This window comes from Microtus pennsylvanicus, chromosome 15 (genome assembly GCF_037038515.1).
Source record: "Microtus pennsylvanicus isolate mMicPen1 chromosome 15, mMicPen1.hap1, whole genome shotgun sequence".
Taxonomy (NCBI): Eukaryota; Metazoa; Chordata; class Mammalia; order Rodentia; family Cricetidae; genus Microtus; species Microtus pennsylvanicus.
Window position 1 is genome coordinate 68,456,693 of NC_134593.1, and position 993,136 is coordinate 69,449,828.

General features: G+C 41.7%; 2 protein-coding genes and 1 pseudogene across 2 annotated transcripts; 2 read left to right on the forward strand and 1 right to left on the reverse strand.

The window, feature by feature from the left end:
* Positions 1-10,396: 10,396 nt before the first annotated feature.
* LOC142836222 (U6 spliceosomal RNA) lies at positions 10,397-10,491 on the forward strand (annotated as a pseudogene).
* Positions 10,492-15,428: 4,937 nt separating this feature from the next.
* Positions 15,429-662,027, forward strand: Hs6st3 (heparan sulfate 6-O-sulfotransferase 3). The gene is made up of 2 exons (XM_075949040.1): positions 15,429-16,926; positions 655,495-662,027. Exons 1-2 carry the CDS (start codon positions 16,223-16,225, stop codon positions 656,201-656,203), a joined length of 1,413 nt encoding a protein of 470 aa, XP_075805155.1. The 5' UTR covers positions 15,429-16,222; the 3' UTR covers positions 656,204-662,027.
* A 131,144-nt stretch (positions 662,028-793,171) lies between these two features.
* Positions 793,172-794,200, reverse strand: Oxgr1 (oxoglutarate receptor 1). Its single transcript, XM_075949239.1, has one exon. It carries the CDS (start codon positions 794,198-794,200, stop codon positions 793,172-793,174), a length of 1,029 nt encoding a protein of 342 aa, XP_075805354.1.
* Positions 794,201-993,136: the final 198,936 nt, after the last annotated feature.

The window sequence follows — 993,136 nt, forward strand, 5'->3', positions numbered from 1 at the left end:
CAAACAAACTATTGAGGAGCAGGACAGTGTGCGTATGGATGCGTGTATGTGTGTGCGCACCTGTAATTTATTTATTATATCCACACCTGTGGCTGGGTCCTATCTGAAACAGAAGACAAGCAGTATGAGAATTACTTTATGATGTCATCCCTTTACAGCTCCCTAAATTATGTATTCTACCCATGAGATGACGCACCAGTTCTGGAACCTTTTAGATCCTCGTAGCTCTGCACCTATGCACCCCTGCTTCAACAGCTCTGCCTGCTTCCATTGCCCTTGATGGATAGGATCCTCTTAAACTTCCAGATCCCGAATGTTTCCTTCCTCTTTGAGCCTTCTCTGACTTTCTGGGTTGAAGTTCTTTTTCTAACTTCTACGTCTGCACTTGGCCATTCTGGTTTACAGCCCAGGAGTGAACAGATGTTCTGGGAACTTTCCCTGAGAAGACATATTAATAAGTCACATGCTTACCCAATTGGGGCACTGATGTAAACAAGTGGAGCTTGCAGTTACCTACAGGAGCTTGGACAACTTGTGGATAGCTATACCACTGAGGAGGGTTCTCTCCCTCCCCATAAAATGCTAATTGCTCATATTTTCTTGGGGATAGGCAGGCCTCATAGGCTCTATCCCATTCCATAATGGAGTGTTAATGGGCCCAACCTTGTACAGGTCTCATGTGGGTAATTGCAGAGAATTTAAGAGGGAAAATGATAGGCCTTGCCTGGAAGTCAGCTTTCTACACAGGAAGTGTGCGGGCTGTTTCTATCCTATTCACTGCACCCCACCTAGAGCTGAGTCAAGATCTGCGTTACGTTTAGAGGATGTTCACTCAATATCCACGGAACAATGCTTGTTTCAGCCATCAAGTGTAGCATCTTTTTTCTGTTTGTTTGTAGTTTGTTCTTGTATTTTCTCTTATAATCTATGGTCTTATTTAAAAGCTCCTTTGTAGGTAAATTCCTTCTTATAGTATGACATCGGAAACTAAAGTTGGTAAGAGCACATTTCAACAGCTGTGTGGGAAACCCTGTGCATAGCCTGGGAGTAAAGTTCTTTACTTCAGTATTCCAGGCTCCCAGTCATGGGGGGCATATTCACAAATTCAGACTGTGTGGGGATGAAAATGAGAAAAAGTGATGATACAGTCTAAAGACTTTAAAAAATAGCCACAGGAAAGGGTAAATGTTGCCATTTTTCTCAAAGAACTGCCCAATGCTAATTATTTAAGAACTAAGAAATGTATATAACCTGATTTGGTAATTAGAAGAGCTAACAGCCCTCCATCTCGGAAAGAATGGTGCTGCATGTTGTACTTTATTTTAGCTTTCTTATTGTCTCTGTGTCGTCTGTGAGGAAAAAACAAATGAACTCAGAGTTGAGGCACTGTTGGAAAGACATAATAAGACTTCAAAGAGAACAAATGAACAGTATCTACAAATGCCCACATGGTTTAGTCCAAGAAAACACATGGGTTGGTGAAGGGCAGAGTGCAGGGAAGCATTTAGAAGTGCTTTGGCTGAGTCTGCTCATACAAACCTAAAAGGAAGATTAAAGAAAGTGATGTGCTGTTGAAAGACACATGTGTAGTTTTAAAAACTACAAAGAAAGCAGAAAAACTAAAAGCTGGACTAACAATAGCTCAGTGGTGTAGCACTTGCCCAGCCTGTGTGAAGCCCTACGATTATGGCCTATACTACAGGAGAAAGGATAGGGAGAAGGAAAGAAAGAAAATGAATCTGGCTGTGGAGCTTAGGTCAAGGCCTTGGGCCATTCCCCGGCACTGCAAAGCAAGCGTGCAATCCGAAAGACAGAAAACGTAAACACTAATGCAAGCTCTGAAGAGCGCACTCCGCACAGGTGATATTCTGTTCCTTAAGCTGGGCGCCCGATTTTAGAAACTGCACTTGTGTGTTACAAACATTTCTTTGTGTATATTAAATGATTAGTACTAAAAATAAACATATAGCATGACTTTGTAGCCTCCTTGTGAAATAGGCTTATGGAAATCTGAGTGGCAGAGCATCCAGGATCATGCAAAATCGGCAGATAAACACCATCCCGGAGTATCCTTTTTAATGTAAACAGTGTGGGCAAAAAAATATCTTAAAGCCTGTGGAAATATTGTCCAAGTATTTTGTGGAATAAGATAAAGCATTAGCACAAAGTTTTTAAGATAAAATACAAATGCTGGCAAGTAAAGTGCTCTTTTTGCAGGGAGCTACATTCAGCTTGACCCCATGGGGGTGCTCATTCATTGTCCTTTACAAGGAATATGTAGTTCAGGGAAAGAATCTGGCGTGATCTTCGAGCAGAGGAAGAGGCTCAGAACAGGCCCTTGTGGACAGCAGGCTCAGACCTCATCTCTGAACACAGCACAAGGACACTAACGATACAACACTATGGTGTGGCGATACCTAACATGCTTCCTCTGTGCCATTTGAGAAAATAGGGGTTTTTACTGGAATAATTCTCGTTCTTAGTGCCGGAGACAGGGAGACCTGGCAGTGTTGACAGACAGGCAAGGCAGGCATTGGTGGAAGGACAAATGAATGGGGATGGAGCTGTGAGACTCTCTGGTAGGCACAAAGGCAGTGATTGCAGAACTAAAACCATTATGGAATTGTACAAATGACTAAGCCTTCAACAAAGTGCTGGTTGAAGGAGGGGCATGGAAAAACAAGACTGAGACATTTAAAAATTAGGTGGTATTCAGCTGGACAAGAGACCTCTGGGGTGTGTCAGCCACAAACTGGATACTAATGCAAACCCAGAGAAAAGAAAAGCTTGGGCTCCAACTGCAGGTGCATAATAAAGAGTATATATCACCTGTAGCTCCTAAATGTGATGTAGAAATCAGGGAAGGGGACACAGAGAAATAGAAATACATTTACAGTCCTGAGAGTCAAAACTGTTTCTTCATATCGAAAGCTAAAGCTACAAAACATACTGCTGTTATCCATGATGAACTTCATTCATCAGTGACCCTTTAAGGAATCAGATTGGCTATCAACATCTGTGCGCAGGTGCTTGGACCTTTTTAAAAGAAGAGGTAGCCAGCAGTGGGATGAGAAGGAGACGGCTGGAATGGTTTAGAAAGTGATCCTGAACTCTGTCCTGACAGTGAAATCCCACAGAGTGCCTAAAGCCTTGTTGTCTGTGTCGTAGACTCTGACGTAATAAGCCTGGGGTGTGGCATGGAGGCCAGCAGTCGTCTTAACTCCGAAGGGCAATGTTTACCAAAGGCGGAGCTTTTCAGGTTTAGAGCAAGCAACACCCAAAGACTGCACAATCCCCTCCAGTTTCCTCCTTGTATGCCTTTCTGGAACGAACCTTGAAGTGTCAATCAAACCCAAGTCTACCTAAACCATATGGACCACACTTACTATTATCCTATTACATAATAGAATAACGATTCTATTATGCTTTTATTCTTAGCACAATCCGTGGGGACATTTTAAATGTTCTTTTTAAATAAAACCAATAGCCATTACACACTCACTCTTGGCCTCAATCCAAATTTACATACTTTATGTTGTTTCACATTTGTTTACTCAAGGAACTTCTGTCTCTGTCCTTCTTAAAATGTACGAACACGAACAAGGCAGATTCCAAATAAGATTTGTGCCTTTGGACCTTAGGGAGAAGAAGTGGGGAGGAGGGCTTGGGCAGAGAGAGGAGTAAACAAACCAGAAATCATAGACTGATTTATGATCAGATCAGTAGCGCTCTGACTTGATGCCAAGTCACCGCCATGAGCAGACGAGGGAAACCAGCTCTAGACAAGTCTCAAGGGTTCTCAGTGGAAACGAGGGCACTGGACTATTTGATGCAAACTCTTCTAGTCAGAGGTTTTGACTGATACGTCCCAACAATGAGTCCTTCATTCACGGCATTGTGTATAAGAGAAACAGATACCAGCACCTCTCTGTAGAAGCCACCAGGAGTGCACTAAGACAAAGAACAATTTACTTTTTGCTTCCTTAAGAAGGATTGCCTTGAGAAGAGGAAGTTAGGAAGGTCATCCAGTTGGATTTGAAGGTGACAAGTTATTTGGGGAAGACCTCAGATAAGCAGGTCTTTGGATTTGCATCCCCTGAGTAACTGGACGTCTTCATGGATATAGAATCGAATTGGAGGTTCAAAAAGAGCGGGGTACAGAAGAATCATTCACTTCCTTTATAGACTCGTGGTGCCTTTGTTTTGATCTCTGCTTGTATTTCTGCTATGTTTGTGATCATGTTTTTGAAGTAGCCTTGCCTCTGTCTTTTTGTAGTCGTGGAGAGTCCCCAAAAGATGTTAATATAGTAGAAAATTGTTTATATTCAACGGGAAAGTACTGTGGCCTAACTGGCAGCGACGAGGCCTGCTACCAGTTGACAGTTGTTAGGGCTGTTTTTCTTTTTTCCCTCGACAAGTTGGAGTCAAGGCAGAGATGACAAAAGGGTCATGGGATGATTAGGGATGAAGGATGGGATGGAGGTTGGGAAACATGATCAGAAAGAAACTAATTTAAGCCAGCCTAATATGTCTGCTGCTCGCCTTCGGCGCAGGAAGGCCCATCAATCAGGGACACCCGCTCTCCTGGACGTGTATCTCTTTCCTTCTTCTTCTTCTCTGCTCCTCCAGGACTCCCCTTCATTTTCCTCCCCTCCCCTCCTTCTTTCTTTTCTTTCATCATTTCATTCGCTAATTCAAATGAACCGTCAGTTATCCAACTCACGTCTAATTGCACACATAGCGTTAAGCTAGTAGATACCTTTCTATTGTAATAGAACAAATGACCATCAAAGTAATGGATTTTTAAAAGCTACTTACTACTTCACAGTCCTATAGGGGGATACGTTTGTGGGTTTTCTACTTAGGGTCTCTCAATGCTAAAATCAAAGATTCAGTTTGATTGATTTCCCGTGTGAAGGTGCTGAGAAAGTTGCTTCCAAAACAATTCAGGTTTAGGCAAAAGTTTCTTGAAGTGGATGATTGAACCTCATTTTCTTCCAGGTTTCCGGTGAGGGATGACTCCCAGCTCTTAATTGCTGCAGCTCCTTGCCTTGTGGCTCCCGCTGTAGGCGGTTTCCATCTTCTTTTTCAAGCTCAGCAGAAACCTGTCTCTCAAACTTCTTCCTATGAAGCCATCTGGAGGGCAAATTCTGCTTTTAAAGAATCATTTGGTTAGGGTCCAATCATACACAGTATTCTGAACTATATCACACCAATCATAAAGTTTGTGCATATCCCACAGGATGGGATAAGAGAAAGGCAGTGGTCTTTGGACATCATCCTGGAACTATTCCCTTTCAGCTGGATGAATACACATATAAATGGTCAAGAAAATGATACTTAGAATCCACAAGGTCAACAGAGAGCCAAATGCCCCCTGACGTCCTCCTGTGTTCTGAGGTACACTCAAGCCCAAATATATTTATTTATTTTTGTTTACAGTGTTCTGCCTGCATGTATGCCTGCAGGCCAGAAGAGGGCACCAGATTTCATTACAGATGGTTGTGAGCCACCATGTGGTTGCTGGGACTTGAACTCAGGACCTCTGGAAGAACAATCAGTGTTCTTAACCTCTGAGCCATCTCTCCAGCCCCTCAAGCCCAAATATAGACACACAGAAACAATTGCAATGTCACTCCATAAAGAAGACACAGTTTCCCATAAGAGTCAGTCACGTGAAGATAATTTAAATAAACACTATGGTGATAGAGCTATACAGGTCTAGTAACATGCAACGTTGGAGAAGATAATGAACTTTGTGAGGAATAGAGACCCAGATCTCTTCCAGAAGAGATGTTTTAACTGAGTGTGAAAGAGAAGACTGGGTCATCCCATGCAGGATACAGCTTTCCTGATAGAAGGCTTCTAAACATGGAAACTGCATGTGTGTCTATGTGTGTGTATGTGTGAGTGTATGTGTTTGTGTGTACACATGCGCACACACCTATATGGCCAGGTGGGATCTCTGGGCTCTGATTATACAGAGAGGAGATGAGCTGGTGATGGGGTTCAGGCAGATAGCCTCGACTTGGCTCTAGAGCAAAAAGGTAAAGCAGGATCTGGTGAGGACTAGGGCAGGGTACTCATATGGATTCTACCATTGTTGTCTTTCCTTTCTCCTCTGCGGGTGGTTGGCTTGGTTTGGGGAGGTGACACACAAGCACATGCCCTCTCTACCATCCTGTGCACATGTAAGCACATGCCCTCTCTACCGTCCTGTGTGCACATGTAAGCACATGCCCTCTCTACCATCCTGTGCACATGTAAGCACATGCTCTCTCTACCGTCCTGTGTGCACATGAACACGTGTGCTCTCTACCATCCTGTGTGCACATGAACACGTGTGCTCTCTACTGTCCTGTGCACATGTAAGCACATGTCCTCTCTACCATCCTGTGCACATGTAAGCACATGCCCTCTCTACCGTCCTGTGTGCACATGTAAGCACATGCCCTCTCTACCATCCTGTGTGCACATGAACACGTGTCCTCTCTACCGTCCTGTGCACATGTAAGCACATGCCCTCCCTACCATCCTGTGTGCACATGAACACGTGTCCTCTCTACCATCCTGTGTGCACATGAACACGTGTCCTCTCTACCATCCTGTGTGCACATGAACACGTGTCCTCTCTACCATCCTGTGTGCACATGAACACGTGTCCTCTCTACCGTCCTGTGTGCACATGAACACGTGTCCTCTCTACCATCCTGTGTGCACATGAACACGTGTCCTCTCTACTGTCCTGTGCACATGTAAGCACATGCCCTCTCTACCATTCTGTGTGCACATGAACACGTGTCCTCTCTACCGTCCTGTGTGCACATGAACACGTGTCCTCTCTACCGTCCTGTGTGCACATGTAAGCACATGCCCTCTCTACCATCCTGTGTGCACATGAACATGTGTCCTTTCTACTGTCCTGTGCACATGTAAGCACATGCCCTCTCTACCATCCTGTGCACATGTAAGCACATGCTCTCCCTCCCTACCATCCTGTGTGCACATGAACACGTGTCCTCTCTACCGTCCTGTGTGCACATGTAAGCACATGCTCTCCCTCCCTACCATCCTGTGTGCACATGAACACGTGTCCTCTCTACCGTCCTGTGTGCACATGAACACGTGTCCTCTCTACCATCCTGTGTGCACATGAACACGTGTCCTCTCTACTGTCCTGTACACACGTAAGCACATGCTCTCCCTCCCTACCATCCTGTGTGCACATGAACTTGTGTCCTCTCTACTGTCCTGTGTGCACATGTAAGCACATGCCCTCTCTACCATCCTGTGTGCACATGAACATGTGTCCTTTCTACTGTCCTGTGCACATGTAAGCACATGCCCTCTCTACCATCCTGTGCACATGTAAGCACATGCTCTCCCTCCCTACCATCCTGTGTGCACATGAACACGTGTCCTCTCTACCGTCCTGTGTGCACATGTAAGCACATGCTCTCCCTCCCTACCATCCTGTGTGCACATGAACACGTGTCCTCTCTACCGTCCTGTGTGCACATGAACACGTGTCCTCTCTACCATCCTGTGTGCACATGAACACGTGTCCTCTCTACTGTCCTGTACACACGTAAGCACATGCTCTCCCTCCCTACCATCCTGTGTGCACATGAACATGTGTCCTCTCTACTGTCCTGTGTGCACATGTAAGCACATGCCCTCTCTACCATCCTGTGTGCACATGAACACGTGTCCTCTCTACCATCCTGTGCACATGAACACGTGCCCTCTCTACCGTCCTGTGCACATGAACACGTGCCCTCTCTACCGTCCTGTGTGCACACGTAAGCACATGCCCTCTCTACCGTCCTGTGTGCACACAAGCACATGCCCTCTCTACCATCCCATGTATACATAGCAGGTGTTCCTCTCTACCATCCCATGTACTTAGCACACAGAGCTCCTCACAACAGATTTCAAAAGACAGATGTTTCAATTTTCTTTTGTCAGAGGAATGAGATGTTTTTACGTCTATGACACCAGGACAGCACCTAAGACTTTGACACTTAAAATGATGTATCTTTGCCTTACAAAAACCACAAAAGCAATATTTAACTAACAATAACTTGGAAGAGGCAACATTAGATGCTTGAAAGTAATTCGCAGGACAGAATGTTCAATAGATTTCTACAGCCATGGGGGCGGGCAACGTGGAAGAGCAGCTACTCTGAAAAGACATTTTGTGCAGGAAAAGTACAATGAGTTTGGGTGTCCAGAGTGCAATTAAGAATTAATTGCATAAGAACCATGACTCTCACAGCATGACTTTAGAAACAAATACTTATATTAATTAATTTTTAAAAAATGGGTACAAACTGCTGAGGCTGTATTTAGGACTTTGACTTGGGGCTTAGTGAGCAGGTCTAGTTACACTAAGCTATTGATTTAAAAATAACATTTAGAATATAATTAAAACAAAAATATCAATAATAATATCTGCATTAGTAACCATTAGAAGATAGCAAAACTAATTTTGTCAGGTAGCTAACATACTTCCAAGGCAAAGTGATGGTCATTTTGGCAAATGGATGCAGATGTCCACATAGATGTAATACGATTTTGCTTTTGCATGGTGGGATTCATCAGACATTTTCCTGGGAGCATCGGATTAAATGGTGGGGAAAGGTCACACTAAAAGCCTGTTGTCAGTAGTCAGAACATACTGAATCATTTGCCAAGCGAGTCCCAACACTCTCTGTAGCTTAGATAAAATGTGGGTGAGAACTGTAGGGACTTGCAAGCTAGGCACCCCTTGGTAGGGAGGTTGTGGAAGTTCCCCTGAAGGAGAACTTACTTGTGTCTTTGTGTCTTTTATAATCTTTTTTCCTTTTCTACCGTTTATTTGTGTGCGTGTGTATGTATGTGTGTGTTTGGGTGTGTGCGTGTTTGTGTGTGTGCACGCGTGCATGTGGACGCACGTGGGTGCATCTGCAGGCGGTGACCAGAGCTTGTTGCTTGCTTGGGCCGTCTTCTTTTGTCCCGTTCTACTTCTGTTGTTGTTTTGGAACTCTCACTGACTCTAGAGCTCATCAATTCCTCTAGATGGGCTGACCGGTGAGTCCCGAGGCTCTTCCCACTTCCCCGTCTCTTCTCTCCCCCGAACACCGATTGCATGCACTCGTAAAAGCACAGCAGCTTCGCTGGGGTATCAGTAATGAAGACTATGTCCTCAGGCTTGCCTGACAGGCCCTTCATCACAGAGCGACCCTCCCTGATTGCTTCTTGGCTATTAGGAGGAATGTTTACTCAGATGCTGACTAGGTGCAAAGCACTACGCAGAGCATTACCGCTCTAACAAGGTAAGAGTCCTACTTAATGTCTGTCTTTGGGGAGCTTCCAGACCATCTGCTTCCTGTGCTGTTGACGAACGCCCTGCTAATGGAGTAAAGAAAAAAGGCCCCAAATATCCCTGAGAAGCCACTCAAATATTTGATGTCTCATGATCAAAAATAGACTTCCACATGTACGACTTATATACGTGAGCTAGAGGGAGGCAGAGGCAGAGCAAGGTTTGTGGCCGATGCACAAGCAGAGAGCACCACCCTCTGATTTATGGTAGGAAACATTAGGAAAGAGAAAACAGTCTCTACGAAATGTGCTTCTACCTAGACTTTTCCTTCCCAAGCTTGTAATTAAACTAAGTTTATCTGTCTTGCTGCAGAAAAATTGAAGAGTACTTTCAAAGCTTTCTTTGTTAAAATGAAATGTAAACGTTTTGAAGCCCAAACCCATTTGGAAAATGCAAACATCTTAATTTGCTAAGAGAACTAATAATTATCCACACTGATTTTTTTTGCACCTAATCCCATGCGTGTTTTACCATCCATATTAATGATATCAGTGTTTGTTAAGCATATCACGCCAGGACATGTTGAGACATCTTCAATCTCCCTCTCCCTCCACCCACCTCGTCCTATTTGATCACTAAGTCTTATTGTCTCTACCCCTGTAACATTTTTCTCCTTTTCATTGTTTTGCTTCTATTATTCTTTTTATTTGAAGTCTCATTTCTCCTTCAGACCCCACCAACTGCTTACTTGGTATTTCTCAGATTCTGGCAGCGAAGGCGAAGAGAGCAGACTGTGTGAGAACTAACACACATCTTTAATCAAGAACTCAAGCCTGGCCTCCGGCTCCTGGGTCCCGTCATTTGTTTGATGCCTCCACACGCTGTCCCATGACGCTTTCTTTACTTTCCAATCAACTTTGCAGTTACCATGCGATGTGATAGGCTCACCACGGACTCTTCTTGCTTACCTATTATTATTCTTAGTTCTTTCGTGCCCCTCCCCAGCTGCTTTCCATTTCCCCTCAGTTAGTGCCTTCTTCTCTTTTCTTATCACATAGAGAGGCCATGTAAGAATAGTTGTTTGTGTGCTAGATTCTTTAATATACTAAACCTGCAATGATACAGAGAAGATCAACGTGGCCCCTCCACAAGGATGGCACATTTTTGGAGCATTACATATTTTTTTCCCAGAAAATTTAAGGTTGTAGTGGAACATAAGCATTTGTGCCTTGTTGATAAAGGCTAGACTAGTACAACTGGAGAGAAATTTAGTCTTTATCCACATTTAATGATGTATCGCTTTAACTTGAAATCTATCGTGGCAATATATTCTAAGGAAAACATGGTAAACTTTATGGCTGTACTAAATGCATTTTAGTTTCCCGTTTCTAAGGAGCACAATAAATGCTTTTATATGTTCTAAAGTTAAAAAGTATTTGTTTGGTAAAGATGAGGGCCACATCTGGTGGTAGGAAAATCACTGAGTTAGCGACTAGCGAGAAAAGGCCATCAAAGAGCAGAAAGATCTGGCAGACCACCCTCTCAAGTCACTGAAGGGCTCCCGTCTGAGGTTAACAGGAATCTCACCTGTGGATGTTTCAGAGAGGATGGTCCCCAAGGGAGTGGCTCTATCAGGCGGTGTAGTTTTGTTGGAGTGGGTATGACCTTGGTGGAGGAAGAGTGTCACTGCTGCAGTGGGCTTGGAGGTTTCCTATGCTCAGGATACTGCCCAGTGAGTCAGTTGACTTCCTGTTGCCAATCAGTTAAGATTTAGGAAACTTGGCTCCTTCGCCGGCACCCATGTCTGCCGGCGCGCCACCATGTAACACCGTATAAGCCATGTAACTAAGTGTACCTTGCACTTTATGTATTATATATACATTTCATTATATGTTTTAGATTATGTGAAATAATTATGTCTATTTCTTCATCCCTTCCCCTCTCTGTTGGAATGTAGGATTCATGAAAGCAAGTCTTGATCGGTCTTGTTTCATGGTGTAGCTCAAGCCTTCAAAGCAATCTGGTGAATGCTCAACAAATCCTTGTTGAAGTCATAACTGCGCATCCACTAGGAAAACACCAGTGCGTTACTTACATTCTACTGACTTAATGAACATCTCTAATGCATGCAGATAGCAGTTCCCATGCTTCCCTGACAGGCGCTATCTATGGTGGGTGAGGAAGGTTATACAACAAAGCCAAAAAAAAAATCAGCTATGCACATGCATAGGAATTCTGAAATGTAATACTTAGGGACACAGTGGCTTCCAAGTCACAGTGGTGTAGGGAACCCGCGTATGTCAGTCTAGGTCACCATTCTGTCTGTGAGTTGCATTGACTCTACAAAGGCTTCTAAGAACTTCCCGAGGAAGAGGTAGTGTTCTCTGCAAACTGTGTAACCAATGAACTTGGGGCCGTGCCTGCCTACAACGTCAAGAACAAAATCACTTCAGTGGATAAGAACACTTTTTATTCTTTATTTCATTTTTAAAGTTATATGTGTATAGGTGTATGTCTGTGGACTGTTGTGTTTTTGGTGCCTGAAGAGGACAGAAGAGAGTGTTAGATTTCTTGGGACTGTTGCAAACATCCTATGTTGCTGGAAATCAAATCCAGTTCTCCTGGAAGAACAATCAGTCCTCTGAACTACTGAGCCATCTCTCCACCCTGGACTCACTCTTGAAAGAGAGATTCATACAGCCAATCAGAGATGCAATCTATTTTGTTTTTCATCTGCTTTGAAGGGGATGCTCATCTCTGCATAGCCATGTGCAAACACAGGGGATCCAATGCTGTTCTCTGGGATTATTTGGTTCTCGAATCCCTCTAGGGTGTCCTCGCCACTCTCAAAGGCAGCTTCTTGTACCAATGGGAAAAGGAAGACACTGAGATGCAATTTTATCTCCCAACTGAACTTGATTAAATGAGAACTGTTCCAATCAAAAGTGTGAATCCGGGGGCGGGGCAGTGAGATACTGGTAACAGGTTTGAGAGTACTGGGAAGAACAGAGGAAGAAAAGATAAAGTCAACATAGACAAAGAATCCGGCAAGAAGGGAATGGTAGTAAAGCTCATTAAGGCAGAAAATTAGATGAACAAATTGCCTCACAGACAGCCAAGTGTTAAGCTTATTGCTAGACTGGAAGCGGAAGTGGAAGAAAGCTTTTTGAAAACATTATTTTTATTATTTTAATAATTTATGTAGGAATCATAGTAGCTGCAATCTGTTAGCCAGGAACAATTGCCAGCTGGTATCATCTTGCAGTAGCTATAGAAGGCCGAGAGCAAATATGTTTTTCCTTTCACCTGGAGAGCATTCAGCTTTAGAAAGTTTCAATTCATTTTCTCCAGAATTTGGCGTCTGCCCTCGTAGATAAGGAAGCCTGTTTATTGCATGATTTAAGAGCTTTGATTGGGTTTACAACGATTTCTACTGTGGCACTAGAGAGATCACACCTGGGAGAGAAAGGGTGTTTACCCAACCACAGTTACCTATTGTTGGAAACGGATTCCTGAGCACACACCTGAATTATCTCTGCAATTGTTCTGAGTCTATGCATTGTTTTTCTTCCAGTTACCTCAAAGAAGTGGTGGCACCCCATCAGTTATTCTAGTGAAAGCAAAAACAACAACCAAAAAGGTTTTGTAGGAATATAATGTTTGTGCACACAGTTATGAGGGCATACATTTGGACACACGCGTGACCAGCCACACGGCTGTTGAACACTCTTATGACAGCATACGTACTCATGTACACACGCGTGACCAGCCACACAGCTGTTGAACACTTATGAGGACATACGTACTCATGTACACACGCGTGACCAGCCACACAGCTGCTGAACACTTATGAGGACATACGTACTCACGGACACACACGTGACCAGCCACACGGCTGTTGAACACTTATGAGGACATACACTCTCATGGACACACACATGACCAGCCACACAGCTGTTACGTTTTCCAGTGCTTTCTTCTGAAATCTTCACACATGTCCTGCTTTAGTAACAATACCATCGATTTATGATTGGCACCGTCTTTCCCTTGTTTATCTGGAAGCTATAACTAGACACCGTAACATTGCAGGGTAGGAAATTGCTCTGTTTTGCCTAGCGTGCCATGGGGAGAGGGAAAATAACTTAATTGTTCTGTAGCAATTTTGTTGTCTCTTCCTGCCTCCTTCCTCAGAGGGTCTCAAGAGGAAATTATGAGCATTATGAGCTGTGTTGTTGATGATCCATGGGTTTCTTCACTGGAGATTTGCATGTATTTCAGGGTATTACAAGCTTCTAATTTTGACTTTACTTTCGCCTGACTTTTCTTGGTTCAGTTTCCTCATCGTTGAAATGAGAGATTAACCACTTGTGTATAAAGACTCTACTTAGCTGTGAGGAATAAAGCCATAGTCTAGAAAATATGGTATTTCTCCAATAAAGTAGCATGCAAAGGCATAATGACCTTTTACCTGAAGTGAACTATTTCCGTGTGTGTGTGCTCTTGTGTGTTTGTGCATGTGGAGGCCAGGGGACAGCTTGGGATGCTCTCCTCAAGTATTGTCCAGTTATTATTTGGGACAGAGACTATCACTGGCCCAGAACTTGCCGAGGAGGCTAAGCAGGCAGGGCAGCAGAGTTCTAGTGATCTGTTTATCTCTTGTCTCTGCTTCCCTAGCAGAGACACCGAGGTTACAAGCACTGAGCATCACATCCTTCCAGCTTTCAAAAAAAAAAATTATAGCTCTGGAAATTGAAACCCAGGAACTTGTGTATGCATTTAATCAGTTATCACCCTAGCCTTAAAAAACAAAACAAAAACAAACAGAAAACCCTGTGCCAACTTGGTGCATTTAGGAAATATTGTGTTCTTCTTTAGAAGACAAAGGAGAGTAGTGTGGTGTCATTAAGAGGATTCCAAAGTTGCGTGAGAGAAGATAGAGTCCAGAAAACTGTAGAGAAGCCGACTCATTTTACCCAACATCTTTCTTAGGGATGCAGACCTCCACAGCATCAAGAATGGTAGGGTATGGGTGGCAATTGTTAAAAGTTGAAAACGAGTGGAAGTAGAGGTGGGAAGAACCCCAGCTGTCTAGAACAATAAAAAACAAACAAAACCTCCAATGAGCTGTGTTAGCATTCCCAAAAGAAATCTGGATTTTAACAGGTGGTTGCACACACAGGCACAGCAAAAGAGGCCAGCGCAGTGCTCAGGAAGAAATAAGACAGGTAGAAAGGCGCGCTGCTGTGAGAGTGTGGGATACCACACCTGGTGGAGATGTCTGCCTGGTAACTAGGAGGGCCACGGTTAGCCTAGGCCAGGAATTCACACCGATTGCCCCAAACCACTCTAGCAGGTCCAGGCACTGTGGGTCAGGTCCTCTAGTATGATGTGAACTAGTTGGCGTAACCATTCATTATCTGAAAATTGTAATTGGATTCTGGGGTAATTTCAAAATGTACACTTCTGAAAAAACGAAGCTTTTAAAAACATCTGGGGACCGAGGAAGACTCCACTGTAAATCACAGGCGAGGAGAGTTGGTGCTATGCTTCAACTGGGAAAGGTTAGACCCTATCGTTAAAGAGCTCACTGGGTGTTAGCAGAATGAATTTTAGGAGGTGACCCCTTAAACTGTATTTATAACCTGCGTGGCTGCGTGCTGGACTGGCCTCGTGGGGGAAGAAATGAAGTATGCACCAGACACAGTGCCCTTTACATAGCAGGCGTTTAATGGTTGCTGGTTGAATAAAGTTGTGGCGTTGGACCTGCTAAGTTAATAGTTAAGGAAGGATTGGAACAAACTTGAACACTCAGTTTAAATGTCTTGGGGAGGCAGTAAATGAAGCCTGGAGTCATTCCCATACTGAGGAGGGACAAGAAACCCCTGTCTCTGTGGGACTTCCTGCCATAGGGTTGTTATTCCTGCAAACAAGACCAAGCAGGTTTCAGTCCACTCTCATACTGAGAAAGCTGCCAGTGTTGCCATTTAGAGGAATCAGATCATCGCTAAAAACGCCCTCCGTGGGGCCTGTTCTCGCCTTTTTGTCAGATCTCCCCGGCTCCAGGCTGAAAGGATTCCCACCCCCAGCTACCTCCCGCGAGCCCCGCAGAGCCGCGGACTCCTCCCCTGGAAACTCCTCCGGGGTTGAGGAAGGCTTTGGCGCATGCTCCGTACCTAGGGCAGGTTTTTTGCTGCGGGTAGCAGGGCTCCTGTCACACCGGCTGGCGGGTTGTGGCGGTGCCAGCCCGCGTGAGCGAGTGTGTGCGCGTTGCCTGCGCCTGCCTGGGCGGGCAGACCCGGAGCAGTAGTGCGATTCGCCCGGGAGGCGGCTCCGCAGAGGCGTCTTTCTCGCCGACGCCGTGAGGCGGCTTTGCAAACTTGCAGCGGGCTCCGGGCAGCCTAGGACCCGCCAGGGAAGGTGCGGGGCGCGGTGCACACGGAGGGCTGGGGCTGCGGGGCCAGGCCGCGCCTTTGCCCTTGGCCGGCGCCTTGGCGAGCTTCATGCAGCTCCCGTGCTCGCTGCCGCCTGCAGCAGCCCGGGGCAGGTCCAGGACCCGAACCCCGCGCTCCAGCGCCTGAGCGTCTGCCGGCCGGCGGCGGGTTGGTTCCGTGTCGCCTGAGAGCGCAGCGTCCGGGCGCAAGAGGAGCCGGCTCGAGCCAGGCGCCCCGGGAGTCGCGAGAAGCCCTACACCGCCGCCGGCGCCCGTCTTCCCGGCTCCGCTCGTAGGCCCCGGCACCGCAAGCCCCGGAGTGCGGCGGGGCAGCCAGCCAGCCCCGCTCTTCGGCGGCAGGGGCATGGAGGAGCGGCGGGCTCCGAGCCGCGCCCCGGAGTCCCTGAAACTTCCGAGCAGGCGCCCAATCGCGCCTCTGCCGCCGCCGCCACCGCCACCTCACCTGCCGGCTTGAGAGCGGGACCATGGATGAAAGGTTCAACAAGTGGCTGCTGACGCCGGTGCTCACTCTCCTCTTCGTGGTCATCATGTACCAGTACGTGTCCCCTTCCTGCACCAGCTCCTGCACCAACTTCGGGGAGCAGCCCCGTGTCGGGGAGGCCCGCCCGCCAGCCGCTCCGAGTCCTGCTCGACGGGCTCAGGCGCCCCCCGATGAGTGGGAGCGGCGGCCCCAGCTGCCTCCACCACCCCGGGGACCCCCTGAGGGGCCTCAAGGGGTCGCGGCTCCAGAGGATGAGGATGAGGATCCCGGGGACCCCGGGGAAGAAGAGGAGGAAGAGGAGGAGGAGCCCGATCCCGAGGCGCCCGAAAACGGCTCCCTGCCCCGGTTCGTGCCGCGCTTCAACTTCACCCTGAAGGACCTGACCCGCTTCGTGGACTTCAACATCAAAGGGCGCGACGTGATAGTGTTTCTACACATCCAGAAGACGGGGGGCACCACGTTCGGCCGGCACCTGGTGAAGAATATTCGCCTGGAGCAGCCGTGTAGCTGCAAAGCTGGCCAGAAAAAGTGCACCTGCCACCGGCCGGGAAAGAAGGAGACCTGGCTCTTCTCCCGCTTCTCCACCGGCTGGAGCTGCGGGCTGCACGCCGACTGGACCGAGCTCACCAACTGCGTGCCGGCCATCATGGAGAAGAAGGATTGTCCCCGCAACCATAGCCACACCAGGTACCGTCCCTGTCCCATATGGCTGCTGTCTATTACCTGAGACTCCCCTTCCCCGCCCCCAGTCCCGAACCCGCCAGTCCCTGTGCTGTTTGCTTCCTTTGCTGTTTGGCAGCGGTTTCCAGAGAGTGGGACAGAGGATTTGGGTGAAGGGTAAGGACGTCTGGATACCGCAGGGGTCTTGAGCTGGTTCCTTCCCCATGCTCCATTGCTTCTTGCCATCCTCTGTCACCTTCAGACGTGTCCAGAGCCATCCCGGTGTGCGTTTTGCCCAATGCCTAGCACTCTGATGTGATGTGGAGCGGGCACTCCAGAATAACTATGGAATAGCCAGGGTGTCCAAGGTCCCGGTTGGACCAGCGAGGTCGAATTGTGAACTTAAATTATATGGTGGAAACCCGAAGCAAAGGCTAGCTGGGAGGGCAGACACAAAGCATGAGTTTTTCAGGAATGGGGAAGCTGGAGTATATAATCCCCACATAAGTGGCTCGTGGTGGCTGCTTGCCAGCTCAGAAAACAATCTTTTATGATGCCGTTTTGGAGATACACGTGCAAATATGCGCTCCGCTGTGATAACCCTAATTCTGGAGATGGTCTTTGTTGCTGGGCAGTGCCAGGATTTGGACTCATGCTGTTCTCAGCAAGATTTCCACTCTTCCCCTTAAGCCATTCCAACAGCTCACCCCACCATTCTTTGTTAAATGCCTACTGTGTGCCTGGGCGTGTGCCCAGTGGATACAAAGACGGAGCCCTTTGCTGTCAAGAGGGAATGCTAGCCGGCTAGCACAGGAAGGCAGCTGAGGGTTGAGGAAGTTTGCAAGCTTAGCTGCCACCCTTTGAGCAATGCCCGGGGTTAAGAATATGGTCAGATGCTCTTCTGCCCAGTGCTGTCTGGAGATTTGTCTGACGTGCTCAAGGGAATAAAATACTGCAAGTTCAGAACACTAGCTTATTGAAGTTTTGAATCTCAAAGGTTTCAAACAGTTTGGTGTAAGGAAGCAGGAAATGAAACACTCAGCTAGATGTGGGGCTCTCAGATAGCTTTTTGCATTTGACATTATGGGAAAGCTTCATTTACAGGAAGCTACCCAGATTTTGAAATTTGCCACTACTAAAGCATCTAATTCCACTTCATTTTTCCCAGAATGAGTGTTCTTGCATCATGGTACTTTTTTTTAAAAAATTTTACTCTTGCAGTTTATTAAATACTGTCCTTGATGCTCCTTTTTGTTTGACGGAAATTGGTCAGAATACGAAACCGGTGGCCCTCTCCTTGTAGTTTGTCTGAAGGACTTTGCACCTGTAAATATTTTAATAGTGCATTATTTTAGAGCCTGCCATTGTGTTTTAGCTTAAAACTTTTAAAGTATTACATTTGCTCTTCCTACTGCAAAGCACAGTTACTTCAGTGAGACTGTTTTTGCTCTACGTCAATCCACGGTGTGCCCTTTTAGTAGATAATACAGATTCCTGGTTGGTCCCAAAGAGTTTGTGAGCCGGTTTCATTGCTTCCGTTTTAGTAAAACTGAGTCTTTTATGATCACATCAAATCAAATTCAGTGAGTGTTAGTATTTAAAAACAAAACAAAACAACGTCCTAGTGGATAGATCCATGAAGATGAGAAATACAAAGTCATTGGGTTTCACTGAGTAAAGAGACGGTCCTGTTGTTAGTGACCCACGCAGGCCACACGTCGTGAGGTCTTCCCTTCTAGAGGAGATGCACCCCATCTCTCTACTTCCCGGCAGGAAAATTCCACCGTGACCATGTAAACATATGCTTTCTATCAAAAGCAAATGACATTCTCAGTTTAGCAATGGATCAAAAACGTTCATTTCTTTTTGTACTAGAAGTTATCAGATGATCAATTATGTTGTACCAATTTGTTTTTTTCTAATTTTTAAATGTAATATTTTATGTTGCATTGTAGAACCTTCTTATTTATTCCCCCCTCTCTCTCCTTCTCCCCAGTGAGTCTCTTTTCTTCATAGATACTGTAGGAAGGAATATCTGTGATATATGTGAAGGGCCCTGCATCAAAAGCTATAGGGGATGAATTGAAGAGATGTTAATAGTAGCATCTTGCTAGCAGAGAAGATTGAATTAGTTGTCTGTCATTGTAATGCCTGTGTACAGCATTCTACAGTCAACAAGATCAGCCTGGATAATGGAGGCTACATTTCCACAATGCAAAATGGCAGATAATCTATTGGCACATAATGGGAACAAGGTTCTACTTCAAATAGGGCTGACTCTAAGCAAAATTGAGAAGGAGCTCCTGTTGGTTTTATTTCCCTGGGCTCTCAGCTCCTGGTCCCCTGTTGGCAGCTCCTCCCATTTCTCTTAAGGATCAATGCCCTTGTAGATCACATAATTGGTAAATGCAAGACTTTGGAGTTCGAAGAACATGGATCTTGAATGGTGTGTGTACTAAGAGTAAATTACACTCTTTTCAGAGCCGGAGTCTCACATTCTCCCCGCTTTATAATGTAAACAAAATTAGGATGCTCCATATAGGTGTTTTGAGAACTAAATGAGCTAATCAATGGAACATGCTTTGCATAGTATATATATATATATATATATATATATATATATATATATATATATAGTACAACATACTGGTATATAATACTTAATATTCAATAGCTGTGTGTGTGGTAAGTGGATACTGAGAGAGGAGGGAGGGACACTCAAGCTAGAGACAGAAGAGAGAAAGCCAACCCTGAGAGAACATGGGGGAATTGAAGGATGCTTCATACGGATTTCGGAGGCTCAGGAAGGGACACGACCTTGCGATATCACAAAGGTGAACTTTGACTGCAGACAGTGGTTGAGATGAGATTGGAAACCAGCAGGAAAATGACTTGTCTATATCACTTTTTTAAATAACCATTTTCCAAGGATTCCTTCTTTTGTGTGTGGTGTTTTTTCCTCTCACTAGTTTTTCAGTAGGTTGTCCTATCTCATTGTCTTCTCTGTGTTCTTTTTTAAAGAGAGAGAGAGAGAGGCGCTAGTTGTTGGGGGGCTAAGCATTTGGGGAGCGCTTGGGGAGGTCAGAGGACAAACTCACATGTGGGTCCTTGTCCTCCACCTTGCTTGAGGCCCATATCTTGATAGCAGATGTTTATACCAGGCTAAAGGAGCTGTGAGTTATTGAAGACTCTCCTGTCTCTGCCTTCCATCTCACCCCGGGAATACTGGAACTACAGCCATGGTGTTGGGTTCTGAATGAAGCCCTCATGCTTATGTGGTGAACCCTTTGCCACGGAGCCTTCTCCCTAGCCTGGGTTCCTTTATTTTATGTTTTCTCCTCTTTCTATAACCCAAGGTTTAGGGGAATTCTTTTTACCAATATTGAGTGCGGATGGAATCATAATATTTTATAGTAAAATAAAAAAGATAAAAACCACTGAAGAGAAAACTAATGTCCACAATTTTGATGAACATGCTAACACTAAAAAGGAGAGATGATGTTACTGAAGTTTCCCTTGGGAATTCATATCTTCGTGTGGCCATCATATTCCATGTCCTAACTTCTGTGACTTCTCTGATCATATATCATGGTGACAAGTGTCCTAATTACCTACCTCTAGTATGTCAGGTGCTCTGATATTAATGGGAACGTGTTTTGAACTGTGCTGATCTTGTGTGAGCCAGCCTGTTAGGAAAGGTAGCTTTAACCTGGGTGAGCGGGTATCATCGTCTTTCTCACACAATGCTAGAAGATACTCTTGCATAGCCTTCTGTAGGATGAGAAGGGGATTTTTTTTTTCCCATTTTGACTCATGTTCCATTGATCCTATTGGGATGGCTGATTTCCTATGGATTTGGTACTACACAGGACTCTGTGCTGCTAGTGATATAAACCTACTTCTAGTGGGGCCTGCTGACTTACGTGAGTATACAACAGAGCAGGAGAGTGGAGGTGGTTTCAGCTAAGACTGGAGACATGGGCTCCTTTTCCCCACATTCCTGTGCCTGTCTGTTCTAGAAAGGACCTTAACACATGAGACGGGAAAATGACTTTCATGTCTCAATACTGCACAGGGAAACAGGGAAGCAGGCCTTCACTGTGCTCCCATTTGCAATCTTAGAGAGATGAACTCAGGTTCATTTCAGTGTGATGCTTTTGTCTTTTTTAGGCACTGTGGTCAGAATGATGAGGTTCTTTGAGTCAGTTTGTATAGTGTGTGTGTGTGTGTGTGTGTGTGTGTGTGTGTGTGTGTGTGTGTGAGAGAGAGAGAGAGAGAGAGAGAGAGAGAGAGAGAGAGAGAGAGAGAGGCCCGTTTGGACCCCAGGACCTTCAACGGTGTCAAGCACAGCTGCTAATAAATGAGAGAGAAATGAGCCTCCAGCCATCTTCTTTGCATGCTACTGAAGGAATGCTTTTAAGTAAATGATAATTTGTCTTGATTAATATCTGATTGATATATCTTTATTGATAATTGAAAGCTATATTCACAGTAACTGAAGGCATTGGTAATTACTGTGAACATGGAAAAAAAAATAAGGATAAAGATCAAAGTTGCCTTCAGTACTCAAAAGAAGAAGATGTGGAAGGTGAAAGGGCCTGGTATCAACCCTGAACGTAGAACCAGGTTGAAATTTGGTGGGGTTTCAATTTGAGAATGAGCCTCACAAAATGTGAAGCTGTCTCCAGTCAGTATGGACTCTTCTGTGAGGTGGGGTGGCCCTCAGCAGCAGGCACTTTAGTGGTGCCCGACTCACCATTGACGAAGAGGAAACTCCTTCCTGAGAAAAAGACAGCCTGGATGGCCTTTTACTGGAAGAATCTCGAGTCAATTGAAGCTGAATTTAGGGCATCTTCTCCCAACCCTCGCATGTGAACAGAAAGAACAGCCAAGATCATACATGAATCAGCTCTCTCTCTAGCATTCATAAATATTTCTACAGGGAAACTTCAGTAGTGTACAGCCAGGGAGAAGAGATTGCTCTGCTCTGCACATTCCGAGCTCAAAGCAGCGGGACCTTGTAATGACATTGTTTCCCTAACAAATACTGAAAGATAAGATGAGAAGACACAACACAACTCATCCTTCAACAATCAAACAAACAAATAGAACCGCTTTAAGCTCCATGCCACTTTGCCTGTAGACAGCACACTAAAATATATGATTCTAGACCATTGTAGCCTGTGCTGCAATAGAAATCAGTTTATCCTCTCTTGTAGTTAAAAACGCTGGGCTGCCAAGAAGGTTAACTTTTCCCCACAAGGTTTGTGTGCGCTTAACACTAAAGAGATACGGTTTGTTCTGTCGATACGCTGCATCTGCTTACTTGCTCGTGACAAGCAAGGTCCCTCAAAGTATCACGACTGCCTCAAACCACCAATATTTCTGTGAGTCAGGAAGAGGTTAAATGCATTTGGGTTTCTAAATAGTGAAGGTGTTTAATACTAACAAATGATGTATTCTACTACCTTCTCGTGCTGGTTACTCGGGGTAGGGGGACGGAGTCTTAGAGAGACAGAACTTAGAGAAACAGAACTTTAGAGAAACAGAAATGTTTGATAATTAGAAACCAGGTAAATTTAGCCAGCAATGTGGTTTTGCTTAGCCTCAGACTCTTCTATGATTCCCCAAAGCTAATTATTATCATCACTTTGACTAAAGACAATCAGTCTTAAGGCATTTGAAAACTGCTTTTGCTTGATAATGGATTAATAATTTGAGACTGTCAAACCCTAACGTGACTTTAAGAGTTACAAAATGTATTATTGGGTAGGGCTAATATGACATTAATTGAATAGGAAACTCTTATTTATGTATTTTATAATAATCCATTACCGTGTGTCAGAATTTGTTGGATGTTGGCTATCATGGATAAATTCTCTGTTGATTTTAATTGGCTAATGGTACTTTATATCACTTATAGCTGAGCATTTAACAATATGTTGAGAAATGTACTCAAATGTTGTTATCTTAGAGAGTGTTCTTGGTTTTTAATCTGCCTGTGGTACATACCATTGCTCTGTAAAACACGCATGATGTGCTTAGCACAGAGATTGACCCACAGACGATGCTCAGCCTGCTTTTAGATTGCCTCTAATAATTATAGCGTAATTGACAAGATTGTGGCGCTTTAGAAAATTATTGGACACTTCCCTTCATGACTGTTATTTTGGGTGTAAATTCAACTTGTTAGCAGTTGAGATCCACCACAAACAAGGCATTACATCTGATTTTATCCAAGAGAAAAGAAAAAGTAAAAAAGGTAAGGTTTATTGTATTATGTCAATAAGATTCTCTTCTTAGAATAAGAGATATCAGCTATTCTTTTGGGAATACACAGATACATTAAATTTTGGAAAGGTTATTTTATTATACATTTTTAACATAGAAAAAAATATCAGATTGAGCTGAGGGGATGGGTGGAGGACAGAAGTCTACATCATCTTAGGCATATTTGGACTTATGGTTACTACTGGTAAACCAGATGGCAGAGTTTGAGTTGGATCGGTCTGGTTGGAAAATGTGATGTTGGGGGCCGACAGAAGAGATAATGAGTGAGGTAAACATCCCCAAGAGAAATTGGAGGAATCCCATGACAAACTTCGTAGTGACAGAAAACAACGCTGTCCCCTGATTTCTGAATATAATTAAAACTGAAAGTTGGATTCCAAAGTCATACTCTGGGGATTTTAGGCTCACTCAGTCTCTTGTTATGGGACCTTGGGTTATTAGTCCCTTGCTCTGTGTTTGTTTCCTTTCTGGGAAAGGAGCGTGGCAAGAGTGTTATAACTTACATTATAATCTAGGCATTAGCAACCTATGTGGTGTCTGTAGAAAAGAGTTAGGAAGTCATATATGCGGTTAGCCATTATGGTCTCTCGGGACTTGTCATATGCAGACAGCCTGTACCAGGTAAAGGTAAGATAGAAGCTATGCTCTTCTTTTGGAATCTAAATAATACAGAAGTTAACAGATAAACTGTACTACAAAAGAAATGGCTGTATAAGATAAAAAGTAAATGTTGATTCATCTGGTACTAGGGACACTCAGTGGGTACTTAGTTAAATGGAAAAGTGAAGTATTTTCCCTCAAGCATACTGTTTTTTTTTTCTAATGGGAAATTAATGAAACAGCAATAAAATGTTTAAACATACACAATTAAATTCATACATGAAAAAGTCCTGCAGTGAAATTGAATTAGTTGCCTGTGGCACATAAATATTTTTAGTTCACTGCTATTATTAATATCTACCCATGCTTTTATTGGTAAGTACTGTCTTTTGTTTGAAGAACCCTTCATCTAGCACTGTGGATATAGGTTGGGCTGTGCATTCGAATTTCTTTATAATCACAGGATGTCACGAATGTCAATCACCTTGACTTCCCTGGTATTTATTCATTAGATTTACAGAGCATTCTTCCAAAGAATTCAAGACTCTGGGTGTGTAGTTACAAACCTGTCTGATGGCCCACAATTAGAAACCTGCAGGATTTTTGCAGTTTATGTCTATAGCGAAAGCCGATGTAGGAAGAAGAGCAAACTCAGTCTTAAACAGTTAGATTGTAATGTGCAGATGGCAGTCTGAGGGGAAGACTCCTATATTTCAGTAAAGAGCATGCGAGGGAGGAGAAAACAGAGTGGTGGTGTGGACTGTCAGTTTCGACACAGGAGGAGAAAGACCGAAGTGACCGAGGTGAACGAACCCAAAGAGAACTGAACCAGAAGGAGGCAACGCTGGGAGAAGACAGAACTTGGTTATGCATGCAGTGGCTCAGTCTCCTTTGTGTGTTTGAAAGATGCTTTCGGCCACCCGACAGGCTGTCTATTTTGGAGAAGAAGTATATTGAATGTTGCTGCTATGTATTTACTAATAAATGCCTTCTCTTTTGTGGCATGCTGCAGTCTTTTTCTGGTTTTATTAGTGTGGGTTCTGGCACCGATTGTGATTTTAAAGGAGTATGTCATAGAGGTACAGACCGGGATAAGAGAACAGACATTGGATCTCCAGGTGCCTTTTAATAAGGAAGGGAGACCGTCAGTCCAACCGGATAGCAGCTGGATAGGAAGAAGCAATGGGAGATGTAGTTATTGTATCTATTGTATGCTGGTGGCTAACAGGAGATACTGTCTCAGTTGGGGAAACCCAAGAAGAGGTGTGTTGATAAGAATTGTTTGTAGAAATCTCCTTCAGCTGCAACTGTGGACCTAATTGAGGCAGAGAGAAAGAAAGAGTTGGGAGGATATGTCCTGACTACTTTCTCCTCTTAACTGTCTGTCTGTTTCCATTGTCTTCCACTGAGCGACTCTCTTTGGAAGCTAAAAGGCAGGGAACTAGTTAGTTGATCTCTTTCATGGACTCCAGTGAGACAGAGCAGGATGGAAGTAAGCTCTGAGTTGCAGGGATGGAACGGCTGAATCTGGAGGGCGACTGACACAGTGCCAAATAATTGGAGGCTTCTTCGCCAGTTTATGGATGCCCCTGTTCTTGTCAACAAACGAGAGGAGGAACAGAAAACTGTACTGCAGAAGATTCTTCTCTGCACAGAATGCAGTACTGACTTAAAGAACGGTGAAAGTAGAAAAGGATTCTTCCAGAAACGAAAGTCACTACAGGGACATTGGCTGCATCAAAAAAATCATGCTATTTTGGATGTTTGTCACCAGAATGCACCTGAGCCAGCTGGTTAATAGTGACAGATTTGGGCTGTTAGATCCATGTTAGGGTGCATAGTAGATGATGCATATTTTATATCACATCTATGTGCAGCATCTTATATATTTGGAGTTATAGAGCAATATTAGTTAAAGCATGATAAGCGGTGTGCCAAAGTGACTGTAGTCTGCAAAATCGTGTTTATGAGATTGAATGCTCACTGTTGCTTAGACCATGTCACAAACATTAAGAATCTTCAGAGTAACATTTATGAGCAATATTTCTATGAAACTCTAGAGAGAGAAAGAGAGAGAGAGAAGGGGAAGGGGAGGAGAAGAGGAAGAAGTGGAGGAAAAGAGAGAGAAGTAGAAATACTATCATTTGAAATTATCTAAATGTATTTACTTTTAATTTTGAAAGATTTTTGAAATATAGCTATATGTATTTGCAGAAGGCTTGGTATTCTTTAAAGTATACCTGCCAGATATTTCTATGCAGAATATTGTAACGTATTTATATTTATGTGGGAGTAGCTATGGGTAAAGTCCAAAACACCTGGAAGTGTCCCGTGAAATGGGACAAACGATGCTTGAAGGAAGGAAGAGGGCTGAGGAGGGTCATGTGACATGAAGGGTGAAAAGGTGAATACTAGGGGTGGGAGGGCACCTACAGGGATGGAGCTGGGCATATGATCGTGTGTGTGTGTATGAGTGTGAGTGAGTGTGTGTGTGTGTGTGTGAGTGAGTGTGAGTGTGTGTGAGTGTATGAGTATGTATGTGAGTGTGTGATTATGTGTGAGTGTATGAGTGTGTATGTATGTGAGTGAGTGTATGTGAGTGTGTGAGTATGTGTGAGTGTGTGTGTATGAGTGTGTATGTGAGCGAGTGTGTGTGTGTATGAGTGTATGAGTGTGTATGTGAGTGAGTGCATTGAGCGTGTTGAGTGTGTGAACGTATGTGTGAGTATGTGAGCGAGTGTGTATTGAGTGTGTGTGAGTGTGTGGTATCAACTAAAGCTAACTAAGTAAGAAATGCGATTAAGGAAACCTGTTACTTTGTATTCTAATTAAAAAATAAAATTATCCTAGCATTAAATGCTGGAAGGTTTTTAAATAAAATTAGTAGGCACAAGAAACAAAAAAGCATATAGTTACTGCTTTGCTCCTGAGAGTCAGATGCTGTGAGTTAACTGTTGCTGTTTATAGGTGGCAAAGCAATACCCAATGAAATATCCACACATCCCCACTGGGACCCATGTTGTTCTCCTACCCACAGGAAGGGATGATGGGTCGTCCATGGAGAGCGGATCTATTATTCCTCTGTTGACCCATCCCCTTGTGTTCTCTCTAGTTCATTGCTTTAGGACGCAGCTAAGTCTGAGCAAACTGGAAATAAGATCGTGCTCAGGCCTTTGTTACTGTGTGAAGCTTCTGATCGTGGTAGAATTGCCTTGGGAAGCGGCTTGTGCTGGCTAAGTACCTTGTTGAACTGGATTTAAGTCCAGCTATTTAAAAGGTATGAGGGGTTGAGGGGCAGGGGGAGTGGAGCAGGAAAGTACTGAAAGAGGCTACTGGAAATGGGGGAGCATCTTGGGGTTAGGAAATCTCCCAGGAATCTATAAGGATGATCCCAACTAAGACCAGCAGATTCTAGCAATAGCAGATACATAACCTGAACTGGCCATCTCCTGTAACCAGACTGGATGCCTAGCCCAATTATCGCCAGAGAGGCCTCATCCAGCAACTGATAGAAACAGATGTGGAGACCCACAGCCAAATATTATGTGGAGGTCAGGGAATCTTGTGTAAGAGAGGGAGGAAGGATTGTAGGAGCTGGAGGGGTCAGGGATATACAAGAAAACCCACAGAATCAACTAACCTGAGCTCATAGGGGAGCCTGCATGGCACTGACCCAGGCCCTCTGCATGTATGTGACAGCTGTGCAGCTTGATCTTCTTGTGGGACTCCTAGTAATGGGAGTAGGTGCTGTCTCTGACACTTTCATGGACTTTTGGGACACTGCACCTCATTGTGGATTGCCTTGCCCAGTCTTAATACATGGGGAAGTGCTTAGTCTTACTGCATCTTGATATGCCATGTTTTCTTGATACTCACGGGAGACCTGCCCTTTCCTGAATAGAATCAGAGAGGGAGTGGATTGGGAGGTGGGAACAGAGGGGGCTAAGGGGAGTAACTTGAAGGAGTGAAGGGAGGGAAAACTAAGGCCCAGATGTAAAATATAAATAAATAAATATTTAAAAACCTGAGCAAGGTGCTGGGGTCTGTTTCTTCCTCACATAGCCTCACTGTTCCTTATTAAACCGTCCACACACAATGAAAGGGGTGAATTAGCGGTTATCTCATTTTTAAGTTTTTGTATGTTTGCTTGAGCAAGGTCTCCCTGCATGGCCTCGGGTGGCCTTTTCCCACTGTGTGGCCCAGACTGGCCTTCAGCTCACCGTCCCCCTGCCTCTGGCTCCAGTGCTGAGATGACAGGAATGTCCCACGTCTGGATCTCTAATACTTTGATTATGATTTCTCTATCGCTGTTTCCCATGGTGTATATAAAAGTCATTTGGCTAGGAAAACTTTTAACAACCCGGAGAAATTTAGGTGCATTGGCAGTATTGCGTTTATTTATTAACCTCAAATATTTGCGACTATCAAGGTACATTGTTTGTGTCTTGCATTTAGGCTGAAGCCTAAAACACTGCTGCAGATAAATCTCTTTGCTTTGAAGGTTTTATTCTCCAAGTTCCTTATGGGTGCTATAAAGAATAATTAATATAATGAAAAAATCAATATTTTATATAAATTATTTAAGCTTTACTACCATTGTAATTTTCTCTTCAACACCTATTGATCTGTAACAATTCATTTGTTAATTTCTCTCTGCTAAGATATTCATTGTGTTAGGTCTGTAGTAGTGCTGGCCCTGCACTTTCACAAGCAAGTCATGAATTATTAATGATACATGGAACTAGTTAACTTATTACTGTGAGTGGCCAGAGATGGAAACAGGCTGTGGGAAGCTTGGAGACGCTTTCCTGTAGGAGGTGCGCATTGGCCCATGACTGCTAGTATTTAAAGTGTATATGTGTGCAAGTTATTAACTAGTAAATTCTTTAAGTATGTTGTTCTCTGGGTCAGAATATCTTTTTCTCTCTCTCTCTCTCTCTCTCTCTCTCTCTCTCTCTCTCTCTCTTTCTTTCTTTCTTTCTTGTCCTGGGGCTAGAACCCATGGCCTTTCCCATGCTGGACATAGTGCTTGGTGACCGAGTTGTGCCACCGGCTCTTGTCCTTCTTATCGCTCCCTTCCTTCCTCCCATATTTTGCTCACTCTCTCTTCTCCCTTTTCTCCCTTAAATTTAACAGTTTTACATATGAATGGAGTCCAGCACAGTATTTTAATTTGTGCTTACAGTATATACCAACTAACTTCGCCCAGTTCTCAACTTCTGTTGTTCATTATTCTGTACTCGGATTGACTTCTCTCCTCCCACTCCCCTACACTCCTTTTCATCCCTCTCCATGTATGTGTGTGTGTGTGTGTGCGCTTGCGTGTATATGTTTGTGTATATGTGTCTGTGGGAGTGTGTATGTGTTGCATATATGTGTGTGTGTTTGTGTGTGTGAAAGTGTGTATATATGTATATAGAAGTTATGTGTATCTGTTTGTGCATGTGTGTGTATTTGAGCGTTGTGAGTGTGTATGTGTGAGTGTGTATGGGTGAGTTTGAAAGGGTCTCCTCCCTGATTATTTACTGTTATGGACCGGGTGTTACTGAGTCATATTTTGACAGTCCCAATGGAACCACCTCAGAGAGTTGAAACAGTCTGAGACCCTTTGCCACTCAAAGAGAGTTACGTTGCAGAAATCAAACTCTTCCGTGGGACTTTTACACTATGGAACTTAGATTGGTGAGAAAGAACAGTATCTCGCAAAGAGCTGCAAACTTAAAAATCAACAACCAGGGTGTCAATTTGATCTTCCCCATGCTCTTCCTGACTTATGTGTATTAACCCCTTCTGGTCAGAGTCTCCCAAGAATGATGATTTTGTGTCCTTCTGAGCCTAGAGCAGTGCCTGGCACAAATAACTGTCAACTAAGTGGTCAATGAAGTAATGGAGGAGCAAAAGTCAGCAAGTGTCATCTTATTCAGCAGATGATTAGGCCATTGGGTAAGCATGAGCTTCCTTCCCAGTTGCTGTGAGTTAAAAAAATGGATATAGAAGTACTTTGTAAGGAATAAAGTATTGGACAAATTTAAATTTACATGTATGGTGGAAGTCTTTTAATATGAAATAGAAAAGGAAGAGAAGTTGGGTTTTGGAAAGGCAATGAATATATTATTCAGCTTTTATAGAGTTTCAGAAACCAGGAACAACAGAGATAAAGTGGAAAGTGTGAAAACAGACTTTCGGCTCTGACTTGTTAAAGGAATGGCCAGATTCCTTTGAAACAGGAAATAACATGACAGAAAGGGCTGATCTAAACGCATGCTTTCATTTAGACCCCGGGGAACGTCTCTCAGCCCCAGAGATTTGGTGCAGACCAGGTTTAGAGATGGATTTGTTTTCCTCCGTTGTCTTGCCTTTGTGAGGAAATGATCCTAAAATTGGTCTGTTAAGATTTATTTTACGTGTGATGTGTGTGAGTGTGTTTGTATGTGAGTGTGTGTATGTGTGAGTATATGTAACTGTGTATGTGAGTATGTATGTGTGTGAGTGTGTGTATGTATGAGTGTATGTGAGTGTGTTTGAGTGTATGTGTGTGTGAGTGTGCATGTGAGTGTGCATGTGAGTGTATATGTGTGAGTGTATGTATATGTGTATGTGCACACATTTGTGCATGTGTGTGGTGAGTGCAGGTGCCTGCAGAAGTCAGAATAATTTGTCAGATCCCCTGGAATTAGATTTACAGGTGGTGCTGAGCTGTGGGTGCTGGGAACTAAACTTGTGTCTTCAGTAAGAGCAGCATTCTTAACGGCTGAGCTTTCTCTCCACCCCTATACAACTGACCCCCGTGATCCCCAGAGCCTTGGTTGTGGGAATTGTGTTGTGGAATCTGCTGGGACTGGGAAGCAACTCTGCATTTTGATCAGTTGTGGTTTTCCGTAATGGTCTCCCACTGCTAAGAGAATTTTCCTTGATGAGTGGGAAGAAGCACTCCTATCTGTGGCTAGAAGAACAGGTATTTAGAATGTAGATGAGGATTATGCCACTTTAGTAAAGTAGTGGTTGTGCAATCTTCTCCAAGATTCATGACATCACTAAACCTGCGTGGTTAGCTAGGTTTCTGGTACCAGGCATGACTGTCCTCTTGCTGAGTGGGTCATATATCCAACTAGAGAGCTGTGGGCTATCGTCAAGGTATTTCTGCCATTACTGTACCCTAGCTTCCACAGGTGGGAAACAACCAGCAGTCCTATCCAGCTTTGATGCATGTGAGCCACAGCAAAGACAAGCATGCCACGATAACTCTAAGCACTTTCTTCAATGGCCTTTTCGATATCACTATCCTTTGTTTGCTTAATCACCTTTAAAGTAGATGCCAGACAACTGGAGACAGCATCTGTGCTCCTGGGAAGGCTAAAATGAGGAAGGAAAGCCATTTCTTTTATTGAAATAAAGGATCTGGCCCATGTTTTCAGCCCCCTTTCTGTTTGTCTTTCTGACACACCCTGATGCTCCCTGTGTATATAATACATGGTATTCTATGGCTTGTGTTTCCAAGGATCTTTGAATATAAATCTCTCTCCCTTCATAATGGCCATTATCAAATCTGAATCAGCAAATTCAGTTAATTTCAGGCATGTAAGTAATAGAATGTGGGTTTCAAAAGACTGTGCTGTGGGACAATGGTCTTTTATCCTGTCACTTGAATTATCTTAATAAAACGCTGATTGGCCAGTAGCCAGGCAGGAAGTATAGGTGGAGTGACCAGGCAGGAAGTAGAGGTGGGACAATGAGAACAGGAGAATTCTGGGAAGAGGAAAGCTCAGTCTACAGTCCTCATCCAGACACAGAGGAGGCAAGATGTGAGTGCCTCGCTGAAAAAGGTACCAAGCCATGTGGCTAACCCAGACAAGAATTATGGGGTAATATAAGAGTTGATAAGAAGCCTGAGCTAATAGGCCAACCAGTTTATAATTACTGTAGACCTCTGTGTATTTCTTTGGGACCGAACGGCTGCAGTACTGGGTGGGACAGAAACCCCTGTCAAGAGTGGAAATCAATGATTGGACCTCAAGAACAAGGCCAGGTAGAGGTCAGGTCTCGTGTTAGTTCATTCGTGTCCTTACACCTGTGACCAGGATTATGGATTGATGGAGGACAGTGAAGTGGGATGTTCTAGACTATAGGAGGAGGGAAAGGAAGGTGAGGGAGGAAAACGGAAGTGGAAAACCTGACCCAGCTGGTTCTTTGCAAGAAATTTTACAGCCGTAGACTGATTTTTAGCTTAAATTTGTTTTCTTTCTCTAGCTGGCCCCAGAGGATTGACTAACTCATTTCTGATCATATAGAGCCCAGCATCCGGCACTGTAGAGGAGTCTTAGTCCTGCATCTCAGGGAATAAAATCAGTTATATAAGTTGCAGGCAAAAACCATTTAAAAATGATTATATTTCAAGATATTTAAGTCAATTTATGGCATTGTAATTTGAACTTTTTGTAAAAGTCCCAAAAGGAATGCTTAAGAAAATGAGTGTAAATGTTTATAGCAATGAACAAGAAAGAAAGCAAAAAACTTGAGTTAGCTGAAGAGAGAGGGGGTAATATTACTTTGAAAGTAGGGTGGTGTATATAGACGGCTTTGTCCATGTGCTGGGCTGAAGAGATTAATTTTGATTTAATGTGAATTTAGATTTCAAAAATGTAAGCAGTAGAGTCATTGCTAAGTTCTGTCTATAACTATTATGACGCAGCCCTCTTCAAGAGGAGAATCTTAAACTCATCCCTTTACCCCAAATATTGACTTTCATAAAATGACTTCAACAAGCATGCACCTGAAGGGACAGGATACTACATCCGATACCATGTTGTAAGGTGACTGTGCCTTCCACATTTGTCTCATGGTCTCTGTGTCTGTTTGTCCCTTTCTTTTTCTGGTGCTGTGCCACTAGTCCCGTGGGTAAAGGCCAAATCTAACTTGTGCTCTAGAAGACAATAGAAGTATTATTCCTCATTTAAAAATCAGAATTCTGATCTGTTTAGCTTTGCAGGACAGTGGGAAGGAAAAGGTAAAGAGAAGAAATGGGATTTAAAATAAAAAAAAACAAGTTATGAGTAGGAAGTTATAGAAAATGAATAGCACTCTGTAGAGAAGGGCAAAAAGATCCTTGTATTTTTTCTTTTGTATTTCTTTTAAAATTGTTTTTATTGTGCTATACATTTTCTCTGCTCTCCTTCCTCCCCTCTCCCTTTATACCCTTTCCTGTGACCTCAATACTCAGGAGATATCTTGTATTTTTCTCCTTTCTATTTAGATCCACATATGTCTCTTTTAAGGTCCTCTTCGTTGTCTAGGTTGTCTGAGGTTGTGGACTGTAGGTTGGTTTTTCTTTGCTTTATGTCTAAAAGTCACTTGTGAGTAAGTACATATGATATTTGTCTTTCTGTGTCTGGGTTACCTCACTCAATATGATGTTTTTTAGATTCATCCATTTGCCCGCAAATTTCAAGATGTCATTATTTTTACTGCTGTAAAAAATGGACCACGTTTTCTTTCTCCATTCTTTGATTAAGGGGCATCTAGGTTGTTTCCAGGTTCTGACTATTATGAATAATGTTGCTATGAACACAGTTGTAGTATGACTGAGCATCCTTTGGGTATATTCCCAAAAGTGGTATTGCTGGGTTTTGAGGTAGATTGTTTCCTAATTTTCTTAGAAATTGCCACATTGATTTCCAAAGTGGCTCTGCAACTTGCACTTCCCACTAGCAATAGAGGAGTGTTCCCCTTATTCCGCATCCTCTCCAACATAAGCTGTCTTTATTGTTTTTAATCTTGGCCATTCTGACAGGTTGCTAGGTGCTTTTAAGTGGTTCTAAGGATTGAACTTGGGTCCTCATGCTTGTATGTCAAGCACTTTTCTGGCAGAACTTTCTCTCTGGTCCTGGATAGCATTTCTTTATCAATTCATTCTAAGACATCAGTTTTAAATCAGGTTAGATTAGCTTTCCACCTTTCCCAATGGATCAATGGATCTCATTGTGTGGGGGCAGGAGAATCCACCAGATATTAGATAACTGAACAGGACAAAACCCAGCCCTTGGGAAGTCTACCCAGGATGGAACTGAGTGCTCATAGAATTTCACTGGGTGCATAGGATTCCAGGTTACTGAAGAGGTCAGAGGACAGTGTAGTGTCAAACAAGATGTTCACACGCTTGACACATACCTTCTATTGTGCTGGACAAGAAACAACTATATTTTGTTCAGTATTATGGACAAAATAATAAAACCTTCCTTAAATTTTAGGCATTGGTTCCAAAGATAGCAAGCCTCGATTATCTAGATGTCTCCCACTTGAGAGAGAATTTTATCTCTGCTGTTGCTGAATGTGCAGGACTTTTACAGCAGGCAGATGATACCACAGGAAATATTGGATGTGATCTGGAAAACACTGCGATGAATCAAGATGTGAGTAGAAGGGTTCTGAGAAGCTGGGTTTTCCTAAGGAGGTAAATCACATTCATAAAGCAATGTTAGAATACTTCAGATTGCCCGTGGCTTTGATGGGATGGCTCAGGAGAAGGACGTACGTACATTTACAGCTTCCAAAAGGTGGCAAATTGCTTGTGCAGAATGGATAATATTCACAGATGTCATCTAAAGCTTTATTGTCTACACTTGGAGATATTCTTACATTTGTCCAGGATCTGCTCTGGAGACGTACTGGAGGCAGATCCATAAGTGACGCTGATGCTACTGACCTTAGATATCACTAAAGTCAGGGGAGACCAAGGAAGGCTGAGAAATGAAGAATAAAAGTGGTCCAGGAGATCCGGGGCAGGAGTGTGTGGATGGTAGAGTGTGCACCACAGCTAGTGGAGATCCGGGGCAGGAGTGTGTACCACAGCTAGTGGAGATCCGGGGCAGGAGTGTGTGCATGGTAGTGTGTACCACAGCTAGTGGAGATCCGGGGCAGGAGTGTGTGCATGGTAGAGTGTGTACCACAGCTAGTGGAGATCCGGGGCAGGAGTGTGTGCATGGTAGAGTGTGCACCACAGCTAGTGGAGATCCGGGGCAGGAGTGTGTGGATGGTAGAGTGTGTACCACAGCTAATGGAGATCCGGGGCAGGAGTGTGCACCACAGCTAGTGGAGATCCGGGGCAGGAGTGTGTGCATGGTAGAGTGTGCACCACAGCTAGTGGAGATCCGGGGCAGGAGTGTGTGCATGGTAGAGTGTGCACCACAGCTAGTGGAGATCCGGGGCAGGAGTGTGTGGATGGTAGAGTGTGCACCACAGCTAGTGGAGATCCGGGGCAGGAGTGTGCACCACAGCTAGTGGAGATCCGGGGCAGGAGTGTGTGCATGGTAGAGTGTGTACCACAGCTAGTGGAGATCCGGGGCAGGAGTGTGTGCATGGTAGAGTGTGCACCACAGCTAGTGGAGATCCGGGGCAGGAGTGTGTGCATGGTAGAGTGTGTACCACAGCTAGTGGAGATCCGGGGCAGGAGTGTGTGCATGGTAGAGTGTGTACCACAGCTAGTGGAGATCCGGGGCAGGAGTGTGTGGATGGTAGAGTGTGTACCACAGCTAGTGGAGATCCGGGGCAGGAGTGTGTGCATGGTAGAGTGTGTACCACAGCTAGTGGAGATCCGGGGCAGGAGTGTGTGCATGGTAGAGTGTGTACCACAGCTAGTGGAGATCCGGGGCAGGAGTGTGTGCATGGTAGAGTGTGTACCACAGCTAGTGGAGATCCGGGGCAGGAGTGTGTGCATGGTAGAGTGTGTACCACAGCTAGTGGAGATCCAGGGAAGGAGTCTGTCGATGGTAGAGTGTGTACCACAGCTAGTGGAGATCCGGGGCAGGAGTGTGTGCATGGTAGAGTGTGTACCACAGCTAGTGGAGATCCAGGGAAGGAGTCTGTCGATGGTAGAGTGTGTACCACAGCTAGTGGAGATCCGGGGCAGGAGTGTGTGGATGGTAGAGTGTGTACCACAGCTAGTGGAGATCCGGGGCAGGAGTGTGTGGATGGTAGAGTGTACCACAGCTAGTGGAGATCCGGGGCAGGAGTGTGTGCATGGTAGAGTGTGCACCACAGCTAGTGGAGATCCGGGGCAGGAGTGTGTACCACAGCTAGTGGAGATCCGGGGCAGGAGTGTGTGCATGGTAGAGTGTGCACCACAGCTAGTGGAGATCCGGGGCAGGAGTGTGCACCACAGCTAGTGGAGATCCGGGGCAGGAGTCTGTCGATGGTAGAGTGTGTACCACAGCTAGTGGAGATCCGGGGCAGGAGTGTGTGCATGGTAGAGTGTGTACCACAGCTAGTGGAGATCCGGGGCAGGAGTGTGTGGATGGTAGAGTGTGTACCACAGCTAGTGGAGATCCGGGGCAGGAGTGTGTGGATGGTAGAGTGTGTACCACAGCTAGTGGAGATCCGGGGCAGGAGTGTGTGCATGGTAGAGTGTGTACCACAGCTAGTGGAGATCTGGGGCAGGAGTGTGTGGATGGTAGAGTGTACCACAGCTAGTGGAGATACGGGGCAGGAGTGTGTGCATGGTAGAGTGTGCACCACAGCTAGTGGAGATCCGGGGCAGGAGTGTGTGCATGGTAGAGTGTGTACCACAGCTAGTGGAGATCCGGGGCAGGAGTGTGTGCATGGTAGAGTGTGCACCACAGCTAGTGGAGATCCGGGGCAGGAGTGTGTACCACAGCTAGTGGAGATCTGGGGCAGGAGTGTGTGGATGGTAGAGTGTGTACCACAGCTAGTGGAGATCCGGGGCAGGAGTGTGTACCACAGCTAGTGGAGATCCGGGGCAGGAGTGTGTGGATGGTAGAGTGTGTACCACAGCTAGTGGAGATCCGGGGAAGGAGTGTGTGGATGGTAGAGTGTGTACCACAGCTAGTGGAGATCCAGGGCAGGAGTGTGTGGATGGTAGAGTGTGTACCACAGCTAGTGGAGATCCAGGGCAGGAGTGTGTGGATGGTAGAGTGTGCACCACAGCTAGTGGAGATCCGGGGCAGGAGTGTGTGGATGGTAGAGTGTGTACCACAGCTAGTGGAGATCCAGGGCAGGAGTGTGTGGATGGTAGAGTGTGCACCACAGCTAGTGGAGATCCGGGGAAGGAGTGTGTGGATGGTAGAGTGTGTACCACAGCTAGTGGAGATCCGGGGAAGGAGTGTGTCGATGGTAGAGTGTGCACCACAGCTAGTGGAGATCCGGGGCAGGAGTGTGTACCACAGCTAGTGGAGATCCGGGGCAGGAGTGTGTGCATGGTAGAGTGTGTACCACAGCTAGTGGAGATCCGGGGCAGGAGTGTGTGGATGGTAGAGTGTGTACCACAGCTAGTGGAGATCCGGGGCAGGAGTGTGTGCATGGTAGAGTGTGCACCACAGCTAGTGGAGATCCGGGGCAGGAGTGTGCACCACAGCTAGTGGAGATCTGGGGCAGGAGTGTGTGGATGGTAGAGTGTGTACCACAGCTAGTGGAGATCCGGGGCAGGAGTGTGTGCATGGTAGAGTGTGTACCACAGCTAGTGGAGATCTGGGGCAGGAGTGTGTGCATGGTAGAGTGTGTACCACAGCTAGTGGAGATCCGGGGCAGGAGTGTGTCGATGGTAGAGTGTGTACCACAGCTAGTGGAGATCCGGGGCAGGAGTGTGTGGATGGTAGAGTGCACCACAGCTAGTGGAGATCCGGGGCAGGAGTGTGTGCATGGTAGAGTGTGCACCACAGCTAGTGGAGATCCGGGGCAGGAGTCTGTCGATGGTAGAGTGTGTACCACAGCTAGTGGAGATCCGGGGCAGGAGTGTGTGGATGGTAGAGTGTGTACCACAGCTAGTGGAGATCCGGGGCAGGAGTGTGTGGATGGTAGAGTGTGTACCACAGCTAGTGGAGATCCGGGGCAGGAGTGTGTCGATGGTAGAGTGTGTACCACAGCTAGTGGAGATCCGGGGCAGGAGTGTGTGGATGGTAGAGTGTGCACCACAGCTAGTGGAGATCCAGGGCAGGAGTGTGTGCATGGTAGAGTGTGTACCACAGCTAGTGGAGATCCGGGGCAGGAGTGTGTGCATGGTAGAGTGTGCACCACAGCTAGTGGAGATCCGGGGCAGGAGTGTGTGCATGGTAGAGTGTGCACCACAGCTAGTGGAGATCCGGGGCAGGAGTGTGTGCATGGTAGAGTGTGCACCACAGCTAGTGGAGATCCGGGGCAGGAGTGTGTGCATGGTAGAGTGTGTACCACAGCTAGTGGAGATCCGGGGCAGGAGTGTGTGGATGGTAGAGTGTACCACAGCTAGTGGAGATCCGGGGCAGGAGTGTGTGCATGGTAGAGTGTGCACCACAGCTAGTGGAGATCCGGGGAAGGAGTGTGTCGATGGTAGAGTGTGCACCACAGCTAGTGGAGATCCGGGGCAGGAGTGTGTACCACAGCTAGTGGAGATCTGGGGCAGGAGTCTGTCGATGGTAGAGTGTGTACCACAGCTAGTGGAGATCCGGGGCAGGAGTGTGTGCATGGTAGAGTGTGCACCACAGCTAGTGGAGATCCGGGGCAGGAGTGTGTGGATGGTAGAGTGTGCACCACAGCTAGTGGAGATCCGGGGCAGGAGTGTGTGGATGGTAGAGTGTGTACCACAGCTAGTGGAGATCCGGGGCAGGAGTGTGTGGATGGTAGAGTGTGTACCACAGCTAGTGGAGATCCGGGGCAGGAGTGTGTGCATGGTAGAGTGTGTACCACAGCTAGTGGTTATTGGGTCCTGTGCAGATGCTCGATGATGTGAAATCCCCATGCATCTGGAGATGATAAGGCCCGGCTGATGGAAGTCTCCCTTCTTCATGTGGGAGAATGATATGAGCACCTGGCTGATACGTAGCATTTGCAGTGTGGAGATGCTTGGCACTGCACTGGCCTTGGACATCAAAAACCATCCCAGATAGCGTGCTTTTCTCAAGGTGATTGTAATGTGCAGTGTATGTTATAGAGCAGAGGCAGAGAGGGCAGATAGAAGGACAGAGCAGAGTCTTTCTAGATGTATCGGCCACAGTTTTCATTGCTATGACCATATAAGATACAACTTGAGATGGGAGAGGCAGCAAAGAGCATAGCATCAGCATGGAGACCTGAGTTCATCCCCAGGACTGTGCTGTAGAGCACGACAATCCTGCAATCTCAGCACTCGAGGCAGGGACAGAGGGTGTCTGGAGTTTGCTGACTCGTTAGATCCAGGTGCAATGAGAAATCCTATTTCAGAAACAAGGAGAAAAAGCCATGGGGGAAGATACATGATGTCATCCTCTTGCCTCCACAGTCACGTGCATTTGTGTACATGCACACACAAATACACACATACACACTGATACACACATGCACACAACTGATACATACACACATGCACACACACTGGTACACACATACACACAGATACACTCATGCACACACATTAATACACAATACACACACTGATATACACATGCACACACATACATGCACACACGCAGATACACACATGCACACACAGATACACTCATCCACACACACTGATACACTATGCACACACACTGATACACTCATGCACACACACAGATACACTCATGCACACACACACTGATACACACATGTACACACACTGATACAGCATGCACACACAGATACACTCATGCACACACAGAAACACTCATCCACACACACTGATACACTATGCACACACACTGATACACTCATGCACACACACAGATACACTCATGCACACACACACTGATACACACATGTACACACACTGATACAGCATGCACACACAGATACACTCATGCACACACAGATATACTCATGCACACACACACTGATACACTCATGCACACACAACTGATACACACATGCACACACACAGATATACACGTGCATACACAGATACACTCGTGTACACACACACTGATACACAATGCACACACATGCACACATACACAAAGAAGCAGTTAAAGGAAAAGAGGCTGATTTTGTCTCACAGTTTGAGGCTACTATGTAGGACGTCATGGCAGAGAAGGAATGGAAGAGGCAGCAGCTGTGACTGAGGGAATAGGAGCAGAGCTGGTCTGTATACCTCAGTGTCTTTCCCATTTACTCACTGCCTTTAGAGAAAAGTCTCCAAAAACAGTATCACTAAGCTGGGGCAAAGCATTCAGATACGGGCGCCTCTGAGGGACTTTTAACATAAAAAGCACAGTAGCGTCAGGTGATTCTCGGGATTTTCTTGGTGCTGTGTTATTTATTGATTGGCTGTTTGGTACATGTGTATAATGCATTCTCATTACCCTCACCACGGCCCCTCTTAGCTCCCTCACACCGTTGCCATGACCTCTCCTCCTTAACATCATTTTCCACATTCAAAATTTCTCATAGACAGAAGAACTGACAGGATAAAGCTTGGGTGTCGATGGGAACTGGCATCGTCCTGAATCAGCAGCGAATCACAGGCAATCATGGGTCATCTGAGCTCAGAACAGAGCGAGTGGCTAACAATCCCTGGAAGGTGTGGTAAAGACTTCACAAGAGATCATTTAAAAACTGTATAACTTACTTAACAATGGCCAGGAACTGTTCAAAATAGTTTTCTCAGTGTTCCTCACTCATCTGGAGCGGTATGCCTTGATGATGTAGCACAGGGACCAGGGTAAAACTACACCATCATTGATTTAGTTTCAGAGTAAGGAAGTACCAAAGACTGTGAGGATGATGGTTGCTTCCTTGTTTGGAAGACAAATCAAGGTCGCCCTGGGATCGCATCCTGAGTGGGATGAGAAGGGGCAGATCAATGGTATCCTAAAGGAAAAGGTTGATTATTCCATTTTTAGTAGATATCATTAAGAACAGATGAACAATAGTCTTCAATTATCATATAGCTTAATTACTTTTGAATGTGCATATTCAGGTGCACAGCCTTCTCAGGCTAAGATGCAGTACTTACAGGGACAATTGAAGTGGGTTGCAGAATTAATAGAACAATTAAAATGTGAGTGAAATCAATGCTGATGAAAAGAACAGGAAATAGCATCTAGGTTTGTTTCATTGCTACACTTAAATATGAATTTAATCTTTTTAATATCTTGGCTTCCAGGGAATGTCATGTCCTAGAGAGCCTTTGTCATTATGTTAAATTTGAGGAAATAAAATAACCATATTATTTTCTAGCTCCTGGAAGGATTTTTTTTTAGCTTAAAAAGACATGGGATGGCATCATAAAGGGACATAGGATGACATCGTGAACTATATTTTCACAATAACTTTGCTAAAGACACAGAACCATTCTTCAGATGGCTATTATTCATGCTAACTTCATCAAACAGAGATGCCAACAATAAGGAACTAGAGAGTATAAAGAAAAACATAATTGACTGAGGTAGAAAGTATGCAGGAATTAGGGATGACTGTGACCTACACAAAACAACCTACAGCATTTCAGTGGAGATATAATTGAAGCAGCAATGAGTAGATAAATGCTTCCTGAATGGGATAATGCATATTGTAAAGGTCGTCCTTTCTTTTTATCAAGTTAATTTATATGGGACAGATGAAAAACCAAAATTAAGGGACTATTCTATTGCCAATAGTCTCATAATTCATTGCTTTTATTTCGGCTCTTTAAAACTTTTATACTTCTTAAGGTATAAATATTATCTCAAAATTGATAAGATTAATATATTTAAACTTTTTTGTCATGATATTAATGATCATATAGAGTACTAACTAATTCAGGCAAAAGGCTTCCTCCAGCTTCCTGTACATGAATCAGGTGACTACGAACTAAGTTTTTGTACTCTGTATGGACATAACAAAGTGTGGTCCTTTAACCACTTCAATATCTGCTGTACATGACATTTAAAATGTTGAAGTTTTCTGCAGTGAAGAATGACCATTTATAACAACAACCTTTGAAATCTCCAAAAAGAGCATGGGACCCCACAATGACAATTCCACCTGGATTGGGGTAATCCAAGTGAACAAACACCACCCAAAGATCAGATTTGAATTACAAACTGCTCAGGACAGTTTCAAGGTGTCTAGCTGAGATGGTCTAAACCCACAGACTACTCTTGCCTGGACTTGAGACAGCCCTGCACTTTCCATTACAATGAGACTGGACAGCAAATGATGCAGTCAGCTCTCTCAGAATTTGAAAATTATCCTTGTATTTTTTTCAGGGTTGCTGTTGCCCAGACAATAAGAAGTAATTTTAAAAACACAATGCCTACATTCCTAAGAAATGGGATAGACAGTTTTTGTTTGATCAATGGGTTATAGATATTTGTCATCGTCTATGGAGGGTTGGTTTCAAGTTGTTATTGGTCAGAAATAAAACTGAACAAAATAGATTAGATATAGAGATCGCATTCTAAAAAGAAAAAAAAGGGGGATATAGAAATGACAGAATAAAAGGGTAGCTTATTGAAACTACTTTTAAACCAAAAATCAGCTACTAGTCTTAAATATTTTGCATTGGTATGGATTTTTGTATGCTTATACAAATTTGAGGTTATTTTTGTTACACTATGTATGTGTTTCTACTCTTGTTTAAGATATTTTGGTATATTGATACAAATGTAAAGTTAGTTTTGTTATACTGTATATTTATTTCTCCTCTTGTTTGTGGTATTGCATTTATGCAATTCCTTTAAAAATGTAATGTATTATTAAAAAAATACAAATTAATAGTCATCTATAATAGTCAAACTTATAGTCATATTAGGTATGTTTTTAAGGTCTAACAGATATAATTAGATAGATCATCTTCAAACACTTCAAAGACCTACAAAATATGGCACATAATATGTTTAATAACCTAAGATATTTCATGACAGCAAGACACATCTGCTCCTGGCAGTACCAATCTTTTTCAGAGAAGATGATGGGTACTGAAGAAATTCTGTATGGAGTTTATTCTCTTTGTGACAAAAGCTAGCCATTTGGGCAAAGAAACTACCTTGCCTCAATTGCTAACAATAAACTTCAACCTGGACTAACAGGACAAAAAAATAGTTACTGCCAGACTTTGCCAAGACAATGTAGGAAAGTCCTTCACAGTTTCCTGATTCTTAAGAAAGTCTATCAGATATATTAGGCCTATAGGTCAGATATGGATGCCCCAGCATTACAGAAGAGCTTTGGGTGATTGTCCAGGCAGCCAGATGTACCTGTCATTAGGTAACATTTCACCCTTCTGGGGTCTTTGTAGAAGTTAAGGACCAAATAATTATGTAGGGTTAAGACAGCCCCTTTAGGGGGCGGGGTTTGCCTCGGGCGAATGCCTGCCAATAAATGGGCGTGCGGGGAGGAGGCTCGGCCCTTTTTTCCTTCCTACCTCCTGTACTACGCTGGAACTTCAGTTCTGTAAGTTTTTCATTAAAGTGGTAAATATTCTTTAATATCTACATTGCATTTATTTACGCCGATACATAATTAAACTTAAATTTTTTCTTTGTTATGAGAAAAGGTAAATTAGGTATAAAAGTTTAAAGTCACAAAGATAAAATATATAATAAAATATTTTCTCTGATTTTGGCAAATACAAATGGACTAGATTTTTTTAACTGTAATTCTTATTTAATAACTGTTTTTGTTGTATATAATCTTTCTATATTAAAGTTAAAAGTTTTCTTTTTAATTAAACAAAAGAGGGAAATGTGGAATATTTCTTTAAACTGTGTGAATATATGTCACTGTGATTGGTTTAATAAAGAATCTGGCTGGCTAATAGCTGAACAGGAGAGCCAGGCAGGATAACCAAACTGAAAATAATGGGAAGAAGAAGGACACAGTCAGAGGAGACACCATCCAAATACAGAATGAGTTGAACACACAAAATGGGATTGAGGTAAAAGCCATGAGGCTTGGGGCAACACATAGATTAATAAATGAGTCAAGTTGTAAGAGCTAGTTAGTAATAAGCCTGAACTATTGATTGAGTATTTACAATTAATATTAAGCCTCTGTGTCAACTTTTTGGGATCTGCCAGGTGGGACAGAAACTTCTACAAACAAGAATGCACACTCTAAAGTCCATACTTTAAAAAAATCAAGTTAATTTATAAATTTAAGAATGAAAATATGCCCTTTCATGACAAAAATTGTATTAAGTCTTATAGAAAAAAACCCCACAGGATTCCAGGCATAATAGTAAAGAAGAAAAATGATTATGGAGTTGTCCCAGATATAAAGAAATAATAATTAAAACTACATTTTTATGCATTCATAGAAGTATACATAAATAGGGCAGACTCCCAGAAATAGATACAATTATAAATTGAGTGTGTGATATAGTACTTACTACATAATGATAGAGAGATGAATGCCCATTCAATATCAGAGCCCTAGCAACATTTAGAGACATACCAAATTCACATGGATTTATATTACTATAAAATGAACGATGTCTCAGATGAGTCCAATAGTTAAGCATAAGTATAAAAATAATATAAGATTAAGAGTAAGGTCAAATTTAGTTTTTTTTGATGTACCTTAGGAAAAATAATGCTTTCCATTGTGTGGGGAAAGAAGGTGCAGGTGAAACATGGAAGAGTTGTTTCTACTAAAGGTGTGAGGTGAGGTGAGGACGTTGTTCCTGGCAGGGGGAGTGAGGAGGGCAGAGTTTCCATGCATTTGTGGTGACTGCAGCACCACAGCAGTAACATTGTGCTGTAAGATGAGATCAGTTCCTGATTCATGTAGCCAGCACAGAGGGCTTTATCGGAATGAGGGAGTCACAAACATCAGGAACAGATTAGTGGGTTCCACTAACTCCTTTCTCCTTTGGGAACTTCTAATAAGATGGAACATTAGGGATGCTGCTGTTAGCATTGAGCTCATAAAGAGATAGAGATTGGATAGGGATCGAAATCAGAACAAGGCGGGGGGGGGGGGGGGAGACTCCAGTTCTGAGAGGCTCAAGTCTTATGCCTCTCTATGCCTCAATCTCTTCATAGTCAGAGTTTAAATCACCATCAGGGGATAAAACAAGAAACTGATTCATTTAAACATAAGGAGGAGTTTGGTTCTTGAAGCAAACATAGTCTCTTCAAGGTCATGCTTTCATTTGTCAGGCCCACAATGACTCAGAGCTCCGGTGTCTCTAACGGTGTCTCAGAAGCTTGGTTTCGGCCCTTGGAACTCTCACTCCAGTGTAAACAGATTGAAGAAAAACACACAAAGTATGGCAGGAAAGGATTAATGACTTTCTTAAAGGCATTCAGACTGGTAGAAAAACGATTACATTCTCAATAGATAATTGGGAAAAACTTATGTACAGAGAATTTTCTCATTAAGAACTCCAGTAAGTAAACAACTGAGAAATATTAACCTCATCAGTAAGCAATGGAAGTAAAATATAAATTAAAAAAACACAACTTATACCTACTGAGTAAACATTAAAAATACAGATGTAACAGGGTTCTAATGAGATCTTGGGGAATAGGTCACCTACAGGTTTACAACCTTTTGTTTTGGTGTTTGGAAAATAGTCTGAATATATGCCAGGAATAAAAACAAAACCATTCATGGATGTTTGTCTCAGGAATCTTACTTCTAGAATTTATTCCAAGGAAATAATTTGAAAGAAGGAAAAAAGTTACACACTAAGGTATTTATTTTATCTGTATACATAATGAAAAAGAGATGAAAAAATAGGATGCAACAGGAATTTGAACAGGAGTGGGGTGTCTAAACAATGGTTCAGTAAACTGACAGAGTACTGGGATCACCATAAGGAATTATCTGTAGATGAGAAAATGTTGGATATACTCTTAAAAAGATGTATAATTTTTCCTATTGGCCACTGGACTATATGTGCATTCATATAGTTAAATTCTGCTAAGGAGCATAATAAAGTGAGAAAGTGAATTCTGAAATTGTTAAATCCAGTATCATTGTCATCTTCTTATTGTAACTGGAATTGGCATGGGACAGAAGATAGAAAAGTCTCCTTCTTGCGGGATGCATATGCTGGCACTGTTATTTAGCCAGCTGTGTTATTGGGGAAAATGATAATTTTGGTGTCCCAGCTTACTCATCTGTGGTATGGGCATAAAATAGAGCCTGGCATGTAGATAACAGGATTGCATGAATTAGTATTTGCAAAGTGCCCAGAATATTGAAATATGCTGACAATATTATCTGTTAGTGTACCATTGCTCTAATAAAGTGTATAAAGACCTTAAATAAACAAATCCCATTTCTCATGAAATATGATTCTATATTGCTATATCCCAATGTCTGGTGAATGAACATGTTGACCTGCACTGTAATGGGCACTATTTTTGCCCATTTTTAGTATACATTGGCACATAATAGACAATCAGTATGTGTTCTGACTAAATTTTCCAGACATTTGCTATTAGTGATTTAAGTAAATGTTTGTTTTCTGCAGTGAACAATGACCATTTCTAACAACAACCTTTGAAATCTCCAAAAAGAGCATGGGACCCCACAATGACAATTCCACCTGGATTGGGGTAATCCAAGTGAACAAACACCACCCAAAGATCAGATTTGAATTACATACTGCTTAGGACAATTTCAAGGTGTCTAGCTGAGATGGTCTAAACCCACAGACTACTCTAGCCTGGACTTGAGGCAGCCCTGTACGAAATTTCCCATTAGAAAGAGACTGGGCAACAGATGATGCAACAGCTCTCTCAGAACTTGACAGTTATCCCAGTTTTTTAATGCCATGGGCATTATTCTTTCTTGACTTGCCCATACCTTCATCTTCATTGTCTCCCCTCCTGTCTGTAAGTTATCTAAGCCTCACGAGTTTTCATGCTGTGGCTCAGTTGTTCCATTGAGACTGAGTCAGTTTCTCTTTCTTGGCTCAACCAGGAAGCCCCTCTGATGGGTTTGTTATATTGGATGCAGGATAGTTTCATTCCTGCATTGACTGGTCTATCTTCATCTAAGTGACAGAAACCTCAGTCACTCAGACTAAAAACAGACTTTAATTTAAGGGCGCTGCAGGCCATGGCAAGGCCTTCGAAGACAGACAATAAGATGGAAGGTATCAGGGAATTCAAAATAGGTCAAGTTTAAGAGTTGGGCACGAAGAACATCAACACACTAGTTCTCCATCAATGGTATGAGTATGTGGTCTCGTAATTTATTGGTTTTTTCCTTATACCACTGATTGTATATTTTTGTTGGAGACATCTCACTGGCTGTTTTCATCCTATGAGGACACATGGCTTGGTACTTAGCTAACAGTTAAAGGTGTGATCTACTCTGACTCTTTTAAGTCTGCATATATGCCAGGAGCGGAGTTGATGGTCATGAGATAAGCCCTCACAGCTGTTTCCTAACTGCAGAGGTTGTTGTCTGGGGCATGGAAGCATGGATGAACAACCTCATGTGAGTAATTTAAGCCCTCAAGTCTAAGGTGGATGGAATACTGAGTGCAGTCTAGCCTGACCTAAATACTGAGTTCCAGTCTAATCAGGGTTACAGGGAGAGACCCTAGCGAAACAACAATAACATCAACAATAACAGCAACAGAAAGGCCAGGGAAAACAGCATGGCAAACATCCCTAGCCATGTTTAATATGAAATGTTTCCCTTCCTCACTACATTCTTAACTGTATGTTTGGTATGGTTTTCAATGTTAGACAAGCATCTTATTCATCTCTGCATTTTATGCAAATGGAGTCATGGCTAGCATGCAGAAAGTGCTCTAGACACATGTACTGAACGAAACTTTAGGTTCCTGGGCAGCTCTCTCATTACAGAAAGTGCGAAATTGTAGTTAATTTCCTGATGAATGCCTGAACACCACTCTTTTAAACTTGAGGAGAGAGGGAAGGCGGGCTCACGTGGCGGAGCCTCTTCTGGCCGTGATTACATTGGCACCTGACTCTCGTTCTCACCCTTCCACGTGTCTGAAGTGGCTCAGGGAAACCCGAAATGGGTAAAAATGCATTTCAGTTGAGTTTATTTGAAGTAATGGAGAAAGCCTCGGAATAAACAAATTATTTTTGACTTTGAGCTTTAACCTTTATTACATGTATGAACTTAACCAAGTCACTGAGTTCTCTGAGTCTCAATATGCTCATCTATAAAATGAGATAAATAATTTAACTCAGTATTAGGATTAAGAATGTAATGAGGTAGCAAAAGAAGTTTGTAGTGAGGGAGAGGAAGTGGTGATTTAATTCTCTTCCTTTGCTGTCTTTTTGCATGCTTTGGGAGATATTTTGAATAAACCCCTAGTAGTCCTGATTTCTGTGTGTGAAAGACTATTTTGTTATGAATATTTCACAAGAGAGGAACCATTGAGAAATGCTAATAGGATTAACATTGTATGAACCCTCCTATGGTCTGAACATATAAAAAGAACTGAAAAACTCCAGAAAAAAAATCACAGCAAGCACCAGAGAGGGAGAATAGGCTTTGAAGAGAACAGATGGAAATGGCAATAAAGAAAACTGGGTCTAATTGTGGGGTGATCTTACTGTCAAGGAGGAAGGGCACGTGTGCTGGGCCATGCATTTACAAGCGTTAGAGGCAGAAAACAAATACAACAACCAGGACGAGATAAGATTGAATGATGAGACCCGCTGGAGAAGACGGAACAGGAAGCGCATCTATGAAAATATACAGCCATGATGGATGACAGCAGCCGAGGCATGCGGCAGAAATACCGAAAGGGAGCGAGGCGGGCTGTGAAGGGCAGGAGCTCAGAAGTGGGGGTGTGCGTTCGCTGTAAACTGGGATGTATAGGATTGTGTTGAAGTTGCCACAGAGTGCATGCGTCGAGAAAATAGATTGCAATAATCTATTCATAATAGAAATACCTGTGGGATTAATTGGATCATTGCAGCACCCTTCCCCCACCCTAAAACTACTTATATCAATGTTCTTCTCATCCCTGGTATCTCAAAATGTTACTGCAGTTGGAGTTAGGGTATTAAAGCAATGATTATGCTAAAGGACTTCTTGGAGTAGTCCTAGTTCTTTACATTCCGTGTCTGTAAGACATTAGGAGTGCAGATATCCACAGAGGGAAATCATGTAGAGGGAAAGAGAAGGTGGCTGTCTAGCTATCAGCCAAGGAATACCTCTGACAAAACCCTACTTATCCAACACCCGAGCTTTGCATTTTTAGCTTCCAGAAATGTAAGAAGAGATATTCCCTTTGTTTACGCTACCAAGTTTGTGGTACCTTGTTATGGCAGCCCTAGAATATGAATGCAGATTCTATGCAGACAAAGTGAATAGGCAGTCACCATAGAAACCATAGAAAGCCAAGGAGACTTCCTTTTAAGAAAGGTAAATTGAGAAAAAAAAATGTTGTATTGTCTTCTATGGATACCTCTAGTTAGTAGTTTGGAGGCGTTAGATCCCAGGACTAAGAATGGAAAAGTATAAAGGATGAGATGGATAGCTTCAGCTACTAAATACCCACATGACCATGTGGTTCTGAAATATGTTGGAAACCTACAGTAATAAGCTCAAAAAATTAGAGCACACAAACCTATCATCTGAAGTGTCCCAGTATATATAAAATATAATAAAAATATCTTCATAAATAGCATAAATAACATTAGATGGTTGTAGTTACATCAGTGTAAGATATCATGGCTACTTAGGGGGATTTTAAATAAAAGTGACATTTTAGAAAACTGTGAAAATGATAGTAATAGTTTATTTCACAATGTTCTTAGCATGCAAGCAACTGTAACATGTTTTTATTAATTTGAATTAAACATAACAATAGATATTGCAGTTTTATAAATTATAACTTAAGATTTGGATGTTAGATGTTACTACAGTGCATGGCAGCACCCGTGCGATAGGATGAGTTCTGAAGAAAATGAGATCAGGAGCTCTTCTGCAGACGCATCCGCTGGGCCAGGCTCCCCACAGTCTGTCCATCTCTGCCTGGTGCCCAGTTGTGGTTTTCTGTAATTGTCTCCATTTGCTGTAGAGGAAAAAGTTTCTCGGATGAGGGGGTGATAGCTGCACTTATCTGTTGGTACGAGGATAAGATTTAGAATGTAGTTAAGGAATTAAAGACGGGAAAACTTGAGGCCATACATTTTTGTTCTTTTAAATCAGTCTGTAGTTCCGGGCAACTCTAGGAAGCTAACACAGGAGCTAGGAAGAGTCTGGCATCACTTAAAACACATTTTTAAAGAATTAAATTTTTTTTTAAAGGATTACTTGCATGCTAGCAAACTACATTGCCAACTCTAGGTGAATTTTGAATATTGTAAAGCGTGGACGGAGCTCAGATTATAGCAGTAGCTGAGACAGTCTGTGTGCTCTGGCTACTGTTGTATAAACAACATACAAACATGTACTTATGCACACTGTAGCACTGAAGCCTCTTCCCTCTGCATAATGATATTTAGATATTTTCTTTAACGATAACTTCTGGAATTATTGGAGCATTATGATAGTTCAAAAAAATCTATGAACATTATTATTAATATTAGGATAAAAGGATTTTTCTTTGTATTATCTTAATGAAAACCAAAGTTGTTAGCATTGTTTTTAACTTTCAGTGCCTGGGATTCTGCAGGTTAGGAAGCCCGACATTAACGCATCATCTCTCATGCAGGAAATATGGGAGGCCGATATCGCCAAAGGATATAGGAATGATGGCACTAGCAGGGTCACGTGATGTTGACAGGCTGGTCACCAAGTATCTGGTTAAGGTTTGAATATGGGAGGTTCTAAAGATAGTGGAGATCACATGACCTGTCGCAGAAAACCAACTTTTACGACTTGAGCATGAAGAGTTGGATTTTTCAAGTAGAAACCAGGCGCAGAGAAACTGCTTGTCCACATGCTCTTCTGAGTTTTGAGTTTCTTATTAGGGACCATCTTAGGATTTTCAGTGTCTTTTTTTCCAAGAATTTCGTATCTAAACAATGACATATGATCATATCTAGCTATCATTTTCCCCTCCAACTCCCTCCATCTTTTTCTCACTGTGCTCTGCTTTCAACTTGATGCCTGAAAAAAAAAAAGAATAACTACCAAGTCTAGTTAGTGCTGTGTGTGTATCTTGAAGGGGGCATCCTCTGGATCAGGGGAACCTACTAGTAAGCACATCCTCAATAGTAAATGATTTTCTTTTCCCGCGCATAGAAACCAAGCAACACACCACGGAATGATAATTACGTCGCTGAAGAATAAAAAAGGAAATTGAAAATTCCCCCAGTCGTATGAAAGTGAAAACAGAACACGTGACAATCTGTGGGATACAATGGAGTCAGCCCTACAAGGGGAGTTCCCAGTCTTAACGTTTTCATTCAGATTAACACCCTTTCATTTCCCGTTGGGATTTTAGAAAGTGCACAATCAGAGTTTCTTATTTAACAGTATTTTGAATTTTGACATATTTACTTTAACTGAATTGAACCATCTCAAAGAAGATAGTTTTTTATCCTTTTTTCCCTCAGCTAATCAGAGGGTTATTAACAAGCGGAGAGCGAGGCTGGGCTCATTTGTGGTGAGCATCATCCCGAGAGGTGTGAGGCAAAGGCGGCAGGAAAGGCAGACGCTTATTGATACTATTTGCTTATAATGTATATTGACACTTCATGGCCGTGCCTCTTCCCTCAGGGCAGCGAGGGTCACTTGGAAGCAAAAGAGGCAACAGATGGGCCAGGCCAGTTCCTAACAGCTAGAGCAAGCTCATCTCTGCTCCCACTCGAGGTCTCCTCCCAGCAGCAATGTTGATGAGTATTGCAGAGTTGAAAATACTCACTTTAGTTTTATCAGCTGTAATCGCTCCATTGGGAGAAGCGGCTGGCCCCACGTGTTCGCAGCTTTTCAGCTGCTCAATTTCTTGAATGCCTTTCTGTTTGCTACCTGATGAACCCTCCTCAAGTAAGCACACCCTTTGCCTGTACTTAAGCCTGCCCCCGCTCCAAATCAATCTACTCTCAAAGAACTCAAAATAGTCCATGTGACACAATATTACTGCTCCATACTATTGCTTTATATGCTGCAAATGTAAAGATTTATAGTTTTATTTTGTGTGTATGTGTTTTCTGCCTGCATGTATGTCTGTGGGCCATGTGTGTCCTGATGCCTATGAACATCAGAAAGCTTAACTGTGAGCCCAGCATATGGGTGCTTGGAACTGAACCCCATCCTCTGCAAGAGCAATCTGTACTCTTAACCACTGAGCCATACGCTGGTCTCTGTGCTGGAATCTTGACCTTCATTGTGATTAGGAAGTGCAGAGACTCCCATTCCCAGGCAATGGAGACCAGAGCTTGTGCGACTCATTGCCACCCAAGACTCTGTTCATTGTGTCGTACTCTATCTTTCTCTCTTTCTTCTTCAATAGCTAAGACATTTAAAGCGTTTCCTCTCCTAGGAGCTGGTTAGTCTGAAAGGTCCACATGGAAATAATTCCTTTCATTACCAAAACAGCTTTTATATAGGAATTATTGATATTCCTATATTGGAGATGAGGAAATCGAGACCCAGAGTAGAAATTTCCCTAAGGTCACAAAGGTAGAAAGTGTTAAAGATTTGATGCTGAAGTTCTGACTTACAATAGGACAGACACACACACACACACACACACACACACACACACACTTGTTTCTGTATCATCATGCCCATTATCGTTTCATCTTCAGTTATTACAAGACAAAGACATCCTCCTCTAAATCCATTGTTATAATGTGTATGGTACTTCTAACACAGTCTCAGGATTATGCTTTTACAAATCCCTAAATAAGCCCGTCTTCACTTTTTGGCTTAGCATCGCCTATCTATTGTATAGGAACCCCTTGTTGTATAGGAAATTACAGCAAGGCAACTCTACTATCAGTGACCCACAGACCAGATAGGAGCTCTCTAGTCATAGTGCTTATGAAATTAATTGAAAGCGTTTTCTGACACTACAGGTGAAAGATGAGGTGTCGCAGCATGCTGGGAAAGCTGCGGAAGTGGGTGGATGGAGCCCTGCGACCCAAGTGCTGGGTTAGCAGGGCCCATGTCTCGACCTCGGCTCCCTGAACTGGGTACAGTGACGTACAGGGACACACTCGCTCTATCAGGAAGCTGCAAGGACAGGAGACACCTTCCAGTGACTTCAGCGTAGGCTTAGCTTACCAAAGTAATGCAAGGTTTTGGCATGTTTTGGCACAAAACTTGTGTGGCCATAGTTGTTAGATCACTAATTCGGGGATGACGCTGTTCTCAGTTCAGACTGCCATGGTTGTATTTTAGGATTTGGTCATTCTGCCTCTTCCAACTAAAGAGTAGCACTCATGTTTCTTCCTTTGTTAGTGCTCTATGTCCTCGGCGTTTTATGGAGGAATAGTTCACTATTGGTATTGCCTACAGTCTGCTTATCTTTCAAAAGCTACTCCTTACCTTTGTGTAATAACACCCTGTGGATTTTGCCTTTTAAGCTATTAGCTTCCTTGTTATTTATGCCTTAAAAATTTCAAGTTCCATCCATCCTACAGTAGTGATTTTGCTTATCTTTCTTTGGAATTGAGTATTCTTAAATAACAGAAAAGCATACATTGTTCAAGTACAATAGGTTTTCTTTCTTAGCATTAGCTGAATAAGAAGTATTGAAAATGATTGGAGTTTTGAACTCAGCACTCCATTAAACTTTAAATCAGTGGTTCTCAACCTTTCTAATGCTGCAGACTTTTAATGCAGTTTCTCATGTTATGATGACCTCAACCATTAGATTGTTTTTGTTGCTACTTCAAAACTATAAGTAAATCTGTGTTTTCTGATTGTCTTCAATAACCCCCGTGAAAGGGTTATTTGACCCCCAGAGAAATGGAGATTCACATGTTGAGAACTTCTGTTTTAGAATCTGACAGGGAATTATATATACAGTGTTCTGACTGCATGTATGCCTGCAGGCCAGAAGAGGGCACCAGATCTCATTACAGATGGTTGTGAGCCACACTGTGGTTGCTGGAAATTGAACTCACATCCTCTGGAAGAGCAGCCAGTGCTCTTAACCACTGAGCCATCTCTCCAGCCCCCTGACAGGGAATTTGAGGACAGTATATAGACACTCTTTTCTCCAGAATAAGTCTGTTACAAACTAGGGTCTATTCTCAAAGGAGTGCTGACCTACCACTGGTAAAAAGGAGAAACGTGTTCTGACCATAATTGCCTTTCTAACCTGAAGATCCCCTCATTTCTATGAATGAAGAATGGAGGTAGGGGATGTAATTGCTGGAAGAATCCTTTGAAGTGTCTTCAGCAGACGCTGTTTTACTGAGACCTCCAAATGATATATAGCATCGTGAAGGATCTATGTGTTCTATGTGTGTTCTTCTTGCGAACGGAGAAGAGACTACCTGGAGGAAAGCTAGAACTGCAGAGCTTGTGAGAACATTGCTTATTGCAGTCATGGATTGCATAAGCGATTTGATGGACAGCAGAAGGTTAAGCCTGTTGAAGATCTTGGATTTAAGCTCTTAAAATTTTCATATGAGGACTGAATCATTTCGGATATTAAAAAGGAAAGAAAGCAAAACGTTCAGGATCTTTCCTTAATAGTTTTTAGAACTTGGGTGTATTGCTCTCTGGATGGCAATTTCTAGCTCATAGTTCCACTGAACTGCCAGGGACAGTGATTTTAGGTGTGACATTATTAACCATTTAATGAGGCCTATCCTTTAGGACAAAGGCCTCTCTGGGGACTTCAGTGAGAGAACTGATTCCCGGTATTAAATGCCCCCATGGACTAAATCATATAGCCAAGCTTCTGAGGCAGACAGGCACCGTGAAGCTACTTCCACATGCCCCTTCTCACTTCTTTTTTTATGGAATTGATGTATAATAGAATGGCATTGTATGAATTTTTCTGGCAGTAAATGAATGTATAAGGAACTTTAACCTAAATCTTCTATAAATACCTAATAGTAGTGATAAGGAGTAATTCTCTGGTATGGTGTTCTGGTTAATATTGGATATCTGCTCTTGAACCAGATAGTAGGTGTGCATTAAATGCTCAGGCATAACCAGCTAAAGACAGATTTTGTTGATATCTACATTAAGACACAGCCTAATTAAGCTGTATTCTTACCTAACCACATCTGGCTAACTATGCCATATTAAAGATTCATGCTTTTGATAGCAGGGTAAAATAGATAGCAGGAAGTGGGGTAGAGTATGATAAGCAATAGAATGCAGTACAAGGTTAATCTGAAGCATGTCACCAGTGATATCCCATTCCTGAAGAGGAGCGAATAAATGTAATGGTAAGTCGGGCCCACGCAGGATTTTCCACTCGGTGACATTCTGCCACAAAGAGAAAAGCAAGAAAATGGACTTTTAGGATGAAAAGTTGAGAAATGGCTTTTAGTGTTTCAAATTGTGTTGGTTTTAGTAATTTTTTTAAAAAAGATTTTTAAAATTTTTATTTGCGTGCATATCTGCATGCATTTATGTGTCTGTAGGTTTTTGCAGAGGTCAGAGGGCACTTAGATTCTCTAGACCTGGAGTTATAGGCAGTTGTCAGTTCCTTAACAGGGATTCTAGGGACTGAACCTGGATCCTCTGCAACAGCTGTAAATGCCCTAAATGCCAGAGCTATCTCTCCTGTTCCCAAGGGCATAGCAAATTTCAGTAAATCACGTTCTATTTGGATAACAATTAGGAACAGAGTTTCCAAATATTTTTTAAATTTATTTAGCAATTATTCCAATAGCATTTCAGTTGGCACGTGATTAAAACTATCAGGATGGCATTAAATAAAATATAAATAGCACGGTATAAATAATTAAGCAAGCTGTTGGTTTAAGGAGAAAAACCTGGATTAAGTTAGGCATTCCAATTGGGGAAAATACTTTCTTCTAGGCTTTCTGGTAGAAATGGGGTGTGTTAAGTAGCTGTCCTTGTTTAATAATAAGAAATATTCTGGTATTATAGGAGACAACTACCATCTGGGACCAAAATCTGAAAGGAATTTATTGCATTGATCTTGACTTATGGGGCGTTAAGCTTCATAAAAATCTCATATCCAACTCTGTTGTACTTATTTAACTTTATTAACCTCATCTATCTTACTTATTTAAAAAGTTCCTATCATGCTATAATTTCATAGCCTTTAAGCCAACCAAATTCCATATAGTATTAGGCAGATTACAAAAAAATAGCAACCCTATGAGTGGGATATTCAGCTGCAGTTTTTAAATCTTCATGCATGCAGGTGTGTGTGATGTGTGTGGCTGTGGGGTGTGTGTCATGGCATGAACACAGAAGCTAGAGGACAGTTTCTGTGTCATCCGTGGCCTTCCACCTTGTTTGTAACAGTGTCTTCATTCCAATGCGTGTTCCAGGCTAGCCAGTTTCTCTCATCCTCATCCTCACTCCTAGTAGATGCTTTTACTTTGTTTTTTTTTTTACATCAAGAAAACTGCAAGACGATCCCCATTTCTCCTTAAAACAGTTAGTTGCCATATCATACATCAGTATCCCATTTTTTTCATCCCATGTGGACTGTTTGTCTCTGATTTATACACTGAAAGCTTATCTCACTGTGTGATGGTGATAAAAGAGGGAGCTGCTAGGAGCAGTCCTACTAGGAGTATAGTCCTGCTAGGAGCAGGAAAGCATCCAGGAAGAGGTGAGGCTGTGAGAGCGGCGGCTTCATGGATGGGGTCGTTACACTTATGAAAGGAGTCTCAGAGAGCTCTCTTGTCCTTGTCCATCACATGAAGGCACAGCAAGTCCACGGTCGTCTATGAAATAGGACACAGATCCTCACCAGACACTGAATTCTGGCAGCACCTTGATTTCAGATTTCTCAGCTCCCAGAACTGTGAGATGTAAATTTCTGCTGTTGATAAGCCATTCACTCTAGGCTGTTACAACAGCCTCCGAATGACTAGAAGCCACACCAAACTCCACACTCGTCATGATAGAAGCTTCTTCTCCTTTATTCATTTGCTCTGTCAACTGCTGTTCTTCTGACTCCTCCATCTGTCTTTTCTTTGACGGTGTCTCAGGTGTCTTGATTAATGAAAATATGCACAGTAACGGGAACCCTTCACTGAAAATAAGGCTCCATTTCATGGTCTTCCACCTTATTGAACCCTCTACACTTGTCAGAATCTTTTGACTGTGTTTTCCCTTATGAGCTTTGGGAGGTCAACCTTTACCAATCCTGTAAAATTACTTATGTAAGGCTACTGGTGACATCTGGTATGTTAATTCCAGAGCTGGCACTTGATATATTGAGATTAACTAATTTCTGATTAATATTATCTATTATCATTGTTCTGTCATTCTCCTTTTATGTCTCTGACTATTGCAATTTTTCTTCAAATACCCTTCACATGTTTTTGTTACTTAAACATACAGTCCTGAATTCTGCTTTCATTCTTGATGTTCTCTGTGATAGTTATTATATATGTTAATGATTTCATCAGTACTTTTGGGACTTGTTGATTGGTTAGGAGGTAAATCGAGACTAGTGAAATATGTACTATTAGAGTTATTTGAACTATTTTCAGGTTTTAATTTTAAAAATTCAACTTTTAGGATGTTGAACAACTACTTAAGTGCGTCTTGGTCATTTGATATTCTTCTGTTTAGAATTCTCTGCTTAGATCTGTTCCCCATTTTTAAATTGGATTATTCAGTTTGTTGACAATTAACTTCTTGAGTTCTTTATGTATTTCCTAAGTCAGCCCTCTGTCAGATGTGGTGTGGTGAAGATCTTTTCCCATTCTGTATGCCGATATTTTGTCCTATTGATAGTGTTTTTTGCCTAACAGAAAATTTTCAATATCATGAAGTCCCATTTATGAACTGTCAATATTAGTTGACTGTGCTATTTGTGTTCTGTTTGGGAAGTTGTCTCCTGGACCAATGCATTCAAGATTATTTCCCACTTCTTTTCTACCAGGTTTGGTGTAACTGGATTTGTTTAGTCTTTAATCCCACTAGGACTTGCGTTTTGTGCAGGGTGATAGATATGAATCTATTTGCATCCTTCTGTATTCCATCATCCAGTTGGACCAGCACCATTTGTTGAAGATGGTGTCTTTTTTCATTGTACAATTTTGACTTTCTTGTTGAAAGCCAGGTGTTCCTAAGTGTGTCCATCTTACACATGTCAGAGTAGTTAAGATAAAAACCACAAGTGACAGCTCATGCTACAGAGGATAAGGAGCAATGGGAACATGCCTCCATTGCTGGTGGGAGTGTAAGCTTGTGTAACCACTTTGGAAACAATGTGGCAGTTTCTCAGAAAACTGGGAATCAATCTACCACAAGATCTAGCTGTACCACTCTTGAGCATATATCCAAAGGGTGCTCAACCATACCACAAGGACACTTGACAAGCTGTGTTCATAGCAGCTTTATTTGTAATAGCCAGAACCTAGAAACAACCTAGATGTCCCACAACCAAGGAGTGGATAGAGAAAATATGGTACATGTACACAATGGAGTATTACTCAGCTTTTAAAAACAAGGGCAGCAAGAAATTTGAAGGCAAATAGATTGAACTAGAAAAAAAAATCCCGAGTGAGGTAACCCAGACTGAGAAAGACAAACATGGTATGTATTCACATATAAGTGGATATTAGCTGTAAAATAAAGATAACCATGCTAAAATCCACAGCCCTAGAGAGAATAGGTAGCAAGGAAGGTTCATGGGGGGCACCCAGATCACTCTGGGAAGGGGAAATAGAGATTACGTGAGTGAACTGAGGGTAGGTGGGAATGTGAGTGATCATGTTAACGGAAGGGGGTGGGAGAGCATTGAAAGAGGCCATGCTTGGGATCAGGTAAAAACTGGGCATGAGGGGTTCTCCCTGGAATCTATAAGGATGACCCCAGCGAATAATCCTAGCAATAGCAGACATATAGCCTGAACTGGCCATCTCCTGTGACCAGATTAGGGTCTAGCCCAGTTGTCATCAGAGAGGCTTCATCTAGCAACTGATTGAAACAGATGCAGACCCACAGCCAAACTTTAAAGTAGAGTTCAGAAAATCCTGAAGAAGAAGGGAAAAAGGATTACAGGAGCCAGATGGGTGCATACAACTCACAGATTCAACTAATCTGGCTCATAGAGGCTCACAGACACTAGACTAAAAACCCGGAAGCCTGTGTGGTACTGACCCAGGTGACAGTTGTGTAACTTGGTCTTCTTGTCGGTCTCCTAACGGTGGGAGCAGGGGCTAAATCTAATTCTTTTGCTGGTTTTTGGGACCCTACTCCTTATACTGGGTTACCTTTCCTAATCTTAATACACGGGGAAATGCTTAGTCTTACTGCAACTTGATATTCCATATTTTGTTGATACTCATGGGAGACCTGCTCTTTCCTGAACTTAAATGGGGAGGGAGTAGAATGGGGTAGGATAAGAGGTGTGGGGGGAGAGAATGAGAGGAGAGGAAACTGTGCCAGGATAGAAAATAAACAAATTAATTAATTAAGAATTCAACTTTTATTTTATGGATATGGGTTCTTTGCCTGCGTGTATGTCAGGCTATTACTTGTGTGCCTGGTACCCATGGAGGCCAGAGGAAATCACTGGATCCCTTGGAACTGGAATTGCAGTCAGTTGTGAGCTGTTATGTGGATGCTGGTATCAAACTTGGATCCCTTGGAAGAGCAGCCAGTGTTCTTAACTGCTGAGCGATCTCTTCAGCTTCTGAACTACTCCTTTAAAAAAAAAAAAACTTAGAAATTAAAGGAGCAAGAAAAAGTTACTGTTAGAAATTTTGAGGAAGCATGAAAATCCTATTGCAAGGCAATGACTTTACAATGTCTAGTTGGTTTTAATTCTAACCCAGAAATTCTGGATCGTTGTGGTTGAAATAGGGTCTGGAAATCTGCACTGTTCTGTACTAACTTCCAGGTCATATTACTGTGCACTCTGTATGTAATAAGTTCTTGTGCTAAGTAAGCAAATCCAATATTTGGTCACGGAAATGTAAACATCTTGCTTATATTCTCCAGGTGACGAGTAAGCTTCCGCGGTACCAGACACCAACAGGCAGAATCAGAGTTCTCTTTGGGAACCAGCTTTGGATGTGTTTTGACTACTAGAGCCCACCAAGCCTTTAGTCCTGTCCATCTCATGGGGATCCAGCAGCATGGAGCCCCAGAATACACGGAGGACGGGGATTAGTAGATGGCGCATCCCACAGTTGCTTTCTCATGCAGAATCACTGACTTTGAACAATGCCCACGGCTGGCTTTCTCCAACGTGTTAACTAAAATGAAAAGCCACCACCTGTAGCCAAGATGCCAGGCAAGACTCTCACCTGGTTGGACCCTCAGGCAGGGGTTAAATGGGTTTTGCATGGGTTTTGCATGGTGTGGCTATGAAGCTTAGTTTCTTTCAACTGCCCAGAGAACCTCGTTCCATTTGTAAGTTTTGGGGCGGCTTGCGGTTCACATGGGAATTATACCTGGTGTCTGCAGTGTCCCTGATCCTCCAAGAACACTCTTCCTTTTCTTCTATGCCTTCCTATTTTTTCCTTTCCTTCCTTTCACTTATCTTTCGGGAGCTACTTACAGCCTTCTCCCTGTTTGAGGTAGAGCGCTTCCTTACTATTATTTCATTTTTATTTATTTTTAATATCTTGAGAATTCCAAAATCTATTCATTTATTGTTTGACACACATAGGTATACACGCACACACACGGGATGGATATATATATACACACAACCTGCTGGGTCTGTTTAGTGTTTGCATGTGTGTGCATGTGTTTGTGTGTTTGTGTATGTGTATGTTTGGGGGTGACCATAAGGGATAAGATAGCCTTATCCCTAGAGAAGACTGATTCTCCCTTTCTTAGGAGCCACTAATTGCCTGTAGCTTTTCATCTAGAGTCAAGGCCTTGTGCGATTCATCCATGTTGGTATGTCATCTGGTGTCCTTGTGAAAGTTTTGATGACAGTGTTGTGGTTAGACTGGATGGTCTTGGGCACCACTTGGTCATTGTTCTCTCAATTCGACCAACTGTATATTTTTGTGAGAGTCTCTGTCTCTTGTAGAAAGATGTTTTGATGAAGACTGAAAGCTGTACTTTTCTGTGGTTTAGAACACAGGAATTAAATTGTCCCCCAAGTATGCAATAGGCGGACATCAAAATCAAAAGTGGCATAGTGGCCATCATATGGTTCGGTTTTGTTGAATCTTTATCAAGCAGCCGCACTGTTTTCATGACTTTTGCTATTCCCATCAGATATGGCTGTGCCAATGCAGGGAGCACACCATGTGACCGTGAAGGGCACGCCCACCAGGGCTAGGGAGATGCAGGAGCACACCGTGTTACCATGAAGGGCATGTCCACCAGGGCAAGGGAGAAGTGTAGAAGAGTTCCTATCCTCACAGCATCCAAGAGGAACCAGCGCTGCTGCCATTTGATCAAGGAACTCTGAGACGCCTGGGTCTTGGACTCCCCCTCCGGAATTGTGAGACCATATGCTTCTGCTGTGCAAGCCACAAGTTTATGTGCTTTGTTCAGGAGGTCCCAGCAGCTAATTAGCAAAGCAAGGAAATATGTCCATTCCCTTACCAGCACACTACTGAATAATTGAGGTTTGTGGTTTAAGAAGGGAAAATGACAGCAAAGAATTTGGAAGATATCCGTGCTTAAAAATCAGAATATATGACTTTGGGGAAAAGTTGTGCTAGCTTTTTGGTAAATGCAGTGACATACTCTAGGGTTTCAATACTTCATTTGAAAGGAAATTGCTCTTTTAAAAAGAGTGTGAGGGGCTAGGGAGATAGCTCAGCTAATAAGGTGCTCGCCTTGCAAGTGTGAGCATAAGAGCTCAGTCCCAGGATGTTTCTCGAATAAACCCTGGGTCTGGAAGCACCTGCTTGTCATACCAGCACTGGGAAGGCAGAAACAGGAAGATCCCTGGGGCTGGCTGGCCAGCCCTAGGTCAGTGAAAGTGGACAGTACCCAAAGAACTATACCCATGCTTGTTTCCTGATCTCCACCCACAATTACATTTCTGCATACACACTCACATACACAGAGACACAAACACAGCACACACACATACACACAGCACACAGACAGACCCACACACATAAGGGAGTGGCTGGGGATATAGCTGGGTGATAAGATGCTTGTCTAGCATGTAAGGCCCCTGATATGATCCTTAGTGAAACAAGATACATATTCTCTCTCTGTCTCTCTCTGTCTCTCTCTCTCTCTCTCTCTCTCTCTCTCTCTCTCTCTCTCTCTCTCTCTCTCTCTCTCTCTGCTTTTGCCTCTCCACTTTACCCTCCTCTTGGTAGCCCATAGCTTTAACCATGTAAGAGACAGAGGGAATATCTTTGGAAAGTATTCTGAACTGTGCCTGAGGGGTTAATTAGAGTCTTTTGTGGGTCATGATTTGTACCCATTACAATGAGTTATTTTTGTCCTATGGGCAAAATAGCATTTCTGGGAAAGCAATTATTTATGTATGCAATAATTTATGGTGGTAGATGATATACTAGATGGAGAAGCTTTGCGGAGGGCGGGGGTGTCTACAAAACATGAAGTGGATACCATAGAAGAAGAACGTATTATGTAAGAGGTACTATTTCACATACATCTTAGCTTCTCTTCCCATGGTTCCTTAGTCTTGAAGTTATGCCATGACCAACTGGAGCCCAAATTTCTGCATTCATTATTGACCCTATTAGTTAAGCCTTGGGCTTTTCAGTGAGCTTTTGTATTGCATTAACACCTGCTTATGTAAAGATTTACATCTAATGAAGCTTGGTGCAACTCCCTCTGGGCTCTTTATCCTGTCCTATCTGGTCTGGATCTCTTCCTTCAATTCTGATTGCATTCACATTTCCAGCCTCTTCCTCCAATGGCTCTTGCTCCTTGTAGTTATTAGAAATGCTCATTTTATGACGATCCCGAAATACCATCTAGTGGCCCTGTAGCATAGCATAGCTACCTGCATTTACAACGCCACCATTTCCCACCACCAAATGAAGTATTTGAGGACTGGTTAGTGTCAAGACTTGGATGAACGTTGTAGGAAGTGCGTTGTTTCTGATCTCTAAGCTTTTGTCAGCTCACTGCTCTAGGCTTTCCATCACAACTGCCCTGAAGTGCCTGGCTGGGAGCAGTGAGTCCCGGAAAGTCAAGTCCCCATACCTGCATCACACTGACCTTACAGCACATCTCCAGCACCAAAGCAGAGGGCCTTGGTCTGGATCAGTCGCTAAGAGCACCTTCTAGTCATGCAGATTGTTTCTATGTGTGCTCCATTAGGGAGCCTCACTCTGTTAGCCCACTTAACGCTGGGATTAAAAACAAAAAGAATTTAAAATTCCCTGCTTTAATTTAAAAATCTTGTTGTTTATTTCTATAAACAATGAATTTTTAACTTGACAAAATTACATATATACATATATAAATATATACATATATAATACAATATATTTTGAAATATGTGTACGTTGTGGAAAGCTATATCAAACTAATTAGCATATATATTATCTGATATGCTGCCCAGCCTGTCCGTCACTTAGACAATTTCTAAAACCCATTCTCAGCAGTTCGCAGATGTATAATGCATTGGTGTCAACCATGGTCACTCCGTTAAGTTCTTGAATTTATTTCTCCCATCTGATTGAAAGTTTGTATTTTCTCCCATCTTCTTTCCACCTCATCAACCCAGGGAACCCCATTCCACTCTTTATTTCTAAGTTCAATTTCTTAAATATATACATCTCATATATGTTAAGATATATGTATATATCACACACACACATATATATGATATTATGTATTAGTTATTTTTCTGTGTCTGGCTAATTTTACTTAATAAAATATCCTTAAATTCCATCCATGTTTTCACAAGAGTAGACTTTCCTTCTTTTTTAAGGTGGGGTAGTATTAACCATGTGCACACCTTCTTTCTGAAGTTAGCTTTTATGGGAGACCCATACTACAAAACACTAGCCTTTTGGAGGATTCAGATAATAATGATAACCTTGTTAATTTAGACTCATCTTGACTTCATTGCGCTTGCATTAAGCTAAAAAAAAAATCAAACAAAAAAACCAATCTTGGCAGCATCTATGACAAATGTGCTTTCTTTCACAGAAAGACCCTTGTGATTATTCCAACCGATTCTGCCGTCTGGATTGTCTCAGATCTCTAGGTCACCTTACTGTTACTGTTTTCTTGTTATAACAGATGTGAGTTGATACCTTATTACCGTTTTCATTTGATGGTTAGTGACTCTGAGCATATTTCATCTATGTGTTGACCATTTCTAGGTTGTTATGGTTTGAGTATGAGCTGTCTCCTTTAGCCTCATGTTAGCGCACTCGGTCCACAACTGGAGGTGTTCTGGACGATTTTGGGGACCTGGTGGACAAGGGACCTGGTGGACAAGCTTGCAGCTATGGTGCTGGTTTGGGCCAAAGGGACTCATCAGCTAAGATGTGAGCAAGCCACTTGACAGCCATGGCTCATTCTGATGCTGTCGTTCCTTCCCCACACGGGTGGGCTTGGCCCTCTCAGACCCTCAAGTGCACTGCAACTTTCTTCTAAATCATTTGTTTCAGTACCTAATACAAAGATCTTCTTTGGAAAAGTGTTAATTAAGACAATTTGCTCAATTTTCACTGGGTTATTTATTTTTGCTTAATGTATGCACCCTGTTTCAAACAGGCTGTTTGGGCTGGAGAGATGGTTCAGAGGTTGAAAGTACTGACTGTTCTTCCAGAGGACCGGGGTTCAATTCCCAGCAACTACATGGCAGCTCACCGCTGTCTGTAATTCCAGTCCCAGAAGCATACGTGTGGTGTACAGACATGCACGCAGGCAAAATGATCTTATACATAGAGTAAAATAAAAACATTATTTTTTTTAAAAAAGCAGTTTCTTCATACCATTGAGGATGTTAATTTTTCACTCTAGTGACCATTTTATCCTATTTAACATGTAAGTATATATGTCTCTTAAGTGCACACGTTACTGGTTTATTTGAGCTCCTTATCTATTTTGGTTAATACCTTCTTAGTAGAGTGGGTTTGCAGTTACCCCCTCATTGTAGATGTATCTCCACATTTTGTTGGCTCATTTCTTTGCTGTATGGAGCTTTTGAGTTTGATATAATCCCATTTGTCTACTTTAGCTGTATTACCTGTAATTTTGGAGTCATGTATGTATATATATGACATTACCCAGAGCAGGGTCATAGAACTTTTTGCCTGTTTTCCTCTGATTAGTTGTATAATTATTAATTTATTATCAATCAATAATTGTATATACATATATATTAATAAGTATTATTAATATATTAGTTTAGTCTTTAATTCATCTTTGTGATCTTTCCTATATATGGCATGAGATAAAAGTCTTCTCTAATTCTTCTCTGCATGATACCAAGTCCTCTCTCTATTTTTTATAAAAGAGGCTATCCTTTATATCTTCTTGGCTTCACTGTTGGAATCTATGTCTGGGCTCTCTACATTGTTGCCCCAGCTTATGTTTCTGTCCTCATGCAAGAACCTTGCTGTTTTGGTTGCCATGCAGTTTGGTATACTTTTAGTTCTTTATTATATTAATTTTGAAATCTGAGATCTTGTTTACAGTTGTCTCAGTACACTCCATGTCTTCGGGTCTGTATAATGCTCTAGTGGTGTTGGGACCTGGTGGGATGGAGCCGATAAGTGAAGCAGACTAAAGTCTCACGCAGTAGTCAATTTTATTTCAGAGCATCAGACAATTTATACTCTGGGGGTTAAAAGCAGGCATGTCATGAGAGCAAGCTGCATGAGCCAGGTGAGCAGCCTTCAGCAAAGCAGGCTTTTCCGTAGGAACAGATAACCGTAGCCAGTTCTGAAGTAAACTCACTCCTGTCTGTTCCACTGGGGAGGGGCACAGAAGCACAAACCACAAACATTTCCGTGTTTGTGAAGAAACTGAGATCATGAGACTCTTGTCTTATTTTCTTGGAGCTTTTTTACAAGCACCCAGAATTCCTCTCTCAGGGCTCCAGTCTTGGACGGCATTCCAGCGATGACTTCTGCTTTTTAACCCTTTAGCGTTTTAATCACAGTTTTCCTTTCTCTTCTGTTTCTGTCCCCTGTTCTTTGATGTTGGTGTCTCACCTTTTTAAACCATTCTTTACTTTTCAATATTTGCTTTATTTTTTTTGCAACTTTTCTTGTCATTATTTCAGACTCATTTTAATTTTCTCTCTTTTTCTGCACTGTAAACACTCAAACTCTTTCATGTTATTTCTCTATTTCTTGTAATACTTTGTTTATTTATTTTGGCTTTACGAAGTTCTAAATATGCAAGCATTCATTTTTTCAAGAATGAAAATGACATGGACATTTTTTTTCTCAGCAACTATAGGTGAGATGTTCTTCTCGATGGTTGTTTGTTGAAGTTTCTAGAATGCTCCCTTTTGCTGCAGTATTGATTCTTTAAGGAAACAGCCTCCCCAACACTCCAGTGTCATTTTTCACAAAGTTCTCATCCAACAGTGATTATGACTTGTCTAGAATGGACACATTTGGTATTAGAATTTGACGCCTTTTCTCATTTTCCTGTACCTTATATTGCCCACATTGGTTCTGTCTGAGACTAATTTTGGGACCAGCAAGTTGCTTAACGTCAGGACACATTCTAGAGATGCATCCAAAGCCCTGCTTTGCTGGAGGAATTCCAACAAAGAGATGTGAGAACCTTGTGTCTTTTTACAGTCCGTTCTCCAATGACCTGCTTCGCCAGTGAAGTTTGACCCCCTCCCTGTCCCCGCAGCTCTGTGGGAGCCTCCAGACTGTACGGTTCCCCCTCCACCGTCACTCTCCAAGCAGTGCCTTTGCCGTGATCATCACCGTAGGCATCCTGCACTTCTCCTTTTTCTAAAAGCACCCAATTCAAGTCCAGACAAAAGAAAGTAGACCCCACTGCTCTCTGCTTTAGTTAGACCATGTAGGGAAACATGAGTCTGGGACATATTCTTTAAAAATAGAATGATGAGGTAACTTAAAAATGATGCTATATGAGGAAGAGCTGAGGGAATAGGTTAGCCTAATTCTAAAAGGAATTTACAGGAAGTTGGCTTCCTCTTGGCAGCTATACCCGGGGCTGCCATGGAAGAGGAGTTTGCTAACTGGGGCAGAACTAGACTCAATGGGTAGAATTTGCAGGGTGCCAGCTTTGACTGTGCTTGGGGAGAAAAACAATTCAAATATGAAAACTTAAAGTGCACAGCCTGCTGCTTCAAAGCGGACCACTAAGACCGCTTAGCAGACCCGTGGCAGAGGGAGGGAGGGTACTGGGATTTTTGCCTTGTCTTCATTTTTTTTTTTTGCCTCCAGTCTTAAATTGCATTTTCAAAAAAGTAAGTTTTCTTGTGTACTTTTTGGGGCATGCAGCATGATGTTTTGAGATATATGGACATGTATGTATAAATACAGTAAGGAGGATATTGGTTGTGAAATGATTTAACCTACCCAACTGACCTGAAGAACCTGTTGAAAACTGTGTTTGCGTTAAGTGAGCATCCCTATCCGCTTTATCTCTTTTGGTGGTGAAAGCATCACCCTTGCTGATAAGCCTCTGAGATCACTGGTCCCTGTTCTCCTCGTCACTCTGGTTATTTTGTAGAGGTTAGGATCATGCTGGGCAAAGGCATGAACCGTGGATTGGAATCATTTAGAACTAAACCATTAGATTTCCAGAGACATACTTAATCCCAGTCTTTTGGAATGAAGTATAAATAATTCATAATAGATATGCGGTCTTAAATATTTAGTAGGAGTTTTGATAATTGTTACATCCACGTAGTTAGTTCTTGGCTTCCTTCACGCCCCTGTTTGATTTCTTCCTCAGCAGCCCATCCTGTAAAAATTGATTAGAGTCATTGGCTTTGGGGCTATGTATAAATGGAATCATATGACTTTCTTCACTCTACACAATACTTTGCAGTCTCGTTATGTATTCATATCAGGTATCTGAAGGTAGCTCCTTTGCATTGAATTTTATATGAATACATAATTAATTCACTACACCCTCCAAAGATTTTATTTCTTGAACCTTAGAGGAACAATGCCAAATTTTCACAGAGGAATTTTAATTGTGTAGGAAAAGCTTCATATTATAAAGTACTGCTATAATTTTATTGCTACCCATCTTTTAGAGAAGTAAGGAGATAAATGATACGCAGTGTGAAATGCGAGTGAAAACCGAGTTCATGGGAAGTCTTCGATGACTCTCAGAGCCCCACTGAACACAATTTATGGTTTATCTAATTGGCCTGAAATATAGTTTTGTATTAAACATAAGCAGATTCTTCAGAAAGGCCCAGAAATCTGTGAAAGATTAATAAATAGTTCAGTAAAATGATTGCCAGAATAACTTGAAGAAATTTACAAATCTATTGTGATTCACACATGAATTAAAATGTCCGTATTAATGAATTGGTTCTAAATATACAATGTTAGGGTAAAAGTTGAATATTCACTATCATTTTAATAATAGCCAAATAGAACCACCTTCCTAGGCAATAATAAGATAATTTTAAAAATTGTTTTTTTATACCAATACCAAGCTGTTTTCAATACTGTAGCTCTGTAGTAGAGTTTGAAGTCAGGGATGGTAATGCCTCCAGAAGTTCCTTTATTATATAAGACTGTTTTGGCTATCCTGGGTTTTTTGTTTTTCCATATAAAGTTGATTATTGTCCTCTCAAGATCTGTGAAGAATTTTGATGGGACCTTGATGGGGATTGCATTGAATCTATAAATTGCCTTTGGCAGAATTGCCATTATAAAAACAGAGAAGTCGACCAATGGAATTGTATAGAAGACCCAGATTTTAACCCTCAAACCTATGAACACCTCATTTTCGATAAAGGAGCTAAAAGTATACAATGGAAGAAAGAAAGCATCTTCAACAAATGGTGCTGGCACAACTGGATGTCAACCTGTAGAAGAATGAAAATTGACCCATATCTATCTCCATGCACAAAACTCAAGTCCAAATGGATCAAAGACCTCAATATCAGTCCAAGCACACTGAACCTGATAGAAGAGAAATTGGGAGGTACCCTACAACAGATGGACACAGGTGATCGCTTCCTAGGCATAACCCCAGCAGCACAGACATTAAGGGCAACATTGAATAAATGGAACCTACTGAAACTGAGAAGCTTCTGTAAAGCAAAGGACACTGTCACTAGGACAAAAAGGCAACCCACTGACTGGGAGAAGATCTTCACCAACCCCGCAACAGACAAAGGTCTGATCTCCAAAATATATAAAGAACTCAAGAAACGAGACTTTAAAATGCTAATTAACCCAATTAAAAAATGGGGCACTGAACTGAACAGAGAATTCTCAACAGAAGAAGTTCAAATGGCCAAAAGACACTTAAGGTCATGCTCAACCTCCTTAGCGATCAGGGAAATGCAAATCAAAACAACCTTGAGATATCATCTCACACCTGTCAGATTGGCTAAAATCAAAAACACCAATGATAGCCTCTGCTGGAGAGGTTGTGGAGGAAGGGGTTCCCTCATCCATTGCTGGTGGGAATGCAAACTTGTGCAACCACTTTGGAAAGCAGTGTTTCGGTTTCTCAGGAAATTCGGGATCAACCTACCACTGGACCCAGCAATACCACTCTTGGGAATATACCCAAGAGATGCCCAATCATATGACAAGGGCATTTGTTCAACTATGTTCATAGCAGCATTATTTGTAATAGCCAGAACCTGGAAACAACCTAGATGTCCTTCAATGGAAGAATGGATGAAGAAAGTGTGGAATATATACACATTAGAGTACTACTCAGCGGTAAAAAACAATGACTTCTCAAATTTTGCATGCAAATGGATGGAAATAGAAAATACTATCCTGAGTGAGGTAACCCAGACCCAAAAAGATGAACATGGGATGTACTCACTCATAATTGGTTTCTAGCCTTAAATAAAGGCCAGTGAGTCTATAATTGGATATCCTAAAGAAGCTAAATAAGAAGGTGAACCCAAAGAAAAACTTATAGCTATCCTCCTGGGTAGGGGAAGTAGACAAGATTGCCAGGCAAAAAATCGGGATCTTAAGGGTGGGGTGGGAGGGGGGTAAGGGGAGATGGGGAGAGAAAAGTGAGAAGGGTAGGATGGGGAGAACTTGGGGCAACGGGATGATTGGGATAAAGGAAGGTTGGATAGGGGAGCAGGGAAGCACATATCTTAATTAAGGGAGCCATCTTAGGGTTGGGAAGAGACTTGGACCTAGAGGGGCTTCCAGGTGCCCAAGGCGAGGTCCCCAGTTAGTTCCTGGGGCAGCTGAAGATAGGGAACCTGAAATGATCCTATCCTATAACTATACTGATGAATATTTTGCATATCACCATAGAACCTTCATCTGGCGATGGATGGAGATAGAGACAGAAACCCACACTGGAGCACTGGACTGAGCTCCCAAAGTCCCAATGAGGAACAGAAGATGAGCAAGGAAGTCAGGACCAAGAGGGGTGCACCCACCCACGGAGACAGTGGGGCTGATCTATTGGGAGCTCACCAAGGCCAGCTGGACTGAGACTGAAAAAGCAGGGGATAAAACCGGACTCTCTGAATATGGCGGACAATGAGGGCTGCTGAGAAGCCAAGGACAATGGCCTGGGTTTTGATCCTACTTCATGTTCTGGCTGTGTGGGAGCCTAGCCAGTTTGGATGTTCACCTTCCTAGACCAGGATGGAGGGGGGATGACTTTGGACTTTCCACAGGGCAGGGAACCCTGACTGCTCTTCAGACTTGAGAGGGAGGGGGAGAGGAGTGGGGGGAGAGGGAGAGGAGTGGGGGGACGGGGAGACGAGTGGGGGGGTAGGAGTGGGAGGCTGGGAGGAGGCGGAATTTTTTTTTCTCAATAAAAAAATTGTTTTTTTATCAGCTGTTTTGAGACATGGCTGACATTCAATAATTGAAAGTTATTTACAGTATATAAAATCTGACACATTTCCACATATTTTAATGCCATGATACTCTTACCACCACCAAACTAAAAAATGTGTCTACTGTTTCTACCTATCTCTTTAACTTTTAAACTAAATTTAACATCTAACCAAATGTTTCTCTCCTCTGCTGTCTCTTCCCCAAGCCCAACTGCTAATTACATTTTTATTTTTTGTTTATTTATTTATTTTGGTATAAACTAGTTTTCACTTTGCTGACATTGTAGAGACATTACAGTAGGTTGTGGACCATGTCTATGATACTAACATAAATAATGTTTTTTTGTTATTACATGAGATGTACTTATAATTTCAGGTAAACAACATGACACTTTACAGAATAACCTCAATTAAATACGCACAAAAATAACTTTTATATGTATAGAAAAAAGTGAAGAGACATTGGAATGATTAATCATTAGTGAGGGTATGGGATTATGGGTAATTTAATTTTTGCTGGGTTACATTTTCTTAATCTAGCATAATAAGAATAAATTATTTTCAATAAAATGTAAAGAAAAAAGTAATTCGTGACTTTGGTGATCCGTGCACACAATGAGTTCCTTATAATGTGCATTTCCGCTTGGCCAAGGGAATTTTTACTTGAGAATTTCACTGTGAATAGTTAATAATGTGTCCTCTGAGCCAAAGGAAAAATTGAGATAAAGAAGCACCTTTTTTTCTGGAAGTGTTGGAGAGTCTTGGATATTAATATAATTTATCCAAGTAATCATGTTAATAACTATGCTATGTAAAATAATTCCTCCACTATCTGACTTATCCCTTCTGGAACAGAACTGAAGGCATTATGTGAGCTCTCCTGGTAATGAAGGTCACAAATCACAAGAAAGAACACAGGCAGGGAGGATAAGGACAGAAAGAGCCGGAGCCGTAACTCCGCATCCCTGCTAGAGTGAATCCTGAGATCTGACAATTGTAACCAGGTGAAAAACGGTCCCTAATGAATTCAGGACGAGCTGGTTTCCCCTGGAGTTGGTTGGGGAAAAAAATTCTCTTTTTCCTTAAAATTCTAGCAAAAGTAATATCCACATATAAATTACAATAATTTGTTACATGTAACAGTATTATAATCTTTCATAAATAATGTCCACGGTAAAGGGCGATTTTTATTCTTGAGTTCTACATGAGATCTCAGGATACCGCATAAGACTGTAGTATCTACAGTGCAAAGGGTTATGAAGTATACATGCCTTTATATCTCACTTAACACGATAGTGGTTTCCTAGCAGACCTTCTGAAAGACACAGAAAAGGGTGAAGAATATTCTATGCTCTCCTGACATCAGTGCACTGTGTGTTTCTCAAGCAAGTGTCTACTGTGACTCTTAATAATGTAGCCTTTTCACCTGTATGCACACTAGGGTAGGAAATGAGAATGACTCCACAGATCAATACAGTTACAAGTTTCAAAACTAGGGTCTGGGTCATTTAATAAAAGAAGGGGTTTTATTAAAACATATGAAAACCATTACCCTTTTTCTCACTGATTTTCAGTCGCACTGTGCTTTCCAGTTTGCGTCGGGTTGTTATTCTAGAGATGGTTTCTCACAAAGCAGGAATCACTTCTCTTGTGTTCATGTTTCAGAATTAGCCAAGGTGAAGACTGATTGGGAAGACTCTGGCAGTGTTTCAGAAACTCCTAAGGCAGGAACGTGATACCTTTTAAAATCTTTTGCTTTCACAAGCTAGCGTGGGCTGAAAATGTCTCTCACTCTGTGTGGCATGTCTCTGAGGATGAACACAGGTCTTACTGGTAGTAGTGACTGAATGACTTCCTGCCGTTGCACAGTGAAGCTATTGTCAGTACAAAATAAGATACTAAGCTCTCAGAAATTTTATTGTGCTCCCAAACCCTTTTTTATGCCTCAAAATAAAAACTTGGAGTAAAATTAGTGATGCCTAAATTTCTCTTAACCAATTTATATTTAAGTCAATGATCTGATAGCAATTCTTGAAACTATCCTACCCTCTTAAAATATATAAACATGTATTTTATTATTGAAGCTATTTTATTTGCTACCCAATGTGCTTTAAGTGATTTTTAAGACTAATATATATGAGTACATAAAGTATCTAAAAGACATGGGTATATATTTAAATATAAAATAGACAAGGTAAAAGGTTCAAGAATAATCACGTGTGCTTGTGCCTATATGTGTACACGTTCATGTCTGAGTGTGTGCTTGTGTGTGCACAGTGTGTGCATGTGGGGGCTGGAGAAGGGTGGCATCAGGTGTCCTCAATCGCTTTTCCACATAACTTTTGAGCTAAGGTCTCACTGAACCCGAAGCTCTGAGATGGCTGGACCTGGCTGGACCAGAGAGTCCTAGGTATCCGCAGCAGCCTTCTCGGACTGGGGTTATAGCGCTGTGACACCAAGCTGGCTTTTACATGGGTGCTGGGGATCTGAACGCAAGCCAGAGCCATCTCCCCACCTCTCATGCATGATCTCAGTATATAGAAATCTTTTATCAAAAGTGATTAGAATTTAATTTTTAAATTATTTAATTGAGTAGATGTCTATCAGTGATGACCAGTATGATTAATAACCAGAGATCATTGTTTAGAAAGTATTCTTTGACTCCAGCCCAAGGCTCGCACACACAAGAGGAAGCAGCAACAGCGCTGAGCTACATCCTCAGCATTTGGTTGTCTGTTCTAGTTGTCTGGAGACACTCACTGTGCAGCTCGGGCTGGCTTCCACCTCTTGATCGTCTTGTTTCACTCTTCACAGCTCTGGAACTGCAGGCCTGTACCACCAAACCCAGCTCATACTTTATTTAAAAAATAGTTACTGCTTAGGAAAAGAATGTTGTAATTGTAATTAAAAATGACGTGCTTTCATTTTTCAAACACACTAAAACCAAAATTTAGTTCAATTTCCTCTTGATTGTTTGGGGCTTGATAATTCACTTTGCATTTCTTCAGGCCCCCTTCTCCAGCTGTTGTTACCTTCTGTTCACATCAGTGTCCACTTGAGCGTCCTGGGCAGTGGGAGGTGGACGGGCTGTGTGAGAGGAGACAGAAATGAGCTGAGTCAGTGGTTCCTTGTTCGTGTTAGCAGTGAGTTCTCTCTGAAGCTCTTAGTTAAAATAAGGTTTTCCTTGTACTCCTGATTTTAATTTATGGTGTGTGCGTGTATTTCATTAATTTAGAGAATAGTAAACTCAATTAGAAGTAAAGAGAGAGAAAGACAGTGAGCAACTTTGAAAACAGACCCAGTGGGGTTCAAATCCTAGCCCTCTGTGGCAAGCTTTAATTTATTAGCCTCGACTTCACCAGTTCCAGTAGAACAAAATGTCTATGGTAAGGTTCTTGGGAAAATTAGTAATAACCCATGTAAAAATGTAGTCTAGAACATATTTACAACTTTACCCAGATGTGTTTTATAGTTTATTAGAAAATATTTCATGTCAAAGGTTTCTTTCTTGAAAACACTAAGATCACTAGATATACTGTGAAAAAATCTCAGGATTATCAGCAACCAAATTTATAATGAATATACACCATAAGCCAGAATTCATACAGTTCTGTGACGCTTGGAATTCCAACACATCCCAGAGTCCTCACCATTTTCTTTAGTACGCCTTGTCATAACGGAGAGTCAAACCCATGAAAGAGGGCTAAAGTCGGATTCTACTGCCCCCTGCCTCTTTCAGTGTGTGTCGCTATCAAATAGTCAGGAAAAAGAGTTCAGTATTGGGGAGACGGGTCAGGCAGGAAATTACTTCCCACACAGGCTTAAAACTCAAGTTCAGATCATCAAAAGCAGATACAGCACTGCATGGGAATATTCTTAGTATCAGCTAGACGGGCACAGGTGGTCCGCTGGTTTTTCTGGTCAGCCAGTCAAGCTGAAGGAGTGAGTTTCAGGGTTAGTGGGAGACTCTGCCTGAAAAATTAAAGAGGAGACTGCTCAACGAAAGACAACTGACAACTTTGGGTCTCCACACATGTGTGTAACACATGCACACAGATAGGTAAACATGAATCTGCACATATATGTACACACATCACACAAACACTTGTACACACACACCTGCATACACATATGTACATATGAACCTGCATACACCTGTGCATATATACTTGCACATGCCTGTGAACTCCACACACACACTCATTCATGCACACACACAAGTACACATGAACCTACCTACCTACCTACATACATACACACACCACATAAACACACCTGAACACACACGTACCTGTACACACACAAGTACATATGAACCTGCATGCACACACACCTGTGTGAACCTGTACATACACATTCCCATACCTGTAAACATACTAATTCATGCACACATACCCATACAAGTACACATGAACACCCCCACACCTGTATGCACAAATCTACACATACATGGGTACACACATGCATCACATGAACACACACACACACAGAGGCACATATGAACCCCCCCCCCACGCAAACATTGCATACAGACAATTTATGGATTCTATGGAATAGATATGGTTGCGATGCTGTAAAATTTACTGGCTTTGTAAATTTTAAAAAGTGGAGTATTTAAATTAAGTATCAATACAAGAAAACCTTGACATTAAAAGCCATTGAAGAGAAGCCATTGGTGAATGCTCATACCTTGATTTAGAGCTTCTTCTTCTTCTTTTTTTAAAAATCTTTATTCTCTGGTAATTTCACTGCATTAGATCACAGGCATTCCTTGTTCCCCACCTCCACCTATTCCTGTAACCTTCTCACTCACCCCCTTTGAAAGAACCTGCTGTCTGTGGGCACATGTTGTAGGGCACACACATCAGAACATGCTGCAGCTACCCACACAGACTTTGATAGATCAAGCCAGTCAATGCTCCAGCGTGGAAAGGGGATGATGCTCCTGAGACCCCATCTCTAGTTGAGAAGCTATTGGCAGATGGTGTTGGATTCCTCTAAGATGCAGTTGTGGGCTCCACCGCAAAGATGATGTCTCCTCCTCCTCCTCCTCCTTCTTCATTCCTGATCCTGTTTCCAGAGTGACTAAAACAGTTTTACAGAATAATTCATTCTCATCTGTAGTCATGCTGAATACAAATCAAATAGGAAACATAGTTTTCAAAGATGCAGCAGTTTAAGTAAAGCTCTTTTGAATGTTCCTGGAGCTCAAGGCTTTGTTATTTTACAAAGCAAACACTTGACTTGTGCGATGGAGCCGAGCCACACAGAAGGGAGGAATATTCCTGACTGGATACTCAGGTTGCAAGAGATAGCAATACCATGGCACACAGAGAGAGCATTGTTTTCTTCAGGGTGAGCTGAACTGCAGAAAGATGGAGGTAAAATGATCAGAGGGGAATGCTGGAGGGAAGGTTGAAAAGTTAAACTTTTGCTTTTTCAAACTTCTGTATTTCTATTTTGTTGGAGTAAAAGAGAAAACTTTTTTTTTTAAAAGTCTTGATCCTGGTCGATGAATCACATAGTGAAAGCCTAGTTTGTGTAGAGAACACCGTTCATAACAAACCCACTTCCATCAGTAGATTAAGACTATTTTTTTTCTCGTTTTATTTTCAAATTTTCTGCTAAGTTCAACCATTCAAAGTATAGATAATCTGCACTTTGGTCCATTTTTAAATCTCTGATATAAATATTGCCCGATTCCATCTCTCATGATAAAGAGTCATATTCAGACCGAAAGCTTGATAAGCATTATACTAAATCAAATCGGATAAAATCATATTTAGGGAAAGAATTGAAGAAACACTAATGGGGCAAAGGCAGGAGATTCTAGGTGGAAAATGGTCAGTAGAAACACCTGCTAGGTGATCTTGAGGGATAAGGATAGAGAGGGCAAAGAGGGAGGGGAGACAGAGCCGCATTCAGCTCCTTGCCTTTGACCTGCGTAGTAATGCTGTTTCTTTAGTGATCACTTCAGTTAATTAAGAAAAGGCAGCAAAGGTCAACATTGACACAAAGAATACCAAATAAGTGAAAACAGAAATCTAGAGAAAGTGAATTTCAGGCAAGTCAGCTTTGCAGGGCTTAAAGAGACCACAAGAAAATGACCTGTAAGTGGACGGCTCCATGACAATTAGATTATCTCTTCAAGCAACAGTTTTCCTAATAACGGCTAGAGGGGGAAGGGGCTAGGTGCAGCCCCAGCTACACAGTGCTGCTTGCTCGAAATGACCGAGACTAAAGATGCTATCTGAACACTAGGAAGGAGTAAGGCTTGACTGTGATGGCTTAGGGAGGATACCAGGAAACAACCAAGTTTTCCCTCCTGAAAAGAAAAGGTAGTCTCTCATCAGGAATAGAGAATGGGGAACATGTGGTAGTTGAAGGACAGAGAGACTAACGGGCCTTGGCAGGGAATTGATCACAGATCATTTAAATAAACAGGTCCCGATGACTTTCAAATTAGATTGCCAATTATTGATGATTCTGTTCTGAGGTGCTAAAGTAACGGACTTTTGTTATTGTAAAAAACTACACTTAGTGATTTTCTAGATCGCTGTGAGCCATTAGTGCCTGCTTCATTTGCCTGATGCCAAAGGACACAGAAGGAAGGTTGAGTTTTTATTGTGAGAGTAGTTCTGCGTTCATATTTACAGCTCTCTGCTTCTTTCTTTTCAACCACCATTGTGTGACTTTCCATTTTCTGTTACAGGGAGAAAAAACAAAACAAAGCAAATAAACAACCAACAACAAAACTCTTACCTTATACTAACAAGACTTGCATTCATGATTAGAATTATAAATCTGACTGAAATGCCACCTGGGTTCCAAAGCTGCCAGTGACTCTGAGCAGGGAGGAGCACACCAAAAGATGAGCTCATGTCACCATCGTCCTGTTTAAAATCTGAGCATTTTATTTGAATCAATGTAAGATATATATATTCACATATATGTACTAAAAATTACTGACTCTTCCCCTAACAGGACACTTTTTAAATGATGTCCATGGGAGAATTGGAGATATATTTTACAATCAAATGTATTTGAACAGTAGTCAAACTTAAATGAAGAACTAACACATTTATTCATCATTAGGAAACACTTATATTTGCAAATTAATATACATCATTTCTTAAGATAATGACTTAGTCAGTGTACGTTTCTTAAGGATAATATGACTCATTTCCAGATAGACAACAGATTGCATGAAGATAGTTTTTATCTGAAGACAGCTTCAAACCGTCTGCTAAACAACTTCTGTCTGGCTATGATAGTCTGAACAATGTAAATTTCATCTTAAAAAGTTTTACAAATTAATGTTAGCATGCAAAGTAAAGTAATGGGTTCCATTATGTGTCTTCACACCTGTGTGCAATTATACTTTGATCCCATCCATTACCTGTCTCCTGCTCTCTCCTCATGGCCCCTCCTTTCCCTCCCCTCCATCTCTCTCTCTCTCTCCAGGTGCCCTTATTTGCTTCTTATCCCTCGTATTCCATTGCCCTTTCAATTCATTTCCTTCATCAATATCTTCTTATTCCCGCCCATGATTTCTGTTCTAGCTTTGTACCTACACACATGTATCCATTCACACGCATGTATAATTCTCAATATAGGTTCCACTCATGATGTCAACACGTGGGATTTGTCTTTTTGAGTCTGGCACATGTCATATACCATAATGATTTAGAGTCTCTGTCATGTAGCATGTACTATGTTTTCTTCATTTGAGTCTGGCACATGTCATATACCATAGTGATTTAGAGTCTCTGTCATGTAGCATGTACTATGTTTTCTTCATTTGAGTCTGGCACATGTCATATACCATAGTGATTTAGAGTCTCTGTCATGTAGCATGTACTATGTTTTCTTCATTTGAGTCTGGCACATGTCATATACCATAGTGATTTAGAGTCTCTGTCATGTAGCATGTACTATGTTTTCTTCATTTGAGTCTGGCACATGTCATATACCATAGTGATTTAGAGTCTCTGTCATGTAGCATGTACTATGTTTTCTTCATTTGAGTCTGGCACATGTCATATACCATAGTGATTTAGAGTCTCTGTCGTGTAGCATGTACTATGTTTTCTTCACTTAGTCATCTCTTCGTGGACAGCCAAGCTGGTTCTACTTGAATAGTTGGGAAATGACCACCAACGGGTATTTCTGTGGTATGTTAGAGTTCTGTGTGTGCCCAGAGCTGAGTCCTGTGTCAGCGCTGTTTTCTGGTGTGTGAAGAGTTTCTAGAGTTCTGTAGCAGCTTAGATTCTGTTTCACAGTGAGCAAGTGTCCTCTCCTCTCGTGTCCCCAATAGCATGTGTTGTCATTTGGTTTCAGATTATTAACAACGGGAGGCAAGGGGACAGAATCTCGTGGCAGTTTAAATTTCTGTTTTCTGGTTGTCTAAGGGTCGTAAAAATACGTTGAACTGTTAATTTGGCCTTTTGTATTTTTTCTTTTGAGAACTATTTATCTCATTCTTGGATTACTTATTATTGAATGATCTGGAATTTTTGATGTTTAATTTGTGCAGTTCTTTATGTAACCTAGATAAAAAATCTCTATCTTCTTATGTAGTTGGCAAAGATTTCTTCCCTATTCTCTGGACTATCTCTTTTCCTACGACCATTTCCTGTTCTATAGATGGTGGTCTTCTATGGTCATTTCCTAATGCCACTTGTCAATTCTTGAAATTTTTTCCTTTACTATTCATCTTTTATTTTCAGAAAACCCTTGCCTATGCCTCTATCTGGAAGTTTTCCTCCTGTTTTACTGTAGCAATTTCAAAGTTTTAGATCTTATATCTAGGTCTTTGAACCATCTTGAAATGACTTTTTTTTCTCCTGAAGCAGAAGAGATATGGATCAAGATTCATTTTTCTACATATGGTAATCATACCCCAGTTTCCCCAGCACTGTTTGTAAAAGAGGCTATAATTTCTTGAATGCATGTTTTTGACAGTTTTATCAAAAATCACTTAGCTGAAACTGCAAAAGTGTATTTTTTAATTTTTATTCTATTTCATGTGTCTCTATCTCTGTTTTTGTGCTAATGCCATGCTGTTACTACCACAACTCTGTAATATAATTTGGAACCAGTTATTGTTATACCTCCAGCATGTTTATTTCTGCTAAGGCTTGCTTGCTTTGGGTCTTTTATGCTTTCATTTAAATTTAAGATTCTTTTATCTGGTTATGTGAAGAGCATCATTGGAATGTTGATGGGAATTTCATTGAATCTGTAGATCACTTTCAGAAATATAGGCATTTAAGGAATTTCAATTCTTCCCAGTTGTGGCCACAGAGGTGTCTCCACTCTCCTGTCTTCATGGATTGTTGCAAACACTTCAAGTCCTGCCTCCTCCTTGAACAACACTCTCCCCCTGTGTGTCTGCTTGTTGCATGGCATCCGCCTTTATGTATCTTGTCTACTTATGATCTCACTCACAGTAAATGAGGGTCCATCTCTGTGATAGCATAATACCCTTTTAGTTACATCTAAAAAAAACGACTCTGTTTCTAGATATCACATTCAGGGATGCTGGCGGCAAAGATTCCAATATAGCTTTGTTTAGGGAGATGACACAGTTCAACTCTTAACTATCATCATATTGAAATTTATCTCTTTGTCTTTTTCTAAACAGTCTGCTTTTGAGTACTTTGTTTTATATCTCTGTTATCAAGTCTCAGAAGCTTTTAGAATAGTCCCCCTTTCCCCTTCTATACAGCAAGCTCCACATCATTGAGGTTTTATGGGATAAAATGTTTTTCAACTTTCCCTGTTGCTATTACTTCCACTCTTAGCTTGGACTCTTGCTCTTTCTAGTTGAGATCTTAGGATGTATTTCTAACTGCTACCTCCTCCCCTCCTTCCTTCTTACCCCGTTCTTCCTCCCTTCCTGCTACTCCTCCTGTTCCTCTTTCTCTGACACCAGTCTACTCTGTATGCTTCTCTAGGCAATTCATTCCTTCCTAAGGTACATTTCTGGTCCTGTTTCTCTCTTCTTCCAGAATATCCAGGGCCTTCTCTGAATTAAATCTCTGAAGCTGACCTCTTGGGAAGTAAAGGTTATATGTTTTTATATTTCCTCTTTATACATAGTTCTTACAACTCTATGCCATAATCCTAATTTAATTCAAGTTTCTATGAGTTGTCAAGACACAGAAAATTTCTACCTGAACTTAAATCATACTCATCGCTTTTACTGAAACCACCCTCCTCTATTGCTAGTCCCATGGTTTTATGTTGACTACCCTCCAAAGGTACACTTACAAAGGCTTGATTTCTGGGTGGTGTCATCAGAAAGTCCTGTTGACCCTCAAGAGGTAAGTATAGTGAGAGATCCTTGGGCCTGCCTACAATAGGATTGTGAGACCCAGTTTTTATCTCTGTCTGTCTGTCTGTCTGTCTCTGCTTTGGATAGGTATATGACTGCTAAATCAGACATGTGGTACTCCTATGAGGGACAGCCACCACAGCCCTCACCATAGGTCCAATCAAAGATCATGAATATTGGACTTTTCCCCAACTATGAGAAGAAAACATCATAAGCCAAGTTACCGGAATCAGACATTTTATTGCAGCAATGCTAAGCTGACTAATATATCCCTGTAGCTTTTAAATGATCAAGGACTCTTCATTGTCATTGGAAAGGCCATCTTCTCTCAGAGCTTTCCCAAGTTACTTCAGCCGGGTGGTGGTTTTAATCCCAGCACTCGGAAGGCAGAGGCAGGCGAATCTCTGGGAGTTCAAGGCCAGCCTGGTCTACAAGAGCTAGTTTTGTTTTCCACAATGACCTACCATACTCTGATCTGTCGGTGTAGGAGTTGAGTTGCTGCTGGTTAGAACATTTAAGAAGAGTTCACAGCACAGATTTAATTAAGAGAAACCAGGGGTTAGATATTCAAATGCAGGAAGTGCCACTGATTAAAATTATTAGATATTGGGAAATTTTCCTGGAGGGGTGCTGTCAAGTTGTTGAAGGGTACAGTGTCTTGGTTTTTACTCAGAGCAATTCCCCAGCAAAGGGTTGGCATCTTTTGCTTTTCATTTCCCCAGGCATATGGGAGATGGGTTGTATTTTCTCTGAAAATAGAAGATGTGGCAATTGGATCAATTTCTAGGACATATAACTTATCTGGATCAACCTAATGTTCTGTATATAAAAATGTCCCAAAAGAAGCATCATTTTTAATTTGAAAATTTTATTTTTACATAAATGCCATGTTTGCTATTATTGCAACCAGCTTGAAAAAGCATATCTTTACTTCACTGAGTTATGTAGACTAAACTTCAAACATACTTATTGAACTCAGACCTTATTATTGGTGTCAGCTATTCATATACACATTGATATTAGATTCACTTGGTGAAATGTGTTTCTAAAATTCCTTTGATCATTGTTAGAATATAATCCTGTCATGATAAGTTCTCAGTACCACAAAGTTGCTTTATGGGGATGAGGGGATTGGGCTCTGAGTTTGCACTCATCCTATTGCTAGTTAATCGAGCAGCAAGCCACTGTGGACCCACGTTTTCTCAAGTGTAAAGTGGAGGTGTTAGCATCTGGCTGAAAGGTTGTTGTGAGAATGAAATGAGGTAATTTATGTAAAGCAGTATGTTAGCAGGCACTTAGTGAGTTTCTACTGAATAGGTGTGATTTAATAATAATGTTAATACTAAGCAATGCCAAGTAAGTTTCATGGAAAGTAAAGTCTTTAAAGTCTCCAAGTTGTCCCTTATGTAATATCAAAACTCAATGGTGAAGTGTTCTGCAATATTTTAATTTTCACTGGTTAAGAACTGCGACTTTACTCTTTAGAGTATTGTAACATCAGCAAAAATCAGGGATCTTTGTAGTAGTCTTGCTTTTAGTATTGATCAATTTTATGAATAAGATAAATGGCCTAACACAAACATTGAGGAAAACGAGAGTTCAAATGGATGGACAGATAAAGGTAATGAACAGATGACTCACAAAAGGGAAAGAAAAGTGTAATAACCATACGAGAAAAAGCGTCTCTCAGTTAAGGATAGGAAGGATAGTACAGTGAGGCTCTCATTTATTTATGAAGTATTAGTGGTAGAAAAATCTTTTTGATAATGGAAGGGATCTAGTACAATTGGTTGCTCACTTAGAATTTTGTTACCAGTAAATTTTATGTAGTTTGTTTCAACTGCATTTAGAGAATGTGTCTCAAGAATTATACTAACATTATAATATTATCCTAATATTATAATAATATTTATACCTACTAACACAGAATTCTGCCCTCAGAAATTAAACCTAAAATGCAGAGATGGAAAGATATAGGCAACAAAATGTTCATCACAAGGTTCTTTAAAATGAATGTTCTCCACCACTGGACTGGGAAAGCCTCTCACTCAGCTGTATGTTCCTGCCAAACCACAGATATTGCAAGATACATAAACTATGCACAACTTGAAAAATGCTCATAGTAATGCTAATTTTAAAAAACAGAAGGTCAAGTGTTGTGTTCATCTTAATTAAATGTTTATAAAATTATACATGGATAAAAGTGGAGGAAAACTTCAAATAATAGTAGTGATGACCTAAGCAAGATACTATCATGAAATTTTCCCTTTCTATATTTTGAAATTTTTCTTTGCAACCTTTTATATACAAATCTTTTTTTCAAAATTTTATTAATTTTTATTAGTTTGTGTGTACGTGAGTGAGTGCCACAGCGTTCATGTGGAGGTCAGAGGACAGCTTGCATGGATCGGTTCTCTGGTTCCGCTGTATGGACCCTGGGGGTGAGCTTCAGGCTTGATAGCAGGTGCCTCTATCCACTAAACCTCTTTATGTTTAGATTCATTTATTTTATGTACATGCATGCATGTATGTGCACCATGTGCCTGGTTCCTTCGGAAATCAGAAGAGGAGTTCAGGTCCTCTGGAACTAGAGTCAATGGATGGTTGTGAGCCACTGTGTGCTTACTGGCATTGAACCCAGGTCCTCTGTCAGAGCAACAAGTGCTCTTACCACTGAGCCTTCTTTGCAGCCCTCCTCCCATACACAGACTCTTAAATAAATGATTAAGGCAACTCTCTTTTCATTGAGATTAACTGTTGGGTAAATATATTTTTCTGTGGTGGACAAGTTTGCCTTGGCCTCCAGGGCAAAAGCTGCATGCTTAAACAGGTATTAATTAGCCCAGGATTCAGCGCTAGGGGAGCAGGCAGGTGTCAAAGGCTAATGCAGAATTTGATCGGAATAATTTATACAGTGAAAATTCTTGTTCCTGCTAGTCTGGTGGGTTTTCCTTAAGAAAGGTTAAGGGCTTTTTATTTTTTCTTCCAGGCTAAGAATGACAGTGTTTTAATAGCAAAAACCTGATAAGAAAATGAAAAAGAAAAGGATTTTGTGATATACCAAATAGTTCTAGTGTGTAGAGCCAACAGACTGAGTACAATTAGTTTATCTTGATATGCAATTTATCATGCTGTTTTTCTGTCTAAATATATGCAAGTAAGGTTGACATTAGTCTTACATATTAATGTTCTAAAATAAATGGGGTGGAGTCAAACACACTTTATTGTTTGGTAAGTAAGTCATAGAATGAGGGGTGTATCTTTGATGTTTTTATAAAGGTTTGTTTTTATGCGTGTGAGCACTTTGCCCACATGTGTGCATGTGTGTACTATGTACATGCGCTGCCTCAGGAGGCCAAAAGAGGGCATTAGATTGGGCCTGGAATTGTTGTGAACCATGATGTGGATGCTAGGAAAAGAACCTGGGTCCTCTGCAAGAGCAGCCAGCGCTCTTACCCACTGAGCCATCTCTTTAGCCACAGAACAGGGGCTTCTTAAAATGCTCACCAAAGGCTGCCTCTGAGCCAAACGCAAAGCTCATGTTTCCAGTGATCTTTGGAAGGATGTCCCACCTTTAAACACAGTCTCTTGTAGGTTTCCAGGAAGCTGCAATCATTCTGTATTCCTTCTGTATTCTTTGATTCTCATGTTGTCGCTGAAAAGTTTATGGATGTTTTAGCTAATATTTATTGAATTTTGCTCTGCACTAGACACTAAGTGATTTCCAGGTATTGGCTTAGTAAACAGTAAGGGATACTTTGGAGGGAGATGAGGACAGCATCTCCAGGTCACACGTGAGTACGGTAAGGCTCAGAGAGGCTAGAAGACACTTCCAGGTCACCGAGCAATTGGGCAAGCCTGTCATGGAATCCCAGCTCTCTGGTTTCAGAGCACAGCTGACTCATTTCTGCATCCTGCTGTTTCTTATGGTGCACATCAGTGCAGAAGACGGATGCTAAGAACCCCTCAAATTCAAACCTAGCATAGCAAGGACAGTCATTTCTAGGGGGAGTCACGAATGAGAGGTACCTGGCTCTCTATGTAGTTGTCTCAGTAAGGGATAGTTTTAGAGAACCCAGGGGGACCAACTTGGTTGAGTATGACTTTGTACCACAAACTCCAGGTGAGCAGATTGAGCCCCTGGTGATTATCTTAGGCAACCTCCTCAGGTCTGGAGGAGACATCAGTCATGCTGACAGCAAAGGAGGCAGCGGCACTGTATTTGAAAACAGACATCGCAGGGGACATGGGTGCTCTGTCAGGTCCCCTGAAGCTTTAGAACTTCAAGTCCTGAACTACATTTTTTTTTTTATCTAGAGGGTAATAATTGTCCCATTTATAATTGATTAGAAAAGAACTTGAGAAATATTACTGCCTGTCCCGTACTCACTCAGTAATTAAATGAAAAGTGTTGACGGCTCATAGCGCAGAGTGCAGCAGGAAGGCAAGCTGGGCATAGCTGACGTTCTTTCACAGGAATTACGGGGCCTGAGCAGTGCATGCTCCAGCAGGCCCACTTTTCCTCCGAGAACTTAGGGGTCACTCCAACAGATGGCACAGGCCCAACCACTTATTGTCTGGGTAACCTGGGGGCAATGACTAAACCTCTGTGAATCTATTATTAATCTATTAAATAAGGATAATGGCATTGACTTTGCAAGGCTTTGGTGGGGATTAATGTCAGATAATAAGGTCTTTAATCACTTCCCTACATTCTTATTATTTTAGTATTTGGGGCTATTTAGTAAATGGCACCTTTGGAAGTGCCTCTGGTTCCGGTTTCTCCAGGTTCAGTATTTATTACTGTGTTCTTTTCCTACTTGGATTCTTCTCCCTGCTCCTCAGTGGGATGAGATTATAGAGATGTTAATTCCTCAAGGTTTAGAAATGACAAGAAGCTCATCAAAAATATTATATCCTAGGAAAAAAATAAAGAAGAAAAAAAAGCTTTTTATAAAACAGAATGTGAGCTGGCAGGAAGACGTATTTCTATTGGTTTAAAATGAAGCAAAATCAAGTCGCAGTTGGCATCAGCCCTGACATTTCAGAGAGCGATGAAGTATTTGCCCTGCGATGAAGTATTTGCCCTGTGATGAAGTATTTGCCCTGTGATGAAGTATTTGCCCTGTGATGAAGTATTTGCCCTGTGATGAAGTATTTGCCCTGTGATGAAGTATTTGCCCTGTGATGAAGTATTTGCCCTGTGATGAAGTATTTGCCCTGTGATGAAGTATTTGCCCTGTGATGAAGTATTTGCCCTGTGATGAAGTATTTGCCCTGTGATGAAGTATTTGCCCTGTGATGAAGTATTTGCCCTGTGATGAAGTATTTGCCCTGTGATGAAGTATTTGCCCTGTGATGAAGTATTTGCCCTGTGATGAAGTATTTGCCCTGCGATGAAGTATTTGCCCTGCGATGAAGTATTTGCCCTGCGATGAAGTATTTGCCCTGCGATGAAGTATTTGCCCTGCGATGAAGTATTTGCCCTGCGATGAAGTATTTGCCCTGTGATGAAGTATTTGCCCTGCGATGAAGTATTTGCCCTGCGATGAAGTATTTGCCCTGCGATGAAGTATTTGCCCTGCGATGAAGTATTTGCCCTGCGATGAAGTATTTGCCCTGCGATGAAGTATTTGCCCTGCGATGAAGTATTTGCCCTGCGATGAATTATTTGCCCTGCGATGAAGTATTTGCCCTGCGATGAAGTATTTGCCCTGCGATGAAGTATTTGCCCTGCGATGAAGTATTTGCCCTGCGATGAAGTATTTGCCCTGCGATGAAGTATTTGCCCTGCGATGAAGTATTTGCCCTGCGATGAAGTATTTGCCCTGCGATGAAGTATTTGCCCTGCGATGAAGTATTTGCCCTGCGATGAAGTATTTGCCCTGCGATGAAGTATTTGCCCTGCGATGAAGTATTTGCCCTGCGATGAAGTATTTGCCCTGCGATGAAGTATTTGCCCTGCGATGAAGTATTTGCCCTGTGATGAAGTATTTGCCCTGTGATGAAGTATTTGCCCTGTGATGAAGTATTTGCCCTGTGATGAAGTATTTGCCCTGTGATGAAGTATTTGCCCTGTGATGAAGTATTTGCCCTGTGATGAAGTATTTGCCCTGTGATGAAGTATTTGCCCTGTGATGAAGTATTTGCCCTGTGATGAAGTATTTGCCCTGTGATGAAGTATTTGCCCTGTGATGAAGTATTTGCCCTGTGATGAAGTATTTGCCCAGGCACCTGTGAGATAATTTGTCATTTTGGACTTTTAAAGTAAAGTCAAGAAATCCACAGTAAGCAGTTGGCTGACCTGGGAAACTGATTGGTGTTCTCAAGAGAATTTGTTTTATTTGTTCAGTGCAGGGCACCTTCCTTAGATAAGAACCTTAAAGGGTCATATTTTATGAAAACATTTAACTCAAGAAAGAAAAGAGTATCATGTTAATTACCTCTTGAAATTTTTTGTGTCTTACATAATGAATTATTAGTGTTAGAAGAGATTAAAGATGTTTTAATATAAACTCTCACCACTAATTATAACATACAAATCATACCAGACAGATGTCATGACTTGGTGATAAACCTATGGCTTTGCTCAGGTGCTGGCGAGGGCTACAGGAGACATGGATGGGGAAGTAACACCGTGCCTTTTCCAAGGTGCAATGAGGACAAGGCAAAAACAAAGGCAGGAAGGACTGTCGCAACTTATTGTTACTGGTGGTTGGGAGTCTAGGCTGTGTATTTTTGACCTCTTATTCAAGAAGTAAATGAAAGCTCACACAGATTGAAAAGAACTGAAACTTTATTTAAAACAAAATCATAGTGCCAGTTAGAAACACACTGTTAGGAAGGATACTGGGACATGCGTGAAGATACCCAAGGGCTCCAGTTTGGGGGTTACCTTAATGGGGTTCAAAAGAATGGAGTTTGATTGCTAAGGGGTAAGGATAGTTCTCTGTTTTGATTGACAGATTAAATCATATAATTATTTCTCTACTGTATATGTCCCTTTCCATAATACATCTGTTTTTAGTCATATACATGCCCAATTGTGCACAGGCATTAGGTGGGAAATAGGGAATTCTCCTTTAAAGTTTACTTAGGGGTACACAGTTTTGTCTTTCAGCATAGGCAACCGAAACCAGTTCAGGCTAGACTGGCTTTTCCATTCGGAGTATGATTGAACAGAATGCATCTAAGGGGAAAATAAATTCACTCCATTGTTCCTAGTGGGTGTCTCTACAGCAAAGCAGGTGGCTGTCCTATGAGACTAACAGTTTATTAGGTGCACTTTTAGGAAAGGATTTTGTGTGCAAGTGTGTACACACAAGTTCTCAGGCTGTCAATTTTTGCATTATTATTAGAAGACTCCACTAAGTGGAGTCCCAGGTCCCTAAACTATTCCCTATGCTTACCTGCATCATTAGTGGATATACAAAGTGCTTTAACAATATCGAAGCAGGAAGTGCTCACAAAATGTGACACGAGTGGAAATCTAAAGGTTAAGCATCTTACCGAGGAAGGGAAATGATTGTGGGAAAGCATCAAAACTCGGGTTCATCTAGAGTGAGAATCTTAGCATCATTTGATGATTAACTGCCTAAATGTGGTGAAAGATGGGAAACAAAGCCATGGAGACATCCTTTAACATAGGCAAACAACCAAGTAGAAATGTAGGATTCATAGATACCGGACAGAACACAGGAAGAGGGAAGAGATAATATTAACTCAAAGCTAGCAAGAAAGAGATATTGTAGGATATATATATATATATATATATATATATATATATATATATATATATATATGTGTGTGTGTGTGTGTGTGTGTGTGTGTGTGTGTGTGTGTGTGTGTGTGTGTTTATCCATTAGGAGGGCTTCGGTGGTCTTCCTGCAAATGATTTGAGAAGGGAGTCCAAAGCCAGGTTGTCTTAAGAAGAGGCATCAACAATAGTTCAGAAAGCACAGTGGGTATTACTGTTCATTCTTACACTTGGAAGAGAGGAGAAAATAGGGAAATGGGGTTTCAGGGAGGGAGTGTGTGTGTGTGTGTGTTTTTGCAAGAGTGCATGTGTTTGTATTTATGTGTTTATGTTCAACATAAGAGACCAACTATGTTTGTTTGTGTTCTGAGTCAAGCTGGGTAGAAGGGAGTACCTGGTTAACTGTCCTTTGATTGGACACTGGTGAAGGACACTGTTTATAGAAGGGATGAGACAGGACTAAAACATGGTAAGGATCATAGAATAAACCCTGGTTCTACTGTTTATTCACTGTATGACCTTGGATGTGTTATCTTATTTTTGAGTCTTGGTCATCTCATTTAAAAAATATAGCATGATGCTATCTACCTCATTATACTCTGCGAGGAATAAGTGAGATAATTTACATAAGTCTTAACAACTTTCTGAGCACATAGTATCAGCACTAAGTAAATATATAATAACAAGAATAAGAATAGCAATATTTTAGGATCTACATAGCTGTGTGAGATATTTTTGTAGATTTATATTGATTGTACTACAGGATGCATCTAATGCAAAATCCTAAAGATGGAAGAAATTAGTATACACAAAATCTAATGACATACCTTTTAGAAGTCCTCAAAGATGCTCATTTCCTATGGCTCCCCTCTTGTCTTGAGTTTCTATTGCTATTATGAAACACCATGACCAAAAGCAACTTGGGGAGGAAAGAGTTTATTTATGGAGGCACATTCCCATTTGGGTTTTGTCCTCTCATGTGACTCTACCTTGTGCCAAATTGACATAAAACTCGCCAGCACACCTGGGCATGAGCAATTATGACACCATACTGTGGGACCAGGGTGTGGGTGACTGCTCTAGTTATACTACCAGCAGTGTTCTGAAGCTCTTTGATTTGAGCGAAGGGATGACCTGGACTCTGAGTGGTCTAAAGGCCAGTCTTACGCAATGTGCCGTTTTCGTTTCCTCCATGTGAAGGGTTTTGCACTGTCCTCTCTCTCTTTCTCTCTCTCTCTCTCTCTCTCTCTCTCTCTCTCTCTCTCTCTCTCCCTCTCTCCCTGACATCAGACACTTCATATTCTGTAGCCATGTCTGTAGTGGGGATTAATTTCAAGGAGACTTTATTTCTACTATAAAACCCCTTTCTCTGAGTTCCTAGATGCTGAGTCATTTAGCTTCCATTTATTCTGGTTTAACCAATTAGAAAATGAGAACAGGAGCTTTCTTTATAGCTTAGGGTTATTCTGAGATCAAATGAGAGAAATTGTCTCGTTTAAGTTTAGTTTAGTCAACATGCTTCTTATTTACTCTCTGCTCCTAGAGAGTTCATAATCTAGTAGGGTAGATACACTGCTCCAGTTTACTTAGGGGGAGTACAGGGGTGAGGCTTACAGTGACCACTGGAGCCTGTAGAGCTGCTTAGCTACTGGGGACTTCTCAGAGGGGCAGAACTTAAGACTGGTAGAGCCTCAGAATTTTAGGAGAAAGAAAAGTTCTTTTTCCTATATTCTAGATATAATAACTGAATTCTGGTGGGACTATATCCATTTTCCCAAAGTTTAATTATTCAATTCCTTGAATTTATTTGCAAGTAGAGTTATTGGTATTAAAGCAAGGAAAATCTATTATAAAATGCTATAGAGTAGCTATTATGTCCTGGGCCTATGATAGGTTAAAATTTGTAAACAAAGAAACAAACAGGAAACCCACTCATAATCTTTGTGCTCAATATGTAATTACCTCGTTGGGTTAAGTAGAATGAATTACATATCACCAAGAGGGGTATGGGTGAGTAGCCTCATCTGAAATGTTTGAAACAAAAATTGTTTCAGACTCTTTTGTGGAGTTTGAAAATTGTACATACAGAATAAGAAATCTTTCATATGGGACTCTTGTCTAAAATACAGAATTCAATTTTGTCTAATATAAACCTTATTCATATATCCTAATGTAAATTTTATACAGTATGTTGGTCCATACAGTATTTTGGCTATATTCTGTTATTGTAAGCCCAGTGTGGAATTTTCCACATGGACATCATGATTATCTTCAAAAAGGTTTGGATTTTGGAGTGGTTTGGACTTGGGTCTTTTTTTTTCTTTTCTTTTTTCCCCCTCCCTGCCTCTCCCCTCCCCTTCAACCTTCTTGGGGTTTTAAGATCATGAATGCTCATCATACCACAAGGACACTTGTGCTCAACTTTGCCCATAGCACCATTATTTTTGATAGCCAGAACCTGGACAAGCTAGATGGCCACCCCCCAACCAAAGAATAGATAAAGAAAGTGTGGTATATCTATACATTTGAGAATTACTCAGCTGTAAAAAACAATGACACCATGAAATTTGCAGGCAAGTGGATGGAACTAGAAAAAAATCATCCTGAGTGAGGTAACCCAGACCCAGAAAGACAAACATGGTATGTACTCACTCATAAGTGGATATTAGGTGTAAAGTTAAGATAACCCAACTATAATCTGTAGCCCCAGAGAGGCTAGGCTAAAAGGAGAGCTGGACAAAGAGAAAAGAATGGTTTTCCCTGGGAAAGGGTAATTGAAGAGATCTCCTGGGTCAACAGGGGGTATTTGGGGGATGGGAAGAAAGGAATGTAAGGGATCAGGTTGGGCAGGTTGGTGAGAGAATGGTATGGGAGAATAATGAAAGAGACTTCTTGATAGGGTCATTTCAGGGTTAGGGAGAAAACTATTACCAGGAAAACTCCCAGGAATCCACAGCTGTGGATGGTAACCTACAGCAACTCCATTGGAGAAAAAGGGGCTGTAAGTCATCAGCTGTGGATGGTAACCTATAGTAACGCCATCTGAGAATAAGGGGCTGTAAGTCATCAGCTGTGGATGGTAACTTATAGCAACTCCACTGGAGAATAAGGGGCTGTAAGTCATCAGGTATGGATGGTAATCTATGGCAACTCCATCCTGTCAAGGCTCAGGGAAGATCACAGGAGATGGAGGAGAGAAAAGGATGTACCAGCTATAGAATGTGGAAGAGTACTGTGAAGGCTGGTCTCTGGGTGCGATATGACTGCTACAGTATATGACCTCACAGTCTCTCTGGCGCTCTTTGTAAGACCTCTGTAAGATCATACATGACCTCACAGTATCTCTGGCTATCTTTGTAAGATGAAGAGAATTAAAGTTTTAAGTATGGATTGAAGAGTGCCTCTCAAAGCCCCATCCCTAGCTAAGGGCTTATTTGTAGCTGGTGGCTGCGGGAAGAGGAGTTACTCTTGTTTTGGGAGAGGAAAGCCACTGGTGATTTGCCCAAAACCAGTGACTAACCCCACGCATTTGTATATGGGCAGCAATTATCAAACTTGGTAGGTTAGAAAAGAAGACATGAAATTTTGAGGGAGGGAGGAGATATGTTAGGGGGTGATTCAAGGACAAGCTGGTGGGAGAGAGTGGGATATGACATGACCAAGATACACTGAATGCATGTATGAAAAAAATTTAAAAAGACAGCATATTCTGAAATTTCTCTTCTAGCACAAATCCCAGAGAAATATGCAAAAATATAAAACCAACAAACACATTGCTCTGCTGAAAGAAGAAGTCAAAAGTAATTAAACAAAACATGTAATAGAATGAAGAACAATTTGCTTACACAAAATAGAAAACTGCAAAGACCCGAGGAAGACTAGTGTCTGAAAATGATACATCATCAGTTCACACACATAGAATTTACTTCAGAAAAAGTAGGATGATAAAATTGTCTTTAAAAGACTATAAGTTGAAAATATAGGAGTGGGAAGTTATGCAGACTCCATTTAGAGATCTTTGAAATACAGATTAAAAATATTAGAAGAGAAGAAAAATATAATGTGAAGTATGTCACAGCCAGGAAAGAGTGCAAAACTAAACCTGCAATTTAAAATAGCAGCCTAAGGGTTTTTTTCAGCATGCAATGTAAAGAGAAAGATGTGGGAAAAATTTAAAAAATACTCATAACATGAAAAATTTATTTCTTCTGTCATCTACCCAATGAGATGAAAGGTGAAAAGACAAAATAAAGAGAAAAGAAGAATAAAGAACACAGGTTGTGCATTCTGATCTGAAATACTTAGCTTCAAAAGAACTCCTGATTTTCTTATTTTTAAATATTTGTATACATTTAGGGTTATATTTTGGGAATGTTCCCAAAGTCTAAAAAAATTTCTTAGTTTTCATAGTTATCATATACACATAAGTCTGAGATGTGATTTTTCGTGGTTTGGGGGATGGAACACCTCTGTAGCAACCTGATGGAAAGGTTAATATGGAATCTTCCGTATATGGCACCCTGAAACTCCACAGCTTTGGGCTGTTGGAGGTGTTTGGTTCTAGATGTTCAGATTAGGAACTCTCAAACCATAGAAAACAAAGAGTTGATTGTGTGAGAGTCTTTAAACACTTGATAAACATGAGTCTACAGTGCATAAACATGAGTGCATTGAGGAGGGTCCCAAGAGAGGAAATAGGAAGGTGGCGGTGTTGTTGGGTAAAGGAAGAAACAGAGCTATGGACAAAGCATTTGCTTGATTCTGAAACATTCGTGTGGGCATTCTTATTCAATATCAGCAACTGGAAGCTTGGAAGTTCAGTCGAGACGTAGCAATGAGACAAAAGAGGCCATATGTTATGGAACTCGAGTATAATGATGTAATGGAAACTTATGATGTGGTGTGAAGAATTCTAATGGATCAGGAGCAATCATCTCCTTGCGGTGTAACCGCACTAACTGAAGTTGACTGTGGGGCACAGAGGGCTGCCCTATTAAAATTTCATCACAATTAAAGATGAAAGGCAACACATCTCATATGATCCAGCAATTCCTTTTCGTGTTTGTGGTTGGATTATGTTGTTTAGTTTGTGTTTGATATAATTAACCTCTGTGTTTGGGTATTATAATATCCATAAACAGTCCTTAACCAATACTTTCTCCTTGACTTTCTCCTTGACCCAGTTGTTGTGGAGCAGCACGTTGTTCAGCTTCCACGAGTTTATGTGCTTTCTGTAGGTTCCACTGTTGACATTCAACTTCATTCATTCACTGTCAGAGAGAATGAAGGATGTGACTTCAGCCTTCCTATAGATAGTGAGACTTGCATTTTTGTCCTAATATGTGGTCACCTTTGGAGAAAGTTCTATGGGCTGAAAAGAATGCGTATTCTTTAGTGATTGCATAGAGTGTTCAAATTCTGCTAAGTTCATTTGATTTGAAAATGACTGTCATTCTAGACTGCCCCAAAGAATTACATGATTAAATTATCATGGCTTCTAAATGATATGAACAGCATGCTATCCCGGATAATCTCATAACAAGTATAAGATGATTTTTATTTTTTACCTAACTCCAAATTTTGCCAAATCTGGACCAATAATAGTGAACAGTTGGTAAGAAAAAAGATAATGTCTCAGTTTTATGGAGATCTTTGTGATATGTAGTAACATAACACTTCTATAAGACAATTGGAATCTTAGTAACATACATTTTAGTAGTATTGTCATATATTATAGTATACACACTTGAAGGAAAATTTAAAAAGCCAGATTTGTTCCTCAGAAATGTCCTTGAGGGTATGTTGAGCAGTAGTCTATTTAGAAAATAGGAAAAAATAATCATGTGTAGGGTTAATTTATAATGATAGTCACAAGGATGTTTAATGTAGACACAGCTTAATAAAGATATATTTCCCAGTGTAACCTGGGAATATATGATTATCACAGTATGATTGCAAGAAATGATGCACTTAGGTTAGCCTGCTGTGGGCAACTCTTTCCAGCAGAAGTTCTGAATCTGCCAGTTTCAGAATGTTGTCAGGTCCTCACTCAAAACCAGGGTAGTGGCAGGGGTCTTAGCAGTGAGTTTAAATATATAAGCCACAAGTTCTTAAATGTGCATAAAACTGGATAAATATTTTATGGTCTTGTTGCCATTTTAAGGTCCAAGACTGGAATCCCAGGGAGCTTGGTTCCTAGAGTCCAGAGATGAGCATAGGCATGAACCCAGGTCTTCACTTGAGTATGGTGGGTGCCATTTCAATGAGGCCTTGTCTGGTTTTGAGGAAGCCATTTCAATAAGATTTTTTGTTCCAACTTGTTTAGCAAACTGAGAAAACACCATGAAAATTAGCTTGCCTATCTGCTGCTTTGTCACATATGTGCCAAGAGTGACTACATGCATACAACACATGTTTTGAAACATGCCCAGGCATGGGTAGCTTTCAAGTTTTAACATTTAACATTAACATTCAAAATTCTCATCTTCCATGCCTGTTTTTTTCCACATATCTGCTTTCTATATTCATTCTCTCACTTTCCCTTCAAATAGTCCATTTTTCTCCCATCTTAAGGGTTGATATGGCAACTTTGATAGGATTACACCCCTCCCACACACTAAAGTAAGGGGTAATGAGAAACATGGTTTCAGGAGGAGGGATCCTTTGATGGGTGACTGCGCAGCCTTAACCTCAAGAGTTTCCTGTCTTCCCAGTTTTATCTATATTTCTGGCCTTACAAAGCAGATTTTTGATAAGAATTCTTTTTAAAGTGATACACACACACACACACACACACACACACACACACACACATATATATATATCTGAACTAACAAAACTGTAAGTCATGTTAGCTAGAACCACAAATGCACATCTCATGTGTTTCCTTCGAGACTCAGTGTAGTTCTTTATTTTTTTCATTAATTTTTTTTATTAAAAATTTCTGCCTCCTCCCTGCCTCCGTTTTCCCTCCCCCTAATTCTTTAATAAGATTGTTGAAGTCCATTTTATCAGAGCAAGTCATGAGTCATTAATTTCAGCTCAGGACGATCCATACATTGTTTTGTCTCATAAAATATTTAATACCTTGGACCTTCTATTAACAAAACCTACATTTATAACTTATAATGAAAATTTGGGATGATAATTTAAAAATATTTAATGAAGCACAAGTTACTTCCCCAAAATTCTTTTAAAGGAAACGTGAGCAGAATATTATGAAGAACACTGAATGATGTTGTCCTTGAGTATCTTCTGGGGTTGACCAGATGTCTCATTTAGTTTCTTGTTCTATAATGTTTATGTCTCTTAGTGGAATATAAATATTGCACTGTAAACACCAAGTTCACTCTATATTCCTCAGGTAGGTCTTGATCTGGGAAGTGTCTAAATACCTTTGTTTGTAAAAGTCAATATTGGAAGGTAAGCTTCCAGGAAAGAACTGGATCCTCCAGAAATTTCCCCATTGCAATGTTAGTCCTTCCTTTAGCACGACCATAACAAAATACCAGAGACAACAAGTTGAAAAGCTGCAAAAGATTTTATTGGTTCACTTTTAGGAGATTTGGTTCATGGTTGGTTGGTTCTGTTGCTGTTTGTGCCTCTGATAAGGTCACAATACAGGAGGAGTGTGGTGGGGTCGTAGGCTGCTCACGTCATGGCAGCCAGGAAGCAAAGAATCAGGAAGGAGCTAATGTTTCCTCCAAGGTTACAGTCACATTGACTTAACTTCTTTTCCTTAGTCCTTACCTCTTAAAGGCTTCACAACTTCCCACCAGTACTGTGGATGCTGATGATGCCTTGAACACAAGGTACTCTGTGGGACTTGTAGGATTCAGACTGTAGTTCAGGGCCAAGGCCAGAAAGGCAAACCTGCTGTTTCTGAGGCAGTAGCGAACAATACTCAGATTGTAGCATCTCACATCTACAGCAGTGCAATTTTGCTCACTCTCTCTAGGTACAAATGGGTCATCTATAGCTGCACCCCTGTTATCTTCACTTATGAACCCAGAGGAGTAGGTGAGAGCCTATCAGAAAAGATATCCTAGAGAGAAGGAAAATTGCTGTCAACTTCTAGTCTGATTCCAAGATTTTTGCCTGCAAGTGGCAAACCCTACTGTTCACTTTTCATTGAGCACAGCAAGGATATGGGCCATATCTTGTGTCATCAGAGTTGAGGATTACGTTTTCCCTTAGTAAGGGGCAATGGATAATGTCAAAGCAAAAATAACTTCAGAGCTAAATAGGCAAGAAGACTTTATTCAAGGTCACTGTAGAAGGAAGAGAGAGAAACCAAATCATGTTCTGAACTCTGCTGACACAAGGGTGCTGGAGTCCATAAATGCAAGTGGAGATCCCGAACATCTGTGTGTGCTAATTGTCAGCATACACACACACACACACACACACACACACAGAGGAATGCATGCATGCACGCAATGCACACACATGCATGCATACTCGCACACATACAGACACACACAGGCACACACACATGTACACACACACACACACACACACAGGAATGCATGCATGCAATGCACACACATGCATGCATACTCGCACACTTACAGACACAGACACACATGTACACACACACACAAACATGCACACAAGTTTATGATAAGCACGAGTTTGAGAATTTGCATGTAGTTGCTCACTAGTCTTAGTCTCCAGCCTTCCTGAAGAGTCACAAAGACTGGCATCTTGTCTGTCTTGACCTTATGTTTCAAAATTATGTCCTCTAGTCCCTTGAGAAAGAAATTCCCAAGTTGTAAAAGTAGCACAAAGCTGTCTGAGATTTTTATCACAGAGGGCCCAGAGACTGTGAACAATACTGTGTTCTGAAGCAAGTGCTTATAAAAGACCCAGTGAACGAAGAAGACCACCTAAAGTTAGTCAAGCTTAGATGAACCATAGTGTTGTCTTGGTCAGTATATTTCAACAGTGGTCTATCACATGGTCTATCACAGGGAAGCTTTGTGTGTGCACATATGGTAATGTCAGTCATTTGCTTGAGTATGTGCAAAGGAAATGGACGTTGGCTGCCTTCAGCAGAGAAATACTGCTTTGAAGATGCTTTGGGGCTCATAGAATTGGTTGGAGGCTGAAAATCTTGGCTGGAAAACCATACAGAAAGGAGGATCCTAAAAGACACTTCTCCATCGTTGCTAGAAACATTGCAGTTAGGATTTTGTCACTGCCAAAGATGCAGTTCTAGGCGCTCCTCCTACATCTTCTGGGAGAAAATGCTGGCCACCTGTTCTTGGTTTGCTCCTGAATTCAAGCTGGAGCTAGGATTCCTGAGAGGCAGTGTACTGGCCCCTCCATCACGGGGTTAGGACAGGCTTTCTTGAATGTTTTTCCTCATCTCTTGGTACCATGGGGGGGGGCAGTTCTAATTTAGGCTTCTGTGATGGGAAGTGACAGAATGAGTTCCACCAAGACTGAATTTATCTAGAGAGAACCCCTACTCCCTAATCAAAGGGACAAACACAAAACATGGAAAAATGTAAAACCGCTCATGTCTACTGTGTGATGTTGGTTGTGTGGTGTGGTTGTGAGCAAGTTCCTAGCGGCTATGTCTCCTTTTCTTCACCATCTTTTCTTTGGTACCAGTGATGACTGACAAACATCTAGGCCTTCCTGACTTTTGTTTCTGACTGGGGCTCCTTGGTTCGCTGGTACAGTGTGGCAGACATTTTGAGTTTCAGCCGTAGTTAGCCAGTGTCTTATTAGCTCTTTATACAAATTTAGAGAGAGTAGCTGGATGGGCTTTTGGTAATCTCTTGAGTTCATCAGTTGGAAATACAAAAGCTGCTCAGGATGCTAGAGATTTTCCAACTCATCTCTTTAAAAGGAGCATTGGTGTTCAGTCTGTGAAGTGACAAGCACGGTGCCCAGAGTCCTGCTACTCACACCTCTGAGTTTCAGGCTTCCCATCAGGAACTGGTTTTTTTATGTCTTGCAGATGTCTTTGGAGAAGGAATCAGGTCCTGTCTGCAGAGTCCACTGCCCTGGCACATGGCTAACCATTAGCAGCTATTCAAAAGGCCATCTCTTTAATTCTGCTTCTTCCCAGCTCTCCCGTCCTTTCTCCAGAGCAGTTGCAACCCTAGCATTTGTTCAGGAGGAAGGAAGGACACACACAGTCTATTTTTGAATTGGCTTCTGGGGGCTGCGAAGTGCCACATGCTCTGGCTGCAGCTTTCCTTATAGCCTCAGGATCTCCCATGTGACTCATCTGGCCTAAATCAAACAGGGCCGGAAGAGGCTGAATCTTGTGCAGAACAGATTGGAGCGTTCTCTGCCAGGCCGCTGGGTCATTGCCTGAGCTGTGGCGCTCTGCAAATCCACAGCATCTTAAAGAGAGCTTTATGAGACAGTCTTTCCTGTGTCCTCACGCTAATGCTGCATTAATCACGCCGAAGCGTGCAAGAACCCAAGTGTTTTGTGAATAGGTAATTAATTAAAATGTTATACGCAAGTGTCGTGCAATATGTGAGGATTTTTTTTATGGAAATCGTTAACATTTCCATGAAAATTTCCTTGGGTCTATTTATAAATATGTGCCCAAAGATGTGATATCTCTAGTTTATAAATAAATCTGTGTGTGTGCATAAAGTTTTTGATGGTGATATTACTGGTGTGAGCTTAGATTATGAAGCTGGAAGTTAACACTAAACATTTTTCCAAGTGTCATTAAAACTTAACACCATTTATTTTCAGTTTAAAAAAATAGATGTCTTATAAAATTGAACAAATCAAAAAGTTTTATTGGCAATAATATTGTGTTTCTTAAACTCTCGTTGCCTTGGTTACTCTTGGAATATTAAAATATTCTGGCCCTTTAGACTGTGAAGGCCAACTTTTATTTATTTTGGGTCTGTGATGGCTCTAATGAAGACTTTGTAGGGCAGGCGGAGAAGCATGTGTGTGCTGTTTAGGAGGAAACATAGTTGTAGCAGCAGCATTTTGGCTAATTACTGTGCCTCCAAAGAAAACAGCATCAATACAGAAAATCATTACCTTTAGGTTATGGGTATTCTTTCCTGAGTGTTTCTGGCATGCAAAGTCCATTCTTCAACAATTTCCTCTCTTGCATATATATGAATCTGTTTGTCTGCCTGCTTGCCTATATGTCTTCTCTTATTTGTCTATCTACCTACCTACATCTATCTATCTATCTATCTATCTATCTATCTATCTATCTATCTATCTATCTATCTATCTATCTATCTAATCTCTCTATCAATCATCTATCTATCCATCTATTATCTATCTATCTATCTATCTATCTATCTATCTATCTATCCATCCATTATCTGTCTGTCTATCTATCTATCTATCTATCTATCTATCTATCTATCTATCTTTCTAATCTCTCTATCAGTCATCTATCTATCCATCTATTATCTATCTATCTAATCTGTCTATCAATCATCTTCATCTATCTATCATCTATCTATCTCTATATCTATCTATCTATCATCTATCTCTATATCTATCTATCTATCTATCTATCTATCTATCTATCTATCTATCTATCTATCATCTATCTCTATATCTATCTATCTATCTATCTATCTATCTATCTATCTATCTATCTATCTATCATCTATCTATCTATCTCTATCTATCATCTATCTATCTATCTATCTATCTATCTATCTATCTATCTATCTATCATCTATCTATCTATCTTTTTATCATCTATCTGTCTGGTGCATTTTGTGTGGGGGTGTTTACTTGCACGGGCCACAGTTTGATGTCTGGCATCTTCCCCTCTCACTCTCTACATCATTTTTAAAGACTCCCTGGATAGTGAGTTCTAGTGATCCTCCAGCTGCCCCGGTGCTGGACTTAGAGGCACTTGCCATTACGTGTGTGTTTTGTGTACATTCGAGGGATCTGAACGCAGGTCATTGTGTTTGCTAGCAAGCAGCTTACCCCCGGAACCATCTCCTCAGCCCAACACTTGTTTGGAACCACTGTTTCACCAGAAACCGTAGCGAGAACCTGAGAATCCTAACGTACGGATACATGTTTCTTTAACTTTGCTCTTCAGCTCTAACCCTTTTCCAGCAGTTGATGCTGGAAGTCACAAGGCCTTGGCGAAAGTAAAATACCTGCTTGCTTGTCCCCTGCTATTATCTGTGGCATTGGAGGAGAGTTGCAACCTTACCCTGGAATCCAGACTTCAAAGTGGAAGTGAACCTGAGGAGTCAGCTGAGCTCAGTCCATGCTCTTCAGACCAAATTTCATCTGGGAGTCTACGATGCCTGTTTTAGTGGTTTTCTTTCATCATAGTTTAGACAGGGAGATGTGTCACTTTTTTGTTGTTTTGAGCAAAGCATAGTCCTCAATTTAAATAAGAGAACAGTGGGAAAGCTCTTTGTGATTGTCCTGGTAGAGTGGCAAGATGTAATAGAATTGACCAATGATTAGAAATTACAGATGGTAGAGCATGCAGGTTCAACCACGGCCCTCAGCAGGGAGTTTTTTAATGCCCCACCTCTCCGCTGCTGCTCTTGCTAGGACGGCTCAGAACAAGTGAGGACATATGCATCCAGTCGTGGCTCGGAGGTGAGGTCTAACTAAACCCACCTGTTTGTTTATTTAGCACATTCATTTATTCGAAACCATTGTCTGCAGTGTTGTCCAAGACTGGGAAGGTAGCTACGAAGTAGAGATGGAATTTTCTCATAATAAAACTACAACCACTTGATTTGCATTGTAAGGTGTTTCCACGTGTTTTATTCTGAGATCACCCACATGATACCTTCTAATAAATTAGGTGTTTGATTGGTTGGCAGTTAATGAAGGCAACCTGCCTGCTGCATCTGACCTGCTAATGATTTATTTTCAGTTGCATCTCCAGATAAGAAGGAATTGTCATCCTGAGAATCGGGGAAAATTCTGCATCGACTTCAGGAGGCATAGTTACTAGGTCGTGATGCTAGGTTTGAGCCTGGACCACTGCCTCTTTGTGGGGGAGGAGAGCAGCAGGCACGTTGGGTGGAGAAGACCATTTTGCTATATGTGCAATTCAGCCTACTTACACCTTCTTCCTCTTGCCCCCAAATAAAGTCATTTCATGTGATCCTGTTACCAAATGTGTCCTGCCGGGGCAGCGGGATAGCCAAGGAATTTTCTCAAGTTTGCAGATCTCCTGAAGTTTAAAAATGGTGGGAGAGTTCATTGTTTTAAAACGCCACCACTGGGGAAAAACTGATGAGGTAAGGAAAACCCTGGACTCAGATTGATAAGGGCCCCAGTGGAACTGTCAGAGGGACTCTGAGCTACATAGTAGGAGAGTGGAGATGGGGAACTGGGGAGCCCATTGAACTGCGTGCCACCAAGAAGTGGAATTGTAAGTTTAAATGACTTATCATGCAACCGACAGCCAAGGAAGCCTTGATGTAGCACAGGAAGGCTATGGGGGAACTGTATCAATCTCAGGGGGAACTGTATCAATCTCAGAAGAGGGAGTAATTAAGTGGCTTGCCTCAGAAAGCACACATACAGGCCAATGGGTTTGTATTGAAATCATTTTTTTTAAAAATTGAAAGATTTAATCTTAGATAAAGCTGGTAGGGAGGACTTGAAGTACAAACACATATTGATTAATGGACTACCTTTTTATGAAGAAACACCGTAATTAGATGGTTTTAGTGGAGACATCAAAATAACAGTTTTAGAGCCGGCTATTTCAAGTGATGCTCAGATGTCAACTTAATGAGTAGATGTTATTTTATTAATATGAAACTTTGGAAAGAGAGGTAGCAGGCCATCACTGTCATGGAAATGCCACCTACACCACACTAATAAAGAATAGTTATGTTCTAAAGATTGTAGCTCTTTGGAAAATCAATACATATAGGCTTAAAGGAAAAAAACATTTAATTCATACTTCATAGTGACTTCTTATTTTTACTAAAGGCATCTGTGACTTGATAGAGCACTGTACACTTTCACTGGCCTTGAGATCAAGTGGGGAACCACCTTGGTCATTTTGCACCCAATCTTCATAATCCCATGATCCTTCTCTTTCTTGCGTAGTGCCCAAACTCAACATTTCAAAGGAATAGCAATCTCAGAACATACGTGCTAAAATCTCACGTTGAAACTGAACTGCCTGTGCCAGTGGCCCTGTGCTGGCCAGGAGGTCGCTCTCCACTCTCTTCAGGAACAGAAGGACCCTGCAGGTTCTGTGAGCTCACCTTTGCAGCCTGGAGTACTTGCTCAAAACCACTCAGGCCTTGTGTTTCACGGATTGATCCGATTAGCACAGGTCCATGTGGATACTTTTATTTTACGTAAGTTCTCAGTAGTGCTAAAAAAAAAAAAATGCTACATTGATTTTATGACAAATGTTGCTGCTTTTAACCAGAAGCATAGACACTCTTTTGTTTGTATTTTTAAATTATTATTCATAACCAGTTTATAAACATTTAAAAACTTTAAGACAATCATTATGGAGTTCAATCCTTAAGTGGTTCATTCAGACATATCTTGATACAGTTAGGTATGAAAAAGAGGGGGAAGAATAACAAAATAGATTCTCCACCTCCGTCTCCTTTTGTTTAATATTGGTCAAACAATGGGCAGAGTAGACATGGGGAAGAATAACACTGATTATTCTTGTTCATTTGGTGTGTTTGCCAGGATGGGAAGCAGTCGCTGAAGAGCCAGTTTCCTTAGAGTAGATGCTCGGTGCTTAGCTTTTCTTTGCAAGGCTGCGGACAAAGTTAGCAAGTAAACACACGGAGCATGCAGAAGCCCTGTGGTGGGAGTGACAGGTAATGAACAGAGCATCTGTGAAAGAAGCAAAGGGGAAGGAAGGGGGAGTTTGTGCTTTGGGAGGGTTGCCTGGAGTAACATCACGGTGCAGTCAACGTCTCTCACCACGCAGACAGGAGGTGAGTCTCCTAGAGTTTCTTATCCTAGGTAGCACACACAGCTGGCAAAGACTCTGCCTAGAATTGACATTGTTGCAATCAAGGGCCTTGGATTAACTTGAAGGCAAAGTTGTTTGTTAATTTTCAACGACCTGTGTGGATTTTGTCTGATGGCTCTGGGATCCGAGGACCTGAAATAATGGGGCAGGCTGCAGATTAATGCTGTAGATAACCTTACTTAAGTTTCTGTTTACTTTATACACGAATGTAACAGAGAGAGCAATGATCCAAAGAGGATGTTTAAGTTCAGAAAAACATGATCAGAAAACATGTAAATAAATGTCATAAGCACTTACTAAATATTAACAGAGCAGCTCTTTCCCAGAGCTTTCTCAGGACAGAGCAATTTAAACACAGTTGCCTGGCATGTACTGTAGATTATCCTGGAAAAGCATGAAAGCAAGAAGGAAAGCCATATTCACTCTCAGAGCACACTGAGGACAGCACTCAGCATATACATTCACCAGATTGGGTTCTGTAGCTGCGTTTTGACATCCAACAAGAATAAACATGCCTTATAAATTAAATGTCGGTGTTCATCACAGGAGGCATGAAATCACGACCAAGAATACCCAGGGAGCAAACTGCATCCGAGGTAAAGGCCCTCTGCCTTTTTATCCTGGAGCCTCTCTCACAGACCCCAAGGCATCGTTCTCCATGCGTCCTTCCTATGACTGTGTTGTTACTGTGTTATTACTGACTTCTTTGTCAAAGGTATGGGAATTGATATATCACTGTGTCTGAGTACCTGAAAGTTTCTACCATCAATTCACATCTATAAGAAAATGAGAATTACAGAAAGGTTAGACATGTTCTTATCAAGAAGATAAAGTCTGTTATATGAAAAGTCTAACCCTGCTCTCAAACAAACATTGCCTTTCATGGGTGGAGAAAATGCCTCCTTAGAGTAGAAAAGATGGCAGTAGACATCACTGAACAGGCAGCGTCTCTTGTAAAATAGAGGGTTATGATATCTATTTAGTTCATGAAAGATTGATCATTTTCTTGGATGCACAATAAAGAAGAAAGATGAATTGGGGTTCATATTGCCAATTAAACAATTTATTTTTCTGTGAAACAAAAGTAAGACATTTCTTATATATGAATTTTAAGAGCAGAAGGGCGTCACACAATCAAGACTGCATATAAAGAATAGTGATGTGTTTGTGACCATTATTATTATTATTGTTATTACTATTATCATCACCAATTGAAAGGAAATGAGAACGAGAGTGGTGGGAAGAGGAGGCTGAACAAGTGCCCAGGAAAACGGCCCAGCTATAGGCAGTCACCCTTGTTACTGTGTTTCAGGAATCTAAGTAAACTACCCTTGCTGGCCCAACTCGGAGAACGTTCCCAGCAGATCAGAATAGCGCTATCCATAGTGCCCTCGGAGACAGGCTGCAAATGGATCAATGCAGATACCAGCTCAGTTTTGTTTTGTTGTTTATTTTTTTTCTACTCAAAATACCATTTTGAAAATTTCCTAGAATGAATGTCTTAGTTCCTTTTCTGGTTTTGTGAAGAGACACTGTAACCTAGAAAACTTCTGGAAGAGTTTATTAGGGGTTTACCGTTTCAGAGGTTGAGTCCATGCCCTTTCTTGCTGGGAGAATGGCAGTAGATAGGCAGACAGGGAGCTTACATTCTTACATTCATCTTCAGACAACAACTCCATGGGGATCTGGACTTTGGGAATGGTGCTGGCCTTTGCTACCTCGAAGCCTTCCTCCGGGAATTCGCCTCCACCAACAAGGCCACACCTCCTTTATTCATTGTGGGGGCCATTTGTGTTCCAACCACCACAATGTAGAATGGTGTTACATGAAAAACATCCCCCGTCAGGATTTCAGATCAACCCCATGTATAATCGCTTCTGTAATTTTATAGTGTTTATATTTCCATAATATTATATACATATGTAAATGCTTATATTCATCACCCTGATTTATCAGTCTTAGATAATCTCTACTGAATCTTAATCAAGAAAGATTATCCTTCCTTCTATTCTCCAGACTTTTATATAGATTATTATTTTTGGATCTTCAGTTGGGGTTTCTATCTTTGCTGGAAATCGATTTTGTCTCTTCCCACTTTTAGCTCATTTACTTATATATTATCAGGATTTAAATATTTAAATTATCTTCAAAACTAAATTTGAATAGTCAAAAGCTGAAAATGAATGAACATGGACAATATTATAATCAAGGAAGTGTTACTGTAGAATCAATTACAGCACTTGACCTTTGGGGAGGGTATAGTCTTTGGAACTGAGCAGCTTCTCAAAGGGGAGTCAAGTATTCTGGAATTTTCCTCCCGGTTCCTCCCCCCACTCTCTTCCCTTCTTCATTCTCTTTTCTTCTCCTCTCTTTTGTCTTTCTCTTGTATCCTCTTAAAAATTCTATATTAGTTCACTTGGAATTTAAACCTTGGCTTTTAGGTAATAAATATATTTTCTACTTTTCCTAGAGTTTCTAATAGTTTGCTTAACGCTTGTTGATGCAAAAGATATATCCCTTCTTTACCACATCTTCCTGTTAAAAATACGGCTTTATGCAATGGAGTCTATTCTCATCTTGAGAACATTATTTTTGGGTCTGCACACCTGCTACCCTGGAATGGTTTTTTTTTTTTTTGACTGCTGAGTTAGTTTTAATTTCTTGGATCCTTCTACTCCCTTTTGGGGGCAATATTTTGTGTGATTGTCTCAAAGGACAGCAGCCTGTTTCTCTATATTTCTAAATCCTCATTTTGCCATTCTATTTAGTATGTTATTTAAAATTAAGATTTGGGTGGGAGAAAATATCAAGCATTTATCTGATGTTTCAGAGTATCCATTCCCACCCACCCCCAGTATCATCTGATGTTGTTTATGAGCCATATGATGCTGTCTGCTTCTTTGCATTTTGGAACAGGTTTTCCTTTCTATTTTGAATACATTAAATGACTGTCTTTATCTCATATTTGACGTTTTTATAAAGGTAGGTAATATAGTTATGTCTGACACTGATGAGTCTCTTGAGTCCACTGTAATTCCCTCCAGGTAGATTTGTGTATTGAAACAGTTTCTTTCGTTTGCTCATTTTTGTTCTCCTTTCCTTGAATTCTTACTTGATAGTTACAGAATCTGAAGTGTTTCTATCTCTATTAACTTTCATAACTCATTTTAAACCTCCTTATCTATTTTTTGTACAACTTGTGAAATTATTCTAACTTAACCTTTCAGCCTTTCTAATTAATTAGGCTAAAATTTGAAATTTTTAATCATATTTATCACATTTCTCAGTTTTTAAATTGTGTGAAGGATCCTCTTGATTCTGAGGATACTCACTGGGTATTTCCCCTTCCTTTGGGGTTAGTTTTTAATTTCCTTTCATTTTTCTATGCTTTAAAAAGATAATTCGGTGATGATAAAACAACTAAAAGAGATCAAGGAGATACAAATTTGAAAGGAAGAAGTCAAAACATCACTATTGACAGATGAAGTGATAGGATACATAAGTGACCCCAAAAATTCATCCAGGGAACTCCTACATCTGATAACCACATCTTCAGTGAAGTGGCAAGTTAGAAGATTATCTTAAAAAATCAATATCCCTCCTATATACAAATGATAAACAGGCAGAGAAAGGAATCAGGGAACTAACACTATTCACAATAGCCAAAAATAATATTAAGTATCTTGGTATAATTCTAACCAACCAAGTGAAATACCTGATGACAAGAACCTTGTGTTTTTGAAGACAGAAATTGTAGAAGATTTCAGATGGAAAGATCTCCCATGCTCACTCATTAGTAGAATTAACATAGTAAAAAGGGCCATTTTACCAAAGGCAATCAATATATTTGTCATGGGTGGAATTTAAAAACATCATTCTGAGCGAAGTAACCTAGACCCAGAAAGACATTCATGGTATGTACTCACTCATACATAAGTGATATTAGCTGTAAAGTAAGGGATGACCATGTTACACACACCCAGGGAGGGAGATGCTCAGATCTTCCAGTGAAGGGAAAAGAGAAGAGATCTTGTGGGTGGACTGGGAGAGGGTAGGGATGAGAACGTGAGAGATTGGGTAGGGATAGCAGGAGTGCTAGAAAAAAATGACTGGAAAGGGTGAAGCAGAAACTTGGTACAAAGGAAACTCCCAGGAATCCACAAGGATGACCCCAGCTAAGATGCCCAGCAATAGAGGATAGGTAGACTGAACTGGCCTTCTTTTGCGATTAGATTGGTGACTGTCCTGTCATTAGAGAGCCTTCAGCCAATTGTTGGAGACAGATGCAGAGACCTTCAGCTGAACATTAAGCCGAGCTCAGGGAATCCTGTTGAACAGAGGGAGATGATTTGCGATAAGTTTGGAATTCATGGTTAATGGGAATCTGCTGCCCATGTAATAAATCAATCAAACCGAATTAATAAAGCCAGGTTTAATCTGAGCAGAGTGCTCCTTGGTGACCCTCAGGAGGGTGCTAGAGGTATCACATGGCAAATATGGCTACCAGGTCTTAAGTAGCCTATAGGTGTGGTCTGTCTTGAGCAACCCCAAAGAGGGGCTGACTGGCGGGCTTTCTCAGGGGCAGGGTTTGAAGAGAGAAGCTCTATGGGAGGGATAGCTGCTTGGTGAACTGAGGGTGGGATTGGAATGGGAAGAGGGATTCCCTTAGGTGGAATGGGGCCACAATCTGTAGATTCCAAACATTCCAACTTTAGTAAAGCTTCCTCCTAAACATCCCAGACTCCTAGGGTATATGGATGCCAGGGGTTAGGGTGAAGCTCCCACCAGAAAAGATTATAGCAACCAGAGGGGTCAAGGACATCCACAAGAAAATCCACAGACATAGTTAACCTGGGCTCATGGGGTCTCACAGAGACTGAACTGACAACCAGGGAGCCTGCATGTTATTGTCCTTAATTCTCTGCATATATGTGACAGCTGTGTAGCTTGGTCCTCTTGTGCAGTAAGAGGTGAAGCAGGGGCTGTCTCTGATTCTGTCACCTATTTTGGGACCCTACTCCTCATACTGGGTCATTTTGCCCAGTCTTAATACAAGGGAAGGTGTTTAGTCTTACTGCAACTTGATATGCCATGTTTTGTTGATGTCCATGGGAGGCCTTCCCTTTTCTTAATAAAAATGGAGGAGTGGATGGTATGGGGGAAAGGGGGAAGTGGGGAAGAGACTGGGAGGAGAGGAGGGAGGGGATACTGTGATTGGGCTGTAAAATAAATAAATTAATTAAAATAAAATAATTTGGTGACAATTTTTTTTCCATTTTCATTTTCAGTATAGGGTCAAATACTTGAAAACCATGGCAAAAGTATGGAATATTGAGTGATAATCTTAAGGATTGATGCATTTGTGGAGCTTTGATTTAGATATTGAGATTATTATTGGGAATAGGAAGCCTGAAATTTATGGGAATACATATCTAGATTTTGACAATAGAATGGTAGTGGTGTCATGGAAATTTCAGAACAGTTATGTAGGTTAAGGAAATATTGCTGAACACAGGGTGTGAGATTGGACACAGTGATACTTTGATGCTGCTGTTTTGCTCAGGATCATTAATGTACCTGAAGGTAAGGAGGGCTGTGAGAAAAGACCTTTGGTAAGTTTGCCTGATCATCATGCTATAGAACAGTATATGAAAACACTTCGTTTTGAGTGTGTTTTTCTCTTTCCGAGCATCCTGACCACCAGAATCCATGCAATGGCTTTGACCTTGTTCTTTTGGAGATCTTTATGGGTACAGAGCAGACAGGAAGTTTAGAATCATCCCATGGTGCTGGGGCACTTCTCTTCCATTGAGAATATTCCTGATAAAGTTACCTTGGAGGTTAAGCTTTTTATTTAAATTGCTAGAAGTTGTTGATGATTTTTTATATATAAAGTGATATTTTACAAAGCTGAATTATATTGATATTTGTCCAAATTCTGAGATATGAAGATGTTTGCACTAAGGTCTTTCATTGGAAGTTCTTAGAATATTAATAAAAATAAACTGGACAGGATTCTAATTATTTACATGGGTAATCAATAAATATCTTCAGAGGATTCTCATTTATTTAAAGCTTTCTTTTATTTATTTACTTTTTTGTGAATGTGTCGGTGGGTGGGGGACCATTTCTGAAGACCAGAAGAGAGCATCAGACCCTCTGATCTGAGCTAACAGGTAGTTGTGAGTTGCTGGATGTGGCTTCCCCAAATAGAGATTTGTGTAAGTTGGTAAAAATGATTAGATGAAAGATAGGTGGGTGGGAAAGAGTTGAGTGTGAGCGTGTCCTTTGCAAAGGACATTCCAGAAAAAGAAAAACTGAGTTTGTACTTTTAATAGATCACATGCTATTCATCTGGGTGGGTGCGATGAGACACTTCTGTAGGCCATTGTTAACTCTGTGCAAACATCCTCAAACTCACTGAGCAGTAACCAAATTCTCCATCCTGCCCATTGTCCAAAGTGGTGTCATGTTTCTGTGTCTCATTGAAGGTTCTCAATTTGCCTTGAACCCATCTTCTGTTTGCACAGGACACGTGTGAAATCGCTATACCTTACTATTACTATTATTATTACTATTAGTAGTAGTAGTAGTTGTTGTTACTAGGTCTCTCCTTGAACCTGGAGCTTACCAGTTTAGATAGATCAGCCAGTCAATAAGACCCCAGGAACACCTTTCTGTTCTCCCTGGTGCTGGGTTGTAGGTGTGTACTGCCCACCTGAGAAATCACATGGGTGCTCTGCATGCAAATTCAGCTCCTCTTATTTGTGCAGCAAGCATTTTACCCACTGAGCAATCTCCTTCAGTCAATCTATCGATGCTTTCTTCATGTTGCTCAGCTTTTTCTCTGTGAGGACCGTGAAAACTACAGAAGTTCCTTCACCAGTCCTAAGAATTATTGCAAGTCTGTCTTTGTCTCAATCACCAAAGTTTTGCTGTTTTTGCATTCGGAAAATTAATAGATTTGTTCATTAAACGTTATGGATTCCTGATAGAAAGATAACACAAGAAACATAAAAAGGTGAATGAATATTTATTAAACTTTTTAAAGCCTTTCTTAATGATATCAGTGGGATCCTGAAAACGTGATAGTTTTATAGTAAATACTTGACGTGTAAGCAGTAAGAATGATTAAGCACTTATATATATATATATATATATGTATGTATAAGTGTATATATAAGTAAGTATATACATATATATGCTTATATACTTGGCATAAACCCAAGTTTTGCATATGAGTATCATAATTGTCACAATGATTATATGAGGCAAGTACCTTCAACATTTATTTTTCATCAGCCTAATGTTGAGGCTTTATTATTTATAGCTGCAGAATTGTGAACCCAAGTTCTGAGCCAAGGACAATTGTATCAGGTAATACACTCCTCCCCTGTGCCATCCATATTTTACAAACAGGTATAGGGATGAATAACTACATAGGTCAGGTGCCATGGGGGCATTATTTCACCCAATGATTTTATAAAATACCATCCGCTTTAAAGTAATAACATTATCGTTCTGTTTTTGCGTGTCTTCGTTATTTATTCAGTCCTGGCTGTCGGAATGTGGGCCGTTAGTGCAGAGAAACACTTCATTATCGTAGTCCGTAAATTACTCAGCATGATTGAATGTGACAGTTTTACTTTCTATAATATTCGGTCCTAGATTAGAAGGATGATTCCTGCTCAGAATTCACAGTGTATTCTAGAACTTTCGAAAACTCAGAGCTGTGGGGAACTCTGGAGGTGTATTTCCACACAAAAGGAGCAGTTGGACTTGGAGTGTGCGCTCATTTAAATATTTTCTGCTGCAGGTTGTGGCCGTGGACAGGTTTTAGCTGTTGAGTCATGCTCCTGAAATGTCAGGCACAATTATCAGAGTTGGCAAGGGCTGGAAAAACTTTTCTACATATTTTCCCTAGGAAAGAAAGGTTTTTTTCTGCCTCATTTGAGCTCCATAGCCAGCAGCTTTTGGAGGTTCTGCAGCTGCCCTCCGCCTCTGCCCAGCCAGATGCTGGTGGAGTTGCCAGCTCCGCTAGGTTAGCGCAGGAAGTGAAGCTCACCCTGTTTGAAAAATCTTTGATCACTCTGCGTTTTCCTAAGACAATTCAGCCTTGAATCGCTTTGAAGGATCCTCAGACTTTGAATGCTGGAGGCTCACTCGATCCCGTTAAAGCTGTCTCTGCCCTGGTTTGTTTCAGCTTATTTATTTTTGAACTGCAGGCTATTACAGGATTTTCACTTGATGATTTGATGATTTTATCCACTGTTATCTTAACTGAGTAATAATTTGTAGGCTTGGTGATTTCTGGTTGTAAAAGCACATTCGTCGCTCCAATTTTCTCCGATTTCGCCTTATGTGCTCTGTGAGCCAAGAGGAATGTTATTAGACACGAAAGTGCCTTCTGAAGAAGAATGGGACTGTCTGGTAGCTCAAGTGGCTGCAGGGGCATCAGAGTCCCAGCCCAGAGCATCTGATTGAGTCTGCACATCTCGAGACAAGCCCCTGCTGCTCATCTGAGACCTCTCAGCTGAGCACTTCCTGTGAATTCGTTCCTTACTTTAATTTGAGTTTCTGAGACTGTGTATTGTCAGTCCCCGACTTCTGTTGGAATGATGTTGAACCTTGTGATTCATTTTGACTTCTGCGGCACACTGATTCCAGCAGTTACTAGAAGTATTCTGGGCCGTAAGGCAATGTCTTAATGATTTAAGACAAGAATCCTTTTTCCTAAAATAACCCTGCTCACTAATGTCATCAGCGGGCTCAATTTCAGTTTGACAGAGTTTCAAAATAGAACTTCTTGAGGGAAAACTGTAATTAGACATTCACGGGTAATATTCTATGTTTTTGAAGCAGAATGTTAACGAAGAGGAGTATTGATTTTATTTTAGCCTCATTACCACTGCATCTGATGTTATACCTGCCTCAGCTGGCAATGCGGATTGTAAATGCTCTCTTGTTACTTTCCCTTTTCTTCTCGTTCTGTTCCTGTTGTGAGTAAAGACAGAGATTTGGGCTGAGATGACCCTTTGGCTAAAGTGCCTGACAGAGGAGCATGAGGACCTGAGTTCAGTCCCTAGGATCCGTGTAAAAATCCAGGCATAGCGGCATGTACCTTTTATCTGACTGCCAGGAAAGTAGCGACGGGGGCCCACTGGAGTTCACTGACTAGCCAAATCTATGAGTTCCGGGTTCAGCGAGAAACTCTGTCTTAAAAAATACAGTAGAGCATGGAAGAGAAAAACACAGTGTTGACATCTGACTCGCATGCATATGCACACATGTTCACACACATGTACTACGCACATGGGTGTAACCTAAGATGTAGATGTTTCTCTGTTCTACCGCAAGCACGATACCCAATGCAATACGCCAATCTTGAGTACCAGAATGAAGTCCTTAACAACGTTCTCTATGTGCTTAGTTATGTGCTCATGTTCTTGATTCCAAAGCTCTGTCTTGATAAACCAAAGATGCCCATGTAGTTAAGAGTCAAGTCACACATATCAGAAACATTGCCAGTCCAGTCACCCACTCCTAAATTATTATATTCCCTTTTAAAGGCTCCAGCAAATTCTTTCTTAAGCCAAACGTCGGGTATTAAGGATTTCTATTTCGTGGACGACAGCTGTTGTCAGTAGACCCTCCTGGCTGATTAGAGACGTGAAGGAACCGACTTGCGTACTGATTCCTGATGGCTGGAGAAATGAGTGTGGAACACAGCCCTGTTCTTTTTCTGTTACCAAATGTTGTGGATAATAACAATCATTTTGATAACCTTCATTTTCTTGGAAAATGATTGAATAGAAAACATAAGCTTGGAAATTACAGAGTGCTGTGTTTGAGCCTCAGGGAACCTTGTGCACAAGTTGATGCTCCTTCCGCTTTTCCTGTTGTCTGATCCAGCCTCGCTTTTGCTGAGAGACGCTAACCTAAGATGTGTTGATTTTTATGAGGCTCCCACCCCTGTGTCAGTGACCCTGGGAGACTTGGATGCCTGAGTTATTCTGTGGATGGTTTTCACTTAGCTCCCCGTGTCTCAGAAGAAATTGCTGTGTGTACCTATGCATGCTTTCCAACTCCCTTCCCAGTCCAAATATTATAGCTGTGTGTTAGCGCCCATCGCTTCAAGTGAAAATGCATTGCAAGGCACATCTGTTTTCAGAGCCCAGACTTTGCCTTGAGTTCCATTACTCTTTCCACGGATGCATCATAGAAATCTTTCCTTCTGAAGGCAATACTGACCCACTCCACAGCACAGCTGAATTTCAAGTATAATTGCCAAACAAAATAAGCCAGGCATATGAAAGACAAATTTATATTATTTTACTTACTGAAATACTTCGAGTGGTCAATTTTATGGAAGCTGAAGACTGACTGTATACCTCAGTGGTATTCAGTATACTCAAAGATATTGCTTTGCATGCGTGAAACCCAAGGTTCAATCACTATTACCATCATTCCCTAGAATAATAGGAACTCAATCATTTAAGTTTTGGACTGGGGAGATGGCTAAGTGAATAACAGGGCTGAACAAGCCTGACGACCTAAGTTTGGGTCCTCAGAGCCCACATGAAGTAGTAAGTTAAGTACTTATAATCTCAGATGGGAGGCCAAGGCAGGAGGCTCTCCAGCAACACTGGCAAACAGTGGCAAAGATACAAGGCAGAAAGGCATAGACTAAAACCTATAGGTATGCTCCAGCCTCTGCATTTCTACCCATAAACACAAACATATACATGGACACTCATGCCTCTCTCTCTCTTTCTCTCTCTCTCTCTCTCTCTCTCTCTCTGTGTGTGTGTGTGTGTGTCTCTCTCTGTCTCTCTGTCTCTCTGTCTCTCTGCCTCTCTCTTTCTTTCTCTCTCTCTCTCTCTCTCTCTCTCTCTCTCTCTCTCTCTCTCTCTCACACACACACACACACACACACACACACACACACACACACAGAGTTCAAGGAGACTGATGGCTGCCAGGGGCTAGAGCTAGACGGGTGGATGAAAATGGGAAGTTGTTCTTTAGTGTACTCTATGTTCTGAAAATGGGCAATGGCGGGCCCACTGCTCAGTCCAGCCTGGGAATGCAGAGACAAAGCAAGCGGGTCAGGGAGACTAGTTGGGTAGGCGAGCTCTGGGTAGGAATGAGGGACCCTGCCTCATTGAATAAGATAGTTGAGTAACTGAGGATGCTTCTGCCATCCATGTCTATAGCTCCTCATGTGCACATGCATGTGTGAACGTGTGCCACACCCAATGTGTGCCCTCCACATGCAAACATGCATACATAGCTACATGCCACACACATGAAAATGAGTAAAAAATAAAATTTTATCACTTGTGTTTTTTTTAAGATTTATTTATTTATTATGTATACAACATTTTGCCTCCATGTATGCCTGCATGCCAGAAGAGGGTGCCAGATCTCCTTACAGATGGTTGTGAGCTACCATGTGGTTGCTGGGAATTGAACTCACGTCCTCTGGAAGAACAGTCAGTGCTCTTAACCACTGAGCCATCTCTCCAGCCCTATCACTTGTGTTTTTATTACATTTAGAAATAATTTGACAAAGTCTCCTATGGTGCTTACGTTTTTCTTTTCCTAGCTAGCTACCGTCATCTTTTCTAGATCTTATCTAGAAAACACTCACTTGGGCCCTTGGATGCACAATCTGTGCTCTGGTCCATCCCACAGACCTTAGTCTGTGAGTTTTAGTGATTTCCCCGAATGCGTTTCTGTTGTGTTCTCATTTGAGCTCTGATAAGAAGTTAGATAGCATGGACCTCTATTTTAATATCTCCTCCACTTTCATGTGTCCCGATCTTATGCCTCTATTTATATCCTATAACTCCTTCATCACATACTACCCATTTGTTGAGTTATACTCATTACACAAGGTTCTGCGCTTTATAAGGACGTTATCATACAAGTTTATAACGCTCGTAGCATGCATGCCATAAACTTTCTCACCCCTCATTCCTGTTTCAGTCTTTATTTTCCTAGACAGTTTTGCTCATTCTGTTAATGTCAAATATACATCACCATTGTATGGTCTATGATCATTACACAGCCACTGCCCATTTTCATTGCTTTAAATCCGTTTTTGACTCTCTCCTACAGGAGAATACCAGCTCCACGAGGGCGGGTCCCTCTCCTTGATATAGATCCAGCGTTGTGTCACACAGCAGAGAATATAGTAGACACCCAGTGAATGAATGAACTAAACCTTGTGTTTGTTCTACTTCCCCGTTTTCTCAGTTCACAGTTCCTTTCAATCTAACACAAGTTCACAGGGATAGTGTGCAACCACAAGTCTGGGGACACCATGGACGGTAACTGAAGGGATGGCATTTTCACCAAGGGATCCTAATAACTAAGAAGAGAAATGAGGCACTGTGCTGTAAAAGAAATAGCTAGAGTCAACCGGTGCCTGTCACTGAAGGCTTTGCCTGCTGCCTGAAAGTCTGTACTGTGAAGTAGGGATGACTGTACTTGTCCCCCTCACCTCTGCCATGGTTGTAATGGCCCTGCTCTCTCCTTATGGTCAGTGGAATTCTTTAACACGTGCAAACGTTGCTTTCTTACTCCTGTCACTTATCAGCTGGAGGGATTAGCTAAGTTTTACAGAGGAGGAGGCTTATCTCCAGCTTCCCACATTGAAGGCCATGGTTCAGCTCAGAAGGACCAGTTGCCCTGTGTCGGCTGCTTTCTCTTTGGTATGATTTCACCTCTTCACGGATGAGGGACAGAAATGTTTCTAACATTCCAAAATGTTAGAAGAACAGACCCCTGTATTGCTATGAATTACATCTATGCTATATTTTCTCTGTATAAATATGCTACATTTTCTTCCATATTAATGGATCAAGCATCTGGGTGGGAATAAAAAACCCAAACACATACACTGCACATCAGTTTTTTGGCTAGTAGCTGCTCAACACAAGATGAATGTCTTGCTATAATTAGGAGACAGAGGAAATGAAGGTGTTTGAAACCATCTAGCTTCCTGAATTTAAACCCATCCTGAATTTTTCCTGCTTACCTCCGGCAAACATGCTTTTTTGGTCATGGGAGAATATTTATCATGTATTTATTCTCATGTACAGAGTCCATCTGCTCTCAGATTGGGTGGATGTGTTAAGTATAGAGTAGTTTTAAGTAAAATTATATACTGTCTTCATGTGCTACATATAAACAGGTATGGGTATATGCATGTAAATGTGTGTTTAATGAATACACATTTATTTGTACATATAGTGCATGCATATAGATGTAGGTATATAGTAGATGCATGTGTACATAAATATGTGCATTTATGTGTGGTATGTGCATATATATATGTGTGTGTGCACATACCAGCACATGTATATATATAGTTTTATTTGCTCAAAACAGAAAGCAAGCAAGCCTGTTTCCTAGAGTCATTGTTGTCTTTCATGAACAAATAAAAACAGCCCAGAAAAATGGAAGGACGAAAGGAAGAGTCTCAGATAACATACTTCTTCAGCCACAGTTCATACCTTCGGGAAGGTGGAGCTCTTGGGATTTCATTAGAACTATCCTCTTCTCCTCTGCTGTGAGAGTTCTGGAGGAAGCTGCATTTGCGATTGAACAAGCCCTGAACCTGCATCAGCTGCACTGCCTCCCTCTGAGTGCAAGGCACGCAGACACAAGCTTACACTTGCACTGTGTGTTGCTTGGCACTGTTTGTTCTCTGGCTGGGGCTTTGAAGTTTGATGTGATTCAAAGTCTAGACGTCTTTCACGAACGAGACCTTAGTTGTGTGGGCATAAGACACCAAGGACTTAAAAAGGTCTCTAAAAATATCTCTTTCTACAAAGACGTTTGCAAATGTATGTAAATGACTTACATCAGGTGACTCTGTGGGCAAGTGTGTAAAGCGCTCCTCAGGGGGAAGCTGTGCTTTTTCTCCGTTGCTCCTGAATGCTCCTTCAAATACCTTTCTCTAGCGAGACTCTCTGGTCATTAAACCTTGTTCTCTCTTCCAGCTCTGTGTGCAAATGCTCCCGACTCTCACTGTATCTTCTTCACCCTTATTCATATTGGGGCCACAGCCCATTCTTTATGGACTGATCTGTCGTGTTCCAAGTGGATGGCTCCACGATGATGTTAGGCACGTTGGGTCAGGGTGGTGTTGGAAGACGTCATAGCATGATTAGTAGTTTCTGTGGCATAATTTTCTGCAAGAACTGTTTCTGGCACCAGCCTCCCTGGCGACGGATCGGACCTGATTTACTGAGGTTGCAGCTTTGTGTCCCCCATCTATCCAATCCCCCGGTGCTGCTCTGGAGGCATCCTAGCCTCAAGCTTCGGGTTGGAAGCTGTCGCTTATCGACAGTTTGCAGGCAAGAGCATACTCCTGAGGTCGTTTGCCTGTAGAGAACTTCTTCGCTATCTTTAGTACTTGCCTGAATTTTATTCACCTTGTAGCAACTTTCGTGCTACATTTCCTCATGGATCTGCCCAGAAGTCAATGTCCTGCTGAAAATGCTACTTCCCAGGACATCAGACGACTACCAGCACATAAAATTGTCGTCCCAAAATTCCTATGTGCCAGGCAATTTCTTACGTTTTTCTAATTTATACTTTGCTAGAAAAAAGCGGTTTCCAGACAATCTGCCCAGGATGTTCCAGGTAATATGTGCATCCAGCTCACTCTGACTCCAGAGTCCAAGTTTTCCATGATACTGGATTATGGAGAGGTTCCAGCATGTGATTATCAGGCGCATGACTCTTGATGCAGCCCTGCTCAGTTCCAAGAGTGCAAATGCACCACTGTGGCAGAGCCCAGCACTTTGTAACTGTGGTGTTGACACCAGGACTTACCCTCTGGTTGGCAGGTTGGTGCTTCAGTCCTCTGGGCTAGCCTCCACTCTGCAAAGGGTCGCTAGCTTTCCTTAACTGGCTTGTGAGTTCTTTATCCACTGGTGATCAGAGAACGTATAACCCAAATACCCGAGTTCAGTGCTAATTTCTTTCTCTCTGCTTAGAATGAATACCCGTAGATGAGTGCGTTCTCCCGGAGTTCTTACTTTTCTGTCCATTTCCAGATCTTAAGTATTGATGTTCTAAACACTGCATCTGTAAAGCCATGCTGGGTACTTACATTAAAGCTGTGGTAAAGTGTTAAGAACGTAGGTTTGTAACTGTTTCCTCTTCTGTGAACCCCTGGCTTATGGTGTCATAGTGGGAGGAGCGTTTTGAGTGTCCATCCAGGGAGATCACATAAAGGCCATCACTTGCCTACTGTATAATATTCTGTCCCATTTACTGAGCCTTCGAGACTGTGGCATAGTATAAAACCCAGAGGTATGGACTAATTATAGTAGTCAAGATAACATTGAATATTGGTCTTTGCTCTAATTTATATTTAACATTTTTATTTCAAAATCAGAATAGAGTTTCTAAAGAACTAACCAAAGCATTGGTCAAGTCTTTTTATTTATCAGTAAATTAGAGATAATGTATATGTTCACCCATGTAGATATTGCTAATGTTATGGATGGTATTTTATATACATATATATTGAGTTGAATGGTACCTATCTTGTTATCTATCTTCCATAATTAGCCTTGAGACACAGCAAAGAAATTTTAAACCATTTCTCCATTTTTATCATATAGTAATCAATATATGCTTGTCACTGTTGTGAGCTGACAGCATTTATGGTAGCATTCCATAATTGGAAGAGTTGTTTAACAATTTGGGTATTCGTGGCTAGGTTACTTGCATGCTAATTAAAACCTTTCTCTTCATATACTGTCTCATATCTCATTTAATTTTTGATACCCACCTTAAGATTGCATCTTCACAGCAAACATGCATAATTCTAGCCAGCATCAATAAGCTTTTAAATTCAGATATTTATACTGTCTTCTTTGAGGCAATAATCTTAATTAAGCAAGAATGGAGAATACATTTCAGTTCACTTTTCTTCATCTGCTGTTGTCTATAAATAAAAATTTCACAGCTTTATTAAATCTATAGAACTGTAAAAATAAATGAAAATTGATTATTTTTATCGCCATTACTATAATTTTAATGCTCCTTTATGTTTAAATGGGAACATTTACAATAGAAGGAGAATGAGGGGGTCAAACGTAAAATGTCTCTGTTTAGGCCATGGGGGCCCTGTCAGAGTTCAGAACAGTGGATTCAAATGGAATGTTATTTAATAATGAAAATAAATTTGTGAATCTCTCATTAATTTTCTATTGAGTGCTTTCCACCAGAGCAATGAAGAACACAGGGTTATCTCTTCACAGGGTTGTTGATACAGCCTCTGTCAATGAGAGGTTTGATTCGATGTCTACGCAGCTTTGCTCCTGTCTCAGTGGTATTTAGTGTCTTCTGGGAGTCTAAGAATCAATCAGTTGTTGGTGCAGCAATAACCCTAACATCCCAGTGACTTCTCCCAGGGAGTATTTGCAATCTGTTGGTGTTGCTGACATCTCTGATCCACTGTGGCCTCTGTTCTGACTGCTGGATGTCTGTGGATCTCATTCATATGAGAATGAGATCAGAAGATGCCTATGGCCTCTGGTCTGACTGCTGGATGTCTGTGGGTCTCATCCATAAGAGAATGAGATCAGAAGATGCAGTTCTTATCCAGGACATCTCAAGGTAGTGGGTGTGAACCAGAAACAGTGCATCGATTTTACAATCAGATTTAAAGCCAAGGCATTTTGTGACATGCCTCATGTCTGTTCATAGACTATGACTGGAAAAAATCATGTGGTCAATCTCAGAGCTGGGCTGGGTGTAAGATCAGTGAGAAAGAGCAGCTCTTTGTGAGTAGTGATGCACTCTGACTCAGGATTTCAGCATCCAGTCACACAAGAGGGAAGAAATAAGATGATAAAATTTTATGACATGTGATGACATCCCTCAGTTTGCATTTATTGAACCAGGTAGTACACCCCAAGTGTTTAAAAGATAAAAGGTCCAAAGCTGATATTCAAATGAAACGTATGTAGTGCTTTACACGAATAGATAATATTTACAGGATAACTGTAGTATATCCACCTACTCCTTTGCTAATTTATGCAACAAAGTCCTGGTAAGTATCTTCTGTGTTCCACATTGCTCCAGGTTCTAGATGCTGATACCCTTCTGTGTACTCTGATGGGGCATTCTCCTTCAGTTCCTGGCTTCAGTTGCCACCAGTGTGGTACTAACGGGAGCCATTCTCAGCCAGACTCTGTCTTGATAGTCATATTAACTACTTTCTGTATGTATACCTATAATTTTTTGTGTGATATTGAATACAGAAAAATTGGATATCCCATGCCTCCAAAACCTACTTACCATCAAAGAAACTTTTTTTTTTTAATAGAAGGAGACCGTTGCAGAAAACCAATCAGAAAAAAAGCAGAGAACAAATGGTTGTGGGATAGGGTACCCAGCCCAGTTGATATAGTACAACACAGCTCTTGCTTTGCAGGACCAGGGAACTCAAGGGAGAGGGGGAACATTGTAAGATGCTGGGAGATTATGTTTTCTAGAAATAACAGGAAGGCTACACCCATGATACCTCAACCCATAGCTCTTTAAAGAAGACTTGAATAAAAGCGACAGCCATAGGCATGCAAACACAGGAAGGGGGGAATCTTAGAGGGTTCAACCTGCAGTCAGAGAACTGTACGCAACCTAAGGATTGCTGAGAGAGGGAGAAATAGTTCTTCCCAGGGAAGAGCCCCTAATTTGTTATTCAATACCAAGTTTTCAGCCTGTGCACACCCACGCACACACAATGAGAGAGCCAGAGGGGCCATGGCATTAAAGGAAGGAAAGGAAGGGGGAAAATGAGGTAATATTTTAATTAAGACATTTGTTTTACATGTAAAACAGTTCATACTCTTCCTTGAGTTATTTCCTTATTGACATATCCCAATATTTATTGATTTATTTATGATACAATAAATATTGATGTAGTAGTTATATGCTAGATGTAGCTCAAGGTGTTAGTGATTTGGCAGTGAATAAAGCAGGCTGCTTTACCAAGCTTATGCTACAGGAGTGGCTGGCAGCAGGAAGACTAACTAATAGTGTGGTCAGGAAGGACCTCTTGAGGAGGTGACATTCAGGGAGGGACCTGAGAGATAAGGAGGAACCAGTGATGTAAAGATCTTGGGGGGTGGGAGACTCTGTTTCTACAACAGGAAATGGCTACTGAATCATATGATGTGTGAAGGTAGCAGACATGCTTGAGGTGTTTAGGAATACTATGGAGGCTGTTTGGGTGAGTGGTATGAAGCCAGCTATTGTAAGAGGTAGCTAGTGCCAGACTTGGAGGCTGCAGGAAATGTGGCCACAGGGGATGAGAAAGCATGGCTGTAGCTCAGCTCTGTGACAGTAGTCGGGGCAGCATCCTTCTTGCCTCTTCCTGACTAATTGTTTTATGCCATCAGCTTCTGTGACTTTCTCCTGTTTTTCCACACGATTCTGCTCTGCCCCGGGGCTGCGTCCCTAGTCTATCTATTCTGTCCTCAGAAACGGCCCCCTACCTCCATGTTCTTCATGACTGCTTCCTCCCCAGCCTCTCTGCTTTCTTTTAGTCTTCTCACAAAGCTGCCAAGCCCCTGGTGCAAATCTGCACGCCGTCTCCAGTCAGGACCACCTTCTGGCTGGTCTTTGGTCTCTGGATTTCTCTATCAGCCCAGCTTCCACTTCCACAATATAGCAATCTTTCTAAAAGGCCTCCAATGGTTTCTGTCACCCCTACTCTTTGCTGTGCACAGGGCTTGCCATTGTGTTCGGGGCCCTTTGTATCTACAGCTCTGTGACTCTACTAGGAAGCCTCTCATTACAGAAGCTCTCTTGCTCAGTCTCTGTGCATTGTCTCCTCTTCACACCGTCACCTGGGTAGCTTCATAAATTCTCCAAGTCCTAGCCAAAGTATTATTTTTCTTCCCTAACAAGTCAGCGTGGGTTAGTTTATCTTACATGTACTTACTGGCTCCTGCATGGTTTTGTCTCATTTTTGTACCATTACACATTTCATTCATCCGTCTTCCCTGTCGAGTGTGAGCTCTATCTTATTCACCCTCAACTTTAAGGTTCTAAGCAGGAATGGATATTTTAAAATATATGTTAATTGAATGAGTGGTGTGGTTGTGTGTGCACTGGAGTAGATGGGGGAGGCTGACCAAAGATGTAAGGAAGATTGTCTATAGGTCGACAGTTGTTTAATAGATCAAAGGTGCCAAGTAAAGCAGGTGTCTTTGCTACTATGGCGCCATTCACAACAGAAACCGAAGCAGCTGAGAATTGATAAGAAAATATGGGATTTGCTCAGTCAGGAAGAAAAATGAAACAGTGGCATTTGCAGGACAATGGATGTGGCTGGAGATCATTGGGTTGAGTGAAACGACTGAGACTCAGAAACACAAATGTTACATGGTGTCTCTCAGCATTGACTCTGGACTGTGCATGCGTGTGTGCGTGAGTGTGTGCGTGAGTGTGTGCGTGAGTGTGTGTGTGTGAGTGTGTGCGTGTGTGCATGAGTGTGTGCATGAGTGTGTGCGTGTGTGTGTGTGCGTGTGTGTGTGCATGAGTGTGTGTGTGTGTGTGTGCGTGAGTGTGTGCGTGAGTGCATCAGTGTGTGCGTGAGTGTGTGCGTGAGTGTGTGCGTGTGTGCATGAGTGTGTGCGTGAGTGCATGAGTGTGTGCGTGAGTGTGTGCGTGTGTGCATGAGTGTGTGCGTGAGTGTGTGCGTGAGTGTGTGCGTGTGTGCGTGAGTGTGTGTGTGCGTGAGTGTGTGCGTGTGTGCATGAGTGTGTGCGTGTGCATGAGTGTGTGCGTGTGCATGAGTGTGTGCGTGAGTGTGTATGTGTGCGTGAGTGTGTGTGTGTGCGTGAGTGTGTGTGTGTGTGTGTGTAGGCATGCCTGTGTGTGTTAGAGATGGCACCATGGAAGAGAGGAAGCGGTCTTAAGATATTAGAGATGGAGAAACAACAACAGAGCGGTGACATAGAGGTGACAGAGGTCATGTGGGAGTAGTACGCTCCTTTTTCTTTTCTTTCTCCTTTTTCCCTTTTTTATTGATTCTGTTGAGCTCCCCTCCATTTTTCTCCCCTTCTCCCCTCTCCCATGGTCCCCATGCTCCCAATTTACTCAGGAGATCTTATCTTTATCTACTTCCCATGTAGATTAGATCCATGTATGTCTCTCTTAGGGTCTCATAGTTGTCTAGGTTCTCTGGGATTGTGAATTGTATGCTGGTTTTCTTTGCTTTATGTCTAAAAGCCACTTATTAGTAAGTACATATGATATTTATCTTCTGGCTCTGAGTTACCTCACTCAATAGTTTTCGAGGTCCATCCATTTTCCTGCAAAATTCAAGATAGATGTCATTATGTTTTTCTGCTGTGTAGTACTTCATTGTGTAAATATACCACATTTTCAATATCCATTCTTGGGTCGAGGGGCATTTAGGTTGTTTCCAGGTTCTGGCTATGACAAACAAAGCTGCTATGAACATAGTTGAGCACATGTCCTTGTGTATATCCTTTGGGTATATACACAAAAGTGCTATTGCTGGGTCTTGAGGAAGGTTGTTTCCTAATTTTCTGAGAAATCGCCACACTGACATTCAAAAGGGCTGTACCAGCTTGCATTCCCACCAGCAATGCAGGAGTGTTCACTTTACCCCACATCCTCTCCAGCATAAGTTGTCATCAGTGTTTTTGATCTTGGTCATTCTTACAGGTGTAAGATAGTCCTTGGATGGGAGAAAGCAGTGCACTCTTGGGAGAAGAAGGGATCTAACATGAGTGGATTGTGATGGTGGGCAATGGAGGGCAGTTGGGATGGGGGATTAATAATCATAAAGTTCAGTGATAGATATGTGTGTGAAAATGCCATCAGTGTTAGTGATAATTTAATCAATAATTACAGTCTTTTGATTGAAAAGGTATGTATTAGCCTTAGGTGTTTGAGTGGCCAAAGCTGTGAAGAAAGATTGTTTTCCCTCTGAGTCCAATAAATACTGTGGAGATAATGATGCTGTGCACCAGAGAGCTGAACTGATTAAATATACATAATATAATAATAGTAATATTATATATAAATATATAATAATAAAATAAAGTGGTGGTATAATATAATATACTTGAATCAGAAGTAAGGCTAGGCAATTACAAAGAAAAAGGGTGCCCTTCTCTAAGATGGGGCACAGATGCTGTTCATATATGAGCAATGAGTAGGAACTTCAGAACATCTGCATTTGGTTTGGTACCCATGGGGTGGCTTGGTCCACGTACCTTCCACAGCAAGTCCATCAGAACTGGAGACTGGAGTTCACTTCTATTTCTGGAAGTTCTGAGCAAATAGCTCACAAAGGTCAGCACTGTTATCACTACTGCAGACTGGGTGTTTTTCTCAAGGACTATGAGGTCAATCAGATACAGTAATTGAAAAAAATATTGATAGTGCCTTAGAATAGAGATATATTCAATCAGAATGAAAATAAGATTTAGAAGTGTAAAAAAAAATGGCAGAAGTTCCAAGGTCATTTCTCTTTCAATTTGGTCCTATCTACAGTACTTCCTTAGGTTCCTCTAAAGGTCTTGGCTCTAGGTTTTGTTTAAATCCAAAGAAGACAAATGAAGCTTCTGTGACCCTGACACTTCTTCAGAGGTTTCCGATTGGATCTGGTAAAGCTGGGTGGTTTTGTGTCTCTGTTCCCATGATAGATGAGTGTACGTTATTATATATACATATATATTATATAATATACAGTATCTATAATATTTATTTTATGTATATGGGTGTTTTGCATGCATGCATGCTTGTGTAGCACTTGTCTGCACGATGCCTGTGGAAGCCAGAAGAGGGTCTTCGAATCTGTGGAACTAGATTTAGAGACAGTTGTGAGCTGCCATGTGGGTGCTGGGAATTGAACTCGGATTCTCTGGAAGAGCAGCCAGTGTTCTCAACTGCTGAGCCATCTCTGCAGCCGCCATGCCTGTGTTTTTATCTCCGGAGTGGAATCAGCCTCTAAAAGCTTAAGGAATCAGAAGGAACACTGCTTGACAGCTCTGTTCCTCTCACCAGCACTTTTGGCTCCCACAGGACCCTCGGTTCCCTGCTACTTGGAAATGTCATTAAGATGGCGCAGATGACTGAAACACAGGGAATGGATGGCTGAGTAAAAGCAGGGAACGAGAAGAGAAGGGAGCGTTCTTTATTGGAAAGTTTCTCACGGAGCTGTGCTGCAAATGGTGGGGAACCAGGGAGACAAAAAGCTGAGCTCCCAGGATGACGTTCTCTTCCAGAGGGTCGGGGGCTGCATGGTTGACGTGGGTTAAACATTTAGAATCATGTGATCATGGGCACATTCTCAAAAACTTGAAGAGACGCTCCAAATTAAAACAAAAGCAAGCCGACACACCTCGGAATCCCTCTGGGGTTCCCGCGAGTTGGCATTTGCTGTGGTAATATGGGAATGAACACGAGGCACCTGTGAATGGGACACTGAGAAAGGGGGCGGGGAAGCTCCTTATGGGATTTCATTATGACCCTTTCTAGTCATCTTATTATTTTGGAAATTGAATACATTCTTTCAGGCCACTGGAGCTAATTAATACATTTGGTAATCCGCTACTTCATTAAGTGAATTCCTTTAGGAGCACATGAAGCTTTAAAATACGCAATCTAGGAACAACTCTGGCTGTTCAGGAACAACAATCGGCACGCGTTGTTGGACATTTGCGATGGCTGGGCACTTGGCTCACAGAGTCGCGTAATCCTCTGATCTGCATATGGATTCTCTGCAGGAACTTTCCTAGCCTATCCCACACCCTGGTTTCTATCCTTCAGTGCAGTTACACAGGCTGACACTGTTTTGCTAGCGTCTTCATCTTGTTTTGCACAAAATACTTAAAACCAAGAAGGTGCAAAAATCTGCTTTGCAGGGAATAAGTTGGTTTGAAACCTGTTTGCTATGTTGCCAGATCAAAATGTCCTATACAACATAGAGTAGTGGTAAAGACGTTAGTTTACTGTATGTAAACTTCACCATAATCTCTTTGGAGGAATTTTGTCCATTTTAAACCCAAGGAAGAATGCAAATATCTGTTTTGAGGTTAGATTTATTTTACTCCAGTTTTGTTGAGGTAAAATTGACAAATAAACTTATATGTAGAAATTTGGTCACATGACTCATGAGGTAAAGGTGCTTGCTGCTAAGCATGATAGCATGATTCACGGGACCCACTTGCTGGGAGAAGACTGCCTCCCACAGTTGTCTGTATACTGTGCAATGCCTTGATGAGCATACACTCCCTGAGTTTGATTGCCAGGAGGTGCTAACTCACACATTCGTCCCCTGGTCTAGTCACCTCGGTGTGCATGAGGTATGGCCCCTGTCAGCTCGTTTCAAATGTTCGAGACAGCATTGTTAACTTTGCTTGTCATACTGTTCATCTGATATGCAGAAACTGTTTGCTTTAGAACCAGAAGTTTGTTTTCAACATGACCGTGGGAAGGCTCCAACCCTCACCCAGAGATAAGGGAGTGAGTTTTTTTATTCCCGGTGCCGCTCCTGGTCCACTGCATGTTTGGCAGTGGCTGGTTCTGCGTTCACACATACACAGGAGTAAGAGAACTCAGGGGCTTATAAAATAGAGCAATGAATTTGGAAGGAGAAGCAGTGAGCAGAGACCGGGGGGGAAGAAGAATTAGAGGGCAGAGCGGGTGGATTTGATCACAGCACACTGGACACATGGACACAATTGTCATGCAGTAAGAGGAAAGAAAGAATGACAAAATGAAGGAAAAAGAAGAAAGAAAGAAAGAAAGAAAGAAAGAAAGAAAGAAAGAAAGAAAGAAAGACTTACTACTTTTTTCCCCAGTTCCCAGATCCTGGCCACTGTATTCGACTCTGTTCCTATGAGCTTAATTTTAGATTTACCATCTTATTTTTTAATTCCCTTTAGCCTTTCTTATAACAGTTATTTATCATTCCTATTAGGTAAATTGATCCCATTTCCAGGTTTTAATTAACGTGTTGCTATTGACTAGACTTAGAGGTCATGCGCTACCCATGGAATTAATGTGGATATTACGTCGAATGGTTATTTTGAAATGCAATTTTATTGATTTCAGATACTAAACCCTTCCGTCCTCCAAGAGAGCACTGTGGAGGGAAAATGGTGCTTTCAATGTTAGCAGTGAAGATTTCTCTGCTAGTTTCGGGGATTTTCTTTTTCTGAAATGTCAAAACCAAAAAGGGAAACAAAGGTAACATTAACAGACCCACACAAGAAATTATATTATTTGAGGATGTCAAGTTAGATGATGGGGCATTTAGCTTTTTATATTTCCCTGCTTCCTGCAAATAGCAACGAGTAACAGGAAAAAAATCTTTAATGTCATCTTTGAGCTTTCTGAGCTGAAAAGAACTACGGTGTAGCTCGGAGGTTAAGAAAAAGCTCCTTGCGGAAATATTTTATCTTTTCCAAAGCACCGTCTTGTCTCCATGCATAAGTACACTCCCAGTGGTAAGCTTACTCCATCTTCACAGCCTCCATATCTTCAAGCATGTGCATAAGTTATGTCAGGAAGGAACTACGATCTTGTCTTGAATAATAGCAGGCAGCATCCTACATTGGGTTCTACGGCTTGCTGTAAAACGTGGCCCTGGGTGATTCCGCTGCACTTTGTCTCTTAGGACAGTAAGGTTTCCTATGCGCTCTCTAAGGTGGTGCCCAACACCACACGCTCGGTTATGCATTTGCTGTCAAAGCGGTCCTTGAGAAACAGCTCTCAGCTATTTCTGGAAACGGTCACCGATCCTCTCCTTGCAGCTCCTCACCGATGGTTTAAAGTACTTCATTCTCTTTGTGCCTCAGTTTCTTCATTTGCCAAGCTAGGGTATCATTATGTTGCTCATGTAAAACTATTATAAGCATAAGTAAAATAAAACACTCAGAATATCTCAAACAGTGCCTGTTGTGTAGCAAAAGAAGGTAGTGAATAGGTTTTAATTTCAGGCGTATTTTCTTCTGCTTGTATGTGTAGTTTTAGATTGTAAATCCTGCCAGATGACTTTTTTTTTCTTGATCCGTTTTTACTTGTGTGCTTCCCATGCATGATATGACCGTTATAATTCTGTGCTGTGTTAGTGTGTTCCTGGGCGTATACGTATGAGTGAAAATGGAAGAGTGATTTAGTTTGAACGTTACGCTGGGTTTGCACATTGATGGCTTCTACTGTGGTACCTATAAAAGATGCAGGCAGCTGTGCTGGTGACCACAGTATTCCTAGGAATCTTCTTCTCACCCTGCTGTTCAAACCTTCTCTGGTCTTGACCATGCCCATCATTTCAGTATCTGTTAGTTGGTCTTCTCCTCTTGACCTGGCTTGATTGGGTGGTGACCCATGTGCACCGGGTTTTTGACTAACATTTAGTAACACCTATCTTCAGAACGTCTTCTTTGCTCCTCGCTCTCTGAAATGTAAATAGACAAGAAGGGGAAAGGTCCTGTGTTGATTACAATCCACACTCCCCCTGCACAGTAGCCTTTACCCTCTTCTTATACAGCACAAAGAGAGCGGCCACCTTCCTAGGACCATAGAACCAACCCGTGCTTTGTTGAGTTTTGACAACCATGTTGGTGATGATTGGTAATGTTGGTTAATATCTGTGTGGCTTAAAGCAGAGGCTTAGCAAGATGGGAGTGATCTCTGAAGAGGAGGCTTGTGCCCATGTAGGGAGAGTCCTTGGCAGCACTGCCCAGCACTAAGAGACACTCAAGAGGGTCGTGATAAGAAGTAAACCTAGGAAGTCCTTCTTGCCAGGGGAATAATCTAATTTCAGATGGCTTTTGGAATAGCCTGCTATCTGGCTCAATAGGAATACAAGTAAAATTAAACTTTCTCAGAGTTGCCAATAGTCACAGTAGCAGACTTCTCTGCCCTTTGTAGGAGTAGAAACATGCTTCTGATGCCACAATGAATGACATCCATGTGTTTCAAGTTCCCAAATAGAATGTCGAGTACTACAGACCCTACTGAGTTCCATGCTCTCACTTAAAATATGTTTCCTTTAGGATAAAGCCTTCAAGTTGAATTTTCCAACGATAGTCCAGCACAGGTGTCTTCATGTGTCTCAGACTTGCATTTGGAATCTGTAGATGGGCTTAACTACCGAAAGGTAATAGTTAACTATAACAGAACTGCTGCGAAGATCCGAGATTCTGTACTAGGATTCTGAACTCTGTAGGGACTGTTAATATTGTGGGAACTCTTTGTGCATTGTGAGCTTGCTGCAAACCCCTAGGGCAAGGGCAGAATGTTACGCTTTGAACGGGAAATGTCTCTCATAGCCACATATGTAGAATATTTGGTCCCTATCTGGTGGCACTATTTGGGGAGGTGGGGCTTAGCTAGATATAGTGCATCTGAAGATTATGATTTGGGCCGCTATAGCTGTTCTCACTGGTTCCTTATTCTCTGCTTCTTAGCTGATCTGATGTATGTGGCTAATTTCACACTCCTTGGTACACACTCATACCACAGTCAGGTTTAGCCCAAGTACATAGGCTGAGAAACTGTGGCCTGAGGTCTCTGAAACTGTGGGACAAAAAAATCTTCCTCTTTCAAGTTGTTCTCTCAAGTATTTTGGTCATAGCTATGCACTAAACCAGAACACCATCTTACATATACTTCAGCATTAAGTTATTCTCCTCCACCCCATACTCCCTTGTCACCCCTATTTTACTTTAATAGTTCATTGTACCCCAGTGCTTATCATTTAATAAATAACATATTGGTTTATTTAGTAATGTCTCATTCTAGAGTATGTTTTTCCTTAAACTAAAAGATGACAGTAATTATTGTTTTGCTATTAATATATCTCAAGTACTTAGACCAATGCCTGTCTTTCTATTGAATGGATAATTGCGGAATATCTCTTGAATCAGATCTACCTGAAACATCTGAAACCTTCCATTCTGAGTTCTTCAGAAGTCAGATTTGTTCAGTATGTGTTGTGACCTCCCCTTGGGCTGTGACTCTCATTGATGTGTAGCACGGATCCTACCACCACATTTATTTTTGTGTGTTCTGGTTCTACTAATGGGCCTGTGAGAACAAAGCCCAAGCTAAGAAACTTATGGCTGGGAGTTCGTGGCAGGGGGCCATGGTAGCCTGCCTGGGTATCTCTGAGATTAGAGACACAGTTGATAAATGACGGCCTGCCAAGCATCTATTATGCCGCCCCAGCTGTGCAGGGACGGGGTGTGCGTCCCTCGTTCAGCTGTGTCCAGATGCACCTGTTTCACTCTGAGCTCTGGCATGTCTCAGGATGCCTGATGATAGGGACTAAATAGATGCGGCGATTTGGGACCTGATGTCAGGGGCGAAAATCCTCGCCGAAAAGGAAGCTTGGCCTGCAAAGCGGTATCATCAGAATTTCATATGAGAGCCGATCTGCCTTGTAATTAGCTTCCATTTCAAATTTCTGATTTTTTTTTTTTTGCATGGAGGAAGCCATCCTAGATTAGCCAGTTTGGAATAATGATCACTTCTCCCCTGGGCTCCTGTGACTAATATTGGTCTTTACTTGAGAAATCCTGAAGAAATTTAGCAAAATAGAAAAATTTAAAAATTTATGTGGAAAGTAGAAGCCCATCATTTTTCATGGAAAGTTATGTTTTGGTGCTATTGCATGACTGATGTGGCATTAAAATTTAATTCCTATTGCACTGGATCCCTTCCAGTGCTCAAGACACACAGCCCCCACTAACCATGCATTACATTGGTGTTAGAGTTCTGCGGTTGTGAGTTCTAGATCTGAGTCAGAAGATTCTATGTCACAAGCCCAGGACTTGTTGGGCTTTTAAAATATTTTGCTAGTACTGTGTGTGGATCATATACATATTTTTCATAAAATTGATGAGCTTGAGCATTAATATTTATTAGGTAATAATAGCACATAGTTTCGTTATACATCTTAAAAATATATATATATTCTGATATATATATTTGTTGAGCTTCTGTGTTACAAATATACAAAATAGCTGTTTGTGTGTTTTATTTATACGTGGTTCATGACAGAGACTCTAAGCCAAGTACCAAATGCTGGCATCAAAAATGCTGTTATTTTAAAATTGAGAACATGTATATTCTGGGATAAAATGAAACATTGTGCTTAGAACTGCGATTGTTTGACCATTTAAATTCTGAAGAATTTGAATATACAAACCAACTTAGAGAGTATATTTTAGTACAAGTATTCCAAGATTAGCACCCAAATATTGCTGACTACGGTCATTCACAGCAGTGGCTATAAAAGATTATTTCATCCTTAAATCCTTTCTTAAATGTCTTTTTAAAGAATGGATTGATCTGACACCAATGAAACTTCTTATAATGAATCATAGCTGAGAACATCATTTAATGCCCTGGTGTCCCATGAAATGGCTCTAGGGGTTGAAGTGGAAATGTATTTTCTTTATTCAGGGACCCCTCATATCCGTTTGAGGTTCCCAATCAAAGGCCTGGATGCGCTTTAGCTCCTGTCCCTGTTACAATCGGCTTCCCCTTTGTGTAACTGCACCGATACCATCCAATGCCCCAGTCCTCCTTTCCTGCTCTGATTATCGACAGCCATCAAGAGCGCTGCCCTGTCTCCACGAGTGCCTGTCGTATCCTCCAAGCCACCAAGTTACAGCCTTCAGCTCACTGCCCAGTAATTTCCACCTCAGCATCTTTCATATCTAACTCTGAGATATTGTATTGCGGCAGCCACTCCCATCCATCCGCAGCCGCACCTAGCCAACATTGCTCTAAGGAGGCAAATGATGTTGCTTTCTGCCAAGCCTGCCTACCGTCCCTCTAGCACCCAGGTAATTTCCACCTCTAGCTTGGGCTGTTTAGTGCTGGGGACCAAGCCCAGGGCCTCGCACCGCTATGCACACAGCCTATCCCTGAACTGCTTCTCTAGATCAGACTTCACGATTTTAGGGAAGTCCAATTCCGTTTTGATTTTCTGACTGAAGCAATTTAGTAATTTTGGAGATTGCTTAGGTCACTGGAACCTCTTTCTGGAAATTCCCTGTATTAGACTTTGGGTTAGGGGCTAAACAGGCCACGCCCAACCGCCTCGGCCCAGAGTTATAGCAGAGGTAGGGAAAGCCCCCTACAGAGCCTGTCTGTGAGTCCCTAACCCTGTCACAGGCTCACGGGTATCAGCAGGAAGTAAATGTTAGGTGCTAGGCCATGCCTTGCAGACATTGCCACTGTGTTTCTCATAGCTCCTTCTAGGGTTCCTTCCGCTATGGGGAGACACATGTTCCGCCCCTCAAATGCACTGCAATGAATGCCCTTGTGTGTATCCGTACTCTGTACAGTCATGTGACTAATAAAAGAGGGTATTAGAGGTGAGTGTCATGTTAAAATGTCACAAAATGTAATTTCACCTAAAATATGCACACATTAAATCACGGAAAGCCTAGGTGACACAGTCAACCGCCGCTATAGCTTCAGTTGTTGCTTTTTGACTGTTTCAAATACATGCTGTTTCCATAGTTATAAAATTATGTTGTTACACTTTCCCCACATGTCCAAAGATTCTTTCTCAGCTCACCTGAACACTCAGGTTTGCAAAATATACTGGTCTTAAACTTAGATTTTTATTTTTTGCTTAATACAGTATAGACATTTTTATAGTATTATCGTACTTTCAATGACTAAAGGTAGCCTGCGTGTGTATATCATATGGCTAATATGTATGTATGTATGTATGTATGTATGTATGTATGTATGTACATACACCATGTAGTATTAAACCGCGTTGCTACTGGTGGACTTTCAGACTATGATTTCGCTGTTGCTAATGAAGCTGTCCTGCATATGTTATCTCTAAGTATGTGTCTAGGTAAGTGATAGGATACATTTTTGGGGGTAGAGTGTACAGACATGCACATTTAATATTTTAATAGTTGCCCAATGTCCTAGGGTTCAAATTCAGAGCTCTCTTCAGGCAAAGGATTTCTTCCTTCTAGAGGCTTGCTATTAGGCTCTGACAATTCAGGAGGAAATTCCAGTTTAATGTGGTTGATTTTGGAGAGAACACTAAATAAGAGTTTTAAGTATAATTTCCTTTCCTTTACAAATTCATTTGCTATTTTACAAAAACACAATAGTATTAAATCTTAGGAGTCCTTTATGTTTAGAAATTATATAAATAATGCTCTTTGCTTTCTTTGACTGAAAGGCTGCTGGGTGAACTGGGAACTCCGTTTTCTCCCATTATTTCTTAGTAGTCAATGCCAGAGATAATAAGGTAGATTTCTTCCATACATGAACATCTTGGAAATATAGGCCATTAGAAGCACTGCCAGAAACCCTTTTTTGGGAGAATTCTATATAAAGCTCCTTGATTGTCCAGCTAGCTGTTAGAACTGAGAAAGTGAGAGTTGGTAACAATGGCGTTCACACCTGTGGGTGTCTCACTAGAGGAGGTCCTCCAACATAGAGAGTTGGTAACAATGGTGTTCACACCTGTGGGGGTCTCACTAGAGGAGGTTCTCCGACATAGAGAGTTGGTAACAATGGTGTTCACACCTGTGGGGGTCTCACTAGAGGAGGTCCTCCGACATAGAGAGTTGGTAACAATGTTGTTCACACCTGTGGGGGTCTCACTAGAGGAGGTTCTCCGACCTAGAGAGTTGGTAACAATGGTGTTCACACCTGTGGGTGTCTCACTAGAGGAGGTCCTCCAACATAGAGAGTTGGTAACAATGGTGTTCACACCTGTGGGGGTCTCACTAGAGGAGGTCCTCCGACCTAGAGAGTTGGTAACAATGGTGTTCACACCTGTGGGTGTCTCACTAGAGGAGGTCCTCCAACATAGAGAGTTGGTAACAATGGTGTTCACACCTGTGGGGGTCTCACTAGAGGAGGTCCTCCGACATAGAGAGTTGGTAACAATGGTGTTCACACCTGTGGGGGTCTCACTAGAGGAGGTCCTCCGACATAGAGAGTTGGTAACAATGGTATTCACACCTGTGGGGGTCTCACTAGAGGAGGTCCTCCGACATAGAGAGTTGGTAACGATGGCGTTCACACCTGTGGGTGTCTCACTAGAGGAGGTCCTCCAACATAGAGAGTTGGTAACAATGGTGTTCACACCTGTGGGGGTCTCACTAGAGGAGGTCCTCCGACATAGAGAGTTGGTAACAATGGTGTTCACACCTGTGGGGGTCTCACTAGAGGAGGTCCTCCGACCTAGAGAGTTGGTAACGATGGCGTTCACACCTGTGGGGGTCTCACTAGAGGAGGTCCTCCGACTTAGCAATCCTGCTTCCCATGTAGCTAGGGATGGGGGTGTGGGATAAATACTCTCGATGGGCACCAATGTGAAGCATATGCTTGACATATTTGACTGTTCTATGGTGTTCCATGAGAAAACAATTGCTGAGTTATTGTTTGTCCCTAGACTGCTTTTCTAAGCTCATCCATCTGTTGTGGACAAGAAGTCATGAGCATAGATGCATTTAGTTGTAATAGAAATGGCTGACATTTATTTGAAGATAATTGGTAGTCAAATAAGAAACTTTTGGCTATGACAATGTTCATACTTCCATGGGTTCTGATGCCTAATGATTTCGTACGCTATCCCTCCCCGAACTTTTATGACGTGAGACTTCAGTCTTTATCTGTCCTGGCTAGGCTCTGTCTTAAGTCACAGCATCCCTGCTCCCTCTGCCGTGTTTAGGTGAGAGGCCCTTTGTGAGCATTCTCCAGGTACAGCAATGGTGGCGTCACCTTTATCTAGACTCGACCACATTATCCTCTTTAATTTCCTTCACTAAATTTATCATTGTGGAGCATGACAGACTCATATGTTTGTTCTTGGCTGCCAGCCCCTCATTGATTGTCGATTGTATATCTTCTCTGTCTTCTCATTTCTCTAGGCCACAGCAGGCGCTACGCATTGCTGCTGAGCGGATGAACACACATGGTCTTTTGGGTACTTTCTGTTAGGATACTTCTTTTTTCCTGTGTGTACTTTCTTGTTATCCAGGTTAAAGCCTTCAAGCCTCTTGTTTAAACATACACACACACGCACACATACATACCCACTTATAAATACACACACACATACTTACACACATATGCACACATACACACATACATACACACATACATACACATACACACATAAATATATTATACACACACATATATTAAACAAATAAATGATTTTATTGTGGAACAAAATGTGGGTAACCATGGCCTAGGAACACAGATTACGCTTGCTTCAATTTCTGAGTCCCAATATGACAACAATTTCACCAAGTCTTTATAGTAAGGGAGTGAGGAAAGTCATTCATCAGGACACTTTCAATTACGTTGCTAGCAACAGCCAGGAGGTGTGTTATAGCAAGGTAGGAAGAGCAGGTGTGGGTCTCACGCCATCTGGTGACACTCTCAGCTTTTAGGTTGGGGAAGCTAGTAGCCTTCTATGAGTACCTTTTAAAGGTGTGTGGGTAGGTACGAGGGTGCTAGATCAGGCAGAGGGGTGGAAAATCATACACACACAAGTGATAATATATGGAAAATATATTGTGTTTATGTATTTAGAAGTGTGTACGTGCATGTGTGTGTTTGTGTGTGTGTGTGAACAACATTGGAGGAAATAGAGGCAATGGTTTCAGACAGACTAATGGAAGTGCATGGGGGGAGGAAAGGGGAGTGCTATGTAATTACATTTTTTTTAAATATTTATTTATTTATTTATTATGTATACAATGTTCTGTCTGTATGCCTGCAGGCCAGAAGAGGGCACCAGACCTCATTACAGATGGTTGTGAGCCACCATGTGGTTGCTGGGAATTGAACTCAGGACCTTTGGAAGAGCAGGCAATGCTCTTAACCACTGAGCCATCTCTCCAGCCCTGTAATTACATTTTAATCTTTTAAAAGAATTTTAAAATTTTTAAAAAGAAAGAGAAAATGTTGTAGTCCCAAGCTAAACTAATTTGGTATGCTGGCTAGCTTTATGTCAACTTAACACAATTTACTCATTTGAGAAGAAAAGAAACCTTGATAGCACCCCCCCCCCCCCCCCCCGCAAGATTGGCCTGTGGGCAAGTCCGTGGGTCATTTTCTTGATTAACAAGTGATACGGTAGGGCCCAGATTATGGTGTGTGGTCGTCCCGCCTTTGGGCTGGCGCTTCTGGGTGCTCTAGGAACTTAAACGAAGCCAACTGTGAGGAGCAAGCCAAGAAGCAGCTTTTTTCCATAGCCTCTGCAGACGTTCCTACATCCAGACTTCTTCCTTAAGCTCCCCCCTGACGTCCCGGATGTCACATGGCCCCCTTGGTTGGTTTCATGTTAATGTGACTGTCATTATCATTCTCCTCGTCAGTTCTGTTGTAAACAGTGGGGGTTATGATCTGGGACACTTCTGGCCTGGTGACTTCCGGACACCTTTCCCCTGTCAGTCCTCAGCCAGTCTCGCTGGGCTGGTGTCACCAGGGCCCGCTCCACCGACAGCATGGTAAGTGTGTGCTTAGGCTGCTCCTTCATGTTTACGAAAATAGCCTTGCTGCCTTGCTGCCTCTCAGTCCAGCACTTTTCTGGACAGAATTAGCTATTCCAATTTTCGGTGAACAGAATTATAGATCCTCTACGTGTCTTTTAGACTGTAAAAATGTCCAACCCCGATCCACCATACAACTTTCTTATTACAAGAACCTTTGTTTTCCGCTCCAATGGGAGAACAAAGGAAAGATAATAAAATGGACGCGGCTTGGTTTTGGATGTACGACACCATAGGTACTGTTCTTTTATATTGCATTTCTGGGAAACCTAAAATTTTACATTCTGGTTGCACAGAAGTCACCTAAATGTCCGCTCATTGCAGTGATATAGTGCCCCTTTCCCCTCACTTACCTTCTCTATGTCAAGAAAACGTGAGGCCTTTTATAGATATTAACTCTCAAAACCCACAAAGGATGAGATAAATGGGACTCGCAAAGTTGCAGGAAGGACAGGCCATTCTCTCGGCATCGTAAACTATGCCAGCGGGTGGCAACTTCTGTTAATTTCCCAGTTTCTCACAGCAGAGCATTTCCTGGCTAGGATGCCTCATGCCTTTTGGATGCATGGTTCTCGTGTGATTCATTAAAGGAACGTGGCTGGGTACAACGGGTTGAATTGGCTGTTTCTGTCAGTTACGTTAATGGGAAACTAAGTTAAAGAAGCCTAAAACCTTTGTGTAGGATTGTTAGCATAGTCTAGAAGGGGCTGAAGTAGAAACTGGCCTGGGTTCTAGCAGCTAGGTACTACAGCGGTGCACATAAGGAAACGGAGAGAGGTGCACGCCAGGCACATTCTAGGTACTCATTGCTTAGTTAGCTGTGGCTTTCTGTAGCCAAGGTTGGCCTTACACTTCCTATGGGTCCCCCTGGTGGCCTTAAATTTTCTGTGATCCACTTGTGCCAGCCCCTCAATGTTGTCATTAGAACGTGAGCCGCCGTCCTTGTCTGATTTCTGTGGCTGTCGTAGAGCACTCTGGAAAGTAACTTCGGGCAGGAAAGCGCTTGTGTGCTTTATGCCACTGGTTCACATCTATTGTTAAGGGAAGTCAGGGAGGGAAATCAAGGCAGGAAGCTGCAAGGCAGAAACCAGGAGCAATTGTGTTTCCTGCCCTCACACTGCTCATAGGCAGCTGACTTTCCCACACATCCCAGGCCCACCTGCTAGGCAGGGTGCTGCCCACAACCATCAGTCATTAGAGTCCCCCCAACCATGGCCCCAGGCCCTCTACTCTGAGCACTCCCTCAGCTGAGGCTCCCTCAGATGGGTCTAGGTGGTGTCATGTTGTCAGCTGGAGAGCACTCGGACAGCCACCATGCCTTTCACTTTCTATTGTTTTGAAATTTTCTACCAAAACCAACCAACCAACCAACCAACCAACCAACCAACCAACCAACCAACCAACCAAAAACCCTGCTGTGCTGTGGATTATTGTGGTGGTTTAAAGCTGAGGGCATATTTCACTTACTTCATTCATAAGATGAGTTCTAGTGAGGTCTTTCAATAGTGCTTTCGTATGGAATCATAGAAAGTTAATAAATTCTTTGAATTTTATCTATGGATATCATATATATGCGCTCAAGTTTTATAAATGTAGAAATGTAGTCATCTCACTTTTTCTTTTGAGAACAGGGTTTCTCTGTGGCTTTGGAGCCTCTCCTGGAACTAGCTCTTGTAGACCAGCTGGCCTCAAACTCATAGAGATCCTCCTGCCTCTGCCTCCTGAGTTCTGGAGATTAAAGGCGTGCGCCACCACCGCCTGGCTTCACTTTTCTTTTTTTTTTTAAATGTAAAATAAAACCCATTCGGATTTGAAGGTGGGTTGTATATGTTAAATTGCTTTATAGAACTTGGAGTATTTTAGTGCCTTCATTGACTGGGAACTTTTGGGGTGAAGAAGGAAAGAGCTTCAGAGGCAGGACCACCAGGAAGTGAGTGCATCAAATCACAGATACAACATAAGCCTGCCATTTCAGAGATGAAGAATTCTATTACTGTTTATAACAAACTCACATGTTCAAATAATAGTATCTCATTTTCATTCCTCTGTCTAGTGCCTAGATTAACTATTGAAATTGCATTTTCTCTCTCTAGAATCCAAAGAGAAGATCTTACCACCTAAATTTATTAACTTGCACTGCTAAAGCAGATGGTATGATAGGAAAATATTGATTTTTTTTGTCCTGACAGAACAGCTGATAACTTATTTTTGGTTTGACTTAATGTGTAAACTGTAATTTGGGTCAAGGGATTTTTATGCTATTTTGTACTGGCTTATCTGGAACTTTAAAAATCCAAATATTGACTTTTACAAAGGAAAAAAAAGGAAAAAGAAAAAAGAAAAAGAGAAAAGTAAAAACCCCACAATGAAATTTAACCTCTTGAGTTTTCAGAACACAGCCACAGATATTCTTTAAAAATCTGCTCCCCTCGTATATGTAACTGACATGAAGTTCCCATCATAAAGCTGGGAAGAAATAATGAATGAGTGTTCGACTGTGCTTCTGTATTATTACCACATGGATTATTTAGTGGATCCCCGTCTCTTTGTTTTCCTGTGATCCCCCCACCCCCACACACACTCCAGAGGATGTATTCTTAACTGTTCTGTCTAGTCTTAAAGATCCTGCCATGTGCTTCTGTGAAGACTTTATTTCCTATGTGTGCTAAGGCAGCTGAAGTGACACCAGGTAAGTGAATTCAGGTTTCCTCTGTCACTTCTGACTGGCTTTTGGCTGCAAATGAGGCTGGCTCCAAATTCACTCTGTAACCCAGGCTTCTTTTGCTCTGCTTTTCCTACATTGGTCTCCCAAACACTGCAGGGTTACAGTTGTGTAGTCGTGTATCTGGTTCTGGCTTTAGAGTTAGCGCTATGGAATTTGCCTTGGAGACTAAAGAAAGCTACTGAAGCCAGGCATGTGTCAGGGGTGTCCCTGAATGGAGGCCCAGAGAGGCCATTGTGTGAAGCTGTGAAGGTGAAGCCTGGATAGCTTCGGAGACCCCAAGATGTTAGAGATGCCAGAGCTGTGGGAAACCTGCTAAGGAGAGCTGCGAACAGGAAGTGAAACCAGCCCAAGGGAGAGAAGTGTGTTGCAGTCAACAAAGCTGATCAGAGTTGGAGATCTGAAGAGTGTTTTTAAAGCCAGCATGGAGATGAGGGTTTGGAGTTTGCCCAACTAGTTTTTGGTCTTGCTTTGGTCCAGTATTTCCTCACTAGGCTTTATATCTTGTGCTATTATATGTGAGATGTATGTGATCTGCTTTTTTATTTTACTGTTACAGGAGATTACAGTTAAGAGATTGCATGAATCCCAGAAGGGACTTGGAACTTTAAATTTTCAAATAAGTTTGAGACAGTTATAGACTATGGGGATTTGAAGCTGTACTGAATACATCTTTGCTTTATTATATGGCTACAAGCCTTTGGGGACCAGGGAGTGAAATGTAGTGGTTTGGAAGAAAATGTCCCCCAAAAGGACTTGCAGTCATGGGAGGTGTGGCCTTGATGGAGTAGGTACAGTCTTGTTGGAGGAAGTGTGCCAGTGAACTTTAAGTTCACCCAGTGAGACTGTTCACTTCCTGTTGCCTGTAAGATGTAAAACTCTCAGCTCTTTCCCTATGACTATGTCTAGCTGCACACTCCCACGCTCCCAGCTGTCCGTGATCCCCTCTGGGAGGATGAGGATGCTGGTAATTCAGACACACCAGAAAGAAGCTCGAAACCTCTTCCTTTGAATGAAAAGATGGTTGTACTTGACTTGATAAGGAAAGAAAAAAATGCATGTTCAAGTTGCTAAGATCTGTGGTAAGAAGGAGTCTTCTGTCTGAGAAATTGTCAAGGAAAGAAATCTGTGTTAATTTTTCAGTCTCGCCTCAAATCGCAAGTTACAGCTCTGGTGTGTGAGAAGTTCTTGGATGAGATGGGAGACAGATGAAATTTGTTGGTTGAGAAAATGACCAGACAATGTATTCCAGTTAACAGTGGTGTGTTCCGTATGAGATCATTCTTTGTATGAAGAATTCCACAAGTGGTCCCCCAAAACGGGTGTCAACAAACCATTTATTGCATGAAAGCGTGAATTACAAAGATTCAAGAACAAATTTGGGCTGGAAAACATAAGAGTTACTGGAAAGGCTGCAAGACAGGAAGGCGGAAAAGGATTTGCTGACATGCCTGGTGAAGAGGTGAAGAGCATCCTGCTAAGTGTTAACGAGGAGGGGTTAGAGGAACTCACTGAGTGATCCACAGAGAAAGAAGACAGTGGAGACGCCCAGGGGCACCAGACTTGTGAAGGCTGCCAAGTCTGCTGCCATGTTTCAAACTGCTCAGATACGAAAGGACACAGTTAGCAGTGGAATCCCCAGAGGGACTGGCTCACCGAAACCAACCTGTGTGTTCACTGAAGAACTGTAGCCTCTGTGGCAGCATTTAGGTGAGATGAAAAGAAACAGAAAAGCACCCTGATTACAATGTGCTTTCTAAAATGTTTCAGTCAAAACACGTTGACTGTTGAGGCTGTCCAAGCATCTACATTGTCAGCCTTTGAAATTCCACCACCCACATCATCAGGGCCTGGTGATCTCTAACAAATGATTGTCCTCCTAATCCATCATCTGAAGGTCGCCTTAACTCCTTAGGGTGGAGGTATTGTATTCTCCCACATCATCTCACAAGAATGATGAGAACAGAACAGGAAGTTGTTCAAGGAAAGAATGAGTGTAGGTGATGAAGAGAGAACAAACATATTCCTATAGTGGTTATTGCAGTATACTGGATTTATTTTATTATCTACTCTATTAATCTCTTACTGTGCCCAATTTACATAGTCAACTTTGCTGTATGTGTAGATATTTATGTATAGGAAAGACAATATATATATATGGGAGTGGGTACTATTTTCAGTTAAAGTCACCGATTGAAGGGTCCCCCAATAGACAATGAGGGGTAATTGCATAGTGAGAGCTTTGAGCCAGTAAACATTAACAGAAGCTCAACTATGAGCAGGTTAATCTATTGTAATCTGAACACTTACAAATTATAGAAATACCAAGCTATAATTTCTTTCTAAAGGAAGCAAAGGTGTTTGTTATTCAAAATTAAATGCTGGCAGAGAATATAACTTTAGCAACAAAATTAAGAACTGGAGACTTAGGCTGTGGAGATAGAGACTGAATTTAGAGATTAGGAGAGGCATATGGCTTATGATGTGGGCTGTGAGTAGCATCATTTAGTGCTGGCTTCTGCGTGGTGGGTTTGGTAGATTTTCTCAAAATGACCCCCTTCTTCCACTCTCTGTTTTGAGACCCACGAGCCAGCAAAACCGGGGTCCTGGGGGAAAGGCAGAGAGGAAGAGGAAGCATGGGGGCTGGACACGCTTCCATATCTGGGTAAATAGTCCATGAGGCCACGCCCCAGTAGGCGGGTAGGCTTCACTGTAACCTTCCCACAGCAGGAGGGAGGGTATCTGCCTATGAGTGTTGATAATGTGTGAAGCAGAGTCTCCAGAGGGGTAACAATGGCGTGTGTGGCAGGTAGCTTTATAGGACCATCGCCAAGTATAGGCCTGTTTTGCCTGGTTTGAAGCACTGTTTGCCAGCAATGTTCTCGGAGGCAGTAGGGACTCTAGTCTCTACTATGGCGTGTCTTAAATGATGGCTTTTAGCCTCACTGGTGATTAGTGATTCCTGGTTATTAGTGGGTAATGAGACACAACGTAGTTAGCTTGGAGATAAAAAACAGCGTTCATTACATTGGATTGAATTCTAGTGCTGATGGCAATGGGTTTTCCAGTCACACCAAAAGTGTTGCCTTTTCCAATTGCTACCAGTGAAAATTATCTCTTGATAACATAAAATTGTATGCCCTCCTTCATATAGTACTGTGCAAAATAAATGTTCAAAAAAGAATCAAAGGGAAACCATGTGATAGGAGTCTAAATTTTGTGTTTGTTTTTAAATTTGAATGTTATATTGTTCTGTAGTAAAGACTACTTTGTTGTCAAAGAAATCTTTGGATTTCTTTTTTATTTTTAAAAATTTGCTTTTCAAATACTCATCAAGGAAGGTTTAGGAAATAGTGCAAAGAAGAACTAGCCTGTAGTTTCATGTTGAAGCAAACATACTATGGTGAGATCAGAGTTTGGTTAATTTTGCGTGTAATTGTGTGGGTGCATACGTGACATGGCGTGTGTGTGGAGGTCAAGGGACACCTTGTGGGATTCAGCTCTCTCTTTCTATCCATTGGAATTTGGCCAGTGATCTCAGGATCCTTAGCTTCACAGCAGGTACCTTCATTCACTGAAATAGCTCACTGGACCTGAATCTGGATTCTGCATTTCTGGCCTTCCATCCTCCCGTAGATTTTTCAGTTCTCTGTGAAGCTGAGTGCTTCATCTTTTTGGGGTTAACAATGTCTCCACTCAGTGTTGTTATGTATTTATATATTAATGTAATGTATATACATATAATTGATATATATTTAAATATATGTTGAGGGTTTTGTGTGTGCTTTTATCATATTTATTCCCCTGGCTCTTCCCAGATGATGGGACTCCCCATCCTCTACGTTTTTAGTCACTGTTCTATTGCTGTGAAGAGACATCATGTTCGAGTCACCTCTAGTAAAATAAAACATTTAATCTGGGGCTCTCCAAATTTCAGATGGTTATCTATGACCATTATGACAGGAATCAGACAATCCTGGTGCTGGAGAGGTAGCCAAAAGCTTTATGTCCTGATCCATAGGCAGCATGTGGCAGGAGTGGGGTTGGCATGGACTTCAGAAAGCTCAAAGCCACCCCCAAACCAGTGACACATATTCTCTAATAAAGCCACGCCTTCTATTCCTTCCCAAACAGTTCCACTCTCTGGTTACTAGCATTCAAACTATGAGTTGATGGGCCATTCTCCTTCAAACCACCATAGCTGTGACCAAAATTTGCGTCCTTTCATTTATAAGTCATCAAAATCAATTTGTGATGCTCAGATATTCTCGGATGTGTGGTCTTCCACTGGATCGTGGTTGGCTTACCACGGGCTCCACTTTTACAACAATCCATCTCTTTGTGTCTCCCTTCAGCTAAGCATGCTGGGAGGTCTTTAAACAATTTCCAAGCGTTGTTAAAACTTTAACTTCTCTAATGTGTTTTCTTTGCTTGTCAAGTATCAAAAGAAGATACTTTCATAAGGAGTTAAGGTGGGGTCACTCTGTCACATCTAAAATCACCTTTGCTTTCCTGCCTTGTAGATTGGGCATGTTTTTAATTGGGGAGGGCTCAGCTCACCCTGGTCAGGTGGTCCTGGGATGTGTAATAGAGCAAGCTGGGCTTGCTATGAAGGTGGTTCATGGGATTCCTCTATGGTCTCTGCTTCAGTTCCCACTCCATGTTCCTGCCTGGAGTCTCTGCCTTCTCCATGATGGACTGTAACCTGAAAAGGACTAGACGCTCTCCTCCTCCAAGTTGAAACTGATCAATGTTTTATTAGCAATAGAAAAAAACAACCCAAAAAACACCCCTTTTCTGTATCCACACATTTAGCTGGTCAGGGTTGTACAGACCTTAGTTTTGTATTTGAACTTTATAAAAAAAAAATTAAAGAAACTTTGTTTCAACTCCCAAGTAGCTTTTATGCCCTAATAAATCTGTGACATTTTATCTGACCCAAAGTTTCTATAAATTCACATATTAGATGGCTGAGCCATATGATGTAAAATTTTAAGGCTTTCCCGCTGGCTTCATAAGTTTAATTCTGTAATTGTTGAAATTAATGTAGTCTGACAATATCATGGATTTCCCATCTCTGGTTTTGAAGCATTATGTTTGGGATGAATATACGGTTACTAAAACCATTGCAGTAATAGCATTAAGAAATTAAGCATCACAAAACACTTCCTAACATATAATAATACTGGGTCAAAAATGAACATTCGTAGTGTGGGAATCCATTCTTACATACAACAATACATTAGTTTTGTCAACTCCTTTGAAAGTTGTTCCATGACCGTGAGTCAGCAATTCCCCTCTCCATGGTTGAGGAGGCCTTCTATCCTGAGGTGGCTAAAGCAGGCTTGGTAACACATTTAATGGTATAGCATGCTACTACTTTTAACAGATACCTGAGCGTCTTGAATGTCATCTGTGCTTTTCTGAGGGTCCTCGCTGCCTGCCTCCATCCTCTTTGCCTCCTTCTGTATTAGTCAGATGTCCTGGTGATGCAAAATAGACTGGGTGGCATCACCAGGTCAAATGTGTTTTCTCAGAGTCCTAGTTTCTGTCTGGTGTAAAATCTAAAATCAAGATCTAACAGGGACTGATTCATAGAGAGCTCAGTTCCTGGTCTTAGGTATTAGAAAATGGCCCATTCCAGCTGAGTGCTCATATGAGTTTTTCTTGGTAGATAAATGTGGGCCAGACACTCCTCTGATAGCTCCTCCCCCGAGACCACAGGATCACTGCGGAGATCCACTGTTTCCATCTCAGCTCTCAGCATCCTCATTGCCTCCTCTACTAACAAGTCTTATGTCGACTGACACAAGCCAGAGTTACCTGAAAGGAGGGAACTTCTGGTGAGAAAATGCCCCCATAAGATCCAACTGTAAGACATTTTCTTAATTAGTGATGGGGGGGGGACCTAGCACGTTGTAGATGGTGCCATCCTTGGGCTGGTGATCCTGGAATCGCTAAGAAAACAGACTGTGCAAGCCATGGGAGCAAGCCAGTAAACAGCACCCCTTCTGGTTCCTGTCTTGTTTGAGTTCTTGTCCTGACTTCCTTTCCTGATGGTAAGTGAATCCAGATATTGGACATTGAGGTTTTTATACTTTTATTAGAGTTTGGTTTTCTTTGCTTTGTGACTGTGCCATGGTTCTTCCCTCTTGAAGTAATAACGTAATTAATTAATTGTTTTATTTTTCTGGAGCCTATAGTCAGGAAACTTTGAATTAAAAAAAAACTTTGGAGTTTAAAAAGATTGGCTATTTTAAAGGGTCTGAAATCTTAATGTGTTTGAATTTGTAAAGAATGTGGGACTTTTAAAGTTATTTATATTTTTCAGGTGAGATCTTGGGGACAATTAAAGAAGGAAGAGCTGTGGCTTAGTAGTGGTGTGTTTGTGTGTCAAGCTGACAAAGGGGCAGTATGCTGGCTCGTCTCGTGCCAGCTTGACACACGCTGGAGCTTTCTAAACGGAGAGACTCTCATTGAGAAAAACGTCTCCATAAAATCCAGCTGTAGGGCGTTTTCTTAATTCGTGATCAATGTGGGAGGGCAGAGCCTATGATGGTTGGTGCCAGCCCTGGGCTTATGGTCCTGGGTTCTCAACAATCCATCAGAAGGAAGCCAGTAAGCAGCATTCTTCATGGCCTCTGCAGCAGCTCTTGCTCTCCCAGGTTCCTGCCCTACTTGAATGCTTGTCCTTACTTCCTTCAATGATGAATAGTGATTGAGAAATGTAAGCTAAATAAACCTTTCCTCCCCATGTTGCTTTTTGGCCATGATGTTTTGTCGCAGCAATAGAAACCCTAATTAAGACACTTCCTGAATATCACATCTCAAAGGCTGTCACATCAGTGGGTGAGGACATCAACATGAATTTCGAGGTGACACCAACGATAATATTTAAAAGTTTGGCCCTTCCAGACTAACTCAGTCATTCAAGGCATATGGTTGAGTTTGGCTAGTAGGAAGCATGAGCAGGCACTATAGGGATGGAGATGAGAGTGCCAATAGCTGTCTGGATGCCTTGATCCAAGTCCATCAGGCTATGCATCCTATGGCTGTTGGATCATGTTACTGCTATTCTTTCCCTGCAGGCCCCATGTTAGTGACTGCCCTGTAGTGACAGGTCTTAGGACCTTGAACCATTCCCAAACTTTCTCTGATTTTCCGGCTTTGTCTTTGTAGGAAATCCCTTTACTCAACCTCCCTGTCATTATTCAACTTCCTTCTGCATTCCTGCCTGATATGCTCAATTTAAAATGTTAAAAATTTGAACATCTTAAATTCTATAATACATTTGGTTGAAATGAATTCGAAGATAAAACTAATACAGAAGGAATCTAATTTTCCCATGTTTCAAATAGTTCCTCAACCCTCCCTTTACTACAGAACTGAACCAAACCAAGGATATCTGTTTTGTAGAAGGGATAGGTGCTGCTCGGTGGAAGCGGAAACCAGTGTAACACACTCCTACTTTCTGATTGATTAAGAACAGCTAACGTCAGGAAGAATCTTTGGGGGAAATAAAAATAGATAACCTGGTAATTATCTGAATTAGCTTTCTATCTGACATTTATCACTGATTTGATTTTTTTTAGATTGTGAGGGCAAAATGCAGCATCTACCCTGAAACACTAGTATGTGATCTCCTCATCCCTCCATGTTTTTCATACTCTGGTGTCCTTCCTTTTGGCATGTTCTATTAGTAGAGCTCTGGTTATGGATTCTGATTGTATTAAACAGGTTGTTCTCCCAGACAATGAACACAGTTCTCCTGATGTTGAGTGAAGTTTCTGTCCTGCCTGGTTTCCACAGCTAAGTCCCAAATGAAATAACACAGAGGTCTACATTAATTATAAAATGATTGACATGTTAGCTCAGGCATCTTATTAATTATTTCTTACATCTTAAACTAGCCCATTATTCTTGTCTATGTTAGCCACATGGCTTGGTACCTTTTTCAGTGAGGCAGTCATATCTTGCTTACTTTGTGTCTGGCTTCCTCTGTGCCTGGATGACAACTGTGGACTGAAACTTTTCTCTTCCCATAATTCTTGCCACGCCTCTCCTTCCTGCCTGGTCACAGACACCTTGCCTATACTTCCTGCCTGGCTACTGGCCAATCGGCATTCTATTAAACAAGTACAAGAAGCAAATCTTTACAGGGTAAAGCCATTGTCCCACAGCATCCTGATAACTTATAATCAATATTTGTTGAGTGAATTTTGTTTGAATTTTGATGATATGCAATAGGAAATAAGGTAGGCTTGGATGCATGCCCTGACATTTATGAGTCAGCACAGAGGGCGGTAAGGCATGAGGCAAGCAATGAGGAATGTCGGGGGTAATCTGGTGGTCTGAAGAGGCTTGTTGGCTAAGAGGTGTTTCAATGGTTTGTCTTCTCTAATGGTGTTAGAGAGGAGAGGCTGTTGGTCACATGCTTCCTAAATCACTGTTGAACGTAAGATCTAAGTTGAATGGGAGATTGTGTATACTTGGGGCACTGAGCTAAGAGCTCTGAATATACCTTAGTGTATCTTAGATACAGAGCTGAGATATTCCTGCTGTTAGGTTGTCACTTAAGAGAGATGGCCAAACCCAGTACTTTATCTTCCCTTTTAGAAGGGGAAAGAATCCAATCAACTTTAGTTTAAAATTAATTGTCCTTTTTTATGGTAAATTATTGTTTCAAATTTATGATATGTTTTGAACAGATGAAGTATAAATAAGAGAAGGTAAACATTAGCACTGTTCATATTCTGCAATACTAATCATTCAGTGATAGAATGGTTAGTTAAAAACAAGATTATGTTTCCCCCACAGGAGAACATAAAACATTAATCAAATTCCTTATTTAAGACTTCAGAAAGCAATCTGAAGTAAATACAATTTTTTTCTAGTCCCTTTCTGATGTAACAGAGAATAAATTGATTACCTTTCTTAACAAGGCACAGCCACATAGGGCAAAGGCCTTGAAGTAGACTTTAATAAACCCCCCAGCCTCAGAACATGCCACAGATACCTGTGTTGAGAGGTGATGGGAAGCGTGTTTTGTGGTACAAAATAAGATTCATTTTCCTGAGTCTGTATATTAATACTACAGGAAATTAAAGAATGCTGAGAAGCTCAAAGACAGGAGGGAAAAATCACTGGGGCAAGGGCAGTATCAAACCCAGTGGGGACATAGAGAGTAAACCTAACATCAGCTAGTTTTCTTTAATGGAAAGCCTTGGGCTAGAAAAATGGGTCAGCGGTTCAGATCACTGGCTGCTCTTCCAGAGGTCTTGAGTTCAATTCCCTGCACCTACATGGTGACTCACAGCTGTCTATAATTGTATTCCTGGCTCCAGTGCCCTTTTCTGGTGTGCGTACATACAGGCAGGTAAAATGTCCCTATAAATAAGTAAGTTTTAATGAACAAAAAAGGAAAAACGGTCCCCGTGCTTGACTTTTTAAACCTCCTTCCTGGAGGACTGTCTCTGAGAACCCTGCTCTTTAAATAGTAGAACATTATTCAGATCTAACAACTAGTAATTGGCCCAAAGTCTGAATCAGTATGGAATAATCAAAATGAACTTATTTATAGAGAATTATTGTGTTAGTGAATTTTAGATGAATAATTAGCACTGAAAACTTGAGACCTCTGCAACATTAATTTCTGGAATTTTAATCCCTTTCCTTTGAGGTTTTTCTTTTTTCATTTACCTGAAGGCATGCTGCAACCCACATAGTTTAAAAACAGGAGTCTTTTTTTCTTTTATTGTGAAAAGGAGATGACTCTTCATGTAGCTTGTGCGTGGATATATTTCCCTAAGATATTTTGCAGATGAATTTGGTGAAGAGTGTTAAATTAGCATTAGCATTATTAATTAAACCATGCTTATTTTCTGAACATTTTATTTCATTACACACACACACACGCACATGCACACACACGCACACACACACTCACAAGGCTGCAGTTTTCAATATGAATGTGTTGGTTCTTTATTCCTAACAGTGAGGCAGAGATGGATGGGATCATGAGTCAGCTCCACTCTGTCATAGGAAGTGTGACAGTGTGACAGACAGGGGTCATTTTGTGAATAGCCTATGGTGAGATGGCTTCATCCTGTCTGCTGTCCTTGGAGGGATGGTGCACACGCTCCAGAGTAGCCCAGTTTGTCCCATCAGGCTGTGCAGTGTGTCCACATAACAGCTGAACCCTGCTATCCTGCAGCTGATTTCAGCACTGATGTTAGCAGGGTTGATGTACAGAATATTTCTTTTCTTTCTGTTTTTAGTCCTGAGGATTGTACTCTGAGTCATACATATGCTAGGCAAATGCTAACACAGCCACGTCTCCAGTCCTATGTTTATTTTGAGACAGTGTCTGGCTGACCTTGAGCTCACTTATGTGCCCACGTTTAGTCCCGAGCCCAACAATCACCTCTCTTTAGTCCTTCATGGTTGGACCTCTACAATAGAATACCTATACTTCGTGGTAACACAAAGTAAGCCCTAGACACACTGTATGGAAGGGATTTGGAGAGGTTTTATTTTTTCCTTTCTTAATATATTTATGTCTAACTTGAGGGGACATGTGAAGAAGAAAAGAACTGCTTAGATGCTGTATTAACCTTTACATTACAGTATGACGATATTTGTGTGACTGAGCGAATAGAGCTCAAATGCTGCCCTTGAATATCTATTTGGGGTTATTCATCTTGCCTCTTTTTTCATCCACGGGCAATTTATCTCAGATTTAGCTAATATATATATTTGAGTAAGGTATTCTAGTTTCTTGCATCCTCTCTGATCCTCACCCTCCCCTCTTTCTTTTCACATGGTATAAATTAACAGAACATGAAGCTATGCATCTCAGCGCTCTGGCAGCGAGCTCTCGATCCCAGTGGCTCACATACGTCCTTTACATGTTACCTGTGGGTTTTCAAGATGTTCCAGTTTCTCTTTTGGGATATTGTCCTCCACAGCGCCTTCAGTTATCCTGCAGTTCTTAAGGCTAATGATTGCAAATGAGACCACACAGCCCCATCACTGTTAGTACTGCTGGTCTGGACATGAGGGTCAACACCAAATTCTATTTCTAGGACCTAGAGATGGATTGCTCAACACATCTTTAAAATTATTAGAACAAACTTGCGTAGGTATGAGCAAACTCTTTGATTCTAGGCTAAGAAGACATGGTGGTTTTACACACACACACACACACACACACACACACTAACACATTTATGTCTATGTTTTCAGAGACAGGTAGTGTTGCCCTAAGGTTGCAGGCCCTGTAATTGTCTCAACAATGCTCTGGAAAACTGGCCTTTTGCACATGATTCTTCCAATTAGCATCTCTGTTCTACAAACAAACTCCTGGTCCATCATCTCTTACTTTATGATTTAGATTTCTCTTAGCTCATTCTTAAATAATGTGGTCCGACTTTTATGTTTGTTTAAGTGGAACATGTTTGCATTGTTACTGGGAGCTCATTTAATTTTTCCAAAGGGTAATTGAGTTATTCCGAAGTTGAATACATGGTCTATGCACAGCAGTGTATTAGCTTGTAAGCTGGCAACTGACGGAATCACGAAGAATAAAACACTTCCTCCGAGCATCATAAGTATTTTGGGAACTTAGAATGTGACTTTTGATTACAGATACTCTTTGTCGGCAGCTGACTTAATTGGTTGCACCTGACAGGTATGCCTATATTCAGAAGCATCTAGAAGTAAATGTGCAAATGAAATGATTGAAGGGAAATATGTGTGAATGCTAATGCTATTATTACATGGCACCTAGTCTAGGAAGTGCAAACAAGTGACCATGGGTATCTCCTTCCAGAACCTTTCCAGTGAGCTAACGGAGAATTTCCAAAATCTGGTAAATTAAGGCCACTATTAATTTGGGCCATTTTTATGTTTATTGCTACAAATTAAGAGAGCAATAGACTTCGATATTCCAAAGGTTGTGGTTTTTTTTTCCCCAACATGGAAGGTTTTTTTTTTTTTTTTAGAGCAAGATTCTTTATCTGCTAATGTTTTTATCAATGCAAAGATAAGATTATTTTAGGTAACCATGGTGATTATGTTCCTCTCTTCATCAGTGGAGGAGGTCGTATTGGAAGGGGCAAAGCCATGTGTTTGAGAATTCGCATTTGCCCATCCCTGTTTGATGGTCCTCATCCATCATCCCTGCTTGCACCAGGTATCACTTTGAAGGTTTTGCTTTCCCTTTTAGTAAATGAACAGTTCGTAAACCGATTGTCTCTTTTCTATTTATCTTGTTATGATAGATCTATCTGACTACCTGACACTTCTGCTTACCCAGATGTTTTAGTTTCCAAGCCTATAATTTTTTTCTGCATACAACTAAAATTGATGATAATTAAATGTCATAAAGTTTGAGAACACATCAAAACAGGAACTTCAGTTGGGTCGGAAATGAAGAAATGTAAGCGTGTAAGAAGGCAGCAAGCTTGGGGTCATTTGTGAAGAGCATTCTGGAGTTAGGAGTGGAAATGTAGCTCTTCCATGAGGAGCTGATCTTTAAGTGCTTTGTGTTGGGCCTTTAGTTTCCTGTGCTCCTCAATGACAGCAAAATAATCAGCTGAAGAGCAGAAACAACGAGAAGTGTCAGCTCAGTGTGAGATGATTGATTACAGAGAGGATCTGACCCTCTTAAAAATGGATTTGGTGCAGTAATTTAAATAGTTGAGAACATTTGAAAACAACTGATGAATGAATTTATGTATATTTCAAAGAGGAAATACCTTGAAACATTTCAGGACTCAGATGGAGAAATAAAAATTCATTACATTATTGTTAGTTTAAAAGATAGTTGTTTATAATTTCATTAATTGAACTATATGAACTCTCTTCTAACATATGATTTAAATAGATGAGCTTATTGCACAATTAAAGTTTCTGTGTAATGTTTTTCTCTTTAACAAAATATAATGACATGGTTATATCACTAAGGAGTCTTCCATCGAGGGTATACATCTTGATATGATTCCCATTGTTGGAACAGAAAAACAATATTTTTTTTTAAAAAAAAACAAGATCTTAAAGTTTATTTACAGGCAAAATTACAGGAGCCAGCTAATTTTGACATGATTCATGTTGATTGATTAATATCTACACAGCTGATTGCCTTTTTTGATTCCATGTTGATTTTATTTGGATCATATGCTCCATTAAATATCTTTATTGCATTTAAAAGTTTACAGGCCTAAAGAAGAAACTTGCCTAGCATACTGGGTCAGATGGGTTAGAGCCCAAGGATATCATAAAGCTTGACACGATGGCTCATACCTCTAACCCCAACACCCAGGAAGTGAATAGAGGCACAGATAACAAAATGACAAAATCATTTTTTTGCTACATAGAAGTTTCAAGGTCATCTGGAGCTCCATGAACCTGACAAAATAAAACTAAACCAACCAACCAACCAACCAACCAAACAACCAACCAACCAACCAAACGACCAAACAAACAAACAAACAACAAAAACTCGACAAAATAATGGTGAAGCCATTAAATTCATGGTTGTAGACGTTTTCTTTTTATGTAGATTGAAGATAGAACTATTTATAACCAATCTCTAGAAATGACTATGCCTCAGAGCATCTGATTCCCAACCATGCAGAAGCAGAGGTCTTCTTAAAGCCCAGATTTAACCCTAACCCTAACCTTTTTATATCCTCAGACCACAGTTCCCACCTGGAGATCAATGTGTTCCAACTTTTCCTTTAAGATTAGGGACTAGATGTTCATGGACCCAGCATAGCAACAATAGTCAATTTGATCGAGCCTCTGAAACAGGTGTCATTTTGATAAATGGTCCGAGTTAAGCTAGGTCTCAGGTAGGAAGCCAATTGAGTTAATGCAGTGACACCAGGATAGCCTTGGCCAGACAAGGACGGATGCCACATGGAGGCAGATGCAGCACTTTGTTAGCTCAGTCAAGTCTCCAAGTTGCGTCTCCCATAGTCTGGTCAAAGGACCTCAGTGCTGAGACTTCATGGCTTGAACTTGAATTCATCTGAGGGTTACTGCATGGATTGTAGTTATGGAAATTTCATCTTTCAGGTCCTTAAAAAAAGCCCGATCTCTATTCTACAGTGAGAGACAAGTGCATAAAAATGATTAATTAGCCAAGAAGCTTATTGTTTCCAATCCATGATTCATATCCCTTCTGCACAACATGGGTTTAAACTGCTGGAGACAAAGCTCTTTAGTGTTTCCCTACATTAATTTCAATACTGATTGTCTAGGTAAAGAGCCAGCAGCGAGCTCTCCCTACTTTCCCCATAGCCAGAAACACATTTTCAGTGTCCAGGGACACAGGGACACAATCTTCCCTTTCCATCACCGTTTTAGGGCACTAACTTCTTCTACAGACCGTGGTTTCCCCTTTGCCCTCTCCTCGCTCACTTAAACATAAAGAAGGGAAGGTATTCAGTAAAGTAACTGAAGTCAATCGCATCACCTTTTCTAGTGTGTGCGGTTGGCAACCTTTTTCTGTAAAGGATCAAGCAGGGCATAGTTCAGGTTTTGCAGGCCATATCGTCTTTCACAGCTATTTAATTTCGTGGCTGTGATGTGAAAGCAGCCGTAGGAAAGGTCACACACGTGGGGCTGTGGATGTGCCTCATTACAACTTTGTAGTATGCGAGACTTGAAATTCCAACACTTTCAAATGCCAAGAATATTCTTATTCTTCTATCTAAATTATACATGTAAAAACATAGTTAATGTGTGGACATACAAAGGGGGTAGACTGGTGTTAATCCCTGGCTGTAGTTTGTATTTTCTCAGTTCTAATGCACTTATGAAACCCTGCTAAGTCATAAAGCATTGTCCTTGTTTTCCAAAGAATTTGTATTTAGACTTAGAAAAAGACGATTGATATTGCAAAATAAAAAGTTACGAAGTGCTAGTTTCTGCACACAATCTATTGGGCAACTTGAGTCTGTATTCTTGGCCATGGGCATTTATATTTGATTCTGAGATAAACTATCTCAAACTCCTTGTGAGAACAGAGCAGTGTTTGAAGTTGATAATGAATCTGAGAGAATAAGCAAGTCTTGCTGAAAGGGGGGGGGGGCAAAGGGAGAGTACAGTATCTATAGGGGTAGTGTCAAATTCAGTACAGATAAGTATGAAAACCCTCAATGGGAGTGAAGAAGTCTGTGTTGTAAGATACCATCAGGAGGGTTGGAAAGAAAGAAGTAAGCAGGGTGTTTCCAAAGAGCATGGAGAAAAGAATGTCTATAGGGGAACAAGAGAGAGTCAAGAGGAAGGGAAGGACAGATGGAAACAAGAGAAACAGCTGGTTGCTAGAGATGATTATCTCTGGGCAGTGTGTGAAGTTGCGGGCCAGCAAGATGGCTTATTGGGTGTAGACACTTGCCTCCAAACCTGATGAATTGCGTACTATACCTGGAAATTACATAGTGTAAGTAAAAAGCAGACTCACACAAGTTGTCCTTTAGCTGCCATATGCACGCTATAGAATATGTTTGCACATAGACACATATAACACATACATCATACATACATAAACGTTACTTTTCAAAAAGATGTTAGCAAGGAGTAGTGTGGGTAGCAGTATAGGGTCTTGGGGATTTTAACTGAGGCTTGCAGAAAAATTGTTTGGAAGGGAAATGGCAAATCTGTTCTCAAGGTGATGTGTCGAGGTATGTAAGACCAGTATCTTTTCTATTGTGGAGTCTGTGAGCCAAAAAAGATTTGTGTATTTTGTGTCTGCTAAACATTAAACCATTAAGGCTTCAATTCCATGGTTTTGTGAGCATGCTAACCACTCATTTTGGTTGTCAATGTAGGAGAATCTGTTTCTTGATCTATACATCTGTTTTCCTTCTATAAAGCATTGACTTTTGTTTAGTGAATTTGCCTCCTTTAATTGTGGTGTGGAAATTTTTATTGTTTCCTACAAAGTGGAAAATAAAATAACAGCCAAAACTTAGAGTAGAATAAGGTTTAAATTCCTCTTTCAGTGAGACTACTCTGAGGACAGCAAGAGAAGTATTTTATCCAGGGAAATGTCATGTTTTTCTCAAAGCTATGAAACATACCACATGCAAAAGGGCTGTCATGTCTACCAGGATGGGTAGGATATTACAGTGTTGTAATATTGGTTCTTTGTTCTTTTTATTCTTTTAGCTTTGTGTAGTAGCTATTACTGTCTTATTGAAAGCAAAAGCCAGCTGGAAATGTAATTTTGAACCTGACAAATACAGGCCGTTCATTTTATTATAAAGGGTTTGAAATACCTAAGAAATAACCCTAGTTTGAAGAACTTCAGCAAGATAAATTTGAAATGGAAAGAGATACAGTGATGAGGATTGGAAAAAAATACCCAATAAATCAAAATAAAGCCGATTTTGAGGAAGAATAAAAACACAAAAGGAAATTGAGAAAATAATAAAGGAGACAATGAATCGTAATAGAAAAAGATGAAATGATAGCAATTTGTGTTTACCTGGGAACTTTCATCCAGAAATTAAATTTGATAGGAATGAGGGATTTGGCAATGTTGGGTGGTAAGCTAAGAATTATTTGGTTCAGGAGGTTGGGTATGGGGTCTGAACAAGTATATAGATAAATATAAAACTGTGGAAAAAATAGATGTGGGCAAGATGATTGCAGGGAAGATAATTGGCATCCAGGAGGCAGGGACAGAAAGAAACTGGAGGTAATTTTAGGGGACTGTGTGGGATGAATGACCTACTGTGTATTGGCTAGGAAAGACAGTGGCAAATGGACACATACGGGTTCTAAAAGAGACGCTGACTTGTTGTGGGAGGTCCTTTTGTCTCTGTGTTGCTTTTATTGGTTAATGAATAAAGAACTGTGTTGAGCCTATGGCAGGGAAAAACAGAACTAGGCGGGGAAAGCTAGACTGAATGCTGGGAGAAAGAAGGGCGGAGTTAGAGAGAAGTGATGGAGCCACCAGAGACAGACACTGGAAACTTTAGCTGGTAAGCCACTATCATGTGATTTAAATTAATATGTAAGAGATTACCCAAGAAATTGATCAATTACAATATCTTTACAAACACAAAGTATTCACCTCTGCTTCCATACTTTTTAATTTTGAAAAATTCAAATAAAATTGAGCAAAGTACAAAAACTAAGACAACACATCCAGTCTCTACCATTGGGAAATAAAAAGTATTTTTGTGCATTTACTTTTTTATATAAAAAGGCCAAAGTCTCTATAACTTATTATTATTTTTTAAAAATCCACCTCTGATGTCATAAGTCAGTTATTGTTTCCTTGCCAGCACCCACACAGATGGATATTCTTAGAGAGACAAGTGCAGAATGTGGTTGCCAAGGTCGAGCTTTAGTACACATTCACACCTTAAATTGCTGGTCAGTGCTATACCGCTATCCCATCACACTTCTCTAGTGGGTCCTTCTTGCTTCTCGAAATGCCTGCCCCCCATCTCCATCAGCTGATGGCCTTGCCTCTTAGGACACTAAGAAGGTCCTAGGAAGGCGGATAGCATCAAAAAATGTGTGTTGTTTTCTCAGGACCAAATTTGTAAGTTCACCCCTGTCATTCCTCTTTGATTTCAGGACAGAGACATCTCTCCATCCCCACTCCTTACTCCTCTTAAAGTAGTTCTTTTACTCATCGTGGTTTCTACCCCGATTCTCTCTTCTGCTGAACATCTGCCTCTGTTCTGCCTCTCTTCATCTCACTACCAGATCAGTGTATAAAAACCCCTGAAGTCCTTGACCCTGTATTCCTTTCCAACATTGATTATGAATAGTGCTGTCTATATTCAGATATGTCCAGGGCCAGTCCTGGGAGCTTGAGCAACTTACCGAGGGCCATGTTTCTGAGGAAAAATGACTCATCATCTCCTTACAGCCATCAGCTGTGCTTTCGCTAGAGGTGGAGACTCATGGGTCTCTCCTCCATCCCTGATGGGATGTCAGCTGGCTAGATCCTCTGCAGGTTTTGTCTTGCGCAGGTTTTGCAGGCAACTATAGCTGATGTAAGTTCAGAGTGCAACAGCTGTGTCAAGTCCAGAAGTCACTGTTTCCTCTGTAACCTTTGGGCCTTAGAATCTTTCTGCACCCTCATCCATGATATTTTCTGAGTCACTGTGTGTGTGTGTGTGTGTGTGTGTGTGTGTGTGTGTGTGTGTGCAAGCATGTGCATATGTGCATGTGTGAAATTAATGTCCCACTTGGTGTATAAATGACTCTCTATAGTCATTCATTCTCTGAACTTTGACCAGTTGTGAATCACTGCACTAACTGCCATCCACAGCAAAATGAAGATTCCCTGAAAGGAACTGATAATTGTGCTAACACATGGGTACAAAGATAAGTATTTAGAAGGCAGTGTGATACCACTTAGCAAAGAGAGTGCGGTAGGTTTCCTCAAGGCCCTGCGGTCTCACCAGTCACGTGTTCTCATCCAGATTTACAACACCAGTCATCAGTTTTCCTGCTGTGGAGTGGGCCTTTCATCCAACCAGAAAGCAGTTGGTTTTTCCCAATAACAATGGCACCACTCTTGACCCATTGGCTGTTGTGCTGGGCTGGTTCCTATTTCAAGACTGTTGATGGCTTTTCTTTCCCAGCACCCTGCTAAGCACTTTCTGGCTCCTTGGAACCTAGATAGCAGGAGTAACGCTTCAGGGTCAGTACCAGATTGATTTCGCTATGCCCAATGATCCAAGTATATACGATCTTCATCGGTAGGATGCTACTCTTGGGTTCTGTTGGGCAACCAAGAGCGATGGCAGTATATTGTTTTATTTATGGACCTTTTTGGGATCCCCTTGATAATGTAAGTTGAAAGAAGGTATTCACACCTGGCACTGATGTTTTTGAGTGATGACCTATGGTTTCTGGGAGGTGCATCATCTCCCTGTGTAAGGTGAAACCATTCAACTCTTTAAAATATACATCTTTAGAAAACGCATAATAGGGTAGGATTCCAGGTTGCTTCTGCAAGCATAATTGTTGGTGGTTATCACCCCTCTCTAGGTTTTGCTTTTTCGTTTTTCTTTTTTTTTTTTTTTTTGGTTAGGTTTTGCTTTTTAAAGTAACAATCATGACTTAAATAGATAGGCATGCCTGGGCGGTGCATGAGGTCAAGGGTGCTGCCGCCTCTGGTCGCTGCTTTGTGACCCCGAGGAGGACACACTGTGCTTTCTGTAGATATTCGCACAGGGGACAAATAGACGGTGACCTGTCAGATGTTGGCTTCCTGTGATGCTGACAGGAAGAGGAGACACTCCCCCATTGGTAAGATGATTACGTGTGAGCTGGAGACGCATGCCAAGGGGTAGGGGTTGGTGGCACAACACACGGTGCTGACAAACGCTGCGGCGAGATTCAGAGCTCAAGAAATGACAAAGTGATCATACTTTGTATGGAGGAAGAGGTGGGACTGGAGAAGGAGCTAGGAAGAAAGACAACAAATCCTACACTTTCTGCCTGCAGATAACTTTATCTTTGCACAGTACCTTCAGGAAACCGGGCTTAGACAGAGAATTCATGAAACTGTAAAGGTACTAAAGCTGAGAAGATTGGAGCAGGTACTAGGCCATCAGAATCTGAATGTGTGTCCATGAGCAGAGGGTTGCAAAGGTTACTCTGGAGGCCCTATGACACTTATTGATTATGGAGGATAACTTTAGTGGTATCTTACGCTTTATAATGCTGATACGATGTCACTTCACCTGCTACCCTGGTGAACTCCATTTCATAGCAGTTGGCTTCTCACACTGTAATACTTGATATGAAAAATGCTTTCTATAAAATAAATCGTAATGGGTGGTTTAATAAGGAAAACACCGCTAGAGCATGCAATTTAACTATTCTTAGTAAATACAATGCCTTGTGCAATGCATTCATTTGTTTCATTAAAGCCAATTATACATTTGTTTGGGCTAATTTTTACTATACAAAAGAAATTTGAAATGCTTAATAGTCAATTACTGTGAGCATGCAGATAAAAATAATGAGTGTTATCAAACAAAGAGTTTATGTATGAGGCCAGGAAGACATGAATATAGTTTATATAAATTTGTCAGAAATTAATAACTTCTATTTTAAGCCTCTTTGGAGCATTTAGGGAGAAGAAAACATTTAAATCAATTAAATTTCTACTTGCTACTTAGGTGGATGACATGATTCTATCTAAATGAAATCCTGGTAAAGGCTATATCCCTGTCTTCTCAAGGGATTTCTTTTTTCTTATGAGAACCTTATCATAAAGAAAAGCAATCTCTTGATGCTCAGATCTTCATATTTAGTCTTTTTGGAACATTTGATATTTTTCTGAGTCATTAGAGAAGAACCATGAATTTGCTTTCAAGTGATAAAGGGGAATGATGTATTTCAAACAACTGGGACCTGACGATGGTGAATATGCTGATAATAAAACCTTCCTCATGAAGTAATAAGAAAATGCTTTAATACACCTATCATTTTTGTAGTGCTTATAGCATTTCAGACATGGACAGGCATGATAAGTCTAGCTCTTACAGCATGGACTTGGAAGTCTCCAAGTCGCATGAAGAAACCAAGAGGTTGCTGCTGTGACATGTCTATCACATAGGCTGTTACAGGAACCCAGAGCACAGCAGGATGAGAAGGGTGGCAGAAGGTGAGGGAGATCACATGCAAAGGTACACGTTTTGATTCCACTTTAAAAATAAGCCTGAGTAATCTATGGCATGCAGGAGTGACTAGAATTAATAATAATGGTGCGTTGTACATGTAAGAAACATACAGTAGTGTCTTTCATCTATGTGCTAAACTAACAAAGGGACTGAAGGATTTCTGGAAGAAGCGATGGTTAAACCAAGCCTTTTATTTAAGTAGGAGACAAGAACAGGAGATAGAGGAATGAGCTTGTTTGCAGGTCTTGGGGCCCTGGAAAAATGTAAACAAGTTCTGACTGGCTAGAGCTCAAAGTGCTATAAAAAATGAGAGATGAGCCGGAGGATGGCAGAGAACAGACTTGTGCTTATTTCAAGCCACATGGAGGAGCTTACCCTTGGTCCTGATGCTGAGAAGCCACTGAAGACTCTAAGGAGGTATAGATGTGACCTGAGCTTATTAGCCTCTTCTCGCTTCAGGATGGAGGGTACCTGAGGAGGAAATGATGCTGGCTGCAGGGAGACCTGTGAGGGTGTTGCTAAGGTACCCGACCAAACACCCGTGGTGCCTTTTCGTAGGCAATAGCAGGATAGACGCAAGAAGGCAGTATCAAGGAATTTTTGAGTGACAGTGACCAATGTGGAGGCTGGTGGGTGGTCTGAGTAGACTGGCTGATTTATGACCTTGCAGATGACAAAAGAGGACAAACCTGCAGCCGACTTCTGCTTCCTGCTGTTCCTCTCTCCCTGAGTCCCACAGAGAAGTCAGAGTATTTATGCCAGGAAAGTGAACAGCTCAAATGAAAGGACCATAAATCCTTTTGTAACTCAGGTACATGGTGGTTCCCCCACCCCTCATAGAATGAAAGGAACACCTAACAGAACTGGCAGAGGATGGATCACTAAAAATAATTTTTTGTTTCTAGATCACTATTTGAATTTTGGCTCAAAAAGAGTTTAAAGAATTGAGTGAAATCACCATAATAAAACTTCTATTTCTACCTCTTATTTATGTAAAAACTGTTCTAGGCACTGATGTAAAAATGAAAAATAGGAATAAGCTTGATATAAAATAGTTCAATTCTTGAATTGTTTTATTATTCATGAGTCTATGACATAATTGAGAAAATCAAAACCATTTTAATTAATAGTTCCATCTAAACTCACTTTTAAATACTTAATATATTTGACAAAATATAGAGTATGGTAAATTGTGTTTATCAATTATATTTGAAGGTAATTTCATAGGAACCTAATACAGAAGAAAAATGTTGTTACTTCAAAACCTCATTGTCTCAGGAGATTAAAATAATTAAATTTACTAACATTCTTTCCAAAGACGTATGATAAGGTGATCAATAAAACACATTCAAGCACAAAATATTTTGAGTTTCAGTTTTGTTGGGGAAGTATAACAGAATCATGAGCTCAAAGAGGAAAGGAGCAATGTCAAATTTATTGATGTTATAGGGGAGATCATCCATGTGAATTTTTAATTGGATGAGAGCAGGAATGAAATCACTGGCTATTTCACATGCTTTAAACACTGGACACATTTAAAAGAACAAGGAAACAGTTATATTTTAAATGCCATAAATTTCCCCAAGATGGAGGAACTCATATTTTTGCTAGGGATATTTCATGTGAAGTTAGAGAATATGTTTTCAATGTCAACTTCAAAATGTGAGAGATTTTTTTTAACCCAACATTCCATATGAGCATGGGAGTTTGGGGAAGGACGGTAGAGTGAGATAGGGAATGATGTTGATTAGATACAACGTCTGTCATGTAGACAAGTCTCTCTACCTTGACGCCCAGAATAAGAAAAGAAATCAGGAAAGCTTGCTTCCTGTCAGTTCATAGATTGTATTTATGGGGTTGGGGATTATGTAGTATGAGGGAGCGGATGTCTGAAGAGAGTGGGAACAGAAGAATATCACATGACAGCTCAACACTCAAGTTCAGCGAGAGACCCTCTCTTAAAAAAAAAATAAAGAGTAGAACAATGAAGAAAGATGTCTGATAGAAATTTCTGGTTTTCATGCACTTACATGTACATATGTTCATGGACACACACACAAGTATCATAAAACTGAAACTCTACTACTCTCTTGGTGAGGATAAAAACTAATGTACATATGGGCGACAGTATCACAGTTCTTCAGAAAGTTCACAGTGGACTGCAATTCAGTTTTTGGTATGCACATAAAAATAATTGAAATGACTTGAGCATGGGATCCTGCTCTGGACTGTGGTTAATAAACCCCGTTTTTAGAAGTGAGGTACACAGTAGATGGTAGCTAATCTACTGGACAGTAGAGATCTCTACCGCAACTGTCAGTGCTGAACTTTTAGTTAGGAGATGTTCCTTGAGTGTTTCTCTTGGTTTCCATGGTAATTCTGTAGGCCCCTTAAAGACAGGGATTGCATTTTAAACATCTTTAGTGGTCCCGAAGTGCTCAGCATAATTCTCAACCATAGTAGGATGGCTTGATAAACCACGTTCACTGAATTATTTTAGCTAATAAAACTTTTTGTTAAGCCACCTTAATGATATCACTCATTGGCTGGGCCTATGGGGATAGAGTTGCTCTTTTTGCAACAACAAAGCCTTCAGAGTTTAAATAATTGACAAGGCTGCTAATTGCTCCTGATGGTATAATTAGATAATCATTTAAATTTGTGAGCATCTCGGGGGTGGAGCTGAGGTGGCTTTAGCTAAATCCAGCCTCAGCTTTTATTTTAAGCGTGAAGGAACACCTTTACATGCAAATTAATAGTTCTTCAGAAGGTATTAGGTGCTTTTGAAGAAATTTAGGAGTAAATTTTCTCCGGGGTGCTTCTCAGGTTGATTAAAATGATCATGTTTTCATTTGATTTATTTAAGAATATAGATCAAAATTAAGTTGTCTTAGATTTACCAATTAGTCCCGCAGAAATTTTTAAGGGGGCTACAGGGGCTTTGTCTAGATCCTTGAAGAGGTCTTATCTCTTTCTGCTAATACTGAAAGATGTGGTCTTCAGGATAAACAAACCAAAAAGGGGCCCCTTGAGGATCTTAATTTGTTCAAATTAAGATGAATGTAGGAAGATAATAAAGCTGTTTTCTAAAGCTGGTTCAGACTTCAGCACAAGTAGTTTAACCAGTCCTGTGGGGAAATTACATCACCTTTAGATGCAGGTTTGGTGAAAAAGCAGTAATTATTGAGCATCCTAAGGATTCTTGCCTTTCTTATTTTAGCCTCTACTTTTGTGAACTTAGTGCTATGAATCCAACATGCAGGTGTTTGCCTTTTAAATTTAAAAAGTTATTTTTTATTCTAATTTTTTTATTTATTTTACATCCCAACCACAGTTTCCTGTCCCTCCCTTATTCCTGCTCCTTCCCTACCTCCTCCCACCCCACAACCCAACATAAGAACTCAAAATGGTTAGGCCTCCTCTGAAAGGGTAATAACCCCATGGGGAGTCAACAAAGCCTGGTATGTCAAGTTGAGACAGGACCAAGGCCTGTCCTCTTAAATCAAGACTGAGCAAGGCATTCCACCATAGGGAATGGGCTCCAAAAAGCCAGCTCATACACCAGGGATAGATCCTGGTCCCACTGATAGAGGTCCCTCAAACAGACCAAGGACACTTTGTTGCCCACATGCAGAGAGCCTAATTAGGCCCCATGAAGCTCTCCAGCTGTAGGTCTAGTCTTTGAGTTCCCAGGAGGAGTTCGGTCAGCTGTCTCTGTCTGTGGATTTTCCCATCATGACCTTGACCCTTCTGCTCAGATAATCCTTTTTCCCTCTCTTTTAAAGCAAAAAATGCCGGTTGGTGGTGGCACACAACTTTAATCCCAGCACTTGGGAGGCAGAGGCAAGCAGATCTCTGTGAGTTCAAGGCCAGCATGGTTTATAAGAGCTAGTTCCAGGACAAAAGCTACAGAGAAACCCCATCTGGAAAAACCAAAACAAAAAACCAGCCAAACAAACAAAAACAAAGGATGCCCAGACTATAATCTATCAACAGCTCCAGAGAAGCTAGGCAAGTGAGGAGAACCCTGAGAGGAATGCATGGATTGCCGTGGAAAGGGAAAAGAGGTGAGATCTCCTGGGTAGAGTGTCCAGGGAAGGGAGAGGGAGGAAGATGGGGTTTGAGTATATGAGAGAACAGGATGGAAAAGTTGGGGGAGAGCTGGAATGGGAGAGCAATGAAAGAGATATTTTGATAGAGGTAGCCATTTTAGGGTTAGGGAGAAAGCTGGTGCTAGGGAAATATCTAGAAATTCTTATAAACTTCTTTTCTTTTATGCATATTGACATTTTTCCTGGAGTCCATGGAGACCAGAAGAGGGTGTCAGGGCCCTTGGAATTGCAGTTGTAGGTGCTATGAGCCTCTGTATGAGTTCTGGATACCAAACTTGGGTTGCTTGGAAGTGCAGCCAGTGTCCTTAGAGATTTTTCCATCTCTCCAGCCCCAATGGTGCTGGTCCTTGAAGTACAGTTTTGTGGAATTAGGAAGCCTCACGTCTCTGCTAAGTAGGGAGGTGGTAGAGAAAGTTATCCATCCTTTTGCGTGGATGATAACACTGAAGTAAACATACTAACGTCAAACCCAGTTTTATAAATGAGAACCTTGTAATTGCAGGCTAGAGTTCTTTTTCCCAAAAGGAGACCACGTTCTTTCTCTTTCTTCATGTGCACTGAACTCAGGACAGTATTGATGAGGCTGGCTCCCCAGAGCTTTAATAGATGTCATTGTGAGAGATCGAAAATCCTAAATGCCTGCACAGTACAAACCATGGTGGGTTTGCATACACTCCATCTGTTTTGGCATTAATCAGTGAAAATAAAACATCAGTTAAACTGTTTCATTCAGTTCTAGGTGTTTGCAGATGGCAAGAGCATTATACACGCTAGCTTTAAACTTTTACCAGAAGAAAGAGAATTGAAAGCTGATGCCTCCGGTGCTAATTATCAAGGTGTATTCTTCCAGGGATGGAAATCTATGGGTGGCCTGCAACAGAAGTCTTCCAAATATGATACATTCCATACTCAGATAATGAAGTGCTTTTGGTTTTCCTCACGGGAAATTTAAATACATCGGGTTTTCTCTCTAAGGTAGGCGTAACCATGTTTGAAAACAAAATTGCTGTTTCCACTAATGCCTATTAGCTTTCACTGTATTCATATTTCTGCACCTAGAAGTCACAGCACGTACTAAACATTAATCTTGGTCACTCTCCATAGCATTAACTTGCCTCATAACTCTCTCGGAGGAATGAGATCGACAGCTGCGGTGCTCTTTCTGTGTTACTGCTACATCCTCCCAGGTGATGGGAATCAGGCTGCCAGTGCCGATGTAGAACTGACATATGACCCTCTTAAACAATGGCGCTCATCCTTGGACCTTAGTTAGAGCTGGCTCTGCAGTCATCACACTGAGACTGGATGCTGGTCATGCGCACAAAACTCAGAGACTGGAAGGAGAAGAGCAGAGTGGACTCAGTGTTGAGAGAAATATGGTAGAGCCTTTAATTGATGCACCTTAATGATTTCCATTTCTTTTCTTCTGGAAGTTCAAGGCCGTCAATTCAGAATTTTCTTAAATTGCTCATGTATTCAAGAAAGATCCAAGAAGTCTTCTTCTCTATGGGTTATGTTGGGTGGTCCCTACAGAGGATGCTAAACCATTTTAGTTGTCTGTGTAAGTTGCAGTATAAGATTCTTCACCTGCCTTGAGTTTTTGGCTTATATGTGGGCTCTACAGGGGTGTTAGCTACTAATGTAAACTCAAATAGTCACTTGTGACAATTAGGCTAGGAGACATTAATTTAGCCCTCAGTAAGTCTATTGTTTGATGGGGGAGTGTCATATATCAATCTGTTGATTTCACTGGCTAAGAATAAAGAAACTGCTAGGCCCATTGGATAGGCCACCCTTAGGTGGGTGGAGTAAACAGAACAGAACGCTGGGAGGAAGAGGAAGTGAGGTCAGACTCCACAGCTCTGCTCTCTGGAGCAGACGCAGGAGAGACGCCATGCTACCCGCTCCCAGGCAGACACACGCCATGCCCCAGCTCCGACCCAGGATGGACTTAGGCTAGAATCTTCCCGGTAAGACCGGTGCTCACAGATTGTTAGAGATGGGTTGATTGGGATATCAGAATTAGCCAGTAAGGGCTAGAGCTAAGGGCCAAGCAGTGTTTGAAAGAATACAGTATCTGTGTAATTATTTCGGGGCATAAGCTAGCCGGGCAGGGCAGGCGGCTGGGGTGTTTGAGGACGCAACCCTGCCGCCGCTCCCTTATTACTACAAATGACGCCCAGACGTGTGGCTAACTAAACCTACTTAAAAAACCTGAGAAGGCTTAAAAATAAGGAAGAGAGCGTTTAACACAGATTTTTGCTGTTTGTTGGTGGCGTGCTGTAGAGAGATTTCCTGATTCAGCGACAGCAGCGGAAAAAAAGCTGCGTTATTTTAAAGTGCGGCTTCCTGGGGCTGTGCTGCCAGTGCAAACTCTGGCTTTATGTTTGTGTTCCCGCTTGGGATCGGAAGGAGAGTGCTCTGAGACGGTGCGATGACTCAGAGCTTCCCGCCTGCTCCTGGGCAGAAGGCAGAATCAGGCTTAGGCAGGCGGAAGAGCATGGCGGATTCCTGCCGCCATACAGAGACGTGTTTTTAGACTGCGCAGTGCTCTGCCTGTCAGATTTGGATGTTACTTGGATGAAAAGAATTTCTGTGCTGCACGCTCAGTCTCAGAATTAAAGTGCTGAGTGCCGCTCCTACCTGGTAGCCCCAAGAGGCTTCCTGACTCAGCTTTAGCTGCAAAACTCTGCGGCTCATTAAGAGGTCCTGCCACAAAACACTTAAACAGTGTTGATGAAAAGCTGAACACATGCTTTTCGGTTTTCAGCCGTAGCAGGAAAAAAGCTGTGCCGTTTAAAAATGCCGGCTTTCTGGGCTGTCCTGCCAGGGCAAACTCTGACTGTTTGAGGCAGGAGGGCCGGCTACCGAGAGAGGATTTGAGTGTTGTCTGTTGTAGCTCGCTGGCTGGCAGGGACCTTGCAGCCTGTACCTCAGCCATGAGGCTGGAAAGCTAAGGAATGGACTGGATCTAGCTGGCAAAGCCACGCCTTTAGTCCTACTGAGATTGCTTGGCAAATTAAAGACTCACGTCGTCAGAAAAAGAGAGATATACAGTAAAGAGAGATTCAAAGACAGAAAATTTCTGAATGGTTTAAAGTGTGTTAAAAATATATGCAGACTAAAAGTTAAAATTCTTAAAGCAAACTTCTGTGACTTCAAGGTGTGGTAGCACACGCCTTTAATCCCAGTGCTTAGAAGGCAGAGACAAACAGATCTCTGTGAGTTCAAAGTGTAGTAGTGTACGCCTTTAATCCCAATGCCTGGGAGGCAGAGACAGGCGGATCTCTGAGAGTTCAAAGACAGCCTGGTCTACAGGGTTATTCCAGGTCAAAGATAATGCGCTCAAAAAGCAAAAAGTTAACCTAGGAATGTCACAGCTTAGATTCTTAAGCGCCTAGTGATTTAAAGGCGCAAATCAAAAGTGCTCCTGGATAGTAAAAAATTGCAGATTCACAATAGGACAGATTCAGACCACTAAGTGAGTCACACTGTTGGATGAATGTACGTTGGCTTGGGAGAGAGAAGAAAAAGAATATAGAGAATAAAGTTAATGGTTTAAAAAGAAAAAAGTAAAAGTAAAGTCTTTAAAGAGACAGAGTACAGATAGTTATAGATATAAATAAAAATAAGCCGCGTAAAGATGAAAAATTCACAGAGAGTCTGGATTCTTTGTATTATTGTGTTTTCTTTAAAAATTTTGACTGTGAAGGAGCTAAGTACAGAGAGACATTTCATTACATGGGCTGCCAAGTGGAACCAGAACGGATATCATGAGGGTATGACTTCAGAATTTGGGTCTAAGGATATGATGCTTTGGAGAGAGTCTTCTTTTGTTTTCACAGAGGATGAGACTCTATGGATTTCTTCTATTCCGATTTGGTATGATGGACCACGTCCTCCTGAAGGGTTGCTGTGAACATCTTCAGAAAATTGCCTTGCTCAACTGCCAACTGAGATAAACCTGGCACACAGGTTACACCCTAAAATCATTAACGACGCCCCCATTCAGCAGGAAGCAGTTTGGAGAGAAAAAACTGCGCCCATGTTCCCAAATATTGTTTATAAATGTTCTTTTACATTTAAAGGGGGATATGATATAGGTATGAATAATTTGCATTAGTATAGATTTTGCTTTATTTATAGAGATTTAAGGTCAATTTTGTTATATGTATAAATGTTTCTGATGTAACTTTTACTTGATAACTGTTTTGTTATGTGTAATTTTGCTATGTTAAAGTTAAAGCCTTCTTTTTTGTTTAAACAGAAAAAGGGGAAGTGATGGGGGAGTGTCATATATCAATCTGTTGATTTCACTGGCTAAGAATAAAGAAACTGCTAGGCCCATTGGATAGGCCACCCTTAGGTGGGTGGAGTAAACAGAACAGAACGCTGGGAGGAAGAGGAAGTGAGGTCAGACTCCACAGCTCTGCTCTCTGGAGCAGATGCAGGAGAGACGCCATGCTACCCGCTCCCAGGCAGACACACGCCATGCCCCAGCTCCGACCCAGGATGGACTTAGGCTAGAATCTTCCCGGTAAGACCGGTGCTCACAGATTGTTAGAGATGGGTTGATTGGGATATCAGAATTAGCCAGTAAGGGCTAGAGCTAAGGGCCAAGCAGTGTTTGAAAGAATACAGTATCTGTGTAATTATTTCGGGGCATAAGCTAGCCGGGCAGGGCAGGCGGCTGGGGTGTTTGAGGACGCAACCCTGCCGCCGCTCCCTATTACTACAATTGTTCATAATGGTTTGGGCATCACACAAAAGTTAAGGATTTCTTGATTGATTCTTTTTATGAATGAAAGCCCTCACATGCCTGCCTATTTAATGGATTGTAAAATTGTGGGAGTGGGCATAAAAAAGCCACACTTGCTAATATTGTATATTATCATTCTCTATAAAAACAAAAAATTGAACACAGTTGAGAATTTTAAAATGGATAGGCAAGGCCTAATTAATAAAAGAAAATTGCATAAATATGTATTTCATATTCAATTTTATAGCATACATTTAACATTCATTGATATGACTTGTGATTTTGATTTGTGATAGCTAGCTTCTCTTTCTTAGTGATGACTGCATTTGTAAATATTGTTCAGGCCAATAATTTCTTTTGACCATTAAAACACAGAAAGCACCTATGAAGACCACAGCAAATGTGACCAAGCAACTTCATGACACCAGATCATCTCATTCAGGATTCTTTGCTTATTACTTCTATCCCTGGCAGAGAATTATATTCTTTTGAAATGGAAGGAAATGAGTTAGCTATCAGGAGGAGCTTTTGAGGCTTGGACTGAGATATATTATTAGGACATTTACAGAACGTATTTGAAGCAACGGTGAGGCAGCCCCGTTTTTACCTTGGCCCACATGCAGTCCTGTGAAATCAGACATGATTGAAGTGATTTTCCCCACCTAGTTTTCAGATTACATCATTTTGAGGCATATACTTCAAAAATGGTGTACTAATACAGACTTGATTGAAATATTTACCGGAAAATCTGTCCCTGTAGCTTCTCTGAAAATCACTGTGTTTGTTTGCTTTCTGGTGCATGTGGAAGAAACACGAATCCACCCTTTCAAACAAATGTAAGGTCCTCAGTGAAGGGACCACACAAAATTTCAGCTTTCTCTTCATGATGGAGACATTTCCACTGGTAGAGGATTTAGAATTTTATGGCCCAGATAGTGCAAAAAGATGTGACAGTTTCAAAAACTTATTTCTGTCTGACTCTTTCTGGAAAATGGCAATAGATTTTTCTTAGTGACTGAAAACAAACCCAGAGGAGGCTAGGGATAAAGTATTCAGTTTTTGTGGGGATGAATCCAAACTCAGATGATTATTCGAGAATATTAGAATATTAGAGTATTCCATGACTCAATGTCTGAATGAGTGATATTTTGAATAACCAATCAGATATTTTTACTTTTCCCCAGATTATATAAAGTCCTTCCACAAGGATGTCTTCCTTCTGTACTGCATCTAGAACCCATCCCTAATCTTTGTCCTTCCCTACTGGCGGTATGTCTTCTTAGTAGGATCCTTGATAGAAGAAGCACCTGTCATGGTGCTACCTCTTGCTTGCTCCTTCCCTTTTTGGCTTCATTTTTCTACTTTCCTTGTGTGTGTGCGTGTGTGTGTGTGTTTATATGTAGGTGTATGTTTGAATGACTCTAACATGACAGAATAAATGAGATCATAGAGAGCTCGCTCTTTTGTGTAGGTCTAGAAACACAATATGTTTCATATGCTCTAGTTTCATAACAAAATCTCAGTTAGTTTGAAGGACCCCCTTAATTTTGCATGGTGCCACTGCTACATTAATAGAATTAGTTGTATTTCAAAGAAATCTTTCTACTGGCCTCTCACTTGTCAGCTCTGTAATAGTTATCTCTTAGTTATAGAAGCCAACATTTGGATTTACTCAGAATATAGTGAAACTAATATAATTAATATTATCACAAAATTCCATATAGTTTATTTTTTTTTGAAAATATACTGGTGCATCCTGTATAAAAATTGTCATTATTCAAGTACTTACCCTATAGCTTTGCAGACACTTCATTCTTGGACTCACTGGTGTAGTGGCTTAAATGACAGAAATTGTAATAATATATACAGCTTTAATTGGGAAATAGACTTACAGAACCAGAAGTTCCAGCGGAGAAACAGGAAAGCAGAAGGGAAGGCGGGGAGCATGCCCACAATCTTTATAAGTAAAAAATATCCTCGGGGGACCCCTCCCTACAAACAAGGTGATTTGCTGGGTCCCCCTACACACTGGCAGAATTAGAGTTTTGCTGTCCTCAGTGTGCTTCTGTTTGCAGCTATCCTGGTGGCAAGAGAGGCACTTGTCTAGTTATCTAGTTGTCTAGTTATCTAGTTGTCTAGTTATCTAGTTGTCTAGTTATCTAGTTGTCTAGTTATCTAGTTGTCTAGTTATCTAGTTGTTTATAGAAACAATGGTCCCTAAGATATTGACATTTCTCCCTAAGTCTCATGTTGGAGTAAAGAAAAGGCTGAAGCCAGAGGAGCAACTTGTCTCTGGGGAAGAGATTTCACACAGTTCTGACAACTTGTCAGCCTACCTTGCAGAAGAGACTTGAGCAAACACAATGTTGATTTCCTCTATTTAACCTAAACCTCCTGGCAAGACTCTTTGGCACCAGCTGCCTCCTGGATCTCTTCATTTGTAACTTAATGTGGCCACACTGATTTGATCCCCCTGTGGTTTCACTGTTGTCTCACTGAGGATAGATAGCCTCTTACAGCTTGTCAGCCCACTGGGGTCCAGGTGCCAACCCTCACAACTTCAGCTACTGATTTTTCTACCTTCATGTATTCCATTTGACTGATATATCAACAATCCAATGTTTAATAAATAATTTTTTTGTAGGTATTGTGTGTGTGCATCAATGTATTTTGTATAAAGGTAATAATTAAACTTATACCATTCAGAAAATAATTGTACCTTTGCTGTGCATCAGCCAGTATTTTGTCCCTGTGGTAAAATACTGATAATAAACAAAGGAATAAAGGGGTATTTTGGCTCATGTTTTCAGAGGTCATAGTATTCTTTTTTGAGTACAGGGTTTCTAATAGTATACCTAACAATTTCTCTGAAATCATGATCTCTTCAGTGATGGGGCCACACTAGTTCATCTTTGTACATCTGGTACTTAGAGTGGGCCTTTGTATAAAGGAGATACTTCTGGCTGAAAATAAAATGAATGCTTTCTATTTATTGCTTTATTTTTAAGATAAACACATGTTTCAAACATTGTGTGAATGCAGAAAGTGATAGAACCAATCCTGCCTTTGAATCCCAGTTCTTTGAATGCATCCCTTTGTTTTCTGGATGTCTGCAAGTTACAAAATAATTATTATATCAAAGAGCTTATTAGTTGATTACATCCTTTCTTTTGATGAGTACATAGTGGACAGCCCTCCTTAAGAGTGCCTAGCAACCTATCTTATTGTTCCCAGCCTTTTAACAAGATAATGTTTAGCTAATCTTTCAGTTCATGCTGTAAGAACGCCTTTACACTCAGGCAAAAGAATGATGCCTTGTTAGGTTCTTAAGGCAAGAAGACAAAAGGCTTACTGCAGGACAAGCTCCAGGGGGAACTTCAGGGCTCCGGTGCTCAGAGGAACTGAGCACTGGAGACTTGCCTTAAAGGAGACATCAAAAGCGTTAGAAGAAGAAACTTCAGGCTGTTCCCGACAAGAAGATGTACATTCTGGAAGCTAAGAGACGGCAGGTTGAGGACTCCTGACCATGTGCCTTTCTCCGTTGCAGCAGCCAGGAAGGGAGGAGACTCCAGGAATGATGTGTAGCGGCTGTGGGAGAAATGACTGCCCAGAATGAGTCAAAGCAAATGCTGAGAGCTGGGCTACAAGAGACATTGTCCCCTTTCTTTTTGTCAATGTTCTTAACGGTTGAGAAATTTATCCAGTATCGGACTCCCAGCTGGGCCAGGACTGAACTGAGCAGACCCTGTCTCCAGACACAAGGAATTGATCAATCAATTAGGCTCAAGGAACCTCCCCTTCCATCGCCCACTACAGACGTGCCGTACAAGCAGATGGTTTAGTGTCATTTTATAATCTTCCGCCTTCCTGTAAAGTGGACAGCAATCCCATGTAAATATACCAGTTTTCAGAACCATAGCAAGGTTCTGAGCACAAATAATCTCACGGGCTTAGGAACACTACAGCATCACTGAGTACAGTATGGGAGTCTTTTTTTATTCTCTAAACGATACGATGCTGGTCCTTGTCAGATACACTGAAAGCTCTAATAGGCAGAATTTATTTTGAAGATAATTTCCTGCTTTAGCTTTTGTATTTCTTTATGGTCAATTTTCAGGTGATTCAAAAGAAAATTGCTGTCTGATTTTAATGGAACTTGGGAGTTTCCAGATGAAATTTTCCCAGAGAGAGAGGAAACCAGCCCTTTCTTTAACATTTTATTTCTTCGTTTATATTTTTGAGATTTTTTTTTAATTACAACATTTCTCCCTTCTCTTTCTTCCCTTCAAACCCTCCTATTTACTCCTTCCCAGTCTCCTTCAAATTCATGGTCTCTGTTTTCATCAATTGTTATTACATGCATGTATATGTATGTATATTCCTATGTTCCTAAACATAAGCCGTTGAGTCCCTATAATGCTATGTTACTTGTATGTATGTTTTCAAGACTGTTTGCAGCGGACAACCGATTGGTGTACTTGTCTCTGGGGAGGCGGGCACCTCTATTGCTTCTAGCTTTCTTCAGCAGCCTACAGTCCTTTCTGGAGGGTGAAATCTCATGGTCCTTTCCATGCAGCTTGACATTCTTTTTGGTGTATTCCTTATTTAGTTCATGTTTGGGGGATCATGGTGGGTATACTTTAGGGGTATAGCTTTTGATGTTACTTGGAGACACAGTCTCACAATGAGAATTACCCTGATGAGTCCCCGGACAAAGAAATTAAAGGATGAAAAGGAATTTAAAGAAAATACAAGGAAAAAGCTCAGTAAAGTCAACGAGAAAGAGTTTGAGGGGAATCATTTTATTAAAAATTACATTTAATTGAATATGAATGTGTGGATGGATACATGTGTGTATATATGTTCTGGGGCAATGTTCATAGGCTATGACCTGTATGGAGACCACACAACAATGTGGAAGACTTACTTCTCACTTTCCACCTTGTGGATCCCGGGGATTAGCTATCTTCAGGCTTGGCACCAAGTGCCCGTACTCACTGTACCATCCCACTAGCCCTGAATCAGCCTTCTTCTTGCTAAGAAGTCAGAAAAGAAATGTATCCTTATCTAGAGAACCCCAGTGATCTCCACCTTTGCATATACACCAGAACCGTGGAAAACTTTTCTGATGTAGGCTCTTACTCTGTAACTTCACCTGCTAACCACTTTCCGTTTTCATCTCATGTCCTTTCTTACATAATTGTTATTTCCTTCATAAATGAACACGTCCCTCTCCTAGGAGTTTGTGACATCTGGCTTTGGCCATGTTTAACGATAGCGTGACTCTCCTAAGCTGTGTTAGTACCATTGTTGACACGGTCATTTCAGTGTCCTTTGTCATGTTTCATAAATCAGGAAAGAAGCAATGGAGTCAAACACCCCAATAGTGGCTTCACAGACAGCTGTTCCATCAGGGAATATAGACACAGTGCATTTGGTACTCGAGCTTAGATGGACTTCTGCTGCATAACAAATGGAAGCACAGACTGTAATGTGGAAGTGGACAGTCTCTTGGTACATATATTCAAACATTTTGTCATCTCCAAAGTGCAGTAGGCATCAGAACTAAAATTTCCCTGTTTGATTTATTAATTTGCTCAATCAATTCAACTGTGACCTCTGAATCTCAGATTCTTTTTTCTTCTTAAACTAGTGCATTGATTTCTGCCTCGCAGGCTGCCCCAAGGACTCGGCCGTTTGCTCAGTAATTGGGATATCGGATGTCCCTGGAAGGTCCATGTTCCAATGGCTTGTTCCCCATATGGGCCTGATTGGGAGGTTTTAGAGTCTTTAAGAGGCAGGTACTAGTTGGTGGAAATTAGTTCATTAGAAGTTCAATATGAACAAGATATTGAGACACACAGCCCCTTCTGTTCTTCCTTCATTTCCCAGGCATCCTTAGGAGCACAATCTCCTTAGCCACCCTTGTCACAGTGTCAACCTTCACTATGAACAAACCTAAAGGCAAAAACTTAAACCAACCATAGACTGAAAGCTCAGTCTATGAGCCCAAGGTACACCTTTCCTTCATTCATGCTAACTCATTTCAGATACCTGTTGCAATAATGAGAAGCTGGCTAACAGATTTGTATCCAATTGGTGAAGTGCTGATTGTGGGTGGGGGTGGCATGCTGCTCCGTTCTCTCCTTCAGGGCTGATGGTGCAGACCTGGAGATCAGGGCGCTGTTGCTGCCCCTGAGTATTTACATAGGTTCTTCATAGTCCGTAAGTGTGTTTGCTTCTTAGTGTCCCCTAACTCATTAGGATTTGGGAAATGAATGGAATTTTAGATGGAAAGTCATAAATCAGGAAAGAAGAGCTGAGAGATTTTTAGGTGGACTGCGCATGCTCCTCTGTGGAGATGGTTTCCTTCTGATTTCCTTCTGTATCAGCCTTCCTGCTGTGCAACACATCTTAACCAGGAGCTGAGAATTGGTCTTCATGTTTACATCTGGACTGCAGGTGAAATCTGGAATCACCCAGGCAAGTGAAGAAAATAGATATTCTGACTGGTGTTTGACACGATTCATTTGGGATCTGCTTCAATTGAAGGTGGAGAATTTCACAAAAGAACTGTTCCTGATGAACTGGTAGGACAAGTACATTCTAATGCTGGCTGGGTGTGATCCCAAGGATGGCAGCTGTCCGGAGAGTCGGAGTCCTGCCCTGGCTGGGTGTGATCCCAAGGATGGCAGCTGTCCGGAGAGTCCGAGTCCTGCTGAATCAGGAGTGTGGCTACTTGATTGTACATAATTAAGCAGTGGTAACAGGACCTTTAGATTAATGAGTTATGGGGTAGAAGGGTAATTCCTCTTTCCAAGTCCTACTGCTCTTGTATTCCAAGTAATTTACTCTCTACCATTGTATAGCCGTAGGGGCATTTTAGTACCTGAAGTATAAAACTCTGCAATTCAAAGTATACAAAGACCATTTGCAGATTTTCAACAGCATACTCCACAGTAAAGTAGGTTAACGTTTTTATGTGAGAAGCATGTCTGGGGGTTAGAACAGAGACTATTATCAGAGTGATTGGGTTTGGAATCGTGTGCTGTATACTTAGTCCGCAATTTTGTGACCATTGATCTTATTGGAATATTGATTATTAGGGTGACTATACCTAACAACAATGCATTTGTATATTTCAAATTGCTCAAAGATAGAGTTTTGAAACTTTTCACAGCAAAGACATGAGCAGTGCTTAAGGGAACGGACACACTAATCATCTTGGTTTGACTTTTGCACAATGTAACATATGTAAAAAACATTGCATTTAACACCATCAATATGTTCAATTATTTCGTGCAAATAAAATAAAAATATGTGAATGAGAATATTTATTCATTAGTAGTTTTCTGGGTGGGCTTGACTGTCTGCTTGCTAAATCCTCGTAACAGCACACTTGGAATCATAGTAGGAACTGTATAAATATTTGTAAGTTAAAATGCAAATGAAATTTCTATGTGTGACCAGGTACTAGAAACACAAAGTGCTCACTCCCATAAATCTGGGAATAAAGGAAAGGGCTAAAGAAAAGGAAAGGCTATGGATGGCAACAGGGTATAAGTAGCAGAACAGCAGGAAACCCATTCACAGGAGACTGAGATGGAAATCTCTGTCACAAGCCTGGGACTTTTTGAGGATAATGTATTCGAGAGAAAGATGTAAGATTCCTTTGTTTCATTATTTGGAACCATTGACTTTTGCAGGGTTTCTGCTGTGAACATTTTCATTGTTGTTAATGTTGTCACCATGATCATCAATATTTTAATCATTGCCATGAAATATGAATTCCATTAGATTTCTTTTTGCAATTCACTTTTTATTTGTTAAACACAGTGGGTTCAGTTTCTAGACCTCTATGTTTTGAAATGATAGTTGTTTCTTTTCTTCTTATTGAAGTCTGATGAGACCATAGGGGATTTAGTGTGTCTATTGTTGAGTTCTCTGAATGAAGCAGGAAAATAGAAACATTTGTGGACCTGACAGTACAGCATCTAGTAATGACTGCTTCCGAATCACGGAGAGAATGGCCTTAGAATCACTGTCACTGAGTGATCTGAGCAAGGTCACTGCATTACCTGCTTTCCAGGTCTCCTGATGGATGAAGAAAGGAGAAACATCAAGAACCTGGGAAAACAGAGGATGTAGAAGAAAGGGCTGTAGGTTGGAATTAGGAAGGATTATATTTCAATTTTACTGTGGCACACATTTCATGACCCTCGGTAATTAGTGAGGCGATGTCAGTCTATCTCACCTCACACTGCTGGAGTACGCGAAGAGAAAGATCACTCAGTCCGCTCAGGGCACAGTTGCCTCCCACGTCCCGGGCACTCACCAGATTATTTACATTCCTCTTTCCTTTCTTTTATGTGTAAGTGCTGTTGTGTATGTTGTAGGTACGTATGTATGTTGAGGTGGTTATACGTGCATGACTGTGCTTGTGCATGTGGAGGTCAGAGGTCAACATTGGGGGCCATGTCTTAGGATACATCTGTGTTATTTTTGAGTCAAGGTCTTTTCCTGGGGCTTTGGGGCTTGTCAATTAGAATAGGCTGGTTGACCAGCAAGCCCCAGGGATCAGCTTGTGTCTGCTTTCCCAGCACTGGAATTACAAATGCACATCACTGTGCCAGGCTTTTTACATGGATGCTGGTGATAGGACGTGTGTGCTCATGCTTAAAAGACAAATATTTTAGTGACTGAACTGTCTCTCTAGCTTCTAGATTATTTCTTCATCAGAAAAATCATGATTTCATTTGTATTCTCTAACATTGTTGGTTTCTGGCTGCCCGGTTAGCTTTGACCCAAAACAATCACACAGAAACTGAATTAATTAAATCACTGTTTGGCCCATTAGCTCTAGCTTCTTCTTGGCTAATCTCTTACATATTAATTTAACCCATTTCTATTAATCTGTGCATTGCCACGTGACAGTGGCTTACCGGCTAACATTCCCAGTGTTTGTCTCCAGCAACTCCATTGCTTCTCTCTTGACTCTGCCCTCCTTTCTCCCAGCATTCTGTTTAGTTTCCCCTGCCTAGCTGTGTTCCCCTATAGCTTTGCTATAGGCCCAAAGCAGTTTCTTTATTCATTAATGGTAATCACAGCATACAGAGGGAAATCCCAAATCAAAGGCTAATAAATCCACTCATTTATCATCAGCAGTTACCTATGATCTGTCAATTGCTATGTCAAGAACTCAAGAAATAGAAATGAAAATGGAAACTGTCTTTTCTACAGATGTTTATAAACTAGGAAGAGAGGATACCTCTAATGACAGGTAGAATGAATGGGAATTGAAATGTTCAGTTAGCTGTAGCTGGGCACATATTAATTATTTGGACATCTGCGGAGAGAAACTTTTTACTTTGTATATCTTCCCATACTTTTTTTATGCTGTAGTAGGAGTGTCTGACTGTGATTCCTAGCCAGCTCTGCACTTGGATGACTTTGTTTTGTCCACAGAAGGCTGTTGATAAATTTTTAGACTGTTTTGAAGACATGAAGTAAGACACGCAGGATTTCAAAAGAAACCATCTTGCAAGAATCCTGTTTTCCAAGATGTATGAAACAAAAATATAATATGGGGTGGATATCTTTAGTGTTGTAATTTTTTTGTTTATTTTATTTTTTTTTTAGTTGTTGCAAAAAAAATTTCTGCCTCCTCCCCGTTTCCCATTTCCCTCCCCTTCCTCGCACACATCGCCCCCTTCCCCTACTCCCCTACCCCTCTCCCCCTCTCCCCCACTTCATTCCCCCTCCCTCTGGAGAATGAAGAGCAGTCCAGATTCCCTGCCCTGCGGGAAGTCCAAGGTCCTCCCACTTCTATCCAGGACCAGGAAGGTGAGCATCCAAACAGGCTAGGCTCCCACAAAGCCAGTTCATGTATTAGGATCTAAACCTAGTGCCATTGTCCTTGGCTTCTCATCAGCCTTCATTGTCCGCCACATTCAGAAAGTCCGGTTTCATCCCATGCTTATTCAGTCCCAGTTCCGCTGGCCTTGGTGAGCTCCCAATAGATCAGTTCCACTGTCACAGTGGGTGGGTGCACCCCTTGTGGTCCTGACTTCCTTGCTAATGTTCTCCCTCCTTCTGTTCCTCATTTGGATCTTAAGAGCTCAGTCCAGTACTCCAATTTGGTCTCTGTCTCTGTCTCGATCCATCGCCAGATGAAGGTTCTAAGGTGATATGCAAGATATTCATCAGTATGGCTATTGGATAGAGTCATTTCAGGTTCCTTCTCCTCAGTTGCTCAAGGTACTAGCTGGGGACATCTCCCTGGACATCTGTCTGGAGGCATTACCATCCCTGACTTCAAACTCTATTACAGAGCTTCAGTATTGAAAACAGCTTGGTATTGGCATAAAAACAGAGAAGATGATCAACGGAATAGAGTAGAAGACCCAGATTTTATCCCACAAACCTATGAACACCTGATTTTTGATAAAGGAGCTAAAAATATTCAATGGAAGAAAGATAGCATCTTCAACAAATGGTGCTGGCAGAACTGGTTGTCAACCTGTACAGTGTTGTGATTTTTTTTTTTTTTGGTTTTTTCAAGACAGGGTTTCTCTGTAGCTTTGGTGCCTATCCCAGAACTAGCTCTTGTAGACCAGGCTGGCCTCGAACTCCCAGAGATCCGCCTACCTCTGCCTCCCGAGTGCTGGGATTAAAGGCTTGCACCACCACCGCCCGGCCAGTGTTGTGATTTTTGAAGTGATGATGAGTATAATTAGAATTGAGAGATAGCCATTATAAATTAATACAACATACAAAGGAATGTGTGTATCTTCATGTCACAAGATTGGCTAACACTATGATAATGTGTGGCTTACATTCGTGTTTCAAAGAAATGGTAAACTTCCAATGGAGACAGATGTAATATTCTTTCTCATTCAAATTAATGAGTTCTCTGAGTCCTATCGCTCATCCCTTTGAGAGTTCAAGGACCCCAAGCTGAGAATGAATCATGTAGATTTTCTCATTCTGTTCCCTGGAGTTGACTCCACTTTCACAGAGGAAAGAGAAATGGCTATAAATACCCACATTAATATAATGAATGAAAAACTAAATGAATCTTGAAATATTTATTGCAATTAGAATACTAGTCTTTGGTAGAAAGTATTGATGTCCTAACATGCCTTTCTAGTTCCAACTCTCTTTAAAAAAAGTTAGTATAGTTTGGATGGAAAATTACCTTAAAAATGCAAAATAACATTTTAAAAAATGTGGATTTTTTATGTCTGTGTTGTATAGTTTTTAACACTTTGTAAGTCATAAGAGAGGTAGTACAGATTTAAAGTGTGTATAAATAGCCAATATTTGAGTTTTTAATGTGTGTTTCCTTACAAAAGCCAGGTCTGTAAGAGAATAGAACAGCACAGATCAGGGCCCAAACATGAGTTTTTCATACCAATTTATAATGTTTCCTGATAAATGAATTTGTAGGAGAAACAGATTTTTAGAATAAGAATCTCCAAGTATTGAAGAGCCAGACAATTCATTGTGATGGTAGCCATTCTCTTGGTCAGGACAGATCCTGCTATACTGTGCTGCGTGATCACCTACTACTCTGTCTCATGGGCTGTGAAGCCAGGTGTAATGGTAGAATATGTCTCATTCACCCCACCCTAGTTGTATGAGAATATCGGAGAGTGCCCACGGTTTAATCTTGGTAGTTATTTGGGTATACTAGAGTGACCATTCCTGAGATAAACCCATGTCTAAAATTATTAAATTTGCTGTATTCTTAGGTAATGTCCTTTTTTTTATCAGAAGGATGTCAGAAATGCATCTTCCAGTCAGGTGGTGGTGGTGCCCACCTTTAATCCCAGCACTTAGGGAGGCAGAGGCAGGCAGATCTCTGTGCATTCAAGGCCAGCCTGGTCTACAAAGTGAGTTCCAGGATAACCTCTAAAGCTATAGAAAAACCCCGTCTCAAAAAAAAAAAATACATCTTTCACATTTTTCAGGTGTCGCTCTGAATCCTTGATCTAACTCAGTCAATGTGCAAAGGGTATAGCAGCAATGCCAGGAGTGGACTGTCTCCACTCCTCGCCGAGTAGAGGCCTGCAGAGGAAATGAGCTTTCTGCCCTCACAGGGCAGCGTTGTCAGAGGACGCTCCAGGTGATATGGAGTGGAGTGCCTGCTTTTTCTGCACCACAGAATTGTTGGAAAGTGTTTTGGCTGACCCTGCTTGTCCACACTGGGGAAGTGATTCACACAGCCCAGTGGCCGTGGAAAATTACTTCTATTTCTGTTGCCAAATACTGAACAACTGGTCTCCTTAAAGATGCCCTGCTTATGACGTGGAGCCTGCCCCTTATGAAGAGTTGCAAATAAACACAATTGGATCCATTCTGAGCTCAAACCTCGGAAGCTCTTAATTCAAGTCATTTCTTACCTCATCTCCCAGATTTATTTTGTAGTTCAGGAGAATGAACTCTGGGTAAGTGAGAGATTTTCTAGTTCTCCAAAGCAGCCCACTGTCACCCCGGGTTGTGTCTCAAAAGCAAAGGGGTAAGACTTTGCATAGATTTTTAAAAATTATTTGCAAGTATTGAAAGTTGACATTTCAAAATGCTGAAGTTTGAAAACAGTAAAAAAGTTCTAATTAAGCAATAATAAGTGGAAATTGACATTTCCTACTATTAACTGAGAAGTTCGCCAGCTAATAACCTCCTCGCATGAAATTCTCACTCTAAAGCCATTATATAAATATGGAATGACATTGTGATACTGTGTAGAAAATTGAGGTCTTAGCATCCAACCTGCCCACACCCCTATCAGCCCCCTTGCAAAGTGCTATTTACTCTTCTTGGACGTTCTCAATAGAAACTGCTTTCTTTAAGCAACCTCAGTTCAATTAATATGTTGTTGACTCTGATTCACTTAACATCCCCTGAAATACACCAGCTATTTTTGCACTGCAAAAACCCGAAAGTTCCTATTAGGAATTTTAAGAACAGCAGACACAGTGTGGCTCAAACAAAAATCAAGCTTTTTTGGACAGAGCAGTATGGATTAAGGCGCATTTTCACATCTGCTAGACCTGAGGGATGACTCGGGATAGAAACATGGCGTCATTTCGTCCCCTTTCACTCAGGTAGACACAGTTCATGCCCGTGACCGAATCTACCTTCATATGGATGATAAATGAAGGGGTTATTCCACTCAATACCATGCAGCACATAACAAGCCTTTGCTCAGGGTAGAAGGAGTATGTAAAGAACCATCAAGAAACACATCTGGGTTGGAATGCCTTATTACAGAGGGACAGCAGACATTTTGATAAGCGTCTTGGTCATTTTCTCCTTATCTGTAAAGTGGGGTGACAAGCCCTACTATCAGGAGTAGGCCCTGTGAAATGACCTATACTCTCTCCTCAAGGGCTCTGGCCGTGGAGGCTTATCCAGCGAGGATGCAGGTGTGTTCTGTTGGCGTGACTCTGCAGCTGATGGCTGAGGCTCAGAATACTCCGTCAGTTGATTCATCTGATGGTCTGCAGGAAACTTTGTCCTTCCAAGTCTCGGAAACTTCTGTGCTCTCTAATTTGGTGAGCACAAGTCTCTCTGCCTCACATCCCAAGAGTATGGTCCAGACTCTGAGAAAGCACTCGCCAGGAGAACGGGAGTGGAGGTAGCAGGCTTCTCTGGCCACCTAGGGTAGCATGCAGGTAGGCCAATAAATAGTGGCTTTCTCTCTGCAATTGTCGTTTACTGATCTGTACAATAGTTAAGTGACAATGGGAAACTGAAAATTAAAATTTCCTTTAGATATTTTATAATTGCATCATTTCCCCTCCCCCTTTCTTCTTCAAGCCCACCTTTGTACCCCACAGTCACCTTTTTTTTTTCATATACCTGGCCTCCTTTTACTTTAATTGTTGATAAATAACTAAGTATATAATACAACCTGCTTGGTTTATTTTTAGGGCTGACTGCTTGGTATGGTGTAACCGACTGGCATGCTCAGACCTGGAAAAGACCATTCTCCATCCTTGGAATTCCTGAGTTGCCTGACCTTATGACCTTAGGGCTTCCCTTGTTCACTTCATGTCTAGATAGACGTGTTGGTGAAACTTTATGGGGGTACCTTCTCTCACATTTCTGGGAGACATAATCTTGCAACAAACTTCCTAATTCTTACAGTCTTTCCTTCTCTTCTGCAGTGATTCCCAAGCCTTAGGCATAGGGGTGATGTTATCGATATATGAATTAAGACAGGGCTCCAGAACTCAGCTTTTATAAAAATGCTGGAGGTTTTCAGTAACAGTTGCAGATAAATTTTTCTTTTTAAATGATGTCTTCAATATTCATTTATATTCCATTCACATGTTGTTCATCTTTTTCATCTAAAGGGTGACCATTTACCATGGCACCCTAACCGATCAGACATCAGACCCAGAGACTCAAATGTCAAGTTTGTATTCATTCCTAATTTGACTATGTGCATACCCTTTCATAGTTCTTTTTTGAAATGTTGTAAATGAAATTTATTTTATTTAATATTTTATTAGAATATATTATAGATAATAATGCATTTCATTATGGCATTTCATGCATGTATTTTGAGCATAATCATTCTCATGGTACTCTTGCCACTTTTATGGTCCCATGAATCCCTTTGCTCTTTCTATCTGGCTCCTATGAGTTTCTGGGATCCTGTTGCCTTCAGTGACTGTTAGCATTAGCCAAGATGAATGTACTCTAACATACTTGACTTTAGATTTTCATTAGAAATTCATTCTCTCAACAAACACTTATTGAGTGCCCATTCAATAAATGCTTTATATGCCAGACACACTTCTGTTCCTGATAAATCAAAACTGGACAGAATAAATATAGAACCCTCCTCAAGGAGAGGCATCAGTCTGTCAGTGCAGAAATATATATTCTTACTATTTCTGAAAGATTGGTATCTCTCGCCTCATATATATCTATGTAAAACCGGAAGTGATATTTTAGATGTCTTCATTTAATTCTGTAAACAGATTCTAAATCTTTAAGTATGATTTTAAGTTTTATACTCATGAGTATTTTGGTTATTCATACTTCTGGATTATAGTGAAATGTTTGCATATGTGCACATGATATACAGATCCAATTTGGATAATTAGTACTTCCCCTCCTTTTTCTTACTTTATATCTGGAGCATTTGAGCTTCTCTTCTTGTTCCTGAAAAAAAGTATAGCTGGTTACTCCAAGATAGCTAGAATAAAACTAGAACAGCAAAACTTATTGCCTTTAATTGTGTTTTGGTACCTATTATCTATTATTTTCCTCCCCCTGCATTCTGCCCCTTTATTCCTATCCTCAAGAAATCACTGCTCCATTCAGATGGCTTTTGAAGAGGCTTGACATGGAAGAAAAGAAGTGCAGTATTCACTTCCCTTGTAATTGATCCCTAGTTCCCACTGAAACTGCTGTCTTTGCTTTTCCTCAGTGGGAAAAAAGAAAAACCTTTTCTCCTGCTTGAATATCATTTATGCTGATAAAATCTGTGTTAGGATTTCAAGGCCCTGTGCCATGAAATACCATGTAGTTGCTCTTAATTCTATAGTGAACTATTAGCTTGCTTCTTTTAATTCTCTTTATGCTTATATAAACTGGTTTGTTCATTTAAAAGTATAGTGCTGACTTTATGAGCAGCATACCATGCTATAAAGTTTATAGGGTGTTTGTGACTAGGGTGAGAAATTGTATTAGGCTGAAGAAAACAGGTTTGTTGTATGTAGAGGAGGAAGGAAAGATACATCATCTTTGCTGGATATTGACTGCCTTTGGCTCATAAGAAAGTTGTTCATGGAACAGACTCTGAGTATTCAGGCCATAAAAATGCCCAAGGAACTGAGGTCATAGTTTGATTGTCAGTGGCCTCTTTCCTTAGAGCCTTGCTAGGAGGCAGGGATTGTGTGCAGAAAGCTAGAAGCCAACAGGCCCACCAGGGTGAGCCCTCAAGTGTCAAGATGGCTGACTGCAGCAAAAGGGTTAGCTTAGGGCTCGACTGCATCCTAGCGGATCTGCATGATGGATTTTCCATGGCATCTGATCAACCTGTACATCTTCTTACTTCCTGATGAAACTGTACTATGATGCTTGTGGGTGTGGAAGTGTCTCACTTATCAGACCATTGGGTGAGCTGAGGAGATCAAAAGCCCAGCCAGCCCTAAAGACAATGCTCTTCTGACCCCACCATTCCTGCCATTATGATGTCAGTTCCATTGGCGTGCTAGGAAAGGAAAAGAAATGCCACGTCCCTATTCTAGAGGGCTTAAATCATATGCATTTATGAGAAGCAGGGTGCACAGCTCACGTGAAGGATCCCAGTGTTTCCACACTCCCTGTGTCTGTGTTCACAACCAGATGCTTCTCAGTTTTAAGCAAGAGGAGTCACGTTTTATGTGAATAGGTTTATGAAGACCTTGTGTTCTTTAGAACTCATATAATTCAACATTAATTCTCTATTGTAATAAATTATAATGTGTTTTCTAATATTTCATAAAACTAGCACAAGGGTAGTGGAGTTTTATTTTTAAATATACTTGTATATACAACAAATAATGTAAAAATAACACATGAATATAATAAGCCCTAAAACCACAAACCTTTTCATATCTTTTTAGCCTCTCTGATTTTACTCTGACTCTTGATTTGAGGGCACATTTAACAGCATGAGCACTCAGCGAATTTTGGGCTATTGTTTGGGGATAGGGTAATAATGATAAGTTACAATAGCTTTATGTATTAAATGAATAACATGATAGTTATCAAATCATTCAAGCTTTAAAGTCAAATGTGATTCATAGGATACTTTTATTTCTACTCTTTCTGTTTATCAGCCAGTGTTGTCTTGCAACAAAGGCAGAGATTCTGTTGGGGGCCTATCTATGTAATTGCCAACATTGAAGGATGTGCTCTCTCTCTCTCTCTCTCTCTCTCTCTCTCTCTCTGTGTGTGTGTGTGTACGTGTGTGTGTGCGCGTGTGGTTTTATCACTTCAGGTTTTTCATGTCACTGTATATAGTATAGATGCTATATATGGGATAATTAAATTGTACCATTTCAATTCAGCATTTTCAGCTTTGTGTAGCATGAGATTATGGCACATCTGTATCTAGTAACTAATAATACGGTGACAACTGAGGAAATGTCAGAAAAGATTTCTGTAATATTTTTTGTTCACTGTGATTCTGGGGATCAAACCCCAGTTCTCACACACTTTAGACAAATGCTCCACCACAGATCTGTGTCCTAACATGTTGTGGGACAATGGTCTGTTCCCTGTCAATTGGTTTTGTAAAACGCTGGTTGGCCAGTAACCAGGCAGGAAGTATAGGCGGGACATATATAGTACAGAAGAATTTTGGGAAGAAGAAAGATTCAGTCTGCAGTCATCACCCAGCTATAGAGGAAGCAAGATGAGAGGGCCTACCCGTTATAAGTTACCAAGCCACATGGCTAACACAGACAAGAATTATGGGCTAATATAAGATGTAAGAATTAGTTAATAAGAAGCCTGAGTAATAGACTAACCAGTTTATAATTAATGTAGATCTCTGTGTGTTTCTTTGGGACTGAACTGTTGCAGGACTGGGCAAGACAGAAACCTCTGTCAACATTAATCACTGAGAGTTTAGAGAGAAATTCTCTTTATTCTTTTAGATATATCACATTTCTACCATTCTTTGAGGCCGTGCACATACTTAGATCATATTTATTGCCACCCCTCCCCACTACTCCCAGGTCAGCCCACTCTTCCCTACCCCTCCACTTTAAAAAAAGAGATGTCTGCAGAGCAACATCTGATACTCTGACTTTTACAACTTCCCACTTCCTCTTCTGAAACATTTGCTCAACCTTAGGTATAGGGGGTTGCGTTGTAAATGTAGTCGTCAAGGATAGGAAATCAAGTCTCAGTTGTTCTATGCATCGGTTTGGGCTTCAAAATTCTTGGACAAGGGCTGAGTGCTGTGTGATAATACTCTTGTGCACTGTAAAGATTTGACACTCGTATTAGTTTAGTAAAATACTGATTGGCCAGTAGTCAGGCAGAAAGTATAGGCCAGGTGAACAATAAGAGAATTCTGGGATGAGGAAAGGCAGAGAGTCAGTCACCAGCCAGATGCAGAGAAGGAAGATTAGAATGCCTCACTGAGAAAAGGTACCAAGCCACGTGGCTAAACATAGACAAGAATTATGACTTGATTAAAGTTATAAGGGTAGGTTAAGAATAAGCCTGAGCTAACAGGCCAAACAGTTTATAATGAATATAATCCTCTGTGTGTTTCTTTGGGACTGAATGGCCACAGAACTGGATGAAACAGAAATTTCCATTTACAGGTGAGAGCTACACTTAGCTGTGGGTGCAAGGATAAGTAGATAGAATGCAGTTAGGAGGTAAACTGTTTTTAAGAAATTGCCAGTAGTAGGTTCTCCTCTAGGTTCCATGGCCTCGCCAGCCGTGAGTAGTTGGCTTACACTATAAACTTACAGTGGCTAGCATGAATTCCCTCCTATTGGGTGGGCCTTCAGTGCAATTCAATAAACTCTGCTTACCATCAGGATGTAAATGCCACTATTGTCCCTACTGGATTATCTTGCAGTTATGGTCATTTCTGTAGTTTATTGCGTTACAGCTGGAAAGGACTGTAGATTTCTTTTCTTCCTTGGCAGCTTTCATGGCTCTTTTCAGTACTATGAGAGCTAGTTCTGAGGTGGGAGCCTTTTAGTTCAGATCTAGACTGTTTCTCTAAGTGTGTGTGTGTGTGTGTGTGTGTGTGTGTGTGTGTGTGTGTGCATGTGTGTGTGTGTCTTACTTTCTTTTCTGGAAGGTAATAAATGGCAATAGTAATACCCTATATAATTATAAATAACCCAGCATAAATGTTGGGAATTCATTATAAAACCTGTGAATTCAAGGATCTGCTTGTATTTAGAGAATCTGTAAGAGGACAGACATGTTATTCTAATGACAGGCACAGGTGCTCTCTCGCTTAATCACTTCCCATGATCACCCAGGATACTGCCTTGAGATGAAGTGTTTAGTACACATTGGCTGAATGACTGTAGACAAGGTACTGAGAATCTGAAGCAGCCGTGATGAAGAGTGACGGCCTCACCAGGAACAGCTCACTAATATCCTGACCTCATACCTGTAGCATTCAGATAAGCCTGACTGAAGAAATCATATTCTGAAAGCTAATATGTAACTTATTTCTTAGAATTTAAGGCATATTTCTGCCTAATAACAATGATATAAATGGCAGTGTGGTCTCTAGACTAGTCCATAAAAAGCCGTTTAACTCAGAGTGTTGCTGAAATATGGCAATAATAATGTAATAGCTTACCACCTTCTGGAATATTCTATGAGAAAATGCATTCCAAGTTTCAGCTCTGCTGCTGGCTCTCCATTTCCATCTCTCCTTTACTTGCTTCCTTCTTTTGTAGAGATTAAGTTTCAGGAGCAGGAATATATGGATGTACTTTCAATTTTAGTCCGAACAAGGAAGGTTAATTTCTAGGTGGTCCATAGTAGACTGGAAATTCTGGTTAGGAGAGGATATTTTAGTAGCTATGCTGTAAAAGTAAATTCATTGTAAAATATGTAAGGTTCATTGCCAGTGGTTTATATATGGTTTTATGTATTATGCTTATTTAATTAGGACCAGAGTTTTAACTGAAAAAGATTATAAGATGTATAGTTAAAATTAAATTAGAAGGATAAGCTATATTAAATTTGCATAGAGATTTTCTTTAGTATGTCTTACCAAGTGAGTGAACCATACCTTGGGGATATTAGCTTTGGAAGTTCTAGAAGGAATCATTCAGTAAATTACTGCTATAGTGAACCGAAAGATACCCCAAAGAATACTAAGAAGTGCTCTAAGTGTCTGGGAATGGGCACCGTGTCCTTTGCATCGTGTTATCCTGTAAGAGTTGCCACTCCATTTAACAGACATCTGAGGAGTGCTGAGTGAAGTCATGCAGCATATGGATCAAAGCACTAAAACTAATAAGATCAAATCTAAGGATCCAGACAATATCGTTTTTACATAGGATGAGTATGATTGATGGTTTTATGAGTTGGAAAGCTATAATTCAGAGGAGACAGAGATTTAAGTCACTAGAGCTTGTCACCAAACAACTCAAGGTGAGATAGTTTTTCCCAAATGCCCAGCAATAACACAGGCCTGTGATAGGAATGATGCTTCTACTCTGGAGCACCTGACACCAAACTCTGTTTTCACCTGACGGCACTAAATAGCATTGAGTGACGATGTGTCACTGTGATTTGATTTGTTTACTAAAGAGCTCAGTGGGCAATGGCTATGCAGGAAGAGGTTAGGCAGGACTTCAGAGGACAGGAAGGTCTCTAGGAAGAAGAAAGTCAGAGCTGCCAGTCAGACATGGAGGAAGCAGCATGAGCCATATGGAAAGATGAGGTAATGACCTACATGTCGGGATGCAGTTTAACAGTATGGGCTAATTTAAGTTATGAGAATTAGTTAAGAACAAACCTTTATAATTAATAATAATTCTCCATGTTGGTTTTTGGGAGCTGGTGGCTCACAAGAGAAAAGCCTGTCTGCATTTGTTCCTTTACTCTGGATCCCCCATCATGGTTGAGTAGATACAGTGATCATGTGCTTGTTTGTTCAAATCAAAGCACCTTTAAGGCATAAGAGGGGACAAAACAGGTTTAAACCAGTGCTGTCCTGAACATACAGGGATATGTGGTCACTTAGACTTTCGTATTTATCTCTTCAGCTGCCTAGAATTAGGGTTGTGATTGCTGAAGCTGATTTCTCCTTAGATGCAGGTGAAAGAAAAGCTTCAGGAAAGAATTGGGCCCAGAGAGATGGTTCGCTTGTTCAGAGCACTTGATGACCTTCCAGAAAAAAGTGAGTCTGATTCTCTGAACTTCCTTCTGGTGGCTCAGAACTGCTGGTAACTCTAATAGTTCCAGGGGGTCTGATGCCTTCCTCTGAACTCCACAAGGACCCACACGTGCGGCATACACATACCAGATACACATGTAAAAATAAAACAAATCTTCAAGCTATAGATAAGGAGAACGGGGTGCTAGGATAAAGGCCAAGCGTAGCTCTCATGCATCCATGGATGTGCCAGACACCATGAGCACAGTTCTCCCCTGATATTTCTGCTCAAGCATGGGAACAAGTCATCGATGGTTTTTCCTTTATAGTACTTCTCCGATTCAGTCTGGATACAATTCTTGCATCTTGTAAATATGTTCCTGAAAAATTAGGTGTGGAGTCAAGACACGTACTAAAGTAGCTGAACCACCTGGACGTACCAGAAAAGTTCCTCTTGGTAGGACTATAGTCTAATCAACCTCATTGAACTGTGGAATTGCAAATGATAAAATGACCACAACCCACAATCAACATAGTTCTTACAAACAAACTAAAGAGCAAAACACAAAGTTCTTTGATATCCATTTAAGCCTCTCTTTCAAGGTCTTCCAAGGCCTGTTGAGGTCCATGATTCTAATGCAGGCTCTAGCCTGGTTGGTCTCTGAGTCTTCCCTTCTGTATTGCCTGAGAACCATATTTCATACAATAAATTTTGGGGAGAATAGTGGAAACTTATTCTGAAGAAGGCTATGAACCGACTGTGTTGACGGCATACCCTATGATTAAGGAGTTTGTCAAGATGGAAATAATTGCTTTAATTAGCCGTCAAACAGGCTTCAGGGTCAACATGACAATAGGTTTCTTTGTGTTTTTGATTTAGGAGCCGCAGTTAATGATTTTGTTTTTATTATCTTTACCCCCTGCTTCAGAATTATTTACTTAGCACTTGGACAGCAACAGATATTTGTTATTATAAAATCAATTTCATGCTTGACTAGCCCATCTCTTCCACCCCTGTCATTCCTCTTGGAGCTTTGGGTGTTATCATGGGCTCATTTATGTTTACACGGCTAGTCCACCCTGGACCCCAACAAGAGTCATCTGGGGAACTTGAATCACACAGCCCTCAGCGGTGCGTTTTCAGTCTCAGTGTTAGAGATTTTCCGTTTATTCGTTTGCCCATTTCTATTGAAATTTCCTACCCAAAGAATTTGCATCCTGCCTCACTTACCTTTGTTATTAAGGGACTATGCATGCAGAGTAAAAAAATAACTTATAATTTAAGATATGTCTACAAGCTCTCCTTTTGGTTAAAAGCATCCTTTGAGAGATTTGTTTACTCAAACCCCATCCCTTTGTTTTCTTCAGCTTTCCTGTAAGGTTCAAGGTGACAATGATGACTCTCATGAAATGCCACTAGCTGTGAAGTTAAGTATTCTAAATGCTAGAAACATTTTTTTCTTTGTTGCTGTTGTGTGGTTCTGAATTAATTTCCCAAGCATGAGATTATGTTGAAAGGCCTCTCTGTGCCTCATAAGGACAGTTTTGATGCATGGTTGTGGGTGTGGGATGGATCTACATGGTTCCTATGTCTGCCCACCTTCTTTTCCATGCTCATCCATCATGATGTCAAGGCCCCTGATTGCCCTCAGACACTACCGTGAGAGATTTACCTGTCTGTGTAGTTTTTACTAAGGGTCTGAAATAAATTTTCTGCTCAAGTTGTCTGAGCATCCTGGCATGATCATGCAGAAGCAGAACCTTCTCTCTTATTCTTCTTTCCAGACCCAGCTCCCTTTATGTGAGGATAGCTCCAGGGCTATTTTAGGTCTGAAGCTTTTCACCCAGCAGGCCATTTATTTGAAGTTAGAATGTTATTCTCTGCTTCCACCACATAGTCTTTCTTGATCATTGGCTTCGACCTTTGACAACCCCCTTGCACACTTTTGGAGCGGGTTCTGAAATCCAGCTAGTAGTGTTGCTTGGCGCCTTACTGTCTATGTGGCATTCAGCAACCTGGACATATTCTGAGCCTCAGTTCTTTACTGAGAAAAGTATACTAATATAAATATTCAACTTATCTAGTATATAGTTTCTGGGAGATTCCAATATAACAAAATTTGAAAATATATAATATTACTAGAAAAAGCCTCATTATTTCATTTCATTGAATAGCAGACATGAGGATTTCTATTGGCAAAATCATCTCTTAAACTCTTTTCTCAATTTTTGAACTGTGTGTCTGAATGCAGGTTTGTGTTTGTGCGAACAGTGTCTATGGAGGTCAGAAGCAGTTGCTGGATCCTCTGGAAGTGAAGTTAGGGGTGGTTGTAAGTCACTGAGTGGGGCTGGAAATGAACTTGGGTCTTCAGCAAAAGCATTATGTGTTGCTAATAGCGGAGGCATCTCTCTCTCCAGCCCTTTCGTCGTCTTCATTGGCTAATAATACATCCTAAAACATCGCATGCGGGTCTTGCAGCCTCATGGCTGGCAGTCATTCTATGGCAGTCTCATGAGTTTTCAAGCATGTCACAGTGACTGGCTCATTTGTAGAAGTAGATCCTTTGGGTTCCATGTTGACAGGTTCTCGTGATTTGTCTGCTGTGGTCTTCAGGAACCCATGATTTAAAATAAATATCATGTATCGGATCTTTATGGATTCTATACAACAAGGAATCACAAACTGTGTGGCTTAACTAACAGCACAGACTTTCTCACAGTAGTGGAGGGGTAGATGGAAACAGAGAGAAGGGAGATTGTAGCCTGAGATTTAACCCATTCTCTGTCTCCAAATTCCGTTTTTCCTGATAACTGGAAAGAATGAAATGTTCTTTTTGTAGACTCCATCTTGCTTCACCGTGGGACAGATTCCATAGCCTTGTATGTATATTCAAAAATAATATTGTTTCCTTTCTGATGTGCCTCTACCTGTGTCTCTTGATTTATACAGATGTTCTTTCTACACATATTCAGCCTTCTTAAGGAAATATTCCTTGAATAGCATGGTCAATATGACTGTAATTTTCTCCTAAGACTTGGTTGATTTTGTCTTCTATTTTGTAGTAGAGTATATGATATACTATAAATTGTTCACAAACAGAGAGATGTGCTTTATGCCTCTGGTATATCTTTCACCATATCTTTTACAATGTGGAGTCCCTAGCGTGTGTTCAGTAAACAGCCATCTTGTTCATTATCTAATGAGTTTTAGACATAAATAACAAAGCTTTTCTATTACTGAGTAAGAATTTTGAAAGATTCAAGTTTTCACAAGGGTGACAGGGTTTTCCAAATGTCTTTGGGAAAGGCCGATGGTTAAGTATATTGTACTAATCAATTGGAGTATATGCATTCATTAAAACTATGACTGTGAAGATGATATATCAGCGTGAAAATGTCATGAATTGTATTTTCAGTGAAGAAAGCAGAACATGAAATTATGCTTATACTATAACTATAGCTGTGGAAAGTATGAATAAAGGCAGAGAGACTACAGACCAAAATATGAAAGTAGTTATATTTGTACCATACATTAATGGGTGAATTATTTTCTCTTAATACTATAATACTGCTTCCCTAATAATTGGAACATATGGCAGTAGGCAGTTTGGACTGTTGCCAGCTCTGGAAAATAATAGTCTCTAGAGCTGGAAAATGATGGTTATATAGAGACTTGAAATACCTCAAGGGCACTAATTCTGCAGTTTAATGTGTGCACTAACTCTGATAGCCATGTGTGTTTATTTTTTAGCTTAAACAACAATGAATACTCAGTTAATATGACAAGCATTTTGAAGGCACGGCTATCACATCTTTGGAGTGTCGTCTTGGGGTCCTGCCACGTATATTGTCAGCCTCATATGTCGGTGCCCCAGGGGTGGCAGACCTGCCAGGAAGGTAGCTAGAACCAAAGACCCATGACATTCCGTATGCTAAAGAGTCCTTTACCATACATCCTCATAAAGGATTCTGGGAGGCTTCCCTGCCTTTGTACACCGAAGGAAGACTTCCTGTCACTGCGCCATCATGTCTGTTGCTGGTGGACTGTATCCCGTGGGTTTTTCTCAGGGAAGAAGTGACAGCCCACCAGAGTCAGAGTGCACTGTGGTTGTCTCATCTCTTTACACGTGCAGTGACACTGGCAAGGCTCCTTTTTTTTAAAAAAAAAAGGGTTCAGCCAAAATGATTGGCACTTGGTAAGTGGTTGATAGTGAATAGGAAAAGCCAAGAGCTAATTTGAAGTCTTTATATAATGTTCTTTGTTTAAAAAGATGAAGAGGAAAAAAACCCAAAATTAGAACGCTAAGAACTAGTGCCGTCTCGCACCATACTGTTTTAATTGGCTGCTGCTCATGAGGAGAATCAATAATTTCTTTTGAATTTTCACATCGACTGCTTAATTTTGATCAAGTCTTATAATTAATCAGCTGTGGGTAAAGTGAATCAGCTGTGATTTTAACCATAGTTTTTTTTTTTTTAAAGAGCTATGATAATGTGAGTAATAGGTGATCTAATCTCATTCAAAGCCTTATAAATGATTTGAACATTATTTTGGGGGAACTACACTTTATCAATTTAGTCATGAGTATCAGCAATCACATTTCTCCTACTTTTTCAGAATGCATTTATTGAAATGTTAATGTAATTTGGTAGTTTTCAGGGATTATACCTGTTTGTGTTAGCCATCAAGTAAAACTAATGTCCGCCATGATGCCTAGATTCATCAGGCCTCGTAGAAGCAGAACAATGAGTATGATGTGGAATTAGCTGTGGATGTACTTCTCAAAGACCTGATGATCTGAGTGGAGGGAGAGATGGCACATAACTTTATCAAAGGTTGACTTGCCACTGGTATATTATCTGTGTATAGATAACATCACTTTAGGAAAAGGAGAAGATGAGAATGGTCTCCGGGCTCCTGAAAGGATGATGTAGACTGCTTATTTCCCAAATATATATGTTTTCTTAAATGAAAAAAATAGCTGATGGCTATAATGTTCAGACTCTTTTTGCACTTGAATATGGACATGGGACCCTGTACTGTTCTACAAAGTAGAAATAAAAACGTGTGTGTATGTGTGCGTGTATGTGTGTGTGTGTGTGTGTGAGAGAGAGAGAGAGAGAAAGAGAGAGAGAGAGAGGGAGAGAGAGAGAGAGAGAGAGAGAGAGAGAGAGAGGGGAAGAGAGAGAGGGGGAGGGAGGCACTTCTAAGTCATGAGATTAAGGCAATAAGTATTCTTAGGCTTCCTTATTTTTATCCATCTTTCTTGGTGAGTCAGAGGCAATACAAGTCAGATCAGAGGTGGCCATCTTGGACTCTATCATGTAGTGGTGTGAACACAGCTTTTTCAATATCTATGTCTCCATACAGAAGGAGACTGGCCCCTGTCATTATCACCAGTGTTGTTGTGCCAGCTGAGAATCACATTGGCAATAGAAGCATTTTTTTTCTCGTACTGTTGTTATTTGTGCCTCCCTGTGAGAATAGCCTAACCTGCATCCTAATGAATACTGATAGACAGGATGTAGAAGAGCAGAATAGAATGGAAAGGGGTGGCCTGTGAGGAAACAACATGCATGGGGGCTCTGGGGGGGGGCTGACGTAGTGGACCAGAGCTGTCCCTTTCTATACTTACCAAGTGAATGAAGGGATCAGTACTATGTATTTAACTGAGGGACTATATTGAATTTGTTGGTGGTGATCTTTGCTGAGTGTATGATACATTCTAGGCCATTGTAAATACTCCAGTGAGCAAGAAGTATATACCCTGCTGTGTTATGGATTCCGAGCTGAACGAAGGATGTGAATATTTAATACCTAGTTATGCAGATCATAAACGGTACAAAAGGTAGCTTCCTGTGTGTTATATGCATACTCATCAGGATAATCTAAACTCGTACATCAGCCTAGAAAATGTTTGGTTCATAAAATAAGTTTCCAAATTGGGAACTCAAAGCTGAATTCAATTTTCTTAGGCCTGCCTGAGGTATGGCCACTTTTGCTAATAAATTCTGCTTCCCCTATTACCTGTTTTACTTCTCTTTTTCCTTGATTTCTTTATTTTGTTCCCCTTCTTTAATCACTTGACTATCTGATAAAAGAGTGGTCACTGACATTGAGTCAGTCCATATCTTCTGGCATGTGTTGGGTTGGGAGGAATAAGTTTGGAATTTCTCAGCCACATCTCTGTTGTACTCTGAGACATTCTCAGAGTTGCTGCATAAAGCCTTATTTTTCTGCTCATTTTAATTTTGCTTCTTAAGGTTACTATTGTTCTGATTTTTAAAAGTGCTAATGTATTTTGTTAAATAATCAAATTGTATTAGAAAAGAGCTAGAGATTTCCACTCTCTGTAATGTATACAAATGTATAATTTCTGCTCTTGTGAAATCAACTGTATGAGGCTGTAGCTTTGGAGCCTGTCAATTCCTTGACTTGGTGTCTTCAATCAGCTGCTTGGCAACACATTATCCTGGCCGCCTCTTACTGTCTGTCAACAGCAAGCTGCTCTTTGCACAGTGCTAGACACTGGGTAGCTCCACAGAAGCAATATGTCACTGACATTTTCTCCTTTGACAAGTCTCTTACCTGGTGGTTAATGACTGTGATGGAATACCATTTCTTCAAGAAATGAACCACTTTTCGTTAGCCACATGGTCTAGTATTTGATGGTGTATCTGACAAAAAGATTGCCAATGAAAGTTATCTTTTTCATCCATTAAAAATTTATCTTTTCTCCTATTTGTCCACTTATTACTATCAGGGAAGTAACCTGTAACTGGCCTCTATTAGGCACTCCAAAGTAAACCGAATGACTGCCTGCACATAAGGGATTCAGTGCAGAAAAAGAAGAGATGAAAAATTCAGGATGTTTTCTATTCAGTAAGAAATGAAATAGAACGTAGATTGTCACTAAATTGAACAAGCAGAGTCAAAACTCTCTGAAGAGAGTATATGCCTTGTAATCAATACAAGGTGAGTTATGTTTTTGTCTGTCTTGTACCAAATGATGTCAAACCTGAATGGACTCATTTTCAGTGAGAAAGATTCCTGTCTAGAGGATAGCTGTAACCTTATTTCTTACAGAGTTTGAAATCCATAAAATTTTTGCTCCATTTTACAAGCCTGCCATCCCTCCTTCCCTCCATCCATTCCTTCCTCCCCTTCCCTTTCTTTTTCTTCTTTCCTCTCTCCTTCTCTCCCTCACATCCTCTTTTTCTTTTTTATAGATCCACTACACATATTTAGGTAGAAACGATATCCGTGTAACAGAAAAACAAGTCACACACATCTAGGGCATACATCTCTGGCAAACAAATGGCAATGATTTTACTTGCAGGGACACTAGAAGACACTTGTTACATAGTGACACTTATTCTACTGAATTTGCTGATGCTAAACTTTGAAGCTACAGTTGTGATTCATTTTAAAAGAGTGATTTAATCACAGAGAAATGGAAAATTTGGTCACAAATGATATGAATTTTGAAAATGTTATGGGTGCAAGCTGGTACAGCCTCTTTGGATATCAGTATGGTCATTTCTCAGAAAATTAGGAGACAACCTTTTTCAAGACCCAGCAATACCACTTTTGGGGATATATCCAAAGGATGTGCAATCATACCACAAGGATATGTGCTCAGCTATGTTCATAGCAGCATTGTTTGTCATAGCCAGAACCTGGAAACAACCTAAATGCCCTTCGACCAAAGAGTGGATAAGGAAAATGTGGTACGTTTAGACAATGGAGAAAAACATTTACACAGCAGAAAAGAATAGTGACATCTTGAAATTTGCAGGCAAATGGATGGATCTAGAAAATATCACATTGAGTGAGGTAACCCAGACCAAGAAAGACAAATATCATATGTACTCACTCGTAAGTAGCTTTTAGACATAAAGCAAAGAAAGACCAGCCTACAATTCACAATCCCAGAGAACCTAGACAACAATAAGGACCTTAAGAGAAATATACATGTATCTCATCTACATGGGAAGTAGAAAAAGACAAGATCTCCTGAGTAAACAGGGAGCATGGGGACCATAAGAAAAGGTTGTAGTGGAGGGGAAAAGATGGGAGGGGAGCATAGGAAATGTACAGCTCAATAAAATCAATCAAAAAATAGTATGGGGTAAATAATTGGGCTCTTAGTTTATAATAGCTGTCTGCCTTGAGAGAGAAATTAGTGTCTTGGCTTGTAAATCAAGAAGTTCTTCATATAGTATTTACCATTTTCTTAAATGATGAATTTAATAGGTGCTCTGTGAGTTTGAGAATCTATGTAGCTTTCTAGAGACAGAAGGGTTGTCTGTGTGCTTGTGTGTCTGTGTGTGTGTTTGATGCAGCATAGGTATGTTTATGTGTGCATTCATGTATGTGGGCACACATCCAAGTGTGAGCTTCTGAGAATGCTATAAAATGATGGTGGGTATCTTGAGAACTGGTGCGGATTAAAAGACAAGATGCCTTTCCATTTCAAGAGAGACTTATAATTAACTGGTTTATAGCACAGACATGAGTTTCTGAGTCCACATGATTCCTATCTCTCTTTACCTCTCTTTGTTTAAACCCTCTCTGCCCTCTCCCTTTTCCTATCCTTCTTTTCCCTCCCTCTTTTGCTTTTGTCTTTCCAGCCAGAGGCCAGATTGGCCACCCACATTTTGAAGTTGATGAGTGGCAATCTCCAAGGACAGCAGGAGCTAATATCCATGTAACCTAACTAATTAGTTTTCTCCTTCTTTCTTTTAACCTGTCATGCTTCATCTCTTTTAAGTATTTAACCCTAAAATCCTTCTCATTTAGAATGCCCTCCCATGCCCTCTCTTAATTACCCCTCTCCTTCCTTATATACCTAAGTTGTTCAAATTGCTGGGTGTAAGTAAGGAGGTAGAGCTTGTTTTTGTAGACCTGTAAAATTAAACCATGTAAAAACTTAATGCCATCAAAAAATATTCACACCACATTAATCCAAAGAACAATTCTGAGTGTTTGTAGATTGCACCAAAATCCGTAAAATACACAGGAGAACCACCTAGGTGGATAGCACTGTAAAATGAAGAATAACAGCAACAATAAGCAGTGGGGTAAATTTATTGACTTGGGGATGATTTGCTCCTAAACTGCAGCTTAGCACACTTTAAACTTCTTCTTAAACTGCCCACATTACCCAGAAAGGCCCCTTACTCTCTTTATGAGGTGGATGTTTGTGGATGCTTGGCTTTGCCACCTAGAAGCTGAGCATAAAGGACAACACAAATTTCTAAAAACCAGTGTCTAAACTATCACCCAGTGCCCGTTTCCAGGATGTCATGGGCATCTATGCTAGGCTTAAGAAGTACCATGAAGTGTGTGCATACAGTGTAGTTATCTTCCCTTAGCAATAATTAAGGAAAGGGAAAGAGAGAGACAGACACAGAGAGACACAATGCACACGAACACACACACACACACACACAGAGAGAGAGAGAGAGAGAGAGAGAGAGAGAGAGAGAGAGAGAGAGAGAGAGGAAAGAGAGAGAGAGAGAGAGAGAGAGAGAGAGAGAGAGAGAGAGAGAGAGAGAGAGAGAGAGAGAGAAAGAAAGCATGGACTGCAGCTGTCAGGATAGAATGATATCGGAAGATAGACTTCTCTGCTTCCACGATATGGGAAGACTCTTGGCAGACAAGACTACAAGAGTGAGGGTAGATGGAGGACACCAGAAAGCACAGCTGCCCAAATCTACAAAGCAAGACTCAGGAGGGCTCACAAAGACCCAAGCAGCAGCAAGCTTGGGACCTGCATGGATCTGTGTATGTTATGGCTGTTAGCTCTGTGTTTCTGTGGGACTTCTATCAGTGGGAGACAGTGTGCCTCTGACTATCTCTTGGGACTCTTTTCCTCCTATTTTGTTGCTTTGTCCAACCTTGATATGAGGGCTTTAGCCTTGTCTTACTGTATCTTGTTTTGTCATATTTGGTGGTTGTCTTTTGGAGTCCTGCTCTTTTCTGAAGGTAAATGGAAGGGGAGTGGATTTGGGGGAGAGGAAAGAAAAGGAACAGAGGGAGGGGAAACTGTGATCAGAATGTATTGTACAAGAAAAGAATCTATTTTCAATTTTAAAAGTCAAGAAATCTTATATAATACTTTATTTTTCTTAATATTTGGCTAATTTAAGGTTCTTAAAGAGCTTTATCTCTTTAGAGGCATTTTAAGATCTTTAAAAAACATTATCCATATATAGCTCAATGTAAATCAATGCTTAATATCAAGCTATATGCAGGAAGTATTTTAGTAAAACTCTTAAAATGGAAGAAACCCTAACACTGCATTCCAAGTAACATGGGTGATTTATTTATTTTTATTTTCAGTAAATTTGGCTTTTTGTTGAAAATCATTGTGATAATTTTAAAATCTTTATGTCATACAGAAAACAACTTTCTACTTTAAATTCTTAATACTTCTTGCTGTTTATTTATATGTTAAATATTATCAGAAAATGAAAATAGCTAAAAGATTTTAAGTATCACATTTCTATTTCTTCTGAACTCTATTTGGTCTCTTTTTCTTCTTTAGTCTTTGCTTTCTCTGTGGAAATTAAGTGCAGTTTGCATTTGATGTTTACTATGTTCTAGGCTGGTGAACACTTTATTTGACCGTCACAGTGGTGCTATAAAATGATAGCTATGCCCATTTTATAGATGTGAAGGTTAAGCCTCAAAGTTAATTTAAAAGTCTTATGTTCTATATTCCAGGGCTCCTCTGGACCAGTATCATTACTATGATGACAAGATTCTTCAAAAATGCACATCCTTAGGATCCATCTATCAGAAACTTAGGACTAGGGCCAAGCAAAGTTTTTCAAATGCTGTAAGGGTCATTTTGATCTGTGCCTGAGATATATAACTGAACATGAAGATATAAATGTAAATAACAAAGTTTAATTTTATGAAGAAAGTCACAGATGTTAAATGAAAAAGATTATTAAAGCATTAAAAATATAAGATACATGTCAACATAGTTTTGTTTGAAGCCTTATTTTTGAAATTAAATAAAAAGCTCAAGATTAGGAAATATGAATAGATGAGAAAAAAATCATAATATGAAAAAGGATAGTGAAGAGTCCATTTCCTTATTGGTTTTAATGGATTTGTTAGATGGGATGGCCAACGAACTATGATAAGGGGCAAGAAAATATATTTTTGTTTTAAGAGGGTGTCTGAACTGGCCTTCTGTAATCAGAATAGTGACTACCCTAATTGCCATCATGGAAGCTTTATCCAGTAACTGATGGAAACAGATGCAGGGATTCACAGCCAAACACTGGGCTGAGCTCCTGGAGTTCAGTTGAAGAGGAGGAGGAGGAATTTTATGAGCAAAGGGGATTTAGATCCTCACTGGAAATCCCACAGACACAGCTGACCTGAATTAGCAGTAGCTCATGGACTTTGAACTGAACCATGATGTCTGCACATGACTGAACTAGGCCCTCTGAATGGGCTCAGAACCACTTATAAAATCTCATCTTCCTTAAAGACAAAGCGATAGTCATAACAGTGACCTGTAGAGTCCTGACTTCATATATTGCCTCTCGTACCATGTCCTCTGACTTCACACACTCTCACCTCCTGGTGGATGGTTCTGAAGGCTGTCTTCTCCAGGGCACATTTTCTTGCTGGATGACTCCACTTGAGGGGAGGGTCTGGATCTGATGTAGCTTATTGTTATGTTTCTCTTTTCACTTGCTTAAAAGCTTTATTTTCTCTGAGGCCCTTTCTGCCTACTCTTCCAAAACTTCCAGACTCATATCTAAGACAATTTATATCCTTTGGCTCTAGCTACGCATTTAAAATTTTTAAACATTTGCTACCATAAAAGTCTATGTTGTTTACCTTAATTTTTTCTTCTTTCACAGACTATGGATCCTCTGTGGTCCATTCTCAGAACAATCTTAGGATTACCAACTGTTTGTTTGTGTTTGAGGTATCTGCTTGTTAAGTGATAATGATCCAATGAGACTAGAATGAAGTCTAGATGCTTCCAGCCAGGGTCTCATAGTGTCAGTGATTAGGGGAGGATTTAGCAGACACCTCTGGGTTTTCAATATTTTGGGACAGTCTGTGATATGAGATAGGACTATTATTTTCTCTAGGGTAGAGTATGAACTAAGGAGAATGTTTGTGTTGAGAAGTTAATGAACCTTAGGAAAATAAAATGTCTCGGTGGGTCCTTTGAATTTAGTTTTATAATAAACCTTGAGACAGTCTCACTATGTAGCTCTGATCAACCAGGGACTCAGCCTATCACTTAGACTGGCTTCACATCCACAACAACCCTCCCCCCTCAGTCTCTTGCATGCTAGGTATGTAAATATGCCCTACCATGCTTTCCTCAATAATGCATTTTCAATTTTAATACAAATATTGATAGTTTTGAAGAAGGGATTAAGATAAATGTCTTTATTTAACAAGCATATTCTCAGAAATAATAGCGTTTTGATCCACGGAGGAAGGATTTGATCCAATGAGGAAACAAGGCATTGTGTAGTTTTGCTAACAACTAAAACTGGGGGAGGAAGCACAGCTAAGCAGCCAGAGACGAGAGCGTGGTTGACTCTAAAAGTGCATCTAAGCAGGATTTCATCCCGGGAACCCAACAGAAACTAAGGATTTGATTCACTCTCCGGAAAGATGGGAATGATTGATTTTTTATTTCAAAGAAAACAGCATTCTTTTTCATACAGCCAATATTTATTGAGCAAATGATCACATAACTTTGTCCCATTTGTCAAACTGGTGTTCCATGGCAAGCTGTATCACAGGATGTTCAGAGTAACGCTGGCTGCAGCTTTCCCTGGAAAACCACTTTTAGGCAGCCTTGGCTTCTGAAATTCTGAATATCCGAGAACTTTTTGTTTCTAAAATGCAATGGTCATGGGCCACTTGTGTTATAAAATATGCAGTGACTAATTTGAGAACGGTATTCTCTGAAAGTGATGTTAATATGAGATTGTCAAAAGTCATAGAAATATATATATATGTGTGTGTGTGTGTGTGTGTGCGTGTGCTTAAGGGTTCATACTATGTTTGAAAGCTTTATTTCATTCTTTAGTTATTTGTTTATCTGTTTATGTATGTATGTGCAGATAAGTGCAGTGTTCCTGGATGTTAGAGACAAGGGGTCCTTCTTCAAAGGGGCTACCCAATGTGGGTGCTAGGAACTGAACAGGTTCTGAAGAGAAGTATACATTCTTAACCACTAAGACATCTCTCCAGGCCCTTAAAGGTTTATTTATTTTTATATGCATGACTATTTTGCTTGAATAAGTATGTGCCTTTGATTTGGGCTGAAGCCTGCAGAGTGGATCTGATATCATAAAACTGTAGTTATGGTGGTTTTGAGCTGGGAACCCAATCTGGGTTCTCTGCAAGAGTAACAAGTGCTCTCAACTGCTGAGCCCTGGCTTACTTGATTTTAAAATAACAGATAATTTTGATTTTTGGATATTAATCTAGCAACCTTAAAACAATAATGACAGATTTGGGGTTGACTTAATTAGGACAACATGTTTACATGAGATGGGGGAATAGAAAAAGGACAGACAGAGGCACACTTAAAGGAGAGCTGTGAATGGGTGGGGCACATCCTCTGACGGATACGCACCAGCTGCTCAGAATCTCACCACCTTCCTTACTGATCACCATGTAGGTGAGGGGCTGACAGCTGAGTCTTCTGTGCAGGCCTCTGTGTCTCTGTAGAAGAGCAGTCAGGCTGCAGCCATCTGGGAAGAGGAAGCTGTGCTTGGTGGTTTCTTCCTGCATTGGTTTCATGTAAAGGTCATTTGTTCAAAATATCTATTATTAAGCCAAAGAGGACTTTGCCATCCCTCTGAGTCTGGTAGGGGCAGGCTTTGCCATTCCCATGGATCAGAGGAATTGATGTTATTGACATGATTATGCACATCCCTGTCAACAAGTCCCATCCACTGAGGACTTCATTTACTTTCCACAGATATGGTGTGACATGGAGTTATTGAACTGTGTATGGAAGCAGGCACCAGATGGTGACTGGGAGAGATGAAAGTTCACAGGAAATGGTGATCACCTCGTCTCCATTAGAAATTCTGTAAACTGAGGACAGGCACTGTGGAGGATGTCAGTTATCCACAAACCACATCTTTCTTACCCGAAATTTTCAAGAGACTTGGAGTTGTACGGTGTTGGCAATATTGTTAAATAATAATCCCTAGCGTGTAGAGTTGCTGTGGCTAAGGGAGCCAGGAATGAAGCTGTTGATGGATGTCTAGGGGACTGGCATGATAGTTCTTGGGTTTTCAAGCTGAAATGGATTTGGTGAAGCTTAACTTGGCATTCATTCCTTCCCCCTTCTTCTCTGGGCAATGTTCCCTACAGAGAGAAAACTATAGAAAGAATTACTTGTAAATGTTATTCAAACCCAAGTGGTGATTTTGAAAACTACTATCATGATCCTTATTTGTTACCAATACAACATTTGGGTTAATTTCAGAACAATTTCTATATAAGTATTTTGATCCCCATCTTTTTTTGGTATTTCAGGCAATTTCTGTGTTTTGATTCCTAATGTACAGTGTAAGGCAATAGTTTGGAATAGCTGAGGTTATTGTAGTGTTATTTTTGTTGACAAGCCATACTTTAAGTTAAAAGAGGAAAAAGTAATCTTCTCATGCCAGAGAAGTTAATGTAAATAGATAAACACAGACTAGAGAAGGGGCTGATGGAAGCAGCACCTAGCTCACGGTTTTGTGAAAGAAGTCCACAGGAACATGCTTTACCAATTATAACAGGTAGAATATGCTGGATTATTTCATTGCCTCTGATCATTCGTAGGGAAACTCACATTTCAGATTGTTTAAAGAAATCTTCTGATGTAACCTATTATGTGTCCGGAAGGTGAAAATATAAATGGAAATGTGATATTTTTTCTGAATGAGAAGCATGATTTTATAGAAGCACAATATAGGTGAAAGGCATGTGGCAGAAACCTTGCCTGGTCCTTAATGACATCACCAAAATTCTGTGTAATTTAAAGTTTCCTCTTAGTCATATGAATAGAAAGTGATTTATTTCAAAGAAGTCATAACAAAAAATGAAAAACACTGGGATGTTATAGTTAGTATTATTTCTTAAGTAAGTAGCGTGTGATCAGAACTCAGGTCACGGTAAAGGGCAAACGGATGCCAAGGTGGGCTCTGCTTCCCAGCTGCTTTCCCAGATGCCCACAGCGAGGTACTTGGCACCTTTTAAACAGACTACATATAATAGGAGGAAAATACTTCCCTTTAATCCTTGTTATTCGGATAACACCATCTCAAACCTTTTCCTTTTCAAAAACTTAGCATGAGGAAGTATTTAGTTATTTTAGATGAAGCCGCGTTCAGATCTCTATTTTTGTAAGGAGAAATACCGAACATCAGGGCATTCGAGGTATTTTTCCCCTGTCTTTTCTCTCCTAAAATGTCGTTGTGATTTAGAAGTGGCCGCTAAGGAGAAACCTGTTAACATAGGCACAGTCCATGCAGCTGCAAATCTTCTCGTTCCAAGGCTCAGAGTTCTCCCTGCGGAGCGATCTGGCCCCTGTACAGATGTTCAGCTTTCTTGGAAAAAAAAATAGTGCTGATCCCGATGCAGATGTTGCCACATTGCCCAGCACTTTGATTAACCTTTTATAAAGAATTTGCCTACAGAAATCTGGTTTAGTATGTTCCCCTGTGTCTTATTAAAAGCCTGACGGGCTTTATTGAATCTCGTGTTTATGCTTTCTGTTCTATCATAGGTTTTGGTGTTTAGTGAGCATCAAATAGAAGTCATTAGCATACACTAACAAGGCTGTCTGGTGAGAGCTGCTGGCTTGCGCTGGGCGTGTGAGCCATCCTGCCTTGCCTGCTTGATCCACTGATTGTCAGGAAAACACAATTGTCTTTCCACGAGCAGGTGGAACTTTGGTTTTCTGCGAACACGTTGCTAATAATGGAGCTTTCTTGCTTTCCCACGAGAGATGTTAATAGGCTTCTCTGTTATTACCAAGTCTTCCAGACAGATCCTCGAAGTGAGTGTTTATACTCAGGAACCAATCCCCCAGCTGAGAAGCCGCTAGCCATAGGTAGCTACTAAAATTTACGTACATATGATCAAAACCCAGTTTAAAATGGCACTTGTCATATTTCATGTCTAATAGCTCCCTGCTGCCCATGGTGAGAGGCTGGATCATACAAAGTGGACAGCGCTAGGATCTCAGAAAACTTTGCTGGGCATTACTTTGGGGAGCTGTGGATGCTTGATGGCAATTCCGGTGCTGGGTTGTAGGTGACCCCAAGCTGCTTTGTGAGCACCCAACCAACTGAGCTACAGCCCCAACCCATACTCTATATGTTTAAAAGGATTTTCCATCAAGTTTGATTGTTAAAAAATGATAGTTTATAAAATCAAAGGCAGCAACTTTCCTCTACAGAGAGTATCAGCTCCCAATATTTCTAGCTTAATGTTGAATCCCTGAGTGAGATTTAGACTCAGAGGTTTAGGGATGCGCATTCCTAAAAAATAGGTTTATTATTATTAGCTTGTTGTTGTTGTTATATACCTAGATAAGTTAAATTCTTTCCAGCCCCCCTTCTGCAATGACCCCTAAGCCTTATAAAGAGGGGCTTGATGTAGCTATTTAAGGTTGAGAATTCTGTAGTCTCTTTCCCCTGCACACTGGTTAATTCCACAAACTAGTATATAAATCCCAATCCTAGGAATAAATGATCACTAGGAGTTATGGGGAAGTCCCACAGTACCCCAAACACTACAGCCTATTGGCATTGTTCTTGGTGACCCTCAAGATCTAGGCAGTAAGATCCTATTGGTGAAGACACCAAATACTTGAGACATAGATCATGGAGATATTGAACTCATTTTGACTTATGGAAACGCCATTCCTTCCAGCTATCTTTCATAAGGGTGGAAAGCCTGATGCACACCACTGGAAGGGAAACATGATTGTTTTATCAGACATGAAGTCCTCAAGATACAAAAATGACTGGTTTGGCAAGACAACTGGTGCTCCAGTGTCATGGAAATGAACAGTCAACACTTTCTGACTGGGTCTAAGTACCACTCGACAAGGGAAGTCCACACCTGACACCGTTATTTGGCCATTATCCAAATGTGTGGTAGTTTGAAAGTAATTGGCCCCCATAATCTCATAAGGAGTGGCACTATTAGGAGGTTTGGCTTTGTTGGGGTGGATATGGGCTTGTTGGAGGAAGTGTGTCACTGTGGGAGTGGGCGTTGATGTTTGCTGAACTAGGGATCCGGTCCAATAAGCTAGTTGACTTCCTGTTGCCTGCAAGGTGTAGGATTCTCAGCTCTTGCCCCACATCTACCTCCATGCTGTCATGCCATCTCTCGTGATGATAATGGACTGAACCTCTGAAACCATAAGCGAGCCATCCCAATTAAGTGTTTTCTTTATAAGAGTTGCCATGGTCATGGTGTCTCTTCACAGCAATAAAACCACAACCTAACACATTGTACTGGAGAAACCATAGTCCCTTAGTAAGAACTTACTACTATGACTAATATTAATAAATTTATTGCTATTCTTAAAGATTAATGCATCTCTTAGCCCCCATCAGAGAAGCTTCTATTTCCACTAAATGGTGGGTAACGCAGAGACACACAGCCAGCCGAAGAGCAACAGCCATTTTATTTGAAGTGGCTTGCTCAACTTCTTACACATTTCTCTCTGCTTTACCTGCCGTCCTCCTTGGCCTTTCTTCTCAGGGAAAGAAATGCTGCTTCTCGTTTCTTCTCTAATGAACCAAAGCTGACTCCAAGTATGGTTCAGAAACCTCCCACGCCTTGCAGGAGAGCTGGTGAAAGCCCGGGGCTCTCTGGTGTTCTAGGCACACTGCCCTGTCCAAAGCTGCTTTCCCTGTTTATATGCTCATAGCCGTCCTTTCTCAAGAGGCCCAGGCAGGTAGAGTGTTCCCTCTTCTTTGTGTTGCTTACGCCCCGCCTTGTCTGATGTTCATTCCTATAAATGTAGCAATCTCTCGTTCACTTGGAATTAGTTTTGAGCATATAGGTGAAAGCTACATCCTGGATGAAGGAATTTCTGATTCCCCTTAGTGTTTGACGTTTATGTCCTCATCCGCACTCCCATAAGCCTTTACCATTGCTCCTGGCATTCCTAATCTCTCCTACTGGCAGAGGCACTTCTTGGCAACCAGTTATCACTGGTTCAGCTTCTATTCCTTACAATGTCTGGCATACAGTCATGCATATAGTACACATATTAAGACTTTATTTTGAATGAATAAATGCATGGAATAACTTATTTTTAAGCCTAAAATTTCATCATAAACTATTTACAAAACTAACCCTATGTAAATGAAAACTGCTTATAGAAATGATTATTTTGACTTTTCCATGAATGAACTCTGGATTAGAAGAAGGAAATGACGAATTTCTTATTTTAGCTGCTTGGATATGATATGTTTAGACAATTATGGAAATGTTCAAATTTGCTGGATTTTAACATAGAGAGGCATCTTGCTTAATCATGGCCATTTTAAGTCTTTTTTACTCCTATCATTAAGGGCTAAGGTGTGAGGATTTTTAAGAGAACTGAAATTAAAATTTTTAAGTGAGATGTGACTGCATTTCAATAATCTCAGTATTTATTGCTTGTGGATATCCAAAACTATAGTGTTTGAGAGGCCAAAGAATATCATGAAAATGGGAAATTGGAGCAGCCAATGGGTAGAAGATAAGAGAATCTAATGTTGCTGGGTGTGGTAGTGCACTTGCAATCCCAGCACATGGGAAGAGGAGGCAGGAGGATCAGTCAGTGTCATACTGGGCTACCCAGGAAGTCAAGACTGGCCTGGGCTACATACGTGAGAACTCATCATTAAAAACAAAACCAAAAACACCGGACAAGAGCAATGATGATAACAAAAGAACCTGCTTTAGAGAACATTAGAAGGCTTTCTGTTGACACAAGAATGGTCAAGCACATTCTTTTCTCTAAGATCCTTCTGTGATGGTTCATTTCTAGCACCCTCTGAATCTGGAGGCTGCATGTTCATGACTCTTGAGACATCTCTAATCATCTGCTGCCTAAATCAAGATGAAGCAGCACCCAGGTTGTTTTATAGCAGCAGCGACACTGTTTGATTACTGAACTCCATTTCAGCTTTATAGATATTGGCTGACCTGTCTGGAAGGAGGGTATTGTGTTTGACCTTTCTGTCCTCTACCTAGGTTAAGGGCAGGAAGTAACAGCTCAGCAGAAGACGAGTTCCTGTTCTTTGTCTAGCAGCTTTTGTTTTTACCAAACACTAGGAAGCAAATGAAAGAGATTCCATATTACAGGAATGAAAAGCAAAGATGACTAAAATCTTCTACAGACAAGGGAAGAGCAATGTGACTCTAAACCCATAAGTTTAATTCCATTTAAACCATAAAATTTGAACTAATCTTATCAAGTAAGCGTGAAATTTAAATATGCTTCCCTCATCCAACTCCCCTATTTTAGCTCTTAAATCTGAACCTCTCACTCTGGAGAAACTAGAAGTCCTTGTATCATGTTCACTGGCAGACTCCTCCAAGTGAGCGTAGCTCTTACTAAGCCTAAACTTCTCCCTGGACATTGTGAATTTAAGAACAGCCCAGTGGCTGTTGGTATGTAATTTGAAATCTATTGACTGAGGTAAGCTGAGATTATAAAATTGCATGAAAGCAGAGTCACCCTTGACTTGCTCATGGATTGGTTCTCATTACCTAACAGAGGTTTTGCACAGGGCAGGAGCAGAATAAACATGTGTCTTGTGGTAAAATAGGGAGATGAAACGTGAGGAAGTGATTCTTGATTTAGTAATGAAAGACTTCCCATTTGTGGTATCTCTTGGTTGAGAAATAAACAAATAACAGAAAACCCAAAACAAACCAACAGCACACAAGACACCCCCACCGTTCAATAGAGAAAATGGCCACTGGATGGAAGGCACTGTGAAGGATTTTCTAGGAACATGGAACCAGATGAGATACACAGGAGAGTGTGTATGTTGGGTGGAATGCAGGCAGACAGGACTGCAAGAAGGAAGGATGACTTTTTGACAGTCTGCAGGCCAACATATTACAGGGCAGTTGTGAATACCACTCAGGGCATTTGTAGAAGAGAATGTCCTATTGCAATGCTAAAAGTTTAGACACTCCTGCAAGAGGATGGCATATATAAATCTGCTTAAAAAGTAAAGCTGACTTTTACATTTGGAGGGCAGGTAGTAATGACATAATTCAAATACCAAAGAGTTCCTGTTTAGAATATGAAGAAGACCATGATACAGGAACCTAGACTATTTAAGTCACCGGGACAGAGTTTCCTTCACATATACAGAAGTTTAATGAAGATGAATATTTGTTGACTATATCTAGGGTATCTTTCCTACAAAGTAGAGATAAATGTCTAGTAAAATTGATTAAATGAAATTAAATTGAGTGATCGTGGGTTATTTTATTGCTGGTTTTAATAAAAGCCATATAGCCTTTTAAAAATTACTAGAGGGTTTTAAAGGATACTGGTAAATGCTTGTGGAAAGTTGTTAAGTAAATAAATAGTTCACAAACATACATAGTTTGACAATAAAGTACATATATGTTATAAAATAAATTTATGGAAATGGGGCATATACAATGATTGTTAAATAAACTCTCAAATGTCATTAGAAGCTCCCCCAACTGAGTGAGATTAGAGACAGCTTTTACTTTCTTTATTTTTTATTTCAAAACCTTTCCCATGTGGTTAAATTTTACATGCATTTCAAAGAATAATACTTGTACAATAATTTGGATCAGAATAAAGGCTGCCAATCAATATGATTTTTAGTGACATATCCTGCTTGAAGGGTCTTTGTTCTTGTAATTTTGTTTTAGAGTAGGAATTGGCTTAGTCTGGTTTGTCATGTGATTTTATTAATAAAGTTTTATTGGAAGGCAGACTTCATTCTTCCTTTGCATATTTCTTATAGCTAGTTCATGCTACTATGGTGGAGCTGACTAATTGTGATGTGGTCTGTTGGAGCTGCAAGTCTAAAATATGTATTATATTAATTATGTTTCTTTTAATAATACAAAAACCTTTTCTGATTCCATTTCAGGATGTTAAGTTGGTAGTTTCCATCACTTAAAATACTATAGTAATTAATTGTAAATATAGGATAATATTAGTATTTCACATATATTTTAATGCTTTAACCTTTCTAGCTAGAAGTACTTTGCTTTGGCAAAGGTTGTGGCTAGTTTAGTAAGGGAACCTGGAAAGGTCAAACATCTCAGCCTTGTAAGTTCCACAGACCTAAGAAATCAGGGTCTGCTGTCATTCCTCTCTGCCCTGATCTCATGGGGTGGGTGGAAAACTAGACTTTCCAGTCCAGTTTTGGGAAGGGGAGGACACTAACCATTTCATTGTCTGCTTCCAGCTGGAGGTACAATGTACATTCCGTAGCAAAACCCATACAGTTCGCGGCATCCTGTTAGCCTATACAGAGCACCAGAATCAAAATGGAAAGGGATATGTCCCGTGAGTGAGGGAGGGATTATGGGAACATTACCTTGTATGACCCAAAAAGGATATCTTTTATATGAGAAAATATAAGCATTTGAAAAATGGTAAAGCTGAACTCCATGCATAAATTTGTGGAAGAATCAAGTAAGGATTGTACTTACCCTGGCCAGGAGTTTTTATTCTGCTTATAATTATTTTCTGTATTCACCTAAACTTTTGAATTACGAGCACCAGGAAGATTTTGTTACACACCAGAATCTTCAGCTTTCAAATATCCAGCCTTAGGTCAAGACTTCAGCCTATGCCAATTCCCTTTTGTTTGACTCCGCTGTGACCATGGTCGTCATTGAGAAATGACACTCCTTGGCGGATGGCTTTTCAGGCTGAAGCTACATCTCATCCAGAATAAGTTGCAAAGGGCAGCACGGTTCTCCCCATCTCTAAATAGTTCCTCCATAATTCTTCAGTTAGACATTAATGTGATTCAAAATGCCTTTCTTTGCGTCTGAGTTGTGATTAGACCGAAGGAGCCCTGAAGTGTTTGTGACAATCACTGCCAAGGTCTCATCAACTGACCACCTAGCGGAGGTCTGCCTTAGTTAATAAAGGTGAGTAATGACGGAGGTTGCGTGGACGTGATCGTTTCTGAGCTGGGACGTCTTTGGAGGGCACCGTGAACTCACTGTGGGTCTGGGAACAAGGTGGGAGGGTGTCGGGATGTAATGCGGGAGGCTGCAGAGCTCACCCACCTAGGCCATCCTGGACACCCGACTCCACATTTTCATACCTAGTAGTTCTGCTGTTTGCATCACTTCACCTTGATTTATTTATCAAAAGTTCTGTTGTAGCGAATAATTCCTCTGAAATTAATTCCCTTCTTGAGATGTGGGACCTAGATTTTATGACAGATGGAAAATCAAATGGCTTTTTTATTTGGAAAAAGGGTTCAGGGAAACACTGGAGATAACTTGAACATGGCTGTCAAACGTCATTATTCACAATTGCTTGATATTGCTTTAAAACATATTTATTTCTTAAGTAAACATTTAGTTTTATGGCATTTCATAAATATTTTAACCTTTATAGTCTTGACAGGCAGCACACTCTGATAACAATTTTTCGTTCAAATGTAAATGATATATAAAATGTGTCATTTTTGAACTTTTTTTTTGAGACAGGGTTTCTCTGTAGCTTTGGAGCCTGTCCTGGAACTAGCTCTTGTAGACCAGGCTGGCCTCAAACTCACAGAGTTTATGAAGAGTCTTTGCACAAACATATTTCATATAAATATCAAACCCATACAAAAAGTAAAATACTGTACTTTTTGTCTTATCATATTCATCTAAATAACATGAACCTAATTTTTATATATAAGATTTCATAAAAATCCTTAGTAGGTTTTTACTTATCTGAAGAAATTTCTATTAAAGTAATTATATTTTTAATTATGTACCTGGTGAATGCAGGAGCAGGTGGAGGCCAGGGCATTGGAGCCTCTGGAGCTGAGGTTACAGGCTGCCAAGAGCTGTCTGATGTGGGTGCTAGGGACCAAACATGAGTTTTCAGCAAGAGCCGTGTATGCTCTTGGCTCACCTTTCCACGCCTCAGAAGTTTCTCCACATCAGAGTAATCACTTGTAATTTGTATTGTAGTTCATATGTGCCTCACAGAACATACACAAAGTCCGTAATATACCCCGGACACACATGACTGTTTCAAGATTGGTTTGTCACGAGCTTTAATGTAAATTGTTGCCTATTTCAAGGTTTGCTATTTTCTTGAGTTTAAATCTGTCCACCCAAATTTTTCTTGATTCAAATGAGCATGTGAAAGCAAGTTCCATACAGCCCCGCGTAGTGAATGCCCTCCTCAAGGAGCTGCGAGAATCTTGCTGATGCGGGTGAAGACGTTCATCCTATAAACGCATTTCTCTGCTTGCCCTGCAGTCTGCCCTTTTTGCGGCTGTGTGCGTGTTGATAGCTGCCTTCTGTGTCCCAGCATCGCTGTCAGGAAGTGCTGACCTCAAATAAATTAACTCTTTACTTTTAAGAAAAAGAAATATTTACTTCCCTGAAAAACTGGATTCTACATGATAAGAAATCTTGACTTTAACAAATAATTTTTGTCAGCATCATTTGTACCAAGCCGCTGTTGAAAGAGCCTTATCTGGAGCTGTTCCTGGATTGGGTACAAAACAGACAGCTGACCTTGATTCGGATCAACACAAAGGAGAGGCGGACAGCTCGCTCTGTGCTTTAAAGACCTGGACATCAAACTGATGACTTAATGCAGTTATAGTCTGCCAGAGGAATAATTGCACAGGAAGGGGGGGCTTTCGTTTAGTCTGTGAAGTCAACGAATCTAGGAAGGTTCTAAGAAAGTGCTGGGGGGTAGGGGTTAAAATATGTGTCATTGAAAGGGAAGTGTCCACTGGCATTATTTGTGGGTTTTCCTGTATTCATAATTTTTGGCAATTATGTATCCATAGACAGAATGTGTCCTCAATACTGAAGAAGTTGTATCAACATATTTTTATGAAAGAGCAGAAGTCACGATTAATTAATTCCTGCTATGTGATAAAAACATTGTCTTAGTAGAAACCAGCAACACCTTAGCTCAGGACCTTTGGAACATGTTTGACAACTCTGATTTTACTGCTGCAATTGCTCCTTCTCTCTCCTCCTCTTCCTCTTCTCTTTCCTTCTTCTCTACCTCCTTCTCCTCTTCCTCTTCCTCCTTTTCCTCATCCTCCTCTTTCTCAATTTTTCCTTTTTTCTTCAACATATGCATGATGTGCTTAAGAAGCTGCCAAGTTATCCTTATCAAAATGTTGCTTTAGACATATTTGAGATTATCCTCGAGCATGTGGTGTCCATTAATTTTACTCTTTTGATTTATTAAAACATAGAAAATATTTTAAATTTGTTGTGAATATTTAGAGTTATACAAGATTTTTCACATCTTAAGATATCTCCTTCCATGAGCAGTAAATATAATATAATATAATATAATATAATATAATATAAATCATGATGCAGATATGTGGTTCATAAAATAAAATTTATCAGCAGGTATGAGCTCCTACTCATGTACATATTTTCTTAATATACTTTATACATGCTGCTCCAAGGATGGTGTAATTTGGTTTTTCAAATTACAGCTCTCCTCGATGAGAGGGAAGCTTGATTTGATTAATTATGCTTACAAGCTGTTAGAGGGGGAGAAAAGAAAGTGGTTTTGACTTCAGATTTTGCATAATTGCTGCTTTTTGGATGTACATTCCTTCCTTCAGTTGTTGAGAAATGAAAAACTAATTTATTCTAAAGACAGAGATGAGCTGGAGAGTCTGAGGGCGTCAATACTGAGAAGCAGTAATGTTCAACCACCACTTTGTGTGATGATCCGTGCAATGAGGGAAAACATTCATTAAAATATTAGTCTTCATAGATGGCTTCAATCTTCAAGGAAGTATTTATTCTTATATTTCTTAAGACGACTTTCTCTTCATTTAACTGACATTTGATTGCACGTTTTCACTAATGATCAATTCCTTACATACATCTTCATAGAAAACATTTTCAAAGATCTTTGAATTTGTTGTTTGTTACGCCGCTAAAGAGTAACAGAGATTTTATTTCAGTTATTTATTCTGATAAGTATAACTGGACAGAAAATATGTAGACTGGTACATGGAAAAGGTTAGTGATGAGGAAGAGCACGGGAAATATTGACCCAATGCCTGAATAATGATATGAGGGCTATTTAAATAATCTGCATTGGCTTGTTTTGTTTTCATTGTTGTAATTAATAAGCTAGTGCTAGTTAAATACAAACTATCAAGCCAGGTACTAGACTTACGTGAAAGATGGTGTACAACTAACACTCTCTGTGTAAGGTGAAGGCTAATTCCAGGGTAATGCTTTATTATTGCTCCTTCCTTTCCTGTCTTTCTTTCCTTCCGCCTCCCTCCCTCTTCCTTCCATCCCTGCTCAACCTCCCTCCCTCTATTTCTTCTTTCTTTCATTTCTTCCCCTTCTCCTTTATTCCTTACTTCCTTTTTTAGAAAGATACTTGTGTAGCCCAAACTATCCTTCAGCTGACTGTGGAGCTGAGGATGAACTTGAGCTTCTGATGTTTCTACCTCTGCCTCCTGAGTGCTTGGGTTGAAAGCATGTCCTACTATGCCCAGCTTTACAGTGTGGTGGGGATTCAACCCTGGCTACCTGCATGCTAGGTAAAACCATGGCCCGCTGAATGCTGTCTCCAAACAGTACTTACCCATTTATAACCAGGCACCTCTGAATAGGATAATCCCCTCTGAATAGACAACTTCACATCAAGGAGCTTATTCTTTTGAAGTTTACAGTGTGTTAACTCACCCTCTATTGAGAAGCAAAGAGTTTGCTCCTGACAGTTTGCTGCTGAGTGTTGTACATGACGTTATTTATCTGTTACGACGGGCACAGGCATACACATGTTGACTGAAGAGACTATTGTTGATAGAAAATCAACGAACTTCCTAAAAAGATAAGGAAAATTAACCTTTGTCTAGAGGGAAAGAAAGATAAATTATATTTGGCATGTTTCTTCTGTATTTGTACAAAATATTTGCATAGTCTCTTGCCAGAGAAAAACAATTTAAAATCATTTCTAAGCATATTTTCTGATCAAATACACACTTGGCATAGTTAGCAAATATTTACTTTACTCAAATTTTATTCCAGTATTGTTTTAGGTTGTGCCCTGAGCTCCCAAGGCTCCTTCGTTTATTCCCAGCTCAATACATATCACTTTTTTGCATTTAATTTTGTTGTTGCCATTGGGAGGGGGCATTTATTTTATCAACTGCTTTGTTCCAGGCGAAGTAGTGCATACACTCTGTCTCTTTTTCCCTTATAGGGAAGCCTGTAGCATTTATTTCATAAAAACACGGTTTTGGGGGGATAAGGGGCTGCAGAGATGACTCAGTTGGTGCAGTACTTGCTTCATGACAACCTGAGTTCCATCCCTAGAACTCCCAGGCCTGGTGGGCCATGCTTGAGTCCTAAAGATGGCAAGATGGAAAGTAAGTACAGACACACCTCAAGCTCCTGGCCACATGTCCTAATGACCAGATGAATGCAGAGACCTGTCCTAATGGTGTTCTGTTCACAAAGTCCTTTCCTGTGCCAGTGTGCTCAGGGCTATTAGCCACCTTATCCTCTTAGCAGGCTCAGTGTGTTGTAGTAAGAGCGGCGGGGCTGCATCCCCGGCACCCGGCCGCCCACATGGCTAGCTCTAGATTATGCCCCGAAATAATTACACGGAAACTGTATTCTTTTAAACACCACTTGGCCCATTATATCTAGCCTTTTCTCGGCTAACTCTCGCACCTGGATTAGACCATTTCTTATAATCTGTGTAGGCCACGAGCTGGCTTACCAGGAATGATCTTAACCTGTGTCTGTCTGGAGTGGGAGAACCGTGGCGACTCCTTGACTCAGCTTCTTTCTCCCAGCATTTCGTTCTGTTTACTCCGCCTACCTAAGGGTTGGCCTATCAAATGGGTCTAGGCAGTTTCTTTATTAATAAGAAATCACTCCCACATCATCAGTGTATCTGGTTTTCTGTTGCAAACTATGATCCATTTAGAGTTGAGTTTTGTACAGAGTGGTAAGTACGGATCTATTTGGAGTCTTCTACACCACGATCCAGTTTAGGGTGGCACTATTTTTGGTAAGTACAGATCTATTTGGGTTCTTCAACACAGCCACCCAGTTTAGGTCAACACCATTTTTGGTAAGTATGGGTTTATTTGGATTCTGCTACACAGCCATCCCGTTGAAGTTAGCAGTATTTTTGGTTCGTATGGATCTATTTAGATTCTTCCACACAGCCATCCAGTTTATGGCAGCACTGCTTTTTGATGATGTTATCTTTTTCCAAGTGTATATTTCTGACTTCTTAATCAAAAATCAGGTATCCATAGCTGTGTGGCTTTATGTCTGGGTCTTCAATTTGATTCCATTCATGGAAGTATCTGTCTTTGTGTCCATACCATTTTGTTTCCATTGCCATAACTCTGTTGTATAACTTGAAATTGGTCTTGATGTTGCTTCCAGGATTAATTCTATCATTCAGGATTGTTTTGACAATCTTAGTTGTGTGTGTGTGTTCCCATTTGAAGCTGAAGGTTATCCTTCTAATTTTAGTAAACAATTATGTTGGAATTTTGATGGGGACTGCACTGAATCTCTAGATTATTTTGGGGAGGAGGGCCGTATATTAATCCTACTGATGTATGGGCATTGGAGATCTTTCCATCTTCTGATATCTTTTTCAATTTCTTTCTTCAGTGTCTTAAAATGTCTATCATACATGTCCTTCACTTGCTGTGTTAGTATTATCCCAAGACACTTTATATTATTTGAGGCCATTGTGAAAGGTGCTGCTTCTCTGATTTCTTACTCAGCCCATTTGCTGTTTGTATATAGGAGGACTATACATTTGAGGTATTTATTTGTATCCAGTCACTTTGCTGAACGTGCTTCCATAGTTTTTTTTTTTCTGTCACTTGTGTATGCTACTATATTCTCTGTAAATAAAGACACTTTGGCTTCTTCCTTTCTAATTTGTTTAATAAATTTGTTAATATAAACAATTTTCCCTTCCTTCCTTCTGGCTGGTGCTGCCCTTAACAATTGGCTGGTACCTGAGGATGGTGTTAGATCAAGAGCCACCTTCATTTTTAAAGCCCTGTCATCTTCTCAGAATTTTCTGGAGTTTCAGTTACTTGCTGTCTGCAAGGTCAGTCATGTACTATAATGGAGTTTTGAAAAGGATGGCATCCATTATCTTGAGAAGTTTGTTTTGAATGGTGGAGAGTGGGAAACAGGTGTTCTCTATCTGTTTAAAAAGTCTTTTCATTCTTTGAGGTTCCAAAGCCACCTGTTCTTGGGACTAGTTCCCAGGAAGAATCAGGTCCCAGCTCTGAATAGTCCTGTATTGTTCATGCTTGTATTTGACACTGGTTTGATTCTGGTTTAGACATTTCTCACATATTTGCCTTAGCTCCTAAGTGAATTTTCCACTTGTGCTCTAAAGTCTTCCCTCTCCCGTCTATCTTCCTAAACGCTGTAGACTCTTGCGACGTCTTGTATAAATTTCTTGGGTAGACTTGCACGTACTGCTTCTCACTGACTGGCTTAATTTCTGAAGGCTTGTTATCTTCCTTGCTAACACAACTCACTTCCATATGACTCATAATGTGGTTCTCCAATTCTGTAATGATCCCAGATAGAAACCAGAAAGCGGTTATGGTTTCTTTTTCTCTAACCCCATGCTGGCTGTTGTTTCTTTGTGCCTTTCACTGTAAACAAGTCTAACTTGAACAACCATCATTGCACAACATTTGTCCAGTGTCTCCAGGGAGTTGGGTCTTAATCTTGAGAACAAAAATCATTGTCAGCCTCACCCCTCTCTCCCAGCCTTCTGGTTCTTCAGGCTCAGCTGTTTGTGGGGTAGCTGCTATTATACAGCATGCCTGCTTTTCCTCTTCTGTTCACATCAACCAAAACATGAAGTTCATTATATTAATTAATTTTTACAAAAGTCACTCACTTATGATAACTTTTATACATGATACTCCTCACTAAAATATTGGGGGGATTTTTGGCTTAACAACACAAAGGAATGTACTACTTTGCATATATTTTTAAAACAGAGGTCATCTATTTCACCATCAGGAATAATTTTTTTCTCAGTACCTTTACCTCCAAGGTTGCTCCAAGCTTACATCGACTTCTTGGCTTCCATTTCCTACCAGCTCTTCTCATACCTTACATTTCTGATTATTTCTAATGCTAAGCAATAGATTTTTTTTAACTTTTGCAGCACCACACCCCGAAGAACCCACCTGTCATCCAAGTATCTATCAGGACATTTTCCCAACTTGAATTTGTACTGGAGATATGTTCTGGAAGAGCTGTAGAGTAGGGAGCCTTGACATCCACCTCTGCCCTAATCACTTATATCTTTCATCGTCTCGGAGATGGCCCCGAACGTTCTTAGTGTCTCCTTTAACAAAGTGGTCAATGAGAGGTAGGAAATCAGTTGGCAATATCCAATTATTGCTAGCTACTTTGTATGCCATGACTGAGCAGAAGAAACGAGCTTTGGAGCAGTGTTTTTTTTTCTCCCCTTTCTCCCTATGTTTATACAGATTTTCTGACTTCTGGTATGACATCTCTTGTTGATAGGTAAAGCTAGAATAACCACACTGAACCACATTAAGGAAGAGTGCATCTGAGAAGCATACAGACAGGAAAAAAAAGAATTAAGAGTTACTTGCTGCATATCTTAAATTTTTACATTGTACTATTATTTTATTTGGTGTGTATGTATGTGTACATACACCCCTTTACACACACAGGGATATCTGTGTAAGTCAGAGGACGACTTGGCTTTCCCTTTCACTGTGTGGAGGATTGAGCTGAGGTTATCAGGCTTGGTAGCCAATGATTTTACTGAACCACCATGCCTGCCCAGCTTCACATTTTTTTAAGGCTTTGGACGTAGCTCCCATTGCTGATGTTAACAGAATGAACCTATTTATCCCATGTTTATCCTTATTCCAAAGCAACAAATCAGACTACAAATCATGAAGGGTATTAGTTTTGAAAACTAGAGCTACACCCAAAATCATAACAGTACTCTTGCTCATCAATGTAAGCATATTCCAAACTGAAATAAATATCATAATATAAAGTACAGAAGCAGGTAATTTAAAACATTCTTTATTTAAAGTTATATATTAAAGGTAAATAGATTTGAAAGCAGCAAGCAATATTATGTTTTTTACTCTAGTATTTAGATACCAAAATTTTATTTTATCATTTCTCCTTAAACTGCATATATTTTTGTGTTTTTAAATATGCATTTTGTAATTCAAAATGTATTAAGTCCATAAATTTAATAATAAAGCCCAAATCTACAACACCAACAAAGCAGGATATATCAGTAACTCTTACTTTTCTAAGGTCTGACATTAAAGTCTGTTCATGAAAAGGTTCTTATTTGAATGTGTTTGACCTTGGGCAACATTAAAGTACAATTGCTACTAAACACAAAGTCTTTCTTCTTGCTGAATATATATCAACTGTAGAGGAGAAAATCAGTGACTCATAACATTCTACACCCAGTGTCTGCACAAAGGATTTAGATTAATTATTCTTGGGAGGTTCAGACATATTTCTGTGAGATCTTGACAACTGATATTGGCGGGTTATGACCAAAGCCATTACAAATGAACTGAAGAGAGAGTCCGCTGTTTCTCCTGCTACTGTGGAAATAGAACAGTTTAAATATAACTAATTATTACTGGTAGTGGCAGAAGAAATGAAAATAAACATAGCATATTTTTTCCTGGGAGATAAAGATCTTTCACTTAGAATATTATTATATTCTGTTAAATGCTTTATTGACTTTCAGAATAATAACTCTGGTGGAAGTTTTCAGGCAAATATGGTATCTCCTTCAGAGATTAAAAATAAAAGACAATATCCATTGCAATCTTCATGTATATAACTCTCTAAAACATGCAATACATTTGAAGCTCTATATGCACATCATATGCATTAATTCAGTTCTCCCTAGCACCTGATAAAATACATGAAAACATCATTTAAAAGTGTGCGTGTGTGTTTAATAATAAGATAAAACAATGTTATCAGTTTGATAGTGGGGGTATATAGAGGGTTGATAGAAGCTACCTTGAAGGACTTAGAAAGAGGAAAGGGAGGGGAGAAATATTATAACTGTTTCAATTTAAAATATATTAAAAATAATTATAGTCTGTGCTATTCATGTCATTATATGTATTTTATCAGGCTTTTGTCCAAGGTTATTTGTATTCCTCATTTTTTAAAAGCAAGTGTGCTTGCTTCTCCTTTGAATAGACAAAATAGATCCTCAAGAGAGATGTGACTTTTTCAAAGGCGTGTGTGAAGTCAGTGGGTTATCTTTATAATAAGTCCATGTTTCCTTTCTGCCTCTTGTAAGAAAAACAAGAGTTGACAACATTATGGAGAAAGCCAGGCACATTCCAGCACTTGGCTACTTTCCAGAAACTTGGAGTGTTCACTTCTGGCTGTATTTTAAAAAATGCCCTCATTGGATTAATATTTACAATTTGTATTAAGCATATATTTTGTGGTAAGTATGATTTTGTTTCCCTAAATCAGATCTTATGGATTATCATAAATAAAATGCACAATATGATATGGATGTATGTGTGCATGTATTATTATGTATTTTATTTATAGATACATACATATGCACAAATACATACATACTATTTAAAATGATGTATACACAGCGTGTTTCTTGCTTGTGTGTGAATGTTTTGTTTTAGGTGAGAACTGAGAAAGAATGAAGAAATAGTTCCCTGAGTTCCATCTGATCCCAGAGTTCTCAGTTCATTACCTTCTTGGGTTTTGTCCAAAATCAACTTATTTATTGTGGCTTTGGAGGAACTAGGCACTCTCAGCAGAGTAGGAAAAGCCAGGGACATCATTGTCCATCCCAAACCCAACGTTGTCCTCCAGCAGAGAGAACTCACTCTTCTAAAGTTGCCATTTGGCCTCCTCCCCACCAAATGATGAGAAAATTGCAAGTCACATCTAGTTTGTTAGTTTTATTTCTATTATGTTAATTTTAGCTGAAAGCTAAATTAGAGCTTAATTTTGGGCTCAGCCAGCAGGAGCAGATGCTACTTTTCTGGCTCCTGGACATTTCCTTCCCTCATTTTAACAAACACACCTCCCCCCTTTTCTGTTCTCCCCGTTTCTTGTATTCTATATGAAGCAGGGCAGAAAAAAAGTGGACAAGCCCTCTTAAATCACAAATAATTGCGGTTTAGATTTCGATCACATCTATGTACAGGTTGTAGCAATTACACTTAAAAAATCAACTTTTGTCATATAAATTCACAAATAAAAATATTGCTTCGTCTTGCTGTCTGTTCTTAGCTTCATCACCTTATGAAGATATATCAAGTGCTGTGTGCAGGGATTACCAACATAGCCATAGAGTTTGCAGCCATCGCAACATCTCCCTTAACCTTGAAACTGTGCCCGTTAGCAGTCAATCCCTAATTTTTCCAACTCCTTTTATTTCCTAGCAACTACTAAACTAGTTTCTCTTTCTGAGGATTTGCATATTTTGAACAGCCATGTAAGTAGAATGGAAAAAAAGCTGTAGTGCTTTGTAACTGGCTTCTCTTTCGCATTGCTGCAGCAGCCATTGTGTTGAGACATGTATGGATAGTTTTTATAATCAATATTCCTCTGCGTGGGTCTGCCACATTTTACCTGCTCATTCAATCACTGGTCGACGTTTGGGTTATTTCTGTATTTGGACTATTTTGAAACCCTGTTCTAAGTATTTATGAAGATGGGTTTGTGTGGGCATGTTTTGTTTATTTTGAGTGTATATAAGTAATGGAACCAGCAGGTTGTGTGGTTCTAACCTTCTAAGAAACGCTAGACTCGTTCTCAAAGTGGCTGCCCCTCCTCTCTTCCTTCCAACAAGGTATGACAGTTCCAGCCATTCACTGATGTCATCTTCCAACTGGACATCTTGTTGGTGAGTAACAGTAGGATAAAACATTTACATTTAACCTTAATATAACAAAACAATGTTGATATTTGACAAGACTGCTCTGACGTTTTGCAGAGGGGTCATAGGATTTAGTTTTAAAGCCTGCAAGAACAGTTTTTCCTAGAGTGCTTTGCTGGGAGCAAACTGGAACTCTGAACACTGGGAAGTGAGATTTATGTTTCTAGAAGCTTTTCCTTGATTTCAGGTATGGGTGTGAATCTATCGTTTGGACTTCTGAAGATGACGTGAGTCATGGGGGCTTCGGTGTTGCTTTGGCTATTGTTACTTCCCAAATGGTGTCTTCTCTTTGTGTTTGGGAAGGAGAAGATGGCACTGGGGAGAGGCCATCAGAGACTTCCACCCCTCTGCCAGTGTTTTGGGGAATGCATAGAGTTTCTCACACACCCAGGAATTCTGGCCACGCACATACTTCCCAGGATGCTTTTCGCAGGTTCTTCCTTTGGATTCTGAGATTGCCTTCGTCACTCCCATTTCAATGCCTGTTTGTTTGCTTTCCTCTGCACCAGCGGAATTGCTCAACAGTTGCAGTGCCTTTTGCTACATTGTCTCTCACCCTGAAGTTTTGATTGATATTTGAGGACTTCCAATTCTTAAGTTTGACTCAGTTTTCAAAATTGTACATAGCGATGTTGGAAATAGACTGTGCCAAGACATAAATGTGTTCAGAAAGCTGACAAAGGAACACGGAAGGGTTGAAAATGCGCTATTTTTTTCCTTTGAGACAAGGCAGAGATTCACCACGGTGTTGTTTTCCAGCTTATTATTTATTTATTTATTTGACATTCAAGTGTGCCTTATTTATTGTTGTTCAAGAAGGCATTTCAGCTGACTTCAACACTGTTGGCAGCTGCTGGCCTCAGCATGGCCCCACAGCTGGTGTGCAGGGTTTTGAGCTGGCTCCAGCATCCCCAGAGTCAGGCCACAGTGAGGACACGGGGATGGCTGTCCCCCATGTGATCAGGACCTCATTCCCATCTGTTATCTTCCCTAGTGATTGTACTTCCTCACAGCTACTCCTGCTTCTGTGTCATGATCTATCACATCAGTCTGGTGTAGAAAGTGGTCCAGGTCAGGTCAGTGAGTGTCTCACTCCTTTGACTGTTGTGATATGGACTCCTGACCCCTCCTTTGAACACAGGTATGCAGCAAGGCTAATGGCTCTGGGCCAGTTGCATATTTATACTCTTTAATCTCATCCTATCATAAATAATAAGTGTATCTTGACGATGTCTTGTAAATTTAACTCTTTTTTTTCTTAGCAAAAGAAAGCATTGTAAGATTGTTTTCATTTGCTTTCGTATTTAATGGATAAAGAGCATTAAGGAAACAGTCCTTCCACACTCTGCTTTCAGCTGTATATTATGAGACAAGGTAACCTGCAGCCTCCCCCCTCCAGGATGAAGTTGATAACTAGTGGGTTTTTGCCTCAGCCCTGGATACTGAGACCCCACATCACACTGTCCTCCCAGCCTCATCCTGCCATGATTGAGCGGCTTTGATTTCATAAGGATTGTGTTTTGTTTGTCTCCTTCCTGCCCCTTTTACCACCACTTTCACTGTCATAGTTTCCCTCAGCATTCCAGTATGCATCTTATTTTTTATATTATATCTTGGTTAATTCTTGGACAGTTCTATACAATGTATTTTGATCATATTCACCACCTGTTCCTTCAAGATTCATCTCCTATCTTCCCAACTTCATGTTTTATTGAAAATAAAGATAAGCCCCTGAGTTGAATTTGGACTTCCCATGTAGTTACGGGTATGGGGTTGTCCACAGGAGTATGGTTGACTGACTGGGGGGCGGGTGGCTACATCCTTAAATAAAATTGAGTCGTCCTCCCCCAGAAGCCACCATCTGTCAGCAGTTCCCCAGTTAGTGATAGTGGCCTGTGGGCTCCTCCCTGTCCTGTACTAGAATGCTGTTTGCTGTTGTGTAAGTGCAGGGATAGGCAACCATGGCTGCTGTCAGTCATTAACTGCAACAGCTGGAAGACAGGGTTTTGTTCTGCTCCTCAATGACCTCTGACTCTCACCGTCTTTCTGTCCTCCCCGCTTCAGTGGTCCCTGTGCCTTGGTGAGGGAGGTAACCAAAATGTCTCATTTGCAACTGAACACTCCATAGACACTTTTTCTGTGAACTTTGCTTAACTGCAAGGTTCTGACTGTCCACTGTGCTGTCTCGTTTAGCAGAGCAATATCAGTAGGTTCACTCTTGGGGTTTGTAAGTTCTCCAACTACTGGTTCTTGGCTAGATTTACAGCACCAGGTATATCCAGAAGCTGCTTGTTTGTTTCCCGGTTGCATAGCAGTGAGTTAACTTCACAAAACCATGTTAATTAAGTCACTTCTTGGCCAATACCTTATATATATTTATAACTAGATCTTATATCTTAAATTATCCCATCTCTATTAATTTTTGCGTCACTATGAGGTCATGGCCTACTTACAAGGTTCCAGAGGCATCCGTCTCCTGCAGCGGCTACATGGCTTCTCAGCGATTCTGCATACTCTCTCCTCCTCTATTTGCTTAGAATTCCGGCCTTGCCCTGTTCTGTGCTACAATAGGTCCAAAGCAGCTTCTTGATTAACCAATGGTATTTACAACATAGAGAGGGGAATCCCACATCCACCAGGTATACATTTTCTCCTATAGAGCAGGTTTGAAATCCAACATGAAAACTATCATAAAACCCCTATAACTTATCTTGCTAGTTTTGTACCCATGGACAGATCTTTTCCAGGGTGGCCAATATTAAGGTTTACAGGGTTTACAGCTGGCTAAGACTACTGATGACTTCCTTCCTTACCTCTCAGAAAACTGCATCCACCTTCCATACTATGACAGGCATTCCTCAGTGGGGAATCTTCCTGGTCAATATTGACGTGGGTTCTATATGTTATGAGTCAAAAGAATGTGGTATCTTCAGTATTAGAGGCACACTGTCAGGTTCTGCTGGGAAACTGAGAACAACCCTCCTAGCTCTTGTTAATCAATTCTTCCCCATCTTAATTTCAAAGGAATCTTACCTACTATTCACTATTTCCCATATTTATATTTGTTGTCTCTCTTTTGATTCCACTAAGTCCCCAGTTTCCCTGCGAGCTACTGTCTACCTACAGCCACAGTTTCCCTAGGAGCGACTGTCTACCTACTGTCTACCTACTGTCTACCTACTGTCTACCTACTGTCTACCTACTGTCTACCTACTGTCTACCTACTGCCACAGTTTCCCCAGGAGCGACTGTCTACCTACTGTCTACCTACTGTCTACCTACTGTCTACCTACTGTCTACCTACTGCCACAGTTTCCCTAGGAGCGACTGTCTACCTACTGTCTACCTACTGTCTACCTACTGTCTACCTACTGCCACAGTTTCATTGTGTGTCTCCCCCTCTGGCTTTGTACTTATTATCATGAATTCCATTTTATCCTCCACAATGGTAAAAACTACCCAACAATGTTACCTAATGACAGTACTCCTAATTGTTTCTTCTTTACTAAAACTGGAAGTGATGACAAACGGACCTCCAGCCCTCATCAGCTCATTTATTGACTCAGCTATCCCTGCCTCTGTTAGCAGCAACCAATACCAATGCTATTTACCTGTACCAATACCTCAACTTAATTAGGCATGCCTATTGCTTTCTCTACTTATGAACATTGCTATAAAATTTTCCTGCTTTCTGAGCTTCATAATTAAAATTTCTGAAGTGTTTGGTGATTTTTATCACTATTTGAGATTCTGTTTACTAATAAAAAGGAAACCCTGGGTTGGCTAAATGTTATTCTCAAGGTCGTATTTTATTTCTTTTTCAATTTTACAGCAAAGTTCCTAAATCAATTTACTGCCTCCATCCTTGCCTGTGTTTCTCATAAACTTACTATAGCCAGCCTAACTTTCTATCACTCAACTAAACTGCTTTGTCAAGGGCACTGGTGACCAGATCGTATGACTGGACCAGTGATCAATCGGTAGTTCTCACCTTAATCACTGTAACAGGAGCATTCAGCCCAGTATTACTTCCTCCATTCCAAAACATCATCTGTCATTTTTCTGAACGTCATATTCTCCTTGGTCTTTCACACTTCACAGCTGATTCTTTTGTCCATTGCTGGATTCCCTTTACCTCTAGAGCCTACTAGTGTTGGCATGTCACAAGACTAAGTCCTTAGAGTATTCCTCCGTTTCTTTTGTTGATGGTCACACTATGCTCATGACTTCCAATATTACAATTTACACTTCCAGACCAGTAGCTCAGGCCTGCCTATCTTTCCATCACTCCCCATATCTAGTTGCATGCATATTCATTAACTTTTCACAGGCAGATAATTGATGGATTATGTCACCTTTACACCTTCAGAACATTCCCCCAGGTTTATACCTCCTGCATTCAGCTCCCAGAGACTTAGGCTTCAAATCTTGAGTTGTTTTATACTTTATTTTTTTCCTCTCTGATGTCTGAGAAAACTCTATAATTCTATGGAACACACTCAGGAGATGACTGCACCACACTGCACCTTGTCTAAAGCACGTGCTTCTTACCTCGCATGCCTGGCACCACTGCTGATCTATTCTCCATTGCTTTCTTGCCAACTACATAGAGATCTTCTGCTTACAGTCTTCCGGCAGGTCTTCTCCCTTCCACCACTGACCTCTTTGATGTAATGGGAATGCGTACTCACCTTGGGACCTCTGTTCTACTTCTCCGTCTGCCTAGAATTTCAGCTTTCAAGCTTCCTTTCTGTCTGTACATAGTAGCATCTCCACTGAAGAACTTTTTTTTTTAAGGAAAATTTCAATCTGCTGCCTTCTGGCACTTTTTATTTTTCCTCCTCTCTTTATTTTGTGTCTCACTTATAACCATCTAGCATGTTATATATTTTACATTCCATTTTGGTTTTCTGTCTCCTTCACCCGTAGAATATATGGTTCAAAAGGGTAGAGTTTTGCCTCCTTCATCAGTACCAGGGATAGTGCCCGGTAAGCTAAGTACTCAGTTATCTCATGTGGATCTCTACTGAGCTTTCTTTTTTCTTCTTGTAACATCACAATCTTCCCACAAAGGATATCAGGTAAGACTTTTAAGTGATGCTCCTAGGGAAACTGGACACTATTCCAAGCTTCTGAGTCTTTATACATGGAGGCCTACATCAGGAGAAGCTGTAAAGAGATGAAGCTAACAGTTGTAGCCTTTGAGCACTCACAGGCTGGAGGAGCAGCTGCCACTTGTTTGAACATCTCAAAAAGCTTTACTGTTGTGTAAACCGTATGCTTTATTGATCTCATTGTGGCCCTTTCTTAAAAGGCATGTAGGAATTTTAACCTCCAGTCCAACTGAATGTAGAATTTCCTAGTTGGTTGTCTTTGTGGATAAGGTCATGTGGTTGAGGTGAACTCTAATTTAGAACAATTGTTTTGTTTATAATTATTAAAAGGTAGGGGATTTGGATATAGAGATAAGCACTAAGATTCTGGTAGAACATCATATCCAAGGGTCCCAGAAGCTGGGAGAGATCTGAAGTAGATTCGCCTTCATCATGGTCATTTGTTGGAGGAGGGCTGCTTGTTTGTCCTGCTGCCCAGAACCAAAACAACCACACAGAAACTGTATCAATTAAATCACTGCTTGACTCATTAGCTCTAGCTTCTTATTGGCTAACTCTTATATTAATTTAGCCCATTTCTATTAATCTGTGTATCACCATGTGACAGTGGCTTATTGGCTAAAGTTCCCAGCATCTGTCTCTGCACTCTGACTCCTCCCTTCTTTCTTCCAGCATTCAGCTTAGTTTCTCTGCCTAGCTAAGTTCTTCCCTGCTATTGGTCTAAAGCAGTTTCTTTATTCATGAGTGGTAATCACAGCACACAGAGGGGGCTCTCACATCAGTCATTGACCTTAGATGCCCAACTTCTACAGCTGTATGACATGAATTCCTGTCATTTAACTCTTGCTATGTGATTTCTTTATTTTATTTTGAATTTTTTCATTTTTTAAAAAACTTATTGGCACAAACAGCTGGGTTTGCTAATTTATTTAAATCTCAGAGATTTAGGTTTTAATTATCTAAGGAATATTTCCCTTTATTACCCATTCACTAGTAAAATTTTGCTGTGTAGCATAACATTCTCAGACATTTAATGAAAAGAAATGAAGGCTTCCAGTTTTTCAGATGCATAATTTAGAATGCTTACTTTACAAATAAAATGACAGCTTATTTTTAAATATTATGTATGACTGCTATACTTTATCAAATAGTTTTGGTAAATATTGCTCTAAATTGCAATATGTAAAAATTATGTCCTACCAGAATTTTCTGACCCAAGGAAATGTTTTTACATAATCTTGAACATTTAAAATTAGCTATGGGGATTATAAATGGAATTTAGAAGAAAAGTTATTCTTTGAGGGCTTAAATTTGGTCATTTAAATTGACTGAGACAGATTTTAAGATATTATAAAGTTTATTTAAACTGACAGACTTTAATGTTAGTATCAACTTTTGTATGTTAAAATATCTCTCTGTATTCATTATCTACCTTAAGATATGGTAATATATACACAGAATTCTATTTTAAAAATACTTTATTTGGCTTAAAATTATTGTAAGAAAGGAAAAAGGAATCTAAGAAGAGATTAGTGGCTTAAAATTCCACAGTGTTGACAAGCTTGGAGGGAATCTTGTATACTAAATCAAATATAGTCTGAAGATAGTAGGGAAACTATATTCAAATAATAATATTAAGTACATTCAATTTATATCTTCAAAATCCAGATTTAATCATGGCTGACATATATCCTTTACTTTTTTTAAATTTTAGTTTTCCATTCCTCAAAGTATGTGCCAAACCTTAAAATATTGCTATACGAAGATCTATGACAATTTTGCATAATCCCTAAAAGTAGTAAAGTCATCAGTATGTGCTCTCTTAAAGATGGTCGATATCTTTGGCAGTGTTCAGTTGCAGTGAAGAGATGCCATGACCCTGAGCACTCTTATAAAAGAAAGCATTTAATTGGTGATTGCTTACAGTTTCAGAGGTTTAGTCCATTTTCATCAAGACAGGAAGCATGCTGGCATGTAGGCAGACAGTAGCTGAGAATTCTACATCTGGATCCATAGGCAGCAGGAAGAGAGAGCCACTGGGTCTGGCTTGGGCTTTTGAAAACCAAAGCCCACTGCCAGTGACACAGTTCCTCCCACAAGTCCAGACCTACTCCAATGAAGCCACACCTCCTAATCCCTCCCAAGTAACTCTATTCCCCGATGATTATGCATTCAGATATATGAGCCCATGGGGGCTATTCCTATTCAAACCACCACAGTGGAATATGATTTTGAATCTTAGGTCTACTTCTAGCTTTGTGAACTGACTGGGTGACTTTGAAAAATTTTTTCACTGTCTTGATTTTATATTATTTTTTATATTATTATTTTTCTTCTTGAAGACCTCTGTGGATTTGGTAGAGTTTGAGTATGTAGTTATTTCTCCCAAGAAGTCACTCTGTGTGGCATTGTTTGCAAGATTTCCTTGTTTTAGATAATCTTTGGTCTTCATTGACATTGACTTCAATTTTGTTAATTTTCAGTGGTTTTCTTTGACCATCCAGTACCTGTAAATCTTGAAGAACAGTGTTGTGACTAGTAGGTTATGTGTAGACAGAATGAAGCACTCACAGTGCTCTCTCTATTGGTTGCTTAGTGCAGAACATATGCACGGACTTGTGCATTCATGGTTTCTGACATATCCGTGTATCAGTCAGGGTTCTCTAGAGAGACAGACAAAGAGGACACATGCATGCAGAAGGGGTGTCTGGGAAGTGACTCAAATGACTACAGAAGTCAAAGGGCCCAGGACAAGCAATCTTTAAGATGGAGAATCAGAAAGGTCATTACTGCAATTCAGTCTGAGTCTGGAAGCTTCAGAACTGGGAAACAAACAGCTGGTGCAAGACACACAGTCCACACACCAAGGCACCTAGAGTGCTGGTTTCCAACACCTGAAGTATGACGTGCTTTGGAAAAGGAGGACAGGGGCAGATTCTCCCTTCTTCTGTTTTCTTCTTCCTTATGACTTGTTGCTCATTGAACAGTGATGTCTACATTGAGGAGCCACCCCCTCAGTTAACTGACCCACACACTAATCTTTTCTGGAAACATACTCAGAAATAATGTTCTATATCAGCTTTGCTGTCATCTCTCAATCCACTCACATTTCTCATAATAAGCTGGTTTTAAACTCATAACATGTAGGACTGTGATCTGAGAAGTTTATAGGTTGAAGTCTAGATATCTGTGGGATAATAAGGGGGGGGGGTAACTCTGGAAGAGCTTAGGCCATACAAATTCCAAGAGAATCCAGAGAGATGTCACCTCTATTACCATGTGGTGATATCCAACAAGAGGTTGATGTCTCTTGATCCAGAAACAGGTCTTCATAAGACACTGTACATCCCAGTATCCAGCACCGTGAGAAATAAGTTTCTGTTATTTATAAGCTGCCCAGACTGGAATTTTACTACAAAAGATACACTGGACAAAGACACAGAGGCAAACATGCACTTGGATTTTTTTTACGTAAGAATATGTAGGTATATTGCTGGCATTTATTTAAGCCATAGGTTAATATTTATCACCATGTCTACACTTTAGAACGGCTGAGCTCAGAGCCAGAGCAGAGACAAGACTTTAGAAAGGAACCCATGTTTATAATTCAAGGCATAAGGTGCAGAGCAGTTCCCACTAAATACACATGTTCTTTCTTGGCAGATCATTAACTTGAAGTGATTACTCTTTGGAGTTGCCTGCTGTTAGGATTTAGAGTCAGGTACAAGACAAAGGAAATGTGACCAGGTGTGGGGACACTCCAGGCCCTTGAGTCCTCTTCTCTTTCTGGAGCTCTGTGTAGACGGTGACACTGAAGACTTTGGTGACCCCTGTGCCCTTTTTTAGCTGTTAACAAGCTCTGGAGGCAGCAACAGTTCTGATATTCACAGAAGCGGTAGTCTGGAATGGAAACCATGGTTATATTTGGGGAATAAGGATGCAGTGAATCCCCACAAACATGTTCTGTAAAGTGTGTATTTTGATAGGTGCTTTGTAAGAGTTGAACACTTTTCTGTTGGCTGGACATGGTACCCTGACACAGAGATGTGATGAAATCAGAACACTGTTACTTTCAAATGGAAGATGGTGGCTAAGTAGAGTCCTAAACAGGCTGTACCGCAACACAGGAGAAGTGGGGGCTGGGATTTAGGGACTGGTTCATGTATGACAAAGAGGGTGAAATTAGTCAGAGTATGTGAATTCTGCACACCCTGATGGTTTAAATGGCTCCGCAGACTCTGGGATACGGGAACTCTCTCTACTCCCCTGGTACTTGTCACTGGAGTAAAAATGACGAGCACATAGTGACCCAGAGTGTGACAGACCCACAAAGAAACCCATTGGCTATGGCTTTGATCAGCTCTACAAACAGGAGAGCTGCCTGGTATCTGTTCCAGGGTCTTTTTAAATGAAAAACTTTATGCTTTAAAATTTATTATAAAAATGTGGGGGAAAATTGTCACCTACTGAAATTAACTGGACCCAAAGATGATACAAGTCAGTGAACTTCTATACAGATAGAATAGCTATTTGAAATGGAAGCTGTGGAGCATCTCGTTGGATTTTATACTTTCACTATCAAATATATTTTTATACACTTATCCACCATCTTAAACGAAAAGTCCATAAGAGAGTTAGAACTAGGAAAACAACTGGCTTCCCATCGTCTTTTGTAACTGATGCTCATGACCTACATTTCTTCCCTCCTCATCACCTAACAGCCTTTTAGTTCTCTTCTCTACATGTTACACTGTATTTACATTTGTTTACATACACACATTATTTACTACATTTTCATATGAAAACATGCTCTTGTTCTTTCTGAGAGTTTGTGATTTCATTTGATATTGCATAATCTACATATTACATGGTCTTAAAGCTAGGTTAAAGTAGTCAAAGAGAAATATACAACCCCAAACATCTGTGCTGTAGTAGAAAGAACCTCTGTGCCATAAGACTCCAAGTATCCAGTTGTCACTTCTTGCCTTTGCTATCTGCATGGCAAGTGGTAGAAGGGCAAACCAGGAGCACCTGGATCTTAGGAAGCACTGTGACTGACATGGCCAATGTGACCGATAATGGGGCCAATGATGTGGCTGATGTTGCCGATGTGGTCGACATGGCAGATGTGACTGCTGGGCATTTGGATTTCCTGTGGAGGGTTAGGAGCTTACAGACATAAAAAAGGTGTTGCTTCTGATGGGGCAGCTGGGATAGGAGATTACAGTTTCTATCCATCCCATGAGCAGAAGAGTCTAGGGCCACATCCAGTGTGGTGTGTCACAGGAGCCCTGGAATCTCCTAGGCCTGTTATTGACAAATGAGTGGACAGGTGATTCAAGTAGTTATTTACCTCTCAGTTCAGGGCTTGCCTGACCGCCACATTCACCTAGGTGGTACTGTCTCCCTGGTGACATTCCTTTTTGAAAATAATACTGAGGGACTTTACATGGAAGACGAACGTTCTACTTCTGAGCTCTGTTATTGCCCCCTTTTTTGACACAAGGTTTTGTTAGTTTCTCAGGCTGGCCGGGAACTTGAAGTCCTTTAATTCGTCTTCCAGAGTAGCCAGGGTTACAGGCCTGCCCTGCTTTAACTAGCTGCGGTGACATCCCCATCATGTTTGTCAGCAGCACAGTGGCACACCCTGTGATAGTGGAGACAGCCGTTCTCTTGTAGGCCTGGCTCTCAAGTCCCACTGTAAACACAAGTCTACTTCTACCCACAGCCATCTCTTTCAGCTATAATTGAGATGAATGTTTCCATGGCAATCCTAACTTCTGGAGTCAGGAATTATGAGGAGGCAGTTTTGGCTGGTACTTGAGACCAGTTGTCTGGTTTGCTTGCCTACAGAACATAGCTTTATAAAGGAGGGAGATTGGTGCTTCGCCTTAGAACTGGTTTACCCGGAAGTCAAGGCCTTCTTTGATGGAATTTGAATAGCTTGCTCAAGACATTATCTTAATTTTAAATGCAGAGAAATAGAACACAGTGGAGAAACAAAGCCTTTTTCATGTGTCAGGGGTAACATGAACTCTGAGTTAATCAGGCTCAGTGTGTCCTGTGCATATGAGCCACCCTAGTCCTGGGATGAAATAAACCAAAGTGTTTGGCATTTCAAAATACCCCAAGTTCTATTTGGTTTATCACCATTTTCTTAGCTGTTTGTGGTAAAAAATGTCACAAAATATTACACCCTTAAGCATCTGGCAATAAGCTGAAGATTTTGACTAGTCAGTAATGATTTGTATTTCTACATTACTCACATTTTCATATTAATTTTTTATTAAACTTCCCAGTTCTGCTTATTTTTCCACTATTCTTAAATATGGGCTTTAAAAAGTGACAGTAATCTGTCATACAACAGAAAAGTAATTTTGAGTCTGTTTGTAGCTTGCCAGATTCCCATTCATCAAAGAGCCCAGGTTTGAAGTTTTTTAATATTTTCTACTATTTACCCCCATGTTTCTAGTAACTTTTCAGGGTTAGTATCATCTATTGCTTGACAAGTTGTTAAGGACTTCATCGAGCCCCTCCACCAAATTCACATGTTGAGGGCTTAATCCCTGGGACCTCAGACGGTACTTGGAGCTAAGATCTCTTCAGATGGAATCAAGATAACATTAGGACAGTAGTGTGAGGTCTTGCAGTCTGACTGTGTCCATCTAACGAGAGGAGATTGGGGCATCAGCACTCACAGGGAGGAGATAATGGAAAGACGGATTCCAGAAGAGTCCATCACTGACTGTTAACGATTTGAGGTCCATTGACAGCTTGCTTTCTTGAATATTGTTTGTTATGCTTTGCTTACTTGCCTGCCGTGTTTCCTCCTTCCAAACCAAGTTTCATGGAAGGAAAGGATGGTGCACTTTACAGAGTGAAGTCTAGGCATCTAATATGCATGGTTAGATTGTAATGTGTCGAACAAATATCAAATACACCCATAGTGTTCCTTGATGCTTTGCCACCGTCGCCTACAGAACATTCAGCTGCAAATTTGCCTGAGCTTACATGATCTAGTTATCGTGTTTGTTTGCTAATGTCGTTCTATCACTTGAGTTTGGGGCTTGGGAGTTTTGGAGACCAGCTCCTTAACGAGACAGATCTAGACAAAGCAATAATCTGTCTCTACTCAGCCTGGACCTAATATGTTAATTCTGATTTAATTTAATTTTCTTCTGCTCATGGCATTGAAAATTTCAAATGGTTCATTTGGTGCTTAATTATTAGCTAAAAATGCCACCCTTTCTAACTAGAAGTCATGCTGTGTCAAGCGCAAATCAGTTCTCTGGGCAGGGTTTCGCTCCTCTCAGCACTGCTGGGTTTTGTTATTCAGGAAGGCAGAGGCTCTAATTTGAAGAGAACTGATGTATTTTAGAAAGTATTTCTAAGTATTTCAGGACTAAATGCCCCAGCTCATGACTTCCAGTCTGTTTCTGCTACTTAGTGTAATACTAACTCGCCCTCTCCTAGAAGGGCCTTGGCATAAAATTCACCAGCCAAGCTCCTCGACACTTCACTCTTGTCCAAATATAACTGTGTACCGATAGAAGTTCCTGACCATCGGCATCAATAACAGTCAGAGCGTCTAGTTTGTTCCTCTTTTGCCAAAGTGATGGTCATGTTGTTACTACCCAGCTCTTTTGTGTGGTTTCCTATTGCCAGTATAATAGCAATGGGTTGTGTTTTACTACCTTTGCATGCCTTCGGTGTGATTTCCTATTGCCACTATAACAGAAAACCTTGGAGTTGAAAAGCTTTTCCCAAAACAAAATCACTGTTTGTAAGTTAGAGGCAGGATGCTGCAATCACAGTGTTGATGGGGTTACATTCTTTTCCTGAGGCTCCAAGGACAATGCATGGTCTTGTCTTTTCCTGCATCTTGAGACTGACTGCTGGTTTATGGCTATCTTCATTCCTCAAGCTGAATCTCATATTGTGCCACACTGACCTCCTTATACTCTTTGTAGAATAATCTCTTCATTTAGGTGAGCCAACAAACATCCCGTGTTTCCTTCTGTCATACTGTATAGCATAGTACAGGATCAGAAATATGATATTTGGTGGCTGTGGGGGATGGGATGTATCAGTCTCCGCATCACACGCCCATTAACTTTTCGTTCCAATGGTTATGCTTTTATTTCTATTTTCACTCTTTATTTCTTTCATGCAACCCCTTAGTTCCAGTGTCCTTACTCTGCATTTATTCTACTTTAGCTTGTCCCTATCTGTCCACGATGTGTTACAAAGGTACATATAGAAGGGTGCCATTAGAATGACTTTTCGATATACTCCTGCTCAAAAGAACCCTATGCGGCTGTCCTAAGACAGGCTGTATTTTCATTTGGCCCAGAGAAAATTGCAATTTGTCAGATTGATTCTTAACAATCAATACGGTCCTTTCTTATTCATTAGTTTGACTTGGAATTGAAATAAATGTTAGGAAAGATATGCTTACATATTTATCCTCCACGAAGTAGGCATCTTATCTGCATTGATGAAAAGTGAATCTCAACATCTAGAGGACTTTCTCAAGGTCAAACATTTGGTAGCTGACAAGTAGCAGGGAGAGCGGAGTGTATGAGTTTGTGTTGCGCCGCACTATCTTCCTGATGAATATTTATAGATCCGTGCCTTGCTGCGCCCTTCCTCTTTGTTATTGATTGGTTACGTTTTCAACATAGTGAGTGGTCTTATTGCATTTTGGGTTGTTCATTGAATTTCTCTTTTGCGGTGGTGAGGGGCACCTGTGACCCTGAGCTGTCCTGTATTATAAAGAAGTCCTCCGTCTCTTTCTGAGTTCCTTCTTCTGAGGTGTCTTTTGCGCTGGATGCTTCTCTGTAATGAAGGTCATTGTTTGTGAATGGCGCTGGTCTTCTGAAACACCATCAGTGTGATGAGCTGCTGATTAGGGTGGGAGATGAATGCTTGTTTTGCTTGTAGCTAGATGGGGAGTTTTATTATATGATCCTTTGGCTTGTCCATGTATAAATAATAAGGCCAGAACAGTGATTTTTTTTTCTGTTGTCCAAGACTCAGACTTGAAAAAAAATAACTGAACGTGGTCGCATTTTTTAGTAAAGTTATTTTCAGCATTCATATTGAAGAAGCATTTGGCTTGGTAGTGATCTCCCCCACAACACTGATGAAGTCATGGGTTGTGACAAACACTGGGATGAGGGGTGCTGGGAACATTTTGCTCTTTGCTTTGTTTTCTAGATTCATTTGCATTGGATTAGGTGGCCTGCAGGAAGAATCTTCCTTCAAGTCTGCTCACTGTGCCTTGTTTGCCTAAGCCGATCATCAATCCTTGAGAAATGCAATTACTTAGAAAACAAAATATAGCCTCTAGCAATTTACCTGAAATATTCCTCTTCATATTGTCGTTTCAGAGCATTGCTGATACCAGGCTAGACAGCTTTTGCTAAAGCATGTTTGTTCTCCGGACTAGATTAATATTTAAGTGTAGGTGCCCCTACCAAGGGTCCAATATTATTTATTGAAATAGTATACAGATGTTGATAATGGATTAAAAAACCATTAGGTATGCAGTAATTTTATTTGCCTAGTGGGATTTATGCTTGCTACCTCTACTGCGATGGTTCATCTTGACTGTCAACTTTTTCATATTGAGCGAAGTCTAGGAGATTAATACAGCACACCTTTGAATGTGTCTATGTGGTTCTCCAGATAGGACTAACTGAGGAAGTAAGACTCACCCTTATGTGTTAGCATACAATGATCTGGGGCTCAGATGAAATTAAAAGAGAAAAGGGGGAAAGCTCTCTGCTTTCTGGTCACTGCGACATGAACAGCGTCATTTGACCATAAGACCTTCACCATGACAGACAGAGCCCTCTACAGTGATCCCTAACAAAGTCTTTCTTTCCGTGTTGATGGGACATTTTGTCTTAGCGACTGGAAAGCCATTAGTGTGCTTGTAGCTGCTGCTATTAAGATAGTGCACCACTCCTTGTATTCTGCACAGAGAGAGTAATTTTGATTGACTGATAAGTTATCCATAAAGAAATTTCCTCCTGGAGTGAGTTATGCTTGTAAAGAGCCTAACTACTACTTAAGTAAGGTTGAAAAAGGCAGTTACCTGCAGTTCTACGTTCATACATCTCTGCTTGAGAAGTGGAAATGTGTTAAAAACTTGAATGCAGGTAACACTGAACAAGTCATATCTCATGGACCACCCATCATCCCACACAGCCCCCAGTAGAGCCACCTGTACAGCATCATCTCAGATGTCCCAATGACTCTAGCCTCCTGGGATGAGTGGTCTTATGTAACCACCCCGCCTCAATCCAGAATAACTTTTCTCTGAAAAGCTCCCTGAGAACTTCCCTGAAAAGGACACTACTCTGTGGTTAGGTTATGAGCGATAGTGACTTCTGAACTGGGAGTCATGGCTGCCTTCAGTAATTTGTAATGCTGGAAAGTTTTACAAAGTAAGCAGCTGGGGGCTATCTCAGGCCAACAACCAGGAAGACAATGAACTCTGCTGATAATGTATAAGCTTCACATGGGCCTCTGCTCCAAAGGCTGCAGATGAAACCCAGCTTTAACTATCACTGCCTTTGTGGGAGTGAGACTACCCTTCTCGGGAGAAGCCAAGTAAGGCAGTCTTTGACTTTTGAGCCACGTAATCTATGAGATGATAAAGCTGCTGTATTGAGCTATCAAGCTTGGTGGAAATTACTTTCAGAGGAATAAGATAACATATGAAGCCTTCTTTTGGGTTTTATATGCTGAGACTTCAATTCTGTCATGAAACATGGAATGGAGATACCATCAAAAGTATGATAGGGTCTACCATTCAGTCCACATACAGTCTGTCCTTTCTTAGAAATTATCTTTGTTTCTTTGCCTAAAGAAACTATTAATTCATATTGTGATGAATGAATGTTGGTGGACATTTCATAATGCAAAGTGACCTCCTAACTAATACATAATAATCCCTTCTTTCTTATTATACCACAGTTAATTTTAGTAGAAAATAAGAGTTTAATTAGAAAAGAGATAGCCACAGGATCACCTTAGCGTTGGCTATATAATTTTATGTTCTGTGCAGAGGAAAATTTCCTCTTCTCTGAACTTTTTTGTCAAATCTCCACATTTTTATTTTTGCTACATCTGCTTCCCTCAGTCATGACTTAAATTACAACTAATGACCGTGGTAATACTTTGCATCTTCTTTTAATTCTGCCCCTTCCTTCATGCTTAGGCTATGTTCCCTCATTATATGCTTCCCATTCTAGAACATGTATACTATATACTGGGTGTCAGTTACTGGTTTCCTTACAATGGGCTTTAGGGCAATGACTGTAATGAACATAAATCTTATTCATCCCTAATCTCTACTACCCATGTATTCTTTGGCACAATGTAAGCATCCAATAAATACTTTAAAATAAATAAATATCCATATCTTAACATATATAGACAGCAGAAATGTGGGAAGGCACGCTTTCCCCAGATACTGTTCCTGTAGTGTAAACCACTAAAACTTGACTTCCTGCAGTATTATCTTGCTCTTTCCCAGAAATCTAAAGGATGCTGCATATAGATTCTGCCAAAGAGAAGGCCATCTAGGGAGGTGTAACATTCAAAAATCCATTAGCAGCAAGTCAAGGACTCATTATTGAAGTTCCAATTAATGTGTCTCAGGAGGTGTTGGTTATTATATATCACTGACATCTGTGGTGGTGTACATTGAGAGGTGTTGGTTATTTGTGTAACACTGATATCCATGGTGGTGTGCCTCAGGAGGTATTGGTTGTTCATATAACACTGACATCCACGGTGCTGATATCTTATTGGGAGAGTCTCCGAGTCTGAAGTGGTTATTTCAGTATTGGAAACAGTGCTAATCAATGACTGGCTGTGAAAGATGAAACACAACTCCGGATGGGGCATTAACAGCAAATATGCTGTCAGAGCATGTATACCTGGAGGATTTCTGACGAGAATACTTGTGGATTCAATGGCGCATCCTAAAGGTTGCGTCTGAGCACTTCCGTCACAGAGGAATTGGAATTTTCTTCACAAAGACCCCAGGTGTCTACTTTGCCTTTCAGAGAACAGGCATCTAGGGTTGACCCGGTAGCTAAACTCCAGAGCACACTTAAAAGGGGTGGCACTTATGGAGGATGCCCCTTTTCATTTACATCATTAGGCTACCTTTATTCTTAGGGGCCAAATATCTTCTTCAAAGAAAATTAAAAGCAAAGAAAAATCTTGATCACAGTTAACTATATTTGGGCAGCTGATGTTATGGCTCACATATCTAATGAAAGTGAAGATGTTTGAATATAGAAAACTCATGGAGAAAGACACAACAAGTTTATAATATAATTTAAAAATATAAAGATTTCAGACCAAATTATAGTCTTGAAGTCTTCTCTTAATTGACAAGTGACACCCTAACTGTCACACTTTCCCCAAATGGAAACTTATAAATTAAATGGAAGAGTTGATTTCATATGTGTTTTTATCAGTGTTCTATTGCTGTGAAGACACACCATGACCATGGCCACTCTTACAAAACAAAGTATTTAATTGGGACTGGCTTATAGTTTCAAGCTTCAGTCTATTATCATGGTCAGAAGCATGGTTTTACACAGGTAGACACAGTGATGGAGAATTAGCTAATAGCTTTATATCTGGATCACCAGGCAGTAGCAGGAGAGATAATAGGCTTTACTTGGACATTGGAAACCACAAAGCCCATCTCCAGTGACACACTACCTCCATCAAGGCCACACCTCCTATTCCTTCTCAAATAGTGCCACTCCCTGATGACTAGCATTCAAATATATGAGCCTATAGGGGGCCATTGGTATTCAAATCATCATAATATGCAGTTCAGTGTTGCATTCTGATTCCTTTCAGAATTTTCAGTTATTTTAAAGGAAAGCATAATTTCAAGCACACACATACCAGTAGTAGAGAGTGGTCTGATAAACTAAAGGTAAAATACCCAAAGTTCTTTAAGCCGTGGTGGTTATAACATTTTCTTTTTTCTATCGGTTGAGGCTTGCGTTGTTACCTAGTATGTGGTCAATTTTTGAGAAGGTTTCATGAGGTGCTGAGAAGAAAGTATGTTCTTTTATGTTTGAATGGAAAGTTCTATAGATGTCTATTAAGTCCATTTGATTCATAACAACTGTTAGTTCCTTTATTTCTCTGTTAATATTTTGTCTGATAGACCTGACTAGTGGTTAGAGTCAGGTGTTGAAGTCTCACACTATTAGTGTGTGGGGTTTAGTGTGATTTAAGCTTTAGTAGTGTTTCTTTTACGTATGAGAGTACCCTTGTATTTGGGCATAGATGTTCAGTATTTTTTTTTTTTTTTTGGTTTTTTGAGACAGGGTTTCTCTGTAGCTTTGAATACTGTCCTGGAACTAGCTCTTGTAGATCAGGTTGGCCTCAAACTCACAGACATCCGCCTGCCTCTGCTTCCCAAATGCTGGGATTAAAGGCGTGCACCACCACCGCCTGGCTGGTATCAGTGTTTTTTGATGTTGGCCGTTCTTACAGGTGTGAGATGGAATCTCAGAGTTGTTTTGATTTGCATTTTTTTTCCTGATGGCTAAGTGTCTTTCAACCATTTTAGATTCCTCTGTTGAGAGTTCTCTGTTTAGGTATGTACCCCATTTTTTATTAGATTATTTGTTCTTTTGATGGCCAATTTCCTGAGTTCTTTGTATATTTTGGAAATCAGCTCTCTGTCCAATGTGGGTTGGTGAAGATCTTTTCCCATTCTGTAAGCTGCCGTTTTGTCTTGTTGACCATGTCCTTTGTTTTACAGAAGCTTCTCAGTTTCAGGAGATCCCATTTATTAATTGTGTCTCTGTGTCTGTGCTACTTATTTAGGAAGTGGTCTTCTGTGCCAATGCTTTCAAGGGTACTTCCCACTTTTTCTTCTATGAGGTTCAGTGCAGTTAATATTATGTTGAAGTTTTTGATCCATTTGAACTTGAGTTTTGTGCATGGCAATAGATATGGATCTATTTTCATTCTCCTATGTGTTGATATTTAGTTATGCCAGCACCTTTTGTTGATAAAAAAAATGCTTTTTTTCCATTTTATATATTTTGCTTCTTTGTAAAAAAGGTGTTCATAGTTGTGTGGATTGATATTCAGGTCTTTGATTCCATTTCATTGGTCCATTTATCTGTTTTTATGCTAATACCAAGCTGTTTCAGTACTGTAACTCTGTAGTAGAGTTTGAAGTCAGGGACTGTGATGCCTCCAGAAGTTTTTTTATTGTACAGGATTGTTTTGGCTATACTGGGTTTTTCATGTTTCTATATAAATTTGAGTATTGTTCTTTCAAGATCTGAGAAGAATTTTGCTGGGATTTTGATGGGCGTTGCATTGAATCTGTAGATTGCTCTTGGTAAGATTGCCATTTTTTCTATATTAATTCTACCTACCCAAGAGCGTGGGAGATCTTTCTATTTTCTGGTATCTTCTTCAATTTCTTTCTTTAAAGATTTAAAGTTCTTGTCATACAGGTCTTCCACTTGTTTGGTCAGAGTTACTCCGAGGTTACAGTCATCAGAACATATACGTATATGTATGGACATATCAAAGAATGCTTCCAATAGAAGTTACAAAAATTTAAATAGAATATCACAAACTCTCCTGAAGAAGACCATATCTAAAGAAATCATGCTTAAAACCCAGGAGGATTTTGAGGATGGAAACTTGTTTAGCTTCTGAAGTCATGTTGTGGTTTAACTCAATGCAAGTCTCAACTCGCCAGTCATCTTTCTCAAAACCAAACTATTTTTCAACATGTGCTACTGGACCTGATTGTATACATAGTAAGAATTTAAACCCAGTTTCTTGAAATTTGGTCAGCAAAAGAAGAGAGGAAGTAAATTGCTTTAACAAAGAAAATAAGGCTGAACTATTCCTGTCAAGATATAGACATGTTTGTTTAACAAAAGATTAAGGAGAATCTGATGTCGTAAAAAAAATCATAGTATTATTGGTGTAATTGCCAAATGGGATTTTTCCAGGGGAACCAGGATATTGACAGCACATTTATTTCTAAGAGAATTCTCTAACCCTCGTCAGAGGGTATAGAAGTGGAAACACAGTAGACACTGCAGCAAATTCTGCACTGCTCTGCTTCAGGGCAAAGCAGGATATTTGAACGGTGTTGCAGAGCCCATCTATGAGAGTCTAAATCTACAGTCACAACAACCATAAAATTTCCTTGACGGGATTAGATAACTTTTCCCATTCTCGCCTCTGTTCATGTAGATCCTGAAGGTACATTAAGTCAGGCCACTTGAATTAGCATTGAAATAAATCCAATTTCCCAAGTCTGCTGTTTTCATCAAGCTCACCGCAGATGTTGAGACTTGAAAAGGTTTGTTCTGAACATGTCTGTGGTTCCAAGTTAAGCACAGAAAAAGCCAGCTTATGTGTTATCGTCATGGTTGGTACTCTCCTAAATCCTTGACTTTGGTGTGAGATGGTTCGGCTAGTGTTGATCAAACCTGCTTATAAACCTGGCATTGTAATAAGTCACTCTGGAAAGTCTTGGCATAATGTTTTGTCTGCAAAGTACAGACAAGGGTCTTCCCAAGAGTATTACCATCTCTGTGCATGATTTAGTTCTTGAATTAGAATCTGTAAAATGTGAATCCTCCAACTCTAAGCTTATATGTTCATTTTGCTTCGGTAAAAAGTGTTTAGTTGTTCTGTTAGTCACAGATAAGAGGAAAAAAAACCCACAACACTAAGCAAGTCTGGGCGATAATGAACCTTTACGCTACCTGGTTGTTATTTTGGCTTTTTTCTCCTTCACAGTGATATAATAATGAAATTGAAAACCCTCAGAGGGCGTCCCAGCTCCTGCTTGTGCATTCTCTTAGTGCAGTACACTGAAGAGAGGTTTGCAAGCTTCTAACATTATTAAAAATCAATTTATCAGTCGCGGCACAACCTGCTCATTTTCCCAACTCTCAAAAACATCTTCCTCCCTCCCTCCCCAAGCTTCCCATCTATCCAGTTTCCTGTTGAAAAGTGTCTCTCGATGCATTTTATAAATGACATTATTCTTGAACGTTATGAAAAGGAATGATTATTTGGTCAGATTTTCTTTTCCTCAGGAAGATGCTGTTCCCTTTCAATTTTAAACTTTTTAATTCAAGAAGCAAGTTTTTATTTATTTTTCTGATTTCAAATTTATCTGTCCATGGGTGAGGGAGTTAAGAGTGTGCTGGTTAAAAATCAGTAAAATTATGAACAACAAATGAACGATAATGAGCTTTTTTTGTGAGCAACTTGTATCTCTTAGACTTTTAGTTGTATCATTAAGAACGTGGAAGCAAGGCTTGATTTGGTATAATTTAATACTTTAATTATTTATATTTCTGTTAAGATGAGATGTTCTAGAATGAAAACATTAAGTATTTCATCCACATTGAAGGACGTGGTGGTTAAAACTATGATCATACTGCACGTACTGGCTTTGTAGGAACCTAGGCAGTTTGGATGCTCAACTTACTAGACCTGGATGGAGGTGGGGGTTCCTTGGACTTCCCACAGGGCAGGGAACCCCGATTGCTCTTCGGGCTGAGGAGGGAGGGGGACTTGATTGGGGGAGGGGGAGGGAAATGGGAGGCAGTGGCGGGGAAGAGACAGAAATCTTTAATAAATAAATAAATAAAAACCAAAACAAAACAAAAACTATGCAATCATTTTAAGTAAAGGAAAGAACCAAACTGACGATGCTGAATCTATGCAAAGTTTTCAGAACTGTACTTCCAGGGTTGATGTTTAATACTTTAGCAATCAAATTCCAAAGGAGAAAATATGGCGATGGCAGAGGAGCTGCCGGCCAGCATAACTTTCAGAAGGTGTGAAAACATAGTTGAGCTTATGAAGATTTGTGCCTGCTCTTATTGCATCTTGTTGTGCCATGTTCAGTTGATATCCCGAGAAACAAACTCTTTTCTGAAGTGAACTGGGGGAGCAGAGGATCTTGGGGAGGGAGGGAAGAGGATTGGGAGGAGCAGTGGAAATAGTGGGGAGGGGGAGGTGAGGAGGATGGGGAGCAGCAGTGGATCTGGGGAGGGGGAGGTGAGGAGGATGGGGAGCAGCAGTGGATCTGGGGGAGAGGGAGGTGAGGAGGATTGGGAGCAGCAGTGGATCTGGGGAGGGGGAGGTGAGGAGGATGGGGAGCAGCAGTGGATCTGGGGAGAGGGAGGGGAGGAGGATGGGGAGCAGCAGTGGATCTGGGAGAGGGGAGGGGAGGAGGATTGGGAGGAGCAGTGGATCTGGGGAGAGGGAGGTCAGGAGGATTGGGAGGAACGGGAGGGATGGAGGCTGCAGTTGAGGTGTATTGCTGCAAGAAGAATTAATAAAAAGAAAAAAGAGAACAAAAGAAAAGCTATTGGCCACCGAGCTCTTATAAATGTCAAATTTTAAGTTGGCCAGAAGCAAAATTAATAAAAATCACTGCATTGAAATTGATAACAGAAACATAAGCCTATTGAATATAATGGGAACTAGTAAAAATAGACAAAACCAGAGACTTATACTGGACCTAGAAAAACAAACCTCACAGAATCCTTAAAACATAACTTGACTAAATGGGACGACAACATTTCTTCCTCGATGGCACAGGCGCATTGAATTGTGAGGTCATTTTCTATAAACAAATCTATAAATTCGATGTCTGTCCCAGAAACAAAGCTTGGATAGTTATATGCATATTGCTTTATAATAAATCTACCCTGACTCAGGGTCATAAAGTGAGGGATATTTGTTATTCCACCCAGTTTCAGTGCCATGAATTTGGTTGCTGCAGAGTTAGATGGTTCTGAATAAGTCTTATGTGAAGTTTCATTCAAAAGTCTTGAAGACGCCATTGCTTCCCATGTAGTTTTCCCCTGGGTGTTGGAGTTAGAGATAGTGCATGGCAGGCCAGCAATGCCTTTTCTGCAGTGTTTGAAAAGGCTGCTTAGATGTATTTACAGCACAGTGTCTGACTTTCTCCAGGAGGAATGATCTAGAGAAGGGGAGAAGGAAAGCAAACCCATGTGGTATGGGAATTCTGTTTATGTCGTGGTCCGTTATCCGATCGGATCACTATCTGGTCCAAGAGGCGGAGTTCACATTTGGCTGATAAGAATAGATCAATGAGTCTTTGGAGGGCCCAAGTCGAGAGAAAGAGTGGCCCTGGAGATAATAGAAGGATGGTAGGTTGCACCGCCCTTTGGACTCAGAAGGCAAATGATAGCAACAGCATCACTGCTGTGGTAACTGTATCAGGTTGTTATATTTGTTTCATAATTAATAAACAGTAAAAGAAATCCCTTCACACATTTGTTAACCTGCCCTTGAATCCTACAGGGCACCACTTTTGAAACCTCTTGGTTACTATGCTCAGTTTTGGTTACTATGAGAGGAGGCTAGGCAAGGGCAGAGAGTCTAGGAGTTGCAGGTCATCCTAGAGGCTGCTTCTTGTAAAGGTGTGTGTGTGTGTGTGTGTGTGTGTGTGTGTGTGTGTGTGTGTGAAAATCACCAAATAATTCCTGATGTTCAGAAAAGGGTGTTAAATAAAAAGCATAATCTAAAAATGTTTGCAAAAGGAAAATTGAACACTTATTAAACATTTACCATTTACCAGGCCTGATTACAAACATTTTGTCTGAACTGTATCAGGTGTGACTCTTGACATCTCCACAGGGAAGTTATTACCCTAATAAGTCATGGAGACACAGAAAGATTTAAATTACTTGTCCAAAGTTCCACAGGATGAGGCTGAGTCAGGATTCTGAGCCAAACTTCGTAACTACAGAGCCCCAATGCTTAACTTTATATGAGATCTAATATATGCATAGATTACATTAATAAAAGACCAATTGATGGAATCAAAATTGTGAAAAATTGGTGCAACTGTAGATGACTCTCTAGATTACTGGGAAGAATTAACTACGTTGTATTCTGATCCCCAGAATAACAATATGGTAGAAAAATTAAGGAGTTGATTTTTCTTTACACAAAACACCAAGAAGTAATGGCTCCGAAGTAATAATACGACTACAAAATATTAGAATAAAATGTTGTACAACAATGCTTTATGAAATATTGGGAAAGACTAGCCAAATGCCATGTCAAGACAGTGGTCTGTGGCAATGCATGGAAGGCGCGCCTAAGCAATCAAAAGATGAACAAAAACTAGAGAAAAAAATAAACCACTTTGGAAAGCAGTATGGCAGTTTCTCAGGAAATTCGGGATCAACTTACCCCTGGACCCAGCAATACCACTCTTGGGAATATACCCAAGAGAGGCCTTATCATACAACAAAAGTATATGCTCTACGATGTTCATAGCAGCATTGTTTGTGATAGCCAGAACCTGGAAACAACCTAGATGCCCTTCAATGGAAGAATGGATGAAGAAAGTATGGAATTTATACATATTAGAGTACTACTCAGCAATAAAAAACAAGGACTTCTTGAATTTTGCATGCAAATGGATGGAAATAGAAAACACTATCCTGAGTGAGGTAAGCCAGACCCAAAAAGAGGAACATGGGATGTACTCACTCATATTTGGTTTCTAGCCATAAACCAAGGACCTTGAGCTTATAATTAGTGATCCTAGAGAAGCTAGGAGAACCCAAAGAAAAACATATAGGCATCCTCCTGAATATTAACCTTCAGCAAGCGATGAAAGGAGTCAGAGACCCAAATTGGAGCACAGGACTGAAATCTCAAGGTCCAAATCAGGAGCATAAGGAGAGAGAGCATGAGCAAGGAACTCAGGACCGCGAGGGGTGCACCCACACACTGAGACAATGGGGATGTTCTACTGGGAACTCACCAAGACCAGCTGGCCTGGGTCTGGAAAAGCCTGGAATAAAACCGGACTCTCTGAACATAGCGGACAATGAGGACTACTGACAACTCAAGAACAATGGCAATGGGTTTCTGATCCTACTGCACGCACTGGCTTTGTGGGAGCCTAAGCAGTTTGGATGCTCAACTTACTAGACCTGGATGGTGGTGGGGGTTCCTTGGACTTCCCATAGGACAGGGAACCCTGATTGCTTTTCGGGCTGGGGGGGGGGCTTAATTGGGAGAGGGGGAGGGAAATGGGAGGCGGTGGCGGGGAAGAGACAGAAATCTTTAATAAATAAATAAATTAAAAAAAATAAAAAAAATTTCAATCATAAAAAACAATAAATCTAGTTAACAGACTGATTTTTTATTTTCTTAATTGATAAAAAGTTCTTATAAGATCATAAACAAAAGATCAATAATTCAACAAAAATATAAAGCAGTAGCTTCTGGCAAAATATAGAATATTTGTGAACACTGAAAGATTCTCAATCTCTTATCTGTAAAAATTAAACTTAACTTTCCCCTGTTGCCGAAAAATAGAATAAATGATTTTTTGCATCACAGGTTTACCAAGACTCAGAAAAAAATGAGTTACATGCTACTGTCAAATCTCAAAATTCAACACATTCTTATTTTTTGAGTCAGTGATTCCATTAGTAAATGGTCAGTCTCAGTGCCTTCTCTGTGTCCCCAATAAAATGTGCACAGCTAACGTTGCCTTTCACTTCAAACAGTAAAAATCCCCTAACAAAGGTGTCAAACACTATAGAATGAGCAAATTAAATTTTGATAAGATGATCAATGGAAGTTCTTGAATATATTCACTAAGGAGAACTGTCTGACAGACATGTGGTGATCCGAATGTTTATGCAAACATGGCCAGCGGACCAGTCACTTGCAGAACACTGGTATAAATTTGGCTTTAAAAAGCTACATCAAAGGGTTCAGCAACTTTGCTTTTGTGAATTTGAGCTCTCTGAAGTGAAGAGATTTTAAGATGTGAGCATGGACACTTTCCAGTTGTGAAAAGCGTTGGTTGTGTCTGCTTCTGTTGTGTACCCTTGCATCACGTGTCCATATTATTGAAATAACACAAATTCATAACTAAGTTTTTCTCTGTGATGGGGCTTGTTTTGTGATATAGTATGTCAAGTCTATATTTCTTCAAATTCATATCTGCTTTTTTCTGAAAATGAAAAGACATTATTGCCTATTAGTTGGAAATAAGAAATAATATTATAGGTATTAATCATTCGATAATGAAAAAAGTTAGATAACTTGAAAACAAAAGTTTTACTTTATTTTTGAGTTTGGTGAGACTCGAGTTATTTTTTTTCTAATACTACTTTTATTATAGCATTAATAGTTTATAAATAGTGTCTTGAAATAAACCCCATTAAAATTGAATTAAAGAGCTATTTTCTATCAAACACAGCAGCGTGGGAGGATTTGATGTCTCCGAGTGCACAGCCCAGATTGTTTGTGTTCGAGCTCCCATCAGGTGAACAATAATTTTTCCAACTACTTAAGCTATGCAGAAATTTCCAAATCCTTTTAAAGTGAAAGCTCACTGAATTATTAAAGCAACTCAACGGAAAGCTAATCAACCTGAGACTGTGTCTACCACTGGGAGATGGCATCAAATAAATATAGCTTGACAAATTTGGGTAAATTCAACAACAAAAATGAATACGTATAATAGTTGATTAAAAGACAGTAAATAAAAGTTTGAGAACACAAATCAGGAATGATATTTAGATCGCTCTAGTCAGCAATCCTTTTTTTTTTTGCAGAGAAATATAATCAATAAAGCAGAAAAGGCATGGCATGGCATCTTTGGAGGAAGATGCTGAGACATGAGGCAGTCACATGGTCCCATGCTTTCCCTATGATCACAAGTGGAAGCTGAGGCTCTGCGCTGGGGCTCGCCTCAGCCAGGTGGCTCACAGAGAAGGAGACAGTCTTGCACTAAGTGTCCTTGGCTCTGATGTGGTGTCATGCAGGTCATACTCTTGCCAAATATAGTAAACCCAATCTAATCAGAGGGAGCAATCAGACAAGCCGGCAAAATTAGACATTTTGACAGACAGGCCTGGATTCTTTAGGAAGAATTAGTGCTATAAAACACAAAAATTGATGAGGAATATTTAAACTAAAAAAAAAACAAGCTAGGGGATTTGGAGTTGAGTGTTACACAATAGAGCAAACTCAAGACCCTGGGTTCTGACCTTAATACTGCCCTCCCCACCAATAAAACAATTTAGGATACAAGAAATTTAATGTATATGGAATTTTGACACTAGATTGATAATTTTTAAATGGGGTGAAAACTATTACAGGACTTAAGCTAGGGGAAAACACAGATTTGCTATGGATTTTCTATGTCTCATAATTTGCTGATTATGAGGAAAATTAAGTGTGGTTTAGTGATTGTCCCATTGCTCTGGCAGCAGTGTTTAGACCTGGGTGCTGACTTCATCGTCGCCTTCGGAGGCCATGTTCAGGGAAGTGCACTTCTGAATGAACACCCTCACCAGGCAAGCTGACTGAGAGGGTCTGAATTTTAAACACTGAGGCATGTCAGCGTGTCCACGTTTGAGCAGCTTCGTTCACAGTGATAACATCCCTCAGCAGGCTTTGCAGAGGCTGGAACGGAATGCTCTGCCAGCCAGTGGCTGTTCCTGAGCGGGGAGCAGAAGTTGGAGGAGCCAGGCCTGCCGCCAAAGGACTGGTTGGCACCATCTAAGAAGAGCAGCAGCTATGCATCTTCCTGGGGACATTTATAGCAAGGTGAAGTTAAAAGGAATGTCAATATAGGGATGCCTACAGCCAGCATCTGGACGCTCCAAAGGATGCAAAGGATGAATTTTTTTTTAATGGGATGGGAGCTAATGAGCAAAACAGAAGAAGGATAAAATCCTATCCAATGGCTCTTTGCAGCAGTACATGAAAATGGAGGTAATATACAATTTAAGAAAAGGTTACACCCTCAAGCTTGTGGAAAGGGAACAGACAAACTAAAGAGAGATCTTTAATATTTGTTGTAGGAGGAATGATTGGGGTACAACATGTTGGACAAACTTTAGTGACCCACTATCAGAATGATCCGCTACTCTCTGATCAAGCTAAGCTCCTGTTACCATGAAGGTAGACTTCAGACAGCCATGACCAATCTTGAGCCCTGACCAGTGGGGGAGCAGCATTTGCCATGTGCATCCCTAATCTTCTATTCCATTTTCACACCTCCATAATGGGTATTTCAAGCTCCACAATAGTCAGAGTTTCCTTTGATCTATGGTGTACTTGAATTATTTAAAGTAATTGGAAGGAGGGCAAAGGGCATTTATACATTAGATACTTAGGAGATTGGAACAATATATAAGAATATCAGGTAAATAAACCTTAATATGAAGGTATTAATAGAAAAAATTTCATGGCTAATGAGTTGCATCTCTGTTTAGAGAGGGACTGGTATTCATTATTTGATTATCTAGGACACAGGTACCCATTCTCATAGTGCAAATGGGGGCATGCAGCCTAGGAGCCCTTAACATGGCTCGTCAGAGGACCACAGTCCCAAACTTCCTCACTCTGATCACTGGTCCTGCTATACCATATCTTTGAATCTTTGTAACTGACTTGGTTTTCTCTCTCTTTAAATAATGTGTAACAGGAAATGATGTGAGGTGTTTTAATAGACTATTTTAAGTTACTGTTGAGAAATAAAAGGTGCTTTCATCCTTTCATGTCTGAGTTCGGATCTTAATTCATATCATTTTAAGGGAGCGTTTAATTGAATTTCCCCTATTAGAAATGGCAATTGTTTGGAAACGCCAAAATGTTCCTGGAAATACTAGAGTGCAGGATGCTGTTTATCTGGGATGTGGAAGAGATTCTTTGATTTTGGAAGAGATTAAATTAGATAACTTTTAAGATCTCACAGCCAAAATGGCAGACGTGAAAAGCCACACAAGAACGAAGCCCACCACTCCGTCAGAAAAGGATGAGGCCCCGTTATGGCAGCACCAGCGTTCACACTACAGAGTCTAGCCCCTTCAGCTCACTAGGTTCCCCCTTGAGAGACCTCGCTGTGCTCTTTGAAGACATTGCTTCTCTTGTTTGACACTGTACCTGGCTTCTGATTTTTGAGGTCAGTGGTTCTGAGTGTGGTTTCCAGCTTCAGCATCACCTGGGAAACTTGTCACAGATGCAAACGATTCTGGAACTGCTTTGGGAATGGGGTCCAGCAACAGGATGGTCATAGCCTTTGGGGGATCCTCATGCAGAATATGTTGACAGGCACCCTCTTGGGAATGGGTGAACAGAAATGCTGTGGTCAATTCGGTGGGTTGCTGCTGTAAGAGGGAGAAACCCCGGAAACTAAGCGTTTGGGTGAGCCATCTTTTGAGGGTCAGTAGGTTTTCCTGTACAGACTGTGTTACTGTGGCAAGGCACTGATGATGTTTTGCTTCTCGAGTAGTTTTAAAAATAGTTTAACAACTCTTTGTATTGGCTCTAATTTGGTAACAAAGCATGTGTTTCGTATCCGGGATAGACTGCATTGCACTGACTGTGTTTTATTTAATTTGCTAAAGGTCAGATAAGGCAAACTGCTCCAATAGGTTGGCACACATATGGTAATTTTGTCTGCAGTTCAGCAATTTTCTGAGCAACAGAAGGTCCTGCTCTGTCCAGTGATTCGGGAAGCAGGCTGTTGGCATTCTGGACCTCAATTTTGCTACCCTCTAGTGATTGTCATTTGTACCTCACTGGTAGAAAATAGGGATGCTTAGTGCATAGGCATTTGTTCAAAAGAGAGAAATGCAAACGTGGGTTTATATAGTAACCTGCGCAGGCATGTTCTCTGCAACGTTTCTAGAGCCCCAGACCAGATACAACACACATGTCGACCAGTGGCTCTATATTAGATAAACCCCGTTATACTTACGTTGCAAGATGATGACTCTCAAAAACACGATACCATGAGAAAAAGCCAGCCCTAAACAATTGTACATTGTGTTAATACAGTGATGACACAGTACTGAAATTAAAAATTACAGAAATGAAGAAAGGCCTTGAGGCTGGCAGAGTTTAGATACGGGATCACTTATGCCGAGGTGACACAACGATTGAGTGGACAGTTATCAATTTGTTTATGGAATAAAATTAATAGAACTGTATGTATATGCCCAAACACGAGTGGTTGTAATGGGCATTGCTATGGATTGTATAAATATGAACTGGACTTGAGAGGTGTATCATTATAAATGTTAACCAATAGAAATGATTGAAGGGTTCATATTGTCTTCCTCTGTCTTTTGCAGCTCCTTACAAATCTCTTCCCTTTTCAAAATCTAAAGTTAAAAGAGCACTGTCCAAATGTGGCATTATTGTCAAGGACTAACCGCATCCATTGTCATATATAGTTGAAACCATGGGGAAACTGGAAAAAGAGAAAGGAGCCTGACAGTACCTCTGCTTTCTATTATGCTATGGAATAGCACAGTTGGGGACTTTATACAGTAAGGATGTTTATGGAGTGCACGCCTTTGAAGACTGACTGTTGAAGAGAGGGAAGTCCCATCTTATTGTTGTCTGATGAGTGTAGCCTTGGTTGTAGCACAGCATGGCAGAGAAACAGGGGTACACATAGCCACGTGCCAAAGAGGCAAGTCTGTGGGGTGACCTCATTTTATGAGACCCTGAGACAAGTTCATTAGAAGCTTTCTGAGGTGCTGCTCTCAGTGACCTCACTGCTTTCTTCTAGACCCCATTCCTATGGTTCTGCTACTCTACACATTCATAATGAGAACAAGCTGCTGGCAATAAGTCCTAGGGAAGCAAACCAACTCCAAACAACAGTAGACAGACAGACAGCTCCCTCTGATACAACAATAATGGCAAACTGAATGTTAAATGCATACCGTACTCTCCTCCTTTTCCTCTGGCATCCATAACTTTTGTCAACTTTATATTCATTCATCCACAGTAGAATGCCCTCATGAGTACCACTTTGCCATGAAACTCAAAGAAAATAGAAAAGTCAAAAGTTGTAGATTTTTTAAAAGAAAGATATTTTTAATAGATTTTATTATATTTATTTTGTGTACCTACATTTGTACCTCTCTCTCTCTCTCTCTCTCTCTCTCTCTCTCTCTCTCTCTCTCTGTGTGTGTGTGTGTGTGTGTGTGTTATGCATGTTTGTGATGCATGTTTGCTGCAGAGTTAGCATCTGGAAGTCAGGGCACTACTTGCAGGAACTGATTTTCCTCCTTTTCCTATGTGGCTCCCAGAATTTGAACTCAGGATATCAGGCTTGGCGGTAGGCATCTTTCCTGGCTGAAATATTTTGAATGCCCAGGGTTTCTTTTGTAAATCATATTTGATCAAGTTGTGGATGAAAGGAAAATTAAAATGAGAAGGGAAACTATAAAAGAAAACATTTTCATTTGCATTTGTTCCATTCAGCAACTCTTTATTCTCAATAATATTGTATCACCAAATTTTATATGTTTTTGAAAAAGAAAAATGGGACTATTTAGTACTTCCTTTTCTCAGTGAGATTATTTTTTAAAGCCAGAAAATAAATAGAAAATGTAAAAAAGTTTTTTATACAAAGTGTTTTTATCTTTATTTTGATGGATGTTGGATAACTTAAATGAGCAGATAATTTATTTTATTTAATATATTTTGAGGAGAAAAATAACTTTCACATGCTAGAAAACACCCAGTGGAATGATTAGTGCTAAAACGAAAGAGTGGAATTTGGTTTAGGCAAGTCTGTGGAAAGTTTGATTCCCCTCAGATTCAGCTTAGTGAACTAATGGGTTTACTGGGGTTACTTGCAGATCATGGTTGAATATTTACTTACAGGAATGTAAATGACTTGCTGTCAAAACTCCCTCCCTACAATGGGTAACACTTCACAGAAGTTGCATTGTTGGAGCTCAGGCCTGGACTTGCAGGCACTGTCAGCTGTGAAGGGTTTCTCCCCTACAATTGTTATTGATTATATAGCCTTGGGAAGAGGCCTTGTAAATCTTGTATGTTTCATGAGCTTCTGAAACCATGTGAGTTAATAGTTCTTGAGCACTGTGAATTGTATTTACTTTCTGGATCCTAGGGAACCTCCCTCCAGGATGAAAAGTTTCAATACAGAAGCTATGCTGCACAGCTGCAGGTAATCTCCATTGAGTTTCTCATTCATTCATGTTCTTCCTTGCAAATAATAAATGTTTCATAATTTATAATTGCCAATGGCTAATAAAACACTCTTTTGATTCAATAATTTTATCTATCTATCTATCTATCTATCTATCTACCTACCTATCTATCTATTATATCTATCTATCTATCTATCTATCTATCTATCTATCTACCTACCCACCTATCTATCTATTATCTATCTGTCTGTCTATCTGCCTATCTATCTATCTATCTATCTATCTATCTATCTATCTATCTATCTGCCTGTCTATCTATCTATCTATCTATCTATCTATCTATCTATCTATCTACCTACCCACCTATCTATCTATTATCTATCTGCCTGTCTGTCTATCTGTCTGTCTATCTGTCTATCTATCTATCTATCTATCTATCTATCTATCTATCTATCTATCTATCTATCTATCGTGGTTGGGTTGTCTGCACGTTGGAGGCCAGAGGTCATATAACGTATCATTCCTTAGGAGCGGTCCACCTTATTCTTCTGAGATAGATAGCCTCTGACCAGGGGTTGGGTTTGCTGATTAGGCAAGGCAGTCAGGCCAGTATTCCCCAGAGGTCTGCCTGCCTCTGCATCCCCACTGCTCAGACTAAAAGTATGTATCCCTATGGCTGGATTTAATGTGGGTGCCTGGGACCAAACTCAGGTCTTCATGCTTGGGCAACAAGGAACAACTGAGCCATCTCTCTAGTCCTAAATTCTTTAAAAATTAATTCATCAGCCCTTAACACAAAAAAAATTTTTAATACAAAATTATGCAGTGGGTTTCAGGCACTCTAATACTAGGTAAAGGATAGACCAGACTTTGGGTCAGAATGTCCATGATCTAAGGACAGGATCCATGTAACAGTGTGATAGATAAAGCTTGTGTTCAAGGAAAGGGTACTTCTCATCATCCTTGGGGCAATTGTCCCACATATACATCCGTGTGCTTTGAGACATCAAGAATGGGAATCTTGGTGTGATTTAACCTAAAATTGTGTTTTGTATATGTGGCTATATATGCCTCTAAAGGGTTCCTAATCTAACTTCCCATGCTATGCTGCCCCATTGGCGCTGAGAAGGTGCTGGTAAAGTGCTTATACCAGGCCTGGTAAATCATTTAAGAAGTAGTTAATAGATTTCTTTTTTGCTCTGCTGCACATCGGCTGTTCATAGATAAATACAGATCTGTAATAAGGAGTTGGCAATCATCCTTGTCCACTTATATTTTAAGATTCCTCTTTGTCAAAACAGTTTGCCAATTGTAATATGCAACATGAGTTATACAAATGTCACTGTTTCTGAGATTATAATTTGTAACTCTATACAGGAAAACATGAAGTCATAAGAAAGACTAGCTCATGTGACTATTAGTGAATTAATCAGGTAAACAACAACAACAACAAAAGTCTTTGCAAACTCCAAGACATCGTGAAGGGGTGCTTCTGATGATTCTACCTACCAATAAATTAATCTTGCCCTTCCCCAGACAAATGCCTGCAGGTGTCGAGGCTTTGGAATTTTTCAGGTGAAAACATTATTTTGAAGTAAACTATGATCATCTCGTTTCCTCCTTGTGTTCTCTTCAGTACCTTCTGTGTCCCCCTTTCTCACTCTAAAACTCATGGGCACCTTTTGTTTGATTACTATTGCTAACACACATGCACACGCGTACATATAAACAAAAAGTAAATACATAAACACAATCTGCTGAGTCCACTTAATATTGTTTATAGTGTATATTTTTAAGGGTGCTCACCCTTTATTAGAGAGCCGATTAGGAGCTCATCCCAGAGGAAGACTAATTAATTCTCCTTTTCTCAACAGCTATTGATTGACTGCAACTCTTTATCTATAGTTGGATCCCCATGTCAGCTGGCGTTAAATTGTTAGCTCTTGTTTAGGGCGCCATTTTGTTGAGATTTCACGGATATAGCTTTGCTGTCAAACCTAGAAGACACAATCATGCAGAGGACTTTTTATTCCTTGGGTTCTTGCAATCCTTCTGTTTCCTCTTATACACCCTTCCCTGAACCTTAGACATAGGGGTCATATTGCAGATGTGCCATTTGGGACTGGACACTTCATGGTCAATGGTTCTCTACATCTTGACAAGTTGTAGTAAAAGCACTCTGCTACAAAGAGACGCTTCTTTGCTGAGAGGTGAGAGCTACACTTAATCTGTGTGTACAAGGACGCGCCTTTAGGAAGCGGTTAGAAATGAATTGGGTTTAGGAAAGCGGCAGCCATAGGCTCGCCTCTGAGATCCATAACCTCACTAGCCACATGACCAGATGTTGAGCAACCTTAAGTCCAATGAGAGAGATTTTGGTTACCGTCCAAGCATAAGTGCCACTGTTGGACTCTTAGGTGTATCTTGCTGTGCTGGCCATTGTGATTCCTGGGTATGGCAGGTGGGTGGGACTGCTGATTTCTTTCCTTGCTGCTCAGATCACATAACATCTCTGGGTACTTTGAAAGCTAATCTTCAGGGAGAAGGCATTCGGGTCAAATCCAGCTCAATTCCTCCAAGCCCTCTGTCTGAAATGGGCTGCATCTTCAGCAGCAGGGACTTACCTTCCACCACTGGGAGGCAACCGTCCTTGACAACAGTATCCTTTACCTTTCCGAGAGTCGCCTGGGTTCCCCGGATCTGCAACGGGCAAGGAAGTTTCTCATGACTAGCACTGACATTTTTGCTGTAGAGTTTGTGGCTCTCCTGGAGCTGTCAGCCCAAGTAGCATAACTTTATTATAACACACACACACACACACACACACACACACACACACACATTTACGTATATATATGTATACTTATAGTAAATAATTATGTATATACAATCACATATAAAATTATATATAATTTTAGATAAATATAAAATAATATGTCCCCGATGGCTTTTTCAAAACCCTAGCGTTCTTTAATACTGAAGATGTGGTTTTAAAAATTTGAGTATCTTCAATCATTTTTAGTGACATATAAATGATTACTCTGCATATTCTTATAATTTATTGTGTCTAAATATCATCTTGGATCTTGTGAGGCTAAAGATTTCACTGCCTTTCGCAGAAACTCTTTCAGTGAGTGTGGGCTAGTGTTTATCAAACTTGAGTGTACCTAAGACTCACACTGGTTGTTCGTAAATATCATTCTGCATAGGCTATACCCTAGACTCTGTAAATACTTCTGAATTCAGGGGGGAAAGCCAGATATTAACACTCCTGGGGATTCTGGTGTAAGTGGTCCAAATGCTGTCACTTAAAAAAATATGACTGTCCCTATCCTCTGGGTATCCACCCACGAAGAACTCTAAGTCAATTCGCACAAAGGTGCTTTCACGTCAGCGTTTCTATAGCAATAGTCACCATGACTATGTTGTGGAGATAATGGAACTAACCTAGGTGGGCAAGAACAAAGGAAGGATAGGAAAAGGTGGTGGATATACAGACATGGATTACCTTAGGCCATAAAGAGAAAAGTTATGTCATTTTCAGGAAAGTGAATGCAGCTATAGATAATTGTATAAAGTGAATCCATTTTTTTCTCAGAAAGGCAAGTTCCACAAATATCATATATCTACTCTCATTTGTGAATCCTAGATTTTATATACATAAAATCATGTATGTATATATGATATAAAGATAGAATCGAAATTGTCTAGAGGTGAAATGATTGATGGAGGGCTAGGAAATGGGGAAGAAGTCAGAATCTGATCCACATACAATACATTCTTGGATGAAAATGTCATTATTTAACACTGGACCATGTAAAATGAACATACACAATGACAATTAAATAGATTAAAATGACTGTCAAAAATAAATCATGAAACTGAGCTATAAATAATAATGACCTATATCCTCTCACATAAAGGGAGATGCTTGTTATAACATGAGTGAAAATGGTATAGAATAAGAGCAGATTTAATTTTTCAAATGTTGAACTATCAAACATCCTAAATCTTAATGCCTGAACTTTATATGCTCCAGAGATGAGATTTCCCACTAACAATGTCAGGTTGAAAAAAATACTCATTGAAAACGGAATAATTGAAAGGAAGATTTGAGTTCTGAAATATTTTGATTTCAGGATGAGAGGATTCAAGTTTATTTTCTTACAACTTTTGAAAATATGATATCTGTGCTTTTTGTTCCCTGCACTTTGTATGTTTAATTAAATATTGATCTGCACCTGACTCTAACCAGAGCTGTTGTCCATGACACAAGGACGGTCTTACCGTGCATACTTTTTAAAGTAAATTCTTTCTTAATTCCTGGCTTTCATTGATTCTTTCTCTTATGCTAGGACGATTCTGTTTCTTGGATGCTAACCTTAGGTAGAACAAAATGATCAGCACCAAGATCACCCTGTAGTTATGCAAAGCGTAAAGAATAAAAAGTACATTGCCCATTGTTATTGCTACTGTGAACTGCTTGGTGCTGATATCACGGGTGCATGGAAGTCATAGTGGAGGGAGGGAGCGATGGATGCCCAGCCTGGTTGACTGTTTCCACTTGAAACTTGAGAGTTTGGTTCACACCCCAATCCTTTTGCTAACTCGTCATGCCTTTTCTTTCTCCTCATGACTTCTACTCTCAATCCACAGGGCAGCATTCATTCTTTCATAATTCTGCTGATAATTAGGAGATTTTTCCTTGTGCATGGAGGAAGGGGGAATTCACAGAACTCAATGATTTGTACCGAAGCCTCTTTTTTTTTTTTTTTTTTTTTTAATTTTTCGAGACAGGGTTTCTCTGTGGTTTTGGAGCCTGTCCTGGAACTAGCTCTGTAGACCAGGCTGGTCTCGAACTCACAGAGATCCGCCTGCCTCTGCCTCCCAAGTGCTGGGATTAAAGGCGTGCGCTTTAAGTCCCTGTATGCTCGACCTCATTTTTCTGCCTTTGCTAACCCTCTATTCCCATTCTAGTCTACCCTACAGAGTCCAGCATTGCTGGCTATTTCATTTTCTCTGTCACTCAAGTGTCTCTCTCTTCTATTATACTAATAGTAATGAGTCTACTAAATCATAATAATACTAAATCTGGAATTTAGCCTTCTTTTCTTTCAGGCTGAAACCTATTACCCACTTCAGTCATGGGCTTTTCCACCAGAGTACCACCTCCCTCTCCGGACTGAAGACAGAGCACTTCTAAATAACAAACATTTCAAGAAAGGCTGTTTTATTTTAAAGAATGCTGCATATAAGTACCTATTATATTAAGCTTCATTATACTTGAACCAGACATATTTTCTGTCCAGCTGGTAGACTTATTCAATGTAAAAAGGCATTCTCACATCATAAACATTAATCCATACTTGAGCCGAGGAGCCTGATGTTTGCAGCTTTGTAAAAAAAACTGTAATTTTATTCTTCATTTTGAATTGCATGACATAATTCAGCATTTATAACATAATTCTTTTTAGCAGAAACATAGTAGAACTGAGTAAAAATTTGATTTTTGTCAGTCATATATGTGTGCTTTCCCTCTTTACTCAACTAACTCTTATTTAGCATTCGTATGTGTTGGGAATTAGGCTCTGTTTTCTTCTTTCCTGTTCCTGAGTTTAGATGTAACGTTCTGGAGTCATAGAGAAAATGGGAGGAGATTAAAGTCACATAAGTTAGACGTGGTGTTGGAAAGATGGGACAGATGCCACAGCAGGAGTGTGGAGACTTGTCACGCCCCAGTGCTCCGTATGATTAACAGGCTGAGTCCTGACAAACTTCCCAATCCCTATTTATTGATGCGAACATAGAGAAAACATCTTTCACGGCTAGGATACATTTATCTTAATATTGCTGGGGTCTAGGAGAGACACAAAACTCTATCACCGTGTACTCTGTATTTGGGCCTGGAACGACTGAGTCTAGGCAAGAAAATGATATCTCCCTGGTATATTTTGTGGCGATGATGGGATGCAGAAGTTGGAGTGCACATAAACTCTGATTTTTTAGTATTAATCTTTGATAATTTAATACATATATATAATATAAACTGGTCAAGTTTATCCCCATCTCTTTCCAGCGTTACAAACTCCTCTCTTCTGAACTCCTTACCCTACTAGTGTGTCTTTTTATTTTGTTTTGTGACCTGCACCAGCTCCTGGTGTGGAGTGGGCATGGGTGTGGGTCTGCACTCTGGAGCTGACCTGCTGCTGGTGGCTACACAAGTGGACAGTTCTCCGTCTCCCAGCATCCACCAACTGGTAATAGTTTCCTCTGTTCGCAAGACAGGTGTGAATACAGAAGCTTTCATTAGGTTTATTTCTTCCTGGGGAGTGGAAACTAAATACTCTGTTCCTGGGGCAAACCGGTTTGCAGCCTATTAGATAGAGTCCAGCATTGCAGAACATGGAAGCGAGGACCAGAGGATTTCCCTCTGCAACCAACTGCAGAAGGTGCTTGGTTATTGAATCAAAGGCTCACTGTCTCCTTTCCCCCGTTTTCTGCCCTGTAAAGCAGAAAGCAGATGCCTACAACACCCGATTGCCCGAGGTGTTGTTAACAGCTGGCTGATGACACGGTGTGAATATAATTTGGGAACCCATGTTACCGCCATCACTAGAGCTGCTGCTGGAGTCTGCGGGGAAAGCCTAGGGAAAGAAAATTCCGCCCGTTATTTTTAATCTATGTTCCTCACAGTGAGAATTCATGTTTGGCAGCATCGCAGTGGTTTCTGTCTTCTGGGACCAAAGTGATTGAGGAACTTAGAATTGCAGGTTAGATCTCCTCTTCAGGAGCATCCTTGGGTAAGTGAGGCAGAAGAAGCGAGGCATGGTGGGTACCCTCACTGAAGAAAGAGAAGGGAAACCAGGGATGCTTTATGCTAATGTTATCTTGAAGAAAGCTGGGGATGTAAAGAGGCCAAGGTAATGGCTGGCTGTTTGCAGAGATCGGTTGTTGTTCTTGTTCTGGGTTACTCAGACCACATCATTTTATTCTCATTTTTAATGAAGTTTGATAAAAAACTTCCTTACGATCAAGCTGTTGGTGAGTTAGTGGGCAGAAGCTGGATGGTTCGCTAATCCTACAAAGTTCTCCTCTCTGTGCCTAATTTCTCAGTGTGGAATAGGGAGCTCAGTGTGGAATAGGGAACTCAGTGTGCGTCCATGACTTATGAACCTCGGTGCATATGGATGCCCTCTGGTGAGGGTAGAGACAGAGACCAGAGGAAAATATATGAGGATAATGAGTTCTCACGTTCAAAATTATGATTTATTTGGTCTCTGATTACATCTAGTAATTGTTCTTTTTGAAAATGCCTGCCCCTCTATTGAGTCTAAGATATAATTGGTTGAAAGACCTACAGGTCCGTTGCTAACATTCCCTTCAACAGATTCACTGGAGAGTTCACTTCTGCAGCTTCTCTTTCTCCCCTCCAAACAATGAAATTGTCAACATTCTGGTCGATTTCAGGTTTTCCTATAAAACATATGTAATATTACAGTATTTCCTATGTGTGTAAGCTGTATGTAATGTGTATTTAAATCCTGAGCTACGAGAGATATAAAAAGCCCACCCATTGCTCAGCTTAAGAACTAGACTTATAGCCATTGCTATTGAGTATAGGAGCATGTTCCTCTATGACCTCATACCTTGAGAGTCCGCCAGAGCCCTCCACATTACCCAGTGTAAAGGTATGGACTTTACCATTCTAGTGTTCTTTCAAGATTTTGTTATTGCTCTGTGCAATGTCATGTTTGGTCTTGCTGGTCTTCGTATATTATAAAAGCAATCCATTTTCTTCTTGCTATTGTCCCCTTGAGTTCTTATGGTGCATAGGATATTGTTATTCAATTTCATAACCAGTGACATTATCTCTATGTGAATACATCACAATTTGATGTAGTACTTATCTTGCTAATAAGTATTTGGTTACATGTTACTCCATGCTATTCAATGATATGAATATATGATGTCAGCCTTCAGAATTTCTGTTGATCTAACTAACATGTGTAAATTATCTTTTAAAAACAATTTGTCAATTTTATTAATATGTAAATTATAAACATATATGAAAGATGTTCAGTGTAATGTTTTGATACACATACACATTGTGACCTGATTATTACATTCATCATATGTCTACCACCTCACGTAGTTACCTATTTTGCGTGTGTGATTAAAATATTTAAGATCTGCTGCTGAAATATCAGGCTTTTGGGACATTATCTTCTGCAATTGTCACCATTCTGTTTATTAGGTCCTCATAACTTACTAATCTTAGAAGTATAAGTTTATATCCTTTGATAAAGACCCCTTATAGCCTCCCACCCTCCAGTTCTTGTGCATCACATTTCCTTTCTTAGTTATGGTCTACGTTAGATCAGGTTACTCTATTTGCTTTTCCTTTCCTGGCTTACTTAGATAATGTTCTCTAGATTAGTCTACAATGTCACAAATAGTAAGATTTTCTGTTTATACACTGGTGTGTGTGTGTGTGTGTGTGTGTGTGTGTGTGTGTGTGTGTGTGTGTGTGTGAGAGAGAGAGAGAGAGAGAGAGAGAGAGAGAGAGAGAGAGAGAGAGAACATAAAAATAGTGGTTTATAGGGACCAATGGGGGACATTGAAGCGATAGTCAAAGAAGTCACTAATCTGTCAGGGGTATTTAAAATGTTTCATATTTTGTCTATTGTAAGGCTGCCATGAACACAGCAGTACATATGTCTTTTTGAGATTTTTCCTTTCATATGTATGTCCAGAAGTGCGATTGGTAGGCATTTTTGTAGTGCCAATCTTAGTTCTTTTGAGAATTCCCCAGTGTTTCACACAATGGTTGAACCAATTTCTATTTCTATGAATATTATATAGAGATTCTCGGTTTCCTGTGCTCACATCCTCCAAAGCACTTGTGACATTTTGATGAGAAGTCATCCCATCATGTGTGGAATGATACTTCCTTTGGTACTGATTCCAGTTTACCTGGTAGCTAGTGATGATGCGTGTATTTCCACACAACCATTGAGCCTTTGTCTTCCTGGAAGACTGTCTCACCTGACCCTTTGCCTGTTTTATAACAGGACTCTGACTGTTATTAGTGCAGAAACTTCTTGGATATTTCATGGGGTTTTAACCTTGTAGGGAAACACCTTAGTCTGATGAATGCCTGTTGGTTATTTTTGGGTTTGTTCTTAGTGATTTTGGTGTTATACCTAAAACTATCATCGAACAGACACCATCATGGAATTTTGACTCTGTATTTTCTTCTATGAGTTTTGTGGATTCATATCTTACATGTATGTCTTTAATTTTGAGTTGATTTTAATGTCAAGTATAAGGATTCTGTTTTTTCACACATATATAAGGAATAAAGAAATTATATCTTTATTTTGCATTTTGTATTTGTAGATATCATTTTCCCAGCACCATTTATGAAAATGTTCATGACTTCTTCTGCTGAGGCTTTCTTACCTTTTTTTTATTATTTTAAAGATTTATTTATTATGTATACAGTGTTCTGGTGTCAGCAGACCAGAAGAGGGCACCAGACTTCATTACAGATGGTTGGGAGCCACCATGTGGTTTCTGGGAATTGAACTCAGGACCTCTGGAAGAGCAGGCAGTGCTCTTAACCACTGAGCCATCTCACCATCCCTGCTGAGGCTTTCTTTAACCTTCATTTCATTCACGGAGTTTTTGAGCCCCTGAATTTTCTTGTGGTTCTTCTCTGAAACTTCCCCTTTTATCTCTTTTTGGTTGCTGTGTTGAAAAGATATTTATTCCCTTAAACTTATGAAGACCCACATCAGAAATGAAAGCTGATGTCACGGTTGTGCTTCTTCATATGGCTTAGACTTTCCTTGATTTTCCAAATTCCCTGTGCTACAGGCAAATAACTGGCCAGTGACTCCCATCTGTGTTTTTTCCTTCTCGTGGTCTCTTCTTTCAATATACTACATTTCTGTGTCTCTTATCAGTAGATCACCATTGGATTTAGAGCCCAGCTAGGTAATCTAAGATCATATTATTTTGAGATAGTTGATTAAATCTCTTAAAATCTTTGTTTTTATAAGGTTCACACTTGAAGATTTTTATGGGAGCAAGATTCATAGGTGTTATTCTGAGAGCCATCATTAAGCCCATTGAAAACCCTCATATTCTGGAGACTGATGGGAATATGATCTTCAAATATTTCCACATTAAGAGGACATGCATAAAGGACAGACTTTATGAACAGGAGTGGAAATGCCTGAAATAACACATCACTTATTTTTAGCGTACTTGCTTTGTACATTCCTGAGATTGGGGGAAAAAAGCATTTGGGATGGCTACTATTTTTATTAAAATAAAATAAAGCAGAAAATCAATTGTGATTGCTGCTTTTATATGCTATAACTCTCACACGACCTGACCCTCCTTGAAGCTTAAACTTTCCATGGCTTGTTTCTTATTCCTTGCTTTCCTTGGCAATTTGAAAACAGGGCTATTTAGATTTTTGTTCATGTTGTTAGCCAATATATGATTTAAGGGGACATTAGAAGACTGTTTTATTTGAAGCCGTGAATATTAAACAAATTCTTCCTCCATCATTCTATGCTGATTTCTAACATGTCTGTTTTCATCAATTTGATTGAAATAAATGCTTGGGTTTTTCCTCAGTGTTATCCTGGGGGCATTCGAATCATGGCTGCCCCAAACATTGATACCAGCATTAGCTGATGGTCAGTGACTTCCAAGGTCTAGTTATCAGATGCTGTCATGGTTTCAGTTTAAGTCTTCTCTTCCTCTTTTAAAGACTTTGGCCAAGCCAATCAGCCCTTGTATTCAGAAAGAACACATGGTTACCAAACAAGAAGGGAGAGCATTGCAGAGCCATTTGGTCTGATTTCCTGCACACGAGCAGAAAATTGCTTTGCGTAGGACAGTCCAATCTTTGCCAGCAAAGAGAAGAGCCACAAATAGTTCAGTACTCTACCGAGCATTATGTGGTTGTCATTTTTATCTCTGTACAATTTTCATGTGCTTAGAATTGATTGGTCAAAATAGAATTGAAAATGGCATCAAATACATTAGAAATATCACTTAATATCATTATTTACTATCAAAAATTGAGTTCTATTTAATCTTTTGCAGTTTTGCCTTCTGTAGTTGGCAAACTTCAAGTCTTTCCACATTTTCCCTGTTTGAATCCCTGCTGAAGGCTATTCTAGCGGGAGGTCTTCCCATGGTCAAGCTTTCATCTGCTTTCCACTTTTCCAGGGCCTGCATTGGAGGTCTGAGCAGGGGCAAGGCTGGAGGACCTCCAGCAATCCATCCTATGAGGAGGTGCATTGTCCTCTTCTTAATTTCTTTTGAGAAGAGGCTCTCTCTCCAGCAATTACACATTTGTCCTAGAGCAAGGACTACAGAAAAGCCATTAGAGTCTAAGTGGAAAAAAGTGTAAGTATGCAACTGTCTTAGAAAGATCACAAGACTTCAGAGAAAAAGAGTCCTGGTGCCCTCCCTGCTGGCTCCTCCGTCCTTTCTCTATGCTCCGTGAACGATGCCTGGGAAATATTAGATGGAATAACTGACAAGTCTCTATCCCAGCCTAAAATTGTGTCATCATTTCCTTGCAGCTAACTCTCTAGCCTGGATAGTCAATGTCTTAGATGAGCTACGTTGCACGGGATTTCATACGTCTTTATTACTTCTTAACCTTTATGTCATTCATGCCCTAGCGGCTGTGTCCTGCAAAGCTCTTTTTTGTCATCCCTGACCGTGCTCCTCTCACTCATCATGCTAGAGCCATACCGTATGGTTCCTGCCCTGTCTTAGGAAAACTCTCACTTGTGGATCTGCACGTTTGATCCTCCCTCAGCCAGGCATGCCTTTCCTCTCACACTTCTTATTTTCTCTATACTCATTCAGACTTCAAGAAAAATGATATCCTCTCTGCAGGCACTGCCTGACTAGATGGTAAACATCCGTCTCTCCAACTTCCCCTCCTCTACGTCCTCAGCTACTTCCGGTATCCTGCTTATTATTATTTCTTTTTATCATGGGCTGTCATGACGATCTTCCATGTGGTATTTTCATCATCAGTCTCCACCTTGCGCCCACGGTATGGATAGGAATCTTCTATGTATTATGTCATCTATATCCTGAAGTCTGAAAGATGGCATATATGGATGTGCAAAAAAATAAGACAGTAATTAATTTTTTCTCTCTGAGCAGATCAGATTGTTGATAAAACACACACTTTCTGTGTCACCATAATTTGTCTGAGAATATCTGTCTTCAAGTTGGTGACAAGGTCACAGCATGCATATAACAGAGCACTTATTTTGATTCTCAATTATTTATCTTTATTGCTTATTAATATATTTTAATAATATTAGAGCCAATTAACAGGTGCCACTGAATCACTAGGAATTTGTCATAAGCTAGCTACACTTGACCTTGAGTGAATCTTAAATACTAGTATTTTGTTTAATATAGAAAATGTATTCCAAGGACTTAAGTTAGATGTTCTTGGTCAAGATTTTATTTATGAGCACCACTGTGCATGACCCTAGATTCCAATTAGTGGGGCCAGAGGACCTTGAAAGATAACAACTCTTTTGTGTGTATATATATTTCAAGACTTCTCAATAATACTTTATCCAGCATTTGTGCCTAGATGTGTTGACTTGTTTTATCTTCAGTGTTTCGAGATCAAAGCATTTAATTTCTCTAATAATGTTTTCTTTGTCCTGGAAGTGAAGCAGTTTGGTAGCTGTGGCCACAGATGCACATAGGACCCCAAATGAGCAACATGATCTCAGCTCCCACTAACTTGTGTGATTCCAGCCATCAGGGAAAAGACTGCACTAGAGAAATGGATACTACCATTCTAGAGAGTAGGCTAAGTAAGGAAAATAGACTTGCCACCATGGCTAAGACATGACATATTTGATCTTGATTTTTTTGTTTTATGAAATTAAAATATAATTATATCATTTCCCCCTTTCCTTTTCTTTCCTTACCTCTCCCATGCATGCCTGATCTTTACTCTCAAATTCATGACTACTTTCTCTTTAATCATTTTAACACACACACACACACACACACACACACACACACACACATTATAATCTTCTATGTTTCTAATATCTAAGTTCAACCTTCTCACTGTATACAATGCTACTTGTATATACATGATTTCAGGGCCACCACTTCATATTGGATAACCAGTTAGTGTGCCCTCTCTGAGGAAGACTATTTCCACTCCCCATTGGTGCTCTTGGATTTTGCAGTTGCCTGTATTCTTTGTCTATGGCTGGGGTCCTGTGAGATTTTTACCCCTCCTATATTAGGTTGACTGTAAATCATCCTTGAGTGAGGAAAGTATGAATACATTCCAAGTGCTGTTATGTTTGTCATGGACACTGAAAATAAGAGCTAGTTCCCAGAAGTCTTGTCTTCTGCTAAGTCCAAGTAGTTGGGGGTTACTGCTTCATTCTGCCAATGCTTCTGCCCTTATGAAGCTGGCATTAGCTTCTCTCTCCCAAGGTTGAACCCCATTAGAGGCACTTCTTTACAGTGAGTTGCAAGCCATGAGCCTCTGTAACGTGGCTTCAGTCAAGACTAAGGCATCCGAGTTCAGCTGAACTCCCAGGCTTCCTGTTTGGAATACTCTCCATCTCAGGAGACATCTCAAATGCAATGGTGTAGGACCCCTCTCTGGTAGCCTCAGCTTCCATGGTAACTTCAGATTCCATGGCAACCTCAGCTTCCATGCACTAAGTTCAGAGGAGTGAGAAAATCCCATTCGTTTCCCAGCCCAAACCTGAAGTTTAGCTAAGTCCAAATCCTCCTATGTACCACAGAGATGGAGTTTGGGGAACTTGTTTTGTGTTTATATAAATAAAAGTGACTCTCACAGGGAGCTCTTTCCAAATAAAAACACGTTTTTTTTTTTTCCTAAAGAAGTTTTAATTCCAGAGGAAGAATGCAGGCCAATATTTGCCAAAAGGCTCTTAATAGCTTTTCCTCAGCAACCAGATCTCAAATATAACACTTCTGGTTTTGCAAACTTGTTTACATAGTGATATGATAACCTTGGTTGCTGGAATAGGTCAGAATGACAGAGTACATTGGTGTTGTTTTCAGCACTTTTTTTGTTTAATAACCCTATGAGAAATAGGTAAAAATACTTCTTGGCTTAGAAGCCAAAGGATCCTGGATGGACTGGGTCTCAGCCCCTGATGGGCTATGTCACCATGGAGATGGTTCTCTCCTCCTCCATGAATATTTATAGAATTAGAGGGCATACACTGGTCCTCAAAATTTATTCATTGAAACCCTTTGTCTCTTTATTGTTATCAGTAAGTATATTTAACATTATCATCAGTCTCAGGGTTATTATCTTCCACAGTGAAATAGAAATACTAATGATAATTATAGTAATAAGGATGATTTTTGAGTTCTTATTAGCTTTAAGGTCCTATGATTTGCATGAATTATCTTATTTAATTAAGTACATAAGAAATGTAGATTGCAATGTCCACTTTATAAGAGTTAAGAAACATATCCACGTCATTCATCTAGTAGGTATGAGAGCTAAGATTTATGCCTAGATCTACTAAGGCTCTTATTTGGCCCGCGTGGTACATGTAGAAAATTTAAGAATCAAAGCTGTAGAATGTTTTGACTCTACAATCATGTTAGATTTTCATATGCATATAAGAAATTGAAATCAGGGCTAGAGAGATGGCTTAGCAGGTAACAACACATACTGCTCTTCCAGGGGATCCAGGTTTGTTTTCCAGCAAGCATGTAAGGCAGATCCTCACTGCTGGTAACATTAGCTCCAATGCATCCAAGACTGTAGGCCTTCTCAGTCACCAACCCACCCACATACTTATGCATAATTTAAAAATCATAAAATAAATTTAAAAAGAGGTTGAAATATAAACAAACCAAAAAATAAAGAATAGGACTGAGTTGTATTGATTTAACAAAAAAGATTCATAGGAGGAAAAATCCCTGGCATATTGCTCTAGAGTGACAGAGATTGGCAAAAATGTCTTCATGGAAAATGGAATAGGGTTGATTTGAGTGAATAAATATTGATTTGACAGTCAGTAAGACAAAGTAATTGTGTGAGCATATAAATTTACTGTATTTTAAACAAGTAGCATAAAAACACCAGGGGAGGACTCATTTATGATGCGCAATTCTCCCTTCCACTGACACAACCTCACTTCTGAAGCTGCTCACCCCGAGACCACGACCCTTCCACACGGCTCCATGGCCCTCAGTTTGCCTTGTTGAAAATTTGCTTCCATTCTTCCAGCTTTATCCAGGAATAATTGAGAATCTAAAGTGATGTGTTACTAATGTAGTCATAGTGTGCACTAGAATTCCTGACTTTATCTATCTTATTTTTGAACGTATTCCACAGTTAGTATTTCTACCCCCATGCCTTCTTCCTTGGCCTCTGACAACCACTGTTCTACTCTCTATCTCTGGGAGCTCTAACTTTTCAGATTCCACATGGCAGTGAGATCATATGGTATTTGTCTTTCTATATGTCTTATTTCCCACAGCCTGATTTCATCCAGGATTATTCATGTTATCTGAAATATTTCCTGTTCTTGGTTTCTTGGTTCTCTTTGTCTTCTTGGTTCTTTTTCCTCTCCTGTTCCCCTCTCTTGACCCTTTCTCCATTCTCTTCTCTTCTTCTCTGGCTCCTAACACAGCCCCCCCACCTCCTCCCCCCATTAATTGTAATTGACCCTGTGAGGAACACTCAAACTATACCCACACTAAAAGCACTTTCTCTCTCTCTTCCTTTCTCCCCTCTCTCTCTTTCCCCATATATTTCTGCAAATGACTAATAGTAAAACACATTCATTCAATGGCAGACTCTGCTGATCTATAACTTGACTATTGGGAATAATGCATCCACAGATATTTTGACTTCCTCTCCTTTGATCTGCTTGTCAGTTTCATTTGGATTCTGTATAGCAGCCGTGTATGCATGGTCAATGAGACAGACACTGCCTTTGTTCTTTGAAAACTTGCTATTTTTTGGACATTTACTTGCTGAAAATTTTGTATCCCATAAGAGATGACTCAGCCAGGAAGTGTTCTTGATGTGGTCAGATTCTGTTAGGATCCGGAGAGATCATGGGAGGTGCCTTGAATTTTTGGACTTGAGTAGGACTTGAGTAGGACTTGCTGGGGACATAGTCTCAGGCAAATTAATCATCAATTTAAACATGTCCAACCTGTGTCCATGGGAAGTGTGTGTCTCGGGCTAGCTATGGATACAGCCCAACGTGTTTGTACATGACATATTGCGATGTCAAAAGGCTGGACACCTCTGACAGTGTCTAAATAATCCATCTGCAGCCTGTATTTGCTACAGGTCTCTGGATGTATCTTTTTTCTACCATTCCCTCTGTTCTCTGGAGCTAAAGCTTCTCTTCTCTCTTTGGCAATTGTGAGACTCATCAAACCAGCCTGTAAACTGCTCTCCTTCCTAGTGATCTCTGTGTCTAATGCTGTTGTTTATTCTTCTGCTATCTACACTTATTGTTTTTCTCTCAAGCTAACATGCTCTCCGTATCCAGTTGTGCATTTTATATCTCGGAGGTACCCATGGATGTTTGCTTCTTCCCATAGGCCAGTCCATATCATCATTTTATATCTCGGAGGTACCCATGGATGTTTGCTTCTTCCCATAGGCTACATGCCATCATTTTATATCTCGGAGGTACCCATGGATGTTTGCTTCTTCCCATAGGCTACATGCCATCATTTTATATCTCGGAGGTACCCATGGATGTTTGCTTCTTCCCATAGGCTACATGTCATCATTTTATATCTCGGAGGTACCCGTGGATGTTTGCTTCTTCCCATAGGCTACATGTCATCATTTTATATCTCGGAGGTACCCATGGATGTTTGCTTCTTCCCATAGGCTACATGTCATCATTTTGTATCTCGGAGGTACCCATGGATGTTTGCTTCTTCCCATAGGCTACATGCCATCATTTTCAGTGCCATCTACAACCAAATCCTGTCCCATTGGACTCGGGATTTTTCTTCGCACAACTATCTCACTATGGTTCTCCAAAGTCAAATTTTCTTCCTCTCTCTTTGTGGGAGTGTGCTGTGTTTATATTCAGGTTATTTCCTGCTCCATTTTTGTCTCATTCACAGAAATGACAAGTCACCCCAAAAGACATCAATTGTATTTCCTTGGAATAGGCATTCTCCTACACAACTGTATCTTCACTGAGATACGTGAGAATGAAGCACTGACTGCGGCTGACTCCTGTATAAAGCTCTGTTTACACTCTCCAGTTCTCTTTATAGAAAGTGTTTGTTTCTTCAGCCCAGGAAATTAGAAAGGTTCTTTTGAGTATGCACTGATGTAGAATTTATATAGCCTCATGAGGCATTTGTTTGCAGGTCATGGGTCTGTGATGAACACATGTCAAATGCTTTGTAGAATATTTCCTATTGGCTTTGTCTCATGGTTTACCCATGAGTATTAACAGTCTACTGGTATAGGAGGTCCTTCTGTTTATGTGTTTCTTTCATTGGTTAATAAATAAAGAAACTGCTTGGCCTGATAGGTCAGAACTTAAGTAGGTGGAGAAGACAGAACTGAATTCTGGGAGGAAGAAAGCGGAGTCAGCCATGGAGATGCCAGGTCAGACATGCTAAATCTTTCTTGGTAAGCCACAACCTCGTGGTGACATGCAGATTGTTAGAAATGGGTTAAATCAAGATGTGAGAGTTAGCCAATAGAAGACTAGAGCTAATGGCCAAGCAGTGTTTTAATTAATACAGTTTCTGTGTGATTATTTCGGGTGTAAGCTAGCCTGGTGGCCAGAACAAGGGGCCCCGCTCTCCCTACAACAGTCTACATATTTTATCAAATGATGAGACAGTGATATGTTAGATTCACCCTTTTCTTCTTTGTTCCTCTCTCTCTTCTTCTGTCTCTTTCTTCTGGTTTGATGGTTTCACCACTTACTTTGGTTTTTAAAAACTCCATATTCTTTTCAGTTAAATTGAAAATATCAGCCTATGCTCACGAGGCATGAGAGGTGATCTTGTGATCTCCTTCTAGGGCAATTCTATAAGTTACATCCCCAAAAGAAATGACTCCAATTGAGCCAGCTTGCGGCAGTATGAGTTTTTACAGAAATGTAGTTTGTAACCCATAAATTTAATTTAGTGACTCATTCTTAATCTTCTAGGATACTGTGAGATCTTCTCTTCAATACCACTCCATGTTATCTGAAGGCAGATGCATGTCATTTATTTACTCCTTTACTTTTCTTATCCAATACAGTACCTCACATTGTGTTAGACCAAATAAAAACGCTTGAGAAGCAGTTCGAAGTTGATTGTGGTTTTGTAATACCTTTATTTTAAGCCTTAGCCTCTCTTTCTAATGAAGATAATTCTTGACAGCCTCCTGTGAAGAAAAGGAGCCCTGGCATAGCTAATACATTAATATATAGCTTTGGGATGCACACATGACTTTTGAAAATCATCCTTTCATAACACTCTTATTATGTTTGTCTAAGACTATGATCAGTTTGTGCTCCCTGCGTACGAACTTGACACTGTGGAAAGATAATCAGCAGTGTGTTGAATGGTTCTGATTTCTAAATTAACCATGGATGATCTTCAAAGCAAATAATCCACACCTGCAAATTTAATAATTTAATCCCTTTCTCTACACAAAGGATTAGATGGTTGAACCATCAGGCTATTCTGTGTGGCAATCATCCCTCCCACAGATTTGTTTATCGTGTCTGTATATATTGATTCAATACTTTTTCCTTTTGCAAATCAAAATGGTTGTTCAAAATTGTAGAGAAATGTAATACAGCTAAAATCCATGTAGACCAAACAGAATATGACGAGGAGGCTGGTGTTTTATAAGGACTTTTAAAGTTTGCATTGCATTCTCTTCTTCTAGGTTGGGGGAAAGCATGCTGATGAGCACAGGCTGAGCAATCACTCCAGCTAGTCTACTGCTGTTAGTGTTTACCTTTTGATTTTGAACCAACCAGTGCCAGAGAACTTGGTATGACAGGGAGATCTCTACAGCCAGTCTTCTGTCGTCAGGGTCATTTACAGGTGATTGCCCCCCTCTGGTGTGTGCGTGTGTGTGTGTGTGTGTGTGTGTGTGTGTGTGCCCCTGTCTGTCTGCTTTCAGTGGGGATCAAACCCAGAACCTTGCACACACTACACACATGAGCTGTACCCAGCCTGTGCCAGGTCATCTGCCTCTGCTGTGGCCTTTGCCTCCCAACCTTAGAGCTACTGAGTCTCCTCAGTAGAGATGCCAGAAGTTCTTCTGTGAACAACTGGTTTTGGACTTTGAAAGCTTTTAAAATGTAAACTTTCCCTCTGGTCTGCCTTGGTTGCCATATATTTGTCTGTTGTTTGAGTTTTAGAAAATAAAACTTGAGGTATTTAAGCATGTAATTTCACCAGATCCAGATTAGTGTATGTTACATTTGCATTAGGAATTTAATCATAGAACAAGTATGGAATAACTCTATATGGATATCAAGACTGAATCAAAATAACCATATGACTTATTTGAGTAATAAGCTGGCTACAGTTCTAAGAGTGTTAGAGCCCATAGACTATAATTAAAAGAATTTAATGTTCACAAGGATGAAATGCTGTATAGTTTATGACAGATTGCCATTACATTTATGCCTAATAAATGTATTTTTCATGAATATGCTAAGGCAATATTAATTCCCAGAAAAGATGGTAGCTATAAAGAATAATTAATTAAAATAATTTCATAGGCTTTTGCAAACAAAGCAGACTGTGTCAAACAATCCTCCAAATTAGTGTGGGCCCATGAGGCTAAAGCTGGTAAAAGTTTTCATTGGATTTAGAGCCTGATAATAAGAGAAAATACCATCTATCTCCTTTTAAAGTTTGAAAACTTACTGCAGTTGGTCTTTGTCTTCCTTTTTTTGCATTTGTAACTACTACTAGGGGGTTTGCATTGCTTCTTTCCCTGGCAACTCTACTCCTTGCCATTCCCAGGGATTTCACCAAACACTCTTAGCTTCCAAGATGCTTCTGCATGCATATTCTTTCTTGTTAAATGTTTATCCTGCGGATATGTAGCTTGGGATATTTTATTTTCTTTTTCTTTGTCTCTCTTTAGATTTTTTTCCTCACAATTGATTGTGTATTTTAATAACTCTTAGGCTTATACTTGCTGGCTCCATAGATGAGAACTTTTCTGCATGTTCAAATGTATTTTCAATTCAGATCTTTTAGCCATACTCCTGGCTTCCATCATATTTTGTAGATTGGCAAAAGTTTAGATTTCTAGATATGCATATTCCCAGAGGGATCAAACAAAGCAGTGTTCTGTATTCCTGCCTCAGTACTCAGAATGTGAATAATGTCCTCTGTACATTCTGTCTAGGGCCATGATTTTCATGTGTTTCTGATTTCTTTGGGGGTAGTTTTTATGTTTAATAAAACCCCACACATCATCCCAAAGAGCTTACTAGTACTCATGAATGCCAGTACACTTTCTAGAGGAAATATGTGTCTAAGATGCATGCATTCAGGCATGAGTTAATAGTGTGACTTGTTATGAATTCAATGTGAATGAATCAGGAAGAGATACGCCATTAAAAATCCACACATTAAGCAGTCTATGCATTGATTAGTTGATAGAAACATGAACAAGGGTCCATAGGATCTTAATTCTGTATTTCCCATAGAAGCAAAGGCTCAATATTTGCTAATTTAGTCTTTATGGTGATTTTATAGGACCAGACTACAGCAAGCAGTGAGAATTGACAGGAAGATTAAGATACAAGGACAAACAAAATAATAGTAATATAAATTTGTAGTTCTGACATCAAACTGGAAAGGCTTTTGAGGGCGTAGAATCTCATTCCAACAAAGCTCAGGGTAGAAACTTATTGAAACTCTTGATTTGTCTTGATGGTTGTAGTTTTTATATTTTATCAGATGAGAGACCCGGTAATAGCATAGTGTGGGGAAGGAGGGGACTCTGGCGTTGTAGATACGACGATATCCACAGCTTTCCATTTTAGAACTCAGGGAAGCCTGTAGGAGGGGTTTTCTGCTCAATTGTAAAATGATGTGAATCTTATCTATGCTGTCCACACCACTCCACCCGTGAGAAGAAAGGGTGAAGTGGGAAACAGTGCGTGTGAAGAATGACTTTTAAACGTAGAACGGATAAATGGGCACAGACCGTAATGGATTTGGTGTTGTCAGCACAAATAAGAGCCCCGTTTGCCACAGCACTCTGTTTTCACCTCTGCGCTTTCCCCTCTTCCTCCTGCTTCCGGTATCCTAGATGAAAGACATGTTACCTTCACAGAAACATTTGTGAGCATTTGTGTGTGCTGTATTTAGCTGTTGCTTTGGTCCATAAATGCAGCCTGATTGTTATCTAAATTTCTAGCCTGTCTTTTCTGTCATCAGACCTTGATATAGTCAAACTGTGTATGAAAATTCTAATTCCATATGTGAATAGATTCACTCATTCAATACTGAGGAGCATCTGCCTTGCCCTTGTCAGTGAGATCAGTGAAGAGAATGAAATTATCACCAAGGAGAGGAGATGGTTCCTTTCCCTGTAGAAATCACAGGCAGCTGACGTGGACCAGTGGACCCCTAGTAATTCTTCTCCATACTAAAATGTATAGGAAGTGATAAAAATGATCCCAATTCTGGGAGCACATGGGATAGTTTGAGAGAAATGATTCCAATCTGAAAGTGCAACACCTGATCTGAATTCCAGTTAGTTGGAGACCAGCTGGTATATGAACTCTGACTGGTTCTGGGAGAAGCCTTTGTGTATATTGACTCAGGATGGAGCCTATACAAAGATGTCCAACAAGATGGAGAACGGCATCTTTGAGGAACTGAAGATGACATGTCCCCAGAGCAATAAGGACCAGGAAAGCAATAGAAAATGCTGGGGGTAGAAGTGGCCCCTTCTTGACTGCTGATGATTTGTGATGCTCTCCAGGAGCATTTTAGAAAGCATGCAGGGAATTTAAATATTAACAGAGTAGGGTTTGCATTGCAAGGAGATCCCCTGTCTTCAGTATAAAGGACTCCTACTGATGTGGTAGAGTAACCCAGAGGCAACTGAAGAAGAGAGAAGAAACTATTATAGATATTTGGGGAATGCCTATCTCTATGGGGCTGTGCTAAAAATTGCATCATGACAACTTAAAAGCAATTGGTTCCAATTAAGTTACATATCTTCTTGTAGATGGAAGTTTTTGCCCCGCCTAGTCCTGCAGCCTTTCTCAGTGAGGCATTAACATCTCCCTTCCTCTGCATCTGGTTGGTGACTGTGTCTGCCTTTCCTCTTCTCAGAATTCTCCTAGGCTGGTTGCTCCACCTATACTTCCTGCCTGACTACTGGTCTTCGGGGTTTTATTAAAAAATAATACAAGTATCAAATCTTTTCAGTGTACAAAAGCAACCCACAAGATTTCCCCCTTTTTTCTTTTCAAAACAAGAACCCTGAATCTAATCTCTTTAGTTTAGTTTTTTTTCTTGACCATTATTTATAACAACTTGTAACCAACATGCTAACAAAGGATCATCCATAATCCATTTTTTTGGGGGGATTGTGGGCATAGTTCTCTAGGTAACTTCCTGCTGATTGGGGGTGCTGATAATCCTATGGGGACCCAAAGAAAATTTAGGATTATGGTCAAGCACTGACTGGAGTATTCTATGAGGCTGGATCATCTCAGCCAGCAGTCTTCAAGATATAAATATCGGCGGAAACTGCAGCAGAAATGTTCTGTAATGTTGGATCACCTGGGCCATTTCTCCCAATGGAGTTTTTTCAGGGGGTCTTCCTTGATCAATCCTTTTTTTCTTAACTCAGAATGAATGCACAGCCTTTCATTTCCTGTGGAAATAAAAGCAGAACCTTTTTTCCAAAGTAACATATCTTTGGACTTATATTTGGAAGTCAAGACTATATATATATCTCAATATATATATTGGTTTGACCCAGAAGCATTTGTAATAAAATGTATTTTAGCAGCTGTTGCCCCTCCCTCTGCATTCAAATATTTCAAAACATAATAACATACAGTATCCAGACACTCTGTATATTTTCCATTTTTACATGACTCTATTTTCCTCTATTTCTTTTATTTTTATTGTTTAATTTTTGATTTTTTTGAGACAAGTTTTCTCAGTGTACTTTTGGAACTCACTCTGTAGACCAGGCTGGTCTCAAACTCACACAGAAATCCCCCTGTCTCCCAAGTGTTCGAATTACAGGTATGTGTCACCATGTCTGACTACACTATTGTTCTTTTTTAAAGAACTTTCTCTATCCTTTTACTTTTCTTTTCCAAGTCTATGTATACTTTTAAATGCACTGTAGAATGTTTAGATATTTTTTTCATCTGAATCTGTCTCTATATCTCTATTTTTCTGACCACATGAGTTTTTAATCTGCTAAACAATATGTCCAAGGTTAAAGCTGTGGCTTTGGTGACTGGCTTTTTCCTTTTCCTTAGCTTTTTGAGAGTCTAGATTCATTGTAGAGATACTGGGATCCAGATTTATTGCCACAACTCTGTGGAATTTCTAAGTTCTTGTCACCATCAAGAAAAATGCCACTGGCTGCTCTTAAACAACATTTAAGTATTTGGTGTCAGAGCCCCTGAAAAGAGCTGTGAGGTTTTTCCACTACTGCTGAGTCAGGAAACTTCTCTTAAAGGGGTTCTGCTTCTGCTTGCCACCAGCAAACAAACCCTACCAGAGAAAAGATGGTTGCCAAGAAGCTGCACTTGACTCTGTTCTTGTCTGTTCAGAATTCTGCTTTTTTAAGCTTTCTCGGGCTTTATGTGGAAATTCCTTCCCTGTGTTGAGTGCCATTTGTAGATAGAAGTTCCTGTCTCACATGGTATTGCAGCTTTTCTCAGTGAAGCATTCTCATTTTGCTTCCTCAGCTTCTGACTGGTGAATGCGTCTCTGCCTTTCCTCTCCTGAGAATTCAGTCTGGTCATCCCACCTATACTTCCTGCCTGGCTACTGGTCAATCAGCATTTTTAAAACTAATATGAGGGACAAATTTTTACAGTGTACAAAAGCATTATCCCATAGCATTGTTCCTTCCACCTAGGACACCATATCCTTTCTTTAAAGCCATTATCTTTATATGGACACTATGAATTTTGAAATTATGCTCACTTTTAGGACAAAAACATATTTTTTTGCAATACTCAAGAGTGCAAAATGTTTGCTGGCTTGCTGGTAAAAGTCTGTTAATTTCACTTTTTAAGGAAGTAGGCATTTAAAAAATTAAAGTTTGTGGCATTGCATCCTGATGGCGTTTTGGTATGAGAGAAAGAATGGAAATGTCCTCTGTTTGATCCAGAAATCAGTCTGCAAGAGTCAGTGACAAGAAGTGGAGACTGGCTTGTTTAGAGACAGAAAGCACCCCATCATCCTTTGGAGAATAGTTATAGACTTCTGAGTTGTAAATGAAATTGTGGAGGTGAGATGAAGGAACAGCTACTAGCTAGTATTTCTTCTCCATGACATTGTCATTGTCTTGGCATCTCAGATGCTGGCAACTTTAGCTTTTATGATGAAAACTGTACAATAATGAAAATATGTGTGAACTTTTGGGTAGAGACATGGACAGATATATATTCACCCAGGTAGGGAATCAATGAGAGGCCAAGGGAATTACCCCGCCCACATCTAAGTTAATAATCCAGTGAGTTTATTGGGCTTCGTTAATGGTACAGAAACTTGCGTGACTCAAAGGCTACTGCATGAGTACAAAGCTCACCCCCGTGTAGGTGGAACCTGTATCATGTGTGCTTTCTGTGACTTGCAGGCATACAGAGGAGTCTTCTCTCTTCCTGCTCACTCCGCCTCCAAGAGAACCCTTGTAAATCTTGTGAGTTTCAGGAATGCCTCAATATTTGGGAGATTGTATTCATTTCCTGGACCTTGTAAATTTTATTTACTTCCTGGGGGCTAACAAATCTTTATCCAGGAAAGGATGTTTCAACTGGGAAGAAATGACTACAGAACAGAAAATAACTATGGGAGGTATGATTTTAGTTTTGTGGTCTATGAAATTTTTGATGGAGCATTAATTTTAAGTTAATAAAATATATCATTTGCTTTGTATCTTTTATCTTGAAAAGTCATATATTTTGATCATATTTTCCCTTCCTTCAATTCTTCCCAGATCTTCCAATGTCCCTACCCAATTTTATGTTCTTATTCTCTTTATTTATAAAAACAAGTAAGCTAGCTCATGCACCAGATCCTGGTCCTACTGCCAGAGGTCCCACAGATAGTTCAAGCTTCACCACTGTCTCCAATATATGGAGGGCCTAGTTTGGTCCATGGAGACTCCACAGCTCTCAGTCTAGAGTGTCTATCAGTTTGGTTCATCTGTCTCTGTAGATCTGTCCGCCATGATCTTGGCTTTTCTTGCTCATATGTTCCCCTTTCTCTCTAATTGGATTCCCAGGCTCAGTCTGTTGCTTGGCTATGGATCTCTGCACCTGGTTCCATTAGTTAGTGGGTGAAAGTTCTATGATGATAGTTAGCATTATTCATCAATCTGATTACAGGGGAAAGCCATTTCAGGAACCTTCTCCACTATTGCTAGGAGCCTTAGCTGGGGTCATCCTTGTGGGTTGTTAGGAGTTTCCCTAGCACCAGGATTCTCCAAAACCACATAATGGCTCTTTCTATCAAGATCTCTCTTTCATTATTCTCCCACACTGTCCTTCTTCCACGATGACCATCCTGTTTCCTCACCTTCTCATCTCCCACCAGTTAAATCATCTGATTCCCCTTTCCAAAGCAACCCATGCGTGCCTCTTAGGGTCTTCCTTGTTACCTAGCTTCTCTGGAGCTGTGAATTGTAGTCTGGTTATCCTTTGCTTTATATCTAATATCTTCTTATGAATGAGTGCATACCATGTTTGTCTTTCTGGGTCTGAGTTACCTCACTCGGGATGGTTTTATTCTAGTTCCAGCCATTTCCCTGCAAATTTCATGATGTCATTGTTTTTTACAGCTGAGTATTACTCTATTGTGTAAATATACCGCATTTTCTTTATCCATTCTTCAGTTAAGGGGCATCTAGGTTGTTTCCGGGTTCTGACTATTATGAATAATGCTGCTATGAACATAGTTGAGCAAGTGTCCTTATAGTATGGTTGAGCATCCTTTGGGTATATTCCCAAGAGTGGTATCCCTAGGTCTTGAGGTAGATTAATTCCAAATTTTCAAAGAAACTGCCATACTGATTTCTAAAGTGGCTGTACATTAAGGTTGAATATGGAATTCCACCCTAAAGCAGCAGGGAGCAGCTTGGTCCTGCCCCAACTAAATGTGCCATACTTTGTGACTTGCCATGGGAACCCTTACCTGTAATAATTCTCATCATGACAAAGTGATGAGAATCTGACTCACAAATGGAAAATTAAATACATCCCAACTGCGTGCTACAGTCTTAACTTTCTTGGGAGACTGCAACCTCTGTGTTTATTTTTGTTCTGTATCTACACAAGAAAGCAAGGCAGACATGTGTCTAGAATATTTGCTCATGTACTTCTTAGTTGCCTTTCTCATGGACCTTAGTGTTTCCATGAGAGGGTGCTCTAGTCTTCCGATGTGTTCTCGAATGGATTGCGCCTGACTGATAACCAACAGTCCAGGGGCATCTACAATGCCTAGAGGGAGGAGAACTGTGCTATGCTCTACCTAAGACTGAAGCTTCCCTTCTCCCTTCCTCTCTTTCTGTTTTGATCTTCACGTTGGACATAACAGGGTCCTTTCACGTTGGACGTGACGGGGTCCTTTCACGTTGGACGTGACGGGGTCCTTTCTCGTTGGATGTGACGGGGTCCTTTCTAGCCTTTGTCCTCCCAGCATGGCTTCATTTCTATAAAGCCACATCTCATGTTTGATGAATTAATTTCAGAGGTGACATGGTGCATGACTGGTAGAAATTGGATTTGTATAAAATTGTCTCCATTTTATTATGTAGAACATGAAGCAAGGTATGACCATACCTTTTTTTGCCAATAATCTTTGCAATAAAGAGCTTAGAGTATGATCCTATTATTGGAGTTTGTGCTCTCTGCCTTTTAGTCCATTGTGTAGGGTTATGATACAAAAGACTATCAGGATGCTGAAAATTCGAATTCATTTTTATACAAAGTGCGGTTTGAATCTTCTAAAGAGAAAAATGTTCTTGAAGATGAGATAATTGTAATAGCAAATACTGAAAATCATTCAGCTTTATGTACTGTGCAAAAACTAATGGAGATATTTTATTATTTTATTTTATTCACCGTAGGAAAAAATTAAGTGCTGAAGGTGGCTAAAACATTAAAATGATTTCCATCTCTCCCTATTCATACCAAGACTTTTCTATTAAGTGTTCATTTGCTCATCTATTTCCTTATGCTTTTCTGTAAAGAAAGGCTTTGGCTCATGGGGTTATATTATCTGAAGATGACTGTCTGCTCTGGAGGATTTGGAGAGATGTTATTCCTTTTGCCAGCAGTTGATTTGAGAGATAAAGTGTATTTTTATAATAGAAATAATATTGTAAACCCTAGAGAAGGACAAAGAAGGTATTTGTTGATGTTAAGGCACCCCAGTAAGTTTCTAGACAATGTAATTATCTCTAAATTTTTAAAAATACGAATCAATTAAGTCAAGCTAATCTCTAATGACAGGCTAAATGGAATATTAAGTGGGCACTGCTGTGCTGAGTCAGCTGTTATCATGTGGATATGTTCCTGCTATCTTCCCATGGTCCCCCAGTCTCATGTTTTCTCCCACCCTCGGTGAGTCAAATATCTGCTAACATTGCACTAAGGAAAGCAGCCAGAAGCCTGGTCTTCAACTGCTGACTTAAATATAGCATGCCCTCACCCATGGGTCACTTTCAAGGATCTCAGAATATATGGAAAATTCCAGAATCAACTCCTGCATTTTAAGCAGCATACCCCTCTTAATAGAGAGTCATTACTCACTCTTCCTCCATCTCATCCAGACACTTTGACCAGTGGACCCACTCTGTGTGTACTTACTATCTGCTATTTTGACAAAGTATTAGTCACCACCACTCTCAAGTTCTTACAGTATCACCGTGCTTGTCCTCAGGTAGCCCGGGGTGACATCATGTCCACAAATCACCCGCCTCACTGTGGCTCATTATGTAGCATCATTAGTACACTATAATAAAACAGTACAATGAAATGATCTCACAAGAAACCATATTCACATAAGATTTATGACAATAGACTATTGTAATTGTTTTATCTCATCATTTATTATTGCTTACCACTTTTGGTGCCTAAGTTATAAACTCATGATTACTTTAAGGTTGTGTGCATAGAAAACTAATCCTAAACAGTACAAATAGGGTTTGGTACTATTAGTAATACTAGGCATACATGATGTTCTTGTAACATAACCTGCATATGGGAGTGACTCCCATTACCAAAAGCATTAATTTCTTGCTGACAAGACTTACAATTCTTTCATATTTTTGTGAAATTCATAATATGCACAATGCTGAGTGCAGCAGGAGAGGGGGTGGAGGTAAGGAAGGAGTAGGAAAGAGAGAAGGAAACTTGGAGAGGAATGGAATATTCTGGCATGTATGAGTCTTGAGGAACATTGCCAGAATCTGTTTTCTAACCTGTAGAATGGGGATAATGATGTCTAGCTTTATGATGCCCCAAGGATCTCCCAACAGAACACTTAGAGGCTATTTGATGTTGTTAATTATTTCTTTCCAATTTTTCCCTTAAAAAAAGAAATTTTAGATTTTATCTAGAAGTTTCACAAGTTGATCCTTTTAACCCCTCCTCCTCCACTTAGAACTCCCAAGGCCTTAGCATTTAGATACATAGGTTAAACTGTGTTAAAATGAAGCTAAGCATCCTTTTGAAGGCTTTGATAGAATCTTTTCACGTGGTCAGTGTGGTATGCTAGAGGCCTTTCTACCCAGATCCAGATCAAGGGCATCCTATTGACAGCCCCAAATCCATTATGGGAGCAGAGAGGCACCTCCTCCTCCATCGGCTGTTAATCACTGTACCAACTTAGCATGATCTGTATGCCAGTCTCTATACTGTATGTGGCCCTTAGGTGAGGGTGATGCATGTCCTATTAGTGACATGCTTATTTTAATTCCACACTTGCAAAATGTGACAACATGGATCTGACTGGAAAACCCGTGAGAAGCTAGGGTGTGACAGAGGCAAATCCAGGCAAGGACAAGTACAAGGCCTGCTGAGTCTCAGGAATGACTGCTTTGGGGATTCAGTTTATAACCTAATTTCGAAACACACATCGTGAAGTGTGGCTCACCTTCTGTGATATTCTATAAGGTTTTTACCACATTAAATGTTTCTATCAACCCTTGTTCTTTTTGATCTGCTCATTTCTGTTTATAATCTGTTCATTCCATCTTAATTCATCGCATTTTCACGATACTTAAGTCAAACATGCTTAGAAAGCATATAAATAGCCCAAGTTTTTTATCTTTTTAGACCAATCATTATTCATTGTTAAGAATTTTCTCTTGCATTTCCATTTATTAGCAGTTGGGCATGTGATTGAGTCTTCTGCAGAGACACAAGGGGGATTTCATCTCTCCTCCAAGGCCTTTTACCAGAGAAAAATGCCAAGCAGATGACTAAAGAATCCTGAAATTCCTTGCTAGAAAAAACAAACAAACATAAGGAGAGGTCATAGTTAGTGCTTTCTTGTGCTTTCCTGAGCACAGAACTCACCAGAGAAGAACAGATCTCGCTCCGCCCGGATGTTAGAGCAGCATGCCTCTTTGACTAGAGGAACCGAGGCTTGAAGCTGTGAAGACTCGCTCAGTCATTGCCTCAGCAGTGCACAGGAAGTTCACTCTGGTCAGGTTCCATTCCTTCAAATTATCCCTAGTGCATGAACTGGCACTTTGGAGCCCATTCCCTATGGAGGATACCTTGCTCAGTCTAGATACGGGGGGAGAGCCCTGGTCCTGTCTCAGGAGATGTGACAGACTTTGTTGACTCCCCATGGGAGGCCTCACCCTCTCTGTGGAGTGGATGGGGGCTAGGTTGGGGAGAAGATGGGGGAGCCAGAAGACAGGAGGAAGAGGGAACTGAGATTGGTATGTAAAATAAGATTGTTTTAAAAATAAAAATATTGTGTTCAAACCACTTGATTCTCTTCCACCATGTTTGTTATAAAATTAACAACGTGATTCTTCCTCACAGGGTCCCGTGACTGTTGCAGGTGGGGACAGACACACAGCTTCTCCTTACAGAAAAAGTGTGTGTTCTACCCATGTCCCTGTCACGTCTCTAGTATAGGAACATTCTCCAATAGCATCCTTTCCTTTCACCTTGGCTCTCAGTTGTATATAATTTTTAAATTGATTAAAGGATGTTAGGTTGCTTTAAGCAATTTCTTTGTACTTCATAGTATAAGAACATCTGGAAATGATGAACAACTCTAAGAGAATCCTGGTTTTTGTGCTAGATAATCTTTGGGCCTGGGGTAGAATTTGGGACTTGTTTCTTGCTGATATAATGAAGATGGTGGGATATTCCTCTTAAGGGTATGCTAGCAGTATGTTTTACCAGACTTGGTCTCACAATATGAGAGAAAATCTCCTGCCAGTCCTAAAGACGTCCTTGAAATAGACCTAGAACACAGAGTAAACACACATGACACATACATCAAAGACAGATTCCAGTACCTGAATATGACCTCTGGTCACTCAAGCCTGGAAGGGTCTTCCTATCCCATCCCCATCCTGCAGCTCGCTCCAGAAAAGAGTTCAGTGTAGTTGGTTTCTGGACTATAGTCTTGGGGTAGACCAAGTAGAGAACCAGGTGAGGCTCGCCTGGATCCCTGGCCAATAAGCATTCCCTGCTGATCAATGTGGGTTGTTTTCAGCCACACAACTCCTGCTCTTTTGTTATGCAGCAGTTGTTAACTAACACACACATCAATTTGACTTTCTGAAAATGGATCTAATTTAATCAGTTTTCCCCAATTATTAAGCATCTTTAATTTACAATTAGAGAAAAATAAAATCTGTTTTTAATTTTGTAAGAGGGTATTCATATTTTTAATTATCACATGTAAGTGAGATTACAGAGCTAAAACAGATTAGTTTATAATCAAAGAGACATTAGAGTTAATCTAACCAATTCTATTTTATAGATGAGGAAATTTAATCACATATAACTCATCCGTAATAGGGTTTATATTAGTCAATATTTTTACGGTACATTGCATTGCCTCTGAGTATTATAAAAATTTTGCTGAGGTATGTATATGATTGCCCTGAATGATAGCCTTAATTTACATAAATATTCTTTATATACATGATGAAATATCCAATGTAAAAATATTTTAATGAGTAGCCTGGACCAGATCTTTACCCACTCTGCAAGTTTAAGGAGCGTAGTCAGTTGTGAGTCAACCCATGAGACACATAAGAGTCTCCCATGGGTGTAGACTGGTTCCACCAATATTCCATGCCCTCTTCCAGCAGCTGTCAATAGACTAGATTCTGAATTAGGACAGTATCATGGTTTGAATGAAAATGACGCCTATGTAGGCTCATATGTTTGAGTGCTTGGAGCCATTTGGGAAGGATTAGGAAAAGCCTTGTTGGAGCTGTATCAGTGAAGTTGGACTTTGGTGGTTCGAAAGCCAGTACCAGATTCTCTCTCTCTCTCTCTCTCTCTCTCTCTCTCTCTCTCTCTCTCTCTCTCTCTCTCTCTCTCTTTCTCTCCCTCCCCCTTCCTCCCTCCCTCCCTCCTTCCCTCCCTCCCCTCTCTATTTCTCTTCTGAGGCCGGTGAACAAAAATGTAAATCTTTTGGCTATTGCTCCAGCATCATGCCTGTCCTTCCATGATGATCATAGACTAATCCTCTAGAACTGTAAACAAGCTCCAAGCTAACTGCTTCCTTTTATAAAACTTGCGTTGGTTGTAGATGTCTCTTCTCAGCAATAGAACAATAACCAAGACAGACAATGACCCACATTTAATATGTCTCCTTGCATTCTTCCTGTAGAAGGAATCTCTTTCACTCAAGATGTCAATGGGAGAAGACAGACTTGGCTTCTTGATTTTGAAGGGTTGTGTGTAGTGATGTGGCTTGATCACTGTAGACTTGAGCTATGACCTTTTGTTTCAGGGTTTGAAACTTACTCAAGGGAATGATGCTTTCCACCTATGGTGTTTTTTATATAGTTAACTAAATATTTGACCCTTTTCTTTCAGAGAGGTATGGTTCATTTTCTCTTCTTTAGAGTGGTTAGCCCATCTGCCCACAGTGGATTCAACAGTGCTCAACACACACACACACACACACACACACACACACACACACACACCATGGAGACTGCAAATTCTTCGAGTTTAGTGAGGAGTATCATATGCCACGTTCTTTCTCAAAAATATCCAGTAACATTCCTTAGTTATTAATTTGATGTTTGCTAACTGATTAATTAATTGGCTTGTGTGGATTAGAAAGCAGATAGCAGATGTCATTAGAGAATTGATAGCAGGAATTATCATAGTTAATGGGAGCCTGGGAGAGGGTAGTGGCTCTTAGTAGAAACCTAGTAACAGTTGAAGACATCATAAAAGCACTGGCAGGTACGTAAGGACACAGGGAGGATTGGTGAGGCCAGAGTCATTGGGACTGGAAGGTGGAAATCAAGCCCAGCTGTGGAGCATACTTTGTGCTTTGGGTTTAGGAATTCTTTGACAAATGATAGATCAAGAAAATCCACAGTAGGTTGTGCACAATCTTTCCCTTTCCCACAATTCAGTCCCTACAACACAAAGAAGCTTCATTCCATTGAGATTTTTCAGGTGCTTTCTCTCCCTTCTCCTAGGTGTGACAGCTCCCCAGATCTAAGGCCCTATCTGAAAACAATGCAAAATAAAATATGCTGATTATGGATGTTGACTCTTCATTGATACAAGGGAGACATCCTATCCAAGTAATAAAACAGGAGTGGACATTGATGGATACCAAGAATCACTCCTCTTTTATTGGCACATCTCTCACTGGAAGACATCCCTTGTATTACCTTACTGTGTTTGCCCTCTCGTCTCCAGTGGAAAAGGCCTGTCTTTGCTACTATTGAACATGACTCTATTTTTAGCCACAACCTGTATGGGTCATTTGAAATTGTGTCTGACCTCCTAAGACATCCAAGTTGGATGTCAATACAGACTGAACACCCATTTTTGTTTTCTCATTATATAAGTCCCTATTCAAATGTCAGCTGTGTCAGGACCTGAAATGCCTAGCCTTTGTAGCTAGGTAGCTTTTTCTGTGTCATATCTATCCATCCTGCCTCTGTAGTCTAAAAGTATCTAAAGGAACTCAGTGTATTTTCTTAGATTCAGGTATCATTTTATATTTGGTTATCATGCTTAGGCATAGACATTCCTGCAACAGAAATTCTTCATAATGGTCTTTAATTTTACTATTTACATTAATGCAGCATCAAATCAGTAGTGTGTGATCAAAGTGCTAGTCAACACCCTCTAAATGACCCAGAATTCTTTAAAGTTGATGTCAACTATGTTTAAACTTATTAACTGTTTATATAAAATAGAGATGAATGTATCAGCTCCTTGTTCTGGACACAGCTTACGGTTTAGTTTCCCATCTGTAAAATAAAATTTAAACAATAAAATTAAAGCAATCAAAGTAAAAACAATTTAAACATGTCTGAGGATTGTGTGAGATAATATGTAATCTTAGAACAGCCTATTCTATAATAAATACTGTGTATACTTCTGTGATGGCTAATACTGGTTGTAAACTTACCTATATCTGGAATGAACTGGCATCCACACTGAGTACACTCATAAGGGATTTTTGTTAATCAGATTATAAACAGGAAAGCACACTCTACATCCGCACCCTGCCCTCTGGTGGCAGCCCACATAAAGGGAAGTGGAAGAAGGAAGCTCCAGTTTTTGCAAACTTGACCTCATTCTCAATAACAAGTTTGTCTCTCTGTGGCAGAGGTATTCTTTCACCTCTCTTAGAACCTACTCCAGGATTTCAGTGTAGCCTGAAGACCAACAGCTCTCCAAGACTCCTCCAGGATGCTACCACCAGGTTAGGACCGCAGAGATGTCCATCCCCATGGACTGAACAACTAGTGATTCTTGATATTTCTACCATGAGACAATCACTGTAGTCCAACTACCTGGACCAAATCCTGTGAGCCAGGATAGTAAACACTATATACAGGATGAATATAAAGATGGATATAATAGATAGAGTCATTCTTTGTATATGTCATCTATCTATCTATCTATCTATCTATCTATCTATCTATCTATCATCTATCTACTATCTATCATCTATCTACCTACTATCTATCTATCTATCATCTATCTATCTATCTATCATCTATCTATCTATCTATCTATCTATCTATCTATCTATCTATCTATCTATCTATCTATCATCTATTCATCCATATCTATGTATCTCTCTCTCTCATCTATCTATCTCTCTCTCTCTACCCATCTATCATATATCTATCTAGAAATACATATTCTTTTGTTTAGAGAAACCTGACTAATACAGTTTCCATTCTCGTCTACCCATCTTGTGGACTGGAAAGACTGAACATTGGTTAATGATGTCTCTGATCAATTGTTGGTCTGTATATATTGCTGTGGCACTGTAACTTTAACTGTGTAGTTTTGTGACTTCCACCACCATTACATTTACCCATGCAATCCATGTCCCAATAAGTCCCAGAGTATACATCACCACAGGCATGCACTTCGCCCATTCCACGACCTCAGCTGAAAGAAATCATACAGAAAGCATTCTTTTGGGTCTTGCTTTTTGTTTCACATATATTTAAAAATTTATTTTTATTGTTATTGTATATGAAATATGTGTGTTGGCACATTTGTCTTAGCATTAGTATAGAGGTTAGGGAACAATTTTTGAGGAATCATTTCTTTTTTCCACATTGATATGGGGTCCAGGGATTGAACTCTGATCAATGCTGGATGAACACCAGTCATCTCACCGGCCCACTTGTTAATATATTTTGATATTACTTATGCCCTTACATGCATCAGTAATTTTTTTCTCCGGGCCTGAATGGTATTTCCTATACAGAGACACAACTTGAATTACCATTCTCTAGTTGAACATGTGGGTTGTTTACAGTTTGGAGGGTTCTTATCAATAAAACTATATACAGATGTATCTTATTAGTAAAGTATACATTCTATATTCAAATATGAACATGTATGTATATGGCTGCAGAAATATGTTTTCCTTTCACCTGGCCAATACTGAGGAGAAATGGTTCCTGAAAATGGTACAAAATATGTGCACATACTTGTATATAAACCGACTGGAGATGCATGTCAGTCAAGCAAATGTTGCATAGCAGGTGAAAGCCTCTAAGGCCTTGTCCTTACTGGGGTAGCAGCTCTATCAGTGAAAAATGCTCTATTTCCCTTTTGCATCTTCAAGCTCTACACTGGATAATGTCACACACCATTTTACCCCCGTGGCTGCTGGCATTGTTGACTTCATCTTCCCTGTCCACCCTGTCCTTGGTGTGGCTTGGGCAGTATATGGGGCCAGTGGCAGTGGGACTGGGATGCAACCCTAATGCATGAACTGAATTTGTGGAGTCCATACTCTATGGTCTAGACAAGGGCAGGTAGGGAGGGCCTTGGTCCTGCCTCAACGAGGTGATGGGGCAGACTTACAGGGTGGGATAGAAGGAAGGTGGGGGGACGGGAGGAGAGGAGCAAGGAGGAACTGGGAATAGTATGCAAAAAAGACAAAGTGGTACAGAGTGGCCTTTACCATTAATTTGTGCATAAATACTGCCTTGAAGCTTTCATTTCCATTTTATTCTTAAACACCTTATTACATGTATTTATTCATTTACTCCGTGCGTGTGCGTGCGTGTGTGTGTGTGTGTGTGTCACACAATGCAGAGGACAACCTAATGGGATTGGTTCTTTCCTCTCAATATGTGGCTCTGGTGGGCGGGGCCTGTTGAACTCAGCTGTGCAGGCTGGGTAGCAATCATCTTTACCCTTCGAGTCATCACCCCAGCCCTCCATTCCCCTTCAGTTATTGGGGGACTTTTGTTTTCATTTGCTTATTGGCTATTCATCCATATTCTTTAATAAATTACCTGTTCATGGTTTTTTCCTGATTTGCCATTGGTCCATTTTTCAAAATTATTGGAATTTTTGTGTAATTTTTATATTCTTTTTATATTTGAATGCTTACATAACAATCATACTGTTTGTACATTTAGAACATTTTTTTCATATTTATTCCATTTGTCATTGGAAAGAAATCACTGCCAAAATGGTTCACTTACCCTCAAATGGATTATATAAAGTATTGATACCTTTTCTCTAGAATTTCACAGCAAAATGAGGGCCAAAGCAGGTGTTACCACCATCTGAGCATGGTAATCATTTGCAGATGCTCCGTATGGTGTCTCTAGAAACTCCGAGTCGACATGAGGTAGCTCTCTACATTTTTATACTTTGCTAATTTAATCATTTCCTTCCTCCCCTTGTTTTAATTTGTCTCTTCAAGGAGAAGAATATATCCATGTGAGAATAATTAACTTTGATGAACTGGGTATTCGAAGCAACTCTTTCTTTTTATCCTGCTTTTCTCATTTTGGGGATATACCTCTCAATTACGGGGAGCAGGGGAGTCTTCACCTTCTAGGCACCATGAGGTAGCTGTGAAAATTGAATGCTTTTATTAACTTGTATCAGGGTGATTACAGCAGCAACAGCAAAGATATGCTAATACACACTTCGAGGATGTGTTTGTTAATGGTTCTCAGGCAAAGACTGTGACAGAGCTGCCCCTAATTCCATAAACAGAAGGCATATTAATCCCTTTAGTTGACAGGTGCTTAAATGGGCAGATTGGATGAGTAATTGGGTTGTTCTCTTAATCCTTAGCTTTGAATATAAATGAGAAATGCCTCGATATTTTTATTTGTCTTTGGTAACATTTTCTAATTGATTTATTTAAAATGAACTGTTTCTGCAAAGCAGAGCCCTTCTGCACCTGTTTGTATGAGAAGGATCGCAGTTGGAAACATTGTTCAAAGTCAATGCCTTTTAACATTCAACACCTTCTCTAGCCCTCACGAAAGGGCAATTATCTTTGGAACCGCATCTTATTTGGGGGGGAGGAGGGTGGGCTGCCAGCTGTCCCCTGTGACTGGGACAGATTTCTTTGGGATGCTCATCATATTATAAGTTCATAGGACACAAATTCACTTCATACTGCGTGACCCAAAAATGTTAAAATGGTTTCCAAGAGAGGCTAATATACTCTCAGGAGGGATTTGTGTCCTGGAAAGACCTGGCTAAATATGCCTCTTCCCTTGATGACAGTGAGTGATTACTTAACATTTTAGAGTGGGCTGTTATATTTCTGAGCCTTTTGTTTCAGACTCTCACCTGTCACGGTAATGAAGGATTGGGGGAAGTTTTTAAAGTGAAAGACACACCCTGAGCGGAATGAGAGACATCTTGTACTGCAATATAGGAAGACAAGATTGGAGGAAAATACTGGAAAGATTTCATATATCAAACTGGGCCAACAAGGCCCGAAGCTAGCCAAAGACGGCACTCTTTAATCGGCAATGACCTCACTGTAACCCACGGTGCGTTAGCCGCTTTTCTCATCACTGTGGCTAATACCCAGCAGAAGCAGAGGAAAGGAGAGGCTTTGTCTCAGCTTCACAGGATTCAGTCCGTCTTGGGAGGTCATGGCAGAATGGCACTCTGCAGGAGTGTGTGGAGAGGTTTGTAACCCGGCAGAGGGACCAGAAAGCAGAAAGCTACATCAGACCTGAACAGAAAATAACCTTTGTTGATCCACGGCCCTATTGCCCATGTTGGCTACACTCTGTGTCCCAAAGGTCCCATTGCCTCTGAAACTGCTCCACCAGGTGGGAATCAAGTGTTCAAAACAAGCCTGTCTGGCAAACTCCAGATTTAAACCTTAACACACATATCAGCAGCATGGTGAGGTGCTGGGAGAGATGAGCTGAGGTACCAATTCTTCCAGAAAGACCTTAGCACAGAAAATCAATCAGCTGAGGAGCCATATTTGCATAGATATATTTCACTACCAACCTAAAATGGAAGGCTAGTTCTCTATTTTATTTCCATATATACTATAACCCATAGAGTTGGAATACTTGATTCCTACAAGTATTCAATAGCAGGAGGAGCTGGTTTTCATCCATTAGCGTTTCTAACATTAGCAAACATTATGGGGTGGTGGGCCATGAAGAGATTCGTACTGGGGAAGTAGGATATTATCATTATTATTCATGGTTGCTGGAGTACCTACCAGAAAGGACTCACATCATCCCCCTGTGGTACTTTCTGTATTTACCAAATACCACAGCTTGCTTCCTGAGGTGCACAAAGGAACCAGTTGAAGAAGTAGGCTCAAACCAAGAAGCGCCCTCCAGACATGGATACTTGTAACAATGATCCTTTTGGAAACAATGAGACAAACCTTTTTACTTTGATATCAATTAGCCCCAGTGTTGCCCACCTTGCCAACAGAATCCCCATGGCATAGCAAAACACCAATGTTAGGAATGACTGTTTCCGCTGGCGAGCAATAGCAACAATCTGGAGAACTGTCCAGGCCAGGATGGCAACTCCCTTCCTAAGGTCTTGTTTCTCTTTAAAGAGCTTTTATCTTCAGGGTGGACACTTGCAGACGTGAGTTTTGAGTTGACTTATCTCTTTCCCCATCTCATGTATGAATGGAAAGGAAATGCTTGCATTTGTTCAAAAAGTCCACAAATCAATTTTACCAATCCCCTTTTCAGCTCCATGATAATGGACTTTCCTGGAGACAAGCAATCCTTTTATGCTAGGTACCACATCTCTCTAAGGAGCTGGAATACGAATGGCATTAAATTGTTGTGTTTGTTTTGGATTAGTTCAGTTTAATTACAGTCTCAGTCTTTTCTCATCAGCTGTATATTTTTATTCAGACATTAATCTGGCATCACGTGCAGATCATTGTAACAGCCCCTTCACATGAACATAAGAATAATTGAAAACTTTGGCTTCATCCTTAGAAGTATATGAGGCTTGTACCACAATTTTTGTGCTCAGGGTCACTGATTTCTTAGCCAAGATGGCTACAACATTGTTTTTTTTTATTTCACTAAATTTCATAAAACTACATTATTTAGTTGATTTTCATGTCTTTGAAAAACAGCCATCTCCCCCATTAGTTATAAACACAAACACTAAGATTCACCCATCTTCCATGGGAACCTTGAGATTAGCAGAAGGCTTTCTTTACCATACACACTTCACAGCCTGGAAGCTGTTCAACATAGACACATTTAGCAAAAGGTCTTTTATTTTTGCTTCTATATTTATTCTCAATTTTTCTGTGAAGGGTTTGACTTTTTAAAAATGCAGTTAGTGTTCTTTTCATAGAGCTGGAATTGCAGAATGGAAAAGAGCAACAGGGAGAAGGGATTTAGGACACGGCATGCTCAATGCCTGCAGACAGGGAGGTGGGCTTTGAGCGAGAGACACACCAATCAGAGATTTACTGCCTGTGGTCAAAAGTTACCCAGCCAGTGCTTGGATTTGCCACTGTGCATACTGCCCTCTTGCCTTACTGGAGAAGGCAGACAAAAGCATACAGGAAGAGAACCTCCTGTTCTCTCTTTTCTGGTGTGTAGGGTCAACCCTGAAGGAACTTTCCATAGACAAGGTACACATGTAATAATGTAATTAACATTATTAATTTCATTTAACACGTGGGGTAATAAAAATAAGATGAGAATTATGAAAGGATGTAGATCATAAGTCTTTTAGATGTTAAATAAGCATGAAATCTCACCATTTAGGCAAAAACTTAGTTATAATTCAGAACTTTCATATTTCCTAATTTGGGGGTTGTTTTAATACTATTTTTGATACCAGTAACAAGTATGTAACATTTCTTTGCCCACTATTTATACTTTGAGATAGATAGCTTATTAATATTATACTGTATCAATATAGTCTAACAGTTCTCTTTCTAGGTAGTGCCTCACTATCTGCAGATCAGAACCATTTGGTTAGACTTCAAGAATAAATAGAAAGAATTCCTTGACTTGGATCACATTGCCTGACCACATAGTAACATACCAGTTGCAGTATGGCAAGTTCATTCAGCTCATGAAGTAGATGGCGAGGATAGGAGCTGACTGCCCCTTGCACTCACTGAACGGGCATTGCGGTTGCCAGGAGCTGAAGGGGAAAGACAGAGGTCCCGCCCAGAGCAGCAGGTGATGGGAAGTCTGTGAGTGACCAACAGACACGTGGAGGCAAAGATATTCAGATAGGACTTAGTGCAAATGCCCTGAACCCACAAAAGTGTGTCTCTTATATACCTAGGAAGAATTAGAACACTACCATAGGGAGTCTGAGGGAACCAGAATGGCCTCATGTGGGCAAATCAGGGCAAACTTCACAGGAGAGGAAGCCTTTAAGCTGGAAAGTCAAGAGCATCTCCATGAGCAACCTTGTCTTGCTATGATCACCCATATCTGACATGTGCAGGGGAAGCACGGAGAGGAGAATCCTGGAGCAAACACACAATGCTGAGTCCAAGAACCGTGTGGTCCTAACAGAGACTCATGGCTGCTAAGAAAAATTCCTTTTACATGGCGCTCAGCAGGATTAAAAGAGTTGAGTTTCACAGTCTTATTCTTTACCGTTGCATCTTCTATAGTGTCTTATCCAATGCAGGTGTTCAAATGCCTATTAAATCATGTCTTCTGTAGTAGGAGCTGGGTGGAGGCTGCCAAGAATTAGGTTTGTGTAGTAAGAAAGCATGTAAGAGTGTTCCCATGGCTGACGTTTCAGAGCATAGTGTAAATTTCCAAGCATCTGCCATTGGGGTACAAACACAAGATGAAGTTCAGGTCAACAGAAGGAATGAATAAGTGCTTCTGTTTAGCAGTCCCAACTTTCCCTACGCCATGATAAGCATCTCTCAGCAAATCATCTCTAATCTTTAAAACAATCTGCACACAGCTCTTGCCCAATTGTGGGTAATGGAATTAGATGTCGAGAGTGAACTGACTTATTCAAGGGCATGAAGTCGGTGAGGCCTGAAACTGAGTAGAAAATAACACAAAATGATACTCAAAGTGACATAGTCTACGACAACAGGATTTTCGCCAGAGCAAAAGCAGTTTATTGGATGAGTTGGGATGGAAACCTTTCTATTTTTACCACAGAGACCATGCCAATATAGATGCCAAGTAGGTTACACAGTTGAAACTTTAAAAGCATCCCAGAAGTACTGTAATATTAACCTCTTACCCATATCTGTATGGAGAAAGACATTTCACCTGTGAACAAGTGGAAAGAACAAAATGTAAACAATGGTGGATCCTAACACCTCAGTATTTGCTTTATCTGTAAATATGGATAATAAAGAATACCGTGTACAAACTTGAAAAGCAAATGGCAACTTGCGGAAAATCACAAAATACACATCCTGAGATTAAGAATCTCAGATTAGCATAATATAATCAAGTGTTGTGAATCAGCAAGGAAAGCATAAATTTTGTAATTAAAAATAAGCAGAGGAATCGAGCCACTTTCTCAAGAAATAAAAATAGAATGTGAGCGTGTGGAAACCGTGCACAGCGTTCTGGAATCTCGTGGAAACAAAAGTAAGGCTGCGGTGGAATAGTTGTGCCATGCACCACTCAACTAGTGAGGATTTCTCGAAAACCAAATCCAGGCCTGTACTGGGATGAACCATGAGAAAAAAGCAAAGCCAAACAAACATTATAATGTTCTCTCTGAGTGCTCGTTGTGATGTTTCTTCTAAGAGTAAAAACTTGGGAAATTCTGTTGCTGTTAATTGTGATTGCTGTTAGGCACGTCATTCCAGTTGCATTCAACAGAATATTAGGCATCCATATTTTGATATAATATTTAGAGTACTTAGTAACACTGCATTGAGCAAATAAATGATACATATGTAGAGAAGAATATTGATTTGCTGAAATGCCCTATAGACAAATAAAAAGATTTAATTTTATAATCATAAAGCTTCAGTATTACAGTATGAATATTTTTCAAATTTCTTATAATTTGGAAGTTACAATAGTTACAGTAGGAAGTCACTATAAATTTAAACTATTATGACAAAATGCTGTGTTAATATTTCAATTTTCATTTGAATTTTGAATCTATAATTAGAAATGAGGGTTTCAAAGTTTTAGATTAATTTTCTTTACCTCACTATTATAACACAAACCAAACTTCCTCAGTGGAATTTGAGAAAAACCAAAACAATTGAACACTACCTAAGGTTCATTTTTTTTCCAGAACAATCTAATTAAATATATTTTAAGATAAATTATATGTTGATAGTTTAACTCATTTTTAAAATTAGTGATGATAGATAGATCCATTTAGAAAGGAGTAGTCTGCAGCTGCAACTCCACCAACATTAAGTTACAATAATTGCTTAGCAATGCAGCTAACTGATCCCTACTGCTGCATGGTACAGTGGATACAGAGAGGAAAATATCTAAGCTTGACACAAAGGTGAGAACAAGTTTTAGGAATTGCTTCCAGACTTTCATAGGCTGCAGTGGAGAGAGCATCTCACAGGTTAGAAGCGTGTATAGGCTGACAGAGATGAGATAAGAGGGCAGCTTCTGAGACTCTAAGGATGCTGGAACCGAAGGATGTTGCAAACAGATGGTGGGAGATGAGGCAAGGAAGTGAGTGAGGTTCAGTTCCTGGCCTGAAAAGAGAATTCCGGAATTCGTCCTGGAAGTACAGATGGAACAGTGACACACAGAGCTGAATGTTAGAAAAGCTACACAGCATCAACCTAGGAAACAATTTAGAGTTTAACTAATGAGAATCGTGGGAAACAGTTAGATATTGGAAACCCCAAGAAGGATTTGTTAATGATGAGGGTGTGAACAAAGGCAGTGGCCGTGGGGATGGCGAGAACATGAAGCTGATATATGAAAGGTGGTAGAAACAGGTCAAAAAGGCTTGGGGGTGGAGGAGAGCGGAATAGAAAAAAAAAATTCCATCATGATTTCTAGTTTCAAGGATAGATCACTAGAGGAATACATAATTCTTTCAAAAACTTATTTTTAATAAAAAATGCCTTTATCCCCTCCAGCTCCTCTTATTTTTGTTCATTCTCTCTCAAATGTATGGCCTCTTTTTAAAATTATTATTGTTACACACTTATATTTATGACTGTGTGTGTGAATAAATATATAAATACAATTTGCTGAGTCTCTTTAGTTTTGGTTGTATAAATAGAATTTTATGGCTTACCACTTTGTTTTGACTAACAAATTAGGGGGCTCATCCCTGGGGAAGACTATTTCTCCATCTCTCTGTAGTGGTAGCTCTTCCTCCATCTGCCTGTAGAGGTGGAAGTCCTGTGAGATTTCCCCCATGCATGCTGACAAGCCAGCCACTGTTGGTTTTTTTTAGGTCTGATTGAAGCAGCTATGTATTGAGAGTTTCTCATTCCTGTCCCATCTCATGGCAGTCTTCCTGGTCCTCTGGCTCTTAACTCCTTGCTGCCCTTCTTACACCATGTTCCCTGAGCCTTGAGTGTAGAAGCTGTATTTTAGATGTGTCCATTGGGGCTGGGCTCTCCACTCTCAGGAGCTTTCATTCCACCCATTGTGGCTTTCTGTACTGGTCTCAGTCCATTGCAAACAGGAGTTTCTTTGATGAGGGGTGAAGGCGACACTGATCTCTGTATGAGGATAAATATTTAGAATGCAGTTAGGTTATACTGGTTTAGAAAAGAGGCAGCAGTGGGCTCTCCTCTGGGATCCAGGGCCCTACCAGCCCAGATAGGTGGCTGTAGAAGGAGCAGCAGGCCTCTTCTCGCCACCTGGCTCCTGGCCGCTGGCTAGTTTTACCCAAAATAATCACACAGAAACTGTATTCTTTTAAACACTGCTTGGCCCATTAGTTCTAACCTCTTACTGGCTAACTCTCACATCTTGATTAACCCATTTCTGTTAGTCTGTGTAGCACCATGAGGTGGTGGCTTACCAGGAAGGATCTTAGCCTGCATTCATCTTGGAGAGGAGAGCTATGGTGTGTGTCTCACTTCCCTTCATCCCAGCATTCTGTTCTGTCTACTCCGCCTACCTAATTTTCTGTCCTATCAAAGGTCTAAGGCAGTTTCTTTCTTAATCAATGAAAGTAACACATAGACAAATGACCCTCCTCCATCAGGTGGCTGTGTTTACAGTACAAGGAATGCACTCCTTTCTGTTGAGTTGGCCTTCACACCAATTCGGCAGCTGTTTATTTGAAACATTGACTATACAGATGTAGGAGCCCTGAGTACTGAAGGTTTACAGTAGTTTTGAAAAAAAAAATCACTGACATTTGGAGGCTAAGATTTTTTTTAAAAGATTCTTGGACTGAAGCAATCACTATGGCCATACCTAGGAAGAAGGGAAGGAGGAAGAAGAGGAGTAGGAGGGAGGAGAAATTTAATATTATAGAAACTGTAAGAAAGAAACTTAACCACAGTGAAATGGTACAACTACAGAGAGATAAATGAGAAAATACTAAATATTACTTTTGGATTTTTCTATTACATAAACTCTGGATTAAAGGGTTCAGATTTAAATATCCTTTTTTGAGAAATTTAAGAAATTCTACAGAAACTCAGACCTTTCCCTTTTGAATTATTCATTAGCACTGATACTCCTCTGTTGACCAAGGTTTCTGTCCCACCTGTTCCTGCAGCCATTCAGCCCTAAAGAAACACACAGAGGTCTACATTAGTCATAAACTGGTTGTCCTATTAGCCCAGGCTTCTTATAAACTCTTATAACTTTTATTAGCCCATAATTCTTGTCTGTGTTAGCTACATGGCTTTTATACGATTATCAGTGAGGCATTCTCATCTTGCTTCTTCTGCGTCTAGGTCACGACTGCAGATTGAACCTTTCCTCTTCCCAGAATTCTCCTGTTCTCATTGCCCCACCTATACTTCCTGCCTGACTACTGGCCAATCAGCATTTTATTAAATTAAATTATATTTAAACAATACAACTGACAAATTTTTAAAGGGTATAAGATCATTGTCCCACAGCACTCCTTCTTGAAGAGCCTTTTAGAAGAGATGCTTTCTGGGCCTCATTATCGGTAACATTGTTTTTTCATTAGATTTTGAGTTGTGACTTCCGACTCAGTATTGTCTCCTCCTCAGAACATCATTCATGTCTTAGCTGAGTGATTTCTTCCATTTCATGACAGCAGCATGCTGTATTTGTAAAGGAGGTGAGTGGATACAAACAGTGCAGGGATGAGCAGGATAAAGAATACTATTTTAACTATAGAATGATCAGAAAGGAAATTGACATCTTTGTCGTGTGTGGTTTTCTTAGTAAACTCAGGTGTACGAGACAGAAAAAAAACAATGCATTGAATTTTACAGATCAATGAAGAATTTTCAAATTGTTCATTGGAATTTATAAAATATTACACGTGATAGTATATGCAGAATATTGCTGCCTAGTGACTTTTACTAGGATAACACACAGGTGTTCCCTCCATGTCTGTTTTGCTACATTCTTGGATCTATGTATTTAAGACTACAGTGTACTTGGTAAATGCGGAAGACTTGAATCATGCCATGTGTTGTTATCACTTATGCTTTGGGTCTAAATTTATTTTTTAAGACTTGCAAACATCATAAGTCTAGAATCTTCCCAACCAAAGACGAGGAGGAGAAACTCCTTTGAACACATTGGTTCCTACTGCTGTTTAGTAATTGACTTAGTGAAATCTATTGTGGAATTCTTTCTTCCTCTAGCTAGCTTGTGAGAAGATGAAAAATAGACCATTAGAGCTTAGGTTTTGATTATGAATGCATATCATGTTTGCAATTATGTTAAACACAAGCAGAAAGGTGTTACAGAGATTAGACTGGACAGTAGCCAGATTCCTTTTAGAGGCTGGCAAAGTGAAAAACGAGGCTTTTCAGCATCTTTACACCCACACGGTGACTTCTGCCTACTTTATCACAGTTCCTAAGCCCTCAACTAATGGCCTGGTTTATCAACAATTTAATAAATAATTTATTATCAATATGAGTATTTAGAAAAATAGATTCTAAAAAATAAAATATTCATCTGTGCCAGTCCACCCACAGAAAATATATTTTATGAAATTTATTAAATGTTAAATGAAAAAATTAGATAACTTTTATTCCTATCACTCCTTAGCTATTTAGAATATTGAAATTTTAAATTTTGAAGAGATTTTTTATATCACTTAGTATGACCTTTTAATTTGAATATGCAAAATATGATATCCAAAGCAGTATATTTGCCCAAAGATAAACCTTTAGAGTTTACCATCAGCTCAAATTTCTTGATTCATGTTCTAGTTTTCTTCTGGTGCTCTCCCTAATGTGCTTCATATAATTGTGTACAGGGAATCTGTCCATATTTGAAAACTAACCTTCCTGTTCTAATGATATTTCTTGCTGAATCAATATGGGTTCTCATTTTGTGCAAAATTTGACTTTGAGATATTTAAGTAAGACATGGTTGCTTAATGCCTTTTCTAGAACCCTGTGAAATCTGAGGAAAATTAAAATCTCTTTACATAAAGAGAAAATATGTTTGCAAATGTTTTTCTGTAAGCCCTAAGTAGTTACTTCAGTCAATTACTCAAGAAAGTAGCTTTCAAAGTAGATTTATTTAACACACAATTCAGAGAATAACGGACTCAGACACGGCTGCTTTACAGTTATGGTTCTTTAGGGAAGGCACTGACCTGCGCAACCATCTTGAATCATCTCTTAGGATAACATTAATCAGAAAGTTACAGTTTCTCACGGAAGTCGCCTTGGTCCACGATGCTGGTTACAGGTGGGGTGAGAGATGATGATGGCAGGGAGGGAGGTACCTACTCTGTGAGAACACCTTAGGGATCTGTGGGGAGCTCTGGAGCCCCAAGACTGTTGATGAAAGCGACACAGGATAATTCAACTCCTAAGCCTCTCAGAGCCCAGCGATGCACTTCCATTATCCACTAGCTAAGCCACAGCAATTTTCATCGCCTTTGGAAGGGGGAAAAAAAAAGAATAAAGTGCTCTGCTTTTATTTGGAGTGAAGGGCACACCATTTCGGCGGGCTGCTCCTGCCTAACGAAGCAGCTGAGGTATCACGTGACCGGAATAGCCAGAGTGGAGGGAGCTAAGAGCAGCTTGTGTATGGGGCCTTGATGCGTGCCTTGGCATGGGCGACCTCTCGTTGGCCTTAGCAAATCACGGTTTGTTTTTCTCTGCAAATCTTGCAAGAGGAGAATCCTCCAGGAAAAGACGCGTTTCATTTATGTGACTTCCTTCTGTTATTGGCAGCCCTGCAAATGATCTGGAACAGGTGGGCATACCAATAAAGAAAGAATGTGCTTCATAGCCCGCCGTCCTCCACTTATCTTGTTTTGATGAAGATACCCACAGCGAGGACCATATTTGTGCTTGATCTTGTGTCGGGAATCTGTAAAGCACTAACTAAATAAAGGGGACGATTTCTCTTCTCTATGTTAGTTGACTATTAAAACTGATAATTATTTTCTTGCAATTTCACAGTACAGTTTTTTGTGGATGGCGCTCATCATTTAGGGTGGGAAATGGAAAAGCAGTCTATCAAAAACAGATAAAGACAAGCCACAGCACAGCCTGCTGTCTCTGCTCTTTTGGATGATCAAGCTTGTGCTCAAGTGAAAATCATGACAGATTCATTTATATGAAATGGCCATGGCTGATCTCCTTGCCAGAAAGTAGATTGCTTTTTTTTATTTAGGAGATTTTCAGATCAGTCCTTAGCTTTCTTTAGTTAGTGGCAACACGGCACCTGCCCAAACTGTCTCTTCTCATCCAGTTGGTGTTGCCAATATCTTGGCATGCATGTGTTAAAGCACAGTCACATTTAATAAAAAAAAAAAAAAATCAGTTAAGTGTTTTAATCAAATGCAGAGCTGGATTGGCTGATATCCCAGGTAGACCAGTATAAAGGGCTGCGTTAGGAGAAAGTTTGTCGTCCATTGAACAAGGATAGGAGCACACAGCATCAATATTATGGGGACCTTAATATTCATTTAATAGCATCTGCTCTTATTGGCCATCTCTCAAGGACTTAAATAATTTTTTTCTTTCTGGTTCTACAAGCCACATTTTTCTGAACAACTGAACCCAATAAATGGATTGATTGGAGAACATAAAGGGATAGATAGTTTCAGAGAAGAATCCTTCTCTAGAGCTGAGTTTATGCTGGCTCCCTCTCCCACTGCCATTGACTGTTTGACGGCTTGCCTGCTTGCTTAGTATTGGGGATCACGGGCCTCTTTATTTCCTCCCAGCTCACATTCAGTAATCCTTAGCCAGGAGTCTGGCATTGGAAGAATTATTGGCAGAAAGGTGAACATACTGTGTAAGTTCATTCCGCAGTTTTCTTCTGCTTCCTCTTCACACAGGTAAGAGCTATCGCCATCAGACAGGATATAAATACCCTCACTCAATTACTGAGTGGCCACTAGGTGCAAGGTGCTGTGTCAGGACCTAGAAGCTCTGGGCAAAATTGGCAGAGGTACCTGCCTTCTTGAGGCATTCTAACGCAATGTTTTTCCTTGCTGGCTGGGAAAATGATGAATAAGTGAAAAGTAAAAACACTGTACTGTACTACTGATAGACTGACTAGAGATTATAGACTTCCATATAATTCTTCACATGGGTTTGCTTCTTAATCTTGTACTCATTTATTGGTTACCGATAAATGTCCACGGAGTAGAGCAGACATCTGGTTTGCAGGAAATTGTATAGAGCCTGACATATGGAAAATGTATACAGTGTTATAATATAATATATAATTATTGCATAAGTATATTGTACACAATAATATATAATTACACAATATGGTTTTTATATATTATTACATATAATATATAGTAGTCTATAATATGGCTGGTTTTATACATAGCAGGTCTGCTTTTATTATTTATCATTATATACTACCCTATGAAGTAGCCCTGAATTCTGAGTTAGTGCTCATAGGTTAAGCCCTGGTTTGTTTCTTTGGATCATAACATATCCATCAGCTGATCAATTCAAGCCCTTGCTTTCTGTGTGATTTCTTTGTAGATTACCTTACTTAAATGTGCATTATGACTAAGTGACATTGCAACCTTGCTAGCACGTGGGCTTGAATGAAGCCATGTAATGTGCAGAGCTTCTCCTTAGGGCTCATCTCAGCTTTTCTGCACTGGGAAAGACCAGACAACACCTAAGTATGATTTTTCAGACCATCTCCAATGGTGACATCACTAACACAAAACTCAGGACTGCAAAAGGCACAGCACTGGCTAGACTGTGAAGAGGACACTTGCCTACAGAGTCAGCTGACATCACAAGCCGGGAGGGATGCTGTTGGGTCTCTGTAGGGAAGATACGCATCAGACAAATTACCTTTAGTTTTGCTTTTTTGCCACATTGAGTATATGGCATGAATGATCACGAAAGTGCTCTGAGAGTTTATTTTGGTGCTACGAGTAATTTTATTGGGTAGGTTATTTGATGCAGAGGGAATATGCAAATCATAAAGACTGACGCTATACCCTCTTCCCATGAGTGTGTGTTTGTGTGACTGTAATTGTATGTTTTCTGTCTTTTCCGATGAGTTCTGAGCTTCATCACTGAGTAACTCTAATACATAGCTTGGAAATGGAGTTTGAGGCTGTGAGCAGGGAGGCAAGCTAAGCCTCTCTCTGCTCAAGTGCTGGTTCCACAATGCAAATCTCTCCTCTGCCTTTGCCAGGCAAGTGTCATAAGAGATGCATGGAGCTGGATGATTTCTGCCACCCAGCTACGACTCAACTGCTGTAAATACTGAGCAGGAGCAGGGATGGGTGGGGGAGGGGAGGCAAACAGAGACTGTAGGCACATAAGAGAACAAGCAGCCCAAGTGCCACCTGCCAGCTCCAGGGCCACACTCTGCCAGTTTCTGGCTTCTCAGCTGCAGTGCTGACTTCACTGAGTTGCTGAACACTTCTAGAACCTGGTGGCCCCCACCTTCCTAAGATCAGATCTTGCCCTAGTGACTGGCTGTCCTTTTGAGGCAGGAGAGACCTGACCCAGGTCTGTACCCCCAGAAGCCTGGAGCGTGGCACAGGGCACAGAGTGCCCTGATCACTGCCTTTATGATTGATTTGCTGTCTTGAGGCTTTTTGCAGATTCTAAATCCAACGTTTTTGCTAATGCCAATTGAATAGGCAGATGCCTGGATTCCCTGTATGGAGTAGAAAAAGCCTTTTATTCTATAATTACAGAGGAAGAGAAAAGATCATAAAAATATTCAGTTGTAACCATTTAGTATGAATGCTTTTCGGTTAAAATATAATTAGTCAACAAATGTAAATCACTAATTACGAGTTTCTTTTCTATTTTGATGTGAAGCCACGCTTCAAGTGTCTATAGCAAGAAGAGACCTAAGTGCTAAGCCGCATAAAAGTGCGGTAGAAATTAGAAGATCAATTTGAAAACTGGAAGAAAACAAAAGCAGAGCTGCCTTTTTTGCATTTGATTGGGCTACTACACACAGCAGAGCTGCGAGGTAGTTGCTGCAAAATCAAATCTATTTGGCACGATATTTTGATGAGAGAGAAACAGAGGGAGGGGTGGGTAGATAGGCTAATGGACTTGCATAGAAAATCAAGCTGTCGTTTGGGTCTCGTGTGTCCCCTAATGGACTCTGTGTTAAAACTTAGTCCCCAGTATTGTAAAGTAGAGTAACCTCTTAAGAGTTATGGCCCAGGGAAAGGCCTTCTATCCTTGGTGGGGTGCCCTCAAGGGGCATTGTGGGGTTCTGTTCCTGTCCTTTGGTTCTCTCCCTTCACTTGTGAGTGGCTTGTTCTATCATGTGCTTTTGTCAAGTATTAGCTCCTCAATGACCCAAACTCTGGAGCCAGTGGATCATGAATTAACCTCAAGAATAGCCCAAGCCATTTTACTCTTCTGACATCATAGCTCAGAGTAGTTAGCATCCCATCAATCTCTGCTTCTGCTGGGGCTTCAGCTCATGATTCCCAGTGAAATATAACAACCACCACACAGTGGCTTTTTGCCAGTCCCAACAGTCTGGGCTCAGGCAGTCTCATTCTGCAGACAGGGAGCATGCTGGGCATTTCTTAATGGGTCCTGGGATTTCTATGAGGGGCTTGTGGTCCATCTCTGAAGATAACAAAAGGGAATCACAGTTTTTTGTTTGTTTGTTTGTTTGGGAAAGTCCTTGTGTTATGTCTACCTCTCTAGGCCTCACCATCCTCTATTACCCCATTTTTGGGGTGATATTTGTGATATGTCGAATGTATTATAATACATCATTTATATTCACTCTAGTAGATGGGTAATTTCTAATTGGAAAATATATTTTACTACTTTGCCAGCTTTTAGAAAACTTGGACTTTCTACTGTGAGACCAAGTATTCATTCTACAGATTTAAAAATAGCTGATTACCAATGGCCCACTGTGTAATAGAATCAATTCAAGACCCTTTTGGTTGTTCTTGTCTCCCGTGTTGTGTACGGTGATGATGCACAGGTATTAAATCACCCATTAGCCCATCCCTGACTTTTTTTCTTCCCTGTGCAGAACATTGGCTTGTGTCAGTGGCTCTGTGTTATAAAGAATAAAAAGGACCGTGGCATTTTACACTCTGCTGAGGTGGACTTCAAACCAGCTTTGCGAAAGTATCTCAACCACCTGCTAGTTCACCAGAGATAACGCCCCTCCAGGGCATGGCACACAGGAATTGTATAACCTTGTACTTGTGGTACTCGGTGGTGTGCAATTACTCAACTGAATGACTTTCCTTCTCACCTTGGCGCTTGCTATCACTTCTTCATGAAGGTGTTCAGATTTGCCCAATGACCTGCTGATGCTTAAATTTAATTTCCTTTTTCTTTTTGAAACAAGGACTCATGACTTTGCTTCTTCTGATTTTCAAGTGTACCACCACCTCGGTCTTACATTCTTGGTGATCGCGAGGAAAGGAGCTTCTAATGCACTCTTCATGTTTCCTTTCTGTTGGTGTGATAAAAAACACTCTGATAAAAGACCCGGGGAGGAAAGGATTTATGTCATCGTACACTTCCAGCTCACAATGCATCATTAAAGGAGGTCAGGGTAGAGAACTCGAGGTAGGAGCCTGGAGGCAGGAATCACACTGCTGTCTCTATCACCCACAGACTCATGCTTAGCTACCCTACTGCTTCAGCCTAGGATGGCTGCCTGGGGATGCTGCTGCCCATAGTAGGCCTGGGCTCTCTACATCAATTGATAATTCAAACAATCCCTCAAAGGCATATGAAAATGTATACAAAGACAATTTTATTTGGGCAGTTCCTCCATTGAGGCTCACTCTGATGATTCTTTTTGTATCAAACTGACAAGTAAAGCTATCCAGGACACTCACCAGTTGCTGCCTGGTGTCTTCTACCTCTGTGATCCTATAGTATTTTTCAACAGCTCTGGCAAAATAGTTGACATGTTTATTTATTTGCAAATTTATCTTCCATGCTAGACTGTATACTCTTTGAGATTAAAAATAATGTCTTCTCATCTTTATGTGTCCAGTTTCTACACTCAAGTATAGGGCACATAAATGCGTGTTTATTGAACAAAAAGCACGTTTTCATACTTTGGTTAATTTTCTTCACAATTCAGCTTTCCATATCTTTCGGTAATTTGTTTGATCATTCATTCATGTAATAATTATCACCTCCTTCTGAATATGTTGCACATTTCATGCTTTCCTGAATAACACTGATTCCTTTTTAACATTATTTATCTTAGAACTATTTTTTGTAATTAAAACAAAATTATTGTGCACTGCTAATATGCAATTCTTGCCATTCCATGTGAGAAAAAGCTGTGGTAATCTGTGCCATGCATGCCTGGCTAGACTGAGCTAATATCTTGTGCCGCAGGTCTCTTCCCCAGTGAGCCCACCCCAATGCTTCTGAGTTATTGGGCTATACGGCATATGTAGTTTGGTCTTCTAGAGTCTCTCTATTTTTGACTATATTTTGGGGATTTTTTTTTTTTTAGCAAACAGAAAATCCTTTTGAACATTGCAGTGTGAGGTTTATAGTGGTTTGAAAGTTCTCCATGGGATGTTCTAGACTTTATACAGTAATATATCAGGATATTGGGGATTGGTATAAATCCCTCGACTCTATGAAGGTTGCCTATATATCAGGGCAGACTACAGTTCAACAGTTACAAATGGTGTCTTGGAAAGAACTATGGCAGAAAGTATATCATAATTTTGTGAGAATTTTGAGGAGGATGAAGGAGTGATTCCCAGCGCATGATAGATATCTCTGAGAACAAGGATTTAATGACTTCATGCTGTGTGAATTGTGATGGAGCTAATCCCTTAGAACACTTGTTTCCAAGAATTCATCCCAGCCTCCTCCTCCCAATGAGCTGTGTTTGGTACTAATGCAATAGAAATAGTGTTGTTCCCAAAGGTGCTCAGCCCCTCCAGTCAGAACTCTGGGAAGAGGCTGACCCAGTTTTTAAGGTGAGCACCATGCCAGGTGCCTTCAGTGCACTTGGGATCTGCACATTGTGATTCCTCTTGGTCTTCGTGACCCTTTGTGACATTCCAAGTGCTTCCACAGCTTGGGACAGCAGCCCAGTTCCTTGTCACTGTTGGAAGGTGACATGCTGGCCTAATGGATACTGCTATCTCCATAGAGGAGGAACACAGGACTGGGCCTGCTTTGGTGACAGCCAGCAGAGCCCAGCAGGCTCCACTGTGGGACACCTCAGTTCTCTGCACCAAGTCCTAGTCAAACAAGATGGGATTCTAGGAAGTTAGCCAAAAACAAAAAACTCTCTGGGCTGTGAAAGTTTTGATCTTTGGTATATTTGAACAACTTTAACCTTGTTTTTATGTTTTACTTTTTCCATCAGATTGACCAAATGAGACGGTGAGGTGTATAAGATGCCCCACCTCCTAGGGCCTTGTACATATCAGGCAAGCGTGCTACTGTGCAGCCCCAGCCTGAGACCCAGTGGTCTCCCCTCCATCCCTTCCTAACTGCTCACATGGATCATGCTGCCCCTTAGTGTTCATCTGCCCCGAGGGAGAAGGGAAAGGAAAGTCATGGTTGTGCCACCGATTTAGCCACATGAACATCAGCTCACTGCCCTTTCCTGAAGCTGCTGTTTCTTTTTTATATAATTTTTAATTGATTTTTATTGAGCTCTAAATTTTTCTCTGCTCTCCTCCCTGCCTCTCCCCTCCCCTTTAAGCCTCCCCCAAGGTCTCCATGCTCCCAATTTACTCAGGAGATCTTGTCTTTTTCTACTTCCCATGTAGATTATATTCATGCATGTCTCTCTTTGTGTCCTCATTGTTGTCTAGATTTGTGAATTATAGGCTGGTTTTCTTTGCTTTATGGTTAAAAACCACTTATGAGTGAGTACATGTGATACTTGTCTTTCTGTTTCTGGGTTACCTCACTCAAAATGATGTTTTCTAGCTCCATCCATTTTCCTGCAAAATTCAAGATGTCATTATTTTTTCTGCTGTGTAGTACTCCATTGTGTAAATGTACCATATTTTCCTTATCCATTATTTGGTTGAGGGGCATTTAGGCTGTTTCCAGGTTCTGGCTATGACAAACAGTACTGCTATGAACATAGCTGAACACATGTCCTTGTGGCACGATTGAGCATCCTTTGGATATATAACCCAAAGTGGTATTACTGAGTCTTGAGGAAGGTTGTTTCCTAATATTCTGAGAAATCACTGACATCCAAAGGCGCTGTACCAGATTGCATTCCCACCAGCAATGCAGAAGTGTTCCTTTTACTCTACAACCTCTCCAGCATAAACTGTCATCAGTGTTTTTGATCTTGGCCATTCTTACAGGTGTAAGATGGACTCTCAGAGTTATTTTGATTTGAATTTCTCTGATGACTAAGGATGTTGAACATTTCCATAAGTGTCTTTCAGCCATTTTCGATTTCTCTGTTGAGAGTTCTCTGTTTAGGTCTGTACTCCAATTTTTAATTGGATTATTTGTTCTTTTGATGACCAATTTCTTGAGTTCTTTGTATATTTTGGAGATCAGACCTCTGTCTAATATGGGGTTAGTGAAGATCTTTTCCCATTCTGTAGGCTGTCATTTTGTCTTGCTAAACATTTCCTTTGCTTTACAGAAGCTTTTAAGTTTCAAGAGGTCCCATTTATTAATTGATTCTCTCAGTGTTTGTGCTGCTGGGGTTGTATTTAGGAATGGTCTCCTGTGCCAATGTGTTCAAGTGTACTTCCCACTTTCTCTTCTATAAGGTTCAGTGTGGCTGGCTTTATGTTGAGGTCTTTGATCCATTTGGACTTGAGTTTTGTGCATGGTGATAGATATGGGTCTATCACTAAAAGCATAAGAATAAGGAAAATAGAGGATGTAATCGTGTTTATTACTTTCATTTGGAGTTGCACTCATTCTTCTACATGTTGATATCCAGTTATGCCAGCACCATTTGTTAAATATGCTTTCTTTTTTTCCATTTTATATTTTTTTGCTTATTTGTCAAAATCAGGTGTTCAAGGGTGTGTGGATTAATATCTGGGTCTTCAATTCAGTTCCATTGGTCCTCCTGTCTCTTCTTATGCCAAAACCAGGCTGCTTTCAGTACTGTAGCTCTGTAGTAGAGTTTGAAGTCAGGGATTGTGATGCCTCCAGAGGTTCTTTTATTATACAGGATTGTATTTTTTTCTGTTTTTTTTTCTTTTCTATATGAAGCTAAGTAGATAAATACTGTTTTTACCATTCTGTAAAGAATTTTGCTGGTATTTTTATGAGCATTGCATTGAATATGTAGATTGCTTTTGGTAAGATTGCCATTTTTACTATGTTAAGTCTATCTACCCAAGAGCATGGGAGATCCTTCCATTTTCTGGTGTCTTCTTCAATTTCTTTCTTCAAAGATTTGAAGTTCTTGTCATACAAGTCTTCCACTTGTTTGGTTAGAGTTACTCTGAGATATTTTATGCTATTTGTGGCTATTGTGAAGGGTGTTGATTCTCTGATTTTTTTCCCCCAGCCCTTTTATCATCTGTGTACAGGAGGGCTACTGATTTTTTTTGAGTTAATCTTATATCCTGCTACATTGTTGAAAGTGTTTATGAGTTGTAGAAGTTTCTTAGTAGAATTTTTGGGATCACTTATATAAACTGTCATATCACTAGAAAATAGTGGGAGTTTGGCTTCTTCTTTTCCATTTTGTATCTCCTTGATCTCCTTTTGGTGTCTTATTGCTCTAGCTAGGACCTCAAGAACTATATTGAATAGATATGGAGAGAGTGGACAACCTTGTCTTGTCCCTGATTTCAGTGGGATCACTGGGAGTTTCTCTCCATTTAGTTTGATGTTGGCTGTTGACTTGCTGTACATTGCCTTTATTATGTTTAGGTATGTTCCTTGTATCCCTGCTCTCTCCAAAATCTTTATCATAAATGGATGTTGTATTTTGTTGAAAGCCTTTTTGGCATCTAATGAGATGATCATGTGGTTTTTATTCTTTAGTTTGTTTATATGGTGGATTACATTGACAGATTTTCATATGTTGAACCATCCCTGCATCTCTGGAATGAATCCATCACGATCATGGTGCATGATGGTTCAGATGTGTTCTTGGATTCAATTTGCCAGTATTTTATTTAGTATTTTTGCATCAATGATCATGAGTGAGATTGGTCTGTATCTCTTTCTTAGTATTGTCTTTCTGTGGTTTGGGTATCAGGGTAATTGTAGCCTCATAAAAAGAGTTTGACAATTTCCTTCTGTTTCTATTGTGTGTGAGGAATAATTTGAGGAGTATTAATATTAGTTCTTCTTTGAAAATCTTGTAGAATTCTGAGCTGAAACCATCTGGTCCTGAGCTTTTTTTGGTTGTGAGTCTTTTGATGACTGTTTCTATTTCTTCAGCAGTTATAGGTTTGTTTAATTTGCTCATCTGGTCTTGATTGAATTTTGGTAAGTAATATTTATCCAGAAAGTTGTCCATTTCCTTTAAGTTTTCCTGTTTTGTGAAGTACAGGTTTTTGAATTATGACCTGATGAGTCTCTGTATTTCCTCCATGTCTGCTGTTATATCCTCCTCTTCATTTCTGATTTTGTTAATTTGGATATTCTCTCTCTGCCTTTTTGTTAATTTGGATGAAGGTTTGTCTATTTTGTTGATTTTCTCGAGGAACCAACTCTTTGTCTCATTGATTATTTGTATTGTTTTCTCTGTTTCTAATTTGATTATTTCCTGCTGTCTAGTTCTGTTGGGTGAGTTTGCTTCTTTTTATTCTAAAGTTTTCAAATGTTCTGCTAATTTACTGGTGTGGGATTTTCCGGTGAAGCTGCTGCCTCTTAAAGAGCCATCTCATTGTGCTTCGTATCAGTCAGTGCTGGAGAAATTTGAGTAGCTCATGTAAGAAACTTTTAAAATTTTATATTATTTTGAAAGCTTAGATTATCTTGGTCAACTCACTGACTGTGAGAATTCATTGCAGTCTGTCGGCTGACAGTGTGCTAATCTTTTGAGTATCCCCACCCAATCACCATGGTCACACAGTCTCTTCAAGGCTTGTTATAGGTGGACACACTGCAGCTTACTGGCTTATTTGTCCTTTCCTATCCAGAGATATAACCCCATAGTGCAACTGTTTTGATACAGAATATCAACATGTGACATTTTGAAATAAAGAACCAGTTCTTCTAACCTCAAAAAGAAAAAAAAATAGAAGTTGAGTTCTTTATTGTGGTTGATATGTGGGCTGGGTGCACACTAGGCAGGCAGATAGAAAGCCCAGTAACCCCTGTCTTGACTCCACTATGTTGAGATAACAGGTCCTCATGCAGCCATGCCCAGTTTGCAGGAGTACAGTTCCATCATGGCAGGAAAGCTTGGGAGTGGGAGTGGCTGTCAGCTGCCATAGCTGGAGTGTGAGGTGGTGGTTAATAGTGTTGGCATTCAGGAAGTTGAGAGCTACAGGAAGTATGGCTGGCCCACATCCAACAAGCCCCACTCACACCTAGTGAGAGGGTGGTGGTTAATAGTGTTGGCATTCAGGAAGTTGAGAGCTACAGGAAGTATGGCTGGCCCACATCCAACAAGCCCCCTCACACCTAGCTGTGTCAGCCCGTAGGTCCATCTCAGTTCTCAGGGCGTCTCAAACAGTGCTACCAGCTAGAAAGCACAGATTCAAACACAAGACCTTGTGGGAGAACCTTTCACACTGAAACCTCAATAGTTGGCGAGCCCCGATAGGGAAAGAGAAGACAAGAAACAATAACACACATTTTTTCCTTAGGTTTCAGAATAAATTAAAACAATCGAGTCATTTGGCGGGAGGCTGTGGCCTTGTTGGGGGAAGCAACTCTCAGTGATAGAAGGACAGGCAAAGTCTCTGTGAAACTGACACCAGAGGATCTGAATAGCACCACCACATGGATTTCTACTATGAGAAGACAATTCAGGGAGAAGGACGAGCTGCTGCAGTGAACAGCCAGCGTGAGGGTTAGCCATAGTGTCAACATGCCAGAGCGAATTCAGGCCGCAATTCATTGGTCACTGGAAGAATCTGTCTTTGTTTTCTACCCATGGTGTCCACTTTAAGAGAGTGACTTACCCAACTCATGTTTCCTAAGGACCAGTCTGGAATTAGGGCTGAGCAATGGGAAAAAGGAGGCCAATGGCGAAGCTGCTGCGGTACTCCAGGTGCTTGTGTTTGCCAGACATCCCATCTCCCACACACGCTATTAGAGCTAGGCTGTACTCGTGCAGATGATCCATGTGTGTTAAATAATGCAAGTCTGTCGTGGCAATTTTACACTTCATGAAGAAGAGATGCAAACCTACTCTGGGGACTTTCCGGATTCCCATTATGGGTGTGAGCTTCTGCGATGTGTCGGCCTGCTGAAACTAGCTCAGTAATAGGAAATCCCTTTACAATGACCACATTTATTAGCAGAATGCCTCCCTTCCCCCAAGGAGACGTTACCAAACAAATCAATCCCAGAACAATGGGATCATTCAATTAAAATTAATATGTCCCAATTTATAGCCGCTATCACTGTGGTAGAACTTGACTTCAACCAATTCTTGTTCCATGATTATATCTGTAAACATTTTCACTTAATCAGTTTCCAAACAGAACTTGCGATCACACGAATTAAAAAGATTATCAATGCTAATGTCATTTGCTAGGAGTTTACTTAGAGGCACTGTAGGCAGTGGTGAGAATATCTTCATGTTCTCAGAAAACATCCTTTTTATACAACGAAGGTGCAGCAAATCCGGAAGTGATGCCATAATCCATTCGAGCGGCTACAGCAGAATTCCATATGATGGGTGTCACAGCTCTGACAGTTGTTAAGGCTGAGGAGTCCAAGGTCAGGGTCCAGAGAGATCCCTGTTTTACAGGCCCATCTTCGGTTTACAGATTGGTATCTTCTAACTATGCCCTTGTGGGGCAGCAAACATAGGGATGTTTCCCCAGTCAAGCACTAGGCCCAACTCCAGGAGTCCATTCGAGGAGAAGGAGGAGGGATTATAAGAGCAAGAGAGGTCAGGATCGTGATGGGGAAATCTACAAACACAGCTGAACCCAGCTTGTGTAAGTTCTAGACTTCCACAAAGGTCTAGAATGCTAGTCTAACAAAGAGGTTGTACACAGGTTTTAGACAACTACTTATCAATTCATATATTCTGGTGATTACCTGCTTTCTCTAGATATTGTTTTCTTAGACATATAAATACAAATAATTGATAGTTAGCAACTTTTATATAAAATGTTTAATTATGAGTCTTCTGGCTTGTGCATATGTGTGTGCATAAATATGGTGAGAATTTTCACCCAACTCTCTGCATAGCCCTACCCACACACATCAAGAAGGATAGCAAATAAAATTGTCTGTCAACACAAGACTATTAACGGAATTGAAGGCATGATGCAATACTCAAACAAATTACCAGCTGAAATTCCGGGGCAGGAGGATCTGTTGTCCAAGTAGTGATTTGGGGGGGCTTTTCAATGGGTGAAGCTTTAGGGAGCTGTTTCGTAGTTGAGGCTGTTGCGTTGTTTTGATGTCAGCCTTAACTAGACATGCCCTGTTATTCATACTTCTGTGAATATGAATGGTGTGGATGCTTCAAAGGCCAGAGAGAAATAAAACTGTGCCCTGGAAAACTCCAAGAGAGACAGATAAAGAGAACCTTTACATTGCAAGTCAAAATTGGAAAGTGTTGTTTGAAAGTCAAATATTGGCAATCATAGGAAACAACATTTAAGTTGTATTTTTTTTCAAAAGCTGAAATAAAAATATGGTGTTCTCCCCGCTAACCCAGATAGCGAAAAGAAGAAAAACTTCTGCAGACAGGGGGCGTCTCAGCCTGTCCCAGCTGTGTAATTATGTAAAGCTAATAAGCTTCATAACCTTTTTGGGGGGTTACTATTGTTTGCATTGCTTCTATTTGTGTGTTTTTGAATCCAGCTCGTAAACCCTGTAATTAGGAAGAAGTATCAAAGTGCCTACTTACACACTTTTTATTTGTTTTCTGAGGTTGTAATTGTCTGTAAGTGCTTGCATGGCTGACAATTCAGCAAACGGAATGGCTTCCAAATATCCTCATTGTAGCTTTCTGTTTCATTCCTCACCTTGAAGCTATTCTGTTTTTTCCCAGATTTAATTCCACTCAAAAGTAGGGAAATGTTTATTTTCAATTAGAGTCTTACATAGCTTGATAGTTTGCCTTTGCCATTTTAAAGGGACCAGAGGAAATGAAAATCAGAGACTGTAAGTCATTCAACTCCTATAGTCAAGAGATTGCTGCTCCTCTGTGTGTGTAGGGTTGTCAGGGTTCTCTCCCTAAGTCAATTGCTTCTCAGTCATTGGTGCACCATGTGGTTGATGGATGGCAGCTGCTGGGAGCAACCTGGTTAACTGATGGTAGCAAAACCACATCCCAGTTTGCAAGCTCCACGTAAAGACTTGTTTCTTCACTCGTTATTTGTATAAATCACATGTTGCATGCATTCAATTTAATTGTTTTTCTACGTGCTCACTCCATACAAGATAAACATGGCTGCCTGTTTTGCAAAACTCTCATGGCTCGATGGCTCTATGGCTATGGAACCTTAGCATTAAACTGGGGTTGCTTTTTCCACATCTAAATATCTGGGCAGCACATTTTATTTTCCTTTGGTTTTTTGAGACACTTTTAAAGGCCTGATGTCAGAGCAAGCCTCACATTAACTAAGTGTGGAATCCAGGCCTAGGAGTTCTCAGTGCTCCCTGAGTGGTTCCAGTATTCAGTCAGGAATGTGATCTATAGAGATAGATGGGCAAAAGGAGGCTCAGTCAAACTTAGTGGAGATATATAACTTGGTTTTAGCCAGCAGATCAAGCGTAGCGTGTTATGCAGACTGGAGTCAGGGGCTTGGGTTTGTCCCTTGTTGTGTGACCTTGGATAAGCCACCTAAATAAGCTTCTTTATCAGTTGTCACACTTTACAGATGGTAGTGCTTTTCTGAGGATTACAGGAGGCAGCACTTGTCAAAGGCCCAGAGCAAGGCTATCACCCAGTAGATCAAGGGTGTTGCTACCTCTTTTCGTCTTTAAATAAAGAGGGTGTCACAGCTGACCCTGCTCAGTCATGACACATGTTGCTTTTCTCTCTCCTACTGGGTGTTTGTTAGCTCATTTATTTTATTATTTCATTTTAAATATTTGACAGTGTACAATGTTTTATAATGTGCGTGCTTTATAAGGCACCATTTATATTAGGATGTGTTACTATTTCACTTCTATTTTGAAATCAACTTGGAATTGCAACAAAATCGCACACATAGAACTGAGAGTTTCTGTACACCTTTGCTCAGTTTTTTCTAGTGTTATCATGCTGCATGACTAATCCCTTTATCAAAACTAAGAAATTAACAGTGGTATAAAGTTATTCAGTATAGATTTTAGATGGGTTTCACTAATATTCCACTAAAATGTTTTTTTCTGTTTGAGGTTTCAAAACAGACATGCATTGTTGGAGGGAGGACTGCTTGTTGGTTCCCGGCTGCCCGGCTAGCTTAGACGCAAAAATAATCACACAGAAACTGTATTAATTAAATCATTGCTTGGCCCATTAGCTCTAGTTTCTTATTGGCTAACTATTACATATGAATTTAACCCAATTTTATTAATCTGTGTATCACCACGTGGCTGTGGCTTACCAGTTAATATTCTGTTGTCTGTTTTCGACAGGCTCCGTGGCTTTTCTGATTCCACCTCTCTTTCTCCCAGCATTCAGCCTAGCTTTTTCCTGCCTACCTACGTTCTGCCCTGCTATAGTCCAAAGCAGTTTCTTTATTCATTAATGGTAATCACAGCATACAGAGGGGACTCCCACATCAATGCATTGCATTTCCATATTTCTTTGGTCGTCTCCACTCCACAGTAGGTCCTGGTTTTTCCTGACTTTCTCAGCGTCTCTTTACAGATTAAGTTCTATCCCACTGTTCACGAGATGCCTCTCAAGTTAGAATTCTATAATATTTATTCAAGGATAGGTTACATTTAGGAATTTGGGACAAAAGTACCATATGACGATTCAATCATTTTCAAAACAATGGGACATGTGGTATTGCCATTATATGAACACCATCTAACATAGAAGTGAGTTAAAATAGAGAAAGACATATTAACTTCCTGAGATTGTCACTGGAAGCTTATAATGTTGGAGGTTTAGAGAGAAGAAAGATCTGTTTCCTGAGTCCTGGAGGTTTGAAGTCGGAGATCGAAGTGTTAGCAGGGTTGGTTGCCATAGAGGCCTCTCATTAGCCTTATAAATAATATTTTCTTGTGGTGTCTTAAGGCATGACTGAATTTTCTCCTGACCTCTTTCTTAAGGATTCCACAAACATTAGGGTCAACCTTGAATGTGTTCTTTAACCTCTGTTGTCCTCTAAAGGCCCTGTCCCCAAATAAAGTCACGTTCACAGTTACCAGAGATTGGGAATTCAACATGGGGATTTGTGAGCGTGGACAATGTATCCCATAATATGTACCTGTCTGTTGATGGAGAGAGGGGGCCTGCTTTTTGTCCCAGCCGCCCTGCTAGCTTACACCTGACATAACCACACAGAAACTGTATGCATTTAAACACTGCCTGGCCCACTATTTCTAGCCTCTTATTGGCTAACTCTCACATATTAGTTTAACCCATCTCCATTAATGTGTATCGCCACTTGATGGTGGCTTACTGGCATGAGTCTAACCAGTCTGTCTCAGGCAGGAGAACCATGGTGTCTGCCTGTTTGTCCTTCTTCCCAACATTTCGTTCTGTCTACTCCACCTACCTAACTGCTGCCCTATCAAAGGGCCAAGGCAGTTTCTTTATTCAACCAATGAAAGGAACACAAACAGAAGATCCTCCTACACCACCTGTCAAGCAGGAACACACAGTGAAAAGCGAGGGGCAAAGGGTTTTTCCATGACAGAAAGTGCTCTGTAAAGATTCTTAGAAGTATAGCAGTTTATTGGCAAATCAGGAAACAGAAAATGATTGTAGCTAATACAGTGATGTTCCTTAAGGGCAAAGCACTCACTTGGAGAAGTGGCTGCTTAAACATAACTTTGGTTGCAGACAGTGAAGGAGGTGAGAATTGGGAGTGGTCCTTGAGGATATAAACGTTATAAGCAAGTCTTGTGCCCCAATTCTAGATGGAGAAGTCAACACACTATGGTGATGCTGAAAATATTTAAAGGTACAGAAATCTTTTTAGGGAAACTTTGAAACCAGGGCTTCTTCAGCCTAAAGATGAAATTGCTGATTAGGGCTTTCTTTATCCTAGAGCACTCTGTGTGAGAGAGTTCTTAAACCAAGGACAGTGACCAGCTGTTCTCAAACATTATGAGAACAGATTTCAAGTAAACAGGCTTAGATGGAAAAGAATGCAATTCGGACTAAGACAGAATAAAAACACTTTGATACAATCAGTGGTGAAACACTAGAAGACTACAAAGACAAGAACACACAGTTTCGTAAACACAGACAATGGCAGTCTGGTAAGACAGCACAGCGTGTGACAGCATTTGCAAGCAATCCTGAAGACCTGAGTTCAGCCCTCAGAATCCACGTTGTAAAAGTAGATAAACAATCCTACAAGGCTTCCTCTGACCTCCCAATTCCAAGGCATGTGTGTCCGGATCCCACATACACAAGTAAATAAATATGATAAAATAATATCTGTTCTATTACCCAAAACAATAAAGGTTTTTGGGACAAAAGGCTTGACTTCTAGGAAAATACTTTCACCTTCATTTACTTTTAAGATTTTATATAAACTGCTCTGTGGCATTTTAGCTGCTCCACTATATAGACTTAGCGCATTTATACAGAGCTTATTAAGCTCAATAATTGTTAATGCGATTGACTGTGATTTCTCCCACATATAATTTTATTCCCTGGGTACATCTAAAAAATACAGTATAATACATTCATTCCCAACTGGTGTGCACCTGGCATTATTTGAAGACCAGAAAAATATTATTTCCAGTCTCTTTAGCTATAAGTCTACATTTTCTATCACAATGTGACTTTTAGGTTTAAATTCCTAACCCTCTAAAAATTCAGGTAAAGCAGATATGCTGTGGGTTCAATAGAAAATTATAGGGAAAAGAAAAACTCTTTTATTTTATTTTTGCTGTCAGAATAATGCAAGGGCTTGTGTTGGAGAAAAAAGCATGAATTATTTGACAAATCACAGTTTATAAAACTCTTCTGTGGTTAACCATTGTGTATTACTGGATTTCACAGAAATATTTTTCTATTGTAGATTTAAACCCCTTAACAAATAATAAACTCTGACAGAAAGACATGGCAAAATAGAGGGGCTCATTCATGGGATCTAAATTGATGTTGTTGATTGTGCTTTCATTATTTGATTTAGAGCGCCTGCTGTGTGCTCCCTGTCTCAGGCTATGCTGCAGCTAGTGTCTCAGTGTGATTGCAAACGCCATCAGTCTCAAGTTCTCAATTGGGGTACTACCCCTTTTCAGTTTGAGGACCTTTCACAGAATTGTGATTACCTATCTTTGAAATCAGACTAAATGCAATGTCTGGCTTTTGAGAAGTTACTTAAGTGCAATGCATAGATCAGCCAGGTCTCTCCAGCTTTGGAATATAGATGGTTGTTTGCAGAGATTTCTGTCACGCTGGTCCCACAGCCATTCAGTCCCCCCCCTAAAAAAAAAGCCACACAGAGGCCTACATTAATTATAAACTGGTTGGCCTATTAGTTCAGGATTTCCTATTAACTAATTCTTATATCTTACATTAATTCATAATTCTTGCTTGTGTTAGTACATGGCTGGTGAGGCATTTTTTATCAGTGAGGCATTCTCATCTTGCATCCTCTGCGTCTGGGTGACAACTGCAGACTGAGCCTTTCCTCTTCCCAGAATGCTCCTATTCTGGTTGCCCCACCTATACTTCCTGCCTGGTCACTTCACCTATACTTCCGGTCTGACTGCTGGCCAATCAGCATTTTATTAAACCAATATAAGTGACAAATATGTACAGGGTACAAGACCATTGTCCCAAAACAGATGGAAGCAGTCAAATTGGAGGCCTTTTCCCTTTCTCTGATAAGAGATGTAGCTGAGCTTTCTCCTTAGTGGGATCTACAGAATTACTATGTGACTTACTATCTTTCCAGGGTGTTTCTCCAAGATACTCAGATGGTGCCTGAATCTTCTGTGGCCCTTTGTGACTCACTATCCTTCCAGGGTGTTTCTCCAGGATACTCAGATGGTGCCTGAATCTTCTGTGGCCCTTTGTTCTGAATCACAGTGCCATCTCTTGTCAGTTAGTGTCTGCTGCCACAGTAACAGGCTCCTCCCGAGGGGTCTCCTGAAGTTAGAAGTGGTTCCTTCTGCAGTGCCATCTCTTGTCAGTTAGTGTCTGCTGCCACAGTAACAGGCTCCTCCCGAGGGGTCTCCTGAAGTTAGAAGTGGTTCTGCTGAAGTACCCTTCTGCATTCCTCTCCCCGAGATTTGGCTATTTGCTTTCCCACCATGGAGACCAACCACGAGCTACTTTCCACCAAAAGTTACAGATGCAGTCAGTCATTTCCACTCAAGCTGCTTCTCTGCCCAGCCATGTAATGTTTACCTGCTTGATCAGAGGGTGTTTTTGCTGACTCTTTGCCTGTCTCTGTGATTCAAAGGCATATTTTTTTTCCTAGCACTTAGCCCCACTCCTTTGGTAGATTCTGTGAAGTTCAGGGCTAAGTAAAGAACCACAAGAGAGAAAATAGAGGTGTTCTAGACACTATCTAGTTTCACCTTCAAATTTGATTGGCTAGCTCGCCAGAGTCCAATCCCTTTAGCCTGGACTTCTGACGGAACTGGCTTTAACCTTTCCCATCAAAAGTCAGTTGTCCATAAACCTGTTCCTCATATCCCCTTCTAAATTACAAAACCAAAAGATGAGTCCAATAATTTTGGCCTTTCTCAGCACCAGTGGAATGTGTTTCTTTGTGATTCTAGAAGCTAAAAGTTTATTGACAGTCTAATTGGAGGATGACCACACCTTGTCAATCCCTCTTTCAAAGATTTTTCCCTAGCCCAAGGAGCTTACAATATGCTTATGAAATCAAGCAACTTGAATAAACCAGCATTTTTCTATGTGAAAAATCAAAGAGGCAATCATTAATTTTCTAACTATGTGCAAGAAGAAATCCCCTAGATTATAAACTGCAGAGCTGTTTGATTCCCCAAAGCCATAGCTTCTCAGACTTGCCCCTGAACAAGATGGTCCGTGTTTGCAAGCTCAATGGTCTCTCTTCAAGATGTGGTCACTATGAAAAGGATTGCGCAAACTCATTTCTCCACAGTCATACTTTGAAATGAGTGGGAGAAGGCGGTCCTCCTTCTTTAGGTTGAAGGCTCTGAGTGGGTTTTGTGGTCCATTGGTAGAACCGTTAATGAACATGCGTGGTGCCCCAAATTAAAACTCCAGAGACACACAGACACAAAAGTCTGAGATTCTAACCTCTTCAAACACAAGACAACATGGTTTCTGCCTCTTCCAGCACATGATCTAGAACTAGGGACACTTGTTTCTCCCCCCCCCCCCTACGTTAAATTTGGAATTAAAATATTTGCCAAAATTATATGTTTGCATTACACTTGGGCCACAGAGGGAACTCGTGTATGTAGGATTTAGTAGAGTCAGAAAGCCCTTCAAAGCTGTGGGTAATGAAGCTTGTAGGACTATGCAAATTAACTTTGGGGTATAGATTACATCCCCTGCATATTTTAAATTGTTCACCTAATATTGAGAAACTTTATAGTATTGTATTTAATGATGTATATTACCACATCTTTAACAAATAATGAGATTTTTTATTTTTCTTCTTATCCTTTTGTTCTTTTCCTTTAAATAATATTCTCTCTGCTATATTGTTAATAAAGGAAAATCTATTGTATTGAAAATGGTTCATTGGCTAAACAGGGCTCCGTATTATCTGAATTATTTACTGTTTTGTAGCATGCATGTTCTTCTCTGGATTTAAAAGTTTATTTGCATAGCAGTAATACTGCGACCTGACTAACCCTGAGAATCTAATGGGGCTAGAAAGGAAAAGTTCCACAGATTTCAACCAGGGTAAAAACGTGAGTTTCTTCAGACTAAATGCTCTTCAACAAAAGGTCAGCAAACCCATCTTCATTCTCACAAAACGTGGGCAGAAATGAGAAAAGAAAGAGCGAGGACAGAAATGAGAGCACCAAAATTACTTATAATTATATCTCTGTGAAGTAATAATAACTTTATTACCACGCTGCATATGTGGCTTGACATTCTAAATGGGTTGTATGAAATTAATACCAATAAAACTATAAAGACAATTACTGGCAAATGTATAAAATAAAGGGTCTTTAAGCTCTTTTTAAAATACTGAAAATCATAAGCGAAGAGTGCATGGTAACTTTCCACCTCGTTTTTTTGGCTTTAAATCCTGGGCTGACCTATTTAGCTAATAAATAGTAAGAAAAATGAAGTTAGGAGCCAGGCAAACCTTCAGACTACATTAGCATTCTCTCTGTCTCTCTCTGTCTCTCTCTCTGTCTCTCTGTCTCTCTGTCTCTCTGTCTCTCTGTCTCTCTCTGTCTCTGTCTCTCTCTCTCTCTCTCTCTCTCTCTGTGTGTGTGTGTGTGTGTCTCTTTCTCTCTCCTCCCACTCTCTTCTCTCTCTGCCTCTTCTCTTCTACCCATCTCTTTCCCTCTATTCTCTTTCTGTCTCTCTCATCTTTTTTCTGATTATGTGTTCTTTCTGCTTTTATTTATTTATTCAGGTTCATGGTTTTAGAGGTTCTATAAGTGACCACTTGATACCCTTTTTTTGAACCTGTGATATGACATCGTGTTGGTAGTAGAACATCGGGGAGCAAAACTCCTTGCCAGAGCCAGGAAATAAAAAAGAGTCAGAGAGCCGAGCGTTGGTGGCACACGCCTTTAGTCCCAGCACTCGGGAGGCAGAGGCAGGCGGATCTCTGTGAGTTCGAGGCCAGCCTGGTCTACAAGAGCTAGTTCCAGGACAGGAACCAAAAGCTACGGAGAAACCCTGTCTCGAAAATCCCCCCCCCAAAAAAAAGAGTCAGAGAGAACCAGGGTTCCATGGTCCACCTCAAGGAAATACCACAAAGTGTAAAGGTTCCCACAGGCTCCACATGCTTACAGTTCTACCCCCTTTCAGTAGTGCTGCCCTGTGGGTCAAGCTTTAAGTTCGTGGGCCTTGGGAGAACATTTGATTTTCAGAGTTTAGCAAGTGGTGTGAAATAGACTTTTAGTTCTAATGAGAAGAGGTGATAGAATCTTATCTTTGTCCTAGTTCCTTAAGGGGCAAGGAGGTTGCCTTTATGGGTGAGAGTATCACCCAAATGCTACAATATTTTCCAAAGATATGCAAATGTATGTAAGGCTAAATTTTAATTAAGGGGTTAATCAGCTGAGCATAAAAAAAGTTAAGTTCTTGGAATTCTGGTCTGTGGCAGCTTACACTGAGTGCCTGATAATCTCTTGTGTTGACAACCTCAACTTTCAATACATCAGACTGTGACAGCATTTGAAGATGGGGTAAACCAGGTTAAGGGGGGGTGATTAGGGCTCATCTAAATTCAATAAGGGTGATTAAGGCTCATCTAAATTCAATAAGACCTTTTGTCCTCATAAGAAAGGGAAATGTGGGCAGAGTGGGATATGGAGAAAATACCATGAACAAAGGCAGCCTGTTGTAAAATATTGTTTTAGGATGTGTTACATTTGTTTGTAGGACATCAGTGCTTATATAATAGTGTCACTGTTTTCATAATTTCCATGCATTTATTGCTGAAGTTGGACGTGGAAGGTTTCTCTCTGTTCTAACACATCTTGCTCCTCACAAATGCATTGTCAACAGACGTCTGGGAATTGTTCCAGGGACACAGAGTAGTTACCAAACATGTCATCAGGAGTCCCCCAACAGATCAAGCCACTTTGCGGTCTACACCCTTCTGGTGTCTTTAACCAACTCTTCTTAGTGTTGAGCTGTAAGTTCTTTGCCGACTCCCACAGGTTGCCTCCCCCTCTTCCTGCACATCCACGCCAATCGCATTCTGCCCTCTGACCTTGTTAATTCCTCTCCTTGTGGTTCTCTCTGATCATCCACAGTGATCATAGTGTCTCACGGTGCTCCTCCCCTCCACCTCCACACTACACTGGTGTTCTCTTCTTCCACGCCACACCATGGTATTCATGGCTGCTTCTAACTGTTGAGTCTTATTTCCAGCTGCTTCTGCTCAAGGGCCCACCTCTTCACTCTTGTCTCTCATGGATGGTTTAACGTTTTCCAAAGACAAGTAAAAAGTAGTGCTGCTCCTTTCTCGTTTCTGGTCTCTTTTCTAGCATCTACTGTGTCTTCACACCAGAAGGGCTACCACACCACTGAACACAGGGGATGCTTCAAATTTCTAAATTAAATTCAGATGATTTGATGACTGTGATTCTTCATGACTGTTTGGTGTGAAAATATAGGATCAGAAGCAAAGTTTATAAAAAAAAACTGTCCATACCCCTTTTGATAAAGGAAGAAAAGGCACTTGAATACAAAGATAGATTTATTATTATGAACTAAACCTTTGACTTTGCTCAGTATCTCTCGCTGCAGTCAGTTCATAACACAGTAGGGAAAAAAAAGGAACCCGTTATTGATGGGCCAATATATCTGATGAAAAGGTGCTTATATTATTTTAGGGGAACTTTTGCTTGCCCAGAAGCCCTACAGGGGCTGCTCTTCATGTTAAAAAGTGTGGGGCTTGAACTCTTTCCTAATTTTTCTTCCTTGCTTGTGTAAATGCACAGTAAATCCCTTTGACAGTTAGAAGCGCGGATGAATGTTATTAGAGACCCGGGCCTGTCTCAGTGAGGAGTGGCACTCGGCAGTGAGCTCACTGGGGGACACTCAGTTATGATGTCATGACTTTTTACTCTTTGCAAATGTCAACAGCATTCATTTTTGAAAAACTTCCCCGTTCTGAAGATCTATTTCTTGCCACGTGTCCGTTCGTTCGATATATATCCCACTGTGTCCGGGGAATTGATGTGTCTTTTCCCTTCAAGCTCATTCTGGCTCCTTGATAGACTTACTTACTGGGTAATAATGGTTTCGATTTTCTTTGCCTCCATCTTTGGTCTATGGAGTGGAAGCCTTTGATTATTTATTGCGTTTGGGAATTTTAATTGCATTTTGTGAAACTCGCAGAGTCTGACGCATGGTTTTGCTCTGCTGCACACTCTTGTGTGAAGTTCTTATCATATGGGTGAAGAAGTCTAGGAAGGAGAAATGACTTATCATGCAATTAGTGAGGAGTACAACCAAGAACCAGAATGTATATTGGATATGTTGACTTCTAATTATCTTTAAACTTCTCTCACCCTCTCTTATTTGTGAGAATGTAGCTCATTATAGAATAAATGCTTAGACATTCCAATATTATTCACAATTATCTTTCAGATCAATTGGCTGGAACTGACCACCATTTTGGAGGAGAATCATCCTGACTCTATGTAGGAACTTCACAATTGTTCTGCTCCAATAATGCTTACATCCAGTATCTTGAGAAATTGCTTGTTATGCTGAGCTAGTTCTATTTCTGATGCCTTATCTGATTTAAATGTTTTAAATGATATGATTAAGATCCCATGGCCAAGGAGCTCACAGACGCCTGCGATGAACCCATTGTTTTGCTTTTGGGATATAGTAAACTAATCTACCTCTAAATTCTTATCTCAACATCTACAGATTATTGCAGTTTTCAGACTTCATCAGACATCATTCACAGAAACTCACAAGGGGTCAAAGTCTAAGGAATAGCTGCGTTGTGTTCAGTCACAAATTGGGTGTGTATGTACCATCCCTCTTCCTCAAGACTCAGGAACCATGGTGATAGAGGCAGGGGATTATTGTAAGATGCTGGGGTGGAGAGAACCAGAGTAAAACAGTGTCTTCTGGACATAATGGACCACCTGCACCCTTGAACTCCCAGCAGCAGTGGGACTGCACTAGCCCAGCTTCACACAAGGAAACCCTCCAGCGTGGAAGAGGACGGGCTCATGAGCCATTTCATGGCTTCCCGGGGGAGGAAGAGTAGGTTAATGAAGGGTGTGGAGCCTGGTTGTTGACCTTACTCTAGTGGATGGCTGTACACCAATGAGCATATGAGTAGCACATATTAGACTCAATGGGTACTAAAGGAATTGAGAAGACGTGAAGTTTGGGGGCATGGTGGGTTGGGGAGTGAGTCTGAGAGGAGTCGCATAACTACTAGTAAGGTAAACGTGAATGGAATACATTCTATGCCTAGAGACTACTCTCAAAATTGGTAGAAATGTAATTCTTGAAAAGAAGATAGAAGTGTTATCTTGATTAGCTCAGTGGACATTGTAAACATGTGTTGAACGGGACACGGTACTTTATAGATATGTATGATTATTATGGGAATCAAAATTTTAAAGGTGTCTAAGATGTAGAAATATTACCCACACCCTGGTTTGGTCACTGCACACTGTGCCTATGTTCTTAGTTAGCATACTGTGCTCCATAAACTCGAACAATTCAGTTCACAATTATTCCTTGAAAATGATTTTTGTCAAACATGACCTCTAAGAACCTTCAATATCAGGCAAAATTATTTTGAAGTAAGAACCAAAATGGTCCAGTGCTGGTGCCATCACCATTCAGTCTTGGCTTTCCTGACCCATGGGATGTAGTTTCAGGGTTAGAAGGGAGAGAGGCCTCAGTAGTAAAGAACCCTGGCTCTTCTCCTGGAGGACCAGGTTTGATCCCCAGCGCCCACATAGCAGCTCAAAGCTGTCTGTAAATCCAGTTCCTGAGGATTCAAATCCTCTTCCGCCCTTTGCAAGTGCTGCATGTGTGTGATGCACGGACGGACATGCAGACAAAGCACCCACAAGCAAATGAAAACAAAGGTTAAAAAAATAAAAAAGACCATTGTTAAATGATAAGAATTAGTGTATGAGTGGGCATGGAAGTGGAAGATATTAATTTTAAACTTGATGTGGTAATGCCTTTAATTATAGCAAGAAAGTTCTTTTTCTCACATGTGGGGAAAAGCTCAGTATAATTACAAAGGGACATATGTTTAGTTGTTTGTGAAACAATTCAGAAATATCCATTGTAAGTCACAGAAAGGAAACGGTGTGCACAGGGAGTCAGGGTACAGATTCCAGAACCAGATTGTGTGTGTTTACTTCTTGCCTCTACTATAAAGGGAAGTCTGACCTGCTCCTCAGTTTTCTGTAAGCTGTGAATGAGAGACCAACCCTGCAAGCTTTTGTGATGACTACCAAGTTATGCTATATTGCATGTGTTGAATGCTGTGGCTTAGAAAAGGCCTGGTGTGACGTCTAGCACTGAATGAGACCAGCATGTATGTAGATACCACAGAGCTGTGTGGTTCCAGAGTTAGAGTTTCTGCTTTAGCAAGGGTTCAAAGGATCTAATTGTTTGACATTCATGCCAGCAGTCTGGGCAATGTTGGGTAGCCAGTTGGCTTTAGAATCAGATGGACAGAGAAGAGCCACACAGAAATGAAGTGCATTGAAAGCCATTTCAAATAAAAAGAGCTGACTTCCGGAGAGACTTACATGACTCTGTCATCCATCTATTCTAAGGTTTCAGCTATAGTAACCAACAGCAGTTTGAAAATACATAAATACATAAATAAATAAATAAATAAATAAATAAATAAATAAATACATTCTGATTACATGCTGTTGTCTTTATATAGGTGGTGTGATGACACAGCACACTTTTCTTCCCCATCCCACCAGGGGCACAAATCATCTCTTGCCCAGGCTATCCACACCAGATTCCATTAGTCAGCGGTCATTCTGGCTACCAGACAGTTTTCAGGTGCATCAGTTTGTGTTCTGGTGACCCCCATTTCACCTAATAATGACTTCAAAGGTCAAGAATGAAGCTGTGAAGAAAGCACCAAAATATAGAAACTGGAGGTCAGTGCTCAGATTACCTCTGGCACTTTGAGGTGTTGCTGTAGGTCTCAAGGGAAGAAACATATAGTTTAGGATAGATACAGTTTGTTCTGACTGCTGTGTCAGCAATTTCCCTTATGTAGGAGCAACGAAAGAGGTCCTATCCCCAAAGGACAGAAGAAGCCCATGCTTTTTACACTCTTATGCCACTGAGTTTGCACACCCAACAATGGAGGTATGAAAATGATATCATGTCAGGGGAAAAGATAGTGGACCGCCTAAGCAACCTGACTGATGGTATCACATCAGATGAAAAGAAAGATGGTTGATCACTAAGCAACTTGATGGATACAAGGTGTGTGTGGGGGGTTACTAGTTGATTGGAGCAGCCTGGTCATCAGCGATCTGATTTAAAGGGTTCTAGAGACCATTACCTGCAAGAAACTCAGAAATGTAATATTCAGGGGAAGAGATGCATACAAAGCAGGGATGTAAAGTAGAATGATGAGTCCCCTCCTTTCTCTGTGGCATGTAGTATGTCAAATTAAGAATATAGGCAGAGATGGGCACAGTGTTTGCATGCCTCCAAGTCTATATATTGAAACTCCAGCCCCATTGTGATGGTGTTTGGGGGAGGATACTTTGTCATGAAATGTGGTCATAAGGATGGCTCCCTCAGAAACTGTATGAGGGCCCTTGGGAGAAGTACCCAGAAAACCAGCTTTCTGTTTCTGTTCTCTATATAAACCAAGAAAACCTGGGTCCTCCGTCTGCAGACCTCAGGCATCTAGCCTCCAGCACAAGAAAATACTTAAATAAAATATAAATATCTATTGCTAATAAACCACCCAGACAAGAGTATTCCTTCACAGCAACCAAAACTCAAAGAGTTAAATCATTAGATACATTTTGGGGGACCTAGCGGGGATAACCTAGAAACCCAATGGGAACATGTGCACCACAGGTTAGCCCTTTCTGTGTAGCAGCAGAGTGGAGCCTTTGGCAGAACCCAGACTCTTCTCTCACCATGAAATGGTAGGCTCCTGGGGTCTGCCTTTATTTTAAGTGGGAAAGGAAGTAGCACAAAGTAACTAAGGAAAATCTCAGACAAATGCATAAAATTGTTGCAACACTAACTCTAAAGGAAACAAGTGATTCACAGTTTAGAAACTGAAAGTGTTGTAATTGTTATCTCTAGAGAGATGTAATATATCCATAAACAGAAACACATTTATAAAGATGATAATTAGATGATGAAGAAGTGATCTAAGTTTTGTAAAACACTTTTGATTTGTAAAGTGTAACAGCATATTTGGGAGTAAAACATTAAAGCACCTATCTGCAAGAATTTAGTGCACTATCACCAAAGACTAGAAACATCAATGAAGGACAAGAGACTGAGTGTTTGATCCACAGTGTTCCAGGTTCAACTTGTGATTCTGGGAATAATAAATGGAAAAAGGGATGAAAGCAAATATACAATAAAAGGTATTTCATAGAGCTAAAACATCACGAATTTCATTGAGAATAGAGGGCCGATCAAAGCACCATTGTCACCTTAAAGTTTGTGGACAGCAAGATTAAGTGAAAGTTACAACTTATTGATTAAAAGAAATAGAATATGCATTTTGGTTCAATATATACTATATTATATAATTAAATATAACTTATTTAAAAAATATCCCTTACCTCCAGTTGTTCATCCTAGTGGAATCTAGAAATGCCATAGAAAATTGACTTCTAAACCTGAAAAAGAAAATGATTTTCCGGCAAGATTTATTATCTTCTATAAATTCTCAGTTCAGAACGCAACATGAAGTCATTATTGCAGATGCACCTGTATTTAGGAAATGACTTAAATACACACACCACAGCAAGAAGGTAAAAATCACAGGAGAACGTTCCATTTCATGAACACCACAGTCGAAGGACAATGGGAGGCATCCCATGGAAGCAACGACTTTGGAAATGGGGACTGGGGTAGCACTGCATCTGATGTAATAAAAGGTACGGCCAGGAGTAAACTAAATTCTGAGAGTATTATAAATGTTAAAGAAAAAGAGGGAAAATATGAAGCCATAGTTAAAATTAATGGTTTTATGAGAAAACCAAGGTGCAAACAAAATTCTAACACTAAATTCAGTTAAAAAATTAGCTAATGTCAAAAACAATGAAAATGATTTTAGTTAGAAAAAAAAGAAGCTGAGAAGGATAATTTAAGGATAAATAATAAAACATTCTAATTCCCTCAGTAAGACCAAAGGAAAGAACAATAAGCAAGAAAATCTCATAGGATACAAAGTAAATACAGGCTAATGTTGAGTAACCATGGGATATACATATAGCAACTCTTACAAACATCATGGAATATGGGGGGATGCCATGGAAGAGTGTGCAGCCCCCCTTTTTTAAACTAGTTTTCCTTTTGTACTAGAATGTAAGTACCAACTGAGTCTTGTCCAGCTCTATGTTCCCAGGATGTATGTGAGTGTGCATCCTTGTTCCTTGAAGGAGCAAATGGTGAGTGCTTGGCTTTTGGGAGGGATGGTAAGCAAAGGGTGGATTCGAATATCAGAGCAGAATGTCTGCATTCGTGAACTTGCTTTTGTCCTCTCCGGTACGATGAGGTTAACCTTCACCACAGAGTAGACCCTCCCACTATGTGCTATCTAGACTTGACGCGTAAAACCTCCCAACCCTCACGGCAGAGGACTTCCTTCTCGAATATCACCATCTTACACCTTTCTATAGTGGCTGAAGGAAGAGGATGAGGGGATGGTGAAGGAAGCGTAGACTGTGGAGAGAAGCCTCGTTTATAGACCAGAAATCTTATTTTAAATCAATGGCTTTTGAGAAAATTAAAGTTAATAATAGCAGGTGCCTAGAGGTGAGCTAGCCCACATACCTTCTGTAATCTTTGACACAGTTAGGCCTTCCTGCTTGTTAGCAGTTACTAGGAGAAACAGCCGTCATCCCGTAGCCTGAAAACATTCTAGGTGGCCCCCGATATGCCAACAAACAGAAGGGTCAGTTATATTATGATGAGGACTCTTTGCATGTTTAATTAAATCTCACTTAAACAGTGAGGGTTTTCTTGTTTCTGTGTGTGGAACATAACCTTGGAATCATAACAGTCTAATAATTGGGCAATTGATCTTAATTTCAAAATGGTAAAATCTTAAAATGGTTATTTTTGTAATAGAACACAAATGGATTTGTATGTAGATGGCAGTTTCCACCAGAATTTCTAAGTTGAGCATGAAGCTTAAATGATAGTATTTTTTATGTTGGAATATGTTCAGTGCCGTTCACCTTCTTATGAGCAATAGAAAGGATTCTATGTGATAACATAGGCAATTATATGCTATATGAAACAGATAATGTTACTGCACTATTTGTATACACGACATCCCTCAGGATGGTGGTGTGTAACCAGAGGTGTGACCTGGCTGTCACTCATAAATAGATTGAATAAATTGTGCCTGCTGAAAGGGCGCTTTGGAAGTTTCTTTGTTTCTCTCCTTTCATTTCAATTTGCACTTGACTCTTGTAGACACAGTCTCTTCAGATCGTATGATTTAGAGCACACCACACTGTAAGTATGGCCATAATCTAAATTTAAGGAGAAGTTGTTAAAAATTGGGGGTATCAAACGTAGTACATGACCTCAGAATATTTAGGGGTCGACGGTAGAGAGTCGGAAATGAATTACCCCACATTAGGGAAGCTCAGTGCTACAGTCGCTTGTGGAAATTGGAAAGAAATAGGTAAAAATAATAGGTCAAACCTATTACACTGGCTTTTCTTCAGTGTAATTCTGTGCTGAAAAGCACTGAAGCAGATATCACCCAGTGTTTACTGCAGGAGAAATCAGTGAAGCTGCAGCGCTTCTATCTTTTTACAAAATAACACAATCAGCTGGGCAAATAAGAAAACGTGTCAAGAACGCTTGACATTAGAATGGGCAACAAAGCTCTATGACAACAGAATTAGTTTTCTGCACATATATTTATCCCATGCTTGGAGGAAATAATGAAGTCTAGAAGATTATGGATTTTTTTTGGTAAACCCTGAAAATTCTCCCTTTAAACTGCAACAGCAATAAAAATTTATTAAAGTCTTAAGTCCCATGAGAGTGTATTATTTTTATATTTTCTCTCATATTATCCTGGTAAAACAATCATAATCTTAGATTAAAATGTTAGGCTTTAAACAGTTTTTTAAATTTATTGAACTTATGTAGGTAGGATATCAATAACAATACTCACAATGATCAAGAAACAAATTCTTAACTGAAAGGTATGTCTTAGGTCTGTTATATATTGTATACAGATGAACTGAGTCTAAGCTTCAACAGCAGTATTTTACTACTCATTTTGACCAGTTCAGCAGACACCTTCAAATATGTATGCTTTCCCACAAACCATATTTAACTGAAAGCCGTCTACCAGTAAGAAGCATCACCGTTGCACTGTGGAGGGCAGGTTACCATCCTATGTTGTCTAAGAGGAGCCATGCGATGTTCTTAAAGATACTCGCTGTTACTCCTAGCACCCTTACTCCCAGCTTCCTTCTCCTGGCCATTTCCTTCTTAACGGATTCATGTGCAGTTTTGGCAGTGGGAGAGTTGTGCTTGGTGGTGTATTTGGGGTGGTTCTGTAGGTAAGCTCCCTTGGTTGAAAGTGGAATATTTTGGCGAATTCAAGTGTACTGAGCCAGCTAATTCTATAGTAAACTGTGGTCCTCAAAGGCAACTATATTCTAAGAGTTGGGAGGGGTCAGAAGCTTAAAAATAAGTTATCTTAGATGTGGTCCATTCCCTGACTTTCTTAGTGGCAACACTATACACATCATGATCTGGCTAGAATTGGGAAATCCTTTTATTTTCAAAATTCTAATTTTCATAGGCTTTTCCCCTAACTGTCTTTCCTTCTACATCTCCAGCTAGACTCTTTCTTAGCTGTACCCCTCAATATCTGGACTGTTCCAATAGCCACTCAGGTCTTGGAATAACCTGCCATTCCATTCTCCGTATTCAAACAAAACACCAGCTTTGACGCTAAGCCCCTTGACAGGTTTGCCAGTGAGCGGTATCCAGAGGCCGAGCTCATTGTAGGTAAGCTCCATTGGTTGAAAGTGGAACGTTTTGGTGAACTCTAGGGAGGTCTTTGGCTTGCATGCATTCTTCCTATGCCCCTATGTATTAAAACTATCTCATACCCTATCCTTCTCCCTTGCTACACTTGAGATTCAATCTCCCCTTCCAGACGATGGGCCCATGTGTACCTCTGTCGCCAGAGAACTGCTGAGTTTTTAAAAATTCATCCTATTATAGTCTATGAGGGTGGTACATGTTTCCTGGAACATGCTAACGACTTTTATCACTATGGAGACTCTTAATTGTCTATGGCACAGTAAATGCAGCTGGTGAAGCCAGAGCTCTGACTTCTTGGCCTTCGTTGTGACATGAATCTTGAAGACATATGCTGTATTTTATCTTGTTAGCATGAACATGCTGGGTTGCATATAAAATTCAGCAACCTAAACACACATCTTACTGTATCAAATCATGTGCTTCTGACATAGACACATGTAATTGATTCTGTTCCTTAAATAATTCATCACCATCATCATCCTCTTTTATAATGCTGAAATCTCTCTCGAATGCCAGCATGGGCACGTTCTCCTTATGATTATAATTCTGCCATGATTTATATATTTTTAAAATTCTTTTTGTGTGTGTGATAGGCATGCATGTGTGCATGTATGTTCACCTATGAGTTCATGCTCATAGGTGTGTGTGTGTGTGTGTGTGTGTGTGTGTGTGTTTGGGTAGAGGCCCAAATTCCATGTCTAGGATAACATAAACTGTCCTCCAGTAAATTTTATGAAAGCAAGGTCACTTGCTGAATTTGAAGCCAATCAATTTGGGTTAGTGTAGCTGGCCAGCTTACCTAAGCAGAACCTCTGTGTGTCTGCCTCCCAAGTGCTGGAATCATCGGTGCCCACCGTTTATGTGGGTTGGGGAAGTACTTTATTCACTGAGTTACCATCCCAACTGCTGTGGTTTTTAAAATTGCCTATCGCCCAAGTCCAACACATTTATCATGACACCCAGTCCATATGAGTCTTCTGGACTGACTTCCAGTCCTCATTTCCATCACTGTCACCCTCACAGCTGACTTCTGAGTATGTCCCTATGGAATGGAGTAAAGAGCACCTGATAGATAATTAGCAACCCTTAATCTCTCAGGTTTCCTGAAAGTCATATGTTTTTATCCTCATCTTTTCCCTTCCCCCAGCGCTGGTGCATTCTTCCTTCTCTGCCTCCACTTGATTGTCTTACAGTCAGCTTTGTGGGGCCTCTCTGGGGCTTTTTTCTTCCAATTTATTTCTGGGCATTCTTCCTCCTTACTCTTGTAGATCTTCAGTGGTGTTTAAGTTATGCAGGGATTATATTTCCCCTCACAAAACTGGGAAAATATTTATTTCATCTTTACACATCCTTCCTATCACTTTCAAAGTCACAGGCTCAGTGTGTAGTTTTAAATGGGTTATAATGTTCATTTGCATTGTTTCTCACTGTTAGGCTGAGGAAACATTGTCTAGAAGTCTAGAAGATTTTTAAGTGAATTTTTAAAGTACAAAACATTGTCTTATAAGATGTTTTTTCAAAAGACACAAAGTTCTTTGTGATCCACCATGCCAGTCTGAGAAAAATAAAATTCCGCCATCTATGACAAGTCCGCATGGCTCCTATTCTTGTGGGGCTCCCTAAATGTGGATACCTATATCACTGTGTCTTTTCTATTCTTTACTCCTTCCTGTCTGTTGACAACAGCTCCATTGCTACACCATAACACTGTAAACAGTTCTTTATAGACTGGACCTATGTGGATTTCAAATGGATTTTCATTCCAGAGACAATAGCCTTGTGTGTGTGTGTGTGTGTGTGTGTGTGTGTGTGTGTGTGTCTGTGGGTTTGTGTCCAGTCAATTCTATACATTCCATATGTTTTATCCATATTGTGCAAATCTTCAAGACCATGAGACTATGGTGTACTTTTTTGGATTTAGGTTTTGTATGGAAGAGAATAAGGAATAAAAATAGGATATTTTGCTATTCATAAAACGTGTACTTTTAAAAATTATTTTCTGAGATTGTAACATAATAATTGCAACTATTCCCCCTTCTTTTTTTCTCCCTCCAAATCCTTCCATATATCCCTTATATCTTTATTTTTAAATTTATGGCCTCTTTTCCTTCAATTGTTGATGGTGGTGTGTGTGTGTTCCTAATACCTAAATACAACCTGTATAATGTTAATTGTATAGACATCTTTTCAGAGCACTTTCTAAGACATTGAGCAGTGTTGAATGGCTTTTACTATAAAAAAAATGTATTATTCAACTTGAAATTTAAGATTTTCCTATGATGAAAGGTGTTACACATTGTATTTTATTGCGTGTTAAAACTCTAATTTGGCTTATAGAAAGTACAGATAAAGTATAAACCCAGGATTTAGGAGACACATCCAAGAGGAGTCCCCGTCTAGTGTGTAATTTTTATTCCTCTCTGCTCCCCATAGTCATACCCTCTGCTCCCCAAAACATGGCTACTCGCTGTCCGGGAAAGTTTGCTAGTTTCCACCAAACAAGTTCTGTGCTTGGCAGCAGATAGCGGGATCTGCAAACTCACTTTCTTAGAGACAGGCGGGACTTGTGGGAGTTGAGATTGAAGAGCCTTTCTGGAAGGGCAGACAACTGCCCTTTTTATTAGTTTTTTTGGGTCTTCCTGGAGGGCTGTTACTTTGTTCTGTCCCCAGTGGCATTTGGCTTAAGCACTTCTATGATCTGATTTGAAATGTATTTAAAAACTGTCTATTCATTTCAACCGAACACTGATATTTGTGAAAAAGCTCACCATATTTGACTTTTTTAAGAATTATTGTGAGACCTGCTTATTTTTAGATGAAAATGTCTTTACACATTTTGTGTTAACTAGAGACCCCTGCTCGCTACCTCCGTGCACCTTTTTATGACTGCCATTTAAAGGACTGGGGAGGATTTTTTTTTTTTAACCAACTGCATGCAGGAGCCTAGCCATTTTCTTCCATTCTTTACAGCAAATACGTACCAGTTTCAGAATAAGGATGGGTGACGATCTTAAGCATGCAAATTGTCCAAGGAGATACTGAAAAACTTGTCCATAAAAACACGCCCATGATGAATAAGAAATTACGCTACTGCAGTGATTTCATCGCTGAAGAAAGAAAAATGTCCTTGCTCAGGATGAAATAAATATAAGAATAGTTGTAGCCAGTCATAGGCTGTTTGGCTTGTCTGCTAAAGAAGTGTGATCACAATCAGAAAAACAGTCTGAGTAGGTATCAAATACCCTGACAGAGGCCAGTGAAGTCATGGTGGTGTCTCTTCACACCTCTACGGGAAGGCCTCAGTGGGACCAGCATCTATCATGCTTTAGAGCTGAAGGTCAAACACTCTTGTGAAAACAAATTTAGACTTTTAGGGCAAAAGCTACACCCAAGCTATTTTATTTCTGTTTTTTTTCTCTTGGTTATTATTTTTTTCTAACGTAACATTAAAACCCACTTGCTGTTGGAGAGATAGATCAATTAAAACAGTCATGAAGACGAAGTAGGAAGCTGGTGGGAGGAGAGAGGTTGGTTGAGCTGGGACCTTTCTGATAGGAAAGGGATAAAGAAAATATGACCAGAGTTTATTATATATGCATGAAGCTGTCAAAATTAGCTAATTAAAAATTAACGAATAAAGATAATAAAGGTTCATAAGAGATAGTCACAGCTCCTATTTTTCTACTATTTTAAGAAATAACCTAATAATGTTGCAAGTGATAATTATTTTATCCTCAAATGGCAAAATACATATCTATTTTAAGTTTTGGAGTCAGCAAAGACAGTGTTTGCATGTCTTTGTATTTTAGTTTTATTCTAGTCTAAAGGTTAATATGCCATAATATTCTATCAGCCCTGGGTGTTTGTACTCAATCTAAAAATGTAAAATAATGTAGCTTTCTAAGTAGGGCTATTAATTGAATTCAGACGCTGTACTCCAAATTTTGAACTAAATATTGAAGTTTGAATTCAGTGCTTGAGCCTCGTTAGTAGTGATTAGCTAACACAAATGCATTTCTGATTTATGCATGCCTAAAAATGATTCTGAAAAGCTGTTTTGTGCAGGGTTGATTGTTTTTGTGTATGGTTTTGTCCTTCTAGGGCATCTTGTTCAAACACTGTAATCAAGTAGGCACCTTGGGATGAGGCACTAGCAGACGCTTGTTCTCTAAAAATTAGCATCATAGATACAGTGCTGGAAACTAAGAAGGCTGATGTTTTTGTGAAAATGAGAGTATGAGACTCAATTTTACAGAAAAGCAGATGCGTACCAGGATGGTTTTGCTTTTTACTAAGATCCTGTAAGTTTCCAGCTGAGTTTCCGACGCCCTGAAGTGTTTTGACAGGTCCTTTCTATGTGCAGAGCTTCATGGCCATCAACCTCATTGGCTTATTTTTGTTTAGTCTGGTTTAATGTGATCATTTTTTTTTACCTCCGTTGAATTGGTGAAAAATAATTTAGCATTTTTTCGGGCCTCTTGCTGGCAAAGGAGACTTTGAATCCAGCCAAGATTAATTTTTTTTTCTTATGGCCTAATTTTCTCATTGCCATGAGCATAAAATTTACATATAGTTTTATTTTTCACTCTCTCTACTGGTGTTTATGCAGAATTAAATGTTACGGAGTGTTAATTAACCAAGGAGAACATAACCATCAGTACAGTCTATACAGTGAACCTGTTAAATTCATGGAGTTCAGAACCTGAGGATAAAACGCATGGTTTGGAACAATTCCAGTGGATGTGTGCTGCGAACAAGCCGCACAGCTGAGCAGTAGGAACCCGAGTGTGGAAGGAGATATTTTCTCCCACTGCAAAGGAATTATACACGCCCCCTGTTGACAAAATTCCAGCCACATGAAAGTAATCGAGCTTATAAAGGAGTAGGACCAGTAACAAAGCCGACTTTCAAAGTCCTTGATGTTTTCTTTGTAAAATGTGAATATTTAGGAGGCTGTCTTGGTTTTCTGAGTGTCTTTGTTTTATTTTATTTAATTTATTTTATTACCAACTGTTCTGATTCCATCAAAAGCCAAAAAGAAGCCATGTGCCATACAGATATTTTTCTCATGATAATGAAAAGGCTTTTAGATTATCTGTGAACTTGTGGCTGTACACAAAGTCTTGGGGAATTTTTCTACTGCCTGCTGCCTATCCTCCCTTCAGAACCAGAGTGGCTCAGACTGGGGTAAGTGGCTCCTCTCTTTCTTCCCCCAGAGATCAGAGAAGGCACAGTGATTCCATGCTCTGCTCCCCAGGAGGGATTGCGAAGATGAGGTTTTACTCTACTTGCCTTCTCAATGCTTAGCCAGGCATCATATTATAGATGTTGTTAGAAGTTGAGAGACCCTTGAGTAAGAAGACCCTTTTCCTCCAGGCATGGCAGGTGATGTGAGCTTCATAGTGATTCCTCCTTCACCACGTCCCATGGAAGTGATGAAGACTGACTGACCTGTGTAGACATGTGACCAGGAACCTGCTGCAGGGCTGCAGACTCTGTGGTTTCTGGGTGCAATGCAAAGCATTACTTCTTTGTGTTTATTTCTGATGAATGGAGAGACTTGTTTGCAGCTGAAAAATCAGGTTTGCAGTTAGCTTGAGTATGAGTCACTGTGGAGTGTAGGGTGTTCTTACTGGGAGCTTTGCCCTTAGGAACAGTAGGAGCAGGGATCCTTCAACATTTGGCATTCAGTGAGCAATTACCTCAATATTTTACAAGTGACTATGTGTAAACCTGATCAAACTCTCCCCTGGAGGGAAATTGTCTAAGGCTGTTTGTAGTTAACCTATTTTCTGTTGTTATAATAAAACTTTTAAAATTGATGTGGAAAAACAGATTACAGATAATTATACTTTTCTTTTTAGTCATTCTTTCATCTTTTGGATTCTCCTTCTTGTCTGGAAGAGGGGGAGGTCCTTGCCTTCTCACTATGTCCTAGAGTCCCCAACTGGCTTGTCCAAGGTTTCCTCTGGCCCTGAAGCCTTAGCTCTTTGGTCAGCAGCCCTCATGAGGATCTAATGAGGATCTACTATTCAAGCCGTCCTTGGCATCTGTTGAAGAGGCTCTGGAGATTAGAGCACGTGCTATACATCAAACTTGCTTCACTCTGAGTCACCAGTGAATCACTGTGGGCTCTGAGTATCAGCTGTAACACGAAAGAGCAGACATTGACTAAGGAGTAATTTAATGCAAAAAATAATAAAGTGAAAATTTGATTTTGCTGTATAAACGTAAAGTTAATTGTCGTCATTTATGTGAACGACTTTGCATTTAGCTCTAATTGCCACACCCTATACTGATTAGTCATAGTGCTGAATACGTGTCAGGTGGGTGTTTCTATAGTGCATTGATTGTTAGACTAAACCTGCTCATGTGTGATGCTCTGTCTCCATAGGGGTTGGACATCTGCTGACATAGCACGGCTTTCTGCTTACAACTTAAGTCATTCCTTGATTCTGTTTATTTTTAATGGACACAGAGACTGGTTTGCAGTTAGCTTGAGTATGAGTCGGTGTGGAGTGTGGAGTGTTCTTACTGGAAGCTCTGACCAGAGGAATAGTGGGAGAAGGGATATTTTAACAACCAATCATTTGGTTTGCATTTGTTTTTATTTCTGGCAAATTGTTGTCATCGGGGAATATTCTTGAGCCTTCCAATATTATATCAGCCTTTATGCCAGCCAAGCAGAGGTCTGAGTGGCATTAATTGATCTGGAAGGAAATAACTGTGTAGGGAGAATGAAGGAAGCCCTTCCTGTTTCCTGGATTAGAGCTATTCTTTCTCTTCTCTGACTCTGTCTGCCAGAATGAGGACTGAGGTTGCTCATATTTACAAGCCAGGGTCATTTTCCTTTAAATATAGTGATTTGGCATGAAGTTACAAAACAAACCAAAGAAAGCAAAGAATCTAATGGAAAAGGGGTCCCCACTAATTGTTAGTTCCATAAAATAGTATTTTCAGCACTGTAACATATGGAGCAGCTACTAAATGTTTAAAGTGTGCCCAGTGTGTGGGTCTTGTATTTGATTCTCCATCAATTAACTGATGTGTAATGTAAGTTGAGAAAAATCAGTGCTTGTAATGATTTGATTTTAACAATTGGATAGTTTTAATACTGGTACTTTGGATTTTGCTTCTTTTTTTCTGTGTGCCTGTGTTTGTTTAAGTACATGAATTTGTTTTTGAATGTGGATACACAGGTGTCACATGACATGTTGGTGGGGGGCAGAGGACAGTCTTGGGTACTGAAATTCACCTTCTACATGGTGTATCTCAGGATATCAGGCTTGGGATCTTCCAGGGATCCTCCTGCCTCTACCTCCCATCTCTCTGTCATCTCTCTGGGGTCACAACAGCTCATAACTAATGCTAGAAGTCTGACTCTCCTGTGCGTTCTGGGGATTTGAACTCAGTTCCCCATGCTTGCATGCAAATGCTCTTACTCAGTGAGCTGTCTCTCCACCCCTCAGTTCAGTTTGGTTTATTAACAGAACTTTGCATTTGTTGTCCATATTTTAGAAGCAGGTAGCCTACGCTTTGTGAGACAGTTGAGCCAAGTCAACAGAAGCAATGCAAGAAAATGACTAAATGCATTTTAAAAACTGGTGTTAAACTCATAATATATGAGTTGACCTTGGTATTGTGATGAAGCTATACTATTCCCTATAGAAGAGTTAAAATTGTCCTGTGTCTTTATCAAGCATGTTTAATTGTCCTTGGAAGTGTCAATAAAATCTCAGTGTGCTTTGGGTTAGTGTTTGAAACAGTGAGTTAATTTTTTGACGTTTTGTTTGGGTGAAGTAGAAGAAACACTGGGTGTAAAATGATTAAACACTCAGTATTTGTACTGAACTGTTGTAACTATGCCATTGTTTGCCTTGTTTCAACACATCTCAGATATCTACATGTTACTTAGATCTTCCATGCAGTAGTCTCTCATAGCAACATGACCAGACAGATATTATCTTTAAACTATTTGATAGAAATAATTTAAATTGCCAAAGTGCTTACTGTCCCAAGCTCTCAATCCCAGGGTGGACATCTAATTAAAAAAGCAAAAACAAAAGCAAAACCATCATGTCTCAAACACTCTCTGTTATATTTCCCAACATACAACTTCTGTGGCTCAGGTTGGAAAAAAAGGAAGTTGTTATTTGCTTTGTGACAATGTGGGCACTTGCATAAATGTGATGTATAAACCGAACACATAAATAGTATTTCATGAATGGGAATCATTCAAGTCCCTGTTGATTGTAGTGTAGATACCAGACATTTTAATGGAATTGCTTCTTAATTACCTAGCTCTCCTTGATAGCCATGAAAAGGAATTGGATTGGACAGTATTGATTCCCAGCAGTCCTGTTCCTCTTTAGGGATATTCTGAGCTGGCAAAACACATACAGATGGGCAGACAAGACTGCTTAGTTCGCCCTCTGCAGAATGTGATCAATAGGAGCCTATTTCTGTATCAAGGAGAAGCGGTTCTGTTAATTTAGGCCTAGGAATCTCATCATTAGATACTCTCCAGTAAGAAAACTTAAAATATTTTACTTGAGAAAAAAAATGCATTTAGGCACTTGTTTTGCAGAAAAATTTGTTTTGATTTATCTTCTTAAATTTTGTAAAGATGTCAGCTGTTTCAGAGACTTTCTTATTTCCCGTCAATAAGAACGCTAAGAAGTTTTTATTTTTATTTTTTTTCTCCTGGCTTCAGCGGTTCATGGTTAAAACTCCTACTTTGCCAAATTCTTCTAGGTAATTTTTTTTGGTGGTACTGACATAATTTTTGAGACGTGGGAAAATAAGGTTTAAAAGCAAACAATATTGTATGCCAACGTGCTTTAGCTTCTCACACACCTTTACCCTGTGAACAGAACCCTGCTTAGTATTCTGTGTGCTGAATACAAACACCCACTGAGTCTAAACTACGCTCAGCTGTAACTGCTTGGTAACAAACTCAAAGCAGTGCTAGATTTTGAGAAAGTCTAATTGCGCTTTTCTGTTTTAACTGTGTGCTTATATAATCTTGTTTAGAGTAAAGAAAAATGATTCAGCATGTGAGGGTTGATGGTATTACACTCATGTATGATGCTTCTATGTGAGGGTTGATGGTATTACACTCATGTATGAAGCTTCTATGTGAGGGTTGATGGTATTACACTCATGTATGAAGCTTCTATGTGAGGGTTGATGGTATTACACTCATGTATGAAGCTTCTATGTGAGGGTTGATGGTATTACACTCATGTATGAAGCTTCTATGTGAGGGTTGATGGTATTACACTCATGTATGAAGCTTCTATGTGAGGGTTGATGGTATTACACTCATGTATGAAGCTTCTATGTGAGGGTTGATGGTATTACACTCATGTATGATGCTTCTATGTGAGGGTTGATGGTATTGCATTTATGTATGATGCTTCTATGTGAGGGTTGATGGTATTACATTCGTGTATGATGCTTCCATGTGAAGGGTGACTGTATTACATTCATGTATGATGCTTTCATGTGAGGGCTGATGGTATTACACTCATGTATGACCCTTCCACCATGTAGTAAAGCTGGAGTAGTGATTCAGTGGCTAAGAGTTCTTGCTGCCCTTTCAGAAGACCTGAGCTTTGTTCCCAGCACTCATATCAAGTGGCTCATGACATCTGTAACTCCAGCTCTGTGAGATCTGACAACCCCTGCTGGACTCGTCAGGAACCTACATGCATTCATGTGTGTTAAAGGAGCTATGGGCTGCGTTCCTGCCACCCCGGCTCCCGGCCTCCTGGCTAGCTTATGCCCTGAAATAACAACACATAAATTGTATTCATTTAAACAGTGCCTGGCCCATTATGTCTAGCCTCTTCTTGGCTAACTCTCTTGACTAACCCATCTTTAGTAATCTGTGTAGCACCAGTCTTACCGGGAAAGATTCAGCATGTCTGACCTGGCGGCTTGCTTTATGCGTCTCTGACCTCACTTCCCTTCTTCCCAGCATTCTATTCTGTCTACTCCACCCACCTAAGGGATGGCCTATCAAATGGGCCAAGGCAGTTTGTTTATTGACCAATGACCTTCCTCCATCACATGTGAGCATGTGTACACACACATATATACACAGAAGCTTGTCAGGGTTTGCAGCCAAGGTGCTCTGGTTGAGCTGACATTTTGGAGTAGTTGGAAAGGTTCCAAGAGCCTGTCCTCCCTGATGGGTTACATGGTCACGTTCTGGAGACAAGAGAGAGAAAAGAAAATGAATGGGTTTTGAATTGCAGTTTGAGATTTAAAATTCCCGGATCATATTTCCATTTCCTCATCTATGAGTTCCGAGAGAGCTGGGCTCACATCAGGGAAATGGAGACTGTCATAGTCACTGACAAAAGTGAAGAGATTTGTGAGAAAGAGGGTCCTGTTAGAGAGACATTGGCCCTGGCAGCTAGTGATCTTCCAAGATTATCACTCACAGATTTTTGATTTTACTCATTTTAATACAAGTGAGAAAGAACACGAGATTGGTTTCTATAGGTGTTATCAAAGAAAGAGAGAAACATTTCTTTTATTCTGAACTCAAAATACATAAATGTGCTAAACATTGGGGCTACTAAGACCATTCTAGAGTTGCTTACAGTGAAGGTCATCCATCCTCGGGTATTTCAAGCCCCCTGTAAATGTCACACTGTTTCCAGGGTGGGCTATAAAGCAATGTTCAGAATTGCTAGCAAGATCCGGAAACAGAATCTTCAGTAGACCAGTTAATACGCTCGATATATGGACTAAGCGTTAGTTTGGACTGAAGACAGACTCAGCTACTTGTCTTGTTATGTCACAGGGGGTTCATCCCTGAATATTAACTGGGACAAAGGGTCCTCCTCTTCCTCCTCTTCCTTCCTGCTCCTCCTCCTCCTTCTCTTCTGTTCTTCTAAAAGTTCCCGGCAGGCTTCCATCCTGTATGCTTTTTCTAGCTCCAGACACATAAATGGCTGCAGTGCCTTCCTGAGATGGATACCCTCCAAGCTGTATAGGAGTACATGAGCATTCACATTTGCTTTGGTAATGTTAAAATGATAAATGAATAAGGGAGTAATTAAAGTGTGCTTTAATTAACCGGCTACAGTGTGTGAATATATTTGTAAACCACCTTTTAAAATTCAGTGTTTGGAAGTTGTAGGGATGATTTGAAATTTGACCTGAGAAAGGTCGGGAAGGTTCTCTGCTCGTTCTCATTGTAAGTGTAATGATGATTAATGAGCAAATTGGTTGACTTTAAATAGTTCTGAGTGGCTAAATCCACTATATTGTAGTTATTAAAGGCACGTGTTACTTTGAAATCAAAATCTTTTATTTGCATCTTAGGATGGAGCCAAGATTTTGCATATGACATAAGAGCTAAAAAATAATTTCTGTCAAACTGTGTTTTTTTTTTTTTCAGAACTGAAGCATTCTGTGGGTTTTTAACCCAGTTCAGTGACAGAGTAGAAGGCAAATCTGATGGTGAATGGAGATGAATAGAGGTGTCTGACTTCACACAAACGCATCCACCACGAAGTAAACAAGTCAATACAGAAAATAATTTACCACTTTGGATCTCTCTCTCTCTTCCATCATGTGCACACACACACACACACACACACACACACACCCCACACACTCACATGGGTGGGGGAGGTGGGGTTAGTTTTGAACTTACTATTTAATCAGAGTTGATTTTGAACTCCTGATAGTCTTGCCTCTAGCACTGGAAAGCTGGAACGATAGGCACGTGCTACCATGCCCCTCTGGGGTTGCTTGTTAAGCTGGTGATGTTGCTGTGTAGAGGAAAACAGTTCTTTAATCCTTCATTCTTCAATTCTTTTCTTTTTAGTGCTTAGGATTTCCTCTAAGGTTTGATAATGCTTTGTGTGTTTGGTTGGGTTTTATTCTCTGAACACCAAGGTTTAGGTAAACAATGTGGTATTCTCAAACTTTACAAAGAGCCTTTAAGGGGGATGGGGTTTATTAGCTCAATGATGAAACATGTAGTTGATCTACAAGAGGCCCTGGTTTTCCTCCCCAGCCCCATGTGCTTGTGTGCAGGTTGCATGTTGAGCTCATTCTGTTCAGTCACCGGTTTGATCTACTTACTCTTTAAGACTTGATTCTGTCAGTTGTTATCATAAATTTGTTTCGCATCAGAGAGATGCTTGTACATTGGCAGGAAGGTTTGACATCTGTATTAGAGAGAAACTGAGGAAGCCAGTATCTCAAACAATGGTGGATCCAGCAGGGCATCTGACTCCAGTTACTATTTGTAGGTAGCTTTGGGTTAAGGTCAGAGTTGTGGTTGGGTGATCCAGAACAGACCTGTTTCACTATTTTCCAGTCTCATGGTGAAACTGAGAATGCTGTCAAGGAGCCTGCTTGCTCAGAGAGGGCATGTGACTTCCAAATCTATTGCCCAGGACAAACTGCTTGGGGTCAGAGACGGAAAGAGCACACGAGCGACTGATGGAGGGCTTTTCATTATCTGAGATTTACATAAGCAACACTGAGAAATGGAAGAATCACCCAATTAAAGGACAGTAAATTTACTTTGCTGCAGTATTGAATAATTTACAACTTGCTTCCCCTGAATTGCATTAATTACTTATTTCTTAGCAGATGAAAAAACATCTGGGTAGAATTTAACCTACATATATTCAAATTAATGATAAAGATAGATTTATCTATAGTGTACTTGCCTGCTAGACATTGGGGACAAGGAGACACATGAGCAGTGTCTTATATCCTTCAGAGCTATAGTTCTTCAGGGTGATGAAGAAATAAGGGGAATTACAGAGAAGGACAACAACAAAACTTATTTATTTACAGCCACTCACTCACTTACTAAACACTACCCGAGCCTCTACTCTGCACCAGAGAAAATGATGGGCTTGTGTAGGTGTGCCCTTACACAGAACAGACAGGTCAGACAGTAGGAGAACACAGTCACTTGGATACTCATTTCTGGCAATAAGAAAGAATATCTGATTTAAATAATCCACAGGCTTCCAAAAACACACTTAAGAAGTTCTCCTTAAATGCATTGCTGTACTAAAGCAAAATGAATGAATCTGAAGAAGTCAAAAGTATGCAAGGAGCTGGCTTTCTCCCAGACAGTTACCATGAACTGTAAGCAACCTTGAACATTCACATCAGGGACAAATGGCTCTACAAGGTAGTTGGGGGATTATAATACCAATGTTATACAGAGTCTATGAAAGAAGAGTAACTATTCTAGACACATAATATGAAGCAAAAATAAACATAATATTGAAATCTGGCAAGGCAAGATAAGAATATATATGTGTATATCTTCTATGTATATATGTGTGTATAGAATGTATATTATATATAATAGATACAGTCTAATTCTGTTCTTATCTATAATATATTTCATGTTTACATAGTCTCCAAACAGCTAAAAAATTCATAGCACAAAAAGATAATATGAAATGATCAAGTTGTATTATTTAAGGAAAACAAAGCCAATTTAATATTAGGAAGTAGATTAACACAGTGTATTGCAAAGTACACCAAGTAAACCTTTCATTGTTTAAAAACTATTGCTAAAGAAAACCCCCAAATACCTGTAAATGGATCAAGGATATGATACGTAATCATATCAAGGATTTGCTGCATCTGGAAAGCGGTGTGCAAAGTGATCTGCCTTTCTATGGCCCACACAAACAATTTCATAAAGCGTCACAGGCAAAGTGGTGAGAATCCAAGTGACAAGGGTTCTGTTAGAGTTTATTCTCAGACAATGTGTGCAGTCAGACAGATAGAAAAACACACACAGATTAGATTTATTATGCAAATAATTCTAAAGACAATCTAAATAAATGGCGACCTATACATTCCTACTTAGGAAAGAATCAACTTTCATAAGTTGGTTTATACATTCAATACTAAGACAAACCTCCCAAGGATTGTTTGAACTTGTATATGTAGACATACTATTCAAGATTTTTTTTTTTAAAAAAAAGGAGTGTTCTTTTTGGGTATATGCCCAAGAGTGGTAATGCTGGGTCTTGAGATAGATCGATCCTTAATTTTCTGAGAAATTGCCATACTGATTTCCAATGTGGCTCAACCAGTTTAAACTCCCACCAGCGGTGGAGGAGTGTTTCTCTTACCCCACATACTCTTCAGCATAAACTGTCATCAGTGTTATTGATCTTAGCTGTTCTGACAGGTGTAAGATGGAATCTCAGAGTTGTTTTGGTCTGTATTTCCCTGCTGGCTAAGGATGTTGAGCATTTCCTTGTGTCTTTCGTCCATTTGATATTCTTTTGCTGAGAATTCTGTTTAGATATGTACCCCATTTTTTTAATTGGGTTATTTGGTATTTTGATGTCTAGTTTCTTGGGTTCTTTATATATTTTGGAGATCAGTCCTCTGTCAGATGTGGGGTTGATGAAGATATTTTCCCATTCCATAGGGTGATGGAAATACCAAGAAACTTGTGAATGATAAAGTAGCCCAACGTTTTCAAATACTCAGACTTTTGCAAATTAATATTCTAGGTTAGACAGTGCTTAGAAATGAAGAACTGTGAGCAAAATACCCTTATGTGTACCATTAAAACAACTACTCTAAAGAAATCATGGTACTTTTTGATAGCAATAGAGAATCCTCACTCAGTTGTGGAATTTCTTGGGAATTTTAAGCATCCACAACCGTAATATTCAAAATATGACTTTACGATAAATACTCCAAAGAAAGTTTTGTATATTGTTGTGCAGAAATGTCCATGGTATCATAGTTTGTCTGACCTGAGCGTAGACACAAGGTAGAAGCTCTGAGCATGGAGTGTCATGGAGAGAGAACCAGTTTTCTAGAAACTGCTCTGCATTTGAGGGTGTTCTTGGTAGAATTCTGTCCCCTGCTGATAGGGAGTCTAATGGAGCATAGAAGAAGTCATATGATTCACAGGTTCTGATGTGTCCAGTTTTGTGAGCACTGTCGCTGTTGAATGAGACAGTTTCTCCAGCCATTGCTATAATATTGTAAATAACAAAGATCAGATAGATGTCCAGAGAAGTTCTCATGGCCCTGAGTCACTAGGAAACAGCTCATAGTTTCCAATAGTATTCACAGTAAACACTACACATTGGTAAAGCACTTGATCATGCAGAAACATAGGGGAGCAATGGAGGAAAGAATGGAGTGAGAAAATGTGTCACACATGTCAGAAGACACATTCAGCAGGTTGGCAAATATGAGGAAGTGACACTATGACTAGGGCCTCAAATTAGTGCCTTGCTCAGCCATCATCGACGAAGCTTCCACCGGCAACAGATGGGAAAAATACAGAGACTCACAACCAGAAAATATGCAGAGGGTGAAAGACCTTGGAACACTCAGCCATAAACTGCTGAGTTCATCAATTCTCCCCTATCTCCTCCCGCCCCAGGGCTTTGGGCATTCAGCAGAAGAGGAAGTAGACAAGCAAAAGAGTCAGAGCGGATGGAGGACACCAAGAAAATACCCTCTAAATCAGCATGGCTGATGTACTGAGCTCACAGAGACCTGGGCAGCAAGCACAGGGCCTACATGGCTCTGCACCAGATTGGGTCCTATATCCGAAAGGAGAAGTGGACACATACTCCCAGCCCTAACACAGAAACTACCTCTAATTGATAACCACTTGCAAATAAAAACTTAGTTTATTCCAAGGGAGTCTCACTGGCAGGGGTGGAGGGTGGGGGATCTTATTCTTAAGGTTATTCTGCATGCCCAGCAGTAGATGACCAACAGGAAACAACCTCGGGGGAAATAAATTAATAACATTAGAAGGTGAATAATAACAAGAGTTCCATTTAGAAGACTGTGCTCTTATCTAACTGCTTTGGTGGGAAGTATTGATAATATGGAAGACATGTGAAGACTGCTTCTAACTTGAATTTTGTGAATCCAGCAGTTCCATTAGCAGGTACATCTTCCGAGTGCATTGCATATATGTAGTAAAATATCGTCAGAAAATTATGACAATACTTAAAATGTTCTCCTGTTGTAGAAGGCCGCTTGTTCATTTCCCGTCTGCCCAGACTCCCAAAATAATCACACAGAACTTGTACTATTTAAATCACTGCTTGGACAATTATTTAAGCATATTGCTAGCTAGCTCTTACATCTAGAATTAATCCATTTAAATTATTTTACATTTTACCATGAGGCTTGTGGCCTACTGGCAAGGTTCCAGCTTGGCAGCTCCATGGTGTCTCTTTGACCCCGCCTTCTTTCTCCCAACATTAGGTTTAATTTTCCCCAACTAGTTCTGTTCTGCTGTACCATAGGCTCAAATCTGTTTATTTATTCATTAACCGATAAAAGCAACACTTATACAGAAGGACTTCCTTCATCATCTCCCCGTTTCTGTCTATAAAAAAAGGAAGATTTTAACTTTAGCATAGTAAAATTACATATAACAAGGCAGGTATCAAGCAAGAATTATAGTTAAAATATTTATATCTATTTTATCTTTTACAGTAACTAAGGAAAACTATAACTATCTTTTCTCCAACCCCATCGAAGACTCCAGAAGGATATAATATTACCTAAGTAAACAGGAAGTGCATTGTAAGAAACTTCCAAAACTCTAGAATTGACAGGAACATCTCACTGCCTGGACAGTCAACCAAAGTTCTTCTGTAACATTGTGGGCACCATCTTTGGGCTACAGGCCAGTGGTATCCACCAGACTTTTCCATACAATTAAATGTCTCTCTGTACTTAGCTCCTTCACAGTCAAAAAATTCAAAGAAAATACATATATGTAATATAGTATATGTAATAATATAACATAAAGATAATATACATAATCCAGACTCTGTATATTTCATCTTTATGTGTCTATTTTTCATACTCTATTACTTTTTCCTACAAGTTTGATATTTATTTTGTTATTTTTAATCCTTTAATGTATGACTGTCTGTACTCTTTTGTATTGCATTTACTGTTTCTTTACTCTTTTTTTCTTCTCTCTCCCAAGCCTATGTACATTTTTTAAACACACTGTGCCTCATTTAGAGACATGTTTTCTGCCTCTGGTGCATGTGGGATAGCCCTGGTATTTTACAGAGATTCTGGGGTTTTGACCTCACGTAGTCCTGATTGCCCAGCCAGCCAGCTCCCCACCCTTAAACTTCAAGTTTTGATTATACTTCCTCACTTCTATTTAAGCTCTGTGTGCCCCTCTCATGTATTGCCTTTGGACAGCAGGGCAGCGGACAAGATGGCAGGACAACTCATGGGAATGCCCCATTAGCGGTTGGTACCTCTCTGCTTAAATCTGTCCTGAGTCCTGTTTCTCTTTAATTAGTCTCATAGGAAAAGGCAAGCAAGATCACGCTGAAAAATGGGCTATTTTTGGAGTTCTCATTATTCTTTTATAATTGTGCCTCTGGTCATTTTTTATCTTTACCTTGGTAGGGTTTCTAATAAAAACTAGAAGCTAACCATGTTTAATTCATCTAGCTTACTCCAAGTGCAGGGTAGTACTCACACTCTATGAATGAACAGGGCTTGACCCATCACCTGGAGGAGCTCACAGTCTAAGTGACAGATAGCTGATGTCAGTGATAATAATTAATCTTCAGAGTAAATTATGATAACAACAGCCAGCACATTGACTTTGCATTTCACTTATATATAAGCCTTTTTCACATTTTAATGCACTTAATCCTTGCAACTGAGTTTGTAGATGTTGCTTGGTACCACTTACTAATCAGAGTGTTGAGGGGAAGAGATTATACTTTGCATCCTAAGTCACATGATCACCATAGGGTGCAGTCAGAGTGAAAAAAGTCAGGCAGTGAGAATCTTGACTCAGTGTTTCTTCCTGTGGCAACTTGATAATCTGCTTTACTATGAAAGAAAGCCGTGGTGAGATTACACAAGGGCTGAGGATGAACTGGGGACCCACAGCCTTGTCACTGTCAGAATTGCAGTGGGAACCAGAAATCCAATGATTACTTCATCAAACCCCCAATCATGGACGAATGAATTCAGTGCTATTCAGCCCTGTGTTTCTTTATGTTGACACCCAAGGGCAGTGTTTGCGTAATGACCAGAGCTTCTATTTAAGTTAAACACACCTTATTGTTGACTTTCCTAGGCAGTTATTTGCATTTTAAAATACTGGAAATTGCTATATATAATTTAACATGAGAATATTACACCTTAAAGTCAAGAAAACGGACAACTCTGGCTTAGGAGCAAGGATTTAAAAGATTTGTGGCCCACTGTAGTAGACACATGGATTGAGCATCATTTATTTTTTTTTGTTTGTTTTCTCACAAATTTTCAATTCCATAAAGAAAGAAACTACTTCTTCATTTGGAAATAATTTTGAAGGAAAAAGAAAACATCGAACTTACAGAGCATTTATTTGGTTATGCGATCATTTAATTGAATTTTTTATGCAGCCCATTTGAATTTATTCAAGATCAACAAGACACACACACACAGCACACTCAAACACACACACACACACACACACACGCACACACACTACACTGTGATATCACCCATATCATTTCCTTTTTCCGCACAATGGGAAGCAAAGTGGAAGCGGAAGGCAGGCAGTGCAAAGCAGTGTCTGAATGATGGCCTCCCCGGCAAGTTCACTGCTCCCCAGCGCTCACCAGCTGGGGCAGGGTGTTGTCATCATAAATAAGAAAAATCCACCATCCGTGTACCATGGCGGCCTGTTTGCAGAGGCCGTGGAAGACATAATTTAGAATGCGGGACATTTTTAAGAAGCAAAATCTTTAGTTTGGATCTTTTGGCATTAAACATAAAATACAGCAGCTCATGGGAAGACATGACTTCACTGAGCTAAAAAGGGACTCATTTTCGATGACTTTTGTTTGTATTGATCGCCTTCAAGAAAGCCAGTGACTAATTCCAGCACCACGGTTGTCTTGTTGTTTATTCATGCCTTTTACTAAAGAAAAGAAATGCTTGCTAATGGAAGAATCAAAGCAAAATATTTACAGCATAATGTGCTTTATTTATTTATTTATTTTTGACAAGAGCCTGTGTGGTTAGGAGGGTTTTTTCCTCCCGGCTCATAAAGCTGTTTACATGAAGCGGTAGGAGGGAGACAAGAACAACAGTTTTTCTTCAGCAGCTGGAGGTTGTCTGAATGGAGTCTGCAATCCCCATGCATGTTTTGTCATGCAGATTTCTTTGAAAATGGTCTTGCCTGTGCACCTTAAATACATTTTAGAATTATTTTACCATGAAATTAGTTTTCTCCGCCATTGGCTTAGTTGAATCCCCCTCCCCTTTTTTGATCAATGCTGGGACATTAAAGATAAAGCCCTGGCTGCACATGCCCTTGCTATTTTTGGAAATTCCTATCTAAAAATCCATCCCGCAGCTGACCAATGTGCTTGGAGAGGCAGGTCGTCACTGTCACAGCAGTACAGCTACTTAGTATCCTCAGCTTGCCCCTCTCTTCCCGCCTACCAATGGCCCACCTGTATATAGTGATTAACCATTACAAAGAATGAAAAGGGTGCAATGGTAGCAAAAGTAGCCCAGAACTTGGTCGCAATACAACAGTCCACGTTTAAACTGAGTCAAGTAGTTCATGGGTCCAAAATTAGACTAAGAGAGTAGTGGTTGGTGATGATATCTGTAGAGGTTTTTTATGATGGTGACGGAATGAGAGGTGCTGGTGGTGGTGGTGGTGGTTGTGATGGCAGTAGTGGTAGTGATGGTGATGGTGATGGTGGTGGTGATAATGGCCATAATGATGGTGGTGGTGGTGGTGGTGGTGATGATGGCCATAATAATGGTGATGGTGGTGGTGGTGGTGGTGATGATGGTGGTGGTGATGATGGTGGTGGTAATAATGGTGATGGTGGTGGTGGTGATGATGGTGGTGGTGGTGATGATGGTGGTGGTGATGGTGGTGATGATGGTGGTGGTGGTGATGATGGTGGTGGTGGTGGTAATAATGGTTGTAGTGATGGTGGTGGTGGTGATGATGGTGATGGTGATGATGATGGTGGTGGTGATGATGGTGGTGGTGAAGGTGGTGATGATGGTGGTGGTGGTGGTGGTGGTGATGATGGTGGTGGTGGTGGTGATAATGGTTGTAGTGATGGTGGTGGTGGTGGTGATGGTGCTGCTGATGGTGGTAGTGGTGTGATTGTGATGGAACTAGACATAGTGACTTTGGTCATTGTGATAGAACTAGAGATGGTTCCTATGGTTGTGGTCCTGGAGATGGCAAAGCTAGTTGTAGTGATGCTCATAGAGATGAAGGGAATTGTAGTAGTGGTGGTGATAAAAATTCAGTAGCAATAATGCCAGTAGTAGAGAGACATACCCACGGCACAATGCACCCTAAGAAAACTCGGATATGGCTGGTGAAACCCTTTTTTTCCAATGCTTAGTTATTTCACAACAAACAGTAAATTCTCTTTCCATTGCTAACATATCTGTTTTTTAAAATTAGCTAAGGAAATCCTTATCTTGATCAAATAATGCTATAGATGTACAGAAGATGCTTTAAAGCTATAATAAAATTAAATTTTCAGTTATTTGTTTGGTCCACATTCAACCCACCGTGGAAATGGAAGTTGTAAAGGGAGACCAACCCTGTAATTTAATACTAGTAAGTCTTCCCACGTTTACTTCCCACCTCATGGTTACACCTTTGAGAATAGGCTCTGTGTCATTGTTAGTTGACACGTATTTTGTATTCCACGCTTTGAAATATGAATCTATTACAAAGGATCATGTTGGTGAGGCATTGGGGATGAATAAGTTAGGAATAGTAATTAGTTTGTAGACTTTCCTTTCGAGGATGGCAATGCATTTCCCCTCCAAATCATTTCCTCCCGATCAGTTGGGCTATAATAAGAACAGTTTAGTTTGACAAAATTTGCACATTCTGAATGGACTGCCTCTATCTTCTTGACACATTATTTCCCCAATTTCATTGTGCTTCTCCTTCTGCTCATTCATTCCCACAAAAGATATTCTCTTCAAGACATGTCAGCCCGTGACATCTATTCCTCTTGTGGGGAATATGAAGGCTTTCTCACTTAAGCAAACAGAAACAAACTGACGTACTCGATTGCATCCCACTCTCTCTCCCCACTTCTGGCCTTACCTCCTCTGTCAACGCGTGTTTTGATAGTACTGGATGAATTGCCCATTTCTAGTTATTCCTCAGTTATTTCTCTTATTAACTGTAGTCTTGTTCTTTTTCTAACCACTCCACTAAAATTTCTCTCGATATTAGTAGTGCTTTGATTTATCAAGCCCAAGGTAATTCACCAGACTTCTGGTTGGTCACCTACATGAAATTTGCCCCTCTTGATTATACTGTCCTGGAAAAGCAATTCATCTGACCATCCCGTATCCCTATCTCAGTTTCATTCCAAGATGACATTTTATATTCCTGCAAGTCTTGAAACTGCATAGCACTTATATTTTTTGTACCTTGGGAATTGTTTTCAAATGTTTAACCATTTATATAGCTGTCCATTTCCTTTGCCTCCCTGTCGCCAAGCACATGTATGGAACATAATAGACATGAATTTTCCTAATTTCGTTTGTTTCAAGTAATGAAAACTTTCTCAAGTATAAGCAAAAACGAGAATTTATTGTTATAATTCAAAATCACTTCTTTGGGGCAAAAGGCAGCCAGGCCTGCTAGGCCTTGGAGGCCTGAGAATTGGAAGAGACAGCTGCAGGGACCAGGACAATTTATTTCGGATGTACTCTTCCTTCGCAGGTCAAATAACTACTAGCTCCTGTTTCTTTCTATATTTCAGCCATGTTTCTCCCTCTACAGACTCGCTTTCCTTCTTTGGTGACTTTTTTAAAGGTGACATTGGCCACTCAAAGAGGAAGGAGATCATGAGAGAGGGAGACACTCCTGGCTTCCATTCCACTAAAAATCATGGGTCTGAATGAAAAACCTTCCCCTGACTTCCATTTTCTTAAGCAACTTAAATACTCAAAGACATTCATTAGAAAATGACTTTACCCAGAACCTGCTTCTATATTTCCCTTATTATTTTTATATTCCCTTATATTATTGTGATATATTACCCCTACTAATTTTGTCTGAATTTTTTTCTAATGAATTCTGAGTTGGTAATCTTACTGTTTTGATTTTAGAACCAGTACTGGGATTGGGAGTAAGACATAAGTATTATGATACTCAGCTCTTGATATAATAAAGCAGCCTAATAAGCAGCACCCCAGATCTCAGGGACTTACCACATCACACATCTATTCTTTGGTGCTATGATCGTATAGGAACTGATGCATGGGCTTGGTTGGGTTTGGTGCAGTCAGGCATAAGTCTGCTCCTAGCAGAGCCAGGACTGAAGGTATAGAAGTTGCTTAAGGTCTGCTCCATTTAGGAGTCTGTTGAAACACAGAGTCTTAAAGATGTAGGCTCAGATGGGGTTAATGTTACCTCTACTTACATCTTATTGTTTAAGAAAAAGCCCACATCAGTGGTGGTGGGCTGCACACATCACCTCTACTCTGTTGTTGATTCTCATGAGAATGAGTCAGTACTGGGAGCAGTGCTCGTATCTATTACAGCCCTCAACCAAATACATGATGTCCATGCAGTTTTAGCCTTCAAGATAAAGCTAAAATTCTCAGTCTACATAGGCTAGCAATGCAGCTGCCTCTGGGGGACCTATCCAGCCTCATTTCTCCCCAACTTTCTCTCCTAAATTTACAGTTCATCCTTGGCTAGACTAAGTCTCTGTTTAAGATAGCATGCTGCTGCATCTCTTCCTTCCTTGACCTACGTCTCATTACTTTATCTGACTTTTATTGATCTTATTTTGCTTCTTACAAGGAAGCCCAACGGGGACTTTCTCATGGAATCCACATCTTTTCCCCACACTCATGACTGTTCCTCTCTGCTTCTGAGAACCCTGACTCTTACTGATGTCACACTTGTTGGCCTGTGCTGTGCTGCTGTTCTAATTCGCCCTCCTAGCAGAACTGGGAGCTTCTAAAAGGCTATAGTGATATCTAGCTAGTGTTATGTCCTACTGGGCAAGAAACACAGTTCTAGGTTCCTAGAAGGCACACACTGAGGATCGTGAACAGAAGAAGACTAGGAAGGTGAGAAGATGCAAGGAAGGGAGAGAAAAAAGAAAGATGGTAGCAAAGGATGAAGGTTAGTGGTCTGTGTGATAGCACATCCTCTGGGTTATCCAATAAGCTTTAGTCTGGAGTATCTTATATTTAACACTTAGCCAACACACCCCCAATTGCTCATTTTGTGGCTGTTTTCCACTTATATAGATAGACCATTCTGGTATTTAGCACCACAAGCACATTCTCAGGCTACCCTTCCCTTTCCAAAGTCAACTGTGCCCTGTCCTGCCTCCTTGTGGATACCTTTCAGGTAGTGTGTGCTTTAACATGGCTGAGTTCAATTACACAAAGGACATTCTGTTTTGTCATTGATGGTCACATTAAAGGTTCAGCTTTAGATGCCCACAGTGGAATAATATCAAGGAAAGGCGGCATCCGATGTTAGTTCATTTTCTTCTTTTAAAAAAGAGAGGGTGATGTGTGTCAATGGAACTGAGTTCTTTCATATTCCAGACATGTATGAAAGGGAGTTTATCATTATCTGAGTCCTTCCTGACAACATACTCTGGAGCTATGACACATCACAGTAAATAATCTCTGAAAATGTAGACACTGGCTTCTTTTAAAATGCATGTGCGTGTGCTAAAAATAGATACAGAGCTTGACACACACCTGAGTGCCTCTGAGATGGAAGCTGAAGTGTCTGGCACTGCAGCCTCTTCTGGAGAGGGTTTCTCCTCATCTGACCTATGTTTCCAGTGGTAGGCACTGCAGCCTCTTCTGGGGAAGGTTTCTCATCTCACCTCTGTCTCCATTGGTAGGCATCTCAACCTCTTCTGGAGAGGGTTTCTCCTCATCTGACCTATGTCTCCAGTGGTAGGCACTGCAGCCTCTTCTGGGGAAGGTTTCTCATCTCACCTCTGTCTCCATTGGTAGGCACCACAGCCTCTTTGGGTTAAGGTTTCTCCTCATCTCACCTCTGTCGTCAGTGGTAGGTAGGCATCTCAACCTCTTCTGGGGAAGGTTTCTCCTCATCTTACCTCTGTCTCCAGTGCTAGGCAGCAGTCTGCTCTGCAGAGGCAGTGATCAATTACTCAAAATGTGTGTCCTGATCTTGGCAGGAACTTCCACTTTTGGGCTTTTGCAGATGATGGATGGCCTCTCTCTCCCCCCCCCCTTTCTCGGTGAAAAGTGATTCCTCTGGAATAGGGAGTTTGAATCCATAAAAGCGTAGAGCCTGATTCTCACAGGACAGCTTGTGGGAGTCAAAAGGTCATGGAGTAAGAGCTACAAGATTTCATCCAAGAATAAAAACTAAATAAAAGTGTGGTGATGTGATGATGTGACTTGGGGATTCATTGGCTGAAATTCACTTTAAGGGGGAAAGTGATTCACGATGTGGATTTCTTCCTATTATGTGGTAATAACATAATAGTAATAGGAAGATCATGACCATGTGCTATGAGCTTCTGTCTTCTCGTGGTATAGAGTATTGGAGCAGTGACTGTCGATATACAATGAACAGTGAAAACCAATGGGAAAAGATGGCCCCTTTTTGCTTCATTGATTTTGTGTGTGTGTGTCTTCCTCATTTGTGCAGCCCCTCCTTTCTGTTTCCTGTTGGGCACATCTCAGGGTTCGTGCTCTTCTGCATTCTGCAGTACACTGAGACTGACAGTTCCTTTAGTCAGTTGTGTGGAGTTGTTCATGGTTAGTTGTTAAAAGCGACAGGGTGTCAAGTTTGGAGAGGAGCTAAGTGAGAACAGAACAAGGCCTGGGAAAAAAGACTCTAGTTTCTAGACCCCCAGAGGGTTTGTTGGGAAGGATGGATGAGAAACATGGTTTGAGCATTTTGAGTAAGCTAACTTAGCAGTTGTGTTCTAATAGTATTGGAAGCATTTTTTAAAAATACGGTAACAAATTCCACAGATGAAGCAAAGGTATGAGAACCTCCCAAAAGAGCTCTGACAAATCTACATGAGTCATATGGCGGGTTCTTTGTAGTATGTAACGTTCCTGCGTTAATGTTTTTATAAGAATGAATGAGAAAACCAAGCATTTAGCATATAGTAATACAAGTTTAATAATAATCAGTGAATAATTTGGAGCTATTTGCTATCTCTAATCATCAGCCTAAGTGGAAGACTAACTTGGCTGTAATGAAGGGGAATTGGAAACCTGGGAAAGATGGCCCACTCTGCAGTAGTTGCTGCTGCAGGGAGGCTTGTTCACATGGGAATTATGCTACACAAAATTATTATCTTTCAGAATTATTTCCGTTGTCGCTTCTGAATAATGTCCTGGATGCTTTTCACATTTCTAACATTCACATGAGAAACTAAGGCATAAATGAGCCTTTTAAAATGTGTAATATCAAATAAAAGCTGCGTAGAGAGCTCAGAGGAGAACTGGGAACGCCGACTGCTGTGTCCGCCGGTTGATGGTTAAGCTTATCACTTTAAGGAACAGTAGTTGAGAGTTCTCCAAGAGGAAAAGGTGAAGTTCAAGTTTAAAGTACAACTCTGCCTTAGCATAATTCATGCTAACTGTATTGGTTATGTCTACACTGACTTTCTGATTTATTTTTCTTTTTCATTCTTTCTTTTGCATCTGAAAATCCCTGTCCCCAGTACCTAATGCAGAATCTTGAATGCTTTTGATTCTTAATGGATTCAGTTCTTTGAGTTATTTATATTCTTCAGACTTCTACTGTTGTAGTTTGGAATTGGGCAGAGGAGCAATGACTTACAGACATGCTTCGTGGACTAAACAACGCCTTGGAACAGAGAAGCCTGTGCTGTCAGAACGCTGGGCATGGTAATCAGCCATGGCAGGTGGCTAACAAGAGCGATTTAAAAAGGCTCCACAAATGTATGTGTTCCTTAAGGCTTTGTGTGTTAATACAAGTGAACTAGTTTAGTTGCTTGCTAATAAAGACACATGTGCCCCTTTTCACACGTTTTCCCTTAAATCCCTGGAGACCTCTGCTCTCTCCTCAACCATCAACAGTCTGTTAAGGTTGCTGTCTAGGGAAACTGTTTGGACAAAATATAATCTGAAGAAAATGCCCATTTCCCAGCAACTGGCATGTTACAAATGAAAAGGCTTCCCAAGTGGTTTTTTTGTTGTTGTTCCTTTGTTAGTGATTTTTACTACTTAATTGAGACTGAATTAATCATCACGTCATCATAGGGGAAAAGAAAACGCAACTGAAATCATTTCAACATTGTCCTCTGGAAAGCAGGGTGGCTCAGTACCATGCACAAAGCATGTCGCTGTGGTCATGTGCCAAAACAAATTTGCAGGATGAAATGAGACGTCTGATATTTCACTGGCTCTCCCCTGAAAATCCTCACATGAGGAAATGGGGAGAAAGGCAAGAAGAATCATGAAAGCAGACAAACAAACAAAACCGCACGGTATTTTCTCAGTTCTCCGACTCCAGTTGTTCGGAAGGTGCGCCCTCCTGGGGGCTTTCACGGCTCCCTTCCCAGATGGTAGATTTGTGCTGCAGAGTACAACCACCTGGAAATGAGAGTGAGCTCCACTTCTCCTAAATGGGACAAATGCATGTCATCATAGCTCGTGAATGCTGTCAAGTGTAAGGAGTAAATCAGAAATTGGCATGATAGCATCATAGGGAAAGTCAATCTTACGTTTGCTGAGGCCTCAAGACCCCTAGGACAATGGATAATTAGACTGATTTCTCTAAGTAGCCTTTTGGGGTTCCTAGACATAACTGCTGAAGGAGAATGAGAACTGAGCCTGGAATACTTTCTGGAGACGTTTAGTACCTGCGGTGACATTACATCCTGTGAGTGTTGCCAAGTGTTGCTCACTTAGATGGAATATGTTTGTGAAAGACTGGCGTGAATTATAGAAGGAGAGATATAGCTATGCTGTTAATGACAGAAAACCAGTCCCTGAGGGAGGCTGACATCAAAAGTTGGAGCTCTGGAGTTGAGGATGACAAGCCTGATGTGATAATATCCTTGGGTTCCTCTAAATAATTCAGATCGTTTCACACAGAGCGGGGATCAGAGCAAATCAGGAGGAAATTTTCTGCAAGTCAGAGGTCTCTGATATTGAGTGTGTGTTTCTGCGAAAAGGTGGTCATTCTTCACTATCCTGTGTATTTTGCTTTCAGCAGCTTATGTGTGTTATGATAACACCGCTCACATATCATTTCCCCCCTTTTCCTGTGAGGGCACAGAGGCAACAGCTCAGACTGGTCCCACTCCTTCCCTCTCACACGAACTAGCACCCGGCAAGGTGAGCATTCGCACTTCCTGGCCGGCATACCCTCCACTGTGCTACTGCGTCACTCTGTCCATCCAGAAGACGATGTGGCACTAAGCCTCAGAGGATGGGACAGTGAAAGAAGAGGGGGATACGCAGAGATGCTGCACTGTGGTCACCTTTAAGAGTGAGAACTGCGTAAGGAGTTAGGAAGGACTCGGAAGGAGTGGGGAGAGCTGAAACGTGATCAAAATACATCCCATGGAAAAATCTAAATAAAACAGAGGAAAACGAATGACAACTGCAATTGGCAGACTACAGAAGTTAAAAGTCAAGGATTTGTCGTGCGATCGGGGTCAGTTGACAACCGTGGGACTTGGGGGCTGAGGAGACAAGTCCATTTGTGTGTTTGTAGGATAGGGTTCTCTCAGTTCAAGAAATGGTAACCATTCAGTTCTTTCTGCCTTTGCCTGAGTCAGGGAGCGACTAGATTCCGTGAGTGCAAAGCTTATACATGCTGGAAACACAGTACTGTAGTGCTCTCTTGTCACATGCTTCGTTAAGGGAAGGAAGACCAGAAACAGACGACGAAATAAGACAAAGAGCTTCTGTTTGAGCAGTGAGAAGGCCAAAGTATCAAAAAAAAGGTGACTAACTTTTCCTATAAATAATTTCATCCTAATTAGATAGGGCCAGTAGTTTGTAACTAATTAATGTTTGCTTAGAGAGGAGAAAAAGCACCTACCTCAGTGCCTGAGGCACAGAACAGTGGGCACTCAGTCGATATGTGTTGAATGCATAACTGATGTGACCATTTGAGGGCCTAGAATAAAGACTTTGTATTTTAAATGAGGATAGATCGCCTGGTTTGACTTGTGTTCATTAACGGCCTGCAGATATGAAAAGGGAAATGTGATGAAAGGGGCTTCAGGATATCAAGCACAGGGAGAAGAAACGCATGCTGGAGTCGCTGGAAAATGCGTGTGTTTAGCAATCTGCAGAGGGTGAGGAGGACAGAAAAAGCCGGCAGGTGCTGAATAGTCCATTAATCGCATGGAGTTCCGAGGCTCGTCTCCGTTCTAAGTGTTTCCTGTTTGAATGAAATACGACCTCACTTCCGACGAGTGCACTTTCCGTGACTACCATTGGACTAGTTCTCCAGTGATTGGCAGTAATAAGCATGGTATCAGACTGCTATGGATGCCACATGCTTTCTCTCTCTGAGCCTGTTCACGTTCACAACACCTGTGTTTATAGCAAACCTATAAAGTCGAGGTTTTGACATGGATTTGACTAGTTTAACTGCCTGTGGCCACACAATTTCCAGCTTTAGAGGCGAAACTCATGCAGATTGACTAGGTTTATGAGTCCTTTCTCTTTTCTCTTGTGTTATACTTTTGGAAATCAAGAAAGGAAAGTCAGGTACAAGGCATGTGGAACTCACTATCCATCCATGCATCCATCCCACATCCATTCATTCACCCATCTATCTTTTATCCACCATTTATCCATCCATCAAACCACCAGCACTCATCCATCCATCCATCCATCTATCCATTAATCCATCCATTCCCCCTTCCATCAACTCACTCACCCACCAACCCTTTCTTTTATTTGAGAGTTATCAGTTGTCCAGTGTATGTGAGGCCAGAATATGGAGTAAGAGATAGAAAATAGTCCCCGAGTAAAGGATGTCTATGTAGTTGCAGTGATTATATAGCCCAAATTAGTGGCCATTAAGAAGAGGGTTCACCATAATTCATAATTCATAATTCAGCATGATTAAGTGCAGAAAGAAGCTGTGTGCCAGACAGATTTTGAAGGAGTCATCCTGGCAGTATGGTAATGATTAGACCATAATATTACAGAGGAGGAGATAATGAATCTATACCTTGGAGTTCCAGGAAAACCACATACTTAATATAATTAAGTGTATAGAGTGGGTGCATCAAGAGACGAGAATAGCTACGTAAACCAAGACTTAATTTTGTGAGTCTTGAAGTGTAGTCGGAAGCTTTTATCTGTGTCACCCAGTACCTCTGGATCAGTTTCTCTCCCACCTGCCAGTCCCCATAGCGCTTATAAAATAAACTCTCAGAGACTTAATATTAATTATAATTGCTTGACTGATGGCTCAGCCTTATTACTGGTTAGTTATTACATTTAAATTAACCATTTCTGTTAGTTTAAATTTTACCATGAGGCTACTCATAATTAATAAACACTAAAAAATGTTTAAAAAGAGGCTTGTTACTTCACATCTTGCTTCCCTAGCAGCTGCTGGCATCTTTCTTGACCCCACCTTCATTCTCACTGTCTTCAGTTTGGCTTTACCAGCTAGCTATATTCTGTCCTGCCATGGGCCCAAACAGCTTTATTCATCAGCCAATAAAAGCAACACATATTCCTAGCATACAGAAGGACATTCCACAACACTGAAGTCTATGGGAGGATTTTGCATTTGATGCTTAGTGTAATGGAAAGCCAGTAAGTAAACTGAGATAAATGAAAAGCTTGGTTTTAAACTTTAAAATTCTAATTCTTATTGTATAGGAAGGGAACAGAATGGATTAAGATCAGAGGCAAGCAGTCCAGTTCCTTAGGTTCAGATAAGGGTTGGTTACATGACCTAAGACAATGACAATGGTTAGCATTGCATAGACTTAAGAAATACATGAGATATAATTCAGAGAACTTGGTGATGGATGAGACAAACAGTGGCCTGTGTTAGTTTAAGTTATTTTGTCATAAAAAGTAGGAGTCAAGCATCTACAGCTTAAGAAGAACTCGTTTTCTTTCATGCAGAGTTCATTGATGGTCTAGGCAAATCTTTCGGCCAGATTTCTTCTTAACTGGGAGTGACCCTCTGTGATGAACACACACCGAGAGGGTGTAGAAACTGTGTGTGACCATCCTGCTCCTTACTCTACGAATGCCACACTGTACTCTGTCCCACATAATTGGCTACAACTAGTCACTTGGGTCTGCACAGTTACAGAAATGACCAGTTCTGCCTTCAATTCGTTGAACTATGGGAATCATTTTACATACTGGAATGTACTAATGTTGCCTACCACAGGACTAACAAATGCTCACTTACAATGCGGTGTGTGTGTGTGTGTGTGTGTGTGTGTGTGTGTATGTGTGTGTGAGTGTGTGTGTGTGTGTGTGTGTATGTGTGTGTGTGTGTGTGTGTGAGTGTGTGTGTGTGTGTGTGTGTTCGTGTGTGAATAGTGAACCCAATGACCAAGTTTCAGATTGATGACTTGCCAGATGAGGAGGAATGTGTCTAGTGCCTGTCCTTAATTTAGCTGTTTGTCCTGAAAACAATAAGACAATAGTAAGCTCTTCTGGAGCCCATAAGCCATGGCATCCTTCTTGCTTCTCTCTACTCGTCACTCATAAGTCCTGATGTCTATCTATCTTTAATAGTCTCTCTTCAGGAAGTATTTTTTGTGGAAGTTCAGTGTGGTTTCAGGAAGTGGACAGCTAGAAGTCCTTAGTCTGAAATGTCCCAAGTGGCAAGTTCACTTGAAGGTTGCCTCAATGTGGTGAAGACATCTTTAGATTTGCTTTAGAGCAAAAATGTGTTTAAACAGAAATGAAGGGGCAGATGAGATAGCTTGGTGTACAAGGGGGTTTCCCACCAAGCCTGGGGACCCAAGTTCAATCTCTGAAGCCTAACTGTTGGAAGGCAAGAACCTGCTCCTGAAAGTTTACACATGTGCTTTGTACTTTGTTCACCTGCTCAACATTAAGAAACACTAAAAAAATAATATTTAAAAGAGAACCAAAGTGGCTGGAATACTCTTTGCTCATATTCATTCAAAATGAAAACACTAATTTATATCACAAGGATCTTCTCCATCGAAATGTTCAGTTTTTATTTTTATCACAAAGGATTCAAGATGCTGATAAGGAATGGAAATTTCCTGAATTCCTTGGTATAATTATATTCAGGACCTAAGGGGGCCAGAAAATACATCAGGGTATTCTGTCTTAGACATCAATTAAATAACACAAAAGAACTATCTGAAATCAAAGAGGGCTTGGAAATCAAAGAACCCTAGAATCCTTATCACAAATATCAAGGGATGTTTATGACAGTAAGTGAGAAATTTTAAAACTATATTTATTGATTTAAACAAAGAAATCATATAAAAGTTTTATCTACCTTTTCCTCTCATGCAAGAAGTAAAGGAAGTGGTTTATTCTTTCTGGAAAGAGACCAACTTCCATTTTCCTCTTGTTTTAATCCATAATAGGCGAGGGGTAAACATGGGTGGAGTGAGTGAAGAAAAACAGAAGATCTTTCCTTTTCCAGAACACCTCTGCTCCCCTTCAAGAGTCGTAGCAGCAGTAGTTACTGGGGCTCATGCCCCTTCAACCTCAGAGTGTGGAGTGTATTAACAAAGACATTCCCGTGTGATCTGTCCTCAGAAGGCACCCAGGTCCATCTTGCTACTCTACTGACCATTTCTGGGACTTCAGACAGCTTGCAAAACCTGAGGTGGTCACTAAGAAAAGGAAAAATCAAGTATGATCCCCCCTAACTACCTGTGTCACAGGCTTGGTGTGAAGCAGAATAAAAACCTGCTTGTGAAGTGCTCTGGAAACCAGCAGGCTCTGTGTGATGGACTCTGAAGGGAAGCTAATTATTTTCCCCCAATCTTCTTTTTCTGTGGCCAGGCTCAGTTCTCCCTATCTCCCTGTTGCTTCTTCTTCCCCATCCTTTGTTCTCTCTGGGTCCAGCTTGCCTGTATGCTCTCACAACATGTTTTCTTCCTTGCTCTTAGCTTGCCACCCTCTGTGCTTCATCAACTCCAAAAATAAGAGACTGAAGGGGGCAGGATGGAAAGTCTCTGCGCGTCTAGGCAAAGCCCTTTCTTTTCTTTACACTTGTGTCCTCAAGCGTATCAGTCACAGGTTCAGGTGCTGGAGACACTTTATAAATATTCTTATTAATACTAACAGGACGGTTGCCTATTTCTACAGCGGTGATGGTATTTACCTATGACATTGCTATTCAGGGTCCTTTCCCTGGGGCAGCCAAAGGCTCATTATTTTGGTCTGTCAATCTACTTTCTTTGTCGTGTCTCCCAGAGGAGACTGTTTGAGAAAGTGGTTATGATACTGAGATCATTAGCTTTCAAATCTGCCTCCTTGAAGCCAAACAGAATCTATTGTCTGTTCATAGGATAGTAAATTTGCAGTATCACTCAAAAGTGACTTTTGAGTCACTTTTTTTAAAAAAAACACTTTTCTAGAAAACTCAGCTTGGATAGATGACTTTCTGTTCTACAGATTAACTATTTGTTTGGCCTCCTTGGAGTGTTGTTAGAGGCCCATAATGGTCAAATGACTCGATTAAGGTCATTGACTGATGGAGACAGCTTAATCTCGCTAGATCCTGGCCAGCATTCAGAATGACTTTCAATCAGCTCCATAAAGCGGCTCCTTTTTCCACTTGATGCTCAGTCAAACATTAAGTATAATTAAGTAGGTATAAGGAAAATCTGTAGAAAAGAGTAAAATGGGAGAGAAAATAGTCTGCATAGATATATTCCAGTAAATATTATACACAAGGAGACACAAGGAAAAGTGAAATAGAAATCATTTAAGTTATTTTTGTGTCACTATTGATAACCTTTTATAACTTTGTTATTTCTCAATGAATGGCCATTTCAACATGTTGCATATTTAAATAAGCTCTTAGTTCATTAATAATAAGCAATACCTATTTGGTAATTACAGTGTCCTGGATACTAGGTAATATGATTAATGAAGATCTAGTAAAGAGATGAAATCTTCTATTGCCCCCGTGGATCGAGAGTTGAGGCTAGGAATGACCTTGAACTCTGATCCACCAGCTCTCACCTCTGGAAGTATTTGGGATTATAGACCTGTATGCCATAACCAAGGTGCAAAGGAACTGGGAAGTCAAATTCAGGGCCTTTGGCATACCAGGCCAGTGCTCTGCCCCTGGAGCTATGTTTCCAGTCTGAGGGTGAATACGAATTATCTGGATGAAAGGTAGATTTTATGTTCTACTAAAAGAGAAAAACAAGTGCATAAACTCAGCGGTGGGAGGAAAATGACACAGTTAGTAATCTGAAAGGGAGAGGATACATTGAGAACTCAGAAGAAGAAGGCCGTGGGTTGTAATGAGACTAGATAGTCAACAGAACAGATTATTAAGGTTATGTACATCATAATGTGTTGACAGAGGTTTCTGTCCTGCCCAGTCCCACAGCCATTCAGTCCCAAAGAAACACACAGAGACCTATACTAATTATAAACTGGTTGACCTAATATCTCAGGCTTTCTTATTAACCAACTCTTATAACTTACATTAACCCATAATTTTTTCTGTGCTAGCCACATGGCTTGATACCTTTTATCAGTGAGGCAGTCACATCTTGCTTCCTCTGTGTCTGGATGATGACTGCAGACTGAGCCTTTCCTCTTCCCAGAATTCTATTCTACTTGCCTTGCCTATACTTCCTGCCTGTCAGTGTTTTATTAAACCAATATGAGTGACAAATCTTTACAGGGTACAAGACCATTGTCCAACAGCAGTAATGACTAAAGAATTTAAATAAATCATGTGATACTATCAGAATTTTAATTCAGTAAAAATATTTAGCTTGATTGTAAAGAAAGGATTTAGTGATTCCACAATTGGATATTGAGAGATTTGAGAGTTTTGTGCTTATAAATTTTGGAGTTCACTGTTACATTATCACGTATTATATTAGATGATTATGCATCTTTGTGGGTAGTCTGACTCATTTAATAGATAAACTCTTATCACAAAAGAATTTTTGTCTCATATAAGATTGGTATGCTAAAATAGTTTTCATATTTAGAGCAGTGTCGACTCATGGTAAATCTGGGTAGGAAGAATATCGATGGCCTTGAACTCTACCTCATGTATGCATAAAACTCTTTATTCAAAGTGTAGTGTAATTGTTCTAGCGTATTAACCTACACTGACACATTGCTAGCAATCCAGCGTCTATAAAGCACTTGGGATTTCTTCCTGGTAGTGCATGTCCCGTGGGTCTTTCATGACATGCCATGCTGATGTGATGGTAAATATGTAGTTATGAGTATACACTCATTACCTTTGAAGATTATCCTGATTTTTATTTTTAGAAAACATTTTGTGACTAAATTTCCTCTCTACTATGCTGTCCTTTCAAAGTAAACAGCAGGGACGGGTGCTCCCTGCTGCCCTAGCCTCAAAAGAACCGTTGGGAGATGCAATGCATGACTCACTGAGACACAATGTGAGCATCACTCCCATGCAGAATGGTAGACATTAAATTGCAAAGGCTATGTTTGGTGTTTCTATGCCTAGACTTGTAATATGTTTCCTGATTGTAATCAATACCTGAACAAAGAGGAGCAGGAGAGAATGTGGTCCTGATCATACCCATTCTGTGTGTGCTTGCTTCATGACCACCTTTCAACTTGGATTTGAACATGATCACAGAAGACCTCCAGCCGGCTGTGTGCACGCTGGAAATGCAGCCATGTTCAGTGTTTCCCATTTTGCTGAATTATGTTCAACACGTGAGGCTGGTTGTGTCCATCCATCACTAGGAACAGAAACAGCTGCGTTCTGCCCTAAAGTGTCAAGTGTGAGTGGTCAGCCACATTACAGAAGAATTAACTCGCGTTTATTTGGCAGAAAAAAGAATGATTTACCTGAACAAATCCATAAAAACTGTAAGCCTTCTGGACAGGAGGTGGATGGTTTTCTATTCTAAATGGCTAATTTTTATTGTGCTCAGAATGACCTTTTGTTTCTTTTCCCCCTTCTTTTGGCTCCCTCTCTTTGGATGTGTATGGACCTGGTGAACTTGACTTCTATCCCGTATCTCAGGTCAGTAATGGTGATTTTGTTGTTTATGTTTTGCCCTGTGATAGAGTGACATATAGCTATAAACATTAATTATATGTAGCTAAGAAGTCACAACTCAACTTGAATACCGACACCTCTTAGGATATCTCTAAAAAGAAAGCTTTGAATTATGGATAACAAACACTAGACAGTTATTTAAATCATGCGTTTGTTGATATTTGTATACCAAGGCACTTCAGTAAGAGAAATGAGTTCCCAAAACTAAGTCTGTAAATTGATTCATCGTTCCCCATTGACTAATGCCTAACTTCTGATTGAAGGGCAATTCCGCCTCATGTTTCCAAATGATGAATTCTAGCTTCTTCTCTGTCAAGTGGTTGATTATTTACAAAGATTAGAAAAATGAACATGGTGGGTATAGCTGGGCCATAAAAACTTTGGTCAATCAAATAATCATTTTGGTGATGGAAGATCAGGCGTGCTTGTACGGTACTTTTTCTTCTCGAAGCAGAACACATGTGTGGAATGATTTTCTTGATTGCTTTAGATGCTTCGGTTTCACTCCTCTGTTCATTTAACCCTATATTCCTTGCATCTAAGTGTGTTTTATAGGGGACACACTAAAATTTTGGGGAACCAGATTCTTTTTCAAGAGTGGATTACAGTAGCCCAGAAGTCACATATAATTTAATGATAGGTACATTCTGAGAAATGCAATCTTAAAGAGTTTTGCCACAGCACAAGCATCATGGATTGGAGTACTCAAACGATGGAAGACAGCATCCATGCCACTGTCACATATTGTAAACTGCAACTTTTCAAAATGTTGCTAGATTGTTTGCGATTGTACATATAAAATAGTTTGTATGTCTTATTGACTGAGGATGAAGACTAGCAATGTACGCCATATTTAGAGATATTTGTTTATTTACCTTGACTTTTTCAGACCCCAGAATGACTAAACCTCTGTATGCCTTTGATTTCCTGATCTTCCTGCCTTGATCTCCTTAGATTTTGTGTTATAGGCACACTGCTCCAAGTCAGCATAGAAGAAAATTCTCATCAATATTTATGAGGAGAAAGAAATGATATTACATTGGATATGTTAACTAAAGGATTCTTAGAGATTCTGCAAGAGGTATCTTTATGTTACTGACACAAGAGGCAATGCAGTTCTAGCATTTAGTAGCTTTTGTCCCCTAAGAGCAGCCTTTCAATTTATGATTTGATTTGGTATCTTCAGCATATCAAAATGATTGCTTTAAGAATGAACTTCAGTTAGTAAATTGCTCTTCTTGTTAATTGGAAGCTCTTAATTCATCAAGACATACAATAAACTCATAATATGTTGTTATAGAAATATATTTCTAAATATACAAACATTTATTTTTCTCAAATTAGTAGAGAATTGAACAAAGCACTGTTTCTATTTTTGGCTTCTAAAAGAATTAACTCTTATACATAACTATAGTAATTCTCACCCTAATTTCTACAGAAAGTCTTTTGTCCCTAATAATTTTCTCTTTTCTAAAAAACAAACAAACAGAAAACCAACATTTTCAAGAGCATGCCTTGCATGTACTGAGATTTTGTGTCTCATTTTCTAGGCAAGTTTGTAAGTGATAACTAATTTTTTTCTCAGTCCCTTGCCCCCACCTCTCCTCTGCCCCCTCATCAACTCCTCTGCTGTTTCTTTCCAGAATAGTGTGGGCCTCCCATGGATATCAACCAAATATGACATATCAAGTTACAATAAGACTAGGCACCTCCCCTCACATTAAGACTGGATGAGGCAACCCAGTATGAGGAAAAGGTTCCCTAAAGCAGGTGACAGAGTCAGAGACAGCCTCTGCTCCCACTGTTAGGAGACCCTCAAGAAGAACAAGCCACACAATTGTGACATATGTGTAGAGGGCCTAGGTCAGTGTTGTGCAAGCTCCCCGGTTGTCAGTTCAGTCTCTGTGGGCCCCTATGAGCCCAGGTTAGTTGATTCTGCATGGTTTCTTGTGATGTTCTTTACCCCTCTGACTCCTCCAATCCTTTGTCCCCCTCTTCTATAGGATTCTCCCAGCTCTGCCTAACCAATGGTTGAGTTGCTGGATGAAGCCTCTCCGATGACTGTTGGCTTAGGCACCAGTCTATGAGTAGAGCAAAATATCATTTGGAATCATTTCAATGGTTTTTTAATTTTATTTATTTATTTTGCCAATCATGTTTTGTGTGTGCCCTAAGTTTCTGGGCTATCCAGCCTCTGGGTCATGGTGCTTCAGGCATTGTCAGAGGTTGGCTCTCTCTCAGGGTATGAGTCTTCAGCAGGACCAGTCACTGGTTGGCCACGCCCACAATTATTGTGTCACCTTTACCCCAACACTTCTTGTAGGTAGGACAAATTGTAAGTCAAAGGTTTTGTGGCTGGGTTAGTGTTTCAATCTCTCCATGAAAAGTGTTGCCTGATTACTCAGACTTGGTATTCCTCATTGTTGGGAGTCTTAGCTAAGTAACTAATGTTAATATCAATTACGGTAACAGTTAATAGTCTTTGAAAATTTGCAGGCACTGTTGTCAGAACTTTTTGTGTGTAGAACATCTACAGACCTTTCTTCTCTTCTCCCTCCCTGTTCCCCTCTTCCTCTCCCTCCTTTCCTTAGCCCCTCTTGTACTTAATCCTCTCCTTCCTTTCCCTCCTTCTTGTCTTCTGGAATTTGTTTTCTTGAGGCATGGCCTGCTGTGTAATGCTAACTGACTTAGAGCTTACTATGTACTCAGGCTGGCTTCGAACACACTAACTCTCTGGCCTCAGTTTTCTTCGAGGGCTGGAATTTTAGGCATGTACAAGCATGTCTGTCTCCTTTACTTATTAGATTCTAGGAGAAGACTGTTGGAATTTTGAAGGAATCGAGTGTCTGTCAGATAACACTCATCAAAGAGCTCTTCCCATCAGTCTTTGCTCCCTTTTCTACTTTCCCTTCATGTCCCTCCCTATGTGCAAGAGCAAATTTCACTCTGCTGTTCATACAGGACAGAATAGTGTCATGCAGTCCTTCTGCAAGGTCAGATCCTCCTAGGACCTTAGTTCTATAATTGCTTTATGTTTAGTACATGGAGAAAAAGAAGAGTATAGGATATATGTATTTTTAAATTTTTATTTGTTGCAATTATAAAATAATGATATCATTTCCCCTTTCCCTTTTCTCTTTCCAAACCCTCCATGTAGCCCCCTTGCTTTCTTTCAAATTCATGGCCTCTTTTTCTTCAGTTGTTGTTGTTGTTGGTGGTGGTGTGTGTGTGTGTGATCATCCTTCAATAGCTCAGTTGGTAGAGCAGAGGACTGTAGAGCGATGTTCTTAAATGCATACGATCTGCTGCTCCCTGGGGAAGGGTTCTTTCTGGAGCTCTTTAGATTCATCAGTTGCCTGTAGTTTTATTAATTAATTAATTCATTCATTCATACATTTTTTTCAATCTTAGGGTTGAAACCTCCCCAGCTTTGGGAGTTTTCTCCCTTACACAGTAGTAAGTCTGTTTGTGTTATTCTTGTTTGGATCATGTTTAGACAGCCATGTTGGTGATACTCCACTGTTGTAGCTCTGACATTTCTAGGAGACAGTGTCAGAGCAAACCCCCCATTCCTCTGGCTCTTACAATCTCCTCCTGTTCCTCACAATGATCCCCAAGCCTGAAGCACATGAGCTGTGTGGTGGTTTTATCAGGTGAGACTGGGTTTCCACAACTGTATTTGATGGGTTCTGATGATTTTCTGTAATGGTCTCTATCTTTTGCCAAGAGAAGTTTACTTGATGAGGGGTAAAGACTACCCTCATCCATGGGTATAAGGATAGATATTTTATGCTTGTTTGATACAGTGGCAGTTATAGGTTCTTCTCCAAGATACATGACTTCAGTAGCCCTGAGGAGTTAGCCAGGTTCCAGCACCAGGCATGATTTCCCTATGAGAGGATTTTAAGTCCAGTGAGAGCTGATGGTTACTGCTAAGGTATGGTACCTGTACTGCAACCTTTTAGGGCTATTGTGTTATACTGGCATTTGTGGTTTATAGGTGCTTTATGGAAGAATACCCAAGGAGAAAGTAGAGCATGAGAATACTCACATAAACCTCAGAGAATGAACTATGTCTGAATGGTCATAAGGAGCAAAGTGTTCAACCATAAACAAATTATTTTCAATATCCTTTTAAGGGCCATAAATAAAAATAAACGTGCAGGGTTGAATGTTAGTGGCATTAGGGTTATTAAAATGAAAACAGTGTTATAATGCTGAAAGATTTATGAGACGCTTGTTTTGCACTGACCAGAATGAAAATGCATTTAAAATATTAATATGGATGCTACAGTATTGAAAATGGTTAGGATGTTTAAATGACATGGGTACAGACTCAATCTTCCCAAACAGCAAACAATTGCATTTCATGGCCATGATGTCACTTGAGAGGAATATTTTATTAGAACGGCTGCATCATCTGGTCCAAAGATAGAGTGTCCCAGAATAGCCACAAAGTGCATTAAATATAGGTCTTTTCTCAGCATTTGCAGGGCAGTAGGCAGACTTGTTGTTAACCCCACATCCTGTTTCTATTATTGCATGAACACGGTAGGTTATGAAACTTCAAGTCTTTGCACATATTGTGTGATTGGCTGCTCCCACAGACATTATTGAACTGCATTTGGATAGCCTGAGCGGGCCCATGGTGATCCATGGAAGGACCCTTAGTTCTACCTGGTATTCAGGATTTGAAATCCCTTCAAAGCCATTTCAAATGTGTGAAGTGATGGCTTCCTTGGTAAGCATTCTGGGATCACAGAGTACCACACTAGTTTTTTGACATAAATTGCCTTCTTGGGCGAGTTCCAAAGAAGACTCATATTCATCTCAATATCAAACTCTAATTCAGTTCCGTGGAGACTACATCTAGTTGAAGATGTTACCCTGTTATATCTTTGCTAACACATTTTGCAAAGCTTTTTTAAAAAGTGGCAAAGGTAGCTATTGTTGAAAACATTTTTTTTTCTTCCTTAGACCCATATGCATGCCATCTGGTCTTTCTTCCCAGTGTCAAAGTTTCAGTGTTCCATGGAAAGGGACACTGGGGCACATCTCATATGGCCATCTGTAAAAGAGCAAAGAAGCTAGAGAGAGGCATTGTCTCCAAAGTGCACAACGGCTTGTGATAAAACTTTATAGTGACTGCCTTAATGGTAGCAAAGCATCTGGAACCACACAGGTACACTGGGCTTTCAGAGGAACATGATGAGGTGGGCTTCCCACTTGTCTGCACCTAGATATGACAGTGTCAGTAAATAAGCTATCTTTGAGCATTCATGTATTGATGATGCATATCAATCCCCAAGGTCAAGTTTTGGTGATGAACTATATGCTTTTTTTTTTTTTTTTTTTTTTTATTTTGATTGATATACATTTTAATTTAAAGGAAAAGGCTAAATAATTCCCTCCTCACTGCTAAAGACTTTCCTTCCAGTAGATTGATGGCTCACTGTACATGCCAGTAAACAATGTAGCGGTCAACCTGCAACAATGTTTGGATAATGTATATGACCTGCCTGTCATAGTTCTTAGTTTATAGGAAGTGCTTACTGAACGTTAGTTTTATTAATTCTTGCTTAGATGAGAGGTAACTTGGTAGGAATCTAAATTACATGTGGGAAAGTATGGTGGAGATGTTAACCGGTACGTTCCTCCGGATAATTCCTTGTACTTGAATCTTTTTCTCTATTCAGCCTGTGAGTTGCTCGTTGCTTTAAAAACAATAAACCTAATGTGGTAGGAAGATCTAGATGTGGATGTAGGATATATCAAACATATCACCAAGGTGACAAGTCTTTCTGGGAGCCAGTCCCCGAATGGGAAAAGACTTGCTCAATTTGGAGAGTCAAGTGAGGTCGAGCAGTGGCAGAGAGACGTTTCGGCTATGATATGCTGATATTGAGGTGAAATAGGCATTCAATTATTAAAACTTAAGAAAGTTGTATGTGTTGTAGATGAGTTTGTAATGTAGAATTCATTATAGACATCCTAATTATTTAGTTTATTGTACCCTACAAGTCTGGTGACTTTGTTAATGGCGAGTGTAATCTGTGACTCATACTCTAGGAATGGGGCAAGAGAGCGTTGAAGTGGAGACACTGGTGGTTTACTTGAAAGGAGAAGCTTTGAAGTTGATAAAGTATAGTTTCAGTTTTAAAGAAAAATGGAAACCCCTAAGATCTGTGTGTCAACTAGAAGCGACAGAGGTATGATTAGAAGGGAGTTAGAGAGTGTGGTCAGACTCCTAGTACCTGTGTTGGAGTACCCTGCACTTAGGGTCACAGTCCACCATATCTGGACAGCTCTCTGAGCTCAGCCCAAATAGAGAACTCCATTTTCCCAGCAGGGCTTCCTGTTCTTTGCCTGACCTTATTTGGAAGCTGTCCCTGAGCCTGGATGCCTGACTTTTCTTTTAAATTATTTATTTTTATTATTTTTACAGTATTCTTCCTACACGTATGCCTGTATATTAGGAGAGGGCGCCAGATCTCATCATTGGTGTTTGTGAGCCACCATGTGGTTGCTGGAAATTGAACTCAGTACCTCTGGAAGAGCAGACAGTGCCTTTCGCTGCTGAGCCTAATCTCCAGTCCTGCCAGACTTTTCTTTTTTTTTTTTTTTTTTTTTTTTTTTTTTTTTTAACTTTAGGGATTTTTTTTTAATTTTTTTATTGATAAAAGGAGGATAAAGAAAAGCAAAAAAAAAAAAAAAAAACAAATTTCCACCTCCTCCCACCAGCCTCCCATTTCCCTCCCCCTCCTCCCACTCTTCTCCCCCTCCTCCCACTCTTCTCCCCCTCCTCCCACAGGCAAAATGTTTATACCTAATCTCTTTTAGACTCAGTATGTACTAAGCCCTTCACTGAAGCCATAGTCAGGCGAATAGGTTGTGGTCTGAGGATGTGATAGCCTCCCCAAAAGCTCATCTACTGAACTCTGGATTCCAAGCTGGCCCTCTGATTTTGGGGAGTTCTGGACATTTTAGGAGGTAGGCCTAGTGAAGAAGCAGATCAGTGAAATGTCTCTGGGCTGTATCTTGCCACAGACCTTTCCCTGTATTCCTGCTCTGTGCTTTCAATCAGACATTAGCTTCTCCCACATGCTCCCACCTCTATGAGATCCTGCTTCAGCGTGGACTCAGAATCATCAAAGCCACGGACCTCTGAATCTGGGTGATAATATAAATAATTCTTCCTTTTTTTAGTGGTTTTCCTTGGCTGTTTGGTCACACTGACACAAAGATAATAATAACTATGCTCATTTTCCTTTCGTGGCTAGATCGCTAAGCTTCAGCCACTTCTGTCATGGGTATGTGTCTCAGTTACTCTTCTTTTGCTATGAAGAGACACATGAGCTGGACTGCTAACAGGAGCAAGAGTGTAAGCACGGCCTACAGTTTGATGGGTTGAAGTCTATGACTGTTATGACTAGGAGCGTGGCAGCAGGAAGTCAGGAATGGTGCTGGAGCAGTAGAGGGCTTACGCATTATCCACGAGCACGAAGCATATGGCGGGGATAGGGGCTGGGAAGGGAGAGGCACTAGGAATGGTGTGAGCCTGTGAAACCTCAAAACCTATCCAGTGACACACCTCTTCCAACAAACCACACCTCCTAGTATCCTTCCCGATAGTACCAGCATTAACCAAGTATTCACATGTATGAGCTTATGGGGGCCATTCTCACCCAAAGCAGCACAATGAGCCTGTAGCAAACCTCATCACATGTTCCTTGTTGTCTATGCAAAGAACTAATTCACTGTCCGTGTGAACCATGAAGAATGTCTGTTGCTAATTCCTTCCAGGTGAACAACTTAAGAAATCATACATTTGACATTTCATGGGGCCATGCGTCCTCAGAACACCTTCCAATAAGTCAGGATTTATCTAAGCTATAGATTTATTTTGTCTTTCTCCTGTGTTTCTGCTTCTGTCCAAAGTATTTGGTGCATAGCTAATTCTGCCTGGCATATAAAAGTTAATTGAGTTCAACTAAATTGAATCTCCCTTATTTATTCTCTTTCCCAGCACTGGAAATCTCAGCACTGTCTAATGATCCCAAGTGGAAAAGCTTGTGTTCCTTTTCTGTTTCCCATGTTGGTAGTGTGTAATCCACACATGCTTCATGTCCTTTTAATAGCCAGTCTGCATACTTAATAAACATTTGTTCATCTTTGATTTTCTACTATTGCGAAGGATGGCTGTCTTTTTTATGTATATGGGTGTTTTGTCAGCATGTCTGTTAGTTATATACAGCGTCTTTGCAAACATAATCTGTCTCAAAATGTGGCTACCATTTTTACCATTTCTCTCATGGACATTTTGGGTTTTTTTTTTTTTTTGAAGATGGGTACATACTGAGATGCTATATCACATTTATAAGGGTTTTTAGGTTTGAACTTTTCTGTGACTTTTAAATACAAATAAAAATTGATGTGAGTCTTCCTCTATACTGACAGGAAGTGTAGCAGCTTCCTTATGGAAATCCCTTCCTCTTGGAAAATGTCAAGGAACTGGAGGAGTTTTCATGCTCCAAACGGGGATGGCGAGGTCAGTTCAGTCCCCAAGAGAGGAGCGACAGCTGCCTGCTCTCCAGTTTGCTAATGCCATAGCTTGCTTGTGGTTGCCAAGTTGGGTGGCTGTTGACAAAATCATGCCCTCCACTATGACAGATGCTGCTAAGTGATGTCTCCATGCTGGCCAAGCACCCACTGGCAGCGTTGACTTTTGAGTGAGGACAACTTGCATTTCTCAGAGCCTTGCTTGAAAATGTCATCCTTCCCCGATTTCTCAAGGTCATGGCTTTTGTTCAGCTCAGGGAGGCTCTTTGTAAAGCTGCATCTACTGTTTTCCCTCTGTTACTGGAGACATAGCCACAGACTGGTCAAAAAAAATTGTCCTTCCTTCCTTCCTTCCTTCCTTCCTTCCTTCCTTCCTTCCTTCCTTCCTTCCTTCTTTCTTGCCTCTCTCCCTCTTTTTCTCTCTCTCATTTTTGTTCATAAAAAAGTAAATCTGCCCTGTCTCAAAAAACCAAAAAAAAAAAAAAGTAAATCTGACTATAGCTATTTTCCAGAAAAAAATTGCCCACTAAGAGGAAGGTTATGTAAATGACTTTATATAAACATTCACCATTCCAAGAGTTTCAATGAAAGATTTTGTATTTATGTATGTAGATATATGTGCATGGTCATATGTGTACAGTGCACGTGTGTTCTGTGTTCATACGTGTGTGTGTGTGTGTGTGTGTAGAGAGAGAGCAAGAGCACATGTGTGCTATCCTCACGTCCTTTGATTTTTAAGTCAGGGTCTCTGTGGCCTGGCACCTATTGATTGATTGGGCAAGCTGTTTGGTCAGTACTGGGATTACAGGCGTGTATCCATGGATCCAACACAGGTCATCATGCTTGCACGGCAAGTACTTTACATACTAAGCTATCTCCCTAGCCCTTGAAACAAATTCTTAATGCCACTTCCAATATAACTTTAGAAAAACTGCAAGTTAAATCTTACACAGAGCTCTTTGTTATACACACACATGCACAGACACACACACAGACACACATACACACATAATCATTTAGGTTTAGGATATTTAGTGTGGTTTAAAGTGACTCATTACTGTAGCTAAATATTGTATCTATTCTCCAAGGCCACTATCGTTTTTTTTTTTTGTGGCAATATATGCCATGATGTGCGGTCTTTTCACTGGAGTCCTGCTGGGATTCATTTGTTCAAATACGTTTGTGCTACCCTCTGAAACACTAGTTATGATGAAGATAGGATGTCCTAATGTATGTACTGTTTCCCTTGTAAAAGAATCTTGAGAATATGAGGATACTGCTTTGCTGGAAGAGCTCTAAGAGAGGATACTTGCTCTTTCTTGATGGTTTTTTCATTTGGTTATGTCTTTTTATCCGAAGATGATATATGCTTGGGATCAGAGCAGTAGAATGATACCCAGAGACAAGCAAGGAAAATTCAGAGAAATGCTATGATTTATTAAAGAAAATATAAATAGCCCAAATATTGAAGCCCATATAAGAGCAGGAGACGTAATTAAGTTAGAAAGCTGGCTTAGCATGCCTACCGCCCCAGGTTTGATCCCTCCATTCCATCCTCAGCACCACAGGCCTGTCATCCCATCATTAGGAAGGTAGAGACAAGAAGATCAGGAGTGTGCCATCATCTTTAGTTACACGATGAATTAGAAGACATCCCAAGATACATAATATCCTGTCTCAAAACCAATCAATTAGCCAACCAAGAAACCAAAAGTAAGTTTAAGAGAAAAGTTTTATTTTGTTTCTAGTGAGTGATTAAGTAGAATTATTTCATATTTCTAATATTTTGTGGTTATTATTATAAGTTCAAAGTCACAACTCAGATATAATGTCCTTAATTTTGGTTTGAGTCTTGCCAGGGTGTCAGTGATGCCGGTTTTTGTGATATACTAGAAAAACTCAGAGCTGATTACAATCAGAGAGATATCTGAAGCCACAGACATGTACTAAATCATGCCTGTCAATGTGGTGTTCTTTCTGTGTCTTAGTCTAGCATGTTCCCAAAGGCTCAATCATTGACGCTTTATCCTAAGCTTGGCATTGTTTTAAGGTGGTGGAGCTTTTAGGCAATGGGACTTCTGAGCAAGTTTAAGTCTTTAGAAATATGATCTTAAAGGAAATTTGAGATACTGATCACTTACTTCATCTTCCTTTTTTTTTTAATTTCCTGGACTCTGAGATGTATTCTTCTGGTTTGATGCACTGCCTTGCCACAGGCGCTGTACTACATGGTCTATTGACCATGGGCTGCAACCTTCAAAACTTCGACCTAAAATGAAGCTTTTCCTTTATTAATTTTATTTATCCTAGGCGCTTGTTACAGTAGGTTGTCACAGCCCAGAAATGGTCATGTTGTGAAGTTCCAATGGGTACTGTGGAACATTGGGTCTTGAAGCCATTAAAAGCAAGGAAGCACATGCGTACACACACACACACAAACGTAATCTCAAAGGAAGCTGTGTCCTTGAGATAAAGCTACTCTATACTGCTTGCACACAGTGTTGGCCCCAGTGTCTCAGGCCTGTTTCTCTCACAGTTTCGCCTCCTCGTCCCTTTGTTAACGTTCCTATTATTGTTCTTCTCTCATTCCTCCTGACATCCCTTTCACTCTTCTTGACTGATATTATAGTCTTCCTGGGCCAAAAGAACCCTGAGGGAGGTTTATGCCTTTAAAAAAATAAAAGCCCATTTACAACGCCCAGTTCTTGTTAAATGGGTCCAAGGATTTATTGGTGGAGAATTTGTTAATGGAAAGAGAATGTCTTTTTCTTTGAAAATAGAAAGTCTGTCTCTTCTAATAGTAGCACAGGAGATGCTGTGTCATGGATATTTTTATTTCTAGTGTGGTTGCCACTTGTAAGAATTATTACAAAGCTTTGGTTTTGTTTTGATTTATTTATTGTTTGGACCAGTTAGCTGTTCCCTTATTACCAATATGACATGGTAGACTTCATTAAGAGAGAATGTTTTTGCTCTGCTGCTCCCTCCTTGGAATTTTAACAATGCTTTAAACACGGAGAGCTGGGGTTGTTCAGCGTTAGGTGGAAAAACTGATGCAGGAATAGCCACACACTGAGCACAGAGATGTTCTTGTTTGGTAGATGGCTTCTTTTAGTGATTTCTTCACTCCCATTCAAGCTAAGATTATTAAGAGCTTAATGAAAAAAAGCATATTGCCTCTTTATTTAAAGAGCCATTTAATGAATACTCTAATATCATTCCTGCCTGGGGCAGGGGGTGTGTAATTGATGTGACTTCATAGGGCCCCCAAATTGTTAATTGTATAATGTTTGGCCAAAATCCAAATGTCCCTGAGTCTGTATTTTTAATATAACCTTTGCATATCCTAGGTTTCTAAATATAGATATATGTATGCATATATGTGTGTATAAGCACAATACACATACACAAAGTGCAAACGTGATTTAACTGAATTCACTGTGTGTAATGCAGAGGTTGCTCTCACTGTTCCCTATGAGCCCCTGAAGCAAGGTGAGGAGAGAGTGAGTTCTGCATCTTCCTGGCCCTTAACCCTCTCTGCTTAACTGTGCCTTGCAAGGCACTGGAGAGAAGCGGAAGGCCTTACACACACGGGAGGGATCCTCAGGCGTTTCTGGAACTGTGGTCACTTCAGAGAACATGCAAGCAAGGGCAGTGAGCCATGCAGCTCTCTCTATGGTACGGAGCCCCCAGGGACCTCCCCAAATCCTTGAATCATATTTACAAATGTCCCACCACTGGTCACAATTTTGTTTTTGCTATTTATTTTGTCTCTGATTTGAGCTGTCTTCTTTTTCCTGGAATGTGAAGAGAGCAAGTCTGATTGTCAAGAAACCACTCTACGAAAGCCATTCTGGCAAAGATGGCTGGCATCACTCCTCGCCTCTTTTCCTGTCCTGCTTCTTAGCACACAGAGGTGGTGTCTCTTCTCCCCGCCTTGAATGGATTTTCTTGTTGAGTGACTTAGACCAGGGTCAGAAATAACAACCTGGGTCCCCGTGCCTCTTGATAGGCGCTTTGACGACCTGAGACTACCATGCTCAAATTCACATGAAAGAGGCCATGTGGAAAGAGATGTGTCTGTGTCTATATCCTATCAGCCACTCCAAGTAGGATGCCTGACTTTCAAGAAGCCATTTCAGCTCTCCCAAGCCAATGGTGCTGCACAGGGGAGGAAGCACATAGCCCATTTGACCTTAGATCAGAATTCAGACTGTGATCAATGGTGGATCGTAAAGCAAGAGTCAATTACTTTGGAGTGATTTTTACCACATAGCAACAGAAAAGTTAAACAGTTTGATGTGTCTGGTAGTTTAAAGAAAATTAGACTTTGAAAGGTGCTGGTCATTGGCTCAGAAAACCCTGGGACAAGACACACCAATCATTTTGAACTAACAGGAAGTCGGTATTGCTGAGAAGGAAGTCGCCTGCAGCCATGGTATTTTGCATGCCCAGCAGTAGATGGTCTACAGGAACCCAACTCAACAGCACTGTTAGAGGGTCCTTTGCTCAGATTGTTATAGCAGGACTCTACATTGATTATATTTGTAGCTATGTATTATCTCCTGTCTTTTTACCCTTTGCCTATGTCTGATGGCTTTCAATTTAGTGTTTTTATGGGAACCCTGAGTGCGAGAATAAGTGTGTTTCTGTGTCGACGTCTGTTTCCTAGTCCTTTCCTTGGGCTCCTTTCCTGCCCTTTGCTTTTTCTTATTCCACTGTGTTAGCTTTTGTTTTGCCTCCTTCTGTTATCCCTTAGATTTTTGTTTGTTCTCTAATGAGAGACAGACAAGGATGGATGCAGATGAAGGGGGATATGGGGGAGGAACTGGGGGGAGTAAAGGAATGGGAAGCCATAATCTGATATGTTATATAAGGAGAAAAGACTGTTTTCAATAAATAAAAAAATGAGAGACAGAGTAATGTGGACTTCATCTACTCTAGCTTGGGCAATACCCAAGCTGGTCAGATCCAGTAGTGGGGAGGAGCTTCCAAGAAATAGCTATAAGCAGACTAAGGCAATGGGTGGGTCAGTCAGAATTACTTATTGTACCAGGCATAGAATTCCAAATAAACACAGATTCAGGGTGTCCTAAATAGGGTTTTATTGCTATACAGAGACACCATGACCACAGCAAGTCTTATAAAGGAAAGAGGTGGCTCACGTGTGTTTCAGAAGATGAGTCCACAGGGAACGTGTCAGGGTGCAGGCAGAAATGGTGCTGGAGCAGAGAATGCTATGTCTTGCAGGCAACAGAAGTCAACTGACTCACTCAGTAGACTCCTGAGCATGATGGTGTGCAGAAGGACGTGGTGCTGTAGCTGAAAGCCCTACATCTTGTAAGAAACAGGAAGTCAACTGAAACACTGGGTGGTATCCTGAGCATAGGAAACCTCAAAGCCCGCCCCAACAGTGACACACTTCTTTTTATTAGGCTATACTAATCCAACAAAGCCATACATCCTATTAGTAACACTTCCTATGAGATTATGGAGGCCAATCACATTTAAACTACCACACAGGGTAGCATTCTTGAGGACCTGAGAAGGGAGACTGCATTCAGACCTGTGCTCTGAATATAGCCATGGAATAATTTCATACAGCATAGTAGCCAATACATTCAAGCCATTAGTGTTAGTGAGTTCTGAGTTAATACAAACAAAGAAGGATAGTCCTGGGAATTCATGAGAGATTATTTATTTATTGAGAAATGTGGCCTGCAGATAGTGAGGTGTTCTAGATTGTTACCATCTTTAAACCACTCATACTTATTAAACTTATACAAATCTCATGTATCCCATCCTGACTTTGACCTTACCATGGAACTAAGGATAACATTGAATTTCTTTTTTTAAAGATGCTTTTATTTATTATGTATACAGTGTTCTGCCTGCATGTCTGCCTGCACACCATAAGAGGGTATCAAATTTCATTACAGATGGTTGTGAGCCACCATGTGGTTGCTGGGAATTGAACTCAGAACCTCTGGAAGACGAGCCAGTGCTCTTAACCTCTGAGCCATCTCTCCAGCCTCAACCTTGAATTTCTTATCCTCCTGTCTCTACCTGCCTAGTGCTAGGATTACAGAATATACTACCACATCCACTAGCCATTTTGAATGCCATGTTGTGGGTTGAACATAAGATTTCCTGCATGGTTGCAATCACTCTGCCAACTGAGCTACGTTTCCAACACAATCGATAAAATTATTTAAAAATTGCGTTTATATTTGCTTATTGTATGTAGGGCCATTTGCTCATGTGTGTGCAAATGCACATGTGCCCATGCATGCATGCATGTACTGTGCGGCTCAAGGTCAGAGGACAACTTGAGGGTTTCACTCTTTTCTTCCACTCAGGTCTTTAGTCTTGGTGGCAAGTACTTTTAGTCGCTGAGCCAGAGATGAATTTGGTAAATTTGTTGTATTTTTAAGTTATAGCTTGATTTGGTAACAATCCAGGTATCATAAAAATTCATGCCCTTAGAGCACAGGACTCAGTGGTTTAAAGTATAGATACAGTTGAACTACATCACTACTGAATGCGAGAAATTTTTCATCACCCCAAGGAGGAGCCCCTCACTGTAAGCATGGCACATTTCTCAGGGGTAGCCATCAGTTACACCCTCCTTTTCCTTTGTCCCTGGAAAACACTGATCTACTTTAATGCCTCTGTGGCTTTTCTTCTCCTGGGTGTCTCCAGGGGTTTTAGCCTAGGTTAGCATTTCATTCCTTTTTATTGCTGAATTATTTTTTTATCATTCAGCTATATTGTAATTTACCTACCTGTCAGTGGCACTTCCGCTCTTTTGCTAGAATGAACAATGTTGGTCTGAACATTGGTCCATGGATGTAGCGTTCCACGGCTTCCAGTGGGGTTTTGTCTGACAGAGCTCTTATGATGATGAAAATGTGCTATCAATGCTCAGCATGGTAAACATCCTCACAGTTGAAGTCTGAGCTGTGCCGTGGAGTCTCAAGCATTTTCCTTGAGATTAGCCAGCCTCCTGATAGTTCTGGATTACTGCTGTGACATCATACATACATACATACATACATACATACCGTGTATGACTGACCTGAGAAAAGATCCAAACTCAAAACCTAAAGTATGGGTCCTCACAGATACACCTTTTTATAGCATTTTCAGATTCAGGAATGAGTAAGTATGACCACAGTAGTTCATAGGCCTCCTGTGCAAGACCTGCAATGAACATGTGTTCAGTGTTCTTGTGTCTGTATTTGAACGTATCGTGGACACATTGTCTGTGGAGGGGAGACTTGACTGACAGGAGTCAATGTTTTTTAGGAACATGGGTGCATTTGTTTATTGTTGAAGGACAGTGGATGGAGGATAGTGGCTACGGTAGAAATTGTTTTTGAGCACTCACTAGTCATGAACCTCTTCCTTCTACGGAGAAGGGATATATCACCATAGAGTAACACAGTGCCCTGCTATTCTGGGATTGTTGTAAAAAGGACCGAATTTAATTACTGGACCCTTAGTCATATATTTTTATGAGAAACAATTTCTATTCATACATGTAAAGATGCTTATATTAGATTAACATGAAGTCAACCAAAGCAAAACTCTAGTAATAATAGAGCCCTAAAATGCAACTTAAGCTAGCTAGTAAAGAGGTATCCGTGACCTATTCAATACTTTACCCCATTATAGACATCAGTAAATGAAATGCGTTGCAATTCATGATATATCTTGACAGTCTTTTTATTTGGTACAGTGAAATTTTAGAACCTTTGGCTATAAAATTCCAAGAGGAAGAGAAGGAGAAAGAAAGACAGAGAGACAGAGAGAGGGTGAGGGAGAAGGGAAATCTGACATCTGTCAAATTGCTGATGCCTTTGGCTGATGCGATCATTAGCAAATTGTGCCTGTGCTGCTGTTTGGAAGCTAATGGTCTGTTTGCTTAACAGAAGGGTGTCTAGTCTTTGAATGCCCGCATTATGTGAAATGGGTTTCTGAAGAAGTGAAAGTGGAGCAGGGTGCTTTTCATGTCTCCTGTCACATGCAGTTTTCCACATTGCCCGTCACTTCTTTCTCGGAGTAGATGCTGTGCTTGTGGGATCAGATTCTGGAGCCAAATCGCTAGGGTTCAAAGTCTGGCTGTTTCTGCTTATTAGGTGTTGTCCTCGGGCATGGTATGCTGCTGTGCTTTGCTGTCTTTGTCTATTAATGTGGACATACTCATGACGTGTTTCAAAGAATATTGTGAAGATTTGATGATTCAAAACATTTAGGGCAGAGCCTAGCCCTTAGCAAGTGCTCCATGAGCTAATATTTGAGCCAAATTCTGCTAGGGAGCTTATGCTCTTGCCATCCTGCTTGCTTGTTGACCACAAAAGAAGGCAAGAATGCTATATATGTGTCATCTCTTCCCTTGCTCATCTAATACATGCTTAGTAGGGCAAGAAATACTAATTAGTGTGGTGCCTGAATTTAAGTGTTTTTATTGCTTTGGACTTTCAGCAGGTAAGACATTAAATGTTAATTTATGATATCTACCAGTTTCATGGTTCTGGTAACCTAGCTGTCACACAGTAAACATTAGCAGATAGACTCCTTTGATGTCTCTGGCTCATTGGCTAGTCAGATGTGCACAGTCTCAACTGTGCCTGTACACACAACGTTGTTGCAATTCTTTCTTCTGGCTTGGTGGTTGGGGGTGCTCTAACTGGGAACAGATCAGCCACTTCAACCCAGCAAAAGCAGCGGTTCCAAGTGTGATCCTCTGCCGGCATTTTCACACAAATGAGCTTTTCCACAAGAGTCATATATAGAGCTTATTAATATGAAACAAGAACAAACCAGACACACAGACTCTGCAGCCTGGAAGAGAACCACATTTCTAAAGTTTTGGGTAAATTCATTACAAATTTCAAGAAAGAGACAAAAGAAGCAGACATAATATTTCAAAATAAGACTTCATGGACATGTTTACAGATGGCTTCATGCTATTCTGGGTCTTCTAGTGTCCCTGTCTGAAACAAGGACAAGTGACAGCCCTCTGATGTAGGACAAAGCGTGACCTCCTGAAAATATTTTAGCCAAACTAAATGCTTTCAACCCAAACAAGCACTCTGCACTCTATTCTAATGTCGTCAATGTGGGTAATAAAAAACCATGACTTTTATCATGATATAAATGAACAAAGTTCCAACTGTTAACAGGTCCTGATCACAGAACCTTCTCTACAGGGACCGAGATTAGAAGGGGTTTCCACCTGTTGTGTAATAATTCCTAACCAGGGAGGGCAGAGCTTCAACTGGACTCTATTTGGTGGTCAATGTTTTACTTCCAGCTAGCGTGCTAACACAGACCTAGAACCAGGCATCCTGTCAGGACGATGTTACCTTTGATGCCAGCTGGGCTACATCGCAAGGCTGTCTTTAAAAAGCTTTTCTCTCTGCTCTTCACATAAGAGCTCTTAGTTTCGTGGATGTGGTTTGGGGTCAAGGCTTGTTTTCATGATGCCTGTGCTGAATGAATGTGAACAATGAGAAAACCGGGAGTTCCCTTACTTTTCTGTCAGTTGCATAATACACGCATTTGACAGGACCTCGGCACCTAGATAGAGCTCCGCCTTTCTCTGCATCTTCTGCAGGAGGGTGGAGTCGAGGCAACATCAGTGTATCTGTATAGTATTTAGTTGTGAGGAATCATGAATGAACAGTAAACACTGAGAGGACAGTTTGCTAGACTGCCTAATTATCACAAGAGCAATGAGGAGAAAGGTGTCAATGGTGAGGAAGCAATAAAAGACCAGGCAGCGCGATCTCATGTATGCATAGAGGAAATGGATCTGATAGGGATGGCAGGATGAATAACAGAAGGTCCTAGGAAGGCATTCCAAGGTTGTGGGGTCAGGAATCACCGTGGTGACAAGGCAAGGATGAATAGAGTATTCTATAGAACATCAAAGCAGGCAGAAGCCGCCGTGAGTAAGGCAGTGTGTACTTGGGTTAATATTAACAGCTTACATTTATCGAGCACTTACTCTGAGCAATGCCGTATGTCAATACTGCCAATCTACAAATACGTTTAATTCCTCCTAAAAGTTCATTGTCTTAGTTTGTTGAGTTACTATAACAGAACACTAGAGGATGGCACAATGTAAACAAAGCATTATTATGACTCCTTCTCAGTGATGGAGGCTGAGAAGAGCAGATCTAGACCCTGGAAGATCGGGTGTCAGATCAGCAGCCTTTTGCTGGTTTGTAGATGGCTACCTTCATGTTGCACCTTTACAAAGAAACACAGAGGATGCAAACTCTCACCACCTCCTCTTATAAGGCCACCACTCCAATCCCGGTGGACTCTATTCTCCCCATGCAGTCCCCTTCCAAGCACTCTGTTTCCAAATCCTGCCATGTGGAGGATTTAGACTGAGCTTTAATATAAAATTTTGCAGGTGTTCAAATGCTCAGTTGATGACCCTCGGGAAGCAGTTACTACTGTTGTTCTTGCACTAAAGCAGGTAAGAGTTAGGTGTGACAGAGTTAAGTAACTTGCTCACTAGTCACTTAGTTGGGACCTAGTGGTCAGTTAGAAGAGGTAGGATTTGAACTTAGGTCATATCATCCCAGCACTAAGGACCACTTTCCTGTTTGCCTCTTTGTGGGCCAGTCAGCTGAGGTAGCCAATGCACCTTGGGAAGAATCGGAAGCTGCAGATTCCTGAAGCAGGTCTTTAGCCATGCTCAGCAGTGAATACTGCCAGTGAGTTTAATGAACCTTAGGATGGAAACTCAGAAAGGAGACAGAGACTAGAGTCAGAAATAGAGAGGCACGAAAGAATTAAAACGCAACCGAGGAGGGTAGCTATTGCACCTGCTGAGTCTGGGATGGCATTTCCGATGTGACGCAAGGCACTTTGCTCCCTAATGCTTTTATCCAGTCCCAAATTCTCAACATAATTAGCCAAGCCCCTCCCTTCCTCGTCTCATTTCCCCAAGGGTATAATGTGATATTAGTTGACAAATCTGAAGCTGGTGAGATTAGTAATGGCACATCTTACCCAATATATAGATTATATAAAATCTGTTGTAAATTAATTTTTTTTGGAACTCCTAGGGAATAAGCCTAGGGCTTTACACACACTAGCCATGTGCTCAGATTGGAGTGACATCCCAACCCCCATCTTACTTTTGAGATAAAATCTCATTAAATAGCCTAGGTTGGCTTTGATTGTGCTTTGTAGCCAAGGCTTGCCTTGAACTTCAATTCCCCTGCATCATTCAGATCTCTGCTACCAGAACCCTCTCTGTTTCCTAAGTCTTAAACAACAGTGATGATAGAAGAATTGTCAGATAAAACTTTAAAACTAAGATGTGAAATTAAAATAATCAATGAGGGAAGTCTAATTTCTTTTGGGAAGTTAGCCCCATGGTAAACTTCTGACCGAGGTACCATGCGGCGTACTCACATACAAATTTAGAGCAAATCTCTCCTACCCCAGTGTAAGCACTGACTCTGTCAGCCATGATGAAATTGTCAAAATGATCTCCCCAAAGCAGCTGAAAATATCTTTAAGGTCGGACAAATTTATTCCTTCGTAATTGTTATTTTGTATTCCATGCAGTCACGTGGGACAATTCTCCAAAGATTGGCAGGCTGTAGTTTGAGTCTATCTCAGAAACGCGAGAGAATATTACACTCAAATTCCAAAGCACTACTGGGAACAGGAAATGAGTCATGAAGGAGGTGACCCTTCTCTGGCCCCACCCCTGTACCAGAGTGTGCACAAAGCTTTCCAGCTGAAGTGCTGCCTTGGAAGCAAGCCTCTGCCAGTTCTCAGATGTGACCTCCACTCGGACTGAGAGGGAGTGTGCCGCTGGATCAAGTGTTACTTAGTTCGTGCCTAGGACCCACATTTCCTTACATTTCTGTGTCACCTAAAGACATAATGACATGAAAAACACACCCAGACAGCATTTATATTTAAATACATTGGGGAAAATATTTAGGAAGAAGGTAAATTTGCCTCCGTTTATTCTAAAACTGCACTGGGAAAAATTTTTCACAGTTAAACAGAGACTTAATGGAGGTGTTTTTGAGGCACTTTTAAAAGTCCTTAAAAAGCATAGAGAGAAGAGTCAGGCATCCCTGGTTTACTCTTACCAAAAGTACCCATCACATCAAGAAATTTGACTTAGGAAAGTGGGAAGTGATTTTATGCATATCTGTTTTTCCAGCAAAGGACATTTCTTCAAGGTTTCTGCTGTACTGGTGCTTTTAATTGGATTTTTTAAGGTGTAAAGCTGCTGGTTCAGGCTCTCTCTGATATTAATAGTTCTGAGTCCCCTTTTGCCTCTGTGTTTGTGAGGTACTTACTGCACAGGGATCAATATCTCTGTTTTTTAACCTGCTCTGCCATTGTGTGACCTTGAGGAAGTTGCTTGTTTTTACTCAGGCCTCAGTTTACCCCCCTCTAACACGGAGCTAAATAATGCAGAATTTCTTTCTTCCACAGGATTTGAATAATAGATGTCTGAAAAGGCTTTTAGGTTCAGGATTTGAAACCGCTGTAGAGTTGGCGGTGATAATAATAGTAATAGCCTGGATTAACAGAACTTCTCCCAAAGATTTAACAACTTTTACATTTTTCTTCCTTCTGTCCTTAAAATACCCTTAAGATATAAGAATGAGAAGGTACCAGCTCCCTCATTTTGCAGATATAAAAAACTGAAATAAGGGGATGATGGAGCGAGCTCTAATTTCCAAAAGCAGAATTTCTGATTCCAGGACTGTTTGCTGGCTTCAAAATGTCAGGAACAAAAATTGCATGGTGTGTAGAGAGAGAACCTTCCCACTGAGTCTGCCTCTGCATGCTATGTACGGTGTGGGGGTACTTCTGAGGAGAGCACCTCCATCTGAGGGATGTGAGGCTTTGTATGGGGGCTTCCTAAGGAGGGGGCTTCCACGTGCTCTGTGTTGGGGGAGATTTCCTAGGGAGGCAGTCTCTCCATGCTGTGTATTGGAGGAGAATTCCCATAGAGGTGACCTCCACATGCTGTGTGTTGGTAGGAGGACTTCTCAGGGAGACCCCTCCATAATTTGTATCCCCCACCCCTTCATCTCTTTCAAATAATATCAGCACATCCTTGGCAATGGTCACCTATTTTTCTACAGAGCAATGTCTTCCCGATTGGATGGTGACTATAGACTTGTAGCTCAATGCAGTTGGTGGCAGGGAAGACAAGCTATTTCTGCCTCTGGGATATGGCTCCTCTCCCTTTGTCCTGGGAAAGCAGTGTGTCCCAATGCTGTACAGTTATTCATATGCCAATGGCCTGTTTTCCCATCATTTCCACCCGTGGTATATATAGCATGTAACTGAAAACCAAGGCCTCCTCTCCAAGAATGGTGCAGCCTCGGCGCTGGAATGAAACTGATGGGAAGACTTAGCTCCTGCTGTATGAGATCGCCCAGGGATAAATTACTTTGTGTAATTGTTGGAGCCTTGCAAAGGCCTAATAGAACGAACATGTTGTTTTTCATAGCCGTGGGCATGGGGAGTCCACAGAAATACTCTGCTAAGATTTAAACATGTGTGAGGCCATCAGTCTGTTGACAATGAGAAAAATTAATTTGAATGGCTGATAAGGAAGGAAAACATACACAATGAATTAAATTTAATAGACTGAAAAAAAAATAGGTTTCTCCTCTCTATTTCCATGCGGGAATATGTCAGACTTCATTTAACTCAAATACCTACAGATATGAAGGACTGCCGGGCTGTGGCCTGTCGGGGAATTCTCTGCACAACACTTTGGTGCACCATGGACAATGTTTTGGTGTGCCTTACCTTTTAATGCGGAAGGTAATGACCTGTGTCCTCAGTCAGATAAGGTGGCGGGTTGTCAGCGACAGATACGACAGACATTGTTTCCTCTCACTGTCCCTTGTGATCTGATGGTCCCATGATGGACCTGGGAGTCCTGCAGGAAGCTAGGGGATTTGTGCCCCTCTGAAAGAAGCTCTGATCCCTGATGATAAAGTTAGGTTTCACAAGGAATGATAACGATTTTGTTTTCAATTTCCCACACTTACCATTCAGTCATAGGAAACAGTGGCATCAACAATGTGGTTCCCCTTCCATCTCTCTCTCTACGTATTTGGTTAATAATAACCACTCCATTGCTTTTGTTTTCACTTGAATGTTTTTATTCCAAGGGGATCATTAAAAACAAAGCAAATTATACTCCCCCCCCCACCTGGTGACTTGAATCAAGCATGAAACACATCAAATCTCCTGTAGACTGGATTTTTGGGGTTTTTTGTTTTGTTTTATTAATTTTATTGAGCTATACATTTTTCTAAGCTCCCCTCCCTTCCTCTTTCCTTTACTTCTCCCCTCTCCCATGGTTCCTATTCTACCAATTTACTCAGGAGACCTTTTCTTTTTCTACTTCCATGTATGTCTGTCTTAGGTCCTCATTGTTGTCTAGGCTCTCTGGAATTGTGATTTCTAGGCTTGTTTTCTTTGGTTTATTTTTTAAAAATTGCTTAGGAGTGAGCACATATGATAATTGTCTTTCTGGGTCTGGGTTATCTCACTCAATATTATGCTTTCTAGATACATCCATTTGTCTGCAAATTTCAAAATGTCATTAATTTTTCTTCTGTGTAGTACTCCATTGTATAAATATATCACATTTTCCTTATCTAGTCTTTTGTCGAGCGACATTTAGGTTGTTTCCAGCCAACAAGACAAAATGGCAGCCTATTGAATGGGAAAAGATCTTCACTAACCACACATCATACAGAGGTCTGTACTCCAAAATGTACAAAGAACTCAAGAAATTGGTCATCAAAAAAAAAAAACCAAACAACCCAATAAAAAAATGGAGTACAGACTTAAACAGAGAACTCTCAATAGAAGAATCTAAAATGATGGAAAGACACTTAAGGAAATGCTCAACATCCTCAGCCATCAGAGAAATGCCAATCAAAACAACTCTGAGATTCCATCTTAAGCCTGTAAGAATGGCCAAGATCAAAAACACGGATGACAACTTATGCTGGAGAGGTTGTGGGGAAAAGGGAACACTTCATTGTTTTTAATGGAGTTACAAGCATCTTAAAATTTTGATCAGTTTGAAAAAGACTAAGAAAATGAACACAAACATTTAAGTTTAGCTATCACTATCATTTGTGAGCATCATTCCACATGTGGTTCTCAGCAGAGATGCAGACAGAAAAATATGACAATAATCCTGAAAGAACCTTAAAATGTAAAGAAGCATATATAATTTTTGAGATCATTAATTCACTTAACTTTCATTTCAAGTTAACAAAATAGGACCTTCGGTTCTAAAAGAACTGAAATATGGGTAAGTGTTTGCCAAGAACTAAGGGTCCTGAACACACCCGAAGTCAAGAACGAGACGACGGTGAACATTGGAGGGTGAGGTGGCAATGCACTATGCCACCCTTCTTGATATTCAGACTTTATCTGTCAGCTTTTTGCCATGGAAGATGAGGAAATCCACACATCTCATCCTCTGATGCTCCCTGCCCACTACGATTACATAAACGATTATGTGCATTATTAAGGCTTATAACATCTGTCCTCTTCTGGGCAATATTAATTTCCATGCTCTCATTACTGTATCGACATTTGACTCAAGAGAGGGCTCAGCTCAAATCTTTTTAATGAATGTTCTCCATGTCCAAATCTCTCCTTTGATTGCTCAATACCTGTTTGGCTCTGGGAAGCCATAGCTGCCCCTCTCACTTCTGACATGGTTTTGCACCTCAAGTCTAAAAAATGCATTCATCCTGTTCCTGAATATAAACATGGTTCTATCTAAATTAAAGAAAATGCTATTATTCTATTATTTTTATTAGTATTTGAACTTTCTGGATGCTGAGCTATTCCTTCCATTGAGCTCTTGGAAATATCCCAGCCTTTTTTGAAAGATTGATTTCTTAGTACTGTTGGCTATATTTTCATTTGTGAGCATTTTAGACATTAGTCCCTTGTTGGTGTTAAATGTCAGACATCTCCTCCTAATCTATCATGTTTGTTTGTTTAACTTTGCACATAATTTCCTTACTTGAATAGAGATTATTATTTAACCAGATCAATCCATGCACATTGTCAGTGCTTTGGAGTGTATGTTAAAGAAGTTCCCAGTCCCAAGGTTATGGAATTCTGCTTGTGTATCACTTTGTTATGGTTCCTATACTTTTGAAACCCATGGCCATATCTTCTATTATATAGGAGTAGAACTCACGTCAATGCATAGTGAGCCAATTTTACCAAAATCACTGGACACTTCCTCGATTGTTTTAAAGAACCAACTTTAATATAGAAAAAGACACAATAACGTTTGTACCATTTTCTCATCTCAGTAACATAATTGTGTTTATTAATGCAATTTTGATATATGGCCTCTCTGTCAAGATAAGTATTCTGTATGTTTCTTATTCATTTTTCCATATTGAAATTACTGTTCTTTCAATTTAATCAAACCATCAAATCAGGTTCTAGAGCAAGTTCACCAATATCCCTTACAAAATCAGCTGGAATTTTCAATTGTGGTTTCAGTGAATTTTAAATTGTTCACAGAAGAATTGATTACCTCTTAGTATCCTGTGTATCTAAGTATAAACACCATTCATTATTATATTTTAGACTCTTTAGTGGATACAATTTTTTTTACCACAAAGGACTTAGGGATTCTCTTCTAGTTCCTTACAGTTCATGATAAGGAATGATCCTCTAACTCCTAGACTTGTAGTGGTTCATTTTAGAAAAATACTATTCTTCTGGGTGGTTTTGCCTCTCTCAACTTTATAAAACCTTATTATAAATCTCATCAGCTTGTCGTTTGCTGATTGTGGTAGCTTTTCCATGTGGGCAATTATGTCATCTGTAAATGATGAGCTTTGTTTTCTCTCTCTCTTTTTCCCCTTAACTCCTTTCCATGAGTACACACATGAATGTAGGGGCGGACCTTATTGTATGGATGGACATGTTGGTATAGACACAGTGATAGTGCTGCTTAGGATTTTAAGAAAACTTTCATGGACATTCCCTACCTTTGGTTTTTATGAACTTGAAAATATTGAATATCTGTCTGTTCCTCTAATTGCACAGTCCCAAAATGATTGTAAAAAACCTTTTTTTTCCCCTTGAAAGGCATTCCTGTATCACAGAGCTGCAAGTGTTGCTTCAGAAAAATCTGAGAGCAAATTCTTTCGCTCCCCTGGAAGTGCCTTTCTTACCCCTCCTTTATTGGATATCTATAGTCTCCCTCCTTCTTCTTGAAGTTCAATGGCTTTCCACAATGTATTTTGGCCTTGATCTTTCTCTGTATTTTTTTCCTGAGGAAAGATCTGAAGTGTCAAGTCTTTATTTCAGGCATTTCCCCCCTATCATATCTTTGAACACTTTTTTCACTATTCATTCTGAATACCAATAATACTCACTGGGGGCTCCTTCTTACTTCCTGTGTCTATACTCAACACTACAGACACATAAAGATCTTTGCTAATTCCATTTTGTTTTATGTAACTTTCAGCATGACTTTGACCCTTATGTGTGTATTAATTCAAATTTTGTGGCTCTTTATGCGTCTTTCCATTTTTTCTTCTTGTCTAAGCAGCCGTTTGACATTTTATTTCATCGTGTCAACTTTACACATCCTTTGAGCATCCGTGTCTTTCTCTGCTCTTTTCTTTGGAGCCATTAGCCTGCACCCTCTTTGTGGTAACCGATAACTACCTGTTCTGTGTCTTTGTTGCTGGGGTACTGCCTGTCATGTCTGGCACCAGCCGTTTTGACTCCTTTCATTTCCTTCTCTCCCGATATGTTCTGCTCAGCCGCTCTCCTGCATCCTTTAGATGATGGCTCATGTGAAGGGAAATCGACTGCCTACTGTAGGGGAACGTACTTATGAAGGCAGCAGGGTGATGGGAACTTGACCATCCTCGATCCTCTCCACTCTGCCTCCCCTGGACTGCTTCTCTCACACTGAGCACTGTAGAAACGTCTGTGTGCTAGAGCCATTCTTTAGGTCATAACAGCGTGGTAGGGTTGTGTGGATCTTCCCCGAGCATCTTCTTCATCCAATGAATTTATAATTAATATAGATCTCTGTGTAATTTCTTTGGGGTTTACCAGCTCTGTGAACTGGACAAGACAGAAACCGCAATAAGCAGGCCCTAATGTTACAGTTCACATATCTGGTATGTTTTTCCTCCTGCCCATGGTCTCTCATGTGACTTACAGAATTTTTCGTGAGTTTGGCTTCATTTTATAGAGCTCACTGCTCAAATCTAAGCTTTTCTGTTTGTGTCCATCTAGTCTCTTTTAGGGAGACTGAAGGGTGATTGTGCCCTACTTATCACCTGAGGGGGTTCATATTCTTTATTTTGGTTTGAGTTTAATATCATACAGCAAATTCATTTGTAAAGTTTAAATACCTGTTTTGTATAATTACAGTTGTGTTAAGAAAATAAGAACATGTTTATGTTTGGCTCTCAAAGGTTACATTGCTGTTTTTGATGCAAGTTTGTCTATCTGGGTTAGTACAGTGTTCCCTACAAGCTTGGTCTTTGGGTCATGCTCAGGTGTCCTAATCTGCCACTGGAAAAGTAACTGGACAATAATAGCTCAGTGATTGAGTGTTATTATTAGGTTTGTATTTTTAGGTTAGCAGTGGAAAGGTTGGATACTTTTATCTACATTTAAAATTTGTGTTTTTGTTTGGACCTTGAAGATACCTGATACAAGTGTGCTAAAACTTTTGTTCCCAGTGTGCTGCTATTGGGAGGTTCTGGAAGCTTAAGGTGGAGCCTACCGGAGGATTTTAGATCATAGCCATCTCGCCTCTAGAGGGATTATAACATTTTGGGTATTCCCCTACTCATTTTCATTTCACAGCTAGTGAGGTAAATGATTTTCCTATGTTGTGTGTTTCTGCAGTGTTACCTGCCCTGCTATAGAACCGAAGCAATGAGGCCTTGAATCCAGGGAGCCAAAACAGACTATCTTCATGAGCTGATTACTGAGGCTGACTTTATTATGGTGCTGTCTATTTCATTGTAAGGAGCCAGATGACTTACATTTGACACAGAACCTAAAGAAGACAGAATGTTCTGAAACAAAACCCATCCCTCTGGTATTTTGACCTTGGATTTCCAGCTTCCAGACTATGAAATCTAAGATTATTTTGTGTTGAGGCAACCAGACTTCAGTACCTGTCATAAAAGCCCCAGTAGATTACCATAGCAATAAAAGAAAATGTATCTTTTATTTACCTCCTTAGGTATTTTGAGGAGGTGTTATTAATCAAATAGTTTGACTTTGGACAAGTTAAATTTCACATTCTATTAAGCATGCACATGGTGTTTCCTAATGGCAAGCAATTCAGGGGAAAATACTAACATCAATGAAAGTAAACTAGTACTAATTTATTAAAAAAAATAACAACAACAAAACCATAACAACTCTAGAACAGCAATTGAAATTTAGTACTTTCTCAAGGAAAAAATGATTATACAATAAAAGCAATTGCCTTGTTAAAACTGGCACGGATTTGCTCTACCTTGACACACATCTTTGCCTGGAATTGGGGTCTGGAAATTAGCATCTCTTCACCACATTAGTTTCCCAAATAAAAAGCATGTTCCTAATATATTTCATTTAAATCAGAATGTTCCTAAATTTGAAATTTGAATAAAGATTTACTTTATGTCATAAGTCTCCTATGAAAAGGATATAACCAAGAAACAACCCCAGGTGTTCAGGATAGTAAATTTCGTTAGAGACTTAGGGAAAATATTTAAGGGAATTGTCTTCCTCCAGCTCTGATAGGCTAACAATCTAAAGAATTAAACACATAATTAGGTATGAATTTTAGCTACTGTTCCAACTATGCTGTGTAACAAGCAGTCTACATCGAGTGCAGACAGGAGAAGACATTGTTTTCTTCATGTGAGTTTGGACTCTGTGATAGCATCTGTGTTCTTGATTCAGGTCTTCCCTATGTATTTCTTCTTCTAAGACTTGTACAGCAGGGACAATGTGACCTGGTAGGGCAGGAAGGTTTCTTTATAGCACTGATTGAAAATCTTAGACATCTATTGGCCACAGAAAGTCATGTGAAGAGACCCACAGCAGTGGGACAGAAAGTGAGAACCTCCCATGGAGTGAAGCTATTTTTTGGGTATAAATTTCAAAAGGACAATGGCCTGACTTACCCCCACTGTTAATTTTTCTTGGCATAGAAGGTTAGTGGTAACTGTCTTCTACTATCATACCTAATGTGTCTCTGGTATAAATCCACTGTTTCCCTCATCACTTCAGGCTTCCTTGAGAAATTTGTTCCTCTGGGAGGAGACACAGTTTCCTAAATAAGTTTTTAACAAAAATAAGATAAATATTTCACAAAACAAAAAGTAATAAGATCCAGAACATTCTGAGTGTCTTTCAGATCAAGGCCAGTCAAACATTAAGTTGGCTTGAAGTAGTGAGCATGATTGAAAATTAATTCTTATCCCTTATTTATGACAAACAGTAGAATAGCACCAATAAATTAAATTGCTCTGAGACTATGCTCAAAGGATGACTTTTAATTTTTATAGGTCATACAGAATGTTACATATGACCTTTGAAATTATTCACTAGACATGAATTATAGTATTACATTTGCAGATCCATGAGTTATAGTATCACATATGCAGATCCATGAGCTATAGTATCACATATGCAGATCCATGAGCTATAGTATCACATATGCAGATCCATGAGCAATAGTATCACATATGCAGATCCATGAGCTATAGTATCACATATGCAGATCCATGAGCTATAGTATCACATATGCAGATCCATGAGCTTTAGCATCACATATGTAGATCCATGAGCTATAGTATTACATTTGCAGATCCATGAGCTATATATAGTATCACATGTGTAGATCCATGAGCTATAGTATTACATGTGCAGATCCATGAACTATAGTATCACATATGCAGGTCCATGAGCTATATATAGTATCACATATGCAGATCTATTCTTCTTTCTACTTCCATGTGGTGAAATGAATTTGGTAGGCATTCCTCTTGTTAATTTCTTGCTTTAAGAAGCAGTTTACCTTAACCAAATAGTTAACTAGATATGCACATTTTAACTGTTAGAATGTCCATATTAAAGCAAGAATACATTAATTACTCTTCCATTGTAGGTGAGTTTTTTTTTTTAAAAAAAAAATCAATCTCGCCACCATGTATAAAAGCATTTGAATACCTTGTTTATCAAACCCACTTTGTAATGCCTGGCTTAAATTACTTTAGACTATCTTATAATTTCTCTGTTTATGAAGCAGGATTCGTGCTAAAAATCTTTTTTTTCAGAAAAGAACAGGTTTCTGTTATGGAACATTGTTCCCACACCCAACAGTACAAAGTCCTTAGAAAACATTTATTTTTGGTTGAGATGACTTTAAAATAGAAAAGGAATTTATGATCCAAATATGTGTTTTCTATTTTACCCATTTTATTGGTAAGTTGTCTAAAATGATAAAGCACTTGTTTAAAAGCTATTTACTTAGTCCAAGGTAGTGGAGTTCATTCTCTCTGTGTGTTCTTAGGGGAAGGGCATGGACAGGCAGAGAATCCTTGGTGTCTACAAGGTGAATGCTGCACTTGATCATCTTGTTAGTGGATGGTGGAGCTTAGTTCTCTTTGATGTTAAAATCTTCCTAATCACTTGTTAAAAATGTGTATATCAAGAAAATAATCAAGCCCATTAAAAATTGGGGTACAGATTTATACAGAGAATTCTCAAAAGAGGAAAACAAATGAATGAGAAGCACTTAAAGAAATGTTTAACATCCTTATTCATCCTGAAAATGCAAATTAAAACAATTTTGAGATTTCATCTTACACAAGTCAAAATAGGCAAGATCAATAAAACAAGGATGCAGAGTAAGGAGTGCATTTATTCATTGCTGGCAGTAGTGCAAGCTTGTGCAGTTACTGTGGAAATCAGTTGGCAGTTCCTCAGGTGCTGTGGGATAATGCTTTTCTGCACTCTAAAGATTTGTCACTCATATTGGTTTAATAAAACACTGATTGGCCAGTAGCCAGGCAGGAAGTCTAGGCAGGGCGACCAGAGTAGGAGAATTATGAAAAGAGGAAAGGTAGAGAAGTAGTCACCAGCAAGATGCAGAGGAAGCAAGATGAGAATGACTTACTGAGAAACGGTACCAAATCACATGGCTAAACATAGATAAGAATTATGAGTTAAGTTGGGGTTTTTTGTTTTGTTTTTTTTGGGGGGGGGTTAAGTTGTATGAGGTAGTTAGTAATAAGCCTGAACCATAGGTCAAACAGTTTATAATTAATATAAGCCTTTATGTGTTTATTTGGGACAGAATAGCTATGGGACAGGGTGGGACAGAAACTTCCTTTTATACCCAGGAAGATGGGAAGTGTTCTTATGATTGTGCAATCCCTCTCTTAGACATATACCCAAAACTCCCATCATCCCTCTACAGAGATGCTTACTTAACCGTGATCACTGATGCTCTATTCATAATAGCCAGAAATTGGAAACCACTTAGATGTCTATCAGTAGGTGATTAGAGAAAGGAAATATGGTACATTTACATAATAGATCATTAACCAGCCATTGAAAAATGAAATCATAAAATTTATAGGTAAATGAATGGAGCTAGAAAAAAAATCATTCTAAGTGGGGTAACTCAGAAAGGCACATGTAGTATGCATTTGTTTATATGTGAATGTTAGCAATTAAATCTTTGTTGAGAAAGCTACAGCCCATGTAAGAGTTTAGGTATAGAGTAAGGGAATAACACATATAGCTTAGGTATAGAGTAGGGAAATAAGGGAGAAGAATGGAGCACCCTGGGAAGGGGTAGCAAAAATAGATAGCTATGGATAGACGATAGTGGGGACAGGAATGGGTGGACCAAAATGGGGACCAAAAAGTAGGACTAAGTTGGGGAATATAAGGAAGAACAGCTAAAACTAAGGACTATTTGAGTAGTATGGAAACCTAATAAAGTAGAAGCTTCCTAAAATATATACAGGGTATCTAAATAGAATCACCAAATAATAGGGAGACAGAACCCCAACTGGAAATCTCTTGTCAGTAAATGAGCCTTTCAGTTCCTGGAATGGGTTACATCTAGTTAAATTATTAACCAAAAGCACCCTGTGGGAACCCCTAAATAACTCAGGCCATTGTCAAGGCTCTTGGTTGTTCTCCACAAATTGACAGTTGGAGATGGAAGTTTTTGTCCTGCAAGCTGCGCCCAAGTAACTACACAGAGGCTTGGTATTAATTATAAATGCTCAACCAATAGCTCAGGCTTGTTACTAGCTATTACATGTAAATTAACCCATATTTCTTATCTATGATTTGTACCTTTCTCAGTAGAGCATGCCCATCTTGCTTCTCTCTGTGTCTGTTTTCACATGACTCCTCTGATTCCACCCTTTTCCTTCCCTGAATTTTCAGTTTGGCTTTTCTACCTAACCTTATGCTGTCAAGCTATTGGCCAGTCAGCTTCTTTATTAAAGCAATCACAGAGACATATATTCCCACAGTGTAAAGGAATATTCCACATAAGATCCTGTTGTTGAAGTCAGCACCTATACAACTCATGGAACATGGAGAAGTCAAGTTGGTGCTGACCTAGAACCTTCACCCATACTGCCTAGTGTTAATTGTGCCAGAAGGTACTTGTAGACCATTAAAGGAAAAATATAAACACCAAACCTGCTACAGACTCTTTGATCCATAATGATGGCCTATGCAAGGTGTGCTAGTTCAATAGTGGCATAAAATTTGTTGAAATAACCAACCACTATCTGAGTGCATTTAAGGCCCACTCCATGAGATGTAACCCCATCCCTGGCACTGCTCAGGTGATCAAGAATCTAATATTAGATATGCCAGGTCAACAGAGGAAAACCAAGTACAGCTGTTCTATAAAAGAACATAGCCATAAAATGACTTCTAATGGCATTCTGCTATACTCATAGATCAGTGTCTTGATCAGCCAGCATCAAGATACTCTTCCTGTAGAAGATAGGAACAAATAGAGACCCACAGACAGATAATGAGCACAGAGCAAAAGACTTTGGGATACTCAGCCCTAAATGGGATGTCTCTATCAAATCCCTCCTATGAGGGCCCAGGGAACACTGCAGAAGATGAACTGGAAAAATTGTAAGAGCCAGGAAGAATGGAGGATACGAAAGAAACACAGCATTACTGGTACACATAAAAACTCAAAGACTTTGGACACACATTTCTATTAATAACACAAACTCTATCTCTAATTGATAATGACTCACAAACGAAAAATTAGTTCTCTTAAACAGAGTCACATGGGATACAAACTATTTTTAAGGACAGTCCCAATGTCTAGTAGTAGAAGGCCAAAGCAAAGTGAATTCAGTGGCGTCTTTGGAGGTTCTTTGCCTCAAAGGTTTAGACAGGGTAATTTTTAACCTTACAGGTCTTTTGTATATATACTGTGACATCAGGTTTTGTATTTGTGTGGGATTTCTGTGTGTATGGACACATGTGTCTCTGTGTCTATATGTGCTTCTCCTCCTATTTCTTTAACTTTTTTCCTTCTTTGATTTTTTTTTTGTATTTGTTTTATATTGTTCCATTACTAATCCTTAGATGCATGCTGGTCTTCTAAGGAGAAACAGAAATAGAAAGGGTGTGGGTTTGGATGGGTAGTGAGATGGGGAGGACCTCAGGGGAGTTGGGGAGGGTGAAACATAATCAGAATATATGTCGTATGACAAAAATCTGTTTTACATGATAGAAGAAGGAGAAAATTGGTGGAGTGTTTCACGGCGTCTCCTGGAGAGTGTCACTCAAGGACGTGTTCTCATAGATCAACTTTAAGATTGGCTTTAGGGGCTTGGTCTTATCTCTGTGATTGAACATCTGTGTATGCACTGAGACATCATAGGGTCACCCACGCTGAGGAGCAGAGGGAGAAATGGACACTTGGGAGGTTCGAGGAGGGATACCTCAAGTTTTTATGGGCATGGCTGGAAGTGAGCGGCTACTGTAGATCTACAAAATGAGTGGAAATAGTTCTGCCCCTGGGAAATTGAAACTTGGTTGGTGACACAATGTTTGTTTGTCCTTAAATGCTTAGGAGACTGTGAGGTATAAAGGCTACGCGCGGAGTCTGGAGTCAGGCCAAATGAGCTGATATCCCACCTGCCTGAGTCATTAACTGTGCAACTTTAAATGAATTGCCTAATTTCATTGTCTCAGTTTCCTCAGTTACAAAGCATGAGAAACATAACGCTGTAAAATTGCTCTCAGAACGAAATTCCCGGTCCTACTGCCTAAATAATGCTGAATTACAGATGCGCGCTCTTAGATCTTGATTTGAAAAATTTTAGGGCTACTTTTTGATATTTTAGTGGTGTGTGAAGTAAAAAAATTAGTTGCTATTTTTTTCTAGTTTTCCCTCAGTATTTCTAAAATGGTAATTCTATTGCAGTTAGTAATTAGATTGATTACTCTTTACTGTCCCATTTGAACTTCTATTCTATATTTTTTGAACTTGGGTCCAGTTCATTATTTCTAACAAAAAGTAAGAAAATGGCAATCTTTAGACTTCTCTGCATATTTTCCTCTACTGTCCCAAATCTGTAGCTTTATCATTATTTTCATACCATCAAGACTTATGATATTAGCTTGCCTTCCAAAAACAAATTGTAAATATTTTGTTTGCCTATCAGACAACTCTAAACTAACTTACAATGCTTTTAGTATTTATATTATTATACAGATGTGCCCTTTAGGGGGATCCCATAGGAACTGAGCCTATAGACATTGGGAAGTCAGTATCTGTCACTTTATAGAATTCCAGGCTTTAATATCAAGTCTATACTCATCTTAGGGATATTATAAAATATTTTAAAAAGCAGGCCACCTTTGTTTTCTTTTGTTTTTTGAGACAGGGTTTCTGTGTTGCTTTGAAGCCTGTCCTGCAACTAGTTCTGTAGACCAGGCTGGACTTGAACTCACAGAGATCCGCCTGCCTCTGCCTCTTGAGTGCTGAGATTAAAGGCGTGCGCCACCACTTCCTGGTCACATTTTAACTTAATTTCTTATAGCTTCTTTAATTAATTTTATAGTATTTGTTGAATAGTTTAGGGACGTTTATAGTTACCATATATACTACTATATCAAAATACCAACATTAAGAGTACCCCAAGCCTTGCCCTCTCTGAGGAGAGCATGGAATGGGTGAGATGGGTGTGGGGGTGAGATGGGGGGAAGTGGAGAGATTAGGAGGAGGGGAGGGAGTGGGAACTGGGATTGGGATATAAAATGAGAAAAGATAGATTTGTGGTTTTTTTTAAGTAGTACCCCAAGAAGTGAGTTTATGTGTGTGTGTTCCTGTATCCGCTGAGTATCTTTGGACATTTCCTCTATACCTTATCTGGTTTCCATCCTGGTATGAATGAGTATTGACCCCATGTCCGTAATGGAGCAATTTTCACAAATTTCCTAGGAAATATTTCTTGTTCCAGGAATCCTTGATCTTATTATTATTTAATTTGGGGTGGGGGGCAGTTATTTGTTTTTATCCTTATTCAAGAACCAGACACTGCTATGGGTACTTATATAGCATTTGTCTATAAAATCGACCGAATATGATACTTGTGGAACTTGCATTGCTACCAAGAAGATCATAAAAACAGTGGGTGAATTTCATAAACATGTTAGATGCCATTGACTCTTATAAAAAAAAAAGAAAGATAAGAAAAGAAGCAGCTTAATAAACAAACATGCCAGAGTAAAGGCACTAAAAAAAGAGTCCGGGCAACTTGTGCAACCTGCAATGGATCACTAGGCTGAGCTCCCAAAGTCCAGTTGAAGAGTGGGAGGAGTGAGAATATGAGCAAAGAGGTCCAAACCATGGTGGGTTCATCCTCTGAAACAGCTTCCCTGTGCTAATGGGAGCTCACCAACTCCAGCAGAACAGAGAAGAAACCAGAATACAGCCAAACTAGTCCCTCTGAATGTGGGTGACAGTCGAATGTCTGGGGCAGACTCTGGAGCCATTGGCAGTGACACCAGGATTTATCCCTACTGTTGTTCTGGCTTTTGGGGAACCTATTTTCTTTGGAGGGATACCTTGCTCAGCCTGGATATAGTAGGGAGGGCCTTGGACATCCCCAAAGCAATGTTCTTTACCCTCTCTGAGGAGTGTATGGGCCATGGGGTGGGGGGTAGGTGAAGGGAATGGGAGGGGAGAGGGAGTGGGAATTGGGATTGGTATGTAAAATGAAAAAAAAAAGATAGTTTGTTTTCTTTTAAAAAATTAGAAAAAAGAGTGAAAGAGTAACATACTAATGTAGAAGCACTTGAGGCTTTGGGGGAAAGTTCAGAGTGGGTCACCTTCCTACATGCCACCGCTTCCTCAGTCTCCCTCTCCTCTGTCCTTTTGTATTCTTGCGGTTCATGACAGGATGGATGCATCGTCCTTTGCCAAGGCTCAGAGTTTACATCAGGACTCCACTTTCAGGTTCCACCTTCTTGGAAGTGTTTCATGTGTCTTCGCCTTTCCAGAACTGAACAGAAGCATTTCACTGCTGACGAAGTCCCACTTCCACCTGCTCCTGCCCTTCTTTGCCCAGAATGCCAAGTGACCTCTGAGCTTTCTATGGTCTCTGAAGTTTCTTCTTTCCTGGAATGCCACACAGCTGGAATTATATAGTGTGTCAGCTTCCCATATTGGTTTTGCTCATAAAAGTACATTTTAGGACTCCTTACTGAGTACTACCATTTTTAATAGAGTGAGCAATGGTTATCCCAGCCATGAAGTTCATCTCTCATAACTCCCGGAAGGGTGCCTGGGAGGAACATTTTCTGAGTCCTAGAATCCCTGTACATGTTAATGTTTTATCTTCACACTTAACTGATAATATACACTGGCATAGCATTCTAAAGCGATGGTGTTTCCCATCAGTGCTTTGGATGCATTATTCCAGTATCTTTCAGCAGTTCGTGTCAATAGTGAAAAGTCTAACACTCATTACTTTGTACGTAATTTTCTTTAGTATTGCTCTGGACACTCACGATCTTCCGTTAATGTTGATTGCTCTGAAATCTCACAAGGCTGTGTCCAGATACTGGATCTTTGATTTTTAACCTAGCCTTAATAATCTTCTCCATTATTTTTGTTGTTGTTTGTGTCTTCTTGGCTTTCTTTTTTCTAAATTGTTTATGAAATATTGGTTATCCTCAGTTGAATATATTCTCTAATTTTATTTCATGTTTTATGTTTCCTTTTTCTCTATTGCCAAATATTGAATAATGTTACGATGTAGGTGGAGCCTGTCCGTTCTTTCCCAGCAACTCAGACCCAAAATAATTGCACAAAACCTATATTATTTAAAACACTGCTTAGACAATAGCTTAAGTGTGTTGCTAGCTAGCCCTTATATTTTAAATTAACCAATTTCCATATTTGATATTTTATAAATATATTTTATATTACATGGTTTACCAGTAAAGTTCCAGGGCACATCTGTCCCCTCCAGTAACTACATGACATCTCATTCACTCTGCCTTCTTTCTCCCAGCATTCAGTTTAGTTTTTCCACCTAGATCAGTTTTATTTATCTTGTTTCACCTAGAGGTGAATTATAAGCTATTATTGCTGTCTGCTAGGATAGAGGTTTGAGGTTAGGGATTGGTACATATCTGTATATAATCACCCATCCCAGTTTTTGTTTCATAACTGCCCACTTGATTGGTAGAGGACTGTTGACTTTGTGGATACCTTGGGTCTTCTCCAGAAATGTGAGTTTTCTCCTAGACAGACACCAGGGTCCACCAGCCACTGGGATGCTGGGGCAATGCCAAACACACATGCATGTTTCAGGTCTGTTTGATCTGCTTGCTCTCACTTGTTTTGTATATAATCTGTGACTTTAAAAGAAGTTTAGTAGAATGATTATCTGCCTAGTTAGAATGTTTTTGTTTTATTATCAAGTTGCCTGCATAATGTAGCATTAGTGGTTGAGTGTGGTGAGCTGCAGAAGGTGACACCATGCCTAAGTAAATTAATTCACTTGTTCCACAGCTTCTGGTTGCATAAGCTTTGGGCCAGGCATTGTATTTGACTCTGGTGACAAAGCAGAGGCAGGGGTCCCGATCAAAGGATTTTATACTTTCGTTTGCAGGATGCATAAGTAAATCTATAGTTGCCACACTGTGGATGTATAAACTTCCAGCCTCTTGGGGACAGTGTATAAAATATAAGGATAAGGACACATCACAAGACAAAGTGAATGAAGAGGTAAGGCTTCAATAGGTGGCTGGACTGAATTGGGAGAATTTTAGCATTAACTGAAATAAAGGACCATACAGAATGAGGACATAGGGTAGCTCAGCCAAAGTTAAGAAACTTTTAACTCAGGGGATGTCAACATGCGTAGATGTGTTTAGGGCGCAAGGGAAGATGAAGGTTCAGTGGGCAAAAGCCCATGAGAACACAAGAGCTCAACCATGGGGTCTTGTGTGATGCTGCTGACATAACCGGGATTTAATACGAGATGAGGCACACCAGTGGAGGACTGAAAATAAGAAAGCGGAAAGATCAGAACTGCATTCTAGAAAGGTCACTACGGATGTCATATGGAGAGACATAGAGTGATGTCCTCCCACCAGCACAGTGTTGTGGAACAGTTATTTTATTTCTGCTGTGATCCAGCAGTGATAAGGGCTGCAAACAGCTTATATCTGCATGTTCTAATTCTCCCAATTTAGAAGTTATCAAAGGCAGTTTTCAAGAAACCAGCCATTCACTTCTCTGCTTCTACCATTTCTGGAGTCTAGGGGTGTGGGTAGCTAGTGACGTGGAACTGTGACAAAAATCTTTGTTTCATCATTGCTACTATTTCTGTATTACAGAGCAGTAAGCTGGATTTCTCCCTTAGTTGATTGCTTCTGGTAATAATGACCATCGTTACAGCCATTATTCATTTTTCATCAGTTCATTGCAAATGCGGTAGTCATTTTTTTCCCATGATTCTTTACGTTGCACTCTCTGGGGCAGTAGCTACTACTGTCATCTTCACCCTAAGGCATAACTAATCTGGATGGAGGTTTTCTGTAAATGTCAAATGTGCACAGGATTTAAAAGGCTTAATAATGCAAGCAAGAAAATTGATTATCTGGAGAAATTCTTGTTGGCTACATATCAAAATCATTATATATATACACATACATATATATGATAGCTTATTAATAAAGATATATTCTTGTTTATATATACTTAAACATATATACTTATATATGTGTAAATTAAACATACATATGTATATGTAAGACATACATATACTTAAATAAAAAATATTGAAATTGTTTTTATATTTGAAATTTTCTAATATGAATATTAGCAAATTTCAAGTGAAATGTGGCTCACATTATATTTTTATTGAATAGTACTGATGTAGAAGACTCTTTTATGAATGAATAAAAACAGTGTTTTAATAAATTTTAAGCCCTAATTAATTTAGTCATATAATAAACATTTATTCAATACATTTGCACTCTAGGGGCAAATAAAATCTTAGCTCCATGGAGTTTTGTTTGAGTTGAGAGAAGAAGGCATGGAATAAACAAACAGACATGTAATAACTCTCTAGTTTTGATTATTGTAGGGTAAAAACTGACACAGGGTACAGGGCAGAGAATTTTCCAAGGCACTTCTGGGCAGTACGGGATTGTAAGTAGGTCAGAAGGCTCAGCAAGGCCTAGATAACATGGGGGTTCTGAGGAAGAGACAGACATGTGTACATCACTAGCCAGCAGAGGAAAGTATAAGAATGGTGGTATTAAAAAGCTAGAGTGGAGAGCAAGGACATCGTAGGGCATGCCTTGGTGAAATGGGCAGGGTTGCCATCAAAGAGCAGTTCATAGTGCCCAGGGCAGCCCAAGACGTTTCAATTGTCTGCAAGGTGCAAGTCTGTGTGTGCTCATATTCCACTGATGACAGATGGCCGTGGAAGAACACGAGTGTCCATCAAGACTGGACTGTGACTGAAAAAGCATAGGTTAAAACTGGACTCTCTGAACATGGCGAAAAATGAGGGCTGATGAGAAGCCAAGGACAATGGCACAGAGGTTTTGATCCTACGCAATGTGCTGGCTTTGTGGGAGCCTAGCCAGTTCGGATGTTCACCTTCCTAGATATGGACAGATTGGGGAGGACCTAGGACTTACCACAGGGCAGGGAACCCTGACTGCTCTTTGGACTGGAGAGGGAGGGGGAGAGGAGTGGGAGGAGGGGGAGAAGGGTGGGAGGAGGGGGAGAAGAGTGGGAGGAGGGGGAGGGAAATGGGAGGCTGGGACGAGGTGGAAACTTGTTTTTTTTTCTTCCTTTTCTCAATAAAAAAAAAAGACTCAACAGTAACCTCCGTTGGTCATTTTGTTCTCCATTGGGATGCAGGGCCAGTGCCCACAGCTCCAGGTTCACTTAAGAATGACTTTGATAAAGTAGTGAGATTGCTCATTGATTATTACATGTCTTTTTTTTTTCTTTTTAACATTCTTTGTAGTGAAGGGGGAAGTACATGTTAAATACTTCCCCACTCTCTAGATAGAAAGCTCATCCTAAGAAAACTCATGGGGGCAACAGACTTGGAGGAGAATCCACAGAGCAGTTTTTTTCTCATGACCACTTGCGAATTATGATCACTCCCTCAGACATTTGGAAGACCTTCTTCTCAGAGTTCAACTTATCTCTTCTCACCAAGTCTTATCTCTTCAGGAAAACACACATACTATTTGTTGTGAATCATAAATTTAAATTCAACAGAAAATTTAATTTTTAGAAAAACTGGCGTTTTCTTCTCAAATGTGAGAGATTATCAATATTTTAAATTTTACTCATAAGATTGGTTGTAATATTGATAAACATTTTTATGCTCTGTCATAAGCTGTGAAAACATTGGAAGTTCTTTACAACCTCATGAATCATTGTTCCCAATGACTTATTGATAGTGCCAAAAAAACCATCACTGTCTAATTACATATTTATCAAATTTAAAAACAGAGAAGTATAGTGCTAGAGATCCATCTCCAAGAGGAAAAGCATTTGTGATGTGTATGGTAAGCTTTGTTCAATTCCTGGGACCCACGTGAAAGAAGGAAGGTTGACCTCTGACCTCCACATATGCGAACACACACATACGACAAAGACAGAGGATTGTGTTTGATCATAACTCACCTCGGAAACAATCTGGTTCTTAAGTATTTGTGTTTTATCAAAGAAAATTATCAATGATTATTTGAAGACATTATTAGTTTGCCCTTTCCAACATAAATTTTCTTGTTCTCCTTCAACCAAAATAACTTTTTAAATTTACTGCAGAAATGTGTGTGGTAATTTAGCTGTCCTATTAAGCCAGCTATTAAGGAGATTTTCAAAGTATAAATCAGGTCATTTTAAAGGGAGTTTTGTTAGGGAATTAGTATTGCTTCTTATCATGTAAGTATCAGTTTAACATTTACTGACTTTTCTATTTGTAATTGGGTTGGTAAATACGGTATTTTAACAGCTGTCAAATATAGGTGTTATCAGTAGGACGTTCTACACAAAGCAAAGACTGAACAAGTCAAATCATTTGAAGATTATAATTGACAAATTATGGTGGCCTTATTTCTGTTAATTTTGCAGATAAAGTTTGTGGCTCAGGATTTAGAGCCCTGCCTAGTTCTAGTCTTCTTCCCTGTCGTGACAGTTACTCTGAAGGTCACTAGAGTCCATAGATAGCAGTTGAAACATCATGGCTATGATAGCAGGCAGGCATTCAGCTCACAGATTCATTTTTCCAGATATAGGATAGTTCTGGGTTTTCAAGAAGAGTGGTCCCTTATTTTACAGATACCCCAAAATCAAAGCCTCAACACTTCATCTTAATTCTGCCTTTGGTTGCTGATCCTCTAGATCTGGTCCTTCCATTCCATTGTCTTTCAAACTTTCCCAGCATCCTGTTTCTAGCTACATCTTGATCTTAATAGTCACACACCTACACAAATCCTGATCAGCTGTCCTGACTGTGGTCTATCCTTGTTGCTAATTTCCCTTAGGTGATTATCTGCTTCCCATCCCTCTTGAACCACATTTGATACAACCAATCTCCACCTAGTGGTGTAGGAAATCTTTCTGTCTTTGTGTTGCTTTCATTGGTTAATCAAGAAACTGTTTTGGGCTTGTTGATAGGGCAAAACTTAGGTAGGCGGGGAAAACTAAATTGCATGCTGGGAGAAAGGAGGCAGAGTCAGAGAGAGATGCTATGGATCAGCTGCTGGAGGTAGACATGCTGGGCCTTTGCTGGTAGGCCATGACCTCATGGTGATGCACAGATTAATGGTGATGGGTTAAATTAATAGGTAAGAGTTAGCCAATAAGAAGTTAGAGCTAATGAGCCAAGCAGTAATTTAATTAATACAGTTTCCATGTAGTTATTCTGGGGCTAAGCTAGCCGGGTGGCTGGGATGAACAGCAGCCTGGCCCTCCCTGAAACAACTGGCACCCAACGTGGGGCTTGAACCCATGACCCTGAGATTAAGAGTTTCATGCTCTACTGACTGAATAATAAACTAATAGTCTAAGCAATGATTTAATTAATAGAGTTTCTGTGTGGTTATTTTGGGTGTAAGCTAGCTGGGCGGCCAGGAAGAACGAGGGGCCCTCCCTCCAACAACCTAACAACAGTCACCATCTTCAATCAGACACACCAAGTCGTCTGCATCTTGTCAGGGTGCCTATCTTATACCTGTGACAAGTTTTCCAGGATTATAGTCCAAAGGCCCACTTATGATTCTTTAGGTACCAAGGATTTAGGCATTCTCATTGGTTACAAACATCTCCTCTTCAGAATAAAAATACCTTGTACTGGTTCTAGTGTTAGCTCTGATTTTTCTCCCTCTGCTCATTATTCCCAGTACCCTCATAGTTACATTAGTTATTCTAAAAAACATTGAATTTGTTGCCCCAAAAGTAAATGGCAGTAACCCCTTCTTACTCCTGTGTTATCTCCTCAGTTAGATTCTGAGAGATTAAAATTTTGCTGGCTGGATAATGAGGGTTTACAAATATGAGGGTTTTTTTTTTTTTTTTTACAAATATGAGGGTTTTTTTTTTAGGTGAAACCATTTTTATACTTATCTACTTCCTGCTGTTCAACAAGCTGAAAAACTAAGTGTTCTTTTTTAAACTGTAATATCATTATGACCCCAAGCTTTGGAGGAGTGTTAGGAGACTGCCTTCTTTGTACTGGATGCAACTAACGTGTATTCCAACCCACGATAGTGGTATTCAGCTTTGAACCGTTTCTTGTATTTATTGTTCTTACAGTGTGGGTCAGCAGGGCAGAGGGCTGATGGTGATCCATTAGTGCTGCTATAGTCAGGGTCATCCTTTTACTTAAGACAAGGTCAACCCACTGGCCATCGTTACAGCAAGCAGTATGGAAATGCCAACTTCCTTGAGGGCTCAAGTGTTTTGGCAAAAAAAAAAATGCATTTGAGTAAGTAAAGTAGCACAGTGGCCAAAGGTCATGGGAACTAAAAATAAAGCTTGTTTTGAGACCCTCAGCACTCAGGGGATGGCCAGAAGGGTTTTGCTTCTTCCACATGCATTAAGAAAACAGTGTATGGTTGTGTTTGAAAGACATAATTGACTGAGTCTAGATCTTCTGGTGGTCTACCCTACTGGTTCTGTGAATTAGAACAAATCACCAGACACCAATGAAGTTGTATTTTCTCATATGTGCATAGAGATTGTTAGTTTTGTTAGAGGTAAACATAGATGAGAAACACTAGATGAACTTGAGGCCCATGTGTGATCCAAAGCTATATACATTTCAACAGGTCGGCCTGGAACAGATGGCCAATAAGTGAGCTGTATACCCAGCAGAGACATAGACCACTCTGGGTTAGAAGGGAAGACAGTCAGGTCTCACCAGAAAGTTCCCCCTTTTTCTCCTTTGGAAAGGTGGGAATGGCTGCATCAAGCAGACTGACAGCAGCCTGTCCCGTACTTCTGGAGATGAGTTCTTACAACTGGGGTACAGGGGTGTCTACAAAGAGCTAATTGGGTTCTAGCCACACAGGCATGGTTTCATGTAATATTTAGAACTACATTTGTACATTGTACAGTTTTCTCAAAAAATGAAAGGTTTTTCAAGCTTTTTCTGCTAGTGTAGTTATACAAGTGTGCTGCAAACCCGGCTACTTAGCAATTAAGAAATATCAAAGATCTATGGGTTCTGTTGACGAGTATTTTTGGTGATTATTGGTAGGCAAGAAAGCCCAAAAGAATGGTGTCATTAGAAGCCTACATTGTTCTTAAAGGACTCAGAGCATTTTGGCATTTGGGTGATGGTCTTCAGGAGACACACTATGCCAAGAGATCAAGAATGTCTTTTCCCAGTGACTCAAAATAAGCAAAACCCGTCACCTATTAAAGAAAGATAACATTAAGGAAAGTCATCTTCTGCACCGCTGTCACCTGCTGTAGAGAACTCCACAGCCTCTGCCCATGGTGGAAGCCTTTCTAGGAGGTCAGCCATCCACTGGCAACACTTACAGGCAGGAGGTTACAAGCCTTAACATAAGTTGCATGCTTAGTGTGGTTTTTCTGCTTCGCTTTCCTTTAAAGATAAACTGGGAGGCTAAAGTGTCAGTGTTTGTAGCTTCATTCTCTACTGTAATTGGATGATGTTGTTTGCATTGGAAATAGGAGCGAAGTGAACTGAAACTAAAATCTTCTTAAAGGGGACTTTGATTCTTCCGGAGGACAGAGACATCCAGCCTGATGAGTTATCTGCCCCTTCCTAGGAAAAACCCGAAACGTCGTCAAACCCTTTACGTTTATTTACTTAAACACAAACTCCCCATTCCTCAGAGTTTCAAAAAAATGATTCTGCATGTTATTGACAAATAATAATTTAATGGACAGCCTGATTAGATGGGCACAATGAATTAGCCGCCCGCCTGACAGCCATGCAAGCATTATGCTCTGTATCTGTTTACTCAGCACTGGGTGAAATGCAGAAGTCTATTGAAAATCAGATTTCCATGCTGCTTTGTCAAAGCAAATTTAATCACAGCCAGAACATGCGGCATCCGTCATTTCCACTTCAGAAAACATCAGCGGGGGCAGATCAGCACCAAGGAGCCTGGCTCCCATGGCTGTCCTCGGCTCACGTGAAAATTAAATTTAACTATAGATCCCTGATAAATGAGGCCGCTGAAGCCATCAAACACGATGACTAAGTGCTCAGTATTAAAGTCATCCCCAGAGGCCCCCAAACTGGAAAGAAGCAGTCTCATTTGATCTGGCCTTGAGGTCTTCGCTGGCATTCCCACCTCTGCCGTGGACAGATAAATATGGGCTTTAGCATACCGTCCCAGGGGGACAGAGAGTTCTTTTCTCTAGGAATCTTTATTTGGTCTTGCATTTTCCAGAAATTTCCATAAGAGCTCACATAGCCACTTATCCAACCCATCTTTATTTTTCTTGTATACCTTCCCCATTTCTCATCAGTCTGCCCTGCGTCAGGCGTTGCTTAACCAAGCCATCAAAGGATTGTTGAAATATGATTGCTTTTAAACTTCTTCTCTGAAATTCTTCCCCAGGCTCCAATTTATGGGAAATAAAAATATAAGTGCAATCTTGTCAAATGTCAGGACTAGAAGCTATTTGAGGGCAGGGAGCATATTTTATCAATACGTTTCTCTATCTTTAGACTCTGGGAATTATCATGTGACCTATGGCTAAGACTCAGTTTGTGTATATTGAAAAAATAAGTAAAGAAAGTGAATTTCTGTGAAGCTCAGTCAAGCAAGCATTCAATCACAGGTATTAGAGCCACGTATATTCAATATAATCAAAGTACATTACCTGATTGCATTGTTAAATATCTCAAGGGTAGTTATGTATCCCTACCTTCTTTGAACTCAGTTTTTATTGACTAGCTGACTAAATTGGCTTTTCGACACCTCTGTTTTCTTGTGCTTTAAAAATATACTTAGTCTTCTGTTCCATGTGGATTTATAAGGTTGACGTGCAAAAGTTTATTAATATTAATATTTATTAATAAATAAAGAACATGTGTTCGCCACCATTTATTCCATTTTCATTGGTCAATATTCATGTGTTCTCTGTTTACCATAGCTCAGAGTTGTCTGGAAAGATATGAGAAAACCTACATATAGAGAAAGCAAGTTCATAAGAGAAATGCGGAACAGATTACAAAGGCAGAGAATCTCATCATTAAGACTTGTTCAGTTGTAAATGGAAAAGCTTGATTCACAGGGGAAACAACTGAGCTGTGAGCTGCAAGTCATGTGGGCAAAACTTCCTGGCTGCTCTGGAGAATGAAAGTATGTTTAGGGGCAGAAGGACACAAGGCCTAGGTGTAGCACAATTAATAAAAACCCAGAGACAGATATTGGGGTTCGATCTAAAGGTCAGAAAAACAATGCAGCCAGCCACTGGCTCTTACCTTGACCTCAGTCCAAAAAGGCGATCCTGTCTCTAGGAATCTCAGAATGAGACTGTGTGAGAGCTGTCTGCTTTTGTCTTATATTCTTCTCTAGTGCTAGAATTAAAGGTGTGCACCACTATCACCTGGTTTCTATGGCAAACTAGTGTGTCTAGTGGGATTAAAGGTGTGTGTCATTGTTGCCTGATCTGCAAGGCTGATACAGTGCAGCTGTTTTATTCTCTGAACTTCAGGCAAGCTTTATTTATTAAAATACAAATGAAATATCACTACACCAAGGCATAGAATATTAAGGGAACAGTCCAGCTGGCCTTGGTGAGCTTCCAGTAGATCAGCTCCACTGTCTCAGTGGGTGGGTGCACCCCTAGTGGTCCCGACTTCTTTGCTCATGTTCTCCCTCCTTCTGCTCCTCATTGGGACCTTGCTGGGAGCTCACCAAGGCCAGCTGGACTGTTACCAAAAAAGCAAGGGATAAAACTGGACTCTCTGAACATGGCGAACAATGAGGGCTGATGAGACGCCAAAGACAATGGCACAGAGGTTTTGATCCTACACAATCTGCTGGCTTGGTGAGAGCCTAGCCAGTTTGGATGTTCACCTTCCTAGATATGGACAGAGGGGGGAGGACCTAGGACTTACCACAGGGCAGGGAACCCTGACTGCTCTTTGGACTGGAGAGGGAGGGGGAGAGGAGTGGGGGGAAGGGGAGAGGGGTGGGAGGAGGGGGAGAAGAGTGGGAGGAGGGGGAGAAGAGTGGGAGGAGGGGGAGGGAAAGGGGAGGCTGGGAGGAGGTGGAAATTTGTTTTTTTTTCTTTATTCTCTTTTTATCAATAAAAAAAATGGAACAAAAAAATAAATAAATAAATTATTTAAAAAAAAGAATATTAAGGGAAAATAGCCTAAATGAAGGTTCGGGAAGTACTAGAAATTTCCATTGGTCAGGGTATAACTAACTGTGTTGGAGAGCCCTGAAGCTAGGTGTGGCTATACACACACACATACACACACACACACATACACACACACACACACACACACACACACACACACACACACACACACAAGACTGGTTAGTAGAGGAGTGGATTTAGACAAGATTTGGTTGTCACTGCTCTGTAGGTAGGAACACATCACCATTCAATAGCAAATGTTCCCATTGCTGGAGTGGAGAAGGGCAGGGGGCCTTACATCTTTCCATACTGATTGACTTGGTGCAATAATTTGAAGTGTTACTAATTGAGAATATCTGCACAGCTTGAGAGCACTCTACGTGTGAAGGTATATTTATAGCTCCTTTTGAACCTCATCAAATGCCAATTTAAAAACTTATAGTCAATAATCAAGCACATTTTAGCTCCCCTCAAAAAATTATGATGTACACTTGAGCGTAACCCCTCATACTTAAATTTTCCACATGAAACATTCAAAAACTGTTTGGACTAAGAAAATACCTACTTTCTAAGCAGATTTACATAGAAATTTCTTGGAGTCGTTAAGAAAATTGTTAAATCATTTTTCTGATATCTCTCAGAAACACTTAGAAGCTTGGGCAGAAATGGTTGTCTTTGGTCTAATCACATATTTCCAAAGGCAGTTTACAAACATGTTATTTCACTATTTACTAATTATATTTATTTGATACACCAATCACTTAATAGCCTCTGGCTGCATTTACAAATAGTATTGAAAAGGCTCCTGCTGTTACCTTATAATTTATTATAGACAACAGGAAAACAAGATGCTCTCTCTGCATGCAGAACACACAGCAGCATGCTTTGAAGAAATCCCTGCACAGGTCTGAATGATCAATCAATGATCAATCACAAAAATCATTCTCGGCCCAGGCATTTGGTTTCATTCTAGGCAGTTGGAAATTATTGGTTTCCTTCTCAGTGTCTTGGTGAAGGGAGCTCTCCCCTTCCAAATGCCAAGATACCACTTTGCCTGACCATTCGGAGTCAAAGGCTAGGTTCTACATGAAAAGTCTTGGTGCTGGCTGCTTTCCATGTCTTTTGAGAATTATCTGAAATACCCAGGTAAAGGCTAGTCCTAAAATATCTCAAGTCAACAATGAATAATTCCTTCTTAGAAGATATTGAGAGAGAGAGAGAGAGAGAGAGAGAGAGAGAGAGAGAGAGAGAGAGAGAGAGAGGGAGGGAGGGAGGGAGGGAGGGAGGGAGGGAGGGAGGGAGGGAGGGGCGAGCTAGCACAGATGGTATCATATAGAACCCAGCCAAGCTACATGGCTTCAGAAAGATGCTATCAGACTAATTATGGGGTTGGAAGAGAATTTCCACATATCTGTATCTGTTGACCACCATTTATTTTAGCCTTTTTGTGTTTAATCAGTGACCCCTTAAACATCCATCAGGCACATTACTCTGTGTGTTAAGAGGCGAGAATCCACTTTGCAGCTCATGGACTGGTCTTTAGATGAAAGAACTCCTTTCTCACCTCCAAGATATGAAGAATACTGTGTACCACAGGGTAGAGTTGAAAAGGGATCCCTTACCCACTGAGAGCCACTTTCAGGTTTGTTCTATTAAACACCTTTTTTTCTTTTTCTGGGTCAGCATCTCCCTCGACTGTATTGTTTGCACACATTGACTCCTTGCCCTGTAGTTTTTAAGACTGTAAATACCTCTGGTGACAAAGAATGCAATCCATGCATCCTTTTAGCACGGACTTACTTAGTGGTCAGGGCTTACTAAATTCATTAAATATTAACTAAAACACGACAGGGAAAAAAGTTTTCTGAGCCCAGATCAGTTAATTTAATTAATGTGTTTTAAAATTCAAGGACACTGATAAATAAATCAGTGTTGTGACTGATAAATGGGCAGAGGTAGGCTGGATGCCAGAAGTCTGGTTTATGATTGAGAGTCTGAGGAAGGGTGCATGCATGTACCAGGAGACCAGTTCATCATGGTAGACAAGGTGATGTTTCAGGAAGGAGGAAATGGAAGAGGAAGCTGGTAGATAAAGACTACCCCTTCAGCCTTATGATTCTGCGGAAGAGTTGGCATGGCTCAGAGGTTATGTGTCATCTGTTATAGGTGCAGTCAGGACAAATGCAAGTTAAATTGGGATGCTTATGCCACAAATTTCAAAATAAGGTGAAACGCTAATGATTGCTGGAGGTGCCTTGTCCTACCTCTTGCCGGAACAACACTCTGAAGGAATTTTACTACATGCTCCCAATAAATAACATAATTTTTGTAGAAAGAGTTGCTGTTTTATTATTCTAACAGAGTATCTGAATAATTTATGAAGAAATTCTAATCATACTTGTTGGAGCAAAAAGACGATGGCCATGGCTTTCTCTTGCCTTATATATTAATTATAGAAATATGCTGCATTATAAATTTATTAGCAACTTGAGAGAGCAAAATAGCTTTGTTTTAAAATATTAGGAAATATCCTGGTGAAATATTCAAGTACATGGAATTGAATTTTAGCAATATTAAGATTAACATAGAAAATTCAAGACTTAAAAATTAAGAAAAATATGGTTGTTTGAAATATTTGACATTTGCAACTTCTTTCTCATTGGAATTTGTAACAGTCCCACATTTTTGAGTGATTGTAGCCAATAGAAGATGTGGGTTAGTGGCAATCCTAATCTCCAGCTCCCTGCTGTTTCCTCTTGAGATGTTATCCTTCCTTCTCTGTTTTTCCACTCCTTGAGCATGGAAAAAGGGTACTCTTTTAAATTATTTCTCAATAAAGAGTCTTTCCACAGAGAATTATGTCTCCTCCATCTGCAACAAAGTGTAGATGTCAAAGCAGGTGTTTTATACTTTGGGTAGAGTGGTTGGAAAATAGGAAAATAGAGAAAAGGGGAAACCCATGAATTCTGAGCAAGTTTCTGTTGGTCATGGTTTTGCTACTTTTCTCTGTAAAGTTTAATCTCAGCTCAAATTTGTGTCTCTCCTAACCACCAATGTCCAATACAACGCTGTTGAAGTGTGCACATGTGTTACAAAGGCACTTTGTTAGACTTTTTGAAGCTGGTTTATCTTTGTTTTGTTTTTTAAAAAAATCATCTTAATGTCATGGGAAAAGAACTCTGAGATGACTGGCTGCTCATCAGTCGGCGCTAAGTCCCAGTGAGACCCCTCCTATCTCCTACAGCCACAGTGACGCACTTTTGCATCACCACTCCCTGGAAAGAATTGCTGCTCTCATATATTCTGCATTGCCCACGCTGCCTGCACCTTCTCTTTTGTGGCCTAAATGATAGTTGTGCAGAGTATTTTCCTGTAGCTCTGGATGTTCTCCTTTCAAGAACACACTTTGTTTCTTCACTCCCACGGTCTCTGAAATGCATAATGAACATGGTGTGTTGGTGACGGGTCATTGGAAGAGCCATTAAAGGGACAGTAAAGCTCTACATCATCTCTACAGGGCATTCTTTTTATAGTACCAGGACTTTGAAAGTTCACTCTTGGATTGTCAGGAGAAGTTTCACATTTTCCAGCATGTTGGATTTTGCTACAGGGGTCTGAATCTAAGCCTTAATGCATAACTGACTTTGGCAAGTTCAATCTGATTGCCGTTCTTGCCAAGGATTTTCTAGTATATAGTGTGTATTTATTCCTTATAAGCACTTTTGTGAAATAAATTCTCCTCTTGCCCTGAATATCCACTTTAAGATCTTTACAGAACTTAGAGATAAAGCTTACTCCCAGTGTCAAGTATTTATCATATCCCTGGGAGCCCAGGCATTTTTCTTTTTTTTTTTTAATGTCCTCATGTGTATATATGTTAGAGTTATTATATTTGTTAAATTCTAAGCATTTGAAGACCAGGTAACATTTAGAAATGTTTTTCAGAGACATAATCCCTCATCCCCAACCCAGAGCTAGCTCCAAATTGTACCCACTTACAAATTAGTTTCTCCAAAGGAGCTCACTGGGCACACAAACCCAAGAAAGGGCACTCTGCATGTCCATCTATGGATGGCCAACACAAAATAAACTCAATGATGCTTTTAGAAGTGATGTGATAGTCCTCTGTGATGTGGGATTCCCCTCTGTATCCTGTGAATACAACTGGCTAATAAAGAAACTGGTTTGGCCTGATAGGGCAGCTAGGCAGGGAAAACTAAACTGAATGCTGTGAGAAGAAAGGAGGCAGAGTCAGAGAGAAGCCATGTAGCCCTGCTGGAGACAGACGCTGGACGGAACTTTACCCAGTAAGATACAGCCACGTGGCATATACAGAGTAATGGAGATGGGCTAAATTAATTTGTAAGAGCAAGCTAATAAGAAACTTAGAGCTAGGGGCTGGAGAGATGGCTCAGTGGTTAAGAGCATTGCCTGCTCTTCCAAAGGTCCTGTGTTCAATTGCCAGCAACCACATGGTGGCTCACAACCATCTGTAATGAGGTCTGGCGCCCTCTTCTGGCCTTCAGGCATACAGACAGAATATTGTATACATAATAAATAAATAAATAAATAAATAAATAAATAAATAAATAAATAAATAAGAAACTAGAGCTAATAGGCCAAACAGTGGTTTAATTAATACAGTTTCTGTGTGGTTATTTTGTGTCTGAGCTGCTGAGCCACCTGAATGAACAAGCAGCCTTCCTGCAACACCCCTTTGTATGCTATAAATATGTTTTATTAATGTTGGCTAATAAAGAAGCTATTTCGGCCTATGCCAGGGCAAACTATATCCAGGCTGGAAAAGATATATAGAAAGAGAGGGCAGAATCAGGGAAATGCCATGTAGCTTCCAAAGGAGGCAGATACCATGTAGCTGCCCAAGAAGAAAGAGGTAACAAACCACGAGCCTCACAGTAAAATACAAAATAATAGAAATAGGTTAATTTAAGATATGAGCTAGTTAGAAATACACCTGAGTTATTGGCCAAACAGTGTTGTAATTGATATAGTTTCTGTACGATTATTCAGTTCTGGGTGTTCAGGAAATGAACCAACAGTCTGTTTACAAATAAGTATTTTTGGCTCATAATGCCTTTTCTGGGCATTTTTTTTACATTGAATGGCTTTTGCTTATATATTTCAAGTTTTAAGTTTTTACATGATTTTTGAGTGCATGAATATATATGTCTTTTTTTGGTTGTTTTTTTCCTATCCTGGTTTGTTTGTTTTTATTTTGTTATTTTTTTCTAGCTGTTGGTTTTCTAATGACAAAGAAAGAAGGTGTGGGGATTTGTGTGGGTGGGGAAGTGGGGAGGATTTTGGATGGTTTTGAGGAGAAGAAACCCTAATCAATATATATCACATAAAATATATAAGCTATATTTTCTATTCCAAAAACAAGAAGAAAGAAGCATCGTCCTACCCTGATCCTCACCTGTTGAGTAATCATACTGCTTTCCAGTCAGGGGAGACTTGACTGACCAGTGTGGCTCACATCTGCCACTGAATTGTCAGCTGGAGAAAATCTTCTAAATTGGCATTTTAAGCTGTGCTATTAATTACTAACACACCCTTATCCCTCAATGCCAGTTCCTTCATTTCATTCTGAATAAAATATAACATCAGTTGTGTTGTGTTTTATAATAAATCTCATGAAGAGATTGCTTCTTTTTTCTTTGCTTGGGACCATTAAATTAGCTGAAGGCATTCTTATTTATTTCTTGTTCGGAGGACCTTACGGTATTAGAGTTGACATGGGGCCCTCTGAAGGGAGCTGACAACTGGCAGCGGCAGAATGGATGATATGTGGCTAAGCATAGAGTTTGAATGACCCCAGGAACAGATTAAATCTTGGATATACCCAACCTAATCCTTGGCAATAGGGAAGATAGTGGAGGCTATTTAGTAAAAGGTTGACACTCTAGACACAAGAACACTCAGAGTCTCAAGTAAGAGACAACATTTTGTAAACACTTTTGCTGGCAATAGACCTCGAGTCTGAAAACACACGGTGTGCTCAGTGTTGAGCAGTAGCCTCTCTTCCTGAAGATGATGGGCTCAACACAGACGGAGAACTGAGAGTTGCGTAGCAAAATTCAAATGATGGCAGCAGTGGACGGGAGCTGTAGCGTTGGGAGCTGAAATAGGAGTGGTAGCTATGTGTGTAGTGCTCGCCTCGCGGCAGTCGTCAGGAGACCAACACATGCTGTGGTTGTCCTCTGTGCTAAACCGTTCAGCCACATCTTTCTTTGTTGTAAGGAAACAGCTTGTTTGTTTCCTGGCTGTCCAGACTCCCAAAATAATTACACAAAAGCTATATTATTTAAATCACCGCTTGGCCAATCACTTAAGCGTATTGCTAGCTAGCTCTTATATCTTTCGTTAACCCATTTCTATTATTTTTATACATTTTTGTTCTTTTTTCCATTTCTATTATTTTATATGTTACCATGAGGTTCATGGTCTACCAGCATGGTTCCAGCTGGCAGCTCACATCTTTCCCCTCTGGTGGCTCCATGGTGTCTCTTGACACTGCCTTCTTTCTCCCAGCATTCAGACTAGTTTTCCTTCCACCTAGCTCTTCTCTTTTGTCCTATCACAGGCCAAAACAGTTTTCTTTATTAACCAATGGTATTCACAACATACAGAAGGGACTCTTCATAGACTCTTACTTGCTGTACCTGTTGGTTTAGAAGCACTTCCATAATTTATATGACTTCACTTATATCAATTAATCTGCAACTTGTCAGGAGTAAAGATGGGCACAGTGTGTACATATTCTGAATGTACTTTCTTCTTGCTTCTGCTCTCCGTTTGCATAAAAATCTTTTTTGACCACCTCTGTACCGTGTATGCCTTCATAGACCTGAAATCTTCAGACTCAAAAGATCCCCAAGAGCAGAAATTCTCTAGAACAAATACTTAGCAAATTATGTTTGAACAGCTATATAAAAAAAAAGCTATGGTGCTTGACTCATTAAGAATAAGGCATGACAAACTTATTTCCTCAAATTTGTATGTAGAACTACTAGATTTGCAAATTAAGAGAAAAATCATAACTCATGGGTACAGTGTATCTTCATTTCATTGAAATATCCAGAAGATTTCCAAGGACATGGAAATACTTGTGTAAGGAGATTTTGGACAATGTAGTGGTAGTCTTTTGATTAAATGTCTGTATGCAAAGTTTAAGATCATGTCACCCTAAAAGCTTATCTTCAGCCTCATTTATGATTATGGAAATATATATCTGGAAAAAATACCCCTCCCCTTTTCAGAGTAAAAGTCATCTTCTGGCATATTGAAAGTGCAGCTAGTGGTAGTATACTCTTTAATCCCTCAGGAGGTAGAGGCAGGCAGATCTCCTTGAGTTCGAGGCCAGCCTGGTCTATAAGAGCAAGTTCCAGTACAGGTGCCAAAGCTACAGAGAAACCCTGTTTCATAAAAAAGGGGGTGCAGCTTGCCCTCTTAGCCTGGAGCATTAGGTCTGGTTGCTTCCTGACAATCTCCAGTGACGACGCCCTGTGCTTGTTATATTTTCTCACTCATGAACTTCAGCAGAGAGTTTATTGTGGAAATGACCCATTCAATTCTCCCCCCCCCCGACTCTTTAGTGCTTAAGAGACCTCTGCTCAAATTGGTTGAGAAATAGGCTAGAAAGGAAAGGACCACTAAGTTTCAAGGTTTCAAAATATCTCCATAAGGAAAATATTCTAGGTTTTTTGCTGATACATGTTCTTCACATCCTTCTAGCCAGTGATGGTATCAGAGACTCTCTCTCTACAGTGTGAGAGAGGATAGGTGAAAGACAAAATCATAATTGTTAATCTCTATGGCCTTAAACTAGAAGAAATTAAAAATATAAAATGTGCAGGAAGAAAAAATCACTCTGCTGTTCCATTGCTTTCTTCTTCATAATTTGACTCCCTTGATGAAATGCTACATGGACAGGATCATTCATGACAGGACCATCCATGGTAGGGCCTCTATCTCTTACCATTCTCCCTACAGATGATTTGAACACTATTCTCCAACAGTTCACTCACCAGTACCCCACTTACTCCACTAAGAATGAACCCCCAAGAACAGTATTTAATCTTTTCTGCAAGGTCTGGTTAGGGTGAGGCTTCTGGTGCTATGCGCCTCCTCCTCTTAATCCCATCCATTGGGCCATTCCCTGAATTCAGATATTCACACAACCCAAAGAAAAACTCACAGAGAAACGGAACAGTTAAAAGATGGTGGGAATCAGAAGAATTGTCTTCATAGATGATGAAGCTCATCCTGTTGGCAAGAAAATCGTGTTCCAACCTCACAGATCACACCGGTTTGAAAGCCTTTATTCTTTCTAGGGAAACCACTGGGAGATGAAAGACAGAACCATCACCGAGTCTCCCTTCTCTAACATTCCAAGTCTTAGCTGTGTAAATATTACACAGGAGTTCTGCAAGCCACTCTATTATCCCTCTTCAACCTGAGATCAGTCCAGTCTTTTGTTTAGGACATTTCTCTTGTCATCTTTCTTATGAGGGTGGTCTTCTTCAGGATCTAGTCTCTCTGAGTTCCAATTTCTCTTTTTGCAAGAAAGTATGGATAACTATGCAATAGTAACATAAAAATATGCTTACTAGTTTTATGCATGACACAAGTATGAAGGATAGAAAATAAAATTTAAAATATGTCTTCATATGAGTTATTTTAAATGCTATTGAACAGTCCAGGCCAGGAATAGTTGACAGAATCAATTTTTTTTTCTTAATAAGATGGAATGATGTATTTCAACTATGGATATGAAACAGGACAAGGATAAATATAAAGTACTGAGCCATGAACCATATCTGTAGCCGTTCAGGATTAGGGAGACCAGGCATGACTTGATACTAACTGATGTGAAAGAATTCCTTGAGTGCCTCTGTAGGCAATGAACCCATACTCTACCTGTACCTTGTCAAAGTGTTTGGAGAGAGAGACGGTCACCGCCCTGTGTCTGGACTGTTGAGCTCAACTCTGACATTTTGTGATTAACTCACTGCCGGGCAGCACTGTGAGCCAGAGGACAGCCAAAGCAGGGTGGCCACTATGCAGGAACATGCAGCACTATGAGCCAGAGGACAGCCAAAGCAGGGTGGCCACTATGCAGGAACATGCAGCACTGTGAGCCAGAGGACAGCCAAAGCAGGGTGGCCACTATGCAGGAACATGCAGCACTGTGAGCCAGAGGACCAAAGCAGGGTGGCCACTATGCAGGAACATGCAGCACTGTGAGCCAGAGGACCAAAGCAGGGTGGCCACTATGCAGGAACATGCAGCACTGTGAGCCAGAGGACCAAAGCAGGGTGGCCACTATGCAGGAACATGCAGCACTGTGAGCCAGAGGACAGCCAAAGCAGGGTGGCCACTATGCAGGAACATGCAGCACTGTGAGCCAGAGGACAGCCAAAGCAGGGTGGCCACTATGCAGGAACATGCAGCACTGTGAGCCAGAGGACCAAAGCAGGGTGGCCACTATGCAGGAACATGCAGCACTGTGAGCCAGAGGACCAAAGCAGGGTGGCCACTATGCAGGAACATGCAGCACTGTGAGCCAGAGGACCAAAGCAGGGTGGCCACTATGCAGGAACATGCAGCACTGTGAGCCAGAGGACAGCCAAAGCAGGGTGGCCACTATGCAGGAACATGCAGCACTGTGAGCCAGAGGACAGCCAAAGCAGGGTGGCCACTACGCAGGAACATGCAGCACTGTGAGCCAGAGGACAGCCAAAGCAGGGTGGCCACTATGCAGGAACATGCAGCACTGTGAGCCAGAGGACAGCCAAAGCAGGGTGGCCACTATGCAGCAACATGCAGCACTGTGAGCCAGAGGACAGCCAAAGCAGGGTGGCCACTATGCAGGAACATGCAGCACTGTGAGCCAGAGGACAGCCAAAGCAGGGTGGCCACTATGCAGGAACATGCAGCACTGTGAGCCAGAGGACAGCCAAAGCAGGGTGGCCACTATGCAGCAACATGCAGCACTGTGAGCCAGAGGACAGCCAAAGCAGGGTGGCCACTATGCAGGAACATGCAGCACTGTGAGCCAGAGGACAGCCAAAGCAGGGTGGCCACTACGCAGGAACATGCAGCACTGTGAGCCAGAGGACAGCCAAAGCAGGGTGGCCACTACGCAGCAACATGCAGCACTGTGAGCCAGAGGACAGCCAAAGCAGGGTGGCCACTATGCAGGAACATGCAGCACTGTGAGCCAGAGGACAGCCAAAGCAGGGTGGCCACTATGCAGGAACATGCAGCACTGTGAGCCAGAGGACAGCCAAAGCAGGGTGGCCACTATGCAGGAACATGCCCGCACTGAGTACCATGACACAACATTTCTGGAACTGAGGAACTAATCCAAAACGAGAAGACTTAGAGTTGACTTAGCAGGTTATATACAACAGGAGGTTTGAACAGGAAGGATGGGGAAGGGTAAAGGGCTGTAGCAACGATCTGATGGCAGATAGACAGGGAATCTTAACCAAACACTCCTGTAATAAAAGATTATCTAGAAAGGGCACTGAGAATAATCAAGTAAAAATGTAAGCAGACGTACAAGATGTACATCACAGTTCAGTGTTAATATTTTATTTGGGATCTTACTGTGAGAGATGGCTCAGCAGTTAAGAACACTGCTCTTCCAAAGATCCTGAATTCAATTTCCACCAACCACAGTGTGGCTTACAACCATCTGTAATGAGATTTGGTGCCCTCTACAGGAAGAGACCTGGTCAGTTGTCCTCATCAACCTAGATCATAAACCCCAATATGGCCAAGTTCAACAGAACTGGCATGTACAGGCTACCCCATGCTTCAGCATTTTCAGGGCATAAATCTCATTTCATGATCTACAATCCTTCATCATTCTTCCTTTGCAGCCTATAGTATCAAAAAATGTGAACATGATTATTTTTCTTTAGCACTCAGTTCCTCATCTTCCCTCCTGCCTGTGGATCACCATATTATCAGCTTATCAGTGTTATTGCCTGTGCACAATCATGTTGTCAGCCTGTCAACGTTATTATTATTCTGGGAGCTATGTGAGGGCATGCTATGGTTTCCTATTGTTCATTTAATTTTGCTACTTAACGCTCAGTTCTGTTTCTGTCTCTCTGTCTCTGTCTCTCTCTCCCACCACAGTTGCTATCAATTGCCTACACATCCTCAGCTAGAGAAGGAACTTCCTGCTCTCTGCCCCTCTCCATGATGGGATTTGTTGTGGCTCGATCCTTCACAGGCTTCATGCATGCTTTCACGACTGCTGGGTGTTCAGAGGTGCAACCGGCCTGCTGTGTCCAGAGACTCTGTTTTCCTGTAGCCCTCCACCACCCCTGGCTGACACACACTCCAGCTCTCTTCCACAGTGATCTCTGAGCCCCACAGAAAGGTCTTGGGATTTAGATGTTCTATTTCAGGCTGGACATTCTGTGATGTCTTATTCTCTCATCTTGACAAGTCGTGGGTTTCAGTGCTAATTAGCATCTTCTTCAAACGGAGGCTTCTTTGGTGCGGGCTGAGAGATGCATTGTTCTGTGGATATAGTGATAACACATTGGAAGTTGGTTTAACGCTATCAGTATTTAGCAGTATAACAGTAGAAGGCTTCCCCTTAGGGTAATACTATTTTAAAATACACATTCTTAGACAGTCACAAGTGTATTCCTTTGAAAGAAATCTATTAGGAGAAGAATCTGTGAAACATAAAAACAATGGAACTGCTTTACAATTGATGTCCTAGGGAGAATCAAATGCCTCTTTGTTAACTAAAATGCGGAAGCCTGCACTTGTAGCATGAAATACGTAGCAGAACTAAGGAAAACACATCTGCCTGACACCATCTGAATGTGGCTGTGGATCAAGTACAAAGCCCAGGCAACAGTTGTGCTGGGTTCCACAGAGGATTCAAATTTTTGTCTTTTGAGTCAAGCTTTGCTAAAATGTCAGCTATGTATTTGGATCGTGAGTTCGATAGAGTCAGCGCATTGTGCTCATGTTCTCCTGTGTAAGAATACAACAGTTATTTCAGTTTGCCTCATCAAACCATTGTGAGCAGACTTTTCAGCTCAACGTAATCAGGAAAAATTAAATGGCATCCTTCCAAAGTGACGCGTGCGTATTTACTGTTCTAGCTCTGTAGTCAAATCGCCTCCTTGGAGAAGCTTTGGAAATATTTCAGATCTTATCTCACATTACACCGAGACACATGTCAGTGGTTCCCAGCAGCAACGACTGGAGTGAGGCAGAGCAGACAGACAGCTGTCAGACTATCCTTGCCTCTAGCCTGGTGAGCGCCAACGCACCGCATCTCCTTAAGGAGAGGGCGCTACTCAGCCTCAGCTGAAACTAATGCTCATGGACTTGTTACTAGCATTCTTGCTGTTGCTCTGAAGATGTATGAATGCACCCACGAGTCTCATCCATATCCACACTGCACTTTAAAAGGGGTTCTAGTGGGAAGATGAAGTACTCGTTAAGAAACCAAGATACAGTTTGCACACATTAGGAACAAGTAGAAATCTGTGATATAGAAAACAAAAAGGCAGCACCCCTCCCCCCCAAAAAAGCCTAGATCATCTTAAAGTCAGGGAATGTATGCCTGGTTTATCATTGGATTTACAGGGCCTTGGTATCATGTTTGGCACATAATAGGGGTTCAAACAATATTCATTAAATTGTTACCAGTTGAAACTTTCAGGAGGAACAGAAAGCAGAAGAGCCTTACCATGTGGTCACTGAATTTAATAATAATAACAATCACATTGCACACGATAGCCTTTTCTAATCGTATTATAGTTCTTAGCTTACTGTATTGCAAGTCTCAGTCTAGTCCTGTATTAGCTGTAGTTGGGTTTTATAATAATTCGCAGGGCCCTAGATGAAGTTCAGTAGAACCTGTTGAAATGGGATGCAGATGCCAGAATTTCTAGGCGCCTTTAGGGAATTCTAGAGTGCGAATTAGTAATTGTTACAAGAAGGCTGTGTGTGTGTGTGTGTGTGAACTCGTGTGTGCGTGTGTGTAAGAGAGCACCTAAGTGCACTATTGTGAGTTTTACCTGCTTCTATGCCTCTTTCATGGCAAAGGGAAAGAGCGAGGGTCCGGGCAGGGAAAACTTGCACCAGGCTAGAGAAAATGAATCAACATGCACGGAGAAGGATGTGGTGCAGTAAATCACCTCCTATTAATTATGCTCTGGCCTGTTTTTATGTTCCCTCTCCTTTATAAATGAGATGGAATAGCTTTACAATGTGCCCAGCATCGTTTTCAAATGCCACATAAATTCACTCCTGTTTTTATGGGGTTGGAAAATTTTAACACAAAAATAATTTGCCTAGCTTAAAGAATTTGCATAAAACCATCATAGGGGTGTGTTAAAAATTACTCTTCTTCCTTTTAATGTAAGAGTTGCAAGTCAGAATGCAGGATGGATTTCATTCTTATGGAGCCCCAGGTGAGTCTTGCATTTGCATATTAATGATGCAATTGAAAATAAACTCTCAAGTCACAAAGGGCATTTACCCTAGGATGTGTGTTCAGCACCAAGTCTGGGACCACTAGGGAAATTCCTGGAGGGATAGGAAGATTCACCTTCACTCCAGCTCCGGGCCTCTCGTGTCTTCTTTTTCCAAATGCTACCAAGAGAACAGTGCTTGGAGAGCCCAGTTTAGATACCAGGCGAGAAGTGGCAAATTACAGGAGTAAAAAGATAGATAGAAAAATCTGCCTTTGATGTCTCAACTTCTGGAATCACCGTGTCCTTGGAAGAACCTGTGCTTCTGTGAGGGGGGAAAGTCCCTCTCAGTAGAATGTGGATTTTCGAGAAGAAATGAATCAAGGGAAGTCCTGGGTGGAACAGGGCACCTCTGAAGGTTAGGGGACTCCGTCTCTGCTAGCTGGATAGTCCACCATGTCAGCCCGGGACTCAAACCAGTCCACTGCAAATCCACCAGCAATTTTAGCATCGTTTTCCTCTGTTTCAGACTCAAGCAGACCCTAGGTGTCACATTTCTTTATTTCTTAGAAGGCATAGGAGACAGCTTTATTTGTTTTAACAGGTAATTTCTCATTCGAGCTGTCATTAGAGGCAAAATATTAATTTGAAATTTATGACTTTTTAAATCTTTCCTTTTAAGCAGACAAGACAAAAGAATTTTTAAGCTTGGCCTTGATGGCATTCTCGTTAGCAAAACCAGTCAGTGGCCAAGGGTTGGGAAGGAGGGAGGAAGGAGGGAAAGGAACGCAAATTTGCCGAAGAAGGTTTTAATTAATTCTGCTCGTTATCCAGTCTCCGTGCTTTTCCGTTCCATGCTATGGACCTCATCTTTCTCTGGACTGCGGGTTGCCTGGAGTGCGGCCAGAGCATGAGGAATGTGTTTACCTGCAACGTGGGGAAAGTTCTAGTCGGAGGCCTTAGTGCTGCCTGGCCGGCAGTTTGTTCGAGGCTTAGGAGTCTTACAGGAGCAAGGAGGGTTTTCAGGCCCGCAAATCCTTCATCTTATCCTGGAGATTTGCTTGAAAGATGAAGCTGTCCCAGAGGCACCCAAGGAAGGCGTGGGGGTTCTCGTTCACTGTGAGGCTGGATTTAGGGGGAAAGCACAAAAGTCACGTGACCGGATGTTTGTAGGGAGGCAAGCTCAGTCTTCTCAAACTGTGTCTAGTTGCTTTGTTTTTCAAATATCGCCTCGCCTCCCTGCACCCCTTCACCTACACCCTGGTGAGCTAATGTTTAATTGCAAGTATTTTCTAATGATTTTTCGTTCAAAATTGGGGTCATACAGTGGAGCTCAGCCTCTCTCGGCATGATGTCTGGACCCAAAGGCTCTGGATTCTTTCTCCTCCAATACTTTATAAATTGTATAAATACAGCTCAGGCCATTGACTGCATGATCCCAGAGAGATCCAGAACTGCGTGTGCTGGCAGGAGTCACCTGTGTCTCTGCCTTCAACCTTCCCCTTTCTTGTCAGTCTGGCCCACAGCAAAGTCAACTCTGTCAACTTCCTGGAGTTTCTCATAGTATTCCCCAATTTGTGCGTAACTGAATTCTTTATCATGGTTCTTGAAAGAAACAGAACTGAATGAAGTTGTTTGTGGATGTGCATGTGTGTATATGTGATGTACGTATGTATACATATGGTAAGTATGTGTATCTATTACTTATCTATAGATTATCTATAGATTATCTATTTATGTTTCAAGTAAGAAGTTGCCTCTGTCCAATATTGCTCAAGCCAGTATCTAGTTGAAAATTGAGAGCAGCAATGTACTCTAGATAGGAAGAATCAGCAGTGTAGTTTGAAGCCACACATGGGATCAGACAGATGTATTCTTATTTGAGGAAAGTTCAGTTAGTCAGCTGGACCTGTCAGTGAGGCCGAAAAAGGGCAATCTGCCTTCACTGCTCTAACTGATCTTAAAATGTTTAACTATTAAATGAACATTCAAAGTAGTGTCTTTCGCTATAGCGTTTTTACCCATTTGTCAGTATCCTCCATTTTAATCAGGTTATTGATTTAAAATTTTGCTTAGTGACTGGAGAAATGTCACAGTGGTTAAGAGCACTGCCTGCTCTTCCAGAGGCCCTGAGCTCAATTCCCAGCAACCACATGGTGGCTCACAACTATAATGAGGTCTGGTGCCCTCTTCTGGCATGCAGGTATATATGCAGAGCACTCATGCATAAAATATAAATAAATAAAATTTATTTAAAAAAACAAAATAAAATTTTATCTTATGTAAACTTCCACGCAAATACTCAAAATTTTTGATCAGTTGTCTGAACTTTTCATGGCCTATTCATACTGTCACATAAGATATTCAACCTTCACCCTTTTCCTATAGACCCCTGAAACCAGTCATAACTATTGCTTCCAAACTATAGTATATTTTCTTCTATCAACACTGGCTGTTCATTGAATCCCCCTGTCCACACCATGCATTTCTCCCAGTCCTGTCCCACAGAGGAACCTGCTCTTCCTCTCTCCAGTGGCCCATTTCCCAAGGCACTCAGGTTTATTCTAGGTAAGTGCCTAGAATAAACCACTGATACTACTCAAAGTGTCATCCGTGTGTTATCCGGATGCACGTGTTAACTTGTTTTATCCAATGTGCAGTTGATGTAGAAGCCCAGATGAGGAGAATGGTATCATGAAAGCCAGTCTGGGGTGTGTGAAACTGGCCTATCAGCCTAGAGGACGAGCCGTTCCACCTCATTGTGTTCCAGAACAGCTGTGGCTCTGGGTTGGTTCCAGGCTTGTAGAGAAATTATTTAAACTCTTCTTGGACATAATAAAAGTTATAGCAGTCAAGGACTCATAGTTCACTTTAACTTATAAAGTCAAAATTCCTCTGCTCTTTGGCAATGACAAAATTAACCTCAGTTCAGTGATAAATTCTTACTTTGATTAATTCAGAAGCATTGTTTTCCCCTGAGAAAAACCTTCATTGCATCAACAGGACGCTTACATTTCCTTGTCAGCTACACCAAGATATTTATGGGTTTGACACACCACACTGTCTTAGTCTTGCCTGTCTTGACACCTCCCTTCTTGTCTGACTGGGACACCCTGTCAGGCCTGCCTACTCAGACACCTCTTTATTCACACTTCAGCCCAGTGCTGTCCAGTCTAACTGCCCAAGCTGACATGAACATTCTTCCAGGCTGTGAAGCATGTGTGGGCTTCTTCTAGTTCACTCAACACCATGGTGAGTTGTCCTTTGTTTCCAGAATTGCCTTTATTCAACTGCCTTTAAAACCATCAGACATTAATATGTACCTGTTACCAGTATGGTTCTAATAGCAGACATTCCACAGTAGGTGCACAGGGAGGCTTCGGACTCATAGAGCTTCTAGGTGAATGTAGAATCCAGTTATTTCATCTTTGTACCTAACAGTGCATATAGGCTTCTGAAATCAACAACTGCAAATTGACTTCTCCCTTAGATTCCTTAATGATAGGGACAGGGCTTTAGTTTATTTCTTGCATTCCCCAAACTTAGCATAATTATGCATTGAGTGAATGAAGGAATGATTAATGTAAGTAATTTCATTGTTGACTTTCAATTTTATATGAGCAAGTAACTTTTCAGAAAAACCTCATTTAAATGTTTATGTTAATTTCTTTTCATAAATGCTGTTTTGAAGCTGATAATTTTAGGGGTAATGAAAATTCAAAAGTCAGGTCATCTCCCAGGGAGGGAGAGAAGAAATCACATTGCACATTTCCTAGTATAAAATATTTAGACAATTCTAATCATAGTTTTGGTAATTATAAAATTATGAATATCAGCTGTCAAATATATTTATACTTCAAAGGCAGAATTTAACCTTTAACTCTGTCCAAATCTGTCATGTAAACAACCTAAATTAACTATCCTTTGAGATCAAGAACTAATATCTTACAAGGATTTACTTAGAGTATGCTAATTCATTGAAGCTTCCTGGAAACCAAATTCAAATTCAAGACAATTAAATGTTAATAAATTTCTGGTGATCAGAGAGATGAATATCACAAAGATTAATATTCTTAGTCATGCTTTAGAGGCAGGCCCTCAACATGATGAAATGTTTCCTTTGAGAAAGACACCTTAAATTGCAGTGCTAGGATGTCCTTATTTATTTACCGAACGAGCAAAGTCGTTGATTTTTTTCCTCCCAGTACTAAAATGGGTACTAGTGTCAGGCAACCCTTGGATAGGTCAGAGGAAGAATAAACAGTTCTTCATAAAACAAGGCTTTAATGATCATGTTCTTGTGGCAGACACGATCCACATTGAGATGACAGATGGGAAAAGCAAAGCTTTTCCACAGGGAGCAGAGGCAAGAAGAAACACAGGTATACCAAGCTTGGTGTTTCTGCGCCATGCCTTGTGCAAGCGGGTGTGTCTCTGACTCTTTTGCCATCTTTTGGGATCGTTTTCTTTCTACTGGGTTGCCTCATTCAGAATTAATATAAGGGCATGCACCTAGTTTTATTATAACTTGACTTGCCATGTTTAGTTGATATTTCTGAAGGGAAAGGGGAGGAGTGAATATGGGATAGAGGGGATATTGTGGGGGTTCTGGGAGGGGAGAAGGCAGGGGAAATGGCAGTCAGGATACAATATATGAGATAAAAATAAATACAAAAAAGAATAGATTACTAGTACTCATAAAAAGGAGGTATCACAACTTGTAAATACTGAAGAGAACATTGTATTTCATAAAGTAAAATTTGACATTGTATAATATTTCATTTAATGGACATATGATAATTGTACATTTTATGGGGTACAAAGTCTAGGATTTAAATGTAAACATTCAGACTGACAAGAGAGTACAGGTAGGGTAGGGGTGACGTGGTTGCCACCAAGTCTGATGACATGAGTTCAGTTTCCAGAACCCATGTGATGGAAGGAGAGAACTGACTGCTGTAGCTTGTCACAGTGGCATGTGTATCCCAGACAAAGATAGATAGATAGATAGATAGATAATAGATAGATAGATAGATAGATAGATAAAAGATGGATAGATAGGCAATTGATAGATAGATGATAGATAGATGTTTGATAGACTGATAGATGATAGATAGATATATAACAGATAGATAGATGATAGAGAGATGATAGATAGATGATAGATAGATAGATAGATAGATAGATAGATAGATAGATAGATAGATAGATGTAAAACATAGAAACAGATATTCTCTTGGGGCATTGAGTTTGCACAGAGCATCAGGCTATGATGTGGGATATCCTTCTGTGTTGCTTTATTGGTTGATGAATAAAGCTGTTTTGGTCAACAGCTTAGCAGAGTGAAGCCAGGCAGAAAATCTGAACAGAGATAAAGAGAGGAGAGTAGGTTAAGTCAGGGAAATGCCATGTAGCTGCCCAAGAAGCAAGAGATAACAAACCACGAGCCTCGGGGTAAAATATTAAATAATAGAAATGGGTTAATTTAAGATGTAAGAGCTAGCTAGAAATACACTTGAGGCATTGGCCAAATGGTGTGGTAATTAATATAGTTCTGTGATTATTCAAGTCTGGGTGGCTGGGAAACGAATGAGCAGTCTCCATTAACAAAATGTCACGCCAATGTGGGGCAACTACATCCACATAAAATCTGAGAGGGCTTGGGAAGGAATTTAGACACAAAAGAACAGAGTTAAGCACAGCTTCTTGATAGCAGCATTTTCTCATTTGGGCTGTTTGCTAGAGACAAGCAGAGGCACGATTTCTTAAAGAGAAGGCTTCCTGGCTGAGAGTTAACAGTAAAAACTGTACAGCTCCTTTAAGAGCTGGCTTTCTGGATCATGTAGGTCCTGTTAAGGAGCCACTTAAATGGAGTCTGTGAGCAGAATCTTACAAATTGCTTAATGGTGGCATAAACTCACTGATTCCTTGGAGCTGGGCAGTGAGCTCCTTTGGCAGCTACATGGTGTCTCCTTGACTCTACCTACCCTCTCTTTATATTTCCAGCCTTCCATCCTGGCTATAATCTTTCCTGCCATAGGCCAAAGCAGTTTTACTCATTAATAAATAAAAGCAACACATTTACAGAAAGGCTTCCCACATCAAGGCTACAGCCAGTCTGTGGTTGGTCTGCTGCTCAGCTCTCATTGCCTCCCTCCTGAGTGGTTTCTCACTTGGGGAAATAAGGCTAATGTTGGAAATATTTAACCCCAGCTCTCTGTCAGCACTGTATTGACCTTGTATGTTCAGCTCTGTAATTTTAAGACTTCATAAATATAAAAAAATACTTTTTTATCTTCAGTTTGGCTTTAATTTCTCTTCTCTGTGAGAACTGTAAACCTGCCAACTTTAAAGTTAGTTGATCTATTTATTCTGAGCTATAGGAATACAGAATAAGGCAGCTGTTTTTTTTTTTTTTTAAGTTAGAGCAGTCTTAATGGATGTCCTAGGGGAAAAGTTTATTGCCTACATTAAAAAGTGAAATTTGGTTTATTTCAATGGTTTTGAAGCAATCCAGGGCATATTTACTTCTTAAATGCACACTACACACCTATCAGAACTGCAGAAGGTGGAGATGACGTTTTCAGGGTCTTGCCTCTGATACATACAGTGTTCTGAAGTGCTTTGCTGATTTTCTGACCGTGGTCTCATAGGATCACCAAAGACAGGTCTCTTTGCTTTGGATCTTGATTTATGTGCTCATCATAGGAATGTCCACAGGCAACAGCTAAATCCAAATTCTCAGGAGACAACTCTGTGCTTCTGGATTTGCCACTGCTTGCTCTGTGGTCAGACCTAAAGTAACTGAAACATAAAGGTCCAAAGGGCTCTATTCATACCTTCTTTCTTGAGGATCACAGGTATTTGAGATAAACACTAGTTGGAGTAAGTCAAGTAACTCGACGGAGCTCTGTGTCTACGGCAGCTAAGATGCAGGGGATCCTTCTGTGCATTGAGGAGCAAGGCACCAGCAGAAGAAGATGTCATGTGGCGGTGGCTTTATAGGAGACAGACATTTGGTTAAAGGGTTCTGCCAGTGGTTATGGGTACCTGCCTGAGGTCCAGGTGCAGAGGTATTTTCAGGAGGAGACATGGGGACAGTACTGAGAAATCTAAATCCAAAGAGCAGTAGAATGTGAGACAAGGAGATTAGTAACTTGGAACCTTGGAATAAAGCAAAGGAATCCAATCACTGGTGTTGGAGTGTTTGAAGGAAGAAAAGTCCGGCTGTGATCGGTTAAATAAGGCTTCCTAGCAGAACTCAGAAGGACCAAGTTTTATAATGGTTAGATGAGTCAGATTGAGGGGTTGGAAAAGGATAAAGGTACGCTAGGAATCTATGAGCTACCACTGACAATGGGACCTTGAAAGTCTCCAGAGAGAACAAGGTTCACAAACTTCAAGTTCCATTGAAAGGAAGTCTACCCAGTGAGCAGGGTGTTCTCCATGTCCTCTGAGCTTTGTCATGTATAGCACTTCTTTTTGAAGACTCTATCCTCTGGAGACTCAAACACTCTTTGATCAATGTTCAGCCTGTACTTATCAGGCATCTATGCTATACAAGACATTATGCTGATGCTTGGAGAGCTCAGAGTTCAACTGGGTACCATTCTGATCACCAGAGGGCTGGCACTCTGATGATAGGAAGGATGATCTGGCCACAGACTAGCACACCTAGATGCATTCCTCTGAATATCTTAAGGCGTGGCCTAGAGTGCACAGTGACTGCTGGGCCAAGCAATCTTATTTTTAAAGTTATTTTTTTTGAAATTGTAATGCTATTACATCATTTCCCCATTCCCTTTCCTCCCTCCAAACTGTCGTATATACCTCTCCTCGATCTCTCTCAAACCCATTATTTATTTTTATTTATTAATTGTTGTTAGATGCACATATGCATATACATATATAGTCTTAAATTTGAATTGCTCAGTCTGTATAATGTTACCTGTATGTATGTTTTTAGGTCTGGTAGTTTGGTGTTGTATAACCAGATGGCATACACTTCCTAGGAGACCATTTCTCCTGCTATCAGCAACCCTTAGTTAAGTCATCTCACACACATTAAATATTCTGGCCTTTTTGTCCACAATGACAACATACAACATATAGATTAAATACCTTGGGCCCAGCAGCCAAGTTATTTCCCATTATAGGAATAGGGGCCCAGTGCTTATCCCCCTCGGGGAAGGTCTCCTTTAAATTCAATTTAAATACTTCTGAAGAAAGCTGTGAAATAATACAGAAATGTTTAATGAGAGTAAAGTTGTAGCCTTCCTTCAGGGCCTGCTGGGCCAAGGATGGGGAATCTACAGCATCGCTTTGTGTGGCTTGGGCTTGTTTACTGCTGGCTCCTGGTGTTGGCAAACATGGTTATATTATGTACGGATTACTTGTGTACAGATGTAAACACCACTTCTATATTTAGACTCTCACATTGCATTAGAGATGTGAGCCTAGAGCCCTGTGAGCAATTTGTTATCAGGAAATGTATGAACTGTAATTTGTACACATGTCAAAAAATACAGCGAAATGAATTAATAAACCCACTTCAAACAGATTTTTTTTTAAAAAAAATAAGACTCAAGTCCTGAACAGAGCACAGCACAGCCAACTAGAATGAGATGTGAAAGAAACACACCCTGCTCCAGCATCCCCACAGATGCCACACCCTGCTCCAGCATTCCACAGATGCCACACCCTGCTCCAGTATCCCACAGATGCCACACCCTGCTCCATCATCCCCACAGATGCCACACCCTGCTCCAGCATCCTCACAGATGCCACACCCTGCTCCAGTATCCCCACAGATGCCACACCCTGCTCCAGTATCCCACAGATGCCACACCCTGCTCCATCATCCCCACAGATGCCACACCCTGCTCCAGCATTCTCACAGATGCCACACCATGCCCCAGCATCCCCCGCAGATGCCACACCCTGCTCCAGTATCCCCACAGATGCCACACCCTGCTCCAGCATCCTCACAGATGCCACACCCTGCTCTAGCATTCTCACAGATGCCACACCCTGCTCCAGTATCCCCACAGATGCCACACCCTGCTCCATCATCCCCACAGATGCCACACCCTGCTCTAGCATTCTCACAGATGCCACACCATGCCCCAGCATCCCCCGCAGATGCCACACCCTGCTCCAGCATTCCACAGATGCCACACCTTGCTCCAGCATCCACACACCATGCTCCAGCATCACCACAGATGCCACTGATGATAACACTGAAAAGAGACCATGACTTCTGAGGATTTCCTTTTAAGCAAGAAATTGCTTCAGACAATTTATTTTCTTCAAATCTTAGCCTTTTCCATTACCATTGTAGATCATGGTACCACAGTCAATGTGTACATGAATTAGAGAAATGGGCAGGATCAGAGAGAATATGAAGGTGAGGGGTTCCAGAATTCAGCTCTTTGAACCTGGACCATTCTGATGACAATAGAAAAACCATTTTTGGTGACTAATGGCCAGGTATCCTATGGAAGAGTGCACTTACCACTTGACAGAAGTACAGCCGGGCCTTCCCTGGTATGAGGAAAGGGTGGGCCTGATTATTCTTAAAATTCAGAATATCCCTAGTCTTCATGTATCTGCATTTGTACTGTCAAAAAGCACATGACACAGACCAAAGAGGCTTCAGGGGTCTGTTGCTTTGTTTCTTTCTTTATCCCCCCTACCCCCTGCCAAGACCAGTTTTCTCTATAGCTTTGGAGCCTTTCCTGAAACTAGCTCTTGTAGACCATGCTGGCCCTGAACTCACAGAGATTCACCTGCCTCTGCCTCCCAAGTGCTGGGATTAAAGGTGTGCTCCACCGCCACCCAGCTTGTTTGGTTGTTTCTTTGCCAATTCTTATTTTGATGGTATGATAATACAAATTGTACTTAACTTGTGGGGATTGAATTATCTCAGTTCATAAATAAATTTGAGAGTAGCCAAATTGGGATGGTTAGTCTATCTTTCACCTTAAACACTTATCATGCCTTTCTGATGAGAAGACTCGAAACCCTCTCTTCTCTATTAAGAAAGCAGTGATGAATCCCTACTAAGTGTGTTCTGCCTCCTTCCCTACACCGCAGTGCTTATTAGGACAGCAGACTCCATCCCGCTAACTGTGACGCCGTGCCTGAGATGTGGCTCCAGATGTACCTAGGACACTAGTTACAGGTGTAGATAGGTCATTACATTTATGGACTTCTTTGATTAAGTTCAAATTGCTCTTGAGAAAAAGTAATATTTTATTTCAATTTATGCTCACTGTTACTCGTTGTGCAAAAGCTCTAAGTTTGGTTTCCATCGCTCATGTTGTGTGACTCAAAACTGTCTGCAACTTCAGCACCAGGGATCTAACGCCTCTTTCTGGCCTCCCAAGGCCTACACAGACACACGGACAGACAGACAGACAGAGACAATTAAATTGTTGTTTAATTAAAAAAAATGCTTGAGTGCTCTTTGAGGCTAATCGAGACTATCATTTGTTCTGAAAGAATGATTTTATTCTAATCACTGTGCCAGAGTTTTCATTCGTCTAGCCCGGAAAGGCGAGGACTGTTTGAAGGTGCATTAGCTATGTCTATTTTGTGTGTGTGTTTACATTAGCTATGTCTATTTTGTGTGTATGTTTACATTAGCTATGTCTATTTTGTGTGTGTGTTTACATTAGCTATGTCTATTTTGTGTGTGTGTTTACATTAGCTATGTCTATTTTGTGTGTATGTTTACATTAGCTATGTCTATTTTGTGTGTATGTTTACATTAGCTATGTCTATTTTGTGTGTGTGTTTACATTAGCTATGTCTATTTTGTGTGTGTGTTTACATTAGCTATGTCTATTTTGTGTGTATGTTTTGCCGGCCTGTATGCAAGTGCATGTGAAGGCAGAGCTCAAGGAGCCAGAAAAAGCGTTGGATCCTCTGGAGCTGGAGTTACAGTCAGTTGTGAGCAGTCCTGTGGGTGCCATGAACCAATCCGGAGTCCACTACCCGGGCAGTGCCATGGTGGCCTGTTGTTGTCCGTTTGACACCAGGTAGAGTCTTCTGAGCAGACTGAGCCACGATTGGGAAATGCTTTCATAAGACAGGCTTATAGGCAAGTCTGTGGGCATCTTCTAAATTAATGATGGAGGTGGGTGGGCCTAGCCCATGTGGCTCAGCACTGTCCTGGGGCAGTATAAGAAAGCTAGATGAGCAAGCCAGTAAACAGTGTTCCTGCATGGCCTCTACACCAGTTCCTGACTCTAGGTTCCTGCTCTGACTTCCCTGGACCATGGACTACAAGCCTTGGGATGAAATTAACCCTTTCCTTCCCAACTTGCTCGTAGTCATGATGCTTTACCACAGCAATAGAAACCCTGACGAAGTCAAGCAGCTAGAGCCATTTTTCCAGCCCCCTAGTGAAACGCTTTCTGTCTTGACTCTGACACCAACACTTCTCTCTGTGTGTTCCTGACCATCCGCTTCTACAAAACAGGAGTAACAATGGTAGCTGTGGCCCAGGCACAGGCTAGTCATTGCTCATAAAAACGACAGAAAAGCAGTTTCCCATTGCTAAAAGTGACATTAATGATATATAATAATGGCTCTGGATATTTTTCTGCTCTCGATTTTGTTGGCAGCAGTGGCCACAGCAAAATACCATTGTTGGGTATGCTGAAAAGATATGGCCCTATATCTAATGTCACATCCAATTTTTAGAACTGCTTAATCCTGGTGATTTATAGGTCATCTTTAACATTGAGATGGATTTGACAACAGTGATGTTCTAGAAACAGTCCAGCGTGTCTTTAAGAGCTATCTGCTGCTGAAGCATAGATTCAACAAAAGCTTATAGGAACCAGACATTCCATCTGGACCAGCATAATCATTTACCCTTGCAAGTACCCTGTCAGGTAAATCCTGCTGTACCAGTTTTCACAGATGAAGATGTACTAAAGGAGGGGAAAGGTCATGTAGCCAGGATATAGAAAAGTCTGAACTGTTTCCAACCAGATCCAGCATGGAAGGGCTCACCTGTTAGAGATGGCCATGTACAAAGAGATGCAAAATTCAGAAAGAACATAAATTCGGATAAGTGGGGAGGTAGAGAGGATCTGGGGCAGGGAGATTGGGAGGGGAAACATGATCAAAACTGTATTAAAATATTTATAGATTTTTTTTCTATATAGGTATTATTAACAAAATAGTGGCATGGTTTCTGAGCAGGAAAGCAAAGGACAAACTCAGGTAAAACCTCTAGAAGAGAACTGTCCTGAACAACACCGTGTCTACTGAGCTTTCAATACAAACCAACCCTAATGTCTTTATAATTTGGCCTGGATTCTTCACCCACACCCGTCTCTCCACGGTCTTTGCAAGTGCTAGGACAATGATGTGTACTGTTGTGACATCTTCAGCTGTCCATGGCTCAGTGACCTACTGAACTGGGACCAGAGAGTAAACCACAGGATGCTTGGGTGATTTTCCCTGGGAGAGAGGTCTTTCCTGGAGTCAACGCCTTTGCCACCATCCTTCCTCCTTGGGACTTTTGACTGCTAGCGTAGACTGGAAGTTGATAGCGTGGATGCAAGAACACAGACTCGGTAAGACTGCTTGTGCCAGAATCTCAGATCCTTACTTTCAGCTCTGTGACCTTGGGGTGACCCTGAACTTCCCTGTCACTCAATTTATTACACAAGGAAGTGACAGAAGTGCTAAGAGCTCCTCATGGTAGGATTCACGTGAGAGCATTACGTGCTCTGTTTGCTCCGGGGAGTTTTTGTACTCCAGCTGTTCACGTATATGTAGGTATTATTTTGTATTAAGTTATTTTTTTCTTTCCTTAGGCTTTGGCTTTCTGTTCTTATTTCTGAGTCTCTGTTTTCTGCCCAGTGCCGTTTTTGTTTCCTGTTCTTATAAACAACCATGGTATCCAAACCTACTCTCCTTTTATCTTAACCTCTTTAGAGTTCATTTAAGGGAAATGCATATATTCACAATGTGAATTATCACCTACTTCTGATAATATTCCAGTTGAGATGCCTGCCAGATTGCTGCTTTGAGCACTTATCCTGTGCCAAATTTTGGAACGGTTCCTTTTATGTGTATTTCATTGATTTTCATTAAAAGTGAGAATACACTATTATTTTGATATTACAAAGTGGAAGCTAAGGCTCACAGAGATTTACTAAGTTGCCTTAAGTCTCACAGCAGGTGAAGAGCAGACATCAGTACCAGCTCCCTGCTCAACTCCCTGCGTTTTTAGAAATCTCTTACAGGTTCATTTGCAAAGCATGTAATAATATGCAGAGAGTCCAGGCAGTGTGGCAAACACCCATGTAGGGAAATCTGGGAACCAACAAAGACAGTAAGTGTGGGAGGCCAGTTCTGTTTAAGATTTGGTGTTTAGTCATCTCAGAAGCATAGAGGTCCTGGGTCCTCTCGGGATAGTTCCTTGATCTGATCATTTCAGTTTTCCCTTTCTTGATTTGAAAAGGGGGGGGGATTATTGTCAACATGAAGTTGAAAAGCTCTCAGACTTGAATGGCACTCACAGCTCCTCAGCCATCATAGAAACGCTCGCTCGCTTGTTCTGCCCCCCTAGTGATTCTTTTTGGGGACTGTTGAAGCTTCCCTTGGAATCTCAAGCATGATTGAGGAATATCATTGAACTTTGAGACAAGATCCATTTCAGACACTTGATACTGTATTTGTTTAAAAGTCAGACTATATGTGGACTTGTGTTTTTTAAATCATGTTTTAACTCCAGAAAGCAGATCTTCTAGCTTCACTCTGAGTAATGAGATGGCTTTAGGTGATATTATTTCATAATATATGAATTAAAGTTTATTAGCCAATAAAGTTGTGTTATTCTTGTTCATCTACTTCCTACTCTAGGTGTGTGTGTGTGTGTGTGTGTGTGTGTGTATTGTGTTGACCCCTCCTCATGACCTTCATTGTCAGCATGACTGGATTTGGAGTCACCAAGGAGATACACCTCTGAGTGTGTCTGTGCAAGTGCTTCCTGAGAAGACTCACTGAGAGGGAAGGCCTGCCTTCTGAGAGGAGCATCTAGGGCACAGCGCAGATATAAAGCTGTCTGAGAAAAGAATCTGCGTCTCCTCCTGCCTTTACTCCTTCTTGCTGTGTAAGCTCGCATGCCACTGCTTCTGCATTGCCCACTGGCACCAAACTCCAGCCTTTCTGGCTTTCCACCGTGGTCTCAATGCCACTGACTCTCCACGGGCCTTCTAGACCGTCAGTGCCTAATACGCATTTTCAAGGTATTTATCTTTGTGGACTGGGCTGCCCTGGGTCATTTGTTGTTCTGATACGAACAGGGCCATTTGTGGATTCTCTTGCCCCAGTTGTTCCAGCCAGTCTAGGAAATCCTCCTCAGTGCACACACATTCTATGGTTGTCTTCCTCTGGAGAACTCTGTAGAATACACGTCCTGATTCTGAAGACTCCCGTTCTAATGAAGTCACCCTGGCAGACAGTACCGAGGGATATGCCTGTGGTTCATTCCATGGGCTAGGAAATGAGTGTGTGTCTGTTTCTTCAATCAGGCAGATCTCAGGCTCTTTCAGTGGGAATAACCAGGTGCTGATCACCTTAACGACAACCACTATTTTATAAAGGGTTTCAAGCACATTATGCTGTAGATGATTCTATTTTTTTCCTAATAGAGCTGTCCTTGAAGGACCATTATACCATTCCTTTCAGATGTTTAATAAAGCACGAGATTATAATGATCGTGCTGGAGAATAGGTTTTGTGCAGCTGGGAATTGCAATATAGCAATCTTCGATTAAATCATCAACATGCTAAAATGTATTTTTAGTGGAATGGTGATGGAGGTCTTTATTAAATTGGTCTAATCAGTATTCTCTAAGATCATTCATACAATTTCATTTTTAATTATTGCCTCTCTAATCAAAGCATACGAATCTATGGTTCTTTTGTGCGTATTCCTAAACTGAGATACGTGAGTTTCATCCCAGGCCCTCCACAGGCTTCTAGTCAGAAATACCCCATAAGTTTGCATAGCCAATCAGCCTTGAAGTTTGGGTAAATGGAATAAAGGTGCAGTGTGCTTGTGGAAGGTGCTGGTGGAGGATCTGAGTGTGCACCAGTAAATATGCCTGTCCGCGTTCCTGTCAGCGTGCAGAGGTGTGTTTAGCACTTACGAGTGACCATCTTTTAAGCATGTGATTTGATAACCTAGAGAAAAATGTTACCTTTCAGTAATTCAATAAGATTGTGTCCTGAAGCTTTCAAGAAATGCCTGAGAGATGGTAGCTCCTTGAAAATAATAGACTGCAAAGCAGAGAATGGTTAGCCAGCAAGCTTATCCTTATATCCTAAGTGCTTTATTTGCACCTATGTGCTATATATGCATGTATCTATGTCTTACAGAGGGGTGTGGGCATGTGCCAGCGGTTGACATCAGAATGCTCTCTGCAATTGCTTCCCATCTCAGTGTTTGAGACAGGATCTCTTCACTGAGCCAGGCTACAGAGAAAGTCCCAGGGAATTGGTCTCTGCCTCACAGTGCTATGTCTGTAGGCAGGCGTAGCTCTGATTATTCTTTATGTGGATCTTGCAGATCCAAACTCAGGACTCCCTGCTTATGCAAAATGGCTTTACCCACTGGAATATGTCTCCATCTATGTAATTTATATACTGTCCTTTTCATCATTTTTTTTTACTTGTTTGGATTCTTAAAATTGAGTATATGGTTTCCTTCACAAGGAAAGTCAGATCTCTTTACTTGTAGCATAAGGAAAATTCTGTATCTGAGTTCTAGTAGCATAATTGTTTGTGTTTCATCATATGCACACAGCATGCACGCCAGAGTCTAGACCAGGATCTAAGTATTTCTCTATTCTTACATAGAGGAACTGGGAACATTTGGGGGGGGGGGTGAGCAGAGAGTGACTAGCAAGAGTCTGGGACGTTAGAACTCCAGAAGCAGTAAAAACTGTTCTTATTTTTCCATAAAAGATCATGGGTGCAGAGGGAAAGGGAAGCAAGTGTGAGTGGGCAAAAGGGTTCAGGGGGGTTGGGAGGAGGTGTGCCTAAGACAATGAAAGCAGGAGCAATCCCTGAAAAGAAGACCCCACTGAGCAAGAGACCCCACCTAGCAGGAGATCCAGCTCCCATAAATACTTAAAAAGCATCAGGATGAAAAGCCAATCCATGTACCCAATGACGTGTTTTACTTTTATTTCAATTTACTTTTTAAATAAGTCAACCTTAAATCATCTTATATAGCTGTTTTAATGAAAAAGTTACTATAACATTGGCTTGCTATAATTTAGACAGATTGGATTCTACACCATTCTCTTGCTGGGCTTGACAACACACGCTTCCAATCCTAGCACCCTCTTGGGCCGTAGAGGCTTAAAGATTTGAAATTAAAGCTCACACTCAGAAACCAAGCAAGTTTAAGGTTAACTGGGCTCCATCAGATCTGCCCCAACCCTCACCCCTATTCTAAATAGTTATCATATCAACTAACATCCTACTTCTGATTAAATGGTGAATTTATATGCTTGTGTATATTATAAAGGAGATTCAAAACAGCTGAAGAAATAATTGAGCCCAGAGTTCATAGTGTTAGAACAGTGTTTATTTTGTTTTAAAAGTTATATGATTGGTCCCTCCTTCTTTGCAGTGAACATATATTAGTTTTATCTTTAAAAATCTAAAGATGGCTACCCTATGTTAGTTTCTGCTTGCAGAAGTCTTTAAGCATTGGAGACCAGGACAGTCTATACTGGTGAGGAAGAATGGGAAGATGGGGCTGGAGAACTCTCAAGCCTGAGTGGAGAAGCTTTCATGGGTGGACAGAGTGAGTGGGTGTGGGTATGGAGCCCATTCTAGTCCTGAGACTCATTTGTCCTCTGTAGAGTTACTCCAGGCTTGTGAATGAATGCTGAGAACCCCAGTGTATTAACACACTCTGCTGAGTGTGTGGAATTTATTGTGTGATGGAAGAGCAGAGATTTACACAAACTTATACACTTCTTATGCCTAACTCATTGGGCAGCCCACATGACATGAATTATATCATTTTGTCCCATAAATTTCTGGTGAGATATGCGTTACTACACCTTTTCCTCTCTTCTGAGGTTCAGAGGCTTAGGAATGATGGTGTTTAAGGGAGACATGTGTGGTACCAAAGTTTCTCACTCACTTTCTTAATACAACTTCATTTGGGGTTTCTGGGCTTGGGAAAGGGACAGATGATGAACCTCATCCCCGCATCTTCATTTTAATCCTCTGGTTTTGGCACCAACCCAAGGTGACATGCTGGGCCTGTGTGAGAATTCTGTCTTGGCTCTTCTCCTGACTCTACATGTTGGTTTGCAAATAAGGAAAAAGAATACAATTGGCTGTAGCTGCTTCAGATGCAAATGGCGATAACACAGGTCTAGCTTATGACCTCACTCATTTTTCTCAGCCCTAGAACAGGAAACACTGCTTGGCTGTCCCTTGTGATTGAAAACAAACTCTCAGATCCAGCAAGTGTGTGAAGCGCACGTTTAGAGTTTCTGTCGAGCATGAGTAATTGGCCAATTTAGCACTGTGCTTCTGGCTGATGCATCTTGAAGAACCTTTCTGCTACCTAGTCAAGAGCCCTTTGCTTGGGAGAAACTCAGACTGTGTGCACTTCATGTGTAGTTAAGTGATGAGAGTATGCACCTCCCTTCCTTTTGTCTGACAAAATTACTCGAGTCTATTTTTTCCCCCTTGGCAAAGTACTGCGGTCCCTCTTGGAAAGCACTTTTAAAGCACCCAAGATGAGGTGCTATTTTCTTCACAGGTCTTTGGCTGCTCTACGCTAGCACCTTGCATAGCGAATGCCTCATTGTCAAGCTACTTAGGCATCCTTTAGTCACAATTCCAGAAGACTCTCACTATTGACCTAGGAGTCAGCGTTTGAAACCATGACAAATCCATGTGGTAACACAGCAAAGAAGAAAGTGTGAGGTCATGAGAGCTAGCGTGGGAGTGACTGGGTGTGTGTAAATCCAGTGTGCAGAAATGGAGCTGTTTACTGCACTAAATCTTTCCCCACTATAATTTTTAAAGAAGCAGCTGATTCTTCATGTCATAAATAAGTAAGCAGCAGACCTTGGGGTGGTGCTTATGCTCGGAGTCTGGAAAAAACACAAATCCAAAATTATTTAAAGAACTAACGTTAACTAAATTTCCCACTAAGTCTATGGAGAAATACCTATTTTTCCACATCTATTTTAAGAAAGCATTCTCTTTTCCACCTGTAACTTCATGGAGAGAAGAAACAAGAATGTCTGGTGGGCAGTAGATTTAAGAGACAAGGTTAGTGGCCATGACATCATGGCTGCATGAACAGTCCATAAGTAAGTACATAAAACAGAGGAAGAGGGGCTTCAGCTCAGGGTTTCATGACATCGTAGATTAGCCACACATTTATCTTTCCTCCCTGTCTTCAACTCTTCTAAAATGAAAGTAAAGGACTAAGAAGGGCATTAACTTAGCAGAGCACAGGGCCGGGGACAACGGATGCTGAAATAGTTTCAAAAGCTTTGTAGGGGTCGGGGCAGAGCTGTGGTCCTTACAGAACAAGTACAAGGATTAATGAGTTATCATCCAATTTGCCCCATGGACTTCCTTGAAATTCTGCCCCCGAGTGTCCAGGCTACCAAGTAGAGTAGAGGATGAGGCTGCCGCTGTAACTGTAGGCTCCTCTCCTCACCTGCAGTGTCCGTGGAAACAGTCCTTTTCTGCTTTCATGAGAAGAATGTTTAGTTTGTTTATGCTGCTTTGCAGAGGAGGTTTTCTCAAGTATCTTATAATCCCAGTCCCTCAATTCTTAAGAGAACTTGTTGATAAAGCGAAAATGTTTGCTCTGTAAATTGGTGGGGCTCGTTGACTGATTGGTTTAACATGACCATGAGCTCTGGTGCGGCCACAGCTGTTAGAATTGCCAAGTCTTTGTGGTGGAGCTTTTTAATTTGTTTAGCTAATCTCCCCATGGAGAGAACACATAGAATTTTCTACTCCGCCTTCTCTTTTAGGGTCCTTCCTCCCCCATTCCACCCTCTACAATAGCTTGGAATCTTTATGATTCCACTTTATTTTTAGGTAGTTAACTATTCTCTCAAGAAAGAGTGTGAGAGTGTGTATGTGAATGAGTATGTGAGTGTGTGTGTGTGAGTGTGTGTATGTGAGTGTGTGTATGTGAGTGTGTGTGAGTGTGTGTGTGAGTGTGTGTATGTGAGTGTGTGTATGTGAGTGTGTGTATGTGAGTGTGAGTGTGTGTGTGTGAGTGTGTGTATGTGAGTGTGTGTATGTGAGTGTGTGTATGTGAGTGTGAGTGTGTGTGAGTGTGTGTATGTGAGTGTGTGTATGTGAGTGTGTGTATGTGAGTGTGTGAGTGTGTGTGTGTGAGTGTGTGTATGTGAGTGTGTGTGTCTAAGTGTGTGTATGTGAGTGTGTGTATGTGAGTGTGTGTATGTGAGTGTGTGTATGTGAGTGTGTGAGTGTGTGTGTGAGTGTGTGTATGTGAGTGTGTGTATGTGAGTGTGTGTATGTGAGTGTGTGTATGTGAGTGTGTGAGTGTGTGTGTGAGTGTGTGTATGTGAGTGTGTGTATGTGAGTGTGTGTATGTGAGTGTGTGTATGTGAGTGTGTGTATGTGTGTGTGTATGTGTGAGTGTGTGTATGTGAGTGTGTGTTATTAGAAACATCCTTTCTGTGTGGTCCTCAAAGTCCATCCACCTAAAACTTCACAGGGTCCTTTATAAAACCACATCATTAACCTGAAGAAATTCTCTGAGACTGAAGCATTATTGTTTTATGTTTGGTTTTATAGGCGTATGCAGTGCCCACAGTTTCAGTGTTGTTTATGAATAACTAATAACTATAGGTGCTTTAGGGAGTCTGGGATTTTGTAAGCAATAAACGTGCTTTTGGTTTGCATATCCTTTCTGATGAATGCATGGCCTGTGACACTCATTCATTTCATCCTGATTTAATTGTGAAACGTTTTAGCCTTAATTGTAACTGTAAATTTTTATGCCACTCGGATTCTTTCCTCGTACCTCCTTGCCCACTTAAGGCATAATGTCATTTGTCCTTCTGCCCCTGTAAATATCAAGTCTCAGAAATGCCTTCCATGATATAAATTACAGCTTCCATCAGTGATGCCGGTGGAGTTACTACCCCAGACGAACGTGATGCTGAACTGTAAGTGTGTCGCACATTCAAAAGGACACACAAAGCTGCACAGGCTCTGGATTGCAGCCATAATGGCGGGTTCCATCGATAATCATACATAGAACACCTGCTGCTTTGCATCCAGTGTGTGAGACGATGGGACGGATGCTTGCAGGGATGCTGATGAAAGGGTAGCAAATACCACCAAGAATAGACGTTGACCATGTACAACAGGGGCACACATCCTCCTGGTGAAATAGGTGATCATGTCCCTGTAATGTCTTGTTATAGATCGCAGAGTAGTGATTTGGTCTGTCTCTGAACATAAATAAGGGGACACTTATTTGGTGATTCACTGAAGAGGTTATCACAAGAGGTGATGGAGGCTTGGTTGTTAAAGTTAAAGATGAGTAAATTCCATATACAGAAGAAAAAAAGGCTGGACACTAAATTTATATGGGCAAGGAAATGACTAGAGAAGCGGCAGTTAGGCGATGTCTGGGGTGGAGGATGCCCGTAGAGCTCAGTATGAGATATCTGGCTGACAGAAGGCTGGTGGTGCGAAATAAGGAGTGCTCATACCCTCCGCTCCCAGCATCTGAGCTGGGGGCTTCCTGATCCCGCTATACATGCCGGGCTGCTCTGCTGGCCAGTTATGAATTGGCTGGCTCGTCCTACTCTGTAATGCGTGAGCCATCTTGCGTGTGCACAAACATCCATTGATAAAGAAAAGCGAGCCTTCCACCGCACTGCCCTGCCTGGGATGCTCTTACAGAGATCTGCTGACCAAGTGAGAGCAGTTCCAGGGTTAAGGAATAAGTAATGGCTCTCTGTTTCAGGCTCGGGTGCACTGAAATCGGAGTGCATTGAAAACAAAGAAAAATTGACCCTGGCTCTGAAAATGATCTCAGAGCTGTCCCGACCTAAGCCACAGCACTGAGTTCTATCACAGAAAGAACATGGAGGGGTTCAAGGGTGCTCTTCAGGCTGAGAAGGCCTGGGTTCTCATCCAGGCTGAGGTATTAAATTGCTGTTAGATCTCCAGGCAAGTACCCTGGCCTTTTCTCTTCCTCATTGTACCGAGGGCTTTTGGACACAAGTTAGGAAATGCTTGTCAGAGATGGAGGGACGATGGTACAGTGGTAACAGCACTTCCGAAGGACCTGACTTTGATTCCCAGCACACACACAGAGGCTCCTAGCGCCGTGGGATCTGCACCTTTCTTCTGGCCTCCTCAGGCAATAGGCAACAATGTGGTAACATAATCATACACGTAGGCAAATATCCATACATATAAAATATAATTTAAAAAATATTAAGAAAATTATTGTGAGCTTCCTATGGGGCAAGGACAATAAATGATTGCTTCTGCCATCATTACTTATTGTATTAAAATATCACCACTGCTACTTTTCTGATAATTTAACTCATGCTGGACTACATTTCACCCCTTTATTCTCCGTAGAGAAAGGGATGTCATGTGAAGTTTGAACTAAATAAGATTCAGTAGCACATTTTTAATGTGCTAAAATATTTTCAAATGATTTCCAGAGTCATTTGCATATAAACAATTTGTCAGCTAATTATGGATGTTATTCAGTTATTAAAATAGTCCCTAAAGGAAATATGCTTGACAGCTTTTAGTAGTTACATTTTGTTATTTTCTTTAAAAAATAATTGATAGATAATGTATAAAAATGTTTCAATTTAGACTTTTTAACCAGCTGTCTCCATTTTGTGTACTGCTTTTCTCAAATATTCTGAATTGGTGAGTCTTCAGTGGATTAGTTATGGAACCCTTTTATTTACTTTTTCATATGTGTATCTGTGTGATGTACATATGTTTGTGTAAGCATGTTTTCATGTGTGTGAGCATGCATGGGTGTGAAGATTTTCACTCGAATACATGTGTGCACTTGCATGTGCAATCTAAAGTTGATGACAGCAGCCTTCCTCAATGCCTCTCCATTTTATTCTTTGTTGAGGCAGAGTCTTGCAGTCAAACCCAGAGCTCATGGATATGGCTGTTCTTGTTAGGCCACACCTTCAGGGGAGTTCCTTCTTCCTGCCTTTTGAGGTTGGCATCACAGGTCAAACCGCCGCTCTCCCAGAATCTACTCAGGTTCTAGAGATCCAAATGCCGTCCTTTTGCTTGATCACCAATCTCCAAAACCACCGAAAAATCCCCCAGCCTCAGGTTAGCCATTTCTTGAAGCACTCCTATTTCTGAAGTCTGAGAGGTTTTGTTGGTGTTTGAAAGACAGATGTAGAACTGTAAAACACACTAAAGGCCTGATTTTACCTTCAAGAGGCCCGGTGCTTCATCCACTGGATGCACAGTGTTTATAACGTTCCCATTCCAAATGCAAGGATCAATAGTAGTGGTGATAATATCGTGTGTGTGTGTGTGTGTGTGTGCACGCGCGCACGTGACAAAGAGAAAGAGACTTTATAGGATTTGACTTTGCATTCATATTTAATTTGATTGTCTCATTCATGGATGAAATTATGTTCAGAGTCTCAGTGGGGAATCACTCTGAGTATATCACTTGAGGACATGGTGCAAATGAAAGACCCCTGCCTTACGTAGGCATCCTGAGTTCAAATCCCACTTCAGCCAGCGCATCAGCTTTCCCACCTCACTAGTGCCGTTAAAGCGGTAGGCAAGAATCGCAGCGTCACTCTCTGGATTTTCCCACCCGCTCAGTCTTTCCCAGTCCGTGCTTACTGGTTTCTCACATCCCCTTAGCAAAATTTCTTTTTAAATATGAAAAGTTTCTTAAAGTTGCAGATTATTTTGTTTAGCCTTTTGCTGTGGCTTACATATGTTTTTTTGTGTCTACCCAGTGATGAATATGCTATAAGCTGGACCCCGAGTGTGTTAGTGGAATGGTGGGAACAGTAAGATGTGGGGCCTAGCTGAAGCTGATTAGGCTTCTGGGGCTCTAGCTTCTGGAAAGACTAAGGCTGGCCTTTATGTTAGAGGAGCTCTCGGGAGGTGGGGTTGTTGCAATGTCCTGTCCTGGGGCTCTCTGCTGTCCTCACCACAGTGATGCAGCCTCTGCTTGCTGGCGTCCTATTTCTTTGCAAACTGAGGAGAGCCAGCCATTTGCTCTTTGTTCTCTAGATCTACAAGGCAATTTAGCTTCTATTTCTGTACTTTCAAAACAGTGACATGAAGCATACAAATATCATTGCTTTAAAGATGACAGAAATGAACATTAAGCAATACCAAAAACTGTACCAACAGAAGAAATCATCGGGGCAAAAAGTTGATTCTTCTACATCAGTAACTGTAGTGTTGTTGTTGTTTTTACTAAACAAAGATGCCACAGCTGTAGCCTTTTATGTACAGCTGGAAAGTTAGGTGACCTTGAGTGAATCCTGGTTGGGTGTTCCCTTAAAAATCCTTTCAGTGTCCATGTGATGGTATGAGTCATGTACCATTAATAACTTCCATGATGGAAAATAACAACTGCCTTGGATAATCAAGGGCTGCTATCTCATATTTGAACTGATCATTTTCTCTGTTCAGTGAATCTTTTCATTGACATGAATTCATATCATCCCCATGATCTAACATAAGAGACTATTGTTGTCTCCCAGATCCCTAATTTTTTAATGCCTGTGAAATGCCCTTTAGATACTGGAATATTTTGTCTTATGGAGCTATTATTTATGAAGAATTTTTATATAAATATGTATAAGTGTTCATGAAGAAAGTAAGCCATACCTTGCATTTGGTTTTACATAGCGTTTTCTTTTTTTTGTTGTTTTTGTTTTGTTTTTCGAGACAGGGTTTCTCTGTGGTTTTGGAGCCTGTCCTGGAACTAGCTCTTGTAGACCAGGCTGGTCTTGAACTCACAGATATCCGCCTGCCTCTGCCTCCCAAGTGCTGGGATTAAAGGCGTGTGCCACCACCGCCCAGCTCACATAGCGTTTTCTAAAAGATTTGCCCACCATGTTTTCACTTTCGTCTTCCATAACCCACTCCAAATGAAGTAGCTAAGTCATGCATGTTCGCTACTTTATTCAATACTTTTATTTTTTTTCTGAAATGATTGCACCTTCTGGGTGAGTTCTCAGTAGTGAGCCCATTTAAAATATTTTATGCCTCATGACTCAGACAACACATCAAGAGGAACTGATCTAGGAGAACAGATTTCTTGCTGCTCCCCACAGTAAATGGCTTTCTCATTAATTTTTTAGTCTTTACTTTGAAACTTTAAAGATTACAGGTGATTGTTTTATAGCAAAGTTCCCTTTTCCACTCTCTTCCGATCTGATTCATTACTAAATACTGTGATGAAAACAATTATTGAATAATAGTTTAAATAGTTTGAATAGCTGTTCATATCCTTAAATCCTTTTTAAAGAATTTGTACACCTCAGTTATTCTCTTATGTTATAATACATAATCTCCTACACATTGCTTTGTCTCTTCATTTCAAGCTTATTTTACATTCGAGTCATCTCTTTCTATAATGCTAGAAACCTGGAAATATATGTTTTTAACAGTCTTATAAGAATTAAAAGCAGAATGAATGAAATTTCGGTTTTTATTGGTCATAGAATCAAATTTATCTACTGAATAAAGTTGGATGGTACGGTTTAATAAAAAGACTTTTTCAACCATCTTTAATGGACTCTTTTAAAAGGTCTTGCTTGGTCTCTGTTTCTTTCAGGCATTTTTTGATTAGTTGATTTCAGGAAAAAATTACTAATTATAAAAGTAGCAAATGTGAAAAGTAGAGTTTTCAGGCATACTTCATTCAGAAACTACTTTTTGAGTGAGTTTGGCTTGCCTAGAGATGTTAGAAGAAGGACCAAGGAGACTTCTGTACTCAGAGACCTGAGGAAGGGGGTGCACCTCTAACACTACCTACAGATGCTATCTGTGTAGTGTTTGAGAGACTGACTCAATAGAGAAAATATCTGGATGGAGGAAGAGACAATGCAGCTGGTAAGGAAGCCTGAGCTGAGGATAGCAGAGGCCAAAATGAGATAGTTGGATTGCAGGCATGATTATTGGGAATGAAGTGGAGAGTGGGGAGGAGCCTGTGAAGCTGCTGAATGCCACTGATTGTGGTCACAACTGGGATGGCATCCAAGTCACTGCACTTCTATGCTCTGTCCCAAGAAAAAAGTTTCTCTCTGTCCTCAACTGTTCCAGCCAGGAGGAAAGACACACTTGATTTGTCTGCCATCTTTAGGTTTCAAATGTCATCTGTTGTTCAGATTGTAAAGAAAATGCTCTGAATGGTTAAGTGTTGACTGCTGTGGGACAATGGTCTGTACCCTGTCACCTGTACTTTAAATAATCGCTGATTGGAGGAAGGGTAAGGAGGACAGGGGAATGCTAGGAAGAGGAAAGGCTCAGTCTGCAGTCGTCATCCAGACACAGAGGAAGCAAGATGTGACTGCCTCAGTAAAAACTGTACCAAGTCATGTGGCTAACACAGACAAGAATTGTGGGCTAATATAAGTTGTAAGAATTAATAAGAAGCCTGAGATAATAGGCCAAGCAGTTTATCATTAATGTATACCTCTGTGTGTTTCTTTGGGGCTGAATGACTATGTAACTGGGTGGGACAGAAACCTCGGTCAACAAATGATACCAACATGGAGAACTAAATCCACTTAAAACATGAGAGAGTTTTAAAAACAATTTCTAGATACAAAAGAACTGAGTTAAGCCTGTGGCTCCTTTGAGAGGTTTTCCTGCTTCAGCAGTAGCAGAAAAAAAAAGCCATGCGGTTTTGAATCAGCATCTTTCTGAACCTTGCTGCTAGCATGAACTCTGGCTCTTTCAGGAGAGTGAGCACTTGAATGGAGTTTGTGAGCAGCATGCTCCAAGTTACTTGGTTGCAGCATGGGCCAACTGATGACAGAACTGAGGTGATGAGCTGGGTCCCACCCAGCAATCTCAGAGGCAGTGAACAGACTTCTGTGATATTGGCCTGGGTGGAGCAAGCAGGTAGGGGCCTGTTAGCCATAGCAATGCTGCAGTTTAGGATTTTAAGAAGCACTTCACATTTTAAGAATCTGTCCTGGTCAGAAAAGGACTACAGATGTCCTCTAAATAATTTACAATGCCTTTAAAAATATTTGTAGGCTTGGGAGAAAAAAAGAAAAAAGGATAAAGTCATTAAAATAAAAAAGATAAAAAATAAAAATAATAAGCTAATTTTTGGAGAAAGGATAAAAAGAAAAAACTTTGTAATATTTATCACTTGCAAGCTATGTTTAATAAAGAAAAGAATGGTTTCAAAAAAAATAAAATAAAATAAAAAAGAGAGTAGTTGGATGTGGTGGCACATACCTTTAAACCCAGCACTTGAGAGACAGAGGCAGGCAGATCTCTGTGAGCTCAAGGACAACGTAGTCTACAAAGTGAGTTACAGGACAGCCAGCCAAAGACACCCCGAGAAACCCTGTATCAAAAAGCCAAAAATAAAAAATAAAAATAAAAGAAATAGAGTTTAAATTAAAGCCATGTAAAGATGGAAAATTCCCAGAGACTCTGGATACTGTATGTTACTGTGTTGTCTTTGAATTTTATGGCTGCTGAGGAAGGAGAAACAGCTGCTAAAAGACATTTGATTATAAATGCTGATGGATTAATTCAACATATGTATTTTGAAAATGCCTTGATTTCATAATTTAAGTCAAAAGGTATGTTACTTTGATTTTGATTTTGTTTTCACAGGAAAAGATCTTTTAAAAAGATGCCCAGTGGTCTAGACTCAGTAATTTATAATTTCTTACAAGTAGAAGTAAATTTCGGAAATTCAAGTCTGAGAGAAATCTGATGTTTACAGGAGATAAAAGAGTAGGTGTCTTGGTGACCATGCAAGAAATTAGCTAGAATCAGTTAAAAGTCAAAACTATGGAAACAGAAGGATTGCCTTCTTAAAGAGAAAATTTTTTAAAAAGTGACAGTTTACAAATGTTAATTTTACATATGAAAATGTAATTGGAGAAGAAATATATATGAGGATTTTACACGTAGGTTCCAGGTTAATGGAATTCAAAACTAGGAAAATGCACACATTATATCATAATATATTACATATAAAATACAAAATATGCATTAAAATAAGACAATATAACACACATGTATTTATATGTATATGTGTATGAGTCACCATAAGGATTTTCTTTTTTTTAATATTTATTTATTATGTATACAATATTCTGTCTGTATGCCTGAAGGCCAGAAGAGGGTGCCAGACCTCTTTACAGATGGTTGGGAGCCACCATGTGGTTGCTGGGAATTGAACTCAGGACCTTTGGAAGAGCAGGCAATGCTCTTAACCACTGAGCCATCTCTCCAGCCCCCCATAAGGATTCTCAAACCAAATTTGAGACAATTAAATAATGAAAAGAAAGCATAAATATTGAAATAAATTAATTACTTTAGCAAATCACTTATCCCAAAATAATGAAAAATATATATGTATACATAACCTTCTTACACACATAGAAACCACTTATGCAGATCCTTTTGTTTTTTAACTTGGGAAATATAACAGGTTGGCTCATTTTCTAATATTGTACCACTCTCTGTTTTGCATATGTACATATTCATCCATTCATGAATGCAGAGTGTTGCCAAATTTTGTAGATAAAAATATAGAAAGTTTAGTTAAATTTGAACTTCTGAAAAACAATGGATAATTTTTTTGTATAAGTGCATCCCAAATGTTGCTCAAGACATATTTGGGTCAAAAATATACTTGCTTAATCTGAAATCCAAACCTGATTGGGCTGATATGTTTTATTTGGCAATTTTGAAGGGATGGTATGTTCAGGCACCCTGTCTCTTTGGAACTACTGCTACCAGCCTCTGTCCATCTCATGCCTATTTTTGCCTCTATAAGACATTCTGTGTCAGTAAGGACAGTGATGAGAACAGAATCCTTGCTTCAAACTTTCTAGCAGATAAGGTTTGTCCTGAGAATAAACTTCTGACCCTTTATTCTGACCTGTGATGACCTGATTCATGTCTTTTGCCAAACCAAACCATGATCTTTTGTTCTTCATGCTGGCCACGTTCAGGCCGTTTTATTTACTCTCCTCAACTTTCTTCATCCAGCAAGTTTATACCTGAAGACTTTCAGATTAGTGTACATGAGTCTTGATGACTCCAGGGGGGACGTCCTTGAAGCAGCTACCCTTCATTGCCCTAGAATGTCTTCTTGGCCCCACCAATGCTTTGGGTTGAATAGTGCTTCATGTGAAAGGGATGTTCTATGCATTACAATGCTGGTCCCAGCTGTGCCAGTTAGAAATGTTCTAGACATTACAAGTTGTAATGGTAAAGGGGTAAAACTATCCTCGGGAATCAGCGAAAGCGTCAGGCTCCTTCTACATGATGTTCACCATGTCGCTCTGCTGATTTGACGTGCAGTTCCTATGAATATCTGTGGTTATCCTGTTTGCATTTTCAACCTGCCTCTTGGCTCCTTCACTCTCAGTAGAAGAGACACTTCCGATGCGTGAAAGTCAGTTGCTTTATTCACTCCTGCTATATCCTTGTTTCCTAGAATTATGCCTGGCACATATAGGTGTTCAGTAAACAGTTACTAACTACATGAAAAAAACTAAGAGCCTTTATTGAAATTACCTAGCTGGACAATGAGAGTCAAGGTGAAATAACAAGAAACAAGAAGTGACCCCTTGTTTCCATAATCACATAGAGGAGACTGGTTATGGACTCCAGGAGACAAGATATAGCAATTATAACATCAAACGGCTACTAACATTTTGTTGAAGGTTCAGGGGAACAGAGATGCTGGTTGTAGAGTTTAGTCTCATAGAGCTCATTCTGCCTCACTGGGAACAACACTGTCTAGGTTACCTACAGAGATTAGAATAATCTTTGGCTACAAACCACACAGAGTATTGAGGGAGTTTCATAAATGAAATTAGGGTGCCGCTAGCACAGGAAGTGTGTATGATATTTAGGAGAGTCAGCCTATGTGTATATACACATCTTCTACATTGGGGTAACTGGGTCAGTGGGGAGCTACCAAAGACTTTATTTAAATGGATGTTGAAGAATGGTCTAGAAAGCCAGGCGATGGTGGCACACGCCTTTAATCCCAGCACTCAGGAGGCAGAGGCAGGCGGATCTCTGTGAGTTCGAGACCAGCCTGGTCTACAGAGCTAGTTCCAGGACAGGCTCCAAAGCCACAGAGAAACCCTGTCTCGAAAAACCAAAAAAAAAAAAATGGTCTAGAAAAAAATGTGACTGGCATGTATTAATTGGATTGCAAATTGTTAACTAAAATGTAAGATAATTCTTGCTATTAATCACAGCCTGATTTCAGGATTATATATAAACCAAATATAAAGGACATTTTATGATGTCTGTTTATTTTCTAAGATTGTAAATGATTAAATCATGACCTGCCCACTAAGAAATTCATAAATCCTAATGGTAGCGATCTACACACTTGTATAAGCAGCAGTTCAAGAATGAATCACGTAGAAAACCGGAGCCACTTTGTTCTCGTCATTGTCCTCGTCTTCCTCTGAAGCAAGCTCTGTGCTGATTTCCAGTCTCACAGAGTGCATTAACCAGCCTTTGAATTCGATGACACACCAATTCTAGCTATATCTTCCCCTGTTCTCCTCCTGCCTGGCTTCACGCTTGCAGCGACCACAGGTTGCTGTCACCAAGGATCATTCACTGCATAATATATTGTATGCCTCTACCACAATGTATGCATTGACTCTATCTAGGTTGCTTCCTCTTTGAATTTTGGTAAGCACCACTTCTATGAATAAATGCATCCCTGTTGTTTTTATGCATAGGTATAGTCTTAGAAGTCAAAGAAGCTGCTACATGTATATTGAGGTATAATGTATAACTTCAAAAATAGTTTCCTAGTGTTTGAATCTGTTTTCACAGATGAGCATTCTGATTGCTCTACACCAATGGAGACATTCTTAAAATGTGTTAAGTTGTAGAGTTAAGGTCTCCTGTAAAGAAAAGTGTTGCCTTAAGGGAAATGCCAGGTAGTCTAATAATTTTATGAATGCTTGGTATACTTCAGATGTTATAACAAAACTGATCGCTTCCTTTTGTGCAACTTTACCCCTGTGTCTACTTAAGCCTACTTCAGACCAGATAATAATGGCAAAGATCTACTGAGTCTAGAAAATTTAAGCTATCACTGGAATACTTGGACTGTGGGAGCGATGAATGCATGATGCTCCTTTAAGTAAATCATAAAAAATCATTGCTGCTTTACTCAAGAAGTTTACAAGGTCACATGAATGCTTGCTTACTGTGCATATGGTAAGAACTGTGCATTTCAAGTTAAATATAGGAGCAGTTCTTTACAGTTCTGGCTGTAAAGAAGTAGCTTAAGAAATCAAGAGAACTATAAATGGCCATCTGCTCTATTCTCCATTTTTTATTTGCTGAATTAGCCCAGTGCAATATTTTAATGAATACTGGGTTGGTATTCCATCTGCTCATTAATTTTTTTGCACTATACAATAATCCATCATTTTTACTGAGTGGAAACAATTTGGTACTTTGTAAAAATATTTTTTGAAAATAGAGTCAGTGGGTGTGATTCAACTTTCCATTCATTTTAAGTGTGTTTTGGTGGTAGAGGTGCTGAGAGTGCCTTCTGAGTCAGGAAATGACTTTCGTCGAGGGCAATGACACATATTGGGGATGTCTATGTCTAGTCTGTAAGCAGTGTGTTCTGGCTTCTTTAGAGAGACAAGGATAGTTATGTGGCCAAAGGTTGCACAAGTGCACATGGCCTCAATGATAGTACACTGTCAGAAAAAAAGTGTAAGGAGGTATCTTTATAACACAGTGTATCTTTATAAATAATATAAAATGCTTGTCACTAATGAACGGAGCTCATAGTATTTCAACTCTGGACTCAATTCTCTGAATCTATGGCCAACATGAACGAGAGAGAGCGAGAGAGTGAGAACAAGAACACATGTATGCACACACGTGAGAGAATGCACCCATACACCTGCACACATTTAAATTAAAATTTTACCCAAGTATATTTTCACTTGGTGTGTTATCGCCCCTGTCTTTATTTCTCCTATGCCGAGATGGAACATTATATGTTTTCAGGCTATTTAAGTTTGTGTGTCTGGGAGCAGATGTCAGTTTAATGGTGTTTTTAAGACCTGCTGTGCCACTTCCATAAGTAGATTTCCTGAAACAGGGTTTGACCAGAGGGTTGAAACTGACATTTGGAAATCTGATGGCTTCAGTGAGAGGTGCACAAAGGGAAGGGTCTCGAAAATAGTCCAATATTGACAGATTTAAAGATTTCTATATAATTTACAGAATATTTTCTCTCTGGGAGGTTTTCCAGCTCAGTCAGTCTTAAATATTTTATCAACAGATTTTTTTTAAGCCTCTACTCTACTTCTTCTCTTCGGCCTCAGGGTGTTTTTACCTATCAGTTGAGATTTATCATTCCCCATAAAGATTAGGGCTATTCTGTGAAGGAAGAATGGTAGATAATTAGTAACAAATTTTATATGGATTAGAGGAGGCTAAATACATTGATATTATTTTGAAAGAATGGTTACATTAAAAATTATGCCCTAATTTACTAATAATGATGTGCAAAGTATGTGAACAACCACAGAGATCCAAAGGTTAAACCCATCACGTTTCATTTATAGTTTTGCCCGCGCAGATGGACTGAAGCCAGAGCAGTTGATTCTTTGGGATTTGTCTATGACATATTTTATACTGATATTTTCTTAGGCTTCTTGGTCCCTATACATTGCTCATATATTCTATTTTCAATTTTCCCCATATTATTAACCAGAATGTCTAATGAAATCAAGAATGATTTCATTCCCCTGTATACCGTAAATGATATATGTGTTTTGAGAGAAGAATATAGATCAATTTAAAGACCAAGAGAAACCAGAACCCCCAAACAAACCTACAAGCCAGAACCTTCAAATAAACCCACAAGCCAGAATCTCACAAACAAACCCACAAGCCAGAATCCTCCCACAAACACACAATCCACAACCCCCTACACAAACACACAAACCATAATTCCCCAACCAACAAACCAGAACTCTCCCAACACATGCACACACACACACACACACACACACACACACACACACACACACACCACAACTCCCCAAACAAAAACCCAAATAAATCAGAACATCCCAAGTAAACATACATACAAACAAAACCAACTCAGATCAATTAAATGAGCCACATACTTAAAGCTTCCAGTTTTGATGACTATAAATATAAAAAGGACAGGCACCAAATGCCAAAGGAAGCACCTCCTTTCTGGTTTCATCTTGGAGAATTTTTTATACTATTGCAAAGTTTTGGTTTTGCAACAGATCAAGACTGCTCTTAGGATCTGACATTCAGAGAGATGGCACTGTGACATCCTGCCAATACCCATGAGAATTTGACAAGCTGTTATAACTGGGTCATCCATCTGAAAGACATCTTATGAAGAGGGCTGTGTCAATGAAACCATCAGCAAAGCTAACACAGTATCCCAGCGTGTGCCAGTTGGTCTCGCCACACATCCTTTATATACCCTGATGACCCCAGCAAGATTGTCTTCAAGTATGAAGAAAGCAATATAACATGAAAAAAATCATCGTTATGTCCTATAAAAATCTGCCTATGGAATTATAGATGGAAACATATAATGTTTTAAAATTTCTCAGAAAAAAATTGAGTGATGGGCAATGATGCTCAAGATCAAGATGGCTAATGATTAAATGTAAAAGAAAGCATACAGTAGGGGTCACTTCCCTGTGTGGTTGTCTTCTCATGGCAGAATTCTTCTAGGTACATGGAATAAACTGAGAAAATAGATAGCAACACATAGCCATGGGGTTAGCGGACATTCTCCCGTGGGCTAGCCTTGGTGTGAATCTTAGCTATCATACGCAAAGGCCTCTGTAGTTTGGGGGAAATTGTTTACGCTCCTCCTATTTCCATTTATACATCTGGGTACAAAATTAGCTACCTTTTATGTTATTCTGAAAATGAAACATTTTGTGTCTAAAACATTCAGTTCTTTGCCTATCAGAGTTTGTTCTAAAATAAAAGAATCCAGTAACTGTTTCATATACTAATTCTATGCCAAGTTAGAATTATTTATCTCTTAAGCGAAAATGTGGAGTGAGGCTTAGGTATAAATATAAAACATGCTAGGGAGTTTCTTAGGACATTGCTGATTCCATTGCTACAAATATGATTTGGCTTAGTCAACACCCAGAAGTGTTTGAGAATAGCTGTTATTCTTCCTTGCGATCAATCTATTGATAGACAATGTTTAAATTATTATTGGTATTTCCTTTGTTCCTGTGTGTTAATTGCATAGTCTGATGTTCAGAAAACACAAATTATGCCTGTGTGTTAAAATCCATTAGAGAATAAATTATATTTGTCAAATCATAAGAAATTTGATTTTGAAACATGTTCTAATAAAAGGATTGTGTTGATTATCGTGTTAATGAGAACACCTTCTTGGCTATTGAATGCTATACACAATCAATGTTTCACTTCCTCATATCTCAGAGCACATAATTTGTAGTTCTCTGAAATGGAAGAGACAGATAGTACCAAATCTTTGTTTTATAGCTTATTCCCCAGAGAAGCTTATAGCTGTGCTGGAAAAGAATTGGAAAAAAAAAAAAAGAATAACTTAAGACATATTGTCTGAACTGTACACTGGAATCACATAGAAATTTTTTAAGCTCATCAAGTAAAGCTCAGGGGCATTACCTGTATGATCAGTGACAGAAATATACCAGGCTTACCGTCAAGTAAAAATTGGAGACATGCCAATTCCACTTTTATTATTACTTTTACCTACCTGCCTTTCTGTTTTGATTTTGACCTTTTCTTTTCTCTTCCTCTCCAACTTACCTATCAACATTTTGTAAATGACGAGAATATATGCATATATACACACTGGTTTGTTCTCGGTGCTTAGATGATCCTCCTCAGTCTCCTCATTGCAATGTTTATTAACCTAATTGTTAATTTGACACACACAGCCTATATTTGTCTGTGAAGGGAGCTTGAACCAGGCTGGGCATATTGGTGAGAGACTGTTATAATTAAATACCTCAGTGTGGAAAGATATAGACCACTATGGGGGGGCCTCATGCCCTAGGTAGGTGATCCTGATTTGTGCGAGACTGGAAGGTGGAGCCGAGCCCAAGCTAGCATACAATTGAGAGGCCCAGGCTCATTCTCTCACTACCGCATATAATCAGCTGCTTTGAATTCTTGATGTCCTTAAAGTAATGGGCTGTGGTCTGGAACTGTGAGCTGAAATAAGCCCTTTGCTCTCTCAAGTTGCTTTCTTTTCTGATGCTTTATCACAACACGAAAAGTGAAAGGATTTCTTTGACTATTCCTACTCCGTGCCACCTCCCGTCTACAATCCCGCACCCATGTCAGTTCTTTTTCTAGAGTGCTTTTTAAAAAGGTGTAGAGACATTTACTCAGTCCTCTGCTCCAAAGTCACCTGTCATATAGGCCTCTTTGTCAAAGTAGCAGCTACCTCTACTTTCTGTTCCAAAACCTCTCTACCCTCTACCCCCAGTATGTATGTGTGTACATGCATGGATGTGCTCTTGAGTGAGTGTGTGTGTGAACTGAGGACAATGTCAACTGTTCCAGTGTTGTTATCAAACCTTGCATTTTTGAGATATGGACTCAACGAACCTGAAACAAACTTGATCAAGCTACACTGTCAGCAGTCTCTTAGACCTATCTGTCTCTGTCTCCCTAGCTCTAAGGTTACAGATGAACACTTCTGTGCTTGTCTTTTATATTGGGTGATGGAGATCTCAATCCATGTCCTCATTCATGTGTTGCAAGTGCCTTATACATCAAACAATCTTCCTAGCCCCCAGCATCCCTCACATCTCAACATGTATTGACATGCTACTTATTATATTGATATCAATTCATGACTGCGTCTTTTGGTATAATTCAGATAATTTGAAATTTTATTTATCACGCATATCATTGAGTCTACACAGAGCTGAAGGCCTTTACAATTTTACCGCTTACAATATTTGTAACTCCCCTTATGTTGGTAGAGACTACTTGGTAGTTTCCCAAATGCCCAGGCCCAAAACAATCACACAGAAACTATATTAATTACAACACTACTTGGCCAATAGCTTAAGTATATTTCTAGCTAACTCTTACATCTTAAATTAACTCATTTCTATTATTCTATATTTTACCATGAGGTTTGTGGTTTACTGGTAAGGTTCCATCTACATCTGTCTCCTTTGGCAACTACACGGCATCTCTTTGACTCTGGCTACTCTCTCTATATATAACTCTTCCATCCTGACTATATTCTGCCACGCTATAGGTTGAAGCAGCTTCTTTTATTAACCAATGGTAGTAAAACATATTCACAGTATACAGAAGGGAATCCCACATCACCCTCTTGATACAGAGATTATTCTCACAGATGAGAACATTTCAGCACAAGGAGGTTAAATAAAACACTTAGACCTTACAATTGTGGTAGAACTGGACCAGAAGCTTGAACAGTATGACTTTTCACCACTGCCGAGAGTATTGACACTTCTGATTACTTCTCTGCATCTAGAATGTGGACTAGAATTGTGGTGGTCAAACATTTTTATATAGTGATGTATGGTTATAAAATAATTGCCTCTCTCCTGTGCTCATCAACCAAAGGAATCATAAACAGATCAAACTATAAATTTTTGTTTTGTTCAATCACTATATACTATACTATTCTCCTTAAGAATTTTGCTGGAGTTCTTTTTTTTTTTTTTTTGGTTTTTTGAGATGGTTTCTCTGTGGTTTTGGAGCCTGTCCTGGAACTAGCTCTTGTAGACCAGACTGGTCTCGAACTCACAGAGATCCGCCTGCCTCTGCCTCCCGAGTGCTGGGATTAAAGGCATGCGCCACCACTGCCCGGCTGGACTTGCTGAAGTTCTTTTAAGGAAGTTTCTGTATTTTCAAATATCTGCCTGCTTCCTTGTCTCCTAAAGCATTACATTGTAAACACAACACTAAATGCTAAAGATTAAATTCTTGACGGCCTCCTTATCGTCATGTGCCAAGTGGAGCAAAGTAATCAAAAAAAAGCTTGTCTCTGAAATTTCTTTCTTTTAATTGCATTGTGGGAGACTGTCAATAAAATGATGTTTGGTGAGGAATGTTAGCCAAGTCAAACTGAACAAGCATGGATTTGTCATGCTGAGTGCTAGGGCATGAATAGACACATAAGGTTTTTGTATATCTAAGATGTTCAAGGTCCTTGGGATAGGAGGAAAAGACAAGTGTAAGTTTTATTGCTATAGACAGGAACACAAAGGCCATCTGAGAACAAGGACGGGGTGATGAGAGGTTTAACAGAGGGAGAGTGTTAGCGTGGAAAGAGCCTACATATCTAGAGTCATAGCACACACATTGCTGCAGGAGCTCCTTCTGCTCCTTCAGCCAATAGCCTTTAAGATACCAGCCCACTGGGGCGTGGTCTCTTATAGTTTAAAAAGCAGCAGGAACAGGCTCCCTCTCTATTGCTTCCCACTCCCTTTCCAGAGACTAGACTCTCTGTTTCCTGTTTGCAACGAGAGGACTGTTGTTTGGGATGGTGATCTCCAAGTTTTTCCCTCTCAAATAAATGACCCTTTTTATTATCCCTAATTATTACCTGGTGTGGGATTGTTTAGCAGCTTCAACGCATGACATCTTAATGTTCTGTGGGTAGAGGCAAGAGAATGGCAGTGAGTTTGAGGCTAGGCAGAACAGCATTCATAGTTAGTTCAGACCAGACAGAGCTATGTAGCAAGGCCCTGTCTCAAAAGCAAATTAGAAAAGAGAAAGAGAGAGAGAGAGAGAGAGAGAGAGAGAGAGAGAGAGAGAGAGAGAGAGAGAGAGAGAGAATAAATAATATTTGAAAACTCATGTAAGTGTTCAGGGTTCAGGGGTTGCATGGAATCAGGCAGCATGGAGGTGATGGTGGAAATCATGTTAGTGTCCAGAGGTGACGTGGAAGCAGGCAGTGTGGACATTGGAAATCATGTCAGTGTATATTGGCCATGGGTACCAGAAGCTGTGAGTCTTCTTGATGCAGAACCAAGAGTGAATAATCAAAAAATTCCATGTTGTGAATCTCTGTGTGGGTTGATGCTTCATGGAGGGAAAGTATATTAATTTCTGAAAATCCAATTTCTTATTAGCTCCATAAATTGCTATAGGACTGTTGAAAACTCAGAAGTGCATATGTGTAGCAACTACTGACAAGAATTAAACTAATGTGTTCCCATTTTATGGGCACTTTAAAATGCATTTCCTTTAATTATGTCAACATAGAACCCAGGCTCTATTTAACCCTTTCTTCTTAGGGCTACCGTTTTTTAAAAGTTTTTTTTAAAGATTTATTTTTATTACTCTAAATTTAATATATCCGTGTATCTTACTATATCAGTACATGTGCCTGAGGAGCCCAGTAAAGGGTGTCAGATCCCCAGGAGCTGGAGCTGAGGGAGGCTATGAACTCCTCTATGTAGGTGCTAGGAATTGAACTCATGTCCTTTGGAAGAGCAGTAATACTCTCAGCAACAAAGCCATCATTCTAGCCCCTGGCATCAAAAGCTAACAAAAATTCTATACATACTTGTTGAATTTTTGTTGACTTTTAGACTTCTTCACAATAACATGTTAATAAGATCACACTTAATATTTGCATATCATATGCCTTTAGAATCTGTTCAGTTGGTTTTCTGTGGGTACAATGTGGCATAGGACTCTTAGTACTCCACATATATCCCTGACAACTCCTATGCATTTTTCTTTAAGGTAAACACCACACAACATATTTAAGCTGATTGTCCTGAAAATTCTTTACGTTAGAATGACACCTTATGGCTCATGAAGTTGGATTTTTTTTTCAGCTTACTTTGCATGCTTTCTCTCAACAGATCTCAGATGTAGTTCAAAAAGCTAGACGAAAGAGAACTAGTTCAGAATGTCATACATAGGCCCCGGAACATGGAGAGCATCAGGAATAATAGGTTCAGATAGCTATCACGAGTGTGCTATTCCAGAAAGTAGGAAGAGCACCATGCAGGATCATTAATCAATGGCCTGATGAGAGCAGCCCTGATGGACAGTGGTTCCCAGGACAGTAGCTTCAGCCAGGGGCCATTCATCACCAGGATGCAGACTCCCCGTCTGTATCACTAGATGCTGGGCCTACATAAATCATGTCTAAAACTGAGTTGGTAAAGAAGAGACAAATTCAACTCTAAGGTCCCTGCTACCTCAAAATTCAGAGACTAATGTAAATGAAGCTGAATAAACACAGTCACTAGGAGATTCCTGGGAGCGTGGCTTCATTTGGATGAATCATGATGGTCTTAAGAGCTTCTGACAAAGAGCACACTGGACTTAGTACCCCCAGAAGTCTACAAATGGGCAGGTCTCTTTATAAGGCTCTTAGTAATTTAGTAACAGAGTTTAGTAAGAATTGCTTCATTTCTGCTTCTGGCACTTCCCCACACATGTATCCAAAGTTTTCTTTGGTAAGACAGTTGCTCTATTTAATAATGTGTTTCTATTAGACATTAAAAGTCTTTCATATAGAAGATACACTTTATGCTAACATTAAAAAACGAAGATTCTTTTCAGAAACTCCAGATTGATGAAAACAAAGTTGACAGTAGCTAACAGAAATGTTTATTGTTTGTTTGGTTTTAGTTAGATTGTATTTTCCAGACCATGTGCCCATGGAGTGTGGAGTGAGAAATAAGGTATAGATTTCATTTTTAGAAAACTATAATATTAAATGTTGAGAATATAGAGCATGCATTTTCACACATTTTCTTCTGGAATCTATAACATAATAGGTCGTAGGACCTGTTTCCCTCGGTCACTGATGGGAGTCGTAGTGTTTTGAGGCACAGACTAGATACCTGAGTGAAGGCCAGAGTTAAGACTGAGTCCTTCTACTGACTGCCTAAGGGATTTCATTCTCAGTGTCTGAGATCAAATCTTGCATTTTATTGTCAGTTCTTCGCAAGTTTCTGAATATAAAATTTAGTGTTCTTATGTAGAAAAGCGCCTAATTTTCTCTCATTCCTAGCCCTGCCACCGAGGGCTGACTTCCACACAATTCCCATACAAATGTCAGTGCCCAGCAGCTCAACTGAGAGTCCCTGCCTGAGAGGCAGAAAGCGTTCTATTCAGGGCCCAAGTTTGCAATCCTTATTTAAAGAAATCTCACTTTATAATTGCAAGATTACATGAGAGAACTGTGCACCTCTGGTCAACATGTCTCTAGATGACATAGTTCTATCAGAATAACTTAATGAGCCCCAAGATCAAGTTTGTATTTCATATTTCTGAGGTGATTCATTAAATGCATACATTAATTCTGTTTTTTTTCTTCAAGTTAACTCCACAAATGGAAATTAGTGAAGTTTTAAACTTTGGGCTTGGAACTTATTTGTGTTTGATTGTCACATGAGAAGTAGCAAAATTTGTTATTGAATAGAAGAGTGTCATAGACTTTCAAACAAAGAACATATACAAGAGACGCTGATTACATGATAATTCATGATACAATGGTAACAAAAGCCACTTCGTCTTCTGTAAGTGTATTTCCACAACATGGGAGTTCAGCATGAACTGACATCTTCCGGACCTTGGGATACTTAGCGCTGGCCTCTTAAGCTAATTTATGGATATGACTTTTGTAGCTTGTCATGGAGATAATTTGTCTACAATCACTTCTTAGACATCACTGAATAGCTATCCTGTAATAAAAGTCCGTCATTATTATATTGACTCTGACTTAAATAGACACTGTAAGCTGTACTCTATTGTAGAATGCATTTAAATACCTTGATTAAACCCTGCTAACTCAATTTCCAGTGACATTTCTTGCCCTTAGTGGTTAGCATTTCTTGCCCTACATAGTAAATTCCTTCTCTTGCCTTCTTACCATATTCATTGGTTCTATTTTTCTATTAGTTGATAAAAATGTGGATATTCGTATGAGTTGATATTAACTACAGTTACTTAACAATTTTAAATCCTTCACTAGTGAAGCTAATGTAAATAAACTGAATTTATCATGGTTGAGGAATCACACTGTACATCTGAGGTAACCATTCTTTAGTTCTTACTCTTTCTCGTGATCTTTGTAATCGTAGCTGCTGTTAACCCAGCCAAAGGCTTTCACAAAGGAGTGGGTTTTGCACTGAGTTAGCTGAGATGATAAAGTGAACCTGAATTATATTTGTGGCTGGACTGAAGGAAAACTGGGGTGGACAGAATGTAGAATGAGTTCCTCTCCTCTGGGTCAGAGTTTGTGCATGGAAGGTCCCAGATGATTTTCAGCCCTTAGGAACTTCTCAGGCATGTGCCCATCTTCTGAATGTGAAACTCCTGAGGTAGAATCTAGAGTTGGTCTCACGGTTCCTCTGAAAGACGCTGATGCAGGTTCAGGCTACCCCAGCTCTGTTTGGATCTCATTAAAATAGCTAAGCCTAGCATGCCATCCTAGAAGGTCCAGGTGCCACAGCCCAAATTCCAACTTAAACCAAAGCTCATTTGCACACAGAGGTCTCTTCAGAGATAGTAAGCTTACCAGTACCCAATGAACAGATTCCCAACTTGATCATAGAGGAAACTCGGCTTCCTTGTTTGGAATATAATTTTCCTCCGCTCGTGGCTAGAACATTCGAAATCATCTAAGGAAAGCAAGATCCAGAGCTGTTTCTCGCGATCACTAATGAGGCTTACGCCAATTTAAACCTAAAGCAGGGCTCACACTTTCGCCCGAGGCCCTTGATTTGGTTCCTTATTATCTGAATAACAGTGAGTGTGGGTGTCATTTTGTATTTTAAACTTGTGTCTCCTTTTAAAGTACGACTCTCCAGTTGTATTAGCTTCAGGCTGTGCTGAGTCTGGCTGCGGCACTGGCATGGAACAATTCCTGACATATCGGAAAGGCTTAATAAATATTAGCTCTTTGAGTTTAGCATCTATTTTCCGTTCCTGCCACCTTTTATTATTTACCTCTGGGTCTTGAATTGTGTTCTGGATGGACTCAGTGGCACACAGAGGTGACGGACACGTGGTGCACATTTATAGATGGCTGTGTTTAGACAAAGGAAGTGTCCGGGGGCGCAGGCTCTCACCAAGAACTCCGCTACCTTGTCAGTTCAGGGGAGGCTTCCAGCCTCTCTGTTTGCATTAGTCCAATACCTGCCAAGCAAAGCATATGGAGAATTGGTTTTTTTTTTAAACGCAAAAGTCTTTTTAAACCAAACTTAAGTTGCTTAAGATTCAAATGACAGTTCTTTGCTGAAAGTCAAATTGTATTCTTTGCCCTCTCTTTGGCAATGATTACAGTAATTGAACAGAACATAGTCTTCTCCATTGAAGTGTACGAAGGTAGACACTTAAGGTTATATTCTCAAAGTTCCATGTGTAGACTTAGCCACACGCCTCCTGCTAATAAAGGTGATGTCATGCAAGGAAGTGCTTTTGTTCACTGGGTTGAAGATGTACCTCATGACATTAAGGCAAGTATCCTTGAGCATCATCAATTATCCCATTTTTCTGTTACTTCTTTTCAACTAATTTCATTCCATAATGTAGAGTTAGCTGGCCGATGTCTCTTCTGGTTTAATGATAGTAACATTATCATTTTCAGTGTTTGTCAAGTGCTGACTGGATCTTTTTGGTTGAAGAGTTGGTTAGGAAAATGACTGCCAAGCTCACTCACCACCGTAGTAACCGGATTTTAATACCTTCTGGGGCTACAGGCATTTATATAATCTAACTCCATGGTGCTGAGGTGCAGTGTATGTGGTGTATTTATGATTGAACAGAAAGTTTCAAACAGCAGCCTGTGAAATTGGATTTTAGATGTAATGTACCATAAATAAGTGCTATAAAGATTGCCTTTAATGCTATAAATCAGATTTTATTGGTTTCAGCTATCTCATTCTGGTTATTGTATTACCCACAAAATCAGAGGAAATCAAAGAGCTGGAATATTTTTTATTTTAATATCCCATATTCTACACGGATGGCACATACGCCCTCATGGTTTCCTCTTTAGGTAGTTTGGATAAGGCTGGCAGGTGGCAGACCCTGGCCACATATCATTGGCAGTATCTGTGTAAACAACCAAACTTTGGGATGCCAAACATGTTTAAATGTCCTGTCTGTGAATATACAAGGCAGCTGGACTGACAGATTCCTCCCCTCCCCAAGAAGCCAGTTGCCATGTTCTTCATTTCTAACTGGCACCTGTGGGGAATGGCAGGTGAACTGGACTTTGCACCTTCTCCAAAGTTCACAGTCACGGATGATGGATCTTTCCACCCAGGGTGAGGAGAGGTGCCACACATGTCTCATCTGTGGTACAGAAAGCATCCCCAATTGTTGCTATAAAATTGTCTTCTTGAGCAGGCTCCCAGTATTTGATTTAGAAATATTTCCCCACTCTGGCTCCTGCTTTGATGGCTTTCTTTTAAAAGTGGCTTAGTCAAGAAAACTGACATGTGATTGTTGCTGTTTTATGGTAACAGGATGGACCTGCAGAGGCCTGAGAACTACAATCAAAAATGAGCTAGTTAGTGATTGGGCAGGGTGACAGATGCCTGCAATTTCAGTACTCATAGCTCTGAGGCAGGGGCAACATTGCAATCCTGGGGCCAACCTAGGAGATCCTATCTCAAAAAAGTAAAGTAAGTCAAAATGAAGACTTAAATGAGCCAGTTAAAACCAACAGTTAGCAAGCTACTTAGAGAGCAGTTTGTTCTTGGATAGCATGGCACTAGCTTTAGCAGATTCTGACATTGTCCTGTGCCTTGAAAGCCAACTTCCTTGTCATGGATTGAGCATGAAGCCATGTAACCCAAAGACCCATCCATGATGGAAGTCTCTGGAGCAGTGTCTGTCAGCAGCCATGGCCTCATTATGCTTCACTCTTGAATTAGTAATTTATTATACAGGGTGTACTGTTATTAGTTAGGAGTCCAACTGAAAGCCTACGTCAGCTTAGTAATCAGAAAAAAAGATTGAACTGTTGTGTTTGCGTTTATTTTGGAGAGATCTAATTTCCAAAAACGTTTAAATGATCATCAGCTTGCTAGACCAAAAGCCATCTGTGACATGAACACTGTTGATATAATGCCTGTCTGAGGCCAGCAATTATTTTTCCCCAACATAGAAAATCTTCCTGATGCCACCTTTCCTGGCAGGGAACTGAGCTGGAAGAACTGAACGGATTACACTGATCAGGGCTTGACATTTATTGCTGCCAGTTGGCTGCTAGAGATACAACCAAGGAGCTCAGCCCTAGACCTGGGAGACAGCTGGATCCTAGGCTGTGCCTTGGCACTTCTTTTAAGCTGTGCTCAATTTCCTGGGAGTCCCTTTAGCTCCTTGGATGGAACAAAGAATTACCCTTGCCTGTAAGTGTGTGTGCAGCTACTGCAGGGGAATAAGGTTTCTTATCTTTGCAGATTCCTGTGGCTCTTCCCACACCCTTGCTGGAGGTTGGGTGTTATTCCTTCCCCCTCTCCACACTGCCCTCTGCAGGGTACCATCCCCAAAGTGAATGTTCCTTTTCAGCATCAAACCAACCACACTCCTCCAACTGCATTTTCAAACTGTTTGTATTCTTCTCTAGATACCTCCAGGCAAATGTTAAAATCACCAGTTTGTTGTGGGAGGTCCTCCCACTCCTCCAGCCAATAGCCCGGCTAGCTCAGTCGGTAGAGCATGAGACTCTTAATCTCAGGGTCGTGGGTTCGAGCCCCACGTTGGGCGCCAAAATGAAGGCGTAAGTCACAAACAATGCCACACCAATTTGGGATTATGATTAATGGGGTGATATTTATTTAAAGGGGAAAAACTTACAGATCACTGTCCCAGGCAACAGCCCTCTACGCGACCAGGAGTCTAGTCGCCGGCAGGAAGTGAAGAGAGGGGGAGAGGGAAGTGGCTGCTTTTTTAAAGGGAGAGAGACCATGCCCCAATGGGCTGGTATCTCAGCGGCTATTGGCTGGAGGAGTGGGAGGACCTCCCACAACACCAGTTGCTCTTGTAGTTACTGGCTTGGTTAACCTTAATTGATCATCTATTTAGGATCACCAGCTATCAATTTTTTTTCCAGCAAAGTTGAGTTTAATGCACCACTGCAACAAGGCGGATTGTGGCAAAGTTATGGGGATCTTTGCAAATGAAGGAAAAGGCAGAGGTTCTTATAGGATCTGGAGAGATAATAGAGTTTAGTAGAAATTTAAATAAGGTGTTTAGACAGGCTCTAAACAAAGCAATGCTGTGTGCAAAGGGCTTTACATCCAGTCTAGACCTTGAAGTGGATCTGAGGTCCTGTTTCCTTGGAAACTACACAGTTAAGATTGATGTAGAGGGGTGTGTTCAGAAACTCCCTTGTTTGATGCTTGGTACCTTGACTGGAAATTGAGGCTTTCTGTGTCAAAGTGACTTACATTCTACAGGCCAGAACAGGATGTTTTATTTCCATCCAGGCAAAGCCCTTTCGTATTGGAAAACAAGAGTAACTCGATGAGGACTTTTTTTCTGCATTAGCTATGCAAGGAAGGGTATTCCTCAGGGGAAACACTTTCCTCTTAGCCTGTCCACGCGCGCTGTGTCTATTCCAGCCTGCTGACCACTCACGCTCTTTTGCTTTCTCATTCCCATGGCCCACTGTGTTCTTCCCCGCTATCATCTGTGGTAGCTCAAGTTTATAAACAGCCAAGTTCTGGGACGAACAGGATTAAATTGTCACTGAAATGGGCAAGGTGAAGAATATAAAAGATGTCAGATAAGGATTGATCATGCAACTTTAAAAAAAAGCATGAATTATTTCTGCTCCTTTGTATGTTGAGTACAAATAAATAAAAAATAAAAGTAAATTATATTTTGTTTTTCCTATAGCTCATTCTACCACGAATTTTGCCCATATATTAAGTGTGGCTTCTTTAGGAAGCTCTCAATGATTAAAAACTGGCCTTTATATTATATAATTTACAACTCAGTTTCACACATTCTTCTCAGTCTTGATTAAAAAAAAAAACTATCTTATTTTACATTCAATTCCAATTCTCTCTCCCTCCTGTTCTCCCACTCCTCTCACTTTCTCCCCAACCAACCCCCATCCACTCCTCTGATGGGGTGAGGCCTCCCATGGAGTCAACAAAATCTGTCACATCACTTGAGGCAGGTCGGTCCTAAATTTTTAATAATTGTTTTATCAGTGTCTTCCAGCTCCCTCATTCTCTCTTCTTCCACATCTTATTTAGTTATTTATTCCATCTTTGGGTTTTATTAGTTCAAGTATTTAATTTCTATTCATCCAGCTGGCTGTTTTTCAGGTTTCCCTACTCTGTGGTAATACTCATGCATTTTACATAATTTTCATGCATCCTATTGTGTCCTTTGTCATTGTAAGTAGCAATCTTTAATCTACCTCTTGAATTTTTACCCTCTGAAATCCAAAGATTTATGCCTTTTGTCTTATGTGTGGGCTCCCATTCTTTGTTTGATAGTTGATGATACATACGCCTTCTTTTACTTGAATTTTTATTCAACAACATCCTGTGCAACCTGGGTTGAGCCTTCATGTGAGATGGGAATGGAGACAGAAATCTCAGGAGCATTCCCTGACAAGATATTGCTGATTTAGACTCCAGGTAGTCTCAACAGAAGGTTTACTCACACAGACCAGTGCACGCCCCATCCTCGTGTACCACGAGAGACACATTGGTAGTCCAGACTTTGGACCTCAAACTTTACAGGGAGATCAAGTGACAGTTCTCTAACCTTTGGTAGGGATAACATTTCACTCTCAATAACAATGGCAAGTGCTCATCCTGATTCATGTCTCTCCATACTTAACAGTGTTGTTAGGGGCAAAGGGAAGAAAGGAAGGTGTGAGAGATGATTAATATGTAGATAAAGGTAGATACAGAAGGGTTTATATAAAGATAGATACAGAAGGGTTTAAGTATGTGGGTGAAAAGGCAGTAGGCGGGCAAGGAATGTGGGTCATTGTATCAGCCCTCCTTGGTCTGGTACACCAACGTGGCCCAGGTTGTTAACTCAAAACATTCCCCCAGCCTCAGTTTCTCCAGTGTTAGGATTATAGGCACATGCCACTATATGTAAAAAAAAAAAAAAAGGATAGAGCCAATGATTTATGCCTATCTGAAACCTTCTTGGCACAAAGTATTTGAAATATCAAGGCTAATACAGTACCCTTTTTGGTGGGACGACTGAACCCACAGAAAATGAGAGAAGTCTAGTCAGGCCCTGAGAAGCACAGTCACCCTCCTAGAAGTAGAGGCTGACAGGTAAGCCATGGAGAGCCAACGGGAATATCAAGGAAAAGCTCGCGGACAGGAGGATGGTAAATAGGGTGGAACACTGGGTTCCCACGTCACTGGGATGAAAGATCCTCTTCCAATTTTCACCTAAATAATTTACACTTGAATTTCTCCCTCCCAGGTAGGACATGCTTGGGGTGACTCTGAAGATGCTCTTTGGCTGAGAAGTTTAACATTTATAGCTTTAGTCTGTCAAGAAATATTATCTCTAGCCTGTGAAACATTAGAAAACTGTCACTTGGTCCAGCTGTGAAGTTTGAAGTCCACTTAACAGGCAAGTTTGGACTACCAAATCACTTCTGCTTGGCGAGGACTGGGCACCCACCCGTCTGTGTGAGTGTATCTGCCATTGAGACTCCTTCTCCCAGATATGTGGTTGCAGCAAGTCATGCCTGAAGTCTTAAGTGAGGGGTGGAACCCTGAGCCAGATGTGGTTACCTGTATCTGCAGTCTCAATAGTTGGGAGCTGGGGTTTCAAGGCCAGCCTGAGCTTAATAGTGGGGCCCTCCTCAAAAAAACAAAACAAACAACAAAAAAAAACCTAAAGCAAAACCACAATATTATTGCTAATGAAGCACTGCTAAGATTGACATTTGCCATATATATTTTTATTTGGCAAATATTCTTTTTCAAAGGGGGAAATGTTTTGGGTTTGTAGAGATTGCATTCTTTTTTTCCCCCGAGAAGGAAGTCACCAGTCCTAGGTATCTATTACCTCTTGACTAAATCGTGCTTGCTAGATTCTTGAACGCTATGTAAATGTTGGATATTTTTGTGCTTGTCTATTTTCGGTAAAATTTACTTTTGTTGTAAAAATTTCTTTATATAAATATAATACATACACATATATGTGTTGATGTGAATGTGTTTTATGTATCTGAAAATGTGTATACAGCTATTGGATTATAATAAACTGAAATGTGTGCGCTGTAATCTGCTTGAGAGCTAGTACCACATCTTTCTGGTCACATAACTCATACATTCTTCAGAGGTAATGCCTTAGACGCCTACGCCATTGACGGTTTCTTTGTGCTTGTACATGTATGTAACCATAAATAATACTTATTTTAGTATTGCCCATATGCTGATTTCAGGTAAATAGAATAATGCGTTCTTTTCCTTACCTGCTTTCCTTTGTTCTGCATTACATTTAAGATTTGCTTGTGCTGCTGTATGCAATTAGGTGTAAATTGTTTATAAAATTGTGAAATTTAAGGAATATAATACACTTACAGTTCATTTTGTTATTAACTTAGATCAGATTCCTTTATAGCTTGGGCAACTAAAACGGGTCTGTTCGAATTTTTGAGCCAATATTTTTGTGCACACATCTAGAAGTTTCTTTAAGTCTATATCCAAAAATGAGATTGTTGGGCTGCAAGCCATGTTCATGTCCAATGTTACAAGGTGTAACAAAGCATTTATCAACATGTATAAACTCACATTCCCAGTGATGCTGTGTGAGAGTTTGCACACCTCCACAGTTTTGCCAATGATCAACTAAGAGAGCTATTCCACAGATTTTTTTTTTTGAAGGTAGGTTATACAGCCTACATCTCAGATTTGCTATATAGTCTAGGATGATCTTAGACTCTGCTTCTTCTACATCCACTTCCTTGAGTGCTACCTGGACCGGTGTTTGCTCACATGCTGGATTATGTGCTGGTGAGGACTAAACCCAGGGTTTAATACATCCTATGCAAACATTCTCAGAACCAATTGGGTTACACTGCCAACCATTTAGTGGGTCAATGATATTTTTATGTTTACTATGGAGTTATAATTTAGCACATGTTTTAAAATGTGAATTTCTTAATAAGATTGAGCATATTAAAATGTAAATTTCTTGATAAGATTGAGCACAGTGTCTTTCAGTATAAACTTTTTTTCAGTATTTTAAGACAGGGTTCCTCTGTAAGTCCTGACTGTCCTGGAACTAGTTCTATAGATCAGGCTGGCATTGAACTAAAAAATCCTCCTGGCTTGTTCTCCCAAGTGCTGGAGTTAAAGGCATGTACTGCTATGCTCAGCTCATTTAATTGTAAGTTTAATTTTATAGTATTTAAAAAATTACCTGTGACATTTGTCAATTTCATGTTATTCTTTCTGACTACACACACACACACCTATATATATATATATAAAATCAACTTACTCCAATTTCTGATACTGATTTTGGTGTTCCAGTAAAGAATATGTGTGTGTGTGTGTGTGTGTGTGTGTGTGTGTGTGTGTGTGTGTGTGTGTGTGTGTGGTATATAGGTGCACAGACACAAGCTTCACATGGGAAGTTCAGAGCAAAATTTCCTGTATCTTCCCCTCTCCTTATCCACCTTATCCTCTTGAGACAGCATCCCTCCGGTACAGACCTTGTCCTTTGGGCTAAGGCGACTGCCCCGCAAGCTCTCGGGATCCACCTGTCTGTTTAAGAAGCTTTTAAATTTCACTCGGACTCATTTTTCAACTCTTACTGCAATTTCTTTAGCCTTTGGATTCCTATTCGAAACTACTTACCTATATTTAGATATTGAAATGGTTTCTTCCCTATATTTCCCTCTAACGGTTTCAAAGTTTTGAACCTTAAAAGGTCTTTGTTCCAGTTTGTATTGTGCAGCGCACAACACCTGTCTGCACTCTATGCGCTACCACACAGTTCGCGAGCTACGGACAAGGGGCTGGAGGTTGAAACACACAAAGACACACAGACAGAGAGACAGAGACACGGACCTCTAGTCACTGGTAAGAAGCCCCTTATTCAATTTCACAATGGAGGTTTATATACCCAACAGTCTGTTATATACCCAACAGTCTGTTATATACCGAACAGTCAAGTGGGCCAACAGGTGAAAACCTTATCCTCTAATCCTCAAAGCCAAGGCAGCACGTGTTCGTGAAGCAGAGCTGGTAAACAACTTTGACACAGCTTTCAGTTACTCAAATCAGAAGGAAAGTAAAGATCTCTAGCAGGGAAGACCAGCTGGAGGCCAGGACTCCAAATGGTCCCAACAGTATTGAAAGACACAGCCCCTTTGCCATTCATCTATAAGTAGAAACCTTTTATTTTTCAACCATGTGTTGAGGAGGCTGCCATGTTTTCCCAGCGTCCATTTGTGGTGCGTCTGTGGGACCTTAGGTGGCTGTAGATAAACAGGCTTGTTTCTGGGCTTTTTATTCTCTGCCATTGCTGCATATGGCTCGCACAGCATGCTGTTTGTATTACCGTGGCTCTACAGTATAATTTGAGGTTGATACCTTCAGTATCTGATCCATATGTGCAGGTTTTCTGCAAATAACTGTGGCTTATGCTTTTATAGGAATTTTGGAATTTTTCCTGATTTTTATGAAGAATATCATTGAATTTTTGATGGAGACTATATTGAATTTTTGGTACTATAGCCATTTCCCCAATATTCCCAATTTTTATGTATAAAGAATATTGCTTACATGATAGCAATCTTGTGTTTTTTTTGAATTGTATTTACATACATATTTATTTAAAGGGCATGTTTTATGGCCTGTCATGACAGCAATTTTCATAAATAATTCATACCTTCCTAAAATGAAGGTGTAGTCTTGAGCTATTTGATACATTGTAATCAATGTTATACTATCTAAACCTTTATCCCCTTATTGATGTTTTGTTTGCCCAGTCTTTCAGTTTATGAGAGAGCACATAAAAACCTCCTAATATCTTGGTGAATTCATCATTTTTCTCATTATGTAGCAGTAAAATGTCAGTGCACAGTTGCATCATTGCCTTTCTTTTTATCTTTAATCTTTAAGAAACTAGTTAATTAAAACTCTATCCTTACACAGAGACCTCATCTGTCTGTGCTCATAGGTTTTATTTCCCAGTTCCATCTTTCCAGTCTTAATGACATTTGGAGTTAATATTTACAGACACAATGATTTCCACCCATTTAAAATGTGGACATGAGCACACATGTATTCACGTGTGCGTGAGAGTACACGTGAGTGGAACATTTTTGCTTGCATGTAATCATTCCACTTTTGTTGTACTGGATAGAATATTTCTTCATAATTTTATTTCCCCTTTCTCTTGTGCAATTTGTAACTCGCCCTGTTTTATTTTTTCCTTAATTTTTGCCGCCTTTTCAGTTATGACTTTGTAATTATATTTGAAGTTCACTGACTATTTTTCCTCATAGTTACTGTGGATTATTTTGACATTCCTGCTTAACACAGCTTAAAGCTACTCATTATTTTTTTTTATCTCAAATGATGTAAAAGATACTGTAATGTTTTCCTTACAATGTGGGGATTCCTCCTACCAGCTTACATACTATTATTTCCCAAACCTGCCCCATCGTGTTTTCCTGTGGCCCTCACACGGTGGACTGTTTTGCACATTCCTGATGTTTGTGTGTATCACACTTTTGCCAGGTTCTTTGCTCAGAACCCAATCTTGCATTTCAGACCTTCCATATGTTGCAATTTCCTTTCTTCCTGAAGCATGTCCTTTAGAATTTCATTTAGGCAGAGCCTGTATATAATGAATACTCACAGGCTTGCTTTTCTCAGAGTGTCCTCAGCTTGCCTCTGTTCTGGAAGCAGTGATTTTTGTGTTGATGGTTTGCAGGGCATTGCTTTTCTTCCCCAGCATACTGGACGCTGTCTTCTGACATTCGTGGCTCTATTGAGTTGTCCCTCATCAATATGGTCGCCTGTTTGAAAGCGATATTCACTTTTTCCTCTGCTTCCAGTAAACATCTCCTCTGGTTTCTTCGGAAATACACTTTCATGTTCAGCATAGCTAAAGAAAGATTTTTAAAATTTATTTAGCTTTGAAGTCATTGAGCATTTTGAATCAGAAATCAGTGTCTTTAACACATCGTTAGCTATATTGATTATTATATGTCTTTCGATTTTTTTCTTTTCCCAGTTCCATCGTTTCCTCTGATATGCCATGTTTATGGATTCAGATTTTCTGTGTATAGTTTTTTATCCTGTCAACTTCTGTTTTTTTGCAGTGTATTTGTCTCCAAGTGGATTGTATCAGGTCTGCATTCAAGTTCATGAGCCTCTCTTCAGTTGTGTTGACTTTACTGTTCTTCTATCCTAGTGTATTTTTAAATTTTAAAAAGCTAGTGTATCAGAATTATTCTTTAAACGGGGTCAACTTTGGACCATGAAGCTATATACTTGGACTGAACTATATACTTGAAAGCATGGTGCTCTACGGAGAGGAGGGTGGAAATAAACTTTACGAAGTGAAGTTTAAGTATAAAAATAGTGCTTTTCTTATGAAGTGAATCAATGTGATCTTTAATTGGATCTTATGTTTGAAGTTATAAACATGGACTCCACAGACATAAAAAAAGATCTGATTTGCTTTGAAAAGCCACACTTTGTCAGAGGTCCAGGCCTTTTACACTCTAGAACATTTGGGGGTTCCTGTTTGTGGCTTTATGTCTATGGGTTGGACTTAAGTTTAGCATCTTTGTTTTTCTTAGCATCATCTTGAGAACTGTTTGTCGTACAACTTGATATTAGTGCCCCTATAGAGAGGATGTCCAGGACCATAGAATGCATATTTAATTATTTTCTATGCTTGAGATTTCCTAGTTCTCAGTACAGGTATGAATGTGGGCCATAAATGCCTTAATCCTCATAATTATTAATTTAGGGTTTCTAGTTCTCCTTCATACCTAGTGGTAAGTTCCCTGCCTCTTCTCCCGGGGTTGAAGATTGCTTATGCTCAAATTTTCTACTTTGTAGTCTGAGCTTTATCTCATGTAACCTCAAAAGTGATCCAAGTTCAGTCAATGCCACAAAATTTGATCAATTTGTCCTTTGGGACACCTGTGACTTTGGTGTTGGTTTATGTCCTCTGGGTTTGACTCTCTTGTCTTTGGGGCTTTACTTCAGTTCAGATTCCTTATTCCCTTACCAATTTGAAATATATATATATACATATACATATATATATGCCTTAAATTTAATTATATTTTCTGTATTGCACATTATTAAAAAGATAATTATTAAGAAAATTGAGAGTTTCAGAAACCAGAAGCCTCCTCTGAGGTTTTGTTGTTTTTATAATGCCAGTCAGGATAGAGATAGGAGGAAAATCATTTTGAATTCATATTTCAGGCAACCTTTAGTTTCAATGGCAGGGTTAGAAATAGACAAAAAGAGTTAAAAATAAGATGCTCAGGGTGGCTTTATTCTGAACCGGCTAGTGGGCTTTTCCTCTTCATTGTACCTGGTAATTGTCTATCAACACCTCCCTGTATCTAATACCGGTACCCTGTGGACTACTCAGATCCAAGAGTGGAGGGTTAGTAAAGGCTTTATTGTGAAAAATCATCCATAAGTGCTGGAGTTTTTCTCTAAAGAACAACAGAAGACTCTGTGCCCAATAGTCTTAAATTTTAATGAGGAAAAGAAAAAACAACAAAGGAAGTCTTCAGGGTGAACAATGCAATTCTCGTGGAAGAAGAAATACTTATTTTCTTTCTCCAGCTTTCTCTTCCAACCCCTATGATGAATCTGTTATATTTAGAGATTATTCAGCCTTGGTTTGCAGCATCTCACATGTACCTGCTGTTACCCGAGGCATACTAAAAATTTCCCCAATAAAACTAACACCAGTAAAATTGGGCTATATTATATTTCTTAAATATCACCCAAGATTTTTCCCCATTAGGTGGCAAAATTTCCAAAGCCACAATTAATTTCAATTCGATTTGGGGAGTATGCTTTATATCCTTTAAGCATTTCGAGAGATGGAAGTGTACCCAAACCAGCACTGCGGAGCTCATGATGAAATCTTCCAGTTAAGAAATATAGATGCAGGATGTCACAAAGGTGGAAAGGGACCTGAGGCTAAGCCACTTAATGCTCATATACCTAAAACTCCATGCAAATCAGAGCTCTGCTCAGTTGAGTCAAGGGTAGATGTGTGTGTGAGTGAGCTGCTCTGGTGGTCACAGCTGTCATGGTTTAAACACACGTGTTCCCTCCAAGACTCTTGATGACACTTCATCTTCAAAAAAAGAATTCAAGAATGGCAACTTTAGGAGATGATTTGGTCATCAAACTTGCATCATTTGCATAGGATTGGTACATGGTAAACGATATTGAGAGAGTGAATTCAGCCCTTCGGTGTCTCCTCTGCCTCTTTCATCTTTCACCAAGCAAGTACGGCTCTCATTGTGCACTAGACTGCCAGGACTTCGCAAGCTGCAGACTAAAGGAAGGAAGTGTTTGTTCCTTATGAATTGCCTCGTCTAAGTTATTTCACTACAGTATCAGAAACTAATTTGTGACCTCAAGCTGAGCTTTCCTAATTTAAGAGAAGATTGATTTATAGAAAGTGGTGTGCTGAGACCCAGAGTAATAATATAATTTAACTTATGAATATCAAAGTATAGTTTGCTGTTTACAATTCAAACTTTTGGTATTTCTTTCCAAGGCAGTTGCAAGCACAGACCTCAGAACAGAAGGAATTTAGGCCCCCCATCTAAGGCTGATATCTTTGTTTTAGAGAAGCAAGATGGTCATTGGTTTTGCCATGCAGCGATTGTCTGGTGAGTTCTGAGAACATTGTAGAGTATCAATGGCATCCTGGCCCTGAGCAGCTACCGTAAGGAAATCTAGTCACTATTTTAAGTGGCCATACCTGCTTCTTTTTATCCTTGGTGTTGATGGTGACACTTTGATAGTGCAGGCTGTACCCAACACGAAAGATCAAGGAAAGCACTGCCTTTGTGTATATGGTACGTGATCTGAACACATCAGGCGAGTCGGGAACACACGGATGCAATGCCTATGTTTATAGTGAAACCAGCCAGGTATCTGTTTGTGTCTCTCCCATCACGGGACTGCAAGCCACTCTCATAACCAGAAACTCTCCTAATTTCCTTCCTACCCTTTCATCTTGCTTCCCTGTCACTCTTCTACCTCTGGAAGCAGAGAGCTGGCCATGCGCCTCTTCCCTGCAGTGAGTCAAAATATGGAGAAAGCAGATCCCCACCCCACCCCATGGATCAGCAGCATGGGTGTGCTCATCAATGGAAACTAGCGTTCCTCAGACTTCCACACAGGGAGGCAGGAATATAAAGAGGAGGCATATGTACCAACACCACAGGGGAAGGCAGAAATGAAGGACCACTGCAGAAAGCAAAACAAATCTCAGCTTGGGTCAGGAACAAACAGCACATGGTTCTCTTTGCTTGAGAATAAAATCCTTAGACACAAAGGGTTGGTTTAGAGAAGTAAAATTTTTGTTGTGTATCTGTTGAATGAATAGAGCATGCTCCAAGGAGTTAGAGAGTTGTGATTCTAGAAATACTTTAAGTGGATGAAAAATTAAATGTCTGTTAGCTTGTTACTTCAACAAACATGAGGACTCAGAGGCCTGGCAATACTAGGGACTTAGCTATAGGCATTATGTATAAAGGAGGTGCTTCGAAGACCTTGAATGTGTTTTAGCAGTTGCTTCTTGATATCTAGATATTGTGAATGCCACAAGTACACATGCAATGGAGGTGGATGGTCTAGAAAAGGTGTTTGAGTCTAATCCTCGTTATCATAGGTTTTAGAGATTAAATCTGTTATGGTTTGGTTGCAAAACATTGCGAACAGTTTCATTTGTTTAAACACTTTGTCTCCAGCTGATGCCTCAATTTGGAAGGCTATGGAAGCTTTAGGAGACAGAACTAAGATGGAGGGATCGGGCCACTGCGTGGAAGCTTTGTGGATTTGTTGCTGAGTATGGCCCCCTGCCCCATCTCTACTTCCTGCTCCACTGAGCTGTGAAGACGCCACTGCCTCAAAGCTGGACCTCAGCAGGCCCTCCCACCCCGATGGACTGCAGCCCTCAAACAATACGGCAAAATAAACCGTCCCCCTCCCTCTCATTGCTTCTCGACAGATACTTGATACTGGCGATGAGAAAGGTATGTAACACAGGACTTTCTGAGGGGTAACTGCATGAAGGAGCTGTGGTCCTCATGGAAGTGATTACTGCCTTTAGAAACTGATACTCTAGAGAATCTGAGCCGATTTCACTGGTCCGTGATTTTTGTTTTCCAGCCTCTAGAAATGTGTTGGTCAGGTTTTTTTTTTATTGACTTTATACAAGCTAGAGTGATCTGAGAAGAAGAGAAAACCCCAGTCCAGAAATTGATCCCATCAGATTAGCCTGTTATCAAGCCTTTGAAACCTTATTTTGATTAATAATTGACAATGTCTGTCAGCATCCAGCCCACTGAGTGTTGTGTCACCCCGGGCAGGTGGCTTAGGGTATATAAGGGAGTAAATTTAGCCAGCCATGGACGTAAGCCAGTAAGAATTAAGAATTAATCTTCGATGGTCTCTGCTTTGATTCTTGCCTCTAGGTTCCTGCCTTGAATTCCTACTTTAGCATCCCCTAGCAATAAATTGAAATTTTTAAGCCAAATAAGCCCTTTCCTACCCAAATTGTCTTAAGTCATGATCTCTATCACAAAAATAGAAACAAAACTGAGATCGAGACTCTAAGAAGTGAGCTTTTCTTCTTTACAAACCTCCATTCTATGCTATTTTCTAACATTCATACTGACTTCAGTTGGTTGTATTTGCAACGAGGGGCAGATATCCTTGCTTTCTGCATTTGAACCTCTGTATTTTCCCCCTCTTTCACTGATGATATGCAAAACAGAGAGTCATGGAGAAAAGCTACCAAGAAAAAAAAGGGAGAATCACTTGTTTTATGTCACCATTACTAAATAAGGATTTATAAACTAGAGACTTGGCTTCCTTTGATGTTTAAATGCTGTCCAACAAATGATGCTTCTCTTATCATATACATAGGTGATATTTCTGGAAATGGTAGTTTGAAGCCTGGGCTCTGGTACTCTATTGGGTTAGGCATGGCCACCTATTTTCAACAGGCCAATTAAAGACATAATTGATTTTTGTAAAGCAGAGAAAGGAAATTTATTTAATATAGCCATATTTGAAAAGAGACATACCCAAGTCCATTTTCAAGATACTGAAAGGAAGTTTAGTATTAAATTGAGAGGAAGAGGCAAAGCTCTGCATTCCTGGGGAAAGTGAGGTCCTGCCCATCATGAATTTACCCACAATCTTCATTATCTTAGCTCCTAGTCCCCAGCCTGTCCTGTACAGTTGGAAACCTCTTCCAGGAAACAAGCCACACTCCACCTCTATCATGCCCTCAGGTCCCCAGACTTTTCCTTCCCTTGTAGAGGACTCTTGGGGAAAGTTAGATTTCTTTGAGTTCCAGTGCCTAGAAAGTCTAATCGTCAAATGGAGGGCTAATGACTCTCCTTAGAGGGCATTGATCCAGCTGAGACAGTTGCAGTTGTGGAGATACAGAAAACTTAAGTCTCGCTCATCTCCTCTCTCCTGGAGTACATATTAGTCTCCTTAGGCCTTTGTTTCATGCAAAGTCTTTAATCTTTCTTCTTATCAAAATGTTTAGACACTGTGTTGGTTTTATTCTGAAGTGTTGTGATATGAACTCTGTTTTCTTGAAAATATATTCTACTCAGACCCAGCTCTTTCCACCCTATAGCTCATAAACAACTCACAAACATCTGACATGTCTTCCACATCTTTAAAGTCAGTGGTTTGTCATGCTTCAGAATGGAGTTTCTTCCTGATGGCTTCCCATGTCTGTAGGAAGTTCTTGTGGGAAATTTTCATTGACTTTCAAAGATTATTGCCATGTCTATAAAATCATGGATCATATAACTTAACCTTAGTTCTGATTCCTACTTAGTTTCAAGCTCATATAGCTCATAGCCCAGAGACTATTTGGGAGCTCATTTTCCCTCCTCTGGCCAGGAACGGCATCCTTCTGCGGCAGCCTAGTCAGTGTTTCTTAGAACATCTTTCTCTTGGCCCTAGCAACTATGCCTTGAAATGGGCCCGTATGGCCTCTCCTTCGAGGATTCCATTACTGGTTTGCATATAGAAAACCAATGCTTTTATTACGTTCTCAATCTAAGCTGATTTAAAAGCAACAGAGATATAATTCTCTTGGGGCTAAAATTTTCCAGTACTTACTTTATGAAAACAGATCATTATTATGTTTTTAAACTTACCTAGGCATTGCACACCTTTCCAGTGTAAAAATCTACTGTTCTTAGAATGGCCCTTGAAATTTTCAGGACAAACCACCTGGAAGTTCCTGCTGTCCTTGGTTCTTCAGGCTCTCCTATCCTCATGTGATCACTACTCTGCCTGGAACCAACCCATTTACCACTTGTGTTTCAATTATTACCTAGTTCTTTGCTAGGACTCTGTTCTCACAGGGTCTTCTCCGTCAGCCTTTCCAGAAGCACCACCAGGCTTGCCTGCCTCTCTGATACGTTCTGTTTAGCACTCTGGACATAATTCATGGGACCTCCAATAGCATCTTACACAATGCATCATGCCAGAACCTACGCAACCCCATCTTCCCCATGGATCCAATCTGAGTACAGAATGGACATCAGGCCACAAATGGACCTTTCTTGCCCTGAACTGCTAGACCCGTTGCTTCGTGTCAGAAATATTATATGATATTATTTTGATCCTGCTCTAGGGTTGAGTAGAGGAGACCTATAAACCAGGTACATCTCAGCCCCCAGATGAATATAACATGAGCCTGCTCACAGAATGTGGAAACTACCAACTCAGCCTGACAGAGAAAAGCAGAGAGAAGGACCAGAAAATGAGCTCCATCCATGGCCCTGTGTTCTGCTCAGCTCCGTCTGTTTCTGCTTCTTTAATTAAGGAAAAACAATCCCTTAAAACCTTGACTGCATGAGCACAGACTACTTCCCTGATGATTTGATGAAATCTAAAGCTTTCCCTGGGCACCGTTTCTTTCATCTGGCTTCCGAAAATGTTTAAGCCAAGAAGAAAGTACACTTGTCCTTGCCAGGGACTTGCAAAATGTGCTCCTGACTGGCAAAACACAAAATGCTTCAAAGAGTGAGGAAATCATACAACACAGGCTGCCGTGTGATGATAGCAAATGGGCTCTGGTTTGTGTCGAAATGGGCGGAAGGTGCGTACTGCATAGTAAGTATGCGCTTGATAACAGAACCCGAGGGCCCTGCTGCCAAGCCTCACTCTCAAACGTGCCCACTGCACCATCTGACTTTGGATGAAGTTGCCTCTACAGAGCGAGGGAAGATTTGGCTGCAAGGGTGTAATTTGGCACAATCCAGCTCTCAGTACTGAAAAAGCAAGCAGTTTGCCATTGGGGCTGGGCTTGAGCACATCTACTGGGTCCCTCATCCTATCTCTCTTGCCTCCTCTGGCCCGCAGCACAACATGGGTCATTTTATTTACTTTCGGTGCTTCACAGTGCCAGAGCCACAGCGTGGCAGCTCTGGAGGGAAGCAGCATATTTTTCCAAGAGTCCCTATTGCTAGAAACTCAGAATGGAGTTGACATAAATCTAATGAAATGAAACTGCTCTCTTCCCCTCCCTCAAATCCCAGAAAGCAGTGGCATTTGGAAAATTGTGTTCTAAACGAGCTTGCAAGGGCAGGAGTTCAGAAGAAGCCAGCTATGAGTTTCTCTGTATTTGAAGATGTCTGCTCTAGTCTTTTACCTTCTGCTGTTTGAAGATAAAAACATTCTGCTTTAGGGAATTAAATTTAAATATCATATATGGACACCTGTGGGATTTTTAACTCTATTGGTTATGGACAAATAAACTAAAAACTAAAGAAAACGGATAAAAATATCTTTCTTGGTTGTCTCCTACAAATTAAAAGAAGAAAGAGTCTCCTGGATGTTATACTCTTTGTAGACTAAAAACTTTGCTAGTATTTGGTGAAATCAAAGGTTGTTACTATAGTTATCACGGCCTCACATGACCCTGCGCTAATTGAAACTTTTTCACGTGGATGGAGGCCCAGATGAGAATACTCACGTGCCAAATAGGAAAAATATTTACCTTATCACATTGGTAGGACACGGACAGGCGGTCAGCATATGGGGCATCTGTGAAAAAGTTGATATCTTGCGCCCCACACTGTGCGAATGCTGAAGTCACACGCATTTGACGGGAAGATAGCATGTGAGTGCTGAACAGAGATTAGCATGGAGACACAGAGAAGTTATTTCATCTGCCTTATCTTTAGCTCCCTCTTTTGAAAAGGGGGTATTGATCTGAAAGGGTGGTCTTTGGGGGGGCGTCATGTCTGGTTGCAGCGTGTGAGCTCTGTTACTGGCTAGTATCAGGATTAAGACAAGGGATGCGCAAGGCAGGTGATGGATAGTGATTAAGATCCAAGCCTCAGAAGTCACGTGGTCATCAGTTTATCTAAAGTGTGTTGGACGGTCTCCAGGTCCCGGGCATTGGCAGTGTGCTGCATGTTCTATGGTGAATGAGAACAGAGGGCCCCGGCTTTCATGAACAGGATAGCATCAGAGATGATGCAGAATAAGCACACAATACATCCTCTGCCCCCCACCCCATGTCAGGGCCTTGTGGAAGAATCCCTGGGTTTATGTGTAGCCTGATTTGAAATCCTGTTTTATTCTGTCTCTGCATGGTGTTTCCATGGTGCCTGAGAAGAATAACTTGTAATGTGTTGACACTGAGACCTTCCACTGGTTGAGAGGCCGGTCATTTAGGAAAGTCAGCCACAGCACTGTTGTCTCCCAGGTGATAGCTTTATCATGCACAGAGATAATCTAGTTATGTGCAGCTGGGGAAGAGGCTCTTGCAGCTTGTGTGTCTAACCGCCTTGGTTTTCTCAGTAGTGACAGCATCCCAAATACTTAGGACTTTCACTACTACCCTAGAAAAGTCTTAGGGAGACAGGGGAGTTATTCACCCAACTAATAGTACCCACTTCTCTCAGTTTCCCAGATGTACATCTATCTATCTATCTATCTATCTATCTATCTATCTATCTATCTATCTATCATCTATCTATCTATCATCTATCTATCTATCTATCTATCTATCTATCTATCTATCTATCATCTATCAATCTGTCTATCATCTCTGTCAGATGTATGTCAAACAGATATATATCATATATACACAACTTCACCCTGTTAAAATTTTCATAGAGAATAAGATCTCATGAATTTGAACTACACTAGGGACTCAGAGTTTTCTTGGATAGAAAACTGTGCCTCTGTGACGTGGCAACATTAAATTGAGGATTCAACTTAAGGACATAAAGCTTATCTGTTTCATATTAAGCTTTAGGCGAGGTATACAACCCTGTTTACCAAGGTCTCTTTTTATACTTCTGAGGATTAAATAAAATACATTGTAGAAATAAGTTTGAAGGGTTCTTGGTAATGTATTTTTAACTTACCCTTTTTAAAAATGCACCGTTAAAATTATTAAGGCATGAGCTTGAAAGTCACTGGCTTCTGTTGGCCATCATGTTTCCTTACTCCCAGAGAAGGACTCCTTTGTTCTCAAGGACACCCCAATATTTCCATATCAATATTATAATTGTTAGTAGTTATGATCTGACACATAGAATCAAAAGTATGAACATTGTGGATCACAGAATGTCAGTTTGGGAGGAAATTTTATTATATAATCTAATGGGAACTCAAAGGCAGAAAAGAACCATGTTGTTTAGGTTAGGCAAGCAGGTCAGCCCCAAGGTGGGTACAGGTAGGTAGCAGCCTGATGGAAGGGAGAAGAACATTTACAAGAGTGGAAAAGCCTGACATTCCTGACGAAACACACTTAGACTCTGGTATGAATCTAAACTAGAGACAGAAGAAAAACATAAACACAGTTAAGCCAAAAAGTAAAGAGAAAAATAAATTATTGAAATTTAAAATTACCAACCCACATTCTGTACTGGAGAACCTTCCTAAGTCTGATGTGTCTTTTTACATTTTGATACTTCAAAGATACGTGTTTTTAAAAAGGTGTTATTCGGTTAGCATGTATTTGTATCCCTTCTTAAAAAATAAGTTCTTCCAATACCTATGTGTCATTGAAATATGTATCTTTAGCACAATTACTAGTGATGTAAGATTCACATATTCATTTTGTTATCTGTTTCCTATGTATTTTGGATCATTGATGTCTTCCCCATTGCAGGCTTTAAAAGGTAATAAATTGATACTTTCCATTGTGCAATTTTTAATATCCTGGTTTTAATATGTTTTGAATTATTTTCTTAGTAGTTGTGAGGTGGTCTACACTGATTTTAATGCAGAGCAATCTAACTAGGAATTATAACCCTATAATCTCTGAACTATGAAAATGCTTGCTGTTATATAGCTTGGCTTTGTTTCTGCTTTCTGTACGTTGTTGCTGTCATAGAGATGTGTCTTTACCTATTATGTCCACCAATATAGATTATGGTAGCTCTTTAAAGCCTTGTGTTTTAGAGAAGAGAAGAAAATATACATCATACTCTCTTTTATAGCTACCAATACCATTGCCTTATCAATGTTCCCAATATCTTGAGGAATGTTTTTAATTTCAAGCTAGTGTCCTTTCATGCCAACTTAAAGATCTTCTTTTGATATGTCTGGTAGGTCAGGTAACAAAACAAATGCAGATTTTTCTGTTTTTATCTTGAAATATTTAAATTCCGCTTCATCTTGGAAGGATTTGCTAATGCTACTGAGGGTTTTGTCTGATGGTCCTTCCAGCTCTGCAGTCATCTCTCACTGCCCACTTCCACCTCCCCACCCCCAGTATCTGGAGGATGCATCAATTGTTAATGTAAGACATGTCCTTGGATATAAGATGGTATCTCTTGCTACTTTTGGCTTTCTTTGTCTTTAAATTTTAAATGTTTGTTTATTTTTTGTTTAGGTATGGATCTTCTTGAATTTATTTTACAAAAAGTTGGATGAACTTATAACTATATGAATTAATGTATTTCACCAAATTTTGGGAGTTTAGGTCATTCTGTGTTCAAATATCCTCTCTTCTCATTTTCTCCTGCTTCCTCTTTCTTTTGGAACTCCTGTTATAGAGACACTGGTTAAATTGATGGTATGTACCTGCCCTCAAGGTTTGTTGATTTTCCTTTGTCTTTTATTATGTGAATCCTCCAGCTAAAGGACTCTGATTGACATATCTTAATGCTCACCATTTTTTTTTCCTTTGGACTGCTCAAGTCATCTGTTGAGGCAGTTTTTAATTTAATTATAATACTTTCCATCTCCAGAATTTCTCTGCTCTACTATTTTTGGAGAAAGAGAGGGAGGCGGGTGGTAACATGTGAGAGGTTGGAAAGAGGATAGGGAGTAAGGGAACTGGTGCAATTATATTTAAACTTAAAAGGTTTTAAAATCTTTTTAGTTTTTAAGAACTCACCAGTGCAGCCAAGTGTTTCATGGTTTTAAATTCTTGACCCATGGAACCCTGCTTCACTGGCCTTTCCTGGTTTAAGCCAATTTTCTCCATGCAGGAAGTTAATGACTCAGAGTAGGCACATTCATAGGATTGGCCACTGCTAGCTAGCTGCTTAGAGCAGAGATCTATGCGCGCCAACAAGAAAGTTCCTTGCTCAGGGAGGGGAGTGAGACCCTCTAAAGGAAATGTCCAGTAGACACCACAACTATGCATCATCAACTGCTGAAAGCTAAAAATAGATGTTGTCAATAATATTTCATTTTCTATTGGAAAAGTCTTTAAGTTATATTAGCTAAGTCTCTTTCCCCCCCCAAAAAATTATCTTTTATTATGCTAAAAAGTAATTTAAAATGTTGCCTAGTTTGTGAGACACCACACTCACATTCTTAGTTCCATGATGTGGTGGGATTCCCCTCTGTAAGCTGTGAATACCATTGTTTAATAAAAAAAAACTGTGTTGGGACTGCACAGGGAATAGACATTAGGTGGTAAAAACTAAACTGAATGCTGGGAGAAAGGAGGAAGAGTCAAGGAGAAGTCATGTAGCCATGCTAGAGACAGACGCCAGAACTTTACCCGGTAAGCCACAGCCACATAATAATACACAGATTAATGGAGATGGGCTAGTTTAGGATGTAAGAGTTAACAAGAAATACATTTAAGCTGTTGACCAAATAGTATTGGGAATAATATGGCTCCTGTGTGATTATTTTGGGACTAAGCAGCTGGAAACCAACAAGTAGCCTCCCTCTACAGTTCCATGTGCAATGTGCTAGGATTCTTTGAACTACCTTAAACAGTTGTTTTAAAGCAATTGTAGCTTAATCTAACACTTTGCCTTTGAGCATGATTTTTTGCCATTTTTTAAAAATACTTTCCCTCTTATTTAGTTTATATGCATTCATTGTTTTTCATATTTTTGTTGTAAGTTGAATATTTAAATTAATATAATTAAGATAATATACTAGTAAAATCACAATGCTGCAAATGAAAATCCTCTCCCTCATTGGAGTTTCTTTACTGTATATTTGTGTTTAGTAACTTTTGTGAGCAAGTTATATGAACTCCTCTGCATGAGGGCATGCATGTGTTGTGTTTTGTGTGTGTGTGTGTATTCTATACTTCCCACTATGTATGTAGTGGTCAAATAATGATTAGGTGGAGATTTCCTCAAATGTACTGGAATGTTAAGTCTCTCATTCTTGCTGAAGGTTCTGTGTGGCTAAGTTATGGAAAACCTTCTGCACTTATCTTGCCTCTCTGTTATTTTCTCTTTGTGTAAAACCTTAAATCTTAGGATTACACTCTCTTAGTTCTTCTTGAACAAATATACTCCCCTGAGAATATTCGTATTCCTGCAGACAAGCATCTAATTTCAATGAATAGTTGAGGTTTCAGTTTTCTATTGACATCTCATCACTCATATTTTGCTTCTGAGTTTTTCTTTCTTCTGTTGTGATTTCTATCTAATGTGATTTAGACAATACTCTTTTATTTGTGTGTGTCCATTTGTAGGAGCTTTAAGTCTGGTCAACTAAAGAGCTGATTGAGAGAAAAAAACATTGTAGAAAAAGACAAACACCATGAATATTTAAAATTGAAATTTGGACTTTAAAATGCTATTTGAATCTCAAAAGCACTGCTATTTTCTAATTATAAAATGTTGATTCTGGTGATTTTGTTTTGTGGGTGTTCTTCCTGCCTTATGGAGGACAGTCTTTCTGCATGTAGATATCCAGTAAATGATTTTTTTTTCATTTTGTTTTGTTTATGCTAGTCCTGATTAGTGACATACTCAGGAAAAGGTGTTTGTTTGTTGTTATCAATTATCTAAGATAACCTAATGAGAATTAGGTTGTGGTTATAATTTTATAAATGATAATGAAGCATAAAAGAAACAAAATAGTTTTCTTCTCCCTCCTTTTTTCAATACTTTCCCATGTTAGATGCCAGGGAGGCTCTCAAATCCATTCTTAGAAACTGATTGATAGTAGTTTCACAGGGAATTTTAGTCATGTGGTATTTCCTCCAAAGGAGTGTGTATTCCAGAGGAAAGTCAAAATGTATCATTAGCCAATTAACAGTATTTTGAAGTATCAGTAAGCAAAATGGAATTATACTTTTAAGGCATATTAGTCCTCTAAAGTCCATAAAATGGTATTAAAAGACAGTAGATCTTTCCTTTCTTACTGCTTGAGTACAAAGTCCGCTATTGCTTGTGGGCACTAAGATTGCCCCAGGGTGTGAAGGACAGAAAATATGCCCAGTCTAGGAGACTGGCTGATGATCTTGGTGAAATGGAAATGTGACGAGGGCCAGCGTTGTCTCATGCTTCAGCAAATTCAGGGTGCAATGTCATAGTGAATAGCCAAAACCCATGGCCCTGCCTTAGGATCAGAGATGGCACAGAAACATGTAACTCTAAAAAACGATCATCAGACTCTGCCGTCTGCTTATTGGTATTGCAAATAAACAAACTATCTTTCAAAAAGGTTTTCCTCCATGGATCTCTTTGCAGAGATAGCATGTTCCGTGTATGGTAATCATTTGATGGATGGTCTTAAAGAAAATAGTAATTTTTTTTCTTTGGATTTTTCGAGACAGAGTTTCTCCGTAGCTTTTTGGTTCCTGTCCTGGAACTAGCTCTTCTATACCAGGCTGGCCTCAAACTCACAGAGATCCACCTGCCTCTGCCTCCCGAGTGCTGGGATTAAAGGCGTGCGCCACCACTGCCCAGCTCGAAAATAGTATCTTTGCTAAAGAATATGTCCTGCTTTAAAATCTAAATCAATTCGGTATCCAAAACATTAACTTCAAATTCTAATGCATGTGCTGTAGTCCTCTGAAAGAGAAAATGTGAAAATTCAGGGACATAAAGTTATTTAAAATGTACTATTTAATAGAATTCCTGGCATCAAAACATGGATTAACCCCATGATTCATTGTTTTTCTAATAAGTGTGATCATGGAAATTTGGGTCTAGTATTGCAAAGATGAAAACCTCAATACCGTCTTGGGTACTTAATAAAGCCACTGGCAGCCTTTGTAACTTTTCTGTTTTGTTTTTGATTTATTTGGGTTTGTGTTCAGAGAAGCTAGAGCAAAATCCTACCATTACCAGGCCATCTCATCATCAGCATCAACTTTTATGCCCCGGCAATGCTTAAGCACGCATGGGCAGCCTGTTTATGGCGGTTCTCCAGTTGCTCCTATCCTGGGTATCTCTAGATGCTTGTGTTATTGTCACACCCAAGGTTCTACAGTCTTCCTTTATGCTATCCACCCAGTGTTTTTGAAAAAGTTCTTCCTCTTCACCTTATCCCGTGCACTCCTCCAAGCAGTGCTGTCTTCGGGTATCTGCCGTCATTCATTCTCATGACATAGCTGAAGAATCTCAAGCACCATTGCCATATCCTGTAGTTTACTTCTTTCTGTAGATGGGGTTGTGTCTTAATGTCATCATTGTGTAGCCTATCTCTTCATGTGACACCTAGAATCCTCCTGAGACATGCCGTCTCACACACAGTCAGCCGCTGTTCTGAGGAGTGTTTCATTTTGTCCAGGTTCCAGAGTTGTCAAGAAGGCAGCTCAAGGCAAGTGTCTCATATACTTGGAATTTTGTTGTTCTCATTATGTCTCTTGCTGACAAAACTTTCCTAGTACCCACTAGGCACCTACTTTTAGCCAGATGGGCTCAAAGGATCATGTGACATTATGGAATGTCATAAATGAAGCTCAGAGTCTGTGAGCAATGGCCTTGCAGACTGTAAATCTGTGAGATGGGCGTTAATTTTACACTGGTGGTTTCTCCTGTCCTGTACCTTCCCCAAGTTGCTGTGGAACTTCTTATGTTGTGAACTCAAGTGAGATGTGATGTTTAAGTATGAAGACTCGAACATGCAGAGAAATCTTTGTATGCAGAACTTTATTATGCATGCTGTGGCTTTAGAATTTATCCAGACTTGTTTAATAGAGAAGATCACAAGCTATGAACTCTGCTGGCACCAATGCGGCCCATATTAAATCTCCCCATTTCCACTCACAAGTAAAACTGGGAGTAGAGCTAATCTTGAATACAAATTTATACTTAGATCCAGGCAAGGTAATTTTGAACTCATCTATTATCATAAAATGTGGAGAAATGTCATACAAATTGCTCCTTGGTAGGCTTCTTGGCTGGAAAATAGTTCACCAACAACTGAGCGTGGTGTAATAGTCACTTGGAACTAAGAGGCAGAATTTCTTCGTCTCTGACTGTTCATCAGATGTCATTGCAAAAACAGTGTACTGCTGACATCCAAGATGTCTTCCAGCCCGTGTAGAAAATCCCGCAGTAGAGAAAACTGAGGAAATCCAAAGATACAAAGCAAGACGTGAAAGAACCTGTCATAAACGCCCCTGTTTAGGGGGTTGAAAAGTCAGTAATGTAGGCACATTATGCATTGTGATTAGAACCAGCTGAGTTGGCGTTTACCGTGACCAGAGTCTCCAATTTATTGGATGCTTGTCATTGGAATTTGCCCTTTCTTTTTATGTGTCTTTCCACGATGAATGCCGGCGCAGAGAAATGAAGAGCTCTTAGCCTCTTCATACTTTACTGGGTCCTGGTGAACTTGCCAATTGAAGCTTCTACAATTTTTGCTTCAAGGTCATCAGAGGGGGCAGAGTCATCCAAACAAGGTCACTGACTGCGTGAAAGTTAATAGTTGTTTCTTGAAAATAAAAGTCACAAGAACATTAGAGCACAGGGGATATAATTACTGCAAGAGGCAGAAAGGATGAAGTGAATTTTTCTTTTTTAAAATGTTATTCATTTAAAACAAATGTGATAAATAGCGCTTGGACAACTAAGGTCACCTGGTGTGCTCTTGGTAATTCAATTAGGGGAAATCTGAAAGCGATAAGTGGGTGGTAGGTGGGAGCTGTAAAAGCACCGAACTGTTAATAACCTGAGACTTTTTCATCCCTTTATGTGGATGAAAGTGGATCAATTATGTGAACGCAGAAGTCTCCGTATTGTCCTCATTTCATACATGGGCCTTAGGGGAGATTGAAGAAGGTCCCCAACACTGGGAGGGAGCTATGGCTCCTGGAAGAGGCTCACTGGCTTCAGCCTGAATATTTCTTAGGAAAAAAATGTAACAGCTTTTTTTCCAAGTCATAATTTTGACATCCTGAGAGCAGAGCAGCCTTGGATTTGGAGCCCATGTGATGTTCAGAGTGAACATTTAATTGCCGCCCGAGAGAACACTTAGTCCTAAGCTGAGGGCTAGGAAGACGAGGCAGCTGTCCTAACAGCAGAGACCCAAAGAACATGTGGGTAGGGTTTGTAGAGATTTTTTTCAGAACTTCTAAATTTCGATGAGTTTCTTTACACCATCCAGCAGTCACTGTGGGTGGAATCTAAATTTAATTTTACCCCAAGCAAATCTGCTAACAGTGTTTACATATTTTCAAGCAAAATTAAAGACAACCACAAAATTCTTAGTTCGATAAAAATACATTTGTGAAGATAATGAGACTGTCTTATAAAGTTTAAAAAGTATTATTTCTATGTATGTGTAGCCCCTTAACATTAAATGGAGTTTATTAAAAATTATGTCATTCTTAATGTTTTATCCTATGTCTGGATATTGGAACATGGATTGGTAAAGAATTAGTAATTAATACTAGAAAATATATTCTTCAGGTGTGAGGTTGGTGCAAAGGGATTTCCATGAGTTCAAAGCCAGGTTGGGCTGTATAGCAAACATCAGGCCACGTTGGGCTATGGGTTTAGACCTGTCCCAAAACTGAGAAGAATAGCAAACTTCAAATCAAACTAAAGAAAACCAAACAAAAGAATATACTTCTTTTGTGCTCTTCATCAATGAAGTTGTATAGAAAAAGAAGATCTTCTAACAAATGCATCCATGATAAATGAACTTTGCAACAGTATTGACCAGTGCAACTGTTTTTCAGATTTCTGACAAACGGCAGCTGAGTGAAAAAGTGTGCAAGATTAAACACGTTTGAGAAACCACTGTGACCATTTGTAAAATGAAACAGCACGTGTATCCATTTCTCTTCTCAATGCATTAACAACACCCCTGACAAGAGTGACTTTGTCACTCGCTCTTCCTCTAGTCCTCTGCAACCCTGGACCCACATCCCTAGCTCCTTTGCGCCATCTACCATGTTACGGTCTTTCCTCCTTCCTCTACTCCTTTTTAGCCCTGGACCTCATCAGGCTGATTTTTATTTATATTTTATATTGTGTATGTCTGGTGTGTGTTTGTGTGTGTCTGCATGTGTTCATGTATGTTTGGTATAAATGTGTGTGTGTTCATGTGTGTATGTATGTTTGGTGTAAACATATGTGTATGTATGTATGCTTGGTATAAACAAGTATTATATGTGTGAATGTGCAGGTGAGTCCCATTTGCACACACACAGATCAGAGGAGGAATGTCAGGTTCTCTGTTCTGCCACTCACCCCATTATTCCCCTGAGGCAGGGGATCAGCCATCTTTCTAGCTCTTTTGTTTGTGTATAATTACTTGTTTACATGCTGTTACTACTGAGGACTGAAATTCCTATGGCCTATGGAAGCCACGTTCTCCTTGACTCTCCATCTCCGCGGAACATTCTTTCTTAGTAGAAGTCTTCTGTCACTGGTTTTGAAATTATTTGTCTGAAGGCGAACAACAGAGCTGCGACTTATTAGCAGTATGGTTCTGACTTCAATCTCTGGTGCAAAAAAATGTACATTGAATTACGGCAGATCAAATACTAATTTGGATATGCATATATGTGTATAAAGAAATATAATGTCTCTTACCTAAATACTGGTGGTTAGAAAGTGTCATTAGCTTAGCAGAGGGACCCTGTATTATATTCCAGATAAAAGGTTCCGTAGTAATCAACAGGTCCACATGCAGTGCTGAGTAGGAACTGGCCCAAAGCCTGAGGCAGCAAAAAAGACAGCCACAGCATGAGAAAAAGGCGCTGGGCATTCTCATCCCAGTCTAGCCACCAGCAGACATCACAGAATCAAGTCAATGGTCAGTGTTTGTGCAAAGGTGGCCTTTGAGTAACCTGGGTGACTCATAAAATCGCTTCTGATTCTGCGAAAGTACAGTGGGATCATTTTCTAATTTGTGGGAAAAGGGAACTGTCATGACTTGCTTTATATAAAATAAGACACTGAATTTTGTTAAAAATAATATATTCATATATGCACACTGCTAAACCTCTACTATTACATACAATGAAGTCATATTAAAATATCTTTAGACATGCATATGTATATAAACACCTCTCTGTACAACTGGTTTATGAACATATACGTGCCTTGTGTGGGCGTACACATGTGTGAGTGTGCGAGTAAGCATGCAATTTCTTCCATCCCCTTCTTTTCTCTCGTTTACTCCCTTCCTTCCTCCACCCCACCCTCCCTCTCTTCCTTCCTTCTCTTTCCTTCCTTCATGTCTTCCCCTCCCTTCTTCTCCCTTTGGTCTGACTTCTGTCCTTTGCTTCTTTGTTTATCTTATTTTTGAGATATGATTCTCTTCCATGGACTTGCTGTCCACAAGGGAAGGTGCTGATGGTTGTAAAACCACCCCTGCCCCTTGTACAACATGAATGATGCACACATCTCCGGCTTGAAAACACTTCACCGATTTGTTCTCAATTGTGCCCAGCATCAAAACAAATTGTTTTGTATGTTTCTTTGAAAGGAAGATTGAATTCACTCACACGGGTGTTTAGGAATCTGCGATGTGAATTGCCTCCAGTCTTTGAGGACCTTTGTGGGGAACAGCTCCCTGGAAACATTGCTGCCTTTAACAACAGGACAGGTAATTGCTATGAAGGCCCACATTTTGAGAGATATTACTTGACTATCCTCAACTCATATTTGGCTGTTCTTTGGATATAGGGCCATGACAGCAAGTGGTATGTTCTAAGGACTGCCTCACTGTGTGACAAAACTGAAACCATCTCATAATAAACATCAGCAAACTGAAGGCCAATGTTGAGTGGTTGACAGTTTGCTCTGCAAGAAAATGAAAATGTTTAGAAATAGTTTCAAATCACTACAGATCCCAGCCGCGTTTTATCGAAACCTTTTGCTATGGTAAGCACAAAGGCACCAGGACTCCACTTTAGTATTTATCCAAGTTGAAAACCAGGAGAGACTTGCTAATCTCTGGGAGACCTCAACTATGCATTTTTGTTCATATTTTGATTGTTCTCTATGATTCTGAAAAACAGTCCAAGGTGACTATTAGACGATCTGTAATAGCTTCTGAATTTTATGTTTAGTTTTGTTTTGTTTAACCTTGTTTGGCTTTAAGAGATAGATACACATACAGCCCCTGCAGATCTTGTTCTCAAGATGTACCTGAGGCTGACCTTGCACCCACTCCTGTCCTCCCGCTTCTGCCTCCCAGGTGCTGGGAATTATAGGTGTGCAGTGCTAAACCTGGGAAATTATCTTGGCCAGGGATCCATGCTGAGAGCTTCTTAGTGGAACATAGGAAGAAGAAGCAGCAACCAAAACAGTGCTGGAGGCTCCTGGCTGGATCCTCCAAAACACTGTGTCTTCTGAGAACCAGACATTAGCATCCCTAAACCTCAGATTTCGGACCAAACTGATGAAATTAATGAAATTGTACATGGAATAGTGTGACATGATTGTGCTGAAATCTAATCTGGAGTGACAGTATGCACGCTGTCAAGCCTTGGAGGCCAAATGACCTAAGCTTACACTTCTTTGAAGTCCCTCTCTCCCTCTTTCTTTGTGGTGTGTGTGTGTGTGTGTGTGTGCGCGCGCGCGCGCACACGCGCGCGCATGTGCAAATGAACACGTGTGTGTGAAAGGGAGAAAGAGAAACAGGGATGGAGAGATGATAGTTCTCTTGAGTCTATTCATAGGGCACAGTATGAATATATGTAGCCTTAATTTATATTGGCAAAGCAAACTTGTTGCAAAAGGAAGCTTCTCTGATGAGGGATGGGAGATATACTCATCTCTAGGTATAAGCACAAGTCTTTAGAGATCAATTTAATAATTTATCCATTTAGCAGCATAATAAAATTAAGTAGCTCATTAATGATCATTTTTCCTGAACATAAGTAACTATAGTTGATCATCTTTTTGGCGGACACTGTTTTTGTGATCTAGTGAAGGGAAAGTATTCTCTCTCAAGGCATCAACTATTTTATGAATTTCATTAGATGTTTTATCTTTGTGCTTTGAGATTTATGGTCCATCTCATAATAGTTTTAAAACAGTGTATGAAACAATGGGTCAAAGCTTTTTCTTCTGTCCATATCTAGTGCTCCAACAACATTCCAAGGAACACTTCTCTAGATTTTCATTAGTGTCTTCGCCAACATTACTTGGCTATTTGTGGGTCCCTTGTACTCGCGCAAAATAAATGTAATGCAGATATCAAAGAATATTTACCACTTTAATGATAAACTTACAGAACCAAAGTTCCAGCGTAGTACAGGTAGGGAGGAAAAGAAAGCGAGCCGCTTCCCCGCGCGCCCATTTATTGGCAGGCATTTGCCCGAGGCAAACCCGGCCCCCAAAAGGGGTAGTCTTAACCCTACAGTCCCTCCACGTATAGATCATCTAATTCATTTTATACCTAGTCCTTGAGACTTTTTTAAACTTAATACATTAAGAAAATGGAGACTGCACTTTGGTTTCCCAGCCACCTATACCCAAATAAAACACACAGAAACTATATTAATTACAGTATTGTTTGGCCAATGGCTCAGGCATAATTTTAGCTAGTTCTTACATCTTTTAATTAATCCATTTCTATTAATCTATGTATCGCCATGAGCTGTGACTTAACCAGTAAGGTTCTGGTATCTTTCTCCTTTGGCAAATACGTGGCATCTCACTGACCCCACTATCTTTTCTCCTCTGTGTCTGCTTGGATTTTTCTACCTTGCTATATTCTTGTCTGCTGGATTTTCTACCTTGCTATATTCTTCTCTTCCAGAGGTCAAAGCAGCTTCTTTATTAACCAATGGTAATAAAACATTTTCACAGCATACAGAGGGGAATCTCACATCTACATTATGATCTATTTTCATATAAATATTCAACATATATCATTCTTAATAATTAGATAGCATTTAATCTATGGATGTACAAACATTAACTGCTTGTAAACTCAATTGTATTTTTTCTCTATTAAATATATGAAATAGTTATGACCTTTATTTCACAAAAAACTGTGAAATAAAAAGACAAAGACAATTTATAATTACATTTTTAATGAAAATAATCTCTTTTGTTGAGTGTAAAGTATATCATTTCATCAGAACTCAATTCCCACTAAGTTTCTACCATTTATCTATGGTACAAAATGATCATCAGTTGGGATTGGAATATAATAGCTCCTAAATATCAGAATTCTGTACGACTAAAACATTAATAGACACAGAAGTATTTTGAAATTATAAATTGCTATAGAAAACATTTTTTTCTCAAAAACAATAAAAGTTCAACAAATATGAGTCTCAGATAATACTTCATCATGCCCAGGAGGGAAAAAAACAATCTATTTAATGAATTATGTTGGAAAACAGAATACCCACATGCCCAGAGTGAAGCTGAACCCTTAGCTCCTGTTTTTACCACATACAAAATTCAATAAAAATGAGTGAAAGCTAAATTGTAAAAGTCAAAATTATAAAATTCCTAGAAGAAAATATGTGAAATATGTATCAATAATTGTAATAGAACTAGAATCCTTATATTAATATCAAATAATATATATCTTAAGATAATATAGTTTATGAGAAATAGGGACATTTTATTATTGGAAAATCAATATATTAGAAAAATATACAGTGATAAATGTGTATAGATAATAATATAGGACTCTAAATACTTGAAACAAAAATTAAAAGAATGGAGAAGCAGATTGCTCAGAAAGGGATATCTAACACCCTATTTCTTTTCTTTTTTTTAATTTCTTTTTTTTTTTAGTTGTTGAAAAAAATATTCCGCCTCCTCCCCGTTTCCCATTTCACTCCCCCTCCTCCCACACATCTCCCCCTCCCCCCTGCCCCCTCTCCTATTTCTATGGGTGATTTTGACTCAATTGATATTATAATACCATTTGGCCAATGGACTCACATTTCAGAGTGGGACATTTTTCAGAACAGTAAACAAGGATGTCACAGTGGCGTCTCAAATGCTATACATTAAAAACATGCAAAATTTTCTCAATTTATATTTAAAACTTAAAATTATTGAAAATGTCTGTTCTGATTTCAACATATTAGTGATCCACCAGGAGAATAAACTTGGGAAAACCAAAATATTAAATCTAATAATCTTCTAGCATAACCTTAAAAAGAAGAAAATACAGGAAAATAAAATAATTGTATAAGATTTAAATGACAGAAAGACAAAATACAGAGATTACAGAGTGCAGCCCAGCAGTGTTTTAGTTGTGACCCTGAATGTTTAGCATGAAAGCAGGAAGCTTCAAGCCCTGATGATTGAGCTTCCAGCTAAGAGGAGGAAGCAGCAAAGACAGAAATACCAATGCAGATATGAGGTGTGGCCTTGTGTGAGACTAGACATGCAATACCCTGGAAGAAAACTGAATCATTCTAGTTGAAGTTTATTTTTAATTTACAGACATTGATAAATGTGCCAAGGCAAATGGGTGCAGGGTGTTCTTTTCAAGAGAACTCAAGAACAATGGCAATGGGTTTTTGATCCTACTGCATGTACTGGCTTTGGGGGAGCCTAGGCAGTTTGGATGCTCACCTTACTAGACCTGGATGGAGGTGGGTGGTCCTTGGACTTCCCACAGGGCAGGGAACCCTGATTGCTCTTTGGGCTGAAGAGGGAGAGGGGACTTGACCGGGGGAGGGGAAGGGAAATGGTAGGCAGTGGCAGGGAAGAGACAGAAATATTTAATAAAGAATTAATAAAAAAAAAAGAAATGCTGTCAGATAACCCAAATTTTACTCATTGAAGGAAAAAGGGAACTGAGACTCATACCTTAAATTGACTTTTTAAAATCTCCAAATTTAACTAAGCCTAAATGTAAGTGACAGATTTTTAAAGCTTCTAGAGGGGAGAAAAGAGAGAGGAAATAATTACAAATTTGGACTAGGCAGAATTCTTAGAAAGATTACAATAAAAGAAATGAATCGATAAAAAATCAACCATAAAAATTAAAAACATTTGCACCTCAAACTTTATTATCGGGTTAAAGGAACAGCATGTTACAGACTGGGAGAAAATATTTTAAAACTATGTAAATAAATTAGCTGTATGGAGAATATAAAAAGAAATCTTACATCTCAACAAGAAGACAAAAGTTCTAACTTAAAAAAAAAAGTGATCAAGCCAGGTGGGTAGTGCTAGACATTTCATCAAGGAAATCATACGGCTGACTAAAAAATTCATAATGAGGTATAGAGCACTAATCAGTGGACAAAGGCTAATTAAGACCTGGCTAGATGCTACTGTATGTCACATAAATGGCTAAGATCAGATGGACGGAAGGCAGGAGGTATACATAATGATGAGAAACTGGGTCTATTGTGTATTTCTAGTGAGAACATATGACAGCATACCTACCCTAAAATATTTGTAATTTTCAAAATGGATAAGAAAAACCTTAACGCACCTCGCTGCAACTCCATTTGTAGGGACCTGCACAAGAGGATAAGGCTTCTTCTCCTCTCAAGAAACTGTCCATGGGTTCACAGTCATGTCGTCAGTAACAGCCTTTAACTGGAAATAATCCAAACTTCCATCTATCTCCAATCCGTATTCATAGTTATATGATATTTATCATTAAAGAGCATCCAAAACACGAATGAATACCACAGAGTGAACGATCCACCAATGTTACCCTAAATGTGTGTCTGAAAGAGGAACCGTCATACTGCATGAGTCCATGACCCCTTTACAGAGTCTGAATTGGAGCATAAGCAAGCTTAAGGGGATATTTAGAATGATAAAAATGTTTTACAACTGATGGTGTGATAGCTGACTACATTCAATATTTATCAAATACAATTCAAATCCATGTATGTAGTAGGTTTATTTTATGCTTATTTTATAATATGTAATTACGCCTCAACAAAACTTCATACAAAGTTCATCTCAGGCTAGATATGATGGCTCATGGCTATAATCTAGGACTCTGCAGTCAAGGGTAGAAGGAGTTCTGGTAAGTTCAGGGCAAGACCGGAACAGAAAATAAGTTCCAGGCCAGCCTGAGTCACAATCTAAGACAATGATTCAAAAAGCAACACAACACAAAGCTTACAGATTCTCGTCTGTAATTGGGAAGATATATACATAATTGGATGGTGCATGAAAGAGGTGGGTCGTCCCTACAAATAGCTCTGCATAATGCTGGCAAAGTCAGAATCTGTCATTGCCATGGTCATTGTGATCACCCTCTTCTTCATCTTTAATATGAGCCTAAATGTGTTTCCACCTCCAACTCCACAATTCTGGGCTCGGTAATAGAATACTGTACTCAATACTGAGTCAATGGATAATCCCCAAAATTCAGTCACGATTTTGACTGCATGATTGGTGCTTTCTGGGTGATGTGCACCTCACTCAGTATGTCTATGTTCAAAGATGCATGTCTGCCCTCACTCGTTCTGACAAGTAAACACCCCTTCTAGATGGCTGAGATTAAATATGTAGAGCAGGTAGTTGGCAGCACCCTCCCATCTTCTATTTAGCTCTGGGGACCGGAGTGCCCTCTTTCCTTATTCCTAAGGTCAAGATATTCAGCATCCTTGAAACCTTCACATCTGTTCAAAATTCTCTCCTATATGCCATTGTACACTGCTTTTCTTTTTTTCATCTTTTTTCAATAATAAATGAGGTCAAATAAAATCTAGACAGCTCAAATTTTTCTTCATAGTTTCTGTATCTTTTCATGGATGTATTACTATAATGAGTACATTGGTTTTCTAGTGGGTAATTGCTTTGGTTTCTTCCTATTCTACTTCTCTGTGTGTGCTTTTTCGTTTGAACTGAAAACACCACATTCAACCCCTGAAATGTCACACATGCATTCCGAGTTTTGTCTTCCCTTCCTCTATTCTTACTTGATTAAGATTATTACATAACTGAGCTACATTTATAACTACTTTTAAACAGTTGGAGATACTTTCACTGTTCTTACTTGATACCACATTTAGGCTCTGACAGAAATATGTTTTCCTCTAATTCCATGTTTCAAACATAACTATGTGGATTACAAATAATATGACCATTTCCATCAAAAATACTTGTGAAGATACACTCTCATACTTTCCATTAAACTTTGTTTTAATACTTTTGCTTCTTTGCCATATAACTATTATTTTGTGCATTCATGAAAATAAAGAGATAAAGTAATTCAGATAGGTCTTGTATTTTGTTTTAGTATATGCAGTTTTATATAGGATACTGTTTTTGTTTAGTTGCTATATCTTAAATAATATATTCTATGAGAAAAAATAATCAAAATTGACATTATGGACATACTTAAATGCCATAAAATTTAATATTAATAAAATGTGACTGTATATTGTCACCTATGATGATCTATACTAAAATAAACCCCCATTTTCAATAGGTAAGATGACATTTAGGCATGTCAGCAAAGTTCTCTTTGTCATGCTAAGAGTCTTTGATTCAAGGTAAACAACAAAGTTCCCACTTGTAGCATTTGTTCTATTTATAATATTAATAAGATAGAATAACTATGGATTGCACAGAGAGAACAATTCCTATTTTACTAATGCCCAAATCTGTAAATGGTATTGAATATGAAGTAAAACTACATTTGTAAGTCAGTGTTTAAGCAGAGAAAAAGATCCAGAAAGTAACAGACAATGTCAGGTAAACTTTCTGTCCTCTTACGATCTCAGTTAGAACCAAAGCGTCTGGAAGGGTCAGCATCAATTAAACTCTTGCTCTAAATGCTGAATACAGAAGCAGATGCTTCCTTACAGAAAATATGCCTTCTGGAAACTTCTATAACGTATGTCAAGTTTTAGGATAAAGAAGCACATTTGTTATCTAGTTCAGAGATAATTGCTTGCCATTAGGTTGGTAGGAACGTAAATTTTACTCGTTTCTGTCAGCTAGCTTGTCAGCCGTCTAAGCTCCACTCCATCTGTCCCTCAGTGACAAGCACGATATCATTCTGCCTTCCACAAAGTGATAATGACTGGCAAATGTAAATTTCATTAAAATCACACGTGTGGAAATGTTTAACTGTTTTTATTTCTTTCAGGAATAGAGACGTCGTATGTGTTGATCTTTATCCAATATCATTAGTTTTTAAGATGCAAATTCATTTGCCACAATGATGTCAACATCCCATTGGCTTCTGTCTTTCTCTCTCTCCTTTCCAAGAGCTATACATACACTTGGCTGTCAGACTTAGACATAGTGGTGTCACAGAGGAGGTACTTACCTTTCTCTAGGATGGTAAGATGGTAAAAGAAAATACCCACATGTTCCCGGGTGCCAGCAGGTACCCACATGTTCCCTGGTGCCAGCAGGTGCCCACACGTGTCCTGGTGCCAGCAGGTGCCCACACGTGCCCGGGTGCCAGCAGGTACCCACACGTGCCCGGGTGCCAGCAGGTGCCCACATGTTCCCGGGTGCCAGCAGGTGCCCACACGTGCCCGGGTGCCAGCAGGTGCCCACATGTTCCCAGGTGCCAGCAGGTACCCACACGTGCCCGGGTGCCAGCAGGTGCCCACATGTTCCCGGGTGCCAGCAGGTGCCCACATGTTCCCGGGTGCCAGCAGGTACCCACATGTGCCCTGGTGCCAGCAGGTACCCACACGTGCCCTTGTGCCAGCAGGTACCCACATGTTCCTGGGTGCCAGCACGTGCTCACACGTGTCCTGGTGCCAGCAGGTACCCACATGTGCCCTGGTGCCAGCAGGTATCCACACGTTCCCTGGTGCCAGCAGGTATCCACATGTGCCCTGGTGCCAGCAGGTACACACAGGTGTCCTGGTGCCAGCAGGTGCCCACATGTGCCCTGGTGCCAGCAGGTACCCACATGTGCCCTGGTGCCAGCAGGTGCCCACACGTGCCCTGGTGCCAGCAGGTACGCACAGGTGTCCTGGTGCCAGCAGGTACGCACAGGTGTCCTGGTGCCAGCAGGTACGCACAGGTGTCCTGGTGCCAGCAGGTGCCCACATGTTCCCGGGTGCCAGCAGGTGCCCACACGTGCCCTGGTGCCAGCAGGTACCCACATGTGCCCTGGTGCCAGCAGGTACCCACATGTGCCCTGGTGCCAGCAGGTACGCACAGGTGTCCTGGTGCCAGCAGGTGCCCACACGTGCCCTGGTGCCAGCAGGTACGCACAGGTGTCCTGGTGCCAGCAGGTACGCACAGGTGTCCTGGTGCCAGCAGATACGCACAGGTGTCCTGGTGCCAGCACGTGCCCACACCAGGAGTCCTGGTGCCAGCAGGTACCCACACGTGCCCTGGTGCCAGCAGGTAACTAAGCTCATTTCTAAGCCTACAGGCCACATTTTAGCCCCTCAGCTGTGTTTTCCAGGGAGAGCTTTAACAAAATGTCTGTTATTTCCAAAGTAATACTGGCTTTGTTTTCTGACTGTAAGACCTAGAAAGTCATCATCATTTACCAATCTCTGGATAAAAAATTATACATACTAGCACATTTTAATCTGTAGAATTCCTTTAATACAGATAGTACTCTATTAACACATGTTGTAGAAATACAGAGCACTTAAAGCCCACTCTGTCTGTCTTTCTCTGTCACACACACACACACACACACACACACACACACACAGACACACACACACACACAGACACACACACACACACACACACACTGGTGATGAGTTGTACATTACCAGGCTGTTCTGGAAGAGCTGATTTGTTTTTGTTGTTTTTTGTTTGATTTTGTCATAGCATAGTTTTGTCTTCTAACATTATCTTAGTGAGTTTTCTTACCCTCTGTAGTATGAAAAATAAATGTTCTGCCTCCAGAAGTTTAGAAAGTATTCCCAAGTGCAAACAATCAGTACTAGTCACAAATGGCAACCCACGGTGTCTGGTGTGAAGCTAGGACTTGGTGCCAGTGACTCTTGTCTCCTGGCCCGCCCATGCCCTTCTGTAGCATAGCGTGGCAGAAAGGAAGAAAGCAGCCTAAGCTGCTGCCCCTGTCGGTGCCTAGTCCCCACTAGCAGCTGTGCTAACCCAGCTGTAGGCCAAGAAGTAGAGCACAGCACAGACCAGGAGTACGGCCACACTTTGCATTATGTATGTTATCACTGTGATAATCAACCTTCTCATCGAAACTTTCCTGTAAGAGCCATGTGGTTTGCTAGGAAGACTTGAAATTCAGGCATGGGAGTCTTACATTTACCCTTGAGGAGAAGAATCCATGCTGATAAGAAGTGAGCTATAGACTATGGATACCATGTCTCAAGTATTTAAGGATAAAGTGATAAACATGCAGATGGGCCCATTAATGAACATTAATTGCTTTAAATTAGGTTTTATTGTGCAGTGGGTAAATTGGAAAGTACACATTTGCATTGGTAATAGAAGATTAATTTAAATGCTTCAGGAAGCAAAATATCACCTGATGTGCTAAAACCTGTCATTTGTGGTGCTTTCCAAAGGGAACTTGAAGGGCACTGTGTATGAAAATAACATATTTATGCCAGAGGCCACAGATGTGTGACCAGCTTCTCTGGTGTGAACCCTGTGAAGCCACTGATTGGCATTGAGTCAGTCCCATATGGTGCCAGGTTTAAGGCTGCATCTTCGCTGTGTAACCAAGTCTGGTGGTGATGGAACTGGGCGTTATAAATCTCAGCTATATGAACCTTGGGGAGGTAATTAGATCCTTCCTCTCTTTCCCCGGAGTGCATGCATTGCATCTTTCAAAACAGACTGTTGCCTACTTGGACTTAGAAGTACGTAGAGAAAAGATTTCACTGTTCCCTCCTCAATGACTCATCCATGCAGGACCTCTAAGAGCCCATGCGGTAGAACCCTTCCTTCTTGCCTCTCTTCATCTCGGGAGTGATGGGTTAAGCCACCATGTTCGTCTTTAATTTCAGAAGACTCGATAAACAGATAATGAGGCACAATTGGATGGTTCTCTTCAGTTCTTCATTTCTTTCTGTTCTTGGAGAAAAGCAACCTTTTCTTCTTCTCTTGAGTGGCTTTTCCTTTTAATTTTATATTTCTATAATCTTTGGCTTTGACTCCTGCTAGGAAAGAAATCATGCTTAAAAATAGTAAAAACTTTAATAAAAGAGATATGTAACAAAGACTGCCTGTCCTAAGGCAAAGAGTAGTAAGACAGTCTCATCACAGCAGTCCTATTGCCTTAGACAGTTCCACCGCTGCTCCCGAAAGCAAGAAAGAATAGGAGAGAATTGGGTTTGGGAGGAATAGGATGAAGCTGGAGCTTAAATAGGCTGATGCTCCCCAACTTAGATTTCCAGAGACAAAGAAAGCCTGCATATTTAAATCCAAGGGCCATCCGCTCATGATTCTTTTTAAAGCCGTGAAATGGGATGAAATTACCTACGGAATAAATGTAAAGTTAATATAGAAAGAGCCTGGGGCTACTTGGGCATTTAGCAACCTGAAAGAGAGGAAAACTCAGCAGAAAAAGAAAAACCTCAGGGAACGAGAGGTTAGGGATGAAAGATGAGGGAGGAGAATGTGGTATCCTGGAAACCAGATAAAGAAAGACTGTAAGAAGATGGGAGGGGCCAGCCATGGCTACTGCTGCTGAGAGGCTAAGGTCGAGTACGAAGAGGCCCTTGTTGGTCCTGGCCATGGCAAGGGCTGCTGTTTTAGTATTGCAATGGGGACAAAAGTCTGTGTGAGGTAGCCTCATGAGAGACGAGCAGATGAAAAGCAGAGAGAGCGAATGCAGGCGATCTTTTCAGAGAGTTTGATATAAACAGTGACAGAGGACAGGGTGATAACAGAGGGGGACGTGAGATCAAGAGCAAAAAATTTTTTTAAAGATATGAGAATTTCTAGCGGATATGTGTACTATGAGAATAATTCCGGAGGAAAGAGAAATGATGGTCCAGAGACGCAGTAAGTGCCCCGGCAGGGCTGGAACCCAGCTCACAAGAGGAAAATTTGTTCTGGACTCGTCTGGGCTGAAAGTGAGGCTCTATGTGTACAGATAGGAGTGTGCTTCCATAGTTAGTCAAATGAAATGGCAAATCGTCCTTATTCTGTATTTTTGTTTCGAGGAAATAAAGACAAAACAGCATTTTTAGGTTCTTAAGCATCCCATTAGCTCCTAGATGACAGTTTATGAACTGCTTGTGCAGCCCCGGGAGTGTTTGCTGTCAGGTGGGGACACCGACACTCTGATCTGCCTGGCCCTTGGCTGTACCTCCTGAAATCGCCAATCATTGCCAAGCGTAACTAAGGGGAGGCTGTGAGCTAGGTGAGTGTCACCAAGGACAAGCATCATGCAAGTGTGTACACAAGGATGCCTCCATCTACACCTGACCTCAAGAGGATCTTTACTGAACCACATTTTTCCTTGATTCTTTATGGCTACGACAGGGAGTTCCCACCATTGTCAGGAAGTTCCATGTGCTAAAGCCTTGAAGACTGGCCCAAGCTGGCACTCACGCTCAACCCAGACCAGGACTTTTCCTTTATATTTTTCAAGGGCTTTTCATTTCCCACCCCAGGATTTCTCTTCTTCCCAGGTAAGTGACAGTGGCAATTCCCTTCAATCGATACCTAACTCATCAGTAGGACGCATTCTGGATGTCTGTCCCAAATAGGACAATTACCACGCGGAAACTGCGGAATAGTTTTCCCTGGATGCTGTGACAAAGTGCCACAGGCTGGCTGAACTCAACGGAAATTTATTTTCCTAGACATTCTAAGGCCACACGTTTAAGACTAGAACTTCTGCAGGACTATGAACCCTACTGAGAGAGAATGTTTCTTTCAGACCTTGCTCACAGGTTTGCTCAATGATTCCCTGTGTACAAACCAGTGTTGCAGACTTCACACTTTTATAAACACGCCAATCTTATTAGATCTAACTCACATTCTGTTGGGCTGTGATTTAGGACATAAGCCAATAGATTGTGGAGGGTCACGGTGCAGCCCATTCCAAAATAAAAGATTTACTCGATCTCAATTTTTTAAAAACAAAGTTATACCTAAAAATAATAGTTTTGGAAATCTAGGTATATTTCATGAATTATAACACCAGCCGTGTTTGCGATGTTCACTCTCTGACAGCATCCTCTTTCAAATGCTTTTCTGGCATTTATTTTCCTATTTCTAAATACCAGGCACATGCTGATATTTATTCTTCATGATAAATATTATGCACTTGCTGCACAGCATGGAATATGAGGATTTTCTCCCTTATACCTCTTCCTATTCCTGTCTGCCCCAGGAAGACACATTACCAAATGGCTTGGCTATATCGACGTTATTAATCGTGGTTGACTCCTAGCCATCCCTTTTTCTTTCTTGCGTCATATTTGTTTAATGAAGAGTTGAACATTGTTTTATTCCTTTGATCAGTTTTCCATGTGGTATTGCTGGCTCTGGAACCATTCTACTAGCATTGCAGAATGGTCAGACACACCAGAACACCTCTGCACATTCTTCCTGTTTCCTTGGCAACCCTTCTCCAGGTTAATACACTTGATTCTCAGCGGGAATCAAGACCTTTTCATAGCTGTGTTCCAGAGCCTTCATTCCCTTCCATCCAATAAGAACCAATCATGGCTCTCCCGTATTGATTCCTCCACTTCTAGATTCTCTCTGTCTCTTGGCTTCCCCCTTCATGTTTGATGGGGACATATGCTCCATTGTGTTCTGAGAAAAAGTTTATAGAAGATAAACATGTTAGAGACTTTATGAGTTTGTAATTAACTAATTATTTACTTGACTTGTAATCCTAGATTGTAAATCATATTCTCATGTATTATAAGGAACCCCTTCTCTCTCTCTCTCATTTATTTATTTTGCATCCTGATCAAAGTTTCCCCTCCCTCCTTGCCTCCCATTCCCCCCCACCTCCCTTCTGCCTATCCCCTTTCCTCTCAATCCTCTCCTTTTCTCTTTCTGCTCAGAACAAGGCAGGCCTCCCATGGGTATCAACAAAGCATGACCTATCAAGTTGCAGTAGGACTATGCGCCTCCCGTTGTATTAAGGCTGGACTAGGGAGCCCAGTATGAGGAATAGGATCTCAAGAGCCAGTCAAAGCATTAGAGACAGCCCCTGCTCCCATTGTTAGGAGTCCCACAAGCAGACCAAGCTACACAGTTGTCACATATATGTAGAAGTTCTAGGTTGATTATAAGGACCTTCTTAGCATCAGATTTACTAGAATATCAAAGAAGATTTCTTACTTAATATTGTCCCATGGCTTTTCAGAGGTACACTATTTTCCTCTGCTTGTGTAATAGTCGCACTACAAAGAGAATCTTTAAACAACAGGAAAGTATGGTTTGCCAATTCTGGACATCAGTGGTCTAACGCTAGAACCAGAGCAGCTGAGTCTGCACACCAGTAGTCATGTGGCTTCTGGAAATTCCACAGGAGACGATCCTTGGCTTCTTCCAGCCTCTAGTAGACACTAATACCCCTGCACTTGTGACTACCGCACACCCATCTTTTAGGGGAGCACCTTCAAGTCTCCGCTCCATCTTGACATCATTTTATTCTCTTTGTCTGTCTTTTCTAAAGACGCTGATGATGGCACTCAAGAGCCATCTGGTAATCAGAATAGTCTCATTTTAAAGATTCTTAGTCACATTTGAAAAGACCACTTTTATAAATGTGGTATTGCTTATAAAGTTTAAAGGCCTAGAGGCATCCATCTTTGGGTGGCCACTGTCCAGCTACCTGCGGGAGGTAAACTGTGATTTCTTTGTCTATAGCCAGTATGACTTTCCCTCATTGAAATTTCAGAACGCTGTGCTGAGTCGTTGTATATTGTCAGTCACTCTGCTTTGTGGGCAGTTTATGGACGACTTAGTATAGAGACCCATGCACTTTGTCTCAGGGATACCTTATTGATTTTAGAATTACTTTTTGCTCTATATATTTCTTCTATTTTTTTAAAAATAATTCCTGCTAGTTATTTTTTTTTTAATCTTCCTAGATCTGTTTCCTTGACCCCTCTGATTTAATTACGTTTTTTCTTGAGGCCTACATTTCTGGAAGTTTTTTTGGTCATAGTTCCTGGGACAGCTCTTTAACTTCTCCTATATTTTCTAACACTCCTCCTGATAGTTTCAATTTGTGATATTAAAATTTTAATGCCTAATATAGTGTTCCTCGTTTTATAGTGGGCAATTCTTGTTTCATGACCATAATATATTTTTTCTTCTCTGAGGATTTTTTAATATTAGTTTTTTTTAAAAACTTTCTGAAATATTTCTCTTTTTATCCTTTTTTTTTTCTTTTTAATTTGTTTTTACCTTCCATTCCCACATGGGAAGACTTCTGCTGATGTCTGGAGACTTGATCTCACTTAACAGCAAATAATCAAATCTTAGAAGTTGATTGTAAAGTGAGCCAGCTCTTTGGCTCGATGACCTCCAAACATCAAATTCTCCAAGTTTCTGGTATTTTATTTTCCCGAACTTTGTCCTGGAGGAATGAACCAGCCTGGAGCATTCTGGGAGCTTAGCGCGAAATAGCAGCAGCTACCCTCTGAGAGCAGATTCTCACTTAGCCGCTGGTTTAGAAAACCCCTTCCCTCCAGCCTCGCACAAGGGCTCTTTATTCCCTGCTTCACTTTGTTCCAGGTGCGCCATGTGCCTGATCTGTGGTCATGAGCCACCTGCAGACAGGGACAGTTGTCAATGCAGCTCTACCGGGGATGGTAAATCACTCAGAGCATTGAGATGCTTGGCAATGTGTTTTGTGTTTTGTTTCTTGATTGTGCAGCTCATGAGTCCAAACTTTGTGGGTAACAGTTTCATGTCACAGTATCAAAAGGGCTGTGTCTCAGCACGAAATAAAAAAAAAATCCCTTTTAGGGAGTCTTATCCTGTGACCTCTGAGGGTTTGGGAGTTCCAGCAGCAGGGCTCATTAAGGATAATTTGGTCTAGCTCATCTCCAGTCCCCTCCCATATCTTACAGGCATGCTATTTAGGTCTGTTGTGTAACATTGACTCCTCTCCCATCTTAAGAGAAAGATCTAGTGAGTGTATACATACCTGACCACACCATTTTCTTTGTCCTGTTTGAGGGGAGCCAGAGCTCATTGTGTCTGACTGCTTGAGGGTCTTTGGTCATTAGGACCCTGTGCTCCTGTCCACCCCGTGGCTCACTTGCGCTCCAGGGCTTGTTCATTCCTGGCCCAGTGGGAGCGACCTGAACGCCATCGGCATTCCCTATCTGCTTCTAGGCATAGGGACCATAGAAACATCTCCAATCCACTTTAACACACATTGACCCAGGAGCATAGACAATACAAATCTATTCTCCAGAGGCTCAGGGTCTGTAAATCCAGGGAAAGCAGGTTGGTTTCTTCAGAGGCTTTCTTCTTGTGTTGTAGATGGCTCATTTCTCCTGTTGTCTCCGTGAGGTCCTTCCTTCCGTGTCTGAATTTTCATTTATGATGAAGATAGTCATACTGGGAGATCAACTACACTAAGGACCTTATTGTTTTCATATTTGTAAAGAGCAAACATGAAATAGGGTTATATTCTGATGCAATATATAATGACTTCGGGATACAGATTTTGGAGAGACCCCACACTCTGGGACAGCCACCATCTTTGGCATGCCTGGTTTTCTCCCGGTCTCATCGAGTCCATATGAGGATGCTAACTTAGATGAATTCAATCATCAAGCATCGAGTGACTCCTATCAGTAGAAAGCACCACGTTCAAGTTATTTCCTTGATATACTGACCTACGATTCCTTTCCATAGTCTATGCAATACACATAGCTAATTTTTACATTTGGAGTGCCATTCCCAGGTGTGGTAGTCTACCTCAAAGGTTTTAAGGTCTAACTCATAATTTTCCAAATTATTTATGAATGTGTTCTTCAGAAAAGACCAAGAAAAGCTGACAAGTCTTGTGAAGTCAAGATAAATGACACCTTCTGCTCCGTTTCATCTGCAAGATCCATTACTCTGTCAAAGGAGTAATTTAGATGGCTGTGATTTGTTCCTCAAAAGGTATTTCAGTTCTTCCAGCACCTTCTCCCTGGGTGTGGCAATCAGCAAGCTTAGTGCTTAGCTGTGGCCTCTCTCCCAGAAACAAAGGAGCCGGAAACTGAAGGAGAGTCAAGGTCACGGTAAATAAAGGTAGCTTCACATCTGTTTTCAAAGACCGCATCATGATGCATGCGCGAGCGAGCAGAACAAAGGTCAGCTCTGTTCATAGTTGAGACCTTTTCATGTCAAATGGAGAGCATTACTTAGCACAGCATTTGGGCCTTAGGTTATATTACACGAACAACAAGCAGAAGGACACATACAGTGCCCTTTGAGCATCACATTTTCCTGTATTAAAGCAGGTGATTTCCATGGTGTGCATTGCTGTAGGATACATTTTTCTCTACCAGGATGAAGCAAAGTGTCAGATAAGAACTAACATGAAAATAGGAGCCGAAGGACTCAGATTTCTGCCAATTATGTATTTTGACAACGGATGTGGTAGCTGGCTGGATCAAAAGCCGCTCAACCGCCAGGGCATAAGTGGAATGGTGTTTCTACAATGGTTATGCATTTTTCTTGACATATGAAGCCTGACTTAGGTGCATGTATGTGCATGCATGTATATATTCATGCTATATATGTGTGTGTGTGCGTGTATGTGTATATATCACATTTTATTCAAGAAGCTGAAGTGTAACAGATGGCTCTATATAATTTTCCTTCCCTGAGCTTTATTTTTACACCAAAATAATATATTTTCAAGTTATGAGCAACTCTGTGCCCATATCGCTTTGCATGAAATTCTCTTCTCTGTCTTATGACATTACATTGTAAATATTTGAGCACATCCCTTCCTCCCCTCTAACACTTATGTCATACCAGATCCATAGAAATCTTATTTCAGATTTAAGTGAATATTTACTTTGTCAAATGTTTGCTTATTTATTGCTTCATTCTGAGATTTTTAACTTAGAAAAATACTTGGTCTTAGACTGGCTGGTAGCTTCCCTATCTTCAGATACTATTATGCCATTATAGCTAACACTCGAAATCAAATTGAAACCAAGCTCAATTCAGCAGCAATGCAGAGAATGAACACCAACGGTGTTGCCTCGATTCATCTTCCAAGGCATCTCATTATTTGTACAACATGGTTATAATACTGTCCATTATTTGTCTTATTTTGATCAGTTCATTCACTTTCACGAGGCTTACAGTACGAGGATCATCTCCAGAGGGAAGGAAAGGAGCAGAATTTCAGAAGGATGCTTTTCCTATTTGCAAAATGATGTATTAAAATGTCAACCCCAAGCTCACCCTGAGTGCTGAGACGATAGGAAAATTACATCTCTTTCCTCCACTGGTCATAGAAGAAAAGAGACGTCATCCTGAAACAAGCAAGAAAATTAGCCCCAGAGCTCTGTGTGTGCTTGGTCATCATATCATCGCCTGTCCGACTTGCCTCCTCAGCAAAACAGTCTGTGCATGTTACCTCACTTCTCTGTGGTGATATGATTTCCAGACACAGACCTGTTCTCTTTGTAGCTGGCTGGATAGGACCAGCATTTATCTCTGGGATTATATGGTCTTGCTAGCATTGACAGGATGGAGGTTAGTTTCCTAGCATCCTAACAGAGACATCAAAAGTTGGCTGTTGACTGAACAGTTAATTAGCAATGACAGCATACATCATCCCATACAAGTCTCCAGCCAGGCTTCTCTAAGCTCACTGAAGCATCCTTGCATGCCTTCCCCAAGGAAGTCTGACCTCACCCACATATAGAGTCATAGGGTGAACCAGTGGTAGGATGAGACACACCCACAAATACAGATGCGGATCCATAAGGCTATTTTCCTGCTTCCCCCCATATTGCAATGGCTAAAGCTGAATCTTCCTCGGTAATCACAAGGTAAAGCCCTATACAGTGGACTCTTACTGTGTTCTTGGCCTTTAGGCTCCTGCTGTGTTTCCCTCTGTATTATCATGAGTGCTCTCTGCCCCCTCGGCCGCCTTTATTCACTGAGGTCATTTGCTGGTCACTGCAGTTGCAGAGATGCCTGCAGCTGATGTTCTTTGCCAGTGTGTTTCTTGAGATAGATACAAAAAAATCACACACTCATTCGTCACACATTTAAGGATATGGCATGTTCCAGAACTCAGGAACGAGATCAAATGGCCCAAAAACATGGACCTGGCCTTGAGGGTTTGTTGAGAGGAGTTTGGAGGTCATAAAAAAGAGGGATACTTTGGACTTCGAAGACTACTGTAAGCCTGCCACAGAAGGGAAACTACTTATCAAGCTCTCCTCCCACTGACAAAAGCATTTAAAGGTGCCATCATGGAAGCTGGTTGCTTGGCCTATTTATAATAGCAGATGATGCTTAACAGAAGTCCATAATTTTGACCTTAATAAGAATAATACAATTTAATCATAGAAACTGCTTTTATATTGGCTAGATGTCAAAAATAAAATGGGCACAAAAATGTTTTTTAATGATCAAAATAGGAATGACTTAACAAATGATGAGTTGTGCCTCCAGTCACCTTTGCCACATCTGGGAAATGGGTGTAAGGGTTATTTGCCACCTGTCTTGGTTGACCATGCCAACTCTTATAAAGAAAATAATTTAAATGGAGATGGCTTACAGTTTCAGAAATTTAATCCATTTTCATTATGGTGGGAAGCATGGTGACAGACAGGCAGACATGGTGCTGGAGAAGATGCTGAGAGTTCTCAGATCCACAGGCAGCAGGAAGTGGTCTGTCATAGTTGGCCTGGCATAAGCATCTGAGACTTCAAAGCCCTTTCTCAGTGACACACTTCCTCCAGCAAGGCCACACCTCCTAGGAGTGCCACACCCTATCAGCATGTGGGGGCTATTTTCTTTCAAAGCACCACAACTCCTATTTCTCACGCATGGGCACTTGGCAGAATCTTCTTCCCAGCCCTGTTTCTGCTCATCTGTCCTTTCATCCCACTGCAGCCAACATCTCTGTGACCAGACTTGGTGTCTGAAGAGCTAGAATCGGCCCTCTCATGGCTGCACTGCTCCCTGACTTAGTGCGCGAGCCTGAAGGGCATGCTGATCCCTAATCCCACTGCAGCCAACATCTCTGTGACCAGACTTGGTGTCTGAAGAGCTAGAATCGGCCCTCTCATGGCTGCACTGCTCCCTGACTTAGTGCCCGAGCCTGAAGGGCATGCTGATCCCTAATCAAACTTCATTTCCAGTCCCCACACATTCCACCATACACTGTGTGTTCCAGTGAAGTGACTTTCAAATATACATTATTTGTGTCAGGTGATACCTACAAAGGAAACCCAGTTTATTTAAAACCTGCTGTAGACAGTGAATGAAGCCAGGCTTTCCTAGAGAAGCTTTTGGGTAGAGGTCATAATTTCAACACATCTCCTCCTGTTCTTTTCTGTCCCATTTTACTGCAGTACAATATGTTTTTATGTTGCCCAGAGTTTAAAGCATGAAGTTTGGATTTGCTGAGCTTGGGAATGTTTGCTGTTTGTAGTAGCCTTGCTCTCCTGTGCCTTCTAGAAATTCCTGCTTGATTTCCAGAATCTGTGAGATACGCAAGTCCATCCTTCAGTAGATAAGACAAGCAATTCTCTCCAGTGCAAGCATGTCGACTCCCTGGTCTATTTAATGTGATTGCTTGGGTAGAGTCTTAGCTATTTCGTAGACTGAGCAGTTGGAGGCCAGGGAAATGTAATATTCATCTTTGTGTCTGGACCATAATGAGTAATTCATAAACATTTGGGGGGTTAATAATATATAATTCATGGTTACAAATTTTTTTAAACAAACAGTACACAGGTTCATCTAGGTTTTAAAGAGCCTTGTCCATGTTAGACACAAGTACCTGGAATGGCTTAATGCTCTCTGCATAGATATATATGGGATTCAGTGAAATGTTTGTACATAAATATGTAAGAAGGATAATAATCTTTACAGCATAAATCTTCATACCATTTATTCTCTCTTTATATGCACAATTCTTGGTAAACATTTGCCTCCTAGAGTCAGATGCCCCCCCCCCCTTCTGCTGAATCCACCCTTTGGTTCTGTGCAGTTATGCTTAAAGATCTGAAGGGCCACAATGATTCTTTGGAATATGCTGAATTATCAAAGCTCCAGCTCTAAACTGGGCCAATGGGGGAGAATGGCTTTGACTTCAGAGGCTGCCCACGACTCGCAGAGAAAGAAGAGTCATGGATCATGCCCAGGCTCTGGCAGCCGTTGTACCTGGCTTACAGACCTGAGACAAAAGAAACTTCACGAGAGCAAATGTTATTCATTAAGCCAAGTGCTTAAGGAGAACCTGGTGGAAACCTCATTAAAGGCAATAAAGAAAGAAGCCCTCTCTTCGATATTTGAAAATAAACGATGGGCTTATTCTTTTTGTCTTGATCATGATGGAGCCTTATGTTAGCTCATGGATTTTTCCTCATGTTCTTTGTTGGTACCCAATGAGAAGGAGTCCAAGGAAGCCACCTTATTAGTGTTATTTAAAAAAGAAAATCATTGACACATTGTCAGGAGCAACTTTATATCCTCCCATTCAATTTTATAAACCCCAGATTAAATTACCTGCAGGGATTCTGTAGAAGTCTTTTCTCTTTTCTAAGACTCTGCTTGCCTTGCACAGAAACAGTTTGTTGCAGCACTGTTCCCAAAAGCTAACTTCACATTATGGGTAATATTCTCTGGACTTCCTGAACTGAAAGGTGTCTCTGCTTCCTTCTTAATACTGCCACAGATTCATATACTAAAAAGCTTTTGTGTTCCAATAAACCTCTCTGCCGATGCAATAATCCAAATCAGACCAAATCAAACTAAATTGGAAAAAAAATTCAGGTTTAATGGATACTAATACTCCTGGGTGGCCTTCCAGGCCCTCAGAGAGAAGATGGGGAAGGAAGGCCAGTAAACCATGTGTTTGTTCTCTGGGTGGAAGTTTAAATACCCTATGGGGAGGGGTCACCATTTGGCAGCCTTTCTTGGGGATGGAGTCTGGACTGAGGCAACTCCCAGGGGAGGGGCTTAGGATGGAACTTTCCACCCAAATGTTACAGACTCTTTGGATATAGTGGTGCCAGGGGTTGGGGTGAAGTCTTCACCCAAACATATACTATTTATGATATTTAAATATCACCCAGTTATCTAGCCAGAGTCCGGCTATATATAGCTTCCCCCATTATATCAGTCTTATCTGTGACTTGGTTGGAAATGCCAATTAAAGAAGGAATTGAATCTCATTAGAAAAACATGATGGCAAAGCCATGATATTCAAGTTTATCTGTCAAACTGTGTTTCCTGCCACATTTTGTTATTTTAATTAAACCTGAGATGCTGTGACAGGACTTTTACTGATGATGATTTGATCCTTGATGTAGTCTCTCTAATTTTCTATGTCCATCATAACACTGTAAGAGCATAAATATTTCCAGATATGAATGCTCTGGCATTATGCTCTTACATGCATTTTAGTTGGTTGGTGTTATTTTGTTCCAAGCAAGTGTCAGCTAAAGCACTATGGAAATAGGGCTTAGCCATCCATACTACCTTATTTTGGTTTCTTTGGATAAGTCACCAAACTGTGATAAGACAGCCATTACTTCTAAGAAAACACTCTCATAGTTTAATTTCTATGGCTATTAATAAACCACCACTGACTTGCACAAGGGAGAGATATGTCTTTGTTCTGCAGGGGAAAGAAACTCCAGCAACAACATCAACCAAACAAATAAAATCCACATCACTTAGCACAATAGAACACGATGACTACTCCCTCTGGTTTACAGAGCTCCATCGCAGTAAAATCGCAAACCATAGAGTGAGAATCTGAAGCAATTGGAATGTGGGAGACTGCGTTCGAAGGGTGTGTTTGGTTTCAGTGGAAACAGGTACTTCTCTGCCGAACTCTTCTGCACACACACACACACACACACACACTCCCAATAATTAAACTAACTCTTAGTACAGTGCTTCTGGATTTCCTAAATCTGGGAAGACGGGTGAAATAATTGGTTTTTGGCTTTTGTGTTTTGAGACAGGGTTTCTCTGTGCAGCCACTCCTGTTGCCCTGGAACTCACTTTATAGAAAAGGCTGGCCTCAGACCTGCCTGCCTCTGCCTCCTGAGTGCTTGGATTAAAGGCATGCATCACCACAGCCCAGCTAATAATGATGTTTTTAAATCTCTATTTTGTATTTTGAACTTTTCCTGATTTGCGTTTTTTTTCTGATTTCTCTACATGAGAGTTTCAGACAATGGCCTGCTTTAGCCTACATTTCCATATATCTAGAGTCCACATCTTTTTGGATGTTCAATTTTTTTAACTGCTCTGAGTAACTAACTTAAATGTTAGTATTAATATCTAACTTCCCCCAATACTTTTAAAATGAATTATTTACCTGTAGTTAGAAATAGAAGAGGAATCAGAGCTAACAGATTAGTGGGGACTTCTAGAGTCTTTTCTGAAGATCAGGGCTGTGGACCAGACTCTCCAGATGTACCCATTGATGCAGTATGGTTAGCGTCAATCTCAACATGCACCCATTGATGAAGGATAATTAGAGTGTTAATCACAACATGCACCCATGTATCCTAGAAATAAACTCTTTCCTGAAAGCATCCTGTTGCTTGAGCTAAGACCAGACTTTGAAAGAGCCCTGGAGAGAAGAAACATTCCCATTGTGTTCCCATCTTCACAGGATAGCATCCGTTCATACTCTCGATACTTTGACTGACAGCTCTAACCTGTTCTGGTTGTGTAGTGCAGCTCCGTGACATGAAATCTACAGCTAATCACAATGCACTTCACAGTGGCATGTGACAGCCAGGTACATAGCGGGTGACCCATCTAAGAAAGGAGCTACTAAACGCTTGAAGGTTTGTTTTCCAGGATAGTGACAGCTAAAATATCCTCTTTGTGTATGTGTACATACAAATAATACACACAAAACATATGTGTGAGCACGTTGTTGCACGCCACCCAAACGTACTTATACAACATTGACTATTTTGTTCTCTAGCTCACGGCAAAGTCATGTATGTGAAAGAAATCAATACATAAAATGAGAATTCAGCACACAGCATTCAGGAGTGGCCTATTTGGCAGGGGCTGGTTTCTTAATCTGACAGTTTTCTATCGCTTAATAGATAAGTATCATTTAACTATTATTCTCTCTTCTGATGCCAAAATAAACCAATGAAAAGTGATAATGCAGGTTGAACCAATCATTTTGGCATTAAGTAGGCCAGATATTGATTATTTTACTTAAGTTAAAAGGATTTAAGTCAAAAGGATTTATATGTAGGTAGTTTATTTCTCCTCCTACATCATTTTTTGACATATAGAAGATAGAAATAGAACTGCTTTATGCTCTTGAGCATTTGGCACAGAAAGAACACTTATATCCACACTGCATGGAACTGTGATGATCAGACTTGTATCGTAAACACGTATTCAGAGTTCTGATCAATCACTTGTGTAATTGGCTCCGTATCGCTAGTGTAGTCATATCTCAGAGAGAATCAAGATGGCATTAGTTACTAGTTTGATGGACATATACGGAACGTCTACAGATGTAAGGTATCACACGGTGAAGAGCCTCCTTTCTGCAGGGGTAAAGTGCGGTCATCATGTCCACCTGTCTCAGAGTGCAGTGGAACCCTACGTCAACAGACCAGACGTACTCTCTTAAATGCGGCTGCATGACGGGAAGAGAAATAACTATCGTGTTGAATTTCACAGCTTCCTCACCTTCCAGGGCAGTGTGCAGCTCCATCCACAGCCACGACATGTTTCACTTTGATGCCAACTTTTAAGGACTGGAGAGTAACTCAAGAAATGAGATGGTCAACGTGCATTTTAGGTGCTCAATTAGTGATACAGACAGAGAAACTTCACAGGGATAAAGCCTTGGATTATATTTAAAACTGAAAATCACTTCCCTTATGGAGGGTACAACTGTACTCCCTTAACCCATTCCTTTCGCTCTGGAAAAGTAACCCAACACTGAGTTTTCACCCAAGGAGGAAAGTCTGCCTGCCATTGCACACAGCTCATCTCTGAACTTGCTCATTGCCTTACACATCTTCTCCAATTAGGGCTCTGCTTTTCCTTACAAACAGCCTGAAACACAGCCTCTTTTATTTATTAACTCAGGCAAATGATGACCTTCCAAAGTAACTGTCAGAGGTGATGTAAAGACTTGGCTCTTGCTTATTTCACAGTGACGTTTATATTCCTTTAATAATTATACTTTATTAGCCGATTAATAGTATGGAAGTGATGCTATGAAAATTAAGAGGCCAAAGCCACCCAAACCGTGTGTGGAGTCATTGTGGTTCCTGTTGACAGGAGGGGACGGAGCCGATGAATAGGCTCCGATGTTCTGTCTTGAGTTTGCCAGCGCATCTGAGACGCTTTGACTGTAGTTTCCACTGTCCATCTTTGTTTCTTAGATTTCATAGTATTTCCACCCCAAGACGTGGACAAAAGAGCTGCTTCCATGAAGCATGATCTGGGATACTATCTAATAAGGCATGAAGGCCTTACTGATAAGGGAGTACTTGAGATTAAAAAAAGGCAACGATTTATACCAGGCCTCTAATAATCAACCGTATGTAACATTCTAACTACAGATCTCATTTTGAACACTGTGGGGGAAGCTGTAGAAGCTAACACTGTTAACACATGTAATGAAAGCAAAGATGTACACGTATGTATGTGTGTTTATATGCATGTGTGCATATGAATGTGCATGTGGGTTCCAGCAGAAGACAAAAGAGGGCATCAGGTCCCATGAAGCCAGGGCTGCAGATGGTTGTGGGCCAACTAATACCCTCTGTAATTGTTCTTAAATGCGGAGCCATCTCCAGCCCCTATAGAGATGTCTTATTCGGCATCTGCCATCTATAGCTTCTTTTCCTTCTCTCGCCAGTTCTGTAGTCCAATGTATGCAATAACCAGATATATAAAATATGGTTTGGGGTACTTAATATTCACTGACAGTAGACGCTCCGTTTAATTTATGTCTGCTTTCTGTTTCCTTTCCTCGGGCCCTCTCTTCTCTTTTTTCATTAAGGAAGCATTGCAAATACCAAATATATACTGAAACTACCAGAAGAAACTTTACTTTCTTATAAATTTGATTGCAGAAAAGTGTTCATTTTGTATCTATTTCCAGCATAATGAATATAAAAATAATTCTGTGGAAAAAAATAATCTGTTCATGTACATCCCCCACCCCCAGTGAATAAATTATGTTTATCCATAACAGCATACTTGTGTGGGTTAAGGCAGGCTATTAAAAGTTTCCCTGGGATGGAAGTTCTGAGTTTGAGATGGATTTTTATAATGTAACACATGGTAGTGATGTGTGTGTGTGTGTGTGTGTGTGTGTGGTGTGTAAAACTGTGTGTAAGTTAATTACTTTGAATTTGGCCTGCTTATATTTGTACACTACTTAGAAATGGTTAACACAAAGGTGATGCTTTCTTTGACTTTGGTATTTTAGATTTGGGAGAAATGAAGTTCGCAGTGATTATGCATTCACTACATCAACATTAGCCCATCTTTGGAAACACTGGAGCAAGTGCCATCTTTAATGTAAATTTGGGGTCTGGAGAGATGGTTCAGTAATACTGTTGCTCTTAAAAGGACCTGGGTTTGATCCCTAGTGCCGATAGAGTGTCTCATAAGCACTTAGGAGTCACTTCCAGGATATCAAGTGCCATCATCTTGCTCCCTCAGACACCAGACACACCCTGTGTACACATACATACACTCAGGCAAAATACCTGCCCATATGGAATAAATAAAAATTTCACAAATGAATGGGTAGAGTACTGGTCAGTATAGGCAGAGTACAGACTATGCATAAGATGTCTTTAACACCATCTTGAGGCATAGAGTAATAAATGGACAGGCATGGAGGTGTTGCCAGGATTGAGACTCTGTGCCCATCTATCTCTACTGCCAGAGGAAGACAAAGCAGAGGAGCCCAATCACGGTTCTGGGAAAGTTTTCCCTGCGTAGTAGGCTAAGGGTTGTGTGCCTGTGTTGTGTTGTACAGAGGATATATCAAGTCTTCCCTCTCCCATTCTGCACCTCATTACCTCGAGACTGGCTCTCCGGCTGCTCAGTGGGTGAGAGCGCCCACTGTCTGAGTATGAAGACCTATATTCAAACCCAGAATCCATCTAAAGAGCTAGCCCTGTATGTGTAAGCCCAGCACTGCATCAAGGCAGGGGGGGGGGTGTAGAATAGAGGCAGGAGAATCACAGGGGATTGGGGCCATTGATCTAGCTCCAGCAGCAGCAGGAGACCATGTCTCAAAGGAATCAAGTGTAGAATGATAGACAGAACACCTGACATATCCTCTTGTGTCTACACACACACAGGCACACATGCTCATGCACTTAGGAACCCATAAACCACATACATACATACATACATACATACATACATACATACATACATACTTACCTCCCCTACCACCACACACACACACAGGCACACATGCTCATGCACTTAGGAACCCATAAACCACATACATACATACATACATACATACATACATACTTACCTCCCCTACCACCACACACACACACACACACACAGGAATGCACACATGCGCACACACATGCATCCATGCACACACACACACACACAAACATGCGCCCATGCATACATACACATACACACACGCACACATATGCACACACACGCACACACACAGGAATGCACACATGCGCACACACACATGCATCCATGCACACACACACATAATCATGCACCCATGCATACATACACATACACACACCCATGCATTCACACACATATACACATGCACACATATGCACATACACACACACACACACAGGCACACATGCTCATGCACTTAGGAACCCATAAACCACATACATACATACATACATACATACTTACCTCCCCTACCACCACACACGCACACACACAGGAATGCACACATGCGCACACACACATGCATCCATGCACACACACACACACACAATCATGCACCCATGCATACATACACATACACACACGCACACATATGCACACACACGCACACACACACACACAGGCAGACAGACATTCACGCATGCTCGAGTGCACACCCTGTTTTAGTATTCATTTGAATAATCTTGATAATAATTCTGTGTATGAAATGGACTATCCCTTGCTCCAGATTTGTCCACAAACATCTTCTCAGCCTTCCTTTAGTGGAGCTGGGGTCAATCGAAGGAGCTTTATGAAGGCTGAGTATTTACGGATAGGTTTTCTTTCTAATGGGCTGTACTGGGGGGTTTGAGTGACTTCACATAGCTGGTCATGGGGAGAGTTCCCAAGCCTTAGAATACTTTGCGTACAAAGGGTGGCATATTCGGGCTACTTCCTGCTTTCTGTTGAAAATTTCTGCCTGGACCTTTTCAAGCCTTATGAAGGATTCTGCTGATTAATGAATAATAGAGCGAGGATGTTCCCTTGATGTAGAGGTCTATGCTAACCTCACAAACTGTCAAATCCACAACCTCTGACTTTAAAAGTCTTCTTGCCGATGAGTTTTCCTGGCCCCTATGAATCTGTCACTGGTATATGAACTCCATATCTCCCGAGCTTATCTCTTTAGCTTAATGAACCGAGTTTATAATTTTCGCAAAATGAGCTGTCAACTGACAGTGGGCCACACATCATGTCCCTGGCATTGAAGCCTTCTCTAGCATTCCCAGCGGTTAACTTAGGAGGTACCAAGTACCTCAGTTGTTTTCCTGGACTCCCCCATTGGAAGCAACCATCTTTTATAGAATTGACCTTTGGTGTTGGCTTATGCCTACAAGTTTGCTGGCATTTGTCACTGTCCCCTTTCTCCTCCAGTCGGTAGAAGCACCATCTGTGGAGATTGTGTTATTTGAAACCTGTGCTAGGTACCTGTGATGTGACTAGAAGGACATTGATGAGGCTGGATAGCACAGTGGGCACTGTCACCCTCAAGAGTCATGAACATTCTGACACTCACCCAGCTCACTATCCCAGGTAGTGATCTTCAGTAAAATGAACTTAATCAAAACGCAGCCTTCATGGGAATATTCTGAGAACTGCACACAATGGCGGGTATACAACAGCGAGACCAGCACCCAGCAAGTTCTTACTACTTCTAGGCCTCTCTAGTGAGCTGGGACTGAAGTGTCTGTAGCCTCTTCATAGATTGAAACTAGAAGAGCTAGAATTTAAATTCAAATTTTTGTGACGAAAAAGTCCGGTCGCTTCTCTATGTCTCATAACTTCCCCTCACCAACATTGCTAAGACATTGATCTATTGCAATGTAACTTCCGTGACAAACTCTCTGATGTAGCTTTTGTAATTCTTCTATATTCCTCACTATGTAGCCATTGAGATGCGGACAGGAACAAATCCATGGCTAATACGTTTTGAAGAGTCTTAAAAATGTGTTAATTGATTTCTTAACATCAGGATCATCAATTGTGTTTGGGTTTTTTTTTCCCTGTGTAAATGTGATTGACACATGTAAATGAGAATTCCTACTTTACAAGCATGAAGGGGATTCAGTGCAATCCTTGGTTCGCTTTCAGAGACAGATATGTAGGAAAAACAAGCAGGGCAGCTGGCTTCTTCTCTGTCCTCCCTCTCTTCGGCATCGTGAGCTTGTCAGTAGAAGTGTTGAGATACGGAATACTAATTTCAGATAATGCAAGTCACGGCCCTTGCTTTGTTGTAACGCCATTCCGTGTCCAGCTTGATTTTCGTATTAATGTTGACAGCTTAGCCGTATGATAGCCTCACTACCTGCCTGAAGATTCTCAGGAAAGGGATACAAGTAGGAAAAATTGGCCTATTTGTGAAAGGCCCTGGGTGTCCTTTAAGTACTCATGTTCTGAATTGCAGAGGAAGAAGTGATGATGGATGCTGGGGACAGAAATTATGTCGCAAGGACTGAACCGCTAAGTCCCAGATCTGCACTGTTTGGCTCGGTCTCCCTTTATGAGCGAGATTGATGCCTCTCCATCCTTACCACATTAGGTCTGAGGCATGAGCTCCTCTTCGCATTAAGTGAAATAGAAGCTTAAAGGAAAGCTATCGTTTTAAAAAAACACCAGGAATGAGAAACTGATGGATTCTGAACCTTAGGCAAAAGTGCAAGAATACCAAAGCGCTTGGTTCCATTACTCAGGTTATAATTTATATGCAGGCGTAGTCTGCTGTGTGTGATTTACTATTCAGAATGCAATCAAATCATCTTTGTTTGATAGATTGGTATTTTGAGTTTTCATAACAAAAGCTTTCCAGCACACTATTGCCTGACTCCCTTCCGACTTGGTATTTGAAACCAGATAATGGGATATCTTATAAATATAACACAGGCTTCTCTAGGGTGAGCCCCAGGACCTGCCAGGATCATCTGAAATGAAAGCCATCTCCCCGCAGCAAGGAGGGAGTGCAGAGGAAGGGATGTTGGCTCTGGCATCTTATAATATTTACCTGCAGTTGCTTGGGCAAAGGATGCCCTTCCAGCATTGCCAAGGACTTCTGAGGTTGTTGGAATGCATTTTTGATCACGTTTCTAAAGTGCTTCTGTGTAACTCTCGCTGAACTACTCAGGGAGGTAGAAATGAGGGAAGCTATTCCGGGCACGTGGGACAGCATCCATGTGGAATGAACACATACTGGAGATTTGAGGAAACAGTCTAGATTTTGACTTTTACTGTGCTTGTTGTTACTGCTCAGCTATGACAATTTTTACCCTTCTTGCTCCTATGTTAGGAGTAAATGCCAATGTAAAACATAATAAGGGAATAAAAGAATTCTGGCTGTTGAGATGGCTCATCAAGGAAAGGCACAGGCCGCTAAGCATGATGGGAGAAGGAAGGAGTCAGGTCCATCAGGTTGTTCTCTGACCCCCACACTGGCACTCTGAGATGTGTGTGCATCCCCCACATACACACGTGCCACAAATGAAGAAACAGGAGAAGGAAGGGAGTCTAGTGTCTAACTCAATCCTTGGCCCCCAGCAGGCTCTAGGGAGTGCCCGTTTTCTTCTGTGACTTTCAGGTCATCTACCACGCTGCTCAACTGTGGCGGTGGCTGCATGACAGCAGACACTTCATCAGAAAGTAATAAATCAAAACCCATGATAATTGTCTGCTTCATTTTGCATCTCAGCAAAATGTTTATTCCAGGCTAATGTGTCCTGACGTACAGAGGGGGCGTCTTAAGCCAAAATATTTAAATTGCACCTGATCATGACTGATAAGTTGTCAAAAGGCCATGTTTAAATGGTTGTGCTGATGACAAGCTAATGGAGGCCAGAGATTTGAACTGGGGAGGGAAGCACTGGATGGAAGACAGTAACCACACTATCTTCATTCTGAAAAAGTTTTGCACTCCCTCTGAAAGGTTGACTATTTCAGTGGGATCAGTGTTTATATTTTTATTACAACCGGGAATTACAAATAGAGGAACTGAAGGATAGGAGAAACAGCCAGAATTTAAATAAACCATGGGATTTAGGTTTTTGACTTTGTGAGACAGCACAGTTGGCTTAACTTTTCTGAGAGTAGACTGGCCACGTGTTTCTATGTTTCTTCCTCTTTGTTTTCTTTTTTGTTCTTTAACTTATCCTGTTTTCGCTATTTGTTTGGGTGGTTTGGTTTTCACGCTCAAATTTTGGAACAACCTAACTTCTCCCTCACTAGAGATATTAGAGGGAAATGACAGATTTAGAGTCCATGAAAAAGACATGAACTCTCACAAGAGACTTAGCTCTTAGCTCACTTTTAATCAAGGTGCTGCTTCCTCTCACTGGACTCTTCCGAGGCAGTCACCCTCAGGTGAGTGAGACAATACTAGAATCCAGCAAGACATCTTCCAAGACATGCGAGTAAGAGAAACAGCATTCAGAAAATATACTTGAACCCACCTCTTCTCCAAGATAAATCCTGTTTATGAAGACTACAGCAAAGACAAATATTTAGAACATTGAAGATCAATCAGTCGGTATTAGCTAAGACTAACATTGTTTATATTCATTAAAACAAAAATATTGTTAATGAAGAAATGGTTTCTTAACTTCTGCAGAATTGAGTAACCTTGGGGATCTTTTGGATTTCATGGTGTAACCAAGGACACTTGTCAATATTAGGAAGCCTACATATTCTAAATCTGTTGGGAACTCTAATCACAGGTTGCTTTCAGAGGGCTTGTGCAAATCCTGAAGATTAAAATAATTAAACTATATTAAGATTCTATACTGAACGACTCAGCAGCATCTATTTCTATATGAATATTAATAACACTCCATGGAATAACAGATGTTCATTTATTTTTTCTTTTTTATGGTGTAGCTATTCTTAGCCAAATTTGTAAACAAGAATATATATTTTCTCATTCACTTGTTTACTAATTTTGGCCTCCTATTAGTTCTTTTGTGTTTTATTTATTTGGTGACTATTCAGAATTATGCAAATTCAGTTGCTACTCAAAAGTGACTGTATAGGCGAAACTCACTGTTATTTGCCTTATGGAGTTTTCTAACCCATCTCCACTAACCTGTGCGTCACCACAAGGTCATGGCCTACCAGCAAAGTTTCAGTATGTCTGTCTCCAGTGGTGGCTCTCTAACTCCTCCTTATTACTCCCAGTATTCAGTTTAGTTTCCCCTGCCTAGACCCTCTATTCCCTGCACAGACCCAAGACATTTCTGTATTAACCAATGGTATTCACAGCATACAGAGGGGAATCCCACATCACAAGCCAATTTTATATTCAATACAACATTAGTAATAGTAATAATGAAAGTGAAAAGAAAATAATTATCCAAAAATAATTCCTCACAATATCTAACACGGCCTCTGTCTATAAGTGATATAATAAAACCGTAATTGAATCCCCTTACATAGTAACTCACCAAAATGTAGGAATATAAATTCACAGCCATGTAGCCATCATAGAAGTTGGGGAGATTCTCTCTGGGTGTGAGAAGGTTCGATAAGTGCCAGGTTCACTTACAAATTGATATAAGATGTATATTGAGAGATTCATTTCAATAAACTGTTTGTGGGAGTGTGAGATTTGTGTGAAGACTTCACGATCCATAGGTCAGGCTATCAGGAAGGGTGGCTAGGGTACTCTAAGGATAGACTGAAGCTAAAAGCTGCAGGTAGAGATAGTCTTTCTCAGAACATGTTGGGCTGGCCTTAAAGCCTTTCAATTGAGTAAAGCCCATTCAGAGGGTCTGGAATGGTCACTCATGTTAAAGTCTGAGTTAGGAACTTGAACCTCATCTAGAAAACACCTTCAGAGATACGTCTGTATTGGTGTGACTGAATAAACAAATAACTTAGCCAACTTGACATCTGCAGCTATCACACTGGAAAACATAAACGGATGGGAGAAAGGGCTCCAGTGCAGTGTGTGTAGGTGATAAATTCCATGTGCCACAGCAGAGGAGGGCAAAGAGTGGAAGTGAGGCCGAAAGTGTGTTCACCGATGTCCTCATGTCCTCCTTGCTTGTGCGCCTGCAAACCAGTGTGCGATGAGCAGAAGCAGGAAAATGCCATTCTCTAAGGATAAGACCTCGAATTCGGAAGAATTAGGACAGCTGACATGGGCCTGGCAGATGGGAGGAACGCCTGTTTGATTGCCTCATTTAACATTTAGAACACGACTGAAGCCTGACAGGAAACTCAAGTTCTGTTCATGCTAAGTCAAACACAGTGAGTATAGCTCACACATGCAGACACGCTCACATGACCTTGCATTCCTTCTGAAACAGAACTCTGTAGCGAGCCCCTCCGGATATATTTTTAATATTTTTTAAAAAGTGGAAAAACTGCCTCACAGAAAAGAAGAACCCAGAGAATTCAAGGAACAGAAAACCACATACAATTATTCTGTTATTAAACTCCAAGGATTTCAGAAGGTAATACATTCATAAAACAAGAACAAGATTCTGTGCAGAAGGGCAGGAGGACTCTGAGGAATTTTATATTTACAATTAAAAAAATAATAAACCATTTGTGCATGCAAATACATACATAGCAAATATGTTCTAGTTTGAAACTTTTAAAACTGGGAAGTTTGGAAAAACAAAAAAAACCCATATTACCAAAATAGTAAAAAATCAAATAGTCGAGAAATATGAATTGAAATATTAGGCACATTCTAATGAATGTATGTACTCACACACAACAAGTCAAATTTTCATTCAAGAGGAAGTGAAAATGTAGATGGAAAAAATAAAGCTGGAAACTAAGGGATAGAAAAGAAATTTTTTAGAGCCAAAGCAAACAAGATTTTTAATTAAAAATTCCTACCGAGTCTTGAATAAAATAAGAAAACACCCACAGCTGGGCATACCACTGTGAGATCTCAGAACACCAAAAATAAACAGAAAGTACTAACAATTTGCGACAGAAATTTTTAAAAATTCACTGCTCTTCTCTGTCAGAGGTTGTGTGTGTGTGTGTGTGTGTGTGTGTGTGTGTGTGTGCGCGCGCGCGCAGGCACGCGCGTGTGCACTTGCGCGTGAACAAAGGCCTTAAGCAGTGACAAAGCATGCTTGCAGAGAGTAGTGTAAAGGCTTTAAAGCAAACATATAAAGGAAAATAGCTTAGAACGGAAAATACCAGCTAATGGGTGTCTTCGGGTGGGGGAGTGAGCAATTCGTTCATTTGTCTTTCCAGGCTTTCACCTTATTCTGTCGTGTTTTCCACACATTTATGCAACGTGTTTTCCTAGTTTTCAAACAGTGCTCCACAAAAATCAAACAAGAAACCCCACATACAGCTTCCGCAGTGCGCAGCAGCACAGGTTTGTCGGGTAACTCTTTGCACCGTGGATCCAAGCCACCTTAGCCTTCCCGAAGGTTACAATAGTTTTGTTGGGTGCTGTCGAACCCCCTGACGGCCCAGCTGTGTCTCTCTAAGACATCTTTGCTTGGACCGTGAGAGTCTCTTCCTCTGCCTGTTAGTTGTTTTCGACGCAGCTCTGCTGCGTCTCGCCCGTCAAGCGCCCAGCTGAAAGTCTTTGGTCGGTGATTTTTCTCTTGTAAATGAAATCTAATGGATCGGTTCATCTTCACATTGACAGCTACAAGCTGAGCCTGTGCCTGACATCTGCGAGGTCTGAAACTGAGGAGAAGATGGGCCGTGTTCACTGTAAGAGGAAGTGGGCCTTAATTCCTCTTGGTTGCAAGGGGACTGCATCTCACACTGGAAAAGGTCATTTACAAAATTGCTTCCTTCTGGCTTAAAATAGATACTATCGGTCTCCTGGATGGAGAGATCCACTCCTCTTTAGTTGGATTTAATTCCCAGGCAGAATAAGGACTTTAATGAGTGAAAACTCTTTTCTCACAGGAGACAAGGGCATCAGGACCTCTGAGTCCCACGTGGCTCAAAAGAAGAGGCAACATTCCTGCTCCAGGAGATATATTTGCCTCCCAGAAAAATGTGGTCACAATTGATGTACACAGTTTACTCACGAGCATCATAATTAGCAGAATAATTTTTAGCTGATTTCCCAAAAAGAAATGTGTTGGATAGTAATGAGCTGTTTGAAAGAGCTGGGTTGATCTATCAATCAAAATTACCACCTAACAAAAGAAGCACAATCCTTAGCAAAGTCACAACATTTCCCTCCTGACGGCTGGCTTGGTGTGTTATTAAAGCCAGCTTTTCACTTTGTTTGCATTTCGCGGGAGACATGGTGCACATTTAAGACAGGTGAAATGCTAATTACCGGCCTGACAGTGCCGGGAATGACTCATGGGATAATGCGGTAGCTCACTGAGATCCTACAGTATGTACAGACAAATCCTAATTATGCTATGTAGGAATAAAAATAGAAGGGGCTAGATTTTAAATAACTATTGAGACTGGTTAAATATACAATATAACTTGCCTTACTGTTTTCCTTTTATTTTCCTGAGAACAAAAATAAAATTCACCATTATTGAGTTCTCACCTATAGGAAGGAAAAGTTAGTCACATTTTAATATTCAGAGTGCTCTCTTATATACTACATAATATGTGGGATTAAAAGGAGTCCCCGGTGGCCAAACTGCTCATAATTTATCCAGTAGCTAACAGAAATTCAAGGAATTACTATTGAAAAGGAACACCGGGCTCAGGACATGGCTCTGTCCATGTGGTTGCTGTCGTGCGAGCATGCCTAATGCAGCCATGCATCTCTGCAACACTAGCATTTGAGGCAGAGGTGGGGAGACAGGGCAGAGACAGGAAGACCTAAGAAGCTCTTGGTCAATCAGTTCACCCAACCAACAAGCTCCAGGATCAGTGAGAAATTCTGCCTCAAAATATAAGGGAAAACACAATAATGAAAGAAACCTGAAGTCAACCTTTGATCTCTAGGCATACACACCTGGACACTCATGCAGAACACACACACACACACACACACACACACACACGCACGCACTTAGAAAGAGTGCTGAAGACAATAACACATCACCACAGAAAGGAAACAAAAGGATGGAAGATGAATGAAAGGGCAATTGCAGTCATAGGCAGATGAACTGGAGTAGTGAAGGGGGTGATGTTGAGATGAGCGGTTTGGTATTCTAGAATTTAAAATCTTAGGTGAAGCCACTTAGAAGCAACATTAGTATGGGACTTTCAGTTGTGAGGGGAAATAGAAGATGTGGAAGGTCACTAAGGAGGGTGCCATCTACTCCCTCACACCATTTCTGTTTCAGCCTTCTCAGGAAGACAAGACACGACAAACGAGGCTTGTCCATTAAGACACTCTCCTTTATCCCTAGCCGGTGTGGCTTTCCAGAGAAACCACTCTGGTGGTTTTGTGTGCTGCGTGGTCCTGTAGGCGACATAATCCCATGTTTGTACATTTTAAAGCAAATCTTTGGCAAATAAGACAAAATAACTAATGTTAACTCATGCCACCTATTCTTTCCTTGGTTTTAAAGCCCAATGTTGAACTATAATAGTGTAGAGAGGGTCGGTCACCCACTCTTTTCTCACAGATACCAGTTTGGGCATCGACACAGCTGAGTGAAATCATCAGTCCGTTTCTCTATTGTATACCTACACAGTAAAATTTGTAGCTTGTGTATATATGCAACAAAAACTGCAGAGGTTACAGTCTCTCTCTCTCTCTCTCTCCCTCTGTGTGTGTGCATGCGTGTTTACATGTATGTTTATCTTTGCATATATACAGGTACATTTCTATATTCAAGCACCTGTGAGGGTGAGAGGATAATCACAGACACTGTTTTTTAACAGTGTCTGTTTTGTTTCTCAAGGTAGAGCTTCTCACTGGTGTGGAACTCGCTACATCAGGTTGACCAGCTGATCTGTGAACCCCAGTACAACATCTGTCTCTACTTCTCCAGTGCTAGGATTACATACCTGTGTTGCCACTCTTGGCTCTTTGGCATGGGTTCCAGTACCCAAACATCAAACACAGGTCCTCCTGCTTGTGAAGCAAGCCCTTTAGTGCACAGCCAAGCAGTTATAATCTTTTAATTTCAGAAGGCAGGCAGGAGAAATAAAACTAAGATCATTTGATTTAAACCTCTTTAAAGGGACTTTTAAATGTCCCACATACAATACCATGAGTACCCAATCTCATGAGGCATGTTCATTCAACATGAGGAAAAGGAGATGAAAGATTGGAAGAGGGTAGGTGACCTGGGCAATTCAATTAAATTCTGAAAGACTCGAGTTGCGCAGCAGCGGTGATATGCACGAAAGTGGTTTTAAGCCATAAAAGTTAATAATGTATAAGGTGTTACTGTTGTTACTTTCTTACTTTCTGCCCATTTCTTGATTTCTTTGTTTTACATAATGATAGAACACCAGGATCTTTGCTATCTTGTCTCTTCCAGGCCTAAAGTATGCATGCTATTGATCATAGAGTTGCTCTCTGAATTGTATCTATTAACTTTAAAATCAAGCTCTAATACTGGGCTCTGTTATTTTCCAAGCTGCAAGCTGAGTGTGCCTTTGGAATAATTTCCACTGGAGATGAACTTTCCTGAGTGCTCTATCGCCATTGGCCTTGCCCATCACTGATGCTTCCGCTTGGGTGCCTTAAGAGCTGTATTTAACCAGTGACACGGTGAACTGTGAATGTTACAGTGTTAACCCCAGAGATAGCTCTTCTCGTCTGCATTTGTTAAGGTTGTGAGATGAGGAAACAACCTGTAATTTTCTAGTGCCTGCTAATTAAAAAAGAAGAGTGAAAATAATGTTATACTCCCAGCAGAGGCACTTGGCCTGATTGAGCACTGGCTTTCCGCTCAACGTAAAACTGTCACCAACATTTTCTTATATTGAAAGTAGGGATCACAAAAGAAAATGCGGTAAATTCCTAGGCATCTGTGTTGCTGTTGCTCAACTGAAAACTGCTCCATCTTGTTCTGTTTGTCAGAATTACTTATTCTGCTACTGAACCACTTTGCAAGGGTATCTTCTGTTACAAAGGGTGTGGCTTCAGAACATTCATGAAGTGCTCCAAAAGAAGCATTTCATAATCACCCCTAAATACCTTAGGCAGTTTTCTATCCTGTCCAGGGCAGTCAGAGACCAGCATGTCACATCTGCTGCTGGTGTACATGCCTCTGGTTGCAGAATAAGTCCTAACCTGAAAGTCATTTTTTTTTCTCTACACACACATATACATCCAATCTGGTTACTTTAAGGATTCTTTCCCAAGTAAGCCAGCTCCAAATCCCTTGCCAAATGCAAATATCAGCAGCTAGGTAAGGTTAATGTGCTATGTGGGAAGATATGGTTATTTCAGGATAATCAATGTAGCCTAATGAGTAATAAGGTTCAGAAGCTAAGACGGTTGAGCCTGATACAGAAACAATATCCAAGTCTGTACTAGATCCAAGAGTTTGCTGTTGAGTTGAGAGCTCTGAGAATTGGGATGAAGAACTCCCAAACAAAGAACCAAGTCTAGCATATGTAAGAGGTGATTCCATGGAGTTTAGCAGACAAGAAGCCACATATTAGTGAACAAGACAAAACTTATGAAAACTAGAACATTGAGCCCCCAGGAGACTGAGTCAGAGCGTGGGCAGAGGGAGGAGTCACCCCTACTTTCTAAATGAACTGTTTCCCGGGTTTTGTACACGTCTTGATGCCTCCTCCAGCAAAAGAACTGAAACTGTGAAGGGCTGAAGCTGTTGGGGTTTTCCTAGAGTAGCAGCTAGTTTCCTTTAAGAAACCATTTATGAGAGATCATTTCATTAAGAGTCTCTCAGGGCATTTAAGAAAATTAACTGTACCTTTTGTTGTAGTCTTAGGTGTGTTGCTATCCCGAACGTCCTCTGCCCTCACATTCTCACACCCTCTCTTATCGCTGACACTCCACATCAGAATGGTACCCTTGCTGCAACAGATACATCTGTGTTGAAATACCATTAGCCCTTCAAGTGCACAGTTGACATATGGCATCCTCTGGATGAGGTACATTAGGACAAATCTATAAAGACATGCTTCTTCCCAGTGTACTATTGCCCTGAATGAGTTCACTGCTTAAATAATTCTCTTTATTCTGCTCAGTCTTATGTATTCTCTCTTTCTCGATCTCTTGGGATTTTGAAAGTTGCATATGAACAAAACTAGGGATAATGCTCAGATGTGCAAAAAAATATGGATCAAGCCAGCCATCTAGTCAGGATGATTTGAGTCATATCCTTGCAGGTGCCATTTATGGGAAAATTGTCTTCAAGCTGTTTTCCATTTTTGTCTTGGGGATGTTGCTACTCTTCAATTATGGATAAATGATTCAAAAAGATACTGGAAAATTCTGGACTATCTCAGGCTCTCATTGCTCCAGTTCCTCCCATGAACCCAGGAATTTATGGGATTCCACTGGGTCTGTATGTGAAACTTGAAGATGTTGAAACTCTTCAATTATAGATGAATGTTTCAAAAAGATACTGAAAAATCTGGGGCCATCTCAGTCTCTCGTTGCTCTTGTTCTTCCCATGAACTCACGTGTCTCATTGGATACATATGTGAAGCTTGCAGGTCAGTGGTTTGGGAATAAACCTCACAGTGCTTTGCATAATCTAGGTCTTGAGGGGCCATTGTACGCATTCCTTTCCAAAGGAAGCGCTTCCCAACACGGAGGCAAAATAGCTCCCTGTTCAGCCAACCCCATCAAATCAGAGATGCCCTTCCATGAATATGCACAGGTTCTACCTACCCACCCTCACTCCATCTGCATTCATGACCACCTTCATACCAGCGCAGGAGACTCTGCTCTCATTTAACCTCCATGGGATCATCACTAAACTCTTGACAATGCAGTCATGACAGGGACAGACACTCCTCATTGACCTATTCCTTGGTGTTGGAATATGCAATATTATGGGTGTGTGTCAAATCCATGCCTGTCTGGCGGAACTTTCTTGGGAGAGACCCCATTGTAACCTGTCCTCAATGAACTTGCAAATACATATCATTTCAAATTTGCTTTTAAAAAAATCTTGTAAGTTATAAAACCAGAAAAAAATGAGCATCTTCTCTTGAACAGGTCAATAATAGACTACAAAATGACTAGGCAGTTCCCATACCCAACATTCAAGGTTCTGTGTAAGGTTGATAAGCAGACAAAGGTGCTAACGGCCTGAGTCTCCAGACACCCAGAAGGGGCACTGAAACATCCCTGGAAATGCAACAGAGAGGAAGAACTGTGTGCTCACCGGGGCACACTGTGACACACGAAGGATGTGCTGCTTAGGTGAGTTGACCCTGACTCTCCCGAGAGGTGATGTTTGACCATGGCAGAGTCTTCTCAGCACAGTGGGCCCACGGGACTTCTGCTTTGCTGAGAATCTTCCTACCATGAGAGAACAGCCAGTTCTTCAGCACAAGAAAGGCACAATGGGCCATGGTTTCCTGCCATCCCTGTGTCTCAGTCCTTCTGGCCAATAAACAAAGACGGCGAGTTTTGAGAAACACCCTCTTGCTCAGCATGCCCACATGACTGTGTCTCCTTCAGATGGCTCCAACAGGTGTGCCCATGCCACCCACGCCTTGGTGCTCTTTCAAAACCACGTCTCCAACTTACCGTTTTCTTCTTCCAAGTTAGGTATTGAATTCAAGGCTTTGCTCATGCTGTGTGATCTCTGTACCACGGAACTATACCCCAACATTTCTTTCCTTTAATTTTGAGGTGTAGTCTTGTAGTTTCCTTTAGTAGTTGAGGCAGACCTTGAACTCTCCGTAGCCGAGCTTGATCTTGAACTTGAAATCCTTTAGCCTCAAGATCTACAAATAGCTCAGTTAGGGCTTCAGTTCATCTTTGCAGTTTTGACACACACACAGGGGGAGGAGTGAGAGAGAGAGAGAGAGAGAGAGAGAGAGAGAGAGAGAGAGAGAGAGGAATACATGTTTGTATTCCCAAGCTTTACTCCAGGCCTATCGTACCCACATCTCTGGAGGTGAAACACCTGCATCCACACTTCCAGGCTCCTCCTGTAACTTTATGTGTGTTCAAAGATTAGGCTTTCCTATGACATTGTGACACATCTAACCAGAGCCAAAAGCTAGGACACATACTGAAGTGACACAGAGTCCGAAATGGAACACCCCATACACTTTCTTCTTAGCACTGTCTGCAGGCTCAGTCCATAGGATGACGCTCCAGCTATTGTAGGGCTCAGGTACATGCAGCAAGAGCACAGGACATTCTAGTGCAAGGCTCACACATTCTAGTCTGCTCTTCCTTTGCCTGCTGAAAGCCAGGTTAAGCGCACAGTGCAATGGGAAGGAGAAGACTTCAAAGTCAGCTCTCTGAATGAACAGTTAATAGCAAACCATCCCGAGCCCTCTGTCGGCCACTAATAATCTAAATGAAGAACTGGAGTGGGTGAGGTTTGCTGACGGCATAATCAGCAGCAGTCAATAAGAGGCCCAGAGGAATGAGGGCATTCCACACAGGCGGGAAAGTTAGGAAATCTAATGAAATAACTCCTGGGGATATTGGATTTGTGAACCTTTCAGCCGTTCTGCAGAAAAGCACTAAGTGTTGGTGTCACAAGTTCAAGAAAACAATGGGTAGAAATCGCTCTGAGACTCCTGTTTATGTGCTCATTCTGCACGTCCTGTCTGTGGAAAATAAATAATTCACTCAGAAACCCTTCTTATATTCTCTATAATTATCTGAACACTGTTAATGACTGGAATAGTTTTTATATAAAATGTGAGGCCATATGAAAATCTTGCCCTTGTATGGATTGCATGTAATATGAAAATTTCAGTATTAATAAGTTGACTTTCAAAACCGTACATACCACAGCTTAAGAATGTTTCAGTGTCTGTCTGGCCTGTCAAACCAATTGTCTCAAAGATGAAGTTCAGAAAACTATTGACACAGGAAATCAATGATATTCAATTGGCCTCACACATCCTTCACTTATTTTCAAATCACTAGTCTACTCTTTTCTGCGTCTCCCCTCCCAGGGGAAGTCATCTCTGTACCTACAGGCCAGGTTATTACGTTTCTCGCACATCCCGAAGCCTGATTCCCCAGACGCAAATGTCAGCTCACCATGGGAGACTACCCCAGAGATGGGTGACCAAACCCAACCACAGGGCACCAGTCAAGCCAGAAGAAGCATGGTTCTTCTCTTCCACTCAGCTGGGGAAAATTCTCTAGGAGGCAACTCTGTAGAAGTTGTAGAATGGCAAGCCCATTGGAGGAGAAGGGGTAGAGGTGACATTACAGAGTACATATGTCATCTCCTCTTATGCTATACTCAGCTTCTGGAGATGAAGGTGGTGAAACTGGTCTGAAGTCTGTGACGGTTAATGTCACTTGTCTGCTTGACAGGATCTGGACTCACCTTAGGAGGTAAGCCTCAATCATGCATGTGAGGCATTCTCTAGGTGAGATGAATCTGTGATCCTGTAGCTTAGTTGAGGTGAGAAGACCTACCTTCAGTGTGGCTGGCACCATCCCCTGGGCTGGAGTCCTGGACTCAAAAAGGAGAAAATTAGTTGAAGAAGAGTAGACACCATTCTACAATTCCTACGGAAGTGACATCCTCTTGCCTCGAGCTTATGCCACCATGCCTCTCTTGCCATGCTGGATGTCCAATGGGCTATAAGTCAACACTTCTCTCCTGCCATGCTGGACGTCCAGTGGGCTATAAGTCAACACTTCTCTCCTGCCATGCTGGACGTCCAGTGGGCTATAAGTCAACACTTCTTTCCTGCCATGCTGGACGTCCAATGGGCTATAAGTCAACTCTTCTTTCCTGCCATGCTGGACGTCCCCGGAGCTAAAGTCAACACTTCTTTCCTGCCATGCTGGATGTCCCCTGAGCTATAAGTCAACACTTCTCTCCTGCCATGCTGGACGTCCCCTGAGCTAAAGTCAACACTTCTCTTCTGAAGTTGCTGTTGTCACACATTGTGTCCCAGAAACCTGTAAAGTTTCTAATGCAGAGGCCTTGGCTTCTCTTGGATCTACATGAATAACAGAGCCGAGAGGCAGGGCCGAGAACTCATCGGCTCCACTATTCAACCAGTGTTGCGCCACAGCTACTAAGTGCCAGGCACACTCCCTCCCAGTCACTTCCCATCATGAGAAAAACCCAGCTGGTCGTGGGTTGCAGAAAATTATGGTCACGGTTTGATGATGAGAGAATTAATGTGGGCAGATTCGATTCTTCACTAAGAGGAGTTTGGGTGTCACAGAAAATTCTGTGGGGGGCTCACCTCCTCTTCCCTATGAAATCATGTGGACATTAACTGCCCCCTGTGAAGAAGAAACAGAATTGACCCAGTTGAACCGGATGCTCGTGTTGTTATTGGAATAGTACATTTCTCTGATATTTACCATGCCTGCCATGACTTGATTGATCCTAAGCCTATTTTATTTCTGGATCTGCCTTTTCTGTAACTAAATGCCTGATCGAAAGTGAAGTGGAGAAGCTCTGTCCTTGTTCAATGTTCACATCACATTAGCTCTTTATCCACTGTGGGCAGTAACCTCGGGCATTCGAGTCTGCCTTCTCTCCATTGAACACACTCTGTCTATGACCCGTAACTTACACAGCCTAAGATTTGCCAGAGCCTGGGCAGCCACATAACTCAGAAGTCAAGTAATTATGCAATAAAAATAAAACAAACACCCAAGTATCCTATTGACGCACAATTCCTAACTCCCTACATATACAGATAATTTGAAATATGGTAATAAAATAACATAAATAAATAATATTTTAACATCTGCCTGAAGCATTCGGTGTGAAAGACACAGAGATGCATTAGGCAGTTCTCATTGTGAAAGTGAAGGTGAGTAGGTTTGGCAGGATGGTCCCCATTTTTGCATCTCTCCATCTCTTTTGGCTTCTGTTCCTCATGTCCTTCCATGAACTTCTTGGTTTGTACTGTGGATGCACACGTATTTCTTCTCCACACTTCTGAGGATGTCTCCTTATTAAGCCAACATGCAAAGCATCAATTAGGCACCTGCACATCCACAGAACTTTTTCAGGGCCTGTCTTCCCACAGACTTTCTATTTATGTCTTTATGTCTCATTACAGATTTTCCATGTGTTTCCCAGGATATTCCCTGTCATAATCTCTCTGTGACTTTATTTCTTGTGACTCCATTTTCATTTATGATCATGTTGTGAATTTATGATCTGTATTTTGATCATCCTCTACTTTTTCTCATCTTTGGTATATTCTATAACAATGGCAGTGGCAGTATGGCAATAATTGCAATGATTGAGTATATTGGTTCTTATTCTATCTGTGATGTGAGGATTTATGATGATGGAATACATAAATTCTGTAAAGTTTCTAGAATACAGATAGCTAATTCTAATGTAGTGTATTTATACAGCAATAAAATAACCAAGTAGGCTCATTTCATCTCTTATTCTATTTCATGAGCTCTTTCCCCCCGACTTTACTTCACAGCCAATAGAGTAAAGATTACACAACACTGCCTACATTTGTGGGAAATGGTTCAGAACAACTGAGATAAATGGCAGAGAGAATTATACAGATTTTAAAGAATGAACCCTGATAGAAGAGATACAGAGTCAACTTTCTTAGCATCAATCTTTCCATGGATATTTTCTGTGTAAAAGTCCTGAGAAAATTTGGAACATGGGATGAAAGGCAACAAGTGGTCATTGAGGTCACTGAATGACCTGGAGGTCTTGGGTTCATCAGGATAATGAGCTCAGTGAGGTATAAGGCTCTTCTGGAACAAAACCACAAAGTCTCTGTTCTTATAGGCTCTGAACCGAAGGTTACATTGTACATCTGAACAGCAAGACAATGAACCAGCCACCAGAATCATCCCTTCAGGCTTTCTAGAGTATCAAAAAGCCATTTCAGTTTTTCAGAGTAAGAAGTTGGCTTAAGACTTAGATCAATCAAGGTGACTCTCTTCCATATTGACGGGCAACCGTTGGGTGGCTTCCAGGAAGCTTGGTTTTTCCAAGAATCTGATGCAAATTCTGGAACCACTGCTTCCTCCCCACATGGGGAGAGACTTTGAAAGGCTTCCTTGCCTATGGTGGATCCTTTAATTCAAACACTGCAATGGAACTCTAAGTGTCTAAAGGGAGACAAGCAGACAGATGCTGTATAAATTGTATCAAATGGGGTTTTTATAAACAGTGATGCTTCAAAGCTTGTTTCCAGAAGACATTGCCTTCCAAATGCCTCCTACTAAGCAACATAAAATGAAAATCCATTTGAGGATATAAAGGGACACACCAGTGTGGTGATATTTTGTTTGTGCTTTAACAGATAAAGCTTGCCTGAAGATCAGAGTGCAGAGCTAGCCACACTAGTCAGCCATAGTGGTCAGACACTAGTGGCACACACCTTTAATCGCAGCACTTGGGAGGCAGAGGTAGACGGAGCTCTGTGAGTTCAAGGCCACCCTGGGATACCGAGATTGATCCAGCCTAAAAGAGAAACAGTCAGGCAGTGGTGACTCACACCTTTAATCCCAGCACTTGGGAGGTAGAGACAGGAAGTGATTTGGCTGGGCAGAGAGAGGAATATAAGGTGGAGGAGACAGAAGCTCAGGCAGGATTCAGTCTGAGGTTTTATATAGACAGCATTCAATCTGAGGACTTGTAGAAACAAGATACCCCAACTTGTCTGAGGATTTTGTAGAAGTAAGAACTAGTGCCTGGCTGCTCTGCTTCTCTGATCTTTCAGCTCTCATCCCCTAATATCTGACTCCAGGTTTTTATTATAAAGACAGATTAGAAATAGTGCTACATACCAGCTATTCTTATTCGGTACCATGAACTTACTTCCATGAAGAATTTTCTTTTCCTGTGCTATATTTTCTTGGCCCTTCTTTGGAGTGATGCTAATGGGAAGTTTTCAGAATTCCACATCTGTCCCAAGCTACCAGGAAACATTTGGAATCACAGCATGTAGGACTGCTTGTTATAGGAGTTTTAAATACGGACCCTAAATATTCTACATCTTTCAAAATCATTGATTGTCATTGATCAAACAGAACTAAACTGCCTCTGAGTCTTTTTGGATCCCATGCATAAATACATATTGAGGGGTTGTTTTAAATGTCCATTAGATCTTAATATTTCTCTTTGGAACCATTACCATTTATCACAGGACTGTAAATATAGATTCGGGGTTGTTTAGAATGCACATTATTTACCTGGCGAGGCACAACGGCTCCAGAAGATGCATTAAAGCCATTCTTAACTCCTCTCCAAGAATAGAACCTGAACACCGCCCGATGTGAACTTTACTGCCGCTACAAGGGAGATTATGCTACTGAGTAATTTCCCCAGCGTTTTAAATAAAATACACTGTCCCTGGCCTTGGTGCTGAACAGCCCCAAGACTCTTTCTAAAAGTTAAGCTACTTGGAGAGCTGTTTTGGTAGAGGCAGCCAGCCATGACTTTCCTGGCAGAACTTAAAGGAATAAAACCCCTACAGAAAAATGAAAATTTCTCAGCCTTTATAATGAAGAGATACTGCTTCTAATACTTTTACTAATATTTATTTTTAAAATTTGTGCGCATGCAAAGTTAAAATAAACTTTTAAGATCTACTTATAAAAAATAAGCTCCAACCTGTATAGGGCCTACAGCTCTCATAGCTCTGAGAACATGGCCATGTGTTAGTAGCCTGCAAGTAGTGGGGAGAGATGGGCCCTCTGGTGTGTGATGCTGAATACGTGGGTATCCTTAGGATAAATTATGACCCCTAGGAAAATTAATTTTTTAGGGAAAAAGCGATCTCTCTCTCTCTCTCTCTCTCTCTCTCTCTCTCTCTCTCTCTCTCTCTCTCTCTCTCTCTCTCGTTTCTGTACTGAGGATTAAATTAGAACCTGTGCATGCCAAACAAGCAATTGTAAACATTAATGGACTGAAAAATTTGAGTAAAGTTACAACATATGCAAAGAGGAACAACAACCTAGAAAGTAACAACTGTAATGCCTATCAAAACACAAGATCAGTATCGTGTGGAAACTTCCCCGTATTAACAAGAACAATGTGTACCACCTTGGACCAGAGCAAGAGAAACTGGAAAGGAAAACCTGTTGTTTGATTAAGTGAGAGCAGATTCAGGAAAGTATAAGTCAGGCTGCCTCATCATGTACACAAAATTAAAGTTCGAGAACGTTGAATCAGAAAAATGGCGCAGCCATGGGAGCGCTCACGTGTTGCTGACTGAAGTTTTCGTTGGCTTTAGAGATACAGTGGGCAGATACAGCCCAGTGGAAGCAGTGAATTTCAGACATGCTGGCAACTCACCTCTAACAGCATGGCAGAAGACATGCTTCTGTCCCCAAGGGTCACAATTTCAAATGGCATGAGTGACACTGAGGGTCACAACCCTGTATGGTGTGTATGTCACACTTTGAGTCATGACCACATATAGCCTCTGTCACAAAGTGAGGATCATAAAATGTTTGGCAACAGAAAAGGGTTTTGAATATGTAGGAACCAAAGTTAATTTATAATCTAACATGGAAAATTTTAAGGGATCAAACACCAGCATGAAAGTAGTTATTACTCCAAGGGACGATGGGCCAAGGATGGATTAATGATGAACATTGTCTTTTTCAATTGGGTTTTACCTTTTCTAAACTAAAAAGAATATTTGGGACTAGGGATATAGTTTAGTTTGTAGGATGCTAGTCAACTAGATACCAAGTCCTGGGTTACGTCCTCAGCACCAAGTAACTCTGTTTTGGGAGCAGTGAGATCCCAGATCCTGAATTTCCTGTAATCCCCTAATCTGAGTGCCTACAGCTGCTCTGAGCACGAGCCCTTCAGGAATTCCTGATGGCAGGAGAGCGGTTTCTGGTGGGTTTGGCTGGGGCGTGGCTATCTCTATATAATCTGCCCCTGAACACAATAAAGGGGGCATTCAAGGATAACCCATGTTGCTTTCTCTGTGTCTGTGTGTGTCTGTGTATTTTAACCTTCCCCTTGCCCGAAGTGAACTGGGTAATAGTGCACCAAGCGCAGACACGGGGGCGCGGTGCGCGGCAAGTCTGGGTGTGCCTGTAATCACAGCACTGGAGCGGTAGAAGCAGATTGGAAATTTGAGGTTGTCTTTGGCTAATACCAATTCTGAGACTGCCTAAAAATATGGACTTCAGCAGCGCCTCACCCAGCTAAGTTATTACTGTGCAATTATAAAAGTCTCAGTTCACCTACAGGATGAATGTGTAAAGGGACAGCTGTGGCGTGTCATTCTTTCTGGTAATCCTAGGACCGGGGAGGTAAAGATGGGCAGATCTTTACCAGGAGCAAAGTAAGAAACCCTGACTGCAAAACCAGTGTGAACGCATTAGAGGTTGACACCCAAGGGCTTCTACAAGCACATGTGCACACAGTTATTAGGTGCTGCACACACACACACATACACCACATATGCACTAACATATAGAAATACAAACATCTGAGAAAGATGTTTTTAAATAAGAAAACCATAGAAAATATGGTAAAAAAACTTAATTTGAAATACCAGAGTGTATTTCAGTAACTTAAAGAGTTAGATTGATTTTTAAAATTTCTTCAAATATTTCTAACTTAAACAACAAATTTACTTTCCTCTCCTTCTGCCTCCTAGAGACAGCCACTATCAATCACCATTAGCCGCTTCTTCCACAGCGTCTCTCTGCTCTGTGTCTAGTGGAGGTGACTGTCCCACTAATTGATTCATTACCTATTGCTCATGATGAGAGTGGAGAGTTGGGCTCACTCTTACCATTTCTGCCTTCCCTCAGCAATTTTTAAACAGATAATTATATAGAGTATTCTTTAGCTTCTTCCTTGATTTATGTTGAGATTTAAGAACCATTTGTACTGAAATCTTAATTTCCTGCTCTATCAATTATGGATAGGATTTGTTCCTTGTTCCTTTCCTTTTTAATTCGGATCATCTCACTGCTCCTTTTACTTCTTTTCTCTCTCACCCCTGAACCTTGTGTATTTAAATACCTTATGGTATTTAAATTGATAACAAGTGCATCATGTTCCATAAGAAAAAGGAACTTTGTGCTTTATCTCTCAGGTGACTCTCAAAGATCAAGATCAGTGAAGAAAGCTTAGAGTATCGTGATTATTTGATGTGGTTTCAACCAATCCATGGAGGAAATTCTATTTTGAGTCTATGTTTCTCATACTATGTTTTTACTACAAATTTTAATTCTTTATTTCTTGTATTACATAGATTTTCTCACATTTTTCAAATTGTCTATTATATGACACACTCTACAGATAGATTGAATCATGGGCTGATAACTTTTGAGTAGAGATTTAAAAAGTAAGAGACCCTTCTAGGAAGCTAAGTGACAATTATGAGGCAGCTTACATTCTGCCTCCGACAATAAACAAGACTCTGTGTTGGATCCGGATTCACTGCGAGGTTGGTCATTCAGTCTCATGTCACCATCTTCATAATTTTAACTGTTGAAATTGACGATGGTAATCAAATCCCTGCTTTATCTTATGTGTCATATATTTATCTATGTCTATTTATCTATCATCTACCTATCAATTGTCTGCCTATCATCTATCCATAGTTATCATCTAGTTATTTATCATCTATCCATCTATTTACCTATCATTGATCTATCTATCTATCTATCTATCTATCTATCTATCTATCTATCTATCTATCATCTATCTATCATTCTATCTGTGTATCTGTCATCAATCCATTTATCTATCATCAATCCATTTATATATCTATTATCTATCTATCCATCTGTCCATCTGCTTCTCTAAATAAACAACTGTCTTTGTCTATTTTATATCTATTCTTCTTCCAGGTAGGACATACTAGTTTTTCAGACTTTTAACTAAGTGTAGGATTAAAACAGAATTAAAAAGGAGGAAAATCATGAGTAACAATAACAAATACTCGAGGCTTCTTTCTACTAGCTGAGGTTCATGGCCTTAACGTAAGAATAAGCATTAACCAAGAAGACTGGGATCCAGGCACAGCCTGGGCAGAGGGAACTTATAGTACCACCTTCTTCCTTTAGAGAATCTGACAACCTGGTCCTGCCGTGAATACAAAATCATAAAATGTGGGGCTCGGATAGAAAGATACGCAGTAGTAGCACAGGAAGACCTAACCCTAGGATGTCAGCAAACATCCAGTAATAACTGTGAGCAGTGCACACACTCCATGTGTAAATCCATAAACCCGAGAGATGTGCAAGGGACTCAGCCATGGTTTTATAGAGCAGGGCTCTGGTGGGTCATGTGATCCTGCTGCCCACTTGTGTGGAGGACATTCTGTACATAGGCAGACAAAGGGGTAACACAGTGGCTCATCTGTAAATGATGGGTGACTCTCTCAGAGGGAGCAAGTTCTGGAGGGAATAAATATTGGTCCGAAGTGAATATGAAGTGCCATGTTTCATGTGCTTTCTAGCTGGATTTCTTCTTGATGCACTTTGAGCCTACGCTACACACTGCACACCTTCACAAAGATGATGGAACTTAACCCCGGCATGGCTGTGCACATGTGCACAATTATTCCTACATTCCCTAGGGGCAAAGGAAGGTGGATGAAAAGACAATACCACACAATGTGTTCTGTGGCACTCACTACATACTCTGTAAGAAGTCTTTCATGTCTGATTGCATTTCTCTCTCTCTCAATGCCATGAGGGGGACACATTACTGCTCTCATGTCTTAAGGAAATAGGCTTTCAGAAATGGTACCAAACTTCCCTGGCATCAAGCTGCAAGTGGCAAATTTAAGCTGATGTGTGGGACTGAAATGTGGAATCCCACAAAGGTACTTGATGTAGGGATAAGTCCCGCCCCTTAGGGGGCGTGTTCGCCTCGGGCTAATGTCTGCCTATAAATTTGGCGAGCCTGGTCTCCGCGCGGGAACGGTGGTTCTGTAAGTCTATTTCTACATTAAAACTATATATATTTTTACAATCTGTCTGCATTCGTTTACGCCGTTACAACTTAGTACTTCTTCACATTTGTGGGCAAAGTTCATTTCATTTTTCTACATACATTTAAGTATACAATGTTTAAGGAAATGTTCGGAGACGTTCTATTCTAGGTGTTAGTAGGTGGGAGATCACCATGTTGGACTCGTCCTACTACTTACCAGGGCTCCCAACTCAGGCTCTTGACATAGCTCTTGGGATGTCTATTCCCCAGCCGTCCAACCATGCTTCATAATGCACAGCCATGGATGTTGTCTGAAACTCAGAAACATTACCACAATGATTGCTTCCTAATTTATCAGCTTATTTAGTGTCTATTGCTCTCGCCATATTTAATGCCATGGGTGTAGCTTATTCTTGACACTGTACCTCCTTGGCTGACCTATTAGGTCTCTAAATAAATGCCAGGTCAAGTCGTTTGTAGGCAGCGCTCAGATCAACGCCCTCCTTACATGGCAGCTCTTTAATTGAAGAGGATCCTGAGATTACAAGACACGCCAACATGCTGGTGAAGAGCTGCTACCAACTGTGACTCCTTTCCAGCAACAGTCAAGATATTCTGCTCTATATGATAGGACCAGTGTGTGTCGGGGAGGGGGGGTCAAAAAATAAATTGATAAATTGGATGCTGACTTAGGAAACTTCCAACTTCAATTTGGACAGTTCATCAAAATGGCTGTAGCGCTCAGTGATTGGATATAAACTAAAGATTATAGGCATCAACTTCTGACCAATATCCAATCTTGTAATATTCATGTTTAGTCTGTTTGATGTGCTGAAATCCCTGTAAGAATTAATCTGAAAATTGCCTAAATAATGACTAGTCTTAACTTCTAAATAATAAGAACGAGGCTAGACGAGACATGAGCTGAAGTGTATTAAGTTAGAACGGGTAGATTTAATCACTGTCTATGGTAGACAACTGTTTTCCATTGTCATCTTTATATTTTCTTTCCTCTTTCACTTTCTATTCTCTTCTTTCCTCCCACCTTTAGCATTTTCCCTTAAATAAAGAAGCTTTTGTCAAACAATAAATGCTTTAGTAAGCTGTGACTCTATGAAGATTGCTACTATAGAAATATTCTAGGCAAATTTCTTTTCAAAATATTTTCTTAGACATCAGTGAGCAAACTCCTACTTCAAGAAGTCAGTAAAAGCAGCACCAACCAGCATCTATTCATGGCTTAAAGACAACTAGAAAAAAAAAACAAGACAGATTGCTTTATTTTTTCTGTTCGTTACGATTGTGTTTTGACTTTCAAAATTATTAGGATTTTCATAAATATTTGAACCCTGTAGAAATAATCACATGAACATTCTATTTCCAGGTCTATAAAGCAATTACAATCTTGAAAGTGGTATATTATTGTAATAAAGAGGAGAGCATTGGTGATATGTGGTTTGTGGTTTATTAAAGCCAGCCTGCTTAGACTTTAAAATGAGTAACAGCCAGAATAATTACTGTTTTACATTATGAGATCCACACTCAGCTTTTTTGGTGAATCAGTTTTCCTGCAGGTTTATGGTGCTCTCACTTACAGGACTAAAGAAAATGTGGTTAAATAATTTAGCACCTTGACTTTTCCTATGGCTGTGAATCCGCCTTCTGCTGAGTTGCTCTGGAGATGCTCTGAGCTAAGCTCAGAATGAGAATATCCTTGTACGTGAATGCTACAGGATCCCCTGCTCTCTCAGGCACCCACGTCCTCCTCTCTCTCTTGTGTTTGCATTCCATCTGTTCGGGGCTTGTAATTTCCCAAGCTGCTGCATGACCTCTGGTTAAAGGGGGATGCTGTCCACGGGACATGGGGCCGCATGCTTATAATTCCAGTTCTCAGGAGGCTGAAGATAGAACATAGTGAGTTCCAGGCAAGCCTCCTCTCTCAGGAGGACAAGAAAAAGGAAGGAAGGAAGGAAGGAAGGAAGGAAGGAAGGAAGGAAGGAAGGAAGGAAGGAAGGAAGGAAGGAAGGGCTTAGTATCTCTAGCTCTTTCTCCCTCCATCTGTCCCCTTCTGTCCCCCCTTTCTTCTCTGACAAGGAGCTAACAACTTTTGGCTGCATCTTGAGGCTTTCAGATCTCAAACTGCCCACTTTTGCTCCCCTATGTTTGTTTGTGTGTTGTTTCTCCTCCCTGCCTTTCTTTCCAGCTGCAGGCCACTTGACCATTGAATACCATGATAAAAAGAAGGCTCATAGCTCTCTGGGTCTATGGCATGCACAGGCTCTAAGATTTAATAGATCACCAAGCACTTCAAACTTCTACAGAATTTGTCTTGCCAATGAAAATACATTATAAATTGCCCAGGACCAAGATTCTCTCTCTCCTTTTGGTATTGCTCATAGTAGTATGGATATAGTAGGTAGTAATTAAGTCCAGGAAGGAACCGTGCTAACCCCAAAAATTATCTCTTCAGTATCAGAATCAGCTCCTGAGAGCCCCTAGGAAGACAAAGAGAATCACACCAGAGACCTGTACCCCTTCTCCTGCTCTCTTTGGGGTGAACACGGGACTTTGTTTTTGCATTGACACAACACACTGTGGAGTAACATTTTCCTTCTGTTTATAATCTCAAACCTTGTTGAATTCTGGCTCTTGCAAACACAACATAGATGTGCCCTGCAGTATTGGGGCATTGTGTATCACTTAGAAAGTCATGCTTTCTGCCATCTCCACCACACCTTAGAGACTATCATTGAAAAACCCTGTTTGTGTTAGCACACCTTCCCACTGATCTCAATGATAAACAGGGCAGAGATGGAAGAAAAGCCACACCATTTGTAGCAAGACCTTTGGTGAGTGGATAGAGGAAGCCCCAGGCACCAGATCACCGAAAAGGCTGTGTAGTTTGGATTTAAATCATCCAGCACCTCTTCAGGGTTGCTGTGTTCTCAGTCAGTAATCACTCTTTTATGGTAGAGCACCCAGAAGTATGTGTTTCTGTGATGCGTGTCACCTGAGTGTGGGGTGCACAGATGTATTATTTCATAGCAAGGCCTGATGCTTTTATATCTTCATCTATTTAATGCCCTCATCTTCTCCTCTGCTCTGGTGAGAGAGGGATTTGTTCATCAATCGTGAGTCTCAAGGGATTTGCCATGCATAAAGCTGGGCTCTGAGGGAGAGTTTCCTGTTGCCAAATTGAAAGGAGCTGGTTGCGGTGGTTGCATTAATCACAATATTAACCTAACAATAATTTCTAAAAATTTATAGCCAAGGTCTATTTAGAAACATTCTTTTTACAAGAAAGGCAATGGAGCTCGTGTGTTGGCTTCTGAGATAAAGGTAAATGAATCAGTTTGGCCATGCACTAATAGTTTTCTGTTCTATACTCTGTCAGGGTGTCTCCAACCCTAGCCAGGGATATGACTTTATTTATTATCAATAGCAGATATGCTTTTATATAGCCTTGTTGCCTCATTAGAAATGTTAAGGACAGATATATTTTTTAGACAAAAGCCTTAGAATTTTCGAAACAGCATTGCGCATTCTGTGTCCTTTCCATAGCACCCTGGGGGAAGGAGTGTGACATCTCAGTGGTGGAGTTCATTAAAGCCACTACAATGGGATTTATGGATAGTGACATAAAATAACTTGAATAATAAATATAATCCCAGCTCAGTTTAACTCATCTCTTGCCAATCAGTGAGTTAGGAAAAAGTTCTGGCTTCCAGAGTTTAGGGACACTGCACGCTAGCTGAGGAACTGTTGATATATAAAATATATCTTATAATTTATATAAAATGAATCTTAAAGGTCCGGGTGTTCAGTAACAGAAGCTAAATCTGTCCCACAGACATTGTATCTCAATTTGTCATTGAAAACATGACCTCAGACAATTGTCAGTTCACTGTGCTCTTCTTTATGAAGTGTTCCCACCCAGTTTCCTGCCTCCTTTTGACATACATAGCTAGGCTTTCTTTAAGAACATTTGAGAACATTTGTCCTTTGGAGACTTGGTTCTTATTATTTCTTTCTTGGGACAGTGAAGAGGACACAGGTTTTGAGTCCAGGAAGATCTACATGTTAATCTTGCTGTGGCCTTCAGTAATTTACCTGGATTCTCGGGAACTCATTTGATCACATTCTGTAATTGGAATGAGACTGGCTGTCTTGCAGGATGTGGATGAAGGGTTAGAATAAGTGTGTGCACAAAGGTGAGTACCCTAAAGGTGTTTGTCGCAATAAAGGTTAATTGCTTTCCCAGCATCTCCGGTGCCCTCTTTTCTTGGTGGTAGCCACGCTGTGCTGTGTTCCAGCATGCCATACACCGGTTCCCAAGATGTCTTTGAGTTTAGGGTATGGCAGTTAGTATTGTCAACTTAAAAAACTCTACAACTACCTGGAATATTGGTACCTCCATAAGGGATTTTCTTCATTGCGTTCGTTGTTGTGGGAAGGCTCACCATGAATGTGGGCATACTATTTTAAGAGCTGGACCCTGGACTGAAAAACAGAAAAGAAAAGAAATGAATGATTAAGTGCAAGCACCCTGCCACCCTTGACTGTAGACGCAGTGTGACTGTCTCCAACACTGGTCACCACGACTTCACTGTAATGAGGGAGATAAACCAGAACTGTGAGTTAAAACAAACCTTCTGGCTGGGTATCTTTATCCCAGTACCTAGTACGATCCGTACCCATGTTAGGGGCAATAACAGGAGGATAGAAGCTTTACTCAGAAAAAACAGTGGGCACAAAGCCTCTGCTTTCCTTTTTCGTTCTTCATCTCCCTGGGTCTCTTGCAGCTCTCCTGTAGACACTCAGGGGCACACACATGAGGAGTGTGTGGAGGAGGGCTTGGTCCTGGATGGAATGACAGAAGAAATGTGGGCAGCCCGATGCCTACTCTGGGGAGCCCTCTCTCTCCTGCAAAGCCTGGGTCTGGGTTTTGCTGTGGTTGCTATTTTGTTTCTTTGTTTTGGTTGAGTTGAAGGATTAGCTGAAATCCATCTTGCTAATGGCACCTTCTTGGTGCTCTCGGTTGCGCCTAATTCTCAGCGATAAAGCTTCAGGTAATGTCGGTTCTCTTCCTTCCCGCCTTGCAGACCACCCTTTATTCCCAGCTGTAAAGTCTTTGATGCACCTCCCAGCCTTGTACTTTGGCTTTTCAGATCAGAGCCCCTGTGAGGCCGCAGTCCAGCTGGAGTTAGGCTGCTGGCCTAACGCCTTGCCAGCGGGGCAGGAGTCCAGTCTCTCTGCACCCTCAACTTGGTTTAGCCAGCGATGGGTTATAGGAGGCATTTTACATGACATTTCTGCTTTATCCTACTTTCATTTCCTGTACCGCTTCAAGATCGTTTTAATGTTCTCATCTTAAATTCCTTTAATTCCTATTTTATGATTACAGAACATTTTTGATGAAATAAAAAAATTGCAAAATACTTACTAGGCTTTTCTTTCAGCTCCTTTCATTTCTTCCCCTCCCCTCCACAGATTCCCTTTTCATCCCTCCCCTCCCCTACATGGACTGCCCTCCCTTTTCTCCACTTCCTTCCTCTCCCCTCCACAGATTCCCTTCCCTTCCCCTCCCCTCCTAGGACTCCCCTCCCATCCCTCTATTCCCTGCCTCTCCCCTCCCTGACTCCCCTCCCATCCCTTCCCTCCTTTCTCCTTCCTCTTCTTTTACCTCCTAATTTTAGAGAATGTTTTTCTCAACTGCTTTATTTCCCTCTAGAGATCATTGGCTTTCCCCAGCAGGCTCCTCCACTCTAAATGTGAAGTCAATGCCCCTTCATGACACTCCAGAGAGAATTTCTATTCACGTCAGTGTGTGTTTGTTATATTAACAATAATGAACACTTGGAACACATAAATAGTAGCATATAATATATGGGCACCTAAAAACACAGAAAGTTTCCAGGTTTCAAGGAGCAGATACATACTGGTTTCAACAACACTGACATGTATCAAGGCCAGGAGGGGAAGGAAATAAAACAGGGCACCTTTGGTTAAATCTTTCTCAGGGTGTAGTTGCCACACCTCCACACATACTTAAAGTGTGCCATTCGGTAAGTTGTGATAAATGTGCGACCAAGAAAGCCATAACCACAAAGAAACACGGAACATACCTGCTGTCCCTAGATTATCCGTGACCAGCCATAGTGTCTTTCATTGGCTTCCCTCTGCCACCCTCGTCAGGGCGAACTGATTTCCTTGGTGTGACTATGGGCTAGTTTCAGTGTGGAAGAGTGTTATATGAATACAGTCATGAAATAGATCTTTTTGGGACTCTCCTTCTGTCTGGATTCTTTCACTCTGTGTCAATATTTGGTGGCTTGCCATTATTCTGAGGGGATGAAAAGTGTATTTATTGCCTAGTAGTATCTTACTCTATGGCTCAACCATGCTTTGCCCACTGCCTTTTAGTGGGCAATCCAGTTATTTCCAGCTTGTGTATCTCACAATAGAACTGCTAGGAGCATTGTGGTACGGGTCATGCATGCAGGCACAACTTTTCTTTTCCTGAGGGGTGCTTTTGAATATGCTAGATTACAAAGTGCTTTTCCAGGTGGCTGCACTGCTCTCTGTCCCGACACATGAGAACCATCTCTGCAAGGAGCCATCCTCAACACGCAGTATTGGATTCTGCAGTCTCTCACAGATTTGCAGTGGTGTCTGCCTGTCTTGATTTGCTTGCCCAGTGCACAAGTAAAGTTTAGTGTTCTTGCCTTTATTCTCCTCTTTATTTTTCTCTCATACAATACATCCCAACCACAGCATCCCCTCTTCCCAGTCTTCCCCACCTACCCTCTCCCATATATCCACTGTTCCTCCTTTTCCCTTAAGAAAAGAGCAGGCCTTCCAGGGACATCAAACCAACTCGCACAGCAAGATGTAATAAGACTAGGCATATACCCTCATATCAAGGCTGGAGTGGATAAGGAACCTAGGTAGGAGGAAATAGGTCCTATGAGCAGGCAAAAGCCTCAGAGATATTCACCACTCCCACTGTTAGAAGGTCCAGCAATAACCCTGAAAGGGCTAAAGAACCACAGAACACCTAGCACAGACCCATGCAGACTCACTGATTGTTACTTCAGTGTCTGTGAGCCCCTAGGAACCCTGCTTAGTTGGTTCTCCTGGTGTCTTCGAACCCTCTGGCTCCTACCATCTCGCCTTCCCCTCTTCCCTGGGCTTCACTCAGCTCAAATATGTGGTTGTGGGTCTCAGTGTCTGCTTCTACCACTGTTGGAGAAAGCTTGTCAGTTGATAGCACCAGGCACTGATCCTATGAGGACAGCAGAATATCATTAGGAATCATTTCATTGACTTTTTTTTATCAATCTTGTTTAAAGTCTCTGGGCCATCAGCTTCCAGTTCCCAGCCATCCAGGAAGTGTGGATGATGACCCATACTACCTAGAGTCTTTTCAAATGAATGTTTTCTCTTAACTTAGTAAAGGTCTCTTGGTAACATCTTCAGAGACCGTGTCTATATTTTATTGAGTTATTTAGAATTATTGAGTCTTGAATATTTTTTTTTGTTTTCTGGATGCATGTCCTTATTAAATGCTTTGTTTAGGTTAAATAAATAAAAATAAATAAATGTAGACATTTATTTAGTGTTTTATTATTTTTTATAAAAATAACTAAATTTTTACACTCTTCATTGGGAAGACAATTATCCAAAGAATAGTCTTTCTTGTGTGTGTGTGTGTGTGTTGTGTACTTAAGATTGTGGCGAGAGAGAGGTAGCTCTATTAAGAGAGAGATTGAGAGAGAGAGCAAGAGAGAGACTATCTCCTCTAAATGTTTTTCTCTACTTTTATGCCAAGAGCCCTCCTTTACTGATTGAATCTTCAAAGTTTTGTATTTAACTCAAACAATAGTGATTTTGCATTATCTATATTTATACCTTATGATATTACCAATACTCGGGAGTCAGAGCTGGGGTGAAAACCTGAGAGGCACTGAGAAGCAACTGGCTGGCCTTCCTCCTTAGCCAGCGTCTCAGAAAAAGAGACTTTTTCCCACTGCTCCAATTCACAAGGAACCAACAAACTCTGCTCCCACACTTCTACTTGCTGTGTGCTTCTTTTCCCCATTTTCTTGACTCCCTCTTTACCTTCTATGGTTACCTCCTCTCAACTAGCGACTGGCTCTGCCTCTTTACCTTAGGTTTTTATTTAACACAATCTCAGGGTTTATAGTGTGATTAAATATTCCGCACCAATTATCTGATATTTTGGGTTGAAAATTGTTTGGCTGTTCTATGTCCATTACATTTCTACATAAAATTTATAAGCACATTAGAATTCCTTCAGAAGTCTCGAAGAATTTGACTGGCATTTTATAAAATCTATAGGTTACTGGGAGAACATTTAAATTGCAGTGAAACTCTTTCCACCCACAAACATGCCATAGATTTCATTTAATTTCTCTCAGATATCTTGCAGTTTTCAGTATATAGATCTTACTTTAATTTGCTAAGATTTATGTCCAAGTATGGCATAGTTTCAACATTATAGATGGGCTTAGTTTTCAATTCCCAATCCGCATGTTTATTGCTAATATGTAGGTTGTTGTAATAAATTTTTGGATATATGCTTTTTATCATGTAGCGCCACCAAACTCAATTATTCTCATATTTCTGGAAGAATTTGTTGAATTGTCTGCATAATGATGTCATCAAAAAAGCTTTACCTTTTCTTCCGTGTTGTTGAATACTCTTGTCTGACAGAACGTGATGCCTTCCGTTAACTTTCCTTGAAGTGAGATTCTGCTGTCAATTGGTCATTTTGCTTTGAGTGTGGCTTTGCTGTGGACAATGCTCTTGTACCCTGTAAAGATTTGTCACTTGTATGGTTTAATAAAATGCTGATTGGCCAGTAGCCTGGCAAGAAGTATAGACGGGGTGACCAGACTAGGAGAATTCTGGGAAGAGGAAAGGCTCAGTCTGCAGTTGTCACCCAGATGCAGAGGATGCAAGATAAGAATTCCTCACTGATAAAGGTACCAAGCCATGTGGCTAACACAGATAAGTCTTATAGGTTAATATAAGATGTAAGAGTTAGTAAGAAAGCCCAAGTTACTAGGCTAACCGGTTGATTATTAATGTAGACTTTGGGATTGAGTGGTTAAAGAGCCAGGCAGGACAGAAACTTTTGTCAACATGGCTTAGATTTGAAGATGTTTTATTGGTTGTTGCAAGGGGCTTGAAATGTATTTAAGTATATACGATTACCATTCATCTTCTCATTTACAATGTATGCCCTGGGAAACCCTCCATTCTTTTAGTCTCTCTCCTTTGTCATGTGTCACACATGTTCTTAGCTCATTGTGAATACTGCAGAAGAGTCATGGGACTATTACCATATCACCTGCACAGGACATCAGTAATGTGCACTCATTCTGTTGAAGACCGATCACATGGGTTAACAGTGAGACTTCAATGAACTAGACAAACTCACCATCGCTTTCTGCCCAGATGGCTGCACTGGCTAATTGTGTTCTTTCTCCAGTCTGCTCCCCACACCAAAGCTAAAACATTCATTGTAACTCAATATCCTACTTTATTTTAATTTCTTATAATTCTGTTTATTTTTTTAAGACAGAAAGGGTTTAGATTCAGAGTGGAGGGGAAGTGGGAAAGAACTGAAATGAGTTGGGGGGAGGGAAAACATAAACAGAATATATTATATGAAAAGAATTCATTTTTTAATAAAAAAAATGTGAGCATTTCCTTTTCAGTTTGTCCCCCTTTCAACAGCCATCCCTTGGAGAGAGAGAGAGAGAGAGAGAGAGAGAGAGAGAGAGAGAGAGAGAGAGAGAGAGAGAGAGAGAGAATGGATTGGAAGGGAAGGGAAGGGAAGGAAGGAAGCCTCACTAGCTTAGCTTGAGATATTCCAAAGTGGTCTTTGCCTTGTCTCAGCAGAACCTCATGGTTAGGCCACTTCTCACTTTGATCTCTGCCAATCCTTGTAGATTTTCCTTCTTTCTTGTCCCCAAAGAGTCACATTCTTGCAGCTTTTCCTTCAGTACCTGCGTGATCTGCATGCTCACTCAACTCATTCCCACCCATCTTTCAAATTTCAGCTCAGTCATTATTCCCCCAGGAGTCTCTCTGACTGCTTGTGTTCATGTTAGATGTCCCTTGATACATTTCCTACAACCCCACTATATTCTCTTCCTAAGTCTAGCTAGGCTGGCTGTTATCTCTACTTTTTCATCTGTCCACTGGTTCCACTGGTTGACAACAGTGACATTGCCCATCCACCATGCCACTCGGCAAAATATTTTACTCAATATAAATCCATTAAATAATAGCATAAAATATTATAGAAAGCATTGCATATGAATATCAAGAACACAAGACATTTAAGTGAGGTACACTTTTATTATTATATAATTCAGATAAGGGAGAGGTTGCTTCTAGTTGGTGCTCAATAAATATTTACTGAATGAACGGAAAAGCCTAATATTTACTTGTCTAGTAGTGTCAGATGCATGTCTAGAATTTTGGTCTTCTACATTAATGAGTTTTTTTATGGCTTCATTCTGAATTCTCTAAATATAAATAGACAGTATTGGTATTAAATATAATTCAGGGGATGTTTTAAATATTTATAAAGCTTATTAAAACTTGGCATTCTCTACCAAACACTGTTCTATCAGCTGATAATTTGAGTCATTTTCTAGACTCAAATTATCAGCTGATAATTTCTATGCCCATAAAAATATCAACTTAAGAGGTCGACCTTTTAAGGACAGAAAGATTTTATATCACCTTCCTCTTCATCACCGCTCTTATCAACGTTTGAAGTGTTCTTGCAGAGCCCACCTGAATCATGACTTTGATCAGTCATTCTCCATCCTCTGGGCACTTATGTAAAATAATCTCCTTCTGGCTTCTGGGGACAGTCACAGAGTTTTCTTCCCGTGACTGTCCTCTAACATCATCATTGACTAGTATTTTCCTCATATCTTCTCAGTCTTTACCTGAAGACAAAAAGAAGCTTTGTCTTCAAAAATTCAAAGAGAAATTCTACACCAAATTAAAGGAGGATGCTGGGCCACAACACTGTGGATCAACATCACCCCAATTAGAGCAAGATGGTGGGCCACAGTACTGTGAACCATCCACACCCCAATTAGAGCAAGAATGTTGTCGATGGTACTGTGAACCATCCACACCCCAATTAGAGCAGGATGGTTGTCCATGGTACCATGAACCATCTACCCATTCCAGTTAGAGCAGGATGGTGGGCCATGGCACAGAACCTGGATGGTGTATGATTACTGTATTCAGTGTTCTCTTTCTATTGTGACTGCTCTTTCACTCTGAGTTTGAGGTTTGTAAAAATGCTTTAGAGTTAATACAGTCAAAGCACTGTGAAATATGTGCCCTTTTGTGTGAGAATAAGGCTTTCAAAGTCTCTCTCTCTCTCTCTCTCTCTCTATATATATATATATATATATATATATATATATATATATATTACACTTTGGTTAGACTTTATTATTTTAGGAGTTCATCTCTTGTATATAATCAACTCGGCAATAGTTTATTTTGGAGGTTTTGGTCTTAATGTGGAATACAATGATTTTAAGAATGGAATTTTAAGAAATTATCTTTTATATATCCTGACCTTTGCTTCCTGCTGCTGCAGTGTTTGCTCATAATGTTATCATCTTTGTTCTCATGGATGAGCTTGACAATTCTCTGTCTAAAATCATGTGGAAATTTCACTAATGTAGCTTTTCTTCTGGATCATTAATAAAGTAGTGGCTCAAACTCAGTCTGACATTCATTCCCTGGGCTCCTTTCTGGTCATCTTTTATTTCAACTCATTGCCCTTTATTTCAATGTTTTCTTAAGATTTATCAAGCCCAGTTCAATTCCCCAAATGTGTCTCATATCCAGCCATTTAACTTTATAATTGGGTGTTTAGAAACAGGAAAGTGTCTTGAGCATAAAAAGGATTCGATAAGAATCACTGGACTTAAACTAGTAAACCAGGTCAGACTTAGTGTTAGCCTGCTATGGTTGGTTCTCCTCACTAAAATAAATAAATATGCAAATAAATACTATTCTGCGGGTAGTCTTTTAAATTGTTTATTATTACTGCATACACGTATGTGGGAGATGTGTGTTGTAGGGATCTATGAGCATGTAATGGTGCCCATTTGTGGGTTAGAGAACAACTTAGGGATCTGGTTCTGTCTTTCTTCCTTCATGATGTTTCGGACAACCAACTTGTGTGTCAGCTTTAGTGGCAAACACTTTACTCACTGAGACCTCTCTCTGCCTGGAGAACATGTAGGCTAGCCACTTTTCTCTAGTTCTGTTAAATACAGATGTTGTCTAAATTACAATTGGGTTGCAGCTTGCTAGTTGAGGATGTGAGTCAAAAGTGTAGCTGATGTAGCAAATGCACACATATTTTGGCTGAGCAACAAAGCACTCTGTAGTGTGCCCGGATGGACTCTCACCACAAAGCACTCTGTAGTGTGCCCGGATGGACTCTCACCATGAAGAGATTGCCTGGCCCCTGGGGGTCACTGCTTCTGTCCACACCGTGAGAGACAGTACCACACTCAAGTTGCTGCCTTAGGTAATGGCAAAGTTCCAAATGGGATGTACAGATTCCATAGAACACACAGTGCTCTGCCACTTCAAGAAGCTGAAAAATATTAATTCAATCTATCGCTGGTTAGAGAGGAGACATTTTGCACTTAAAGATTCTGCTCTTCGTAGTGGACATTGTATTTTAAAGTTCATCTATGCCTAGGCGCTGCTATGTACTAAATCAGTCAACACATTTACATGTGTATATATTCTATAGTGACCTCAATATTAACCATGGTGAAGGCTGTTTGGATAGCCCTGTCAGATTCATAAGGGGATGTCTCCACTGATGAAATTATCATGACTGCATGTAACAATATGAAAGTACACATATGTTATAGATAATAAGGATCTGGGTATCCTCTTGTAATATAAAAATTACTGTCCCATTTTCTTGGTCACAAAAATTTGGTCCTGTCTTTGCCTTTGCTCTAGAAATATAGGAAGGATATATGATTGGCTTTTTTTTTCATCTGAGTCCAATAATCTATAACAATGCCACTCTCACAATATCAATAATATAATTCAAGTCAATCATGTGACACCCTGAGCCTTTAATGTGGATTTGAAATATCATTGCTTCAGCTCAGCCATCCTGCAACTAGTGCCCAAATTAGCAAGGGTCATCCTTGTGCCTTGGCCTTGCCTAGACCATGTGGTGACATCTAGTTGTGCTTGAACTAAAATCCAAACCAGCCATTCACTTGTGACCTGTCCCCTTCCTTGTGATGGTAATTACACAAAAGCAGGGGCCAGATCTGTCATCCCCACATATGGCCAGCAGTCTTCGGCCCTTTGGCCAACACATAGCAACAGCTGAAAATATTTGTGGGCATACTGGACATTTTTAGGAAGCACTGTACAACCATTACTGCAAGAAGAAAGGAAAGATCTGTTCTTGCCAGCTCCTGTATGGACTTCTTTCCTAGGGCCGGAGTTTTAAAGCATCTGTCAGTGAGTAATGGCAAGATTATGATTGCGTCTACATGGTCCCACCTTCATTACCCAGACTCTGACATTTAATAATCATTGAGCATTCGAGAATGCAGTTCTTATAGATTAAAGTAACTATTTGTTAAGGGGGAAGGAGCTGGAATTAAAATGGAGAATCCTTTGATGAACATTATATCCAAATCATTAGAATTTCATATAGACGTAATTGCTCCCTCAGAAGTAGATTAAATATACACAGCATTTTAAATGACATTTTCACATTGTTAAAGCATAGTTGATTATAAATTATGAGTATTTTAAACCGGGCGTGCTTCCTCTCCATCAATCAGCATTATCGTGGCCATCTTTTTAATAAGATTATTTGCTAATGCAAAACCGAAATGAGCAATGCCTGAAGCAGCGCTAGCACCAAGCCATCAAGCGACCGCAGACTCTCCTTTGGTCCTCTAGCCAGGACATGAGGTCTGGAGAAACCCAATCCCTTTCATTCCTAGGTCCCAGGTGCAGCTTCTGCTGAGGGGTGGTTTCTTCAGATGCTGAGTCACAAGCTCCTGGAAGCCTTCAGGTGCTAATCATTCGCTGTTTAGAAAAGTCTTGTAGCACAAACTCCAGCACTCCCCCCAAAAGCTGAAAGGTTGAGATGCTGTAGGGCTATTCTGGACGCTGGGGTTTGGCATTTAGAGCCATTCAAATTAGGAACCTAGTGTCTTAACCTGACAAAGGAAGTTAAGTCATCGGCTTTCCCATGCAGTATCGTGTGCCGTTCGCCATTGTCTGTGAGTTTGACGTAAGCTTCCAATGTGCTATGTGCATGCATGATGATGTATAGTGAAAATCCGCCCCCACCCCGCCCAGGAAAGAACACAGAATGCCTGTAATCACTAAGGGCAAAATTATTTTTATTAAAAAAAAAAAAGACCTGAGAAGAGCTGATGTGTTTAGGATGAGAAAGAAAGGAAAGTGCGCATATTCAGGAATGACATTGGAAAGTTCTCAGGCTGGGTTGTGTCAAGGACTTGCTGTAATCATGGCTGCCTCCCATCTTTCAGTGATTATAATATTCACAGTACAGGAGGCTTCGCACATATGAATGACGTGAAATATGAAAAGTCACTCCAAAATGAAAAGGATATTATTAGTGGGCCACACAACAACAATATATTCTGGGGGCAAACAATGGGAAGAGCCCAGATCTTCACTCTTGCCAAGTAAGAGTGGGTCCTTCCACCTTCAAATTCCTGCCTGCTCTACAGTCAATAGAGGGAAATTAGCTTCCTGCCTCCTGTATGGTCACACATGTTGAAGAAGTGAAATTAGTAGAAGAGGAGCCAAGATAGATTATTTCTCTCATATAAGTAGGTTTGAAACATTCGGGCTCATCTAAGAGAAAAAGGCCGCCCGCAATACTGTTGAAAAGGGAATCTTTTGAAGCCAGGTGATCAGCAAAGAAAAGTCACAAAATAGGCAAACCTAGCCCAGCAGAGGCAAATACAAATAAAGCAGAAACAGCAATGGTGACGTCAGAAAGCCAGACCACATATACAGAAGGAAAGGCAGTGGGGAACAAAATAGGGTTGAAGAAATTCTAACCAGGAGGAATATCTACTTACCAAGTCGCTCAGCACCAAGATTCATTATAAAAACTGTCAGACACTTAAGGCAGAATCACAGTTGAAGATACGGTTACAGCCGCCCCTAGAACAAACTAGAAATGAATAAATAATGATGTGTCGCGAAGCTGAGTAACAAGGAAGATGTAATTTACACCTGCACCACAGATCCTCTACCTCCCACACCAGGGGCTGCTATTCTTCGGGTCCTCAAAACATTTACAGAGTGTGGCATTTCAGCCATCAACCAAGATCCAGTCCATTCACCAGAGCCAAAATGAAACCAGAACAGGTTTTGTTCAAGTCTCATGAAATGATACATTTCAAAGTTTATGAAAACAACAGAAAATACAACTGGGAGGAAATACCCATTTATTAACTCGTTAAATGACAGGCCAGGAGCAAAGATATGAACTTCCAAATGGCATTCAAGCACTAAAAGATTCATAGGCAAACAAGAAAAATAGTTCAAACTTCTGAGGAACAAATAAACAAAAATAATGTTCAAAAGGATAATAGATTTTTATTAACTGGTAAATTGAAAAATTATAGAACTTATCAGAAGTAAGTCCATTGCTGATTGGCAGAAGGGAAACAATTGTTAACCAATTTATTGGGAGAAATACAAGCAAAATACTCTTTTCATTGGCGATGCCTGTGGATACAGCAGAAACTGAAGACTGTTGTTTCTCCGCTCTGTAAAAACATAGCAGTTTACATGTCTACAAAGGATGGAGTTTGAAAAGAAACATGGACTATGGAAAATTCTATCGCGTAATTTCTATAAAAGAAGTTGTTTGAAAGAACAATTCTGCTGCAGTGTTAGATAACTTCCAATTAGTCAGGCTATCTCGGGTATGAGGAAAGGTCTGGTGATGATAAAGCTATTGTCCCTCTGTGCTGATCTGTTTCCATGTCTTTCTAGGGACTAACTTACATTTTTGGCTAGTGAGCTTTTTCCAACTTCAGAGTCAGCCATGAGATCATTCTGTCTAGTCTTGCTGACACCAGAGATCACGATAGCCCTCTCTCTTCCTTCACTTAGAACAGTCCTTTCGATTATATTGGGCCCATCCATCTACCCCACCAAAAGCCTCTCCAGTAAAAGATCTTAGAACTAGTCACAGAGTTCTTCCTGCCAGGAAAGGTAACAGGGTCCCAGGTCATGGGAATTAGGGTGTCAAGTTCTTTAGGGAGCACTGTGCATTTGGTCAGCTTCATGTGGAGGGGACAGATATGGACCAGACCCTGTTCCTCGACCTTGCTGGGGATGAGGCCCAGTTTTAATGCACAGACACTGTGGTTATTCACAAGACTGTGCTTACACATCCAGAGACTTGTCTCACAAATGCATCCATGCGTGGTAAGATGGTGGTATATGCATGGATGTGTATTGCGGTGCTTTGTAGCATAGGTGAATTAATAGCAAATAAGTGAATCAGCATTAAAAGAGAAAGGCTACCGAGCTGAGAACAGGGATCAACAATAGCCTTTCCTGGCTGGTCCTATATGTACCAGAATGGAAAAAAAAATCATCTCTGAGACATGTGGATCATGAGAGGCACTTTTCAAAGTAACAATTAAGCATTTTAACCTCTCTGAAATCAGGATGTGTCTTTCGAGTAATAATAGCCTGCCATGCTTTAAATGGCAGACACGTTTCTCTTTTCTAGTGGTAAGATGAAAACACTCTGTCCTGTGGTCGCTGAAAACGTAAATTTGATGGAGTGCCTTAGCACTCAAGGGGGAAACTTGAGTTTAAATGTGTAACTGTGTATCCTATATACCAGACGTATATCCAGAATTTCCCTCGCACTTAGATCCTTATGGACAACACTCCAACAAGCTTTGTTATTTCTCTTATTAAGAAATCTTAGTTTGTGTGCCGCTTGGCTTTTTTTTTTTTTCCCAGCAAAACTCAATGGTGTTCATCTAGGCTTATTTTCTCCTCCGTTCTTTTTCTTCAATCAATTCTAATTCATTTTTGTTCCACTAAAGCTCTTCTCATCAATATTGCTATTGACCTAAATCTTGATAAATCGTTTAGAAGTGTTGCTCGCAGTTGCCAGGCCTCCTGCAGGAAGTGTTTTCCTCCGGGATACCCCCTGCTGGGTTTCTTCCTCTCTCTTGATGCTCCTTCTCAGCCTCTTTGCTCTTCCTTCCCGCTCTCCTTCACCACCCAATTGAAGGTTCTCTTATGTTACGGTTGCACCTTGGAATTCTCTTCTCGCATAACTACAGTGACCACTCATCATTGAAACTGCTACCTTCGGCTCAAATCTATGCCCCAATTTCATAGTAATGTAACCAACTGCCTAGCCTGTAGCTCCAGACTGATGTCAACAAACATCTCAAGCTCAGGGTATCTAATATTGGGGGTGCAGGGTTTAGTCCTTCCTTCTTCCATCTGTCCACCTTTGGTGATTCCGTTCCACTCTGACTTCAAATCTTCACCTCTCGTGTCTTTTTGAGGCCCACACGAGAGCCTCAGTTTCTTCTTGCTGACTCTGCCTTCAAAGTATGTGAAGACTCTGACCTTTTTCTTGCCACCTGTGGCATTCCAGTCCAAACCACAGATGTTCTATGACCAATTCACTTCTATGTTAGGCTTTGAGCTTCAGGGTGGACACTAAGGCTCTCTTTGAAGGCATTCAAGCCCAGGAGCCACAGAGAGACAGACCTTATGACAGGGGTTCTTAGAGTTCAGACTGACAAGGTCAAGTGAAGGGACTTTCTTAAAGGTCTCAGAGGAAGAGGGAAATTTCTTGAAGTCAGATTGTCTCTGGGACCCCAGGTATCACAGATAGATCGTTGAGGCAGAAACTCGGGCAACTGTTCCCATCATGTCGTCATCTCTGCAGCCAAGAGGGACAGAAATAGAGAGCACCCATCCTGGCTACTTGTCCACTCAACTAGATTTTCTCACACTTACACTGTTCAGAAACCAGCGTACAGGATGGTGTTGCCCACAGTGGCTGGGTCAGTTCACAATCAAGACAATTTCTCACTAACATGGCCAAAGGCCAAACCCAGTATAGACCAAGCCTCAGTAATGCTTCCCAAGTGATTCTATGTCATGTCAAGTTGACAGTTAGAGCCATTGAACATGTTATGTCAAACCTTTTATGTTGAATTCGTTACTGTTGACAAACTTAATTTTTGCTTTTGTTCCCAAGCTCATTCTTCTTAGATGCCTTTCCCTGGAAGACACATAACTCACTCTCCTAAAAGACTGATTAACTATCTTTTGTTTTTCATACACTTTTCTTACCCACTCTTAAACATGCCACGCATTTCTATACTTCCCAAGGCTTTTGTTTACTCTCATTCCATTTGATGTTTTTCCATAATAACAGCCACCTTTTAATAAACTACATAATGAATGTGTCTATCTTATGTATCACCTATCTCCACATATTAAGATATACATCCATTGAAAGCATGGGATATTTATTCTTTTTAATTTGTATATTCATTATATTTAATGTCTGACACATAAAATATTTTTTTAAAATTTTAATGATATATTTATTTTTATTTTATGCACATTGGTGTTCTGCCTGCCTGTGTGTCTGTGTGAAGGTGTCAGATCCCCTAGAACTGGAATTCTAGACAGTTGTGAGCCTCCTTGCAGGTGCTGGGAATTAAACCTGTGTTCTCAGGGAGAGCAGTCAGTGCTCTTAACCACTAAACCATCTCTGCAATCCCTAAAACATTTTTGTGGAAGAATTATCAACTTCCCATTTGCTTATGATATTGTCCTGGAAGGAAACAAAATAAAATGATAACAAAGTTTCTTTTTGGAGGAACTAGGTTTCAGAGAGATAATAAAGAAAGGAAGCTTACTATTTATGAGTTTTATGCATCATGTTAATATTGAGACAGCCGACTGTGATTATTAACAAATAATTATGCAATGTTAGATGGGGGCTGTAATGTTGATTGCAAACTGGGATTCAGTACAAGTTTCTAAACCAAGAATGCGGAGCTCATGTGCAGCCTCACGACCTGTTTTGCTCTGGAAACTCCTGCATCTCCCCTTGCTATAAGGTAATTCAACATAAATGGTTCATTGTTTCTTATTCCATGGATGCACGCACATTTAAGGGAAATACGCAGTCTTCATAAGGTAGGCTGCCTGAGAAGAAAATCAAACCCACCCTCAGCTACAGCGAGCAGATTTCATCTTCTCCGAGCTAATACAGAGGCTGGCCTGAAATCAGCAGAGAAGGTAAGTGCTCACAAATGGACCAGCTCAGCTCCTGGCAGCAAGGCTGGGGCTGGATCAATACTTGATTAACCAGGTGCCAGCTGCCAGTGCCAGCTGCCAGGTACCAGCTGCCAGGTGCCAGCTAGCACACAGCTCGGAGAGGTTAGCAGAGACAGTTGTGATGTTGCTAAGCAAAGGCCCTTTGTTAGCCTAAGTGTCTTCCCTTCCGCTGAAATATAAATCCACTAGGGGAAACAGTCCCTTCTTATTTTTAAAGGAACTTTCTGTCTGGAAAACAATTCGCTGCCACGAGGGATGTGTCTTTTCTTAGAAAAGTGTGTAATTGGCTGCCATTTGACATTATGTGGCATTATTAAAGTCTTGAAGTTCCCTTAATGTGCGTTCCTTTATGCTTGCCTCTTAACAACATTTGCACCGTCTGTAAGATTCCCTTGCTCTTTTGCCTAGTCTATTCTATTCTGCACTTCTTAACTAGAGATGATTTCAAAGACCTGGGGTTTTGGTACAACTTCCCGGGATTGAATGATTCAGACTTATTACGGAGACAAAGCGGAACTGTATGTGAAAGCTAATATTCACATTGTCGATTTGAGCAGGTTTAGAGTCATCTAGCAAACAAATTTCTGGATGTGTCTTTGAAAGTGTTTTCAGAAAGGTTTAAGTGATGAAGAAGTCCCTACCCTTGGTGGACAGCATTCTCTGGTGGGTGGGTTCCTGGACTGAAGAAAAAAGAGAAAGCAAGCTAAGAACTGGCATCCATCTCTCCCTGCTCCCTCACTGTAGACAGAAGCTGCTTCTCAGACCTGCAACCATGATGTCCACCATGCGGTCCAACGGTTCCAACTGGAGGTCAACGTTGCTCTGGGCAGACTTTGTCAAACAAGCCTGAATCTCACTGTTGTGCCATGGTTATCATGACTTCTGATTAGCTTGAAATCCCGAGTAGCCTAACATCAAGACGTTGTCAGCTAAAATCTGAGTGATAAATTTGAAGCTTCTTTGTGGACTTCTCTATAGTCTCAGCCTGGCATTACTATCTTCCTCCTCATAATAAACGTAATGAACTACCACCAGGTGCAGAATTAACACATCAGCTGGGAGGGAGGGAATGCTTGTTTAGGACTCGGATCCCCAGGTTTCTCTGCTGACCCACAGCCTCTGCCCTGTAACTGTGGTGCTCCTAAAAGGCTTGACCCGTGCTGAGGAGAAGATGGAAAATGGAAGACAGAAAAGGATGTGTTTGCTCCTCTATGATGTATGATGTTGTCAGTGAAGACAAACTTCTTACCAATAAAGCAGCTTGATTTTATTAACAGGCAATGTATCAACAGGGCATCAGGCACTCAACAAAGATCTGTTCATTGAACTTGTGGGCGAAGAGACGGATGACTTCGGGAGAGACTGGATGCGCAGTGGCCACGGTTACTTCTCTTTCTCTCCCTTCTCATGCTGCTCTATTTTCTGTGTTATACTTTACTTTCTCAAGGTTAGCCATATTTTCCTTGTTTCTACAAACCAGTGTGGGCTTTGTCATCTCTGCAGTGACAACACCACCCATCTGAATTGGGGTGTATGGGGTTGGAGTTGTAGCTTCATCTGTAGGGAGTTCGCCAAACATGCGTGAGGCCCTAAAACTCCAGAAGCTTAAAAATGAAAAAGGAGGAGGAAGAAAATACTACAAAGACAGTAGTTCTGAAGATGCTAAAATGGACAAAATGCTTCACTTGTTTTGAGTGAATCTTAGTTAGTATAATTAACTCCTAAAGATTTTGAATCTCAGAAATAGTGAGATTCCAATTGCTGGCAAGGAGAAAAGGAGTAGGATTTATAACTTTGAATTTAAAGGGATGGAAAACATAGATTAAAAACAGAATGAATAGGAAAAATGGTAAACGTTGATTCAAGTCATTTCAAGGATTTCAGTACTGTTAACTGCTACAATGAAACTAAATGTTCTCACTTGAGTACAGAAGTACACTGAGGAAAAGAAAATCCAAACCAGCTAGATTGTGTTTACAAACTGCACACCTAACATGTTAGAACATTGGAAGACTGAAGCATTAAGGAAAGACATGCCAGGCAAAGGGCAGCCATGGATCTACTTGTGGCTGAGCCTAAAGCAGAGACAGTTCTAACTCAGAAACATTTCAAAGCAAAAGGTGCCTGTAATTAAACATCAAAGCTCCGGGATAATTTCAATCTTCAGACTTCATTTAAATTCTGAGGTCATTTTTTTTTCTAGAAGGATGCTGGTTTCTCAGTTTGCTTACATTAAATAATTGTTCCTATGCTCAGAGATATTTTGTTTTCTTACATATATGCAGTAAGTGAGTAAATATTTTATTTGAAATAAGTTTCAGTAGGAAACTGTAAGCTAACAGTTTTCCACTGCAGCTCATGGACCTGAAAGAATGCCATGATGCTGAGCCCAAGTCCAGTAAAATCTTATTCAAGAAAACTCAGGGAGGTGGCAATGTTCTTTAGTAAACTGAGTCTCACCATGGATGGATGGGTCAAAGGCCCTTGAAGAAACCTAAATGGAGATACACCACCTTAGTCCTTCGCCTTATACCTGTAGATCAGCCTACCTTTCAACCCTCATAGAGACACTTCCTTTTGCAGTAAATACCAATTAAAACAGAGACCCACAACTCGTCAACACGCAGAGAATAAGAAGGAACATCTCTCTCATACCCCCTCCCTTAACTGTTTTGAAAAATCTTTGATGACGGAGGAGTTAAGCATGATGACAAGGGAACAGGGCAGTCACACGCATGAACTCACGGCAGTGACTGTGCACAAGACCAGCGGAGGCAAAATCCCAGCATGTGTGGGTAGAAGTCACGAAGTCCCACCCCTCGCTTAAGTGCTATTGGCAACTGATGGCTCATGAGCAAGGGAGAATCAGTTTTCTTCAGGGATGTGGTTCCTAAAAAGCTACCCATGTTCCAATAGCTCCTGAAAAGCCATCCATGTTCCTGCGTCTATGTGTGTGTTTGCAACACTATATGGACTTAGTGGAATTTACACACAAACATGAAATTGGAAGGAAATATTTGTGTGTGTGTGGGAGGGATAGTGGAGGAATTGGAAGAAGGAAATGAGGACTGATGAAAATATAGGTCCATGTAAATTTTTTCAAACAATAAATAAAACAAGTAAACCCAGGTTCAGATTTGTAATTCTGAGGTGGACAGAAATCTTATTTGGAAACAGAAGGTATCCCTGTGCACTTGCAGACAAACAAGATTAACTTTTGAAGAGAACTCTGCACCTCTCCATCAGTGAGAGTTATATGACTCTCTTATTCCTTCCAAAGTCCAGCTCGCCACTAGCTTTGACCACACAAACCTGGTTGTGTTGATACTAGAAAAGGTGTCAGTCTCTTCGTGGTCTAACATCTCAGAACATCCTTTGCTGGGTTACTATCAGGAGTTGATCCACAAAATCCAGGTAAAATGGAAAACTGAGTTTGAAAAACTCTTTGGGAAGGTCAAAGCCACGCTGCATAAACGTGAAGGGTATTGAGCACCACTCAGGAAAGCCAGCTTGGGACTGGTTTGCTCTGGTCTGTCTGGCAGTCACTGTACTCAGTACCTGTCTTGGAAAAGAAAACACTTCCAATGACCCAGCTTCAATGGGGACAGGGCCATTAAGCAGCCTCTGTTGTCTTGTGGGAACACCACACACTGTGAGTGAGATCCCATAATGACAGCAGAAATCCTGCTTAGAGAATGTCTCATCTATTGTTATTTGAAGTGAGGAAATGGGGACATATTCATTTATCATTTTCTAGTGCTCTTACTCTCTGTACTGTCTGAAATAAAACCAAAACCCAGCTTGTGGCCTTGTGCGTGTGAGACCCGCAAAGAGTAGGCTGTGAATCAGGACATTGCCCACTACCTCCAGACTGCAGTGTGCATTCTGATGAGGCCTAGATTTGAAGATTTATAAATTTGGTGCTTGAAAAGGCATATCACAGGAAATGTCTTGTGCTTGCAACTTCTCTAGCGCTGATTTGTTGGATCATGGCACCATAACTCATGCTTTTTTGGAGTCCCACCTCTCCTTTAAATAGGTGAGGCCCCCTGGAGCCAGGTTCAATCACCTCCCTCCTTTAAATAGGTGAGGCCCCCTGGAGCCAGGTTCAATCACCTCCTTTTCTTCCTTTCATCTGTTTCATTGAAAGCCTCGCTGGAACCTGCACATTTTTCTTATTAATTCTTAAATTTTTGTAAATGATGTATCATGTAGGACATGTGAAAAGTAAAATGAAATTAAATATCTAAATTGTTTATGAAATTCCTATATTTGAATATATAAGCCACTGCGGTGCTTAAGAATACGGTGCCTGTGAAATCTCATCTTATTTTGAAATTTTTCCTTTATCTATTCATGTAATTTTCATTGAACTTAGAAAACAATAATTAAAATTACAAGTCAGGTTGCAATCAATGTTATTTTTAATAAATTTTATTAGTATATGTTAATTACACAAAACGATGATGTCAATGTTCATTTTTAAAGCCACAATTCTAGAAAACCAGAGAGAAAATAATCACATTTCTATGGCACTGCAGGTAAACAGCAATCATGCTTAGAAACTAGAAGATTTTAGAGCGAACAACAGGGAAAATCAATACTCCCACGTGGAGGAAAAAGATGATTTTCTAGTCAAGATATCAAACAAAGTTAACATGATATTAATGGCTGTGTGAGCAGGCTTCCCATGAGCACTTTTGTGGGGGAGGTTAAGGATTGGCAGTTGCTCACATAAATCACGTCTGCTAAGAACCATATGAATAAGTGTTTGACATTTGCAGTTGGAAAGGAGCAGCTTGTCTTCGGTTCTGAGCAACCTTCCTCCTGTGACAATCATCTTTGTTTTTCCCCTCTTCTGATGAACCAGAATTTTAATATCAATTTAGCATGTGCAAACGGTTTGGAGCCCAGGGGCAGATCTGTCCAAGGTGGCAGTGTGCCCAAGATGAAAGTGTCGGATGTGACCACACAAGGCCATCGCTGCCATTCTATTGGCTAGTACGCTGTACTTAAGGTTTTTCTACCGACGTGCTAGGTTTGTAATTCTCCAATCTGAAGATGCCGAGAGAACATAGTGACATATAAATCAGGTGACACAGAAAACTGCATGTCAGTTTACCAGCAGATCTATGTTACTCACTGATTCCGCGCATTGCCTAAAAATTACTTATGGAACAATAAACAACCCAGCATTGTTTTTGAATGCATATTATATACCTACGTTTTGAGGATTTAGATCTATGACAATATATTCTGCCTCCTAAGTATAAAAGAATCTTCCCCACATAAATTCAAACTTTACTGAATTCAACCTCAGTTCTACCTCTACCATTTTCATGATCACAGGGAGCCACCTGATATCTTATTTAAACAAGAAAATTTAGATATTTTCCAAAATATTCTCTTCTAGATCAAACATTATAGCTTTAATTATCAAACAATTATTAAATAAATATAGTAGAAATAAATGCTAATGAAAATAATCAAACATTCTCTGCAGTCTGAACTTTGCAGCCTATGGAGCAGGACTCAGGCATTATAGAAAGACAGAACAAATGAGGTCCAGCAGAGAGGTAGTGGCTCACATTGTGCCACTGTGGTAAATGTGCTAAAGAATTTAGGACTTGAGGATCGAGGCATCGTCAAAGTGCTGTCTCGTCTTCCATTTGACACCTGCAACTCTGTGTTCATTTGACGAATCAACTTTCACAGAGCTGGGCATCAGAGATAAACGTGGAGATAGTTACTTTGAAAGAGTCGGTGCATAGACTTGGTCATGGAAAAAGAGGAAGCTGGCAAGCCCAGGCCTATAGAGAGCAAAGATTTCCAGTACGGTCAGCTAAGATTAGCTTTACAGTAACGCATATTCCATATCTCAGAAGGATTTGAATGTGCTGAGAGTCCAGCCTGACTCTCTGGAGGAGGCGCAGTAACCACCCCTGAGACCTCCTGTTTTGTGTACCGCATTACTGCTGAGTCCTGCCAGCTGCTGGCTATGACGGGAAACAGCTTCCCTGAACCCCCTTCCTGTGACGTTAACTGTAGTATGCTCATCATCAGGGGCTTTCCCTGCTACAGATGAAACCTGGTATATTATTTTATAGTCCACAGTAATACCTTCTTTGTGGGCATGACTTGTCTAGTCAAAAGGAAAGAAGTATCATGAGGGAAGGAATCCTCTAGAAATTAGAAGTTTCAGGGATAGCCATGCCTAAGATTCACTGAAGTACAAAACCGCCCCTCTCACTGCAAGCAGAGAAGGTCTATTCTTTCCAGACCCAAGGAAAGTAGGAAGACTAACCAGACATGCTAGTGTAATTATGCATCTGATCACCAGTGTTTCACGTTTAAATTATTAAATGATACATAGAAATTACACATGGTTATAGCAGACCACGTCCTATCCCCAAACAGTGCTAGGATTAGGATGAACGTACTATCTACACAAACTTTTTTCTGGGGAAAATATTTCCATTTGTTTCTTTCAGATTATTTTCAAAATATGCAGTATATGTGATCACTGCATTGAGCAACAGCGCACGATAACATTTTTCTAATTTACTCAGTCCCACTGACAACCCTTCCTATTTCCTTCTACCCCCCTCACTCAGGTAACCACCACTCTACTCTCCCTAAGTCTTTTCATATGGTTTTAATCTTGCATTATGGAATCGTACGCTTAAAGAGACAGATAAGCAATTAAGAATGTGTGCTGTTCTTACAAAGGACCAGAGTTCAGTTCCCAGCACCCCTGTTGGGCAGGTCACAAACGACCTGTAACTCTGGCTCCAGGGTAACTGAAGGCCTCTTCTGGTGTCTCAGCATCTGCAGTAATGTACATATATACATACAGAAACACACACATACATAGAATTTAGTTTTTTAAAAATATTAAGGCTAAATAATGCTTAATACTCAAAGTTTTACTGCAAACTTGTGTTTAATAAAGAACAAAGAGAATAATGATAAAGATATGCACAGTGAAGAGTGACTGTATCGAACCCAGGGAGCAAACCAAACTTCGTGTTTCCAACACTCTAGGTAGAATAAAGCTGTGACTATTTCCCATGGGGCATTGAGCTTCCATCATTTTACATCTAAAAGTAATGCCTGAAATGTTTCCATATTAATCTCATACGAAATCATGAAGTATCACTATAAGTTGAAGATATATCATTTAAATGTTTGCTCTCTATCAACTGTGATTGTGCAAGTGTGTAGGCCAGGATGTCTTATGAATGGAGTAATAGCGTTTGATTTACAAAGTGGTGTGAGGCATGCATTACCCAGGATTCAGTGTTCCTGCTGGATCTAACCTCACTGATGGAAAGTGAGCAGATTGTGAGCATTCTGGAGGGCTGGAGGGTTCTTGTGCCACTGATTCCTGCCATGCTTACTGATAGATGTTTTTGGTTTGATGTCAGTTGTTTGTCAAGGAATTATAATAATATTTTTCAAAAAGCTTTGGCTTGACTTCCACTCTACTGTGAGACTATTTTTTCCCAACCTCCCCACCATCTGTTGATTCTGCTTTGGAAACTCTCCCCGGTATCCCATCCAGAAGGGCTAAGTGAACCAATATGGCAATCGCAGATTGCTGATGCCTTCCAGCTTGTGAGTGGGATGCTATGATTAACAGCAGTCCGCTCTTTACCTCTCTATTTTCCCAGTGCCATGTCAGAACATCTCAGATGCTCATCAGATTCAATTAATCCTATATGCTTCCAAAGAATAAAAATAAAAAATTCAGCATACAGCTAGAATTAATAGGAAGGGAAAGAAATCATTGTATGTAGATTTGGGCGTGACTGTAGTAATATGGGTTTTCCTTTTTGTCTTATTCTAGGTTTTGAATGAGTAATATATGACTATATTGTATTTTAAAACAGGTCTGATGAAAATGATTGTACGATCTATTCTTTTATATGCCACGTAATTAGCTAGAGGATACACAGAAAATTTAAGCTGTTTTCAACATTATTATTGCAAATGAGAATCTTTAGGAAAAAAATCATTTTTCTGAAATATATGTAATTTTATAATGCATGGCATAGCCTTTCTGGGCAGTACATTACCATTGATTTTTTTTCCACCGTTCAACCACCAGTAGAGCGTAGGTCTGTAATTAACATCAATTGGCCTACTAAAGAGCAGAATTGCCTAACATAGTTGTTGTGGGTAATGAGAGGCTCAAACTGCAGCTTAGGAATGAGTAGCTGAGTCTGAAGACGGTGTGATCCACAAAACCTAGTGAATGACGTACACACTGTGTGGTTTTCTCCTCTATAACGAGCAAATGCTAGTCCCGTAGGACCCAGAGTGCTGCAGGTGCTTGCCATTTTAGCTGGTCATCTCCTACAGCAACTGGCCTTTCTTAACCGTACCTCACCACTGATTTTGGAAACGAATTTCGCATGCACTTACATATTTGATCTCATCAGATCTTTGTTCCCCTCCACCCATGCTAGAAAACTGACAGTTCTACAGCTATTTAGGAAGCAATGAAATTGACTAAAATTGAACAACAATCAGGAATTTGGACTTTTCCTACTCGTATTAAAAATGTTGTCTGCTGAACTTAAGATCATTATTTCCCATTTAATACAAAATAAAGGAATAATTTACTTGAACTAAACTATCAATCCCTCCTTTGTCTAGGTGGGTGAGGACTTTGCCTATTTAATTTCTCAGCTCTATTTTTTGTTTGTGATCTGTTTCAGAATTTCTTTCATCCTTCAGAAATTGTCTTATTTGTTCTCTTTAATGCCATTTGCCACAACAATTATTTAATGTATATTATCTCTAGGTATCATACTCCATAGATAATAAATTAATGGATTGTGTAGCAGTGACTGTAGTCCACCCATGGCATAGAATCAGCCGCATTTGTAATTCTCTTCTCTGAGTAGTTAAATGGAAGAAGAAACTATGTTGTGTTTCCAAATCAAGACAACTTTAAGATACCATCTTACACCTGTCAGAATGGCTAAAATAAAAAACACCAATGAAAAGAACAAAGAACTTCCAGGAGTTTTTGTTTGTTTGCCAAAAATAATGCACAGGAAGATGAGTAAGGCAATGCAAAGTTCCAAACGTCCTTGTTTACATATGTGAATTACCTGATACCACGGAAAGAACCTGAAGCAGTTATTACTCAATGCCAGCTGGCCTCTGGTGGAAGAATCACAAGGTTCGGGGCAACTGACTTAATTTAGACACCTGCAGCACTCTGGGTCCTACGGGACTAGCATTTGCTCGTTATAGAGGAGAAAACCACACAGGTGGTTGTAAACTCAGAAGAAAGACAGGACATTGAGCCTATAATTAGTGATCCTAGAGAAGCTAAATAAGAAGGTGAACCCAAAGAAAAACATATAGGCATCCTCCTGAATATTAACCTTCAGCAAGCGATGAAAGGAGACAGAGACAGAGGAGCACGGGACAGAAATCTCAAGGTCCAAATCAGGAGCAGAAGGAGAGAGAGCACGAGCAAGGAACTCAGGACCGCGAGGGGTGCACCCACACACTGAGACAATGGGGATGTTCTATCGGGAACTCACCAAGGCCAGCTGGCCCAGGTCTGAAAAAGCATGGGATAAAACCGGACTTGCTGAACATAGCAGACAATGAGGACTACTGAGAACTCAAGAACAATGGCAATGGGTTTTTGATCCTACTGCACGTACTGGCTTTGTGGGAGCCTAGGCAGTTTGGATGCTCACCTTACTAGACCTGGATGGAGGTGGGTGGTCCTTGGACTTCCCACAGGGCAGGGAACTCTGATTGCTCTTTGGGCTGACGAGGGAGGGGACTTGATTGGGGGAGGGGAGGGAAATGGGAGGCGGTGGCGGGGAGGAGGCAGAAATCTTAAAGAAAAAGAAAGAAAGAAAGAAAGAAAGAAAGAAAGAAAGAAAGAAAGAAAGAAAGACAGGATGACAATTTCCCACCACCATGCCCCCGCAACATAGTCCTCATGACTGTCATGTTTTTAGCGTCCCTGGGTACCTTATCCCCATGAACTGGTTTGCTTAAACCACAGCCCAGCGTCACCAAGTCTGAAGTGCAGAAGTCACATGTCATATGCCACCATTCACTCTGTCATTCCACAGACACCAACATTTTATTAATGAGTTGATTGTTTAAAATGTTTCCCATGCCTTTGTCAAAAGAAAAGGCTATTCTAATGGAACAAATGTTCCAGGGTCCTTAGACTCAGGCAGGAGTCTGATCCCTGAACATTCTGCTGAAGGAGGAGATCCATGATGCAGACGTTCAGGGAAGAGCAACTCTGCCTCAAACCAGGAGGGCAGCTGCAGGAATAATCCTTAGATTCCCCCCGAAAACTGCCAACCGAGGAGGCTGGAATGGAAGTGACCATTACAAAGTGTGGGGAAAAAAAACCTTAGGTACTATATCTAACATGATGAGCATTTAACATCTTTAATATTTTTCTGTATAAACAAAAATTTAAAGTACCATGGAAACATCTTCAAATAACTTGGGGAAAAAAAACCAAAGACTCAAATTCCCTGCTGCCTTCAACAGATCAAAGTCCTGGTCAAGGCAACATTGTTTTTGCCTTCTATCTCTGACCTGTTTATCTGTGTATTTGCATTAAGGGAGTAATTCGAGTTCTGTTTTTTCTGTCACATCTTCTGAATATTTTCTCAGGTTTTAAAGTAAAATTGCTGCAACTATTTGATGGTGGCCTTCCACCAGCAAGTGTCCACGTGGAACGCATGGCTTTGTTTGAAAATAGAGATTTTTGTTGAGGTAATCCAAGTACAAATATCCGAATGAGCCACAAATTCAATTTTGTCAATAAGCAAAGGAAATTAGAAAAACAGAGGGCGAAGCGGGGAAAGACAGAGGCAGCATTTGGGGAAGGCGCGGCCAACAGAAAACAGAGGCCAGGGACAGAATCTCTCTTAGAGAGCACACAGACCCAGCACCAAGAGACCAAACAGCAAATCCCTCCTCTTTCAGCCACCATATTTGTAATATTTCTTATGAGAGTCCCAGGAATTTAATATCCATGGAACCTGACTGGCATAAGTAAATATATATTTTTAAAGAGACCCTCGTTGTCATGACTCTTTTTAAAGGTGTATAACTAATCACAACCAATGAAATTATTTTAACAGCAAAAACTGTCCTTCCACTGTGTGAGCATGTGTGTTCATAATGTGTATATAAATATGTATACATAGCAAGTATACACTTGTAACAGGTATGGGTCTCTGTTCTTAGCTTTAAAGTGGTTGTTTCTAACAGATTACTGTTTAAAAAATTTGTGAGGGACAGTAAGGTGTTTTGTGGGTAAAATAAGGAGCTTGTTACCACACCTAACAACCTGAGCTCAATACCCAAGATTACATAATTACATAGTAGAAGTAGACAACATCTCCTGAAAATTGTCCGCTGACCTACAAACACACACACACACAGACGTAAAAAGAAAACAAAGGGACAGCTAGAGCATCCTTTTATTGCACTCTGGAAATGTCCCTTTTTAGGTTATCAACAGTATTTGTCATGAGTAAGATCAAGGAGATGTTGTGGAAGAGCCTTCAATTATCTACCCATTGTACTTTTGAAAGGCAATTATCTGCTCTCCTCAGAGTAAAAATCTTCAGACATTCTTGGTTCCATTAAGGTAGTACATTTCCATGGGAAATTATTATTTTTTAATTGTAGGAATCTAAAAATAGATATAAAAGCCTCCCTTCTCAACCTTTAGATGTGGGCTCTTACAGAACGCTTTCTCTTCATGTGCTAGCAATTATGAAGTTAATTGTGTACTCCTGTCTCTAGCTCTTGATTTACTGACTTTACATAGAGTTATTGACTTGAAAAGAGAGATGAAGGACTTGATAGCTCCCGTTTCTCCATTCCACTTCTGACTACAGTTTTATGACCACGTTTGTCTTGTTGAGGTCTCTACTAAAGAAAATTAAGTAAATATGTTTTGCTTTGTCCAAAGAGTAACTTTAGAAGTTTAAAGATTATATTTAAATCCTCATTGCAGTGTAGGATTACATAAGAAAATACAAACCCAAGAAGAGTGTTTGAAGTTAATTGTGAAAATCATTTAATCATATACTTTTAAATCATGAAATCATACATCACAGATCATTACATTGCTTGAGGGGAAAATCTTCCATGTATTTCAATCTAATAAGCCCTCTTTTTTAATTTAAATTTCACATCACTTGATTGTATTTTCAATATTTTAATTTTTTAATCCTTAAGAAAACTTTTTTTTGCCATCTCTTTCCCCTCTTCTTCCTCCTCCTCTCCTTCTCCTTGTTCCTCCTTCTCTTCCTCGTCTCCTTCCTCCACCTCATGCTCCCTCTCCCCCTCCTCTTTATTCTTCCTTTGGGGCTGAAAACCTCCATAACGAAATTGCTGGGTTCTGCTTGTAAAAACCTGCTCCTCTTTCTCTCCATCTTTCATTGTAGGTAGGGTGTGTAGGAAGACTCGTGTTGAAAATTATTTTCTCTTCTCTTTAACGTGTTGTTATCCTTCAGTATCCAGCGTTCCTCTCAAGATAACTGATACTGAGATGCCTAATGGAACTTCTTTCTGGAACTAACAGGGTTTTCCTGAACCTATGAAATACTGCAGTATTTTGTTTTGTAAATCAAGGAGCAGGTTAGTATCCGAATGCTCCATAAGCAGTTGTGTTGTTGAATGCTTTGATGCTCTTATTTTCTTCCCCAACCACTCGAATTCCTCTTTGTCATGTCCTATTTACATTCGCTCCAGTGACCCCTTGGGTAAGGCAACCTTTCTTCTTGTGCGTCAGGGAGACTCACATGTGTAAAAGTCTTCCCTTTCTGGTTAAGTTGTTTGCATCCCACTGACATTTTCTATATGAATTTTGTTCCCTATTAGTTTTAACTAGGGATATCTACGTCTATGCATCTGCCTTCCAGAAAAAGTGCCAGATGACCACTCTCCTAAGAAGAACCAGCTGAAATGGAAGGTCCTGCGGTGCCCTTGCCATCCTTGCCTTTGAGTTTCCCAGAGTCATGAAAATATGATGTAACTCTGTTCCTGTGTTCATCTTCTAGATCACATATTACCACAAATGACATATACTCATTCTTTGAGAACTTCCATTGATACAAATGTTGCACTGTATATCGAAAACCTACAATTTTACAATGCTTGGTTTTGCTTTCACTCAATCCTATGTTTTTAAGATCTTGATATGCTGATATAACTACAGCTGTAAACATGCACATACATGCACACATGCACACACATACATACACACATGCACACACATACATACACACATGCACACACATACATACACACATGCACACACATACATACACACATGCACACACATACTTACACATGTGCACACACACGTGCATACACACACATGCACACACATACATACACATGTGCACACACACACACACACACACACACACTTTTTGGGTTTTTTGGCATTTTCTTTGTGATCATTGAAGAAAAGAATTGTACACAGTTTGCGCAGTCTTCTTCTGTAACACTGAACCCAGTAACACAATTAAAACTAAAAACCAGGGTGGTGAGACAACTCAACGAGTAAAGGTACTTCCTGATAAACCTGGTGGCCTAAGGGTCTGGTGCCACGCACAGCGCCCCCATGTCTGCGCTCTGTGCGCTTGAACCCAGTTCACGAGCTTTGGGCAAGGGGCTGGAGGTTGAGAAAACACATACAGAGACAGACCGACACGCAGACCTTTTTACACTGATACCAAAGTCCCGAGAATGCCCCCTCTATTGTGTTCTGGGGCAGATTAGCCACGCCCCAGCCAAACCCACCAGAAACCACTCTCCTGCCATCAGGAACTCCTGAAGGTCTCATGCTCAGAGCAGCTGTAGGCACTCAGATCAGGGGAAAACAAGTTGTTTACAAGAAATTCAGGATCTGGGGTCTCACTGCTCCCAACATATTTGATTTCATTCCCCCGGGAATCCCACATGATGGCAGGAGAAGATCAACTTCTGCAGGATATCCTCTGACATTCACATGGGTGTAACAGGACATATATCTACCCACCTGATGCATACATACATACACACGCACCCACTATATATATACATACATACATACATATACAAACATATGCATACAGAAGATAATTAAATGAGTGTGAAAATTTAAACTAAACTGGAAAACAAATGGGCATCTTATTATGACATATTTGTGAATGTAATTAGCAGTTTTGCTGCTTACAGTTGGGATCTGCAGGCATTTAAATGGACAATATCATCTGAAGGCGTCTGGACATGGACGCTGTCAGGATGGAACCCCGAACCTTCCCTTTGCCTTTTCCCAGGACAGGAGGAGGCATGTTGAACTGTGCTGTTCTGTGCTCTGCTTCCGTGTGGACTCCAGCTGGAGATTCAGCATCTGCTCTTCTCAGTCCTTGCTCCCTGTGGACAAAATTAACAAAAGGTTATTCATGGGCCCAATGGCTTTATTCAAGACTGTTTCTTTTTGGCAGAACAAGGTATATTTATTTGGAGTCCAACCTGTTCTTTAACCACTCAAGTCACCGAGTCTAAATAATTAGCAGTTACTAAATTTACCGGGAGAGAACTGAACTCCTCGGGAGGCTTTCACAGCTGACAGCTCTTCTCCATACTTCCTGACTCCTCCACTGTCCTTTCTCTCTTCTCTGCATCTCTCCATTCCCTGTTTTTCTTTTAGCCTGTTTTCTCTTGATTTCTCTACCTTGTATTTCAAGAAGTAGACATACTTGGCTATGTGTGTATGTACATATATGTGAGTGTGTATGTACATAGATAAGCATAAATGTGGCACACATAAATTTGGACTAGAAATTAAGATGCAAGGCTTATTATGACAATATGGATTTCAAACACAATTATCCTTTTTTTTTGTTTGTTTGTTTGTTTTTCAAGACAGGGTTTCTCTGTAGCTTTGGAGCCTGTCCTGGAACTAGCTCTTGTAGACCAGGCTGGCCTCGAAGAGCCACCCGCCTCTGCCTCCCGAATGCTGAGATTAAAGGTGTGCACCACCACTGACCAACTCAAACACAATTATTCTTAAGTAACTTTGAGGTTACAAAAAAAAACAGATTAAAAAATGGTGTAATAATTTGTCCTAAATGTCAAGGGGAATGGCTCTGTGTGCATGCCTGCATGCCTGTGGAGGGTTATCCTTTTATCCTTCTGGTTTGTGGGGCAAGACCTGCCCGCTGGGGGTGGCACCACTCCCTGGCTGGGATCCTTGGCTGTACAAAGCAGGGACGGAACAGCAGTGTGTAGTAGGTACCTGCTTCCAGAGAGATGGATGTGACCAGATATTTCAAGCTCATCCTTGCTCGATCCCCCATGATGAATTGTACCCCCAAACTGAAGTCCTAAGTCAACCTCTGATGTGAGCAGATTTCAAGCTCTCCCTGCTTGATCACCCAGTGATGGACTGTACCCCTAAGCTGAAGTCCCAAATCAGCCTTGTAGTGACTTTTGTCAGAGTATTTAAGCATAGAAACGGGAAGAGAAAGTACGGGAAACGGTATAAAAACAAAACAGGAGCAATGGAAAATGCAGACTGTGCAGCAATTATGCCCAGGGAATCAAGCTCCTTCTCCTTTAACTAAGAGCACTTCATAGTATTCTTAATTCAACGTTTTCTCATTCACTGCTCCGGAGGCTAAGGGCTTCTTTACACATTGCTTCCCACAAAGCATTTCAAAGCCTGTTCTATGGAGTAAGGGAATAATACTAATTTTAGCTCCAATTGTTATACTTCCAAAGAAGCTTTTTTTTTTTAAAAAAAAGTGTTGAGTTAGACTGTTTTCAAAGAAAAAAATTCTATAAGGGGAACTCGACTGCTTTGAAAGCGATTGGTCTTTAATATCTGGAGAGCTCAGCATGGCCTGATGGGAAAGGAAAAGAGGAAGGAGCGATAGTTATATCTTACACTTTCATCGGAGGCTCCCCGATGTACCTGTGACCAGCTCTCATTACCATTTCTTTAAGTAGATGAAGCCGCCGAGATAGTGAGCTAAGTGTGCTTCCCAAGGTCACACTCTCACGTGCTAACACAGCGATAAAAATCCGCTGCCCACTCATCCCCCTGGCGTCGATTGGGTGTGAGATGCACAACGCAGATGGATAGGATGACCTTGGACGATCTCGGATGTATTTCTAGCCCCACCATCTCGCTCAGTGCCCTCTCTGATTAATCCCTGATTTCATCAAGACAAGCCTTCTATCATCGGCTTCTGTGCTTGCAGGATCCTTGCTAGTCAAGGGGTCAGAATGACATGCCTGTTTCTTGTCTGCTTTTCAAGTCTTCTTCGGCTCTTTCTCATACTTTCAATCTCGGGGAAGAAATCAGGTCCTGACCTGTGCTTTTGGTTTCTGCTAGGCCTTTGTTTCATTGATGCCTTTCCCTTGAGTGCCTGACCTGTTTATGGTTGCTTGCAGAAGTCTCCCAGAATTTCAGTACTACGAAGTGGCTTTTTCTTCTAAATTCTCCTGTATTTATTCCATTGTCTGTGCCCTTAAGAAGAAAAACCGATAAAGTGATTTTGTGCAGTCCAAAAGGATGGTCCTTAGCAATAGGAGCCTGGGTAAATTGAAACCAAAAGTCCCCAAGATTCAGAAATCAGTCCCTCAATAGCACTGGCTGTATTTGAAGCACCCAGTAGCTCACGGGGTGTCTATAGTCCTCACCCCACTCCTCTCCAGCGCGTGGGAACTGGATTTGTTGAGTGTGAAATTCTTCCATTTTCCCAGGATTTAACCTCGGGTTTGGGCTATGACCTCAAGTTCCCTTTCTAAGAGTTTCCCCTACAGAAATGGGTTCTGTTTCTTGCTACTGTGTCTTTTATATTCACCTAACATGCTGGGACCGAGCACATGACACAGGATATGGTAATGCATTCAACAAGAGCTTTGTGTACTAAATATAGGCTCAGAGTCTTAAAGAGCAATTTTTCCCTTTTATGAGCACTGGCAGGTGTTTTACTATGAAACAGCCTTCAGAAAATGATGTGGGTATGCCCTAGTTTAAGATGAGAGTGTAAGACAATCTGACGTATAGCAACGGTGTGGTAATAAATGTGCTGTCATTAGTGACACCTGAGAAGCACTTGACTTGTACCTCATCATAGGAACCAAACGCTTCCAAATTTTCACAGACTGTTTTTGAGCATACACTGTCAGGAGAAGCCATTGCTAGTCAGTCAGAACCAGAGTTTATTCTCTGATCAATTCTTGTTTTGGGAGGTGTGTTTTTGTTTGGTTGTTAGTGTTGTTGTTTTTCCTACCTTGATGGTATTTTTAAAAAAAAAAAAAGAGTGAGAAAAACAGAGGTTCAATTTTTGAGTTAGAATTCTCTTCTGCTTCCGAAGAGTAACAATTAATTATCCAGTGAGAAGCACTTAGAAGCCTTAGTTCACAAATGAAAACAAATGATTTAAATGGAGACATATAACGCAGAATTTTCACCGACACTCCTTGGAAAGCCAATGTGACAAGATGGTGTTAGTCATCTTAAAGAGAAAACGCAGAACCCCGAATAAGGCAAATTTCCAAGGCACTCACTCTATGTGCTAATTGTCTTTCACTTGTTATTCTGATCCCTTAACCAGGATGGGTCTTAGCATCTGTCTATTTTCCTCTGCTTTCTGCAGGCAGAAATCCCCACTGGGGGAGCTGCCTGACAAAATCATTAAGTAGCAGTTTTCCGAGACTAGGTGGGATCACGTTTGGAGTGACTGACGGCATGATCGCAGCTAATTGTTCGTGGGACTCGGCAAGTCTCTGGCATCTTTAAGGGGAACCCCTTTTCTTGCAATCCATCAAAACTGTATCTTTCCCCAAGGATCATCTTCCTTTGGGGTGTCATGGAGAAATATTTCTGAGGTGACCTACGCCAAGTTTCTCTCTTTCTCTTATTTTCCAAGTTGATCTGATGCCCTCTCAAGCCATAAACATGAAATAAGCTGGATATTTTGTAGACATTGGGAAGAATGTATTTTGTTGATGATTTGACTGTTGGTAGATGAAGTCTGTGGCATGCATCAGGATGAAGAAATTAGAACAGAGTATGAGGAACACACGTTGTGTCACACGGCCAGTCAGGTTCACCTTAGAGCCCAAATCTCAACAAACCCAGCAGTGACTAATCTGGCAACAAATTGAATAGGAGGCTGAAGGTGAAAAGGGAGAACTCCAGCCAGTGGATTCTGCCATGCAGGACTGGCTAAGAACCCTGTATCATTTAAAGAAGTTATTTCTGAAATCAGGTCACTTCCTTGTTCTTTGACGCCTACTGGAAGTCATAATCTCTTTAATTTTCTCTTTTAGCCATGTATGAGCTGAACCCTGGAATGTAAACACCCCTGAGACCCCACCACCTTGATTTTGGTTCTCTCTTCCCATTCAAAAAGACAGAGTAGAATCTGAGACTGATGCCTCCTCCCCAGTTCTGAAATGAAGAATGTTTTCATTATGTCTCCCATCACTAGCCCGGGGCCCCACTCGTTTTGTTTACCTCGTCGGTGCCTGGATGGTAGGGCACCCTTGCTTGGCATGCTGATGTCATCTGTAACAGCCTTTGGAGCAACCGTCTAAGGGAACGGAATATGGACGCTGTGTGTGTGCAGAGGGAGAATGCTTACTGTCACTCCCTCAGCTAGTTGACCGTGCAGAAAAGTAATTGCCAGCAGTGATTTGGGCCAGCATTTTGCAAGCAGTACATTTAAGTACATGCACAAGCCTTTCTTAGCGAATGATTACAAACTCTATGCCGCTGTCCTATTCTTATCTAGCTTTTTCCTCATTCTGCCTCAGACACAGTTGTTAGGTTATAGAATTCTAACACAAATATTCAAATTCCATTTCTCATATTCTCACTGTAGCGTGATTAAACTTGATAGAATGATTTTTATGACCACATAAGGCACAGCGCACAACAGGGGAAAGCATCTTCTTGCCATTTCACTTTCTTAGACACCATGAACGCATCCTTTACAAGAAGCCACTGGCGACCTCTTCAGTTACTGTGCCAGGGACTGTGTGAGCCGTGCATGCCCGCATTGGTGCCATGACACCTGGCTCACTTATACTCACTTGTGGACATCCATGGCACAGTACTGAACTGTGCACCCTAGTTGCACAGATCTCTAGACTTATATCTCAAGGCAGCATAATTTGGGGAGCTCCTCCCCAAAAAGGTAGAGGTTAGCAAGGGGGAAGCTCTGAGATGCTACTTGAGAACGCAACACACATGACTTGCAGGTACCCGAACCAAGATCATACACACACACACACACACACACACACACACACACTTCTCTTATTTAAGGCATGGGACTTGGAAGGATCATTTCAGCACAGGATGGAAACACTTATTTTCTTTATAAGACATCTTTGCTGCCTTCACGGAAATAGCAGAGAGAGTTAGAGGGCCATTAGACAGAACACTGAGCACATCCCTCGCTTAAAAAACCCCAAACAAAAGAGAAGTCTTTAATGCAGACATCCATTCTGTTGATGCCAGAACCAGAGGATTGCTGACGCGTTGTTTTAGACGGGCCGTTTAAGACCTCCAATCAATTGGCCATTATTAATATTTATTACTGTTCTGATGAAATCCCCAGCACATATTTACTTTCTAAAGGTTGGTGATAAAGGAAGATAAACACACAGACAATTAGTCTTTGGGGGGGCTTGTCTCTGTTTAATTTGTGTCTTATTTCTCTCTCTCTCTCTCTCTCTCTCTGTGTGTGTGTGTGTGTGTGTGTGTGTGTGTGTGTGTGTGTGTGTGTGTGAATGTGCATGTGTGTATTCCAAGTTTCTCTGGAAAGAAGTAAATTACTACTCCACCCTAGCCTTTTCTTATTTGGAGCCACACAGTAGCTTCATTAAGTGAATTACGCCAGCAATTAAAAAGGGTCTAGTTATTCGAGAACAGTTATTGAGAACGAATTGTTCTCTAATGCATCTACACATGGGTTGGTTTGATTGGAGAGGAAGAAGTCTGTAGGTCAGTGTGATATTTCTTGCTGTATTTGGCTGTCAGAGGCAGTCACTCCTGCCCTTGACAGGCTCTGAGGTAGTGGACAAACCCTATTATGCCAGTCCTTATCTTTCTTACGGGTCGTGCGGACAGATATTCTCATTAACTTTCAGCCTGTGAGTTATGGGCTGGCCATTTACTGTACAGAATAATAAATTGCGCAGAACATGTGGGCACAGCTGTTGACTCTCAATGTTGGCTTTTCTGCCCAGCACCACCTACCTGTTTGTAGAAGCCAGACTGAAGTTCCTCTGGATGAACGTATTAATTGAAAATGGATCTGGATTGTATGTTTTGCCATTTACCAATCCTCAAACAATTTCTCTCAAGTGTAATTTTAATACTTCCATGTTCTCATTTTTAAAATGACCATAAACTGAGACAAATATAAATCAGGCCTAAGCCTTTCATGTTTTACTTACATGTCTGCCTTCTGGAACCAAGTGATTTTTAATTGGATTTTATATTTTCCTGAAATGAATGGCAGTTCTGTAGGACACAGTTTTGCCTGCAGCAAGATGTAGAAAACTGTAATGCAAAGTGTTTGGTTTTCTTACCAGGAATGCAGTAGAAGGAGATATTAGGAGGGGGAGCCAGTGTGTTCTGTGGCGCACTCAGCAATCAGTAAGGAGGTTTTGATTAATTATTGAATAACTACAATCAAAAGTTAATATGAAGTTGAAGCAGGTTTGTTTTTATCAAGCATGGGTTGGAATCTGAGATCTGTGGTCATCCTATATGGGTCTCTTCTGAATGCTGCCCATTGATGGCGAGACAGGAACGTAGAAGCTGATTTTGCTAAGATGCATTGGACTCCTCTCTTGGGCCATGAGGTAGCTAAAACAGTATGAAAACCCGGCATCTCTGCTTTCATTTACTGTGTGTCTCCTTTACTTTGGCTGCAGGCACAGAGATATATTGTCACCTTCAACCTCTCCTCTTGAGTCACCCTAAATTACAAGTAGAACAGAAAATCACCAGAGAACTCTGCCACCCAGGGAGGAGGATAATTCCTCACCACGGCAATGTCGTACCCTAGAACAGGCGTCCTTATCTCACAGGAACCAGACTAGTCCCCTCAGCAACATGGTGACTAACGTAGTGACAATATAGGATGCACGTATACATGAAATCCATTCAACTGTATGTACATGTGGAATTCCATTCAACTGCATATACACATATGGGATTCCATTCAACTGTATGTGCATGTGGAATTCCATTCAACTGCACATACACATATGGGATTCCATTCAACTGTATGTACACATGGAATTCCATTCAACTGCACATACACATATGGGATTCCATCCAACTGTAAAGGATTGGAATGAACTGAGAAATGGTTCGGTGAGTTAACCTGAGTTCAGAAAAGCAATTGCTATCTTATTTATGCAAATCCTGGCTTCAAATGTTCAGATATCTGGGCTTAAGTTGGGGTGAGGATCTATAAGGCAGTGAAGTGAATAAAGAAAGCATGATGGGGAAAAAAGGTATTATGTGTGTTTGAACCCCTGGAATATAAAGTAGTAGAGGGAGAGGTTTTGGAAGTAGAATAATTTAAATTGAGTAAGGGCAGGAGATGGGACAGAGTAGGGGTAGTGCAGAAATTAACCAAAACAAGGCTATAGGAAAGGCTACTTTGTGAGCTAATGTAAAAACACGTAACTAGAGAAAAGTATATGGATAGAGGTCCCCTGTAGGAGGATAATGCTGATTCAAGAATATATAGATAATGAAGCAAAATTGGAGTCCCAGAGATGGAATACCATTCAAGGGGTCAGAGAGTGTCCTGATGCATCCAAAACCATATAGACTATTACCATTATTATAGGATGCCCACCAAAACTAGATATGAGATAATAATACCCCATTCCTGAAGATATTTTGACTGCAGAGAGAAACCTTGTTGAAAGCCTCCTTGGTGGCTAGGCTTCACGGTACCAGAAGGAAGTACCCAAGCTGCCGGGGTAGAAAAGGCACAGCACTCTTACCCCATTGTGTACTGCTGTACAGTTTAAGTTCCCAGCAAGGCATGCCAACGTGTGTCACAGTGGCATGGCTGTTATATAGGTAACAACTTTTGAATTATATGTGCGATCCATCACCCCACAGGAAGGAATTCATGCCTGGGACTATAAACCTAGTCAAAAGTCCATGGACAATGAAACCATAAATGCAAAGTGTAAAACTAGGAAATCAACTACTGCTTTGCTACGTGGACATGTTATTCTCATCAATGAATGAATGAATGAATGAATGAATGAATGAATGAAATTTATGCCCTGGCAATGCTGAATCATGCATGGGCAGCCCAAATATGGCAGTTCTTTTGAACTTGTCCATATTGGGTTTCATGGGCTAAGTTGATGACTAAGTCTCCTCCTCAAGAGGGCACCAGATCTCATTACAGATGGTTGTGAGCCACCATTTGGTTGCTGGGAATTGAACTCAGGACCTTCAGAAGAGCAGACAGTACTCTTAACCACTGAATCATATCTCCAGGTATTTTCTAAATATGTTTGTTAATGCCCAAAGATTAGTGTTATTTTTAGAGTTGGTCAGAGAATACTTTTTTTTTTCAGGGAATACCGGTAACTGTGGAGATTTATACCTGCTCAAAATGCTGAGAATAAGTCACCGTTGAACATTCAGCATTAAACTGGACATGTCTATAGCCTACGTAAAAACTAAGAGAATACAGCATAGAACAGACTGAGAGAGTGTAAGAGCCAGATGCCAGGATAAGTGCTTTGGGATGGAGTCTTCTGGGTGTTGCATGGCCTTTGCCATCAGGAGCCCAAAGCGTCAGTGGTTGCGTGCACAAACCTTGCTCAAGACCGGACTTTTCAAAATCCTAGCACTGTTGACATTGAGCTCATGGCCTCACAGAGGCTTTTGACCACAAGTGTAAAACGTCAAGATCAATCCAGACAAAATCCCAGCATGAATAGCAGGGGCTCATGAACTTCCGCCCATAGCTGAGGAACTATTGGCATCTGATGGCTGCTAGGAGAAGGAGAGTCCATTTTTTTTCAGGGATTCAGACTCACAAAAGGCAACCCATACTCTAGCAGCTGCTTTTATATCTATGAACATAAAGGTGGCTTTAAGTTGAGTCGGTGGATTAAAAATAGATAAAGGGCACAGGAAATTGAGAAGTATTCATAAGGGGCAGAGGGGAGAATTTGTAGGAGAGGGAAATTGGGGATGAATTTGATCAAAACCTTTTATATGCACATATGGGATTTTCAAACAATAAAACAATAATAATGAAGAAAAAGGAGTCTATTGTGGAATAGCATTAATGAAATCCTGTTCTTCCCCGAGAGCTTTTGACAGCTGGTGGTTACTGGTGTGGGCCCGCTCTATAGGTTCTCATCTGTGTTCAAAGAAGCAACCCAAGTCAAACTCCAAAATTCCAAGCCACCCCCTCCCTCCCTCCCTCTCTCTCTCCCTCTCTCTCTCTCTCTCTCTCTCTCTCTCTCTCTCACACACACACACACACACACTCACACGTATGTGTGTGTGCATGCAGGAGAGGGAGAAAGAGAGGGAGGGAAGGAAAGAGAGAGCATGTAAGAAGGAAGACTACTTGGGAATAAGAAGGAAGATAATCATTATTGGTCAAGGATGGGCATCTATATCTTGACCATGTTGGTAATACAAACCATAGCTCTCATCTTAAAGGGAATGAGTGATGGTTTGTTCTGGATGCATTTTGAGTTATCAGAGCCCAAGAACACAGATTCAAGTGTATTCCCAGTTCCAGGTTCCGATGCTAAAGCAGTCTCGGCTTTGGGGTTTGTAGAAGCCAGAAGTCTGCTAAATTAGTAGATTCCAAAAGGTTTCAATCGATCGGTCACAAGATGTTACTTCAGACACAGATGTGTGGAAGGAACGGCTGCTCTGGGGGCTAGGCTAGCATGAGAGAAGCTAATTAGCCTCTGGATCTGAAACATCCCAGTCTCTCCACAGGACTGAGATTCTAATCAGTCAGTCTCAGCAGACACGGCCTCTTTTCAGGAGTTCTTGTTCTCAACCAGAACTGCTGTGGTATGCATCTCTTGCTCTGTCCTTAACTCTCCTTCCTGCCAGTGCCCAAAGACAGACCTGGGGTCCCTGGACCATCTGAGTCCATTTTTCTCATGGCAGCATGTTGACCCGATCCCCTCCCTCTGCTTTCTGCATTACGCCTTCCTTTCACTGTGTGTCAGGGTAGGTGGCCCAAGCTGAAGTGGCTGAGACTGCTCAGGCTTTTATAGCAAACGCTCAGGTACCAAGAGAAACCGGAGGTAGACACACATGTTTAATTGTGATTGACAGTTGTGCCATCCCAGCAGCTACTTAATCCACTGGCCCAAATAAGATGGTGCAGGGAAACCAGAAGGCAACCTTTGAAAGAACTCAGGAAACCTAGATAAGCATTCTTAATATAATCTTTCTGCTATTCCCAGCCATGTAAAATAAGTAGACCAAAAATGGCTGAGGGTAAGGGTGTGGGAGAAACCTAGTGATCCCAGCTCTGAATTGAGGGAGCATATGTACATTTTAGGAATGTTGTAATAAACAATATGCCTTGTTGCCTCTTTCAAGGTGCCAAGCCTTCAAGATTTTGGCAGCTCTGTCCTGCTACACAGCAGGCGTCCTATCCCCTCACAGGCAGGCAGAGCAGAGCCTGACATGGCTGCTTTCTATCCTCACAATCACGACTTGATGGGAAAGAATCCAGAATAGATTAGGGCATCAACCAAAAGCAAGACTAAATAGTATGAGCCCACCACACACACACACACACACACTCATTCACGCACACACACTCTCATGCACATACACTCACGCACATATAGCCCATCACACACGTACATTCATGAACACACACTCATGCACATAGACACATACACCACAAACACACACACACACACACACACACACTCATTCAACACACACATCACCAGCACCAGGCCGCACACACATTCCTTCACTCCGGAACGTCTATAAAATCTAGCTATGAAACATCACGAACGTACATGGTTTCACCAAATTTTGTCTAAGCAAGTCCTTTCTCCTTTTGCCCATGTTTCAGTTTTGCCAAGGGAAAACAGAGGAGGACATCTTGATTTACACTTAGGATAGATTTTCACATCCTGGACATCAATCTCTGGGCGGCCAACCTGGTACCATAAGCCCTTTAAATTCAAACCCAAGAGGAATGTGGCCCCGGGTACGGCTTCAAAATTAGTGCTATTTAAATCATGTGCCTCACCCTCCTGCCCATGGAATCTGAACATTTGCTTTCCCGAGGCAAAAGGATTTGCCTGCTTTAGCTGGGTTTGCGGTATGCCTCACTTCAGGGCTTCCGTGACCGTGGGCAACTGCCACCGTCATCCAATGTGTGGACTATTGCAATACAAAGGTAGTTATAATAAGTATAAAGAGGAATAAATTAAAGGTTTTATGGTTGGAAATATTTGTTTAATACATTTTAATTTGTCGTATATTCACTATAAATAGTGCACGGTTTCATAAGGACATTTACATGCAAACACGTAATGTGCTTTGAGCTTACGCCTTCCGTGATGCATATCCTCTCTGCTCTCCTGCCTTGCTCCTTTTAGCACTCTGTCTTCATGTCATATATATGTATATATGTACAGATACATATCCTGTCATACATGTGTGTGTATATATAGACATGATTGCATAGAGCTACAAATATTCCCAAATGAGAGAAAACATCTAATAATTTGTATATTTTTAGGAGATTTGTTTACATTGTGGGAGAGGAGAGGGGGTGTTTGCACATGGCCAGAGGAGAGTCTGGGTTGCCCTGATGCTGGAGCTTCACATGGTTGTGAGCCATCTAATGTGGATGGGTTCTGGGAACTAACACACGTCCTCTGTAGGAGTAATACACGCTTTTAGTCACTGAGCCATCTCTCCGGATCTAGTATTTGTCCTTTTGAAACTGACTTTATTCATCTCATATGGCGTTCTCTGTTTACATTCACTTTTCTGAAGATGACAAGTTACCCTTTTTTAAAGATTTACTTTTTATTATTTTTGTTGTGTGTCTGTGTCTATGTGTGGGTATGTGAACATGTGTGCAGGTGCCAAGAGAGGCCAGAGGTGTGTGACCTAAGCATTGAGCATCAAGTTCAGGTCCTCTGCAAGAGTACTATGTATTCTTAACTACTGATCTATCTCTCCTGCTCCTGACTGTATTTTTTAAGGCTAAAAAACTTCTGCCCTGTATATGAACCCCATGATTTATCCACTTCTTTGCTAAGGGGCTCCTTGTGAATTCCACAGCTTAACTATTGTGAGCAGTGCCGCGATGAGCAAAGATGTGCTGATATTTCTGGGATATGTTGGCTTTGAGTTCATTGATCATGTCCTCAAGACAAGTGTGGCTCAGTCAAAGGAAAGATCCCGGTTTACTTTTCTGAGGAGCATTTATACTGATTTCCAAGAGTATTGAACCAATTTCCACTTCCACTAGTGATAAATAGTAGTGGCTCATTTCTGTTCACATCGTCACCACCACTTGCTCCGACAAGGGTGAGTTAAAGTCTTTCTATTTTCTTTTAATTCATTCTGTGACAATTTCATACATATATACAGTGAAAGATGATCCAATTACCCCATTGTTGGTGAAGTTTAACATTTTTCATACGTGTTTTGACCATGTGTATTTCATCCCTGAAAATTGTCTGTTCATCTCACCATCCCATTTATTGATTGTTTTGTTTGATTTCTTTTGTTTATTATTTTGAGTTCTTTGAATGTTCTAGATATTAATCATTACCAGAATTATAAGATTTTCTTCCATTTTACAGACCGCTTCTTCACCTGATTGTATCTGTTGCTATTCAAAAGCTTTTTAATTTTACAAAATTCTGCTTGTCAGTCAGCAGTTTATTCCTTGAACAACTAGAGTCATATTCCTAAGTCCTTCTCTATCTCTTAGAGTGCTTTCCCTGTTGTTCCCTCTGACAGTTTCAGAACTTCAGGTCTTAGATTGAAGTCTCAGATCCATTAGACATTGTACAGAATAAAAATGAGGATACGTGTCATTGTTTTGCATATGGATCTGCAGTTTTCCCAGCACCATTGGTTGAAGAACCTTGCCTTTTCTCTAGTGCAGTGTTCGCTCAACCTGTGGGGCGCAGCCTCTTTGGGAATGAATGACCCTTCCACAGGGGTCATCTAAGAACATCAGAAGACTCAGACATTTATAGTATCATTCATAACAGTAGCAAAATTGCAGTTGTGAAGTAGCAAATGAAAATAATTTTATGGTTGGGGTCACCACAGAATGAAGAGCTGTAGTAAAGGGGGGCAGCACTGGGAAGGTCGAGAGCCGCTGTTCTAATGCATCTCTTTGGCATCTTTATAGAAAACAAAGAGACTATAGAGGTGATGGTTTATATCTAGCTTGGTCTGTTCCATCTATCTGCTTCTGTGTTGGTGCCATACTGGTTTTATCAGGATAGCTCTGCAGTATAACTTAAACCCAAGTACAATGATGTTTCCAGCACTCACCATTCTGTCAGGTGTGTTTTGGAGGTGCAGGACTTTTGTGTGCTTTCATAGGAATTTTAAGATTGTGTTTTCTACTTCTTTAAAGAATGACATTGGGATTCTGGTGGAGATTGAATCTATTTTTATAATATCAATTAATTTATGAATATGGGAGGTATTCATATGTTATTGTCAGCAATTGTAAATATTCACTATAGAGGCCTTTCATGTTCCCATCTGTGTTTATTCCAGAGCATTATTATAGGCGTTTTAAAGTAAGATCGTCTTGGCTGACTTCCTCCTTGGTACCTCTGTTTTGGGTGTAGAGGGAGAATATTGGTTTTCATGTGTTAATTTTGTAATGTGCTACACTACAAAAGGAAGGACTTAGCAGAGCTTTGAGTTTTATGGTTGAAGCCTTAAAATTTTATCATCTGCAAATCAAGATAATTTGGCTTCTTCCTTTCCTATTTGTATCCCTTTCCATTTCTCCAGCAATTGTTTTGAGACCTCTATTAAATAAGACAGGAGGAGATGAACACCGCTGCTGTGTCACAGACTTTACAGAGAATGTTCTCTAATACGCTCCCACTCGGTAAGATGTTGACTAAGGATCTGTTGTGTGTAGCATCTGTTAGGTTAGGTGCCATTCTTCGTAGATTCCTCAGGACTTTTATCATAAAGGACTTTTATCATTAGACTTTTCCAATAGCTCTTCTGTCCTTGGTTCTGTTTGATTTATTGATTTACATATGCTGAATCAGATTTACATCTTTAGAATAAAGCCAACTTGATCAGGGCTAATGTTGCTGTTGATGTGTTTTTGAGTTCAGCTTTCAAACATTACATTAAGTCAACATGTAGAAGAATGAAAATAGAACCTTATCTATACCCATACACAAAACTCAAGTTCAAATAGATTAAAGACCTCAATATAAATCCAACCACACTGAACCTGATAGAAGAGAAAGTGGGAAGTAGCCTTTAATGCATGGGTACAGGAGCCCACTTCCTAAATATAACACCAGTATCAAGGACACTGAAAGCAACAACTTATTTATAAATGGGACCTCCTGAAACTGAGAAGCTTCTGTAAAGCAAAGGACACAGTCAATAAGACAAAAAGGCAGCCTACTAAATAGGAAAAATCTTCACTAACCCTACATCAGACAAGGACTGATCTCCAAAATATATAAAGAACTCAAGAAATTAGACATCAAAATTCCAAATAACCCAATTAAATAATGGGGTACAGAACTAAACAAAGAATTCTCAATAGAAGAATCTCAAATAGCCAAAAGACACTTAAGGAAATGTTCAACATCCTTAGCCATCAGAGAAATACAAATCAAAATAACTCTGAGATATCATTTTATACCAGTTAGAATGACTAAGATAAAAAAAAACACCAATGATAGCTTATGCTGGGGAGGATGTGGAATAAGGGGATCACTCATCCATTGCTGGTGGGATTACAAATTTGTACAACCACTTTGGATATCAGTATGGTAGTTCTTCAGAAAATTGGGAATCAACCTACCTCAGCATCCAGCAATACTACTCTTGGGCATATGCCCAAAAGATGATCAATCATACTACAAAAGCATGTTCAACTATGTTTATAATAGCATTATTTGTAGTAGCCAGAACCTGGAAACAACCTAGATATCCCTCAACCAAAGAATGGATAAAGAAAATGTGACACATTTACACATTAGAGTACTACTCAGCAGTAAAAAAAAAAAAAACCTACATCTTGAATTTTGCATGCAAATGGATGAAGTAACCCAGAACCCAAAAGATGAATATGGTATGTACTCACTCATAAGTGAATACTAACTATAAACAAAGGGTATTGAGCCTATAGTTCATGATCCTAGAGAAGCTAGGTAAACCCTAAGAAAAACATATATAGATCCATCTGGAAAGTTGAAATTGAAAAGATTGCCTGACAAAATTGGGAACATAGGGGTGGGAGGAGAAGGGAGAGCAGAAGGGGAAGAGGAGAGGAGAAGGAGAGGGTTGGGAGAACTTGAGGGAATGGGGTAGTTGAGGTGGAGGAAGGACAGAGATGAGAACAAGAAAAGAGATATCTTGATTGAGGGAGCCATTGTGAGGCTAACAAGAAACATGGGTCTAGAGAAATTCCCAGGAATCTACAAGGATGACCCCTGCTAAGACCCTAAGCAATAGAAGAGAGGGTGCCTGAACTGGCCTTGCCCCATAGTCAGACTGATGAATATCTTAAATATCACCATAGAACCTTCATCCAGCAACTGATGGAAATAGAGGCAGAGACCCACATCAGAGTACTCGACTGAGCTCCCAAAGTCCAGTTGAAGAGTGGGAGGAGTGAGAATATGAGCAAAGAGGTCAAGACCATGATGGGTTCACCCACTGAAACAGTCCACCTGAGCTAATGAGAGCTCACCAACTCCAGCTGTACAGGGAAGGAAACAGCATAGGACCAAACTAGTTCCTCTGAATGTGGGTGACAGTTGCATGGCTGGGGCAGACTGAGGGCCACTGTCAGTGGCACCAGTATTTATTCCTACTGCATGTACTGGCTTTTTGGAACCCATTCTCTTTGAATGGATACCGTGCTCAGCCTAGCTATAGTAGGGAGAGCCTTGGACCTTCTCCCAAAGCAATGTGCTTTATCCTCTCTGAGGAGTGGATAGGGATGCAGGGGTGGGTAAGTGGAGGGAATGGGAGGAGAAGAGGGAGTGAGAACTTGTATAATGAAAAAAGATAGTGTTTTCTTTTTAAAAAATAAAAATAAAGAACAAAAGAATTCATATATATATTCACTGTTGGCCTATGAGAGAGAGAAACAGGGATGGGGGTTGGTTTTAGTATCAGGGGAAGCTAACTTTATCCTAGAAATTATATGGAACAGTTTGAGAAATGTTGGAGCTGGCTTTTCTTTGAAGATCTGGTAAAATGGAATGGTAAATACATCTCAGTCTGGACTTTTGTAGTTGGCATATATTTTTTTTTATTTTTTAATCTTATTGTTTGTTATACATCTATATAAGTAATTTATGTTATCTTGGTTTAATTTGATTAGATCATAAATGTCTAGAAATTCACTGTTTATTACAGATTTTCCAACTTACTGGAATATACCTTTCAAAGATATAAAGATTTTCTAAATTTCATGTAATGTCTCCTTTTCCATTTCAAATTTTGTTAATTTGAGTCTTCTTTCTCCATATTTTGGTCAGTTTGATCAAATATTTACACATTTTTAATCTTCTAAAACAACTAATTCTGATTCATAAATTCTCTCCCCCCCACATATACTATTTTTCATTTCTATTTCATTAATTTATTTCCTCCCTGATCTTAATTATTTCTTTCCATTGCTTATTTGTGGTTGATGGTTTTTTTCTCAAGGCCCTAAGATATTTCAATTAGATTATTTGAGATCAATATGATTTTTTTTTTGAGACAGGAGTTAGAAAGAGACCTCTAACTATAAAGATAGATGGAGCTTATCTGAAGGTCACTTGGGGATGGGGAAGACAATGATTTGGGTACCATTTTACTCTGAGGAGCTAACATAGGGCCTGCACCAGGGTAGATGTGAGGACAGAAACCCACAACAGGAAGAAAGGGTAGAGATGGAACAGTAACTTGAGGGCAATGTGAACTCGGCAAATGCAGGCGTGAGGCCAGATAGGTAAATGTCAGAGATTCACTCCTCGGTGCCTGACTTGGGGGCATGCCCCAAGATTAATCATATGTATTTTCTTATTTTCGAAATGTTGTCTTGTTTATATGCTGTTGTAATCCTTCATGTCCTACTGACCAAGACCATTATTCAAACTGAGAGCTGCAAAGAAGCCATGATGGATCGTAAACTCAGACCTTTGGATAATCCAGACAGAAAATGATATTTGCATATTTTACTGAGTGATTTTTTTTGACACTTTGGCTTACTTTTGTCAGAATGAATAGAAAGGGATGTTTGGATGAGGAAGGAAGACAGATGGCATTGTGTGATTTGTTAGTCTCAGTGACAGGTATGGAGCAGAATACGAACTGTGGACATTGGAGCAACTAGAACAGACACTGTGCTAAGTATCTGCCCCACTTCACGTCAGAAGTGATTTTCTCCAACAGCTGCCAGCCCCACAATTATGGTTAGAGATAACTAGGAGGCACAGAGTTGGATGAAGAAGTTCTTGACACATCCATTCCAGACCGAAAGTCCATTTCCCAGGACCCAGGAGAAATCAGCCTCTTGAAAGCCTTCTTCTTCTTTTCTTGGTCTAGAGTAGCAGCTCTGATCCTGGGAGTGGCTCGCTTGGAGCCCTGAGTGGGTGCTAGAGAACCACACAGCCGAGAGTGGGACGGACTCACATCTGTTCCAGTATTCTTCGTAACTATTGGTGTTCACTGTCTCCTCTCTGATAACACTAGTGCAGGAGGAGAAAACTTTGATTCCACTGCAGCTCAAGACAGCTGCCCTTGGGGAAAGGACAAGGCTATGCATCCCTCTCCCATGCACCCAGCAGGCAGAAGGCAGCATGGTTGGGAGCTGGCCACCCAGCCTCACGGGTATGTGGCTCCACCGACTCTAAGCAGAATGGCATTCTTCCTAGAAAGGAAGGGGAGGAAGAGATCATTGTATACAAAATTGGCACCCAATGACAATAACTGCAAGTGTCATAAGTGACAGCCTCTACCTTATATACATCACCTTGCTCTGTAAACATTTTTATACCCAATTTATTCCTGGGCAAGCTGAGTTTGGGGAAAGGTGACTTTGACTATCTGGTATGGAGCAGCTATGGCTGTGTGGCTGTGAGAAACCATCATTCCCATTCTCGATATGGAGACACTTTTTTTCCTTACCTTTACAAATGTTAATCTTAACATTAGCTTTTCCTGTTCCAGGCAGTAGGGTTACCAGTGCCCTGCAAAGTATCTGTGTGTAAATTAGAAAGGGTACTTCTCCCATGTGGCTGTCACCCTATGCCAGAAGACATGGCTGCCAAGTGGAACGTGGGCTGGATTTCAGCCTCTTGCCCTTTGTTCATATATCTTTATGAAACAAAAAACCCTGCCATTCCTCACACTGCAGTCCTGAGAACAATTCTCTAAAAGCTGCTGGGTTTGCAGAGCCAAGGGCTGAGCTTTGTTCTCGAGGAAGACCGTAACATAACCATGCCAGTTTGCACCTTTTCTGATATTCACTAGCTGTGTCTTCTTAAAGAAACTGCTCGGAAAGTTTGCTCTTTTGAAGAGACTGCACTATAAAAATGGAAAGATAAGACTCTCAGCAAATCCGGGGCAGATCGTAACTTAGAGGCAGTTCAGCAAATGAAAATATATCAATAATGAGATGAAACCCAATTCAAAACAACTTATGTTGTCTTTGGGCTTCAAAAATAATCTCCTTCCCATTATTAGGGAAAATGGTAGTCCTTTTTTCATTTCTAGCAAATTCAAATCTTGTTCTCAAGAGATGATCATGTCTAGCTAAAATTGCTTCCACTTAGCTATTATAGTGGAATGACAAATCTGTTATTGTTGGTGTTTATTGGCATTGTTATTAGTCACTGTCAAACCTTGAAGCAAAAATCATGGACTGAAACCCTGAGAAAAGTAATCTTATTTTCATAAATATGTTGCCAAATAATTATGTCCAATATCCACTTCGCCATAGTATAAACTCCTGTGAAGCAGAAATGGCTATAGATGACTTAAAAATCCATCAGGAAAACAGACAGAACGATGAGACACAGTTTGCAATATTAGCATCCATATTGGCTGTGAACGTTAGAGCTTGGCTAAGCCGCACTTCTCTTTCTTTCTTTCTCAAGCACTGATAGGTTTCTTCAAAGAACGTAATCAATTTACCGGTGGAGTCCTGAGGCTGCCCCCAATTTCCTCTGGTAATATATGTTAATGGTTAAGCAAAGATGGCTTCTGAATTATTTAAGAAACAGGAGGGAATGAAAACGATCCCAGTGTTAAGGGTTGGTGGTTTTCTCTATATCCTCCACAATGGAGGCCATATGCCCATCACATCAACTTTGTGACTTCTCGAGTGTAGAGTCTTTTGTTGTACATACATGCAGAGCAGAGAACCTCTAGGTGCACACCACCAGCTGTGAGAGCGGGAATACAGTAGGGGATGTCTGGACTTCAGAAGGCTTTTGAATAAGGATCTGGGCTTCAAACGGAAAGCACAGAGAGGAGCAGAGCATATCATCGTCTTGGGTGTGCCCTTAAGTCCCTTATATTTGCCTTTCCCTTCACAAATCTTTGCCAGTGGATAAGCTGACCCACTCGAGGACATAACTTCTTTGCCATCACTTCCTGATAAAAAAGGTTTTATTTCAGACAGATGTTAGCTCTGCTGGAGCAGAGAGAGAGAGTAAGTTGGGCAGAGCCTCCCTGTCCCCCCATAGTATGTTGTCTGATTTTCACCTAATGTGTTTCATCCCAAATGAGAGAGAGAGAGAAAAACCAAACACCTCGAGTGGGCAATTTTCCATCTCTTACTGAAAGAAGGGGAAAATGAGCAGCGACTCACAATGGCAGCACAGACAGACTGAGAAGCCGGAGGTCATCATCTGAAAGAGCAGGCAGAGACACCAGACCTGAAGCAACATATAAATAGTTCAGTAAATCATTTCGAGCCATGTAATCAATGAGTACACAACAGAGCTTAGTATTTACTGAAGGAAGAAGTGGCAGCGACTTAACAGCAGACAGAATTGTAGGGAGGGTTCGGAAGTCTAAGATCAGAGCGTAGGGGAGGACCACGCCTCACCTCCTCTGCAGGCTGGGAGCTATGTTGGGGCCATTTTCCCCATTGGAATCAGTTGTGTTGGGTCTCCTCCTGGTCCAAGCTGCTTTGCTCCTGTGTAAGGAGATAAACCTTTCTTTACTTCCCGTTCCACGATAGCATCAGGTACCCTAGAAGAACAACTAACTTTTTTATTTTTCTCTAATATTTTAATGTCACACAGGCTTTTGTAGTAATCTCTGTCCCTTTTCCACCCTGTCTTCACGTCTACTACTGTCTTCCAGTCTCAAATTTGAAATAGTTTATATTTTCCTAATGAAAAATTGTGAGTCTTAGAAATTATGACCACTGATGCCGCTTTCTACCACAAAGAGTAGAGAAACGAAGACATTTTCTCTGTCTTGTGAGGAAGCAAAGAACCTGCCAGTGGACAGTTATTAATATTCTAGTCTGTAGACAGATTGGAGGGAAGGAACCTAGGAGGGGCAATTTGAGACAGGATGAAGCAACGTGTTTTACGAGATGAGCAAATGGGTTTTGGAAATGAGAACCCCAAAACAGAAAAGACCAGAGAGGCTTTAAAAGGACCTGATAGGTGGGAAATTTGTATCCCAGGACCCCATGGAAGCAGTTATTGATTAGCTTGAGAAAAGCGTGGCTTGAAACCACCCTAGCAGTGTGCATTGATCTTCAGAACGTCTCAACAGGCTACAGCTCGGCGCCTATCAAGGAATTTAACAATACCCCGAAGAAAGAAATACTCCGTGGAAAGGGCAGAGGACAGCCAAGCCCTGGAGGCCTCTCTTGATTTTAATTTCGAGCTCTTCCAGCAGCTGTGGCGCTTTGATCCGCTGCTACTGGGAGACTGGAGATGGGGGCTAAAATGCACTTCTAGCTGAGAAAAAAGGCGCTTTGATATGAATAGATAAGTAGAATGTTTATCTGTATCGCTATCCGCCGCGCCTTCTTGTGGGGATGGGGGGGGGGCGATTGATGATGGTAATGAAGACTCTTTAGAAAGAACACGGCCCACCTGGCTAACCTGTCTGGCTCAGAGTTGGGGCTTTAAGACACGATGGGTGGATGCGGCAACGAGGAGGAGAGAAGAAAGGAACGGCCGTCTAGCTGCTCTCCGGGAAATGGGCCTTCGGGAGACATCAGTTCTGCTGCTTGTTTGCGTCAGTAGTGACAGACCTGGATCAGATACCGTACACACGTGTGTTATCACACTCAGGAATGTACTCAGGCATCCTGGTGGGACTCCTTCAGGCTCCAGTTCAGCCAGAGTGTGATCTTGGCATTATTCTTTTAGTGCAGACAGATGAAACAACTTGGCTCTGCTTAAAACAGTGGAGGCATGGATTTCTATTTGAAGCAACTAATTACTCAGCTCAAAATATTGGTCAAAATGCATTTTGTGAATGTTACATATTATCCTCCAGAAACCATAAATGAGCCGCGACAACGGAGCAGTATCAGCTGACCCAACCAGTTAGGCTTGACTTTCTAATTTGATGCAACTTTCAGAAAGTCTATATTCAGAAATGTGAGAAAAATTATGTTCTATACATTGAAATAATAGATTTTTTTCCATAATATAAATGTGCGAGAGTATAAGCGCTTTAACTTTAGAATTCAGCATTCAGCAAAACTATTTTTCTCTCACTATTGTTTCTCTGCTTTGAGATTATGATCACACTCTTTTTCCCTGTCATTTCCCCCGTCCGAGTTGTCCCACATAACCACAATATTGGAAACTTTTGTTTGAAGATTGGCATTGTTATTTTTTTTAATGTCTTCAGGCAATTCATTGGTGACAGAGCAGTGTGCAAAGAGATGTGTGGTCACATGCATTAGTGAGGAAGTAATGAACACCAGTGTGGCTGACCCACAGGATGAGTAACTGCAATGACCCTAAATAGCCTGTCCTTGACCCAATGGAGAAATAAGTCAAAAGAGTTAAGGGAAACTAGTCTACCACCTGCAACCACAAGAAGTTGGTTTGACCTAATTCTAGTTGTGAACCCCAAATAACCCTTCATGAAGATACAACCAAATCCCTCATGAAATACCTTCTTCCTGGTCCAATGTTGGAAGCAGTGACTGGCAGCTGAGAATCAGGGTTTCGGGTGTTGGCTTGCCTCTTCAGATCAGACAGATGAAGTAAAAGCCAAGCTATGACAAAAGAAACAAAACTGAGAGGTTGAGACAAATGGAGACATAGCAGACATACTGTAACCATACACAAGGAGAGAAAGGAGACACATATGTAGTAGAACACCTTCTATGCTGCCTGATGAATCTTAGACATCAAGGAATATGCATATATGCATAAGAATATAAAATATATGTATGTGCATATAGGCATCTATATACGTATCCATATGTATACACAAAGTCTCACTCTAGGGCAGGTCAGAGAATCCACTGTGTACCTAGTGTTGGTCTCCACAGTCTCTGTTTGATACATCCAAACTCACAGCACACAGGTAGAATTATGGTGATTCATACAGAATAAGACAAAGACTAGTGGTCACAGTAGAGAGGTGGGCAAGGAAGAAGACAATGTGGCTGGGGCGAGAGGGAAGTAAAAGGGGAGGGGCAAACACTGGAACACATTCTATACATGTGTGCGAACTGTCGAAGAACAGAATATGTTAATAAGTGGCACACACAGAATCAGTCTAAATATAGTTTACCGGACTGGAAGGAGGCTCAGTAAATAAATCACTTCATCTGCGAGGTGAGGACTGGAGTTCAGATTCCGCAGGACCTGTGGGAAAGCCTGGCAGGTGTGGCAGCCGCCAGAAAGAGACAGACAATGGCGGCAAGCTGGCTGGATAGACCAGGAGTCCCTGTGCGCTAGGTTCAACAGGCCACCTGCTTTAACAAACTGGGAGGTGATTTTAAAAGATACTGGGAGTCAACTGCAGGTACACTCACTCACACACACACAAATGCAAACGCGCACACGCACACCACGTTTCCACGTACATACTTGCACCCACACACAAGTGTGCTCACACGTGCACACCACACACAGAGACACATGAAAAAAACACATCTCCTTGGCAACATAAACAATTCTTTACATTAAAAATCCAACGACTCCCCATCCTCTTGCAGCAGATGAAGCTGTGTATGTAGCAAACTGGAACCGGGTTGCCAATCAGGCCAGATGGTCTTGACTTCTAATTCTCAGTGCTTTCTCTTAAGCCCCATTGGCTTCACCTTCTTCTTCTGGAGTTCTGCGCATAGATTGTCTACCTTCAGGTCCCGAATGCCCGGTTCCTACAGCCTTCTCCACCTGAAATGCACCTCCCTCAATGCCTGCTCTAGTCCGCCCCTTGTTGGTAACACTTACAATTGTAATTCTTTATTGCATGTCTCCTGGTGTCTCTTCCTGAGATTTCAGGCTTCTCTTAATGTCAAATAAAAATATATATTTTGTTTATCCTGCTTTTCCCAGAACCTTATCATGACAAGTATTTTTATTTTATACAGATGTCCTTTGGCTGGTTAGAGACAAATGGAGAGTTACCTAAAATACTAATGCACACACACACACTTCATACCTTTATTGGCATAAAACTACAAATTTAGGATAACTTTGAAATGGTGGCAGTAGAGTCTATTTTTTATTTTTCATGTTGGCACACAGAGACACTGACTTCCTTAGTTACAATTCACTGACAGTTTGCACAGGTGGAAACTCTTATAACGACGCTGAAAATCAGAAAAGAAAAGCATTTTGAAACTCTAAGATCTCACTTATGCTGATCCTAAATCAAAACGTTGCCTCACCTTAAGCCCTGGAACACACTGGGATGGGTGTTTGGAAGAATGTGATGTGTGTGATTAGCAACCTCTCCACCTAACTTAATTCTTCTGAAATCCACCCAACTGGCTGCACATACTGACTGTTTTGTCACCCGTGAGAAGTGTCAGTTCAGGGCCATAAGGTTTGTTTCTTAGGCCACTCATGGACACGTGCGTGTTTCTAATTTTTAACCATTGCCGATGGAGTAGCTATAAGCATTTGTGGATGAATTTCTACATGAACTAATGTTCTCATTTCTCTGAAATAAATGCCTAGGAATAGCATGACTGGATCAGGCCAAGAAATAGCAAATGTGGTTTTGCATTTAGCATTAAAAACTGCCAACATTTTCTTTAAAAAAAAAAAAATTGGTACCGGTTTTCATCTTGCCAGAGCAAAGTGTGAAAATCACAGCAGCTCCCAACTTGCTAGCACCTGGCATGGTCTTTCTCATGTGTATGTATGCATTCTATGTGTTACGTACATAATGGGCGCTTATTTATAATAGCCTTTATAACAGATGTTTAATAGCATGTCATAATTAAAATGTTCGTTTATTTAATGACTACTAGTTTGTGGGATATGTATATATGCTTACTTTCTTCTGTGTATCTTTACTGTCCACTCAAATGTCTTACCTATTATAATTGCGTTGTCTTGAGCCGGTATTGTGAGAGCTCATTATTATGTCATAATCAAAGCTTTTGAGTGACATGTAATTTGCACATGCTTTCTCTCAGGCTGGTGCTTATCTGTTTGTTCTTTTGACAGCGTTACCCACACAACAAATGTTCAGTTTTGCTGGATGTTCAGTTGCTCGATGCTCTTCTTACGGGTCATGCTGTAGGTCTGATATCTAAGACCAATACAGACCTGAGCTTGGTAAACCGTGCACCTACTTTCTTCCATAAATTTTCTAACTTTTTATTTTATATTTCAGTCAGTGATCTGAACTTAGTCATTGTATGAGCAAGCAGTATGTACCTCATCCTTCTGTGGGTGTGGCCAAATCCCTGAGAAAATCAAGTTCAAGGACAGAGGACCAATTTTGGCTCATGATTATCAGGATTTCATTCCACAGCCCGGTCACGTTTGAACCTGTACCGTGGCAATACATCTTAGCATTGGGAGCATGTGACAGACAAGGCTATCCCCTCATGGCCCCTAAGAAATGCAGAGAACAAGAAAGGAGGAGACTCACTTCCCATTATCCCCAGGGACATGCCTCTAATGACCTGACCTCCTTCTGAAACCATCCATAATCACTTCCTGATAATGACACAGTCTGGTGACGAAGCCTTCAGCATGCATGACATCAGAGTGCCCTTACGATGACCCAAAACTTCACAACTAGCTATCGGTTCATGTTCTTTGTGCTTTACTATTTTATTCATTGACAGTTCCATACGTTGTAATGAATTTTGATCGTTTTAAAGCCTGCTCCCCGCCCCCTGTTTGCCTCTTTCATTACCTGTACCACTCCCACTGAATTATTTTTTTCTTCCCCCAAAGTTTAAAAGTTTCCTCCCTTTTATGTGCTTGGGGGATTTTGTTTTGCTGTGTGTGTGTTTGTGTGCATGTGTGAGTCTGCTGTGATTACTGAGGGCTGTTTACACGAGCATGGACCAGGAGCTATTGATTTACTGGAAGAAGGACAGCTCACCACTAAGCTCTTGGGGGACGAGTGAAACGTTTTGAGCCCCTCTCTCATGCATGATGTAATGTTAACGACCCCCAAGTTCTTCTTCACTTCTTTTGGGTGGGAAGTATGATTAACTGATTACTTGAAAGCACTACCTCTCCTCCATTAAACTGCCTTTCACCTTTGTCAAAGGTCCATTGAACTAGGTGGTTCTACCTCTAGGGTCTGTTTTCATCTATTTTCTATGCCTTTGTTCAAACCTCACAGTCTTGGTTTCTCTATGTTTAGAGTAAGCCTTGAAGGCACACACTGAGAGTCTCCCAACATTAACCCTGACCAAATTCATTTTGCCTTTCTGTGTAAGTGTAAATAATAGTTTGCCTATAACTGCAAGACAACCTATTAGGATTTTGATTTAATTTGATTAAATGCACAGGTCAAATTAGAAAGACAGGTTAGTATCATCACTTTGAGCCAACTAATCAGTGAACTTGAGAGGTCATCAGTGAAGAATTCTTTGATTTCTCTCATGGGTCTTTATGGTTTTCTGCCATGCAGTTTCACAGCTCATAATGGAGCATTCTGTCAACGTCAGTGAGCTCCACTGGTTGATGGTAGTGCCAACCCATATCCTTCCTTCCTCCCATTTAGGTACCACAGTTAGAAGTGGTGGAAACACGCTCTGTTTGGATTGCTCATTTCCTTCAGTGCTGGAAGATTTTTTATTTGTTTGTTTTCTATTGTAAGATCACATACACTCAGGGTTAGGAAGGATTCCTAGTTCACTGACCTCTCATGATATGAAATTCTCTGTTTTTCACCTTTGGTAATTTCTGCTCTGGAAGCCTTTGTCTGGAGTTATTATCATAATTCAAGCTTCTTTGTAATCAGTGTTTGTATCCTTTTACTTCCAAATTACTGATGTCATTACGTTTAAACTAGATTCTTACAGACAACATATAATTGCATTTTCCATCACCCCAGTCTCTTCTAATTGGCATGTAGGCATTCTCATGTACTTCAGTTGACATGCCTGGAGTTAGTGCCGTCATTTTGACTTAGCACTTCTTCCTATTGTTCTTAGCCTCCTCTCTCCCCATATCTGATTATTGTACATTAAGTGAGTAATTTTGTTTGTATATTATAATTTATCCACTAAATATTTAAATATTTTTATACATTTTTAAATTTTTCTATCTACAGATTAAAATGAAAAAGGTTGATCTTTAGGTAGTATGGCTAGAATTAACATTGTATCATATCCCCACCAAGAAGTTATTTTTCCTTCCTCCTGTATGATATACAGATATATGTGTGTATATGTGTATATATATGTATCATATGTGTACATACGTGTACCCTAGTACTGAAACCTAGTTTCATACATACTGAAAGCCTAGTTATACAATGCTGCCCATACTGTTTTAACTTTTGCTTTCAATTATCTTTCAAATTTAAAACGTGGTATCAAGAAAGCGGTGTATGGCATATCCTAATATCAATCATTTCTCTTGCTCTCCCTCTGTTACTAACATCCCACATTTCACACCGGAACTTTGCTTCCCTTAGAAGAACAAAACCCCTTTAGGACAGCTCTGCCGAGGATGTATGTTCTTAGCTTTCCTTCTTCTGAGACGATCTGTGTCTCAAATTTATTCCTAGATATATATTTATTTTGCTAGATTTAGATTTCTAGGTTGACAATACTTCCCTTTTAGCATGTAAACAATGTCCCTACATTGTGCCCTGGCTTCCATAGTTTCTGGTGAGAAAACTACTGCCATTTGAATTATTTTTTCTCTAAATATAATTAAATATTTTTTTCTGATTGTTTCTAAGGTTTTTTTTTTAATCTTTAGTAGTTGGATTAAAGTGGGTCTGGGTATAGAGTTCTTTGAATTCGTCTTGTTAGGAATTCATGAGTTTCTTAAGATTATTTCTTATTAAATTCATACTAATTTAGTCATTGTTTGTTATTATTATTATTTACATCTCAACCACAATTTCCTCTTCCTCCTCCTGTCCCCACCTTCCCTCTGCTTGCTCCCATCAAATCCTTCTCTGTATCTTTTTAGAAAAGGGCAAGCCTCCCGTAAAGATCAACCAAACACGGTATATCAAGTAGCAGTCAGACTAAGCACCTCCCCTGTATGAAGACTGAACAAGACAACCCAGTGTGAGGTAAAGGGTCCCAAAAGCTGACAAAAGAGTCAGAAACAGCCCCTGATCCCACTGTTAGGAGTCCCACAAGAAGACCAGCTTACACGGCTGTCACATCCATGCAGAGGGCCTAGGTCAGTCCCATGCAGGCTTCATGGTGGTGGGTTCAGTCTTTGTGAGCTCCTATGAGCCCAGGTTAGTTGATGATTCTTTGGGTGTTTGATGAAATCCTTGACTCTCTACTTCTACAATCTTTCCTCCCCTCTTCTGCCAGGTCCCCAAACTCTGCCTAATGTTTGACTGTGAGTCTCTGCACCTATTTGCCTCTGTCTCTATCACTGGCTGAATGAAGCCTTTCTGACGAAATCTGGGCTAAGAACCAATCTATGAGTCTAGCAGAATATCATTAGGCATCATTATAGTGGCTTTTTTATTTTTGCCAGTCCTATTTGGTTCTATCCTACGTCTCTGAGATAGCCGGCCTCTGGGTCCTGGTGTTCCAGGCAATGTCAGGGTTGGGCTCCTGCTCACAGGATGCCTCATACTGGAGTAGCCATTAGTTGGTCGCTTCCACAATTTCTGTGCCACTTTTACCCCAGAACATCTTGTAGGCAGAACAAAGTGTAGGATTCCCTTGGATACCTAATAGGTGAGAGACTCGGGACTGGGCTCACTGTTTCCCCAAAATAGATTGGGTGCAAGAAACAAAATAAACATAATAAGTGTACCCCATTTATATTCTTACAACCATAATTCTTTTGTTAGAAGAAAGATTCCTTTCTTAGATTTCTGGCCCCCATCAAAACCTTAGCATTTTCTAAAAGCTTAGGCAGGTAAGACCAACAATTACAACAACAACCGAATCTTCTCTCTGCTCTGTTCCACACGGCCCATCTCTCCTGCTGCTCCATTAGAGAATATTGTGCTTGTGTACGTAGTTGAGCTGCTGTGAGCACAAGGGAGAGGAAACGGAAGGAAAACTGCTGGTCCGCTACTGGGTTCTGCTTTTCCTTTCCAGCTCTGCTATCATTAACTTTCCAGAACTGTTGTGCAGTTTTTCCGTGTATTCTGTCAAAAGTTTGCAGCTGTATTTAGTAAGAGACTGGGAGGAGTCTATTAAAGCCATCTTAATTGGGAGCAATCACTCAAGTAAGACTTACTAATCTGTGTTATGTTTTATAACTAGGTTCAACTTTAACTAGATTAGACTGAGTTTAAATACGTGAACACCACGGTGTGTAAACAGTTGTGGGTGCTAATGCCAAAGAGGAGAAGAAAAGCGATGGTCTGTGTAGGGAATCCTAACTCTGTAGATTTGAGTTATTTCATAATTTTAAAGTGTTATTCTGAACTGAGGAAACATGAATGTCCCCAGCAGTAAGCTCTGCTGATGTTCATCTTTTATCATCCATTGTTTGGACAGCCTTGTTGTTTGTGCAGTAACTTCATAAGAGAACTTTAAAACACCATTCACACCCTGATACCCTTCTCCAATCCCATGTTATCTTAAAATTGTTATACTCACAATTCCTTTTTACCTAAGAAATTTTTTATTCAACCTCAGGTATATAGGTATACATAAAATGATATGTAAATAAACAGTTTAGCAATGAAAATAATAAAGAAATTTATTTGCAAACACTTCTATTATAGAAATAAATTTTATTAAATATGAAATCAAATTTCCATACAAATACATGTTTATGCTTATTGGCTTTTACATAAAGAATCACCTTGGCTGAATATTGGGGCCTATGAAAGACAAGCCTTTTCAGTGTGCTCAGAGTTGATCAATATTTTAATTTGAAAATTGTTAATTCTGAGAACGTTGCTTCAAATAAATAATTAGTACATAATTCAAATAAATAATTAGGTATGTTTTGGGCTGTATTTCAGAAACTCTTGGAAATTATGTCCAAATACCAACCCAAATTTCACTTTATTTTATTATGAAACTCAAGAAACTTAAAAAGTAATAAAATATCCTTCTGCACAATGCAGCCCCAGGCCTGCTATCTGGTGATCACAGCCTGGAGAACAGCGGCAGAAACGTATTCAAAGTATTTGTCTTCCCTGGTCAGCATTACTCTGCTGTGAGAACCGAAAGCTTGGTATGCGTGATGAAATCACAATTCATGACCAATCTTAGTCCTGGGTCTATGCTGAGGTACATCAGGTTGATGGTTGGCATCTTGTGCCTTGACAGTATGCCTAGTGCCCAGTGGGCGTGCTGCGCCTTCAGAGCAGAGGCATGGGTGAAGCTGCCACCATTGGTACCACCAGATTGACCAGACTCATTGCTCATCTGACTCCAATTGATGCTTGCTTGTTTCGCATTAAAAGAATGTTCACTACGGCCAGAGTTCATGACCTGCATGTTCAGTTCTATAGCCTCAGGTGGGTTGACAGTGCACATCCAAGAAGCTCCGCCCAAAGCTCTCTGCAAAATTTGAAATTATTGTTGGAAATAACGAGAAGGGTGGGAGGAGGGGGAGAAGGGTGGGAGGAGGGGGAGGGAAATGGGAGGCTGGGAGGAGGTGGAAACTTGTTTTTTTTCTCATTTTCTCAATAAAAAAAAGATTAAAAAAATAAAATAAAATAAAATTTAAAAACCCTAGGAACTGAAAAGTAAAAAGTGAAAGAGGGTCAGGAACTAATCCAATTAGAATTGTAAAATTATTAAGTCTTAAAAATGAAATTAAGGTTCAAATTCAATGAATATTTTATTATAAAATAAATTGCATGCTATCTATACATAACATTTATAACACTGTTAGAAATGAAGGGGATGTGTAAAAATTAGATGTTTTAGTAACTATAATCTAACTTAATAGTTAGATTCAACCAGTTTCATGTGAACCACATTTAAGAACTATATAAATATTCATGAAACCATACTTTTATTTATGTAGGTGCTTGTATATTCAGCCCCAAATCTTGCCCTTCTAAACGGAACCTCAGAAGACATAGTGTTAAAACTTTGATACTGATAGGACTGGGTTACAGCTTGGTGATTAAAATTTCTGATGGCCAGATGGGTGGCAAAACCAGAAATATTGCCCAGGAGTTCACGGGCCATTTAACCTGAAGGATGGGCAAAGTGAAAGAATTAAGAAAGAATCTGCCACAAAACAAGATGGAAATTGAGAACCATGTCGCCGTGTGCTCTGTAACTTCCACAAGAATGCTGTAACACACACACTCAAACACACCTACACTATATGTGCATGTGTGCACACATATCACAAAAGAAGGAAAAGAAAATCTGGTACTTTTCAATATTGTCTATTTAGTAAATATTCCTTGTGGACCTAACCCAATTGACTTCCTTAGCCCGAGGCTTGAAGATTTGCATAATAGGGTTGAGTAGATGACATCAGGTCATTTTGATACCCAGCCTTCATTCCTAAGGACTTTGATTGGCTTATGTTTTAACCCACACAAAATTTTGATTTGGGGCTGAGCAGCCGGGAATGAACAGTTTCCTACAACAATAAGGGACTTTTCTTTGAAATTGTGTCCCCGAAGAACATTAAAAGCGATACCTATAAAGGCTAACCAACATGGCTGCCCAAGTGTGAGCTGCACAAAATGACAACTGTAGATGTGACAAATTGGATGAGGAAAACCCCATGAGGCCTCAACGTCACACCAAGACCTCTGGGCAGCTGAGGATAGCAGGTCGGTGCTCTTCCTCAGGGAAGAGCAAACCATTCGTCATCTGTTGTCCAGTGCTAAATGATCAGCCCTGAAAACATACATGCAAGAAACATGATATGAACTGAACAAGCTATATTCAGGGATATATGAGTATTATAATGAGAGAGAGAGAGAGAGAGAGACAGAGACAGAGAGACAGACAGAGACAAAGAGAGAACATGCTACCAGTGACGTCCTTACTGGTCTGTCAATCATGAATCAGTCTGTTCAGAGGTGTTCCTTCCTCTCTGCTTCAGACCGTTCTCAGAGGCAGTCCACAGAGACTTCTTTTTCCTTCGGCTATTTCTAGCATCAGCTCTAAGTTTGGTAACGTGAAGGAGTAAAATAGATTCTGCTTAGGTTGAGAGATGCCGCCCTCAAACAGCAGCAATAACCTCTTGAATTGCCGAACCTCTCTGAACTTCGTTTTCATTAGGATGTGCTTGTTTCTGCCCTTCTCCCCTTTGGTCTCTGGGCACATGCCAATTCCCTCTCCTTCGTCATCAACACGTATTTAATGACTGTCTGCTTTGGGCAGGGTGAGGCAGGACAAACACATTGTGTATAATCCCTGTATACCTGACTTTTGGCCATGACAGATTTCTCAACTGATTGTCCCTGTTCTCCATGAGCCCAGATGAAACCTTCCGCACACGGGGAGTTCATTCCAAGCTGTCAAACACAAAACAACCGTGAGCTCTGCCAAACTGTAGAAAGTAAAAATGTATGCAATTTGGGGAAAATAACAGCCTTTCAAAATTCCATGTAAGAAGCATTAATGATTACAACCTTGTAGAACCAAGAAACATACAACTTTGGCTTGAAAATACAGTCCTGTCCATATCTTCCCTTTGGTCAGATCACACTTCTCATTGACATTGTGCCCCTAATAACTGCTTTAGATTCGTGCAGACATATAGGTCTATGTTAAAAGATCTATTGACTTTCACTGATACGTGGGTTTAGAAGGAATACTACTAACATAATGATTTTTTGTATCTTTATTATTTGAATATATAGTTTACACAAGTGTAGTATATGGTATATTGCAGATATAGAAATGTATCTTCTAGTATATGAATATAATCCTCTTTTGTGGACAAGGAAGTTAGAAAATGATTCTTGGTGACTTTACTGTCATTGTGAAAAGGGGCTGCCCGCATTTTCACAAGACTTATGTTCACACACACACAAGCTACAGGAAAACACACTTTGGTACAGCATTTGGAACCAAAATGGGGGCTTGGATAGTTCCTTGGGAGCTCACAGCCCTGGCCTATTTTGATATTGCAAAAGAAACTAAGATTTAAATTGGCAGACTGTGGCATTCTATGGTGTCTTTGGGGACATGCTCTGACCTGTCACACAGCCTTCAACTTTTTTGAAGCTGTCCTTGCCAGTTGCTGATCCCAGAAAGTCCCTCACCCACCAGCCTCCAGGAACCTGTAAAATGGTCTGTTGCTTGCCAGGAGACAGAACCTGAGAAGCTAGGTGTTGACTTGGGTCCACACGCACGCAGACTTGTGGCCGAGATGAAATTTTGCATCCTGTGCTTTGGCCTGGACAGAGGGACCTCTGGTCCATGTCCACCCTCCCAGAGAGGAGCAGAACTATTTACCTTGGATAGAAACTATTTCAGGTTCAGCAAGGGCACCTGTCTCTATCCAAGCTGGCACAATGCTTTGTTTATCTGGAAACATTTTGCTGGGTGGCAGCTTGGCAGTTGGACTCGGAAATTTTTGATTCTCCACCATCATGCGTCTTGTAAAGGAACTTGTGGTGACATATGCTTATTAATCTTAGTTAAAAGACACCTGCCCAGATGGTTTATACCTGGGAACACTCGTACTCATCAATCCTCCTCTAATCAGCTCGTGTTTTTCCCTCTCGGCAACACACCAATTTGTTGAGCGGACCAAAAGCTATCTCACCTTGGTCGTGCCATGGGTGGGAAGGAAACACATGCTTGGTCCGGAGCAACCAGTGCACTCGTTTCCTGCTAACACACCGTCACCCCCGACCTTCAGTTGAAAGAATTAATTGCTTGTTCTTCTCCTTAGGACTTCTCCAAGTCCGCTCATGAGGCGCCCTCTACCTTCTCCGTCCCAGGACAGAATAGGAACAGCTGCACACAGCAGGATTCTGATTACACCTCCGAGGGCTGGGGCTGATAGGGCAATGGAAGCGGGTGCCAGGCTGTGATTGGAGAGCTTCCCCCAGCATTCTAGTGTGCGCTCGCATTGCTTCCTGGAAACCCCTGAGTATCTGTTGCTTGCCGCAGGGGCTAGACTTCTATAAACAGAAACATTATTCTAGGGTGAAATTAGCCAAGGTATTAAAATGATAAATGCGAAGTGGAGCAGACTTTGTAGTTGGGAGACAGAGAATAAGCAGCAATGATCTGTGAAATACGAAACAGCCCAGACCATTCGAGGACAGAGCGAGCTGCGACGCCGCCAGTGGTGGCAGGCTGTTTCCCGCACCCCATTATGTCAAAGGGGGGTTTACTGTGGTTTTACCCTATGCTTCCTTCTGGCTTGTGGGTCTGGGGATCGTGGTGTGTGCCTTGATAATTTAAACAACCATCATCAGCAGTGAACATTTGGTGTCTAATTGAGTCTCTCGTACCGCAGCATCACGAGCACACTCCGTCATCCGGGATCTTCAGAGCCTGCTACACAAGCAAAAGGCAAAGATGTATAAATCTGCAATCAATTCTCAAAAGGCTAGAACGTTAGGAATTAATTTCCACTGGGATGCCCTGGGACATATAAGCTGGTTTTAAATGATCCCTTGGGAGGGACGAAGGGCATTGTTATGTGCCTAAGAATCATCTACCCAATAAAATATTGTTTAAAGACAATATCGCATTTTATTTTTGTTTAGTCCTCTTTGCACAAATGTTTTCTTAGTGGCTAAATGCTGTGACACGCTAAGGATAATTATTATTAATAATTAGAATTATTGAGGAAGGTTTTAGGTCTGCATTTCCAACTGTTTCTGACGTCACAGAGAGCTTTCAGACTCCCTGGAAAAACAGCAGGGGGTCACTGACCTACAGCTTCTGAAGAGTAAGGCACATAGGTGTCCTCCCTCCTGTGTCAGCTCCTCTGTTCCAGTCTCTGGCCAGAGAATAAAGAGGAAAACTGTACATTTTTCACTTCTTCTATAAAAAATCTAAGTTCCTAAATTTGTAATTAGGCATTCATGTTCCATGTGTGTGCAAAAAGAAAATCTTATAAATATAACTCTGTTCAGATTAGAATTCTAGAAAACTGTGTCATGAAAGCTAGTAAGAGCTGATTAAAATTTATAGTCTTTTTAAAATAGACATATTTTAATAATGAGGCTTTCCAAGGTTTTGATTTCCTGAATGTTTGTGGCAAATTTTCTCAAAGAATGCCTTTTAAAATTTCTTCATATTGCTTCAGTGCCGCAAACACAGAGATGAAGCTTCTCCTTGACAAATTACTTTGCTTGCAAATAAGACATGTGGCCAAATATAGGGGGTCTTTCTGTCCTTATTTTGGAGACTGATAATTGGATTTAGATCCTTGCAATCTGGTGTTGACTTTTGATAAGAAGCCAAAATGCCAAGGAAGGATGCTGGCTACTCCATGGTAGATTCTGGTCACCATGCTACGCCCTGAAAAGAAAAATACTGAGCCCGCAGGAAGTATTCCAGCCCTGCACGCCTGATTTGCCACGTGAGGTCATGGGATGAACCGTGAAGTGGGGATGCACTTTCTAGCCAGCTGTGTACTTTGGTTCCAGCTGACTGACAGTACAAAGAAAACGTGTCAGTCATGAATATTAAGCGTCTTTCTAGCATTTCTCTTCCAGATGGAAGCAACACGCACATTGTTGTGAAGTTTCTTCCGCTGGATGAGTTTTCTTATTTATATTTTGGCAAATCATCTTTGATTCCCACCTTTATACCCTACTGGGGAGTTTCTTTGAAAAACACGTTCACCTTAGTTTCTTTCAAATTTCTTTACACTTCATCCCAAACTATTTATAGCAAAGTCTTGCTAGTGCAAATGCCTTCACTATCTCTCTAACCCTTTATGCTGTTGATAACTGTAAATTTATATCAGAGCCTTGTGTCCTCAAACCACTGATAACAAAAGCACCTGGCTACATCATCATAGATCAAATTTAATTTTAAAATCTATTTTGACATATTTTTATAGATTCTGTGAACATACTTGCTGTCAGTAAAGGTTCTTTATTCTTCTACTAGGTCTGTGATCTAAACAAGATTTTTTAAAATAATTTTGCTTCTTATTTGTGTGTATGCTTGTGTTTGTGTGCTGTGGGACAATGCTCTTAACTCTGTAAAGATTTGTCACTTGTATTGGTTTAATAAAACACTGATTGGCCGGGAGCCAGGCAGGACATACAGGTGGGACAACAAGAATAGGAGAATTCTGGGAAGAGGAAAGGTTAAATCTACAGTCATCACCTAGATGCAAAGGAAGAAAGTTGAGAATGCCTCACTGATAAAAGGTACCAAGCCACATGACTAACATAGACAAGAATTATGGTTTAATATATAAGAGTTAATTAATAAGAAGCCTGAGCTCATAGGCCAACCAGTATATAATTAATGTAGGCCTCTGTGTGTTTCTTTGGGACTGAACAGCTGCGGGACCTCATGGGACAGAAACTCCTATCTACGTGTGTGTGTGTGTGTGTGTGTGTGTGTGTGTGTGTGTGTGTGTGTGTGCAGATATGTACATCGGTACCTGCAGAGCCCATAAGGGGCCATCTGATCCTGCAAGCCATTGTGAGCTACTAGACATAGGTGCTAGGATCCAAGCTCAGATCTTTGGGGCTAGCAGCAAGCATTCTGACCCACTTAGCCATCTCTCCATCCCTTAAACCCGTTTATTTCTAACATATACATGAGAAGATGGATGCACAGAGGTTAAGTTACGTCCCTGAGATGGCGCAGTCAAAAAGTGACTGAAGTTGGATTTGAAAGCTGCTCTTCCGTAATCCTCAGTTTATCCTCCCAGGTGCTGCGCTATCAAAACTGCAATACCTTGGCAACTGTGTTACTCATTCATTAACACCATCCTTGGACTTTTCAAACAAAAGTACAATGAAAAGTATAACTATAAAGAATTTGTGAAAAAGTTATACATGTATTCATTCAAGTTCCAGCTCTTTTTTTAAAATTATTTCCAGCCTCATCCCTAGAGAGCCCGAAAAGAACCCCATCTAAAGAAAAAGGTTTCGCATTGGGAGACCGTTTTCATTGAAGATCTTTATCTTTCTCCTCTCATCCCATGGCAACAAGCATCCCCTGTGCGATTTCTATCAAATGGCAAGAAGCTGATTTCTGGAGGGGCTGCTTCTCAGTGGTGATGAAGCAGAATAGTCTAGCACACTGGTTGTCAATGCATGTTCAGTTGTGGTCCGTTCCCTGGCACATCTATGATGTGGGAGTCCCCTCTGTGTGCTGTGATTACCATTAATGAATAAACTGCCTTGGCCTGTTGATAGGGCAGAACTTATGGCATGCTGGGAGGAAGGAGGCAGAGTCAGAGAGATGCCATGGATCCACCGCCAGAGACAGACATGCTGAAACTTTGCTGGTAGGCCACAACCTTGTGGTGATGCACAGATTAATGGAGATGGGTTAATTAATATGTAGGAGTTAGCCAATAAGAAGTTAGAGCTAATGGGCCAAGCATTGATTTAATTAATACAGTTTCTGTGTGGTTATTGGTTCTGGGCCACCAGAAAGAACAAGTGGGCCCTCCTCCTACACATCTGTAGACTTGGGATCTTGGGAAGGAAAAGAGCAACATAAAGTGAAATTACCATCACGGTTCTCCTTGATGTTACCATTGACAGTGACAAATCTGCTCTTTCTCGTTTCTTACCTTTCAGAAGCAGATCCCATATATTTTAAACAGCAGTCAAGACATATAATTCACCCAGCATTTACTCAGCCTTTAGTTAGTCTAAGTCAATGACTGAAAACAAAAGTTAGACTTGTGATTTGCCATTATTTGAAAGAGAGAGAAATTTTATATTTGAAAGTTTAAGGCCTCATCATAGTTTCCTTTCTCATGCGACAATGATAAACAGATATTAGCAAAACTTCAGATGCAGTTAGCATTTTTAAAGTAAACAGCACTGTCAGTTCCTTTGAATGATATGACAATAAATTAGCAAATTACAGGATCACTGGGCACCTAGACTTCTAAACAGCAGTTCAGACTACCACCATGAAGAGTGACCACTCAATGTGAAGTTTCTAAGGCTGACTTCTTAACAAGAGAACAAGTGTATGTCATGTCAGTGCTGATTGGCTGAGATGATGTTTGCCATGTCAGTGCTGATTGGCTGAGGTGATGTGCCTGCCAGTGCTGATTGGCTGAGGTGATGTGCCATGTCAGTGTTGATTGGCTGAGGTGATGTGCCTGCCAGTGCTGATTGGCTGAGGTGATGTGCCATGTCAGTGCTGATTGGCTGAGATGATGTTTGCCATGTCAGTGCTGATTGGCTGAGGTGATGTGCCTGCCAGTGCTGATTGGCTGAGGTGATGTGCCATGTCAGTGTTGATTGGCTGAGGTGATGTGCCTGCCAGTGCTGATTGGCTGAGGTGATGTGCCATGTCAATGCTGATTGGTTGGGATGTGATTTAATTGACTGATAGGAAAGAAATCTCAGACTTAATGAGTCTAAGACTTTGGGCTTGAATTCATCAAGTTTTGAGTTTCTTAATAATGAGAAAAAGGTCATAATTGGTGGTTTGAACAGTTGTAGTCAAGAACTGGAGTGACACACAGAAAAAGAAAGATGGCTGATTCAGTAATTATTCCCTGATGATTTGTCTATCCCCTGATTTTCTTCTTTTGTCATCATGTCCACCTGAATCATTGAATTGTTGCTTGTGTATAAAGACATCAGGATGGACAGGCAGTGACACAATGTAGTTGTTTGTCAACTGTCTACAAACAGAGGTGAGTCATTCATTGGCTGAAGACTGACTACAACTGACTAAACATCAAACTAGGCGAATCAATAGGCTGAGGACATCTGTAACCTTCACAGACCTCGTGATTTTAAAAATCCATTTATGAGTGGGAGACAATCAACCCTCCAAGGGAAGACACTCAGAGAAAGAAAGATCCAGTTGGATGAGCCTTTTAATTACATTTATTGACCCTTCAGTTGGAAGTCACCCAGTTCCCAAGAGAAGATGAGCAAGGGAGGTTTTTGGATCCACTTTTTACAGAAGTAGAGTGCTGCAGGGAAAATCAGGGAGACCAGATGTCTGCAAGGCCATCGAGTCTAGGGCTGCTCTGATACAGCGACCATCTCTTGACTGCACTGTCCTAGTGAGTGTGGTCTCGTCACAGTCTTCAGCTAAGCACTTTGTTGCTATACCTACAGCTGTAATCCCTTAGTATTATTTTCCCCAGACGAGAACAAAGGCTGCAAGAGTAAGCAACCCGCAACCCAGTTAATTGAGTTTGAAAGATAGAATTGCAATAAGGGGCCAATAAATGGTGCAATGAGAAGGATGTTTTAAAAAATCCCTAATGAACCCCAAAGAGGTAGTGATTTTGGAGTCCTGCAAACAACAGCACCAACAACAAGAGCAGGAGCTGTGACATCATAGCACACTGGCTGGGAGCCGGGTTAAGAGTGTGGGAAACAACTTATAGTGCCTGTTCTTTAAAGATTCCATTTCCACAGCTTCAATGTTTCACTGATATCTCTAACTAAAGGGCAATTTAGAATTACCATTCACTTTGTAAGTATTTACAGGGCATAGTGACGCCAAGGAAGTCAATTTTTTGAACTGTGATGTTCTCTAATATCTATCTTTATGGCTAAGATGAGAGAGAAGGGGGAAGAGCAGAAGGGGGAGGAGAGAGAGGAAGGGAGGGTTAGCTTGTGTATGTTGCTGTAACAAGCTATCATAGGAAAGAAGGCTTAAAAGAAATGTCTGTGTTCATATTACACTTATGGACAGTAGAAGAACAAGATCAAAGTCTCAGTAGGTTTAGTTCTTTATGAAGTTTCTCTTCTTACTTTGTCTAGCCCCTGCTCACTGTGTCCCCATCTTGCCCAGTTTTCTCTGGTGGCTCCTGTGTGTCCATTTGCTCCTCTGATAAGGACACACAAGAGACTAGACAACATCACAATATCTGAGTCATATCTTTAAACCATCTCCAAACACTTCCTGATGTGTTGAGAATTAAACCTCAAAAATGTAACCATTGGGTATCTGCATATGAGGTGCATGTATAAGCATAGGAAGAAAAACATATTATAGTTCAGAACTATTATTCAAAGAAGATATCAAGCAGATAAAAGCCTGTCTTCCTCTCAGGAGCGTGATTGTTACTGCCATTGTCATATATTTAATTTTCATATCAGAAATCTAACACGAAAATACTATTGTAATAATTTGTATACAGGTGGCATAAAAGACAGTGAAGACGAGATCAATGGTGTGCCCAGTATTCTAGGGTGTGTGTACAGAGTTCTGACTGCCTGTGGCCTTATGTGTTCCCCTGGTAGACTTGCTTGTTTCCTTGCCGAATGTCGCTCTGTGAGAAAAGCTCTTCATCAGTTCTTCATATACTCTTTCTATGCCCAGAAGTCTTATTAGCTCCTATGTTGGCAAGTACCTTAAATTAAATATGCTTCCCGTGAAACTGAAAATGTTTAATTATCCATCATTCAGTCTGTGACTGTTCTGTGTGGGATTTCCAATTCTTCAAAATATGCTGCTGTGCTCGGGTACTGAACACGTTCCAAAACCATCCACAGGCCTGTGAAATTTTCAGGTTTTTTTCTCCTTAGACACAGGTTGTCGAAGCTGTGTAGTCTCTGATGGTAACCAACCAGTTGAACATTTTCCAACGACTTCCCTTTCTTAGGGCAAGCATGACTCCGATGCTCTGTGCCTGGCTCCTCGTGTTCTTATGTATAGAACAGTCACACTTTCAATGCTCACCTTGCTCTTTTCTATGGATTTATATATAATAAAGCAGCCTTGCTTTCAATGGCATTGCAGTGCCTTGCCCTAAAGTGCCTCACCGGGCTTCATATTTGGTTCTGCAGCAGATCAGATGTTTGCCCCACTCACATTTCATATGCAATCTCTCATGCACACAGAACATGGAACCAGACCATAATTCTGCTCTCCTGCCTTTCCATTGTTCTTTATGACAGGCACATCAAAAGGACTTTTAAATAATGACTCCTTGTCTTTTTCCAACTTCACTGGTTGCTGGGGTTACCCGTGGGATATCATTAGTGCCATCATCCCCTCTGTCCTTCAGTTCAGGTCGGACCAGAGTCTGTGTAGGCTGGTTTTGCACGTGACACTCACCAACCTTCCTGAAAAAAAAAACCCTCAGCACTTACTCTCCATGGTGTTACTTCTTGGGATTTAATAAAGTGCAAAAACAATAACACTTCTCATCTTTGCCAAGTTGACACTTAACTAATTAGCCCATTAACTCATTGAACCATATTTGTACCTGACAGTTCTGGGCTTTGGGAGGAACATTAATCCTTGAGGGCCATGGGAGCAACATTTGCAGTTAATAGGCTCATATCCCTAACTTACTACCAGGGAGGGACTGGGCTATTGTTAGGAAATAGAAACCGTTAATCCTCGCGGTGCCCAAAGGGGTGAGTGAGAATGACTTTGCACAGACTGATAAGAAAATGTGTTTTGTTTGTTTTTTTTTTTCTTTTTTAAGACCAGAGAGAGAGAGAGAGAGAGAGAGAGAGAGAGAGAGAGAGAGAGAGAGAGAGAGAGATTGAGACTCAGAGTTAAAATCATAAAACCAATGTTAGGACTCAGGTTTTCTTGAAAAAAAACAGACATATGTTTGAATTTGAAATTTTGACAGAATTCGGTTTCTATTAGTAGTTTTGTGTCCAGCTTTGAGAGGAGGTAGGCAGGAAGTTTGTGCTAGGGCATGTACAATATTAGCATCTTGACAGTGGGGGGAAATGCTGATTCTGTTGCTAGCCCATAATACTCTTAAACAAACCGTCGGTGATTAAGATGGAAATGTCCCACTTGTTATATGTCAAGGTAGAAAGGGGTCATGCCAAAGAGACATTTCTAATTGCCTGCTGTGGGGTCAGTGAGGTGGGCAGGTCTTCCCCTCGATCCCTTGAGGTTCCTCTGAATGAAAGCTGGCATTGGACGCTTACAAGCCTGCAGGTTGGAGAGATGAAATGGTTGCCGTGTCTGCCATCCTCCAGGGGTTTCCACTCTGTTGTGCTGAGCCAGGACCAGAGGGCAGTAAGGAACCCCTGTCTGGAAGTGGGGGTACTAGCGAGGGTGGGGAAGCATGCAGCTGAACTTAATGGAATATTCAGATTGAGAAAAACGGATCTCTGTAGAGAAAAGAGAAATATATGGTAGCTCCAAATGTCCTCATGTGCCCTTGGAGGCCTTGTGGTCTGAGGGGGGAGGAGGGAGATCTGTACCTGAGTATCTAAGGGCAGAGAACAGGGCTGAGAAAACGTACTCTAAACCTGTGTTTATTACACACAGGGACCCATGAATTCTCATGGCCTCTGTGTCTGGCTGCTTCTCTTAACCCAATAGATTAATCACAGCCACTACTGGGAATAAAGAGAACTTGACTTTCTCTTTCCTTAATAATGATATTAAACTCCTTTCTTACATCAGCACACCGTGAAACCGAGGGTATACAACAGTAGAGGAATTCTTACTTTTCCCCCAGATCTACAGTCTGTGCTCTTGGGGTCTTCCCTTCAGTGCAGCTTCTTTGACGAATAAGGAGGAACATTTTCGCTGCACCAGTCAGAGCAGCCCGGACTGTGGTAGAAACCACTCTGGCCTCTGTGAGGGCTGCGTGTAGAAATTCACTGAGAGAAACAATTCTGTGATGTTCTATGCAAAAACAAAAGAGTCACAGTCACAGAGTCAGGAAGCAGAAGTGACTCCAACTTGGTCCCCTTGGGTACTGATCACGTCACCTCTTCAAGGCCCAGCTTCCCTTCTGCAAACGCAATACAAATGTGTTCATGCATTGGCACGTCACCTTGTTTCACAAAGGCTGGATGCTCCCTTCCTAAAGCTCCTCCAACAAGCATGTATAGGGTGAACTCAGAAACAGGTAAATGAGGAAATCGGTTTAAGGAACAACTAAGAGTAGGAAAAATTCAACAGAACCAAGCATATTTTTTACACGGAGTAGGTTTACTTGGTATCTGTGCCCAGGAGCATGTCTCAGAGAGTAAGATGATAATGGTGGTCACGATGGTGGCCACAATGGGCCGCACCAGGCATGGCTCAGAGTGTGTCCGTCACTACTGTGTCAGCTTTTCACTCATGTTCTGTATTGCTTTCGCTCCTGTTTTGAAAGAAACTGTTGTGACATTCCTTCTTTCATTCAAGGCATGGAAGACTTAAGTATTTGAAAAAAATAAGTATATTTTTTCTACATAAGCAAATTACAGAACTTGGTATTTCGACCCAGGTGGCCAACAAGAAATTAATGAAATATAGCAACCTATTTCCATAAAAGTATCTTTACCGTGGATCTAAGACAGCATTCTCAAATTATAAAGTTATTGTTTGACATTTGTATCTGAATGATGTTCAGTTAAAGATAATTCTAAAGAAACTATACACTTGTATTTTAGGTATGTAGGGACTCTAACACTTTGCATATGGTTGATGATATTTACATGTCCAGATAGTTCTAGCCTTAAACAAAAAGAGTTGCAGAAATTCTATTTCAGGTCCTCTATTAACTTCTTATTCACCTTACAAGCGTGAGAAAGTGTGAGTGTTTCTATCAGTCATTAGCAATAAGGTTATGGTTAGAGATATGACTGATTCCACCTTATAAACGTTAGAGACAACCTGGACGCACAAGGGAAAAGGTCATTGTAGATTTGCCCAAAGGAAGACCAACACATTCCTCACAAAACAACTTGAATAATTTCTAAGCCCCAGGATAATAGATAGTCTGGCCGATGTTTGGTTATTTTTCATATTCATAAAGTCATAGAAATGTTATAGAACATTTGTCAGACCTTAGACACACACGGGAAACCATATCGACCCAGCTCCTCCCATCCCAGGGCATATAATCCAAAATTACACACCAATGTTTAAATAAGTGATCGAAATGAAACACAGTAATCACTTGGGAGCATCGACTTGTGAATACGGAGGGCAACTGGGCGCAGATGAGAGAAGGCTGCTCCCAGAGAATGGCATTTAAGACCAAATTGGAAAGAGCATTACAGTCCAGTCGGGTTACAGCCACAATAATCTTCCTGGGAAAACATCAAAGCCCGTGTTATAAAATAGTTACGCAGGTCAATTGAAGGCATCAGTAATAGCAAGAACTTTCTCCCGCATCCAGACTTTCGGTCATCGGTATTTAAAGTGTAATTTTAGGTAAGAAAATGAGCTGACCAGGCAGGCGGTGGTGGCACACGCCTTTAATCCCAGCACTTGGGAGGCAGAGGCAGGAGGATCTCTGTGAGTTCGAGGCCAGCCTGGTCTACAAAGGGAGTTCCAGGACAGGCTCCAAAGCTACAGAGAAACCCTGTCTCTAAAAAACCAAAAAAAGAAAAGAAAATGAGCTGACCAATATATGAATCAGTTCATTGTTGATGGTTCATGTGACACCCGTGTCTTCAGGCCAGGACAGATTCTAACAGATCCATACGTTCTTTAATCTGCTGTGTGCTGAGTCTTCACCCGGTATGACGACCGTGAGAACCCCATTCATTGGCTTCCCCACTGGAGTAAATCCACGAAAAATAGGAGCAAGGGAAGGGGCTTGGATCAGAAACACATGGCATCCAATCTATCTCAATTAGCTGTTACCTTGGCTTAGGGACTCAGACTGTCTCTGTCTTTGTTTCTAAGTGTCTGGGAGGTAGAAGTGGCAGCCATAAACGCTTGCGACGAACAAGGGAGATGACTCGTGTCATATCAGGGGCATGGTTTCCAGGGAGGCACCGCTGTGGGTGTTCTCCATTCCACATCCTGTCTTCCCCATAGAATAACTGTGGTTCACATGCCGACCTCTGAGGATCCCTATGCTCAAGTTCTCGCCTCTAGGACCCCACGATACAGTCTTACTTGGAAAGAGTTTGTTGTGGGTAACAGGATATGAGGAAGTCATATGCCGGTCAAGGCATGCAGCTGAGGCAGAGGTCAGGAGTGTGGTGTCCTAAGCTAAGAACAGTGAAAGCCATTCCAACTGGGATGCATCATTCCCTGCCACAACTTGATCCTGCATCTAACCTTAGAACTCTAAGTGGCTTCTTGTTTAGGCCATTCAGTTTGGGGTACCTTGTGATACTAAATTGGGAAATGGATGCTCCTGGTCCCTAGTCCCAAGGCAGAACTTTCCCTTCAGCACCTCCTCTTCCACTCCACTGTGTTTTCTGAATAGCATTCTTTGTGTGGTTCCCCAACCCACTATTCCCTCCCTCTGCCCTCTCCATGTCTCTCACAGCGGATGGCAATGTATGTCTTTCTGGTAAACTAGGTAGGGTTGGGGTCTTTAGGCCGCCACAAGGATCACAGTTGTTTGTATTGTTTCAATACAGGCTCTCACCCTGTTGTTCTGCCAGCTTAGAAATCCCTCCACAGCCCTCAATGCTCCTCTTGGCTAACCTTCCCAAGTTCTTTCCAGTCGTAGGCATAAGCTATGGCAAACTTAGTTCTCTTGATAATTTTTACAAAAGTTTAGTGTTATGTCAGAATATTGGGTTATAGTTTTAAAAACCATATTTCCCTAACCAACAGTCAATGTTTTCATCTGAACATAGAATGCATTAGCCAATAGATATGTATTGAGTGCGCATTATTTCAGGTGCTATCTGTCCAATGCATCTGTGATGGTGTGGAATTCTAACAAGGGCTTCATAAGCTGGAAATCAGACAGTAAGAATGTGTTCGAAAGGATTTACAGATGAATTCAACCGACTACATGAGGACTCCAACTCCAAGGAGCAGAGAGCATTCGTGTCAGTGGGACAAAATGAAAAGGCAGTTATTATGGATGTCATATTTTAACTGTATTTAGAAAGGTAATCAATGCCTAGATATGTTATTAAATATCTATTATGGGCTCTTAACTGTGGTTGAATGGCTTTCAAAAAAAGATACAAGTTCTGGTCTCGGGGAACACAACACATATATACATGCAATAATAATGTACACTATGTGTCAGTCTGACCGTGCCCAATAAATGGAACAGAAAGTAAGAACAAAGGGAAAAAAGAGAGAGAGACCACTGCCTTTCAGCTGGGCTCTGTTGGAAAAGCAACAAAGAATGATTTGAGTTCAGTATTTAATATTGGAAGGATGTGATAAAAAAAAAAAAAGAATTTTTGGTAGTCATGAGTGCTTTTAACAGTTTTCCCCCATGTGAGCCCCAGATTTTCTGCCCTGGCTTCACTAAGATTTGTGTACCCCGTGACTCTCTGATGACTCCGAGCGCGGAGAAAGTGGCACATGCTGCTTCCGGGTCACGGCACGGCACTGCGGGTGCATCTCCAGAGCCCTCCTGCTTCCGGGTCACGGCACGGCACTGCGGGTGCATCTCCAGAGCCCTCCTTACCCTCAGGACGTTGCTGCCAACACTGTACGAGAAGGTCCTGTCTCAGTTGCCTGTGGAGTATGAAGATGAAGCTAGCCCCTGCTAACCGATGGTAGCCATAACACTGGCATCAATGAAGCCTTAGTTGTTTTCAGTAACTGAGAGTCAGCGATGGATACCAGGCTATCCTGACTGATAAGGTGCTTACAGGATAAAAGGGAAAAGGAAAAATATGGGTCCAGGAGTTTGGAAGCCACCAATAGGTCACCTCTTTGAAAAGTACATTAATGGGGGGAAGGGAACCTACATTTCAGCAAACCTCACACTAGATTAGGAAGTGAAAGCTTCTTTGGGGCACCGACTGTTGTCATGAAGATGAGGCAGATCTGAAAGTCAGTGGGTGAGGGGAATGGCATAAAGGATTCCAAGGAGAAAGGAAGGAAGCCAGGCACTCAGCAGCTGTGGGTGACTGTGTGGAGATGGAATGGGGAAGAAGAACATCCCCGAAATGATGACAGGATGCTCCTTGATGCCCCAAGACAGAACACAGCTAGATGCAGGCTAATTTGTCATTGAAAGCATATGAATCCAACCCTAACCACGCAAACTATTGCCTTGATATCTTATACTGGGAAAAGGCTCTTAACCTGGGCTTGAACGTGCATCGTGTGTGAGTTATGGCTCCTGTCAGCCCTGTAATAACGTATTTCTTCTCTTAAACTGAAGTCTAGTAATAAAACGTTTATTGTAATCCAGTGCTAACATGACTCTTCCTAACTAAGAGTTATGCTTGGTGGATTTAAGCAGCCCCAGAAAAGACTCAGGCTAAGTATTCACAGAGACAAGATTGGCAAGAATAGCAGCCTTATGGATGAATGCTTTAGAAGGGTTTCCTAAAATAGGTTATGTTTTATCCTGTCATTATATATATCTTAAATTTGATGCTAGTTCGTTTCAACTTTAACAGTGGTCTGGCAAAACTCATTAGAAAATGTAGCGGGGAGATGGCTCAGCAGGTAAAGGTACTTGCAGAAAAACCTGAGAATCTGAGTTTGATCCGTGGACCCCACATGATAGAAGGAGAGAGAAAATCTCCCACAAATTGCCCACCAGAATCCCTGCAAATCTGCTGTGGCAGACATGTGTATATACATGCATATACACACTCCTATACCCTCCACACATACACAAATAAATGTAATAAAATTTCTATGTAGAAACCTTAAACCCCTGCCGAGGGATCCTGAAGCATGTTTGGGAAAGCAGAAATCCAGAACGCTCAACATCTAGATGTTGCCAGGGTGATGTGTTGATGGTTCACGGGCCAAACCCAAAAGGACACTGTATGGTCTCTGAGCTCTATACCTGACCACAAACTCTAAGAGGTCAGGATTGTTTGATTTAAGGTGCTGACCTTAACTGTAATTCCTCTTCACACTAGACAAAGCTATAGAAGGCCTAAGGACACTTGCTTTGCAGAGGGACTACTGTGTGTATGCATCCTGGCATCAGCTTGCCAGGGTCTATGACAAGACTGTAGGACAATGCCAAGACCCTTGAAAGATGAAGACAATGACACCTCCGGTCCTAGGCCCGCATGGCCTTACAAGGGTGTGAGAGCTGGGAGTCAGGACTTTAGAGTGACATGTGGGCGCTGTTATGACTGTCAGAGCCAGAAGAGAAGGATGCTGGTGTTGGAATTCCAATCACGGGGAAGAATGTGCCCAATCGGAATCCCAGTTCCATTTGATGAGGGGCTGAAATGACTGATAAGAGATAAGAGCTGATTGAGAACATGCAGTTTAGACCTGGAGTCCACAGCGAGACACCCCCAGCTCCTCAGCATGAGATGAAAGGGTGTACCGTGGAGCCCCATAATGGCAGCTTAATCTGGAGGTCACTATCCCTCTCTTCCTCTAAATGATGGTTCTATTTAGTCCCAGGCTCTGATCGATAGTAGAAATCCTTTCTCTCTCCTTTACTGTAAGGGAGGGAGATGGGGTACATAAATGACGGGAAAGCAGGCCTGTTTCATGTCCTTACAGTTCACCAGTGCTCCACAAAGGCTCAGCATCGGACTTCACTGCGCCTACCATGGCAGCGTGGAAGATGACAGCTCCGGGCTGAGCCTTCCGTGTTGTGTCTCTCTGAGTCCTCACTGGAAACCGTTGGAGGCTGGTACTGTTTTTTATCAACAGACTCAAGGAAAGCAAAGCTCCAAGGCGATTAAATCATTTACTCCAGTAAGTGGTGTCAGAGCTTGGCTTCTGGCTAATGAGCAGATCTTAAAAACCATGTTTAAAATGGATTTCCAGTTCCGTCGATCGCAGAGAGGAAGCTTCAGTTGCCTGGAGTGCTGTGTGTTTGCTGCTGAGTTAGTGCCGGGTGTGTGTGGAGGGGTGAGGGCACATGGAACGTAGATGTAGCCAAGGGCTCTGGCATTTTCTCCTCTCACTTGTGGTAGTCGGAAATAAGAAATGAAGCTTCACATTTCCCCATCATCTTAATTATATGCCTCTCTGCTGCAAACAATACTCTCAGCATGAGTAATAGGGCTACCTAAGACTAAATTCTCTAAAGACCTCCCAACCGCATGAGGTTTGTTTGGGAGAAGCACTAAGAGAACAGTATTGGGGAGGAAAGGAGCAGGGAGCCTGTTGATGGTGTGTGAATCTTTCCCTTGTAAATGAAGTAAAAGAAGCAGTTTTTACTGGCACAAAAGCCAGCTGCAGAAATGAAAAGCCATTCTTGTTCCTCACCTTAGGCCTGCAAAAGAAACATCCTTCAGCACGCTAGCTAAAAAGCGATAAGGCGCCATCGGGAGCCTGCGCCTGCGCTGTCTTGGCAGAGAGGGCCAAGGAGAAATGGTCCTAATTTTAAAGCTCTTTTCTACTTCTGATATGATGTGGGCCCTGTTCCTAAATCATCTTTGAATCAGAATAGTGATTCTTTTCCACTCACTTGGCTGGAGTGTTAAAAAAAAAAAAAATCTTTGGGAAATGTTTAATAAATGCCTCGAGCTCTATGTAAATAAGAAAGATGTGGCTACTTGTGAAAAGAATATCAAAGAAGAACTTAATAGTATTCATCTTTTGCTATGTTGGGAAGCAAACGGAGTCATTGCAAAGTACAAAACCATGATGGGATCATTTCATCAAGGGGAACATTGAGTGGCTGCCACATAGGAGATACTTAAGAACGTCCTACACGGACTAAGGAATTAAAACATATGAATAGGAGCCCTTATTACAAACGAACGGCAAAGCGATGCATGCAAAGTAGCCGTTCGTGCTGACCATAGTAACTCAGTCTTTGTCACCACCCAAAGAGATGCTTGCATGTTAGGTGAAGAACGTGCAAGTTTGAACGAAAGGTGCAAACCTGTAAGACCCCATCTGCGTCATGAGCCTATGCCTGTAATGATGTCGCGAGCACTGTTTCTGCGAGACTGAAAGCCATGCACTCAGTTGTATCAAGTATTCAATTGCTTGGGTTGGATTCCCAACACACATTGATGGGACAGGGTGCCGTACCCTCCCTTGGGAGGTGCGTGTAGAAGGATGACAACTTCGAGGCCAACCTGGATACAAAGCAAGTTCAAAGCCAGTCTGGGGTACATGGAGATCGCGTCTTGAAAGAAAACAAAACCTAACACCTCTCCCTTAGGTTAAAGAAAACAATGTGCCCAGTCATGGGATGCATGGTGATGCAGGATGCACTACGGCAAAAAGGGCTTGCATTTAAGGCTGTTTGAGTTTCCTAGGTGAGAGCATTAAATTATCCCATGAGGGAGACCTGGGGTGAGGCAAGACCTTTCCCAAAGCTACTAGGATCCCAGGGTTTCCCTTAATTTTACGGTATCTGAAAATATTGTCCTGCAAAGAAGTCTACAGATGCCTCTACAAGACCTTGCCAGGAGTGTTCCTCCTCTCTAGTGCTCCGGGACAATGGTATAATTTGCCCAGGAGGCCAAATTGCCTGCCCATAATTATCAGCTTGCCCACACTTTTTTTTTTTTTATTCTCCAAGTATGGGAGTATCTTTGGCTCTAGCTATTAGGGGAAGCACTATGCATTATAAAGTTTTCCAACAATTATGGTGCCCTTTTTTTTCTTTTAAAAAATATATATAATTGGTTATCTTTGTATTAAAAATGCAGCCTTGTGTGTGCCTCATGCATGGGGGCATGCATACACACACACACACACACACACAGAGAGAGAGAGAGAGAGAGAGAGAGAGAGAGAGAGAGAGAGAGAGAGAGAGAGAGAGAGAGAGATTTCTCAGGCTTCAATCTTGTACAGTAAGGACACTACTTTAATAACTGCCTTTTAGGGTTTTTCTAAAACATTCTATACACTGGGTGATTCTTATACATCAGAACCTCAGGGAACCTGGCTTAGAGTTGTGAGTTTTCTGTCATTAAAGTTGCTAGAAGCTCAGGCGGCCACAGCCTACATCTTTCAGATGCTCTTTTCTGAACCCACTCCCCGGGAGATCAGCTCTGCCTCCTTACTATGTTTTTTTCTGGTCTGGCAGAGGAACTATATTTAAAGCCCTTACTTCGGAGGCAGTTAGGTATCAAGATCAATTTTGCAATTTAGTCCCAGAAAGATAGTAGCTCAAATGCAGGTTGACCAACTCCACAGCTATCTTAGCATTTGACAAAAGGTAAGAAACCCAAAAATAGGAAGGAAATTTGAGAAGCACAGAAAAGGAGTTTGATACGGACTCTAAACCCAAACCCAGGACAGCAGGCCCTACAAAATGCAATTTGGACTGATTTGAGAGTATTGACAGGTGTCAACATGCCCCTCTCTATAAAGACCCAGTTGGTCTACTCACCCTACCACAAGCAAATGAACCAAAAAAGTATTTTTCATTTGGTGAGTAAAACCTTTATTTCATTCTCCAGCAATGAGCAATTTCTCCACTCCCTACAATGAAAAATGGAAGAGTTAGTGCACCCCACCCAGTGTGCTTAACCCATTGTATGCCTTTTTTTTTTTTTTTTTGTCCTGACCTTCAGTCTGAGAGGCTTTCAGGCTTTACCTAGGGCCCTCAAGTTAACTTAAATTTCTGAGCTCATTCATTGAGATGATTTTTTTAAAATAGGAAAGTCAAAAAGCAAATATACAGCAAGCATAACTATATATTAGCAGCAGGCAAGTTATTCACAAGCACAATGACTGAACGCCCTTTAGGGAGTGTGCACTGATTCCTTGGGGAGTGTGCACTGGACTCCCCTCAGGGAGTATGCGCAGATTCCTTTGTGCCAGGTCAAAGTCAAGCAGGTTGTATTTTCCTATGCCCCATTAGGACTTCAACAGTCCCGCATTTTGGCTGATACCTAACTGTAACTTTCCCTTGTGGCTTTTCATTTTTCTTGGAGTCGTTCATTGTCTTTGCTTTTATCATTTGAAGAGATAGATTTTTTGCCCTTTTCTTTATTGTCTAAAACATTCAATCTATGGGTTTCCATATATATTTTTCCACTCAGTCATATTTTTCTTAGAGATGTCCAGGCCATCCTCATTCTGGACATATCTGCACATCCTAGTTTGAGTCAAGGCTCTTTGATTCCACCATTAGATGGAGTCCTTTATTTTTGTCTAATACATATTTTTCTATAGGGAGTGTAGAGGTGGTAAACTCTCTTTATGTATGTTTCTTTTTTAATTGTATCCATGCACTTTAGTCAATAACCTGGCCAGGCATAGAATTCAATGTCTAAAATCATTTTTCCTTGAAAGTTTGGAGCTATGGTTACCTTATTTCCAGCCTTTGGAATTGTCATGAAAAAAATATGAATATTCTGATTTTTATTTCTTGTTACTAATATCTTTTCTGAAAATTTTTCTATCTTCATTTCTTTTTCCTTAGGGTTTCAAAAAATTTATTTACACTCCTAAGTTCTTTAGGCCATTTCAGGCCATTGTTTTCAGGCTTAGGAAATGTTGTATTTTTACATTCATTATTCATTATTTTATGCTTCATGTTTCTCTTTTTGGGGAATTTTCTTCAAAATGAGTTTTGCTCTATAGACTCATCAATGTCTCTTAAATTAAATTCTTAATTTTCTGTGTCTTCTCCCCTTTGTATCTAGTAGGTTGTCTGAACCTTAACATTTATCTTATCTATTGATTATTTTCTAGACATATCGTGCACATGTAGATATGAATGCAGGCCAGTTTCTAAGAAGTCTTCTGTTTTCCTTGCTCCTCAGCAGTTGTGGTAATGTCTCAAGATAGCTGTCATGTCTCTAACTCTCTTTAATGTATTAAGTCACCTTTTTCTTCCAGATAACTTCTCTGTTCACTGATGTCCACTAAGATATCTAATAACTCATAATGAATCTGTGTGTATTCACAGATAAATGATTCTCATGACGAAGTCAGGGCAGATTCCTCCTATCATGGATTTCTTCAATAAATATCTTGGTATTAGAATCCCAAGACTGCCGTAACAAAAATACTGAAAACTGACTAACTTAAGCATCAGGAATGTCTTCTCTCACAGTTCATGACTCTAGAAGTTCACAATTGAGCTAGAATGTTGGCTTCTCTGGGGACTGTGAGGAAGGATCTGTCCCAAGCTCTCTAGAGGCCTCCGGCATGGCAGGCATTCCTAGACATGTAGACCTCTGACTTCCTTTGTAGACTTACTTGACATCATCCCTCTGTACCTATCTGCCTTTACCCCAATTTCCGTTTTCTATGGGTCCCCATCTCATTAGATTAAGGTCCACTCTAACACATTCATTTAACCTGATCACCCTCAGAACTCGGCTATTAGCATCCTCTCCACGGTGGAGAAGTTACTCAGCCTAACCCACAAGCCCTGCCACTGGTTACGTCAATGATGAGTTAGTTTAATTTATTTTATGGTAAACATGTATTTTAAAGAAATAAATTTGAACTTCACTAGAGGTGTCTCTTTCGAAAGCAAAACCTGTGTGGTTCTACCTGCTGGGTGTGGACCTTCCCTTACTGGCTTGGACCTGCTGGATGTGAGGCTTCCCTTACTGGGTTGAGCCTGCTGGGTGTGAGCCTTCCCCATTAGTGGTTTCTAACTCCTGGGTGTGAACATTTTCCCTTCCTGAGATACCTCCTCTTAAGTGCCCTTCGGAGGTGCCAGTCTTTAGGTCAGTACCAAGCTGAGGTTTCTGGTGTATACTCATAAGCCATAGGCTATTCTAATCCCCAAATCATCACTGAAGTCCTCTACCAAGAGTGGCCATGGGGAAAAATGAGAATTGACACTTGGATGAAAAAATGTTCTGGATAATACAGGAGCACAGAAGTGACACACACCGTGGTTAAGAGTGAGGGCGGACACGAAAGTCCAGCCGCTTTGGAGTCGTGGCTGGCATGACCCCCTGAAAATGTGGGAGACAGCTTTTCTTATCCAAAAAGATCGGAACAAACTAAAGAGCAGCATTGAGAGGTTCAGGTGATGACTGAACTTGGTGAACCACCGACTTTCAAAGGTGTTCATTGAAAACCCATGCGGTTCTATCAAGATTAAGCTCATTTAGCATTGGAGGTGTCTACCAAACAGTAAATGGCTTTGTTTATGAGAGAGAGAGAGAGAGAGAGAGAGAGAGAGAGAGAGAGAGAGAGAGAGAGCCCTGCTGCGTGCTGTGTGGCACACACCTTGGGGACCTGGGAACGCTGGCCTTCCTGAGCCAGAGATTGCTCTGAGTGATGAGTCCTAACTTCACTGAACAAAGGAGAGTGAGAGAGGATATGTGGAGAACCAACCTGCCACTGATCGAGAGAAACCCAAGGGGTCCAGGCGGGTATCCTCCAGCTTCCTGCACTGGGTGGTGGTGTGTTCCAGGAGAACAAGCTACATAGAAGGAAATGCGCTGGGTCCCAAAGCTGCAGACGCTCCCCCTGCCCCACAGCAATAGAACTGTCACCCAAACTGACCTTAATTTGGGACCATGTTACCATTCCATCGCCGAAGACAGAGCCACCAAAAAGCCATGTAATGTCAATGTACACAGGGAGCTTCTGAGTTTGCGCTAAGAAGATTTTAAATTGCTCTTTTAAAAGTATTTTTTGGACATTTCTCAGTGACTCTTGTTTAGGGATGAGAGGTGCCATTCTCTCATCCCCTGAAGCTGCATCGTGTCTGTCCTCATTTGCCACAACTCCACCCAAGTGAGACAGCACAGTCTTCCCAGGCTTGTGGCCTGGATGGAGATTAAGGCTGGGTTTGAAGAGTCTCTCCTAGTGCAGACAGCAAACATGGTCTCACAGCAGGCGCTGAGCGCATCCAGAACTAATGGCTTGCAAAGTCCCACCGCCCCAGAGAGGGTCATTGCATCTTAACTGCTATGTCACCCTGCCTGGCTGCTTGGGGGTGCATGAGGTGGCAGAGGAGGTGGACAGCCTTTAAAATCCACTGGAGGTCACTGTGTTCCATTACGTACACAGTGCTTCAAATGCAGTTTTAACCTTTGATGAAATTTGCAGTGTTGGGATTTTTTATGCTACAGCAGACACAGGAAATCACAGGTGCAACTAATTTCAGTTTTGACTTACAATCCCTGTGGACCCCTTGAATATCTATGTGCAATTCTCCCCTTAGCTTGAGTGTAAAGTGTCAGAAGTCTATAGCTTGTCTCTGTAATGTACATTAATAGGTAATATTGATTTGAGGAAATTAATTGCTAGAAAAACAGCTCTCAGGGCTCGTTGTGTGTTTGGGAAGATTGTAGAGCCCTCTTGTGGCTGCCATCTACCAAAACACGAAATGATCTCAAGACTTGTAACTGCTTTGTAGGTGGCAATGCTCACATTGGACTACTAGCTTCCTGGCTAGGATGCTTTTGGTCTAGTTGAGTATCATAACGATACATAGCACTTCTCTAAGGACTGCAGAGATGGTAGCTGGCATCAGGTGTCCATCTAAAAAGAATTGCTGGGGCTGGAAAGAGGGCTAAATCAGTGAGAGTATGCAGAAGGAACATGAATCCCTGAGTTCAAATCCTCAGCTGGGTGCAGCAGTGCCTGTCCGATATCAGTGGCGCTGGAGGGAGGCGTGTCGGGGAGAGACACAGGTAGATTCTTGGAGCTACGTTGCTGGTTCCTCTAGACCAACTGGTAAGCCAAGGTTCAGTGAGAGACACTGTGGGGAAAAGTGAGGTATATACCCAGCATTGACCTCTAGCCCACACTCACACACTTGTATGCAGGCTCGCATGTCTGAAGATGACTGAATATATATATATATTCCTGACTGAATATAAATATATATATATATATATATATATATATATATATATATATATATATATATTCCTGATCATGAAGGGAAATCATCAACGCAGGAACATCATTAGGGCCCTACCACTACCAATGGCCAGAGGCTCACAAGATGTTATTCTGCTTCTTAAGAGGATGTGCCTCCCTATTTTTAATTCATTTATTGATCATAGAAATGTAAGGGTCACCCCCTGCAGCCTCAAACTACATTTCTCTTGAAAAATCTTAAACACGCTTTTCTCTGATTTGCATATCGCCGAGAAGAGTGGCAGATGAGTGTTCTCATCTGAGTTTGTTAAAATCTTGAGGAAACAAATGTTGGAATCTTCTGCCTCTCTGACGCATCCGTCATGCCTGAAGAACAATATTTGCAATTTCAGGTCACTGTGCGCCACACTTGAGTTAATGAAAGGAACACCCAAGGCAAAGGAAACAGGACAAACTGAATTCTTGCAGGGAGATTTCAAATGACTGTGCATATATTGTCTTAGATTTCTGCCGTTGCTTTATTAATTAGACAGAATTACAGCAGTACTCCAGAGCCCGCTGCAGCTGAGCGGATCCCATTGAGTGGCCATGTGGCACGCTGGGCTTCTGGAAGGAACTCATGCTAATTATCGTGAGTAAGTGGATTTTGGAGAGAACCTGATTAGAGCCCCACATTACTTCCAGCATAATTTGGTTTCTCCTAGATTAGTTTGTGGAATGACACTGGCATTTAGTCATAAATGCATTACTCCCCCTGCCTATGGTTGCTAGCATGGAGACAAATGTCAGAGGGTGACGGGAGACTGGAAGGAAGGGGAAGAAATGAGAGAGAAACCCCCTGATGCTCTGGGCCTGAAGAGAACACAAGAAAGCTAAAGCCTATTCCGATTGCCTACTATGCACAGGTGCAATTAGCATAACAGCAGTGCTCCCACCTGGAAGAACATGATGAAGGAGATGATGGTGGCACACAGGTGATGCTGGCCAAGATGAGATGCTGAGCAGAAGTTGCTTCCTTCTTTGGGAACTGAAGCAGTTTTCATGCTTTTAGCAGGGGCTTTTTCAATATGCAAACCCACCTAAGGAGTTCCATTGCGTGGATTCAGGACCCATTCCGAATAAGCTTCCAATGACCAAATGTTGCCTAGTCTTAACAACAATCAGGACACTGGCTACGGTGTATTTAAAAATATTTAGATTCATAGGCTTATAATGTTAAAAAAATAAAGTCAACAGTAACAACAGAAATCCCCATTTGGAAAGGTAGGAAATCAGTCTCCATTTGGAAAATCAAGAAACAAAATTTTTTCTGTTTACCTGGCCCTCAAGGTATCAAGGAGTTGATAAGTGATAGCACCTGTCATAGAATTGTTACAATGAATCAAAAAAGGAATAATAGGATAACAATGTCTCATTTGTCACAGTCCAATGGCTGTTTGCATCCAGAGAAGAGGGACCACCAGTCATTACACACATCTCCAGCCCAAAATCCATAGCACTGTCTCTTTAAGAATACAGGCTAATATACCTTTAACTCAGGAGACATGGGGAGGAAGATATTTGTGAGTCTGAGGCCAGAGTGAGTTCCAGGACAGCCAGGGCTACTCAGAGAAAACCTGTCTCAGAAAGAAAAAAAAAAAAGCAAGTCTATTCTTTCAGAATGATTATCCTGCAGTCTTTTAAATACCAGCAGGGGCATCAATATCAATTCTGAATCTTTTCCATGGGTCCTTGTTTTCTCTTTGGTTTAAATAGAAAATGAATATATATATATATATCTCCAAAGAGTATATAAGGAGATATAAGGAGGCAGTGCTAACATCCACTTTTTCTTTAATCTTCTGGAGCAAAGAGAAAGAAGCAGGGTAATCACAAATGCCCTCAAGTATCCTTGGCTCAACAGTGTCTGCTGTGTCTGTCCCATGTCTGTTACCCCCCGGGGACCCAGGAGAAGTTCTCATGAAAAGCATGATCAACAGATATGTTTAAACAGAGTTGGTCGGTGTAGAAGACAGAGGGAAGGGAAGTCCGATCACCATGACTCCTTGATTTTTAATCTTAGGAAAAGCCTTCCACGTCTCCTGTCCACTTAATCGCATGTACATCTGGAGCAAGAATGTGTCCTCGGCTGTCCCTGACATACTCTCATATGGAGGATAACATGAGATAATTCATGTGCAAAGTGTTTTGGAGATGAAAAATATTATACAAATAAAAAAGCACTCTAGACTTAAGAGTTATTAACATAACTTGTTCAATATTTACAATTTCTACATTTGAACAGCTTATGTGGCTCTGATATTCATGGAGAAAAGGAGGATCTTAAATGTAAAATCTGCATATGTTGGTCTTTTAGGTGTTACTACTGGACCTTTCGTGATTCTTTGTCTAGTTGAATACAGTCCTATGAAGGAATCGTTTATAGTTTAGTTAGTTCAGTAAATATGACAGAGGAACATAGGCTCCAAAGAATCACACCACTTCTGCAGGTCACCCTGGAAAGTAAGGAGGTCTGAATGGGAACCCAGATCTTTCTGTGTTGAACCCTGATTTCTGCTCCCTGTATCTCAAATGAATGTTCCAGCCTTCATGAGAGGGCATGCTCACACTTGGTTCACATGAGGTGAATCTGACACGTTTTCTTTGGGTTTTCTCTTCCCAGATCAAGCCAACATAATCCAGCCAGCATCTTAAAATGCTATTTGGATCTCTGCAGATTTTGGGGTGGGATGAGTGGGAGAATAGTTTACATTAAGTCAAAAAGAAAACAGTGACACTGGAGAGCTTTGCTGCTCCCAAATTCTCTTGCACGGCCATTTTCAAGCATCCATTACTATTATATTACTGAAATTCTGAGCCTTAGATTTCTTGGGAAGATTAAAAACGGATACAATTGCAGGAGTTCTCTGCAGTCCCCAGTGTCCCGTCCTCCAGGGTAAGTCTAATAACACCATGGTATGGGGAGTGCTGACCTGTGAAATCATTCCAGAGCTGCAGGGGTCTAGACACTCCCAGAGCCATGTGAGCCTGTGTCTCGATAAGACACAAGTCCTTTACCTCTTCTGGTCTCTGTCCACCTCGCACCATGCTCCCTGACTCTCGGCCTCTGCTGTCTAGCCACAGGTAAACACAAATCCTGCCCCTGAGATGTTTACAGAGCTTGGAGTTCAACAAAGCCTGGGCCACTGAGCTATTAAGTCACAAAGCGCATCTCCACCGCCGCCTTTGACAAGATGATGGAAGAGCCTGTCAAAACCCACCCCACTGTGCGGAATACAACTGCTATCTGAAAATCTGTGAAACACGAGGGTTGTTTTGATGACTAAATTGGTCCATTGTTGGACACGGTACCCACTCAATAAATGCTAACCATTATTGCCGCCAGCACTAGCTTCCGTCGCCCACGAACTCTGTACGTTTCTAATCAGCTTCCTCCACTCTTCTTGTCCTGGAAATGTCCTCCAGATTGCTAGTCTTTGAAGGGAGAGAAAGGGAAGGGATCTGGTGAGGGTGGCTCAGTAATTTTGCTTAGCATGCTACAGTGATCACCCATTCCTGGTAGCAGAATGTAGGAAAATCCTAAAATAGAGAGTCTTTATGTAAGAACATGGCAAAAATCTAGACAGAGATGATTTCTTTCTTTCTTCTTCTTCTTTTTTAAATCCAGTGATGTTTTAGGAAAATCTGCAGCAAAGCTGTCAAATGCGGATCTAAATATTGGAACACGTGCCTGGCTCTTAAATACCCTGATTCACGTCTTTTCCTTTCCAAATTGGCCAGCGCTAAAGAATCACAAAATAGACACCTCATCATTCCCACCGTGTGTAATTCTCACATCCCCTAAAAGCAGCGCCTGAGAAATTAACTAAGAAGAGCGCTTGGCTGAACACTTTCGGCCTGATAACACAATCGGAGTGTACTATCTGCTGTTCGGCTTTGCCTGGCTGGGATTAGAGCTGCGAGAGAGACTGAATGGGGCCTTATCTCCCTCCGGGGCGGCTCCAAGGCTCCAGGTGGATACCAGCATGCATAAACCACAGCTTTGCTGAGTGCCTTGAGAAGTCCTCGTGCCCAAATCCCAGGGACGCGGTGCAAAGCAGGGCTCCTCTGGACCGCATAATCACAGAAGCCTGTGAATAATGCATGAGGGCAGGACCCTCCTCCGCACATCTCAAAGTGTACTGGGAGGATCTGTGCTTGGCAAGATAGCAAAAACAAGCCCCTGGAACATGCGTTCCCTGAAATTTATGCTTGCGGCAGCCACTTGGGGGATAGCGAAAGCAAATGTGACAACCACCAGAAAATCATGGCATTTTAGTGAGTCTGAGGCTCGTAGGTTCACTGTCAATATCAGGAACTGACGCGCCAGGACTTAAAATTCACTGTCCTGATAAATGCATCCTCTTCCTCAAGGGAAGTAGGGATTGCAGGATGAAATGACCTCGGTGGGACCGGAGCCTCTTATTTCCTACTTTTGTTTGGTTAGTGTAGCATCCTGGGCTTCCCATAATTAAAGTGAGCAGGCTGCCTCTCCAGCGGCTGATCCTCTGAGGACCAGCATGGACCACAAAGGGTGGGAGAATCAAGTCCTTCTGATCCAGATGCCAGCTTCGGTAGTGCAGCAGCCCTGGAGAGTGGGACCAGAGCCCACGTGTGTCGAGTCTCTAATTTGATATCCCAGCTGCTCATAATGTGAAGAATAAAACTTTTTTTGGGAAAAAAAAGTTGCCATACCAGCAAGACATGAAGCCCCACCTGACTGTCCTGGAATGTCCCTGGAAGGCTTCTATTTCCAGCAGGGAGTAGGCAGAGCCTGGTGTCAGCTCCCCTTCAGTTTCAGGTGCCACATACACTGGGACTCAAGAATGCTAGCCTCATGGAACGACCCCTATCCTCCTACCGTACAGTTGCTACACTGGTGGTAACTTCATAGTGGCGTTTTGACAATGTAACAGAAGCAGTACCCTTGACTGGGAAATTCTTCTCCTGCAATTCATTGTCTGCACAGTATTTATGGCTTGGGGTTTTCATCACATTCCTGTTAATAACACTCCTGCTGCTTAGATACGCGGAGGGGAGAGACTGGTCTCCTGTACTACAGACCATGCATGACTCAGTCAGTATGGCTTTCTGGAAGACACTGCAGTCCATAAAAGAATAGTGAATAAGACTGGCAACTCCCCCCATAGGACGAGGCTGAGAAAAGGATAAATGAGCTCAGATCTTTCAAAAGTGGTGTGTGGGAGGGGCATATAAAGTAATTAGAGATCATTTTAATTTCTTCATTTCCTCTTTCACCTGTTCATGCCATCGGTATATAAAGATTATCTATAGCACTTCTTTCGTAGAGAAATAAATCTTGACGGTGGGGTTGATGCATAGGAAAGTGTGAATGCTGAGTTTCAGCCTCTGGAGGGAAGCTCTTGGGTGTACCTGGCGCCCCTTACTTAGTAGATCAAAAGAGTGGCGACTTTTGAGTGAAATAAAACCTGCTTTCTCCAGGGGTCTGGCTGCTTTGTAAGTCACATTGAGGGAGGAGGTGATGGCAGTGTGGCGGCTGCCATAGGACCCGATGCGTGGCTGTTGTATGAGACACAATAACAACATGCTTGGGACTCCCTTCTCTTTCACAGTGCCGGGCATCCTTGGAACCTATCGCTATGACGTACACCATCGTCAGCCTCCTAAACTTCTTTATTATGACTTAGCAATCATGCTTTCTAACTTCCCATTTGCTTAGAGCATCATTCTTATATTCCTGAGTTTGTTTTCAAGGTTTGCATAAAGGGTCCTTTCATCACTGTGTCAAAGGGAAGACTGTGAAGCCAAATGTCCCCCTGGAAGATACAGAACTGTGAATATCATGCTCTACAGAGACCATGAGGAACAGGCATCCCATCATACACACGTCACACTAAAGAGAGGAGAAACTGATTCCACTCTGAGTATGTGGAAATGCTTCTAGCATGTAGCAGAGTGGAGAGAGCTAAGATCCACTTTTTAGAATCTGAGGATGGACACATCACCCATGCCCATCCCACGGTCGAGGACCAGCAATCTCCTTCTCTGTACCCCAAGTTTGTCCTTTACCACAACCCAGGATGTTCAGGCGACACCAAGCTTTGAAGAAACTTTATTACACAGAGAAAACTCAAATGAAAACCTGTGGGGCAAGAGAAACTAAGAGAAATTTCTTATTTCATATATATTTTACACAATCCATATATTATATGAAATAATATATAAGTAATACATATATTACTTATATATGAAACATCCATGATCCATTTTCTAGAAGCATTGGTCAATTGAGCATCCATGATCCATTTTCTAGAAGCATCAGCCAATGGAACATCCATGATCCACTCAGTCATGTGTTTTAGGTTCTGGGGAATCAAAGGCAAGGCCAGGTTATCTCAGGTTATAATGACTCCTGTGCAGACCCATTGACATTGATTGATTGGTCCAATTAAGTCGCATATGGAGGGCTTAAGCTTGGCTGAGTAGTCAAGAAGTGAAATCCTTTGGATAGCAATGATGTCTAAGTAGAGGAGTTCCCGCTTGTGTGGTTTTTATGGAAGTATAACACTGTGGATACTAATCTTGTTGTTAGATTTTATATGAGTTAAGCTAGTAATGGAAGGAACATATTCTTTAAATTGTGAGAGCCTAGCATTCTGCAAATTCGTTCCCTTGTGTTGAATTGTCAAGTCATAGCCCTATAAAAGTGAATGTTTTCACGACCAGCAAAGTGATCCAAGCATCTTACACTCCTTATTCCATCATGGCGCCCTATTAGTTCCGCTTCTATCACGGTAGTGAAAGAGAAATATTAAATAGAAGGGACGAGAAGAGAGATATAGCTAGAGAAAACAAGCTCTACAGGTTGGAGGCAACAAAATCAGAATTCCTGGGGCTGTCCCGTATTCCTCCTCCCCACACTCTCAGGAATTTTTCTCTGCTAATCTTTTGCCATGGCCTCAGAATGTTCCACTGTGTCTCATCACACTATTGCTAAATGAATCTCATGAAACTTTTGCTTTCGTAATTTTAATAGTTAGCAGTGTTATTCAGAACCTGGAACATGTTGGTTTCAGGACTCTGGGCAAGCTTATACTCCTTACTACCCATTCTTACATGAAACAAGTATTTATGAATCCACACCATGATCGCCATGGTCTGACCAAACTACCGTAGGGATTCCTCAAGGTGCAGAGAATAATCGTAAATATTTTTATCTACTCCTTACATCTATAACTTGCCAATTAATATCATTTTCTACCCCAGCACAGCTAAGTCAACAATACATGAGGGTGTTTTAAAAGGATTATCTCGACATTGTTTTAGAAATGTTCTTATACACAGCAAACCATTGATAGGCATGAATTAATTAAATCACTGACTATTTGAAAAAGGAACAAATTATATGATAAACCAGCATGTAAAATACAGTTTTTTGAAGCAGTTGAGAAGAAAATCATTAATTTTAATGCTAATTAAAATAAATTAAATTGTTACTAATTATCTGTTGCATGAGAACTAGTCAACATTTTGCCCTTTGTCAGTATTGACTGTCTTTCTCCACCAACTAACAAAATCAAATCTACATCATTTTGCTCTCTTTACGTCTGTGCCTTTAACAATAATAAAAATAGCTTTTTTCAGGTGAGAAAAATTAAAAAAGACAGGCATAGTTACTAAAGGCAACCTTGACCTTAGCTGCCTAATACCTTTCATGCAATTGTCAATTTCTCTTGTCCAGCAAGCCATCCTTGAGCATCCCCCTTGAGAGGGACACTGCCTTCAGCTGCTAGGAAACATACAATACTATACAATGTATAGTATCCAGCTGCTGGGAAACATACAATACTATACAATGCATAGTATCCAGCTGCTGGGAAACATACAATAATATACAATGTATAGTATTCAGAAAGACACTTAGGTCTTAGAGAGGACCAAGACTTCTATATGTGTGAAAGCTGACAATACAATGCCAAGAGATAACTCAGGCAGTGGAGTCAAGGGAAGGGGCTGTGAGCCTTGACTTCAGCCAGAAAAGACAACAAAGGCAAGAGCACACATTTGCAATGTGAAAGACGGAAGCAATTCTCTCCTGTTGTATTTAGAATTTGTTAGTATAAGAACCATTGAAAAGTATGTGTTTGGTTGCCTTGGAACCTCAATAAACCAGGCTGAACCATATGCTTACAATCAAGTAAAAATAATTATTGAGCTGACAACAGCATCCATTTCCTGATTTTTCTGTGCACACATGAATTTGTCATCATTGTTCTGGGGCCAAAAGCATGGCAATCCTAAAGATTCCACTTCACGTTTGGCTTTTTTAAGTGAATTCACCCCAAGTTCCAAGGAAGTAGGTGGCAAGTAGTAGATCTGTGAAAGGATGCTGTCGCCAAGACAAATAAAGTTCTATGTCTTAGGGACTGTTCTGGTCCAAGAAGATTGACAGATCTGCCCCTTAATTCCAGCATTTATCTCACTTTATTAAAATCACCGGGTGCCTTCAGTCTCTATGGGAACAAGGTCTTTACTCTCAGAGGTCCCCAAATGCCCAGCCACAGTGCTACCTGAGGGAGAGAAGGCTCAAATAATGTTTGGGAGGTAATATATAAATGTCTAGTTAGCAGAAAAAAATGGATTAGCAATTCATCAGAAAACAGATACACACAGAGAGAGAGAGAGAAAGAGAGAGAGAGAGAGAGAGAGAGAGAGAGAGAGAGAGAGAGATTATGAGAGGCCTTTGTATCGTAGCCATCATACACCTAGGTTTGTCCTTCCTCTCTTTATCATTTTAAGACATTTTAATTTTCTGCTCCACTATTAAACAAATCAGTTTAAGAACTAAAGTTGCACATTTCAAGAGAAAGAGTAATTTTATTAGAGACATAGGTGGAAGTTTGTGTCCCACCTGGTCCCACAGCCATTTAGTTCCAAACACACAGAGGTTTATATTAATTATAAACTGCTTGGTCTACTTCTTAGGCTTATTACTAACTAGCTCTTATAACTTAAATTAATCCATAATTCTTTTTTCTATTTAGCCACATGGCTTGGTACCTTTTATCAGTGAGGCATTCTCATCTTGCTTCCTCTGCATCTGGCAGGTGACTATACTTCTTCCTTTCCTCTTCTCAAAATTCTCCTAGTCTGGTCACCCCCTCTTTACGTCCTGCCTAGCTATTGGCCAATCAGCGTTTTTATTAAACCAATAGAGTGACAAATCTCTACAGTGTACAAGAACATTCTTCCACAGCAAGAGAATGAATTGACAATTGTGGAAGCAAAAGAAAATGAGTCACCATTGTTCAGACATGGGAAGATGTGTTAGATTTCTGTAAGTAATCTAAATGCCTGAGATACAAAGAACCTTACAAAGAAGAGAGGTTTGTTTTGGCTCTGTTCCAGAGGCTCCTTCCCAGCCTGTGGAAAGGTGGAATAGGATGGTGGGGAGCAGGTGGTGGGACACTGTTACTCAGCTAATGATGGGTGGGAAGCAGAAGAAAAAAGCTGGAAGAGACCCAACTTCCAACACCATTCCAGGACCCATTGCCCAGAGCTTAACTTTCTCTCCTTAGGAACAAGCTCCACCATCTCCCAGTAACCCTGTGCTGAGAACTGGGCTGCGCCACATGCGTGCTGTGAGGATGAAATCATTCAGATCAAACGACAGCAAGAGGGACAACTGATGCTGAGCTTTGCTCTGTGAAGTAGGATGTGTCAGTGGTCCAGACGCAGGTGTTGCTTCACTAAAGCTCCACTAAGTTTTGTAAGAGGAAAAAAATGCATATCAAAGAAAAAAATTAACAATAATTCAAAAGTAATTTAATTTTAATCTGATATTTATCTTCATTAATTGGATGGCCTTCAATTTTATAAGTCTTTTTTATGTTTTCCTGGTTTTGTGTTTTGGCTGTATTACAGGATAGAATAGGTAAAATAAACATGTGAATGTTTGCCTACACACATTGTGTCTCAAATTCTGCTAGCGACTGGCACCCAATGTTACAAGCTCAACAACTTGATACTCATCACTGCAAATGTTCTCTAGTTCCTTTCCCTGTACTTAAAACATCATTTCACTACAATATAATCACATAATTTCCCCTTCCCTTTCATCCGTTAAGCTCTCCTACATACCTACCTTGCTCTCTTTCAAATTCATGGCTCCTTTTCTTGTATCATTGGTGTGTGTATTGTGTTTGTGTGTGCGCCTAACTTTAATACGATATAGTCAGTCTGTATAATGTTACTTATATTTATGTTTTCAGAGCTGAGCGTTTATTATTGAATAATCAGTTGGCATGTTCTTCTCTAGGAAGATTCTCCTGCTTCTAGCATTCCTTTAGTTTTTCATCTAGGGCTTTTGATAAGAGCTGGTGAACACTCCCCATTCCAAGTTAACCTGTCTACTGGTGACTTCCTATTTCAGGTCATGTTTAGAATCTGTGTTGGGGAGACGTCATGAGTGTAACCTTTCTGACTTTTCTAGAGTAGACACAGCCTCTCAACAAACTTCCTGTTCCTCTGCTTCCTGCCATCTTTCTGCCCCTTCATCCCCAATGATCCCTGAGCTAGGTGCAAGAATTGTATTGTCAATTTATGATGTGTTGGTGTCGGATTTAAGTTTATTTGCAAGTTCACTCCATTGGCTTATAAACGTCAAAGATATCTGAGATGTAGCTAAGCATTACTAGGCAAAACTAAATGCAATGTGAGGTTAAATAGTTTAGTTGGATCCAGGAGCATTTTAAATTTACTTGAACATCGTGTAGCCACTTAATATCTGATAAAGCAAAGTGACCAGAAATTCCTTGCCTAGCTGGGCGGTGGTGGCGCACGCCTTTAATCCCAGCACTCGGGAGGCAGAGGCAGGCGAATCTCTGTGAGTTCGAGTCTAGCCTGGTCTACAAAGGGAGTTCCAGGACAGGCTCCAAAGCTACAGAGAAACCCTGTCTCGAAAAAAAAAAAAAAAAGAAATTCCTTGCCTAGTATTTCCAAGAGAAATTAAACCCCTCGATTCTGCAGATTAACTTGGGTCTTGATGTGACTAGCCTTGGGATTCTTACCTCCACACCCTTCAACTCCAACATTTTATAATCAGGGTAGAATAAAATTGAGCCATAGAACAGAACTTGAATATTACTGCCATTGGGTTTCACTGTTGTTGAAATACTTTCACACATCTTCTACTTGGTACAATTAACAAGAAAGTTAATAATATCCCATTTGTGCTCTAATTTGGCTCAGTCGAACACCTTTCTAATTTAAATTCTACTGCCCTGGTGTGTCTAAAAAACATAACCTCCTGAGCTACATCGTTATCATTACTATATTCATAATGTTTATTGTGAAGCTATGTGTGGAATACACATTGGTCTCTGCTGCGGAATTGGAATGTGAAGCAGACCCACTTTAGGTACAAAGTGACGGTCACCTACCACTCAGCGGTGGCCATCTGTATCTACTCTGGGCTACACATGCCCAGCAATGACTCCCCGTGAGGCCAGACACCATGGTATACATCTCTGATTGCTCGCTGACCTTTAGGACATAGTCGTCCGCAGTTGCTTTATCAGTCTGTCCTGTGAAAAGACAATAAACAGGGTTATGGAAAAATGGTGTGGGTGGTGCAAGGACTTGGGCTGCACTGCCCATGGCAATCTCAAGAAGTTCTCCCTCTGGAGTTAAAGGGGCTGGCTAAGATCCGGAAGTTTCTTTAGCACATTCCAAAAACGTTTGACTTAGCTACTGGTGAGGCTCTGTATTGAAAGTAGCAGAATATAGGGAAAGGCGCAGCTTAAAAGAAAGTACCTCGTCGATTATTCGGAAAATCAGAATGAAAACAGCTCTTCCTCAAACTGTTTATTTTTTATTGCTATAACTGGGTATGTAAGGATTTTCTGTCTAGTTTATCTTGGCCAAGTAGAATAAGTACTAGGTTGAATGTTTAAGGAGACGCTTTTCTTGTTGGAACTGGGAGACAAAGGAAGATTCCTCCTGAAGTAAGGCAGACCTGATTGAGCCCAAGTTCTGTAACTTATGATCAGTATAATCTTTGAAGATATCTTGTCTTCTCAAATTCTTAGTTTGTTAAATATTAAATAAAAACACAAAGAATGAGTGTGTGTTCACCTCTGAGTCAACAGCACTGAAGACCATGAGTGTTGGTGTATAAAAAGTTGACATCCAGGCATGTAAGTTTATTTAAATAAATTATCATTCCAAATGTAAGACAAAACTAGAAAAATTTGCCCCCAATCTTGAAGTATCTGTTATAGGAAGGAAAGTAACCTGGGTACACTACTTCTGTTCAATGAACGCCAGCCTCCCACACTTTACCTTCCTCATTCACTGACCAGGCACCTCTGGGCTCACGTCCTCAGGCATCACTGATCTCTTATTTGCTGTTGCTTTGGCGGTGGGGATTCTCTCCATTATCTTCTTTGGCACTGAGCTCTTACACACCTATAATGTAACTTAGATTTTGTCTTCTTCTCTCTTCACCGTTTTATAAGCAACGATAAAATTCCCTGACCAGAGGCATTTTGTTTTGAGTTTGTAGCAGTGTGTCTTATCAGATCTTAGTTTGCCCTGATGTGATGGCCTCCACCTGCAAGGGGTGGAGAAAAGTACTGTGATAATACAGGAGAGGTAGAGTGAGTTCCCAACCTCTCCTATTTTTTTTTCCCAATTTTCAAAGCCTTTATTTGATATAGAGTTAGACCTTGTCATTTATCTCTAAATAAGCAATGTCTATAGCTGCATGATTGCAGAGATTGGCAGAATATACATGATACAGTGGCAACTAAGTCACTACTTGACAGATTGTCACTATCTTAATATCTACCATCGGTTTTCGTCTATCTATCATTTATTTATATATCATCTATCTGTAATTTATTTATCACCTATTTATCATATTTCTGTCTCATCTAGTTTTCTGTCACGTAACTATTTATCATCTACCAATCTTCTATCTATAATGTCTATGCATCCATTATGTATCTATCACCTGTATTGTATCTATCATATCTATATCTATCTATCTATCTACCATTATCTATCATCTATCTATCATTATGTATCTATCTATCACATCTATCTACCTATCCACCATTATCTATCTATGTATCTATCTATCATTATCTATTTATCTATGTATTCTATCTATCACATCTATCTACCTATCCCTCATTATCTATCTATCTGTATCTATGTATGTATGTATGTATCTATCTATCTATCTACCTACCTACCTACCTACCTATCCATCATTATCTATTTAACTATCTATCTATCTATCTATCTATCATCAATCACTTGTGTGCAAGTACCCATGGCAAAATGTCTGCTTACTTTATTACCAAGCATCTTCAAAGAGCACATACTAAGATGGATTAAGTTCCTGTGACTGTGCCTTCTCCATCTGGATGCCAAGTCGGTACCACACTGAATAACAGTTCTCCCCTCAGGGCATGGCAGGCCACTTTCTGACCACTTGGCAGCATAAGGCACTCCACAGGGGTTACCAGATTCTTCCCAGAGCTTGTGAGAACTATACCTGTGTCCCCAGGAAAACTCAGACTTTCTACGATTGTCCCTGTATTTTTAGAGCAAGCCTCTAGAAATGAGGCAAGAACCATGCTGGGACTGACGTAGGGTCAGCCTGTCTTCTGTGGAAGGGTTTCATAGACAAAAGGTAACCCTGAGGACAGGACCCGTGTACCCTGGTCTTCTGCAGTGTCTTTCCTGTGGCTTCTTTGACAAATAGACCCCAATCTCTTCTTAAGGACTTCAAGAGACAAGGATGTGATGGGCAGTTCCTCCTTCCCCTCCTTGATCTATAATCTGAGTAGCAATGTAGCAATGTCAGGAGAAAGGATTAAGAAGAATCGGATTTTAGTCCCATGACCTTTCGTGTTTCCTTCTCTAACAGTGCCAGGATGTAAGTCTGATGTAAGGCTCAAATAAAACAGTTAATGGGTACAACCATTTCCACTTTAAATTGGCGATATAGTTTTTAAACTTTCAATGGTTACCTTAAATGTGATGTATTATGGTGCTTTATTAGTAACTAACTGCTGAGTGAATGAATGAATGAACGAATGATTCATTGCTTCCACCCACCCCATCAACATTCAGTGGGGTAGAAAAGTCTCCATAAACTTAGCACTGACCCTTGGTCCCTGAAGTCGGGATAGGAATACAAGCACATACACTTTGTCAATGTAAAATCAGGCCAACGATCCCCTTTGAGCATTTAGCATAGCGCCCATCCCCTGAGCATTGCTAGAGACACCAGAGATTCAGAGTGACAGTGTGAGTATCGTCAACCACTGACCTTCCCCTCTAATCTCTTCCAGGAACTTCTACTACATCACCATGTTGCGGGACCCTGTGTCACGTTACCTGAGCGAGTGGAAACACGTCCAGAGAGGGGCCACATGGAAAACCTCTCTCCATATGTGTGACGGAAGGAGCCCCACCCCGGATGAGCTGCCTACCTGCTACCCAGGGGATGACTGGTCTGGGGTCAGCTTGCGGGAGTTCATGGATTGCAGCTACAATTTAGCCAACAACCGGCAGGTGCGCATGCTCGCTGACCTCAGCTTGGTGGGCTGCTACAACTTGACTTTCATGAACGAGAGCGAGCGAAGTGCCATCCTGCTGCAGAGCGCAAAGAACAACCTGAAGAACATGGCCTTCTTCGGGCTCACTGAATTCCAAAGGAAGACACAGTTTCTCTTTGAGAGGACATTCAATCTGAAGTTCATCTCCCCTTTCACACAGTTCAACATCACACGGGCTTCCAATGTGGACATCAACGAGGGAGCCCGTCAGCATATCGAGGAGTTGAACTTCCTGGACATGCAGCTCTATGAATATGCAAAAGATCTCTTCCAGCAACGCTACCATCACACCAAACAGCTAGAACACCAGAGGGACCGCCAAAAGCGGCGTGAGGAGCGCAGGCTGCAGCGAGAACACGGAGCGCATCGGTGGCCCAAAGAGGATGGGGCCACAGAGGGGACGGTCACTGAGGACTACAACAGCCAGGTGGTTAGATGGTGACCCTCTGCCTGCTCCTTTTTCATGACGGGGAGACAAGCAGGCACCTTGTCCTTCTGTTAGATTACATTGAAGAAACCGGGTCATGCTGAAGACCCCTGGCTATGTGTGACTTAATTCGGATGTCTGCTTCCTCTTCTTCTTCTTCAATCCAACTGGAAACTTGCCATCTTGTTTATTATTTTTTTTTCTTTTTCTAGACTTTTTCTGATCACTGATATATTTGGGGTGGAAATGTATCCAAAAGACCACTTTAAGTTGTCAGAAGTGAGGCCTCAGAAATGAGACGGTGTGTAGGATCTTTGTCAGTCACATGGGTCATTTGGGAATCTGGAACCCACAGGAAAACCAAAGTCATGGCTTGGATTCTCTTCTGAATGCATCATGACGCACCCAATAGAACATTGCTCTGTTTAGAGATAGAAAGACTCTCTCCCCTTAAATGACCCTTCTCATTCAGTGTTGAATTTGGGAGCTGTTAAGACAAGGGTTAAATCATGAATGATGTGGTTTGTCTCTGCAGACGTTTTTAAACAAAATTACTATATTACTGACCACAGCTAGGGACTCCTAGCCTACAAACTCCAACATCAGAGCCCTAAACCCTCGGTCTACTCTGTCTTTTAGGGGATAGGGAAAGAACAGAATGTTGGCTTGGTTATGGCCCTGAGAAATAAACACTGGTAGGACATTTTGGGGAGGGGGGCACACTTATTTATTAATGACTAAGGAGATTGCACTTTACTGGTGTTAATCCCTCAGGCAAAGAATGAACAAAAAATTAAGAGAGTGAAGAGAGTGTGGGCAGAGAAACCAGGAGAAAACCTCCATTAAACCAGCTGTAGAGCCTTAGTTCCGTTGAAAGAACATCAGACTCATGCCTTTGGGGAGCAGACACCTTCTCAGTCAGGTTCAAATTCTGCTGTTACAAAGGAAAGATGTTTTCAAAACCCTTGACTTAAACAACAGGAGCTGAACCAACGAGGACATACACTCCATTCCAAGTCAATGCGTGAGAGGCGCCAGGAGACATAGCATGGTGTCCATGAGACAGTTAGACCAGGAGTTCAGAGGGACCCTGCCCCTGACATTTCCGGTGTCTTTAAACCACTCCCTTCCCATGGATCCTTGCCTGTTCTGTGACTACAACCAGAGAACCAAACTACAGTGCACAAACTGGACCAAAAAATAAGCTTCCTTTCCCTAGGTTCCTCGGTTTGGCCCTTCCCAAGCCCCAACAACAGTCTCTTCTGTGGGAAGGGATGGGAAGGAGGGAGTAGAAAGCCCTGCCTCCCTTACAGCAGAAGGTCAGAGTGGGTGGAGAGTTTTACAAGGAGCTGATAAGATCAGTCCTTTAAAGCAGCTGAAGGCCAAAAGCTCTAGACTCAGGAATCAGGCTGCAAAGCCTCTTTCACTGATGCCCTGCATGCTTGATGTTTAAGCCAGATTTACGCCAGTCACTTCTCAGCCTTAGAAAGTCCTTTCTTGGACTGAAAGGCCACCCTCTCCCAGTGTTTGTGGGCTGTCTGCTGCAAGGGAGCCTAGCGTCTTTTGTAGATTCCCATAGAGAAGTGGCTTTGAGGTTTCTCTCGCTGTGGTTGGCATCATTGGATGGCCTTCCTGTAACATGCGTGTTCTAAGGGAATCCCCACGCTGTACTTACTATGTTATTCAGCATAACGAGGCAGACATTGCTGGTCCTCACTATCTAGTAAGAAGATGAAGTCCGCAGATGGGATGAGGCTTCCCTGAGGACTATCAGGTGGACCAAGCCGGCCAGAAAGCACAAGATCTGTATTTTCATAGTGCTTCCCACGTGGGATAAATCTGCCAATCATATAAGAAGCCAGATGCTATGACTCTGAAGTATTTGCTCCTGGTCTGCAGAGGTGGCATAAAGTGACACCACTGTCCTTTCAGTGATCCCAGAGGCCCTGAGCCCTTCTCCCCGAGGGGCAGTTCCTCCCCCACCCCTGCCCCCGCATCCCTGTCTCACTAGTGAGCTGAGAGGTGGCTGACTTCTTCAGCAGCCATAGATGTTGAGTTACACACAATAGTAAGTTTAAAGTGAACAATTAGCTCTGGCTTTTTAGTTGGGAGAGGTGAGATAGAGCTTTGTCTCCTTAGGATGATTTGCTCCAGAGGAGGCAGGAAAAAGGAGAAGGGCAGGAATGGATGAGAATATATCATTTGTTAAGATTTCTTGTTCTGCTGGGAATGGAAACCAGAAAATTGTGCCTCTGCCGTCAGCTGTGGCGCACATATACATATGTGAAACACACACCTCGGCACATTTTCAAATGGGAAACCATTTGAAAAACTAGAAATCAGTAGATTCATTCTTTAAACTCACTTTACATTTTTGTTAAGGAATCTACGGAGGCAGGCTCTGCTCATATCAAAAGGCTTTCTGCCACCTCACTGCTGAGTGTAGGCTGCATGGCCCTCCCCTCCCTGGAGAGCAGACAACAGGATGATGTGAGAAGGAGAAACCACCTCTGTGTTGGCCCCAGGCCAGTGCTAAGTAAACCGGAGAGACTAGCATGGCCTTCCCTGCTCAGTTAGCTCCCTTAGGAAGCACTACAGTTGTCCATGTCCCCAGGACACGGAGAAATGGGGTGGAGCTAATTCTCTGAAAACTGGCTGCACAGCTCCCTGCTGGCTGACGCTGCAGGAAGAGATGACAGAGGCAGGCACAGGAAGCTAGGGACACCTAGCAGCTCGTCAGCCTTCAGGTCTCAAACCACATCAATTCCAACTCCATAGAGGAAAAACAACCCCTAGGTAATTCCACTTCTTGTGGGCTCCTCCAATTCCCAGGCAGGTTCTTCTCCCTTCTCTTGTCAGTAGCAGCACAAGACAGTGGAATGGAAACATATGATGCTTGTGTCTGTGTGTGTGTCCCCATGTGTGTATGTGTAGGTATGTGTGGTTTGTGTGTCTGTGTTCACATTTTGCAGAATGTATAGGGAGGGGAGTGTATTTGCATATTGTGAGGTTCCATATGTGTGATTTGTCTTTCTGCCTGTCTGGTCACACTTTTTAGTTGTGTGTTGTGTGTGTCACACACATTGTTCATATCTTGGTAGGAACTAAGATAGACACTTTTATTTTAAATCTCCTCCAGCTTCCTAGAAGCCTAATCTAAATACAGGAGAAAATAATTGATGATCTTACCAATCAATGTTGACAACACTTAAGGAAAATTATGAGTTACTGAAAACCTAATCAAATATTTGAACTAAAAATCTTCATTTGATCCACTAACGTAATAGTTTTAGAAGTATGAATGGAGAGGGGTCTAACCCTCTCTTATTGCTTCTTCATTCTAAGACAGAGCATCTACCTCCTGGCCAAATGTATCTGCTTTATCCACAGCCATCTTGTTTTCCCTTGAGGCAGTGGAGGGAAGCCCAGGGAATTGCAGACACTACTTACGGTCATGTCCCATTGGCTGGAATCTAGATATTAGCTGCATCTAGTTGCAGAGAAGACTAGAAAATGTCTTTATTACTCAGTGCCGGCTGTCATGATAAGTGAGGGGAGCCCTATTGTTAAAGAAATGATGGATAATTAATACTGATAGAAAACTACCAGTCCCCAATACAAAAGGAAGTGGGGAAAAATGCCAAGTCCTTTTCAATATCAATTATTTTCTCATCAGCTTTACAAAGGATGAGATTAAAATTTACCCTGTCAGCATTTAATGCTTTTCCAAACATTTTAGCGTGGTATCTCACTTGGCCTGCCTCACACTCTTGTGCACTGGCTGGCATTTCCGCTCCCTCACCTTTGATCATTTTGAATGAAGATTCAGAGATGTTGGAAGATCCCCCTAGCTTTCGTTTATTTGTAAGGAAGTTGCCTAGAGTCCATGGTCTCTTGGCCTCAGCTTTTCCTAATACCGAGTGCTACTTGGCATCAGTATCGTGACTGGGAATTGCAAGAAGGTAAAAGCTAAATCTTTATTGATTTCTGTCCTCCATGTGCAGTAGACTCTCAGTTCTGCCCCCAGTGAAGGGCCCTCTGACTTGAGTGAAAAGTTCAGGTAGAGAGTTGTACAAAGGGAGTCTGAGAAAAGCACATGAATTCAGGGGAGACACTCAAATATCCATAGCCGGATGTCGACTCTGTTCCTTTCTCAGACTCTCCAACATGGAGACTAAGGGGATAAGCTCACAACTCCAGTGAGATGCACAACATTCAAGAAATTCAGAACCAGTATCTGCCTGTTGGGAAAGCTTAGGGGTGATCAATAGGACCTCTGCCTCCCCCTCTCTGCTTTTCCCTAGGTCCCTGGTATTCTATCAGCAGCATGTTGTTAGAGTTCTTATGTTTTCTTGGTATTCGCTGAGCTCCTTTGCCCACTGCTGGAGGTTGAAACACCTTAAGCTGTAATAAGTAAGCAACTTCACCCAGTCTATCCGATCCCTTCCCAGACGTGTCACCTGGCTGTGAAGAGTGTCAAAAAGGGATCACACAGACACAGAGGACTAGAGACAAGAGAGCAGCTATAGAAGAAAGTAGGGCTCCGAGAGACAGACCACCCAGAGGAAGATGACAGTTAGCATATGTGCCAGTCCATAGTGGAATATAGCAACATGGTAGAGACACAGTTTGGGTCCTTAGGATAAAAGGCAGCCCAGAAACACGTGACTTAATTCTTCTACCCACTTAGGAGAGCATAAGAGGAGGTGCACCCATGGGATAGAATCAGAGCCTTGGGGAGACTTGGGAGCCCCAGACTGACTAGGGTGGAATTAAACAGAGCTGTATTCAACTTCATCTGAAAGCCTCCAGCCTGGGTAGCGGGCTAGCCGAGGCTGCCAATGCTATCCAGGTCATGACTGCTGAGGATCACACAGCTGCTCCTTCTCTCAACCCTTTTGGCTTCCCTGTTCATCCTGTTCTGTCTCTACTGCACACTAGCCGATGCCAGTTCTGTTCTTACCATATTCACCAGGACACATCTGGGTGGATTCTCTGAAGCCGAACGAGCCCTCCAGGGCAGGTAGGGGCATTCTGAGTTTCGGTACCTCCTGGAGAGAACAGACATGGACCCATCTTCACAGTCTGTTGCCAGAACTGGCCTCCGCTGCTGAGGTGCTGAGAATCCTGAGGACTGGCCTGTCATGACCACCAGAGTGGTTGCAAGTCTCTGCACTTCTGGGCCAGGACCAGGAGTAGCCTGATGGAGTACTGAGACGCTGAATCTGCAGACACTAGCATGTGGGTGCTTCTGGAACCTGTCTTCTTCAACATCTACAGGACAGACGGCCACTGTCCACTTTCAGCGACCTGAGGGCGGCTCTGTAAGAACCACATTGTGACTCACTGTGGGAACTCCTGAAAGGCCAGAGATTCTGGCCACACATCCTCAGCTCTTGCTGAGAAAACACTGTCCTGACAGGCAGTGCTGTGTGACTTAGCCATGATCACACATCTTCCATCTCCTTCTCATGCTTTCTTTGAATCATGTGACCAAGAGTTTTCTCCCAGAAATACTTTCTGGGTTTTGCTTGCATTTTGTTCTTCTTCTTTTTTTTCAATGTATCAAATCAATGTTAGAAAAATCTAAATCTTTATCTGGTGCCCCATTCTAGATATAAGATAGTTATTCAATAGATGCAGATTATTTCCTCTAGGAGGTGTTTCTTCTTCTGTTTCTGTGCAGTATGTATGAACTTGGTTATTAGGAGATTATATTGTGACATTACCAACTTTATTGCTGTTTAAAAATGATAGTTTGTAGACCTGAGGATTCCCGTGGATGTGAAGCACAATTTAATGGATAAGTTAACATATTAAACTGTTGTGATGTCAAGAATTTTTTTTCTTTCTGGTGTTTTTTCAGATTTAGATATAAAATGAAAAAAAATACCTAAGTACTTCAACAGACTTATGAAAATAAAATCCACAGGATCCGGTTAGTCAAAGTTAAGAAATTCATGCTACCAACACATATGTGGTTATTGGATATGAAACTGTAAAAGCCACAAAAGATAAGGAATATGGGGATTGAAACTGTTTGGATTCTGTGAGGTCCAGGAATTTGGCAGGACCATTACTTGATCTTTGGGGGCCATTGTTAGGTAAAATAAAAATTATTTGAGCCCAGCACCAAGATACAAATAGAGTGAGTCTGATAATTGAGATGCTTGATGTGTCTCAACCTGACTGAGCACACCAGAGGCCATGCCTTTCCTGCCAGGATTAACTGTACCTTGATATGTCTCAAGCTGACTGAGCAAGAATGCCCAGAACTTTGGTGAGGCACATCTTTAAATGTGCCTGTGAGATGCTTCTGAAGAGGATTAACTAAGATAAGATCCACCCTAAATGTGAGCATCAACATCTCATAGGCTTAGGTCCCAGGCTAAACAAAAACATGGAAAGGAGAAAGGCAGCTGAGAACCAGCTAAACGTGTTTTCTCTGCTCCTTAGACCAGGCAGATGTGTGCAAGCCTCTTTAGACAGGTAAGAGCCACACCAGAGGCCATGCCTTTCCTGCCAGGATGAACTGTACCTTTAAGTCATAGACCAAAGTGAACCCTTCCCCCTATAAGTTGCTACTTTTGTCAGGGCAATAAGAAATGTAACTATAAGAGCTAAGGGACTAATGGGAAGGTAATATATATATAACCTTCCCATTAGTCCCTTAGCTGTAATAGTCACAGTGCATCCACACCACATATACTATCTTCCCATTAGTCCCTTAGCTGTAATAGTTACCGTGTATCCATACCACATATACTATCTTCCCATTAGTCCCTTAGCTGTAATAGTTACAGTGCATCCACACCACATATACTATCTTCCCATTAGTCCCTTAGCTGTAATAGTTACAGTGCATCCACACCACATATACCATCTTCCCATTAGTCCCTTAGCTGTAATAGTTACAGTGCATCCACACCACATATACCATCTTCCCATTAGTCCCTTAGCTGTAATAGTTACAGTGCATCCATACCACATATACCATCTTCCCATTAGTCCCTTAGCTGTAATAGTTACAGTGCATCCACACCACATATACTATCTTCCCATTAGTCCCTTAGCTGTAATAGTTACAGTATCCATACCACATATACCATCTTCCCATTAGTCCCTTCCCATTGACTAATAGTTACAGTGCATCCACACCACATATACTATCTTCCCATTAGTCCCTTAGCTGTAATAGTTACAGTGTATCCATACCACATATACTATCTTCCCATTAGTCCCTTAGCTGTAATAGTTACAGTGTATCCATACCACATATACTATCTTCCCATTAGTCCCTTAGCTGTAATAGTTACAGTGTATCCATACCACATATACCATCTTCCCATTAGTCCCTTAGCTGTAATAGTTACAGTGCATCCACACCACATATACCATCTTCCCATTAGTCCCTTAGCTGTAATAGTTACAGTGCATCCACACCACATATACTATCTTCCCATTAGTCCCTTAGCTGTAATAGTTACAGTGCATCCATACCACATATACCATCTTCCCATTAGTCCCTTAGCTGTAATAGTTACAGTGCATCCACACCACATATACTATCTTCCCATTAGTCCCTTAGCTGTAATAGTTACAGTGCATCCACACCACATATACTATCTTCCCATTAGTCCCTTAGCTGTAATAGTTACAGTGCATCCATACCACATATACCATCTTCCCATTAGTCCCTTAGCTGTAATAGTTACAGTGCATCCACACCACATATACTATCTTCCCATTAGTCCCTTAGCTGTAATAGCTACAGTGCATCCACACCACATATACTATCTTCCCATTAGTCCCTTAGCTGTAATAGTTACAGTGTATCCACACCACATATACTATCTTCCCATTAGTCCCTTAGCTGTAATAGTTACAGTGTATCCACAGCACATATACTATCTTCCCATTAGTCCCTTAGCTGTAATAGTTACAGTGCATCCATACCACATATACTATCTTCCCATTAGTCCCTTAGCTGTAATAGTTACAGTATATCCACACCACATATACTATCTTCCCATTAGTCCCTTAGCTGTAATAGTTACAGTGCATCCACACCACATATACTATCTTCCCATTAGTCCCTTAGCTGTAATAGTTACAGTGCATCCACACCACATATACTATCTTCCCATTAGTCCCTTAGCTGTAATAGTTACAGTGCATCCACACCACATATACTATCTTCCCATTAGTCCCTTAGCTGTAATAGTTACAGTATCCATACCACATATACCATCTTCCCATTAGTCCCTTCCCATTGACTAATAGTTACAGTGCATCCACACCACATATACTATCTTCCCATTAGTCCCTTAGCTGTAATAGTTACAGTGTATCCATACCACATATACTATCTTCCCATTAGTCCCTTAGCTGTAATAGTTACAGTGTATCCATACCACATATACTATCTTCCCATTAGTCCCTTAGCTGTAATAGTTACAGTGTATCCATACCACATATACCATCTTCCCATTAGTCCCTTAGCTGTAATAGCTACAGTGTATCCACACCACATATACTATCTTCCCATTAGTCCCTTCCCTTTGACTAATAGTTACAGTGTATCCACAGCACTACAAGACCATATATATATATATATATATATATATATATATATATGTGTGTGTGTGTGTGTGTGTGTGTGTGTGTGTGTGTGTGTGTGTGTATTACCTTCTCATTAGTCCCTTAGCTGTAATAGTTACAGTGCATCGATACCACATATACTATCTTCCCATTAGTCCCTTAGCTGTAATAGTTACAGTGCATCGATACCACATATACTATCTTCCCATTAGTCCCTTAGCTGTAATAGTTACAGTATCCATACCACATATACTATCTTCCCATTAGTCCCTTCCCATTGACTAATAGTTACAGTGCATCCACACCACATATACTATCTTCCCATTAGTCCCTTAGCTGTAATAGTTACAGTGTATCCATACCACATATACTATCTTCCCATTAGTCCCTTAGCTGTAATAGTTACAGTGTATCCATACCACATATACTCTCTTCCCATTAGTCCCTTAGCTGTAATAGTTACAGTGTATCCACACCACTATAAGACCATATATATATACTCAGTGTGGTTGGGTATTTCTGACCCTAGAAGCCATGATCATTAAACAAAATACAAATACCAGAGATCAATGCCTCTGTATGAGGTTTTGGTCAGAGAAACTCCAGACACCTCAAAGGAGCTGGGGTGGAAGGGCTCTTTCCACTCCTCAAGGTTGCCCACTAATACAAGACTGTTTGCCACCCTAAAGGCATTGGGACCTGGGGGAATGGAGCTTAAAAATGACTGAAGTCTCATGCAAAGCTGTTTATTTGGAGCAGCAGTTTATTCCCGAGGTTAAGAAAGGTCACCAGAGTAAAGTTCTCACGTGTTCAAGCATGCTTCCACAAAGGCTTATAAACAATAGCCAGCTGTCATGAAGAATCTGCAGTAAACTGTCTCCTGCTGCCCTACGAGAGACACAGAAGCACTTTCTTACAATACTCCCACTTTTTTTTTTAACTTGTCTTGTTGTCTTAGAATTCTCTCACAAGCACCCAGAATTCCCTTCACATAACTTAATTCTTGACTGTGTTCTGACAATAATAACTATTACAATGTTACTGAAGTCACTACTTAATATTTGTGAGTACCATTAACCATGAGTAACTAAAAATCATGGAATATAAAATAGTGATAAGGGAGCTTATTACAGGGCCAAAAATAAAATTTAAAAATAATAAATTTGGTAATAGTCCAGCTGGCCTTGGTGAGCTCCCAGTAGATCAGCTCCACTGTCTCAGTGGGTGGGTGCACCCCTCGTGGTCCCGACTTCTTTGCTCATGTTCTCCCTCCTTCTGCTCCTCATTGGGACCTTGGGAGCTCAGTCCAGTGCTTCAGTGTGGGTCTCTGTCTCTATCTCCATCCATCGCCAGATGAAAGTTCTAAGATGATATGCAAGATATTCGTCAGTATTGCGCTAGGATGGGGTCATTTCAGGTTCCCTATCCTTTAAAACTGAACTCTCTGATCATGACGAACAATGAGGGCTGATGAGACGCCAAGGACAATGGCACGCAATTTGATCCTACGCAATCTGCTGGCTTGGTGGGAGCCTAGCCAGTTTGGATGTTCACCTTCCTAGATATGGACGGAGGGGGGAGGACCTAGGACTTACCACAGGGTAGGGAACCCTGACTGCTCTTTGGACTGGAGAGGGAGGGGGAGAGGAGTGGGGGGAAGGAGAGAGGGGTGGGAGGAGGGGGAGAAGAGTGGGAGGAGGTGGAGAAGAGTGGGAGGAGGGGGAGGGAAAGGGGAGGCTGGGAGGAGGTGGAAATTTGTTTTTTTTTCTTTATTCTTCTTTTATCAATAAAAAAATGGAAAAAATAATAATAATAATAAATTTGTTGAAAAATCTGTCAGTATAATTCTATAGAATATAAATTTGTGAACTGATAAACACAAAATAATCTAATATAATTTATTTTACAAAAAAATGTTAGTTTTATAGTTACTTTAGATAATTTGGAAAATGGAAGGTATTTAGAGTCCATAGATTATAGAGTCTAAGACTGGTTTTATCTACTTCCTTCCAGATTTTTATGCAGTAGCAATTAAAGTAAAATTTTAAATAATGTGTGTCTTAGAAAATTGGCATCATATAATTCATGCAGTGGAAATGCATATATTAACATCTCAACCACACTATGAAACATACGTTTAGTAGACGCATGCAGCTTTACCATTCTTATCTCTTAGTAATCGCCAGTTCTGCTCTCCCTAATGTAAGTGTTGGTAAAATGGACATGTCTACACTCACAGAACATCTGTAGGCTTTGCTGTTGTTACTAAGTAGTCCACGCTGACCTAGAACTCTCACTACATTGCACAAGGGGGTCTCAAACTCCCTGGAATCCTCCTGCCTCAGCCTCATAAGCGTTGCAATCGCAGACATCCATCACCATGCTGAGCTTTTCCATATTTTATGCCGTCTATAGAGAAGACAGTTGACTGCTTTGGCAGCGTGTTTTTTTCTTTTTAAGCCTATAAGCAAATATTCAATTCTGTCAAAAGAAAAAGGTCTATGAAGAAAAAAAATCCACCTTTTTTTTTTTCTCGAGACAGGGTTTCTTTGTGGTTTTGGAGCCTGTCCTGGAACTAGCTCTTGTAGACCAGGCTGGTCTCAAAAAATCCACCCTTAAATCAAATAAAAGAATATGGATCACTCTAGAGACTCCCACTTGACCCCAGACCTAGGGAAGCATCATTCCCAAGATCGCGATTGGCTGGTAGTTCCCAGTGAGTCTCTATCAAAGCTCGGCCAGAGAGACACTTCCCACACAACCATCACACTTGGGGAGGGGTCAGGCCATGCTGAAAATGCTTCCATAACAGCAGAATTCAGGTCTTTTACCAGAAACACTTCCAGAGTTTTATTTTCGCTTCAAAAGTTTGAAGGAGCCGACTGATAACTCTGTTAAAAGCATCCATCCCCACCCCCTCACTGTGTGTCTTTTCCTGCCTCCTGGGCTCCCCAGCAGGTATTTTCCACAGGTTCTCCTTCATCCTGACTCTGCGTTGCAGTACAGTAGCCTACTCCACAGCCTCTGCCTGGGTTTTCTCTTTTGTCTAGAGCTGAGAGATGGACCTTCCTGTCTTTTGGACTCAGCTATGCTTGAGAAGTTATTTTCTTCTGTTTTCTCCTACACTTCTACTTGTTTATGGCTCAAAGAGTTTAGCTCGTTGGGTCAGATTAACGGAAAAGTATGTGCTCTTAAATTTTGATCTCTCCTTTTGTTGTTCATTTTTTTTTCCATTTCTAGGTTATAACTCTGAATTGTTTCTAAAAGTTGCTTCACCTTTTTTGTAAAAAATCCTATTCATATTTATTCCTTTTAATGGCAATTTTCTTTTACCATTTACATATGTACTAACTTTTTATTTTCTCATTTCAGATCTAAATTTTCCCCTTTATTATTAATGTACAGTGCCTGTACAAAGTGGAGACTTTCATAATGCTATTGTTTCTTGAGTATATTTTGTACCTGATATACCACTCCATCACTCACACCGGTCCTTTGAAAGCACTCATATCAGGTGTGTGTGTGTGTGTGCGTGTGTGTGTGTGTGTGTGTGTGTGTGTGTAAAATCTAGGTTCTCCATACTGGAAAAAAGAAGTATTGTCATTCTGGACCCGAGATATTTTGCATAATATCAGGCTTAACAATTCCACACACATCTCCTGCAGACGGCATTATTTCTTTCTGTTTTATGTCTCTGTAAAACTTGATTTTCTTTATCCATTCATCTATTGCTAAAAGCCTAGACTGAATCCAAGGTTGGCCAGTGTGAGTAGTTCTGCATGGATAGAGCAGGCATCTCCGCAGTGTGCTGACCTACACTCCTTGGGGGGAGTCTAGAGACTGGAACAGAGAGATTGTCTGCTGGCTCCTATTTAGCTTTTCTCACCAATATCCGTACTGATTTCTAGAGTAGCAGCAATGCATTTATCTTACATTTATAAATAGATTTCTCAGCTCAACAGTCCCCGATGTCTTTTTTCACATTTTAAAAAAATGTAGAATTTTTTTTGCATTTCATTGGAAATATCCATTTTAAATAATTCTTAATGATTAACCTTGTGTATTTTGCAAATTTTGTTTGCATTTTATTTTTATATTCACGTTCTATTAAAATTTAACCCAATATGTGCTGTTTGCAGGCGTTCTTTTCTTTTATTTTGAAACAAAACTGATTTTATTTTGTTACTTTTAACCAATACATTAGGTTAAAATATCACAACCTTTACAACTTTTCATTTTTGACTATATTGAGGTTCCTTTGGAGTATTATGTGTGTTGTGTTCTTGTAAAGTCTTGAATCACACCTGGAAAGTGTGTCTATTGTCACATCACCTTATTAAGTTATACACAGTCACCTCAAAACACACAGATAAAGTTACATAGTCCCTAGCAGTATGTTATACTTTTCTATAGCCAATCATTTGAACTCTATTGAGTATGAATGATAAGCATGCATTTATGTGTATGTAAATCAGAGACAGATTTTCCAACTCTACTCGAGGATCAGCTAACCCAGGACAGCTTTTAGCCTGCATACTTTAATCACCTGCTGATGCTCGTAACTTCTACAACGTTTATTAATTAAACTACTCAATATGAAATTAGCTTTTGTATCAGTTAACCCCATTTTGCCATAAAGTCTTCTCTTACTTTTTTATTGTTATTACCTTCATTTTGCAGTGTTGAGAATCAGAGTCTTGCACACACAGAGCCAATTTTCTACCACTGAACTACACTCAATTTTAGTTTTATTTTAAACATTTTCTAATATACAGTGAACATATGAGTTAAATTTTTCATATGACATGAATCTTTGTCTTTTAGTTTGAAACGTACTACAATTATCAATGTGTTTATTGATGACAATTTTGATTTCTAGATGATTGGCTTTTTATGCTTTTCTTTCTGCTTATGCCTCTTTTCTGTTTTATTTTCTGCTGTGATAGGTGATGATTTCTTTGGAATCAATGTTCAAATGTAATGTATCTGTTTATTCTTATGCAGTTTGAACATGTGTGGATATATATGCTTCCCTTTTCCAACTTCTACATGGCTATCATCTGGAATACATAGCACCTGGAAGTTCTAACTAAGCTGCGGCTTTAGAGCCATGCCAATAGTGTGGTTGTGATATATAATAATATTTTATTACACTCTTTAACACCATCTCTGTATCAAAAAGAAGACGGTAAATAATCAACAACTGAAATCTGCCATCTCAAGCTGAAAAACACTGCACTGCTTTCAAAGCCAAAGTTTGGGTCTGGGGAGGGTTTGCGTGTATCTGATCATTTAAATTATTCAAGCAGTTGTTGCATGTGAAATAAGAAGACATGAAGATGAAGAGGAAATTAAGACCTCACAAATTAGTGTTTGAAAGCCACGGAGATAGCTCGCTTTCAGGATGTCAGCAGTTCCTGTGAATAATGTTTGTTCAGTGGCGGAAAAATAATAAATAAAAATTTTATCAGAACTACCAAAATGCAACTGTTTCCAAGGCTAATTTATGACCAGCCAAACTCATTGTTGTGTACACAAAGAAAATGAAAGAAAAAAATCTCTGTTAATAGATACCACGATTTTTTTCTCTTAATTGAAGAATATAATTTTAAATTATCTGAGTAATATTAGTGGTAATTTTAACATCAAGGTGACAATGAATATAAAACTAGACAGAAAATTATTTCTTGGGCAGGAAAGATAGTGCCTTCACAATCCGTGGTGCTGACTTTATCTAGGGCACTGCTGGGTGCTAATGCCCTCCATTGATTGTCTCTCTCCCTACAGGTGTTAGGTGAGGAGAAGTCATTAAATCCTTGCAAATCAGGGCATCCCTCCCAGGAAGCCTGCCAGTTAAATTTTGAGCAGAAGCACATTTGTAACTGTTCTTCCAAGAAGCCACAGCTAATGGCTGCTTTCATATGTGCAGCTGTGGGTCATAGCCCATGGTCCCTGGCTACCCTCGCAGCCCGCCACCTGAAGATGGAGACAGAATGCAAGGGCTAGCTCAGTCTTTGCTGCTTGTCTTCGTTTGCTTCACGGCCTGAGAGACACATCCATTCTCAAGTGAGATCTGAGCGATTTGGAAAGGATGTGAGAGGCATTCGGTGTCATGCCATGATGCTGCACGCTTTGGCATCAATAATTTTCTTAAAACTCCTCGGATGGAGAGGAGTGCCGCGAAATGCTGTCCTCTGGGTGTGACGTGGCGGCTGCACATGTGAGCTCCCTGGGCTGTGTTTACTCCACAAAACCTGTACAAATCAAGCCAGTTCAAAAATTCCAGCATGAAGGAGGGAGGAGACCATGAGGCCTCGCTGAGGAACTACTGGCAGTTGAAGGCTTCTGCAAAAAGGAGACTCACTTTTCATAGGCACTACAGGTTTCCCAGGCCTGGGTGGATGACCCACACCTATAGCCACTAATTGTTCATGAATCTATGATTTGGTAGAGCCTGGGTAGAAATTCCACGATATCTTTACCACCTTCTAAATCACAATTTAAGCCTTCCAATCATCCTCCCTCTTTATTTATTTAATTTTTTTGAGATATGTCTCTTCCCTTTTTCAAAGCATTCATTAGGCATTGTCAGTATTAAATTCAAAGCTGAAAGAATAGGGTCTATCTGAACAAAACTACTTTCAATATTTTCAGTAATCCGTCCATGATTCAGAAGCTGGACCCTGGCAAAGGCCACTGCCTCCTGCCCTAGAACAACCTCATGCAATCTCTCAGCCACATTCCACATTTCCTGTCTTACCTGCTATACAAATCAGTCTTCATCTGCATGTGCCCCCTACTAAACCCATTCAGCTTAGCCAGTCTTCCCTTCTCCTATTACCATGACCAAAGGCTATCTTCTCCATGATATTTCACACCACCTCATCATCCTGACGTCCAGCACACCCCTAAACCTGGATGCTAATCCCAGAGGACTGAAGATCAGAGGTCTCCTTGACATCTTTGTTTCTGTAGCAAAGGCTGAGGATCTTAAAAATGAAGGATAACTTCTGTCTGTTCATTGCTCATTAATCTCGCTGAGCCAAATGAGGATCTCTCTGTCTGTCTATCTATCTATCTATCTATCTATCTATCTATCTATCTATCTATCTATCTATCTATCTATCTATCTCTATCTATATATATACCTATATCCATCTATATTGATATCTATATAAATATATGTGTCTATCTATTTATATTATCTATATATATTTATATCTATTTATATTTATAGCATAGATAAATATATAAATAGACATATTTGTATAGCTATCAATATAGATGATATAGGTATATATAGATAGATGATAGATATAGAGATAGAGATAGAGATAGACAGATAAATGATAGATATTTGATGAATAAATCAGGTTGACAAAAACATCGATGAAAAAAATAAACCCAGTAATTTTTTTGCTAAGTTAAAGAAATCCTATAGAATATATAGACATATATAGTCTATATGTAGAATATATAGAATATATATAGAATATATATTTTCAAAATATATATGTTTGATTAATCCAGCAGCATTTATAATCAAATGTCTTTTAGCAGCTGTTGCTCCTTTCTCAGGCATCAGGCAATTCAAAGATAACACAACAACATACAGTATCCAGAGGCTCTGGGCATTTTTCCATCTTTACCTGGCTTTGCTTTAAACTCCATTTCTTTTATTTTTATTTTTAATTTTTGTTTTTTTGAGACAGGGTTTCTCTTCTCTGTGTATCTTTGACTATCCTGGAACTCACTCTGTAGATATGGCTATCACCCTGCCTCTGCCTCCTGAGTGATGGGAATAAAAGTGTGTGCCACAACACCCAATCTCTCTTCTCTTCTCTTCTCTTCTCTTCTCTTCTCTTCTCTTCTCTTCTCTTCTCTTCTCTTCTCTCTCTCTCTCTCTCTCTCTCTCTCTCTCTCTCTCTCTCTCTCCTCTCTCTCCTCCCCTCTCTCTCTTAAGGACTTGATCTTTTTTCTTATCTCTCCCAAGCCTACACATATTTTTAAACACACTGTAAACCATTTAGAGGTTTTCTTCACCTGAGTCTATCTTTGCTGTATATCTCTTTTTCTGACCACATGAGTCTTTAATTTGCTAAACGATATGGCTAGGATGAATCCAGCCCATTCCTTGGCTTTCTGAGTGTCTAGCCTCATGGTGGAAGTACAGGTGGAAGCCATGTTTATTGCCACAACTCTATGGAGTTTCAAGGTCCCTACCACCACTGAGAAACCCACTGTCAGCCGTTCATAAACACCATGTAAGTGTTTGGTGATGGGGCTTCTTAAAAGGGTTGCAGAGTTTTTTCAGCTAAAGTCGAGTCAGGAAGCCTCTCTTAAATGAGACGTGCTTGCCTCTAACAAACAGAGCCCACCTGAGAAAATGCTGCTACCAAGAATCCATGCTTAACTGTGTTCTTTTGTGTCTAGAATTCCTTCCTAAGCTTTCTCAGGTTTTATGTGGATGTAGTTGTCCATGTTGATGCCAAAGGGTTCCATTGGATATTCAGGTACCATCATAACAATTATGGTGGTTTTAATAGGAATGGCCCCTCCAGGCTCATATACTGAATGCTAAGTCATCAGAGAGTGGCACATTTAAGAAGATTAGAAGGATTAGGAGGTGTGGTTTTGTTGGAGGAACTGTACCACTTGGAGTGGGCTTTTAGGTTTCAAAGGCCACTGCTAATGCCAGATTGTTTCAGCTACTGCCCAAGCATGTGCATAGGCTGCCATGCTCCCTACCGTGATGATAATGGACTAAACCTCTGCAATTGAGAGCAAGCATCAAACTAAATGCTTCTCTTGTAATAGCTGCCTTGGTCATGGTGTTTCCTCACAGCCATAGAACAGTGAGTAAGACAGAAATGAAGCCTCAGAAGATAGTGACTATAAAAACAATTCCAGCTCTTGCAAATGAAAAGCCTTTGTGTGATTGTCTTATAACATAAACATGTTACATCAGGCCCACTGGGGAAACTGTGTCCTGCTCTCAACTAAATTTTGAAGAGAACCTAACTATGTACTGCCAACCTCAAAATAAGTCAGTCCCCCCAAGTGATACGGGTTTATTTAATGTAATCTTAACATTTCCATATCTAATTCTTCAGAACAGGAAAGACTAACCTAATATTTGGTTAACCAGAATATCTGCATTTCTCCCACTGCTGTCTGTGCTTTCTATTTTCTCCTGAATTAAATAGGAGCTTATCATGAAGCCAAACATTTCAGTTGGAGTTTGCCTCTTTTTAGTTTGTTTTCCTCCTTCAGGACTCACTATCTTGTTAGCATGTGGTTCCTTGACTGTCTCTGGATTTCTTTGATGAAAGTCTCAAGGTAAATTGGTTTGCTTTACCTCCTGAGATGGTAATTTAGATAGACAAGGAGAATCAGACTCCCAAGCACTCTCATTGGCCTTTCATGATCAAATCTTCCTGTAAACAATCAGAAATGGGTAAACAGGGTTGATTAACTCCTTGCTCTCAAAAAGGAATCTATCTTAGGCAGAGGCACTGCCAAGCTCTCGCCTAGTTCCGTCACTGTCTCCCAGAAGACCTAGTTCCAAGGCCACCCACCTTTTAGTACCGAGAACCATAATTGCAGTAGAAGTTCTGGTAGTTGTCCAATATTGTCCTCTTTCTACCCTTTAATATAGAGAGTCACCTCAAGTCTGTGAATACTTCAGGCCCAAAATCTCAGGCTTGACTGACGCCACTTCTACACACATCCCATGGATGGGTATCCTAGAGACCAGAGAGATCTTAGCAAGAAGTATGTGCTGATCCTAGAAGACATTGAGGATTTAGGAAGTCGCTCACATCATGTATAGCTGTGCCATGTTGAAGGAACTGCGTCGGGCTGCGTCCCGGCACCCAGCCACCCGCATGGCTAGCTTATGCCCCAAAATAATTACACGGAAACTGTATTCTTTTAAACACTGCTTGGCCCATTAGTTCCAGCTTCTTATTGGCTAGCTCTTACTTATTGATCTAACCCATTTCTAATAATCTGTATAGCCCACAAGGTGGCTTACCAGGGAAGATCTTAACCTGCAGCTGTGTTGGGTGGGAGAATCATGGCAACTCCCTGACTCTGCTTCTTTCTCCCAGCATTCTGTTCTGATTACTCCACCCACCTAAGGGTTGGCCTATCAAATGGGAAAATAAGATTGTCTACCACCCTAGAGGCATTTAATATTCTCTTTTATCTTAGCAAATAAGCTCACCTACTCACAAAAGTCACAAAAGGCAGGCCTTACAAATGGAGGTCTGCCTGTGTCCTCACTAGTGAAACGTTTACTCTGCTGGTTAGTTTCATCAACCTGACACAAGAAAGAGTCTTCAGAGAGGAGGGAGCCTCAATTAAGAAAATGTCTCAATAAGGTAGAGCTGCAGGAAAGTCAATGGGGAACTTTCTTAATTAGTGGTTAATGTGGGAGGGCCCTGCCCATTGTTTGTGGTGCCATCCCTGGGCTGATGGTCCTGGGTTCTATAAGAAAGCAGGTTGAGAAAGCCATGAGAAGCAAGCCAGCAAGCAGCTCCCCTCCATGGCCTCTGCATCAGCTCCTGCCTCCAGGATCCTGTCCTGTTTGAGTTCCTGCCCTTTCTTCCTTCAAGGACGAACAGTGATACGGAAGTGTAGGCCAAATAAACCCTTTCCTCCCCAAGCTGTTTTGTTCATGGTGTTTCATCACAGCAATGACACTAAAACATTTATAACCAGTGGGAAAAGTACAAATGAGAGGCAAAACTCACATTTTCTCTTCTTGCTCGGTTTTTCGTTTTCCAGGATCTAACCATGTGCTGTGGATGGGTCAAGCTTCAACATCTCTTGTTAAATAATCTGTTGCAAACTATGGTGGGCATCCCTCCTTTTCCTCTGCTCCTCACATGGGACAAACATCTACTCCATTCACTTTTCAGGCTGATTAGACCTCTACCACACCCCAGCACACCAGATTGAGGTCATTATTCGCCAGTGTGGCAGTGCCCCTCCGCCAGGAGTTAAAGGTGTACTTCATTGAACAATGACATGTGAATTAAGTTGGTGTGTTACTTCTAGGCTGATGCATTGGGAGTTGAGAGATGGGTAACCACCTAAGAACGTTTGTTACTCTCAAAGAGGACCTGGGATTGGTTCCCAAGCACCTACACTTGGTGGTTCTCAACTGCCCATAGCTCCAGTTCCTGGGAACCAGAATCTTCTTTTTACTCCATGAATATCTACACCCACGGAATGCATGTAAATACACTCTGGTGCATGCATATTCATAAAATAAAATAAACACATAAATCATTTTCTTTAAAAAAAAAGAATGAACACAATTGTGTTTTCTTTGTCTCAGCAGCAAATGAAACCCCAAGGATTGTCTGATGCACCAGCTAGCTCTCCAGGTGTGAGCGATTATAGGGGAACCTCAACTGACTGGTGGCAAATAGAAAACAGCTTGCCTTTGGTTTTCTTTTTTGTTTGTTTTTAAGGCACTGAAATGTTTGTACCTTACCGTGAATCATACCAATATTAGTGACTGACAAGAGAATGGAAACTATTTCAGTTATATGTTCTAGTTTTGTTCCTGCTACTGTGTTAAAGCACAGCAGCAAAAACAACTTACGGAAGAAAGGGTATGTCCTGGTCATAGCCCATTTGATGGGAGCTCAGAGAACAGGCTGGCCACATCCGCAGTCAAAAGAAGAAAGAGGTGAACAGAGCCAGGCTGTCTGCTTTCATCTGGCTATCTCCCCTCTTATACAATTCAGGAACCTCTGAGTAGGGAATGGCGCTACCCATGAATGCCTACTCTTTCTGTATCACTAAAATTAAAACGGTGTCTTGCAGACATTCCCACAGCCAAGGTGTTTCTCTCACTTCACACTTTCTTCTCAAGTGATTCTAGCTTGTGTCAAGCTGACAGCTAAAGACAACCAGAAGACCTAGATTTAAGTATTGCCAATTTCTTAAAGTGAGCCATTTACCAATTTATTTAAATGCTGGAGTCCCTGCTTATGTCTCCAGCCTGTCTCATGAAGCCATTCGCAAGAACAAAAGCACAATAACAAGTACGGTTATCTTAAAAGGGCAGGTCTTAGCCACGCTGACCCTCCTTTATGGTGGGCCACTGAGGCAGGAATGATAATGCACCCAGATGTATCAGCAGAGGACTCATTGGGGATATTGATAGGAAGATAACATAAAAGATAAGAATGAATGATCCCTGTTCCCCAAGAGGCTGTACCTTAAGAGCTATAATAGAAAGTTTTTTTTAAAGTATAGGATTGGGAGCAGCCATTTTCAGTGTGTCAGTGGGTAGGGACAAAACGTGGACCACTCTCCACTATGGGGACAGATGGGATAAGGGTTGAGAGAGCAGCAGGGGTAGCAAACAGGAGAGCGACAAGGGAGTGAAAGTGTGCTTGTTCCAGCCGTGTGTAATCATATACACAGTACATTTACAATATATACTGTAATATATAATACAATATATATATATTGCAACACATATTGATATGATTACACACACACACACACATATATATATATACATATACATATATATTACTCTCTAAGGACCCTTGATGAAGTTCATTGTCATCTTCCTTCTGTCTTCGATGAGAGAGCAAAGGCTCTGAAATGCCCAATAGACTTGAAAGCCGGCATCCTCCTGGCTGGTCATATTTCGACCTCTTTGAAGACAGCTTTAAGAGGCATTTCCCAATATGCATGACCCTGGAAGTGCTAGCGGCATATCCCATTATAGACCATGCCCTCTCTGCTTCACTCCCAAATTAGGTGGTTAAATTTCCTCTTCACCCAGGCCTTCGGCAGCTCCCAGCGCCTGTGGGGCCGAATTGAGTTGGAGTCTCCTGGGGACTCGGCTCTGCCGTTTCCTGATGAGTAAGGGGAGAAGGGAGCAAGATGCTGAGTGTCCTCATTAGCAAGGGACCCCCACTTGTCATCGCTCTTAAAAGCATCGTCGCTATTTTAATTAACCGTCTTTGCCATAGGGGCTACAAACAACTGTCTCAGCACTCTTCCTAACACAGCTATGTCTGCTTTTAAAGGTCCAGGCTTTCCCCTTCCTCAGCCCTTGCTAATTAAGGCCAGAGCTGTTTAAACTCACTAAGCACAAGGGCTGAGAGCCAGGTAGGATGTGACCCTCATTAACACAGGAGTCGATTACAAGCCCTGCTGCTATTATCCTAGCCCCAGGACCCCTTCTGAAAGCCACCACAGACTAAGAGGGACTGTTGGGCCAATGAAGACTTCTACCCTGTAGAGGAAACTTAAAACAGGTTTTGTTTTTTTTTTTTTTTTTACCTTTCTGTTTGGAGGGCTTTTTTTTTTTTTTAAATTTAAGCAGCAGGTAAAGCAAAGGAAGAAAGGCCTCTCAGTGTCTGACTGTGAAAAATTATTCCTATGAAAAGGGTCTCATGCAGACTGGAAGGAACCAACTCTCCCGAGAGTGACTCTAGACGAATCGCCTCGGCGGTCTGAGATCACGGAAATGCTGACTCTGTGGACAGAAAACCAAACAAAGCACATGGAAATCCACAGAGCGCATCTTAGAGGAAACCCTGTACAAAACTACTTCCAGGTTCAGGTAATGCGGTGGCCAGAACACAGAGCTACGTACGATGGAACTACAAGCAGTTGGAAGGACTGCAGCGGTCCCATTTCTGAATCAGAGTGTGACCCAGCCATTTTCCATGGTGTTCCCGAATGTCCTGAGAAAGTGGAACTTTCTCCCAATTCTTCCCCTCCTGCAATGGCTACCAAAAGAGGTAACCCCGCCAAGGCTCATGGGTTAAAGGTTTATTTCCCAATGCAGCCCTGTTCAGGGGTGAGGCTTTGGGGGAATAAAGATCGAGAGGTCTGATTTTCAATGGGCTAGTCCACTGCCAGACTTATAACTTGATTGGATTTCTAATTAGCAGGTAGAAAGGAGGGCATTGGCAGCCTGCCTAGAAATATATAACGTGGCTCCATGCACCCTCCTGTATCTCCGTCTCATTCCTGGCTACCACGGAGCGAGCAATGTTGCTCCCCATGCCACTGTCTTCTGCTACGACGCTGTGCCTCAATACAGCCCCCAAACAATAGAGCCAGCCATCCAAGGATAGAATAAACCATGAGCCAAAAGTAAATCCTTTCTCTTTTGATGTTATGCTACTCGTCACAGCAATTAAAACCAACTCACACCTGTCAAGTGCGTGTGTGAGTCCTCCTTACTGTAGCTCCACATTGCCCAGTGTCAAACCTATCCTTCTTTCTGAGAGACAAACTGCCCAATAGACAATGGCGAGACCATGGATGAACACAGAACTCTGGGCCTCAGTCTGCTTCAGCCTGCCGGTTCACTGAGCCTATCAGGCAAGCAGACTAGCTTGCCATCTGTCATAGAAACCACCGTCCCCCTCAGCAGTCTAGGAAGTCCCGTAAGAACTCCTATAACAATTAGCCACAAGTGTCCAGGACTTCAGTGATAACTGAGAATTCTACTTCCATTTAGGATCAACAAAAGGAGGAAAACTATATACCTTCGCCAATCACATGGCAGCCCTCCTCTGGATAACTGACTCAGCTTTCCTAGATCAACATCCTACACGTCAAGTCCCTCTCTCTCTCTCTATCTCTCTCTCTCTCTCTCTCTCTCTCTCTCTCTCTCTCTCTCTCTCTCTCTTTCCCTCAGAGATCCCAGTCTCACAGGCATCCAGTTTACCAAAGTGGGTGTCACAGTGAGGAAGTGTCAGCCAAATGGAAGTCACAGTCCTCCAATCTAAGCTCAGAGGCAACACATATCACCTTGACTGTATCTCCTCAACAGCAGCAACTTGTCAGAGCCAGCTAACAACCAAGAAGTCAGGCTTGACAGGGACGTGGAGACCAGTAGGACGGATCACTCCCAGGTATTTTGGAAGACAGTCTGTTAGGGTTTGTCAGAGAATATTTAGCCTTCCACTGTTTCTGTGACTCTCCACACAAGCTTCCACCAAGCTTGAGCCCATTCCTGCTTCTCTTTTCTTCTCAAAAAAAAAAAAAAGAAAAGAAAAAAATTATCCACAAAATCTCTTCTCTCTTCCCAGTAAATAGCAAAAAAACCCATTCTTGTTCAAATTATTTCAGACCAATTTCACCTTCCCCTTACCACATCCTGTAAAAGAGATGGAGTGGATGGTCCTGGTCATGGACCCCAGAGAGATGATCTTTGCCTGAGGCCAGTAGTGATGGTGCCAGGGCTGAAGCTGAGGTGCCCATCTGCCCTTTGGTGTCTTCAGATCACGAGACACATGACAGGACTGTCTGCATTCCGCCTCGGGCTCTTGGTAGGACCATCTGGGTCAGTGGATCCGAAACCTCCCTGCAGGAGCTGAGAGTGACTGATTGATGATTTCCTAAATTAAGGAATTCTCACTTTCCCAGTTGGGTGGTTCTGATGATTTTAATTGCCTGAGATGGAAATATTACAGTCTTTGGCAGACCGTGTTCAGCTTGTGAACACAGGTACCATTGGTGGCTATTCTGAACTGTCCCTGCTGAATGACAAGGACGTATACAAAGAGATTTTATCTCCAGCCACAATCAAGCTGCTCAGAATAATAAAAGGAAATTCCTTCTACAGGCTGATGTGATGTCCTGATCCTTCTAAATAACCTTTCCTGGGGCAAAGATTGGTGCCCACAATGAAATCTATTAATAATCCCCCCATACTTTATCTTATAAGGCTCAAGGCCAATTTCCATTAGATGCTTCTTCCAGTTTATCTGGGAAACAAGGGATGAGTCTCCATATGCAAAGTTAGGTGGCAACCTTCTTATGCTAAGGAACTTCAAAGAAGGAATTTGTGTATATTATCCATCTGTCTCCAGTGAAAGCCCAGAGACACAGAAAGAAGAGCATTGACTTCAAACGTACCTCACCGATGAAAACGATTATAATACTAATATCCCTATTCCTCTCAGCATAACTAGGGGGCGAATAGCACATACCTCTTAAAACACTGTTAAAGGCCCTTTGCTTTAAAAATACAAAGGCAGTTTATGAATGTATGTATCAACTGACTGAGGCAAAGACGAAGCGCCCCTTGAATCCAGTCTGCTTCTAGGATTCAGCCATTGTAAGAAGGATGACGGACCCTCTCACATCCCAAACAACCCGTCACCGCCCATTACCCATATTTACAGTCATTCCTTCTGGTCTGTTTTAGCACCAAACGTTTTCCTTGCTCTCTTCCTAATTAGTTAGGATATCCAAGGACTGGATAGTATAGAGATCACCCTTCATGAGATCCAGAAGACTAGTTATAAAAGGCATGCAGTCACTGAAAGTCACTATTATCACAGCTCCCTGACTCCACTGCCTGTGGATTAGAGTGAGCCTGTGATCCTTAATGACTGCGTGTCCAGGGAGCAGAGCTGTCGCTCGACAGAGAAGCCAAACTGAACTCATCCTCTCCCCTCCCGTGAACCTGACTCTCCCACCACACTGTGATCACGCCAGATGAGTCTCCCTGGTCTCCGATTCCCATAGTTTATTCTTAGCCTTGGTCTACCCTCCTCTCTTTCCTAACTGCCGCACACTCCGGAATTCCAGGGATTTTACAGCATGATAGATCAGGTAATACCTTTCAGAATGGGACTGAAGATCCTTGGTTTGTCTTTCTCTTGTGCCCATGCAGAACTCACCTAATGCACCAAGAACTCTGCGGCTCTGTGCTGTATCCTCTGCGGCTCAAGTCCAATTAGAAAGCTGTTGTTTTCTACCAATGTGTGTGTGTGTGTGTGTGTGTTTATCTGTGTGTGTTTGTGTCTGTGTGTGTGTGTGTTTATCTGTGTGTGTTTGTGTCTGTGTGTGTGTGTGTGTTTATCTGTGTGTGTTTGTGTCTGTGTGTGTGTTTATCTGTGTGTGTTTGTGTCTGTGTGTGTGTGTGTGTTTATCTGTGTGTGTTTGTGTCTGTGTGTGTGTTTATCTGTGTGTGTTTGTGTCTGTGTGTGTGTGTGTGTGTGTTTATCTGTGTGTGTTTGTGTCTGTGTGTGTGTGTGTTTATCTGTGTGTGTGTGTTTGTGTCTGTGTGTGTGTGTGTGTTTATCTGTGTGTGTGTGTGTTTATCTGTGTGTGTGTGTGTTTATCTGTGTGTGTGTGTGTTTATCTGTGTGTGTTTGTGTCTGTGTGTGTGTGTGTTTGTGTCTGTGTGTGTGTGTTTATCTGTGTGTGTGTGTGTTTATCTGTGTGTGTGTGTGTGTTTATCTGTGTGTGTGTGTTTATCTGTGTGTGTGTGTGTTTATCTGTGTGTGTGTGTTTATCTGTGTGTGTTTGTGTCTGTGTGTGTGTGTTATCTGTGTGTGTTATCTGTGTGTGTGTGTGTGTGTTTATCTGTGTGTGTGTTTATCTGTGTGTGTTTGTGTCTGTGTGTGTGTGTCACTATTGCACCCTTAGGGATATCATGGCATATCGGTAGTTGTTGTGGTTCATAGGCACCATAGCCAGGCAGGATTATTGGTTGCTTCTCTCCCTTGGAAACTCGCATAGTATGGAAAAGTGTCATTAGAAATTATTTTGTACGGGGCAGAAGAGGTAGCCTAATGGCTAGGAGCATTTAATGTGCTTGCAGAGAGGGTCTGGGTTTGGGCCTCCTCACCCACACAGAAGCTTACAAACACCTGTAACTCTAGTTCTAGGTGATCCAACTTCTTTTTCTGGTCTCCTTGGACACCAGGCACACATGTGGTACATACGCCTACATCTAAGCAAAACACTCAGTGTTTTGTACTGTATGAATTATTTGAGGCTGATGAATCTCTGAACCTAACATGCTCCCAATGAGGACTTAATACCTTGAATAAATGCATGCGTTATAAATGGGCGTGCAACCCCCCTTAGCAGATGAGACCTCACCTGTCCTCGCCTCGGCAATGCTTTCACGCTGCTGTTTTGCTCTCCTTTTTTTCCACAGCACCATAACTGAAGCACAAATGTACATACACCACTATGCATATACCCCCTTGCTTATGATAGTTTGCCTGCTGGTGTGCCCCTGTAGAAAGCCCCATTTGTCTTCTACCTGTCCACCATTCCTTTCAGCTAGATTTACTTTCTCCCTCACCTCCCTCCCCACAATGCTCATCATATTTTCCTGAGCTTATTCTATTCATCATTCAACTCTCTGTCTGCACTGACTTCTCAGTCCTCGTGACTTGCTGGAGTGTTCGAAGTAGAACAGATGTGCAATTTTTAAAAAGTTTCATTTTCCATTGCACAGGGGAAGGAAGGAACTTTGAAGACTGTTTTGCACATTCTTAGTATATCTTATAAGCAAACATGATTCCAGGCAAATCTAGAATACATTCCAGAATTACTTGGATGGTGACTAATCTAGAATCTCCCAAATCTACCTAGGTACAAAATGTTGCCTGAAAATTTACTTTTTAAAATATCATTTTACAAGATGCTTTCCCAATCTACCAAATCAAAATCCTGCCAGGAAAGGATCCAGAAAATTTGGTTTATACTAAAAAGATACCACAGGGGAATTTTATCACTGTGCAGATTTAGGGAAATTGGGTGAACCCGCTACAAACAATACTTGAAACCCAGAGAAATTCACTTTTATTCTTTTTCCTAACTTACTTAAGATATCTTCATGGCTCCGTGGGAGCACAAATTTTTCAGCCCCAACCAATCCTTTATTTCAAAATTCTGGAACAGCACTCTGAGCTGATGGTGTCTCAGGCCCCAAGGATCAAAGAACCATGGGGTTTCCTTAATGTTTTCTGCGAGATGTGCAAGCTGACTTTCAGAGATGTGTCTTTTGTTGGCCTCAGTTCACCCATCTGTAAAATGAATAAGATACCAACGCCTCACGAGGGATCAGGAAGTTTAATTATAATTTGAAATTCTTTGCATCTGTCAAGGAGTAAAGCCATTCAAAATCTAATTAAGAACAAGCTATGAGTTAGCATTTCTGGGTTATCCTACCCTTAATGTCATATCTGCGTTTGGATTCACAGATTAAAGAGCCTCCCAGTTTTTATAGTAGGTAGGCCCCACACTCTATAGTGCTCTTGGCCCGAGTCTGTCATGAGCTGCTTGCTGTGAAGGGTAGAGCATTAGAGGTGGAACTGCATAGAAGACTATCAGTAAATTCCAGATATCTGACACTGGGCTTTATTCCGTTGGGTTTTGGTTTTATTTGATTTTTACTGTACCCTGGTTCTTCCCTCTTGGAATAAGAAGTTTTTTAGCATGCTTTTTATTTTACAGGAACCCATGGTTGACAGACTTTGGCTGTTTTAAAAAAGCTTTAAACTTTGAAAGAGACTGAACATTTAAAGTATTAAAATTTTAAAGACTGTGAGGTTTCTAAAGTTATGTGTATGTTATGGCATTACTATGAAATCTTAGCAACGAACAGGAAAGTTTATTGTTTAATTGTAGCACGAATTCTGTTTGTCAGGAACAAACAAAATATTATCACAGTTTAGTAGTATTGTTTAAGTGTTTCAAGTCCACAAAGAGACAATTGTGATGATTGTATTTTTGTCTGCTTGACACACATGAGGGTTGCCTGGGAAGATGGAATCACAACTGAGAAAATGCCTCCATACTATCCAGGCCATTGGAAAGGTGGTCCTGAGTTATATAAGAAGGCCCGGGGGAGAAAGCTAGCAAGTAACACCCCTCCATTGCTCCTGCTTTGATTCCTGCCTCTGGATTCCTGCTTGACTTCCTTCAGTGATGGAGTGTGATCTGAGAATTATGAAGAAGAGTAAACCTTTCCTCCTGAAGTTTCTTTTGGTCATGTGTTTATCACAGCCTAGGAACCCAAGTGAGACCCTCACCTTGTAGACTACGCCACTTACCACATCCTAAGAATGTCTGAATAAAGCTCCCTTTTCAGGGCTCAGTACCATGTTTGTGCCCTCACAGTCCAGAGCTCTGGCAAAGCACCAGAAGAATTTGTCAGCCTAATGGCCTCATGGGTAAGGAATGCTCCATGGTCTTGAAAACACAAAGTAATGTCTTTTTCAGTAATCTCTGAATTTGCGGGGAAACTGATGAGCTCCACAGGAAAATGTGCCTTTGGAGTATCCAAGCACTCCTAAGAAGCAGCATGGTGCTACAGACTATAGGAATAAGATCCTTCTGTCAGCCAGGAGAAAAGAGGGAACATGAACTCAAGCATTAGAGGACTGGGAAGGCAGAGATAAAACTAGCTCAGGAAACCACTGAGTCAAGTCAAATCTGAGGAATGAGAAAGAAAGAAAGTCTTTTGGTTTCGGTCTTGTAGACAATAGAAGCTTCAGTCTCTCCTTCTAAGACTTCCAACTTACTAAATGAATGAGACCTATTCACATGTGGAGAGTGACATGTTTTCCTCAAAAGCTACTTATTCAATTATATATCAAATAATTTTAAAAATGTTAAAATATGTAGTGCTATATTATTTTAAAAATGCATACTGTACATAACCTTGACACAGAAAATTTCCCATTTCAATGTTCAGTTCTGTTATGAAGCTACTGCCACTGAGCAGGAGAAAGACTAGTCTCTTCTGCCAGTCAGAGGTCCGCCCTTGGGTTTTCTACTGACGATGTAAGACACAAATAGATACGATGTCATATTCCTACATAAGTCATGGATAGCTATGATGTCATATTCCTATAATCTGGGCACTTTTAGGGTAGAGATAAAAGAACAAGGAGTCAAGAACTATCCTTGGCTACACAGTGAGTTCAAGTTCAAGGGAAGTTTGGGGCCAACCTGAACCACAAAAAACGTTTTCTAAATAAGTAGTAGGATAGGAAAGTGAGCAAGCAAACACACGGACAGGCACCAGAAGGCAGGAGGCAGGGGTAAGGCATGTACACTAATCTACATGCAAAGCTACTTATTTATTTTCAAAGAAACAATATCTTTTCCAAACATAAGCATCTCTGTAAAACCTCAAATGTGGTTAAATCTGTCTGTTTCCACCCTTGTGGTTTGAAAGAAAATGGTCCCCAAAGGGAGTGTCGTTAATGGAAGTTGTGGCCTTGTTGAAGTAGGTGTGGCCTTGTTGGAAGAAGTGTGTCTATGTGGGGATAGGCTTTGAGGTCTCCTATGCTCAAGCTCCACGCAGTGAGACAGACCACACTCTGTTGCCTGTGAGTCAAGATGTAAGAATCCCAGCTCCTTCTCCTGCACCATCCATCTCTCTCTCCATGCTGCCGTGTTGCACTGTGATGATAATGCACTAAATCTCTGAAAATAAGTTACCCCAATTAAATGATTTCCTTTCTAGGAGTTGCCATAGTCATGGTGTGTCTGCACAGCAACAGAAACCCTAAGACAGAGCTGGTACCAGGGACTGCAGTCTTGCTGTGAAAGGGCTGATCATGGTTTTTGTTTGTTTGGTTTTTGCTTTTTGTTTTTTGAAGGAATTTGGACTTTGGGGTTTGAGTTAGGAAAGCAGTGGGATTCTTCAAGTGCTGTTTATCAGGCCAAACCAGTAGGGGCATGGAAGAGAGTGGTACTAAGATTTTAATAGCTGGGAGGAGGCTGAATCAAGAGGTTTCAGGAAAGTAGAAGTTTTCCTACTTCGCAAAAGTATGTTGCAAATAGATCATTCTTGTGATATTTCAGTGAAGAATGTGGTTGCTATTTTAAAGCCCTTGTCCAAAAAGTTTACCTGAGGTTAAGAGGAAGAGTTTTGGATTAATTTTCTTGGCAGATGAAATCTCAAAAGAGCCTAGTATAGACTCTGTGGTGAGGTTACTAGTGTTAACTCTGATGAAGACATATGATGAAAGGAGTAAGATGAGCAAGGAAAAATATTTGAGGAGAAAAAGGGCACCAGAAAGTTGAATGGAACTAAGTCCTTTGTTCAAATGGATAAACAAACAGATTAAGGAACAGAATAAAGGAAGTGGTAACCTCAAGGCGAGAGCCCACCCAGCTAGGTTTCCAACTTGAAAAAGGGAATTAGAGAGAAGCTTAGAGCCAGGTGTTTGGTGGTACCCAAACCCAGCATGGAGAAGGCAGAAGCTGAGTTGGAGGCCAACTTTCACGAGCCACACGTTGGGATGACATCTGTCAGGTCCATCCTCAACGAAATGTGCATGTTCCAGGGGAGGCGCATGAGGATTAGAATTATTAAGCAAAAGGAACAGAGATATCAGAAAAATAAAAGAAAGAAACACAGAATAGCACTGGGAGGGAAACTCAGAGAATACTGAACTCACGACATTTGTTTTCCACTGGCCTATAGGCTTCTCTCCCAAAGGGAGTAGGGGGAGCGACAGAGTTCATTAACATGATATGAGGAATAGACCAAGTATCATATCAACCAGTGGAGTTGTTGTGAGGCCTATCTTCTTCCTGAAAACTTCAAAGATTAATGCAGGAAATTTCATTGTTCATTGTGGAAAATATTGTTTATATAGATATATACAGACATATATATTCAATGAAAGGTACAATATATGAAGAAAAGTAAAAATTTTTTTCTAAATTCTTTTTTCTTTCTGTCCCATATCACCAGAGCCATGACATACCTGCCAAGGAGAGCTGCTAACAGGAATAGAACCATCCCAAAAGAGAGAATTGCATTGTAATCAACAAAGCTGAATGGAGTTGGAGATGTGAAGAGCATTTTGACATCAGACACGGAGATGCAGAGTTTGGAGTCTGCCCAGCTGGTGTTTGGTCTTACTTTGGTCCAGTGTTTCTTCACTATGCTCCATTCCCTATGTTTTAGAATGGTAATGTATATCCTGTGCCATTATATGTTGGAAGTACGTGATCTTCTTTTTTATTTTTACTTCACAGGTGATTACAGTTAAGAGAGTGCGTGAATCTCAGAAGAGACTTAGACCTTTTAGCCTTTTAAATACATTTGAGACTGTTAGAAACTGTGGGGACCTTTGAAGCTGAACTGAATGCTACACCCAGTGTGATGGTTCACTTCGGATTGCCCTTGGGATCAAGATGTAGGAATCTCAATTGCTTCTCCAGCACCAGGTCTGCCTGCACACCACCATGTCACACCGTGATGATAATGGACCAAACCTCTGAAACTGCAAGCCACCCCAATTAAATGGTTTTCATTTAGAAGAGTTACCGTGGTCATGGTGTCTCATCACAGCATTAAAACCTTAGCTAATATAACTATGTTTAATACTTTGTATTTAATACAAATTGCCTGAAGTAACTAGAGAAATTATTATTACTTCCTCCAGGTAAAAAATAAAAGTAATTTCTAAAGTGTACCAATGGATAAAAACAGGAGTACAGATGAAACGCGCAGACTCTGGCACCCAGTGAAAATACTGCCTACAAAGCTTCTCACCCCGGTCCTTGTTAAAAACACAACCTAGCCTGGAATAGAACAATCCTCTTATCTTCTTGGGCCAGCTGGCAGATGGTGGTCTCCAGGCAATCGATCAGACAGAATGGTTTCCATCTCTGAGCCTCTAACCAGCAGCCCAAGGACCTCCCCACCCCCTGCAGTCCAATTATGCTTGCTTCCCCAGCCAGGTTCCCAGACAAGTGGGGATCAGAAGCAATTGCTGGTGTCAGGGCCTGAAGATGGTTTGCCCCATTTTGCAGATGGAAATATGAAGTCTTGTGATGAATTGCTTTACAGAGATATACAGGGTCAGAAATGGCAATCAGAAAAGCTCTTTCCCCGGATAATGATTAATGAGGGGGTGCTGGGAAACTAACTCAGAACTAAGTGAAAGCCAAGCCCCTCTGATCTAGTAGCCAGCGACTGCTTGTTCAGGACAGCTGGCAACCTGGCTTTCGAGAAGCTTATGATGATGATTGTCATCTTAATGACAATGGCTTTATTGACCTTTCACTGTGTGTTAAAAAAACATTAACTCGTGTGTCAAGCTAAGAAATTTAAGCATTTTATTTTGCGAGACCTACCATCACCTACTAAGCCAGAGCAACAGAACACAGGTTCATCTAGTCTGTTCTAACTGACCCTGACCCCTAAGATGCTGATCTAATTGCTTTTGCATTTGTGATTTCCCATATTATGCACATTTATCTATTAGAAACATTAAGATGAATTCAATTTTGCATTGACCAGATTAAAATTGATTTAATCAAATATTAGAATTCAAGCCTGAAGAAATATTTATCATTTTTGTGTATGTATGTTTGTGTGTTTGTGTTTAAGAATGTGGGAACATGCATGACATAGCACATGTGTGTAGGTCAAAAGACAATCTTAGATGTTGGTGTTTGCCTTCCATATTATTTGAGGCAAGATTTCTTGCTAACTGTTAGATTTTTCAGGTTAACTAGCTGGTGGGCTTCTGGGAATTCTCTTGTCCCGTGTCATCTGGCAAAGCTGTGATGACAGACATGAGCTACCATTTCTCACTGTATGTGGTTTCTGGACATCTAAACTCAGGTGCATATGTCTTTATGACATGTACCGTATCCACCAAGCCATCTCCCAGCCTACCTTGAGGAATTTTTAACACAGAGTTTGACATTATCGTGCAAGAGAGACACAATATCATATTGGGGCTTCATTACACACAGAACACATTTAGCTTAAGACAGTAGGAAAGCTGCCATAGAAATCCAGAGAGAAATATGATCTTGATTGGAAATAGATGAGGTCATGGTTAGGAAGCACATGTATGTAAATTATATTTGAATTTACAATGTCCAGAAAGTTCACTCTGGCTGAAGTTAGTGATATCGAGGCTGTCAAGAAGCTCGTCACCATCTCTTCCTCCATTATTTGTTATTAATATTTTTCATTTACTGTAAGACTTGTCCCTGTAAGAAACCCTATTCAACCTTTTTTTTTTGAGAGGTCTCGTGAGAAAATAGATTTCTTGTTTTCCAAAGAAATTGTCTGAAAATTGTGTTTGTTAGGATCTGAGCATCCTGTTAAGTGATAGTGACTGAGATAGCTTGGTGGGCTCAGAAATTAATTTCCTTCCCGTTGCATGGCCTCACTTGCCGGTTCCCACTGTGGCTTGTTGCTCATATATCACTCTCTCCAATTACAAACCCTGCTTGAGAAAAACTGGCTGGCGGACACATGAAAGTAGATCAATCATAATATCTACCTCCCCTGGGAAGGAGCCCATTCCATTTTCCTGCTCCTCAAACACAGTATTATATTAACTTTCCTTTAATTCATCAAAGGAAAGCCATTTATTTATTCACACATCTAGAAAATATTTATTGAGTGACTACTATATATCAGCCACTGTGGAAGTGTCCAGAGAGAGGCAGGGGAGAAAGCAAGGGACAGGCAGCACCCCCTTCCCTGTAAGTGGCACCCATATACACACCCAGAGTATAGAAATGTAGATTGTCGCCCATGCTAGCACTCGAAGGGTTAAGCTGTTACATAGTACATTTTAAAAAACTTCCTTGTCCTTAGTCATTGTAACAACAAATCCTTAGTGAAGTGTGACGTGCTTAGAATTCTCAATAAAAGAAGAGGAAGAAGAGAAAGAGGAAAACAAAGAAAATGACATCATGGGGCAAGAGAGACGACTCAGGAGTTAAGAGCACTGACTGCTCTACAGAGGACCTAGGTTTAGTTTCTAGAACCCACAGGTTGTAAGGAAGCTTACAACCCTCTGTAACTCTAGTTCCAGAGGACCCAATGCCTTTCTGACTTCCATGGGTACCAGGCACGTGAGTAGTGCGCAGACATTCACGCAGGCAAAAGATCCATATGCATAAAATAATAAATAAAATAGACTATGTATAATGTCTAGAAAAAAACAGTTGCCTGCTATAAAATTGCTATTTGTCTCCTCTGTTAACTAACCCTTTTCTCCACATATTACCAACACGCAAAGTTCTGTAAAGGTCTGAAGTGCTTCTATTTTAATGGTGTGTGTGTGAGAGAGAGAGACAGACAGACAGACAGAGAGACAGAGAGAGAGAGAGACACAGAGAGACAGAGAGAGAGAGACAGAGAGAGAGAGACAGAGAGAGAGAGAGAGAGAGAGAGAGAGAGAGAGAGAGAGAGAGAGAGAGACTTGTATTCTTATTCATTTTTGTTCCTGCAGAGTATTTCATTAATGGATGATGTCATGAGCTATCAAAACATGTTCCTTGATTCTATGTTGGGATTGTGGTTGTTTCAATTACAATTTGTAGCTGTTAATATAGATAATTTTAAAGATTTTTTGTTTTTATCTACATGAACACGTGTGTGTCTGTGTGTGTGTCTCTGTGTGTGCCTTTGCCTGTGTATGTATGTAGCTTCCTCCACAGAGATGAGAGCAAACATTGGATCTCCTGGAGCTGGAATTATGGGTGGTTTTATGAGCTGTGTGACATAAGTTCTGTGAATCAAATTCTCGTTTTTGGAAACGCATCAAGCTGTCTTAACAGCTGACCGTCCCTCCAGCCCCAGTATGGACATTTCTGCACACACATTTTGAATCCCATGGCCTTTGAAATAAGTATCTAGAAAGGAAACCACAGGTGCCTGGGCTCACGCTTGGTGTGCCGCTCAGTGGCTCTCCGTCAAGGATGTGCTCTTTGATTCTCATACCTTCTCCACATCTTCACGATTCTATTCTCATTGATTCTCCTTGCTACTCTGTAACTTTTCATCTTTAGCCATCATTGCATTTTGGTGGGGCAAATGAGCCATTTTTTCCCCTCAGGTGATTACTGACATTGGGGACTTTTGGGACTCAGCATTGGTTGTCAACTGTGCTGATACACCTCTTTAAATCTTTTGCCCAGTTCTTGTGTGGTCTCACATTTTCTTTGAGCTTCAGTAATTCTTTTCAGGGCTATTACCCATATGTTTCCTACATGGTAGGTAATGTTTCCCTGCTCATATTTCTCTGTGTGTCTAAAGCTTCTTAGTTCATAAGCAGTCTAGCTTCTCAGTGTTTTCTGTGGCCAATTCTGTGGAAACCTCCTTTTGTAGTTTGACGTTTTACCATAATCCCACAAGCATTTTTATTTCATTTTTCTCTAGCAGATTTATTATGTAGACTTTAGAATTTACAACTATAATTTAACTGATAACCAATTTTTATGTTGACATTATTTATGGCTGAAAATTTATTCTTTGTATGGATATTTTAGGGGGATGACTTTTGACAGCAATTGAATCAATAACTAAACATATGGCTAAAACATGATTAATATTTAATAAGAATATAGCCAAATTTTTATGTCTACCTTAAGTTCAAATACTGACTTGAGCATCTTTTATATGAAATTAACTTTGTGTGTGTGTATCACTTATATACTATTGATTCCCATCTTAACGTTGAGGAAATGAAGGCTCACAGGTGACAAGCAGTTTTTTACATCCAGATGTTGGGATAGCCAACATTCGATGTCATGTATTCCAGTCATAGAACTACCCCTCCTAGCCACAAGACAACGCTGCCTCTCAATGAATCTCCTACAAGGCAGCTCCATATGCAGCTCAGGTTATGAAATCTGTGTTTGGACAGGCTGTTTGCTCAGGACAGATTCCATGACTTAAGAAGCACTGGGGTTGGGGGGCGATGTAACTGAGGCCTATATGGTGTTTTCGTTTCTACTCTTTTATTTGAGCACCTCTGCCTACATTATTTTAGGCAGGCAGAACTTCTCTGGGAGCAATTTTTCTGTAATTTCCAGGAGCGTGTCGTTATCGAAGCCTCCAGCACACTGGGCGTGCTAAAAGCGAACCACAGAGGTCCGCTCCCCGTTATGTGCATCTCCCTCAGCAGCTGCTCTGATTTTACCGAGACCATGAGCACAGCTTCCTTCCTGGCTTCCCCGGGTCTGTGGCTTGAAGCCAGCCCTTTAAAATCAATTTCGCTTGCCCTTGACTCCAGTGGTTGAATTTCTATTTGATTTCTATTTCTTATTCTTTTATTTGAATCCTGGATTTCATCCAAAAATGGAGCAAGAAGGGAGTCCAGCAGACTGTCAGGCGATAGCCCATTGTTCTGACTGGAACCTGCGTAAACCAGGCCCTAGGTCCCCAGTGACAGCGGGCTTGTGTGTGGCACCTGCCACTTGCAGCACATACGCTGCCATTAAGCAAAGAGAAGTGGCCAAGATATAAAATGTAATTGAGGGCTTTTGAAGAAAATGTATCATGAGATAAAATAAAAAAGAAAATGTGGGGGTTGGGGAAATGCAGCTAAGTCTTTGTCAAGCGGTTAGCTCAGCCCTCCTCCTGTGAGCTCAGTGCAAAGGTTTGGAGCAACCATATTGTGATGGGCGGCTCTAATTTAGACTCTAATCCAGCAGCCCATGTGACTAAATGGTTTATAAATAGAAAACAAAACACAAACCATAAGTCATGACTGAAGGAGTTCAGTTTAATGAAAACTTATTTGAGATGGCGTTGAGGGGATTACCACAGTTTGGGCACCTGGAGAGACCAAGGTGAGATTAGCTTTGAAGTACAGACCTCAAAATGCAGTTTTGCAGTTCTAAAGTCTCTGGGCTAAGTGCTGGAGGAGAGAAGATGCTAATTCAAAACTCTAAGGAACAGCCAGGAGCCCAGGGGGAACAAACAAAACCCAGAGTAAGACTCCACAAGAAGCATCATCCAGAAAAAAGAAAATTGTTTTATTGTGGAAGACTTGAAAGCACTCAAGGATGTGTTCTTTTCTGGGTCTCATGAGCTCTGCCTTAAACCCCGCGGGAACAAACATCATTTACAGATATCATGCATTCAGCTCAGACTTAGTGTTGGCATGACCTTCAGGAGGTCAGTAGCCTAAGTGTCTCAAAGGCAAGGACAGGTTTAGCAAGCATAACCTGTACCAGTCACAACCCAGATTTGTTTTGCAAAGAAAGGAATTACAAAAAATGGAAAAGATACTGCTAAATGATATCTCACTTCTCCTTTGACCTAAATATTCTGTGTCTACATTTAATAATGTTTCATAATGAGCAGTTTGGGTATTTGCCAAGTATGTTTACATGCCCAAATAAGCGGTTTACCCACAGGGGTGAGAAAGTGGGGGAAGAAAACGCTCCACCTGGTCAGGGAGGGACGTCTGAATATTGATATGGTTTGAAATTGTTACAGGGTGACCCTGACTAACTCCAGGCTGATTTTATCATCGTGTCAGACTGCATATTGGTCATGCAGCCACTCGCTGGCAACTCGCCTGACCCAGTGATTGTCACCTGAATGATTAATTCCAGCTTCCTGTAATTTTACCACAACATCACACCCTGTTCGCATTTATTCCATAATACCTTTCTTAATAACAGCCAACCAGGTGAGGTGAAGAGGGAAGGAAACCTTTTCAGTAAATGGCTTCTTGTAGTTCGGTCAGGGTAGTCCCAACCCAAGTAAATCATCACTGAAAACAATTGTAGCTCACACTCACACATGTGCACACACACACACACACACACACACACACACCACACACTGGCTCCTCCTATTAGGAAAGATAACTGACAAAATCATTACTGGAAGGTTCTTAGGAACAAAGAGTTCTATAAGCAGTGGCAGTAGCAATGCCAAAGGAAACAGGGATATTTCAAATTTTAATCTTAGCTGGAGGAAGCTGGCTCTTTCTGAGCTCCCTGGACCACTACAAGTACCAGCCTGTAATGTATTGGAATGTACAGGTTATCATCTAGCTGAGCCTCAGTCCCCGTAACCTGTACCTGTAAGGTCTCTACAGCCAACAGCTTCTCTCCTCAGCAAATTCTCAACTCACCGTCCAGAAATTTCTAGTCGTTTACAGAATTCCTTCAACAAATAAATTTGAAGAAGTGAACTTCTGGGTGGGATGGGAATGGAATCACTGCTTCATTGATTGGCTTGACACTCTTGCTTTTTCCTCTAATGCCATCGTCTCTCAAAGAGTGATGCTACCAAGAACTGATGGCTTTCCGGGTCTTAGTTGACCTGTCTGAGGTAAAAGAATAGCAATCATGTATCAACAGTCAAGTGACCCTCCTCAGTTCTCCAACAAGCAGCAACTGGCTGCTTGCCCGACATTTTTTACGTGCCACCACTGCCTAAAACTCAGGGAGCTGCCCTCAAATAAAGTAGCTTTCAGAGTGTTCTGCTGACAGAATTAACTTGAATTAATTGGTTTCTGAAGAAATTTTTTTTATTCAAAAGCAAAAGGACTTGGTGTCAGTAAGTGTGATGTCCCCACAGGCAATGACAAGCAGTCGGCTGTCATATATGAATAGGAAGTGTCTTCCGCAAGCAGCTATATTCTGTGAACACACACACACACACACACACACACACACACATACTCACATTCACACAGGACAAGCTGTGACCTGGCAAGGGTGTTTTTATCCAAGCACATTACACTGATGCTCCTTATGTACCAGGCATTGTACTGGGCACTGAGCCTTGACAATGGCCTGGGAGAATGTGGATGATGGCATGAACGTGCTGAGTTAGCACTGGGAACACAAGATTCTGCCAAGGATGCCGGGGAGACTCCTCAGAGGGGCTAACAGCTGAGCTGAGCCCTGAAGAACAGGTCTGATGAATGCATTGAAGAACTGACTCACTACAGCAGTGCTGAAGTCACTTCATGATTTGATGGTCTGGCCACTGGTCTCAGTCTCCACAGAAAACACACAATGCAGCTAAGTTCTGCAGGGATCAAAGCAAACAGTGGGGTGGAATCCCGGGGGCTTTGCTGGGAATGTAAATGTGTAGAGAAAGCCTGGGGGTGTGCGACTTCTCTATAGGGTGGGATGTGTGTAGAAGCATCTCACGTGTTTCTTCAGGCTGACTCCCAAAATGATGGGTTGTTTTGTGGAATTCAGAACCATACCATACAATGTGGATTTTACATTTTTATGTGAAATCTATGTAATATAAAAACAAGTTATGTGAAGGAGACACTCCATCAGATGCCATCGTCTTTATCTAGTCCTAAAAGGTTTACATCACCCAAAGACATCTCACACTATTGAATAATGATTTTTCAAACCCCTCTCTCCTAAGTTCTAGGCAATGACAAACTACTTTCTGCTTTTACATACAGATCGATCTACTTTGAATAGTGTTTGACTTTGAGGTTTCAAAAGCCTACATCATCTCCAGATACCTCTCTCTGCCTAGTAGTTATGTCTCAAGATGCGAACGCACAGCTACAAGAACCCAGGGCCTTGCCAACTTGCCTTCTTCCACTGTCCCCACCATGGTAGTCATGGATTCTAACCCTCTGGAATGAGAAACCGCAGTTAAGGTCTTTCTTTTATAAGTTGCCTGGGTCGTGATGTCTTATCACAACCAATGAAAAGTAATGGAGACAGATCAAAGTCAGTTTCTCTACTAAAGTAGCAGATGCTTTTATACATTGAAATAACCCTTTCATGGCATCCACCCTAATATTGCCTTCTCTTGACCAACTTGGACCCCCAAAACCTGCTTTCACCTACTAACACTTTCACCTCCACACACAAGCCTCCCGTGAGCCTCAACACTCTAGCCTCTTCAGCTTTTCTCTCACGTTGATGACTCTCTCAGCCCTTCACCAGGTTCTCAAAGGTCTATGTCACCCAGTATGTCCAGCTTCCTCATCTCTGCTCCCCATCCTTCATGCTATTTCTTGTGTCAACCCCGCTAGGCCTATACTCAGATGTCTGTCAACTCTGTGTTTCTCCAGTGCCTCCTGTGGACACTTTCCATGAGGTTCCCTTGAAAATGACCCCACTCCTGTACCTACAGAAAGCCTTTTTGAGAAATAAATGACCTGGTTCTCTGCACCACACCTTAATTAACAGCCATCAGCTGCATAACCATGTTTTCACACTTATTGTAACAGGTTCACTGCTCACATCAATTTACACAGTTGTCTGGGACTTTTATTATTGTTCCATTTAAGGCCATTTTTGTCTAATAGTCTTAAGATCCACATCTTGGAGGCTCAACAAGTGTAGGGACTTCCATCCACTTTATTCAATATATGCTTGTTCTTTTTCCTCCAGCACAGCAGCTGAACCTGATTCTAATGCTGTTTCAGTCTGTTATTATGACTCCAGAGTTACTCACCTACTTCTCAGACAGCAGCACCATGGGACTTTTACACCCTACCCGTTCATTCCTGCTGACACCAGCTGTAGCTTTTAACCAAATCTCTATTATTCTATTTATCAACAAGACTTGAGTCAGAGGCTGGGGTGAAAATCTGCTAACTCAGAGAGGTTGAGTAGCAATTAGCTCACCTTTCCTCTTTGATGGTGTCTCAGAAAGAGAACCCTTATGCTCTGCCAAACCAAAAAAGACCACCACAATCCAAGTCCCTCTCTGCTACTTCCTGTAGGTCTTTCTATCTTCCAGACTCCCTATGACTTTCTATGATTACTTTCTGTCAATTAGTTGCTGGCTCTACCTCCTGACCTAAGGTAGATTTATTATTATTATTTATAGTTCTCAGACCTGTTCCCATTCTTCATTTTTCAGATTTGTTTTTAATGACAAATATAGAAGAATTCCAAGGACTGGTCAATTCTTTGATGTGTTGAGCATTTGGTTGCTCTTGTACAAGCTGTTCTACTGCCTGTAATTTTTCTTATGTCAAATGCTATTGTCCCATCCATGAAGAGTTGTCAACCATTTTAAAAGTAGTGCTGTTGGTACCTTTGAAAGACCAACAGTTTTTGTGCCCTGCTTTTGTACAGCCTGAACAGTCTGAGGCTGTTCTTGATAATATCTTTTAATAATCTAGGAAGTATTATTTATTTTATCATTTGTTTCTGAGATTAGAGGAATGTTAATCTGTGTTTTGCCTTGGTGCAACAAATCATGTCCCCCCCAAATTCATTGCTATGATAGTCACATATGGCTTTAATTTTCTTATCTGTCTTTCTGGACCTATTCACTTGATCTATCTTGCACTGTTTCTTACCTGAGACAAAGTTCCAATCCCTAGAGCTGAGCATTTACCTCCAGAAGAGATCAATCTGGATACCAAGATTTTGGTGAAATTATTGTCACATCTGCTCCTTTATCTACTAAACCTTCAATTTCAATGTCATTTATTTGTATTTTTAGCTTTGATCTCTGATCATTTAATAGAAGTTTGCCAAAATATCTGTTTTCTTGTCTCTCCTGAACTTTTAGTTTTATCTACTAAAGCTGTTTTGTCTTTGTTCATGTCCAGAGTGGTGTTGCTTTTAACAACAGGCATTAAGTATTTTAGTTGCTCTGTGGATGAGTTTCTCTGAAGATGACAGGAAATAATTTTAGTAAATTTAATATTGGGGCCTGTGGGAGGCCCCTGAGGAATTTCCCAATGGAAAATGGTTGCATTGCCAGTCTCTTGATGATCTGCATTCATTAGTCCAATGGTAGCCTTTGCCACATCTGCATATTCCAGAAGGTTGGGGCCTTTTGTTTGAATAATCTCTAGATAAAACATTGTTTCTAGGAGCATCTTCCTGAATATACCTTTTCAAATGACTTTTTAGGACAAATAAAACATCTGACATTTTGATTTTTCTAAAAATTTCTAGAAATTACTTCTAACAAAGTGTACCATAAGTTAAGATCCAATATCAACCATATTTCTAATCCATTCATCTTGCTTTTAAAGGCCTAATCATGTTTTGAATTCTGAATTAGCAAAATTTCAATTAATATTCATCTAACTGTGATACTATTCTACTTATAGCTGAAGTCAGTCTTTGTGAAAAATTAGTGAAGGCTTCTTTTGGGCCTTGTATAATTTTAGTAAGTGACTCAGTCTCTTTCTTGATTCTTCAGCCTTATCCCAAGCATTTAAGACTGCTAAATGCCATAGGCCCAAGGTGTGATCATCAGATTTAAACTGTCTTTGCAACTCAGTATATTGACCTCATTTAGAAGTTGATCTTGAGAAATATCAGTGCCTGTATACCTGCTTTATTACTCCATGACACTAACTTTCTCTGTCCACCATGTTTGCCATTATAATCGAACAGTTTCTAATTGTTGTAACTAAATCTTTCCAGTCTTAGGGGATAATTCTATTTTTATTTGTCCATGAATTTCACATCTGCTTCACATAGGGTGAATTCATACCACATGAAATGACTGCTTCCTTAAGTCTCCTCAAGTCTAATATTTCTATACAATTCTGTTTAACTTCTTCACAAATTTGGGAGTGCCTATCATCTGCCAGTCATTCTTGTATAGTATACGAGATAAAATAAAGTTGGCTTTCTCATAATTCTGGGCCACCCCTCTTCAGTTTTACCCTTTAGTGGTGCGGTAGGATCTTGTCTAAATTCCTCTGCCTGTGTATGAGCATTTTTTTCTTATATTCTTTAGTAGTTCTTTCTAAGGCTCACATCTTATCAGCAGTAAGTCTTTATAGAACTTGTATCTTACAAGAGTAAGTCCTTCTAAGTCTTTCATCTTATCAGTCAAATTTTTCTTATTTTTATTAATAAGTCCAAGGCTTGTATGTTATCAGTCAAATTTTCATATTTGGCACTGTTATCAAACCACTTTTTTAAAGATAAATATGAATTACCAAACCGATAGTAATTACAATAGACATTATGCCACTTACAGATAGTAAGTTTATCCCCTCATTTATTTTTCCCATTTTCAAGTCATCCATAGTAGCACCATACAGAGTCCTATTTTCCTGCATTGTTATATTTCTCACTCTTAATGTGGGAAAGATTTTTCTTTTTAATATTATTTAACTCTCTCCTTAAGGACTTTCCAGGGTTTTCATCAAATCTGCTGACTTTCCATTTTGTCTGCTGCAGCAGTGGTATCTACAAGCTTGGGCCCCTTCCACCAAGCATGAGGCAGCTTCTTAGAATCCCTGCAGACAGTAGCAGTAGCAGCAGTGTTGGCTGTGTGCTGTGTCCCTTGTTGTAGCACGGAAATGTTGTTTCTCCTCTGGCACAGTGGCTGCACTTGAATCTATTGCCACTTTAGCCAGTAATTGTGACTCCAAATAGTTACCTTCCCACTTCGCTGCCAGATCTGCCTCCTGACACTACCACCAAATGTAGTTTGTAACTAAATGTCGGTTGTTATACTTGTTAATAAGACTTGAGAGTCAGAGGCTGGGGTGAAAACTGCTAGCTCAGAGAGGTTGAGAAGCAACCTTTTCCTTGTTCTTTGTTCTTAGATGGCTACTGTACAGAAACAGGGGAACTGCTGGGTATGTGGAATGAGCCTCTCTTCTCACTCAGTCCTGTGTCCACCCATGGACCCTTCACCGTGGTGCTCATAAAGAGCATCCTTCTGCTTCTCTAAACCCAAAAAGACTCGAAGTCCCAACTATTTACTGTACATCTAGGCTCCCTCTGACTCTCTATGGTTACTTTCTGTCAATTACATTCTGGCTCTGCCTCCTGCCTGAGTTTATTTAACTAATGCAAACATAAGCTCGGATTTCACAGATACTGGAGTGATTTTGTAGATGTATCCATAAGACAGGGCTCCACAACTCTGCATTTTGATTCATTGTGGCTTTCTATCATGGTCTCCATGTGCTGAAAGGGCGCATCCTACACCTATGTGTGGGTATGAGGGCAAATACCAAACATCTGTATTTAAAAATTAACCTCCTTTCTTCTTCTCTCACAAAAATCCAACGTTCCCACATAACCAGCTCCACAGACACACCTCCAGAAACAGTGACAGGGAGTGCAGGGCTCTCCCCTCACTCCAAGGTATTTCAAATGTAAAGACAAGCAAGGAAAGGAAAATGGGGACAATAGAGTCCAAGACCACAAGGAAAGAAAGGCCTAAAGAATGTAGGACTTAGGAGAGTCTTACAGAGACTCCCTGGAAGGAGAACAGGTATACCTATTGGTGCAGGAACCATAGTGAAAGGTCCATGGTTGGACACGGGACTGAGTGAGAAGAGAGGCTCATTCCACAAACCCAGCAGTTCCCCTGTTTCTGTATAGTAGCCATTTGTCACTAAGAACAAAGAACAAGGAACTTTACCTGCTATGGTGTGTGTGTGTGTGTGTGTGTGTGTGTGTGTGTGTGTGTGTGTCCATCTATGTACTGTGCAAAGGATGCAGAGCACATCAGCTCCCCAATCCCCCCATGCCACATACAAGGCAGTACTAAATGTAAACAACGAGAAATAAGCAGAACGAAGGGGTTTTCCCAAAGCACCTGACCCAAGAAGCCAGTTTCACTTTGGAAACCACTGCCTCCAGCCCCACAAGATATAAATCCTGATGATTCAGTTATACATGAGTTTCCTTCTCCCGTTTCAAATGTTGCCTCTCTAGACACAGGCAACTGTCTGTCCTCTGGCTGCTATTGCCTGTGCTAGGTCTCAGTGCTACTCAGCTACATCATGAGTTCTTGGTGAGTTAAGCTTCTGACTGTGCCTCAACCCTAGAGCCTCACTTGGGAGTCCTTGTGCCTTGTGGCCACTCAGTAAATATTATTGATTTGGCTTTGACAGATGCTGTAACTGTGGCCCAAAGCAGCTGCATGAGTTTTCCAGGGCAGCTATTGGCAGCTGAGCCAGGATTGAATGTCAGCTTTTTCTCTCGCGAGTTCATTTCTGCAGCCTGAAAGTTTTAATCGTTTGTATATATTTGCGAAGAAGGTGGTATTCCATCACAAAGTGTGATGCTTGTTTTCTGCTCAACTATGATCTACTCTAAGAGTTTTCAAACAAGTAATCAGTCGTGCAGAGAGCGCACGGGCGGTCCTGGAAAACTAGTGGAACAGTGTGCCACCGAGCAAAGGAGACAGAAAAGTGGGAGGCAGGGAAAGGTTGGGAGGAAGCTCCAGTGGGGTAAGACAGAGAGTGAGAGGGGCTGATAGGGCAGAAGATGATCCAAGCATTAAGCATATTTTTTTATATAGATTAAGCTGTGGAAAAACAAGTAAGTAAAGAAACAAACACACAAATACAAACCAGACAGACCTTCAGCTTTGGGGATCATGGGCAAGTCCTGCTCTTCTGAGCTTGTTCATCTCTCAGACCACAAGAAGGCACTTGTATGTACTGCAGCTCAGCCTGTGATCACCTGGAACAGGACCGACAGAAGCCCACAGGTAGCTGAGTAGATTTGTTGTGTGGGTTTTCTTTCATGAAATTTGCCAAAACAAGAAAGTTTAATTATAAAATACATCAGTATCGTGAAATCTAAGGGAAAAATTCTGAGTACTGACTTACCTCAATAATACTTGAAGCCACATAGTTTTAAGTTTTTATTGAAGTGAAAACTTAAAGAAATTTTCCGTTTTGGCAATCATTAGGCAAACAACTCAGTGACCTTAAGGAGTCCACATAATTTGATCACAGCCATTTCCCATCTCATCTCAGAGCCTCAGGAAGCTGCTCCCTTACCATAGTGTGAATGGCACCCTGGGCTCTCATCTCTGCAGCACCACGCCCTGAACATGTTGCCTTCTCTCTGGTTTGCCAGAATTTACTGCTGCAATGATCCTATTTCAAACTCTGCAGCCTTCTATCCTTCCTGAATTCCAAGTTAGGACTTGGTCTAAACATAGCTAGACATGCACACCCTTATGGAACCCCCAAAATGATAAGTACTTTCCCTCCATGCTTCCTATCCCATGTCTCCCCATCATGCCTTCAACTGACCCTGTTTTTCTAGACCGTGGCACCTCCAGGACAGGAAGGAAACTCTGCTTAATTTTCCAATGACTCTCTACACCGATGACTGGCATTCAGTGGGCAACACAGAAATATCTCATGAATTAGAGAAAGGATCAACCAATCACCTACCAATTCTTATCTAAGGGCTACTTAGAATTTCCCTTTACCCAGATTACTTTTCTTGACTCTGTACACTCTCTTATTGTTATCCCTTCAACAAATATTTTAAGTGTCTTCTCTGAGACACACGTCAAGAGCATTGATATATTGGAGATAAGTTGTACTTAAGAATTGGAAGATAATGAGGGAGGATTGGGAAATAAATAAATAAATTTATAATATGTTTTCCAAAAACATTGGTTGTAAGGAAATGTCCTTTAATGCCTGAAATACAGCAGAAGACCCACAGTTAGTTGTACGATATGCAGAGTGAGAGGCCTTGAAACACTAAGTCCTAAATGGAGCATTAGGGTTCTTCTCCCCCGACCCCTCCCAGATCCTCCCTATACCCTCACCCACCCTAATCCACACCACTTATTGCTATCATTAGAAAATAGATATCTAAATAATAATTCTCCTCCTCACATCATCCTGTTGTCTGCTCTCCAGTGAAGGGAGGGCCATGCGGGCTACACTCAGCAGTGAGGTGGCAGAAAGCCTTTTTTTTTTACTATTTTTTTTATTGATAAAAGGACAATAAAGAAAGAAAAAAACGAATTTCCACCTCCTCCCAGCCTCCCATTTCCCTCCCCCTCCTCCCACCCCTCTCCCCTTCCCCCCACTCCTCTCCCCCTCCCTCTCCAGTCCAAAGAGCAGTCAGGGTTCCCTGTCCTGTGGTAAGTCCTAGGTCCTCCCCCCTCCGTCCATATCTAGGAAGGTGAACATCCAAACTGGCTAGGCTCCCACCAAGCCAGCAGATTGCGTAGGATCAAAACCACGTGCCATTGTCTTTGGCGTCTCATCAGCCCTCATTGTTCGCCATGTTCAGAGAGTCCAGTTTTATCCCATGCTTTTTTGGTAGCAGTCCAGCTGGCCTTGGTGAGCTCCCAGTAGATCAGCTCCACTGTCTCAGTGGGTGGGTGCACCCCTAGTGGTCCCAACTTCTTTGCTCATGTTCTCCCTCCTTCTGCTCCTCATTGGGACCTTGGGAGTGCAGTCCAGTGCTCCAGTGTAGGTCTCTGTCTCTATCTCCATCCGTCGCCAGATGAAAGTTCTAGAATGATATGCAAGATATTCATCAGTATTGCTCTAGGATAGGGTCATTTCAGGTTCCCTATCCTCAGCTGCCCAAGGAACTAACTGGGGACCTCAGTTTGGGCACCTGGGAGCCCCTCTAATGTCAATTCTCCTGCCCACCCTAAAGTGGGTTCCTTAACTAAGAATTGTGGTTCCGTGCTCCCCTATCCAACCTTCCTTTATCCCGATCCTCCTGTTTCCCCAAGTCCCCCCTCCTTCCCTTCTACCTTTTCTCTCCCCATCTCCCCTTACCCCCATCCCACCCCACCCCCAAGATCCCACTTTTCTCCCCAGCAATTTTGTCTACTTCCCTTATCCAAGAGGATAACTATATGTTTTTCCTTGGGTTCACCTTCTTACTCAGCTTCTTTAGGTTCGCCTATTGTAGACTCCGTGACCCCTATTTATGGCTAGAAACCAATTATGAGTGAGTACATCCCATGTTCATCTTTTTGTGTCTGGGATAACTCACCCAGCAATACCACTCTTGGGAATTTACCCAAGAGATGCTCTATCACATGTCAAAAGCATTTGTTCAACTATGTTCATAGCAGTATTATTTGTGATAGCCGGAACCTGGAAACAACCTAGATGCCCTTCAATGGAAGAATGGATGAAGAAAGTATGGAATATATACACACTAGAGTACTACGCTGCGGTAAAAAACAATGACTTCTCTAATTTTGCGTGCAAATGGATGGAAACAGAAAGCCTTTTGATATGAACTCTAAGGTTCCAGAGGAACAATATGGAGGCAGAAGAGCCTGCCTCTGAAGATTCCTTAACAAAAATGTAAAGTGAGTTTAAAAAATGAATCTACTGCTTTCTAGTTTTTCAAATGGTTTCCCATTTGAAAATGTGCCGAGGTGTGTGTTTCACATATGTATACGTGCGCCACAGCTGACGGCAGAGGCACAATTTTCAGGTTTCCATTCCTGGCAGAACAGGAAATCTTAACAAATGATATATTCTCATCCATTCCTGCCCTTCCCCTTTCTCCTGCCTCCTCTGGAGCAAATCATCCTAAGGAGACAAAGCTCTATCTCACCTCTCCCAACTAAAAAGCCAGAGCTAATTGTTCACTTTAAACTTACTATTGTGTGTAACTCAACATCTATGGCTGCTGAAGAAGTCAGCCACCTCTCAGCTCACTAGTGAGACAGGGATGCGGGGGCAGGGATGGGGGAGGAACTGCCCCTCGGGGAGAAGGGCTCAGGGCCTCTGGGATCACTGAAAGGACAGTGGTGTCACTTTATGCCACCTCTGCAGGCCAGGAGCAAATACTTCAGAGTCATAGCATCTGGCTTCTTATATGATTGGCAGAAAGATTGATCCCACGTGGGAAGCACTATGTAAATACAGATCTTGTGCTTTCTGGCCTGCTTGGTCCACCTGATAGTCCCCAGGGAAGCCTCATCCCATCTGTGGACTTCATCTTAATAGATAGTGAGGACCAGCAATGTCTGCCTCGTTATGCTGAATAACATAGTAAGTACAGCGTGGGGATTCCCTTAGAACACGCATGTTACAGGAAGGCCATCCAATGATGCCAACCACAGCGAGAGAAACCTCAAAGCCACTTCTCTATGGGAATCTACAAGACGCTAGGCTCCCTTGCATTAGAAAATAGATATCTAAATAATAATGACAATAAAGAGGAAGAAGAAGAGGAAGAAATAAAAACAAATGAACCTGAATGGGACAAAACAGCAAAAGAAAAAGCATGAGAAACACATATAGATGCAGAGATACATACATTGGTACATACAGAAGTCCCCTAAAAATGAAAAATTGGAAACCATAATACATAATAATATGTTATAATATAATAACCATAATATTACCTGTAGGGTAAGGAAAATGAAAAAATAATAAAAGTTTTTTAAAATGCTCCATGTGTTTTGAGACAATAAAAACTCTCCAAAAATACCACAGAGTCTAGTTAGTTAGTTAGTTGTTTGTTAGCTAGTTAGTTAATTGTTAGTTAGATAGATAGATAGATAGATAGATAGATAGATAGATAGATAGATAGATAGATAGTTTTATGTTGGCCATTTACTTGGGCATGGAGCTGTCTTTAAGAGTGTCTTGTATAACCAATGAGATATAATTGGAGAAAACTAAGTTTTTATTTACAAGTGATTGTCAATTGGAGAAAACTTTTGGGTTAAGGATGAGGGCCGTCAAGTCAACTTCTCTCCGGTCTGGAGCCCATCTGGTACAGGCCCTGTGCATGCCTGAGCTCTCTAGAATTCACAGGTGCATAAGTTCTGTTGTGCTTAGAAGGCTCTGTTGCCTTGGTTTCCTCCATCCACCCTGGCTCTTACGATCTTTCTGCTTCGACTTCTGCATGGTTCTGAGGGATCAGGATGGTTCTCTCATGGAATGCTTGGTGCATAGGTGGTCAAGGTTGGAGATCGATGCATCATCCAAAGCTGGTTATTTCCTTGAGGATGCAGGAAAGGGTAAAGTGAAAAGGATAGAGAAAGGGGGGCAAAATGCATCAGTCAGTCAGACTCTAAATTCTAATGTATTAGAATTTCTGGCACACAGAAAATGGGGATGGAACTGTGGGAGAGTGAGTTCCTCAGGGAAGCAGCCAAAGGGAGTTGTCTGACAGATGCTATCCCAGCACACCTCTGCCATTGTCCCAGCTGCAGAACAAAAGGAATGTGGGAAATGACTTTACAGCTGTGTTCAGAGGTGGATGCACAGACCTCCATGAGCTGTGACATGATAACTATAGGAGTCTTCCATTAAATAAAGTATTGGGACTGATGAGAAGGCTGAGTGAATAAAAAGCTGGCCATGTAAGCATCCAAAGACAGTGTTTGGGTTCCCATCTTCATTAAAGCAGGGTATGGTTGCCTACACCTGTAACCTCTTATAATCCTACCTGGGGTTGGGTTGGGGGTAATGAAGACCAGCAAACACTGAGGGGTCTCTGGCCAGCTAGCTCCATGTTTACTGAGAGATCCTATATCAAAAATATTAAGTGGACAGTTTGATACTATGTCCAGTTAGGAAAATAGTTGTAGGCTCACTGTTGGGTCCTGTGATCTTCCCAACTATAGATTCTTGATCATATTTCCAGGACCAGTATCTGTTTCCTCCTGTGCAGCAGGCCTTAAATCTACTTCAAAAGTGATTGTCTACCCCTACATTTGTGTGCTGCTCCCACGCTGGGTGTATCTGACCACACTAGACACTATGCGCTATGCTGGGTTCACAGCTGACCCAAATTGCTGATGATATTTCCTCTAGATGTACCTTCTAGTACTATGAAGGCAGGCAGAAGGGAAGAAGCTTCATTCATGATCGGCACTAATCCGATTTCTCCATATCCTGTAGCCCCTAAGTAGGTGTGGTGTCGTCAGCAACATGGTCTTACCATCAAACTCTTGTGAGAAACCAAGAGTAATGGAAATAACTTTTGGGGTCTCTGGGACATCTCTGACCCACACTCCAAGGGGAGGTCTATGAGTTACCCTTCTAGGGTAGCTCCAAGTAAACTCTTACATACGTGAACATTTATAAAGTAGTGAGTTTCTATATGAATTTTTCAAATAGCTTTAATGTTAGATATCCCTCCAGCTCACCCTGTGCCCTGTCCTCCCATCCCACTTCCCACTTACACCTTCAGGTATTTTTGTGCAAAGGATGATAATTAACTCAGAAACTCACTACTGGTAAAAGTGAAAAGATTAGGTCTCTGTGGAATACTCAAAAAATGTGAAAGCCTATATCACTCCTCTCCCATGGCTCATGGACCTTCTCAAAAGAGGGGGTGGAAAATTAAAGAACTAGAGGTGGGAGATGATAGAGGCCAAACAGTGTCTTCTGGACATGACGCTCCAACTATAATCATGAAATTCACAACAGCTGTGGATGCCTGCCCAAGACATGCACACAGTCAAGCCAGTCAGCATTCTACCGTGGAATGGGAAGTGTTTTATCAGCCATCACCCTAACTAAGGCTCTATGGACAGTTGATGGTTTCTGAGGGAGATTCAATTTTCTTTAAGAGTATCTCTACTGGTGGTTGATCATACTCAGTAGGTGGTCCCACAACCATGAGTAAATGCATATCACAATCAGAGTAATGGGTTATTAAATTGAAAAGAAGTAAGCATGAAGACACCAGTTGGGTAGAGAGGGGTGTTAGGAGTGGATCTAAAAAGAGCGAAGTGGAGGAGTTGAGGTCAAGACGATCCAAATACACTGTATGAAATTCTCAAAGTATTAATGAAAATATGTTTAAATACTGGGTGGAGATGAAGTAATGAAGATAACATATATTCATTCACTCCAACCTCTACATAGGTACACATAAATAAGTATATGTGAATCCAACACATACACAAAATAATAATAAAACAAAACAAATTTAATATAAAGCTGCATATCAGAATAACTACTTTTTGAAAACCTTCAGGAACAGACTTCAATCTTTTTTCTCTTTTTTTCTTTTCCTTTTCATTTTTACTATCTTACAAATAATTAGGTTTCTTCATGGAATTTTTAAAGCAAACTTTGTTTTTGATGTTTCTCCCTCTTCCTCTTTACCCTCCTTTAGCCCTGATACCCCGTGTAGCATCCTTTCCACTTTAATGTTGCATGTGACTTTTGTCCCCTGCAATACCTCTCGTTCCTCTCTCATATTCTTGCTTACATACATACAAAAATTAAAACTTAGGATCCACACAAGACAGCATGGAGTGTTCACCTTCCTGAGTCACCTCACTTAGTGTAATCTTTCTGGTTGTATTTTCCTGAATATTTAATTACTTTATTTTTCTTAAAAGTTCAGTAAAAATCCTACATGTGTGTACGTGCATGTGTGTGTGAGTTTGCAGGTGTGTCCATGCAGGCATTTGTGTGTACGCATGTTCATGAGTGTGCATGTGTATATGTGTGCATGTGTGTGACTGTGCACATGCATGTGTGTGCATATGTACTACCTGTGTATGCATGCATGTGAGTGTGTATGTGCCTGTGTGTGTGCATGCATGCATATGTGACTGTATGTGCATGCATTTGTATGTTATTGTGTGTGCAACATTTGTATGTGACTGTGTACATGCGGTGCACATGCCCTATGTGTGAATGCATGTGCCTGTGTATGCATGCATGTGTGTGTGAGTGTGTATGTGCCTGTGTGCATGTGCCTGTGTATGCATGCATTGTGTGCACAAGAGAGAGCATTCTCATTTGCCATACTTTCACTATGTCCTCTTCTATTAACAGACATCCTGGCAGGTTCCGTTTTCTTGTGCTGGGAACAGCTATGATGAGCTATTTGAAAGCAGGGTGGTGTTTTCTATCTTTCGTCTCCAGACTCTAGCCCAAGGCCTGCGATAGAGCAGAACAACAGGAACAACGTAAACACAGAATGAGAAGAGACTTAAAGACTTTGCTTAGAAATACCTTGTCTCTGCATCTCTCTTTTTCACTCAAGGGCTTTTTTTCCCATTTATTTTAACATTTTTCTCTGTATAAAGTAACATTTTCTTTACAAGCAGAATGTTTGGGAATAGGGAAAATACTTAATCTATATTTGTTTGGCTCAGGTAATTTGAAATCCTTTTAAAAACAACGTATTTAATTGGTGTTTTTTCTCTTTCATCCTAATGCCTGTCCTCAAATCTCTAAATAGCTGCTGCTCCCCATCCCATTAATGTATAGACTGTTTCAGAAGTCTGTGTTAGTTAGGGTCATTCAGAGACAGAACCACAAAGCAGAGACTCGCAGGAAAGTCTGTTAGTTAGGATCATTCAGAGACAGAACCACAAAGCAGAGACTTGCAGGGAAGTCCACAGTCTGTCTTTGACAAGACACAGGTCATGTGGGTATCATCTTAGTCAACCTGAAGATCAGGGGTAAAGGATGTAAATCTGAGGTCAAGGCAGGAGGAGACCATTGGCCCAGTTCCAGAAGATGGGCGAGAACGAAGGGGGCGTTCGTCCCTGCTCTGCCTTCTGGTTTTTACTGGAAGAGCTCCGTGAGACTGTTCCTGGGAAGGCGGGAGTAGACACCTGATGACAGACAGAAGACCAGTGTTGGGAGCAGTGAGACCCCAGATCCTGAATTTCTTGTAAACAACTTGTTTTCCCCTGATCTGAGTGCCTACAGCTGCTCTGAGCACGAGACCTTCAGGAGTTCCTGATGGCAGGAGAGTGGTTTCTGGTGGGTTTGGCTGGGGCGTGGCTATCTCCATATAATCTGCCCCTGAACACAATAAAGGGGCATTCTTGGGGCTTTGGTATCAAAAGGTCTGCGAGTTGGTCTGTCTCTGTGTCTGTATTCTCAACCTCCAGCCCCTTGCCCGAAGCTCGCGTGCTGGGGTCTAGCGCATAGAGCACAGACCCGGACCGCAGTATGCGCGGCAGACCAGGGTCCACCAAGCCCAGCTTGATGATAAAGCTGCTTATGAGGGCCACTTATGTGATCTCAGTGGCTGCTATGTCCTTCAGACCCCACTCAAGCGTGCACGAAGTTGCTCCTCTGAAGCTCCCATGAGGGATTGCTTTCTGCTAATGCAACCCTGGGGAGACTTGTATATCTCTGCCTTCCCAGATTCCTGAGAGTTTTGTTAGCTTTCTGAGCCTTACATCGTCCCCACACCCTGGAAGAAAATATTTCAATTAGGAAAAAAAAAAACCTACTAGGTAGATAATGCCCCCCAACAATGAGGAGGTCAAACTACCAAGTCCCTGAAATCAGTGTTAATCTCATTCAGAAATACCCTCAGGACATACTGGGATCAGAGCACTCTAGGCCCAGTCATATTGATACAAAACTAACCCTCAGAGAATCCAGAAGGTCAGGACCGTCATTTGGCCCACTATCTGTGGCATCCGGCCCATTTCCCTTTCATAACCTCAGTTAAATCAGCTGCCTCCAAACTCACTGGTGTGACCCTGGCTCTTTTTACATAACTGCTCCAAACCCCTCTTTCCTGGGAAAATGGAGCTGTATGGGTTTCTGGCAGTCAAAGTACTCTTAAAGCACCCAGGGCCCTTAGCGGTTTTATCCAGATGGAGTCAATAGTACATGATCCAGTCACGAGGCAAGAGGATGTGGAGGAGTTCTTGTCTAGTCACTCAACTTCCTAGGTCTCCTAAGCTGAGCTTCACGGCCTCAGGGTGGGTCTTCGGAGTACACTCGCTCCTGCTTCAATGCCTGAGTCCTGGGTTTCTTGCTCGGTTCCCTTGGTTTGAACGCCTTTTACCGGTCATGTGAATTCGCTTTCACAAGCTAAGATGTAATCACAAGTGTGATGGAACCAGAGAGTGGGGAGTGATGGCATCGTGGCACCCAGGTCTTCCTGATTGGAATTAATGCCCTTTGTCTAAGGTCCCAGGAGCTGCATAGCTCCCTCTTCCTTGTGAGCATGTGGTAAGAAAATACGATCTACAAAGCTGAAAAAGGGTTCTTCTTCCAGACAAAGTCTGCTACCGAATAGATAGCAGGGTGTGAAACCCCGACAGAAGCACCGCTGTTGCTCCTAAGTCACGCGCATGCGTGGCATTTTGCTGCAGCAATATGAACGGTCTGTCTCCACCAGCGTCCTCCACCCGAACACACCTACGATTTTTAAATGAGCATTTGACAGATCGTTAGAGGTTTTTTGTTGTTAACATTTTAATTTTTTTCATTGCTCTTTATGTCTGTTGCATATTTATTACCAAGCTGCACTGTGCTGATATATGAGTTTAATATATGGCTTTAATTTTCCAATCTCAGGTACAGCAACATGGAATGTATATGCCTTCCGCTATAGGCTGTTTCATCAATGACTGTCGACAGAAGTGGGTCTTGTTTTTAGGATAGGGAGGTGGCTTATTGGCAGAAATACACACTATGCTGTATCCAATGGATGCCATTTTAATACATACATTGAATTAAGTTGTTTTGTGTACGTATTCTTTATTATACATGAATTCTGAGAATCTTGTTTTCTTTTCACCTTTTGGGGGAGCTCTGTTTCTTTAGATATATTGATGTATGAGTCCTCTATTTCTTTGTTAATTCATAGTCATGGCCAGCCTCCTTATCCCGTCCAGTCGCTCGGGTTCCCCTCCACCAGCGTCACTGTCACCATCTCACGGACATCTCATGTGTGCTGCCACAGGTCCTGTGTGTGAATGGGACATGGTTCAGAGTGGGGTTCCTTAGCTGTAGGGCCTGAGCGTCTCCTAATCTTATCACACTGCCCACAGCGCTACCCGAGTCTCTGTCTTTCCATGTTCTTTTAGACTGATCCTGAGGGCTTGTATCATTCGCTCTCATAATGACTGCAAACCAGTGTGTTGTTTTATTGTTCTTCATAGTTTTATGATTGCTGTGGAATCTGAACACATTTTTAGAGAAATGAACTTATCTGAGGCTTTCCCTCTTTGAAGTTTATAGTCATAGTTTGATCAGATTTGTTCAATAAAGTTTAGGTGATTTTTGGACTACAGGAAACATCTTACATATTTTTTCATTCTCCTCAGCACCATTATTTATAATGGATATATAATGTCTCATAATATGCCATATGTTGTTTAACCAGCTTTTTTTTATTTCATTAAACCTTGAGTGCTTTGCAAATTTTTTTCCAGCTCTGATAAATGTTCCTGCATATGAATTCTCCTCTACATGGGTGATTATTTCCTTTGGATCATGTAATGGGAAAATTGATTCATGTCATGATTGATTTGAAGGAAATGAAACATTCTGAAATCACTTAGCACATACCGCCAAATGGCTTCTCGAGAAGGGTACACCATTTAGAGTTCCATTAGCGATTATACAATAAGAGTATTTATCTTTCCAAACACTCACAGATAGTTTCCAAACTGTCACCAACCTCAGACTTAAGAAGCTCTAGCTTAGGCAAAACCGGTCCCTAAACCAATCAATTTTATATAAATTAGAGATTTGCATTTGACGTAAATGTAAAGATGAACAAAGATGATTTCCTCTGCTTCTTCGCCTTCTCTGGGCTACACTGTTGATTCACGGGATTTCTTTATCCACCCAGTGTTCATATATCGCTGCCCCCCATTGTTGTGGTGGCCTGTAATGCTACAATACTGGCAGAGATAGTCAGTGTTTGGAGCTTGCCTTCCATGGGTACCGGAAAACAGGAGATTGTTTTACAGATATCAAAAACTACCTATGTGTACAAAGAGACTCCAGAGCAAAGTGACTTTGGGTTGGCTGAAAGCCTGCAAGTCACCTAGGAGACTGCCTGTGGCCTCTCAGCAGGGAGGTCCAGAGACTCTCTCTGTTACACTTCTCACTCCTTCTCTTTATTGTCACCCCACCTGATCATCCTGTTTTCTTTAGTTTCAAAGTCAGATCTATTGCCCTCCAAGCTTGCTTGTGATTCTCAGCAGTAGATAACCCAGCCTGTGTTTTATGCTGTGTTAGGTTCTGCTGAAAATAAATGCATCAACCTCCAGAGAGCCGTGAGCACATGAGAACGATGCTCCTGTTCACATTTGTCCTGGACACATGTGATGCTAATCATGTAATGCTACAAGGATGTGCGGCCACCTTGCTGCAAGGGACACTAAAATCCCACCTGTCCCTCTCTTCTCCTTTCCCCTTTCTCTTGGGAAAGAATGGTACAAAGTCATTTAGCTTATAGCTGTTTCCTAAATGACTACGGAGCATAGATCTCACACTACATGAAACTTCTTGTCTGATTTTTTTCCCTCTGTTCCTCAACTAGATAAGCTTCTGCCCAGTCCCAAGCGTTCTTTGTTGACTGTGAAGTACAGGTTTTCTACAGATGTTCCTCAATTTATAATAGAATTACATCTCTAAAACCTGTAGGTTGAAACTAATAATGACTCAAAATGTATTGAATGGCCTTGGAATATTGAACATCGTAGTTTATTCTAGTCTACCTTAAATATGTTCAAAATGTTTAAACTACCCAACACTTGGGAAAGTCTCTAACACAAAAACCCATTCTGTGGAGAAATGTTGAAAAATCTTCTGCTGTTTATTGTTTATCTGTGTAAAACATGTCAACAGTATGGTACCCAGCGAGATGTGTGTTGTTCTCCTTCTTAACTGCACTGCTGGTAGGAGCTGTGGCTTGCTGCCACTCCCCAACGCCATGAAAGTCTCCCATTGCTTATTGCTAACCCAGGAAAAAGGGAGCCAACTCAAAGCACAGCTTCTACCTAGTGCAGGTCACTTCTTGACCATCAGAAAGCTGACCAGTCCTCGTGGGAGACTGTCTTCACACAAACTGCATAACTTAGGAACCACTGAGAAGGTAAATCCCTTCCCCTTGGAAAATCTTGGCTAACCTACACTAGCTGGGCACACCCTTACATGTACTCAAAGAAAGATGTACTCGCGGTCCCAACATTTGGATCAGTGCACTCTTACTGTCCTCATTGTTATGACAAGAGCCCTAAAGAAGCAATGTCATGGTGGAAGGATAGTTTCCTCTGACTCACAGTTTGAGGGAAGACAGTCTGTAAGGATGGAGAAAGGATGGTGACACACAACTTCCTGACCAGGGAAACTCACGTGCAGCTGGGACTCCCCGCTTCTCCATGTCTCTCTGAGGGAATCTCTTGCATTAGAACACTGTAACAAGTTGCTTGCATGTTTCATTTTTATGATCTTCCTTTAAAAAGGGTAACGTTATTTATTTTTCATTGAAAACTTCATGTGTTTATGCAATATATTTTGATTACATCCAACTAACAGCACCTCCCTTCAACTTTGTCCAGAATTCCCCAACTCATTTCCTTCCTCCTAACTTCATGTCCTCCTTTCGTTGCTGTTGGGTCTGGGCAATCTACAAGCAGCCATGACCCCAAAGAACGACTCTCCCTCCTTCAACCGACATTAACTAACTGCCCACAGCTCTCCTGTCTCCCTCTAGGCTGTGATTTCAAATTCTTTATCCTAGTACACACATCTTCCTGGTGAGAAAGTAGAGAGGTCTTTACAAAACACATTTTAAGATTCTGGAGTGCTATTCCTTGCTTACAGTAAAATGTTCACATTTTTTTAGAAATAGTTTAGGGTTTAGACTGCAAGTCTTCATCGCTTTAGAAAGTTTCCTCGCACCCATCTGGTCAATGCCTCTGGGTCTCTCTGCCCTACCTTTCATAATGTGGATTAGATTTCATTCTTCAGTGTCTTCTCATGAGACACATGTGATATGAACTGTTTTGTATGGGATTTCTTTCATTTACTACAATGCTTTCATGAATTTCACCAAGATCTTGTGTGTGCCGGCCTCAAATTGCCATTGTCTAATGATGTTTGGGTGAGCATGAAAATATTTGTCTTTTTAGGGAAATTCTGGTCCGCCTTTGAGTTTTTATAGGAACATGTTTTCATTGGTGCCTACTATTAGGAATATGTAGGGAACATTTTTCTTTCTTTCTTTTTTATTTTCATGTTGAGAATTGAACCCAAACCCCTGTACAGGCTAGTTAAAAGCCCTAACATTGTAGTCTAAGGCTGTTTGAAAAATTAAGAACTTCCTCCAGGGGTTGTTGAGATAGCTCAGTGGATACAAGTTGTTGCTGCTGACAACCTGAGTTCAATCTCCAGGACCCACAAGGTAAAAAGAAAAAGCAAGAAGAGTAGGTTCTTAAAGTTGTCCTTTGTCCTCTGCGTGAGCTCTGTGTCACACATACAAACCCACACACACAAACACACACATGCATACACACACGCATACATGCTGCGCACCACGCCCCCATGTCTGCACTCTGTGCACTGGCACCCAGTTCGCCAGCTTCGGAGGTTAAAATACACAGACACACACAGACAGACAGCGACACGGGTCATCCTTGAATTCCCCAAGAATGCCCCCTTTATTGTGTTCAGGGGCAGATTATATGGAAATAGCCACGCCCCAGCCAAACCCACCAGAAACCACTCTCCTGCCATCAGGAACTTCTGAAGGTCCCGTGCTTAGAGCAGCTGTAGGCACTCAAATCAGGGGAAAACAAGAAATTCAGGATCTGAGGTCTCACTGTTCCCAACACATACATACATACACACACACACACACACACACACATATACACACACAAATAAATAAATAGAATCTGATTAAAACTTTAAGTGATTTAAGACTGTTATGTGTAGTGCGGAAGAGTGTGTTGTAAAACAGAATTCCTAGTGATTGAAAAGCAAGCTCAAAGCAGGAAAAGAAAGCTGCAGAGTGAGAGAAGACACTGCGATACCGCAAAGGATCATGGGCATGACATACAAATGATTCCTCCAACTCATTTACATCTTCTGAGTAAATATCTATGGGTGAAATTCCTTCCCTTTGGGTTAATAATTGTTCAGCTTCATTTAAAAATAAAATAAGTAAATCTGTCTTGTCTTACCAAGTATGCGTGTGTGTGTGTGTGTGTGTGTGTGTGTGTGTGTGTGTGTGCTTATACGTGTTATTCTGCAAGACTGAAGACACAGGTCCTTCACACCAGAGCCAGCACTCCTAAGAGCCATCTGCATTCTAACCATTTGGGTGATTGTGAAGAGAAGTATTTGGGTTTTAATTTGTATTTCCATTGACTAAAGTGCTGAGAGCCTCTTCTGTTGCTCCTTGACCATTTCTGTCTTGTCTTTTGACTTGCCTGCTCAAAGCTGTGCATAGCTTTAGAAATGGGGTAATGGTCCCACTGAGCTGTCAAAGTCCTTTGTTGAATATCTATAGAGTGAATGTTTTCTACCTATGTATATTGTACTCATCTGGTTTTTTTATGTTTGGTGAATAGAATCTTTATTGTGATGAATTGTAGTCTTCGGTTTTGCTTTTCTTCACAGTGAAGTGTTTTCTGCACCCTGTCTCAGAAATCTTTACCTAATTGTCGACTGGAAACATACACTCATTTTCTTTATTCTTCAGTATTTGTCTCTTGGCGCTTTCTATATTTGATCTTATTGTCACTATTTCAATCATTCTTGTGAATGCTGATAGACAGTGACTGTGGGTCTTTTCTTTTGTTGTATATATAATACAACTTTTCAAGTAAATCTATTCAAATGATTTTTTTTTTTTTTTTGCTCACTGAATTGCTTGGTACTTTGTTGGGAAACAATTGATTATGTATGGATCTGATTCTTTATTCTCTATTCTTTTCCACTGGATCTAATTCTATCCTTATGCCAATATGATGCTGCCTTGACTAATGGTCCTTTACAGTAAGACTTGAAGGGATGTCAACCCCAAATTTGTCTGGGTTTCTGTCACGGTGACTTGACTGTTGTATTGTTTCGAACACATACATGTGCATGCGTATATGTTTTTGTGTGTATGCATATGTATGAACCCTTGCTAGCTTCTACAGAAATGTTTACGAGGACTCATATTGGAAATACATGAGGACATAATGAATAGGTACATGACATACAGACATGCTCTACACCTTTAGTTATTCTTTTTATTCATAATTGTCAGTATAAAATTTTAAAGTGTAAGGATTTTAAATGTTTTGTTTAACTAGCCCAAGAAGCTTCTGATTTTTTAAAAATAAATTTTATTTGAGTGTCAATTTCCATTTACTTACTGTTGGAAGGGACTGAGACGGGATGCGGCACATGTAGGTATCGTCTCCCGTGCCTGGCCTGTCTATTCTTGCTATATAGGAATATAGTATCTGAAAATTACACCTTATACACATTTAAGATATCTCAAATACACATGCAGAAGCAGCTTCTGTAGCCTGCAAACTTCCCGAATTTGTGGCTAGCTTTAGTAGCTGTGTTCTATGTTCACATTCCTGTACACACAATCATGGCTCTACGGGAAGACACCTCTGAACGATCCTTTCCAGTATTCGTGTGTCTCTGCGTGGATCATGGCTCTACGGGAAGACACCTCTGAACGATCCTTTCCAGTATTCGTGTGTCTCTGCGTGGATATGCTGCAATGATTAGGAGCCCTGATACAGTGCTGGATGGAAGCACTGAAGGCAGAGGCCCTCCCTTGGACCCGGGAAGCTATCTTATCCAAAAAAAAAAAAAGTTTCTATTTATAGATTGCTGAAGGTGCTTTTGAAGTTAGAATAGGGATGGGGATGGGTTTTGTGGTGGCCTTCTTGTGCCTACGGAGGTTCCCCCAGGTAGGTTCATGACAATGACTGGAAGCTTGAGGCTGTGAGAAAAGTCTCATGAGCCAGCCTCTCATGCAGGCTGGGAGGTCACATCAGTTTATCACTCCCAGGGAGTCGTCTGCATGAAGAAGGACGCTAAAAAAGAAATCCCACACGAGCTCAGAATTGAGTATAATAAAGGGTTACTTATTTAGGGGTAGACCCACAGATCACAATCCTCTACTCGAACGTGGAACAGCAACCTAATCCCACAGCCAGAAAAGAGGCTGGACACGCGCTTTACATCGGCATAAATAGTATAAGAGGCCACGCCCAAGTGGGAGTGTAACTTAAAGTCTACTGGCGGTGGGAATTCCTACAGCATCTGCAGGTCTCTAGGGCCCATGTTCTGGTCGCATTCTACCTCACAGCATTCTCAAACTGCCATCTACTAAGCTCAAAATTATCACTGAGTCCCTCTGTACACCACAGCCTGTAGATGTTCTCAGGAGACCGCACTGGGACAACCTGGACACAGAGTTTCAACCAGCCATTCTGTCAGGAAAAATTGTCCTGTGTTGTACTTTTTCCAATGTTTGATGGGAATTATTTCATGTTTTGTCAATTTTTTAAGTAGAAAGCCCAGTCTGGTCTCTCTTCCCCTATGATGGCTAAAGTAGAAACTGGGATTTCAAAGTTCTAGTTACGTTCATGGGATAACAACCGTGTGCCAGGTGCTGGATGCACCCACATCATTGAACAGAAGGAGATTGTCTCACAGTGCCTAAAACTTGGGGAATCAGGCAACAAAGAAGAAAGTACAGTAAATAAGGGCTGTCAGATGAAATTATGAGCAAGAAAGGCATAGGGAGAGGGCAAGTGGACGGGAGGATGCCACAGGAAGGAAGAAGTCACATCCAAGGCACATGGGGACATTGAGGGAAGTGCTCCAGAGCGGGAAAATGAGAAGGGTGGCGTCTCTGAGGCACCGAAGCTTCAGCCATGACACCGGTGTTAGGAGGGCAGACTACATAGAATGGCAAAGTGGTGGTGACTAGGGATAGAGGGGGCTGATAGTGCAAGCGTACAAGCACTTTGAATTGCAGATAAGCACTTTGGTTAGCTATGCAGAGCCGTGAGTTCATCTAGTGAAGACCCAGCAGGATCCCTTTAGCCGCTCTGTGGTGAACAGAAAGGGAGGACACACGGGCAGGTGTCTTCAGGCAGAGAGTGGTAGCAAGGGTCTCTGTAGAGCAGAGAAGCTAGGGGGGGACAGCGTGGCTTCAGACACATCTGAGGGTGGGGTGGGCAGATCTTCTCATTGCTAGGCTAGCCTTAAATGCTCTTCCTGCTCCTCCTCAATCAGGTCTCCATCCAACCTCAAAGTTTACAGCAGAAGCTCAGGCTCATATTCTGCTAAGTAAGGCTGGGACCTTCTAGAGCCCTCCTTCAGAGTGACAGAAACAGCTTTGTAATAGGTATTTGTCAGTCTATTCATTGCCGTTTGATATAGATTAGTTCTGTGATAATTTTATACAGTGTCTTTTGATCGTATTCAGTCCCCTCCCACACAGCCCTTCCTGATCCATTCCTCTTTCCTATCTGCCATGCTTTGTGATTGTTTTATTGGTTGATTGGTTGGTTGGTTGGTTTTTGCCCTTCCAGTTCAATTCGTGCTGCCCAAATATCTTTGGGTGTGTAGCCTTTCACTGAAGCATGCCCATCCTATGGTAGCTTAATTAAGAGAAAACTGACTCCCCCTCTCTCAGTAGCTGTCAATAGCCGACAGTGTCTCTGCTATAGGTGGGAGTTTGTGTTCAATCCTCTGTCCACGCTGGGAGGTGGCCTACCTTGATCTCGCGCGGATCTCATGCATGCTATCACAAACATTATTAAAAAGTGAATATGTGCATAAGATGCTGTTCTCTCGTACCCACCCACTAACTCTGGATCGCACACTCTTTCTGTACCCTCTTCTGCCAGGATCCCTGAGGCTTTGGGGGAGGAGGTAGAGGATAGTGTAGATGTTGTTTCTAGAGATGAAAATATAGCAGTTTCTCCTTCTCTAGACCTTGGCCAGTTGTGGGCCTCTGTGCTAACGACTTTATGCTGCGCATAGAAGATTCTCTGATGATGTTTAAGAAACGCACTAATCTCTGCACATAATGACAAGTCATTAGGAGTCAATTTAATACAATGTCCTTTTAGAAGAATAATAGTAGGCTCTTGGCTCCATCATGGGGCCAAGTATGGTTTTTATCTTGTGAAACAGAGTTCAAATGCAATCAACTTTTAATGTGCTTCCCAGAGACACATAAATCTACTGTTAGCTTAATTTACACAGAGACCCCAATACAGTGTCTTGTAGTGATTTTGATTACCTAAAACAGATTACCTAAACCACTTTTCAAATCACTAAGCAATTGAAGAGGCATTTGTATTTTCTTCCACATATGACCTGGAAGATTGGTTAAAAACACCTAGGTGGCATTTTCAGACTGTCAACAAAATGTATTTCTGAAAATTATCCATCTACTAAAGTATTTGGTGGGTTTTTTTCCTCAGTCTTTTAAAAATTTTATCTGCTTCTAAGAATATGTAAGGTTTCAAAATTATTCGTGTACTATCTCTAGTTTTGCAATCTTAGGTAATATGGCTTGTCTGAACAGCACCTCTGAGGGTTTCTCTCACTCATTTTATTTATTCATTCAGTAAACAGAAATGTGTTGAAGTATATCCCTGGCTTTGTGCTGTGTGGTCAGAAACAGATCAATCCTTACATAGACTGCAACCCCTACATCCGGGAATATGTAAACACATATGAAATACATGGTCTATCATCTGCATGAGAGTGGGAGAGTCAGCGGGTTTACTGCTACAGAAATCGTTAGGAGGAACTTTTGTTCCAGCTCTTGACGTGTGAATTTCCAGCTGCAGGCAGGTGTTGGTGTATCAAGGAAAACCGGGCTGTCTGCAACGGCATCAGCATACACAAAAGTCCTGAGCGTTCAAAGAATCAGGATGCTGCGTTAGGAACCAGTGAGTACTTGGAAAGGTTGGTCAACGTCATATGATTAGCGAGCAGCACAGCTACAGAGATAGGCACTGAACCAATGGAAATGCCACACTGTGCAGTTTGCATTAAATTATTGCAGAGCAATTGGAGGCACACGGGCAGTGTCTTCTAACAGGAGGATGGTGTTATACCAAGAAATGCCATGTGATGTAGAGAATGGCTCAGATTACAGCAAGACCTCAGACAAGGAGACCTGTCAAGATCACCACCATAGTCTGGGACAATGACATTAATAGCCTGAAATAAGCTACTGCCAGAGGTAGAATTGGAGAATTAAAAAGAAAAATAACAAGAGAGAATTTAAAGAATAGGACTGATTGGATGTGACTTACGGAAGGGGAAAAGGTAACGAAGAAATCAAGCCTGGCTGAGACACAGGGTGGAATACTAGTTCCATTGATTGAGATATCCTGCATCGATTGAGAAATAGACGAGGGGCGGGGACATGTGACAAATTCAGGTGGAACAAATTGTGTTTAAGCTGTCTGAAGATACATATCTGACAGTGTCCACTGGTAATAATTCATGTCAGTCTGGAACTCAGGAGAGCCATGCTCACTTGAAGTATCCTTGAGGGTCAGAGCAGACAGATGGCTGTTGGAGCCCTGATGGTAGGAAAGCTCACAGAGAAGCAAGTCTGGAATGTTCGGAAGGGGCTGCTGAGAAACGCTGACATGTGAAAGGGCTCGCGGAGAATGGAGCAGAAAGGACTCTGATGAGCAGGCAGTGGGGCAGAAACAAAACCTTATGTCAGGGGCTTCTGGGAAGGCAGAACCTGAAACACCTAAGACCTTCCAAAAGCAGGCAAGTTCAACATCTAAGGAGAGCTGTTGCATCTAGCAAACACAGGTGGCCCGCAGTCCTTAACAGCAGGAGCACCAGGGAGGTGATGGGGACCGGAGCCAGATGGCAGTGCACAGGGCTAGGGGGCAAGCACAGAGGACAAGAGAAGGTAGGCAGAACAAAAAGGAGACTCAAAGTTCACGGAGAGCTTTTTTGTTGTTGAGAAGTGAAGGGAAGGAGCTCATGGAGAAGCGTGCAGAGTCAGCATAGAGTAGTTAGCAGTGTTTCGGTGAATGGGTTCTAAGGTAGCAGATTTAGCAGGCTCCATGCATTTGTGGAAGGAATAGACATAAAGAAGAAAAAAACTACACTGAAAAGATCAGGCATCAGGTGAAGGCAGAGGCCTGTTCTGAGCTGAATAGCACCCTCCAAAATTCACAAGATGAAATCCTCATCCCTGGTCTCAGAATGAAACCATTTTACCATTTTTAGAAGCATGGCCATTCTAGTTGTTATAATTAAGATGCTCTCTCTCTCTCTCTCTCTCTGCCACTTTTTTCTCTCTCCCCTCTTTATCCCCTCTCCTCTTTGCTCTTCTCTCTACCCTCTCTCCTCTCTCTCCCATGACTTGTATTTACATTGTCCTTTCCTTAAGTGCCTCTCTCTTAACACCCATGCTTGAATATATTTTGAAGTTGCCTCTTAGGAAAAACCAACTTTGTTTTCAAAAACAAATGAACAAAAACATGACATCTTGCCAGAGGAGGGTGAGCACATAACTTAATAGTTTTAGTATCTGCATAAAATGGGGAAATAAACAGAAGCACAGAGAGAGAGAGAGAGAGAGAGAGAGAGAGAGAGAGAGAGAGAGCCCCAAGCAATGAAGACAGACCAAGATGGTACCACAGAATCCAGGGAATACCAAAGATTGTGAGAAAAGACAAGGAACCATATGACAACATTTCTACAAATAAACATGATAGTCCAGTGTGCAAAAGTCCAGCACACATTCCAAAACCCAAATGAATGCTCAAAAGTGTGGATAGTGCAGACAGAACTAAATACCATGTTTTAGCCCAGGACAGTCAATCTGCAGCCAAAAAGTCTTCTATGTGTGTTGACGCACAAAAGAGCTCAACAATAGCCAGGAATGGAGTATAACAAAGGTTTATTTATCTGGGGATAAACTCACTGAAAGAACAGCAATCTGCAGTCCTCTGCATGCACTAGGAACTAGAACCAAATCCAGCAGCCAGGAGACCTGTACATGCTTTTCATTTGCATGTATACTACATGAGACCACTCCCAAAGTGGCTATTGGCTGGAGGAGTTCCCACTCCATATGTGACTCAAAGGTGGGTACTATGTACAGTGTTGATAACACTGTACAAAAGGATGATGTCATCCTTCCTGAAAAAAGGGAAATTTCATATCCTGAGCAAAATGAAAGACAACTGGAGTCTTCATCACACTTCTCATAACAATAACACTCTGCAACTGTTTTTCTAAAGACAAAACTATAATTAAGTTTGGGGTTTTATTTTTGCTGTTTGAAGAATCCTTACTATCCCACACCCAATGTGATTATTTGGGGATATATTCTCTACCATGGAAACCGAAGCCGGGTGTATTTTTCTGCACTGCCTGCCTTTTGCAAGATTCTAGTCCTTAGTAAAGGTACAAAGCAGTGACTATTTTATTCATAGGAAAACTCATTGAAATGATTCTGCAGGTGCTATGCCAGTGTTCCTCATGCCTTTTTCCATCACTGGGAACAAATCCCCAGGGTTTAGCTTATAAAATCCATGACTGAAAAAAATTTCTTTGTTTTTCCTCATCATCTTTCTCACAGATTTGGTGGTTCTGAGCTGTACTTTGGCATTGAAAGGCCTCTTGCAGGCATCTTCTTCACCTTCAAATTCAAGGATATCTTAAGAGGCTTGTTTTCTCTTAGTATGAATATGAACCACATCTCTGCAGAGTCTGTGACTTACCAGTTCTCCAAAGGTACAGTAACACAGCCACTGCAGGAAAACACACCATCACAAGCCTCGCACAAGTACATGGAGCATGAGACGTTTAGACTAAAATATGGCAATTCATGCAAACTGTATGAGAATATTTGAACACAGAGTGATAGTAACGTTTATGAAATCTGTATTATTCTCAATGCCAAGTAAATCCTACCCCCAAGCATACAATAAAGTACATAATGAACTTGGATTTCTCAGAAATTTAACAGGGGGATTGCAATGTTAATTAGGAAATTTCAAGAGGAGACTGTGGTGCCTTGAAACCATCAGGAGGGAAACAGACAAGAAGAATAGCTCCAGAGTGGGGTAGAGATGGCCCGTGCTGACCTGAGCTGCTCATCTGGGATGCTGTTGACAAACCTTCCCATGAGTCCCTGTCCCTCCCTGAAGAGGTGAACTACTCAGACTCTGACAGCAGAGTCTGGCTACCCAAGGGCTCGGTGGAGAGGAAGCCAACTCATTAGAGGATTCTTGGTGACACATAAAAGCTTTAACCCCAACCCCAGTAGAAAGAGCTGCAAACCTGCAGTAGGAGGTTGACTTGGGCAGGTGAAACTCCTAATTCACACTCGCTAGGACTTACTCTGCACGCCTAAATAGTGCTCAGGCTCCAAGCATCTGCCTTACTGCTAGCACATTCTCAACCTCTGGCTTGATAATAATGATGATGCTTCAAAAGCACTCAAGCAGTCATAGACTAACGAAGACACACTGGGGATAATGGAGGCCTCCCCGCAAGACCATTGCTACCATTCCCTATCATCATTACAAAGACCAGAAAATCAAAACTGAAATCCAAAGACTTAGACAGCTTGACCACATGGCTTCTTCCTGGAAAAACTAACATTGAAACTAAACTTTTTTATTTCAATAATCATTTTACTGCACAGTGCCAAATACACTAAAGCCTAGAAGCCAGAAATCAGCAAGATGGGACCTAGAAGGAATCCTCAGTATACTCTTAACATTGTGTGGCCATTCTGACCTGTGTGCCTCTTGGTGTCTCTTGCGTAATATGAGCATGTTTTCTAATCTATTTGGTTCTCATTAGCATATATTTATGAAGATGTAGTTCATTTTATCCATACTTATGGTTTATTCCAAACCCTCTCTACTAGGCTGAATTTAACTTAATCATTATATATATATGATATATATAATATCATATATATATATGGAGAGAGAGAGAGAGAGAGAGAGACTGCTACAATTTAACATTGCAATCTACCTTTCTGAATTAAAAAAAATGGAGGTCAGGAGTAAATTATAGGTTCGAATTTGTAAGTCTTATAGTTATTGGCCCTGAGACTGGACCCCAACCCTCCCTGGATTCCAGGCTCATATTTCCCAACTAGTCAATGGAAGATGATCAAACTCTCCGCACACATCAGGATCTCTGCAGGGGAGTGGGACAGTGGAGACCCTAACTAATGAAGATGCTCAGCTTCAGGGGTTCAGAATCCTAACAAGATATTTAATAAGTAAACAAGTGAATTACATTCAACAAAAAAAGAGAGAATTTTTTTAACTTGTATTCCCCAATGAAGCACTATTTATCTGCTTTGAGTCTCCATTTCCTCGTTTATATTAACTTTTTTGCAGGGTTGTATAGAAGGCATGAAAAAGTTATTTTAACGAGTGTGCTGTTATAAAGAGTCACGGCATGTGGGGGCAAGATGCTGGCATTGTGGGTGGTGGCTGAAAGTTCCAGGCAAAAGTACTCTGACAAAACAGAAATTTATTTCACTGAACTTAGAAGAACCAACTCCCTGCAGGTTCCAACAATGCCCTCTAAGACCCTGTAATTTTGAGGGAAGGGACTAAAGCCTCCAAGGCAGCACCACGCAGTATAATAGTTCTTGACGGATCTATTCTGACTGGAAATTTGTTCACATGCTGAATGAATGAGAATTCATTGCTTACTTTCTCTGATTTGGAGCCCCTGAGGGCTAGAGAAGCATAATTATCCCAATAGATAACATGGCATTATAAGTCAATAATGGGATGGCACCTTCCTGGCCGCGAGACTGTAATCGCATGAATTCAGACCTTGAGTTTGCCAAGGTGCTTGTTACCGCAGGGTTGCCGGGGCTTATTACATTCTTTTGGTCTCGAACACGGTTGTCTCTGCAGCTGAGTTCATTAGGTAAACAGCTGGCGTAATTGATAGTGTGAATACCACTTCATTTCCTACTGCTCCAAGAGAATTTGCTTTGAGGTGGGAGAAAATAACCTGTTCCACCCCTGTGAGTTCTGGCCCATTTTCCTGAAGGAACACACTTCCGCACAAGCTGCAGAGTGTCTCCTTTCCTTCAGAGAGAAGAGAGCAGAGGGAACCTATCAGTCACTCTTTCTCCTGCCAGGGTAGAAGTCCCAAGTCAGCTTTCGCTTGGCTGGGAAGAATTTTTACAGAGCTCTCTAGAAAGCTGCAGCCATGTCAGAAAGACTAGGGTGTCCACATGGAAGAAGAAAGACGGTCCTTTTCAAGTGGGAAAATATTCTGGGATCAACATACTAATGCAAATACAATTTCAAAGCCTCCAAAGGTCTTACTTGGGTTGACAGAATTATCCTACAGTACTTCCAAAAGTTGCAATAAAATAACCATCAGATTTGGAGTGATGAAAATAGGAAGGCATGGCTTGCACTCTGCCAAAAATAAAATATGCTTCCAAGCAACAGTTACTGTGCAGTGTGTTTCTGAGACCGGCATAGGCACACATATTAACAGAAAGGAACACACCAAATGAAAAAGACACAAGTCCATATGGGAAGCGCATTGCAAATGACATCATTTTGAATCGGAAGTTGCTGTCACCTGGTCCCTTGGGTTCTGAACTGGAGGACAGCAGCCGATTGCTGTGAGCTATGCCAGCTGCTAAGCAGAGCCAATGGCAAGCCTCTCGGCCATGTGGGATGCCTGGAACAGAGTTTGAAATCTCTGCTTTTTCTTCCATTTTTGCTTTTAATGGAGTGAAGGAGACATTTTTAAGAAAACCAATGAAAGTCAAATGACATAAATGGAAAGACTGGTCACAAAATAAATGAAGAATTTCAACTTAGAAACAGGGTAAACGCATTTATCAAACTAATTAAGATTTGCAAGCATTATAGAATATTTTAATACTATCCCTAGTATGAAGTCATTGGTGAAGCTAAGAAAAATAACCAACTTAAAAAAGAAAAATGGCTGAGGATTTAGTTCACAAAACAATGATCTAAAGGCATAAGCATTCTCACTGATGAGTGCTTTAACTTTTTAAAACAACATGCAAGCAAACAACGATAGCACTGGTTTTATTCATCAAATCAGCAAGCACAAGATAATAGTGTCTAACGATTATAGCTAAGAGGTGAAGTGCGCCTAACAGAAGCACAAAACAATGCATTGGGGATGACAGCATGCTGGAAATTTGGGAAACCTTCATGCCTTAATGTTCACGCCTGCTTAGGCTGTCTCATCTTCACCTCTTAGCATTTAGCCTGTCCAAACTGTCATAGATGATCACAAAGATCAGCATGCAAGTCATCTAGGAACGGCATTGATAATTTAGAAACAGATGAAGATCTATAGACAGACGATGGGCTAAGCAATTCAGTGCAAGACAATGGGAAGCCATGTAGCCATTGAAAAGGGCATTTTAGAAGTGTACTTAATGATATGGAAAATGCTCTTTAGAAAATTACTTTTTAAAAAGTTTACACATCTACATAATTATAATTGTATTCTCTTGGTAGTGAGAGTGTTGTGATTTTTTTCTCCTCTTTCGCATGCTTTCCTGCACTAACATCTTAACAACGAAACTTTAATGTAGTCAAAATTGAGATGCCATGATGTCCTGTCACATTTGGCCTTTAAACTTGGTGCAGAAAAAGTCAAAGAGTCTAATAGTCAACAGAGCAGCAATATCTTTCTTCATGGTGGTTGTGTGTGCTGCCCATACCCTGACTCCACGACTATAGGATCTTTCATTACAATTGCAACCACAGGAATGGATGCAGGCTATGACCTCATTCTAGACCACTGGAGCATCCCTCTCTCAGCCAAGGCATAGGTCATGGCACAATCCAGCCCTTCAGGTCCCATTGAGTTCATCCAAAAATGTTTTCATGGGTGACTGCAAAGAAGGTAGTTTTGTTTTGTTCTGTTGGGCTTAAGAGTCAAGAACTGAACTGAATTCTTGCCAAAGCGGGGGACATGATTGCGAAGGGAGGGAGAAGGTGCATAGCAAGGAAAATAGGTAAAAAACCAGTCAGTCTCCACGCTGTAACTTAAGTCAGTCTCCATGAGGTGACTTAAGTCCTTATCAATTCATTTCAAAGGTTGGCCTTACTGTCCATCCACGGTAACAACCCCAGTAACAAACATAAGGAAAAATATACAGTACTTTAAACCAATAAGCTTAGGGTGGCCTTAGGTAGAGTCTCTCACTTGTAAATGAGGGAGACTTAGCAGAGATCCCGAAAAGTTTGCAGGAAATCGCTGGGAAAGGACCAGGCAAATGGTGACGGGGCCAGATGAAGTTTCCACAACGGGATCTGTTCACCTTCCCCGGTTCTACCTCAGAGTTAAAACAGTCAACCAATCTGAAGAGACTCTGCTGAGCTTCCCTCACTGCGCATGTTCCTCTCAGGCAGTCCTGACAGAGTCAGAGCACACACACCTGAAAGCATCAGGATGTCCCAAGCACCCTGTGACATCATTTGGAAAGTACATTCGTCATTCAGATAAACACCAAAACTAAGGGGCGAGTGGACGTGGTAAAAATCAGAAACTTAAACCATTTGTCACTCATCATGAATATATCCTAGATCTGGGTTTCTAAACTTCAGAATCGGGGATTCACAACCACCCGGCGGGCTGAGGGCGGAGTCGGGACTTGTAGGGACGGAATCTTCTTCCTCATATAACTTGGCTGAAAAAGGCACGGAACGCCCTTCCAATCTTTCAGTCTGCATTGTCCATGAGCGTGGCTCTGTCAGAGGTTTCAGGGAAATCTCGGAAACCAGCGGGATTGAGAAAGAAATCTATGGCACGGCCTTGCACCTCTGTGAGGAGGGCAGGGTCTTACACTGGGAATCCCTGACAGTAAGGAAAGAAGAGCCAGGCATGGCGCGGGACAGATGAGGAGACAGTGGACCTCCAAGGCATGAGTCTCTATGTCTCTGCAGCCAGAATGACTGCAGAGGGTGTGGGAAAAGGCTTTCCTACCACATTGCACAAATCTCCCTTTGAGTCAGTTTCTACTTGGGGTTCTCTGGGGCAGAGACGCTAGGAAATGACTTCCTCCCGGGCTTGCAGAACTGTGAATGCTAGCCCACCTGGCGACCTATTCAAACACAGATCAGACCCTGCAGTTCCCAGGATGACCAGCATAAGCCTTTCCAGGAATGGAGCAAGAGCTGTGAGCACCAGACTGTCCCTGGAGTAGCGAGATTTGGTTTTTTGTTACACTAAGAATCTGGTATTACTGGGTATCAAGTGGGGGTATGCGGGGGGGGGGGGGGGGGCTCTCCTGGGCCTGAGGTTTATTTTGTTCGCTTTTTACAATAATAAACAGAAGCTAAACGGTGCTCAGGAGAAAAAAAGAAAATGGGCTCATTCATACTGAGCAAAGGGCAGGTTTTTAAGAAGTCTTATCTTTGATCTAAAAGTGCAGTAAAGGACGCTATGGCAAGTACTCGTCTCTACTGGAGATGGGAGTTTGGACTCAACTTTAATCCAGATAACTCCTTAGCATCTGGCATTGTCGGGTCTTTACGGGGTGCAAACTTCCATCCTTTCTTCCTCCACAAGAAGCAGCAAGGCCAGCGCAGAAGCCGTGGTTGGCAGTGAGAAGAGATATTTTGTGTGTGTATTTCATCAGCTCGCTTTCCTTCTGTGCAGTTGTCCTAGAGTTTGATTTGTGGGGGCCCATGACCAAGTGACAAATTAGGGCACCAAGATCGTATTATATAAGAGATGAGTTATCGAAGTAATAAGCACATGTAAATAGCATTTACATATTTAATGATCATTTTATTCTATGGCAATTTTGCATTAAATATTCAGAACTAATGGTCTCTTTACTCATACAAAAGCCTTCTCTCAAGTGCATTATTATTACTCTGGGAAAAGAAACTCTATTATGCCATTATGTGGTTCATGATGGCATTTACGGCCTCATTTCCATGCCAGTCACCTCTAAGTCCTGGTCTCTGCAGCCTGGTGGGGTCACCTTTCGCCCTTCCTGCTGCGGCAGGAGCGCCTGCCTCTGTGTGTGAGGAAGGAATCCCAGGCCCTATTTCTGGGTCCCTCCACTGCCAAGAGAGCCAAGAACTTTCAAGGGATTTGGCGTCTCCTTGGCACTCCTGTTTGAGTCAGATGCCATCTCAGCTTCCCGCCTAGGCTGTGTCTGTGAACTTGGTCTCATCCTCTGTAGCTTCCCGCCTAGGCTGTGTCTGTGCACTTGGTCTCACCCTCTGTCTGCCCACACACATAGCACTGGCTTTTTGGGAGATTGTTTGATTTCGCCTTCAAAATGTCATTCGCAAGAGCCATTTGTGCTCCGAGAGGTTTAGTCAATTATTTTTATGAAATGGAGTTGAGATTTGACGGAGATATCTTAATGTAGGCTTAAACTCCAAGGTTAAAAGGAGGCACTTAGAGAAAGTGAGACACACCTGACCCCAAAGCGTGGCCATGAGTGTCCCAGAGAGAACCCAAGAAAGAAAAACTAAGTATACATAAGCACAGTCTCAGGCTCCTCGAGGATTAACCTGGAGGTCGGATGAACCACAGTGAGGATAGCCATGACTACATCATGAAATGCTGCAGATAACTTTAAATGCAGCCTTGATAGCCTCTCCTACAGGGACGTCAGCCAATAACTCACAACACAGCATAGGCACCCACAGGACAACGCACGTCTCCATGGAAGATTTCACTCCACAGTACCCGAAGGTTCCCACACAGGTTTCAACCTCCCTGTAGGTTTTCCATGCACTAACAGGTTGTCCCTATCAATGAACCTTCCTGAAACATTTGTATTTCCCACTTCACAAGGCAGAGCCATACAGCTCTCCTGGTCTGCTCTAACTGGATGCTCACTAATTTGGGCCGAATTATCCTTCAAGGTATCTTACTACAAATCCGCCTTGGGTGAGCAGGAAGGGACTCGCTGCCAGCCGATAGTGCGTGCATGTTTGCTATTGTTGCTTTCTGAGCCTGTTTCCCTGTCCACACCTCTCAGATTTTATACAGAGTCACATGTGAGGGTGGAGGAAAGATCAGAATAAACTGTTTGTTGGGGAATTCTAGATATTTATTCAAGCATATCCCTAAGATGAAATGATTGCCATACAGCAATGCATGTGTGTCACCTAGTCTTTGATTTTTATCACTGGGGTCATCATTTCAGCATAACTGGAGGGGACTGCTACCCTCCCCACAACAGCTCACTGCTATTTTCTTTTCTTAGGAAACCTCCATTACACTGTATTTGAGTTACTTCAGGTTTTCTGTAGGGAAGGATGGGTATTCAGCTTCCCTTCAGTGCCAGGGCTTGGCGCCAAGAGTTCTCCTCACATTGGGCCTGGCAAGTTCCTCGTGTGCCCAAAGCTGCCCTGCCAGAATCCCTATTCAGAGGACAACAATGCTCCTACTTGGGTGTTCTGCCAAGCCCGCCTCCCTCATTTAGAACAGACCCCCCTCTTCTTCCCGTGCTTGAGCACTATCCGGGCAGCTCTGGGACAGGGCTCAGTCCCCAAGCCCTGGATAACCTGGCTCCTACTCTCCTGTGTCTCTTCTGTGCTAAACAGACTATTCAGAGTTTCTATGTACAAGACCCTGAGAGTCACTGCTCAGGTCTTGGCCATGGCCCCCTGCTTTACAAAGACCGCCCCCTGGCTGCAGATTGGCAGGACCTCTCCATGTGGAAGATACAGTCTCTAGCCTTGAATATCACCCCCAGTGCCTGCCATGTCCTCTATCTGCTTAGGGCTTTCCGCACTGCTCTGCTGTTTCAGATCCTCTGTAAGAGCAGCCAGTTCTGCCCTCCAGGTTCTCGTTCTAATTTTACTACCCTGGAAGAACATACAAGGAATTTCTCTAAATCTCTCATACCAACCCACTTCGTTTTATTCCAGACAGCTTCATAATTTCCTAGTCTCAGAAATCCTTTTGTCTGCCTCTGTCTGGCCTCCCTTTTATGCTGGTCCTTTCCAATTCCTTTCCAATTATGTCTGCAATCTGTATTCCCCTCCTACTTTTGACTTTGCAGTCAAAATCTGTGCCTACAAACCCTGACTCTCTCGCACCATTGTGAGTATTTATGTCAAACGTCTCAGAGTGTTGAGAAGTTCTGGGCTCAGGACTTGGTCGACAGAGAAGCGCCTTGCTTTTCTGTCTCAGAGACCGGACACTCCTGTCACATACTTTCTCACTGTCTCAACATTTGCTTCTTCAGTTTCTGCCACTCTTAAAGGCAGTCCTAAGATTGGGGTTGCATCGGTCTGGATCAAGCAATCTGATGCACCGGGGATTTTATGCTAATCTGTCTCAAACTTTCCATTTTCAGAAAGGAATCTTTTTTCTGCTATAACCAATTTCATCAGCACAGATGTTGGTTTAGAAGATTATGCTGGAGGCGTTTTCTGATCAGCTTCCTTCCTTAGAATTAATGGGGTTGTACGTATTCTCAGACAGTTCCCTTGGCCAAGTCAGAGACCCATTTCAGGGAAGAATCCAAATGTCCATCTTCTGGTAGGATGGAGGTGGAAGGGATGAGGGCATTGTCACTGGAGTAAACCTGGACAGAGTGCAGAACATTGCAGGGACTAAGGTAAATAAAAGGTTGATAAATGCTATGTAATACAACGTATTAAATGATAATATAAATACAAGAATCCATAAGGAATGTAATATCAAAGTTTTAATATAGTCAGGATCAGTACTACTGATTCCACTTTGCCTCAGTCATCAGTGTCGCTAGACAGACCACCATGACCAGTGCGGCCTGTGTTTGAAATGTTAATGTTTATTAATAATGCCTTTTTGCCTTACTTTTTATTCCTAAACTCTTAGATAGTGTTGGTCTTGACTTCTGAGTCTTAGATATGAAGTGTATAGTGTTTGCCCTAGTCTGGGCTCTATTCTTCCTTCATTTGGGGTCATCATTCAAGGGTCACCTACAGCTCGATTTCTGGCAGATTGAGCTGCAGGGTACTATGGAAGCATTTTGCGTCCATGGTTTAAGAACCACCGGAATGTATTGTTGAAGCAAAGCAGCCAGCATCCATCACACAGGGAGAACTTCTGCCTTTATAAATGTTTTGGAAACTTTTTTATAACCAAAATAAAAACTTAGCTAGCCAGAATGTATCCTTTTAAGAGGAAATGGACAATCAGCTTCGTAGCAAATATCTTTTGTTTTTCACAATGGTGCATTAATTTAGCAATTCTTTGTGAACATCCAGTTTTCAAAACTGGATCTGGCCTCGAAGAGGCTCTGGGATCCAGACTGTGGTAAAATTCCATCCCAGGCTGAATGAAATTGGATCTCCACGACAGTGACAGTGTCCGTGTTGTATTCAGGCTGATTCTGAAGCACGGTGAGGACTGATTGACAGACATTTCTAACTGTCAAGGAAGACAATGCGTCTCAAGGAAGATGATGTGTCATGACACAAGAAAGGTGGGAAGAGAACAATCTGGAGAGAGGACAGGATCCGCCTGGGGTCAGAAATATTGTCGGAGAAGGCGCAGGGCTTCAGTGAGACATCAAAAGGTGGAAAGAAATTGCTAGGCCTCCAGATTGCACTCGGGGCCCTGGAGAAGTATTGATTTACAGCTGGCAGAGCACGGTGTGTGAGTCAGGATCAGAAATTATCTTCCTCGCCCCCATAGGCCATGGTGCCATCGAATGGCCATGAGTGGAGGGAGGGGGGATGAAAACAGGTGATTCTGTGGCCTGAGGCTTTCTTCATGGGTGTGTTTCTCTCATGGGAGATGTATGTCCCCTACTGATGCCTGTCATAACCCCACACCTACTGTGCCATGAAAGACACAAAACCACTGTCCAAAACCAGGCATTCCCAGCTGCATGTCTGCACATCGGCTGCCCTAGAATTAGACTCGCATAGAATTAGTCCTCGCATAGGGCAAACAGGAAGGGAAGGAAATAGATAAGTGAGTATCTACGAGCAATTGCTGAAAAATTAAGTGGTGGTTTGTTCATTTTCTGTTGTTACTTTGTGGATTTTTTTTTTAAATCTATTTTCATACTGACTCATGTAGACATCTCTTTTCTTACTATTCCATTGTTGAAACAAATTTGTTGATTATTTTAATGATCCATTTAGAACATAGTTTATACACTATTTCCATTTTTATGGTGATAAAGTTCATCTCAATGGTCCTGCAATTATAAATAAATTTTTTGAAAAGAATAAGTAAAAACATACTTTCTTTTCTAAAATTTTGTACTTGGAAGACATTCCCAAAAGTGTAATAACCAAGCTATGAGATCTCAAGATTATTATACTGGTGAAAATATTTGGTCTTGATGGAATTAATAAGTTTGTCTCTCTGGAGTGGAGTTAGGAACAGATGAGATTCTCAGGGGTTGTCAAATCATCTCCTTCATGATTTAGTTGCTGAAATCAGATTTCCCAGTGGACACACTCAAAATACAGGATGAGTTCTTATGCCGGAGAGAATAGGCCTTCCCACGCTCCTCCTTTGACTGCTGAGACAGAAAGGGGCATATTTGGATTTTTGTGACTCTCGGTCAGCCTGCTGACATCTCTCCTTGCTCTTCTCCTGGTCTCCTTGATAGTGAAAGGCACTGGCTTCTGGCACTCGTATGCCATTGTCCACTGCCCCACTGTGGCGCTGAAGATAAAAGCCAGTTTAAGAATGTCTTTAAAATGATAGCTCCCGCTGCTTCTCTCTCTCTGTCTCTGTCTCTGTCTCTCTCTCTCTCTCTCTCTCTCTCTCTCTCTCTCTCTCTCTCTCCTTCACCCCCTCTCTCTTTCTCCTCCCCCCTTTGACTTACCAATTTGCAAAAGAGAAATAAATAAACCTCTTCCAGAAGTTTCTACTTTCAGGTATTTTGTTCTAGTGAGACCTCACTGAGTAGCACACAATCTGCGAATGGCATGGGGACATCCATTGTGCTAAAGGAAAGAAGTCAAATGCAGGAAGACAAATACTATTTGATAGAACTCGTGTGGTATCTAAATAAGTCAAATTTGTCATGGTTAAAGTAGAATGTTGGTTAGCAGGGATGGTGGTAGAGAAGATAGAAGATGAACGGACATCAAAATCTACGGTTCAATGAGTCAGTGGAATGAAGACATCTTAGAGATGTATTGCACAGTATAACTAGTAATAAAGTATGGTAAGTTACAAATTTTGTAAAAGTAGATTTTAAGTGGTCTTATTACAAAAAATATAAGCATCTGGGATGATGAATATTTAATTAGTTTTATTTAATCAGTCTTCAATGTGTACAAACATCAGATATCAAAACATCATTTTGTATCCCATAAATATATGTTGTATTATTAACTAAAATAAGTTTACATGCCTACCAAGGTATGGAAAGAAGAAACTATACTCCCCTCCAGTAATAGTGTGCCATAGATGAGGTGATGATATTGGGATAGAAATGGCTTCCTTATGACTTGCCAAAGAATGAAAAAGGTCTATTTGCTCCTGTGAACTGAGGACCGTGGAAATGAGAACTGTGGGGCATCCACCAGAGAGGACTGGTTGGACACAGGTTTAAGCCAATGGTAAGTCTGGGATAGCCAGCTGCGACTACACTGGGTTTTAAGACCCCAACATAGCCCTGAACCTTTTCCAGGGTGAGCTGTTGAGTTCAAAAATCGTGTCCTCGGTTGACATACTTCAGTTAGCAAGAACAGTCAGCCAGAAGTGGAACTCCAGAAGCCACAAAGCAGGGTTAGTACTTTCCCAGAACTATGGACTTTGATGGATTAGGTCTCTGTTTTAGTTTTGGCAGGTGGTGCTGTCTACATGCTGAGTTTTATAGCCCGAATGGTACTTCCACCATGGAGTCAGCTGTGCTAAGGTCTTGTGACCTACTAAGGTCTGGGGCCATGCTACATTCATCCACTTTCTTTTAGCGCTGAGAGTAATGCAGCCAAAGAGGAAAACTCAGCCGCAGGAGACTTGGTAAGATCAAGCCAAATTTTGCTTCTCTGACTCCCTCAATGTCCTCTTTACTTTCCACGCCATGACCACTTCAGTCCCAAAGCTGCTGTTTCCCACATCTTATGAACGTTCTTTGGCCATGTGTCCCTGGAAAATGACCACACAGGCTCTTATTTGTAGAATGATACCTACAGGATATAAAACACAGCTCTTCTTGAGTTGTAAAGAATAATTGCTACTGGACAATGACCGGGGCAAATAAAGAATAACTGTTGAACAAGTCACACTGTTCAATTATAAAGAGTTTTCTGTAAGTCTTCACCCCCTTGAAAGACATTTAATAAAAAAAAAAAAAAAACTCAAACCAGTAGGCAAAAGCAATGTGCACTGTGTTCTGGCATTCGGCAAACTCCTGGTTTAGAGTCCTTTAGAGCAGCGTCACCTCCCTTGTATGGAGGTTGTGCTGATCCCACTATAGCATTCTAGAGACGATATTCAGACCAGAAATCCTCCCAGCTGGTGCCAATTAGAAATCCTCCATGCCGTGCTGCTGCACATGGGCCACAGGCGTTGGCGGGTTTTTGTACTTTCCTCCTGTAAGATGTGAGGGATGAGGATGGTACCCCTAGAAACATGTCAGCTCGTGTGTGGATCTGGAGAGCCCTGAAGCTTTCCAATGTGATCACACTTCTAGCAGTCCATGTCCTAGGAATCAAGTTCTCATTTTTCATAAGAACAAACACATTTCTGACTCCCAGTCTGCTAGTTAGTAGAGCGAAGTGTGGTGGAGACTGGATTACTGTAAGTGAACTTCCTTGTTGGCTCTGAAATGTGCCCTACTCAAGGGTAACATCATCAACTGATGATGATTCCTGAGACAGAGTGCTCTGAATAAAGCAATCACTTGCCTATAAGGTAAAAGTTGTGCTTTGCCAGGCAGCCCCAAGTTTTCACTGTTTAAGATGTAGTATTTAAACTAAATATCAGACTTTAGGACAAGGTCGACCTCCAGTCCAGTCTCTCAGTTTTTCCTTTTTCTGATCTTGGTTGTTGAGCGCTGGCTACTCATTAGCCTTGGTCTGAAACTTCTTTCCCCAGATCAGAGCATACGCTCCCTCGGAGCATAATTCTAGAAAAGTCATCTCTAGGCTCCCACGGCGTCCATCTGGCTGATTTATCCCTAGGCACCGGCATAGGAGACAGAGGCGGTTAGATGTTAAATTAGTGGTCTTTCATTAAGCCGCTAATTAAGCTCTTTTCATCATAATCCATGCTGGGAACATTTGCTCAGATTGTGGGAGAATCATGTGAAGCCAACAGAACTAGAGCAGAATACAGTGGTCATGTGTGACATGTGATCTGAAAGGGATCATCTGTGTCATCAGGATCCAAGCACGTTCTGACCCGCTTTCCCACACTGAGCAAAGGGTGGTCCAGCGTCCTCAAACCTCGGTCTACCAGGAGGAGACAAATGAATTCTGCTCCACTTCTCTGTGAGTTCTGAGTCTTTGGATTCCATTAAACACAGACTGAAAATGAATTTAAGAGTTGTGTGGCCTTTCCCCCTATTATTCTAAGCAGAGTCTTTCAGTAACTATTTGCACACCTTTCCATTATATTGTGTTATAAATAATCAAGAGAAGATCTATAGGCTACAAGGATGATGTGTGTAGGTTATATGCAAATACTGTTCATTTTACAAAGGACACTCGAACATCCATGAATTTTGGAATCTGAGAGTCACCCAGGAACCAATGCTCTTTGGATGCTGAGTGACATCAACAATTTCACCATAGATTTACGAGAATCAAGCTATGCAATTAGAGGTTTCTTCCATCACATTCAACTTCTGTAATGCTTGAAATGCAAATAGGATTGCATTTGCCATTACACAATAGACCAATGGCGGAGATAGAGTCTGCAAAGGATAAGTGTTTGGATAAGGCCTCTGCCCTGCTCCTCTGAAATCCGGCTTCGTGTTTACCCTACCTCTCCTGTTTGCTTGTGTGATTCGCCCTGATAAGGAAACAGAACTAAATCCTCTTTCTCTGACACATCCAAATACCCTTGTGATAAGGGATCAAAAGGAGTATGGGTGGATTTGTACTCCACAGGTATAATATTTGCCTTGTCTCATTTGTCATTTTGCACAAACATTGGCTATTATTTTTATGGCCAGGAGAAGGGCAGAAGCCAAGGCTCTTGCAGTGAGTAAATAATGCCTTGAGCAGTGATGGAGGAAGACATTAAAGACTCTAAGGAAGGGGCTCACTGCTTGCAGAGTCCATCCTCCTGATTTACAGGTTCAACACTTGCTGCCCACAGACCCTCCCTGTAATTGCGTGCTGACCCTGCTTAAAATGGAAAGACTGTGGTCGTTTTATAGGCCTTATTTGGAATCGATTGTGTGTGAAAGTACTCATTTGAAAGAACGAAGCCTGCGGGGCTGAAAAAGAGATTCAACAGTTAAGAGCAGATGCTGCTTTCATAAAAGACCTGAGTTTGATTCCTGGCACCTGTATCAGGTGCTCATAACTGCCTGTAAATCCAGCTCTGGAGGAGCCAACACCTTTGGCCTCAACAGACACCTGCAGTAGAATGCACACACCCTTCACACAGATACACACAATTTAAAATAACAAAAATAAGTCAGGGAAATAGCACTTCCAGCTGTGCTCAGCAGTGTGTTTCCCTGTGTGCGGTCCCTGATGCTACCTTAGGAGCCTTGTTGTAGAGCCCAGGAAACAGGAAGGACACAGTCAGATGCCTTACTCAGATCCAAGCTCTACACACAGGAAGCAGCGAGAAGAAGGAGTGAGAAGAGGCTCAAAGCCTGCTTCCAGTGCTACCAACTGGGGATCACATGTTCAAATATAAAAGTCTATGGTGGACATTTTTCTTTCAAAGCATCACTGTTCCTTCTGCCCAAACACCCTTTGTGGAGTGACTAGGCCTTCTGACTGCAGGTAGAATCCAAGGCAGAGTTGAAAGTGTGACAGACATCTTTCTAGACATGCCCCCCATGTCCCTTCATCCCTTCTTGGCTGTGCTGTTCATCTTTGTGTATATAGTGACCATGGTTGAAACCCGCCTTTCTCTGAAGAAAGCCGGATTCTCGCCTTCACTACCACATGCTCAAGTGAAAAGTGTTGGCTGGCACAACCTCCAAGACCTGAGAATCTGAGTCAGAGTTCAACATGAGGCTCAAATACTGCTTATAGCTTTTCATAGCTAGACACTCTTTGGTTATAACTGTTGCATTCTGTTAAATAAAACACACTTTATTATCCTATTCAGTCACATTTCCTTTGTATGAACAAAATAGATGCAAAGCTATGATATAGTGGCATGATTATAAATAAGAATAAAATCACTGAATATTGTTAGGGATATTCCTAAGAGCCTCTCCACTAATGCAAAATAATTCCAACGAGACAAAATTATACCAAATTAAAAATGCCCACGTTTAATAAATACAACACTCCTGGGTGGACCGGTACAGCATGGCAGGGAAAGGAGCCCACGCAAACCCCAGAGACTATGTGTTTCTTCTCTGGGTGGTCGCCTAAATACCCTGTGGGAGTGGTCCTGACCTACCCTGGGGAGGGGTCAGAGCTTGGCAGGCTGGGAGTTGAACTCTGGACAGAGGCAACTCCCCAGCTAGGGGCTAGGGTGATGCTTCCAATCAACTATCATTACATCCGATTCTACAAGCTCGAATAGCATTGATGATCCAGCATGACCACTCCAGTTGGCAGCCTGAGCCTAGGAGAGTGGAGCCTAAAACTGAGGCCGGCTGAAGCCATGCAACTGCTAACTTTAATCGGAACAACAGACCCTTTGTATTCTGAGAGTCGAGCAAGGTCATTTGGGTGAGGTTCACAATAGTTAGGTTTATACAGGCACAAGGACAACCTGTGCTTGAACACACCATCTGAATAATTATAATATAATATGATAATAATGATAATAAGATAATATGCAATAACCCGCCCTGACTTTCTACACTTGGGAAGGGCATGAACACATATTCCAAAAACAATTTTGTGTTTAGAGGGCTTAGGTCACAGGGTCTCTTGTCCTGTTTCCTTGGGGGTTTTCTCACAAACACTCAGAATTCTCCTTACACAGCTTCTTACAGATTGGCAAAATGTATTAGTAATAAACTAAAGAGAAAATGAATTCATGATTTACTTCATAAAACCTGTTTTTCCTTATTTAGTTCAGCAAATTTATAAGCTGTATTATTGTAATTAATATTTGCTCATCATCTGAATCCTATTTTGACAATAATTTTCTGCATAAATAAAATTTCTATGTAATTGGGTTAAAATTTTAATATGTATATACATGGAAAACATAAGTTAAATATAAAAAAATAAAACTATTTTCTTATCTTCACAATTATATTAAATGTTCCTAGTAAAGTAAAAAGTTAAAATTGTAATTCTTATAAAATCTTTAAATCAAAAAATCACATAAATGCTAACTTACAAAATATTTTTAATATTGATATGGTTATGAATATATATGAAAGATAAAACTTCATATATTGTCAAAACTAGGAAAGTTGTAGTTGTTCATACAAGGAATTAGTATTACCCTTCGTGTAATGGGATTTAACCCTTCATGTATGTAAATTTAAAAGGAATGTGGATTATGAGTACCACCATAGAACATCTCTGGTCAACCATGTAGCACTTTAGAAACCCTTGGGAATTCACAAGTGTCTCAGAACTGGGAATTGGAATACCCAGCAACCCTGGAAGGTGAACACTTGGCCCAGAGAGAGAACAGAAGTGGTGGTTATTGGAGACCTTACCACACAGAGTTCTCTTAGAGAAAAGATTGACTGTCCCTTGGTCCTCTCCCTCCGCCCTCAGGGCTCCCGTCTAACATCTTCCCTACACAGCATGAGTCTCTCACTCTGCCAACACTCATGGCTCCCATCTCAGGCCCCAGCAGCTCCAGTCTCGAAAGTAGATGTTTAGTGTTTTTCAGTTTGCACTGGGTTCAAATGATCATTGAGCGTCCAGTGATAAGAACTGTAGTTCTGATTCAGATCATACGTCTGTGGTGAGTAAAACACAAAGTCTCGCTGCCCAGGTCTAAGGAAGATAAGCAACAGGTGGAGCCACGTTCCTAGTTGCAGCTGGGTTTTCATTTGTGTGGGCAGGATCACCTTTATAGCATCTTTTACAAAAATTAAGTCACACGAGCAGGTTACCCAAAGTTATCCAGTGGATGGCTCTGGAATATAGGTGACCATTCCCTATGACAGTCTCTTTCTTTCAACTAGGTATGCCATAAACAAACCTAGTGGAGAAAAATGCAAGCATGGTTAAGTTTCAGAAAGGGACGTTTTCTAAGGATGTGCACTCAGATTTATCAACTAAACCAATGTGTCAATAACAAAGCTGTTTGAATTAAAAATCGCCACTCAGTGCGACAACAAATACAATCACAGACAACTAGAGAATCTGGTGGGGGAGGGGATTTGCTACAGAAAGCTGAAGGGACCAAAGCCTCAAAACCAAATGACACTTTTGCAGAATAGTAGTCAACAGGCAGGCCCACCTATGACTCCTGGGAAAGGGAACGTATTGGTAAAGGAAAACAGCCTAGGTTCCTTGTGAGAAATTTTACCAGTCGGCTTACCTCCTCTAAGACAATATCCCAAAGGTGTCAGGCTGTATGTGGGGGCCTTAAGAAACATGTTATATATTCATGTATTTTATTTACTTTATTTTATTTTGGTCTCAGCATTCAATTGAATGCTCTGGATCATCCCTAACAGTACTGTGGTCTGTGAGAGCAAGAACAGGGCTTTGGTGTCAGGTGACAGAGCTATTCATCCACAGTACTCCTCTAGGCGTTCATCTACAGGTAATTCAGGTTCTCAAAATCGTTTTCGCATAAGTCAAATCATTAGGTTCCCTTGAGTTTCTTTGTGGGTAAAGTAAGGATAATGGCCACCTGGAAACAGGAAGAAGCTTTGTAAAGTACCAATGGAGTTGTCTAGATCCAGAGTTATGGGATGTAGTAATGGAAAGAAGCGGTAGAGAAAAGACAGAAACTGACTGGGGTTTGTTCTCCAGGAAGTATTCTCAGGACCCAGCAGCAAATCTGCACAATGAAGAGAGACACTTCTATGAGTGTGACCCTTGGGGAAAGAGATAAATCATTTGATACCTAGTAGAGAGAACCAAGCGGGGGGCTATCCACTGCCCTTAAAGGTAAAGACTTTAGGAATGTTCCACAGGTTGGTCCATTTGGTGGGAAGAGGAGATGGAATTTCCCCGTGATTACTTCCTATTTCTTTCAGAACATTAAGGCAAGTTTCTATGGCGAGAAAATAAAAAAGTTGTAAGCAGAGACTGCTTGTTCCTTTCCCAGCCGCCCAGACCCTTATAATCACACAGAAACTATGTTAATTACAATACTGTTTGGCTGATAGCTTAGTCATATTCCCAGGGAGCACTTGCATCTTAAATGAACACATTTCTGTTATTCTGTATATCGCCATGAAGCTATGGCTTACCCAGCAAGGTTTTGGTGTCTGTTTTCTCCTTCAGCAGCTATGTGGCGTCTCCTCGACTCAGCCTACTTTTTCTCTCTATCTCTGCTCAGATTTTCCACCTGGGTTTTCTCTGCTTACTATTGGCTGAAACAGCTTTATTTGTTAACCAATGGTAATAAAACATATTCACAGCATACAGAGGGGACTCCCACATCAAAAAGTGGGACGGAGAGGATCAAGTAAGTGCTAGCATGTCATTTTAGAGGCGCAGACAGGAAGTGTACTGAGACTTGATAACCAGATGCACAGATGGTGCTGCATGCCTGCTTGAGATGTATGCACATGCAATAAAGCAAGAAAAATACACAAACTGAGCAATGTGCTTTGCTGAGCTGGTGTTTCACTATCCAGCTGCTGGGATGGGGTTAGCAAATATGCCATTGTGCTGTGCTGATGTGATCGGCCTCATTCAGAAGAACAAGGACACTAAAAGTATAAAAAGGAAGTAAGACTATGAAGCAGTGATGACTGGTGCTAGATAAATAAACACAAAGTAAAGAAATGAGGGGCATAAATAAGTACCACATACGAAGGTGGCAGCACGCATCCCAACTCAGTAAATTTTCTCCATTTAAGTTGGTCTTTTCTACTTTTTCTATAGTTGCTAAAATTGGGCAATCTTCACTTTTTGCCAGGAGCTCAGAGTTCTCAGCAGCCCCCTCACAGCATGTATTTGTGAAAGATGCAGACCTCATCTGGGAGGAGGTAACCAAGGAGACCGGATGATTCCTGCGAAAAGCTTAAATGACATTTCAGACATGCAATCTTGGCTTCACCCTAAGATGCTTATGCACACTATATGTGAGTTTTCATAGTCTGGTTACCTAAGGTCTCAGCATAGAATGGAGTGGGTCGTGGGTAACAAGGATAGAAGACACCAGAATGGCCTGGTCCACCACTTTACTCCTTCCCACTGATAGAATCCCCAGGGTAATATCTGCTGCTCCTGTCATAGTCTCTTACCTCCTTTCTTGCCCCTAAGCCCGGGAGCAGTGGATAATGACTTTCCTTTCTGGAAATATCTTTGTGTGTGAAACCCCCAACACAGGCGGGGCTCTAGTTTGCTAATGGTTTTGCAAATGCTCGGTGGTCTTTTGTAATTACTGCATCCTAGCTATCATGTAGATGTCATGTTGTCCATCCCCTCAAAGACATTTTTAATGTCCTCTGCAAACAAGATACCTGCAAATGAAGACAGCAAACACCGTGACGTCTGCGTGCCTACTTAGAAGTATCACAGATGAAAGGGTAATATCTGATGCCATGGCCTGGAGTCCCTTTTTGTTCTACTTTACCTGCCCACTGAACTGGTGAATTCAGGCAGCAGCTGTCCCCGAGAGTCTCTGAGCACCGAGACTGTGTAAAGACGGCCCTGATTGGAGGCCCAAAGCTGCAGAATAAATGCATTTACTGTGCTGGCGTTAAGTGTATGGGAATTGGATTTTTCTTTAGGCCCAAGAAAGAGAAAGCTACAAGGGTGCTTTAATTTATAGTCGTTGAGTGTGTGAAAGTATATTTTCCCCCTCTAGGGAGAATGATAGCTTTTAGCAAGTACCATGAGCTACAGAGTAGTTAATGGACAATGGGAGGTCTTTCGGTGAGCAAGAAGTAGCCTCACCTGAGCGTGTTTCCTCCTGGCAACTCTCAACTGTGCTTGTGAATTTTGCCAGGTTGATGGGTCTGGATAAAATTAGCATGTCCTCAGTAAACTCAGCTCTTCTTGGGAGGATGCTACAGAACCATAGCCTCCCTCCAGGTTCACCTCAGTATTCCTTTCCAAGTGTAATTCATTTACTGGCCAGTAGCACAGGGTAGGGTGCTTGTGACACCCTCTTGGGATGCACGCCTACCTCTGTCCTTCCACAACGACCTCCTCCTCTGCTAGAAGGATAGGGTTGGAACCTGTTGAGCACCTGGTGTACCCTGTGCCCAGAGATGAGAACACCGAGACTCTGGGGCAGAAAACACATTGCTCAAGGCCCCTCCCAGCCTGGCTCACACACCAGGGGCATCTGCTGTCTGGCACATTGCTGGAGGCTTTATAATTCTTAGCCTCTCAGTTCCTGGAGACTGTCTGCCCAGCCTGTTTGTTCCAGCTTGATGGTAGCTTTCTTTAGGTGATAATAAAAGAACCTTGTTGCTTTACAGGGAGATAATCCAACCCCTGTGTGGATAACCATTCTTCTAGATGGAATGGCTTTGAAATCTCTTTGAAAAGCGAGACAGATTATTGTTCTAAAATCCCAAATCTTCCTTTGGTTCTTACATTATAGGAAGGTGCTTGCATATTTACTGCTGGGGGGGAGGGGCTCAAGGAGGACAAGCTGAGAGGAGCAAAGAGAGGCAGATGCACCAGCCAGAGGAGACCAGACCAGGGAGGGCTTTCTTCTTCGTTGGCTGAGGGGTCCTCTGTCATTATTGAGGTTTTTGCCCTTACTCTCTCACTTGAGCTTTTAATGCTATTTCAGAGTGAGCAGCTGCCCCGCTGTTTCTCATGAGAAACTAAAAATTCCGTGTCCGAAGAAACTCCTCAGTCCTGGACATACTGAGGCAGTTAATTAACCTATTAAAACCACAGCTGGAAGCCAAGATAAAAAGACAAAGGGGGCAGGCATATTAACAGGAAATAAAGAGCAAGTTTTCTTTTTCTTTTCAAAAGTAACTTACGTTCTGGGAAAGCGGTGTTGAAGTCACTTTCATATCTTTCTGGTGACAGAATGGGGACTTTGGAGGTCATGGAAAGCACCCTAAAAATCCATTAAATGAGGACTGGTTAAATAAGACTTGCACGTTGGTCACTGAGACATTATAAAGGCTTATACAAGGGCAGATGTATAAACAAGCATGTTGAATTATGCCTAGGGGTCTTGATTGAGTTAGTTTTCTCTGTTAGGTAAAGATTTAAAAGGCAAGAAATATCAGAAATGTAACAGGTGGCAACATAGAAATCCCAAACACCACAGACAGCAGCAACATCTGGAGAGAGGTGTTTCAGAGACCCTGAGTAAAGTATAGAGAACATAGGAGGCAGGAAAACCCACTGTCTTCTCAAGCAACAAGGGTTTTCCTCCCCACATTGAGGGCTGGTCGGTTTGAGGAAAGCTAAGATAGTTGACTGGCCTGCAGCTGTTATATAACATGTCCTGAGCAGGGCTTGAACACGCTGAGCTAGTCCTTCAGCAGGGGACCTGCCGGTGAGAGATAAAAGCCTGGAAAGCCTTCCTTCAAACCTGCCTGACTTCTGTTTCACTGCAGAAGGGTGACTAAGGTGGCCATCTTAGAAATTCTCCACCTTTATTGCCTAGCTATGGCCTCCCTCCCTGTCTGTTTACCACCAGGAAATCTAACTCCTAATCTCCTGAAGGAAGGAAGGGAGGGAGGTAAGGAAGGAGAGAGGAAGATCTCATAAACCACCCGCCCATGGGTGGACGGTGGACCAGCAACATCAGCACCACGGTGGAGCAGGCGTGCAGTGCAGCATCTATCCCAACCGAACACCTCGAGAGTCAGAATCTCCGTGCAAAAAAACATAGAGATGCCGTGGATGAGGACAGTTCATATCACAGTGCCACCTGCACCCAGAAAATCCACTTTCATGGGACTATCTACACAAGAATAATTATTACATTATTGTTTGTAGAAGAAGAGGAAAAAAACTCAGAAAAAATAAAACTAATTGATCATCTGTAAGAACATGAGAAAAAAACAGCTAGTGTGTTCACCAAAGGAAGACTCTCACAAAGTTAAAATTAACTGGGTACAGTCACATATATCATTGATATAGAGATAAATAGATGGATAAATTAATGCTCCCAAAAGATACCATTGAATTTACAGAGTAAAAAGGAATATGCAATATAATAATTCCATTAGTCATCTATATAAAGGTCAAAGTCTTCTATGCAGGCACACGTGTGCTACCACGGGGCTTCCTCTCTGTAGACACTATGGCCAAGAGAAGACACGCAGGGCAGCTGGAAGGCACACAGATGCTTGTCATGTTTCCTTGAATTTTATGCAGGCAAAGCATTTCATAATAGGGCCTAAAAAATGGCTCCAGCAATTAAGAGTGTGCACTGCTCTTACCTGAGCTCAGTTCCTAGCATCCATGTTGGGAAGCTCACAGCTGCCTATAACTCCAGCTCCAGGGGATCTGATAACCTCTTCTGGGCTGTGCGTCAACCTGCATTCACACAGGCACAGACACACACACACACAGAAAGAGACAGAGAGAGAGAGAGAGAGAGAGAGAGAGAATTGTTAATAAAAGTTGAAAAATATTAATAAGAGAGAAGAAAAATCTGCTTTTCTGGATGGTGCCAAATTGTCATTCAAAAAGCATATGCTAATTTTTAATTCCATAAAATACTATGCTAATTTGTAACCCCACAAGCTGAGAGGAGATCCCTTTGCTCAGGTCCTCACCAGCCTCTGCTGGTCAGACTTCTGAGGTGGAGCCCATCTGCTGGGCAGAGGGAAATGGCACCCCCCACACCCCCGCTGCTCCATTCACATTCCTCTCTGTCTATCAAGCCAGACTGAGCCGGTCTTGCTATCAGCCTCGTCTTTGGTGAGTGGATGTTCACAGGCCTTGCCCATTTCCCCCTTCGCTTGCTTTTCCCTATTGATTTGTTGCAAACACTAATTAAGAGCACCAAGAAGACAAGTTGACATCCGTCCTCTCTTACAGCTACAGGAAGCTATCGCTCCTAAAGCAGAGCCGCCGAAGGCTAATGGAAGATCTCCCCTGGTACCCTGGGCATGAGCTGGATCACTACCCAGATTAGCTTACAAACTGTACTTGCAAGATTTTCATCATTATTGTTAAATCTGTAGTTACAAAAAAATAATCAGGGTCAACACTAAACCTTAGAGAAACAAAGTAGTTCTTTATCTGGAGTTTCTTTCTTATCCTCAAGTTGATTCCACTATTCTTACTTTTAGCAATATAATAATTTAAAAAAGAACACATGGGTTTAGCAACTCTAAGTGTTTCATTGTGGTTCTCTGACTTTACTTTGTAAAGACTCACTAGTTTATTTATGTTTTACTGACATTTGAGGGGAAAGAAAGCATCAAAGTCAAAAAACCAGTGAAATGAGATTTTCATCTAAGATTTGTATTTATGAAGGAGCTGGAGAGACAACCCAATGATTAAGAGAACTTGGCGCTCTTGCAGAGGACCTGAGTTCAGTTCCCAGTATGCATAGCAGTCAGCTCACAAAATCCTGTCCTTCCAACTCCAGAGGATACAGCGCCTCTTCTGGCCTCTACAGGCATCCACACTCATGTGCACACAGACACACAAAGATATACAATTAAAATAGAATAAACCTTTAAAGAAAAAAGAAAATTTATGTTAGTCTTGGGTAGTGTGTGTGCATGTATGTGTGTGTGTGCATTTGTTTGTGGTAGTGATAGCCTTTGAGAAAATGCTGACCTCTAGAAATGACCTGTTGGTAGAACTTCCCTTTACACTGGCTAGAGTCAGTCTCCAGCCATCAATGTTTATGTTTCATTTTGTTTTGTTTTGTAAGACGCCTCTTCTTATTTAAACAGAGAGAAATAAGTTTCTTTAGTATGCTGGGAAGTCCTTGGGCTAAAACAATTAGGAGAAATCATTTTTGTGATGGATGTTCCTGAGACAATTTTTGCTGGCTATTTATAAAGGAAAAGGCAGTGTTGCCCTGGTGAACAAGACTAGCTGCTCACAGATATAGCAGATATAGCAGGCTTCTCTCACCCCACAGCATCAATGGGATGCCTAAACACTGCAGAACAGAACCCCTATAGATATGAGTCACACTGTTCCACTCAGAGGTCTAATCCTCCTTCCAGGGACTAGCTCTATAGTACTTCAAGACCTCAGATATGTCTGAAATCTCCAGTGACTCTTGGTCACTTGCTGAGTCATTCTTGGTCTTTCTACACTCTCCCAGGCTCTCGGCAGATCCCTGGGTTGTGTTTGAGGGTTTTTCCCTTTACTGCATTGGCGTAAAATTGAAGGTTTGTCCAGGAACCATGAACACCACCCAATGGCTCACCGAGCAAGGCAAGCGGGTATAGCACAAGAAGACCCTCCTAGATTTGCTGGATGGAGATAGATGTAAGAAAAGACCATCTGCCCAAGATAACCTCAACCACAGCAGTGAGTGCCATGAGACTACTGTAGACAGCCAAGGTCAAGAAAGGAATTTATCTGGGGTTAAGAGAAAAGGGGTTTTCGGGAGCAAATGGAAACTTACCTACTTCCCCTTGTCAGATTCTACATCCAGATTTGTTGGGAACGCAGTGATTGAGATGGAAACCACAGCCTCTGGGCACCTTTCCTTGTGTGCACCTGTCCTTGTGTGCTGTCGTCTGCTGGCTGAGTGTGCGCTGGGAGCAGAAGGAGTCAACCATTGCCATGACACAAACACAAACAAATGAGGTCTTCAGAGCAGGGAACCTGGAAGACTTGCTCAGAGTTCTCAGAACTGGGAGGAGAAGAGCTGGGTTAAATCCATAGGTGTGCATTTAGAGCTGTTATGGGTACCTAAAACTGACTCCCAATCCACCTCAAAGAGAGGGACATGACGGTGAGCTCTTAGCATGTTTTTGCCTGGCCATACTTCTTAGCATAATCTTTGTTTTTCCTTTGTGTGTGTGCATGCTTATGTGTGTGCATGTTCATGTGCACATGTTTAAATGGTTCCGGAAGTCAACCTAGGGGGTCGTTCCCCGGCTACCATCTGCTTTTTCTATCAGGGAATTCAGGAGGAGCAGAGTCGCTCAGAGGCCTGGAACTTGTCTTGTAGGCTAGGTGGGCTGGCCAGTGAGTTCTAGAGATGTGCATCTCTGCCTCTCCAGTGCGGAAAGGACAGGGGTAAGCTATCAAACCCACATACGGGAGCTATAGGAGGTTGAGGACCACACTCAGCTCCTCATGTTTGCAAGGCAAGCCCCTTACCTACTGAGCTATCTTAATCTTAACGGGAAACTCTCCCCCTCTCTCCCTCCCTCTCTCCTCCCCCTCTCCTCTCTTCTCCTCTGGACCCTCAGGCTATTTTACCCCTGGTTTGCCATCTCCTCAGCTTTCCCCAAACATGGAGCCTGCCCAGCTTTCCTTGCTTCTCCCTCACTCCTCCGGCACTGACTCTAACACACAGTCGGGCCACAGGGGTGACAGCTCCTTTTCCTGAAGGGTTTAAGGAAGCAGCCACACTTATGGCAATGTCTAGCACAAAGGGAATGCTTTGGGAGGTACGTTTATGAGTGTGTGTGTTATAGAGAGGCATTGTGAAGATAGTGACAGCTTATACATTGGTGTCTCTTCAGCTGCTCCCAGCCGTAAGCACGCTGGGCCGTGGTCCTTGAAAGCTGCACCTGCCTACCCTGATTCTCTTTTCTGTACAGACCCCCATCTTCATTTTTCCCTCTCTCTCCTCTGAGTTCGGGATTTCCCAAACCGGTTGCCTTCTTTCTTGAGCAGCTGAAATGGAAAATTCTTATTATCCCGTAGTAGAATGAGTTGCCTCCTTTTGTCTCTATCTTTCCATTTCATAAAACCCCTTGAGGCCCTACCTGCTACCACCAAAAGGGTCATTAGCACGTTTTTCTAGGGAAATAAAAATCTTTTACTTAATGACTCCACAATGTAAATCAAGCACAGAAGGAGGCATTTAAAATACAATACTTCCATGGCTTTCCATATATCAGACCAGAAGTCGCAGAATAATTATATTAACATTTTCTGTAACAATTTGATTACGGAAAAGAGTTTACGGAGCTTTTGGCTGACTTCCACCACCACCCCAGGGTGGATCTGAAGAGCATCAACAATCATTTGTTGTTGTTTTTAAGCCACTTGGAATAAATCTTTTCCGTATGTTTCTATCATCAAACGGATACATAGCTAAGGTCAATCATTAAACTTTATTTTCATTTCTAAGCCATTATTTTTTAATTTACTTAAGTGCTATTTCACTGAGTCACACACATATTCCAAAGTAGAAACTGCTGCGCATGATCATTGGCCGCGGCCTCGGGGCATGCGCGGCTCTAGTTCCCATCCTCACGCTTGTCACTGCCATCATAAGGTGACCTGGTCCTGGCATTTACAACAGCTTTCTTAAATATATATTTTTTAAATTTATTTGGGAATTTCATACATGAATACAATGTATTTCAACCACATTCGCTCTTTCCTGCTCCACCCAGATCCCCTTCACGTCCCTTTCCACCTTGACGTTCTTGTCTTAGTTCATCAGTGTAGGGTTATCCTCTGGAGCATGAAAAGTCTACCAGGAGCTCTACCCCCGAAGAAAAATGATTCTCCCTGTCAGAGTAGCCATCGACTGCTTCTCAACTAGGGTAAGGCCTTTGAGCCCTGCTCCACCTACGCTAGATTGTTGATTGGTCTGATCATGAGCATGTCTTGTGCGGACAACCACAGCCGTGAGTGAGCTCATGAAGCCACAGCGCCGGAATATGCTCAGAAGGCTTTATTTTGCTCCTGTCCTCCCCCGGATACTTAGGTCCTTTCATCCCCACACCATGCCTGCTTCACAGCCGTCACTCACTGCTCCAAGCACTTGACCAAGCAAGTCCAGGCTCTAACTCTCTGTCCAGTTCTCCTTCTCTCCTCTGTTCTCCAGTCTCAGTGTAGTTCATCACCATGAGAATACAAAATACACTTTCCTTTGGACCAGCTGCCCATCTGCCTCCCTTCTCTGAATACTCCCACACCTTCTGGTCCCTGGAGATTCTAACTGAGCGCTGTTCCCCTTGCTGTGAGCTGGCACCCTCCAGGAAGACCCTAACCAGAGGAACCCCCTTTTATCCCCTTTGGCACTGTGCTTAAGTAATATGCAGCACAGTGTTGCGTAAATGCCTGCTAACATGTCCTCCTCCTCCACTTTCTTAGCAAGGATGTCAGTCTCGCTAAGAAAGAAACTGTTTGGTTTGATCATCGTTTTATCCACACATACAAACACAAAAAAACCCACAAAACCAAAACAAACACATAAACAAAATCCCTTATGCGACTCCTTACTTCTTACCAGTGAAGAGCCAAGTGTGTTTTTGTGCAAGCAGTACACTGCCCTATCTGGCACACAGCATCTTCTCAATAAGCAAGACCCAGGGTCTATTAGAAAAGAGATGGCTGTAAGACCTAGAGTGGTGAGGGTTTGCTAGGAATGCTGACTTCTGGTTATGTCATGGCCATGATCATCTTGAACACATAGCAGCTGTGCCTGCCTGCACTTACACATGCATGCACACACACACTTGCAGACACCCAAGTACAAACACATGCACATACATATACACACACATACATATACACACAGGCAAGAACACATGCAGATACTTGAGCACAAACACATGCACACACATACATACACACATATGCACATGTGCATACATGCTTCAACACATGTAACACGAAAGCAGGAAGAGGCACTGGATAGGAAGAACAATGAGCCCAGCAGCAGTTAATTAAAAGAAGGTGGAGGGGAAATATGATCACGGTATTTTGTTGCTATGCATGAAATGTTCACAAAAGCATGCAGAATAAACTCAACTATAAAATTAACTCCTTAATCTTTCTCTTTTATTTTTTTTATTTTTTACTGTGTTAAAGCATTCCCTACATACTAATTTCTCTAAAAATGATTTCATTTCCCAAAAAGAAATAGAAGCTTCCTACATCACAAGCCCCCTTTCCCACTTCTCCCTGGATGCCCACCTGATCCACAAAAACAGATGGAATTTGATCTGAAACCTGACCCCTACTCCGATTCAGTAAAGGAATGAGGAGCAGAGTGGCAGACTCAACAGCTCCCTTGCTGTTGCTCAGCAGGCCTCCAGCAGGCACTTCCTCTCTTCCAAAGCTTGAGGGACTTTGGAAGCACAGTCCACGACCACAGCCCACGTTGTTCCCTTTATAACAGCTTCCTTGTGGGGCTCAGAACCACCCCCTTCTCTTGAATGCCCAGCGTTCGGCTGGGGCACCCTCCTCACGCAGAGCGTTTAGAATAACCAGTAAAGGAAGCCTTTCGACTCTCCAGTCTCCTTTCCTACACAACATTCCCTAAATTATCAGAAAAAACACCTTTGTCCATGATTGGTGTTCTTCAAAACGCCAAGCTACTCATTGTGCGAGCTTCTCCCATGGTCCAGCAGCCACCTGGCAGTTCAAGAGGCAGGCACCCTCCCATGGGCATTTCTAAAGCTTCCCTGTCAGCCCCCCTCCCCCACTGGGAACCGTGTTGGGCCCTCTATAAAATACTCTGCAGATCTGGGAGACTGCAGGCACGAAGTATTTTTAGAATTCAGCTTTTTGGTTTGTGTTCAAAGAACAGGAAAAACCAAATTAAGTGTTGGAGGAAGAAAATCTGGACACAAATCTACCTCCCTTCAAGCGTTTCTTCTGAGACTCCTCAGATTGCGTCCTGAAATATTTATATGAGCAAATACCTTCACTTATTATGAAGGAAGCCTGAGATAACACAGTCAAACAAACCCATCTCTAAAGGAAGATAAAAGCTCCCGGTGGGTAGTGAGGTTGCCAACTGCTGTTCAACATTTAGATCTGCTAACAACAGTGAGCAAATATTAGTGAATGCAGTTATTCCTTTGACTTCGGGGACTGGGCAAACACACGATCAGGGAGATAAGGCTACAGAGAGCCGGTTCGCAGCCTTGGGAAAACTAAAGGTGACTCCTTTTCATGATACCCAGGGCAGGGCAAAATTCTGAGAGACTCCAGGAATCTGTGTTTCATGTCCTCAGCTTAGCATTTTTAACTTACTTCACTTATTTATTACTTTCTTGAGATTTTACTTATTTATTGCATGCATGTGAGTGTCTGCATAAATGTGTGTCTACGTATTGTGAATCACTGTGCCTGCAGACAGGAAGAGGGCATCAGATCTGCCAGGACTTGAGTTATAAATGGTTGTGAGCTATCATGTGGGTGCTGGGAATTGAACCCCAGCTCTGTGGGAAAACAGCCAGAACAGCCAGTGCTCTTAACCACTGAGCCAACCCTCCAGGCCTTGATTTTCATCGTGAAACAGGACTTCTCCAGACTAGCCTTTAGCTCGCTATGCAAGCAATGAGCTTGCAGTCCACTTACCTCAACCTCTTAGTAGCTGGGTTCGACAGCCATGTTACAGTGTCTATGAAATGACATGAAGCAAGAGTGTTACTGTGAGCTGTGTGTTCTAAAACCAGCACTGCGCCCCCGTGTCTGCGCTTGGTGCGCTTGAACCCAGTTACCAATCTTCGGGCAAGAGGACTGGAGGTCAAAATACACAAACACACACAGACAGAGAGACAGCGACACAGGTCATCCTTGAATTCCCCAAGAATGCCTCCTTTATTGTGTTCAGGGGCAGATTATATAGAGATAGCCACGCCCCGGCCAAACCCACCAGAAACCACTCTCCTGCCATCAGGAACTCCTGAAGGGCTCGTGCTCAGAGCAGCTGTAGGCACTCAGATCAGGGGATTACAAGAAATTTAGGATCTGGGGTCTCACTACTCCCAACAAGCACGTGATTATCAGAGGTCGCGGTCACTAACCAACACAGCCAGGTTCTTCAGAGCGCACCAGTGACAGTCACTGCTATCCCACTCACACCCAGACTGACTGCGAGGCTTACGAGGACGTTGCTTCCACCCATCCCCAAGACAAAACTCTGAGACACTAAAAGACACAAGTAGCCAAGGAGAGAACTGGCTGGCGGAACTGTCCACCCAAGAAGTGAAAATCAATAGTGTTGAGTGTGAATTCAAATTGATTGGAGCAGAAGAGGCAGTGGCTGGCCAGAGAAATGCTGAAGCTATTGCACGGGGCCGGGGGAGGAAGAACCCAGTGTACAAGGAAGATGAGCTTAGCAGCTTTTCCAGAAAGGGACGGACTGTGAGGCAAAGCACGAGGTGTTCTGGAGCGAGCTGCTACACCGTTCTCACAAACATCACCTTTAGGCAGAAAGACGTTCGTGCACTTCCAGTTACACACACATACTGCATGAAATTAACAATTAATGATAACTCAAAGAAAAGATTATTTTTTTAAGATTTGTACATGTGTGTGTATCTATCATGTGTGTGGGGATGCCCATGAAAAATTATAGGCAGCTGTGAGCCACCTTACACAGGTTCTGGGAACTAAACTCAGGTCCCCTAGGTGAGCAGTCAGCAGAGCCTTTAGTCCCAGAAAGTTTTAAGTTTTATTTTAAATAAATAAATATATATATTATATATATACATTCATTAAGGGGGGCATTTCAATAATTACCAAATCAAAATTTATTTAACTCTTTTGTGAAATCAACTAACAATTTTTAAAACCAAACATTTTAATATAATACAGGCTATAGATGAACCTGTTGGTGTTGAGGAACAAAAATTGAAAAAATGAAATATTTGTTTCTGCGATTTTACCATCGTATCCCTGTAAGAGCAGACAGTCAGCATGTAGACTCAAAACGAGGAGTCATAAAATGCAACAGCCTTGAAGCTGAGCTGTCGCGTTCCAGGTGGTGTTTGCTGCATTGCACGGCACAAACGCGTGCACACCGCAGAGTGTGTCTTCAGAACCGACTACGTAGGGAAGCTCTGCAATGCAACATGGGCAGGTGGTGCCAGAAACAGCTCAGAATGACACCACGCTAGACTTTGAATGAAGTCTTGCTGGTTGCATAGCAAGAAACCTTTTACTTTTTGGAAAGTTCTACCACTCTCATTGGAACCTCGCACCGAGTCATGCAGGTTTAAGAAGCAGGGTCCTAACAGAAGTGAAGCCAGCAAATGAAGCTCACACTGAATGGATTCTCACACGTATGACATACTGTTGAAGGCACACAGAACACAACACTGGAGTTGACCCAAACAAGGAAAGGAGAAGGAACGCTGGACAAAACAGAGGAAATAGAGGGTCATACAAACGAGGTCAGTCTATACTTAGACATTGAACTCAAACAGGTAACCAACATGGGCACACAGGGCTGCTGCTGTACATCGGGGAGGTTGATGAACCAGCACAAAATGGCTGATAAGCTTTTCTGGTAGAATGCCAGTTGGTGTCCTTCTGTATAAACATGGCCCTGAGGTCACAGACCTTCAGTCCTCACGTCCAGCCTCACCAGCTTGTATGTGTAAATGTGTGTAGGCCTGTATGATTGCCTTTCTCCATGTGTTCCTGAACCTGTCTGCATGCAGCCTGTGTGTGCTAGCATGAGTCTGGGTGCCTGCCTACAGGTCTGTGTGGCAACCTTTGCCCAGTGAACACAATATGTCTTATCTGCCCACAACCCTTGGCAATGGCCAGGAGGTGAACAGTTTCCCACAGAGGCCACCATTGACACCCCGTGTCACTGTGGGAAAACAAAGCTTCAAGTTCACCCCTGGGAAATTCAGTCCTGGAGCAAGTTCAGTCTGGAACTACAGCTGACTGCCTCAGTTTCCCGAGTCTGTTCCTGCTGGATTGTTTAAGCCTTAAGTTTGACGTTATCTTGGTAGTATTACGTGTTCTTTTACTGGAAGCCTCCCTGGCGAAATGGGTGTCGGGGAGGTACTGTGCTCTGTTGGGAACTCCAGGGGACCTCTAAGGGGATCCCCAGTCAGTTTTCTGCAGGATGTTTTGAGTATCCTATTTGGCTGTGTGTACTTACTATTTCCTATTTGTTCTTTTACTTTTTCCTGCTATATTCTTCATAAGTTCACTCATTTAAAATAAAAAATAAGGTTATCATAGTTCACTTTTCAAGACTGGACAGAACTGACTTGTGTCTAGTCTTGAGAACTACCTTTGACCAAATCTATATAACAAAGACGGTAAAACCTGCTTGGCTGAACCCAGGTCTGTGAGCAAACACACACACACACACACACACACACACACACACACACACACACGAGTGAGCATGCAGGGCGTTGTGCAAGTTCCCGTCGGGTACTAAGGCCCGAACAAACTGGCACATCCACTTTTACAGCTGCGGAAGAAAAGGAAAGAATCAAAGAGGAACTCGTAAATGTGGAAATCCGGTGTATTCAGAGAACCCATTGCCTGCCCAATCAAGGGATGGATGCTAGAGCTCGCTGGGGGCCTAGGAGACGTCGGGTCTTTGACAGGTACAATCTCACTCATCAGTGCAGCGGTGTGGCAGGCAGGCCGGGGCAGAAAGCACTTTCTAAGACCACTGATTGCAGCAGGTCTGCTCTGTCTCCTTCAGACTCTATCAACGCTGGGCGATGAAGCTAAGACCTGTGGCATCTTCTGTCTCTGGGCAGCTTGGATTTTTTTTATTTTACAAAGAATTTAGGTATTTTGAAAAGGATTTTTAAACACAACAGTTTCTTTTTATATCTTATTATTTCTTTGACTCTGAATTCAAAAGAAAGCACTCTAGCTTCTCTGCTCCCCTTTTGTTTGAGTACAGTACAAAGAGAATCAAATTTTAATAACTACTATTATTATGTGTTTACATCTAATGAGGCTATTTCCATGTTCGCACAGATGGTCTGAGATAACTAAACGTTATTACAACCCATTCTCGTAAATGTGGAGCTTCTCAACTAGATTCTCTGATCTCTATCAATAAAATATTGTTATTTCGATATTCGTTTTTGTAATAAACTTTACGCTACACTGAGAGTGAGCTGGATCTGTGAATTGCTCATGTTCCTTACAGAGAGAAGTGAGGAGGGTTTCATAGTGAGAGCATTCACTCCTGCAGTCAGAATGAAGGAATCCCTGCAGCCTGAGGAAGCTGTGTGAGTGATAGCAAGACCTTTGACCCCACCGAGACTCGGTATAGTCTCCCGCCACTCCTCCATATTCCTCACTCTGCCCACTTGGAGACGACAGCTTATTTGCCCCATACATTGTGTCCTTATTTGTCTCAGTTCATTAAAACCATGCAAGAAGCCTGGCAGTGGTGGCGCACACCTTTAATCCCAGCACTCCGGAGGCAGAGGCAGGTGGATCTCTGTGAGTTCGAGGCCAGCCTGGTCTACAAGAGCTAGTTCCAGGACAGGCTCCACAGCTATGCAATCAAAGGGGAGATCAAGGGGGAAAAAGACATGGCCGGTCAGGTAAGGTTGGACCAAAGCAGAGAGAGAGTGGATCTGCTTAGGGAGAGGGAAAAAGAAAAGGGGAGCACATACTGGATGTGCTCCTTCCTAGACCCTCCAGCATGACATAAAATGCCCCTGGTTCTCTGCTCCTGTGTCCTTGAACTAATAATCAGCTGTAGGAACCAGGAACCCCCAGCACCTTCTACCCAGTTGTCGTGGACACTTTAGAAGTGCAACCCTGGATGAGGAAATAGGGGTTTTTTGGGGGAGGGATATCTAGGTTCCTAGAGCTTCTGGTTCTCTTTGCTTCCTGACTGCAGACATAGCACACTCATACTCTAGCTGCTTCACACTCCTCCTGCTTCACGCTCCTCCTGCTTCACACCCCAGCTGCTTCACACCCCAGCTGCTTCACACCCCTGCTGCTTCACACTCCTCCTGCTTCACACTCCTCCTGCTTCACGCTCCTCCTGCTTCACACTCCTCCTGCTTCACGCTCCTCCTGCTTCACACTCCTCCTGCTTCACACTCCTCCTGCTTCACAATACTCCTGCTTCACAATACTCCTGCTTCACACCCCTGCTGCTTCACACTCCTCCTGCTTCACAATACTCCTGCTTCACAATACTCCTGCTTCACACCCCTGCTGCTTCACACTCCTCCTGCTTCACACTCCTCCTGCTTCACACTCCTTCTGCTTCACACTCCTCCTGCTTCACACTCCTCCTGCTTCACACTCCTCCTGCTTCACAATACTCCTGCTTCACAATACTCCTGCTTCACACCCCTGCTGCTTCACACTCCTCCTGCTTCACAATACTCCTGCTTCACAATACTCCTGCTTCACACTCCTCCTGCTTCACACTCCTCCTGCTTCACAATACTCCTGCTTCACAATACTCCTGCTTCACACCCCTGCTGCTTCACACTCTTCCTGCTTCACACTCCTCCTGCTTCACACTCCTTCTGCTTCACACTCCTCCTGCTTCACAATACTCCAGCTTCACACTCCTCCTGCTTCACACTCCTCCTGCTTCACAATACTCCTGCTTCACACTCCTCCTGCTTCACACTCCTCCTGCTTCACAATACTCCAGCTTCACACTACTCCTGCTTCACACTCCTGCTGCTTCACAATACTCCTGCTTCACACCCCTGCTGCTTCACACCCCTGCTGCTTCACACCCCTGCTGCTTCACACCCCTGCTGCTTCACACCCCTCCTGCTTCACACTCCTCCTGCTTCACACTCCTCCTGCTTCACACTCCTCCTGCTTCACACTCCTCCTGCTTCACACTCCTCCTGCTTCATACTCCTCCTGCTTCACACTCCTCCTGCTTCACACTCCTCCTGCTTCACACTCCTGCTGCTTCACACCCCTCCTGCTTCACACTCCTCCTGCTTCACACCCCTGCTGCTTCACACCCCTGCTGCTTCACACTCCTCCTGCTTCACACTCCTGCTGCTTCACACTCCTCCTGCTTCACACTCCTCCTGCTTCACACCCCTGCTGCTTCACACTCCTCCTGCTTCACACCCCTCCTGCTGCTTCACACTCCTCCTGCTTCACACTCCTCCTGCTTCACACTCCTCCTGCTTCACACTCCTTCTGCTTCACACTCCTTCTGCTTCACACTCCTCCTGCTTCACACCCCTGCTGCTTCACACTCCTGCTGCTTCACACCCCTGCTGCCTCACACCCCTGCTGCCTCACACTCCTGCTGCTTCACACTCCTCCTGCTTCACACCCCTGCTGCTTCACACCCCTGCTGCTTCACACTCCTCCTGCTTCACACCCCTGCTGCTTCACACCCCTGCTGCTTCACACTCCTCCTGCTTCACACCCCTGCTGCTTCACACCCCTGCTGCTTCACACCCCTGCTGCTTCACACGCCTGCTGCTTCACGCTCCTCCTGCTTCACACTCCTGCTGCTTCACACTCCTCCTGCTTCACACTCCTCCTGCTTCACACTCCTGCTGCTTCACGCTCCTCCTGCTTCACACCCCTGCTGCTTCACACCCCTGCTGCTTCACACCCCTGCTGCTTCACACTCCTCCTGCTTCACAATACTCCTGCTTCACACTCCTCCTGCTTCACACTCCTCCTGCTTCACAATACTCCTGCTTCACAATACTCCTGCTTCACACCCCTGCTGCTTCACACTCCTCCTGCTTCACAATACTCCTGCTTCACAATACTCCTGCTTCACACTCCTCCTGCTTCACACTCCTCCTGCTTCACAATACTCCTGCTTCACAATACTCCTGCTTCACACCCCTGCTGCTTCACACTCCTCCTGCTTCACACTCCTCCTGCTTCACACTCCTTCTGCTTCACACTCCTCCTGCTTCACAATACTCCAGCTTCACACTCCTCCTGCTTCACACTCCTCCTGCTTCACAATACTCCTGCTTCACACTCCTCCTGCTTCACACTCCTCCTGCTTCACAATACTCCAGCTTCACACTACTCCTGCTTCACACTCCTGCTGCTTCACAATACTCCTGCTTCACACCCCTGCTGCTTCACACCCCTGCTGCTTCACACCCCTGCTGCTTCACACCCCTGCTGCTTCACACCCCTCCTGCTTCACACTCCTCCTGCTTCACACTCCTCCTGCTTCACACTCCTCCTGCTTCACACTCCTCCTGCTTCACACTCCTCCTGCTTCATACTCCTCCTGCTTCACACTCCTCCTGCTTCACACTCCTCCTGCTTCACACTCCTGCTGCTTCACACCCCTCCTGCTTCACACTCCTCCTGCTTCACACCCCTGCTGCTTCACACCCCTGCTGCTTCACACTCCTCCTGCTTCACACTCCTGCTGCTTCACACTCCTCCTGCTTCACACTCCTCCTGCTTCACACCCCTGCTGCTTCACACTCCTCCTGCTTCACACCCCTCCTGCTGCTTCACACTCCTCCTGCTTCACACTCCTCCTGCTTCACACTCCTCCTGCTTCACACTCCTTCTGCTTCACACTCCTTCTGCTTCACACTCCTCCTGCTTCACACCCCTGCTGCTTCACACTCCTGCTGCTTCACACCCCTGCTGCCTCACACCCCTGCTGCCTCACACTCCTGCTGCTTCACACTCCTCCTGCTTCACACCCCTGCTGCTTCACACCCCTGCTGCTTCACACTCCTCCTGCTTCACACCCCTGCTGCTTCACACCCCTGCTGCTTCACACTCCTCCTGCTTCACACCCCTGCTGCTTCACACCCCTGCTGCTTCACACCCCTGCTGCTTCACACGCCTGCTGCTTCACGCTCCTCCTGCTTCACACTCCTCCTGCTTCACACTCCTCCTGCTTCACACTCCTGCTGCTTCACGCTCCTCCTGCTTCACACCCCTGCTGCTTCACACCCCTGCTGCTTCACACCCCTGCTGCTTCACACTCCTCCTGCTTCACACTCCTCCTGCTTTACGCTCCTCCTGCTTCACACCCCTGCTGCTTCACGCTCCTCCTGCTTCACACCCCTGCTGCTTCACACCCCTGCTGCTTCACACTCCTCCTGCTTCACACTCCTGCTGCTTCATACCCCTGCTGCTTCACTCTCCTCCTGCTTCACGCTCCTCCTGCTTCACACTCCTGCTGCTTCACACTCCTCCTGCTTCACACTCCTCCTGCTTCACACCCCTGCTGCTTCACACTCCTGCTGCTTCACACTCCTCCTGCTTCACACTCCTGCTGCTTCACGCTCCTCCTGCTTCACACCCCTGCTGCTTCACGCTCCTCCTGCTTCACGCTCCTCCTGCTTCACACCCCTGCTGCTTCACACTCCTCCTGCTTCACACTCCTCCTGCTTCACACCCCTGCTGCTTCACACTCCTCCTGCTTCACACTCCTCCTGCTTCACACTCCTGCTGCTTCACACTCCTGCTGCTTCACACTCCTGCTGCTTCACACCCCTGCTGCTTCACACCCCTGCTGCTTCACACCCCTGCTGCTTCACACCCCTGCTGCTTCACACCCCTGCTGCTTCACACTCCTGCTGCCTCACACCCCTGCTGCCTCACACTCCTGCTGCTTCACACCCCTGCTGCTTCACACCCCTGCTGCTTCACACTCCTTCTGCTTCACACCCCTGCTGCTTCACACTCCTGCTGCTTCACACTCCTGCTGCTTCACACCCCTGCTGCTTCACACTCCTGCTGCTTCACACTCCTCCTGCTTCACACTCCTGCTGCTTCACACTCCTTCTGCTTCACACCCCTGCTGCTTCACACTCCTGCTGCTTCACAATACTCCTGCTGCTTCACACTCCTCCTGCTTCACACTCCTCCTGCTTCACACTCCTCCTGCTTCACACTCCTCCTGCTTCACACCCCTGCTGCTTCACACCCCTGCTGCTTCACACTCCTCCTGCTTCACACCCCTGCTGCTTCACACCCCTGCTGCTTCACACCCCTGCTGCTTCACACGCCTGCTGCTTCACGCTCCTCCTGCTTCACACTCCTGCTGCTTCACACTCCTCCTGCTTCACACTCCTCCTGCTTCACGCTCCTGCTGCTTCACGCTCCTCCTGCTTCACACCCCTGCTGCTTCACACCCCTGCTGCTTCACACCCCTGCTGCTTCACACTCCTCCTGCTTCACACTCCTCCTGCTTCACACTCCTCCTGCTTCACACTCCTCCTGCTTCACAATACTCCTGCTTCACAATACTCCTGCTTCACACCCCTGCTGCTTCACACTCCTCCTGCTTCACAATACTCCTGCTTCACAATACTCCTGCTTCACACTCCTCCTGCTTCACACTCCTCCTGCTTCACAATACTCCTGCTTCACAATACTCCTGCTTCACACCCCTGCTGCTTCACACTCCTCCTCCTTCACACTCCTCCTGCTTCACACTCCTTCTGCTTCACACTCCTCCTGCTTCACAATACTCCAGCTTCACACTCCTCCTGCTTCACACTCCTCCTGCTTCACAATACTCCTGCTTCACACTCCTCCTGCTTCACACTCCTCCTGCTTCACAATACTCCAGCTTCACACTCCTCCTGCTTCACACTCCTGCTGCTTCACAATACTCCTGCTTCACACCCCTGCTGCTTCACACCCCTGCTGCTTCACACCCCTGCTGCTTCACACCCCTGCTGCTTCACACCCCTCCTGCTTCACACTCCTCCTGCTTCACACTCCTCCTGCTTCACACTCCTCCTGCTTCACACTCCTCCTGCTTCACACTCCTCCTGCTTCATACTCCTCCTGCTTCACACTCCTCCTGCTTCACACTCCTCCTGCTTCACACTCCTGCTGCTTCACACCCCTCCTGCTTCACACTCCTCCTGCTTCACACCCCTGCTGCTTCACACCCCTGCTGCTTCACACTCCTCCTGCTTCACACTCCTGCTGCTTCACACTCCTCCTGCTTCACACTCCTCCTGCTTCACACCCCTGCTGCTTCACACTCCTCCTGCTTCACACCCCTCCTGCTGCTTCACACTCCTCCTGCTTCACACTCCTCCTGCTTCACACTCCTCCTGCTTCACACTCCTTCTGCTTCACACTCCTTCTGCTTCACACTCCTCCTGCTTCACACCCCTGCTGCTTCACACTCCTGCTGCTTCACACCCCTGCTGCCTCACACCCCTGCTGCCTCACACTCCTGCTGCTTCACACTCCTCCTGCTTCACACCCCTGCTGCTTCACACCCCTGCTGCTTCACACTCCTCCTGCTTCACACCCCTGCTGCTTCACACCCCTGCTGCTTCACACTCCTCCTGCTTCACACCCCTGCTGCTTCACACCCCTGCTGCTTCACACCCCTGCTGCTTCACACGCCTGCTGCTTCACGCTCCTCCTGCTTCACACTCCTCCTGCTTCACACTCCTCCTGCTTCACACTCCTGCTGCTTCACGCTCCTCCTGCTTCACACCCCTGCTGCTTCACACCCCTGCTGCTTCACACCCCTGCTGCTTCACACTCCTCCTGCTTCACACTCCTCCTGCTTCACGCTCCTCCTGCTTCACACCCCTGCTGCTTCACGCTCCTCCTGCTTCACACCCCTGCTGCTTCACACCCCTGCTGCTTCACACTCCTCCTGCTTCACACTCCTGCTGCTTCATACCCCTGCTGCTTCACTCTCCTCCTGCTTCACGCTCCTCCTGCTTCACACTCCTGCTGCTTCACACTCCTCCTGCTTCACACTCCTCCTGCTTCACACCCCTGCTGCTTCACACTCCTGCTGCTTCACACTCCTCCTGCTTCACACTCCTGCTGCTTCACGCTCCTCCTGCTTCACACCCCTGCTGCTTCACGCTCCTCCTGCTTCACGCTCCTCCTGCTTCACACCCCTGCTGCTTCACACTCCTCCTGCTTCACACTCCTCCTGCTTCACACCCCTGCTGCTTCACACTCCTCCTGCTTCACACTCCTCCTGCTTCACACTCCTGCTGCTTCACACTCCTGCTGCTTCACACTCCTGCTGCTTCACACCCCTGCTGCTTCACACCCCTGCTGCTTCACACCCCTGCTGCTTCACACCCCTGCTGCTTCACACCCCTGCTGCTTCACACTCCTGCTGCCTCACACCCCTGCTGCCTCACACTCCTGCTGCTTCACACCCCTGCTGCTTCACACCCCTGCTGCTTCACACTCCTTCTGCTTCACACCCCTGCTGCTTCACACTCCTGCTGCTTCACACTCCTGCTGCTTCACACTCCTGCTGCTTCACACCCCTGCTGCTTCACACTCCTGCTGCTTCACACTCCTCCTGCTTCACACTCCTGCTGCTTCACACTCCTTCTGCTTCACACCCCTGCTGCTTCACACTCCTGCTGCTTCACAATACTCCTGCTGCTTCACACTCCTCCTGCTTCACACTCCTCCTGCTTCACACTCCTCCTGCTTCACACCCCTGCTGCTTCACACCCCTGCTGCTTCACACTCCTCCTGCTTCACACTCCTGCTGCTTCACGCTCCTCCTGCTTCACACCCCTGCTGCTTCACACTCCTCCTGCTTCACACTCCTCCTGCTTCACACTCCTGCTGCTTCACACTCCTCCTGCTTCACACTCCTCCTGCTTCACACTCCTGCTGCTTCACACTCCTGCTGCTTCACACTCCTGCTGCTTCACACTCCTGCTGCTTCACACCCCTGCTGCTTCACACCCCTGCTGCTTCACACCCCTGCTGCTTCACACCCCTGCTGCTTCACACTCCTGCTGCCTCACACTCCTGCTGCCTCACACCCCTGCTGCCTCACACTCCTGCTGCTTCACACCCCTGCTGCTTCACACCCCTGCTGCTTCACACTCCTTCTGCTTCACACCCCTGCTGCTTCACACTCCTGCTGCTTCACACTCCTGCTGCTTCACACTCCTGCTGCTTCACACCCCTGCTGCTTCACACTCCTGCTGCTTCACACTCCTCCTGCTTCACACTCCTGCTGCTTCACACTCCTTCTGCTTCACACCCCTGCTGCTTCACACTCCTGCTGCTTCACAATACTCCTGCTGCTTCACACTCCTCCTGCTTCACACTCCTGCTGCTTCACACTCCTGCTGCTTCACACTCCTTCTGCTTCACACCCCTGCTGCTTCACACCCCTGCTGCTTCACACTCCTTCTGCTTCACACCCCTGCTGCCTCACACTCCTGCTGCTTCACACTCCTGCTGCTTCACACCCCTGCTGCTTCACACTCCTTCTGCTTCACACCCCTGCTGCTTCACACTCCTGCTGCTTCACACTCCTGCTGCTTCACACTCCTGCTGCTTCACACTCCTTCTGCTTCACACCCCTGCTGCTTCACACTCCTGCTGCTTCACACCCCTGCTGCTTCACACTCCTGCTGCTTCACACCCCTGCTGCTTCACACTCCTGCTTCACACCCCTGCTGCTTCACACTCCTGCTGCTTCACACTCCTGCTGCTTCACACTCCTGCTGCTTCACACCCCTGCTACTTCACACTCCTCCTGCTTCACATTCCTGCTGCTATGACTTCCTCACAGAACAGACTGCATCTACTCCAACAGTAACACAAAATAAACCTCTGCTTCCTCCCTTAGGCTGTCTCTTATTAGGCGTTTTTGCAACAAGAAAGGTACATACCCTTACAGAAGGCCATTTATTTCATTTCACCAGCTCCTGACTTCATTTGCCTAATATTTTGTTTTCCCCTATCTTGCCTCCTTTATTTTCCACAGAAAAAGCAAACAAACAAGAACAACAAGAACAACAAAAAAGCCATTTCCCTCCCTGACTGCTGTGGAGAGAATGTGGCCCTGCCTGTCCAGATTTATATGTTTAAGTCCGATCCCCAACACAGTGGAATTTGGGGCTAAGGCACCAGGAAGATGAAGAGGTTATACAAAGACAGACCCTTGTGGGACTTCCAGGATTGAGATCAGTGGTCTTGTGAGGAGAGGTGTCTCTCCCAGCGGTGAGGACAGAAAATGGGCATCTGCAAACCAGGGAGAAGCCCTCACCAGACACCAGATCTTCTTTGCTTGACCGTGGGTGGATGTCTCAGCCCTAGCGCTGTGAGGGAAACTGGTTATCGCTTAAGCCACCCCATCTGTGATATTCCATAAGATCAGCTCAGACTGGTGAAGCAAATGACCCTTTCCTTGCAGAGTCGAGCACTTGCTCCAATTGTAGTTTTATTTTTAATTAAATATATTTTACTTGTTAATGTAATATGGCTAAAAATGCATAATGTTGTCATTGACACCAGAGTTCCTGTTAGGGAAAGAACTGTTTTTAATTAGAAAATTATACGAAAAAGCTGAAGCTAACAAAAATGCAGGCCTCTGAGGGTAATGGTTTAGCAGAAACCACACAGGAGCAAGTTCATGCTCGTGTCCCCAAAAGAACACTATGTGTCTCTGCAGAAAGGAACATGAGGGACAAAGAGGAAATATGGGTTGGGAAATGTGCTACAAACACAGGGAACATGGTGGAAACTTCCAGAAGGAGGGAGTTTCTAGAGTTGGCTAAGAGTTTTATGTGAGGTGAAAGATCTAATATTCAGCCTTTGTGAAGACACAGTCACTGTGTGTCACTGTCCCAGCTCATCCTCCAGGAAGTTCACCTTATGTTGGCATCTCAGAGCAGAACTTCTGAAACACAAAGAGAAATGTCTTCTACTGTACATCAGTTAACACACGGCCTGGGAGAAAGGGACACAGACTGAAGAAAAGAGATGGAGAAACGAAACTCTGCAGAAACTGATCAGCGGAATTGACAAAGAATGTTCCTCATCCCAGATCCTTACCTCTGCCCGCTACAGTGAATCGCTTACCTCTGCCCACTACAGTGAACCGCTTACCTCTGCCCACTACAGTGAACTGCTTACCTCTGCCCACTACAGTGAACTGCTTACCTCTGCCCGCTACAGTGAACTGCTTACCTCTGCCCGCTGCAATGAACCACTTACCTCTGCCCGCTGCAATGAACTGCTTACCTCTGCCCACTACTGTGAACTGCTTACAGGTGATTTCCCCACCCCAATCCTGTGAAACTAGGGCTGCCTCCATGGTTCCTCAGGACTCTTTCTGTACTGATATTCTATGAATTTAAGCTTTACCTTAAGGTGGGAAGAAACAATACGTTATGTCTTATTGTAGAAAATCTTTGGTGATATGGATTAATTTGATTGATTATTTATACACAGGAGAATACACAAATAATGATACCCATTTAGCACCCAACTCAGGAAAAAAAAAGCAAATTCAGAAAAGTGTTCTTAGGACAGCAAACAATGGCTTGTTCATATTCCTCTGGCAATTTTGTAGCATATGTTCTAAAAATTATAATGTGTTTTGAGATTACTACTAAGGCTAGATACAAGTGTTTGGGGACATTTATGTTATTACATTGTTTTTAAAATACAGAAAAACAAACCAAGCAGTAAGCTGCCCCCAGTGCCTATGGATGCAAGCATGCTGCTGCAAGCCAAGAGAGGAACTTCAGCTTCTCCCCGAACCTGGCCTTGGAGACAGTTAACAGGGGCTGTCAAGGAACTATTGATGTTGAGAAATTGCTCCAATCAATTGATTAGCATGCAATTATTTGGAAAGAAAATATTGAGTTGTTTCTGTTTATTTGCCAGAAACAATTATCTGATTGTGTTTAAGTAACTTCGTTCACAAAGAGTAAAAAAGAGTCAGAGGCTGCTTGGACCCCACCCGTCTAGGTGACAGTCTATTTGGCAATAGAGCGACTTCTCCAAGGGAAGAAGGGAATGGCTATCAGTTCTACAGTGACTTTGAGGGGGTTAGTTTTCCATCATGTATTAAATGGATGTTCCTAGAACCAGGATAGGTCAGTCCAGAATTCCAGCGTGAGGTCACATGTTGCTTCAGTCACTTAGATAGATGGGCAGAGACGATCATACATGGCACACACGTGTGTGCACATGCACAATCGCACACACACAGAGACATATGCTTCTCACTGGATTAAGTGAATTACTACTGAAGACGAGCATAAGAATAGACTCGGCGCACAAGGATGCTCTACTGCCAATCGTTGGCTTGGCTGGAAGATGTTCGTTGAGAAAATACAACCTGGTACTCTATCGTGACAAAGCATGGCTGTCACAGTCCTCACGGCCAGCTAGCTAAAGAAGTCCAAACCTTTGGTCTCATAAAAGCGGCATTTAGATTTTAAACGATGTGAGTATAGATAAAGCTCCTCAGATATTAAAACTGAAAACATTGTTCCATTTATTAATTTATTTAGGATGGCCATTAGGAATCTATCACACATCGACACTAATAACCCGTTTTATGCACAATAATCATAATAATGAAAGGACATACCGTGACTGGTGCCTGTTGCGTGGTTTTTGTAAAATCTTTCATGCCTGGGTTTGTGGATATCAGTGGACTCCAGTCTGATCTGGTTTACATTGTTTTGGTGGAACTTTATAAACAACAACCATCTACACACACATCACTAGGAAAGAGAGGAGTGTTTTGTGAGGCTTTTCAAATAAATTTGTGTGTTCCTCATGGATATCATACCCAAACTCCGTGGATAATAGCTCTTTAAAGATGTGTTTGTTATAAAGACCCTGTAGTCATATCAATAAACTTCTCATTTCTTTTACATTAAAGCCTAGTAGTCTGTCTTTGACCAAACTGGATCTTCACCTTTGATTTCATAATGTCATACGCCAGTCATTTGGAAATTCACTAATTTATACAGTTTCCTGACATCGATACAATTTGTTATTCTCTAAAGTAAGCTAGCATGCATTAATATTGCTACAAATTTCAAAAACACCCTTTATGAGTCAAGACATTGTTAGATTAACTCGTCTATATTCTCATTTTCATATGAAAGCGTGAACTTTATCACTAGAAGCAAGGATTGTCAGTCGGCTTTCCGGGAACGACAGGTGCATTTGGGTGGTTTCAGGAAATGTCTAACAAAGGCTGAAGTCTGAATAACTCCATTTGTCTGTCAGTCATCCTTTCTGGGGGAAAACGTGTGTTCAGTGGGAAGCAGCTAGTTCAGCGTGCAACTGAGGCGTCGGCACACGCGCTTTTCCATAGACGACAGCTATGGCTTTGAGAATGCTGACGTAATTTCGGTATTCTCCCCAGTTTCTTCCACATAGCATTTTTTTAAAGGTTGCAGTTTAGGACTGATGAGGAAGAAGAAGAAGAAGAAGAAGAAGAAGAAGAAGAAGAAGAAGAAGAAGAAGAAGAAGAAGAAGAAGAAGAAGAAGAAGAAGAAGAAGAAGAAGAAGAAGAAGAAGAAGAGAGGAAGAGGAAGAGGAGGAGGAAGAAGAAGAGGAAGAAGAAGAAGAAGAAGAAGAAGAAGAAGAAGAAGAAGAAGAAGAAGAAGAAGAAGAAGAAGAAGAAGAAGAAGAAGAAGAAGAAGAAAATGTTCTGCTTTGTTAGTGACATTCTCAAAGGGCCTGGAACTGCCCCTCTCCCAAGTCCAGATGGATACAGAAACAGCATGTTTATGCATAGCTTATTGCCACAGCTTATATCCGCCCCATTTACATCTGCAGAACAAATGACAGACACTGGAAATGGCAAGCGACATCATGAAAATAGATTTGACCTCCAAACTCCCGGAAAAGATGTCTTAAAGACACCGAGACCTGCAGATCACAGCCTAAGAGCCAAGGCTTAAGGGATCATCATAAACAAATCATTAAACTGTTTCAGGCTGCCGCTCCAATAAGCTAGGGGAGCTCAGGGCCAAACGTGTATGGTTTGGTTCAATACGAGAATGATTCCAAGTGTTTAACGTAGGGAGTAGGGCACTATTATGAGGGAATTATGTGCGTGCAAACACTGTTGCCAGGGCCCGCCCACAATCTTTTCTGGTTGAGGAGTTTCTTTGGGTTTGATTTGTGATGGAAGACACAGAGTTTTTAATTAAACTCTAATTTTAAAATGAGAAATAGGAGAAAAAGTTGCCTTCGCAGAAATACTCAGCACCGTCCGACATCAGAGCAGCTGAAGTCTGAGTGAAAACAAGCTTTCTATGATCTCTTAGTATAAGAAAACATCCAAGAGCTTGTGAAACAGAAGCGAAGGGCAGGCAGGCAGTCAAGGAACTAAAGCCCTGAGTTCATCAGCTCAGCAGCTGAAGGTTATGGCTCCACACAACGCCTTCCAGGTGCCTAGAATCTGCTAAGGGATAGAGGGCTCCTTTTAATACCGAGAGGATTGTCATAGATGTCTGTTTCCCTAAAATAATTTACCTGAGGCACTGTGATATATTCTCAGATGCCCGTCCTGGTAAGTAAGATACACAGGTAATGAGAGTGGGCATCTCTTTAACATTGGCTTTGTGCAGAGCATTCTTCTTCACTTCTTCAGGGGACCCAGGCCAGCTAGGCAGTTCTACCTGAAAAACAAGGGTCTCCAGGTGACTTCCCGTTTCCCATAATGCACACCAGTGGGCTAGAACAACAGAATGCTAATAAAGCATAGCTTCTGCTTTACAGAAACAGCCCAGCCTGTAATTAAAATCGTAGACCCTGAACGAGCATTGGCATTCCTCCGCGTTCCTCCACATGCCGACGTGGACAGGTCCCCCTGCGTCTTTGTGTTTTAGCTCCGTCTGTGAATGGGATCATGATCAGACCGTTCAGTTCCACAGAGAGGCCTGCTGTTGTAAAGATTAACGCCTCACATATATGCAATATGCCCGCACCAAGCGCCGCTCGTATGCCTTCTGTGACCACACTTGCGGCCATTGTCATCACCATCTAGTTCACAGCTCTCAGCGAGTTCTGATTCGGAATGTCTTCACTGCAGTAGGTGCGAAGTCACGCACAAGTAAAGAATTAGACACATTGGCTGTTCCTTTTACTGGGATTTAATCCTCTGTAATTTCTTACCGCTTTGAATTGTAGCTAAGAGTCCCTAAATTTCTTGGTCCTGAAACCTTACCTCTTCCAAAATCTCCCTGCTGCATCCATGTCTGTTCCTGCTCATGAGGACAAAAACAACAGCCATTTCCACAATGAGACCTCCCACCACGTGCACTATTAAAATGGGCTGGCCTCTTCTAGTTCCTTCTCCAGTCTTGTTTTTGCTTCCAATTTGTCACAAGCTCCATTGAACCGAATAACTCACGAGATAATTTCTATTCTTTGCTGACAATTTCTCTCTTGACTTCTATTCTTCCTAAAGTTTTGAAGTAATGGCGGTGGGTTAGAACAAAACAAACCTGCCCTCAGCTTCTCCTTCGCAGTCCACACGCTCTGCTCTATCTTTTTCTCAGGCAGGTGCAGCCTCGGGGAAGGTTGTTTTCTCTTTATGCACCGATGCTTAGCAGAGTTCGCAAGCCAGCAGTTCACAGTAGCTCACGGTGCTTTCTGTCATATGGAGAGATTTCATACTTGAGCAGACGCAGAGGGAACGCTTCTGGCAAAGAAATCTGTAGCACTTCTGGCAATCCGTTCCCGTCATGCCGTCGGACTCTACCCCTGCCCATGACGCAGGCTCAAGTACATTTCTCTGATTCTGGGAAGACACACGAGAATTCAAGGCAAACACCACCCCAATAGCGAACCTTTGTGTCAGTGCAAACAGGAGCCAGAAACCGACCAGACTAGCAAACCACGGGAGCCAGAAACCCACCAGACTAGCAAACCACGGGGACTCCTTGACTCACATTCCAAAAGCCCAGGCCCCAGGAGGCCTCAGGAACTGGGCATGAGGCTATTCTTCAAAGCAAACCTCAAAACAGGACATCCCAGCACCTACCTTGTCTCCCTCAGATTCTTTGCCAAGCAAAGCACGTTAGAAAAGTGGTGGTGGTGGCCTTAAAGTGTCTTCAAGGGTTACTATAAATATTATATTTTTTCATTATATTCATTTACTTACAGACTTATTTCTGGGTGTATGTGTGCCCACTCATTGCATAGCACATAAGTGTAAGCCAGAAGACAGTTTGCTGGTGTCAGCCTCCCCTCCCACTATGTGGGCCCCTGGCAGAGAACTCAAGTTTTCAGGCTTGGCAGCAAGTGCTTTTAGCAATTAAGCTATCTTGCCAGCCCGAGATGACTTCTCATGAATGGCATCAATAGGTAAAGATTTAAACAACAGCAAAAAAAAAAAGGCTTGATGACTGTGGGCCAATTTAAGGTGTATATTAAGTTTACTAGCTTTGTCTGTATTAATCCTGTTTCAGATGGAGAGATGCATTTCAGAGAGAGAGGGAAGAGAGGACACACGCTCTTCTTGTCTTCCCCGCTGTATCTAAGGCAGCTCTTCAAACTCTTTGTTTCTCCAGAAGTGATGGTTATGGATGCACTTGTATTGCTAGGAAGGTTTTCTGTGCCCTCTGGTGGTCATGTTTCCAGCTTTTTGAGCCAAGGTAATGTACAATTGGGGGACAACTTTTGCTGGAGGGGGGAAAGGAAGAACGGAGGCCTGTGACTACAATGCCTGCAGAGGTTTCTGGAGAGCCATCAAGGAAGGACAAAGGAGATTGCAGTTCCAGGAAGGCAGGTGTAGGGCCAGCTTCGGTTTCTCCACTCTCTTCCCATGTTCAGGAAGTTGCTTGAAGCTCTCTTCCTTTTGGCTGTTTTATACTCCATTACTAGAAAGGATTATTTCCATTACAGAGTTAGCAGAAAGGGATTTTTTTCTCTTACATTTTGGCTATTGGAAAAGAGTCTTAGAAATGAACTCCTAGGGGAAACAGAAACAGTCATGTCCGTGAGGGAAGCCACAGGGAAACCTACATGGCATAGTCGGACTACTCTTCTTCTTCTTCTTCTTCTTCTTCTTCTTCTTCTTCTTCTTCTTCTTCTTCTTCTTCTTCTGCTGCTGCTGCTGCTGCTGCTGCTGCTGCTGCTGCTGCTGCTGCTGCTGCTGCTGCTGCTGCTGCTGCTGCAAGTCCTCTAGGAATCCATTGGTTCTTAGAGTCAGGTTTCTAAAACCCGAGGTGATTTGAGAAACATCCTGAGAGGGAACAGCTGCACGACATAGTCAGAGGGAGGTTTATTTTGGTGCGGCTGCCAGACTCTGGTGATGCCTTCGTGTATTTTTGATGTCTAGTAATTATTGGAAGTGACTTCAGCTCTTGTTAATTAACCCCTCTGACACAAACAGAAGGTGTGCGCTTCCTCCAGGGGCCTGAGTGGCGTAGACTCTGTGGCTCTGCCCTCCCGACCTCTCTTGGCAACACTTGAAAGATTGAAACGGTGATGTGGGCACACTCAGAGCTGGTATTCCACGCTGATCAGAGCTGAGATATTCATGCAGGAATGGAACACAGCTGCACAGGCAGTGGGAATGGGCCGCAGTGGAAGTCCCAGAAGGAACCTAGGGCGGGGACAGTTTGACCCCTCCCCCCACACCCAAAGAGATTTTCTACAGTTCTTGAATCAAAATTTTAAAAACTGCTCTCTTCACTGCTCATATTTTGGAACTGACCTCATCGTGGTGTGTGTGTGTGTGTTTTTAAAGTAATAAGAACACAAATACCCTTGTACCCATTGCCTTCATAATACCAAGATGTCCTCCTCACTTTATACATTCCCTTCATTGGTGACACCACCTACCCAACTCTTTGTATTTTCCGTTTTTTCTTCTTTTTTATTTATTTAATTTTTTAATTTTACATACCAACCCCAGTTCCCCTCCGTCTCCTTTTCCCACCCCTCCCCACACCTAACCTGTAATAGGAGTCCCCTTGTTTGTTTCCCAGCTGCCCAGACTCCCAAAATAACCACACAGAAGATGTATCAATTAAATCACTGCTTGGCCCATTAGCTCTAGCTTCTTATTGGCTAGCTCTTACATATTAATTTAACCCATCTCCATTAATCTGTTTATCACCACGTGGCAGTGGCTTACCAGCAAGGTTCCAACTCGTCTGTTCCCAGAGGCTGCTACATGGCATCTTCCTGACTCCATCTTCTTTCTTCCAGCATTCAGTTTATTTTTCCCTGCCTAGCTTAGTGGTATGTTTTGATGAATATAAATTATTAATATTTTTATGCAGCTGAATTTGTCAATATTTATTTATTATGGTGTGTTAGAAAAAAACCCTTACAGAATTATTACAGATAGTAATGTCTCTTCAATATATATCCAGAATAGAGTAGCAGAAATATATTCTGAAAACTTCAAAATAAAAGTCTCAGGAAGAAATTAAACACGACTTACATAAAAGAAAAACCACACAGATATTGATTGCCAATTTTTTATTTAACTAATTAAATGGAATCTCATCTAAAACATTACAAAAAATTTTTAAAGAATTTGACAAGGTCATTAAATATTTATATGGAGAGATGAGGGGGACTTGAAGTTTTAAGCAACAAATTGAAAAGGCCTTCAGAAATTCTAGGACTTTCTACAAAGCTGTGTAATGTGTCAATATTCTCCTTGGCCAAATATGACAGATAGATAGGCTGAAAATAGATAGATGGTTGACAAACATATCTGGAAGGACAATTACTTTTTACAAAGATCCTGGATAATTGAGTGAGAAGCAGGTAGTATGTTCATTAGTTTTGCCCTCATGTTTTGATTCTGTGTACCAAACAAGGAACCTTGACCCTTAGCTCACCGTATATAAAAATTTACTAGAATAGAATCATTAGATGTAAGTGCCAATTAAGCTTAATTAAGCTTAAGGCCTAAATCTAGAAATTCTAGAAGAAAACCCTGGAAAAATATCTTTGTAACCCCTGATTCCTTAGGGGCACTAGAAATACATATTACACCTGCCAATTAAACTGCATCAAAATTAAGTTTTCTTTTCCAAGGCATATATCATTAGCAGTTTGGCTCGGTCATAAAAGAAGAAAAACTCAATTTTTTGCCACAACTAGAAAAGCTTTGAAAAATAAGACACACAATTAACTGACACACATATAAAACAAGAGTCGGGCCTTCTGATACAGGCCTGTGATCCTAGCAGGTCAGGATGCTGAGGCAGAGAGATGGCTTGCCTGGGCAAATTGCTGAGACTGCACCTCAAAAATTAAAACTGAAAGAGGACCGAAGGCATAGTTTGTTGGTAGGGTGTTTGCCTGGCATAGAATGCAGGGTTTAATTCCCAGAACCGCAGAAGAAAGAGGGACAGCCCTGATTTTTATCAAGTAGATCCGCATCATGTTGGTGTGCCCACCCTGCAGACTGCATAGCACAGGTACGTGGAATAAACAGAATGACGCTTTGAAACAGTTGCCAGTTTCTAATAAAAGCTGCATCTTTACCACAGGAATCAGCTTCTAGTCATTTACTCCAGGAAAAAATAAGACACATATTCACACAAATATTGTACTAAAAGGATTATACAAACTCCAAGCATAATATCCCGTAAGCGGCGTGAACCAAAAGTCCATCATGTGGCAGGTTTCTCAGCAGAGAGCCAAGCTGAGGACGTTTGCTCCCATTTCTTGTGTGCTAGGAGCTTGTACAATAAATGTATGCTACAATTTTTGATTTTTTATATTATATTTGAACAGCTTCTACTATTTTTTTGTTTTTCTCACTAACAGAGTAAATTATATGAGTGTATTTTTAAAATCTTAACCCAAATCTTGACTTCTTGATATTAATCTCATTTTGGTTGTGTTATGGAATTCAGCTTTCCCCCTTTGACTTTGGTCTTTAAGAGTTAGTTTAACTTATGTTTTCCTTTTTGCATCTTTTCTTCTATTCATAACTAATACCTACCCCCTTTTTTCTGTTCATAATATTTGGAGCATAAATGAAAAATAAAGCTTTTTGAATATCTGCCAGAGTTTGCTTTTGAGTTTGTTTGAACTTTGATTTTCTTCCATTATTGTTGGTGTGTTTGAATTTTCATTTCTTCATAAGTTAGTTATTTCATATTTTAGATGTGTCAACAGTCAACAGACAAAATCTACAAATCTATGTAACTCTGTACTCAACGAGTAGTTTAAAGCCATTTTGAGCCAATATTTATTCCTTTTACCTTTACTATGATCACAGTGACACATTTGCAGCTGATACTCCAACTTACCCTATGGTTTCTGTTTGCTCCACTTCTGTTTCCTTTTCTCTCTTCTTGATGACTAATTGATAGTTTGTTTTTTGTTTTGTTTTGGTTTTGGTTTTTTACTGGTTAAACCATTCATCATTTACTACCTTCAAGAAGACAAAATTAAATTAATTATAATTCTTGATTTGTGGAGATTTACATCGTTCCTTTATTTTTGCAAAATGTTTCTCTGTCTTCTTGACATCCTTGCTTGTCTATTAGGACAGTAGACACGCATGGTCTACACCATCTGAATCCCTGTCCATAAGTAACTCCCCACACTCTGGATAGCTCCCTGCTTTCTCCTTGTTTTGTGCCCTGTCATAATTCAAGTCAATTCTGTTCTTTCAGAGTTTTGGAAAATGCTTGATCTTTTCCACACTGAAATTTACCATCCTTGATGATTTTGGCATGTTTACTCCTTGAAAGCAATTGGAAAATCTCACACTCATCCCCATGTCACTTTTCCCAGGCAACCCTGACAAATGTGTGCTTTCCTTTGAACTTTTATTTTAAACCCACAGTGAAGACATGAGCAATATTGCCCCATTTCATCCATGTTTGCTCATGCTTACATAGATAAATACACACATCAGACACTCAATGTTTTCATCTCAGACTGTCTATTTGACATATGACATTTTCCCTAAAGTATAGACTATGGAATTTTGTACTTTAGAAGTCTGTGTGTGGTGACTATTTTGTCTACCTTGTGAAATAATTTTTGTGTGTACGCAGCTAGAATTCTAGGTAACCAAATCCTTTCTCTCATCCTTTGAAGAGATTATTGTACCATCTTATGACACAGTTTTAAATCTGAAGACCTGCATTCAGTGTCTTAAACTGAAATCCTAAACATTTCCCCTTGGTTGTCTTTATATCTGTCTTTAATCGTATGGAGTTGTGACTGATGTATTCAGTTGTCCATTTGTCTTAAATTACCCTACATGTATTTATTGGACTTTGAATACAGAACCCAGGGTACTTACAATAAGTCTGGGAAATTATCAGGCATTTATCTCTTCAAATACTGTGTGCACTGTATTGCTGGTTTGCTTTGCTGCTGTATTAAAGCATCTGAACATTAAGTTAAGTAAGGAAAGGACCATTGCACAGTGTACTCCATGGAACATGTCCATCATGACAGCAAAGACAGGCAACAGAAGCAGGAAGCAAAGTGATCACACTACATCCAGAGTAAAAAAAAAAACAGAGAGAGAATAGGATGTGAGGCCAGATTATAAAACCTCAATGCCCACCCTAGGGTCCCTCTTCTACTCAACCAACATCAACAGTTCCGCGTGTCCAGAAACAAGAGCCCACAGGTGACATCTTATATGAGTGCGAGCTGTCAATTTTGAAAACTTGAAATTGCCTGGGAAATGAGCTTCTGGATATGCTAATCGATAGTTACCTTGATTGTAATGACTGGTGTGAGAAGACTTGCCCGCTGTGAGCGGTGCCATTCCCTAGGCAGTGGACTGTGGACTGTTGGGAAACTAGGCACAGCGCAAGTGTGCTTACACTCACCGCTCTCTGTCCTTGGTGGTTGGTGGGATGTGGCTCCTGCTGCTGTAGTACCCCTGCCATGATGGTCTGTACCCTGAAACTCTGAGCCACATAGCCCCCTTCTCCCTGAAGTTGCTCTGTCAAGCTATCTCCTCGCTGCAACAGGAAAAAATTACCACCCCAGCCTCATTTTCTCTTGTATCACCTGAAAATCTGCTTGTGCATGTGTGTTGGAGTCTCTTGTTTTCTATTCTTTACATATTCTTGCTCATGGTTCTTTTCTCTTTTTCAATTTAACAGAATTTCAGACTGTTATTACTGATCTTTCTGCCAGCTCATTAATTCTTTGTTTTCTGTATTAAATCTGCTTTATTGATCTATTAAATTGTATTTCTATTTATTATATTTGTTATTTCCATAAGACTGTTTTTGTCAAGTTCCTTAATCATTTTAAAGACTTATTGCATTTGCTCATTTATTCAAGATTCTCTTTCTTTTTTTCTAATACAATAGTTACGCTGCTTTATCACCGTCTCTTTTCTTATTTCTAAGCTACGCTAGGGACTGGTTCTAATATTCTCCCAGTTCCTACTATATTTCTCTCACTAGACCTCTCTCTTCATAGTCTTTGTATCTTGTTTTGTTTTGTTTGGGACAGGGACATATTCGGCAGCCCAGGCTGACCTAAACCTTGCTTCTTTCTATGAAGATAGGCAGTCTGGCCACAAACTCAAAGTCATTCATCCTCTTGCCCTGCCTCCAGACTGCTGGCATGATAGGTGTGCTCCACTATGCATGATTTAGCATGGCTTTCGACTTCTGATCCTCCTGCCTGCACCTCTTGAATACTGGAGTCACTGCCATGTACCAGAACCCCCCATACATGCAATACTGGAACTCAAAACTAGGATTTCATATACGTACTAAGCGAGAACTCTATCAAATGAGTTACATCTTCCACCCCGATGTTCTGTTCTTTATTAATGTTAACTTCTAGTTATACTTGTAAACATTCCCAGTGGGAATTCTTTGAGACTTAGGTTAAGTTGTATTCCCTTAAAGAGGCTTTGTAGAGGCTTCTATGGTTACCTTGTGGTAGAATTCGTCTGAAAATCACATGAAGTAACAACACGTTCACATGTAAGCTTCACGCTATGATTTCTCACGGGGTAAATTCATTTCCCCTCTATCCAATGTTAATGGAGTCTCTTGGATTTCCCTCTAGTAGATTTTGCTCCAATCCCAAATCAGTGGAGACTCTTTTATTCCAAATATTTTCTACTTGAAACTATCATTCACTCAGAAAAGGAGAATACGGTCAATACACACGCGAATTTCCCAAGAGAATTCTCTGTGTACAGCACCATGAGTAGACACCATTCTAGCCACCTGGGCACGAGTGTGCAGCCTATTGTTACTTATGCCAAGGAACGTAGTACTGACAAATGCCATCCTAGATAAACCAGAATATACCATCATCCTATATATAACAATAGGTGCTGAAACTTAGCCACAAAGGACGCCTAATTTTGCAGTTAGTGGAATTTTGCTGATCCTGCTGCGGTGGGGGTGGTAGGGGGATGACTGTGCCTGCTGCCTGCTGATTTTTCAGTTCCCGCCTTTGTTTTTCCCTGCATGGATTATTTTATTTCTTACCAGCTCAGTGAGCATTTTTATCCATGTTTATAAAAAATATTTTACTTAGCTATTCTCATTTTCCAACTGAAAGGGTACACAGCAGATTTAATCTAGGACGTTACCAGAAACGGAAATGCCTCCCTTTATCATCAAGGGCAATAATTGACTTAAGTTTGAGTGTTCCTGATCCAGGAATTGGTAAAGTAAAAACTTCAATTAGGTGCAGGTATTCCTAAATCTATAGAGGCTCGTCTTTGTTATGCTTCTATGTGAGATAGCTCCCGAGATTTGCAATATGCCAGGAACAAGAATAAATGTGATCGCACATTAGAGATGTTGAAATCACATCATAATTTAACCAAAAGTAACCATAAGCACCACAGATTGGGCCTGATAGGAAATACAAGGAATTATGGGTACTGCCTTTCTAAGCCCCTGCAAAATTAGACTTGGGGCCACTCACTGGAAACCCGGTGGTGGACCTGGCTAGTGTGTGTCCATTTTATTATGGTCAGTATTTAATTAAAGTTTGCTTCAAGTAATTTGGCTCAAAATTATGGAACTACTTTTTCTCTCAAGAATTTCAGGAATAACAATATGAGGGCTGGGAACACGGAGAGTTGGGACAGTGATGACCCTAGTTCTGCATGCTAAGCACCCCTAAATGCAACCGAAATGAGGAAGTATTCTGTGTGAACTCTGAACTATATACTGCTGAAGAAAAAGCTGGACCTTAGCACTGCTTTCATGAACAACTAGACTAGCTATAAGAACTCTAGATCCAGCCCACTTTTAACTCTCTAGTATAAATTGCCTTAGTGTGCCCTGAAAGTTAAAGGAACAGAAAAGCCCAGCACTTCTCTGGGCCATGAGAACCAGAGAAATCTTTTCAAGGAAGAAGACACTGACACTGGCTGGTTTTGTGTCAACTTGACCCAAGCCGGGGTCATCAGAGAGCAAGGAGCCTCAGCTGAGGAAACGCCTCCATGAACACCAACTGTCAGGCATGTTCTCAATTAGTGATCAGTGTGGGAGGGCCCAGCTAATGGTGGTGGTGCTATCTCTGGGCTGCTGGTCATGGATGTGGTGATATTTTGTTTGTTTCTGGTGCAGCTAACCACCAGTTAACTATAGAGGCCAGGCAGTAATGGCACACCCCTTTAATCCCAGCACTTGGGAGGACCAAGCTGAAAGATCAGGAGTTCAAGGCTACCTGAGCTACAGGAAACTGAGTCAGTCTAAAAGAGTAACAGAGCCATGCTGTGGAGACGCACACCTTTAATCCCTGCACTAGGGAGGTGGAGACGGGATCTCAGTGCATTCAGTCTGAAGATTTGTTGAGAACAAGATACCCCATCCGTCTGAGGATTTCGTAGAGGTAAAAATTAGTAGCTGGCCGCTCTGCTTCTCTGTTCTTTCAACGTTTACCCCCTAATATCTGATCTCTGGGTTTTTATTATTAAGACCAACTAGAATTCGTGCTATACCTGGACTTTATAGAAAAATAAACTGAGCAAGCCATGGGAAGCAAGCAAGAAAGCAGCACCCCTCCACAGCCTCTGCATCAGCTCCTGCCTCCAGGATCTGATGTGGAATTCCTCTCTGTATGCTCTGAATAAAATTACCATTAGTTAATAAAGAAGCTGGACCTACTCAGGGCAGAATAAAACTAGGTAGGGAAAACTAAACTGAATGCTGGAAGAAAGTAGGTGGAGTCGGTGAGAAGCCACATAGCCCTGCCAGAGACAGACGCCAGACAGAACTTTACCTGGTAAGCCACAGTCATGTGGTGATATACAGATTAATAAAAATGGGTTAATTTAAGCTGTAAGAGAAAGTTAGAAATACACTTAAGCTATTGGCCAATGAGTATTGCAATTAATACAGATTTCTGTGTGATTATTTTGGTAGTCTGGGAGGCTGGGAATGAACCAGCAGCCTCCAGGAGCAGGATCATGTCCTGATTGAGTTCCTGTCCTGACTTCCCTTAGTGACGAACAGCAAGGCAGAAGTGTAAACCAAATAAACACTTTCCTCCCAACTTGCTTTATGGTCATGGTGTTTCATTGCAGCAAAAGAAATCCCAGGTAACACAGGAGGGAGCCCCTTGCTTGAGTACTGCTTGTGGTACATAAGTAGGTATTTTTGGTAGGATTCAAAATCTGACCGCCTTGCTTCTAATAATGGGTTGATTCGACATATGTTATTTCAAACACTCCCTTATTGTTCATCTCCTGCATGAGTTTAGCATTTAAATGGGACAGTTTAGTCATATACAGCTGGCAGTCTTGTGTGTTTCTGTGCACATTTTGGCTATTGATGAGAGGGTTTAGACAAAGCAGGATGTTTCTGCAATGCACCCTTTGGGAGACAACTGGAATCGTGATGAAGTGCCATAGCAGAAGGAGCAGGATAAACAGCTCATTGACTGTTCAGATGCTGTGCAGCAAGCGCCCAGCTTGAGAGGCAGGTATGCACAATGCAGTGTTTGAGAGAACAGGTTTGGAAAGTGGACCTGCATCTATGGTAGATCGCATCTCCAGGGTGTACCGCAGTTCTTTGCACATAGTAGGGATTTTAAAGCTGCTGATACTCATTTTTGTGGCCAGAAGTTAAAGCAGGTATTATTATTCTAAGCATGCAGTTCATGCATCCCTCTGTTCTATAAACCCTGGGTTGGAAAACACATGACACAAACCGAAGATCACCTGCTCCCATGTTTTCATTATTTTTAAATGTTCCAAGGTGTCATGATTACTCAAAGAATTATTTGAAAGTTTACTATTGCGTGAATGACCAATTTCAGATGTGTTTAGGTGACAGGCACAACTCTAAATTATGAAAAACGAATTGTAAGTTGTTATGTATGGTATACACTCTTAGGCTGTAGAGTACGGTAATCATTGAGATGAAGGTAAGAAGACAGAGGGGCTCCAAAACCTGTCAGTAGTTAAGAGCATTTCCAAGAGAACTCCATTCCTCTTAAATCCTGGCATGCAAAGAAAATAATATAAAACAGAGTGGTTCCTCTGAATGAAGTCTGGAGATGACAGCACCCTCTTCAACCAGTAGATTCTAAGACACCTTTCCAAATGTCAACCAGAATAAATGGGCAAGAGCTGTGCAGAGGCCTCAGCTCCCCAAACAGAGACATGCACCATCTTACCAGGGGCAATCAGCACGGATCCCAATACAGAGACATACACCATCTGCTCACAGACAATCAGCACAGCTCCCCATACAGAGACATGCACCATCTTACCAGGGGCAATCAGCACAGCTCCCCAATGCAGAGACATGCACCATCTGCTCACAGACAATCAGCACAGCTCCCCATACAGAGACAAGCACCATCTGAGCACAGACAATCAGCACAGCTCCCCATACAGAGACATGCACCATCTGAGCATGGACAATCAGCACAGCTCCCCATACAGAGACAAGCACCATCTGAGCATGGACAATCAGCACAGCTCCCCATACAGAGACAAGCACCATCTGAGCATGGACAATCAGCACAGCTCCCCATACAGAGACAAGCACCATCTGAGCATGGACAATCAGCACAGCTCCCCATACAGAGACAAGCACCATCTGAGCATGGACAATCAGCACAGCTCCCCATACAGAGACAAGCACCATCTGAGCATGGACAATCAGCACAGCTCCCCATACAGAGACAAGCACCATCTTACCACGGCAATCAGCACAGCTCCCCAGTGCAGAGACATGCACCATCTGAGCATGGACAATCAGCACAGCTCCCCATACAGAGACAAGCACCATCTGAGCATGGACAATCAGCACAGCTCCCCATACAGAGACATGCACCATCTGAGCAGGGATAATAAGCACAGCTCCCCATACAGAGACATGCACCATCCAACCCCCGGCAACCAGCAGAGGTCATTTTCAGGACCCCAAGTCTCCCCTGCCCAGTAACCCAGACAGTGTTAATGACTATTTTTTGGTGCCTGTGGTATCTTATGTCTCTTGTACTGTTTGTTTTCCTTGTTTTTTATCATTTTATTTTCTTTCTTTGGTTTTCATTTTGGAATCTCTAATTTGTACCACTGACTTTGTGCAGTTTTGCTGTGCATTTTCTTGACCCTGTGCATTTTCTTAAGAGGACAATGAGAACCTGGACAATGAGTGGAATTGAATTGTTAGATTCATGGATCCCACTCCAGGGATGCCCACTGAGATTTCCAGGTTCTTATGTCCTCGAATTAAAAAAAAATGGGTCGGGAACACATGGATATTAATAGAAATAGGTACCATTTATAAAGAAAGAAAAGAACACTGCCCAGAATAGAAGTGGTCCAGGGCTCACAAGCTCTTGACTCAGAGTTTCATAGATCCTTAATATAATGCATGCATTACCCTGACTCAACCTTAGTGTTGTATATGCTGTATCTGTTATTGCTGTATTTTCCATTTTTGCTAGAGAAGAGTTTACCGATATTATGCTAACATAGGAGCACCCAGTAATACCAGGAGAAGGAAAAGTCATATTCCTTTGGTGATATGGTCCCCAGTCGGTTGCCCTTGGTCTAGTGGATGGCCTCAAACCCATGTACATAGGAGCAGCAGGAATTTGATGCAGTGGGCTACAACAATGACAAAATATTGACATAAAGTTGAGAAGAAAGCTTGTTAGAGTCAGGTCCTTGAGAGTTAGATATGATTAAAATGCATTGTATTCGTATATAAAATTCTCAAAGAATAAAGACATATGCTCAAAATTTTATAGGGCTGAAGCTATCTGGGGTATTATAAGCAGAGGAAAATGTTGAGAGAGAAGAAACAGAGGTAGATTCTCTTGATCTGGGACCAAGGGCCATATCTGAAGATAGATGCTACTTGAATCTTCTTGGAAATTGACCACTGAAGAAACAGAGATACTAGAGGTCACATGACAATATGGATACTCTGGTTTAATGAGAAAAACTGATGTGAGAGGTCCTTCTGTATATGGGTTGCTTTTATTGGTTAATAAATAAAGCCGTTTTGGCATATAGCAGGACAGAATAGAGCCAGGCTGGAAGAGATTTAGAGAAAAAGTAGTGAGAGTCAAAGATATGCCATGTAGCTGCTGAAGGAGAAAGATGCCCAGAACCTTTACTGGTAAGCCACAGCCTCATGGCCTTACACAGATTAATAGAAATGGGTTAATTTAAGAAAAGAGCAAGCTAGGAATATGCCTAAGTCATTGGCCAAGCAGTGTTGTAATTAATAAAGTTTCTGTGGGATTATTTGGGTCTGGGCAGCCAGGAAATGAAAGAGCAGATTCCATTTACAAGAAACAGAGCTCATTAGCAAACCAACAAGCTTTATACCTGAGACACTGGTAAACTGAGCTCCACGGTAAAGACCCAGTGCTGGTCTATACACAAGTTCTATACCTGAGACACTGGTAAACTGAGCTCCACGGTAAAGACCCAGTGCTGGTCTATACACAATTTCTATACCTGAGACACTGGTAAACTGAGCTCCACGGTAAAGGCCCAGTGCTGGTCTATACACAAGTTCTATACCTGAGACACTGGTAAACTGAGCTCCACGGTAAAGACCCAGTGCTGGTCTATACACAAGTTCCATACCTGAGACACTGGTAAACTGAGCTCCATGGTAAAGACCCAGTGCTGGTCTATACACAAGTTCCATACCTGAGACACTGGTAAACTGAGCTCCACAGTAAAGACCCAGTGCTGGTCTATACACAAGTTCTATACCTGAGACACTGGTAAACTGAGCTCCACGGTAAAGACCCAGTGCTGGTCTATACACAAGTTCTATACCTGAGACACTGGTAAACTGAGCTCCATGGTAAAGGCCCAGTGCTGGGTCTATATTGGAAAGAATGAAATAAAATCCCAGATCTATGCTGTGGGTAATGCTCTTGTACACTGTAAAGATTTGTCATTGATATTAGTTGAATAAAGCACTGTTTGGCCTGTAACCAGGCAGAAAGAAGAGATGGCTGATCAGACTAATAATTGTGGGAAGCAGAGATGCAGTCACCAACCAGATGCAGAGAAAGCAAGATAAGAATGCCTTACTGAGAAAAGGTATGAATCCATATAGGCAAGAATTATGAGTTAACTTAAATTGTAAGAGCTAGTTAATAATGAGTCTGAGTTAATAAACCAAACATTTTATAATTAAAATAAGCCTCTGTGTGTTTCTTTGGAACTGAATGGTTTCAGGACCAGGCAGGACAAAAACTTCCATCTACAGAACTATGTCTAGACAAATTCATAGGAGAAACAATTTGGCGATTCAGTCCTGCTGTCTTTGGAGAGCTTAGAAAATATCCTGAACTTTTCATAGGTCATTTTGTTAAAGATCATAAAGCAACTCAACACAACTTCAGGGTAGTCAACAAGTAACAGATTTCATTCCTTAAGACTAAAGATATGGGCTTGGGATAGCCACAGTTCGACTCTCCACACACCATCCCACACACGCGCACACTTTATAGAATTTGTGGATCTTTACTGTCTTAGTAGAAAGATTTCAGAGAAAAAGAAGAGAATGAAAATATAGCAGAATGTCTGGTGGAAGAAATGGTGACTGAAGGCTTCCTGAATTTTTAATTAAAAATAATAGTGTAAGGTACAAAGAAGTAAAAGGATTTTTCTGTTGCTTTGTGGTTTTGGGGGGTTTTTGTTGTTTGTTTGTTTGTTTTTGGTTTGGTTTGGTTTGGTATTGATTTATTTGGGCTCTTAGTCTTAAAGATTTCTTCCCAGGACTACTGGGTTCTATTGCTTTTTGCCTGGACTGGCAAAAGTAACACAAAGGTGGAAGTCCATGGAAGTGGGAGGCTGTTCATTTCATGGAAGCAAAAGACAGAGAGAAAGATAGAGGAGCCAAGGTTCCAGTACCCTTCAAGAGCACACAACTCTGCTCCTTCTAGGAGTCTTTACTTACTCAAGATTCTACTATCTGGTGACAGGACTATTACAGGCTAGTGGCAGAGCATTTAACACATGGGCCGATGAGAGATATCCCACATACAAAATGTAACATGTGGGATTCCCCTCTGTATGCTGTGGATACCATTAGTTAATAAAGAACATGTCTTGGGCCGGCACACGGAATAAAGGCAAATGGGGAAAACTAAACTGAACGCTGGGAGAAAGAAGGTGGAGTTAGTGAGAAGCCATGGAGCCACTGCCAGAGACAGACATGTTGAAACTTTGCCGGTAGGCGACGAACCTCATGGTAAAATATAAAATAATGGAGATGGGTTAATTCCAGGTGTAAAAGCTAGCTAGAAATATGCTTAAGTAATTGGCCAAGCAGTAATTTAAATAATGTGGTTTCTGTGTGATTATTACAGGAGTCTTGGCAGCTGGGAAATGAACAAGCAGCCTCCTACTACAGTAGCAGACTTCCTGAGTGACTTAATATAAACCTCTTGGGGTTAATAGTCAAATCCATTAATCCATAGAAAAACGTATAATTGTACAAAACTACTTCATATGATCAATCCATTTGAGGGAAAATATGCAGAGTGGAAGGCTACCTGAAAGTAACCCAGTTCTTAAAACAGATGAGTGTTTTAAAATAGCAAAACCTACTTCTGGAAAATACTGGAAGTAGACAAAACAACTTAAAAAAGAAAAAAAATCCACTCAGTTAGCAGAAAGAAAAGCCTCTACATTCCACACAAAGAACACCACAGTATCTGAAATTAAGACCTCAGAGGAAGTCTTTAGCTCGAATATGAGACTGGGAACACCACAGTATCTGAAATCAAGATCTCAGAGGAAGTCTTTAGCTCGAATATGAGACTGGGAACACCACAGTATCTGAAATCAAGACCTCAGAGGAAGTCTTTAGCTCGAATATGAGACTGGGAACACCACAGTATCTGAAATCAAGACCTCAGAGGAAGTCTTTAGCTCAGATATGAGACTGGGAACACTACAGTATCTGAAATCAAGACCTCAGAGGAAGTCTTTAGCTCGAATATGAGACTGGGAACACCACAGTATCTGAAATCAAGACCTCAGAGGAAGTCTTTAGCTCAGATATGAGACTGGGAACACCACAGTATCTGAAATCAAGACCTCAGAGGAAGTCTTTAGCTCGAATATGAGACTGGGAACACCACAGTATCTGAAATCAAGATCTCAGAGGAAGTCTTTAGCTCGAATATGAGACTGGGAACACCACAGTATCTGAAATCAAGACCTCAGAGGAAGTCTTTAGCTCAGATATGAGACTGGGAACACCACAGTATCTGAAATCAAGACCTCAGAGGAAGTCTTCAGCTCGAATATGAGACTGGGAACACCACAGTATCTGAAATCAAGACCTCAGAGGAAGTCTTTAGCTCGAATATGAGACTGGGAACACCACAGTATCTGAAATCAAGACCTCAGAGGAAGTCTTTAGCTCGAATATGAGACTGGGAACACCACAGTATCTGAAATCAAGACCTCAGAGGAAGTCTTTAGCTCGAATATGAGACTGGGTGAGGAAAGGAAGGCAGATGAGCAGAAAACACTCAGTTGCAATTTGTGTCCGTATTTACAATTTAAGCCCAGGAAGGAAAGTGGGCTTTAAAAGCATGTCAATACATATTACGATGTGTTTTCCTTCCAGGATCTCGGTGTGGGGAGGACCGCTCCTCTACCAAACATGTTTATGTTTCCAGCCTCACCGCATTCAGGGTCCATCACGTAGCGGACACATTGGACCTGGAAGTGAGTGTTTAGACTCCAGCACTTCATGGCCTTGTGGTTAATTGATATCTTGTTCCACTCCTTCTCAGAGCCACGTGGAGGAAAATCAAAATGGCCTTTACAGATTGAAGAAGATGCTAAAAGCCCCACTCCGGGGGATGTGAAGGCACATGCAGCAGAAAGATGGTAGTCTCCCTCCGCAGGGTCATAAGCTTGGCCATTAACCCCAGGAGAGGAAGAACTTGGCCCATAAGGGGAAGGAAATGTCAAATTTTCTCTCACAGTTACTCTCATTGAGCAAGTCCTTGGAGACAATTTCCCCGTCTGTTTGCATCTTTTTCTTATGCTTTCCCAGAAAGAAATCCTAGCTAACTTTAGTTGGGAAGGAACGAGGTGAAGAGCAGAATAAAACATATTTGATCTGAGGTTTTGCTTATAGAAAAACCATGTCTAATAGAAGCAGGAAAATGTTAGTCATTTTAAAAAAACTGATGTGGGATATATGTATCCCACTGTGTGAAGATATGTTACTGTGATTGGTTTAATAAAGAGCTAATTGACCAATAGCAAGGCAGGAGGTATAGACGGGACTTCTGGATAGAGGGGAAGGAAGTAAGAGGTGAATCTAGACATACATCAGATGCCAAGGAGACATGGAGGAAGTCAGATATACAGAATAAAAGAAAGGTGAAAAACTGCAAGGGAAAATATAGATTAATATAAATGCGATAATTTAAGTTGTAAGAGCTAGTGGGACAAGCCTGAGCTAAGACCATGCTTTCATAATTAATAATAGGTCTTCCTGTCATTATTTGTGAGTTAGTGGCTGACAACAAGGCTTACTACAAAAAAATCGGCCAGTGGATCAAACAACCAATAAAAGTAGACATAAATCAATAAAGGCAAAGGTATTTAGGCTTGAAGTGTTAGCATGGTACATCCTGAGCCCCTGCCTAGTTGGCAGTCAGACTGCACAGCTTCTGTGATGGGTACTGGATAGGGATCCCCATAAATGGAAAACAGAGACGGGGGGGATGGGGGAGGAAAGGGATAGCGAGAGACTGTGTCTAACCTAACTTCAAACTCTGTTTTCTAAATGACAACAGAAAGGAATGGAGAAGCAGGAATTCAAAACAGGCGCTGAGTGTGGAATTCCCTGTGGGACAAGTGAGATGATATCTTTATTAAAGACATAGTTATAAAGGGAGGAGAAACTATTCATTTGCTATTTGTGTGCAGCTTGTGTATGTTTTCTCCTGCAAAGTCTGGACAAGCCAGGAGAGAATGCCATAGTCCCCAGAGTGAGAGTTAGAGGGAGTGGGGGCCACCACGCTGATGCTCGGAACCAACTCGTAACCACTGAGCCATCTCTGCAGCCCTAGGGAAGCATACAGTGAGAAACTGGTTAAATGAATTCAAGAGGGGCTGGCGGAAGTGCTGGCTAAGGGAACTTCCTGATCTCCAGCAGATCTGAGTTCAGTTCCTAGCACCCAAACCAGGTGTCTCACAGCTGTGCATAACTCCTGCCTTCAGGAGAACTAATAGCTTCTGGCCTCCGGGAGCTCTGCACAAATGAGTCAAACACACACACACACACACACACACACACACACACACACACACACACAAATAAATAAATAAATAAAGAGACTGTCAAACATATCTTTAGAGCTTGTTGGCATTCTGAATTTTATTTGGGTTAGGAACAGTAAAACATAATTTTAACTAAAATATGGATTGGCAATAAATAAAATTAGAACTTATTTATTGTCTTGAGATGGAACCCAGGGCCTCAGCTATGACAGGCAATTCTCTATCAGTAACTAACTAACTAAATGTGTGTGTGTATGTGTGTATAGAGAGAGCTGTCAGTATGTCAATAGATATAGAGATAGAGAGAGAGAGAGAGAGAGAGAGAGAGAGAGAGAGAGAGAGAGAGGTACAGGTAGAGATAGATGTATAATTATAGGTATAGATGATATAGATATAGATGTATAGGTGTAGGTATAGGTAAAGATGATATAGATAGATAGATAGATAGATAGATAGATAGATAGATAGATAGATAGATAGATAGATAGATAGATATAGATATAGATATAGATATAGATATATGTAGCTTTGCTTGACCTGGAACCTACTGTGGAGTCTGGGCTAGACTCAAACTCAGAAATCCATCTGCCTCTGCCTGAGATAAAAGGTGCAGGAATTAAAGATAGGTACCGCCATGCCCAGCTTCTACCACTTACTTTTAAAAAGAAAGGCTTATATTAGGCCTTGTAAGACACCACTATTAAAGGATGTATAGGTGAAACTGTATGTTGTCCAGAACTTGCCCTTAAATATTCTTTCGAAATCTGAATGCACCTGCTAAGGCAGCATCAGATATAAAGAAGCATGGTGGGGTATTAATCACTGTGAAGTGTATGTTTAGGGTACATCGTCTTTTTGTTCTTTTCTCTGAAGTTGTGAGTCTGAACATTTCTGTGAGCCATAGTCACAATCAAAGTGGGGTGCTATTGTGTCTCGAGGATCACAGTAGCTTTTCTCTGGGTTTTCTCGGGAGCAGCCGGACTTGAATGCTCTGCCTCTCATGTAGAGCAGGCATAGGGCTGTTTTCTTGCAGTGCCCACAGTTTGATCCCTACTCTCTGTTCTTACCTTTCCTCTGTCCACGGATGTCTGTAAACTACGAGGTCTTGAGGGTCCCCAGTAGCCTGGAACCTGTATATCATCCTCTGTCACTTTGCAAGGAGAGGCTTCAGTTCAAAATGCAACCTCTAGCCCAATTATTCCATAACTCTATGCTTTGGAAAATAAAAATAACCCTTTAGTTCAATTTAACTTGGATCTTTGTGATTATGTTCAATCAGCAGGGCCTGCGAGGGCAGACAGCCATCAGCATCTGCTCGTCCCTGGGGAAGCAGGTCAGGTGAGAGAGTGGCAAGAAGCAGGATCACACAACATGTTGTTGAAAGAATGGAAAATCATGCATGCCCTAGAGCAGAGGTCAATTATCCAGGGAAATGAAAATGTTAAAAATTGGAGAGAGCAGGATTAAGTGTTGGAGTTGGGTACCTAAAATAACAAAATAAGGCCACAGATACAGTGGGCTAATCTGCAACAGAAGAAAAATTATTTATTTTCCTGTACTTTGGTTGGATGGAAGGAAGAAAGGGACCAAAGAAATTAATATGTTTCGTGTGTGTGTGCGTGTGTGTGTGCGTGTGTTTGTGTCTAAAAACAAGCATGAATGGAGATAAGGTTGCTTCTCCCTATGGAAGAGATCTTTGACATAAAGAAGAATGAAGATGGAGAGGAAGGGAAGGAGTTTAAAGTGTCCAGGGTTAGAAACAGCTTTTGATGGGTTCCACTCAACTCTTATCCTAAAAACCATCCTGATGCGGCTCGCTAATCAATTGAAAAATTTAAAAAGTTGGAAACTAACAACCATCACATAGCTGCATGTTAGAGATGGTCCAGCAGCCAGGCTGGCACTAGGGGACCAAGAGCAGAGGCAGAAGCCTGTGTGGTTCCCAGTGGACTGCTGGTCGCTACTCCAAGCTATGCAGTCACCGTGAAGAGCTAAGTCAGGGCTTCTATCAAAATAGCTTGTTCCAAGAGTTATAGAAAAGCCTGCAAGAGAATGGCTCAAAAGTGACAGCAACGGGGGTGCTATCACCAGAGCAGTTCACGTTAGGGCCCTTGGCCTTCTTTCCTCCCCATCCCATCCCACTTGACCAGCACAGGAGCTGGATGAACATCTCCTTGGTCTAGCTCACACTTGCTGTCCCAGAAAGCCCAAGGTCCATGGGATCTGATGTCCCCTTCCCTATGCAGAAGCCCTGTCTTCCAGCCATACTCTACATTCGATCTTCAAACATCCTCTTGCTCTCCAACCATGGAGAAAATAACTTTGTCGTCAATAAAATAATGAATAAATAGCAATTTCATGGGGAAAAAACATTTCAGAGAATGGTTTTTTTAAAGTTTATTATTATATCAACACATTCATTGGGATTTAAAATATGTAACACAGGTATTTTCTCAAATATTTATGTTTACTGATAATTAAAAATACACATAATCCAAGAATAACTTTCACTGTTTCTGCAGGCATTATTTTCAACTATCGTTCTCAAAGATCAAGGTCACTGTCTCCTGGAGAAGTCTCCCTAGAAACCAATGCCGCATTAGATTTGACTTGGTACCTACATGATATCTGAAAGAATTTCTGTTTCTTCTTCTTGTCTCCTCTTTCCCCGGGATGTGTTGGCAATTCCCAATAAAACTTAATGTGATTTCTAAATTCAACAACCATTAAGGTCACCTCAACAGAGAAGACAGAGGCCAAAGGACAGTCTTGTTCAGGCTCACCAGGAGCAATGTCCCGCAGTTTTTGAATTCAGATCTCCCATTGTGCCAGGACTCACCAAGGAGGCTAGGCTGGCTGGCCAGCAGGCCCCAGGGAGCTGGGATTCCAAGCGCATGCCTCAGCACCCGGCTTTTACCTGTAGGTTCTAGGGACCAAGCTCAAGCCTTCAGGCATGTGCAGCAGGCACTCACCGACTGAGCTGGGTTCCCAGGCCTGTTCCAACTGTGTCCTCATGTCTCCCTTCCATCTAAAGATCTAGCTAGAACTGGAAGGCAGCACGCAGAGCAATGATCTCAAGGAAAAAAATTAAAGGAAAGGCAGTCATAAATACCCAAGATGTGAGGTATTGAGGAAGGCACAAGCCATGCTTGTATAATCTAGGATTTCAGTACACACCGGCCCCAAAGTACGAAAGACAGGCAGCGAGGTGTGAAAGGAGACCCTTGGCTTCCATTGTGTTTGGTGTTCCATCCTCACACTAAAGCTCTGGGAGGTCCAGGGCTGTTGGACCAAAGGCAGTTTCCACGTGGAGCCACTAAGTGGTGGCAACAGAGGGTCTCCGAGTTTCATAGTTTCTAATCCCATAAATCCTTTACCGACGCTCGTGTATCTCATTCTCTACCCAAAGATCTAAATAAAAATATTGCAAAGATCTCCTAAGAGTCCTGCCCATGGCTTTGGCTCATTATGACCTGAATATACTGTAGTTACTAGGCGTTCCACTGAGGGGAGACCTCTTAGAAGTTATATACAAATTATCAGGAGGCACTGATTGACTGATTTATTGATTGAATGATCAATATTTGATGAGTGTGTGTATGTGTGATTGATATGTTCCCATTTGTGGGGGGGGGGGGTAAATACATGACACAGTGCACACGTGTAACCATCAGCCCTGCCTTCTATCTTGTTGGAAACAAGGTCTCTTTGAGGTTAGTCCCAGTATACAGTTGACTAGCTGGCCCTTGAGCCTCTAGGAATTCTCCTGCCCCATTTCCATCTCACCACAGGAGTCCTGGGATTTCAGGTGCTTGCTACCACTGCCAACTTAAGTATATTATGGGGATTCTATTTCAGATCCCAACATTTGCATGTCAAGAGCTGTACCTGTACCCGCTGAGACATCTCCCTAGCCTCCACTAATTGACACGACTCAAGGGTTGTTTGAGCAACTGTCTTTCTTTTCTTGGTCAAGGTCTCCACTGGCTCTGCAACTCACTATGGAGCAGAATGCCTGCTGGAAGTTATTGCTGACCACGGCATACAGCAGCAGGTTTCCAAAGGTGTTGAGGGCCGCTAATGGTCTAGAAACAATGTAAGCTTCGTGAATGTGACCTTCGATGGAGCAGCTGATGGAAAGCAGGCGAGATTCAATCCGAATGACCCTCAGGATGTGGAAGGGTAAAAAACATATATAGAACACTAGGAGCAGCAGGATGGTCAATCTCCGGGCCTTCTGCTTAAAGCAGCTGTGGGTCTGAGGCCCATGAGTCAGGGTGCTGATAATTGTTGTGTAGCAAAGTGTCACTATCACCAAGGGCAAGCAGAAAGTGGTGGCAGTCAAAATGAGATTGTACCATTTGATAGTAGTGAGGTCATCCGAACTGGTGAGGTCAAGACAAGCAGACCTGTTGGTCCTGGTGGTTGATGTGATCAGGAAAGTGATAGGCATGACAGCGACCAAAGAGATGACCCACACCCCTGCACAAGCTACCACCGCCCACCGCGTTTTCTGAATAGATAAACAGCTCATTGGGTGAATGATGACAACGTAACGGAAGATGCTGAAGCAGGTGAGGAATAGGATGCTGCTGTAGAGGTTGAAGTGGAAGCTGAAGCGGATGAACTTGCACATGAAGTCCCCGAAGACCCAGTGTTCACCGCTTGCGTAGTAATGGATGAGGAAAGGAAGGCTCGTCAGGTACAGCAGGTCGGTCAAGGCCAAGTTCAGCAGGATGACAGTACTGCTCTTCCAGGGTCGCATCTTGAAAATGTAGATGGAAATCGCCACCGTGTTCCCCGGGAAGCCCACAAGGAAGATGATGCTGTAGATCGCAGGGAGGTACTGCGTCTTGAATAAGATTTGCTGCTCATCAGTGCAGTTTTCCAAAACAGCTACGTAGTCTAGGAAATCGGATTCATTGACTAGACCATCCAGTGGCTCATTTATGGTTTTTTTCATCTTGCAAGAAGATGGAAGAGGACCTTTGGGCCATGGAAGTCCAACGAAAATAAGCTAGCTGATCAAGGAGAAGAGAAAACATGAATAAAAATACCGGTCAACTGGTGAAGATAGCTCTAACATCCTAAATGTGTCATTGTCACTGCTTCCTTTCTCTTTAATCTCAAAGAGACTGTGGAGAAGATACTAAATTCCAGGGACGTGAGTATAAAGCACCTAAATAATAATCACACCGAAGCCCAATTTTCATGAGAATGAGAATAAAGGATTGAGACGAAAAAAGCCATGTCTCTATGGAAAAGTTTGTTGTGGTTGCTGTTTAGCAGATCATGGTGGGGGTGGGGAGGTCGCAATCATCTTCGGGGACTTAAGAGTAGAGATTTGGCATCAATCAAGGTCTCTGTGTGTCAGCACAATACCACCGCTAAACCCCTCACAACGCTGCCCATGTTTCTTATTACCTTTGGTTTACAGAAGACAATAAAACCAGAACTTGTGCAACCTAAGCCTGGCCGCACGTCCGGTGACCTAGCTGGGTCCAAGCCATGATTGTCTGATTCAGAACCATTCTCTTCCAATGTTGCCAATTGTTATTTTGTTTGTTTCTTACCAGAATTTCCTTAATTTACTGGAAAAACTGAAAGTGTGAAGATCTAAAAAAACAGCACTGTACCTTTTTTAAATTCCATATTTGGGACTGGAGAGATGGCTCCTGTGCTGAAGTGTTTTCCTCTCAGGCACAGGGACATGAGTTCAATCCCCAGAGCCCACATAAAGAGCCCTGGCAGAGTGGCACACGCTTGCAACCTCACCCTGGGAAAGCATAGTTGGTGGGGGTCCCTAGGACTTGCTGGCTAGTCAGCGTAGCCTGCTCTGCAGCTCCCTGCCAAGGAGAGACCCTGTCTCAAAGAGACAAGGTTGATGGAGCCTGAAGTATGACACCCAAGGTTAACCTCTGCCTTCCACATGCACAGGCACATGCAAACAAATGCACACATACACACTTATATGACACACACACACACACACACACACGTACACAAAGGTACACAATTACAGAATTACAAAAATGAAGCTGTCATGAATTGCAACAGTGTCTGTGGAGGTAGACTCAAGGTCAAATATCAGCTCTCCCCACCTATTTTAATTTCCTCACAGAAGAGTTGGTGTGTGTTTTGGAGGTGGGGGTCAGGAATGCAATGCTATAGCTAAGAGCTTAGACTCTAAAGCCACATGGATAAATGCCCACCTCAGTCTTTAGCTCTTGAAGTCTGGCTACGGTAGGTACCATTTGATCTTCATTCTTCTGGTTTCTCTGTCTTTCCTAAAAAAGGTTTGACAGCAAATTTATTATAGAATTATGACTATGAGAAGATTAAGTTATTATGAGCTTATTATTTGAATGTACATATTCTGACTGTAAAATATGTCCACTTACACGTTTGTAGGGCACCCACTGTGTACTGGTTAAGCAGTTTTCCAGATACAAAAGATGAATACAAACAAATGTGTTAACCAACATTTGGTGTATATCCAGTAATATAATAAACACTCAGTAAGGTCAAATGGCTAACGAGTAAATCATATGGTAGATCATAGTTCAAGGAAACTGAGATGGCAAAGAGACAGAAAGAGGGTGCCACTACAGAGAGGTTGCTGATGTGGGGATATTTTACCTGAACCTAGCAAGACAGAGGATATTTTTCCAACTGAATGTCTTAGTTGGGATTTCTATTGCTGTGATAAATCACCATGACCAAGGCACATGCTAAGTGTGTTTGATTTGGGGCTTACGGTTTCAAAAGGTTAGAGTTCACGATGTCAGAGTAGAGGAATGTTGGCAAAATATCTAAGAGCTCACATTTTGATCTAAAAGTTGGAGGCAGGGGTGAGTGGTTGGGGAACTCTCATGCTAGCTTGGAACGAATTCTTTTGAAGCTGTTGAACCTCAGAGCCCCCACCCAGTGACACGCCTCCTCCAGCAAGCTCACATCTCCCAATCAATTAGGAGCCAATTTTCAAACATATGGTTCTATGGGAGCCATTATCATTCAACCCACCGCCCAGAGGATGAAGGAATAATGGAAACGAGATGACACGTGCTAAGGCACCAAGATGCAGCAGACTTCAGGAGGCACAGGACCCTTGTAGCTCAGAATGGCCGTGTGCTAGCTAGTTGTTATGTCAATGAGACGTGATAGACTCATCTGAGAGGAGGGAACCTCAACTGAGAAAATGCCTCCGCAAGACTGGGTTGTATGCAAACCTATAGGACATTTTCTTTATTAGTGAACCATAAGAGAGAGCCCAGCCCATGTAGGTGGTACCACCCAGGGCTGGCAGTTCTGGGATATATAAGAAAACAGGCTGAGCAAGCCATGGAGAGCAAGCCAGTAAGCAGCCTTCTTCCCTGGCCGTTACATATAAGCTCTTGCCTCCAAGTTCATGCTCAGTTTGAGTTCCTACGTTTGAGTTCCTTGGTGAACTATGATCAAGGATACTTAAGCCAAACAAACCTATTCCTCCCCAAGTTGCTTTTGGTATTGGTGTTTTATCATCAAAACGAAGCCCTAACTAAGACAGGCTGCTTGCTTTGTTAGGGGACATTTGGATGATTCTGAGCATATCAACAAACACATGGCCACACACGCAAACACAAACACACAATGGTCAGTGATGGTCTGGGATGGTCTGGGATGGTCCTAATTTTACAGATGTGGAAGCTGACACCTAGAGAAAGCAGTGATGTGTCAAGGTCACAGCTAACTGATGGTAAACCAGGATCTACACTGAGATAGACTGGTTTCAGGCCTTGACCTTCTCTTGCAAGTCAGTAGGCACGAGCCAAGTCCTAAATGCCATAGAACAATGATGAGACAGAGGTTACCGCAGAGGTGCTTGGGAATTCAAACACGAAAACTGTGTGACTTAGCACTGAATATAAATAACTGGGCTACCTGTTTCAGTAGGGCACCTGGCTCTGGGCAAAGCCATAACTCAGCGTTTGCTAGCTCAGGGCGTGCTGTTGATGTCACTGTTATCTTACATTGAGTCCATCAACCACTTCTTCATCCTACTGTGCAAATGTGTAAGACAGGCCCACCTAACAAAAGCAAGGATCGGCAGTATCCCCCCTCGTTACCTAGCCTCAATTACACTCTCACGGACTTTATTTAGTCCAAGGGAGAACAGAAAGCCTTTTTAGTTCCATTCTGTGTCCTGACAGAAAGAGAACAGTCGGCAGGGGACTTGCTAGGCACTAGGACCCAGCGGGTGTGCACTGTTAGCGGGGTGGGGGTGGGGGGAAGGCTTCTTCTCAGAAAGGAAACTCAACCTAAATAAAGAGGCCCTCATAGAGCCAGCACCTCAATTCTGAAATCAAATCCTATAGAAGAGCAAGGATGCTGGCCGCTAAGGCACTGTGGGAGATTCCCCTTAGCCAAATACCCTGTAGGGGTCTGTGTGCAAAAAGCAGGAAGTTACCTAAACCTGAGAGAAAATGAGCCTATCACGGAGTCCCTGAAGCCCCTCATTCATAAATATGAAAAGATTGTTTCTGTAGCACCCCAAAGAACCTTCCAGGATATTTCATCCTCAGTAGAATTTGGCTGAAAAGGAAGGGGAAGAGGGAGGAGGAGAAAAAGAGGAGCAAGAGGAAGAAGAAGGGGAAGAAGAATGAGGGAGACAGTGACTATTGGTTAAAAAACAGAACTTGATTCTTTTATAACTTAGAGTAAGGAACAAAATTATAACTTCTGTCTTTGGCAAATAACCCCCAGGTGATGTTATGAGGACATTTTAAACAACAGTCATATCAGGGAAAGGCAAGTTGTAGGCAGACACAACCACCTTCGTGTTTTGACAAACAGCAGCTCACCTCAGCATTTAATGGAGACTGATTAATTGCAAGAGAATGGGGGTTGACTGCAAAATTGAAACTCTTCCATAAAGCCTGACTGAAATTATGACCCAAGTTTACAAAACACATGTTACATTTACAGCAGCTCACAGAAGCCAGTCCAGGCGGTGAGCAGGGTAAGGAGATGCAGTTTCTCCCACCCCCAAAGCCCAGGGTTCTGCACACTGCACTGCCACGATCTCTAGTGTCTGGTTGTCCACATCCTGCTGGTCAAACTCAGGGTCGCAGGAAATGGCACGACAGCATCCCATGTGCCGGCCTATCCTGTGCTGCAGTGGTGATTCCAAACTTGAGTAGGCTGCTGGGCACCCAGAACTAATGGGCTCTTTATCCCCAGGTACTAGTGATGCTGTGAGGGTCCGTGCACTGCAAATTAGGCCAAGTGTGGGCGAGTATGGGAGAGTGAAAGCCAACACCAAAGGCAGGGCACAAATCTTATGAAGACGAACCATATTTTTCGTTTCTTTACCCCGCTCTGAGATCAGGAAGATACTTCACTCTAGGAGGCTGGTTGAAGAATACATTTTAGGAAGACACAGTTTGGGGACCACTGTCTTCATGCCCCACCCTTGACCCCACAGATGAGGATTCTGGTCTGTAGTTAGGGCAGGCGGAGTGGTGTCCACTGAGGACCAGTGTTTACCTGTGCTTGCAGGAAGCTCACTTCTGACGTATGGTTTCCCTAGGGCACACACTAGCTCCCTCTCCAGCCAGCTCTTTCAGCTCTGGTTCATTCCCCTGCTCACCCTGAGCATCTCTGGTGCTGCTCCAATGCCAGGTCCGCAGCTGGCTCTTCTTTACGGAGACCAGCCTGAGGATTAGGCAGGTGAGTATCTGAAGCAGTCACTGTCCACTTCTTCCGCGAGCCCTCAGAAACCCTGCGGCTAGGGTCACTGTTGGTTATCAGAAAGAAGACACATATCACCGGTTGTGGTGATGCACACCAGTAGGATTTGCTGAAGGACGCAGAGGCAGGAGGATCATGAGTTGGAGGCCAGCCTGGGCTATACATTTTTAGCCAGGTGATAGTGACACATGCCTTTAATTTCAGCACTCTGGAGGCAGAGGCAGGCGGATCTCTGTAAGTTTGAGGCCAGCCTGGTCTACAAGAGCTCGTTCCAGGACAGGCTCCAAAGCTACAGAGAAACCCTGTCTCAAAAAAAAAAAACAAACACAAAACAGAAAGAAAGAAAGAAAGAAAGAAAGAAAGAAAGAAAGAAAGAAAGAAAGAAAGAAAGAAAAGAATACACAGGACTCTCTTTCTCTCTCTCTCTCTCTCACACACACATACCTTGGTTTTCTCCTCTACACATTGGGAAACTGGCAAAAAGAACAATTTTTAATCCCCCCACGAAATGTGTGGAATGGAGGAGTTGTTATCCTCCTTAAGCCCAGAAGGAATTTGTCTCCTTAACTCTTAAGACGTCTCTACTCTCTTCCTTTAGTTCCTACTTTCGAATCAAACCTTCCAGCTCTAGTAGCTGTTAGACTTGGTGAACTGATGGAACCCAAAGCCGTGGTTTTAGCTGTTTGATCTTTGGGTGATTCGAATTAAATATATGGACATTTTCTTCAGAAAAATGCACTTCTGTACACAGTCTGGAGGGTCGGAACATCCTCATGCTAGTTAGCTAAATTTATAAAGGAACAAGAGAGGGCAGCAAGACATTTACCAGGGAAAAAGTTGTTATCTTCTTAGGAGTGGGGACATGGACAGTGTCATTAGCTGGACCTGACACCAAGTCCAGAACCATACAGCACTGAGTTTGTAGTGTACCCTGGATTCTGGTGATCAATAGGAATCAAAGATGAACCTTCCTCCTGAATCCCAAAGAGCCCACATTCTCTTGTACAGAGTCCAGGGTTGATAGGCAATGCTGAACTACCCACAGGTGATGGATAAGTAATTCATGGCATATACATACAATGGGATGTGTTTTGGCCTTAAGACCCAAAGAACTGACACATTACAACACAGATGGAAGTGAAGTAGTCATGAGACAGCAGATACTGCCTAGTTCTGCTGTTTCAGTCCCCTAGAGTTCACACACATAGAGGCAGACAGTCAAGAGGGGGTCGCCAGTGCCTGGAGGTGTTATCAATGAATAGGTAGGACTGAGCCTCACAGTCCTGAAAATGTGTGGGGGTAAAGACGACAGCAGAGCTGCTTTACCTGCTTTTGTCAGAGGGTTGAGATAAAATTTTATGTTATATGTATTTAATTTTAAATTATATGTATATAATTTTTAAAAATGTTTTTAAAGTTTCCTGTTTTGATATCACTTAACAATATTGAGAATTCGAACAGGCCAACACGCAGGCTCATGTAAAACCAATGTACCAAGCCCCTGTTCTTATGATACAGTTTCTGGGTACATCTGGGCCATGGTAAATGCTTTATCAAAAAATGATACATTGCAATCCCATACTCTAAACTAGTTCCATCAACAAGACAATCACTTAAAGCTACTTGTCAGAGATTTTTTTTAAAAAAAACTTTTAATATTTATAAATATTACTTCTCACTATAACTGAAAATTCCCAAACTATCACAATGATTTGCAGGGAGAAAGAATTAATCAATACAAATTGAAAGAGAAAAATGTGATTTAAGTGCTTTAAAAAAACATGTTACTCTTTAAGACTAGATGCAAACCTTAACGTTGGAGGATCAACATGAAGGATTTATGTGAGGGTAGACTCCAGCTCCTGTTTCAAATTGGTCTCTTGCCCTGATTTACAGTGCACTCTGTTCTTGAAGTGAGCCCCCAGTCGTGCAAGATTCCTGCACTGACAGTCACAGCCACGTAGAAGCCCAGGTCTCACCTGTCATGTGCTGCAATTGCTCCTTTGAAGTAGGTCACAGGCTTATCTCCGTGGTGATCAATAGGTGCCAACCTCTCTAATTAGAGAGCAAGGGCACCCTAGTGTCCTCTGTTCCCCAAACTCTGCAGAAAAGGCAAAGTTAAGGAACCTTCTCTCAAGGGTCATTAATTATCAATCTGGGCTTGCTATGGGGAGAACAGAGACTAATCCATGAGAAATGGTCTCAGCTTTTATCCGGAGTTTTGTAAGAGAAAGTGGCTGAGGGTAAGCGCCGAGTCCTGCACCACTGGGGCTTCATTTTAAGAAGAGAGTACGCTCTAAATCAGGACAAGAGACCAAGTGTAAAGACGAGCTGGAATCTACCTTCACAGAAACCCTTCACGCTGATCACGTGGATCAGACAGCTCTGCTTCTCTGTCCTCTGGTTGTTACTACCCAACTTTCACGGGACCTTTAAACACATTCTCAGTGATCCAGCTGTGCCTGGCCATTGGTGGGCTTGCTTTGTTTGTGTAGCCTTGGCTGGGTTTGATGAAGAAGAAATTCTCTCAGGAGCTGATGTGTCAGGATCTAAAGAAAATGACTGGCATTTATTCTTCATGGTGGATGCTAAATGAAAATGTTCTGGTTAAAAATTAAGTTGTTTTTTCTTTAATCTACAGTACAGGGAATCTTATCCCAGGGAATAAGCTGACCATTTGTGATGGCTTCTAGATTTCTGTGATATTTCCTTGATGAGGGTAGAGGTGTTAGAAGATAAGGCCTGATTTTAGATTGGACAACAGAATATTCTCTATTTTAACATTCTTGAATCCGTGGAGGGAAGCCAATGGTTGGACAAACCATTTTCTATATTAGTTGCTCTGTATTTGCTGAGAAAAAACACTGTGACCACTGCAGCTACAGAAGGAAGAGTTTATCTGGGGCTCACGGTCCCAGAGGGTCAGAGTCTGTGGTGGCAGAGCACAGGAAGCAGACGGGAGGCGATGACAGCTAAGAGTTCAGAACCCACATCAGGAGACACACTGGAGATGGCTAGAGGCTTCTGGATCTTCAAGCCCACCCACTGTGACATATTTCTTCCAATAAAACCATGCCTGAGACTTATAAGGGCCATCTGATATAAAGCACTACACTCTCTGAGGACAATTCCAGACTAAAGGGATCTTAGACATCAGACTCTAAGAGGAGGTTAAGGATGTGTTTCTGGGGAAGTAGGAATGTGGTTGCTACACATTGTGAATCACTTCCTGTAGTTCTCTGTCAGCTTCATTTGCTGATATTTAAGAGTTTCTGAACTGACGAATCTGCGTAGATAGTTCTTCATTGTAGAAAAGGGGTTTCTACAAACAGCTTAGACAACACTGGGAGAGAACTCTATTAGATTATTCATCCCTGGTACAGGGAAAGAAGAGAAAAGTAAGGGGGCATAGAAACGGGATGTGGAGGACTGAAATATGTCAACAGCCTCTGAGGACCTCCACCCAGAGACACTTTGACCACACATTGCCTGGTCTCAGCAGGTGCCCACAATCATGGAGGAAGCTTTTACAAAATTAAGTGACCAGTTCAGCTGCTCCCTTGGTGTGGAGCCCATCTCCCTTGAGTCATATTTAATCAGCTTTGATGTGTTGTGGGAATTTTTGTTTGTTGGTTGGGTTGGTTGGTTGGTTTCTCTGTGTATCTTTGACTGTCCTAGAACTCACTCTGTAGACCAGGCTGGCCTTGAGCTCACAGAGATCCCCCTGCCTCTGCTGGGATTAAAGGCAGACGCCACAACACCCATCTCTGTGTTGCTGCCTTTTAGAGGCAGAAAGTCCTTAGACCTTTTCCCCTTTCCCCCAATACAGAAGGAAAAATGCCGCAGACATGTGTAGGTCTGCGTAAAGAAACAAGAAGTGGAGTTCATCAGGAAAATGAGCCTTTACTCTTTCCAACACTAGCTCTGTTTGGGCAGTTCTTCCTTCCCACCCTATCCTTCAGATTTGAGGTGTATCATTTCCTTAAACTCTAATAAAATACAGTAAGTTTTCCCAGAAATCATTTTTTTCTCTTTGAAATATTTAACTTACTTAAATTCTATGCCATAAAACATAACATTTATTTAGTTTAAAATGTTTGATAATTTTAAACCCCAAAATAATTTTATGTACTCGGGTCTCATCCATTCAGCAAGATTGAAAATGCCACCCGTAGTCCCCTCCTTGTGTGTTACATCACATCCCAAGCAGGCATGGTATCCCTAGTCCCCTCCTTGTGTGTTACATCACATCCCAAGCAAGCATGGTATCCCTAGTCCCCTCCTTGTGTGTTACATCACATCCCAAGCAGGCATGGTATCCCTAGTCCCCTCCTTGTGTGTTACATCACATCCCAAGCAGGCATGGTATCCCTAGTCCCCTCCTTGTGCGTTATATCACATCCCAAGCAGGCATGGTATCCCTAGTCCCCTCCTTGTGCGTTACATCACATCCCAAGCAGGCATGGTATCCCTAGTCCCCTCCTTGTGCGTTACATCACATCCCAAGCAGGCATGGTATCCCTAGTCCCCTCCTTGTGCGTTACATCACATCCCAAGCAGGCATGGTATCCCTAGTCCCCTCCTTGTGCGTTTCATCACATCCCAAGCAGGCATGGTATCCCTAGTCCCCTCCTTGTGCGTTACATCACATCCCAAGCAGGCATGGTATCCCTAGTCCCCTCCTTGTGCGTTACATCACATCCCAAGCAGGCATGGTATCCCTAGTCCCCTCCTTGTGCGTTACATCACATCCCAAGCAGGCATGGTATCCCTAGTCCCCTCCTTGTGCGTTACATCACATCCCAAGCAAGCATAGTATCCCTAGTCCCCTCCTTGTGCGTTACATCACATCCCAAGCAGGCATGGTATCCCTAGTCCCCTCCTTGTGCGTTACATCACATCCCAAGCAAGCATGGTATCCCTAGTCCCCTCCTTGTGCGTTACATCACATCCCAAGCAGGCATGGTATCCCTAGTCCCCTCCTTGTGCGTTATATCACATCCCAAGCAGGCATGGTATCCCTAGTCCCCTCCTTGTGCGTTACATCACATCCCAAGCAAGCATAGTATCCCTAGTCCCCTCCTTGTGCGTTACATCACATCCCAAGCAGGCATGGTATCCCTAGTCCCCTCCTTGTGCGTTACATCACATCCCAAGCAGGCATGGTATCCCTAGTCCCCTCCTTGTGCGTTACATCACATCCCAAGCAGGCATGGTATCCCTAGTCCCCTCCTTGTGCGTTTCATCACATCCCAAGCAGGCATGGTATCCCTAGTCCCCTCCTTGTGCGTTACATCACATCCCAAGCAGGCATGGTATCCCTAGTCCCCTCCTTGTGCGTTACATCACATCCCAAGCAGGCATGGTATCCCTAGTCCCCTCCTTGTGCGTTACATCACATCCCAAGCAGGCATGGTATCCCTAGTCCCCTCCTTGTGCGTTACATCACATCCCAAGCAAGCATAGTATCCCTAGTCCCCTCCTTGTGCGTTACATCACATCCCAAGCAGGCATGGTATCCCTAGTCCCCTCCTTGTGCGTTACATCACATCCCAAGCAGGCATGGTATCCCTAGTCCCCTCCTTGTGCGTTACATCACATCCCAAGCAAGCATAGTATCCCTAGTCCCCTCCTTGTGCGTTACATCACATCCCAAGCAGGCATGGTATCCCTAGTCCCCTCCTTGTGCGTTACATCACATCCCAAGCAAGCATAGTATCCCTAGTCCCCTCCTTGTGCGTTACATCACATCCCAAGCAAGCATGGTATCCCTAGTCTCCTCCTTATGCGTTACATGGCACCCCAAGAAGGCATGGCATGAACTGTTCAGCACCATCCTACATCTCCATGGGCTGGGCTGCTCTTAAAATATCACCATAGCTGGGCTCCCTGGATGGTTAGTGCTCCCTCACAGAAGGATAGGCAGGCAGTCTCTGGACTCTTACTGAGTATCCAGCCGCTCCTCTCAGCATCCATATGTGATATTGCTCTAATTGTACATGGCCCCCAGGTCACTAGGAAAAGACAGACTAAGTAGGCTGGAGAGGTCTAAAGGATGTGGGAGTTCCACCTCCCCTGCTGTGGGGAAGCCAGCAAAAGTGCTGGATCAAACTTTCCAGTGTGTCTGATTTGTGGTCACCCATGCTCTGTAAGTAAATCCTGTAAACTCACTGGTTCCCCAGGGTGAGCTTTGGTTGAAATCAAACTTTAGATTTTTTTCACTGAGACCTTAGGAGTGGGTAGACATTGCCCACAGAGAAAGTCTTTATAACAGCATACAATAACAATCACTTGTTGTTATTAGCGAATAACAAGAATCTTGTTTTTTCTTTGTCTTTAGCACCAAACTCTTCAGATGGTGGTTGTTGACACCAACTCTGACCTATGACCAATAAGTGATCATCTGAAAAACAATACAGAGAAAGAAACTGGAAGCAACTTAATATGGCCGAATGTATTTTTTTAAAAAAAGATTACTTTATTAAATCCAAGAAATTCGAATTAAAGGTGGCATACGCCTTTAACCCCAGCTTTAGGGAGGCAGAGGCAGACAGAACTCTGTAAGTTCAAGGACAACCTGGTCTACAAAGTGAGTTCTGGTACAGCCCAGGCTACACAGAGAAACTCTGTCTCAAAACCCAAAATAAAATAAATATAAAAGAAATCAAACAGACTAAAAATGAAGTTGGATGCTGGAGACCTAGCTTAGCAGAAGAGCAACTTTCCTCGGGAGTACTAGACTCTTGATTCACTTCAACTATGAAAAGGCAAGAAAAAGGTGGGGGAGGGCGGAGGAGGGAAAGAAAGTGTAGGAGAGAAGGAAGGGAGAAAGGAGTGAAGGGAGGAAGAAGTAAGGGAAGAAACATTAAACTGATATATTCGATTCAGGTGATTAAGTAGTTGTCAATGACCTTGAGACCAATCAGTCACTTGGTATAAGCTGAAGCCAGTCTCTCTGGGGAGTTGCATGAAGGATAAAATGAGAAGCTACAACTTGTAGGGAAAGGTGAAACAAGTAAACAGGTTGCTTTATGGCTGGTATGTTTAAACGAAAGAAGTTATTCTTTCCTCTGAGTAGAAGAAATCTCAGCATTATTTTATAGAGAGGGCAATCAGGTAGGCCAACGGAGGTGGGAAGACTGAAAGGGGCCATTAAAGGATGAAGGGGAGGAAACAGTGGGAAGAGAAGTCCAGCTCCTGGAATCAGACGCTTGTGCCCAAATCCTGACTCTCACCTCTCTGGGCTCCGTTATCCCACCTCTGCCTCTCACAGCCACAGTCAGATGTGGATGTTCTAGAACCACCTGAAACCAGCGGAGCTCAATAGCATGCAGATCACACTCACAATGCAGGGCCTTCGCTAGGTCAGGGGCAAAATGCAAAGAAGAGAGGGTATCCTTTGAGACAGGAGAGAAAGACATAAAAGGTCTGCAAGAACAGGGTGAGGGGGGCATTTCCATTCCAGAGATGCTTTGCCCTCACAAATTATCAACATCAGAATTAGCTGAGAAGCTTTAGAAAATATCAGATGATTGGATAATATCCAATGCTTAGATCCCTGCAGAAATCTATTAATCAAAGCCTTTGAAAGTGGGCATGGTCTCAACAATTGTTTTCAGTCAGCCAGATATCACAATTGACAGGCCAAGTTGAAAAAACGTGTTCAAATGTGCTACATATTATAGATTTTCACCTTTAATGACTGCTGATGCCAAACGTTGACAGATGTTAAAAACATGATGCTGAACATAAGAAGCCAGAAGCAAAGCGGCTCATATAGTGTGATTCTGTCTCAATTCTGTCACGATGTGGGGTGAGGGGCAAGGGAAGTTAAACATGAACACACTGGTAACTTCTGGGAGAAGAGAGAAGTTAACCAGAAGGGACAAGAGAAAACTTTCTAGGTTGATATAAACGTCCTATGGCTTACTTATGATACAGGTTACTCAGAAAACAACAACAACAACAGCATGCAGTTGTCGGTACTCATTGAGCCAGGTGCTCAATACCTGTGTACCTGCTGTATGTAATTATATGATGATTGAAGATTAATTAACTCCAGGAAAGATTTGAGTTAATTGGTATGGGTACTGGGATTTCTACAAGCCTCCAGGTAGGTGAATAGAGGTTTAAGAACTACTAGACAAAATCATCTGCAGAGACAGAGTGCAAAGGGAAACTTGCAAAAACCGATAAAGGTTTGGAAATAGAAAGCGAGATTAAATAGGTGGAACTTTGTCTCTTGGGGCATAATTGTGGATTGTAGGCTTCAGTGCACACCGTGTGCTTGAAATAAAAGTCAATTCTTACGGCTCTCTGCAGACCCACAGAAGAAAGCCCAGGGATTTGCATATCAATGATCCCCCTGTTTATTCCCCTACTCTAACATTAGGGAACTTGCAGAGAGACTCACCTGAGGGTGAAACCCTCTCCTGTCAGTAGAGGGCAGGGGATCAGGCATGAGAGAATCACGGACTATGAGGGCAATTATAACTTTGAGCAAGAACAGAAGTTGGAAAATGAGTCACTGATGTTACAACCAGAGCACACAAGCGTCCATGTGAAGCTGAGGAGAGGATGTACTGCTGTAATGTAAAACAAACCAGCTTGAGAAATCAAGGGAAGAGAGAGGAGCATAGGGTCTGAGGCCGATGTATGGACCCATGTGTGCCTTTGGGGCAGCCTCCGGTGCTTTTTAAAGATGATTACTTTGAAATGGACCAAAAATAGATGGGCAGATTGACAACTTTCATGAGAGAAATTGCCAAGATGTTGCATGTCCGAGTAGAACTTCACATGCCCTGGAGACGATGGGCCTTGAGGAGGCTTTGGGCAAGTGAAAGGACTTTTAAGGAAGCCATTTAAGAGGCAGGTGTGGTGTTGCACACCTTTAATCTCAGCATTGAGGAGGCAGAGGCAGATGGGTCTCTATGAGTTTGAGATCAGTCTGGTGTATATAGTGTGTTCTGGGACAACCAGAGCTAAGAAGAGAAACTTTCTCTCAGATAGATGGATAGATAGATAGATAGATAGATAGATAGATAGATAGATAGATAGATAGATAGATAGATAGATAGATGATAGATAGAGGATAGATGATAGATAGAGGATAGATAGATAGATAGATAGATAGATAGATAGATAGATAGATAGATAGATAGATAGATGATAGATAGATAGAGGATAGATGATAGATAGATAGATAGATAGATAGATAGATAGATAGATAGATAGATAGATAGATAGATAGATAGATAGATAGATAGATGATAGATAGAGGATAGATGATAGATAGATAGATAGATAGATAGATAGATAGATAGATAGATAGATAGATAGATAGATAGATAGATAGATAGAGGATAGATGATAGATAGATAGATAGATAGATAGATAGACAGATAGATAGATTTGTGTACAGAATTGATTTATGCAAAAATGTGGAATCTTAAAATTAAGGAAATGTTTTCCTGAAAGAGTTTTTTTTAAAAAAAAATAGTCCATTTAGGAGACAAGTAGGGACAGGCAAGTTCTAAAAACTACAGTGAAAGATGAAAGCTTGAAGAGAGACAAATATTCTTCTCCTCATCCTGGCAGTAAGAAGCAAACTGTCATGAAATCTTCCACAACACCTAGAGAGCACTTAGGAGGCAGACCCCTCCACGCTGACAGAAACCCACTCCTGTCAACAGCTTCACTGTAGTCCTGTGTGACCTGGAGGAGCAGGGAAGCCAGCATGAGGCCCTGGCCCTGGATTCCCAGAAACGGGAGCATCATCAATGTGACTCTTCGGAACCAACAAGATGGTGGTGGCCTGTTCCCGAGCAACAGGATGACTTGAACCAGGCTGTGGATCTAGCACATGGGCCCTCAAGAAGTCCTGGAAATGAAGGAGTGGAGACATGTACCAAACATCTTAAATGTGTTTAGAACCTTACTGTCCACCTGAGTATACATTGAAAATGTTCTTAATTCAAATACTTTATAAGCAATTTCCACTGAGAAACAAGAATGTACTAGAAAATGAAGAAAGGAGCCAAGATCTGCTGTTCTCTTGAAAGTGACTTTACCATCCTTACACTTTTATACAAATACTTTTATTTCCATAGTTTGAGTCACATAAATTATATATTGTATTTTGGTTATCTATTAAGTTTATCATTTTCTACTGTTCTAGTTAAGTTTTTTTCTACTTTCTTTTTTAGATATTTGAAAATATAACAATCACTATAGACATGAATGATCTGGATTCATTAAACCTGGTTTAATGGAAAAGGAACAGATTCAAGAGCCAATGCTAAATCTGCCTCCTAAATAGGAAGCCTGACAAACACTCAAATCTTAGTCTTTCTTTTGCCTCTAGAACCCTCCTCTCCACCCACCTACACACTGGCATTCATCAATGCCTTGGGCCTCCATATTCTTCCCTTTGCCGAGATACACAGAGAGAAATGGGCGGCTGCTGTGGGCTTCAGATGACATCACTAATGCAGCCCAAGATGTCAAAGGCAAAGGTGAATCAGGAAAATCAGTGCCTGCCACATTCTCGCTTCTGTAGCCCCATTGTCCTATCGCTATAGCAACAGACCACCAGGTGCACTTGTGTGCCTTGCGAAGCTCAGTGCTTCGGGCTCTCCAGTGTGGAATAACCAGTGCTTGTTGTATTTCCTACAGTAGCCAATGCCTACTGCGTGAGCTGCACTAACATTGAAAAAGAGTTGTTGACAGGATTTCCACCTCCGTTTCTACTGCATTGGCCTCTTTGGAGAACACAGGGTTAAGACAGGCTGTTGACATGTACCCCTCTGACCCACATTCAGGCGTTTTCTCTCCCAGTGACCACAGCTGAGCATCATGAGTACCACCATCATCACTTCCTTCCTCTGCCTCACTTCCATTTGGACAAAAATGCCCTAGAGATGAGCAGAACCCACTCTGCGATTTCTCTGTCATAGAATTCTCCATCTTTTCCCTTGACCTTTTGTATAGCTTTGATGATTAACTTTCTCCCAGGGCTGTGTTGACATAACAGGCCACTGTAGTAACCTATTAACCTTTGAAAAAAAATCAGAGTCGAAATCTGATTTGAGTAGGAAACCCAAAATAGTTTTCAACTAGCCTGGAGTTTATGAACGATAAAGGGGACAAGTCCATCACCGTGATGGACAGGGTTTGAATGTGGACAAACAGCTGTAAGAATGAGCAGATTGGACTAGGTAGTCATATGACTCAGAAATAAAGATAACATCATGTTCAATCTCCAAGCAGTTTGCCTGGATGTTTCCTTGCAGAAAAAAATAAAATAAAAACACAGGTAATTATAGTAGCTACTATTTATAGCTCTCTCTGACTTCTCATATGGTTCTCCAGAGCTTACCTCTTCTCTGCTTTTGATCCTGACATAAGATTGTTAATTATAATCACTAAGCTGTTTACTGCTCCTCCCTTATTGTATCTTATTGGTATTTCACTAAATTGGAATTTTTAAAAGACCTTCTTTTTAACTGCAAATCCTGCTTTGATCCAAATTATGAGTTAACTGGATCCAGACTTCTGTTAAATTCTCATGACCATGTAGTGATAACTGAAGACCCAGCATATGCTCCATTTGGCTAATCTAAGCTCTGAGAACACTGGCTCTCTCCTGTTTCCAAAGGAGGTCTATTTCCGGCCACTGCAAACCTCCCTCACCCTTCCTCCATGTCAAAGTGGACCTGTGACCTGTGCTCTCTGAAGTCCTTCCAGCCTGGGCACCCGGGCGCTCAGCCCTGCTATATTTTTAACTAAGGGCAAATGGGTCGCCAACTCTCCAGGCGCTGATCTTTGAAGAAGCAGATCCCTATTTGTTATGTATTATAGACTTATTTGAGAAAGATCACACCGACACTCTGTTCCATCTGAGCTGCTTTCAAGCCCGACTTTCTGTAGCCTCAATGGGTATGCCACCGTGATGCTCACACGGGAGCACGGGAGAACCACAGTGGGGACCAGAGCGTGTTCGGGTGGAAGGGAGTGTGGCAAGAGCATCCTCCTGAAACCAACCTCCCAGACCAATTAGGATGAAAGAGCAGCTCCAGGAGAGCCATGGGTTTGTGATGCCGGACACCTGAGCTTTCCGTCACTTTCCCTTCAAAAGAGCTGAGCTCTTTTCTGACATTAAACCTGCAGTTCACATGGACTCCTCTTGACCACGGACTTTGTGCACTGACTTAGGCCTTGAGCAAGGTCAGCCAAATGACTGCAAAGTGAAAATGTAAGCTCTTAGATTACAAAAAAATCAAAAAGAATGCCTCCGTGGAATTAAAACATAGAGCTTCCCCCCTTCTTCACGATCTGTCTCAGCATCCATCATTGTGTGCTTCCCACATTTTAGTTTATTTTATATCATTTTAAATTAAAGAAAAATTAGCATTCTAAATTATTAACATTCAATTTACCTTCCAGCTTTTTATTGTGTTGTGCTGTCTTTAAAGGCAAATAAGAGAGCATTTGTTTAATCTACAGGAAGTGTTCTCAAAATTAATTATACAAGTCATGTTTCTTTTTGTCAGTGTGTATGTGAGTGTGTGTGTGTGTGTGTGTGTGTGTGTGTGTGTGAGTGTGTGCTGCATTCCTAGCACATATGTGTTTATGAGCAGTTGCATAAATGTCTGGTTGCATGTAGACACGCATGTGGAGGCCTGACCGCAGATAAGGATCCTCAGGAGTGTTATGCACCTCCTTTGGCAGAGGGTTTCTTGTTGGTCTATAGCTCACCACTTAGGTTAGACTGCATTCTAAAGAACTCCAGGGATCCTCCTGTCTCTACCTCTCTGGTGTTGCAAACATGCACCACACTTGGCCTTTTCTGGGTTCTGAGGATCGAACTCAGATCCTTGTGCTTGTCAAACAAGATTTGACCAATGGAGCCACCCTGTTCCCATTGCAACAGTTCTTATTCCAAAGCCTATGTATGAAGGTTTGTTTTGTTTTCAAAATAGTGTAAAGGCTATGCAAAATTAACTCACTTTTCTTTTCATTTTCCATGTTTGAATCCCCTACTAAAACTGTCTTTGCTTGCGTATTAAAGAGTCAAGAAAATCTGAAAGCAGCATGAGCTATGGATTGCTCCATGGCTCCCTGTTCTTCGGCACTGCCATTAACATTGCAGATGAACGACCTGTCCTGAGAGGGAACACACAAGCAGGACGTGCTACAGTATGGATCCTTGCTCACAGAGATTTCTTAGGATGGCATTAGCTTCATTGTTTATACCAAGAAAGCACTAGATTAGACAGAAAGCTTCTCTTGTGGGGACGGCCAGTGTCCCTTCTCAACTCACATTTTACCTAGGAATAGCTTTGGGTCTCCTTAAACTCTAGAACTCTTGACTCCCTGGCCGCAGTGAGCACACTTGAGAACAGGGCTGCAAAGAAAGGACTAGATGTGCACGTTGTATAACCTGCTCTCTCTACTCAAGCTCCCCTGGACCCTAGCACTACACTTGCAAGCCTGAGATGACATCATTGAGAATTTCCAGACAACGGTATCAGAACATTAAATCAAGCAAAAAACCATTTTAATGGTAGCACTATGGGCTCAGGTTGCACAACCAATAAATTAGCCCTGGGCTTGAGTTAAAAAATCATATGTCTGACTGACTCGGGTTGAATCTGAGTGAATCTATCAAAATTAAGCACATTTTCACAAATGTCAACTAGGAAAAGCATTTATATCACTGTTTCTAAAGTTGTAGACCATTATCTCTGAGATTGTCTAGATGACCGCTGTCACCCCTGGTTCCCTGCTTTATGTTACAGAATGACCCAAGAATGTTTGACCTATTTGGGTGACCACTTGTTTCCAGTCCGGGTGTCTCTCTCAGCAACTGAGCACAAAGCTTCAGCAGCCCTCTTATCTTGGACTGAAAAGTTGATGCTCTTCCAGGTAAGCCAGAACCTTGGATGGCTGATGACTGTTTTGGGTCTATGGCAAAGGCACCTGTGCATAAAGGTGCACTTCCTCTGTAATGGATGCCTCTCCCCTCGCAGTTAACATAGATAATTATGGCCTGAGATATAGAGACATAACACGTGAGATCTTTGAAAGGCCTCACAATCGAATTTTATAGTCCTTCCATTGCACTATGAATATACAGACTGAGACACAATCTCACACTGCCCAGTATGCCTGGAACCCCTATGTGTCAGTGACAGATATGAATTATTGATCCCTGTTTCCCAGTCCCTGAAGTTCTGAGGTTGTAGGTATGGACTATCAAGCCCAACCAGTGATCCAAGACTTTTAACCTAAATGCCTCAACACAAGGATGGCACCGTCACTTATAAACAATTGGTCCTTGGACAGAAGAGCACAGTCACCAAGGATGCAGGGCTTAGAGAGTAATTCCATAAGGCCGTCACTGCATGTCAATAGAAACAATCAGGAATAATATGCGCATCTTTCCCAAGCTGCATCTTTCTCATGAGCACTGTGGACAGCTTGGGCACACGGAATCTCACTCCCTGAGACAGCCTGGTGCGCTATCAGGAGCACAGGAGAGGAGGTTCCTGGGTGAAAGTCATAGTGACCTTCCTTCCCTCTATACTCTGGTGCACGTGCATGCAGGATCAACATAGACGAGTTTGGACATGCTATCCCTAGCAAGTCTCTCTCTGTGAACGATGCCTTGCATGTGGCAGGGCACCAAAAGCTCCACACCTAAAGCAGGGTGAGTTCAGTAGGCAGGACCAAGTCCGTGATGTGGTAGAGAGGCACTGTGTCTGCTTTCTATCTCCTGAACCCCCTGGGAGAAACTTCCCAGACGCCTGATATTCACTTGCCTAGTGTCTCGTCAGATAATGAAGGGGGTCCTACTAAAGAATAGCCAAGTAACACAAGCAAGGGAGCCGCTGAGTTGAACGTAATGACTACCGTGCTGAGCTTGACTCTATCTCGCTGATGGGGTGACCTTAGACAAGTCTGTCTATCCTAGAAGTCTCTATTTTCTTAAGAAAATATTTCCTTTCTGCTGTGTAGAAAGATGGAAAAAGCTTAGCAGCCATGCACAGTATAACACAGCCCAAGGACGCTGTAATTGCAATAGGAAGTACTGCCACCCTGTGTCCACTAAAGAGAATCAAAGTATCCAACATTCCATGCCTACCTAAAACAAACATGAAACTTAGCTCTCCAGAAAGACCCAATACCTGACCAAATTTTATTTCTGATCATTATAGTATACGTTATTAATGATGAATATACTTTACACTGTGAAAACCAGTCTATCCTGTGTTCATCTTACGTGTGGAGTAATGAGGCACAAAGAACTTGACTGAACCTCACACTGGGAAAGAAAAGGACAACTCCGACCTATGAAACCCATGAAGACCAAGCCCAGAGTTCAGACTTCCCCTTGGCATCCTGACCTATCCTCTTGTCGTGAAATGTGTGCTCCAGACAATGGATCAATATGGTAACCCTTCCTGGCTTCTGTCTCAGTGCGTTCCTGGCTTCTTTAGCAGTGTGTTCCCCTCAGAGCCTTTTCCTAACTGCAGGCTAAGACACTGTGATAGTCCAAGCATAAGAGCTACACCTCAGGCCGGGTGGTGGTGGCGCACGCCTTTAATCCCAGCACTCGGGAGGCAGAGGCAGGCGGATCTCTGTGAGTTCGAGACCAGCCTGGTCTACAAGAGTTAGTTCCAGGACAGGCTCCAAAACCACAGAGAAACCCTGTCTCGAAAAGCAAAAAACAAAAAACAAAAAAAAAAAAAGAGCTACACCTCACTAACATGTTCCCCTCAGCAAGCTCTCTGCCTCTGTTGGCCTGTTTACAGCACGTGGTTCTCTGTGAGGGCCTTCATGTAACACTGAAGACGGCAATGTGACACTTGCCAGAGGTGACGTCTCTAAGGAGGTCAAATCATGTGACACAGAGAGCAGCTGCTCAGCTACGCTGTTTATGGCCGCTCCATCAACTTGTAGTAGAATATCCTATGGGGCCTCTGCTTTATCCTATTTAGTAGAATATCCTATGGGGCCTCTGCTTTATCATGAGTTCTTGCTCAGGTCTTGGTCCATTGCACAGATCCTGTGAAGCAGAAATTGGTCTCACGCATGAAGTGGAAAGAAGCATCCAGGCCTGGAGCAGAGGATCAGGCAATAGGAAGGAGCTGAACACAATAGTCATGTAATGAAGAAGAGAGGACCTGGGGCTAAAGAGATGGTTAAGAGCACTTGCTCACTCTTGCAGAAGACCCAGGTTCAGGTCCCAGCACGGTGGCTCACAACCTCTGTAACTCCAGTTCCAGGGAGCCAACCCTCTCTTCTAGCCTCTGAGGATATTGGCTACACATGTAGTGCACATATCTATTCGGGGGCCAATCACTAACACACATAAAGTAAAATAAATAAACTTTTACAAAAGAAAGAAAATGTCAGTTGACCTAGTAAAAGACTCTTTCGGAGGAAGATGTAACAATACCTGATGTCTTTCGGTGACTTCTGCTGAAATGAGAAGTCTGGACGTGAGTGCCCCATTTCAGATTCCTCCCTCTGACGACTGTCTTCATCTCAGCTCCATCACCCTTCCGAGTGAGTCACTGGGGTAAAGTTCTAAGAACTTGGAGAGCAGTGCTGAAACTCTGTAAAGCTCCCAATATCCAAAAATGGGATGTTTTTCCCCAAATGTATTTGTGTTGTTTACCACTGAAATGCTGAAGACAGGTCTGTCTAATCAGGCTCTCAGAATGCTTTAACGGGCGCAACTTATGCAACTGTGCCTCTACTTGGGTCATCACCATTCCCTTGCCCCTTAAAGTATCTTGCCTCTGGCCAAGTGCTTACTTAGAACTAAATATCACAGCAGGGTAACCAGGAACCCGTTCATCTCAGAGCCCTTAGGTGACTCTCTAGGGGATAGGGAGCACAAGGATGCTTGGCATCCACAGAGGCCAGCATAGGTCAGACACCTTTCTGCAGGCTCGTGTAGATACCAGCTGGAGTGTGCGTGCTGGGATCTGGGTGTCTGTGCTCTGCAATAATATAGTATGAACTAAAACAGGTTCTTTAGGATCTAGCAAAGAACCACAAGTGTGGTCCTGGATGAGCAGAAGGCCAGCAATTCCGTGAAGGACTCAACAAATAAGATGCAGAGGGAGGGCAGGGAAGACCCTCAGTGAAGTGCCACGCAAGAACAAGGACCTTAGTGTGATCCCCAGAACCCATGTTTCTAAAAGCCAGGCAGGCAGTGATCTCTTGTAATCCCAGACCTTGGGAAGCAGCAACTGGTGAATCCCTGGGGCTCTTGGCCCAAACTAGTCCAACCTAATCAGGAAGCCCAAGATCCCAGTGTGAGACATTGACTCCAAAAACTGAACAGAGGGGGTCCAAAGAAATATCAGCTAAGATTTATTCTGACCTCTACAGTCATACATGACATGCATGCACAGACACATATATGTGTATTTACCCACATAAACATGCAGAGACAAGAAAGATAGAGGGGGAGAGAAAGAGGGAGGGAGGGAGGGAGGGAGGGAGGGAGGGAGGGAGGGAGAGAGGGAGGGAGGGAGGGAGGAAGGGAGGAAGGGAGGAAGGGAGGAAGGGAGGAAGGGAGGAAAGGAGGAAAGGAGGAAGGAGGGGAGAGAGAGAGAGAGAGAGAGAGAGAGAGAGAGAGAGAGAGAGAGAGAGAGAGAGGAAGAAGAAGAAGAAAATAAGAAAGAGATGAAAATAGATCCGATTAGGATACTCTGTTATGATCAGTGAGGATTTGTGGGACACACTAACCTCTGAGTCTTTTTCCTGTTCCCGTTCTAATACTTGGCATTAACTGGCTGTAAAGGTGGGGCAGTGAATGCAGGAAGCCAAGGGGCATCTTTGGGGATCAGACTGACTGAATCATCAGTAGAACTCAATTGCCTTGTAATTTGAACAGTACCTTGGCAGATTTCTGACCTTTCACGTCGCTGCTCCTCTCCTTCTGATCAAGTCTTGTGAATTCTGAAGACTAGTGTGTTTAGAAAGAGGTGGCCGCCCTGCATCTCCACAGCCTCCTAAGGACGTTTCCTGGAACAGTGGACTCCGGTTCACTCTGGCTGTCTTTTAGAATGGGTCCTGCTTTATATTCAGTTTCGTATTTCATTTTAAAACCTAGCCTGTTAACACAAATGGCATAAATTGCCCCTGATGACCCTTGACTTGGTGTGGCCAGAGAGCAATAAAAATTTCCAACTCAGACAGGTTAGAGGCAGCAGAAAGCACTTGCAGCCCCGGAGTCCAGTGTTTTGGTACTAGTGCTGTTGACACTTGGGAGAGAACACTGTGGTATAGCATTACTTTTTATTGTGTGTTCTGTTTTCCTCCCTCAAACTCAACATGTTTCTAAAGATGCTGAAGAAATTAAGCATTTATGTTCATCAGGATTTCAGTTGGGGGCATATCAAAAGTAGAGTCTCTTGTCTGGGTGCATTTATGGGGCTACATACTCCCTTTCTCATCTCCAGAAGTAGGAGAATTATACAATGCTATTCTTTTCCCCTAAAGAAAGGTAGATGTCTGATCTTATCCCTCAGGGGTTCAGCAAACTTCCCCTTTGGTTTCAACTCTGTGGAAACAGCCTCGTTCTCTGTGTTGTCCACCCGTGGGTACAAGAGTAAGCAAACGATACGCACTTCCTTATTTCTTTTCAGAACACCCCTGGGAAGCACCAGAGGTTACCAAGACATTGCACTCCGTGGAAAGCCCAGTGCCAAGGCAGCGCGCTCAGTTGGTCACGCAGATGATGTCAGTTCTTTTGTGCTGGAATACCACTCTGCTCGGCTTTTTCTCTTGTTTTGGTCTCTGTCTCCCCTGCTTGTGGTCAGGTAGCCCTGTTAATGGTTCACACTCTCATTCTGATATGTAGTCAACCGTGACACTGCCAACAACGCTTACCGCGGCATTCTTGCCACCACAGGATCAAGTCCTAGCCATGTTCAGACAGTGGCTTACAATACCTATCATCTACCAATGATCAACTTGTAATTTGTATCATATTTCCATGTAGTATATTTCTTTAAATTAATCAAATTTTAGGCAAGAAAATTTTAAAGGCAAACACTGTTTAGACAAGAGTCGTGAAGTGGGAATCCATACCTGTGCACCTGAGGAGTGCTTCCAAGCCTCGTCACAGGGGAAAGCACACTGGCAAAGGACATGAAGAAAGTCAGCCCTGTGCGTGTGGACACAACGAATCAGCTAAGTTGGGAATGCTTCCTTAAGGGTCCTACGTGATTGCTAAGTACATCCCAGGTTTTACAAAGACCACTCTCTCACCAGCAGGGCGCAGTGGCATGAGTGACGGGTTCCCACTCCTTCTGGGCAAGGCTACCAATGCCAGGGATCTTGTTCTGACGCTCACTGACGTCATGGCTGTCTTTGGCTGATGAGGTAGGAATAGTGTGTCCTTTCCAACTGGAGCTTGATCTTCTAACAAATGACTATGTATATTTTCCTGTCTTGTCAACATTAAAGCAATGTCTAAGGAGAACCTGAGTACACTTCCCCGAGAGGCTGCAGGGCGTGGGACTCTCCCTGTCTGCACGGAACGTGGAGACGGAAGGCCACACCTGACTGTTGTTCCGGCAACACACCGGCTTGTCCTGATGAGCACACAGGGCCCGTGGGCCTGATAATCCTCCGGACTCACACCCTCCTACAGCTCACTCATTGTCTTCTGACACAGTGTGCGTTCTGAGTGTCCCTTCAGCCTCACTAACTTCTCTCGGGTCCTTCAGAGGCTCCTTAACCGCTGATAGGTCTCGGGGTTCACTCTTCAGCCCTCTTCTTTATCAGTACTCTGGTCCAGGGGATCCCACTGTACATGAATAATGTTTCTACGGAAGCTTCCTTAATTACTGTTCACATAGGACGTAAATATATTATCTCCACTGTCATGTGTCAGCATTCACTTTTAACTTCAGATATTATAAGAAAATTTTCTAACTTTTCTCCATACCTACAAAATTTTCTCCGTTTCATTGGTTGGCAACAGCATCCATTCAATGCTCAAGCCGCAAATGTAGGATTGGTTTTTACTTCCGCCCTTTGAACCTGCTGCCCCATGCCCATCCAGCCCTTCCTAAAGCCCCATTGGCGCTCAAATTTCACTCTCTTATCCAAATCTGATCTCTTCCCTCATCTCCACCTCCTCCTCGGAGCCACGCTACCTGTCTTTCCATTAGCTTCCAGAACCTCTTGCCAGGCTTCGCTGCCTTCACCCGGAGGCTGTGAATAACCTCTTCAGAGACAGCAGCTGGTTTTCCTTCAAATGGGAATTGTATCATGTTGTTTTCCAGGCCCTCTCTGTCGCTCTCGGAATCAGACCAGATCTCTGCAGAAAGAGTGAATTGTAGCCCTGAAAAGGGAGCTGACGTCGAAGCCGTTGATCTCCTTTCAGAGTTTAATAAGAAAGTTTTGAATATAGGAGGAGTGCGGTTCTGGACGCTTGAGAAGATTAACAGTTCGACTAATATTGCCAGCTGTTAGGAAAAATACAGCAATAGGGACATACTGGGTTACCCAGAAATGTAAGGGAGATCTCTGCGTTTGTGCTCATCAAGTGGATTTCAGGACTTTATAGAAAAACGGTTTGACCTAAATGATGCTTAAAAGGGGTTTTTAATTATTTTTAAGTTACAGAGATTATTGATATATATCATTGAGATCAAAGACATCAACTAGGGAAAAGTAATCATATTAACACAATTATTTGCTTTACAGATTAAACACTTGTTCACCTAAAGGTGTTAACTAAGAATGCTGTTTTTCCTTCATTAATTGGATCATCTGAGTCCAATTAGTGCTGCCCATAAGCCCAAGGGTGGCCGTCAATGGCGCATGGATCACACACACACACACACACACACACACACACACACACGAGTGAAGAGTGCAGTCTCTCACAGCATTGCTTGTGACGAGGCCTGCGTCACTGATCCGCCCTCCATCTCTGAGATATTTCTCGTCCTCTCTTTTCCTGAACCACTGCCTCGAACTCTCACTGAGTGGCTCTCTGATTGCCCCGTGTCTTCTCTTTACTTTAAGCCTTAGCTGAAGTTGTGACGCTAGCTGATGTGCTCACTTCCCTTCTTCCATTAAGATGTAAATGTCCAAGTTAAAAGGACCTTTCCCGAGTAGCCCATCCATTTCCCCCTGGCTTCTTGAACTTTTCTCTGCAGTCTGCAGAAGACTGGGGATTGAATGAGCCAGTGTTTGTAACTTTGAAAGCATCTTAATGGATAGTAATAACACACATTATCTTCCACACCAGGTCCGAGGGCAATCCTGTAATCAGAAAATTGTCTGTAGCAGACAATGGAGAGCATCTTTTGTGGCCACGGACGCTTTAGGAGGTGTGCGTCTTTCATATCAAAGACCACTTGAAAATTGCCTGTATTGATCCACAAGGGAATTAATAAGAATTCAGCCGACAAGCCTGCCAAGTGTGCCTGCTGCTATATATTTGGAAAGGCTGACTGAGTTGGCACCGTCAGCAGAAGAAGCCTGTGCAGATAAGCCAAGTCTTTCCACCGGGCAACTTCCTGATGTCTCCCACTGCAGGTCGGTAAGGTGTGAGGATAAAACCCACTGTGGGCTCAGCTACTGGCCAACCCAGTGTGAACCAGGCCTTCCTTCCCCTTCACCTGCAGGTATCAGCCTTTCCCATCCAGATGTGTCAGCGGGAGGGGAGACTGTAGTAGCCTTCCACGAGGCTTATACTTTGTGTCATTTGTAATTTCTAGCAGAGGTTCAGTGGTGGTCGTGTGGCCCTGTGAAAGGCCTACTGATTCTCATCTATAAGAGATGGTGACTACGTGCTCCTTAAAAACTTTCTGAGACCTAACTCTATATGTTTTGGCCTGAGGCTTCTGGTTATTACAGCATCAATTTTCCAGGTAGCTTTGGGCTCATTTCTGCTTTCCATTTCAGGTTTTTATTATCAGTTTTGCAGGAAATGTATCTTTGACATCTAATTTTTTCAGTTTATGATGATTTAAAACATATACATGCAAAACTTTAGGATCTTTCTTACTGTTTTGGCTATTCTTTTTAAAATGTTTCGTCAATATATTTGTGTCTACTACCAGTATATTTTATCTCTTATATATGTATGCCTATATATATAAAATTATCATTATTATCATTTGTGTGCATGTGAGCAGCAGTAGTTGTAGTAGGTGCCTGCAGTACCCATGGAGGCCAGTAGGTGGTGTCAGATTCCTGGGGCTGGAGTTACAGCTAGTTGTGAATTGCCCAAAGCAGATATTAGGAATTCAAGAGAAGCAGACATTCTCAACACTGAAAGCTGCCTCCGCCACTACATCTCTCGTCTCTCATGAGGCATCTTGAGGTCTATCTAGATGTTCAGAGGCACCAGAAGCCTGTACATAGGCAAGCATTTCACTTAGGGATAATTTTATTTACTATAGAAAATGTTTTCATAAACTGACCAATGTTTATCAGCCACTTAATATCCTACAAAATGAAGAGATTTTCTGCTGACGAAGGAGCAACCACTAAACTTTCAAGGGAGCATTTGCTGCTGGTCTCTCTGTAGCTATCTGCCTCCTTGTTTCCGTTTGAGAATGCCTCGTTAGAAACAAATCACAGACTAACAGATCTCAGTACGCTACTGTGAAATACTCTGCAAATGCAATCACAATATTTTGTATTGAAAGCAGACAAAAATAACAAAATCCCGCACAGAAACAAAGACAGAAAAGTACTAAATTCTGTGTTTCCATGCATTGTCTGAAATATTGCAAAGGCTGAACGAACTCCAGCATATCAGTTAGTCATCCAGGTATGTCCTTGGAGCTCATTCCTGACAGGGCAGGTGTATTTTGGCAGGCTGCCTCTTTTCGTCCTGAAATCAATGTGAAGGCTTGGAGGTACAGAACTGCATCATTTCTTCCCTTCTCCATAGCACTTTAATATTTCAGCATGATTTTCAGCGATGCCCTGAACTACTCCAGTGAACAAACCAATGAGCTCACGTATGCAAGAGCCATGTCATATCCCGAAGACAGCATGTCACATGACTCTTCCCCACTCCCCAGCTCCCTCTTCCCCCCATCCTCTTCTCTGCGACACCCCTGAGGCGTGTCGGGAGAGGGTTGATGAAGATGCTCTATCCATGCTTGACTGCTCACACTCTCTATTCTCAGCACCTTGATCGGTGATGGTCTGTGCACCGACCATCTCTCTCTGTGTTAAGAACTCTCTATGATCGAAGTTGAGAGCCGCACAAACCGATGGATACAAACATAAATATTTATAAGGCAGTTTGACAACATGACCACTTAGCAAAACATCAATAGGTTCTCCCGTGGGGTCTACTGCTTCCCTGGAGATGTATTTTGACCCTGTTACGATACCAACCACATGGAGCAGGTCTCACAACCCACCCTCTTCCCTTTCATCTTAAATGCACTTCAATATACTTGTCTAAGTTGGTCGTGTCATTCTGGAAGTTCATTTGTCAAAAGGACAGGAAGGAAAGTCCTTGCTTCCTTAAAAACTCAGTTTGATTTAAACCTCTGCCCAAGAGCAAATTTCCTGGGATTTAATATGCCCACTCCAGTTAATATGCTTTATCATCATGTCTGTTTGTCGTTGGGGTTAAATTAAAAAACTTTTCCCTTCCTATTAAATCCCTCAGGGGAAAGAATCACACTTATGGAATCTTTGATGTTCTTTGGGTCTATCCAGGGAGCCCGACACATGGGAAATTACATACATGTCTTTACCATATGAAGCAAGGGGGCAATGTGAAAGCCTCTAGGCACACGGTCTGCTCTCCCCACAGACAGTCCAGCTGTGAGTCCATCAGCTTGTTCCTCTCCTCCAGATTCTGCACCATGACCACCGTCATGTCTCCCTCTCTCAAAGAGGACAGTATTCTTCATGTCCTGCCCAGGACAGACATCTGGTAGACCTTGCTCTTCACGGCTCCTGCTGCCTATCTCCTCCAATCACCGTGTTCAGTTGCTCCTGGCATTTCTGTCATCTAAGCAGTCTAGTGACTTGCCCACGTCTTTGTCTCTGCACTTGCTCGCCCCTCATGTCTCAGGGACAGCACGCTAACATCTTCTTGCAGGCTGCCACAGGGACAACATTTGAACATCGCCCTACCTTCTCTTACCTGGGTTCTCTGCACCAGTTTCTATTTATACCCAAAGTGATCTGGTTTTGCTTTTACATTTCTCTGTGTGTGATTATGTGACATATGCACCTATATGTGTATATACTTGTTTTTCATGTATGTGTCTGTGTGTGTTTATATGTGTTTTGTTTATATATGTGGCATGTATATGAATGTGTATATACATGTTTTGTGTGTGGTATGTGCATGTGTGGATATGTGTGGATATATATGAATATATGGATATATGCTTTATCCATATGTGTGTGAGTATGTATGTGAGTGTGTGTGTAAGTTTGTGTGTGCATGTGAATGTGAATGAGTGTGAGTTTGTGTGTGAGTATTTGTGTGTGTGAGTGTGTATATGTGTGTGTGTGAGTGTGTGTGTGAGAGTGTGTGTGTGTGTATATGTGTGTGTGCGCGTGAAGACTAATGTGGGGTATCATTTCTATCGGTCACTCTTCCAACGTCTTCAAGATGCAAGGCCCATCAGTCAAACCCAGAGCTCTCATTTATGGCTAGCCTTGCTAGACACCTTGCTCTGGGGATCCCCATCTCTGACTTCCAAGGTGTGCCCACCCAAAATTTATGTGGGTTCTGAGGGTTCAAATTCTGATCCACATGCCTACATTGCAACCACTTTAACCACTGAGCAATCTCCCCAGATCCCAAGGTGATCATTTTGAAAATGGTTTCTCTCTTACTGCCTTCTTCTCACTCTGGACTCTCTCTGGGAAGTCGTCTCTGATGATTTAGAGCTATTTAGTCTGCTCCCATGGTACATTGTCTCCACCCCTAAATATTCACTTAGAACACAGCCCTGGAATTTCCTGGCTTGTTGGTTTCTTCCCTGCAGGTTACTGCTCTGATCACAGAGTTTGGATCTGAATATTCCATGCCCAGGGTGAGCATCAATATCTGTTTGCAGGATGTCAATGCATGGTTCTTTGATATAGTATATACACAGCTTATCAATGAATTATTCACATAACTGCTATGGGGAAAAGCAGAACCAATATCATGATCTATCATTTTGCTTAGAACTATCAGGCCTATTATTTGGATTCAAGTGGGAATAGAATTAACCAATCAATACTCACTTACATACACAGATAAATACCTAGTATAGTATACATTTATTCTTAACTCTTTCCATTCTTCTTTTTACTGTGTGACTTACTTATAAATCAGCAGTTATATATCTCTTACAATGGGAGTAGAGCAATCTAAGGACAAGTTTTGGTACAACACTGAAATTAATTTTGTCTATGTTCCAAGTGGGTCTCCTCGCCTCTGCTCCACTCAGAGCTGTGGTTATTGGTGTGTATGCAACATCTGTCTTGTTATGTGGATGCTGGGGTCCAGACTCTAGTTCTCATGATTACACAGTAAACACCTGTAAGTACTGAGTCATCTCTGCCTTTAGAGAAGGAACTTTGAGTGCTGGAAGCACTCATACCCAAGGCTGCGCTCTCACAGACAATACAGCTAGTATTATGATCCAAATGTTTTCTAAATCACTTGCAAATATAGGAAGCTTTTATTTTACACGTTTTACCTGTTAATTCAGTAGATATCCAGTTTCATCAGGTATCTTGTAAAGTTTACACCTAAGGTATCAAAAGCAAAGTCAAGTTAGCCAGGTATCCAGCCACTTTCTGATTCATTCCCAGACCTGACTGACAGTATGGAATTCATGCCTGGTACTGTAGATGTGGTCTACGGCCCATGGATGGGGAGGTCATAGGCCTTACTACATATGGGGAACTTACTATTGTTGTTTTTCTAGAAAGAAGAAGAAGAAGAAGAAGAAGAAGAAGAAGAAGAAGAAGAAGAAGAAGAAGAAGAAGAAGAAGAAGAAGAAGAAGAAGAAGAAGAATCAGTTTGTTAAACTACCTTCTACACATTTATGCCTCTGCCTATAGGCTGGTGCTGGTCTCGACCTGGGGCAGAGAAGCTTTTGTTGGGCAGTGGACAACTGTTCAGCCCTAACGGGGCATGTGCATCCATCAACCCCTTCCCTCTGGAGAGGAAACAGACTTGGAGCCAAAGGATGGGGAGGCTGCTGGGAGTGCTGTGGCGTGGCTGTGACACGCCTGCTCTTCTTAGGAGCGCAGCGTCTTAGCCTCTGCTCAACAGCAGCAGAAAGACAACACAGGGGCTCAGAGGACAAGGCTTTGATTGACAGCTGGCCTGTCGTTCTTCCGTGGCTCCTTTGTATTAAGTCAGGCCTTTTCTTAAACTTATCTCATTGAGCACAGGACTTGGCTCCAACACTCCATTTCCTGGTGCTCTTTCTCTCCTCAGACTGAACGTTTCGTATTTCTTTTGCCCTGTTTGCTCCTTTTTTTTTTTTTTTTTTTTTTTTTTTTGCAGATCTACATAAGAGAGACCATTTATAACCCCAGGAAACAGTTCTAGGCTGTCATCAAATCTCCTCTGCCAATGCCAGTAATCAAAAATCTCTTCAATTTAGTCTCTGAAAGATTTTTTTAGAACAAGGGCAAAAAAAAAACAGCTACATTCTTTGCCAAAATATCACAAAGTGGTGTCTACACGAGCTGCCAATGCTCTCCACCCCTGAAACCTCTGGAGCTCGTATTGTTCATGCTGCCACTGGGGGTGGCCCACTAAGTCCTGCTTATAAGTTGATCAATCGCTTTTGTGGTCAAAAATCCTAAAGTCTTCCATAGTCCTCCAAAAACAAAACCATCATGGCCTCAGGCCTATCACAACATTACCGCAGTTCCTGACGCCAACTTCTGTCTTAATTATTGCTAGAAGGGTCACTATGACCATGGCAGCTCTTATATAAGAAAGCCTTCCATTGAAGACTTGCTTACAGTCTCAGAGGGTCAGTCTGTGAGCATCATGGTGGAAAACAGAAGGCGTGGAACTGGTGCAGTAGCTGAGAACTTTACATCCTTATCTAAAAGTAGCAAAGAGAGAGAGACAGACAGAGAGAACACAGCAACCAGGCCTGCAAAGGGCTTTTCAAACCTCAAATCCCACTCTTAGTGACATAGTCCCTCCAACAAGGTCACGCCCCCTGATTATTCACAAACAATTCCATTCCCTGGTGATGAAGTATTCAAATATGTGAGTTTCTGGTGGCCATTCTCATACACACTGCCACACTAACATAGCTGTACCAGACTGGATGAGATTAAGAAGGAAAACTTTCAAGCATAGAGAAGAAATAGTGCGGGAGGCCTCACCTCTAGCTATGAAGCCATTTGCAGTGTCTGTGTGCTAGAAGAGAGAGTCATTTTTGTTGTGGGTGTGGCCACTGGTAAGCTGTCCACACTCCGCTGGATGTCCCTGTGCTCATGGGCATGTGGATAGCACTAACTGAACTCGGTGGGGTATTAAAGGATCAGAACAGGACATGAAGAAGGGGACAAGCTACATGTTGGAGGGGTCCAGAAGCTGTTGGAGAGGTAGATATGATCAAAATATATTATATACATGTATGAACTTCTCAAAGAACAAATTAGAAATATTTATGAAAAATAAACAAGAAAACAGATCTAGGATCTGATTAAATAAAATCTAGTGTCTGAAAAGAGAGTTGGATTTCCAGGGAACTATCAAATATTTAGTCCCTTTCTGAAAAGAAAGTGATAATGCTTTTGCAAATTATAATTTTCTCTACTTGAACTTTTCCATGAATCCCAAAAGAAGAAAACAGGTTAGGAAAATTAATATCATAATAGAAAAACCTTGTCTAGAGAAAAAAAAAGGGCATTTCTATACAATGACTTTAAAAATAATCAATCTGGAAAGTCATTAAGTTTATCTACTTGAGGAAAAATTCTAAATTACCCTTCTAAAAGAATAATAATTTTAAAAGACCAGTATGAAAAAGGCATACTTGGGACAAAATGAAATAAAAAGTTTAAAATAAAGGGACAAAAATAATTTTTAAAAAGGAAACAGGTAGCATATAATTCCCCCAAAGAAAGAATGTGTGGTCAATAGACTAGGGACATCCCCCAAGATGTTACTGTTCTAATTATAAAGAGCTCTGGATTAACTTCCTCATGTGGCCAGACAGACCACAGATATGTCACCTTACGGAGATAAAGAGACCATTCTGGGCCATCTGGGTCAGACCAGTTGGACATCTTCACGGAAGGGAAGCATTATCTTCAGAGTACATGGCAGAGGATGTGATGCAGGGCATAGCTCATGTCTGCTCACTTAAACCCAACAAATAAAAAGCCCCATTAGGAGGCCATGCCTCCCACCCAAGTCTCCTCCTCTTCTCTATCACACTCTCTCTGGAATCTTTCTGGTCTTTCTGTGTGGCCACAAGACTTGGTGTACACCCTAAGGATCTATAAGTGATAAAATCTCTATGCTGTCTATAGTGATTTGAATGAAAATGCCCCCCAAAGGACAGTGTGAATGCTTGGTCCCCTGTGAGTGAAATTGTTTGGGAAGGGTTAGGAGGTGTGGCCTAGTTGGAGGAGGTGTGTCACTGAGGGTGGGATTTAAGGTTTTAAAAGTCTAGGCTCAATCTCTCTCTCCCGTTCATTGCCTGTTGACTGCAGGCTATAGCTCCCTGCCATGAGAGTAATGGACTAACTCTCCAAAGCTTTAAGCAAGCGCCTAATTAAATGTTTTCCTCTATAAGTTGCCTTGGTCATGGTATCTCCTCATAGCAACAGAGCAGTAACTAAGATGCTCTATTTAAAAGAGTGATAAGGGACATAATCAGTAAATCCTGGCACTGTTTAAAAGTTGAGAAAAGGAGAGGTGGTGGAGGGATGACACCCCAGAACTCATGGTGAAAAGGAAGAAGAGACTCCTGAAAGTTGTCCTCTGAATTCCCCACATACGCATGCATGCCAAAACATGTTTGTACACACACACACACACACACAATCATTGATTGACTTGGACTTGAACTTTCTCTGTTGTTACCTGTGCTTACTAATATTGCTCGTCAACCTGACAAGATCTAGAATCAGCATTGAGGTGCATCTCTGGACGTGATCTGCTGGGATTACCTACATCAGGCTAGTATTGGTTGGGATGACCTTAACAGTGTATGTTACCTGTTCTATGGGCTGGGGCACTAAGTCAGAGGACCTGACTGAATTAGAAGCAGAACGATGTCTGGACAGTAATGCTCGGTCCTACCCCCAAAAGCAAACCAGTGTGAGCAGGTGAGTGCTGGTTGCCACAACACCCCTTCAGGGGAGCCATTCTGGTTGCCACAACACCCCTTCATGGGGAGCCGTACCTTTGATCTAAGCCAACGAGATCCTTTCTTTCTTAAGTTACTTTTCTCAGCTATTTTGTTTCAACAAATAGACAACTAATATTTTCACTTTTCACTGGTTTCTGCTGTTTTACTCTTTTGTTTCTTATACTTAATATGAATTAGATATGTTCTGTTTCTACTTCTGTCAGGAGCATTTGAATTATTGGTTTTAAATTCATCATCTTTCCCAATATAACCAATATAACCGATGTAACTCTGCATGATTTTGGCTATGTTACTAATTTTTGATGTTCTTAATCACTAAGCCATCTCTCTAGCTCCGTGGCTGCTCACTCCCACAGCAGTCCACGTGACATTTTCTGTTCTCATTACAGCGCCGTGCTGGTCTTTCCCAAAGGAGTGTCCTGAGGCTCACAAGTCAACCACGCAGCAGAAAGGAAAAACGGGAATTTCAACACTAGTGACACCGGATGATAAGACCCTGTTAGATTTGACCTGAACTGTATCCCCAGGCCCACACGGATACTCTGTCCCAGGGCACAGTCTTGGCCACACCAGCTTCAGAGTGCCACTGCACGTCGATGGAATGTCCTTCAGGTGCCTCCTGTCCTTTTCTTCAGGGCAGGAACAGAGTAAGTTTGTGAAAGAGTCCTTCCCTCCTGCACTACCTAGAGCATTTCCCTCCAATTATCCCCTACCCCCTGTGTCTTGTTAATTTTGTTCACACCTGTAATCTGAGTTATATAAACACACACATGTACATACATGCAAATATACGTGTGTGTGTGTGTGTGTGTGTGTGTGTGTGTGTGTGTAACTGTTTCTTCTCTTTCCCTTCTACCAGGTTGTAAGCCATGCCGGAGTGAAACCTCATTCAGTATGTTACCCTATCGATGTTTGACACTATGGACATATAGAAGTTCAAAGAGTATAGAGATCAATGAATAATTCTTGAGGGATATTAAGTAGGGAAATTGTCAATATAGATGTTTCTGTTGTCATTGTGACAACATGTCTGACAGAGACAGCTGATGGAAAGAAAGATTTATTCTGGCTCACAGTTTCAGGGGGTTCCATCAAGGAGCAGAGCAGTGAAGGTTGTGACATAAATACCCAGACATGCCTCCTTGCCAGTCCCTTCTGCCTGGCTAACCATCACAACACTGTCTATGAACGGTCTGATTTGTGATCTGTGTTTTATGACAGTGTGAAGCAGAACAGGTTGACTAGAAACAAGATTTCAGTTTATTCCCAGACTAGTGATGTCTGAGTTATTCTTTAGTCAGGCTGGGCAATGGGAACAAGCTACGGCTCACAGTCTGCTACTGGATCATAGTGGGAAGCCATATATACTATACAATACACAGGAGGTTAGATATATTCAACACATCGTGATGTATTGGATTTCCAACTTTTGAATGCAATTATTAGAATGCAACCCATAGCAGTGGAGTATTTACATATTTAAATAGGATAAACATTAAACACATGTATTACATACACACATAGAATCACCCCACCTTACAGAAACAGATACATTTACGCATGGAACTTTAATGCATTTTTGTAAAGTATTATTGTTCTGTCCTCACTGGTCACCTTCTCAAGTATATAACTTCTGGAAGGCAGGGATTACACCTTCTTCATTTCAACTGGAATGTCATATGTGACGTTCTGTTGGGGTGTTTTGCTCCCTGCACACATAAAACAATGGTCAACAGTCTAGTGTTTTTTTACTGAATGAATCTCAACTGCATGGTATCCTTAATCATTTCTTTTTCTCTTGCTCTTATTTTAGAAGTTTTCTAGTGAGAGAAGACTGTTTTGCCATTGGGGTTCTTGCTATTTGCTTAGTTAGTTTTGGGTTTATTTCTGCTCCATTATTAAATCTGTCTGCTAAACCTGAAGCACCAATCCTGGTGTCAGAAGATTCAGTTGCAAAATAAGCTTTGCCTGCCCCCTTGTGGCAGACTTGTGTTTCTGGCAGAAATAACTTCCCTCTGAGTTTTGAATTTTTTAATATTTTTTTCTGTGTTCTTTTTAAAGCGTATGTATGAATACGCACACACACATATACGCACGCACACACACACACACACACACACACACACACACACACACACAAATGTACTTTGGTAATACCCTACTATCACTTCCAATTTCTCCCAGAACCTCCACATCATGTGTTTTCCCCAACTTCCAGGCCTCTTCTCTTTTAATGGATGAGGTCTAATTAGTGATACCTTTATTGTGCACGAGAGTATGCCTATGTAAATTGAGTGGAGGTAAATAGGGCCTAAACAAAACTTACTATTTCCCTCCAGCAGCCAGCAACTGCCAATAACAGTTCAGCTAAAGTCAGGGCTCCTAGCATGGGACCCAGTAAGTTTCTACCATAGCTATGTTTGAGGAAAAGTCCCTACCCCAACCATGCTTGCAGATAAACCCCTACCTTAACCACGCTTGGAGGTAAGCCCCTATCCAAACCATGCTTGAAGGTAAGTCCCTACCCCTGCCATGCTTGAAGGTAAGTTTCTACCCAACCGCACTTGAGTATTGACTGGCTTACTCTTGAGCAGGCCTTCTGCAGGCAACCACAGCTGCTGTGGGCTTATGACGACAAAGATCCTGGCAAAGCAAGAAAGCATTGTTTCTTGGCAATTCCCTTGATCCGCCAGCTCTTAAATTTTTCTGCTCCGTTATCTATAATATCCCCTGAGCTTTGGGAAGAGGTATAATAGAGAGTTTCCAGTTACGCCTGGGCACAGACAATTTTGATAGAACTATGATGAGACTGTGTATCAGTCACCAAGCCCTGATCCCAATTCTTTTCATTACATGTAAAGCATCACTTTCCTCCTCATTAATGTCTGCATTTTGTTCATTTTGCTTTTGTTTTTTGTTTATTTTTTCCTTAGTTTTGAGGTACTAGAAATGCCTTGGGGTTTCACAAATGCTAGGGAAATGCTATACTGCTTAGTTATAGCTCCAACTCAATGTCTGAAATTTTATATTCATTATTGACTACCTTTGTGATGGAAAGTATCTTTAGATGCCTCTTTTAATAATGACCTTTAGAAAGGAATTAGTCAGACCTAGAAAATGCGCATTAAAATGAGTTTTAAGACAGAGGGGAATAACAGGGCACAACACAGAAGAAACGATGTAAAACATTAAATAACCTTTGTGTGGTTTGGAAATTTGGATACAAGATTATTCTGTGACTCGAGAATTCTCTCTGAAAGTGTCACCAGCCTACTGTCTAACATGGTCAATCGAATGAAGGTTTTAAAATCATGCAATATAAAACGAATGTACGACTCCCCATTTAAAAACTGTTCCTTGGTGGTCTCATCCGTGTCTCCTTTTGATCAATATGAAAATCCGAGTACGCTCTCTCCTCCCTAGATGCTTAGCCAATGTCCACAAAGGTTTTCTGCTTCTTCTTCTTCTTCTTTTCTTTGGTTTTTCGAGGCAGGGTTTCTCTGTGGTTTTGGAGCCTATCCTGGAACTAGCTCTTGTAGACCAGGCTGGCCTCAAACTCACAGAGACCCGTGTGCCTCTGCCTCCCAAGTGCTGGGATTAAAGGTGTGTGCCACCACCGTCCAGCTAGGTTTTCCTTCAGATTTTTCTCTTTATGGTATACATGGCAAAGCAATCATTTACCTTTCATTTTAAAAGACTATGAGATGAAAGAAAACACAGAGGGAAAAATAAGGATAAGTGATAAGTATTACTAAGAATATTTGAAAAAGTCATTGGAAATGAAATTTTATTTACTTACAATTAGGTATATTTATGTGTATGCATATTGTACACATGATTATATTATATGAACATATAATAAATAAACATACATAGTATATTTAGTATAAATATACCACTTGAGGAGACAATGCTCCTCAGCAGAAGCTCAGGCAGAAGTCATGGAGGAGTACTGCTTAGTGACTTGTTCCCCACGGCTTTCTCAGTCTGCTTTCTTATAGAACTGAGTACCACCAGCCAAAGGGTAGTGTCTTACTTGGAGTTTCTATCGCTGTAATAAAATACCAAGACCAAAAGCAAGTTATGGAGGAAAAGATATATTTGGCTTATACTTCTACATCATAGTCATTTATTGAAAGAAGTCAGGACAGAAACTCAAGCAGGGCAGGAACCTGGAGCAGGAGCTGAAGTAGAGGCCATGGAGGAACACTGCTGACTAGTTCAGCCTGCTTTCTTATAGATTCCAGGAATGGAATCACCCACAATGGGCTCCTCCCCATCAATCATGAATTTAAAAAATGCCTACAGACTTGCCTGAAGACTGTTCTTACGGAGGTGTTTTCTTAATCAGACTTCATCCTCTCAGATACCTTGTATCAAATTGGCATAAAACCAACCAGCACACTCGCATCAGAGAAGCTTGTTTTATGACAGATGGAAACCATTATATAAAACCACACCTGATCAAAATACATCAATTAGTTGAATTACTACCACCAATTAGTAAATTTGCAACATAACCCTTACACTTAAAACTCAGGGAACAATGTAAAAGAGAGAGCAGAAAGATTTTCAGAGACAGAGGACCCTGACATTTGCTTAAGATGGTATCTTCTAAAGAAAGAGAGAGAGAAAGAGGGGGTGTACGCGTGGGTAGGGAAGAAGATGAGTAGGACCAGGAACAATTGTGGGGAGGAAGAAGAGGTGAGCGTGATCAAGAAACGTTGTATAAAATTGTTAAAGATACACTAATAATACTATATTATTTTAAATATATGTATGATGAGCTTGGGAGATGACTCGGTAGGTTGTAACTGTGTAAGCATGAAGACTTGAGTTTAGATCCACAGCACCCAGTAAATGCCAGACAGACAGCCACTGACCTGTGATCCCAACACTAGCGAGGCAGAGATGGGGGAATCCTCAGAGCACGCTGGACAGCCAGACTAGCTGAGTAGGCAAGCTGTGGTCAAATGAGAGACCCTGCCTCTACATGTATGGTGGAGCGAGATGAAAGAAGACACGCGAGGTCAACCTCTGACCTCCACACACATGCAGAAACACAAGCACATGCACCAGCACCCATGCCCACAAACACACTAAAATGCACATGCAGGCACAAACACATGCAAAAAGAATTGTGTTCATTATGGGTTTTCCCTCCCTCTAACTCCTCCATTCCCAGCAGCCCCAAGGCAGTGTATAACACAGTGAAGATTGCTCTAAAGTTCTGAATTCATCAAGAAAGACAGTTACATTCTTGTTGGCTTCAAAGGGTATCTTTGATGATTAAAAATGATTTTCTGATTTAAAAAAGTATACTCGTCCTCAGGATCGTGAATGACTTGCACCCCAACGTCTCTGACCGCTCTAAGAGAGACAGTTTCTTAGATGCTTGTTGAAAATCCCGATTATCGCGAGGCAGGCACCCGAATGTGGACTTCAGCGGTCTGTCTGCCTGATGCTTCAGCTGGCCATGCTGCTCTCTCACCTCCGGATGCGAGGACGATGAGCACAGCTGTTAGTAAATGTTTGTAGAGCTGAATTTTAAAGCTTACTTAGACCTATCCATGACTTCCCAACAGGAATTTCATATATATTTCTCACAACATCAGCTATTGTTAACGTGAAACTTTCCAAATGTTCTAAAACTCAACCAAGCAAATGTTAAGCTTTAAAAAAAAGTTTTTAGCCAGGGTTCCCTGCCCTGTGGGCAGTCTAAGGTCCTCCCCCCTCCATCCAGGTCTAGTAAGGTGAGCATCCAAACAGGCTAGGCTCCCACAAAGCCAGTACATGCAGTAGGATCAAAACCCAGTGCCATTGTCCTTGGCTTCTCAGCAGCCCTCATTGTCCACCATATTCAGAGAGTCTGGTTTTATCCCATGCTTTCTCAGTCCCAGTCCAGCTGGCCTTGGTGAGTTCCTGTTAGATCAGCCCCACCGTCTCAGTGGGTGGGTGCACCCCTAGTGGTCCTGACTTCCTTGCTCATGTTCTCCCTCCTTCTGCTCCTCATTTGGACCTTGGGAGCTCAGTCCAGTGCTCCAATGTGAGTCTCTGTCTCTATCTCCATCCATCGCCAGATGAAGGTTCTATGGTGATATGCAAGATATTCATCAGTATGGCTATAGGATCGGGCCATTTCAGGCTCTCTCTCCTCAGCTGCCAGGGAGAGTGAATACCATGCATGTTGGCTGGGATAAGAATGCCCCACCCAGACTCATACATTCCCAGTTGGTTGTGCTATTAGGGTGATCATGAAACTTTTAAAACCCAGAACCTTACTAGAGGAAGTACCTTCCTGAAGGAGGCTTTGTTAGTTTATAGCCTCTCTCTGCTTCTGGCACAAGGTGGAGGTGATCTCAGCTCCCTCCTTTAGCTTCCAGGGCTTCCCTGCCACTGTGGACATCTGGCCCTGGGGAACCCAAATCCAAACTAAACCCTCTTTAAGTCGCAACACCAGAACTGTAATTCACCTCATTGTGTGAATAGGAAATCTGAAGAAGAGATGGTTTTTAAGGTTCCCTTTGGAATTTTATTTTTCAGATTACAGCAAGTACAAATCTTAGCCAGCCGAAGATAGGAAAAGTGACAGAAATGAAATCATTAGCAATTATTAAAACCATTTGTGTGTGTGTTTACATATGCGCACATGTGTACAAGCCTGCACACACATGTAAAATGTGGGTTGTAGATCCTCAGGCTACATGTTATAGATTGTGGCCACAAGGTGGTGACACAACATAATCTTTATTTTTCTCATGCTGGAAAAACTAAAAGAAAACAAAGGAGGCTATAAATCAGGGCAATTCTGTTTCTTCACTCCTAAAAGGTTTACCTTTGATCTTCTTTCTTCTTTCAATACAATAATAACTCTGACCTATATGTATAAAGAAAATATGCTTCTCAGGAACAGCATGTATTTTATATAAACTGTATTTTAAAGTAATCTGTACAACAGAGATGCAGGTTTGCTTCCCAGTTCTAGAGTCCTGGAGTCCCCGTGTTCCAGGGCCCCTGCTATACAGATGTGGTGTTCTTTTGGTCCCCAATCATCATCCTCATTGTATCAAACTGAGCCTTTGCGTCAGACGGTTTTTCAGTTTCCCTCCTTCACTTCTCCTTTCTCAGTTATCATTATTATTTTATCTTTTATGCTTGTGTTCAGTCGAAACATTTTTCATAGTATATATTACGTGATATAGCAGCTTTTCCTTACCACCATGGCCTGCCAGAGTAAGAGCTTAGACTTTATTGACATCATAACCTGCTAAAGCTAAGACGTATTGCTGTATCTGTGAGGTGTCTATATTCAGACAGAACCACCGTCACTTATCTTCACCTCTGTAATATGTGTAAAGTCGGTGTTTAAACACAGACTCCAATGCTACAGAAGCAATTCTGAATGATGAACTTAAGTATCTGTAAGAAATTAAATTGCATTCTCCCACACAGACATGTGGTTGCAGGAAGTCGTGAATAAAAGGGTGTGTGTGTGCCTTTGTGTGTATGTCTGTGTGTGTATCTGTGTGTGTGTTTGTGTGTGTGTCTGTGTGTGCCCCTGTGTGTATGTCTGTGTATGTCTGTTTGTGTGTGTATCTCTCTGTGTGTCTATGTGTGTCTATCTGTCTGTCTGTCTGCATGTCTTTGTCTGTGTGTCTGTGTGTGTCCATGAAAGGTTATCATTTAGGAATGTGTATTCATGTTACACAATATCTTACCGACAGGGAATTATAGAGTGAGAATTTAAAAAAGAAAAGCTACTGAAAACTCCCAGCATCCCAGAACTGAGGAACTGAGGCTCGGAGATGGAAAGAGTTCATACAATGGAAAACCAAGATCTTACCAGGGTCCATCCCCAGATGCTTCAGGACACAAAATGCCTTTTTAAAAAATCTGAATGCTAACAAGAAAAAAAAATCAGTGACGCCAAAGCATTAAGAATCATATCGCAGTGGACTGCTTCCTACCAGGCAAGCCAGAAGACAATGGAATCTGTCATCTTCCACGGGGAGTGGTTCCTGTCCTTGGATTCCACGTCACGGATACCTGAAACAAACAAAGGTAGGAGAAAATGTGATAATTTATTAGGCCCAAAAAAATAGTTTCTAGCTGGGTGGTCATGGCACACGCCTTTAATCCCAGTACTCAAGAGGCAGAGGCAGGAGGATCTCTGTGAGTCCAAGGTGAACCTAGTCTACAAGAGCTAGTTCCAGGGCAGGCAAAAAGCAACACAGACAAACCCTGTCTCAAAAAAATTAGTTTCTTCACCAGAGCAGGGAAAACAGAAAACTACAACTTCCCCTGAGTCCTGGAAGGAAAAGAAATGATGTCTCCGAAAAGGGCCTTGTTTTCATGGGGGTTTGAAAGAAAGGGGCAGGAGAGGAGAGACACAGGCAACTCAGCAACAAAAGGAGAAACAAGGCTTTTTTCACCCCCCAGAGGAAAGAATGTGTGAACTAAGAACGGCAGCAAACGCATTATGTGGGTCAGCTGTGATAACGCTGAACATCGCAGAAAGAGCCTGGCCACCTGACTCAAAGGAAAACACAGCACAGTGCTTGGAGGTATATGGTGAGGTGCAAAAAAACTAAGTCTGAAGCCGTTATAGTCAGAACCTATAGTTTTCTAAACTCTTTAAATAAAAAAATGAGATTGTTATCCTAAAATATGCAGCAATCTCCTAAAATGAGCTCAATGGCTCTAAAGCCCAGGAGAAGATCAGAACAGTCAGAGTGGTACAGCCTGAGGCCAAAGGCCAGGAGCCTGTCTGATGCAGAGGGATGCATTGAAGTTAGGACGCTGCCTTCTCCCTGAGTAGTGGGGGACAGAAGAGATCTTCTTAGCTGCAATGAAGGAATTCCAGAAGAAAACAGCTCAGGAAGCTGCCCCTACCCATTTTTCTGTTTGTGTTCAGCTTTTCAGAAAATATTTTCTGGCAGTCTGAAACAGGCCCACTAACTCCTTCCACAAGATCTTTCAATAGCAGAGAGGCCTCTGCCAGAGGACTGAGCATCAAGAGAATATTTACTGGGAAAAAAATCTCAAGAATTTAGCAGTCTACAGAGCAACACCCTCCTTACCACTGTAAAAATCTAGTGGTTTTTCAATAAAAGGAAAATAAAATACATTTTTTGATATCTTCTACTCAGCTTTTTAATAATTTGATAGATATGGTTCTATAAATCATATGAACCCTCTTACAAAGGGTTCTTAAAAATTAATATCATTATAATACCAAAGTCATTTGTATATTTAAGAATTTAATATTGAAATAGTGATTATGATTAATCCCATGCTCATATATTTCAATAAAGCATATGTCTTAAGAAGGACTGAAGCTCTATGTGTGTTGAATATATTCATGAATAAACCAAATAATTCTAAAATTGGTGGTTTCCAATTTTAATGAGATGGAAGACTCCCTGATAAACGTATTATAGCCATGTTATTATATAATCAGAATTATTGTTGCGGACAGGTGCTACTCAGAGTCAATCTATGGGGGGTTCCCCTTTTCTTCTTCACTTATTTGTGGAGTCAGTGTGATCAATAACAGGCGCATGAAAAGAACAGTCACATTGATTATCTCCATTAACTACTGCTGTGCTCGGAGTGTCGGCCGTAGCCCCAGAGAGCTGCCTGTTAGGGTTTGTTCCCCAGGGTTGTACTAATGGGAGGTGGAACCACTACAAAGAGGGGCTGATGGGAAAATCCTTAGGTCATCAGAAATGCTTGTCTTTGAAGACTGTAAAGGACTGTGGGATTTTGGGACTCTGCCCTTCTCACTGTTCTGGTTTGAGATATAACTGGTTTGTAATTATACAATTTTCCCCTGTGGTGTTCTGACATCTGCTACCTTCACCAGAGACCAAATCGACTGTGAAGCACCCAAACAGTGAACTAAAAATAATCAACTTTTCTTTACAATTGAAGTGCCTCATGTATTTTGTTGTAGTAACAAGATGGTTAATGCAATGAACTAAATGAATGAGCTGATGGCAATCCTGGTGTGGGAGGTTCAATGCCAATGGCCCCATAAACTCATTGGGAATAGCACTGTTAGGAGGTGTGGCTTTCTTGCAGTGGGCGTGGCCTTGTTGGAGGAAATGTGTCACTGTGGGGGCAGACTTTGAGGTCTCATATACGCTCAAGTCACGCCCAGTGTCTCAGTCCACTTCTTGTTACCTGTGGATCAAGACATAGGACTCTTAGTTCCTTCTTCAGCACCATGTCTGCCTGCATGCACACCATGGTGATAATGGAATAAAACTCTGAAAATGTAAGCCACCCCAATTAAATGTGTTCCCTTTATGAGTTGCCAAGTAATGGTGTCTCTTCACAGAAATGGACACCCTAACTAAGACAGAAGTTGGTACCAGGGACTGAGATATTTCTGTGAAAGGCCTGATCATATTTTTGGTTTGGAGGAATTTGGACATTGGCACTCTGGGTTAAGGAAGAAGAGGAATGCTTCAAGCGCTGCCTAATGGGACATCCTAGTAGAAATAAGGAAGATTTGAACTGTGGGGGCCTGAGTCAAGATGTTTCAGAGGTGAAGAATATTAATATGTGGCCTAGAGATCTTTCTTGTGATATTTTGGTGAAGAATGTGACTGGTTTTTGCCTGGACCAAAGAGTCTGCCTGAGGCTAAAGTGAAGGGGTTTAGATTAATTCCATTGGCAGAGGAAATCTCAAAACAGCCTAGCATAGACTCTGTCATGTGGTTATTAATTAGTGTTAAGTCTAATGAAGATTTATAATGAAAAGGAGCAAACTGAGCAAGAAAAAAAACAAAATGTACAATTTGAGGGGAAAGGGAGCACCAGGAAGTGGAATGGTGCTAACTCCTTAAATCCTATAATCCTATATTTAAGGAGATAAACAGATTAAGAAATGGAATAAAGGGTGTTGTGGGACTTCATTCAGCCAATAGCCTTTTAGATACCTGCCTATTAGGACATGGTCTGAGGTACAGTAAGCACAGATGGGAAGTGGTGGTTGGAGATCTGAACACAGCTCCCAGCACACACAGAGCAGAGGATGGCAGGAGCTCTATACCTTGTTGTTCATGAGTGTTCCCAGTAATATCTTTATCTCGGGCTCTCATGGGTTCGCTTCCACACAACAATAAAAGGGAGAGGTAACCTCAGGATAAGATCCCACCCAGCTAAGTTTCCAACTTGTGAAAAGGAATTAAAGAAGAGCTTAGAGCCATGTTTGGTGTCTCTTCACCTGGCTATACCTCTTTTAGAAAAAAATACTTGTTCAAGAGAATGGATATGTGACTAGGCAATTAAAAGGACTTGCTGCTCTTGCAGAGGACCTGGGTTCTGTTCCCTATACCCACATGGTGGCTCACAACCATCTACCTGTATGTCCAGCTCCAGAGACTCTGAATCCTCTTCTTAACTCCATGGGTACTAGGCATGTACATGGTGTACAAGCATAGATGCAGGTATAAAAACACACATGTATAATAACAATAACTAATAATAATAATAGATTAAACCTTCACCAGTTCTTTTGACCTAGGTGGCCTCTCTTTACCCTGACATTGCCCAACCTAGTAACCCAACATCTCTGCCTTTGGTCACGTGCCTCTGCTCACCAGCAAGGGCATCTGCTAAGCTACTTTGCGGGACATGCTGCTTTTCTATCAAGTCACTGTGTGTTTGGCTCATGTTACTGGAATAATACAAACTGACTAAATCGTCTACAAAGTAAAAAGAAATGTATATGGTGGGAAACGTATTCCTTTGAAAACGAATCCAAATGCTCTTTTGAGAACTTATGGAGATTAAATCTTCAAAAGTTTGCAAATTTGCCAAAATATGGGGACAAAATAATGGAGCTAAACTGCTAGCCAATGGAGTGATATAGAGACAGAACTATACAGCTAGCCGATAGAGTGATATAGAGAGAGCTATTTAATAGTCATATTGTCTAGCTTGAGCTAAAGTGGGGTATCAGATATTTATTGGGGAACACTCACGAGCAACAAGGTAGAGAGCCGCTGTGGTCCTTGGCTCTGTGTGTGCTGGGAGCTGCGATCAGATCTCCAACCATCACCCAAGAGATAGTGAGGACGCTTCCTGTCTGTACTTAGAGTACATCAGACCATGCCCTAAAGGGCCAGTATCCAAAAGCCTATTTTGCTTCTCAAGAATCTGCTCTGTTCACACACTGAAACTCCAATTAGTACATATATTATAAATATTTAAGAAAGAAGCCTTCAAGAAAGTCTATCAGAACCGACAGAAAATCACAAAAAAAGTCATTTAAAATGTTTAAAGTTTATATATGCTCTTTCCCTTTAACAACCCCTTAGGTGAACCCACTGCCCATAGCAACATCTGACCCTAGAAAATAACATATATGGTCACAATCACTCCCAACGCTCACCACTTGCTCATTCACAAAGAGCACGGTCTTTGTGTTGAAACATAGCAGCCAGTGGAGGAGACTCAGAAATAAACCTTTGAGAGGACTGGGACCTTTGAGGGGACTGAGTCATGAGGGATGCCCTCAAACAAGTCATTAGTGCCCTTCTAGAAGCCTGGGGAAATGTGTTTACCTACCCTATCATGAAAGTGCGGTGGGAAGATGCCATCTTAGGAACACAGCTCCCCTAGCAAATCTACCAATGCCACCTGGGCAAATTAAACAAACAGGTTGATAATGTTTATAAGCCACCAGATTGATACATTTTGTTTTAGTGATTCAAATAATATAAGATAAACTAAGTAAGTATTCAATTTATTTAGTACTTTATGCTGAACTGAGTTGTGAGGTGGTCATACAAAATGAACAAGCAAATTCAGATGTGGAGATACATTCCTGTAACCCCAGTACCAGGCACAGCAAGGGCCTACTTTTAGAAAGTCTCTTCTTAGTCTATCCTTAGCATGTCTCCAGAACCAAAGTTCAACAACAAAACATCCTCACAGCCAAGCAAGAGCTTGGGAACAAGTTAGGTATGCACTAAGTGTAAGATAGACTGAGGGTTCATTTCTATCAAGGGTGAGCCTGCTAAGTCAAGACTCTTTAAATTTTTGTTTCTCCTTTAACTGACACTTTCATCGTATAGAACAGCACAATTAATTCCTCATTGGAAGAGACTACATCTAACAAGTTTTATCCAACTAAAAAAGGCCTTGTTCTCATGTTGAGGGAGGCAAACATCCATGAAAAGGTTGTATAGAAAACAGTCTCGATGGATACCATGGATTTTCAAAGCTCTCTGTGGTCCTTTGCCATGAAATTTTCTTGCTTTAGAAGTTGTGTGAATGTCGTCACTGTCTTCCTGGCCTGACACTGGAACACCAGTGTCTGAGGCTGCTACACTGCCTGGGGACATCGGGGTTCCTCTAGAAGACAGCAGAGTTTCACACTTCCTGTTCCTCAGTATCACTGGAGCAGGTATCTGGGTAACATAGCCGTAATTGACTAAAAGTACAGTCACGTTACTGTGCTGATTTTCCCAAGAAATGTAAAAATATAGAGAGGTACAAACGAAACGTCCAATACCCATGAAGCCACCTGTCACTCAGTGTTGAAGCTGTTAATATTTTAATACACTTGATTCAAATATGTTTGAAAAGGAAGTTTAATAAGGCATTCTGTATAAAACTGGAATTCCTTCTGCTTACTTTCCCTAGTCTAATTTTATCCTTTCCTCCCCAAAGGTATATTTTGCCAGGAATTTTGCATATGTCTTCCAGTGTATTAAAAATGTACATACATATAAACAAAAACATATGGCCTTTGTTAAGAATGTAAGCCATACGCTATTCGCTATTCCGCATCTTTCTTTCTCTATTCCAAACTTCGGGTATTTTGCGATCTCTATGTTAGCACGCACAGCAGTCCCGTAACTATGCTGTCTGTACTCCAGCTTTCTACACCCTGTCTGGCCATTCACCTATTGGTGAATTCAGTTTGTCCCACCCCGGCCCCATCGTAACATATGTTAACTCCGTGTAGACTGATCCTTTTAAACCAGTGCACCTTAAAATGTGACCCCTACACATGGTTACCACCCACCGTCAGATACAGCTCTGTGGAATAAATTCCGTCATGCCCCGTGCCCAATCGTAGTTCCTCCCACAGCTGACAGCAAGACTTCCTCAAGCAGGGGATCGTTCACGAGTTTACACTGTGGAACAGCTCTTTAAGTCGGGATAGAGTGGGCACACTAAGCATGAATTGAGTAGATTGCTCACATACAAGTTGTGTATCTGGGTAGACTTGTGAAGAGGAGTGAGGAGATCCCGAGGGTGCTGGCCCAGTGAACGGATCAACAGCAGGTCAGATTCATGATAGGATAACACTAGTGGAGGGAACTACAAATGAGTAGGACCTAGCCGGAGGAACTAGTTACTAGGATGAAACCCTCGGGTGCCAGGTCTCGGCCCCTTCCAGATCCTCTTCTTCCCTGCTTCTTTCCGTCATGAAATGGAAAAATCTCCACCAAGGTGTTCTGCCCAACATCAAGGGTCAGGCTATTATGGTCTGCACCATCTGAGAAGGTATCAGCATGCAGGGCATGGGACTCTTGTTTTGCTAGGGACGCTCCACTGCTCTCTGGTGTTTATTTCAATTTACTTATTTGTGGTATTATTTTTAAAGATAATTTATTTTTATTTTATGTTCATTGCTGTTTTGCCTACATGTATGTCTTTGTTAGGCTGCCATATCCCTGGAACTGGAGGTACTGGAGGTGGGCTGCCAGGTAAATGTTAGGAATTGAACCTAGGTCTGGAAGATCCGCCAGTGCTCTTAACCTCTGAGCCATCTCTCCAACCCCTTTTTCATGGTATCTTAAATTTTCATTATTTTTTCCATGTCTTTTCTCATTTGGTGGTATCTGTTCGTCATAGTTTGACTGGGATATAATTCCCTGAGCGTGTATATGAGGGACTCATTTAACATGCATGAATTGATGGTGTTCTGGGGCCCAGAAAAGGAGTTAGAAAGTCCAGTGGGCACCAGCGTCCTTCACTCTCTGACTGCTAACTTGGTCATAGCTGACCATTGCCTCACAGGCCTGCTGACACTGTGGGCGCCATTCCTGCCACCGTGCCCACCCTCCACGACGGACTGCACCCTCAAATCATCAAACCCTTCCTTCCTTCCCGAAGTCGGTTTCCTCAGGAGCAACAGCAACAACAAAACAACCAAAGCATGGACTTCTGGTCAATGGGCGCCAAATGGCGGTTCTGAGATTTGTTTTCAATTTTAACTTAAGTGGTTTTGTGGGGACTTGAGGACTGAATGTGTGAAGCGTGGACAAAACCCAGAGTGTGTATCACGAACGTGGACAAAACCATGCCAAGGATCCCAATGCCCCAGACACAGGATATAACAAAGCCTTCCCCACCAAAAGGCCCAGAGGGGTGGCAGAGGTCTCCTCTGAATATTGACAGTGTGTATAGTACTTACGAGTGACTGACCAATGCATGCCAAGCCAAGCAACTGCAGCTTCCTCCTCCCCAATAACGGCAACCTGGGGCTGTTCCCATCACAGCTGGGAAGGGTCTAAGAGATCTGTTGTCTGGGTGCAGACTGCAATTAATAAGACCCTGTGCTTGTTAATCACGAAGAAAGCAGACCTCCAATGTTCTTGCCACAGAAATGACAAGCACTCGCGGTATGAAATATTAATCAGCTCCAGTCAATCATTCCAGAACATACAGTATCAATGTATCAAAACAAAAACATCAAACATTATGTTACAAACCATAAACAAAGACAGTTTTCCAATTAGGATAAATAAAGGCAAGTCAGAACGTAAACAAAGATGATTTGGGAACTGTGGAACTACATATGCCAAATGATAATCAGGTAAAGTAATGTATTGGATGATGAGCTAGATTCAACTCTAATGTGTATGTGTGTCAAAATATTATATTGCCTATCACAAATATAACTTTATACTATCAAGTCTGATAAATAAATAAATTTGGAAAATGTCTACATATATGCAATTAAACTTAGAAGGAATTGGATTTTTTCCCACAAACATTCATTCTAACACTCACATTTAGAACTACAGATACAAGGACACAATTAACAGACTAGGAGTTAGCTATTCCTACTGTTGTCTTTAAAATTGTCTACACAGAACCCTGGTGATTGTGTAGTGTTCAACATCTACCTCCCTAGCACACTGAAAAATAAGATACCACAACCATAATGTGAGACATCTAGTCCAACCTAGCTCCCGCCATCACTGGAACCTCTTTGGTGGCCATGGGTCTCCACTTCCTTCAGGTCAACAGTAGTAGTTCAGAGAGTTGACCTGGGGGTTCAAACAACTCCATCATGCAAATAGGATGAAGCTGTCGTACCCACCCCCCCATACACGTACATGCATACACATACATAAATACACACACACACATACACTGGTGAGATGAGAAATATTTAGCTAGATTTCTGGAGCCCTTTACTTATCACATCTCTCTTCAAAGAGATTGATGAATCTTTATTTTAATAAATGGTCACTTTTCTATATCAAAGACACAGCCTTACATGAGCTGGAATTTCTCTAGATGCCTGTACCTTTAAGCAACTTTCAGACAGAAAGACAGTCTGAGTATTTTTCAGTGAAAAGATAAACTGGTGATTGGAAGGCCAAGGAGTGCCACAAAATCCCACCGTGCAGCAGACCTCACGCAAGTGATCTATTGACTGCCTCTAAGCCAGCATGGAAAAAGAGACCACGATCTGGTCCTTATAGGGCATATGGAGCATGCATGTAGGGAAAACGTACGACCGTGGTGATGGTGGAAACGTCATCTTGGCTGCTAGCGATGACTGCCCTTGTGCTGAGTCACTGGAGGTGGGGGGAGGGGTGCGAGAGCACCTGGTTCTGAAACGTGGGAAATTCTCAGTTGACCAACACAGAGGACCTTGAAGTTTAACAGACTAAACCAATAACCTACTCAGGACTAGTACCCTTTGGTGGGGTAATAGTTCACTACTTATAGAATAGAAAAATAACTTTAGCTTCTGAAAAAATTACATAACCCACTTATAAAGAACCCAGTGCATACACGAGAAGCAAGGTAGGAGTAACATCCTGAAATGCCATTGCCTGTGATACAATCAGCAGCACTTGGCTTTTCATGGAAACAAGAACCCTGTACTTTTCAATATAAAGAATTAAATATAATTTGTCTGGATTCAGTGAAGGAAAAATAAACAGAAGTGGGATCTGTGAGATCACTTAACCTTCACATAAATGTTTCTTCCTTCCATGAGATGTTTTCCAACCAAAGGCCCCTATAAAATTAAGGGAAGCTTCTGAATAAAACATTGTGAGTAGGGAGTCATTATCTCTGATTAAACGAACAATACGATTTCAGACAGTGCCAGCCAATTACCTGCAGAGACAGATAAATGCATTAGCAAGTTCATTCTTCCTATTTGCATTAATATCCTGTAACTATAATTCCCAGTGTCATTTAGCATCGGTTTCCTAAGCAGATATATGCAAGACTACAACACCAGGGCAGAGCCTTCGTCTCCACGTTCTTCATTTATCCTCATCTCTGATTTTTAGCAACTGGTAATTTGCTGCAGATGGCCTCACCATGGCTGTGGGAGAGCCTCGCTGTTCCTTTTACATTTGGAAGCAGGATCAGCTTCACTACCGTACACTCTGTGTGAATGCAGCGTCTCACACCGAGAAAGACCTCCCACTTGGGTTAATGTTCAAATGTTACTGCCTTGAAATTCTCATTTTTTTAAACCAAGAGCATCTTGTTCTCATTTTGCTTTGGGCCCACAAATTATGGGGCTACTTTTGGTTGGGAGACGTTTGGACACAGTAGTTCTCCATCACTCTTTCTGCCAGAAGACAGTGAAAATATCTTCTGAAATTCCACATTACCAAGACAAACTGGAAGTCAGTCAGATGCCCCTCCCTGATTATGTCCTTTGAAATGGCTGCTTGATGTCTGCAGCAACCCTTTATCATTGAAATTCAACCATGTAACCGGAACGCATTTGTGTCCAGCATTCTATATCATGGGTTTTGAGACCAAATATGTCCCTACGTCAACCTGCAGATGTATTTCAGAGAATTATGCGTCAGTAATACATTTATAAACTTTTGTTTCAGAAAAGAAGAGTCTGACCAGTTCCCATGTGTTCTGTATTAAGCTGCTTTCTTCTCTTGGACCTCAAATCTCCATCCTCAGGAGTTCCAACCCTCTTCCTCCAGAGCAAGCAATGAGATCCCTTAGAAAAGCAAAATAGAACCCCGACCCCGAGTCCCTGTCCAGTTAATTTATGTAGAATTCCTTTAAAAGGCGGTGCGTTGTGACTGTCCTGGCTACGGAGTCCTGGTGGCTTCCCGCTATTCCTAATCTCTTGGCTCAGCAATAGCCATCTGTCATTTCAAGTCTTATATCACACACGGAACCAATTTCTGCTCTAAATCTCCCCTCTACTTCTGCTTTAAAGAATTGGAGTGGGTTCTCTTTCTTTGGCTGCATCTTGCCTGACACAGGCAACCATCTCAGCACTAGCAATTGCTTTGAACGCACTGTTTCCACAATTCAAATCCTGTGTGTTTTCTGAAGCTTTGACTACCTATCAGTTGCCTGAAAAGAGAAAACTCTCAGCATATCGATCTATCTGCCCATTGTTCCTTATATTCCATGACTTTAAAATACTTTATTTACTAATGTATTACTCAAAACATACGGTTAAAAATCACTGCTTCTGGGACCCCAAGCCCATTGCTGCACAGGGAGAAGCAGGATCTTTTCCAAGTTTGAGAGGCCTGAGGCTCCAGGGGAAAGTGTGGTTTGGGTCTGCACACGGCCTTTCCGTGTGAGCTGTTTTTCTTTCTCTGGTTTCTCTGCCCTTCTCATCCTGTCCACTTTTTCTTCCAGATGTTGCTCCATTTGTCTGATTCTCCAGTTTCACACTTCATTTTCCCAGTAAGGAGCAAACATATTCTTTTTCACGGTATATATTCATGCGTGTGAATGTGTTTGACACGCACACGCACAGATCTCCATTTCTGTGAAATGTGTAAAGTGACTTTATAGTTTCTCTGTTCCTGTGTCTGTTTTTATGCTATGGACCTCTTCCATTTCCGAATGCTCACTGGCAAAATCATCAGGCCCAGACTTTCGGGAAGGTATCCTTTTATGAATGTTTCTCATTTTTAAGTTCCTATTTATATGCTTTCTACTTCTCTCATTTAACAATTCATAGTTCATATAGTATAATAATTTCATAGAATTGAATTTTTACCAAGATTTTCATATTCTCATTGATGTTATCCTAATTCGGATTTAATTTCAAATGTAAAATTTATATATGCTTACTTCATATATGTCTCTACCTAAGTTAAGAGAACCCATGCCTTGTCAATTTGAATGCTTGTTATACTTTATTGGAAGAAACATTTGAATTTATATAAAGTGTGTATTTTTACTTGGAACATATTACCAAACCATGTGTATGTTTGAGTCAGTGTGAAAAGGCAAGGAGCGCAGAAGAAAAGGTGGCGTTTCTTTCCCAACCCCCTTCCTCCAGAGGCAAAACTGGGCCCGGGGTTATTGTGGTCCAGTCCTCTTCTCATTTGTGAAGACGAAAGCACACAGATACAGGGGGCTGCGTTCACCTTCTGTTTTTATGAACGATGGATACACTCTGATGGCTGTTCTTTAACTTGTAGTTTTCAATGTTACGGCAGCTAAATTCTCCCAAGAAATTAATATATACAAATTTACTTTATTCTCTTTAGAAGCTGCATAGTGCTTTATTAAATGAACATGCCATAAACATTCAATTTTTGTACTATTCAAGCACCTAGGAAGGTCCATTTTAATATTATAAACAAAACCTAAACAAAGGTATCCTGTGTGGTTTTAAATCTATATTACAGAATCCATCTAAGAATATTGCCAGGAGTCCGCATTTTTTCCATTAATATTTATTACCAAATTACTTGAGTGGTAATTTAAACTTCTCCAATGGTATAAAATAATGACCCTTCTCACACATCCCCTTCAACAGAAACTACCACCAACAATTTTTAATTGGGAGCAATCGGGACTGGAAATGTGGTCTCAGTGTTTAAATACATATTATTGTCAGCACTAATGACACTGACCTTTCTGTGCGAAGGATCCATCACATTTCTTCTCTCATAAACGCTTTGGCCACATTCAGCAGATCTTTGATCGGGATATGATCTATGGGTCCTGGCTACGTTTGGCACAATGAGCGTTCTGTGATTGTGCTTTACAATCACAGAGTACCTACCTACCACAGGCTAAGTACTTTAAAGGTTTGGGGATTCATCCACCAACACAGCACAAGCAGTGTTCCTAAGAGCACATTCCAGAAGCAAGAGTCGGGAACGCTCACATAGTGGAACTTCAGGCACACTGGGAAATAGCAAGACATATCAAACGGGCTTCTCAGGCAGCCTTAGAGAAGAAAAAATGAAAAATGCTTCCAAATGAAGTGACAGCGAAAGTCAAGGTAAAGTTTCCAGTGTCCATACGAAGGAGGTGCAAATACTGAGGAATAAATCAGTATGTGAAGAGAGTCAAGAAATTCATCGTGAAGTAGCAGAAACACCAGGAGGCAGGAACGAGGGCCAGCAGGTAGGCAGGATGACTCTGGGAGAGAACCAGCAAAAACAAAAGTATGTACAAAAATGTCCGGATGAAAGCCGTTACTTTATATGCTAATTTTAAGAATAATAATGGTGATTATGTTAGCAATAAAAAGAAAAGCACTGAGACCGAGACAGTATTGAAACAATAATGAGAATGACGGGAAAGTGATGAGGGTCAGGTCACAGGCTTTCGAGGTCATGGTAAAAAAGGTCAGATTTCATTGTATTAAAGACAGATATGTAGAATAGTAACATATTCTTTCTGCATTTTGTTTTGATTGGGTAGTACATAGAGAACACCAAGCAGCAGTGGGTTGAGGAGTTTACTGAGAAGCACACAGCTCATCACGATACCTATATAACAGGATCTTGACAGCTGGACCCCGGATGTAGCTCAGTGGTAGAGCATGTGCTTACCATATACAAGAGCATGGATTTGAACCCCCCGAGCCATCAAAAGAAAACAGAAAAAAAAGAAAGATCTGGCAGAACAATGTTGATTCGGGGTAGAGAAAGCTGCCACATGGTTAAGCGGGAATGAGAACGTGAAACAGGGAGGGTGAAGAAGGTTTTCTGGGTTGGATATAGAAAGTAAGATTTTGTACAGCAGTCAAACACAAGGTGTTTGGGCAAAAGCTTGTGTTAGGGACCAAAAGGAGCATCGCTGGTAGAGAGTAGAAAAAAATGCACATCAAAAGTCTTCTTGAAGTTGAGGAGATTGGGGTGTCTATATAGGAAGGTGCCAGCTGGTAGTTGGAAGGGGGAATAGCAACAGTGTAAGTATTCAGTTGGAACTGTAGAAATATGGAAAACGTTTGCTGCCGTGGGATCCCAAGAGAGTACCTGGAAGCTGGGCGGTGGTGGCGCACGCCTTTAATCCCAGCACTTGGGAGGCAGAGGCAGGCGGATCTCTGTGAGTTCGAGACCAGCCTAGTCTACAAGAGCTAGTTCCAGGACAGGAACCAAAAAAAAACACAGAGAAACCCTGTCTCAAAAAGAGAGAGAGAGAGAGAGAGAGAGAGAGAGAGAGAGAGAGAGAGAGAGAGAGAGAGAGTACCTGGAGACACAGGGACTGCTGGGAATGAGTTCTTGGGCTCTCAAAGCTAGAGAAAGGAAGAAGAGGATGTAATGGAGAAAGGTCATTCAATGAGATAAGAAAGACTTTAGGAGAGAGTCACTCTTAGAAAGAATCCAAATACTCAGAATATTCCAAGTGTGAAGGAGAACTTCAACAATTACAATATTGACTTAAGGTATACCTTCAGGGAATGTTCATTTTCTGACTATAAGACTTGTTTTGCCATAAGCAGAAGAAATTATGAATTGAAACATTTTCATTTCATAGTTCTTGAGTTCCCGAATCTGTATGAGTTCTCTCCTTACCAATGCCATACAAATATGTGCCAACCAATGCTACACAGATATGTACAGTTTTTTCTAGTACTTTGGTTTATTTTATTTTCATACCCCAATGTTAAATCTTCACAGTTGTTTCCTGAGGTCCGGTGTTGTCCCTTTTAGAAGGTGAGCCTGTTATGCTGGTACCAGGAAGAGTCTCTTCCTCACAGAATTAAAATGTGCAGCTATAGCATGAGTTACTGTGCCAGAAGGTTGTTGTCAACAGTGAGTATGACATAAAGTGTTCTTCAACAGAAACACCAGTGGGAAAGGTCAGTGGTCGGATTTGTTGTGAAAACAGAGGCTCACAGGAATCCAAGACTGTTTCTCTAAGGAACAAAGATATGATAGTTGTTAATTCTTTGTCCACCCCAACCAACGTTATAAACCATCTCTAATGTGGAAAATAGAAAGGGAAGAATGTGGTTAATTCTCTCTCTCTCTCTCTCTCTCTCTCTCTCTCTCTCTCTCTCTCTCTCTCTCTCTCTCTCTCACACACACACACACACACACACACACACCAATTCATAACCAAGTTGACGACGCTTTAATCGCAGGGTCCAGTGTTCTTGTTATATGATTCTCCTGCTTTCCCAAGCATGAAAGCGCCTGTATGTTCATCAGCCATTTCTGAGTTGAACTCAATTCCTGATGTAAGCACACTTCAAGGATGGGATAGCCAAGGAGATTCAAGGAGAATTTCCAGAAGAAGGTTGAAATAAGAAATTAAATATGAATAAAAATGAAAGTAAAATTATTTTTTCCATCTCATAATATATATGAGGACAATTTAAAATGAAAAGTTCTCTACGGCAGCCAGCGAGGTCTGGATAGGCGTCTCAGGGATAATTGTGCCTGATGATCTGCTACTTCAAACCATATTTCTAAGAATCATTTTGTTCACTGGTAGAAATTTTGGGAAAATGGTAATGAGCCTTTCGTTCCTGTATCTCCAGACTTGTTCTTCATCCTACTGCCGCTTGCCTGCAGAAGCTCCTCCTACCACCCCACCTCCATCCCTGGGGACTCCACCTCTGGGTGGGTCCCTGACACCCCCCCCCCGTTCTTTCCCACTGCCCCTCTCAGCCTTTCTTCCTAGTCCATTTTCATTCCTTTGTGTCACATGACAACCCACAGAACACCCTATACCATGACCCTACAGCTATCACACTTACCTAGGACCCACAGTGGGCAACAGAGATGAGAGAATGGAGCACTCACCAAACAAAAACAAGATATCACCAAGAAACATCTCAGACATTACAATTCCAGATTCCTAGATCCCAGGGCAAAAACACAAACATGAACAGCCTTCTCCAGAAGTTAGCAACCCTCTTACAATAGGCCATGATAACTGTAATTTAGCAGAAGCACAAGACGAGGACTTCAGAATAGCAATTATGAGTATGTTCTTCAAGAACGTGAATGAGAACATGAATAAATGCCTTAATGAAGCCTAAGAATAGAATGAAATAATGGGAAAATGTCATGGGAACTCCTTCAGGCAATAGCCTCTTAGATTAAAAAAAAATTCAAGACATGAGAGTGAAAATCAAATTACTAACCCAACTGAATAAAACCGTAAATAAAACACAGGTTGTCAAACAAAAACAGCAGAGGTAAATCTCACCTACAGATTATAAGATGGGAAAGAAAGTTTCAGAGCTTGAAGGCAAGGCAGAAGAAGTGGATATTTCAGTCTAAAAAAAAATATTAAATCTGGAAAAAATCCAGTCACAAAGCATCCAGAAAATATGGGACATCATGAAGAGACCAAACCTGTGAAGAAGAATAGTAGGGCTAGAGAAAGGAGATAAAACTCAGGTCACTGGGACACAGAATATTTTTATCAAAATCTTAGAAGAAAATTTCCCCAACCTAAAGAAGGGGGTGCCTATCAATGTGCAAGAAGTATACAGAACCGTAGACTAGACCAGAAAGGAAATTCCCTACAACACAGAATGATCAAAACACAAAATGTACAGAACAAACTAAGAATGTTAAAATCTGCAAGGAAGAAGACCAACTCACTTATAAAGGGAGGCCTGTTAGAATAACACCCGACATTTCAATAGAGACTCTCAAAACCAGAAAGGTCTGGACAGATGTTGTACAAACTCTGAGAACCCACATGTGCCAGCCTAGATTCTATACTCAGTCAAATTCTCAATCATAATCAATGGAGAAAAAAAACTTTCCATGTGAAAATTTCTAGCAATTTCTGGCTCCAACCCAGCTCTATAGAAGGCACTAAAAGAAAAACTTCAATCTGATGAAATTAACTACATCCAAAAAACCCACAGGAATAAATGATCTCAGACTAGAAATCAAAGTGGGGGGTGGACCCACACAGTAACAACAAAATAATAGGAATCAATAAACACTCCCTGGTACAAAGACACAGACTAACAGATTGCATTAGAAAACATGATCCATCTTTCTCCTGCCTCCAAGAAACACACTTCATCAACAAAGGTAGACTCTACCTTGGATCAAAGGGATAGAGAAGGTATTTCAAGCAAAGAGAGTCAAGACGCAACCAGGTGTAGATATTTTAATACTTAACAAAATAGGCTTCAATGCAAAACTAATCAGAAGGGATGGAGAAGATGCTACATACTTATCAAAGCAAAAGTCCACCAAGATAATGTAATTCTAAACATTTATGAACCAAACACAAAAGGGACCAAGGTCCATAAAAGAAAAACTACTACAGCAAAAAGTGAGCCGTTGGCCCTTATACAGTGTTATGGTGACTTTAATACTCCATTCTCACCGGTAGAGAGGTCATCCAGACAGAAACTAAGAAGAGAAATGCTGAATCTAAACCTTCCACAGAACATCCCACCTTCTTCTCAGCAACTCATGGAATTTTCCCCCTAATGACCACATACTAGGATACAAAACAAGTTTCAATAATTATTAAAAATAAAATAACACCATGCATTCTATCTTACTACCTTTGAGCAAAGCTTGACATCAACAATAACATCAACTAAATGGTCAGGTCTGAAAACATACATAGAAGTAACATGATACAGACTGAGCAAGTTATATTTAAGTATATATATATATATACATACATATATGATGGCTGAGTGATGCACTGATTTGTGTGTACAGCAGGAAGTCATTGGTTTCATTTTAATGCTATGTTTCTTTAACAGAAAAATAGTAGCAGATTTTCCACTAGGTCTGTGACGTATTAGAGTTCCCGAATACTTCAGCAGTGTCTAGTATGGGTTTTCATCCCATAGAGTGATTGTTTTCTTTTTTTTTGGGGGGGGGTGTTTGTTTTTCATATAACATAGCGTTTTTCACAGGAAAATCCCACTCCTCATTGGGCAGTTTACTTGCAGATCATAATGAAGATGATTTTTATGGAGCTGTGATGCTTAGAGATGAGAGATTTGCCTAGGATGGAAAACAAAAACAAGAAAGTTCCATGAATTAAAGACCCATGAATTCTGCCTGTAGAAAATAGGCTGATGATCGAATACAGCAATTCTGTCTCTACACCTAAGGTTAGGTCTGAGTTCCTTGGTCATGTAGCTTACAGAATTAATCACAGGATTTGGTGTGCACTTTGAAAAAACAAAGTTGTATAAAGGAAATTATGTGACCCTATTGTGTGTAAAGAAAATAGAAAAATAGATGGTTAGCTAGACCACTTGAGTAAGGTTTTAAAGAGTAGAAATAGGATGGGAATTCACTATACTGAACTGCAAACAACTGCCTGCCAGTACAAAGGAACTGGCTGAAATATACTTGGCTTGCTTAGAACCTTATTAAAAATAATGAAAGAATCATTGCTTTGGAATGAAGATATGAAGGTGGGGAAATTAATACAAAGGAAAATGTTTAATTACTTTTGGGCTTCTAAGAAAAATGTAACTTGTAATCATAATGTGATTTCTTTCTGTGTAAAGATTTTAATTTGTTTTTTGAAAATATGTAACTTGTGGTTGTGAGGTGATTTCCTTCTTGGGTAGGAATTTTTATCTTAGGTGGTATAAAAGGGATAAGAGAAAAATAAAGACAGAAGATAAGAAGAATTAGGTTTTGCTCCCCCAGACAATTCTCTTTTGTGATTGTAGTCAGTGACTCCACATCTCTCTCCAGTTTCTCTGACCTGGAGCTGGACTCTGGCAACTGAAGAAACATCATGACCAAAAAGCAAGTTGGGGAGGAAAAGAATTATTTGGCTTGCACTTCCAAATTGCTGTTCATCACTGAAGGAAGACAGGACAGGAATTCAAACAGGATAAGGACCTGGAAGCAGGAGCTGATGCAGGGACATGGAGGGGAGCTGCTTTCAGGCTTGCTTCCCCTGGCTTGCTCAGCCTGCTCTCTTACAGAAGCCAGGACAACCAGCTCAGGGATGGCACCACCTACCATGGGCTGGGCCCTCCCCCTCCCCCTCCCCCACTGATCATGACTTGAGAAAATGCCTTACAGCTGGATCTCATGGAGGCATTTCCTCAACTGAGGCTCCCTCTTCTCTGATGACTCCAGCTTGTGTGAAGATGACACAAAACCAACCAGTATTATTAGTAATGATGCAATCTCTTTCACAGTCATCTCTGCAGGTTTTCTTACTTTTCCATTACATTGTAGCCACGCTGCATATTTCCCACGCTTTCTTTCTGCACACCTTCTCATGGTCTGTGCTCTGAGCTGTGGTCGAATCCTGGTTTTACTAAGAGCTATGTGACCTAGGAGATAACAAAACTCAACTCTTCCAACCATAGCTTCCTCATCTGAAAAATAAGGATGGTAATGACACTTGCTGAAAGGTTCCTAGAACATTCAGTGACATCCATCAGCAAGGCACACACAGCCATGCCAGGGGTTATAGCTATGTTTGCCAAGTTAGGAAAGGACAACTCATTGGGTTGGCTATAAAATAAACCTTGGGGATAAGTGACAGGGGCAGAAAAATGAAGAACACAGAGGCATGGCATGAGGCAAAGTTTATGATCCATAATATGAGAAAATACTGTTTTGTGGAATTGTTGTTTCAGAGGTACGCTTATACTCTGCAGTTACAGGCAAGGAATTTATAACAGAGAGTAAAATAGACTAGAAAACATGAGATAGCGCCAGTTTAAATGGTAGTCTCATCATGAACCCAATCCAGTTTATCTAAATTAGCAATGAAGTACCCCACCCTACCCCCAACACCCCTTGCACTTCTCCCTTGGGTCACATCATGTGCCATAGTAGAACCCTTTTTGCAACTATTTCCTTTGTGCCCAAGTTCAGACCTCTATATATCCAGGGTGCATCCTGTCCATCTCTGAAGACTTGGCAGGCCTCTCAGCATATTTGTTTGCATCCTGCAGATACTTATCACTGATTTTATTATTAGATTCTAAATTTTACTCTTATCTCATTCTGGAAACGCTGTCTGATGGAGCTTTTCCTGGGGAGACACAAAACACATGTCTACTCACAGGTACAGACGCCACCTACGCCAAGTTGCTGGACCAATGAGTTTGACTGGACTTACAGGGAGATGACTTAGGGGGCAGGAGTGACAGAGAGAGCAGCGTCATCAAGGTCCACCCCAGAATGGGCAGCAGCCCACAAGAGCTGGGACCCTGGAGCACACTGTAGTGTGCCTGCAGTGAGCCATCAGTTTAGAAAGTGTCTTTTCCGTGTGACTTGATTGGTTTAAGCCCCTTCCAGGCAGCTCAGCTGGTTTCTTAGAGAGTTCTTTGCAGTCTACCTCTGTTTGCCTAGACTCACAGCTTTTATTGCTTACTGTGGCTAGGGAGGGGCTTAGTAAGGCTGGTCAGTTTTAGGGACTTCCTGAAGTTATTTTGATTTGTGTGCCTTCCTGTTTAAGGAGCTTCCCTGCAGGATGGAATGTTTCAGAACAGGAGATCATAAATTAACAAGGGAATCCTAGAAAATCTAGAGGCAAATATTCAGGAAATTAATTGAATAGGAGAAATATATGTATTTCTGTCAATGAAGAAATTCTATCCATTTTGATATGACTGAAGCTATTTCCCTTCAAACTATACAGGACAGTACTTTCTAGGGCTTCATTGATAAGTTTAGAAACATATAAACTCTGCAGAGGTGTGAAATTAATTTGTGTTTCCATCCATTTTTTGGAAGGACATAGACTATTATTTATTATTATTATTATTACTACTATTCAGGTTTCCTGTGTAATTGTTCCTTTCAAATTTTACTTTATTATTCATGGATTTCTTATAGTGTATTTCTTATTCTTTATCTCCCTCTCCTCCCACATCCTCTTCCTCCTTATCCACCCACCTTCATGTTCTTTCCCTTTCTTTAAAAGAAAAAAGAAGAAAGAAATTTATTTTTAAAAAAAACACACTAGCAAACACAAAGTCTGATTAGTTTTGACTATCTACTCTTGGGCATGGAGTCTGCCCTGGAATGTGGTTGTTTTAGCCATGGTCACTCCACTGAAGAAAATGATTTCAATGTAGCATGAGGCTTAATAATAAAAACCTGGAGTCAGATATCAGGGTAAAAGCTGAAAGATCAGAGAAGCAGAGAAGTCAGCCACTTGTTCTTAACTCTACACAATCCTCAGACTTAATGGTGTATCCTGACTGCAAAGGCAGCACACACACACACACACACACACACACACACACACACACACACAGACGAAAAAAGAAAAACCACAAATGTAAGCTTATGATATCACTCTTATTATAAAATAATTTCCAAACCTTGTTCATCCCCCAATTTAGCCTTCACCCTCTTTCCTATTATCTTAAACCATTCTGCTTGAGTTAACAATGTAAATCTCTGCCCCCTCTCCCTGAAAGTGAAGTGCACCCTCTACTGGGTACTTCAGGGGAGAAAGAGAGAGAGAGAGAGAGAGAGAGAGAGAGAGAGAGAGAATTGAGACGCCCCTGATCTCTTGTGGCCTGCTCCCTTTAGCAAGCTTCTGCCATGCTCTCTACTGCAATAAATGAGCTGTCTGCTCAGCACCTAACAGTTCCGGGAAAATGCGATCGCCATGCTCATTTCTATAGGCTGGCCATAGAAACCCCGTGGGTGTGGGGTTTGCCTCCCCGAGTTCAGTTTGTCTTTGGTCTTGTGAGTGAGCATGGGATGGGACCAGAAAAGACACTAGTTAGGTCTTCTTGGGGATCTGCCACCCACTGGGTTCCCCTGAGGGTCAGAGCATCCGGAATAATAAAGACACGGGCGCATCCAGTGTTTGCTTGCGGTTTCATGCCTACAGTTTTGTTTATGGTTCTGCCTTCCCTACCCAAGCGAACTCCCCTGGATATTCAGGGTAGACTTTGCAACAGCCAAGGTCACATAAACACGCAGCTATCTTAAACAGCTACAGCCCTTCATCTTGAGGCTCATTTATACTAACGTCCACCCTTACAGTGGACCCTGCTTCCCGGAGAAGCGGTACCAAAGCCCCAGAGATGCGACCAACAGTCTAAAAACCAAGTAACGATTTGATTTTTGGCCAGCCAAGGAGTGCGCAGAAGAATTACCCTCTGATTTTTGGAGGGCAAAGTGTGTCACCTCTTCATGGAAATGGCCCGATTCCATTTCAGTGGCTCTCCAGAGCTGCCCTTCCTGGCCTCCAGGCTAATCAGCTTTAAGAAAAGTGATGTAGGTCAGACACTAATTCAAGACTGAATTTCGCCTACAGCAATTAGATGAAGGAAAGGACGCATACTTTTGGCAGGTAAAAGGAATAGATCCCTGGGTTTTCCCCCCCTCCGATCTAAAAGCCTGAAACATTCATCTCTTCCAGTGCCACTCCCGTTTGCCTTAATTGAGCACTTATCTTACTGGCAAACAGTTTAGTGGTGAGATCAAATCTCTAAGGGTGACTCTGGAGAGGAGCGTCTTTGGACAGTAGTGAGCTTCGCGGCCATTAGCCACTTAAAGTTCCCTTTCTATTTTGGGCTCCATTTTCATCTCCCCTCGCTTCCTATCAGGTTTTGACTTGCTGCTGTAGCAGCCTCCAGAACAACAGAGCGTGTTTGCAATGGACTCATTCCCCTTGCATTGGCCCATAAACCCACTTTGTCATGCACCCAGGGAAGGGAGTTTCAAAACCCCACCCCGTTCACAGCCAACTGCGGAAAAGCACTGGCTTTCTCCTTCCCCATGACCATCCCTGCCAGCAACGCACACACTTCTGCTTTCCACTAATTAGGCTTAAACCTCGAACCTAGAATGTGTGGGGACGGCGCGTGTAAATTGATAATGGAGAATTTTTTTTGCAGACACTGCTTTCAGTCATTCCCCAGTCTTTGGCATTGAAGGGACACCAGCCCACTCGAGCATGTGGCCTCTGGCTAGCCTTGGCCTTCTCCCCATTCCCTCTGCCTTGCTGAAAACCATTAGATTCCACCCCTAAAGCTAACCACCAAGGTCTATTCCCTTATTTGGCCACTTCCTCCTCCTGAAGGTGACTACTAAGGTCCAGCTATCAAAGTATTGAAGCCCAGAAATCAAAACCCCCTTTGGCTCACATAATTAACATGTCCAGTTAAAGCCGAGCACCTCATCCTAACACAGGGTGTCCACTTGTATCTTTATAAACTGACTAACCCCTAAGCCCCAAAATAACCACACAGAAACTATATTATTTAAATAATTGCTTGGCACATTAGCTCTAGCTTCTTAATGGCTAACTCTTACATATTAATAACCCATTTCCATTAATTTGTATATCGCCACATGGCTGTGACTTACTGGTTAAAGTTCTGTCTGGCTCTGGCGGGTCTACATGACTTCTTTCTGACTCTGCCCTTCTTTCTCCCATCATTCAGTTTAGTTTTTCCCCACCTACCTAAGTTCTGCCCAATAAACAGGTCAAGGCAGTTTCTTTATTCATAAATGGTAATCACAGTATACAGAGGGAGATCCCACATCAAACATCTCTTGTAACATTGAAGTATATCCAATATATATGCACTGGGTCTCACAGAGACTCTTATTACCCAGTCTGGAACGTTACCTGCCATGGTGAAAAAGATCCATAATTCAGTCCACTGAGGATTGAATGCAGAGCCATGCACTTGCTAGGCAAGCTCTCTCCCACTGAGTTCCATCCCTCACATGCCTCAGACCTTCCATGACTACTGTGCTTGTAGATTGATGAGAGCTATGGGATGGCTTTAGTTGCTAAGTGCCAGAACTCCACAGCCGTCTCACAACCTGCTCAGTTGATACTTACATCTCAGCAAAGGAACCTGTTTATATATACTAAAACCTTCTATTTCGCTCATGCATGGCATCTTTAGGGGATACCAAAAAAATTGATGATGGTCAAGTCCTGGGAGAGCTAGCTGTGTCATTGGCTGACCAGTCTCTTTGTGATGGGAAAGGGCAGAGCTTTTGAAGTCCTGGCTGGAGTAGTCTGTAAGGCTGGACCATCTCACCTAATCACTTGGCAGTTGTCCTGAGTAGTTTGTACTCTGAAGCTGATCTTGGATGGTGTTTATCAGCTTATTGTCATCACCACAATCCGGATGGATTCATCATTGCAGGGCCCCATCATCTTCTTGGAGACCTCAGAGGTCACTGTTGGGAACAGTCATAGTTCACTGCAGAAAATTTGAACATTTTAGATGTCATAAGCAGCTGATCTCCCAGAGATTAAAGGATCGCAATTTGTTAAATACATCCAGGGTACACAAACTTACTTTCTAGTTACCTGCTTCAAATTCAAACCTCAAAACATGTAGAGGAAGCTAAATGAGGCTTATTTTAGAATTAGTTAGTACTCTATATGACCACTACTTTCAAGACAGAAAATTTATATGTACATAATAATCTTAGAGATTTTGAGATAATATTTAATCTTCAAAAAAGTTTAAAGAGTCAAATGAAAGCCAGAGGATAATGAGATTAGTGGTAATAGAATAGTCTCTTAGTTTTTGTTTTCTTCTGTCCCATACCAGGTAGCTCTCCTGATATTAAGACAGAAATTTTAGATTTTTCTTTAATCATCATGAGTGGGTTTAAGAAGGAGAGAACCACCCTCTAATCCAAAACCAGTTTGAAAATTTAATTAAATTGGGACCACAAAGGGACCATTTGCCTTTTATGTCTGTAGAGAGCAGCAGAAACAGCATTTGGGAATAGTTATGAAATTCTGACTTGTTGCAAGTGTGCTATACCATTAGAACAACTTACTCTTTTTTCTTGGCACATTTTCTCTTGATGATTTGTCCTTCTTCTTCAGATGTCTCACAGATCCAGGGACCTCCTGATTCCTTAGTTGAATGTTTTGGGAAGCCAGAAACAAACCCTGCCACCACCCTAACTTTGGGGAATTACTTTCTTGACAGGTTATATCTTTGTTAAGACAAAATGCTTCTGGCAACAAAAATTATTATCTTTCAATGTAAAAAATTGAAAATGTAAAACCAGAGATAGCTTAGTATGTGTGGATAAATATACCTACATTCCCCTTTCTTTTTATATATAAATTTAAGGATTAAGTGTATTTATTTTTAGATCACAAGAGACATTTACTTTGAATTTCAACCTGCCTTTCAAGTAACCCTGTAGAGGGCTTTTAAAAATAATAATCTGAAAATATGATATGTGATTTCTCTAGAGTGCAAACATACCACTTAGGAGCTGGATCTGAGTTTTGTCACTGGGTGACGGTATTAAAAGTGTGCACTGCTCTGCCTTTGTTCACTGTAAACCCAGAATTTAGAAAACAACTAACTTATAGAGATCCATCTGACTCTGTTGGGATTAAGGGCACGGGCTATCATTGTTCTGCTCAAATATTTTATCTCAGCTCCCAATCAGACTAACTCATAACTATTTAGAAAACAGGATAGAACTGTAGTAACCCTTTAACTTTACCTAACATATTTTAAATCTCTTCATTGTTTTTTAATACCAAACAATAATATCCTTTTTATTTAAGAAGAAAACTCAAAAGCTGATGTCCAAGGTAGTGTGGCCCTCATGCCAATCAACAATCTAGAATTCTAACAAGGAATGAAAACATATGGGTTAAAAAACCAGTTTCATTTTATGCCAGGAAGGCAATTGTGCCTTTGGTAAATTACCATTAAAAGCATTGATATTTTTTATTTTATTTTTTATATTTGATCAAATGAAAGGTATTTATTAGTCTTTACAAGCTCAGGGGGTCTCATCTGTTTAGATGTAATCTTCATTCATCTTTCCTTCTTCTATGGAAACAAAAGCAAAGCCTCTGGCCGAATGTAGCACATACCCAGTTTCCATTCTGAGGTCAACACTTCTTTTAAAAAGACAGGCTGATGAGATACAGGATTTTTTTTTATTATCTAAGGTTTCTCTGCAGCTGTCATTTTTCATTAGCATTTTTAAAATTTGAAGTTAATAAAGCACTGGGTAATCAATCTCTGAGGGTCTTTATTACCCCTTTCTACTTACTTTTTTATTGAGCTATACATTTTTCTCTGTTCCCCTTTCCTTCTCTCCCCTCCCCTTCAACCCTCTCCCATGGACCCCACGCTCCCAATTTACTCATACTTCCTATGTAGATTAGATCTATGGAAGTGTCTCTTAGTGTCCGCATTGTTGTCTAAGTTCTCTGGGATTGTGGTTTGTGTGCTACTTTTCTTTGCTTTATGTCTAAAAGCCACTTATAAGGGAGTACATATGATACTTGTCTTTCTGTGTCTGGGTTACCTCACTCTGTATGATGTTTTCTAGCTTCATCCATTTGCCTCCAAATTTCAAGATGTTATTTTTTTCTGCTGTGTAGTACTCCATTGTGTAAATGTGCCATATTTTCCTTATCCATTCTTTGGTCAAGGGACATCTAGGTTGTTACTGGGTTCTGGCTATGACAAACAATGCTGCTATGAATATAGTTGAGCACATGTCCTGATTTATCTGCATCACTATAGAATGTAGGTGTTCCAGGAATTGGTGCTCCTCTCACAATGTAAGGGAGGATCCAATTAGTTCTATTTATAGACTGAAGTCTTTCACTTTTGCTATATTTGTTGCTAATCTCTCCCAAAAAGTTACTGTTCTCTGCTCATAGTGAAGCAATTTAAGCATTAGTAAAAGGTATCACAATTTCTGTTGAGTTTATTCCTGCTAACTGATAAAATCTTATATTTCCTTGAAGAATCAATTCAGAATCCTTTCCTACATAGGTCTTTAATTTTTTACTCTGTTTGTGTGGTAAAAATATCCACTCTAAGATGTTATCTTCTCTCTACATAAGAATTTTTGTGAGAGAACATGTAGAAGGTAAAATTGCCAGAATACAATCAAGCTTTGGACCCAAGCAATCCACAAGTGCATCCAGGAATTTCTTTTCTACCAACACAAATTCTCTCTCAGCCTCAGTGATAATTATCTGGAGTTATTTAAGTTCTTATCACCTTGTAAGGCTTGAAGTAAATTATTTAGCTCTTGAGTAGTTAATTGAATTGTGGGTTATAACCAATTACTATCTCCCAGCAGTATGTGAAAATCATTAAGTGTTTACAATTGATCTCTCCTAATTTAAATTTTCTGTGGTTGAATTTTCTATAAGCCTATCTTACATCAAAGATAATTAATAAAATCTCCGCTTTGTATTTTTAGGAGCAGTTTGTAATCCCCAACAAGGCAAAATTCTTCTCACTTCATCAAACATTTTTTTCTAAAGAATCTGCTTCTGAATCAGCCAGAAAGATATCATCCATATAATGGTGCTTATAGAATGAGGAAATCGTTTATGAATTATTTTTAACAGCTGGTGTACAAAATATTGACACAAAGTGGGGTTGTTTAACATTCCTTTTGGCAAGACCCCCCACTGGTACCCTTCTAATAGTTTGGGAATTGCTATAAGTGGGAGCTGTGAAGGCAAATTTTTCTCTATCCTGTTTTTGTAAAGGTATAGTAAGAAGGCAGTCTTTTAAATCTAACTCTATAGTAGAACATCCTTCAGGTAATAAGGAAGGAAAGGAGATGCTAGACCATAGAGAGATCACTGACGGTATCACTATAATTACGGCCCTCAGATCTGTTACCATTCTCCATTTTCCAGATTTCTTTTTAATGACAAATATTGGAGAAGCAAAAAATGAAAAGATAAATGACTTGACTGAGACTGATATCATACCAGTTATAAGTACTGTCAGTCTTGTAATTAATATTATATCTATAATAGTCAAAAAGATCATTCACAGTGACCAAGCAGGCTTCATCCCAGAGATGCAGAGATGGTTCAACATAAGAAAATCTGTCCATCTAACCTACTATATAAATAAACTGAAAGAAAAAAACACACAATCATCTCATCAGATGTTGAAAACCCCTACGACAAAATCCAACACGCCTTCATGATAAAAGTCTTGGAGAGAAGAGGGAAACAAAGGATATACCTAAACATAATAAAGGCAATTTACTATAAGACAATAGATGAAACTTAAATAATTTTATTAATTTGATAATTTAGTACCATTCTCATGACCAACTAGGTGAAAAAAATTGACATTTTCCCTGAAATGGTCTAATTACCACTTTTCCCCCAGCCTTGTGTGGGCAAATGACTGAGCACAAAGCTGCTCAGACAAGATTGGTCTGGTAATTGATCTCTGGCTTCCATGTAATTACTGCCAAGAGACACCTGCTAACAAAATTGAGCTTGATTTTCTTAGTCACCTCTTATTATGACTAATCCTTTTCCTGGCACCGGGCTGAATCGATCCTAAGCCTCCTCTGGTGCTAACCTTCTGTGACCTGCTTCTCTGAACTTCCTCACCACTCACCTGGTTAAAATGAAAATATATAAATATGAACAGTTTTGCAATAACCAAAGATCACAGCTGTTGAGAGGGAAGTATGACTTTATTTTAAGGTCCTTGAAGCCTTAAGAATGTATGTGTATGTGGTGTGTGTGTGTGTATGTAGACATGCAAAGATAAATATAAATTTGTAATATACATACTTTTTATGCGCATATATAAAATACAAATTTAAGGACTGTGTATCAAAAACTATGAACAATTATATGCAAGAATCAGATTGTTTTGTTTTCAAAATCTTAACTAATTTTACTAAAATATCCTATTAGTTCATAAAATAAAGAAAGTAATTATTTTGTCATCAAAAATGGTCAATTCTGTAGGCTTTGTTTGTTTGTTTGTTTTCAAGACAGGGTTTCTCTTTGGAGCCTGTCCTAGAACTAGCTCTTGTAGATCAGGCTGGCCTCAAAATCAAGGAGATCCACCTGCTTCTGCCTCCTAAGTGCTGGGATTAAAGGTGTATGCCACCACTGCCCAGCTCCAAATCTGTAGTTTTAACAAGACTTTCTATTAGTCTTTTCAAAACGCTTAATAAAAACATCTCTATAAATACTCTCATTTTGTTATCTAATTTTGTCAAAATTGAGAAATGACCTTGGGATGAGTGAACTTAAAGTATAGGTGGTGGAACATTCCCGGAATTCACACCACTAATCTGGTACTTAGAGTGGAGCCCCTCAAGAGCAAGTGAAAATCCTTCAGGGCAGCAGACACTGGAAACAAAGCTGGCAAAGTGACAAGAAGTTCACTGGCCAGCCTGAGATATCACAAGACACTCTTTAAGAGACAGCCCTCAGAATCAGTCTTTCTGGTGCTTTCTGCCATTTAGCATATCTTGTGGTGGTCTGAAAGAAAATGGTCTCCAAAGGAAGTGGCAATATTAAGAGGTGTGGCCTTGTTGGAGTAGGTGTGATCTCATTGAAGGAAGTGTGTCACTATAGAGGCAGGCCTTGAGGTCCCATGACTGAGCCATGACCAGTGAGACAGACCACTTTCTGTTACCTGCACAAGATGTAGGACTCTCAGCTCCCTCTCCAGCACCATGTCTGCCTGCATACCACCATGTCCTGCTATGATGATAATGGACTGAACCTCTGAACTGTAAGCCGGTCCCAGTTAAATGTTTTCCTTTATAAGAGTTGTCGTGGTCATGGTGTCCCTTCACAACAGTAGTAATCCTAACTAAGACATGTCTCTTGTAAAAAAAAATACACACACAGACACACACACACACACACACACATACTGTCAGATTTTGTTCAGCTTCAGTCCTGAGCAATTAAAGTTGAATAACCCATTTCATTGTCAAGTGACTCTCATTAAGCAAGCACACAGGTATGGGTATAGCAGGGTCAGATACAGCATCCTCTTTGTTCTCTCCTCATTGTGCCCCCTCTACATTTCCTTGACTGCTTTTAGCTGATCAATATTAAGTATATCATACATTTCTGCATTTTTATAAATTGATAAGCTATTTTTATCCTTTACCTTTTATTTGGAAATTGAGATGCAGATTAATTCATCCAAGTCTAATGCTATTTGATATTTTTATTCTCATCTTAATACAAAGATCTCTTCTAAAATTTAACTATTTACCATTTTCATCTCTTGCCATTTTGTCAAAATCATAATTATATAATTTTTAAATACCAAAAGCACTGCCTTTTAATTTTGACAGCTGAATTCATCTGGAGTTACCCACGTATTTCCCACTTCCTCTGCTTTGTAATCTCTTCTTACAATTCAGCTCATCCATCTGGAATCATTTTCTTCTGCACAAAGTACAAGTTCTACAATGGCCCCTAATGCTACTTTAATCTATCTTAAAATTTATTTCATCTGAGTCATACACCATAGATGTAGAATTCCAACTTGAAAGTTGTTTTCTTGATGTATATTGAAGACAACCTTCCACAAACTGTCCCTTGTTCCTCCCTCCCTCCCTTCTTCCCTTCTCCACAGTGCTAGGCTTGGAAGCCAGGACCTCACACGCTACTCAAGTGCCCCACTGCTGAGCTACACTTCTGTCCTTCTGAGTCTATTTATGTTCAGAATTTAATGGTCCAGGTTGCGATAGTTTCTGTGTGTCTTTGTTCTCTGCCTGTTTCTAATGTCTTCCCTGTCTTTAACTTTGTGGAGCTTCCCTGTAATTTGGGTTAGTGTGTGGCTCTCTGCATATACCTTTTCTGGGAGGCATTGACTTTTGGCACCTGTACACTTGTGCTCATTACCTCTGGGAATGTCATCTCTCTCTAAATGAGATTGTGTCTCGTATCTTTGCTCCTCTACCTCTGGGGTGAGGAAGACATATGTGCTATATTCAAGTTCTACGCCACATAATTTTATGTAACCTCTGCCCTTTCGTTTCTCTGGAGGTTTGGCCTGGATCGCTCTGCTTGTCACCTCACCCATCATTCCTGCTTCCCACACCTAACCTGTTATTGAACGGTGTTCACATGGATATCCCCTGACACTCAACTTTCTCTCCTGGAATTCTGGATCTCTGGCTGTTAAATCTTCGCACTCTATCTTCTGTAACTGCTTTCTCTGCTATATAAGCCCTGGTTTGGGCTCTTTTGCTCTATTCTGCTCTCGACAGCATATTCCAATTCATTTCCAGCTCAGGCACTCTTTCATCATGTGCCAGATTTGCTCTTAAAGTCATCTTTATAAGAATATTCATTTTTTTCCCGTTTCTGAAACTCCTCTCTGCTTGCTTTTCAGTGGTGCAGCCCTGGGTCTTCACAGTCCTTTGCACCTGCAGAGGGTCAAGCTGAAGTGCCGAGTCTCCAGCCTTTGTGTCTGCAGAGAGTCAAGCTGAAGTACCGAGTCTCCAGCCTTTGTGTCTGCAGAGGGTCAAGCTGAAGTGCCGAGTCTCCAGCCTTTGTGTCTGCAGAGGGTCAAGCTGAAGTACCGAGTCTCCAGCCTTTGTGTCTGCAGAGAGTCAAGCTGAAGTACCGAGTCTCCAGCCTTTATGTCTGCAGAGGGTCAAGCTGAAGTACCGAGTCTCCAGCCTTTGTGTCTGCAGAGAGTCAAGCTGAAGTACCGAGTCTCCAGCCTTTGTGTCTGCAGAGGGTCAAGCTGAAGTGCCGAGTCTCCAGCCTTTGTGTCTGCAGAGGGTCAAGCTGAAGTACCGAGTCTCCAGCCTTTGTGTCTGCAGAGGGTCAAGCTGAAGTACCGAGTCTCCAGCCTTTGTGTCTGCAGAGGGTCAAGCTGAAGTGCCGAGTCTCCAGCCTTTGTGTCTGCAGAGGGTCAAGATGAAGATTTCCTTCTCACTCATCCTACAATCCATCTCTGCGCCATGTTGGCCACCAGCAATAGAGTCAAGGTGCCAAACTCGGAACAGAAGAGGTTTCCATCCCCCCCTTAGCTTGTGCATAACATTTACATATGATCACTTAAAACTTGGAAATCATTCATGTATGATTTACTTAATATGCTTTTAAAACGTTTCTCATCTTCTCAGTCCTTTTCAGCAGCTAATGTAAGCGGCTGAACACTCTGAATTATATCCCTTTTCCCGCATGAGGTTAACAAATGTGGGTTATGTGAACATAAATATAACAATATGATAATTCTGAGGAAAAACTCAAGGTTGAAATTATTTTTCTGCTTGGTGTCAGTAATCTGATATTCTAGCTAGAATCAACCCTTCAATCCCGACTTCCATCTGGCCTACCCCTTCCCTAAGGAAACACAGAGGCATGTGGCTATATTTATTTCTGTTACTGTTTTCCTGTAGGGTCTTTTAAAGAACGGTCCTCTAAGATATATGCCATCTCTGGGAACTGTTTTTATTTTGTTGTTGCTTTCCTTTGTTTTCTTACAGCTTTGCTCATGGTGTTGTCTTCGATTGTTTTTTCTTCTTCTTCTTCTTCTTTCTGAACTTCCAGAGAGGAATCTCCAGCTATAGAACTAATGATGTCTTGATTGACTGCTCATTCTGTTCTTTGGGGCCTCCAATCTACCTGTCCTTCTTAGTTTTATGGTCTCTCTGAAAGTAATCTTCCCTGTGTTCCAACTGTTTCTTTTTCATTTATATAATATCGCATGGACACCACCGAGACTATAAACTAGGTTTCGGAAGCGCTTTCCTCCTGGAGCTGCTCGGGGAGTGACCTGGAGCATTACGAGTTCCTCCTCCTCACAATTCAGATACATATCCTCTATTACTGTTTCCAAATTTAGGATATTCCCCACACAATATGTACAATCCAAATAAATTGCCTTGGACGGGTAGGGGGTAGGCACATAATATACATGCATGAACTGCTCCTTACATAATAGATTTATATATTCAAATATTTTATCCCTGTGAAAGGATAACAACTCTATGTGTGCATTAGCTACCTGCCTGGATGCCTATGTATACACATATGTATCAATCCTTTTTCTTTGTCTAGATAAGATTTCATCTACTTGCGAAAGTTGTAACAGTGCCCAGGAGAAGGGGGAGTTCCGTCAGTTCAGCGTACTGCATTACCCTGCCTAGGAGTGCTTGCTCTGTCTCCAAGATTTCAGGGTTATGGGAGTCAGTTCTCCTAGGCAGGGTGATATCACTTTTTGGTATTTTCTTGTGAGGTTAATGAAGAACTGTTTCTAGGGGACTATCTGTGTAGGTGTACAGAATGTATACACACAAGACCAAGGGACAACAGCTACCATGATTTTAATACATGGACCACTCTACTTCCTCCTATTCCTGTGACCGAACAGGAAAGGGGAAAGCAGGAGGGAAAAAGATGCTAATCAGCTGTGACAGGCCATCTCACAGATTTGCCAGGTGCTGGTCGACTGTGACAGACCATCCCAGACAGGTTTACCAGATGTCCTGGTTACAGCTTCTATTGCTGCAACAAAATACCATGCTGATAAAACAGGTTTGAGAGGAAAGGGTTTATTCAGTTGTTGTTCACCACTGAAGGACATCATAACAAGAACTCAGATAGGATAGGACCTTAGAGGCAGGAGCTGATGCAGAGGCCATAGAGGGGTGCTGCTTACTGGCTTGTTCCTCATGGTTTGCTCATCCTGCTTTCTTACAGAACCGAGGTCTACCTGCCCAGGGATGGCCCCACCCACCATGGGCTGGGCGCTCCCTCATTGATCAATAATTGAGAAAATGCCTCTCCATGGCCCCTTCATGCCTTCAAAACCAGTACCACCTGTGAAACTCTTACATATTACCAAGTTCTGCTGCCAACACGAGGTTCAACTCGTGATCACTACATGAGAAAATACTTTACAGCTAGATCTTGTGATGGCATTTCCTCAACTGAGAATCCTTCCTCTCTGATGACTTTAGCTTGTGTCAAGTTGACACACAAAACCAGGTAAGAAATGCCAGTCAACCATGACAGGCCATCCCAGACAGATTTACTGGGTACTAGTCAACTATGACAGGCCATCCCACACACACTTACCAGGAAAGTTGGCAATTCAAATTATTCCAAGTAGCAATATGCTGGATTTGGCTTATTGCATCTATTTATTTTTTAGTGTTTATTTACTTGGTTTTATGTGTATGTGTGTGTGCCTGAGTATATGTAAGTGCATCATGTATGCACACTAGCCAGCAGGGATCAGAAGAGGTATGGGATCCATGGAACTAAAGTTATAGACTGCTGTGGAATAATTGTTTAGTATTTATTTATTAAATAAATATTTATTTATGCTGAACATTTGTTTAATGATGCAAAGATGTGTTTCATTCCTTTATGGTGCATTTTTTAATTCTGTGTAGCTATGTTACACCTAACACACCTGATTAGTTTAATAAAGAGCTGAATGGCCAATAGCTAGGCAGGGGGGTTAGGTGGAACTGGCAGGAGGTGAGAATAAATAGGAGGAGAAATCTAGGGAAGAGTAGAGGGAGGAGTGAAGAGCAAGAAAAGGAAAGGAGAGGAGGCCACCAGGGGCCAGTCACCCAGCAACACCTCCAGCCACAGAATAAAAAGGAAAGAAAGACATATAGAATAAAGAAATGTAAAAATCCCAAAGGCAAAATGTAGTTAAAGATAAACGGGATAATTTAAGTCACAAAAACTGAGTAGAAACAAACCAAGCTAAGGCCAGGCATTCATAAGTAAGAACAAGTCTCCGTTTACTTATTGGAAGCTGGGTGGTTGACCCTCAAAGAATTAAAAACAAAACCAACTACAACATAGAGTTGTGAGCTATTGTATGGACTGAGAAATTAACCTGGCTGCTCTGGAGAGCAATAAGCATTCTTAGCTATGGAATCATCTCTCCAGTCCCATCATGCATCTGTTCAGAATGGAGGTAAATCTTGTTTTATCACATGACATTTGGTAGCCACAAATTCACCTCAACTATTTAGAATTGTTTTGTTTGTTCAGTACAGCTACTGGTACCCAATGTATGATACATGAATCCTCAACTATTGAACCAGACAGTGTGGATAATTATATGCATTATACATATATAATTAAAATAAACCACTATTGTAGCCATCAACACTATGATTAGAAAATTTAAAGCAATGATTTGAGAACTTCAGTGTATATTAATAAGAGTTGCTACATCTGGGAGGCTTTGCATGAATTGATCAACACTATATTTCACAGAATTATTTTATTCATTAACCCCCTTGCTACTTGCTACAACCCAGTTTATAGAGCAGAAATCTGAGACTCAAAGAATGTAGATCCAATCGCAACCACGAAAGGATGAATTTGACCCCAGTTTTTTCTGATTCTTAAGTAGGCACTATTCTCTTTGAATCAGCTTGCTTTGTTTGTGGACATTCATTATAATGATCCCTTTTTCTGTACCATATTTATACTGAGTCTTGAATCATCTGAACTTGAGTAAACTTTAAAATGGGTGATAAAAGATTACACAATAAATGTCCTCATGCTATCGCAGTTGATAGTATATAACTGCTTTAAAAGAAGATAACTTATAGTCAGTGTATGCTTAAAAACACCGAGCATCTTTGCCTTTGAGCATGTAATAGATCTGCAATAAGATATGCATTGGAACGCATGTGTATTTCAAATGTAAATATTGGCAGACTTATCTATTGAACAGGATACATGATTCAGGAATATTTAGTCTCCAACAACTCTAAATGATTCCGGAGACAACACACACATCAATGACTGTTGCTGTCATAAAAGAGTTTCATTGGGCTTAGCATTCCTGAGGTTTAGGACACCTGGTGGTGAACTGGAGGCATGGCAGCAGGTTACCAGAGGAGCATCTGCTGACAGCTTACATTCTGATCCACTAACATACAGTTCTAAGCCCACCCCCATGACATCTTCTTCCAACAAGGCCACAGTTTTTTATTCTTCCCAAAGAGGTTCACCAATAGGGATCAAGTATTCAGACAATTGAGCCTTTGAGGGCCATTCTCCTTGTAAGCACCACATTTTCCTACTTTGATACAGTGCTGGAGGAGAAGGTGGTGTGGGATTGAGCGGTGAAGTGGGAAAGACTCAGATGGCCTTGGGAGACCCAGTTAACAAACGCTTAGGAAGTTGGTGCACAGATTGTATGACGTGGCTGTTACTGAAAATAAGCCTCGCAGTCTTGCAGTTAAATCACACTGAGGTTAAAGTGGTCCATCCTGATGGTTTTGGTCCATCTCAGTAATGCTACGTTCAAACAGTTATTCCTGATGTGTCTGTCCTGTGGAAATAGTGCCCGATGTTACACATCACATGTCTTTTTAAGCTCCATGTTAAGTGACATCAGCTATGGTAAGAATTTTTACTCACCCAAACTGGCAAATCAACAAATAAGGGTTGGATTAAGAGATTGTTAAATTTCAAATTATAGATTATGGGTAGTTTTAAAAAAGAAAAATTATAAAGTAAAGACTAGTGGGTTATTATAAAGCTTAATTGGAACACCCTCTTATTTCCTATTGCCCGTGGCTGTTTTTCTAATAGCTGTGCAAAGTAGCACAGAGTCAAGAAAGACCTCAGGCCTCACAAATCCAAAAATATTTAATATTTCATCAATTAGAGAGGAGGCCGGGCAGTGGTGGCGCACGCCTTTAATCCCAGCACTCGGGAAGCAGAGGCAGGCGGATCTCTGTGAGTTCGAGACCAGCCTGGTCTACAAGAGCTAGTTCCAGGACAGGCTCCAAAACCACAGAGAAACCCTGTCTCGAAAAACCAAAAAAAAAAAAAAAAGAGAGAGAGAAAGAGGAATGTTGCCAATCTCTACTCTAGGCTGTAGAGACTAACTGACAGAATGCTAATTTTATAGGTTGGATATAGAAAGGGTAACATGTGTACAGCTATCACAGTCTGGCTAGCATAAAGACTTGGCAAAACTTTCAATACTCAAAAACAGCTATCCAGCTCAGCAAAAAAAAAGTTGCCTGTGTAACTGGCAAAGAGTACAGTGCCAACCAACATCTGTGATACCAAATGGAAATTAATATAATGTGGGGGAATGGGAAATGGTTTAGACAGTAGAGCATATTTTAATTTTAATGCTGATTAATGTATCACAAAAACATGGTCAGTGTAGGATGCAACTCTATTTGTCCAGTCAGGGTTGACTGGAAATAATAAGTTGTCTATGGACATAGGAGTTTGTAAAGAAAAACATCAATGTCTACGGAAAGCTCAAAGCATTGAATGGTTTATCTATAAATAATAGCTATGTGTTGGCATCAATAAAATTAATAAACACAGAGAGACAATTTCCCCCAGAAAGCTTGTCTTTAAACAACTAAGTGGATAGCATCAATCAGGCACCAAAGGGTGTAATTTCTCTTTCTCCCAGTGATATCAAGACACTCAAGTTCTTGAATCTAATTATTTTGTTTACAATGAAACCAAGAAAACTGAGATTGGATGGAAGACAGTATCTTGGACGATGATAGAGCAGATGAGACAAACTCATCCAGTTACTGCAGGAAGCTCTTTTGGACCACCATCCCCAGGATCACGACATACAGACTTATTAATTATGAAAGCTTGGCCGGCCATAACGTAGGCTTGTCCCACTAGCTCTTACTACTTAAATTAATGCATATTTTTAAATCCACGTTCCTTTACATGGCTTTACCTTATTCTGTACTGCCCAGCCTGCCTCCACCCCATCTGGGTGGTGACTCCCTCTTTCCCTCTCCAAGTCCTCTCTGTCCTCAGAGTCCCACCTAACCTCTTCCTGCCTAGCTAATGGCCATTCAGCTTACTAGTAAACACAGTGGCATGTCTTCACACAGTGTAAAGGAATATTCTGCAACAATTTACACCCAACCGGAAAGAGCACCCACTGCGAGCAACCTTCTTCAAGGCCAGAGATAAAGAATGTTGGGGGCTGCCGGGTAACTGAAAATGATGACTAGAGCTTTAAACAATTCTAAAAACTTAGTGACATACACTTTTATTCTATACTCCAGTCATGGTGTAGTGGGGTGGGAGTAGAGACTCTGCTCCACCTTCAAGTAGGGACCCAGGATCATTCAACTTAGGGGCTAAACCACCCTCAGGGATCCCAGAGGATCACGGGATGTCTTGTTTATAGGCAATCTATAGGAGTATGTGTTCTGGGCATAGCAAGAGGTTTTGGAGCTAATTCTAGAGAATTCTGCACAAAAGGAAATGGCCATTTGGGAATACAGTATTTCCTTACTGCTCCTTCTGTCCCTTTCTTCATGGATTGGGAATCTGTAGTGCATGACAGTTCCCCTTTAGAACTGTTTTTAAATTTGTTTTGTGTATATGCGTGCTCTACCTGCTTGTACAACTTTATGGCAGAAGAGGATATCAAACCCACTAGACAGGATTGTGAGCCACCATGTGGTTGCTGGGAATTGAACTCAGAACATCTGGAAGATCAGCCAATGTTCTTAACCACCGGGCCATCTCTCCAGCCCTAATTCCCCTTCTAAAGTGCATCCCAGTAAACATGCTTGACTCATTCAAACTGCACAACAAACCTAAAAAGGTCCAGGCTGTTTCATCAACGGTTGTCTGTTGCAGACATGCAGGGTTTGGCTCCTCAGGAGAGTATGGGAAGGATGGGAGCTGAGGTCCGAAGAACCTTATATGTCTGATGTAATTGATTATTTTTCTACTTTAATTTTACAAAACAGTTACTCAAATTCTTATCCCCTGGACATTTACAACTTCAAGTCTGTGCTCTCTGTTGTGTTATTGGAACTCCCTGAGTCTTTTCTAAAACTAAGGAAAGGCAGATGCTCAAAGGAGATGTTAGGAAAGGTAAGTAAAAACACAGAGATAATTAAAGGGAAGTCTAAACTAGGCATCCTGAGGAGAGCAATTGCACCGACCAACTGTAAAGTTCAAAGACAAATACCCAACAGTGTGCACAGAGCGCAGGGTCTGCAGGTGCGTGTTGCCTTGCCGTGTGTGCTGGTGGGTGTCTGAGAAACTTGCCAAATTCTATTTCTAGAGCATGATTCTAAGGACAGCAGGGCAGGAATGTGCTCCTGGAACAATGTCAAGCAAGCAGGCCGCCCTCCTCTACCCAGCCCGGGTGCCGGTAGCACACACATGTGAGGGAGATGCTTCCACACACGGCTCTCCATCTGCTTCCTGGACTCTTTGATCAGAAAGGAGACACTGATAGCCAGTGTGAGGCCAGAACCACCGCTGTCAGTTGGCCCAAAGACGCCTCCTGTCATGGCATTTGGCACATGTCAGGAACTGCTTCGGTGAGAGCAGCAGTCCAGCTTCATCTGTACCATGTATCTAAAGACTGTGGTTCATAGGTCTCCCTCCTTCGTAAAACAACAAGGCCAGGAAATGTCAGAGAAGGGCGTCCAAAAACAGACATGTAGTAGGTACTACCTGGCGCGTGATGAAGGCCTCCTTCCCGGTGTGTAGGAAAGCTGCCGCGCACGGTGGCCTTGACCGCCTTCTTCTCTTGGGTGTTTCCTGGTGTAACTCTGCCATCTGCCATGGGAGTATTCTGGGAGAGGCCTTCCTATTCTAGCAACCTGCGGAGGGGTGACAGATGAAGGTGGGGGAGGGGAGCACATGTCCCCCTCTCTGAGGGGGCTTGTGTGACTTCCAGTCAAGCAGAGCTATAATTACAAATGAGCTTTTGAAAAGAATGCATCCCCAAATGCCAAGGGTTGCAGGTTCTTTAGCTGTCTTTCTTTTACTTATCTTTTTATTTTCCTTAAATTTATTTATTTATTTATTTATTTTTTGGTAAAGAAGAGATTCATCGTCTTGGAATCCTATATCAGAAAGGGAGTCTTTGCTTTTTTAAAAATAAAAAAAAGTAATTAAGAAATTCATAACTGATAGCAATGAAGAGAACACCATTAATGAAGAGAACAGAGTGATGTGGCCGGAAAATTCTTACCGAAGTTGTCTCACCTGTTCTGTGCTGTCCAGCATGGCAGCCAGGTCCAGAGGTGTCCTTTGAGCGCTTGCAACGGAGGGATAGGTGCAGACAGGTTCTGAGGATAGGACGCACGGCCATTTCAAGCACTCCATATGCAGAGAGACTGTAATCTCTTGAATAATTTATATTGATTGCAGGTTCAAATGGTAATATTTTAGTTACCAGGGACTAAATAGAATACACAATATTTAAATTTTTATTACGTGGTTTGTTTGTTTGTTTTTTAACGTGGCTGCTAGGAGGTTTGGAAATCTGTTGTGGTCCACATATTTCTCTCAAACACTGGGAGAGAGCACGCGGATGAAGGGACTAGGGGAAACAATAACTAGTTTGGAAATTCCCTTACAGGCAACCACTACCTTTTCTTCTCATTGCATCTATCCCAGGAAAGGAACGGTGTCACCCCTAAACCAGCAGCTCCAGCCTGTGTCTGTTCTAATGACTCTCCCACTCAGCCCATGCGCATTGTGTATGTGGGGGAGGGGACACCGTAGGTACCCATGTGTGGAGGCCAGAGGACAGCCGCCTGTAGAAAGGGACTGTGATGGTTGTTCCTGGTGTCAGCTTGGCTACATCCGGGATGAAGTACAAGCCGGAAATGCAAGGCTCACCCGTGAGAGATTGTTTTTGTTTGGTTTTAAGTAGGTGAATCCACTTCTAGTCCAGAGCATTAAGGTAGGAAGACACACACCTTTGACCTAGATCTTCAGGTGAGAAGGCCCACCTTTAATCTGGGCCACACCCTCTGCTGAGAGCCTATATAAGGGCGCAGAAGAAAGAAGCTTTGCTGCTTGCCAGCTTGCCCTTCACTGGCATTGGAGTCTACTTCTCTGGAATTCCAGGATATACCAAAGACCAACTGAGATATCCAGACTTGCAGACTGAGCAACTCCTGGATTTGGGGGCTTTCTGTTCACAGTCATTGTTGGATTAGCTGGGCCGCAGCCTATACATCATTCCAATAAATCCCATGTGTGTGTGCACGCTTGTGTGTGTGCGTGTGTGTGTGTGTGATGTATGTGTGTGACAGAGAGAGAGATCCATTCTATAAGTTCTGCTAGTCTTGAAAACCCTGACTGGTATATGGAGGAGCTGGATCATTCTAAACAGCAAATTAAAAGTCTCTTCCATGTGTATGTGCACTTGTGTGCGTGCGTGTGTGTGTGTGTGTGTGTGTGCATGTATGTGTGTGACAGAGAGAGAGATCCATTCTATAAGTTCTGCTAGTCTTGAAAACCCTGACTAGTATATGGAGGAGCTGGACCATTCTCAAAGGCAAATTAAAAGTCTCTTCCATGTAGATGTTGCAAATTAAAAGTCTCTTCCATGGGGATGATGCATTTCAAAAGAAATAACTGAAGGATTAAACACTTGATCAAATTTCCAAACTTCACTGGTTCTCCTGTCCAAGAATTTCTTCGCTATCCCATGATACATTCTTTATCATGTTCAAAGATGACATCTTCCAATACTCTAAGAGAGATTGTGGCTTTCAGATAGTGTTTACAGCATGTCATGGGATGGATGCGTGGCTCTGGGGCTATAATAAGTGCTTTAAAAGAGGTGACATGCCCTTGGGAGACTCATTTATCCTGCTGATTCTAAATAATTCTGATGGTAGTTTAAATCAGTGTGGAGTTCTGGTCCCACTTAGAATGATCCACAGTACTATAATTCTACATCCTACCTCTTTTAGAGCTCATCAGAGAGCTAAGGTGGTACAGAAACAAATTAAATTGAGTTTCAGTGAGTGACAAGTTCCTCCACGGTAAGATGAGATGGCAGAACTGTCAACCATAGCGAAGTTTGGGAGGGAAAGGGCAGATTCTAAGTGGGTATAAAAAAAAAAAAACCTAAAATTTTAATTTAATATTTGTATGTATCATCATGATCATCATTATTTGTATGTGAGATAAAGAGGGCAGAACAGCTTCCAGGAGTTGATTCCGGGGGTCAAGCTCAGATCCTCAGACTTGGACAGCATGTGTTTTCAGTATGATTTCCCCAGTCCTTTAATCTACCCTGAAAGATCAACCTTGAGTAACTGGAGGGCCGGAGGCAACAAACTCCGTCCACACACATTGGCAATGCCTTTGCCAAGCGTTTGTATATGGCTTCATGAGGAAGATGCGGAGAAAGACAAAAGCACAAAGGAATCCTCCTGGGTGGTACAGGTGCAGAAAGAGCAGGTGCAGAGACTTGGTGTGCAGGCAGCGGAGAAGAGAGAGGCAGCATAGTTCTCTACAGAAAGCAAACAGAGGAATGCAACTGAAAACTACTGGGAAGTCTACACAGCCAGACCATTGCAAATGTGGAAGACAAAGTAGAAAGATTACAGGAACACAGGGACCAGAAAGTGAGTGGTGCAATTATCTCTCCTAGTCACTTCAGAAGCTATACTCACAAAGTTTCACCAACATGACTGCCCAAACAGGAGGTGAACAAGGATATCATCAATGAGCATGTCAAAGTGGACAGGAAAATCCCAAGAGGCCTCAACCATACATGAAGAACTACAGGCAACTGAGTAAAGCTGGGAACGAGAGAAGTGGTCCTCCCTGGAGAAGAGCATGCGGATTGGCTGCCCAGCACCAAACAGTCAGCCCTAAAATCATACATATAAGTAGCGCTATATGGACCCAACAGGCTAGGAATGTGTATGTATGCACAAATATATGCATGCAATAACAATTAAATTTAAAAGGCAACATGAATTTGAAGGACAGTGGAGAGGAGAATACATGGATGGAGGAAAGGAAAGGAGACACTTTGTAATTAAGTTACAATCTCAAAATTTAAAAACAGCACCAACAAAAGAGATAGCTGCAGAAGACATTTTTTTCTCCTTTCCCTCCATTATAATATAGTAGGTGGCAGAAAGCAAACCGAGAAAACATACTGTATCTCTTATGATACTTAAAACTAAAAGCTGTGACAGGGATCCAGAGATCAGGAAAGAGAAGAAAAGAATAATTGATTTTATGACTCAAGCATAAAAACATATCAGAATGATCCATAAACACTCAAAAACTGAATAGCACATTTTTACATACCCAAGGGTTCAAAGGCGACATCACAAGGGAAAATTAGAAGACACTGCAAATTACGTAAGTTAAAATGCAAGATATGAAAGTGCATGATGTTCAGCTAAGGCAGTGTCCCGGGGCAAATGTGTACCCTTCAGTGTTTGCATTAGAAAAGAGGGGGGCTCTCAAACCCACAAGCTATGTGTAGGGTCCGAACAGGCCAGACCACTGATGCTGGAAGCTTTGGCTACAGTATGGTCTCCTTATAAGCACTCAATACTGTTTTCATAGTGTGAAAGAAGCCAAAGATGACAGAAAAGTCAGTGGTTGTGTCTGTGTTAAAAATCATTATGAACATTGAAATTTGAATTTCATATAGCTTTTATGAATTACAGTATTATTAGAAGTTCTTAATCAAATAAAAAATATAAAGACATATTCAAAATCGTAATGCCAATCAATTGCTCAATAGGATTTTGTTATACAACTTAATTAACTAAAAATATATATTGGAAAAATAAAGATGTAAAATACCAAAAAGAGCAAATCACAGAACTCACACTGTCTGACTCTGAAGCTGACTGTGAAAGAAATCTGCTGACCCAGAGACTCTCGTGCCGCGTGAGGATGTTCAGAGAGCAGTTGGATAGCAGGGAAAGATACCTACACTTCTCATTTGATTTTTGACAAGGGTGTCTTAGTAAATTGGCAAAGTTGACTTGGTGTACTTCTTAAAAATGAAACACTAAGAAACGTGAGAGTGTGAAGTTGTAATGAACATTTATCAGGGTGACGAAGGAGATTGGAGAAAAACAAGGGGAGGGTGGATGGTCAAGACACGGGCATGAAAATCTCAAGGAATGAAAAGAGAATTAAAAACCTTATCTCATTATAGACAATAATTAACTAAAATTGAATCGAAAATATAAATGAAAACCATAAAAGCCCTAGTAGGAAAAGAAAGTTTGAAATCTTAACTGTGGAGCATGCCTTTATAATGAGATCCAACAACAGCAAGAGGGACATTTTGGTTAATTTGAATGTCAATATTTAAAGGCTCTACACATAGAAAAATATTGTTAAGATGGACATAAAAGCCAGAGATTCAAAGAAAATAATTGAAAATTGTAGGAAATCTGCACTGAGAAGAAATGAAGAGCGATAATACAAGTACTAATGGCCAATTGGGTCTGGGGGAAAGGTCTGGGAGAAGTTAGTTCCTGAGCAGTCAGAGCCTTGTGTTGGGTTCCCAGTACCCATACAGGAAGCTAGGTGCAGGGATGGACCAAGGAAGGAATGGATGAAAGACTCAAACAGGCATTCTCTAAAAGAAAGCACATAAAACCCAAATAAATGAAAAGAAACACTTAATAACCGAGATACACTTGAAGTCGCCATAGGATCTTATTACAACCTCTTAGAATGACAAGATTTAGAACAAAAGGCAGTGGGAAGATGGGAAAGATGCAGAGTGCTGGAAACCATCACACATTGCTGACCCAGGCAGCATGGCCAATCATGGGCAACATTTGATGTGTTGTATGCGGTGAAGAACAAATGGAACATGTAACTGCATACAACCCCGTAATCCTACTCTTGAGGGTTTCTTTCCTCAAGGAAAGGAGAACGCCATGTCTACACATAGCTCTATTCTCAGATATCTGCACAAGCGTTATTCCTAATTTCCACAACGCAATTGCTCATCAACTGACGAGCAGGATAAATATTTCATCCCACGTCCGTCAACGCCACACTAAGCAGCAGTAAAGTGCAGCTAGCAGCAAGATGGACAAATCCGCATGGTTCCCTTCCTGTCGCATCGCATCCCACACAAAGCGAAACCACGGGGACAGAAAATTATGTCAGTGGTTGCCAAGCAATGGGGATGTGAGAGTTGGGATCAATGGGACATGTGGAAATTTGGAGGAAAATGAAATAGTCTCTGTTTTCATTCTGTTGGTCATTTGATGACTGCACGCAGTTGTGTATACCCCAGGGATTCCCTGTCTTCTCTTCCCAGCACTGTGACTAGGTGCACACTACCTCCCTGGCTAAGTTTAATTTTTATTGCCCTCATTTGGATACATAAAAAAGAACTGGATGTTTTCAGTCATTCTGATTACGCAACACTCCCATTTGCCTCGTTTTTTCCTTAAATTTTTGTTTCTCGGATGCAATGGAGAAGTGCCTTGAAGTAGCAGAACACTGAACAGGAAGTGCTGCGTCCCACACAGGTGGGTCCCCAGCCCACGCACACTGGCGGAACCAGGTCTTCCGTGGGAGTCTTCCTTGGCTCCGCTTGCCGCTTTATGCTTCTTTTCATTTTATTCCAACTTCTCCTCACTAAAAAAGGATGCCCTCGGGCAAGATAAATGTGTGATTTGCAGCTCTCCAGAAGCCCCGGGTTCCTTCCAGGCCAGCTGAGGGCTAGGTAGAGTGGGTTGCCTGCAGGTGCAGTCCCTGCTTGGGCTTTTATGAGCAACTTCCAGGAGGCAGTGAGCTCCCGATGAAACCAAACGATGGGAAAAAATGCCGTGAAGGCATCAGAGGTAAAATAAGCACACAGCTCAGTGGAGATAGCTTTGTAAGGATGGGAGCCCAGGGCTGTCTTCCTCTGTAGCTCCCCGGGGTGTGTGTGTGTGTGTGTGTGTAGTTGACTGTGAGTTTCTATATCTGTGTATGTGTCTTTGTGTGCATCTGTGTCTGTGTGTCTGTGTGTGTGTATATGTGAAGAGAGTCGGGGGTCTATGCGTGTGTATGTGTGTATCTGTGTGTGTGGCTGTATTGTGTGATTGTGTCTGTGCAGGTTTTGTGTGTGTCTGTATGTGTATATGCTAGGGGAGTCCCTGCGGGTCTGTGTGTATGTCTTCGTATCTGTCTGTGCGGGGGTGGGTCTCTGTGTGTCTGTGTTTATTTGTGATGGGGTCTCTGTGTGGGGGTGTGTATGTGGTATGTGTGCATGTGTCTGTCTCTATATGTGTCTATGTATGAAGGAAGTCTCTGTGGGAGGGAGAGAGAGAGTGTGTGTGTGTGTGTGTGTGTGTGTGTGTGTGTGTGTCTCCCCTCAGAGAGACAAATCACATTCATTAAATAAACCTTCAGTCTATATTCAGTAGCCATTTGTCAAACTCTTAGCAGTGCTGGCTGCTTTGGCCTCTAACACTAAATTACGGTTGAGGTACTACCTGGTTCTCCGGCTCACAGCTCCGTTTGATGAGCGGGCACATAGCGCACAGCAGAAGAGTCGAGAGCCTTGGCTGGGAATGCTTGTTTTTATTTTGATCTCAGAGACTGTCGAGCTCAGTGAAGTTGTCTCCATGCCACAAGCTGGGGCAGGAGGGATCTTGGTTTTGTTCAGTGGTCATGGTCAAGATCAGGCACACGGTAAGTCTCTAAGGTACGGAGATGGAAAGCAAGCCAGGTTCTACCCCAGCCCCACCCTCTCTGGTCCTGAATTCAAAGGGAAGAAGAGTCTTGCTGACAATCTTCTGCTGGACTCTTGGCAGGATCTACCTCTCCCGGGCATCTGCTCTAACTCTTTTAGCCTGTTGCTTCCAGTGACAGCCAAGACTCCATGCTTCTTCAACCCTGAAACTCTCCTCATTCTCTCACACTCTGTAGCCCAGGCTCAACAGCCCCTTACGTGTTAACTTTTAAAAGTGAGCCAAGAATACCACATCACGTTCCTATTTTCTGCAGCTTTCTCTGCTGAGTCGTGCCTGGGAAACCAGGCCATGTGATAAATGTCATGTATGTTACGTGCTGAGTGCATGAAACTGAGCTTCTTTTTCTCCTCACAATTTAAATGATGTTTTAATCATTGGTATCTATTGTGAGTTTACCTTTGTCAAAGAGAATAAATGTCACTTCTTCCCCAAAGTTATTATTTGTCTCTTGCTAAAGGCATGAAGGGAAATTCCTTCTACAACTTACTGCAAAGAGCTAGGAGCATACTTGTCTATACAGGACCTTTCAACCAGTTTTAGGTCACCTGGAGGTGCCTATCAAATAGTCTGCCTCTGTCAGGGACCTCTTGGTGGCGTTTCCTCCAATCTGAAACAGATCATTGCTGTCTTGTAACATAGCATCTGTGATCATCTGCCTGAGACCCTCAGTGAGATTGGGCCTGTTCCCATTCCCTTAGGGAGGGAGGGAAGCTCATGAGGTACGCAGGTTCATTGTGTTCATAAGACCCCTCCCCTTCTAAAGGTTATAGAGGAGTATGATTGATTGGCAGGGGTGGGAGTAGCTGCCTAGTGCCACACGTCTTTCCAGAAAAGTCATCTCCTAGTTTGAGTCCCTAATGGCAACACCTAGGGTGTTATATATAAGCTGGATAAGCCTGTAAAAGATGATGCTTTTATGTTTTCTGGCTCTGCTTTTCATTGACTGTATTCGCCTGACAGTGAGTACTCAGCCAAGTTTTGGAAAGAATTAAGATAATTAATTTTTAGTTTAAGTGTGACTTGTTTGTCAGAAACATTACTCCCTCCATCCATCCCATTTTCTTTCTCATGTGTGGTGTGTATATGTGTGTGTTCATTTACATGTATGCACACATACTTGATCTCATGTGTGGTATATATATGTGTGTGTTCATTTACATGTGTGCACACATACTTGATCTCATGTGTGGTATATATATATATATATGTGTTCATTTACATGTATGCACACAAACTTGAGAGTATGTGTGCGCATGTAAAAGGGGTCAATGTTGTGTTTTCCTCAATCTCGCTCTACCTTATTATGTGAGAAAAGGTCTCTCACTGACCCTGAAGCTCATAGATTTGCCTAGACTGCTGTACAATGGTCTTCGGATATTTAACTGACTCCACCTCCATTTCAACCTCCCGGCCTTCCTCCTACCTAGTGCTGAGGTACAGATGCAAGCTCCCATACCTGGTGTATACCCAGTTTCAGCTGTTGTACTTACGTGACAGATCGTCTACCAACTGAGCCATCTCTCCAACCCATATGTTGGGTTATTTTTAACTAGAATTTGTTTATCCACAATCTCAATTAATACAATTAGCTGTTTCACAAAATGAAAATGGCGAGATTTTGAAAGAGGGGAGTGGGATTCTGATCACTGCAATCAGCTGGTGTGTTCTGTTTCATCAGGTGCAGGAAAGGAAAGGCAAAGCAGCTCCATCACACCTGAGAGCTGCGTGTATATGTGTGATTGCTTAGTCAACAGACAAGCCCTACAAGGCAAAGCAGAAGTTCTCAACTAAGGCACAACACGCCGTGAAGCCGTTCTCTCTGACCCATTTGCTAACCGCAACAACAGGTCGGGGGAGCTGCTGCCTGAGGATGGAGGGATGAAGCCATTGTATCTTGACTGAGTTTTAAGCCTTTAACATTTCAAACAAAGGAAAGGGCATGGGTGCCATTTAGCTTCACCTTCTCCAGAAGTCATTGCTTGGCATTTGGAACTTACAACTCTTTGTTGTGGGAATCGCTTTGCCTATAAGATGGTGAGAGGCAACACTGGCCCCTTCCCACCAAAACATCTCCGCACCATGCCAAAAGTCCTCTGGGTTCAAATCACCCCCTACTGAAAACCACTGACCTCCGTCTATCAATTTAACTGTTGTGATAAAACTTTCAGAAAATTATAGGGACTGACTCCTTATGATGTGTTTTTAAAAGACCAAAAACACATTTGTTTAAATATTTGAACAAACGGATGTCTGGGGAGGGATGAGATCCAGAGTGATGTTGAGTGACGTATCCTCACGTGAGGTAACCCGGAGTTCGCCCAGTGCAAAAAAAGGATGCAGGTGCTTGGGTTCAAAGCGAGACTAGTTTAAGCTCCTCAGAGTTCCTGCTTCTAAAGCTAGGGATGGACTTTTATAACATGTAGCCTGGGATAGAATCAAGAAAATGGAAAGGGCCCCGAATAGTGGTGTAAGTGAGCTATCTCAGAATTCAGGTCTATGGACCCTGGAAACACTCTGCTCAGTCTTGTCCTTAACATCTGTGGATTGGAAGAAGAAAGAGAGAGGCACTGCCCTAGGACAGTCTTCTTCAAAATCCCCAGCAACCACTCACATCTGCCATGGTGACTCTCGGCAAGTTGGATGTTGCAATCCTATTGGTAGGCCTGTCGTCACTCCTAACAAAATCTAGTCTCTGTTGCTGAGGACAAGGTTGACCCTCGGCATTGGGTAGCAGCCAGTGGCCTCTGCCACACTAACTGGTTTACATAGCATCTGCCCTTCTTACCAGTCCGGGTGTGCTGTCATTCATTCTGAGGTGCTGTCATCAAAAGGAACAGCTCCCTCTCAGAGGAATAAAAGGCATGGCTTCTTATGGAATAAGACATGACTGATGATGGGCGGAACACAGACTTGGGTCTCCCCAAATACAACATTCCAACATGGAAGCAGTTCCATGCAGCTTTTATAGCAACAACAAGATTTATTAAAACACATTGGTGGAAACATCAGGAAGATGGGTTGAAGCAAGACAGGGGAACATCCACTATTGGTCTCAGATGGATGACAGCCTTCTTAACCCTCCCATTGGTGGAAAGTAAGATTGTGCCAAGTTAGGACATCCCAGAGGTTTTCTTTGTTCGTTAGAGTATTAGGTCTGGTTCAGAGGTAGGCAAGGAATGACTCTTTGGGAGCTAAAGGTAACCCCCCAAAAGTTGTAATCCATTGTCTCAGCAGCACCCCAAACTCTGCAGTTGCTGAAGTACTTATCAGTCCATCGGCCCATGCAGAGCCTTCCTCCCAGGAGCCCTCGCTCACGGTTCCGCTCTTTGACATCTCATCGCAGGTTTTCTCTAGTGGTGTGGGAACCCGCTTACCATTGGTAGTGAATTTCCACCAGAAAGTCGTACTAATTCATCTTCCTTATTGAAATGCTTTTTCTTCTGTTCCTCTGCATCCCCCTACATGTTCTAGTACCATTTTGATGAGTTACAAGGAAAACTCTTGAGTTAGAGAATTGGGTTTTATTTAATGTCTTCAAACCTTTACAGTATTAAGTCTTCTCATGAAGAAATACAGCAAAATTTTGCATATTTATGTGATTCTTAGTACAATAAAGGCATGCAGAACTTAAGTTAATGTTCTTATATATTACCCATGCACAGTTTATGACTTTGCTGGCAGTATTAATAGGGTCTTGATCTTTATTTTAAATTCTTGGTGATGTATATAAAGACACAGCTTTATACATTTGCTCTGCGTGCACTTAATTTACTGTCCTTCCTATGCACTCCAAAACAGCACGTATATTTTATTTTTGATATTTTTATATTATGCCAGTAATTATAGCATGTTCTTCTTTTTCCATTGCGAGTTAGTCTCCATGAAAATTAATTAAATTAGCCATATCTTCTATAAAGCTGCTAATTTATCATGATAGTGTGCTTCTTACTCATCATTTTAACAGTAATGTTTGTATTTTGCACCAATAAATATACTCTTGTCTATTGGCTTTGGGGGGAAATGTTCCATATGCTTTTGAAAAGTACCCACCCATTCTCATTTTTATTAAAAGACTGTTTTTTAAGTTTTATCAAAAAATTTTCCATACCCATAAACACATTTTCTTCTATGACTTATGCTGTGCATCACATTTTCAGTTATTAAATGGTCTTGTGGAATTCAATAATTAACATCTTACAGATGTTGAAATGTTGCTCTCTAGGTTTTCTAGGACTCTGTCTTTGTTACTGTGTTATTGCTGAGAAGAGACACGGGGCTGACTTACAGTTTCAGAAGTTCAGTCCATTATCACTGTGTCAGGAAACACAGCTGCACACAAGCAGACATGGTGCTGGGGAGGTAGCTGAAGTTCTACACCAGCATCCGCAGGCTGCAGGGTGAGAGGGTGGCACTGAGCTTGACTTGAGCATGTGAAACCTCAAGGCCCCGCCCCCATTTCCTCCAACAAGGCCACACCTCCTAATAGCACTGCTCCCTATGAGCCTATGGGGTCCATTTTCATTCAAACCACTATGAACTTTTATAGAAATTCTGTTCTATCAGCTAATGTCTGCCAGTATGTTTATGTGTACAAGACAGAGAGAGAGAGAGGCAACAGGGAGGTGGAATTGGAAGGTAACACATCAGATTCACTAAGAGAATTGTTCTGTTTATAGGGAATTGGGTCAACTTGAATTGATCATTTTTCTGTGTTGTAAAAATATTGATGAAAGACAGCAGATTGAATACTTAAAAGTTTAAAGTAAGTCTCTGATATAATTTGCCCCCAAACTAATGGTTCAGAGGTTAATTATAATGTTTTGATAATATATTTAGTAACTTATAAGATCATTGAATTTTCAGGGGTTTTGTTTCTTCTAATGTCAATATTGATGATAAACATTTTTCTCACAGCTCCCTTTAGTCCAGAATTTATTTTTTCCCCCTTATGGAATACTCTTCTTCTTTTTATGGGCATCTGTCGCTGTCCTCTACTCTTGGACCCTTGCATGTTGAAATCTATCCAAGTTTTCTCCTATCTTCCTGACACTGTGGTTTCAGAAACAGGCTTTAAATGGAATGGCAGTAGAAACAAGGAACTGAAATGATGTTCTTGCTTGTAGTCTCGTCTTCCTTTTCTCCTTTCCTCTTTCCTTCCACTTTGTGCATAAAGTAGCGTCCTCAAAGTCTCAGATGTCTGCCAGTTCCAAGGAGAATGCAACTGGGGTAGATCTGCATAGCACACGTCAAGTGGATTTACTTCCTGTCCTTGAAATGTCACACACACACACACACATAAACGCACCACTATTCCAAAATTCCAAATTGTGAAGAGATGTATTCTCTTCAAAGGCACAGTCCTAGCACACACTTCTTTCAACCAGCTTCCTCCTCCCAACTGCCAGTGCTGTATGAACGCTTCAGATATCAGATCTCCCATGGATGAAGTTAGCATGCTTGCAATCCATTTGTCTCTCAATGAGCTATGACTGGATTCAGTGGCTAGGAATACAGCCATCACACATGAGCCTTTGAGGAAATACTTCATACACAAATTATAACAGGTAAAACCAGCAATCTTAACATTAACCAAGCCTTCTGAAAGTGGCTATTAAGTGACTGATATTTTTAAGTAGAAGCTATAGACTCTGAAAGGGAAGTATTATTTTTAATATTATATATAGATCTCCATAGTTAAATAGATTCCAGAGACCTAGTGTGGGAGCCTGGAATCCATTCCAAAAAGTACCTCACAGGGAGCTCTGTAAGAACTGCTGGAGAGTAACCCTCTAAGGACCCAAGTTTTACTCTTTTTAATTCCAGAAGACTTAGTTTTCTTCATTCTTTTAAAGTTTATAATCCAGTGGCTACAAACACCAACACAACCAACTTATATCTTTTCCATTAACCCAAAGAAACAATTTCATTATCATACACACACACACACACACACACACACACACACACACACACACACAGGGTTGGGGTTTTCCTAGGCAATCACTCATCCACTTGATGTCTCTTGTCTAGGTTTGCTTGTCCTGGATACTTCATATGTGTGGGACAATAAGTAGTTTTTCATGAGTGGCTTCTTTCACTTAACATATTTCAAGCTTTATTCATGGTAAAGCTTAAATAAGTATTCTTATTGTTACAACCAAATAACATTTTATTTTATAAATATGTTTTGTTTATATCATTGTCATTTTATAGAAGTCTATTTTTTACTTAAACTTTTTATTAAAAATTAAATAATATTGTCTTAAGCACTCATGAATTGGTGTTTGTGGGACACATGTTCTCATTCCTCTTAGGTGTATGTTCAGAAGTGGAATTGTTAGGTCTTGAGTTCGGTCTGTATTTACCATTCTGAGCCTCTGGCAGACTCTATGCACATTACGTATACTCTATTACAGCACCTGCGATGCCATCCATGCAGATCTTAACATGGTAACTAGTACACTGGTCTCCAACGAAGAACAGGACATTGGAGTGTTCGAACGAAGCTCAGGATTTAGAGAGAAGTAAAGATGTGAGCATTCATGAAGTTTAGCGATGGAAACCCTGAGAGAGAAATTTGGTCACGGCTCCTGGCATCAAGCAGAAATCAGTTTCCATCCCCACCACTGATGACGATGGTGTCACAACCAGTCCCGCTGTGGTGTAGGGTGTGTTTTCCCTGGAACCTTCAGATCTCTGATCTTATTCTTGGGATCAAACCCATTACAGATGGTAGAAGTGTTCAAACCTTTGTGGGTTCTTGTCCCTGTACCGGCCTGTGCTATACAGATCTGCCCTAATCACTCTCTAATAAAAGTTGTTGAGATCGTCTTCAGAAACCAGAAGTGGAAGCGTGGCTGTCCCGCCTGTGTGTCTTGCATCCCCTGAGGTTTGTCCCCAGCTTGGACAACAGACTTCATTCTCTCCCATATCCTCTAGCCCAAGTGTGAATAGGAGGCAGAGTCCCCAGCTGTATGGTTCAGCTGGGGACAAAAGCAGCTGATGTGAAACTCCCAGCTGCCTTCTGTTTATTCACAAAGTCTCACACTGCCAACAACGGAGGGCATCATCTGTAATGAGAATCCAGCCAAACCAGCCGCTACAACAAAAGTGGAGAACTGGCTCTCACTCACCTACTCCAAAACACAGCCGGCTGACCCTGTGTGTGACGGCCTAGCTCTTCTGGGCTGGAGTGTCACAGAGTAGAGATTTGAGTTCCCACCTTCAAAATGTTTTCACTTACAACATTTTTGACACCAAATGTGTGGGCTTTTTCTTCACACCAATCAACTCTCCAACTCTCCAGATACCATCTGGGTGTTGTAGGATTCAATTCTAACACTAACTGCATGGAGTCGGCGCAAACCCCAGAGGTGAAGGGCTCAGTCCCACAAGACTGCCTGGCCTGCTTCAGACACCAAGTGCATGAAGAGGCCCCCTGTATAGCGACCAACAAGCTGTAACGTCAGAGTTCCTTAGCTCTGCTTCACACTCTACAATTTGTTAGAATGGCACACAGACACACCAACTAAATAAAAACATAAAAAACAAAAAGCCAAGAGACATGCTTCCTCTAGACCAGTTTACTGTCAAAAGATACGACGACGGAACAAGCTAAGGACACGGGGCTGGGAATGGAGATCAGAGCTCCTCTGACTTCTCCAGGTAAGCAGCTCTCCCGGTGGAGGATTTTGCATAGACTTTATTGCCTGGATCAGCTTACTAAATCGTTGTCCATTGGTGCTTGACTCGGTCCTTGCTCCACTCACCTCCCAGGAGGCTAGACTGCAAGTCACAGCCTCCAAAGCCAATATAGGTTCTTCCAGCTGCCAAACCCCATTCTAAAACTATGCGGGAGGGGGAGGGGAGCCCTGCACCAAGCAGCTCTTCAACATAATGCAGAGGTATTGAAAGCTCATTGTGAGCTGTGACCAACATTTATCTGAAGGTTGTCACCCCAGGAGATGTCACCATCTGGCTTTTCACATGGGTTCAGGATAGGTCAGGCCATCAAGGTTACATGAGTGGTGAATACTTCCTTTTACCCATGAATCAATTGTTGGCTATCTGAGCCCAGCTTGTCAATAGTTCATTCATGGTGAGCTCAATTTCCTTTAGGTACATCTGGAAAGTCTGCCAGATACGGTCTCTGAATGTATCTCTGCTGCGTCTCACTAGGGAGGTCTGATGACATTTCATCACCAGTTCAGGGTAGACTTTCTCCAGTGCCTTACAGGTTATGAAATAAAGTAGAATCTGCCAAAGCTTCATACTAATAGTGTAGATTAATGACATTTTGTCATTGCTGCAGCCAAATGCCTTATAAGGAACACAGTAGAGGAGAATGATTTTAGCTCCTGGTTTGAGACCCTGGATCGTCATGAAGGTAAGGCTGTGACAGCAGAAGTGTTGGGCTGCCTTCTCGCGTCCTGACAGATAAAGTCGAAAGAGATTGGGGCCAGGAGTAGGACTGAGCTACAACCCCAAAAACCTGTCTCCTGTGACCCCTTTTCTCCAGCCGGCCACAATTCCACAATCTCCCCTCAAGACTACACCAATTGATAACCAAGAAATGTTTAAACACAAACTTGTTTAGAATAGTTTCCATTGAATCCATAAGAAAAACAGTCGATGAGACCAGAAAAGTGAGGATGCGATTGGGTGGGGGACTTTTGTTGCCTTCTCCAGGCCGAGATGACAGCATCTAAGACATTCAGTGCCCCCTCCCCACAGTGCTTCCCTGAAACCCTGTGAATTCTTGTCCTGATGGCACTGCAGACTGGCATTTCTCCATCGTGACTGATCAGACTTCCATTCAGATATGACTGGCACGGGCTGTACTTCTAGAAACTCTGCCAGATACTGTCTCGGACCGTAGGTTGTGAGGGACTAAGGAGTTCTGATGACATCTAGCACCAGTTCAGGGCGGACATCTTTGGGCTTTCTTGACACACGTCGGGTATGGTGGACATCATGAGCAGAGTCTCCAGGTGCTGTGTGCACACGGAGGAGCGCTCTGGAAGAGGTGCTAATATATGCTTGGCAGTAGCTGGTGGATATGATAATCCTCCTCCATCTTTCTGGTGCTGTCATGGCTGGGTGCTGACTCAGCTCTCCTCCCGGCTCCCTGCCGATACATGAACGGTACCATCCGAAGACTGGGAGAAGACGCGCCGTCATCTCGTGTTCTCCAGAGATCTCTTCTTATTTGGTCGGAAAGCCCAGGCCATCTTCTATAAACAAGAGAATGGTGCCTCAGGATCTCTAAGGTGACTTTTACTTAGTGCCGTTTGTAATTTTGAAAGTTCCAGTTAAACTGTCAGAGAGGCAGAGCTGCTTCATAACTTCATGTGAGAGGAAAATCCCCAAAATATTTAGTGGGCTGGAGCATACCACTAATCAAGATCGGGACTGGACGAGAGCGAACTGTCCACCCCTTCACACCAGAAGGCAGCCAAGGCAAAACTCCAAAGAGACTGAAGGAAAATTTCTCTAAAGCTGACAGTAAATGGTCCCAAGACGTTTAACAACCTGGGCTGACCCTGAAGATATCAAAACGTCTATAGTTTTTGGACCCCAAAAAGCGGGGATGTCAGTGCTCAGTCTCAATATGCCGTTCTCTGAAGCCTTCACTTTGTCTCTTGCTAGAAGAGACATTGGATACATCTCGCCAGGTTAGAGTTTAAAACCTTGAAGGTCAGATCAGATTGCTCAGCTCAAAGATCTATAATCTTGAAGGAGCTGGAAGCTGGGACTCCACTTTGGAGGCGAGGCATTGCCACCCAATGTGTCAATCATTGGGCTTGAAGGAGGTCCCATGCCACAGGAAGACAATATCCAGCAACCCATTTCTACACCACTCCCCTCCTCCGTTAGCCTACTCCCCTTCCGCTCAGAGACTCTGAGCCTAGTGTCCTTTAACCTGAAATAAGGAAGTATTCTCCTAGTTTTATGGTTCGACATCGACTCGAAGCCGTCAGCATACCCGGAGCCTCCAATGTTGAACTATTTTCTAGTGTTATTTTCTAGTCTTCGCCTTCCCCTTAACACTGGTTCAGTGGGAGCTCCATGAAATGGATGATTTCATCTCCTGAAGCATGCTGGTTGCAGCCTGGTGTTGCATAACCTGCTGGCTGAGCACGGGGTCCCCAGGGAGCCCCGCAGACGTGAGTCCCCCGCTCCGTCCGGCAGGGGGCAGCAGAGCTCGCCGGCGCCACTGCGCAGCCTGTCTGCGAGCCTGGAGCCATTACAGCCCCTCCGGGAAAAGCTAAGGAGGCCTTGAGCATCTTGTTCTTGTCTGTGGAAGCATTTTTTCCTGTCTCGTTTAAGCTAGGACACAGTGTTTCGGCAACTGGGGCGTGCTGGCTTTGTTTTTTTACTTTCTGCTCTGCTTCTGTTCACTTTCAAAGGAACAATAATTACATGCTTGCCCGCATCAGTCCGTGCTGGACACCTTGTATTTCATCACCCCATCCTTCATCACCGCGTCCCTTCATCACATCCAGTCACTGTGCCCAATTTCCAGATGATGGCTGTGCTATAACTCAGAGAGGTAAAGGCTTTCAAAACCAGTTCTGAGACTGACGCTGGAGTGAACAAGGAGGAAAATATGTGACTTTTTTTCTTTTTCTTTCTTCTTCCGTTTTTTAACTTTTTCTCCCCAACCCTTTGGTCCAGAAATACTGGACACGATTTAGAAAACGCCTGTTGTAGGTGCCTAACTTTTAGAAACGCTACCGAATGGGAAACCGAAAGGATATCGGAAGACAATATACAATTTAGTTTTCCTTAGAGCAGCTGATCCAGGAACAGGTGGGGAGTGCTTGATCTTCCCCCCAGAACTTCTGCATCCCAGCCTGCAGTTCCATGGGCAGACTTTCTGTGTACTTGAAAGTCCGGGAAACAGTCTTTTGGGGGGAGGGATCCCCAGGATTACCTTCCAGTAATTGGAGAGTCTATATTTGAAAAACAACCTGAGTGTATTTGTTTGGCCTTTTCCAGAAGGGCAGGTATAAGTTCAATGCATGTGGTGGCTGGGAGGGGAGTCCCCACTTCCTCTAAAGAGCAGGGAATTATGGGTTGGGATCTTATCTCAAACAGAGTTGACTTCTTACTAGTTATCAGATAAGTTCAAAGCGGGATGTTGCAATTAAGATTTCTTCCCTTTGATTCTTATAAGATAGTGGTGTAGTTATTAAAATACTGGGTAATGACTCTGTGTGTCTCTCTCTCTCATGTGTGTGGGTGCGTGTGTGTGTGTGTGTGTGTGTGTGTACTGTAACGTGTTAAGCCACTACAGACATTATTCGTGGCCGTGAACAACAGCAGCGGCCCAGAGCCATACGGATGCACTCATCCCAATCTCAGAGCAGGGTGGACAGAGTATGACCTGCACCTGACGGCCCTGAGAGACTCAGCGGTGTTAGAGCCCCATGTAAGGATGGGAATAGAGATAAGAAACAAGCAGATGAGAGAGCAAAATTCAAACTAGGACCCCGATAGCCACTCGTTTCTTCTTCATCCTGTTGGCAGTAAGAAAAACAGACTCCTCTACCCAGACCCTTAAAAATACTGGCTCTTTAAAACCAATGCTGGGTGGATTCCGGCATTAGGAGACCCCCCCCCCGGAGTGAAGCCGAGCTGTGGGGAGGGCAGGCTGTTTACTGTTTCTCGTGGCAGGGGTACAATTAGCCTTGAGTGGAAACAAGGAGATCACAACACATCCGTGACCGCTGGACCTCGAGCTGCACTCGTCAGCACCACGTCAGTAAGCAGGAAGGCAGGGTGGCTGCCCCTGGGAGGCGAGCACCAGGATCAGGCAGCCAGAGCCCTGCATTCCTTGAGCTCTAGGCCAGGGACACCAGGGTGAGCAGCATGGGATGGCCGCTCGGTGACGGGGACCTGGTAGGCTCTCCCTGTGCTGTGGATTGAACTCAGCCAGCTGGCCTTTGCTCCCCGCCTTCTCCTGCCCCTGCCTCCCCTGTGGAGTCTCAAGAACATACCGTTTCAGATCCTTGAGTCTAGTTGAATTCCGACCGAGGGTCTGCCTGGAATGGCATTTCTTAAGCGGTGTTAATTACAGAAGGTGTGCAATAGAGAGTCACCCATTATGTCGGCTGCCTGGGAGGACATTCTTCAACCTGACAGCATGTTTTCTGGGTGTGATGTTTGCCTGCTATGGAACTGCCTGTACATGACCATCACTCCAGGTACGAGCAGCATTTGAGTCAGGGATCAGCTGGAACAGCAGAACAGGAGGGGGCGGCCTAGCCAGTGAGGAGGAGGGAGGACGACTTCAGCCATCTTGGCTTCACGTGGTCTTGGCTGTAAGGATGTACTCATCTATTGAGATGCATGCATCTCAAGATCTTGAGAAGTCTGTTTTCTACTCTGTTTCTTTTCATGTCAGGGGATGTCACTGGTCCTCATTGTGAGCGACCACTTCCCACCATATCTGGTTTTTTTGTTGCTCGGAAACTCCTCCACACCCAAGCTCTCAAAAACCCGGCACCTCCAGGCCCAGCCTGAGACTCTGGACTCCATCCCGTCTGCTCCGTTTGTCACCTGTTGCTTCTTTCCCACGAACAGACAAACAAATCCCGTAGAGAGCATCTGAACTTTGTCCTGGAAGTGCATTCCGAGAACTCTCTTCCTTCTGAGTTTCTACCTGAGGAGCAGACGGTCAACTTCCATCATCTTCTTGGTAATCTACAGGGTTTCATGTCTTCTTCTTTCCTCCAGTTTCCAGGTGACATTTTGCTTCTTCGTGAGAGGCTATAAAAAGAATTCCACTTGAAGTCGGGCTGCCTACCTGTTAGCCCAGCCCTGGTGGCATCGCTCACCCATCAACAGAGACCAGCTCTGTCCCCACAGTCGTCATGATGAACACAACCGCTGAGAGGAACGCTTCCGTCTCCCTTTCCGAGTCCCTCTACCTCGGTTCTCATGCACTGTCTCTAATACTCTTTTTTTTTTAACTCCTCAAAACTGGCATTTTAAAAACTGTTACCGTTAAAATGAGTACTTGCCTTTTAAAAAAATCTTCAAGTTGCTAAGCAGCACCTGCCCCCCCACACACCACTCCCCTTTTATGCAGCCTGGTTGCCATAGTATCGTTTGAGCATGGTAACCAGAAGCAAGGAGCAATCTTATTTCACTAAAAAGGGTTGGGCAGACAGATAAACATGTTGAAATGTTTCCGTACAACTCTCTCAGGGAAGGGGGAGGCTGCTGTAGGGCCCACAACTCGGTGCCTCTCATCAGTTCCTCCCCTGCCTGGAGCTCCCTCTCACCTGTGGCTCCCTGTGTGTCATCCCAGCCCTGGTACGATACTTCCTAAAAAGGCTTTTGGAAGGGCTGCTGCTGCTACTCTGATATTTGTAGCTATTTAGGGCAAACTGCAGACTGGAATCCTTCTTGGGGAGCCGCTAAACATGGAGCTGACTGTGAATCAAGCTTGTGACTGAGGCGCCCATGTGGTGGCAGGTTTGGGGAGGACAGCAGACGTCATCAGGGTGACATCAAAGGGCTTTTTAAAAAATAAATAAATAAATGGGAAGGATAAAATAGAGATGAGGTTATACAACCCATTTGTTACCTAACACATAGTAGAGAAGACCGTCTTCTCCAGCTCCACGGTCTGGACAGGCTCTGCCCACCAACCATGTAAACAATTCAGATCCTGCGGTAGGACCTGCCTCTCTCCTTCATCCTGTGTTGTTGAATAGGACCCAGGTTCCATAGCAGAAGCAAAGGTATGACTCATCTTGCTTTCTAACCATGGCTGTATTTCTTGCTTGATAGTGGCCTCCTGCTTCTCAGTGCCTCTAGTATCATCTAGGGGTTCAGACCAGACCCGCAGAGGCTGCCAGGTATGTGCCTGCCTGTGAAAACCAATACTTCTTCTGTTTGATCAGTGTTCATGGCGCGTTCTTTTCATGGGTTTGAAATCACCTCTTGAAACAGCCCCCCATAAATTCCAAACGTTTATCTAAACATGGACATGAGTAGTGCCTCCTCAGAAGCTAGCTGACGTCCAGATTAAGCCTCAGAGGAGCACGCAGCCCTCCACAAGACGCTGCTGCCCTTGGCCTTCTTTGGGAAGACATTCCTCTGCGCGTGAGTCTCAGGACTGAGACAGACTAGCACTGTCAAGGCACCCTCATGCTTGGCTGCACTGTGACAATAACATACCAGCACCGGTGGGGCAGCCACTTCTAATAGGAAGCACACTCTCCTGCTGCACCGGGCTGTGTCCTGACCCCTGCGCCCATCCTCAACAGCTGACCCAGCCATGGCTTAGAGGGGCTTAGAGGGAGGGCTTCATCAGACAAAGGCAGGGTTTTCTCCCTCAAACAAATCAACTGCTCCCTCAAAGTGGGATAAAATATTCCCGTCCTCCCCCTTCGGTTGTCCTTCCATGCCAGGTTTTTCCCCTTGGTATACATTCATTATATACAGTGATGATGTCATACAGGTAATTTCTGTCGTGTATATGGAGTGCGGCGACCACATCCACTCCTCCAGACGCTTCGCTCTGGCCCTGCTGGCCCTTCTACTGGCTTCCTTCCTTCCCCAACTCTTCCCTTTGCTTTCATATCTATAGCGTTTCCTGGTTATGCGGATTTGCGGATTTGCCGAGGAGTGAGAACATGTGACATTTGTCTTTATGACTTACTTCGTTTCCTGCGGCAATCTCCGGTCGCCTCCACTTTCCAACGAAGGACCAGTTCTGCTCTGTATGGCTGACTAAAGCCTCGCTGTGTGTGTGTGCCCCAATTTTAATCTGCTCGTTTGTTGATGCTGGCTTCCAGAATTTGGCTATTCAGAAAAGCGCAATAGTATACGGGGCTACACAAATGTATCTGTGGAATGTTGACTTACAACCCTTCAGGCAGATAACCTAACATGGTGTAGTTGGGTCGCATGATAGCTCTATTTTGAATCTGTTGACAAACAACCGTGTTGATATGCACAGCGTGCACTCATTTAAACTCCTCAATCTGTGTCTCACAGCTTCTGCTCTCCTACCTTCCAGTCAAAATCACTTAGTATCAACAGTGCACCTTTTCACAAGAATCCCAGAAGCTCCAGAGGGGGCAGATGAGACTTCTTAATCTTTGTGTTTCTCAGAAGCAGCCTCAGACCTCACAGGTGGAACACATCCACTCAGCACGTCTGAGGAAGAACTTCTGCCACACCCCTACTGCCCAGAACAGGGCTCAGAGCCCCTCTCTGCCACACCCCTGCTGCCCAGAACAGGGCTCAGAGCCCCTCTCTGCCACACCCCTGCTGCCCAGAACAGGGCTCAGAGCCCCTCTCTGCCACACCCCTGCTGCCCAGAACAGGGCTCAGAGCCCCTCTCTGCCACACCCCTACTGCCCAGAACAGGGCTCAGAGCCCCTCTCTGGGCAGGGCTCACTCTGCTCCCAGAGCCCAGCTGTCTTTTGTCTGAGCTCTAAGGCCAGGAGAGCTTAACTAGTTAACTATCAAAATGCCCTGTAAATTAGTCCTTCTGAGACCCGGCTTTCTGGATCTCATCCTTTATCTGAAGCCCCTGGTCAAATGAGAAAGAGGCCCAGATCATGTCTAAGAACTTTCTATCCTGTGGTCCCATGCCTGAAGGTCCCTATACCACTTCCAAGGGGCACTTACCACACAGTTCTGTGAATATTGACTCTCAGGAAGCTCACTGGCAACTACATCACACAGGTATGTTTTCTAAGGATTTTTTTCCCCTTTTGCCAAAGTCCACAGAGTTCCACATTGTCAGTGATTTGACGAATTCCTGTGCTCGGAGAGTCGTCTGTCAGAGTTTCAGGGGCCTGTGGCGGCTTTGCTGAGCAAATTATCTTTTGATTAAAGTCCAGGAGAATACTGATAAATATTTAATTTACTTTCTAGTGGTGGGGGGAACAAACCGAGAACAGAAAAGAGAGAAGCCCTAATTTGTGACATCTGCCTGTTTTGACAGTGTGAACATTCCCATTGTGGCCAATTTCAACCTTCTATGAAGTCACTGAATGGGGAATTTTGAGGAGATGGCACCAGGGGTTCCTGTGAGTTGGGACAATTGCCTCTTACACACCAACGACGTGATTCATCCAGGGACTATGCCTTCCAATCGCTCTCTTGCTCATTTCTCTGTCTTGTTCTCATCAATCAGCTAATTCTCCCAGATGTTCCGTCCTTTAAGCCAGTCTCCCTTTTTGGCTGAAGGTCTTGATGCTTGTCTGAGTAAATGATGCACAAAAAACAAAAGAAAGAAAGAAGAAGTAGGCCAAAGATGTTCTACCCAACTCTTCCCCAGAACTCTGGAGAACTCCATGCGTTGCTTTGACCCCCTGAGGCGATCCAGATTCCTGAGATCTACACTGTCTATATAGTTCTTGTCACCAGACTGCTTTGTCAAACTTTTTAATAAAGGTTGAGGTGAGCAGCAGCGTTTTCATCCACTTAGAGCCACCTGTAAGCCGAGGCTTCAGCGGGATGAGAGGGCGGTTCTCTCCGTTCGTGTAGAGATGATGACCCATGGGTACTGCAGTGCAGGCCACTGCAGCCAAGCCCTTGCCCTATCAGGATGCTTAGTATCAGTGTTTTTCTCCAGCTCTGAATGTCCTCCGGCTTCAGACGTCTCCCCAAAACTAAGCTGTGGGTCACCTCACTTATCTGGCTGCAGGTCATCAGACTGGCCTTGCTCGGTCAATACTTTCCTCTGTCCCTTGTTTTCTCTGGGTGCTCGGTGGAGTGTTATTCCCTCTTACTTTGGAGAGCCATAAAAGAATCTTTTGTACATTTCCTCTCCAAGAGAGTACTTCCATTTTTCATCTTAATCTGTTTTATGATGCAAATCACGGCTTAATGGAGATGTACCACTCAATCTTAATGGACTCATGATTTCGTCAATGAGTTCCTTTCATTTTGATGGAAGAAATAAGCTTAGAATTTCCTGAGGTTTCAACAATCAAGTTGTTAAAGGAATAAAAGAAAAAAAAATGACAAAGCAGAAGCGGAGCCGAGGAAGACAGAAGACTTAAGACGGAGCAAATTCCTCCAGACTCAAAAATATCTCGTGTCTCTCTGACCGTCCGTCCTTCTGTAGGACCCAGTGATTCTGCTGGCTCTGACTCCTCATGGGAATCAAGTGTGCTGTTTCCTCAGAACTGAAGCATGCCCTCCCCGCTCCTGGTGAGATGACAGAGTACAGAGGCTCATGAGATTCCAGAAGCTAAAAAACATGCAAGGCTCGGCAAACTCATGACGCTTCACAGGCCCTGGAAGTGCAGCAAGCGAGAAGACATGCTAGCCATGGTCCCTTGCTTTGGTTTCCTTTATGTTACCGGGATAAATACTACCACCCCAAAGCAACTTGGAGGAGGCAAGTTCAACTAACACTTCCAGATAGAACTTCACCACTGGGGGAAGTTAATGCAGGAAATCGAGGCAGGAACCTAGAACACAAACCATGGAGGAATACTGCCTACTGATTTGCTTTCTGAAATAGCCCAGAACTCTCTGCCAAGGAATGGCACTCCCCAAAAGGGGACTGTGGCCTCTGACAACAATCCACAATCAAGATACTTCTTCACATAGACAAAATTTATAGGTTAATTTAAGCTGTAAGAGCTAGTTAATAATAAGCCTGAACTAATAGGTCAACCAGTTCATAGTTAATATAAACCTCTGTGTTTATTTGGGACTGAATGGCTACAGGATCAGGCAGATATAACTTCCATCTACAGTGCTCCATTCTGCAGGTAGTACAAAAGTCTTGAGCAGCTTTAAGTTAAAGCTAGTAGTTTGAAGTGCTGAGTGTTGGGTTTCAGGCATCAAACTCCATTAGGGAATAAGACTATAAAACATGGACAGACCTTGGTCTTTTCAGTATCCCCAAATGCATATGTGTAGAGTGTTACTACTTCCCTTTATATGTAAAAGCCTCTTGTCAGTTCAGCAGCAATAGAGACGGCTACCCTCTCCTTGTACCTGTATCCTGATCATCCATGGATCGATGATCTGTAATTGGTCTGTAGTTACACATCCTTACACCAAATGCATCCAAAACAGAGCCACTCAACTTTGGCCTTGATTACGTCTGTCTCTCAATTCAGGATGTCACTTCACAAGATTATCCAGGATCCAGGTTGTGAAATCCCAGCTTCCCTCACCTTCCACCTGCTCTTTGCTTCATGGTCAAGTCCCCTCAAGTTCTTTCTATATTTCTGCCTTTTAATTCTTGGTTCCAACACCATTGCCCAAATTCTAATTATTTTCATTTCTGTCTGGACTGGAAGAACACTCTCAAATTGTCAGCAAAGTGGGGACAGATTGCCACACGTTCTTTCTTCTGGCCGTCTTTGCTCCTAATCAATGATATTTTCATTTCTCTGTGTATACCCTGCTGTAAGTTTGGGAACAAAGAGCATCTTGTCATGCTCAGAGGTTGTAACACTTCAATTACCTGTCACCCTGCCTGGCTTGTCTCACGATCCCTCCATCTCCAGGAGCGTTGCCATTGTGTCTGCTACAAGGATAGACTCTTCAGACTTGGCGTCCCCACAATCCTCCAGCCCCGACTCAACCTCACCGAGCTCCCTTCCCACCCTGACCCATATTCTAGAATCCCACCTCCCCTGACATCACCCGTTAATTGATGTCTTTCACTCAGGCCCGTGGCCATGGTAGCTCTTCCCCCACTCCCTGTCTCTGTTCTCTCTGACTCACAGGGACTACAACATCTGGAAACTAAATTTCCCAGAAACCCTGCCAGCGTTCCTGCTTAGAATCTGCCAATGAGAAACCTCAAGGGAGAGTTAGAGGTGGAGGAGGAGACAGGCAGCTCATTGTTCCTGTAGCTGCAGGGTACAGGCTGCGGCAGACAGCGTCCAGAACCCCAGCGGACCATTCCCCACATTGCTGCAGCAAGCGCACAGATCTTTACTGTCCTGCAGCTCCTCTTCTGAGGAAGTCCTTAATTCTCTGGTTAGAGTTTATTATTTTTAATTTTATAAATTGACAAGTCATATTTATATGCCATGCTGAAATGAAAACGCAGCTCTCACAGACCCCCATTTCTGTTCAGGCTGCAATCTGAAATATCTCCTCCCAGGTACATGATCTAAATACTTCTTTCCCAGCAGGTGGCTCTGTTCAGAGAGGCTGTGGAACTTTCCAGAGCTGAGACTTTGGTCTGTAGCAGTAGGTCACTAGGAGCTGGCCTTTGACCACCACCCCAGCTTCTGACTCAGTCTCTGAGGTCTGGTCTGCCAGAGAATTGGCAGCTCCAGCCATGACCTGAACTGCTCCTCCGTACTTTCCATGCCAAGATAGACTGAAATCCTCTGAAACCGTGAGCCCAATCTTTACTCACGTGCTGTCTGTTGGGTATCATGGTCAGCAGTGCAAACTGATAAACGCATGCCCAGAAGAGTCGCAAGTCTTGAAGTCCTTGCCCTCAACAATTCCTGCTGGAGACATTTGCCTTCCTTCCTCTTCCTCCAAGTCAGGTGCATGGTGGCTAGAAGGTGAGCTTCAGCCAAGCTCTTTTCAAGTGAGCAGGACACAGCCTGCTTGCCCCTCTGTCGCTCTGTAGAGCTGTAGGATCCTGTGTTTGCTGCTGTGCCTGAGTTGGATTTTGGATCTTTTGCAAGAATTAAATCCTAGTGGTGGCTCCCAGCCCACTCGGCTGAGACAGAAGGGACCTTTCTTAAGTTTTACTGGCTTGTCATAGACAGGAACTCAAATCTCAGCCTTTGATCCCTCTGCCCTATGAAGTTGGGCTGTGAATTGGACAGACTGTCTGGAAGCAAAGGGCTACTATTACCCAACTTTGATATTCACTACTGCCTGGAAACTTGTAATTCTTTGCTTGCTTTTGGCTCCAGCCACTGCTAATCACTCATTTCTCATTCCGTCTTTTCAGGTGACAAAGCATGATCCAAGTCTGCCGCCACACCCTGGCTCCAGCCCCATAGCTTCCTCACTTCTGACCGCTTTCCTTTCGCTTCTAGTCTGAACTTGACATCCCTACCTGTGCCCCTCCCTTCAGCCAAGCCAACGCCATCTCAGTTTCCTGAATCATTTTTCTCTCCCATCACCTTACCCCATGTCCTTACAGCCAGTCCCTGTTTTTACCAGGGTCACGAAGCCTGTGTGCTGTGTTCTTAACACAGAAGTTTGATACTAGTCAAAAGCAATCAACGGGAGACCTCGGGATTCCTGACATTCCCTGCCCTTTGTCTGTGATATCTGGATTGCGGTCATTGGTTTCGCTCTCTCCTCGCTCATAGTATGTCTAAGAGGGTATTTACTGTCCTGCAGATGCTCCTGCTCCGTATTTCTGGGGATCCGGCCCTCGCACACCTATACTGTTCTACGACCCACTCCTCTGCACTACTGAAAGAGACCTTTCTTTTCTCTGGCTCGCTCTCGGCTTTTCTCCCTGGAAAACTTTCATAACCGCTTGTGTACATCTAGGAGTACAGAGCCTTCTTTAAGAGGTAATTTATGGAAAACCAACCCATGTGCCGTACGCATGCCAATGTCATAAGTCCGTGTAATCATTTAATGCCAGATTCTGTTTCAGGCAGAAAGCAGGGAAATCAATCGTTAGGATGCTTGGACAGCCGTCGGGTCCACATCCAAAAGGGACCACAGAAAGCATACCAAAGTATCACAGCAGCGGTTTTTATCTTACTGGCCTCTCCTTTTAATATCTGAGTGGAAATATATTGCTGCTAAAAGCAAGATACGGACACACTACCTATTCTTCTTGAAAGTATTTTTTAAAGAGAGTCCACCCACCTATCACATTGTTCTGCAGTCTGAGTCATGAGAGCTATGATGCCTCAAAAGGCAAATTCTAGCACATTGGCTCACAGGCATCCTGGCTGAGCAGATTGGCCTCTCAAGCTTGTCATGTCCCGTCATGTAACAATGATGTGTTCTCTCATTGCCACCGTGGCCACGTAACTCCACTCTGTCTTCGGTGTCTGACTTCATCTTTTCTTTTAACCTCTTTCTCTCCATCAAGATGTGCTTTAATTGGTTTCCCAAATCCAATAGCCTGTTCTCCAAGTGTTTCCATGACAACTCCCTTGCGTGGTATTGTTGACACCATCCTTCACTTCATCTTTCCTTGTGGCACGGAGTTCTGCACTCCACGCTAGACCTTGGCCTTTCTGGTTCTGTCTCCCGCGTCTTTGTTCTTATGTAATGGTGACGGTGATTCTGGCCTCTCTGGGCTCAGTTGTCATTTTTAGTTTCACTGTTAGGTGAGCCAGAGAAACTCAGAACCAAAGTCATAGTTTTAGAGACTGTGTCAGACCAAGAGTCTCCTGTCTTAGAGAAGCAATGGTCATTAATTTTCTTGGCTGGAAAAGCAAGAGCTAGGTGAGAAGGAAAGAAAATAATCTTTCCTTTCATATAGATACATATGGGTCATCTTTTGAAATAATTCTACAGTTGAAAATTTATTTAATCATCTATTTTTAATTTAATCATCAGTGTTTTTCCAGGTACATTTCTCTGATGGGAAATGTCTACCAGTTACTCACTCATTAAAATAAAGTGATGGTTCCTTGGTGACAAAGAGACAGTCCTGAAGAAAGGTGAAAAATGGGGGCAGGGGTCATATTCCAATGTGTAGACAGAGAGGCAGAACGGCCAAGGTCTCTATGAGATGTTCCAGAAACACAAAGGTCCAAAGCCTGAGGACATCAAGAAGCGTGGGCGGTCAGGATACTGATGGTCAAGGAGACAGAGAACCACAGGGTTGCAGATTTCTTCACTCCTTGACTGAAGTGTCTGGGTCCGACTTTGTGCCTCCATGGCACTTTGCCCCCGGCAAGTGGTGCCCATGTTTGTGCCATATGTCATCTACAGCAGAGGAATAGCAAGCACAGAAGGCACACACGCTCAGTATAGACTTTGTCCTTGCACATCCACATCCTCCTTCTTCCTCTCCATCTTCACTTCCACATAAGGCGGTCCATTGTCAACCCTTCCCACAGGTTCTGCTGCTGTCTAGATGGAAGTAGGTCACTGTACATGCATGTCCTATGAAGAAGTGTAGACCTCTTTAAACCCTGAACTGTTTATTATACGTATTTGTTAATATGGTGATGAAGGGAGGCTCAGGACTTGACATGGTCTGCATGGAGATCATTGATTTGCCTCTCATCAAGCAAGAGTCCTTCAATAAGTTGTTTAGCCTCACAGAGACTATTATTAACCATTGCTTCCTATGGTCAAGGAGATTATGAATAAAGTTTATAAGGGTGTTAGAAAACTGACAAAGTTAACCTTCAACAAAGATTGTTCATAAAGTATATCTTTTGTCTGGAAATGTTTTAATCAATATTCAACCCACAAATAATGCCAGCATGGCCAACAGACGCCAGACAGTATAAACTTTAGCCACGTTTCTCTTTAAGGATTTCAGTGTGTGTGTGACTTAGACTTCCTTTGTCATCCAGTCATTGAAACAGTCAACCCGTTCTGCCTGTAGTATTTGTGCGGTTGTTGACGGGTTTGTCATGCTTACTGTACTGGGGAAACCAGTGATGACTCATCTTACGTTCCAGATCTCTCCGAGAGTGCTCAGACCCATTCAGCCCAAGGTGAACAATGTTTATGTGCTACGTTTTTTGTCCCAAGGGTTGTGTTAGATGTGAGGGGGCAGGGGTGATTCAAAAAGAGTGGGATACTTGCTCGGTCTCAAGGAACAGCAAATACAGTCAGGAGCCAGAGCAGTAGGTAACAGACACCAACAAAGTGCATACAAAGAGGATGCAGCGTAAGAAATCATGGAAACAGGCATCCTCTGTCTGGGGGACCAGTACATGGAGGAGGTTCTACCAAACCTTAAGTGGAGGAGGTCGTACCACACCTGAGCTTAAAGAATGCCCAGGTTATTGCAGGGGAAGTTGAGAAGAGAGAATGGCAAGCCATCTCTAACACAGATATAGCCATATTCCAGGAGGCAGCGATTTTGACTAACCTCACAGGTTTGGAAATATTAGAACTGGAGGGACCCCAAAGACCTGCTACTCGGAGCAACATATTTTGGGAACTTACTCGACCTGTGTCATATCGGATGTCTCCCCAAGCCTGTTTGAAAGTGAATCACCTGGACCACCCCCATATTATGCAATCCAGAGTAGTCAGCCCTGAACCTTATACACACAACCAAAAATACACACTCAGTAGGCTATATTTATAATCTGTGCATACATATAAATATATACATGTAACAATAATAATGAAGAAAATCAAATCTGCTAATTGGAGAAGGGGACAAAGGAGGGACCTGGGGGGAGATAAAGCAGGAAAATGCTGTGATTCTATTTCACTTATAAAAAACTAGGTGTGGTATCACACGGCTTTCATCTCAGTACCTGGGAGGCAGAGGCAAGAGAATTTCTGTGAATTCAAAACCCGCTTAGTCTACACAGTGAGTTCCAGGCCAGCCAGAGCTATATATTAAGACCCCCAGTTTATAATTAATGTAGACCTCTGTGTGATTTCTTTGGGAAGTAAAGACTACGGGAACCAGGCAGGACAGAAAACCCAGTCAACAAGCTGTTTTCCACCTGTGGGGCTTCTGAGCCAAGCAAGTTAATCATCTAATCATTTAGCAGCACATGGTAAGTTTAGGAAGGCTGGGGAAGTTTACACAGAACCCAGAATGTCATCTGGAAAGTCTTGACCTGGGATCTCTGTGGAAGAACTGAATGCGTTTGCAGTTTGCCTTCTTGTTCTGATCCTTCTATTGCCGTGGTTCTCGAGCTTGGTCAGCTGCCCAGAAAGCTTGCTAGAGCATGGCTCTTGGCCTCTGACTCCTCAACTTCCCTTCCTTTGGCCTAAGTGGGGCACAAGAGCCTGCATTCTATAAATATCCCAGGGGAGGCTGGCACTGTTGACTTAAATGCCAAATTCTTTTCCTAAAAATAATTCAGATTGGAGCCCTAAGATGGTGCCCTGAAGCACGATTAATAAATACTTGGGGTCAGAAATTGGGGTTCATCATGAAGATCTGAAAAGCAAAACAGCCAGCTACTGGCTCTTACCTCAACCTCAGTCTGAAATGGCGAACCTGCCTCCTGCAATCTCAGGAGACTGTCCTAAGAGTTGGCTCCCCGTGTCTTATATTCTTTTCTAGGGCTGGGATGCAAGGCGTGCACCACTGGGATTAAAGGCATGCACCACCCAATTTCTATGGCAACACACACCTGTAATCCCATAATCTTGTCTGTAAGGCTGACCAGTGGGACTGTTTTACTCTCCAATCTTCAGACAGTCTTTATTTATATTTGAAATGACACTACATTTCCCCTTTTTGTCTAAAAAAAAGGGTTATAGCTAATATAAGAAAAACTATATACAATAAGTACAATAACTATATATAATATATACCAGTGATAAATATATCAACAATGTCTTCTGAGCTAGGCTTGCTTGTAACCATCTGAGGAGCCTTCAGCAGCTTTGAGGTCCAGGCTCAGGCATTGTGGGCAGGAAGCAGCTAAGACAGCTTCCAAGGCGACAGACAGCCTACATCAGAACTGCTTATCTTGCCCTGTGCACACTCCTCTTTAGTTGGTCAGCTTGCCACTCGGGGCCATGCACGGGTACTAGCTCCTAGCAGATGCCCAGCCTGCTAGCCGGAGCTCTTCCCTATGGGTACCAAGTTCTAGAAAGCACAAGATTCTTCATTCTTCGTCCCTCCTTCCTACTTCCTTTCTCCATTCTTCCTTCCCTTCCTTCATCCTTCCTTCATCCTCTTTTTTTCTCTCCTTCTTCACCTCACTTCCCTTTCCAAACTTATCTTTCATTCTGACTTTGGTCCACCCTTCCGTCTCTCAATACATTTGCAATGGCACACCATCATAGAGCCCCACCCCTGGTATTCCTAAGAAAAAGCAGCGGAGAAGCTGGGTGATGCTCTCCTGATCCAGTCTGCCCTGCCCGTAAGCGAAGCAGAGAGAGAGGGATGCCAGGCAGGCGCTTTGGGCCACTTCTAGCTGGAGGCAAACAGGTGAGCTACCATCTGAAGCCTTCTGTCCAGGCATCCCGAGCTCCCCAGCAGACCACAGTTGCGTCCCCCACCCCATCCCACCAAGCTGCCCACCGCTTACATCTTCTTCTGAGCTTGGCTTGTACAGAGCTCAGCGACTCTATTTTGTCTTTCTTTTCACAAACCTCTGTTTATTAGAAACAGAATTCCCAAAGAGAGAATAAAAAGCTTTCTGTCGTATCCATTAATCAATCACAAAGGAGACTGAAAGCTGAAAATAGGAAAAAAGAGAAGGGGGGGCTAGAAACCAAATGGAAAATGCTCATTTGAAGTGAGTTGACCATTTTCACAGGCCCCCGGGTAGCATCCGCATCCCCTGTCTGTTACTTAAAAGGCCTCCTCCCTGTTCTTTGTAGATGTGAAGACAAGAGAGGCAGGAGGGCAAAGGGAAATGTTGCCTCTCATTTTCTTCCACCATTTCTGACAATCCTGGGAGTGCTCTTGGAGAGCGCACTATCCTTGGAGGAGTTAAAAACAGAAAACATCTCAAGGCTGGGAAGCAAATTTCTTCTCTCACAACCTTGGGTAGATCAACCCTAGGACATGGAAATTATTTCAGTTGAAGGGAGATGTCGGAGCAAGGCTGAACTGCCTTGTTACTGAACAAAGGAAGAAAACAGCATTTGTTTTGCCAAAGCTGTGTTTTTATGAACAAAAGCCTCTAGAAGACTTTCCGTGCCTGAATCTCTTTGCGGACTATTTAAGAGGGGACCCTATAGCGTATTTGCTGATTCTGGGTGGCTGGGGATGTTATCAAAAGGGCTCCAGAAAAGCCTTCCTAATGGACGCGCATGCGGAGGCATTCGAAAGCTACAGGAATCCAGGCCAAGTATGAGACTTTGTGATACTCACTAATTTGGGTCACTCTCTCAATTAGTTCAGCTCCTCATCTGTGTGAGCGAGCGCAGAAACAAAAGCTACTTGGAGCCCTTGCGGGTTGCCAGAGCATCTCAAAATACCCTCCTAAAGAGGCAGCTCTGTAAATTCAAAACAGACTACCAAAATAAACCCAGCAGGACAGCTCTCCAGGAGCCCGTGGAGCCAGGCCCAGCTGCCAGTTCTAGGGGTTTGAAATGTCTCTGCCCTTGATGACTACAATCCTACAATCCTGCCTTCTCTGAGTCTGCGGGTCCGAGGAGAAATCCATCTTTCTGAAATACCGCTGGATGGCCCTCCCTCCAAAGGCTGGTTTTCACCAGCTCCGCCCCCTCCCCTTAGAGCACCAGCCTGGGCCCTCCTGCAGGGGGAGAGAGTAGGAGCTGGTGTGTCTAGTAGTTCCACAGCCAGCGCTGGTGGGAAGGTTGATCTTCTGAGGCGTGATGCTAGGTCCAGACTTTCCTCCTGGCTGTCCTCTGAAGCGGTGGACAAGATCAGTTCTCTCAGAACTAAATCAGAAGTCTGTCCGTTCGTCTCGGCTGGTTCTGCTGCCAGGACACACTTTCACGTTTGGGAATATGAGCAGCGCTCAGATGCTGTGCCTTGAAGTGGGTGTTCTGGGGGATTTTGTTTTGTTTTTGTTTTTAGCTAATTTGGTTGCGCAATACCATCAGGAGGAGCCGCTGGTAAATTATATTTAGGTGTGTGTGTGTGTGTGTCTTTCTTCATTTGTGGCAATGGTGACTCACACCCATCTTCACACCATTATGTAACCGTACACGTACAAGAAGGGCTTCAAGCCTCTGCCCCATGAGAAAGGCCTCCACCCATCTGTGGTACCGCAGAGGAGCCTGTACTTCCCCTTCCACCTGGCCTGGCCTGTCGGTGGAGAAGAAAAGAGAGTGACCAGCTTGTTCTCAGTGGCCTAGGAAGGTCTGGATTGTCAAAGTTCTGTGTTTAAGGCCCTCACAAGCCTCAGGTGCTGGGGGTGTAACCATGGCACCGAGCCCTGCTGCTTTTGAGTTCAGCTGTGCCTTCTGCACCAGGAGAAAAATCTGTAAGACTCTAGTCGTAGAGTCAGGCTCTCCTCCGAGCGTCAGGTTCAGCACGAAGGGGTTCCCTCGGAGCCCACAGAGGCCAGCCTGGTAGGAGGAGGTTTCTCACTCTGCTCCCTCACAATGAGCCCGAAGCCGGGCACGGCTGTGCGAGAGAAAAACACAAGCTTTGGAGCGAACTCGAGCGACTGATTCATACTGTTTCTAGTGAGAAAAACGTTCGGTTTCTCTCAGCTGCAGTTCTCCTGCCATGAAAGCGAGGTTATGGATCTGAGCATCCAGTTCCGGGGTACATTTTCCACATCTCAAGGCCATCCTGAAAATGCTACGACCCAAGAGGGTGGCTGGAAACAGCAGCCATGGGCTCATCTTTTAAAAACTAGAAGAAAGAGTTTGCGTGTTTCCATCCTGAAGAAGTGATACGTGTTTGGGATGGTATTTTGACCCAACTTTAACAGTATGCAATAAATTAGATGCATGCCTTAGAACACTGAGAGCGTCACACCATAAGCACCTTTCTTATGTAACGGTTAAACATGCATTCAGTGTTCCCAAAGCCCATCAAGCTCAATTGCTTCTCTCAGGTGTCCATGTGAGACAGTGAACTTGTCCATGACCAGGCTTGTGCTGCCACAGAACGCCAGCCCTCTAGGCACAGGTCCTGCTTCGGTGTTTGGTCATTACTCTCCGGATACTCATTAAAGAAAACAACTTCCATAACAACCAATCTTTATGGTTTTATGTCACTGAACTTTATCTCTCATTCTTCAAATTTTGATATAAATAGAAAATGAAAAAAAATGGGATTCTGAGCCGTATTAGACATTCACGGACCCAAGAACTCCGTCTTCGTCACCACATTCTTCTCAATAGGGTTGAGCAGGAACATCCACACGTCACAGGAAACACACGCGGCCCTCGAGCTCATACTCGGTTGGAGAAAACTAGTCTTATGGCCCCAGCGCTTTTGTAAGAGCACTCTGGAGATGGCTGGGCGGTGTGTCTTAGCCTTCCACCTAACCAGAAATGACTCCCCCATGCGCCAGCTTCTGAAACACCTGCTGGACACTTAGAACACAAAGCTAGGGAAGGCACAGAATTCATCTTGTGGAGCTTGTCTTAAATACGAATGAACTATCAGCTTCACCATGCTGCTCTCCCATGGCAGGGAACAGTACGCTCACTCTGACTGACGTAAGCGAGCGTGTTTACAGAGTGTGCAGAGCACAGGGAAGAAGAGCATGCTGGTGTGCACAGGGTCCTACAGCACATCTGCACACAAACGTCTGGGCATGGGTCACAAAGCATGAAGCCCAGAGGACTTGAATGATTTGCTCAAATTCTTTGGACAAATAGGCACCAAGTTAAACTCCTAATTCTTCTGCCCTCCAGTCCCCAACACCCAGGCATACTGAGAATACGGGGGACGGTGTGCTGCATGTGAGGGTTTATGAGCGTGGCTTTTTTCAGACATGTGGTTACGTGAGTGGAATTTACCAACTCATGCTGTTTGTAGGTAACACAGCTCACATTCATCATTACAACCTCTGAATTCACAGGCTTCATTACTTCACAGGGAACTCACATGGCCTCTTGGGCCTAGTGTCTTTGTGCAGCCTAGGACACATGTGGTATTCTATGTCCATCATTAGCTCATATGCCCCAAAGTGTCAACTTCCCCTAAGTGATGATACCTCTTAGGGTTAATTTGTCCCAGTGGAAGGATGATGATCTTAGAAATTTGAGCATTCTGTGTCAACACGCAAGCTTCTTTCTGCCATGGACTCAAAGCCACTGACCGTATCTGTTTTTCAAGCACACTCATTGGAATCTGTCCCAAAGAACCCAGTTATGTTGGCCCAAGGTACGGTCAGCATGATCGGTCAGCTCTAGTGAAAACGGCATTGGCAGTGTCTGCGTACAACCATAAAGGATGCTGGGGATGCCTAAAAGTGAGGTCACCCTGTGAGGCTGGGATTGGTCTGGTGCCAGAATCCCAAGTCCCCATGCTGGAAAAGCTAGAGAAGGCAGAGAAGTTACCAGAATCTTAAGGAAAGCTCCTCGAGGAGAGCCGTGTCTAGTCCTTTTATCCCCAGGCTCCAAACAAGAGCTGTGGAGTAAATCCCTGGTAGCAATACCTCTGACAATGAGACGAGAGAGAGAGAGAGAGAGAGAGAGAGAGAGAGAGAGAGAGAGAGAGAGAGAGAGAGAGAGAGAGAGAAGCATCTAAGGATCAGGGATAAAGGACCTGTATACGCTCTTCTATTTCTGAAGCTGACCTTCCCTCAATGTACTCTATACTGTACTATGGCCTATAGCAACAGAGTTTCTAGACAGGACAGGCTGGGAATGTTAGAATAAACACCCACTCACACACACACATCCACACACACACAGTGGGGGGATACACACACACATGCATGCACACATGCATACATACCCCGAAAGTGTCCCAGAAATAAGAAAAAAGGCTAGAAATGCTACAGCTTCCTGAGCACACTGTTCTGTGCCTGAACTGGAATTTTGCAGAGAGTCTCAGATCTCTGCTGTCTGAAACTCTGTGCTCAACTACTCAGCTGGAAGACATGGTGCTGGATGAGAAGCTAATTTCCTAATATATAAATGAGACAGAGTTCTCCTGCTGATCTAGATTTGGGTATTTTAGCCACTGCTAAGCTTTTACCTATAGTTTCCCAGAAAACTAGCAACGCACCAATTTATCTTCCCTAGACATGTTGTAGATTGTGCTGAAGTGGCCAAGTTTCTCCTCAGCTGACAAAAAATAAAATCTATTCCATGTGGCTGGATTCAAGCCCACAGAAATTGTTGTCAAGAGCAAAAATACCTTGTGTGTATAGCAAAGACAGTTGGAAGGGACTGGCTATAGTTCCTGCACTGCCATCATTAGCACATGGCGTCCCAGGCAGATTCGCATTGGTTTTCTAGGTGTGAGGTACCTAGAAGGGCACACTTCAAGCTGGCCCTAAAAGCCGGTCCTTTCCGGACTCTCGCACTAAATGTATTGTATGCTCTATGGCCTTGTTCTTCCACACACAGAGTGCTGAAGATATCATCCAACTCTTCATTCTATCAGATGGCCAATAAAGATTTATGAGGACTGTTGTATTGGAGACTAAGAATTCAAAGGCAAATAAAGCAAACCTTCATAATCAAAGAATGTGTCTTAATGTCTATAGATGTGATTATAGCCAAACTGGGAGGAAGGTCAAGTTCATTAGCAATGGCCTTTCTTACCACTCTGTTGCACACCCATAAAGGGGGTCAGGTGCATGGCTTTCTTTGCTACTGATAGCCCTTACCAAACAGTTTGAATTCTATTATGAGCATGCGCAATTTAGCTGCTCTGAAAAGGGTCACCGAAGGGCTTCTTGGAGGATGAGACATTTGAGTGGGCCTAATATGACAAGTAGGTAGACAGAACACAGAAGGACATTGCAGGAAACAACCTAAGCCGGCATAGTGGTAGAGACTCAAATAAAGAGCATTGGAAATCAGAAACTGGGAGGAATCAGAAGAGACAGAGTTCCAGAATGATTTAGAAGCCAGGCAAGAAGTGACTTCCCAGACACACGGAAGAATTTTAGTTGTATCCCGCTAGTGATGTGTAGTCTTTAAGAGGCTTGACATGCGGTAGTTGTTTGTGGTTTTGAACGTTACTTTGGAGCAGTGAGCAGGAGCGAGGTCAGGTTAGTTAGGCATTTGCGGGAAGATCCCAGTAGAGACAACGACAGCCATCTGAGTTCAGCTGAGGAGCATTTCAGAAGTGAAATAATAGAGTCAGGTGTTTCCATATAAAAGATAAACCAAAAGATTGCTTACGCTTAAACCCTTGTCCGTGGACGCCATTTAACCAGAACAGGGATGCCAGAAAGAAGGTACCTTTGGGTGCAGGTAGTGGTTGTAGTCTGAGGATATGCTGAGTTGGGTGTCAGGACCCCCCAGGAAGGTCGCAGAAAGAAGCTCAGGAGACGAATTTGGACCACCACAAAGGAATGCAATTTCCAAGCTTGGTGTTTCCGGCACATAGAAGAGTCCCAGGTTCCTTATTTCTTCCTTTCTCTCTGCTCTGAAATGGCCTCTGATGAACTTGCCTGACAATCTGACTTTGTCAAAGCTGTCACTGGGAATCTATTTGGTCTTGGCTGTCAGACTGAATTACCACTTATGTGGCTCTCCACTTGATTGTGGCAACTCTGAGCTCTTTTCTAAGGCTTCTATCTCTGTTTTTCTGATTGCTTCTAGTTAAAGAATTGAGCAGACTTCCCCTGGGCTCTGGCCTTGCATAGCACAGTAAAAGAAGCAAAAAGGATTCTTGTTTTCCGACTTCCCAGCCATGTGGACCAATGCAAGTTAGTAGATCAAGCTAAGCCCCCATTTCCTTGTCTGTACAAGCAACTCCAATAAAAACCCGTGATCATCATCAGCTTTGATGTGTGAGATGAAACAGGATAATATTCATCATCGGTAGATTCTCAACAAATATTAAATTTATTGACATATTAATTGTGTAAGTCAGAATTTATTATGAAAATTGGAAGAAAACGCAGAAACAGCCTTGGCCAACAGTGTCAAGTTGAAAACGGATGAATTGGGCCCTGGAGAATGCAAAGACCTTTACCTAAGTCACATAGTGCGTGACTGTGTGTGACTTCACTTACTCAGGGTGGATACTCCACTCCACTGCATCCCCCCACACCACTGGGATAACCACCGGGTCCCAGCATATCACCACGAGCCTATAGACCTTCCTGTGGGGACGGTCACATAAAAGCCACTTGTCATCAACACCACAGAGCCAACAGCTGCCCACTTCCGGACGTCTAACACCTCATGTCTGTTGTCTCACGGATTTTCGAAGTCCTACATTCCCTTTGCGTGGTTTAGTTGGGTTTGTGGCTCCGAGACCCACGAACTGAACCAAGCTGTTTTCTAACTATGGCAGCTCCCACCTGAAAGCTCTCTTACACTGCTGGCAGAATTCCTCTACTCATGGTCTGGGGACGAAGGAACCATTTTTCTTGCTAGCAATCAATGGGTAATCACTCTTAGGAACTGGAGGGCCACTCGTGGTCAATGCCGTCTATCCTCTCGCAGGTTCTTGCCTATCCATGGCAAGGAACCTGAACATTTCTACCTGTGAGGTGATGAGTATCTGTATACAGTGTTTGCACAGAATTACAAAAGTGATATCTCAACACCCATTATACATCCCGTGGGTTAAAAGCAACCCCAATTCCCACCCATCCTTGGGTGGGAAGCGACACAGGGCCAGCGGGGGGTGTCATAGGTATCTTGGAAGCCTGCCCTCTGCAGACAGCGCTGTGGTTCTCACTGTGGCTGTCACGGAACGTAGTTCAGTTACTCCACAGACCCTTTTGATAACAACCCAGCCCTCTGCTCTGCACTCATGAAAGCTGGGTCTCGAAGGCTCTGAATGAAGTGTGTTTGCTGACCCAGGTGCACCCAGGAAACCCTGGCTAGCCAAAATGACATATTGTCACACCAAAGGACACGTACGTATGCACGCACGTGAAAGATCTATGTGCCTGTGTGTTTGAGTGTATGGATCTGAGTATGTGGGTGCATATGTACACTGAGTATACATGTTAAGAAACGTGTACATATGTATATATGTTGGGAGATCATCAAGTGACATTGCCTGACATCCTGGCAATTTCCAGAGTGGCTTTTTCCTGAATTGTTGGTACACTCTGTGACATGAGTCACTTCTCTTTATTAAAAATCCATCTCCTCCAGCTGAGGCAGAGCAAATATTTACCCACATCTAACTCTGGCCTTGGCCTTGGCAAATGTCTATGCCTTCTCCATGGAGCTCTCCAACACACTGGGGATATCTACATGGGAAAATAGCCCCTCTTTCCTCAGTTCCTCCAGAGACCAAAAGGCTGTTTGTCTCCCTGCCAGGAGCTGGACCAGCCTGCAACTGTCGCAAGAATCTCCCCTCATCACACTCCATCAGATGTACAGAGACCACTCATGCATCACCCTGCATGTCCCACTTCCACACTCCGTCAGATGCACAGAGACCATTCATGCATCGCCCTGCATGTCCCACTTCCACACTTCATCAGATGCACAGAGACCATTCATGCATCGCCCTGCATGTCCCAATTCTACACTTCATCAGATGCACAGAGACCATTCATGCATCGCCCTGAATGTCCCAATTCTACACTTCATCAGATGCACAGAGACCACTCATGCATTGACCTGCATGGCCCACTTCCACACTCTGTCAGATGCACAGATACCACTCATGCATCGCCCTGCATGTCCCAATTCTACACTTCAACAGATGCACAGAGACCACTCATGCATAGCCCTGCATGGCCCACTTCCACACTCCGTCAGATGCACAGAGGCCACTCGTGCATCGGCCTGCATGGCCCAATCCATGTGCTAAGATCCACCCAGCTGGAGCCAACCCATGTATACCCTTCTCATTTTTATTCCCTACTGACGCTCAACCAAGTGTGTCAAAGCAGAACAAAGTCAGTTGCCACCTTTCTGTGGTGTGCTTCTACCATCCTCCACCACCTGCTGTACTCCCCCATGGTAATGTCACCTGCTGTCGTCACCATGGTAATGTCACCTGCTGTCGTCCACCATGATAATGTCACCTGCTGTCGTCACCATGGTAATGTCACCTGCTGTCGTCACCATGGTAATGTCACCTGCTGTCGTCCACCATGGTAATGTCACCTGCTGTCGTCACCATGGTAATGTCACCTGCTGTCGTCCCCCATGGTAATGTCACCTGCTATCGTCACCATGGTAATGTCACCTGCTGTCGTCACCATGGTAATGTCACCTGCTGTCGTCCACCATGGTAATGTCACCTGCTGTCGTCACCATGGTAATGTCACCTACTGTCGTCCACCATGGTAATGTCACCTGCTGTCGTCACCATGGTAATGTCACCTGCTGTCGTCACCATGATAATGTCACCTGCTGTCGTCACCATGGTAATGTCACCTGCTGTCGTCACCATGGTAATGTCACCTGCTGTCGTCCACCATGGTAATGTCACCTGCTGTCGTCACCATGGTAATGTCACCTGCTGTCGTCACCATGATAATGTCACCTGCTGTACTCCACCATGGTAATGTCACCTGCTGTCGTCACCATGATAATGTCACCTGCTGTCGTCACCATGGTAATGTCACCTGCTGTCGTCACCATGGTAATGTCACCTGCTGTCGTCCACCATGGTAATGTCACCTGCTGTACTCCACCATGGTAATGTCACCTGCTGTCGTCACCATGATAATGTCACCTGCTGTCGTCCACCATGATAATGTCACCTGCTGTCATCCACCATGATAATGTCACCTGCTGTCGTCACCATGATAATGTCACCTGCTGTCGTCACCATGGAAATGTCACCTGCTGTCGTCACCATGGTAATGTCACCTGCTGTCGTCCACCATGGTAATGTCACCTGCTGTACTCCACCATGGTAATGTCACCTGCTGTCGTCACCATGGTAATGTCACCTGCTGTCGTCACCATGGTAATGTCACCTGCTGTCGTCACCATGATAATGTCACCTGCTGTCGTCACCATGGTAATTTCACCTGCTGTTGTCACCATGATAATGTCACCTGCTGTTGTCACCATGATAATGTCACCTGCTGTCATCCACCATGATAATGTCACCTGCTGTCGTCACCATGGTAATGTCACCTGCTGTCGTCACCATGATAATGTCACCTGCTGTCGTCACCATGATAATGTCACCTGCTGTTGTCACCATGATAATGTCACCTGCTGTCATCCACCATGATAATGTCACCTGCTGTCGTCACCATGGTAATGTCACCTGCTGTCGTCACCATGATAATGTCACCTGCTGTCGTCACCATGGTAATGTCACCTGCTGTCGTCACCATGATAATGTCACCTGCTGTCGTCACCATGGTAATGTCACCTGCTGTCGTCACCATGGTAATGTCACCTGCTGTTGTCACCATGATAATGTCACCTGCTGTCGTCACCATGATAATGTCACCTGCTGTCGTCACCATGATAATGTCACCTGCTGTCGTCCACCATGGTAATGTCACCTGCTGTCGTCCACCATGATAATGTCACCTGCTGTCGTCACCATGATAATGTCACCTGCTGTTGTCCACCATGATAATGTCACCTGCTATCGTCACCATGATAATGTCACCTGCTGTACTCCACCATGGTAATGTCACCTGCTGTTGTCACCATGGTAATGTCACCTGCTGTTGTCACCATGATAATGTCACCTGCTGTCGTCACCATGATAATGTCACCTGCTGTCGTCACCATGATAATGTCACCTGCTGTCGTCCACCATGGTAATGTCACCTGCTGTCGTCACCATGGTAATGTCACCTGCTGTCGTCACCATGATAATGTCACCTGCTGTCGTCACCATGATAATGTCACCTGCTGTCGTCCACCATGGTAATGTCACCTGCTGTCGTCACCATGGTAATGTCACCTGCTGTCGTCACCATGGTAATGTCACCTGCTGTCGTCACCATGATAATGTCACCTGCTGTCGTCACCATGATAATGTCACCTGCTGTCGTCACCATGGTAATGTCACCTGCTGTCGTCCACCATGATAATGTCACCTGCTGTCGTCACCATGATAATGTCACCTGCTGTCGTCACCATGATAATGTCACCTGCTGTCGTCCACCATGGTAATGTCACCTGCTGTCGTCACCATGGTAATGTCACCTGCTGTCGTCACCATGATAATGTCACCTGCTGTTGTCACCATGATAATGTCACCTGCTGTCGTCACCATGATAATGTCACCTGCTGTCGTCCACCATGGTAATGTCACCTACTGTCGTCACCATGATAATGTCACCTGCTGTCGTCCACCATGGTAATGTCACCTGCTGTCGTCCACCATGGTAATGTCACCTGCTGTCGTCCACCATGATAATGTCACCTGCTGTCGTCACCATGGTAATGTCACCTGCTGTCGTCACCATGGTAATGTCACCTGCTGTCGTCCACCATGATAATGTCACCTGCTGTCGTCACCATGGTAATGTCACCTGCTGTCGTCACCATGATAATGTCACCTGCTGTCATCACCATGGTAATGTCACCTGCTGTCGTCCACCATGATAATGTCACCTGCTGTCGTCACCATGGTAATGTCACCTGCTGTCGTCACCATGATAATGTCACCTGCTGTCGTCACCATGGTAATGTCACCTGCTGTTGTCACCATGATAATGTCACCTGCTGTCGTCACCATGATAATGTCACCTGCTGTCGTCACCATGATAATGTCACCTGCTGTCGTCCACCATGGTAATGTCACCTGCTGTCGTCCACCATGATAATGTCACCTGCTGTCGTCACCATGATAATGTCACCTGCTGTCGTCACCATGATAATGTCACCTGCTGTCGTCCACCATGGTAATGTCACCTGCTGTCGTCACCATGGTAATGTCACCTGCTGTCGTCACCATGATAATGTCACCTGCTGTTGTCACCATGATAATGTCACCTGCTGTCGTCACCATGATAATGTCACCTGCTGTCGTCCACCATGGTAATGTCACCTACTGTCGTCACCATGATAATGTCACCTGCTGTCGTCCACCATGGTAATGTCACCTGCTGTCGTCCACCATGATAATGTCACCTGCTGTCGTCACCATGGTAATGTCACCTGCTGTCGTCCACCATGGTAATGTCACCTGCTGTCGTCCACCATGGTAATGTCACCTGCTGTCGTCCACCATGATAATGTCACCTGCTGTCGTCACCATGGTAATGTCACCTGCTGTCGTCCACCATGGTAATGTCACCTGCTGTCGTCCACCATGGTAATGTCACCTGCTGTCGTCCACCATGGTAATTTCACCTGCTGTCATCACCATGGTAATGTCACCTGCTGTACTCCACCATGGTAATGTCACCTGCTGTCGTCACCATGGTAATGTCACCTGCTGTTGTCACCATGGTAATGTCACCTGCTGTCGTCCACCATGGTAATGTCACCTGCTGTCGTCACCATGGTAATGTCACCTGCTGTCGTCACCATGGTAATGTCACCTGCTGTCGTCACCATGGTAATGTCACCTGGTGTCGATCCAGGGATCATTTCCTGACTCATATCTCTGAGTCCTCCTGGGGTGCAAGAGTAGAGGAAGTTCTCTGTGTCTTTTATAAAGGGATTTCTTTCCTTCTCAGGACCTAATCATTCGTCCCAAAGTCTCCCCTCCAATCACCATCTTTCTGGGGATCATATTTCAACATGTGAATCATGGAAAGACACAGATTTCAGTGACCAGTGCCCACTCAGCTATCATATCATATCAAAAAATATCAATGATATTTTTGAATAATCTAGTTTATTATTCTAGTTAATTTACTAATCTAGTTGGCATAGTCTGCTGGGCATGTGAGATATTCTTGACAGTCCCGTGGCACACACAGGACCCAGAATAATAGTATAATGGTTTAACCCAATGGATAAGAGCCTAGAAAAGGCAGGCCAGGAGGCTGGAGGGAAGACGGCATGGGGGAGACCCTGGCTCTGACCTTAGTTTTGCTATGAGCATTAAAGTCCTGCCTGGTGGGAACTTTATTCAAGCTGTTGCAAGGCCAGCTATGCAGCCCAGATACCCACTGAGCCAATCTCCTCTCTTGAGCATCTCTTAGTGCATCCTGATGTTATATGTGTGCACCAAAAGGTAAATAATTAGTAAAAAGAGAACATTGATTGGAAGATGTTTTGAATAAATGAACCACAAGACATTTGGGGCACAACTGGAGACACCAGAATACCCAAGGACTCTATGGTAGGCAGTGTTAAGGTTGATCCGTTGTGTGAGCTGAAAGGGTGTTGTGAGCATATAGGAAAATGCTAATTTTAGAGATACTGTTGATGCCTTCAGGGAAAACACTGCCATAACTCCTAAAGACTGCTTTAAGTACTAAAAACAATAAAGTCCACGTGTCAAAGTGCTAACATTTTAAAATTCCAGGCGATGGGTGTACGGCACTCATTATACTATCCTATCGTGACAATGATAAGTCTAATGAAATGGAAAATTACACGCTTGGTTCAGCAGTGTGAATGCAATGTAGTGACTTACAAGCCCTGTTAGGGGATAATTGCCACATGTACAATGGCTATTAGGCCTATTGTGAATACGTCAGATTCGCTTTGGCCAGTTCTTTTGATTATCAAAGCACTACACTCAAACACGTTCAGACTGTGTGCAAAGAATCTTCCTGTGTGGTCTCCTAGAAGCCTCCAGAGGGGCCACTGATACACTAAGACCAGCCACAGCCAGAAGTCTCCGCTGAGATGTGGGTCCTCCATCCCATTTGACAGCCGACATTCATCCCCATCTGAACAAGGAGCAACTACGGGTGTCCTCCACTATCTTCTGTCCCTCCTACCTTGTGAGGTTTTGTGGAGGAGAGAAGTTGGTTTGTTATTTGTGAGTGTCTCACTACATATGCCTGGAACCCACTGGGTGGAGCAGGCTCAGAACACATGGCGGATCCCTTGCCTCTGCCTCCCCAGTACTGGGATTATAAGCATGCGCCACCATGTCCAGGCCCCTGGTGTTTGCCTGCCGTTATTACGCTCGTCTCTTCCACAGAGGCTGGACTCATTCTGCTCCCCTCCACTAGCTACTTGGAATCTCCTGTTAGGATCTTTCCGCTCTTCACCAGCTCTGTCTCTGAGCTCTCCTGGTTGAAACCTTAGGACTCTCTCGTCCCGTTACTCCATTTTCACTGTGCCGAGGATTTTTATCATGATTTATTACTTCAGTTCTGTTTGACAACCTCTCTTCTCCCCACCCCGCCCCCTGCAACCATCTGTCTCTTTGTAGAGGACTGGGGGCACACTTGCGGATGAACTCATGAACACATGTGCATACAGAGCCCAGCACAAAGGCGCACACATGCATGCCCCTCTGAAGAATGTCATGTCAAATGTGAATCTGTTTGTGTTGTGACCGATGCTTAGGACAAAGGCTTGGAGGTCATTTGCTGGTGTCTCTTGTTTTTGCTTGTAGCCTCTGGATTTTTTCTCCCCAGAGGTAGCAGCAGCAGACTGCGTTCACCTTCCCCTGTCGCTGATTTCTTCATTTACTTCCCTTATGTTGCCATCCTGGTTTGTTTGGGGTAATTTAGATTTCAAGCCATTCTTCTCTTGTTAGAGTCTATAATGTTTCTTCTAAATTGAAATTCTTCCTTCAGGGAGCCAAGAACTCTGATGCTTCTAAATTTACATCTGGGTAGCAGATTTGCTATGAAGTTGGACTACTGGGGAACAAATTCAATGTTTCAGAAATTTTACAAAGAGTTACATTCCTCATGGCCTCATCCATCCAGCTCCGTCATCAGGGGCAGATGGTCTGCCTGGAGTATAATCAGGAAGTGTCAGAAACATGACACAATGTTTATCTCTCCTAAGATTTTCTTGTTGGTTTGGTTTCCGAGAAATTCTCTCTCTCTCTCTCTCTCTCTCTCTCTCTCTCTCTCTCTCTCTCTCTCTCTCTCTCTCTCTCTCTCTCTCTTTCTCTGTGTGTGTGTGTGTGTGTGTGTGTGTGTGTCTCCTTCTCTCTCTCTCATCCTAACAAAAACAATGTCTCAAAGGGTTTAGTACATTGTCTTTCCTAAAAGAACAGAGTTGCTTCTAATAATATATGTTAGTATTACATAACATACTATAGAGAGATACTATACCATCTTCAGAAAGTAAATTATGGTTTTTTTTCTCTTATTAAAAAAAAAGACTTCACTTTATTCTTAGCAAATGGAGAAGTTGTAGACTGTCTGCAAAGAGACAGTTGCGTAAGAACCAGAGAAAAACATTTAGACCCAGAGCTGGTCTCAAAATCATCCTTGGCACCTGCCCTACCTCTGACATTTCAATACAAGCTCAGCTGCAGTCTCCTGAGTATGCTCGGAGGATGGCATTTAATAAGATGCCTCTTGGTACATGATGTATGTGCAGTAATTTAACAACGAGATAGAAGCATCTGAAATGCAAATCCACCCGAAACCATCTTCATGACAGTAGAGAAATGGCCCCCAAACCAACTGTGCCGGTTCTTCTGGAGGAAGCTGCACCTACTTAGAGGAGAGAACGCATGCTAGAACTCTTTCTATCCCTTGCTATTCCAAGCACCCTCCATTTAAAAGCAGCATTTATATTTTTACCTCTCGTCTTGAAATACACCAAGGCTGTGGTCTGTTCTGGAGCATCTGGGACCAGAACCAGCATTCCTTGCACAGACCCTGCCACAGCCTCCTCTTACTCCATAAGATCCTTTAACATTGTTCAAAATGCCTCAAGGAGAGGCGGAGAGCCAGGGAAAGATTTCTGGGATTGCAGTGACTCACGTTCTTGGTGCTGTGAGTCGCTGCGGTGGAAAGCTAAAGTCCTCACTCAGTTACTAAAGTTCCCAGGGCTGTTGGTCCTGGAGGCAGGTGGAGAGAAGCAGAATGAGCTGGGGGCTGAGACCCAGGTGGGTCAGAGGTTGCTTGCCTTTCCCTCTTTGTGTTTTGCACTGCTGATATTCCCTAAAGCAGGAGTATGTTCTTGCAGAAAGGAAAAAACTAGCAATTTTTTGTAAAACACATACACACAATCAGGAAGAATAAGAAAATAAAGCCACAAGGGATAGTAGCTTTCTAGTTTAATGACAATGTATGCATATTATTACTACATGTAATTATTGCTAATGTTATATAAAACAGTAGAAAGCGATTGCTTCAATAGGAACGTCTAATAAAGACAGGGCAATGAGAATTGTTTAATTTTCACTAACAAATCCATAGTACTTCATGTGACTACACAAAACGGAAATTAGCTGCTCAGACTGAGATAGTGTATTCACTTTGATTCTTGCTGGAGGTGGGGACTTAGTTGAATAAAGTATTTTCACCTGTGGGCTATCTATCTGAAAGTCTTTGGGACTACGTTGGAAACTCAATGGTTCTCAGGTCTGAGTTCTCGAAAACATAGATTTGGCAAAGCTAGACTGACCACACACACACCCCCCAGTACTCTGCCCTAGACCCCTAGACATCCCACCTTCGTCCCCAAGTCACCTTAAAATATAAACAACGGGGCCACTTTAGCATGACTCTCGTATACGTATCTTATTTCATCTGAACCTTCAGTTTGCCTAGTCTTTCCCTGGAAGCCAGTCCACCACTACTTCCTGTCCTCTATCTTAAGCCAATGACTGGAAGAAATGCCTCAGGGAACCATCCCGACTGACCTGACAGGAAATCTAAGGTGTCCCTCATGGTCAGAGGAATAGGACCCTTGTGAACTTGAACACCTCCATTTGATTTCTTTATTGTACAAACCTGTCTAGCTTGCCTTGAGAGAAGTTACAGCTGCTCTGAGAAAACAGAGAGGGGGTGAGTTTTGTCTTTAGCCTTTTTGGCTTCAAAAAAGTGCCAATTACAGCCCCTCAGGACTCAGGCATCTTCCCCTTTTCACTTGTTCACCTGAGCGGATTCATGTTGTCAATGAACTTTGCAATACAATGTTAGTGTGTAATCGTCTAAACACTCGTGTTCTATCTCCCAGCTACACTTACTTTTTGCTTGATTTTTATTAAAAACTAGAAAGCCTATGTTCTCAGAGAAATACCTCTCTAACAGTAAAATTGCAACAACATACTGATCATCAGTAAAGAGCATTTGGGAAGTTTCCCCCAATTCTCCATAATCTAGAAGCTGCCATCCCCATGTGTCTCTCCTAACTGTAAATTAGTTTGTGTTCAGCCAGAGCACATAGCCACCACCTGATTCAAACCCCAGCACTGCAGGTCCCATGGCAGACTCTATCAAAGGGCTTTCCTGCCATCAGCACCACCAGGACTCCTTCCTGCCCTTTGTCACTGACTTCAAGCCAGGAAGGGAGTCACCACGCAAAGAAACTCATGGAAGTCACATGAAAGAAAGCTCACCAGGTTGGAGAACAAGGAGGCAGGTATGGGAGGATTCCAGCTTTGGACTTGCTAATCTTTGGTACTGAAGAAATGCATGATACTCATACTCACATGAATGACACCGGCTTTCTTCATCATGCAGATAATACATTACTGCTAACTAACATTGACAATACCCTCACAATTTTAAAATAATTTTACAGCACGCTTGTTGGCTAGCATGTATTCTAACCCTAATTTATATGAGCATCTCCTGTAAGGTTTTTGTTTTGTTTACACACTGTATCGAGGGGATAGTTTTAACCTGACATAATTATGAGCAAAGCAATGGAGACTACAGAGGAATAGAGTGGGTGTGGTTATTAGCATAGAACCACGCACAGATGGAGAAAGGAGAGCCAACCAGTGAGGCAGCCTACAGTCCACACCATTGCCGGCAAGCAGCACTGAGGACCAGGATTGCATCGTCCAGTGAAGGAAGGCCTGGTGGGGTGACTTCACGTCCTGCGCTGCCACAGGCCCCAAGCAGCAGAGGCTCTGAAATCATGAACTGAAATAAACCTCCCTTCCCCTAGGCTCATTCTTGCTGGCATTGTGTGACAGAGACAACAAGCTGCCTACATCCCACTCCCAAAAGGGAGAAAAGGGCCTCGATGACAACGCCCATCCTTTGTGAGCACAATGACACCTGCTCTCCGGTACTCGGTCTCAGCGCGGAGTGTGAAAGTGTGTGTTCATTCAGAGTGCAGTGGGCCTGACAGCCTGCAAATACAGCTTACAAGTGGAAATCAGCTCTGGAAAGGCGGCTCATGGCCAAGGCTCTTACTTGTTCCTGGGAAGTAAAAGAGCTATGGAGAAAGTTCTAGACAGAGGGCTTTTGTGATGGTGACAGCTGTACAATGCCCAGACTTTGTGGAGGACTTTCCCCTGTTCAGACCCCAAGGCTATGTGCTAGCGTCTTGAGCACCAGGAAGGCCAGCCCTCCTTCCACTCAGCAGAAGCGGCTGCCCAGCATGCTCAGGATCTGTCTGGTCAGGACACAATGGCCAATCGCTCAGAGGCTGGAGGACCATCACCAGCTTGAGACCACTGTAGACTGGCAGATAACAAGCACCGAGCCATCGTGGGCTACAAGACTGTATCTCCAAAAACAACAATACAAATGAAATAGAGGAAAGAAATGAAACTCATCCTTGACCGGGTGATAAATTCTCCCGAGTCTAGGAAGAAGATGAGGGTACCTGCTACGGACCATCGCAGACCCAACTACTCTGGGGATTTTGTAGAAATTAAGCAGAGAACAGAAGCACACAGAAAGGAGTGACGGGCCTCAGACTGCACTGGAGGGTGAACCAAATGTGCTTATACAAGTAAGCAGACACAAGAGCAGCATCTGGGAATTAACTACTCCGCTCCATGCTTCTGTTGCTAGCTCGGGACGATGCAGGAAGCATGGGCAGCACCAGGAGGGCTGTCTGCATCCTCCCTCCACTCTACCCCGGCCTCGGATATATAGAGGAATGCCTTCCATATGCGGATGGATGCGGTTTCTAAATTCAAAGTGTATGGAGACAATTTGAGCTGGCTTATAGAATGCATGTTCCTCTTGGCCGCTGTCCCTAACTCTATTTTCATAACTACTTCTCCCTACCAAGCACTGTAACTGTGGGTGAGCACAAAGCACTGGCCAAACAGCAGCTAGAACGTGGTTCCACTTCGGCAATCTGGAAAGATTGCCACCCCCGCTGGCTAAATAAAGAAACGTTCACTTTTACCCAGTTCTTCGGTTTACAAATGAAATACCCCGTGCCCTAGTCATTTCTCGTGTTATTTAGAGCCTGGAAGAGGCTTGGCACTGAAAAGTGGTGTCATGGAGCCTATGAGAACCAGCTGTCTTTGCCCTTCGCGTTCACAGCGGATAAGCGTAGCATCACAACTAACACCCCTGTGGGAAGGAAGCAAGGACGGCATTGAGCTGCCAGAGTATAAACAGGGGTAACATCAATCCGGTTTACCTGACATCCTGCACTTGTGAGGAAGGTAGAAACAATTTGTGATTTGGAGACAGGAGAGACTCTCAGTGGTAAACAAAGGGAATGAGTGAATGAGTTCAATAGTTAAGCAGCCGGTGACACAAGACAAACCTCTCCTGGTGGCTGATGGAGGGACAAGCACCTCTGGTTCTAGGGTGTGAAGAGAGAACAGAAAATACAACAGCATCTGTCATAGATCTCAGCTCTGCTTAACCGGAACTGCCAATGCCCAGGCTTGACCATGGGAAGCACGAAGTTCCCGGGGTTAAAAAGCAAAGCAGTGAGGAAGGAAAAAAGACACACGGTCACCGGCTACCCAAGAGCAGATGAAGAACAACGCAAGTTCGCCTCCTGAGAGAAAAGCGTTGAGACCCTGGGAGGGCAGCTTGGCAGCTTCAGAAGGGAGCCCAGCTACATGGCTCAAGAGTGTCCCCAGCACGTGTCCTCATAGAGGAAATCCTACCTCTGCGACCTGGAGAGAAACAACTCTGTGTTAGTGGCCGATGGCTTCAAATTGGCAAAACCTAGAGCTATGACATGGCCACATTTCATTGTTAATTATTATTGTACTTTGAACTGCACCTTCATAACGCACAATATTTAGGTTTACAACCCTGATGGGCCAGGTTCATCGGGCATAATAACAAGTACACCAGTCGGGGGAGGGGTGCCCATGGAGGCTGGAACCTAAAAGTTCCCTGGAAAACAAAATCCTCTTTAACACAAAGACTAAAACCCATCACCCTATCTGTTAAGAGATGGGCTCATAAAAGTTTCATTGATATTACCCACCTTGATAATATATATAAAATGTTTATACCAAGGCATGCCTACCAGGGTTAGTGAGGATTGTTCAAAGGATGTGATGGACTCCAAAATGATATTTCGTGCTAGTAATTAGTATGTTAGAAGCAAAGCGGCTGGAAATACGGTTCAGTGCTTAAGAGCACTGGTTGTTCCTTCAGAGGACCTGAGTTCAATTCCTACCCGGCACTCACAACCGTCTGTAACTCCACTTCCAGGGGACCTGATACCTTCACACCAATAAAGTTAAATAGACTTTAAAAAAAAATCGAAAAGCAAAAACATGGGTTAATTTGTTCCATTCCTGGTACAAATACAAGTATAGTCAAGTATGCATTAATGTATACTCAGGCACGTGCGTGCGCGCGCGCGCGCGCGCGCGCACACACACACACACACACACACGAGGGGCGGGGAGCGCAGGGAGAGGAAGGAAGGGAGAAAGAGAGAGAACATTCTTCTTTTGAATTAAATGCCTAGACAAGAGCAAAGTCTCCAAGCCAGCCGTGAACTTGGGGACTTTCCCCATCATGTTTGCTGGGTGAATGTGGATTTGATGCGAGGTGACTCTGCTGGAGCTGAGGGCCACTGTCACTGTTTATCTCGGAGATCCAGTGCTTTGCCAGTGAACTGTGTGGGTGTAAAACGAGGGGAGAGAAAGCAGCAGGAGAGGATTCCAGCCTGGCAGGCACTGAGGAGGCAACGCTGTTTCCTAAGGCACCTTCTCATTAGTGATTGGATGAGGCTGTGCGCATGCTCAGATGATGTTTAGGGCTTGGCCATAAGCGACGTATTCCTGGAGCTAAATCCATCTGCCTTGTACGCCATGTGTGCTTAGTAAATATTTAATGTCAACACTGCAGCCTCCCATCGCCCTCGGGTTCAGTAAGTCAGTCTCTGCTACCTGATACTTCCCCAGAAAGAAAGGCGCAGCTTCCTGAGTGGCTAAGTCACACGCAGCTTCATGGGTGACTCTGAGCTACCTGGAGCCAGACAAGCCATCCATGGCAACAGTGTACCAGAGCAAACACCTAAAGGCTGGTGAGCCAGCATAAGACACAGCCTCCCTTGTCCCCACGCCTTACAGCAACTTTACAGGATGCTGCTTCTGGTGACTCCTGATGAGAAGTTTAGAGGAGGTCGTAGTCCAAAGGCAAGCCCGCAGAGCTGCTGAGGCAGGGGCTAGGCCCGAAGACGCCTTATTCCCCATCACAGTCAGACAAGTCCCATCTCTGTCCCCATAAAGCACAGCTGTTGTCCTAATGACACCATCCATCTTCTTGGTTTCCATCAGAAAGTTATTTTCTGTGAGGATGGATGCCTTTCTCTCCTATCTCTGTAGGGTGGTTGTTATCCCAGAGGTGAAATTAAGAAATTTGGAGAAATAATGGGCCTGAAGAATACCACTGAGTAACCTATCAGCCTGTGAGCAAAGGCACCTGAGAGTCTGGCCAATAGTTTAGAGTGTGCTTTCCCCTTGTAGGTCAGAACCACCGTGTGACAGAACAGAGAGATAGAGATAGAGATAGAGATAGAGATAGAGAGAGAGAGAGAGAGAGAGAGAGAGAGAGAGAGAGAGAGAGAGAGAAGAAGGAGGAGGAGGAGAAAGAGGAGGAGGAGGAGAAAGAGGAGGAGGAGGAACGGAGGGAGAAAGAGAGAGGAAGAGAGTGAGGGAAGGAGGAAGGGAGGGAGGAAGAGAGAGGAGAGAGAGAATTGGAAATTGTTGTTCCCATACTCCACGCCCTCCGCCACAGCTAGGTCCACGGAACACAGAAGGAAAGGAAGAAGCAAGGCTTTTTACTTGCCCGGCACACACTCATGTTAAGAGATTTGCCCAGAAATGCCATTTGCTCCTTGCAATTATTCATGCTGGGATGCCTCCTTACCTTTTGGAGATGCAAACCTGAATTTAACAGCATGCATGGTGTGAGCTGTGAGGCTGTGAAAAGCGGGAACAAGATTAGCTATTTCTCAATTGCCAGAGGCATTCTAACCAATCCAGAAACCTACAGGCGATGGCTCAAATCCACACAGTCTCCTTGGGTTGCCTTCAGACTTGGGAACTTTTCCAAGAGAAAAATATATGTATTTTACAAAGAGCATTGAATGATCAGGAGTCACAGAATTCGCAGATTTGTAGTAGTTAGCCAAGCCCGGAACATTGTGAGCCAATGGTTGCAGGGTACGTGATGATGCTGTCTCATTTGATATCTTCCTGACCATGGGGACAATCTTGACTCACAACTTAGCTCTGTGTTTCCTGGCTTGGAGACGGTACATGTTATTTGTGGTCCAGAAAAGGTGTTCCTAACTATGGAGGTGCATTAGGCCTTTACAGTTACTTCTACGTTGGCTCAGAAATGGAACTTTGGTTTTGGTCTTGGTTTTTTTTTTCCCTAGACAGTTTGAGACTATTTTGACCCAAAAGAAATGTGATAACATCAACCCTTTATTCAGTTGGACTTTTGAGCAAAAAGGCACATGGAGCTCGTGTTTCCAGTCCATCTGTCTCAGAGCACCAGAGAGGCTAAAGACTATTAGCTCTTAACAAAGAGAAGAGGCAAGCTGCAAAGTTAGAGCTTGGCTCGATGGGTTGTCGGTCACTTTGACAACAGCTGGTGATGCCAATACATGTCCTAGGCACCAGGAAGGGCAGCACTTTGCACTTGTGATGTGAGTGTGAAGAGAGAGGACCAAAAACTCCAGAATTGTTCAACGTCTGCTCGAGAGGTCTGAAGCCACTCATGTCCCCACCAGCTCTGCAGAACTCCAGGACCGTGTTCTTCCCCTCTCCCATGAGAAGAAAACTAAAAGTTTATTTGTTAGAGTTGGTAATAAAAAGTGTTTGGACATAGAGAAACTGCACCATGCCCCGAATGGTGCCCTGATCATATTTAATATTCATCTGGTAGGATATTCAATCCTACCCAAATGATCATCCCTACTCATAGGTACACACAAGCAACACTAACATTGGATTGTGTGTGTGTTTATTTATATATATATAATCTACAACTATATCTATATCTATACCTCTATCTGTATCTTTCCAGGTCATCTTAATACTATAAGGATCCCTCCAACCATGTTAACCCAATAAACGCATTGATTCACCAGGCTATCTTTGGGGGGAATCACATCTGTGTTCTGTCTTTGGTGCTCTATCTGGGATAAATAGATGTTTGTTCTTGTATTCCCAAGAACAGTCATGCATAGCACTACATAAATTGTATGAGCATGGAACCGAAAGGAAATACACAGGACTTTTGTGAAAAGGTTCACACTGGCCCCAGGACCATGAGAATTAGAGAAAGCTAACATTCGGAAGTGTGAGAAACCCTTCATTTTTACCCATTTTCATGATGTTCACATTCTAGTAATGACAATAACACCTCCCAGGAAGTAAATTTGTGATGTGGGAATCCCTTCTGTGTGTTGCTTGTATTGGTTAATGAGTAAAGAAACTGCCTTTGCATGATAGGACAGATCTTAGGTAGGCAGAGAAGACAGAACTGAATTCTGGGAGGAAGAAGGCAGAGTCAAAAGACGCCATGGACCCGCTGCTGGAGATAGACGTTCTGAGACTTTGCTGGTAGGCCACGAATTCATGATGATATACAAATTACTAGAAATGAGTTAAACTAATTTGTAAGAGTTAGCCAAAAAGAAGTTAGAGCTAATGGGCCAAGCAGTGATTTAATTAATACAGTTTCTGTGTGGTTGTTTGGGGGCTAAGCTAGCTGGGCAACCAGGACGAACAAGCGGGTCCTCCTGCTACAGACTGAATGTTGTTCCCTGAAGAATCTGACAGGTTCATGAACTGGAAGTATTTATAGTCAAGAGTAACTGACACTCTACTTGGAATTTTTTTTCCAAAAACAATCCCACTCAACAGATATCTTCCAGGGGTGTGAAGACCCTCTCATACATAAGCAGACCTCAAAAAGAACCAGTCATTTCAGAAGATCTGAAAAACTGAAAGTAAGAAAATATGGAGTTTGAAATTTAACACACACACAAATACCTTGAAAAATTAAGAATCATTGTTATATCCACAAAAATGGAAGAGAAAGTTCTTAGAAAGGACCGTTCTAAATGTAGAAAGAAAAAAACAACATCTCCAACAATTGGTGCTAAGAAAATTTGATTTCCATGTGTAGATGACTGAAACTAGACACACATTTATCACTGTTCCCAAATGGATCAGAGACCTCAATCTGAAAACAAAACACTGAAACTATTAGAAGAAAATACAGGCAATATCCTACAAGATACAGGTGCAGGACAGAACGCTCTGATAGGACTCAGTTCCCTCAGGAATTAAGGCCAACAATTGACAAATGGGGCCTCATACACCTAAATGCTCCATACAGCAAAGGAGTCTAGAAGGAATGGACAAAATACGAACAAACAACTAATGAGAAGAAAAACATATTTCAAGAGCCTCGGTGTCACACAGAGCACATTTCTAACAGGCACAGTACCTTGGCTGCCACTCGCTGAACCACACACACCGGACATGGTGGCACAGCCCGGTAATGCAGGGCTTATGAGGTGGAGACAGGAAGATGAGAAGCTCGGTGTGATCACTGGGTCTGTACTGAGTTTGAGGCCCACTTCAGTTACTTCAGACCTGGACCCAAAACACAAAATTAAAACCAGGATGTTAGTTTATATGCTTCAAAATCAAGAAATAGAAACTTGGGGTAGAAAAAAAAACAGAAAGGGGAAAATATGTGGGAAATACTACAAATAAATTTTACAAAACTGAAACACAAGGTTCCTACAGCGACAATAACTCCCAAGCACAAACACCAAGCCCAGAAAAGGCCCCTGCCCACACACACTCTTCTTCCCTTTCGGAATACTAGCAACAAAAATAAATTCGTGAAGCTTTCTGAAAGAAAAAACCGAGTGATCAATATTTAGGGTAGCAGAAAAGTTCCCAATACCCTGCTGGAAAGTAAAGATAAATAATCAATACACACCATCCCAATTCTCAAGGGATATGGTGCCCAATCTAGGTGTCTATAGACAGCGGAGGACGAAAGCAGGAAGAGGTCAGACACTCATGGTTCACGATTCCTCTTTGGACCTTTTCTCGGGAGGCTGTTGGAGAAAGAGAGCCTCTAGAACAAAGGAGTCTATTGGTGGTTTTAGGTTATTCTATCCAGGAAACAAGCAACCACACAAGGAAGATGCTGAAGAGAGAGCGTCCAGAACAGCATCTCCGCAGCAAACAGAGGCAGCAGCATGGACAGTTTAAAATTTAGTGTGTGCAGGCATGTGTATCTGCATGCATGTGTGGATGTGTCTGCATGTGTCTCCGTGTGTGTATCTGGGTGGGGGCATGGGTTGTATCTGTGTGTGTAGGGGTGTCTTGTGTGTTATCTGTGTGTCTGTGTCTGTGTGGGTGTGTAGCTGTGTCTGTATCTGTCTGAGGGATCTGTGTCTGTTTAAGGATACCGTGCATTCTGGGAAGGGTAGAAGCCATAACTTCTCATCTGCTATAGAAAACTAAACTTTAAGAGACATAGCAAATTACCAGGATAAACAGAGAGTGCCAAACTAGTAAAAATTGGCATCAGGAGAAACTGTTGAGACGTTTAGCTAAGCTTTGAAGGATTTTTATTTTAAGACCTGAATACATATGATTTTGAATTAAAAGTAGGTAATAACAAAGATACATATTACGTTTAGAAGAAAAAGAACCACGGGAAATAAGGCCCTGTGGTTTGAGTGAATCCTCCACAGTTCAAATGTTGAAAACCTAATTCCCAGAGCAGGATCACTAAGAGGTAGGCTTCGACCACATGATTAAGTCATGGGGTTGTTCTCATAAGCATGTCAAGATCCGTCCTATGAACGTGTTGAGAATGGCAAGACTGAGTTCCTAGGGAAAGCATGAGCTGGACTCCCTTCCCTTTCTTACATTCCTCTCTCCTGTGCAGCCCTGCACATCCTCTCTCCCCCCATCTTCAGTCGTGGGATGGTGCCCTCACAAGGCTCTCACCTGAGGTGCCACTTCAGTCTTGGACTTCGCAGTGACTAGAACTAGAAGAGACAAATTCTGCTCTTTGTAAATTTCCCAGACTCGGAGAATCTTTTGCAGAAGCACAGAGTAGACACAAGGTGCCAACGATCTATGCATGCCTGAGTATTTCCTTAAACAAACAAAGTGAGTGACAGCATCCACTCCACCAGGAGCAAACTGTCAGGTGGCCTGCCAACCCCTAAGATCCAGTGCTCATTCACGAGGAGAAGGGAGCAGACCACACAACGACCACAGCATGTCTGTCTTACTGAGCAACTGTGTAAAATTTGAACAGTTTGTCAATATGCCGGCTGCCAGGTAAGTTATGCCTACACGTTTTCTCCTGTGCCCCCATTGCCCTTGAGTACACCTCTATCGTGAAGGTAATTGCCAACCTCCAATCTAATAATCAACCTGTAAGTTTATCTTCTCCCTCAGATGTTGAGCCTATGAGTTGACTCTTGTGCACTAAATATTGGCAATCACACTTTGCAGTGTTGACTCCATGTGTGTCTAATGGGTCTAGAAGTTACAGAAATTCATTGAATGAAACAGGAAGATGCCCTTCAACTTCAGCATCAGAAAAGGGGATTGATATTTAAAAATTCAGATTGGAGATAGACGATTTTCTAATTCCTATAGGAATGTTGAAAAGAGCCTTTTACCTTTTATAGGATTTTAGTGCTAGTAATTATTTTTAATTCCCATTGATTTTCAAATAAGGATTCTCATCAGCCATAAAGAGCAGGAAGTGATTAAATATACCAGTGTAACATGGAAGGCAGCATAGAAGTGTGCCATGATCTGCTTCTATCACACATGCCTAACAGAGTCCCCGACACAGGGTTCATGCCCTATAAACACTGAATTAGTGGAAGTACAGACATCCTGGGGCACGGATGGATGAATGAATGCATGGATGCATAGATGATGGGTTCATGCATGCATGAGTATAGGAGTGGAGAAGCTGGTTATCTCACCTTGACTAAGGGAAGCAATCCCAACATTGTGGGCCCTCCATGGGAGACACTAGAAACAGTATTTAAAGGGTTTTAAGAACCTAGGGGAATTTTGATTATCCAGAAAGAAAGATTTTAGATAGGTTTGATCATCCTTTGACTTCCAGTGAGCCAATACATGAGCAATGTAGCCCTTCAGGAGCATAGGTCTCTTTCAAGCTGAGTCTACCTCCTGGGGCCATGGCAGCATAGGTCTCTTTCAAGCTGAGCCTATCTCATCTCCTAGGGCCGTGCTTTCCAAGACACTCATGTCAGAGGTTCTTGCTTCCTTGCTTTAGATTTCAGGGAGCCAAGGGTCTAATAACATAACTGGACTCTAGGAGTTCTTTTAGCTGTTTTTATTTGAGTTGGAAACACGTTTTCCATTTTCTCATTCCAGGTTGTTCCCTTTACCAATGGGTAATACGTATATTTGATCCCTGATTTAAATGGTTTTTCTGTCCCAGATGCAATCCTATTCCCTCTCTTATTCCAAGGTCATTTTATTTACTGAGTACAACGCTATTTTCTTATGTCTGAAAGACAGTTTGGCTGGTATGGAAAGACGTCCATGGTAAGTGAGCCTTCTATGAGGCTGTGTCTCAGGCCACTTGTGGGATTTAAGCTGAGCTGTAAGGAAAATGCAGATTGCCTATGACTTCCATGCCCACTGTCAAACATTTATTGATTAAATGATTATTAAACATCAAGATGCTTCCACGGGAAGAGATCACTGCTTCAGAATGAGAGGAGATATAGAGACACCAGGATAGGATGGCTCCTGTTTACTGGGAATGATGATCAACTTGGCCTCATTGCTTTGCTTCTGTGTGACTACATTTAGGTTGCACTTAACTTACTAAAAGTTCAGTGAAGTAACACAAACCCAAGCAGTCAGTTGACATGTACCTAAACATATGCACACACACACAAACACAAACACACACACACACACACACACACGAAAAACGTAAGCCAACTAATTTGCTTAAAAGATGCATAGTCATCTTTTAAAACGTAAAAATATCTCCTCCATAAATTCTCCTTTGGAGGACTGTTCTTACCTCCTTTGGACTTACAGATGGGTCGCTGGAGACAATCTTCTAACCACTGTGTTTGTACAATGTAATAGATGTTGTCATAACAGTCACTTAATCTTACCGCCAGCCCCCACTGCTTCCCCAAGTTAGGATGCTGTCCTGATGTCCACACACACATACTCCCTCATCTGGTGGCATGCTTCAAACAGGCGTTGACATCATGGGCAGACTTGGCTGACCCACGTCCCCCTGAACACTGAAAAGTGGTTTTCTGATCCCCGAGACTGAACCCAGTAGCTCCTATGCACTAGCCAGTGTGTTACCACTGAGCTACATCCAGCAGCAGAGAAATAAGCACACGCCCTTCTCTTATCTGCCAGGAAGCGAGTGTCATCTCTTGGCCACACACATCCACGGGCTTTGAGGTATGGCTCTGTTCTTAGGGGTTGTCTAACAACATCATCACCTGAGTTCTCCTTTTCTCCCTAAATTGTTCCTCACTGTGGAGACTGAGGCACATCCCTAGTATGTGTCAAGGGTCTTACACTTGGCACTAAAGTAATAGCATCTTGGATTCCACTGGTTCCCAGAGAACAGGAGGACCTATGGACACCATGCTGAGTTGTCTTGTTATAATTACTGTAACTGGAATAGTTCTATGGATGAATAAGTTTAGTAGGCATCACCTTGGAAGTGTCAAAAAGATGTACTTAGCACAGAATATGTTCTGAATGTCCATGAATGCCTTCCCTTGCCCAAATAGAAGGTGAGCGTCCCAGATAAGAACGGGCGACAAAAAAGAACGTGTTAAGCCTTCAGTTGATCCAGGCTGTGCAGACTAGCGGTGGGTGCTGGTCAGGATACACCTGCATGAAGTTTTGGGTTTACCATTTACTACAGGAAGAGAGACACTTAAAAACCTCAAGGCCCAATGTTTTAGCATGAGGTATAGAGACAGAAGAGCACATCCACTGAGATTCGTACTAAGTTGATCCTAAGAATAAACTACATGCAGGGAGACTGGGAGAGAGGATGCTTGCGAGGACTCAACCGCACGGAAGTAGAAAGGGAGAGATGCTTCCAGGAGCTCACACATCTGCAAGTGGGTTTTCTGTCTCTTTAACGTGGGGGTTTGTTTCTCTTGTGATGACAGTCCCTGTTGCACATGCCTGAAGGAAATCACAAAATTATGAAGAACGGATCCAGAAACTCCACTCTGGGGTCCATGAGAATCTTGTGCTATTCCCACAGTTCCTTCATGGCCCTGAGAGGAAATCAAGATGACCGTGAAGAAAGGGGGAAAAAACATGCCCTGCCGCTGGCCACCAATACGAACTGATTGTGGCTAATATATACATCTTTGTACATTACTGACAGGAGAATAAATCATGTGCATGAATTTATTACCAATTCATTTTAAAGATCTGGCACAATACAGGGTCATTCTAACATCTGGTGAGGGTCAGGTGATCAGGGATCTCTCGTGCAGGGGCAGGCAACAGTGGAAAGAAACAAAAGTATGTGTCCTGGATCTACATTCTGTATATCCAGCGCGGGATTTTTCTACAATTTGCTACTTCAGAAGATGGAAAAAAAGAGATTTCAAATGTTAAGTCAGTTTTGCCAACTGTTAACCTGTGCAAGGGGGGTGGCCAACTTTAGAGAGAAGTCCTTGGCTGAGCCACTTCCCACAAGGTGCACTACCTTGAGCAGTCTGGGCAAACCCTCCCACATATATACCTGGTCCTCTGGCCTACTGGACAAGTTTGGCTGCGAATCCATCGCTCTTAGTTCCACTTGTTCAACTGGTCACCACACAAGTAAACAAAGTCTCCCAAGAAAATGTTGTTAGCATTTAACGTCAGCAATCACATTAAAGCTTTATACGGCTTATGCCCCAGTTAAGTTAACCATATCACCACCCGATGTGCCACTATCAACACGTGACATTTGGCTGATGGCACTGCCTGGATGGCGTGTCATCTTTACCTCCACCATGACACATGTGTGTGCATTCTCATGCACATTTGTCACTTCCTTTGAAATCCTCACTCATTGCACAGATTCCAGTGCTGTGATCTGTGCCCATCACCAGTTTCTCCATAAAGGAAGTCAGTGTTGATGTTTTAACCGCACTGCCTCAAAAGTGACATTATTGGAAAGAAGAGCAGTGGCGAATGACATCAGTTGAAGGCAAATGAGAGTCGAGGGAGATGGCTCTGTTGGTAAAGCGTTTACCACCAAGCACAAAGACCTGACTTCAACTCTCAGTACTCACATCGAAGTCTGGTGAGTCAACATGTGCTTACAATCCCAGGACTTGGGAGAAAGCAGTAGCTCCAGGCCTTGCTAGCCAGCCAGAATAGTCAAATTAATGAATTCCAGGCGCAGTCACAAAACCTGTCTCAAACATAAATAAATAATAAGCTGGAGAAGCAATCGAGGAATGGCATTTGATGTCAGCCTCTTACTGGCACGTGTATACGTAGATACATACACACAATGCATAGACACAGTGCACTCACATAAACACACAGAAACAAATACAGAGATGGATGAATAGATAGATATGTAGGTAGTTGCATGGATGGATGGGTAAGTGGATGGATGGATAGAAGAATGGATGGATGGATGGATGGATGGATGGATGGATGGATGGATGGTCGGTCTGATGAATTTAATATGGAAAAGGGTGGTTCCTTAAACCAAATGACATATCTTTATTATTACAAGAAGAGGATAATTTGGATGCAGACAGAGGTAAAAGAAAGTAGCAACTCATATGAGAACAAAGTTAGCAACCTGAGTGTTTACCTGCCATCCAGCAACGTGTGGGGCTCTGAGGAGCTAGATCAATCTGTGAAGCATCCACTCTGACAGACAGAGCACAGGGAAGGAGCACGGCCATGTTGATCCTTTACTTTCTGACTTCTAGTGGCTGTGGTCCTAAATGGAAGCTAACAGACTGTGAAGCATTAATAGGAAAGCTCTGCTTAAAGAATACAGTGGTGCTCAACACCGCTGGACGTGCTGCCTTGGCTTTTACTGCTGATAACAATTCGTTATTATATTGAGTATAACTACTTCCATATAAAACAGCAAAGTCATAGCACAGTGTCTGAAACACAGTGGTGCCCAATAAACAGATGACAAATGCATGGGTGGGTGGGTGGATGCATGGATAGACAATTAAGAAGAGACAAGCAAAGTCAAGCTTTGCAAATGTTTAGGTGCAGAAGTAGCCCTGGCATGGACGGAGCACAATGCAAATCTCCTTACTAAATTACAGACTGCTAGAAATTTAAAAATATACTGATTGCATTAATTCTTATATTTTTCTTCTTTTAGGAAGAGCCAAATTTAGACACATTTTTAGTATTTAAGATCTCATGACTCGTTTCCTATATTCCTAAATCATGCCAGGAGAAATTATTCTTGAGAAATCCATTTCTGATTTTATCCCGATCTGGTGCCTGTCCATGACCTAGTCTACTTGACCACATAAATAGATCTGGTCAGAGCCTCCTGGGGGGAAAATGTCCCCACACACGTCCCCATATGGAGAAAAAGAAAATGAGATCTGTTTAGAAAACAAACTTTTAAGAGGTTGTGCAAAAATATAGCCTGGGGAAAATGAAGAGAAATGTGTGTTTTCCTAATAATCCCTTCAAAAGGGAAATGTCACCTTAATTTAATTGGGGCTTTGCTATTATATTTTCTTCTCGATCTGTGACACAGTTAAACTCCATTATCTGAAGCAGTGACCCAAGATGAGCTACTTTTTCTCTAGAAAAAAAAAAAACTTGCTGACATCATCTTCCCCGTGTCTTTTGTGAGTTCTTTGGTTCTGAATTAATTACTCAGAAGAAAGGAGAGTGAGAGGAGGAATTTCAGTAGGAAGATTTGGGGCTTGTGTGGTTTGACAAGCACATTTAAAACTGTAATAGAGATTTAGTCCTGAAAAAATTAAATTAATGTTTTAATAACATAAGTTATGCAGAGAATGCCAAGGATGGCAGTACATCCCTGTTTCTGGCACTGAAGAGGCTAAAGAACAAGGTATTTTTTGGAGTTCAAAGCCAGCCTGAGCTACTTAACAAGTACCAGACTCTTAAGGGGGGCATAGCAAGACTGTCTCAAAACAACATGAAAATCTGTAAAGCAGCAGTGCTCACTAACAGGGACGAGAAATGACAGGCATGATATCAGCAATTCCCTCGCATCCAATAAGCAGGATGACCCCAGGAAGGATGCTGCTTATCCGAATCTGGAATTGCAAACAGCAACCAAGCAGATGCCTTGAAACGTAGCCCACCCTGTCCAGTCTTGCTTGTGTACACTGAGCACGGCAAGCTAGTCCACTGGGTAAGGCTGCTCCCAAACTGGAACCGGTACCTGCCGTGCACAGATGTCGACATGCTTGCCTCCTCTCGGGCTGCTGTTTACCAGTGTTTTCAGACAAGCTGCAGCTTCCCGATCACAGGGAATGGTTGCTGTGCAAACATTAAAGAGCAGTCACTGTGTTCCTCCAGGATCCCAGCAGCCATGGAAAAACATCACACAAGTCTCTTTAGAATATCACAGTGTTATTCCATGTGGGTCAGAGACAGTAACAGGGACAGACTCTAATTTTATTGTTAAACTTCAGGGATGTATCATTTCGAACGTTTCCTCCCAAGTTAAACATATTACCAGGTAGTGTTTGAATCACATAAAGTCAGAAAATCCTCTCAGAGTCTATTAATATGATCACATACTACAGTAGCCCATCCTGGGCACCGATTTTCATCTTCATCCTCAGGACTAGGTGAGGGTGAGACATGTGCTTGAGGCTAGGATGCCCACTGAACAAGACGATGGGTTTTACTCTTGTGAGTGATTCTGGATATGTAAAATATTGATGGGGAAGCCACAGCTGGAAGGTCAAACTCCACTGAGATTCTTTTAACTTGCCAGAGTTCTCCCTCGCTAAGCTCCTGCAACAGAACTGACATTAGAAAGTGTCTTGACTGCTACCCAACATGGATGTTCAATAATGTTGGACTCGGTAAGGAATGGAGGGACATTAAAATATTAGGCGGCCACCTAGCAACATCGAGAATACAAAATAGCAGACTTTTCATTGAAAACCCTCAGGAATTAAACCCAGGTAAGAAAAATAACAAAGTTAACAAATTATTACAAGGGTAGGAGCATGTCTTCACCCTTAAAGAGACGAGTAAGTTGATGCATATAAGGACCAGATGAGTGCAGGGTTCATATACACAACTCACCTTGTGAACATTGCCACTGCCCAAACACGAGGTCAGTTAATATTCTTTGAGAAGGTGGACTTGAACGGGAACTGCAAAGTTGAAACTCTGACGGACAATCAAAGGAGGTGCTAGAGAGACCGCTCAGCAGCTAAGAGAGCTTGCTGCTCTTCAGAGGACCCCAGTCTGGTACTCCGCACTCTCACTAGGCAACTCCCAAAACCCCAGGGAAGTAAGCATCGCTGGCATCGACAGGCACCTGCACTGCTGTGTGCAGACCTACACATGGACACGTACCAGGCTAGGGATTAGGAATAAGAAAAAATATTTCTAAAGAAAATGTAAAATACGAAGAGGCTCAAGTGGGGAGGAGAGAGGGAATTTCCCGTGAATTCCACAAATTTACAGGGTTTTGTCCTTGTTGTTTCTAAAACAACCCAGGTATATTTTCTTCTTCAAAAAGGCCAGCTTGTTTAGCACATTTAGACATGTCACAGGTGGAATTTTACACTGAATCATGCAAGTAGTATTGTTTTTACAGGGCGTCATTCTAGAGGGATCACACACACGATCTAAGGAGAGCCTTGCTCTCCTGTTCCTCAGAGAGTTCCTACTCCTCCCCATGTCCCCAATGAAAGGGAACATTATGAAAATAGAAAATGAAATCAGAAAAACAAGTGCACTCCATGATGTCTCTCCAAAGGTCTGTACAATTTGTTCCTGAATCTATGTATTTGTCAATTTTAAATGAATTAGTTCTTACAAAATTAGCAATATTACAGTAGAGGAAGAGATTCCCTGATGTTTCTGCTGGCAGATGTTTGTTTCATATTTTTGTTGTTTTTCTAAAGTGGTCCAGAAGTTTAAAAAGAACATCTTTAAAACTCATCAAACCAATTAACCTGCAAACTAACTTCCATTTGCCTTGTGGTTCTCCAGATTTGACAAAAAATGAAGAGCAGATACTATGTAAACAGGAGGGACCAGGAATATCATACAAATATTGAATTTCTATCCCGTCATTTACTTCCTTTCTGACTTTGTTTTTCTCATGGGACTTGTCAGATTTTAATATTCATCTTCATTTTTATTGGTGTTTATTTTCACCAAGCTAATTTGATCTCTGTTGCTGGGACAGCCTTTCTGACCAAAAGCAACTCAGAAAAGGAAAAGATTTGCTTCTGGGTCACAGTCCATCATTAAGGGAAGTCCTGGTGGGAACTGGAAGGAGAAACCATGGAGGGATTTGTTGTTGGGTTCTGCACAGACTCACGCTTTGGCTTCCTCATACAGCTTAGGACCCCCTGCTAGGGATGGGACTTACACCAATGAGTAATCAAGACAATCCCTCACAGCCCTGCACACAGGCCAGTCTGACCCAGTTTCTCAACTTCTCTCCTCCCAGTAGACTCCGTTCTGTGCCAAGTTGACAGTTAGGTTGAATAGAACACTCTGCTGAAAATAAACTTAACAAGAGAGCTTTCTGGTGTGAGGGTTTTAGCAGCACCTGGCACTCGGTAGGCACTTGTGTCTGTTGGAACAAATGAACATAGTAAAGATCTGAAAACTCTACAGACAAACGACTGGCCTGAATCCAAGTTCCTTCCTCCCTCCCTCCCTTCCTTCCTTCCTTCCTTCCTTCCTTCCTTCCTTCCTTCCTTCCTTCCTTCCTTCCTTCCTTCCTCCTCCTCCTCCTCCTCCTCCTCCTCCTCCTCCTCCTTCTTCCTCTCTCTCTCTCTCTCTCTCTCTCTCTCTCTCTCTCTCTCTGCCTTTGAGACTGGAAATCAGGCTGGGCTGTCCGGCTAAGGATCCTCCTGCCTTCCTCCCTGGAGCACTGGTATTACAAGCAATTACAATGCCTAGCTTTCATTTTATTATTTTTTTTATTTTCTAAGTCTAATTAATCCTTTCTGTTTAACTTGTAATTCTTTTTTAACTTTTGAGATCGTAATACAACTACATTTCTCCCTTCCCTTTCCTCCCTCCTAAACCCTCCCATATTTCCCTCCTTGATGTCTTTCAAATTCTGGCTTCTTTTCTCACGAATTGTTCTTATATGCACATATTTACACACACACATATGATATATACATATATATATATATATATATATATATATATATATATATATATATTCCTAAATATAACTTGCTCAGTCTCTGTACTGTTATTTGTATTATGTTTGATGACCATTTGGTATTAGATAACCAACTGGAGACCTCATAAGCTTTTGTCCCTTTTCACATTGGCATATCTATCGGGGTTGTCCTTGTACAGTTTGTTTCCTTCCTCCTGGCTTTCTTAAGCATGTTCCCAGGACCAAATCCAGGTCCTTGTGCTCACAAGACAAGTGCTTCTCCAGCTGAGATCTCTCCCTACTCACCCCACCCTCAAGTACAAAATTCCTATCAGTATTTATCTAGAGCAGAAGGTGGTTTCCCTCAGGACTCACTACCAAGGTGTTTTACAGAAACAATAAATTAAACCACAGTCTATGACGCTTCGCAATTGACAAAAGTGCTCCCCTATGCACTAGGTCATGTGATAGCCCAGGAACTGCCATGTTATAAGTGAGATTACTAAAATCAGGGATGTTGTAAAGATTTATCTGAAAGCGCCAAACCCAGGAAGGGATGGAGACCAAGCGTGGACTGGCTTCTTTGAAAGCTGGAATACCTCTTCTCCACGCACCCACACAGCTTCCCAGTTCTAAATGCCCTTCAGGCTATGTGGGCTCTACCCAAGCTGCCCTCTGTCCAGCATCCCTGTCAGTGGCCAGTTCAGGGTCCAGTGGCTCCTGTGTGAGGACCTTGTCCTTGTCGTCTGTTCGGTTCTTACAGGGTAAGAAATTGCCAAGTGAAAAAGAAAGGCTAATTATCTCTGGTGGATTTGTTTTCTTCGCATCCCCAACAGTGGATTGAAACAAAGCAGAAGTGTGTCAGACACTCAGCTAGACAAAGGACATGAAGGGATGCTTCAGGCAGACTTGAAAACGGACGCCCTGTTTAATCTTTTCCTATCAACATCTGGGCTCTTCTCCAAATGTCTCCAACCAGAGCTAAATTAGAATTTTTTTTTTAAAAAAAATTCTCTACACTCATAGATTTGCAAGAAAGTTCAAACAAGTCACAGCCAAATGTGTTACTCTTTTGAAAGTTTTTTATGTCCCTATAGGTCATCAAGAACTCAAAATTATAGTGTAATTAATTTTCACATTTCAATATTTCATCTTTCCCATGGTTTATGATTGCAGTTTGAGACGATTAAGGTGGGAAGTGCACAGGCTTCCTGGGGTCTGCCCTTCCCCTTCCCAATGCTGTCTACTCTCTCCCCTCCCCCTCTCCCCCTCTTCCCCTCTCTCCCTGTCTCTCTTTCCTCTATCCCTCACTCTTCCTCTCTCTCTGCCCCTCCTTCCCTCCTCTACCATCTCTTTTCATTTTTTGCAGTTTTGGTAATTGAACCAAGGGCTTTGTGCACTCAGCTACAGCCCCAGTTCAAGCTCCCCTGTTCCACTGTTCACCAAAAAAGGGGATTTTATGTGAGAAAATATCTGCACCACTGCACTGATGTGGCCTGTCAGCCCTTGTCTTAGGACAGTTGTAGGCACAGAACAAGATATATCAGATCGAGTAACCTACACAAAGCACAACTTCATTTCTCAGAGCTCTGGAGACTAGGAAGTCCATGTCCAAGGAGTGCGCAGGTAAGCATCCAGCTCTGTCCCGCCAGAAGGTAAACAGGTAAATAGTAATAACAATATTAGCAGTAATAATTAATAATTAGTAATAATATAAACTGTTTCTTTTACTATTTTATGTCATTCATCTCATCTTTCACTAGAATGGAGCTCTCCCACTCATGGTTAAACCCATACTGAAAGTCCACATCTCTTAATATCAGGCAATGGAGATGGAATGTCATGAAACCAGAGGGGACGTTCATATAAAAACTGTATGTTCATATAAAAAACTCGCAATGTTGTACTCAGTTTCATGACTTCGATCCTAAAGAGACAGCCTGAGTTTAAGGTATTTGCAAAAGAAATCCTGTTCCTAGGAGAAGTATCTGCTAAGCTCTGTTCGCACCATAGCCTCATCCTTAGAGCCCCACTGTACCCGCCCTGAGTTTTAGGGACAAAGTTTTATGTACTGCACTGGCCATTCTGACACTATACACCACAGGGTTACCCTGAGTCTTTTCTTTCATCTGGGTGTTTTTCTGTGACGAGGATGTCCACTCTCTTGCCTGAGTTCATGCTTCTTCCTATGTCCATTCATAATGATGTTCAAGGCGCGTGTGTCTGTAGATAATATCAGTTCCGTGTGTAATATTAACTACAGAGCAGTCATTAAGTTACATGTTCCATGTTTCTATCTCATTTATACCTCCACGAACAGTTATGGAACATAATTGCACCCAGACTGGGTAAGTAACATACCCGCAGTTTCCCAACAGAATTATAGGCTTGTTTGAGCTAAAGCCTTGCGTGGGACACGTCTCTGTACTTAGAACTTTCTCCAGAGTTCGCCCATGTCCAGTTAATTGTAGTGATATTTCATTTGTATTTTAATAAATAAAGCTTACCTGAAGATCAGAGACTAAAACAGTTGCCCTAGCCAACCTTACAGACAAGGCAGTGGTGACACACACCTTTAATCCCAGTAGCTACACTAGTTTGCCATCGAAACTAGGCAGTAGTGGTGCACGCCTTTAATCCCAGCACCGGAGAGGACCATAAAACAGGAGGAGACAGCTCTCAGACACAATCTTATTCTGAGGATTCCTGGAGGCAGGATCGCCATTACAGACTGAGGTCTAGGTAAGAGCCAGTGGCTGGCTGTTTTGTTTTTCTTACCTTCAGATTGAACCTCAATTTCTGTCTCTGGGTTTTTATTAATCATGCTACAGTTAACTTCTGTAATTAACTCTTTACAGCCTACAGCCCGATAGAGGCTTCTAACGTCCACACAGACTTGCTGCTCCTCTTCATCAACAGTTAATATGGAGTGGTTGCCCTGAGTGAGGAATTGAGGTGCAGGGAGAAGTTAAAGATCTTGTTCAAAATCAGCTGACTTAGAAGTCATGAAGCTGAAACTTGAAATCAAACAGTTTAGTGTTGACATCTTGGCTAGAAATCACTCTATCAGTACACTGGCTTCTCAGATTATCAAGCATCTCCAAAAACAGCCTTATCAAGCTATTAGAGTTAGAAAATGTTTTCTTCAAAGCTATCTATATCCATGTATGTTTATATCACACACACACACACACACACACACACACACACACACACACACACTGCAAACTTTTCTCGGGACCTTCAGCCATAAGAGCCGAGTGGTTGAGTGTGGTGGTACGCATCTGGAATTCTAACACTCAGGAGACTGCAGCAGGAGATTCCTGAGTCTAAAGCACGCCTTAGCTAGATAGGAAGACCCCCATCCCACCAAATAAAAATAGTTTACTTCTGGGATCATGTGGCTTTTGAAACTCACCAAACCTAATATGTACTGCCTAGCTAGAAATGGACCCTGTGTACACATTACCTATAGCATTTCCTGTAGCTACCAACAAAACATGATATAAAGAAGAATGACTCTATGTATAACGCATTTTGGGTCCGTCATTTTATTTTCAGCAGCCCACTGCAGTATGTGAACACTCAATGTACTGTTGAGATGGATCAGGGGACACAGGAGGGGCAACCCTAGAGACAGGGTCTCAGGGTTCTTCCTGATGCTGAATCAAGCTCAGGAACTCTCACTTCTTCCCACTAGCCCCGGGGACGTTCCTGTCTCTTCAGTTTTGTTCTCCAAGTAAAGTGCCAGCATCTATTCATGGCAGAGCACTGATTTGGATGTCAACTAAAATTGACTGATTTTATGATTCTGTAAAGGTGACTTCAAATGGTGAAGTGATTTCTGCTGCAGAAGATCACCCATAAATCCAAGCCATGGTGACAAGCATTGTCCTACTAGAAGAAGACAGAGTCTCAGATCTGCAGATTCTCAGATCTATACGAAGATGGATTCTCAGATCTGACCTAGAAAAGACATCTAACTTCTTGCTGCGTTCTCTCCTCTTTTTCCTTGTCAGTGCCAGGATAGAACCCCGGGACTTTTATGTGCTGGACCAACATTCTACCACCAAGATACACCTTCAGCCTCCAATCTTCCCATTGGATTTGGCTGTGGCTCTCATGGTCTTCATCTGTATGAATGAGAACGGCCCCCATAGGCTCATATATTCGAATGTTTAGTTGCCAGGAAGAGGAACTGTTTGAAAGGATTAGAAGGATCAGGAGGTGTGGACTTGTTGGGAGGAGTCTATCACTGGGGGTGGACTTAGAGGTTTCAAAGGTCCACACTCAGTCTCTTTCTCTCTCTCTCTCTCTCTCTCTCTCTCTCTCTCTCCCTCCCTTCCTCCCCCCTCACTCCCTTCTATCCATCTATATGTATCTATCTATCTCTATCTCGCTATCTCTCACTCTTTCTTAGTCTCTCTTGCTCTCTCTGCCTGCCTGCCTGCCTGCCTGCCTACCTGAAGGTCAGGATGCAAATCTCTCAGTGCCATGTGTGCCACTATGCTCCCTGCCATAATGATAATGAACTGATTTCTGAAACCATAGGCAATTAAATGTTTTCCTTTATAATAGTTGCCTTGGTTATAGCCTCTCTTCATAGCAATAGAACACCTGGTATCAAGGAAGTTTAAATATCTTAAACACAATTGCTCAGGGAGAATTTGTTGTCAATTAGTCTGAATGTAGAACTGTAGGAGGGAAAACTTAAACCACCACACAATTCTTTGGCAATAATAAAAGGATATCTGACATACCTTTGATTACCACATTATCACTTAAAGACCCTGATCATGAGTTCTCCAAAGGACTGAGAAGGTCAGTGTGTGCCTAGAAGCATCTACTTCATCTCTCCCAAAGCAGGGTAGAGAAGATTTCTCTTTAGTACTTTTCACCTTGTTCAAATGTATGCTTATCATGAAAATACTTACCGAAATATTAAGTTGCATGATTGTATGGCTTTCATAGCATCTCTGATTCATTTAAGGTTTCTGGTTAGCATCACCTTGAGATTCCTTGGCCAAATGGAGACAGAGAACATGAGGAAATGGGCAGGTACATGGTATTGAGTGGGATTGCTTACAGCATCTATAAAAGCAGCATAATGACAGACATATGACTAGTGTGCACTGGTCTAAAGCAAGATGACCCATGACTAAATTATCCTTCTGTGCTCCTACAACAATGACAAAGAAGACACTGAGGGAACGCCAAGGTCTTAAGATCAAGAAGGAACAGAAACTACAGTTCTGTACCCCAGGATGTGCTGGGGACAAGAGGACTAGATGACCACCCTCCTGGATGAATAGAACTAGGAAAAGACAGAGATCATGGCTCCAACCTTTGGGAAAGAGGTTGAATGGCTTAATCCGCAGATGCTTAGGAAACTGGTCCTGATGCAGGCTTTTGATGTCAGTGGTCCTACTCAATTGCTGTGCCCACCACTTTGGTCAAGCCCCTCTCCATTGTAATTTGCTAGTGTGCCCTGCACACTCTGAAGAGCCGATAGCCCGAGAAGTTTCTAATATCCACATCCAACATGTCACTTCTCATCTTGGATTCCTTGAAATATTCACAAAGGATCTCACAGTCCACCTTTTACTAATTACCCTTTCTACCATTTTCAAAAAATCTCACACCCTCCCACTTCCTGCTCTATCTCCAGTGTTCTCACCTCTAGGGCCTAGATGCTCTATGACCCCTTTCTCTAGCATCTGCCCCTAGGTCTTCACCTGGCTGGCTTGGCCGGGATCTCACTTCTTCCAGGAATCTTCCTGTATTTCCAAGTAGATCTTGGGGCCCTCATCTACGTTTCACAGAACTTCCTAAATCTGTATACCATAAATGTTGTAGGAGGCCGCTTGTTTATTTCCTGGCTGCCTAGACTTCCGAAATAATCACAAAGATTATTTAAATCACTGATTGGCCCATTAGCTCTAGTGTCTTATTGGCTAACTCTTACATTAATCTGTGCATCACCACAAGGTCGTGGCCTATCAGCAAAGTTTCAGTGTGTCTGTCTCCAGTGGCAGCTCCATGCTTCTCTTTGACTCAGCCTCATTTTTCCCAGCATTTAATTAAGTTTTTCACTGCCTAGCTCTGTTCTGCCCTGTTCTTCTATAGGCTTAAAGCAGTTTCTTAATTAACCAATGGTATTCACAGCATACAGAGGGGAATTCCACATCACTTAAACATTTATAACACTATGTAAAACAGTCTATATTAACCATAGCATGGGGCTGTGGATTATTTAAAGGCCAAAACCAAACACCACATGGTGTGCGTAACTACCTATCTGTACACAAGAGAGGAAGACAGGTCTTAAACTGTGTAGCTCAAGCTGGACTGGAACTTATGTTTTTTGTATGTGTACGCTATTGTGTAGCCCAGGTTGGCCCCAAATATTTCACGTTACTTCCCCTCAGCCTTTGGAGTTCTAGGATTACAGAAATTTTCCAACTTGCCTGATTTATGAACTGTATTTTTGAAAGTTGTACATTTTTAATCTACAAAAATGGTAAAGATAGGGATTCTTAGAGTAAAACAGTGCCATCTGTTAATAGGATCATCTTTAATGATGCTGGTGGGTTCTGTAGAAGACATGCTAACAGAAGGTAGAGTGCAAAACCCTTCGGGAGGGAAGAGCCTGGGCTTCCCACACTGCAGCCAGAGCTGCTTGGATCTGGGATCAGTTCTTCCCTCCTTCCTTCTGACCACAGGCGGGGCCTGATCCTTCTGCACCACACCCTCCCCCAAACCTAAATATAAAGAACAAAAACGGTGCAGCATCACGGGGACAGGATAAACAGGAAAGAAGTCTGAAGTTACCCTTGAGGAAGGTGAAACGAGGAGGAACAAATGACAGTTGAATTAGCAGAGGGAAGAGCAGGAAGCCCTGTGTCTGCACAGAGAAATGCTAACAAGAAACAAATTGATTCTTGCTGTGCGTCCCAGTGCAAGCTGAAGGGCTGGAGGCATGGGGAGCTTGCAAGGCAGGCTCGGAGTGGGGGGTCAAAGCAGGACTGCTGTAGAAGGAGCCTTTAGATCTCACCTCCCAATCCCAGCCCGTGAGCCAGACTCAGAAGGAGCTTTTAGATCTCACCTCTCAATCCCAGCCCATGAGTCAGACTCAGAAGGCTTCTCTCCTACCAAGTTTCAGCAAAGAGCCTCCAGCCTGAGGAAAGGTTGAGCCCATAAGAGAGAGGTGCTGAGTCACTGCCCTGGGAACAAGGACATCCAGGGAACACACTGGCTGTGGCATCCTCGCATTCTCAAAGATTTCTAGTAGCCAGACCTTTGTGATCTTGCTAATTCTGGAGATGGATCCATGGTCTTGGGGACATTTCTGCTTAATGATGTCCTATCAGTCACAGCCACAAACCTGTGACTCAGGTTTCCTTAAAAAGAATACCTGTGAAGGATGTACCTTTTCTGAACACACGTTTTGCAACTAATGCCTGGGTTCCTCAGAGACCTGAGCCCAACAGGAAACTCTTCCAATGGGCAAGTTCGCCAACCGTCTACTCAAGATATTTCCAAAGCAAACTTCCCTATAGCATGGGTGCCCCTGCATGATTCTCCCTCTCCTGCAGCCAGGCCTGCAGTACAGTCTGGAGGCTGTTCCCCTGCTGCTCTTCTCTGCTTCCTTCCTTCAATACCATTTCCACTGTGTACCCCTTCACACGGCTGTTCCCAGCATCGGGTCTTTTCCTTAGAGACTGTGAACCAACACAGTGGCTTGAACAGTGGTCTGGGGAAGTAGACACTAGTGTAGATCCATGAAGCTGGATGGTTCACTACCTGGCAAGCAAGGGTTTTCCCCCATATCCTTCTTAGGACAGAGCCTGAGTGTGGTACTGCTTGCTGAGACAATGGCCAGAGAAATGAAGATTTCATGGGTGGCAACCACATGTTCCAGGAACCAGCAACACGAATACCCTTTGCTAGTGGAATGATTCCAAATCATCAAGCATTTGCAAGCCAAGTGAACAGTGCCCACTCTCATTGTGGAATTGGCCCCTGAATGCTAATTTGTACTAACACACCACAGAAGGATGCTGAGAATCCCAGAGCCTCAAACACACAATGAAAAGCTACTTATGAAAGCCAGAGGCCCTCCTCTTGCTGTTACTGAAGGAAGGGCACAGTCAGAAAGCATGTCCTGGACCAGCTAGAGCTGTAGACCTCCAGAAATATCTAAATACACTGACAAAAAAAGGTTCATTGTACTGTGGTCAAGGTAATGGTTTATCTTCATGGTCAAATTAAGTGGATTTAGAATCATCATAGACACACACCTATGGGCAAGTCTAGAGGATGTTACCAGGTAGGATGAACAGAGCAGACAAGATCTAAATATGGATGGCAACTTCCAAGAGCAGAAATCCAAGCCAGAATATAAAAGAAAACATGAGTACCAGCCTTTGGTTCCCTCTGCATCTAGGCTGAGGTGCAGTGTGACTGGCAGCCTCACGCTCCTGTCCCGAGCTGCCTTGTGACCTGCCACCACATCTTCCCACCGCGCTCTGGAGTGGATTGCGGGACACAATGGAGAGTCACAGAGGGGAGGGGGTTGAAACTGATACCTACTTCCGGTTCTCACAACACCTCTGCCTCCTGACTGCGAAGACGTAGAGAGCCCTGATCACAAGTTTCAGCTACCGTGATTTTCCCATCCTGATAGCTCATTAAATCCATGAGCATTTCTCCCCTTAAGGAGAAGGGAAAAACAAGAAACATCAAAATCACTAAGAAAGTGTATTGAGATAGGAGGAAGTAGGTCTTGGAGGTAGACCATTAACACATATTCTTATTTGTCCTTGAGGCAGTTGACTTTTTAAAACTTGGTAGATGCATTGCTTTGGTTAAAAATGAATAATTGAAGATCATCCTGGGTGACCTTGAACTCTGACTAGCTTGACAGAACCTAGAACCTAAGGAGAGGAAAGCATCAACCCAAGATTTCCTAGATCAGATTGGCCTGTGGGCATGGCTTTGGGGGACTATTTTGGTTATGAATTGATGTGGAAAAACCCAGCCTACTGTGGGCAACTCCATTCCCTGGGTAGGTCTATAAAAAGCTATCTGAGCATAAGTCTGTCTGCCAGCCAATAGAAGCCTTCTCCATGGCTCCTGCCTCTCTTTGTGGCTGTGAAGTGAGTTCCTTGGTCAGAGCTGGGAGGGAGAGAAAGCAATCTTGCCTTCAAGTTCCTGCCCTTGAGTTCCTGCCTTGAGGTTTCTGCTTGGTGACCTGAAACCTAAAATAAAAATAAACCCCTTTCATCCCTCAAGTTGCCTTAGGTCAGAGAATTTTAACACAGTCACAGAAATGAACCTAACAAAAACCTAATTGCAGGTAGCACACATGCTAAGCATCCTCTAGTCGCTCCCACCTGAAGAAAACAGCATCCCCCTTTACATTCTTGCTTCTTCAACCTACTGTTCCCTTTGTAGATGCATGCTGTCATTGGCTAGTCACCGTCTCTGCTATCAACGGCCACTGATCCACCCACTGTCGGTAGTGATCACTTTCCTTGACCCAGTGGTCTCTCTTCCCTGATTTCACACTGTTCGGTCATCTTCTGGCTTAGGTGCCATGGTTTTCCTTTCTGTCTCTCTCCCTCTGGTCAATTCTCATCTCCCCACATCACCTCTGACGGATCTGGCATTTTTGTTTGATGTATGAATGTGCTCAGGGAGTGCCCTGTTGGACTGAGGGAAATGCCTTTCCTAGGTAGCATGAGAAGACCTTCCCGTTCCAGTTCCCTCACCCAGGCTTGCTCTGGACCATGTGCTGGGCTTGATCCTAGGCAAGCGTCTTCTCTCTGATCCCTTGGACTTGAGTTCCAGACTTTCTTCCTTGCCCACCTGCTCTCACTTTAAGTTAGCTCACAAGGTCCCTGTAACTGTGTCCTAAGTCTCTGTGCCTTTTGGCCATGTCCCTGTCTGCTCTTCACTTCTCAGTGGCTCGATCCTCCTGAGCCACAGAGACAGGTTACTGCTTGTCCTGGGAGGTTAAAAGCAATGTGTGCAATGAGCTAGAGAGAGAGGAGATGCAGTCTGTTAAGAGAACAATAAAAGAGGCCAAGGGAGGCTGCAGAGGAGAAAATGAAAGAGATTGTGCATAGGAATGATGCAGAGAAAATGGACCAGAGAGCATATCTGAAATCGGAGCCTCTGGAGGCAGAAAATTCTTCTGCTGTTGCCATTAAGACCCCAAACAGAAAAACACTGGATTGTCTGGAGCTTGGACAAGTTGTGATTTCCATAAAATTGGGGGTCAGATGAGGCACTGAGAATATGTAAGATTCCTATGAGAGAAAAGTTGAGAATGGGACAGGCCAAGGGTAATTGGGTTAAGATGAGGATACACAGGAAGAAGAAATGATGTTCAATGCCCAGGGAGCTGATGGAGGGAAAATCAATAAAACTTTACAATAATTTGGCTTGGATCTGGTGAAAGAAAAGCCAAAACAATGACCCCAGGATTGCAGCTTGGATGATTCTGAAGTCGATGGTCCCACTCAAAGGACAAGAGGATGCTGGGGACGCATCTGAGACAGCACAGTGATGGCTTCTAAGAAGTCAGCTAAATGCACAGCTTTGGGACATACAAGTCTGAGTTTACAATAAAAAGTGAAGGAGTCCCCGGTGGAACAGCTTCCTCCTTGCCAAAATCTGTTCATGGTTTTGGAAACCAAAGATCTATGCTCCTTTAGTTCTGTGGGTTAGAAGTCCAAAGCTTCCCTTACGTTCTGCTTGGACATTCTAAGGGGGATATGCCGCATTGCCTTCCCTAGTTTCTAGAACACCTATATTCTACCTTCATTGGCTTCTGAATCCATCCTTCCTCTTCATAGACAGTAATATAGTTTAGCATATAGAATACATTTTTCTCTCTCCATATGTTTATATATATATATGTGTGTGTGTGTGTGCATATATATGTGTGTTATACAAGGAAGGGAGGAATGAATACATATTCCTTTTGTATATATTTATTAATTTTATATATTTATTATACAAATATTTATTTTTTCAACATATATATTTCTCGTGTACCCACAATTCTTTTTATAAGCATCTTTGTAGCTTCCTATAGCCTCTCTAGACAACACAAAGTTGTCTCAAGAGCCTTGATTTAGCCATTTCTGGAAGGTCCCTTTTGCTATGTAAGGCAACGGAGCCACCACTTTCCTGGTTAGACTATGAGCATCTCTGCGAGAACTGTTCTTTGTCTACACACAGATGGAGAAACACAACTTTGTTGACGTTTATCAAATGGGGGTCTTTTTGAAAGGAATGAGACATTTGTAATGCGATGTTCTTTTCCATCCATCTGATCAATGATCAGGAGACAATGTAAGTCCAGGGAACAATGGACTTTCTAGTATTCCTAGGCCTCGTCATTAAATCTAATGAGTTGTTTGCAGAGGTTTCATCTCCTGCCTGAGACCCTGCATCTGCTGGCCACAAGGCTTAGGGCACAACAGTACTGGACTTCACTGGGGGATGCAGAATGGCTCCGATGGAGTAGCGCTTCTCCACCATCTGGTTAGCTTGGGCCCTTGTGCAAGGCAGAAAAGTGAGCAAAACAGAGTTACTATCTCAGCTGGTGCTGACCTTGGCTCCAAGACATGAAAAGGCTGCAGCCATATCAATTTGGAAGGGCAATATAAGCGTGGAAACCAGGCCTTCTAGCCAAGGGGTGACGCATGCAACCCGAACACATTGATCCAGTAAAGAGCTCATCAAAGCAAAATCACTGCAATGGGAGTGGAAGAAGGAAATCGTGAAAGCTCAGTTTGCACCTGTTGGCAAGTGACAAGCAGTTGTGAGCCCGCCATTATTCATCCGCCCTACCCTCTTGCTCCACGCGGATTAAATGTTTCATTTGCTCTCACGGGCTCCCTCTTCCCCCACTCCCGCTCTTCCTCCATCATCTCTCACAGTGAATATCAGTGACATATATACAAGTTAGCTCCCAGGAGGAAGAAACCTGTGAGCCAATGGCACAGGCTGGGGTGGGGGTGGAGTTAACATCCCTTGGATGACAAAGGCCTGGAGATGGAGGGCCTGAAGTAGTAACAAGGCTTTGGGAAGGACTCCTTTCACGGGCATGGTTAGTTCACTGATACATCAGAAGTGTTCTGTTAGTCCATCTGGGACATTTTTGATCCTGCCAAGGCAAATCTCAAAATGCAGTAGGGCAATGAAGAACCAGGCTTTACGGCACAACTTTACTGTTGCTGCCATTGCTGCCACCAACCTTCCCAGTGAACCATGAAGTTGTCCCCAGGAATAAGTCCCCTTTATTATGTTTCAGGTCTTGCAGGGCAAGGGACCCGGGTTTTTCTTGTAAAGGAGAACACAGGCCAGCATCCAGTAATAATAATAATAATAATAATAATAAATAAAGTGATGAACAAGTATAATTTGTAAGTTACACCAAGTATAGACATATTTATTGCTATATTTAAAAGAAAATTAAGCCCAAGGCTTTTATGCTGTCAATGAAAATACCTGATTCACAATTAGACAGAATGTATGTGTAGCTTACTGAGAAATCGCGGTACATTCTCACCAGGAATGAGTACAGAACAGAAACCAAATGTTGCAGAGTATGGCTCCATGATCAACCTGAATCATCCAACAAGAAACTGAAGAAAGCCTACTATCGTTGTATTCTGCTGCTTTTGTTTCCTGTTCCACTTCCATTGTTCAGATCAACTGATCCTTGCCTGTCTCGTCCACCCGTTACTGCCATGGGAAGAGATAACAGAGACTGTGGCAGATTTCACCTCCACGAAAATTACTCAAAATGCTGCCCCTAGTGTTTGGTCTGCAGCATCACCTCCGCTCCCTAACACTCCTCTACACAGAAAGTCTGAATTATTTAGGGGGCCTCATCCCAGCCCCCTGGCATCTATCTTTGAAATACTGGGCAGGAAACTCCATTTCAAGCCCCCTCCCCTGAGAGTTTCCTTAGTTCAAACTCCATCTCTGAGAAAGTCCGCCAAAAGGTGACCCCCTCCCCAGAGAAGGTCAAGAAAGCCGGCCAAAGGGATAACCCTTCCCAGGGGAAGGTCGGACCACTCCCACAGGCTATTTAAACTGCCCCCAGAAAATAAACACGTGGTTTCTGGGTTTTGCGTGGTCTCCCTTTTCCTTGCTTCCCCTCTCAATGCTTTCCAGGGCCACCTGGAAATATTGCATTAAACATGGATGTCTTTTATTCGGTTTAATTTGGTTTAATTGGAATTATTTGTGTCGGTGGAGAGGCTCGTCTTAAGAAATCCCTAACAGCTACGTCTCTTTTTGTTAACCTCACTTCATTACAGATTTCAGAACATGGCTCCCTCTGTGCACGGCATGAAAAGCCATTGTGTTTCTCCCCCTTGCTTGCTGCCTAAGGCCTGGGTCTCCATCTTGGAGATGCAGATTGGCAAACACCTTCTCTCCATCCCACTGGCCTCTCCGCTCTGACGACCCTCCCATCCGCCACCTCACTCTCCCCCACAGGCTCCTCCCCCTGCCAGGTTGCTATGTGTGTGGGTTCCCTAAGAACACCTGCTCTTTTACTGTGGGATAGTTTCACACTTAGAGTTGGGTCCACCTCAGAAAGAACACTGGCTAGTTTTGACCAGAAGATAAAATGGAGATTTTATAGTGTGTTTTTAATTTCCCCTCTGTCTTAGTTAGGGTTTCTGTTGCTGTGAAGAGACACTGTGACCATAACAACTCTTATAAGGGAAATCATTTACAGTTTCGGAGGTTTAGTCCATTGTCATTGTGGCAGGAAACATGGCGGCATGCAGGCAAGCTTGGTTCTGGAGAAAGAGCTGAAAGTCCTACAATGAGATCTGCAGGCAACAGGAAGTAAACCAAGACGTTGTGTATAGCTCGAGCATATATGAGATCTCAAAGCCCGCCTCCACACACTTCCTCCAAAAACGCCACACCCACTCCAACGAAGTCATACCTCCTAATAGTGTCCCTCCCTGTGAGCCAAATGTTCCAACTCCCACCCCTTTGTTCGGTTTTTTCTCTTTCTGGCAATTTCCTTTTCACAGGTGGATAGCATGTTCTTATCTGCCCTCCCATATCAATAAGAGAAAATTTACCACCTAACTCTTCTGTCAGTATCTTTTTTTCTTTTTGAGGTTGAATGGTTTGCATGCACACGCTTGGCGGCAAGTGAGCTGATTTTCCAGCTTGCACAAGAACGAGACATTTGACTATGAAACCAAATCCCTTGTCTCTTTTCTCCTCCATCATTCTGACGAGAGCATAAAACTGTCTCTTTAAGCAGAGCTGGGGGTTTCAAAGAAGGATATAAAATATTACAGTTTATATGATCATTAGGAGCCATTCGGTCCACATGCGCATTGAGGAAACTGAGGCCCATCAGGGAGAAGCATCCTTCCCGCAGCTAATTAGAGGGGATTAATCTCATCTTCATCCACTGCTGAGCAAAGCTTCTTAGAAGATAATGACATCTTAGGAAAAACAAAAGTGTGTTTTCAGTGTAGTATGCTCTTGTTAAAATACATGCCTAATGTTTTTGGCAAGAATTGATAGTGAGGTTTCCTCTAAACAAAAACAAAAACAAAACTAAGGGCCCGTGAGATGGGTGCTTGCTTTCAACACTGACAGCCTCAGCTCCATCCCCAGGACTCACGTTGAAGAACGAGAAAACTGACTCCACCAAGTTGTCCTCTGACTTCCATTCATGGGTCATTCCATATGGAGCACACGCAAACACAAAAACATACTAACACCACCATCACCACCAACACCACCACCATCACCACCACCATCACCACCATCACCGCCATCACCACCACCACCACCATCACCACCATCACCACCACCATCACCACCATCACCATCACTGCCATCACCACCACCACCACCACCATCATCACCACCATCACCACCATCACCGCCATCACCACCACCATCACCACCATCACCACCACCATCACCACCACCATCACCACCTCCATCACCACCACCACCATCACCATCACCACCACCACCACCACCACCACCACCACCACCATCACCACCATCACCACCACCATCACCACCACCATCACCACCACCATCACCACCATCACCACCACCATCACCACCTCCACCACCATCACCACCACCATCACCACCACCACCTCCACCACCATCACCATCACCACCACCATCACCACCTCCACCACCATCACCACCACCACCACCACCATCACCACCATCACCACCACCACCATCACCACCACCATCACCACCACCACCATCACCACCATCACCACCATCACCACCACCACCATCACCACCACCACCATCACCACCACCATCACCACCTCCACCACCATCACCACCTCCACCACCATCACCACCACCACCACCTCCACCACCACCACCACCTCCACCACCACCACCACCACCACCACCTCCACCATCACCACCATCATCACCACCTCCACCACCATCACCACCACCACCATCACCACCACCATCACCACCTCCACCACCATCACCACCTCCACCACCATCACCACCACCACCACCTCCACCACCACCACCACCTCCACCACCAACACCACCACCACCACCACTACCTCCACCACCATCACCACCATCACCACCATCATCACCATCACCACCACCACCACACTGCCACAATAGCAACAACAATAAAATTTTAAAAAAAGAATGACCAAGATTTAGTGTTGTTCCCCCAGTGGACTCCAGTGATGTTTGATTCTCGTCTTCCCATAGCCCCATCCCATGCCCATGGCTTTGCTTCAGAGGCTCAGCATCTCCATGAGACCTTGTCCCCTCCCTCCATCCTGCTACCATACCCAGCCACAGGTTAGTTTAGATGACTGATCCAGGGAGCCTTTCATCTAGCCTCACTCTTGAAAGCATTCTCTTTTCCTTCAACAGGCAGCAGCAACAGCTGGACTCGCAGCTGGTGATAAACAGCTGTCTGAGCTCGCCATTTGTCGAGAAGGCACTGCACAAAGATTTCTGGAATCTTTGATTCCATGATCCACACACTCAACCTGCCACCAGCACTTCCCTGAGATTTAGAATTCCACATCCACGCAGATCTTCCTGGATGTACTTAAAGCCTTGTCTAAAACAGAACTAAGAACTCTCACGTCTTCTCCCTTCCTCTGTAACTCCAGTTCTGGTTATTAGCAAGCCAGTTGCCTCCGCCAAAAACCAAATTAACTTAGAACAGCCCATCTGCCCCTCTCAGGCTCCAATACATAAGGCCATCCAGGTGTTAGTTTTGGTTGTCCATAGTCTCTGTTTAAAGGAGACTTTTACTATCATTTTTACTAGAATTAAGCTGTCACTGAGCACTGATAAAAATCATTTATGGTTTTATATGAGAACAAATACAATACTGAAAGTGCTTTACCAATTAATGGAAGACCCCTCCACCCATGGGAAGAGGTGCACATCTGTATGGCTGAGGCAGAAGGACTCATTCAAGTCCAGCCTTTATTACATAGTGAGCTACAGGCCAACCGGAACTACATAACAAGATCCTGCTTCAAATAAACAACACAAAAATAAAAAGGGCAAGTACATAGGAAATTACAAGAGTGACATATCTTAAATGATTAAAGCTGTTAACCCATGGAACCTAAACATCATATGACATATGATAGATATATCATTTCCTTCCTAACTGCAGCATTGCCCTGAGCCATCCAGGGCCTCTTTACAGGCTCTTCCCTCTCTACTTGTGGGAACTTTCAAATTTAAGTTTATCCTAATATTAAAGAAAGAGGTTATTGTCTCCTGTTACTATGATGAATATTAAAAATGAAGACTTAACTTCATTAATATCATCATCTACTTCAGAAAAGAAACTCTGGTTACCTCCTGTGCTCAAAAAAAAAGTACTGCCAGAATAAGACAATATATTGAAGTTGGTGCGCAGGATTCCCCCGAGGAATCGCTCGGTGACCCCTTGGGTTTCTACTGACGTCTTTCGAATCTCAAACATAACAATGAGACTTTCGTCCAAAGGCATCCTTGTGCACTGTTGGTCATCTACGTGATGATATTCTTGAAGATTCTTCCTGAGTTTTGATGACATCGTAGAATGTCCAAGGTGCAGACAATCTGAAAATATACACAGCACATTCCTTTGTAGCCTAGAAGAGAAAGCAGGGGACTTCTATTTTCCAAGTGGGTTTTAAACACATGGTTTTCCTGTCTATAAAAAAGTCATTTCTTGGGGCTGAGGAGGTGGCTCAGTGATGAAAACACTTGCCAGGCAAGCAGGAGAGCCTGAGTTCAAATCTCTAGAACTCATGTAAGAGCCAGATGCCAAGAGTCTGTACTTCTCTGGAGAGACAGAAGGCAAAGACAAGAAAATTCTGGAAGCTCAGGGTTCAACTAGCCTGGGACATTGGACAGAAAAACAAAGAAACCCTGTCTCAAATATAAGTCAAGGACTGACACCCAAAACCTTCCACTGACCTCCATACACACGAATGAACACACACACTTTTTGATTTTTTTTTTTACATCTACCTCTCATTATTAGGAAAAAAACAATTTTAGAGAAGTACCAACTAATAGAACTATCTGTCCAAAAAGCACCATCTTATTAACAAATGGCATGTGTTTGCATTTACTTTATATTCTCTTGTTTTTATATAGTTAACAAGTAACTCAATGTTTTTTTGTCCGTGTCAGAGAAGGATGAAATGAACCAGAGACGCTAAAAGGTTCAAAAATAGGAAAAGCAATCTCCTCTCTGTGTCGTGGCAGCGAGCATAAGGAATCAGAGCCCAGAGCCACACGTAATACTCCCTAATGTAGTTAGGAAGACAAGCCTATCTATTTCCCTCTGCCAGCAGGAGCTTCAAACCATGCTGCAAGAAAAGAAGGGTAGAAGTCCAGCGATCGTCCACACTGCACCAGTGGCTGAGACATTAGACCCCAACCTAGGGGGACCTGGTGGAGCGCTTGATTACCGGGGGACTCTGTCAGGGGACATTGCGTTTCTCGTTGGCACTGCTGACCGATTCGTGCCCAGAGCAAGGCTGGTGTGGGTTCCATGGGGCCTGCTTTCCCTCAGCTCACTCACAGAGTCATTTGCATAAAGCTACAAAGTGAGTGATCCTTGGGAAGTGAGTAGGGTGACGGATGGCCCAGCCGCAGCCACTGTCAGGAAGCAGGGCTTCCAACCTCGCCAGAGCTCAATGCCCTGCTCTCCTCGGCAGAGCTCGGCGCCCCGCCCTCTCTTTGCAGCCGCATGAGTATCCCGTGGGCAGGACACCACGCAGGATGCTTCTCTGACAGCACACAGAGGAGATGAGGACACTCAGGAGCGTGTTGTCACCCAGATGCAGCAGAAATCATTCCCTCTGCTAGGGCTGTACCCATGTTGTCGTCTCAGAAGGCTGGAACTTGCTGGACACACACTCCCCCATCACGGACCCAGGCCCGCCATCTTTCTCTCCTGTAGGCCTTGCTATGGCTTTCATTCTCAACACAAACCACCTGGAGTTCTGGATAAGCCTCCGCACCTTCACCCCATCCTCTCTATATATCACTATATATCATCTAAAGGAATTACAAACTTGATCTAGCACCTTCCCTATGTGGGCTGAGGGCTCCATGATACTTGTGCTAGGCCATCAGAATGCCCATCCGCTCTACTCTAGTGGTCATTTTAGCTGTGTCTCCTCATTGGTGGAAGAGGAGAGGGTACCTTCCACTTCGTTCTGTAAGGACAAGTGAGAAGTGGGAAGCAGTAGATGCCAAGGGCAAAGGAGGGAGGGAGGGAGGGAGGGAGGGAGGGAGGGAGGGAGGGAGGGAGGGAGGGAGGGAGGGAGGGACAAAGTGGGGAAAAGAATTTAAGAAATCTAAGGAAGTATTTGGAAATTAAAGGTGAAAGTAATGTTTTTAGCTTTGTTAGATGAAACTGATATCTGATAGAAGAACCAAAATAATTTCTTATCTCTATGGAGAAGGTTGTTTATGTATACTTACATTTATGTTTGTGTGTGCATGAATACACATAGGATATGCACAAATATCTATATGTGTGTCTACGTTACTTGTATACATGTATGTGCATATGCACCCAAAAACATATGTGGATATGTATGCATTTTGCATAGTTTGCCTGTATACAAACATATGTGTGTATACGTGCATTTATATTTACAAACTCACACTAACTTACACTAATTCTTCCTGGCCCATCTATTAGCCCTGCTATAGAGCCTTCACCACACACATTAACGTGATTCCAACTTTAAAGGACAGATAAGGATTTTTAATCAATATTCAGCCTGGGTGATTGGTGTCTGCTTTTGGAAGCACCTGAGCAGCGTGCACAGCTTGGAAGACGGTGTGGGCCACCTGCTACCTAGAGCGTTTTCAATCATGCCTGATTATGATGATGAGAGAGAAAATACCGGTGAGTTCAGGCCGACGTGTATTTTATCATCCGTGTGAGCTCGGGCAAAGCAGCCCAGCCCATAGATGTCAGCTGTGTATAAGATGCATGCGGCTCTGGCCACCTGCCACAGCAGGTCCTTGGCACAGTGTTCATGTGTTCTGTTAGCACGGCACAAAGCAAACTCCAACTGGCCGCAGTGGGAGACAGGAGCTAGCGTTCGGCTCTTCCTGGAAGGACCCGTGCCCTCACTGACTCTGGCGATGTTATGAATAAATTTCCCGGATTCTTTGTTCTATGCAAATAAATATGTAACAAGAAATAACAATCATTTTGATACAAAGCACTTGGCCAGAGCTGGCATCCCTCTGTACCTCCCCTTTGGCTGGCACTTCCCAGTTTGCCTAGAGTTTTGCTTGTGACATTACACTGGCTGCCTCTCACAGCAAAGCGAGAGAGATGGAAAGATGGTATTTGTTCTCACATGAAATAAAGAAGGTGAGATCAGGGAGGTAAAGTGAATTTCCCAGAATTAGCCCTGCAAGACTTGAGGTCCCAGGTTTATGTGAATCGGAGATTCAGTTTAAAACAGAGGTGCAATCTCCTAGAAAAATGGCAGATGCAGAGGGAGACAATTCTAAGTGTGTGCAGATAGAGCTCTGTGACCTGAGGCCGCTCATTTCCTCTGTCTGGATGAGCTCAGTGTTGAAATGGAAACATTCGCACTGAGAACATGCTATCCTGGGCAGAGCAGCACACATCAGGCAATAACAATTCCAATAACTCAGGGCCACTTTGAGCTCCCTCCTCACCCACTGTGACTTCTTCCCAGGGCCAGCTGGACAGGTTCCAGCCGGAGACTGGCCTTTCCATAGCCAGAACCAACCTCTAACCACCTACGCAGAGAGCCGGCTGCATGTCTGTAACTCAGGACCAGAATGTATTTTACTGTAATTTATTAATTGTAATTTATTAATTATTGACTATCACAGTGCCTTGATGTTTCAAATACATATAATAATAGCATAAAGATTTGTTGTTGGTGTGTGGGGGGGGTGAGGCTTGCGGGAGGCATCTTCACCAGGAAATGCATACAGCAGTCAGAAAACAGTGAGGTCAGTTCTCTGCTTCCACCTTCATGTGGGTTTGAGGGATGGAACCCAGGGAAAGCAGGCTTGTGCAGCAAGTTCCTTAAATTGAAGTTTTCGTGAGAGATGAACACTTTTCTTTAAAGTAAGCCAGCTGAAGTTGGGGCTGGAGAGACTGCTCAGTCAGTAAAGTGACTGTACACAGGTATGAGGATTTAAATTCAGAACTCTGACACACATATAAACATATACCATGAGGAAACTGAGACAGACAGACAGATACTCTGGGCTCGCTGGCCAGTCAGTCAAGCCAGTTAGTGAGCTCTGGGTGCAGGAAGAGAGCTTACAACCTCAAGGGCCATTGGCTCAGGAGATAAACGCGCTCCACTCTAGGCCTGGGCTTGGGGACTCACATGTTAAGAGAGATCTGACTCCTGAAAATCCTCCTCTAAGCTTCACGTGAGCACCATGTTTTCTGTGCACCCTTATTCATGCACACGCCCATACCTACCGACTCCTACACACAAATAATAACAAATGTAAAAAGTTAAAATACTTTACATGAGGCAGACAGCAACTGAGAAACGCACCTGCCACCAACCTCTGACCACAAACACGCTCGCCCGTGCACAACCACACGCTTCCATACTCGTGCATGTAGATGAATAAATAATTGTCCCATTACGATGATACTCCCATGGAGGCAACAGGGAGGATTAGTTCTGACGAGGGTCTCCTCCAGAACCCGACCCACATCAAAGCACCTTTCCCCTCACATGGCGTCATGGCCGCTTCGGCAGCACATATACTAAAACCCACATGGCGTCATGTCCCAAATGTTCCCTTCTAAGTAGCTTGCTTGAAGTTTAAACTCAAGTTTCTCCAGGTCTGGCCAGCCTTCTCATGAGAAGGATACCACCCCAGCATGGACAGAATGCAAGAGGAACGGCTCCTCTGAGCTTTGCCTTAGAGTAAAGTCTGCCTCAAGCAAGCCTGTGTATTTGCCGTCTCTAGGGCAGACGTGTTTGTGAATGGTGACTCAAGATGACACAGTGACATTCCTATTTCGGGACAGCGAGGAAAGATGCCACCCTGCCAATAAGGAGAGACTAGGAAAGGGAGACTCCCTCTGCAGCTGCACCAAGCATTTGGCACGGGGCCAGAAGGGATCACCCACCCTGCGTCTGCCATGGCCTCTCCAGGAAGAAAACAACACACTGCAGGCATGCACTGGGGCCCAGAGCAGGACACTCCTATATATAGGACACTCACATTGGGTGTTTATGGGCTAGGGAACGACTGTGCTGACGTTTTTAACCATTCTTCTTGCTGTTAACTTGCTACTCCTTGCTGTAGACACAGACACTCATTAGCCTGAAGGATCTAAAATGCAGAAATAACCTGACCCTAGGACAACCAGTCCCGTTTCTACGGCAGCTTGGCTGGCCTTTATAGGTTACCATTCAAATATTCCGCTGGAAGAAAGCAGAGGGAGAAAATAGTACCCTTAGAAATTGAGGCATAACCTATATTAAAGGATATTTACTCAATAAAAATAGAGGATAAAAAGGAAAAATATTCATTGTTCACGTCTTCAGAAAAAATGTACCAGCTGTTTTATTATCTTTGATCTGACACAGTCACCTATTTTTGCGAAACATCCATTCGAGATGGAGAAGAGCTTGAGGAGGAATTGATTTGTTGCTGGGAGAGACGGGATCAGACCCAGCCCACCTGGCAGGTAGGAAATGTAAACAGTCAGAGGCTGAAATGAGACCTGATCATTTGATATTGAAGGCTGGGCTAACAGCAGAGCTTAGAAAAATAATTATTATCTCCCGGATCACGCCAGGTAGAAAGCAGAGAGGAGTAAGGAGCCCGGTGCACACAGAAGACTCTGATATTGCTGAATCCAGGCAGCCTTGTAGATGCCCAAGTGAGCTGCCCTGGTACTGCCTCTGATCCTAGGAGAGCATTGGAAAGACCTTTGAGAGGAAACACCAAAGATTCGAATTGCTTAAGAACCCACCAGCACAGGGGATACCCCCTAGGAGTTGCTTTTCGGGGAGCATGCAGAGTAATACAGGCTCTTTCATGGCTTTTGGCTGCCCATCGTAAGTAGATGGAAAGATATTAATGATGAAGACAGACATACGTTGGTGATAGCACATGAGCTATCAAGGTGAACCTGACCTGAAAACTCCCTCTCAGCTAGCTCAGTTTCACAGTACCAGAAGGTGCTATATGGGCCACTGGGGAAGAAAAGTCAACCCCCATCTTACAGAGCGGAGAAGCCTGCATGGCACAATACTGAACTGCTGAGCAATATACAAGTGCCGCCATCACAGGATGAATATTCGGGTAACCGGCTGCCTTCCGGTTGGAATTGAGGACCTCTCTACAGGTGGGAATTAATGCCTAAGACTACAAAACTAGTCAACAGACCATAGCTGTGGAGGGCACACGCCTTGCTAAAGGACCATGGTGTTAAACTACCTTCCAAATATTTGTGTTTATAGCTGTAGATTGGTGCTACTTTCAACTTTGGTCAGTGAGCGGCAGTTCACACAGACTCCCAGTTGCTCCGAGTATTGAGACTAAGTGACTGTTGAAGGTTCAGCTGTCAACAGTAATCTTTAGCATGCACACTGTGCTGGATAGTTTCATGTCAACTTGACCTAAACAACAGTCATTTGAGGAGAGGGGGCCTCAAGTAAGGAAACACTGCCATGAAATCATGATGTAAGCAAGCCTATAGGGCATTTTCTTAATTAGTGATTGCACTGTGGGTGGTGCAAACTCTGGGCTGGTGGTCCTGGGTTCTAGAAAAAAGCAAACTGAGAAAGCCAGTAAGCAGCTCCCCTCCACAGCCTCTGCATCAGCTCCTGCCTCCAGGCTCCTATCCTGTTTGAGTTCCTGTCCTGGCTTCCTTTAAAGATGAACAGTGATGTTGAAGTTTAAGACAAGTAAATAATTTCCTCCCCAAGTTGCTACATCACAGCAATAGTGACCCTAACTAGGACCACACCAATTCCCAAAGGCACAGGGGACACTATGAAAGAGACAGGGAAGACCCCTAGAAGAGTCAGAGGATGGGGAAGAGAGCTGTGTTCTGAATGAGACATGGCTGGTATATAATATGGATTTCCCTCTGTACGCTGTGAATATGCTCTATTACCATTGGCTAATAAAGAAGCTGCTTTGCCCTGTGACAGTGCAGATAGAGCTAGGTAGGAAAACTAAACTGAATGCAGGGAGAAAAAAGGCAGAGTCAGGCAGACACCATGTAGCTGTCAAAGGAAAAAGATGCCAGAACCTTACTGGTAAGCCACAGTCTTGTGGCAATATACAAATTAAAAGAAATGGGTTAATTTTAAGAGGTAGCTAGGAATATGCCTAAATTTTTGGCCAAGCAGTGTTTTAATTAATATAGTTTCTATGTGATTATTCAGGTCTGGATGGTCAGGAATGAAAAAAAAAACAGTCTCCATTTACAAATGGTGCTCAACATGGAACATGGACCACATAAGGCCTAATAAAGCATTAAAAGAGAAAAAGAAAAAAGAGAGCTTCTAGGCCCACAAAAATGGAAGCCAAGTGCAACTTCTTGGCAGCCACATATTTTCAGATAGACTGTTTGCTGGAGACAAGAGTGCATACAGAAAGTTATAAAAAGAAATAAATAAATTAAAAAATAAAACAAAGTCTTTAAAGAGACAATAAGCATAATATAAAAAGCCACACAAAAATGGAAAATACACAAAGAGTCTGGATTGTGTATATTACTGTGTTTTCTTTGAATTTTTTGACTGTGAATAAACTAAGTACAGAGAGACATTCCATTGCATATGCTGCTAAGCTAAACAACATATATATTTTAAAGGTATATTGACTTAAAATTTGAGTCTAAGGATATGTTACTTCTGAAAAGAGATTCTGTTTTTGTTTCTACAGAGAATGAGAACCTGTTTTTGTTTCTACAGAGCATGAGAACCTGTAGATTGACAGATAATGGCTTCTTGGTGGGGAGGGGGTTATTTTATTTAGCAGTGTAGCCACTAGCAAGTTGCCTGTACTCCAATAAATAGCCCACATCTATGCATATGCAGGCAACTCTCCTTAAAGTCAATGAGTCATTTTAAGGAAAAATAAAACATGAGTGTAAGAGGGTACTTGTTGGGAAGAAAAGGGAGTTTAGACAGGGCAAGAAGGAGATAAGAGAGGGTAGTAAGTAGTACTATTATCTAAATACATCATATGTATGTATTAAGTTAACAACAAATAAATACAGATATTTTAAAAAACAGAACTCACTTCTAGGTATTCTGATTTCATTGCAGTGCTGGGCTTAGGAGCCTGTGGACCACATGTGGGAAAGTGATTACAGACGACAGGAGCTTTTGAGAGAAGGCAGCAGGCAAGGAGTAATGAGCAAGATCAGACTGGATGTGGATTATCAAGAAGAGACTGGAAAGAGAGGAAAAAGAAGGCCAGTGGGCCTGGAAGCCAGAGAACCATTGCCTCCCTAGGACTGAGGGCTTCTCTGAAATGCTCTCTCCCTTTGCTCTGCCATCCTTGGGGAGGGGACACTCTCTGGATGGTGTCTGGGTTCTGATGCACTAGGAGAACTGGGGCATGTATGGCCACTGTCCAAATGACCAAACCTCAACAGGTATGCTTGCTGGACACCAGGCTGGTAGGGACATGTGGAAAGACTTTTCAGATTCCACAGGGAATAAAGCTGAGCTGCTGGGGCTGGGACTGGGGCTCATGGCGTTGAGTACCTGCTTTGTTTTAGCTGTGAGTGTGAGCCCCAGCGCTGCATACACCGATATAACAGTGCACACCTGCAATCACAAATCTCAGCAGGTAGAAATGGGAGAGTCAGAAATTCAAGACCATTAGGGGCTACGTATTGAATCTGAGACCAGCCTGGGCTATATGAAACACTGTCTCAAGACAGAAAACAATGCTGAACAAATAGGACACAATTCCACGAAAGAGTGAAGAGAGAAGGCCCTGTAACTGGGCTTGACCGGTGTTCTCACTGGCTGGGTTGAGTAACCAAAAGCAAAAATACTTTAATCTGAAATACCTTATCAGTAGTATGTAAGCAATTATAGTGCCTACTTCTTGGGGCTCTGTGGGGGATTAAACATGATAGGCACAAGGGCTGGCGATGATTGAATAGATAGTACCTGGGATAGCTGCAGCTGCATTGAGGGGCTTCTTTGCTCATTCGGTCCTGTCTTTATTAATCGCCCTCTTTCTCAAGGGCTCTCAGACTATTGACTTTTCCGCGTAGCGCATGCACACTCTGGGATGAGCCTGTGTGTCACACTTCAGCCCGACTTCGCTTTCAAATGAAGCTGCTTGAGAGGTTCATCTCTGCTCTGCCCTCTCCTCATCTACCAATGTCCTCTTCACCACCCTATCCATTAAAATGCTTTTAAACAGTCCTGTAGAATTTCCACCTGACCTGTAGGTATGTGTAAGAAGGTTTTATGGAGGGCTCTCGACCTACTTCCTCCTTCTTGCTTCTGTCTCTCTCCTTCTTTCCCACCCCACAGGTTCACCTGGTTTCTACTCAGTAAGCAAACTGGACTTTGTCAATACGTCCTGGGCCTCGCAATGGCCTCGACCATGTGTCATCACTCTGGGCTCCTCATTTCTCCGCGTATTTGCCTCTATGGTAGCCAGATCCTCAGTGTGTCAGCTATGACACCCTCCCTAGCCTTAGCATGGAAATCCCCTGTCTGGAAGGCTTCCTGTCTCTCCATGCCTCCCACACTCCTCAAAGCTTAGTAAATCTACAAAATACCAAACGAGAGTTTCTGCCTAAATTGTTGATGTATTATATCTTGTCACCACTCCTGCATTTGCGTAGTTTCTCCACTGGCAGAGTCATCCAGGTCAAACAGCTCAGAATTCACTAATGAAATGCTTTTCCCAACAGCCCACATCCAAGTTTCCGGGGGAAGCACGGTGCTACCCCAGAAAGCACACCCACCCCTGCCGTTTCTGCTGCGGTCTTCCCTCTCAGCTTGCTTCTGTTCCTGCCTAAATGGAACCGGTTCTCTCTCTAGCAGCCAAGATCACACCCTCTTACTGTTTACTGTGTTTAAACTTCTTCCTAGAGCACTCTCAATGAGTCCTTAAGATGTTTTGTGGCAGTCACCCCTGGTTAAACTCCTCCCGGGAACCCTCCAATGCTACCTGGCATCTTTCTCCACCCTCTCGCTGTGCTCCAGCTTCACTCGTCTTTCTCCTGCTGAAACAGGCCACAGTCATCTCCACTCACAGCCTGCTACCATTTGAACAGTCTTCTATATGGCAGATTCTTCACCCACTTGCTGTATGGATGTATCATTCTCAACCTTCAAGCTTCTCAATGGTACCTCGTAAAGCTATCTTCTGAATATCCACTCCAAACTCTATCCTCATGACACACAATGCTCAGTGCCAACACCACCTTCCTCTGTATCATTAACAGCATCTTATTCTTATTTTTCCAATCCATTAGAGTTGTTTTAACCCCAGCTGCACCTTCATTAAGATCAACCGTCCAAGGTTCCTCTTGGTTCAGTCGTATCCTGAACCCTGCTGCTCTATCTAGTCACGTAGGCTCCTCAAATACTTGTTAAGCAGCCAAAAGAATTAAACTTACCAAAATTTCAGGAATTTCCTGAGGCTACTTAGCACACCTCAATCTCTTAAGCATACATATATGGTACCCACCCATCTGCCCCATTCTCTGAACATCTGCACAGTCCTGGACCTCAGTCATATCGATCCCATGCATCTTCTCAATAGAAATCCTCTCTTGGGCTTTACTTCCTTGGACATTCTGTCCATGCCTTGTCCTCCTGAAGAACTTAGATGTTTCCTCATCTGAAGATTGTCTCTTGTCAACGTTCTACAGATCCTTAGCTCGCCCAGGTGCCAGCGTACACATCAGACACCCTCGCACAGTATGAGATGATTCTTCCCCTAGACAGCATTTTACCTGTCTACATCCCTCCTCTCTGCGTTGTGTCAATCACAGGGACATATTGTTTGTTACTATATCATCAGACTTGATGACCTTCCATATCACATAAGTGGTACTCAGAAAAAGTTATCAAATTTTAATGAATGAATGAGCATGTGTTTCTCAGCCGGGCTCTTGGAGTAATTGTTTCAAGCTACTCTTACTACAATCAATATGCTGATAATTTTAGGCTAAGAATTCAATATGGCACACGGGGTGAAATAGCATGATGTAAGCCAAGGTACTAAAATTATACCTAATGGTGTAATTATAGCCGGCTGATATCAGATAAGTAGTTGTGACAACTTACTTTAAAAGGCTGGAGATGCGTTTTCACTAATGGCTGATACTTGGTAATCTTGGTCACTTTAATACTGTCAATTGACATGTAACTTAGTGATGATCCATTTGCCTTGTGAGAGCCCCAATTTTGCAGATTTTTTTTCTCTAACAGCACCCTGACTATGGTTCTATACATTAACTACCCTGGACAGCACCTGGAAAAGGTAACTAGAAAATAACCTCAAGGAGCCAGAGCCTCAGGAAGGTGAACGTGCAGGGATGGCTGCATTCCTTTTAGCCCAGAGAATGTTTTAAATAGCTTACTAAATTTTTCTTTAATAATTTCATACATATATTTTGCATTCTTATTACAGCCCCGTACACACTTTCTCTTGCCTCTTTCCCATCCCCATTGTCCTCCACCTTCTTCAAAGTCCCTTTCCCATATGTCTTCTGGTTTTTGTGGTCCAGAGATTTTAACCAGATTTTCTGTGAGACTATAGATCAAGAACTATAGATCAAAACCCTATAATCAAAAACACAAATTCCTTTGTTGCAAAATAACTGGGAAGTGAATAACTGGGAACTGAACAGGAAGCTTCTCCCTGATGGCCCTGGTAGCTTTCATACTACCGAAAGGAACAGCCAAGGCTGCGAGAGGAGAAAAGGGATCAGCTGAGAGCCCTAACTCCAACACCAACCTACCATTCTAGTCGCGCCCCCTCGCACAATAGTGGCATGACCGCTCTGTGTGTAACCAAGGACTTTCTGATTAGACTTGAGGCCCATTCCACAAGAAGGAATTCATGCTTGCAGCTGCAAGCCTGGTTTAAAAACCAACTGAGGAGGTTTCAGACCCTGAGGGGGAACCTACTACTGTTGTTTATCCAGACTGACATAGAATCAAGTCACTTTCTTAATACTTATGTGCATACCCATATATAAATGTTCTCTTTAGTCTTCATAAGAGAAGCTCCTTTTGGAATGCATGGCAGTAAATGCAGACTCCTGACTATATGAGATGGTCAGATCAGGGGATGGCTGAATACTCCACCTTAATCCTCTAGGCATGTGTCATTTCCAGAATGTTGAAGGCTCCATGTTGGTGGACATTATCAGAACATCAAAATAGAAACCACTGTTCTAAGAGCAAGATGGATCTGAACAATAAAAGAACCAAAAATCTTTACATATAACCTATAAATCATCAATCGTTTCTGTATATAAATATTGACTGCTTTAAATTTGAAGTACAATGGAAAATACTTTGTAGATTATAAAATTACACTTCAATATTTCTTCCCCTCTTAAAAACTGCTTAGCATTCCTATGCCATCCAGGAAAGCAAAATCTACTTTAAATGCATCGGAAGATTTTTTTAAGCCAGGGTCTATATTTATAGATGGATTGTCTTGGGGAAAGGCACTTGTAAGAGATACGGTGGCACCCACAGATAGTAGCAGCATGATTGTTCCCCTCAGATCCATAGGAGAGAGGGAAGGAGCCACAGAAAAGAAATCACAGCAGCTGCAGACATCCAGAAATGAAGCTCAAAACCAGGAGATACACTGCTTCTTCCAAGTCAGTCCACAGACAGTCAGTCTCGGGACATGCAGGAATGAGGGGGACACGAAACGACAATAGCTAGTCATTCTTCAGTACCCCCCCACACACACTTTCTCCAGAATGTCTTCAACTTCCAAGACATTGTTTTGTACCACATGGTTCTGCAGATCCATCTTCGAGAACCAGCCGCTTCTTTAGAAAGATGCAATTTAAGCTGAAGGTCTCTCTGAAGTTGCTTCTATGATCTTTGTCATTCAGATTGTTTACAGAGGCCAAGGGTCACCAATTACTTTGCCCCCAGAGCTAGATTGTGGAATGCCAGGAAATTGCTTTCAGTGATACTGCAAATTAAAAAAACAGAGTCACGGAGCCTCCGAAGACATCGATTCTCCAGCCTGTGGCTTCGAGAGTGAGGTCAGATGCCTCCCACGTTCGCTGTTCTGTCTGTAAACCCGGCTGCATGTGTTTCTCTAGTTTGAGTAAAAAATACACTTTGTTTTGGGGGTAGATAAACTGTCTTGATATCACGCTTCTGCTTTTACTTAGAAAATTATTACTCTCTACACATGTAATTATCCTGCCTTATAGCCTACTCTTCACAAAATCAGAACAAACTGAAGAGTAAATCCATAATCTCGACAATGGATAAACATTTTGAAGTGGCACTATCGGTCCTGCGTAACCAGCCTAAACATGGTTTCTGGCTCATAACTGTTGAGTGCCTGTGTTTATCTACCTGTGTGTCGAGATCCACTTGATATTTGTTCATTTTCCTGGAAGCATATTGATAATCTCTTGTACATTTTCTGCTACAATTGGTTTTCTTTTCATTTGTTCCAGAGACAGTTTTTCATTTGTTCAGGCATTTTCTGATTAACTCATTTTTTTTTCCCAGCTGGTTTTGTCTTCATTTTCCCTGCTTTCTCTCTGGTATTTACATCTCTTAATATTAATCACACAAACACTGTCTCTGTGTTCTTTGATCTGCAAAATGTGCTACTCCTTCACCTGAAGTATTACTAATTCCCCTAATTTTTATTCTAGCAGTGTGGTGATTCTCTGGGGAGTGGTGTTATTAGGTATTTGGATTGTATCAGGATCCAATTAGACTAGTTAAAGTTATTAACTTCTTAAATATTTGTCTGATTTTTATCCATGTTTTTCCTCCACCCCCATGGTTATTTGAGTACACGTCTGCTTCTGTTAGATACAAACACTTAGCAAGGTCAGATCCTGCTATCGGGGAGATTTTAGTGTAAATGTGATTTCCACACTTCAGGCTTTTATTTTACACCTTCCCTTTCACAACAGGGGGCAGCTTGGTTAGCTTTATATGTCAACTTGACTGGGACATGAACTGACCGATATTTGGGCCAACACTACCAGGGTTGCTCCTGCGTGGATGATGTTTTTGGTTGGCATTTAAATCAGTGAGTTGCACAAGGAGACTGTCCACTTTAAGGCAGCAAGCCTTGTCTGTTCATCTGATAGACTGAATAGAATAAAACTACACCCTTGAACCATAAGTATTTTCCTACTTTGTTATGACTCTCTTGAACATTATAACCAATACGTCATTTCAGATTTCACATGCCTTTAATTAATTTTCGTCTGTTAATCTTCTCTAGTAGTCTGCCTGCTTTCAATAAATGTTAATTCCATCTTTCTAGATTCTTGAACAACATTTATGCAACAATCCTTGGCTTCCATTTTCTAGAACATTCTACAATAATTCTTCAGAAAACTGCATTGTATCCGACTCCAAAATATAAGCAGAAACTCCATTTGCCATCGGCACCTGCTCTGACAGAAGTCACCATTGTCCTGAGTCTTACAGTCGTCAACTATGTCCTCATTGGCTACCATGGTTTCAATTGTCGATTTCCAAATGTTGAAATATGAGTCAGATCAGCCACTCTTATGTTTATCAACCCATGAGAACCCCAATGAAAGCAACAGAGGCTTTTCCAACTGCTCACAGAGAGCCACCATGGTTTTCCCTGCCGCCTCTCTGTCCTGACCCTCTTCCACCCCTGGCCCTTCCCAAGAGTGCCTGCTGTCGCGCTGGTCTTGTTGCTCTGCCTCCAATTGTACCAGTTGCCTCTGCTGCAGGATTTTTCACAAATACTACTCTGATTTCCTGGGTCCTCATCCTCATCTGCATGGTAGCACCATCCTGTCCAAAAACATAACAGTTAGGAGACAGCAGTCCTCTCTTCCTGTGACGTTGCACCTCCCTATTTACTTCATTGTAACCATCGCCACTACACACAGTGCAGGTGCGTTCTGACCTCTTGGCTCCTGCACCGGATTATAAACCACACGACTGTAAAAGTCAGGGAAGGTGCCTTCCCCGTGGATTCTCTAGCATCAGATCTTGCCTGGCACAAGGCAGGTGCTTAAGAAATATTTGCTGATGGATTAATGAACATTTGTAGGTGACCATTTAGTATAAAAATGAATGGTTGCACACTTCTGAAGAATGTACTGTGGATGTGAGGGAAAGAGGCTGCTTTTATCTAGAGCTAGGAAGGAAGGCTCTCCCCAGGAAGCTCTTCCGTGAACAAATCCCATTGTAGAACGCAATGAGAGGTGGTGTAAATAGAACAGGAAGCTGAGGGTACAGTGGTTATCACTTGGGCTTCCTGTTTGGCAGCCTTGGATTCACACCCTGACCCTGCCACTTGATTACGAGTTTAATGCCCTTCAGCTGGACTCTTTACCTGGCCCTCCGTGAATGCCCGTTTCCTGAGGCTAATCCGTGAATGCCCGTTTCCTTAGGCTAACCCGTGAATGCCCATTTCCTTAGGCTAACCCATGAATGCCCGTTTCCTTAGGCTAACCTGTGAATGCCCGTTTCCTGAGGCTAACCCATGAATGCCCGTTTCCTTAGGCTAACCTGTGAATGCCCGTTTCCTGAGGCTAACCCATGAATGCCCGTTTCCTTAGGCTAACCCATGAATGCCCGTTTCCTGAGGCTAACCCGTGAATGCCCGTTTCCTGAGGCTAACCCGTGAATGCCCGTTTCCTGAGGCTAACCCGTGAATGCCCGTTTCCTGAGGCTAACCCGTGAATGCCCGTTTCCTGGGGCTAACCTGTGAATGCCCGTTTCCTGGGGCTAGCCCGTGAATGCCCGTTTCCTGGGGCTAACCCGTGAATGCCCGTTTCCTGGGGCTAACCCGTGAATGCCCGTTTCCTGAGGCTAACCCGTGAATGCCCGTTTCCTGGGGCTAACCCATGAACTAAAGAAGACTACGTGCTATGTCTGGCTAGAGTCTGAAGAACAAGAAAGCATGGAGCGTGGTAACTTTTTTCAGATGAACAAAGAATGGTGACCACACAGGAAGAGACAAAGCAATGAAAGTCGTCAGACACAGGAGCTCCATGGCCTCATGTTGTTGAGCTTCGGAGTTACACAGAGGGGACATGCAACCAGTGGGATCTTTATCCACAGGTGCCAGGAATTCCTAGACAGCATTAAGTAAGATTATGGTAAGAATGCAGGATGCGTGTATACTCACACTAGTCGGTGTGAAGAGGAAGGAGACGTGTGAGTACGTGCTGCCATTGTAATGTGGGATTTATAGACAAACCTGGCTTCTAACCTCAGTCCTGCAATACTCTTTCAAGGGGTGCCCCATCTGTGTTCTGGTATAAAGATGAAAAGTGTGACTATGTTTAAAAACTTAAGACATTCTCACATAGTAGCCGTACTACTACTACTGAAGACACCGTGAACATTAGTAGCTGTGCTCAGGAACCCGTGAACTTGAACTGACCTGAATCTGTTCTCCCTGATGACTAGCTTTCATGCTACCAGAGGGCAAACTTCCAGAGCAGGGAGGCCACCGACAGCCCCATGCCGCCGTGTTCCCTATGAATAACCACCTACAATTGCCACCTCACTAAACTAGCGTAACCCCTGGCTACGATCGAAACGTTTGCCCTCACACCCACAGATGAGGCTAATCCTCACTCCTCATCAAGGAAAACTTGCTTTTCAGCACATGGAGACCATTACAGAAAACCACAGCCAACCAAAATGCAGAGTTGTGGAGCCCAGTCCCAGGGGACACATCTAGTACAACTCCTATACCTAAGACTCAGGGCTCATTACAGAAGAAGGGCTAGAGAAAATGTAAGAACTAGAGAAATTGAGAATTTGCCGTGAGATTGTGTCCCCTAGGAATGTCAGAAGCTATACTCACAAAGGGACTGCCTAAACCTTAGCTGAACCAAGAAAGCTACAGACCTATAAACCTCATGTGGACAGGGCAGTGCGAAACCCAGGAAGCCTCAAGCCTTCACAAAGAGCTATGAGCAAATAAGGAAATTTGAGAGCAGAAGAAATAGTCTTCCCAGGGAAGAATTCACCAATTGGCTATCCAATTCCAAATGGTCAGTTCTGAAAATGTATAGTATATACAAGTAACATTGTATGTGCCGAGCAGGTTGTATTTATACATTAGGAATATATGCATAGATAACAATTGATGAGAGCAAAGACCATGAAAGGAAGAAAGGAGACATACATGGGAGGGCTTGGATGGGAGAGAAGAAGAGGAAAATGATGTAATTATAACATGAGAAATTAGCAGAGAAATTAATGAACAAATAAAATTAAGTTTCAAAGAGGGTAGGCTATTCTAATCTAGGAACACTATGTCTTGACTCTTTCCAGAACTTCCTTAAAGTAGTGAAATTTGGATAGACAAGAACACATCCTTAGAGCCTATCTATATACGGAGGCAATTAGACTTAGATCTTGCAACTGCTCAAAACAAAAGAAAATTGTGGTGTTTTTGTTTTGCATTCCTCCACCAGTTAGGGTCTTTAATTACTGTTAAAAATGCCTGCCCTGATGGCACTGAGCCACGGGTCCTACATCTAAGTTCATATAATCTTCAGATGCACAAAGAATCAGGTCGAAGACTATTTCAGAGCAACCACGCACAGGGAATACTGCAGATTCTACTGTTGCCATGGAGAACAGACACAATTCACACCTCTGAGCAGGGCAGTAGAAGCCAGCACCTCTACCTTTGCTTCCTGGAAAGCTGAACGCAACCACTGCTACCTTTGCCATTCTAAGAGTACCTACTAGAGGTTTACTCTAAGTGGAGGTCCATCGAACAGGGGCGCCCCATTACACTAGAGCTGTAAACAAGGCCAGTAAAGAGATCTTCATGAGCTGGGAGGGACCCGGGATGACAACAATTCCCCAGACACAGAAGAAAGATGTTGTAAGCATTCTCAAAGACCACACATGCGACAGTTTCTGCTGCTGTTCATAGACATTGCAAAGCCATGGTGAAAGAATATTGACTAGGGAGTGATGAGAAAAGTTGAGTTTGGAATGTCAGCCGGATATGTCTGGCCGACATCTGGAACCACGGGTTATGCTCTGGAGAAGTCACACAAACGTGAAGACTGATACAGGTAAGGGGAAGCAGTTGCTTGCTTAAACCCTTAAGAGTAGTTTATGTGCACTTGTCCTTGACAGTGTTTCAATTTTAAGAATATAGAGAGAGCCAGCAAAGAAAATTTAAAAATGAGGCTCAGAAATCTAGAGATTTGGGCATTGCTAAGCGATAAACGCATCTTATTAGCAAAAATAATGTCAAATAAATCGAGAACCTCTGGAATTCTTTAATTCCTGGACTGTTAGTCTTAATGGACATAAATTGATTAATAATCATGTTGATGTATTCAGAAAAATCAGGTAAGCTTTTAGACTTGGTATTGAAATATTTTGCCAATTTGGGGGCTTCTTAAATAGACTTGACAGTATTTCCTTCCTTCCTGCTCTCAATGAATTTCAGTTTTGAATGGTTTCCCTACTTCTTCAGATGGTTGTATCAGTCACGGTTGGTCAAAAAGCAGAATTACTGTCTGATAAAATGTAAAGGAATCATGGTGCTCGGTCTTATTTCTTTATGAAAGATGGAAATGGGGATGGGGTAGCTGTTGCTGCAGAATTTTGGCTGGGAACATATCTTGAGGCTAAACTATGGAAACCATTGTATACATTAGACCAGTCAGTACAAAGGAAAGCTAGGCGTGACCAAAAGGACAAAGAAGACCTTGCTTTGATGGACTAAATCCCCACAAGGTCAACTGGGGAAATTTGGAGACCATGATGGTGTCTCATGACTTTGACTCTGAGGTCTGGTATGACCTGCTGAAGAACGGTGCGTACCTTTCAATACAGAGTTGCACATACACATTCTCCTGGTCTTGGTGAAGGTGAAGGAGCTGACTGCCTGGGAACTGGAAGAACAATGAGGTCAGATACTGAGTCATAAAACCCTATTCAGCCAGCATAGAAAAGATGGCATCCAGCTGACTCTGCTTCAGATGTGAATGTCGATTGCCTCTTATGACCTGAGCTAACCCCAAACCTTCCATGGAAGGGAATTTGAGGAAACACAGAACCACCCCACCCCCACTTGACTAGACTGATTCATTACAGTCATTAGAATATGTATTCATAATATTTACATTTTATAATTCATCTAACTCTATGGAATATTAATTCTCACTAAACAAAAGCCCTGTATTTAAACTCTTCACAAATTGCATTTGTCATGAATTGACTATAAACATGTTTTTGACATAGGGTCTTACCATGTAACCCTGGCTGTCCTAGAACTTACTACATATAACCAGGCTAGCCTCAAACTCCCAGAGATCTGCCTACCCTGCCTCCTGAATGCTAAGATTAAAGCATGATATCATCACACTTAGCCTACAAACACTTTTGAATGATGTATTTATTTTATTTTACGTGTATGAATGTTTTACCTGAAGCATACCTGTGTGCCACATGTGTGTCTGGTGTCCACAAAGGCCAAAAAGGGACATTGAATGCCCTGGAAGTGGAGTTACAAATGCTTGAAAGCTGACACACAAATGCTTGGAATGAAACCCAAGTCAGCTGGAAGAGCAGTAAGTGCCCTTGGCCTCTAAGACATTCTCCAGCCCCTCAAAAAGAAACGGTAAATACACATCTTTAAGAACTATGGTGTTCTGCATGTCTCAAGCACACCTCACATTTGAGTGTTTAATATTCTAGCACCCACACACTCCACCCTGAATGACAAACCTGAAAGACGAAGTCCTATGGTATCTTTTAAACTAAGTAGAGCAAAGAGACTACTGCTGGCTGGTGAGGAAGCTCATTGCTTCTCTCATCATTCCTGGAGCAGATTCTCCTGGCATTAGGGAGTGGGGGATGAATGACTGCAGGGAAACTGAGGTTCCGAACTTGATTGAAGTTCCTGTTATAGTATGGCCGTGTGTGTGTGTGTGTGTGTGTGTGTGTGTGTGTGTCTTATATGAAGCTTCTATGCATATGTAGATACCAGGCTCTCTCCACTGTACTGTCTTTCAAGGGTCTCTCCCTGACCCAAAAGTTCTCATGAGCTCTCTCAGGTTCTAATTGTCTACATCCACCCCCTTCCCACTAACTCAGACCCTTGTGTTCACAGAGCTAACACCGTTGCCCACTGGCTCATCGCCCCAGCCTTTCACTTCGAGACTTCATTATTTTTTGCTCCTCGTTCTCTTTTTCCCACTTTCAACCTCAGACTCACCTTCTCTCCTGGAGACATTTCTCTCTCTTACTCCTTAAGATTGTGAAATCAAAAAAGGAAGAAGAAGAGGAGAAAGAGGAAGAAGGAGGAGGAAGAAGGAGGAGGAAGAGGAGGAGAAGAAGGAGAAGGAGAAGGGGAAGAGGAAGAGAAAGAGGAAGAAGGAGGAGGAGAAGGAGAAGGAGAAGGAGAAGGAGAAGGAGAAGAAGAAGAAGAAGAAGAAGAAGAAGAAGAAGAAGAAGAAGAAGAAGAAGAAGAAGAAGAAGAAGAAGAGAAGATGGGCATTTGGTGATCTATCACTTTCTTTTTGGTAAAATGAGGTTGGAGCCACACTTGTCTTTCCAGGTTGCATCTGAGCTTGCAGTTACTTCTTTTTTTTCCCATTCACAATACATAATAAATCAATGGTATTTGTCATATTCTTCGTGAGTTAGGCTGTGAGAAATAATAGTTTGTTTGCATATATTCTTTCTAAAGCCTCTTCTACTGGGCATGATGATACAGCTCTCATCTCAACCACTTGGCAGGATGAGGCAAGAGGATTGAGAGTTTAAGGCCAGCCTGGCCCATATCATAAGATCCTGTGACAAAGTAATCAAATGTGTAAGATCTACTTTTGGACATGTACCTTGCTCTGTGTGCAGGTAAGCACACAGGTCAAAGGTAAGTGACTACATGGGTGATGGGGGTGTGGTGATATGCATAGATACTGCATCAGAAGAAGGGAACCACTTCAAGTCATTTGCTCATGACTAATTTTATATATTAACATTTCTGCTTTCATAAATCTTCATAGATTTTTTTCCCACTGGAGGATTTTTTATTAAATAAAATTCTTTAGGATTTTGCCAGTAGATCTACTGACATTATAACCTGCAGAAGATTTGAGGATTTGAGATTTTTACATTATAAATCAGTGATAATTCAAACCTTTGGTTATATGCAGACCACAGGGGTTGCTGGGGTGTTTATGAGGCGCATAAACATGGGAACTAAAATTTTTAATATTGGCTTTCTAAATCACATGACTCTCACCACATAGACAAATACACTGCCCAAGTAACTAGCATGTAAAATAGTCTCATTTGATCAAACACTGCTGACATGCAATGCCTGAATATAGATTTTGTGATTAGTGGGGTGCTAGATTTAGGTTTTTCTCCTGTATAATATCATATAATACCTACTCGATCACGGCCCTGTAGTTAAACCACAGTTTGGGAGGAGAAATTTGAAACGAGAGACTTCTCATGAATATTTTTAGATGTGATAATGGTACCATGATTATATACATTAAAATATTTTTAAAATTCTCATTTAGAAACGCACGTTGGGATATTTACACATGAAATACTCTGGTGTCTTGGATTTAATTCAAAATAATATTTTGCTGAAGAAAGAATAGATGAACAGGCCTGGCTTCCTGTGGTAATTACTGAGGTCGGGTGGTGCATGCATGAGGGCGTATTATGTTCACGCCACCGCTTCTGTTCATGGTCAGGGTTTTCCACGACAAAACTTAAAAAATAAAAGCCCCAGTACTAGATCACGGAGCGGATGATTTCATGGAGAGACAACCCTAAGAACAGAGGTCCAAGCCTTCAGAACACTGTCTCCGCTTCTGCTGCACGTGGAACACCTTGACCCTCCTCTCCTTATGGCTGGCCTGCCCTCCTTTCCAAACAGTTCAATTGCTGCCTCTCTGTGCTCCAGGGGAGCACATCATCACCTCGAGATCCACAGGCTGCTGTCTCCCCGCCATGTCAGAAACACCCTCCTGCCTGGTGTGCCATGACTTGCTTCTCTGCTTCCTCTTGGTGTTGATCAGATACAAATGTCTTCCTGTTGTTGCCTCTGACAGCTAACTGATATTAGAGACACCTACCTGACCTCATTCTGTATCCTTTCTCTCTGACTGACTGGTCTGTATCACATTTACTGTATGTAAACATAGTGTTTCATTTAGGTAGTTAGTATCAAACGTTCTTTTCTCAATAAAGGTATGTAGCTATGGCTACTTTACGCCTTTTAAAATGTTTGTTATTTTCTTGTATGTATGTGAGTTTTTTCCTGCACTTATGTATGTGTTCGACCTGCATGCAAGGCCTGTAGAAGTCAGAAGAGGACATCAGATTCGTTGTAACTAGACTTATTGTTGATTATGAGCCAGCATTTGGGCCCTGGGAAATGAACTCAAGTCCTCTGCTCAAGTGGCAAGTGCTCTTAACCACTGAGCCATCTCTCCAGCCCTTATTCTTCAAAAGCTCCCCAGTATTTAGAACCCTACCTGGCACATAGACAGCCTGAAAAATATCAGGATATCACTAAACCAATGATGGGTGAACAAATTCAACCAACAAGGAAAATCAGTGCAAAAATGTAAATTTTGCAGCTATACACAGTATTTATTCATTTTATTCCACATCCCTTCATGATAAAATTCTCGACAAATTAGGTACAGAGAGAACATAGTTCCATATGATGGCACTAAATTGCCCAAACCCGTAGACGACGTCATAGTAAACCTGGGAACACAAGAAGAACAAGAGAAAGGGTTTTCTGTTTTGTCATGTCTGTTCAACACACTGGAAGTCATAGCCAGAGCAATTAGGTAAGAGAGAGAAATAAATAACATACCAATTGGAAAGGAAAAAGACAAATTATCCCTGTTTGCAGACAACACAATCTTATATAGAGAAAAAAAATCTAAGTCCTCTACCAAGAAAACTGTTTGGACTGGTAAATCCAGTAGTTACAGGATGCAAAATCAACATGCAAAAACCTGGAACACTGCTCCGAGCCAATGGCACACCAGCTAAAAATGAAAACAAGAAAGCAATCCCATTTCCAATTGCCTCCAAAAAAAGACTATGAATAAATTTTACCAAGGAGATAAAAGAGATCTATAAAGAAAATTATAAGACACTGAAGAAAGATATTGAAGATGACACCAGAGCGCAGAATGACATATCTTCTACATAGATCGGAAGAGTGAATTTTAAAATATCCGTATTACTTAAAGTGGTCTGCATAGTCTGTCTCCATAAAAGCCTGGTGACACTCATCCCATGAATAGAAACGAGTCATAAAATTCCTGTGCAGGCACAGAAGACCCTAATTAGCCAAAGCAACCATGAACAAAGGTGACGACAAAGCCGGCTTCGCACACACAGCAGAGTTGCTATCAACAAACCAGCTGTCATCCTGAGCAAAGGTGGGTCCCTTCTGCTGCACACTCATGTCTGTCTCCTGAGGCCAAATCTCAGTCTAAGACATTGGCTGTAGTGGGAGGCTGCTTGTTCTTCCCAGCCACCTGGCTAGCTTAGACCCGAAATAATCACACAGAAACTGTATTAATTAAATCACTGCTTGGCCCACTAACTCCAGCTTCCTATTCATTAACTCTTACATATTAATTTAACCCATTTCTATGAATGGGTGTATCACCACGTGGCATGGCCTTACTAGCAAAGTTTTGGCATGTCTGACTCTGGTGGTGGCTCCATGGCTTCTCTCTGACTCCGTCCTTCTTTTTCCCAGCATTCAGCTTAGTTTTCCCACCTAGTTCTGTTCTTCCCTGCCACAGGCTCAAAGAAGTTCTGTGTTCATTAACCAATAAAAGCAACACATAGACAGAAGGACCTCCCATACCAATTGGCCTCATTAACACATGTCTCCTTCCTGGGAGACCGCAGCCATGTGACTGTCTCCTGAGTCCACACATAGGATGATGTCCTGGGTGCAGCTGGCTCCACACTTCCACTGAGCAGCTCGTGTTGCATGAGGGCTGGGGTTTGTCAACACATCCTAGAGCATCTCTGTGTTATAAATACTCCCAACTTCTATTCAAAAGAAGGCAGTTTTTATTCAACCGTGGGCATCTAGTCAAGCTGTTAGTGATGCGCAAGCAACTGAAGACTCCCACCTTTGTTTTTTAAACATAAAGGATTCATTTTTGATTAAGGAATTGATTTTCATGGGCTGGTTAAATTTGCAGTTTAAGGAAAAAAGAAACACTATCTTAAGAATGTTGAAAAATTCTGTCAACTGTGTAGCAATTAAATGACAGTCCAAAAGGCATGGAGAGGTGGCTAAGCCGTTAAGAGAGGATGCTGCTTTTACAGGAGACCCGAGATTGGTTCCCAGCATCCATATTGAGTGGCTCACAACCATCTGTAACTCCAGTTTCCAGGGGTCCAGTGCCCTCTCTCGGCCACTATTAGTACTGCATTCAGGTACACAAACCTGTACACAGACACACACACACACACACACACACACAACTTTGAAACTATTTACATGACTGGTGGACTTTTATTTGTGGAAACTCTTCTTAATGAGTAGGAAGTGGTACTCCCATCTCACATCAGCCTTTGCAGATCCTGGATTCTGAGTCAATGCAGCAAGCTATGGAGTGACTGAGCTATGTTTGTAGAGTTCTGCATATAAAACAAAGGGCAGAAGCCAGGTGTGACGATACACCCAGAAAATGGAGACTCAACGCGAGCTTGTCCTATCTCAAAAAACAAAACAATGTAAAATAAAATAAAAAAGAAAATAGGGAGCTTGGGAGTTGGCTCCGTTTTTGAGAGCACTTGTATAAACACGAGGACCTGAGTTCAAATCCCCAGCACCAACATAAAAACCAGGTATAAAAACCAAGTGTAAGACCCTGTGTCAAAGGATTAAGCAGAGGGTGATTAAAAATAAATCCACTGGGAAGGTGGAGTCTGTCTGGTGGACGCTCATCACAGAGCTTTTTTAATGGACTCTAAATAGGGCCTTGCTGTTGGGTTGCAGCCCCTCTCCTGTGTTCCCTCGTAAGAAAAGAGCTCTCCTTCAGAACGGTGTCATCAAGGGTGGCAGCTGTTTCTGTTGGATGTAGAATTAAGTCAACAGTTACGGCAGTGGGGCTTTCACTAAGATGATTTAATAAAGCTCATTAATGCTGTCGATTTACTCAGCTGACCCAGATAGAGCACAAACCTCAAGCCTGCTCCCCAGCAACATGTCAGCAAAACAGATCCACGTGTTAAATGCACGCCCGACGTTAAATTTTAATTTTAAATTTAATCAAATATGTTAAGACAAAAACATGGAGTGCCAAGGGGAAAACACTGGTAAATCTGGTGAACGTTTTCCACCCGTGTCTTCTGTTTTCCATCCTCGGTGTTTGTTCTACCTCATCAGGACAGCTTCGCCCTTATGTAACACACGCGGTTATTCCTGAGATCAAAGATTAAAGCTATTAAATCAGTCGATAGAAAGCCAATGAGTAGCTAGATATGGCGTCAGCTCTCAGCAAACATCCCTTTGCCTTTCGATCGTGTCCATAGTCATGATTCAGCAAGAAATCACCTGACCCAGCAAAATCCACCTGTGATGCATTTGCTGCCGAGCCTTGGCGAGAACAGAAGGAAACATGGGTGCTTCGCCTCTCTAGGCAACTTCGTCCACCACTGGCTGCTGGGGCTATCACTGGGGCTACTACAGGAACCTGAGATTCATGTTCCATAGCTTGTGGTCTCTCAGCCCTCCTTCAGCTGATGGGAGTGGAAAGAGAAGGGCGTTCCGTGTTTTGTTACTGGCAGTAAAATCAAGCCCGACTGTCGAATTTGCACACTATTAGACTTGGGCGAGAAGCCACATTAATAATAACAGGCACTATTTATTGAGTATCCCTCCTGAGCACTAATGCACTTAGTCCTCTCGCTAATCCCCCCAAGTGTCCCTCCCCATGGCAGGAATGAAGACTCCTGGGGACCAGGGGGCTCAGGCTAATCCAGGATAGATGAACTTGAACTTGAGGACTGATTGACACCTGTATCCGCCCAGGATTCTCAGATGCCTCTTGATGATGTCAGTAACAGTGCAGCGTCATGACAAGTGTCAAGGGGGAGAAGGAAAGGGCCTTGGGGTCAGAACTTGAGTTTACATTAAAGCTCCAAGATGTAGCAGACCTTAAACAAGGACTTCAATAAGCCTAGGCCCAGCAGCAGGTGTGGCTTTCCTGGGTGCGCAGGGTCTTTCTGTATCTCCTTTTCTTCCTCGCCTTGTTTTCTTCTTACACTCCGATCTCCCTCCCCCCTCCCCACATGAACACTGTGGTAAAACGCCACTAGCTTGTAGAAAATCCCAAGTGGCTAGTTGCATAGTGTTTACTAAAGTGAACGTGAACATCCTAGCTCCTCAGACAAAGTGAGTCCAAAGGCTTGTTTCATCTCAGACAGAGCATCCTTCCTCACTGAATTTGTTTTTGTGAAATCTTGTGTTTTGTAAGGTATAGCTATTATATCAGTAGGAGCTACCCATTTGAGATTCAACAATATCTAACCCTTCCTGCAGGACTTCTCAGAGCCTTTCTTCTTCAATGTACATCAGAAATCTCCAAATAGGCAATATTTCCTAAATAAATTCCCTAACAATGCCTTTTAAGTTTTCTTAAGCTTCCTTTCAGGGTTAGAGTTTATATTTTAGCAAGGAAAACTGTGGGAATGTCTTGGAGTTGGGAGGTACAGATTAATAAATGTAGGACTGGAAGACTGCATAGCCAGCCTGTGGCTCAGAAGATGAGCTGACTTCCTAGCCCGATTCATCCCCACCTTGCTCTGCCCATACCTGAGCTCCATTCATACTCCTGGTTCATTTGTGGAGCTGAAAGTGCAGCTTTTTGAGAGCCCTGCAGCCTGGCCCAGAGAGTACAATAGAATTCTAGAAGGCTAATTCATTGTTTATCTCTCCAGCCTCCTGAGATACTAGGGACATTGAGGAGGAAATCTCAGTGGAAGACGCATGTGGGTCAAAGCCTTGAGAAGACTTTGAGAGAATCAGAAGATAACCAAAAATGAACCAGAGAAGAATAGAGAAGAAGCATCCAGAAGTGGCCATCCCCAAATAGAATCTCCCCGGATCAACCCCTACCCAATGTTGTTGACTGGCAGGTGGAAGGGCTGTACAGAATGTGCACTACCAACTCTAAGTGTGCACATATTTCTAGACTGTTGACTCAGGAAGATGACTCATACCTGAATAATGCTCTTGAGATTCAGGCATATGATGCCATGGTTACAAGAATGTGTAAACCCACAGTTGCAAGAGTTATATAACCCATGGTTACAGGAGTATGAACCCCACGGTTCCAAGAGTGTGTAATGCATGGTTACAAGAAGTGTAACCAAGGGGTTACAAGAGTGTGCAACCCCATGGTTACAAGATTGTGTAATCCAATGGTTATAAGAGTGTGTAACTCAATGGGGACACAAGTGTGTAACCCATGCTTAGAAAAACATCTAACCCCAGGTTACAAGAATGTGTACCCTCACGATTGCAAGATGAGATTGAATCTTCATCCAGGAACCAATGGACCAAGAATGGATTCCCACAAAGCACTGTTTTGGTTGAGTAATAACTAACTATGGTTTCCACCAAACACATTATTTTTATTTTTCCTGAGACAGTTTCTCTCTGCAGCTCTGGCTGTCCTGGAACTCACTTTGCAGACCAGGATGACCTCGAACTCACAGATCTACTGCCTCTGCCTTCGGAGTGCTGAAATTAAAGGCATGTGCCACCACCCCCATAGGCATTAAATGTATTCTTAAAGATAGGACCGAAAGCTCAAACTGACCACCTCACCAGTTAACAAGACACAAGAAATGATCAGAATTCCCATGAAGATATGATTTGGACAAATCAGCTGCATTTTAATTTGATCTCTGTGTTTCTTTCAGAATATTTCAGTAAGTTTTCTTTATTTTTTTCTGTTTCCCAAAGGCAATCTTACCCTCATATTCCTCTACACAAACAAGAGAACACATCAAGGTTTCACTTGTCAATCCTAGCAGAACCATTTAACTGGGGGTGCATCTTTGTTTGAGTTCTAGAGTTAGCCTGTACCTGAGAATTAATTCCGGCTTGCTGAGGGGCTGCCTGAGCCTCCACACTTTGCTGGATACTGGGGATCATCTGTGACCTGCTTCACTTTGTCCATACCTGACAGAAGTCACTTCCCACATCTACTCGGAAATAATAAATTCCTGTAAAGCACATTTCAAGTGTGCGTGATGAATATTTAGCAATCTTTCCAGGATTGCAGACCAGGGAATAAAACAGCCAGCTCCTTTGTCCCTTTGAGAGCAGTGACGGATTCCTCAACGGGGCGTCAGATTGTCCTATTAAAGCAATAGGTACTTGTTAGTTGGGTCAGGATGAAAAATTTGTGCTCACAACCGCGTGACAAGATTTCACATTTTCCTACATGTTTGGAGACCCTATTGACAGGAAAATATTTGTGGTTATTTTTAGTTATTTTTACTATCATTTTTTAAAGTGTTACAGAGATGGTGAGTGGTGAAAGACTCCCGCTATCGAGCCTGATAACCTCACGCCAACCCCGAGAATCCCAAAGGAGAACCAAGTATCACACTTTGTCCTTTGACCTCCACAATACGCGGCATTACATGGGCACAGAGAAACAGCAAATAAATGAATATAAAATAAGAAATTTCAAAGTCCCTTAAAAGTCTAACCAAAAGAAAATGTTCTCATTATATCTAAGTGTGAAATCTTGAGGTGAGAGAATTTTTCAAAGTGCGGTCCAAAATAATAGTTCAGTGCATTACATAACTCAGAAGTGTATATCTTTAAAGTGAAGTTATAAATGCTTAATTGTGTTAAAAATAACTCTTAAGATTTAAATAGATGAGAAATATCATCTGTGTTTCTCAGTCAGGAGTCTAGCAAAGTAAGAAACTCTCCAAGCTCCTTTTAGAGCCTGACAGTTAACATGCACAAATATGTAGAACAATCTTTGTCACTTTCAAAAGCACCGTCTGATTTTCCCACAATGCAGTAGGCATGCACGTGACTAGTTGTCTGGTTGTTGACCACAAATACTTTCCTGTCAATAGAAACATGCCAATGGGTGGAACTATAACAACTTAGGGGTTCTGCGCCAATGTGAGTCTTAATTATACTACTTATTTGGGGATCAAAGCCAATCTTGGGATTTCTAAACAGAGGAGTCACAGCCCAGTCCCCGGGACACCATGGATTTCTGGCTGCTACAATTCAGTCGTCTGGGCAGGAAGAACTTTCTGTTAGGGAGGTCACAAGGAAAAAGAGGAGGGAGGGGCCTGGACTGGGGCGAGCATGACTTTGGACGGCTGATGTCACACACGACGAGATTCCACACAGAGGTTTTGAAGAATCACAAACTTCCAGAAAATCAAAAACCACTTCTTAAAAGATAATCCAAAGAATATGTTGCTAGCTGTTCCCTAGCCCTCAAAAACAGGGACTAGAAACTAAACAGAAAGGATAATCTTCCAGCTCTGGATGGAGACGATAATCTCCACACAAAGTCTCAGGATTGGACCACTGTGCACAATAAAATCACCCCGTTAGTAAATGATCAGGTTTGTTGGTGAGGCTGGCAACCACAGGGGTGTCTGGGTACCAGCTTGGGGAGGAGGCTGCAGGCAAAGCCCTGCACACGGTGCAGAAAGTAGCATAAGAACATTTTCCATTTGCTTTGCCGCAGAGGGGAACCACTCATAAAGCTTGACAAGAGAATTACTCATGGATGCTCAAACATGGTGATGCTTTCCTCATCCCTTAAGCCTTAAAGGCAGGGAGGGCTATGAAATGGTGGTTTGAGATCTTGGAGGAAGAATGCAGTGATACAGGACCAGAATGATGGGAGAGAACCGCATTTGTGCACGTTGGATGCTGTTGCTAAGGTGAACCTGTTTTCCTCTCTGATCTCACTGGAATAATTGCTTGTTCCTAGGAAAGAATATATCCACGGCATGATCTCCTTTGAGTAGCAAATAAAACAAGGCCAGATGCCATCTCTTTGAACAAATTATTCTTAAAAATAAAGATAAAATTCTTATTGTGAAATATGACCTGTGTCCTAGAGAAAAACTGTCAAGACATTTCATCTCGATTTGAGATTTTATATTCATCAAGACCATATATCAAACTGGGCATAGTGGTACCTGGCTATAATCCCAGCACTCTTCAGAGGAGGCTGAAACAAGGAACATCAAGTTTAAGGCCAGCTTTGGTTACTGTGGTGAGACACAGTCTTGAAAAAGAAAAAAAAAAACAATCGAAAGAACTCCAGCAAATTAAAAAGTCAAACAGTGTGAATGGATCCTCTATACACACACACACACACACAATACACATACACACACATACACACACGTATCCAAATAGCTGCCAAGATAAGGCTCTGCTGAATTAGTGGACAGGGTGATAGTAATATGCCCAGAATTCAGGATCATTGACAGAAAAGGCAGCAAAGGGACGCCTGGCTGTGAAGGAAGAGAGCCACGACATCGAGGTTCTGCACAAAGGGCCCCCGCCCCTACTGCAGTGACAGAGCAACAGCAAGTCAAAAGAATGGGGAGATTTCAAGGCCAAAGCGGTTCAGCCCAAAAGTTACTTCCTGCTGTGCTCCAAAAACGAGCTGCTCTCCACAGCGCCATGTGTTAAACACTTGGGCCCCAGTTGCTGACATTACGTGTGAAGAAGCCTTGTTGGAGAAAGTGGGTCGCTAAGGCTGCCTCCCTTCTTGTTCACGCTCTCTGCTTCCTGGCTGAGGATGGCCCTACCTCTGCTCCGCCATCACGTCTTTCTAACCTTGACAGACTATATCCCCCAGGACTGTAAGACGCAGTGAACTCTCCCCTGCTTACCCGTGACTCTTGCTCAATCCTGCTCGCTGTGCTACTTCCTCTTATTTGTCTTTGTGTTGCCCTTTCTGATGACCATGTCATTTTTGTGTTATACTGCACAATCTTAGTCAAGGGTATGGACCAGAAGGCCATCCGCCTGGAGCAAGCCGTCTCCTCTTTTGACTAGTGACATCTCCTAGGACGGTTGTCCCTTTCTCAGGCTTATTCTCTAGTGGATAAAGTAAGGACAGAAATAGTATGAAGTGTTGGATGGTACCGTGCCAGACACACAGTAACCACTGTGTAAATATTTAATAGACAAGATCTCCCTGTTCTCATGGGAAGCACCTCAGAGGCGCTCATCATGGAAAGTTTTGAGCAGAGGAAAAAGGTGTGTGCCCTGTTTTCTGGAAGTCGGTGTTTTCATTCAAAGACTGGACTTCAGGTAAGAGTTAAGACTTGCAAAGGCAGACAGCTAGGTGTATAGTTCACATCCAGCCACCAGGGGGCCCCCAGCTAGCCAGAAAACCCAGGCAACTGATCTCCAAATTGGCCTTCAGAAGGAATGGTGGCCATACTAGGCTGGAGTCACAGAACCTCCACTTAATTGTGGTTCCCCAAATGGGGACAATGTAGCCCTGAGATGATATACAGTTTGAAAATTGTTGACCACACCGAGGACCAGCAGAAGACATTGAGTTGAAGAAAGTAAGCCTTTATGAGAAATGTAAAAATTAAAAAAAAAAAACAATCCCCAGTGTATCTCCTAGTGACGCTCATAGCAGATCACAGCAACTAGATGTGACTCGGAACAACAGCACCTGTGGTGAAGGGAATTCTCAAACACAGTGATGTACACACTCTGCAGATTCACAGGGTGCTTTCCAGAACGGATGCTCCCTAAAACCGATGGTTTCAGACTTTTTATCTTACCGCAGATACTTTCTGGCAGGAACATTTGGAGACACGTGCCCATCCATCCACCTGTCTGTCCGTTCGTCCGTCTACGGATCTATCCATCCATCTACCCATCATCTCACTTTGGGGTTCGCAGTGTAATGCTTGAAGCTCTTGGGGTCTGGTCATCCTTCTCTCTCTGGGCCTCAGATGGTTCGCGCATGCGCACTGTGAGTAGGTGACAGCCTAGCCAGGGAAGAGACCAAGTTATAATTCTAGTAGGAAGAGGAGAACTCGTGATAGACAGAACTAGACCCTGAAGTCCATCAAAAGGAATATTATATTGGACTAAATCGCTATAGCTGCTTTTAAAAATGCAATCTGCCTTCACATCTGTGAGGACAGGGATGCCACACTGTTTCCCCAACACCTAGCCCATACATTCACGGCTCATTGTCATGGGAGCCCAGCCATAATCACACCAAGATTTCCCTTTGTAAGCCCACTTTATTATAAACCCTTTGAAAAATAGGTTTTCCTCACTGCATGAAAGATACTTTCTAGGGAACTGGGCTACTCGTCCAACATCAGAGACAGATGAAAACCCAGTTCAGCAGCAGCACAGACTGTCTGGGAGTTTGACCTTGTGACTCTGGCCATGTTTCAAACATTTGCCCCTAGTAACTCTTGAAGACCTTCTTGGAGGGTCTGTCCAGCTTTGATGGTGGTCTTGAGCACTGAACACAACTGTTTATCAGTCCTACACCATATTTTAGTTTCTTAAATTTTATTTGCTTATTTAACAAACATTACTGCCCACTCCAGGTGTCAGGTACTGTGACATGTCAGCAAACAATGCCTGAAGATCCCGATTGTCAGGTACTGCTTCCCAAGGAGCAGATAGAGGATTATCAATACATACCAAACAGAGTATAGGCTGTGACAAAGGGTGGTGGCTTCCATGGAAGAGCATAGAAGGTAAAGAAAAGTGAGTGCCTTTTCCCCTGCAGATGCCTGTGCTATCCAACCCACATTCTCCCTGACCTCTCACCTAAAAGACAGAGCCAATGGTTATAAATGAAGCAATCGGTCCAGCCAGCCCCTCCCCCAGGAGGAAAAACATGCTGTCAAAATATAGTATCCAGAATTGGAGGACACTTCAGGAAGAGATAGGAGCAGGGAGTCTGACCGTCTTTGGTCGAATATAACTCACCCTGATGGTAACTGAGGGATGCCTTGTGACCCATAACAACCCACGAGATGGGAAGGCAGGAGCGCTCTTCCTGCCACCACTTCTGTGTGACTATCATCACCGCCAACCAGAGAGAAAAGCGAGGGTTATTAGGAGCCAGCAGGGCCGGGCAGTCTTTGTCATATCTAGTACTCCTTTTGGATCACAAGCATCTGCGATTTTAGAAAACCATAGTTTCAACACACATCTCAAAACTTGTGAGATTTCAAATGATCTCCCGTTCAGGGCTGGACATGTTCGCTAACTTCTGAGACCTGACGCTTCCCTGAAACTTCAAATGCCCTCGGGCCAGAGGAAAAAGGCATGATGCAATCATCCCTTTAAAAAAAAGAAAAGAATAGAAAAATGGGACAATTTGACATGGGCCAGTTTGTTAGAACACTAGTTGGATCTCTTATCATTTCCCACGTTGTGGCAGCAGCTACCCTAGGAGCTCACAGGGATTCCGTGGACCGCTTTATATTTTCAACAGCAGGATAGGACTTGACACATGTTGGGCACCGCCAGCTGCCAGGCTAAGGTGATTTGCAATTTCTGTATTAGAATTACACTGCTTTGCCTTTGATGATACTTTTATCTTTGCAAAGGGGTGGATCCTCGGTTGCTAAGATAAAAGACAAATATCTAATACACAAAACACTTTGCAAGGAAGAGAAATAGGAATACTGGCTCCAATTGGCTCTCAGACTTTGAGAATTATATGCAACATTTGCCCCATAGGAAAGCACAATCCATTAATAGCTAATTGTAGTTAAATAAAATCTTATTCCTTTCAAATATTTAGCATTAACCTTCTAGCTACTGAACTGTTAATACGTAATGTGTAGGCTGTAACTATTTAGCAAATGTACACATTAGTACTGGACCCTTTGTGCCTCCTGAGGGGTGCTATGCATGATACCAATGGAGAAAGCTAAGCACCAACTTTTTGTACACAGTTGTGACCTATCTGTGTGATACAATAGCGGCACAAAAGGTGTAGGAGTAACCAACTACTCTCTAGTTGTAGGAAGCCGTTTGCTTGTGGGTGGAACTAAAGCAC

Bases quoted from the DNA above. Each gene is read 5' to 3' on its own strand.
- Oxgr1 (XM_075949239.1), bottom strand. From the start codon at position 794,200: ATGAAAAAAACCATAAATGAGCCACTGGATGGTCTAGTCAATGAATCC.
- Hs6st3 (XM_075949040.1), top strand. From the start codon at position 16,223: ATGGATGAAAGGTTCAACAAGTGGCTGCTGACGCCGGTGCTCACTCTC. The intron at 16,927-655,494 runs GTACCGTCCCTG...AATCTCTTCCAG, and splicing joins CGCAACCATAGCCACACCAG to GAACTTCTACTACATCACCA.